A 1,153,433-nucleotide genomic window follows, 5' to 3' on the forward strand; every position below is an offset into this window, starting at 1 on the left:
TGGCAGTTTGTACGGGAGCAAAACGCCGTTATCCCATTCATTTATTGTCAGATAACAGACTTTGAAAGTAGCTCTAGCACATACTTCTAGCTTTGTTGCCGAACGCGGAAACTAGGTCGTTTTAGCGCGAATTATACAAGGTGTATTATTAATATAGTTTCAGAGCTCAGAATCCTATTAAAACATAAAAGTCATGAGTGTGCTTGGCGCATAAGCGCAGGCAGTAAAATGTGTAAGCACCCCAGTGACATGACGTATAAATTTAAGTCCCAGCTGCTATTCGTTTTGCGGCTGATATTAAACGTCAAACAATTTAATTGAAACTCAGGCAATTCAGCTTAAAAAGCCGTACTCATTAAGCGTGCCCAACATTTGTCATAAATCCCTTTTGACTGCGCCATTGCGTTCATAAAACGTAAATCGATTCTATATCGAGAACATAAATCGGGACGCTATCGGACTCCGTATACGATCCGAAAAAAAACTTGCATCTGATACAACAGCAGGATTCTATGTCAAGCACAGCGGTTGAGCATTTTTAATTAAGTACATTTTCCGCAGCCAAAAATCCAACTTTTTTAATCAGACGCAGCTACATTGTTTTTAAAATGGTAGTGTGGAATTTCGCCCACATTGTTAATGATTAAAGAGGCTTTTTGCGGAGTTTTTATGGACAAAATTGCAGTTCAGTTGCGAGGAATGCACCTAAATCATTCAAAGCCCGTTTTTCATTGCCCGGTTGGGACTTAGGACACGACAGCGGTCATTTAGGGCTCAGGTAGGGTGCGACGAATTGACTGGGACACCCTGTTGATTACCTCGCCATTACCATATCCACCTCTAGCGGTTTATGAAATATTCATTTTGTTTTCAATTTTTTTTTATGTCGAAAAAATACGGGCACGGGAGAAACTCTGATTCATTGCGATTTCAACTCCCGAAAGGTAGAAATTTTGTAGAGCGTTTCGGAAAGTTCCACAAATTTGCCCCGTAGAGGCAGAGTGGATCTATGTACTTCGGACAAGGGGGCTTAAAATTAACATAGTCGGGCAGTAAACTTGCCTAAAGGGCATCATTGTAGATAATACACCCTCTATATTAACAAACGCGCTGAATGGCAATGAAATTTCCCATAAAATGATATACCATTTGCCTATACCTTAATGGTTGTATTTCCCGAATAAATGCCGTTTTGCGTATCGCCTCTAAGCATTGGGGATTATTTCAGTATATTCATGGAAGGTGTTGCTGTGGAACGTCATGATAGTTGACAAAATTGATATTTGCGTTTGCGAGCACGGCTTCAAGGCGGGTTAATGAACTAAACATTTATGGTCCCAGGGCAATAATGATAATCGATCTATGATTTCTGTATTGAACAAAAAAATCCCGCGATGTAAATTCCGGTAAGTGCCGCAGGTATAATAGATATTTTTAATGAGTTTGTCGTATTCAAACCTCCTTCTCTCAGGAACACCTTCACGCCTCTAAATTAAAAACTGTGAAATTTATTCCCTATGTATAGAATTAAAAAAAAAACACTTTGGCGCCCTGTATAATACAAACACGGAACATGAGCAAGCATCATGGGGCAACATTCGTTAAATTTTTTTGGTGCTCTAGCACCCTATACTCATCTTCACCATAACTTCGGGATGCTTTGTATGAGAAAAATAGTACTTACTTGCTCCGATAGTAAATGGGAAAGTCTTCACATTAGGAAACACACTGGAATATTATTAAATTTCCTTAAACCGCCATATTTCACTATTAAATTCTGTTTTGCTCATCGTTTCTCCACATAGGGGATTATTTTGACATGTCGAAGATAGTTCGGGTACGCCATGTTGGTTTACAACAGCGCGTCATTACGTTTGCGCGTGCGGCTTAAGAGCAAGATGACGTTTTAAATATCTGTAGGAGCAAGCTCAAAATTATATCTGAACTTCTCAATTAATATCAATTGAGAATAGTTGGGAACTTCATTTTTGCTGGTGCATGATTGGTGCATTAATCCTAAGAATATAAAACATATAATTATTGTTAAAGCTACTTTTTCCGATAAAATAGTGGAGCATATATCCGGCTATGTCGAAATAGATTCATTCTGTTTTCCTTTCGTAACAAATTGCTGTAACAATATGACACGCATTTCCCATCCAAATTAAAATAACTTTACGCCTGATGTGTTGCATAGAATTTGCCGAATTTCCGCTACCACAATCGCACGAACAGTTGAATTGGGAAACGTTTTCCTTGCTGGTTGATTTTTTCCAAATTAGTAACATATGGACTGCATTATCTATTTTCCCACGACGATTTTCTCCGGCGAAATTTAGGTTTGCGGAAATGTTATGCACGCTTAAACCATAAAATTATTGAAAAAGATGCGCAATAAGTCGAATAAAAATTTATGATTAAACTGTTCTGGAAAGTAGGGCGGACAAGAAAAATATTCTTGACAGTCTGGCGGAATTTGACGCGCTTATTTCCATTCCGTCTATTCTTCCACAAAAATACACTACCGGAATTAATGTTCGAAGTATCTTGTACTCCGCAGTTTCCACCCTTAACTTGCCCCAAGCGAATTCATAACATCTGCGCTTTTCTTTATCTTCGAGCGTGTCTCTGCCTAGACGGGGCAAGGCCACCAAAACCAATCAACCCTTTCGCCCTTGTGCGAAATCCTTGGCAATACCAACACCGACATCTGATCCCGAAAACAAAAAAACTGAAACGAGAAAAGGGTTCGGTTCTCTCTAAATAACTAATATTCCACATACATCGTCACGTATTGGGGCGCGTGTGGATCGAACAATTGAAGTCTCATTAATCATATCTCGCGTCACAAATGTTTGATTTATGAAGCCCGTATCTTTGCACGTTTATTCCCGAATAAAAAAGAGTCAAAATATGAGTGATGTCGGCACGAAAGGCAGCCTCACAATATGTAAAAATCTTGTATTGTGGCAGTATTGTGTGCTTAAAACGACTTCGCAGTTGCACGAGGAGAAAAAATGGCGTACGCAAGCACTGCTGTTCCCTTGTGGAATAATTAAATCAGAATCATAACAGACTATTTGGGAATGCAAAGCTAATTCGAGGTTCGTTTGTATAAAGCCTATTATTCTTACGTATCGAGGCCCAAATAAACAAACCTGACACCAGAGAATACAAGCGGTTGGAAGCAGGGAACAATTAGATAATTGGGTTTTCTCCATTATGAAGAAACTCAAAGCTAGCGATTATTACGACGTTATGCCTCCATGTTTGGCTGGTGCCTGACACACGGGATCCTCAAAATGTTTACTTTGATTCGAAATGTTTCATTGCACAAACCAAAAGTCGCAAGAACCCTAAACGGTGGTTTTTCCCAACTGCAAAAGTCTCCATTTCATTGATGTTTGCGTTTCGTGACAGAAACTTGTTTTCGTGAATTTCATTGTTTGTGTCTCAGAATGGGGCCTTTAGTTAATTAAAGCGTGGTAGTTCGGGTGGAAAAGGTCTCTTTGTCAAATGCATGTTTCACGACCACCAAGTCGTCTTAAAGCAGTTTTAAAAGGTGATGATACAGTACAATGTTAATATTTAATTGTTTAATCTTTTTGAAACGGCCCTTCTGGTGTTACGGCCCACGTCTTTGTCTGAGATCTTAATACGTTTCTGAGGCAGGAATACAATAAGCCACTGAATTCTGCGAATGTCTTAAAGTCACGGAAAGTAAACGCGAAAAGGATAGGAATGCCAGTTTCCACGCAAACACAATTTCTCAGTGCCTGACTAAAATGTGGCTCTGTTTGTAAAATACACATCAAATCTGAGAAAGTTTTGCTCCGGAAGTTCCAATTCCATTACTACATGTTTTAGACGCTGCATCTACAGAATTAACTTTAAGATGGATATTTCCGTGGCGTGGAAACTTTCATCCGATGTCCGATACACTCTGATCCCAATCACAATGGAACCCTCATCATCAATCATCTCCCTAGACAGAAACGTTTGATTTATCTTCAGTTTTTTCGAAATTCGCTATCTGTCCTTCGACGGCTGCAAAGTTAAAGTATGTTGGGGGTATGGAAAAGGCAGCAGCCCTCGATATGCCCACAAGGGAGGGTTCGGTTAATTTATTTGACCACACCAATCTGCATTCGAATTAACGCAAACCGTGTTTAAGCTTGGTTAGCCATTAAAGTGAGTTCCGCAAACGGCCGAATTTGGCAATGCAGTCGATTTCCGAATGCAATTGGAGGCTACATGTGATGTTCATTTCTGAAGCTCAACCATGGAAATCTCATAAATGATACAAGGCCTGTCGAAAACGGTCGCGCTGTATGGATTTCAAGAATGTGCAGATTTAGAGCTCTGAAAATTTCGATGATTTTCCGACATAGAGATAAGAAAGGACGCCCTCTTGGTTCTTGAGAACTTCATGTTCTCCTCATGCTCAAATCTGGTAAATTTATAATAAAGAGTTTTTCGCAGGTATTAGGAATGCTCTTAATGGGCCCAATCTTTAGGCTGGAAAGTACCATGAAATGTTCGTGTTCGGTTTACATGGGATATCGCAAACTTGCCATAGGAGACTTCTCCATTATCCTCACCTGCATAATCACCTCATTGTACCAAAAAGGGGCTCGTAGTTTGGTAAATATTTAATTTGTGCCATGTATTTTCTAAAACTTACTGAAAATAAGCGATAAGTATCTTTGTATATGAAAGATTTAGAAGATTTGCAGATGAGCTACCTGTTATCCCACGTCGTTAGCTTTATGGCCTCAGTAGTAGTAACTGCTCAAATTTCTTGCTTGTTCGAGGCATTTACAACGATGCGAAAGAGTCTAACGACAATTGCGTGATGTTTCTTTGCCCCTATTTGAGGATTGGTTTGGAGGTGGAGGAATCATACGAAAGTGAGGCTTTGGACTCCAATTTCGACAGCAAGAAAAATATTTTTAATAAAGCCGAAATTAATTGTTTTCGACGTGGTAAAACTTAGATTTTCTTGATCCAATGTCTTCTATTTCTCCTTTATGGCCGAATTTATTGTGTTGGTAATTACAATGGCAAATTAATTCTCAAAAAAATCTGAATATGTCTAAATTCAAAAGATTTTCGCAAATGGACTAAATGAACAATGTTTTCCCCAAAAGCGAGTTTTGGACTTGAATTTCTAACAAAATAACAATACAATACAAGCAAAATTGTACCTACAACACTCATTGGAGTTTTCAATAGCTAGCAACCGACAACATGGCAGCTTTCATTTATTTTCAAATTAGCATGGCTGCGAATTCATCGGTGTAGGCAGGTAAAGTGTATCCAGGGTTGTCAGGTTTAAAATTTTTTTAAGGTAACCAGATAACTCCGGAAGGCATTCGAAAAAACTTATATTTTGGAAAGACATTTTTACTTTTTCCTGAATTTATTCGACGATACGATTTTAAACCATTCACATAGCCATAGTGAACTTTATTTTTTCTTACGGATGCCATCTTGGATTTTTAGATTCTTGAATTAAATTCCTTTTCCGGTTACGGCTAGCACACGTTAAAGTCCAATCTCGTAGTTGGATGCAAATATCTAAAATCGTGATAATGTCAGAGCAAGAGTGCCAGACAGCCTATAGAAGTTTTTATTCGCATTAATATTTTCCGTGGAAAAAGATTGCAACGAAGTGAACAAATAGAACTTAAAAGTATATACGGTGGCAGTCAGCAAGGCAACAAAAGTTTTAATATTGCATTTGAATACTTTTAAGAACGTTTTATATTCGGGATAAAGTCCTTCCAGGGATTTCCATATCTTTTTATATGCTGATTTTATTCAGAGGACGACAGTTTTTAAGTCAGTTCCACAGCCCTCGAATTTGCTTCCGATTTTAAAGTGTCTCTTAAGGTAACACTCGGATTTGTTGGTGGTATTAGCTGAGGTAAATCCCAATGTCACTACATTCAATTCTTCCCTCTGTCTTTAATCCAGTTTAAACGCTTATTGGGCGGTTAACATTAATTTTCACCATATTGAACAAAATTAACCAATTTCTGTCGTATTAAGGGCGAAACCTCATTTTCCGTCCTTTTTACGCCTTTAATTAAAAGCTTTTCTTCCGCGTCACTTCACGCCCTCGGGTGTCCCGAATTCCGAACGTGTTTATGTGTTTATTATTGACTTTATGTGCTACATAGTGGTCCTCGGTAATTTGATCAATTTGGAGACTGAAACACAGAGATTCGGTCAGCTTTCATTTTCATTAAGCCTCTATTGTATGGTAGCTGCATAAAACAGAAAGTGTCCGCCATGGCTCACTTCCCGCTTAGTTCTACAGGGTGTTCAATGGCGAGAAAAAATTATTTTAGAAGATTGTTATGCAGCTCAACTCCCATAAAATCCACATTACTTATCCTCAGAGTAGGAGATAAGTAAGCCCTATCTTTTCTCGATCTACCTCCCAACTATTCTGAGAATTTTCGACTTTCTCAAAAATACCGACAATTACCTTCAAAATTCGCATGGTTACCCTTTCAATTAAAACTTGCTTATTTAAGATAAACCAAAAGTCATTCCTTTGGAGCTTCAAAAGGTGTGATTTTATGGCTCGCTTGAGAAATTAAAAACATTAGCCATGTTTTATATAGAGTGTCTCTAAAAGATCTGTACGAAATTGTATCACAGATTTCTGAGGCGAAAACATGACGATTTCACCTAATTTACTTTAGTCCAAATGTAGACAGTTTTCAATGTATAGAATGTCAAATTGAAGATAAAAAAGGGAAAAAAAATTACTTGGTTTGTAATGTTACTTACTGAAAAAAATATTGCATCGGGGAGTTTTTCGGGGCGAGAAATTGGAATTCCCTTACAGTTTCGATGCACATTGAAGAAGCTCTAGATGAACTCTTTTTAAAGACGCATAACAATTTATTTGTGACTAAATTTATATTTTCTTACATGTTTTATGAAAAAAGATATCTTGGAACAAGTCCCTACTGGCATTCTTTCTTGAGATATTTCAAGCTTAAAATTCACCGCGTGTCTTGAAAAATAATTTTAAAGTGTACTGGGTTCTTCCAAAAATTTGAGTAACATCCCGGAAATGAAAAATTATCGTCAAAAGGTTGTACTTAAGCTTATAAATTGATTTTATTATTTTTTTTATTTGCAGAGTACAGCAAAATATAGAGATCGCCCTCAAATAGGTTTGCCTATATGGCAAACAGACCAAATTTTGCATTTTTCGACAACTAATTTTTCATAAAAGTTTTTGTTTATTTCAAAAGCAACCTTCCTCTTGAGAAAAAATTATTTTCATCTACTGGGAACTTGAAAACTTTTAAAACATGGTTTTGACTTAAGACTAAACTAACTCTATTTCACGTTTTTCAGCAAAATGTTTTTTGAAGGAGTTTCAATTCCTTTTATTTTGAAATTGATAAATAAGTCTTAAGCCAGCTAAAAAAGATACTGCTACTGCTAAGAATAATAGATACCGCAACTGCCTATTATACCTGGAAACCATCGACTTCCACACATTTTTCCAGAGGTGTTTTGAATTTTTCATATACAAAATGAATAATGCCTTGATTTATTAGGGCCACAACTCAAATTACTCTATTTTTTAAATCATTAGCCCTCTGTGGAAGTGGTTGTTTGTACACTTGTTACTTCAAATATCACTAAAGGAAGAAATCACACACTGTGCGGTCAAGTCTGGCAGAGTGGCAACAAAATAGGTCCAAACGTACCTATTCACTTTTCAAGAAAATGTCTTTTTAGACAATTTCGTAATTGAAGTGTTGAATGAGCAGGACGTCCATCTTGTTGAAAATATGTATTGTATTCGAACTCCAAATTTTCCTTTTCGAATTGGGACCAGAAAAAAGTGTCTAACATCTCTTAGTACGAAGTTTGATTAAGATTTTCTTTGAAAAAAAACAGGGACCTATGATTTGATTGTAAGTAGCAGTATTAAATATTTAGTTTCTTGAACTTTCGACTGTGTAAAGTAATAGTAAAATTTTGATTCAGTTGTGACCAAAGACGACAATTTTGCTCAGTTACAACTTCATTTGTACTAAACGTGTACTCATCAGTGCAAATAATGTTATTGTAAAATCGTATGTTTTCCCGAATTTTTTCCTCAATTTCCAGACAAAATTCCAACCGATGTGCAATGTCGCGATCTTTCAGTGTTGCAAAATTTTCAGCTTGTGTGCTTCAAAGTTCTTACTTTTTAAGATTACATGGATATGTGTCTTGCTAATATTTAGTTGATCTGACTTTTCCATAGTGTTTCCATAGTGTTGCGTTCCGATCCTGTGCCACCGAGTCAAAAATTAATAATAGCGTTGCTGCATCCTCTTTATTATCGTTTTTCTTGACTTCTGCGTTTTTTTCACATCAGCAGTCGATCAAAGTTTCTTTAAGTTTTGTCGACTGACTTGTACTTCGGAATATTTTTGGTGGAATATTTCAATAGCATTATGTTAATAAATATCACCAATGCCGTAGCACTCAACGAAATAAGTTCGATGCTTCAAAGTGAACATTTCTACATCAAAATTAAAGAACTGTAAGTGCAGCTTATTTTTTTAATTGATGACAGTTACGTTTAGGATACCTCTCGAAATTTGCTTATCAGCTATTCATGGGTACTTACCTGCTTACGTAGTAGCAGTGTCTTCTTAAGTTGGCTTAAGAGTTATTTCTCAATTTCAAAATTTAAAAAATTTTAAATGTTGGATATTGAAAATTAAACTAATTCTAATACCTTCTTCAAGTAACATTTTGTTTAAAAATAAGACGTAAAGTTAGTTTACTTTTAAGTTAAAACTATGTTTTGAACGATTCCGAGTTTCCCATACAAGAAAATCATTTTTTCTAAGGATAAAAAGCGTTTTTGAAATAAGCAAATACTATAGTGAAGAGTGACCTTTTTCGAACAATTCAAAATTTGATCCATTTGTGGTATAGGCAACACTATTTGAGAATATCCTGTACAATGCAAAAATTGGTATTGTGAAATAAAAACATGAAAATTAAGAAAATGATACGAATTGAAAGTTAATTGAATGTTTTAGTATTTTCCGTTTCAACTGTGTAATATGTATATTCTGGAATCACCGGACTGTAGCACAACATAAAATAATATTTGAATTTATGCAGGGCACCTGCAAAAAGGTCTTTACAAAATTCTATTACAGATTTATTAGGCGACAACATGACGATATAACCCAACTTTCTTCAGTTCAAAAGTGGACGGTTTTCAAAGTACGAGATCTCAAAGTGAATATTGAAAAAGGGAAAAAAGTTAGTTACTTGGCTTGTAATATTACAATCTCAACACATTGTCGTACCCGGAAATTCTTCGGTGCAACAAACCAGAATCCATTTACATTTTCGTTGCACATTGTAGAAGACGCTGTCAGCGCTAGGTGAACCCTCTTTAAAGAGACATAACTTTTTTATCGACCTGTTTAAAAGTTTTTTGTAGCTAAATTTTAGTTTTTCTACATATATTATGAAAAAAGGTTTCTCAGTACAAGCAACCACGGGCATTCGTTGTTGAAATATTTGAATTTTAAAGTTCACTGTATATCTTGAAAAATAACTTAAAAATACATATTATACACTTGAAACGAAAAAAATCAGAACACTCAATTAATCGTCAATTCTTACCATTTTCTCAATTTTCATTATTCTTATTTGACAATACCGATTGTATTATTTTGTTACGCCATATGAATCAGTATGTACTTTAAAGTTATTTTTGAAGACCCACAGCGAAATTTAACTTCAAATATCTGAAGAAGAAATGCCCGTAGAGAGACTTGTGCTGGGATGCCTTTTTTTAATAAAACATGCAGGAAAACACGAATTTAGTTGCAGATAAATTTTATACCAGGCGATAAAAACGTTACGCCCCTTTATAGTTTACCTGGCGCTGACAGTGTCCTCTACAATGTGCATTTAAAATGTAAGCGGATTCACATTAGGCGCCCAGAAAAACCCCTCAATGTTCAGATAACAGATTTTTTTTCCAGATAGTAGAAATACAAACGAAGTCATTTTTTTTCCCTTTTTTTAATCTTCACTTTGACGTCCTGCATTTTGAAAACCGTCGACCTTTGGTCAAAGGAAAATCGGGTTAAATCGCCACGTTTCCTCCTCAGAAATCTGTGGCAGAATTTTGTATGCCAGGTCTGTAAATATGAAACCGGAATTCGCCTCCAAATATCCCTAGTGGTCAATATAGGTACCACCTTATCGTGTTATTAGGGTACTACTCTTATTTACATCTGAAAATGATTTTCAAATCATACCAATACAGGTTCAATACTGCAGTACAGTTTGAAATAGCTTTGAGTATGTCGAATTTTGCGCCTACAAATTACGATTTGCCGTCAGCATTGATTTTCTGTTACCACTTGAAAAAAACGGCTGCAGATTCACATCGCATGCTTGTTGAAGCTTACGGTGAACATTCCCGTGGAAAATCACAGTGCTGTGATGATTTAAAAAAAATCAAAAGTGGCAATTTTGACGTCAATAACGAAGAGCGTGGAAAACCACCGAAAAAGTTTGAAGACGGCGAGTTGCAAGCTTTGCTAGATGAGGACGATACTCAAACGCAACAACAATTAGCAAACCAATTAAATGTGACACGAGAAGCCATTTCCATTCGTTTGAAAGTTATGGGAAAAATTCAGAAGGTAGGAAAATGGGTTCCACACGAACTCGATGAAAGACAGCAAGAAAATCGAAAAACCACTTGCCAATTGTTGCTTACCAGGTACAACAGAAAGTCATTTCTTCATCGAATTGTGACTGGTGACGAAAAATGGATCTATTTTGAGAATCCCAAACGTAAAAAATTATGGGTAACTCCAGGCGAACCATCAGCATCGTCAGCAAGACCAAATCGATATGGACGGAAAACAATGTTCTGTGTTTGGTGGGATCAAAAAGGCGTAATTTATTATGAGCTGCTAAAACCTGGAGAAACAGTTAATACTGAACGTTACCGACAACAAATGATGGACTTGCATCGAGCTTTGCGTGAAAGACGACCAGAATATCAAGAACGGCAACACAAGGTGATATTGCTTCATGACAATGCACCATCACACACTGCAAAACTGGTGAAGGAAACGATTGGGACGTTTCATTGGGAAGTACTATCGCATGCGGCTTATTCACCCGACTTGGTACCATCCGACTGTCACTTATTTGCATCGACGGGACACGCTCTTGCGGAACAGCACTTCACCTCTTACGAAACAGTTCAAAAATGGCTCGATGAACGGTTTGCCTTAAAAGAACGACAGTTCTTTTGGCGTGGCATCCACAAATTGCCAGAGAGATGGGAAAAATGTATATGGAACGATGGGAAATATTTCGAATAAAATATTTTTTATAATTATTGCGCAGCTAAGTTATGCTTTTTATTAAAAGATTCCGGTTTCACATTTACAGACCTGGTAAACGTTTCGGAAACACCCTGTATTTTCGTTGACAAGTCCACATACCATAAGCGTGCGTAAAAATATACTGGCGAGCATAAAATTCGGGTCACTTTAGTATTTTCGAAATTTTTGCCTTCCTAACTTCCAAAAAAAAATAAAAAAGGATAGCCTTTATCGATTCTGAGGTTCTTTAACCTTGTTAAGGGTAAATGGTAAAAAAACACGATCCTGTACCGAAATAACCAATGTATTGTACAGGTGACCATTACCCAAGCACTGTAACATCTTTGAACACAATTTTGTGCTACCGAAAAAAAACTCATAATGACATTAATGTAGGATCCGTTTGTCAGATCGCTACAATATTTTGTAAATATTAATCAATAATTATAATTGTTGCCGTCTGACCAAATCGAGATGCAAATAGGAAGATGTACATTGTAAAGTAACTATAATTTAGGCTAAGTTAGGGGAATAAAGAGTGAGGTACCCTGATGATACGCCCATGTGTATGGTCACTGAGTTCATGTGGTTCGCAGCATTACTGGAATTTTCCCTGTAATTACCCTTGGTCGAGAGCCACATGAAGTAAGAGAAAGTCGAGCATCTCTTTGTTAGAACCAGGAAAGAGGGTCGAAGGACAGTCGACAACGGTTCTGACAAAGGATGGTTCATGATGTTCAGGTATGGCTGGCCGTCCCCGAAGTAAATGCCTAGCGGCGGTTCCGGGGAGATCCAGGGTGAAGAGAGGAGGGTTTTAGTGGGTAGGCGTCCCATTCAGGGACGAATCCCACATAACCCGGTCGCTCGAACATCGGACCGGGTACCTTTCGAAGGTTTCCCTCCTCTATAAAAAAAAAAAAAAAAAAGGTATGGCTGGCCACATGGCGGATCGGGAATCGGTCTCTGGTTAGGGTACGCCGCTGGTTTATTGCCCCAGTAAGTAGCATTTAAGGTATTGGAGAAACGGGGACGCGCTCTCTTTTCTCTAGGTGACGATTCGGCGAGGTGTCGGTAGTGTCGTGAAAGAACGCAAGCATCCTCTTAGTTAAGTTAGTAAGTAAGCCCCTAATTGTAACAACCCAGAAATAAAACCCTAGACAACTTAAGAAAAAAGCCTACATTAATATCGCGTATTTCCCCCTCTTTTTGCCTTTCTACTGTTAGCGCAACTTGAAGTTAAAAAGAACACCTTTAACCAATTCGCCTAAAGTGAACAACAATTGAATGGGACTGGTAAAGAGGATGCATAGATATTGAAGGTATTTTATCAATCTTTTTTTTTTCATGGTAGAACCATGCAGAACCGTAAAAATTTTCCCAATGATCCGAAATTTCATGAAGCAATGCCGGTATGCCAGCGAAAAATATCACTTCTCTTTCAATACATTTATATTTGAAAATTTGGAAGCGACCCGAATTTTATGCTCGCCAGTGTATATTGTCGTGCGGTATAGTGTAGGGCGGTGGTCTGCGGCATAGTGCACTCTTGAATCGCATAGTATTCTTATGGGATTCTGTTGTTTACTTAAGCTGCTTTTGTAGCCGTATCGTTGGTCAAAATCAAAAAAATAATAATAACACTTGAGTCGGTTATTGTGTAATCTGCAAAGAGCAAATGGACTAACTAGCAAGGAAGTATGTGTAATCAAAGAGCTGGGGAACATTAGTGTGTCTACAAAGCAACACCGTAATTTAGTGTGTAGTTACAAGCTCCCAGACTGACCTAGGTAACGAATTTCCTAATTCCCACACCACAAACATATTAACGCCTACCGTGTCAAATATTTTAGCGTCCTGGTGTTTCAGGCGTAACCACTTAATTAGAGTGTCGTAGTTTAGAGCGGATTTACCCCCCGGTGTGTGAATTTCATTATAACTTGTACGGCGATCAAACTACATTAAAGTTCGCTCGAACGGTTGCCGAAATATTGATAGGAATTAAATCGAGGCTGCCCACGTAACGTGACCGTACCTACATCAAAAGGTAAGAAATAGAGCCAATTTCGCTCTTATCTGTTCCTTTCCGGCTCAAAAATGGAGCACTGACTGTCGGGAAACAAAAACCGCGTTCAAAGCCACCGGGGTTATAATGATGAATAACTCCTGATGGAATGGGGCGTTTGCTAATGGATTTAATCGGGATTGTTGTTCCCCGGACTGAAAAGCCCCTTTGTCTATGGAGCGTGGCTTTCAATATTACACTTACATGAACAATAACAAGAAAGTGAAATTTATAGTTAGTTCTCAAGGAAATGGGAATTATTCCTGTGATTAATGCGAAAACTTTGACTAAGACACCTTGCTGAGAATGCCCAGCTACAAATGTTGCCAAACAGTTTATAGTGATTAGTTATGGATTAGCTCATTTCCGGCACCCGCCAATGTACCGTTTTTCTGCAGTTCAATGCGACGATTTATTTGTGAAATTTTAGGGTTTCCTGATGGTTAATCAATCTTCCCATTTCTTTCAGGGCACATTAACACTGGAGCTTCAAATTAAATCATAAATATAAATTCGCGTAATGTTCCTTGAAAACATGTTTTCTTGAAGTGACGTTGACAAAGCGTTCTAAATAAAATTCTATTGTGCGGTTTGGAGAGAGAAAGTGAGAGAGAAAAGGGCCAAACGGAGAAGAGAGGAAAAAGAGTTTTTATTTGTACGTTTTGCATAAATCAAGGCCGGAACTGGTAACAGTCAGGAACGATACGAATTTTATTAAAAATTAAATTGATTAATTTTATGGGGATTACATCGAAATGGTTGTTTCCAAACTGGCATGCAAGGGTCGCATTTTTATTGGCTCTGACTGAAATATGCCCTGTATCAACCCTCTTGTAATGGAATTTTCCATTGGTATCCTTAGCCTTATATTACCCCTTGAGTTAACAAATGGCACCGCCCTAGCGCGGCCAGTGAAAAACGCTATAAAAATTTTATTACCTGGAAGTTTTCATTGCAATTTTTGGATTAAATCACTGCCCCAGATCTTAACTCGACCCGGACTGTCCCGATTGAGAGCTGAAAGGCTTAGAAATGCAGTTTCAGGGACCTTCATTTGACCGACCATTGGTTAACAAATTCTTCGTTCCATTATCTGTGTTTGTCAGATTCTCCCTCTCCGCTGTACAACTCCTCCATACTGCAAATTAAACACGGCTTGAATTCTATATCGCATCTTCATAATGGCTCATTCAGTTACCATTTCCAAAGCTGTTTAAATATAAAGGCAAATTTACTTTTCACCGATAGCTATAAAGAACTTCATTTCCTCCAGGACTTAAATTTTTCATGAGACTTGGGTTAAATCCGTCGAAAAGGAAACTGAATCAACTAGATTCCAGTAATTTGCCGTCGGAAGGTTTAACGGGAATATGGCCAGAGGTATTTGAGTAAGATATTAAAAATCAACTAACCCGCTGATCTGTGGTATTGGCGCAATGGCGGATATATAGACGGGCGTATACAGGGGGTTCCCTTTACGAGCGTTTTAGAAAATTGCCGAGAGTCAAATTCCAGCAGTTCAAAAACCTTCTTCCCTACACGATCGATTTTTAGGATAATCAAGGATTCAAGGATAATCTTTGTTGTTTATAATAGTAAGATTAACACAAATGCTTTTCAAAATCGCATCAAAGAGGATGTACCGAGAGAGTGATCGGGAAGAAAGTTATCGTTTATCATCATTCTGGAGGGCAAGAACATTTGGAAACGCTGAAAATCCAAGTACGTCGCTGATTTTAAATCCAAAAAATTGAATTTGAGAAGAAATAAATTTCAATAATATGAGGCTTCCTAGAAACTGTGCTAAAAGAGTGACGCCATTTTAAATTGAAACGCACATTTGAAGAGTAGTATCAAGGGACCGTTTAATTGATACATTGAAATGGCAATCCTGTACCGCTCTTTTGTCTGCAAATTCTATGGCGAATGCGAGAAATCTACACCGAACCTACAAACGGTAAATTTTGCTGTACACAATAACTGAAAAACATTCTAAAGGATCTAACCTTCATAATTTAAACCTTTGTGGCAATTATGCTAGAGGAAGAACACTACTAATACACGGAATTAACGGACACATCTGAGCAATAATGTTCAAGGAAACGTCTAGTTGATAGAGAGAAAAGGCAACCATGCAACCATCTTTTGTCTACAGCTGATATGGCGAATGCGCCAAACTGATTCGTAACCTAAAAACGATAAATTTCACTCTGGGCAATAATTTATTAAAATTAACCAAAATTAAATTACCCCGAGGATTTTAAATTAATCCCCAGTCACTTTTCCTAAATTCCCGGAATCCAAGCAGGAACAAATGGATTAGGGAAGACAATGGTGTTAAGCATTACGATATAGGTATCATCATTAATATAATACGAATATTTAGCTTCACGTTTTCCACCGTTGCTGTCCGAGATAACCAACACAACATGCATTAATCACACCTAACTTTAATAGGGCTGTGTCGAGACGGAGACGTCATTATCACGTACTTGGGACTTGTTGGAAGATTTCAAATTAGTTTGGGTAAAAAATTGCTAATCCAGCAGTTTGCACAGTTCGGACGTTGTAAGCGAAAAGATAAAGTTTTTCGAACAATGCAGACAAATCTATTTCGATAACTTTGAATCCAAGAAAGTTTTCTCATTACGAATTCGGCGAAGAGTTGAAAATTCTAGGTAGTTTTTAAAAAGGTTTCAATTAAGCAATTAGCGTTACCGCCTGGAATATCTGGAAGCTCCAGGGAGCCTCCTGGAAAGTTCATTGTGACGAAATCATCATTTCATGGGCGTAACAAAACTATATTGAATCATGCGTCGAAAACATGTTGGAGCATTATAAATGACAAGCCTGGACTAATGCATCAGGCCGACACGTGTGCCTAATTTGCTTACGTGGTCTGTTAAATTTGAAGCATAATTTGTTACGAATTAAAACCCTGATTTATGCACAATAGGGACGTGAATAGAAAACTTCGGCCCAATTAAAAGCCAACTTGGTTTTTATGGAAAAATATTTCCTAACCCTCAACCCTGTTCCAGAAGTCGCTACATTGAGCATAAAAGAGAGACAGTCTTGAATAGCAAGAACGACGCAGAATGGATACAACATTCACTTCAAAATGTAAGTAGGTACAATCCGGCATGTACGAAAGTTCGCCCATAAACCACTTTTATTTCACGCTTATTTAAAAGTTGGAACTAGGTAAAAATAGGAACTGTGTTCGCTGTTTTGCCGACATGTTTGCGCCCTGCGAGGCCTGATTTAAAGTTACTGCGAGCGCACTACATCATTTCCAGATTAATCTGCTGTGCGATTTGAATGCCTGCTACATATATTTATTAATGGTCATGTGATAAAAAAATGCACGAGAGTCGTAAACTTTCTTCATTTAGAAACGGAGGTGCAAACACGTGGAATAAATGGAAACTTGATTCGGAACCGCGAATCCAATCAATTATGTGGTAACCGGAATGAAATTAGCTTTCAGAGGCATTGACCGTGAATAAAGGGGTTCGATTTTAATCGGAGTTGAACCTTTCTGCGTTTGTAGCTGTACCTCGCGCCAATGATTAAAGTTGGATTTTCGACCGACCTTTTAAAAGAACGTGGATATGGCCGATTAAACAACCCATCAATGGAGCAATTTCCAACGTTAAATGATTTTTGTTGATAGCGGCTTATTGCTTTAGATCCATATCCGAGAGCGAGCACAAACTGCATTGTGCAGTGCATTTAACCTTAATGGCAAATATTGACTTTTCGGCCTGTGTAATTTCAGCTTCGAAGCGCTACATCAATTCGTGTGTTTTGAACAGCTGATGCAACAAAAAGTTTAACACCGAAATTCAATAATTAATCTTTCGCGCAGGACTCTTTTCCAAATCGCTTTTTAGTTCGCCCAATTGTCCAGAATATACTATGTCGTTGGTCAAGTTCGAACGTTGATCGGGCAAGCAAAAATGCCGCATTTACGCAAGGCGGGTGAATAGTTTGTTTTATTTATTACAACACAAAAACATACTCATCCGTTCTAGACAAAAACGAAGCTCTAGACCACAATGAAACTCTGAAGGATACTGAGTCCTTGAAACACGCCACAGATATCGAAGGACCTGCAGTTCTACAAGAACCTGCAAACATACTATAGCCCAACAAAAAATTAAAACGTTCAAAACCAGGTGTTCATGACGATGGCAACATTGATGGTTTTGACGTTAACTACGGTGCGAACCTGAACAATAATACATTTTTAATATCTTCTAATTGCTTTGCCAGTCGAGCATTAACGGATCAAATGAAGATAATCTAGAAGGAACCCTCCCGGGACTAGAATACCCGCTGCACGTCATCAGAATTACTCCATTGAATCCATCTTTAAAGAAGGAGCTTTCGTGGAGAGAAGTGGAGGAGGTGGTAAACTTTCCACAAATAAACGCCATGTGGTTATCAATAGTGCGTGTCAAGCTATAAACCCAACACGTTGAAATCAATGCAAAACCTTTGTATATGATTTTCTTACACGTCTATCGCTTCCTTGTAAATTGCATAAAAATCCAGAGCGATGATGGATGTGAATTTTCAAACTTAAAATGAAACGAATTTAAGCACTTCTTGTGGCTTAAATTTTAATTTATTTTTTTTCGAATTCACCTAACATGGAGAATTTAATCAAAAGCACCAGAGAGATTTATCTGGGGAGAGTTGAACAATAAACAAGAAAAAATGATAAATATTCAAACCAGCATATGGCCCCAGGGAACTAAAATAAAAACATTTCAACATTGGGCTGGATCTTTAAGCGAGATAAAACGAACGTTATAAGGCATTTCCAGCGGCCGCCCGGGGCACCTGTGGAAATATAACGGGGGGCATCCCGCCACGCACGTCCCTAAAGTGGGTACTTTGAATTCCTCTCTCTCCTGATAACGGTTTTATGATTCCTTATATACCGATCGCGGGCTGGGAGCAGTTTTTTAAATACCGCAATATGCCCAATGTTCTCTCCAAACCGGTTCCCCCAAAGTGAAGGCCGAATTAAGCTCGTAAAACTGCCGTGTTTGGTTAACCGGTGAAAAACTAGTTTCCAAGTACTCCCATTAAGAGTATGTCGGGGCGGTTAAGCTCGTGTCCTAGATAAAGTTACGTGAAAACTTCAACGGTAAATATCATCCCCCAAAAACGTATAATGTGAAGGGGGCATTTATTAAAACTTTCCAAGGCGTAATCCGCCTTGCTTGGGCGATATTGATGTTGTTCCCGTATAGAGGGTTGTTTCATGTAACGGCTGCTCTTAGAAGCAAACATTCTCCACGATCACTTAATAATGAAGCAATATTTCGCCTATTGCCTAACATTAAATAAGGGTTATACAGCATCAGGGGGATTAATGAGGAATCTGCAGGACATAAAGTCTTTATTCCCGCTGGCCATTTAAGTTAAACTGCTACCATGGCAACCGCGCGCCCATCAGAGTGCGAAACAATCTGATCTCAGGCGGCCTTGGCTGTTGCGTTGCTTGAAGCGCAGCCACGACTGGACCAACTCAAGTTTACTTTCAAAAGTTTTTGACGTACAGCTCTTTTGGGCCTTATATGTATGCGGGATATGTTTTGTTTTTTTTTTAACTAATATTAGTGCGATTTTAAGAATTTAATAAACACAATTTCAGGATTAAGTTGCCTTCCTTCCAGATTAACACTGCCTACAGAAATGTGCAGAAACAAATGAAAGGGATAGTGCTTAATAAGCAAGTTCAAACGTTGATTAACTAGAGAATTGATTTGTTTCGAGCAAAGTACAAAATAGGCTTAATTCGCCCAAATTTTTAATCGTAGACACATAGAGAGGTACGGTTTCGGCTCCCACCAACGGTATTTGAAATCAATAATAAAACACGTGGTTGATCATTACCCTCGTTCGGACAGCCTTAATTTTTATTTAAGTGTTATGCGCGCCGCCCCTAGAAATTCGTCACAATTCAAAATGAAGGAATTTTAACAGCGGTCTTTGTTTATTGTGTCGCATAGTGCAAGTCAGACAAAGACGGACATTTTGCGCGTTCCGAATAGGAATATTTGTCATCTAAAAGCTATTTTTCAGTAACATTAATTTCTAAAATATTCAATTCTCCGGGTGTACAGCATTTCTCAAAAGAATAAGTTTCTGATAACTGTCGTATATTTCGAGTTTTTCACAGCATCACTTTTTCCTTCAAACCTCAACACTGAACAGATGCATAGAGAGGATTTTTCTTGGATATTACTCCAATTTTCAGTTAAAGCGCTTCAATATTTTTTTTTGTTATCGAGAGAGGATTTTTCCCGCTATAAATTCAATCGCCCAAAGTAATTCGTGCCGAGAGGTGAAAGAAGAAAATAATCGACGGCGCCGATATCTCCAGCAGATAAATAAAAATATATTGCCCTTTAATGGCAAGATATACGTTTGAAAGGCTAATGCGAGGTCCTTTAAAAACCTTGGTTCATGAAAAATGGGGCCGTGTCGAACGACGAAGTGGTACGCGAAAGAAAAACGACCATTAAAATTGCAGAAAGCGCGAGAAAAGGGGAAAATTTAATCTTTCGGGTTTTAATAAACGGCATCGCTTTTTATATTTTTCAGAATTAAATCTAAAATTGAATCTCCATTATAATGATTCCGATAGAATGCGGTCTACGCTGATTAAATACAGCAATCTTTCCTATGGTTATTTGACAGGGGAAGGGGGGATGAATCCTTCGATCCTTCCGGCTCTCAATCGTCATGAACCAGTCAAAATGAATTAAAGACCACTGGTTATTATACTTGCAGTTTAGTACCTCGTTGGACAGGGACTAATGAGGGCATGTTCTCTTTATGGATGAGTTAAAATGTCGACTTAGCCACAATAATACACGTATTCGATCATGGAGACGTAAAGGTGGATGATATTTACCGTCAAATATGAGAGAAACTGCCTATTTCGGACGAGGCTCTATTATGGTCTGGTGAGGAATTTCTTTAACAATTCGCATCGCTTTACATATCTTTTGAGGTGGAATTGTTAACGGTCGTCGGTATTTAGATGACATTGTAGAACCTTAAATCATCCCATTATTTGCAGAAGAAGGTCCAAACTTTGCTCTCAAATAAGATAATGCGAGACCCCCACATCACTCAATTAGTAAGGCAATACCCACAGGAGCACAATATTGATGTTTTTTAGTAGCCAGCCAATTTCCCACACGCGAACCCCATCGAACATCTTTGAGATGTTCTTCAGAGAATGTTGAGAGATCGTTCAAATGCCGAAAATTTGGACGATGTGGCCGAAATGTTCCAGTAGCATGGAACAACATTCCAAGGGAAATAATAGAAAACCAATCAATTCTGCCCAGATTGTATCGAGAAGTTCGACTAGCCCGAGGCAGACACACCCGTTATTAATTTTCTTAATTAATTGCATTTATTAAGTTTGTTTCAACAATACAATTTGGTCAAATATTATATATTTGCAGCAATTTTTTAATGTGTTTATCGTTCTCTGCTCAATTTTTAAAAACTCAATGCAATCCCGATGGTTTCCTAAATAACACAAAATTTGAAAAATATGTAAAAAATTGTAAAATTAATTTTATGGACGTTTATGGAAGTGGTCCTCAGTTCGTTTTGTTTAGTTTATTTGTTCGTATTTCTGCGACAACGTAACCCGAAATACTTATTAAGGTATTTCTACTCATCCACTCCTTGATGTGTCGTTCTTCACGCCCTCGGCATTCCCCCAACCACCACATTCGATTTATTAGGCAGATAAATATAGGTTATATTGGGCACATCCGCAATAATTTGATCAACGGATATAAAGGGCGACAAAGGTAACCCTCATTATTTAATCCGCAGACACCGACTAGAAAGCATTACACCGTATTTACGTTGCTAAAGGAACATAATACTCACCTAAGGCGCAAAATAATCTCAGATTGCCTATTTCCTTGAGGTTCGTGAGGAGAATTCGATGTGTGTGTCCCGTATCTTCCACTTTTTACTTGAATGCAGTAACGATAAACCGAACACCAGGCCTCATGTTTTATTTAGATTTCCCACCAGAGTTGCAAAGGTGAATTACATTTATTGGCTTTCAGCTATACATTTCTTTCGGCGTAACTAAAGTCGGGATTTTATAGTTTCCCTGATTTCCGTAAAAAAATCTAATTCATCTAGAATATGTGAAATTGAATGGGGTTCGTTTACAAATAGCAGTGCCAATTTCGTTGCAAAGGAGAGGTAAAACGGCAAACAAGTGGGAGTTCCAATATGGTCCGAATTTTACTTTAACGGCGATTGCTGTCGACTTTGGAAAACGGGACACGGTCACAGATTGTCGATTCACCTGCGTTTCGTGAGGGAATTTCCAAGCAAATTCCATCAGAAGAACCGGATTTTCCCTGGAAGTTTGGGAAAAGCCTGAACGATTTCGCTCAATGCCGATATTGTAATATTGAGGGGATAAATACGGATCGTAATGCTTACGCATTGCCTGCATCGACGGCAAACTTTAGACAAAAGCCCCCAAAGGCAATACACATAGGCGTTTGGTAATGAAATTGTTTGTCGATACACCGCAACTGCTTAAACCTTATCGATGTCAATAATTATCGATTCCGACCAGTTTACCTGCGGTAATCCCGGAAAATTCGCCATTTGCTGTAACGCTAATAGAATCCTGTTTGTTGGCAGTTTATTGAATGCCTTGGTGGGATATTCTCGCATCAAGCAAATGGGTTCTGAAAGCACTCGATGCAGTATGGCTTTAGCAGCCCCCCAAGGAGACAGGCAAATATTTACCTTTCCCATACCTAGTGACTTAAGTTAAATTTCACTAAAAGCCATTTAGCTAAGGAGTTATTTTTGCTTGAAGGCTTTATGTCACAATTTATCCCAGTTTCCTCCCGTAAAACAAACACAAAATTCGATATTTGTCGCTGGAGTTGGTATTTTCCTGCGAAAGCTCAACTCAATGGGATAAATGGGGCGTCAAGAGTTGATGGCCTGCTTCTTCGTGTGTTCGCCAATATCGGCAAAGACACGGCTTTTTGCGGAATTGAACATTTAAAAATGCCACGGGGTCGAGATAGATGGATTTACTCCACAGGTGAACTGCAACAAATGCCATGTTAGCCGAAAAGATTACGCGGATAAACTAGTGGTTGTTGATTGTGTATTTACTCGGGCGAATTTCGTATTCTTGGAGGGAACCGGTGCTGGTCCATTTTTCTGGAATAAATGGCGAATTGATGGGAGGTTCATTTTTGGAATAACTGTTGCGTTCGTGGCAAAATTTCGATAAGGACATTTCTTGAATCCACCTCTCCCGGTAATCCGTTCCAATATCGAGTGGCCGTTTCTGGAACTCAACCCTTCGGAAACGATAAAGATACGAGGTAAGTTAAATTGGGGTGAAGTTGAGCAATTTGGAGTTCAAGAACGTCCCATTGCAAAAACTGAAAAATTCCGGCGGCTATCATCCTCCATTTGCAAGCACAGTTTTACGCATCTTCTTAAGTTCTTCATTGTCCTTAAAACGTCCCTTATTCTTGACAATGCTCCTTTGAAGCTCATTAGCACTTGTGCCCCGACATTGGAAAATGAGGCATCGTCTAGTTCCTCACAAACAATAATCAAGCAGTGAACGATCCAGTGACTCGCAGGCCCTGCATACTTCAATGTGTACTTCGTAAAAACCTTTAATTATATTGAGCAGTTCATGAGATTGTGCTTCATGCCACTTAACATTCTTAGAAGTTTTGATGTGCATTTTCCTGGTTGTGCAGTTCCTCGATTCTACATATTCAAAAGCTGTTGAGGAAATTTACATGCGCCTTTCTTAGGCTTGTCGCAATTCGCTAAGTGTAAAAACGTGTTCCGTTAAAAGATAGTGGAAAATCTCGCAGTCCATTTACACCTGTACTCGTCCTAAGAGCATCCGATGTAACAAAAATTGCGATTTTATGTAGCGTGCAACCGAGCAAACTGAATTTCCAGGCGGAATCAGCATAAACGAGATATTTTGCATCTCTCAGTAACATTTCCATTCCGGGTTCTTCGCCGTTTAGGTCGGACTGCACGGAGGCCCGACTATGTTTTATATGTGAGCACCAGAATTTTGTTCGTCCCGAAGATTTATCCTTAAGAAGATAAGTGACAAAGGACGTGCAGTATATTTTCGCAGAAAGCACGTTCAAGCCGCGGCCTGGTTATCAAATAGTTAGACGAAGAAGAAACCGTGACAAAGCTGCGTTCATTGTGCCAGTTCCATCTTCAAAACCACTTGAATAGCTAGCTACGTTGTCAGCACTTTTAAGGCTATTGGGAAAGATTGATTCGATAACCGGGCTCTCGAGCCAACGTCGAAAGTCTTGAACTATATTCAAGATAAGAGGGACAGTCTCACCTTCCTTAATGGCCTCGTCTCTGCGTACGATCCTCTTCCTTTCAATAAAGAATTTAGTTTTTAAGGCCGTATTTGCTTTGTGGAAAATGGTGCGTCTGAGCAGAAGTTGGGAAACTATCTTAATAAAGGTGGTCATGAAGAGAATCTATAAAGTTCCGATACGTGATGGTGCCAACGAAGCCGATCTCGACCCGAAACAAAACAGGGTATATTTTATTGAGAGGTCTCGGCCGTATTAGCAATAAAAATGTTTCACTGGAGAACATAATTCCCCATTTTCTGCTTTCGAGGCACTCCATTATGTAGATTTTTTTCTACCTGTACTGCGGTTTCGGATATTGTTTTCCTAACGGCCATCGCATCCGGATAGCGAATACATCCACCAGCCGTTTATCTCGGAAAGGCTTTATGCGCCTTCGGGGAAAATGGAAATCCCATTAACCGTTTTGCAAGTCTTGAACATATTTAACAATCATCTTGCCTTGGATTAGCAACAGTTGCAGACGAATGGGAAACATCAAGTGCAACGTTAAGAAAAATAATTAATTATTTAGGGAGATGCGCCGGAAATTAATGGAGGGCAAATAAGAAGCCTCGTCCGTAAATTAGGCGTAAAGTAACACGCTCCAAGATTTGAACCCTTAATGAAGAGTAATTGAAGCGCATTTTGAGCTGAATGAACCCCTGATGGTATTCTCTATGGATGGCGATGTTTGAAATCAATTTAGTCACGTTTTTAGCGAATCCGCTATGAATAATATACTTTAATAAACATTCTCGTAATTCATCTGAACACATTGTTGAACTCTACAAACAACTAGTCAATATTTTATGGCTTGAAAAAGGGACAAATGAAAAATAAATGTTATATCCATATGAATAAACACCCGCGTAAAATATTGTTCAATTATGTTTTCATATCCATTCATTTTTATTTTGTATTTGTTGAAATATATCAGTATTGTATAAAAGCCCATCATCAATTACATTCAATTTACACGCATATTAATTTTAATGTTCCAAACTCCACACGTAAAATCCAATAACGTTATCTTGAAAACAACTATATCCTTGAAACGATAAAATTGCGATTTTTTACGGTTCAAAGCAATTGTTTACATTGTCGATGTACTGTACCAATCGGGCCCCAAGTTGAATTTAGTTATGGATGTCCTCAGGTGCTGCTACGCGATTGGCCAGAAGTGGATTTCATTCCCCGACAATTGGGCCACTAATCAACTCACCCGATAAGCCCGCATGGCATCTTGAAATTGTTTTTATTGAGGTAATATAGACACTAATTACTTGACCGATTTTTACCAACTCGGTCGAATTACTTATTTTTAAGATCTTTTGCAAACAAAAAGTTAGGAAAGCCCTCCAGAATGTAAGTTGACTAAATAATGGACAGATAGAGCACGAGAGTAAAATTAATACGCGATAAAGGAATTTTATATCTAAGGTTTCGTTGAGTTGCAGGCACAGGAATTTAATTTGCTAAGCAATACCAGAGATATTAAAGATATCGTATTTTCAGCAAATTTTGTTCAAATATTTACCGGACTTGATGAATTCGGCAATAATAAATCAGCCGTTTGTTAATTTTTAGCTAGCAACAATGCTTTCCATTACAGTTGATTTCTATCAGCACTCGATTAGTGTTTACTGCGTGGAGTGTCTGACACTTGACCTAATTACAATAAACCCGGTTAAATAGGCAAAAACCGGGCTTCCCCATTATAACGTATTCAATACCAGTAAAAAAGTGTTTTCACGGCACGCGAATATTTTGTACTGAATAAATAAAATATTCGATGCACGCCATTAGAGACATAGTAAAAAATTGCACGTATTTGTCCTCACGCAACCTGAAAGCAGCTTTTTGGTAGAGAGCCTCTAAGACAAAATCCCCGCTTAATCTTGAAATACCTTAGAAGACGGTTTCATCCTCCCTTATCGGCAAACTCGAGTTTTAATATCCAGAAGAGAGGCTTAAATAAATTCAAGGCTTCCCAATATACGAAACAGAATCCGGAAAAGGAGCCATAATAATATTCCGCACCCCATACTAAGTTTAAACATCGCCGGACTTAAATTTCGCTTTGTTCAGCATAAGCGGTTGAAATCTCGGCTGAAAATAATACTTTTTGCCCAATCAGATCTTATTTGAGTCTTCCAAATCGTTTTAAGGGCTCTTCTTAGTGCACTTGAAAGTTTTCGTGACGGAGCCTCTTACGTTTCTTATTAACTAAACGCTGACAAAGCGCCACGGCCCAGTTTTAATATCATAGAGGGTAGCACGACTTCGAAACGGATTTTCATTTTAAAAACGTTCTAATTACATTATCCTTATAAAATAAAAGATAATTGGATGTGCTTGCAACTATGATAAGCGGCAACATAGCGCTTCGCATTTTTTTGTTACTTGGACAAATCCAATGCGCTATAATCTGTCAGCGCAACGTTGCCAGATATTCTCCTTGCTCCGGCGTTCTTAACTAAAACGAGTTAATGTACCAAGGCGTATGGCAATTCGTTGCAAAACTGTGATTTCAATTATTAGACTCATCATAGGTTATCCGTGAGTCGGTAATTAAATCCCTATTTTTCATTATTTCAGTGTCTCCCTCATATTCCCAAGAGCATGGTAGTTTTGGAACGTGCCCTCACGTGCGGAACATTTTCAGTTTTTATCTGGCGAGCTGAAAGCGCTGAAACGCTGTTTATTTCGTAAAATTTCCGGGAAATAATAATATTTCCTTTGAATTTAGCTATTTTCAATCGGTTTGGGACATGCAAGAGCTATTTCGCTTCATAGCAGTAAAATTTTATTATTTTGGCTGTATCAGTAGAGATTTGTTCATTAGCAAAATTAGCGATTCATGTCGATGCTTTTTCTTGACAAAATGATAGCTGCGTGCGTCAGCACTCATTCAAAAACTGTCCGAAATTTCACTTCTGTTTGCATTAGATCGTAACGTATGATTTGGGCCGACAGTTGGAAATTATATGAATTTTACATTGTGCCGGTGTAATATGGAGCCGTATGATTTATTTATACGCAGGTAGACTAAACACGCAAAATTGGCAGTGTTGTTTCTTAATGCTCGCTGAAGTTATGGGGTTGTTGCATAATTAAAGGGCTCTCTTTTGAACCCAGTGCCGAGGGAAGTTTAACACAAATTAGGCCCACTCGTTGGAAGTTCAGATAGAAGAAGTTGGCGGTTTTGCAATCTTGGCAAAAGGGTCCCGTTTAGAGGTTTAATAAATTATCTAAAGCAACAGCTACAGTAATTCATAATTGAGGCGCTAGAGCCACCATACAATTTAAATGCGTATAAGTTATTCACATGAGTGCTAGATGGCCTCAAATGAATAATTTAGAAATAGCTATAGTTAGTTCAGGTTAGTGCAGATTACTGCAGGTTATTTCACGAACTGGTCTTGAGGCGAACGCAAAGAAGACTTTTGAGCAAATTCCTAAGGGAAAACGCTTGTAATAGGAGAGAATAAGATTTATGAATGCATAATGTAGGATATTCGAAACTTTGAATAAAAGCTCACGAAATTTGAGACGCCTCCGTTTGCGAGGAATAAAACTGCTTCATGTAGGTTTTCCTTGTTTGAATTTAAACATCAGATGCGACGATTTTCTCTAGATTTTCACTTCTCTTTGAGGCAACTCGGATTTCTGAAAAGTCGACAGATAAATCCAGAAATTCCGGAAAATTTTCTCGATGTTGAAACTCTCTATTAGGAGCCAGTGGCGCAGAATTTCGAAGGACATACATAGGTTATTCAAATTTAAATCATTTTTCACAGAATTGCTACCGCTTTGTGTCTACATTGATCATTTTTAAAATATCTCGTCTATTTTTTATGTTTAAGAATACGATTCCTTGGAAGGCCGGAAAAATCACAGCTGTTCTAAGAGCGAGAAAAACGAAATTACTAGGCTTAAACCCGCTAGGAAAAACAACTCGATTTTCCTTTAAAATTATGTTGAACTTGATATTTAATTAAAATGTGAATTGCTGCAAATTTTTCGAGATTTTCATTCCTTGACCTCCCAGGGGATCCATCAAGTCTAGTACCCTCAAAATAAACGCACAAAATGGCGTCCCACTAGTTTGATATTGCCACATTTCAAGCTTCATGTCCACTAATACCTATGTGTAGATCTGTTTTCAACAATGATATTTCCAGCATGAACATTGATGAGTCAGTGACGTAACTTTATACGAAAACCCTAGATTTTATGACCAAAACGTTTAATTTGAATGTAAGCTGCTGCGATTTCGTTAAGCTTTTAACTCCTTTCTATCACCAGTTTGGGAATTTTTTGAGAAACTTGAAACGAATTCCACACTTTCCGTATCTCCAATAGGTGGAAATATATAGGGGGTTTCTAAAAGCTCTATATAAAATTGTACCACAGATTTCTCAAATGAAAACATGAAGATTTATCCTAATTTTTTTTAGACTAAAAGCGGACGGTTTTCAAAATACAGGACGTCAAATTAAAAATGAAAAAATGAAAAAATGAATTATTATTTTGTTTATAATCTGAACAAAATGTCGCACCGGTGGTTTTTTCGGGGTTATAAATCGAATCAGTTTACGTTTTAAATGCACATTGTAGGGAGCGCTATCAGCGCTAGATGAACTCTCTTTAAATGGGTGTAACTTTTTTATCACCCAATATAAAATTTATTTTTGATTAAATTAGTGCTTTGTTACATATTTTATTAAAAAAAGTGTCTTGGCGCCGGTTCCTACAGGTGATCCTTCTTGAGCTATTTGACGTTTAAATTTCGCTTTGATTCTTGAAGGATAACGTTAAAGTACATATTTATTCGTACAGTATAGCAAAATCAATAATAATACAAAAATTGATATATTCAAATAAGAACATGAAGATTGAGAGAATGATAAGAATTGACGATTAACTGAATGTTTTGATTTTTTTCGTTTCAAGTGTGTAATATGTATTTTTACGTTAGTTTTCAAAATATGCAGCGAACTTTAAAATTCAAATACTACAACAACGAATGCCCGTGGTTGCTTGTACTGAGAAACCTTTTTTCATAATATATGTAGAAAAACTAAAATTTAGCTACAAAAAACTTTTAAACAGGTCGATAAAAAAGTTATGTCTCTTTAAAGAGGGTTCACCTAGCGCTGACAGCGTCTTCTACAATGTGCAACGAAAATGTGAACGGAATCTCGTTTGTTGCACCGAAAAATTCCCCGATGCGACATTTTGCTCAGATAGTAGCATTACACACCAAGTAATGAATTTTTTTCCTTTTTTTAATCTTCAATTTGACGTCCTGTATCTTGAAAACCGTCCACTTTTGGAGTAAAATAAATTAGATTAAATCGTCATGTTTTCGCCTAATAAATCTGTAGTAAATTTTTATGAAAACCTTTTAGAGGTCCGCTGTATAAATTTAAATATTATTTTGTGTTGTGCATCAGTACAGTGATTCAACAGATAAGCAGTATGTTCGCAAAAAACGACTGCGAAGTTGTTTGGACGTTCGGAAGCACTTACATTTCCAGCTTAGGAAGCTTTGATAAATTTTTCCAAATTAGCTACGCTTTACTGTCAAGATAGCTACGAGATGTCTCACATCTGGTCGATTTGGGAAAGTTAATCAGAATTTTTGCCTATTTTAACTCTCTTAATGCCTAAATTACGCAATTTAACCGATATATGTACATAGCGCATTTATTTTATGATTCGATAGTTGTGATCTACAGGGTGTTTCCTAACTACGTGTAAAAAATTTAAAGGCGTAATCCTCGACTGATTTTGAGTCAAAAATGTCTAATAAACATATGTAAGCAAATGCATTGTTTCCAAGATACAGGGTGTTGAAATGTGACAAGGAAAAGAGATTTTATTTCCAAAATGACTCAATTTGGGTGTTTGAATTTTAGAAAAGACAATCTTTTGGGGGAATGCTTTAATGATTAATTATAAGAATTGCTGAAAATGACCACCATTACTTCATAAGAGATCCTGTATCAGAAAGACGTTGAAAGAGGTTTTTAAAGGTTCGGTGGTTGGGAGCTTGGTGGTTTGGAAACCTTTCCATGTAAATGCGCCTCGCTGCCAAACACTTACCATCAGCAAGGCCGTGAACAAAAACCATATTGGCCATTTCTTGATTAGTGTAATTAGGCATTTGAAAAATTTTCAAAACTGAGGTATAATCTGATTTTTGGGACACAGAACTAAATTCTTTCACTTTAGAGAGTAAAACACCAAAATAACACTGACTATCTTGTTTATAGCAGTGGAAGTAGCAAAAAAAACTAACAATAAACAAGTTAGAAAATACCACCAAACCTTTAGAAACCTTTAAAGCCTTTTTCAACGTCTTTCAGTCAACACCCTGTATCTTGGAACCAAGGCATTTGCGGACATATGTTTATTAAACATTTTTGACTCAAAATCAGTCGAGGATTACGCCTTTAAATTTTTTACACGTAGTTAGGAAACACCCTGTATAATTTCGCGTTATTTTAACAACTCTTAGAAAATTTATGATCAGATACATTCTAGCATTGAGACACCCTGTATTATTCCGCGTATCTTTATGTGTCCTTAAACCAGTGAACTGCACGCTCGCAAAAAGAATTGTACAGGTATTTCGACGTGTCAATGTCATTATATTGTTTGCATTGTTCATGCTGTGAATAAAATGTTATTTTTATTAATAAGATTTCAGTAAAAAACACTTTTTTCTTTATTGCGACAATTTACTCTTACTTAATACAACGTGATACAGTGCAGTAACTAATGGACCATCTACGTGTTCTAGGGATCCTCTTTAATAATAGATTAAATGTTGCGTGAGCATTTAGATATCATGTATGTATGGCGTCACGAAATACCACGAACTAGGAAAGATGGTCCACATAACTGTCGTACCTATGCCAAAAAAACATTGGAGTGTAGGATTTTTTCATGCTTTTGTACCGATACGGTTTCGTAAAAAAATCAGTCCACTGTGAGCACGATGACAAAGAAAACATTCGTAATCTGATTCTATTAATCGAGATATCGCGTATTCTTTTGTTTCAAAGATTCTTGACATACGTCACTGCTGCAGGTGACATTTAGCGAGTGATCCCGGCTGCTGTTCAACACTCATTTAGTGTCGTGAGTGGTAGCGACTGAAGGAAAGAGCTCTTTCGTTTTGTGGAAAAAGAGGATGGGAGTACCACGTGAAAGGATGGCGAAGTTGGTTCGGTTTGGAGTACGAACAAACGTAAGTTGACTTTTGATATGAATTTCGATGGTCGTCGACCGTTCATTGACGACGTACGATCTTGGAGACCGACAAGTTTGAATACTCGCGCTTAAACTGATACTGGATATGACACACAAATATTAAAAGTTTGGAATGGGATGCAGTCCATGACAAAAGCGAAAAGTATCTTCTGTCTATCTAAAAGTGAAAGTTATCTTGTCCCATCTCGCTGGGCCCTAGTGGGCTCCACATGCCCATGCCGCCAGACGCTTTTGCACTGTGTATATCAAATAGGATAGGATACAATGAAAATGACCACACAATAACGTAAATGGCTCATAGTGCGGATGTTATAAAATTATCTATTTAATATATATACATAATATATTAACATATTATTTCGCTTTAACAATACTACGTACTATAAAAACATATTACAGTTCTATAAAAAAATACAAAGCTTTTATTTAAATTATTTTATTACAATAAATCGTTATCTACGCTATTTTAAAACTCACAGTAGTAATTTTCGTCATTATAATTATTATTATTCATTATCTTAAACGCATAATTAATTGATCTAAGGCGACATTCAGAGGCGGCGCATTTATGTAAGATCTTTCCAATTTTTCTCTATGTTCACAACACGATATTCGCTCATTAACTGTGAAATTTTCAAAAAACTGATTGCAATGTTCCTCGACTTGTTTCAAATTAAAATTAAAATTTCTTTTGCTGACATATTGTTCCATCGCTGTCCGCATTAGTTCTATTGGATTAAGATCTGGATGGTTTGGGGGCAACCTTAATATTGTATGTAATTTTTCTGAAAAAAGTTTATCAACTTTATAAATTTCGTAACGAGGTTTACGAAATTTGATCACATTATACAGTTCAATTTTCTTCATTTTGTCATCACAAGAAATATTTCTCTCTTGCAACCATTTCAACTTTCCGTGAACTCATAGTTGAAACTTTGTTAAATTGAACATTATGGTATGGGGCGTTATTGATGACAAGGACACTCTTTGGAGGCAGATTAGGGGTAAGCTTTTCTCCCAGCCATTTTGAATATTTATTACAGTTCATGTCGTCATGATAATCTCCTGATTTCTGATTGGAGCTAAATTTTAAATATGCATTTGGCGCAAAACCATTTTCACCTCCCACGTTAACAATAATTAATCGTTGCCCTTTAGAAATTGGTTTATGTAGGCTTTTATTAGAATTATCGCTTCAGGCTTTGCAGTGAGTATGGGAAAAATGTACATAGATTTTGTTCATATAAATAATAGGATGGTTCGCTCTACGATACTGAGTTATATTTCCCAAATAATCAAATATCATAGATGGAATGTCTGGCTTTTCCATTAATAACTTTCTGTTACTTTTCGTTTTTCGCCATCTAAACCCCGCAGACCACATAATTTTCCTTAAACTTTCGTAACATCCCAAATAATTGTAATCTTCTTTAAACTTAATAGATATGGCTCAACTTTGAAACTCTTTTTTCTTGTAAGTAGATATAAGTATAATGAGTCTACCTGGCGCACCGGTATCACAATCGTCTAGCGTCGATTTAGATGCCTTTTATTCTTTCATGTTGGGATTGAAAAAATATTCTCAATTTTTTATGCTTATCATTTATTGGGAAAACTTCTGAGTGGTTCGAGGACTCATATCAGTAGTCATAGCAACTCGTTCTGGAACCTCATTAGATGACTTTAGTGGTCCATTCTGGCCAGTTTCGGGTCTCATAAAATGCAACACGTTTTCAACATATTCGCAAGTTTACCCATGCAATATTTTATGTTGAATTTTGGATTAAAAAATACCTACATCACCCATTTTTCCGAAAGTTAGGAGCTCTGTAAATCCTCTCACGCATACACACAAAATAAATGAAGTAAAATTCTGCGCATATCTTTCGGAGTGTATCGCACCCTTCGAGCCGCAGTAAGCAGGTAAGCATCTGCTTGCTGCGCATCCAACACGCGCAAAGTTAACTTGAGCAAGCGACACCTTTCTACGTCAAAAGCCTTTGTTTACTCACGAAAAATCAGCAATTGCGTGCGCACACTTTTCACCACATATATAGTAACAATACGAGAGATTGACGTTACTATTTGCACTGTACAGAGTTATTCAAATTCAACGCTCATCATTGGGATCTCAGTAATCATAAGAGATGCGAAGTCGGTTAGATAGAGGCAAAGTTGCGCAATTTGGAGTTGAATAAACGGACTTTTCAAAGTTTGAAAAATTTCGATTAATGCCAGAGATATACGTAAAGAAACGAAATTTTGAAAAAACGTTTATTTTCTTTACTGACATTATTTGAAGGTATAGTTGCAAAAGATTGACACAACATAATTACCACGTTTTTTCCTTTACAAATTGATTATATCACATTTGAATTTCATGCAACCCTCATCCACTATAGTTTTTTTCCTGGGTGCCATCTTGGATTTTCACATTTTTAAATTCAGTTGTTTTTTTTGATTACGACGACGTATCACATGTTAAAATTCAGTAGTTCAGTTTAATCAAGGTATAAAAAAATATATTTTACTAAGAATGCATTGGAAAACTTCATTTTAATAAAATTATGTATCACACATAAATGTAGGTTTTTACTTCGTTAGGCTAAGGTTATAATTCAAATATAAGTTTATGAGGGTGGACGCGGCTTTGGTCTTCACTTCGAAATTAAATTGAATATCAATAGGAATCGGAGTTGGAATAGAATAGGAATTCCCCGTTTTCGGGAAAGTCTTAAATGCTAAACCCTGTGGCGGCGCACCATAGGCGTACCCTAGTTAGGAGTGCCATCGACATCACGTGCACTACCCGCCGCATTGAATCGTGGTGCCGAAGCTGATAAGAAGTCCTTCGTCGGCGGTAATTGCGTCTGCAATATCGGAGCCGACAAAGTCTTCTGCGGGGAAATCCCGTGCCGACAAAGTAACTCGGTGGGAATTCTCACGCACCACCCAAAGTCTACCATGGACGTGCCAAAAGGGTACATCATCTCCTTAACAATAACTTAACCCTAACTCTATTTACAATCTACAACCGTTCCGATAGAGTCTCGACTTCATCAGAATACACAATGCAGCACAATTAAAAACTACGTACAGGGTGATTGATTTGACTACTGGATCTTACGTAAATATTTTGTGAAATTTATTTACTTAAAAATGAACTTAAAAAATATAAATAAATAAAAATTTATGGAAATGACAGTTCAACAATCTCGAATAATTAACATATGAATTGTGTTTGTGTCATTAGGTGCTTTCAAAATATACTTGTTTTCCAAAGCCCTTTTAGTAAAAATGATTTTTTTTAATATTTTGATCAAAGTGAAATACAGAACTTTAACATGTGATACATCAGTAATCAGGAAAAATAACTGAATTTGAAAATGTAAAAATTCAAGATGACGCCCATAAAAAAAAAAGTTGATGATTGCGGGAAGTCTAAACGGTAGATATGAAATATGATATAATCACTTTGTAAAAGAGAAAAATGGTAATTATGATGTGTCATTCGTTTTTAATCATTCTTTCAAATAACCTCAGTAAAAAAATGAAAAATTTTTTGAAAATTTTGTTTCTTCATGGATATCTCCCGAACTAACCGGAATTTTTCAAATTTTGAAAAGACATTTTATTGAGCTCCAAATTGCGAAACTTTGTCCCAATTTAACTGACCTCGTATCTTTTACGGCAACTGAGAACCGAATGATGAGCGTTGAATTTGAATAACCCTGTATAGTGCGATAATAAAAAAATATTTTCACGTGTTCTATTTTAATATTTTTAAAATTGTAAATTATGCAGAGTGTCTGGAAAGGCCATGTCATAAATTCTAGGTGTTATAGAGAAGGCTAAAGTAATGCTAGTCCTTTTTGGTTTAATCCTAACGGCCTTCGTTACCAAGTTATTCAGTCTCACAGTGAAAAGTAAGTTCAATGAGGTATCTGGTTAACCAGAAATCATATAAGACTAAAACAATACAAAAAGAGACAAAGATATTGTAGATGGCCTATGTATATCGCATGCAATTGTGCATGAGCAACAGACGCTGGCTATTGGGTATATTCTATAGTTCTCTAAATGCCACTTGAATAAATTCTTATATTATATACTATGAATATAACACATAAACGGAAATTCCTAGAACATTTTTGGAAAAATTGGGATTTTGCCTTCTTGAAAAACACGTTCGAAATGGAGTTCAGCAAGAAAATATTCCTAAAATAATTTGTATGAGACTGTCCGAAATCACTCTGGACAAAATCGGAATTTTAGGCGCTGTGCTTTTCATGATAGTAAAATCACCAAGACAAATAGGTTCAAATGTATAATTTGCCATACACATATGCGTTTAGAGCACTTAACTGGACTGTGCAACAATTGCAATACTCCATATGTCAGCCAATAGTTTGCATTTTTACCTATTACCTTGGTTCTAAATTTACTATATTTACAATATATGAATATTTATTTATGTAATTACATAAAATAAGAAAAAAATTTATGCAATTTTGTATTTAAAAGTAATATTTTGTTGGACGGAAATGCTAGTTAATTCAAAATGACCTCGGTTAGATAAAACCCTAGAAATATTTCTTCGTTTTTATATGAGCATATACAACTTGTACAATACTAATTCACTATAAATATAAAACAATTTCAAAACTGCCGTCTAGCGCATAACAAAACCATTTTTTTTCAAGTCAGTCTCAAACCGTCAACCGTTTGGAAATACCTTTTTTAGTTTCTGAGGTACAGCGTCACAATGATTCCTAATTTTTGCGATTTTTTGGAGCAAAAAGTAAGGATTCGAAAATAATGCATTTCCAAAGCTCAAGTGGTATATTCACGGTCGACATAGCGTCCATATAACTCAATTGAACCTGTTGGGAAAATACCCAACATCTTCACCCACTAATAAACTTCTTTTTATGTTGCCAACGTAAACCCTTATTAATCACCCTTAAGGGCAGTGTTTACATTAGTCAACTGCATACACATTCCACGCTCTTTCCACGTTCCTAACTCTTTTCACCCATCATTTTTTTTCACACCTTTATGGCACCGTATGATAAGCAATTCTTAGTCCTCAGTACTAATAATTCACATTAATTGGTATGACTATGAGGTGGTAAAAATATAAATGGGTATCATGAGGTTCACATTCGGTGGGAAAAATTGAGATTTGGATCAGTCTCATGGAATCTCTCATACAAAACGCAACGCCCCTGCAACATCTCCCCTATTCTCTTTTAACTCCTATAGTCTTAGTAGGACCCCTATACTGCGTTCAATTCACATCTCGGTTGCCCTGTTCAAGGAAAAACTCCCAATCGCAAAAGTTTCTTAACATTCAGTGTTTTTCTAGTTTTGCTCTAATTTTACAATTTGTTATGACATTTGTCACTTGTAAAGTAACATTAAAAATTTAGTGAGACAAGTACAAGTGCGTTGTTACCAAGTGTGTTTTGTTCTGCATTGGTTCAGCGCCAAATAAGCTGTGGTCCTTCGAACAAAATAAAAAGCTACGCAATTCAGATACAGTTCCCCTTGGCACTGTCAACCAACTGCGCCCCCCTTGTGTCTGGGGTGAGACAGCAAAGAATACCACAAACTTGCCCCGTTCATTTGAAGAAACTTTTCCGATTGGGAGTTTTTCCTTGAACAGGGCAACCGAGATGTGAATTGAGCGCAGTATAGGGGTCCTACTAGGACTGTAGGAGTTAAAAGAGAATAGGGGAGATGTTGCAGGGGCGTTGCGTTTTGTATGAGAGATTCAATGCGACTGATCCAAATCTCAATTTTTACCACCTCATAGTTGTACCAATTAATGTGAATTATTAGTGCTGAGGACTAAGAATTGCTTATCACACGGTGCTATAAAGGTGTGAGAAAAATGACGGGTGAAGAGAGTTATGAGCGTGGGAAGAGTGTGGAATGTGTATGCAGTTGACTAATGCAAACACTGCCATAAGGGTGATTAATAAGGGTTTACGTTGGCAACATAAAAAGAAGTTTATTAGTGGGTGAAGATGATGGGTATTTTCCCAACAGGACCTACAAAGAGCACTTCGAAAATTTCAGTTTTTTTCGAAAATAGCTAAAGGCGGGAGGGTATTTGTTTTTACCATTTTCTAAAGTTTTCAACGATGGTACCTCGGTCACCTGTGGGGCTAGCGCCTTCAGGATGATCTCGATTTAATTGTCCCGACGTACTCTATAATAAAATGCCCATAACCGTTTGGCAACATCCTTTCCAGTTTATGAGTTACAGTGTCATTTTGGCCCCTAAATTTCTCAATTTTTCGGTGCCCAAAAGGGACTGAGCGGAAAACTTTTCACGGTTAACTAAATTGACGAGTTTTCGTTAATACTTACGGTCCGATTTTTGCGTGCTGTTTCCAGCAGAGGAAAGAGCTAAAAATCTCCGGGAACATATTTTCCCCTGTTATCCACTTAATTTAGAAAATAACAACTACGTTTTCCCATAGAAACAAAATTCAATTACCCTCAAGTGTACTCCCGGGGACGTGAAAAATTGTCCACATTTCTTGCATAGAACGTGCAACAAATATAAATCAGCCCCATCACTGTAGAGTAATCCCATTTGGGCTGGAAATCGTGTATCGTGATTTTTTCTATGTAGTAAATTTTTCATTTCCCACGGCCTGTTAATTTTCGTTTGTGTATTTAACTCAACTTTATTGACTTACGCGCGATTCCAAATTAAATCAATTCATTCGTCGATATTAAATCGTAAATGGAATTGCCGGCGCTCACAATGCAGATTTCATTACTCGCCTTTGAAGGTAAATTTCTTGGCTTTGTCTATTATATTCGCGATATCCTGGAATTCCCTTTAAAATGCTAAATATTCATTTACATAAATATTTCATTAAAACCTTAAATGGCATTTCCACGAATATCATCGCACGAAAGAAACACTTAGGTCACTCTATTAAGTGGAGAAATTTTAATAGGAAATATGGAAATGCGCCCGGGATTGGTCGTGGAAAGATGACTGTGAAGTAATGGAAAACCCCCCCGGGCTCGTAAATTATTGGACAATTTTGTTAAAAAGTTTCAGCGAACTGCATGATGCTAGACGGAATAGCGGCCATTTGTACTTGGCACTCTTCAAGCCCCCAAATGTGCATAATTTTTCCAAGTGGTGCACTTAGAGCGAATAGCGCTATTAAAGGGCAAAGCCATGGGGGGAATTTGTAGTAATTTCGATAATTCTTTCGGCAAATATTGTCGTGCGTGTCTTCTACAAAGTGGCGACGTGACCGAGTTCTTCAATAAGAAACCTTCGACTTCCCAACGTTCCCGAAAAGAAATAACTGGGAAAATTGTTTTTTAAAAGGGAGCAAAACCATTCGCAACGTTTTAATACGTGTCATCATCAGCTCTGCACCTGCATGTGCCTCGATGCCCCCTCAAAACTAAAAAAGGCCCTTTTTGCCTAAAATTTTTTAATAACAGATTTTTCATTGGCATGACGTCTCGTTGACAGCGTCGGGGGCGTTAAATACAATCCACCAGCTCTTTAATTAAAAATTTAATTTACAAACTTTTTTCAAAGCGCCGTTTGCACGTTTCGACTGGCCCCAGTGAATGCGGTGGAAACGCCGCGTCTCCCAAGACGTCTTAGCTTTATGGGTAGTTTCCAAACTTTATGTCGAAATATTATAGAGCCAATTTAAGACGTGAGGGCCCCGAATCACAAAGGGTCGAATTACGCTCGTTAAACCCCTGGTCCTTTGGCGTTCTTCAGAGTTAATTCCATTTTAATGTACTGGCATCAAGTGTCAGAACTTGAAATCACTCCCTGGAAAGTTGCTAAATTGTTTGTTATACAGGCTCGTATCACTTCCAAAGAGTGCAGTTTCCTCCTTGCTTTTTGTGTAATTTTACGAGCGAAGTTTACTGATTGAATAATAAAGCTATTTACCAAGAGGGTGAGCGCTGTTTCAAACTTAGACACATTTTCAACTTCAATTTAATAAAGAAGGGGTTTCTACGGCGATGTGACGCACATTCCGAGGCCTATATAAGAGGAGACAGCTCTTTTTAACTAAAAACCCTTCATCAACGTCGATAAGTGTATTTCGCTGTCACGATAATATAAAAACTTCGACCTCTTTGAATGGTCCCCGAATTAATTTCAAAGAGACTTTGATTCGCTTTCAGGGAGCCGAATGTTTACTAACCGCGAGGTGACAGCCAATTTCGTCATTAATCATAACAAATTGCCTTTTAAAATCGATAAAGCGACAAAAATGAAACGGTATGTTAACCCCTATGGTGCTCGTTTACGAACCGGTTCAATTTATATCGAAAAGGCATGCGTCCCTGATGTGGTTTCTTGCGAAAAGGCGTATAAGAAATTTCCCAAAAAAAAGTAATAAAGGAAAAGTTATGTGTCGCCGTACTGGGAAGCGGGCAATGGAGAGCCCAGGGATGATACCATACAACTGGGAATTTTTCCTGCGCCCTGCCAATTGATCTATAGAAGTTTAGAGAGGTTTTTGCTGCTGCAGTCGGGTAATGAGTTTAAGTAGCCAGAATCCCTGACTACGAAGAGCTCTTAGTAAACACGCAGGATCTCCTAAATATACCGATCACTCTGCCACAGTCTTGTAAGACGCAAAAAAGCGTGAGAGAAGGAGGGAGAGAGGGAGAGAGTGGTCCAGAATGAGGGAAAGAGAGGGAGGTATCAACCATTCTGTGTTTCAGTATATAAAGGAAAATATTTGCCCTGTTTTTGCATAGCTAAAACTCCACTCCCAAAATATATTGAATTCCATTAATATTCTTCGTAAATTGAAAGCTCTGAATTTAAAGTGTTTTAGTAAATAAATATTTTAAATTTTCTGAATGTAGGGAACGCTCTTCGCATATAAATCCACTCAATTCTATTAGTATTTTCACCAAGTCCAAAAGCTGCGTTAGTTAATATTTCGCAATTTGGAAAAAAATACACACAGAGATTGGTATCGGCTCTGTTTCATACACTTTGCTACAGAATGTAGAAAAGCATCCTCTATATCTCTTTGTGGCCTATGTTGTACAACGCATTTCCATGCGAACTAAAAGCGGTTTGAAAATAACTTGAATAATGAAATTTATACGGGTTCCCGTGCTGAATTTCCAGTCGATTTTGAACCGGATTTCAAACCATATTGAGATTTTGACAAGAGATAAAAACGCCTGTACGTCGAATCTACTGAAACTGGCGCACGTTTCAGTAGAATGAATTACTTCGACAACTTTTTTAAATGCACCGACTTACGATATCAGTTCTAAACCGCCGATAAAGAATATACAAAGTGATCTAATATTATTCGCTACATCAGGCGAGCCCTCATTTTTTTTTCCATCGGCTCGTTCTTACATCTACCTCATTTGACGCGACTTAAGTTCATCTATAGACTTAATTAATCCTAATTACAGCCCGTTCTACAACTTGCTCCTTCAGTTACAAACTTTGATAGACAGTTTCTCAACAGAAAATTAAACTTCCTACTGAGCGTAATTGTTTTAGTGCGGATCTAGTTAACACAAGAAAACAAAGTTTATTTTCCTCGAGCAAACGGGTATGAAAATTAAGGGAAAAAAGCTCGTTCCTTGCTATTGCCACCCTAAAATTATGCTGAAATACGTGCGCTTATGCTTACCGCCTTGTAATCCGGCATGCACTTTGACGGTATTGGCACAAGCAAGGACATTGTGTGATTATATGCAAATTGTGTTTGCATTTATAAGCAAATAACTCTATGTTGTCTACTACGGAATACCCATGAATATCGTTTACAGGGTTAAATATGCATCTCCGGGATTAAATTTATTCGAAAGAGATGCACCATCGCACAAGTGCTGCAGCTTGTTTACATAATTTTATTTGGGAAAATATTCCTTGTATTGGGTTCATTTTGATAATAAAGCGAAGCTATGTACAATGTGTCGTCGGACCGGTCAAGCTCTGGTCACGACAAGTTCGTGGTCCGATCACGATCGGGTCAAGGTCCGGTCATGGTCGGATCAAGGTATGGTCATGGTGAGGTCAAACACTAAATATAAAAATAATTTTATATGCAAATAAACCACGTAAAATTAATTTTACTCTTGTTCACTTGACTACGACTAGACCACGGCCCGACCGCGACCTGACCGGTTAAACAAACATGGCCGCTTTTAGCGAATATTAATAATCACAAATCTGTTACAGTATTTTTCCTACAATTTAAACCAAAATTACCGAATTAACCAAATACTTAACCACCGGCTTTATCCATATTTAATTCGAGCAAAAATCGATATAGATTCATGGCGACGCTTGTTGAAAATTGTTGATTCACGATTTAAGTTTCCTGAATTGCCAAACCGTTTTCTCTATAACCATTCGTTTTCCTCTTTTCCATTAAAAGCTTAATGAAATAATGTTAATGGGGGCTTCCTTAACGACCTCGCTAATTACTTCCATCTGCCAAATAGTCACTTCAAATTTATCTGGCACCACTGCTGGGAGATGGGCCGATGTCCTATTCTCATCAAAGTTTCAGTCGAGTTTGGTCATTTTCAGTCGTGTTCAGTTTAAAATGAAGTGGACTCGTCTGGGTTAATTTTTCTGTGTTTGCAATAAGAGAAAGACCAATTTAATATGAGGAAATTTGTTCTTCTCCAATCTCAAAGCCTCCGGCTGGACCGTTTCTCAAGTTCCAGAATTGCCCTTACTGCTATTTTTATGAATGACGTTTGGTTTCAGTAGTTAACTCACACAGGGCAATTCGGGAACTTTACTGGCGTTGAGGGGACGTGGCTTATGCGATAATGTTAGAAAATGCCCTTTATGGAAGTAATTTAACTTGGAAAAGTTCTCTCCTCGGGTACTTATGCGACTTGTAACGTTTTTGGCGACGGCCCTGGAAATTCTCTTTTAAGTCGCATGTTAATAGTTGAAACTTTTATTCCTACGGGCGTTGGATTCAAGTTCAATGTCACAACGTTCCACAATTCATGTATATGAGCTTTATTGGGGCTTTATCTATTATAAACGACTGGGCTTACCCGTTTTAACCGACAATTATTTCACGCAAAGCGCACTAATATTTTATCAATACACTATTTACGACATTAACTATATGAACCCACATGCAACCTATCGATTTTCTCTTTGTTTCACTTGCCGGTGGAAGGCTGTTATTATTATAACACCGAATAAACAGACAATAACGATTGGGTCTCGAAAAACAAAAAAAAATGTTGGATTTGGTCCGGGATGTCCATCCCATTTTTGAGGGCTGACAGGCTAATTAGGGAGAAATATCGGAGAGATACAAAAAGAGTGCGCGCCCATAATCCCCTGTTATTAACCTCTCGAATATAAATTCGGCTTTACGTCCTATAAACGTTAACCCCCATCTTGTTAAAGTTCTTATTAGTTCTTATTCTCTTATCGCAATATGTTCAAGTTTGCTCAGGTTAATAATTTTAATAAAATTGAATTAAAATAGAATTAAATAAATTTAATAAAAATTACATGTAAAACTCATAACTTTAACCTGTTCGTTCGCTCGAAAAAATGGAGCCCGATAATTTAGATTGTGGCGAACCACCGTATATGTTGTATCATTTTTTAAAAAGTTTACTGTACATATACAAATTAAGTCGAAATTGAATAAACGCCGCAAACTTTTCAGCAGTTCAGTCCAGTGACCTAGAGGATCTAAATGTAGCAAACTATTTCACTAATTTCACTAATTTCACTAAACGCATTTCACTAATCGTGGTCCTGCGTTGGGTTAAAAAGTCGCCATGTATTAGTAGTTCTATGGTCCAATTTAGCCGTTTTTAACTAATTCTATATTACACAGGGTGATTCATTGGGAAGGGGGCGTGGCAAAACCCGAGATATGGGACACTAAAATATGACGAATGGTCCCAACATTGTACCATTGTTGCGCGGTTTAAAATTACAGGGTGTTAAACGTTGAAATTTAATTTTAAAACTCTTTAGGTTTTCATGGCTTGAACGCCAAAACTGGTATACTTAAGTTTGGCAAGATGCCACGTAAGAGTTTTGATCTAAATTTCACGTAGCTCCTAGAGGGCGCTGGTTCCAACCCACCACTTCGGTATATTTGGTCATATTTTTTTATGAGTGCAGCTAAGGTCAAATTCTATTCAATATAATGAAAGGGTGTGTAGTTTCATTCAAAAAATGTCTTCTCGTTTAATCACAATATTTCTCTTTGTTTGCCCATAAGTTAATTCGTGTAGTACCATTTCAAATCCATAATTCATATAAATCAATAATGAGAAAATTGAATCTTTCAACGATTAAAAAATGCAAAACCATCAACAAATGAAAAAAAATCTTATTTTAAACTCCAATTGATCAAAGACAGAAATTATAGGGAGCACCTCACTAAATAATAAATTATGTCTTGGCATTTTTACTTTTAAATTACAATTTTTTACTTATAAAGAGCAACTGACCAATAATGAAACTATTACTTTGATAAGTTCAAGTTACAATGGCTAAGTAATGTGTTGCTATGCGTTTGAGCCAAAAGCACCACCGTTTTTGAAGGTTTGAAATGGTACGACTTGAATCAGCTCATCGGTGAATCTCTTAGAAATGAAGGGAGATATGAGAATTAAACGAGAGTATCTTATTCAACTAAAAATAGCCACTCTTTCATGATATTGAATAAAATTTGACCAGTTGCGCAAATATGACCAAATATACCGAAGGGGCACGTTGTAGCTAACGCTCTCTAGGAACCACGCAAAAATTAGATCAAAACTTTTACTTGGCTTTTTACAAAACCTAAATATGCTAATTTTGGTGTTAATGCTATGAAAATACAAAAAGTCGTTACGGAATTTTTAAATAAAATTTCAACTTTTAACACCCTCTAATTCCGGCATGCGTAATATTTTTTTAAACTACGTTAGGTCCAATCGTCATATTTTGGTGTGCTGCACCTTGGGTTTCGCTATGTTCTATGAATCACCCTGTATATAGCCAGGCAGCTTGTGCTAGTATAAAATGTAACAGAAGCAAGATTAAATGGATTTCTCAAATAAAAAATGTGCTGAAAATCTAGAGGAGAGTAATAAGTGATATAGCCTTACAATATTAATGATTAGAGGATTTAAGACTATTGGATTTTTTAGGGATTTATTACTCGTTATTGAAATAGAGGCTCAAACACTCTTATTTTGATAACTTTATACTAATTCCTTGCTGCTGATTACATGCAAATTCTGTGGAAAATTTAGATTAATATTTAATCAGTTCCATATGTTAAGAGAGATCTCATTTAACTGCGAAAATTACAAACAAAACGAGGGTCCAGACTTCACAGATTGCTACTTGTCCCGTAATGACGGTTACGGCTCCACGATGGACCGTAAATTTATTAGAATATATTAAATGAAATTATTTTTGCCTTCAATGCATTATATTAGCGACCCGTTAAACTTTATAATTTATTGCTTATGCAGGGAGGCAAATTTTGAACGCTTTTCGTGGAACTTTGGGAAAGTTTGGAGCCATTTTCCAGAACGCGGAACTTTCTGGATCGAAGATCGATTTCTCCGTCGTTTAATTTAAAGCCAAAATAAGGCAATTGATGTTTTTCTTTGCATAAGTAGGGAGAGATTTTCCACTGAATGTGATGTAAAATCAATCGGCCAGAAAATTAAACACTTCCTTCCGCTTAAAACACTGAAAGCCATCTCCTTGCTTGCCTCTATGGAAATAAGCTCACGTCGACAAACACTTGGAATATTTTTATTTTCCCTTGTACCTAACGCTTTTATTGTTTGAGGAGGGCTTAATTTTTGTTGGTACGAGATGTCATTCAATGGGAGTTAATTTAGTAAGTGCCTGGATGTATTTCTTCTCATTTTATATAGAGTTTCAAAGCCGATACATAAACACGTTCCTGTCGAACTTGGTTAAATTCAATCCCAAATGTGATAACTCTGGAATTACGCATAAAAACTATTTTATTCATTTCCATAAGGTATAACCTATGCAATAAATTCAGACAAACTCTTCAATAGTTCAGTCCAATCACCTCGGGACACCAAACGTAGTAAATAATCGCCGCCATTTCACTAAAATCGGTGCTATTTTTGAATAAAAAGCCACCATGTGTATTATTAGTTAGTTTTATTGAAAATGGTCTTTTCCAAGACTCCACGGACTTGTCTGTTGATTAGTTAAAGTTTTCTGTGTGCAAAAAATGGTGTTTATACTCGAACAAAAAGCCTTTATGTTTGAGTCTTATTTTCGAAATGGCGAGTTCATAAACGGAGAATGGGCCTATAAAATTCAACCTTGCCTTCAAGAGCTTCCTGAAAAATTTCCCCACATTGCAGTGCTGGAATGGCAATTTCGCGACACTTTGAATTATGTTGTGAAATTGTTTCGTGAAACAGTGTTCAAAGAAAATCGGGAAGTGGTAAACTAACTAAATGAACCCCGGAACTTTATGAAAATGTGAGACGAGTAATGGATGACAATCCTAACACATCTTTAAGACCATTTTCTGCAAGAGAAACAGCCTGCAGGCTGAAAGGGACCTGCTAATTAACATAAAGATGCAAAAAGGTAGAGAAAATATATTTTTATTTTGAATTTTAGACTAGAACTTCGAAAAATTTAAATGATAGAAGGCCAAAGTCGAAATAGCCACAATTACTATGTAAATATGTTTGAAAAAATATCATTCTTCTTAACCCTGCGTTATTTTAAAAAAATACTGTTTCTGACTTTTTGATAAATAAAACTCGTAACATTTCTGTTAAGGGTAGTTGAAAGCTGCTGTAATTAATAATGGATTTTGATGAATCTCAAAATAACCAAAGACTTATAACGCGATCGCCACCTACAATCTTCACGCCATTGTTGCAATCAGGAAGAAAGCTGTTTTTAAAAATATCTAAACGATAGGATCCCTTTGGAAGAATTTAATAAATTTTATAATTTATTAAACATGAATTGTATACAATAATTATACAGAAAATGAATATTTATTTAATTACACGATTTACAACAAATTCTCAAAATGTTGTGCATTATTTTCCAAACACAAATTAACTCAATGTATCATATTATCAAATACTTTAATGAGAATCTGTGGAGGTCCGGTTTTAAAAATTGTATTTTTTAACGTCGGAATGAGAAATAGTGGAGTGCACTTAAATCCGGATATCGTGGAGGATAGATGCAGTCCATCTGCGAGGTTATTACCCTATCGTCTTAGCATTCTCTAAGATAATTGAGTTGTCCCAGCTATATGGGCCGCTGGCCTGTCCTGTTGAAAGTATCCACGTCACGATTCGTCAAAGTGAAGTTGACTAATGAATTCACTCAACGCATTGTGATATCGGTCAGTTGTAACAGAGTCATTGAAAAAAATTGATCTTACTGAGCGTCTTCGTGAGATAACAACTCATATTTCAATTTTTTGGGGATGTAATAGTGTTTTCGTCAATACGTAGGAATTCTCTGCACTCGAGATTCATAAATTTTGTAAATTCACATTTTGTTAAGATTCCTTCATCAAACGAAACCACAAAATCAATTTGGTCCGCGAAAGTGGACTATATTAAATTTCACTTATTTTAATAATGACAAGAATTCTTGGTCTAAGTATAAAGCGAATGTTTGCTTGGTTGGGCGCATTACGAATTACGTTTTCGGACACATGTCCAGAGCTGAAACCGTTCCAAGACTAAGAGAAAAGAGCGACCAAAATTACTTAACTCATCCCTTAAGTATTAAACCCGAGGAGCTCCCACCGGGGAAGAAACCACGAAGAGCCCTTACGAGCTATGGCCGCACTGGATGCCATAAATCGTAGCCGCCGGGTGAATACCTACACAAAACGCTTTTCTGGAAATATTGCAGGCCCGTCGAATTGCAAATGGCGGCAATAGTTCCACTTAGACAGCTTCTTTTGACTAGTAACATATTTCCCATCCATAGAGAACCCTTGGATGTGGCCTGATGGGCACTGTGATCTGGCACCCAGATGGCATTCTTAGAGTAAGTGTCGATATACACGGGCGTAACTTGAGGGATAAAAGTACAAGTAAATTAACTAAACAAACTACACCAAAACCAATAACCCAAAGTCCTTAACACATTTCATCAGCAAGAAACGTCAAATACAGAAGGTCGTCGTGTATTATTTGATTAAACTAATTGCAATATTTCAATCTCATTTCATAATTCGGGGGCTGCAGTCCCCGGAACGCTTTCACCTTGTATGGATACAATTCCAGATTATTTTTAACAATTAACTGACGACTGCTACGCGAAGTCTTCTTAAAGATGTCCTCGTATTGTTATTCACTACTCGCCTCATATTTTCAACAAGTCCTGGATGTTCGTTTAATTGGTCCACCACTTCCCCGATGTTCTTTGAATGAGCTGAATTAATGATGAACTGCCAGCTTCACGAAGCAATTTCACAAAATAATTCAAAGTGTCGAGAAATTGCCATTCCGGCATTGCAATGTGGGGAAATTTTTCAGGAAACTCTTGAAGACGAGGTTGAATTTTATAGGCCCATTCTCCGTTTATGAACTCGCCAATCCGAAAATAAGACTCGACCATAAAGGCGTTTTGTTCGAGTGTAAACACCATTTTTTGCACTTATAAAACTTTAACTAACCAACACACATGTCCATGGAGTCTGGAAAAAGACTGTTTTTCACGAAAATCAACTAGTGACACAGGTAAACAGAGTTGTATTTTTAAGTGAGGTTAGGTGGGTTGAAATATTACGCAGAATATATCAAAGACATACGGGTTTGCGCTCAAATAATTCCATGGCCTACTGGAGAAGAAGTTTTTTAAGATACACGGTATAAATATAGAGGGAGCTGCTGCTGCTAAAAAATGTAATCGAAACAAGATTAACTGGATTTGGTAAACAAAGAAATTTGGAAAATCGAGAAAAAGGTGATGGATAGGTGACATTACCCTACAACACTGTGAATTAGAGGATTCAAGACATCTTCAATGTTCGGTTAACGGTGGCGCTTCCAAACCGCAACTCCAGACATCTTTATCCCCAATTTGGTCCTCGCCTCTGCTAAAGTCTCCTACCCACTCCGTTGATCCGAACCAGAGCAGTCACATACACACAAAAATAAAAATCCCTTCGAGTAATACTCGAAAAACTCCCAAATATTCGGAAGTTATTTATGCGAATCGAGCCGCGGAAAGAAGAATAATGGCGGTGCAATTTGAGACTATCTCGTCGTAAGTAGGCACGCAAGACTTGCAACGGCAAACTTTAAACTAAACGGAATTCTCGAAAAAGTTTTCTCGCGAAAATCTAATTATTCTAAAAGACTTACTGCATCCGAAATGAACGGCCTTTAGATGAAAAACCAAGAAGAATGGCAAACTCGCTTCGTCAAGGAGTCAATTTGCATTCGCAGTTTTAGTTTCATTTGGAAGTTTATCCATCAGTTGGGGAATTCGCATTGTTTGCAATGTGTCACAATGCAAGACGGGGTTGTTCGAGTTCTCAATCATTTTCAAATTGATCTAGATCGAGAGTGATACAATAATACTATTACAAAGGTAACATACAAAATGGCAAGTAAATTTGGATATTAAATCCTTCATCGGCGCATTGATCGGAACGGTGGACATCTGTGGTCCTCACAACGTTCCGGCCAAGACCCACTAGACTTCTTTCTTCGCACTTGGCAATATCTCAAAACCTGAAGGAGCTGGTAAGGAAATGTGCACAAATTTTTAAAATGTAACACTCTTTATCTCATCAAAAAATGAAGAGCTGACAACACTTTAACTATTTTAGACTTTCCTTCACAATTGCTCCTTGAACCGTACCTATCCGCCCTGGAAAACTCCCGAGTTAGACTCGCGAGTGAAACATCTCTTCGTCATCCCATAAACGGATTTCGAGCAGTTGGTAATAATTTATTCTCTTGGCCACAGCACCGACGCATGCGTAAAGCAGCAAGCAGTTACCCAATTGATGAGACTCGTAAATTCTTGGTAGCGCGCTGAAGAACTGATTGAAAAATATCTCGAAAACGATTAGACGTACGAGTTTTTGCGGCACATTTTTTTGGATGTGCAAGAGTTGAGAGTATCAGAAATCGTAAAAATATTGAGGTCATCAGCGCTGATAACGAAGTTAGATGGACACTCCGAAAAAATGAAAACAAAGGACACTTGTATGGGAGAAGTTCGGTTCTATTTTACACCCTCGAGCACCCAATGCTAATTTGAGCCGTTGTTGCCGGAACGCTCAGTAGCTCAGCCATTTGAGACTCTCCTTGACGATTTCTATCTGAACCCAATCTCTTGTGGAAAGTCTTCGAGCTGTGTTCGTGAGAGAATCATCTCATCGCCGTCTCGTAAATTGATTTCGTGCAATTAGCAATAATTCAGCCTCTCGGCTAAAAAACTTAGATAAAACGAGCGAAGTAATTGGCAAAGTTGAATCATGAATCATGATATTGTAACAAACCCGACCATTAATCTAGATCGATTCCCGGGCTAGGCGGGTAAAGTTCAACGTAGGCTATTACCAACTAGTTAAGGCCTCTGTGTAATTTGTCTTATTAGTGCAAAAACAAGCCTGGGGCTCCCCAGTAATTTTGCACCTTATAATGTCTGACGGGAACGTGTAATTTAGTTTTCGGACACGGTTTTCCGCCTTTTTGCCGAGCGAATCTGTTCCGGCATGTATGGACACAATTAGGGGTAAATGAGACCTGAAAGCGAACAAAACCCCTCGGATTTCCATAAGATATGGAATTTGAAAATTCCCTAGTTGCGACGGGACATGGCGGAACAACGCTCATTTTGGGATAGAGATTCTAATTTAAATTTCTATATAAAAGTGTCACCTCTCGCGATATAGCGTCTAAATTAAAATAATTTTCCCCACTCTCCGAGCCACACCATATCCTGGTCCTCTCATGCTCTCATAGTTTTAACGCGTTTGCATTTTGTAAACGCAGAAATGTGTGAAATTACAAGACCTACAAACAATTTGCTTTAATATGGTCTGAATTTTAATAATGTTACCGCAAAGGATAATAGTCAAATCGTAAAATTAAAAGCGGAGAAAATCCGCGGTGTTAGAGCCCAACGAATAATAGAGGCAGGAAATGAGACATTACAAATCTAACTCTTAACAAAAATTAATTAATCAGTGCGAGGCGCGTAAAGTTAATGAAGCAGAAACAAGAGGTAGCGCCGCTGTAAATTAGAAATAAAGTTTTAATGTTTGTAATTTCCTGCTCTACAAATGAAGAATAATCGGTGGAGACTGTACCTCCAGTACGAAGATGATCGTCTGGATTTTCGTGCGAATTTACTGCTGCCTGGAAATTTCGAGCGAAAAAACCCTAACTAGGAATATGTCCGGCAGTAAAGTTTGGAAATTACTAAAGAAGGGCGACCGACAACAACGGCTATTTTATTGACTTTTATGAACTCCCCCCAAGACTATAAACTTCAACAAAATAACGCTGAATATTTCATAAATAGCAACGGGAAATGATGTCTCCTCTTACAAAAGGGCCGTTAAACTTTACGTCTCTTCAGAGAATTTTACGATCATGCAAGACGTACCATCAGTTCATTAAAACGACAATGTCGACTTAAATTCGTATTCCCCCATCCACAGACGGGGAAAAAAACAGGAAAAACAATATTCAAGACGATCCATTGCAAAATCATAAATTCGAAGACTGCCCCGAAACCTGTTTACTTCAAATATCTCACAAACAAATTCTAGCTCGTGAATTATAAACGTCACATATCCTGCTTATTTCCCAATGTAGGTAATTCGACTGATGGCTTACATCAGAATATATTGCGAAAGTTGCAGACTATTTGATATTCAGCAAGATAAAAGCAGTTTTCACCTTTTGAAGGCAGGTGGATGTGTTTAGCCTGGGGGGGGCGATATCCAGCTTTAAAATGAATGGATCAAAATTTATGTTTTTGACGTGGATGCAAGCCGGGTATTGAAAAAGTTTCAATTACATCCGAAAATGTTGTTTAACGAAGACACAGGACCGAAAGTTCCGTGCGGGGACTTCAGATAATTAGTTCGCGGAAAATTTCACGTCGTGTGATAACAACCAAGAAAACCAGCTGATATTGGCGCCACGATTCGACCTTCGACTATGCATTTTTTGACGTTACTCTAAAATCACTAAACGCCGACGCACCTGTCAAGCGCCAGCCGGCGGTTTTACGTATGTCAAAAGTAACATATTGGTTGTCACATTTGAAATTGACATTTGATGTCAATGTCAAATGTGGCGATAGTCATTTTGACTTTAAGAGGCTGGAAAGGGGCTTTCCAAGTTTCCAGCCCTGGCCCGCTGCTCGGCCAGGAGCCTACTTGGTTCCCCTGCCAGAAAAGACTTTCAGTCGCGTGACGTTGAATATTTTTATGACCGACTTTAGCTGATTCTTCATTTAGTTTCTTTATTTTCATTTTATACGTGATTTATACTGTTCTGACGTCATAAAAGCGAGGAAAAACCTTCTTGTTGATCGCAAAATAGCCAAACTAAATTTTATGTCTTGCAACATTTGACGGAAAATTTATGTGAGGGTTACGGCCGTTTTTGTATAAAATATACCATTCACAAATATTGGTAGAATTTAGTATGCACAGTGGAGTATCAGTATTTTATTTAGACGCCACCTATATCTTGTTCGGACACCCCCTGCGCTATCGCTCACATGCAGAGCAACTAATTAAAAATTTAAAATAACCATATTTAAAAAAATATATTTGTTTTTAATTAGCGCGATATATTTCTTAATTTTCCAATGTTGTAAAAATACAAATATAATTTTAATACATTGTGTTCATGTCCTTTTTTCAGACTCTTTTGTTTTTCGTAGGTTTCATGTGTAGCTCAACCAGTTTGTTTATTTATCTTATCATGGGTGTCGACTCTGCTGCTCGCAGTATTGATTCAAAATGTTTCAAGATGCCAAGGGGTGTTCATTCATGACTTCAGCTAAAACAAAAAATTTGTAAAAGTAGTGAAAAGCAGTGCAGAATTGTAAAATATTTATAATAAATCTAAATAGATCAATGACATCAAGGATGATTTATAACTTTAAAAATAGAAGGACCGTAGATGAGCTTCCGAAGTGCGGTGGAAAACGGAAAACTGGTAAAATGATGGAAAGAAGAATTAAAATGTTATCCACCGAGGTTCGGGAGCGCAAATCGCGTACAAGAAGAGTTATGTGTTTCAGTATCGGTGAGTACCATAAAACAAAGATTAAGGAGCGCTGGTTTATATGGGAGAAAGTCGGCAAAAAGTCTCTCATCTCAAAGAAAAATAAAAAGGCTAAATTGCATTTTGCGAAAGACCACGTGAACTGGTGATATGAAAAATGGAAAATTGTACTTTTCTCAGATGAAAGTCAATTTAAACTGTTCGCATCGCACGAAATTTGTTGGAGTAGAAGACCAACTAATGACCGGTTTAATCCGAAATAAAACTAAAACGACGGTTAAACATGAAGGTTGCGGTGTTATAATTTGGAGGTGCTTCGCAGGGTTTGGCGTGGGTCCTTTAGTAAAAATTGATGGCATTATGGATCGATATGTCTATAAATATATTTTAGAAACGTGTTGCCCTGGGCAAAAGAAAATATGAGCCATCGGTGATCGTTCAACACGACTACGACCCGACGCCTACCTTCAAATTAATAAAAAATTGGTATCCGAACATAACGTTAATGTGATGACCCATAAAACCCCATAAAGAACTTTTGGGAGGAAATTAGCAGAAGAATTCATGAGAAAATAATAATAAATATAGCAGATTTGTTCGAAGAGATTCTAAAGAATTAAAACTCAATATCCGAGGATTATTTTGAAAAATTATTAATGACTATGAACAGCAGATGTTGGGAAGCGATTAAAAATTAGAGATATGGTACGAGATCGTAAATAAAAGATTTAATGGTGAAGAAAACTATAAGAAATGATTTAGTCGCCCTAGTTTTGATCGATGTGCTTTAGAATATTTTTTATTTACGGTTTAGAGACTTTTAACAAATAAACCTCAACATTAATAAATTTATTTTTAATTTTAATTAATAATCTATGTGATAGATTAAATCAAATTCACGTCGTTACATTAAAAAAAGTATTTTAAAAGTTGCCCTACGTATGAGCGATAACTCGTACCTTTCCCCGACGCCACCTGCGTCTTCTGGTCGCTGAGTCTGCCTTGAATATGAAGGCCCCGCAACTCCTCTGAGCCCATCGGCCCTCAAATCAAAAGAAAAGTACGAAGAAGCCTTTCTCACGGCCTTGAAAGTGTGCTGCATACTTTAAAAACATATAAATAACTTTCGAAAAAATCAAAAATTTTTATTTTTCCGTACTCTTTCGCATATTTTACCCGATTTACAGTGGATGGTGTTTGAAGCGATAAATTCCAATTATAATTATTCCTTGACACTCGAGGACTTAGGACGTATTCCGCCTTATAATGGTTAAGAGCAATAGATTCGATAGGGGGTCTGCCAAACGTGTAAGCCCTCATAATTAAGAGTAAGTGAGGTGTGAAGAGAGAACATCGGGGCGCTCCGCTGGCTCTGCCTCTCAATGGGGCCTTATATTCCAAGATAAATGGGGCGTCGTCTCAAATTGCATAGTCCCCGGATTCCACATTACTTACCAGGCCCCGCAAATATTTAGATGCTCGGATTTATAAGGAGCAATCTATTGCTTGCGCCTGGAGGTCTATAGCTCCGAAGGCTGTTGCTCCCATCTTCAGCCACATTTAAGCTCCAAACTGCACGTTCGGAAACTGATGACTGTTCGATTTAAATGGTCCGTATTATACAAAAAAAAAAAAAAAAAAAAAACAAGATTTTTTGGCCTTCCCCGATCGTAATTTCCATCCATTCCAAACACATGCCCCGGAGCATATGTCAACCGGCCATTTCGGGTGGCGTCTTGAAAAATGGCCGCAATATAAAAGGACTAAACTTCCCCAGATTTAAAATTGCATTCTGTGCAGCTTTGTCGATTTTAAATAGGGACCCGCTTGTATGAAGGGAAATATGGCCGGCAGTGCATAACTGAAATATGACCGTGTCAGTTTATGACACAACTAAATTATTGTGCATGTTAGAGCGCGTTGTTCTACAGTTTCAGTTTCAGCTGCGAGAACACGACACAGCGGGCGTGTGTGCGTGTTGTTAAATCAATTCTCAGTTTTCTGCAGCTGGATTTAAAGTTTGCGCCTTCAAGCCATTTAATCATCCCTCCATCCATCCACAACCGATAAACCCAAGTAGACTGTTCGCGAAAGGATAGGGATCCGCAAGGGATTAAAAGTTGGAAAAGGGCGATGATGCGTGTTAACTATGATGTGACACCCAGCAAATCCCAAGCAAAATGCCAAATCCGGATTAAGAGTTATTTACAATTAAAGCGGGTTTATGCTGCATTCTGGATTCCGGCCAAATCGTATCGTATCCTGGCCATTGATTTATGCCCGAAAATACGGAATTGATCCGAATAAAGCGGGGAATTAAATATGCATTTCGTCGATGGATTGAATGTTTTTGTTCCCTCTCAATGACATTTCAATCCAGAGTTAAATCTTATTTCGCTCTTATATTTACATTTTTTTAATATTTATATTGTCAAATAACTATAAATTTCCCCGGTTTGATTATACGGGGTGATTCCAAAGTTGGAGTTACCCTTGCGCCACCGAATAGGACCCCAAAAAATAAAATTTTTTCCTTTGACGCTTTTTGGAAATATCAACATCAACGGAGGCACAAGGTGTGAAAATTTTATTTAAAAAATTTAAATTTACTAATAATTGCCAAACCACTTGAGATAATTAAACAATATTGCGCAAATATTGCTGATAGTCAAATTGCATTGGGACCATCACTTCGATGATTTTTACCGAAAAACAAGTTTAAAAAATTTTCGAATTTTGGCTAAATGCCTAAATAGCAACTGAACTTGCTTTTAAAAATATGAAAACCAAAATCAAATCTTTTTAAATTTAATAATTATTTTTATTGAAAAAAAAATCAGTGACGTACCATTTTTTCCAAAAATATTAAAGAACTTTTTTAAACACGCACCACTGGTAAACATAAAAATCATGTTGCTTATTGGAGAGATTCCCTCTCACATAGCTATTGGCATCTACAACGTTTTATATAATCGTCTCAAGTGGTTCGGACAATTATTAATAAATCTTCATTTTTTAAACGAAACTGACACCCTGCATCTCCGTCGATGTTGATATTTCCAAAAAAGGCTAAAGGAAAAAAATCTTATTTTTTAACTTCTATTCGCTGATGCAAGGATAATTCCGACTTTGTAATCACCCTGTATTTAAACTAACCTGAACAAACCTTTCTCTGACCGAGTCGAGTGACGTGCTCCGCGGGCGATAACAGCAGGACAGTGAGGAATTCAGGGTGACCCTCAAAAACATGTAATGGGTTTAAATCGGGTCTTCCGGGTGGACTTACCCAACTGGAGTCTCCCTTTCTGGTCGGCAGTGTCCAAACTTAACTTCTTGAACTGGAGGGTCGGAGTTTCCTTTCTTCGCCTGGAGGGCGATGATGCCCCTGATTGACAAAATTGGCAAAATTCCAATTTATATCCTATTTGACGCCTACATTGGCACTTTTTTAATACGTTGCTTCGGCAAGTGAAAAACAATCACAAATTTCCCTGGTTGCCCTACAGAGTCCTGTTAAGCACAGGTATTATAATATGTAATATCACATTAATTAGTAGACATAAATTTTAAATTAAGCATCTCATTTTCGATGATTTCCTATAACATTTAAATTAATTAATATTATAGCCGTAATTCTAATTTTGCAGGATATACGTGATATATTAGCAATCTATTTAATTTACCGATCGCTCTCGAATAAAAATTATAACACTAGCATTGCTAGTAATCATTATTATTATTATTGAATAATTCATAAATTATATTTGTGGCAGGTTTAACGTGGTTATTAATTCATGGAGGGCATAATAAATAAGTAACATGGTTAAATTAGGGCACAGAAACACTCTGGATTTAAGACCTATTGACTCTAAACACGAAGTTATTTTCCAACAGCATGGATGTGATATTATAATCGTTCCTAGGCAGCTCAAGAAAACTCTCATGGAAAATGGGATATGCGAACACTGCTGTTTTCAAAACAGATTTACGGCTCACGAAGTTTAACTTTTGCTATCTTATATTGCGTTGAAGATATACAGGATGTCCCAGAAATAATCGCACAGATAAGTGTTGAGAGCTAGAGGGTAAAAACGTAGAGTTGGAGTTGCGTCACTCAAAGGTTGCTCGTTTTCAAGCTGCAAAGTGTCCAAATATATGTTTGATTCTGTACACCGATAATAAAACCCACAGCGTGTGATTTTCAGGCTTCAATTGCTCCTAGAAGATTTTTGAAGTGATAAATTGAATTAACAGTAAAATGTGTATCATACCATTGAACGTTGGGAAAACGGCTCAAACATCCCTCATAAGGAAGACGAGCACTTTTTCCAAGGTATATTCAGCTGGATCGCTCTATTGCATCCACCATTGGTAGCAACATTTCCGAGACACTCTATATATTGCTATTGTACACTAAAGAAATGTGAAATACTTCACTATAAAAATGGTTCGCCCTTAACGTGGACAAAACATATCATACAAAACACGAGGGAGAGTTTGGAGCCCTGTAAAATCCAATATGAGGCAAGGACTTGTCTTGAATCAGGTTTTAAGCACGTTTGCTTTAAATGACGTTAACAATAATTTTCCATGAGATCACGTCGAGTTTAAAATGAAATTAAGGGCTCTCGAGCCTCTAACTTTCAAATATGGAGTTAGTTTAGTATTAGAGTGGTGCGTTACTTGATTATCATTTATTAGAGAAGAGAGTAAACACTCTGTTGGTTATGGGTCCATACTACCATCACCAATCTATGTCATTGTGGCTGTGACCGGTTGGAAAACCTAACATTTTAAAAGTAATCATCATGGAAAGAACCACCTCTACGCCTGTAGGTTAATAGATTAGGTGTCAAAGTGTGTGGAAAACATACTTTGGACATTGTTCGGCTGCGTTCCTAGATGTGTTTGGAAGAATTAGTCATGCATGTACCATATGAAGTAAATCCCTCTTTTGGTTTGCAAAAATAGTCATGAAGGGAATGATTTCTCGCCGATTTGTTGATAGATTAGGCACTAAAGTATCTGAAAAAATTCTTTCGTTACGTTCCTGGATCCCGCTAGGAAGTTTTGACGATTTAGTCATCTGTGCACCATATGAATTTAATTTCTTTTATGGGTTCGAAAAAATTGATTTCATGGAGGAAAGTGCCTCCACGCCTATGGCTTACTAAATTAGATATCAAAGTACCTGAACAAAAATTCACTTAATGAGACTCAGCTGCGCTGCTGGAAATCTCCGGCAATTTCTGGACGATTTAGTCATGTTCTATACAAAATAAATATCTTTTTGGGTCGGAATATTTGTCGCATTATTAATCGTACTGCTGGAAAACGCTATTACGGTTAAGGAGTGTCTGTTATATCTCGAAAATGCTATTAAGGTCATCCGATAATGTTCCAATTAAAATTTATAAATTGCTGTATTTGCGTTGTAATTATTACGTCGAATCTCTCTCTCACCCTTCCTCTCTCTCTCTCCCTCTCTCCCTCTCTCCCTCTCTCCCTCTCTCCCTCTCTCCCTCTCTCCCTCTCACCGTCTCTCCCTCTCTCCTCCTCTTTCTCTCTTTCTCCCTGAGGTAGAATGATTAATAATTTATTAATTTTGTTAACACAAAACTTATAGAAATAGGTCACAAATAAGCCATCAAAACCAGTAAATTTCGCAATTTTAGCTGAACGGCATAATTCATAGTATTTCAGCAGCCATGACGAGTTGATGACATGTGCAATTTAACCATCAAAGAGCTTATTAAAGCTTGAAATATTGGAGTGCTTTGCAATGGCTGATGCAAATTATTAATGATGCAGTGTCATCCAGTTTGAGTGTATTTGCGACAGTAGAATGTTTTAGAGACTCCTGAGCCCCGCATAGAGCAGTTCCTCCTCCATCGCTCACATGGCTGGACTAAAGTATTTCTTGCTTTTAACCCTCCTAGGCATTTCGGTCGAAAGCTGGAAGTTTTACGCTTTGAACAGCAGTGGCTCACCAAAGTCCAATTTAACGCAACCGATGGAAAATAATGCAGTTATAAGTACCGAAAACGAAAATTTAATTTCCACAAACCGAGAGGCGCAAAATCGACTTTCCAAAATTGATTTCGCTCAAGCCGACACAAACGACGGAAAAATCACGGAGCAAAAAGACATGTCTGCGGGTAAAAGGATTAAATCCGGGGAAATGAAGTTCGAAAGTGGTAAGTTCGAATTTTTCCGAATTAGTTTCGGGTTAGTTCAGGTTAGCGGGGGCTGCAACGAATTGCTTCTGGGAGGGGTCAGCGCGCCAAAATAATGCCCATTTCAGACGCAGCGGGACATCCGAAGGTTAACGGGAGCAAATCGCCAGCAAACACGACACGAAAACCCGTAAAACTCAATTCCAAACAAGGATTTATAATGAACCAGATTTTAAGCACCTACGGATTAAACGACGTCAACAACTCTTTGTGTAAGGCTCACATCAATGAGTTTAAAGTTGGATTGAGAGCCCTGGAGCCGTGGGCCCTGAGAAGTGAGCCAAAGCAGCTTTTCCTTGGCAATTTACGAATCGTTTCGTGTTGAAGTGTTCGATGCGTCATCCAAGCTAATGTCTGGAATTCTTGGAGGAAATTTGGCTGAGCTGGGAGCCTGGGAGCAGTGCCTCAACGTCCGTGAGCAGACCGCCTCGGGGCTCATCAAGGGGCGCCATTGCATGCTACACGTTTACCCCTCGGATGACCTGCTCAAGACCATACTGGGATTCAGGCAAAAAATTTCTGAGAAGGTACTTCTTTCGTCACTACGAAAAGCTTTACGTGCTCGTCCGCACTCGCCTCTCTTAAATAATACATTTAACTTCCAAAACTGCTATTACAAGAAGTTTTTATGGATTAACTAAATCTGGAAAATTAAACCGGGTTATTACAGTTAATAGCCATTCGAGAATTTTATTTTTAAGTGCCGGCAATTTGAGCTAGACGGTTTCTCGTTAAAGGGCTCGTAATACCGAAAGTTTGTGGAAATTTTGTTTTGAAGACCGGCAGCGTTCAAAAACGACTCTATTTTCAGAGCTTCTTCCGGCTAAAATGTTGCTTGTTTACACTCGATTTATCCCAATATTCTAAAAGGGTCTCCAAGTACAAATTGAATTTTCGATCGGGCAGCGGCGAAGATGGAAAGATTTCTATTGACCAATCCTATGAAGGGCCCCCGGGTCCTGAAGGCTCCAAAATTAAGAGCTTATGCGAAAAGATTCTGGAGAAGGAGGGCAATATTGAGTCCGACACTTAATGGAGATGTATATAGACGAAAAAAGTTCCCATGTAAGATTTAAAGTTTGAACGGCGGGCGGGCCTTAAATACTGGATGTCCGACAAGATCCTTTTAGAAACCGCTGCCAATCAACTGTCAACCGCTAAAATGCCGGTTAACCTGGATTAGAAACCGAACACTGGCTTGATTACGTCTGGCACGTTGATTTCCAGGCAAATATTGGCATGTCGAATCGCTCCGTCGCCGAGTTCAGCAATACAAAAAGGGTTGATTGCGAAAAAGTTCCTTATGGAAAACGTACGTGAAAAAAGTTCCATTATCTTGCTGGAGAGTGAAGCTCACAAGTACACCACCCATGGAAAACTGTAGATTAACAAAGAAAGTAATGTAAAATCCCATAAGGAAATCAAATTGGGCGAACCACAATATCGCAATTCCCGCCGCCGCCGCTCCCGCCCCCCAACCCCCCCTCGTACTCGCCCTCCAAGCATAGCAAGGACAACAACAACAGCCTCACTTACCGCGTGCGCATCGCTTATCATGTTATTACCTGTTGTGTCTTGGCCTATTGTCCATCTAGTATAAACAGCAAACGCCACAACAATGACGAGGACTATATAAACATCAACAAAGACAACATCAAGGCAACACAAATTATACCCAAGACAATAGGACAGTGACGCAACAAATAAGAGTATGAAAATCCATGCGCAGGCGACGGGCAAAACTGCCCCAACTTGGCCCTTTTACGCCTTTTTCAGCATTTCGCAAACTTGCGAGTCAACGTACTTGAAGACCTGAAAATAATGTGGTCAGTGTGCGTACCGGACTCGTGCAATCACCACGACGTTCTCAACCATTTCGGCAAACTTGTAACTGAGTTAGGTGATGGCCTCAACTTCACGATATCGCTGTCTGAGGGTCACTGCACGACCATAGACGATTTGCCAAGGGTAACTCAAGGAGACTTCATTTACTTGTAACTTGTCAATTTTCTGAGTTATTGGTCTTCTGAGTTCAATGAATTTCAGGCTTTGTGCCGGATTGGTGTTGGCAACAGTAGCGATCAGTACCATTGCAGACATGTTAATGGCCGAAGGTCAGACTGTTGCCGACTTTTCATGATATAATTTCCAAAGAAATTTCCTTTCAGACGAAGTTTTTGGCATAATAAATTTGTTTTCGTTGAAACGGAACGCCGCAGCTCTATTTTCACGTTCCAGAAGCAAAAATGACATTCGTTGTTTGCACGGTATACGACTTTTATCGATTTACTTCATAGTTTATGGACATCGATTTGTACACAATTTGGTCACCCCTGTACTAAATTCTATGGATTTTGTTGACGTGAGTAAACAACATTAAAGGCAAAATACAAGGGCTTTATTAAAATTTGATGGTTCGTTCATTCTTTTACTTTTTGGGAATAACGTCTCAAAAACCAATAGAGATGGAAACGCACAATACTTCAGTTAAAACTAATTGAGAATAACATTCATTCCTTACCAAGGATTGGCCATGACAAGAAAGATCACTGACCTGCTCAATAGTCCAATGACGACAGATTCGCCATTGTTGAGAATCCTTTGTTTTTGTTTACTCTATTTGGAAATAACGCCTCACACACAAATACAGGTGAGATCACACACCATTCTCAGTTAAAACTAACCAGGAACAGAATACCTCTTTACTAAGTGTCAGTTGTATAAAATATGACGAGTGCCCTCCTTATTGTTCCACTGTAAGTGCATTCACCATTGTCAAGAATCCCAACTTCACCTCTACTGGTGAGTAAGGCAGCGTTCCCAAAAAATGAAAGAAAAAATGGACAACCCGCCTCAAACCTATTCGTTACTCTTATAGTGGCTAGAGTCCTATGCAGCCACCACAATTCATGGTGCTACCACTACAGTAGACACCTTCATCGTAGTGGCCTCTACTTTAGTCAGCTACACTTATTTCACTATAACATCGAGAGGTATTAAAATCAACATTCTCCTGTTTTACTTGAACAGGCACTTGAGGCTCCTGGCCCCCTTTATGTTGGCAATAGGGTGCTACATCACCCTAACCAAGCACTTCGGGGGTGGCCCCTTGTACCATAGTTTCGCAAAGTCTTTTGAAAACAGTTGTAGTAGCTATTGGTGGGCTGCTTTACTTAACATTCAACCTTTTGTTAATCCTCGAGATATCGTAAGTATTAGAGTACTCTCGATGGGTCGAAATTAATGATGAAGTTCAGTGCATAGTTCAAACGTGGTTCTTGAGCATTGACATGTTTTGGTACTACATGTCGCCATTCCTCCTGATAGCTTTAGCCAGAAATCAATTAACTGGATACATATTATTATTCAGTGTTTACATGGGCTGCACCGCAGTTAACTTTTACGTGGCTTGGGCTCATGAGTTCAATGGGCAAATGCCAGTAACGTATGGACCCATAATATCGATTCGACCTTGATTTGGTTTACTTTTGGTTTTATTTCTAGGCCGCGGCTGCTCTCATCGGATTATTTTGCCTACCATTATACCCAGCCTGTAGTCCGGGGAGGGCCTTATATCTTGGGATTAGTCTTCGGTCATGCCCTGTTCAGGACGAAGGATCAAAAAGTTAAAATTTCGAAAATTACGAACATAATCGGATGGATCGCTGCCTCCATTTCTATGCCTTTTATTGTGATGATAACTCGTTCATTTCGTTTAGAGGATTTTGAGTACAACAGGCTGTACTCCTCACTTTTCCTCGCCACCCATCGCTCAGTTTGGAGTTTAGGAGTTATTTGGATAATTTGGGCTTGTCACAATGGCTATGGAGGTAAGGACGTGTTTCTCACGTATATTTCTAATTAAAATCCAAATTTCAGGTCTCGTAAATACCTTCCTCTCTTGCGATGCCTTCAGGATATTGGGGAGACTTGGCTATAACGTGTTTCTCTTTCACTATCTTTTCCAATCAGCGGTGCAAAATTCCAAAAAAGCCCCCACGTATTTTTCCCATTTCCTTTCGGTAAGTTGCAGTTTGTCTTGCGCAGTGATTCATAGTGGTAATGTTGGACCATGATCAGACCCTGGACTCTATGGGTGATATGCTGATAACCTTAATCTTGTCAGTGCCTCTGACGCTTTGCTTTGAATATCCTTTCAATAGGATGTGCGGCTTGGTGCTGAGGCGCACAGTTCCTCGATCAGGTAAGGTCACACGTACAAGGGGTCTATTTCTGGAGATCAATCAGGTAGAAAGAGTAAGACTGAATTACCTAAACTGAAGAGAAATAAAAATGTTTTTCCAAAATGTTGGTTTTTGGAATATCTCCGAAAGTCGTCGGAATTCTACGAAATGGTGCCCCAGTTTAATCGACCTCTTATGTCTTATGGGTACCGAGATTCTCGTGGCTGATTTCCAGAATCGGACAGTTTGTAGTTTCAAATCAATGGAAATGTTTTCTATTTCAGATAATACTATTAAGGTCAAACCCAGTGACTTAAATAAGAAAATTTAAAATCCCAATTTGACCATAAGATTCTAGTATTGTGTAGGGAATTTTTGTCCTAATTTAGAAGCTAATAAAGATCGATAAACATACTGGAGTATTCACAAGCTGAAAAGATCTGACAACGCCGAATACGCTTCGCCTGTTTACGTCACTCAACTCGTAGGCATGCTAATTTTAAAACAAATGAGAGCTGCCGTGTTGCCTGTTTTTAGCTTTCTAAACTTTGTTGGGTTTTATAGGTAGAATTTTACTTATACTACGATATTGTTTTATTTAAGAATAAAATCAAAAAATCCCTTTTGGAGAAAAGTGTTAGCCCATTTGCATAAATTCATTATTATTACAGCTTATGGAGGAATTTGATGGTAGTCACCTCACAGTCGTATTTACCAGTACAATTAATTCGACCGTAAAGGTGAAATAAAACATACTGACTTAAGAAAATCAAAATTTTATCATTCACAAAATTGTTCCTTACAAAAATATTAGACTATGTCAGGGTCAGGTTTACTAAGAATTCTCTTCTCGCTATCGAAATTTGAATCCACCACCTCACTTGCATATGAATCCTCCACATCCAAAATAATCCTCAGATAGTGGCAAGGAAATATCACGCAATCGCCGTTAGACTCTTTCCCATCCTTGTAAATGCCTCGAACAAGTAAAGAATTCGAGCAGTTTATTACTACTAAGGCCGTAAAGCCGACAAAGTGGGATAATAGGCAGCTCAATTGCACATCATCTAAATTGGTCATGTATATTGGTAGTAGTTATCGCTCGTTTTCAGGCAATTTTAGAACATACCTGGCAAAAAATAAATATTTATCAGACTCCAAACCCCCCTCCAGTACAACAAGGTGGCAATGCAACAGAGGGTAATGTAGCAGTCTGCTATGACTATTTTGCGCCATCCTGTGTATACCGAACACGAACATTTCATGGTTTTTTCTAGCCTAAAGACTAAGCCCACCGAGAGCAGTCCTAATACCTGTGAAAAAAATCTGTATTAGTCTGCCTGATTTGTCAAGGAATGGACAAATTTACTAGACTTGACCAAGAAGAGAATTTGAAGTCCTCAGGTATCAAGAGGATATCAATAATGACCCATGCTCCCCTCCAGAATATCACCACCAAGTTCCCCATAATTGCTACTGAAAAGAACGCATCTAGAGCTGTGAGAAAGACACTTTTCTGGCACTAAAATCGCATCAAATTACGCAACAAAGCAACTAAAAACATGTCAATCTTACTTTTCTCCGAAACATCGTGGGGAACAGAAAGACGTAGTTGCTCTTGTCTATACAAATGGCAAATGGAGGAGCAATGGAATTCCTAAGCCCCTTTAGAGCTATTAATAACAAGAAAGTTGATGTGCACAGTATTAAAAACCAGTGGCTTCCCTCCGCAATCACCACGCCATTGGACCTAAGTTTCAGGGAAGTCAGTAAGTCTATCAGACCCCAACCACCTATTCGATAATCTTTAAAATATTTAAGAAGTCATTCATAAGGTGATAACAGACCTTTCCAATGCAGAATGGTAGCAGTGAAGAAAACGTAGGTATATAACCTTCGCGCAAAATGGAAGATTATCTTAAGGCCCCAGTGCTTATCTGAACTTATAATGGCTGCATGCAAACTGTCTTGCCCTACAGCCAGAGATACATGAATTATCATACCTAAAAAATTACGGTTTTTTAACTACGAGGGACGCCTTGAGTGGAGTTCATTCTGGAGGGAAATACATTTTTACCTTTTAAAGGCCATTAAAGGATACTTATTCCCGACATAAACGGCTTTGCACCCACGATTTAATGCTGGGTAGGCGGGAAACTAATTTGCTATTTGCAGTAATACGATTTTTACGTCCGCTAATCAGTCGTTTTTGTAATAATAGTACAAGTAACGAAATTGCTATTGATAACGACAATATTTTCGTCGCGATAGAATATAGGTAAAACGTAAATAGATCCGTCTGGATGTTGGCGAAGCCAACAAGAATCTGCAGTGCATCTTGAAGTTAAGTAAACTTAACATTGTGTTGGAAATGAGGCGCGCATCTGAGCAAATAAGTACATTATAAGAGAGAGCCTCATTGTGATTGTCCAGTATTAAAAGCTGCTCAAAAGATAATGCGAAAACACGCTGCACACCACTAAAAAATATCCACAAAAAAATTCAAAAAGAGCAACGTTAACAGGCGCATTCGCCATTCTGTTCAGAATAGATTTTGATTAATTAACATTTTATTTATGCATTAACTTTCTGGAATACATAGTCAGCTTAATGCTATACAATCCTGATTAAAACTCTCAACCGAAAATTACATACGATTTTTTTTGGCTTAAAACAAAAAGTTTTAAAATCGATAGTAAAAACTGCTCCGCTTAATTTTAAACTTTATGAGAGCTTACCAATTAAAAAACATGATAAATTCGGAAAGTACTTTGCATGCAAATCCATAAACCCCCACGAGCCCCTCCAGCAGAAAATCACCAGCGGCGTAACGACGAAAATCGACAATAACGTGTCCACTAAACCAAGTGCCGAAGTCCTATTGGGTTCCTGGTCACTTTTTTGCATCACCAAGGCAATTTTTTGAATGTCGCCACTTAACGTTTTCTTATCGTTGAACGCCATGATATTCGACGCGGGGGTCTAAAGTGCTTCTACACGATAAATGTGACTTTATCCACTTTATACAATAATTGTCATCATAATTCTAAGTTAAACTGCAAACAGATAAATTAGTCCTTTATAGATTGTCGAGTTTCGTATAAATGAACTGGGCAAATATTTGGGGTTTTGCTTTAGTGTGAATTTGTATTCGCAACTAACTATTTTTATCAGATTTGTCCCCTAGGAGCGCATTGTTATCGTGTACTAAGATAAAGACGAATGCTGCCTTTTGATTTTTCATATTTTGCGTGGGTTTACTGACACTATCGAAATTTTATCGCCACCATAAACGCGAATTACACCCCAATAAAAGCTACAACAAAGGGATATAATTGGAAGGTGACTTTTACGATCAAAATAAATATTTACCGGTGAATTTGGAAAAATTCGGCAAAAACAGCACGCAATTAACAAAATCACCAACCGAGCGAATTGGGGTGCGCTGCCATCATCGGGCAGAATTAATTTTCCCGTGGTGCTCCTCATGACAGCCCCATAAGCGAATCAGAGCCAAAGTCACAATAAGACGCATGGGAATATCACAACCAGCTGTGAATCTAGATTTAGCGAGTCGTCTTTAATTAGGGAAGCCGTGCCGACAATGAGAAATATCGGAAATTACCTGCTTTAGCGCCTGAATATTAATTAACCAATCAGCCGAATAATTTGCATTCGAATGTCGTCTAGAGCTTATGGCTAGGGAAATCCATAGAGACGATTAGAACTTTAGATCAGATTAGAGGGTGTTGGAGGGGTCGAGATGGTCAGCGAACGCGAGAAATGGACGTCAGTGGCCATTCTCGCCAAAGCGTGTTAGTGCCTCTTCATGACTGGATTTATTCTTGAATTCGGGAACGCAGCTTGTCGAAAATTATCCCGCTTGTTGTTTCCGAGATTCATCATCATCATTGTGGACACCCTGTATGCTGCGTCAATCTCACAAGTGTTAAGCACTAAACCACTGCAATTACTATAAAATGACTGAACGAAGGTAGGTTATAGAGGTAAAAAAAATCGACCTAAATTTTTAATTGTTTCAAACCGGATGAGAGGAGGAAATCTTCCAAGGGGATCTTCTATCCAGAACATGACACCAGACGTTTCTCTGCAGTCGCCCTGGTCATTAACGCAAATCATTAGTGAATGGAATTCCTATGGAGGAAGGCGCCTCCCTATCCTTCCACGCTCCTTCAAAACGTACTGACAATGGGCTTTTCGACCCAGAATCGATCTCCACAATTTGTTACTCCAAAAGCAACATACGACACAGAAAATCCTCATTTAATCAGAGAACATCAGTGTCAACATGAATTTTCAATTAACGTGTGGCGAAGGACCGGCTGAACTTCCGGCAAAGCTGAATAGGGGTACTTGAGCTTCTTGAGAAACGATTTAGCTCTAATTTTGGAGCACGTTCCTCGACACTAAAGAAAATGTTTTTGGTTTTTATACTCAGACAAGTAGAGGAGTTTTCGGATATGAACTTTTCCCCCAATAGAGCAGCAAGAAGCATGAACCTTTGTGGCCACCGCGAAGTCCCGATTTAGGTTCGTCAGATATTTCGTTATTTTTGCACGACAACCGCATAATTCTTGGTGTCAATATTCATTTGAATTATCATTTCTGAGACACTCTGTATGGACCAGAGCATAGGAAACGCACTAATTACCGCCCTTTATTATATTCAAAAGACGCGATGGTAGAAAGCAAGAAGCCAAACACCACTTGTAGGAATTTGGTTCATTCTCCTAGGAGCTCCCTCAATTAAAGTTTCGAATAAGTTAATCCTATGAGTACCTATAAGGAGGGTGTATCCCCCTTTGTAGTAAGTTACGTTGTATTGATCATATTCGAGAAACAATAGTTCTAGTTTGCACAAGTTCAACATCATCAAAGGCCCATTCCATCTGCTTTGAAACTGATTGTGTTATGTAAGTATTGACTATTCCATAATAGGAATTTTCGAGAGGAATTACAAAATTGCCATTTTAACTGTAATAAATATGAATCCTTTTTGCATGTACGCATTTTTAATTTCTGTTTGTGTTTGCTTTTGCTGATTAACATGGAATTTGCATAGAAACGGCTATCCCTGGAATATTCGCTATTAATAATTTCATTTTTAAACAAAATAGCTCTATTTTACGCTTATCAATTTTGCAAGAATAATTTACATGTGTACACTGTTAAACTCCAAAATGTTGATTTTCTGGATAAAATGTTTTGCATCGAATAGGCGAATATTTATTAAGATTATTAATTAATAATGTTTCCCGTTTGGAGGGTAGTTTAGTGATTCCCTCCTCCCCCTCTATAAACTCTGTTGCCTGCACACATCGCATCAAACAACTACTTCCGGTTTCCGGATTTTTTGTAAACATTTTGCTGAATTTTCGATGCCAATGACGAACAAGCAGGGATAAAAATTCCAAAAATTATTCTCACCGACCTATGAATTTTGAGAATTAATATAAATCTTAACAACATTTATAATTTTTTCTTGCCTGGATCAAGATCAAAACGGAGGTTTGCTTCGCCGGATAATACAAAATTTCAGACATAGAATTCAAAATTGCGTTAAAGTTGATTGGAGGGCATTTTGAAGACATGATTTCGCAATTTTTTAAAATTATCTGAATGAATAATAAATCCCACATAAGTAGCTATATATTGGTCCGATAAAAGATTCTTTTTCACAACAATCTCTTGAGGCAGATATTAGTACTTTTCGTGTAGGCTTTGCCAAAGGGAATTTTTCAACAGGATAAAGCAAGGCCGCATACATTACTCCGAAAATACCTGGAACAAGCACCATTGGAAATCGTTCCTTGACCTGTACGGTCACCAGTCCTTTTTTTTATATAGAGGGGGAAAACCTTCTAAAGGTACCCGGCCTGATGGACTGGCGGCCGGATTATGTGGGATTCACCCCTGAATGGGGCGCCTACCCACTAAACACCCTTTTCTCTTCACCCTGGATCCCCCCGGAACCGCCGTCAAGGATTACTTCACGGGGGAGGAGGTATGGTCACCAGACCTATGACCTATCGAACATCTTTGAGACATGATGAGTTTACGAAATTTACCGAGTCTTCCAAACAACGATGACCAACGACACCAGCTTGACGTAGCATGGAATGAAATACCCCAAGAAGATATTGATCATTTATTGCAAAGCGCGAAGAGTACACGCAAGCTGCACAAGCCGATATCGCTCCTTATTAACCTTTTTATTAATAAATGTTGTTTTTTTTTTATTGAAACTCTGAAAATTTGATACTTTGTTGTGATGCATCATTTTTCCTAAATTGCGATACTTAATTATTACTATTGCTGGGTGGTGCATGTCATACGAAAACGAGTGAATTTTGACGCTCACTTTGGTCCCCTTTCCGAAATTGCATTTAATTGCCATGAACCCGATAACGACTCACTTTCCCAACTATGAGGCCCAACAGAAACGAACGTTTCGAGGAGAGGTCTGAAAAGTATCTTTTGTATCGAACCAGCGAAACTCAGGGATAGTTAGAAAAACTCTGAACTTCGGGCCGAAACCTCCAATCTAAGCCACGGACCGACAGAGAAGCCGGATTCCGCATATGTTGAAAATTTATACGGATTACGAAACATGATTACTGCTCCTTCTTTCGGCTCCAGTTTCGTATTTTCAGCAACTTAAATATATGAACGGCTCCCCGAGGATTTAAGAACGAAAGCTCATCCCCCCGCGCTACTCAATTAGCAGTCAGTTCTCCACCGGCAGCACTAAACCACTTTCCTTGCCTCCCCCGAATGCACCCTCAAAGAAATGTGCAAGGTTTCCCTTTAATCACGCTTCGAGCGGTTCGCTGAACCCCAATTATTCCATACAGGGTGGTCAACACGGGCGCAATCGGACCGTCGTCAAGTCACAATATTGCCCTCGAACGGGCGGCCCGACACAAAAAAGATGAGGCCTAAAAATTAATTTCCGGGACTTCAGACAAGCGCGGCAAAGTGAATGTAGATTGCTACCACTTGGGTCTCGTGGCACCCTGTTTTGTATGAAATTAGGACGCCAAAGGGCGAAAAAGTTGTTGATTTTTACCCTCCTCACGACCCTTTTGTCTCTACTGAATACCCCCAAGTGCCCCGTATTATGTTCTTTCATTACTTGCAAGTGTTTTGAGGTTTTTTGCTTGCGGAACTGAAGGGCGTATGGTGATTAAGACCGCCTGCACGAGGTCGCTAATTTGTATCGGTTTACGTGGGATTTACTACGTCCTGAGTGTGACGTCACATTAATAATAAACAGGGATTAGTAATAAACTTCGCCAGCGGCCGAAAAAAAACAAACACGAAAGAGAATCGGTTGAAATACAAGAATTTATGAGGAGCTGATTTTCCACCGAAACGCTAAAGTTATTTATTCATTCAATATTCCGTCGACGGTCTTGCAAACTGCGAATTCGCTGAAAAATCGCATAATATATGACTTTTTCTTCGTTTGAACGCATTTTCTATTTCGGTTTGAAAAGATTCGCCAACAAGAGAACCGATTTTCTGAATAGAAATATAAACTGACGCTCCCAGGCTCTTAAATATTTATTACGCACTCGAATACGAGAACCTTTTTAAATTTGTTTGTGGCAATAAATTTAAAAATGGACCTCAGTTTTTGGGGAATTTTGAAAACGGTCTTAACAACAATTTGACCACGATTTGTGGTCGCTATATTTTACTTAAACATGACGAGGGTCGCACCTTTTTCCTCCCGCGTGGAAATCTCGCATTGAAACGGCAGCGACAAAAAACTCATCCAAACTTGCAAAGTTCTGTAATGAGCACTTTTATCTCTGGTTTGGGAAATTTGATTTTGTGTCTCCGATGGGTGTGTGTTACGGAAAAGTTCACGTCGGGAGATTTATCGGAGCTTGAACGAATTCATTTCCTCAAATCCCTCGCCGATTAGTAAGTTATTAAGGGGCTTTTTATAATCCCTTTACGATTATGAAAACAAACAGGATTCGAAGTGGTGTTTTTTGAGAATGCAGTGAAGTTACAGAAACCTTAAGAGGAATTTTGCAATGTGGCAGCAGGGGGCACATTTGGCACGCGATTTGCAGCCACCATAATTCTAAAAAAAAAATGGCGGCGATGTTGCCTATTTGTTGAGTGTGATTGTTTTATTCAGTAAATGAGTATTTCTTGAACATATCGTGTTTCATTATCTCCTTTGCCTTCCTAAATACCCTTCCTTGACCATAGGTGTCTCTAAGGTAAAGAAAACGCTTTTTCCAATTTCCGAAAATTCAAAAATTTCTGTTCTTCGTACGCCGTTTAAAACTACGAATTTGGATGCCGATCGCACACTTCAAAATGTCGAGAGCTATTCAGTTCAACTATTGAAAGTCAGAAGGGCATGTAGCTTAGAAAAGAATTTTAATGAAACAGCACGCTCTTGCAGCTACGCCACTGAAAACGATCCGACCTTGAAACGATCTTCGGCTTGACTATTCCGTTAAGACGATCAATTTCGACTCAAAAAGCGAGCGAACGTTTTTCCAACTTCAATTCACTACATGTCAAACAATAGACCCTTTATTTGGCAGGCAAGAGCAAATTCTGACCATGCCCGTAGATTATGTTTTGGAAAACGGGAATCTCCGGTAAATTGTCTACTTATTTTTCTAAGATCCATACGGGAAACAGGCTCCATTTTCTGAAATTTCATTCAATAAACATCCGTTTAAAAATCCTGGGCACGCTCGTTCTCTATTTGCCTCCAATGGGCGAGATTTTCATTATGATAACAACCATCCTCTCGAAGTGAGCACAAAAGAATCGATCTGACGAAAACTCGTTTCGGCTCTTTGGGCGTTCCTCAGTCTTCAGCAGAGTTTATCTTCCAACTTCGAGATTGCGCCGAATTTTTTCCAAAAATGTGTGCCAGGACTCGTGTCGCTAAAGCCATGAAATAGCCATTCTCACGCTAACCTGAACTTAGGTCTAAGCTAATTAGGAAAACCAGGCTCTCTTTGAGTAAATGGGAGCGAGCTTATGGCTAATGCTGGCTGGTCTTGGATCGGGACTCTACGGGGCGGCTTAGCTGACAGCTTAATATCTCCGTTAGCTTTCGAGATACAGAAGCACTTTGCGTCTCGGGAACTGGATACAGAATGTTGCCGTATTTTCCACTGGATTTTGAATTAGTGCGGAAGGCTGAATTTTCAGTAATTCGAATTCCCACGTATTTTATGTGAACTTGATCAAATTTTTTAAGAGAAATTCTACAATATGGCAACGCAAGACGCGCTTTGACAGTCACCATCGTGCAGTTTGCAGCCATGAAAAATGTAAAACAAAAAGGCAATACGCTGTTGCCATTTATTACGTTTTAAAAAATTATTAGGAGTTTCTTGAAAAATTAGGAAAACATGGCAAATGTCGAATTTTTACATTTTCTTACATTTCGAAAAATTGTTTTTAGACAATACGCCGCGAACTTCATTTTCAGGATTTCCGGTTCTTCTTTGTGGTTTCCAAGATAAACGTAGTTTCCATATCCATCCATTATTTTGAAAGAATTTCGAAATCTTTAAATCAATCGATTCGAACCAATCCCAGTTCTTTTTGTCCGTTGAATAATTCTGTTTCTTCTCGAAACTTCATGAAATATTTAAAGTGGTGCATTGACAAGTAAATTGCAGCGTGATCTGGAACAGGGTGGTAAGTATAGGAAGCCAAAAAGACCGTAAATTTTAAACAAAAAATTTCGCCAAAAACAACAACAAATCCACGTGAGCTTGATGGAACTGGCCCCACATTTCTGTGTCTCTAATTTTTTGTATATCTGCCGGATTAGCGACACATCAGGCCCTTTAATCCGGATGTGATTCTTATCCGAAAATACGAGAGTAGTCCCAGAAGTACTCGACCTAACATTCAAAGAAAAATAAATGAGAAATATTACCTTACTTCTCAACATGGACTCCTTTGGGATTGACGCACTTTTCCCAGCGATGTTTTACAGCTTCCGCACCCTATTTATAGTAAGAAGCTTCGAATGTTTCCAAACAGGCACCAACCTGGGATTCCAGTTCTTCGCTATTGGCCAATTTCTAACCACCGAGCCATTTTTTCAAGTTTGGAAGTAGAAAATAATCTGAGAGGGCTAAATCTGGCGAATGGGGTGGATGAGGGAAAGTCCGAAACCGCTTGGTTTCCTCATTTACCAATGACTTCAAAAAAATATCTATTTTATTTATCTATAGAAGTATGTCTATAATTATTTTCAAGAATAAGCGATGTGTTTGGATTTTATAAGACCTCTTCAATTACATTTACTTGTTCAACTTCGTTACCTTCATTTAAATTGTAGTGTTGTGGTCTACACTTTTTGGAGCTTCCAAAATTCCCTAAATTATTTTTCAATTGCTTAAACAGTCTTCTATCTGGTTGATGTCGCTCGGGACAGGTATGGAAGTCTAACTCACACGCTGTTGGTGAGTTTTCATTTGACAATATGAAACACTTTATCATATTTTTCATAGATGTGTATCATTTTTACTGGAAAAATCGACACCAAATGAGTACTAAAAACGCAAAACTTTGATGCAAAAATTAAAACATATAAAATAAATAACATTTCTTCGACAGCTGATGCCGAAGCCAACTTAAGTATAAACACGAAAATTCGAATACTTCAGTTATTTTTGAAAATAACTATGGCCATACTTACATAGTTGAAAATGGTTTAAATTGACATTTTTTTGAGTCATAACCGGCAGTGATTTTCATTTAAAATAGAAAACTTGTATTGGTTTTCGCCAAACCGGTATGCTATAGCAAAAAACTAATCACCCCACTGGAATACCATCGGAAAAGTGCCTCAAGAAGTTTTTGTTTTACTCCGATATGGTCCCAAACAAAAAAGTTATGAGAAATTTTGAAAATAGTCAAAGTTTGAAAAACGCTCTCTGGTGCCGTAGGCCATAAATGTATCGAAATGTGGTTATCGCCACTAACATTTTCTCAAATATCGAGCTCTTGACACGTATGCTAGTTTTCCCTATCTAGCCGGGGAATAGGATTTTCCTGTCAAAAGACTCCAAGTGCGAACACCCTGTACAGTACTTTTTGCAACGCCTATCTTCCACTACGGTTCTCTGGATTTTCATCACAATATCTGGAGTGGTCAGATCTGCAGTGTTATTGGACCGACCATTGCGCAACTCGTGCGACCGCGTTTAAGTCTGCCATATTTTACAACTGCTGACGAAGAACCAGATTCCCACCACCGCTTTTATGTCGGACGGAGTAACACATTTCAAATGAAATTATTGGGTCACGCATTGCTGACCAATGTCCAGGAAATTTGTAAGGGCGTTTACTAAAAACGGGTCCGAAACCACCGCAAATCAACGTACCACCCTCAAACGTTCGACATAAGCTTTGTTGGGTTAGGTCTTAGTAATACAGGCAACTTTTTAATGGAAAAATCTGCATCTGTAGGTCAAATCGAGTACTTCTGGGACTATCCTCGTAAATGCAAATTTGCGGAAAGACCCGGCAAGCATGAGCCGGCCGAATGAATGCGGCAGCCTCGGCACAAAGTAAAACATTCCACCTGAAAAATGTCCTTTTCCCTTGAATGTAACGAAAAATAAATAAATTCGAGTGCTTTGAAGCGGCAGTGTGTGTTGACCTTAAAGTTGGGATTTCAGCCCGGGATTGTTGTGTTTGAAAATATAGCGGTTTAAGCGGTTAATCGCTCGGACTGGGGGCTTCCACCGAACCTTAGATAGTTTGATTGTTTCAGTGCTATGGAAAACTAAGGCCAACTTGCACAAGTCGTAATAGACAATCATATACGTTTTTGCGCCTGTTTTAATTGCTCGTATAGCTCCAGGGGCCATAAAGTGCACATTCCTAGCTGCAGCATTTAATCCCATTGAGATGATTTATGCCCAAAACTCCTAGGAGCGCAATATTAGCTGTTGCAGCTCCGCTAGTTAATTCCCACTTTACCAGCACTTATACTGCAAAATTTATATATTCCTGTCATTCATCTCCCGGAATTTCGGGCTGAGCATTGAGGACTTAAGTCCAATCGCGATATGATTACGTGCGAATCCAGTGACAAAATGCGGTAATTAAAACTAACGAGGGCCCATTCGAGGCGACTTCTAACTTTCCACTTTCCGGAATTGTCCGTTCAATGGGCCTCCCATAAGTTTGGAGAAATAATTCGTTGGTGCATTTTCATATGGTCCCAAGGCACAATAACCCTGCAACTGTAATGAAAGGTCTACGAGTAATATTCGGCTCGCCGTGGAATGCTCCGCTCCGAAATTTGAATTGAACCCATTCGCATTGGGGCCGTTTTAGAGCTGCAGTGCGGTTTTGACAAATTGCTCTATTAAACCAGAACGTAGACACTTTCCTCGAATAAGCTTGTTTGTGGGCGTTAAAATATCACCGCGATTGTTGAGCTTTTTCCTGCGAACTTGGAGTGAATTACACAAATTGAGTGCGACAAGTGAAATATTCGGAATTCAATTAGATTCGACCCGGTTTAGGATGCCACACGAGCATGCATTAACGGGATTTACGTCCCCAAGTTTGGATGTTGCGGTGCTTAAACCATAAGTCTGGACTAACTTGAACAGCGATGTAACACCGGCACTTTAGCACTACACACACGGTCTATTAACCCGGTCAAATAGGCCAAATTCGCTCCATCCCGGCAGCTGCTTTGGATTTTTTTTTGCACTCATTGCGTGCAATTGCATGATACATATTGCTGCAGGAAAACTTTCCTATGCAGAAGAGCCCCCGAGCGTTGATACAAATGAACGTGGAAATAGTAGTGGACAGATAGAGCGATCCAGCCAAATATGCCCCATAAAAAAGTCACTCGTTTTCATTCTACAGGATTTTCGGGTGTTTTTTTGTCGTGTAAATTGGCATCGCAGCTTTGGGTCTCGCGGCTAGAAATTGCCGTTGTGTGGCCTTATTACGAGGGTCGTCTTTTAAGTTTTACATGTAGAGTTCGAATAAAACAATAAAGGCTTTATTATTTTTCGAAGTACCTTCCATGACGGTCGGTGCACTTGGGCATGCGCTGGAACCATTTCCGAAAGCAGTTATTCCAGTCGTTTGGTAGCAGAAGCAAAAAAACGATTTGAACTTTTGGCAACTACGAGGGTGGGTCAAATATGAACCGGAATTTCTCTCAGGCGACCAGTGGACCAGTATCAGGAGACAGCTCGCGCACCTACGGAGGAGTAGGCAGGGATATAACAAGGCCACGCCCACTCTGCTTAGTTTCTGAAAGCCGCATTTTTAGTTGGCACCGCCCTGAGTGAGCGTGAAGTACACCATCAGACTAGGTCAGGTTCATGACAGGAAACGCCATATTGGAACGAGCGAACGGACTGCTCGCGATCAGAGTGACGTCCACCGCAAGATGCCGCCAGGGCGAATACTCCCGAAGAAGAAAATAATGCTGTGGAAGCATGGTGAGGAATGTAGGACCGAGGCGAGAGAGTGAACACTACGTGAATGGGAGACAGCGCGGTTGCGCTACGAGGGGTGGATCAAGGTGTTCGTTTGTTCCTGGCCTAAGATGGTGGTTCGAGTGCAAGTGGCGAGGTTGAAATATGTGATGGCGCAGGTGTTTACAAAGCATGACGTGTTCGGTAAATATCTGCGCAAAATTGATGTGGAAAGGAGTGGGTGAGACCACTGTTGGTTCTGCGGGGAAGGAGCACCTGTAGCGGACAACCCGGAGCACATACCGTGGGCGTGTCCGGAGTGGGAGGGCGATCGCGCAGAGGTCAAGTAGCGAGAGTTCAACTTGGACTGAAGAACAATCGGACGCGAGCTTGTCAAGAGTGAGGAGAAGTAGAAGGCGTTCGAGCGGATGGTGGATAGGATAATCTGGACGATGAGTGGAAAAGAGAAAGAAATGAGGAAGAATATCAATATTGGAGCGGCGAACCGAGGCGACGCCTAGTTCGCGAGGTTGAGAAGCCTCGAAGGCATGCCGAACAATGAGTTTCTGGGCAGACATAGGGAGGTGACTTTAGCGTGTAGGTGGGTTGTGAGATAAACTCAAATCACACACTACCCGCTTGATCACATCGGGCCAACGAAGATTCCCATCCAGGTGTCTTTTGAATATTTTCACCATTCTATAAAGAAATAGGTTCGTGACAGAAGCAGAAAGAGTGTATAGTTAAGGGAAAGGAACAAAGTGATGCAGCGGTAGAGAGAGCAACACAGAAAATAACATATGCGTTGATACTGACCGAAGGCCAGGGGAGGATATTAAGGGGAGAATAAACAAAATTAAAGACTCTGTAAAGGATAAGGAAGAAAATAATGAAATACAAGGATTGAGTACCATCAAGGAGGCTAAAATATTAATAACGTTGGGTTAGGAAGGAGGATGCACCAAGAAAATTAGGAAACCGATCATAGATAACACTAAAGGAAAAGAAAGGATGATGGGGCTAAATCTGTGGAGGGAGGTAATGGATATTAAGAGTATGAATGCGATCACAGAAAAGGAAGAAGTTCTAAAGGCAATCAGTAGAAGACTGAGGTGACTGAATGAGAAAGATAATACGCTAGGACAACTAAGGAAAAATTTATACGATACGCAGGAAGTAACATTATCAATAGAGGCGGGGAGGGCTACGAGGCTAATAGGAGATCCATACTTAATGGTCACCCACGTCAGGTGTAGAATAGAAGGAAGGGTGAAGATAGGAAGGTGTTACGGATGCTAGGGACTAAACCACATGACGAAGAACTGTAAGGGGCAGGATAGATCGAGGTGTTGTTTCAAGTGATGAGAGAATAAAAAAATGCAGGAGGAATGCAAGGGCAGTATATGCAACGTAAAGGGACATAGGACGGGTGTGGGAAGATGCGAAGATTTCAGAGCGACCCGTATAATGGCAAGAAAAAAGAAAAGGAAAGTAGGAGACAAGTCATAAGCACGAAAGGGAGTGACAGGAAGAAGTTGGATGAAGGGAGGGTAGTACAATGCCCACGTGTGTGTTTAACAGATTTCTTTAATATTCTATAAAAAAAGAAAAAAAGTTTATGACAGAAGCGAATGTTGCAGAAGAACTAGACAGCAGAAGTGAACACAGGTAAGTCACCTTCAAAATAGCGGAAAGGAGGAGTGCTAAGAAGGTCCTCTGTGAGCAGGTACCTGCCTGACGTTATGCAGTTTCACCTACAGGGTAGATTTGTGATGTTTTTTAATGGGGAGGGGGAGGGACATCTTGTGGAATTTGTACTACTACGAGCTGCTGAAGGTGAATTATCTAAAGAACTCTAGTGGTGTACGCGGACGACCTGGTGGTTACGGCAGGGAACGGGGAAACTCTAGAGGCGAGGAATAGGGAAGCCAAGAAACTAATCGCCCATAAGTTTCACTCCAAAGGACTCACAATACCGATTGACAGGACGGAGATCATGCTCCTGGTCAGAAGGAAAAAAGTGAGAAGTATGAGTATGGGCCGGGTTGACGTAGAAAAATAAAAAATAAAAGTTTGGCCATGTAGAAAATAAAATTACCATTCGAACGGAGATATAATACAGTCCTTTTTCCAATTTTAAAATATCAAAAGGGTTGTTTCTAGGGGTATAAAGATGACATTTCGAAAAGAGCTTTTTCACCAAATGATATCCCCGCGCCATCAAAATATTCAGGATGAACACTTTTCGCTGGAACGCCCTGTGTATATCAGACCGAAACTTTGGATTTAGGTCAACTAAAGATTTAAATGAAGTTTTATTGATGGCATCTTAGTAGCGCCACAATTCCTGTATACAAAACATAAGACACAGTCCCTGTATACAGTGCGAGTTGTTGGAACCTCTTTTCTCGGATTATTTTCAATGACTATCAACATATTAGAAATTGCTGCTACACGTCATTTTCTTTTCGAGAATGATACATCTTAACGTTAAATGCGGATTCACCAAAACAACCCCTTGGCGGGGGTACATTCCAATTTAGAACCTCAAATGGTACTATACATAGGTCGAGTGACACCTTATTTGAAAGCGTTTTTAATTTTGATTTGCAGCGTATAATTTTTTTTTTCAATTTTATCATCACCTCTTAAATAATAAATTAAACTAATGCACACATTTGATAATGAGCGCAGGCAGGGCAAGTTACCATAAGGTTTGAGGTGACTATGTGTGAAAACTTTCAATTTATCAAATATACATCTACGGCCTCCCATTTTATTGGGTTTATTCAAAGTATAATTGTATTTTTGTGGAAAATTCCAAAAATTTCAATTATTTTCAATGTAAAAACTGTTTACAAATGTTTTGTAGAAAAAAAAAATAAATAAATTGTGCCGATGAAAAATTTATAAATTAATATAATAAACAAAGAATAGACGCCTTTAGTAAATATTAATTTCAAAAATGTGATTATTAAATTCAAAATTCTCAGTTATACGAGAGACGAGTAGGTGGAAATAAATTCGCTCTATTTTAAAAATAATGTTACTGCAGGAATGACGGCAAAAATGTTTAATCAACTCCACCCAAATGAACACAGGTCCGATCTTTACATCGTCAGTTTGATTCAAATTTTTGTGAAACAGGATCGATGGAAAATAGGAAACGCCAATCTCTAAATCCTGTTAGAAATGAGGCCATCGAAATTGCCGTTCTCGGTCATGTGGAAGAGAATCATAATTTGAAAAATTCGTAAGCTTTCTGCATTTCCGAAGGTTTCTAGCACAAGTTGTTAACGCATTTTAAAAGGCTACAAGTCCCATCCGTATAAACTTCAGTCGGTTCACAAACTTAATGAAGGCGATCCAGACCCTCGTTTGCAGTTTGCACAAGAATTGACTAACCGACTGGCAAACGATTAAAATTTTTTATATTCAATACCCTTTTCCGACGAATTCACTTTTTATATCTATGGATTAGTTAGTCGTCGGAAGTGCTGTTATTAAAGTGGCCCCAAATCGACATTATTTAGAGGGGAACACACCCAAAGTCCCCAAAAACTTAGCGCGTGGGCAGAAGTTCTCAGAAGTAGGGTTAATGGGCCATGCTTTCTGCCAGGAAATCTCGATAGCGAAATGTACCTTGAACGATTGGAAAACTACGTTCATCCAGTGATTATTGAAACTATGGAAAATGATGATAACAGATTAGGGGGTAATGTACGGTTTCAACAAGACGGAGCACCATCACATTTCACAGTGAGAAGTCGCTAGCTACAGAAAATTTCAAAATCAATTTCTAAGTCTCCGTGGATCTCTTGAATGCCCATCGGGATCATCTAATCTGACACCCCTCGATTTTCTTTTGTGGAAACCTTTGAAGTCAAAAATTTATGCCTCTCAGCCGCAGCCTCTGGAAAACCTTGGGCGACGCATCATTGAAGAAGATCCGCCCAAAATTCTTAACATCTTTCGTCAAAATGTTGAACGACGTTTTCGTTGTTGCATAAAAGTGGGAGAAAGACATTTTGAACAATTAATTAAACGATTAATACGAAATTGTCTTTTATTTTTAAGTATCAATTATGAGTTTTTTTCAGCCACAGGTGATTTAAATTTAAAAAAAAAAAACATACGTACATGTTAGCAATAAGAGGTAAAAACTCTTTCAAATGCGGTGTTGCTCGGCTTATAGTGTCAAAGGGGATTTTAAAGTTAAATGCGCCCCTGCGAAGGAGGTTATTTTAACGAACCTGCATTTTGGGCTAAAATGTGTCCCCCTCGGAAACTTTAACTTCAAATATTTTGATCGAAATTTAAAATCAGCTCGGAGTAAAATTTTCGCTGGTAATACCTGCAGCTTTTTTCAATTATTTTATTTTTTCATACCAGCGTCAGAGAACTTACTTCGTCATCTGCGCCGCTGACCGGGATTCGAGCCACTGCAATTTTCTTATCGGAAACGGAATGCGCAGCTGAGTCATAACTTTTTCTCGACTGAAGGATGTTTGATACGTCATCCTGCCTTGAAACTGCACGCGCAAACGCAACTATCAAGTGTTATAAACAATCATGGCGTTCTAAAGCTATCTTCGCCGAATATATAAAAAAAAAATGTCAACCGTTTAGAGCCGACGCGCAATCCAGCATTTGTCAAGGATCTTCGACACGACGGCGAACGAACATGCACGATCCCTTGAACGATTATGTTCGTTGTTTCCACCGGCACCTTCGCCAAAAATGCCAAAATATACAAAACTGCATTTACGTGATATATCGAGTTATCAATTTTAAATTTTCAATCTACATATCGTCAATCTCAGCGTGATAAACATTTTTATGTCGACCGATGAGTATACTGCGTGACATAGAGAAGAGAACACCCCGTAAAAATGGATTTATTTAAATAATTTTTTGTATGCACGTTTGTATATGAGAACGCAAAAAACGATGACATTTTCAGCCATATTTATGAATGTATTTACGAGTTATCAAAAATATGAGGGTTTCTTTACCATAAAAATTGCAATAAAATATGAACAATATGACTGCAAAATATCATTTATTTATGCACATTGTGCTTAGAAAGTGCTTTTAGATTTATCAAATATCCCTAGATGCAGAATGCAGCGAAATTTTCATTAATTGAGCGAGTTTGAGAGAGGTCGAACATAGTGGGTCTACGCGAGGCTAGTTGGTCATTTAGGGGAATCGCTACTAGGTCGACCCGTAGTGTAAACACTATAGCGAAGTGTTGTCAGACATAGTTTCAAGAACAGCAAACAGGCAGAAAGTGTTGTACTGGACGGTCCCTAAGAACTACAAAACGCCAATATCGTCGCTTTCGATTTATGGCTCTAAGAGATATATATATTCGTCTCGTTGAGCACGCTGGCAGATCAGTAGTTTGCTGAGTATGGAAGGACGATCGGGATTCGAACCATTTATCGCCGGATAAGAAGTTTCGGACTGATTTCCTCCTGTCTCCATCTTGTGTTACGCATCACCTTAAATTATCGTCAACATCGACTGCAGTGGTGCAGAGAACGGATACATTTGAATCTGGAATGGGATAATGTCGCGTTTAATGACAAATCCAGATTCCGTTTGGGTATGCGTGATGGTCGGGCAAAAGTAAGAAGAAAACGGGGTGAAAGACGGAATCCTCAGTTTAAAACACAGAGTTACTTCGATCAGACTGTTGAACTAATGATTTGGGGTGCTATTGCATATGGTAAAAAGTCACCTTTACATTTCGATGCAGGCAATATGACAGCCCAACGATATATCCAAGAAATCCCAGAACCGCATCTCGTGCCTTAATCTGGAAGCTTTTTGTCAGGACCAACGGTAAAGGCTCATAAGCCTACATATTGGTGAACTTGGCCAATTCCCACCTGTTCTATGTTATATGCGTTGGTTGTCAATTTTTATCTAGTTTATGAGACTTAAGGGCTGTATGGACGCCACCGCGAAGGAACTCTAGGCAGATTTCGCACATGGCCCTGGGCGTGAGAAATCTTTGTTACATACCCCAGGTCTCGCGAAAATCATTAATTTTAGACGATGATTGCAAAACCTTTTAAGGTTTTATATTTCCATCATTTCGTATGAAACAGAAACATCGGGCAGTGCGAACCGGTCTACGGCAGTTCTGATTGGTGCATGCGAAGACGGAGGGAGGCTGAAAATATCGAATTTGGTCGCCACCACCGTCGAAACCCAAAAAGTCTCAAGAGTTTTCCAGTCAGTTTTTTCCGAATCCTCTTTCGAACCACACGCAAATAACCACATTTTTTTGCTATATTCTTCAGTTTTATAAGCCAGCGCTGTCCTGAGCAATATCCAGTTATCAAAATTAAGTGCATATGTTAATCGAATGACAAGGCCTTTATATTGCGAACCTTTGCTTCAGGGTATAAACGGGTAGTTGTATTCCGGGGCAGAAATCTGTTATTAATCTAGTTTTCCCGCAAGACAATATACGACCACATGTGACTAGAGTGACTATGGACGTCATTTAACAAAACGCAGTTAATTTAATACCTTGGTCACCTTTATCCCCAAACCTCTCACCGATTGAACATGTATGGGATATTATAAGTAGAAGGTTATATAACGTATCCCATCCCCCACAAACCCTAGCGGCGCTACGTCATCCTGTCCAGTTAGCCTGGAATGAGGTCCCCCAAGAGGGCATCAATTACCTCTTTAGATCCATGCTTAGACGTGTACAGGAATGTATTAGACACCGTGGAGGACCGAAAAATTGTAATTGTTTTTTGGTTTTAACAAGTAAATTTGTTCAATTTTTGAACGATGTTGTTTGAAGTGTTGAAGTTGTTTTAGCGTAAGAAACTTGCATATCAAAAATGATTTAAATAAAGAATTTTTACTACGTGTTCTCTTTTCTATGTCACACAGTATATTTGATGCGTCACACTTCCGCGAGGCTGCGTACATAGAGTGACTCTCAAAATTGATAGTACACAACGTGAAAGCAATAATTCTATTATAAATAGATGTTTCTACATTTTTTTTTTAATTTTAACGTACATGAACCGCTTTTTAAAAAATATCGCAGCACGTCTATCACTTTCAAAAACCAAATATTTTAAAAAATTTTGTTATTTACGAAAAATTTCATTTGAAAAATGGCAACAATGGTATATTCAGAATTAAAATTAGATCTACAGTGTCCTTGATAAATAAAATTGTTAGATACAAACTAAAGTTGTTCACTATTACATCAAACAAAATTCAAATTCCTACCATAAATGCACAAATTGCGCTCCTGTAATAATTCAGCAATGACTCAGTTGTGCCTTGAACTCTTTTATGCAATTATCCAGTGTTGCTTCTGTTCTTAATACCAATTCTCTTTGAATTGTAAGACTTAAACCGTCTAAATTTTGTGTCCTATTTCTGTAAACGGAAACTTTTAACTGACCCCACGAAAAGAAATTGAGAGGCGTAAAATCTGAGGATCGTGGCGAGTATCCTATTGCGGCCCTTCTACTGACCCATCTCGTAGAAAAAATCTCATCAAGGTACTCTTTCACCGCCATAGCATGATGTTGTGGCGCACCATCTTGTTACAATGAAATATTATTAGCTACTTGTTCTTCATTTTTTTACGGGTAAAACTGCGGCGATTGATGGAACTATTTCCTTTTTCCATAAGTGAAAGTGTGATGCGTTGTCTAAGATCCCCTCAATGAAAAATAGACCGCTAAACTGGTGGGCGATTGTGTTCACCCCTATATTGAGTTTTTGTGGGTGTTGTGTAGGCAGAGTCTGCATACAATATGGATTCTTTGTGGATCAGTAGCGACAATTAGGTCCACGTATAGAGCTATTTTAGCAAAACGTTTCTTCATCCGAAAATAAAATTCTAGAAAAGAACTTATCGACCTGAGTGCCGTTTTCTTGTATCACTTCGTAAAATATATTCTCATTAAATATAAAACACATCTCTTCGTTAATTCTTTTATGATCTACGTATCCCCAAAAGGTTTCAAATTCAATATCAAACGAATGATTTTTTTTTATATTTCAACTGTGGTAAATGCCTAATAACTGAATTTACCCACTAATGAATTCTATGAAAATCAAGCTATTTTGTATCTAAAAGATTTTGTACATTGGACACAACTTGGAACTTCTACGCCTTATTGTCATTTTTTCGCTCCCTTTTAATGTGAAATAAGAATGGATTTTGTACCTAAGAAGCAAAAATTAAAACTTTGAAACTTATTAGGATGTAGACATTTTTATATTTACAAAAATAATAAAAACATAAATTAAAGCAACTAAAGACTGTTTGTGAGCACAAAATGGAAAACAAACCAATTTTCTACCAACAAATAAATTTTTTCATTAGTTACGCACTATTTAACTGAGTTTGCATTGAATTTTGGATCATATTTATACCTATTGTTTACAAAAATTAATCGATTGATTTTAAATAACAATCCACCATAAAATGTAGTTTGGAGAGACTTTCAATTTGAGTTTCAATTTTTAAAAATCAACTATTTTGTGCTGCCAATGGCGTAAGCAACCTTTCAAAAAATAAATAAACGTCAAAAGGTAATATTTTTGTCCTGTTCAATGGTGCTTTAGAATAAACAAAAATAATTTCTTAAAAATTTAAGGGGGATGGGGAGGGGATACAATTTAGAGCCGCGCGGTTTGAAGAAACCACACTTCATAATAAAAATCTTGTTAAAACAGTCAAGCGTGGGAAGAATCTTTAATGTTACGGGGTGCTATTGGTACTGGAAACTCATACGAAATTAAGGGAATAATGGACAAAAATATCTACCTTCATATTCTGAAACGAATTTCCTACTTTCTGCCGAGGAAATCGTATATGACTAGAGTTTTTTTTCATTTCCCCCACGATAAAGATCCCCCCCCCCTCACAGTACACTGCTGAGATTGTACAACAATGTTTGGTACTCATTCATAATGTGCCAAAATTATTGAATTTCCCTCCTCGATCACCAGATCTAAACCCGATTGAGAATCTGAGGAAGTTTTAAAAAACGTAAAGTTTAAAATTGCAACTGCAGTAATTTAGAAGAGTTCAGAAATTTTGTCTTTACTGTATGAAAAAATATTTCTGCACATGTAATGAAAAAGGTAGTACAATGTATGCCACGTCGCTTGAAGGATGTGAATTTAGCTAAAGGGGATGCTACGAAGTACTATTTTTGTCAAATTTGTTAAAGCGCATTAATAATATGTATAAATACGTTTTGTACGGTTCATTGTGTCTACATTCATTGCCGGTTATTATTTGTAATTTTTTTTTATTGAAGCAATTTTGTGATTGTTTTTTGGCAAATTCTATTCTCAACGTATTTGCAATAAATATACAGTGGGGGCCATATAAAGAGCACATTAAAAACATGTACCTGTTTTTATCAAACACTAAAGGAAATCGTAAAATAGAGATTGATCAAAAATGCACGAGCTCAGACGCTTTGTAGTAGGGCCAGGCATAAAACATAAAGTTTTGTTTTATTTTACATTTGAATATTAAACAAATTATAATAAATATATATCAAAACCAAGTAGAATTTATTTTGTTATTATTTGTTAATGCGTTAATATTAACGTTGAAAGAATATACAATTATTTGGGAGTACAAAAACAAAAACGGAATTTATTCTGGGGCATTTAACTGGAACCGAAAGTGGCAGTTTAGAGATAAAACTTTAATTTTGTCCCAAACAATTTTTTAATTGAAAAAAATATTATACAGAATTAGTTTTTAAACAAACGACAGTTGTAAACGTTTAACTCGCAATCAAATATTAAATTATTTTTATGCAAAAATGATTCGTGGTATGTCCATTCAAAAGATATTCCACAGATTAGCGTTTCGGCCCGTGAAAGTTCAAGTTCGGGACACCACATTGCTTGAAACTTGAGTATCTCAAACTTCACTGCGAAATATTGTAAATTTTACAAAAAAGAAGAGAACGCGGAAAAAAAGCCGAGTAAGGGACGGATTACAAAAATTACTAAAAGCGATCGTCGCGTTCTACTATGAATTATTAAAAAAAAAAAAACGACGTGCCTCATCAAGAGACTTAATTTCGAAACGGTTCAAAGCTATCAAAAAAGCCACATCTAAAAATAACTTGTTAGTTAAATCAATACTTATGTTTTTAAAGATCAAACAAAAATCGTTATTAACTCATAAATAAATTAAAAGAAAATTGCTTTAAATTGAAAACCGAATAAACTGAATTGAAGACCAATGGAATTCGATTATACAGGGTGATAATTAAGTACGTGCAGACATTTCAAGGGATGAATCTCTGACCGATTTGAATACAAAAAGTTCCTATTAACATATGGTCGCAACGGCTCCGTTTAAGAGATACAGAGTGTTTAAATCTTAATTTTAATTTGGTTTCTTGTGAATATATTTGGACACAGATGCACAATAAAGCCTTTAATACAAAAGTGATCCACAGTGTGGGGCAAAAAAGTTAGGGACAATTTAAACGTGATGAAACCCTGTACGTGGCGCCCTCTATCAGTAAACAAAAAACTAAGATAACATTAGGGTTTGTCGTCATAAAAAACCCGTGAATATTAAATTTCATCCCATTGACTCATCTGTGTCCCAAAATATTCACAAAAAACCAAATTAAAACGAAAACACTCTGTATCTCTTAAACGGAGCAGCCGTGACCATATGTTAACAGGAACTTTTTGTATTGGAATCGGTCAGAGATTCTTTCCTTGCAATATCGGCACTTACTTAATTAACACCCTGTATAGCGATGAATAGAAGTCTGGACTAAATGTGGGGATCCACGGAGTAGAACCATTGGGCAGCCCGGAAACTTCAATTTTTGTCTCAGAAAAAAAGTTAAGTTTACCACATGGCTAATGCTATGAGGTTGTACGTCGTCCTAAGGTGTTGGGCGTGTTCGCTTCATTGATGATACAGGAAATGCTGACAAGCACCAAACCATTTTGGGGCTGGAATTGGTGCCAGCAATTGAGTAGCTACAAACATCACAAGGAAATTTTATATTTCAACAAGATGGCAGTCCGAGCTGTACTTTTGTAGAATGGTCGGCTGGTAGTCCAGACCTGTGTCCAATTGAAACAGTCTGGCATAGCATGAAAAAAGTTTTACGAACTGCTCCGGTTGGGTTTTTGCCAGAATTAAATGCAAAATTAAGTGAAATACGGGAGAGTTTTACAACAGAGTATCGTAAAAATTTTGTGCAAAATACGGTACGTGGCATTAGGGCAATTTTAAAATAAAAAGGAAGTTAAGCACGTTGGAACAAATTTTATGTTTTTATATTTTATACTTGGAAATAATAGTGTATTTTGTCAAAATTAGCTTCAATGTGTTACGCAATAATCACAAAGTAAATTGTGCTTGGTTTTGTTTTCCTATTTATTGTCCCTGTTATTATTTTATGTATTGTTTATTTAATATTTGAGTCTAAACAAAAATTCAATTTTTTTGTGTTTTTTTTGTTTTGATTTAATACTTGGTCCAACTTGTTATTTTTGTGCTTTTATTTATTATGCTTAGTGCGACTTCAATGTCTCTGAGCTCGTACTTGGAAGCGGCAACAAAAAAATGTTTAGCCAAAAAAGAAATACTTTTCAATGTTGACTTTTTAGTCTCATTTTACCACTTGACCGAAATGCACACAAATAGCACACGTTCTTTCTGTTTTTATTCATTTCGTTACTTGGCGTTCATTTACTTGTCCTGAAAGAAAATTAATTAGTAAGTAGCTCTATTTGCTATTTAAAACACTTAATTATATTCTTTTTTAAGGCGGTAGAAAAAGCACGACAGTCCAAAGAAACGTTTTTTAATGATGGAAATGAAAAATGGAGGAACGACTATAACAGAATTTAGTAACTATCAGAGATGCTCAAGGAAATTCCCCTAAAATCCGATAAGTCTATATGTAGAACAGGATTTTTATGATAATGCTAGAATACGCCAAACATTGTTTTCAATTAAGCATTGTTTTGACGTAACGAGCATGTACAGGATGTTTCCTAAGTACGGTACGTAACTTCGGAAACGTATTCCATCGCTAAAATAAAGGTAATTTTGTTATATGAATTACATGCCAATAACGCTTCGTTAAGGAAATACAATGTATGAAAGATTCATTAAAAAGTCATGTAATTTTTAATTTTTTAATTGGTTTTTCGATTTAGAAGAGAAAAGGTCCTCTAGTGCTCATCAGTACCTCGACAACACTTTTCCTGATCGCTGGATTGGACGCAGGAGTACCCAAGCTTGGCCAGCTCGCAGTCCAGACATGAATTCTTTAGACTTTTATTTATGGGGTCACCTCAAGTCACTCATGTATAAAAGACGCCTGTATTAGATGAAAATGACTTACGAAATTGAATAATTTAATGTTGCAATGTCATAAGAAATACTCTGAAAGTTTTTGAACGAGTGAGACAATCAATGATGGGACGATTGGAATCGTGCGTTTTTTCAAAATGTGGTCATTTTCAACATATGCGTTGATTTTGTGACACAAATGATTATTTTGATAATTGCTGTTTGTTGTTAAACAATAAAAAAATGGTTCGCTATTAATTCATGAATTGTAGTTATTACATTACGGCACACCGCAATTTATTTTTTTTTTTCATCAAAAACAGTGCGTCCAAGGGAAAAACATCAAGAGACCTTTTACCTTCCAAATCGAAAAAACAATTAAAAAAGGAAAAAAAATATATTGAAAAAGGACACTCATGTACCATGTGTACCACGTAATTTCTTAATGAAACTTTCACACCCTGTGTTTCCGTAACGAAGCACTTTTGAGATATAGTTTATGTAACAACACTATTTTTATTTTAGGGACAGAATATGCTCCTGAAGTTATGTATCGTGCTTAGGACACACCTTGTATACAGCGTTGTACAGAGTAACAGATAAATGTATTTTTCATTTTTTATTACGGAACCCCATGTATATTATGAGGTTTTTGACTTCTTTGAGAAATTCTGAATATATTTCATGTAACATACCCAAGTCGAAATTTAAAGGGCCTTTGCCATTAAAGCGGCCTGCTATATCGCCTGATCTCGCCCCTGTTGACTTTTTTATGGGGCCATCTGAAATCTATGGTGTACTAAAAGAACTCTGACGACATAAAAGTGTAACAAAATAAAATTACTCCAGAAGCTCAACAAATACCATCTCAAATGATATGAAAAGTTCCTGAAAAGTTTGAATTGCGGGTTGCCCAATGTTGGGAAGTCAACGGGACACAGTTCGAAAGTTTAGTACATCAGATTACAGTAGTTTGTAATGTTTTTTAAACATTAATGGTTCTATCATTATTTCTATTTTTTGTATTTTTTTTCGAAAACTATTTTTAGACATGGGTATGTTACATGAAATAAATCTAGAATTATTTAAAGAACTCAAAAACGTAACGATATACATGGGAGGTTCCATAAGAACGAAATGGAACAGTACATTTTACTCCTCCTTGGGCAACTCTGTATGCATGCCTATTATATCAAAAAATGTACAATTAAAAATAATATTTGACGTGTTTTAGCATTTTCATGAAAAATATTTTCTCCAATTTTTAAACAGCGTACGCGGAATATGTTTTCCTTTTTATATCCACACATAGGCACTAGATCAAACAAAATTAGAATACTTCGAAAAAAAAAACTAAAAAAAATGTATAAAATAATGCAAAGCAAAAGAAAAAGAAATCCTTTTTTGAATACTCAGCAAATTAGGTATTTTAAAGGATGTATGATATAAATTTATCAGTGGGAACCATAGAAAGTAGACTAAACGAAGTGAATTTTCAAGGATGCATTGGTAACAAAAAACCACTTGCATCCAAAAAAAATCTCAAAAAACGACTATTTTTCGCCAAAGAACATTTACCTAAAGATGTAAATTTTTGAGAAAAGGTATTGTAGAGTGACGAATCTAAGTTTAACTGATTTGCAGTGTACAAAGCATGCGCAGACTAGGTTCCGATTCATGATAGTCACTAGGCAAACCATTTTAGAAATAACTATAAAAAAAAAGAAAACCAATTAAAAACTCTGTATCTCGGAAACGAAGCTATTTCGGAACTAACTTTATTCGACCAAAATATTAGTCTTTACGAATTTTACATCCACTGAAAGTTTGTCAGTAGGTTTATGAAATACCCTGTGTAGCTGCTGTAGAAGCAGAAGTTATTTCAAAGACACGTTCAAAAACTAAAGCAATTGCAAGAATATTAGAGCTTTCTAAAACCACAGTTCTGAGAATTCTACATGTATATCTTTATGTAAATAAAGTTGGTGCAAGATAGGTACCCATACTTCTTTCGACGATTCAAATGCAACAACGTGTAGAAAACTGTAGACAATTTTTAGAACTTTGTGAGGGAAAATTCAAACGAGTTCTTAAAGGCAATTGTGACATGGAATGAAAACATGATCCTTATTATCACCCTCTGTCTGAAAGGGAGTTAATAGAATGGCGGCGTTCAAGTGACTCACGACCTAAAGAGATCAATGTCTCGCAATCAAGTAAGAAGGGAATGGCTACGGTTCTTTGGGATTGTGAGCGAATTCTTTGATTGACTTAAAAGAAAGGAATGCCACGTTAATGGGGATTTATTATGCCTCCTTTTTACTTAAATTATAAGACGCCAACAATGAAAAGCGTCATGGAAAGCTTAGTCGAAATGTGCAACTATTGCATCCACCAATTCACACGGCTCAGGTTGCAAAAGCTACAGTTGTCGAGTGCGGCTGCCAAGAACTGGACCATCCACCCTAGAGTTCTGACCTGGCCCCCATTGATTATTTGATTTTCTGAAAATTAAAATCTGATCCGCGTCGTAGGAAATTTTCCAATAATGAAAAAATTAAGTCAGCAGTTTTAGGACATTTGAACCTTAAAACTTCTGATTTTTTTCTAGATTTAGAAATGTTAATTAGTCGTTCTGGAAACTGGATTTAGACAAAAAATAGATTACATTAGAAAATAAAATAAAAAATGTTTGATTCCAAGACCCTCAAAAGTATATTAGGGAGGAAACTGCTAGACCTTACTATGTATATAGCGATTGTGCCTTAGGTTAAAGTTAGCCTCTAAATAGGGAATCCTTATGCCGGAGATGCCATTTTGAGCAGCCCCTATTCGCTCCGCTACAAACTTTCGCGAATGCCCTTCATCCATTAAAGCCACTATTCTTGCGCAATCAGTTTTTGGTGCCACTTGGCATTCATGGGTTTATTTTGAACGTTGAAATGGTACTAGCTCACACTATCAAAATTAATCTCGGATTTTTTAATAAAAAAAAAAAATTATGAATAAAAGAAAAAGGACTTTTCTTTTTCTGTTGTTGTTAATGATAAACTATTGTTACCATTGTTACAAATAATAAACCACGATAGACCGTTGTTAATGATAAACCATGAATATGAAGGTAACAAAAAAAATTCTTAGGAGAAATTGTTTTAAAGCGGAAAATCCAGGTGAAGCTAATCTTTTGAAGCTATGTGAACTTATTATTATTCAACGTCGGTCCGAGCCCTTAGGAAAGGATGGATGTTATTCTGAGTTAGTTTTAGCGATACGCAAAACGGCAGTTATCCGGAAAATACATATGACCGTTTAGGTATGGACAATTGCTACATGGTTTTAAAGAAATTTCATCGTTCTTAGCCCATTTGCTAATTTATCGAGTGTCCCATTTAAACGAAACACCCACTCTGGGCAGGTTTAATATGTAACCGAAAAATGATCACTTTTGAGCCACCCTGTACCATGTAGGTTCACCGTCTCTCCATGGAGGCAACATCCGAAATTGTTACCTTTTGTGTTTGAAGGTTTTAGGAACGAATTAATTAAAACGTCTATTTTTGATATACAGTAGCGGCCAAAAGTTTGGAAACTTATTTGATTCTGAGTTATTTTAGATTTCCTGATGGAAAATCAATTTTATGCCGTATAGTGATGAACATATAGCCATGTTCGTAAATATCAACAATAAAAATGGTGTTTATGACTCCAAGGAATGTTATTATTGTTTATTTTCATTTTTTCGATGGGCAAAAGTTTGGAAACTGATCTCAAAAACAGATTAGTGTTCATTTGTGTCGGGTAAACGTCGCAAGTCGTTGTTTTTTAAGTAAAGCAATATGCAGAAAACCAAATGTTTTTCGAGTTAAATGAAGAATAAAATGGTGGAATTTCATTTAAGTGGTCAGAGCGAAAGCGATATTTCAAAAAATTTGAAAGGGCCAAAAGGTAGCGTTTCCAAGATTTTAAAGTAGTATCACTAAGAGCACTAATAACACTGATTTACTAAATTTCACTTTTTTCTTGTTGCCGAAAATTTTACAGCTGTTTGCATGCTGTTTTTAAATTTTTTAACTTTTTTTTTGTACATCTCCAATTTCTTCAATATTTGTTTATTACTTATTTTTATTTATGTGCTTATAACATACAGGTGCTAAGCAAAATCACTGTGTTGGAAACATAAGCAAAGTTTTGGCACTATGAATAGCTCGAAAAGGCGCGGTTTAGATAATAAAAACCATTTTTGTTCCAAATGTGGTGAATATGTGTTTAAAAATTCTGTAAAAACTATCACCCAGTATGTTCAAAATGCTTATTTGCTATATTTTGGCTTGACACTGGATTAAAATGATAAATTTTGGGATCCTGATTGTCTTTGTAAATCGTATGTTGAATGCTTGAGATTATGAAAAAGTGAAAAAGGGGGCGCGTTTAAATTTGGAATTCTAACTATTTGGCAAAAACCAAAATATCATCTAGAAAATTGTTATTTTTGTAGTGCGGATAGAAAAGGTGTGAACAGTGGAAATCGAACTAAATGGCAGTGTCCAAATACTACATCTGTGCAGCATCCCATGCAACATTCGATTGAAGTTCCAATCTCTTCAATTTCAGCCACCGAAAATGCATCTGAACACAAAATTCAAAAAAACGTAGATTCTGCATCGCAGAAACTCATACCGATTTTGACGATTTTTAAAAAAACTAAAACCTCAACCCTTTTTCGTCAAAATGAATTAGATGATCTCGTAAGAGTTCTAAATCTTTCTAAACAATCATCGGAATTTTTGGCATCACGGTTAAAAGAAAAAAACTTACTTGCTCCAGAAGCAAAAATTACTTTTTATAGAGAACGAGAGAGAGACTTATGCTGTTCTTCTTTGATCAAGATGACAAAGTTGTATTCTCTTTAGATACCGAGAGTTTGTTGATAAAAATGGATTCGACGCAGTATGAACCAAGTGAATGGCGTTTGTTAATTGAGAGTTCAAAACGTAGCCTTAAATTCATCTTATTACGTAATGGAAATAAATACGCTGGAATACCTATTGCCGCACTACAAAATTGAAGGAGGAATATTGTAAAGTTTCATTAATTTTTGGAAAAATTGAATTATCATGAACATCAATAGATAATTTGTGTTGATTTCAAAATTGTTAACATTTTTCTTGGTCAGCAAAGTGAGCCAAGTTCTCTTGTTTCATACGTTTCTAAGATAGTGGAGCCAAGGTTGATCATTGAGAGTGTTAGAGAAATTGCAACATTAAAAATCTCGCTCTCACGCAATGCCCTGACAACTGGGAAATAAATAAAATTGAGAAGAAACCAGAATTCAAACCTCGACCTACCATTAGATACCGAACCATGGGTACCGCGTTAAGTACCATACATCTGGTTTACTTCCCTCCTGATTTACCACCTGCGACTCGTAAAACAGATAAAGGGCCGCAGCAAATCAGGATGGAATGTCTTTTATCAACCCGCGCAAGTGGCCCAAGAACCAGAGGGTGTCAGCGATGAGGCAATTGTGCGAAAGCACCAAGGTGGTGCCTTTTACGCGAATCCGTGGGAAAAAACCAGACACTGGGACCTGCATTTTTCGTGGAAGGGGAACCATCCCTCTTAGAGCAGAGACCAGAACCGTTTCTCATCTCATCGTGTTAACAGCAATCTCTCAACTCACCCGATTTAAAAGTTAGAATAAAACTTTACCAACGTCTAATACATCTCGTGGCAATCGAAATCCGTATACGGGCACTATAGTTAATAATTTAATCGCTAATCAAACCCTGTATTTCAACTAGCTTGTGATTAAATTTAGTGTCATACGTGTAACAAAGTTTCTGTACCCTCTCGGACCTTCGGACTCCCATTATTATCTCATAACGGTAGCCTGTCCGGTCTTTCGATCAAGTAAGAAACCCCGCCAGCGTATTTGGATTTCTCCATGGGTGCCTAGTGAGGCGGTCACTGCTGTTAGGCAGGAATTCAGGAAGCCCTGGCCTAAACAGAGAGAGTATATGACCCCCTGGTAAACAAAATGTGATTCACAAACCATTGGTATCTCGTGACAAAATCATTTTGCCTCCATTACATATGAAACTGGGCATCATGAAAAAATTAGTCAAAAGTTTTAGTAAAAATGGGAGCTGTTTCTGATACATTTGCCGAAAATTTTCTCAGGTTACAATGGAAGAGTTAAAAGCAGGTATTTTTGATGATCCTCAAATCAGACAACTCACGCAAGATACCAACTTCATAGATTCGATGACTAACAATGAATCAAGTGATTGGAAGGCTTTTGTTGTAGTGATGCCAGGTTTTTTGGGTAATAGAAAATCAGATAGTTACGTCCAACTAGTAAATCTACTGCTACGAATAAAAAATATGGAATGTAGTATGACGAGTATGAAAATTCACTTTGTCGCAACAGATTATGGAAATCTTTGGGACATTGATTCCAATTAGTGGGTTCTGCTTCCACGGCTGGTTCCTGGGGTTTTGAAGTATTCAAAGTGTTAGAGTCCCAGGAAAGAAACCTCTGACACCAAGTATTATTTGATACGTGGATACCGCCACGAAAAAGCAGGACAATGGGCGGGAGAAACACTACTACTTAACATAAACAAAATGTCTCTATTAGGTTTAAAGATTGAGTCGTACAAAAAATGATTATGAAAATGAGGAAAGACTTTTCGTGTATTTTTATAAAAACGAACTAACTTCGTGTTGGGAAAAAACCCAACATAAATCAGCGGCATCGCTGGGCTCCAATTAGACCTTAAAGACTTTGGGACAATTCCAATACACACCTGCTGCATCGCACCCCACGATGCAGCACTTACCCCTACATGCCTAAACCCGGCCACGGTGATGGCACTGGTTCCTTGATTTATCGCTCTTTCGATTTATGGGGGGCACCAATAAATATACCAGAGAAACCACCATCTGGGCTTTGACCGTGGAGATTCTTGGAAAAAAACTTTCCACGAACCAGGGGGCGGTGTCGGTTGGGATTGGTCAAGGGCTTATCGTAGTGATCTCCCTCCAGCCTCACCATCTCTGGGAGGCAAAAAATCTAACAGTTTTTCTCAAGACATAATCCCAAAACCAGTGTTCGCGAACGCTCTCCCTCCCGTTTTCTTGGACACTTCCCGATCCGTGAACGCGAAACTCTATCTCAATCTCTGTCTCATAACATTAACTCAAAAACCAATGTTCGCGAACGGAAAAACCCTCTTGCTCTCAATTCTAACTCTGTTAGATCCTAAATATTCACGGTCGCTCGCTCAACTATCTCTCTTTCTCTCTCTCTCTCTCTCCCGTTTTCTTGGACACTTCCAGATCCGTGAACGCGAAACTCTCTGTTTCAAACCTCTGTTCCGTAACTTATATGTAAAACAACTCTCTAACCGTATACGTAAACCTTCTCAGATCTCGGGCAACCCAGTACCGACTCTATAATCTGTAGGGTATATAAAGTCATAAAGTTGTAGTGTGTAAATTAGAGTGATATCTGTAGTGTGAAGTAAATTCATTAATTCGTGCTACGGAGTTTGTTTTCCCCGACCCTTGGACCCCATATATCTCAATTGACGCAGCAGCGTCTGGTCCTTCGAATCGTAACAACTCTCACCAGCGAAAGGGAGATACCTCTTCGGGTGCCTTGTGAGGCAGACGATTCTGTTAGGCAGAGACTAAAAAGCCCCTGGCCTAAACACTTCGTCTTTTTGGTTTTCCGATTTTGTAAAGTTTGGACCACCCTGCTTTTCCTTCGTTAATCAATCCAGGCCCTGGTTGGATACTTTCCCATGGATCAGGGTTTTCAGGATGAAAGTGATCCAAACATCTACCTTAACGGGATTTTGCCATTAAGGTGTCAACTCGTGGATTCTGCGAACGGTCTAATCGCTAATATTGGTCTATAGGCGGAGAACATCCACAATAGCCCAGATGGTACATATGGTGAATCTCTCTTATGTTTCTTCTAATAAACCCAGAACTGCCCTTTGAGTTCAGTAATTTATGAATTTGACTTTTTGACGTTCAACACATAACAGACTTAACCATAAATAACATGGCGATGTGGATGGGAATCCAACAGAAGAACCACTCTCGGTTTTTGTCAAACCGATAGGAACTGAAGTTAACAGACTTGAAAAGTAACCTTTAGTCGATTCATTTACAACTGAAGTCTTAAATTAATTTACTTGTGCAATCGGTGCAAGTATGATCACCATTTTGTGAGTACCTCACTTCTGGAGGTTCCAGCACCAAATTTTTGTTTTCTTAAGTTGCGGTGAATTTGAAAAGTATGAAAGTTTTTTAAGTGGGTTATCTTGCGAACTGCTACATTTGGTTGGTCTTGGGGAACCCATCGGTCTCTCCTTTTTCTTCTCAAAAAATCTGTTTTTTCCGTTCCACCCTCAGTCGGAGCTTGGAATTCCTAAAGTCGGGCGTAACGCAAAGATAACCCAACTTTGATGGCTTAATGGTCCTTGCCCTTGTAGACCCGTGGTTGCTGACGTCTGGTCGTTTATTTTAATTGGTTGCAACCACCAGATGTTGGCTCTCACTCATAACCCATTGGAGTCGAGTATTTGGGAAGATTCTGGGTTCCTTAAGTGTGGGCAATAAACCATACAGCCCGGGTCCTTGAATCGAGTCGAGAACTCTACCCGATTTTATGATACACCTTTCAGTCATTGTTGTTAAAGAAATTAGGAATTTTCCCAAAAGTCTGAATTGAGTTCAGACAGAATTTCTTCGTAGTCATCTTCACATGTTTCCTGATAACTTAGGTGATCTGAGTGAAGATCAAGGAGAACACACGCATCAAGATTTACGTGTCATTGAGGAGCATTACCAGGACTTTTGGGATACGCGTATGACGTCCATCTGTTGCTGGTCTCTGATGCGTAATTTTTCCAACACTGGACATAACAGAAAGGCTTTAAAACGCAGTTTTTTAGAGGCTAACAATCGATACTATTTTAATAAAATATTTTTTTATTAAAAACTTATTATTTCTTTCCTTAACTTTAATTACCATGAAATCGAAAAAAAGATCCGATAAAAAAAATCTACTTGCACTTTTGAATTAAGCATATCATTGGTAACCGGCATCAGTTTAAACACTTCAGGCAACAGATATTGTGTAAACCAGTGTAATGGAGATAAATGTGAAAGACCTAAAAAGTCCTCAGCAAAAACTGAAAGGACCATCAAAAAGTTATCAAATGGAAATCCGAGATTAACGGCTGTTGATATTACGAAAGAATTGTCCATGAACTATGAAATTAGAGTGTCAATACGAACTATAAAGAGGACATTAAACAATCTAGGACTTTGCCGACAGAAGTCTATTAAAACACCTCTAGTTTCTAAACAGACTCGCAAAGCCCGTTTAAAGTTTGAAAAAGATAAGCCGAACTGGACAATGACAAGGGGGAATACCATTTTATTCAGCGATAAAAGTAAATTTCAACTATTCGGAAGCGATGGTATGCAGTACATACAACGTCCCATAGGAAGTAGATTTCAACAAAAATATCAAATTGCTACCGTGAAGCATGGTGGCGGTAATTTCATGGTTCGGAGTTGCTTTTCCTTATCTGGAGTGGGTCTCCTAGTGGCTGTTGATACTATTATGAATCGTCTCAAAGCATACGTGGCTTTTGGTAAAAAATTAAATGGAAGAAAATAATGTTCCTGTTTTAAAGCAGCCCTCTCAACCACCCGACCTTAATCCCATAGAGCATCTTTAACATAAACAAGGGAAGAAAATTCGTACTCCTGAGGTTTCTAACAGTACACAATTAATCGCAGTTCTTCTACGAGAATGGAAAGCAATCCCTATTAAAGGCCCCCCCAGATGCCCAAATATATTGCACGATCTTGAATATTGCAAAATGTTATTGTGCGTCTGAGGAGTATATTGCGTATATTGCTCAAGTATTGCACAATAATTGTGCTCGTTGGAAATTAATTGCGCAATATTTATTGGTCTATTTAAAATGACCATGGCTAAGCGAAATGAAGACGCGATTTCGTTGTGGAATTTTTGCAACTCTATCGTGAATGTCCAGCAATATGGAAGACTAAAACTACAAAATACGGTGATAGAAGCTTAAAAGATAATGCGTATAAAATGTTAATTGAAAAATATAAGGAAGCTGACCTGAGAGCGGACAAAGAAACCGTGAAAAAAAATTAATAGTTTGAGAACTAATTGCAGAAAAGAACTGAAGAAGGTGAAAGCATCCTAGAAGTCGGGAAATGGCACCGATGATACTTATATACCTGTATTATGGTATTTTAATGAACTTAATTTTTTATTAAACCAGGAAATCCCTAAGGACGAATGTTCTACAATAATATCTCAAAATGGAGAGGAAGGCGTCGTAGGTATCAGGAAAGACATACACGAGCAAAATGTATCAGAGGTGAGGAAAGACAATTTATTTAGATATTTATTTATGTGTTAAATTTTATTTTAAACGACATTGTCTTGCCAAGCGACGTTCCCTTCGCTGTTGAAATAATCACAGAAATATTGCTTGATGTTTTTCGCAGAAATGATACATTTCGTCCCCGTAGGGGCTGTAGTGAATATAACTGAGAATGTTCTACATTGAGATTAATGCCAGAATCATGAGAACTATCGTCCTTTAAAATGTCTATGTACTGAACTCGTGCTTTTCGTCTCAAAATATTATGGAAATAACAGCAAGCTGAAACCATTCTCGATACTCTTTCTGGTGATAAATTAATTGTTGTTAAAAGTATTCTAAAACGCGACACTAATATGCCAAATGCATTTTCAGCTATACGTAGTGCTCGAAATAATCACTAATTAAAAACTTTTTCTTCTTTTGTTAAATTTCACTGAGGAAAGGGATTAATGGAATTAACTTTTGGAACAAACACCTCATCCCCCACAAAAGTAAATGGCAATTGATAATTGCTGTTGGGCATTATTTTTGGGTTCGGCAGATTAAGTCTTTCGTTTACCAGTAAATGGGGAAATTTCGTATTTGGAACCACAGCTCCATCTGACATATATCCATTAGCCCCAATATCGACCAGAATAAATTCATAATTTGAACCTCTTATAGCTATCAACAGTACACTATTATGATATTCGAAACCAGTGTCTTTAGGCTTTTGTACGGCAATGTCCTTGCTGCCTGCGGCACTAACGCAATGTGGAAAATTCCATATATGTACTTTCAAATTCATTTAGCAGCTGCAACCCACTGTTCAGAATTCTTGGGAAGCTAAAATACACAAATAATCTCATTGGTTACATTGAGTTTATATTAATAATTTAAATTTAAATTAATAGCAAAAAAAATGTATCGCTTTCGTTTCAGAAGCAACATGGAAATGTTATAGTTAGGCCGAAACCAAGCACCCAGCGACCGCCAGGAAAAAAGCAACTAATTAATCCTCGAAGAGGATTATTAAATTTGCCACGTGACTATTAATAAGGGTCCGATGAATATGAACATCTAGGAATAACACAGGCAAATGAATTTAAAAAAGATGAACCCTGCCCAACAAATTCACGCAAAAAAGCTATTAATGATATCTCGTATGAGGGACAGTTGGGTACTTTTATAGACACTCCGAAAAGATGAATGAGCTTTCAGTAAATGTTCGACAACCAACTCCTCACTACGAAAGAACAATTTGGTCATATACATCCACACCTCTCCCATCACCGCAATCGACAATTCCACAAATTCATACGTATTAATCATTACATTCATATGACAGCGTAGCAACATATTTAGAATATTTATGTATTTCCTGTGTTGTTTAAAAAATACATACAGTCAGTCAAAAAAGTATCCGTACAGCCGAAAAAAAATTCTGTACACCGTAACTTTTGACTGATTTTGTTCAAATTTTGTATAATGAAAATTCAAACCGAAACTCAATTTGCGTAATTGAGCAACTTTTGAAAATTTAACTTTTAGAGTGCTTTCCAGCGTTAAAAAAAAACTCCGTTTTGAAAACTTCTTGTGCGGCGGAAATTTTTCAATGTGGTTTTAAGATTCTTGTAGAGGGGATTTTTCTTCATATATCCTGAAAATTTGATCAAAATCAAACAACAAATAAGGGAGTTGCAGCTTTTTAAAGTCGTCAAAAATGTCAAAGTTTCGTCATTTTGCGCGAAAATCGTCACTCTTTGGCGTTTTTGAAAGGCTGCAACTCCCTTATTTGTTGTTCGATTTTGATCAAATTTTCAGGATATATGAAGAAAAATCCCCTCTACAAGAATCTTAAAACCACATTGAAAAATTTCCGCCGCACAAGAAATTTCAAAACGGAGTTTTTTTTTAACGCTGGAAAGCACTCTAAAAGTTAAATTTTCAAAAGTTGCTCAATTACGCAAATTGAGTTTCGGTTTGAATTTTCATTATACAAAATTTGAACAAAATCAGTCAAAAGTTACGGTTTACAGAATTTTTTTTCGGCTGTGCGGATACTTTTTTGAGTGACTGTAATTTACCTGGATGTATTCCCGCAGTTTTGCAAAAAAAACTTCGGCCACTTGCTAAAAATCGCAGAGTTGTCGTCAGCCATGCTGCATGTGAAATCTTATTTTGAAATTATTGGCGATGGAACTTCTAACAATTCATGAAATGTATCGCTATTCGTTCGTAAGAAGTTTTGGTAATCTATTGGTTCACTTAACTTCAAGTCACACAGTAAATTCTCACTTATATATTCACCTCGCTTTAAGTACCATTCTGTAGACCAACGCCGCCGTTTTGGTTCTTTTATGGAAGATAAATATAAAACAAGTGCCAAACAGGCTTTACGTTTATTTGACAATTTTACTTCAATTACTTTCAAGTTTCGCTACTTTCTAGTTTCGAATTCAAACTGGCGAATGTGGATATTGCGCAAAAATATTGAGTCGTGTGCGCTAAACAGTATCGAGCAATATAATATTGTACAATATTACATTGTGCAATATGATTAAGGGTCTAGGAGGCCCTTCAGTGTATGCTGAAATGTTGTGGATTCAACGTATAAAAGGTTTTCCGTTGTGATTGAAGCTAGAGGATACGCTACAAGATATTGAGCTTTTTTTGATCAAATGTTTATTTTAAGTAATTTTATTTTCGAAAATTAGTTTCTAAACTTTTATCACTCAAGGATGATATTATCCCCTGTAGTGATATTTAGACTAGAACATTTGTTTATTTGTGCGTAGACACTCGACTCTTATTTGAAAAATTATATTATTGAAATATTAAAAAAAAAACGGTGCTGTTTCTGATAAATATTTGAGTTCAGAAAAAGTTTGCAAACTCTTGGTCGCTACTGTAAGTGCCCGTAACTTCGCCAATTTTACAAATTCCGCTGAGCCTCATTTCGAAACTGAATAATGGCGAATGAAAAATTCTCAAGGTGGATTTAAAAGAAGAAACTCGCCCACCAACACAAATATCTCCGAGCGGGGGTCATCAAACCATCAACTTCTATGCTTCTACGGAAAGGCACGTTGCTTCCAAACCATTTTACGCCAATTTCTTAACGCAAAACTGATTTCTGCGATATATTACTCCAAAACCCACATCATGACCCTTTGCCCTTCAATAAATTATTATAGTGAACATCTGAGGCCGCCCCAAAGACTCGACTTAAACCCATCAGATTTTTTTCTCCCTATTACGCGATGCCCTCATATGTCAGTACTTCACACATATTACCCATTTCCCTGGCTCGAAGTCAACTCTCTTCCTCATTCCGTTGTATCATTACTTCCATGCCATATCGGATAAATTCAATCACTATTGCAACTGCCGAAAGCTCTCAAACATTACCGTCAAAATTGATTAGGCTAATGCTAATGCGAAAGTTGAAAGCGGACTCTGAACTTACCGAAAGTTCGTGCTCGGCAAAATTATAATCCGAGCGTGTCGAAGCGAGGATTGTCTTAAATTTGGCTGGAGCATTTTCCTATGTTTTCCAAACACATTAACGTCCCCTACTAATGAAATATCATCGAGCGTACCTGTGTTCGGCAAATGTGGGGAAATTAAAGCTTTTGCTTACGAAGATAACTGCATTATACCACGATTGCAGCCTTTGTGGAGAACGCAATAGACCGAAAGTTGAAATTAGTAGTTCCCGAGTTTCGAAATTGCTTTGTGTTCATCCTCACCGAACGATTTTCAATGTTTCTCATAGCCAAGGCGAATGGGGGATTTGTAACGGGAAATTACAGCTAGCCAAAGAAAACTTTTACAATGTGGCAACGCGACGCGCGTCTTGACAGGAAGCGTCACGGGTTTACTGGTGTGACGAGTTAAAACAAACGAACGATGCGATGTTGTCGTTTTCTTGAAATTGAATGTTTGACCTTCCAGGTTTTAGGACCGCGCTGCAAATTAAATTTCCAGGATTCCTGGGCATCCTCTGAGGTTTCTCGGCGCTCCGATTCAACCCTTTTCTTTTATCCTCTTTGAAGGATTTTTAATACTTCTCACTCGCACAATACTTTTTAATAGTATTTTCTCCTTACGTAGGTTGGACCTAAATCGACAAAATATCGTCATTTTAAAGCGCCGAAAAGAAATTTTGTCAGTCAGAGATAAAATACCCCCATCAGTTTTCGCTTTGTAATACTGCGAAAGTCCGCATTGCGACACTAATGATGCCTTATTTCAGCGATCATGATTTTTGCGGGCCAGAGGCGAAAATTGCGTCTGGATGGGAAAACGGGGCATTCGATTCAATACAGTCCGCTAGAAATCGTTTTGCCCCTTCTTTTTCGAACCATTTGTTTGTCGTTAGGTTACAAGTGTCAATGGACCACTTTTTCCGGCAGACGATAAAACAATCTAATGTAATTCCGCCTCCATGTATCGACATATCGCTACGAGAAAACAGATCTGACAAATCGATCCTTCGAGATTAGATCGACTTATTTCGAACAAGTCCTCGCCACCATTCCACCAATACGTCAAATAAATTGTAGTCCCTATTGCAATTCAATTGTTTCGACTTCGGTTCGCCCTTGATGACGACACTCTCCAAAGTAATCTCGAAACGTTTCCATTAAACTTGACAATGTCCATTTGTTGAGGAAACCTGCAGAGAGAAATCCAATCTTTCATTGATTTTATGCGTCGGATAGTCTTTGGGAAATACGTTTTTATTGGAATTATAACGACACTTTGTCCTCTAAGAGCTTAAATGCCTGCGAATCGCTCTTACTTCTGTTAAATTACGCTTAATATTTAAGCAATAACATTAATTGGTAAAATTACGTCGAAAGCACCGTAAAACATACACCATTCTGTCGAGAACGTTTTTTATCATCGCCGATTCACCCAAAAAGATAGCTCTTCCCATGTAGCGACACGTCTTCTCCGGTGTTGTGTCGAAAAAACAATTACTTTCGTAATAAATATGTATTTTCTAACGTAATTTAATCAAAACATACATCATTTTTTGTGAATCCCCTTCTGTGAAATTCCCGAAAGGCTCCGTTTCTGCAGCTATTCCTTCCTTGAGGGAAATTGCTATACCTGAATACGTGGAATGCTAAAACTTTGCCTACAACTTCATAAAAAAATTCTGCGGCAAGTTTAATATATTCCTGTCGTTCCAAGCTGATGGAACAAAAACTGAGAACAAAAACACTAGAGATTTATGTTACAGATAACCTCATAAAAATTTGTTATTGTTTCGCCACCAACCAGGAAATGGGCGAATCCAATTCGGAGAAATCATAATTTCCCATCTGTCCATTCCTTCCGGTGTACAAATATGTTGCGTGCCCCCCGACTGGACGCACCCTAATTGATAGATATGGAACCACGTGACGTACTTTAGGGCCATTAACCATACGGAAGACGGAGGCTCATACGTTGAATAATTCAGCCGGGCTTCCGCAGGAAAGTTACAACGTTTATGTGTCCGTTGCCTTTGGGGAAGGGCCATAATTCTTTGTTTGATTTCGCTAGTTTTCTTTATGGGCTTTGAGAATCGGGACTGATTGCCACTCGTCCAGAGAGTATCGATCCTCCGGATAAATAAAACATTTTGATGGATGTACTCTCAACCTATAGTCGGCACCAAATAAGCTGGAAGAGATTATAGTATTGTTCCCGAATGAAACGGAGGTTCGACACAATGTGGTAGAAGTCTTTTCTCTGAAATACCTCGAAAAATACAGTAGACATGAACGAATATATTACATTATGAACATATCAAAGAAAGAATTGATCGCGCTAACTACGCCACTGCTAAGGGCGTTAAAGTAACTAATTTTCTTACACCCTTCTTGATTTAGTTGAGATTGCTTATACACAGGAAATTAGCAGACCCTCCTCGGAAATAAATATAGGGTTCAACTACATTTACGTGCGGGAGAGCCACACGATTTTCTAGTCAGATAAGGGCCCACAGGAATATATAATCTTTCAGGGAAGTTTAGGCGAAAGCCTTGATAGGAGCTAAAGCTTAAGTACCAGTGAAGTTATAGGTTTAGAGTTTCTGGTCCTTATATCTGCATTAAGTTAATGACCACGTTTATGTTGCAAGACTGCAGCTTTGAGAAATGCCTAAAATTCGAATGCAAATACGGTTTGAAAAGCACTTCATCTGCTAATTAGTTAACTGACGACTGCCCCTCCCTAATTGGAAATTAAAGGACCTATACTAAGCCGTCATAAATACAACTAATATATCTATAAATACCCATCCATCGAATACCTGGATGTCGATATTAAACACATTTTCTGATTTTACTGATAAAACATTCATTTACTCCCGCTGTGCCAAATATCAAATTACACCTAATGCCACTTACGTCCCCTCCCTAGCGGCGTCTTTATTTGTTTTACGTGTTTAGACAAAGACAAAAGTGATGGCATCAATCGTGCTATCATAAGTAGTTAAGTTGGCTCTCGACTCCCTTGGCACGAACCTTATTTCTTGCATCTTCAATTAACAAAATGCATTAGAAAAGAAATGCTACGCCGCAATTGACTCACCTTTGGGTCATAGATTGATATGTACAGTAGAGGCAAATAAGAGTTTATAGAGGCAACAGTAGAGATTTAAAAAAAAATAGCTTTGATATTAACCACTAAGGAAACGAGAATTAATACTAAATCCAATTAAGTTGAAGAAACTGCGATCAGTAAGCGCCTCTTTAAGATAGTTTAAAATAAGAGTTCGTTTTCATCATACCTAAAGTCAAAACCTTCATCGCTCTGAATTTTTAATACACTAGTTAACGAGGTGAAGCAGGTTAAAAGAGCAAAATTAGTTCAATGAACGGTTAAAAATGCCCTTCTGTAGAATTGATGACTTGCTGCCGGGAGGATACTGCAAAAGGGAGTAGGTAACGGAGCCTTTTAAACTCTGTAGGTGTGTCTTTATGATTGGTTTACTGGCAAAAACCCTACAGAGAGATTTGTGCATTGAGCTGGGTTATAGATATCTCCTTTTTTCAATTTCCTTTTTTTTTAATTCCACCTCATTGTTACAACCGGCTTTAAAATTGAAAAACCGACAAGGCATCAAAATGCACCACTGACGTTGCATTGAAACGGGGGCTGAATGACGCAGTAAATTTTTCCCTCCGATATTAAACTGTTTTTAAAACGAGCAAATCTATATGGGGGCACGAGAAAATTACTGTTTTCGGGCGACAGGAATAATATTGGAGAGCGGCTGCCGCCTGCAATGCGACACAGTTAAGGTACACAACGGCCCGCCTCGCTAAATTTCTACCCACCAAGTTGTTGCTTTCCTATTTTAAGATCTATTTTATTACAGGCCTGTTCAACCCCGCATCGTCTAGATAAAATATTCTAACGCCCCGGGAAATGTTCTACATTTACGATTCTGTTTTCTGCCACCGCGCGGGGTTGCACCAGGTTATGGTAGTTTATGTACTCCGTCTCGAATCAACTTGTTAAATGGGCGAGACCTAGCAGTCGGAAAATTACCTTGAGATGGTTTTCAATTTTATGGAACCCCTCAACAAGGTACACTCGCAGAAAGTCAAAATGAAATTGCTCGCGTATTTTACTTATTATCCTGGAATTTTCAGCAGGAATGGCTCTTATGACTCTTTTATAGAGCTTCGGAGGCCGTCAAAAGGCACGTCAGAGGATTAGCCTCAAGTGACATGAAGAACGGGATCGTAAACTTGTGAGCCTTTGTTGTGTCGAGTGTAAACCACATTAGTATTCCTTCGCCATTATATCAGGAAAATTCTCATTTAAGACTCGAAAAGCTGAAGAAGATTTATTTACTGAAATTTGCGCTTTTATCTGTAAACTGTCATCGGCAACACAAAACAGATGAGGGCTCAATGATGTAAATTAATCTCCCATTTTCGGGCGTAAATCCATTTCAGAGAGAAATACCGCTAAATGGCAATTATGTCCCCAACAGGGAAAATAGTTATTTGTTTTTCCAGACAAAAATAAGTTTACTAGCTCAATGGATGACTTGGCAGAAACGTTATATCCTCCGTCTTCATTTAAGACCATGTGCCAGAAAAGGATGCTTATACGCAAGGCAACAGTTGACGTAACGTTTAAGTCATATATCGATCTGTCCAATGGTGGCAAATGAAAGTTTCAACAGCCAAAGCTAAAAATTGTTTTTAACGTTGTTACCGAAGATTTTACTAAAAATTTTCTGCATAAGTCAAATTTAATTTTTAACAGCAATTTGAACCAATCACCTGTGGATATCAGTAACAATTTGTACTAGTGCAATGATTGTGATAATTTCCTTAGAGGAAGCAGTTTCCCTATCTGTTTTCCTTATTCTAAAATTCTGTTTCATCCTAATAGATAAATAGATAAATTTTGTGTCAGTTTACTCCATACGTTGGTTTTAACTAGCAGTTTAAAACTAAATCTAATGTTTTGCTTAATTTCTTCAATTATCTGCTTTATTTTGCGGCTGTTTGTGCGCAATTTCATTCTCTATTTATCTGTAATAATCAATTGCAGCCAATGGAATTGCCGGAAAGCAGATTTGCTCGCTAAATTTCCATTTTGTAATTTTATTATTTATTCCATATTCATTGGGACTACTTCTGCATAAACGCTAAAAATTCCAAATTGAACAATAATTATTACTCCGAGTGGTATTAGTTGATCCGTTTTTTGTCGATCGAGAAAATAAATGATTGAGGCAAGACAGTCACAGGAAACATCAGCTGTAAAGTGCCACTTTTAGTGGCCAGGCTGAGTGAGTGTTGCTTTACAGTATCGGCACTTAAAGTGGCACTTATGGCCTGATTTGTGCCATTACAAGGTCAGCTTTTTGCCAATCGAAGAAAAATGGCTTTGGATATAAAAGAGGAAAATTCCCCATTTTAGATCGTTGTCTTTTGATAACTTAATTGAAAAAGCTTATTGTGCCAATAAATAAAATCCCTATGCCACCAGTAAAACTCCGATACTCTTTAAATATGAAATGTTGGGTATAGCAAATATTGCATTACTAAATTAAATTTCAAAGCATGCCTGTTTCTCTATAGTAGATTGAAGCGATTTTCTGCTCACTTTGTAGCCGATGAGTATTTTCATTAATGGAAAAATAGCTGGATTTTATCCCATTGTAAAGAGATTAATCGCATTGTTTCCGGGTTTTCCTGTAGAGGAAGATTTGGAATATTAATTTGAACTACTGTAATAAATTAAATTTTACGGTTTCAATTTGTTGACCGACATATTATCATATTAAATACTGCCGATGCCATCTAATATAGTATGAGAAATACGTGCATAAAAGGGGGAATTTCCCAAACCGTATTTTTAATATCTCCGTGCAAATGTCCATTATGATATCCCTATAATGATGAATAATGATTAAATGCAACATGATCGCAATATATTCATAGAATTGCAATTAAAATGTAGGCATTTAAAACATGACGTTAATTTGTGAGCAATTATGCGGCTTGATGAAAAATATGAGTCCAACGTGCGAGAAAATTTAACAATAAATATTTCACTTTGATGAAAGATCCGCTCAGTTTTCAAGGCAATTTCCAGCATTCATTATTTATCACTCGCCTGGCGGAAACTTAATTATTATGTATTCTAAGGTAAATAGACCCCCGATTAATTGTACACGCATGTCGCCTCATGCAGCGAAATTTCCCATTTGGTACCAGCTCTTGGTGCTTCTACTCCTTGGTGTCATCGCGAGTCGCGCAGCGCCAATTCCGGACGCAAAACCAGAAGCCATCCCTGATGCTGAACCAGCTCCAGAACCTCAGCCAAGGCCGTGGGTGGTAAGCACTTGGGTCAAAAAACGGATTTATGTAAGTAAGAAAGAGTAGTGACCAAAAATCTTGTTTTAGAATTTCGGAATAGGCCCATATGTCTGGGGCTGGGGCCCATGGTTCCGGCCATATTCATATTCGAGAGTAATATATTATTCAGGCCCTGAGGTCGTTGTAGCCCCTTAGAACTTCTTGGAAGTAATATACGAGTAAATATTCCATACAAATGTGTTTTTATCTATATAACAAATTCTATTTCAATACAATGCAAATATCAACAAGGCAGTGTTTATTGTTGAAATCAAGTTTCCAACTCTATGCACAAACAAATGGACATGTCTAGGTTACATCAAGCCTCTGTTCTTACTTTCCGCAATTTCCACAGGCATCCCTATAGCCTCCATAAGCCCCGGCTCCTGCTCCTGCAGACGCTCCACCCCAGCCTCCCTGTTGTGATGATGCTGCATATCCCCCTTGATAAGTTCCTTCTCCCCTAAAAAAAAAAACAATTAAACGATGTCCCTTCGGCATTGCAGTAAGATTTTATACTTGTAAAGCCCATCGTCGAACTGTTTCTCTCGATAATCAGGCTGCCACTGGCCATCGGCCCCAGAACCGCGTCCCCCTGGGTATACCTGCCCTTCGGCCCCACTTCCTCTTCCCCCGGGGTAAACTTGCCCTTCGGCTCCACTGCCTCTGCCCCCTGAAAAGAAAACCAATTTAAATCTCCTTCAAAGTCACCAGGTAATTAACAACCTGGGTAAACTTGCCCACTTCCTCCGCAGCCTCCATTGCAACCACCTCCGCCTCCTCCTCCCACGGAAATGTATCCCGGCGATACTGAAGACTGGATTATTCCTCCTGTAGGAAACATCCACTCTTATTGAGTTATGTTCTTGAAATCATGAAATAATTGAACCTCATAACAGACCCTTTTCCTTATACCTTGCTTAGGGGGAGCATAAATGCTGCCTCCAACGTCATTGGAGGATATTTGCCCTCCACCGGCACCTTGGATTTTGGCCTCAGCTCGCGGCCCTTGGATCGTGGCCCCTGGGTCACTAGGCCCAATGATAGTGGCACTTGCACTAGGACCTTGAATTAGTGTGCCTCCCCCGCCTGAGGGGTACCCCCCAGCTCCGCCCGAGCAGGCTCCTGGACATCCCCCCCCATAGTGGGGCAAAGCTGTAGAGGTCGCAACGGCAAGCAGCAGGGCTGCTGCGCAGCACTAAATTCGATTTTTTGGTCAAAGAATTTTTCGGGTTTTTGACTATATGAAACTTACCAAAAATTTTTGCATCTTTTCACTGGTTTATTAGCTGGATCTAGATGCTTTTAGAAATGGTCGAAGTTTACTAATAATAGCGGATTATCGCGGCTGATTTTTATATTCCATCACGAATTATGATGACCTCGTCATATTATTGTGCGAGATGGGATATCCCTGTAGATACAGGGTGATTCACTTTTGACTCATCTTCACACGGATCTTGAGCACCTTATAATTTCGCAGCCTCTTCCTATTGGTGGGTTCTCCACAAACGGATTTTTGTTAAGTAACATTAATGAAGTAAATCGATGAAAACAATTGAAATGATGGAAACCAGGAAAAGGCGTATTCGATTTTGAAAAATTTCAAATTTCACCCGCAAGTGGCATCGGGAGTTGAGGGGTAGTTCGGTATTTTGGCATGTGAGCCCTTTTGGGAGATAGATTTTTCCAGTAATGAGCCGTTCCATGGAAAGCTAATTATAGTTTGAAAAACAACTTACTATAAAATTTCCTTTTAAGCCCATCAAGTGACGATCGTTTACCGAATAACTATAAGAAAATAATGATCTAACTGCCCCAACCATATTTGCCGATCTTATTAATTATAGCTTCCTTGACGCATCTTCAAATGCAAATTGCCGGTACAGGATGCAACATTTTGCCATTTAAAACATTTAAACGATTAATATGAGTTTTAAGCCGCGTGCTAATTTTCCTTTTTAATTCAAGCCAAGAACATGATATCCTTCGTCTTGTCCCTTTCACTTGCGTTCTCACTTGTAATTAAAATTTGAGGGAGCTGGTCTGACCACGCCAATGGTCTCCCTAGAACCTTCACGCAATAATCATAGATAATTAATAAAAATTCAATCCTCTTATAGATTATCAGCCTTCGAATAGAGAATAGAAAAAAACTGTTGTTATTGATAAGAATGAGAACCCGTGGGTACCCGACTAACAATAAACAACTTATTATAGCGCGATGATGAAAACGGAATTAGTTGTGTTCATAGTGGCAAAATTGTTCAAATTTAAGTAGTATTAATTGGCTGCCTCGTGTAATGATGATCAAGCGGGGAATCCCAGCAGTAGCCGCAACTGTTTAGCACTCTTTCTACTCCACATCGATTCTTGACATATTAACACACAAACACAATTCAGTAGGAAACTTGTGTATTACGAACTTAGTTTAAACAAAAATTAGATCACAACCGAATCAGCCCACGTCAGATCTCTTGGGAGTTAACCCAACAGCAAGCCTCCGTGTCCCAAACCAAGGGCAATGGATCCGGGGGCTACGGCACCACTCACCACACCTATAAAACAATCACAATCTCACTAAAACCACACTTAAGCTGGAACCTCACCTCCTCCAATGGGGGAAGCAGCCACGGCTCCAGCTTGGGCGGCTGCGGCAATGGCACTGCCATCAGGTCCCAATAGCTTAGCTTCAGCTGCAGGACCGGTGATCAATGCACCAGGGTTGGCAGGTCCCACAAGGGTGGCGCCTAAGCCTAGGATTGAGGCTTGGCTGTAGGCTGCGACGCAGACCACGAAGAAAGCTACGAGCTACCAGAAGCTGAATTAGTAAGTCCGGACTAATTGAAACTGGACTTACCATGGAGTTCATAGTTGAGCAGGTACAGTGGCGGTTCTTACCCAGACGAAAAGATAGAGAGACTGATGTGGTTTGGTCTAAACAACCCCGCCTTTATATAGCTATAATGTCGTTGGGCATTTGCATGTGTGACAGCCTTAACCTTCGGATAATAATAAGAATTGTTTGTTCTTACGATAGTTAAGCGACATGTTACACCATCTTTTTTTACGCTAGACGGCGTTATCTTCCGATTATTGATAGTTTATGATTATTTATAAAAAATTGTTCCGCCTAATCAGGCCTACGCGTAAGCTTGTAGTATCGGTTAAAGTAATTGGATCTTGAAAAAGGAAGTTTTTGTGGACTGGTGAAGAAAATGGCTTTTAATAAAAACAGTTGCTGAGGCAAAATTGAGTATCTTCTATTGTTTCCTATCTGCCTGGTGTATGCAAATGTTGTTTATCTCTTATGCAAATCCATCAAATCTAAAAATAAATAATTTCCATGGTAAGCTCTATGAGACTGCGTAATCATTCAGTAGTACTCTAATAATAACTTAATAACAAATATGAATGCTGATTGTCGTTACTTGTTCCATTAATTCGCCAAAAAAGACTACAATTTCGCTACAACTTCTTCCCACAATTTGTCAGAAAATGGGCTCTCGCCAATCTGTCAAGAAAGTAATTCTCGCCAATCTGTCAAGAATATGCGTTTCTATGTTAGAAACTATTATCAGTAACGATTTACTTAAACTATATTCAACAGATTTACAGTTTTTAAAACCTTTTCCTAAATATTCATACACGACTTCGCTATTCCTCTAATCTTCCCGACACCCTCTATCGACTGGTTCTGTGAGAGCCAATGTAAAATGGCCAATGCAAAGCACATTTCTTGTTACGCCTCTAGGACATTATCAGCTGTCATGTCCTATTACCCATTTTTAAATTTTCCTGTAATCGCACGGAAAGATAGGGCGAGGCCCACGCGCAATGGCATACGTAATATCGCTTTAAAAATTTGAATTGCATTGCAAAATTTACAGTAGCTCACCTGCGTTCCTAAATCACAATCCACTACACTCACACCTCCGCCATTTTCATTCATTTTCTTTCAATTTCAGTCATCGTTATTATCTCTTAAGTACCATCTTAAAGCCACAACCAACAGCATCATTCATTACCTTATACCTGCATAAATAAACAGGTAAGTTGAGAGCGCAGCTCTAATGGGAGGTGCCCAGAAGGATAAAACACGGAAAACAATATTCTTAAGATCGGTTTATAAAAATTCAAATAAAAATGTATCAGAAATTGCGACATGTGGAATTGTTGCGGTAAGGCGACAGTGCATGGGATGGATTTATGAATATGGGTTAATCATCCGAAGGACGTCTGTCTTTCTGGGACTCTTATAAAAGCGACCAGATAACGCTTTAATATGACATTACTAATTCTGAAATTAGTTCACTCAGTTATAACAGTGCAATCAAAATGAAATATTTTTTGGTAAGTACCACAAATACCAAGATAACACCATAAAAACCAGCATCACTAAAGGTACTATTCGCCCTATCGACCATCTATCAAGCCAGTGCCAGGCCCAGCTTGCTAGGCCCTCTAGGCCTAATAGGACCCGCAGCTCCTGGCATCGTTTTGAAAGGCCCTTCAGCGGCGACTTCTCTTTTAGGCCCAGATGGTAGCGCCATAACAGCTTCAGCCATTGGTAAAACTTTCCTTACAAAACTCTACTGATACAGCTAATTTAGCAATTTCCAGGAGGTACTGTGGCTGCAGGGACTGCCCTAGGAGGAGTCGTGAGTGCCCCTCTACTTGCTCCCACAGTTCTAGCTGCTCCAGCCTTAGCTGCGCCCGCAGGGTAGGTTCACGGGGAAGAAAATAGTGAATATTAAAAAAAGGTTTTCATTTTTAAGGGCTGTTTTGAGTGGCCCTTCAGGAACAGTAATCAGCTCACCCTGGGGAGCTCCGCTTATTGCTGGTCCTTCGAAAGTTTTAGGAGGTAAGCGTCCTTCAAGGGCCTACCAAGTTGTGAGAATTGTTGTGGAAACTCTATGCATTTTTAGGTTGGATTGGATAAGTTGATTAAAACTGGCAAAATATCTCGGCTGATGCGATCTTAGGCATGCTCCAGGAATAGTTTTATTATGTCTTCCGTATGGATTTAAGGTATACAGTATAGGTGTATCATTAAATGTGATTTTTGATGCGAATTGACATTTTCTTCCTATCGAAATCCCGGATTAGATGTTTAAATTATATCTGTGGATAACCAAAATCTGGCTATTTAAAAAAAGAAACACAAAAATTTGTTGAAATTGTCTCCAGCTGAAAGTTCATCAGGTTAGTTACAAGATCCCGCTTCAGTGATTCTTTTTCAAACAAGCAACTCTTTTATTTGCTAATAAAAAAAAACTTAAATTGAAAATATGGAATCTACCGCAGCTCAACCTGCAGAGCTTCAGCGAAAAATGTCGCAGTATGGCAACACCGTTCGCACCGTGGCAGTTTGAGTTACTCCGTTGCTGCCACGGTAATTTTCAAGCAAAGGATCGGTGCCTTGTTGCCATTATGGGAGTGTGCATGAAATTGCTTTAAAATATGCGGATAATTTTGAAAAATTTCCAATTAAAAATAATCATGTTAGGTTTGGAATTTTGTAAATAGAAAGCGCCAAAAAGGGTGTAAATTCCTGAATTTCAAGGACGAGCACAATAAAAACTTCCATAATCTGTGAGCTTAGTTATTAAATATCTGAATAGAATACATAACCAAAATTAGAACTTAGTAACATTAATCTAAATTGCATAGAATAGTAACATCTCTGACTAGTAATCTTAATGACATAACAATAACTGCGGCCTTATTTCTTTCCCTGGTCGAAATTGTCCCTTTTATAGCGATTGTCCCATCCGACTCCCCCGCCTAAACCGGTTTCATAGGAGTAGGCTCCGTCTCCTATTTTGGACACTTGAGATAGGGGCACTTGGGCCAAGTTAATCTGTGCAGCATCGATGCCCCCCTGAGCCAGGGCCGGGCCCAAATACTCAGTTTGAGAAAGATCGGAAATTTCGTTTTGTAGAAGTTCTCCTGTAAAGACAGTTATTTAGTGGTGGTTGGAGTTGAAAATGGCAGTAGAAAGAAGCAGAAATTCTGAAGAAGGGCGAGAGAGAGAGATAGACGATAATGGGAGGTGTTCTTACCCATCTTATCGTCAATAACCATACGGTCTGCGTTCTTCAAGGAGGCTTTCCTGTAAAATCTGGAAAGGGCCGAGCTCAAAACATGAGGTAGTTTGTATGCAGGGGTTTGATACAATGAATCGCCCATATCTGACATAGTCCGGCAAGATTACAAAACTGCCCTTGAGATATACCAATGTCTTACCTATTCTCCCATCGGCAGCAATGGAATTCGCAATTTTGGGTATTCTTTGGATGTTGGCTGAAGGGGCCAGCGCAATGGGAGCTGCAGGGGCTACAAGATCTGCAGCTGGAAGCGCTAATTTTTTTGTATTATCTATGTCCAGTAGCAAAAGCAAGCACTTACGAACAATGGTACTGGAGATCAGGGGACCTGGAGTGGACGAAACCAATCCACCTAGACCTCCGCTGATAACCCCATTGGAGGAGCTGTATTCAACCAACGGGGCTCCCGCAGCATGATCAATCCCTAATAAATGTTTTCAACAATGCGAAATTTGCAATCTAATAAAAAATTACCTAAATCGATACTTCTTGAGTCGATGGTAGAAGAGAGTCCTGACAGGGGGGCTGCAGTGGAATGCGCCAAATTAAGCGGAATTTCCGTGCTTGAAATTAAAGTAGGGGGTGCTGCAACTGCAGGTAGCGAAGCCAATGTGGAGGGTGCTATAGACGATAACGAAGTAACATACGAAGTTTCCTGCAGGGGTGTTGCGAATTTGGGCGGAGCTATGATGATTTTCCGAGGCTCTACTCAGAGACATAAAACAATAATAAGTTTTTTTTTAACTTTATTCTCGAACCTGTGATGGTAGTGGAAGCAGGGCCAGACACCACTGAGGCAGACCCTTTCGTGATAATCCTGCCAGAAGGACCCTCCAAATCCGAACTTTGCTCTGGCTCTACATCAGGCGCCTCAATGATCTCAGTTTCGATGATGTGAGGATCTTGTTGTACTATTTCGATAGGTTTAACATCGACTGCAGCTGAAACTAGTGTCGGGGCGGCAGCAGCAACAGAAATTGGGGCCAACAGTGGTGGTGCAGCCGATGCTACAACTGGGGCTAGCAGTGGTGGCGCAGCCGATGCTACAACTGGAGCCAATATTGGAGCGGCAGTTGAAGCAACTATTGGTCCGAGGGCAGAAATCTGAAGAGAAATTTTGGTATACTGAGTGAATAGCAGTGTAAATGGCTACCTCAGGTTCAGCGACGATAATGGGTTGTTCAGCAAGTCCATCCTCCTTCACCACGATTCCTCCTACTTGCTCTGAGGTGATTTCACTACCATCAGGGCCTCGAATGATGGTCTCGGAATCAGGGCCTTTGAAAATACCCCCACCTCCAGGACCCAGCAAGGGGAGTCCTACGTGCGGAGCTGCGTAGCTAAAGCCGAAGAGCAGAAGGAATATCTGTATAAAAAAAATGTCAACAACTTTTTTAAGTATCCCGACTGTATGCAATATTATATTATACTATAGTTACATAAACCTCATTTGAAGGTGAACTACAAGTCTGGGACAAAAAGCACCTCTTATAGTTACATAACAATCACGCCATTTAAATAATATACACCCATAGGTCTCAAGTACCACCATCACTCATTCACAACAGTTTTTCAAATCGTTAGAGTACGTACCACCTCGAAGTGCATGATGGTAATGTCTTCCTCGACAACAGGCACCGAACAGGATCTCGGAATGAAAAGTGGTACCGCGTTGATATTATTTTACCTTATAATTTCTATTTTATACCGCTACGAGTCCTTGCTACATTTTTTCAGTACCATGTAGTGCCACACCTTAGTTCAAGACGTATTTTCCTGCATTTAGCATGGTACTAAAACGCTTTTTCTTAACGCTGTATACGACTTGATAACGTGATCGTGGGGTGGCCCGCATTGCTGGGTTCGTGCTCATGGGTGGAGAATGGGCTTGTGGCTTTGCATGGGATCGGCGAGGGTATTCAACGCCTCGACAAAATTAAATTATAAGTTTATAAGGCTTAAAAAGGCATTTCTGATGCATAGGCGCATTTACAACAGAATTAGTCTTGGGCGCTTTGATAGTTCAAGGGTTCAACTTTAGGTTGCTTGCAAAACTACAGTAGAAGAGCAGTTAATGGAATAAATGAGAGCCTAAAAAGTATATAGAATCTATGTATGTAGCTCGAAATATTATAATAAATCAGTATAATTTCGAAAGATTTGCGAGGAAAAAGGTACTATAGAACCACCCCAAATGCTTCAGAAACAAACTCTATAAGCATTAGCTAAAGGCGTGTTTCGATAGATGGCGTTCAGGGGTTAATTGGTATGGCAATAATTTATCTAAAAATCAGCACCATCTATTGTGGGGTCAATGAAATTGACACACCATTACTAAAAAGCTTTGGCAGCGGCTCAAGTACTTTTTCTGTGGTCACAGACAAATTTCTTTTAAATTGATTTTGTTGCCCTTCTTCCTTCAGAAAAATGGGCTTCTTATAGTTCATTCTTTCTCGATTAAAGCTGCAGTTAAACGGGAAATTTGTAAAATAAGGGAGAATCTTAAAAGGGTGTAGAATCTGCGGTTGCATGTTGTAAATAATTAGTGTAACCACATATCACATCACAACCGGGGAATAGTGGACTTCGTGTGAGAAATTAAATATCAAAAATGGTATTTGAAAAAAGAATAAATTAAGAGAATGAAATAAACCAACGAGGATAGTAAAAACATTTGAAAAATCTGTAAATTAACTACTGAAAAACACTAAGAAGCCCACAAAATCAAATTAAAAGTCTAGTGCAGATAAACATAAATGTTCGAATTTACAGGGTGTCTCAGTTATTATTGAAATTAAAGACATACGGTTTTTAAATTCCTATGCTCGCTTTTTATAAAAGGAAAGTTCATAGATACACAAAAATCGTTACTATCTTGTTTACGTAAACACAGGGTGTTTAAAAGATTCGGAATTTTGGGATTCCCCTGTATGTTAACTATTTATTCTACAAGATACCGGAAAAGCAAAAACGGACTTTAGTAGTTTTTGTATCGAAGAAACTAATGGCGTAGTTTGTGTTTTCGGCACCATATAATTTAGCCGAAATTAACCAAAATTATTACTTTTTCAAAAGGATCCTTCAAAAGCAAACAACGTATAAAGTAGAGTTCTTTATTGAACACTCTTGCTCTCTCACTAAATAATATAATACAGTACGAAATATACAATGTGTATACAAATCAAGAGGCAGTAAATACAGGTCACACAGCAGAAAATCAGCCACGCCCAAATGGTGAAAATTTCCTCAAATACGTTGGGCAGAAAATTAAATTTATCTTGCAAAAGTATTTAAAGATTATTCGCCGGAGGGCTTAAAAAGAGGGATGAGAGTTCGGGTGTTTACCAATGGCCACCATGACCATGGGCAAGGGTGGGTCCCCAAAGTCCATCAGCGTGGATGGCTCCAGCGGGTCCGGCGATGGTGGCTGGCACAGTTGGGGGTCCAACAACGCTTACACCATGGGCGAGACCTACACCATGTCCAAGACCAACTCCCAATCCTAATCCTGAGCCTGTTGAGACAACGTTGAAACAAATTGGACTTATACCAAAAATCTATAATTACCGATAAGGGCACCATGTCCAACAGCGGGTCCTACAATAGCAGAGTGTCCAGCAGAAGCTCCGACAACGGTAGCTCCATGGGTGGAAGGTCCTACGACAGCAGCTCCAAGGGTGGAGGGTCCTACAACAGTAGCACCATGGGCGGCAGGTCCGGCAATGACGGCTCCATGAGCAACAGGTCCGGCAAGGGCGACTCCATGTCCGAGACCGACTCCCCAGCCCAATCCGTGTCCGAGGACCACGCCACTAGGGGCGGCATAGGCGACGGAGAGGGTGGCAAGGGCGATGATCTGTATTTCAAAGGGAGACATTTTTTAATTTTCTACTCTGTCGAAGGAAAATAAACGGATTTCTTACCAAACCGTTCATTGTGAGATCTTGTCGTGTCTAGAGAGCTGGACTTGACTGTGCCCTAGTCCGAGTTACACCCCCTATATATAGTTCGCACTACGACCTTCGAGCTGTGGTACACACGGAGTAGAGACCGCAGAAAAAATTCAAAGTGCAATTATTATCGGTCGATAATGTTCATTTGCATTGGCCGTTTACTAGTGGAATTACATCATGCAGATTCAGTTCGATATCACACTTCTAGGCGGGTTTTTGGACACAGATAATTATGGTGTTTTATGAAGGTGATTTCTTTTAGATTTTAAGGGTGTTCCAAGGTGATTTGGGACGGAAGAAATAATGCTGTCATTTCGTTCAAGATTGCAGTATGGAGCCCGAAGTTTTGTAGCAAATAATTATATTTTATAATTTTGAGGATTTAACACGAAAATGCGCTTAAATGACTTGGAAACCACCCAAGACGCTTCGAAAACATCTTCCGGAAGTATTAGTTATAAATGTGTTCCGATATATGGCGCCAGCGGGTGAGTTTGTTTAACAAGAAACTCATCTTAAAATCGACGCCATCTCTTGAGGGCTGAATGAAACTGACACGCCATATTGAAGAAGCCTTTGCCGAAGTTCAGTTATTTTGAGTTTTTTCGTATTTCTGCACGTCCCACGTTAACTAATAAGATTTATACAGTGATCGAAAAATACCAAGTCCCTTATGCAGGTACAATTTTTAAAGTCTCAACGGTTTGTTAAGCTTAAGAACATGAAAATAAAGTTCCAATGAAAACAAGGAAATAGAGATTTATTTATTGACTTAACTGATCCAGTGAGGGATGATTAAAAACGTTATTTGCCATTCAAAAATTCAAAATTTCTAGTCCAAGCCGTATAATTAGGAATAAACTATAATTCATCATTGTCGAGAATTCTTAACAAAAATTTATTTTTCTACGTTTTTCGATAGGAAAATATCCGCATCGCTCTACATCTTACATGTTAAGAAGACATTTCATGCATCTCAAAAATTTGGTGTTACCACGAATTTGACTATCTATAGCAAACTGATATCTTCCACATTACATAGCAATAACCAAGCGTGACTCAACGCCAACCTATTCTTGTGAACATGTGGACAAAAAGTGCCCCATTCTCGGACACCCATAAAAATCTGCAGTTATTGAAGGAAAAAGAACATAAGGTTAATCAGCAACAATTATATGCATTATTTATGAGCCTCTATCGGCGTTATTATTTATAGCAGAAAGGAAAAAACAGATTAACTGTATTGTAATGTCACCAGATGGTGGGCGGTTTCTCTTAAGACATTCTACGAGTGTCATAATAGTAGGACTGCGGATGGTACTCATTCGCAGATGTGAATAAGGATGGATGTTGGGAGGAATCAGTGACGAACTGGACATTATGGGAAGATGGGTCTTGAGGAAGTGATTTAAAGAACTAGCCCAAGATTACAGGATTTTTTATGTGAAAGCAAATGTAGAATGTCTGCCCTGTGTAAAGGATCGCCTTGCATATCTTGTTTAATGAATGTTCCATTTTTAATGTTCAGGAAATGATTAGGTATAGACCTAAAACGAAAACGCGAATCTCGATGGGAGCCACAAAAAATGAAGCAGGTTCAGCAGAATGAAGCGGAAGTTTTAACTCCAAATTATCCCTGCTGAGTTGAATCCGTCCCTGCATTATTAAAGATGTGGGTGTTGGCCATTTCCACTTAGCGTGAGAACAACTGGGCGCAACAGTAACCGACTCCCATAATCGTGCTGATTTTCGCTATCGCATTTTATGTAAATGTTTTTTCCTTGCAAAAAAAAACATAAATAACTTATCATTTTTGTGTTTGTTTTATTGCCGTATTTATTAGGAAAGCGGATATTTAATTGACCATGGGCGTGTTGCGCCAACGGTCGCACAAAGGCCAAAAAGGGATAATACGCCATTGTAGCGATTATCGTTGAAATGTCAATGCTGCTCTAATAGTTTTTCTAATTATCTTCATTGCGCTTAAAATATGTCGCGCCCAAGTGGTTATAAACCAGACAATTTCTGATGTAATAATCGCGCATTTTATTCAAATGACAAAGTGCCCATTGGTTACAAATTCCCATATATCTCTAAAGTCACGCAAAATTGCTGAACCATAGAGAAGTATTTAGTCCGGTGCTAAATATAGATAACATATCCTGAATGGAACCTACACACCCTCCTAGAACCACACGTGACTCAAGGTCTCAAAGTCTTGCGATATTTCGCAACTCGCACCGCACACATACACACGAGAAATCTCCAGGTTCCATAAAAAAAACGTCTTCTACGTAGGTAATTACGTATGTGGCTTGGTGCCAGGAACTCGAAGGTCGTCTTTTTACTTTAAAAGTCCGGGGGTGCCATAGATTCGACACAGTTTGTTGACGAACTTTAGCAGTTTCATTACATACCCACATTAAAAATGAAAGGCTTCGTAAGTAGCGCGGCATTCCCCCCAAAATTAGATTTAGAAATGTTTATTGATGTCTAGATCGTTTTTTCCGCCCTTCTGGTCCTGGCTGCCGCCAAGCCGAGTGGCCTCCTAGGAGGTTGGGGAGGATGGGGCGTAGCGGCTCCCCTCGCAGTGGCCGCCCCCGTTGCCACGTGGGGAGGAGCAGTCAGCACCGGAGCCATCTTAGCCGGACCTAAGGTAATGTGAAGATGGTTAAAATTTATTGGGAAGTAACGAAGCGTTTAGAGCACCGGGGCTATCATTGACGGACCCAGAACCACCGGAGCCGTCCTCACCGGCCACACCTCGTCCGGTGCCGTCCTCGCATCCGCTCCTGTAGCTGGCGTCGTAGCTGCCTCTCCGTGGGCAGTTTCAGCTCCCGTCGCTGCCGTAGCTGCCCCCCTTGCCATCGCCCCTGCTGCCGGTAAGTCGCGGTCATACGACAATTTCTTAATTTCGTAATTTCATCATTTAAATGGTACGTCTAGGTGTGATCACCAACGGAGGTGGCACCATCGGAGTGTCTGCTCACGGAGCCGCTGTCAGCGGTCCACCAACTGCCCCAGCCATCATCAAGGGACCTTCCGGTAAAATCGTCGCTGATGGGCTCTGGGGACCGACCCTAGAAGGGCTGCCACTGCTCGCCTCCAAGTGGTAATCACTCACGGTGCCCCTTAATACGTCCATTACTCGTAATTCGGTCTTGGTTCAACTGGCCGGTTTGGCTTCCCTTCAAGGGTTCCCGTGGAGGTTGCTTTTAGGGAGACCGACGGCGAGTTGGAAGGGGCCGAGAACCGCGACTGCCTCTTCTTAATTTAACTCCTTTATGTATATGTATGTGCACCTATTTATTTTCGTGTGGAATATATAGCAAAATGTGATAACATAATTTGGTTTATTTATTCATGCGGTTTAAGCCTCCAGGCAAAAACTCCGACAAAAATACTGATGAAATAGTTGAAATTAACTCATCTCGGCTTGGTGTGTGCAAGCAACGCTGCCCCCTGAGAAAACTCTTTAAGAGGTATTTCATGTTAAATTTAATATAAGAACCGGGTAATTTAATATGGTTTTTTATGGGAAAACATGAATTGATCTTGTTTTTCTTGCCTGAATGTGGGTGTGGTTCACACAAAGAACTCTAGGCTTACGTGACATTGCATATTTTGCGTAACCCCATAACATGATCATATCCTGGTCTACTACACTGAGGGTTATTAATTACATGTGTCGTGCTTTTGGTTCGTAACACAAGTACGGTGATACAAAGCTTTTGAGTAATGCTCAAAAACTGACAAAGACTGTTCGTATCCCTTGCAATTTTCTACAAAATCAATGTGCAAAATATGAGGTATTAGCGTTGAAGTAACTTTCAGATAGGGCCAGCTAAGATTGTATATGCATAAAGCTTTACTCGTAAGAATAATCTGTTTAAGAAATTAAATCCGACAGTACCAGAATTTAAAGAGTAATTGCAGTAATTTCTCCTATTAGGAGATAATTGCATGTCTGCGGTGTAAACACGCCAAGAGCAAAAAATCTTAAGTTTATTGATAGGGGAGTTTTCGCCATACAATACAATAACTAGCACTAAATTTCAACTGGAAATTGGTTATTCCGCATCCACCTCACCTCCTATTTCTAGGAAAAGTTCTATTCGACTGTTACGTATTTTTATACTCTGCGTATGAAAAGCCCAGCAATCCTGAAATATTTCGAAAAATATGCAATTTATTAAAAAATACCTTATATAAAAATGTAAGGAATTTAAAAGTTCTACCATTATACGGTATTCAGAAATATACAAGATGCATCACAAAGTAGCAGTGAATTGAAGTTCTTTTCTTTTATAGGATAAACAACTTTTTATAACATTTTCTGATTCGTCCTCGCATTCTGAGCACATTTCATGTAAAATGTCCAATGGCTAGCTTTCGCGGTTCAGCAGCGGTTGCAGGTGTGAAGAAAACCAAACGAACTTATGTTTGTCGGATTAACTGCTGAAAACGTGCAAATGTGGTAAATCTGACGATCTAGAACGCCATTTTAGGTGTCACGAATGAGAATGATAATAGCTTGTCTTTTCCTGTCAGATCTATCTAGTAATCAGCTTGCACAATAGTGCAGCTTAGATAGAACTTGGAGATGAAATATAATCGCCCCCTAGATCGCCGGACTTGACGCCCCTTGACTATGGCGCCGCTTAAAAAGTGAGGTGTACGTCACCAAACCGTTAAATTTAAATGAGTTAAGAAAAATTACTAACGAAAATCGTCTCATTACTGTTGAAATGCTGGAACATGTTATTGAGAAATATTATTACAATTTAGCTCATTATCAAACTGTTTAGGGGGCAAATTTTGAGCACTTCCGTCAATAGAAATATGTCCATTTACATAAGACCTGTTTTTTTTTTGTTTCTTATTTTCTTTAATTTCTACAATGGTTGCTCAGCCGCTAGAATTAGCCATAGGACATGTTACGTGAAATATGTTCAGGATCGGAGGGTGGATCGGAAAATGTCATAAAAAGTTTGCCATGCTGAAAGAAAAAACGTAACTTTAATTCACTGCTACTTTGCCACACATGTTGTATGATTCTGAATACCGCAAACTGGTAAAATTTTAAAACCCTTCAATATTTATATAAGGTATTTTTTGATTGTATATTTTTCGAGATATTTCAATGTCACCGGAGTTTGCGTGCAAGACATCCATTTCAAGACGAACCACCCGAAATATGTTTTGATTAGGAGGAAAATTTTAAATAATAAAAAAAAGTCTACTTAAATACCTACGGGGAAATTTCATTTGACATTAGAGATAATTCTATCAGCCACCCCCTCACCACCAGCTACCTTCACTTTGATATTTCAAATGGCACCCCCCATCGAGTAATACATCAGTCCACTAGACATTTTCCCATGGGATTATTTAAAATGCAAAGTGTTTAGAACTCGACTTAAAAGTATTGAAAAATTGAAAGATAGAATTTTCTTGGGATGTAAAAGTGTTACTAGGCAAACTTTGCCCAATGTTCGTGATCAATTTGAAAACAGTTTATTATTGTCTCACTAATAATAGCTCACTCTTTGATCTCAATAAGTCGTTTCCACTAGGACATATTTTTCCCTCTAACTCCCGACTCCATTAATCGATTACAGTTTTCTTTATACAGTTATATAGCAAATTGAATTCCGCTTGCAATGATGTGTTACTCGATGGGGAGTGTCGTTTAAAGTATCAAAGAGAAGACAACTGGGCGTGAGGGGGTGACTGATACATACAATTCTCTCTAATGTCAAATTAAACTTTCCCCTAGATATCTAAATTGACGCTTTTTTTTAACGAGTATTTAAAATTTCCTCTCAACCAAGAAATATTTCGAGTGGTTCATTTTAATGTAAACACCCTATATAAGAAATGTTGGACTCCCTTAGTGACAAAGCACTATATAATGATTAAAAAACAAAAAAAAACGTTTAGGTTTTATTTGAGTTTCCTGCCTTTCTCTAAGGCGAAATAAAATAACGTGATGTGTGTGTCTGGTTATCTATGCATACGTAAGCGTTATGGAATATATGAAAATTATTTGGTTTAAAGTCTTTACGTTCACCATTGTCAAGAATTACGTCTTTTTTTTTATTCTCATTAAAAACAACTCTTTACACACACACACACACATAAAAGTAGAGTTGAAATTCTACGGTGTTCTCAGTTGATACTGACAATCCTTTCCTAAATTCCAGTTATAAAAAACGGATAAATGCCTCCTAATATTATTCCGAAATCTTGCATTCACCATTGTCAAGAATCCGATATTGCTTGTTAGTTCTCTTTGAGAGTAACGCCTCACACACAACTAAAGAGGGATATTTGCACACATTTAGCATAGCGGTTTCACACCATTACGTACATTCTTCAGTTTTTCGGCCTTGTAAACGTTCATTTAACATGATACTTGGTCGCAGTATTTCTTCGCTTTAAAATGTGAGTTTCTTGCTTTTCGCTCTATTTAAAGATATTTCTTCTTGCTAGGATATAGTTAATGTCTCGATAACGGTAATGCTAAAACGCTCTCCTAGCAAGAACTTGCACTATTTAGTTTCAATGCTAAGGTCATCAAAGTCGCACAAATGTAATGGTCACGGTGGCTGCTTTTCGTTGACCTATGGAATTTGTGGATGCCACGCCTAAACAGGGGGTGGCCTGTAGATGTATTTTTCAGACACTGGTAATTAACTATGTGATTAGTGCTAATTTTCCAGGAACGAATTTTTTAAATAAAAGAAATAAATCTCTCATTTACATTTTTCGTTTATTTGCCAATTTTTACAAATTACATAGAACATTTAATACACATTGTATTTATTATATTATATAGACATCAATCTATATACAAAGATAAGCCGTCCAACGCAGTTACACAGCTTTCCATAGTTTATTTATTTACACTAAAATATGCAATTCTGGCAGACAGCGTTAGTTTCACCACCAACCTGAAATGATACACATTGAAGCTTCTACTTTGAATTGACGCTTTCATCAATACTCACCACCTTCGCCTTTCCATGAGCCGTCATCCCCATGACCACCGTTCCAGGCACCGTTGTCACCATGCCATTGGCCATCGTCACCTCCCCAACCTCCGTTCCAGCCGCCTAAGACATGCGAATTATTATCACAATATTTTAATAAAGTAAAAGTTTACTAACCATTGTCACCGTGCCATTGGCCATCATCACCACCCCATCCGCCGTTCCAGGCACCTGAAGAACATTCATTGTAGTAAGTACCTATTAGTTAGAAGGGTAAAGATTACCTTCTCCGTGCCATTGGCCGTCATCACCACCAGCTCCCCAAGCCCCTACAGCACCAATTGCACTAGGTCCAATGGGTCCGTTCTTGGTGATAGCACCAGATGGGCCTGAAACCCAAAAAAATGTTATAAAACGTTGACAAAGGACGGCTGGTATTTGAACCTTTCAAGATGATTCCGTTGTCTCCTCCCCAGGCACCATCTCCTCTCCATTGGCCGTCATCTCCATCCCAGCTGCAAATACTCATGTTAAAAAAGTATCGGAACATTTACAAACCTAAAAGCACCTTCCGTCGTTCCAACCACCACCACCCCATCCTCCAACGTTTCCAGCTCCTCTGCCATCAGGCCCAATGGGACCGTGAGGGGTGATGACTCCGGAAGGCCCTTTGAGGATGATTCCTGCGCGGACTGATGCGCAAAGCGCCAAAGCTGCCACTACCTGCAACCATGTATGTAAGTCACAACTGTTGCTTTCACTAAACCTCTGGTTTACTCTTACCAGAAATTTCATATTGTGTATAGCTTGGTCGAGTTCTAAACCAAACGACAAACTATAATTCAAATCAGATACACCCCGGTTTATATAGATCAATTTGTGACCTTCGAAGACAACGAGGAAAATGCTACATGAAACGGCCACGATATAGGGTCATTATCATAACGAAACGCAGTGGTGGAGGTGTATACTTTCTTGGTTCGAGAGGTGCGCCCCCGACAGGTGGTTCTGGGGTAGGCGGATTCCGTATGAACCCCGAGGCAACCGTGCAAATTTGGGTATTTTTAAATTGCGTTTTTATGCAGCAAATCGCTCTCGAAACTACAAGAGCTGTTACATTTTTGTACGACCAATGTCAGTCAGCGGCATTGTCCCTTTGAAAAAACGAATTCTTTGGTTATGCAAGTCGACGTAGGTGCACTTGACTTTCCCCTGGTTTCATATTGATAAGAAATTCAGCAAATACCGCATTATACATGCATTATTATGAATTGCACAGCAATTAGTAGCAATAGATTTTTCTGTTCCAGCAAATGCACGCACGCCGCAAAAATCCCTGTAAGGCCATTTCCAGGGGAAGCTTATTTTTCCTAGCCAATATTTCGAAACTTTTACTATGACAGCATATGGTGCTTTAATTTGGGATGTAATTTATTTATTAACGCGTACTAACCTCAGCCAATTAAATTGAGTGATGCAATCATAATCTTTATACATTCCGCATTTTCACGCCCAATAAAAAAAAACAAGTACTGTCGGAATTCTAAATAATTAGGGATAATGCCGCTACTTCGGTATCTACGAAATTTATTTGAAGGCAAAAACAAAAGTATGCTAAAATATGACCAGAAAATGCAAATAATTTGCCTTATATAGGAGCATAATACGACAACAAAAGAAGTATTAAAATTCATTAAAAATATTTATTTTAATAAAAATAATTGAAATTAGTTAATTAATATCCTAAATTCCTCTGTTATCTAATTTCCATATGCGGATAGATGTCTATGAGCACAAGGAAATTCCATTGGTAGCTAATGCCATGAAGGATTGTTGTGAGTTAAAATGACGGCAATCATTTTTACACTCATAGGAATTCATCATTGAGTGTTTGATGATAATCAATGTCTCGTGTTCACAGTTTATGATTTAATACAACTTTTTCCAAAAATCACACGTCACACTCTTAATCTGGATAATTTGGTGAAGGTAATTTTACTTTGTTAAGGTATCAAATAATAATGAAAAACGGGCACACATCTTGTTATTATGGTAAATGTAAGTTTTCGCATTAACCGTGATACAGACTGAAGAATTTCTCGATAGTCAATTTAGCTCACCTCGAAACGTCTACATCTTATATTAATCTAGCTTATAACCTATTCTATTACGCGTATAATTATGTTGGTTTCAGACGATATTGAGTATGGTTTTTTCTAGTAAAGTGGATTATATAATTAACCAAAATTTCACGTTATTTTTTATAACTAAAAGCTCAATTCCTAGAGATACATAAACCAACATATTTTGCAAAAATATAACTTCATGTTTTCCTTTATATTATTAAAAGCGGTCTATTGTTAGTCTTTACATGGGTTTGTAAAGTACCTACCCTGTGAAGTACCATAAGAAATTAAGATCATTACAAGCAAAAACATATAACATTAACTATCCCAGACAAATTCTGAATATTTATAAAAGGGCGTGGACACGGTAATACCTATTTAGTAAACGCCTAGAATTTTTTTTCAGCATATACGTGTTTACAAGGGCAGCTTTATGTGCGAATTACTATAATTGTTTGATGAACATTCCCTGTGTCTTTGTATTATAATAAAATGTTTGCCATTCATCCGTATCGTAATGATGCAAGTAGCTTGTACTAATTAAAAGCCGTTTATTATTTACAAAAGGAAGCTACTATTGTGATGTTATACAGCATATTCCAAATAAGTAATTTATTAAAAAATCGCCAATATCACTGAAACATTCCTCGTTGTTGCTCGCAATTTGTGGTTCCGCTTATTTAATATCAATGATAGGTTTATTATCGCAATTGCTACAACCTACGTGGTATTACCGAATGCAGAAAAAGAAGAATAACATCTAAATCTAGTTGAAACGGCAAAGGCAACAAATACCATCGATATATTAAAGCGAATATTCAGCAAAATCTACTTAAGTTAGTCCGCATGCATCTCTTTTGAACAGTATTGTTCTTTTTCCATAAGAACAGATACAATTGCCATTGCGAGGAAATACTTTGTCTGGTTTTAGAAGAAATGTAATATGTGCAACTAATCACTAACCGAAAAGCTGATACCAAAGACTTCCAGTTACTTTCATATAGGATAAATTTGCGATTAAATTTCACCTGAACACTTTGATTTCATATCATGCTTGTATGAAAAATGTATTTATTAAAAGTTTTTCTAGTTGCAACAGGAAAAAAATGTTATTTCTAAAAAAGACCTTTTCATTAACCTGATTACTTAGACATTTCTCTTATCTATTTCAAATTAAAAACAAAATCGCCGACGCTTGCCTCTCCCAAAACTGGCACGGAACTTCGCCCAGATTTCTCATCTGATGTATCTTCTGAGTGAAAATGATAAAAATATTAAATAAATCTGGCAGATTTTGTGCAAATGCCACAGGGCAATTAAAAACGCGAACAACAAAAAATGCGTTTAAAAATCTAAATTAATCCCAGGCTTTTACTAATGTTCATTATTGTAATTTTTCTGTAGAGCAGTATATTTCATAATGGATGAACACACCACCCCCTGTGCCAACTCCTCCTTTATAGATGTTCTAATTGAAAATACCTATCGTCAAATGAACTGACGTTTGAGATAAGTCACTGTAATGTCTCCCATTAAAGTAAAATGTTCGGAAATGACTGTCGCTCTTTTAATTCCTTAAAGTCACCGGAGAAGATTTTCAATGTAGATGCTCATTTCACTTATTATATTTCAGTCATATTGTGTATTGCTCACTGTCTTTCTACATCACATCCTTTTTCAAAATATCCGTTTATGACTTCAATACACAGTTTTTGCAGTGAACGCTCGAATTTTGTGAAAAAACTAAAAAACTTTTACTATCCTAATACCTGTAGAAAGTCCTAAGGAAGTCGTTTTACTTTAGAATGTTGATCCCAAAAAAAAAACAGAATTAATCATTTATGAATACCTCTTTAAAGAGGGAGTTGTGGTGATGAAGAAAGACTACAATGCACCCAAACATCCTGAGTTAGAAACTATTCCTAACTTGAAAGTGATTAAGGCTTTGCAAGCCCTGAAATCCAAACGTTACGTCAAAGAACAGTTTTCGCGTAGACAGACATTATTATTGGTAAATTTTTAATCTCAAATTTAGACTCTCATTGTACTAGAGAAATGTAATGATTCATTACTTAGGTTTCCATACTTTTTTCGGTTCAAAGTGGCACCCCAACTTTTTTCTTGATACTCTATGTGTTGCCCCCATTGTTGGAGCCGTTTGTTACAGCCATTTGAGCATTGAGAGTTTGAAGTTCAAAAAGTAAATATTACGCGACAATAGTAAATATACCTGGGTATAGGTTAACATAAAGGAAAGCTGTAAGAGCACCATTATAAGACAGTATTGTTGATACCAGGTTCCCTATTTTATCTACTTGAAAGATACTTGACGAATTCTAATATCAAATACCTCAGAATCTTCCTTTATTTAGGGTTGATGGAACAATCTTGGCAGGGAGGTGATCGATCCCTGCTAAGATTGTGCCATTAACCCTGAAGAGGCAAGCCAGGATAGAAACTATTCGTTCCGGCCAGCTGGCTCGAAGAGGTGGCAAGGCCGAGCCAAGAACGCAGAAGACCGAGCTGAATCCTCAGGTATTTCGTTTATTAATTTTAGATTTTATTACGGATATCACTTATTGGCGTATATTCGGTATATCAATGAAACGCGTGCATTCATCCCCAATATAACTATATTCTTCCAGGAATCTTAACCGAAACTTACAAACCTTGCGTTGCAAGGGTCGCGCCGCAGGCAGCCTTATAGTCTGGTTTTCCCTTTTGGTTTACAATCATAAATTATTCACACTGAATTAAATAATTCCATAGCAGTATATTAATTAAAATTTTTTTGATTTAGAGCAAATGATATATAACAACTGTTACAGGCACCAGCCAACAATAAAAATATAAGGGGTTGGAATTAGCGTTTTTCTATTTGTGCAAAGTTTAATGGTTTATTGTTTATGTATCATTACAGTGACATTGTTAAAAATATTGTCCATTGTTTTCCACTACTTTTTGCCATCTTTCTGGCAAAACACGAAAATTACGTCGAAAGAATTTTTCGTCATTAAATTCGATGAATGAATCGACCCAATTCTTGGTACTTGCGTAGTTATCGAGGTGATGCTCCGGCAAACCATGCACCATGGACCGAAACACGTGGAAATAAGATAAGGGATGTTTGATGAATATGGCAGATGGGGCAGGACTTTCCATTTCAGTGTTTCCAAATAAGTTTTCACGACTTTCCCAACATGAGATCTGGCATTGTCGTGGAGCAAAATCACCTTGTCGTGTCAATCCTCAAATTGAGAACGCTTTTCCTTTAACGATTGGTTCAAACGCGTCAATTAACGTTTGTAAAGGTCCTCAGTGACGGTTTTGCCCGGTTGGCGCATCTCATAATAAATTTTCCCAAGCTGCTCGCACCATATGCACAGGATGATCTTTTCCCCATGAATATTCTGCTTCCACCATGATGCCGATGTATGACGGGGAAAACTCCACGATTTATTGAGCTTAAGATTGTCGTACTGCATCGATTTTTCGCCGCCAGTGACCATTCGGTGCAAGCATCTCTTTCTTGCCTGCCGTTGAAGCAGCAGCTTACAGATGACCAAATGCCGTTCGATGTCCCGTAGCTTCAACTCACGTTGACTGCGTATGTGAGGGGGATGGATAATACGGTTGAAAGGGTAAACGTGGAAAAGGCGCTGATTGAGAGGATGCAAGGGATAGGTAAGAATGAACTTAGTGTGGGAGAGTTAAGGCCAATGTGGGGATGCATGCAAGCATGCACGATTAGGATAAAGGAGAGATGGGGGAAGATCCTTTTGAAGGATCCCAACATCAAGATTGGATGGGCAGTATGTAGAGTCGAGAGGAGAGTGAATTTGAGGAAATGTTTAAGGTGCTGGGAGATTGGACATGTGATTGCGGAATGTAAAGGAGAAGAGAGAAGGGGGTGTTGTTATAGGTGTGGGAAAAAGGGACATGAAAGGAAGATATGTGAGGCGAGGGAATGGTGCGTGTTGTGTGAGATGGAAGGACATATGACTGGGACGGGGAGATGTGGAGAATTTAGGAGGGCGCTGTGGAAAGCGAAGGTTGTTGAGAGAATGGCAATGGACACCCCGGAGGGGGAGAATAGTTGACATTCGTAGTGTATATTTTTTCCACCCCCCCCCCCCCCTGAAGTAATGCCTAGCGGCGGTTCCGGGGGGATCCAGGGTGAAGAGAGGAGGGTTTTAGTGGGTAGGCGTCCCACTCAGGGACGAATCCTACATAACCCGGTCGCCAGAATAACAGGCCGGGTACCTATGAAGGTTTCCCTCCTCTATAAAAAAAAAAAAAAAAAAAAAAAAAAAAAAAAAAAAAAAAAAGCTTCAACTGACGTGGAACCTATGTTCCTTGTCTTTGTATCATTCCAAGGACTTTTAAACGTTTTCCATCCGTCGATAATTCACCTCCGAGCAATCCGGCCAACTGCAGAAGTATTTGGCACGGATCTCCATGGAGCATTGTCACCAATTATTTATCATGATTTTTTTTTGTCCGAAACGTTCCTTCTCTTCCATGTCACAATTTTCATCTTTGAACTGCGGAAACCACTTTCCGCGCGTTTGCTCATGCTAGAGCATATCCATCATAAATATCCACTAAAATACGGTGACTTTCCGCGACACTTTTCTTTATGTGAATGAATTAACACTCCCCACAAAAGCGATTTTTCAGGCACAAACGTCGACATGTTTAATGACGCACAACAAAATGTTTTGAACTCACTGACGATATATCATATAATCAAAAAGATGCGGTATGTGAGCAATTTTACAGAGAATATTTACTTTTGTATGTGTGACTATGGATAGATGAGTGACGTCAACCAATGTAAAAACACTGCGAGTTAATTCCAACTTCTGATAGTTATTCAGTATTTACAGTCGCGAGATTAATTATTCGTCCATTAGAGTTATTTTCTAAAAATCGTTTATAACAACATACCAAATGTTGTGCTTGATTGAAAATAAGCCTATACGCAATTAAACTATTCGGTTTTTATTAAAGTAGCAATAAAATAACTCTAAATAATTATAAAAATTGATTGAAAATAATTATGGTTTCAAAATCTAAGTCGAGCAAAATTATTCGCCCATTTTGCAGAAGCAACAAAATATTTAAAGTTTATTATTATTTTTTTGAAATTCTTCAAGATGATTTAAACGTGCTACATTGAATTTCAGAGTAGTATTTACTATTTTCATAAAAATGCAAGTTAGTGCAAGTTACTTATAAAAATGGGTCGTAAATGTTCTGGAATTTCTTCTCACATAAGAGAGTTGATTATAAAATTGAATACCACAGGAAAATCCCGACGAGCAATGGCCAAAATTATTGGAAATCGCAGATCAAACGGTCCAGTTTATCACAAAAGAATATATAAACCGAAGAGCAACCCAAGCATTGCCAGAAAAAGGAAAAAAAATTGTGTCTAATTAACACATGAAACTTATTGGGAAATTATTAAGAAAGTAAATATCGAACCAAATATTACTGCCACAAATTTAGTAAAAAGGGTTGAAAATGGTTATGGAAAGCGCATGAGTAGCTAGAAACAAACCGTTTGTTATTAAAGGTGAATTGAAGAAAGCGTCTTGACTTTGCTCGACAGTACATTAATGAAGACACTGAATTTTGGAAAAACGCTTCCACGGATAAAACTAAAATTGAGTTATTTGCAAAAATCAAAAAAAGTTTTAGTGCGCAGAAAACAACGAGGGAAGTGTAAACCAAAACATTTAAATCCGACGATAAAACTGGGGGGGAGGGTCAGTTCTCATTTGGGGATGGATGTCTTGATATGATGTGGGTGGACTTTATTTTATTGATAGAATTACGGATCGCTTTGCCTATTTAGACATTCTTAAGAACAATTTACGAGACAGTGCAAATAACTTGGGAGTCTTAGATAAATATATTTTTTACCCAGACAATGATCCCAAGCATAGAGCGCTTATTGTTGGGGAATGGTTATTATATTTATAATACATCAAAAGTATACATCGAAAAGCCGCCTCGGCCAGCAGACATAAACCCTATTGAACGTTTATTATGATAATTGAAAAAAAGCGTTAAAATGCATCAAATTTCCAGCAAGGAACAATTAAAAACCATGTGTCAAGAGGAATGGGTCAAAATAGACATTAATTTGATTTTTAAAATCTTGTTGAATCCTTTTATAATTTAAAAATTATAAAATCGAAAGGATATCTTACAAAACATTAAATTAAGACATTTCGTATCAAAATGGTAGTTGGGCGCAAAGTAGACGAATAATGTTGCTCGGCTTAGATTTTGAATTCATTATTTTCAAGCAATTTTATAATTATTTAAGGTTATTTTATTGCTAATTTAATAAAAACTGAATAGTTTAATTGCCTAAAGGCCTTTTTAAATTAAGCGCAACATTTAGTGTGTGTTGTAGACGACTTTAGAAAATAACTATTAGACGAATAATTAATCTCGCGGCTGTATAATAGTGGAACTAAAGGCGTTAGTCCTGATACTCAAGCCGCTCTCAATAGTTATAAACCTGATTAAGGTGCATTATATAACAGTGAACTAAATTACTTCGTAAGTTGTTCCTAAGTTTGCTGTTCCAAGATTCATTACATGGTTATTCGGTATTTATAATATAATTTATAACAATTGTTATTCTTTCCCAAAACTGAACCAAACTATATTTAGACGAACTCGAACAATAGACTATACTAACCAATGTCTATAGTATTCAACACAAACATTATAAAGAAAATGGGCAAGATGACCAAATAGCCAAAACAGGCAAGAGTCCAAAGAAACTCCCACACCGCATGTACCCGAATAATGCCGTAAGTTAATAAGTCTTGGAAATGACTCAGATTTTTACGCACATTTTTTGTGGTTGGTGTTTCAGGTTTCCCTTTGGCATTTGCAAAAAATCTGTTAAACTTATTTTCTATTTTTATCTTTTTTCTTTTATACCAGATGAAAAATTTGGCCCAGATTCCATAAGTGGAGGATTTCGCGTGGAAATGGGCAACCACCTCAAATAAGACCTTGAAATGCACACATTCCAGGTAACATACCAAACGTTACTCAGTCACATTTATATAGCGCACATACGTGATTAAATTCCGCCATTGTGAAAAATATGTTTATTAAAAATTGTTCCAGTTGCCGTAGAAAATAGAAATGCGGTTTTCAGAATTAAAATTTTTTTATTCGCCAATCAATCTATTGATTTGAACAACTTCCTCGCCTCCGCTCACAAAATTAATTGATGTCGGTGGTGTTACTGGCGCGATGAAATTCCGGTCGTAGCAGCCTCAATAGCTAAAACCTTATTTGGGCTTGTCCCGGCCAAAACCAGCACGGAACTTCACCTCTACTGTGCCTGCAACGACATCAGCCTTTCTATCTTGTCAAGATCACAAAAGCTGACCGTGGATCTTGTGGACCACCAGGCTTCATTCTCCTGACACCACACCGATCATATCTTCAGAGAGCAAACCTAAAGTTAACAAACTAATTACCTATATCAATTACCCTATTTTTCACATGCTTGGCTTCAACTTCCGTTCTTATGAACCCAGCGGGTCTTAGACGAATAGTTTGTGTTCTGGCTTGTCTTTTCAGGGTTAATGGAATAATCTTAGTAGGTATCGATTACCTACCTCCCTGCCAAGACTGTCCCATCAAATCGGAATAAAGGAAAGTTCTGAGACATTCAATACTAGAAGGATTTGCCCAGTATCTTTAAAGCAGGTAGAATAGAAGACTTGGTATCAGTTGTAGTGTCTTGTAAAGATACTCATACAGTTTTCCTTCATGCTAACTTATGTAGAGGTACATCTTTTTTTTGCGAGGAGGTGGAAATCTTAAGACACCTGGCTTCGATGTGCAGCCACGTAGTGTGGGATTCGACCGACCATTATATCGCCCGCCTACCCACTAAAACCACCTCCCCTCTTCGTTCCCGGTATCGCTTTTCGGCATTCCTTCAGGGCATGAAGAGGTACATCTATTGGCTCTTAATATGTATATACTTTCGGAACTACAAACTCAATGCGGATAAAGTGTCGTTTGGACGCTATGACTGTAAGAAACGACGTCAACAGGGGCAAGTAACGGAGTCTCGGTTTTGGTGCCAGTTTGAAGAAATAAACGCATGAAAAACTTAATTAAAGAAGCACTAAATTTATGGGGCAAGATTGGAGTCTAAATTTAACCTTAAAAATTTATCAATAACAATGCCTTCAGGCAAACTGTTTCTTCACGTATTTCTTGAACTTCAGGGATTACAAATCCTTTTGAAGAATCACTTCCAAGTTGAGAATGGTTTCCAACTTGATATGTTTGGAGGCATGATGAGCCTTTTTGGCTATCATAACACTCATTGAAAAGTTATTGCTACAAGGCTAGTCGTTTTTTTTTCTTGATATTAACATGCTGAAAAACAGAACTCGCTTCGGACTCTTGACACACGTTATGAGCAGTATAAATTGGGGTATTTTTTCACGAAATTTGAGCTTTCGCTTCAAAAAAGCGTAGTTTATAAGCAGATACTTTAAGAAAAGACGTGGCGTAGAAAATCTGTGGGCAATTCGGAAGATCACTGAAATATAAGTTAAATAAGCATTTTTTCAAAAATCTCGTTCGGCGGCTTCAAGGAACCAAAATGATAATTTCGAAAACCTTTTTTTTTTAATGAAAGACATTACAGTGACTTGTCAAACGCCAGTTCATTTAGCTGTAAATGCTTTAAATTAAGATGACTCTAAAGGAGAATGACCACTGCGCGATAAATTACTCTTTACAAAATATATTGCTCAAAAAAATGTTAAATATTGTATATTAGTAAAAGCCTAGGAGACTCAATTTTTACACACATTTTTTACGCTTAGTGTTTTAGGTTTTCCGATGGTATCCGCACAAAACCTGTCAGATTTATTTCATATATTTACCATTTTTCTTTCTGAAGATACGTTAGATAACAATTTAAGTGGAGTTCCGTAAATAAATGCTCTTTTGCTGAAACAAACAACCACGATAATGAAGATAGTGGTTCAACTATCTTGGGTACAGGCCCTCAAACACATTTCAGGTAACATATCTCAAACGTCTCCCCAGGCGCATTCATATAGGGCACATACATGATTAAATTTTACCAATTTGATTTTCATTGCAATGAAATAGTTTGCCTGGTTTTTTTCATATAGGACGAATACGCGATTAAATTTCACTTCAAGGCTCGATTTCATATTACACGCGTACGACATATGTTTTTACAAAATAAAAATCTTTTTATTGGCCAAACAAAACCTGTTTACTTAGACATTTCCGTCACACGTCTCATTAAAAAAAAAAAAAAAAAAATCACTAAGGTTTGCCTCGCCCAAAACCGGCACGGAATTCTACCTCTCCAGTACCGGCGCCAACGTCTGCTTTTTTATCGGCACTAGGACCGCCAGGCGTCGTCCTCCTGCAATCGTACCACTCGTACTCACAAAAAAATATAACTACAAATAACACGATTTACCTGTATCCAGTCCTATCTTCCGCACCCTTGGCTCCACCTTCTAGTTTCATGGACCCAGCGGGCCTTGGACGAGTAGTTTCTGTCCTGGCTTGCCTTTTCAAGGTTGATGGGACAATCTCGCTCGGGAGGTGAAGGAAGGTTCTGAGGTATTCAATACCAGGATTCGTCAAGTACCTTTAAAGTAGATAAAATAAGGAACTTGTTACCAGTATTTTGTAAAGATACCCATACAATTTTCCTTTATGTTAACAAATATGTAGGTATATATTTATAGTTGTTGCTTAATATAAAAGATGATAATTTTTTCTTGCATAGCGCGAGGAGCTTTGAGACTAAAAGAGATCAAGAGTCGATTGAACAGGGAAAAGTTTACAGTTTTGGGGGCAGAATTTAAAGCTAGCTAGATATTTGCAAAAAACCAAAACGTCTATAATCCCTTTTTAGAGATGGTAAAAAAAGTTTTAGTTATATCTAATTTGTTATTTTAGTTTTGTTTTTGTATTCATATTTTTAATTTGAATACTAAATAACATTGGAGTATTTGAAATATTTTCAGTAGTTTATAACTGGTAATTAAGATGAAATATACATTTATTTCAAATAAAACAGTTAAGTGCTACAATTTTAACACTTTTGAGAATAAGAATATCAAATCTTAGATCATTAAAGAGGAAAAAATATGTTATTTTATAAGCCTACCTTTCAATACAGTTTCCACATAAAAAAATATATGATCGCATTATATCTTAGAAGCTCCCACTTTTTTAAGTAAAAGTTATGTATTTTATTACATTTGTGGAACTATGATCTACAAATTTTGTTGTTACACATTTTTGAAACCGTCAAAAATTAAGGGATTACAGGCGTGTTAGTTTTTTGACCTATTTAGGTTCTTTGCGAGTTTCAAGTAAATTGTAACTTTTTTTGAACCTTCAAATATGACTTAACTTCAGCTCACAAAACTGTAAAACTTTCCCTATTTAACCGACTCTATCTCTTTTAATTTCAAAAATTCTTTCACCATGCATGAAAAAGTATTCATCCTGTATACTTTTGGCCTTCTAAACTTGCAATACGAGAAACAATGTAATTTGGATACCATGGTTGTAAGAAACGCCACTAATAATGGGGGCAGAACAGAGTTTTACGAGAGAAGTTTGGATATCAATTTTAAGCAAAAAACGTATGAAAAACTAACTGATGAAGCACTACATTTCTATGATAAAATTAGAGTCTAAATTAACATTAAAAATTTACCAATAATAATGTCTCCAGGCAAATTGTTCCTTAACGTATCCCTTGGATTTAAGGGATTGCAAAGCCTTAATCACTTCCAAGTTAGGGATAGTTTCCAATTCGGGATGTTTGGGAGCGTGATAGTCCTTTTTCGCCACCATAACACCCTCTTTGAAGAGGTATTCGTAGATGGCTACGCGGTTCTTTTTTGGCATCAACATCCTGAAATAACAAAACTTCCTTAGGACTTTTGACACATGTAAGGGTAACACTAGTTTTTGAGTTTTTCACGAAATTCGAGCTTTCACTGCAAAAACTGTGCACTGAGTTTATAAGCGGATACTCTGAAAAAGGATGTGGTGTAGGAAATCAGTAGGTAATACGGAAGATGACTAAAATATTATAAGTTAAACGGGCACGTACTTTAAAAACCTCTATTCAACGGCTTTAGCAAATCGAAAGGACAGTCATTTTGGAAAACTTTATTTTGATAGGTGACATTACTGTGACTTATGTCAAACGTCTGTTTCTTTGACTGTAGGTCCTTTTAATGACGTTTATAAGGGAGGTGTTAGAACACAGAGTGGTGTACTGATACTTTATAAATTATACTGCTCCACAGAAAAATTAAGAATACTAATGAATGATAAAAGTCTGGAAATTATTCAGATTTTTAGGTACATTTTTTGTAATTGATGACTCAGGTTTTCTTCTGGCATGTGCACAAAATCTGTCAGATGTATTTTATATTTTTTGTTCTATCTTTCAAAAAATATGCTGTAAACATCACTCCAAAGATAATCAAGAAATGTTTTTGTCCTTTCTTTTCCCAGAGGGTCGTTTTCGAGCTAGTAGAAAGAATACCGGAAAATGTAGCTACAACATAGCTTATGACTCAGCTCATGTTGCGATAAAGAAACAGAAAAATGTGAATAATAAGAAGCTGCAAACTAAGGCAGATATACATCCGGACAATAACAATAAAGACGGTAACTAGGAGGTGAAGAAGTTAGCAAAGAGTACTCTTTGCGCCTCTGCTAACACCATTCGCGTCGAGATGTATTACTTCCACCATACCTCTTTCAAGTTGATCTGGACCCACGGTTTTTAAGCAGGTTTAATTTATTTTATCCGGTTTTTACCCCTTATCAAACCACCCATGTCTCTCTGTATGTTACAGAATAATTGGCCAATAAAATCGAAAAATACGCCACAAAATTCTGAACAGAGATCTTTGCAACCATGCAAATTGCTGTTTAATTTTTCACGTCATTCATATTACTATCCTTTAGATTCATGCTCCATAGCCACTGTTGATCTCTTACAATAAGGCTCATCCAATTAGCCTCCGACTACTTTTTTAAACATTTGTTGGTTATCGTTTTAATGGTATCCTGCAGCCAATATTAAATTTCGTTTACAATGTATTTACGTTTGTTCGAAACATATGCGATCCGATCTTGAAAGAAATTGGATACTTGCTGAAGGAACATAAGGTATTGGTGAAGGCGTTCAAGATTGTGAAGATCGATAGGCAATGATGTAAAAGTCCGAGCAAGGGCCAGTATGATAGGAGGGCGAGGAGTAAGTATTCCAGTTAAGGTGAAAGTTATTTAAGTGAAATGGATAAATTTATGTTAGTTTGTAGAAATTATATGATGTTATAGAATTATCTATTAAAATATATTTATACAATTTTATTGTAAAAAGTAACTTTTTTGCATAATTTTTATATACAGGGTAAGTTTTCTCAAATTTTTCCTATAAGGATCCTTGTAAATAAGCAGAGTTAGATCGATTCGATCGAAAACAATTCAGTCGGCATCCACAAAAATCCAGTCTTCATTACAATACGTATTAAACTCTTGTTTGTCAATATCCACATTATCTTCTCCAGTATACTCATCATCTGACCAAGAAATATTTGAAATTGTGCCATTGTTAGTTATTTCATACTCTAAATCCCAATTTTCGTTTGACAAATCACTTTCAGGGATATTCTCATTCTCATTGCTGACACTTTCTTCTTCAGACTCACTGTCACTTGACTGCGCTGACAAATATATTTCTGTGACTTTAATCCTTGGCCCATTGACGCGATTCTTGCACTGATAAATTGATCGAAATTTATCTCGTTGAAGGCAGTATTTCTCATAGGTTAGATTAACATTGCTTAGGCAAACAAAATTAGCTTCCAAATCGAGCAATTCTGTATGACTAAAGTTGATTACTTGCATGGTTTCAATATGATTGTTATAAAAGTCCAAAACCTTCAGGCTTTGGGGCATTATAGGCACAATGTCTAAGTGGTTGTGGGAGGCTATTAGAACTCTCAATTTTCCTAATTTACTAATCCCTTGAGGTAGCTCAATTAAATCATTGTATGACACATTTAAAACCTCCAAATTAACTAAATGCTCTATGCCCAATGGAAACCAAGTCAGCAAATTGTTGCTTACATTCAACTCCTTTAAACTCTCTATCCAGAATATCCCTTCGGGAAAGAAAGCCATATCTAAGTGTATTAATTTTAACACATATAAATTGTCCCACAAGGGTTTTGTAAACAAATTATTGAAACATTTAAATTTATTGATAGTTCTTCTGCACAGGGACTCATGGTTACTGATATCTAAAAATTGCAATTTCTTGAACATCCTGAGCCACTCAGCATCCCTACCAACCAAACAGGCAGAGACCAATTCTAATTTCTTTAAGCACATCACACTAAAATTACAACTATGCTTTAAAAAATTAAAGTGTTTAGCTTTGTTTTCACTGTAATTGAACTCTTCTAAGGCAGGGCAGCGAAATGTCAGGAACCATATTGGGACATTTTCTAAAAGATTATTATTGAGCCGCAGTACTTTTAAAGTGGAAATGCAGTCTGGTTCTACATCAAACTGCGTTATCATGTTAAAGGATAAATCTAAGATTTGTAGTGATTGTAAACCTCCCCCATAAAGGCATGAGGGAACTGTGTTTAACTGGTTATGAGCGAGATTTAGGTTATTGAGATGTAGGAATTTTAAAGCATTTGGTAGTATAGTTAAATCACAATAGGACAAGTCAAGACAAGTTATGTTGTAAAGGCTTTGCTGCATGTGGCCAAATTTCCCATCTTCAAGTATACTAAAAAGACTGGACAGCTGGTACTTTTCCATGCATTTTTCTGCATCTTCTTCACTTCGTTTCAGACTTTTTATGACCAATTCTTTCTCATATCTATTAAGGGTTATTTGATATTTGGATAAATTTTTGGAGCCTGCAAAGAGACAAATAAGGGTCTACTTAGAGTGTATTTTCAAGGGCGTCTGCGCTCTTACCCATTTCAGTTAAGGTGGTTTTTAGTTACTTATACAATAAGGATTTATGTTTTGGTTTAAATTGAGTTAATATAAGGCCATAATTTTGCAGTTACAGTATTTTATATTTTAAACTTTTTAAAATAATTACTCAGAAAAGAAAACATAACCTTACCTTAATGTTTGTCTCCTGAAAAATACTTGGTAACGGAACTAATCCAATATGGCGGCTGGGGGCATAGCAATGAAAAGAACAGCGATTGTAAAGTTATAATTGATAAGAAAAGTTATTTGAAAAGTAGCGTAATATTATTCATTTAAATTTATTTAAATATTTCCTAAAATCTAATATATGTTTAATTTCAACTTCCCCATTACTTTATTGAAACTCTCAGCTATATTACCTCTTTTGTGTGAAGCCATCTGCAAGAATTTTGCCGAACTATAAATTCGAGTTATAAACCTGGCTAGATCTCTAGATGTGGTGGTGATCTGGAGTTTTTTCAAACATGGCGACGGTCAATGGGTGGTCAGTGCTGTCTGCTATGAAGACGTACGCGAAAAACTCGGCTTTTTCGCGTTCCAGAGAAATAATGTGAAGTGAAAAATACAGCGAAAAGACTGTTTCATGTTCTAGAACAGTTTTCTGTACAGTTTAGTGTGAATTAGTCTAGTTTATTTAGTGTTTTTCCGCGGATATTTATCCTTCTGGGTGGATTCCTTTCTCGCCTACTTCATTTGGTTTAACTTCTGGTGAGAATTTACTCGTTTAGTCCCCCGTTATGGCCTAATTTGAATCGCAGAGCCTCATTACTGCAATTATTTTTTTCCATCATATCAACAAAATTACAGACGCTGAACGTCAGAGATGAAGGATTCTATTTATAAAAATCTAGGTTTAGATCTAGAGACGACGTTTGTCATTTACTATTCGAGTTTTTTGGGGTTTTGCAATAGTTTCTGATGCACTTTATCTGTGTTTTGCATCATGTCAGTATGGCAACGCTCCACAAGTGAACACACCAAAGTAAACCATCAATAGAGATAAATATCCAGTACCTACTGATTTATGTTACATTAACACCCGTCCTTTTCTTTTTTGCTCCATTTTCAAAGTCGGAGAAATAGGTCTCCGCCCACTTAAAATCCAACACATGTGGGCTTTGGAAATATTTAAATTACTTTTGTAGGTATTGACTTCACTTCAAGTGAACCTGCCTACTGAGCTGCCTAGTGAAACTTATTCAATTCAGGGTGTGTGAAATTCCTGCTATTTATGGAAACTGGTTGAGTTGCATGACTAAAACATTTGTTTAGGCCTTCAAACTCAATAATAATAACAGTACAATCATGAGCAGGGACAGGTTGTCTTTTCTTACCATACCACTGCTGCAGTTGTTGTCTTCAGTTTCAGTCATATTGCTGACTAAGGCCTTTGACCTTTCAGAACTATAGAATTATTTATTAAACAATTAGTATTTTGTAAACAAAACAAAAGTATTGTTATGCAAGTGGTGATTTGTAGCAACAAAATGTGTCAACATTCTTGACAATTGGGTGAGCAGTAGACTATTTAATTAATTTTGACACACCAAAATAAGTATCTTAGAAATTCCTTGGAGAAACCTTTATTTATCTTAGCAATGGCTAAATGGTCCACTCCACACAATTAGTTAATAATTAATTGAAATTTGCCTGATTTTAATTTTGTCTTTTTCATTTACTTACCTCTATACAGTGAATTAGCATATACTTATTGTACTGTTCAGACTAGTGGAGTGCCAGAAAATAGCTGCCTCTGCCCACTATCCTAGATATATATAACCTTTTCTAACATGTCAAACTGACAGCTTTTTCCTAAGTACTACTAATGCTTCTGTCAAACATTCTAAGGGGATTTTGTTGCATTATAGTGTTATTTGTCAATTCAAACCCCAAAAATTATTTTTCACCTCCAAATGCCTAGTTCCTTTGACATATTTTATTCACCGTTCCTATTAAAAGGTTACATAACATTTTACAAAACTCATAACTGTAGCAATGTTCTAGCTACAAGTTTTAGTTGACATGCTATTTTTAAACAATGAGGATAAAATTGAACCGACAATTGAACAAAGCCAATAAAGCAATCTTTAATTTTAATCTAGCGTCAAATAAAAATAACGAAATGTATTCCCAAGCAGGGGAACGTCGACTAAAAATAGCTGGGCCAATAGTCTAGGCTTGACATTAGCCTTTGAAACATTTTTTATGATTGTACACACAGGTATAATGACACTGAAACGTTCGCAGAGCGCATCATGCAGTACTTCTGTGCTTTCAAGGATGACTTTGAAAAGGGTGAAAAGGGAGATGCTTTTAATAAAATCATATATGACTGTGTGGTCCCTAATACAAGTGGAATCAGGAGGCTTGAAACTAATGAATGACAATTTCTTGTAATTTGCAGAGTTCTTGTAATTTTCGGCGCATTCAAGATGGGTGTCGAAGAAGGGGCAGTAAACAGTATCATGAGCGGTATTGAGAATACTGGAGGGGTGAAGCAACATAATCATAAGAAGAAATTGAGACAAAGGTTAGTGGTTTTTAGGTTGAAATAGAAATTAGTGTCCAATTGTAAGAAAAATACGTTTTGGCCCGGTTCCAATAGAGTCGTATATAAGAAAATTTGGTTATTTACTGACACAGGCAGTGCCTGTTCAATATTGTTTCAATTGTCTAGCTAGAACAGAGGACACCTTTAATGAACAATTTTCTTGGAGCTTTAACTTCAAGACATGATAAGAGTGTTGAAAAAACCTCATGCAGGCATTGGAACATCAGACGTGTGTCTTAGATAAAATCACTTATTATCTGTTGTTAGTCAGCTGTTTGAGGACAAAGAGCGAATGTCTCAATCAACACTCTAGGTTTATGGATCACCACTCATAGGAAGGCTTTTTTTAATGATCACCATTTATAATTATTTAATACTGTTTTATAGGAAGAGTGAATAATTGGTGCTTTTGTAAATCAGATCTAGTTGGGTATTCCTTCAGACATACTCCTAGATGGATATTTTAATGTATGAGGTGTTCCAAAAAGCTGGTGTCAAACAGAAAGAGGTTATAGGGGACATTGGGGTGAAGAATTTTTGTATAAAGACCTCTAGTCAAAAATTAGTCGTTTTGATTCCAGAGTTCTTTTTGCTCAAAAACGTATTGTTAGCTCGTTCGCACCAAAAATTTCTATATTTAATTCAGATTTATTGGCTAACGCAAAAAAAGGATAATAAAGGTTCAAAGTGAACCCAATTCCCCCAACGGTTAATTTTGAACAAGATCAAATTTAAAAATGCAATTAATAAACTTGTATCAGGAGAAGTAAGAACGTTTATTTATTTGTTTTTATTCTATTCATTTAAGTTGAATATTAAACTCTTAACAAAAACGACTGGAGTTAAAATAGCTCTTTTTTGCTTAGAGATTAAAAGGCATAAATTGTTCACCACAATATTTCCTATAACCTTCTAAAGTTTGATATAACTTTTTTGGAATGTCTTGTTTAATGTTAAATGTTGGTTGAAAGTTTAAAGAAAAGAGAAATTTAATTAGGCCTGACAGAATAATATAGAACCATCGTTGATTCTTGAAATGTAAAAACCTTAAACATTGGTAAAACCGTTTCAGATTCGACATAATTAAGAAATTAGGACAAGGGACTTTTGGCAAGGTGCAGCTAGGCATAAACAAAGAGACTGGTCAAGAAGTAAATTTGCCCCTGAATCTATGTTAAGTCGTCATTCACTAAACTTACATTTGCTTATAGGTAGCTATTAAGACAATAAAAAAATCAAAAATCGAATCGGATGCCGATTTGATTAGGATTAGGAGGGAAATTCAAATAATGTCTTCAGTGCAACATCCGAATATAATACATATATATGAGGGTAAGAAAGGTTTCATAGTCTTTAGGGCAAAAGTGAATGTTTTTGGTTGTAGTGTTTGAAAATAGGGAAAAAATGGTATTGGTAATGGAGTATGCCGCTGGCGGTGAACTTTACGATTACCTATCTGAGCGAAAAGTCTTGCCTGAAGAGGAGGCTCGTAGAATCTTCCGTCAGATAGCTACGGCTAGCTACTATTGCCATAAACACAAAATTTGCCATAGAGATCTGAAGCTCGAGAACATTCTATTAGACGAAAATAATAACGCCAAGGTATTAATCGATTTATTGGTTGTAAATCAAACTAGCTTTGAGATTTTAGATCGCGGATTTTGGCTTGTCCAATGTTTTTGATGACCAAAGATTGCTCAACACTTTCTGCGGCTCACCCTTGTATGCATCACCCGAAATTGTTAAAGGTGATCCAATCAATAAGCCTTTAGCGTAGACTGCTGAACATTGCTTTGCTTCAGGTACTCCATATCATGGGCCAGAGGTCGATTGCTGGTCCCTAGGAGTATTGTTATACACGTTAGTTTATGGTGCTATGCCTTTTGACGGCAGCAACTTTAAGAGACTGGTTAAGCAAATTTCTCAAGGCGATTATTATGAGCCTTCCACTCCTAGTCGTAAGTTAAGGTTCGTTTTTATAGAATTTACAGTATTTAATAACCAAAATCTCAGCTGCTTCTCCATTAATACGGGACATGTTAACTGTGAATCCCAAGAAGAGAGCGAATATTGAGAAAATATGCTGTCACTGGTGGGTCAATGAGACTTATACGACCAATTGTTTAGAAATTAGTGAGGAATTAGCGAATCAAACCCCAGTAAGTTTCATTATAATCGTCAATATTGGCGTTTTAAAATCAATCTTTACAGGTTAGATTAGATGTCCTTCTATCTTTGGCTCCGCCTGCTCCTCAACTTGAAAGCGAAAAATTGGTGGTAACTCAAGATGTAACTGAAGAAGTCAAGCAGGATGCGGCCGCGCCCTTACGTTCTCAAAGTGTGGGTAGTTTAATGGATCTTTCAACTCCAGAGAGACGAATTATGGATTTGATCAACGAGGAAAAATTCGCCCCTAAGAGGAAGCTCGAGAGCACGGTCAGTACAGAGAGAATGAATCTTGACAAGCGCAGAGACAAAATCATTAAGGAGAACACTGTGGCCGATATAAGTTTGCACGGGGCTATTCAGGAGGATGTTTCGCAGGAGGATGCCAGCATGACTGAAGTAGTGCCTCTGAATAAGTCGTTGACTCAGACCATCTCCAAGGAGAAAGCCATGGATGTGGAGCCTTCAGTGGTAGAAGGTGCTGCCTGTCAGGAGATTATGGAAGAAGTCAGGGTGAAAGAAACTGCTGCTACCAAGAAATCTCCCTCGGTATCTAAAGTCAAAAGGACTCAATCAAGTGTTGGTGGCAAAGTTTTAGAAGGTTCTTGAAAATTAATTATTTTTTGATTCGTTGTAAAAATAATATTTGTAGGCATAAATGAGATTCCAAGCCAAGAAAGTCTGACTGACAAAGAAAATAAGACTAAAGCTATCAAAGAGGAGCCAGTTAAGAAAATCGAAGAGAAACCCATAGGCAAGAAGAAACCGTTGAAAAAGAAAGTTTTGGCCGATAAAAATGAAAACGAAAAAGATCTGAAACCTGAAGAAAGTGTCTTGGCGAAGGTGAAGGTATTAAACTATTGATAAAGTGTTTTAGAATTTTAATTAGTTTAATTATTTCAAGGAGGTGAGAGAAAATGGGGTGGTTGCTCAAGACAAATCTGTACAGAAGCAAGAGAAAGGTGACACTATCGCGAAACCAACGGAGAGGAGAAAGTCGAGGATATTCGAAGCTGCAGAGAAATTCCAGAATTTGATTAGCCCGGTTGAGACTAAGGCGGCACCTATGGAGAAGCCGAAGAAGATTTTATTGCCGGGTAAGATTTTTTTCAGAAGTTTTTTTCTTATAATAGTTGGTGGGAAGATTAGGCAAATTTAGAAAATGTTTTTCAGGCTTCAGGAATTTGTTTTGTAAGGTTTTCCTACCAATAATAACTAAAGTGCCTTTTTAACTTTCATCATTACACATCTATAGTTGCTTTATCATTTGACTCCCTTTTTTTATTTTATAGACAGCATGGTTACACAACAAGGTATGTGACAATCGTAGTTTTCCAGCTTCACGCATTCGTTTACGCTTACGCCACGTTTTTTCAACTAATACTCCTTAGGGAAGAACCAGAAAACCTTAATATTAACTATATACAGAGTTGGGGTTTATTATGAAATATAAAAAAAAATTCAGTAGAGTGATTCAGACAGTTGGATTAGTTTAAAAACCATTCGGTTTTTTTTTTGTATTGAATGCTATGTACAATTCTAGACACATTTTATATAGTATTGAATTTAACTAAAGTTTAAAAACTAAAATAAGGCCTTTCCGGTTCTTCAATGATAATCTTTGGGCTCTCAGCTTATTCATCCTCTAAACAGTCACATCTTTGACTCTCATAGTAATTGTCTGTTTGCCACAAGCGGATGCTTTATTCCAGACTAAAGTAAATATGTACTATTATAAACTCAAGGCCTTGTGTTGTTTTTAGTAGTTTTTTTAGGTGGGTAACTAAATCCGTAACCCCAGCTGCTTTTTTAGCATAAAACAACCATTGTAATTTGTCGTAGGTGTGTCTGTAGACGGGTTTAAAAAAGAATTCGAGCGGAAATCAAGCCTGACTTCTTCCACCCCTATGAAGCCGAAATCATCTACTGTTCCCAAAAGAACCTTCATAGACAAGCAGAAGTCGGAGGAGGAAAATGCAGTCGAGCAAAAAAAGACTGAGGCAAAGCTTAATAAGTCTAAGCAGGCATCCAATGGTGAGTGTAATAATACATATAATACCTAAATCAAAAATTAAATTTCATACAAGATCAGTTGACTGCTGGCTGTCCCGCCTTTGCAGCCAAGCCTTTTAGCCTTGAGCGAATTTTTACGAACGTAACTATATTAAAAGTTGGGCCTAAGTCGACTCGCCTAGTAAAATTATTAATACCTTGATCTTTGCTACTGAATATTTTGTTTTCGTTCTAAGCTCGGATGACAATGATTATTGCCTTTGAAAAAAACAGTTCACTTAATCAATCTTCGATTAAAAAAGACTCTTGCTGAAATATGTACTCAAGTCTGCTTTTAGAGTAAAAATGATTTACCAAAATCGACCGTCTTTGATATCTTTTCTAGAACAAGTCAAAATCGAACCAAACGTGTCAAAACAAGAAACTCCAAAGACTGAAGATGGCCGACAAGAAATAGTAAAAAATGCTGTTAATATTATTTCAAATGCTTTGGACAAGGACAAAGACGGTACACGAAAATCCAAGTCACGACCGTCGATGATGAGAAAACCTCCAGTGCCATTCGGGGTAATTACAAATTTTGTTGGAAGTATGTATTATTTTAATGTTTTTATAATTTTCTATTGTCAGGTTAGCGGTAGGTCTGCTTCAGGAAATATAGGAACAATAGCTCCTTTAAGCCCACCCATTCAAAACATGGGCCCCAAACCTTTCGTGCGGCCTTGTTATGAGAACAAAGTTTTGGCAAGTGAAGTGAAACAGGTATTTGATGTTTTTAAGCAAAATGTTTTCTTTATAATTTTTAATATTGTCTTGGACAGGTTAAGGAAGAACCGTTGCAGCTCAGTTCTGAGGAACAGCAAACGAGTAGCGCAGAAATAACCCTGAAAAGCGCTACTTTGCCCAGAAGGTACTTAAAAACCTTCAAGACATATTGTCAAGTCTAGAGCTAATTTGTCTGATTTTGCAGGAAAACTACGAAAGCTCAAATCCATATCAACTATCCCACCCAGAAACCGGCTCAAATGGAGTTTCGAACTGAGGTTGCCCATAATGTAGAGGCTCCCGCTCAAGTACGCAGTGAAGTTGTGGTGCCGGTTAGTGGCGCTGAAGATCGCTCTTCGAAAGAGAGAATCATACCCATTGCTTTTGAAAAGAAGGTGGAAAATGGGCATAAAGAATCTGCGCAGTCGCCGCCAGCGAAACCACCGGTCGCTCGACCTTTCCAGACCCAAAAATCGAATGTTTCACAAAGGTCTAACAGTTTATCGCGACAATCTACTCAAGATTCCGACTCGGAGTCAACTTCCACGGGAGAACCTATTAAAAAATCGGCAAGAGAGTACATTATACCTATTGCAGTTGAAGGAGGAGGTATGGTTTTTGATTGTTAGAGGAAATTTGCTATTTAATTGGAGATTTCTTTTTAAGGTTACGTCACCCCAAGGTCCGGCAGTGTGGAGCCCAGTGACAGCAATGCTAGCACTATGACCAGTAGGTCAAAATTCGGTAGGGGCGCCCGAAGACTCAAGTAAGTGTTTTTTAGTTTATTTTAAATTTCAGGTGAGAGATTTTGCACATTGATTGTCCGCTTTTTCTGTATTTAATGTCCGTTCTATACATTTCTAGTTCGCTTCTTAGCGATAGAGAATCCGAGGACGAGTCTCCATTCGCCAGCCTCCACAGACACAGCTCATTTGGCAAAGATAGCGACAACGAAGATTCGGGCAAAGCAGGCACTTTCCATCACATGCATCGCCTGAGGCGAATCAGACCTAAAAAATCCGCACTCGAGCACAACGATTCTGTTAGTTCTGGCGAAGAGGATGACGATGACGGCTTCGAAATCGTAACAGCAGAGAATCTATTCTCTACGCTATTATCCCGGGTAAGATTATGCATTAGCTAAAAATCGGTTGTTTCATCCTTCAAGTTAGGTCAGAGATTTAACTCAAAGGTTAAACGTTGACGACGGAGTGAGGCCTGGGTTTCCCAGCTCGCGATTGCTAAGCCACTTTGATCACGGTTTGTGGAACCGCATGGAAAATCCGCTTTCAAGGTAAGTGAATTTTGTTAATTTTTTCTCATTTCGATGAAGAGACGTGCGTTATTTCAATGAATTTATTATGTGGAACTTCCTTTTTTCCGCAAGCACGCCCTATAAGGTTGTATACACAAGAAGAGTACAGAAAGCTACGTAAGTGAGGGGTAGTTAGACACGTAGTCATTTCGGTAGGTTTTCGTCAAGAATGCACATGCATAGTATTTTAATTTTCATTTTGATGTTTTACAATTCAATCACGTCGTAATTAGACTTTCCTGAGGTGTGCAAAATTACTAAACTTTTCAGACACACCTCGTTAAATAGAACCTTTAGCCGGCCTTCATCAGTAGCCAGCACGCAGTCGAACAGCAGTTTTAACGTGCCCTGGCGTAGAAGCGTTAGCAAGGACTTGGCCTCGGACATCGAGAGTGTCTTCAATGACCAGAACAGCGGAACGTTGACCGCTCGCATCCCCAGAGGAGGTATGTGTCCAAGTGGTCCTTGGCCGTGTTTATTTTGAAGGAAACGTCAATATCCACCAAGAACAGAATTTTATAGTCCACATATTCTCGGTGGAAATGATGTCTCTGGATTGTTTTTCTCGTTTTTCACGTACTAGTTTCCCCTGGATCACCCCCATATTAATGGCCTTAGTTTTCTCATGTAGAATAGTTTGTGTTGTGAACGAGACAGATGTTCAGTGTGTAACACAATTGTGGCTTGCCTAAAGTAATTGGAGATTCGGTTAATGTCACTGTAGTTTTGAGTATGTTTTAGTTATATTAAATGCAAGGAAGTGTTTATTATCAAGACAATATTGTCATTACTTTAGGAAAAGGCACACACGGTTAGTAGAAAGCATTTTGACTTGTGAAACTAGATTTTTTTTTTTTTAAGAGAGCTTCTCCGAGTTTCTCTTGATTTTTTTTATAACAGTTTGTACCTATCCTGCACTCACAACTTCAGTGGTATTTTCAGGACAAAGTCGAGTCGTACGTTCCTTTTTATATTTTGCAAGGTGGGATATTTGTTTTTATTTTTTGTGAAATTGTGATCTCAGTAGTACTATAAACTGATAAACGACAGAGAGACTGTGTGTTGCTGCATCTTGACGTGTGGATTATGTGAGGAAAGCAAAAAAATCGAAATTTAATGCGACTAATGTGCACACGTCAGGCTGCGTTTAAAGCAGGTAAACTGATTTCTCAATCAGCAAAACTGCATAGGCAACTCTCGTTGACACCATTGTTCCTGTGACACCCTGTATTTTTTATACATGGTATAATACAGGTATATACAGAATCACATGGATAGGGTCAATCCACAAACACGATAATTTGATCGTTGACAATATGGTGAAGGATAGGTATTTGTTTACTTATAGCTACTTTGCCATAATTGATTTGTAAGAACTAACACTGTCTTCTATTTATGGATATCATCGGTAATCAGAGAGTTGACTGTTACTTTATGCATCTGGAATTAAGGTTATTTTTTGGTGAAGCCTTTTTATACAGGTTGTTCCGTGAAGAATGCGCCAAAAAGGAATCTTATAATTTTGAAATCTTAAAAAAATAATCGTAAAATATTCTTATGGAATATATCTTTATGGAAAAAAAAATTAATTACTGCTAAACCTGTAAAGACCTAGTTTTGAGTAGATATCGAAACAGACGCGGGATACTCTCCTCTTAAATCACAAACTGGCGTTGGACGTAAATAAATATGCATTGACCCTAAGGAGTTGCCTATGCAATGCGAAACTGTCCTGAAAATGAGTGCGGATGTCCACTCCGTCGGCATGCGTCGTTGACCGTGGTGTTGCGTGTTGCAGCGCGCGTGCGCGTGACGGTGCATGTGCCCTGCGGACCACCGCCGCCGCCGTCCAACCAGCAGCGGAACTAACCAACATGCGCCAACCCGCTACGGCTGCCCGCCACGCACCACCAACACTCAAAAAAACAAGACTTTACCATTCGGTAGGCCGATCTGTGCATGCACGACATTTGCGCTCTGCCATGGCGGCTGTGGTCGTCCCAGTGGTGTTTTCCCTATAGCGCTGTCGCTGACTTTCACAATTAGACACTTCTATCGCCAGTACACGACATGGTTTTGAGGCTATTAGCCCCGCCTTTGTTCAATGTTAACGAAAATGCTTATTAATTTCTTGTAAACGAGTATCGGTTTATTGTCACATAAAAAATACGTTCGTGAACGCACATTTAAAACACGCACATTCATTATTCATGTTCCTGCCAGTTTGACTGGGGGCTATTCCTATGGGTCCCCACAGGAATAGTCTATGCCGTGTTAAAAGCCCTTGAAGGGTGAAATTTAAAATAATTCTCAATAATAATCATGTCCATTGCTCGCTCTGCTAACACGCCACTGTGTGATTTTCTACCGTTTTGCCTCGGTTTCGATTTGTCACTAATGTAACCTTATTTTTTTTTTTTGGTTTTCTTTCCATGCTGCAGCCGAAGTTGTGTGCCAAAAATTTACCTACTAACCCAGCACTCAGGTAGGTGTGATTTATTTTACAATTTTTTGGGTTTGGAGTTTAAGTTAGTTGGTTAATATTTAAATTAACCAGCATGCCATTAGTATATTCAATACCATTTGGTCCAGCAACCTGGATCAGATGCCAAGTGCAAATATTTAGGTCAAGAAAAACTAATTATTTACAGATAACCACCAACTAAACGACCACGAACCGAACCTCAATTTGGCCGACCTGGACCTGCAAAAGCTGAACCTCAGCGAGGAGGATCGGCTCGCCTTATCGCATTTAACCCCCGGCTTATCCAGGCGGATCGAAAAGCAGCTTATGGCCCAATTAACCCCCGCGGAAGTGAGAAAATTGCATCGGACGCTCAGCACCAAAACCAGCGAGGAGATTCGGAAAAGCTCAGAAATGGATGGAAGAAAGTCAATCAATTGCACCCTGCCCAGGAAAACCACATTAAATGATGGGAGAAAGTCGCTTTTACCCGTGAAACTAAGTAGCAGTAGAGATGAAAGCGTGGATCCTTCCTATAATTTCAATGTGAGGTCGTCGAGCATTGGTGCCCAGCCTAAGGGAAATAGCAGATTCCTATCTCTTAAACCTAAAATAGTTAGGTCAGTAAGTCGTACCAAGTCGGAGTTGTGTAGCCCTGAAAGCAGCGTATCTGAGAGTCTCTCCAAGAACGAAGACACCTCCAGCTCCTACAAGAAAGATAGCGACAGTTACAGCTCCAAATACTCTGATAACAACTCTTCAAGACCCTATTCGAGATATTCTAACGAAGGCCTCTATTCTTACTCACCAGGCAATGTGCTGCTCTCAACCCCCTCGGAGCTTCCCGGCAAAATCGAAAGAAAATCCTCCACTAGACGAGTCTCCAGGTTCCTTAGACCAGACTTCTACGAGCCCAAAGAAGACAACGCGCTTGTCAAGGAGAAAAAAGAGCGAGAACGCGAAACACAACAAGTGTTGAAGGAAATACGTGATAAACGCAAGAGCAGACTAAGATCTCAATCCAGAAATCGGGAAGAAAAGAAGGAAGAAGCTCCATTGAAAGCTGATGAAGCTCCAGAGAATAAAATTACCCATGATTACGTCAACGTAAAATCCTTAAGTCCTGAACCTCAGCCGGTGCACGATTATGTTAACGTAAAAGTAACTGAAAACGAGCCTGTGGCTGTAAAAAAAATTTCGAGGCTAGCCAGGCCTAAAAGCTATCCCAACGACAATGCTGAAAAACCAGAGGAGGCGCAGGTACCAGAATCAAAAGTTAGCAAGCTAAAAAAAGGGTTCGGAAAAAAGGAAAAACCGTCCAAAGAAGACAAAAACGAAGTTAACAAGCACATAAACGAAGAAGATAAAGCTCATAAAAACAAACTTTTGCACACACTGGAAAAAAAACTAGAGAAATTCCGGTGCGGTCAGAAGAACGTCGAGGAAGCCAAATCTGCAGGGGACAAAAAATCCGTAGTCGATTGTGCCATTAAGCGACTAAGGGAGCAAAGTTTACCTAGAAATTTAGAACCCTGCACGGAAAGTGGTTTAATTAAACGAGCAGTCTCAGTGGAAGATCTGGCAGTAGGATCCAAGCCACTTCAAGCCAGTAAGAAGAGCGTGACGAAGATCCTCGGATTATTTAAAAAATACGAAGAGCAAGACAAGAAGAAAGAGAAGACTGTTAAGAAGACTAAAAGCAAAGCGATGATTAAGGAGAATAATGAATCAATTGTTGATAAAAAAGAAAGGCCAAAATCGCTTTTGCTGGACAAAATGAGACATTTTCAAAACAGTTGTAAGGTAGAGAATCAGGCGGATAATTCTAATGGGGATGATCGGCCGAAGTCTAAACTACCAGTAGTAAACACCTTTAGACGCAGCCTGAACTTGGATCATTTACCTGAGCCGTCAACAGAATTTCACCCTAAGCCGGATCGGAGTAATTTGCGATTGGATTTGAATCAAACTTCTAGAATCCACATAGAAGCCCCAGAGGAAGAGATCAGGCCTGGCAGCACGATGGAGAACGACGTTTATTCCCCTCAAAATGAAAATCGAAACTCGTTGACAACAACCGATGACAGTTCCACAATTCTCTCACCCACTGATGACTATTTATCTTGCGACTCTTGGTCGGCCTGCTCAGATTATCATCACTTGAACGATCTCCATTCGCCTCAACACAACGGACATGTTCCTTACTCAGGAGACGAAAGCGAGTCGGTAATAGATAGAATCAGGCGCAAGAGCTTTTACACGAGGTTCAACGAGAAAAAGAGGCCTGCGAGGAAGCCTTCAGTTGGAATTGGGTACAGAAATGCGGATTTGTATGGGAGAGAGTATTCGAAGCCTGATTACAGCTCGTTGGATCGATATCGCAGTCCCAGTGTCAGCAGAAGGTAAGTAAAAATAAGTTGTATTTAAAGTAAAGTTAGAAGTAGTTAATTTTTTTCAAAGTCGTTAAGTTTACAAAACGATGCGCGAACCGACGGATCGACAATAAATGAGTGCGTCAATGGCGCTATGAAACGTTAACTTACATTTTTAGTTTTGAGTTTGTTATTTGAAAATTCTTTAGGATGTATCTCAGAATTTCATTTTACGTGTTTTATTTTTCAGGACAAGTTTTACATCATACATCCCCGAGGTTAATACCTCGACAACGAGGAATTCGAAGGAGTATCGACCGTATGTTCGTAGTGCGACCATCTTGAACGACTACGTGAACGTCCCAGGCGGAAGCCAAAGTTTGGCACACACCTACCAGAACGTCCCCGGATCGCATAACAGTTTAATTGGTACCCACTGGACTATAGAACATTCTAAGTTTATGTATAAACTAATTTCAGGCCATTCTTACCAGAACCTCCCCGGCTCGTATCAGACCTACAGCAGCCGAATAGCCAGGCCTTCCAAGTACACGGACTCTGACAGTCGTCTGGATGACTTTTTGACCACTTCAGTACCGAAAAGGTATATAAACAAATGTCACATTTAATGTGAGAACTTTGTCTTAAAATTTTATTATTGTCTACAGGCATAGCTCATACAGAGCAGCATTTGATAGGGGTTCTCTGTCTCCGGGCAGTGAATACTTTACCGACAGAGCATCTTCGATTCTTCAGTCTCCAACCACTTCAGAGCCCATCTAATTGTATCTCTTAAAAAACACGGTTTAATGCTCAAAATTATCAAGACTAAGGCATGCGATCATTTGTTAGGAAAAAGCGTGCAGGGCATCGTTTAAGGGTGCGAAATTGTATCCAAAGATTACTTTTTGTGTGTGTGTACATGTGATGAATCTTCGAATGGTGCTAGATGCTTTATTTAAAATGTTTTAGAAGTTGAAATTAATTAATTTATTTGTGTGTCTGAACGGATATATAATTCTTGTTGAGAACGTAGTGTGATATCAAAATGACTTATAGGCAAAGTATTTACTCTTATTTAAGGTTGTTTGTTTTGAAATGTTTTTAATGCTACCGAGTTCGACATTTGAAGAGATTCGCAAAGGCGACATTATATTGGTTTGTTACATAACAGTCTTTTAAATGTGAATTATCCTACAGTTGGTAAAACGAAAACTGAATTACATATTTACTACTATCTTGTCAATATCAGCCAATCAGCAGGATACACATACATCAATTCCGGTAGTATTACACCTATTTATTAGGTGATGGTTCGTTACTTTTGCTATTTTCGACGCACATTGATCTTTCTTTGAAACAGTAATCTCTTGATCTGTAAAGAATCTCCCGCAATAATATTACCAATATTGGACACTGAGTGATTTTTTTGAAAAGTTTTTCGGTTAGTTGTAGAGATTTTTTAGTAATAGGATTAATTTAAGTTGTAAAAATACTTTATTCCTTACTTTCGCACTACTCTTCGCGCTTTTGAGTAGCTACTTTTATCTCTTATCAACAAGGTTTTGTTCGAGAGACACGCGTCTTCGACAATATTTAGCTGTTTTTTTCTATTTTAGATTTGCCCGAAAAACATTAGAAGCGGTCGCTAATTTTCTTACACGAGTCTCGTTGTATCGAAATAATATTTGTTAAGCCATGAGATATTTATTTATTTATATTAATTTAAGAGTATATATTGTTACGATTAGTAATGTAATTATTAAACGCCTTCTTTGAGTTTGACGTGTGAATTTGTTATCTATATAAAGTATGTTAACGTTTGTGATTTTATAAAAATTATAAATATAATAATAAACGTTTATTATTGTGTCTGAGGTGATATCCCTATACACCATATTGTCATGAGAAAAGTATCGATTACTCGTTTTTATATCGCCCGTAAATGAAAATATTTCATTCGGCATTTTGTGGCGAAATAAAGAAAATTTTAAACTTCTTAAGGCTGACACTGAACAATTCATCGCTCTGTACAAATACACATTAGATTGCTTATTTCCTCGTCTTTATACCGATTAGTCGTTTTGAATGTGTCTGATCATGTTAGGTGCAAACCTACAGAAATTAACTCGTTGTTCAATTCAGCTACTCACATTTAGATGGCGTCTTAAAACCACAAATTTGGTTACCTCTAGATATCTCTTATCTGAAAAATATTCTGTTGCTCTGCGTTGACGTTCCTTCGAAAAATAAAAATATACAATCTTTTGTAATATATTTTATTAAATGTTTTAAAAATTGACTAGCTTCAAGCTTAAAAACAGCATTTTTTCAAATTTGGATGTGCTATCTTTTCTTCATATTTCGTATAAATCTCTATAAAATAATTTATGGATTAACTTAAATAGTTTGTGTGCACAGAGCGTTACAGATTCACGTTTAAAAGTCCCAACTCTTGACCAACAAAAAACAAATTCCAAAAGAACCCCCTGGAAAAATCTAAATTTTGGATCTTTCTTATCCTAGTCAATTTTATCGCGAAAGGCGATCGATGAGCATTCTCGAGAAACTCAACATCCTAGAAGACAACCAGTAAGGCACAACAGGGTTCCCGGCATTGAGTACACTATAACAGACCTCAGACAGTTATGGTACCATTCCACTGGATCAATTATAATGCAATACTCGATTTTACCCAACTCGCATAACAAAAAACTGTGCCACTGCGCTGAAGAGCCGATACGCTTTTCTATGAAATCTGTACCTCTCTGTAACTCATCTTTATAATGACTAGCAGAACAGTAAAATTCTGTGCTAATATAAGCAGAAATGCACAAACCATAAAATCATCTGTCGGATTTTTCTCTACCTTAATACCTACATTAAAACCTTACAAATATCTTTGTAGACTTAGACATTATTTAACAGATATTCAGTGCCATAACCTGAGCAATGCATTAAAAGAAACATAAATGAGTTGCTCAGGGAGCAATAGAAACATGGCCCACAGCCGCAAAATAACTTTAACCTCAGTCACCGGTTTCGCACAAATACTGCTTATAAATTATACACATGCACTTCTCAAAATCATTATTCAAGGGTAATACCTTGGATCCAAGAACTTAAATCAGTCTCATCTTCACAATCGACTACAATTTCCTGAGGCGTATCGTTGCTGAGGATTGTTTGTGCGGCAGTTCTGCCTGTAAGGTACGCCCCATGTACTGTGGAATAGAAGTTGCTGTGTGTGTGCTCACCGGCAAACATTAAAACTGGCTAAAATGAGCAGGAATGTGGTACAGAACAAAAACAACACAAACACTACCTTTGCGTCATTTTCGTCCAGGTACAAAGGTTGCGCTAGACACTCAATATCAATCTGAGAAGCCCCCACTGCTATCGCAGTATAGGAGCCTCTTGTGTATTCTTGTTTGTGCCAACTAGTGCTTTAAAATAGACAGAAAATGAAACTAATTTTACTTAAAAGTCTTACTGAAGCTCACCACACACAGCTTTTGGGCTTAGGTATAAAAGGATCATTTAAAAATTTCCTCAGAACCACTGTGCATGTCTCCAATACAGTGTTGCTGTCTAAAGTCTCCATATACTCAGCTTCTTTCCCAGAAATCCACCCCAAAATCAACGTTTCGGTTATTTTACTGAAGGAATAAATCTTCCTAAACCAATTTTTAGTTATATCTTCACTGGAATCGTCTTCCCACAATAGCAAAACTTCTGTAATGCTAGGGTGAAGAAACGGTCTGCAAAAATGTTATTTAAATATAACATACGTTCGCCCGCCTGTCTACAACCTCTCAAATTCCAATAGTATTTTATCTACAGTTCCAAATAATAGGCGGTCTATGGCCTCAGTTTTATAATCAGGCAGAGGTGGTTTGAACAAACTTGTTGCTTTATGCTTTAAAACTCCTAAAGGTATTGTACAAATCAGGTGATCTCCATAAAATCTTTGGTTATTTTCACACACTACTTCTACACTGTATGACGAGGGCGTTGGGAAGGTTTTTTCTTGCGACACTTCCCTGCTGCTTCCTGGGGTGCTGCCATCTTCAACTACGGTTATGTCTGATTCTTCTGAGTCAGAATCTGATCCATTTTCAGGTTTCTAAAACCCACAGACTCAACCAAAATTTTCACATAGAGTACAAACTTCTTAATTCAAATCAATAATTGCACCTTGTTATTTGAATTAAGACATAAAGTTGGGATTACAGTACAGTTGACTTAAAGAGTTCATATTGCATTTATAATAGAATTACCTGTATTCTCTTCCTACAATTCCACTTAATGAGTTTAACAGGGTGCTTTCTTAATATCTTGTCCTTGGGAATAACTCGTTCCAAGGGTTCTAAAATAGAACTATAGCCTTTGGGCAGTATAATGTTTCCACCCTGCAGTTCTGTGTAACTGCCTATCTCAAGCAAGTCAATTTCATTCATACTATCACAGCCTGATATACAAGTTTCTCGTTTTAAAAGGCAGTCAAACAGCAGCTCCTTTAGGTGCCGTTCCACCGGATCCTAGGAACCAGAGTGTCAGCAAGGATTATGAAAATTTAAAAAAAGATCTACCTTAACTTTATCTAAATACAAATTCATTTCCAGTTTCATGTGTTCGCCAACACTATCTATGCCATCAGGAGGTTCATATTGAGATATAAAGTATTCCTCACATCTCTTTAGGAAACATAAATAGGCCTCATAAATCTCCTGTAAAACTGTGAATGGTAACTGCTTCCCTTGTTCTGTTGCTGCCACTATCTAAAATAATAATCTATCCTAGCAGTCGCGTAATAATCACCATTAGATTAAACTACCTTATGTGATTTAGGCGCAGCCATAATATCCACTAAACCATGCTGCATTGCTAATTCATACACAGGATTACCTAACACCCCATGGATCCAGTTAGCGCCTAACTCGACCCTTTCGACCCCTATGGGAATCTGGACAATGCGACCGCCTAATCGCCTTCGGGCCTCAAATAATTTAAAATCTGTGAAATTATTCCTGGTAAGATGGTAGGCCGCGCTCAATCCAGCCATGCCCGCCCCAATAATGAGAACTTTGGCATAGTTCGGGGAATCTTGGTGATTTGTCCCACTGGTTCCCCCATTTTCGGCCATAACGCGTTGGTGGATGCTCCTTTATTGCAATTTTTTCGGTAATTTGAGCCCCATTTGCCCCATTCAAATCACAACCTACACGAAACACCAGTCACCTGATTTTGGCATATTGACAAATAGTTGCAAAATTTGCTTTTCTTCATGCGGTTATGTTTATCTTCTTTTAATACGTATTGATAAGTGAGATCAAATTATGATTTTCCTGCAATAAGTGACGTCATACGTCTAATCCCTTTATCTTGTTGTTGACGTTTTGTACATCTAATGGAGAAATAACAACAAATAATAATCAAAACATACAAACATTCAAGATTTATTTATAACATAATAATTGATATAATTATTTAATGGGACTCCTAATGCAGATGCTTCCCCTCCGACAATATCCAGTATGAAGCAAAAGGCCCATTGTTTCAAACGCACGCACAAGACTCAGTAACCTTAGGAATTCCACTTTGTTAGCTTTGGTGAGAATTAATAGTACCTAATTGCAATAATTATAGCCATTATTACTTCTATAAATATTTCTAAGTGGCATTTCACTGTTTATCAGTTTAGTTAATGATAATCTATGCCTGTGTTATGCTTCATAAATATTTCATTTTCAGTTGCCATGAGTACATTCCGGCAAGTGTTATCAATAGGATGGCATCGAACAGTTGTGATTTTCTTAGCCCTCTGGCTTCTTGTAGTACTGCTCTTAGCAGCTTATCCAGGCATAAATTCAAGCAGCAGTCTAGATGCCAAGTCCTCAGAGAGACTTGTTAGAGCCTTTTCAGATTTGGAGTCCTTGAGGAAACAGAACCAAGAGCTACGGGAAATATTTAAGGAAATCAGTTTAAAGTTGGTATAATTTAAAAGTATCTATAACTGCAGTAGTAATGGTTTTATCCAGTAATTTAAGTGATGATCAGAAAGAAGCGATAGAGAATTTCCAGAAAAGGTTAACAAAGGCTGAAAGATCCTATGAGAAGGATAATATTCATTTGTACAGTCATAAGGCAGAGCCAAATTCAGAGTATGAATTATTGAGGAGAAGAATATTTGCCAATACCAATGAGTTTTGGTACTATATGCATTCCAGTTTATTAGAAATTCAGAGGAGAGCTGCAGGAGTGACTGAAGTTACAAATTTTGTGGAAAGAGTTTTAAATCTTGGGGCTGAGCACAAGAGGTAAGAAAAGTGGCTTTTTGCAACAATATTACTTACAGTGGCAAATTTAGAGGAGAAGGCATCAGAGGCAAGAGCCTTAGCCCTCTCACTTTCAGTAATTATTCCTTTGAAATGCCTGCTATGCTTAACTTAAGCTTTAGCTCATTTAAGCCCTCCTGTAAAGAACCTATGAACCTCATTTGCAACAGCAACTTTATGCTTATGGAAGGACTCCAGTGATCTGAAGCTTTTAGTTAAGCATAGGTTAAGCCTTAAACCTTGTACAATCAGATCTAAACGAACTAATACTCCAGAGCTTTGCTACATGACATCTCTGCATTGGCAGAAGAAGATGGTTATGATGAATGGAGAAAAAAGGAATCATATGATTTAAGCAACCTTATTCAAGAGAGATTTAAATACCTACAAAACCCTGAAGACTGCGATAGTGCGCGCAAATTAGTTTGCACCTTAAACAAGGTTAAACAACCACAATATTTGCAAATTTCAGAAAATATATTAAAGGAAATTTTAGGGATGTGGTTATGGTTGCCAACTACATCATGCTGTGTATTGCTTTATGGTGGCTTATGGCACAAAAAGAACATTGATTTTGAAGTCTAAGGGTTGGCGCTATCATAAAGCTGGATGGGAAGAAATTTTTATGCCAGTTAGTGAAACTTGCACATCTCCAAGTGGAGAAAGTGTGGCTAATTGGCCAGGACATTCTGAGTCGCAAGTTGTAAATTTGCCAATTATAGACAGCTTATCTCCAAGACCCCCGTTTTTGCCTTTAGCTGTTCCTGAGGATTTGGCACCAAGGTTGCTGATGGAAAACATATTATTTCATTTTTTTATTAAAACACATTTTGTTTAGATTAACTAGGTTACATGGTGACCCAATTGTCTGGTGGGTAGGCCAGATATTAAAGTATCTTTTGAGGCCTCAAGAAAAGACTGCTAACTTGATACAAGAAGCGATGACTAAGCTAGGTTACAAAAGACCTATTGTCGGGTAATTGAGGTCAAGCTAAGTATGGAATATACTTAATAAAACTATTCCAGGATTCATATAAGACGCACAGATAAAGTGGGAACTGAAGCAGCGTTCCACCGCCTGGAAGAATACATGACTGAAGTCGATGAGTTTTACAAGCAGTTGGAGCTCAAAGAGAAAGTCGATATAAAGCGCGTTTATTTAGCTTCAGATGATCCAAAAGTATTGAAAGAGGCGAAAAGTAAATATCCGGAATACGAGATTATTTGCGACCCCCAAGTATCCAAAACAGCCGCAGTTTCTACGCGCTACAGTGACACGTCCTTATTCGGAATCATTTACGACATTCATATGTTGGCTTTAAGCGATTTTTTAGTCTGTACCTTTTCATCTCAAGTGAGCTATTTGAAGATAACTTAACAGCAGCAATAGCAAGGATGTTTTAGGTTTGCAGAATTGCCTACGAAATAATGCAAAACTATCATGCAGATGCGGCTGCTAAATTCAAGTCTTTGGATGATATTTATTATTATGGGGGGCAAAATCCGCATAATATGGTAGCAGTATTGTCCCACGAGCCGAGAAAGCCTGGGGAAATGGAAGTGCGCGTGGGGGACTTAATAGGTAGGTTTGAATTGAGGACATAAATTACTGCGTCAGTTTTTGAGAACCTGCGGTACCATTGACAAACTCCATTTAAATACAAAGTTATTAATGCAAAACACATGATCTATATATATTGTTTAGGGGTCGCCGGCAACCATTGGAACGGTTTCAGTAAAGGCAGGAACATCCGAACTAACCAAATGGGTCTCTATCCGACCTTCAAAGCGAAGGACAAAATTGAAACTGCCAAGTTCCCTACTTACTCGGAAATGTATCAACAAGCTAGTGATTAAATTTACAAAATAGGTTATTGTAAATATGTATTTATCGCACAGCTATGAGGATTCCGAATCTCGATGGTAAAAACGAAAGTGATATTGAATTGTAGCGGGTGTAAAGGGCAAATTCTGGCATCCAGAGCATTGTCAAGAATGGCTGCTAGATCTGTTTTTTTTTGTTTATAAACATTTGTTCATTACTCTATCGTGAGCTTTGTTGAAGGTTCTCAAATAATTTCCATCCACTTACATAAGTAGTTTAAGGTGAAAAAAAAGCTAATGATAGCGTTCCAAATGTGTTGCTCTGTGACATGTGTGTCGATTTAGAGCACATTCTTCTCTTATTGTTTAACTTAATATTGTAGAGTGCAATAACAATAATCTTAAAAGGGCATTGAATGCCTCTAATATAGTTTAAGTGACATATACTAAAATTACCCAGTTCAGACAACCTGAACCAGGCGCACATTAGTTGAATGGAAAATTTCCAATGGATTTATGACTTTATACCGAACTTTTCTGGATTGGTTTGGTATAATAAAGTACAAATAACTTGAATAAACCTATCCTGTAACGCTCAACTACTGTTTATGTAAGTCCAAAATGCATTTTAACTTCATGAAGCTCTCAACTGGCAAGACTGGTCAAACATATATGTTAACGGCCTAAAATTATTGATTTTCTGCTTCCTTTTTTTTTTTGAACTGAAAGCGCATCAGGTATACGTGTATAAGTTGATTGTGTCTGTGTCGTTTTATTTTATTTATAACAAGATATTGTATAAATCCGATTTATTATGTTTTTATTAATAGACATTTTTGTATAAAAGTAGTAAGGAATATAAAACTTAGTTAAACCACTCTAGTGTCCTTACTTGATACTCCGTAAAACGTATCCACTTGTATGTATCAAATAACCCAAAATCAAATTTATAAAAGTATTGAAAAAATCCGTAGGCAAACACTCGAATGCCTTCGATAATTCCTAGTAAAAATGCACTAAGCTTTGATCAGTTGCACCTGACTATCAGAGCCTTGTTCCAGTTTCTTGTACCTAAGAGTATATACTAGTTTACAAAAAAGAATTCCCGAGGAAAATCCAATAACAAAACTAATCAAAGTCGTTAAAGCCATCGCTATAAAAAAACCATCATTGCTGGGTTCGTCGGTGAAAATATACCAGCAATTAGTAGGCAATCTTGGCTTCAAATTTTCCTGATCTATTTGTTGAATATGAGTTTCTTTGTCATCTAATGAATTAATACGATCTTTTTTTTCTTCATTCTTATAACCATCCGGAAATGTATTAGCGTCATTTTCAAACAAAACTTGCTCACTATCATCATTTACCATATCCTCAGTTTCTGCACAATCCTTTAATAATTCTGTAAAATCGTCTTTGAAAATGGAAAGTAATCTATCGTCAACAGTGGTGCAGAAATAAGGATCGAGAGTGTTTATTAATTTATGATCAGCGAGTTGCTGGAAAGCTCTAAGATTGTCGCAAGTGCACCAAAATGGATTATAGGAGAGTTTCACTGTCAACGATTCAGGCTTGAACATCTTGAAAGGCTCAAAGGATAAGTTTTGAATGTTATTCTGTTCCAAATACAAGACCACCAGCTTTGGCAAGTGCGCCAAGGAATTGTTTTCGATAAAAGAAATCTGGGCTGCGTTTAAAACTAGGATCTTTAAATTACCAGACCGGATTTTAGGCATTCCTTCATCGAAATTATTCCTCGATAAGTCCAGCGTTATCATCTGATCCAAGTCCTCGATTATATCTTCAGGCATGCCACTGTAGCTCAATATATTATCATTCAGATTGAGTACCTGCAAGCCCTCCAATTCGTCGAACGCCTGTTCTCCCAACTCATTTACCATCGATGAATTAAGGTATAGCGTGCGCACCTCATCGCATTTTGGAAAATTAAAATTTTCCTGACTAATGAAAAACATCTTGTTACCAGAGAAGTCCAGGAAATTAGGCGAGATATCCAGGTTGGTCAAGTCAGGTACATTTTTCAAATCCTGGTTAATGCAAGAAATGGTTGAATCCGTGCAATGACAGGATATGGGGCAACTTGCTTGGGACTTCAATATGCAGAAGCTGAGTAATGTTAGAAAGAATGCTGGCTTCATTTTTCTGATAGAATCTGAAAGGGTGATGAGGTAAATCTACGTGCTCAAACAAAACCTCAAAAATCCGACGAAGACAGCGTGATTAAATTACTTATTTTGGAAGATAAAATTTACAAATAACCACAAGTTCTCATACCCTTTTAAGCTCGCAAAAGCCTTGTGATATGGCAACAAATTCCCTTAAGCCCGCGACTGACTCGTCATTAAACGTTGTAATGCATCATTCTATGGAAAAATGAGAATTGTTTACAAACAGTAAAATGTTTATTCTATAAATTGGGAACACGTCTCGTAGTTTTTGATTTACCGGCTCGGAATTGCTACCAGGGAGATACAATAAAAGAAGTTGTGATCGTCAAAAGAGTTAAAATGCGTACCATAAGTCAGTGAAAGGGTTTCTCAGGCCCAATTTATTTTGCTTACAAAGGATGAAGTATTTCCTAGTTACAGGACAGTTAAATAGGAAATAACAAATTCTTCAAAATACCCTGTAACTTTTTTTAACTGACCAAATACCAAATACACTGGATTTAAAATCAACAATGGGATTTTTCTTTGTCCTGTATAATATTGAGGGTTTTTTAAGAGGAGTTTTAGCGCTAAAATATCAAGGAAAGAATTTTTTTAGTCTTTCTATTTAATAAAAGTTCATTAGAATCGCGCCATCGTTAACATTGCTCTGTCTAAGTAAATCTAACTGTCACCAACATTTCTTTTTTATTTTTCTTTTAGTTGCAAAAATGCTATAAGAATAAATACCGTCTTATATGACCTGAATGGCATTAAAGAATTTATTTCAAGAAATGTTTTTTCGCCAAATTGTCAAAAAACGGACGTTCTGAATCTTTTTGTCTATGAAAAACAGATTAGGCTTACGCCATCGTAAACAATTCTTTCTCTAAATAAATTTGTCTGTCGCCAACATTTTTCCTTTGGTTGCAAAAGTATCATAACAATGAACATCCTCACATGCCTCCCATACTCAACGATACTACGAGCAATTTGATTAAAACAATCTTAACCTGGCATTGTTATGTTTTTAAAGTCCATTTTTGCTTAATATTTTTATCTTGTTGATTTTACAATTAATATGTAAATGATTTATTTCGAGAATCAATAATAATTTCGGATCATCTTGTTTAAATCAGAAGCAACTTAAAAAATACACAACTGAGTATAATACACTATCTTAAGTCAAGCATCCTATTTCCCCCAGAAATGAAGGGCAGTTGGTAAAAAAGCCTCCTAGTATGTAGTAAGCCGTAAATATAAGACGTTAATTAAGTCATTTACTATATACCAACAAACATATGACCGGGAAACTGATAACAGATGAATTTATCCAAGACATTTATATTTCAATGCATACTTAAGGTTTTCTTATATGAGCTTTCTTTATTAACATTGTATCATATTTTGTACAATTCACGCTTTGAGCGCAACATTATATTACAAAGATCTTCTTAAGTCAGTCCCGGGCTTTTTGTGCAAAGGGGATGAAGGTTTTTGCACATCAAAAAGCAGCAAACTAACTTACCTATTTCTAACTTACATCTGGAACTACACTTCAATATCCAAAGACTACCAAGTAATCGACATAGTGAAGTTATTTGTATTTTATCTTATCATAAAATACATGTTATCAATACTATTTGCCCGGAATTAGAGTTTGAGGCGTTATTTATATTGATACATTACCTATACAGAGGTATGCGATGAGATAACGTTGGTAAATCGTCTCTGCATTATCTCCTGCAACTTCTTTCAATGATGAGTTTTGATTAGCCTTGTGGAGCAGCTAATTAATTGCAAAGGTTACAGTCTGAGATTATTTTTGAATTCAGCATTAGATAGGCACTAAATCTGATATAGCTATGTTTGCACTCAGCTCAAAGGCACTACATATTTATTTATTTCTGTGAACGATCGAATAAAAATTCAATGAAGATTTTTACTGTAATATCGCTTTATGATTTTTATGTGTGATGCAGTTTTAAGGTAAAAATTAGCTCGTATTCGCAAAAAAAATATTAATCCCTTAAAAGAGGTTCTACCGTTTCATTGCAATGAAGTTGTGGTATCACGTCATTATAAGGCTTCTGTTTAAACACCAAATTAATCTTCTTCGAAATAGACGATGTAAATGATAAGATTTGAAAAATTTCAATTGAAATGGAGTTCTAATGATAAGCGCGTATGCCACTACTTGGTTGAACTAATATACAAATATCTTCATGACGTAGAATTTTCTCCGTATTGTTCATATATGTTCTTACAGCTAATTTCACGTATCTAGCTAAGGCTCATTAGATAGGTAATTCAATTTGTTAGCTTTCATCTAGCCAACGCAAGAAGTAACTCTCGTTCTTGACCAGAAAGTACACCTCGGTCGTTCTTATATAAGATACATGCGTCTGTTGCGAAATGCCACTATTGCAGGAATAAACCATCAATCGAATTTTACTATTAATAAGTTTTAAAATGAGGTTTTACGAGGTGACCGTGTTGAATATATCAAATGCCTCCTTGTGTTCATCATATCAACTCCCTTCAATCAAAGAGTATTTTGAGGGTAAGTAGCGGTAGCTTGTAATTAAATTTTTTTATGCAATTATTCAAACGTTTTAAACGGGAAATGACTGAAAATAACAAATTTGGCCTCAGTTCAGTGAAAGTTGCAATGAAAATAATTCTTGCAAGAACGTTGTAATGAAATGATCTTATCTAAATTGTTATAAAACTGGCATTACGAGAGTTTGGAACCATTTTAGGGGCTTACGTATATGGCATAGCATTTTACTCTGTGGGGGCCGTGGTATTGCTGTTAGTGCTCCTGCTGTTTGCCGATTCCCTGCGGCATGTTTTACACAATTCTTCTCCAAGATTTAAGACATACACTGCCTACGTCTTGGCTGTATATCCAGTAAAATGAGACTCGTATAATACTAAAAATAAAAATTTTAATTGTTTAAATTGTAGGTAATATGCCTCCTCAATTACCTGACAATTCTAGTCCCGCGAGCATACCTTCTCTCCGATGCCCTGATACAAGTCACATTGACTTCAAGCCTGTACCAACTTTTCTGCCTCTTCGTGACTTATTGCGAGGGCGAAGCCACCCTCGCCAAAAATATTGGAGATACAAAATTAAGCTTACAAACAAGCCCATTATGTTGCTGTTGTTGCATACTTCCAGCAGTTGATGTCACAAAGTATTAAAGGTGCTCGTTTGAAGTTTTTTGGTATTAACTAAGAATTTTTATATAGGTCTACTATGAGGTTTCTGAAGATTCAAGTTCTTCAGCTCCCAATAGTGCAAGGACTCATTTATCTGCTTTACTTAGTCATGTGGCTGGAAAGCCAGGTAAGTTTAGCTCTCACGGACTTTCAATAAGCGCTAAAAGCTTAAAATTCTTGGTTGTTATAGGAACTTTATGAAAGAGCCTATTGGTATCTCCAGGTAATCATAATCGTGTCTTTCCTGTGCGGAATTTGGGGTCTTAACATGACGACGCAGCTGCTGACCGAGGGTGTAGATGGAAAATTCTTATTCCGAAAAAAACTCACAATCCTGCAGGTGGTCATTCCCCTTACTCAACTTCAAGCATTCATCAAGAAAAGTTTGGTCCAATATGGGGTTTTACCATGCAATCCCCCTCTCGTTCCTATGTTTTACGGCAACTGTAAGGAATCCTACATTGCGATTGGGATTTTTACTGAAAATTTATTTAATTTTAGTAATTTTTAATACCATTAATATGGTGGAGATGCTCTTACTGGGATTTTGCGCCCAGAAGCTGTACAAACGCGGCCTTCCGGAGATCAACGACAGATCAATTCAAGTTGGTGGCATTATTAGTACAGTGTTTGGAAGTGTTGCAGGGTAAAACAGTGCAAATTAGGTTGATAATAACGAATTTATTAAATTAAATCCTTGTTAAGTTAAAAGTACTTACTAATTTTTGAATAAACTGAATAATAACTCGCAAGTTGATTAGCGGTAAAAAAATCAAATTTGTTTCTTTAACTAGACAACCACCATTACAGCAGGTGCAACAGCTGGTTATGCCAACTTGTCACAATTTATCACCTTACATTTTCTTACGTTAGAACTACCGCGAATATGGTTTTGTCTTCTTTTTATATTACCGAATTCCAGATGATAAAAATAACCGTATCTCATTTATATACAAAAACGAATAATCCCTATTTGTTAATAAAAATTGAAAAATCATAACGTTTAAATAGTTATCTCTATAATTGGAATAATCGTATTTAAATAACATAATACATAAAATAAATTATTAAATTGTCGTCGTTTTATATTTCAATTTAAATCGTCATTGTGTTCCTTATTAGACTTTGCAGTTTAATTAAGTATCAACTTAGTTCTTGTGGTATTTTCTGCTTGTGGGCCCCGTGGAGGTTTCAAAATATATTCGTACATCGGAGAAAAGGAAATCCCCAAAATTGCCTATAAACGACGCAATGGATATTTTTCCAAATCACATAGATCATGGATGATCTTTATATTAATTTTTGTAATTATCGGCTTTGTGTTTCTCTACATACAAACCCATAAAATTAGCAGTGAGTATAAGTTAATATTCTTAAATCAGCATCTAAATGTTCTTCACCTATAAGGATTGGTAGATCCCTGGTAAAATTTATATATACTGTAGAAATACCTCAATACTTCAAAAGTGCCTTGCAAATATCCAACTGTATGTACCACCAGCTGTCCTCTACCCTTACTAAAAACCAATTTTTTCTTTTTTTCAGACAACACCATTCCAAAATCCTTGCGACAATTTGCAAAAGAATTACATATTGATAAAGATCATATTCCACTTCATGATGCCAGTTGTGAGCCAAGAAATTTCTGTGAACCAATACATATTGGCATTGTGTGCTCAGGTTTCAATTCCAATGTGCACCTTCATGCCTTATTAAAAAGCCTACTTATGACTCGCTCCAACCCTATTCACTTACATATTTTGGTCAGCAATGACTCTGCCACTGTACTGCGATTGTTATTCAAATCTTGGCATATTCCTCAAGGTATCTACTTAAGCCTCCTTTCCATACATGTTCTATTTTAACCTCAATTTCAGTGAATGTGTCATTTTATAACATTAGCAAGTGGTTGAAAGATGTGCGATGGGTGCCAAATGGGCACTACTCTGGCAATTATGGGTTACTGAAATTGATATTCCATAAAGTCATTCCAGCTAGTGTAACAAAGAAACTTCTGATACTTGATACTGATCTGATAATTGTGGATGATATTCACATGTTGTGGAAGATGTTTGACGAATTTGATTACAAGCAAGCAATAGGTATTGCAGAAAATCAAAGCCCATATTATTTAGGCCATCTCAACCAACCACAGCCTTGGCCTGCTATTGGTGTAGGGTAAGTAGGTCTAATGAATTTAGCTCACAATAATTAAAAATTAATTAGTTTTAATTCTGGTGTAATGCTTTACGATTTGGAAAAGCTAAATGCTATGAAATGGGAGTTTGTTTGGACGAATCTGGCCAAAAAATATACTCTAATATATGGTCAAACTGAGTAAGTGAAAATCAGATTATAATAATGTTAAATGATTAGAAAATTATTAGTCTAGGGGACCAAGATATTCTTAATTCAGTCATAAAACAACTACCTGATATAGTGTATAAGTTGCCTTGTTACTGGAACATCCAGATGAGCAGTCATTCCAGTGGCAACAGTTGCTATTCTCAATTTAAGCCCAAAGTAAGGTTGTAAAACCACAGAAATATATTTATTTCAATCTCTAACCAAATGAAACACAGCGATTGAATTTTTGGGGTAAATGCAATGTGAGGAGTATTTTGAAAGTAACATCTTTAGGGTCATTCAATGTTATGCTGAAAACTGTGTTTCTGCCTTTTATATTTTTAAAGATGTTCTACTTTATATTACCCCAAAAATTCGACGGTCGGTTTGTTTCATTTGCTTGCAAAGTCTAGTTGAAACCTTTATGTATACTGTAGATACTTCATTGGAATTCGCCTCAGAAGTATGCAATTTCCACAAGGGATGGTAATATGTTTAGAGGGGTTGCTCAATCTGTTTTCGAATTTAATGGAAACTGGTTCAGGAATTATCCTCAACTATGCGGAGAAGACACGCAGATTGATATGAATGTAGGTATTGAGTGGCGTGGATTTAATTGTGTTAGATTAATTTCCATAGATCGAGTCAGCAGATGAGTGCGACAAATTCAGTAAAACATCCAACACATTTTATCGAACTTTGCTGTTTTTCCTCGACTATAATTTTATCGCCGACGACTGGGATATTACTTACGTCACACATTTGTCCTTTGATCGAATTCATCTTTTGGAAAATATCGCTAAAATTTGGACCGGGCCCATTAGTTTTACATTATATGTTAGCGATGCAGAACTAGTTAAAGCAATGCGTCTTATAACTGAGTCTGAGATTCTAAATCGCAGATCTGATGTTGCTTATCACGCTGTATTTCAACAGGGAGTAAGTCTTCTCATTGCAACACTTTTGTATTTCTAAAGGAATTTTTCAGGAATTTTATCCCATAAATACTCTGAGAAACGTGGGGTTGAAACACGTGAAAACTCCTTATTCCTTCCTAGTTGACGTAGACTTTACCCCTATGAAATCTTTATTTGAAATGTTGAGAGATAATATAAGAAGCATGGTTGATTTAATCAAAAAGGCATTAATAGTGCCCGCGTTCGAACCTGTGAACCCTGATGTAGTTTTGCCGAAGAGCAAAATTCAGCTGATAGATTCACTTAATAGGAACGAAGTTAGACCGTTTCGGGCTGATGTTTGGGCTCCCGGGCATGCCCCAACTGATTATGATAAGTGGAGAAAAGAGTATGAACCCTATCATGTGGGTAGGTTTACGTGTAAAGCAGCCTACTATATGAATTTTGATTAATAGGTGAAGTGGCAACCTCACTATGAACCTTACGTTGTGGTTAAAAGTAACGTACCGCTGTACGATGAGAGATTCCTCGGTTTTGGTTGGAATAAAGTTTCTCACATAATGGAGCTTGAGGCCCAAAACTACGACTTTATCGTTTTACCCGATGTGTTTATAATCCACGCCTCGCATGCCCTTAGTTGGGACAATGCCAAATTTAAACAGTCGCCCCCGTATCGAAGGTAATTTTGAATTCATAGCTTTGAACTTTTAAAGAATGTCAATTTCAGATGTAGTCAGCAATTAAAAAAAAGATTTATTACGGAACTCGCAGCGAAATACAGTAAAAATTTCAGTGATGTTAACTACTCTGATGGCTTCGTGAAGGACCGGACAAGGCGCAATGTTCAGGAGAAGATAGAAAGCACCACAAGTCTGTATGAGAGCACTGATTATTTTTTGGCATGGGGTGGCAAGGAGAAGGCTGAAGGCAAAAAAGAGCGCAAAAAAAATTTCTCTGTACAATCTGTAGTTAAAGATAAACCACACGAAGTCAGCAAAATTGAATACTATTATTACTATGACATCGATGACCCTTCTAATTTAACCATATCGAAGTTAAATAAAACTCATCTTGAAAAACTAAAAATTGGAAACAGAAAGAAAGCTGATTCATCATCTAGCGAAGAACATAACTACGAATACGATGAAGGTGACTTGCAGTTCAAAGAGCTACACGACAGTACGACCCTGCAATACGATTCTGAAACTTTCCCTTCGGTAAAAGATTTGTTGCCTGCGTTGAAACATGATAGCCTCAATGAAGAAATAGATGAAAAGTTGAAAAATGCACCTACTGATGGACGGTAAATATATGAAACTCATTCCATTTTATTGTGATCGCTAATAGGCTTTACAATACAGCGACAGAATAAAATATGCTACATTATTGTTCTAGTTTTAACATTAGTATTTAGTTTATGAGATGTTTGGAACAATTATGGTATTATTTATTAATTTTTATCTTGTTAATGTTGTCAATAATTTTTTAAAATTTAACCTTAAACAGAACAAAAAACTGCTTTTTCATTCGTCATCATTTGCGTCGCTTTTCTTTATCATTTGAATAAGGTTTCAACAAAAGGATATAGTGTGTACATAAAGTATGAAATAATTTCATTTTCTCGGTCTGGAATTAAATGGACTTTCGTTTAAAATACCACATATTTTAACTAGACAATATTAGCGGTGACATCATTATAGTTCCAGATATGACGTCTGCTAAATTCATTTGAAGGCAATACTTGTTTTTAATAATTTTATGTGAAAAGGCGCATTTATTTACGTACAGGACATACGACTTTTTATAATGTTAGATAGTAAGTTCTTTAATAAATTCTCAAAAATATATTTTTCTTTACTGCTAACGATAAAAGATAGACATCCACTGAACCGTTCAGGGTAGTCTTTTTTAAATTGTTTGGTAAATTTATTATTATTTTGTTATATATTATTAAGCTTTCAGGCTTGTTAGTTTTGGTTTGACTTCCTGAAGGTTTAATTTCAAATAAAAGTTATATTACAACAATTGTAACACAAAGAAATAAAATTCTTATGATAATTGGCTATGGTGATAAGTGCAAATACAACAGGAGGTGTGTATTTTATTTAACAACAAATATCTTGATTGACGGAATGTGGGCAAAAATATGTTTATGTGAATTTACAAAATAAATTGTTATGTAACCTAATAAAGAAAAGTTATGTCGTGTGCGTAAAAATGTATGAGCGTTCATATAAAGTTGTCCGAAACAGGAGTTGCCGTTAAAAAAAATTAACGCTGACGTTATATTTGGAACAATGATGACATTAGAGCTAATATTATCCCACCAAAATATGTGAAATTTTATAATAATCGACGTGTTCGAGCATTTTAATTCCAGATTGAGAAAATGAATTGATTCCATGTTTTATGCATCCACTATATAATAAGTAAAACACAATTTTTGGCCAGTTTGTGTGCAATATTTAGTATTTTCCTCCGTCAAAAGTTCAAATAATCCTCTACAGTTTAACTTACATCTTCATAATTATACAAATGTACGAATATAAGGCCTTGAATATCTAAAAATATACTAAACATCAATATGAAAGTTGCCTAAATTTACTTAAAAATCACCTGAAAGAGTGCTGTAATTTTAACTTCTGCGATCGGGCCAATAGTCATTTTCAGCGGCTTTTGGGCTCTCATACAAATCATCTGCAGAACCCTCAAAGTGCCTAAGGGATATGTGTCCCAGTCGCCAACAAATATACTTGAAGCGATATTGGTGCTCTAGGAACGTTATATTAAAAGATGCACTGATTGATAAATAAACTGTAAATAATATTTACCTCTATCATGATCATATGAGCCGCCTGATAAGTTAGAAACAGTTGTGTGCTCAGTGTTATGAAGTAAGAAAATACCGTGATTTGCAATAGCACTGAGAGCTATAAGAGAATAGGTCAGAAAAAAAATTGCAGTAAAAGAATATTTATTACTTTGAACATCTGGTAAGCAACCAGGGAGAGCTGAAATGACGATATAACAAAATTGAGCAGAGTGAAGAAGCTGATGATATCATTCAATCTCTTTACGAAGCTGAAACGTTTACTGCATTGACAAACAATTCAAACTTAAAAAACACACTGTATACCTGATCACCTTATGATGTTCCTGCACAATTTCCCTTAACAAAACAAAATAGCTTTGCTCTTCTGATAATTTATAATTGAATTTATATCTTTGAGAGTACTCTGACAAGTTAATTAAGACAATTTGCAGTATTTGCAGTCGGGTTCTTATGAAGTTTAGAATGTTTATGTAGAAGGCCCCGCAATGCACTATATAGGAATACCCGATTCTTTAAACCAAATCATTAATTCTTGTACAGTAAAGATTACTCAAAATTCTTACAAACAACCTAGAAATTGAATCAGATATGCTGGCAAGTAGTATCTATCGGGATCAAATGGGAACCAACTGGAAACTATAAAATAATGCTTTTGTAAACCAGTTTCATTGTTGTAACCCATGGGAGTTAAAGCGTTGCTAACCAAAGGGCTGATAAAGTAAAGTGAGATACCGCAGGTGCCCATAATGCTGTAGAAAAGCACAATTTTCCTGCTGTACGCCGCATTATGCAAGTGCATTTTTATGAACTTGTCATCTTTGCTTTCGAAAATTTTGGCTTCACTTTCCTCTATTTCCTTAAGGAGGCATTTGAACGCCTTTGACTTGAACAAGAGCACCTAAAGGAAAGGATTTTTAATTGGAATTTACGATGATTTGTCTCTTCTTACTTTGTAGGCATTACTGAGATATTCAATAACAATGCCCATAGTGGACGCTGTGATCACATAATTATCACCCCAAGTAGAAAAGGCCAATATAAGGCCACTAGTGATAAACAACAAGTAATAACTGAAAGTCACCAAAAAGTAAAATTCATAGAGCTTCTCTTTTAAATCTCCATTTCTTTTTATTGGCCATATTCCCAATAGTAACATTGTAATTTTGACAAACCGCATATGGTAATCTTTTCGATTTGCATAGTGGGGAATAAGGGCGACAATAGGGGCTTTATTAGAGTTTACCATAGTTCACCACTATGTCACTTACTGAGACAGCAAAAACATACATTTGTAGTAATATTTTGTCCGATTAAATAATAAAGGAATATGTTTTGAAGCTTTGTGATTAGTTGAACAAAGGTCTTACACCGTCCTAGTATTTATCTTCAGTATTAAGCCATGCCCGGGACATTAAATCCTAATGAAAAGTAATTGCGCTTGTATCGTTTTTCATTAAATTAAATATTAAATATTAAGGATCTCTTTAATTTGTAGTCAATTAGGAAGGTATTTTAATTCATGGTGAAGAAGTAACGGTCGTGTTAGCGGAGAAAAAAAACGCAGTACCTGTATACCTAACTTATCAATCACAAATCATTCAAAATTATTGATGATTAAGCATGTGGGGAATTACTGGTTTTTACTTGCAATTGATACAACAATTTTGATACTACTCAGCCCTCTACGTTAGTTAATTAAATATTAAAATTTTTCATAACTTACTTTTAGATGGCGTCACAATAAAAATCATAAATACTTTTTGGAAAAATTGCTTATTTACAGTTATGCTGTATAGATGGTGCCACATTCAGACATATTCAACGAAATGGTGAAAGCGCATTATTTCGTGGCCCAAAATTTAATTCTGTGTGACTGACTGCACAATGGAAGGAAATAGTTCATTCGACTCAGGCTGCTACCACCTTGTAGCTTATTTACACTATTCGTGGCTAACTAGCTTTGGGTGTAATCCCACGTTCCCTCATGAAAAGGGGGCGAAATTTATTATAAAAAGTTCCAGATCGAAATATACAACGATCCCAGAATAAAAAGTAATAGATTCACTTGACTCTGTTATTTAATAGAAGGAAATTATGCCAAAGATGCAGGCGCGAATAGTTTAAGTTTGTTGTATACCCTCGAGGGTGTTGTTGTATTGCTTTCTTTAAAGTTGTGTAGAAATATACTATCTATTTATAACGTTTTAACAAATAATACATTATTGCTAGTTTAATTAGCGCAAATGACAGGCACAACGGCAGTGAAGCGGTAACAAGACTATGGGACAACGGTCCCGATAGTATATACTAATTAGTAGGATTCGAAGAGTTCTTCCAAAAATTAAAATGCATGACATTTGCGAACAAAAAATAAAAATTATCGTTAAATTCTTAACGTTGAAACGATTTTCTACATATTTTACTTGTCAACAGTTTAAATTTCATAACTTTTTTATTTCTTTTTCATCTATACGAATAAAAAGAAACAGTGTTTGATTTGGTCCAAGAGAGTACGTTCAATTAATTGACATACTGTCTAATCAAACATACGTTTTTGACATTGACATTGGCGTCAAATCAGTTTGATAGGACGAAGGGGAGAACAAAAAGGGAAAAGCGACAAGAATTAATTTGAGTGCAGAAGGAAGAAAAATCAGGTAATTAATTATATAAGTACTTCGTTTGTGCTTGCTATTAATCCGTCTTCAATTCTAGATCTCACTGTTTTCTGTACTAGTCCTTGAAAAATTTATTCCTGTGATGCAAGTGTCAGTAGTTTAGATTAGTCAGATCTATCAGCTGAGTGAAATCCTGTAAAAAGCGATTTTCACGGTCAAAGAAGAGGATTTTTCCTGAATCTAACCAGTTCTCACTAAAATCCGCCAAACTGGATCGCATACCTGATTATCTACGTGATACCATGGATTGGTTCATAGGGTAAGTTAGTTCAAGATCAGAATTTATCATTGTGTTAACAATGGGTTTATGTCTGACTCAATAAGATCTCTATTTGAGGTAAAATAGCTTCATCAAGCTTTTCCACTATGAAAGTTTTAGGGGGTATAATTGGCTATGTTTATTGAATTAATTCCAATGAAAGCTTTCAATAAAACACATCAAGTGACACCTTGCTTTAGTTTAATCTCTAAACTCAATATTGGCCCTGTTTGTTAAAATCCAATTAGGCCTTACAATGAAACGTAATTTCCTCTGGAAGAATCTTAGAATTTAAGCCAAAATTGTACCAGTTTATTGGAAAATCTGATCCAATTAACCCATACACTATGCATTTCAATAACAACCAGCCTTGTTAATTTTATGAGGCTTCTCCTTTGGCCTTTAATTAACTTCAATTTTATCTGACAAGTCCGACCTACACTCTCACAAGGCAGGTCCAGCAATTAGAGCAATGTGGCTTACTAAAGTGATAAATAATAAATCAGAGATTGATAATTCTAAAGTGCTTGTTTTGGATGAATACTCACTTACTGCTTGTTTCTGCAGGTAAAAAAAAATTATGTACTATTTGCGGAAGTACTCTTCTGTCAGCTGAAACAATCAGTTCAATTTTTTTAACTTACATCACTTTATTTGTCCATATTAACAGAAAGACTAGACGCAAAGAGAAAGAAGGGGCAGAGTCTTCCTCTAATGACACTAAGTTATACCTTGAAAGTAAAGTGTTGGAAAGAAAGTTGCCTGAAATGGACATGAAGATTCTAGTAGATCTCCCAGGTGGTTTGGACTACAATGAATGGCTCGCTTCTCACAGTAAGTTAAATTATGTTTCAAGCATTTGAAGTCAATTTTTGTATTGTAGCAATGGCTCTATTTGACCATGTAAACTTAGTTTATGGAGCAGTTAGTGAATTTTGTACAGCAACAACTTGTCCTGACATGACAGGGCCCGGGCAGAGGTATTTTCAGTTGTATAAAGTAATCCATTATATATAATCCTGAGCTTTTAGAACGTACTTATGGTTTGATGAAAAAGGGAAGAAAACCAAAGTTGCAGCTCCGCAATATATTGACTATGTTATGACCTTTATACAAAAAACTATAAGCGATGAGAATATTTTTCCTACAAAATATGGTTAGTTTATTGAAATTTTTCCCAAAATAACATACGAATTTTTTATGTTTCCAGCTAATGAATTTCCTGTGTCTTTCGAATCAATTATAAGAAAAATTGTACGACTGTTGTATCATGTGGTGGCGCATCTTTACGCCACTCATTTCAGGGAGGTGGTGTTGCTGGGACTTCACACGCATCTTAACCAAACGTTCACACATCTCATGGCTTTGCACCATCGATTTTCACTTATCGATCCCAAAGAAACAGATATCTTAGAAGACTTAGAGGTAAGTGTGCGTGACCTTGGTTGTATTAAAAAATTGGTGCGTTGGGTCTGGGGTCAAGTATGGATGGCAGATAAGGGATAACGGAATGTTTGCTGGTTTTCTCACTTAGTGGGAGGATTAGATTGGATTGCCTTATTGTGCGATCTCGACTTTTATACGAGCCTTCTCGTTGCCTTTGTGTACGCATTTCGTCTCGGAAATATGAAAATCGAAAGATGGAAGCACACTCAATGGTCCAGTCAATTTATTTTTAATGCTAACATACGTTTCTCAATGATATCATAATTTTATGGACTACCATACTTCTTTAGGTGGCACTGGGGCTAAATCAAGATTCGTCTGAAGCGGCGAATAATAACGAAAAAAAGGAAGTCGCCGAGAAAAGTGAGGAGAGTAGAACCCAACCCATGGAAGATACTTGTAAGTTGATTTGATAGATATTTCGTAGTGGCAGATGTTGTGCAACAGTTGGATGTTGGTGCCTGAATTGATCTGCTTTTTCGGTACATGTAAGTCCTGACACTAATTAGAATTTTTAGTTTGTTTAGTTTAATTAATTTTGCGAATGAATGCAGGAGCAAATAACTATAGTGTGCATGTTAGTTGTTAACAGTGAAAGAAAAGTTTTCACTTTGCATACTGATCCTATGATTTTGTTTTTAGGTGGCGACAATAAATCCTAGCTAAATGTGTAAATTAAGAAAAATAAAAATCAAGTTGTAACGTTAATTTTATGTGATTTAAGTGAGAAACCTAACTACAGTTAATTTATGTTGTAGATAGCGGATGTGATTGTAGAAGACACGATAGTGACTGAATTATTTTTCTAGTGCAACGTTATTTATTTTTATTACCTATTTTTTTTTTAACCAAAAAAAGCTTTGTGTTACGTTGTTTTAAAACTTCATCCCCGTCACCTCTACATTTTCAGTGTTAAATACGCTTCAAAACAGTTGATTTCTTTGTTTTCAGCCACAGAGAGTGATGTTGAAAATAGATCTTGCAAGTAGGTTGTATGCCGGTTGATGAGTAACCGTAGTACTTAAAGCGTTGTAAATAATGTTATTCCTAAAAAATCTTTACTTTAAGGGGGAGGTCAAATGTAACCAAGTGATATGTGTTCGATAACACGAACGGTTTTATAAATGAAAAACAAGCCTTATCTGAGGGTTTTATCTATGCATGGCTTTGCTTTATAGACTCCTATAGTTCTTTCAACAATAAAATAATTGTTTTAGGCTTGAACCGCCAATTGCACCGCCTTATCTTAGTTTGGCTTGCTTAGACAACAGTGTCAAAATTGTCAAGTAAAGCCCGGTTTAGATCGCAAGTGCATAACGGTGCAAATGGTGGCGAGTTCAATCTCCACGTTGTGACTGAAAGGATGTAAAATCTCGAATATTTTCCTTGAGTTTTTCTAGAATTTGTTATAAAAGAGAATTGAAACTAGCGTTAAAACAACTATGGGCTTCCACATACCACTTCGTCACCCTGCTACATGGGGACACTCGGTCTCTGTAGAACGCCTTTTACTTAAATCCGTTGATTTTATACTATCAAGTTGCCTTTATCAAATGTATATTTAACGTAAAACTGTCTAGTTTCATTAAGCAGCATTTATAGAAGCCGCAAAAGAAGGTTTCATTCACCATTCTGTCACTTATTTCAACTCGCCCCTAATCCCGTTCCACACGAATAGCGATTAAGTAGCGCGATAAATCACTGATACAAGCAACCGAGTGACGCTACTCTTCGACCAAGTTGTTTGCAGAAGCCCAAAAAGTTATGGAATTTATTTGTTTGAGAGCGACCTAAAATAGGTAGAAATTTGGTCATTATTTATCATATCTATGGGCAGGTACAGCCCCTGCACTACGATCCCTCACGTGTATGATTATTAAAAAACACCTTGCACTTAAGAATAAGTGTACCTAATGGGACGATAGTAATTTTAAGTTTAAGATTATAATAGGCTCTTTCTTGAATTTCAGAAATTGCGGAGTCAAAGCGATTTGCCTTAAAAAATCTATGCCGTAAATTGTTGCGAAATAAGGAGCTTACGGTAAAAATACTGTGTATCTCACATTTTTTTTACATTCCTTATATCTATAAAATACACATGGTACCTACGGATGAGTTTTGATAATTCGGTCTATGCTGTTATTTATGCTTCTTCAATGAAATCAATGACACATAAATGGGCTTCTTCAGCCGTCCCAAAATATTGAAAAAATAATTTATTTTTGATAATCTTTGCCCTTTTCTTGAAAGAACAGATAGTTAAACACCTCTCACCTAATATCTCCCCATCGTTTCCCAATGATTACAAGAATTATTAAGGGACTTGTTCCCGTCACATTGTGATCCTGCGACGCATTTTCGAGTCTTTTCAGTAAACTTGTTCCTCAGAAAACTAATTAATAAAAGCAGAATGTATATACTTATTTTTAGTTTGTTATATTTAGGAGATATGTAAACGCTATTAGGTTATAGCATTTGTTGAACAAAATGGTTGAAATAAATCATGACATGTTAAACATCTTTGTGTTTCATTAACCGCCTCAGAGCGACTCGAATTTGATTTTCAAATCTCCTTCAAATCTCAGAATAAGGTCTATTTGGAGGTGAATATCAGTCTCTGGATGTGCCACCAGTCGGAATTTCCTTAAAATTCCACATATAACGGATTTAATCTCTAGCATCGCAAACTTTTGACCTGAAACTTCCGCTTGTGCATATAATTGTAGCCACAGCAGATAACTAGTAATATTACCTATGCAGTTTCTAGGCCCGGCACTAAAAGGCAAATATGCGAACGGATGCCTTTTTACAGCATTTTCTGGCAAGAATCTATCCGGATCAAACTTCAGGGGATTTTCATAGATATCAGGGTTTCTATGGAGATCAAAAATGTGCAGATACAGCACAGAACCCCTTGGAATTTTGTAGCCTGTATGGGTGACAAAATCCTGACTTGCTATCCTAGATATAAAGGGAACACTGGGATACAGGCGGAGGGTTTCTTTAATAACTCTCTCAGTATAAGGCAAGTCTTGCAGTTCTTGGAACGAAAGATTTTTGTTGTCAGGACCCAAAGTTGATAAGATTTCTTTACGGACTTCTTCCTGGACGTCTGGGTATTGAGAAAGACAGTGCAGAAGGAATACCAGGGCTGCTGAAGTGGTATCGTGGCCCTATGAAGCGAGTGAGTTTAGGAAAAATGGCAACAAGTGTTAATGTGTAAGACAAGTGGTGTAAAAATAAACTTACTTCAAACATGAAGGTATCCACTTCCTCCCTAATGCCCTCGTAGTCAATGGAGCCTTCGGTGATTTTTTTGTGTAGTAGCAAATCCAACATCCTCATGATTTTCCTGCCAGAATACGTAGTGGCTATCAGTTTTTCGTCGTTTTGATTCAAGAGATTTTTCTCCCTCTCTCGCATCACCGTGTAGGTGAACTCGTGCAACTTATTAATTGTTGATTTTTCCTTTTTGGCATCACTGCTGTACGAGTAAATCATCGAAAACAACTTCCAGGGCTGTCTAATGCGATTCACTACAAAATCCCCCATTTTATAAATGTTTTCCCTGTAGATTTTCACTGCCTCATCCTTAACATTACTCACTCCTAGCGAGGTTTCTGAAAAATGCATTCAGACTCGATTCTTTATAAATTATTAATTATTTTACCAATTATTGACTGCAGTGTTAGATGCGTAATTAAGGGCAGAATGTTAACACCTTCGTTTGAGGGATTTTCAGCATTGAAAGCCTCAACTTGCTTTGTAAAGTTGTTAGTTTCCTCATTGAATATGCTCAAGAATTTCTGCAGGACGTTGAAGTGGAACGCTTGAGTCAGCACTTTTCTTCTGCTGTGCCACTTCGTGCCTGTGGGGGCAGCCGAAATTTGAAATATAAATAGAAGTTGAACCGCTGAGTGCAAAAGGGGAAAAGTATTTTTCTAATCTAAAGTTTTGTCGCTAAATCTTACCTCTGTTAAATTTAGCATGAAAATAGCAAATTTCCGTCGTTGCATACCTGTACTTGTTAGCAATCCTTGACCAAGCCACCCTTCCAGAAATTTATACACCAAGCTCTTTTTCATGTGCTTCTTCTGGGACAAGATGATCTAAAATTGTAGAAATTTGTTGGTTGGTAAGTGTATTAAGCCCGCTAAGTTACCTCTAAATCGTGCGGGTTTAGGAAATTAATTGTGGTAATGAAAGGGGTTGTTATCCGGTAAATAGATCCATATTCCTTGGCAAAGCTGCGTAAAGTCTGGAAAATTTCACCTAAAGTAGATATTAAATGATAATTAAAAATAAATTGTATTCGTGTCCCATAATAATGCTGCAATGAGGCGCAGGTAATAATTATCAATTGATGTGTTACCTTATCAATTGGGGCAATTAGTTATATATTATGTGCATTTTGACGAAACCGAAAACTTGGAGGGAAAAAGGGCAAATAGCAGAGTCTTACGAACATTTTAATATTGTGAAATGAAATAATAATAGCGATCAGACAACCTCTAAGGAAGACTTAACCCGAAAAAAAATCTTAGAATCTACTCACCTGTACTTTGCTTGTTTAGTACTACATCCAAATTTTCCAGAAACCAGTGCCCCGGTGGGGCTGGAATTTTAGCCACAATCCTCCTATATCTGTATCTCCTGAAAATTAAATAAACTAACGCTAGAAGAATTGCGTAGAACGGCAAATGCAATAAATCCAACAACATAGTAGCGGGGAACCGAATACAAATGGCCTTGCGGTCTGCTTAAACAAGAAGACATGAAGTTGTAGGCGACATCAATTATCTATTGACAATACACTGCTCGTTTGGGAATTTAAGTATCTGATACTGTACCAATCGAAGCTGTATTCTTCATTGATATTTACGTAATTAGGAACTATGCATTTGATAAATCATTAAGGAAATTTGGGTTTAGTTGTGTGGAAGACACACTAAAGGTCACATCACCGAGGGCCGACTTCAGATAAAACATTCCAAATTGAAATGTTAATATGTAGCATAAATTGCTAAAGGTCTTATGGATGAATTCAATGCTTTGGCAGTGCTGTTTGTGTAGCTGCAAACAATCGATAGTTGGCAAATACGCGGAAAGATACGCGTTTTAATGCGTAATAACTAAAATGCTAAAACAAAAATAAAAAATCCAACAGTTCCGAAGATAAAAGCTGTAAAAACATTTTTTTTGCGGCTTACTGCTTTTGTGCGGATTTTTTTTAAATTAAACTTATCGTTTAATACGGATATGAATTTTTTTTTTTTTTTTTTAATTAAATATTCCCAAGCGACGTCAGAATCTTTAATCGAAAGACAGAAATCGAACATATTACATTTTAAACATGCACGTCTGCAACCTTTGCATATAAAACACTTGATTTGCGTCCCAGAGAGGAGCCAAGCGTTTTGTAATAATTGTTGCAAACAAGGTTATAAATAACGAATAATGATAGTTTTTGATGTTATTATCAGCAGACCTCTTACTGAGAACAAAGCCTGTTTATTGTAAGTCGATAAACAATGAAAGTCTGATGACCAAACATGGATTAGGTCACAGTGCGGTCATCTTTTATGCTTGGTTTGGATTTCGGAGTTGAAAACTGAAGTCCTAGTATCTCCAATATCCGGAACTTATATAGAAACATCATCTTTAAAGCAAGTGAAACTTGACTGAACTCGCCAGTATGCGGCTAAGAAGTCTCTCCATCAACTTTACAGGATTCGTCATTGTTCTGGCCTCGGTTGTTAGTGGCTTTATATGAACATCAATATGAAATTTTTAGGACTGTGCTCATTTATATTGGATAGCGGCATGATTTAATAACATTTTTGTTTATACTAGGTGCTCAGTTTTCGCTGGGCAGCATAAAGTTACACTTTTTCAAATAACGACCCGTAGTTTTTTCACGCCTTTTGATGCAGCCTTAATTTAAAAGAAAAATACTTAAAAATGTTTTTAATTGATTGCTGCATTGCCATATTAGAGCAATTTCTTTAAAAATTCGATATCAGACACACAAAATGGTGTTTTTTGAAATTTTTAAATTTGTTTTTGTAAATTGGTAAATGAAAGTCCGAGGTACTTAAAAATTTATTTTTTTTTAATTTACCATGCTATTTTTGTATGTGGGGGCTAATTTAAAAATTTTTCAAATTACTGAAATTCATTTTTTTCAACGGTACCCACGACTTTTTTTAAGAGTTCTTAAAGCAGTTTTTAATTATCTATTGATTTGCAATAATATCTTTTTATCTAACATATACAGTTTTGGAAATATTCATAAAAAAAGTAAAGAACAACAAAAAAACAACAAAGACAAAAAAAAATTAATTTAATACGTGATCGAAATTTTGCTCATTTTGTTGTAGGTAAGTCTCAAGTTTTCTTCGCAAAGATTTTGTAACTTCTCTGGTGTCACATCACAAAAGGCGGTTTTTACTCTGTTTTTATTGTCTCTTGTGTGGTAGGATCTTGAAATACATTGCGTGACATAGAAAAGGGACCACCCCGTAAAAATGGATTTATTTAAACAATTTTTGGTATGCATGTTTTTATGCGAGAACACAAAAACGATTAAAATTTCAGCTATATTTATCAATGGATTTACGAGTTATCGAGAATTTAAGTTTTTTTTAATTAAAAAAAAATGCACTAAAATATGAACAATATGACTGCAAAATATCATTTATTGGTGTATATTGTGCCTAGAAAGTGCTCTAAGATTAATCAAATATACCTAGGTGCAGAATGCAGCGTAATTTTCATCAATTAATCGACTTTGAGAGAGGCTGAATGGTGGGTCAACGAGAAGCTGGTCGGTCATTTACGGAAATCGCCACTAGATTCAACCGTAATGCAAACACTATAGTAAAATGTTGTCAGGCATGGTTCCAAGAAGAGCAAACAGGCTGAAGGAGAGGTACTGGACGATCCCGAAGAACTACAGAATGCCAAGATCGCCCCCTTCAAATTATGGCCCTAAGAGATAGGTTCGTCTCGTTCAGGATGCTGGAAGATCAGTAGCTTTCTGAGTATGGAAGGGCGATTGGGATTCGAACCATTTATCGCTGGATAAGAAGTTTCGGACTGATTTCCTCCTGTCTCCATCTTGTGTTACTCCTCACCTTAAATCATCGTCAACATCGACTGCAGTGGTGCAGAGAACGTATTTATTAGAATCTGGAATGGGATATTATCGAGTTTAATGAGGAATCCGAATTCTGTTCGGGTATCCATGATGGTCGGTCAAGAGTAAGGAGACGGGGTGAAAGACGGGATTCTTAGTTTACAATACAGAGGCATGTCCATCAGACTTCTGGAGTAATGGTGTGAGTCACTATTGCGTATGGTAGTAGGTCAACTTTACTTTTCATTACAGGTAGTATGATTGCCCAACGATGCATCTACCAACTCCTAGAACCTCATCTAGTGCCTTATCTGAAAACTCGTGTTAATCCACTTTTCTAGCAAGACAATGCACGACCACGTGTGGATGGAGTACCTATGAACTTCTTTCAAAGAAACGCAATCAATTTTCTACTTTGGCCACTTCGATCCCCAAACCTCTCGCCGATTGAACATGTATGGGATATTGTAGGAAGAAGGTTTCATAATATACTCCATTCCCCACAAACCCTAGCGGCGCTATGTCATGTTGTCCAGTTAGCTGGAATGAGATCCCCCAAGAGAACATCAATTACCTCATTAGGTCCATGCCTACGCGTATACAGGAATATGTAATGACGCCGCGGAGAACTAACAAATTATTCATTTTTTTTTTTAGTTTTTAACAATTAAATTTTTGCACTTTTTTAATGAAAAGTTTGTTTTAGTGTAAGAAATGTGCATACTAAAAATTATTTAAATAAAACCATTTTTACGGGCTGTTCTCCTTTCTATGTCACGCAGTATACGTGATTTTTTATGAAGCCCCATAGAAATCCATGGCAGTGAGATCTGGAGATCTCGCCGGCCATGATACAGGACTGCCTCGATCGATCCATCGAACAAGAAATTGTTAGTTTGAATAATTACGTACATTTCTAGCATAATGACGGGGAAAATCATCCTGCTGATGCGACATGGTGGTCTTATGTTTCCCGGAACAATTCGTAGTAACTATGGCAAAGAATTATTCAAAATTTCCAAATATCTCTTGCTATTTAAATGAACATCAAAGAAGTAAAGACCTACGATAAAATCATCCACAATTCCTCCCCATGCATTAACCATCCATCTATGCTGATGATTCACGACTCGTTAAATATGAGGATTTACATTATCATAATAATGGAAATTACGACGATTCATTCGGCCATTACTATAGAATGTACTTTTATCGGTAAATAAAATAGTCGATTAAAGCCTGTGCTTTACGTTGAGCTTATTTAACATCCATTCACATAAAGCTCTTCTAGAGTAAAAATCCCCTATAGCAACTTTTGTGCAGTTCAGGTTAGTTCGGGTTAGTTCGGATATGGATGTAGATGATATTTATAGCTTTTTAGTACTCTTACTAAAGTAGCACTAATTTTACCAAGTGCTTTGCTAATTTGATTGGGTCTTTGATTTGGATTTTCAACTGCAGCTTGCAATACCACAAATCTTGGTTTTTCTCTTCTGACAGTTTTTCTTTGAACAGGCGGTTCATACTGTATCTTGTTTGTTCGAATCGAACCAACAATTTCTGTAATGCACGGACACTTGGAGGATGGTGATCAGGATCTCTTTGTTTATAAACACAAGAAGCTAAAACCATTTTTTTCACATTCACCCAAAATAAACACCATTACCACTAATACGTTTAACCGATAATTCATTTTAGTTTAAAGCTAACGGGAGGTAATATGACTACTACTTAAAATAAGTAAATTATGCATTTGTTAAATAAAAGCAAAACCTGCTAGCATAAATTTCTTAAATTCTAATAATGCCTGTTGCGGTTTTATTGAAGTTTTATAAATATCCCCATAAATGTAACTGGTAGATAAAAAGATGTTATTGTAAATTGATAGAGATTTAAAAACTACATTAGAAAAAGTTGAAAAAATCATGGGTAACATTTAAGAAAAATGAGTTTCAGCAAATTAAAAAAAATGAAAATTAACGCTCTCATACAAAAATAGTATGGAAAATAAAAAAAAAATGTTTTAAAGTTTTAAGTACCTCGGACTTTCATTTCCTGCTTTGGAAAAACAAATTTCAAAATTTCAAAAAACACTATTTTATGATTATTTCTCTGTGATGCTGAATTTTTAAAGAAATTGGATTAATATGGCAACGCCGCAATCAATTACAAATTTTTTAATGTATTTTTGTTCTAAATTAAGGCTTCATCAAATGGCGAAAAAACTATGGTTTTCTATTAAAAAAAATGTCTCTATATTGTCTAGTGAAAACTGAACATTGTGTATAAACAAAAACATCATTAAATCATGCAGCTTTCCAATACAAATGAGTACGGTACTAAACATTTTACATTGATGTTTATACAAAGATACCAGGAACCGAGGCCGGAGTAATGACGAACTTTGTATATTCTTCAATGCACTGTTAAAGATACCTGTGAGTCAAGCCTTAAAAACGCGCTTTTTTCCTTTTCTGACTGATACTTTTAAGAGAAATTTTGCAATATGACAACGTAGGACACGCGTTGATACTCATCGTTATGTAGTTTCCAGCCTTAAAAAATATCAAACAAACGAGGAGTGTGGTGTTGCCGTTTTGTGGAGTTTAGTATTTTGAAGGATAATTAGGATTTTCTTGAGAAATCGTGAAAATATGACAAATATTTTGTTATCTGCCAATATCGACAGTTTAAATCATAAAAAATGCTGTCTGACATCCAATTAGAGTAATAAGCATTACCTTAAAGTATTTACCATTTTTCTGAGAATTTCCAAAAGGGCAGGAGGTATCACTGTAACCTCTTTTTGAATTCTAAGCGTCGATTCCTCGGGACCCCGAAAGGTAAAACGCATATTATGACTCGATGAGCCCTACTACCTTGCTCTCGGAGGGTAGCTCTCTTTCTTTGAGTTCCCGAGATATGGACCAGCTTTACTATCGAAATGTTTTAAATATTTCATGGCGAACTTACTTCATTCATGATAGTTTTCTCAACATCTCCGAAAACCCACTCGGAGCATCTGACCGTATCAGTGTGATGGAATATATTTTCCTTGCAAGTTCCATTATAGGAATTCCAGACCTTCTGATTTATGGCAAGCCGGTCACAGAGATCGGCCTTAAATCCGCTAACTTGGTCGCTGTTTTCGTTCTGCGGGATGCTTCACCCCATCCAGCGAACACCATACAAGCTGTTCCTCGAATCGTCGAATTTCGGCATAAAGTATTTGTGCTGGAAAGGTCGGTTTCGTCTTGAAATATACAAGGTGTTTCAAAACATGTGTCGGAAAACGAAGGGCGTGATTCTTTGGTTCGCTATAAGAAAAAAAGTTCTCATTAATGCAAGTCCGCAAACGAACCGTTTTTGAGATAAAAGGTGTCAAAAAAATATGTTTTTCAGTTTTTTCGACGATATCTCAGGAATCGTTTGAGATACATAATTCAGATTTTTCACTTTTATTATCATTAATATTAGCTGCGCTTTGAGCGCTACTTCAATTTTTTTTTCATATGCTAGAAGCGGAGATTTTAGGGTCGCGTGAGATTTTTTTGCCCCTGATTTTTATGCCGCTTGGAAAATTAGCATTTTAGAATCGCAAAAATGATCGAAAATGGCCTCTTTCTGTGGTAATGCAGGCCTCCTACCTACGTCATAGCGACTAACGTACCCGTTTGACAATACCCGGAGTGTCGTGGATCGTATTGCAGAATACAATAATGCGATTCCTCAGTTCTTCAACAGTATTAACTGGTGTAGTGTAAACTAAGCTTTTTAGATCTGGAGACCGAGGAGGCCGAGCCTGTGATCCAATTTTTGTGATTCTAAAATGTTAATTTTCCCAACGGTGTAGAATTTAGGGTTAAAAAAATCTCCGCCTCTGGCATATAGAAAAAACTGCAGTAGCGCTCAAAATGTAACTAATATTAATGATAATAGGTGTACAAAAATCTAAATTCTGTATCTCAAACAATTTCTGAGATATCGTAAAAAAACTGAAAAAAACACTATTTTTTGACACCTTATATCTCGAAAACGTGTGTTTTCGAATCCATGTTAATACGAACTTTTTTCTTATAACAAGCCAAAAAATTATGTCGTTTATTTTCCGACACAAATTTCGAAATATATCGTGTACAGGATGTACCATTTAAGTCTGTGATTGAAAATTATTCAAAAACGGTACGTTGTATGAAAAGAAATTTCAAATAAAAGTGCCCCGGTAAAGAGAGGGACGTGTCACGAAGATAGTGATTTTTGGACAAAACGCCGTTTTAAGGTCATTTCAATGGCTATTTTTTTTCCAAATGGCAATCCCGTATTTTTTTACAGATCCTTGTAGACCTTCAAAAAATGAATATCTATTATTTTAAAAATTTTTTAGGAGACATTTTGCTGAGAAGTTATCCTTGATTTTTATTTAATTTTTTAGATAATCAATATTATTGCGTTTTTTTTTATCTAGAAAAGTATTGCAATGCTTATTCTGTTTAAAACTCATAACAATCCTTCTTTGCTTGGCCAATTGCAAAAATTGAGTCGGTTTTCAAAATCAGATCCATGGAGTTCCTGATGTAAAGAAATGTAGTAAAGATGGATTTATTCACCTTTAAAATTCTTTGGACCGTTGTCTTTGATATTCTTGAGTCAGCGGCAATTTCCGGACAACTTACATGGGGATAGAAGGCAACAGCTGCCAGAATTGCAATTTGATTGCCTTCACGTGTTGCACTTCGGGAGCGATTGCGTTTTTTTTGTTTCTTTGAAATTTTTAATGACACTGTTGAAAGTCGTCCAACAGGAGACTCGTTCATCCGGAAATCTTTCAGCATAAAGTTCTACTATCCGACCAACATTTCTTCCAGTCTCTTCATAAATAAAAATAATTTCAAACTTTTCATCCAAAGTGTAGCGATCCGTTTCAATTATTCAATTTTGACATGAAAATAATAATTTTTGAGTAATTTCACACAAAACAATTAGATTGATTGTTGAAAACAGAATATCGATTTCCTGTAGACTTTGTTATAAGAGAGACTCTAACAAGAGCAAATTTAAGAAAACAATTTTTTTTTAATTAAACAAAAAGATTGTTATGAGTTTTAAACAGAACATACATGGCAAAACTTTTCTATGAAAAAAATGTAATTATTCCGACTATCTCAAAAAATTGGACCAAAATCAAGGATAACTCCGCAGTAAAATGTCTAATAAACATTTTTTTCAAATAAAAGATATTTATTTTTTAAAAGTCTATAGGGATCTGTAAAAAAAATACGGGGTTGCCATTAAAAAAACATTGTCCTTGAAATGACCTTAAAATGACGTTTTGGCTAAAAGTCACTATCTTCATGACATGTCTCCCCCTTTACTGGACAATTTTTATTTGAAACTTTTTTTCATACAACGTACCGTTTTTGAGTAACCTCCAAACACTGCTTTAAATAGGACACCCTGTATGTGGAATTTTAGGGAATTACTTACCTACCTGTATCAGTAGGGAAGGCTTCTGGCGAAGAGTATTGACAGCATGACCAAGGCACACAGGAAAAATTACATGATAATTTGGTATCTCTCATCTTCCCTAGCTCCGCCGCTCTATCACTGTCGTCGAAATCTATAAGCTGGGGCTATGGATTTCGAAATCCTGGGGCTTTTTTGCTTGTCGTGCATTGAAATTTAAATCATAATTGAGTTCTTAAACGCGCCATTCCACCACAATTCGCCTTTGTGACTATTATTGCAGGGTTTTTGAACTTTAAGTGGAAAGTAAACTGCAATATGGAAAATTTCGCCCCCGGCTCTAATCATTAATACCGCCCAGAATGATTTGAAACATAATAGAGTACAATTTGGTGAAAGAGCAGGCAGCTGCGTACTTTTTCGTTTTAGAAACCTTGAAATGAGCCATGGGTACGTTTGAGTCGAGTTGATTATTCGTTTTTGATATTAAAAGCCAGGAAAAACGTAAAAACCATGTTTCTTAAACAGTGGAAAATAAAACCTTTATTTAGAATACCCTATACAGGGTGAGTTTTTTTTAGTGTGTCATGTAAATATCTCTGAAGTTATCCGTTTTGGGAAAAAGAAGTTTTGAATAAAAAAGGAGTCGCACGAAGGGTGAAAGCTTTTGGCATTATGATTGTTTCGGTTCAAGGTCTCCTTCGGGTTCTAATCAAGATCAACTTTTTTTTTCAAATGGAAAATCCACATTTTTTTACAGATTATGATTTATTGATGAAAATAAATATGTTTTTACCTGAAATATTTTTTCATTCACAATTGATAGTTTTGGAACAAATCGACATTTTTGAAGAACTTCTCTTTCAAAGAAAAATGGTTGTATCAATACATTCAACAGAAATAATGAAAAAAAAGCATTATTTTAAAACAATTCAATCAAATAAATGTTCAAACTAATGTCCTTCTACAAAAAATGATGTTTATCATCGAATTCTTAAGATAACATGATGGGTTTTGTTAGTATTGAACGGGTAGTTTTAATCCGATTTTACACCGTTCAAAATGGTACCACGGTATTTGTCGATTTATCCGGCGATTCAAAGCATCATGGTTCACACCATTGCAGAGAGGATTGAAATTGTCACCGTCCATTTCAAAAACAATTAAATAGCCCGAAAAACTGCAAGAATTTTTAATGGAAGGTATTCCGGTAGGAATCTGAGTCATCAGTAGGTGAAGAAATTAATATCTAAATTTATTGCGACAGGATCCATTGCAAAAAAAAACATAAAAGGTGACACAGTTTTACCAACGACACTGCACAGATTGCAATTTTGGGATATATTGAACTAGATCATGTAAATCAAGAAAAGTTTATTTTAAGCCCCCGAGAATTAGAAGCAACTTCGTGTATTCCACATGGTAGCATTCAGAGGATTGTGGAAAAGCACACTTTCCATCCCTATAACATGCATTTCATCCATGAGTTCAAAGAAGATGATCTAGATAGTCGTATAGAATTTTATGAGATGTTGAGTGAAAGCATTTTGACCAATCTTAATTTTTTATATTCTACATGTTTCTCTGATGAATGTACATTCTTACTGAATAGTTTCGTCAATAGACATAATTGCAAATATTGGAGTGATGTGAATCCTACAATTATGAGAGAACAGCATTCACGGTATCCAAAAAAATTGAATGTATGAACTGAGAAATCGTATTGTTGGATCTTTATTTCTACCCGATAACTTGAAGGGTAAATTTTACTTCAATTTACTTCAATACTTCATGTACTAACACATTGTGGATATCCTTGAAAACGACGATCAGATCCTAGAGCACGATGTATTTTTGCAACCGGATGCCGCCTCGTCACACTATGAAGTTTCTGTACGTAACACTTTGGATCAACATTTTCCCGAACGCTGAATTGGTAGAAGAGTTTTCACTGAATGGCCCCCGGGATCGCCTGACTTAACGCCAATGGATATTTTCTTATCGGGTCGTTTAAAAGCTGTTGTTTATAAAACGAAATCTATCTCTTTAGAAGATTTTCGCCATCAAATGGTGATAGCATGTGGTGAAATATTTCCTGAAATGCTGCACAACGTTCGGAAAGAGGTTAAACAAGGACCTTGTTGTATGGAGGTAAATGAGTCGCAATTTAAGCATTTAAAAACATTATTTAAAAAAGATTTTTTTTTAAATAAATTTTTACCGACATTTTAAAACTTTTTTTTACAATATTTAAAGGCGGAGTAAAAAATTTCAGTATGCTCGTAAAGAGAATTGAAATATCTTTGATTCGATGCGCCGCTTGACGCCCGGTGCGATTAAAGATTCTTGCAGGGGTCGCCGCTCCCCTTAGAGGGATGACTAAATCTACGAATTTATGATCTAAAAATGTCCCCATTAAGAGTCAAATTGACGTGTTTCAGAGTTTCCCGAAGAAAAAAATTCCATTCAAGACATTTGAGATGGACTGTTTTAAATAGGCCATCCTGTATATCTCTAACCTAGAAATTGAATTTTTTTCTTACCAAACCAATTCCCTTCACCTACGCAAACCGCAATTGAATGATTTAGTCATTGCTCTTCTCTCACACAATTATCTGTGAATTAACCACATAGTGTAATACGCAAATCAAGGTTACGCCAAAGCGATTAAATAACTAATTAAATACAACACTTACCACAAGTATCTTTCAGAAAATCCATCACGTTACGGTTCCCGTTACGAACTTCGCAGTGACTTCCCTCATTGAGCAAATATTAAACAATTTTTTTATTACTGCAAAATACATTTTTTAGGTATGAGCACATTGCCAGCACAAGAGCATTAACAAGTAATCACTAGTTCTTTGCCTACCGCAATTGCTGCGACCTTATCAATATTTACTGAATTAATTTGTTGTATTGTGAGCAAGTGTGCTCGGAAAAAGTTTGACTGCCAATCAAAAGCTGGAGAAATGAGCTGGTTAGACCCCGAAAGTGCGATGGGTAATGGTTCATGCGATTTGATCCAGGGGCGAGGTCTTGGAGTATTGGAAAGGCATTTTTGAGACCTTCATTTTACAGCGCCAAAAATCGATACTAATGTGACCCCATATCTTAGGAACCAACATAAATCTTGCAACTCTATTTGCACGTGATTGCGGAGCGCATCGGGCCGATTGATTTGAGCAATTTTTTGAAGGGAATTACTTTTTGAGTTCGCAAGATATCGGAATTTAAAGCTTTAAATCTGGTAGAAAGTGGGTACCCTTCATTTGAATTTTTTAAGGAAAATTTCGGAATTTTCGAAGAGTTTTTGTCCGTTATGTGACCCTGGATAACTTAATCGAAGTGGAGCCTGGAGCCTGAGAAGAGCTTTTTTGGGGAGATTAATGTGACCTCATATCTCAGAGACCAAAATAAATCCCGCAACTCCATTTATCTAGGATCATTGCGCTATATTTTATGGCAATTGCTCCGTGAGTTCTCGAGATATCAGAGTCTCAAGCGGGCGCAAGAGCTCCCCCCTTTGGGGTGTCCATTGATTTCTCCACAATCATTATAAAACTAACTGCTTCACCCACACAAATGGTTCTTTCCTGGTAATTCCATGCCCCAAACCAATTACTAAACAAAAAGATAAATAGTTCTGCTCGGACATTGATGTGCTTTACCCTGCAATTATCGTTATTATTCGTAATTCTGTTTAATTTGTCTTTCAATTAAGTGCAGTGGCTGGGATTGATATCGGAGAGATTAATTTGCGTACGAGGGTCTATTATTCTCATTAACAGTGAAGATTATTGTTATTTTAAGGCGGTCAATGGATACACGACTTTGAGGCCCTGGAAACTTGTACTACATGGGAACGTAGGGGGCAATTTCCCCAGGTTCGCTGGGGTTGTACACAGCCAACAGTTGATATATTGCGCTCTCTCCCTCTTCATTGATTTAAACCCTTTCCAGGATCAGCTTTCTAGGGGTCTATTGGTGGTTATTCAGGCTTCCTCATAGATGGCGTTTGCAGGAACTTAATCCTGTGGGAATAATGCTGTGGTCCCAGTTACATATTTTATGTTAATTCACCTGATTTATCGTTCAGAATTCAGTGAAATTGGGTTAAACTTCAATAAAAATTCGCTATTATTACTGTGATACAGAGCTATAGAAAAATAGGGCGATATGATTATTTGCTGATTCCTTAATAAATAAATCTAAATATGTGCGTGATATATTGTTGAACGGTTCACATACAATTAGGGTCCGAAAAGCACGATAAATTCGCATTGACAATTTATAAACAATTTCCCACAATCAACACAATAATTTAAAAAGTATACAGTAATTTATTTACGGGTATTAGATTTCAGTAATTATTGAAAACAAACGATTTTCCCATTATGCTATCAAATGCACGATTCTTTTAACGATCAAATTGCGAAAGATCAAGAAAATTATTATTTGCCGTCACTTCTTTTGCTTAATCGGCTGTTTTTCATTTATCTAAACATTTTTAGCTCGTTCAAGAACATTAGGTACTTATACGTGCTAACCATGATGGTGTGTAAGTTATTGTTTTAGCCCGTTCCCAGCGATGGACCGATTAACATTACTTCTTTGTTTCAGCTTCTTCATTACAATTATTGCTGGTGCGCAAAATAATTATTGCCAATTGCCGTGTAATATCGGCCACAAGAGTATATTGCATACTGTATGCAATAGATCACAATTGGTAAGTTTTTGTCTTATTTTAAAGAGCATCAGAAGTCAACTTCCCTTTTCGCTCAAACAATCCGGTCAACGGACAACTTTTCGGCCGCTGCAGCAGCGAAGCACGTAAACAAAGCAAACATAGCACATTCCATATCAAAACTTCCATGAGTCACCCCTAAATTTAGGCAACTCACAATATATTTGCTCCTAGGGTTTGTTTGAAGGAGCGCCATGTTGCCCGCATGGCTACGTTTGCCTCGGAACGGGTGGTTCGGATATTAACGAAACAACCAAAAACTATTTTCTTTTTTTGTTGCAGAAATGTGGGCCAGGTTCAAAATGCGGACCTGACTTTTCAGAAATCACATTCAATGATGACGACAGACAGTACATTTTGGATATTCATAATTACCTGAGGAACAAAGTCGCTCTCGGATATGAGAAAAGGGGGTTGCAACCCATGGCGGCCAACATGAGGATATTGGTACCGTAATGCTTATTTTCATTCGTCAACTAAATTCGTCACTATACATTTCAGAATTACAATAAGGAACTTGAATTCATCGCTCAGTGCTGGGCTAATGCCTGCAATGGAAACCCCCTCAGTCACGACCACTGTCGACGAACTGGTAAAATTCACTCCTAAAGCTAATCACACAATCAAGCCACCAGCTATTACAGATGCATACGCTCATGTGGGACAAAATCTGGGTTACGTAAAAAGCACAAATCCTAAGATAAACAAAGTGAAGGCGATCAAGAATCTGTCTTGGCTTTGGTACGATGAGGTCGACATTTATGACAGGACATGGATAAATGACACTCAAAACAGGCAAGACATTGTTTTAATGGCGAATTCATAGTCTGAGTTTATTCGCCTGAAGGCCCGGATTCTTCTGCTCAAAAGTGCATGCTGAGCTGACCGCTGATTGGTCAGGCAGAAGCTTAGCTTGTTTAGTTACGTTGAAGTTAGACTCGGTGTGCTGGAATATAAAATGGGGATGAATTTTTATGTTCTTGTTTTCTTGTTAATAGCTTATTGGCTCGTTACCGGTGCTGCAAATTTGCTCAATTTTTCAGAGGTTCCGACTACGTTGTTGGCCACTACACGCAGCTTATTTGGGCCAACAGTGCTGAAATTGGCTGCGCCATGAGCTATTACACCAACACGGTTTCAAGTCGAATTTGGCATCAAATTATTTTGGTTTGTAATTATGGACCTGGGGGAAATTACCTGGGCCGCCCCGTTTATGTGATCGGTAATTTAACATACTTTCCTATCTAACTCGTGGCTTATTATTTAAGGTACAGCTCTGTAATTAAATTTCGTTCAGTTGTACGATGCGGAGTAATCTGTTTGGGATATAGTCAAAGGGTCGTAGGAAACAAACTACTTGCATTTTCAAAGCACTTAAGGAAATTGCTTTTTACACATGTCTTTCTTTTGGGGGAGTTGTTTCTAAAATTCGGACCATTCGGCCGCGTGTTTTACCGCTTCTGGACAAAAATATATTACCCTAAGTCCGTTTCAGGCAAGCCTGCTTCGAGATGTCCGCAAGATCTCCGAAGGAACTCGTATTATAAAGGACTTTGCGGTGAAGCGGCCAAGGTGAAGGATGTTGCAAACTACACTTTCAAAGCGTTTCAGCTCGAGTAGGCTCTATTGGAATTATATGAGGTCTAGTTATAATAAGATAGTGTTAAACAATATATATATATATATATATATACATATATGCATTTTATGTGTTAATTTGATAGGAAATCGTCTGAAAATTCCAAAAAGTTGAGGTTTTTTGGAGGAGAATATTTAAAGTTGTATGATGTGGTTTCGTAGAAAATATCCTGTTAGCATTATCTTTCGAAAATATGTTACGAAATCTTATTAGTAAATGTACAATAACAACATGATAACAGGTACATGGAAGAATACATTCGTCGTTTAATCAAGAAAATAACGACGAGGATTTCCTATTGAGTATTTCTTGTAGAAAATTCTTATTGGATATACAATAATAATGAGATAACAGATACATAGACATTTCATTCGCCGTTTAATCAAGAAACTAGCGGTTAGCATTACCTCTCGAGAATCTCTGCCGAAATTTTGTTATTAGATATGGACCAACAACAAGATAACAGATACATGAAAATTTCACTCGCCATTTAAACGAGAAAATACCGTTTATTACGCTTTCACTGGCGTGTATTACACATTATGCGAAGGGATTACTGTTCCTGTGTCCTTCCCAAAATGACGAAGGACAAGAGTTTTCTAACAACGTTCAAAATCTGATCATTTGCACTGCATAAAAATGAGTGGTCGTTTAAGAAAATAAAAGCAATCAAGATAAAAGTGGTCCAGAACAAGCAGTGCTCTTATAAGCAGAAACGTTAAAGCGAACGTGTTGAAAGTGGACACGCAAAACTGTTTTCCAATCATTATTATTTCTCACTTGGGAAACATTGGCCAACCCCATTGTTTACCTGAATGTAAATGTGCCCCTTTCCGAGGGCGAGGAACATTAAAAATGTTCAATAAACAGTCGGCTATAATCATAAAGAAAACAATTTTCTGTGTGGTGTTTGCTTTTATTGCCGCACCACGTATTTGGCGGATTAAATTTCCCGGATAAAAAGATTTTACCGGTTTAAAATGGCGCCAATTAAGTCCGCTAAAAAGGAACGTCTCGGCTCAGATCGCTTTATATTTCATCGGGCGAATTGTGGACGTTATCATTGGAGATTGAATGGGGAGGAATCTGTTTGTCTCTGCCACGACACTTGGACTTTTCAGTGAGAAATCGCCCTTCGCAGCAGCTCTATTAAGCGATTCAATTTCGCTTCGGATTGATCAGCCTCACTTTTTTTTACGTTTTGGATAATTGAACTCCAGACTGTCGATGTTTCGGTAAAATCGTTGGATTTAATCCAGCGCCGATCTGTATAGGTGCACATAACGCTACATGTTTTGTTCCAGGCGGCTTATAAAGTTTAATCCAGACGTGATGTGTTTCCTGTATATGCAGATTTTAATTGGAATTTACAGTTTTTGCTAAATAAACAGGTTGCGTATCAATGTTGTTTATTTCACAGTTAGGAAGCTTCCCAAACAAGGAAAGGTCATGCTCTTGCCTCTACGCTCTCTTGAAAAACTAAATCCCCACTTTCCAGTTGTCGCTATTTGTACCTGTCATTTACATACAGTATTCCATTAAAGCCGGCAAATCTGTTCCCGAACAAAAACCCTCTACAAATCCCTATAAAGCACACATATGTTCGGAGTAAAGTCTAGGGTAATCGGATAAACTAAGATATGGTCCTTCCTAACTTATTCGGGGATTCCAGCGATGCGTGTTGAATAAAAGAAAGAAGGAATAGGGACGAAAACATCGATGTTTGTTGTGTTATAATGCATTAATTCTATCAACGTCCGGGGTCGTCCTTTAATAACTTACCCACGTCAAAGGGCCTCCGCAATACTTTGTTTAAATTGATATATTCACAGCCACCGTTGAGCTAATGGTGAAGTGTTAATGAAATCCCTACAGGGTCTATTTAAATTAACAGCCACTAAATTGATTTAAATTCAATTAAGACTGAACGTTGGTTGCATACAAGAGATCTTATCTCTTCGCTGAAAGCCCTAGTCCAATTCGAACTCGATTATCTTTGTATTATTACGCAAAAGTTTCCTTATTCTGGCGCTTGAGGAAATTGAAGGCTTCAGCAGGTGAAAGTTGAGGCGTCTATTTCTGTTTCGCGTTCCTTTTGTCTTTGAAAGACATATAGTTTTTACGTGCTCGAGAAACCAATAACTACACTTTTTTTCCTTTTTTGGTTTGTTAATATGGAAGTTTGAAGTGGGTCCCTGTGTGCACAGATGTGGAGGTTTTAGGGCAAATATTGAACACACGAGAGCAATAACAAGAAGCAATAAATTTCAATATCTAGGTTCGCTTTATATTCAACACAATGTTCGCGAGCTGCTAAATTGAGCTTGAATTAGAAATTAGAAGGCACTATTTGTCAAGGCAAAAGTTTTGCTAATATGATTTATCTGAATGCTCGTTTTTCTCTGTCCATAAGCACCTGCAGTGCGCCACACCTGATTGACCAGATTTGAATTGCGCGTTGGCACGATTTATGGAAATTCCGATCGGACCGCTCAGATTTAATTTGTCACTCATTTCTCTCCTAAATCCGAATTTGATTTGAATGGTAATTTCCAAGACGTGTTGAATGTAACGCGGGTCGAGCTCTTGGTTTTTGGTTGTTCTCTTGATTTTGAAATATTATTAACCACTTTGTGTTGCAAATTTCTCCGCGTTCCAAAAATCCATTTTAGGCAGATTTAAGATACGAAGCCTCGAACAATGAGAAGTTATTCTCTAAACATTTTCCGGCGTTATTAAAGTTTAATATCGCGGAGTTGCGTTGTTTGTTGTGACGCGAAATTTATGAAGGATAAAATTTATAAATACTGAATGCGAGCGTCTGAAAGGGGTGTCAACAACGTAAAATTTATATTTCTTTAGACTTTCGGTTCCTTCCGTATTGAATAAAGTGCACAAAAGCCGTTTCTTTCCGTTTAAAAGTAAATTGTTATTAATTCTGATTTATTATGCAGCTGGGACAACAAACTCATATTATTGTGTGTCGCCGAGTTAAATCCGCCTCCGAGGCATATTTTTCCCTTTTTTCATTATTCATCTGGCGCACCACAAATAAACGTGACAATGAGATTAATTTCGCTTCACATTAAATCGCATTAAATAATTCGAATTGGGCATTTAATAAAAACCACTCAGCAAAATTCGATTTGTCAATGAAATTCGTTATTCAAACTGTTATAATGGAGCTTTAAATCAGATTTCCATATCAGTTATTTCGGCAATCCAACCACTGAATTCAGTGATCCTAGTAAATACTGTCGGGTAGCCTTTAGTGCAAGTGTTGGATCCGAAGGATACTATGCCCACTTGCTGGTTATCCACCACCAAGGGACCGCCAGAGTCACCATTACAGCCCCCTGAAAAAGATAGTTTTCGTCGAGGACGGAATGGAAGGGGAAATACAAACCTTTAATTTCAGCCCCAGAGGTGCAAACGTGAGTTCCTTGAATGAGGCCTTTGTAATAACCACCACAGTTAGAATTTTCGAGTACAGCTAAATTCACTGAATTTAGGACGTCGGAGACTTTGGACGCGTCCGTGGTTTTGCCCCAACCGGTTAGTACGCCCTTGGATTCGGCAAAAGTACCTTAAAGGAAAAACACGAAATTTAAAAAAATGGGCAAAACTTCGCAGCTCTCATCCAGCTGCGTGGAATAATTATAGTGTCGCAATGTGCAACTTTCCTGTTTTTATCTCATTATCTAGTAGCTATACGCAACTTTCCTCAGCTACAGCGTTTTGCCAGGAATTTAATTTAACAAACTACAAGAGTTTTGTAGGTACCTAATTATTAGAGCATTTTAATGCTGCTGCCATGCGAACGTACTTACCACTTCTTGCCAAACTCACAGGCCTGATGTATTTATTAAGCGTAACTGGCTCAGGAAGTTTAATTAAGGCAATGTCGTTCTGCAACTTCTGGTAATTCCATTCAGGATGTACACTGATATCTTCGCAGGTCACCCGATACTGAGAAGACTCGTTCTTGCGTATATCGTGTGCACCCAAGAAGACTTCGACCGACTTGGCCCTGCAAAAACCGGAGATGAATCCTCAATGCAGCAAATTTGAATTCGCTGTTAAAAGGTGAAACGAACAAATATTATGAGGTTTAAAATAAATCCAATTTCTCGCTTCTTAGATCCGGTATTGCCGGAGTCAGATAATCTCCAAGGAAAACTGTTTCAGAACTCACGTATTCGCCAACTAAAGTTATGAAGCTCTAGGTCGGGTTTTCAAATTAGGTGTCATTGTTATCGTCTCCACAAATAAAACTATTTATTAGCAGCTTTACTGCTCCCCCTCGAGACTGGAATTCTGATGCCTCAGCTACGTGCGAAATTGTATACATTTGAAGGGCCTGTTTGTTTTTAATAAAAATGCATTATATAAGAATTAAGTGAATTATATTTTCTTAGTTGGATTGGCGTCAGCCGGGAGCAGTGACGAAGATGAATAGCGGAAGCATATAATATAACTTCACAAAATATCTCTACTAAAGCTGCGGCTAACGAGGTATTCTGGCGCGAGTTAATTTATATTTGTGCTGGAGGAGGTCCCTCAGGTTTATGTTTCAAGTTTCTAAATGGGGTTTTCAAAGAAACCAAGCGAGCTTCGAACTTACAATATCCTCGCAGTTATTTCAGGTGGGATTCTGTTGACAATAGCGTATTATGCCTGGGTATAATATAAGACGAGAACTTACTTATCCATGCAGTGAGCCGCAGTTAAAATGTAGCTCTCGGAAATGAGCGAGCCGCCGCAAAAGGACTTTCCCCTGGCGAAGCGAATGAAAAGGGCGGCTTGATACGGCACCGAGTTGGGTTCCACCTCGGTGCCCCCGATGATCCTGGAACCGCCCGGGGGATCCCCTGAGGGCTCGACAAAAATGCTGAGGTCCGTCCATTCCTGCGCCTAAAAGGGCAATGACTTTTAACCCCTTCAGGGGCTCAATTCCAGTCAATTCAAATTTTAATAAAGATCTTCCGTATTTGCATGATATGAAAAAAATTAATTAAAACTTTTGCACTCAAGGGAAATAAGTGCTCATTTTTCGTCAGTCTATGTGGTGCTTAATCACCGTACATTGAGTCGATTCTGATCATCTTGTTTAGGTCAAACATGATCCAGTTCCTCGTTGCTTGCAATTTTTCCTTGGTTTGCTTGAATCGATTTGATTATACTATATCACAATTTTTGTTAATGTGTTTTATTATCCTGAATAGTCATTGTTTCGCCTAGTTTAATTACATTTAATGAGGGCTTTAGCTAAAATTGCTGGAGTTTGAACTGACGATTCTGACAGCAGCATTAGAGCGTCAAGCAGCCGCGGGTTTTCTCATGAAACATCTCATTTGATTTATTTCTATGAAATGACTGAGAAGTTCCCTTAAATTAATTAAATTTATAAAGGACCGCGGTTTTTTGAAATATTCTCAAAAAGCGCCATAGAATTCATCCACGGTGTGCCACGGTTGCGCTCCCTACGGGTAAATTTCGCAGATCGCGCAGGATTTGAGTTCAGTTATTTTGCCCGCCATTTTGCCATCGCTGACATTTCCGATTTTTATCAAACCTCATTCGACCGTTTCCCGTGCGAATTCCATTTACGGAGCCGACAAAATTGCGTAGATAAACACAGATTATGGAAAAATGAAGAGATACGAGTATTCTGCATAGAACCTCCGGTATGTCTGTCTCATTTCAATCAAAATAGCGTAATCGTGTCTCGGGAATTGAGTGTCGTGTCGGATCGTGCACCGTGCGCCCTGGGGAGAGCTTCAGTACATTCAACTATATTGGTTGATTTAGCAAAAACGCAGTCTAGAATCGGAAACCGTTGGAGAATATTGGAAAATTTTGGGCCTGAAGAGAGTTTTGAGTCGCAATTTTGGCGAGTTCTACTTCAATGAAACTCTGGGTCCACGTACAAACATGAAGAGTGACGAATGTGTGTTTTAGATGATTACGCGAACATATTTTATTGCAACTTTGTCACTCGTATATGGCTTCCTAAAAAAACGGCCAGAAGGTGTCTTTTGATTACCTGCGTCCTACGTCACTTTCGTTTCCTGCTTCCTGACTCTCCGAGCTGACGGGAAGCAGGAAAAAATTAATAACAGGGATTTTCGTTGGCTGATGCTGTTTTCGGTGCCGCATACTGAACAATAACTAGAAACTGTAGAGAATCCGGATTATCCATGCGTTGTCAAGTAAATTATAACCGTGCAAGATGATTTGAAGTTAACGATATTGATAATTAAGGAAGATTGTGCCAAGTGCCTTGTGCAGTGAACACAGTGCATCTCTCGCGAATTTCTCAAATTTTGTCACTACATTATATTTCGGAAAATTACCATAATCCATTAAGGCCCCATGCAAAATACCGCTATTTTTTACCTATTTTGTAAATCGGTTTTCAGGCAAATATTCGAACTTTAGGTACCCAATTCATTCACTTAAATCCAAGGCTCATTATCGCGTAGCCTCCGACGTACAAGAGCGTAGTGTTGTCTCAAAACAATAAATAAAATTTTCATAAAATTTGCCCTGTTTTCTAACCTCGAAGCTTACCGAACGTGCCGCGAGACCACAAAGAACAACAGGAAACAAAGTAACGCAGATTTTCCACATTATTATTGACACAAAATAACTGTCAAGACGTAGCAATTCTGCATTCGCTTTTATGTTTCCCCGCACGGCGTTTAATCAAGCAGCGATAACCCCCGCCTGGGAAAAGTAAGGCGTTTTACATAGGAAATTGTACTACGAATTTACCTGCAGATTATGGGGCGACCCGGTTTCGTAAACGACTACGATATTCTGATATGTCTGATATCGTCCTAAATGGCGTGAACGTTAATAAATCGGCTCTTATGCGAGAAGCGCATTTTTCCATGTCAAAAGTATGTGTTATTAGAGGAAAATGGCTTTTCGCGAGATGCACGAGAGACGATAAAACTGGGTAAATAGATCATTGAGTAATTTTAAATATTTATGGCGTGGAAAATAAATGGAGCTCTTCTGAAAGTAAATATTAAAATCCTCCTCATAACTAATCCGTTCAGAATGTAATAAATCTTGGGCAGCCCTAGTCGCTGACGACTGGGACAATACATCATTTCAGCATTTATTAGGTTTATGCCCGGAATCACGTTTCCGTTAATTTGCTAAATTGATTTTGGGTTCCTTATCCTCATAGGTTCATCACTAGAGACTTGAGGTATTCAAGAAAAAAGAAGATAAAAAGGGTTTTGAAAAAGTGCGTTGGATGCCCTAAATTGACCCCTTTTTCCTTTTACTTCGCACCTATTTTTCCATTCACAAAGAGACGTGATTGCTAGCGAAACTAAGACAAAAAAGTTTTTCCCCCATTATTCGCCCTCCGCTGTATTCTAAAGTGGCCACTCAGAATACATAATCAAAAGTTATTTCTCAAGCCTGACATTTATAACCCTTTTAAAATAATAGGGCCATTGAAATAATACTTAGAATATTCGCTTCTGGTTGTGAAAAGAAAGGACAACTTTGAATATCTTGCTCTGAACGTGACAAAAGGGATAAAAATGATATATTGTGTGCCATTGTTCGGATTTATCACCGGCGGTTGCGTTACGAAATTATCACAATGAGCTACAGAGATTGTCGGGAGTTGGAGAGGGAATTGAATTTAGCGAGGAGTTTAACTCATAATATACAAACGCATTAGTGGTGTAACTATCGATAACTTAGCAAGCCGATATCGTAAATTTCGATTGAGTAAATCCTGTGTTGTTTAATTGAAATCCTGGCAACATGCCTTTGAGTCTGGCTATAAATCGGTTGATGGACAATCGCTCTCGTTAGTTACGTCGGTTTCCAAAAAGTTCCGAGATTCTAATAATGCTTAAAATAATATAAAATTATAATTTTTTTATTTTATTTTACGGACTCCCCATTAAAATCAATGAATATCGATTTATTTCGTTTAAGTTGCGCCGCAGCGGCGTACCGTACTATTTTCAAAAATAGCCTTAATTGCCGCTAGAATTATTTTTTCAACTTTGGAATCACCATGTGCTGAACTCATTCACGTGACCTTGTTTAGGTCAAACGTAAGTCAGTTTCCCGGTACTGATATCGTCCCCTTGATATGCTTGATTGGGCTCGAACTGACTATGCATTACCATTTTTGGATGATGTTTTGCGGTCCGAAGTAGGTACTGATTCATTTAATTTAATTAGGTTTTTTAAGGGCTCTAGCTGAGACTGCTGCAGTTTGACCTGATGGCTCCAACAGCAGCATTAGAACCTCGAATTTTTCCATGAAATATATCATTTGAGTTAATCCTGTAAAAAAAAAAGAAACAGAAATCCTTTTATACGAATTAATTTTGAACTGGCGCACAATTTTCTGAAATATTCTCAAAAAGAACCATAAAATTCATCCAGCGTGCCATCGATGCATTTTCTACGGGCCAATTTCGTAAATTGCGCAAGATTCGAGTTCATTTGTTTTGACCGCCATTTTGTCATCGGTGAGTTTCCGTATTCACGCTAAACTTTAAACATCATCTATTCCTGTCTACTCCATTGTCAAGACCGACAAAACTGCGTAAATGGACAGTGAAACTAACAGTGGGTCATAGAGATCGTCGAGAGTTAGAGAGAGAATTTAATTTAGCGGGGAGTTTAACTCATAATACATAAACGTATTAGTGGTGTTAGTGTCGATAACTTAGCAAGCTGCTATCGCAAACTCGATTGAGCAAATCCTGTATTGTTTAATTGAAATCCTGGCAACATGCCTTTGAGCTGGACTGTAAATTAGCTGATGGGCAATCGTTCTCATTAGGTAAGTTCATTTCTACTAAGTTCTGAGCACATTTTAAGAATAGGGAACTAATTTATACAAACCGTTAGCTCCAGACGGTGTGCTCTCGAAGTATCCCGGACCGGTTCCTTCCTGGAACTGAGCTAGATAGTGTCTCCTAATGGCACGATAGGGCTCCGCAATAAAGCAGCAGTTTGCTTTACAAGTAATTTGCGAGTAATGTAGGATAACAGCTTTCGGGCTAAATCCGCTCCTTTGAATGCTTATTGTGCACCTTAGAAAACTCCTCTCCTCGATCCTTCTAAAGAGTATTTGCACATTTGAAATTTTAAAAATAATCCCATATCAAACGTCCTTAAAACCACTGTGAAAGCTTTCTAATGATTAACCGCGAGGAGCAGCGATCCATACGTCTCTGTAAATCCTTAGTGGATCGCTGCCAAGTTCTAATGGGGCACATTTCTCTTTACCGCTGTCAAACAACTGACCATAATTCATCCGTAAAATTTGCAATTAGTGGAGTACAAAGGGCTCGGAATAGGGTCGACGCAGTGGCAAGTACATATCATTTAGTTTTAGTATAAACATAGAAAGGCTCGCATGAGGGACAATGACTACGTAGCTTCCAATTATGAATTGGGAAAAATCCAGTTTTCGGGTCCTAAATTACAGAAACCGTCTGCGTTCTTTTTACAGATTTTACATCGTCAGCACAATGACGATAGCGATTACCACGTCGTCATTGCAACGTTTCCCCTTATAAAATGCGAGGTTTCGATTTTCAACAACCCTCCTCAGATTCACTTTTTTATGTTTCTTATCGTTGATACCGGTGGGTACGGATTTATCAATGAGATATGTCACAGTCCGTCGGCAAAAATAACCTAATGGGGCCAGATCTAGTGCGCGTGCCGGCCGACGTATATCTGCATTGTTAGTCTAGCCCTGTAAAAAAGGCTGAAGATCTGAATTTCGTCGCGTCCTGCTTACACCCTTTCCTGCCTAAGCTGCCAAATTGACACGTTCATTCACACGAACTTAGACCCCACGTGCCCTAAATTTGAACACTTTTAAAAAGCAAAAAAGCATGGCGTTTCTTCGATTCCTCACATCGCTTCATGTTCTCATCTTCTCTACGGCTTTACACTTCATCGCAATGAAAATTACTTATTAAATTTTCAGCCCAATCACCCTTACCGTTGAAAATTTTGCCCTTTATTATGACTATAAGATTGTTTTTCCCCGTTTGATATCCGTGCGAAACATTTCCAAGGGTGTAACGAATAATACGCTGATGTAGTCCCACAAGGGCATTCATGGTCTGATTATGTTCGGGCTTTATCTTCGATCCGATCAGTCGCGTATTAGGCTAATGGAATTTAATTCAGTTATAGCTGTAACTACGGCCTAAAGTTAGCGCGTGCTGCTGCAATATTTAATTAGGGCAAAACAGCGAAATTCGCAAATAGGAAACGAACAACGTAAATATGGGATGATTACAAAACGTCCTACACAGGAGAGCAACTTTGGTATTTATCCGAAACTAAAACGGGAGTTCGGTTTTCCCAGAGTGCTCCAGGCGAATTTGCCCTAAATGGTCGATTAAGTGATGAAGAACGAGGCTTCGAATGTTTTTAAAGAGGCATAAATTTCCTTGAGAATTAAAATTCCCTGTGGGCGACAATCTTATCAGACCACCTGGAGCGTAAGTTCAATTTAAATTCGATTACGCCTTGTCGTGTCGTGCAAAAAATGCATATCTTTTCCGGAAAAAGAAAATTGAAACTACACGTATACGCTACTAAAATGTGTGATAAAACGAATGATTTAAGGCGTTATTTGATCCTGAAAAACAAGAAAACATTCTTCATGTTAATGGAACTGCCCCCGACTCGGACTCAATTTTGCTCTAATCGAGATAATCTCATCTACATCCCCAACTTGGCTAATATCGCCAAATGCGCCCTCTTGGTTATGTCTTTAGTAAATTCCACCTAGCTAAGGGCCTGTTAATTTGAATAACTTAGCAGGGAATTGTCGATAGATCTGCACAACTCTTAAGTGGTATTAATCTCCAGAGATTCCATCTCTTTCTCTGGCAGCTTATCTGGCTAAGGAGACGTCAGTATTAGTAAAAGTTTATGCATTTTTGCTAACACATCCTATTTCCACTTACAGTGAAGACCCCGGAACGGTATCAGCGTCAGGCACATTTTCAACACTGTTTAGTTTTATTTATGGGCCTGCTTATCATGAAGGAGTATTTCCGAATATATGTGGTATTTGTGAGAGTTTTGCTGCACTAGTGCTTTAATTTGCCTGGTGAATTATAGCGCATTAGATGGGGAGACGTTAATTAATGGAAGGAAGCTTTGGCAAGACGTGCATAGACTTGTTTGCAATTTCCAGGAGCTTAGGGAGATTGTTAAAGGAGCAGAATTCAAAGCGATAGAGCTGAAGGTTGTAATAAAATCAAAGCTTTGCACGGGGGTTCGGAATTAAAAAGAAACGAGATTAATAATACACAATAAACTGTATTGAACGTGCTAAAGAGGGCATTAAGATTTTACAGGGCGGCGCACTGCATATAATGTACATTGATTTCATTAACGTCGAGCTGGACGTCAACGCCCTTAAAAACTGGACGTGGCCACTAATTAAAAAAAAGTCCCATTTTGTGGTCGCAATTAAGTAGTTATGCCATTTTGTCCTCGAAGATGTAATATATATAGTATATATAATATGTAAGAACGTCGACTGTTCTTATGTAGAATCGAAGTCAACTAAGAAAGCTACGTGTGTAGATATTATGTTTCACTCTTCCATATTTCTGCAGCGCAGGCGTGAGAGATATAGGTGTCAATGACGTCATGAGGTTGATTCTCGCGGAAACCTTTTTTTTCGCTATACTTTGGTTTACACTGTGTTATTGACTCTGATTTACACTCTGTATATGTACCCCCATTTTTACTTCCATTAGGCTCATTCATATGCGTTTTCTCATTTTTTATTTCATTCTTTGTTTCCAGTTCTGTCTTGTAAATTCTTATTTTCAGTGTCAGAAACACTCGATATTCTAGTTTCACCAGTTTGATTAACTCGATCAGAACACAACTGAAAGCTCTCAAATAATTCTAAAGTAACTACACCCAATTTCCAGCTCTCTCACATCGTCAACATATCAAGCTGACGTCGAGTTAGTAAAACTCTTAAGAAAGTATCACCTTACGCCCTACATTACTTACGTGTTTTCGATGGCTTTGAAAGGAAAGTTCGTAAAAAGCTCACAAAACGCAGGCCCTTGAGCTATGAAAGCTTTAAATGTCACGTTGTCGTCGCCTTGCTGGTACATTGGGGCTTATCTAATTTAAGATTGGCAGGGACCTTTCTAGGGGCGAATCGAAGGATATCTCTAAAGAGTAATGCTCAAAACAAAGTTAAACTAACTACGAAATAGTGGTGTGAAGATTTACAACAATGCCGCATATATAATTGTTAAATCTCTCCTTGGGGGCGCTTAATTACTTAGTGTCCGATCGTCTTAGGGTATAAATTTAAGGGATCCTTTATGTATATTGGTTGTGGATGGTTCAGTGTTTGCAACCTGTTGCCTGTTTGGTTATCGAATTAAATTTCGACGGGATATTAGATTTTGTAAATAAGTGGAGCTGCAGCGCGGCTCGTTGTTTTTGAATTAATAAGAACCATTAGATACAAGTGTTGCTTTAATGCGTAAAGCCACCAAGGGGAGAAATTTTCGATCTTCTGCACTGAAAAAAGATTGCTTCCTGTGATATTTTTGGTGATTTTACCAAACTTCCTGCGTGAATTTTCAAAGCAATCTGATGAACGATTAGTTCGAAAAATCATAAACAAATACTGCGAGGTTGAAACATTTCTTATTGAAACCGACTGTCTGATTTCGTCCTATTATACATACATTTCCTCCCACTGGATGATGATGATGAAACGTCAATCCTGAAAATTTATGTTAGTTCTTCAGGGCTACTACAGAGGGCGCGTTCTGCAGTGTACGAGGGGTATTTCCTAAGTAAATGTCTGCGAGGTTTTTCGAATTGCGTAACTACTTTATCGCCTTAATAAGTAGTATGACTCTCTTTCTGCACAAAGTGCCTAATAAATTAGCTATAATTTATATGCCTACAAATTCGTAAATTAATCAGCTAGTCAAAAAGCACGCATCAAAAACATAATATAATCAAATGATTTCTATTCCATACATCTCGGTTTTGAGACAATAATAGGCCCATTCATTTTAGTTAATTGGCATTTTAGCCAGCTTTTAGTTTGCATTCATTATGATGCACTCTCATCAATATAGAAAATGTTCCATATGCAATTACGTTATTTGAATTTAAATTAGTTCCGGCTAATCAAATTTCGCAAAGCAAATACGCGCTCATAGAGTCTTTGAAAGTTGGCAGAGCGGAATGAGCAAATGCAAAACTAAGTTTGCATGGTGGCGTTAATCCTTTTGTGCAACAAAAAATGCCTTTGTTCGGCAAAGAGTTTTGGTTTGCTGGAAGGAAAAACACAACCACGCCAGGTGATAAAACCAGATAAAAATAAGCATTTAGGGCTAAGAGTGGGAGACTCCTGTTCAACGCGTACATTACCCTCAGGCAAATGTGTCGGATAAAAGATAAGAATTGTCGGTTGGGGAGGGGTTGGAGGGTTTGGCAGGAAATCAGAACAGTGAAAGAAACGACTCAATTTTCTCCGCGACATTCATGCTAAAGTGTGTATCGAGGAGAAAAATACAATCTTATTTACTTCGCCCTAAAACTGGGACAAACTTGTTTTCAGACTAGCTCTAAATTTAGTGTCGATAGGTACGTGACGTCTTGAAGCACGTTTTGTTTGCTGTTTGCACTATTTACAAAAGTTTCATTTATATTGAAATTCAGTCATTCCACAGGTGGCATGAAAATATATCAAATTTTATGTTCGATACACTTACACGAGTTTAGATAATCAGTGATATATCAAATTAGTTTCCCATGATAAAGGGTTAATCTGCCTTTATTTTGGGGGCGACCTTTGTATTCAATAGTTTACTCTCCTTGTTAGGGCTTAGAAGATTTATGGTAGTCACATAACTCTTAAGCGTATGATGGGCACTTCTTTAATTTCAACTAAATTCACTTCAGCACCTGAAATTTCAGAATTTGAAATTCAGTATTTTTTAATTGCATTAAAAATGGCGTAAAAAATACTAGATACATTGGAAATACATGATATCCAGGTCTTAATGCAAGGACTAAAGGCCCCATTCAGAGCTAGGGGGCGAAATAATTTCAGTTTTTCAATTACTCATTTTTTTTACCCGTTTAACTAAATTCTAAAAGAGAACTTCTGTAGGCGTTGTTGGTAGGGGTTGAACTTGGATATTAATATGTTCAATGAGAAACTCAATTATTTCTCTCATATTCTCCTGATTATCTATGCTTTTTATCTTTACTAGAAATTCTGATTGAGTGTCGGGCAACTGAATTAATTGGTCTCTTGTTGATCGAAATCCTGAAATGATTCCACTCGATCTTTCCTGCAACCACATCGAAATGAAGCACTGAGAATTTAGCCAAACACTCTTTTTTACAAACTTCAAACAGTTTCAAATACTTGAATATTCCGCATTGCGACATCAGTCCTGATGCTAAAGATCTCAAGCCCTTAAGAGCCTGAGATTGGAAGGTTATAAACTAGAGGAAGATGAATTGAGGCACATAGACAAAATTTTGGACTGTTGCCAGTACCTCGAAGGTCTGAACATCCGAGAAGCTGACCAGACAAATAAAAGCATAGAAACCTTCATGGTTTTGGATGAAAGAATCAATGTAAAACATCTGCACATTTCTCGCGCGATTCTCAGATTTTGAGGTACAGCACGTCTGTTCTGCTCGATAACATACGAATACTAATAATACGAAACCAGAGCTTGGAAGTATTCAGGGTGGAGAAATGCGAGTTTGACGGCAAGTCTAAGCAAACATTCGAGCCATTAATTACCGTCAAAGCTAATAACAACGTTAACCTTAAGTGAAACAACTGCGAATTAAATCTTCTCGGAAATTTAATATTCTCTACTTTAACTTTAATATTTACTTGCTGGAATTAAGGTATTTAAGATTAAATTCAGTTGCAATTCCGGTAAAGAGAGACAGAATTTAGGCTAAGAAAGTGCGACTGAATGCTGTTGGGAACAGGAACAAATCGAAATCGTGACCGACACCGTCTAGTTTAAACTTAGTTATAAGTTATGTTGAGATTGTTATAAAATTGTGATGAGCTGAGATGAGCTTAATATGTATAATCTGAGTTGGCCTAAATATGTAATAGTTCATATACTTATAGACGCCAGTAACTATCTTGTAGGTATCTAAGAGCTCGCGGTTTGATGTTGAAAGTACGTATGAGCCAACAACTCGATTTTGCAGGCGTCTGTGAGCCAGCGCGTCCCATACTCGGGGCAGTGAAATTGTACACAAAAAACTTAAAATTATGATTTCATGGGTCGAGGCAAAGACCCAACTTGCGGGGCTCGAGGCTGGCTGCAAAACATCAAAATCCATCCCGCTGTTTGTCCTCTTCTCGGATTTGCTCCTCGGGTTTGTCACACAATTAAATAGGAGTAATTTTTACACATCTGCTGGATTTAATCAGCTACATATATTAACTGAAAGTTTTCTTTTATCAGAGATTCTGGAAACCTCCACAAAAATGCCAGCAACATTCATCCGGAGCATCAAATTGGTTCTGAAAATCCCAGGTAAGATCGTCCGGTCCCGGGGTTGCCAGCGACAATGCATTGATATTAAGATTTACACCGTGGACGAAGTCCTTAAATGCTGCTGCTAACTCCAGTAACAAACACGCGCAAGAAGCGTATTTTGTGTCTGAATGCGACCTTTTTCGGGAGTTAAAAATAATCAGGAACAGGATTATCCCGCTGACAGCAAAACCCAAAGCCCTAATCAATTTCGACTTTGTTGGAAGATATCCTCCTGTCTCCCATCTTGAAATGGAGCAAGGAATGAGGAGCTTCAAGAAAAAAGAATCCATAGAGGTTATTAAGGAAGTGGATAATACCGAGGACTCAAATTTAAGGCTGTTTGTCTGAACGTCTTTACAAAGACAAACCCCATTTCGAGTATTTTTTGCAGGATTATTCGTCGAGATTCTTAAATACCGCTCGGACGTATACCCATGCAGGCGCGATAGGCGTAAGTAGTTTAAGTATGAGGGTGGAGCCCTCCTCCACCCTTTTCCTGTTAAAGTAACCTGCATATTTTACCATATTTTACCGCCGAATAATTTCGGAGTGGAGTCTCTCTTTACATTTTCCCTTCACGCGTCTTTAAAAGGTCCGCCCGAATTTCGGCCCTTTTTCGATGATCTCATAAATGTGTTTCCTAAACAAAAGCATTAGATGATTAAAAGGTGGTTCGTTGGAATTTCAGATCATCAAATTACAAATTTACATTTATATGTCTCGACTATTTAAGGAAATATCTTGATGCGAGAGAGAAATCTCTCGATGAGAGTAAAATTCTTGGGAATGGCGATCGACGTTAAAATGACCAATAACAACTTACGTCATTTTAACGTCACGAGAGCGTGATAAAAATAACGCATTTCTGAAGAAGCGAAGCGGACCTTCTGAAACTCGTCTTAATGGTTCTCAAACGGGTTTGCTTCTTCAGAGACGAAGTGGCGGAAGTAATTAACTTCCTTTTGAATGATTGTGGCGCCTTCAGACTAACTTAATTCGAGCGAACTTTTAGGAAACTCTTTGCGGCCATTGGCAATTTACAATTATTCAACTTATCTGGAATGCAAAGAGTCGCCTCCATGCAGTTTTCCAATTAGAAACTATAAACCCGAACGGAATGACAAAGGAGGAGGGTAGATTACTGGGAAATTGCTCGCTTCTAGGAATTTGCTTTTTTACCGTGTTGCGAATACAATGATTAATTTGGAGTAGGGACGCTTGTCTTGAGGGCACAAAACAAACCTTAAAATTTTGAGCTTAGATGCAGGTAAAATCATTGCCAGCTTTTACGCGATTACCTTGGGAAACAACGCCTATTTACGACACCTACAAACCGGCCTGTTTCCCAACCATAATTTTTCGTCATGTTCTTGACAAACTCCCGAATTAAGTGTCAGCAAATGCAAAACTGTCGCTACCACGATGTAATAACTCCGTTCTTGGTCCTTCATCGTATGACTACCAATTTATGTAAGTCAATTTCATGTAAATTAAATCTGTTGTTTGGAAAGATAACAATGTTTTTGGAGCTCGTTCAGGCCTTAATGGAAGTTTCTGGAGTTCAGCGAAGTAAAAGACCAAAGGCCATCTTGGTAATTGTCACCTCACAGGAGCGGACGACGGAAAACAGAGGCGTAGGTCGGTCTGAGTCATTGGGAAAGCGCAAGTTTGTGTCGGCGTTGTAACAATTACTCGTAATTGTTTACAAAATGTGGGGACGTATGCGCGAAAACTCCTACATGCCAACTTACAATCACCCAAATAAAAATAAAACTTTTAACCTAATATATCACAACAATCAGAATAACGCAATATTTGTGAGCACAAATGGGCGACTGTACCTAGGCACGCTTGGCGTTTTTTTTTCCTTTTCAAGCGCGCCAGAAGTATTTGTTTTTTGGTTTCTTTATTACCCACGTGACAAGCAATGACGTATGTAGTATTCACGAACAGCTGATACTGCATATTGTCGTTGTGGCGGACACAGTGGTGACAATTCCAAATTTCGAGAATCAAAACAACTTTTTAATTATAATGATAATTGCGGTGCAATGGGACAAACACGCTTAATACATTTAAGTGCCTCTAAACCGCAGATATACAGGTGTTTTTTTATTTTGTAAATTAGCTTATACTTCAAAGAGAGGGAAGTTAATAGACTTCTGGCACGCAATGCGCTCTGACCCTGGTAACTTTTCGGCAGTTAGATCGATCGACTCGATGCACTGTTTTTCAACCTGATAGAGAGTTATTTTTCGGAAGTGTATTTGCGTCTAATACTCCTCGGCGTCCTGAATTTTAGACGCAATAAAAAGCTGGAAATTGCGGTGACAACAATATCTCTCCCTGGATTTGGCTGTCGGTATCGGGGCGATACTCGCTCGTCATAGCCGCATAGCCCCGTATGAGGACGCCACTTTATATTAACTTTCTGGAATATTTGAATTCCTTTTGGGAATTTCTCACTTGATGGGGAAAATATACAGAGTGGCACTACGCGCACTCCGAAAATTTTCTCTGATCAGTCGCATTTCCCACTCAATCGATAATAATTCTCAATAAATCTCCTTGACGGGCATTTATATTTCGCATACAAGACGAGGCGAGTGTGTAATCCATCTTCCGGATTCTCGACACTAATATGGCGGGAATTCGCAATAAGGGTCTCCAACCCAGCGACCAGAACAATGTGTTTGTCAGTTGGTACACCTGTATAAGTGACAGTCATTTGTCATAGTCCGCTTCGACGGTCCCGTATCTGCTTTGATCTCCTATCGGCGTAACGGCCACATACCGGAAACCTAATTCACTGTTCGTTTGGGAGAAATATGAGATATTCCTCCTTTAAGGGTTTTGTGCCTCGAAAAGGCACTTTTGTGCCCACTCGGCGGTGGGGTACAGCATCGAGGCGTGTTCAGATTGATTGCTTTCAGCAACTAACACGCCTTCGACCGTACCTGGGGGAATACACTTTAATGATTATTAAAATATGTAATGGGAGTTGGGAATAATTACATGCAACGCTCGATAGAGCGTTAAGCAAGATCAAATGTTGGGAATTAATTTCGATTTCCATATGGAAGTCGTTAAATCCATGTTCGTTGTCGCTAATCTTCTCTATCGGGGGCGCAAATAGATGAGGACAACAGACGGCATATTTGATGGCAATTAACTGCTGTAACGCTGTATTAACGCAGAGATAGACGATTTTTAAAACTCCATTAAAATTTCATTTTCCACCATGTAGGGGATGCAGCACAGTTACCCTTAGCTGCGCCACTGCCCGAAAAGGGTTTAAATAGGGCGCAAAAAGGAAGATAATTTCTATAAATTGCTGGGCCTGCAAATAGTGCAATGTGCAAAAGATTTTAGTAAGGAACACACCAAAGACGTATCAAGCATAAGGTATACAGCATAAGTATGGCACACTACAGCAGTGTGCAATACTTCCTGACACATTAATTTAAACTCAATTGGTTTGCTTTGTATGGCTGTAAGCAACATTACTGAAAACTCATGTGGCATGTCTTATGTGTTATGCATATCTGGTGTGCGACCGGGGTAACACATGGAGTAAAGTATTCATTAAATACTGTTCTGTACTTAGTGTCATGCACCTCTGGTGCGCATGACACATGAGACGCATGCAATGAAGTATGTAGTAAATACTGTTTGGAGCTGTAATACCACAAATCAATTTGATTTAAGTTGACGTCGCATGCAATGCTGCAAACTATTGTAGATCAACGCAAAGGCTGCTCTGGTGAATAATGTTACACGTGTATGAGTTTTTGCATTTACACTCAATTGATTGTATGGAATTTTGTTATTCAAATTACGCATTTACAGGAAATAATTTTATAGTCGCTGTGTCCAGTTTCTATCCATTAATTCCATATGTTTGCTACTACTCGCTTTTCAAACTCAAACCTCATGTTTTGCTTAATTTCTTCAATTATCTGCTTTATTTTGTCGTTATTTACGCTCAATTTCACTCTCTCTCTATCTGTCCATTTGAAATAATCCGTTTGACTATTTTGAATTGAACTTGATTTTATTATTTACTTCGTATTCATTGAACTTACTCCTGCGTAAACACTAAAAATTCCAACTTTAAAACACTTTTTTTGAAACGCTAATGACGTATTGCAATATTGAGCGCTATAAGCAGTGGCGGGGCCACAACCGGACGGCTCTTTGCGGAGCTCTCCTGCTCTTCACCGATCCGGAGTGAATGCACCATTCAATGGAGACCTCATATGAGACTGGAAGAGTCGATCCGATCGTTTACATAAATCGCGATTATTTTCCTTTACAACAAATCTTCAGAAGTCTGAAGATATATCGGCAAATCCGCGAGATTCCGCTTAAATAAATCCTTTCCAGACACAAACTTAGTTTAGCAGGACGCCGGAATTATTTTAAGAGGATTTGGGATTATATCAGGCGTTTTGAATCCTCCGAAGCGATCTCCTCTCGAATAGTTATTTTAAGGTTGGCGAAGTCTTTTAAGTTCCAACAAAGCGCATCTGGAAATATTGGGACAGGGATCTGCCTAAGGGATTATCTCATAATTAAGTTGAAATTCGATAAAGAAAATCTGAGGAAGTTTGCAATTTTGAGGAATTCGTGCCTGCATCGGCAGCAGAAAAACAGGGGAGGACAATGATAAGAATTCTCTGATGGATGCGCTCTCTTAGAGGTGTTGGCCATTTTTCAAGAAATTTCGCGGACCGAGTAGCTTTATTTCCGTCAGAGGCTTGAAAAATATGTTCAGGTATACTGCTGATTGAGATTTATGGTGTACCTGAAGACCCAGAATTCGTTCCTTCGCACATTTGCCCTTTAAAAGCTGGATCTGAAGGCGACTGTTTCTGTCATTAATTAAGATAATCAAATGAAAGCAACTCATTTTGCTTCCAGTAATAACTTTCCGCATTTGTTTTGAATTCCGTGGAGAATGTAATTAAACTAGCAATTACAGTTCCAAGTTTCAACGAAGAGGAGCTTTAAGTTTAGATAAGGAAAAGTCAATGGGAACGTCTTTGGAGTATAAAATACTTGGGAATTGGCAGTGCTGGTTTAATAACATTTCTTTATTTTAATCAAGGTTTTACCAGGGGCATTTTCGAGACTTATAAAGCGGGAAAAGAATGCGAAGTGCGGTTTGCGAATCGAAAAGAATATCTGAAAATTGCCTCGAATTTCCTGAAAAACTGTGAGTCGGGAGCAAAGGGTATTTAATCCTCGGTGTGTAACGTTCGATCTCTCAAACTGAACCAATTGACTATTTCGATGTAAATGAAGATGCGTGCGCGCATTACCGTTTCCGCCTATGGCCCGTCTTGCAAAGATAAAGTTTCCACCTAAACAAATGCATGCCATATTCACGTGATTTACTCAAAACGGGAATGTTGAACAGGACCGTACTCAGGCTAGTATTACACTACAAAAGTTTTTTAAACAAGCTGTTTTAATAAATTATATTTCTCAGCGACTACTACAACTAAAGTTAGTGCATCAAAAGAGTGTTGTCGGCTAAATCACTATCTATCTCGTAATGTTTGCAATAACCACCCTCCATTCAAAATGAACTAAATTTAACCCTGTGAAGCGCCCTTGCGCTCGTGGAATATTGGTCGTTCGGACGACACAATCAACCAATCAGCGCTGACCATATTAGAGATCACTCGTTTGATTTGTTTACATGGATACTTTATTTTCGTAAAACGAAGTATACGAGTTTCTGACAGATCAGTCAATGAATAGTGTTCATAGAAAAAGGGCGTGTTTCTGTCATTCAGTTTTTCGGGAATCGATATTTCGGTGGGAAGGAGCGATATTACATTTTTTCCGTCAGTCTCATATAAGGATTTAAATTGCCGATGCATTTTAAAATGTTTGAATTAATGTATACAAGGTGCCCCGAAAATGTACTGACAAACTTTAAGGGCTGGTGAGGGTCATGAATACAACCCTTTTTCTTTAATAAACATGTGTCCGCAAAAGTGCTATTAGGGCTGTACAGCACGTAAAATATTTTAAGTTGTATCATTTAACTAAATGAATTCTTGATTTAATTAGACACTTTTTTGTCATAATCAGTTATTCCAAAGATGTCACTTTTAAGACATTATCAGGTATTATTTGTGCATTATGATTGTTCAGGCATAGGCAGAGTAAGTTTCATTTTGTTGATTTTTAAATTAAAATCTAAATTAAAAATTAACGTTAATTTCTCATATAAAAAACTTACCACTATGCATCGACAGATTGAAAGAACTTCTGTAGTCTGGGCCGCGTGTTCTCCTAATCTCAACGTCCTGGATTTTTTCCTTTGGGATTATCCCAAATCTCTCGTGTACGAAACACCTATTAGTAATGAAGAAGATTTATTAGCAAGAATAATGGCCAATTGCACACATCTAGAAGCGATTCTCGGATTATTCCAGAGGGGTGCGCGAGTCAATGAAATGACAGGACAGTCTTTGTATTGACATCAATGATCGGCATTTAGATCGATTACTGTAGGCTATCGCTTATTTATTAATAAAACAATATCTAACTGGAACAAAAAGTGATTATAATGACCAAAACCATAATGCCTTTTTTTATCAAACGACTCATTTGTGGGCATATGTTTATTTAAGGAAAAAAAACGTTGATGTCTCCCACTAGCACTAAAAGTTTGTCGGCTTATTTTTAGGACACCCTGTATTTTTACTAGATTTTTAAGCATGAAACAGAACAACAAATGCTCTAGCGACTTGCTGATGACAGTTCGAACGACGGGGAAGATTGAAATTCCCCGTTAGAACAATTATGAAAAGATTAACCAGAAGAACAATTGGAAAACACCAATTTGAAGCGAGACATTGCGTAAGTTCACAGGGAAGAAGTTGGCTCAGCGAATTAGGTACCGCACAGAAAATCTTATTTTATATAAAAATATGGCTCAAAATGGCGAAAACATGTTAAATATACGTTAACAAACTCGTTCTATCGAATATAGTGCCTTACCTACTAGACGCTAAAGGCGATATTAGATGTAAGAAAAAGGCTTCTGAAATATGCTGTAATCCACAAAATCCGCAATGACATTGAAAACCAAGAACTGGCTTACGGACGTTGCAAAACATGTTGTATAAGCAAAATAGGAAAAGAAAGTTCAGATGTTTTAAATATTCGTAGTTCCTTTGTCTAGAATATTTTAGAGGAATATGTGAAAATTACTACCGAAAAAATAACCATCAAGATCAAGATTCTGATGAGTAAATAATTCCAGTAATCTGTAAGCGTTTTAAATTCGATCACTGAAGTTTTTTCAACTTTAACGAATAAAATAAAGTTTATTTTTCTTATTTATCCAAATTATTAATTTTGTTTACGTTAATGTTATCACGTTTCTCTGCTATTGAATATAATATTTTTAAAATTATTGTATTTTGTTTCGGAATTTTCAGCGACAGACAAATGTATACAATTTCTGTTAATATATCTGGATATGTTTAAAAAGGAGTCATTGACTTGACTCTAACAAAAAAAAATCCGCAAATGCTGTTTATTTTATATGTAATATCTAGCGGTCCCACTAACCAACGTTACAGGAAATTCATTCCTACGCCACGTTACAGGAGGAGAATTAAAAGAGTGGTGAATACGCGCGTCCGACCGTTTACGCTATGAAATTATGCTCGAAATTTGTATACCGTGTGTCCAGGCGAACACTGGACATACAGGACAACATGGGAAATTGGTTTAATTTTTTTTGCGCCTGTACGGATTATCCAATTTGAAAACTTTTACATGCAGGCCATAGTACATGAAACCGCCCAATATTCCGCAATGTTTTAAATCTTCTAATTAAAGCCATTTTGGCTCAACTTGCCTCCAAATGAAAAAAATTTGAATGTCCCGTGTAATCGATCTGGGCCACGATTGGTCAGAGACAAGGTCAGAATTAAACGAACACAAAATTGCCAACAATATAGGACTAAAAACCCCATGTCTAGTATATTTATGTTTTTTTGTTTGACCTTTTATTTAAATGTAACAAAAAAAGGTGAAAACAAATAAATTACACAGTTACCTACATAGTAACGTTCAACCACACAAAGTAAATGAACAAAAACAAAAAAACTTTAACATTATTTTCAAAAACAGCAACACCAATTACTCGCAGGGACCCTCGATCAATCTGACCAATTGCGACATCGAACGGTTACGCGGGACATTCAATTTTTTTTTTAATTTGAAGCCTTTTGAGCCAAAACGGCTTCAATTAGGAGACTGAAAAAATTGCGGAATATTGGGCGGTCTTGAGTATTATATGATATGAGTATATATGATCTCAATGTAAAATTCGGATAATCCGTGCAAGAGCAAAAATATAAATAACGATTTCCCATGTTAACGTGCTAAGTCCGGGGTGCGCCCGGTATAGCATATTGAGAGGATAAATAATAAATTTCTTGCAACGCAAATTGCAAAAGAAACTAATCAGCAAACGATCCATCTGATGCGAAAATAATTATATTAAAATTAATAACGATTGAAAGTGGATGCAAAATACTCACAAAAATATATTTTCCCGAATTATCGAGTGGAAATATCGAGTGTCAAAATTAAATGAACAAATAAAAACATTAAAAAATAATTAAGTGCAGAAATAATTGTCTGTTATTTCTGCTAAGCCGCTTGAGATATTAAACTCTCTCCAAACGAGTTAAACCGCCTTGCCGCCAGCGAAATCCGCTGTCGACTTGTCGTGAAAATTCCCGTGCAAGAAGTCGACATAATGAATTATCTAAAAAACCTTATTCGAGCTACAAAATATAGAATTTTGTTTTTAAATATTTACATTATTTTATACTTACAGCGGGCACAAAAATTATCCGTACATTTTGAATTTTATCAGTAGAACTGATATAATAATCTCTATTAAGATTATCCCAATTTTTCTTCGTTGCAATATTAAAATATGGCACAGGAAAGAGAACACGTACGTATTTTAGCAAGGATATCAAAATATGTATGTACATATGTAAGGCTGATCCCAGCCAGTCCGGGACCCTGGGCGAAATTTTTAATCGCCGCCCACCTGTCCCAAAAAAATTGCCGCCCAGGAAAGTCCGCCGCCATTCTGGTGTGCCGCCTTGGGCCGTTGCATCAACTCGACTTTCCCCCCTTCAAAAGGACGGAACTGTACATACAGGGGGTACGTTTAACAGCCCCTCCGACTTTTATCAGTTTATTTGTGGTTTCATAAAAAAATCGATTATGGGGAAGTACATGATGCTAATGAAGATAGATTTTTAAATTCAAGACAACCCTACCGGGCAAAAAAGCGGGCAGTCAAAAAGTGTAATTATTTTAATTGGGATCACTTAGTTTATAAAAACTCACCATGCTATTTGGAAAAATCGAAAAAATTGAAGTTGCAAAAGTAAAATTAACGCTGTTCTTGTGAACTTCCTGTGTGTATATTTGGCTAAATGAGTATTTGCGCCTCCTAAAAGGATCTTACATGAGAATCCATTCTGAAATTACCTGCCCAAATCTAACTTCAGCTAAATGTCATTTTAATTTTTTTATGAAAGCACTGCAAATATCTAAAATAAAAAAAAGGAATATCCTCGAGTGGCTGCATTGCAGGGTAAAAAAACTAGGAACTAATAAAAGATCAAAAGAAGGTTTTTCGAGTGAAAAATTGCAGATGATACCATTTAAAAAAGTTACACTTTCTGAAGCCACGTTTTTTTGGGACACTTGGTAGGGTGTTAATTTTAAAATTAACCTTCATTAACCTCATATATGTTTTAATTAGAAGTTTTTTTTATGAAATTATAAATAACCTCGTAGAATCCGGGGAATGTTAAACGGACACCCTGTATATGTAGCAAAAAAGTATTCGTACATTTACTCTCAGGTAAAACGTAATCAAATAACAAGTATACACAAATGTATTTATCGATACTTGTTTGTTACTCACTGAAATTGTAACATTCTGTAATCATTGTGGCATTGAACAAACTAAATTTTTAGTCACCTCTTGAAGGATTAAGGGTCATTCTTCCAGAAGAACTTTTCGGAAAGCGTCTTTACTCCGTCTGTAATGCCTCCTACTTTGTCTCTCGAAGTGTAGCCGCAAATTCTCAATAGGATTGAGGTCTGGAGACTCTGGAGGCGATTTTAATACGTGGGAGACGTTATACAGGATATGATGTAAATAGACTCATTGGATCATAGACTCAGGTGGCAAAGTTTCACATTTTCTTTAATATTTTTCGTTTTTTTTTGCGTATGCTATAAGTTACATTTTTGAAACTTTGAACATGTATTTTCTTTAAGACCCTTCCTAATAAAATGTCAAAATCATCGGTAGCTATACAGAGTGTCCCAAAAGTAATAGGACAAAAGGTAATGGCAGATTCCAGTCATCAAAATATTAACATCTAGCACAATTTTATTTTGAAAGTTAATATTAACAAATATATGAGATGTTAAAACTTAAGTTTTATTTTTGATTTTATTTTATATCTTCTCAGTATTTTAGTCTATGGTATTGAAATTTAGTATTCGGAGATTTTTGGACGTGACAAACCAATTAGTGCTGCCGGTTTTATTGCAGCTAATAGGACGCGCCACTTGAAACACCCTTGGCCATTTAAAAGGGCTCTAATTTGTTTCTACGGAGCCGTAGTAGTCCCATTAATAAAATATATTATGTTTAACATTCTAGAGGAAAAAGGTATACGTGTTAGCAGCCTCAAAACTTGAACGTTTTTGAGATTTTTGCTAGTTTAATGCTTGATAGGCGTTCGTACGTTTGTATTCTTGAATAGAGCCGAGAGCTGGCGAAGTTAAACGAAGTAAGTAGGCGTTTGTTTTGTTTACATGAGCGCCATCTTTAAAGTTGTCAAAGTTGCTATACATTTTTTCTTTAAAATTGGTTGATATTGAAGTTTTTCTGTTATGCCTGTTGTACATTATATAAATATCTCACAAATGGTCAAGTTTGAGATCACCAGTAACTATATATTTCTAATTTAAAATATTAACGGAATAATATTATTTTATTAATAGTACTGCTGGACATGCGCACAAAAAAAACTTTTAATCTGCCAAGACGGTTTCAAGTGGCGCTCCCTGTTACCTGCAATAAAACAGACAACACTCAGTATCTTTGTTAATATTAACTTTCGGAATACAGTAATTGCGCTAGATCTTAATATTTTGATAGCCGAAATCTGCCGTTGCTTCTTGTCCTACTACTTTTGAGATATCCTGTATACATGGTGTTATTTTTTTTGGGTTATGTAACATTTAATGTTTGGTATTTTTTTTTGGAACACCCTCTGAAAATTTTGATACCAAAATTAAATTTATTCTCCAATTCTTTCGAGATTTGGTCTCTTGCAGCAATTTCGTATCTTCCCGCGTGTTCGTAGAATTTATAAAAATATCTATCGATGTAAATCAAGAAGGTCTAGTCTACATATTCCAGTGTGTAATCTAGGATGACCTAATGGCTGAGTTTCAGCCATTTTAGTAATTTAGCCTTTTAACGTTTTGCACTTTAAAAAATTTGAGTCAAGAGATACATAAAAAAAAACGCAAAATATGAGAAAAAATGAGAACGTCTGCTATCCTGTATATTGAAGGCGGTGCGTTTTTCACCATGGGTCTATTGGCAGTTTTTAAGTTATTTTGTAGAGTATTACCGCCCCCTTCAATATTTCCATGATGATATGTTACACCCTGTATAATAACGATTGTTGAATAAGTTTAGGGAAATGTTTGGAGGAGTTTTTTTGTTGGATCCAAGGAACTTCGTTAATTCTTAATTTTAATGGCACACTGTTCCAAATTTTCACTTAACATATCTCAACACATAAACCTATCCGCAGTTATATCACTAAAATTAAGATTTCCAACACCTCCTAGAGACATATAATCACAAAACCACTTGACTTCCGTCACCATTCTACATAGTGGGTTTTAGATATATTTTTTTAGAGCCTCACCTGGTTCTCTCCACATGGAAAAACGTTAGTCTGATGAAAAAATATTAAAGTAACTTTCATTTGAAAATATTACTTGATGCCAGAACTCCGTTGACTTATTCACGTGCTCCCTTGCAAATTGAACTTTCTTATTGCGAGTGGTTTCATTAATCCAAGGTTTTTCCTGGCTACTCTGTAATGGGATACAGCTTCTTTTAGAACATTTCTAACAGTTAGGGTAGTTACTCTGGAGCGAACAGCACTTTCAAGATCCCATGCGAGTTTTGCGGTACTAATTGAAGGATAATCTTTTATTTTACGAACAATAACGTTGCGTTCCGGTTCTTTATTGGTTTTCCTCCACGGACACTTGATAGGACATCTCCTGCATTTATAAAATTTGTTTATAAAATATTAAACGGTACTATCAGCTTATTTATAGTTTTTGTAATATTATGTAATGAATTTCCTTGTATGCAGGGGGAGGTCAACAATCCGAGTAAGCAGATCAAGACTTGATTCGGTCAGTTTTCGAAGCATGTTAATAGTTAGTACTGCAGTTAAATTATTCAGCACGCAGGACTCACTAGCTATAAACTATTAATGCGAAGATTGAAAACTTAGAGCGAGTAAAAAATAACATAAATTTATTTTTTGTTTTGGTGTACGATTACTTTTTACACCCACTGTGATTTTTGTCTTCAAATGAGGCGCGCCCAATGGAACATGCTTTAGAATTGTAGTCAAAATTTTTGCACGAACGCTCAGTGTAGTTAACGATTTTCGGTCTTATTTTTTTTACGAAAGGCACTACGTATTAGTACTCTTATGACGTGTTTTTGTGGCTAGAGATGCGTGTCGCGCTGGCGTGTTGAAAATGTCATGTTGACATAATTTGGTCCGATTTCGCCGCCATTAAGTATCTGATAGATAAAATAGGGCGGATGTACCTTAGAAAGGTAATTTTACATTCACTTCTTCTTGGTCATTGCCCCGTCCCAGTTTCGATCGTCGATTCCTTCCGATTCCTTGAGAATATAAGGACAGTAGGAAACAAAGGTAAGAAAATATTCATTATTCCTTTAGAAAACGATTTGCAACATGTGGCAGTCCAGATTTCCATAAACAACCTAAATACCGCAATTATGGCGTTACGAGCGGAGTTATTTAAGGAATGTGCCCTGCTGACAGTTTTCCTTGACTTTCGTTGCACATGCAACTCTGGCATTTTCCAGAAAAATTAATTCTTAAACGTAGCGTGCTTGTAGTCCAGCAATACAAGCCAAGGGGAGCCAAGGCAGAACCAATTCCAGGGCTATATTTAGTTAGCTTTATTTCGACTATAACTGTGTCAATTCGGTACAATAAAAGGTCATTTCCGATTTTTACTGCATGGAATGTTTTCGATGAAGCTTTTCAAAAAACCACGCGTCCATTTGCGGTGTAATTTAGACGTAGCGTTTCTCTCATGTAAGTCATATTCTGACATGCGAGAGATGATAAGAGCAAAAATAGAGGAATTTCTCAGTATATTTATAGCTTAGAAAGCGTCCTGCTATACCACCTACATTACGGCCTGTGTTATTTTTCTTCATGAGCGGAAAATTGCTCTCTACATAAAGCAGATCGTAACCTTACGTCAGGCTAACTAACCAAAACTAATGATGTCGTAATTTATTTCCAGACCTATTGTCATTTGGGATATGTAGCTGCCACAAAGCCGAGGAGGGGTTTTCCTCCGACTTTTTCTGGGAGTTTCCCTCGTAAATTAATCAACAGCGATATTAAACTTTAATAACAAAAGGATTAAGCTGGAGAGTTAAAAGGGGGAGTAAAAAAGAAACAGCGAACTAAATAGTAAACTGGAACGGCCAAAAAGCTTAGACCATTATGCAGGCCCAGCTTTAGTATTTCCTAATTAACAGCCGCTAACGAAATATACAAAATTCCCTTTAAATTTTGCGCCCTGCGTTTCGAGCAAAGCTGGGCCTGCACTTTTTAATTAGGTCGGTTTTTACGGGGCATTAGATTTTATCTACAATAAAGCGACAAACATTGAATTAAATTTCCTTTGGACTTCAGCAATTTTTGAAAACAGTCAGCGCTAAGCCTTGGCTCCAGACATTTTTTGGCCGTTGACACCCGAGATAATCTTCGAATAAGGAGCTTACAGAGGGAATCATTAATAACGTAATTTGTCTTAATTGTCCAGTCTAGTTGAAACGAGTGGCTAATTAAAAGGGTTGAAAGTCCTAATGTGAACGTAATGAAGTTCCGTGGAAAGGGTTTTGGGACAAGGTTTGCTGCCCGCAATCAACATCAGGGAAATCCTGGGAGCAGCTGAGGCCGGAGAAGTTGGGGATCCATTGATGCGAGAGGTTAGCTCCTAACATTTAAATAATTTAACACATAAAAGAGTGTAACTGTGAATGAGAATTTGTGCAACTCACAAATTGCGGCACACGACGCCAATCCAAGAATACAGCATAAAGTTTTTTATACTTTTGCAGTGTTTTTTCCACAAATAAGGCACTAATTCATGGCGGCGATATGTGACAAAATGGCGTCGTCGTGACCTCTTACGCTCTATATGCGCAGATTCCGCGATTTAAACCCCTGGCAACTTAATGAGCAAGTAAGACACTAATCCATGGCGACGAAATGAGAGGAAGCGCCATCATCATGAATTCCTACGTCTTATGTGCCCCGATAGTGCCGGTGCATGATACAATTATATGGCCATTTTATTAAGGATACTAACACGAGTGACGCGTGTAAACCATAACACGCGTCAGATTCAGCATCTTCAGCATTTTTTAATTATAAAAGCACTAACTAATCCATAGGCAGGAATTACTATTAAGATGATCGTTCATGTCAGTCATTGTAATAAATTTTGTAACTTAAATTCTTGAATAAATAATATTTTTTTTTAGAGTTCTAACGGCCTTAAATATAATTATACATCGTTGACAACAAGAGAAACGTCATTGGGACACTAATGCATGGTGGTTTCCGCTCGAAAATTGACTCACTTTTAGGCAATTGCCGGCCAGCATTTTACAGTAAGTTCTTCTAAATCACTAGACAAATTCGTGCTTGGCAATGCCTAATATTTACTTCGAAGGTATTTATGCCAACATCAAAAAATTTAATCCAAATAACGACACGGAAAAGTTTTCGATATCGATACTAGTTTGGCGTCACATCGGGGTGGTAAGATTGGCGTCTTAATTCTCGCTTATCACCTGTAAAAACGAAAAAGAGCTGGAAAAACCTCTGTAATGGCTTCCTTACAATGGATTAGTGTCTCGTTGCCAAAACAGTGAGAAACGTTGCTACGTCCATTTGTTCTAGGTCGTTGGCTTGGTGCCACTTCATTCCTCTTCCCTGCACCTAGTTGTTGGAGGTATTTGGCAATATTTTCGTCGGAATTCCAAAGAGGTTGAAACTTTTGAGTCTGGCTAAAGGTTTTCGCAGTTGTTTGAGCATTTCTCAAACTTCCAAAGGGGTTCGCATTAATTCTTACGACTCTCGGAGTTTCGTTTTTGGGTTTTCCTCGAAGATTTTTAGAATACGTACGCACTTTCAAAGCAATCGAATTTTTCCACTTTCTGGTGGTTTTTCAAAGCGAAACAAACATCACTCTACAAAGACAAAGAGGCTGCTAAAAATGCAATTCTCGGCTCATTTCAGCGCTTTAATTGTTTTTTTTTACGCAACTTCAAAAGACGTATCCTCTTTGTGGCTAAATACCCGCTGACACACACCTTTAATTATGTTTGCACTGGCCGCGAATCGAATGATTAATTACTTTTACCTGGGATTAAAGTTCGTCATGATTGATTATAATATACACAAGCACAGATAACATTATAATTTTATTAATAACCGAACTAGGAGTGTTTCACCAGGTCTGATTATAATCATTATTACGCTTTATATGTTAATTGATTATGCTGAGGGGGTTACTCGAGGTTATCCAGCTTTCCTTCCTTTTTCGATGTTCCCGCAACTGCAACTTTGTTGGAATAGGCAGTTTCCCTATAGCCGAATTAATTAATAGCATGAAACATAAACGCGGCAGTGTTCTAATTTGTCTAATCCCTGATAATATTCGTGTAATTTGGATGAGTTATGTATACAGCCAGACAACTAATTTCCCAAAACACCTCCCCGCAAATATTTGTGAATTATAGTTAATTTAACACACGTTTTGGATTAGTTGGGTGCGATGATGGGAAAACGAATTATTGTTCGTGTTAATCCGGCAAGTCGGATATTTTCTGCAGTATCTACCTACATCTTCAAATATTTTAATCACCGTAAAAGCCGATGTCTAGGGCTAATATTGAAAGTAATTGCTCGGATTCCGGTTTCCCAGTAAAGGCGCTTTTTTTAAGCGATGGAAAAGAGTTTTCATGGAGTTCGCAAGATTAGATAAATGTCTTTCCTCGCGGCACTGCTTCCAGGCTCACGTCTATTACCGGGGTGAAATCTCGTGTTCCTTAATGTCTTCGCGATCGTCTACCGACGCTAAAAGTCTTACGATAATTTACCGGCTCGATTTCCTGCCAATTTACTGTAAACCAAATTAATTGGGTCTATCATTCTAAGGTTAATTAGGCATTAAAGGTCCTAGTATATTTACATACTAATTGAAGTTGAACATTCAAATTGTGCAATTCACCATAACGTGAAGAATTTTGAAAATCGTTTAATCGATCTTCAGGACCCTAAAATCCTAGTTTGGCATAATGCAATACTCTCCATATTGCGCGATTTCTGTTGATCTGTGCTATCGAAATTCCCATGCCCACCATTTGGAGTGAAATGAGGATTAATAAGAACAACTTCTCAGTGCTTTTTAAAAGGGGCTTTGACATAATGCCCTGACACTCCCGGACATTCCAGCAATTTATTAAATACGTTTTCCTATAGCTGTCTTTAACGATATCGGAATAATCTCAAATTTCACGACTTCATACCAATAACTTAATCTATCCTCACGTGAAAGACTTTCGCAAATCGATTCTTCGCAATAATGTGAAATCAGTCTGTGTATCACCGCTTTAGAGTAACAAAAATGAGCATTATGTGCTTCAGTTTAGAGTCCTGAATATATGTCACAACCGATTCTCCAATACGTTTTCCTACATCTATTGTTACCGATTTTGGAGTAATTTGAAATTTCGTGACGTCATCCGGCCAACAGCATCTGTTCTATCATGATGTCAAGACTCTTGCAAATTGATTGTAAGATTTCTTGGCAATAAAGTGAAATTGCTTATATGTAAACAAGCGGTTCGGAGCCCCGAAGGTATGAAAACGCATTTTCAGCTTAAACCTTCCCAGGAAAACACTTTTGTTAAGTAAAAAGCTTTTATATATCAATACGAAGGTTGCTTTCATAAATGTTTATGTTGGGTTTTCTGCTACAAATCCGTCTTGCATGTTCCAAAGAGGCATTTTAAGTGGGGCTTTAAAATGAGCATAACATCAAACATAGCCCTGATTTATATCTGAAGCGAACGTAGCGATATAGAGGCATCAGTAAAACCTGAAATGCATTTTCCAAATTCTCTCTTTTTACGCGTTCACATCTCAAGATATTGATATTATTAAATTACACTGCAGCAACGGCTGAAGAGCGTGTTAGCATTTCGACATATTCTACATCAAAACTTTGATCTTAATAAACGTCATTTGTTTTTTGGCTCGGGGGAAATCTAGACATACAAAATTCTGGTAGGTATCAGACAATACTGATCGCAAACCACCTCTTTCGTTAAATAATAAATGCGTTTCCTCAATAGTAAAGCTGGCGTTATAACCGAGCACATGCATATTTTATCTCGGAAGTGTTGGTCCTAGGTGTATTGCCACCTATGGCGTAAATTGGAGAACAAATCTCCACAAAATCCTCTGGGAGAAACTGGCGGTGTGGACCATACACAGAGTGGCGAGGGCAAAGTGTATTAGTGTCAGACCGACAACCACAACTACTTTATATTCAAGAAGGCCCTGTGCCATACGTTAGAAACGTGTTGCACATAAAATGCATTTCCGTCCTTAAGGTGCGAAATTAGAGATCGTCGCTGAAGTTTTATAGACCGAAGAATTATTTTAAACTCCACAAGACATTATAAATCAGTCCCTAAAGAATTACCTTTGCATTTATATGCCCTTTTTAAATGGAAGCGCATTAATCTTCCTCTCCGAGGTTTCTATTGTGAGCAACGTACTGCAGCTGCAAATCAAAATTGAAGCCTTTCTGCCAGTTTATCCAGTTTCGTTTCGCATCTAAGCCTCAACTCGACAAAGTATCCAACTTAAAAGACATCCCCGATTTTTCTCCAGAATTCCCATTTTACCACGGTTAAATTCGGCGAATCATTATAGGAGAATCAATCTTTCTTAATGGTGGAAACATCTTTTTCCACCAGAAATTGCATAAAAGTCGCCTGGGAATCGGGAGATTTTAAAGAGCCCCCGCCTAGATTAAGGACTAGGAAAATGTACAATATGTGCACGAAACTTGTATGTGTGTTGTGTGATTTATGGGGACGTGAGATATTGAGGAAATGTGGAATTTTCTGGCTGCAAGATATAGAAAAAGGAAAACGTCCTGAAGTAGCTATTCGCCATTATATCAAGAATTATGTTAGAAATTCTCGACATAATGGTGATGTTGTCTATATATATACGTCGATATCAAAATCGTGTTGAAAAACGATCTTTCCAAGTTGTTTACCCTATTTTTACACCACTGGCATAAAAACAACGTCCCGTCTATATCTACCCTTCGTGTTTGCCGAGGATACATCTTGCCCGTTATAAATCTAAATATGAATAGAAAGTATTTTCGAAACAATTTCCTATACCACGCTAGATCCTGCCACATAAATATTTACAAGGGTTTCTGCAGGGATTGTTTGGATTGTCAGCTGTTCTGCCGGATTATCCTAACACGGACGGGAATGCAAAATTGCCGCTGATATCCGCTTTTTGCTTCAAAGATATGAATGCAGCTGCTTTTTGAGCTCGCTTTTTAGCTCACAGGAGCGGCGAAACTTGCTGAAACCCAGCCTACTTTCCGAAACATGCCATCAAGGATTAGATTATCGACATTTTGCTGCATAGGGATGTTTTGTTGACGTGCCTCAAATTGATTTCGATAAGTTATTCAAATGTAATAATAGAGGAAAGTTGGTGAATATGCTTAGGTCTGATAATTGCCTTTGTTTGCGGAGAAACGAGGCCAATTTGGACAGTATTTTGATTCACTGTGTCAGCGATTTTCACCCTGATTGCAGGCGGACACAGATTTTCAGCAAACAAAGGGAACTTTAAAAACACCATCAGCCAATTTGCCAGTTATCAGCATCAGGATTTCGGCGAAATATGTCAGTGAGTATTAAACAAAAAAAAAAAAAAAACAAAAATCTGGATCTAATCTTGTTGATTCCAGATTCCACCACGCTCCAATTTTCTCAAAATCCCCATACGGCTTTGCTCCCTCATAGGCATTTACCCCAACGTGCTCCTCTCCACCAATAATAAATTTCTCCAACTCTATTACAACATCTACATGCGAATCTGTTTCTGGTTGTTCGCTGCATTCCTCTGCAGCAGCTATGTGCAGCTCTTCGTCATCCTGTTCAGCCGCGAGCTGGACTTAGAGGAGCTATACAAAAACCTTATTATTACTCCCATTTTCACCACCGTTATTATCAGGCAAAGACTTATGCAAACGCCTACATTTATCAAGCTTCTTAGGTATGTGTTGACGAGCGACGAAGACATGCAGAGGGTGCAGGATGAAAAGGTAGTTGCAAAAGTTCTTTGCTTCCTTTATAAAGTATGGTTGTAGGTGATTGAGATCGTGACAAGCAGCTGTAGGATGGTAAATCGCAATATTTTCATCTACCTGCTTATGATGGTGACTACAGAAATATCCTACACCATCCGTCCGTTACTGGAACCACCCCTTGAGATCCAAAGAGGAAATATCACAGTGTTATCACGCCCAATCCCTTTATCTGCCTGGTTTCCTTTCAATAAAGATGACCATTTTGTGGTAGTATTCTTATGAATAAATTATATTTCTTTTGAGGATCGCCATTTTAGGCAGCGTACATTCTCAATTCAATATACGTAATTTTCTGCTCTACCTACGACACATTCGGAGAAATCCTGCTAACTAGCATTTTAGTCTATCCGACCATTCAACTGAGGATCCTGCACCACAACCTGAAGAATTTTGATCACAATCTAAAGGAAACTCGGTTTGGTACAGAGTCAGCCGCATTTGCTATGAAGAAGTGCATACACCTCCACACAGCGATTAATGAGTATTCACCTAAAAACATTCTGACAAATTTGAAGTAATTTCTCATTCGTTGTAGCTACATAACAGACTGCAACCACATAATGCCCACGTGCATGTTCCTTGATTTTTTCCAGAGCTCCGTGCATATGGCTTGTATGCTAAATGAAATGTTGCAGGTATTTTCATGTTGGTTTGCGATCTGGTTGTTTCGCGAACAAATAACTTTGTTATCAACTGCAAAATTGTCATTAAACATATAAATTTCCATACTCTCCCTTCCGCAAACGGGCTAAATTAGCGGGTATTTATAAAGCCCGTTGGTTAGACACTAGACTGATAAACAATCCGAATTTCCATCATATTGAGTTATCTATTCAAATTGAAATTTTCCAGTCTAATAATTCCGGCACATTACGCCCTTTTGTGCTTAAATTGGAAATTACAGTCTTTAAACATCTGCCGTGTAATTGCAACGCCAGGCAAAATGTGTATATTTAATATACATCAATTTCGCTTTGTGTTCTCACTTTCGTCTCTCGTTCCCCAAAGCAAAGTTGGCTCGTAATAAGTAACTGGAATTTTCCCTGAAACGATGGTGAAATGTTGGTGGTTGGATTACATTCATTTTGCGGTTCAGTTTCAGTTGGGATGTAGGTCGAGTATATTTGTGAAAAGTTTTAATGACGAGGATCTTTTTTTAATTGCGATTTCTCCAATTTCGATCCATTTGCAAACTTTAGCGCAACAACCGAGCGAAATTTTTCATTTTCATAAAGCTGCGGGGTTTGAATTTCAAATCTGACCTACCAGCACGTGGCAGCCTGCTGGCGCTTAAGGTTCAAACGATGCGAACGCTCTGACAACCGTAATTTGTTTTCTTTTTAGGAAAACGTTGCTATTATTCAGCTGATATCTTTACTCGCCTATCTAGTCATCATGAATTTCAGGCTGTGTCTTTACTACTATTATGCAAATGAAATCATGGTCTTGGTAAGGAACCGCTCAAATTTCCACTAGAGAAATTCATGATTTATTTATATTGCAGAGTCAAGGGTTGGCCCTTGCAATACTCCAAAGCGAATGGTACAACCAATCACCTTCAGTAAAATTTATGGTGTTTATGATTACAATGCGCAGTCAAAAGCCTTTGAAGTACAAATTGGGAATATTCGGGGATATGTCTTTGAGAACGTATCTTTCGGCGAGTTTCAAATCTTACGAAAAATTCCTGTGATTAAGTTATGAATTTCAGATCTTAAACGCCGCATATTCCTATATTATGCTGATGCACCAGATTCAGTAATGCTGATACAAAGCCTAAGAATGCCTCTTGAAAACTTAAAATTGGAACAGGAACTCTATGAAGAAGCACAAAACTTGCGCACTCGAATAACCCGGGAGATCATCATTAGTTGCAATAAAAAATAATAATAAATGATCTGTCTGCCTGTGGCTTTTATTTCAATTAAATCCTCTACGAAATAGATTTGTAGGAATTGGAAAATTCGAATGGTTGTATTGATTTTCATAAGCGCGTTGACATACTGACAAACCGGACCGACGAGCCGGTGAGTTTTGCAAAAACTCTTATGTCATAAGCAACTCGCGTGCCCCGAAACATCCCGGAACGAATTAAATTTTCATGTATTTGACGCCAAAATATTGAAGGAGGTCGTGAATTATTCTCCAAAAAATGGACTAATGAGCGCTTCTTTTCAGTCCAATAAATATTAAAATGTCCGTCCCTTCTCGTCTTGTAACCCACGGTTATGGTGCCCTTTCGCGGTCGCTTGAATACAGCTGTTGGTCCCAAATCAAAAGGTAATATATAATAGGATTTAAGGGTGTGACACTGGATCCAAACATGCTTACAAATATTTTTGCACCTTTATCCTTTCCTCTACAACTTATGATCGAAAGACTGAAAGGGCGACGTGCAAGTGTGTCCTACGGCGGCGCCAGCTGGTGGCGGATGTGGGAAGTAAGCCGAAAAGTAAGGGAACAGTTATTCGCCAGTCGCTCGAAACCTACCGAGTGAAGGGAAACTCTCGACTCTTGGAAAGTTTTCCTCGCCTGCGGAAAATATCGGTGACGTGTTTCCAATTTGAGTTTTATCCGAATTAAAGTGCGTCTGTGACTCTAATAAAATCTAATAAATTGTCCATTATTGTGACATATTGACTAATATTGATTATTATAGTGAGTGCCAATTAATAATACGCAGATAGGAACCCATTTAGGTGCCTCCTACGCACCAGTGACTTGTCCAATGTCTAAGTTAAAAGGTGAGTGCTCAATTTGAATTAAACAACCCCTCTAATCTTGATTAATTGGCATTAACCTTTATCATATTTTATTCGGAAACCTTATTAATAAATGCGTCTCATAGCTCACAAAATTATGTAAATGACTCGGGTGCTTATAGAGGTTTGTTGGCTCTATGAGTATCCAGACGATCGGGATGTGGGAATCGGACAGGATTTCAATACCGGAGGCGTTTATTGTGAGAGAAAGGGCAATATTTTGGTATATAGTCGGTGCGCTGAAGAAGACAAGCGTGAGTTATTTGCGGCTGAAACTTCTTGAAGTTTTAACATGAGGCTCAGCACGGAGTTATTAAATGGTGTGTGTCAGATTGGATTAAATGATAGATATCAAGAACAAAATATGATGCATCGCGAGCCCACAAAGGTACTGCAGTTTTAAAAGAAAAACGCAATTTTGACTTTGGATTAATCCTTCACTGCCGAGTTTTAGGCTTAAGTTAAGAAATTATCACATCTAAATCTAGGGCAGATTAAAACAATCACTTCTTCCGATCTAGCTATTGATTTTTCCATGTCGCCTTGAAATATTGAGAGATAAAAGCCTTAAAAATAACTTCGAAACTGGCCGTTGAGGGTATTAATTTGAGTGTGGTAATTCAGATTCAAACGTTAGTTCTCGTGGCTTTGGTAACCTTTTCGTTGCTTACGCTTTGGCTGCCTTCGCTGCTAATAGCAAATTTTCCTCCTTGTTATTGTCAATTTTAACGGAAGCATACAATAAAGACTATTCTCATTTCCTCAGGGATAGTATTGCCTCTGGAGGGTTTAACAACAAAACCAACAAAAAAACAAAAACTTACACACCCTACCGGGATTATATGTTCTAGTTAGTTTTGACGTTATGTCCCTATAGAATAGCATTTTATATAAATTCACAAACATTATAACTAATTTTTCTTTAAAAACGTTCCTACTTTTATTCCTTTACTTTGCAACAAGTGTACAATAACAACCCGAGTTATATTGCTTTAATTAGTATCATACATCCCAAATAAAGTATGCGGCGTTAAGGTTTCGATATTTGCGAAGTATGTCTTGAATTATTTCATACTCCGAGAAATTTTTTATTTCCCTGCACGCCTAGGACGATCATTTATGCATTTCAGCCGGGTTGGAACTGATTTAAAGTGAATCGCGCTTTCTCAACATACTAAATTCAGTTAATAGTGCCTATAAAATCTGATAAATGTTTTATAATAATATGATATTGGCAATGTTACTCCGGAGAGACCAACATTGTTTTATCGCGCAGTTAAGCAGTTCTTAGTACTATGCAAAACACTCATAATTATGTTGCTACTTTACATGATATACGTTAATCTCGTATAAACTTGTGCTGCACAACTTTATTATAATTCGAGACCTAATAATATACTATTTAGATCGTTTGTTAAAATTTATAAGACGAGATGGCAATTGTCCAATTGGTGAATTACCACAGAAATATTTCACCAAGGCGGACAAGTCAAGTTGATTTTGCCTGGACGTTTTAGAATTTGACCGTCAATTTTAATAATGACAGCATGAAATGACAAGTAACATATCCCCGCTTAAAAATGTTATAAAATGGAAATAAGACGGTCTCGATCGATTTTTCGTTGGAAATATTCCTACTCTAGTCGCTTCCTTACTAGCGCATAATAACAATCCCACTTATATTGCTTCAATTGTTCGTATAAATTCCGGGTTAAGTAGGACGGAACCAAGATTTTCAAATTGAATAGTATGTCTTGGATTATTTCATGCCAAGTGAGATTTAAATGGAAACAATTTACGGCTGAGAGCCATCCAAAATCCCAAGCTCTAACGTCGTAAAAATTTTAGCTTTCGCGAGAAAACCGATTCGAAAATTATAGTAATTCATCTGAGTCTCTGCTCGAGACTAAGACTAAAAATGGCCGACTTGGATTGTCGATCTCTGTCTAATACATTATGCAAGGCCATAAAGCAACGAAAATATCGGCCTTTTTTGACTTTCCTCACAACTTTAGGGTTAATTTAATTTTATCTTTCGTTTAATAAATTCTCGCAAATATTTATACTCTCCATGTAAATGTGGAACGCAATCACTGTGATTCGAGAGCATCGATAGACCCCAAATTAAAGGTCCTGGTTTCGGGGCATGATAAGTACTTGACATGAAAGTCAACTAGGCATGTAATTTTTCGGACCTCAGGGACCGGGACTTCAGCTTTACCCAGGGATCGAGATTTTCATCAAATTTACAGGTGTAAATTTGTCTATATAGTTATACAATTTATATATAATTACATATACAGGGTGTGTGGTATAAGCGATAGTGCATTGAAACGTACTGTGGTTCCCCATATAAATTATATTCCAATAATTAGTGATTAGGAAGGTATTCGGTGTTGAAGATTTATGGAAAATTTAATTGTTATCGATATCTTCGCAACCGCGTGAGACATATAAATGAAATTTGACACGTTTTGACAGTTAATGTGGCCGCGTTTGTTTATAAAAAAGTGTTATTTTAAATTTTACCAATGACGTGTAGACGGACGCATCTCAGCATATTTTTAAAGAAAATGTTTTCTCAAAATAAAAATCATTTGTGTAGACTTCTTTTTATTTAGAAGCAAAATGCTTACTCGACCCTTTTACATCCGACGCATCGCATGCTAATAACAAAATGAAAACGGTCTACATGCACGATATTTTCTAAATATTTTTTAATAATTATTACAGTAAGAAGAAATAAAACACCGAATCTCTACTACACGTCTTTATTTCGCTTTTTCGCCAAATCGAATGATTTATCCAAAAGTACTAGGTCAAAGGGATTACACATAGCCGGCCGCATTGTTGACCGCGTCATCATCACAACTTGGTTGAATCACCCAATGAATAACACTCGTAAATAAGCAACCACCACCAATATTTAATTATTAACATAACATTAAATGTGTCTTAAGTATTATTTACTTACTATGAAATTACAGAAATTATTGAAATTGGAAACCTTTTTGGTCAAAACATTTTTTTTTTAATTTAATTACTTGTAGAGATACAATCTGTCACAATAAAGGTAAAAATAAATTGGATATTCAATATCTATGCTGGCAATTATAAATTATAGTACTAAGTGGTGTAGTAAAAGGACCAACATTTCAGTCCCTTACTTGGTTGAATCTATGTGGCAAATTTGGAGGGTTGAATCTCTTCAACCTGGTTGTGTATGTCGCTGTGTCCAGTAAATTTATGGCTAAGTGATTTGGGTGGTGATCTAATCTTCGCATGTAGTTATTTGAGTAGCTCTCTATTTTTTCTCGGACTGTTTTGATTGAGAGGTCGGAGCGAATTGTATTGTTGATAACATACCATGGTGCATTAACAAGCATCCGTAACGTCTTAGATTGAAAACGTTGTAAAATTTCGATATTATAGTTGCTGGCGGTTCCCCATAGCTGGATACCATAGGTCCACACGGGCTTGATGATGGTTTTATAAATTAGCACTTTGTTCTCTAGTGGTACTTGAGAGCGGATGATCAAAACATAATCGAGTTCGTCGATTCATTCATACCCTAACACGTTGAGATATACCGGGTGTGTTTTGGATTTCTGTGCAGATATTATGTATAACTACATATACAAATTGTATGCAACGCATGAAATATTTCTAGAATCAGCTTTCAAAATAATGAAATTTTGGTAAAAATGTTTAATTGAGCGTTCGAAAACTCCTTGCCCTTATCAGACTATTTGTTCTGCTCTTGAGGTTGGAACTAAAAACGGCCCATTTGAGTACCTATTTCTGTTTAATGCGCTACGAAATTTCATGAAATAACGAAAAGGCAGCCATTTCCCGTCCTCGGCGCTGCTTTTAATGCTATTTCCATGGTGTCCTTCTTTGCTCGCGGAATAATTTTTTTTTCAGGATCCATATCAATAATTGTTAGCGGACAGTAACTGTTAATAGTTCTCAATTACATGAACAGAAATAGCAACAAACATACCCAAAAATCCCAAATCGAGTTTACTTTTTTTTCCCATTGATCCGAATCAGTTAAAGCATTCAAACGCGTTTCCTGCTATTTTTGGATTCCATTTGCTGGCTCCTCTAACAATAGCAACAGGCTGAAATTTTTTCGCTGCATTTCAAAGGCCACCCATGCAACTTTTATTATCAATCGTTGTGCGGCACAAGGTCCCACACAATCAGCCGTTATTTACGTTCATTTATCTAAATCACCCCACATGTATATTGGGACCCTTTGTATCGGGCGATTGAGCGGAATGAGGCATAACGATGTATTAATGTGAAAAATAATCGCTCGTGGTTTAACGTTACACAAGAAGAGCACCTAAAGGACCTTAAAACTGAGCGAAAGCTTTGCACCTTTTCTTAATTAGCAGCCGACTCAAGTAGTTTTAATTTAAATTACTACCCCGAGTTCAATAGGAAGGTCTAGTTGTTTAACGTTCAGCAGCCCTGCGATGAAGTTAAACCTATCGGCTTTGAAAAGGGTTCATCAAACGAAATATAATACCGGATTTGCTTTTAGTTAACCAGCCCTAAGCACTGAAAATTCTATAACAGCGGTATATTATAATTAGAAAAGGCCTAAATTCTTATCGACCCACATAAATCTGCGGAGTGGTTAACCCTGAATATATACCAGGGGGTTAGCGGGCACTTGGTGTCGTTGCTAACATGCGATAGCTACTGTATGCAGCAAAGAGAATAAATTAGGCGAAGGATTACGGAAATAAGAACTTAGAAAAAAAAATAAGTTTATGGTAATTGGTGGTCGCTGGGAAAAATTTTCTTTCGCGTGCTGGAATTCCCGTTCAAACAAGAGTTTTATAACCGAATAAATTCTTCCAGACGATATTATTAGAGGAATAAAAATGTCAAACTTTATTGCGTGGTCAGATAACTTCCGGAACTGTAATAAAGCGCCGGAAAAACGTTTATAAATGTCCTGTGGCGTGGAGCAAGGCCGGGCATTTTAATATACGTCACCTGTAAGGTATCACTCACCGAAATTGGATCTTGCCGGTATTGCTCCTAACTATTCCACAACGGAAACATAAAAGTAGTGTTGTGTAATATGGAAATTTTCCCAAATAACTTCCGGATGCATTCGCCGCCTGCGAACGTTTAGACATGCAAATAAATTTCGCTGCAGGTATACGGTTTATATACACAATAATAACGGTAGATATCAACTCCCTTTTAAGCGAATACCGTGTTTTCTTTCAGAATATCTGTAGCAATTCCTGTTACTTCATCGCAATACATTTTCAACTATGGGGGATCTTCGGGTGACATTAACGTGATTTTCCCTTATAGCGGCCATCTTGGATTTTCACAGAACTTTTCGTAATCGGAAAAAGAGGTGGATTCCCCAAATCCACCCTTACTTCCGATTGCGATGATGTATCGCATGTTCGGGTTCGGTCTTGCAGTTTGAAGCAAATATCAAAAATCGAGCTCAGAAGTCTGATGGGGATAGGTCGGGTGCGCATGCCGGCGACCGCAGGTCTCTGTTGTTTGAAATGACTCTGGCGGTCTCTCTCTTAGCGTTATTCGGCGCGGCACCTTTTTGTCGGAACCAAAGGTCGGAACATTGCCTGTAAAATTTGCACCTCATTCAAATTCGGTCTGCGAACCGCTTGGGTTTTATATGGCGCAAATTTAACTCAATTATCCAATTTTGAGCTCCAGAGCAGACACCCTGTATGCGTAACAATAACGGTGGATATCAACTTCCTTTTGAGCGAATATCGTGTTTTCTTTGAGGATATCTGCGCCAGTTCCCATTCCTTCAACTGAATACATTTCTGACTGTAGGGGGAACTTGTTCACTCTTTGCGGCAATTTAATCCGGCAGGAATTCCGTTAACATCTGCCACTTCTTCACATTTCCCTTCTGCAAAGTTTTTCGGCAGCTTTAGTTTCGTCCGAACTCTGAAGGTATTTTGTAGAAACCTTAAAGCAACTAAACTCTAAATTTAATGCTCACTATAAACGACTTCCTAGGAAAAATCCTAATAGGGTTGCTACACGAAAGAAAGGCAATTTACTTTGAATCGAAGTATGTTGCAGAGAAAAGGATAAAGAGCTCAAGGAATAAATAAGGCCTAAGAAGTGTCTTCTTTATTGTCAAAAATATCCATTTTATTACTCTTTAGTAGTTGGGAATTAGCTTACCCCTTGAATTATTAATACGTGGCTAGAATCTACCCCATACATATTTAACAAGCTGGTGGCTGACAAAAAGCATTGTCATGTTGCACTATGAAACCCTGAGGAAAGCTTATTATGTTTCCCATATTTGTGCCACAACACCGTTCTTTAATGTAGAACAAACTCGGCTTTGGCGTCGTTTTCTGCAGGACTTAATTAAAATATTTCGTGAAGTTAAATGGGAAAAAGTGGGATTTCTAGAGAGCACTTTTTATGAGCATTTTCGAGACATACATAATCTTGAGCAATAAAACGCTCAACGATTCCATGCGAAATTACCCAGGGCTGGGGGCGATGGTGGCATGGAATGGAGATCACGGTATAGAGCCATATAAACTATTACTGTCACGTATATGTATGTGCATCCTTATTCATATAAATATTGTAGTGGCCGAAACGTCGTAAAGCGTCGATCCTAAGGGGTATTACTTTTGTCGTTTTATTAGGGTTACTAAATTTTTACTGCCCTTTCCCAGGCGGCTTTTGTTATCTTCAATCTGGACCGAGCAACGTTTCGTGCCTGGGCCCACCCAAATTAACTTTTTAGGGATTCTCGTCGACTTGCCGTGAAATTTCTTTCTTGAGAAACACTTTCGAATGACCTTTTTCTGCGAATTGAATTCCAAAATACTCCAGAGATACTTGTCATCATTGTCAAATCCTGATTACACGCTCTATGACACTCATTAATGGGCAGCAGCTCAGTTCACTGGAGCCCGCATTACGTTCATTAAATTATAATTAAATTTATGTAATGGGGGATTTATAATTCATGTATAATTATTAGGTTAGCATGCAAAACTGAGGTGGCACTAATAATAACATATGCACCCTAATGGCGTTCAATCTATTCAAACGCATAATTCCTATTGATTTGTACCTGCACAAATTATTTCGGGGAAATATGTTGTTTCGTCGAGATCTTCCATTCTGTTATTTAGCGAATTAATGCAGCTTATATGCGACTAAATTGTTTATTTATGTTTGATAACATTTGCCCGTTTTCTATCCCTATGATGCGACTTTTGTCGGCCTTTGTCCGGCTTAAATCATAATTTTAGGATCGCATAAGTCATATAAATTACCTCAATTCCTTAGTTATTTATTAAGAGGCCGAACATTTATGACGCAGATAACTTTGAGGGCGAACATGAGGGCTAAAGGAAATTGACAAATTAGGGTTTGAGTCGAGAGATTATTAGCAATTACAGGGTAGAAATGGATAAATAATCCTGCCGATATTGCTTCAAGCGCTTAATGAAACGGGCGTTTAGCGACCCTGCTTATATTGCTTTAATCTCTTGGAATGCAAAAAATTCACGGTGAAATAGTTCTCTCGGGAGACGTTCCATGGCAGTCCGTAGACTTCGAAAAAAGACAGAAAAGTCAAGAAGTTCGGAGCAATGGGAATTAGTCTTGGCTTTGCCCATAATGAAAGACTATAGCTGTCCAGTAATTTTGAGGGCAAATATGACGGTCCAAAAGAATTAGTGAACTAAAATTTGACTGAAAACTTGTAAAATACTCCAACCGATACTACGTTAATTGCTTTATAAAACGTACGTTAACCAATCCTGTTTACATTGCTTCCGTCGCTTGAAATGCTAAAAAAATTCATGGCTGAATAGGTCCTCTGGGGAAATATCGCGTGACTTTCTACAAGCCTCTGATAAAGGCAAAACGGTCAAAAAGTTCGGAGAAGAGGGAGTTGGTTAAAGGGCCATAGCTGCCAAGTAATTTTGAGGGCGAATATGAGGGTTCAAGGAAATTGGCCAATTAGGGCTCGACTCAGGATATGAAACAATACTCCTACCAATATTGCTTCAATCGCTTTACGAAGGGGAGGTTTACCTTACCTAACCCTACTAATATTGCTTCGTTAGAAATCGATGGAAATTCTTTCCGACTACGATGCAGGGTGATAGATCGGACCGATCAACATTGTTTACATAACCTTCGGGAAAATCTGCTAAGAAATAAGCTAATTACGACCCTGTAAAAGATTATAAGTGATTATTTTTCCCTCATCTTATGGAAAGTCTTGCCGATCGATAATTACGATGATAGCTGGGATTATTCGATATGCTTTGCATGATTCTCGGGAAAATCTATAAACCAATGGGTTAAGTTCGGTCGTTTCAAAATAAGGAGTAGTTGCTGAACTCTGAAAAATTTTTACTCAACTAAATGAAGAATAGTAGCTTGGAGAATTCGACATTTTCCATTTAGATATTCTTTACGATGCAGTAAAACTATCAGAATGAAGACTTTTTACTGACCCCTTGGGAATATTTGCTGACTCGTACGTTAGATAATAGCTGCATAAATTGTAAAAACCGATCAGAAAATAAGCTAATTACCGCCCAGAACTGGTCCCAAAATGAGGTAGTTTTGCGGATCCTTGAGTTATTAATAAACGTTTTATTTCTAGTTATCATAGAAATTACACACTTTCACGTCGTGTGGACCGAAAACAAGCAACGTTTGTGTGAGACAAGCGTAACTGGATCCCTTTACTTTTTGATCTGGTGGCACTGTCGTTTGTACCAGTGTTTCTGGGCCGCCCTGCATAACTAGCTGGATACTATGTGGAGGCGGACGTAAAGCTTTCTTGGTAAAATGGCGAACGGAATTTTTACTACACAGCGTTTCTTGCACCATAGCTTTTATTCGCACCACTGTTCCTATGATACCTTGTATGGCTACCCGCCCAATCGAGTGTTTCCGAACTCTTAGCCTGCATGAGTCTGTCAATAAGTATACTTCCCCAAGTTAAGTTTCCGCTCAAGGTTCCGACTGGAAACGGCCACCTGTCTGTCTAGATTTAACGCTTCGAGAAATGCCCAAATAAACCGATAATGTCCGCCATTTTTGTCCTCCCCTCGGTCCGACGTCCTTTGATGGCGCCTCTTCTCAGTTCCCGAAATGTAGAAACCCGACCAGAGAGTTTCGAAATAACATTTATCGTCGCGATGTTGTTCCAAATGTCTTCAATATTCCCAACTGATAAGACGTCAAGTTTAAAATGCATTTGCAATTTCATCCCGAATGAAAAATTCGAGAAGCCACACGATGGAAATTTCCAGTCGCTCGTGGATTAAAAATTATTGCCGAGTATTCCAGTGGAGTTCTCTTCGGAATTTCGATCACTTGAAGATAGGAGCAATAAAACATATGACTTTCATATTCCAAAAGAATCGAGGAAGTATTAATATTTAAATCTATAGACATCTTTCCATGGATATTTTCCTCGCGGATCCTTCTGTCCGTGCCGGCACATTGTAATTGTCTTGTGAACGCTGTTGTTGTCGCCGAGATTGACGTGAATTCAATTTGCGGTGAATAAATGTGGAGTCGAGCGTGAATCTTATCTGGTTCTCGCATCGCTCGGTAATGAAAAGAATATTGTCAGGGTCTAGTTAGCGACAACAATCGGCTTTGATGTCTGGAATTTGACGTGTTTAGTTTAAAGGGAGCGCCAAGCCGCCGCCCTCAATCGTGAACCTGCGATATGAGTTTTTTCACTTTTTTCCGCCTCCATCCACTCAAATGTGGGCACGTTCTCGAGCCTTGCAAGCCCTAAATTAATTCATGTTAATGAGATACTTTTTAGCCGGCTTCAAAGTTTAATCCGGTACCGCTTTCGATCGATTTTGTTTTAAAACGGGAGCCCTAATAAACTTTGCAGAAGCGTTATTAAAACTCCCTATTAAAGCGGATAATTTATTCAAATACATCTTGTCGGCACATACCTGTCAGCTGAGCTTTTATAAATAAACGGGACGATGCGGAATTCCGTTTAAATATTATTCTCAACTACTATGTTAGCTCATAACTTACATGGAAAACTTCTCTCACAATATTCCCGAGAATAAAATGTTGCCATACATAAATTACAAGATGTTATTCTTATGGGGCCATATAACCAAGAGTTTTACTGTGACTCAGGCAAGTTCGCAGTGGAATAAGGGAGTTTATCTTCCGCTGCTTTGCCTCAGATTTTAATTTTTATACCCACTTGGGCATGTAAAACATGGCACAAATACTTCCCGAACTTTGGCCTCAGGGTAGTTTATTTAAGCTCGACTTGGTATGCGGCCATGCAAATCACCCTTTAGAATAACTAATGGATTTTTACTCCACATTCACTGGAGTTCTGGCAAAGTTCTCAACCCGGCTATTTTTTACCCTGATTTCAATATCTAATCTCTGTTCGAGCCGATAACAGCATAATAGTTCCACTGGAGCCCGATTTATCGATTCACTGTTGTTTTGTTGGCAAAAACTTCCTTGGTTACTGATCCCTTGCTTTCCTTTTAATGAATAGAGTTTAGTACCAACTTTGCCTGAACTATAATTTTCCAGTAAATCGATTTAATTGTTAAGCTACAGTTCCTCTCTGCCATTTATCATTAAATGCCGTTGTTCGTGCTTATATTATATTTTGCTTTTTGCCGGAACAGTCCGAAACTTGTAGTATACAATAAGCGATTAATACACAATAATGAGCCCCCGTTTCTCCCGATGGCTCCAATTGAAATGCTCGACCCTTTTGTTTAAACATTCCGAAAGTAATGCGTTTTAAAACTCACGACATGCCACGACCTGAACCGTGTTTTCCCTTGGTAATGTAGCCGGATTCGTACTACATTCCCGAGCATCAGAATGTGTGGATTTAATTATCCTTTCTCCATTTTGCGTAGCTGACATACACGCCAAGTAATGAGCAATAACGCAATGCCGGGCTGATAAACTTCCAGCAGATCAAAGGAATGTTTGCAATTCACTTAAAACTGTACTGGAGGAACGGCTGCAAGAAGCCAGCTCGCACGTTATAAGATGATAGATAATCCACGAGCGTAACAAACGATAACCAAATATAAAATCAAATTTCCGCCTTTTTCCCTCCAGCCGAATCCTAGTTATCTGAACCCACATTGAATTTGAGGGGCTTTTCGCAGGCTGAATATATGGGAATTCAGTTCCGACAGAATCATCACTGATAAGGACATTGTTAATGTCAGCATCCTTTATGTTGTGGCAGTGTCTACCACCCCCATGTCCCCCTCTCGTGATAGCGCGTTGATGATTGCAGGGAATAATGAAGCAAACGTTTTGGTGAAAAACGGGACACGAATCGAACTGATTAGTATTATATGACTGAAATGGCGCTCTTATAACCGTGGTCAATGATAGACATGTTTCCCACGTAGTCGGTTTCAGGGGGACCCTGTCAATCTAAACGGGCTACGTGATTTAACAACTGGCTAATTTCATTGCATCCATTGGCAGAGCCTAATGGGACTAGGCGGATTGTGTATCTGCTTTGACGTGCCCAACCGTGCAAATTGAATTCAGTTTGCTCACCAACGAAATATCCAACAAGCGTTATGGATTATGACAATTTGCATTTTAAAAACCAAATTTGTTGAATTATAACGTTATATCATGGCAGAAAAAATTATTCAGCCGTATTTCCTTTGTGAGCTGAAAAATTCGTTTAAGATCACATCTTACATTCCTATTTATGTTGCTTCAATCGCTTTAATAACTTTTGACGGTTCTACTTATATTGCTTCGATCGCCAGGATTTCCGTACAATAGTTCACGGCCATTTTGGGCAAATGCGGACTGTCACAATCTGATTTAGTTTCTTACCTAAAAAGTGGGAAGAACCAGATAGCTTAGTAAGGCTTAGAGTTGGGATGCTCATTGCTTCGACAATCTGTTAGATGTCGGCGTTTTTGAGTCAAATCTGTGCCGGTTATTCAGATTAAAAATGACCGTTCTGAGCCGTTTATCTTTTCTAACACATTACGAGTTTTCATACAAGAACACCGCCGTTTTTGGCCCTTATCTCGATACGGGCCATTAATTATAAACGCTATCATGTACATTCCAGCATTTGGAAAAATGAAACTGAAAAACGTGTTCCCGCTTGTATTTACCGCATTACCATAAACTATAAGCTACAATAATACAACAATTGCATACACTTCCTCATTTGTATCCAACAGTTTGCATAACTTTTTACACGTTTGGAACCGAGGTTTTCGTGTGAGTCCAGAGTTTTTACTCCCACGAGCTTAAAATACCCATGCGAAATGCTTCTGACATTGTAACACCCTAATCCTCTTTAAACGAGAACGAGAAACGAACAGACAGTTTAGGTATACGAGATGGAATCCTTTTGCATTTAGAGTGCATTCGGCCGAATTTGGGATTAAAACGTCACTTTCGAGAGGGAAAGAATTTGCGTTTTAATACTAAGAACATAAATTTAGTAAACCATTATCGTTTAATTAAAAATCCTAGTTGAAATCACAAAGAAACGTTCGAATTCCGCATCGATGGACTTGGGGTAATTACCTACGGATCAAAATCCGTCACCATTTTGTCGACAAAATGGGGAAAATTAGAGAGACTTTTTCTTAACTTAATTCACCATCACTTGTAGCTCGTAACAATAGATGTAGTGCAAGAGGCTCCTGGTGAATTGTCGTTTTATTAGCCTCATAACCTCATAAAAGCACATTGAAAAGCTCTCCTCGAAGCGCGTCTCCTACAGAAATTTCCCCGGCTTTCCTCCCTAACGAACTCATTAAAAGGCCTCCCCTAAAGCAAATCTGATATATGGTGCTATCGTATGGAGTTAATGACCTGGGATTTCACCCTGCCTAAATGAACACTTACAGAACGAGAGGACATTTTTTGCCTTCGGTCTGAAAATTCCTCATATTTAAATTGAAACTGTGAACGGGGAAAAGTAATTAAAAAGGAGGTCTGAATTCGTTTCGAAGGGTAACTGGGAGTTAATTAGAAATGAAAAGTGCTTAAATTTTTATATACGCACAAACGGATCGAAGCTATTGGTCTATATTACAACAGTTTCCATGGTTTTAGCAATGAGTTGACGACCGGCGGGCGTTTCGTTCTAAAGTCCGGGGGCGGAGGCCCCCGGAGCGGGCCGTAAACGTTTTTTAACAACCTTCAAGTAAGTAATTCGATGTGACATGCAGCTAGCATGTAGAAAATTAAAAAACTATTATCTGTACGTAAAACGCTCTACGTACCACGAACCAAAAGAAAGATTACGCCCTTGATCGAATTACGGCTCCTGCTCTGCATCGGGCCGCAAAAGTCGGCCGCAGGCGTAATCTTCTCCTTTCATCCCTCTACACGTAAATAACTATTACCGTTCCACATGACGCAGGGCCAATGATTGAGCTTCGCTCGATATTTTTTATTTTCGGCTTTTATTGCTTCGCGTCACTTTTAATAGCAGTAGACAGAGATTGGTGATCACTTCAATATAGAAGCGATAAAGGAAACCAGCAGCCGAAAGAAATTTCTGCCTTTTTTTGTCCTTCGTATCGCTTCCAAACAACTTGCAGTTTTGGAAAACGGCCCCACCAAGTGGCTTCTAATCAATTAAGGAAAATTGCTTTAGATATTCAGTTAACGAAATTTTAAACAAAATTATATGCCCGGCCATGAGGCGTAAATTATCAGTAAATCGGGGATACTAAGTAGCGGTTTAAATTAGTTTAATCCGGGAAATTTAGGGTGCCATTACTGAGGCTTTTATGAATTTTCATACTCTTATATCGCCTTATTAAATTTTTCGAATTAAGCCGTCTTATCAGCCTTATTTGGGCATTAATTCTGACGCAACCACTCAACAGCGAAATCGCCCTACTTCTTATTATACGCTGTGTCTCAAAAAAAAAGCGCGAAGCTATAACTCAGTTATTTATGAATGGATTTTGATGAACTAAGAACCGAATAAAATTATGTTTTTCAGACTATTAAGTCACGTCAAAGTTCATTTTTTTCAACTGAAATTACTCTCATTTAATTGCAAGCTTCAGAATTTCAAACAGAATTCCATATTTTTTAACAGAAAATATTTTTGTAGATTCAGTGATGTGTGACGAGCTAATGTCAAAACAATTTTCTACCGAAGAAAATTGAAAATTTTGAACAATATGAATTATGTAGCCATTTGTACAGTAAATTTGGACATTATGAGTAATGTAACCATCTCGTCCTCGGGCCATCTGCGTTATTCTATGATCATCTGCATTTAATTCCATTTAATCCTATTGTTCAAAGACGCCTGGCTCCACAAACAAGTGGCGCCTATGGGATACCCACTGAGAAGGGACAAGATAAATTCGCCTTTAACTACTGGAACCGTATCATTTTTCCTTATAATTTTCTATGAGCAGTCATGCTGTAAGTGCGATTATTGTAAACTAGTTCTTTAGCGCAATAAAAACAGTTATAAATCTTGTTATTGGCGACAATTATTTATTGGGTTGTTCGATATTTAATATCGTTTTATTCTCATAGATGGTTCAATTTATACATACCGAGTAATAGTGATCTTGTCGCTTATATGCCATTTTAAAGGTTATGTTTTAGATGTTTTTCGATCGAAAATTGAACGTGATTAGTAAACAAGAAGTTGTTTAAAATTTAAGTTGAAGATGGACAATCAACGTGAGCATTATCGACACATTTTATTATTTTACTTTCGAAAGGGCAAAAGTGCAGTACAAGCTCAGAAGAAATTGTGTGAAGTTTTTGGTGAGAACTGCCTCACTGAACGCCAGTGCCAGCGTTGGTTTTCTCGCTCTCGTTCGGGAAATTTTAATGTCCAAGATTCACCACACACTGGACGTCCAATCACCATTGATAACGATAAAATAAAGGCCTTAATCGAAGCTTATCGGCGCGTGACAACTCGAGGGATACCAGAAAAGTTGAACATATCGAATTAAACCGTTTCTCTGCATTTAAAAAAGCTTGGATACGTTAGCAAATTGGATGTTTGGGTTCCTCACGAATTGAAGGAAATTCACCTCACCCAACGCATTAACATATGCGATTCTTTGCTGAATCGTAACCAAAACGACTCACTTCTGAAAAGAGTCATAACGGGTGATGAAAAATGGATTGTCTACGATAACGTAGTCCGAAAACAATCATGGACCAAACAAGATAAACCTACGCAATCGACGTCCAAGCCAATATTCATCAAAAGAAGATTTTGCTATCTGTGTGGTGGGACTACAAGGATATTCTTTATTTTGAACTGCTTCCAAACTATTGATTCGAATGTTTACTGTCGTCGCCTATCGAAATTGAACGAAAAAATCAAAGGAAAACGTCCTGAACTCGCCAATCGCAAAGGGGTACTGTTCCATCATGATAACGCTAGACCCCATACGTCTTTAATAACGCGTCAAAAATTATTGAAACTAAATTGGGAACTGATACCTCATCCACCATATAGCCCTGACTTGGCGCCATCAGATTATTATTTGCTTCGTTCTCTTCAAAATCATTTGAATGGTAAAAATTTCGATTCTGATCAAGCCGTTAAAAATGAGTTAAATAAATTTTTTACTTCTAAAAACCAAGGCTTTTCCGAACGCGGAATTTTCCAACTTGCCGAAAGATGGCAATAGGTCATCCACCAAGATGGCCACTACATCATTGATTAATATTTATTATTATTATATTATAAGTGAAAAAACATAAAAAATACGACATTAATTATCGAATAACCCAATATTATCAATTTCTATAAACACGTTATTAAATACAAAAGAAAAATTCTATTTGCACTATGCAAGCTAATTTATTATTATTGGAAGGAATAATTTTTTTTATTTTTTCCGGTTTAAACATGTTTTAACACTAACTTCTCATACATCATCAGATTCCGAAAAATATTTTCCTCAGAAGTAATTTACAATAATCACAGCGGCAGCATAACTGATCATGGAATATTATGACGAACAATGATGTTCCAACAGTTAAGGGCGATTTTACCTTGTTTCTCGCTGGGTACCATATCGGCACCGCTTGTTCGTGGAGCCAGACGTCTTTGCACAAGATGATACAAAAGGGTCAGATAGAATGAAACACAGATGACTACAGAATAACGCAGATGGTCCCATAACGATAGAGATGGTTACATAACTCATATCGTCCAATTTTTAAAAGTTTTTCCAGTTAAAAATTATTTTAACGTTAATGTCCATACATTATTAAATTCAATTTTCTATCAAATAATACACTGACTTTCAAAAAAACCGCAACACCAAGAAGAACACATCGTACACGTTTGAAATTCTGGCATTACGTTGGGTCGGGTAATAGATAAAAACGATCAAAATATCTAAAGAAAATTATTGTGAATAAGTGAAAAAAAATTAATAATAATAATTGAATAATGGGTGGTATTTCCTTTTAAATTAATACATTCCTGTAAGCGGCGTGGCACGCTTAAAATTAAATTGTCAATATCTTCCTGTGGTATTGTATCCCGGGCAATCTGCACATGCTCGCGGAGTTCATCTATAGTCTCTGGAGGGCGAGCTAAACGTTGAAGTCTCCGACCCATTATATCCCATACATGCTCTATTGGGGACAAATCTGGAGACCGAGCTGGCCAAGGCAAAGTATCCAAATTTTCAGCTTCCAAATACTTCAAAGTATCGTTGGCTACATGCGGTCGCGCATTATCCTGTTGAAATGTGTTTCCAGGATGGTCGTGGATGTGTGGTACAAGAACCGGTTCTAAGACACTATTAATGTACCTCTGAGCATTTAATCTATCATAAATGAAAACAAGAAGAGACCGACTACCATACTGGATGGCACCCCACACCATGACACCTGGTGTTAAACCAGAATGACGCCTTTCCAAAAAGTCCAAATTTAATCGCTTGCTTCTGCGCCTTCCAACACGTAACCGCCCATCAGATCGCCATAAACAAAATCGGCTCTCATCACTGAACACGATTCTTCTCCACTCATCCGCCCATTGCACTCTCGGACGACACCACTCCAGTCGGGCCACCCTGTGGTTTCGTGATAATGGAAGCCGACGCATAAGACGATATGAATTTAGTCCAAAACTTCGAATTCTGCGATACATCGTACTAAGGGAGACCCTTCGATTTAGGGCGGCTACCCAGTTAGCACCAAGAGACGGAATTGTTTCAAACGGGGCGCCTGTCGCTGAACGACGAAGTCGCCAGTCTTCGCGTCGGTTTGTCATTCTTGGACGGCCACTACCACGATGACAATTTACTGACCCTTCGTCAGACCAATCTCTCCAAGCTCTTAGCACTGTTGATGCGTTTTGATCCAATCTACTTGCAATTTCGTGGCAAGGTAAACCTGCCTCATGCATACCAACAATTCTTCCCCTTTCGAGGGGAGTTAACTGCCGACGAACTGCGTTTTGGCGTACACGAGGCATTTGCACTACCACACATTCAATATGGCACTAACAATAATACCTTTATCGCTATCCGCCTGTAAAAAAATTTGCAAAAAGAACGATCGTCACAGATAAAAAAGTAAACAAAAACTTCATATCGCATTAAAATACGAACTTGAAATTGTTATCATTTTTTTTCTCTTTACAAGTCTAAAATCATACAAAAATTTCAAATACGTACAATGCGTTCTTCGCGGTGTTGCAGTTTTTTTGAAAGTCAGTGTACAAAAGAATATGGAGCTCTATTGGAAATTCTGAAGGTTACACCCGAAGCAGAAGTTGTGTTAAAAAAGGCACCTTTGGCGTTACCTAGTAGTACGAAAAGTTATAATTTTATTTTGTTTTTGGTTCCGCCCGTAACAACTAAGTTACAGCTTCGCCCGTTTTTTTGTTGTGCCACCCTGTATCGGGATGCGGCTCTCCGTTGTTGGGGATTAGTCGAAGAGAAATGCAGTAATTAAAAACAAACGGAGTTAATGAAGTATCAACAATTCATGCCATATCTGAAAAGTTTTGGAAGAAATTAAACAGAACAAACAACGAATAATGCCGATTAAATTATTTCGCAGCATATTAAAAGTTGTTTCACTAGGAAAGTTTAGGGCGTCAAATGTTGGCGCCATTAAAAGTTAGACTTTATTGGAGTAGTGTAATTTACACAGGAGTTTTCGTGAGCTCTTGTCGCCGAATCCCGGATGAGTTGTAAAAATATTAGTCAACACGTAAATCCAGGTGGTGTCACACATCCCACTTCATTAAGGGAATTAGCGTTAAGGATTTAATGCATGGAATGTAAGTTGATTTTACGGCTTTCTCCATTAAAACTTGTTGCTGGACGAATCGAAAAGAAGAGCAGCTCGTGGCGTGCGCTTCTGATTGCTTCCCGTAACAAAATGACCATTTTTCCGTCGGACTTAATAAATGAAATTGAAATAACTAATGGGCTAACTGCAAGGTAGAAACAAGGCCTTTAGATACGATAGGAGATAATATGTCATAAATGCGGAAAGTAACAGCCCCCGTTGCGTGCTACCAAACCCAGTTTCATGCAGGCATAAATTCAAAGGTAAAATATCGCCGCTAAACCCAAGGATAAGGGTCAAAATCTGGCTATATAAATTATTTGTCGGCGTATATATTTGTTTAATTGCTGTTAGTCAAATTGAGAAATCAATGGAAACAACCCCTCTGTTGTGTAGCCAGATCAGGGGTGGAAGTAAGAGGCAATTTTAATGCTATTTTATGTAAAACGTTGTGGAATAACATCAAAATCTTAGATTAAAAAAAAACTGCTTGCGCGCACATATTCGCCATAATGTCCGGAACGTTTGGCTGTACATTCGCCCTCACAGGAAATCGGACAATTACTGGAATTTCGTGAAAAAGAATCTTTTTTATCTTGCATAGTCAGTGTCAGATCTGAGGGTGTCCGAACGAGCCCCCGAACACAGCACCGGAGTGTTCGTTTACACATGACCCGCCCGCCACTGCGCCTGGGAATTACTTAACGTTTGGCTGCGACAAAAGGAATTGCTCGAATAGTTACTTCTTCTTCTAATCAAATCGTTATGGGTAATGTTCCAATAATAATAATTAGGACATAGAACCGAAATTACATTTCCCTGAATAATCTAATATGCATTGGCAAAGTGGCAAATGACCTTATTAGGTAGTAATGGTTCAATTTAATGGGTCATTTATGGCTTAATGGAACAGAATGAAGTAACTAACCAGCTGAAAATTATCGAATGCACGCCCCCGCTGATGTAAATCACAATCTATGGAAGTAACCTGAAGAACTTTTAAGCCTACATGCCTGGAACACATTATAGTGACCTTTAAAGTCCATGGAAAACTTATAGCTCCCACATGGAGGAAACTTTAGGTGCATAGCTCATTTATCTCGTGCATATCCTCTTCCTTTAAAGTTCTAGGAAGTTTCCCCACTTTCCGTCTTGTTTGGGGCATATGTATTGAACTCGGTCAGTTCTTACGGAAAAGTTTAGTATGCCTAAAGTTTGAAACTAATGGGTTTGAGAATGCACCTAGAAGGTACAAAATTTACGATTTATTTCATGGTCTGACAACACTGTTTCCATTTTAACGCGCATCATATGTCGTCATCCTTGAATGGAAACTATCTGGCTGAGAAACAAAAGCGAGTTGCGGCATTGCCGTTTTTGCTTCAACTTGTATGTTTTTGCCCCAAACGTAGCAGTTAGTGCAGGATGAGAAGTTTATTTCCAAAAAAGTATGATTAAAAGAACGAAGCCCAGAGAAAGATGTGTTGTTTTACGGTCCCGAGACTTACGTTTCGGCCACAAACTCTGGGGAAACTCGGGAAAGTTTTCTGTGTATCGTCGCCACTATTTGTCACCATGATCCGTCACAAATAAGCAGACAACCGCATGCCAAATCGGCAATCTAAGGTGACACGATTCTAATTTCATTCATGAGATTTGATGTAGAAAATCGATGAGGCATTCGCAAATGATGCTCTTAGAATTAGGTACTGCAGATCTATTCGCTTTGATGCTTAGAGTGACCTAGAGGTGGCACGTAGGGAATGCAGAGAGTATGTAGAAATACTACGTCTTGGGTATATTTACTAGGGTATACACTTTTAAGCATTATTTTGCCTGGCGGAAACTTGCAGAGCTTCCTCTTTGTCCGTGAATAGATCCCATTTATCTCTGCGCATGTTCTCTTTCCTTAACAAACTTCTACCAATTTCCCTTACTTTCTTCTAGTTTACAGCGTGCATTAAGCTTTTTACACAGATGTATTTGCGCTTACTCCTGACGTCGGGCTTACGCGACGCGATATGATCGGCAAATAAAATTCTCCCGACAACTCCGGTTTTCCATTAACAGTTATTTACGACTTTTCGACATTTTTAATGAAAAAATCGCTTTAAGGAAATTTCAAAGCTGCATACAGCAAAGGGGACCAAACCAACAAACAGGAGTGTTATTTTACGGCTTAGAAACTTCCGTTTGGGTTACAAACTCTGCGGAAACGTTGGAAAGTTTTCTGTGTATCGTCCCCCTTATTTGCCAGTGTACCCTTACACAAACGCTTTCAGAATTGGCTGTCTGAACCATCGACACGTATCTTACACCCGCGTTTCTAATTTAATTGATGAAATTTGATGGGGGAAATCGATCGGGCACATTGCCTTTAATAGACGACTAAACATGTCTGGCCCAAAACCTACATATGCCTATAACTGTAACAAGGTATAATCCATAAAGATGATATAGTTTCAGAATTGGCAGTTTGGACTAAGGGAGAAATCAGGTTCTTGTAAAAATTATGTCGGATAGTACATTCGTTTAACTGCTCGCAACGCAATAAAACTTAGTGCGTCATCTACCCACCCCCCCCCCCCCCTTGGGGGGGTATATTTTTCTTGTCGAAGACGGAAGTCGACGCTAAGTCAATATTTTTTTCCTTGATACGTCGTCCTGTCTTGAACCGCGCGGGCAGGCGCAAATTTGGATTGGTTTCAACCGTCCTGACGTTCCAAGACGACCTTCAATGGACATATCAGAAAAATACCCAAAACTTACAGAAGTGTCACAAAACCAATCGATCGGTAGTTACCCATCGACACGAAGACGATCGAAAATTCACGACCGCTTCGACGATTTTATTGTTTCCAGAGCCATCTTCGGCAAATATGTCTAAATACACGAAACTGTATTTATTAAATATGTATATCGATTTAACATTTTCGATCATCATCAACATTGTTGGATTTTGGTATTGGATGCATCATCACACGTCCTTGAATCGGTGTATGTGCTGGATTTTTTTCCACCATTATGACGATCCTCGGCTGCCTTGAGTGCAAATTGTGAAAAAAATTCATACACAAAACATCGTTTAGTGACGAAACATTGTCGTTTAAAGAAAATTTAATAGTCTTTCAGTGCATTCGTTAACAGGCAGCATATCCCCCATTTAACACATCGGAGTTAGTAGGTATCACTTTTTTGTACAGAGTGCCCCCCAAACAATAATACTCATGAGTATTCGGTGCAAGAGAGTAATGTTTTTAATTCTATATACAGGGTGGGGCACCAAGAGCGCCTCGGGGTATTACGTCCCTATTAATAATTTGATCGAAAATTGTTTTTAGAGGTGTATGTAGGACCTTACAAGATACATTTAAAAAATATTTTCATTTATACAGGGTGAATATAAAAAAAGATACATCTCAAACATATGTTTTTTTTTAATGGAACACCCTATATTTTGTTACATTCTCTATAGTTAGCTTTCGTTAATAACCATAGCAACCAATCCAAGGCATAACCTGACAATAATTTGTATTATTTAATGTTATTATTGAAAATTAAATAAAATTTCATATTATGGGAAAACGGTAAAAGATAGGTATAGAAAACTATAGTATCAATCGAAAGGGAATTAATTAGTGATTCTAAGTAATATAAAAAAATGTATATATTCCATTTGAAATAAGAAAATTATGCTAAATTATAAGAGAGTAAAATTTGACCACTCTTTTTGCTTACCCTCTATATCAGTTTAGTAAATAATTCATTCTAGTTTGAAGATTAGTTTGTATTCAAGAAGTAATAGTAAAAAAATAATAATCAAGTTACTCATTTCACCTAGCAAAAAAAATTTTCTTAACTCTTGCATTTTTATATTTTCCAAAATTTTTCGAGAAGCGATTGTTTTAGACCCAACGTGCATTATACAAACTTGTACTATATTCTTGTTATGATTCCAAATATGTAATAAAATATAGGGTGTTCCATTAAAAAAAACATATGTTTGAGATGTGTCTTTTTTTATATTCACCCTGTATAAATGAAAATATTTTTAAAATGTACCTTGTAAGGTCCTACATACACCTCTAAAAACAATTTTCGATCAAATTGTTAATAAGGACGTAATACCCCGAGGCGCTCTTGGTGGCCCACCCTGTATAGAAAAAAAAATCCCAGTTTTTGATTTACTGTCTCGAAATCGCCTCTAGGGGAGTTTTAGGCACAATAAATCCACTTAAAACACCTGTACACAGTATCTTTTTCGCTTCGCACATGGAGTTTTAGTGAGTGCGAGCAAAAGGCAATTAAGCGATTGATAAGGGCGAGAGAGTCAAACTGCCGTTTTCCCTTGAATCGTGTCACAAAAAGCGCTTGTTTTTCACCTCATGTGTTCTAAAAAATACCAATTCTGTCATGGTGTTTGTAGCCATAAGGTCATATTAAAATTTATTGTGGAATTTGCTCTCGAAGAGATGAATTGAAACTTTGATATAAGCGCGTAATTTTCGTCCTCTAAAATCACATAGAACTACATCCTTCCTCAGATTAAGGCGTACTGCTTGCGTGTTAATGACGCTAGCCGATCGTTGACAATGGAAGGGGAAACAGTCGGCTATCTCGCTCGCACTTATCAATAGCCTAATTGCCTTTTAGCTTGCACTCACTAAAACTTCATGTGCATAATAGCGAAAAAGATACCGTGTACTCCCAACTATTTTACATAAAGAACGAATGATATTCTCAGTTAGTTTCAAGCGAGGATAATGAACAATTCCACCTCTGCTTATGTATAAAGCCTTATTCCCAAAAGGAATAAAAAAAGTAGATTTTCAGTAATAGTGTCGGATAACACATTTGTTTAACTACAATTGATCGAAAATAGAGACACTTTATTTTTCATGTTCAATACAGAAATCGCATCCCGATCATCAATTTAATCTTGGCCGAGAGATGTTTGTTCCGTCATCCTACATTGAAATCGTACGCGCAAACGCAGATATACCATAAATGACTCTTCAGAGCCACGTTTACCTTCGACAATTTTACCAAAATACTCCTTAACATTTATAAAATACAGTCAGGCAAAGTGAAACTCGTACTCTACGTTTATTTGGTAATCAGTAACAAGATAAATAAAAACTGACAACGATCATATGGTCAAAATGAAATTGTATATTGAATACAGTAGAAAATATTTAAAAAAAATGAAACTGATAATTCAAATTTTAATTCAACCATATTCAATTTTAATTTAATACTTAGTTGCAAGTCCATTGTTTTTAATTACGTCTTTTATGCAGTCGGGTATAGATTTGATCAATTTTTCACAATATTCTGTTTGTATCTTTACCCATTCTTTCCTTAAAACAGTTTTTAGTTGTTCTCTATTAGAAATTTCATGTTTTCGCTTTGTAATATTTAACTGGTTCCATAAATTTTCAATTACGTTTAAATCTGTACTCTAGGGAAGCGTTTCTATTACTTTAAAACAACTATGAAGCAGCCATTGTCTAACTTTAAGTACCTTGTGCTTTGGGTCATTGTCCAGGTAATATTTAAATGATCTTTTAATTCCTAATTTCCGCGCACTTTGCTTTTAATTTAGCTTTAAAATATTCAAATTTATATTTTGGTACTTTCAATGAAACGACGATTTCCAGGACCCTTTGCCGCCATGCACCTCCGGACCATAACGGAACGTCCTCCGTGCTTCATTGTCGGACGTATTTTTTTTCTTTTAATGCCTCATTGGTTTTCTCCAAACTAGTTGTTGTCCATGTGAGACGAAAATGTTGAATTTGCTCTCATCTGCAAAAATTACGTCTTTCCATTTAACATAAAGAAAAATTTATGAAAATAATTCATGTGTACGAGTTTCGCTTTGATTGACTGTATGTCCGTTCAGATAGAAGAATATTATGTATCGTTTCAAAGGACATTTAGTTGTTTTTTAACGGTTAGAATTGCAAGAACGAGGTCTCGCTCATCGACTGAAGACCAAATAAAAACAGTTCAAATTTCAGTTATGAAGCAATTTTTTTCGGGAGCAATTACCATCAAGGGTCCCCGTTTCCGAAATTTCTCATATTTTCTTATGACACCTAAGATATGAAGTCAATAAGACATTATTAAGATAATCAATTTCTTATAAATTTTACAACTTTTCCTTATGAAAAATCCTCAGAATCGGTGTTCTGTGTTTAACCCGTACCTTCTAAACAAAGCAAGTTTTCTGTATGATTCAGAAAATTCTGTGTGCGGGAAGTAACTGAGTCACTACCGTTTTAGAAACAATCTGAAAAACGTGCCAACAACGTTAATGAACTTTGGGCGCCTATAACTTGGTTAATATTTCAGACACAGATTTCCACGTTGCGCCATATGTGAGCCCCATTCCTCCACTTTCATCTATTCTATTATACGAGTATAGTAAAAATCCCATCGAACCACGTTACGAGCGCGCAAATTTAAAGGTGCTACTCTTAAACTACAAATTAGGGCCTGCAGGTCCGCTTGCGCCCTGCTTGGTGTGTCGATAATTCAAATTTCTGCTACGTGCGAAATGGGGAGAGGACACGCGGTCCACATCGAATCGAACATTGTCTGCAACATATTACTGCACAAGAACTTTTCAAACGAACCCATCGAACGACATCGTTGTATCGGGGCGCATCCACCAGTTTGTCAAGAAAACGAAGGTGAGTTTCAAATTCTCATTCGCATCACGTGGATTCTAGGTGTAAACAATGAACTACCGATCCTTTACGCGTACATAGAGCGGGCATTGTCTGAGTACGAAAGTTGATCCAATTAACACCGCAAACATAGTCAAAGCGGTCCAGTGTTAGGGGCATAATTGGCTTTTCTTTTAATGCCCTAAACCCGGGGTGTGGCCATAAGCGACAGGGACACAAAGGCCTGTTAACTTGACAGTAAAAATTTGCAAGTCCAAAATGTCCCCGACGGATTAAACGACTAATTTATGGCGGCCGCGTGATGAGAGGTTTTAATAAAATACCCGGCCACTGGCGTTTTTAATAGCCATTGATATTGTTGCGATTTAAATTATTATCGTGGGCATATTCCCGCGTGCTTTTGACAATTACAGAAAATAAATGGAGTAAATTTGTCTCTTATCTGTAAACGAGTGCTCTTCTGTAACAATAATACAATTTCGAATGTTGCCATTATCGTTGCCCTGAATGGGGGTGCGAACGCCTTTATATTGTTATGTGTTGAGCCCTAACAGTTACTATTCCACTTTACTTTACCAAGAATTAAAAAAAAAAAAAAATAGAGAGAGAGAGGTTTGAAAAGAATTATGCACGGATTACCACAACCGTATCGTCAGGGTCTGGAAAGCCCCATAGAAACTCAATATTTTTAATTAAGTGAGTTCTGTTCTTTTGAGAACGAGGTTTTAATTCATTCAGGCCGTAGCCTGATAAACATTTTAATTCCATCTGAGGCAATTTTTGTGCCTGAAGTTTTGTGTTTTGCTGCCCCTTATCACGGAATAAGAATTAGGATTAACTTATTATTCCCAGGATTTTATTTGGGTTTTTAAGCGGCTTAAGTATATTTCGGTTAATTGAAAAACACCATTATAAATGATGCCTTGCGGATGTGGATCTGGAAATGGACCTCTCGGGAAAGGTCGCCATAAATCTCCACCGGAAATTTTTGAATATTCGATATAACAGTGCAGGATATTTGTCAACCGTATTTCAAACGCTTGAATTTTCATTGCAGGCGTTGAAACGTGACACAAGCAATTTCGTGCTAGAAAAAAATTAATATTTATTATGGTAAACCGCACCGGCAGACACGTAAAAACTTGTTCTCCGGTACCATTGCAGAGGAGCAAAAAGCGGACAATACGATGAAAACAAATAAAGCTAAACAGGGCAAAAGTCGGATAATTAAAAGTTTACATTTTTATGCTCACATACACAGAATTTCAGGTAAACGCTACGGCTTGTTGGCCGAATGGAGGTATTCAAATTAGTAACATGTTGTATGCTCAGCACATTATTTCATTTTTATGCAAAATAAACTGAAACATGGACTGGGTTTGAGCGAGTCCCAATTTTCAATTTTTGTTTTTGAATTGAAGTGCACCAAACATTCATCTCCCTTTGTGTTCCGGAACAAAAAATAAAAGTACACAACAAAAAATATTGATCACACTATAGAAATATGGAAATGTTCCTGATTGTAGAGATAAATAACAGTATCTGGAACTCTGAGGAGGCGAAGCCTTAGCTGCCTTCAGACAAGAAAAATCTCATTAAAGTTTGAAGTTTTGCAAGTGCACGGGGCACTTTAGTTATTTAGAGCAGCAGAGCATGTAGCGAAATATTTCTTTCATATCCTGCTCTGTCCTTATACAGGGCGGGCCCTTTCGATTCACACTTTTGTGATTGACTTCAGATTTTCCGACGCCTCGCTCTGGAGCTCCGCAAGCTAAGCTGCCAGAAATCTTCAAAAGTTTTCAACCGTCATCGGTACATCGTCAATTTATGCTGCGAAAAATGAACGAGCTTGGATGAAGCTGTGAATTGTAGTTAGTTTTCATTCACTAGGACGATATTTCCGCCCAGCTACACTCTAAATTCACCCTCATAAGTAAATCAATGGCATCATCTGCATAGATTTGGAATTCCTGTTCTCCTCAAGCCAGAACGGTAATACGCCCTCCGCGAGTCATGACCAAAGGAGAGAGGACGGATCCTTTTCTCGTACAGACAACTTTTCGCCTCGCTAAAGTGAGTTTCCTCTTGTAATGACACTCATACTCCACTCAAGCGAACCTGAAGAAAACACATTATCACGAGGGCCACGTTCATTTGATTAATTAGAACTCGACTAACACTCGATAGGTGGAGCGGCGGAGAAACTTCACTGGACATAATCACATTTTCTATTCGCCATTTGTCAAGAAACCTTTGCGTCTTTTTAATAAATCCATTTCTACCGGCTCTCTCGCGACTTTCCACATAAGAGTCTTGATTCAAGCCTTCTTAACTCATTTATACCTTGATTCAATTTACGAGTAGTTAAAGTTCGGAACTTTTAGCGACATTCATGCTTGACTCAAGCAGAGCTCTAAATTTAATGAATGAAAAATAATCAGTGTGTTCACACTAAAGTATGCTCCACAGTTATTTGATTAATTAGAATTCAACTAACACTCATTAGGTGGAGCAGCGGGGTGATTTCATTGCAATTTTATTGCATATATCTATTCACCATGTGTCAAGAAACCTTAGTGGCTTTTTTATAAATCAATTTCTATCGGCTCCCTCTCGACTTCCCACACAAAAGTCTTGATTCAAGCCTTTTTAACTCATTTGTGCCCTGATTCAATTTATGAGTAGTTAAAGTTTGGAACCCTTAGCGACATTCATGCTCAACTCAACCAGAGCACCAAATTTAATACTTGAGAAATAATCAAGGTGTGCACACTGAAGTATGCTCTACGCGTATTTGATTAATTAGAACTCAACCAACACGCGTTAGGTGGAGCGGCGGAACAACTTCATTGTAATTTTACAGCGCAATTTCGATTCACCATTTGTCAAGAAACCTTGTGTCCTTTTTATAAATCAATTTCTACTGACTCTCTCGACTTCCCACATAAAAGCCTTGATTCAACTTTTCTTAACTCATTTACACCTTGATTCAATTTACCAGTGGTTCAAGTTGGGAAATTTTAGCGACATTTATGCTTGACTCTAGCAGAGCTCCAAATTTAATGCCTGAAAAATTATCAGTGTGTTCACACTAAAGTATGCTCCACGCTTATTTGATTAATTAGAACTCAAGTATCGCTCATTAGGTGGAGCAACGGAGTAATTTCATTGCAATTTTATTGCGTATATCTATTCACCATTTATCAAGAAACATTAACGGCTTTTTTATAAATCAATTTCTACCGGCTCCTTTTCGACTTCTCACACAAGAGTCTTGATTCAAGCCTTTTTAACTCATTTCTACCTTCATTCAATTTATGAGTAGTTAAAGTTTCGAACTTTTAGCGACATTCATGCTCGACTCAAGCAGAGCACCAAATTTAATGCCTGAAAAATAATCAGTGTGTTCACACTAAAGTAAGCTTTACGCTTAGATCGCGGCCCTTTACATCCAAATGGGCGTCGCGCTCATTTGGGCGTCAGCATGAGCGTCGCTTGACCCCTAGCGTGGAACGAGCTTAAATTCGACCATGCCCCATGTCACCGGGGACACACATAAATGCTTTTTTGTTCAGACAGTTTGTTTGGCTAAATTTATTCAAATTTGCTATTGCTGCCGGTTTCCCCCTGCTGCACATCCTCCATAAAAACATCTTCTTGTATTTGCTATGATTTACGAGACATTTAAATGGTTCTGCTAAAGTGGCCCTCCCGGAAGAAGGATTTTGGTATTCAGGAAAAAATGCCTTTATTGTCTTAAAGGAGATTCGCGTTTGTGGGCAAATCTTTCTGTGGACCAATTGAGGTCAGGAGTTTAAAAACACCATTTCACCGGAATATTCTTCGGATGGTCCAATAAAACTTTGTTAGGCCACCACCAAGAGTTCGGATCCATAAAATAATTTCTCTTCGAAACTTTGGATTAATCGAAACGTAGAGCCATTCAGGATGTAATTTAATTAAAACCCCCTTAATCTTTAATGTTGGGACCAAATGTATACGGGAAAATTAACGGGCATAAATCAATCAAACTTATCTTGTCTGGACTGGAAGGGTAAAAGTTGACAGCATGGAAATTTATGGTAATGTTTTTAAGACCAAAGTGAGGGAGGACCCTGAGCTGGGGCTTATTTCGATCACTTCGATTAAGTGAAGATGCTTTCAATTGTTTCTCAATAGCTGAGAAAAAGTAAGGTGAAGGAACGTCTTCCCTGAGCGATAAAATTTAGTTTTCCACTTAGGAAAGGAGGAAATTTCCCAGTTCCCGGAATGTAACGATTTATCGGCCCCTATAAATCCTAAACCGGAAAATGAATCGGCGTCAATTTGTGAAGTCTCGTGTTCAGTTTTACATTACTCGTAGAGCACCAGGGCAGAGTGATGAAAGATTTAAACGCCATTTCTTGGAAATAAAAGTTCACCAGGTCATGTAACGCCCTTTAAGCTCGCATTTCTCCCGACTTCGTTCGCGTAAGATCTGTACAAATTTACGATGCGGTTCAAAAACGAAACACAAAAATGAATAACGATGATTTAGATTAATGGCGGAACACTTAACAAAAGTGAGCCCTAAAAGCGGTCTGATATAAATTGCAACGATGTTGCCTTGCCACCGTGTAATCCAAGCCGAATATTGTCATCAATTTTAACTTTAAAGCGCCTCTCCTAAAGAATGCCGGAATATGGAAACAAGGGAGATTGTAAATCACAGCCGGAATTCGAAAGTTTTCCCTTTTTTATATTACTTTTGTGTGACCGAAATGGCAACCGGTTCAAGCATGAGGGGGTGTTGTCGACGAAATGTAAATCTAATGACACAAAAAGAGATTGCCTTGTTAAGCCCGACATTCCTCTCAAATCGAGATAAATATAAATCGGCCTGTCACATGCGGAAGATTCTTTATTGTCGCGTTCCTTTATATCGACAAACATTAGTTATTGCCGCAATATCGCCTCAAAAAGCAAAAAGCAAAAAGCAAAAAGCAAAAAAAAACCTGTTATTCGCGTTGCAAATGTAATGCGAGGACTGTAAATAAAACAACCAATGGAACTTGCTGAAATACGCTCCCAGCTCTTTGGCCTTTCCAAGCTTCTTGAATAAGTAAACGTAAATTGTAGTTTCCAAAGCGACTTTACGGAAGCGCGCAGCGTAATAATGTGTAGTCCCGCGACAAATATAAAAGGTCCTTTTGTACACGAATCTCGTTAAAAATAACGAGGAAGACTTAAGCCGCTGTTAATATGAGAATTAAATTATGCATTGAGACAAAGATGCCAAAAATCTCCCGCGAGAAGATTCAATTTACTTATTCGCGACTACGTGCAGTTCCTCTAGGCGTTTTAGATTGAATACGTTGAAGGCGCTTTGAAAGCGCCAGAGCAAGCTTCAGCGCCCTGCCGAGTGCCGAGAATCGGGAAGAAGTGATTAAACGGCAACGCAGCGGCATTCTTTTATTCGCAACAATAGCTAGTAAAGGTTGCTTTCGCCATTCCGTCAAGAATCTGCTTCTCGATGTCCAGCTGGCCATACAGGGTGTCCCGGAGACGTTGCTACAACTTTGGGGTTGCTTGCTAGCGAACGAAACACAGAGCCCCACACCAAAGTTCGTTGTTTTGATCTACTGGGAGTCCAAGGGACTTTTTCAATTATGTGAATTGGAACTGAATATCAGGACGTTTTTCAAGTTTTAAGCTGAAATTTACACCGTTCGATATCGGTTTCGGACAGCATTCGGCCCTTCTCAAATATTATCCCTTGGGCCTCCCCGTTGTTATGTGTGGATTTGAGCACCAATCGCTTGAAAAAAACTATAAAAAAAAAATTTTATGGGTTTAAGTTTGCGGAGATGACAGATGTTCACTGCCCCGACCAAATCTTGGCCGTGAAGGATCCCTATTCAAGAATTCCCTTATACGTGCGGGGTAATAAGTAGGAGTGTTATTTTGCCTAACCCGAAAACAATATCTTAAATCTAAAAGAATATGCTCCAAAAGAAGGGCCAAATCCCCAGGCGGGTCATTCAGTTTTGGCGGAAGTTCAACTGGTCCCAAAATCATATGTCCCAAAACCCCACACCGCACATTAATTAAAAATTTATGTTGAAAGTGATGTTCTCTCATGAAATAATGATTTTCTAGGTGGTAAGACTGACAGCATCTCCAATTAAATATAGTTCTCCTTGTAAATGCTGTCTCGTCAGTGAGCAATATGTTATTAAAAAAATTTTTTTTTTAAGTCACGATGTTGCTTTTGGAGCCAGCCAACAAGTTGTAGAAATTAATTTTAGATTGAAAAGCCCTTGGAAATAAAATATGAACTGGCACGAGGTGGTCTGGAAGCGGCTCATCTTTTGCTGACCCCCTTCGCTTTAAAGGCACGTCTGGTGCCAGTCTTTGGGTTCTGGATCTCCGAAAGTTTTTCGATTATTCGATATCCAACGCAACGAATCTCGCTCAATGCGCCGTTCGAACATTCCATTAATGGTCTATTGTCGGGATAAAGTGTCCGTCCAGGTCATCTCTCGCCACCGAAATAATCAAAATTTGTTTGCGCCTAAACGTCAAAAAGGTCCCAAACAAAATTTTACCTATCAAAGAGGCTGTCCGTTGGACTGATCGTCGGTATTGCCAGTTCGATCGAGATTATCTCGAAAACGGTTAGAGACGCGCGCTTTTTTGCATGAGACCTTTTTGATGTAGAAGCGCTCAGTGCAGCAAAATCCGTAAAAATAATAACGCTCCGTGTACGTTCATCAAGCTAAGCGCATTAAAATGAACGAAATTAATACACTGTGAATTTTAGTACAACTAAAATACGTAACGGTTATCAGAGAATTTTTCTATCCGCTGCAAATCTCCTCAATGCATAACCATTTTTGATACATCGTATCCTCCGAAAACAACATAAAACTCCCATTTTGGTCTATTGCAACTGATGGGTAGTAATCCGTGACATACGGTCATAATGGCAAAACTCATCAGGATGGGATAGGTCACGAAACCACTGTGTGGTTTCCGATTATTTCGTTGACAGCTGGCAATCGATCTTTTCCGGCTAATACTTCGAGGGGATGCTTTTCCAGAGGGTGCTCTTCACTTCGTAATTATCCGCCTCAATTCTTGCCATGTGGCGACGACAAAGTTGTGTAATTTAATTCATTTGGACGCAACTTTAAATGCCTTCCATAAATTTCCGTACAGTTAATATGCGCACACATTCCCCTCTACCCTATTAACATGAAATATTTCCCATTATCAGCGGCGATTCATTTTAATGTCGGGATATAAAATTCTGATTGAGACATTCATGCCTGACTCAAGCAGAGCTCTAAATTTAATGCCTGAAAAATAATCAGCGTGCTCACACTAAAGTATGCTCTACGCTTATTTGATTAATTACAAGTCAATTAGCGCTCGATAGGTGGAGCGGCGGAGAAATGTCAGTGCATTTTTACTGCACAAAGTCTATTCGCCATTTGTCAAGAAACCTCAGGGTATTTTTTATAAATCAAATTCTACCGGCTCTCTCTCGACTTCCCACATAAGAGTCTTGATTCAAGCATTCTTAACTCATTTATACCTTGATTCGATTTACGAGTAGTTCAAGTTGGGAACTTTTAGCGACGTTTTTGCTCGAGCCAAGCAGAGCTCCATATTTAATGCTTGAAAAATGATCAGTGTGTTCACACTGAAGTATGCTCTACGCATATTTTATTAATTAAAACTTAACTTCCATTCGTTAGGTGGAGTGGCGGAGCAACTTCATTGCAATTTCACTGCAAATAATCCATTCACCATTCGTCAAGAAACCCTTGCGGCTTTTTTATAAATCAATTTCTACCGGCCTCCTCTCGGCTTCCCACGTAAGAGTCTTGATTCAACCTTCTTAACTCATTTACACCTTGATTCAATTTACCAGTAGTTTAAGTTGGGAACTTTTAGCGACATTTATGCTCGACTCAAGCAGAGCTCGAAACTTAATGCCTGAAAAATGATCACTATGTTCCCACTAAAGTATGCTCCACGCTTATTTGATTAATTAGAACTCAACTCCCATTCATTAGGTGGAGCAGCGGGGCAACTTCATTGCAATTTCACTGCACATAATCCATTCACCATTTGTCAAGAAACCTTTGCTTTTTTTTATAAATCAATTTCCGCGGGTTCTCTCTCTTGAATTTTCACATAAGAGTTTTGATTCAAGCTTTATTAACTAATTTATACCACATGGACTTCCATGTGGTTAATATGCTTACACATTCCCCCCATTAAGATGAAATATTTCCCGTTATCAGCGGCGATTCATTTTAATGCCGGGGTATAAAATTCTGTTTCGTGACGTTATTTTTTGTCCGCTATAAATAGGCGGAATTAAATGGGGCTCCCCATGGTTATCGTACGCAATTTCACAAACCGGACGTAAATATGTAGGATGATATCGTGGCAAGAGGATAAATAATTGCCGGCTAAATTATTAATTTTCACTCAAACTCTCCCTTTTAGGACTGATCTTGGTTTCGTGGATACGGGTCTCCAAATGCCGTAAATCAAAGTAAGAGGATACTGAATTATCGAGTGTGTAGGGAAGAGTTTCACTCGAATTGACACACTCGCGCCCCCCAAATTTGAAATATGTATTCGTGTTAAATTAAACGGGGGGAAAATACGGCTGTGCATAATCCAGGACGAAGCGCATGAAATTTATTCGAAGAGCCCCGACAGTAATTGTTCGGTAAATGAATTTAAATCCTTCTATGGTCAACTTGAAACTGGGGTTTAATGAAATTACCGTCACACTACTGTCGCCATCACCGAGGAGATATAAAGCGTCAGTTTCGGGGGCTTATTTCCAACCAGGAAGTCTCGAAAACGGATGCCAACTACACGGCACTAAAAACTGTATAAGTCATACAATTCGGGGTGAAATTGGAGCTCATTTGAGCTAACACAAGTGCAGTTAAGTGCTCATATTGGTAGTAAACCCTTCGGCAAATCTGTATCCATTAGACTGCCTCAGATGTATGCCGGGTTATATTTCAAGCCCGTGGTAGTTTGCATTTGATGGGCTTTGAGTTCGAACGCCATTTCCTTTATTAGCCGATCGATCCTCAATGCCCATTGTTCGGTGTATTGCAAAAGTTGCAAAGCAATATTGTTCGAAGCATAAAGGTTATGCGGCAGTGGATTTTCTAAGGGATTAATGCGTCTGCGAAATGGCCGGGCCCGAGCGCATTTAGACAGTTAAAAAAATCCGACGGGTTCAAGTCGAGTCTTCGTGGGGACCGCAGAAGTTCCTGACCTGGCCTGGCCGTGAGTGGGGAAAACGTGTCCACATATCAAAGGAAAAGTTTCCTTGAAATCGAACTTGAAACCCGCTCTAAAATGCACTTTAGCGGGAGTTCATGTGAGCTTCCTCTGCTGAAAGACTGATGCGGGTCGAGTCAGTGAGTCAGTGAGATAGTGCCAGCTGCGGCAAGAATAATGATCAGTTTTAATCCGGAAACGAAGCCTCGATTATACGTCTTGTTTTGGTTAATTAAATTTCCCTGTGTGCAGGATGTGCTGTACCGAAAACGTATAGAGTGCGGCACCGCAATTTTATGTAATTCCGACTGGTCCGAGTAATTAAATTTTGCTTGGCCAGGAAAATATTTGGTTAATCCACTCTGGCGCCTTTAAAACGTAAGGGCTGTGCAATAAACTTTGTTTGGCCCCAGTGTGACGTGCAGTAAAGTTATGACGAACAATGGAAAGCTCAATACTCCCCCTCGGAGTTCCGCAATATAACACAAGAAACAACATCCTTTGATGTAATATTGTTTTAAGTTTTCTTGGTAAGAGTCGTAAACCGACCGAATTAATTAATTTCCGTCGGTTCAGCCTTGTTGCTCCGGAGCGATCGTCTTGCATAAATTCACCTCAAAGATCTGTATAAAGGAAAAAATGAAGTCTATTTGTAGAAGAAATTGCTGTTATGTTATCTGATAATGGAGCAAGGAAAACGTTTTAAATCTGAGCAGAACCCATGCAATATAAAACGGGTCGTGATTGATGATATTTTATTCCTTTGATAGCACCGCCTAAAGATTTGTATAAATGGCACGAAGCATTACGAGCTCAAGGAAAAACGGTTTGTTACCCAGTCAGACGCGTTACGCGCTTTAATAACTTTTAAAGCGGCCCTTTAAATTGATGTCACCGCTGTCCCCTTAAAACGATAGCGAATTAATTCCCATCGTTACAAGGGGAGGGGGCTAATCAAAGGGAATCCAATTGAAATCTAATCAAACAACCGACCAGTGCGGGGGGGTAGTGAATAGTTCGAGTTTCGATTCGATTAAGTTTCTAGGCTCGTTGTAAGCTGTTCTCGTCAAAGTTTCGGGAAATTTCAATAAGCAGAGCAAGGTCATGGCATGCGGAAAATTAATTATGGTAATACGTAGGCTGTCAGGCTTGATTAAATCAAGCAAATGTACTTCGATGATCTATTGCGGCTGTTTGGGACACAATTCGACCCGGAGGCCCGATGCCACATTAATATCCAACAGTTGTGGATTAATATTAACACTGACAGAGGGCCCTCAATGCTCCTGCAAAATCTATGTTCTAGTCGGACAATCTTGGATGTGAATTTCAATGGTGTTTTGTTTGGTGCAATTAAACCAACACAAGATTTTCGTCGCCATTGTGTCAACAAAATCTCTATCTATCGCGTCAAAAATCACGTTCTAGTTGGGTAATTTCGGATTACTCCATATGAATCTCAGTGCTGTTTTGTTCATTGTAATTACGAGCAAATCCCGGAAATCTCCAAAATAATACTTAAAGGAAAAAAGAAATTTATTATTATTACATTATTTCTCAACACACTCTCCTTTTAGATTGAAATGTTTCTCCCACCGATGTTCTACAGCTTCTGACACCTGTTTATAGTAAGAGCTTTTCAAAATAGGCATCATCCCCCGACTCCTCGTCTTCATTACTGACAAAGCTCTCTCCACCGAGCCATTTTTTCAAGATTGAAAATAGAAAATAATCGGAGGGGGCTAAATCTGGTGAATGAGTTGGGTGAGGAAAAATTCGACATCAAGTTGATTGATTTTGGCCGTCGCGATGACGGAAATGTAGACTGGTGCGTTGTCTTGATGAAATAAGACATTCTTTTTCGCCAAATGCGGTCGCTTTTCCTTATTCCTTCACACAAAGACTGCAATAAATTTGTATAATATTCTACGTTCATTATTTTTCCTTTAGGGAAACAGTTAATAAAAATTAACTCATGTGCTTCGAAAAAAATTGACCTTCGTTTCGTCTACGGTTTTAAATCGACACAAAAACTCGGCTTCATTGCAGTGAAACTTTGCGAAACACTTCCTTTGAACGTCCTTGCGGCACGGTTTTTCTTCATTTTGCGCATCGCTTTCTCATATCTAATTGTTCGCTGAGAATGCGATATAAAGTACATTTTGAAATGCTCGACATGTCTGCTAACTCGGGTAATTTTAACCGCCGATCTTTCAGTGCTGTTTTTGGAATTTTTACCATCATTTCTGGAATGGTGGCCTCATTGGGCGGACTACTGCGGAGTTCGTCTTGGCAGGTCCTATGGCCACGTTTAAAGGTTACCACCCAATATTTTACAATTATTAACGAAGGACCAGATTCTCACAGAAGAGAATTTAATTCCGTTTTGATGTTGGATGGACTAAGACCTTTCAAATCGAAGTACTGAATCGCGTATCGATGACTAATTTTTTCCACTTTCGTAAAATTTCCAAAAGATTTCATTAAATACGGCTCCAAAACAAGCACAAATCATGGAGCACCCTCGAATTTTAAACCGACGGTTTTAAGCTTAGGTCTTTGTAACAAAGGAATGTTTTTAACAAAAAAATCGCTATCCATATCTAAGGTTGGCTATTTCTACGACCACTTCCCGAAATTTTCCTTCGCCATTATGTCAATAAAATCTCTTTCTTTTGCACCAAATTCACATTCGACATTGAAAGAAACACATCTCTCATTGAAATATCTCAAATCAGACTTTTTCTTCCTAATCCCAAATGATCGCACTTTGCAGGAAATTGGAGAGCAAAGCTTTGCAATCTGCTGCTTCGACAAAGAATTTAGCGTGTGATATGTCGAAATTAGCGCACTCTCTAGCGAGTTTAGGAAAAGCAGACATAAAAGCCACTTGCGACTGTGAATTCGCTGATGAGGAGCAAAAGCGAGCGTTTACTCTCAAAGCCGAAGCTAAACTATTGCTGTAGCTAGGTGTAAACGTAGACGCCTCTTATTGAATTGAGTCACTGGTAGTTAGTCACGCTGAGCGTGTTAAAAAGATACTTTTATAAAGAAAAAAATATTTTGTTGTTTACCTGATGAGTGCGGAGAGTGCTACTTTACAGCACGCAGATTACAGATGAAACTGAATTTTCTGCTCGAACTGAAATCACTGAAAATGTTCGGTGAGTGATCTGCTGCTCTTTAGCATAGCGAACAAAAACGCTGTCAATAACGGAATTTATTTGGCAAAATCTGCTATATTTAAATATATATATAGCGCTCATATATCACATATTATTTATATATTAATTAAAGTTTTATTTATACTAATATTCAGGAAACTTCATAAATTACCCAATGGTTTATTAAAATTTGTTCAACAAGTTTCACAATGATAATACGGTTTATTTGATTCAGGTAATCAATTTAGTTAAACTTAGTGCATAAAAAATTTGTTAAGTTTTAATTAATTGTTTAGCAAAAACTATAAACTCGAATACACAATTTATTTAAAATAAACAAACAATTCAATAGTTTTTCGATGTTCCGTGTGCTGCAGGTGGGGACAGTTTATGACTGCATTTTCCGTTTGTTTTCGATTCATTTTCATTTCAATCATCGTAGTTCACGTTACGACGGCTACGTTGTGTTTATTGACCGATGTGCAAAACTTGCCAGTTAGAATCACAATTTAATTTTTTTTTTTCATAAAAAAAATATTTTTTATATATTTATTACAATTTTAACTCGCTGCGCAAGTGTTTTCTTAACGGAAAGAGGTCCAAAGGATTAGTTAAGTATGCATGAAGTTATCATTATCGGTAAAAGCAAGATGGATTTTCGAACCAGCACTATTAGAACCCTTAAGATGGCAACCCCCTGGCTTTTGTTCACGTAACGTGACGTATGCTCATGGCTTTCTCTCACAAATAAGAGGCAACTTCACCTTTGTGTCTCCTTCATAATACGTCACCGAGAGCTACAAGCGGCCATCTTAAGTATTTTAATAACTTCTTTGTCTGCGTAAGTCGATAATCTGAGTTATCATTGGGTTGTTCTTGGAAACGTTGGGTTCATTATTTGAAGTAGTTTCGTAATAGACTGAAATTGATTTTATCCATTTAAGCAGTAATTATGCCAAATGTACAAATCTGCATTGCAATTTTCCTTGCAAAGTGAATAGGGGCTTTAATCTGATTGTGTGGTTGTGAAAATAATGTCAGCGAACAAATACGTGCGGTAATAGTTATTTGCATAATAAGCAAGGAAAGTAACTTTTAACACACGAGCCGCGGGCGAGGGCGGCAATCACGGGGGCGTGTTGAGAAACTTGCTGGCAGTTATGTACTCTGCTTTCTCCACGACCATGGACTATACAAATGAAAATGGAACTAAGAAAGTTTACCTAACCGGAACTCGGCTTCGGGCCCCCGCAGCGGAAATTCGACACCACTTGACCTTCGTCAATGCCGCCGATGTCTAATACATTTATCAAGAGTTATTCTCATGTAGTGGTTCCAATGCCCCTTTACGGACTAAACTCACCTTCGTCCTGTTATTAGACTCCTCATGGATAATTCAATCCATCGGAACGGATCGAAAGTAAGACGCCCCAGTTGGATATGAAAATTTAAACTTCCCGTAATGATTACTTTTGGAACGAGCATGGCAGAGGGCGCCATGGTTTTTGCCAGTCTGACAGCTGGGTAGCCGAAGACGTTGCATAATATATGGAAGGATTGTCAAATATAATTTAGTGTGTGAGTGAGAGAGGTGCAGTCCGGGCATGGATTGAAACTTTATTTAAGTAAAAGGGAGCATTCGTTCTATTTGTGGACTAAAAAAATTATTAACGGGCTACGGGGAATGTATTCTATAATTCCCGTATTTTCGCTTCCATTGCGACGCGATTTCGTGCAACGACGTTACCTACCTTAAGTGGTGAACGCTAAACATCCCCTTATTTTCCTCTTGTGTTCTCCCTCGAGACATTTATAATATAAGGTTTCAAATGTCGGCGACGCAAATATGACATAATTTCATTAAACCCCCGTTTCGGATTGTCCATAGACGGATTTGAATTCATTTAGCAAACAATTAATTACCGTCAAACCCTTGCTTGAATAAATTTCACATGTTTCGTCCTGGATTATAAACGGTCCCATTTTCCGAGTTTAATTTCAAATTATACATATTTCATGCCATAGAACTATTGCCGGATAACGTAAACTACTGCAGATTTATCGGTACCTAAACAATGGTTAATTACTAAGGAATTTTTTACGGTAGTTAAAAAGTTTGGGAGTAATTTTGCGTTTGTTCTTCCACGTAATATTTTTTCAGCAGCCGGGAACTTTCTCGGCAAGCAATCTAAACACTATCGAAAAGTTTGCGTTAGCTCGCTTTAGTGGGGTTCCAGCCATTGTGAAATAGCGGCAAGTTAAAAATTCCAGGGCGATGTTTACCATAAGGTTTCTCGTCGAATCACTTAAAACTTAATTTCGCAGCCTCGTTTTATAATTTCCCGAGTTTAACGATTTTTAATCGCGAACTTGCAACGCGAATTAAAATTCTCGTTTTTTTGCCTCAACTTGGTCAATTCTTGCAAGCGGACGCTTTGAAGCGGTTCCGCGCCCACAAAAAAAAAAACAATTATGTGAAGGAAAGTCCTTAAGGAATATGGCGTGTTCTCTGAATATAAAGTGACTGATTTGTCGGCTTAGCCAGGCTAAAAGTTAAATAAACTCTTGAGGCAGCGTTAATGCTAACTTTAATGAAAACATATTTCGTGGCGGAATCTTTTGAGAGCGTTAAGTTGGAAATTTGATCAATTTTTAACGAGGTCGACAGCGGAGAACTCGGTTCATTAGTTTTTTAATTTGAGGTCCCCCATCAAAAAATTATTACCCAACAAGGCCCCGGACATATTTATCGCCGACAAGTTGATTTTCAGGGTGCCGGAAGGGAAAAGCGCATGACGGCGTCTGGAAATGATCCGGACCGATCCGGGTGCAACAGCTACCGCTACACATTAAGAAATTAAATTTCCTCGTTCCTCTGAAAGGGGATCAGCTAATTAGCTCCCCACTGCCGAGCACTGAAGAGGGAGTTATTTTATTGGCTGCATCCAGGGGGTGCTAAATATTCACCTTCACGGAAATGCATTATACTAAAAGGGTTTTCTATTCAACCGAACGGCTGGTCAGATATACTCAAATTTATATCGCCTTAACTTCACGGCTAGATTGTTGTAGAACTAAACGGGTTGCTATGCTAACTTGGGCCATATTTTATACGAGAGGGAGTCCCTGAAAGGGAACGAAGAGCCTCAGTTCCAGATATTTATGTAACGATTCGATTTCGGGCATACATTTCCCATTACTGGGAATTGTTGCCGGGGAATACAAGAAGTGTTATTCTTTCTTACCAAGCAGCTGCAGTTTCGTGCTTTCTTGTCATGAAAATTTCCTTCGATGCGGCTTTCATGGACGCGACTACTGCCGTTTATGTGTCCACAGCTCATCTTTCACAATTTAGACTCTTCACTGCAAAGAAAATCCACGATTTTCCTTATGTCATCCAGAATATCCGAACTAAACCTGCTGCAATTGGATCGAGGAAAAAGAGAAAAATTACGCAGACCACTAGCTATATTAAAGGAGTTTTATAGCACTCAAATCGGGCAGCAGCTGAGCTAAATGCTGAGGCTTAATTTCACGGAAAGGCGACGTTTTACAAGTTTCTTGGGCAGATGTTCTTCGCATGAAACTTGCGCCATTAAATTTTTCCAGGACAAAATTAAATGTATCTAAACTACATAAGCCCGGACAAAAACCTCAGATGCATGAAAGGGCATAAAAGAATCTCGCCAGACGCGTGCGGTCCTGGTAAATTAATTTCGGACTTCATCCCTGAAGCGTAATAGACATACCTTGACATAGGGTTCATATGTTTTACGGGTTTACATATAACATTCCATTAAAATTCCATTAACACAAGATTTGAATAATGGCCTTGATGGCCTTAATGCGGTGTCAAGGCTCGGTGCTATTAATCCCGGGCCGAACGAGGCAGGGCAAAAATAGATTTGACGCGTAAAAAATGCAAACATAATTAATATTGTGCAAAACCAACTGATTCATCGCATTTTCACTTCATTTGGCCCGTGTTATTTCAGCGGCGTTCGTTAATGTTTTGCCAATTTCCGCACGTCCAACAGATTTAACTCTCTCGAGCATCGACAAACCTTTAGAAAAAAAAAATGCGAATTGAAGTACTAACAATGTATGCAATTACTGCAGTCGGGCTGCAATTGCCGCCTGAAGACGTACAGTAAAAGCAAAAAATCTCCGAACGAGAAAAGAAATACGAATACTTCAAAGCTTCAATTGTGCGCCTGAAGGGCGTTACGTCCGAAAATTAATTATTCTTGACAATATGGTGTTGCCGATGGTTGTCTCGGGCTGCAGCCACTAGCGCCATCTATCGATTGCGCGACTTGTCCAAATAATCAGGCATAATCTTCTGAGCTATCACTCCCTTAAGCAACAAAATCTCTGCTGCAAACCTTTTTATTTTAGACTGAGCATATCCTTAACTGAAAACTAGTCACGAAAACAAGCTAGAAAGCACTTTGCTCTATAAACAAGGGAACCAGCCCTTTCGAAGGGATTTAGAAAACACGTGAAGGGTTTCAATTCAAAGCATCAAATTATATTGATGCTTCGTCTGAAATTCATATATAAATTTAGATACAGGCCTTCGAAAACGAGGTCTCTTATGAATTATTAACAGCAGTTCCGGGTGAATCGATCCGAAACTGTCCATGAAACTGTTCCGACTCCCGATGCCACTTAGGTCTGATTTAGCGGCGAAAGAATCGATACTCGTCAGATCTAGCACAGAGTAAATAATCACTGATCAAAAACAACAGTATTGAATTTATTTGCTTTAATTGTTCAATTGTGGTGAACGTATCGGTTGTCACATCGAGCACATTTATTTGCCATAAAATATTATTTTGAAATTTTCGGCACGACAAACGAAAATATTTTCACAAAAAGGAAAACGCGTCATGGGAAAATGCCCACCGCTAGTCGCCGCTTTGGAATGTAATAATTATAACTCAATTTACCGGTTAAATGACAGACTTTAACATAACGCAGGATATGTAACAATGCCGAGCTCTATTTATCTCTCCACGTACTTCATGTAATTTTAAAGCGATTAAACTTATCTTTAGATCTGCTTTCAAGCTGAGCTGCAGAGAAATGGGCGCCATCAAAGCGAGGAAAGAAACGAAACTTTCATTCAATAAAAAGTGGGCTCGTTACCGAGAAATGGAATTTCGCAACTTGATTACGCTTACTAGTCGATGTTACACGGGAACGATTGAGATGCAATATCGATATCGACGGATGAATTTATATTTTCCTAGTCGGCGCTAGGGACGGAGAAAAACAACGATTATAAACAGCATAATGTCTTCTACAGCTCAATAATCAAGGCAACTTCAAAGACTTAAACGGGTATTCATCCCACGTCCCAGAGACGATCCAATTTACTCCCCTCAGGGCCATGGACGTCTGAAATAATTTATTTTTTAATTAAAAATTGTCTCTGGCGTTCGAGCAAGGAAATAGGAAATAAAATATGAACTCTACAAAATCATCTTTAAATTTAATTTTAAACTCCTCAAAAAAAAAACTCTAAAGATTGTTGGGAGAAACTCGCAAGTTGGAAATTTATGGCCCGAAGTTTCCTGCCGGGGTCTCGCGAAACTCGTATTGTTGATTCCAGAAAAAAATCCTTTAATAACTTCCTGCTCCAATAACTTGCAATCGCCCAGAGTGATTAAATTAAATGGCTGCTAATTAGAGCTCCGTCTGACGATAAATAAACAGATTTTCGCCGGTTTGCAAAAGGTCTAAACTTTAAGCCGAACTGTAATAAACCAAGATACGGATCAGTTCTAGCGTACCGGGTAATTATCATGGTTATACATCTTAATTACAGATCCTGTTTAAGGCCCCCGAATATTCCTGTTTCAGCGATTTTAACTATTGGTGATAGAGAAGTATAGACAATCTAATCACTGCTTATTACTCGTCATTATCAATGGTGTTGCCAGTGACAACTTCATCATTAAGCCGAGTGATGGGGGGCGGGAATTCTTTAACTCGGTCCTCGATTTTAATCAGCTATTGCTGAGGAAGTAATTAGTCCCTTCGACGGTTTTTTCCCCAATCGGGTTCCAATTAACCGTACTTTGGCCATAATTATCCATTGTACTTTTCCAACTTTTGACTACAAAGCTTCGTATTATAAGAAAGTGCATCGTCATCTCTTATTTCGTCGGTGTCTTTCTTTTCATTCTATTGCCGATTGAAATACGGAGGAAAAGGCACGGTGGGGCGAATAGTTGTGCTGAAAAAGCAGTAATTGCGATTCTGGAATTGGTGGAAAAATATTAGGGAATATGCTAAGCAGGTGGGGTCCTGGTTGCCTTTTTGGATCAGGCCTTGTCTCTGGCCTTCTCGTGGCGAAGTTATTCCGACGTCACTAACTTCATTAATATGGAAATCTGCATTGAATTTGTTCCAATGAATTACTGTGAAAGCCTCGAAAGCCCACCGAAAGAGCCCCAAAATACCCTTTAGTAGAGTGAAGGTCGTTTCATACAATAGCAACATTGTCACTGCACTCAAAGCTAAAAAGTTGATACATTAAAAGGTAATCAGTGTCTTCACAGTAAATCGTCCACCACATTTCTATGGATTCAAATGAGGCCACGTTAGTTTAAGTTTAAGTAATTATAACTCAGCTGACCCTCGATACCTCGAGAAGCTAAAATTCTTGATTTTAAATTTACTGAAATTTTTCCATTTGCCATTGTTAAGAAAGTTTGCGCCTTTTTTATAAGTCAATTTCTACCGGTTATCTCTGGATTTCCCACCTAGAGTCTTGATTTCAGCTTTGTTAATTTCATTATATCTTGATTCAATTTGCCAGTAGTTCAAGTTTGAAACTTTTAACTACATTCACGTCCTACTCAACGAGAGCTTAAAATTTAATATATTATAAAGTAATCAGTGTTTTCACACTAAAGTAAACGTCACGTTCACGTGATAAACTAGAATTCAACTAACGCTCGATAGGTGGAGCAGCTGAGAAACTTTACTTCGAACTCACCACACAATTTTTATTCACCATTTGTCAAGAAACCTTTGCGACTTTTTTTTTATAAATCAATTTTTACTAGCTCTATCTCGATTTCCCACTTAAGAGTCTTGATTAAACTTTTACATCGCTGTTACTTTGAATCAGCCATTTAGAAGCAATGAAATGGAAATATCTATCTGTGATAACCAATAGCGGCCCGGGGAATGGACGCAAAAGAGAATAAAATTTTATTGTTACTTAATATTTATGACACCTACCACTGCGTAATCCTAACGGAGATTTTATCAATTTGGTGTTTTTACCATGTTATGCTTATGAGGCTCTGGGATTCCCTGACGTTGACAGCTTAACTGCTGGGATTTAATCATAATTATTTCGTTACCAATCAAGTCTTAATCCTGCTTACATAGTGCGGTGAACTAAAATCCTCCCCCAGCCAAAAAATGTTCGTGAGTGATTTACGTTAACAGATTTAGTCGGTGCTCTCCGCCCAGATTAGGAATATTCCCAAAGCCCGCCTGTAAGGATGGTAAGGTAATAAATTTCGCCTTAACACAGCTTTCCTGGTTTCTAATCAGCTTACGCTACAAAATCCTATTAATCTGTTATGACTGTATATTAATTAAACCAGGACGGGCAAAAATCAAAATAACCTCCCCCCGACTAAACCCTGCTTAACAAAGAAGGGATCAGCTATTATCGCGGCAAAACAAACAGATTTCCTCCTTAAGGGCTTTAATATCGTCTAAGTTCAATTGGAAGGCATTAAAAGATCCACGTAAAAGGTCTTTAGATCGCGGTGGATTTTTTCGTAATAACGCCGCCCGCGGATATTTGCAGTCCACTTTCCACGAACCCCTCTATAAACCTTCATAAATCCCTTGGATACATAAACCTTGAATGGAACTTCGAGGAAAAGGATAAAGTGCGAGGGATCGGTGAGATGTTTGACATCAAAGGCAACATCGCTCCTGGCTACAATTAGAAAGTTTATAAAAAGGTTTTAGTTGTCGCGAAGACAATTTCATTGCGAACCGGCTTTTGTAAGGCAAGTAAGTGTAGTTAAAAGTCCATTTGAAGTTAAATCTGGATACTTCGAAATGCGGCAGACTTTAAATCGAATTTTGTTGATATTTTGAGCATTCTGGTCGATTCGGAGATTTTCATTTCTTTACAGTAGCTCTAAAATTCCACAGTCGCCACAACATCAAGAAGAGATAGTTTTGGCGATTTCGAGACCGGTATCGATCCACCGACAATAAATAAAATATTACGGTATTTCCTATTTCATTTTACAGCGTTATAAACTTCAGTTGTGAATATGAAAATTTGAATAAATTTTATAAACGATCGATTATGACATCCTGCATTTTATGCTGGACGAAAGTAATCCCGCAAAAATAAATACCGGCTTTATGATGGAAGGGACCAGTTTTCACAATATATTCGTATAAATTTTCGCCATTTGAACGTCTATATTGAAATACTGCCAGTAGATAATTTCGATATGTGTATTTATATGGAAATTGTAAACTCGCATCAAGTTTCCAGGTTGTGCCCCATCTAACTTTGCGGTAAAATTGAACCATTTAATTTTTTCCCGGGAATTGTGGATTATACAAACTTGAAAGCTCGCAATTGAAATATATATCTAGACAAAACTCGGCGAGCATATCAGTTGGACAATTTCCAAATGACCCTAAGGCGTGCTCGGAGGGCTAAAAGGCACCAGAAATGGAATTCCTTTACTACAACTTGAGAATACGACACAAAAGAATTGCACGGAATGACTTTCGTATACCGAATAATTCAACATCTTTTATACTGATGCGGAAATTTATTGTTTACTCTTTTCGCTTCCTATAATTAAATGGGATTAGGCCTTGACAACGAGAATTAAATTTACCGGCAAAAAAAAAAAAAATTTTAATTACAAATGATCCGGAGGCCTCCAAAATAAGTTCGCCTTTCAAAGGCAGTATTAATGAGGAACACTTCCGTTATTTGATTAGTCTAGTCTACAACTTGGGGCGTTTGAAGGCGGACGTATTTTTTCATTTTGTCTGCCATGCCAAGTCACTGCCTGACAAACACTTTAATTGTCTTTTATTAAAAAGTTGCCAAGTTTTTTAGCCTTTGTCCCGCGCACCCAAAAAAAGCGTTATCGCCTGGAAACCTGGATCCGAATGGAAGAAAACAAAGTGCCCTGATCCGCCTATCGGTTTTGCATCCGTTCGTTATTCAGCGCCACCCTCCCGTGATGTTCAAGTCGTGGCTTTCAATAGAGTACGCTATATTCAGGCCGTATTCGTTCATGAATAATATTTAATAATAGTCAGCAACCCGACGTATTTCAAACATCGGTTAATATGTTTTCAATAGAATTGGGGAGTCGAATTCAAATAGACTTTTAGTATGCCGTTACCCCGGTTATGGTCATTTTATTAAAATGAAATATTTCGCATGGGGCCTTCGCAATAAATCGTCCAAGGTAAAAAAGTCCGGCCTTAAGTGAAAAAGTTCAAGCCCTTTGACGACCTCGAAATCGAAAATTCTACCCTCGTAGTGATGCGCAACACGAAGACCAGTCGGAATGATATAAAGAAAAGTTACACTTGATTGTAAAGCTCCATAATTGCAATAGGAATAAATCAGTGTGGTTTACCTTCGCCACGTTGGCAAGAATATGGGACCCGTACTCTTGATATACTGGTGGATGACGTCGTTTAGTATTTTGCAACTCCCATAATTATATGAGGTGAAGTTCGTTACTCCTAATACGATTAAAGGCAATGATAATTACTTAGCACCCGCCACGCAGCTACATAATACTATAGAGCACACGTGCATTGGATCAAATAGAGGAATAATTGCTTGATCATATTTAGTTGGAGCGACCATGTTGCGATACTACCCCGTCCGATTGCTCCAGTGGCATTAAATTAATTAATTATCCGTGTTGACCAATGATTGGCGTTACAACGAGTGCTAAATATGACCTGTAATGGTCACATTCTTCGGGTGATATTGAATTAGGTGGAACCGGAAACGTCATTTTCATTTCGGATACCTTAATAATGTACCATCAGAAATGATGATTAATTCACGACGAGAACGTCGAAGCGAGCTCAATCAATTTGCGTTGTTAATGTAAGTTTTCATCGTTGTTGCGGGTGAAATTGTCTCCGAAATAGAGGAGCAGTGTCATCCGCCATTTATCTGAAAGCCTTTTACGGGGAACGGTAGATATTTTACCACGTAGACAAATTAAACGACAAGGAACGTCGCTATAAAAGCCGAAGGGTGATTTATGAACCTTGGCCAAAAAATATCCATAAATACTCCCATCTCGGTAAATTGAAAATCGAGGTGAAGAGTCACACATTGAGGCGTCTCTGTATAGTACAACGAACGAGGGGATATGGAGTTATGTATAAAAAGAGCGATGAGTTTAGGTTTGGGTTTAAGACGTCCCGCCCCGGCTTGCGCTAATGGAAAATCCGATAATCAAGAATGAACTCACGTTTTTCATTCGGTGAATTGCGACGATAATTAAAATGCATTTATTCACAGTGCTCTAGTGTCTTGCGTACTTGTCGGGAATCTCGAACGCTCTCAAACTCGAATCAGAAAAGGGTTTCCAAGGGTTTACTTAAAAGAAAAATTCCCGAAATAAAATAGCGAACTTATATATTCGGGAGGACCAGAAGTATGCTCAACGGGGACTAAGGAAAATCTTTGCATTCATTATTTCTCAACCGTGCAACCGAAGCACGAGGCAAGAAATATAAATAATAAGATGGAATAAAATATACATGTAGACGTGACTTTTTGTTCCGCGGGGAGAGATATTTTCGGCAACTTGACAAGACATAAATTGACGAGGCTAAAGAGCCATGAAGTATTCGAAATAAGTTTCCCTTAAAAGCACATCTTATGGACGAGATGGAAATACCTGCCTAATTAACACGCAGAAACAAACAAATTGCCTTAATCAGCCTAAGTGCTAGCTTTGTTTGGGTGCTTTCTCTCGTATTTCCACTTTAATTTCTTTGCACGAAACCCAAGGGTTTGACTCCTTATTTGCCTTTACGACCTCAGCATAATCCCGAAATGCGCCAAATTATACGATTATATCTCGAATACTTGCTTATTCTTATGGCCTTCATCTTGCTCAAAACCTTGCATAATTTAGTGTGCGAATCCGCATTCTGTCCGCCGTTAAACTGACTATCTCGGGACAATGTCTCTCATCAACGCAAATTTCGAGTAATTGCGTAAAAACGTAGTGCATGTGGAAATTTGAGATTAATTTAACCGAGGAGATTTGGTTAAACTCTCGAAAGTAGCCATTAAAAATACGGCAAGAAATAGGTCCAGGATTTTGCGAGAGGTCCATTGCGGAAGGTGACAGGCGGATCTATGTCCAAGCTGCCATAAGAAATAATTCAACCGACACTCAATAAATGCCGCAACTGAGGATCTCTGTCACCGGGTTCTATAAAAATGCATTCACCATTGTCAAGAAAGCGAAACCTCATTTACCTTCTAACCCCCCTCTCTCTATTCCCATCTCTCCGCCCAAGGCCTCCATTCGTACCAATATCACGAACGATTCTATGCTGGGTGTTCAAATAAATTTTGGTCGTGAAAAATGTGAGAGAGGCGTCTCCTTGTGTTGTCAAGCAGGTGCGAAATTAAAAATATACATACAGACGAAGGCCCAAGCAGAAACAGGCTGATTTATTTATTATACAAGGTGTTCCAAACAGGTTGCGCCAAATTGAAGGACCCTATAGAAACCGTTACGGTGAAAAATTTCTATTCAGAAATCTCCGGTGAAAAATAAGCCGTTTTGGCCCCAGAGTTACATTTGTTAAAAATCGTAATGCTAGCTTGTTGACACCAAAAGACTGCGATGGTTAATTGGTTTTTAATGAAGATACGGAAAAAAATCATACTAAAAGCTCAAAATGACGACGACCCCCCTCATCTGGTTCCATTATGTTCTTTGAATCACTGAATCGCGCACGCGTTGTAAGATGTGCGGATCCGGTTGCACTAAAAAACAGTAGTTGCCGTTACTCTTTCCAATCAGTTCTTTTTGGGTAAAGTTCATATACCGACGACCGAATATAACCTCAGAGAGGAAAATCTAACGAGCTTAAATCGGGACTACGCGTTGGCCATATGAGGCATCCGCCTCTTCCGATCCTTCGACCGTAGAAATTTTGGTTCAAACGATCCTGCACAACATGAACAAAGCGTGCAGGTGCACCGTCATGTTGGAGTCACATTCTATCTTGTATACCCATAGGAACGTGTGCATTGTCCAATAGTTTAGAAATTTATATAGACATTGCAGAAATGGAATTGGAGCCGGCAATCTTGCAGACCTAGTGCCCTTTTCGAAGGTGGTGAGGGCACAAAAGTGTGTTGGCGATACCCATCACACTTTTTGGTGAGCAACATTTATTTGATTCGCTATTGTGCGCGTGCTGGGGGTGGGTTGTCCATCAATTCGATGCAAAGCCTCTTCTTCAAAGGCCACTGTGCGGAAAGTTTGTGGACGTCCGGTTCCTCCATCTGATTTAAACCTGCCTTTTTCTCGCAATCGACGATTCGGAAAACGTTCAGCATAAAGGCTCTCAGATTCTCCGGCGTTGCATCTTGCTTCGCCATAAATCAGATGCAATTCTGCACAGTTTTAAAACGTATATTTCACTATTTTCACAGTTTAAATACAAAAATTTGTCGTTCAAAAATCGAATGTTTCCGCGATTACGATTAAAACCAATTTTGAACAATATCGAGTTTATGTGAATGCAATTGACAAACTTGTATCAGGAAACAAAAATGTGTTTATTTTGTTTGTTTCCATTCTATCCAATTAAGTTGAATATCGAAGTCTTTTAAACAAAAATAAATTTTCAGCCAAAATGGCTTATTTTCAACAAGGGATTTCAATGCAAATCACCCTGTATAATTTATCGTTGATATGTTTTTGGCTTTAACAGTCGATTGTACCTTCAAAGGCTGTAAATCCCGCTAAAACATATTGAGTTCTCATATCGCATTCCGCATTTACCGCATTCTCTTCGAGGGAATGGAATTTGACACAGACTGGGAGTTTTAGAGGGATTTAGTAATGGAATTCATGCTGATCATCAGAGATTCGTCAATAAATCTATTGTAAACCTTTGGAGCTGAATTTAGTTCAAGGCAGAACCGCTCACCACAGGAAGTGTCAAGCAATTGCCATTTTTCCCTCACTACTATGGGAATCTTTGGATTGACTTTATCGCGAAAATGGTTTTTACGACTCGGGAGAAATAGAGCGGAGGCTCAATACAAGCTCTGAGAAACTCAGGGAACGGGGACGCCCTAGTTGGGTTCCAGTATCTATTGCGTAGTAACAAAACGCGCCCGCGGCAGATGACGGAGCTGAGGCATTCTCACTGCAAATTGATCGTGCCCTTCACCATTGTCAAGAAATTAAAGTGTGGTCCACTGCGAGGATGGTAAAACGTCATTGATCTTCTTCATCTATAAGTTTTTTAATGTGCTCTCTTCCCCTTCTCTCCTCCCCAATCGCAGTCACTATCCGTAGTGATGCTGCCAAAGTGATCTTGGTCTTTCGATGACCCTCATCCGCGTTAACACGAAATACAAAATCGAGCCTTTCCTTGCGGTCTGACATTATCCTAATGAAGATCTTATCCTTATAGTGTTCGTGCCAGTGATAAGCCATGAGCAGGTGCTAGAAATTCCGCCCTTGGCGAGGCCCCGGAAGCTAAATCTCTCTTCGGGAAGTTCTCACTTCCTTGCCTTTTCACGACTTAATAAGGCGCCAACTTTAAACTGATGAAAAACAATAATTTCCAATCAAAATCGCTCCCCGTAGGCCAATTTGAATGTTGTCTGGAACCGACTTTCGTTTCGGCAGGAAAAAATGTGGATATTGGATTTCGTTTCCGCGGAATTAAATTGCGTCTATTCTATGACAGGGAAACAAGGCATTTTGTTCTCCTCTGTGTTTCCCCTCCCCAGTTTGCAGTGTTGCTGTGGAGGGACGGAGCTCGGCATCTGAGGGCTCAAATTGAACATAAATTATTACAGTAATGTTGCTACGACTTGCAAACAATATGTCGGTCGGTATTGTTGAAAGATTGAACACAATTTTCGCGCTTGCAAATTGATGCATAAATTAACAGACCGGGCCGAGGCCCTTTGATTAAACGTGATGCCTCGAGGCTGGGGCCGATGTGGCCCCAAGTCCGATAAAGAAACGCGACCACGTTCCCCAAATAATCCGGACTCGTAGTGCATCTTGTACACGAATATATTTTAAACTTTGTTTGCTCAGATGTGACCCCGAAGGCCTTCACGACATATAAAGTTTCCGCCGAATTCGCGAACACTACCAAAGAGTTCAGTCAGAGATCGGTCGACAAATTGTGTCATTTTATAGGTTTTCCGAAAGCCAATTTAAAATCCGAGCTCTTTGTTGTGGCACATTTCCTTGTTACCAGCAGGAGTTCTCGGCCGAAAACAGGAAATACACCCAAATCCAGAGCTTTCGCTCAATCCCTCAATTCATTTGAACACTCTTAAGGGCTCAGTTAATGATGATCTCGAGACTGTTGATTATTTTATGAGACCAATACCTGCCGCTTATCGGACATTGGCGGGGTTTTTTCCCTTCGTTTTCTCGAGCCTTTTAGGCACGTTTAAAAATTAATTCCCATTTAATGACCATTCGACAGGCCTGAGACCAGTCGTAGAAATCCTCTTGAATTATAATACACATGTCGAGATCTTCGAAGGGAACCGAAGTGGTTTAACCTGTAGCTGTCAAGCGAGAGAGTATGGTAAACGATGGGATGTTGGTTATATAGTATACCAACAAAGGCTTTTATCTTATTAATTTAGGGTGATTGTGATATACAGGGTATTCATTTAACAGCGCCTCGGAGTCCTACCAGTTTATTTGCGAATTCATAAAATAATTAATTAGGGGCGGCATGTGAGGCTGACGGAGGTAAATTTTAAAATTAGCGACAACCCTATAGGGTGTCCCGGAAAAGCAGGGCGCCGTAAGGTGTAATTTTTTTTAATGGGACCGCCTGCACTTCTTTCACGTGGTTAGATCCTGTCTGAATCCGGTGTTGATTCCTAGATTTGTTTTACCTTGGGGAGGCAGAGACGCGAAGCTATGACGTTTTGAGAAAAAATTTAAGACCCCAGCGGTGCATCATGGAAAAATTCACGTCGCGATTAGCTTAAGGCAGATTTTGATAATTACAGGATCGATTCTCATATAAGATAGCCTCCACACGCCCCAATACTCATTTAGTTGAAAATACGCACAGGGTGGTCACAATAACAACTTTGATTTGCACCATTTCGAGTTTAATTTTTGTGAATTTTCGCAAATAGGATGGAGGGTTTTTTACGGCGTAAAACAAGGGAAAATCCAATTTTCTTCATTTCGATGTCTAATAATGTCATATTTATCTTAAACGTTAATGCAGCTGTTAATTACCCTCAGTTTCGTGTGAAATACACCAGCTAGCAATAATAATAATTACTTCTTGTAATTTTGACAAAATTATGCTCCATAACTGAGAGTCCACTAATGAGAGTTTCAGTAAAAAAGCGACATTTATCAATTAAAAAATTCGTTATGAGTCGCATCGCTTTGAATAGTAATGCAGGCGTGTACTCTTGGCGGCATGCCCTGCAACACATGATAAATATCCTCGTGGGCTATTTCACTTCGGGCATCAAGGTAGTGTCCATACTATTTGGAGGTCTCGGCACATTTCGGAAACGAGAACCCATCGCGTCCCAAATATGGTCGATAGGTGGTAGGTCCGGTGATTGCGCAGGCCAAGGCAGCTTTTCCAATTGTGCTTGTTCTACGTAGCCTTCGAGTAATGTTCGCAGTATGAGGTCTTCCATTGCCTTGTGGGAAAATGCCCTTTGCTAAAGTCTGCACGAAGAGTGCTGATACTGGTCTTGGGACATTGTTAACGTAGCGACCCGCGTTTGGGGTGCGTCGAATGAACACAACAGAAGATCTTTGATCAAGACCTATCACACCCCAAACCATAACCACCAGGTACATCAAGGCTCTATAGTGCCTTTGACAAAAATGCAAATTTCTTCTTTCACCTCGGTGTCGTCTGACCCTTCACCGACCATCACTGACCCACTAACAAAACCGCGTCTCGTCACCGACGACAATGTTGTTTCACTGATGATTCTAACTAACTCGTTCTTGACCCCAGACCAATCTGGAAAACTGGTATTGTGCAGTTAGTGGAAGCCGCAGATTTGGGCGGCATGGACTGCTTCTGTAAGCTGTCGCCATCAACTCCTGACAGGTCCGGACTCGCCCTCGATCTACTGATACAGACCTTGTTTGAAACCGATCATCGGCGGCCATCCATCTGAGAAGTCGATCTTCGCGTTCATTGTTAAAGTTCGTCGTAAAAGGAAGTTAGGAACTAACATGGGTCGTAGAAAGGATTTTACCCTGTGGAAAAATGTAGGCGGTTCCATTAAACAAAAAAATACATTGTGAGACCCCCGCTTTTTGAGACACCCTGAAGATTTGCCAGCAATTTCGAAATTTACCTTCATTAGCCTCATTCGCATCCCCATAATTGATTTTTTGCTGGAAACACAAGTAAACCCACAGGGATCCGAGGGGTTGTCGAATGGACACCATGTATTTTAAGGATCTCTTTTCCAAATCCGTTCACGACTCTCTGGAAATTGTTCCCTTCCAGCCACATATGCCCCTAATAGAATGATAATAGGCGTGATGTTTCGGGTTATAAATACATCATTAATAATCGCAGGGAGAATATTGTGAGCGAAATGCGTTTAAACTTGCGGTTTAGGGCTGCCAATTTCGTTGCCAGTTTACGTGCAATTTCGCACGCCATACGGCTGAACGTTCCTGCCAGATTTCGGACAAATCTTACTTGTTTACACTGCAATAATTGCTCCATCCACAATGAAGGTTTGTATATACGCCATTGTAGTTACGAACATTGAATAATTCTTATGTGCATCACAACTGGGATACGCCTTTAGGTCTTGACCGTTGTGTTCCATTTAATCTCTAATATTTTCCTAAACTAACAAGGATGCCCTTGAGCCTGAGCTTGACGTAATGTAGGGGAGGAGTTATTGCAGGACAAAAGCTATGGGGATAATAGAAATTTCACGTCGTTCGGGACAGTCCTACGGCGGGGAACATGGAAATTTGCGTTTTAGTTTTCAATGCGCTCGATCAGGGATATTCCCACCTATTATCGTTTGATCGCCTGGAACAAACGTCCAAAAACCCAAAGAGCGCCAAAACTGCATCTGAACGAAACAGAGGCGCACTTCAGAAAACGGCGTCGCGACGCTTTGCAGGTTAAAATTGTACTGAAGGTTTCATTCGCCATTGTCAAGAAACTTTTATTTTTCAATTTCTATTACTTAATGTCCGTTTCTCTTGGATTTACCTCAAGGTCTTCTTATCCCAACCAGTATCCTCTTCATTCAAATGTCACTATATTCCTTTCCCGCCTCAATTTAAATACATGTGTCATCTAATCTAACCGGGACAAACATCCGTGTTTTCCATAGGTATTACCTAAAAACAAACCCACGCAACGGGCCCGCAATAGCATAGAAAAACACATTTTATATATCCCCTATGTCGGAAAACTCATCTTGGGGTGTCGATCGATTTCTAAATTTGTCAGACTTGACGCCCGATCAGAAACTTCCGCTCAAGTGGGCATAACAGACCGGTTATACGACCGATCAAAGTTAATTCTGCTACAATGGACAGAGAGGGAAATTTATGTTACATGTGGGCATGAGATATTGCCAATATTAAAATTTGGAATCGACTGAAGGGCTAGAAATACATTAGGGTTCAATCATAAAGTTTGCTGGGAATTAGATATACTAGAGAGTTCAATTATAGAAACTTGAGTCCCCCAACGGCAAACCAAGGATGCTTCTGCTATTTTTCAATATAAACTTTTCTAGACGAGTTAGAGGCGAACTTAAAGGAAACCCTAGAGGATATATCTGTGCATATTTCAATAACTACATTGGACGATTTTTCGATTTGAGGTTTCTCTTTTCAGGAGTATCAACTTCCTTTCGGAGATTCCGATTCTTCGAACTGAAAAGAAATGGAGTTTAATACACAAACACAAAACACTTTCCTTTAATTAACAAGTCTGAAGCTCTTTTATTACATTTTTCTATACCAATGTAAACCGTTCTTTATTAATGGATCAAACTGCATATGAGGTTCCATCAAACTGCTTTTGAGAATACAATAAAAGTGGCATATGGCGTTCTAAAACGCTTTATACGACACAGTTTGCCGTGTTATCGTGACCTCAATTTTTATCGATTGCAGCGAAATGAACTAATTATATTCCACGATTAAGTGTGGTTTTATTTTGCCACATCAACTGTAAACATAAGAGGAGAATACTTGATATAATTACTTCATTTGACCTTACCATATCAGGTATTAGTGTATTTAAGAGAAAGAAGAGAAGATATTATACTAAAACTAGATTAATTGAAAAGCAAATTTCTATCGCCATATTATCAAGAATGCACTTTCTGCTTCTTGACAATATGGAGAATTAGGTCGTTCCCTTAATGACAAGAATTGCAACTCTTCCTAACTGCAACTGGACATTTTTGAGATTGAATTGAACGGTATAATCGTCTCAATGCAAGCAGTTTTCGTTCTTTGGTCGCAACACTTGGTAAACCCTTTTGATGTTACTAGACCCAAACGACAGTTCAAAATTGCGCAATCTCAATTAGCCACGAAGCGGCGTGGGAAAAGAGGCGTTAGGGATTTAGAAGAAAATCTATTTTGCTGTTATTGTCATGGAGAATTATTATGACGGAAAAGAAAAATAAACTAAAATGAATTTTAATGAAAATACAAAGCCTTCTCGAGTCGACTGAGTAGTTCCTCGCATATTCAGAAGATACTGTTTACTTCAGACCACACAAGAACTTATTAAATAGAAACGACCTTGTCCATCGCCATATTGTCAAGAAGAAATCCCAATGGTTATGACAATATGGAGAATGAATGATCGCTTGTTGTGTTTTCTTGAAGTAAATATAATTGGCTATTTTAGTAGCTTCAGCCAAAATAATTACTAATGAAAGAACCTAAACTAAGCAACCAAGTAAAGATACACTTCCAGATCATTAGATATCACTCGCTAGAGATTTAAGGGGAAAAGTTTTTTCCACTTTCTTTTAGCTAAGTTACAGCAGAAACGCTTTCTCTTAAAGGTTAATAGCTCTATAAAAGGGCCCCGATTATACTTACCTACTTTCCGCGTCAAATAAATTAAGAATCTACAGAAAAAGTTGGACAGAGTGTAATTAGGTTCTATAATGGTGTTTTATTCAATAAATCTTTTTCTTCTTGCTGATGGTACAAGGATAAATTACCTTTTTGCAAAAGAAATTTTGTGATTAATCATAAGGGTTTGAATGGGCTTTCTTATTTTAGAAGGTCGTCTGAAAAATGTGGAAATTGAAGCAACTTTATCGTACTACTGTGGATAGTTTTTCTCCGACGTCTTGTAAAAGTAGACTCTTGCAAATAACTAGAAGCCGAACGAGAAATCTATATTTCTAGGAAAGAACGATCAGTGCTCCATAAAAAAGTTTAGCTGGAAAAGTATCGCCGGGTAGATTCGTCGAGCCAAACACCTGAAAAATTTGAGATAAACACTACAAAAACCTCTCCATGGTTTTCATCGATGCATCTCCAATGCAAATGCTCCATCTTGAATTCATCTTTTTACAGAAAAATATATCCGTGGGACGTCCGAAATGAGATAGACATGCATCGGGTGGAAGTGTGCTATTCGGGAGAGTTAATTAGATATAAAATGCCGTCGCGGTAATGAGTAAAATTCTATGTTCGAGCTATCTAAAAGGTGACTAATCTCGTCACCTTATAGAGTTTCCATGCCATTACCCCCAAAGAGCGTATTCAAGGCCGATTTTCACGTACGATTAGGCATCCAGCCTATAAAATTCGACACCAATCAGATATGCGGATTGCATTTAGGAAATTATTATTTACAGGGATGTTATTAGGGTGAATAACGAGCGCCCCCGTGAACTCATCCATCACAAACGCCATCAGTTTGCTATCTCAGCATCCTGAAATATTCCATAAAGGTCCATAAACTGATTTTTTATAGGAGGATTTATTGCTGCAGAAATTCAGTCTAAAGAGAGATATTTTGCTGTTTAGTTTAGATAACGTTAGAATGCTCTCGCTCCTCATAATATGTGAAATTTATTTGGATAGAGTCGGCACGACAAGAAATCGGAGAATAAGCAAATCAAAATCAGACAAACAGTTTTGTTCCCGGGAACGTCTGTGGAAGCAAATTTAATAATGGAGGCATTCTCTTCTTTAATTTTTTAACAGCGGAAAATTTCCATAATAAGACGGAGTAAATTCGCGTACTTGAGTCCCGGGGCGTACTTTTACCGCTTTTGTATTTGATCAATACTTCACCCTGCTTTTATTTATCCTTCGCCATAGCCTTAAAAGATGTTTGCTCTAAAACTTCGCCATAGCACATCGATCAAATGCAATATTAAAAGATGAATAGCGCGATATTTTGGGTAAAGTACGCGACAAATAAAATATAAATGGATGGAGCCGAAGGGATAGCTTCAGACCGACCCTCGTGAGAAGCTTTATGTGGCGCTTTATAAAAGACGTTAGACAGATGCCCGTTTTAAATATATCTACAGGAAGTAGGGTTTTACCTTATTAATTTGCTCCCGCATTTCCTTTTTCCGTTCGATTAAATTATTCAGGCTTAAATCTTAATATACATCTGGTAGATAATACGTGCATAAGGCAAAAAGAAATTATTACCCCACCGTTTTAAATCCTGAATTTAACTTAGCTGATCCGCATAATCCAACCAGAATATTATGCTATGCACATAGTACATGAAATGGGACAGGTTTTAACTTGACAAGGCAATTTAACTTGAGAAACCTTTTCTTACCCGTTTCGGGCAAAAACTTTGGTTCGCCAGAGTGTACAATGTATTTTCATAAATCCTTTGCGGGGAAAACTTTGACTATTAAAATTCTATAAAACCCATCCGGGGAAAGGTGTATTGCACGCGAGTGGAGCGCATTTAAGCCTCATCTATTCCAACGACGGATTAACAGTTTATCGGAGAATGCAGGAATGGGTCGAAAGAATCTCCGAAGAGATTTTGAAAGCTCACGAGCGGCGCTGCCTGATTATGGAGTGCTTTCATCCCGATTCATGATTGAATGGGAATTGTTTAAAAATCGTGAGCTTTGTTCTGCTAATACTCTATTTGCCGTCTGGTTTTTAAGTCGCAGGAAGGTAAAAATCATGTCTTGATCGCAGTTAAGTTCAATTTCTCACTTGAGCAAAGCCGGCCGATGGCTTAAAAGCTAAAAAACCAGTCAATTTTTCTCTTTTATCGTTAATTTGCGAATTTTCGGCAAGTAAATCACGTTCCCCGTACTATCAAGAATTGATTCTTTACTTCTTGACAGTAGGGTGAATGAAATGTGCGCACTCACTACACGTTAAAAACTTTTTGAAGCCTCCGTGAAGCTTTTTTCCTTGAAAATTAGACGCTTTCTCGATAAGCGGATCTAACGTCCGCGTAGTTTTAACTCCCGGATAATTAATCATAATTAGTGCAAACAAAACCCCAAGAAGTAATTCCACTTGACGACGGCCGCAGACCCAAAACCTCTTCATTTTCGGGCTGTGTTAGCCGCCAAGAGAAGGCATTACTTATTTAGATCAACGTTCCGGCAGAAATCCTAATAAACAAAGACTAAGTAGCCATCAAGTCTCCGAGGCAATCAGTTTTCTACATTTTAAATTAAAACTGTCACACTACCCGGGCGAAGCCTTCGCAGCATTTCAATAGGAAACTCCTGGCATTAATTGAAAAGTATCCATTCCATGGAAACAACTTAGTTAAGTTATTCGACAAGACGAATTTCCAGCATTAAGGAATTTTCATTTTAAGTTTTGACACCCCTGCTCTGATAATATTCTTGGAAACATCATAGTTTGCGAGCACGAAGACGATCAAGACAGAATTTATAAATTTACAGCGAAGTTTCATATTCACCCTTCAAAGAGCATCTTGCGAGGCATGTGCGCGAACCCTAAATTCTTCCGAACGAGCATGTCAAACAGATTCCTCGCCCTTTGAAGTCGGCGCTGCCACGTATTAAGGCTGTAATTAAATGGGATGATGGAAAAGAGTACGGGAGGCGAGATAATAATTAGCATTACCGAAGGAAGTTAATGACAAAAGCACGTTCTAGACTATGCGACATTTATTCACCAAAATACGAGTTTTACGGGCCATTTTCCTGGCGAAAATTCGCTATCGACGTCTAATGGGCCGAAGTCCGTGTTGCGAATCCAAATAGCGGTGTGGCGTTAAATAACGCTGGAGTTCGATAAAATTTTATGATCGTTGAATTATGATGGTCATACCGTGAGGCCGCATAACGAAGGATACATGTTTTCGCAGCCTGAGACTCCACAAAGTGATATATCTGAGACGTCCCAGGAAATTCCTCTCGCGTTCGCCTTTTTGTCCACTTTTCATTGTCGCAATAACAATTACATCTCATGGCATTACATTTCCCAATGGAACATAATTTTCCAAGGAACATAAAGTGGTAGATTTATAAGGCTACTGCCGTAGTACTGGCACAGCTGTAGAAGACAATGCGTTTGGGGACGAGTATCAAAATTTGCCAACTGTCACTGAAAGACTGATTTATTGCGAAAAGGATATCAAACAATGGAGACACTCGGGCGAGAATTTATTGTGTAACTTTAAGCTCTAAGTGCTAAACGGTTTATGAATGAAATGAATAGCAATTTGCTCGTGCAATTGCCGCACAATAGAAGAGAGAATCTCTCTTAAAAAAGCATTTTTGAGCGAGTTTGCTTCATACATGAAATAATTCTGCTCATTTTTCTTCGGAAGCATCACCACCAGGTTTCGGTGAAAATTAAAGAGAAAATTACTCTAAATTAACGTGAAGTCGAGGTATTATAATTAATCTTAACAACATGATTCCGTTCCATATTTCGCCGGGTGAGTCCTGACCCAAACTTTTCATTTCCAACGCAATTTGTCAAATTAAGAAAAGTTTTCCTACTAAACGGTACAGAAAACGAAACATTTCAGTAAACAATTCCCCTATCGTTGAGAGAGGTTTAAATTAAATTAAAAATCACTCAGAAATTTTTGCCGTATGCAATAAGAATCAGCGTTGAGGCTTAGATGCCCGCAGGCCTAGAGAGGAAATTTTGTTGAAACTTTTGTGGCCTCCTTCAAAGCGTTTTCAGAGATGCGCAACTGATTGCACGTGAATTACTCTAGTGGCCCCACTATGGAAAACCAGGTTGTGGCCTTAAGTGCCTCTTAATTCAATTACTCTCAAAAGATTAAATTTATAAGACAGGAGGCAGAGCAGAGCTCTTATACTAATCACCTTTCCCGGCTGCGAAATGAAAATTTGTTTTAAATTAGCAAAGATACGTAGAGTCTCCTTTAAAATAAAAAATTACGCTCATTTTTCTCCAACTTTTGCCTCTGCTCTTTCATCTTGCTTTTTTTAATATTAAAACAGCGGAACTTCGTAATAGCCGTATTAATATTCCCTTTACAAATCTCGCACACCGTAACGTTAATGTGGAAATTAGTGTCAAGGGATCTTTTATTTTTCGCTCGACATCAGGGGAACATGACAACCATAATATGTGAGCCTCTTTGTGTTTTATTCGGCAGTAGTAAATGAATTTACGTTACCCTTAATAGTGCATAACTCACCGCCACCATCACGTCAAGAATAGTTGCGAATATTCTTACTATTATGGTGAATTTGTTTTTACATTGACTTAAAACATCTTGCTTTCTCGGAAAAGTTGTCCAAAGCAAAGCTACCAATTAAGAACCTGAAACGGCTTATAATTACGTGAAAATCAGCTTGATTGAGGTCTTGACGAGCATTGGGAACAAATACATTTCGCGTGGCCTTATAAATCTCGTAGGGGTTTCTGTGTGACATGGGCAACAACGCTGAATATTTCGGCCAATAAAATTGATCACAACTTCCTAATGTGGGCACATCATAATACGGAGTCCCTTTACGGTTGATCCGAGCCGGCCACAAACCGAGAAACAATATTCACAAACGAAATCATGTATAACCAAATGCTTTCCGCCCTAACAGTGCAAACAGCATAATAAAGACGTTTCAAATATAGGGAATGTAATTTCCGGAATAGACCCATAAACCTTTTTCCTTTCCGAAATTCCTTGCTTTTGCCGAGGCTTATTCACTTAGTTCTGGAATTTTTAGTGCAAGAAATTTCATCAGACGGGCCCGTAACTTCGTCCTGGTTTTTCCCTGCTGTAAGGGAGGTATTATTGAAATATTTCGTTACCGTATATGAATGTTTTAGTGGATAGGCCGTCGAATTTATAACTCTAGATATTACAGTGAAAATATTTAATTATTTATTTTCTGCCCAAAATTTATAGGCCTGCCATATTCGCAATGATCCATGAATAATGGATTTTTAGAAGGGCGTAATAAAATTATGCTGCATGTTGAACATATATCGTTTACACTTTATAAAAGAAAATAAATCTTGAGGAGTGAATTTTATGGGCTAACACGCTGCCAACTTTATGTGGCCATTAAATAGTTCGGTAGTGCGGGACTAAAATTTTTCAAACAAAAGCTCTAACAGTATCTGTATTTTATAATTCGTGCCTTGCAACCCGAATATTCTCTTCAAAACGCTTGCCTGCTCAACCGTCACAGATTGAGTAAATAGCATTGCCAACCGACAATGCGACATGAGCAGGAAGAAAATCAATTTTCTGGAAATAAATTATTTTACATCTGGGATGTTCTTGATTGTAGCTGGGCTCTCAGGTAAACACAGAGTTGTCCATTTACCTCAAATTAGGTTCAGGAGATCGCTTGACCGCACACGGAACGGACCCAAATGCAATCAATAAAAGGGACAGAAGGCTAGTGATTGGATTACAAATGCGATTTTTAAAGTCGGTAGGTACACCGTGTTTCGGCCAAAGGAACATTATTTGTTTTGAAATAAGTCGGAAATCTGGGTTTTGTATTAAAATTGCCTTTCCGTCCACCATTTTGTAGGGAAATTGCCAAGAGAAATTTTGTGGATGAACAAATCCTCGTCTGGCACTACAAATTGCCGGTGATTTTATGGCGTTCCAAGTCTAATTAGTATTTCCCCTGGCTGAACTACAAATATTGTCCTAACCCAATTACCACTCACAGATCGCCCTGACCTCCTCGCCCTCCCCCCCCTCCTCCCCCCGCAAACAGACATATTGTCGGTTATTTTTCATCAATATAATTCACTGAGCAACTAATAAAATTACGCCGTCCAATATAGCCTCAATTTACTTCCATATCGCATTAAATTCTCTTGTGGATGGATAGTTACATTACTCGAGCTCTCCATATTATTGCGATAAAATAATTACCAGCATAAAATGGAACAAATATACCGGACTAGCCGAGTGTAATAAATTGCTTTTTACGAGCAAAAACCCGAAATTAAATCAGAAATTAGGTCATTACTCTCTTCGTCTAAGATCCCGAAAATCCAAACTTTGTCTAGATAAATGAGTAAATTAACCCATAGTCATATGAAAGAATGGCCCATAAAAATCAACATGTGTTTATTTAACTTCACCAGAAACGAATTATTTGTTTGAGCTACTGTAGCCAGCCAGAACCTACTTTAATTACGCTCTGTGACAGACCAGCTTAACATTTTCTGTTCTTGTCTAGCAACACATAATGAACAAACGCAACTACATAACTTATTTTATAGGTGAAGGTTGCACAGTGGTTGGAATATGAAATTTTAATGGTCGTTTTCTGAAATTGTATACAGATTTGAAAATTTGTGCCAGAAATTATGAACGAGTTGAGGACGACTAACACTCGCTAATTAATCTGATGCGTCATTCACTTGACGTAAGAAAATGCGATAGCATTCCCTTCGGACACCTTTCCACAAGGCACCCTATGAAAGTTAACACCAGTGGTAAAAAAACATAAATTACTGACAGTTAAACCTGCATCTGTGATGTATCCAAGTCCATTTTACATTCTTTTATCCGTTCACATATTCTCGATTAAAGCAGAAATCGAAATTCTGTCCCGAGGTATCGATTACGTAAAAGACGACGACATCGCCATGATCTTCTACGTCAACGTTAAAAACGTAGGCAAAAATGATTTGGAAATTGCCGTTAACATGCTGCACTGCTGCGAAACCATAACTCCTGATGAAGAGAACTGCAATTCCATGACCCTTATCGGGAGCAATATAAGGATACTTCCCTCCAACAGCGTGAAGAACCTCACTTTGATTTACCCGAATTTGTACTTGTTCAACCGCAGAGGCATTTGCTCCGTTCGAATAATTTATCGCAACCGCCATAAAAAGAGAGAAGTCAGTACTGCTATTCACTTTGACACCACAAAATTTCATTCTGGCTATGCTAAAGGAAAGAAGCTCCAGTGCGAGACTGTAGATTTGAATTTCCGAGAGAAATGCAATCCTGTGGACTGCTTGATTAAGTACTCAGGCACTATGAGCTACTTCAATCCAGAGTCTAGGAGGTGTGAGAAAGTGCCTGTGTGTTATTCAAAAATTTGCGATGGCTGCACTCCTGGTGTGGTATATTCCCCCTACAGCAATGAGTGCGTAGATCTCAACGCCCCAATTTCAAGGAAGGATTTAGAGAACATCGAGAACAAACAAGGAAGGCAGCAAACTAGTATGATAAACGCTATTTGCCATTATGGTAGAGTAACTGAAAGAAAAAAATGTTTATGCAATGAAGATTGGACTACCAGTGCTAGTGATGAGGGCATGTACGAACCAGGAGTGGCTCAGCACCACTTGTGCAACATTCAGATTGGTGACTGGAACTGCGTTAATAAGACCAGAATTCGCATTACAATGATACTAATAGTCCTTCTGGCAATTACTGTAATATCAAAACTGCTGCTTCTTATGTGCATTATGACCTGGTGCTACAGACACTTCAAGAAACCCGAAAAGACTTCTCCTCTGCAACTTGATCCAGAGATCAAGTCTATAATTTTGTCTGAGAACCTAGATTCACTGGATAAATGCTTGTGCCACGAATTACAATATCAGAAAGGTGAAATGAGGCAAAAAGACTCAAATTTACAGTCAGAAACTGTGAATCTGAAGTATTATCCTTGTTCTCCCAGTGCGTTTTCAAACATAAGAACATCCTCTGGTTCCACGAGATGTTCCAGCAAGACTCTGCCTAATATCGATATGAGTAATACATCCACTTCCGACACAATTTCCTTTCCTCAAGGGGATAGTTCTGAGGATGATGATAATAATGATAGGGAAATGTTCCTCGATGATGACGTTAGTAATTAATTTGCCCACGGCGCTTACTATGAGGTTGACTGCTTGGAGGATTAAGGAGGAGGTGGGAAAAGAAGAGGATGAACATGGAGATTAATCGAGAGGAGGTTCTTCGGATGACGTGCCTCGAAAGGGGGATTTGCAGTCGATTTTAATCATGAAATAACTTTAATAAATTTTTGATTTGAGCGTGAAAACAAAGAGGCAATTTTCGGTTTTAGGCGTTCGGAAGTGACAGGATTTCTGAAGGCAAAATATTATCCCACAAAAGCAAACTCAATTTCCATTTTGTATCTCTAACGGCCTTCAAGATCTACGTACTGAAAGTCATGCGTCAGGGAAGATTCATTCACCATAATATCAAGGATCCTGCGTTTTTATACTTTTACAAATTTCTCAAGTTAAAAAATCCATTTGCCGTTATAGTTAATTCCAGTTAATGATAGCTTTATCGGCATAACAAACCTTTCGGCACGAAAAGGTTCTTTCGTTCTTGGAAACGAAATTATTGCTTCGTATATACAAGCAACAATATTTTAGCTGCGGGCTTTTCAGTCTAACAACGTTCTTCTCCGATTTCGGAGTGCTGCGCTATAATTGAGCGGAAAAGCGATTTAACAGGTTTGCCGAGCTGCATTCCAAGTTCCAATTAAAGCACTATTAAGTTTTTAGTTTCGGCAAGCTCTTATTTCGGAAAAATGGAATTATAAAACGTCAGCGTTGTATCGAGAAAAATAAAAACATTTTCGTTGAGGTAGTGACAGAGCTTAGAAATTTCAGTTTAAGTGCATTGCGTTGAAATTTCTTAGCAAAATATGGTCATTTTATTTATCCAATTTTCAATCTGCTGGTATCGACCTTCACCATTTTTTCGAAAAACTTTTTGGTGACTAACGACATGCATTTGAGATTAGCGAATATATATTTGTCATAACACAATTACTCGACTAAACGTCAGTACACGTCCTTCGTTAGTCGACTGCACCTACTTTTTGTTTTTCGCACTCGCTGGAAGCAGTGATAAGGAGCTTTAGTTAACTCGATGTTTTTTGACGAAAATATTACATTCACCATCCAGTCCAGATACTCTTTGATCATATGAAGTTAAGCATGTGAAAATTTGTCATTATCGCATCTGGGATCTTAACATCAAATTTTACTGCCTAAATTACTTTTCTTATAGTCGCGGAGAAATACTGGATGTATCTTTAAACTAATTTACTTTAGATAAGTATTTATGCAACAAAACTATTATCCGTTGCTACGACCCAGTTAATGGCCAACAGTAGTTCGATATTTTACAACGTAAAGTGTCAATACTCCTGTTTGTAAATGGACCTTTAATTGCTGAGCCGCCAGTGCCTCCAGGGCAGGAGAAGGTCGTTTAAACCTCTAGAGTGACACCATGGCCCAACTAACCCTATTTCAGATAATTTTAGCTCAAAAAGAGTAGAAACTTCACAACATTTATAGCACTTTTATGGTTACCCCAAACGGTCTTTATATGCATAGAGAACAGAGGAGTCTACCAGGTAAAAACCATCTGTGCTTTTAGGGCGATGGAACAGACCACCAACGATCTGAGTGCAAAGAAAACGAGGTGTGAAAAAAGGTGTTTTCGCCGTATCTTTGAGGAACCTACCGATTAAGGTGTCCTAATGTAGATTTTATTAATAGATAAAAAATTCCACTGTAATCATTCAGAAAATATGCTGCGCACAGGTGAGATGTCGTTCTCTAGTAGTTTTCGTTCCCATGTGAGCGAACACTGGCGCAAAAAGGCACTCAAATACAATTTAATCTATATTGAAAAGGACCCAATTTCCAACATCTCTCGACCCTTAACAGTTCCAATCTGATAGCTCGAGCATTGTGCTTCTAGTACGTGCATGGATGTGCATAAACGTGACTTGCGCTCGTCTTGTGGTTCTCTACTGGTACTTTGGCCTTGTAATTGGAATAAAAAAAAAAACAAGGCGGCAGTACCTGCCTCGATGTGTCGAGCATCATGCGCTCTCTGCAAGTAGTGTAAGTAATGGAATTTAGCTGACTAAACTTTCAAACTCCTAAACCCACGATCTGGTACTGCCCATAAACCTAACACAGAGTTCCGATGCTGCATAACACAAGCGTGAATAACTCGAAGTTCAACTAGCGTTACGGCTTGCCGCTTGGGTAGATGAAAGAAGGAGGAATCAGTCTGAGTGCCTTCGCCATGCAGTGAGAGTGACTTTACATTACAATTACTAAAGTGACTTAGTTTATCATTTGTGTATGTGTGAACGAGGACGAAGTTACATATCTGTGGAATTTGATACGCGAATTCGGCGGTATGATACAAAAACGCGTGTTGAGTGAGACAAATTTACCGTTTGATTATGAAGGTATGCGAGATGGCCTGTTTCAGAAAAGTTGTGGCTGCAGATAAACGGGTAAACCCATGATTGGCTGCGTGCATCTAATAATTATTGATGCCGGGTTATCAGGGCTTTTATCAGCGTGAGTAGTGCTCATAGTACGGTTAGATACTGACAAATCTTGCATAAAATGCAATATGTACAAAGAACAAAGACTTTGTTTCACCATTTTGTTCCTGTAAGCTCGAAATCGGTGCTTGTTATTGAAATGATGACTCACAAGCACAATCAAGGAACTAGTCACTTTAATCCGTAAGCATAGAATCATAAGCATACCCATGATTTTGAAATGGTTTTTACCTTAATCGACTGCTAAATCGATATCAAAACGTCCTTAGGGCCCTCTATAGCCTGCTTTCCCAGTGTCTTTTCACCACTCATAAAACCTAACAGCCACAAACGCATCGCAAGTTTTCCTTTTAAAGCCCCATTAGATTTCCAGTATCACATGGGTCATCTAACCGCAGATGTCTTCGTTTTATTGACATGCATTATCTTTAATGACTCAAACATGCGTTTATTCGTTTTTCTATATGCAGAAAGTAAAATGAGATCAGCAGGGGAAACTATAAACCTTCTAGATCCGATAGGTATAAAATGCTCGCAGCGCGAAGCAAAGGAAAATAAATTAGGTCTTAATACATGGCACTTACAAGGAATGGGAAGGAAACCGAACAACAAAATCCCCAAGCACATGAACCACAGTGAAATCGATACTGTTGGGGTAAATAAATCCTCGGGTATAAATATTTACGGACTTTTTAAATAAATATAGATCGGTACATGGTTCTCCTTATTGCATGTTTAGTCTTAACGGGAGTTATGAATTATAAATGCTTTCGAGCCGACGGGAAAGTGCTATTAAAGCAGCAACGAATCAGTTCGGGCTTACAACTAATGGAAATGCCGGTCAAGGCCTTTAAATGTAAATTCTTAAAGGTCAACGTTTCTAACTTTGAATAAATATATTCGCAAATTTACGTATTTATTAATTGGAAAATTGAAAGGGTTTTAATCAGGATGGCCTGAGTGAGCGTATTGTTCTTCGCGTAAGAGCCTTAGAAACGTGGCGCCTGATTGGTGGGGTTAGTCACGCAAGGTTTGAGTGACTTATAAAAACGAAATGGGACCGCTCGCTGTTCATGAATTTATAATTTCTAATGGACATTAACCCGCACGAATGACTTATTGGTGCGGCATAAATGTTCCCTTCTCTCACAAACCGATATGACTAAAACCTCTATCTTTGTTTCAGTACCATGCCCAAGAACAGCCTCATACCTAGATACTCAATTTTGGAGGAATACGTGCCTCGAATGAGGTGAGTTTTAAAGTCTGTAAAAATCATAAGTTCCCAAAGACCGTTATTATATCCTGTTTGATTTGTTGAGCCGCTGATAAGATTATGCCTGCGTTACGTAAATAGAATCTGCACAACCTCTGCTTATACCAACAGGAAATCAGTTAAAGCCCTTCAGTTTACGTTAAAAATAGTCCACGTGAGTTGAAAAGCGAGTGAAAAACCATGTATTGAAACTTTGGGGTACGTATGTACTGTCAGAAAGCTTATAAGTACTCAAGAGATTATCCGAAAAGATTAGAGGAAGATTTAAAAAGGAAATCCACACCTTTAATGTGTCGTTTTGTAGGTGTGGCTTTACCCGGAGCTTTACTTAATATTTGAGAAGGTATAAATAAACATTCTCATTTGCCTTTATTAAGCTTTCAAAGTACCTATTTCCTAAAATAAACTGGGTCAAAGACTGAGCTCTTGCCGTATCCGGAAAACCACCCTTAACGCGGGAAACTAAGAAGAGATGCAAAGAACATCAATTTTTGTTAGCGCTTAGGGCACTATTAACCTAAAAGCATCAGACAGTTTCTTTTCAGAGAGCAGCAATTATATTTCATAGGGCGCCTCCGAGTGCATCGAAATAAAGTAGGGAAACTGATCTGCATGCAGCTTTTGACCGCGGAAATCTAATATAGAATCCCCTTATAAGGTTTCATCCCTTAAGCCAAGATTGTTGTATGCACAAGGCAAAACGTAGGCTTGGAACAAAGACAAACGTCGCCTGTCCATGCGTGTCGAATTCACATGAATGGATAAATGATCCGAATACGCAAATTTCCCATGTAGTGGAAGTCGATTTACTTTATTTAAACCACAATAGTGGAATGATTAACTTTTATAGAGTCTTCTTGACCTTTTGATTGCGTTTAATTGAACTTTGGGTCTTTTATTGTTCGGCCCCAGTATCAGTATTTGCATTAGGCTCGATTCCACACACCAGAGACGGGGTTTAACGCGGGCATAGGACAGGATTGTTTTTGGAATAATAACAATTCCGTTCCTCAGAAAATTGCTTAAGAGTTGTTTTTATTGCGTTGTTGTAATGGCGAATTACTATAGTACTTGAGTAAACGTTGGGATTCACGGAAATTTAGGTTCGAGGGGCAGAGAAAGTGCAGCGTGTCAACCCATTCCGTACTTTTCGACCCTCCTTGCATGCAGGTGTTCGCGATCGCTCCTCAATGCGATACTCGATGCCATAATAGCTCTGTTCCAACAAAATAAAAGTCCGCTTTCAAACCGTCAGAAATACGAGCAAAAAGCCCGAAATCTGTTCACTTCTAAGTATGGAACAGAGTTAATATTTTAAGAGGTAAAGTAGATATTAAAAAAAAAAATGTGTGCACTTCTTTCCCTTAAATTGGTAGCAAAACATCTCTAGAATATTCTAGGAAAACTATGAAACTGGATTCGGATTTGCTTCTGTATTATTTATTACTTAAAAGTGCGATGGCGTCAGATCGGCCGGATCGTACAAGTAGTGAAAACACTCAGGCGAGAAACATACAAGCACCCTGTACCTCTTCACCAAAATGTGCTAATTAACATTTTGTCGACATACGGGGACTCGTCAAGGGAGGATCTGTTTGAAAGGTGTTTAGGAGGTCGGTCATTCACAGAACGCCGATGAAAGCTTGAACGTTTGCATTTAGCGCTTCTCCTTCTAAAACTTTTAACTCGTTTTTCTAGAAATTCGAAATTTCGCATGCGGTACACGATAAATCGAAAACTATTCAACAGATTTCTCTAAAATTTTGAGAGAACGTTCCTTAACTGATCGACCTTTACATGGACCTTTCGAATATTTCTTATTTAGCACTATAAAAATATGATCAACGATAATTTCTAAACGAAACGTCACCTTTTTTTGAAATTTTCACAACTTTTCAGGTCCATACAGAGCGTGTTTCCGTAAATTAACAAAATACTTTCGGTACTTCTGTTGCGGATGATTTTGCCGACCTCTACAGTGCATCGCAGATTTTGGACATATACAGGGTGTTCCTTAATGATGTTCGAATATTTTAAGGTGGAATTCTAAATGAAAAAATAATGACAATTCGTTACATAAGCTAGATTCCAAAAATGCTCTCTTGCGAAAACACAGGGCAGCAAAGTTTTAAAAAGAAAATGGAACTTAATATCTCTGAAACTGCTTGAGATATTTCTAAGAAATTTGGCATATAACGACAGTTTATGGAGGGTCATTAAGTGCAATAAAAATATGCGTTTCAATACAAACTTATTCAAAACTATTTTAATACAACAAATAGAACAATAGAAAAGTAACACATTATAGGCTGACCTAGTAATGAAATATGAATTACAACCAACAAGAAACAAAGAAACTATTTTTACAACAAATGTTGAAAATCACCCTCTTCATTTAATATGAATGCTTCTGCCCTTCTCCTCATCCAATCGTGCACTCTTTCCAATACTCTCGGAGTATTTCGTATGCTGTCACATGCTGCAACTATTTTCTCTTTAATGCTTCTACAGTATTAATGGGCCTAGCATAAACTACCGTTTTTATATGACCCCACAAAAAGAAACCCATGTCGATCCATAATTTGTTAAATTTTCCATTGTTTTATTTGTAGTATCAAAATGGTTTTGAATAAGTTAGCATTGAGCATATTTTTATTGCAGTCAATGCCCTTTCATAAACTGTTTTTACGTACCAAATTTCATGAAAATATCTCGAGCAGTTTCGAAAATACTCGTAAATTTCCATTTTTTTCTAAAACTTTGCAGCCCTGTATTTTTGCAACGGAACGTTTGTGTAACATAATTGATGTAACAAATTATCATTATTTTTTAATGTAGAATTCCACCTTAAAATGTACCCATAGCATTAAGAAACACCCTGTATACAGTAGAATTCGACTGTAACGCGAACCTTCCAGGGATTCAGCTTATCGTTTGTTATACGCGGCGGTTCGTTATGGGCAACCGAGGAAAAAAGCTTGTTAATTCAAAATTTCTGTTTTAACCAAATGCCAAATTACACGATTTTTGGTTCTAGTAAATAGATATATGTTAAATGAGAAAAAAATGAAAAAAATCTTAAATAAAATCGACATTTAGGTAGAAAATAAATGTGTAGTTTGACTTCTTGCCTTGTGGCTCTTCAATACCTCTTCAGTTATTTTGTTTTGGAAAAAATTCTGTTGCATTTGAAAGGTTTTCTGGATAAGTAGCTTATGCATTATATGCCATGATTTTGGAAACAGAAAGGGCCCAGTGAGCTATGGACATTAAACTTTCATCATTCCTCTCGACTTCCTCTTCGTTATTCAAACCATTTTTTTATTGATCGTTGACCAATAGTTTAAACAATAACGGTATCATCAGGAAATTCAGCAACGTTCGCGTTTTCATCAATCATGTCATATTCGCTTAAGTTAATTTCTTCAAAATCATAAATGTGCTTGTTTTTGGCTCATTCGCTTGAATCTTTAGCAGCTCGCTCACAGCAGTATTTCTCGACGGTTCGTTATAATCGACCTTAAAGTTCCAGAAAATGATAAATATGGTTTGTTATAACCGAATAAAAATAAATTAGTTTTATAGAAACTTGGGCTGGATTTTTTTGCTCGTTATAGCCGAGTGTTAGTTACAGCCGAGTTCTACTGTATATATATTTTAAGTCGTCATTGTTTCACGAACAATAAGTATCAAAGAAAAAGCACTTTGTAGTATTATAGGCAACAATAACTATAAAATTGCAGATCAGACGATGCAGTGATTTTGGAGAAAAAAATTCTTAAAAAACAAGCGTTCTATAGGTTTTTCCCCTCTTAATACGCGAGATGTTTCAGGAAAAAGTTTCTTTACAGGGCTTAAAAACAAACATGTCGCAAATTCTCATTAAATGCATTGATTTGGTTTCGTACTAATCCTTATATTACGCAAAGCGAGTAATGTAAACGAATGATAGGTACATTATGAAATTATATTGATATACAGGGCGTTACTTAATGTCGCACGAATATTTCACAATATGATTGTTCAGGTCATTTCATGAAGAAAGATTTATGTGAACATACGTCCGCAACGACCCAAATTTTTAGCTACCGGGTGTCAAAATTCGATATTTTTAAATTTCCCAAAAACTACTTTAGATGTTACCCCCGTTTGAAACTTGTGCTGATAAGACATAAAACCCCGCATTTTAATGAGAAAAGTTATTTTATCGCTCAATTGGTGCCGTCACTGCCTGCAAGAATTTCGATATTATTATTTACGAAAAAAGTGGTGCGCCACTGACATTTTTGGGCGCGAATTTACACGAAACCGGATATCTTAGGTTTTCCGCGTTAAACCAGCCGTTCTTGATTAAAATAATAAAAATCGTAATAATTTCGTGTAGAATCGACCAGCTTAATTAGAGAAAATGTTCCCGCAAAAAAAAACGATAATTGGGTATGACTTCGTAAATAACATCGCAAAACGTGCATGTGGGAAACGCTACTGATCGAGCAATAGAATTACTTTTTTTATTAAAACAGGGGCTTTAATGTCGTATTGACACACACCAAAAGTGAAAGCAATTGTATAAAGTACTTTCTGAGAAATTTGAAAATAACGATTTGAAGAGAAAAGCTTCAACACCATGAAGGTAAAAATTTAGGCCGTTCCGGACATTCCTTTATATTCACTTCTCTTCGTAGAATGACCTGATGAATCACCCTGAAAGATTAGCACGTCTCTAAGGAACAGCCTGCATTAGGGAGAAAAATGAAAAAAATCAAATCTGAAAGACTATTTAAAGTGAACCATACAAAAACTCCCTTCAAAGTGCTTTGAGAACGTGCTATTATTTGTCCTCAAAATACTCGAAAACTAAGATAGCTATGTCATACGGACACGTAGGGGCCAATTTGAGGCTTTCCCACAATTTAGCTGAGAATCTCATAATATACAGGGCGTGCTAGGCGAGTAACTTGATCTTTAACTCCCCAATCGTGCGAAACGATGTTTCCCGAAATTTGGCCACAACACGACCTCGGGGAGGCCGTATTGTCCGTTTAACTAAAAGAAATGAAAAATTCCCAAAACAATCAGAAGCCCTCAAGGGTTGCAATGCCCCGACACAATCAACCCTGCACCGTTTCGTTTCGTTCCATGAGGTTGGAATTTTGCCACGAAAACCCAACCTTGAGCCCCGGCACATTTAATAACTCTCACGCAAACTTTCACATAAATCCTCCTTTAAAAACTGTAAATTCAAATTAAATTACACAACATAAATTAGATCAATACCGTTTCCACGTCACGAAATACAAAAAAAAAAAAAACATAATTTGTTTTTTTTTCCAGGATTAGAATGTGCTCTTGCCGGGACTTATGAGGAATTTATGAGGTAGCATCACTGATTTATGAGGTGAGCATCATTAAAACCTTTATTTCAATTTAGGCTATTTGATTTGATTAATAATAATGCACATTTCGTAACGTGCGGCATGTCGATTTGATAATTTTGGATCGCGTGTAACTCTGAATATTGAAATAATTTGTGAAACATTCAAAAACAGTTTCGACAGAATAGAAGAGGGACCAGTTTCGATAGTGGCTGCAAGTTTCTACGTGTATCCCCTAAGGGGGACAGCTACAACGACTCTAAAATTTTAAATTGAACACCCACCGCGTGATACCTCGATTTAAAAGGTTTTTTAAATGGCGCATGAAAAATTAGTTTCTATTTTAAATAAATAAATTTTCGAGAAGTTAAAGCATTTTTAATGCAGAAATATCATATTTAAAAAATATTAACAAGGACCGTTCAAAATATCTTATCAAGACCAGTTTTTTTATGTTTCTTCCCTTATCTTTCATGGTCACGTATCTCCTTTTGATGCCAATCAACTTCAGTTATTTATTGCTGGTTTGAATATCGGTATTGATCAATACTGTTCTAATACAGGCGTTGCGTTGAACAGGATTTGCCAAAATGATGTTCACAATTACTGAACGAGTCGAAGTAACTTACTATGTCGCCAGCGCAAATCGTCATGTCTTGCGGGCCGGTACTGCGTTTAATGCATGGTACCAAGGTGGAAATGTTCATCACGTGCGACTTTTCGTACAAAATATTCAAACAGAGCAGCCCGAAATTTTGGATGGAACAGCTCCACTTGAAAGTTTAGGCCTTGTCCCAGTGTCTCCGAGACAAATGTCGATTCGAAAGATTTCGGAACTTACAGGAGTTTCTCGTGAATCGGTTCGCAAACTTTTAAAATCAAACAATTTTCTTCCTTACCAGCTGCATATTGTCCAAGAACCGCAGCCCGATAGACGTATTCAGTTTTGTGAAGAAATGCTTGAGGAAATTCGGAGGAATCCGAACGTTCTCAAAAACCGTTGTTTCACTCCCGAATGTTAACGAAACGATAATTTTAATAAACAGAATTGCCGTTTTTCCTATAATGAGAATCCTAGTGTCCTCGCGAAGATCATTCTGGATAACTTCAAAAAGTTCATCTGTGGGCCTGCACTCCAAGGAATAACATTTTTGGTCCTTTGTTTTATAACGAAAACTTGACAGGTGATATTTTCGGCAGTCGTCCCTCAAATTGTTCAAGCACTGGAAAATCAAACATACAGGGTGTCCCAGAATGAGGGGGACAAGGCCTAACCACATAGTCCTTGGTCAAAAATATATCGATTCATGATGATATACTTATATACGAAATTGTCTCCTTCTGGAGACACAACCCATCAAACTCACACTTTTTTTTTAATTTTGAAAAAAAGTGGAAAACGGCTATATGGATTGCAACGAAATTTGGTTCTGCTTCTCGGGGGTTATTATCCCAAAACCATCAGGGGTAGTGGTCAATTCCTAGAAGATCAAAAGTTAAATACATCAGAACTTTTTCATTCGCTCATGAAGACTATTAATTTTTTACGTGAAATTTCTGGTCTATTATGCAACTTTTTTTAAATCTCTTATTGAATTTTGATCTGGAGCCTCAATCAGACGGAAAAAATGTAATTCTTTATTTCGATTTCTGGAACTGCTGGGTAATTGACAAGAACTCGGTCACCAGCTCATTCTCAACAATATCAGTGAACGCAGAGCCTCCAGATTTGGTTAGATTTCATAGGTTTTAAGTAAGTTTTGAAGAATGTATACGTTTGGAGAAAAAACAGATATGCTGTTCACATTGGGGTCTTGCCAGGGAAATTATCATAAGAGTGCGAGAGTTTATGCGGAAGGATTTCCAAACCGGCGATCTCCAAATTGGAAAATTTTTGCGCGATTGGAGAGAAACCTCCGGGAAACTGGCAGCTTTGCTGGTCAACGTCACCTATTTGGGCGCTATCGGTCAAACGTTTCGAATTTCACATAAAAAAAAACGAACGTCTTCATGAACGAATAAAAAAGTGCTGGTGTATTTAACATTCGATCTTCTAGGAATTGACCACTACCCCTGATGGTTTTGGGATAATAACCCCTGAGAAGCAGAACCAAATTTCGTTACAATCCATATAGCCGTTTTCCATTAAAAAAAAAAAAAAGTGTAACTTTGGCGAGCTGTATCTCCAGCAGGAGACAATTTCGTATATATCACCAAGAATCGATATATTTTTGTCCAAGCAATACGTGGTTAAGCCTTGTCCCCCTCATTCTGGGACACCCTGTATAAATGAACATTTTTACTTCTTCAACTGGATGATGCTCCAGATCATTACGCCCTACAAAACAAAACAGTGACTAAATCAAAGCCACCCTGAAACATGGATTGGCAACAGGGGAGCAGTAGGGTGACCGCCGCGATAATCGGATTTAACACTGTTCGATTTTTTTTTTTGAGGGGAGGGGGTCACGGCATCCGAAACAATCAGTCATTTAAAAAACCGAGGCAGCCAATTTGCAAGGTTTACAGCATCAGATTACCGAAGTATATTAATTCTTTACTCCTGAAACATTTGAAAACGCTAGAAAAATTGAACATATTTTGAACGGTTTTTACGAATAATTTTGAAATATAAATTTTCCCCATTAAAAATGCTATAATTTGTTGGAAAATTTAATTTTTTTAAAAATTCAAACAAGTTTTTTAGACTCGGCTTAATAAGATCTTTAAAATGAGGTATCACATGATAGGCGTCGCAATGTCAAATTTTAGAGGTGGGGTAGATACCCCTCAGGGGCACATGTATAAACTTGCAACCAATATTAAATTGGCCCCCCGCCCTCGGAACCGTTTGCGGATTCTACAAAAACTTTTTATCTTCAGAATTACAGGCAATCCACAGTTTTCAAAATGACACACTGTATATAAGTTTCTCGAGCTTACACCCGCTATGCTGAGTCCCGTTTTGCTATTTTGTTATGACCCTCAGGTGACTCATGGCTTTGTGTTCGACCATTGCGCATAAGCCCCACCACGGGGCACACAACTCCCTATCAGCTACCGAGCTCCTCCTGATCCTACACGGGTGTCTACCCCCGCCTCATCTGTGGGGTGAATATTTTTTCACGCGGGGCGAAGAGACCTTCGAAATTAAAAGAGATGGAGAGTCGGTAAAATTGGGAAAGGTTTGCAGCTTTATAAGCTGAGTTTACAATCGTATTTGAGGTTTGAAAAAAAGTCATGACTTGTAGATATTTACGAAAAACTATACACATCTATAGTCCGTTTATTATCCATGACGTCAAAAATGTCTAAATACAAAAGTTGTAGATAATTGTTCTGCAATTGTAGGTAAAACACATGAACTTTTTCAGAAAATGATCATTTTCAAGATATGACACAAATTTACATTGTTTTAGAAAGCATATTAAATACTGGGCTTTTGAAATACCACATTTTTCTCCTTTTTTAATGATATAGGATTTTATACACTCATTTTCAAAAAATCCAAAATTCTAGCACTTAACTATTTTGTTTGAAACACAATAAATATATACAGGGTGTTAATTAAGCACGTGCAGATATTTCAAGGGATGAATCTCTGACCTATTCCGATACAAAAAGTTTCTATTAACATATGGTCGTAGCGTCTCCGTTTAAGATATACAGTGTTTAAATTTTAATTTTAATTTGGTTTTTTGTGAATATTTTGGGACACAGATGAGTCGATGGGAATGAAATTTAATATTCGCGGGTTTTTTATGATGCAAAACCCAAAATGCTATCTTAGTTTTTCTGTTTACTGATAGAGGGCGCCACGTACAGGGTTTCATCACGTTTAAATTTGTCCCTAACTATTTTGCCTCACACTGTGGGTCACTTTTGTATTAAGGGCATTATTGCACATTTAGTTTTATTCAAAAAAGTCCCCTTGGGGAATATACATTAAATTTCATCCCACTGACTCATCTGTGTCCAAAAATATTCACAGAAAACTAAATTATTATTAATTACGAATTAAATTAAAATTTAAATACTCTGTATCTCTTAAACGGAGCCATTGCGACCATATGTTAATGGAAACTTTTTGAATCGGAATCGGTCAGAGATTCATCCCTTGAAATATTTGCACGTACTTAATTAACACCCTGTACTTTGGGTTAGTTACAAGTAATAAACGATTCAAAACGTTTTAAACGCCCAAATATTGTGTAGTGTTCAAGTTGAAAATATTAAATCAATCACAAAACTAAAAAAAAAAAAACAAAAAAAATAGATTCAACAAACACTTCTACACTTAGCTAAGATGCTAAATCATTTAGTAAATACACTGTCGGCAAAAAGTGGAAGCACAACCCAAAATTATCGATAACTCCGCAAAAAATAATTTAAAAACTCAATCGTCCTGTATGCAAAATTGATTTCAACTTGTAAACAATATACCTGTACGTGATTATTTATTTTTGAGTTTTTTTGCTAATAGAAGAAAAATTGATACATTCGGAGCGGCAAAAAGTAGAGATTTTTGTTATTGCAGTTTAATCGAACGGTTCTCCACAATTTCTGTGCAGTGTAGCACTAAGAATGCCACGCGGTTGTACTTTATCTGAAGATATAAAATTAAAAATTTTAGAAAAATTCAATAGAGGTGAAGAGCAGGCTCCAATTGCTAGACGGTTCAGTCTCAATCGATCTGTGATAAGTAAAATTATTTCATCTTTTAAACGTTGCGGAGCAGTGAAAAGCCACAGGAAAATTGGAAGGCTTAAAAAACAACCTCCACTAAAGACAGACCAATGAAAAGATTCGTTGCAGGAAATCCATTTGCATATTTCACTACAGTGAAGAAAGAATTTCCTGAAATCTCGCTCTCGGTTCGTAGTATTTGCTATTGGTTGAGGAGTATGGGCCTTTATCGACAGCGTCCAGCAAAACTTATTATTTAAACTTTATTTCCGACAAAAACCGAGCCAACAGATTTAGATTTGCAAAAGACCATTTTAACTGGAGTATTTCTTAATGGAGGAGAGTACTATTCTCAGACGAAAGCAAGTTCAACTTGTTCGAATAAGAGGTAGTGAAGTGGGCGAAACGGCCCGAACAGTGTAGGTTAGACCCTAAATACACATTACCAACAATAAAACACAGCGGAGGAAATGTTACGGTGTGGGGGATGTTTTTCGGGTTTGCGTGAGTGTGGCGTAAGCCCCTTGATTAGAATACAAGGAGGGATATATCGATTTTAGTATCTGGATATATTGCAGAATCAAATATATCAGTTTGCGAAGGAAAATATACTTTTGCGCTGGTCATTTCAACATGATAACGAGACGAAGCATACACGACGTTGAATTCCAGAAAACGGGATTTGCGTTCTGAAATGGCCGGCACAGAGTCCCGATTTGAACTCCATAGAGAAACTATGAGATCAGTTAGAAAGAATCCCGGATTTCTATAATTTCCGAATACATCGACTTACTGATCGAGTCAATGAGATCTGGAAGCATTGACGCGATCAAAAATGAAGGATACGCAACTAGATTTTGATTTTGAGAGAAGACTGGACGTTCCCCGTTTCATTCAGAACGCCCGAGTGATTAATAATTACTTCACCAGAAACATTTCATTTACCGACGAAGCCGGCTTTACGCGTTCTGGTACGTTCAACTTGCACAATTTTCATTAATACACGTAGGGAAATCGCCATGCGCAAAAAGTCAAACATTTCCAACGAGACTCTCGCATTAATGCTTGGGCTGGAATTTCCCTCTGGGTCCCTTTATTTCGCCCCTCAGATTGAATGGGGAAAATTACTTGAATTTTCTGCAGAACACGTTGTTGCCAGGCTTAATGGAAAATGTGCCCCTTCTTTGGAGGGCCAACAAGTGGTTTGAGCACGACGGTGCTCCTCCGCACTGCACGCGGACGTGTTCGAATTTCCGCACCGTGCATTTCCGCAAAACTGGATGGAGAGGGGGAAACGTTCCTGTGGAATGGCCGGCCAGGTCTCCCGATCAGACTCCCCATGGAGGTTTTTTCGTTGGGCGCATTAAAGAGCAAAGTAACGTAAGGTAAGTAATCAGTAAAAATTAATTTTAAGACCTCTTGAATTGGTCAAGGTCTATGCCAGTCCCGCAAACACCGAAAATGCATGAAAATCCAGAGGTATTAACCAGGGCCCGATTTAATTTCCGACGGAGGCTCCAATTGTCCGTCCAAGAAAATGCGGGTCACTTTGAACGCTTGCAATGGATTTTTTTTACTATTGAATTTTTCACATTTATCGTTTTTCGCAATTCATTGAAATGTTTTTTTTTATGAGTTCGGTTTTCACTGCAGACCACGAGACCTACCCGGGTCGATCCAACTGAAACACCGACAAGTGTCGATAGTTATCGAAGGGATGGCAAGCCGGTGTTGTGTATACGGCAAAAAAAAGATTTTTTTTCGGCGTGAAAAGTTTGCCGTACGAGAAATTTCCAAGAGATAGGAAAGTTGGAGAGGGGGCTAATGTATAATCAGAAAAAGAATCAATGTGATGCAGCTACCCAGTGAAAAAATCTGAGCATTTTTGTACGAAGATGACTGCGGACTTGCTTTCACGCTGATGAATGATAATGATGATGATGATGAAAATAATCAGCACCAATAAATAAATGCACAGTGGATTTCGCTGAAATCCATTGAACCGATCTCGAGAAATAGTGAAAAAGATGTTTTTCACAAGAATTTTGACCGTCAATAGCATCTAAACGAGACACTCTTTGCAAATAACTTTTGAATCAAATATTCACGCTTCGACCCCAATAGTCTCGTGATGCCATTTTTGACATCAATTTTCGTCACACCATTAATGAAGAAGTTGTTAATAAACTGTTCTCTACTTTTGCCGCACCGACTTTGTCTATTATCTCTTGCTTGGCGCAAAAAAAAAAAAAAATATTCATGTACAGGAATTTTGTTCACATTTCGAAATAAATTTAACATACAGGACGATTAAGTCTTTTTTGCAAAGCTATTGATAATTTCAAATTGTTTCTCTGCTTTTTGCCGAATAAGTAATACCCAAGTCACGGATCAATGATCATCGTAAATAACATTCGAAAAGTTCGCCATTTTTATTCGTTCATCGAATTTAGGGACTTCACCAGTTTTATTACGTTCTTGGACTTTATATTTCATAAAATAACCGTACTCTCCGAAGTTATCACACAACCTTTTAAATGAAGACAAACTGGGTTGCCAATGATAAAAATATCTCCGAAAATCCTGTTCTGCAGCCCTAATTACATTCGTACGATCTTGACTGTAACGCTACAACATTGCGTTTTCCTAAAGTTGAAAAATTCATTTTGAACTAGAGAAACGCATAAATTGGGCACAATGAATTAGATAAAGAACTGCAATATGTTAAAGCGCTTGCGCGATTGTCGAATTATCACCTCATTTAACGTATGCTGTGGATCAAAGAAGTATTCGAACGATCCTGATTTTTAAAATGTTAAAAAAATTCTGAAATTTTTTTCAAAAAACTAGTTTCGGTATTTTTCATTGCTTATTTTTCAATAAAAATCAATAGGGTTTTCTTGCCGTAGGACTGCATCAATTTAAAAAAATACATTAAAAGTTTTCATTAGGTCAAAGAAGCATAGGAACAGGTAGGGAAAGAACATTTTTTTGATGCTTAGAAATTATAATAGTACTTTTTAATATTTCATCATCACTCCCTTCGCATCTATCACAGCTTGTGGACGCCTGGGCGCCGACTCCACCAAATTGTGGAGTAGATTTACGTCAGTTTTAGCCCATTCCACATGTGGCGCATTTTTCAAATCATTTTGGGATGATATTTGGTTTTGGAGAATTTTCAAATCGAGGCAGTGCCACAGGTTCTCCAGCGGATTCGTATCCGGAGACTGTGGTGGTGTGCTTGACAGAAGCCGAAGATTGTACAGCGGCCGTTCCTTCGTTGTGGAAGCTGTGCATTTAGGGTGGTTGCCTTGCTGGAATGCAAATGACTCCTGTAGCCCCGTTCTTTCGGCACTGACCAGCAAATCGTGCCGCCAATACATTTGGGGGCATTCATGACACCATTAATTAAAACCAAATTTCCAACAGCACTCCAAGGCTGCAGCCCCAAACGAGAACATTCCCACCGCCACGCTTCACTGTAGCTCTAACATTCTCGACATTGAATGTCGTATTTGGTTTCCTCCGCGCAAATTTTCGGCTATTCCAATCCAAAATGTTGAATTTACTTTAGTCGGAAAAAATTTAGCTTTTCCAAAAATGTAACGGTTTGCTTACATGTTCCTTTGCAAAGTACAGTCCTTCCTGCCGGTTGACCTCAGAAATGAGGGGGCTTCCTTCTTTACGCGCTCTACCATGAAAATTGAAACTGTGGATCGCATTCCTAATAGTTTGTACAAAAATGGTCTTGCCAGAAATGGAAGCAACATATTCGGCAATCACGGAAGCCGGACCTGTAGAATTTTTCTGGACCGTTCGAAGGATTTGACGTTTTTCTCGGCGGTTGAGTACCTCGGGCCAACCTGAACGTGACTTGTTCAGAACCATACCCGTTTCTTGATATTTTTTTACCACATTTCTGGCACTACTAAAGCTTAACGATAGCTGAGATGCGATTTTTCCATAATTTCGATCCTGGAAATGTAAATTAATTATTTGATTACGAATTTGATTCGATAACTCTGCAATTTTGGGCATATTGGCCAACTAATCAAAACGACATAATACAAAAACGAGATGAAATATCATGCGAAAATACATCATAGCCACATAGATTCATTTTGCCTAAATTTAATGATATTAATTTCAGTAATTAAGTTTGCTATCGTCTTATGCGAACGTGCCTATACTTCTTGGGCCTTACACATTGGTCAAAGTAATCACGAGATATGTTAAAATATTGTCTTAAATACCTCAACAAATCCAAAATTCGACGAACAAAATTTGAATATAGTGAACAACTGGTGTGACAGTTTTTTTGGTGACATACCGGACAATACATACCAACTAATCACAGAAACTGAGTACGATGAAGCCCTCGCATATATCAAGGATACAGCACAGGGAAAAGACAAAATAAAAGGCAAAGTTGTAAAAAGCCTAACCCCGGACACCCACCAACTCGTACGACGACAAATGAACAAATGTATTGCCACCCAAAGAGTTCCAGAATCCTGGAAAATGGGAGTGATAATATCTATAGCAAAAAATCGACTGGACCACACGCTCGCACCAAACTACAGACCTATTACGCTACTACCGGTGCTAAGCAAAATCCTTGAACATATTCTAAAAAACAGACTGCAACAACTGATCGGAAAACACATACCAAGCTATCAATTTGGCTTCAAACCAAAAAATTCGACCATACACCCGCTGTTCGCCTTGACGAACAACATACAAACTACGCAGCTGGCAGGGGGCAAAACGGCGTGCCTACTTATGGACATTAATAAGGCTTTTGATAGTGTCTGGCACAGGGGGCTGCTATACAAATTACACAAACTGAAAACACCAAAATACCTAATCTACTTAATCAAAAATCTGCTAGAAAACCGACAACTTCAGGTACGAATTGACACTGCCCTCTCCTTCTCTTTCTCCCCGGAACAGGGGCTACCACAGGGTTCGCCGCTCTCACCACTGCTCTACAATATATACTGCTACGACATATACAACTATGATCTACAGGACAAGGAATATATAGACAAAACATCATACATTTTGCAATACGCGGACGACACAACGCTGATTGCACACGACAAAACTACTAAGAAAGCCGTGGAAAAGCTTCAGACGTTGACAAACAGAACCATGACATGGTTTTACAAATGGAGACTAACGCCAAACGACAAGAAAAATCAACTTCTACTTTCAAATCACCACATCAAAGACAGCTCACCAACGATATAGGACAGGCGGACACACGACTAAACCAAGGAACGACGTGAAGTATTTGGGAATAACAATAGACAATAAACTAAAATTTACGAAACACGTACGAAATATTCGACTAGAAATCATAAAAAGGGCCAAACACTTCCGAACACTGAAATACAAAGACAAATGGATTAGTATGGAAACCGCCATAAAAATATACAAAACCATATGCAGACCACTATTGGACTATGGGCACGTACTGAGGGCAAATGCAACTGAAAAAACAAGCAAACACATACAGACTACAGAACAGATTGCACTAAGACTAATCACAAAACTAAGACACCCCGAAAACCCGTTACACAACCCACCTAACCAACTACTATATGAACGCACAAACATGATAAGAATAACAGAAAGACTACGACAACTACAGAACAGATGGAAAAAGAACACCAACAACTCAACTATACTGAGCCCACTTTGCTTAACGAGACAGACAAGACAATCCCGCCTCCTTTTCCCTTCGAACGCCCTTTGGGAGCACTTCCAGATGTAATGTGATAGTATTTAGTCACCAAAAGATTACCATTGTACCACAGGCAGAAAGACCTAACAGGTCGATAGCCTATTTCCGAGGAAATAAAGATTGTTTATATATACTATATATTGTATATTGTCTTAAAAGTTTTTTTTGCCCCTTGAAATGTATCAAAACAAATTATATTTGTAGTTTGAAGTTTTTTATTAATAAAAAAAGCACTTTTTGTTGTTCAAATTTGATTTGACCAGTTGTGACAGTCCTGTTTAAAATTGCGCACATTTTTTTAATTAAAAGACGATGTTTATCGAATGTAATTTGAATTCGTGATTTATTAATTTGATACAAAAAAGAATCTTTAATGGTGAGTTTGACCTCCCTTTTGCTGGTAAAACGGCTTGGCATCATGATGGCATTGATTCGATCAAGTTATCAAAGACGTCTTGGGGAATTTCATTCCATTCTTCAATTGAGGCATTTCAAAGATCTGGAATAGTTCGAGGTGGTAAATTTCTGCTTGCAACACGTCTCCCCAAAGCATCCCAGGCATGTCCAATTGGATTTCAATCTGGAGAATTCGCAGGCTATACCATTCTCTCAATATTCATTTCGATCGACCAGTTGTTCACGATGTTAGCGCGATGTGGACGAGCATTTTCGTCCATAAATATGAATTGATTATCTATTGCTCCAGTATGCGGCATTATAATATGTTGAAGAATTTCATTAAGATACCTGTTGGAGCTTAAAGAACCATTATCAATTAAATAATAATCAATATGTCCGCCAAGGCCAATACCAGCCCATACCATGATTCCACCACCTCCGAAGTGAGATTTTTCTCTGATAAACTGATGATTGTTTCGTGTTCCGCGTTGAGGTGAAACTAGAACACGTCGATTATCAAGTTCTAAAGTGAATTTAGACTCGTCACTTACGAAAGTAAGCGAATAAAATTGAATCAAAAATTATATTCATAAATCACCTAATATCCCCTAACGGTTTTGAGTAGTGTAAAAACTGTTAATATATATTTTTTATTGATGCAGTCTTGCAACAAGAAATCCCATTAATTTTTATTGTAAAGTAAGTTATCAAAAATATTTAAACAACGTTTTTGAAAAAGTGTGTTAGAATTTTTGTTCTATTTAAAAAATCAGGGGTGTGCTAATACTTTTTTATTCCACTGTATAATTATTATTCCAACTGTAACATTATTATTTCCAAAGCTAACGAGGAAAAACATTAAATGAAATAGTTAAAAGTTTTATAATTTTAGCAGTTTTTACAATAAGTATTACAAATTTTATATCATTAAAAAGGGAAAAAATGTGATATTTTATAGGTTCACATTTTAATATGGCTTTCATTTTTTTAATGTAAATTTGTGCCATATCTCGAAAACGGCCGCTTCATAAAAAGTAATGTATTTTATCACATTTACAAAACAATTATCCACAACATTTGTATTTAGACATTTTTGATACCACCGATAATAAGGAGAGTAAAAATGTTTTTGCTTTTTTACCTATTTTGGATTTTCGTAAATAAACCGGGTGATTCAAGAAGATGGTTCGCCTTTTTAACTTTTTTGTTTCTAAATTTAGAAAGTTGAAATTTGAAGGGAATCTATATGAGAATAGAGCTGATTGATTGACATTAATGACGTTAATTCCGGAACCTTTCTATTCTAAAAAAGGAAACATTTCAGAGCATAATGTTTGAAAATAGAAACTTGAAGTCATTTCCGGTTAAACCGGAAGTGCTATATTAACGTCATTAATGTCAATCAATCGGCTCTATTCTCATATAGTTTCCCTTCAAATTTCAACTTTCCAAATTTAAAAACAAAAAAGTTTTAAGAGCTAGTCACCTTTTTGAATCACACGGTATATTAAACTATAACTTTTTTGAAAACTTTAAACTTAACTTACAAAACTGTAAACTTTTCCTCATTTAACCGACTCTCTGTCTCTTTTAGTTTCGAAGATCCCTTCGCTATGCATAAAAAAATACTGATCCTGTAAAATATGAATGCGCATTTTTGCACGTAACAAAGATTTCACATTTAACTTTTTATTAGCTGTTGATTGAATTGGTGAACGTATATGCAACGATAGTTCGAACGTTTTGGCTTTGGCTCCTCCGAGGAACTGCAGCTCTAACGCTGAGCCGTTTTTGAGCCCCATGTGAGGAATATCGGATTACCTTGTTTTTCGTAACCTCGCTTGATTTACGCACGTACATACATAAATAATGTATTTTTCTGTTTTATCTTCAGTATGCGGGCCAAAGTTATTATGTAGAAGGTTACGTAATTCATAACGATAACATCATGGTGACATCATAAAGAGCCACGGTATCAACGTTAATATCCAATTTGCCATTAGGTAACTATTAACGGAACCTTTTATCGATCAAAACGTGTACCTTTCCGTTTAAACTAAAGTAGTCCGATTTTTTTTTAGTGGGACTTTAAGGACATATGTGGACTTGTAAAATAATCCTAAGTAAGGACATGAAAAAATTATGATAACATTGTCGCCCTACATCTAAAAGACCAATAACTAGAAGTTTATTTTTATGTTTTCCCTGAAAATTGGGAGAAGTGTACTTACTTCAAGCTTGTATAAAAAGCTCTGTCACCCTACCTAACAAAAGGAATGCTAAATGACAATAATTTATTCAAAAATGACGACCATTTAAAAATTGTATGCCACAGCCAAATCAAAATGGTCGCCCGAGTCTATTCATAGCGTACATCAACGTCACATCAATATGGCAACTAGATATAAACAATTACAATGGCTACTGTCGTCCTGACAACTTCGAGATTTTCCCATGGTTCACCTGTCTTTGCTTATACAAGGGGCACTCAATACAACTGAAAATAAATGTTGCCCATATTTTCATTATTATGATTCCATTACGTTAATACGTTTAAAGATTAATTATGTTAATAAAGGTAAAACGTAGTCTTAAAGTAGTTTTCCAGCTGCCAGACTCGCTTCAGCGTCTAAATTTATTTTAAATTGTTTGTTTTCGATCTTTTGCCCGTCCCCGGTATACGGTTTTCGTTCAGTATGCAAATGTAAATACTCGGTGTGCTCAATACAATCTTGCGTAAGCCCCAGCAAGAAACATATAACCATGAGCAACTGAGCTCTCCCTGAGCCTACCTGGGAATCCAGATCCATCTTATAAATAATATCAACGTGCGTTTTGATACATTACAGAATATTACCATTCAGCTTTCCTGATGCCGATTTTATTTCCAGGTGATCATCTATGAAACGATGAATCCGAAACTATTCTGGCTCCTTCTGACATCTGCAGCTTTAATTCACCCCTCAACATCGGATACAGATTGGACCAAAGAATGCAACAATTGTTCTTGTATTTGGGTTAGTGGCCGTAAAACTGCGAACTGTTCCAACAAAGGATTCGTGGAGATCCCTAAAGATTTAAGCAACGGAGTGCGGGATATAGATTTCTCGAACAATCCTCTTTACAAACTAAAAGATGGCGAGTTCGTTAGTGCCAAACTTGTAGATATACATAAGCTAAAGTTCCAGAACTGCTCAATAGAACTTCTCAACGAAGGTGCTTTTAAGCGATTAGCGCTAATCATCGAGCTTGACCTGTCCAGGAACATGATCGTCGAGCTGAAAAAAGATACCTTTAGGGATAACACTAAGTTAAGGATCTTGATTTTGAGCTACAACAAAATCAAGGAACTTAAAGACGGGCTGTTCAGTAATATGTCCTATATTCAGCGCATCCACATAGACCATAATGAGATCAGTTTCCTGACTGAGAACACTTTTCACAATCTACCCACTTTGACTGATATAAGTTTAGGATATAACAAATTGAAAACTGTGAATTTTGACTTGAAGAAGAAACTCCCCAAGTTGAATAGTTTGAACGTGGCTGAAAATCCGTGGGTTTGCGACTGCAGACTAGAGATCTTTCATAGATCTGTAGTGCAAAACAACCTGATTACACACGAAACCAAATGCGAAGAACCACCAAAGCTTAGGGGCAGGCAGTGGACTATCAAGGAGCAATTTCCTTGCTCACCTGTTATAGTGCATCCCCTGCAATCTATGGAAATCACCGCTGATACCAGCAATGTCACTTTAACGTGCAAAGTCTTGGGGGAGCCCACCCCGGATGTGGATTGGACCAACAATGGCAGAATTGTTGAAAGAGAGCCCAGGAAGAGCAAGCAAAAATACGTTACCTCGAAAAGCAAAACTGGGGAATATACCTGGAATAACTTGACAATAATCAATGTGGGCTTTAAGGACCGGGGGGAGTACAAGTGCATCGCGAAAAACCCTGGGGGGGAAGATGAGAAGAACATTACTTTAGTGATAGACTCTTTACCGCCGGGCACCTTCACAGACTTGGGAACTTCCTCTGGATTGATCATCGGCCTCTCTGTGGGGCTTGTTATTCTACTAATAATAATCTTAATCCTGGTTTGCCTGTTCTGTCGCAAAGGCAACAGAAACGCGCTTCAGTCCAAGAGAAACGAGCTAGGAGGCTCTTCACAAGAAGCCATAAGTTTGAGCGAGAACAACGTGCTAAAAAAAGGACTTATTACTGACGTTAATCCGGTCAGCAAGCCACCGAGGGCCCCAGTGCTCACCTCGGTGGTAAGCGGAGGGACTGAAGTAAGCGACGTTAAGAGGAATCTTCTAGATGATGAGTCTGTGTTTGGTGAGCTCAATACTTTATCAAATAATGTTTAAGTTTAGATTTAATAATCGGTTACAGATTATGATGACGAGGTCAGATCAGACTTTGACCAGCCCCTGCTTCAGAAATCTTACAATCAACTAGTAGATCCGGATTACAGGTTTGCCGCCGTTCCGGCTCCGTATCCTCCGGATTTGCTCTCTTTTCCACCAAGATCTCAGATTTCTCCAGCAGGGTCCAATGCTTCTACTGTTATTCTTGATGCAAGGTAGAAATATTTGGCCACTTATTTTCAAACTAATTATCACAGAAACCAAAAATTTTTATCAATATTTACGTGAAAGATAGCCCGTAACTAAAGTTGTAGTAGTTTATTAATTACCTTTATAGTTCTGATAAAATATTCGTATACTTTCGGATGAATTCGCCCTTTGTAGCACCGTCTCACTTACACACGCGAGACGATGTATCCTTTTCTAACTTCGGTATGTAGACCAAAATCATTAACTAGCAGATTACTCAATTGATAAGGGTAAGATCGTGGTGTCGTCACAAAGAGCCATCACAGTAACTGTAAACATCCATTTGCCACTAGATAACGATTATCGAAATCTTTATTAGCCGAAACATGCACCTTCCTCATTAAACCACAAGAATCCGACCTTTTTGTAGTTGGACTTGTGTCTCAAAACTATTCGAGGTAATGGCAAGACATGAAAAATTGATGACAACTTTGCCTTCCTGTATTTAAAAGACCAAATAGGTTTCTTTCGATATTTGAGCTTCAAATGGGAATAGGTGTAATTACTTCAAGCTGTTGGAAAAAAATCTTGACACTCTATATGAAAAAAGAAACTTTAAATAATTATAATTTACTGACAGATAACAGTGACATTTAAAAATTATATCCAAAAGCATAAGAAAAATGGTCGCTCGTATCTCTTCGTGTCGTAATGCACATGTGATATTAATATGACAACTAAAGCATACAAGTACAGTAACCAACAGAAAAATAAGTTCTGTCGTCTCTGACAGCCCCACCCGAAATAACTCGATTAAATTTAAGCTTGACAGCTTACGAATTTTTCCATGATAAACCTATTTTCACTTATACGAGGCGTATTCAGTATAAACTGACTTAGACTTTGGATATATTTCCACTATTTTAACTCCATTATGTTCGTAAAAGGCAGAACGTAATCCTTAAGCAGTTTTCCGACTACCATACTCGGTTCGGAGTCTAAATTTAGTTAAAATTGTTTATGTTCTCAACCTTCTACTTGCCTCCGGTATACTGTTTTAATTTAACATGCAAATGTAAATACTCAAAAATAATGTACTTCCCTATGACTGCGACTAGAAACCAACTATTTTTAGTAGTTCTTCACTTTCCGCCTAATTCACTCGTTCGGGACGTTGCTATCAAAATTCCGCAACAACGTCCCGAATGAGTTATGCCCTGTAATAGAATCAAATAACACTTCCCGGTTTAACGAATAGTCAGTTCGTGAATTTTGAAACGTGCAACTTTAGCCACAATTTTAGAATTTATTGTCGGGCTCATCAGTTTAGTTCTTCTAATTTTTTTTTTCAGGTTACCCCCGCCACATGGGCCACAAAGTCCACTGCACAGCCCATTGTATGACCAACTGAGCATGTACAAGACTTTGCCCTATTCTAGGTCCCACAGCCCCTTCGCCCCTGGCTTGGGGATGGCTAGGGTCCCCAGGCAAGGCGCTGGGTATGTGACGATACCCAGGAGGCCTAGACAAAGTTGGAGCTCAGAACCCCCTCCCAGCAGTGAAATTATCGCTGAACCTGTATATGACAATTTAGGAATGCGCACTACTGCAGACGGTCAGTGTCGCAATTTTTCTAATATAGGCGCGATCAGAAATACGCTCAGTCTTTTTTAAGCTTAATTCTGAGCCTCTAAGCTTCATATTCGTTTAGAGTAACACAAAAACCATATATACTTCACTTTTAGGCAGCTCAGTTATTTCTCTAAACAAAGCTGGCTCAGAGACGGCATCCACCCCCAGATCAACAAGAATGTTTGCTTTAAGTCCTTCTGTGGCAATCGGCCCTATAGTAGAATCTCAGGAGTCAGCTCTGCAATTAGATCACACCAAGTCTTCCCCGACTTCGGAAAGAAAACCGTTGCCAAGTCCACGACAATCACAAACCCCGGTTAAAACGAAGCCTAAGGTGCCTCTCAAGCCCAGTGGTACCCAGACTTTGCCTAGAAATCTTCATGAAATGAAGGTGGTTCCTTCAACTCCAGTCCAGGATAGTCCTAAGGACAAGAGGAGTTCCATTGTTAGTGATACACCTTCAGCTGAAGAAGGTAAGTGTTATTAACGTTAATTTTATTGCTTTAAATGCACCACTAGCTAAAGTAACTAAAGTAACTGTGAAAATGCTAGTAAAAGCCAAGGGGTATAACTTCCATATCATTTCGTTCCCGTTCAGGATTTAATTAGCCAATAATGTCCCAAAAACAAATTCTGCCGTAATATCAATAGTTTCTCCAACTTACATTTTCTAATACATTTTTTTTTACGTTACATTTCTATTATTACAGGGAAACCTAAAAAAATTCCTCCACGTCCACCGCCAAAACCCCCTAAGAGGGTGAAATCCTCGGGTCCTTTATTTGAAGACGAGGGCGAGGACGGGACAGAAGTGTGATTGTTACTAAAACCAGTACTTTTACAAGCACTGGTTTTCTTATCTTAGTGAGCGAAGTTATTATTAGTTTGACCAATAAAAAGCGCTATTTTCTTACTTCAAAATATACAGGGTTAACGTTAATACTGTACATAAAAATTAATAAAATTAGTATATGAACAGACACTTTAATAGCAGTGAATTATAAATTTCTTTTATATTTAAATCGTAGTTATGAAAAACTGTTAGTTATTAATATCAATTTATTATTAGTAGGCTGTAAGTGCGAAGTTTCCTTTAGTGTTAACCTTTATGATAATAGAGTTACTATATATTTTTTATGAGTGCCTTAGTGTAAATGGTGTAAATAAGTGTATAACCTGAATAACTGGCGAAAGAAATTAAATACTTATTCAAACAAATTATCAGCACTTTTTTAACGCATATCTACTTATTGTGCTGTGTGTATATATTCCATTCGCATCTAAAATGACTGAACTAAACAAGGTACTTTACAAAAAAATCAGCTTAGTGCGATGGTGTAGAATAGAAGACAGAAAGAATGTATACAAATTCACTCTGGAAGAAACAGAAACTCGAAAATAATTTATATACATGATTAATCATATTACCGGGGTGTACTTTCTTAGGGAATATGGATTCAAGGAAGCTAAAATATTGGATCAAAAGAAGCATGAACCTCCTGTGTCACATAGTTTATCGCAAAAAATATTTATTGTTTAACCCCATTTTCTTTTATGAACTATTACATCTTAACTTAATGTGAATTGCCGCTAAATAGCGTTTTTTTTCTCATCAGTCTTCAAAGTGGGATTGCTCTTCGAACTGGTTTTCGTAATGACCCAAGAGGCGTTGATTGGTGGGGTCGAATGGGCTTTTCAAGTACAACGTAGCAGGATATTTCTTGTCCCTAACTTCAATTTGATAATCGCCGGTTTTCAGGTACTCGTCATTGAGTATTTGGCCTTTAGGATGTTTGATGTATCTATTGAAGTCAATTATCAAGTTTACGTTGACGGCAGTAATGATAAGAACTCACCCTACTCCTATTGCAGAATCTAAGGCGAATCCATAGCCTCCACGTCTTAAGTACCCAACCACCACATCATCTCTCCATATAGTTTCATAACCATATAAAGCCACTCTATCTTGTAAGGTGAAGAAGCAGCGCTTCTTTTGAATTCCCTCTTGTTTAACCTTTACAAGACACTATTTTATTAAGTTTTTCCAATTAAACAATAGTAATGTATTCAAATTTGCATGTACATCTTATATTCTTATGATGCACCCCTTGTATTTACAGAAAACGGAAATTTCTTATAGATTTTCCTCATCAAACACTGCATTACACACTTTTAAGGTGCGATTAATTCATCTAATTTTGTTACGAAAGTTGTTGTAAAACTTTAAAACAACGCTAAACAATATCTTCTAAACCTAAAAAACTCACCCTCTCAACTACAGACTTCCCTTGATATTGACCCTCTTTCCTACAGAATTTAGCCAGTCCGGCCTCCACTGGATTATCATCAATCCTAATATCCTTGTTTTGAAGGTGATATCCTGGAATTAAACCAAGACGATAATATAAAAATTATTTGAACATTTTTGAAGCACAAACCCTTCTCCAAACTTAAATCATCCAACGCCCTAAAACCTGCAAGTTTTAAATCAAATCCACGACCTCCTTCAATGATCTTATGGTACACAGCTACGCAATGAGCGTAAGGGATGTGAACCTCAAAGCCCATTTCTCCAATATAGCTGAGCCTCATAGCTCTGCAGGTATGACCGTTGATTTTGATAATATGCGACATTCCTAGCGGGAAAATTTCATCTGTGATGGGAGATTCTGTGACTGATTGCAACAGTTCCCGGCTAAAATCATTATTTAATTCACAAAGATTATGATAAAGAACGATTGTAAACAAACCTTTTCGGTCCTTGAATGGATAATATACCCAGTCTGTCCGTAATTTCAGTAATCCTAGATTTAAATCCTTTTTTGTACAGCTGCTTTCTAAGGTGACTCTTGGTGTGATAGCCAGAAAGTCCGCCTGCCACTACGTAGTATCCTTTGCCTTTTAGAATCGGCCCTACAAGAGTTCCTCCTCCTTCCTCAAGGGTAGTTACAGTGACATCTGACTCGATTCCTCCTTTGGAGTTTAAGGATAACGAATAGGAAACTTTTCCTGGATCTTGGCTTAGATTGCTGGTGAAAAGCCAGTCCGCAGCCTTTTCGGCATCAGGGCCGGTCAAATACATTTTCGTATAACAAGACAAATTGAAAAGCGTCACGTTAGTTCGTGCTGCTAAAGCTTCGCCTTTAATCTAAAAATCAAAATAAGTTAATCATTTTTTTAATATGTTTTAACTCACTAAATCAAAATTCCTAGAGAAATCAAAAGTCAAGTCCTTTTCCAACTCCTTTTCATATCTCTGATCTCTATTTCTGACATGATCGTAATTCCCATACCAATCATAACCTCTAACGGGAGCAGTCCGGTCATCAGTTATGAAATAAGCAGGTCTTTCCCATCCCAAAGCTTCCTCCATTACAGCCCCACTCGCCACCAAGTGCTGTGGACACACAAATGCTTAAGTAACTCTTTCAGTTGATCCAAACGTACCTCATGGAAGGGGTCAATTCTTAGATTTCTCCCACTCAGTTTTTGATCATGTGGATAAACAATACTGTAAGTTTTGGCATAACTTTCATGACTAGTTTCAGTAACCCAAGCTCTATCTGGCTTCTGCCTTTGAGAGAATCTTCTTATATCGAAAGCGTGCATGTCCAGATCCGGCCGACCGTGGGTGATCCAGTAGGAGAGTTGCTCGGAAACACCCCCGCTCAGCATCATCCCCAACGAATTATATCCCACACTGTAGTACAAACCTTAGAAGAAAAATTTAATCAATCGTTAAAAGTACTTAAGCGCGGAATATCATTACCAACAACAATAGGGTCTTCGCCCACTAAGGGTTTGTGGTCTGGAGTAAAAGTTTCAGGTCCACAAACATCAGATTTAATCCCTACTTCCTGCAGAGCTGGACAGAGCTTTACTGCATGATTCCAGTGTGTGTTCAATATTTCCTTATCCAATTCAAAGAGCTTAAACTCAAAATCATCAGGCACCTAAAAATGTTGGTTTTAGCTTAAGGAGACACTAAAAGACTAGCGTAGCAACCTCTTTTAGAATTTCAGGATTACTCTCGTAACCTCCGAAGATCAGGCATTCTCCCTGCGGCCTGAAATATAGAGAACTGTCATGACACCTTATGGAAGCACAGTTTTTGACCCCTTTTAATGTGTTTGTTACCACATAGGAATGCTTCATAGGGGTGGTTGGAATCTCAATGCCTACCATGTTCGCTACTTTTCGTCCCCAGACCCCAGCCGCGTTCACCACTGTGTTGGTTTTGACGGTTCCTGCATAGGAAATTAATTTTATTATTTGAGAATTAATCCGCCATTTTGCGAGTTTTCAAGTTTAAATTTAAAAACAAAAACAAATCGCCTCAAGCGTACTATTGTGTTGCTTCAAAACACGTGTATTTTTAATTGCATAAACTGACCTTTGTTGGTTTCGATTCCTACTACCTTCTTTAAGCCTTGACTTCCGTCCTCCGTATGAATCTTAGTCAGTACAGTTTGCTCAAACACCTACATATTAACTGGTATTATAGCCCAAGGTTCATTTTGCATGCCTTGAGTTACCTGTCCGCCATTTGCAATGCCTCCCTTAATAAGGGCATTGCAATACATGGTGGGATCTGTGTAACCATCGGTGGGCGAATATAGAGCTCCATAAAAGGCATTGGGATCCAAAATCGGGCATAAACTTTGAGCTTCTTTTGGAGAAATTAGTTGACTTTCTACTTTGAAATAGTGGCCTAACGTGTGCAGCCTTTTGTACTCCTCTAGACGCTCCTAGAAATCGAGTTGATCGGGCGATGATCTAAGGGATGAGATTAATCTCTTACAGGGCTTCTAGCTATGAACAACCCTCCATTGGTTATAAACCCTGGATTCTCTCCAGTTTCCTTTTCCAGCTCTTTCAGTATCTCTTTTGTTCTTTTGAGTAGTTGAATGTCGGTGTCTGAAGGTCTAGATTTAATAGATTTGTTTGGAAAATAATTGTAAAATGGATAGTAACTACCTTAAGCCCCAGATTAGCCCTCCAGTGTGCCAGGTGGTACCATTGGTTAATTTATATCGCTCTATTAATATCGGTTTTACCCCCCTCTTGGTGAGTTGATAGAAGGTGCTGCAACCCGCAATACCACCCCCTGTAAAAATTAAAAAATATTCCTAGAATTATTTCACAAGAGAGAAAAGTTGCAAATTTTTTGACGTAGCGACCTTTATAGCCCAAATGGTGAAGGAAGCTGGCAAAAAATTTACATTTTTGCCTGATGAAATACCCTATTTTTTCTCCGATTGGTACCGATTAAACTTCTTTTTCATGTTATTTTTATATATTTCTTATATTCATGTATATTTTTAATTTTTTTTACGTTTACTACCTAAACAGTAACGAATTAATACTTCCGCTTATCTATCAAATTTGCAGTGTTTGAAAAACTTTTCATCTTTAGACAGTGAAGTAACTCATTTCCATCTAGGCATAAAAAGTGCCCTTTTACAACCTGATTCGTGCAATTAAAAGATCATTTTTTTTCTGTAAGAAGGAGAAAATTAGGTTTTTTGACTGTAATATCCTAATCTTCGGATAAATTTAGCCAAAACTGGGATTACAAAAGGTCGCGTTCCTCCAGTAAATAAAAATATTTGTTTACTCTTCTGGCTGATATGTCTTGAAAAATAAAATTATTGAAGGTGTGAAGTCCAAAGTAGATATTTATTTATAGACAGCTAAAAGTCCTTTAACTTAAAACAACCCCTAGTTTTCTTTTATAAAAGAGGGAGAATTTTACTAGACCTCACTCTGAAAACAATTATTCTTAAACTCACCGATTATAACTACATCTGCTTGTCGAGGCAAACTCACTTCACTGCTGAAGAAACGTTTGCATCCCTTACGTGTAACTACCCCCACAACGTCCGAATTATTAATCAAACACTTCCTAATTCTAAGCATGATTCCGTTACATATAATACTAAAATTCAAATGCTTTCAGTTCTGGTACACAACAATCTTAATTATATTAACTTTGATCACTAAACAGAGTTGGACTGTGTTGTGCTTGCTATGACCCCACTATCAGTGGCGTAGCAATTGTTATTAGTTCAATGGAGGGCTAAGAGTAAACAGATTGGTTTATTTTGAATTTGATTGATTTTAGCAGCGGCTTTAATACAATCAAAAACAAAGATGATGGTGAAACTAAGCATTACAATAATTTGTGTTTATTGAATTCGTCGTTTTCGAAACTTTTACTGATTACAGTGCTATATTAAGCGGGTATGAAATTGCGTAAATTTTTTTTCACACCTTCAAAAGAATGCAAGAAAACGCTTCAAACTAGCCAGAAATTCCATACTAGATTCACAAAATAAAAACTACACAGGGAATGTTTGAATTACCTCGAATAATCCCTATATTGGCGAAACTTTGCCTGAATATCTTCAATTATCTGCTTTACTTATGCTCCATTTCTATCTCTATTTGTAATAATCAATTGCAGCTAATGGAAGGGCCGCAAAGCCTATTTACAACTGAAAGGAAAAGGGTAATTCCTGGTGAATAGGTTTTATATTAACCTTTGAATTAATATTGCTTGTGGTAATGTTTAACCTCACCAGGAAGAGAAGGGCCTCAACACAACCCTTGTGTAATAATTGATTGAACCTCCTAAACACCTGAGGGCTTCTTAAAGGACAAACAAGCTAAATCTGCTGTTCCTTACTGAGAATTCTAATTAAAAATTGGGAACTAAAAATCTTCGCCCTAAGTCTGAATTGCATATAATATATTCTCAAATATGGCAGTGAAACTTAAAACAAATAGACATTGGTGCATAAATAAAAAATATATAAAAAAACATATAAAAAAATCTGAACTACAAAACAATTTAATTTTTAAAATCATCTACCATTTCCTTGCAACAATAAATACATCATTTAATTACGGCCTAAAATCGATAACTACGGATCAGTCGTGTTACGAACAATGTTCTAGACGAGGAAATAAATAGAGAAGACCACTAAAGTGAGACTGATGAGATCAAGTTAAATCTAGTCTTAATCTTACAATGTAAAAATGACAATGAGCTGATTAGAAAAAAAAGAAAAATATGTACAAAAGGGTTTATTTTCCGGCTATAAGGCAAGTCATATACTGGTTCATGACGCCATTTTATTGTCGATGAATTATATCGACATAGAGTTAGTATCTCGCCACGTTTCGGTAATTTCATTTCAGGCCATAATACATTATCTACCATAAGTAATAAGATGGAACAAAATTTAGCTTTCTTCTACAACAAATGTCGCAAAAATCTCACTATTACGTTCTTTTACTACAGCTAAATTATCCTAAACTAGAAGTCTAGTTTTCGAAGAAATCATCTAAAAGGTCTTGACAGATTTGTGATGTGCAATACAGTGCAAAAGCACTCTCCTAAACCCAAACACCGTGCGGATTTTTACTGGTAGGAACAGCGTTCTCAAGTTGTCTAGGCGACCCGATCATCTTCCTTGTGGTACCCTTCACTGGGCCTTCTAGAAGTTGCCGCAAATCCTCAGGAGGCGCTATACTTAAACTTTGCAAATTTGCTTCTTTCATCTCATTTACCAATAGTTCAACCTGCTTTTTCTTCTCCACTATGCATAATTCAAGTTGAGCAACCTCCAAATAAAATTATGAAGTCAGAATAAACTTCACAGTTTTAGCTTTAATTTACCTCTCGTTTAAGTTCTTCTGCAGTCAAATGATGAAGATCAGAGCTATGTTTGGCCAATTCAATGTCTTTCTGAATGCGCTCCAATTCCATTAAAATACCTTTTTCCATTTGCTTCCTAGACTCAAATTTTTTACTATTTAATCTTTGCTCTAGCTGAAGGTCGTCCATAAGTAACCTAAAAATTTACCATGACACAAAGGCAAAAGTTTGAGAAAGGACAAACCTGATTTTGTTTTTGCACTGTAACAATTCCGTTTCACAATTTGCTAACTTAGATCTTAAAAGGGTTATTTCTGATTTCAGGGTTTTTTCTTGCTGCTTCACTATTTCACCTTCTTCTTCAACATATGATAGAGCTTGGATCTATAAAGAATGACAGAATTCGAAAAAAAGACAAAACAAAGGGTGTCTGACCCATTGGAAAGTATCATACTGTAAATCCTAATAACTATTCAATCATAATATTTTATTGAAAGATAGATACCTTGACAAAATCACATACTGAAAAAATACACTTTAGCAAATAAATACAAATCTTTAAAATCTCTAAAATAATATAAGTCCTCCTCAGAAACGTTAAATTTACCTCATCTTTCCTGACTTTTGTTTGATTTGTGATCTTAATCAATTCTTTAGTAATAAAATCCAACTGTAATTGTTTTTCCCTTTCTTTGCCCTCCCAAAACACTATTTCTGCATCATACTAAAACCACAATAAAACAGAAATCTATTGATTCCGATACAAAATGAGCATTTACCTTGGTAATATCAGCTTGTTGGCTATTCAACTTATCCCTTTGAAAGTTTATCAGTGCAATAAGTTCCCTATATTGAGCATTATATAAGCCATTGTCAATAGGTCTTGTTTTTGAATCTGCCCATTTAGGCTGCTGCTGTTTTATATCCTAAAACCCCTATTTAAAGAAAAATCAACAATTTTCATTGCACATACCTGAAAGACATTTTTCTTAGTTATAATATTTGAGCTAGGAGGAGGAGGATCTCGATATGGAGGAGGTGCTGGAGGATCCTTATAAGGGGGTGCCACCCTTTGACTAGGAGATTCTGGATTGTTCTCTGAAATATCTGAACCGCAATAACTACTCTTTTTTGGAGAACTATGTGGAGAACTATTGGGAAATGGCTCTCGAACTTCTAGATGAACTGTCTTCATTTGCTGTATCCCTTTAACAACTCCTACATTATCAGGACTTGTGGGAATATGTTTGCTTAAAAAAAATAACGTTATTTTTAAATTCCAAAATTTGAGTTTAAACCCTATTGGTACCTGTTTTCAAAGGGATGGCTATGCAACTCTCTGGAGGCTTCATTATATGTATGTGGGACAGGAAGTAAAGCTTGAGTTGTCAAATTTTTGGTGCGATTAGATTGTTTAGTTCCCTCATTTCTTTGGAGAATGAACTGAACATCACTAGAATATTCTCCCCACTTTAAGATAATCTAGAAAGCATATTGTCTAGTAATTTTTTCCAAAGAAAATCTTCAGAGTTACCTTCATGGGATTTTCTTGGGGAGAAAGTTGTCTCTCATTGTTGCGCCACCGTTCTATCAGGGTGAACCTCCCGGACTTCCCAGTTGCGTGAGCCAAAGCAAAAACTACATCCTGAAAGAGGTGAGTCACCAAGTTTGTTTTATAAGTTCCAATCACCCTTACTCACCTGGCAAGTGGTATTTTCCGTGACTCCACAAACTATTCTTTGAATTCCTTCGACCCAAACCTTCAATTCCATCGCTTGAGGCTTTGGAATATAAAATCAACCTAGAGGCGACACAGGAATTTAGTTCACCATCGATCGAAATTGGTTAACAGTTCGAACGGAAAGGGGAAATGCTTTAATTTACCTTTAGTGAAGACCATTGTGAAATGTGCTTTCGACATTGTCCTATGGTACAGTTAATTGGCGAAGAAATTCCTTTCAACCTTAAGTAGGGTTTTTAGTAATAAATTTGGGCTTGAAAAGCTCACTTTCAGCCTTCCCAGCTTACAGCTTTGTTGACAAATTCTAATTGACTTGATTGACTTTTGTTGACTTCGTCTTCTTCTTCCCTCATTAGCGCTGTTGTCGCTCATTCAAAAACCTATAAATAAGTTTAAAAATTGATGTCATTGGTTGGAACTGGCATTCTGTTTTTATTCTATTTTATCGCAATACTCCGGAGAGAGACAAACAAACCCATTAATGGCAAATGTCATAAAAACACTAAGTGTAAATTATGACGTTAGTGATGTTGATGTCATATAAGTCAAACCAAAAAATTAATTATGTTTTTTATTCAAATTTTTAGAATAATCATTTTTCATTTTCCGCTTTATTATGTTTAATTTAATAAATAAATAATAATAAATACAATAATTTGTTATAAAATTATATGTTAAACTGTGAAGTAATTGAAAAAGGATTATAATGAGTGTTCAAAATGCCATGACCATTCAGGCTAGTCCAGATTCCGTACTCATAAATGAAACAAATCTTCCATCAGGAATTGTGTTTAAACATAAAAACCTCTTGAGGAACGTGAAATGTTGGCACAAATTTATTGTAAGTAGGTATCAGATTATGTCCTTATATTAGTTAAATTCTGGCCCTTTAATCTGGAGTCATTCAGAGAACAACAGTGCTGCATTAGAAATAGTACACTGGAAAGGCTTCCTCTATTTCCTCTCTGTATCTCATTTATGTAAGTCAATATTTGTTCTGTTTGGTGCTTCTAAGTTAATTTTAATTCAGATCAACAACACTGAAGGATTAACCAGAAATGAAGTTCTCAAATGCATATTAGACCATGTTCATCCCTTAGACTTAATACCTGTTTTTTTTGCTACGGATTCAACAAATGCAGCTGCCTACTTTCTAGCCAGGAACTGTGAGGCTGCAGTAGAGAAATTGTGCAGAGATAATTTAGTAGTTGACCATCCTTATAATAAGAAATCAGCTACCAGGAATTTCAAACCTGTAATTCCAACATATAAGACATTCTGACTTAAAATAGTAATTATTTCATGTGTTGCAGTTCAAATTGTCTATAATTTTGAGCTTTGCTAACACTAATGACATTAAAATCGATGTTCAAAAGAATGTGTCCAGCGTCTTAGCAAAGCGATATGATGTGGGCAATAAATTATTGAATTTAGATAGATTCCATGAAGATCCTGGCAAGTGTCTTTTATTTATTATTAAAACAATTTTCTTATAAAAACTTTTTATAGATTTAGTGGAATTCTGCCCGCTTTCGCAGCCAAAAATTATGTACTTTGTGCTTCACATTGCAAAAGGCTTTGTAATACATGAGCTTATACTTTCGAATAATGGTATAAAGATTTTGGCTCCTCTTGACGTACTTGCTAATGCCAAGATAACACGCTTGGACCTGAGCAATAATGAGGTTTCCTATTAAAAAAAGAACCCTTCGGGTCAATGAACTGACCATTTTTAGCTCAACTCTCTGAATGAATTGAACTCCCTTAAATTCCTTAATATGTCTGATTTGAAATTAACTGGGAACATTCTGTGTGACTGTGAAGAAAATGAGTATATTTCAAGAATTAAAACTATCTTTCCCTCAGTTGAAATTTTGGTAAGCTCTCTTATAAAATAATTTATTTTGCAAAAACTTGTTAATTATTATTACTCTTTAAGGACGGAATTCCCATAAGTTTGGACAGAATTCCCACCACCAAAAAGTACTCATTTTCAGACTATGAGGGGACAGACCTAGTAAATCAGTTTTTGGAATATTTCTTCACAGCTTATGATTGTGACAGAAGAATGCTGGCAGGGCTGTATCATAGAAATGCAATGTTTTCTACCACCTGTGTTTACTTAGCTGGGCAAATGTCTTCTAATACTGCCAAGTAAGGAATAATAGCAAGTAAGGGATGGTAATACTAAAAAGGTAATTTTAGTTTGCGACAGTACAGCAACATTTCAAGAAATTTGAAGAAATCTGCAGATTTGTCAAAAACTTCACAGTTTTTATTTTTGGGAAGAGAGAGTATTTTAAACGCATTCAATACTAAATTGGCGTTAACCGAACATGATCCGTTCTCGTTCAGTGCGGATCTCATGTATAAAACTGTACGTTTTGTCCCATTGCATGTCTGCCTACATCAACATTGAACTTTTATCTTTATCAGGATACTTGCGCAGTAATTGTAGTAACTGGAGTCTTCCATGAGAAACCTACATCTTTATTAGACAAAGAAAGGTTTCTAGGGTTTACCCGATCCTTCGCCCTGGAGATATCTGACAAAAATTGCTTAATAATCAATGACCAGCTTCACGTATACAACGGTCTATCCTTCCAAGAAAGAAATTCTTTCCATGATTCTCCAGCTTCTAATCAATTTGTTCACAGGGAAATTATTCCAAAGCCTTTAACAAAGTCGGATTTTGACCATTTGACTGCCACCTTTGGGCAACTCACAAACCTTAAAGAAGATTGGTCAAGAAAGTTAGTGAAGAGTGCACCCTTTTTTTGAGTAGCGATTTTGTTCATTGTATTCAATTTTAGGTGTCTGAAAGAGTGTAATTACGATCTAAAGAGGGCACTGGAAATGTTTGTGGACTTATACAAAGCAGATCGTATTCCGCATAATGCATTTCTAACTTATTAGATTAGCGAGTTAGAGAATCGATCTTGTAAAAAAAAATAAAATTACTATTAAGCCGAATTTTTGTGTTTTAATTGTAATTTCAATAAAAACAAATTTTTCATTCATATTTCTCGAAATAAACTTCCTCAGACAAATCCTATTAAAAGCCCATTCCCGCTACTATAATTGATCCTCTGGTAAATGGCATTAACATAAAAAGTGAAAGCCAACTTGCCATTTATATTGCGGCACTTTAATGTAAATTTCGGTATTCTGTCCTTTACTGCACACAACCGTCGGAGGGAGCTAAAGCATATTTACCATTCTGCTAATTGTCCGAAGAAATATTTAGTAACTAACCCGTTTAAAATTGTTATCTAATTGATTTCTTCACTCTTAGTTATCGTTCAGTGATATTGATACATTGTAGAGGTAAAGAACAAAGTTTTGTTACGGTTCCATATATTTCGGTATGTATTTAAATTGTAGTGTTTATTTCATAATTAGTCATTTCTAGTAATTAGTTATTTAAAAGTCAGAAGAATGTTAACACTACCCCACTTCGGAGTTTTTGTGTTGATACTTAAAAATGTGGTATCAAGTCACCCAGCTGTTTATGAAGTGGGCTCAAATGTAGACCCCATTCTAACTCCTTTTTCGCAAATCGGAGATGCAGTTGACTCAAAAATTAACCAAGCAGTAAACGCAAAAGTAAGCACTATTAACAATTTTTTCTTGATATCTCTAAAACATCGTTATTGATCAGACGATACAGTTTGTAAGTCCATTCCCAGACTCCGGAAGAAAATCTTCGATTTTGGAATCTTCAGCCAAAGAATCATTGCCAATTCAAGCAGACGTAAAGTATGCGAAATTACAGCAGTTCGTAGCTGACGTTCTGAACCCTAAACCCATCGTAGACACTATTGAGGAGTATGAAAAGTACGGTAATGATGCTGGAAAACGAAGGACTGTTAGTACCAAAGTGGTGAACGCTTTCGAAGGGTTCTCTAACATTTTGAACGCTGTTATAGATGTATGTCAACAAGATTTATTTAGTTATGGTTAAGTGTATTGCTTTCATTATAGACTCCGTCTAGGGCAGCTAAAACCGTGGGGCGACAGATTACGAAATCGCTGAATCAGCTTGGAGGGAAGTTGGTTGGGTTGGCGTAAAAAACGGAAGATAATTAAACATGACGATGCAGGAATTTGTTTGTATAAACTTTTTTTTGTTACGTTAAAATTAGTTTGTATTCTGAGATTGCTCAAGGCATTTCAAAGCTACTAGAAAAGGCTGTATAGCACAATTATATGAAATGTAATTAATGAGAAATATAAATAATATATTTTTTGTAGTACGTTTGAATTGTTTTTGGAACTCTTGCCGATGTGGTGAAGAACGATAATATGACTATAATACTTTCTCGTTTGCAAAGGATGGCCAGTTACTTTTTTAAAAGTATATTAATGCAGGATATGGGAAGAATTAAAGAATAAAGAGGGACAAAACCAAAATATTGACAATTTCAGTCACGCAACTGAGCAGTTTGTTCGGAAGGAGATTAAAGGATATCTGACAATTTGGTGAATGCAAATTTATTAATGCACCCTTTGAGATGTTTCATTTTATAAAGCAAGATTTGAAACATATCGTATTTATAAGAGTTAAAACCCAATATTGGTATATATGATATTTGGAGTTTCTGCAACAGAATGTCGCCCAAATTATGGAAGATTTCCCACTAGTTACTGTACTTAACATGTGGTTTCAGTAGGATAGGGCATCACTACATACCTCATTAATTGTTACGCAATTTCTAAATGATACATATGGAAATACTTGGATTGGAAATCAAGGACCAGTCAGTTAGCTAGCACGCTTTCCAGACTTGACATCATTCGACTTTTTTTGTTAGGGGATATGTAAAAGATAAAGATTCTTACAGATCCTGCGATACAGTACCAAAATTGGAGACTGCAGTTGTACGAACAATTTGAGAAAAACCTCCAGATATGATAAAAAGTGTTTGTACGTCTGTTGTTAAACGCTATAAAGTTTGCGTTAACCCTAACGGAGAAATATTTGAACATCTTTTATAGTTATTAGAATTAGTAATTCCTACTCATAGCAAGTAAAGATACCTATTCTTTCATTGTGTTCCTTTGTTCATTTTGGTAAAATGTATAGAATTATAATTGCGTTAATATTAAAAACATATTAAGTTTTTATTGTTTTAGTAAACAGAATACGCGGCACTTAGTGTTTTTTGAATAGTACAAAACATAGTACTTGCTTCTAAACCTGCTAAGGTCAAATGATGTTTTAGTTTATTTTTTTCCACTTTTGTGGGCCCAAGAACACCTCTGCGATACATGATTAAAAAGCTTTTTTATTGTCCATTCAATGCTACCAAAATCCAATATGGTCAGAAGAAATAAAAAAGTTGAATATAATTCCTGGAAATCTGGAAGATCTGGAAAAATTCTGAGAACGCTATTTGATCGGCAGTTGTCAATAATACAGAACTGTCAAATTTCGTAGAATTTACTCGAACGGTGAACTCATAATTTATGAATTTAGAAAATCGCAGTTATCAGTTTTTGCTCACACTTTGACAACCCCTGTACATATTTTAAATTTTAGAACATTTTCTTAACAGACAGAAATATACGAATCTTTTTTCTAATTTGAGCCACTTTGTATATCTTATCGTTTCCATAATCCCCCATGGAAATCACTTTATTTGGAACACCCTGTATAGTATTGGTAGCGTATATTACCTTTGATGTTAATCACTTTATTTAATCGCCATTCAAGGCATTTCAGCTACAAATCCTTTCCAGCAGAGTAACACGACGGAAATTTATTATGACGCAGAATTATAATAATTATTCTCCCACGATCCCCTGCGGATGTAAACATAACTAACGCAAGTAGTTTCTTGTTGGCGTGGAAAAAGTGACTTTGCCGCACGTGTGCGGTAAACAGTGTTTTCCACGCAAGACAGGCTGTATATGTGTCAGTGTCAAAACTTTTTGTAGGTGTATCATTTGATATATGACCACCGCAGTTCATTGCTAGAATCTACGTACCAAAAAATATGACTTTTCCGCAGTTAGACAAAAAATATCCCCCATCTTTAGGAACTTCCCTTACTCGGGGGCAACTTATATTATACAAGATTTGGACGTAGTTCCTCAAACTTTTAAATAACTCAAGATCTTTTAGGATCCGATTAAACTTGAAATTTTGAATTTTTTGAAATTCTAGAAAGACATGCAATTGTTGATTTGATAAAGTGAGCATGGATTTCCAACAGAATTGGAGCAGTTTTAAATAATTTAGTATGAATGTATTGATTTGTCAGAACAGCAAACAAATAATTAATTATGCTGTTAGAAGATGCCTGTGGTTTATTAAACTATTCAAGAAAATGTTTGTTATGTAGGTTAAACGGTCAATAAACAAATATACTATTGGCAACGATATTGTTTAATTGCTTTATTAGTTGCAACGTTCGATCGCTTCTGAGAAATAAAAAGTTCTCACAAGAATAACATTAAGAAAAATGAATAATGCGCTTATTGGTACCTACACATAGACCGACGGATGCTGGGTATGCTCAACACAAAGATCTTCAGCTTCTTTAACCGTTAGGTCCATGCAGTGTCGTGTTCCCGTGAACATGTACAGCTAAAGCATGAGATTTCCTGTTAGTAAGAGAGCCTGAGTTGCCGTAGCCTCCCCTAAGCATCGTCTACCTGTAGCATCCAAAACGAAAAAAATTCGAAGGAAAAAGAGCAACCGTCCTTGGAACCATGACAGGCGTAAGTGCGCTAACATCTTCTCAATAATTTCTTTGCTGTTCGTTCGTTTCTGCTCTCTGACTAAAGAAACCATCGCTTACCAACAAACGAGTGGGACATCACCGAAGCATGGAGATATGAGGTATATTCAAATCGACAGCAACCGCGCTACCGTGCTGTAGTCCGATCCTGACCTTCTAAAAGTGTATAGTTTACGATTTTCTGACTATTTTTAACGAACAGTTCAATAAGCGAAATGTTTATTTGTTCGACACGGCAAGAACAAACCTAATCAACGTTTTCCAGTCGCTGAAAACGTAAGGAAATCGGCTCCGTTAACATGTGTGTTGTTTAGACTTGGATCGAAATGCGCTCAGCTAACGGACCTTAACGTAGGAATAAGATTAGATTCTGGTAAGCTAACGATTGGAATTTGGGATCTAACCGCATTTGAAGATTCTCCATTACTCTGATCACTCGTTCAAAGAGTTCGTTAAAAAACCTACGCAACCTTGAACTATGATACATGGACTAGGTACCCATTTAATGGGGCTCCTAAACTGGTTACGTGAGGTCCACTGACCAATGACCACATCTCGTGGTGCTAAAATGCCAGCTTATATCATCCAATGTTATTTTTGACTTGACATTATTAAACGCAATTTTCCACGCGCCCGACATTGCTAACCGCAACCCATTATTACTTGCGACGCAAATATTGAAATTATCACCCATTTTGCAAACGCTTAATATTCCAATATCACGTTAAACAAATATTTGGCCTCAATGCAGCCCCCCTCATCACGGGTTCGAAGGCATTTTTTTTTATTGCGGTCTTGCGGAAGTACGTTAGGTGCAGTCTCATTATTACAGAGAACTCGCTGGAATGTCCATTTTCCCCTGAATACAATGGTCATTGTTGGGATAGTGGACAATAGAAGAGAGGGTTCGTTTATTCGTATGCTGGTTCGACATCCTTGTAAATTTCTCCATTTTGTGCCCATATCAATGCAGGTGATCATCATCACAAAAGCCAGTAAATTGGAACCACTCGCGATCAATCATGGAATTGTCATGATTCAGATTTGACGCACCCGAGTCTGGTCGGGAAGAGCACTTCTATAAATAAGCAAAAAATTCTGCAAAATTCTGATAAATAAATTTACTTTTTTCCGCTCGCGACAACATCGCAGCCAAGTGGCAGGAGTTGACAGCCCGATACTTCCCCCGTTGACTGCGAAACAAAAAAACAATGCGGCGTTGCCAATTATCACGTAATAAACAAACTTTCAGATTCTTCGACGAAATTACATATCGCGAAATATTTTGCAGGTTCCATAAACGTCCTTTGATGTATCGCATTAACAAGTGCTCATGGAATTAAACAATTCTGTCAATCACTTGCCAAAATATTTAGCATCGATGTCGGGGATTTTTCGGGTTTATTGCCGCGTTTACTTGAGCGCTTAAAAGATTTTCTATAAATGTGTAACCTCGATAAAACCAAAACACAAAAAGTCCATCGCACGTTCATCAAATATAACTGGACATAGGTTTGACCGATTTGCGCGAAGAAATGACCATCGCGGCCGGAATGAAATTTAAAAAGTAGGTTTCTGTGTGCGAATTGGTTATTGGAACTCTTGTAACTGTTGGACTAGTTTATTGTTCATGTACCTATACCGATTTAATTAGCTGAAGAAAGAAGTTGTAGTACTTTCTATTCTCTCAACCTTTACCTAAAAGTTTTTCGGAAATGCCTATTAATAGGAAGAATTTAGCTTCCTATCGTAACTAACTGGCGGTTTCTCTTTTCAGTCTTAAAAGGACTCCTCGTATATGTAATTAATAAATTAAATAAGAAAATACGCGACGATACTTAAAGTTACGCTAATTCCCACGACCAGACAATTCATCTTTGCCGATTTCCTTTTGCTTCATGCCATATTTTTAGCATCTTACTAAGTATTCAAAAGCAGCTTAATCTATAAGATTTCAAGGGTTAAAGAGGTCAAAAACGATGTATGGGAATTTTCCAAATATTAATAATATATGATCATTTATTTTTTCGATGCATGATTTTTTAAATATTTTTATTTATTTATTGTATTCGCATGCACTCAGAGTAAAACATTTAAACTCCATAATTTCAACAGGCTTGGCGTAAAATGTCTAGCAGTGGCTATACGTGCATACGGACCGTATTTTGCTTCGTAAACGTTCTATTTTGGGTGAGTATATTCACTATAGTGATAATAGCAAATTCTTTCAGCAATCTCATCAACGATCATGCAACAGTATTTACTCATATATTATCTACACAACATTCGAAACTAACCGCTACTGCATAAATCATAATTATTCCATCTCCCAGTGCTAATCACTACACTTCACCAATTACAAATAAAGCGTTAATTAGCTTTTTTATGTAACGAACTATTGTTACAGTGATTGACTACAGTCATCTGACTACTTGCCTGCAACAGGGAGGTATCAAATTTGCAAATATTATTTTCAATGAATTGCATCAGCAACGTGGGAAAATTTATCGTGATTTTAGAAATTATTACGTTGCAGTTAACGGGATGCGCTCTCCTGGGCATAGGAATCTGGCTGCGGGTCAGCTACGAGGGCTACGCAAACCTGCTGCCTCAGTACGCCCTACTAAGCGCTGACGCTGTAGCTATAGTTGTGGGAGCGGTCACAATTACCCTTTCCTTCTTTGCCTGCTGCGGATCATGGCTCCAGAGCAGATGCATGTTAATCACTGTGAGTGCTTTAGAGTGAGGCCAACACACTTTAAAGTTATTAAAAATCTCTTTAAATTCTAAGTTGCGGCTATTTTAAGCCGATGCTTTGATTCTTTCGCACTTGAAGTACATTAAATCTTATTGGAGAATTTTACTTGTACAAATAAAGAGTATGCGAGGAAATCTATATAAACACTATAAACAAGCCTGAAAATAATCTACTGTAATACTCTTTAAAATATTATTCATTATTGTCAAGAGAAATCTTTTGTACAGTATTTCAGTCTGGTTGTGATGATGTTCGTAGCAGAATTCCTACTGGGATCCTTAGCATTCGTGTACAGAGACAACATCAAACACACCTTCACGGAAAAGTTACAAGACGGCCTGAGACATCATTACAACATGACTCAAAATCCAAACAACTTGGTAGACGTCTGGGATGAAATACAGACGACAGTGAATAAACCCGCATTATGAACTTTTCCTTGGAAAATTGGCACAATAATTTCAGTTCAAATGTTGTGGTGTGCTGAATTACATGGACTGGCACATGATCGACGCATGGCCGGATAAGAGGTGGGTGCCTGACACGTGCTGTTTCCTTGGGGATTATAGCGTTGGGTGCGGCCACGTGGACAGCAACTATAAAGAGAAGCCAGGTTGCTATGAGGGGATTTACAAATGGTTCAAGGAACGTCTGCTTGTAGTGGGGTTGGTTGGATTAATTGTGGCATTTGTTCAGGTAAATTGAACTGAAACCTCAAAGAAAATGTGACAGTTTTGCTTTTTTGTAGCTGTTCGGGTTAATTTCTTCAATGCTGCTCTTTTGCACCGTGAAACACCGACGAAGGTCACGGACTTATAAATCTTATCAGTAGGCACTTTTTAATGGAGACAAAATGATTTATTCTCCCATTAGAAGGTTTAAATGGCTTGACAAATAAACATTCCTCAAGATGAGTACAGATGATATTAAGGCCACAATTTACTTGCATTTACACGTAACTACCTATAAGTACTTATTTTAGTTTTACATTTAGTTGTCTTTGATCCGCCTGTGTATTTGTCTGTTTAAAAGAAAGATTTTGTGTACAGAATTAAACTATAAAAATTAGCTTGAGCGATTTTTTTACTCCCCCCCCCCCCCCCTCTACTGATAAATAAGTTAATTTGCTACAATGGCTTCATATACCCAGCTCGGTTTAATTCACAACAGTTGTTTTCTAAAGCCGTAACAATATAGACAACTAATGATTCACGTGGTACATTTTTCAATCAAAAAATTGGAATTGAAAAAGCTTTTGCCCAAATTACAGCCTGAATACGAATTTTTAGCTCTGAAATTTCCGGCTTTTCGGACGGTTGAATAGATCTCATATAAGAGGGAAGCAGGGCAGTTTCCATTATGGGGCCCATAAAACAAAAAAATTAAGACTATTTTTCGGCGATTTTGCATTTTAAGTGCCACAAGCAACAATGATAATACAATTGAAATAAGTCTGATTCCTTCATCACTCGATATCTTAATGGACAGAGAAGGAATGCTATTTCACAGACGTTCCGAGGTTCCAAGTGATATTATGCTTATTAAGTTATTTGCAATTAATGGAAATGAGTTTAATAGTATGTGGAGTAGCAATAAAAATGTATTCATTTAAATAAATTTTCTAGTTTAGTTGAAGAAAAATTGAATGTGTTTCACACATTAAATAATAATCGGAACAATGGAGCTGCAAAAAAAGGTAAATGATCTGTAATGCAAAAACTTCTCAATTTGAAACTGTTGTTTTTGAAGACTTAAATTGCTCTGTCGCCCCGCAAATACGTTCCTAATCTGGATTAGTCTTTAGCTATAGAAAAAATATCTCAGGTGTTAGCAAAAGAGCTCAAACAAAATCCTTTACAAGGAAAGAAAAACGAAGAGTTGTGTGTCGGTGTGCACGGGATTAATTTGGCATTTCTTGCCGAAGGTAGTTTTGGAAGGCAATAACGTTGGCAAACAAACAAGTGCGAATCATTTGCGCGTTGTATCGATAATTTCTAGGCCAAGCTAAAACCGTTCATTGAGTTACGATTCCCGAATTAAACGTGAATAAAATCGCTTAAACCCAGGTTAAGGAAGCCGATAACAAATTGAGCTTTATGATGTTCTAAGACAGATGTGTAATTCAAAATTGTTATGACACAGTCTGTTTTTTTAATTTCATAGGGGAATAAAACTTCAAACATAAAATTGGGTGAATGACATATCTTTTCAATCAAAACAAATTGAAAATAAAATTCATCGTTTACTAAGAATCCAAATGGAAACCTTTCTTGACGTTTTGGTGACCAATATTATGTGCACAACCTAAATTGGAATTACTATAGAAACGAAATTTCAAAAAACTAAAGCAATAGAATGCGAATACGTGAAATACTATCAAAATTGTTGGCTCAACCTCTAAACCTTCACCGATTGGTTTGGTTAAGATGCAAGTTCAATGTCCACTTTTTGTCCTGAGTGTAGAAAGTATAGTGGTTCTGTCCAGGACAGTGAGCTAGACGGATATGTGAATAAGACATTTTCACCTTTGATAGATATATCACCTAATAATAAATAAAACATCCGGAGAGTGTGAAGGGTTGGAATTTTATTTGAAGCTGAACATTCCTGTAATTATAATAATTGATAAATAAAAATGAAAAATGCAAAAAAATACTTCAGTAAAATTTTACCATAGAAAGATAGAAAGCATCTAATAGCGTTTTCCATTTGAACTTATGCACAGAATGTGAACTCAATTCACACAGCTTAAGAATCGATGTATACACAGAAAAAATGTAGAATATGTATTACATTTGAACTACACCAGTGCACCATTTGAATAGGAATGACGGGTTAGTGCATGTTTTTCACAACAAATAGAAAACGCTACGAGTAAGATTTTGCAAGTTAGGAACCAAGAAAAACCCTTCACGGTTTTTTTTTTACTTTTTTTATAACAAAATACACCTTTTTCTGCATTGCACGCCTCGCCAAAACTTGTTACCCAAAATAAATATGCTCTGCTTTGAAAAATTGTAATGGAAGTACTGATTTAAAGTCTTGAGCAGACATGCAAATCTGAGCCGATCAAAATTCAGTTTATCCAATGAAATGACAATTTTGTAAAAGTTTCAAAGCTCTCCAAAGTCTGATATTTAAAAATCAGACTGATAAGCTCTCTAAAATAACCTCCAATTGTACCAAAATCCGCTGTCTGTGTCATAATAAAAATAGGGCTTGGCCTTCTTTACATATTCAAAGTTTTCAGGTTAAGTTGGCACTGTTGGAGGTTGATATAACCCCCCAAAATCAAAAAAATTACGATAATCTCATTTTAAGAGGAAAAATTTATAATCAGTCGGTGGTTGCCAAAAATAATTTTGAAAATCCTCTTCGAAATACAGCAACCATGTGTCCTCGATAAACAAACCTCTTGAGCGAGATTCCAAGGACTAGCAAAAACCTCCTTTTAAGTGATGACAGTATAAAACCATCTTCACCGATGAATCACATATTGATCACTTTTCGGAGTCCGTTTTCTCCCCAACAAAAAGTCACGTATAACGTCCGTTTTGCCTCGATCCACTGCGCAAAAACGACGATTGTCTCACCGACTGTTTTCGAGTTAATGGAGGTTCTGCCAGCGTTGTTAAATTAACCCAAAAACAACCCGGCGAAAACTTAACGCTCAAGGAGGTGATTTATGAGGCTAAAGCGGGATTCGGGACGAGTTTAGGTGCGGCGCTGGGTAACTGAGCGTCTCTCCTAAAAGTAGCTCCCCAACCTTCCTTCGGTGGCGTTCTTAGGCGCCTGCATTTGGATAACATTAATTTAATTTTTAAAGAGCTAATTTAAAACTCTTATTTGACAGTCATCCAAATTTTAGCCGCCCACAACATTGAAGTACGAAAAACGACGAATGAAATTATTTATCACAGACTACGTTTAGATGAATAGTAGGAAGGAAGTTCCGAGGGCTCAGCCCATCCGAATCTCTCTTGCGCCTGATAAGTTACCAACCAGCGTTCAGCACCGAACCGCTTGTCGATTACTTCGATTGCCACTTAATAGTCATAGTCCACTTAATAAATAACTCCCGTTAAAAAAATCAATCGCAAATTCTGTATATAAAAATTAAATTATGTCCTGTTTCTTCCGCGATTTTAAATTAATCATACATACGCGTTACACTCACACAATGTTGATTGACGTTGGTCGACCCAAACGAAATCTCTGCAACACCTAGCGCTAGAGAGTCCTCTCCGAATCGCCCACAATTACGTTTCTTTATTTACAAAGTTGAGGTATCTTCTTTGCCTCCGTTACTTGTCGCTCTCCTCGAGCTCTTCACCGGGTTTGGCCACGTACAACTTCGGATCAATCACCTTCGGAATTGGCTTGATTTCGGTTCCAAGTTCTTGTTCGATGCGATGCAACGAAAATCTATCATCGTACGTGATTAAGTTGATGGCGATACCCAAATGTCCGAAACGTCCCGACCGGCCAATGCGATGCAAGTAGGTTTCGGCCATCTTTGGGAAATCAAAGTTGATGACGACGTTTACGGCTTGAACGTCAATACCTTCGAATGAAAATATAAATCTTCTGATAGGCGATCCTGTACTTAATTTTACCTCTGGTGAACAGATCCGAACAGACTAGATTTCGGCACAGTCCCGATCTAAAGTCGTGGAACACTCTGTTTCGATGAGCCTGTGCCATCTTTGCGTGTATGTAATAACAGCAATAACCCAACTCCGTAATTTTTTTGGCCAAAAGTTCGACCCTTTGCGTTGAGTTGCAGAAAATAATACTTTGGTTGATTTGTAACTAAAAGTTCGAATCTTCTACATCTCGTTTTCAGAGATAAAATTAAAATCTACCTTAGAAAAGAGAGTATTCAAACAATGGACTTTCTGACGTTCTTGTACAAACGCGTAGTACTGCGTGACCCCCTTTAATGTCAGCTCCTCCATCAGATTGATTTCGTAGGGTTCCTTCAGGTGCTTCCTCATGAATTGCTCCACCGTGAGGGGAAACGTGGCGGAAAAGAGGAGGATTTGCCTTTTTGAAGGCAAGTTTCTGATCACAGTATCTAGCATACCCTTAAAGTCTTGTGAAAGAAGCTTGTCGGCTTCGTCTAATACTAAGATTCTGCAGTGGTCCATTTGTGCCACTCCTAGAGATTTCAACACAATTAAGAAATCCCTAAAACTGAAACAATCTCACCTTTTTCCATGAGATCCAAAATACGGCCGGGGGTCGCTATGATTACTTGTACTTTCTGATAAATCCTCATGATGTCGTCTCGCAGGTTAGTACCGCCCGTCGTGACCATAATGCGGAGCTGTAAGTCAGGTGCTTAGATAAAGCCAAAAACTTCACAATTTATAATTTGTGCGTGCACTTGATAATTTAAATTTTTGTTAACTATATTGTTATTAAAATTATAAAGCATTAAAAGATAGTCACTGTCATTGATTTCAAATGTATGTGATTTCCACATTTTTGAAATTATTTGTTTCAATTTCAAAGAAAAAAAGGAAACCAAGTTATTTGTTTAGCATATTTGTCCCCCCAGCTGATCATGGCAATTATCCGCCAGGTCTACTTATATGCCCTCTATCTAAAGTATTTTTCAAGTTTTTACCTGTAAGTGCTTGGCAAGTTCGATGCAGATTTGTGACGTCTGAAGCGCGAGCTCTCTTGTAGGGACGATTATCAAAGCCTGTATATAGTCGTTTAATGGATCGATTTGCTCCAGTACTGGTATTGAGTAGGCACCAGTTTTACCTAAATAAAGCAGCGAAAATAGAGACCAGGATTAACTGACGGACAACTTAATCAGGATGGGATGGGGACTCTACCTGTTCCATTTTTCGCCCTGGCAAGGATATCCTTTCCTGACAGCGCAATTGGGATGGCCGCTTCTTGAATCGGGGACGGCTTTTCCCACCCTTTCTCAAAAATACCCATCAATAATTCTCTTTTTAAGCAATATTCTTCGAACTCGTTGCCTCTAGTGTCAGTCACATCCTGGCAAAGAACAAAAATAGTGACTAACATTAACCAACACAGTTACGATTCAGAGCACTATAGAAATAATATCAGGAAGGAGATTATCATTTATGTACGTGCAAAATGAAGGGGAATCCAAATAGTTCATCATAGAAACCAACACCATTGGTTATGCTAATTTCACTTTACATCTATCTACTTGCATTTAATTCCAATTCTATATGAAGTAATAATAATTAGACCAGCCCAAATTAGTTTTAAAGCGGTTCGAGATAAATTTTATATAGTGCAAATAGAAATGCAAAACGCGAACTTACACTGGTCTGTATCCTGCCATCCTTTGGAGGGATTTTTAGTTTGGATTTCCACCCTAGGTCATCTAAATTTGTGTCGACTTTGTTGTCTTGGTTTTTAGGGTCAACATCTCTGCAAAAATCGAAAACTGGCGATATTATTACGTAATAATTTTTTTAAGATCGTAAATTCATTATAAAGGACACAATTTTTTTTGTTCGCGATACCAAAAAGTTATTGACAAAAATAAATTTTCCGCAAGTGAGTAGTAATACAGAAAACCCTAAAACATGTCTATAACAAAGCATATCCGCCTTACACAAATAGTATATTTGGGACTATACGTATTAATATTTTTAAGTTACAACTGAAATAAATATCATGGACAAAGTGCTCTGAAATTAGTTTCGAAGACTTTCAATAAATAATTTTTTTTTCAGAAAGATGTGGCGCGTGCAGACTTCTATCGTGAATTTGACTTTGCTAACAGCACCAGATCATGTTGGAATTCTCGCTTGGTCAAAAATTAATTGTTTGAGATTCGCGTGCGGCCTGCCAAAATCGAATCTCTGACGTTATCAATGATTTAAGTAGCGATCGCATTAAGGTGAAAACGTTATAAGTAGTTCGTATTAGTAGATTTATAAATAGATTTATCTTGGATACACCATTGCATTAATACTAAACAAAATCGACAATTTTAGATTAATTATTTATTGATACTATTTACTGATAGCAAAACTAAGCGTTAGTTCAAATACAGGGCGCCTGGAAAGATCATGTCATCAATTTTAGAAGTTATAGATAAAGCTAAAGTAATGCTAATACTTCATATAAAAGAAATTCCTAGCAGCCGTCATTACTAAGTTATTTGCTCTCAAAATAAGAAGTTGAAAAAAGTATTTTTGCTGTAAGTTTCAATTATCATAATAACAATGAAAGTTTTAATAGCTCATAATCGTGCATATTTTCATATGTAAACAGGGGTTTCATATTTCTTCCTTACACAGGGGAAGTTAATTTTTTTTACTGAGCTAATGACATCACTTTTTGTCCTATCTCGGTTTTTTCATAATTTTTCTACAAAAAAACTACAAAATTACTGTGCTTTAATTGATATCTTGTACAATTTTTAAGGAACTTGCATTGCATTATAAAAAAAATGGTATGTATTATAGCTAAAGTTACCAAGAACGTTTAATATGACTATTTTAGTCTGTAACACGGTAGCTTCGATAGCATTACCGTCAGTAAGTCCGAACATTAGATGCATAACTCCATACTTCTGTTTGCTGAACCTCAAGATAATGTTAAAATAACTTATGTTGAGGACATTGAATGTTAAAATTAATATTTTTGATAGGTTAAATTGTAATATACCATTTTTTTAAAATAATATACTGCTATTTTATTTTATTTTATTTCAAATTGTTGGCATGTATGGTGTGTCTGGATAATGAAATGCGATTTTCTCAAAAACAATAGAAGATATCAATTAAAGCAAGCTATACTTTTTTATTAGCTACCTTTTTTGTAGGAAAATTATGAAAAAATGAAACCATTAAAGAAAATACTCATTTTACCAACACATTGAACAGATAAATCAGTCTAAATGAGAAATTTCGACTGGCCCTTGTATAAGAAAATGAATATGAAACATCTGTTTATATGTAAAAATAAGCATGACTTTGAGTTATTTAAACCACTCTACTTTCATTGTCACCATGATAATTGTTTAAAAGTTACAGCAAAAATATTTTAACTTCTTACTTTAAGAATGAATAATTTAGTTATGAAAGGCAGTAGGATTTTTTTTTAACATGAAGTACAAGCATTTTTTTATCTTTCTCTATAATCTTTGGAATTCATGGAATAACCTTTCTGGACACCCTGTATATGTTAACATGGACATTGATATTGGCATTTTGCCTTAAAATGGCTTGTTCTATACCCTGTGAAAAAACTTAACATTCTGTATATTGCTCTCACTAGTTTAGTACAAATATTAAAACTATTTAGGGACAAATTATTATTGTTTTGTCAACTTTAACTGAAAGCTGCTTTTTACAGAACTCTTTTGTTTTACTTGGTTCTTATGGAAACTTGCTAGATATTAAGCTCACAGTATATTAATAATTTGAGCACTGAATCACAATTGTCTGACCACAATCTTAGTATTTTCTAATGGGAAAAGAAATGTATTAATAAAATTTTCAACTAGGTCACTCAACAATATCTGTAATGTTATATTATCTTTAAGTTAACAAATAATTAACATACCTGCCTATCACCCTATTGTAATCACTGAAAATCACTGCAAAACTAGTGCACAAAGTTCTTTTTGTAAAAAAATATCTTCAGTCTATCCTCATTTTAACAGGAAAAAAATGCAGAGTTTTTCAAATATATAGTTTATATAGCAGAGTACCTATGTTTTTAGGTACAAAATATAAGATATATTGGCACTTACAAAAAATCATATTATTACACCTTATGTGATAATGTGAATATATCTTTAATATAAAAGCACCTATTGCTAAATAGAACCAAAAAGTCCTGCTAAGGGTGTTTCACTTTATACTTACAATTTACTGTTCATTGTCAGATGGTTCAGTGAAATTCTGTCCGTTATCATATTTTCGAAGTCCTCTATAAAGTTGAATGCAGACACAAAAATAGGGTTTATAAAACCCAAATCTCTCTTCTACAATATGTTGCACGAACAGGATCCTCCAGGAACCAATTGTACTTCTGGAAAGGGACAAAAATAGATTGACACTATCGAGGTCACCTGAATGGGATTGCTAATACAAGAATGTTGGGAGAAAATTCGAAGATATGGGAGAAAAATGAATAAGGACGTGGAAAATTCATTTAAACTGGGAAATAAACTGCAGAAACTCCAAAGATGCCTTGGAATTTTAAGGAAAACACCTTTAAGAGATGGAGAAAAAAAGAAAATGGCTGCGGGCTCTTCGGCTAGCCTGCAACCCATAGCGGACAAATCTGATGTTTGCTCGTAAGTAATGCATTGAACGTAAAAAACGAATACTCACCTGCTTTTAATAGAATTATCAAGGATGTATATGAACAATACGCGAAGTAATTAATCCTTTTTGTTCTTAATTCACTTGTAGTAGTTAAATTTTCTCTAATGGTTCGTCTCACGTACCCTCTCTCTTTGCAAAAGAAATAAATTGAAATGAAACTTGACAAAACAAAATGGCAACTGCAGCGCAGTCGCAATTTTTTATGCATTTATTTGTCATGTGACATCTATCTGTCCTTGTTTGGAACAAGAAGATAATGAAAGAAAACTATAAAATCAGATCACCGGTTGTCTATTCAATTCAATAATTGAACTCTCATATTAGCCAAAGCGCCCTCTGTACGAACGAGGCGGCTAATTCAAAAACCCCTTGCGTTACCTTTTCATAATATATTATCAATACAACAGTTACAATTAGCAAACACAACTATATTACTGAGTAAAAACTCTTTAAGAAGCTGCAGCGGACTCCTTTAATCGCAGAATTTTTACTGGTAGCAATATAACCATGTCCTTACAAACGCCCAGTTCCATTGGTATAAGCTTCTGGGCCGCCGCGTGTTTTTCGCAATATTCCGCGATATATTTATAATGCTCATACTGCTGCTCCACATTGCTTAACTGTGTGTTTTTATCCATCGAAATATATCTGCCATGTAAAGCGGCAACATGGAAATAAGCTTGCAGGAAGGTCTTTTCTGCTTCCTCAGGAAGTTTCTCCCTTTCAGCCACATTACTTTTAAATGAGTTCAACAAGCTCTCAAAATGTTTTATACTTTTACTCACTAAACTATTTATTTTAGTTAAAGCCTGCGGTGTAGGCCTCTGATTTGACTCACGGAGTTTTTGAGATTTAATGTCAATAATATCTGAGTAAGTTTGCCCTAATTCAAACCATATGTACCTACAATAGCTCATGTAGTATTGAGGATTAACACTATTGATAACATGTTCTAGTAAATCAATCCTTCGCTTCTGCAATTTTGCTTGGTTGTCCTGATCATCTTCAAAAAATGACAAGTTCAAGTACAACTGGCTGTGGTCCTGAACTATTTCTATATAATCTGATGCCAAAGATTCTAAATTGTAATACTCTTGAGCAAGTTTAACATAGTACAAAGTTTTGAGGAAAACTTTTTTTGCATCTGATGATTGTAAAATTATTTTATCGCTGATTTGTTCTTCATATAAAGTAATATCAATCCCATTAAAAGTCAAGTTCTGTAAGTCTTCAGAAGTCACATTGGCATCATCAGATATTGTCATCTGTGAGAGATCAGAGACTAAATTACATTTTTCATCAATATCTTCAGTGTGGGCTAGCAGCCTATCTTTTGACTTTCCAAGCAGAAAAATGCCATATTTTATCCAGCAGCGTGCAACATCTGCATTTCGGTGATTAAAAGTTTCTAGTTTGGATTCATATTCCTCCCCCCTGTCTACTTGCCCATCTAACTCTGCTTTGTATTTATCCAGGATGTATAAACTAGCAGCCAGATGGTGTCTTGCTTGCTTGAAGCCACACTTCTCCATAAAAAACTGTGACAATGTAGCAGAATTTAAAGCCCAATCTATGGGGTCATAATCAGCCATCTCCAGTTGTCTTTGTAAAGTGATATGGCAATAAATGGCACTTTTGAAATTTTCATTGAGTTTTCCGAATATTTGCGCCAGGTAATATAAGGTGAGAGTATACATCTTTTCCATATTTCTGAGAGCTACCTCATCATTGTAAGCCTCAATGCTTGGTTCAAACAACTCAGAGATATCAATGGGAACTTTTCCTGATGTTTTAAAACTCTGATATAAGCTTGCACCTTTATTGAGGTAAGCTTTAGATTTTTCTGGTTCTAATTGAGCCCACAGGATTCCAAACTGATTATACATGTTCAGGGCTACCAAAACAACTTCAGGAAGATGCTCAAACTTTTCAATAATCTCTCTACACTTCTCCAAGTGCTTTTCCCCAATGGAGCCTTCCTCTGTATCAATCGCCACCATGCCAAGATACAAATAAACTGTCCCGTACATAGCTGAAACCTTGAGTAATTTACCAGAACACAAATTATGTATAAGATGTTACCAGTAAGTTTAACATTCTCAGACCCTTCAGGGCTCCGCAGAAGTTTTTCTATATTAGCCTTCATCCCTATGAGGATTTGCCTTGCTGAATATTGGGAAAGATACGGTTCATTTTCAGGATCAGATTTGCTGTCTTTGAGGAGCAGTTTGATTACTTTCTGGTACTTTTCTTGCAGGTCAACGAAGGCCTCTTTATTTATGGTCATTGCGCAAAAATATTAAATTAAGTTCTTAAAGATTTATTGACAGTTTATTGTTAATAATTAATAACAGTTCTTGTATTTCGTCCTAAATTTTAAAGTGACATTTAATATTTCTAAATGTTTTATAAACAAACGGACTGTCATTTATCAATTGTGACGTCTGGAAAGTCTCTCGTCATTATGGTGGAGGTAATTTTAGCAACCAGCATTACTTAGCCACGACAAAAACATTATTTTAAGGGCTTCCCACACGCTTCCTTAACAGGAAGATTAGTCGGCATTAATACTTACAAATAGTAAAAGTACCACTTAATTAAAATAGTTCGAGAAGGGAATACAGAACAGATCCAACATTGAGGCGTTAATGGGAATACGTACCTATTAGAAATAATTTCTCTTTTTTCAATTTTACGTTTAATTGCAATTTCAAGACTTAATGTAAGAGTAATTTGAAACCAAGTTTAAATTTTTCGCTGCTTCAAAGCACTACACGTAGTACTCATGATTTCTTGGAAGTGTCCATATTCAGACCCCATAATTACTATACTCTATTTAACATTTTAAATATATTGTCTGTATCATAAATTTCCACTCCCAGTGATTTCTATTCAATTGAGATTTAAATTTGACCAGAGACGACCAACACCAGCACCTCAAAAAAAATCTAATAATCTAGTAATCACGGAAGGATTATCAAAATCCACATGGATCTTTAACTAACTTCAAAGTTTATATCTCCCCAACTCCTCAGTTAAAACAAGTAACTCAAATGCCATTTTAATATTTGAAGCCTCATAGTGGGGGACGTTGTTGGCGCAGATAGCTAATAACTAAAACGTAGTACAATACCCAGGCATTCAAGATCTCAAGACTTCCACCACTCACCTACCTGCTGACGTTCAAAAAGTTAACCAGAGTCAAAGCGCGGCCATGTTGCTGTTAGTACCACAACGCGTACCCACCTACGGTCGTACTTTTCAATAAATAACCCGCGTATTCCATGAACAATGTGTTTAAAATGCCAATTAATGGCAGTCAATATCTGTGTAGTTGCTATTAAGAACAGTACGCGGTAGTACCGAACTATTCAGCGCTTGCAGACAAATACCCAACACGAATTGATTAGTATGCAAAACTGATGTGAGTTTCTTAAAACGTACTACTTTATATGACCTACATCTGGGAGAAAAGGTAAAATTTACATAGTACCAGCTACGTCAGTACCATTTTGGGGTCATGGTGGCCCGATACGGTTCATCTAAGGACTGTTTAAGCTGTTCCTCGTAACATGTCCGGCAAAAAACCGTTCTTGACCGCGAAATCTAGCACGGGCGAAGTAGCTCCTTCGGGTACTGCCATACCGCCTCGGTACCAACCACCCCCGATTCCTAACGGCGCCACTGGGATCCTAAAGCATCCAAACGCGAAGGATGCTGCAAAACTTTATCCTGCGAAAGTGCCGGACCAAAATTTAGCCAATTCCAAGTACTATCCCGCTGCCCAGCTTCCAAAACAGTATTATCCTGCTCATCAGTACCCTCCACAAAGTGTACCTGTAATACGGCCCGAAGACCATAATACCAAAATAACTCAAGTTCAAGTGCACCAACCTGATACTAGGAGCAGACCATTGGATGAACCAGGAATTCCTCAAGTAAGTATGGTACAGTACAATTAGTATCATATATTATTAACTACAGCATAATGCTTTAAATGCTATATGAACCCTACTTCTTGTCTAGCGACTAATTTGCATATAATACTGTAACAACCTTTACTGCACTCAGTTTAATTGGTATAATTTATATCAAATTCATAAGATTTATTGAAGGTTTTTCTTTGAAAATTGTGTACAGGTGAATTCCAACGATCTAAGAGCAATTCCGGTGGGCTTATCTCAGGTCGGACAAGAAATACGAATTCACAGACCATTAGTGCGATACGAGGACGAATTTCTCAGACAAGATATGCTGAAATTTGTTCGAAAGTCCGATGATCCCCGATTAATATCCACTGCTCAAGACCCTGCAAGGTACTTTTATGTCCCCATTAAATAAATATAGATTACTATTATTCGGTGAACAGGCATATGCAGAGTCTTTTATTGGACCTAAGGGCCTTAAAAGAGCAAAACCAGCATTTGGCGGATGATAATCAAGAGTTGAGAGATCTTTGCTGCTTCCTCGATGATGATAGGCAGAAGGGCCGAAAATTAGCAAGGGAGTGGCAGAGATTTGGTCGGTATACTGCGAGTGTTATGAGACAAGAGGTTGATACTGCAAAACGCAAGCGGACTTTTTACTTAATTTTAAACATCCTAATCTAGGTCAGTGCCTATCAAAACAAGTTGAGAGAATTAGACAATAAACAGCAGGAACTCATCAAAGACAATTTGGAACTTAAAGAGCTTTGCCTCTACTTGGATGAGGAGCGAGGCAATGTCATTTGCCCCTCCTGCGGTAGTGGTACCACCACAACCAACTTGAGGGATGACGGGGATGGTTCAAGTAGCAGTACAAATGCAGATGAGCCAGCTGTACCTCAGCAGTTTAGCACTAATGGGCCCCGGAGATCTGCCAGCAGGGAAAGAATTCTGCACGAGAATTTGGCAAGACAGAGAAGCACTTTCAATGGTATGTTACAATTCAAAATTCAAAGGCGCGAAACGAAGATGAAGATGACCTAGAATCCTTGTAACAGATCAAAGACCTTTGATGTACGTGTGAAAATATTTCTCACTTTCATTTCGTTTTCGTGTCGTTCATGTACACTTTCAAATTTTTAGTTTAACACCAAAAACTTCCTTGTTCGAATATTGTCTGAAAAGCTATAACACCTTGCGAGAAGGCATTTTTTACCTGAAATTCCGAAGAGATTAAATACCCACATTCATGAGTTTGTCGCTTTTTAAAACCCATTTTACAACTCGGCTATTATCGTAAATATGTCCATACTTTTATCGCGCTAGAGATACATAAGATGACATTTTCTTTCATGGCTGTGAAGACCTTGTGAATAATACTCAAGTTCAATTAACAATAACGTGAGAAAATTCGAGTATGGAGCCTATAATCAAATCTAATTATCCGGGAACGACGGCATTTGCGTGTGAATATGAGAACAAAGAACTTTCCTTAGATTGAACGGTGATTAAACGGATCTGAGAAATCGAGAGACTAAACAATCGTTTCAGTTTATTTTGCATAATAATAAATTTAAGCCAGACTTTTTAATAAATATTTACAAACTTATTCCTGACGAAATGGTGAATCAAACTTATCTTTCTTCAGACCAAATAATGCAGTATGTTCGAAGTCTCGAACAAAGAGTGAAGCAACTGGAGGAAGACAAGAGATGTCTCACCCATAAAATAAACCAAATTGCTACTACAACGGGAGATCCTAGTTTGGCTGTTCCTTCAGAACCTCCCCTTGGAGGGCTTAGTGGGCGGCCTGAGGCAGTTGTAAGAGCTTTACAAGTGCGTATAATTTTTTATATTGTAAATTAAGATTAAAATGATTAATTAATAGGTTCTCGAAGTAAGAGAGCAATTAGAAAGAGACGGGCGGACCTCGGATAGAACTGAAGTTAGTTGCGACGGGTCCTCGCAACAGCAACAGCAAGATATGGATGAAGGCCAAAAGGCTCTTTTGTGGGAGATGTGTAATGTACGTGTTAGGTCCTTAGAAAGGGATATGTTTTCTAATTCATTGCTTGCAATTGCAGGTGGTTTGGAGAAAACTCGAAGAAGGGCCTCCACCATCTAGAAGGTAGGATCTTGCCTCTGAACCAGATATTAATTTATTTTTGTAAATGTTTCTGTAACTTTAGCAGCATATAATTTAAAGCCATTATAAACGATTTAAATTTGATCTTACTTGCCATTTCTGAAGTACATTTGTACCCCAACCAGAAGCTTTATAAAGGCCGATAAGTATTAAGAAAATTTTATATTTATTTTTACTTTTGTTACTCTTTAAATTGTTTCGTTCTATTTTTGAAATCTTATTAATGTACAAAAATACATTTACCTTTATAAAAGTGCAGTTTTTTTTAATACTTGCTTGCCCGTGAATTTTAAAAGATTTCTAAGGGTTAAGCCTGAGTGTCAAGAGTAAAAAAAACTTATTCCAACTTGATTCGATAAAATCGACTTTAATAGTAATAATAGTCAGTTTATTGCTAAACAATATCGCAATACAGTGACCAAGCAAGGGTTTTGTCTGCCAAATATTGAAAGACACAGACAATAGAGGCAGGATACTAGTTCGTTTGGTATAGGTTTGCAAAGTTTTGGAATGAAGGTGAAAGAGGCACCAAAAAATTATCATTTGCATCATGAATAATTTTTGGTTGTGTAAAGAAACTCTATGCAAGGAACTGGAACCATTTCCTTTCCGGACATGACAAGTGTTTGTGTCACATATTTTTAAGTGGTTCAATAAGGTGTTGACATGATCATGTTCAACTCGTTTATCATCACTACAACTATACATTAACTTTCTTAACAACACTTAAGAATTAAAGAAAACCGTTTAGGTGTCATACATATAGCGACAACTAGGAATAATGTGTCTATAAATTTTCGTAAATCTGAACTTACAGTACAAGTGTTTTAGAATATTGTGATCCAATGCCATTTCTAAAAATGCTTATTAATGATTTTATTATCCACCAAAGTATCAGGAATTTTATAAGGCTAAATAGAGACAAAATTTTAATGGTTTTAATCGAGAGTCTTTACTTATAATAATCTAAAACACTTCAGTAGTGCTACTTATAAACAATGGTTGACGTAATAAACTTATCTATAATGAGCAACCAGCAAATTAGGCCAATCAACTCAATACCTGAAACTCAATGATGCCTTCGGCTACTCCCTTCGGAACGCCTCCTGGTGCGTCCGAATTCATCGGTGGAGCTCCTGCGGGACCTATGGGAGGATCTCCCCCCGCTTCTCTGGTGATCCTTATCGCGATCGCTTCGGTGGCTTCTTCTTTCCCTTCCGTAACTAAAAACCAGACCAAACACACGTCAACGACCCCCCATGGCACGCCACCACTTCTCATTTTTCAGCCATTCGGTAACATCGCATTTGGAACCATAGTTGACCATCGTGACCATTTTAATTGACTCGTTTTAACCCATTTAACGACTAACCAAAACATCATACCAACTAATACCATGTGCCTGACAAATCACAAAACAATTAGGTGTCAGCATCAGATTAGTTCAATTTGTGATATACATAAATATATAACATTCTATGTGCTAGGAGATGATTCTATAACTATCTCACGAAAATTTGAGCTATTTTAATGAGACAGTTCCAAGAACATCTAACAAAATGTGGGGGAAGGAATAAAAATAAGTATGGAAGCCATAAACCAAAATCCATGTTTTTCATTTTGTTATTGCACTTGGGAGTACTTATTTATCAACCCAATTAAAATTGATAAGAAAATTACACATTCTATTATGTTACGTTACTCTATTCGCTTGATTTGCACAGAACAGAAAAATAACCACATGGATTTTAATTTATCCCAGTGGTTTTATTTTTATTGACTTATCATCATCAAATTGAATTTGGACGTGACCAAAGAAAATTCATTTTGTCCCTTTTCATTCTAAGAGCACGTATTTGATTAATACTAGGTTTTAAATAGATCAAACTTCACGCGCAATTTAATACGCTAACAACAATAATTAATTAAAAAGGATCACTGAAATGAACTCACTCCAGTGGGTTTATAAAAAATAATGTCAATTAGGCCAACAGCACCAGTAATTGGATGGTTCCTTGAACAAAATAATAGACTGCGTTCGGCAGAAAAATATAATCACTTCCATTAAGTAGTGACCCTTGTCGCGCTAATAGTTTACACAAATAAGTAAATATTGCTGCATTGCTCATTGGATTATCACTTTCCTATAAAATAACACAAAACTACCAAATAAAATCAAATAATTTACTTATTTTAGCAAGCAATTTACCTTCAAATTGCATGGTTTAAATTTTTACGACAATTAACTGAATAAGGGGGCCAGTTCTGTTAAGCGATTATTGTTTGTGTTCAGTGCCTTGAATTAATCCATTTAACATTGATAAAACCTTAAAGCCAGTGCAATGACTGACTAGTCTGTTATGACGTAAATCTTCAAAACTATGTATAAAAATGTTTCCTTCCCAGGTAAGTAAAAATTTCTTATGAAATGCTTTGATGTTTGGGACAAAATAAATTTTATTATTCTACACAACTTACTAACATGTAGATTCTCAACTTACCGATCCTTGCGGCTGTCACTTCCCCCTGTAATCTCAGGGCAATCTCTATAAAAATGACCATTATAGCCACATTGGTAGCATCTCATATTATTTGAGTATAATCGGCGACCCTGCCCCCTAGTTCTAGGCCGGGCGTAGGACACTCTAATGCGAGTACCACACAAATCTCTGAAGACAAAAACCTAAATATTCAAGTGCCCTTAAACATTATACAGGGACTTACGCTCCATCACAAGCCTTTAAGGCAATTGCAGCATCTTTTTTATCTTTAAACACTGCAAACCCAAAACAAGGCCTACTGTTCGTCAACCAAACCTCTCTAAGCTCACCATAAGGAGCAAATATCTTCTCAAGATCACGCTTTCTTACATCATCCCCTATAAATCAAGTTTTAAAAATTCAGACCTAACTAAAATCTTTGCATGTGTGGTACCAATATCTGCAATATGAAGCCTATACCCATCGCGCTCACTGCTATTACTGCGAGATCTAGACCTGGATCGGCTCAAAGAAGAGCTGAGACTAGCTGATCTGCTTTTACTTGCACTGCTTGCAGAGCGGCTTCGGCTTTTAGGTTTGCCGGAACTGGCCATGTCCACTCCTTGTTTGTAAAAGAAATATAATAAGCTGAAAATGTTGTGGAAATTTAAAGAAATTACTCACAGGTGCTGTGGGCTGAAATGGTTTGTCCTGTGCCAGATTCTGATTATGCACAATTGCTTCCTGGCCTATTATTCGGATGATATTCAAAAAACTCCCTAAAAGTGTTTTACAGCTCGTCAAGGTGTAGTCTTTAAAATATGTTTTGTATGGAAAACAGTCAAAGTGATAAGAATTTCAAGGAGGAAAGGGCACAAAATGAACGTATATATATATATATATATATATATATATGTATTTATATATATTTCATGTATATATATATATATATATGAAAATGATGATGACTATTAAGTACCACTTGATCAATGTACTGACATCTTTACCTGAAAGATAACTTTTATGGGAATCAGGAAAGTAGCCAATACCGTGTGCGTATTTCACTGTTTCAACCGATGGGTATTATTATCCTATTGGTAAAGTTGCCAGGACATTGATCATTGATCTATTACACTAAATAAAATTGGACAAATTGCCATTTTGATGGTCATATTTCAACAATGAGCGATAGACATTGACTAACGACAAGAGTGACATACTCAGAGTATATTTTACCCTATTTTAAATCATACTCTAAAGCGAGGCAAGACCTCCGAACGTTAAAGCCATCAAAGAAAAGTAGCCGGCCCTCTGTTGAGAGAAATGCAAATTAATCGCATCACACATGTTTCCTCCCTATTTGTTTATATTTCGCAGCCTCTTTCAATATTTAAATATTCCATTAATTCCCAAAAAAAGCAGTATTTTGTCACATTATGGGTAATGCAGGTAGCGGCCCCCCTCCTAGGGACAGGCAGAAATCATCTGACACAGCGCCGTCATCGCCTATGAAGGAAGGACAGGCGTTTACGTTCGACAGAGCCCCCGAGAAAATGGGATTCCCTATGTCTCATGATGACGGCGAGCCGTATTTTACACCTCCTGAGGAGACCTACAATAGGCCTAGAGCTAATACAGGTAGGATTTAGAATTGACAATTAACATAAAATCTATTTTTGTACAATAGTTTCAGAAGGGTCTAACATAACAACCACCACAACAAACACCAAAACCCCCACAGTGTTCCGCTGGGAAGGTGGTGGTAGAGAAGTATACATTTCTGGCACCTTTACCAATTGGAAAACCATCCCTATGGTGAGCAGTCATGGAGACTTTGTTACCATCCTTGATTTACCTGAAGGAGAGCATCAATATCGATATTTGGTAGATGGTGAATGGAAGAATGATCCTCACAACAAGGTAGTTGAAGATGAAACAACAGGTAAAGGTAAATCAATTTAATTTTTTTTTAAATTTCAAAGTTCTTAATTGTTATTAATTAAATACAAAAGGACTTTAACCACTTTTTGCTTTAGGAGACAAAAACAACTCTATTACAGTGAAGAAGTCAGATTTTGAAGTTTTCCAAGCCTTGGCAAAGGATCAAGAAAGTGCAAAGGAGGATCAGCAAAAAGAATTCACCCAAGAAATACCAGTTTATAAGCCATGGGAAAAGAATAGTGGCCCTCCAATCTTGCCACCTCATCTGCTGCAAGTGATTTTGAACAAAGACACTCCCCTATCTGTGAGTAACACAATTTTGCCTACAATGTCTTAATGTTCTTTACTAAATTTTTTAGTGTGAACCAACCCTATTGCCTGAGCCAAATCATGTGATGTTAAACCACTTGTATGCTTTATCAATCAAAGATGGTGTCATGGTGCTGAGTGCCACGCATCGATACAGAAAGAAATATGTTACCACCCTCTTATATAAGCCAATCTAAGGATAGATGATTCTCTTGAAGAAATACATGGAGTGAATAATGTCAGTCTTTAAGATTCCTCACAGAAGCAATATTTAGTGTCAACTTTATTAAATTAAAATGTGTTGCAGAAGAAAGAAATTCAATATCTACAAAGTCTCAACTTCATGGGTGACATTTTTAGTCTAGGAGTATGTGTTAATATTGACAATGCAGGATCTACATAGATGAATTTCAAGAAAATTTTACAATGACAAATGACACAACTTGTTGCTTATGTGTGCTGAGTCTTTATGTTTTATTTATTTGTTATTGTATTATTTATATTGATTCCTTGTAAAATATGTATTCAACTCCAGGATAGTTTCATGTAGCAAACTAAGATAAAATTAGGTAAATTTAATTGAACCAATAATACTAGATCTATTATTTTGTATATAAAAGAAATCAATTTAATTGTAATGTAAAACCTATTTGTGCACCAATTAATAAAAATTATATTAAAATTGTTTGGCCCCCAAATTTAATCATATGTGAATGTGTTCCCAGTAAAATTCACATAAAAATTATTGAAATAATATTTAAAAAAAACCAATTAAATTTTATTATAATAAATCTGACCTACACTATGCTATGCTTAGATTTTAAATGTGTCATTAATGACACTTTTTGTGGAAATGCATCTCCACAATAATTGCAAATATAAGGTCGCTCATTGGTATGTTGCCTGATGTGCACCTTCAAAGCATATGTACTGGTAAAACCCTTATTACAATACTTGCAGATATAAGGTTTTTGCCCTGTGTGAGTCAGCATATGTTTCTTAAGATCACGAACTTTTTTACCACAATGAGAGCAGGTCGTTTTCCGCGCATCTGGGTCTAAAAAAATTAAAGCAAATCTCACACAAATTGAAACATCATTAGCAACACTTGCCACTATGCAGTTTAAGATGTCTTGTGTGCTCTCCTCTCAACTTAAAACACTTCCCACAAAATTCGCATGTGTAACAATTGCCCAGATGTAGAAATTTGTGTGATCTGAGAGATTCAGAGTTTTTGAATACCTTCCCGCACTCTTCACATTTAATAGGAGTTTCTGAATGTAATTTAATGTGTTTGCTTAGATTGTCAGCTCTAACTACTACTCCACAAATGTTGCATACCCCTGGGGAAACGTGTTCTGATCTTCTATGATTGTAAAGTTTAAGTTTTGAATTAAATAACTGTTCACATTCACCACATTTATAGATCTGTTTCATAGCTAGAGCTCTTAGAAGTGCATCACTGTCTTTTATTGTAGGATGTGGATCATCTTTTAAAGATGTGTGGTTATGAGAGTCTAAATTCTTTTCAACTTCGAGAACTATGGGCTCATTAGGTAAATCAATTTTCTTACTATTTCTGCATGGTTTAAATGAACAGTGTGCCTGCTTGAAAGTTTGCAGTCGGGCTTTTAAGTCATGATTTGTGTTAATAACCACTTTGCGAAAATTGTAGAAGTTATTAATGTTGATAAGGCAATCCTCACAGATTTGTTTTGGGAGGTCACAGTTTTCTTCAATCTACAACAATAATTTTATCAAGGATTATATAGATTGGAGGATAATAACTATATATCAATAAATGGGCTACTGAAGGTATGAAAAAGTGACACACCACAATTGAGGAAATTGTCTGGATTTTCTGGAGCAGGTCCTTCCCATCTTCAAATAGGTTTTTAGCCCTTTTTGGGGCTCGCAGACAAGTCCTGCACACATTGTGAAAGTCCATGTTATAGATGATACAGAAAGCTCGGAAAAATACTTTAAAATCTAAATTTATGAGATTATTATAAATCAATTAGGGGAAAACTAAAGAAAAACACCAATTTACAAAATAGGTAAAGTTTGTTTCTGAATTTTAGTAATTTTAATGACAAAGTAAACCAAATGTGACAACGTAAAATTATATTAGCAATGCTCTGCATCATTCTCTATTACACAGTAAGAGACAAGGATAAAACACACATCATTACACATAAGTCGGAATTTAATATATGTAGACAATGAAAACAACAATAATGTTAAATTAATCTGTTCCTCAATAAGAGTTAACTATAATTGATAACTCACAACCTATATGTTTCACTTTGAAATGCGTTGTTAAAGGTACCTTCTGTGAAAATATATCTTCACAGATATTACAAGTATAATCTCTCAGTTGGAGGCTCCCTGACTGCATCAAAAACTGAAAATTATGTGACCTGTTTTCTAAAATACTTGAAAATCTAAATAATTATACAATCAATACAAAATACAGAAGTAGATTAACTGATTATCACAGAGGCTGATTAAGAGGTCTATTTGTGATGCTTATAAGATATTATTCTCATACTATAATAATTTCTCGTTCACCACAACATCAAGATAATAATGAAAAATGAATTTTTATTAACACATACTTAGATATTTTTATTTCAATAAATTAGCATAAATAGAATTGATGAAGTCACAAATAGGCAGAAATTATGAGGGTATTGGCACAAGCTGTTAACTCTTTCGTCGCCCTCCTTTAATTTGAATCCAATTTTGAACGGATTTTTTATCCCAATCTGAGTGCATGTTTTTTACAATACATGTTTTCATATTCATGCAATTTCACATTTCGAATTTTCATAATAAATAAATAAAATCAACTGTCCCACATTCCACTAAAGGTCCCCCTTCCTAAATGATATTCGAAAATAGAATGCAACAAACAGTTTTTTTCTCAATTTGGTTTAAAAGTGCAGATGAAAATGCATTGAACCTCCCATAAGGCGTTAAGTCTGGCCGGTCCTCTTAATTACTACCTGCTTAATTAAACAGCTAAGGGAAAATGATATTTTTTGACTTCTCTATATCTGATGAAAGTCAAGTCACATTCATAGAAAGATAAATTCCCTTCGCTTTTGTTAAGTATATTTCTACAACAATACTACCTGTGCCCTTAAAACCCTTAAAAATAGCGGGGTTCTTACGACGAGAAGATAATTCCACTTTTTCCCCACCTGTTGCCAGGTCAAAGAGAGTTTTTGCGAAACAACGAAATTTAGCTCAATCCCAATATTCGTGTTCCTATGTTCTTGCATCGAGGTTTCAAATTAATAACGCTCCTTCGAAAATGCGAAAACTCCACATCTTAAGTAACCAGCGTGCCCGCTACAGCGCGAAGAAGTCGGCTTTCGTAAGATCCCATTCCCAAGTCCTGTTTGGAGAACTGCGCGGACGCGCTGACATGTTTACCTACTTTTTAATTTAAACCCATAAAAGCTTATTTTCGTTTATTTCACAATCACTCAACTTCCCTTATCGTAGAAATTTGCCTCATTCAATCGATTTTGCCGAAAATTTACACTGGGAACCAGGCGCATTTGTAGAAATCATGATTTTACGCAATTGGCTTAATTCCCATCTCTAGAAGGAGGAGACAGGTCCTGATTTTGCAGTTTTCAATCGTATTTTCTTTGCACAGTTGCTGGTTAGTATAGCAACAGGGCAGCTAGCAGAATAAAAAAATTAAATAGTTATAACTGGAAACGGTGACAATACCGCATAGATCATCAACGTATGTTAATTTCTAATTATGAGCCTATTAGGAACGAGTGTCAAAATGCCGTGATGACAGTTCTTCTAACCTCACATAACCAATTGTCAAAGTGACAAATTCGGTGCAGTGTCATGTTTCTGCAAAAATCATGGTAACTTTCTTTTATATTTACACGCCTTTGAAGCAGTTATTGCAATGAAGATTTGTAAAATAAGCACTAGCCTAAGTCCGCCTCTGTCCAGGGCCACGATCCCACTTCCCCTGCCAGGTCAACGTCAACCTGGAACGGCTCGAAAAGCGGTCAACCAACAGAATGAATGTGTACAGGTGTTTTTTAATGTAGACTGCAGTTTCACAGTTAAAAATCCGATTCCAGAGCCCGTAAGTACAAGCGTTTTGTTAATAGATGTTCAATGTGTACGGATTAATGTTGTGTCAGTTGATGAAACGCTGTTATTTGTTGATATCTAGTGCATAAAGTGCAGTGTTCTCATTAGAGACATCCTCCTATCCCAAAATGTAACGTTACTTGACGGCAGGCCTCTTTGCTTACGTGTTCAAGCCTTTGGCCCGCTTTAACATTTATCAGTGGTTATTTGCCTGGATTTATTTAATATTTACTAGTTATTTAATGTAATGCCGTGCTGCTTTGAGCACTGCGTGACGTAATTTTGTGCAGACATACAGAACCAACTTTTCAAGCCTCTGGCACCACTTTACATGACCTGCTGCGAAAAATAGGTTACATCAAAGGTGGGCCCCATTCTGGTTATTGAACTGAATATTTTGCAATTACTGTTAGTTCAGAGTCTCATTGCACAAATTCTTGGGCATTTCAGCGGCCCGTTTTAGTTTTGCCTGTGATACATGGGCTTAATTTGTTTATTTTCTAGTCTAATTACGGTTTTGTTGTTTATGGTCAGTTTTTGTTAAAATACACGGAATAATTTGGGTTTTGAAAGCAACCTGTAGGCAGTGTTTTATTTTGCTTTATGTGAAAGCACTTACTGTACCCTACCTCATGCATGCACTATCCAGAGTTCTGAAAATCTTATCAGTTTGAGTATATTATCTCAGGTAGACTCTTGGGTAGGCCTTGATAATTCCCATTCAATTCACATAAAATCCCTAATAAAACTTATTTAATTTTATCTCTCCTAGAGTGTTGATGGCCTGCTCAATAGCTCCTGACAAAAATTTTCGGTGATCATGGCTAATACTGCTACAGAAAATGAGGCAGATTCTGGTAAGTGATGAAGACCACTAGCCCTGCAAGCAGGTAATTAATCAAATTGCATTTAGGAAGCAGTGTTCTACCTGTAACACTACGAATTGAGAAGCAGGAAGATGATCAATTGGAGGACAGAGTGACTGGCTCCAATTCTAATTACGACTCGTCCGAGGGTGAGTATAAATATTTTCTGCCAATCTAACAAACATTGTAAAAATAGGTCTTGACCCCTTTGAGGATAATAAGATTGTTTTATTGCCTACTTAAGTTTTGCTTTTCCCAGAAAACAATAAATCGTTGCAACCAAAATTATTCTAGTTTACATTTTGCGAGGGTCACTCTGGGATTAGGTAGGTGGGTCCGGAGTTGTAAATAAGGTTCACATCAAAGACTTCTGAATTCCTGGTACCTTATCTTAACCTTAAACGCTTCCTACTTTAGTTGAGGTTGTGCCGTGCTCCCGTGCAGTTCTCCGGAAATTCTGACTTTCCTCGTGTTTAGTTTTTATCAAACAATGGTGGGAAGAGCTGAAACCCCTGAGGTCACGCCGCGCCGAAAGCTTAAAAAAGGTACACATTTTTGAAGCAATGTTTATTGGGTTTATGCTTTATATTGATGTTTTTCCTCGTTAATATCTTACTTTTTTGCATTTGGAGGATAAACAACAATTTTGGTCCCTGATTTCGTGGACTGAAATGCCTCCATTCAAGTTTTGCTTACGCCTATGTCTACGTTCCTTATACGACTTCGCTCTATCAAAACAGATTACAATCATTCCTTTGGTTTTTCAAGGATGAAAATCCGCCATTTATATACAACAAAGTCCCAGATGACCCGAAACGAAATCTACCTGCCCGTCCTTTCTCAGGCAATGGCCTTTAAGGGCTCCCGTCATTTTTCTTAGACTTGCAAATTATCTCGAGGAAGTGATTTACAGTTAACCTTATCAGCCAAAGGTCCCTGCTTCTTCCTAAACGCATTTAACTGATAATTGAATAGCTATATCAAACAAAAACTATTCATCGGCTGAAATTTTGAAATTTTATCGTTCTATGTGCATAGCACGGATTTCTACTTGTGCACTGGTAATTTGAAATTTCACGTTTTCAATCATAACGATTTTTCCCGCTTTACATTGTGGGATTTCCTGTGCATATGCACGTTTTATCGACATTGCCAAATTTGCAGAGGAATATTTGCAGATACAGGCCTTTTGAAATTTAAAGGTTCATTATTGGTTAATATTTAAATTCGCATTAGTAGTAATGAGTTTATGGCACAGTAAAACGACACAAGCCTTGGAAGTATATATAGAAAAACGTGTTGGTTCCTAGGATCCCATAAGTGCACCAAATGTGATTTCGAAGCCTCCTCTGCTACCGCACTCAAGAATCATACCACTATTTCACATCCACTCACGAACGAAGCGGAAATGGAGGTCGTGGAAAATAACACTCCACCTGCGGAGAGGCCTCACAGGTAGGCACTTAAGACTAATTGCAATCTAATTGTTGTCGAAAGTTCTTCCTCAAAATAAAAATTTTCAGTAGCTTTTCATGCAAGAACTGTCATTATTTAATCCCTTACAGGAAAATGTTCGAGTGCGACGTTTGCAATATGAAATTTTCAAATGGGGCTAACATGCGAAGGCACAAAATGCGACACACCGGCGTAAAGCCATACGAGTGCAGGGTATGTCAGAAAAGATTTTTTCGCAAGGACCATTTGGCGGAACACTTTACCACCCATACCAAAACGCTTCCATACCACTGCCCCATTTGTAATCGAGGGTTCCAACGTCAAATTGCCATGCGTGCCCATTTCCAGAACGAACATGTTGGGCAGCACGACCTGGTCAAATCTTGCCCTTTATGTAATTATCGAGCCGGATCGATGAAGAGTTTACGCGTGCATTTCTTCAACCGGTAAGTCCTAAAAAAAAACAAATTAAGCACAGTCGACAAATCTATAAAGGTTTCTGTGACAGTCTAGCCACACTTTGGTCACAGCGCATTCTTCACTCTTCTTGAATGATAATTTTCAAACGTGGAACGTTGCTATTTTTTTATACTTGTCCAAAAGTTTTCCTTAAAATCATTGGGCCATTAAAGGAAATTTTGCTACATCATTTTCAAGGAAATTGTAAACTCTTTCAGACCTTTTGAAAATATCTGAAACTCTATACTTAAAATAGTGAAGTCGAGGTCACTTTCTTTTAAACGGGCAGTCGCAAATAGTCGTCAAAGACTGATAAATTGTGTATGGGTTACATGATAGAAAATTGAACATTTTCATCTTTTCTAACACTGTTCATTTCCCTCCCAGTCACGGCATCGACTTGGACAACCCGGGAGCTCCAGACACACAGTCCCAGCTCATAGCCGCAGCTGCGCAACAAGGTTTCAACGCGGTAGATGGAGCCCTGTCATCTCTAAATCAGCTTAATTCGAACGTGTCAGTGAGTGTGACATCTGGCATGTCAGCCAACTATAGCGACTCGGGGGATTCCAACAACGGCAGTCGGAGTGCTGACAATGCGACCCCTCCGATGCATTTCCTGACCCCTCACGTGGAGATATCCATGGCAGACGCCCCTGGAGGTGTTTATTCGCCATCGTCTGAATCCCAACAACGAATTTCACAAGTGGACACCCCCAGAATGGTGAACGGAGACAGTCCCAGTTCCCCACAGTCCGCAGATTCGAATTCAAACGCTCCTAGTAGTAGTCATATTCAACCGAACTCACTGAGGATCGAGCAAGAGACTAGCATAACGCCCTCTATATCTTTGATCCCGATTAAACAGGAACCGGGCGAGGAATACAGTGAGAGCTCGAAGAGGAATGGGCCGATCAGCGGGGCCGCTGAATCTGATAGTGTGACCATTCAGAATGCCACTAGTAGCAGTTTAAGTTCGTTGATTAAGGTTTGATGTTGTTTGGACTTTATGGGATTGCTGTGTATAGGATGGATTTATTGTAGGTTTCTCCCTTGAAGACTCTGTTGAGAGATGATTTGAAGAGGAAATTGATTTCTAGGAGCAATTCAAGCAGCAGAGGGCGCTCCACAGCTTCCCCCAATAATAACGGTGACAATTCACCTACCGATCTTAATACGATCACCAATGGTAAATTCCTACCTAGTCTCATTTTTAATAGGTCTAATTCTTCTGAAAAACATTGCAAATTGGCAAAATTGTAACCATCTTTTGTTAAATCGCCATGTTGATCTGTATGCAATTTGCAATGTGTGTGCCATCATAATGTATTTCTTCGAGGTTAAGCTGCGTTGCTCAACTTCGATAATTATCGTTGAATGTTAGGATTTTTTCATATCTTATTACAATGCAAAGCGTCTAGTTGCAATATGTTCTTTTTTTTTAGGTACAATCACGTCAACGGGTCTAGAACAACCCTCCGACTCGCCGCTCTTTCGGATGATGGGCAAACGATTGTATTGCTCATTTTGCGGAATTGTTTTCCCCGATACCACATTATATTTTCTTCATAAGGGTTGTCACTCGGAGTCAAATCCGTGGAAGTGTAACATATGCGGAGAACAATGTTGCAACGTCTATGAATTCAACTCGCATTTGTTAAGTAAAAGCCATCAGTGACAATGAATGATTTGGGTGTAATTGGGACGGGCGAGCGCATAGCAGAGATATGGTTTTCATTCGACGAGTCATTTGTTAATTACTTCTTGGGTCCAATTTGAGGTTGGTTCCTCTGAGAATATTTCTTTGGGAAAATGCTACATTTACGCATGAATTCGGGTATTCAAAGAAGCTATTTGCGACAGCCTGACGCGTTACAAAATGTTATAATAAGAGTGGAAAAGTCGGCAATTTTCAGTCAGTTTTTGGAAGTCTGAACTCGCTATAAATTCTTTCAATAACATGCAAAATGTGGCCAATCGGTGATTCAGGACACAGGTTAGAAAACCCTGTCCTGCAGAGATTTCAACTTCTAAAGAGGCCATCCCGAAATCGGGATTTCTTCTTTTCTTGGAAAATTTTAAAAAGTCTAATTTGTAATACTGAAAACAACATTATCAAAGCAATTTTTTTAAATTTAAAATATTAAAAATTTAATTCACATAAATGTATTAATTTTGAATTAGAATTTCTTATTTATTCATTTAGGTTATATTTCTGAAAAGTGCCAAGGAAAAAAGGCTCATTTGTTGAAGTCTTATTTGCTGCTAGTATATGAATTCGAGAAACATATTCACATTCGGTTAAACCTTGTATAAATCGAATTTAAAGTGCCCTGAAATTGACAATGACTCGGTTCTTAAGGCTCATTTCGACGTTAAGGGAGCTCGCTCTATTTGTACCGGTTTTGATATGGTAGATTTTGTCTGCATTAGTCCGGGAAAGTGATATTTGCTCACGATTTTTTCAATTCATTAATTATCCCCGAAAGCGCGGTTTTATATGAGATTTTCAACATTGGAGCCGAGTCCAATGATTATCATGGAAGTTGGGCGATTTTGAGGGCCTTTTGAACAGTGTTCATCAACAAGCATTCACTTATTATTCAGATTAAATAAGTTTTGAAAGCCCGAAGGAAATCAACATTATCCAAAAGCCTCAACATGAGGTCTAGTATAAATTCTATTTTTTTCGCAAAAATCTATATATATATTTTTACGAAAAATTAGGGAAATCAATCATGTGGTTGACATGATTGTTCTTAATCATTTATTTTTCCCTACAGCCTCTCTCAAAGTCGTCTTCTACCCAGTCAAAGTGCCTTCGAAAGTTTTCTTACCGTAACGAAAAATTTCGAAAGATATTTTAGAGATGTAGATATTTTTAATAACGTAGATATTTTCCTATTGGGTATAGTTAAATTTTTAGACAATATCATAGAGTGCCTTCTAGTGACCCATACCACATATTTACATTCCAATTTAAAACCTGAAAGATTGATATATGCGTATTGCATTCCCGATTTTGGCAACAGGACATATTAATATTTCTATACATTCCCAGCTTTGTTGTCGACTAGAATTCTTGCTAGTTTGTTTTCGTAGGTGCAAAGCATTGTGCACACACTTTATTAGCGATTGTTATTAAATCAGGAAAATAATTGCTCAAGTGCCTCAAATGTACTCGAGATTCAACATAAATTGTGCATATAACGAAACAATGTCCGTCCAAAAATATTGTTGAACTTTAACAAATTATTATACACTTTGTATAGTCGATCTTTATTTTATACAGTGTAGGTTTATAGATTTTTATTAAATTGTTGATATAGGTCAAATTGCGGTCTTAAGGAGGAGTTCTTGTTAGTTGTAAATGTCTGCTCCTAAAATTCCTCCTTATGATTTCGATCGTTTAATTTGTAGCAGCTAGTTATGAGCTTGTGTTAAGGATTAATACAGGTCTACAGTTACGTAATAATAAGCAACAATAATTCTCTTCTTATAATACATATTTTATTTATGTCCCATTTATATACGTTGTAGTTCCATCACAACCTCAATTTCCACGCACATTCCAAAACTAGATAAAAATGTACAGTTAATTTATTATCGCTTATATTATTTATCGGTGCAATGTACGCTCTATTCCATAACGTTTTTACACATTCCACATGATATTTGCAACGAGGTGACTCATGTTACTCAATTAAAATTTTGTACCTATTCTAGAGAAAATCATATTTATTTTTAATTTATCTGTAATAGTGTATTGTACCCTTTTGTAAAGTAGTTGTTTTGTTCAATTTGGTGAATGGGATTAATAAAGAGATAATTTTTATTTTTATAGACCGAGTTTTCTCTGTGGTGACCCCCTTTTTTACCAAAGAACGAATAATTTCAATGTGCCTGAAGAGGAGCTACATTGTGTGGTCGGTTTTGTCCTATTGAGACTACTAAAGAATATAAAAAGATAAAGGATAAAAGAATATCTGGGAATGATGAAACGTAGGCACAGTATGAATCAGTTTTGTGGTTTCCGTGCAAATTATATTCCAGATAAAGTTGTCATTATATTGGTTTAGTAGCCCTAAAGGGCTTTTACCTAATAAATTCACCCAATAAAGAGGTGGCTTCAGGTGGAGTTCCACGAAACACTTTTACCTCCAACAACTTTTTTTAACAATAATAAAGCTATGCTTTATGTAAACTTGGCGCAATGCCGGTTCAGTTTTATACTCACAATCAATTACAGTTTACGATTAATTTGTTTGCGCAATTTTATTGTTTCCAATAAAACGTGTTAATTTAATTAACTTAAAACTCCCTGGTCATAGATAAAGTGTACCAGATTTCAATAGGTGTAGCTGGAGAAAACTCGCCTTATTATAATTAGGCCCATATTTTCTTAAAATTGTTTGCTGTTTAGTTGAAGGCGTCTTTTTATCCCAATACTGAAAAGTCAACGAACTATCTTCGTGACTTCGTATAATTTGGATGTTTGATTGGATTTAATGTTAAACCCACAAAAACTTTTGAAAATTAAAGAAATAACTTAAAGCTACATTTCGGCAGATGGCTGTTGAACTGTTAGGTTTGTGGTTCTGCTATAGATAATACAACTGATAACGGAAAGGTGGCGCCACCCTTACTATTCAATAATTAAATAATTGTAATAAACAAATCGCGGTCACCATTGTCAAGAATTTTTAATGCTTCTATCCATTAATATTTTATTATTCTTCAAATGTAAATTCACAATTGATTAGTTGTGTCCCAGTAACTCAATAAGGTATAATTCCGTTCAGCAGGTAAAAGCATTCTTCCTACATACTTAAGCTACTTCATCTGTAAACCAAACCTCAGAAATGCATCATCATCAGGAAGGGCAGTATTCCACTTTTTGCCCGTATTCAGCAAATACCTCTGCAACTTATTCAGCCGTTAACCGTAATACAATTAGCGGCTTAACTGCCTACCCATTTATTAGAACAAACCAATCGAGATTATTAATGAGCTAGCCACCGCTAATTGTCCCTTAATGGTCTTAAACACCCCTTTGAAGAGTCAGGCTTGAGGTCAACCGCAGGCTTGGTCAATTACAATAAAAATGTTTAATGGCAGCATATTTGGGCACCGCGCCATCAGCCTCTCATTGTTGGTACCATCCAACAAACCAGTTCTTGAATTCTGCAGATTGAGGTTTTACCACTGGAGCTACACAGAGAAATGGAGACTTCAGGTGGTTAAATGATGCCTTAAAAGAGTTATTTTGAGCATTTTCCATTATGGAAATTATAGAGGTTCGAGGTTAAAGAGTTTCAGTGTGTTTGACTAATACAAAGTTGCGAGAATAAATTTGCGAGGTTTTGTAACTTTTATGAGAACTCGTTGGGTTACCGCAAGAATTCCCCTCGCTGCCATCCAAGTCTTCCGAAATCCCCTTAGGCTGGACTGAAGTCAACAAAAATCGGACACAAATACTTGCTTTAGACGAGAAGGTTTTACCTCGCTTAGTATAAATTACATAAATTCTAATTTTCTGAAATTAAAATTGAGCTTTCTAAAATGTGATCCTGAAACTGCGAGGAATTTACAAATATAGGTAAAAACGTAACGATGAGTGGTTGATAAGAGCTATTTAAGTGTGTAAGAGCTTCCGTTGCACCCTCATTAACCACCACTTCCGGCATAACTGAGTTTATAGCCCCATTTTTGTACCTACCTCGAAAAATCACATCAGTTCAAGGGTACTTACGCGATCCCGCCGTGTAGCATTATTCTCGTCTAAAGAGATACCTGAACCCATACCTTGACTTCGGCATCCATGGTCAAAAGTAATGTTTACAACAGTACCAAAAGTACCAAGAACTTCAGTGGTCCTGGGCAAGTTCGAGCCCCCATTTTCGCTGTCAAAGCTGCTCAATTCGTTAGCTTATTAACTAGATTAAGTCGAATTTTGGTGCTTCCTAATCAACAGTGATGCGGTGAAAAAAGCGCGGAATTTCGGTACCGTTTGGTCATCGCTGACACGAGCTGATGGGACTTTTGTATATTCTGATCTATCAGCACGAAGACAATGCCTTAAGTGATAATAACAGTGGAAAGTAACCATGTCCCAGCATGGACAAGCGGATCCATCTCCCAAGAGTTGGGAGGGCTTGTCCCCACTTAAAGGAGACAATTCGACTGGATCTTTAGAGGAGCAGTGGACAGGGGTGGATCACCTCAGTGGGCCCTTAAATCCTTTATGCATCACTGATGCCAATCACGAGATTTTGCGGCCCAAGCCTAGAAGGTAGGAATTTCTCGCTAATCATTGTTTTTGGAGAGTTATTTGTTCAATGAACTGCGAGGTTCTTGATATTTGAAGGCGTTCCCAAGCTTTCTTTCTTTATTTAATACAGAGCACTTTCGTTTAGTTTGTTGTAATGGAGCGTTCCCAGGTGTAACGAAATTAATTAATATGGGTATTGTGTTCATGTATGACCAGCAGAGGTTAGAAAAAGTTGGGGTTTTAAGCACAGAACGAATGTATATCGGCACTATTATGATTTGATTAAGTCTAGACAGGAGATTTCATGTCTCGCTTGTACTAGCAGGGGTTGCACCATACAGTTCAACCTACTCGATCACCCCTTTGTTCCCACCCCCAAGTCTACGTCCTAGTAATCTGAGTCAATCTTCCGAGAAGAAGCGCTTAAGGAGACCTTGAAGCCTATTAAAGTAATTCACAATAATTTATCTGTGAACACATTCACTGCATCCTTTATGGCAACGTAACTGTTCCTAATGACTTAATGTGTCTTTATCGCAATATGCAACAGTTACGGCTCTAAAGTCCGTGCCGTTTAAATATTGGTGTATTCCGCAATAATCGAAGCTATAATAGAGGTAATAACAATATAAAAGTGAAAATAGGAGAAAAAGGCAAGGCCTTAGAAAAGAAATTGATAACAATCATGGGAAATGGCTCAATTTTGCTATAATTTAGTACATTTAACAGTTGTTGCAGCAACGCTTCCGCAACGTTCCCCCCCCAAAAAACTGACAAAACGTATCACTCAAACGCAAATTTCCTGCACTGTAAGGCTTGGGAACTTCCCCCTTTAAACTTCCATCCGAGCTCAACCCTTTCAGGGACCCAAAGTGCCTTAAGTGCACAGCGCGAAAACTCCCCAATTATTGTTAAAACAACGTATTGTTAGTAATAACCGTCGTATGCTCTTGAAGCTCCTCTCATTCATTAACAAACATTTGAAGTTCAGAGATGTTGTTGTGCAGGGAAAACTGCATCTGCTCCCTTTGCAGGCAGCTGAAAAGTATCAGTGACACTAAGCTGACTACTGATCACTGTCCTAAAGAGGACAATTTTAGTTTCGGAAATAGTGTTAGTGACAAACCAGTGACAAACAGCAAGAAGTTTACGTTCTTTGGAATGGAAGTGGATCTCGAGGAGCACGCATTTGAGAAGTTTTCCACCCTCGGGAAAGGCAGACTAAAAAATGCGCGAAACTCGAAAACCAAGAAAAACACGTCGGTTAATGTGAAACACAAATCTGTGATATACATCAACGAAGAGCAAAAAGCTGATGATGCACCTGATGATGCTAAAGACATGATTAGGACAACCGAGGAAATCGATGATGACTTTATGCTGGAATTCTTGGAGAAGTGCAAAGTTTTGAATGTTAAATATAAAAACACTTATGGACGTGCCTGTCAGCTGATAGATGAAATTTCAATGTGCAACTTCGAGCTTTACGCCAATGGTGATGATGATGATGATGATGATGATGATTTTCCATTGGGAATGGAGGCAGATAAAATTTACCATTATTTATATCACTCTAGGTAGCTCGCGAACGCCCCGATCGAGTCTCTGTTTTCTATAGGTTTTTGAGATATTTAACTCGTTACAGATTATCGAGCAATTCTCGCGCTACCGATCATGCGGGCTTTCAACACCACACCATGGAAAATGAAACCAATAAAAACTCCCTCAAACGGGGGGACAAGAGGGTGCACACCCCAGCCAACATCAGCAATGCTGTCATCAAGCCTGCAGCCTTTGCTATTACTAATTCGGAACAAACCCACAATGAACGAATGGTGAGCATACTATCAACTTCATCATCATTTTTAAATTCATCGTCACTACTACCCTCACCACTACCACCAACCTTGTTATCAACCTCGTCATCACTATCAACCTCAAGGTTAACTGAATTTTTAGGTCTCCCCTAAGAGAAAAGTCGAGCCTCTGCAGCATCTTTACGTCGCGAACAATGTGAAAACCTCAACATTTAGCGAACAAATCGAGAAAAGTAATCTTTCCAGCGCTAAAAACAACTTAAATAACAGCGCTGAGTACTGCTCACAGTCCTCAGTGAACATGGTAAGTTTTACACGCACAAAAGTTCCCTGATGAGCGTTTCTAGGTCCCCGAGCGCGACACCGGTCCTCAGAAATCATCTCCTATGGGGTTTGGCAACTTGAGAATCGCTCAGAATCAGTTCAGGGCAGACTTTCATAGAGATGACCAAAGGATGGTGGCGGGGAGGAAGCACCATCACATCAGCGTACAAGAGCTAAGAATGCAGGTTGCTTTTGTGCATAAACGCCATGGAAATGATTCTAAGTGTTCAATTCCAGCAATGCAACAATAGTTCTTCAGATGAAAACCGGTCATCTGGGCATGCAAGCATGTCCGACACTGGACACAGCTCCCCAAGGGACGGCGTTCAAGTCGACCGCTTGAATGCTGGAGTTATGATTCAAAAGCCACTGAGGAACAAAATGGCGGCTCAGCACCACCGGGCAAGGCACCGGGCCACCCCCGCTAGAGTAGGTTTCAAGTAAATTAATTGAAACAACTTTAGTGATTTTTTGCAGCTGCACGTGCCATGGTCTGGATCTGGAGGGCTGGAAGACATAAAGCAGGCCCTTCAGCAGCTGACCTTGAGGTCGCATACCTCAACGAGCACGTATTCGAGCGCTAGCGCTGGATCTGAGAGCTCAGAACCGGCGATTAGGAGGCTTATGAGGCACTCGTCCTTGGAGACTATTAACACCAATATAACGAGTGCTGATGAGTTTGTGTGGGTGGATTCCCATAATAGGTAAAATGGCATCAAGATCAGCAAAGAACTGATTTCAAAAATAGGCGATTTAATTAAAAAATTGATCTTTATTTTGAACCACTCTGTATAATTCAATGTACCAGCAAAAATGGGCGTTTCTAAAGCTATGTGTATGGGATCTAAAGTTCGCAGACTACTCCTATACAGGGTATTTCTTAATTGATTGTAGAAAATGAAATCGGTGAAACATGAACTTATTTTAAGTTAAAAACTTCATATATAGGCATGTCCGAAATTGTGTCCATGTTGATTCACAGGATGTTGAAGTTTCATTTTTTTTTCGATTTTCATCAACTACTCCGTTATTTGTAAAGATAATTAACTCAAATTTGATAGCAAGAATAATTTTAATCTTACCAATAAAGTGAAATAACAATTATCTACTATTTAAATAATCTACAGGGCGTTACTTCTTTCGTGGTCGCACTCAATATTTCACATCACAACTTTTTTTATGACATTTTTGGATTTTATTCATTAGCTTCATTTAAACCCAAATGTCTTTTATTGCCTTTTCTGCCTCTTTAGATTTTTTTTATGAAGAACAATAATTTAAGAGACATTTGCAAAACTCTCTGACCATATTCGCCCAGATTGACTTAAGGGTATGGTGAAACGGCAAGGTACGGTATTGTTTAAAAATTGTAAATAGTTTTCAAACTATTAGAAATATACTGGGAATTTTTCATAGAGTCCGACAGTCCACGAGAAGAAGGGTAGAACATTTTTGGTAGGAGGAGGACATTTTCAGCAATTACTATGATTATAATGTACATTAGTAGTTTTAATATTTGCAAATATTTCTTGAGCTGTTCCTATAAAAAAAAAGTTAAAAGTTAGTAAAAGACATAACGAATTGAATGAAGTTAATGAATGAACTCTAAAAAAGCCATTAAAAAGTTATGAATATAAAATATTGACAGCAACCACGAAAAATGTAACGCCCTATAGAGTATTTTAAATAATTGGTATTTCAGTTTGTTCGTAATCCTAAAATGATCGTCACTACCAATTTTGAATTAAATATCTTTACAAATAAGAGAAAAATTAATGAAAATAAAAAGAAATGAAATTTCTACACCCTGTAAATCCAAATGGAAGCAATTTAGAACACGCCTTTACGTGAAGTTTCTATATTAAAATAAGCTCATGATTCACCCATATCATTTTTTACCATCGATTAAGAAATACCGTGTACAAGTAAACAATATACGTCAAAAACTGACCTTAAAATTTAACGATAAATCTGAAAGTGGAGAAAAAATGTGGAATTTCATTAAACAAATACATAATTTGGTAATACCACCTTTTTTGGCAGACCTTGTACATTTCAAAGTAATTCGAAAATACGCACTTCTTAATGACCAAAAACTTTGATATAAAACACGTCTTTCTAAAACTTATATTTACTGAGACATCGCATTTTGATGCACTAATGAGCAACCCCGTATAACTTTTATCAAAAAGGAATAGATGCAAATAAGTTATGAACGCATTATAGATTTCCACTAAACCACGCAACCCTACATACACGTTCTATATCGCCCTTGGAGAGTGATATGTATGCTGCGTTTAGGTTATTTTTATGTACCATAATGTGCATTTCACCTTTTAGACTTTGCAAACAGCGTAGATTGTTGTCTTTAGCTCGAAGAAAAGCTGATAAACGGTAATGGAAATATGCAAATAATTCTGATGAGCACAAGATATTGCATTTGCTTAGTTCCTGTGGCAGGTTTCAGCCGCAATAGGAACTTACGTAAATTTATATTTCAAAAAACCGATAATACATGCAGAATAATGCAATTAATGCTGTGTTTCCATATAATAATGCGATCCAGCGAATAATATATTCTCAATATTAATACCTGTGTAAGCCATCATTACGCAAACTCCTCATTGCAGACATAGCACGTACCACTTACCCGAAGCTCCTCCGTAGTTTATATTGAAATTTCTGATTCCGAAAACTTTATCCATCACAAGTTATGATTCTAACTCAATTTTTACCTATAAGGTTGGTTGAACTTCAGCATTTACCCTGGACCAACCACTGCCTTCTGAGGGTGTTGCAGTCGGGACGATGCAAAGAGCACATGTCGAGGGTGAGTGTGGAAACCATCCCAAGGTTGTCCTACCTGCTTCAGCGCGCTTTGGTGCGAGTGGCACGGGAAACTCAGAGACTTTCTTCGACCTTAGGAATTTGTACAAAGCACGACATCACAGTATGGGCATAGATCCCGAACTAAATTAAGTAGTAATGCCTGGTTTTTAGGTATCATTTAGAATAGTCCTTTGCCCCCCTTTGGCAGACTCCTGCATCAAAGCCTGCTTGAGGGCCGCTGCAATGCTGGCGGTATCGGGGGACTGCACCTTGAAGCAGAGCAAGTCATCCAGAGCAGGGCTTCAGATGCAAGTGGGCAGGTTTCATCGCTGGATGAGCGATGTCAACTTAGGCAGGTTCATACACGAATATGCTGCGGTGTATCTTTGCGCGGCCATTGAGAACCTGTTGGAAGAGATTTTGCTGCAATGTTTGCCTAGTGATTCTGAGGTGAACCTCACGGCCACCCTTCTGGAACACGCTATTGCTAACAATGGAGACTTATGGGGGTTGCTCCAGCCCTACGCCCATCTCAACGCTGGGAGGATCGCCTCAGGCAAGTAACAATGGAAATTATGACCAGTTTGGCTAACACGCATGCAAACTTGACTAAATGGCGCTCTTCAAATTTCTCCATATGAAGTTGGAAATGCGCATTATAGTGGAGACTTGTCAGTTGTTCAGGCAAAAGCACACGTTCATTCAGTTGGTATGGAGCGAGTCCGCATAATCTAAATTTAATATTTAATTCCGGCCTTTTGTACGAAAACTCGAATTGTAATGAGCCAGGGCTCTCTGCAGCGCACTTGATGGATTTCCAACAAACTGGAAACTGTATAACAATCGAAAAGGTTCGGTTTGGATATCATCGAACTGGCCGGATTTGATTGTTTCATAGATCTCGTCCTCTCTGACAAAAATCGATTCCGAATTAAATTTTGGTGTTTACATAATTAGTTCGCACAACGATCTGAGACACAGCCTTTGTGTATCTAACAAGTTTAAACTATCTAAAAAACTATCTTATATAGGGGCCCTGGCTTTGCCTCGCTGGGCCTCCGTGTCCTCCGTAGGCAGCTCCAGCAGAGACTCAAGTAAATGCCTCCCTGAGGCCTCTCTCATGACCACCTGCGTGGGATCTTTGCAGGAATTACAAGACTTAATTGGTCGAATGAAGCCACGTGTGCCATTGTGCCCCAAAGCCATTAGGACCTTGTTTTACTTCATGCGGTGCTCCCAACTGGAACATGGAGACCAGAGCAATGGGCATGCAGTTCAAGTAGGTGATGCTTAAGCTTTAACTTAAAGAGTGATAGTGATGTGTTATATTCGACAGGAGCTATGTTATGAAAGAGCTTACGTAGTGCTGCCTCCACTCGTGGAGTGGCTGCGAGTGGCTACCGCCCACGGAGAGCACCGCTTCGCAGCCATTTTAGACAAGGATGACGTGATGCAAGCTGCGAGATTGTTGCTACCAGGAGTTGACTGTCCCGTGAGGTCTCTAGGAGAGGAGGCGGTGAGAGTGAGGAAGAACACCGGGGGAGATGAAGACCACATCGAGGCCAGCAAACAAATCCAGGTAAAGCTATGCCTTACCAGCAAACAAACGACTTTCCTGAGGATTAAAGTGGCTTATTTAGAAAGTATGTGTGGAATTCGAGTTAATTACAGAGAGAGAATTTTCGTCTCAAGTGAGCATAAGGGTATCAAAAGAAAATCTCGGGCTTTGTTTTACCTAAGTCGAGTAATGGGGTGGAATATGTGCGATGTTAAGAGAGTCATTAGTAATTCATCATTTGGCCGTGAAAATAACTTCCTGGCTTGGTGTAGAACGTATTAAATAGCAGATGAAGGCTGTGGCCCGGGGAATACACGATGCTTGGAGTTTTGGGATTCTATTTTTCAGGGGTTACTAATGATCTGAAAAGAAATTGATAATTAATGACGGAACGAGTCTTCATGAGAAATAACTCGTGGAACGGAGGGAAGAACTGAAAAATCAGTAATTAATAAATTGTTTGAAAACACATTAGAGTGATTAAACACCCTAAAAAATAAAATCGCAAGGCTTCAGACACCCAGCATAGATACATATGTGTGCGTATACAGGATGTCTCGAAATTCCATTGACATCATGACTCCACTGATCCAATGTGACATCACCACTAATTGGCTAGTTATCAATGTACGCACTTTAGGGCCACCATTTTGTCCAGAAACCTCTACTAAAAACTTTTTTTAGATGGAATTAGCATTTCGCCTCATGCTGACTGGAAGACCCGAGTTAATCCAACAGGCCATTCACTTGCTGCCTGTTTCCACTCGTCTGGATACGCTAAATTCCCAAGGTCATACAGCCTTGATGCTCTCCGCCATCCACAACGATGACTCTACTCTAACTGCAAGTATTTATTTAGAAAAATTACTTAAACTAACTCTCCGCGAGACTTTCTCGTTTGTTTCTCTACCGCAATTAACATTGTTATTCTTAGGAAATCGATATGACTAGAGGAATCCCTCCATTAGGGGAAAACAATTTTTAAGTAGCTGCTGAAATTACAGTTTTGTTGTTCCGAAACTTTTAAGTAATGATCCCAGGGCGCGGTGGCGTTTAACTTTTTGGTTTTCGAAAGTTTGAAGAGCCCTTTACTCCTCACTCCATTAATATTTGGATTTATCGGAGACGTTCTTCGATGAGGTTCAACTTGGCATTCCAACGGCAAGATTAAACGGAGCGTTTTGTTAGGCACTGCTGGATTCCGGAGCTTCTCTGGACACTGAAACACCTCCCCCTTCAAGTCCTCATTTCGTGGCTGTTAACGGGGAGAACCAGCATTGGACTGCCTTGACTTACGCTGCTGCCAAAGGACATGTGAGATGTGCCATGATTCTGCTGGAAAGAGGCGCCAGTGTGGAAGGGGGAGCTGTGGCTAGCGAGGAGAAGATAACGTTAACTCCATTACAGGTCTGTAGTTAACTTGTAACGCAATGGGACACAATTCAAGAAGGTGTTTTCAGGTTGCTTGTGGGAGTGGGAATGTGGACATAGTTTCTCTGCTATGTGCCCATGGGGCTCAACCGTTTTTCTCCACCCAAATCAAAGACAATTTAAGCTACTCTGCGTCCACCCAGAGGGGCTGCTATAGTGCAATTTCCGTGGCTGCCGCCCACGGGCACCGAGTGGTGATCCAGAAGCTGTTGGCCCAGCCGCTAGCCCCAGTGAATAAGGAAGTCTTAAGTTTGGAAGAGATGCTAGCGGAAGGTAAACACTCCCATATTTCTTCCACTAAAGCTTAAAATCCGAATGTAGGTGCCCCAAAGTCATCAGGGACGTCCAGCACAACCCCACAGTTCAATAAAGGCCAAATCAAGGCCCTGCAAGAAGCCATGTATCACAGCGCGGAGAACAACCACCTAGATATCACAGTGGAAATCAGGACGTTGGGCGTGCCCTGGACCTTGCACTGCTGGATGCATTCGCTGGGTAATTAAGGGTTTTGCTAGGAATTCCGGGTTTTAGTGAGATTTTAGGGGCTGCGCACGAGGCCCGTCTGGACTGCGTGATTGACCAGCTGCTCCAGGATTTTCTGCAAGTGTGTCCTGACGATTATGGGACGCAGTTCGTTCAGGAATGTCTGCCGTTGCTGTTCAATATATTCCGGTACAGCAAGGTGAGCAACAAAAGTCAATCTAAAACCACCAAAAGGAATAACAACGGAAAACCCGGCAATACACAATGAGAAAACAGCCCTTTTCATTTAGATTCGATTCGAAAGACAAACAAATGGGGTTGCCCCTGCTTTATAGGGCGGAGTACCGATATTACACTCAGTTTCGTTACAAATACACATGTTAAGGAACAATTTGTTAAAGGGGCTATGTAGGATCAACAAACAAGTCTAATTTGCCAAATTGCGGGGAAATTTGGTTTTAAGGGGATCCAGGCAAACGAGGTCGAATCTGGATGAGATGACGTATCGAGATTGGAGACTCACTTTCATAAAGTTCAAAGCAGGGTTCCTGCAATACGTCATTAAAATTGCCTGAAAAGTTTTATTGAGGCGTGCCCGACATCTCTTTGGGGTTGGCTGGAGCTTTCATATCGCTGACGAAACTTTCGGTACATCCCTAAAATCACCTTCCTGCACATACTCCGAATTTGAACTACGATCTCTTTTATAATAAATGCGACAGTTTTATATTTGTGAGTAAAAGCACCAGAAACGTTTGGAATTTAAATGCGAAATCTTCAACGAAACAGCTAAATTTGATGGGTTCTTTCCGGAATTTGTGGTCTTAGTTGACGTGAATGGCTCTCTTCAATGCTCAAACTTTGGAAAATTTCTCTAATAAATTCAAAGTGAACTTAGTAGCGTTCAAATGCGTGAGACAACATACTGCATAGCGGATCTGAATAAATAAATTCCGCAATTCATGAACATTATTTCCGGCTGGTTGTATGTATATGTGCACATGGCTTGTTTGGACTGCATATATTTTGCAATTCCGTTTTAGCTTTTATGTTTTAAACATTTATTTGAGGAACTACGAAATTTTGCACGTGCCGCTTTGGTGCACAAATGAAACTCTCAAATATTCCAGAAAAAAATCTAATTTCAACAATCCGAAGCAACGTCTTTGCGGTCAAGTTCACGTTGCCCTCGGCCTCTCGTCGGTTTCTTAATGTTCAACTGATGTTCCAGCTTCGTGGTGATTTTGCGTCCAGGTTGAGGATGTCTAGCATGAAGATTTCGTAAACTGTAATAAACTGGTTTCCTACGTTAAACCGCGATTTAATTCAAGAGAAGTGGAGGCCTTGTTCTACTTAGCCTTGAGACAGCAACATATCCCCAAGCGCCAACAGCGTGAGCACCACAAATTTCACTTTAACCACAACAAGAGAAAACAGTTTTCGCAGAAACCCACTTTCACTCGTTCAATGTCAGCTACACAACACGTTCAGTCACTAAATGTTAGCTACAGTAGTGACGTATGGTACGAGTCATCGAAATAAAAAAATACCCGATTATCCCGATTATTATGCAGCCCGCATCACGAGTATCTCGTTTGTCGTCGCGCTAACATTCGATTGAATCGTCTGCGAACTGATATCGGTGCGAAAATAAAAAAAATATATAAACTGCATTTCATAAAGTTGCAGCTCATTGGTTTCGGTAATGGTATCCGCTAGGAAATTTCATTGTCTACATCATTTTTATTTCTGGAAAATTCTTTGCTTCAAATACGACACTTAAAAACGGGCCCATGGGAAGAAAATAAGTCGGCATAGTCGTTTGACAAAAAGAATCGTGCATTTCTCAAGGCCAAAGGATTTCATTCCGCCCCTTTTTAATTTCCAGAAAGAGGGAACCACATTACTTTTAGCCGACATATTCTCGACATGTTTCGGCTGGGAACCCATTAAGTCCATTAAAGAGTGCATTCCCACATCTACCGCAGGATCCAGGATAGACACGAAATATGTCAACAATCCAGAACTCAGCGACGTCACTTTTCGTGTGGAAGGGCGCTTGTTTTATGCACACAAAATCGTTTTAGTGACCGCCAGTCCGAGGCTAAGGGCCATGCTCAGCAGTAAGCTTTGCGAGGGAGGTCTTCCCACTGTGCAGATTAACGACATTCGATATCACATATTTCAGGTAAGAAATTAATGTATTTTTTTTTACCGAAAACTGGAATCGAGGGGTGAAAGTTTAGATTCCAGCCAGAACTCAATCCCATATGATATTGAACCGCGAAATAGATATTTCTTTCCACTGTACTGCGTGCGATGTCAGTTCCATCTGACGTTTCATATCTCAGTCATTACGTTACCGAGGGCATTCCGTAAATAATTATTTTTTAGCCGAAAACGTACATACAGTGGCGTACAAAAGTTTTGTAACTTTTAAATTTTTTAGTCAGATGAAATTAAAGACAAATCATAAAGATGTTGTTGTTATGTAATTGTAGTCGTTCATCAGATTGATTATAAAAACGCATGGTTAACGAAAGAAATATTGGAAAAAAAAGTTGTTATAAATAAAATATATTTTTGAGTCCGAAAAAAGTTTGGAAACTTTTATATGTACGAGGATTAATGCTTTCCCAAAAAAGAAACTTAACATTTGGTCCATACCCTTTCGAGTTAATCACTGCTTGACATTTTTTATGCGTTGAATCAACAAGATTCACCCACAATTCCTAAGAAATTTTTTTCCGGTCATCAAATATTATTTCTAAAAGTTCAGCCTTGTTAGGAGCGTTTCTCAAACGGATACGGCTATCTAGAATTTCCCATAAACGTTCAATTGGTTTTAAATCAAGGGATTGTGAGGGCTATTCAATCATCTTCAACCTTTTAGAAGAAAACAAATTTTTTATTAATTTGAAAGTATGTTTTGGGTCATTATCTTATTGGAAAATCCAACGATGAGGCATTTCACACTCCGCATATGGTAACATATTATTCTTTAATAGATCTCGGTATTGAAATTTGTCCATTCTTCCTTCTACTCCCACAGTGGGTGCAATACCGACCGGCTAAAGCTGCCCCAGATCATGATACTGCCACTTCATACTTGACCGTTGGTTGATACTGATACTTGGTACTTGACGTTGTATCGTTCACCTGCTGGCCCTCTTACATAGTGTCCACCATCCGATCCGAATATTTTAAATTGTCTTTCGTCATTCCAAAGAACGGTACACCATTTTTAAGACGTTCACTCCAAGTGATTCCCAGCAAACTATAATCGGACCTTGAAGTTCCTTTTTAATAATAGGGGTATCTTGAGAACATCCTTTTTAAATACTCCGTGGTTGACGTCTCACTGTCATTTTACTTAACTAGAGATCAAATTTTTCTGAAATTTCTCGGTTAATTTCCCGAACTGTCTTACGAGGACCTTTTCGTGAAATACTTTTTATCACTCTATCAATTGCGAAGGTAGTTTTCCGCGAACCTCTGTACTTTTGGGACTTATAAGATTTCTTTCGCCAGTACGAGAAACAGCTATAATTGTCGATAAGGAACTTTTTTAGTCGTTTTCAGACTTTATTGTTCTACCAATGTTTTTAATGGTATTATACTACCATTACAAATAAATCGTTTGATGATTTTCCACTGTCGATTCATGAAGTTGTAAATTTCTGGCAATTTCGAATTCGCTTAGACCATTTTTATAAAAATTAATCACTCTGATTCTAATCTCGCCACTATACGTTTTATTTCCACTCATAACGGAAAATTTACTAAATAAAAGTAGAAACGTTTTCTTAAAAAAAAAAATGAAAAAATAAATAGTTGCAATCATTTTTGCCAGCATAAAAACACAATATGTTCGTTCTAGTGAATATAAGAAGAGATAATACATTCCCTTTCTCTGATAAGTAAAGATAGTTCAATAAAGGATGTATGTACAGGGTGGCGTATTTGTCCCTTCGATTTAAACAAACCAAAAATATAAATCAATTTTAAAAGTTGCAATAATTATGGCCAATACTGTAGCTTTATCCATAACTTTTAATATTAATACTGGCAATATTGATGTTCGCAACTCCCTCAAAATATTTTTATACGTTGAGAGGCGTAACGTGAATGAAAAATTTATAAACTTTTGTCAGCGAAAAAAACTTATCTTGTCTTAACGATAAATACATAAAAATCCAATATAATAAACAAACTTATACAAGAATGGTACAATTGGTCAATAAGAATTTCATGCGTTCGCGAGATATCTTAAAAAGCACATGTCAAAAAGAAATAAAAAATAAAAAAATTCTAAACTTTTGTTCGCCATTGTATATGCTTCAGGCCTTGATTTTTAGGTATCTGATAGTTTTTTTTAAATAGTTTTCAAAGTTGGATCCTGAATTCCTACGAAACGTTAGGAATTTCATCATTTAAATTCCTCTGTGGAAATATGTTGACTCAAAGATGTTTGTCGGAGAAAGCACGAAAGACACCCCGTTCACGGACATTCAGTTTATTAATAATTAGCTGTTAATTAACTCTTTGAACTATCTTATAGATCTCTTTGATAAGGAATTTGTGAGTTGAAACTTTTCCGCTCAAGAAATTTTTTCGACTTTGATTTCGAGTTTAAATGAAGTTTTAAATGTAATCTTAACTTCGCCAAAATGTCAACAATCAGCAAATTGGTAATTCTTAGTTTTTGATGTCAGCGATTTTCTCGTACTTATTCATTGGACAACAGCAATGATCCTTCGCCAGCTACGTGTTGGTCTCCCAGAAACGTAACTTGACTCGTTTCTCGAGTGTATGACGTGTTACACATAGTCTCCGAAAACTTGGACACAAAGTTGCTTCTCGTCAAGTTAAAAAACGCAACCTGCACCAGTGGTAGCTTTGGAAACAAGAGACTCTTGCAATTTAAAGAATTTATTTGATTCGATAGAGTCCTCAAATTTCGTTCCCTCTACAAACCATTGTTCGTGTAATTCTTCATTTTATGTACTTAGCGAAGACCATGAGAGACGTAACATCTGGCAATAATTTGATGTAATTTGTTCTACGTACGAACAAACGAACCAAAATCGCCACAGAGAGCTTTAGGATGGGATCGTTCATTTAATTTGACTCCCTCTACCTTCAGGGTTTCGCTTAAGTTCCCAAGTGTTGTCGAATACGACTCTACCTATACCTATCTTGCAGTCGTTAATTGGTGCATTTTCCGATTCTCTTTGTGAATTGGTATTGAGGCCTTTTTGAGGGTCTATTTTACAAAATCCCTATTTGTTTTTTGCAACGAATAAAATCGCGGCAAATACGTATAAAATATCTGCTCTCATTTCAAACAATCGCAGGATTCTTTTTACGAGGAATATTTTTCTGGTTTGTTGTTTTCTTGTAATAAAGATAAGACGCCTTCACTTGTTTTTTTTTTATTCCAGAAATCCAATTGTGCTCTCATGTTTTTAACGTTTTTCTGACGAGGTTTGACAATTTCCTCCGCAGGAAGAGCGAAAGTTTGCGACGATAATTTATCTTCTTGCGAGGGCCAAGATTTTAAAATGCGCTATAAGTCTCATCTTGCAAATGCTGGTTAAAATCCAATATAGCGTCATTTTCTTTTTGGCCTCAAGTTTCCCCGAGTGAAAATTAAAATTATATTGAGTTTTCCATACACCCAAATGCTCCTCCAAGTTTATCTAATTAGGTAAGCTCGGCTTCGCTATGAATAAACTTTTGCAAGCAAATCATTTAACCAATAAAATAAAGGGGGGTCAAGCAATAACTCATGTATTTGGTGGACATAAATCGTAATTTTCCACAACGATCAAGGGTTGTTGCGTAGTCACACAGGGGAATTTCCTATGGTAAACTACTGTTTCGGCTAGATTAGGTGCAATTAGGGACTTTTTTCCAAAAATTCCTTCTTGAAGCGGCAGACCATTGCAATTTGTCAGACGAGCTGTTCTACAGTTCCACAGAACTTTCCCCCTCTTTAAGCATGTTATCGGTTTTTGCGCCAATTGACCCTTATTTGAGCCTTAACGGCATCGTAATGAAACTCATAATGGAAATCTCAATGTTTAATCGTTGGAAGGTCAGCGTGGGGGCGGGATACTATGTTTAATGTAGGTTCTTTGAAATCCGTTTTCACGCAAAGGGTCACACATAAATCCCCAATTATTCGCCCTTCAAAGAGCACCGTAAAACATTTTTGCATTCAACAACTAATCATCTCCTTTTACAGACAAGAATCAAGTTGATTGTTCTTTTGCCGGAGTTTGATTGCATTTTATAACTACATAAACGTAATTAGCAAGCTTGTCTGTAGGCCATTGTGAAGTTGGTAACTTGAGTTCCCATAAGAGCAAATGAGAGCCGGTTCTAATTAGAAACTTCGCAAAGAACATAATCGAGTTTTATGTAGTTTTTCCCTTTGAGCTCCGAGTGAGTGTGTGATTTAGGAAAAAATTTGGCCAACCTCGATTGGCACGGATAGTGGCTCAGAGTTCTTTGACACTATGTAGATAATATTATTTAAATCATTTGAGACTTTAAAATTGCAATTTTAAGACTGAACTGCAAAATTGATATTTTTTCTCACTCTGCAGTGTGTGCGATTTTAGTTCCCTCTGGTCTTTTGTCGTTTCTTCCGTAGGTTACGAGGGACGTTCTGTAAATTTAATTAAAAAAAAAAAAAAAAAAAAAAAAAATCTGAAAATCTCTGCCGAAATTTATTCACGCCAATAAAATCTTCAATGTTGATCCCTGATCTTGCTAAAAATACCGCTCAGAACTGAGTTAGACTGGGATGACGAACGAAAATTGGGACTCTTAAAGACGTTTCGCAGGCTTTACTGCTTAGTCGCGTGCCCTTTCTCGTAATGTTTCAATGCTTTGAACACTTCACTTTGGGTGCATCAACCGTAAGTTTTACATCATGCGCTAAATTTCAACAGTAAAGAAAAGTTCTTCTTTTGTGGTATATTTTATGTAAAGAGGGTAAAGTACGTTTTTGCCGTTTGCGCTGCAATCGTGCAAATGGACCGCGAATACTTTTGGCTAGAAACACAGGGCGTTAATTAAGCATGCAGATACACTCTAAGGAGTGAAATTGTGAAGAACTTTTAGATAAATAGTCCTTATCAAAATGGGCCGTAACGGCCAATTTCTTGAGACAACGGATATTCAAATTAAAATGTTAATTCTACCCAAATTTTGTATACCGGGGAAGTTGATAATTGGAAAACTCAAACATTTGCTTAGTTTTTTTTAATTAAGATTATAGTGCCTCAACTACTTGGGTTATTGGCACTCAACATACATTTGACAGTATACAAAACGTTCTGAGTACAGATACATATCAAGTAGACGTGAAGATTTCGTTTAAACGGAGTTAAAAAGATCGATTGACTTCAGAAATTCTATGGTTGTTCTCTGATCTACTGTGGAGTGCAAGTTCTTGTGCAGTTCATCTTTAATTTGAAAGGAGATCCTAGTGGCACTATACATTGGACACTTTGTGATGATATGGTCGACTGTGAGCAGGACATTGCACCTGTCACATTTTGGGGGAGATGTCCTTTCCATTAGATGACCATGAGTTAGTCTTGTATGTCCTATTCTGAGTCTTCTTATGACCACAGTGTACTTAATGTTTAGTTAAAGTTGTTTAACAGGAAGCAGAGATGGTTGAATTCGTGACAGTTTCGTGTTGGATAGATTCCAGAGGTTTTGCCACTTGCTTTCAATAGTTACTTTAAAATATTTGTTTACGTCCTTCGGTAGGTAAAAATGTTGCTCTATGACCTGTGAACGGGCCGCATTTCCCGCACTCGAGTCCGCAAATTCGTTACCTGCTATTCCGATGTGTGATGGGATCCGTACCAAATGGATCTTGCAGTAGTTGGTAGATAAGGTGTGGCTCAGTTTTTTATTTAACAATAAAGAGCACGACAACATAGCGACGTGTCTGAAGTTGGATACCACAACTTTTTTGTAAATCAGCGTGATCTCTCCTTTTTCATTGAAAATCGATTTCGCCGTAATGTCAAGAATCGGCAAGTCAGTATTTCCTCACTTTTTTATTATTGTGAATTTCTTCTACTTATTCACTGAGCACCAACACTAATCGCAACCATTAAATTACCTTTCAAAAGCGTAACTTAACTAATTCCTGAAGTTTCTAAGATATGCCACGTAGTTTTCGAAAACCAGGAAATTGGATATGGACAAACAAGCTTACATGTTAGCCCATATCTTTTTACTTAAAAACCTGTTTCGGCTCTGTTTTCGACTTTCAACCTTAAAAGTTTCAACCGTACCAAAATGTGCAGAATTGGCAAGTCATTGTTGTTAAATTGTTTTAGCTGTTGTGGTCTTTTGTTAATTAATGTTAGGGAGAACTGCGAAAAAGAAATGAGAGGTGTCTTAAATTATATTGGTGGGTGTAAAAGCGATGAATGATCTAACTAGTAAAGTATGAAGAAGGCCCCATCCATGGGCCTTAATTTGCTAACGCTTAAGCATTAGTTGACTTTCTAAACTGTCCGATTCCTCTTTTTGTTAACAAATGTCCATATCAGCCCATACTTCCACCGAAAAACCTTTTTTGATCGTTTGTGGGTTTAAAGTTTGTTTCGTATGGTGCAACCTTTGCCAACATGTCAAGAATCCTCATGTAGTGTTTCTTCACTTTGGATTCTTCGGATTCTCTTGCACTTGTTAATTAAACTACAACAATAATTTTTCCACAACGATGCGATTGCCTCCCGAAAGTCCAACTTAACTAATTTCTGAAGTTTGCAGCATATTGTACGTAGTTTCCAAAAACCTGAACATGAAGCTCCTTCCCGACAATTTCAGTAATCTGAAGAGCGCAACGTGCACCTACGAAAGCTTCACGGACGGTTGATCTCTTTCATTTAACAAATTTATGTTACTTCACAGAAACCTCAAATTTTACCCCTTCTCCTCACCGTCGTTCATATAATTCTTCGTTTTATATGTTACCGGCGAAGACCGTGAGAGACTTAAAATGCGGCGAAGCTGCAGCGCGATTTGTTCCTTGTGAGGACAAATGAACCAGAATCGCCCAACGGAGTGTTAACATGAAATCATTCCTTTAATCTGGCTCTATTTCAGAGATCCGTTAAAGTTTCCAAGTTTCGCAGAATATGCGTCCCCATAACTCTAACTTTCGGTCGTTAGTTGCTTTAGTTTACGTCTCACTTGATGGAAATTAAATCCGACACATTTTTTTAGGAGTATTTTAAATCTCCACGTTTTCTTGTGAAAGGGACCGACGAGTACGTCTGTGATGTCTCTCCTTTCCAACAGCTGCAACTTCCTTTGGACGTGAAAGAATTTCCAGTTTCTTCGCAATATTGATGTTTTTTCATTACAGAAGATTGTTTCCTCGTGTTGGAAACGTTATCTCTGACGTTGTTCGACAATTTGCTTTACAGCAAGAGCGAAAGTCAGCGACGATAATTTATCTTCTTGCAAGGGCCAAGATTTTAAAACGCGTGATAAATCTCGTCTCGCAACTGCTGGCTAAAATACAATTTTTCCTAACTCGAAATTAAAATTACATTGAATTTTCCATACCAACCCCCCCACCCCAAATGCTCCTCCGAGATTATCTAATTAGGTGCGCCTTCGACTCTGCAATTTTACGGCGGGAACATCTCCGAAAAAGCTTCTAAAGAAAAACGTTTATCCGATAAAACTAAGCTTGGATGCCCATTAAATCCATTCATGGATTAGGAGCATATAAATCCCCATTTCCCATCAAAATTAAGAATTGTTTCGTATTTGCCCAGGGGATATTTTTATGATAAATTACTGCTTCAGCTAGATTAGGTACCGTTAAGAATTTCTCTCGAAAAACATCCACTTGATGTGGTGGAAAATTACAATTTATCAGATGAAATCTCGAACAGTATTTCTTTCAATTTCAAACATTTTTAAGCGAGTTGCCATTTTTTACATCAACCATTAACTTGTTCAATTGAGCGGCAGTGTCCGCCTGCTGCCCAATTGAAGGAGAAAATTGGTGAAATGCCTCATAGAACTGCCGATATGTGATTGTTGTGCGGACAGGGCCAGGAAGAGATTCGGAAAATTAAGCTGATCCTTTTTTTAAAGCGGACCCCGAAGTTTCAGGTTTATTATGGAAATCCAACTACTTTTTTCCTAAAGCTGAGGATATCCGACTTCACGCAAAGACCCCAGTTAAAATTGAATCATGATTGTCTGTTAGGTCTGGGTCTCTGCGGCGTATTGTCCAGCATCTCTTCCCTATATTCTTGCGCTAACTGAGCACCTCCTTTTATGTAGAAAAATTAAGTTAACTATTATTTTTAAATTTTATAACTAGATAAACCTAATTAGCAAACTTGCCTGTAGGCCGTGGTGGAGTTAGTAAGTCGAGGGCCCGCAACTATGAATGGAGACCGCGGGAGTTAATCAGAAAATTCGAAAAGAACGTAATTGAGTTTTACGCTATTGTTCGCTTTGAATTCTGATTGAGTATCGGACTTATGGGAAAAACGGGAAATCTCGATTGACATCAGCGGGAATTCGGTTGGCGGGCGCGCTGGCAGCAGCACCGTATCTGCTACAGGACGCTGGAGGATCCCAGAGCTCCATCAGCGCTTTGCTGGCATAGCTACGACATCTCTCGAAGACCTCCAAAAGAAAATCGAAAGTTTATTGTGCCTAAAGGACTTTTTTTAACGGAACACCATGTAGCAGAACCAAGTGGTCTTGGGACCTTCTCTCCCGTGGTAGTTTAGTCCTGCCAAGCTCTCCGTTTCCTCTTACTAAATTGAGCGTTTGAGTTTCGAGTTTGTTTGGTTTATACATATTACGCATCTGCAGGATTCAGTTGCTCTATTTTCTATGGTCATTTTTCTTAAAGTAAATTTAATTTTGCCCTGGATATAAATGCATTATCAGATCTTTCCTATTCTTAACAATGAAATAAAATATTGAACCAACCGTGGAGAAGGAAAGCGAACCAGCAGAATCGTTGCATTACGTAAAGTAAATTTTTAGTAAAGAAATATAATTTTTCCCGTACCTATTATAGAATTTTTGCAGTAAAGCGAAGCTAAAAATATCCTAAGAATTTTCAGCTCAAGGAGATATATACAATTACACCTGACCTTAAACTTCGAGTTGTCTTTTTGTCTTCAAATTCTTATTATTTTCTAGTGAATTAAAAAGCCATTATGCAGTTCACATAAACTTGTACCTAAATTTCGTCCTTTTTTCGGCGAAAATGCATAAAACTTCAATGAACGACTGGTATGTGCGCATCGACCTTAAGTTTAACAAAACTACTTCAGCGAGATGAAAAACAAATTATAAATTTGATCCCTTTGCATTATTGAGTTTATCAGAATATAACAGAGGCGAATCAATATTGAAGCTCTCGATCACTCGGTGATGCTATAGAGCCCAATTTGCAAATATAATATTTGCCCTTGGTCCCTTGAGTCTTTATCGACAAACCTTTGGGCATTCACGCATTAAATTTTTACATAAATATGAAAGAACCTCCGATAATTTCGTTGCAATTTTAATATCGCTATCACGTCTTTCTTGACAAATAAATGAATTCTCGTGCCGTTTACAATTGTTCATCAAAGGGACCTCATCTTTGAGGAGAAAAAGATCAACGACGACGCATTACAACTGACAATTATCTCAAGTTAAATTTCCAGATTGTGATGCAATTTCTTTACCAAGGAGGCTGCCAGACCCTGGAACCATCCTCTGAGGACGTCTTAGAGTTGATGGCAGCTGCCAATTTCTTCCAATTAGACGGCTTGCTGCGCTATTGTGAGTCGCGCTGTGCAGCCATGGTGGCTCTGGATAATGTGGTCTCCATGTATATCCATGCCAAAGTCTACAACGCCCTGCAACTGCTGGAGTACTGCCAGGGTTTTCTGCTGCAGAATATGGTTGCCCTACTTACCTATGATGACAGCGTTAAAAGACTGCTTTTCGCCAAGAAATTGCCCAATCATGACGTGTTAGCGGGGCTTCTGCAGACGCTACAGAATCGGATCAAAGCCAGGAAGAATCAGGGCTTGTGCAAAAAGTCGTGAGGTTGTTGGTGCTTTTAGCAGTGCTAAGGTTTCGCCATGCAGTATTTATTCTGTTTCATTTCGTACATCGTAAGCTTTTTTTGTTTGTTTTTATATACACGTATAGATAGAAGAAATATATTTTACGCTGTATTAAAGGGGTGTGTTGTTTTAAAACCAAATTTAGTAACGTTGCTGAACCAGCTCATCTCGAACTTTTGTGTGGCTGTCTTTGTCGCATTAGCGAGCTCCAAGGGGAGTGGAAGGCCACGATCGTCCAGTTTTTGTGATAAAATCAAAACGTCTTGACCCATTTTCAGAATTTCATCGTTTGGTTTTAGAAGGTTGCCACACATATTGGCGAAGGCGCATTAAAGCGAATTTTTTGGAAAAAAAAGAGTTCTACATTAAAAAATCTCTTTATCATAACTAATTCATATTATTTTTATAAATAGATCTCATGGATTTACATAAAATATGCACAAATCTTAACATTATATTTATCTATGGAATAGAATTAAGTACTGCGTTTAAGTGTTAAAATATCTTTTCCAGAAAATGAGGTAACAAGTTTCCCAATTAGAGCCAGGAGTGAAAAGTTCACATTTTGTTATTGATTTTGGAAAATGTTTGTAGCTTATTCATGAAACTTTTCACCGTGTCAGTGTATTAAAATAAATCGCTCAAAAGTTAATTAATCTGAAAGAAAAATAACATAAAATTAGTGGTAGTAAAAAAATAAACAATCATACAAACTTAACTAATTTCATTAAAGTTTCAAAGCTGTTACAAAAGGCTTTAAAAACGTTTTGATCATAACAATATCAGAATATTTTCACAACTGAAAAACACATGTAAAATGGATCAAAAGCATGCCGAAGCGTATGTGAACCCATTAATAAACATTTAGAGACATACAGATAAATCGTTTTATGATATATGTACAGGGTTTGCGTAATAGCCTTTGCCCCTTGGGTCTCCATCAATTTATCCATCAAATTCCAATGGAATGCATGAATAATGCAACAATTATAATAAGTACATCATTATAAGTACCATGTAACTCCGTCTTAACACTAAAAGAGATGAGAATTTTTCTACACACCAGTTTCACTTAAAGCCTTACTTCTACCACTGCTCGACTTACTAATATTGCTAAGCCTCTTACCGTTTCTTTGGCTGCCCTCATTTAGCAACGCGGCGTCGCACTCTTTAGTAATGAACAAATCTTCGTCGGCTAAGTTGCAATGATGATGGTGATTGTTGTGTACCGAAACGTAGGTGTTGCTGGTCTCTCTGAAAGTGCCCCGTTTCGACGCCTTTTTCGGCTTAATTCCGCAGAAAATCTCTTTGAAGGCGTTACGCATCTTTTCGGACATTACGTTGTACAAAATGGGGTTGAGGGTGGAAGAAAAGTAGTAGCAGAGCCCCGTAATGAAAAACATCCAGTAGTTGACTTCTTCGATTATTGCACTTTCCCTAAAGTGGATGGTAATGAGGCGCTGGGCGTGGAATGGGGCCCAGCAAATGAAGAAACCAAGTACTACCATGGCTGAAATAATATATCATCAGGCTCAGTAACTTTTCAGTTTAAGCAGTACAAAGCAATGTTCGAACGCGATCGCGCGGCTGCAATTCTCTACAATAAGTAAACAGTTGCGATCTCGCAAGTCCCAACTCCCCCTGAAAGGGAGACAAATTTTACAAAATTTTAGTTACCTATTGCCTAATTGTCAAGAAAATGCCCAGTTTACCGATAGCCGAACTCTATACTGAATTACATATCCCATTTAGAACTACTCTGAACAAGGTTGAAAACCAAAATAATTGGGTACACATTAAATTGCTTTAATAAAATCCTCTCACATATTTTTTGAAATGAGCATTAAATTGCTTAATAAGTGATAATTACGTTGCGGCGCATTCACCAATTGTCAATAAAATTGGCATAAAAGCAAAACGGCTGTGGTCAAGTATGGGAGGGAGAGGGGGCAGGTTTACTGCAAAACTCATCTGCTAACGCCCCATATTTTTACAATTTAAAATATGACATTAGAAATGCCTTTTCAATCCTGAAAAATGGTGCTCTTCAAACTAACCATTAATTTAGAGGATTCCAGTATTCAGCCGACATGAGGGAAAACTGTCGCTATTGTTGCCACTTGAAAACTATTTAGTTAAATATTCATTGTAAGGGGATAAAGGTACATAACGAGGAAGGATTGCGCAGAATAAATAAATAAAAACGCGTTTTTTAAGTTAGGTTCTCAACTAAAATTAATGTTTAAATGCAACGTGCGATCCTTATGAACTTTGCGTATAACTTAAGTTCAATAACTCTGGCTTATTAGTTTGTATTATTATTGAGATTCTCTAACGCGGAAACTCAAGTAATCAATATAGCTTTGCAGGTTTTAGGGTTGTTATAAAGTTTATTTCCCCCCGCGCCATGTCATAACTACATAATAAGTGAAACAAGTAAATAAACGTGAGCAATAACAGAGGATCTGTGAAGTCAACACCCCAATTTGCACTCAACACTGAAATTAATTAACCCTATAAAACTTAAATCAAATTAAATTTAGAATTTACGCATGAAGGTCCCTGGTGCTCGATTCTCTAAAAGTTATTGTGCTAAAATATTAACTGGATACTAATTAGTTGAAGTTTGCAATTATGTTTCGCGAGTGGGGTCTAACAAATTGGTCAGGATGTCCAATTAATACTGAACATGAAGATAATCTGGACTGAATAACGTTCCCATAGCTGGACTGAGTAGATTTTGAGGGGGTCGGCGCATATAGTATTGGGAACTCGTGTGTGTCTACGAAAGGCTCGTGAATTTCTGTTTAAGTCGAATTAATATAGAAGTTTCAAGTTTCTATATATTCAGCCATCTTCATCGCAAATACAAAAGGCATTCAATGATCCTTTATCGCTTGCCAATCAGAATGGCAAAACAAAATGCCCACATAAGCTACGTGCCTGGAGGCTCAAAGCTAGGTATTTGCTTGGCATTTAAGGGTCTCTGCAGGTCACATATTTAATCAGCGGCTCTCAAACTGTGGAGAGCGTCACCGTGGCCGCCAGGGTGAGGTGGGGGCCTTTACATGATTAGGGGGGCGCTACAGGCTGGAAAAATCCCTTAAATGACACTTTGTTTAATATAACAATAAAGAAAATTATCCTAAGATTCTAAGGACTAATGGCTAACATGTGCTTTTTTACGGTGCACAACCTCTCTAAATTTGTTTCTATATCCGAGATAGTTACTTTGAATTCATTTTCTATCTGAACTTTATTCCGATATTTAGATTTCAAGGCAGCAAGTGCAGAAAATTCAGTTTCTCAAAGATAAGACGTTGCAAAAGTCAACAGAATCCTAAGCGCTTTGTATTTTATAAAGAAGTAGTTTCTCGGAAGTTCAGTCCAGAAATTCGTCAAAGATTTGTTAACAAAATTGATTTTGCTGAAATGCTTGTTGAAACATCTATCAGTTGTTCTTTTTGTTGTACTAATAGCTCGACAGGAATGTTGTCCAATGGATTTAAAACCCAATTTCAGTCGGACAATTTGAAACCATCTTTTGCAAAGAAGTATAGTCCCAAATTCACACTCAGGCGTTCTAAATTACCTCCCACAGTTTTCAGCATCACAGCTTTGTGATTCTCGTCCAATGATAAATTTTGCATACATTTCTACAACGCGGGAAACATTTCAAAACAGTTTTATCCATAACTTCCATAACTGTATTTTCTTACAAAAAGGATCAATCTTTTGACCCAAATAGAACATAATTACATCTTTTCTCTAGAGTTGAAGATTAAGTGTGTAAGCTTTTTAAAAATATCCATGAAATATAAAAGCTTTAATAAAAACAATCTGTCGTGGAATTCTGCTTAATGATTATAAGCCCCTCGGTTAAAAATAGCGCTATCTCCTTTCTTAGTTAAAGACACGCTTGACCGCCTTACCGCGTGACAACCATCTAGATGAGAAATAAAGTAGCTAAGACTTATGCTCAGCTCCTATATCTTCATATAGAACAGATAGCATCTTTGATTTTAGTGGTCTTCAATAATTACGGTCAAAATCATATTTAGTCCAGTACTTAACGATTTAGATGCTAATGCTTTCCGATGAATCATGCAGTGCTTCCAGATAATTTCTGAAGATTCTTCTTTTACCAGCGTTTGCAAACTGTTGTATTTATTAGACGTTGCTTGGGTTCCATTGGTGCAAAACGTAACATAATTTTTCCGATGTGAATTCTCCTTGGTAAGAACATAATTTCTAAATTGATTTTTTCTCGGGGTGATGGAGTTAATCGAATTGGACCAAGTTTGCACTATTTTGTGATTTGCAGCAAATCTACCAAATCTGATAGTTTCAGTGCACAATAAGAGGAAATTTACCACTTTCGACCATTTTAAGTTAGTTTTATAAAAAGCTTTTAGGAAAGTTTATAATATTGAATAATTCGATGGCTGTAGTTCTTCCTTCTATTAGTTTGCAAAGCAACAAACCTTCACATATTTTAGAACCTTGACAGAATCTGATATAGCACATCAAAACAGGAATCATTACTGATACCAGTTACAATTTTGCAGTAAGCTCAGATTTAAGCTGTTGCCGAATATCAACTGATATGTATATCGTTAATTCGTCGACAAATTATATCATTTGACAAAGGAACATTGTAAAGTGGTTTAGAAAAGTTTTCACAAAACGTTGTTTCTATATGTCATTACAAGTGGATAAAATGAGTTGTTCTGCACTTAGCTCCTTTATAAGCCACTTTGTGCGACGCCAAAAGAGTCTTCTTATTTATTGTCAGCACTTCATGGAAATTTGACTTCTGTTTTTTGGACAACTTAGTTTCCCCTAAAAAAAAAAAATAACGCGGCTTACTGACGTATTCTTTGTGGAGCATTACTATATGCCCCTCTAAATTATTGTATTTTATGTCATCTGCAACCAATACTCTAAAACAAATAACGCATTGGGGTCATTCTTCGCCACTTCGTCAAGACTGGTAAAGCTGAGATTTAGGTAAATTTACTCATATTTTCGTGTTTTAGATCTGAGGCGATCTCCACTAGGATCTGAAGATGTACGAGTCTCTTCATCCTCAAGTTCTCGTTTAAATAATTTACCCATGCACACCACCTACGTATAACCCACAATTGACCTTAGTGCCAGAACATCAGATTTAAATATTTCTTGTGTAATATAATTACGCACGATGAAACAATTAATAACAATCACAAAGGCACTTTTTTATTTGAGGAGTAAGGAGGAAAAACACGGATTGTCACATTTTCTTAGTTTTTAGACTATTAACGCCATCTTACAGAGAACAATCAAAATGATGTGCGTGCAAATATCGGTGGATAAAAGGAAGAATGTGCCGAGTTATTACTATAAATTCAAATCGTAAAATGGGAAAAGAACAGGGAGTGTCCCAGCGTGCGAGGAAGGAACAAAGGAATGTCCACGCCGTCGGCGACGGGAAAATTTCATTATTTATAATAATTAATTTTATGTCAATTTATCCAAATGTGTGACATCCCTTGTCTTTCCCATTTACCCTTCATAACTAAATTCAAATTTACATGTTATAATGTATAAAAATATGCACCTCAAACCTGGAAATTGGAACTGGCACGAGTTAATTTAGGGAAACTTACTTATTTTGGAGCCTTTGGTGTTCATTTCGATAGCGAAAAATTTCAAAAGGATTTTCAAAAAGCACTTTTATAAATGACGTTTGCAACTGAAAGTCTGCCATGATGAAATAAGTGAACGCAAATGTCATATATGCACAAAATTAAACGCCATTGGCCGCAAATGAGATCGTGGCGTCGTTGGAATATCAGCGTCGATAAATTTTATTTAATGGTAGGAAATTTTATTGCCAACTTGCGCAGTAGATGCTTCCATGCATGAAAACGTGTTGATTCTTGTCGTGCAAGTGATGTTTTTCTCGTATTAAGTTGTGGCGATATAAATAGTGACATTAATATGAAGAGATCCTACTTCCAATCAGATGCTTTTACATCGATGCAAGTGGTACTGACAAGGATGGCATTAATAAAAGCAGGTTGTGTAAGAAAAGGAAGATGACAGAAAGAATGACGGATGTAATGAAAAAACTGAGAGACTTCATGTGCATAAGTTAGGTAATTCCTGCAAGTGTAAACGCTTCAGCTGCGTCGAAAATACAACGGAGGCGGAAAGGGCTTGTGCATTTCGGGATATCAATGCTTTACCTTCCCAAAATGTCCAAAATTTATATTTATACGACTTAATAAACAACGTTCCTATACAACGTCCCCGTAGCAGAGAATCAGAATAGCGATAATTTTTCCCAAGATTCGTTTTCCTACAACTTAAAAATTAATAGAAATTAATCTTTTGAAGCCGTCCATGACATAAGCAAGGTAATATTGCAACATCTCAAAAATTGCTTAAAGAACAGGAGATTACACCGGAGGATAAATGAGGACGAAAGTGTGAACATTGACCGATTTTCAATCGGCCGACAATTGCGTGAACATGACGATTGTGCACCCCGGTTAACCATCGCCCGACTGTTTAGTACAGTGGTGCTCAAACTTTTGTTCTTAATGCCTCTCTCTTCTACCTTGTCATGTTGGTGCTTTTCAATCTTTAGGAATTCAAGTTGCACTAGGCAACATTGTTTAGTTTAGAGCGCCGGAGATGCTGTCGGAAATTTCGCACCAGGTATAGAAGCTGACATCGGAATACTTCAAGAACCTAATCATGCTGAAGAAATTTTGTGGACCAGTTACCCCCCAAGTTTTCCCCAGATTTTTCACATAAATAGCAAAATGCCAGAAAACTGTAATCCAGTGGATACGTAGAAAGTTTTTGATATACTCGACATCATGTACCTAATTGCAGGATCTGTGGTTCATTGTCGCCGAGTGAACATATCCTGTTTTTTTGAGCATATTTTATGCCTTTAGATTTATTATACAGAATTTCTCAGTAAATTTGTAACAAGGCAACATCTTCTTTAGGGTTAGAAATACTCGAAAATGTTTTGGGGACAAATTGTTTGATAAAAAGCATTAGCTGATGGTACTTTACTGTTTTTGCTATTTTTGGTTGTACTTCTGGTGTGTAATGTCAAATCCTTTATTTCAAATGGAATACCCTACATATTCTTGCATTTTTAAATTCTACACATTAAATTGGTTAATTAATTATCGGATCTTCCCATTCGTAGAGCTTATGTTTAAATTTCATATGTTATTTTTGGCTGCGAAGAACTCAGAAGAACGCCTGCAATTTCGTTTACATTCTACTAATACTAGTAACACGTCTACGGAATGATTCACCATTCTTAATCAAATTTGCAAGTTTCAATATTGAGTAATAAAAATTCAAAATATCTTTGTTAGCAGTATCGGTGGTATTTGGTAAAATGGCGTAGTCAGTAGTAATTATCACTTGTTTAGCTATTACCATGGAAACTGAATTTTGTTTTGAATAATAAATAACAGTTTTGAAATGTTAAAGTGGAAGTTCCACTGTAAATTAATGTTTATTTACTTTACGTTATTGATATTTTATCAAGTTTTGTTTAAACGTGGTTATAAAAATTTCATGCAATTAACTATTCAAATAGTTGAAAATTTGACGATTTGCAGAAATGATGTTTTCACAATATATGCGAAAGAAGAATGTAATGGAAGTTAGAGACGTGCTTCTGAACTCTGTGTAGCCAAAAATCGCATATGGCATTTAAACTTAAAGCCTAGGAATAGGGAGATTTAATCATTATTTAATCACTTTGAACTGTGGAGTTTAAAAATGCAAAAATATACGGGGTGTTCCATGTGAAATAAGTAAGTTGACGTAGACTTCCGGTATAAACGGAAGTAGTAAAAACAATAAAATCCGACTACATAATGTGTTTCACCTAACCGAACAATATTTCCTCAAAACATTTCTAGAATCTCTAACCACAACGGAGATATCATCTTGTAACAGAGTTACTGGAACATCCTGTATAAACACTCCAAAGGCACAAAATGTACTCAAAAAGGCAGGGTATGTCCACTCGGAGGCAGCGGGATCACAGAACCTGAAATTAGCTACATAATCACGGGTATATCGTAAACTTTCTACGTATCCACTAAGTTACAGTTTTCTGGCAGTTTGCTATTCATGTGGACAGTCTGAGAAACACTTGGCGGTAACTGGCCCACAAAATTTCTTAGATCCTTGAATTTTTTTGTTTCCAGCTTCTATACCGGGTTTGAAATTTCCGACAGCATCTTCGAAGCCCTAAACTAGACAGTGTTGCTCAGTGTAATTTGAATTTCTATGAACTGAGAGGAGCGAGATTGCTCGAGTTAAAACATGGAGGCGCTAAGAACAAAAGTTTGAGAATCGCTGAACTAAACAAGCGGCCGGTAGCTTGGTCAATCAGGGTGCATAATCATGTGCATGCAATTGTCGGTTGATTGAAAATCGGTCAGTATTCACACTTTCGTATGTCTTTACGTCATTAAATGATCGACCAAACTGCCGGATAACTAAAAGGGGGGAGTATCTACCTGGGCCCCACGTTCATAAATGGATGAAATAACTTTTGTGTCTGGATAATGCGTGCATGAGTGCACACTACTTCTGTTTTGAGCGTTTTTTTGTGTGACAAATTTGCGCCGGCATGGGATTCCAACCATTAAATTAAACTCTTGATATGCTTTTAAACTTAAAACGCCCTGGAACTCTCCGGATAACAAAGGAGATCATAATTTATCATCAAGGTGTTGTCATTAGATAAAAATAGAAAATGACTTTTCTCAAAAAAAGATTATTTAAAAAATGTAAATAGATGATATTGGAGAAAAGCGACAAGACCGCGCTGCTCTCATGTTTATACCCACACGGCTGTCACTACTTATCAGACTTAATGGATTTTTCTGCAATGATTTATGTTTAAGGGATGAATGTGTGTGTCAAGTTGGGACTAATTTATGTTGCATTGCAAGGGGAACAGTTATTTTATGTCATTCAGGTGAAGTTTTTCCTATTAAAAGTAAATTTTCTTGAATTGGATTACATATGACTAAAATTTCCTTCCGTGAAAGCTCGTATGGCTTGTGGGTGTGGGCTTCTTCATGTATACAGTCACTCACAAAAGTCTTGATACAGCATATTATTTCATTAAAAAGTATATCTTCTCTATACAAAAATAAAATTTAATTTAATTACATAGAAATGTATATTTTGTTACACCTGCTACTAGTGATAATAATAATTTGCATAAAAAAATTAAATTTACCAGGTCAAAAATATAATTTGTTTCTCTAACAATAGGCTACATCCACAATATTTTTACTACAGGACGCATTTTTTAATATTAATTTTTACAAAAGTCCAAAATGCACTGGTTTACTATTTGTTTATCACGTTTCTATGAGTATATAAAAATGCACAAGTTTCTGGTCAGGTGCACCTATTTACTTCTTGTTTTTTATTAGTTTTAGACATGGTCAGAACAGAGGTAGGTGTGGGTGAACGAAAAATAATTATTAATTCAAATAAAGAAGGAATGTCTTACAATGATATTTCAAAAACCATAAAAAGAAGTCGTTGTAAAGTTCAAAAAGTTACTAATCGTTTTAAGCTCGAAAAGAGAATTTAGAATAAATCAAGAACTGCGTGTCCAAAATATTTATCGGGAAAGGAAACAAGATATATTTTAAATAAAATCAAGAAAGATTCTAAAAAAAATGCTTCGACGTTGGCTTCAGAAGTTAGGCAGTACTTTGGAACTACTGTCCACGAGGAAATAATTCGAAAAACACTTCATAGAGGAGGATATAAAGGTTGTAGCGAAAGAAAAAAACTGTAAATCAGATAAATTGAAAGAAAAGTCCTGATTTTTCCAAGTAATGCCGATTGATGAAACTCGAATTTTGGGACAATGTTATTTGGTCTGATGAGAGTAAATTTAATATTTTTGGATTAGACGGATGAAGAAAAATGTGGAGAAACGTAGGAGAAGCGCGAAATCGGATAAATATAATTCCATCCGTCAAACATGGAGGAGGCGGAATAATGGTCTGGGGTTGTATGGCGGCATCTGGTGTAGGAAATTTCGTGATAATTGATGAAACCATGAATCATCAAGTGTACCCTAATATCTTAAAGGAAAATTTCATGCAAAGGGTAAAAAAATTCGGGTTGCAAATAACTATTACTTTTAGCAAAGTAATGGCTCCAAACATAAATCTTATATAGTGCGCCAGTGATTGATATACATTACACCACATTGATTAGCAAAATTTCCCCAGTCACGACCTTAATCCCATAGAGCATCTATGAGATCATTTGGAAATACGTGATACATAAAAAAAAGGTGATTTAGAATTGTCTTAGGAAGAACGAGGAAAATATATCAAGGGATGTTACAAAAAAGTTGGTTCGGTGAATGCCAAACTGTTTATTGGAAGTCTTGATACAAAAGGGGTACCCTTACCGATATTAATTGACTTTATTTTTTGTAAATATATTTTATTATCTGCATCAAGTTTCTGTGGAATTTATTTTCAATTAGAATAAATTAACTTTGTTTTTCCATAAGCAGGTTTAAGTTTTGGTAATAATTTGCATAATATTATTAGTATGTACAAGGTGATCAGATTTGGAGTGTTTTGACAAGAAAATCCAATTTTCTGGCTAGATAGGGAAAACTAGCAGATATGTCGATAGCTCGGTTTTTGTGAAAATATTAATGGCGAAAACCGTATTTCGATATCTTTACAGTTCACGGTGCTAATGGATGTTTTTCAAATTTAGGCCAGTTTTTAAATTTTTCATAACAATTTTTTTTTTAGGACAATATTGAAGTAAAACAGGAACATTCTTTAAGCACTTTTTCCATTTGATTCCAGTAATTTGCTTAGTTTTTTGTTGCAGTGTACCATTTCGTCAAAAACCGACTTAACTTTTTTATTTTAAATGAAAATCACAAACAACTATGATTTAAAAAATGTCCATTTTAAACCATTTCAACTACATAAATATGTTTACAGTTAGTCTCAAAAATAAATTATATGATTGGATTTTCTAAAAATTTTTAAATTACATTTAGTTCTTCATTACTTCTTTATTAAATCATAGTGTTGTGGCCTATACTTTCCGAAGCTTCCACAATTCCGTAAATTATTTTTTCAATTGCTTAAACAGTTTTCTATCTGGTTGATGTCGCTCGGGACAGGTATGGAAGTATAACTTATAGGCTGCTTGTGAGTTTTCGTTTGAAAATATTAAACACTTTATCATGTCACATTTTTCATAGTTATGTATCATTTTTACTGGAAATATAGACATCAATTGGGTACTAAAAACGAAAAACTTTGATACAAAAATTAAAACGTATAAAATAAATAATATTTCTTGGGCAGCTGATGCCGAAGCCAACTTAAATATAAACTCAAAAAGTCGAATACTGCAGTTATTTTTGAAAATAATTAGACATGCTTACACATAGTTTAAAATGTACATTTTTTGAAGCCATAGCCCAGTGCGATTTTCGCTTAAAATAAAAAAGTTATGTCAGTTTTTGTCAAAACGGTGCGTTGTAGCAAAAAACTAAGAACGCCACTGGAATCACATCGAAAAAGTACCTTAAGAGTGCCTTTGTTTGACTCCAATATTGTCGCAAACAAAAAAGTTATGAGGAATTTGGAAAATGGCCGAAATTTGAAAAACGCCCTCTAGCGCCGCTGACTGTAAAAATATCGAAATACAGTTTTCGCTGTTAATAGTTTCTCAAAAATTCAGCTTTTGACATGTGTGCTAGTTTTTTACTATCTAGCCAGGAAATGGGGTTTTCCTGTCAAAACCGAACACCCTGTACACATATAGGAATACATAAATTTAGTTAAAATTATATATTGTGATTTCCCAAAAATATTCAATACTTTTGTGGGTGACTGTACGTTGTGCTGACAGAGATCCCGGTTCAACTCCTCGAATGTCCCGAGTTTTTTTTTCAACTGTACGCTCCACATTTTCTACGAGTGTATTTACCTTTTTTTCGTATCTCTTCAGATTTTTTAAAATGAGACCTAATAATAGGTGTGTCAGTTAATAATGTCTATTTTTTTTGCAAAATTTAAATGTTTGTTTCAATAACAAATTCAATTATGTTAATAATCAAAATATTGGCCGTCGTCAGCAATGGCCATTTCCCATCGTTCTCTCAAAGAGTAGATTCCGTGCCAAAGGTGCTTTTTGCTTTTTGAGGCCAACCCATTATCAGACCAAATTTTTATTTCTTCGCAAGAATGGAAATGTTATGGAAGTGCGCGTTGCGTCGAGCGAGATAAATGGAAGTCCGAATGAGAAAAATCCGGGGAATATGGCAGGTGTGGTAGGACGTTCCATTTAACGTTTTCGAAATACTTTTTTGCCGATTTTTCAACATTAGATCGAGCGTTATTCCGTTGAAAAATAACTCTACCGTATCTTTGGACATGTTCTGGTCTTTTTTTCTTCAACGCTCGGTTGAATTTTATGAATTGTTTACGTTATCGATCGTCTTACCAGGTTTCAGAAATTCGTAAAAACAAATCCCCCATTTTATTCCACCAAACATATAGTAAGACCTTCTTTCTATGGATATTGCGTACTGGCCGTAATGTTGATGGTTAGCCTGGATCTACCCGTGATTTTTTGTGTTTTGGGTTGTCCAAATAAATCCAGTTCTCATCACCTGTGATAACTTTATGTAAAAAATCTTTTCGCTTCCGCCTGGCAAGCAAAACTTCACAAATAGTTTTTTGTCCTTCAATGTCCCGTTCATTTAATTTATCTAGCACCAATTTTCCTTCCTTTTAAATTTTATTCAACGCATTTAGACGGTCGGAAATAGTGAATTGGGCGGCATTCAAGGTTTCTGCCAATTGTTTCAACCTTTGAGTGAGGTCTTCGTTCAATGATTTCTTGCAAATCTGCATCTTCAAATTTCTTAGGCTGTCGTGGTAGTTCCTCGTCTTTTACAATGGCGGCAAAAAGTGTTTGCACATCACGATTTTTTCGATTTTTAAATTTATGGTTTTAAATGAAAAAAAAAACACTTTAAATATAAAAAGTACATTAAATAATTATATTGTGTCTGTCAAAAGAAAGTTTCTGCAAATTAAATATTAGTTGCAAAACAAGGAAATTACGAAAACCTTTTAGAACGAAGTATTTGCACCCTGCAACTGGCTTGAATTTTTAAGGCTTACATATCTTTAATATTTAGTAAAAAGTCCATTTGCATCAATAATCGTTTGTAGGCTTCTTAGCATAGAATGGACCAAAATTTGTATATAGTTGCGGTCATTTGTTTCCCATTCTTGAGTTAGTAAGTGTTTAAGTTGATCGCGTCCTGAGATTGTATGTTTCCTTATTGTTTGATCCAGATGGTGCCATAAGTTTCCAATTATATTAATGTCAGGAGATTGTGACGGTGTATGCAATTGTCTGCCAGCAGTATACAGGGTGTCCCATTTAAAGCTGTAATTGAAGATTACCCAAAAACGGTACGTTGTATGAAAAAGTTTCAAATAAAATTTACCCAATAAAGAAGGGGACATGTCACGAAATCAGTAATTTCTAAACGTCACTTTAAGGTCATTTCCAGGGTAACTTTTTTTTCAAACGGCAACCCTGTAGTATTTTTTTCAAATCATTGTAGACCTTCCAAAAATGAATACCTTTTATTTGATCGTTTTTTTTATTAGATGTTATGCAGCAGAGTTATTCTTGATTTTTGTTCAATTTTTGAGATAGTCGAAATTATTGCATTTTTCTTTTTGGAAAATTTTTCAATGCATATTCTGTTTAAAATTCATAACAATCCTTCTATCTAATAAAAAAAAAATTCTTAATTTTCCTCTCTCCAGATTACTTTTCCACAATTTGAACCAAACAAATTGAACTTGCTCTCGTCTGAAAAGATGATATTTTCCCAAAAAGTTATCATCTTTCTTACATGTTCCTTTGCACAGCCCAGGCGTTTCTTACGGTTTGCTTCACTGATATGTGGCTTTCTCCGAGGAGCTTTATCATGGAGGCCTTCCGAATTCAAAGAATTTTTTATGGTTCTTTCACTAACCTGAACTCCATTAATATACTGCTCAAAACAATTACGGGATATTTCAAAATATTGTTTAGAATTTTTTTTGTGTCACATGCAACGGATCACAACAAATTATATTTGTAGCTTGAAGTCTTTTTTTATCAATAAAATAAAATGTGAGATATCTTTTCTTGTAACGAATGTCGCCATATTCAAAGGTGTGAAAACTACGTTTATTGCATCGTGGTAATTAATAGCGAATCGGCTTTGAATGCGGTATGTTTACCTTTCAAGGCGTTAGCAATATCGTTAGTTTATATTAACAAATTAATTAGTTTCACAATTTCTTAGCAAATTCGACATTATTATCCAAAACACCCATTATAAAAAATGAATACTATTATCACTCCCATTTATTCAAATCAACATTATCATTCAAGGGCTCTAAACCGTAAGATTTTTTTTCCCCGAAAATATACATTTTTCCCCTCTCTAGGGCACCATCACTCTTCACTTACTAGATGGTTGAGAGCACTCCCACGATAACTGTGAAAGTTTTACGTCTACTATCATCGTATACTGTTTGTAGATCCTATAAGATTACCTAATAGGTTTTCATGAAAATACGATAATCGTGAAAATGAGTAATAATCGTCGTCTTTGAACCGTCTTTTTCGCAAGAGAAAACGACCTTTCAACGTTTTCGATCAAATTACAACGCATTTACGAAGAATATTAAATACATAAAAAATCTATTAAGCGGGCATAATTTGAATATTGCCATTTTCTGGTGAAAGAAAATGAATTTCTCTTAAAAATTAAACCCTTCTACATTCTACATAGTAATAACTTAAAAACGCAGGTGGCAAAAACATTTTTACTAGTTTTTTTGGGGTATTATCCCATCGCATCGAGTTATTTGGCCTCTAGGGGTAAATGACGATGTTGGTCAGACTGTCGGCATTTGACTCAATTGACCTTTTGGACTTTGAACTGTGATCCACCCAATGGTGATTTAGCACTCACTAGGGCCAATGTCAAGCAGGCAAATCTGTTCGATGCGATACGCTCCGTATTAAGCTCAAATTGCCTGACCTCGCATAAACTCAACTTCGTTCTATCCTCTCTATCAGAGGGAACTTACCAGTGAACCGTAAGTTATTTACCCTACCCGGATAATAATAATGATAATACCCCGGGCGTGGGTTTCGTTTTAATAAAACTTAGCTATTCGCAAGGTCTTTTATTTATTGCAAAGAATTTCCATTCGTTTCCATTATTCCGCAATTTATTTTCAATTTGTTAGTGCACTAATGTACTGTCGTATTACTGCATCATGGACTTACATAACATCCTGATTATGCTGCGATTGCTCTGATTCTTCTTGTTCTTTCTGTGTATGGATCCTTTCACTTTGTCCTCGAACTTATTCTTGGAAGCTCGTGAAATGGTGATTCCCATGTTGATGTAGAGGATGGCGATAATCACCATCGGCACGAGGAAAAACATGACGCTGCTAATCTCAGTCAGAGGCAGATTTTTTGGCTGAGATGTCATGGCGCACATTGCCGATTCCTGAAAATGCATACAAAATCTTCAGTTACGGCTCTGAATATTCCACATGAATTTTGGCTTATGTCAGAGTATATGAAAATAATATTTTCGTTCCTATTTCGCATCAGCACAAAAGATGGATCCGGCATGAAAAATGAAACGATATTTCATGTTTGTGTGAGATCAAAAAGCTGATTTTTACTCTATTGAGCAGCAATTTTTCTCTTAGATTTCGATCTTTGGTTGTAAATTTGCATTTGAAATGCATGAAGAAATATAGCGAAGAAGCACAAATTGGGGTATCTGTTTGCTGAACCTCTAGAAAGCTGATTTAAGATTTGATTACCTACATGTACCTTCCTCCTTCTATTACTCAAAGGAGGGTTCTGATTATTATTAGATTCCAGCAAGACACAAAGACATGGGAGCGCGAATCTGTATAATACCAATTGAGCCCTACAGTTTTAATAAACACCAGTCATAGCTCGAGAACACAATATTATACAATGGAAGGTTTGATCGTTTCGATTAATGTTAGTTGAAATTTCGTCCCGCTGCAACAGGACAGGATTGTATATGTAATTACAATTTCGAATAAAGAACTGTAAGCTATCGATTCCCTGTATTTTCAGTTGTAGTTGGGTGGATGACTCTCCAGGGTATTCACTTACCATGATGGGATATTCCGTGGAGTTGTAGGGGTAGTAAACGTAAATGATGGTGGTGAAGACGGCGAATGGTAGTGCGCAAAGGAAGGAAAGAATCCAGAGTCCGGCGATGATCCAGATCGCCCTTTGGAGTCCAGAAATCGCCCTGAGGTACAGGGGATGACAAATGGCGATGTATCTTTCCGTTGAGAAGGCTACTACCGTTAATACAGAAACGTAGGACGCCCTGGAAACCGTAAATGCGTGTTATTAAAGTGAAGATGCGCCTATGAAAAAATTGGTTATTCCTTTGCTGGAGAGTTTTTTCAGCTTTGATGATCGTACTACAAGAAGTCATTTTATATTAGACGTAAAGAGAGTAAATCATCTAATAAAACACCTGTTGGCTATAAAACTTGAGACGTGACGTGTTAAATAGTGTCACCAGAAGTTAAATTGATAGGCAGTTAATGGAAACTGGAAAATTCCTTGAAGTCAGTGAGCATGACGCGTCGAGGACACGTTTAAGGAATTCGAAACGGTATAACTTGCTTTACACAAATTGTCTCCAATCTATTGACGAAAACTTTATTGACTCGCGCAAGTTTGCTTACACAAAACTTACCATTTTTTTTTACAGCAACGTTATGAACGTGCTTAGGGATGGTAAGAGCATTAACCGAATAATGGTTATATATATGTCTAATACATACATACATATATACACCATCTTGTCCACAAAATATCCAGTATTAACATGGTTGTAATTTTAAAGGAGAATATCAGTCACCATATTATCAAGATATTTTCTAAACATGAATTTCCTCATTGATCTAGTTTTTCCAAACATTAGTTAGTTTCCAAGGAAAAATTCTGCTCTCAGGCTGCTCCCAAACTGTAAAGAGTATTTTCAACAACGACGTTATGAGCATGTGCGAAATCAGATCATGTAACCATTAGTGTATTTGGCAGGCACACCGAAGTACAAAGCCAGAAAATATTTGGTGTCAAGATAGTTCGAACTCATGCATTCTAAGGATTGATGTAATTACGTTAGCTCCCTCTCTCATTAGAGCATCGAGCATACATGCAGAGAATTTCACCAATAATATTAATCAGAAGATACTCAACTTGCCAAGTTTCAAGAAATCAATAAACTCACTACATTGTAAAGGAATTTTGAATCACATCTTTAATAGTTCTAGTTAGTCTAAACGTGAGTCAGTTCCGAAAGAAAAATTCCACTTTTAGGTTTTTAAATCACGAACTATAAATGATGGTGTCCTCTCCCATAAATACGAAAAGCCCATCTGTGCTATTTTTAATAAAATTTCGTCGGATTACCTAATTATATTGGTTAATATTTTATTAATGGCTCATAGTGGTGACTGATATCGTGTTGCTAAACGTGATTCTCAACTATTATGGTGCCCAGACCTTGTTAAGATCTTCATCGACATATTTCAACCATTTATTATAAAGATTTATTCGAAAGATTAATAGATCCCGTCGGAATAGGGTCGTTACCTATAATAAACGTTGCTGTTTCGTTAATGGACAGCTAAGGAGGTTTCGTGCTAGTTGGAACTCTTAGCAGAAGTTTTTGTCTGGATTTTTATATAAATTAAGAAAGATCGAAAGATGCAGTGTTTCCTTAATTTTAAACTTTGTTTTCATATGCATTATCGCCCAAAATTTGGATACAATTAAAAAAAAGTGATTTTTTCCCCTACGATTCTTTGAATATTTTCTATTTAAACGCTCATACCATACAGAAATAGCCGAGAAATTATATTAAAATCAATAATGTTGGATTTAATTGAAAAAAAAAAGAAAAATCTCAAAAACTTTATTTTCATCAAAAAAACCACCATTCACTTTATAACGGTTTCCACGCGTCGTGGCCTCCTTTCCACCAGTTTATGTAAAGTTCTCTGTTGTATCCATGTCCATGCACTTTCCAATTTCTACCACAGTTCAGGTATCGATGAAGGACGCGAAATTCGTATCTTCCGATCTAGTTTTGACCATAATAACTCAATTGGGTTGAGATCAGCCGACTATGGAGGCCAAATTATCTTCTCCCACGTTCCAGCATTCTCTTCCTCTTCCAAATAGGTTCGACAGAGGCGAGGCGTGTGCCTGAAATCATTGTCGTGCTGAAAGACGAAGTCATGCCCAATAAGTCGGCAATCCTGATGGGGTGGCATTTTCGAGAAGGATTTTCTTATATTTTTCCTTCTTCATAATTCCATCAATTTTGACGGAATCACCGATGCCGTCGCCAGATAAGCATCCCCATACCTTGATCGAACCACCCCCATGCGTTACGGCCGGTACCAAATACTGCGGAGCAATTTTCTTCGAAAGACTTCTTCAAATGAAAATTCCCCGACGATTTCCAAAGATTTCGAATTGTGATTCGTCCATGCACAGCACATTTCTTCATTGTTCAATAGTCGAAGGTTTAGTCAAATACTATTCAAAGTTGCTCGGATTTCTGGTGCTGTTAATTACCTTTTTTTTGCTGGTAACGATAATTTGAGTATCTTCTTGTGGAGAGGTCACTTTTGATTGTTGGAAAAAGTGGCCGTATGATTGAATCGGTCAATGTTTGATTGTACACCTTTGAGGGCAATTTGAACTTTTCTAGCAATTTGGCGATATGAAAATCCTTCACCGTGTAAAGTGATTATTGCACTTCCTTCCTTTTTGTCATTTTTTTTCTTTAAACAAGTGGATTGTTGAAGAATTTGCCAGCGAATTTTCTAGAAAGGTTTCGATGTGCACTGGACTTGAGCACACGTGGTAATAACGTTAAATGTTCTTTCAAACCTATTTTAGATGTAAACCACCACAATTAATTTAAACGTGGATCATAAAAATATCAAGTGAGCAGTAAATCCCCTATTTTTGATAAGCCAAGAAATATGCTTTTTTACTCTCGACGTACCGATTTCAGTGGTCACGAAGTATTGAGTGGATTTTTGTCTGTTTTTCACTTTAAACGTTAAAAATTCACATAAAATAAATAGATAGCCATATTTAGCAACTGGTCAACGCAATTGGTAAATGATTATTTATGATTAACTAAGTGCATCCGACCTTTTAGCCGGAAATGCATAAATTTATAAGTAATCAGTTTCGGTGTGAGTTAACGGCAAAGTGAGAGCCATAAATTAGGTCCCTTAAGAACCCTAAAAATTTCGCTATAGATGTCAATACAGATAATGGGAATTTATATTCAATTTTAAAATTTTGCGTTGTAAGGGAGAAAAGCAAATTAACAATCGAGGTCATCATAATAATTGCTCTCGTAAGCGTGAACGAGATGAGCTTTAAACATGTTCACAAAATAATTCTAGCGTGTTGCTCAGTTAAAACGTGTATCGTACCTACTAAAAGTATGATGGTTATCTTAATGGTCCCACGTTTTATAGTCTGTATGTCCAGGAGTTCCCAAGATATATGACGTTCATTTTATTAATAGAAGTTCCTTGACAAAACAAATTTCCGTTTTAACCTTTAGAGACCTTTCGAGGGACCCACGGTAACCTGTTCTCTGTGACTTTCCATTTTCTGTGCACCGCAACAATGTATCTGTACCATGAATTGCAGTTAGTTAAAGAACATTCCAAAGTTCAAAGTTCGAAATTTAAATTCACTAGAAAATAGGACAAGTTTGCGATTTAATTTCGTAGTTGAAAAAGTATAAAACTCAAACAGGTACGTTTTAAAGTTAAGATCTAAACTAAAATGACAAATATCAATAGGACTGTAAAGCTTTATCGCGGATTGTAATGACTCAACCGTTCTCTAGATTAATAGTAGGAAGGTTTTCGATTTTATATTAAGACTTTATTGAGCTTGCTTTTGTTTTTAGTATCAGCACATACTCACTGTAATTGTTCCTTTTGGATAAATGAAAATTGGAGGTGAACATTTATCGTAAAAATATTGATTGAGCGATATAAGAACGAGTATACCGAATCCTTCGATTAAAAATTTAATTGAAAGCTGATTTACAATATAAACTTCTGGGTGCCCCTAAGAAAATCACATAGCTAATTACTACTCAGTATTTCTTTTAACGGTGACGCTATTATTGCCTTCACCATATTGTCCAGGAAAGTTCTAAATTAGCCCATGACAATATGACGAAAAAAATTTCTTGGCCACATTGTCAAAATATTCCGTCACAAATCTGAAAAACTCATATAATTGATTTCACTGGCTTTCTGATTAACGTATTTCGGTTGCATTTGCAGGGAGAGCGTCACAACATTGCCGTCATTAAAAAAAAGTATAGGATTTTAATACCCAAAGAGAGAGAGAGAGAGAGTATGCTCAGTTTATTCATTTGAAAATTTATCAGCCAAATCAATACTTAAGCTTTATCAAGAATTACTTAAAATTAAGACAACCTTGTCCTAACTTCATGAGCTTGTTATTTTTTAATTAAAGTTCATTTCAATCTAATTTAAGTTTCGTTCGAATGAGCTTTTGTTAGGAGGACAGCGGAAATTATTCAACCGCAGAGGAAGTCTGAATACGTTAATTCGAAAAGTATCGCTTTAATTAACACGTTTCGAAACAAGTTCAATCCATTTGGGGTAAATAACAAGTCCTTTAATGTTGCCTCTACTGCTTTTAATTGCCGATTTTTGCATACTTTATACCTCAGTGTTTTCGCCTCCATTCATACCAGAGCGAGTATATGTTCACTTTGTTTAAAGTAAATGTTTAGCATATCCTGGGGTAATGAATTAAATGTTCATTGTCAACGTTATATTCCACCTTCGCTGAGACGAAATACCACTGTAAAATGTTTCCTCTCCCACTGAGAATAACAGAGAACAGCATCGAGGAGATTATCTGAATTTGCAATTTATAAAATCCAGCTTAAACCTGGGTTTATTTTCTATTGTAGCGTGTGAATAATTATATAGTCATTTGCAAATTAACATGTACGTTTTTCTATGGCCCGTGAATGCAACAGCATGCGCTAGTAGCTAGCATACTCAGCTATTATTTTATACGAATACATGTTTCAGTGAGATTTACGTAGGTAGTCGTGGAGTGTCACACGTGATTACGTAGCTTTTTTTGTAAATTAATAAAATTTTTATTAAAAAAAAACAAAGTTGCAAGAAAGATAATAATATTGGCGCAGAGGGTAGGATATGTTCGGAGAGCGAAATTATGAAACAGTTCTTTCAGGCACAAAATCTCGGAACACCCTTCAGTGACCAAGCATCCTCTATCACAAGAGTCGGGAAATGATCAGATCGATGCAAAAACTTTGGGACTCCCGACAATACCCTCGCTTTCTGATACGCTCTAATGAGTGTCAGCCGGACATATTAGCAGATTCTAGTGTCCGCTACACACAGTGTCTAACCTGAGAAATTTACCTTTTCAATCAAACACCGTGTGATAAAGGACTGAAACTGCAAACTCTGTAAGTTCATCATTTCCAGTAGCCGGACATCCTGTTAATTAGAGCTGAATGGCAACACAAGAACAAACTTAAATCAAGGAGACCGGCACATCACTCATCCCAAAAGAGCCACAAATTTACTAGAGAGTAATGATTCACATTATAATTTTGGATCTAGACCGTCTAAGTGACATAACTTTAACTTAAATTATTTATTGATAAAGAACATTCTAATTTAAGCAAATCTAATTTAGCCGAAGTGGCGTACGCCGTGAGGTCAACAGTAGTAATTTTAAAAATTTTTGATGGAAGTCCGACCCATCTAGAATCGTTTATAATTTAAATGAATATTAGATGTTTTCATGTTAGATATTTTAATTCGGATAAATCATAACAGGAATATGTGACGTTGGCAAAGAAATAAAAACATTTGGGACCAGCCGAAGACTTTTTCCATACTCGTCCAGATTTAATAAAATGGAAAAAATTCGAATCTCCCTACAACAAAAATTTTGCGATCCAATTTCCAGAGCAAATTTACATCAGAAACTTATATTTTTGTCTAGCAAGAACAAATCAGTCCAAGACTATCTTCGGTCGCTCAAAGAGTTAGCTAAAAAATATAATACTAAAGTATGCACCGAAGTCATTAATGCTGACGCGCGAGTTATATTAATTTCAAAAAATGAATTCACAGCTACTCAAAATCGTTTGACAAACATTTCAAATAAGTTAAGAAACTTATTAATAGTTCAATACATTCGGAACTTCAATAGTGCAATCAATATTATTACTAATTATGAAATATTGACGAGGTACAGTAATAAACAAAAACTTTTTGCGAAGTAATTCAAAATTAAATGTAAAACTTGTAAACAAATTTCGGGATTAATTTTCAGAAACCGGTAAGCAAAACTTGACAAACTCCCCCCCGATGAATCGTCCAAATAATCACCAAATGCATCAAACTCGAAGATTAGGAGAGAAAGAATGATTTAGATAACAAAATCAATCCTTTAATCCAATTTGAGGAGGGTTATTCCAACTTAGACAGGAGAACTTTCAAATTATATCAGGTTAGTTTGGGTTGGAAAAAATTTTCCCATGTCAAACTGCAACAAAGAGATATTTCAATTACAATTCTAATCCAGGGAAAAACCAAACTTTACACTCCAAGAATAAATTCATTTATTAAATGAGGAAACTCCTGAAAATTATGCAGATGAAGAATTTGACTAGGAAAATTATTCAAGCGATGATTATTACTGAAATTATGGAAATTTTGAAGAACATCTTGAAGGAAATCTAAAAAAACAAATAGAAAACTTTCATCTACCAGCTTCACAAGAAAACCTTGTATAAGTTTAAATGGTTTTCGAGTAAATCAATTACCCTATATTGAAATTCCAAATTACAATAATCGATTACTCATAGATACATGTTCCTATGCACATCTTTTAAGACTTTAGCTGAATCATTTATTCTCGAATTAATAGGGCCCTATGTGGGTGCCCTTCAAACGTGTGCTGGCTCAAAAATAACTACTAATAAAGCTATTATCCCTTTATTTTTATTTTACGATATATTAGTACCAATAGAGTTTATCTTCTATTTACGACTATTTTGATAGAATTCTATGAATAAAAGAACCTCGCAAATGAGAACCAAACATTAACTTAAAACATGGATTATTAAGAAATAGATATTTAGAAATTATTTTTTATTATAGACGAGATTTTGAAAATTACGTAATTGAAATTCCTCCTAAAATTATTCAAAAAACGACTTTTAAAATGAAATTGCTTAATAATACAACATGGATAATAAAACATTTTCAAGGAAAGACATGGAAATTCGACTAACATTAACAACGGCTAATAATCAAAACTATGCAGCTGACAATTTTCATTGGTTTGAAAAAACCATTACGATAAAGTGTAATGTAAATGATAATCCACTTCTGGGAATAATAAAACTAAACAATTTTGAAATATTTAATACAGAAATGTATAATATTCAGGCTTAAGGGAAGAAACATGAAAACGTTTACTTTAAACAGTACTGCGACACGAGCACCTGAATTCGGTGAAATGAACGGAATTCTTTACATTAACGAAAAATTTTGGTCAAGTTTTATACAGGATGGCCCTGAACTACCTGGCCAAACTGCAGGAAGTGATTCTGCACATCAAACGCTACCAAAAATATAAGGTAGAAAATTTTGGGAAACTCAACCCACTTTGAGGAAATTTCATTTTTTGATCTTTGATGATTTGTCATCTAAATGCCCCCGTATCTTCCTTTGCGCTGCCACTACAAAAATTCCAATAGTACCATGGGAAAGCCACTTAGATTTCCAATTAAAAAAAAAACATTATTAGTTCATCTTATTTGCGTATTGCTGACTTATCAGATGCCTAACATAAAAAGTTTGTATTTAGTCTTTTTTGTTAAATTTTTAACTGTTCATGGCCCCAAAAGACTCCCCATCTTATGTCGTTTCACACTTCATGGAAAACATTACGAACAAATATTTTTCTACCATGGCACCGCTTCTTGAACTTACCTTACTTTTAAAATAGTGAAAGAGGTGCCAGCTATTGAAAACGACATGCGCAGAGAAAAACTTGAAGAAATTTGGGGTACATTAAGAACCCCAGTGTATAAAGACAATGTGGGCACAGTTAACGATATTGAACAAAGGATACGTGCAGGTTGCGCATCAACAGGTGTGAGGGAAGGAAAAATCATTCTTTGGAGGTGTAGGTTGGGTTTACGCCAACAAGAGCATTTTCAATAATATTTATAACTTATGGTGTTTTGTTTAAACATTTTTTCAATTTTTGCAAATACAGTTTTTCTCTGTGAAGCGTTTTTCAATAATTGACACTTTCCTCACTCTTCTAAAAGTAAACTCAAGAAACGGCACCACGATAGAAAGGTACTTGGTTGTAGATGAATTTTTATAAAGTGTGAAATGGTATAAGGTGGGGATTCTTTTGGAGCAATGGGCAGTTAAAATATAATATAAAGAAAGGAATAAAAGAGTTTTACGTTCAGACCTCTGAAAAATCAGCAAAGTGAAAATGAGATGAACTCACAATGGATTAAATTAGGAAATTTAAGTGGATTTCCAACGGTGCTATTGGAATTTTTGTAGCGGCAATACAAAGGAAGATGCAGGGGTCCTCAAGTCCTCAAAAAAAAAAATGAAATTTCCTCAAAGTGGACTGAGCTCTCCCAAATTTTTTACCTTACAACTTTCGTAACATTTAATGCGTAGAACCACCTCCTCAAATTTGGCTAGGTAGTTCAGGGACACCTTGTATACATCTAACAGCACTTAATTTTTACAAATCAAGTTGTTAACGCGACCGATGAAATCCTAGTTCGCACCTAAAACTATATGCACAAAGGAGAATTAAATAGATAAATTGCGCAAATGTTAAAGGAGGAAATTATCCGACCCTCCAATTCCCTAAGGATCTCATCAGTGTGGATTGTTCCAAATAAAATGGACGGATCCGGACACAAAAAAATTGAGATTACCGACAATCGACTGCTGCAAATTAAATGAATAAGCAACAGACAACAGATACCCAGTACCAAACAGCTCCGATCTACTAGACCAATTAGGAAAGTGCCAATATTTCGTCGCACTTGCCTTAGCAAGTGGATTTCATCAGATCCAAATAGATTCAAAATGTATCCCTAAACAGCATTTCATGTCAAGAACGGAAATTACGAATATACAGGGTGTCCGTTTTACGAGCTCAACCATGGGAATCTTGGTTATTTGAAGAGATACGTGGACGGTGAAATTAGAGCAAAGTTCCGCATTTTCGACTTTGTAAGGTGAAAAATTATAAAGTTTCGATTACTTCCGGAGATATCGGGGAAAATAAGAAATTTCGAAAAAAAAAAAAAATTCTCGACTCATTTGAAGAGATAATTAAAAATGGCTGCCACATTTTTCCCCGACAACATGAAAGTGTCAAATTTGGAATCCGACGTTTCGATTTTCCGGAACCATCATTAAGTTGATGATGGTTTTTTATGGGCGCCATCTTGGATTTTCACATTTTTGGATTCAGCTTTTTTTTCCGATTACGATGATGTGTCACATGTCAAGAGTTGAACTTGTTTAATAGAAATACCACAAATACTGTTTTTGCAAAGAGAGCTTTGGAAATAACGTACAGGCATTTGTTTCGAAAAACAAAATTTTGACGTTCCGACCGAATATTGTTTAATGTCGCATACATTTATAAATTTGATATAATTTTCTTCTTAAAATGCCTTTTTCAAGTGATAAAAAATGAGATACGAGAAATTTATTACGCCTCGCATCGAAATGTGCAAATTTCTTCGGAAACATATCTAGAGCAATATCCAGAAAGGCAGCAACCAGCAAAAAATTACTTTCTATTGCTTCACCGGAATTTAGCCCAGTTTGGAGCATTTCCTAAGCATTGACGAGGGGTTAAATATTCATATGAGAATGAAGCGGAAATTTTATAGGCGGTAAGTAAAATGTTAACACCTTCAACAAATATTAAACGGCAAGAAAATTAATTTTCCATTAGATTCAAGATAATCCTTCTATCTCAACAAGAACGATAGCAAGAAAGAATAAGATATCTCATCGGGCAGTGTGGAGTCTGGTTCATTGAAAATCCACGAGAACACCAAGGTGGTCTGCCACAAATACGCTTCGGGTTAAATGTTTGGGTTGGCCTATTTGGTGATAGGATTATTGGTCCTTACATTTACGAAGAAAATTTGAATGCAGATGGATATTTACATTTTTTAAAAATCTATCTTACTGACTACATTGACGAAAATGTTTGCATCAACCGCTCGAATAACGTTTGGTGCCAGCAGGATGGTATTCCGTCACATGACGCTAGGAGAGGAACGGATTATTTGCTAGAACCATTTCCAGGGAGACTCATCTCAAATGATGGAGGCATGCATTGGCCGGCACGCTCACCGGATCTTCCTCCATTAGATTTTTAATTATGGGGAACTATGAAAGACCTCGTTTGTAAATCTGTACCCACTGATATTAATGAGTTGCGAAGAAACGTCGTAACCACTTTGAGGACCAAAATAAGAAGACCAGATGTTTTAAGATCAATTCACAACCTAAAAAGACGCATGTGGCTGTGCTTGGGAGTGAGTGGCGAAACCTTTGAGCTTCTCTTATTAAAAAGAAATTATATTCAAAATTATCAGAATAAAATTATGTGTGTTATTTCCAAAACAATTTTTGCGAAGACAGTATTTGTGGTATTTTTATTAATCGACAAGTCCAACTCTTACTATGTGACACATCATCGCAATCGGAAAAAAAAGCTGAATCCAAAAATGTGAAAATCCAAGATGCCGCCCATAAAAAAATTTAAGTTGATGATGGTTCCGGAAAATCGAAACGCAAGATTCCAAATTTGACACTGTCATGTTGTCGAGGAGAAAAGTGACTACGAAAATGCGCCAGCCATTTTCAATTATCTCTTCAAATTAGCTCAGAAAAAAAATATAAACCTTTTTTCGAAAATTCGTATTTTCCCGAATATTTCCGAAAGTAATCAAAATTTCATAATTTTTCAAACGGCATCTTACAAAGCTCGAAAATGCGCAACTTTGCCCTAATTTCACCGACCTCGCATTCCTTCAAATAACCGAGATCCCCATGGTTGAGCTCGTAATACGGACACCCTCTATACGTGCATCCTTTGGACTCAAAAACGCCCCTGCTACATTTCAACGTGCTAAGGGGCAATATCTTACGCGGTGCACGAGGAAAAATATGCCTCGTAGACATGGGTGACATTATAATCTATTCTACCAGCCCACAAGAACATACAGGGTGGTCCATTTAAAACAGTCCACCTGAAATATCTTGGGTGGAATTTTTTTTCTTCGGAAAACCTTGAGACACGTCAATTTTACTTTTAGGGCGGACATTTTTAAATACTAAATTCGTATGGGCAGAGTTATCCCCCTAAACGGAGTGGCAACCCCTTCAAGAATCTTTAATGGCACCGGGCGTCAAGTGGCACATCAAATCAAAGGTATTTCAATTCTCTTTACAAGTATGAGGAATTTTTTTTGCTCCACCTTTAAATATTGCAAAAAAACCGTTTTTCCAGTAAAACGAATAAGAAAAAAATTACTTAATATTAATAATAGTAAAATCACCAATACTACAAAAAATTATGTTTTGTTAGCCTCGAACGGGTAGTTTTGTTCGGATATTACACTGATCAGAATTGTACCGCAAAATTTGTCGATTCAGCCGATGATTCAAAGCATAATGATGTACACCATTGCAGAGAGGAATGAAATTGTCACCATCTATTTCAAAAATAATGAAATAGCCCGAGAAACTGCAAGAGTTTGTAATGAAAGACATCCCGATAGGAATCTGGACCATCGTTACGTGACGAATTTAATATTGAAATTCATGGAAACTGGATCCGTTATTAACAAAACACATGAAAGGCAACACATCATTATCAATGAAACTGCACAAATTACAATTTTTAGACATATTGAACTGGATCATGTAAATCAAGATAAGTTTATTTCAAACACCCCAGAACTAGAAGCAAAATCAGGTATTTCACGTAGCATTCAGAGGATCTTAAAAAAGCATAATTTCCATCTCTATGACATGCATTTCATTCATGAGTTCAATGAAGATGATCCAGCAGGTCATATGCAATTTTGTAAGGTGATTAATGAAAGCATTTTGATCAATTTTAATTTTATATTTTCTACATGCTTCTCTGATGAACGCACATTCTTTCTGTATGGTTTCGTTAATAGACATAATTACAGATCTTGAAGTGATGTGAATCCCACAATTATGAGAGAACAGCATTCACAGTATCGAAAAAAATTGAATGTATGGACTGAGATATCGTTTTGTTGGACTTTTTTTTGGCTTGTTAACTTGAGGGGTGAGTTTTACGTCAATTTCCTTCAAAACTTCATCTGCCCTCATATTGGGGATATCCTTGAAAGCGACAATCAGATCTCAGAGAATGATGTGTATTTGCAAGCGGATGGCGCTTCGCCACACTATAAAGTTCCTGTACACAACTTTTTGCATCAACATTTTCCTGAAAACCAGATTGGTAGAAGAGGTTTTATTAAATGACCCCCAAGATCGCCTGATTTAACATCATTGGACTTTTTTTATTGGGTCATTTAAAAATTGTTGTTTACAAAACGAAATCTACCTCTTTAGAAGATCTTTGCCACCGAATAATGATAGCATGTGGTGAAATAACTCGCGAAATGCTACAAAATGTTCGGGAACAGATTGAACAAAGGCTTTTTTCTTGTATAAAATGTAACGAGAAGTAAATAGATCGCAATTTGAACACTAAATTAACTAAAACATTATTTTAAAATTTATTATTTTTAATTTATTTCCCTGATGTTTCAAAGCGGATTTTTTACAATATTTAAAGGCACAACAAAGAATTTTGAGCATACTTGTAGAGAGAATTGAAATACCTTTGGTGTGATGTGCAATTTGACCGCCCGTGACATTTAAGATTTCTGAAGGAGTTACCACCCCGTTTAGGGGGATGACTCTACACCTACGAAGTCTAAAAATGCCCCCCTTAAAAAAGTCGACTTGGTGTTTTCCGAAGAAAAAAATCCATTCAAGTTATATCAGGGGAACTGTTTTAAATGGGCCGCCCTGTATACATTCCTTAACTTAACTTTAATATGAAAATCCAACTCGATCGATCAGAATTTTTTAAAAAATATGACAAATTCGTAGGACACGTAGTCATTCCCGTTGGAATAAAACTCAATCCAAAGAAGTTCTAAGCTATAAATAAATCGAAAATTTCAAATAATCCTAAGGAAACTAATCCATTCCTTGTCTTTATTGGATATTGTGGAAAATTTACAAAAGATTTTGCGAAAGTCGCAAAGCCCCTTACAAGTTGTCTTAAGAAAAATGTTAAAATAACTCACGATAAACAATTCCATTTAATTTTTGCAAAAATTTCGTGATGAATGGTCCAATTTTTGTCATCAAAATTTCACAAAATCATTCATCTGGTGCCGTTTTAATTCAAAGACGCATAGGTAAAGATCTATCCACTTCTTTGAGGTGCCGAAATATCAATCCTGTCAAGTGTAGCTACTAGACTATCAATAAAGAACTCTTAGCCATTGTGTGGGCATAAACCATCAGACATTATGTAAGTTTTTGGCTGGAAATTCATAATAGTAACAGATCCCAAACCCCTTCCGCGTTTATTTTCAATCAAAGAACTCAACTCCAAATTAGTCCGATGGAAAGTAAAACCACACGAATGCGAGTATCAATTCAATATAAAAAAAGCTCGAAAAGCTCTAATGTCGTGACCCTTTCACGTCCACCACGAGACTTAAACCTCATGGAAATAATGAAATCAAGACCAACGCACATAGCAGTTGTTGAAAGGAACGAAGATAATGAAAAATACCAATATTAATGACGCGATAGAATTAAATGCTTTTGTGACACTCAAGGAAATTTATTCGAAACTCAAAGAATACTAAAAGGAAGTAAACCAAAACCGAAAATGACCTTATACATACCGTCAAGAGTCTCTGACCACTAATTATTATACAACTACGTTATGTTATATTGTTCATTTTGATTTTAAATGTGAATAATGTATTTAAAGAAGTGCTCATTTTTCCAAAATCTTTTAGAAAAATATTAACCCATGGGAAAAATTGTTTAGTGGAATTATACATTTTTTAAAGACATTTTATTAACAACAAAATTTCATAAAACCTTTTTTTTGAAAGTAGCAGACAATTTAATAATCAGTATGGTAATCTCCATTATTGAAAAACGCATTGGCGCGTCTACGCATTGAGACAATAAACGTGTTCACAATGTCCCGAGGGATGTTGTCCCATTTTTCTTGTGCAGCTGCAGCTAACTCGTCAACATTTTTCGGTGGGTGAATTCGACTGCGAATCATTCTTGTCGCAAAAACCCACATGTTCTCAATGGGATTCATGTCTGGAGAGTTGGCTGGTCAATTTAATCGAGCAACTTGCTGCTGCTCAAGTTCCTCTTGGAGTCTTCTTGCGCTGTGCAGCCTCGCATTGTCCTCAATAAAAGTGAAGTTGGACCCCGATTCGTCGCGCAGGGGACTTATGATGGCACTTTCCATATAAATTTGACTCGTTACGTTTTGATTTATGGGAATTAATGCTCTGCGATGATTGAACATTATGCCACCCCAAAACATTGTTGTCCCGTCATTGTACGGAGCTACTACCGGTGGGTAATTTAATCTATCTAGAAGACACGTTGCTCTGCACACCCTTTGCTGGTTCTCATCGCATACCAATCCAAATTTGAATTCATCGATGAATAATGCCCATCTCCAATGCCGTAAGAGTCAACCCTTATGTTCCCCAGCCCACTGCAAGGGGACAGTTCTGTGTCGTGGAAGAAGCCTGGGCACTCTTAATGGTTTTCTTGCACCTAGATTGACTCTATGGAGTCTTATGCGAACTGTAAAGATTGATATCGCAATCCGGAACGCCCTTTGAAAATGATCTCGAAGGGCTGGAGCTGTAGCATTTCGATGCCTTCGCGTGTGTTGCGCCAAATATCGATTTGTCTTTCGTTTGAAACTTGTGGGCGCTCACTGCGTGGTCTTCGCAATGGTCCCTGCTTGTGGGTATTTACGGATAATTAGCACAATCAAAGGCCTTGAAATGCCTAAGATATTCAAAATTTGATGGTTTGAATGTCCACATCATACAAGATAACTGTCCTTGCCCTGCTGAACTTACTAATTTCACGTCCTGGAATTGTTATACAGAAAAAGTTTTAACGTTCCTTCGCAAAACATTCAAAAGAATTGATCATATTTGCAAATAACAATCCAAATGCCCAACAACATCTTTATCTCCGTGTTTATTATTATTTTTTGTTTTCAAAGTAATAAACCTTTGTCCATTATAAAATGGAACCAAATGAATAAACTATAAACCTTATTTATCCGTGGAGGCCAAGACTTTTCATGTTGGCTGTATTATCGGATATCTAAATTAAACCCTTCGGCAAAATTAACACCCCAGCCCAGCTCATAATAAATGCACAAGAAAAGGTTCAAACTTTGGAGGATAACTGCTCGAGCACAGAAACAGCCGAGATTGCCGAAATACCAAAAATTCCCAAAATACCAGAGAAAGCCAAATTGGAAACAAATAGAACTTGAACATTCTGTGAAAACTTCATTCTAGGAGAGCCCTCAGGCAACAAAAGCGTTAATACTTATAAAAATTAACTAATATTCTAATGGGCGATACAAGGAAAACATTATGCAACAACAAACAAATTATTTGAAACAAAGAAAAGAACTATCATTTTACGAATCAAAATTTAACAACCGAAGAAAGTCAAAACTTTTTTTAAGAACTCTTTAACCCCCAGATAGACACTGTTTGCACTTCTAAAAAGAACTAGAACCAGTAACTACAAGAATATTTCAAAAGAAATATTTCAACATAATGCCTGTAATATTATTATCTCCAATACCTTACTGAAAGAGAATAAAGACTTTAGTGTGTCAATAACTAATATCTACTATATTCGTTATACAGGGTGTCCCAAGTAAAGTGAATCCCATGGGTATTATGGAAGCGCTAAGAGATACAAGGTTGGTCAAATTAGAAAAAAAATGCGCATTTTTATGCCCGTTCAGAAAGTGTTCTAAAATTTAAAATATGTACAGGGTGTTTGCATTTGGAGTGTTTTGACAGGGAAATCCCGTTTCCTGGCAAGACAGGGAAAAAGTAGCATAAATGCCAATAGCTCGATTTATAACAAAATATAAATGGCGAAAACGGAATTTTGATATTTTTACAGTCAACGACGCGAGAGGGCGTTTGTCGAATTTCGGCCTTTTCCAAAATTCCCTATAGCTTTTTTGTTTAGGACGATATTAAAGTAACGCATAAACACTCTTAAGGTACTTTTTCGATGTAATTGCAGTGGCGTGCTTAGTTTTTTGCTGCAGCGTACCATTTTGTCAAAAACAGACATGGCTTTTCAATTTTAAATAAAAATCGCAGTTGGCTAAGTTTTCAAAAATATGTCCATTTTATATCGTTAATAACTATATAAATATGTCTATAGTTATTTTCAAAAATAGCTGAAGTATTAGGCTTTTTGTGTTTATATTCAAGTTGATTTTGACACCAGCTTTCCCAGTAATGTTACTTATTTTATATGTTTGAATTTTTGCGTCAAAGTTTTTAACATTTAGTGTAGATTTCGTGCCGATTTTTCAAGTAAAACGATAGATAATTATGAAAAATATGACACGATAAAGTGTTTCATATTGCCAACGCAAACTCACAAGCATCCTGTGAGTTATACTTCCGTACCCATCCCAAGTGACTTCAACCAGCTACAAGACAGTTTAAGCAATAGCAAAATAATTTACAGAACTATGGAAGCTTCAAAAAGTGTAGACCACAACACTACAATTTAAATGAACACAATGAAATTGAAGAGCTAAATGCAATTGGAGAAGTTTTAGAAGATCAAAGCATATCGCTGATTTTTGAAAATAACTATAAACATATTTATATAGTTAAAAATGGTTTAAAATGGAAGTTTGTTTGTAGTCATAGCCGCCTGTGATTTTCGTTTAAAATAAAAAAGTTATGTCGGTTTTTGACAAAACGGTACGCTGTAGGAAAAAACTAAGCACGCCACTGGAATCACATCGAAAAGGTGCCTTAAGAATGTATTTGTTTTACGTCAATATTGTTCTAAACAAAAAAGTTGAGAATTTTGAAAATGTCCGAAATTTGAAAAACTCCCTCTAGCACCGTACATTGTACAGATATCAAAATGCGATTTTCGCCGTTAATATTTTCCCAAAAATCTAGCTCTCGACACGTACACTAGGTTTTCCCTATCTAGCTGACACATGGGAATTTCCTGTCAAAATACTCCAAGTCCTAACATCTTCCCTCGAAGTTATGCCTCGCGGCGGTTCCGCAGGGAACAACGGTGAAGAGAGGACAGGGGGTTTAGTCGGTCGTCGTGCCCTGGATTGGGACGTTAACCCGACACAAAGAGGGCAAATAAGTTCGCCGAGTGTCAAGCCCCCAATATCTGCTTGCAGATTCTCCTCAACCTCTATAAAGAAAAATCCTAACATCCTGTACAGAGGTTGTCAAAATATGAACAAAGAACTGAAAACTGTGATTTTCGAAAATCATGAATTATGAGTACACTGCTTGAGTAAATTCTACGAAATTTTGTAGTTCTGTATTATAGGCAACACCCGATCAAATAGAGTTCTCAAAATTTTTTCTGGCCTTTTAGTTTTCGAAAGATTATATCCAACTTTGTTATTTCTTATGGTCGCCATATTGGATTTTCATGTCGTCGAATAGACAATAAAAAAAGCGTTTTAATAAAAGTGCCCTTGGACCTACCAAAAAAAAAACAAAAAACAAAAATAATTTCACCTTAGTAGACTTAGAAATAAATGCTATTTTTTATACTATTCAAAGAACACTAATATACTACATATTTTGTTTAATGAGAAAATAACAACTTAATATGTTTTTAATATTAACGTGATTATAATTCCATAAATATCACAAAAATTAACAAAGGAACACGATGAAGGAATAGGTACTTTTACTTACTATGAGTAGGAATTACTAATCCTAATAACTATAAAAAAAATTCAAATATTTTTCATTATGGTTAAAACAAACTTTATAGAGCTTAACAACGGACATACAAGCACTTTTTACCATAATTGAAGGTATTTTTTGAATTGTTCGCACAACTGCACCCTTCAACTCTGCTACTTTATCGTAGGATCTGCAGTAAATCTTATGTTTTACACAACCCCAAACAAAAAAATTCGAAAGGTGTCAAGTCTGGAGAGAGTGTTGGCTAAGTGACAGGTTGTCGATTTCCGATCTAATTATTTCCATACGTATCATTTAGATATTGAGTAACAACTAATGAGTTATGTGGTGGTGCCCCGTCCTGATGAAATCGTATGTTAAGCCTCATTCAGACACGGCCGGTAATTTAGTCAAGTAGCGAGTAATTTAGTCGAGTAGTCAGTCAGTATCCATTAATCATTTTTCTTTCAGGCTAATTTAGTGCAAGCGTTAAATAGTGGTGTTAAAAAATTGGCTGGCAAAGATATCGTACGGAGTTAAATAAGGTTATGAAAAATATTAGAATTTTAAGTATTATATGAAGAATGTTCATGGCTTCTTCCGAATTGGCTTATGCGGCTTTTTTCGCTTGCCTGTTTCTATACAATTCATTTTTCACGTTCCATAATACCTCGTATTTCAAAAATACATTAACGAACTTAAATGTCGTATCTTCATACCAATGCGATATTTTAATATTTTTTGCCATCAACTAGTGCACTTAACTAAACACGCGCGTCCAAACTTCATTTAGTGGCAGTTTAGTAGTTAGCTTCACATGCTGGGGGACCCTACTCGAGCGTAAAGTAGAATCCGTTGTATCTACTTGACTAAGCTACCATACTAAAACACTCTATTAATTTTTACGGTCTGCACCTACTAAACTGCTAAATTAGTCGCTACTTGACTAAATTAATAGCCATGTCTGAACTAGGCTTTAGCTACAGTAGCCAATGGGAAATCTTCAATCATATATGCGACGTTTTGCTTCAGACACTCTAAATATCTTTTCCCAGTAAGTGTTTCGTCAAAAGCTACAAATATCATATGTTCATTAAGAATTCCAACCCATACATTGAAATCCCAATTGACTTGATGTTTAAATTTCCTGTTCATTCTGGATTTTCGTCATCCCAATATTCGTTGTTTTTCCTGTTAAATATTTTACAATTTGGGAATTGTGTGTCGTCAGACCATAAAATTCTAAGAGGAAATTGGGGATCTGCTCTAGATTTTTTGAAAAATCAATTGTAAAAATGGAATCTTCTCCCAGTGCACTATTTCTAAGGGCGCGGTTAATATGTTCTCGGTACGGTTCAAATTTATTTTTCTTTACACTCGTTAAATAATTGCTCTAGCTATAGCTATTAAATTCTATTTAACGCAGTAAGATGTGAGATTTTTAACAACACTTCCAATAACATAGTTTTCAACATGTTCATTAATCCTGCGTGTTCTGGTTTTTTCCTCAAACGATTCATATTTAAGTAAATTCACTTTATATCTATTAAATATTGCGTACCTAAGTTAATGCCTCTCTGGATACCTCTGGAGAAACATATTTTGAGCTCCATCTTCATATCTTCAACTCAAAATGCGGTAGTCGCGAATCTTCAGGTTTTCTTGATTTGAAAACCGTTCCATAGTTTTATTACTTTAACACTTTTGCCAGATGAAAGTGTCAAACTGACAAAAATAATTTTAAAAGAATAAAAACTGACCTCAAATGCGACAATAGTTAAGACTGTTTATTGCACGTCACGAAAGTATCCATAGCAACAGTCAAGTCTAGTGGTGCTTTTTGATTATAAAACATACTAGTTGTTTCTAAGTCTTCCAGTAGGTGCGCAACAAGGCTTCCGGGTTTCACACATGGATGGCGCTAACTACACACGTAGTCGATATGTATGTCAAAAGTTGTCAAAAGTCAACCAAAATATTTTTCCTAAAAACGAAAATGTCGAGTTTTGTGCCAAATAAACAATGTTCGCGAAAAGTTTTACTTTTCTATTTTAACTTGAAAAAAGTGCAGTTTAACCACGTCGTTTGCTTATGAAAATCTGCACCTAACAAGCACGATCGAAAACCATCCGTGAAGATTGATTTAAATGCTTCAGAATTGGCGATTTTAACACTGACGATAAGAAGCGGTCTGGAACACCAAGAACCATTAAAGACGCCGATCTGCGAGCGTTATTAGAAAAACATGACTCGCCAAGGTATTTCTAAACGATTACATGTCATGGAAAAAATTTAAAACGAGAGAAACTGGGTGTTGCACGAGTTGACTGGGAGACGGATTGAAAATCGTAGAGCCAGTTCCGAAATGTTGCTTTTACACACGAAAAAAAGAATTTCATACATCAAATTGTTACTGGAAATGACAAACCGATATGGTTTGAGAATCCCAAAAGCAAAAAATCGCAGCTTCCACCTGACGAAACTCCAATATCAACGGCACGGCCATATCGTTTTGGAAAGAAGATAATGCTCTGTATTTGGCGGGACCAGAAAAGAATAGTGTACTATGAGCTGTTGAAATCGGACGAAACTGTCAATGGGTATCGCTACCAACAACAACCAATCAATCCGAACCACGCATTGCTCGAAAAGCGGCCAGAATGGGAAGCGAGACACGAACGAGTGGTATTGCAGCACGTCAACCTTCCTTGCCATCGCACTTCCATCGTCCAGAACACCATCAACATGCTGAAATGAGATGTGCTATGACACCCGCCGTACTCGCCAGACCTGGCCCCTTCCGATATCACTTGTTCCGATCGAAGGCACGTGGTTCGGCAGACCTCGGCGAATTTCAAAGAAGTGCAATATTGATTGGATGAATGGTTTCGATCCAATAACGCATCGTTTTACCGTCGCGGGATTCATGTACGTATACTACATGACATAGAAAAGAGAACACCCCGTAAAAATGGTTTTATTTAAATAATTGTTGGTATGCATGTTTGCACATGGGAACACAAAAAATGATTACATTTCCAATCATATTTATTAGTGTATTTACAAGTTATCAGGAATTTTAAGTTTTTTTTTACTATAAAAATTGCAATAAAATATCAACATGACTGGAGAATAGTATTTGTTGGTGTATAGTGTGTTTAGATTAGTGATTTTAGATTAATTAAATATTCCTAAACGAAGAATGCAGCGAAATTTTCATCAATTGAGCGCAATTGAAAAAGGTTGAATAGTGGTTCTACGAGAGGTTGGTTAGTCATGTAGAGAAATCGCAACTAGATTGAACCATAGTGTAAACACTATAGAGAGATGTTGTTAGGCATAGTTCCAAGAAGAGCAAACACTCAGAAGGAGAGGGACTGGACGATCCCGAAGAACTACAGGAGGTCAAGATCGCCGCCTTCGAATTATGGGACTAAGAGATAAGTTCGTCTCGTCGAACATGCTCGCGAAGCAGTGGTCTGCTGAGAATGGAAGGTCCATTGGCATTCGAACCATTTATTGCCGGATCAGAAGTTTTGAACTGATTTTCTACCGTCCCCATCTTGTGTTACCCTTCATCTCAAATCATCGTCAAAATCGACTGTAGTTGTACAGAGAACGAATACATTGGAATCTGTAATGGGATAATATCGTATTCAATGGCGAATCCAGATTCTGTTTAGGTATGCATGATGGTCGGGCAGAAATTAGAAGAAGGCGGGGTTAAAGACGAGATATTCAGTTTACAATACAGAGGCATGTCCATCAGACTGTTAGGGTGATGGTTTATGGTGCTGTTGTATATGATAGCAGGTTACCTTTACTTTTCATTAGAGGTAGTATGATACCCCAATGACATATCTAAGAAGTCCTGGAAACTGATCTCATGTCTTATCTAGAAACTCTTGTTAATCCAGTTTTCCAGTAAGACAATGCACGACTACATGTGGCTAGAGTGACTATGAACTTGTTTTAACAAAATACAAACAATTTGCTACTTTGGCCACCTCGATCTTCATACCTCTCACCGAATGAACATGTATGGGATATTGTAGTTAGAAGGTTACATAATTTATCCTATCCCCATCCCTCAACCTTAACGGCCTTATGTCACGCTGTCCAGTTGGACTGGAATGAAATCCCCAAGACGACATAAATCACCTTATTAAAACATGCCTAGACGTATACAGGAATGTGTAAGACACCTCGGAGGACCAACAAATTATTAATTTTTTTTTGGTTTTTGAAAAATTAAATTTGTTCAATTTTTTAATGAAGTATTTGTTTTAGCGTAAGAAACATGCATAACAAAAATTATTTATATAAAACCAGTTTTACGGGATGTTATCTTTTTTATGTCACGTACTATATTACCAGAAAGATGGCAAAAATGTGTAGGTAGCGAGGAACAATATCTTTGAATAAACCATTTTATGTTTTTTTTTCAAATTTTCCATTTTCATTGATCAAATAAACCCAAAAACTTAATTGCGCACCTTGTGAGGTGAAATGATATTTTTGTTTATTTTTTCTTCTTTGGTAGGTTCAAGGGCATCTTTGTTAAAAAGCTCTTTTTATAGTCTATTCAACGCCACTAAAATTCGATATGACGGCCATAAGAAATAATAAAGCTGGATATAATTTTTCGAAAACCTTGAAAAATTCTGAGAACACCATTCGGTCGGCAGATGCCGATAATGCAGAATTGCCAAATTTTGCAGGATTTACAAAAATAGTGAACTTATAATATATGATTTTCGAAAATTACAGTTTTCAGTTTTTTCAGCTTATATTTTGACAACCCTTGTACATATTTTTAATTTTAGAATATTTTCTGAACGGATACAAAAATGCGCATTTTTTTTCTAATTTGAGCTACCTTGTATCTCTTACCCCTTGCATAATCCCGATGGAACTCACTTCATTTGGGACGCCCTGTATTTGTAATACTTATTGTATTCGTTTATTACTATTGTAAAAAATCAGAACGGAATGAAAAAAAGGACGTACAAGTAAAATCTTTCGAAAATACCACATTTTCTCAAACTTAAGGACGAAAGAATTATATGGTAATTTCCAAAGCAGCAGGTACGTTTTCCTGTGGCGCGTGAATGTAATAACACGTGGTAGCAGCTAACATACTCAGTTATCATTTTACACAAATATTCATCTCAGTAAGACTCAGGTAGTAATAGGTAACTTTTTTTATAAATTGATAGTTAAAAAAAACGATGTTACCCGAAAGCTAAATTAAAATTCAGTCACGAATTCGAACTGCAAACCCCCAATAATTAGGCTTCGTGGCTTTTTACACTCGTATCAAGGCCGAACAGACTTTCTCATCTCCTTGATGGCATGTAATCTTCTTGTACGTTCCACTCGCATCCAAGGAATGAAGTTCGTATGGTTTCGTTTACCTCTCATCCCGTAACTTCACATATAGCGAAATGAGATATCTACATATAGAAACTTTTGCTTGAGTCATAAATGGAAGTTATGTTGTTTTTGCTTTGCAATTACATCAATGCTTACTCTGAAATTATAAACTTTTCCTGGAAACATTTTGAGACTCCTTTCAAAAAAATTTATTGTAATGAGAATATATACATGGTGTCTCACATTTGACTCTTATCATAGGCATCTCAGAGGCCGTAAGAGATACAGAGTCGGCGGTAAATGGCGGTAAAGTTGTGTCTTTATGAGAAGAGTACCTTGCCTTTATAATTTTTGAATACTATCGATTACGTCCAAACATATCCAGAAAAAAACGGCAATTGCTATTTCTTTTTTATTTTTTTTCCTTTAAATTACATAGAAACATGAAAATGGAGAACGCTTTCTCAAGGCAATTTTTCCCGCGTTACGACAAGAAAATAGCTTTCGTAGATGCGATGTTTCGGTTTTTCAATTCCATTCAACTTCCGTTTTTCATATAGGGACTTAACTGTTGTTTTCCGAACTCGACTAGTCATTGATAATTGAAAAATCACCAAGTGACACACTTGCCGATATGCGACGTCGAGATCAAAAGTATAATTTGTATTTATTTGTATTATTCGTTTGTGTTCATTTCAGAAATAAATCAGTTTTTTTATCAGTAGTATTATTAGCCCTTATAAAATTAATTTCAAAATGTTTTTGAATATATAAACAACCGGAATTTCTAAAATATATTTTCAAAATCCCGACAATGAATATTTTTTATTTAAATTCCCCAACTCGGTAAGTATGAGACATAGTTGTTTTTCAGTTATCAAGAACTAGCCGAATTCGTAAAAAAAACGATCAGGTTCTTATCTGGAAAAAAAATTTCAAAATGGTATTGAAGAACTGAAACGTCTTATCTCCGAAAAAGTGTTTTCATCTTCTAGCCTAGGAAAAAGTGCCTTAAGAAAACATTCTCCATTTTCATATTTCCATGTAATTTAAGGCAGAAAAAAGCAATTAACGGTGTTTTCCGGCTATCTCCGCAAGAAATGAGAATTTAAAAAAATTGAAAAAAGGGTAATCCTCTTTTATAAACACACCTTTGCCTTTATTTAATCGATTCTGCATCTCCTACAGTTTCCAAGATCCCAATGTTAAGAATCGAATATGGGACACCCTCTATATAAAGAGAAATTCACGAATAACATCCAGCAAATTTTCAATTTGCCAATGTTGAGGAAAATGTTTTCGTCACCACATCGTCCAGAGAGTTTGAATGATTCAAAACAGTAATGTCTCGATGGCACGTAACTTTCTTACATGTTTACTTCGGTTTTCTGGGAATGGAATTCCTGATTTTTCTTACCTTTTACCTCATAAGTTCACATTTGTCGATATAAGATATCAACGTTTTTATTTCTGTCTTAAATCTAAGGGCACAAAGTTATAGTGAAATGTAATGGAGCTAATGTATAAAAAGGGACGCTTGTTAAGGTAACAAAGGTACGTGGAACTTAAATATAGAAGTTTCCCGTGCAGACAGCTGTGCGATTGCACATAGGAACTTTTGCTCGAGGCGTAAATGGAACTTACAGTGATTTTACTTTGCAATTACATCAGCGCTTACTCCGAAATTATAAACTTTTACGAAAAACATTTTATCATTCCTTTTAAAAATTTCTGCTGGTAATTCGAAGCTGACTCGGTGTGAAAGAATTTATTTTCTTAAAAATCTGAACGGTAACGCGGTTTTTTGTCGCTTTGAAGAATATTGAATTTACGTTAATAAAGAACCAATTTTCGTCAGCGGTTGCCTGACACCTTCGAAGCTTGATTACGAGTCACGCCAGGGATTCATTTTTAGCTAAAATATGCCAATAATACGATTTCATCTGCCTAGAATCCAGAACTAGCGAACGTTATCGGAACAACGTGATGGCGATTTATAGTAGATGAAGCACACTGCCCTGAAAATTAGGGATAACTTGGGAGAAAACCCTTTTCCATCTAACAAACTGCGCTCGAAGGATAAAGACTTCCAGGAACGGGGTTTGTAGTAATGAAAAGTTGTTTCAAAATGCTCTTATGAAATAATAATATGTGACCCCGGTCACGTCTGCGAAACATCCCATGCGCTTGAAAAGCTGCTATCGAACAAAGAAGATTCTAATTTAATTCGTCTGGATTGCTCTAATGCCTCCTCTAAGTTATCTTAAATAATATAATGTGTAATTATTCAGCTCGCACGAGATAAAGCCTCCGCAGGGCATTCCCCGTCTTGCAGACCTCTTCGAGATTAAACTCATCAGATTTCCTTTCTTACCTATATGTTTTAAAGTTCATTAAACGTAGCTTTCACGAAGTATCTTGCGCTTTACTACCTAAATCCAGTTAAATAAGTTTATAAATTGTTGTCGAAGCTCATTTGGAACAGAGAAATAAATCAATTTAAAGAGCTATTGGAGCTTGTCTCTGATTTCCAATGCTTCTTATCCATCAGAAAAGGTCTTTCAAAATTAATTTTTCCTTTTTCCGTCTCCAAGAAACGTTTAAGTAATATTTATAGTATACAGGGTTTCCGGCAACTTGACGATCGTGGCCTAAGGGTGAGGTCCTTATTAATTTCGAGTCGAAAAAGTCTCAATAGCTTCTGTCCGGAAACGTTTCATTTCCAAATACACAGTGTTCAATTACTTTTTTATTTTAATTATTTTACCTCTAAACAATTCCGATTGTAGCTGCTATCATATTATTAATATCATGGTAGCATTATTTATTAACATTTGTTACTCGAAACACACATTTATAGGTTCTTGAAAATCCGTTTGCAACCACAGTGACGCATTTTCAACATCATGATCTATGCCGCTTTTATGGTAGGTAAAGGAATTATAAATTATTTTTTATCTCGAAAACGACTACTTAAGCGATACAATACTAAAAGACCTTTTTATTAACAATTGATAGAATGTTAAAAAAAAACATATATTCTTGTTGAAAAAAGTTAGTGACGTACCATTTTTTTCATTAAAAATGTCTTCACAAGGTCGTATGGACGCCACTGATATAAGTGGAAATGTTCTGATTGCTCCAAAACATGCGCATTAATCCTGCCACAGCGCGTCCTAAATTTCATGCGCACATTTGAAATCATTCTTGAAATATTAAAGAATATATATTGTTTAAATAAGTAATTTAATACTTTGTATCTTGGAAATGAAACAACAAACGAAACAAAATGAAATAAAACCTAATTTTACGAGAAACGGTTAAAGATAGGTATAGGACATATTAATATCACTTGAAAGGGCATTAAATAGTGATTCTAATGAGTACATAAAAATGTATACATCCCATTAAAAATTAGCAAGATATTCTAAATCATAAGTGAGTAAGATGTAATCAATACTTTTACTCACTCTGTATATGAAATTTCAAGAAAACTATTTTCAACTTAAAGAAGTATCTGTCGTTAAGACGTACCGGTCAAAAAACGGTAATTAAGTAATTCATTTCACGTAGAAAAAAATGGTTTCTTGACCTTTGCATTTTTACATTTCGTTAAATTTCTCAATGAGCATTTGTTTTAGATCTATTAAGTGTTATACAAACTTCTACTATTTTCTTCTTCTAATTTCTAATATTATAAAAATATAGTGTTAGATTTAAAACAAACATAAGTTTGCATTGTGTATTTTTTTGCGCACCCTGTATAAATGACAATATTTTTAAAATGTGCCCTATAAGGTCGTACATGTAAGCATGAAAACAATTTTTCATCAAAACCATTAATGAAGCCGTAATCGTCCCAGGAGCTCTTATTGGACCACCCTGTATTATATTGCAGAAATTTGTCAGGTATTGGTGCACCACTATAAGTGTATTAATTCCAAAATGTTAAAATTCGATTTACCTCCCTAACTGAATTTAATGGTAATAAGATTCCATCATTTCCTAATTCTCTTGAAAATAATTTTAATGGACTTTACAAGCTCCTTACGCCCACTGTTCAAGAACTTGGATATTACACTGGCAATAACAATAACAACATCGATAAGAAATAAGCAGGAGCACTATTTTAGAAGAAACGAATTTTATCACAAAAGTTGACGAACAAAGGAAACTAGGGTTTAAATTAAACAAATCAAAGAAAGTTAACGAAAATTGACGTTTTTGGAATATTAGCTGTCAAATAGTTCGGAAAACTTCAGCAAATTGGCGGCAATCATGCAAAAAAATAGTGCTGTATTTCGAAGTTCAAATATTGTTTTATTCTTTTTTAGCATATTAAATTTATACGATTTGTTAGTACACAGTGTGACCCATTTGTTTTGGGGTCAGTCTGTAAAAAGTTTATTAATTGTGCGATTTAGCCCGGATTTTTTTATTATTATAGAACTTGATAAACTGCATATTTTCAGCAAAAATGGCCTGGTTGGTATAACATTCAAGGCCTACTATGACAGTTTCTAGGAGCGGAATTTTAATAAATCATATTAGAGATTTTTTTTAGAAGAAATCTGTGTACGCCACTGGATTGGCCGCTTCTCAAAACGGGCTTGTTCAAAATTTTATCGAAAAATTTTAAGTAATAACGATTTTGTAGAAGAACTAAAAATGCACCCTCAGTACTTATTTATTTTCAAAAATTAATAGTAGGCCATGGAGAACAAGTGAAGTGTTTAACTGTCAAACAAATAAAGTCTACACCGACATTAGAAGTTATTTGCACTTAATACAAATTCAATTATTAATCATGATAATTATGGAAAATTTAAGTGTAACGAGAAAAAACAGAAATCATTCGTCTTGTTGGTGACAATGTGCGTTCGGCAACAGAAGCTGCAGCAGAATTCAACATCAGACATCCAGATAGACCTGTAAGTCGAAGTACTGTGCAACGCTTAAATAATATTTTCGATGAAACTTTCATAAAAATTTCATTGAAAAAATGAAAAAAAAATCATTTTTTAAATGAGCAAGTACCTAGTGTGCACTTTTAATTCTTGTACAAAATCGTTGTCACTTAAAATTTTTCGATGAAATTTTGTACAGGCCCGTTTTGAGAGGTGGTCAATCCAAGGGAGTGCACGGATTTTATCTAAAAAAATCGCTAATATGATTTACTAAAGTTTTGTTCCTAGAAACGGTCATAGTAGGCCTTGAATTTTATATCAACCAGGTCATTTTTGCTGAAAATGTGCAGTTTATCAAACTATATAATAAAATTTAAAAAAAAATCCGGGCTAAATCGCAAAATCAATAAACTTTTTACAGACTGATCCCAAAACAAATGGGTCACACTGTATGGAAGGCGACCCTTCAATCGTTACACTTTGTAACGTGATAAAAAGTTATGTGATTTATATTATATCTGTTTCTGTTTAACTGCAAATGTTAACAAAGATGAATAACGCTAGAACTAAGATTGGTGTTTAGCGAATGAGGAGATTTGTTGCAACGTTGATTCGACTAAGTGACCCTGAATTGCAGCAGTCGTGACGTCAAATTTGAAAACATTTCACTTGTTTTTGTAAAAACCAGTTTAATATGAACGCTGAAATAATTAAACGTAAAAGAACATGCCGACGCATACCAACCACGTCGCATAAGGCGCCGAAAATATTGGGCAACTTTCTATCAAAAAAGTTCTACAAAAAAGATTTCCTCCCATTTCCGCGTTTTCAGGGAATGTCCGGGACTCTCGCATTAAAATACGAGGGTTTATCTATGGAGGGAGTGAGGAGTCTGGGGTGGAGGGGAGGATTTCTCAGGTGCCCACGCGATAAAGTTCTGCGTACAATTTAAGGTTTCAGCTCTTCTCTTTAAAGGTGATCACAATTATGTCTCCAATTGAATTCAAATAGTATTCAATTAGTTTAGCAAAATATGTTTTTAAGGTAACTTAGAGCGTGGGGGAACGTGAGAAAAGGGATTGAAAAAGTGTCGGCTATCTTGATAATTTAGGTTTTTATGTAGCCCTGGAAGTAGGCCAGGCAAGCAATTTGTTTGTTCAAAGATTAGAAGGGTAAAAATTGGAGATTTGATTGATTAACAGTTGTCCACTGTCCTTCAAGCTGTGATTCGAAAAGGGACGAGTTAATTACAGCGCCAACAACGCGGCCAAAAAGGGTCAAGACAATATGCATTTCTCTATTCGAAGATAAACCTGTTGGCAATTTTTAAAGTTATTTTATATTTTCTCAGAAGCTAATCGTTAATCCGATGAGCGCATGGAGCTTTAAAAGAACTTTAGTATGTTGACGGTAAGGAGTGCTTTGGATTATATCAGCACGTGCCTTGCAGACGATAAGTCTTTATTTCACCACTCAGGCCTTAATTAGTTTTAAAGCATTCCAAGCTAACACGAAGGACAATAAAACTTTTACTTACGTCTCGGACACTAACGCCCTAAACTTGCAAAAAAACTCGCCGAAGGGCCACGGATATTGGTGCCAGTACATGGCCACATCGTTTGGCAGTCCTGGAATTCAAGAATACACCATCAAATCAAGAATTTTACCATAAAAGTCAGTTGAATTTAAGCTTAATAAAATGCTAAGTGCGAGTCCTATTAGGGTTATAATTTTCGTTTATGGCACCTAAGAGGAAAGGAAATGGATTTTTTCCACTGGAATTGTCGTTCTAAATAAGCTAATAAAATTGGGGTTCTGGCTGAAACAAAAAAACATACATTTCATAATAAAAAAAAAACTGGGGCAAAAATGCTGTATTCACATTAAAATGGAGACATATTTCATGGCAAAGCTCATAAACATGGCTTTGATGCTTACGCTCAAAAAAGGCTTACGTACTGCGGCTTTCCACGAGTTATTTACTATACAAAAGGAAAATAGCTCTAGGATACGAAAATCGTTTAGATGGGATAAAAATGTCGCACATTGTTTGAGCTCTGAAGCTTTAAAACATTCGTGAAACCTACAAATCCAGAGGGGAAAATCTTTTTGTGGATTTAAACTTCGCCTAACTACCTTCGTATTTAAAGAGCTCCGCTCAACTGATTCCAAACTAAAAAGTTCCTTTAGAAACAAACATTCTAGTTACAGCAATCCGCTTAAATTTTAAAACGATTGCCGCTTTGTTGCACAGTTCGGCAACCATTTATAGGTTAAACGCTAACGTTCGCACCACATCGAATATCAACACATTGTCTATCTCTATTTTACTGAATGTTCGTGAGAGACGAAACAAGATTTGAATAGGACTCGTAAACATTAAAACTTTCGGTTATCACGATCTAGAGTAAAATGAATGTATTACCAGAAAAGGCAGAATAGATTTTAGACAGAACAGATAGAGAGAGATGAAATTAGATCCAAAGACGGCGCTTACTCAATAAAAATTGTCGGGTTTGACTATCGTTTTCTGGCGTTCCGTTTTTGTTTTTGTTTATTCGATTAGTTCATGGAGGACTTGTCCCTGTCAGCTTGGGCGCCAAATTTGAAAATCACCGAGAGCCAATCACATTCAATAGCCATGGACATTTTACTTAAGCGAGCAAGGGCACTGACATACCCTTGTCCTCTTAAAGTGCAATTTAATAAGGTTATTCCCCACTTCAATTACTTCCATTCTCTGAATTTTTAAATTTTCCAATCTTATTACATTCAAACTTCATTAAAGCCTCTTCACGATCGTACCTGCTCTAACCCAATTGCAGGATTCTCTTTGTAAGCTTATTTGCGAAAGATATCGAATTGATCTGCGTATTAAATGCAAAGTAATTAGAGTTCGGGCAATAAAAAGTTTAATTTAAACCGTCATGAGCTCCTGAAACAGCCTAGAGCTTCTCGCTATTTTCTGATTGAAATCGAGTCCAGAGAATTTAATCAGACCTTTCAAACACAACATCAATTTGAAATGAACTAAAAATATATATATTATGAGGCCGATAGAGTAAAGCAACTGAAAAATTCAAAAAATGATTTAATGTGGTTCTATACCATTTTTCCTGTGTTGCTTTTGGAGAAAGGTATAAACCCACATTCACCTGACCACTTTACCATTAAGTCTGTTGACCATAAAATTATTAAGGTTAGTTGTTGTGTTATAGTCAGATTCGATAGGCTGAAGGTAATTTCATTCAAATTCGTTAATGGATCAGTTCTAATAGGAATCGGGTTAAATTAATTATTGAAGCCTTATTTGTGTGGGAAATTAATCGGATCAACTAGAAATTTAGTCTTCTAATTAACGAGATCAGTTCAAATATTGTAATGAGTGGTGTCTTCAAGATAAGAATGTGCTGCATAGAGACCTATCTCTGTATACTGGGTGATTCTAGATAAATTGTATAAACAAATATCTTGAAATGAAGAAGATCTACGATAAAAAGTTCGAATAATCTTTTTTCTTTTCGGGTGTTCAACTTTTTATGCTGTCAATTTTATTCAAGGTCACCTTCATCTGCCATTTGGAGTCAACTTCGTTTTTTCAAATGTACCGCCCAATTTTTTTGTGGAGATTCGGATTCTTTCTTGATAGTAAAAAATGTTTTTTACTTCAAAATATTTTTGCTGAAAATGATGAAATGCACAATAAAAAAATATACAAAGCATAAAATGTTACAAGACTCAGAAAAACAGAACGCCACGTATATGGCTACCGGCGATTTCGATATTTTGTTATAAAGGGTTTTAAAGCACACAGATGTACGAAATTTGCAAAACTTAATTCAAGACAAAAAACGCAAAATATGAGAAGAAATTAAAATTTTGCCACCCTGTGTATCGAAAATAGTGTGTTTTGAACTATGGGTCTATTAGCATCTTACTATTTTATAAAGCACTAGCGCCTCCTGAAATATCTTCATGATGAATATGTTTTATCCTATATACAGGGTGTTTCAGTTTAAACCCATATAACTTTAATAACGTACTGAATGTCTTAAAATGATATCAGTTTCCTATACAAACGTCTAATAAGGCTTCCTTTAGCAGGTACAAGAGATTCAAATTTAATTTTAAAAACTGAGAATATCGAATGTCTTCAAAATGGGCTAGAGATTCTTTAACGAAATTTTAGAGGTATTAATGGTTATAAGTGACGCCTACGTTTTACTGGAAAAAATAGTTCTTAGCTTTTCCAGTGACATTCCTACCTACATGTTAGGAGATATTTTTTTCAGAATAGGCTCTATGCTACTAGCATTTCTGAAAATAAAAGTTATTGTTGAACTCCTTGTTCAAATCTAGAGAAATAGTCTCTCTTGAGATTTTTTCGATCGACTCATCATTTCCAAATAAAAATTTTTTTTAATCATTTAAAGATACGTCCTAAATTACGCGCAATTTTGAAAGAAAAGGATAACAATCCGCCAAAATTTTTTAAGAGTAAAGATCAGCCTAGAATGTTGTTTGTAAAAAGTTATTATTAAATATGCACAATTTATGTAGGTAAAAAATTAACATTAATATGTAAGCAAACTAAAAATAATTAAAATTTTTTTATTTGGAAACGATAAATTGGCCCAAAAAATCTGAAAAGAGGCTATTTCTCCAAAATTGAGCAAAGAATTGAAGAATAATTTCTATTTTCAAAAAAGCCACCATCATATCACACATAACAAAATGTTTTCTAATATAGAGGTAGGCACGCGGCTAGAAAAATTAAAAAAACATTTTCAAATAAAACATATGCATCGTCTATTGCCGCTAACATATCCAAAATTTCATTAAAAAATCTCTAACAATTTTAGAAGGAATTTAATATTTTCCATTTTTTAAATTAAATTTGAATTCTCTGTATTTGCCAGAAGAAGTCTTACTGGACGTTGGTTTATATAGCAAACTGACATTATTTTTGAACGTTTAAAATGCTATTAAAGTTATACGGGTTGAAATTAAACACACTGTAAATGCAGACTGCGTTAAATGGGAGAGAAGCGCGAGTTGCGGGGGCAATTTCACGGCTCAAATAAATGAATTTTACAGGTATTTCGACCGAAACGAAATTCCGAGCCCCAAGAAAAAATTTGAATGAACTGAGCTAGAAAGAAAAAAATTAGCGAAGCTATGTTTGGGGAACAGACAGGGCAAAAATGTATAGGTGCCAATATATCCCACAGGAAATCAATATGATAGATCCCCATGCGGGACTTCTTTACCTTGGACACACTCTGTCGTGCCTAACGGAATTTCATATATTCTAGCAGGGAGTAAAGTTTTTAAACTAAATTTCATTAATCTGGCATACTATTTAGGTATAAAAATCACTGATTTGGAAATAAGAATCTTCCAATTAGTAACGAAAATCAATTTCCTTAATATTGAATATTGAGCTTAGTAGCGGCGAAAAAAATGTCAAGCAGTTCATCATGTTCCCACCTCACCTTTTTTTTATAACAAAGCATTAAAATTCAGGTTATAGTGACTTCCAGAAATTAAGTTAAACAATGATAAAGTTTACTTTATTAAATAACTCATTTGCCTTCTATACCCTTTGCATATGTCAATATCCAAACGCAATCTAAACACCTCCGCGTAAGGGGGCTATTATGCCCGTTTTGATATACATTGTATAACTATTGGACAATGTAGCAATTTGGCTTCCTTTAATAACTTGAACAAAAAAGAGATGAGTTGTGCGTGCTCGCTTAAGTTTAGAGCCATTATTATGCTAAATTATGGATGAGCTTCGTTGTTCGGAATATGGCATCGGCCTGGTAAAACATGTTCCATGATGGCGGCAGGAACGCTTTAAAAATAATGCCCCCCACAATTCGTTGAGAATACATGATGTTCTCTCGGTGGTTTTCATACTAACATTAAGATTAAAATCGATGTGTTATTGCTTAGTGCGTTTCTGCTCAAAGCGAAGCAAATACACAGCCCCATTTGAGGGTTTGTTCAGTCCTTTTTTGAGCTTCGTTATTCAAACAATTTAGAAAGATAAAGGTCCTTTCAATTGTGGTTCTACACACACGATCCTGTCTTGATACACAAAATCACGAGCTTTAATCTCCTGTGGGAGGATGTAACTGCGTGTTATTAGAAATGTCGGATCACGAGTGTGGAACTCTGATGGGTGGTTTCATGTTACGAATAATTACTAATGACTATAAAATAACAATTTAGATTAGATTCTGCACAGTAAGGTCTCCTATTGTCAGCTATTCTCTTGATGTTTGTGGAAGTTTATTCCTTTAATAAAACCGTGAACACTTACCAAATATCAGGAGGGTGATATCGGACATTGCCAGGTTGAACAGGTAGTAATTCGTTGCGGTGTGCAAGGTGGGCTGTTTGATTATAACTATACACACAGCTATATTGCCCAGGACTCCTGTCACGAAGATTATGCCATTAATTACTGAAAAAAAAAACAAAAAATTTCTGAATTAGTAAAAGTTCTTGATAATATGGAGAACGCGCACAGACTACCGCTGCCCTGAACTTTAGACAACCACTTCAACACTTTAAATGGAACATGAACACCTCACTGTTAGAAAAACACCATGGTCCCTTTTTAGTTCTCTTAAACAGAAAGGGATGGAGCAAGTTAATATGACATTCGTCTATTTGTGAGCCAATTTTGTGTAATTTTATAAAAAAATTACAGATACAGAGTGTTTTAGTGGGTGAATATGAAGCTCATACATATACATTTGAATTCATTGAGACCGGTGCTCCCCCGGGACTCTTACCAGTGATCAAAATAGTCATCCCCAAATCTTGGGTTTGGGTCTGAGGACCATTGAAGCAGGCAATGTAGGGCCATGGATTTGTAGTTACATTCGTTAAATTCATGTAGCGGTTTGCGCAGGAATAGATTAGCTCGTCGTACAGTTCCATCCCAGATCCTTATCTGGGAACAAATAATTATCCTATTTATTAAAATGCGTATTCTTGGGCCTACCTATTTAATCTTATGTGCAGATCGATGTTCTTCATTTTACCAGAAAGGATTTCCGCTCCAACCAACATCAATGGGATTGAATTAAGCCGGTTTTCCTATACGCAATTTCAATCATTTTGGGCATTATCCTGCACGATACTTCACTTACAAAAAATATTAAATTATGCACGGACGTGCTTCTCAAACATCACCTCACCGTCGCAAAAGTAATCCCTAATTTAGAGTTAATTTGGATTTAAAAAGATAAACAAATTTAAGTTATCTATTAACGCGCAAACCAAATTATTGTTCTTTAAATTGTAAAGCAGAGATATGTTTTGTTTTTAACACTTTTTACTGGAGCAGGCCGATAACTTATGCTATGCGTGTCACCGCCCGTTCTGATGATTTTGGACAGCCCAGGTATTTTTTCCTAATTAGCATTTTTATTGGGCGGATATTAACTGGTATCAAATTTGCCCTTTGAATAGTTTAGTTCGTGCGTATTTACTTCGGCAAATCCCATGCTAAATGAGACATAATTTCCCTTTTTTTGGCGGCGGCAAATTGCACGTAAATGAATATACATTCCCGAAGGGCAAAATCCAGGTACAATCGGGGACAATTCAACAGTCACACCAAAATTTCGGTACGAAAATTAAACTCCCAGTTCTTTCCTGAACGATGAGTCTTGGGGGTCATTTGGGTTTCTACCTAAGGCCTACTTTGGTATCTAAATTAAGAGATGAACGCAGTAGCAAAATATTTGTCTGAAATTGGGCTATATTCGGGAAGACGCAGTGAAAGGGATTTTTGTGACAAAATGACTGTCATGCCTACTGATTAGCATTGTTGTCTGTTTCGTAGTTTGTTGTCTACTGAAAAGGTAAACGTTGATACTAATCCGCCCTATTAGAGAACCTCAAACCCGTTATTATCCATTCTTCTTTCAGATCTAATGAATGCAGATTGCACTACATGTAAAAACAAATTTTGACCCTTTTTTTACTTACCTCTCTCCTGTGGAGAGACGGGAACATCCCCTCATGTCAATATTTGTTATTCCACTCCGAGTTGGGGCTGTTCGGGCTATTGCACGGAGAATTTCCGTAATCCAAAACGGGACAGTTTGTTATAATCAATTCGTGAGCAACAGCTCACTATGATGGATCTTTTGAAATTGCGACAACAACTTAATTAAAATTCTACAACCACTTTGTGTAATCTGAAAAATACCTATATACGTGAAATTAAATATGCCGAAAACTTCCATCACCACTCTGTCAAGAAAGTTAGCGCAAGAAATCCCAGTACAATCAAGGTTTGATAGATGGTGCCACAGTATAAAATAAATATTAACTCACCCACCACCCTGTGTTTTCTCCAATATTCTCATAGTGTGAAGAAAATCAGCAGAAATCAAGGAACTTGTGATCTAAAATTTCTATCTATCCCTTATTGCTGAGCTACGAGGTACTAAATATTTAAATTTGTATACTAAAAAAGGAACTTTCGTTGCTATTTGTTAAAGTTCGCAAGCAAAATTAATTTTACAAAGTTGCAAACGTGTTCGGATGCATCGAATAAGACCTGTCCTTTTCAGGAAAGACTAGTTTTTTGCCACAGTTTTCAAGAAAAAAATCATGAAAAAAAACAGGTTTTTTATTTATTTTGAACCATTATATTGCTCTACTGCGGCTGGTCAATTAGATTAAATTGCGTCTTCCGAAAACGAAAAGATTACAAAAACCATTTTCCATAAAATAGGAATAGAGGTGTTAATGTTTGCATAGTCGATGTTAATGAAACAACCTCCAGTTATACTCTTTTAGTGTGACGGCAAATATTATTTTATTTATACTAGGTAAACATAAATCCGTTTACGTATATTTTAACGCGATAAAATACGAGGCGAGATAGTTATAAAGTAGAGTTTTCCGGTTGCGTAGAGTCAAATTTGCTGGAATTTTGTTATTTATATTATTCCCGGATTAACCTGAAGTTCAACTCGGTCATACATAATGCAATATCAAATTCCCTGTGGTGCGAGCTGCTACCTAACCCGGTAGATATAGTTTAGTTTCAGTTGACTAGGAAGTTTAATTAATTGTGGCAAGAGAGAACCAAATTTATCTTTAATTATTACAATCATAAGCGCGCATTCGTCATCCAACCATAAAGAAAAAATATCATTATGGGTCTCAATTAACACTCTTTCGCTCAAATAAACGTAAAATTAGGTATTCTCTTCGTTAATATTTCTAGAGCTTACTCAATCACAATAACACTTCCGCCATATAATCATTAAGAAGAATCGTTATGGGTCTTAAGTCGTTGCGCATTCACCATATAGTCATCAAGAACAACTGTTATGGGTCTGAAAGAACGTGTTATTCTAATATGTACAAAACAAATTATTTTCCTCTGAAATACATATTTATACGATTTTCGACTAACAAAAATATGTAAAACATATTTGTGAAGTTTTCCACTGTATACTATGAAATAAATCTTTCATCACTCCATATGTGACAATATCAGTTCTTTTACGTGTGGAGTAATTCTCCTGATACTTGTTAGGAAAATCTTTCTGCTATTTGTTTTTCATAAAAGTTGCGTATTTTCTTTCAGCCTTTAGAGCCTCACATAATAAATTCAGTTTGTTTGTTCTCTGGAGCGCCATATAGGCGGTTTATGCATATTTCAATGTTGATAATCTTGCCATTATCCGGATTCGGGAATCTTCCAGACTTTGGGATTTATCACTTCAAAAGATTTTATTATTTGTGGAGGATTCCAGACACTTCAAAACGACTCTGCTTACGTTATAATTATGAGAAACTAAGTATCAGAACCTTTCTGTGACTAAATATTTGTTTTGCCTCTAACTTTGCCGAAAATCTGATGTGAAATTTTCCTTTTCGTTAAGGAATGGAAATTTTATGATAAATTTTAATTTAGTTGGGCGGAATGATTATTAGGAAATTGCCGGAATCCTCTTGAAATTAAACTTGATTTCAATTCTCTGATGGCAAGCCAAATCCAGGAGATTGAAACTAAATTCGTTTGAAACGGAAGTTTTACAACTATCATTTGAGCTGACACTGAAATAAAAATTGCCCATACATCCGGTAAAAAGAGATTTATTCCCATTTTTCTAACCATTGCTCTTTATATCGCAATTCGAAACGGTTTTCTGTTCTCGCTTAAGCTCTTTTGACAGTTATAGATTCAGCAATCATTTCCGATTGTTATGGAATTAACGTGAAATGGATTAATATTAAGAGCTCTATTCGTGGAAGCTTCGTCGAGTTTGATTATATTTGCGAAATTATTGTTCCCTTTAGGTAAATATTTAAATCAAAGACGATATGGTGTGTGGGATGGGTGATGTATACAGGGTGTTCCCAGTCTCCTTCAAATCGTCTAGCCACTTGTGGACTCGCGTTGGTAGCTACAGGAGGCGGTTAATAGTTACGTGCACGTAATAAAACCGCTTTAGATCGTTAAATTTGTTTGACAAAATTGCTGAGAAAATTGCAAAATAAGATAAATAGATCAATACAATAATATTACCGTTTTTTTTATTTTATGTAACAGGTAAAACGAGGCATTTTCTCGGTTTTATTCTTGCCATTATTTCGCGTCTTCTGTTCGCGCATTCAAAGGAAATCCTTTTAGTATAAAGAGACACATTTAATTTACAATTTTGTTGCTGCTTTTACGAGATAGTCTTTCTCGCAGTTACCGCAGTCACTTGTATGTAGGCAATTTATCTCTTGCAACAAAACTGTTTGGAAACCTAGAGAATAATTGGCATCCAAATACTTGTGTATAGAGTTTTAAAACATTATTTTGCCAATTATAACATTTTAGTAGTAAAAGAATGTATTTTGAAGGATACAGGGTAAACTACCACTTTCTGAACAAAATGGTGAACGGTAAATGTGTGTAGTTGGTTTTTTGACCTCAAAAAGGGCTGATTTTAACTTCCCCCACCTGATAATAATATTACCATACACGTCCATAACCGGTCCCTCAGCATAATATCGAAATCTGTTATTTTGTCCAGCCTCGTAGTACTCAAGGCATAAAACTGAGGAAGATTTGATTTAACGTTATTTTGGTCGAGTAACGCTGATTTAAATTTAAAATTACATCAGCCGCCATTAATCAAGCGAATGGCAGGACACCCACCAAACTTTTAAACTAAATTGCGGTATCATGCAGTGCAGTAAAAAATTCATTATACTTCCAGAAAAATATACGAGCTACTCGAGGCTCAATGATTCTACATAAAAAGTAAATTGCACATAGTTCGTCTATCCTGTTTAACGTATTTAATAAACTACGCGTATCTAGTGTACCAACTATGATCAATTTAATAAATTACACGGACCCAGTTCATCAAATTTGATGTATTTAATAAATTACACGTATTTTACGAATTTAACACTGTAGCCCTGGTCCCAGGTGTGCGTGTTTAATTAATGTCGAATTAAACTATTTAAGAAAACTGCTGTGCTTTCCCATCGGAAAACCTGATTTACTAATCAACAACAGAGATTTCGAGAGTAATTTGGCCGGGAAAGACTCGTCCCTGGGACGGCGAAGGATAAATTAATTGAGCAGAAGGATATCCCATTTATGTTCCCATCGGTTACTCATGTAACATTGTGCTTATGCAAACTTTCAAGCATTTCATTTTGAAATCAAGCTGTGACACCGAAACAGGGAACAATGCCAACCCTTCACCCTCACAATATCAATTAATAATAGATCGCTCCGTATACAAAACTATAATTTATTTATGGTAGTTCCATTTGAATATAAATGGTTTGGGTTTGCTTTAATCAACCAAAATGTCGACGGCCAATTTGCATTTGGAGGTTTTGCTCCGTGCGCTCTCACTTGTGAAGCGGCGTCCTAAAGAAGGCCCCACGACTTTCCCAATGTTTAAGCAGGTTGTTCAAGAGACATTTTTCAATAAGGCATGAAAATTGGACGTCTCAAGGCCGTTCGGGGTAGTTAGAAGCACTATAGGATGAGAAATTTAATTAACTCGATAATGATAATTGAAGGGCTCTAAAGGAATCGAACTTAAATTGCAGGGATTTTGGGGTGGAAGAGGGGGATTAATTAATCGGCTGCCGATTGTTAGTGGTGTGATGCGCCATTCCTATAGCTCTGTCGAATTTAATTAATCCTGCCTTGCAACTCGACTTTAGTCATCAATAAACTAATGCATATCATTCGCATCCAATTTATAAAAGTTACCAAAACCTGTTAAACAATCCTATTGATACGGAAGCGGACATAGTGTATAATCATAACCCATCAATAGCGTGATGCGTTTACATGTTAATATCCCCACGTTTGTTTCTAGGTAATGGATAATCTATTTGTGTAATAGAGTAATAACGAAGTTAACGATGGAATTATTGTTATTTAGTCGAGTAGGAAACTATTTTTCGCACCCTATCTATATTACATTGGTGTTTGAATTGTAATGGGGCTGTTTCACACAACTGTCTGAACATCAGCCAAAGCCGCATTGTTAATCTCTCATTAATTCCCAAAGTACACACCGATTAAAATCTTCATAATTGCATCTGCCATTGCCCAAATTAAAGCCAGAACGTCCTGCTCGAGGATTTGGACGAAATTTGCACCGGAGGTAAACTGAATCGTAGAGATTTTTGCACAGAAGTATACATAGAAGTGATGGACAGTATTACTATAGTAAAATATCTTGGGCAAATTAAATTCCCAGAATTAAATAAGCCTTGCTAAAATGACGTTAGGCAAACCCTTAGATAGTTAAAGCTTTATACTAACGTTACTTGAATTTTAAGAAGCTTTCGCGATTAGTCAGGCTCGGTCCAGGAACTTCAGTGTTCGTTTTATCACTTCAGGGATTCTAATTAAAGATAACCTTTAAACGTTGATTCAAAGTTCTTTTCTCTACGCGCCGCTTTGAGCCAGAGGGGTCAATAGCAGTTATTTCATGAGAAGATGAAATAGTTCAAAAGCTTCGGAATGCAATATTATCTCTCACCTAGTCGTATAAAAAGCTCCTTGGAAGTTCGTAAATGTATCCCTCTCTTTGTCATATAAAAGCTTTGACCATTATTGGCTTAGAGCTCCCATAAAAATGCATTAAGTTTATTATTGCTCTTCTTATGTTTTATATAGCTCTTTAGCTCAACAAGCTATATGCGGGGAAAATGTGTTGATGGCCTTAATTTGTATTTGATCCGGCCGCAGTGAAAACGCAAAAAATGAAATAAAATGATAAGTAAAAATAACCAAAGACTGTTTGTGAACAAATAATAGAGTAATCCAATTTCCAATCAACAAACAAGTTTTTTCAATGTTTATGTCTTATTTAATTGAGTTTTTATTGCATTTTTTACCAAATTCATAACTACTTGTCTCAAAATCTAATCAATAAATTTTGAGTTCGAATGCACCATTAAACGTAGTTTTGAAAGAATTTTAACCTAAGGTGTTACTTGACTCGTGTTTCAATTTGCACAACTCAGGCATTTGGCGCTAACAGTAACGTAGGTAACGTTTAAAAAAATAAATAAATGTCAAAAAAGAGTTAATTTTGCCCTATTTAATGCAGGTTTTGAATAAATAAATTATAATTTGTTAAAAAGGTAAAAGTGGGCAGGAGTGGGGTGGTAGACATTTAAAGCCGCTCGGTAATGTCGAGTAGGTTGAAATCGCCGAAATTGTATCCGAAATAAATTTGAGGAGACTCACGAATTATCCACAAAACACTAACGAGAATAGCCCCAGAAATGCCCGACTTCACTTATAGATGACGATTTTTTTGTTAAAAATTTGCTTATAATACAAAAACCTAACTTTATAAGGTTTATGTCTAAAATTTGAGGGTGTTACATGATTTGTGTTTGTTTTCGAGTCTTTTTTAATAAACGCTTTTAAAGATTTTGGGAACATGGAAAAAAATGGGTCATCGATAAGTTATTTAATACTTTCTTCCAACACCTAGATTCGACCCTGGGGGAATCTGCTCTTTCATTAACAACTATAAAATATTGGATAGCAGAGTTTACACTTAATCGTACGAGCTAGTAAGATGACCTTCGCAGTGGTCGACACACTGACGTCCAGATTTGACCACTTCAGACATTGCGGTGAAAAACCACAAAACTGTACTGGAAGGCAGTCAACTGAAAATGCGCGAGTTAGAAGGCGTAATACGCATTTCACAAAGTACTGGACATCGCATTTTGACCGAATAATTGAATAGGAGAAAGCAAGATGAATAAAAACAGCACAGTGAGGATGTTTCAAGGGAGTGTCTGGCAAAGTTTCGCAGAAATAAAGCCGAGTTTTACGACGTTTTATAATCATGGATAAAGTATTAGTCCACCATTTCACGCCTAAAACCGAAAAGACGGTCAAAACAATGGACTCAAAGGAGAGAATCAGCTCTAAAGAAGACATAAACCGCCTCATCTGGAGGAAAAGTGATGGCGTCGGTTTTTTGGGAGGCACGTGGGATAATTTTCATTGCTTATCTCCCTACAGATAAAATAATAAACGAAGAAAATGATACAAGTTTATTGCAGCGCTTGAGTGAAGAAATTAGGAAAGAGCAACCACATTTGGCGAAAAAGAAAGTTTTGTATCTTCAAGACAACGCGCCAGCCAACACTCTCGTCATCGGGATAGCCAATATCAACTTGGTTTTGAACTTTTTATCTTATCCACCATATTCGCCAGATTTATCCCCCTCAGATTATTTCCTATTTTTAAAGTTAAAAAAATGGCTCGGTGGAAAGAGATTTGCCAATAATGAAAAGGTGAAATCCTATACTGCCTATTTTAAAACATTCGAACTTATTATAAACAAGTTTCAGAATCCATAGAATATCGGTGGAAAAGTATATCAATCTCAAAAGAAACTATGGTGAAAAATAATGTATTGTTTTCTGTTTTTTTTTTTGTGTGTATCAGGTCGGGTGCTTTTGGGAATATGCTTGTATCATAATTCCATAGAGGATTTTCTTGTCTTTCCTGCATGAATTTTTAGTATTTTATTAGGAACTTCTTGGTTGTCGTTCAAGCCCGCTGGCAATGAATATCACCAAGATGAGTTAAAAACTTTTTACATTTGCCTAAGTAATAAGTCTTTTTTTAGGAGAAGATGCGCGTCTCATGTAAAACTCTTAATCAAATGGTGCAGGAATATTAGGGTGTGACAGGCTGCATCGAAAATATAGTCGTTTAATTATATAAAAATTAAAAATAAGAAAAATCTGAAAGTTCGGCACTACATGAAAGCAGATGAGGTAACATCACTGGAATATCTTCAAGACTGAAGACTGTTATTTTCATCATTAATTTAAAGCATTAAAGTTGATATCTAGTTCTGATAAAACCGAATGTGTTGCCATTTTAACAGTAGCCGAGTTAATATTTTCCTCATGAATTTTCTTACAGAGACAAATTTTCAAATTTTTCGTCGTTATAGTGGCTGCATAATCGTCGAACGCATTTCCCATAGACAGACGTAAACATAGGTGGGCTTCACCATTGCGTCAAGAATTTAATTTTTTTTCATTTTTCTCATTCTTTAACGAACTGACAACCCAATTACGCAAATTTTCGTTAATTTCCATCAAATTCGTTATTATCTGATGCGTAATAAAAATAGGAACCGTGTTATTAAATGTTGCAAATTCGCTCTAAATGAAACATTCGTTAGCTAAAAATTCCGTGAGGATGAGATCGTCGATCTCAGTTCTCCTACAATCATACACTTACCAATACTCCCTGAAACTACGTTTCTCTGCTACATCGTAAGGTAACATATCACAGAGCACTATTTTTCCAAAGTTACGAACTCCAAAAAGTTGACGCGCCACGAATACTCCGATACCAAACACTTTGGATTTGGCTGTACAACTTGTTCAGACGAATCGCGCGTCATATACTGGACGAAATCTCCAAAGTTTCGCTTCCTGGAGCGATCCGTACAGCTTTCAATGCGTCTGACTGTTGCATTCTCGTTTAAGGAGTTTACTTGCGGGGGATCCCTGCCTGTCAATCTATCCAGTTGTAAATCAGATTAGCAATTCACGTATGTCTCAAAAAAAATCAAAGCAACAAAATGGGGATTTACTTGGCCATTAAAAATGGACTGAATGAAACTTGGACGAATGCAGTTAAAATATTAACGACTTTCATATTATTAGTTAATGCAGGAATAGATAAAAGTTGAAGGTATCAAAAGCCACTATTAATCATAAAATTTTCGCCAAAGATGATATCGCTTACATATGTATTTTCACCGACTGAAAGGTCGTGTTACAGTTTTCGATTGGGGGGCATAAAGACTGATTAAGACCGACAATATATTCCCTGCGAGTAAAAAAAGTTAGCGGCAAAGTCGCCAAAGTAAGGGGGCGTTCATTTCAAAATGAGGGGAGGTTGTTGGGCAATCTGCCAACACGTGTTTGCAGTCGTGAACCAGATCAGACATGTGAGTACACACAGTGGGTACGTACATGTGCTTTGGGGCTTTAAAAAATTGATAATAAACAAAATTCATTCATTTTCCACGCAATTTGAACACGTTAGAGAGCTACAGCCATCGTATGCCTTAGGAAGCTGTCCTGTGAGCGAAAAATGCGCATTCCTAAAAGTTGATTTTTGAATATCAGTTCTCGAGTTTATACCCCCGTAACAAATCTAGTCATCGGACAATATGTAGTAAGGTGAAATGCTGGAGGATACCTAAACTGTATTGTAGGTTGCCTAAGTTTAGGCAGATGAGATGAGTTGAAATTGTGTACGTTTATTACACATTTCTCCCGCTTCAGCCCTGCTTCGGCGTTGAAGAAGCGTCCTTGCTGATAAATTTTTTATTCACTATTAAACTTAAGCCATGTTTAATCTCCAAACTCTCTAATTTATAATAACTTCCTATCACAACTAATCTAGTTTCCTCAATTTGTCTAAATAGGGTTTAGCTAGTGCCGCTCTCCCGGAGCAAAAACTTCCCTGACATGTCATTTAATTCAACTAAACATCCCCTAAACTCTACCCTCCGAAAACTTTTAAATGTATGTGGCATATTGTTCATTGTATTACAATATGCACGTACGTTAGACTAAGCAGGAACTGGACAGGAATTATAATACACTTTCCTAGTCAGCTCCTGCTTAAAAATATAGTGGAGATTAACATTAGCTTTCCTAAATCTCTTCAAATTCTAAAATGGCCGACCTTGTATGTGACTATCAGACTTATTCATGTCGTCGTTACAGGGCAAAAATGCACGATCGGACATCTCTGGATTTGAGCTGAGCTGCTTCTGATCCAAATCGTAATGCAAAGAAGCCAGACTCCCAAAAAACTTCTTGAGCTTCCCTAAAAAGTTTCCCTTTTCCACGCTTTTCGCCTTGTTTAACTTGTTATCCGAGGAAAACGCTTTAATGGATTGATTTTGCCACATTGGCCACGAGGCCCTCGGCACATCTAGGTAATGTATCTCTGGAAAAACTTGAACGTTACTGCTTGATTTGTTAGAGCTGCTGTTGGAACCCTCAAGAAGCCCTTCCAGCCTGGCTATTTCCCTATCCAGAGACTCCAGCTCGCACCTAAACACTTTGTTCTGGATCTCTAGCCTGGAAACCATCTCCTTAGGATCGTCAAAAATGAACCTTCTAGTGTTGCTTTCCAACTTCAAGCCCATGCTTTCGATGACCGCAATCTCGGTATTCAAACCTTTTCCAGAGAGGAGTGATTTTAGTTTAGGAAAAGACATGAGAGCCAAGGTAATTGTTGCCGAAGCCAAAATGCTGGTGGTCTTGACTATAAAGCTTAAAATGAAATATTCCGTTACGAAACTGAAAGCTATGACTAGAATGGTGGAAAACACAGCGCTGTAGACGCAAATTCCCACGTATTGAGAGTCGTTCAACGCTGGAACTTTGACATGGCGGGTCTTCCAGGCCATGTAGACTCCCATGATGAGAATAATGGATTTGTAGCCAAAGAGAGCTACGTGCCAACCTGTCGTGTTGTTGCACTGGCATAGTTCTATCTAAAATTTAAAATGAAAAAAATTCCCTGGAATATAAATTTACGACTCATGGCGCTATGCTGTGACCATTAAATATGAAGCTAAGAGGAAACACCCCCTGCACTTCTGCAATTAATTGTGTAAGATAATATACGGCCCTTTGTTAATGCGGGCGTGTACGTGAAATCCACAATTCTCTGTATCTGACATCGAGGCTTATCAGATTACTTACCTGTAATTGATAAACAATCCTCGGGTCTTCTTTGCCCACCTCCAGAGTGAGATCATGCATGTGTCTCCTAAGAGGATCTACAGCTTTCCATAAAGCAATTGTGACGGAATCGATAAAGAGAGGGATTAAAATCAGCCCTATAAGCTGCTGGTCCTTCAGTAATTTGTTTTTAAGTACCGGGATTAGACTGTATGTAAAGAGACGGTATACTCTGTACGATTTGGCGAACATTGAACCAAAAGTTAGGGAGAACCCTGCAGAGAGGAAGTAAATTCGAGCCTGAAATTGGAACAAAAACGGTATAGTTAATTAATCTTTTATATAGATTGATTGGGGATGAGAGTTTTTTTAACCACGACCGCATATTCGAGTTGAACACAGCTGTGGTTAATTACATGTGCATTGTGATTGAGGGCTCGTGCAAAAAGGGTTAAAGCACGAATTTTAATATGCGACTAATAGGTGCATTTAATTCTCACAGTGCCGTGATTGATATCCCGTGCTTAAGTGCAATGGAGTCATCTTTAATTTCAGCATTTGACGGGGACTTACAAAGCACAACTCTTCGAAGTAGCTGGCTGCATCGGCAATTCTGTGGAGGCCGAATATGATCACCGAAACATAGACAAAGATGCATCCGGTTACTGTAAGGTTGTTTAAGTTGGGACTTGAGAGCTGCAAAAGATCAGGAACTGAAATGGCCCTTTGATCCTGAGTTTTTTACCTTAATGGTTTTGATGTGTCTGAATTTCAAGTTGAAGTAGAGGAACACCACAGAACAGCAGATTCCCATGCAGGAGATACCGGTCACTGCGTAGAATAAGCTTCTTGGGATTGTTACTTGCAGCAGAAGTTCTTATGAATTGTTAAATGAAAAATTGGGAAATTTGGTACCTAAAGAAGTTTTGACGATTCTTTGGGCTAGAGGGGCTCTGCCGCTGATCCAGGAAATTGGAAGACAGAAGGGGCAATTGAACGACAAATTGTTCTCAACTGAGTCGTACAGGGCCACTTTCTTGAGCTTCCCTCCTAAAGAGCGTTAAAACGTTCTTGAATGGTGAATGGCAGTCTACGTCAGATATTCTTAAGAGCGCCTTTAATCTGGTGGGCATTAGACTATTCTCCAAAGAACCATAAAAAGCTATTTAATTTTAAATGAAACATTCCGGCAATCCTATTTTTATCACCTAATTTGTCAATAGGAAACAGAATTTTCCCTTGCTCAGGTTGAACAGATTTGACCAGCGCGCTGTAGAGCAGAGTTGCTACTTATGACTTTCGAGCCGACACTAATCGAGGAAGATTTCTTCGGATTAAAAAACATGAAGTTTTGAAAATGTTTACTTCCTGAGAGAAATTTAAAAATAGACAAAAGCAGCCCTCCTCACAGCGGGTATAAAATAAAATTCCTACTGTAAAATATCCGGTAAGCCGAGCTCTCTAATTTGCTATAGTCGATTAACTTATTTTTGTTTGTTGCCAGTTTTTGCTACTAATTTGCACATAAATGATTATTAACCCCTATGCCTCGTTAGGGTTCGAAAATAAATTAAAAGCCCACTAAATAAATTATTATAGCCTGTTTTTGCTTCTATAAAATATTTTCAATCCCTTGTAAACGCACAGCACTGGCAGAGATTCCAAATTAATTGTTTTAGCGGCTGGAGCGTCTGCCCAGTTTCATTTAGAATAAAATATAGAGGGATATTCTCTAAAGCCGAATCCGGCAAAATTTTTTTGAAAGCTTTAAACCCAGAGAAAAATTCAATTCACTTGATGGCAGTAGAGGATAATATACGGGATGTTAATTAAATACATGTACTTTTTTCAAAAGACGAATCTTTAGTTGATTTTATTACAAAAAATTCTGATGAATGTAAGTCCGCAACGCCTTTGTTTAAGAACTAGAGGATGTTGGAATTTCATTTTAATTTGTTTTTTTTTTAATATCTTCAAACACAGATATATGCAATATACATTTTGAATGATATGTTTATCTGTAAATAGAACTATGAGCAAATGTGAAAGAGAAAATGTGCTCCGTTAACCATAGAACATAATGCGCTAGTTTCCATTTTGATTATTATAAGAGCAACGATCCATTGGTGGGTTAATGCAGGAGTTGCGCCGTTGACTTGGTGTTAGGCCCACGTCGAATTGAATTATGCGAGGGAATAAATCGTCACAAACGGTATTTACAGTTCACAACGGCAACAGCGCTGGCGACATCTCGGCTTACGTGACAGGCAGCTCATCCACTACCGCAGCGGCGAAACTGACACAAACGCTGCGCGACGTTGCCGAAAACACTTTTGACGTTTTGAAAACAACGCGACGCGTTGATTTTCCATTCACATTTCCAATTTAAAACTTTTTGTGCCCTTGCGGAATACTAGTTTAAAGTACACTTTGTACGTGCAATTAAATTGTTATTTACACAAAACTTCTGCCTGAAATATCAACGCTCCTGTTTTTGTTATTTTTTTAAAAATATTTGCACAAACCAAATTATACTCTCTTCTTAGTGTCGAAATCAAAAATGGATTTACCTTGCAGCTGACTTATTACCAAATCGCCCAAACGATCCGCTCCTTCGAACTTCAAAGCTCCCTGAAATCAATGCAAACTTATCCAGAAGCCTCGCGGCAAGTTCTCACTTACAGATAGCCCCACAAAGGCCAGTTTTGATATCAGTTCAAAGAGGCTGCATGTTATATCACTTCTGAGATAATCGAAGCTTTGCAGGGACCCAACATTGCTCGCCTTAATCGCTAGTGCCATTGTCCAAATCGCGTCATAGCTGCATTTCGCCGTTAGGGTCATCTGGCCTATCAGCTTTTGCAGGTCTGGGGCGTCAGCGTCCTCCTGGATAAAATAATGTTGCGTTCGGGGATAACACTAACGCTGTTCTAGTACCAAAGCATCGTTATGATCGAAGTCTTCGACCATGATAATCCCCTCTGTAGCTGCCAACATCTGGTGCTGGCTGCAGTTGGCTTTATCTTCCCATGGAGTAACGTTGAATCTTTCCAGAATCCAGACATACTCGTTACCAAGCATTCCCAATGAATAGGCCTAAGTGTACAGGGATGTGGTCGGTTCTTAAAGTAAATGGGTATTTAAGAGATTTACCGTGCAAAATATGAGTGGAGCTAAGGCCGGCGAGAAGCTGCCGATTATAATGCGGATATCCAGGTGCTAAAAAGGTTCTCGGTTCAAAAGTCATGGTGAACGTATTGTGATTCTATACTGTACCTTCAGCACCTCCAGTTGTTCCTTGTAATTATCATGTGAAAATGTAACAGTCGACATGCAGGTGATATTGTCCTTCTCCAGTTCGGTAATTAAGTGGTTAATAGGCAACAAATACTGATTCTCACTCTGGCTGAAGGCGACGACCACTTTCCATTTGTAGTGCTTTATGAAATTCGATTTGGCGATGTTGTGGGAGGAATCAGGTGCCACTGTGCGAAAGAACAATGGAAATTGACGTCTATCCGAGAGCACCGGAGACCTAGATCCATAGGAGATCTAAAAAATACAAGACTAAATTTATTGTTTTTCCACCTGTTTAATAATACTCCTTTTAAGAAGTAATTGGTATTATTTAATAAGCGGACAAACAAAGGGTTTAACGAATCGTTTTTCGATTTATTGCCCCAATTTATTACACTCTATACTCAATAGTTCCGAATTCTTTGAAACACTGAAGATTCATTCAAAACTTGTTACTCTCTATAGCTTATATATTGTTTCTACTTCGTAGAGGCTTCGTGCAAATTTATGGGGTAATTCTTCGAGTCGAAATAAGAAAACTGTTCATATCCATTTTAGATATCAAACGGAATTTTCCCATCTTTGAAAAACTGTTTTAGTCAAAATAAACCTTCTGCACTAGTGAGTTTTGGTGTGAGTAATCCTCTAAATCTAGTGTGCACACATCGAAATTTGAGACTCGATTGGTTGAGAAATAAAGGCCTGGAGCGACTTTATTTTACTGCATGAAGATTTAAACATAAAAAAATCTTTCCAAATTTTGGAAATTTCTTTCAGCTAAAATAGACCTTCTGCACCAATGAGTTTCGGTGTGAGTAATACCTTTAACATGCTCTGAAGACAGCGAAATTTGCGACTTGATTGGTTGAGAAATGAAGTGTTAGAAACCGCTGATTAAACATTTCCGCACAAACCCCAACTGAAACACCGGGCTTGCTTATTTTAACACGCTATGGAAAATCCTCTTAAACTTGCATCGTATATTTAGGAACGTCTCTGCACCCTTCGTACTTACATGGAGCTGCTATCTTAGAATTAATTACCCTTAGGGCTCGCACCTGTATTATGTTCCAATAAGGGACGATATGGGCCAGAGCCTCGCTCACATTGGAACAACCTGATCCCAACAACATCATGATCTTGTGTTCAGAGTAAATGGCGTGAAACAATCTATCTATGGCCACTCCAGGATCGCACTGGTGGAAAAAGTGAATTGAATAAATTTGCGTTAAAAAAATACGGAAGTTCGTTTAATACCCTTAAAGGGTCAAGAATAATATTCATTTATTAAAGACTGAGAATCTTACTTGGCCGAAAATAATCGTCTATCTAGGGAATAAATTATCAGCGTTTTTCATTTTTAACCGGACATTTTATTTAATATATGGGCGCATTTTCCCACAATAATAATAATTTGGCACAAGAACGATATTGCTTATCAGTTTGGTATAACTCTCCGCGGCATGATACGCACCATTTCCCAGACGAATATTTTGTTGTGTTGCGCTTATATAAATTATTAAAATTTATTCCCACAATGAGGTAATGCAAACAAGGAACAATATTTTACCTGGGTGTCATTAACTAGCAGGACTAATTCGTCCCCTGGCAGGATTTTAAGAGCGTTAATGTGTCGTACCGCCAGTTTTGCCGCCATAAATTCACTGGCACCATCTTTTTGCTCTCCGTGTTTGGACGTTAGATCGAAAAGACCTAAAAATCCCATTTCTGAGTAATAAATTCCTCATTAAGATTGAGTTAATTATAATACGTTCCCTGTCTGGCTTCATGTAATTGGAACCACTTACCCAACACGTAAATGCGTTCAGAGCCTCCGTCCCCATGAAAAGTCCGACTTTTGTTGTCATTTAGCTCGAAAAAGGACGTTTTTAAAAGTTTTACTACGTCAAATATTATTTCCCTTGGGTTCGTCTCACTGGAATTTCCCACATCGTTAAAGCCGGCAAACAATCCGTCGTACAGAGATGGAGAAGAGTTCACATTTGGAAAAAAGCTTTGTTTCCGGTTTTTTCTTAGATGAATTATGAAAAATATGAATGCCAGTGAGATGAAAAGTATACAAAAAGACCGTTGGAGGGGATGCATGATCGACATAATTTCACTTATAGATATTCCCCTGAACTAGTCTGGATTAGAACAATAAAAAGACTGCGGCTCTTTGAAAGTGATGAATGCGGCCAAGACCGCGAGTTGAGCACCACTTGAATTTGCCGCGCCCCCTGAACTTGAGAAACGGCTAACGGTAATTTGCAGACAAAGCAGTTTCTCTTTTGTAGCCTTATAAAGAAGGAATTGAGACACATTCTTTCCTTATTCCGTGTTTTAATTTAATTATTTCGGGCAAAAATATTTTTTTATGCAAAGTGCGGTTTAAGGTCGTTAATAGCGAAACTTTTAATGCAAGGTGGCGAATTTTAGAGAAATGTACAAGCAAGGTATCACAGAATCATCAACAACGCTATAAAATAGTGTTTTTTAAATATTTAAATTAGGGACATTTGTAACAATCTTGCGTTGTAGTTATAGATCTGTTCCAATCCAAAACTTTAATTGTTTTCTAGTCTTAGCAAGACGTCATATTTAAAATGTATATGTTTCTTGTTAATACATTCTTAAAAAGGATAGACATAGCCGTAACCCAAATCGACCAACTTACATATATCAAATAATTTTGATTTTTCATTGAAGTTTGAAGTTAAGAAAACAAAACAATCTTCTTGAATCGGCGCCAATTTTTTCGTTTTCAGACGGTGTCGTTAAATATAAACTTTTTATTAATTAATAACGCTAAATATGAGCAAAAGGAAATCAGGAGAGCATGACGGCATATTTAAGAAATTCAAGTAAGTTCTAGCAGTCTCCTTAACCTTTAAAAAACACCAGAAAATGCCCCTCTTTTAGACCCAACAGCAGGATTCAGAGACCCCCAGTACCTCAACTGAATCCTACTAAAGACGTACTTGTTTTTCAAGAAATTGAGTTGGACAATTATGTGGGAAAAGTTTACCCTGGCATGCCAGGGCCCCAAACTGGGCAGGTATATTATCTAATTTGAACTCATAAGAGTTTCCACACAAAAAAATTCTATATTGTTATCTTCATTGAAACAAAAACATTTTCTTCAGGTGCCTATCATGCGGATGTTTGGAATTACCAAGGGTGGGAATAGCGTCTGTTGTCACATCCATGGATTCTCTCCATACTTCTACATTAACTTACCAGACAAGTTTACAGAAGCCGATTTGGAACCATTCAAGGTTATCCTTTGGTAAAATAAAAAAGAAAGTGTTAAAAGGAAGTATTTATTCTATAGACCAAGCTGAATGATGCCTTAATAGCTGACATAAGGGGGGGTAACAAAGATGGAATAATTGATGCAGTTTTGATGATTGAAATTATAAATGGTAAAAGTTTGCTCCACTATAAGGGCACCAATGATGAGAAATTTGCCAAAATCACAGTTTCACTTTACAAATTTGTGCCTGCAGCCAAAAGATTGTTATCAAACAGTGTAATTTACTCTCCTCTTTCCAGTCACCCTTTTGAGTTTTATGAGTCTAATGTAGACATTGAAACAAGGTATTGTCTTATCACAAACAGCAAATTTCTTATAATCAAACTTCCTCTATTATGAAAGGTTTATGGTGGATACGAATATTTTGGGTTGTGTCTGGATAGAATTGCCCCCTAAAAAGTGGTATCTGCGTTCAGACACTTCATCCCATGCCAAAGTATCCAGATGCCAGATTGAATGTGACATATCATGGGAGGATTTCATTGCTCATGCCCCTGAAGGTGATTGGGGAGATGTGGCTCAATTCCGGATTCATAGCTTTGATATTGAATGTGCTGGAAGAAAAGGTATTTTTCCAGAGCCTCAAGTTGATCCAGTGATTCAAATAGCGAATGTAATACAGCTCCATGGTGCAAAGGAAGTAATGATCAGGAATATTTTCTGCCTTAAATCATGTGCTCCCATTGGTCATGCCGAGGTAAGAATACACTTCTTTTTCAAAAAACCATTTAGAAATATGGCTTATTTTTAGGTTTATTGTTATGAGACTGAAAGTGAAATGTTGAATGCATGGGCACAATTTGTAAGAGTACTAGATCCAGACATTTTCACTGGATATAACATTAACAACTTTGATTTTACATATTTGTTGGACCGAGCTAAGCATTTAAAAGTGTCTAATTTTGATTTGCTAGGACGTTTACTAGATGTTAGGTAGTTTTATTTTGCCAGTTTTAAATCTCTGTGTTAGTTCGATCTTTTCAAAAGGTCTCAAATCAAGGAAACTACAACACAAACAAAAATTGGGAAAAGAGTATATAAGACCATAAATTTTGAAGGGCGAGTGCCATATGACATGCTCATGGTCATTAAGCGTGATTTTAAACTCAGATCTTACACTCTGAATAGTGTGTGTCAGGAGATTTTGGGGGAACAAAAGGAGGATGTCCACTACAGTATTATTACAGATTTGCAAAATGGGGACGAACAAACCAGGAGAAGGTGCTGAGGTTCTATTATTCCTATGTATTTCCTACATGGAAGTTTTTAGATTGGCAGTGTATTGTCTCAAAGACGCAGATCTACCTATGCGATTAATAAATACAGTTCTAAGCTTCACAAATGATATAGAAATGGCTAGAGTGACAGGGGTGGCTATAACTAGTCTTTTGTCAAAAGGGGAGCAAGTTAAGGTTGTGGCTCAACTTCTGAGACATGTAAGATAGTATAATCTGTAAATTCGGTTTTAAAAATTGGATAATTTAGGCTAGAGAGGCTGGCTATTTCATGCCCGCCCATCAAGGTCAGTCCAACTCTGAACAATATGAAGGAGCTACTGTGATTGAGCCAATCCGGGGTTATTACACAGACCCAATTGCAACTCTAGATTTCAGCTCTTTGTATCCTAGTATAATGATAGCTCACAATTTATGTTATACTACCTTACTGAGGAGTGCTCATATGAAAGATACTTTGGGGTATGTTTAGCCTTATTTTGCTAATATTTTATTTATATACATTTTACATGAAAGACTCTCAGATGATCAAGTCACAAGTACTCCAGCCAATTGCTTATTTGTCAAGTCTTCAGTGCGTCCAGGGCTTTTGCCCCATATTTTGCAACATCTTTTAGCAGCAAGAAAAAAGACCAAAGCTTTGCTTAAAGACGCTAAAGATCCAGTACTGATAGCGGTGTTAAACGGCAGGCAGTTGGCCTATAAAATATCTGCCAATTCCGTTTATGGATTTACTGGGGCCCAAGTGGGGAAATTGCCTTGTTTAGAAATATCGTCAGTAAGATTCTTAAGTTATCAAAAAAGGATTCAATAAGTATATATATATTTTTTAAGAGTGTCACGGCTTACGGCCGCTGTATGATCGAGCAAACAAAACAAGAAGTTGAACAACATTACACGATTAAAAACGGTTATGAATCAGACGCCAAAGTAATTTACGGCGATACTGATTCGGTTATGGTGAATTTTAAAGTAAAATCACTGGAGCGCAGTATGGAGCTAGGCAGAGAAGCTGCGGAATCAATTAGTACCAAGTTTATAAGCCCTATTAAGTTGGAATTTGAAAAAGTCTATTTCCCTTATTTGTTGATAAACAAAAAACGCTATGCGGGGCTTTATTTCACCAAAGTTGATAAGTATGACAAAATGGATTGCAAAGGGATTGAAACTGTCCGAAGAGACAACTGCACGCTAGTGGTGGATGTTATTAATACATGTCTGCAGAAGCTGCTTATTGACAGGTTTGTACACAAAGATACTTTCACAGTTTTAGCTACATCCAAAACATTGAAATTAAGTTACAGTATGCTAGACAATGTTTGCTATGTATGTATGGATATCTTCTAAACCAATCTTGTATTTCTTTTGGTATAGAATAAAACCATATATTCCTGTGAATTTGTAACAGCCAGTATATCAAATCTAACACCTTTTAGAGACCCTGACGGGGCCATAAGTTACGTAAAACTAGTAATCTCGGATCTTTTGCAAAACAATATAGACATTTCGCAGTTGGTGATTACGAAGGAATTGACTAAAGAAGACTATCAAGCGAAACAAGCTCATGTGGAGCTGGCAAAAAAGATGAAAAAGAGAGATCCAGGAAACGCCCCCAAATTAGGAGATCGAATTCCCTATGTTATAACTGCTGCTTCAAAGACTTCTAAAGCTTTTGAAAAGGCTGAAGTATGTGTCTCACGAGAATGAAAAGAAATCTTAACAATAAAAACATTTCAGGACCCGATTTTTGTATTAGAAAACAACATTCCTATAGACGCAAACTATTATCTGCAAAACCAACTCTCCAAGCCTTTAGTGAGGATTTTCCAGCCGATTTTAGGAGATAATGCTGAATCTATTTTGCTGCGTATGTAAAATGATCAATAGTTTTATAATTTATTTTCCTTAATGAAAATCAGGAGGCGAACATACGAGGACTCGCACTAGGGTCACATCGAAAGTGGGAGCTTTAGCCGCTTTTACTCAAAAGAAAGAAACCTGTCTCGGGTGCAAGTCAGTGCTTCCCAAAGGGTATGAAAATGAGGCTGTTTGTGGTTATTGCAAGCCTAAAGAGGCGTCAATTTACCAGCAGGAGTTCTGCCACCACCGCATGTTGGAAGATAGATTTGCAGTTCTATTTACAGGTCCGTGTAGTGTGAAGGTTAATACGCGTAATCACATATTATGTCAAACAGAATGTCAGCGTTGCCAAGGCTCTTTACATGAAGAAATTCTATGCACTAGCAGAGATTGCCCAATATTTTACATCCGCAAGAAGGTACAGATGGAATTGGAGACTTCCAAAAACAAAGTTAGCAGGTTTGGAGATTCTATTCTGCAAGAAGAGGAAGGTGGATCTGATTTGTTTTAGATACGGTTCTTTAATAAAATTGTTTGCTCAGTGTTCATTCAAGTGGTTATATTTTGAGGCAACCCAAAATGAAAAATTTTTATATACTAAATTACAATTCATATTTTATTTACATACAGGCTAAAGGTATTACAATATTATAATTACATGATCATGGTTAAGTAATATTGCAATATATATACCAGATACAGATGAGTGGAGCAAAATAACTTTGGTGCCTTTAGGTTCCCTTGTACAGTTATGGTTGAAAAGTGGGTTCAGATAAAATCAACTGATACTAGAACTACCCCATATAACAAAAGCACGGCTATTTTTATTAGGTAATTCAAATAGTGGTTAAGTTTAGCTAAACCCTTTGTGGGACCATGATTATACATCTGAATTTTAGCATCTTTCCACTTCTCTGATTTAATGGAACAAAATAAAATCGGAAATACAAGGAAAATTCACACAATAAAATTAAGACAAACCAACAATTTGACAAAAAATGGAATGAATATTTTCAATAAAATAACATTGAAATAAAATGAAATGCACTTTTAGCTGCTTTCTAGGAGTAACTTGTGCCATGAACCTGGTTATACCTTGTTACAAAAGTCTCATTAATGCCATATAGGCAAAAGAGTGCATCTTCGTACACATCATTAAGACTAGAAAAATAAATAAAAATATGGTGAAACTGTTATTTCCGGTTCTTCAGTGCATTGGCAAGCCATTCCATTGCCATGTCCAGCCCCTCTCCTTTGGTTGCTGATGTTTTAAATATTTGAAAAGTTCGATTTTTTAAAGCTTCTAAACCTAAAGCCTGATGCACTTCTTTTAAAGACATGCATCCTGGAATATCTTGCTTATTGGCTAATACTACAAGAATCGCGTCCTGCAATTCCTCTTCCCTCAACATGTGAAAGAGCTCATCTTTGGAAATTCCCATTCTCTCTTTGTCTGCTGAGTCCACCACATAAATTACAGCATCAGTATTGCTGTAGTAGCACCTCCAGTATGGTCTAAGAAAGGTAAAATTTTGTCTCTACTCCAATTAGCTAGACTTACAAATTTAATACCTAATGCTAGTTTGTCCTCCAAGATCCCATACTTGGAATTTCAGATTTTTGTATGTGACTTGTTCAACATTGAACCCTATAGTAGGTATGGTGGTGACCACTTCACCGACCTGCAGTCTGTACAGGATGGTGGTCTTTCCTGCCCCATCTAACCCCAAAATGAGAATCCGCATTTCTCGGGCCCCAATGAGGCTTTTGAAGTAACTAAACAGGACACCTGAAATCTAACCTGTGAATCATCGTGAATTGCGAGAGTTCTAAAGAGGTATTACCCATAATTGCAAGTAATATTGATTGAGGACTTCGTTAAGAAAGATGACGACAAATTAACTGGTCATTTTTCTTTAAAAAAGCACTAGGAAAACTTCCGAAAAATCGGGAAAATCAAAATTTTGCTAAAACATTTGACGTGTAAAACTAATGTTGATGCTACGGTAACGTCAAAAATTCAATTGGAGACTAATTTACCAGATGGCGTTTTAGGATTTTTAAGAACACGAGGGCATTCGGAGTTATTTATATTATTCGAAAATGCTATTTGTGTTGTTTCTTAAAATATGACAATTGAAATATATCTTAATGGAAATTGGTCATAAAAATTGATAACTATTAAAACTTTCATATACTGCCTTGAAAGTAATTTAAGACTCAATTATTTAAACAACAGTTCACAGTGCTAGTTTGCTATTTTCTTATAGCACCATCTATTGCTTTCACAAAGACATATATTCCAAAACAAACAGCTGTCATTGTCAATGACATTTCGTATTTAGTTTAATTTTTATTTATTCCGTATTTATCCACAAAGAGAAAAAGTAGTGATAAAAGGTGTATTTAAACCCATAAAAATACACTATACGATATCGTAGAAGATTTGCGATTTCCTCGAATAAGCGATATTCTACAGAAGAATGCACCTCTCGTTTACTATCACAATGAACTTCGTTTAACCGTGCCTAACTAGCCTTGGACTCCTTTTTTTCTCTGTGAACTATTTGGTAAGTCGCAAAACACTATACAGCAAGGTCAATATAACACGGTTATCACGATTTTTAGTTGATTGGGTTTTTAACAATTAACTGCCATTGCATGCATATTAGAACACTCCAACCCACTACTAATAAGATTTGATCACCAATCATTCTTAATAACAGTAATCCCCTGAAAATATTGATTAAGATCTAATATTTTTTAATTTTTCCAGCAATGTGTATCCAACAAGTGAATTTCTCATACATCAAGGAATTGTTCCATCAGAAAGATGAGGAAAGGAACCTTATATTGGCCACTTTCCATATGATTGCAATTACTTTAATTTGCATGTCAATGGGAGATTTAACCTGGTTCATAATTGACGGAGGTACTTGTGTTCCATATTTGACCTTAGGACAGTTTTTTTGGTTTGGTTACACCGATGATGGAATTGATTATAATGGTAAGTGACTGTAAGATTTATTTTCTGCAAATTCAGTACTTGAAATATTTTAGATTACAAATGCTTAGATTCATCTATAGTTAACATGATGCGAATAATAATTCTGCTGCTTTTTATGGCTATATTGTTCTCGTTGCTTGGATTCTTCCTGGACATTATCGGTCCTAGAACTTTAATATATAAAATGTTTAGGAGGTATTCAGTTGCAGGTATTTCAACAAGTGAGTCAATACTAAAACTGTCTTCAAGAACTATAACAAACCCTAAAAATTTTTCAGTATTAGTCATAATGATTATAGTAACAATGTCATATTACACAGTGATGCTGTTACAAAACTCCATTGAGGGTCGAAGTTCCCTTAGGAACTGTGATGTGTCCTATGGGTTTGGTTTCTACTTAATGACATTTGCTGGTAGGTGTTTCTTTCCCATAAAATTTCTTTTTTTAATATGAAAAATCTATTATTAGGATGTATCGAAGCACTGGGTGTCCTCTATAGTTTGATGCTCCCATACAAGACGTCCCAGCAAGAGGATGACAGGTGCTTAATTGATGGCTTTGATGACCACTTTCAAAGTCCTACACCCCCTCCTCCTTATTCTCTACCCCCTCCTCCATACACTCCTTGATAAGTTGATTAATGTTAATTTAACCAGGTTTGTGTTAATTTATGCCTAAAGATAGATCACATTGAATGTCATGCACTTCAGCATTTGTTTTGCTGTGAGGCCAGTTCTGCACTGTATTAAAAAATATGATTCCATAGCTTCAAATGGCAGTAGAAATTTGTACTGATGGAGGTCTAACTTGAAGGAAGTTGTTTATCTGTATCAAGCTGGCTTTCCATTGCATTCAATAGAAAGCAGACTTAGTACAGTTAAACACCTTCCAATAATCTAAATTTTGTTGCTTATTGTGTTGTTAACTCCTAATCAGATATCACTACATAGAAAGTATATTCCAGATTTATATTTTGCTATTGTATAGGGCATAATATTTGTGATAGAGAGTATATTTTTTCTAGTCCCTGTGAAATACAAATAATACTATTCATTGGTGTTAACATAAAATTTGAATGAAGGAAAAGAGAATGGCCCGAGAGAGACTAGGGGCAGTTTTTGTATCTGGCGTGAAAAAATGAAATTTAAGAGGGAATAGTCATTTAAAATATTTACTTAAAAATTCTGAGTACATGAAGAACAATATGTAAAATTTTTGCTGTAGTGTGTAAGTGCTTTGTACAAATTTGTTGCAAATTATGAATAATGCAAATCTCATATTTGCGACAATTTCTTGAGAACAATTTAACAGTACTTGAGCGATTGTTAAACAATGTAAATGTTATGTGATTACTAGTATTTTACGTAGAATTTTCCTTATCTTTAGTTATAGTGTAGTGAACCATGATCAAGAATCTGACGGATCAAAATGGAAAGCAACGTATTTTATTTATTAGGTATGCTTTCCTCCAATTTGGCGATTCGAGGATGATCATTTTTCTCGATTAAAACACATTATTGAATCTCATGTTGTTCTGAATCTACCAAATGTCTCAAGTATCTGACAAAAGCCAAAGATTAAATACCTATAATAGCACTTGTTTAATATTAACATTAACGCTTTTTTGTTTATATTATAACCATTTTCTATTGTTGATTTTCTCTTAATACTATATTATAAAGATTGTACATTGTACACACGCGTACATACTATTAAACGTTTAAATAATTGATTATTGTGGTTTTTTTCCACTAGAAGTTCCTAACGATACTGCCGTGAATTAACTCAGGAGATTTTGAGACACAAAAAAAGGAATAGGTTACCATGGAACACAACCTCAAAACTCAGAAGACATTTTTGAATATAAAAATAAATTTATTTAATTTGTCTAATACACAACAATTCATACATTGACTGAGGACCAAAATATCTGTTTCATTATTTGCGGCAACTCTTTCGTATCGTTGCAAATAAAGGCTCTCCCTGACGGCAGTTTTTGCGTTAATCTACAAAAAAATACGGGAGTTTTAGGATAATAAACCATTAGATGTTATACTTTTCCGCCTGATCTCCAAGACCCCCGATGAACACAGCATAGGAGCTCACATTCGGTTTCACAGTCAATGCATCTGCCAACTTTGAGGGCGGAATTCCATATCGTTGTAAATTGGCATCCGAGAGAAGCACGAGAATTGCTTCATCACAATCCGCTTCAGATAAGTCAGTTACCGCCCATTGGGTGGATTCCAAAGTGTGATCGCCTGACCAACAATACTGCGAATGAGCATGCATTGTCTGAAATTTGTAATAAAAAGTTGGTAGTTTGTTTGGGGTTACTTGTAGCTCCGCCAGTCTTTGAGTACTTTCGAACACATAATTTATTTAAACGCATTTTTCCAAAAGTTGATATATTCATGAAAAATTACCCGTATAATTTCTAGGCGATCTTTATTGTTTTTTGGAGGATTGTCTCTTGAGACAAACGAAATTTTAAATTCCTCCCCTGAATGGCCTATAATATCATACTTTATCTTGTCTTCAAAGCCTTCAAAGGCTTCCATAACTAAAACTACAGCTTCTAACTCCCTGTCCAATCTTCCATCATAACTATTGAACCTAATAATTCCCGAAAATTCTCATTTAATCAGTGAATCATATAATAATGAAAGGAATACCCACCTGTACATACTTCCAGAAACATCTACTAAAACGCGAAATAATTTTGGTTTTATTTGAGGCGTCCCAATTTCAGGTTCTTGTTCGGTCCTTCTTCTGAATATCGTTTTTTCACCTAATAAACCTAGCCGAAAAAGGTTTTATGAAGGCAAATAAACATCACAGAAAGGTCTTCTTTACCATCTATAAGCTTCACGTCATCCAACTCGCCGGAAGTCTGATGTCTGTACCAATTCCTTTCCTTATTCTTCGCTTGTAAATTGCCCAAAATAACCCTCAATGACTGAACTTGCCTGGAAACCGCATTGGAAAACTGAGAGTACACGTTATGGTCGTACCCTGACATTCCTATTTCTTTTAACTTTTCAGCAAAAGCCCGCCGATTCATTTGTCTAGCTGCCTTTGTTACATGTTCTGGAACACTAGCTTTCTCTTCGTCCGAAAGCTAATAAATTTTTTATGAATAAAAAAATGTAATTATCGAGTTAAATATGCACCTGATGAACTTTGTGCCCTTTGTCGAGCCTGTATGGACCGCCTTTGCCGCCCAAACCTGCAGTGTCCCTGCCCCCAGTTCCTCCGGCCCACGTGTTACCCCCTATATGGGGCTCATTCTTTGGGTCTTCTTTTCCATGTTTAGGGGCGGAAACATCCAACCCACTGTATCTGTTTACTGTAACTTGAATCTTTTCTTTAACTCTTTTGGATAAAATATATTCACTAGAAATGACGTTTTTAGATAAGCCGTGTCTCTCTAACACCTCCCCTACAGTCTCCAATAGTTCCGGACTGTGTCTATCGAAATCAAAGACGTTAAATATCACTTCCTCCAAATCTGTTTCAGGGAATTGCTAAAATATTCACATACTAACAGAATTCCTTAAAATCTATTAATCAATTACTTGCAGATGTTTAACAATATTAACCACCTCTCTAGTGGAATAAGGATAATTTAATAGTCCTTGATCGGCCATAGTTCTCAACTCCTCGAAGATGTCTACCAATTTCCGGATGATTTTTGGCGATACAGCTGGGCCGTAGCTCTTTAAAAGCTCAATCTCTGATTCTCTTGAGGGATTTTCAACAGCTCGGCTGCTGAATAAATCCCCGAGAGCACCGAAAAAGTCGTTTCCAAGAAACGGGAATCCCGGACGATTAGCCAGAACCACCATCCGGAAATTTGGATGTATTTTAATATAGTGTGTGTCCTTATTGTCGGATATTTGCTTAACAATTTTCCGGCCGTCGCTTAGAATCATTTGCCCGGATTCGACTAGAGTTTTTAAAATGCAAGTCACGTGAGTGGGAGCTTTATCCGCCTCGTCCACCACTAAGACATGTCCGTATTTGATCGCTTTAACTAGGGGCGAGTCTTCGTACGTTAAAACTCCGTCTTTAATTGTGGGTTGTGTGGTGAGGGTTTGAACTGTAGTGTCTCTAGAAAAAGACAATAATTTATAACTAAATAAGCTGAAAATAAAGTCAGGTTTCTCCTTTAAAAATATGATTCACTAATTTGTCAAGATTCACTATGAAAGTTTTAATTTTACCATCATGTATTAGACGGTATTTGTAACACCTATTTAATCACGCGTAAAATTTCATACGCCATAGTATCACGAGATCATTCCAAATTACAATGTTGAGTTCTGGACAAATTTAGGAATTTGAGCCATTTAACAATTTACCTATGCAATTGTATGTATTCTCGAGGCCTATTAAGCAATTGTAAAAAGCGGTCAATAATTTTATTCTTCCCCACACCTTGATTTCCCACTAAAAGTAAATGATAGCCCAATTCGAAGTCCTGTAAAAGACCCTCCATAAGATGTATGTGCTGTGGAATGTCATAGAATAGCACTTGAGGTACTTTACTGTGGTCTTGTGTTTCAAAAACTGACACAGATGTGTTTCCTATATTAAAAAAAAAAATCTTTGAAAATTCTTGACAAGTTTCCCTTTAAATCTCCTTTATATTACCAATAGTCAAAATATTGTTCTTCACTTCGCATTTAATGTTCGAACAATCATGCTCCAATAACTTTTCTTGTGGAGTAATCCCAACGCTCGATATAAGATTTTCTAGAGATTTACGAGTTATTGATGGAAGAAATTTGATCATAAAAGTTTCCTCGAGGATTCCATAAATGTTTTCTGTATGAAAACGTTTTAATCTTCCAGAAATTCGTAATAATTGCCTAGTGGAGAGATGACCGGCTAAGTTCTTTAGAGATCGGTCTTGGTTTTCCCGTAAAAGGTGAGCCAGGTTGATGATTTTGTGTAAAGATTTGTCAATTGGTCCGAACTAATCATTGAAGATATCAAATTATTGCTTGCCTTACAAATAACTTACCTTTGAAGTAATCACATGCATCTCCTCAAGTTTGCTCAAAGTTCTTAAATCGTGAAACACAAACAGACTCAATATTTCCGGTGATATCCAGTTTCCTTCTTTAGATTGAATATTAGGGGGTTCCCCTATAACTACAATCCTAAAATCTGGATGAATCTCATAAATACCATTGTCCTCTAACTTTTCTCTGGTTAATTTCATTTTTTCCAGTAGAAATTTGTATCTTTCAGAGCTGACAAGACGTTTTCCATCATACAATTGCAACTCTCTGTCATGAACCAACCTTCAACATAAATTCTTATTTCGGCACTTATTAGATTATATAATTAAAATGGTTTCGAGATGATGATACATTTTTGATGGTGATACGTACTCAGGATCAGTACCTGTGCAAAACTGAAAGGGTACTGGGATGAATCCTGTTTATCCCATCTAAGACCGCAAATTTACCCTCTAGAGCAGCTTTCACCAAGGGAGAAAATGTCCACATAGTATCGCCATTTTCAAGGGTGGTTCTCTGCTGAATTAAGTCACGTGAAGTCATATCTTGATATAAAACTATATTCTCCGTTTCTTGATTGAGCATTACAGCTATTTGATTCAGTAGCAAAGTTTTTCCTGATCCACTGAAGCCAATTAGACAGAAATCAGATATTTTCGCCGTTTGAAGCATGCTTTCTAGAACTTGGTTTTGGTAGTTAGTAGGAACATATCCGTCTAAGGATTCTTTGGCTAAAATTTACAAGTTTGGGCATTTCTTCAGTATTTTGTTTAAGTTACTTACCAAACTTAGGGGAGTTAAAGAATTGGGCAATGCGTGAAGATATCTTGCTTTGCTGCCCAACATTTTCAGGAATATCTATGAAGGTCTTTAGTAAAGTTTCGATGTTCTCAACGCTGTCTGCTAAGAGAGTTTTATAGGGGTAGAGGCGGTAAAAAAGGTCATAGACTGAAACATCCGGATTCTTTTCCTGGAAAAAGTTTATTCGAAATGCCTATAGAAGCCTTATTACGAAGTTGCATTACTAAGATCTGTACTGCTACAGGTAAATTGTCCACAGGAAAATCAGGAAGCCCCATGAATTTAGTCTCTTGATTGATTAAAGCGAAGGCACACGACAAAAGCTTTTCTATTTTGCCTTTATCAGCTTTTGGTCTCATTGTAGTTAATTCCCTGTACCACTCCTGTAAGTAAACGGTGTATATATGTAAATTAGTTCTGGCCCTATTAAATATAATTTTAAAATCAATTTAGCATGGCAAACACGACACGAGAGAGTTGTAGTTTAAAGTTTCCCAAGTTTTACGTGTTAACGTCTTCTTCGCGTGAAAACCCAATGCGGTCGTAATAAACTTACGAAATTAATTGAAAACTTTGCCTGTTAGTTGGCACCATTGTTAGATGAAAATTGTTAGGTTTGTTGGAAATATCATGAAGAAACTCTACTTGGAACTATGTCACCATCAATACAACAACATTCCCGACAAGGGCAAAAGCTTGCCATATGAAATAAATTAAACTGCAAATGGGGTTTTTGTTGCGCGTAAATTACCCGTCCGCAGTATAAATAAGATCTTTAACTCATTCCAGTTCAAATCCGCTTCTTTAAGAGAATATATTCATGATGACTTTTCGATCAAATTAGTATTACCAGCAACGGGAATTGAGATAACTCTAGGCCACAGTTGCATGTCAATCTATCATAAAATAAAGTGCAAATTTCCAAATAACATCTCCAAATCGTAAGAGGTTGTTTGATCGTTTCAATGGGCGAATTGAATAAGCCTCTACAAGGTGGTTAAATCACAATGATATCTCTGGAATATCCGCGAATAAGACTAGAAATTCATATTACAAATCTCCAGATTGGTCAAATTGAAATTAGTGCAATCAAACGTTACATACACAGGGTGATGATTGTACAAAAGTAAAAGTTTCTGGTTTCTGTGTCAACCCTGTATTCAGGCCTTGCATCCATTGCGCAAATTCGTCACAGTGTGCCACTCTGTTCCAGATCAACCCACGAGGGGTTTCATTTATGTCTCCCTTTCTCCATTTCCTGTCGTTTTGTGTGGTGACAAGGTGGTTGCACCGTAACCCCATTCAGGCTTTTCATGCAGCGCGACAAAAAATTCAATTAGAACTGAGTAAGTTGCAAACGCTTTTTTGTCATACTTTATTTTATTAGTGCACGGGCCTTATTTTAATTTTTACCCCAAAGTGATTGATTCGAAGTACATTAGTAAAATTGCCTAAGTTGTTGTTAAGAAAATTAGTATTTTATTATATGGAGCTTTTAAGTTATTAAATATTTCGCTATAAATACCGAAAATTTGTGGGAGCAGAGCGTACGATGTTTCATTTCGTTTAATAACCGTTAAAATGCCCTGCCAAGGGATTATTGAAGGTCGTAAAAACCTTGCCCTTCGCAATAAAATATAAATTAATCTGAGGAATTAAAAAACGCAATTTCGTCACGCGATATTTCAATTCACGTCATTCACAAACGTATTATTTCGGCTAGTTTTCCAATGTTTTAAACCTCATTAATCATAAACTTTCCCATCAAAATACTACTCACGAAACGATGCATTATTATTTACTTTTAACAAATTTAATTTCAGTTCAGTTTTCGATTTCAGTCAAATTCTCCACTGCGCCTCTATTGCAGGCAACTCGTAAAGCATTCAACATCATGGTAACTCACTGGGAATCCAGTCGAAGACCTCTGTACATACGCACGGTGTGGAGGGACGGGCAACACCACGTGATCCTAGACAAAACTAAGGAACACTCCGATGTCGACGACCCCAAAAGAAAGCCAAAACAGCTCTTGCCAAACCAGGTGAGAGCAACAAAAAGTGCTGGGCCTTCAGTGAATCTTCTCAACGTTTCTTCAGTGCGCGTTTTGCTCTCGGGAGTGAGGAGACATAGAAACGGATCTAGAGAAATACACCTTTCTGATAAACCACCCGAGAGGCCCAAAACCTGGACATCAGGCTCAATTTGCAGCAGACAAATCGCATGTAAAAATTTAAACAATGAGGTGGATTTTGGGGCCATTAAAGGATTCAGACCGCCCAGCTTGCATCCAAGTCATTATGCGGAACTTCCATCTTTGGAAGCTGAATGTGGTTTGTTGGATAATGCGCTCAGTGAGAAAGTTATAGTGTGGCTTGATTTAGCTAACAATGATCCCCAAATGAAGCCAACTTCCAAGAAGAGTTTAATGATGACTGCAGATACGGAAATAAAGCAAGTTTCGGAAGAAGGGAATAATATGGTTGATTACTCGGTTCTAAAAACCCAATCTCCTTCAGGGAGTCACAAAGACAGCTCTCAAAATATTCTAATTTATAGCAATCAAGAGATTTCTACCGTTACTGATGAGAATTTTTATCATATACTACCGCTAAGAGCCAATCAGGACGATGATGAATGTCAAGAAGAATTAGAAAAGGAAGTCGACCCAAGGATGAACAGTGTGAGGAGGCAGTTACATATTTTCATGCCTAATTTGCCAGCTAAAAGATCCAGCGATTGTAATAGTAGCATAATTAGTAGCAAAATTAGCTCCCAATTGTAACTTCATGAGTATTAAAATGATTTTTTTAATGACTTTACCTGATATGTGAAAGTGGAAACATCCCTCGCCTGAAAACGCGATCTTAATGGAGGATCCAAAGGATTCCCTCGGTATCTGAGAAAAACATTAAGAATATACATTTTGTGGTGCTAAAGATATGGCTTTTTACTTGGGGATTGGCAGTCCTATGGCAATTACTCTAAAGTTCTCATCTACCCTTACTAATTTCCACTTCTCCAGCTCTTTTGCACCATGCTCCTAAAATTACAGTAAAAACAAATTCTTAGAACATCAAAATATCTAATGTGGGTACCATCAGCAACTTGTCATATCTTTCTGCAGGAATAAGGAGCCTGCCATCTTCAAGGTGCATTTCTCTATTTTCCAGTAAATTATTCAAAACTGGTAATACATTTCTCTCAGCCTTTTCTACCCCTTCTAGCACCAAAATTCTCCCCTTAACAGCAGCCTTTACTGCACTCTACATACAGACACAGACATTAACTTGAATATGTTGTAAAATTAAACCCATACTTGATCAAAATATTTGGCAGTACCCTCCACAATCTCTCTTCTCTGTTTAAGGTCACTTTCAGTAGTGTCTCGGCTTAACGCTACATACTCATGTTCTCTATTTGTGAGTTCAATATATTGCATAGCTAATACTCTCTTTTGAGGTCCAGGGGGTCCTATGAGAAACACATCTTGGCCGAGGATATCTTTCTGCATGATCCATCGGAGATGATGGATAGTGGTTTGGGGAAGACCATTTCGATCTAGAAAGTGAGAGAATTTTAGGAATTTGAACTTTGTACTCAAGTATGTTTCATAAGATTTTGCTGTTTGTCACACTTACAATAAAGCCTCGGCACAAATTCTGGTGTGTCAGGTTTTAGAGTTTCTTTGATGGTTGCTCCAATAGCTACAGAATCCGCAGTAACATAAGCTCGGACTGGATTTAATTCTGCAGGTTCGGGCCTTATTCCATTGAGGATTCTTATTAAATTTTGCAATCTTTGATTATTTGCACTTAACATGTTAATAGCGCTGTTATATAAGCTTAACAGGGAAGAAATTGTTATGTAGTTTTTACTAGAAAGTGAATAATTAATAAATTAATTTAAAAAAATCAACATGGACAGTAAATTTTTTTTGCGCTCTGATTTTAGTGAATTTCTCTGACGGCCACGTTCAAATCACGTGCCAATTTTGACCAATCAATATTGAGGGTTTTGACGAATACCCTTGTCACCCAAAAACATAACCTTAAACCTCATAAAAAAAAAATTCAGGTCTGCAAACGATCCTCTATATCATTTATAGCCCTTTACATCATATTATACCTGAGGTGAATTATCAGATGATCATTAACCAAATGGCTGAACGTATCCTGAAGTATCTGTCAGAAAATATCGAGGTTAACACTCTCAAATTAGCTGAAGAGTTCAATGAGGACCATCAGAAAGTTATTGGGGCTCTTAAAAGCATACAGGCGAATGGGGACCTTATCTCTGCTGAGCCTGTAAATCAAAAGAACATTGAACTTACAGAAGAAGGAAAGTTGGTGGCCAGGGAAGGTTATTATTACTATTTTAAGTGTAGTTTTCAGTCACAAAATTCATAATGACATTTTTAATAGTTTTACAATCTTTATGAGTATGTAACCATGTTTATCATAAAATTCAGTTTCATTATTGCATCATACATTGATCAAATAGCCACATTTTCACACAGAGTAGATTAATAAAATATAAAATTGGAATCATATTTATGTGCTTAAGTCAACCAGAATTTGCTTCAAATTCATCATTAATCATGGCTTAAATATCTATATATGGCTCAAACAGTCCTATGCTCTAAATCACATTTAGGCAGTCATGAAGCCAAACTATACAAGGCCATCCCTGAGTCAGGCATAAGCCAAATTGAACTTATGAAGCTACCAAATTCTAAAGTGGGCTTCAGCAAAGCAATGTCAAATGGCTGGATTTTAATAGATAAAACAATCCAGCCCCCTCTAGTGAAACAAAATGTGGCTTCTATTACTGATTTGGTAATGAGATCAGTATTATTTGTTGCATTATATTAAAATACTATTTGATTCAGGTTCAAGATCATCTCAAGTTGGTGGATTCTGGCAAGCATGCAGATATTAGTGACAAAGAGAAAGCTGATTATAAAAAAAGGAAATTAATTCAAGAGTCAATCATTAAAACTTATGTACTAAAAAAAGGGCCACAATTTAGCCTGTCATTGAATAAATTTGAAACTGACCTTACTACTGAGATGCTCTCTAATAATAGTTGGAAAAATCAAACATTCAAGGATTACAATTTTGATGCCTTGGGTGTTCCTCCGGTTTCAGGATTCCTGCACCCACTGCTTAAAGTTAGAAGTGAATTCAGGCAAATTTTCTTAGAAATGGGATTTGCTGAAATGCCTACAAACAACTACATTGAAAACTCTTTCTGGAACTTTGATGCATTATTCCAACCCCAACAGCACCCTGCTAGAGACTCTCATGATACTTTCTTTATTTCTGATCCTCAATACAGTCATAAATTTCCCGAAAATTATCTACAGAGGGTTAAAAAGGTGCATAGTACAGGAGGGTATGGTTCCCAAGGGTGAGTTAAATTATTGTTTTCTGTTGAGACTTGCATTTTAATGCTTATTTTGGTAGATATGGATATGATTGGCAATACAAAGAGGCTCAAAAAAATTTACTAAGAACACATACAACTGCTGTCAGTGCTAGAATGTTGTATAAGGCTGCTCAGCAACCAAAATTCAAGCCAATTAAGCTCTTTAGTATTGATAAAGTAATATGTTTCTGTTCTTTGAGTAAGAAATAACTAAATAATTACTATCCTTACAGGTATTCCGCAATGAAACTTTGGATGCCACTCACTTGGCCGAGTTTCATCAAGTTGAAGGAGTTATTGCCGACTATAATCTTACTCTTGGTGACTTAATTGGGGTATTTGCAGAATTTTTTAGAAAATTAGGTAACTTTTTACTACCAGCTAATTTGAGCCCGTTAAAAATTTTATGTGTAGGTATCACTGAACTGGAATTTAAGCCTGCTTATAACCCATATACCGAACCGAGCATGGAAATTTTCTGCTTCCATCCAGGACTTGGAAAGTGGATCGAAATTGGAAATTCTGGTATCTTCAGACCAGAGATGCTGCTGCCAATGGGTTTACCCAGCGATGTTACAGTAATCGCTTGGGGGCTCTCTCTGGAACGACCCACTATGATTAAGTATGGTTTCAATAACATTAGGGATTTGGTGGGGCCTAAAGTGGACTTATACATGGTTCAGAAGAGTCCAATATGTAGGCTTAATAAGTAAAGAAATATATCTTGATGTTTAAGAAAGCAGAGTTTAATTTATTACTATCCATGAATGTGTTTCATGGGGTGTCTTCGATGCCCCAGTTGACTAGGTCTGTCCAAGTCAGCTAATAGAGAAGGAGGTATATTTTCTAGGTTAGTGCTGTTGCAGTCGCCTTGAACCATGTCGAACATAAAAGAAAGATCAATGTCATATTGGGGCAATTTTTCTCTTAAATAGGAGATGACGTTTATGCCTAAAGCTGGTTCTCTGCTCATGATGAAACTGGATAAATATCTATAAATATATATTTAGTACCGATAATTGATTTTTGTCCAATAAATTTACCTGGGAACTTTTGATTTCTCTGCACAGTGTAAAAGTAAAGCCCATGACACATAATCAGAGTCTAGCACGTACGTATTGTAAACTCCTTCATCTACAATAATAAACTTGGATTTAATTTGCGAGTTCAATATTTTTTGTATCTCACAAGTGTCTTCAGAATGGGTCCAATGAGCGGGTTCTCCATGATTAGGAATAATCCAAGTAATGTTACCTATAAGCTGTTCATTTAAAGGATCATCTGTGAAGCTGTAAGTGAAGTTCATGGTAATTTCATCGGGAGAGGACATGGTGAATTCCGCTCTCATACATCTGTAGGCCAAGGCTTCTTCTGAGCTCGCATAGTACTCTATTACATACCACTCATGAAGCAGCTATAATTTCGTTTAAAGAATTTTTCAAATTAATTGTATAATACTTATATATAATTACCCGTTCTAAATCGAAGTTCCTAATTGCTTTAACTTTCGGGCATTTCGTCTTGTCTTCTTTTTTCTTTAGAGCACAAATGCTTAAGCTTGATAGTAATAGAAAAAGCAATAGCTTGCCGTTCATGTTTACTCCACGTTCATGCAAAGAAGTGTTTTACATAAATAATAAACAAATTCTTTTATCACATTCTTGCTTGGTTAAGGGAAGTCCGAGCTACTTATCAATCAAAACGTGGGAGACGACAGTTTTAAAGTGTAATATTAATTTTTCTAGCAGTTATGAATGGGCTGGCGATACATAACTTAGTTGTAAAGCAGGATGTAAATATTTAATGTTAATGAATATGGGATAATAAATGAGTGCGTCATGCACAAATTTTAATGATTTGAATGCTGCGACATGGTTTTAGTTTTTATGTTTATGCGGTAGAATAGTTAACAATAAAATGTTTATCCGCCATATTGTCAAGAAACAGGAGCAAAAATTTACCTAAATAAATTTTTCAAAAAAAAAACATAAGTTGAAAACTTTCATCAGCCAAAAAAAACTCAAATGAAACTTATTAGGTAACTGAATGAGACATCTTTGAAGGAATACCTAAAGTGACTGTGTGAATATGTTTCTGATGGCTACCGATATGTCATTCACCATACTATCATGAGTTTTACATTTCCTATTAGGAATGTGTTGAATCAGTTTATTTAAATCATGGATTAAGAAATTAAAGAACGACATTTATTACTATTTTTACTGCTTCTACAAGCTCTTTTAACACATAATTTAATTGATTTGGAATAAATACTTCATTATGTCCAGTGCATGAAAAATATAATTTTCATGGGTCAAATCTTAATTAATTAAAAAAATAATAGTGGCCATTTTAATCAGTTTGGGCACTAATCACTTTGATGCATTTGGAATAACACACTTTTTATCAAACTTGAACCATTCTAAAAATTTAAATAAATTGATTGAAACTTGATTTATTTATTTATACGTAATTTTTGTTCCTGGTGATGTGGTAACTATATACAGGATAAAAGCCTATACTTGGACTTGATGAGAGACAGATCGGCCACATTTTTATCGATATCGTTAAGTGGGAAAAAGGAACCCAAATTGGCGTACCGCCGAATTAGTACCAACCACGTAACCAGGCCAAACTGATTATTCGATTACCGATCTCCTGGCCAATTCTGCAACTGACTCCGTGCATATTTTCCCAGGGTACCACCGAATCGGACCCAGAGGTCTTTTTTTCGACGGGGGACAGTCAAATCGTACTTCCGCCACTTCTTCTTTCAACCAACCTCCTCTGGTACTGCCTCTTCTTCTTTAAGTCAAGGTCAGTCGACATTCTTCGGCACGGCGCGGCATCTTACTGACCTAGTATTTTATTTCCTGATGTGTACGTTGCTTTCGGACACATTCAGACTTATTTTTTCAGCTCATCATCGTAAAATCACCCATCTTCACACTTATTAAACATCACATACATTATGCAAAACTTATGCTTGTTTTAGAGCGTAGGCATACACTAACAAGTCCGTATGTAAGAGATTTTACTGAGTTTTCCATCAAGTGATGTTCAAGTGCTTCCATTGAGAGTGTAATGGAACACATTCTTGAGGTTGCGGTTAAATGTCGATTTGCGAGATATGTAAAATATATGTTTTTATGTCAATTGGCTAATCCTCTACGTAGAATTTATTAGAAAACGTTTCGGTTTTACTTATTCGAATTCAGCAGATGCAGCCTTCCTGTTCTTTTAGAACGCGAACCGAATAAGCGATTTCGTGCCTTTATTTACAAAGTTATGTGTCCACCTGGTTCATCAGAAGTAGATCTTCAAATTAAATTGAAAAACGACTGCGTTTAGCACGAAAAAGTTCTTCAAGCCTCATTTAACGTGTTTTTCTGTTGTCTTATCTGGAGGGTTAAGATCTGGACTAAGGGTAGGATCGCTAAGTGAGAGAAAATATGTCACTAAATTACTCGAGCTGAGACATGGATTTCAGAGGAGATCACTGGCATAAGTCACTATTATGCCGTTGAAAACTTTTGGAATTAGCTCTTTTAACGAAGATCTGGAGCTCGGTTATTTCGCATTGGACACAAAACTGGTTATTTTGTTGAGATGGGCTAAAGATAGTAGTACTGGAGCTGCCCATAGAAGATGAGTCTGAAACTGGTAATGCTCGACGACATGGGAGAAGAATTGAAAAGGGCAAGGTGAAACAAGAGAAGTGGCTTTTTGCCCTTGATGGTGTTCTAATATTTGCCGATGAATCGACCTGAAACTAGATTACCGGCATAAATCGTTACTCTGCTCGTCACGATTTTTGGAATTTGTTATTGTAACGAGAATCCAGAAGTTGTTTAATTTGCATTGTACATAAATTTGGTTATTTTGTTGAGATAAATTATAGGTGGTGGCATAGGAAGTACCCATAAAAGAGCGGTTTGGGGCTGGGAATGCTCGACTATCTGAGAGGAGAATAGGAAGGGACGAGATGAAGCAAGAGAGGTGGCTCTGGGCCTCTGGCACGGTTTCAATACTGAGCGTTCACCTGCTTTGTTTCATTTCTCATGAATTCCTGAAATTCAGTCCGCATGATATGAATGGATTTTTGACGATTCAGGACGACAAAGGTAGAAGATAATATTCCAAGATATGTTTCGCACTCCACGCCGCCCTTGTCGGCTCCCTAATGAGGATCCAATGGGGTATTTATTAGGAAATCTAAAGATCGAAATTGAATGTGTAGTTTCTAAGTAAGGAAGCCCGGCGTAGAAGATCTAATCTAATCCGTGCATTTTCGGATTGTCCCCTGTACCACTTCCCAGCCCCCAAATCCGTTCTGTTTGCATGAAATTTAAACAAACTGAATAAGGCACATTTTGCACATGTCACTAATTAGTTTCAATTAGCAAATGAGCTGCGACTTGCCGACCGTCGCTTTGTAACAACATTATCCGTTGTAAGTAGAATGAGACGGGTCGTTTTCCAAATTTTTTCAACCGATCCTACTGACCGGTGGTTTCGCTATAGAATACTAACAAGTTGAAACTAAATAATTGACCTTCTTAGGTACGTGTCGGCAAACACATTGTTTTTACTGCAATTCGTGTGTGTAGGAACAATACGATGGAAAAGTGACACCGATTAATGCACTGTAGAAATCTAATACTTGAGGCGAATTCCGGTTGAAGTTTGAGGCTTTCGTGTAACGTATCATTTACGTAACGAGAAAACATAACCGTAACACAAATCCTCTTGGAAATCGTTCACCGCGAACGAGAATGAGAGAAAGATGGTTGAGATACGAGTTTCAGTCAATCAAAAATTAAAACTCAATGCCTTAAATACGTCTGATGACCGCCTTTTTTTTAACGTTAATTATGTGGTAACGGTAAAATTTCTTCTATAAATATATAGATTACAGATGTTTGTTTGATTCATTATCGGGTCCGGCATAATTCGTATTTTACAGCCCGATATTCGGCGAGAAGAATGGTACTTTTAGAGATAAAGCGATTATAAATTTGCCTTAACCATAATAATTAATTACAGTTTACAAGAATTGACCAGATTCCAGTGGCGTGGGCTGAAGGAAAGTCTTGAGGGTTCGAGGCGTTTTATCAGGAGTTTTATCTGACTTTCTATAGAGTAATTGCAGCGAATTACGACCGATTTTGGGCCCATTATAAATCATCTCTTTGGGCCGAAAATTGCCACCGATTAAAGGCCGCATTATCGGCGAATTTTAAACGGGACGTTTTGCGAGATTCGCAGAGCTATTGAGTACAAAAATTCATCAAATTAATCGCTTCGATTAGCTTACTTCGGTACCTATGCACTTCCAGAGTGTCAGCAACGTAAATGTGCCCAAAAGTGCTTTATCGACGGACAAAAAAATATATGTCGATGATGGTTCCGAGAATCCGAAACGTCGCGTTAAAAATCTCTTGCCAGTGTCTTATAGAGGACAAAGAGAGATCAGAGAGGGCCAGTGGGGGAGTGCGATTTACTCTATTTAATTATAAAAACACGAGATAGGACTAAAATAAAAGCAAATTCACTTAATATCAAAGTTTCTCGATTTTTGCACATAGACTTGTTCGGCAGGAAAACGCACAAGTTTGTCCTAATTCGACCGAGCTCACACTTATTGTGGTTTCCAATATCCCAACGCGCGCGTGGCATGCGAAAGTTGCGTTTCCAGGACACCTCAAAGACCACATCAAAAAACCAAATCGTCGAGCATCATTTCACAATTTCCTTCTCTCTTGCACCTGCCCCTATGGTCCGCCTCTGTGTTATTCGTTCTAGGGTCAGGTGAAAAGATGTTTCTCGTTCGCTCTCGATATTGAAGAGTAAGAGACCACCGAAAGTTCTGATTTGAATGCAAAAATTGCCGAAGAATGTTGTCGGACTACTTGCCAAACATTTCGGAAGATACAGGGCAAGCAGAGCGTGTGAAAGGTTATCACTAAAACATGTATCCGATTTAACCGTCAAAGGGGACCCTTTGGTGATGGTCAGCGGCGTGTGGTCAAGCCGATTTGACATAGTAGGTCTCTTTTTACAGTTAGATCATCCTTGAATTGCGCATCATTTAGCACCAAAAGCGGGTAAATAATGCGAGATATCACCACACTTGTGGTTAATGATCGGCATTAAATGCGGTTGCAACTTTGAAACGATCGGAAATTGATTAGCTGGGAAGTCGGTGTGGATGATTAACTCTGCAGGGGCTCTGGTATTGTTGGCTTTGTATCTACAATCCTACCGAACTTTCTGTGGTAATTCATGAGAATTCTCGCAGGAAATTGAGCAGTCCGATGGCTTTACAAAGGAACTATCCGAGGTGGATTTTAATGAAAGTTTCTTCTAGTGGGGGATTAGAAAATGCTGAAAGAGAATCTCAGGGAAATTAGGGAGACATTTTTTAGGCTCAGTCCAAAAAGGTGAGGAAAACGTCGCGTTTTTCTTCAGCTTTTGATCAAAACTGTAGTCGATTTTAGGAGCAGAAAGTCAATGCGCGGGATTTTCTTCAGCTGAAATTAAAGCCGTTAAGAAAATCTTCAGTCTTTACGTATGGCTGAGTGCCTACACTCAGGGAGTCGAAGCCAAACTCGCTCACCAAAAGTAAAATAATGAAAAAATTAAAATAAATTTAAAACGTTTTTGTTTAATGGTCAAGGCATACCAAACGATTTCGACTACAATAAGAAGAAATCTGTTTAAGAGTATAAGGATTGTTTTTTACGAAAAAGAGCAAAAAACTAGAAAACCTTCATTTACCGAAAAAGTTTGAACAAAAAAACAAATAAGTCTCAAATTTTCGTGGCAAAAGCAAAAGTCGCTCGCAACGTGAATATCACATTTTCACTTAAATTTGTGACAAATCAACATTTGTTATACAAAATTTTGTCTTTTAGAATTGAATTTAATCTTAACAATTTTGATTTAATCGGCTTTTCGCAGAATTCTCGATCAATTTTGTTCCATTCAACAGCAAGTTCACGTTTCGGTTCTGTTTTAGTCGAAATTTTGTGTTGTCGCACGTTTTGGTCAAGATATTCCCATAAGTTTTTAATGGGATTAATGTCGGGACTCTGCGGTGGAGGATTTTCAACGTGAGGACAATTATACAATAACCACAATCTAACTTTGCAGGCGATATGCATTGGGTTATTGTCTTGGTAAAATTGCCATCCATTTCTTAATTCTAACTTCTGAACACTTTCCGGGATGTATACTTCTTAATTAGATCTAAATAGGTGTTTTGATTCATTTTGTCTTCTATAAAACGAAGATTGCCGGACGCTGCTGCCGAAAGACTTCTCCAGACCACAATGGATATTCTTTCGTGATTTATTGTTGGCTGGACATTTCTAATTCCAACTTTTTATTTGCTTTGGTCCGTAAATAAAACATTTTTCCAAAACTCGAAATGCTTATATCGGTTATGTCATGTAAATTACAAACGGTTTCTTTGATTCTGCTTACTAACAAGTGCCTTGGTCCCGGCCTTTCTGCTATGAATCTTTGCTCTATGTGGGACGTTCCGGATAGTTTTTGCCATCACGGTTTTCTTCAAACGTTCCCAAATCCTTTCCACAAGTTAGGGAGTACTTAGAAATGTTTTTTTTTTCCCCACAATACATCGTTCATCAGCTTCGGAAAATGCTTTACTATAAGCCTTTTTTTATTCATTTTTTATTTCGTTCCTTGTTCTGTACCTTTACACTTCATCTCTAAGAGTAGAACAACTTCTCAACATTTTTGTGATATTTTCCTTAAAGATTTTTCATCTTGAAAATCCTTAATAATTAACCTCCTTTCATCAATAAATATTTGTCCACGCTAATAACCTATTGTGATTTATTTTATCACAAAAATGCCTCAAATTGTATTGGACGAATAATATAAACAAATAAAGAAAAATGATAACACAGAGATTGAAAGTTTGAAAAATATTTCATCTGAGCCGGTTTTGCTTTTGTATCAAAATTTGAGTTGTTATTAGTTTGTTGTTTGTTCCTTTTAGGCAAATAAATATTTTCTAGTATTTTGTTCTCTTTCGTAAAACACAATCCTTATACTTTTGAAAACATTGCTTTTTATCTTGGTCGAAATCTTTTGGTATGCCTTGTTCATTCAAGAAGTGTATTTTCGGTTGGTAAGCGAGTTTGGCTTTGATTCACTGTATACAGGGTTGGTCAATAATGGGTCAAAGTGCGATATTTCAGTAAATATGAGCTTGAGAAGGAAATATTGCATATCGAAGTTTTTAGTCATTAAAGGGTACCCATTTTAAAATAATTTTCAAATGTACAGGGTCCGTCCTAAAAGTGTGGTAGTACCAAGTTATGTTTTTTAAATAAAACCTCCTAATATTTTTGCCATTTTCAGATTTATTGTTAAAATTTAAGGCCAGTTTCCATAAAGGATTTTATGTCAAAAATGTAAGTTTTTTGAGTTATTCGGGAAAATTCGAAAATTCTAATAAATGCAAGGATTCATGGAAAATGGGTCTTATAGGGCTCCAAGACAATCTAATAACCTACGTTTTGACGTGTTTTAATAAAAAAGAAAAAAAAAAAATTCCTTAACTCCCGAAATAGGTTACCGATGTTGTTTATCTTCAAACTGTAACTTGCTTATTTCAAATGGAGTGCCCCAATTTTCTCGACAATATCGTGTTCGAAATCTAAAAATATACAACTTTTGCTAACATTATTTTAGCTCTTAACACAGCCATTTCTAAGTTCTCGAAAGTTACCCCTTTCTGACTTCTAAATGTTTGAAAAACTGAACCAATGACGTTATCATAAGCAAATATTATGTAATGCGCGGTGACTTTCAGTATTAAAACTATGGGAATTAATTAAATTTTTATGGAAATAAGATATTTAGAAGAATTTCTCAAATTTTCCTCTATTTCGATCAGAACACAGTTCCAGTTTTGCCGGAAAAATATATTTATTTCTCGTAACATCTCCTCAGAGCATCGCGTACATTTGTCTATGGTGACGTCACTGGTGTGATTCATTGTATAACGTTCAATATGCCGTTAAAGTTATAAGATGTGAAATTAAGACACCCTGTATACATTGTCAACTATTTTACATACGGTTTGCAATTTGAATCTTTACGTGTGTCTAGCGTGTGTGGGGAAAATGTAATGTTCAAATAATAAATAAGAATAATTCAAAAAATAATAAAAACAGATATATGATATGCATATCTTCTACAGACTTGACTAATGGATCAACATTGATAATGTGAGTGTGTACGGGTTGAAAGACTATGATATGAACGTATGCCTTTGAGTTGGTTATTTTTTCCAATTCTGCCACTATCAGAGGCGTCACAATATACATGTATGTTAATGATTTCAGTGTTCTTCGTATAACTGTAAATACTTTTCGTGATATTAATTTTGTTTTTTTTTGTTTAGCTCGGAAATGAACACTTCTCGTTCTTAGTCTTTATCTGTCTTTGCTATGCCACCTTTTTTTTTTATTTCAGTTAAAAAATACAAAATTTTTCACATGGTCATATTTTATGTTGACCTTGAAATTATTTGAGGTATACAATTCGCATGAATGACGCACATCCAAAGATCTAAACTACAAACTATATGTATGAATGACTGTTATTCTCAGTCAATTTGAACTGAGAATAGTGTGCAATTCCACGCCTAATTGTGTGTGAGACCTTATTCCCAAAGGGAATAATAAAAAGGAAAGCAGATTTTGCATAATAATGTCGGATGATACGTTTGTTTACCTGCAATGTCACAAAACTTAATTTATCTACGCCACTGACCGGATTTCGAGCCACTGCAATTGTCTTGGCGAACATGAAAATTGCAGCTTCGTCACGGTTTTCAGCTTGGTCCAGAAATGTTTGGTACGATTCGTCATTATTTCACGACGTCATCGCGTGCGTCATGGCGTTCCTCGGCCATCTTGGCTAAAAATGCCTAAATATTTCCCGACGTTTAGAAACGATACATAAAAGGTATTTATTGGGGAAATTAACCATATAGGTATAGGCAAATGCTATATTGTTTTAAAGGAAAATTAATTGTCTGTCAGCGAATTCGCAATATACAATATATAATATAAAAAGGTGTAGCTGTTAGCAGCTTCAAAACTTAATCGTTTTCGAGATATTTATATAATGTACAATACGTACAACACAGATATATTTCAATTTTAACTAATTTTAATGAAGAAATTGATAGAAACTTTGATAATCTACTACTCTGTCACTGGCAAATCGGTATTCAGTTTAAAAACGGTGATCATATAAACAAAACAAGCACCTACTTACTTCGTGTGATTCCGCTAGCTCTCGGCTCTGTTCAAGAATATACGTACATTCACGATGCATTAAACTAGTAAATAAGTCGAAAACGGTCAAGTTTTGATGCTATTAACAAGTATACCTTTTTATCTATCAAAAAAACTCTGTTTAACATTTTAGATAAAAAATGTAACAGAATAATATATTTTTTAATAGGTTCACTGGAGTTGCATGGATAAAAGTTAGAGCCCTTTTAACTAGCCGAAACAGTTTCAACTAGTGTTCAATTTAGCTACAATAAAACTGAAAACACTATCTCGTTTGCAACGTTCGAAAACCTTTGGATACCAAGTTTCGGTACTATAGGTCAGAAGATTGTGAAGATATGAAATAAAACCAAAAATAAACTTTAAACTTTAACACCCCGTGTATTTATTAATATTAGCTTTCGGAATGCAACGATTGCGCTGCATCTTAATACGTTGATGGCGAGAATCTGTCGTTGCTTTTTGTACCATTACTTTTGGGACACCCTGTATAGGGTTGAGGCAAGTTTAATATCTAACCCCAAAAGTTTTGTTTATGATGAGGAGACCCTGACTCCATTCATCGTCATAAAAATACGAAAAACTCTTTGTTATCCTAGTCAATTTATGCTAAAGGTCCTTTGGCCAGTTTTTTGCTACAATTATTTTGACGCTAACTTAGCACCTATGGTCCTAACCAGCAGGCGGGTGACTTTTTGTAGCCTCTTCAATTTTAGCTCACATTAGCTCTCACCCTGTATATAAGTTTTCAGGAATGATCTAAAATCCGACAGAAACCTATTTTATACTTGAAATTTACAGTGCACTTTTTAAATGCAGCCTGATGACGTTTTGATATGACGACCCCGACAGGCGCTGTAAACGCCTGTCCTCAGTCAGATCTGACGAACTCTTTATCATCTCAATCAATTTATGACAAAAGTGCTTTGGCAAGTCTTCTGCTGTGATTATTTCACTTCGAGCTATGCAACCATGCCCGAACCGGCTGCCTCGTCGTCTGCCATAATGATGCTGTCGGCAGTATCGCCGGCATTGAAAAATAGAAGGAAGTACCGAGTAAACACGCACATAGTAGGCCACGTCGCATCACCTTGTCCAGCGCGTGTCTGGGTCAGCAGGAGTACTGCGATGCGACCGTACCCCACCCCCTGCGGCCGGTCCTGCTGACCGAGTGCCGCCGCGACTTCTTCTTTCCTAAAGCAGGTGGATCTCCATTCTTAAATCGTTTCTCATCAACCAAACAAGAAGAAAACTAACATCTACCGGTGGTTGTCTGCAGGTACCACTTGTGGTTGCTCAAGTAGGACGAACGTTTCGGGTACTTACCGGGCGGAAAAAGTTGCGGTTGGCGCCATCGCACGATTTTTTTTTGGAAATATTGTCGTTTTGTGTGTTTTGTTTTTTTTTTTTTGAGAGGGAACTGTGTTTTTCCCAGTTGGAACCAGATCGATTTCTTTGAGTGTAAGTTGTTATTTATATACCTTTTAAAATGTTTCTTCATCGTGTATTGTGTTTTACAATTATTTTTTTCGGTTTTTAAAGTGAAAAATTTCGAAATTTGTGCTGCTTTTCCGTTCAGTGTTATTTTTCACTATGTGAGCACCGATATCTCGGAAATTCCAGGAGTATTTGTATAAAAACCTAATGCAAATTCATCGTCTTAATGAGTTCCTTAAGCCTGTACCAACCGCGTCATGATATTTATTTCAGCTTCTGAGATGCGGCGTCACTTTAGTGCCAATTTTCTTGATTTTTTAAATGGTAAGTTTTCGTTGCTACATCTCGAATCGTTGGGCGCATTCAGAGAAAAACAGCGCTGCAGCGGTTTATTGCCGCGGTCGTGTTTAAAATAAAATGGAAACAAAACATGCACAAAGACTCTTCCTGAGTTTTAAGATTTTTGCCATTTAACTCGGTTATAGATTAGTGAAATCGGTAACGTTACACTGTGCTTTTAACACGACATAACAAAATTGCTTATATAGGTTTTACTTTCTAAATCACGACTTTATCGATTTTTTCTATTGGTTGATGGATTGAAACCGTCACAATAACTCGTTATATTCACGATTCTTGAAGACAGAAAACGTTTTCTTGGCATGGAATCTACGAACACATTCAAGTTTGTTCAAATCCAAGTCGGTTGAAATATTGTTTGAACATTGTAACACTTTACCAAAATACACCCCGTAGACTTGCTACGCCACTGATTTTGATCAAACATGATTACGGAGAGCTCTTGGCTTTAGGTAATTGTCCAATTGGTAAAATACCGCAGAAATGTTTGAGCAAGTCGAACAAGTCAAATTGAATTTGTCTGGAGATTTTTGAATTTGACCGTCAATTTCAATAATGACAGAATGAAAGGCAATGTGACGTAAGTGACAGTGGCAATTAACACTGCTCACATATAAAAGGAAATTGAGTGGAGATATACTGGATTATTTTGTGCCCAAAAATCGCTTTTGAAATATTATAAAATTCTTTTAATATAATTCGTAAATGTTTAATTGAATTGCCTGCATGCCTAGTACTAGATCATTTCTCACGTCAACCACTGTTATGGCGAATTCGCAACCAAAAAATGCGCAATTTTTTTTTCACGATTTTTCCAGACCCCTGATTGGTTCTTTGCCGACTGGGTAGGGCGAGAGTCTCCCGGGCACTTTTCCCCTGCCATATGCGGTCTTGTGATGGCCGAAAGTATTGTAGGGAACAGTTGCCCAAGGCACGTGTCCACCAAACTATCTTGGGTTTCCCGGAACTTATTCCACGGCTTTCTCGGCCACCTGATTTAACACCCCTCAATTTTTATTTGCGAGACTTCGTGAAAACTATGGCGAGCATCAATGAAATGCGTATGATGTCGAAGGTGGTTGTAACCGTGCTGAAGATTCTATCAGCTAATCACAAGCCTTCAAATGCCCTGTATAAGCCACTTATATTAGGGGACGAAATCATCCTTATAGGTCTTGAGACTTCTGGCAACGTTGCCTGCAACTAAATTTTTATAAATCAACTCAATTTCTCCACTTCCCTAAAGTCGTTTTTCTGATAAAGCTAACAGGAGCTTGAAAAACTAGGCTTCATGCCCAATGTCTCTTAAATCTGGTCAATTTTCATGCAAGTCAGTAGTCACATCTTCTGAATTGTCTAAGAATATCTTGATTTTCACACAATTTCTCCAGTCGTGCATAATGTATCTCTACTGGTAACCTCGACAAAGCCCGCCCATGAAATCCCATTAGTCTTCTTCAGTGCTAATAACACCTGAACGAAGAAGAAGAATAAATCTCCGAAAGAAGATTACGCAAGTGTCATCGTGGCCCACTGACATAATTCCGCCTTAAGTAAGTTTGGGTTCGGCTTCTCTTGATTATCTTTATTCATAAATCCATTATTCATCTATGTGAGAGAACTTTGTTTTTTCCAATGCTTGTTTGTACTTGTTATTAGCGCAAATCGGCTTCAGTGCATATGCCACACGATGGGAAACCGGAAACTTTAAATATGCCAATGGCGGCAATAAATCCATCGAACTAGAAATTATTAATTTTATTGGTTGTGGAAGTGCTTATATTTGACAATCGTTAGTAGATTTATTATGTAGAGAAGTCTTTGCATAACCCAGTAAGCTCATTTTTCTATTGTGAAACGAGAAAGTTCCAATTTGAAGTTAAAGTTTGCCTGCAATGGTAACTTCTCCAGTCACACAAGTCCGGTATTTCCGATGCTAATTACCCCATAATGATTATAGAATGACGGTCAACCGTCTGAGCTATACCTATACTCAGTCGGTCAGCAGGTCATTACTTTGTTGTATTTAAAACCATCTTCTCGAGTTATTAAAATCATTCGGCCCATTAAGCGGTTTTCAGGCGTGTGCAATTCCAAGGTGTGTATTTCCATTCAACCGAAAGTTCGGGCTCTTCCATGGAATTATGGCAAATAACTGTTGAATCAATTTCATGCCTCGTTGATCTCAGGCACCACTTGTTTGGGCGAAGAAGCGGGTAAAGAGGCGGAAAATGGTGGAGGAAATGAGGAACGGAGGAGGAGGAACGTTGAGTGGTGAAACGGCTGATCATTGAACGATGAGCAAATTACCACTAAATAAGCATCGATTTTCCCACAAGCTGTCTCATCATCATTCTTGATGGGTTTGGATCTTTTTTTCTAATTATGTTAATCAAACGCGGAATCAGCTGGACAGTCCGGTCTTAGTTGGTCACGGCTGAGACCAGTCGATCGCCGCGTCGTAACCCAATTTTAATCCCTTCTATCAGATTGGAACCGCTCGATGACTCACCAAGATAAATGCGGAATGGAAACGATGGATTTTTTCAGTTGAGGCTCCACTAGCCAAATGGCTCAATCCAAAATCTCGGTCACGCAAACGCGTTATTATCACCCCATACATCCAAAATGTTCATAAATTGCTCGAGATTTAATACCTGGCATTAAAAGCAAATTACATTAGGCCTTATTATTTATCGTATTGTGGCGTGAGAAGCCCCACTTAATTAGCGCCTCTAAATAATTCGCTAATGTGTTAATCTCGAAACTTAATGACTTTAAAAGTAGCACAATTTTCGGTTGTTTATAAACGTTTTAATTCTCCAGCGTTGTATCGAGATTTATTTATTACTCATCATTAATACAATTTGTCGACTGCGGTAGTACTATAATACGTACCGTGGGTTGAGCGTAATTTATGGTCAATGGAGCATTGAACAGTTCAATTACGGTGAAGAAACTCCATACAACCCACGCCTAAACCCCACAGATTCTTTAACAGAGTAACCTCCATTTTATTGATGTTAATCATCTATTGTGCACGCAGTCGAGATAATCAGCTTTGAATAATGTCGGGCAATTTGTAAATGAGTGTCGGGAATCTTGAAAATTTAATTGTATCTTGTCGCAGATTTATTATGTTCTGTATATGACTCTCTGTGCTGAGCTTATAGCACGAAGTAAATTTGTGTATTGAATAAGACAGATAATTATTCATTTAAGATCATGAGAGGAATGTTGTAGTGAAGTCTGAGGTTGTTGTCCCACTAGTGTCCTGATCTGGGGTTGTGCAGAACTCTAGCAATACAGCTAGATTCCGCTAATAGCGCGTGTATTACTGGTTGCCTGGGTTAGAAGCTTTGCGCAATTCCGCGGCGTTGCCCGTTTTTCTTCTGATTCCTTTCATGCCTCAAAGAGGTCTCGGTAATAAAGAAGAGCATCTGAGAGATGTAGATCACTGAAAGCATTGCCAGGCGCGTAAATGAGAAACTTTTATTACTTTAGTTAAGATTCTATTGGCAGTAGAGCTTCAACTCAAGTGGTACAATTGAGAATTGCCGTGCTGGAGGTTAAACACCTAATTGCTGAGTGTGAATGTTATATTGAGGAGCATGTGGCTTTGAACGGTGAATCCTGGAACGTGCATATCACTGTTTATAGCCTTTTAGCGATTTTGATGCACATCTTCTCTATATCATTCCCTTAAGGGATATTTTATACTGTTTTGTACCCTTGTACTGGTAATCCTTCTTTAGATCGAACTGTGACAGAGGGAATCCGAACACAAGTTGCAGAATGACTCCCTAAAATAATGGGTTTCTCATTTACTTGGCTGTTGATGTCTCCATGAGAGCCAAATGCATATAGTACAAATGACGTAACTGTTTATTCACATCACAAAATTGAACGATTGAGGGTCGCTTGACGCAAAGTGACAAGTCATATAAAGTTAATATGCTAAAAAAGGATAATGAAATATTTGAATGTCTAAGCACAACACTATTTTGTTACATATTCGCCGCTTAATTCGTTGACGTTTTCCAGTTCACCTGACAGCTAAGATGCTGAAAACGTAAATTTTTGTTGTTTTTAGTGTTTTAAATTCTTGTTTTCTTTGTTCATCAACTTTTGCAGTAAAATTTTGTTCTTTTGAGAGCTAAAATAGTGCTCCCATTTACTTATTATCGATGTTGTTATTGTTATTATAATGCTCAAATTTTTAAACAATCGGTGTAAGGAGGTCCCTTGTCAACTATTTTGAAAGGGAATTGGAACATAATGGACCCTTACTACCATTGAATTCAGTTAGGGAGGTAAGCTGATTTTAATATTTCGGAATTAAAGTACTGATAGCGTTGTACCAATACCTAAGAGATTTCTGCAAAATATTAATTTTGAAAAATGTGGCATCAATGCTGATGTGAACCCTGTAACGTGAATAAAAAGTTGGGTGATTCGTACAATATATCCTTCCCTTAACAGAGGAAAGCGGAATACACGTTTTGGGATCACTTCCCAAAACAATAAGTTTCTCATTTATTTGGCTGTTGGTTTTTCCATGATAGCCAAATGCATAGACGAGTCTCTTCAGTCCCCGAATTTTTGGCGTTTTTTATTTTATTTTTTAGTTTTTTGTATTGTGCTTCCCTTTGTTGCAGGAGGTCTAGCGTTTATCTCCATTCGGATTTTTAGTTTTGTTCAGATTCGGGCCTTGATTAAAGGATCAAATTCTCTTTCTGTCGTCATTCTGGCAACAAAGTAAGATGGAAATAAGTTGCCCCCGTTCACAATTTTTTTCCACAAGAAAATTTATACGATTTTCCTAATTTGTCTGCCGTGAGTACGCGCGTTACGGTATGTTTTTTCTATCGTTAACGGTACCTCCAGTTAAGATCAGGTCTTATCAGTGTCACTATACTTCTTTTAAGTATGTTGAAGTACCATTGACTACAAAAATCCTGTTCTTCTCTATCAATTGATTCAGCGAAATGCCTTTTAAACGAGTCGCACTATGTCTGTGTTACACACTTTTATATCCGTCCAATCGTTACACAAACCTGTATACCAACTACCAATGGGAAAGCATATAACGATTATTATTTAACAAATGTACTAAGAAAAGACAAATAGTGCGGTCCATATTACCTATTTATGGTTCATTTAAATTAATTAGGATTTAATGAAGTGGAATTTGCGGTTGTGAATGTTTCACAAGAAGATAGTTAATGAGAGTTATTAATGGTGGCCGTGCCTGGAGAAATAACCATCAATCGTTTAATTAGAAGAACTCTTTTGGGAAGCTTTATTGGTGCCACATTGGTAATTGACATGACATATTCTTTTATAGTGAAAATATTTTTTTCACTGAAAGATTTGTACAGAGCATGTCATCAAACTAACATTCCTCTTTACAAATTTTCTTAGCTTAAAATAAAAACAAAGAGCTTGCATAATACAGTAGCACACCTCGAACCCTCTAACAATGAAATCATATTGAAAAACTGGAAGGGAAATTATGATTTTTTCTTGCCTGCAAATTCTGTACCTTACACCATTAAATTTTCACTAGTGCATAATATATCAGTGGATGTCTTAATCGTTTAGTAATATCTGAGTATGAAAAAATTCGGAAAAAGATGTTGTTATTATCGTGTAGTCATTTTCTCACGAACAGTTGTTCACAGCCACTGAACCATCATAGATAATTTTTGAATTTTAGTTTTTAATATGACTTCCTTACCCTCAATATAATGGCTACTGCAGCGCCTTAATTTTCTTAAAATGATCCTATATCTCGGGAACTAAAGGACATAGAGCAACCAGTCCAGTGTAGGCGTATAGCGAGGCGATTAACTCGAGATTTTTCTCACCCAATTTCTTCTCGAATTCTCGAGATATCGGAGCCTAAAATTAGAAATTATGTAGCCCCCCCCCTCTTCCTCCACCTTTAACTTTCCCTTTTTCAAACTAATTCGAGAAACTTTTCGCTTAAAAATCTCTTCAGATTCTCGCGGCTTACTAATTATTCGATACAAGTCCATGATAATTTCGCAAAGCCACAGGCACCCATATGGCTCAGCCAGACAGCAGCAACTTCGCTGATTCATCACATGACAAACCTACTTCTTTTCTTCAGAACCATATCATTATTCCACTTTTATTGCCTTGTTTACTCTCTCTTCTCGCTTACCACTTGTTAGATACCTCAGTTGTCTACATTATATTTAATAACCCACTAATTGCGAACTTGCTCTGTCTTTGCAGAAGACGTGATCCTGCTGAACCCACCGACAGAAGATGCGACTCTACATCCTCTTGATCCTGGGCCTGCTGTCCGAAGGGGTAAGTGTCTTACCACATTCCAGCACCTGAGGTAAGCGCCTAAGCAAAATCGCAATAGGATATTTGAAATTCTAATCTAATGGTTGACCGTATAAGATTGGAACCACGCCCTGATCGGTGACAGAGTGAGTGGCACAAAAATTAAGATTCCATTGGCGAAGACACAAAAAAAACTTCAGATGAAAAAAAAATGTCATGTACTGTGACACTATTTTATGCTCGCCGTTGGGTGGAATTGTTTTTAATTAGACAGAGGCGGTACTGGCTTACACTAATAAGTCCAAGTTCGAGCCAAAAAACCAGTTGGTCAACTACGTCCGCACTGTTGCCTGGTCTAGAGGATTTTGCAGTCCGTCGTAAAGCTCCTGAGACACCATCTGATACAAATTCTCCAATAAAATTGACTATGTTGCACTCAGTCATTGCTACGCCCCTGAAATGGAGTGCATGTACTTAGTCTGGGTTAATAGAATTCGTCGCCGAAAAAAGCAGAAAAATTAATCTTCGGTTTAGATGTGACATCTTTACCAGTCCTACATTGGCGGTAAATCTTATTGGGTCCATTGGTTTGCATAATTCATCTGATTTTCAATTAGACCTCCACTGAAGACGGAGTGTGACCATTATGTAATTTTGCGCAAATTGGGGAATTTTGCTAAGCTAGCGTTAATTGGAAATTATTTCCAAATTAGATGTTTGCTTTAGAACCTTTTCGTTGCCCTAATGAAGCCAACACCGAACTCCACAAAACGGCACTAATTAGGCCACGCAATTTAACACTCGGTATTGTATGTTTACTCGAATGGTCCGAGATCAGCATAAGAGATGGTACTAATTGCATAGAACCTCTCCTAATATGGATCTGTTAATGGCATTATTTAGGCGGTGATCTACAGTAATGACCGTAAATGCATAATTTATTGAAGATTTGGAGGATTTATCTAATAAAGAGATTCATTCAAGCTGGTAGTTTCCAGGACAATTACAAATATGTAAGTACAGTGCAGCATCAGACAACTTTTACTCTTTATCATTTTAGTTCGCATGCAACAACGAAATTTTCCACTTTTATTATTGCCGTAATGGCCAGTAAACCGGTGAATTAAAGTAGTCACGTGCGAATCAATGCGTCATTAAATAGCTTATATAAAACTGGGCTACTTAATACGAAAATGATCGACGAATGCGCAAAACATTTCATAAAATCCCCTAGAGCTGCATCACATCTCTCGACTTTGCCTCAGCACTCATCTGAAGGTAATTAAATGCCGGGATCGATCTAGAGACCCATCACTAGTGTCGGCATGATGGGCAAAGCAAATGTATGTTTGGGTCACTTGTCGCCCAAAGCTCTTGGTCATAAAACCGTTATAGTCCGGGCCTGCCTCAGGTGAATTGCCGCCCATATGCTTAATGTAATTTGCGAGTGTAAATTATCACACATCACAATTGCAGCTGAGCACTGTAGCTGAGGAAGTTGAGGTGGTGGAGGCGGTCGCCAGCGATGACAACGAGGACCATGCAAATAAGATCGACAAGGATTCTAATAACGACCAATTGACCATGGAATCTGCAGACCAGAAAGAGCAACCGCCGAAGAAGCTGGCTTACAGTGGTCCTTCTAGAAATAACAACCCTATTAACTTGCCCCCACCACCTCCACCAAGAGGTATGAGTATTGAGAACTAGACGTTTATTTACTATGAGGGTTTTTTTGCAGGAAATGGGGGACAATACTACAACAACCACAAGCCCTTCAAAAACAAACCCACCTATGATAATAAGAACTCGTATAATGGTCCTCCTCCTCCTCCTCCTCCACCCAAACAAGCTATGGATAAGTATGACAAGTACGGGCCTCCGGCGGCTGACCTTTGGCCAGCTCCAGTGCCTGACATGCCAAAAATCGTTTCTCTTGATGTGAAATGCGAGAAAAACCTTATGAAAGTTTACGTAGGATTCGACAAACCATTCTATGGGATTGTCTTCAGCAAAGGTCATTATAGTAATGTCCATTGCGTTCATTTACCAGCAGGACTAGGACGTACTTCCACACATTTTGAGATTGGAATTCATGCTTGTGGTACTTCTGGAAACACTGAAAATGGGTTGTATGGTTATGGAGCTGAAAGTGGCAGTGGGACTTATTTTGAGAATATCATTGTTATCCAGGCAAGGTTAATTTTACAATTTATGTCAAAATGCAATCTACGAAGGGAAACCAGTTTCGATCTTTTGCCTTGAATTAGTGGCTAAAAACCCTGAAATCATCTTGACAAATGAATTCCGCGGTAAATTGATTCAAGGTTCCAAAATTTCAAAATTACAATTTCTTTCTGTTTCGACTTTTACCAGTTTATTAATAAAAATCTCAAAACACCATAAATGGCAACATCGCGCTTGTCAATTGTTTTCATCTACGATGCTCACTAGTTATGACAGCCATATATAAGTCTGCAATCTGTCCTGACGTCATTCTATTGCCAAGCAATCCTTAACGCGATGTTGCCACTGTGAAAGAATTTTACTGATGTATGCCCATTCTAACTTCAGTACGATCCTCAAGTTCAAGAAGTGTGGGACCAGGCTCGAAAGCTTAGATGCACGTGGCATGACCAATACGAAAAGTCGGTTACTTTCAGACCGTTTCCTGTAGACATGCTAGATGTCGTAAGGACTGACTTCGCAGGTGATAATGTAGGATGTTGGATGCAAATTCAAGTTGGGAAAGGTATTTTGGCGGCAAAATTGTTACTGCAGCAGGAATTTATTCATCAACTTGCAGGCCCATGGGCTTCAGAAGTCTCAGGTTTAGTAAAAATCGGCCAAACCATGACGATGGTTCTGGCAATCAAGGACGACGATAATAAATTTGATATGCTGGTGCGTAACTGCATGGCTCATGATGGTAAAAGGGCGCCTATTCAGCTGGTAGATCAAAAGGGCTGTGTCACGAGACCCAAGCTTGTGTCAAGGTACATTATGAATTAAATACATTTTTTTAACAGCTTGCGGTAAAATGGCTTTGCGCCAGGAAAATTAATGTTGCGTGTTCCAGTCAACTTAACTTTTTGTGTATTGAATTAAATTTTGAATTATAGGTTTACCAAAATCAAGAACTTCGGAGCTAGTGCCTCAGTACTGTCGTATGCGCATTTCCAAGCATTTAAATTCCCAGATTCAATGGAAGTGCACTTCCAATGTACTATCCAGATTTGCAGGTATCAATGTCCGGACCAGTGCTCTGATGGGAATAACCATAATGGGTATGTTGAAAATGGAATTTTACTATTTATTTCATGTTTTTTGTATTTACCAATTGGTAAAAAAATGTTAAATTTTGTTGACACTATGGTGTTTGGTTCGTATCAGTTATTTTTTTTTTACTTTTCAGCTATCAAAGCACCCTGCTTGACCTGTCTCACGGCCCCGATAGTCAATATGGCCCACCCCCTGCCATACCTCTCGACCACTACATCCATTCAGGTCATCCCCGTGACGAAAGAAGGGCACGGAGATCTTTGGGAAGTGATCCTGAAACCGACGAAGTTGGGGTAAACCGAATAATCCGGGTGGTCAGCACTGGGGACCTCACGTTCTCTTTGGACGAGAATGGTACCACAACAGCCCCTACGATGATATTCCCGGGTACCAGCGAGCAGGTGGCGCCTACTAACGGCTTGATCTGCATGACAACTCCAGGATTCGCGGCAACGTTAATCGTATTGCTAGCCATTTTGCTGACTTCGTGCTTGCTGTCAGCTTTTTTGTGCTTCAAACTGAAGCCTTTTACACATAAGAAAATTGTGGGATGGGTGGGGTTTCCCACCACCCAAAAAGTTGCCGGTAAAACTGTGGCTACCTCGAAAAGTTGTTTTTATTCGTGATTGGGTGCGTTGCCTTGGTGGATGGTGCAAACCAAGTATTTTTAGACCCAAAAATTAGCCATAATACATTGCCTTTTTATTAAGTCGAAATTTTAAGTGACTTCAAATATGACATCAAGTTGTTAGGGGCAAGCAAACATATAGATTTATGCGTTTGCACTGTCCATTGCTGACAAACGTTTTAAGCAAATAAATAGCATCTAGGCTTTATTTAGGAAATGTATTGGTGAGTCTAACGGTGCAGCTTTGCTAACGTTCCTAAAAATCAGCTTTAACTGCAGCATTTGATTTATGGCCGGCATTAGCAAAGCAGTATCACCAGGCTAAGTAAACTTAAACGGTATTATGTGATAACGCATATAAAAAGTACTTCCATTTTTACTGGAACTTAGGCTATTACGAGTATAATACGTTAGTTTTTAAGTTACCTCATATTAAAATCAAATTGTCAATAGTGTTCGGTAAAACAGCCGAGTGTAGCTTTAATATTCTCAGTAGGAATATACACGGTGTCCTCAGCAAAATGTCTTTACGTTGCGTTTTGAGATTTCTGCAAAATAACGATGTTGAGCCATTTTCTTCTTTAACAGGGGCATCCTGTATGTACATTGTGTAAATAATGTTGGTTCTAGAGGTGGTGGGTATTTATTCAACTTGATGTAAGCTGTTTCATTTAAATATATCTATCGATTTACTGACGAGTACCTGTCTAACTTAAACGAGCTTTACTGCCTCTTTTCTATTTGGTTTTTAGTGTATTTGAAATTTGGTTTACAACAATAAAATAAGGTAAATAAAACACCAAAGTCGTCTCATTTTTCCCATGTTATATACACGTTATATTAAAATAACTTAGATAGCCTCTCATTTAAATTAACAGTGAGCAAGTAGACAGGAAAACACGTAACTACACATTACTATATTGTTTTAAGTGCATAAATAATAAAGTAGCCTATGAGCCAGACAATAATGACTTACGTTATGGACTGCATTTTACTGTTCATTATGTTGCTTTAAGACCATTATCGCATTGGCTGAAATTAGTATATTTTACGAACATAACAAAGTATAAACTATGAATATCTATATAAAACACTAGCTGACACTCTTGGGTTCATGCAACAGAACAGCCATTTATAAGCCTAAATACATAAGTACAAAATAATATTAACTAAAACATTAATAAGGCGCTAAAGCAGGTATTTGGGTGCTAAAATGTATTAAATTTCATTTCTTATTATGGGAACTAGACAGATATGTATGTTAAATCGGTTTCAAGGAGATGATTCTCCACCAGACATGGTTCTAAAATGAAAGTAACTTACGTAAACCTTCATGGTTGCAATACTATACAAATTGAGCACTTAACAATAGTTTATTTAAAAAACTAGGGCTAAAGAAACAATTTTTGACCTTTAAAACATGGTTATTTTTAATAAATAATGTCCCTACACCGTTATTGTAATACTAACGTAATATTTCTAAAAATTAAATAGGCTAAAACATCTACAGAAATTAGCTAACTAAAGGCTTGAACAATACGCCATTCAAACTCTTATAATGTGTAACATCCTCATTTTTTAGGGAGAAAAACTTCAATAGAAGTTCACTTAAAAGGTCTATAAATACTCTTCTTAGTGCATAAATAAGAATAATCGAAGAAACTGTTAAAAGTCTGATAAAACCTAATTGTCAAAAAATAGCATTTTTTCTTTACATTTGGTGAAGTAACATTAAACCTTCACCCTAAAATATTGAGTTCCTGCCTTCTTCAAATTAATAAACTTTTTTATGTCACTGCATCAAATCATTAATAATGTTCAAAAGCTACGCTCCTAAGAGACACCTACCTAGGGCTAAATTAGTTGTAAAACCCCGCTAAAAACGAATGTTTCGAAGGTCAAAAATAGATATCTAAAATAAATAAATAAATATGTACACCTTCAAATTATCCTAAAAGTATCTACAATAGCACGTGGGCCATGACCCACATTCCATATTGCCATGTTGCCCGTAAATAAATTTAAAATCGTCTGGCTATCCAGACGATTTTAAGCCCGAATTTAACTGTTTTAAGGCAAATTTGTATACGCTCTCTTGTTATTACTGATTCAGAAAAATATAATAAGGTGCCCCTCTCTTTGGTATAAGACCTAAATGTCACTGAAGCCTAATTCAATCCGAAATCTGCTGATTTCGGCTGCTGCTCGCAGCTTTTCCATTAGAACTGGCCGCGCTAATGGACAGGGACGTATCCATGGTCTCACTATGGTCAGACATGCCGGAGCTGGGCCTTTTCAAATGTCCCATCGATACCGGTCTCAGTAGCTTCAGACCAATCCAACCCGAGAACAAGCTCATGGGAGTTGAACCGTTTTGGTGGTGTTGTTGCTGCTGTTGCTGACGCGTTGCTATATGTTCTTTTTGAAGTTGATATCTATCGAAAGCACATTGTCTTTTTCATGCTATTTTAGGGGGATATCTAGAGTTACCTGTAAAGGAGGGTGCCTGCAACTAATGCGGATACCACTGCAGAGACTGCTACTAGTACGAAAAGAATGCTGAAGCCCGGCACTGGCATGCATATTCCGTAGACTACCTCTTCTCGGATCCTTCCCTGGAATACTGTTACTGCTTCAGCTCTAGTGTCAGGACTAAAAGCCAGATCTGCCTCCGAAATCACCTCGTAAATGCCGCTTACGCCCACATCAGCACTTCGAGCTTTTCGGTCGGATATTACCATAGATCTTCCTTTACGACCACTCTTCTGAAATAAAGATATGTTTTCTTTTTTCTAGTGAACGATGCTGAACATTAATAACAATTTACCAATGGAACTGAACGTTTGCTTTTATTCATTGCTTCTCCTTCTTTGGGATTTATTGTTTCCTTTGAGTTTCCTATTTCCAAACTTCTGGGCGCAGCCGCAGGTATTTCCAACTTCCTGGGCCCATGTGGGAACTTTTCTTGACTCATATGGAACATTTCCTTTAAATAACAGAATTAGTTACATTTAATAATAATTTATTTGCAAGATTACCTGATGGGGACCTGGGTGAATCTCCACTTCCTCCATATCCAAGTCATCTTCCAGAATATCCTCGTCTTTCTCGTCTTCAGTTTTGCCCCCTTCTCTCAGACCATTTTCTTTGGAGCTAGACACGTTGGGCTTTGCCACTGAGGGTTTTTTGTTGCTTTGTTTGTTTATGTTCGCGTTCAACGACATTGAAATTAATGGCGTGTCTTCGCCTAGAGAAAAAACATTTTAAAAAAATCGTTTTTAAGACAGTTTTATGAGTCATACCCGAAGAAATGGCGGCGTCATTTTCATGAATGATATCATCATACAACAAGTCCTGTTCATTACTGATAGGCTGTTCAATTGGATCAGGAGTCCTAAAACGATTTTACATGCTTTGCTCCAACAAATAATTGTCATTATTTGTTGACCGCAAATTCGCGCGTGTTTATTCGACCACGAAGTTGCGTTTTTGTTCATACCGTGGGAACTTCATGTCAAGCTAATATTTAGACTTGACATACTTACCTATCTTTAATTTCTGAAGAAGATACTTTGTCATCTTTCCTATCGAGAGGATTGTTGTAGTGATCAAAGCCGACATCCAAAGTGGGGCCCTTGTTGGGTTGCAATTGACAATGGTCTAAACAACCGTGTCTGCAAATTTCCACTTTGCACTTGATGTGCACACTGAGGGCGTCGGGAAACTGAAATTCAAGAGAATCAAATTAATGATTTAAATAAAAAATGTCTTGTGTTGGGGAACATCAGTTTATTCGCCAAATGTTAAGTAAACGTAAAATAAACTAAGAATCCATTACGCCCTCTGGTGTTGGATGCCTGAAGGGTTGACTTTTTTTATATTAGAGGATTGTTAGTTTTACCAATTTTTAAACCAGCAATGCCTAATTCGCCCTCTAGTCATGTGAGGGTGAGGCATCATTGTCTAACAGAGGGGATGTATCCTGGATATTCAGATTGATTATTTGTCTCACAGATGCCGCCTCCGGTTCTGTATGCTTGCAAAAATAATTTACCGTTTTTTGTAATGTTTTATATTAATGCATTAAAAATTATGAACACACAATTTCCGCAACATACAATTTACATCATCAAATATTATTAATTATCATTTCGCCCAATTGTCAAGATAACTAAATGAGTTTCAAGGCTTCTTGACAATATGGCGGTGACACAATTTTCCTTACCTTAAATGCATGGAAAAACGCGTACGTGATGACCGAAGCCCTCTCGTCGGCTCCCCTCGCTTTCAAGAACCTGCTTATCATCTTGGGTCTGAGTACACATCCGAATTCATCAGAGAGTTGTATTACATGTCCTCCTCCATCCGAAGCTATGCAGGATTTGACTCGCATGTCGAATTCACCTGTAAATTCATTAGAATCCAGGGGCTTGAGTAATTAACACCAAGGTCAGCACTTCGTATATGGGGACTTCAGACAAAGTAAAATGATACGTTCCCCCTTTGATTTATCGTCTTACTAAAGCGGATAAGCAGAACATCGCCATTTATCTTGTGCTGCGGATGTTTTCAAGAACTGCCGCTTATAAATTAGCATTTCTTTCTGAAAACGATGTGATATGGGCTGTAGGTACCTTCTCCCGACAACTATATTACCATTATGGTGATGAATTAATTCCCATATGTTTCCAAGACTGAATGTAATAATAGAAATAAACCACGATAGCCATCTGCCTCTTTAGCAACAAGAATACATTGATGACTATCATGGCTAGAGTACTACTGCAATCCTCATAATTTCGTAGATGTTTTTCCTTAAGAGTCGTAATGGTCAACAGGTCCGCATTAAATTGGGCATATCTCAAGATTCGCACCACTGATAGACTTGGTATGCTCGCAAGTGCTTTGCTTTATTGTCTGTCGCCTACTTTAATGCAATCGGACTTAATTCTGGGCAGTCTTTTGACTTAACAGTAAATCAGTTTTGATCGTTGGCAACGCAGGTTTTTCCATTTCCTACACGTGTGGAACAGGTCTGGGTCTATAGACGAATTATACGTGTAAAGATTGCAGATTTATGCGAGACATTTAAAAACACGGCCCGTGGTATTATGCTGGATTGAATTCAGCGAGAATGAGGTACCGTTAGTGCTAAACTGTTGTTTAATTAACACAGAGATGGGTTTTGATTGGGTGCCGCAGCTCTGATGTTCTCCTGATGACGAAATGCTGGGAACTTCCACAAATTGCACAGGACTTTACTTAAGAAATTTTCGCGTACAAAAGTGGATCTCGAAAGTACGAGAATTTGTTTAACGTAATGTCACATTGCTTCCCCGGGATTGGGCACATAGCAGTTACCATAAATTTATTATTATTATTTCGATGAGAGATACTAAAACGTTACATACCTCTGTAGTCGTTAATAGCCACAACAAGAGTAAGCGTGGAACCCAGTGGTACTATACCGCTGACAGGTGGTGCCCACGGGCCTTTTCCGTGCTGAATTTCCATCCAACAGTCCACATTATCTCCTGTAAAAAATCAAACTGGCATAAGAGCAATGTTTATACCTGAGTCTTCAAACGACCTTTTTGCATAGTAAGTGCGCGACTAAATCGTCTCTGATCCCGCTCACGTAAAATCTCAAGTCGAGGTAATAGATTGTACCAACACAACAGTAGAAAACTCATTTCTCTTCAGCCATTAACAACAACAAATAGTAATAATTTTCTTCGGCTGCTACTATCGGCAAACCCGACGTACATTCCTGGTACCAAGCCGCAGTGAGCAGTAAGGAAGAAGTAATATACTTGTTACAATGCCGCCAATAATCTTAACAGCAGGAAAATTACCGCCATTGTGCAGAGAATAATAAGAATAATAAATTTCTTGGCGACTTTACTGTGGATTTTCTGGGTCTTTTTTATGCGTAGGTTTAGAACGTTGGAACGTACTAAAACCTTAATTTTACAGTCGCTTGATTGATGTTCCGTGATAAAATCGCACATGCACCAAATGTCTCTATTTGAGGACGTCATAAAACCACAGATACATGTTAATTGAGCGGCTCTGTAACCGAATGCGGACAATCTACTTTTAATTGATAACATGTGGTTATTACGAATAAATTAACGAGGAAGTGCGTAGATTAATTAAGAGTTTCATAACGATTTTGTTATTTTATAGAGGTCGATGCGGAAACCAATTGATGTGAAATCGAAGATTTTATTCTGGAAATCATCGATACCTACCTCGAAAATCCAGCTGAATGACGTCAAGGTCGGCGATAACCATGGGGGGTTTGGAAGCAGTTTTTTCGTAGTCATTGAACCATTCGCACCTGAGCCGCTTCGCCTCGTCCCACACCTGCGATTAAAAAAATTGCCAGAACACGTTCTGCGAAATGCTCGTTAATGGTCGCCGACAATTTCGATTGTGAATGAATAAGTTTGGTTGCTAACCCTGAACGACAATTAATAACGACACAAAGCCTGCTGGTTCTTCTTGTTAACGGTACCCGCAGAAGTCAGCTTTTTTACCCGCTTAGAAGGATAATTTCGTCGCTGAAGATGCGCCTATATGGCTGTCGCACTCAATTAAAATGCCTCGCATCTAACAATCCTTACCCGTCAATAACTTTTGTAGATACTCGGATGGTTTGATAACAGGTTAATGGAATTAATGGGCATAATTTAGTAATTGGTTAGCTTCACGGTCGAGGAACAAGCAATTTCCTCAAGGGAAAATTAGAACTTTATTTACCTACCTACCTCTAAGAGATCTTTGTCGTACTGGACGACCACAGTGTTCTCGTAAAACTGTCCGTGCAGGTCCGGCTTGGTGCCACATCTGGCGTACGCTATCCGAAAGGAGAAAAATGTTTGGCCAGTCGAGGGGGGTACATACACGCACCTGAAAACATCCCTGTAAAGTCCTACCGTCGCCATCAAGGAAACGATACTGACCTAGGATCACCGTGTTGCCCTTTACTCGAAACTATTCCCTCAAAGGGCTGGCTAAATGTGAGATGAACATCCATGTGGTCCTTACCGCACATCACCTCTAAAGACTGTATCGAGGGCATACCCTCGGGTCGCTCCAAGGGCCACATGTCTCCAGCACCATGGACAGCATTGGAAATCTGCATGAATGAATGTTGGAACTAAAGACATTTTGAAGCAACCCTCGTAATAGCAAATATAAAATAACTACAACTTCAAAATTGTTTAACGCATGCGTAAGACGAAGAAACCCTGTAAGTGACGCAGGTTTTCTATAAGTTACGGCAGACGGCGATATGATCGGTCGGGAACTTTTGAAGCATACAGGGGGCGCCTCAAAAGAACATACTTTTTATAGTAAATTGCACCCTAATACATGTGCTCTCAAATTAGCTATTTTGTAGAACACGAAAATTTGCAGAGTTGAGATCAAATCCTAATTAAAATATGTAATCCTGAGCTGTCCCCAAAACAAAAACAGTAATCGGATGTGGTTGTAGATTCGCTCATGATTAAACGCATGTCTTAGCGTACAGAGCGTGTAATTTTCATAAACATCTCCCTCATTGAACCCTAATTAAATTAATTAGAATGGATAAAGTAGCAATATCACCATGCGTACGCATTATAAGGGACATAATCCGCGCTTGAGAAAACATTCAAACCGAAAAATTTCCGTGGCTGATGCTTAAGTATGGTTTAATAAGCAAGTTCATCTTCTTATGAAGTCGGGCTTTATCTGTGGATACTTCAAATAATGTGTTATTTAAAATAAGAAGCTTTACAACACACTTTATAAATTAGCGCTGCTACTTCTTATCTCGAATTAATTAATGCCGGCAGAATCCTGAAATATGACCATCAAGGATTGTGGGTTTTACCTCGTGAAGTTCGGAATATTTGCCCAGAGAGCTCAAATTGAGAAACTTGTGGTTATCTGATAAGGCAATTATTCTTGAGTCCTGTCAATTCCAATACTTCATATCGCTTCTTAAGAAGATGCAATAGATGAGAATATCGTGTTAAAATTGGCAGTGATACTCGTTTTCCAAAAGAAGATGGTTTTGTTTTTGTTTTTTGGTTTTTTTGTTTTATTTTTTTGAGAAAACGGGACCTGCGTGGAGACAAAAAATGTATTAATGCTGTGAAGTTTTCGGTGACCAAATGAATCATTGCTGATAACCGCATAAATAAAAGTTGATTTATCAAAACAGGTATCCAATCTTCATGCAATCAAGCCATAGAGGCATTTTTAAGGCTTTTTGTGTCCATTGCTAGCCACTTCTTTGCATTCTTGTATAGATCAACAGGTATGAATTCTCTAGTAAATCAACAGAAAACACACCAAGCGCATTGGTTTTTAGCAGTGAGGGAAGCAACGTTAATTGGTGCCAAGCAATATGGCAGTTTTTCGTCGCATTCCAGTACTTAGTCACTATTCTGCAACAAAGTAAGCAAATTTATTGCAGGAAATTAGCAAACAAATGCCTGATAAATAACGTTTAATGAGAAGTAATAAACTCCTTAACATTCCTCGATGGGCAACTGATGAGGTGCCCCAATGCCCCGAGTGTTAGGCTCGGAACATGTCCCATTAATGTGTGCTCCATCACGCTTTTTTGTTGTTTATATACGGCTACACATGCAACGCTATTAATATTAATAACGGATGGTAATAAAAGAAATTGCAGAAACTTAAGTCACGCGAGTACTCCTTTATTCCCTTAGGTCGAATGGTAACGGAGTGTAACGTTAATTGTGTTACCCGGGGAATAATTTTGTTGTTACAGTAATTGGAATCGTTAGGTGCTTATTCAATGAACGTCTGATCGTGGCAGAGAAATGATAATTTATTCGCTGCCTCTCCATGCATTGATTTCTGCCTCCAATGCGTGAAAGTTCTCTAATGCACCAATGTTTAAAAACATTTTCACACAATTAAAACTGTACGTGGGTCTTAAAAACAGCAATATTGAAATCAGCTATAAAACAATAACAAGACAAGTGTAAACGAGCAATCTCAACTAACTACATTAATAACCATTATGCAAAAACACGCAAACGCACACCTTAATGATGTTCATAATGTTTCAGGCACTTAGGTGTTCTGCGTTTCCTGTTCGTGTATGACACTCAATTTGGTAGAAAACGACGATTTTCTACTCGGTTCGTGCTGAATAATAATGTGGGTGTTCCAAATTGCCATGTGACACCTTGGACGCGACAGGAATTTTCAGCTTTGCAGGCAAAACATCGATTAAGGTACAATTTGTTGAAACACATCAATTTAAGGAGATATCTCACATTTGCTACACATTTGGGAACGTTCAAAGTAAAGAGCTGTTATTGATAAGATCGGAGGGTTCGTAATGCCGGCGCGCTCAGCAAGAGCTCAGGAGAGACGGTTTCTTAACCCTTTCGGGTACATGCAGTCAAAAACGTGCTGCTGAATGACATTTTAAGCCTCTCTAGAAGAGGACGACCCCGTGTGTGTCACACACACGCAACCAGTTTGTTTATGTTAATGACGACTGAGGTTGAACTTGATGGCTAGATGAAATCATTGTTGTCGAGGCAAAAACCACTATCCGCGAGACAAACAGTCTGTCTTGAAGCATGTGTGAGAAAAATTCGTTGACCTAGAATACAAAGCCTGGAATTAAAATAATAATGAGGCGGTTAGATTTATCGACTGTCAAGAACAGCGAGCCGTAAAAGAATCTGTGAAATTTCATGGCATTCGGTAGGAAAAAACGGTGGGTGGTATCCAGTCGGACAAGTTCTCGTACGGGCTTCATAAGCTCGTGGTATGTCGAGGAGTAACAAGTTTATCGAACAATTACTCGTGTATAAACAAAAATCGGGTAGTTGTGCGAACTCGGCCAACTCAAGCACCTCCGCATTAGCGGTCACCAACTTAGGAATGTCATGGCAATTAAGTTATAATAAGTACCTAATCAATTATGTGAGGATAAATATCGGTTTCTATTAAACATTGCCGAGCAAAAGCAAAGCGTTTCACTTCCTGTTTTACTTGATCTACTAATTTCCCCCGTGTGCTTCACACATCGGAGTGTGTCTAATACCGGGTGGCTTCGCTGACGAATCGAGGCCATATTCAAAAATATTACTTTCAATATCTCACCGCTGCTCCACATTTTTAATTAAGGTAATTACTTATAAAATTATGGTGTAGCCGAGGCCTCGTTTCAACGCGTGATACACACATACCTGAAGCAAACAGACGCATAACCGGAACTATTCAGAGAATCCGTTTTGTGGCGTACAATCTCTCAACCAGCCCTCGTAATATGCATGACGTGGAATGAAACCGAACACAGGAATTTACCCTCATTTTCTAATAGTTCGTGACAGGTAAGGAACGAAATTTGAATAGGTTTAGTCAGCGATGGTAGATGGCACTACTTTGGGAAAATTAAGAGCTGTCACTTGATACGAGGGCTGAGACATTACTTCTCTTTGATTTCCTGATGGAAAATAATTCGAGGGACAAAACTAGGAGTTTCTCCGATTTTTAGATCCGCATGAATTATTTTCTACTCAGCATTAACGAGATTTTGATTTCTTCGTCAGTTCTTAACAGGTCATTGGTCAAGAAAACGATTTTCTAACGGGTTTTGATTGATGCCTGCTGTAAACGCAACACAACATTGTAATTCGGTTAAATGCCCCCCAAGAACATGCGATTTGCATAATTTTAGGACCTGTGACTTGCTCGTGCATGTAGTGGCTCAAGTAATTTCATCAAATACATAAAGTCAAAATCCCTAAGCAACGTAGATCGTCCTCCTGAATCACCTAACTTCCTCATAGTTCATCTACTCGTAGGCTTATTGAACTATCCTGATTTGCTATTTGACCAAATCGAATTTAGCTGATAATTGCATAATCTCACGAGTTCATTTTACATTCTCCTAACTAGAGGTCACAGGGTTCTTACATTAAGAAAGTTTTGTGAATTCCCAATAACAATAAAATGATCTGTGTTGAATGAACCAGACAATAAGATCAATTTAATCCGCGATTTTCGCACCACTGTTAAGCTATCTAACATCTTTATTACATTGGTCAGGATCTGGGTAATTATATTAAATGAACACAGACAGTTGGTAGATGAAATTCCTGAAACACTAACTGTTCAGTGCATTGAACGTAAATCTGCTTTTCAAGTGATAACAGATGCGTAAGGTATCGTGTATTTTGTAGGCGTTTCCTTGTAAAGCGAAGAACAATGTCATTTGCCCTTTAAAGACATACCGCTCGACGAAAACATCAGGTACATTACACAAGCATTATGCCGAAGTCTCGAGGAACCATTAGTTGTGCTCGATCGGGTACCTAATAAACCATCACCGATTTTCGTGAGCCGAAAACTTGATTTAATAACAGTTTCCATTATGCTTCGTGATTTCGTATGATTACTTATGGCCTTTTTTGCGCTATCATCGGCTAAATAAATAGTACTTTCGGCCAAATGACTGGTCATAACGAAGAGCAAACTTAATGCCATTATATTGACAGCCCGTAGTTATTATAAACTTTTATTATTTTAAATTAAAGGCGTCACCTTCTCCGAGCAGCGGTACTCTTCATTAATCGCTCGCAATTTGCCGGGGCTCAAGGGAATTTTCCAAATCAATTAAACCCCAGTTGGAAAATGTGCAGCATCCGCGAAATTTCAACAATCTTCAGCCGTATATCATAATTTATTGAATTCACCACGTCGCAGGTGTCCAGACACTGAAGAATGTGAGAGAATTTCCGGTAGGCGTGAATCATAGCAAAACGACCACTCGCGACCACGGCGATGGTCAATACGTCGATGGATATAAAATTCCGAATTACCTTCAGGCAAAGAGGCTTCTATTTCTAATGACGCAAATGATGCTGATTGGGCGCAGTTTACTGTTATTAGCACGTTATTGTTCGAGAAGTGGACCTTTAATTCAGTCCTATTGTGCGGAAACCTATTTGTAGTGGTAATTTGTAAATTTATCAACTACATGTTATTTTAAAGCGGCAATATCATCACTCTCAGAATTGATAATTATCATTTTCGCCCGTCAATTTGTGGTTCTTAAGGAATACCCCCGGTATCTGGTCATCGCTATATTGAATCAGCATAAACTTCGAGTCGCCCTCTGATGAGATTATATGAACTAATAGGAACGCTAATGGTTTTTCTTTGTCTAATGCAAACAAGTGGTGGAAAAGGGGAAGATCCCATGATTTAATGTTGTCTATTTGTTGTTACGAGGGATGGTGCATATATTTTCTATATTGATAATTTGCCAATTTTGTGAACGTCTCAATAAAATTTCGTTTCGGAAAATTATTACGCATTTAAAACGATTATTAACATATTATATTACAAAAACAAAGAGAGCTTACCAGCAACAGTATTCCTAAACGGAGGGTGTAGAACTGCTTGCGGCTAAATGGGCAAACAGTTGATCTCCACATCTTCTATGTGCCCTGAAACCATCAAAAAACTCATATGAAGCAAACCAAGTAGAACTTTTAACGGAAATATGATCTTTTCTGCACCTCTTTAGGTTCTCATGTAAATTTATCACGCCAGATCTGCTGTCCAATAAGCTCTTAAAGTACTAATTAGACTGACACCACCATTTTGGGTACCATATAATTTACCGTACCCTTTCTTCAAGTGTAAGCACACTTTGAGGTTGTAAATAGTTATAATCAATAAGCTCTCATGTAAAATCTTGATGGCTATTTATTACAAGCTCGAGGTGTTGTAAACATTACACGGTGTAAAATCGGACCACCCAGTGTAAGAATGTCTACTTGCGATTTAAGTATAGTTTATAATAAAATGCTCCCTTATCTTTAGTTGATTCGAAGAGTATGTGCTCATTTGGTCTCACTAGTAAATCATATGTTATGTCGTAGAGGAATTCATAGATCATCTTGTGCTAATGGTTATGGGAAAAATATGGTGCAACTGCAAGTGGATATAAATTGAGATTTAATCTATATCGCAGCAAGGGGCAGATAATTAAAATCCGCAATCAGCATGGGGGCGAATATTTTATGGAAATTTAAGCGTTTCCTATAGCAGCACGTGATTAGTGATGAAGAATGGCATTCTTGTACCATGGTACAAAAAAATGAGCGTAAATTGTTGCTGTTACAGAGACTTCAAAGGCAAATACGACAATCTGCGTGCTCACGTTGAGCCCAATTTTCTTTTAAACGGAATGATTGATGAGCCCCTTGAAGTCCAACCAAATGACCTCTCGAACGTTTCGCCGTTTTGTCTCAGCTTCTTTGACAAATAGCTGATTAAATTATGCATTCACCGCCATTTGCCAAATGCATATCGTGCTTCCCAGAATGGAAAATTATCGCAAACCGGGTTCATTGTTAAGAGAGCCCATCGCATATGGTTAATACAGAAATCATATACGTAGGAAATCTGCGCTTCACGTTTAATGGTCGAACAACTAAGTTTTAACGGTTCGAGATAAGCGGCCTATTTTCCGTTTGTTAGTGACAAATGGCGTTTCACTTCAGAAATTGTCTTGGGTCCTAATTGGTGACTAATTCCAATCCTAGGCCGAAACGAAACGAAAGAACGTTGGATTAGGAAAAGTTATCTGCTCAAAATGGCGGAGGTGATTTCTTCTTTGAGTTTATTTTGTGTGGCACCACCTGTAGGTAAGCCAAACGTGCATAGTTCTATTCGAAATTTCATCTTGTTTATGAAGGTGCCAAACTAGAGTAAAAATGTATCAGAAGAAAAATTTCAAGAATGTTTATTTTTCCCTATTCGCCCACTTATAACTTCCTAGTTTTTTATTTTGAATAAATTCTTAATAAAGCAATTTAAAGCAAAATTCTGGGACGACATGACGCTGTATGAAAACCTAGAAAAAAATTGCATTCAGTGAGCCAGATAATCGTAGAAATCAGCAAAGAGCAGAACAATTTGAAGAAGTTTTAGAAACTCCAGATTCTAAACAAGAGAAAATCCGATTATCTTATTTGCTATATAAATCGAGGGCTACAGGATCCTAAATGAAACCCAGGAAAAGGTTGCCCACAGGTCAAATGATCTCCATAATATGTGACTCAAAATTCTAGGCATTTAAGCGGATCCTCTTATGCATCGACTAAACGTAGTTCAACAACGTGATTCACGATTTTCAATAGGAAAAAATTGAAATAACGTTAATATATGTTAAAACAAGTAACAATGCACTTGATGGTAATAATTCCCATGTGGTCAGTACCATGATAAATATATGGGAATTAGTTGTAAGTGGAATCCTGGAGTTCAGTATGCAGCAAGGCGTGTTGCAGAGGTTAAAGGACGCTTAATAATTAGTGTTGTTAAAACGTGGTGGGCAAACTAAGAAAAATCACTGTGATTTATGATGAATAAGTCATGAGTTTGAAAATTAATGCCTTTTGTGGTATTCTTGGACAGTTAGGCTCAAAATTGCTTCTTTGCTTCGTGATAAATTGACGGTGTTTGCCTTTAATTTGCAATCGTCCATGTAGGTCCACATAAAATTAAAGCTGGCAATTAAATCAGTTGGAATTTTTACGTAAATTTTATGATAATGGGGCTTTTTCTACGGCAGCCCGTTTAATGTATAGTAGCAATAACTAGTTTATATTAACGAAGACATGAGAAAAAGTCGTCAACTATAAGCAGAAGTAATATGTTAGACGTGTACGAGGTGGTATTCCCCTTTATAGAAAAAGAACTGCGACTTATAGAAATCTTGGCGCCCTTGGCGTCACACTTAAGATTTCACTTTATACGTTTGTTGACATTTTGCGAGCAAAAATTCAATTACTGTCGTTTACTATGCCGACTCCTTCTTAATCTAATGAAAAATCGTACCCACACAAAACAGGGAATATGATTTATGGACCGACTTCGTCCGATAGTGTCGTAGAGTTCATTAAAAAGGAATACGAAAGTAATTTATAACCTTTTAAGAAGTGCTTGAAAATATTGCAGCTAAATATGATGGTTAATTATCTAATAGACTGGTAATTAGCCTCATGTGCTAGGAATATTAATGTGATAACTTAAAGCATTAAATCAGATTTATTTAAAAATTTAATATTTCTAAAAAAACTGCATTGTTTAATGCCTGGATATGCAGGCAACCAGAAATACACCCTGCACTTGCCGAATGGGATGAAAATGATATCGTCGCGTTGCCAACGGGCAAACCATAAATTGCGTCACTAACTGAAAAATAAGTTGTCATGAAAAAATCAACATTTTCAGGAAAACTGTATTTTTTAATGACTCAACGTGCAGGCAACCAGGAATACACCCCCACTGCCGAATGGCATGGAAATGACAGCGCCGCTTCGCCAACAGGCACGCCACAGACTGTATCATCGATTGAAAAATAAATTGCTCTTACAGCCACAAAAAATACAAATTTTTGGGGAAAATATTATTTACTGACTCCCTATGCAGGCAGTCAGGAATACACTCTTTGCTGAAAGAATGGGATGAAAATTACCGTTTTACCAACAGGCACACTGCCTCCATACACTGCGTCACTGAATGGAAAATAAACTGCTCCCACAGCTACAACTAGATACAGAACATTGAGGATGTAGAGAATAAGAAGAGATTAATGGAGGTCAGGGAATGACCTTAAGTGAATCACCATGTGCGTTCTGGTTTCAGCCAGGAAAAAAGAGTTAAGATTACTGAGAAATCAGGAAAATCAAGTTGATTCTAATACTCAACAGTGACTTGAGCACAAATTCTCGAAATCAGGTTTCTGCGAAACCCTTGAAATTAAGTTAATAATTCATGTTGCTACAGCTTCGGGGAAATCATGAACATCAGCTCAATTCTGGTCTCTGTGAGGATACTTCTGGGAAATCATGAAAAAGGTCAGGCCGCTTCAAAAAAATCAGGTCAGTGCCGATAAATGCCGACTAAGGCCAATAATGGAAATTGGATTAATTCAGGTTGCTGCGAACTCTTGGAAATCGGGTTAATTCAGGTTAGTGCAGGTTCGGGCACTTCATGAACATCTGGTCAATTGTGGCCAGTTACTGTGGCTATTTCAATTCAAGGCGAAATTGTTGGGAAGTTAGTGCACCTGATGAAGCAATTTGGAGCAGAAATCCGAGTACAATATGCTGTATCAGAACCTGGAATAATTTGCGCATAGAGCGGTTTTTTTGCGAAAAACTAAGAAGAAAATCATAATAAATTGTGGGCATTATCTAACTTTGCAATATGAGTATTTATCCATCATTTTGTCAGGAATTTCTTTCGCCTCAAGGTTCAGATTTGGTGGGTCTATGGAACCAGATTCCATCCTTCTGTGTTCAGATAAGAGTTGGTACAGGAGGAAAGTATAAGGTAGCGAGGCAGTAAGGAGTTCGAGGCGGAAGATATTTCGGTATTTTAAAGGCCACAGATTGGACACTGTAATAACATTGGACGGGTTAGTTATTTTTCTCTTATCTTCCCGAACTGGAAGAACTGGGAATGAAAGCCTGGACAATACTAGTTACCCGTATTATGTAAATTTCAAAAATGAACAAGTTTCCGAATACTTACACTTCGGCAATTCCACAAACCGAATTGTCATAGGCACAAAAAGTCCAATATGTGTCCCATATTATCATTAACAGTGACGAGCGTAAAGGTACTTATATCGTCTACATACAAGTCGACGTCACCAGAAAGGTTACCGGCATCGGAATCTCATCACACGCGGTACATAACGGCAAAATGCGCGGCGGAGGGGACGGGCCTTCTTACCAAATATACGATGAAATGAAGATTGGTTTTTGGCAGACGAAAATCGAAAAGGTCTGAAGATCAAGAACCACAACCCATCGGTGACCGACTGCGAACCAAACGCCTGCTAGACTGAAGACATAGCGGTAGATGGACTCTTTTGCAGTAGGTTGGGTTTTTGGTTCACTGTGCGCGACTGCGGCGGTCTTCCGTTCTTCAGGACGTCGAAGATGTGTGTAAACTTACTCATGTTGCCTCTAAAGCTCACAAATCCACCCAAAACTCTTCAATGGCAACGAATTAATATTCTCAGCAAACATTGGTAGTTGAGAAATTTTCAATACTCTATACAAATCCAAGACCCATAAAACAAGACAGATGAATGACGCGGTAGATAATGTGTTTTGAATAAAGGCCATTCAAAGAAATGCCGACGCAGACATGTATCACCTAAGGCCAGTTATCCGAGGAGAGCAAATAATGCACTTTTTGTGGTACCTACCGAATATTTAATGTGCTGATGGGTGTGTTCTTTTGGGCTTTAGGTTCAACAACTCTTATATGGAGCTGTGCCAAGGATTTATTATAAGGTTTTACTTTAAATGGAAGCTGACGTCAAAGAGGGAGGTTTGTCGCCTATGCGACTGTCGATGTTCCGGACATATCAACATTTTTTTCTTTTTTTGCTGGCTTTGGCATCTTACATTGGCGTAAATTGACTTTTTGAATCGAGGCACGTTTTCAATTAATAATAATCAGAAAAATTCATTATTTCTATCATGGAACAAAAACTTTTTCTCAGAAAAAAATTGTCATCAAAATCGAAATTTCGAACGCAGCCACTTGAAATAATTGACGATTTCCATATGTCTATAACGTAAATTCGTCGTCAGCTATAATTCAGTAAGACTTCACCGAATTATTATTGATATGTTTTTCCAATTGGTGTCTGACTTTCGTTATTAATTTTTCCGTTTTTTAGCCTTCTTTTTTAAACGTCTGGAGGTTTCTTAGAAGATCTAGAACAATTGTTGTGTGTTCATTTTTCGAACGTAGTTTTCTAACCTAAAAGCTGCTCTAATATTGAATTTATTTCTTCTGCGGTCTCTGACACGTATTCCCAGAGTTTCCAAGAGATTGTTGGAAACTTGCAAACTCTGGAAATTCAAATCATAAATAACACAACTGCACATGGTAAACGTGTAAATACATTATGTGAGATTCCCAAAGGAAATTTCGACCGGCCATTGGAAGACATCTGGAACCTCAAATTGGCTCGTTTTTCCACTTCCATACATGGGATTGAACACGAACGAAACATATTAATTTACAGTATCAAATGTATAAAACTCCCCAGCGGAGATCGGTTCTAGTATTTCAAGAAATTTCAGTTACTCTGTAATCGTCTCTTGTAGGGTTGAGGTGCTTCTTAAAGCTAATGAAATTGAAAACGGTTCTCTGACTTGGAAATTTCCAAAACTCTTGGTGTGTTCTGTGGTAGTTTTATAGAAAAGGATTATGAAGAAATTTCAGGAACTTCTGGAATTTCTTCGAAGTTCGTTGGACATATCCAACTGGTTCCAAACTTCTGCCTTTCTTTTCAGATGAATTTCGATATTTAAGTCTGTTCACAGGCTCTTTTCAATCTTCGCAAGAAATTTTCTTTAGTTTTCCGTCCCCGTTCACCTCTTTCCCTTTCGAGTCATCTTTCACCTGGCACCCAGCAAAGGAAAACGACTTCCCCGTATTATTTAGCCTCCAGATCTTTACTGATTATCAAAACAAAGGATTTTTATTATGTCACCTCTTTCATAAATGTAATAAAAAAAAGTTGTAAACCTTTGATTTAAAGCTGCATTTAAACCACCGACTCCATCCTAAGTTTAAATAACTGTTCGTCAATTTATTGTCTTTTGACATTCCTGAATAATCTCTACCCAATGAGGAAGACGCTCCGTGGCTTTGGGCCTAATTAGCACCTGAAATATGAATGGACCAGTAAATTTTAATAGCTCCATGCGCGCTGGTGGAATATCTCCATTGTTTGCTTTGGCTCGGCTTCTAGAGTGAACAGTACAACCCATTTTCTCCCACGAAGGAAAAACCGCCACAATGGCGTATAAATACGAGAGTTTAACACCCTGTATAAAAATACCGAGACCTTAAAAACACGTTTGTTGTCCGTTCTGCGGCGTACAACAGTGTCGCCGAAGAATAACATTTACAATTATAATATGGCCGTTGTGGTCTTTTCCTTGTTTGAACTTTTTTCGGGATCGGCTTTAAATGGACATGATTGACTTAACCCACAAGCGAGACAATTGAATTCCCCTTGATCGAGGCCGTTTCAGGTGTTTCTCAGAAACTAAAGGATATGCCTACGCAGACTCTCAAGTGAAATACGCATGCATTGCGCATATGATATCCCGCTTTAGTGATTGTAATTGATACTAAACTGTGTTGAAGTCTTCACAATAAACATACGAGATTGATTCTCTATTAACCGCATGAGCAATAAAGGTCTGAAGACAATAACTCATGATGAACAGCCGATAGACGGTTTTACAATGGACAGAAACAAAAAGGCGATGTCTATCTAATCGAATATCCATTCATAATAATTCAAACGAATCATTTCCATATTCCAATATTCTCAGGTAAATTCCCATGAAAATCATTTATTGCTATATTTGTTATGTCGGTCATCCCGTTGTGTACGTACGATATCCACCTGTAATGTGGTCGTTGCTAATATTTGACAATAATTATTGATTTAGCAGATATTTGTTCCTGTTAGAATAGTTTATGAACTACTCATTTCAAATTGCCTTATTAATATGCCTTGCAAGAAACTCTTAACTGACTCAAAGCTTTGAAGCACGCGCAAAGTGCTCTGCAAGCCTGATTTAGTGCCAATATCAATGATTTACAGTCTTCAATTAGTGTTTAAGTGTGTTTCTTATTGCCTGTGTGAAGCAGTAGTAGAAGTTAATCTGAGTGATCCAAACAAGGAGGTTATTATTTACAGGTCATAAAAAACTAAAGATAGAATCCAAAATTCAAAAATTATTTTAGGAAAGTGGCAATGCGGCAACATTCTTTTTTTCACTTGGTATATGGCTGTCGTGGGGCTGTTACTGGAGCGTTACCTGGAGGGCTGCGTTGCCGAATCTAGTTTTTACTACAAGTCGATGATTGAATGAAATGTTAGATATAGACGTGACTCTGTATTTTACAAATAACTGGAACTGGTACGATCCTAAATTTTGGGAATTAGAATGACGTAAAAATGAACACACACTACCTTCTATGGGTATTAAGAATTTCACAAAGTGCGTCATTTTCACGTCACATTTCTGTCAACCTTTAGTGCTGTGCCGTCCGGATGTTAACTTAACGTGACATTCAATTCTGTAGAAGAATTGAATGTATTGTAGTGGACAATTTCCGGCATTTCATCAAACCAAAGGCCCCCGGCCGCCAATGAACTTGAACCAAACTGAATATGGTTTTTAGTAATCCGAGCTCCTTATTTTTACTATTTTCCGGGAAGTCCACGTGCCTCCTATTTCAGGGAAGTGGCCATATAGCGAGATTGAATTATTTAAACTGCGATTTGAGTATGACATTAATCGGAGTTCTTGTAGTCAGTTAACCATGTTGTCAAGCTCGAAAAAAAACCACTGCGCCTGTCCGACTTTTTGACATTCCATCATCTTGCGTTGTAAATTCCAAGATGATTTTAGGCACACCTTCTATGGCAACTGCATGTAGTGCTAACTGTTTAGTGGGTGTAGCCAAAAGTTTGTTAGCACGTAACATCAAAACCTCTAAGTAATATATAATAAGCCGTGCCAAATGCACTTTATGGCCAGTAGATGGTATAAGGGTCCTCCTGCATAATAATTAATTAAAAGCCACTAGGCCATCAGACATACATATCAGTCAATTATTGGCAATAGAAGACTCGGAAAACGGCACTTCGTAATGCCCATTTTCCTTCTACTTCTCCGATAAAGAACTGAATGAGGTTGGCTAATAGGTAAGACGTGCTTTTTTCATTCTTACATCATCCCAGTTTGGCCAGGAATTTAAGGCGTTCTCTACTTATACGCCATAATAGAGATTTTTTCTGGACGATCCACTATATCACGTATCAAATTTATAGGGAACGCATTTCGCATAGACTGCAGCAAACAAACTGTAAAGTGTTAATTACTCCGCATTTTTCAGCATCGGCGATGTGTGGTCTTTTTCTACAAGAAAAAGCTCAGAACATCGTTGACGGGACTTATTCCAGCCCGATATGGCACTATACTTATTTAATCGCCGTTTAAATCGTTTGCTTCTAGGAAAACAACAGCCATCTTTTTTTTTATTTCAGGTCGAACTGAAAAGGGGAAGTGTTAGCTATACCGGACCTGTATACGGAGCAGGAACGTTATTTGCAAACATGCAGGAGGACCTGGCTCAATTGGGTGCTCCCTGGAAGGCCAAATGGCATGAGGTACCAATTATATTATCTGTTTTGATGATTGGTTCGGATTAAGGGACCAAAAGTACCTTGTGCTTCTTGTTGGGCACGACCCAAAAGCGCGCATGATCCTTTTCGTAGGACCAAAGTGAGATGACTTAGTAAAATGGCGACCAAGATAGCTGAGCATTGGGAAATTACGTTTGGATCGGCCTGAGTTCACAGTCTCAGAGACACGGTTTCGCGCAAAAACAACCTCTCTAACTTTAGTTAAGGTTTGTTGAAAACAACGAGTAATAGCGAGACAGTGAAGGCGACTTGCCATTTTACAAGGCGAGTGGCTCTGCCTAAGGCCCCTAGAGGGGGTGTCTGTTCCCTTATCTACCCAGATAACGAAAAACGACCAAAGGAAAATGGCGCGGTTGCCACGTTGATTTGGATGTCATCAGGCACAGGTCTTAGCATCCTTTCTCATAATTAACAATTAAATATGTAAACAAATTATACTTTCTTTTCGATGATTTTTAAAACGGATGCTCATCAACAACAATAAACCAGCCAGTCCCCAATTAACACGAATTTACAACCATTTTAATGATTTCTAAGCCACTCTCGAATGGTATGGCACAAATCTCTAGAAAATATATAGACCATTGAGTTTGACCGCATCTTCGGCGGCTAATTACTGGCAACGATTCAATTTTTTTAACCATCTGGGTCACGACATAAGGAAAACATAGAGGATGTAAGCAACACCGCTGGTTTTACTGTAAACCATGGGGGCTTTTATTCGCAAATTGTTCTGACACGACCGATTGCCGACGTGCATAAGAAAGTCCAACTTTACTTATTTACTTCCGTGATCCAAATTTCAAGGGTGCAGGCGCTGAGCGTTTCAAAAATCTGGCCTGTTGCGTTCCTGGATGCTAACTCCGTGGGGTATTGCTATTCCGATAATTTAAGTTACGTAGTGATTGCAAAGCGGAGAGCGGTTACGGAGGCTTTAAAAATCCCCTTCAAGCAACTTCCGGGGGTCGAAAGAAATGTTCAAAGTCATACTCATTGGGATTTGAAAACAGCTCCCCCTACATGTGCCCCATGAAAGAAACTCTCAAAATCCCATGAAATTAATAAAGTTTATCTATCGATTTTGCGATATTCAGGGAGCTGATTCTAGAGGGAGCTGAGCGCTACATAGAGCCATTTCTTCCCTGGACAGACTCTCGATGTTTTAGCTCTATGATTCATAAAATGACAACATTAATGAACTACCTACTTCTCGTGCAAGTTTTGGTTTAAGTGTCCGAAATATCCTCGAATTTGAGGAGAAACTTAATAGAACTTGGTTTCTATCGTAGGTAGCATAAAGCCGAAATTTAAAGGTCGACTGCACGTTATGAATCAGTCTCGGTCAGCGCTCATGGAATAACCGAAACCAGGGCCGTAATTAACGGCCCTGTTAACCTTGGCGCTGCGGTTTTACTAAATAGTTAAGCACATATTAAGTTTACCCATGTTAAAGCTCCCCAGAGTGGCTGTTACATGTCATGCCAGAGTCAGTTATTAAATTTAAAATCAATTGCTAATTGCTCTATAAAATGCGATGGTGCACTAATAGTTTCATGCCTGATTAGTTCCTGATTAGCTCCACAAATAATCATTTTATGTAAACTTCCAATCAGAATTCATTGGGCTTGGTGGCAAGTTTTGATTATTGTCATATGGAGGAGTGGGAACAAAACGGCGATCTCAAGGATGTTACAAATTCATAAGGCTGCTCCATTTTTTCTGCAAAGTTAATTCGAAATTTCTTTCCTTCTACATCGCATTCAAATATATTCAAATTTGGGCAAAAACTTTCAGGACGTTAACGAACTTTGGGGTGATTTGGGATTGGAAAGCACCTCGAAGCTGACAGCTACACCTCCCCATTTATTATTGGATAATATCACGTAATATTGAATCAGGCGGGTAAATTCTCCCAATCTGGGGCCCGCAACATTTTATCCCGATACCCGATAAAGCCTTATCATTTTTATTTATTTTTAGTGGCACTCTGTACCTATGGCCCCCTTTACCTTCAGACCTTTGTAGCTATCCCTTGTTCTTCTTATCGGAAGGCTTGGGAAGAGCTTAATAATGCCGGAGGAGTTACGCGAGCCATTTCTTTTACCACAAATTTTACACTCTGGAACGAGATTTAATCGCAAATCGGGCTTATCTGAAGTCAACCGCTAATTAATGAATTTCCCAGATTAGCTTCTGCTGAAAAACAAACGGTGTTAGTGAACATCTTTCCTGGTTTTACCTGATGTAAGGTGACGTGTTTGTCACACTAATTTAACGGCTTAATTAGTTTGCAGTGCCTTAAGCGCGGGGATAATAAGGGGGTAACTAAGGGGGATCTGTGAAACTGGGAAACACGCGAAACAGCCGTGTAATACCGCCGGAATACGTATAGCAAAAATTACCAGGGGCCACTAAACCTGAGGAAAAAAACGCATAAATCATCTGACTTTTGATGTATTACGACAGAAGCCGCTTACTGTGAAAGATTAACTTGAGAAATTCCTATATAATTCATCATGCGGATTTATACCTAACTACTTCTAGAAAGACGGGAAAATGGGACAAACTTTTCAGCCAGATTAGAATATCCAGTAATCGCACGTTGGTAAACATTTGCGGCATTAATTAACAGCTTTCAGATGTTATGACAAGCAATATAATTATAATATAGCAACAGCAAGGCAGCGCCAAAGCAAGACGTAACCTGCACCTTAATCGATTCTAAATTGATTAAACATTTGTCCTGGCAACGTACCGTGAAACTGGTAAATTAATGGGGTGATCATAAATGGGCCTCGTTTAATATCAACTGGGGACGGCAAGCTGAATTCGGGATGGAGGTGGTGAATGGCAACGCGGCGTTGCGTCTTTGTTTTTTTTTTTTTTTGGAAGAATTGAATGAAGATAATTTAATTGTGGCAGCAGAAGAGACGGTCAGAGTTGCCAAATGTTGATTTTTCGTCCTGCAGATTGAGCCAAATTTGCAGAAGTCAAAGGATAAAAACTTGGCCTTTGTCTTTCCGCAGAGACGGAAAATAAATGGCAAATTTCTAATGGGAATTATTACAGAAATATTCATTTAAACGCGCGAACACTTTATGATAGTTTAAAGCTGCATTAGCAGAAGTACGTGCGAATATCTCTGAGAGTGACTTATACGGCAGTAAGTGACCGAGTGTGCCTCAAAGACCAAAGCAATTCCTCCTTAATCTTGTACCGGACGTTTCTAAAATACGTTGTAACCCAAAGTGGTGCTCTTTTTTTTATTGAATATTTCGCTGTTTTGGACTCCTAACTTCTGAACACTCTGTATAATACATTTTTTCTTTTTTTGTATTCAAGACAAAAACATCCATTACCGATTAGTAACCGACTGATTCGACGACCTAATCACCAAAAAGCGTCTTCATTTAACCCTGATTAGGGCGGCTCGTCATAGCCCGTGAGTCAGAATAGAGTTCGGCTCTATGCTATTGGGCGCTGAAGCGGTGTCCATTAGGAAATTATTTGCGATTCAGTGAACGGATTTCACGGCCGTTTATTTTTGCACAGCCAGAAAATGCCCCCGTTTTATTGAACTTGTTAAAGTATATAGAAAGAGTCTCGAAAGTCATGTCTTTTTGGTTCTCAGAAGAGGAATATCTAAGGGGAGGCTCTCGTCGAACCTTCATCAAAATCAATCTGTTCTCTCGATATTTTCTGGTTTAATACTACTACAATTATAGAGATTTTCACTCTGAATCTCTTTCCCCTTCTCCTCATGATTAGGACTTTGAAATGTTTGAGCAAAGTTTGAAATGGAAATAAACTTTTGACGTCGAAACAATATTGGGGTCTCCCAAAAGTAATACGATCTCTAAAAAATTCAATATTTTCTGGAGGTAAAATAGTACAAGGTTCTGCAGCTGATAGATGGATAATTTAAACTATTCAAGCAAATGGTGCTTTGCCAATGGAAGCGGCAGTGTTATAAATGAAAAGGTATATCGGGGAACAAATCCTAAATAAGTAGAGTTTATCGAATACAATTGTCTTGAAAGTTTATCCCGGGATCCCGTTGAAAGGGCCGAAGTCCCTGAATTGATCCCGAGTCGATTGGCCGTACGTTTCGAAGCCAATTTCCGTTATATTCTACCTTCTTTTTCGATTCCCTTATTTTTCTATCTCTCCTGATTATGAGCGCAGAATTGGGTTGTGACCCATCCAACTGGACATGGCAAAAAATTCATTACAAAGTCTGATTCGATGGTTTTGTTATTTCTTTTATTACTATTAAATGGACAGCACAGCTTTAATTCAATAGAGTGAAACGCATTTGTCTTAATCTATTGCTTTCAGAGATTTGGGTTAACTCCTCTATATGTTCCTAGCGAATTACTTGCATAGATACATTCAGATTTAGGAAGGTGAGTTTTTCCTCTCTTTGTCGATGGTGCAGATTTATGCGGAAAATAACAAGAGACTAAAGAGTCATTTAAGAGATAAACGCACGTGGGCTTAGAACGGATAAATTAATTTATTATTAACAATAATCTCAGCGCAGAGTCAAACAATACGTAAATGGCAACGTAGCACTTGTCATTTGTTTGCCACTAAGATGGTCGCTCTTTGGAGTACTTGTACGAGTCTCACAAGAAATCTGCTACGTCGCAAAAGAATGCGGGAGGCAGTGTTGCCGCTGTGACCTATTTATTAATATTAACGCGAAGTCTAAATTAGAGGGAATTTGAGATTTTCAGCAGTAAGTGATATTTGCAAGAATTCTTCAGGATCCCTCAGGAATTTCTCAAACTGAAACTCAAAACCTGTATAAGGGTAAAAACCAATATTTTTTTATATTCTGGAGAACAGGAAAATTCGAGAAATCAAACCTACATATTGCAGAGTCCTAAGAGAATTAAGAACGACAAGAATGCTTTGAAAACGTAAAATATACTAGGGAAAACGGAAATTTTTTAGATTCTCTGGAATAGAAAGAGGGAGAAAGAGAGATAAAATAGTTAATTTATGCGAATTTTCTAAATCTATAGGGTCGATATCTGAGGAACATATGGAAGTATTTTCTGACAAAATTCCTTAAAATGAACGGGCTTTAAAGTGCAGTCAATCCGACTTTATTCAAAACAAATCCTTTACAACTACACATCTGAGAACAAACTTAGATCTCCCTGACTTACTCTCATCCTGCATACACTTACCTACCTTTTTATACTCTACATGCAGCCGGTCCCGATAAGGGGGAGTGAGTGTTCCTCCACTATCCAGAACGACGCCCCCCCCGCGGCCCGCTTCGCCACCCCTACCGTCTGGAAATTCGGTGGTGGGGGCGATTTTCCCAGATCCAGCCACCCTCGGTGTAGTATAACTTCGACTTTGGCCTTCGTTGCGTCGCCCCTTTCAGCCCTACCCGGTAGTTTTTTCGCGAATTATTCGCGTATTTCGGCACGTTTGTAATGCGACCTTACGAACTGGGGGTGTAGTAATTACGCGGTTAGGGGTAGTGCGAAGTGTCGTTAAAAGTTTGCGTGTTTGAACTTATTGTTAGTTCAGTGGAAGAATTTTTTCAGGTGATGGATATAATCGTTAAGTGGGAATGTAGGTGCGACAGTTCCTAAGGAAATTGGTGAGTTTGGTTCGTTGTTTCGGAGGAAGATTTGTTAGGAAAAAATTGATAAAAAGCATTAAAAAATTGGGCTTAATCCTCAGGGCTTTATATCCCATATTAATCCCCCTGCGATTTAATCCGGCTTGAATTTCAATGGCTTTCCGCTTAATCAGTTAACAATAAAAATGGCATTTCCACGCGTACTGCCTAATAGAATGAATATGTATTCGCCGGGTTAATCTATTGAATAGCGGGAAAAAATGAAAAAGGCTTGGAAATTCAATTTCAGCTCAATGAATGCACTCATAAGATAGGGAGAATTGACGTAAATCGCTGTATTGCGAGGGAAATGAAATATTATGATTTTTTCAAGTATTTGCAGTTTGGGGTTAAATGGAAGAGTCAAGAGGAAGGTAATCTTTTGCACGCAACCTCCTTCCCTAGCAAACAACTTTAACCGGTCCCATGCTTTAAACGATTCATAATTAAAATTTTAAACGTTTCCCAAACTTTGCGTAATGCTGCTAATATCTTAGTTAAAGAGGCGGGGCATTTAAATGGATATAAATTTGAATCATTAGAGTACGCAATATGCCCCTCAAATCATTTCGTGCTTTGAAAAGTCTCTTTTCTAGCTGGTGCTAATTTCCAGACTTTTTCTGAGTTGCACACATTTTTTCTTAAAAAAAAATCCTTCACCATTGGATCAAGAAACCCCACACCTTATCCGCGCAACATATAAGAAAGTCGAATAAAAAAATAGCGCATAAACCCTCACTTACCTAACAATTCCAGTGTTTAATGTTTCGAGAAATGCCTGGCAACATCATGCAAGTTTCAATAATAAAATTGGTATTCTCATGGCGGAAAATTGCGAAGATATGTAGCAGAAGAAGAAAGCATAACGTGCCCTTGGGAGACTTTTTCTGCTCGGAATCGCTTTTGAGAAAAACGCGTAAGACGCTTTTTACGGCCTTTGTTACAATTTTAATGTTTTCTTAATGGACCCGTTAAAAGAAGAGATAAATAAACAATAAGGCGCCTCGCGTGAGAGAAGTTTTAAATGTTACGGATGGCCGACGCACTTGAAACTTGGACGGTTGTAATGATGATGTGCAGTTTGTAGTAAAAGGACAAGGCAGTGAAGCACTCTTAAGAAAACCGGATCAATCAGCTTACAGGCAGAACTAGCCCCCAGAGCTGGAAATGAAATTTGCTCTCTTTGCATTCGCAGAAATAATGTTGAAGACATGTTCATGACCATCTTAGTTTTTTCAAATTCAATTTAGGGCAGATGACCCACACGTTTTAACGAATTCTCGAGCGGTTTCTCCTTATAACTGACAATCCCTGTCTTACCACCGTATTCGCTAAACAGCACATTCCCCACTTAGTTATCTTTCCAGTTTTTTCCGACTCAATATTTAGATATACGCTTAAATCACCCTCTTAAACGCTTTTAGTAAGTGCTCTTAGGATATTTGTCACGCAATATTTCACTCTCCATATCTTTTTAACATCTCGACAAGTGCAGCTGGCTCAACGTCGAAACAATATTATTTACCACTGGGTATTCATGGTCTGAAATTTGCCTAGAAGAAGGCCCAATTAGAAATTCAGGACTGCACGGATTTAAGTGGTCCCTAAAATCCACAAAATAATAATAATTTCTCGCTTTCAGGGAGTATTTGTACCGCCGGAATTTTAAATATTTCATTTCGTGCAGGCAACGGGGAAACTTTTGGAATTATGTGTTTTAATTAAAATTAGTAAAATAACTGTCTAAATGGCTCTTTTGTAACTCGCCAAACATATTTTCTGCTGGATGAAAAGGCTTTTAACAGATTTATCTTTAATTTTCTTACAGTCCAATGATTTGGGTTATTGAAACTGCAATGTATTCGACCACTGCATTCCTAGCTAAGCCAGTAATTCCGTTAAAAACCTTCAAGTCGACTTTATTGCTCAGTTTGGTTAAATTTTACCCTTACGTTTAGTACCAATTGTGCGCCTTTAGTTGCTCATATAACTGTGCAAACACATGCCCCATGTGCAGTGTATTAACGAAAGAAAAGGGAAATTTCAGTGGAAAACCCGGTCTTAATAGTTTGCATTTGCTCGTAAAGGAACTTAAGTAAACGAAGTCAAATGTCCCAATAAAATGGTGGCGGTGCTTAAGAGAAAGCAGTGAGGTGTTTTGCTGGTTGCGTGATATTGACTCGCGGGTGGGTTTACACCATATATGGACGTTTGGTTTTTTAACCGTTAGGTGAATTGCAAGTGAAACCTCCTAAGCTGATACATCCATGTAAGATTTAACTCCTCAAGTATTTATGCGCTTCCTTGCAAAACCAGCACTTACCGGCAACTAAGCCTAAAATGCACCCGGTTTGAGATAGCTAAAATATTTAACAGCCTCCCTTAAATTCGGCTTACTTTTACGACAACGGATTTCGCGGTCTAGAACTTGAAAATACGACCAAACTCCCTCATCGATTAATTTTGAACGGAAAATATGCTGAAATGAGTGTATATGTAAAAGTCACTTTCCTTCGACTTCGGGTAAAAATACGTTGTGATTTAAAAATCACTTGAGTTTTGAGTCTTGACGCGCTTAGACAAGACATTACTCGAGAAAGGGAACGACTGAAACAAAATGTTGTATGAAATTCGATTCATTCACTCTCACGTGCTAGAAATTGCACCGAAATTTACTCGGAACTTTGAGAGTTTTATGCCGAACACGATCATAAAACTCATCGAAAATATCATTCATTTTTATTTTGGAACTCGAGTGTGAATGTTTTCAAATTTTGTCAAAGGCGGCCATTATCGGTGAAGAAAAACTTTCATGAACATCCCTTTCGACAAGGGGTACATCGTGAAAATCTTCTTCGCGATCCTCAGCGATTGAGATGAGCAATTTCAGAGTCTCTTACACATTTAAAATATTCAACCTTCATACACTTTAGTTACACTTTATTTAAGTCTTGTTTTAAAAAAAATCAAGGTCGAGAAATGTTGCACAGCCGGTCCTGGCGGCCGGTATTGATAACGACACAAATTCCAAACATTATTAACATTCTTCCGATGCACTTGATGCAGTTTAATAGTCATTAAAAATAACAGAAATGTGATAGTGAGGAAGCAGTGACGCCTCCACAATTTTATTACTTCTAATATGAAGGAATAAAATTTCCATTTTTTAATTTTTACCTTTTGCATATTCATTTCTATCCTTTCTTGTCCTTTCTGCAGAACGTAATTTTGCCGTCACGTTCCCGTAAAACTGGCAAGTTCTTTATCCGTTTATTCGATTCGTTGTCTTCGACTCACAATCCAAAATCAATTCTCATTTTTTGCTTAATTTCTCCAAATTATTTACTTTATTTTGTGACCATTTACGCTCAATTTTGTTCGCTATCTATTTGTGTTTATTTATGTAATTTGTTTCGGAGCATCGGAAAGGAAATATCTTTTATCGAAAGTATTTTGTGAAGCGAAATAGCCGTCTGTTTACATGTTTATAACAATATTTTTGTTTACTTTGCGTTAATAGCGAATTTCATGAGCCTAGTCTGCGAAGCGAAACGTACAAAATAACGATGGATGATTTTTCAAGACGCTAAAAAACATCTCAGATCTTCACCAACACTGACAAAATAATCCTATAATGCTTACTGACGTCACGATGGCTTAGTAATATCACAATCTGTGCGTCTAATAGTGCTAGAAGGACACAACTGCGGCAGTTTAATTAAAACACTCTCATTCACCATCATCTCAAGAAAATTGATATTTTTCTTGACACAGTGGCGAGGACCTATTTCAACGCTTTACACAATCTCGGTGAAAACAAAGAAAAATACATCTTCCTTTGAAGTGCATTTGCAAAGATAAATTCATTCCCTTTAAAAGGGTTTCATCTCCAATCTGCGAAGTAATAAAATTCCTCAGAATTGCAATATATCTTTTACAGTTTTAATAAAAGTAAATTGCAGATGTACTTAAGCTGCAAGAAACCACTTTTTTGCACTTGAAGAAAATCTAAAAGCCCTTAAAGAAAACTGCTGCCTCGTACAATGATTGATGCGCGCCGCATAACCGAACATTTAATATTAAAGCATCTCCTCCGAGGCGAGAAAGAACATTCCACGTGTTTTTCTTATCTTTCGGGGGTATCTGAGTTTAAAGAAAATATATTAAACCTTAAGAGAATTTATTCGTACGTGCTTCACCCCTCTCGGCTAACTGTAATTTGCGGAATATGTTTGCGTTTTTGTACTTGTGCCTGAATTTAATATCAACCTCCGCCCTCTCGGGGGAAATATACAGATTCCTAAATTACTTATTTGAAGCAATCACGATATGTTTGTCTCTTTATTTCTTCCAATTCTCCGCGGTTGTAAAGTTAAAGTTTTACGCGAAGTTTAGATTAGTTTCGCTGCAATGTCTCGGTTGCGAATAAAGTAAATCTTATTCTAAATAATCTGGGGGATAATTGCGACCGCTTGCCCGAATGACAAACGACGTGACCATTTCGTCACGCCTAGCAGGGCCATTAACACTCAAAATCAGATTGAAGCGCTGACACGAACAAACGTACACGACAGATTTTAATTAAATGCCGAATTTCAAATGCATGTTTCAGATAAAATCGCACTGTTATAGATACGGTATACATTCCTCCCTACTTCCAGAGCGATTGAGGACGCGAGTACCCCAACGATGGAAGTATGAAAGTTGATTACCAGCAGTGTTTGGGTTGAAAAGCTGAGCTGAGCTCTAAAAAGATTGAGCTTACATGGAAAGACACTTCATAAAGACATTTGCATAATCTAATGAAAACTCTTTTGGGTTCAGCTACGCGCCAAATATGGTTTGGTTCGCGATAATTTAGTCATTTTAAATATGGGTTACATGACGATGAAACACGATTTAGTCACTTATTGGGTCCTCATCTGATCGATCAGAAGGAGTGTTATTCATGCGTGGAACTAATGTTAATATCCTAGCGGAAACATCGCTCTAACGTTTGAGGACAATAGCTCGATTAATTTAGCGTCGATTTGCTGGAACTAAGCAATGCTAATCAGGAATGCTTTGGTTCTAATTATAAATTTCATGATTGTGCAGAAATCGAGTTAAAAATGATAGTTCGATGGCTTTATTTTAGCGATTTTCCAGCTGGAGAGTCGGACAAGTATGTGGAGGTAGGACCTCCTGGGGCAACTTTTCTCGCTTGTCGTTGTTTATTTCCGGGATTTGACAGGCGCGAAATTGAGCCACAGCCTCAGAGGGCACGGAAACACCGGATGCCTCGTTAGCTCAGTCTAGATAAGTAAAACTTATAACACTGCTTTCGGGGGTGTCTGGATCACGCTGAAAGCCGTCAAGGTAAGCTAATATTTCCCAGAGTTGAGTGCGAGATTTATGTCACGTGTATACCTCTAGTCAGCCGCGACGTGTGCCCTAATATTTTAAATCTCGTGGCAAAGTTGATCTGACGAGGATAATAAATCTAGATTGATGATGGGGAGTCGGTCGGGGAAAAATCGCAAAAGAATACAAAGAAGTTCGGAACTCCCTTTAAGAATAGAACGGCCATTTGTAACTTCCCAGCCTGGAAAGTGTGTATTCGGAAAGGCTGACAGTAACAGTTCCTTCGCGATACAGAATTCCTCTGGGCTTTTTTGCGTAAGGCTCAAAGAAAGGTTTCAATTCCCAGAGACAGATTCTGGAGAGGATAAATTTTTTTACATTGAGCTATAAATACGCGTTCCATGTTCAGCGGCTGTGTAAAAATTTAATGTTATTTTGATTTGAATAGGAGTGTAAAATGTAGAAGCGTTCGTTCCCTTGAAACGATAAAGAAAAGAAGCTGATTTTGTTGACATGTTGGTGAAGCCAATTGCATATACCGTGGATCGATTCTATTCTAATTCGATTTTGATAAAACTTGAATTTCTGATATTTAGATACGCGTTCGCGCTTTTTACTCCGAACTCGACAGATAATTTCTAAGCCAATTCGTCACTATTATTATTTCGTTTTAATTATATTATTGATCAGTAGCAAAAATTATCTTTTCAATGATGTACTATGCAGGCACCAAAAAACGAAATGAACAATCGTTAAGTATAATATTATATTTAGTTTAAGTTGTTTTAATAATCAACCTGTAATTGATCACATTTCTCACATGTCCTGTCTGATTTTAAAACAACTTTTATTGTGTTTACATACTATTACAGTCCCGCTATACGACCCCGAAAATTGGCGAAACGCCTTGAAGGAGTTTACATGACATAATTCAAAAGGTTTTCAATTTGCACCGGAACGTAGTAATTGTGGCAATTTAATACGCTAGAAATCTTACACCATTCTATCAAGAAAATTATTGGAATTTTCTGACATGCTGGTGAATCAAAATTTCATCTTAGCACTTTCTTTCTTCCTGTACTTTTCTTGCAATTTTACAAGCTAAAGACTTATGGAAAGAACTCTAACTATATAACCCATTTTCACAGAAGCTAAGTCCACTTTTAATTGACATTTTTTTTTCGCCGGGAACATAGTTTCGCTAAGTTTTACCAAGATTTCGTGGATAAAAGAAAAAATCGAGTGCCTGAACACGCGAAGGTCGCATTACTGTCGACGGAAAATTATGTAACACATTTATATTTGCTTTATCGATAACATCTTTATGGTTAAGCCATGTTGGTTAAGTGGACGTTGGAATATAACTAGCCTTGAAGTTTAACATGTGGGGGCTGATTAATTTCTGTTTATTCAGAGGCGAACACAGAAGCCCTGATTAGATTTCATGCAAAAAATCAAAACATGCGAGTCTAATAAAGACTCATAAAATGAGAGCTGAATAGTGTAAATTGACCTTTCAGGGCAATCCCGGAAAAAACAGTTCGTTATGCGTTGCATTGTTTAAAGGTTTATAATGAACGAATCTTTTTTTTTCCAATCCTTAACAGGTGGTTTAGGAAATATTTTGCTTTATAGCTACAGCAAAACAGAAGCCGAACGAAATTTAGGCAATTTCCATTAGAGAAATCTTACAAGAGAGACGCCGCGTTTCGTTCATTGTAAGGTATGCAAATTTCCAACCATTTCGGTTCGTAAAATATACGAAATAAGCTCAATTTCGCCAACTTTGTTTCGGTTATATGCGCCATAGCCCGGAATAGTTTCATCTTACTCTAAAAGTTTGTTACAATCGATTTTGACAACACTGGATTTTTACTGTTATGCTCGAACTTTGTTTTGAATTCGGAGGGGCGAGTCTACTTTCTTGGGATAAATGCTTTTATCATTGCCTTGCCCCGGTCGCATCAAAATCCAGGTCGTATCTACGCCTCTGTGTCGAAGCAATTTCGCTTTCTCTTTGCCTTAAATATTAAGCAATTTCCTTCGAGTTTCGTTTCTTTGGGAAAACGTAATATTCTAGTGCGAGCTTAGAGTGCATCCTATTAACCGAACTGAATTTTGTATTTTCGATAAGAATCAGGCATTCTCTTTATTTCCATACCAATAATAACGATAGATTTACATACTTTTGTGCCGAATTCTCGGTCTAATAGTTCTTGAGACCGAAAAATGAAACGAATTTCTTTTGTCGTGTTGGAATGGGCCACAAACAAGAAAATATGGGCGAAAATGTGCATGATAAATAGCGGAAGTCCTATCAGTCCATTTGCATCATACGTCATGGAGATTATCTTTTCTGGTGTTTTACATAAGGGAAATGTGTCAGATGATACGACAGATAAAAGGGGACTCGCAATTCACACTGCTATTTTTACGTTAAACCCTAAGCCCTTATGGAACGGTGTGAAAATGCCGCTTGAATATTTGTCTTTTGACGTGGGGTGCATTTTTAAAAGAGGAGTTAATTGGAATGGGGTGAATAAGAGGGAGAACTACTTAAATTATTAACTAAGAACTTGTTTGAGGGAAAATTCGTAATTTTAATCAAAGAGGATCAGCCCTGTTTTTTGATTCAAAAATTCATACGACACAATGGGACAAAATTCACGTATCATCTACAACACTTTTTAGAGAAATTTCTGTTTTGCCCTGCGTAATAAACACTTGCCGCCACTGTATGATTTCAGTGCCGTTAATTTCAACATGTCTGCCCCTAGGGGGAGCTACGTCATGCTCATAGGTCAAGACATACAAGGGGGAATCTGAAAGTGGTGTGTTGCGAGGCACTTGTGCATTCTTAAAGAAATATTGGAACGTCACATATGTAATAATACTTATAATGCTCCAGTTTTGGGAGAAAAAATCGGAGTTCACGCATTAAGTGCACGGGTAGTAGAACTTGTGAAATTGTATTTGTACGCGTTCTTATTTTTGATAAAGCAAATATTATACACATTCGACAAAAACCGGTCTTAAGAACGGTAATTTGGAAGTGTACTTTAAATTATTTGGAACTTGAACTATTTTAATCCAACCCATAAAGTCAATTTAAAATAAGTAAATTTACGGAACATTCCTCGTAATCTGCAGCTTGAGACATACATCAGAGAGAGCTAAATCGCGCACAATGGACAGTGGTAAAAATATCTATTTTGTAGTTCAATATTTTAGCGGATTTAGAAGCGTATTGGCACGTAACTCTTTTGAAGAGTTATTCGGATTCAAAATTAACATTCGAAGTTTAGCATTTCAGACAAGGTTTTGTTGCTTTTGGGAATTGACGTGTTCTTAGTTTTCTACAGTCCATTTGTACCAAAGAACGGGTTCGGGACGAAACAGGTCTGTGTACCATCCTTCTTGGGTGTTCCCACGTCAAAATTTAGCCACTCTAACTGCCTTGGGTGCTCTTCTCCATTGGAAACAATTTACGAGCAATCAATTTTCACCTGGATTAGTTTTATAGATGTGAGGATTTCAAGTGCTTTAATAAGATTGCTTTTAACGAATTGCATGTGATCATTTCACCAATAAAAGTCCTTAAAAGTATTATAACCTCGTATTCCAAATAGTCATTTCCCTAGATAAAAATCCAGAAAAACAACCTCGTTTTTACAAATCAGGCAAGCAGAGCATAAAGCCCTCGTTTTGCTATTCTTTCCGCATTTTGAAAACTAACATTTCACGTTTACTCTTGTGCACGCTTTCCGGCTTTGAACGATATATTCAAGAGAATAAAATGAGTAGTGCATAGAGACATAAGCTGGGCTCAATCTGTGCGGTAATCCCTCGGATAAAAACTAAACGGAATTTGGAAGTTTCGCAAAGTAATGGGCCGAAAATGTAAACACGAAACTTGTTGAATGTGGTTAGTTGGCGATTATCTTCTTATTAGAACTAGCAGTTGATGCTGAAGAGAGGAAATTCGCTTCCCCGGGGCGACGCCCCACTGTCGGATTACAATTAGGGTCAGCGAATTTAAAAGCGGGAAAAGCTGGCACTGGAAAAAAGGCCTCCACAAACAAAATGGACAGAGGTCCAGAACGTGAAAAGTTAACTACCAGAGGGCCCTAAAACGAAAGCCGAGGCCGATCTTGCTTTTGAACTGAAACGGTTACACTGCGAATAAATTTTTTTCTATTGTGTGCGGTTTCTAATTAACTTTTAAATTTTTGTCCCGGAAAATTGCAAATGACCTCGCTTACCGAATTTTTTATAGCACTAAGCGGTGGTCTAAAAAACAGGAGAAACCGACACTTTTGTTTTCATTTGCGGTTCATCAACAATCAAGAGAATTCAGCGTTAAGCTGCTTAAATGGCAACGGCGCGCTTCGCCACTGTTTTTGAAGGTTCGAAGGTGAGCTCTCGTTTCCGGCAAGATTGACAGAAGAACTTTATGGTTTTGGGCAGGCATCGCTGCCGGACTGGGCAAGAAATCTCGGAATGATTTCGATGAGAAAGTATGCGTATCTGTAAATGTTACATTTGCCACATTAGCATTATGGTTATCGCGCGGAAGAAATATGCATTATTTCACACTTAATTAGTCGTTAATTAACGAAATGAATATTCCCCGTAACGAATTGAAAAATTAATCACACCTAGACCATACCTAACTAAACAGTAATTAATAAAAAGCGAAATAATGGAGAGCTAGTGTTGTTTCAGGGCGAGTTTTAATAAGGCCTTGCTAAAATGTAGGAGTGATAAATGAACACTTTTTGGGTGCTAAATTTATGAATTAAATTTGATGAAAAATTCTGAAAATGCTAATGAAAATTAGAGAAGCGCCATCGCTTTTGTTATTTCGTTGCCAGTAAGCCGGATATTTAATATTCAGCTAGAGGCCGCCCTGGAAAGTGGTTCGCTTCACTCAGGTAATACATAATACAAAAAAATAAAAAAAAACTGTCCTGGTAAATTGCTTGCATTAACCTCTCGAATATTAAACGGAAACTGCAGTGGTCTAGCAAACAACGTTCTTGCTGTGGAATCCTTAAAAATTAACTCGTCCAAACATCGAATAAAACTCAATTCATTTCCCCAATGAAATTAAGGTCATGCTGAAAACGGGAAACCAGGGAAAAACCATCTCCAAGGAATTAAGCGGATCGGGGTGGGGATGTGAAAAATTTGTTATCGAGGGGCTAATGCGGGAAAACGGTCACATGTGCTTATTCTACAGTACTCCATCAAGATTGTGTTGAACCTGTGAAACCTTCTAATGAAAGTCTAATGAAGTCGAAGAACGATTTAGTTGTTAGTTATCGGTATCTGTTTACGAAACATCTTTTGCGGATTTCATAAAATCAATTTCAACCCTCGACATAAAATCTCCTGCAGTTTTGCCGTGGCATAATTCACTTTTTAAAATTATTTTAAAGGGGGCGACTGCATGAATACATTTTCCTGCTCATAGATTTATTCGATCCGCAATATCCTGGAAAATTCTTTAAGGAGTGAAAAAGTAACAGTTTTCGTCCCTGATCCGGGAATTTACACATTTGCAAATAAATTTCGGAAAAATTGTTTATTTTCCGTTATTAGAGAATTGCTTTTGTTGTCCTATAGCATACACATTTGCTCTCACTGCGTGAGGTCTTTGCTGTTGGCTTGAACATAACCGCCTATAGGGAGCGCTACCCGCACAGTGTACGAGGGATGTTTTAAAATTATTTGTCTAAGACCACGAAACGCGTTTGTAAGAAATTGCAACAGTCGCTTTTAATCCAGTCACAACATTAGGTGGAGGTTAAGCCTTGGTTTCGTAAGTTTTCTTACCTTTGATGAAGAGCTTCGTGAATATATGGTGTTTAAACTGCTGAAGGAAACGTAGAAAATATGGCCTTGGATAGCAAAGAACGTCAAAGGAAATCTAATAATAGGGGTAGGAAAAAATCGATACTGTGATAATATGTTTTTGTTATTTCCTCATTATTTTCAAAGAGATTCATCCGACGTTTCGGTTCCCGACAACTATCATCAATTGAATTTTTCATAAATTCTCAACATGAAAAAAATCGTCCTTTCAAGACGTCGATTTTACCAAATATTTTTGGATACAATTGCATAATATGGTCCCAGTTGAACCGACGGACTCGTCAGTATTCTCCAGAAACCGCAATTTCTTTTTGGATCTCGGGAACTGCCACTTTGTTCTGTACTTCCGAAATGGAATCTGTCGGATTGGTCTGAATTTAGGCTTTAATAGATACTAGTTTTTTCCGAAAATCAACGCATCCAATATCTCTTTGCAGCGAGGGCTTCGGTCAAAATTCCAGGGCCGCACTTACACCTTCGAGGTTCAATTCGTCAAGTTTATGAAATGATAATGAGTTCTCCTGCAATTTCCCTTGATGTGAATAGGGGTGGCTAGTTGTTACCTGCACAAATAAATTAATGAAGACCATTTTTCGGGAACACGGTCGCAAATGGAGGACTTCATCTTGGGGGCGTTGGAGACGAACATGCTTGGGGTATAAGAGAATTTTTGATTAAAATCTCCAGCTGAAGAACCTGCAGAAAGACGCTTTTGATAGTGTGTTGGGGGGAGATTAATAATACAGTTTGGAATAAAGCAAACTGACGAAAGCTAATAAAATGACATTTTAATAATAGAATTATGTACTTTTTATTCGGGGTATTTTTAATGAATGTAATGTCCGTAAAACTACATTTTACGAGCGCATTAAAAATACCAAATATATCCTTCTATTATCCTGTAGGAAGGAATTTTATAAACCATTGAAATTCATATTCGTACAAGGGCCATATATCAAGCTACGGGACCGAGTGCTTTTATAGTTTTAAAGAAGAATTATGTCGAGTATTAGAAATTTAAATATCGGTTTAACATAAAAGACATGCAGTGGTCTGACGTTACTCCCATATTTTATTCCCTCTTGGACACTGCTCTGGTTGCATTGAATGGAAATTACGCGCATAATTTAGGGGGAAGTATCTAATTTTTCTGAGGCCAACAAAGGGCACGTGCGGCAAATGCACTTTCCCGGAAGAAATTTCATACAACTGACAATAACTCCTCTAGTGTCGCAGACGACTTTCCACCTTTCCTGTTGAGCACAAGTTGTAAAATTTGCCATTTGAGACTCCTGAAAGCGTCATACGTTCCCCTTTTGCTCTTATTCTCTTTTATTGTTGGAGTGTATTGGTTCCAAATAAATTCTATCGCCTTTTCGGAAATGAGAAACACCCGTCGATGGAAATGTATGTGTATTATTCCACCACTGCATATACAGGTATTATTTTCTTTTTATATAAAGTTTCCTTCGTCGGCCTTCTCGAAGACACACTCGCATCCAATTACACGCCCAACTGCACAATGAAACTCTAATTGGCTCGTCTGACATGCGACGAATGGCATCATACCGGTCCTTCCGAATGAAAGAAAAGCTCTTCAATGGCCTTCCGAGAAAGTTTTATTAAAAAAAGTTGTATTTCCCTCGAAAGGATATTTATTCTGCCCCTGACTTGTCAACTTGGAAGGCAAGTGCCGCACGGGCAAATGTACCGGACCAAACGCCAGGAGATCCCTTTAAAGGGCCGAATTCTGGACCTTTGGGAATTCACCTCAAAGTTTCCTGCTGAATTCGAAACGGCCATATGAGAGGGGACCTATGTTTCCCTCTCGTGGGTGGGTTAATTATAAACAATAAAACACAGCTAAAACCGGCATTGTAATCGGCAGTTATCTTGCGGAGGATTTATTTAACCCTCAGCTATACTGCACCCAGCATTAATTTACGAGCTCCCAATTTCTACCTGGCTAGATTTTATAGAATTTGGGGATTTATGGGTGCTAGATAAGGTTCCTTCCTTGTTTTAACGCATTCTTCTTTGGCGGGCTCGCTTTGAGGTCAGCGGCTATAAAAGGGCCAGTACAGGACTTTGCTTTTACGGACTTAGGGCAGAAATCCTAACCGTTCGATTGGTTAAACACGGAATTCTCCCTCAGCGGCTCGAAAAGGTTCGCTAGCGGCTGGACCCGCGCATCCGCCAATCGTCAAGAATACCCAACTCTTGATAATAATTGCGAGCGCAAGCCCATTTTCGTGTCCATATTTTATTTAGAATAACTGCTTATTCCAGCGAAGTCACTCCGTTAAATTCATATTTAGGGGTAAAATTATGCAATTTCGTCCCTGTGCCGCATTTTCGATATTATGAATTTTATATTGCAACACACCACAGGGAATGAAATATCGCGTTTGTTTGGACCAAGCACACACATTAATGGAACTTCTGATATATGGCTTTGGCCAAAGGCTACCTAAAATGGATTATCTAATCTAAACAATACAAATTTGTAAGTTTAATTCCGCGTCAGCTCGAGTAACAGGCAAATAATAGTTCCTGGCTGTATTAAATATGTATTAGAGGGATTGTCTTGTGCACCCTCAGCTCAGGCATTTCGATGGGGGAAATCGATATGTTTTCGTTGAGTGGGAGGTCGGAAAAACAAATAATATTATGTACTAAATTGAGAATGAATGGGTTCAACTGAGCGTGTGCTATTGAAATAGTTCACAAATATTCAATGCAGGAAGTGCAATTTTATTAACTTTATGTTCAGTTACTATAGCAAACATGTGCAACTTTCCGATAGCAATAGGTTTATAGGTGGAAATGAGCCACAGGGAACATTTGGGATTTATTCAAACGAACCTTTGTGGAAATATAAGCGTATTTTAAACGCACGTGAAAAATCATATTTTCCAATCAGAATTTAAAATTGAACTTTTTTTCCAGGTGAAACCTCCAAACAATGCCACGAAGGAAAATCTTGTGGCCACCTATAGTGGCGTGTCTACTCTGCCTTTCAGTTACTGGTAAGCAAAAGTCCTATCGTCGGTTGAGCCCCTTTTCGCAGCCACTGTCCATGATAGTAATAATAAACGAACAAAAAGGGGGTATTTAACTGCTATTCCTAGAAATAAAATGCAGGCAAAACTTAATTATAAAGTTTAAAGCTTATTTAAACAAAGGGTAATTTCTTTAAAATCCTTTACTCTTTTCTGTCCAAGATTCTAAGTTTTAATTGCAACATTATGAACTTTAAGTTCGAGAAAGATCAGCCGCTAAAAGGCATTTTTTTCTTTTCAACTTTCCTAGCGTTTTCGGAAAATAATTATTACTAGTGAGAGTGTAAGAGAGCTCAAACGGCATTCCTAGTAGGTATAAATAAATTACGGACATGTAAAAAATAAACTACGGACACGTAAAAGTAAGCGCACTCGAGAAAAATAATGCATTGGGGGCACGTAAAAAATTAACTACGAGCACGTGCAAGCTAACCTGCGGGCATGTGATGACTAAATTATTCTGCGTGGCATAGAAAAGGGAACACCCCGTAAAAACGGTTTGATTTGAATAATTTTTGGCGCGCATGTTCCTTTTACTAATATAAGCACAACGTTCAGAAACTAAGCAAATTCGCTTGTTAAAACCCGAAAAAAATTGTCGCGTTGTCCAATACACTTCTGGACGCGTCTAGGCACCGTTTCCGATGGGATGATCGATGTCCCACTGAGGAACTCACTCGAGGCTACCTGCATAGCAATACATTTTATAACCTTCAACGCACAATAATACAAACACATTCGATTGGTGATAAGTCTGGAGGTCGGAGTGGCCGTGGTAACACATCCAATTCGTTTCGTTAGAAGTCGATAGTAACGCGAGTTACATACAGTCGTGCATTATCTTTTTGAAAAAGTGAACTTTCAAATGTTCTCAGATGATCCTGCTCCAAGACTTCTTAGATATATCGTTGAACGATCATATTGCCTTTGATGAAAAGCAAAGTTGATCGACTACTCTGAGTCGTAGGACTCCATTATGTCTACAGTCTGGTGTATCTAGTCGCCGTCTCATCCTGCCCTGACCATCACCAATATACAGGTAAAACCTGGATTCATCCCTGAAAATTGCAGTGTCCCATTTCGAGTCTCATTGCATCCGTTCTCCGCACCGATTTTGACGATGAAGAACGGTAAGAGGATGCAGAAGATTGGGTTGATGGTTTGCACCGCAATAGCCCGATTATGTTCGATAAACCACTGATCTATCACCATCTTCGACGAGGCGAACCTGTTTCTTCAAGCGAAAAATCCGAAATGGCGATCTTGAGGTTCTGCAATTCTTCGTTATCTTCATGAACGTCTTCTTTGAGATTAGTCGTGGTACTTAAACTTCGGTTCAAACCAGTGGTGGTTTCTCTAAATGACAAACTAGCCTCTCGTAATCCCACGATTCAACCCCTAGCCAAGCCGGTATTTTGTGGCACTTCTCACAGTCAACAAAAAACCTGAAACTGATGAGAACGCAAAAAGGAATTCAAGAACGTACTTGGAAAACTGATCGTTTTTACACACCAGAGTCGATTTAAATGAATGTCACTTCTACGGAGTGTTCTCTCTTCTATTTTCCACAGTATACTATTCTCCTCCTGGGAATGTAGGACTGGAAACACTGCGGTTCAAGGGAGGAATACCACCTCCTGGGATCGTGTCAAAAGTAGACACGTCTTGGGTTTTCTGGAGAGGCTTTGCTCCTCCGGGCGGATCTTCTGACTCTCCTACGCAAAGAGGAGGGCCCCTTGTGGGGAGGGTGCCCACGTGGAATGAAAATGAGGGACCGAGGGAGCGAAACTTGCGATTACCAGTTGTCTTCGATTTTCAAATGCGTCAACATTTATTTTACGCGCTCGTGACAAAGCTATTAAAAGTGCCGCTTAACATTTCAACCTTAAACATATTGTTGGCAACTTGTTCCCGTCTGTTTATTTTTCTTTTATCCAGTTAGATTTACATTTTAGATTGTTTTGCCCGGCGTTTGAGGTCGGCGATATTTATTTTCCGGAGCGACCGGAAGAGACAATAGAACCTTGGCCGGAATGAAATTTTAAATTGAAGAATTCGTTTAAATGTAGTTTGCGAGATTTTTCCTTGCGAACGTTTTAAATCGCAACCAAATCCGCTAGGAATTTGAAGACGAAAAAAAAAAGAAAAAAAGAAAAACGTGCACAAGGGCGACAAAGAGACGTAAAACCTTATTGCATGAAGATACAAAGCTTCGGAAATGATCTTAAAAATGGCCATTTGACGTTATTGCAGTCGGGGCATGAAAAGTCCGACTCTAACGCGTAGAGCCCCCGTGTAATCCCCAATTTAGCTCGTGCCCATTTTGCAGTTATTACGGAGCTCTAGCCATGTCATAAAACCGAAATAATAATAATTTCGTATCGTCGAAAATTGCCCGTACGTGAACGTTCACAATTTGCCATAATTACCCGAAAGCTGTTTTGCGTTTAATTCCATGTTTCAACTTTTTTCATAAACATTTGGACCGGTTTATTTTCTTCAGTATGCAGCAGCGAGGAAAGGGCCACTGATAATGGAATTGAGCTCCATGAATTTGCGCATAATAGAGCGCTTCTCTTCGGAGAGCTGGAACTTAATGGGAAAAGTGAGTAATATTATTTAAATGTCATAACATCAACGAGAAAACTGTCTGGATTGAAATAGACCTGGAATGAGATCTTGAAACTTAAAAAACGACTAAAAACTAAGAAAAATATCAATTAACTCAGGATAACATATATCTGAATATAGCAGTAACTATCTCAGTGATTTTGCCGCTGTAAATTTCATTTCCTCTAACCTGTGACCTTAACGTGGAGCGTTCCCTATCACAATCCAAAACTTCTTGGGGGCCCTTTGAGCCTCCTAAGTAAAGTTCGTGAATATCAGGCTCAGAAAGTGCCGTTGGAGACATTTTTGAAGGTGAATGATATTCCGCAGTTACTCCACCGTTCCAGTTTCCCTGTTGGAGTTTGGGGTTATTTCCTCTAATCCCCCCGAGGGATAAACTTTAGAGAATAATAATTGCTTATGCTGTCCTGCAATACAGACATTTGCTCCCACTGCGTGTAGTCTCTGCTGTTAACCTCAACGTAGCTGCTGCCAGAGAGCGTTAGGCGCGCAGTATACGAGGGACTTTTTATAATTACCAATTTGATCACGCGAAATTCGTTTCGAAGAAATGCGACAGAAATCGCTTTGAATGCAATCACAAGTATAGATGAACTTTAAGTTTCGCCCCCGTATGTTTTCTTACCTTTGATGAATCAGATTCCTCGACGATCCTTTGAGCCTCCTAAAGGAAGTTCGTGAATTTCAAACTGAGAAAATCCTGTTGGAGGCATTTTTGAAGGTGAATGAAATACCGCAGTTCCCCCATCATCCCCGTCTCTTCCTCGGGACTTCAGCTTATTTCCTCCAACCCCCATGAGAGGTAAACTTTATCGAACAATAATTGCAGGGCTGTTGCATCTTTTCTCGTTATTTCGGGATTTAAACTAACTCGATAAAAAAGAAAAGTTCTCGATGGGCCGAATTCCAAATCGCGGAGGCTTTTGTATGAATGTCCTGAACTGAGGTTTGCGATTAAGCGAAACATTTAAAGCTAACGAGGCCCGATCCGCCGGCATCGTAAAACATTTCCAAATGACCGATTAATTTCCGTTTTGTGACAATTGCAAGACCGAAGGACCGAATCGTAAAACAAAAAGAGCGCTGATCGCTTACATTATTGCACGCAGCGATGGAGGCAAATTAACAGCCATTTTCAATTCCGTCGTGACAAATTCGACATCGCTGGAATCTTGTTACCCCCTATTAAGCCAAATCGAGACCATTTTCTCTAATTTCCTCCATTCCTGTTGCCATTTCCCAGATTGATTAGTTTGTTCTACTTCTAAATCACTGGTGACACCCATCCTACTTAATTGTCTTGTCATTGGGGGTTGAAAAAAACTACCCCTTACATGGTTTTGCGGGGGCAAAATGCTATTCATGATGAGCTCACTACTCAATCTCTGCAGCGGACACTTAAACCCCAGCAATTCAGCTTGATTAAACTTAACTTGACGCTAATGGCTAATCCAGATATTTATTAGTCAACCTAGTTAGTGCACCCTATGCAGTGCTGATTGCAGTCTCCCGACGAATTTATATAGGCGTTGGGGCTCTAATTGAAAGTAGGTACTTCCTTAAATTAAACCTTGAAAAAACCTAGTTTTCGAATTAAGTGCTCGGATTCTATAGATGGTGCCCATCTTGTGCCTTAATCAAATCAAATTATGTATAAGGAGAGTGCACTCGGGGCTCTTATTTGCCTTTGAAATGAAACATCGAAATGCGACACTTTTTTTTTTGACTCAACACCGAATTCTTATTAATGAGCTTTCACCTTCATTTCTTCAATTTTCTGGGAATAACTCATCACACGCCATGGCGCAGTATTCTCGATGAACAATTCGCGAATAAATTCGATGATAAACGTTGAAAATTTACTAATGCCAAGCGACAGAGGCAAATCAGCATGGAAGAAATGTAATACATAAAATCCCTTGCGAATATGGGGAATTTTCTGTTTGCCAAAACTCTAGACCTTCAAAGAGAGAATTAAAAAAAATTAATTTTGAGCACATATAAAGTAATTATTTGATCGGAAAAGACACGCACGAGATTGGAACATAGCTGGTGATAAGTTTGCGTTGGAAGCATATGGCAACCGTCAATTGTTTAAGACGTCTGCGTTCGAAATTTCGTCTTTTGCGACAACTTCTTCTGGAAAAAGTATGCTCGTTTGTTGCTTTTGAAGTTTTCAAAATTAAATTGCAATAAAAATAAATCAAAATAAATGGATCGATGTCGGCAGCATCACCAAGGCGCCACTATCAACGAAACGTAAAATCGAACAAAATGCATGAATAACGACCGAACACAAACTTTACATTTTAACTTTACAGATTTTGACTCAGCCCCACCGGTGCTATCTCTAAAAATAAATAGAAACAATGAACAATCCGCCTCAAAGGTATAGAATATACAGTGACTCGCATTAATATTCGAACACTAAGGTGTTTTTGGAAGTATTAGGTTTTTTGCTAACTTATTCTTAACTAACATTATTTATTGCGTAATCTTTGGTTATAAAAATGTTTCTAGTATATATAAATACATTTTTGATCTTTGAAATTTAATCATGTACAAAGTTACTATCGAACAAAGAAAACAAGGCATAATTTTACTATCGCAAAAATATTCGGACACATACCAGGAACATAATATTTGTAAACAAATTAATACTTCGTAGGATTGCCTTTATGCTGTATGACTTCTTGTAGCCGTTTCGGCATGTTTTCAATTATTATTTTAATGTAATCTTCAGGTATGCGTTGCCATTCTTCAACTAATCGTTGTTGTAGCTCGTTTTTGGAGTTGACTGGCTTATTATGGACTTTACTGTCTAAAAATTCCCATAGATTTTCTATTGTGTTAAGATCAGGTGATTGTGCAGGAGGATTTAATACTTTAGGGCAATTATATAATAAATTCTCTTGGACTAAACGCGACTTACGTTTTGGATCATTATCCTGGTAAAATTTTAAATTGTCACGTATACTTAATTTTTCAGCACTTTTTAGTAAATTTTGATTTTAAAAGAGCCAAGTACATAACTTTATTTAAATTTTCTTCAGTAAATTCTAATTCGCCTACTCCTGCAGCTGCGATGCAGCCCCAAACCGTTATGCTCCCTCCGCCGTATTTCACAGTAGGCCGGAGATTATTAATTTTTAGCTCTTCATTCTTTTTGCCCCATACCATTTTACGACCATCGGATCCAAAAATATTGAATTTTTTTTCATCAGGAAATATATAACGCTTTCCCAGTATGTTTTCTCCTTCACAACGAATTCATGAGCAAAGGCGAGACGTCTCTTGCGATTGACTTCCGATAAGTATGGGGCTTTTTTCGGGCTACTCTTCCGTTGTACCCGTTTTCTTTTAATAATCTCCGAACTGCGTCAGAATGTACTTTTTTGTCACTGTTTTCTAGTAAATCAGCTGTTAATTTAGGAGCATTAGGGTTTATTTTAATTTGTTTAATAATTTTACGCTTCTCGCGCTCATCAATAAGTTTTGGGCGTCCTTTTTGGGGAATTGATTCAATCCGATCTTCTTGAACAAATCTTCTAATTATATCACCAACTGTACTTGTACTTATACTTAACAAATTGCCGATTTCTCGATACGATCTGCCTTTAGCGTGATAAAAAATAATCAATTGTCGTATGTCAAAAGAAATATTTTTGCCTTTTCGCTTCATAATGTGAATTTTAGTGAGTAATAAGTTCGCCTTCAAACCCCTTTGCACACAACCAACAAGAAAATTGAGTCTGACGCATCTCTAATCTTTTACGATCATAAAACACTCTGTATGTAATGTTTTTCTATTATTTTTTACCTGCACTGCATCGCACCGCATTCCGTGTCCGAATATTTTTGCGATAGTAAAATTATTCCTTGTCCTTCTTTGTTCGATAGTATCTTTGTATGTAATTAAATTAAAAAGATCAAAAATGTATTTACATATACTAGAAACATTGTTGTAACCAAAGATTACGCAATAAATAATGTTAGTTAAGAATAAGTTAGGTTAAAAACCTAATACTTTCAAAAATACCATAGTGTCCGAATATTAATGCGAGTCACTGGACTCATCTTGAATCCTGCGTTGAATAACATTCCCACAACCGAAACCCAGAACAGCTGCCCCAGGGTCAAAAGCTGAGCGTGACTCAGCCCTTACCCGAAGCAAAACAACTTTTTGCCTAATTTTTTAGGGCTTAATTTGATCGGGCGTCTAACCTTTAGAGCCCTTAAAATTTATAATCTTGCTTAGAAAAATGTATGAATAAATAATGCTGGCGTTTGCGGCAGTTCTCAATAAAATTTCAACCGTAAGTAAGTTTAGGGTTCAGGGGTGCGGGGACGATACATTTTTTACCTTAAAAGCTACAAATTCATTCGGAAGTTGGGTGCGAAATGGATGGTCTGAAATAAAAGTTTTCCCACGTAAAATCCATCAAAGTCGCAAGGAGTTTGGTAAAAAATCTGTTATGCCTTGTTAGGGTCTAAAGTCACGAACACTTTTGACTTTCAACCATTTCGGGCTGTTTCAATTGCAACATTATTCATGTCGGATATAGTTTTGTTTTCGTTCATTTTTTTTAAACGTTTTTAGTGGTTATTTATCACATTGCACCGGCACAAACTTTTCGGAAAAGTGGTCCGAGTTATGTATCCATAAGGCACTTTTTACGATCCCGTAAAGTCCTCTCGCCAGATCCATTCGGCGATAAACGTTACTCCCAGATATTTTCCAACATCCTGGAAACTCCTTTCTGGGGCGACGAAAGTTCAGAGCGTTACATAATTTAACGTATCTGCAGAACTTTAAACCTGGATATAAGATTTTTATCTGCCCTAATAAAACGTTTCAATTTCGAATAAAAATGAACGAGTTTGCCCTTATTAATTTAATGCTTTCATCTCATTAATATTAGATACATCTGCTCTAGATTTAACGATATGGCTTCGCTTTAGTGCCCGTTTCCCCTCAAATTTCCATATTTGATCTTACACGTGTTCGTCGTTTGCTGTTGATGCCTTTTCTTTCTTTGACTTTGTAATTTTATATGTCAGCGGTCTGCTCGATTAGCCCAGCCGAGTTTATAAAACTAGCGTTGAACGCGTCCACGCATGTTTAAATCTGAATATGTGACTCATATTTGAACTTAAGTCTCATCTAAAATTCTCGAAAGTATCAACGTCTGTTCATCGAGGTTAGTAACGCACCCCAATGGATTTGGAAGTGGACGAACTCCGCCACTAATTTTAACGCATCTTTGAGGCTCTTTGTCTAAATCAAATTTTATCTGAACGAAAATCGCACTTTCACCATTGTGTCCAGAAAATGACCCAGTTCATCCTCCCAAGAGGACTGTGGCGAGGACCATTAACTAAAAAATAGTCCATGTAACAAACCAACAGATTTTTAAATCTCGGATCGGTCGCGCAAAATACTGACCGTTCTGGGAATAAGAGAGATCCCCGCCACGCCCTCATTTCCAGGCAATACATTTCCATTTAACGTTGTGCTGGCGAGGCAAACAATAAATATATTGCGCCGCCTTTTTGCTGGCTTCTCCGTATAAAAGTTTAAAATTACACGAATTTATCTGTACGACTTACGTTGACAAATTATTATGAGACTTTATTTTTATCTGGCTCAAGTTCGGGCATGTTAAATGGGAATCCATTGACTTATAAACTGAGTTATGAGCTTTCTGCGGTGGATGGAGCTGAGGCAGTTCTTCCTGTCCTGTTTTATCAACTCAGGGCAAACTTCGGGCCTTAGCAGCATCTGTTGCAAAATCAACACGAGCCTCCAATTACCTATCTAATCATGATGGGCTCTGAATTAAACGATAATAATGGAGGGATTGGCTAGTTGTTTTCCTCGAATTCGAAGCGTAGCCTTGCATTAAAATGGCGAATCTTGTGATAGTTCGTCATAACAATACCTCACCCGTTTATTGTATGAATTAAATGGCTACAATTGCAGCTGAAGCTTTGTCTTTCCCTTATTGTGTTGATGAGCTCTATTATTTGACAACTTGATGCTTTCAGTAACAATAAATTTAAAAGTCCAGTCTTGTGGATCAAATTCGCCGCTGATGTCCCAATTCCCCTTTGTCAACCCCGTCGGTAATTTACCCTTCCATGCATTTTCCTTGTTGGATCTAATAGAGTATCAAAACAATACGGTAGATATTGTGCAAATTCTAATATGCTTGAAACAGTCGGCAATTCTAATCCGAACTGTGCTTCACCGACAAGCAATTATTTCAACAGGCAGGAAGCGAGAATGAATGGTTTCCTGCTGACTTTTGTTTGTAACAGCAAACAACATCCAGGTTTACCGTTCTCTGAATATTATTAATTTAACGCCTGCTTCAAAAGCGAAAATAAGTGTGTTTGAAAAGGCAAACCTTAAACCTCTAAGGTCTTATTCGGGTCACTGATAGCAGTTGCTAGAAAGTTAAGTAATTTCGGTTAATCTTCTCAAAGTAGGTTTTAACTACGCTAGGTAGCAGTCAGGGTACAGCGCCATAAAATTAAGTAGTTTTCCCCCTTTCCATAGGTCGTAAAGTTCTTTTGAGCAAAGCCAGGATCCTAGTCAAGATTAGAAACTAGGACGACTAAATTTCCATTAGATTTAAGGTGGGCGCTCTTCCTTACCTCTTGGACTAATTCAAGGGATAACATCCACTACACAATATTAGTTTTGGGGAGTTGAAGAGTTCAGGTTCAGCGTGCAAGACAGCGGACTTTCCCGACAATATGGCGAAAGGGATGTTTGAGGTGAGAAGTGGGCCGTTAATTTGAGGAACTCCAAGCGGGAGATTTTCTTAGTTATTCGGATCGGGTTAATGAGGTATGCGTCTTTACGGCCAATCTTTAACTATAAAAATTTTGCAAGTGAGTCATAGTCGAAATGTAAAACGCAGCCAACTCAAAACTGACCGTTGCCCTATGCTTATTATGTAAACTTATCGCCAGCTATGATCCGATATCATTTTTTTTTAAGCAAAAATAATCAAAATCACTGTCATAATGGAGCCCGGCCAAAAAGCCCAAAGCTCAATTGAACGCCATTGATATTTTTGCATTGCGACCGAACCAGTACCGTAGTTGCTTTCTGGAATTATTCCAGAAAATTACTTTTTTTTTAAGTGAATTTCGTTATTTCCTATATAATTTAATTGAATTTTTGATCAATCTGCAGTGTGTAATTTTACCGGCGCTCAACCAGCACAATTTCAAACATCTAAAACTCCATAACCCTCTCAACTACAGCTGCAGGGTGTCTCCTTTGCTTGGATGAAATTCCAGTCACGTGACAACAAATCGCCTTCTCCCTGCCCTAAAATCTCTCTTAATGCCCCTGTTTTGATCCTCGGGTCAAATTCTTTGGCAACAGTAACGACCTGAAGGAATCTTCTATGGCACAATTTAACGTTGAAATTTCAATTGCTCTCAACTTCTATACTGAGCGTTCAATAAAATCATTCCGCACAGGTGGTGCTGCACCGGCAAAGTTCATTCCTGCAATAACGGTGCAGGCATTAAACCTTTTCAAGAGAACAAATAGCTTAAATATTGAACTTAACATGTTTCTGATTGCTCCAGCTTCCTGAGGGGAATTCTAATGGTCCAGTTTAATTTAATATTGCAGGCAAATTCACGAAATATGATCCTCCTTCGAGGACAAGATCGATTCGGCGATGATTGAGGAACGCATTGCGGCATTGCTAATTAACTCACCTCTAAAGAATTATTTTCAATCAGTATAGACTGTAAAAGGCATTAATTGACTGGCCCAGGTCCTAAATCCCTTGTAACAAAGGCAAATTAAAGTCGTATCTAAATCCAGGTTCCAGTTCTTGCTCTCACGAGGCGTCCCAGAAGCATTGTATCCTGTTTCAGGACCGTTTCCTGCAGCAATTAACAGGAATTGCGGTGAGAAGTGGCGAAGAAAGATGTGCCGGTTTGTTGTCTCTCGGAAATTGTCTTGAGCGGCATGAATTTTCCTTAATTTATTGTTTGCTCGTTGTTCTAATTCATCCTTTGCAAAGCGGTACGGCAATTAATTAATCTCCCCCGAATGTACCCGCGTTAGATTTTAACCTAATTGCCGATTATTTAAAAACTCATTCGCCACCATGTCGAGATAGTTTCTAATTGGCCCTTTAGCTTAACATTTAGAGAGCAGATCTCTGGCTGTCATTCCCACGTAAACGCAGCTTAATTGGACACAGGTCCAGGGACAAGAACAGGACGACAATAAGGACGAAACCGTGTAAATCCCCGGTATGTTAGTCCCAGACAACGAATCTGGTAACAGAAAGCTGTGTTAATTTGCTTTGAGTGTAGAGATATCTCGTTTCAATTATACAGTATTCCTGTTTGTTGCATAATGCATAATAGTCGCAACGAGTATGGATTTGTTGGAATTTAGTGTTGATTTGGACGTTTTGTCAGGGATTGGATACGTGAGAGTGATGCTTTCCTGCTCGAGAAAAAATGAGATAGATTCATTGACTAAAAAAAAAAACACAGGGAAATTTCTTCTTCCCTTGAAAGTCCCGAAAAGGCGTTTCGTCAAAATTTCCAGAACAAATTTTCAATCACTTCAAGCTTGATGAATAAGCGACAGTAAAATTGGAAAAATTTAAATATAGCGAACTCGCGTAAATCAGACAAAAACGAACTTCAATAGGTGCTAATCGAGACACAAATTAGCTGATTTACTTGGCATAAACTCGAATTATCTCCCTTCTCAGCTCTCCCTTACGTGCCTAGCAACAGGCAAATTAACCTCAAATAAACCATCTTGGCCTATTCTCAATGATTACGTTTTCCTCACCTTCCGTTTGGGAAAAACGCTGGACTCAACCGAGTTAAATCTCCAACAAAACTGAGCATCAGTCAGTTCATAACTGTAAACACACTTCAAAAATGAACTGGCAAAAGCTGTTTTGCGGAAACTTTGCTTAAAGTTTGCAATTAAACTTTTAAAGTTTCCCGAAGTAAAACTCTCGAGAGAGTCACATGCCATTCGGCAAACATGTAGATCACTAATGAAATGAAAACCTTTGTTATTGAATAAGGAATAGGGACAAAGCCGATTTGAGCCTTAAAATAACCGGGACAGACACAGTTTAGCTTTAACGTTGGCTGCAGAATAATCCCATAAAACGACCATAAAACTCGCCAACTAGCTTGTAGTGCCAAGAATATTACCCCACTTTCGCCGTTTTAGCAAAAGTTCAAACAACGACTTTACTGTGCTGCTTTATTCAAATCAACCCCAAATTCTCTATAGAAAACGGACATTCCACGGGCCATTATCAGTTGGGATCCATGTCCATAAAATGGCGAATGTACTTCTTAAACTTGGGTCAGTTTCTGTGTTTGTCACTCGAATTAACACCCTGGAGCCAACAGGAAACAAACAGCAGTGTGGAAGTTAACTTTCTTGTTTCTCAACCAATAAATCTGTTACTTTTCGTGCCGGAGAACTTTCAACTCTATAACTTGGTGCCGTAAAGTTGAAACTCTAAAGTGCTGCGCACTATTTATTAAATCCCTGAAAATATCTCGAAAACTGGCACAAATTAAAGCCAAATTAATACAGGACGTTTCCGTAAGCGAAAGCAAGCTGTGTACGAGTTTTATAGCCCTGGATATGGCCTCAGCTTGCAGATGGTACTGGATATAAGTGTGTTTCTATTATCCTCGGCAATTTAAAATTCGTTAGGTCTGGGTTTTTGGATCTGGCCTTAAACGCTGCATAATGACATGGACAAAATCGGCAAACATCCGACGTTGAAATTACACAATCTTGAAAACAATAATTCCAACTTTTAGAAGTTTTGCGGCAGCATTCCAAGAAAATATTCCGTATCCCAAACTTCGCCGGAATATTTGAAATTCGATCGTTCTTTTGTTGCTTATTCCAGGGCATCACGTGGCGGAAAGAAATTCCGAAATGATCCCGAATCGATTGCTCCCATCGAAATGCGACAATGTAATTTAATTTGACTCAAAGGAGTTTAATATCGGTTTCCAAGATGTTTTAATGAACTTAACTTGACAGGGTTAATTATTAATTAGCGAAATGTTAATTTCGAACAAAGAATCTCGAGTTCGGTTGTTTTCGAAGGAAATCGCTCCTGCAGCCAATTAATATCTCGCAATGTTACGTTTATGTTCCCTTAATTAAGAGCTCTAACGAGACTATGGATCTTAATTAGAGAGAGCAATTTCTTAATCAGTTCTTTAATACAAGAGTTTCTGCGTTTTTTGGCCCACTGTTATGGAGTTTTCTTATTCGAGCGTGTATCTATACGTCTGCATACCTCAAGTGGAATCGCACGGAGGTAGATGATACACCATTCGGTCAAGAAAAAATGTCAGCTCCTTAAGGCGACCCAGCTATTGTAAATAATTCTTTTACGAAACAACAAAAAACAATCCGCCTCGAGTATTCCCATGGTATCCCCATGTCGTTACCCATAGGGTGTTTAAATAATCAAGCGACTTCCCAAAGAACTTCCATAAAAATGACAAAAAAGACTTATTTATCCGACCAGGTCAAGACGAAGGGCGAGTATTTTTTGGCACCCTTTACATCATTTCCCCTCTGAACGTTCAGCTACATACATATTTCAAGTATATACTACTGATTGAAATTACACCAAGTCCCTCGACGACAATTCAGAAGAAAATAGAACGCGGCCGTTCACCATCCCGTCAGGAAATGTCGGCTGCTAGTGGTGAGTCAGGCCAGTCCGAATCATTTCTTTATTACAAAGTTAAAAACAATCCGCTTGACCGACCTGATGCACGGACCTCAATCCAACGCAAACTTTGCAGTAAAGTAAAGACGTTACTAAATAATTTAATCTCTCTCCAGGCTGTCAAGCCTGTTGGAGTATGTCTTAGAGAATAATTAATGGTTTTAGTGTCACGTTCAGTTGCCCATAAGCAGAAGTTATCGAATTGCTGAATCACCACATACAAAACTTCCCCTGCTTAAAACTCGTGGAAGAAACTGTGTACTTTAGCAAATTTCGTGTCGCTGAAATTGATTAGACTAAAAATCCGTTACATTTGTCATTTAACTAGAATTTTAATTGTTTCGGCTGACGATTGCAAACAGGGCGGAAATCAAAATGTGCTTTTAAACCAGGCATAAAAGGCAATAAGGGCAGTTTTGTTTCGGGTCCATATTGTTTTGTGATACATAGGAGAATGAAATGAAATTTTATTATGTTCTACTAAAATTCAGTCAAAAAGAGAATTGAAAAAAACGATTAATCACGTGTGCTCACCATTAACAGCCGTTATTATTAAAGCATCCGTAATAGGAAATAGTGCCTCCCCCGATTGCGCAGCGTAAGTGAGAGTGAACACCATTATTGTTTCAATTTAGATCTATTCTGCCTGAAGATGGAACACTCCATAGTTGAAACTTAATAAAACTTTACCTTCAGGTACGTGCAAGCTGTAATTGACGTTCCCTTTGTAGAAACTTCCAACTTAATATTGCCTTTTGCCAGTGCAGGGAAATAAAATGTAATTTTTTATTATTCCTGCTTGCACCGGGTGTCTGAATAGGGGAATATCTTAATGTTAAAGGTGAAACTTGCCAAACCTAGAAGCATGCACGAACGAACAGGCAATTAAACTTGTTGAAGCCAGTCCAAGTCGGAGTTCTATGAAAATTGCGGCCGGTTTCCATCCGATCTCGGAAGTTAGCTCCCCTGGAAATATCCGAAACTCCGAGTGAACACAAGATGGATTGCGTGGAAAATCACCACACTGGTCCCCTTTCGCGGTCCACAATAAATTCCTGATTGAAGCTTTTATCTGGAAGGAACTTCAGGACAAGTGTTTGCAACCTTAAATATTAAGTTTAAGCCGAGCTTTGGCCGATTCAATAAGTGGGCTCAGGTCGAATTGGATCGGGCCTGGAAAATCGTAAATTATTCTAGGAAAGTTCGCGACATGCCAGGAGATGCAGCTGAAAAGCCTGGCAAGCTAAGTTCGGCTTTAAATATGCACAACTCGATTCGGCTGTTTGTCTACTACACTCGCCTTGATGTGCAATACTGTAAATTTGAACTTTTCACGCCTTCGGCTTGCAAACGTGGTTCTTAAAATTTATTAAATTTCCGCCATGGTGGCACCAGAAACTTTCCGGAGACGGAAATGTCAAAGTTCGTTCCATATATTGCGATTTAGTTATAGCGGAAACATGTTAATGCGAAGCTAGATGTGGAAAAATTGAGGAACCGACTCTTGTCCACTCAGTTTCCTTTTAAAAAAAATTATGAAAATGCGCGGTTCTCGACATAATGGTGGAGGAAACTCGCGGCAACAACGTTCCCAATGTACCACGAGAAAGGTAAAATATAACTAACAGCCAACATTTTTTTCTGCACTACCATCATCAAAACGTCCATAAATTAATCCTCCAACCGCAATTTTGGTCTAAACATAGGCAAACTACAAGAAAATATTACTTACCTCACATCCGGGCTATAACGGCATTAATCTTGCTGGTTCGGGCCGGGTCGTAAAAAGCATTTTACGGTACTCCGTGTCACAATGTTAGATTAGAGTCATCTCGAGGACACAATATCAGAAAATTAAGGTTCCCGTGACTTAAGTTGTTCATCAATCATAAAGGCGCATTTAAAGCCCCGATAACGCAAATGCACAATTGATGTCTGTGTTTCGATGATAAGGCAAAAAACCGAGCACCCAAGTTTTGTTCTCATCTAAACCGGGAACTAGGGGTAAGTTGTAATAACCAGCGTGAAAGGTTGAAGGTTCGAATGAGAGGTGACACTAAAAATGTACGAGGTAGTTTACATATTTAAAGCTGCGCAAAAAGGGGGTCGAAATTGAGCCCTCCGAAGGGGCCGAAATTAATTGGGACTTTTTATAACTCAGGATATTGAGTGGGCCATTTTAGAGAAAATATACGAGCCCTGATATTTTCGAGAAAATGTATAAGCGAGAGGTTGAGGTAATTTAATTTACAATCTCGGCGTGTGTATATAAAAGCGACACGACGCGAATTTTACGATGTGATGAACATTGTTGTCACCGTTTTCGTTTTAGACCGAATTAGGGTTCATGTTGCAGTCGCTGTTATAATAATTATAATTTATGAACGCTTTTCTTGTAAAAGCGAGGGGACCGAATTATTCAAATAAAGGCAATCAAACAACCTTTTAACACGGTGCCAAACGGCTTTATAAATCGCACATTTCCTCGACCAGATGGCTCCATAAAACCCCAAAGAAGTTAGTTACACCGCAGCTTTTGTACAATTTAAATTTCCGTTTTATGGATCTCACTAAAAATGTCCTCCACTTCCCAAATTGGGTAATTCGTTTTAAAGGGCTATTTGTTATCGCTAATAAAAGTCCTTTGCCTTAAGTCTCGGCTTTAATCATTCGGGTTTAATTACAATTTAGGTAAGTTTTCGGATAGATTTAGTGGGAGAGAAGAAAAGGGCAATTTGTGGTTTTTATTGGAAGGAACGCGAAGCTCGCGTAAGAGTTTTTAAAAGTACATGTATTTGGGGAAGTAATAATTGCGTATAAAGTTTCAATTTTCGGTATAAACAGGCTTCAGGGGATTCCAGAATATAATTTTTAAGAAAACTTTTAACGACCGTTATAGAAGTTCGAGCAATCGTTTTTTCCTCTGTTTTTTTCTTTTAACGAAGATGTTTCTCTCACTGTTTTATTGCTCTTCGAGGGTACACTTCAAATTCAATACTGGTCCAAAGTTTTTGCCATAATACGCTAGAAAAATTGGGGGGCAGAATCCCGAGGGCGCGCATTTCTTTCTATTATATTTGTTAATGTAATTCATAGGCGGCCCAAGGAACGCACGTCGGAATCATAATAATAAAAAAGGCCTCAAGAGCGGTGCGGAAATACCCTCTGCACGATATCGTGGGCCATTATGGCAAAATGGCATCCTCAAATCCCTCCGACCGAGATTTTCAATATCTGAACAGATCCGATAATAATTTCATTCGGTTGGTGCTTCTTTTTCAGCCGGTGTTTACCCGGCCCCTAAAGCCCAGGGATTTTCTAATCGAATTTAACACTCTAGTTCGGTTATGGTAACATTTACATACTTGAACAATGTTACAGGGGCTTAGGGAACTCGATTACCGTGCAGTGTCGGATTAGATTCTTCTGCCAATTTAATGGAAGTGTACCACTTTCCTTCACCATTTCATCAAGAAATTATGCAAATTTTCTTGACAATATGATGATCGGGAAATCTTGTAATATTCTGTTATTTTTCTCTCTTGAAGGGACAATGGGAGTGGTTCCCTTTAACATGTCTCTGGCCGACAAATTATGTACGGGGCAATTTTCGAGCGTTTGCATGTTTGCCCGTACACTTTTAACCGTTTTTAACCAATTTAGTTGGGAGTTAGTTAACACTTGTTTAGACATTTAGAGCCACGTGCCCAATGCGCAATATAGTAAGCGAAACTTTTTAATAGGAAAACTTCAGGATATAAAAACTTAAATTCTAATTATGGAGTTGACAAACTAACATTGAGGAGCCTTGGAAATTATACAAACTGCCTTAATCGAGACTCTGCTGCTTAGTTAGCATAATTTTTCTATTTACTTTTTGACATTCCCCTTCGTGCTCGGGGAGTGTTTTCTTTTTTGCGTTATAACTGTGTTTCGTACTCTCGCAAGGCATTAAAATATTTATGCGGAAATTCAAAGAACGAAATTTTAAATTAAAAAGTTGGCCAATTATTCCTTATAACTTTGAGGACGCGGCTCTAGAATGAATTACTCAGGAAGGTTGGATTAACACTTTTTATTTCGCAGTATTTCTAAAATTTTCCTGAATATGATAAAGGAATTTAGTATTAAAAAACCAATATTAACCCAAACCCGCGTTTTGTTCCTACTAGTACTTTCTCTCTCTCTCTCTCTCTCTCTCGCACATGGCATCTTTCGCCTTTCTCCCTCTGTTTTTTCTCTCTTTCTCTTTAATGCAATTTTGTGGCATAAGGCTGTATAGAATTTTAACCCTACAGAATTTTACATATCAACCAGGACGGACACAGGGTTATGCCGAGTTTCTTGGAAAATCAGAACACAACTGCATAAATTAATTCAAAAAAAATTACATTAGACATAGTGTAATTCCGCATAAACTGTCCTGAAGAGTTCTTTCTTTCTTCGCAGAAACTAACTGGAATTTAACCAATTTCCCCTTAAACTAAAACTGTAAGCACCTACTCATTGTCCAGGAACAATAAAGCTCATTCCATGCAGATCTAGTGTCCAACAAGTAGAGATGCCTGATGCTGTGAACGACAACCCTGGCTCTAATTTTAGAGGCTCAATAAATCCTCATGTTCACCGAGAGCAGAGACCTTAACCACTTATCGAAATTGAGGATTCGACAGATATGAATGGATTTACTGTGGGTACCTAATCGAACTGCTGACCGATTGTTTTCATTAATGTTGAGGAACTCGTGAAGGCCAAAAGTTGGGGATTTCCTCACCCTCATCAAGGTGATATTTGTAGCGATATTTAATTACACACAGGATTAAAGAACCTTCTGATAGAATAGTTCCTGAAGCGTAATCCCCTAACTATGTCAAACACACAGACACTACAGATTTCATTTGATTATAAGCCTTTGTATGAACGAAGTTTCTGCTCACATCGCATAGATGCATGTTACACGACCTGAGGAAACATACAAGATGCTTAATCAGAAAAGGTCATAATTTAAAAAGATAATCTATATACGAAGGGTTTCGAAATGCACTTTCATCCAGACCTTAATTATAGTCAGGCAATTTAGCAAATACGTGTGCCGTATTTCTCAGTTAATAACGCCGGTTTTTGCCGGGCATCACACTATACTACAGACGAGTCGAGCACGACCATTTCTATCTCTATTTGATTAAGTGTCAAGCCAATTTAAGCCTTTGTCGCACTGTATTTTCAATTATCCCAATGTCTGCCATTGTTCTAGACGAAATGGGGAATAGGCTTTGAACGAGTGTATGGAGAACGTGATGTATGATTCAGGAAAAAACGGGATCGTGGGTTTGAAAGCGGAAGCGGTGAACAAGGCGTGAACAAAAAGCGAACAAAGCAGATGATGACGAAATGTGTCACTGGTAATAAGGAATGGAAAGGAAACTAAACACAACATCCATGTCTAGTCAGTCATCATTTAATTAAGAATTCCAAAATGTTTTCTTCATTTTTATGAATTAAAAAAGTTGAGGCGTTATGCAGGTTGTAAAAACCTCCTCCGCCATTTAGTCCAGAATCTTGAAATTTCATCTCTAATAGCCCCTATTTCCAGCGTTTATTTAACATTACTACTTTCTAAGTACAAATGCTTGCTGAGGAATTTCGTCCCTTAGCCCGTGTTCATTGGTCCCATACCCAAAAGTCGAAATTCTCGAAGCTGTCGCCCCAAAAAATCGAGTCTAATTAGTAAAGTTTACCCTCGCTAAACGAAAACAAAGACATTGGAGTGGCACAAAAAGCGGTTTGGCAACTGCAAGAGGCACGAGACAATCTTCCAAGTGCTTCTCATCGCAAAGACAAAAACATATTTCAGTCTTGGTTATAAATTATAGACTTTGAACCCAGCGCCTGGCTTAGACAGTGGCTTCGATTATGAAACATTAATTTCACCTCTGGCGGCGGTGAGCTAATGCAGCTGGGCAAAGTTATTATTAACTTGCACCCTTAAGAACACCTGAATTTACATAAGAAATTAATCGCGAAGGCGCCATTTAATCGACGGAGGTAAATGAAGCTGCAAAGGTTTTGAAATAGAAGAATCTGTCGCTTAACTGGTGTAACATGTTTTGCTCCTCGATACATTGTGCAACATATTCCCCAAAGCCGCGTAAATAGGTTCATTGGGGTATTTGCTGCATTTATGTTTTATTGTTGAGTACCACATCAGTATGCAAATTATCACGAAATTATAAATAAAGCAGCGTCCATCAATGATATGAAGTCCCCTGGTCAAAATGTGTTTGCGAGATAAATGATGGTACAAGTTGATATTACCTACTAATAAAAGGTGATATTGCGGACAAAACAGGTTTATTTTTTTAAACAGTCTAACTAACAATATGGAATTGACACGAAATAGTTAACTTAAGGTTCAGATGGCTGCTGAGGTCTTACATGCATTTGGTGCCTTACGATTTTTTTCACGATTTCAAATTTTCTCCACCATTCAGTCCAGAAAACTTTTCACTATTCATATCTTCATGCAATGATAGATCTTGATAAAGATTCAAAGAGTTTCAAATGTGTTTTGTGATATATTTTCAGTGTGCCTGCATGATAATACTCTCTATTGACTTCTTTCGGTCCGATTGAAATACTTTCAACCTACATTTCTCGTCCGATTTTGCATTTTAAACCGAGAAGTGTTTTCTTAGAATACAAAAGAGCCCCTGGCCGTGCAAGCTACTGGAGAAAAAGGGACATTAGTCTTGAGCCTCGTGGCCCATTTGTCAAGATTGAACGCCCCGTCATGCTGCCAGACCCGCTATCAGTCTGCTCCATTTGGCCTGCTCTATGCAGATTTTTCTAATTCCTTATTTACGCTTAACGCCTTATTTTTTGCCGGTATTTGCTGGACCTTTATTTATCTCCCAAGAATTCACGCGGGCCGCCCCAATTCGATAAATTAATTCCTGACAATCTTTGCTCTATGAGAAGCAACGCAATCAATTAAGAGATTTAAATGCCTTTGAAATCAGTGGGGAAAAATAAATGAAATGTGAGATTTCAAGGAGTTTTGCAAAAAGCTTTTATACAGAATCTAAATCTCCTTTGGACATTTCAAATCTCATTGAGAAGATTTTTCCTGAGGCAGGTGCAAAACCGAACTTAAATAGTTATAATTCCTAAGACTACAACTCACTTTTTTCAATTACTTTAATTCACGTTTTCAGGGTGAATCTCTTTCCATTAAAATATTTTTAAGGTAGCTTCGCGTTTCCTTTGGGTGACCGTAAATTTTAATGAAATCTCTTATCCGATTTTATACATCTTATCGAAAATACGGTCGTTAAAAATCTGTTTTCCATGCCTTTGATCTCGAATAAAAATTTGTTTGTAAGAATTAAACGAAGCCTCAAGGCGGGCTTTATATAAATCCGAACAGGTAAATTGTATTTGGATAAGTTGGAGGCTTAAGTAAATATGAGTATATTTTTCGTGGTCTTTGAAGTGCGGAAACCCACAAAGTTTAGAATGAGGGGCAGTGATGAAGGATGTCGCAGTGGTGTTCTTGGCAAAATGGCGAAGTCAAAATGTCTGTCGCAATCATAATAGGGTTCTTGGGAGGTTTTTGTTTTTCGGAAATTTTCGTGCAAGTTGTTATTCCGTTTTTTAACTTCGAGGACTGGTCGGGCGACATATTTCGGATCATTTTTATAAATTTCCAGGTCTGCGCTAATGCAATTCAGCACGTTGCCCGTGCATTTCTCCCTGAACTGACATCATGGAAACCAAATTCGACCATATCCAGATATTTAATTCCCCACATATCATGGATATCTTTTCGCCTGTCTTTCCGGGTTTCAAAGGACTTTGAGCATGCCAACGCAACGACTTAAAAATTCAGCACATCGAGTAGCGGGTAAACTCGAGACGATAAATTTATTTTCAGGAAACAAAGAGTGTTCCCCATAGTCGTTGATCCGATAAGGAATTTAACTTGAAAACAACGTTTCATGATTTATGGCTAAATATTGCCAACTGAAAGCAAAAATGTTTTATTTCCGGCTCTGGACGTGCCGCTCGTAAATCTAGGAAAAGAAAACTTTGTGAGGTGGTACACCGCGTAGTTCTCGGTGTTTGCTTAGGGCAGGAAATTTTTGACACACACTCTAAGAGCCATAAATTAATTCTAGGAGGAAGTGTCAGATCTGCGAGAATTTGCAGGCAAAATTTGGGGACATTTGTCATTTTAATTGCTCCTGCTTTAGCTTGGGCATACCTCAGGCAAACAAAGCTTAGAAGGTTGGTGGAAATGGGTGCACAGCTTTCCTCCAGGGCCATTTTAAAATCCAGCTATTACGCCCAACTAGACAGCCCGTAAAATCCTGTAGTGTGGTAAAATTGGATCATAAACTAATCCGATGATGGCGCTTTGTGCTACTACTAAACTAATTTCCTTTGAAGCCATCAGCCACGCCTTACTTAACCCTGACTTCAAGTATCGGCTTATTAAGGGCGCATTTTTGTCAGTCCCAATAAATTTCACCCAACCGAAAGCCGAATAATAATTTTAATCGAGTATGTCTTCATCTGTATTTCCCTCAGGGCAGGGTATTTTCTCCCCTTGCGAGACACATTAAACCACCAGGAAATTTCTCAATTTAGACGGTGAAAATATTCGATTAAGCGCCCTCTGCAGGGTGATTTACCTGGCTGATGGAAAATTATGTTCAAATTAGAACTTAACGATTGGAATTGCCGAGTGTAATGTACCGGGAACCTTAATGGCAGTCACGAAATGCGGTACTTACGTGTAGGACTCGGATTGTGAGTGAGTGGGAAATATCTCTTGATTTTGCTGTTCCATTTGGAACAATCCTCTTTCGCTCGAGAGGGGCTTTAGCGGTGTGAGATCCAATCAGAAATAAAGGTTGACGACCAGGTTAGTTCAGGTTTGTCAAATTTGTTTTCGCAATTTGTGCTGACAGCGGAATAGTTATTTACGAGTGTTGGTTTGGGAGGGTATGACCCGGGAATTAGAGCAACGGTAGAGGCGAGGTCCGTTGTTTAAAGCCGGTAAAGCTCCGCAGCTCTATATCCGCATCCTCGGAACATTAAAATCGATAGGAGACGCGTAGGTATAACCGCGCAGGTAGCCGGCGTAGTCCGTAGCGTGTCAACTTAAGGGAGTAGTCTAGTATGAACGTCTAAAAATAAGCGCGTTTTTAATTTTTTTTCCAAAAAGTAGCTCATACAGTGATTCGCAAGGATTTTTTCCCTAAAAAGGAATAATTTAGGACAGCGGAATTATTTTTTTTTATAATGTAAAGAAACAATCCAATCTCCATAGTGTGAACTCAAGAAAAACTCGAGATGGATGTTTATAGAAAAAAAGGTGTAATTAAATGGAGTTTATCGGTAAACACTAAAATAAATTATATATACTGGCGAGCATAAAATTCGGGTCACTTTAGCATTTTCGAAATTTTTGCCTTCCTAACTTCCAAAAAAATAAAAAAGGATAGCCTTTATCGATTCTGAGGTTCTTTAACCTTGTTAAGGGTAAATGGTAAAAAAAACACGATCCTGTACCCAAATAACCAATGTATTGTACAGGTGTCCATTACCCAAGTACTGTAACATTTTTGAACACAATTTTGTGCTACCGAAAAAAAACTCATAATGACATTAATATCGCGTATTTCCCCCTCTAGCGTTTATGACAGCCTGCAAGCGTCAGGGCATGCTTTCAATGAGTTTGCGAATAACATCCTGGGGTAGGTTTTCCCATATTTCCTGAAGAAATTCTCGCAATTTCCTAGCCGTTCTTGGAGCGGGTATACGACTGCGAAGACGTCTTCCCATCTCGTCCCAAACATGTTCTATGGGATTTAGGTCGGGACTTCGCGCAGGCCGAATTTTATGCTCGCCAGTGTATTTGAAAATTTCGAAGTGACTCGAATTTTATGCTCGCCAGTATATTTCTAAGATGAAAGAAATCAGTAATTGTTATCTGTAAATTTTTTTAGGATATGTAGGATTCACTAGTCAGAACGCTTAATGTTCCAAACATTCAAGACTGTCTGATCAAATCGAGATGCACGCAGGGAAAATCTGTGTGTTAGATTAGATAGTATTAGTTAGAGTAGAATAGGAAGAACGGGGGGAATAAAAGGTGACGTACCCTGATGTTACGCCCATGCATACCATACCTGCGGTCGGAGTGATTCTCGCATGTTGCTGGGTTCTCCCAGCAACATCCTAGAATTCGGGTCACGGAAAAAACCCAAACGGCGAACATCTCTTTGTTTAAACCCAGGAATAAGGGCTCGAACAAAGGATGGTTCGTGGTGCTGGCTCTCAGCAGCCAGATGTGGTAACGGTTGCAAGCCTCTACTTCGGGTACGACACTGTTTCATTACCCCCAAGGGGAAGGGGGCACTTAAGATTAGGACAAGGAGGCTCTCTCTCTGGTCGGGAACGGTGCCGAGTGAACATTAAATTAAGTAACGCGAGTGTTTTATTTAATCTAATTAAGTTATCATTTAAGCCTTTAATTGTTACCTATCCGAATTGTAAATAAACACCCTAGACAACTTACAAAAACCCTACAGATATTTTGACCATTACTGCCCGGTCGAAAATCCTTTTAAGTGTAATTAATTCGCTTATATTTATCGAATTTTGACTCGACCATCCTTTGGTCACATTTAATGCCCTAACGGCGTCATAATGGCAAATTTTTTCAACATGTGGATCAATTTCATCTTCATTGTAGCTTTTATCCGAATAAACATCATCAATATCAACAACTGCTACCTCGTCTTTAGTCCAATCTTCCATATCTGCAGGACTGTATTCAACCTAGAAATGCAGTTCATCATTATGCCATGCGAGTAGACCTCTAGAAAATATGTCTTCTCATTGTGTATTAACTTACGGGAGAAATTTCCTGTAGCAAATTTATTGTATCCTTAATGGCATCAGAGAGCAGTGTCTTTTCATTTCATAACTTTTGCTGTAATGCACTCAGAGCATGGTTATCGTCATTTTTATTCTTTTCACCTTCATGAAAACCTCCAAGGAAGTTTCTGCAGCACTTCTTAATAACTCCCGCATCTAATTTATCTCATGCTGCAGATAACTCTAGGATTATCTCTTTTAATGAAACGTTCTGAAGAGCTCCCGCCATTGCTTCTTCTGATGTTGCAACAGAACTGAGCAAACTGTTTTTACAGTACTGTCTTGTATTTAATGTAATCTATAGATAGTTTGTTTTAAGTGTATGTTATAAGAGAATCGAGGGTACGACGTACCCTTATGGTACGCCCATGGCCAGCCTTATCGTGTTTATTAGAATTCCCTGCAATACTTTTTGGTGGGACTAGAATTATCAGCCCTATACCTTGTCGGCGTGGGAATCCCCAGCAATATGCTGCGTCAGCTCAAAATTTACAGTACCAATGCCGATTGGCGACATCATCCAAAAAATGGATTTTCCCCACGAATTGAGGCTGCGGGCAGTTTAAACGCGGTTAATGGCCCTCCATCCAGAGTTCGCCCATCGTTATTACTAGTAAATTTTAATATTTAGGGTTGGCAAAACTGGCTCTCTTCCTTTTTTCTAATCTCGCAATGCAGAAGCTGTGCCCGTGTTTGTGAATTTGTAAGCCAGCGTGGTACATAACAAACTCATACCGAGAAGTATTGTAAAACGGGCACTCAAATCCAAAAAATTACCACAAATGTAGTTTTTTACAAGTACAGTTTGGTGAGTCTCAAAATGTTTCGATTCATTGTTGTTGTAATAAAAGAGGCAAGAATTCGACGAAAATCATCTTTCTTTAGTCTTAGTCTTTAGTCTTTAGTTCTAACTTGTGTCCTAGTGGATGGGAACTTGGGTTATCTAAAAAAAGAACTGCGTTCTGCAGTGCCTTATGAGATCGTAGAAAGCATTTCATCTACGAATCAGTAGCTTTGGAATGTTGCACAAGCACTATGTACGTATGTACCAGAAAGAACACACGTGATTTTGACTCTTGGCTCCGGTACAAAATCTTGAAAATACCATTTTTTTGAAGAAGTCTCTTGCCATCCAGGTATTTCCAGCGTTTTTGTAAAAAACTGGGGTATTAAAATTCTTGAAGCGGCTTGGATTTTTTCATGTTCCAATCACTGAGGATTTCAACCTACGATGTCCCGGACCATTTCCACACCCCATAAATGTCAGTTTTTGCTTTAAAATTTTTGCACCAGAAGCTGTTTTTTCAGTGAGTACTGAGTGAGTTTTTTCTGGTAATAAATGCCGATACAATCCTGTCTCGTTAGCGTTGTAAATCTGGTGACAATTTAAATCGTTTTTCTGAATCACTCGTTTTAGGTAATCTTTGAAAGGGTCCACCATATCTGGGTTGGAGGATAATTTTTCATGTTATTTTAAAAAAATTTTAAACCACGATGTTGCCTGAATTTCTGCAGCCAACCATCACTAGCTGTGAAAATATTAAAGTTTAAATTTCTGGACAGCAACAATGCCTTTTGTTTCAGCATATCTGTTAATACTATTAAATTTTTTCCTCCCTGCTCGCGTAACTAGTCGTACAACTCTTTTTCCAATAGTGAAAATACTAACTCGTTCAAAACGCTATTTTCCGACTATTTCAACGTGTGAGCACAAAATTTTTGTTTTTTTTTCATCCCGTGAATTGTCGATTTTGCTACTCTGTATTTTTTGGATAATGTGACGGACATCTCTTTATTATACTCTTCCAAAATGTTGGCATTTGCGTTTAAACTCAAACATTTTTTCTTTAATTTGCCCATCTGGATTTGAGCATTTGTAGGACTGTATTTGCTTCTGATAAGCATACATTATGTACACGGCTGACTACTCAATTACACACAACATGCAGAGCATTTCGAGAGACATAAAGAGGGACTTCCCGCAGCAGCAAACAGGCAAAAATTAAGAGAGAAACGCAATAAACGCAGTTGTTCACACAATCGAAAGTGTACGTTGTTCACACCACACGGCGTTCAATGTAAATAATTTAGTGTTCACACCACCAAGTTGTTGATATTAACGCATGTTCACACCAACGTGATTGGACTGTACGTGTTTATTTATTTATAAAGCTGTTTTCGTATCGATCAAGAAAATATCGGTTCTGCTGCCGCGGGCAATTCCGGTCCTCCTAGATATCCAAAACAGAAAACCCAAAGATTTTCTTGATATGTATCACAATCCCTAACGTCCGCACCAAAATTTTTAAATTTCACCGAAAATTAACGAAATGGCAGCGTTTTTCGCATATATCAGAAAAAAAATTATTTTCTTGCGCTACAGGGCGTTGACCAAAATCACAGAAACAGTTTATGTAGTAAAGTTCGTTTGCTCCCGCTTCCGCATAATTTGAATTGATGACAAAGTTATTAAGATTCAAAGTTTGAAAAGTCGCAAAAGATGGATATTTGAGCACCTAAATTACGCTGTATCTGGGAAACTTTACAAGATGCAGTCAAGCTGTATGAGGCATCTTGAAGAGCTCGTTGAGCTGTTTCATATGAGTCATTTGTGAACGCACTTGGACCTCGTTTGCCAAAGTTATTAAGATTCAAAGTTTGGAAAGTCGCAAAAGATGAGTATTTGAGCAATCTTTGGCAAACGAGGTTCAAATGCGTTCACAAATTACTCATACGAACCAGCTGAATCAGCTCTTTAAGATACCTCATACGGCTTGACTGCATCTTGTAAAGTTTCCCAGATACAGCGTCATTTACGTGTTCAAATACCCAACTTGTCCAACTTTTCAAATACCTAAACTTAATAACTTTTGCAGATGAGCTCCAAATGCGTCCAATTTGATCCATTTATACAAGGTGGTCCATTCGATACAGTCCATCTGAAATATCGTGAATGGAATTTTTTTCTTCGAAAAACTCCGAGACACGTCAAGTTTATTTTTAAGGGGGACAGTTTTGGATCATAAATTCGTAGATTTAGAGTCGTTCTCGGGGGGCAACCCCTTCAAAAATCTTAAACGACACGGAGGCTCAAGTGGCACATCAAATCAAAGGTATTTAATACTCTTCATGTGTGTGATAAAAATTCTTTGCTCCGCCTCTAAATATCGTGAAAAAACAGTTTTGAAACCTCAGTGAAATAAATCGAAAAAAATGATCTAAACATAATAATAATAATAAACTTACCAATACTATTAAAAATGATGTTTATTATTGAATTCTTAAGATAAGATCATGGGATTTGTCAGCATTGAACGGGTAGTTTTGTTTCTATTTTACACTGATCAGAATTGTACCGCTAAATTTCTCGATCCATCCGACGATTCAAAGCATCTTGGTTTACACCAGTGCAGAGAGGGTTGAAAATATCACCATCCCTTTTAAAAACAATTAAATGGCCCGAGAAACTCCAAGAATTTTTAATGGAAGATATCCCGGTAAGAATCTGAACCATCCCTACGTGCCGAATTTAATATCTAAATTCATGGAGACTGGATCCGTTGCTAACAGAAAACATGAAAGGCGACACATCGTTAACATCGAAGCTGCACAGATTGCAATTTTGGGACGTATTGAACTGGATCATGTAAATCAAGAAAAGTTTATGTCAGATACCTGAGAACTAGGAGCAACATCAGGTATTCCGCGTAGCAGTATTCAGAGAATCTTGAAAAAGCATAATTTCCATCCCTATAAGATGCGTCTCGTTCGTGAGCTCAATGAAGATAACCCAGATCGCCGTATGCAATTTCGTGAGGTGGTGAGAGAAAGCATTTTGATCAATCACGCATTTTTATGTTTTACATGCTTTTCTGACGTATACACAATCTATCTGAATGGTTTCGTGAACATACATAATTGCAGATATTAGAGTCATATGAATTCTACAATTATGAGAGAATAGCGTTCACAATATTTAGAAAAATTGAATGTATGGGCTAGGTTTTTCGAAATTCGTATTGTTGGACCTTTTTCTCTACCTGTTAACCTGAAAGGCGAATCTTACCTCAATCTGCTTCAAGACTCCATCTACCCTCATATTGTGGATATCCTTGAGAACGACAATCGAATCCCAGGGAATGATATACTTCTGCAACAGGATGGCGTTCCGTCACACTATGCAGCTGTTATACATAAAATTTTGGATCAATATTTTCTCGAACATTGCACTGGTAGAAGAGGTTTCATTAAATGGCCCCCAAGATCGCCTGATTTAACATCATTGGATTTTTTTTATGTGGTCATTTAAAAACCGTTTGTATATAAAACGAAATCTACCTCTTTAGATCTCCGCTACAGAATAGTGATAGCGTGTTGTGAAATAACTACTGAAACGCTACAAAATATTCGGACAGAGGTTGAACAAAGACTTTATTATTGCATGGAAGTAAATGGGTCGTAATTTGAACACTTAATTAAATAAAACATTATTTTAAAATTCATTTTTTTTTCGATTTATTTAGCCGGCGTTATAAAAAACGTTTTTTTTTTACAATATTTATAAAGGCGGAACAAAAAAATTTCAGTATACTCGTAAAGAGAATTGAAATACCTTCGGTTTGATGTGCCGCTTGGCGACCGGTGCGATTAAAGATTCTTGAAGGGGTTGCCATCCTGTTTAAGGAACTAACCTTAACTAACCTACGAATTTATGATCTGAAAATGTCGGGGATTTCCGAACAAAAAAAAGTCCTTTCAAGATACTTCAGGCGGACTCTTTTAAGTGGGTCACCCTGTATAACTTACTGCAGTGTTAAGTAACTTTATAGGTAAAATTTTAAAGTTTATCTCTAATACACGATACTGTTTCTAAAAATCATAAAAAAACTCTTGGGCGAAATTAAAGAAGCGTTTTAATTAATCCATTACAATGTTAAAAAACAAACTTGCAGAAAGTCCTTTTTATATTTGGTATGAAGGCCTTTTGCTCGAATTGCTGCAGCACATTTTTTGGGCATGGAGTTAATTAAATTGTCAATTGGAGTCAAATGGACTTAATTAAATTGTAAATAATAGATTTGTCAATTGAAAATCAAACATTACACATGCGTTCAAAGAGTTCATCCAGATTTAAACATTTTCCTTTGCGACCTTTACGTCACACAATCTCCCGTAGATTCTCGATCGGGCTTAGATCGGGCGATTGCGATGGCCGTTTAAAGACTCGCGCTTTTTGTCTCGGAACGAACTCTTTTACTAATTTGTGTGCACGTTTGAGGTCGTTATCATGCTGAAACCAGTTCTTTAACGGCATTACTTCTTCAGATTACGGCACCATTTTAGTTCTAAGAAGGTCACAACACATAAAACGGTCCATTTTTCGCTGAACTCTATGTAACGGGCCAATTCCGAAACTAGAGAAACAGCGTTTCGCTGTTGGTAAAACGTATTTTTTTATCAAATTTTTCATCACCAGATCTTTTTGCGTGCATTATTGCGTCACTACCGAATAAGTTCATTTTAGTTTCATAACTGACAATCGGCCGTTTGCATCGATCAGGGATCCAACGTGAGTGAGTTTGAGCAAATTGAAGATGTCCTTTAACATTTTTCTTTGACAAAAGGGATTTAGGTGTCGGACGATGACTGAAAATATTATTTTCATTTAATCTTCTAGTTGTTCCGGCACTGACTTCAAAATTATGGTCAGACACTATCGTATCCTTGATTTGAAGGGTGGATGAGACTAAGTTGTGCTTGGAGGTGTTAATAATTTTTCTGTCTATCCTTCTAGTTGTTAACAACAGTCCTGGATTTTTAATCAGCATTACGGACCCAGAAACTTTAAAACGTGTTATTATCTTTGAAAAAATACACCGATTAATTTGTATATTTCGAGCAATGTTAATTTGTTTTATGCTGCTGGTATAAAGGCTCGCAATTTTATTTTTAGGATCTGCTGAATTAGTTTTTCCGCGCGCCATTTTTTCAAATAATAAATACTGAGATATTAAATCAGGTTTTGTTTATAATTTTTCTATATTTTTGACTAATTGGATTCCTTTTTCAGTATTGTTTACACTTTTAAGTTCCTAAATTATTTATACGTATAAACGAATATGTTGTCCCATTCAAGAGAAATATCATAGTTCAGTACCATCCTAGATTATTACATTTTAGAGAGAGTCGTCGCCATCTCTCTTTCGTTTCCAAGATTTCGGCCAATACTGTATATGAGGTAAAATTATGCGTTAGGATCAGAATTTTAACAAGACTGAGGTACTGACGACAGCCATAAATATGCCGAATGTTGTGTCAACTCCTGAAGTCGATATGCTCCACCATTTTCGAGTAATCACCTGCGCCACGTGTAAAAATGTCGTTTTGAGGAAAACGCGATCGAAGTTTTCGAATGAAAATCCCATAAAAACTTATCTTCACGAGTAATCAGTTATGCCAGGATTATACATAAATCCCTCCCCTGTATCATTAAAGTCATCTTCAGCTGCTCTCCTTTGCTCAGTGAACGCGCCCGTGGCGGTACCCACGGAGGAAAGGTATGCTTTCCGGACCATTAAGTACCCATTCCATTGTTTCGGAAATCTTCAAAGGAAAATTCATGGCCTTTGTTAAATATTCAGAGTGTTTCAACTTGGAGTCTTTTGACAAAAAAAATCTATTTCCTAATTAGATAGAAGAAAACTGGATTAAGAGTCACAAGCTCGATTTTTAAGGAACGTTCAGGGTTAAAAACTGTTTTCCGATATGGTCACAGCCCATTAAGATATAGAATGTTTTTGCATTTTTGAGCTTTTTGAAAATCACCAATAACTTTCTTATTTACTAAAATACTGTAATTGCAAAAAAACATTATTATAGCACCTTTTTAAGAGGAATCTAGTGAGTGTTCAATTTCTTTCTGCTGTTTACCATTTTCCTATAAATTGCTGCAACTTCACTTTTTCAAATATAAACTCTTGGTGGCCATGGCTTAATAAAATAGAAAATTTTAAACACTTTTCAATGATGTACAGGGTTTTAATTAAATATATGTACTTATTTCCAGGGTTGAATCTTTAACTGATTTTATCGCAAAAAGTTCCTACGAATGTAGGTCCTCGACGTCTTCGTTTAAGAATTAGGAGATGTTGGAATTTCATTTTTAATTTTTTTTAAATTATCGAACAAAAATGCATCAATGGGACAAAGTTGTAAATATATAGAAAATAATATACAGCGTGACCCGTAAAGTCCGCGTTATATGCAAAGTTTTATACTTCTGACTTTGAGTAAATTTTTGACTTCTAGTTGTGTTTCAGGAATAATGAGAAATGACAAACGAAAAACAAATTACTGTCTATAACTGTCCAATTGTTTTTCGTTTTCAAAAAAACTTTCAAATCTACTACTATTTCTCAAAATTTTGAAAAATCACCAAAAGAAAAAGTTTTTCTGTTTCTTATTTTTTCACCCGTATGCCAATTTTGAAGTTTCTCGTTCGAAGGTTTTTGAAAAAAATTACAATTTTACAGTTATGGACAGTCAGTTGTTTTTCGATTTGTATGTCACTGCTGAAGCACAACTCGAGAGCAAAGTCAAAATTTACTCAAATTCATAAGTAAAAGTAGTTCCCATATGATGAGGACTTTATGGGTCTCATTGTATAATAACTGTACAAAAGTGGGAGGTGGGCGTTTTTAACATCTATTATATTAAGTTAATTTTAATAATTTCAATCATTGCTAACAAATCAATTTTACCCAAGTTATGTTAATTACCGACCCGTGTACTTACAAAACGGTTACTTCTACAGACATTTTCCAAGAGTATATTTTGTAATATGCACCAAGTCTGTTAATACTAAATTGGCATACAGCGCAGCGCAAAAAATTAGGTTCAGTTAAAATGTGGTTGCACCCTGTATGTGGCCCCTTCTATCAATAATAAAAAAATTAAGACAAAGTTGGGGTTTTGCTTCCTAAAAAAAACCCAGTATAATAAATTTTGTCCGATTGTTACATATCTATGCGAAAATTAAAAAAAAAAAAACAAATTAAACATTAAATTTCAACACTCTCTAGTTCTTAAATGAAGATGTTGCGGAGCTGCATTCATAGGAACTTTTTGTGATAAAATCGTTTAAAGACTCATTCCTTGAAATAAGTACATGTACTTTATTGACACCCTGTATATAACTAATATTTATCATCGAAATTGACGGAAATATAATGTGTTAATTTAATTCACATAAGATTCTTATGAAAAATTTTTTCAATGGAATGAAGTAGCTAGCCGTTCTATGGTCTGATAACCACTACTGTTTTACTAAATTTTATTTTGAGTTTTCTCTTAATATACCGACTCTTAGTATTTGCTATATGTATGAATATTTTAGAACATGTTAAAATGTTTTTTACTATAAAATGAAAATTCTCAGGCAGCAAATGGACTTCACCTTGATATATATCCTGAACGCCGGCAACGCGAAAAGATAATGTTTCAACCAATAAAAAATCATTTGATGAATTACGGAAGCTTCAAACAGCCCAGACCGAGACATTACAACATAAGCGAAGAAAAGGAAATTCGAGAATTAAATACAATTGGAGAGGCCTTAGAAGATCTGACTACATCCTTGCGGACTCTGACTGAAAGAAATGGTAATAACACATCAACCATCATCTAAGAGATGACAATACCGACCAGAAGTTTAATTATTGCGTTTAAAGGGTATTTTGACACTGACAGGTTGGCCGCTACGTACTATAATTAATTTTCATTCATTTTTGTTGTGTTCATGGTTATTTGTTCGAATTGTAATTTTAACATTAGTGAATTTAATTTTGCGTTTCCGTAAAATACTGCAACATATTTTTAATCGTGTTTCCTGCCCATAAAATATGTAATTTTGATTGCTTCAGGGCTCCTTTATACACGCTGTACATTCATATCATCGCCATGGTTGCTGGTAGTTAGTGGCATGCTGCAAGGTAAAAAAGAGTGGACGTGTCTGGAAACCGACTCCAAAATGGTGGTTAGAAACCGACGGCTCTTAGTTTAGGTCGTAATGTCTTTTAGAGTGCGTTTTAGAGGTGCGAATTTGTTGGAAATTATTTTTCTGAATATTTTATTCGTCTCGTTTCTACAAAAAAATCTGCTTAAATATTTTTAAAAGTCATTTCTAACCATTTCGCAGTTTGAAAACACACTTTAACGCATTAGCACGCAAAACAATGTATATACACCTTGTACCCCTCACCCTGTATACAGGGTGTTTCCTAAGTACGGTACGTAACTTCGGGAGCGTATTCTACAGCTAAAACAAAGGTAAGTTTGTCATATAAACTATATCCCAAAAATGCTTCGTTGCGGAAATACGGGGTGTGAAAATTTATTTAAAAAATTACAATTTTTTAAATATTTCCGAACCTACTTGAGACATTTTAATGAAATTTCGCAGGATTCGAGAGTTAGCAACGGTGCGTATTTTACGCTAAAAACAGTGGCTGTTGTGTAACCAGTGGCGTGCGGGCAAGATAATTTCTGGATATTTTAAAGGAAAAATGTGGTACGCCACTGTTATTTTACAATTTTTTTTTCTTTCTTAATTAAGTGTTCAATTTGGCAGAAAAAAGGTCTTTTGATTTTCTTCGTAGGACGCACCGTTTTCGAGTAAATAAATAAAAAACTTTGTAGCTAAATTTTTTCATTCTTCTTTATCATTCTTAAGAGAAGAAATACTTGTATGAAAATATGAATTCTTTTATTGTGTACTTGCCTGTTTTATTAAAATTTCATTAAAATGTCTCAAGTAGGTTCGGAAATATTTAAAACATTGTAATTTCTTAAATAAATTTTCACACCCTGTATTTCCGCAACGAAGCATTTTTGGGATATAGTTTTTATAACAAAATTACCTTTGTTTTAGCTGTAAAATACGCTCCCGAAGTTATGTACCGTACTTAGGAAACACCCTGTATACAGTGCAGGGTATCCCAAATAAAGAGAGTTCCGTGGGCAATATGGAAGTGGAAAGAGATAGAAGGCTCAAATTAGAAAAAAAAGATGCGCTTTTTTGCGCCCGTTCAGAAAATGTTCTAAAATTAAATATATGTACAGGGGTTGTCAAAATATAAGCAAAAAACTGAAACGCCGTTTGAGTAAATTCTACGAAATTTGACAGTTCTGTAATATCGAAAACTGTCATTTGAATGGGGTTTTCAGAATTTTTCCGGGCTTTCCAGATTTCCAGAAACTATTACCAACTCTGTTATTTCTTTATTCGCCATATTGGACTTTGGCGGCGACGCGTAGACAATAATAAAATCTATTTAACAAAAGTACCCTTGGGCCTACCAAAGTAGAAAAACTAAACCAAAGTAAACAAATGCTATGTGTTACAACCAAAAAAAATCACTAGATTGTAGTGTCGCTATGGATACTTTCGTGACGAGCAACAAACAATTCTTCACTATAGTTGTATTTGAGGCCAGTTGTTATTCTTTAAATGTTATTGTTATCAGGTTGACACTTTCATCCGGCAAAAGTGGTAAAGTAATAAAATTATGGAACGGTTTTCAAATCAAGAAAAGCTGGAGATTAATGACTGCTACATTTTAAGTGGAAGAAATGTAGGGAGAGCTCAAAATATGTATCTCTAGAAGTATCCAGGGAGGCGTCAACCTAGGCCCGCAATATTTAATAAGCTTAGGGTGAATTTACTTAAGTATGGATCGTTTGAGGAGGAAGCCAGAACCCGCAGGTTTAATGAAAATGTTCAAAACTAGGTTGTTGGAAGAGTTCTTGAAAACTCTCGCATCTCACTGAGGTAAGTAGAATTTAATATTGGTATAGCTAGATCAATTGCTCATTGAGTCTTAAAGAAAATTACATTTAAACCGTGCCGAGAACGAGAACATATTAGCTGAGATCTTAGAGATGGTGACAATGAGAGAAGACTTCGTTGTTGTAATTGATTTTACAGAAAATCTAGAGCAGATCTTCAATTTCCTCTTAGAGTTTTATGGTCTATATGACAAACATTTCACAAATTTTGAAATATTTTACAGGAAAAACAACGTATATTGAGATGACGAAAATCCACGAATGAACAGGGAATTGAGACATCAAGTCAAATGCGACTTTAATGTACGACTTGGAATTCAAAATAGACATATGATATTTTTGACGGAACACTTACTGGGGAATGATATTTGGAGTTTCTGCAGCAAAATGTCGCACAAATGATTGAAGATTTCCCATTTGTTACTGTTGCTAACATGTGGTTTCAGCAGGATAGCCACCACCGCATACCTCATTAGTTGTTACGCAATATCTAAATGATACGTATGGAAGTAATTGGATCAGAAATCGATTACTTGTCAGTTGGCCAGCACGCTTCCCAGACTTGACACCTCTCGTTTTTTTTGTTTGGGGATATGTAAAAGATAAGATTAACTGCAAGTCCTACGGTACAGTACCAAAGTTGGAGGCTGCAATTGTGCGAACCATTCAAGAAATACCTTCAGATATGGTAAAAAGTACTTGTATGTCCGTTGTTTAGCGGTGTAAAGTTTGTGTTAACCATACTGGAGACATAGTTGAATATTTTTTATAATTATTAGGATTAGTAATTTCTACTCATAGTACGTGAAGGTTTCTAGTTGTCTAGACGTCTGATCATTTGATACTCCATTATGAAGCATTATTTTGCCAAAGTTACAAGACTTAATTGTTAGTATTACTGGGTGGTGCATTTCATGTGAAAGTGAGTGTATATCGGCATTTATAGACAATTTCGGGTTATCTAAAACTGACCCTATTGCTAATAATGTAGGTGCGTCATTTTCGTCGTACGTTTTCTTAGATTTCTTCACTTTCATCACCGATCCAGTTTCATTGAATTTTTTCCACTAATTTTCGCAATGCTTCTTTCTTTACAGGCGTATTAGGAAATTTTTCATGGAAAAGATCTATAGCGTATTGAAAAGGCACATTTCCAATACCGGAACATTGCATTAAATAAATACGTTCTTTGTTGCTCAATATTTTTGACAATGCTGTTACAGAATCAATACTGGCCGATTTTATATAAGATGTTGTTATGGATATTGGCATAAATCCCACGTCATTAATCGCCTATCCTGATTTTTTGATAAATGTAAATAATGTTGCTTCTCTCTTGAAGCATTTTTATGTTTTTCAAATTTACTAGCACCCTGTATGTCTAATCTAAAATGTTTATATTGCAAACCCTTTTTGTCAACCAGTAGAACTTTTCATAAAGAATGACTTTTGTCGTGAAATGAACAATAAAGACTTTTTTACTCTTGTGTACTCCATCCGCGAACACGCTGTATACAGGGTGTTCCATGTGTTATGCGTATGCCATTTTCTAGTAAACGGGCAATTTGAGGAAAAAATGCTTCAAGTGAAATTTGATCGACATGAGGAGGCGCCTTTGCTGGACGAAATTTACCTTTAATGTCTTTTTAGAGGTCATTTCAAGGTTACAACAAAACTTTCAAATGGCACCCACATAATTGTTGACGAAAAATTGATTCACTGTAAAATGCTGAAACTCATTTTTAGGAAACGGTATTGTGTTTGATGCTTATTTTCAGGATTACAACAGTTTTTCTTTATTTCTAAAAATAGTCAAAAATCAGTTAATCGTGGCACATAAAATAAAACCGAAGTTCTTTAATGACGTAGATGTTCAAAATGACTTCAATCAACTTTAATACACTTTTGAATACGTCTTTTAAGTGAATCATGTACAGCACGAAATGTTTCACAAGTTATTTCCCGAGAAACTCCACTAATTCGTTCTTTCATATTTTCTGCTGTTGTTGGAACTTGATTATAAACTTTATCTTACAAATATCCCTATTAAAAAAAAAAAAAAAATTGGGAAAGTCAGATCTGGTGATCTCGCTGGTTCATTGGCGGTTCTAAGGCGTCCGATCCAACGTTCTGGATAACCGCGAAGTTACGTCGAGAATTTCTTGAAAAATGAGCGGGACAACCATCGTGCTGAAACCACATAGTTCGCCGTAATTGAAAATTTAATTTTTCAAGTAAAAAAGGCAAATGTAGGTCTGAAAAAAACTTGAAATTTTTCTCCATTTAAGACGCCATCAATATAAAATGGTCCGATCAAATTGGTTCTTATGATTCCACACTAAACATTTACAGACCACGAACGCTGGTGCTCCATTTGCCTAATCCGGCTCGGATTGTCAGAGGACCAATGGTGCATGTTATGTCGGTTAGCTTGACCATGATTTATGGTTGTTGATTCGTTCGAGAATAACACCGACACGAAGGAGTTTAGATTAGAATTTATTTTTTTCTGAGCCCAATGGCAAAATGTAAGTCACTTTCAAAATATTCTCTCCATGAAGTTCTTGATATAGGGAAGTATGGTTACGGCTGTAATTTGTGGCGATATAAAATTTTGAAAACACTGCTTTGTGAAATTTCTGAAGTAGATGCAATTTCTTGAATACTTGATATTTCGGTTATTTACAATAGCAGCTGACACATTAATTTCATCGTGTTTATTAGTTGCTGTACTTTTTCGCTTTTTCAGTTTTTCATCAACATTCCCAAATTCTTGAAAATATGCAACAACTCTCTTCCATGAAGTCTTGATGGAATCACATTTCCAGGAAATCATTCGCTATATATTGTAATCGCTGGGTGAATATCACGACCATTTTCTCTGTAAATTAAGATCATTTCAATTTTTTCCTTTATCGAAAACTTAGCCATATTTATAAGTACCCTATTAATTCGAAACTAATCGAGAAGTACACGACATCTGAATTTACAATGAGTATGTTGTTTACTGTTCTTGGTAATGATGCTTTTTGCGGGGATTTTTACTATTTTTATAGAAAAACTGTTCCAATTCTGAAAATAAACGTCAAACATAAAACTGTTGCCTACACTTGAGTTCCAGTTTTTTCCTGTGAATCATTTTTTGGCAAAAATTATATGGGTGCCATTTGAAAATTTTGTTGTAACCTTGAAATGACCTCTAAAACGACATTTTTTAAGAACATTTCCCGATCAAACAGAGGCTCTTTGCCATGTCAATCAAATTTTACTTTAAATATTTTTTCCTCAAAATGTTAAGTTACCAAAAAATCGCATATGCAAAATACATGGCACACACTGTATACTATACAATCCAGGGTGGTTCATTAACATACCGACAAACTTTCAGGGGACATAGAGTTCATAAAAACATGTATTTAGAATGAATAAAATTAAAACCGGAATTGCTCTGTTTCCAAAGCAGAGGGTTTTTAATTTTTAACAATTTTTATTATTTTTTTAATTTCAAAAACGATTTGGGATGCGACCATAAAATTCAGAACACATTATCGCAGGATAAATGTGCACATTCCTGAGTAGACAGAATATTCCCATTTACACCAGTGGCGTCTCTGCAGCCATTCAATGACATGTTTTTGATGAACAAAATGGTACGTCGCCACTGACCTTTTTTAATACGAATATTTTTTTCATAATATTCCATTAATTTTTAATTAAAAAAAGCCTCTTAGTGCTTTGTTGCTCAAGTAGCCGTTTTCGAGTTAAAAATGTCTGTATCCCAAACCGTTTTTGAAGTATAAAAAAAAATTAAAAACGAAAAATTAAACACCCTGTATCTTGGAAATGAAAAGATTTAGGACCTAACATTAATTCTTTCAAACATTTGTTCGTATGAGTTCTACATCCCCCGAAAGTTGGTCGGTATGTTTATGAAACACCCTGTATACAAGGTTCTCCATTAAGCGCGCGTCGGACGATTACGGCTTCATTTAGAGTTTTTTCGAAAATTATTTTTACAATTATATGTACGACCTTATAAGGTACATTTAAAAATATTTTCATTTATTCATGGCGTATAAAAAAGGTACAACAATTTTTTTTTTTTTAATGTAACGCCCTTATTATTATTGCATTTTTGGAATTTACATTCAATTTTAATGCAATTTTATTAACGCCTTGGCAATGTTAGAAATAATAGTTTTTAGGATATGTGCAATTAAATGTTGAAAGTGTCAGTTGCAGATGTTTGAAAAATTGCAAATTGTTAAGAAACAGAAAGGTATTTAGGATCTCTTTTTTGTTACAATACAATAGAATGTGATCATTTTCGTAGGGTATCAAGCTTCGCTTAACACTTTCTACAAGGTGTTCACAAAAATAGCGCCAATTTGGAACTCAAAAAATTGTTAAAATGAAAAAAATTCAAATGGAAATCTATGATAAAAATAATGTGTCAGATAAAGTTAGGTTGCAAAGATCTTTAAAATAGTGTATCACTGGAATCCGCTTGCCATTGAAATTTTTAAGGGTAACTTTCACCCTAGCTGTGGAGTTGCCGTTTGTAGCATCAGAATACTACTAAAAAGTGTATCGAATAAAATAAAAATTGACGTGTTTAAGCAATTTAGCTAAAAATCAAATATCATCTGGATATCGAATGTACTCCAGTTAAAGTTAGTACAGTGTACAGGGTGTTTAAAAAAATGTGGCAATATTTAAAAAGGTGATTTCTCAAGTCATTTTTTGGAAAAAAGTTCCTACAATCCTAGGTCCGGAAATGTATTGTTTCCAAAACACAGGCTGTTAATTTTTTTTTAGTAACGATTTTTGAAAAGTGATGCCTATATCTTTTGAGCGTTTTTTTTAAGGTGGTAGTTTTGTTTGTAGTAATAAGAAGCCGATTTGGCCTTACTTATATTGGAATTATTAAGTCCAGTGGCGCTACAGGGCTACACCTTAATCAAATCAATTGATAAAAAAATGTACGCCACTGCCTTTAACTAAATTTCTATATATTTTTTTAGATAAAGCAACTAAAAGTACTAATTTTTTGTGTCTGGAATTTTCGTCGCATCTTCTCCCGTGTACGAGATAAAAGTAAAAACTATTTTATTGCATGCCCGTTCGTTACACAAAAACATTTTCAAAAAATTCAGTATTAATTGTCGGAAATGTATTGTTTCCAAGATACAGGATATTATACAGGGTGTCCCACAAGTGTTTCATTATATTTCAGTGGGTAATAGTACATTGAAAAATAATATGACTCCCTATATAAACCATATTCCAATAATGCTTCATTAAGAAGATACAGGGTGTTAAACTTTACTTAAAAAAAAACACACCTGGAATATTTCAACGTATCAGAGTATCAATGAACAGGCGAGCTCAATTATGTATTGAACAAAATGGCCACCAATTTGAACAATTTCTATAATGTTATAGCAAATAAATAATATTTAAAACAAACTTAATATTATTAAAACCATTTAGAGAATATCGTGCATATAGACGGTATTCAATTTTTTACTGGCAAACGATACGTCGGACGAAAAAGAGTCAAATGAGCATTTTTCTTCTAAATGAAATTAAACTTCTAAAAATAATTTTTATTTTGATAAAAAGCAGTGGCGCACCATGTTTTTCTTTAAAAATGTGCTTAGAGGTGTCCGTACGCACGTCACTGGTGAAACGAAAAATAGCCCTTTTGCATAAATAAATTCGTCTACATTAACTCTCAAAACATGCCAAATTTCACTTACATATCTCAAACGGTTTTGAATATATCAATAAAAGTTAGATTTTTCAAGTAAAGTTTAACACCCTGTATCTTCTTAATGAAGCATTATTGGAATATGGTTTATATAGGGAGTCATATTATTTTTCAATGTACTATTACCCACTGAAATATAATGAAACACTTGTGGGACGCCCTGTATATATACATATGTATATATAGGAACTTTTTTTATAAAATGACGTGAGAAATCACCTCCTTAAATATTGCAGCGTCTTTTTTAGACTCCCTGTATATTTCACCATTTCCAAAAGCTCTATTACGGAAAGCTGGTACAAGAAAAAGTCGAAAACCAGGCAAAACATTTATTTTTAGCTGATGACATTGAGATGAAATGCAGTGCCGAAGAACGCGCGTGAACCGAGAAAGTAAAAGCACAAAATGACAAGCAACAGAAACATAATGAAAAACATGAGTTAAAACGAAAAGGCAAACAGCAAAAAAAAGGAAAAGTAGCAAAGAAACCATCAGAAAAAACCTTGATAAAAGTCGAGAAAACATCCAACGACGGTCATTCATGAGAGGCTGAAATTAAATTAACACTTGCTTGAAGTCTTGTTCTTCTTTTTCTTGGTCGTTTTTTTATAAAAAAAAAATTAAGTTAACATTTGTTTAATAAATGCAGTTCAGTTCAACATTAGAAATAGAAGCGGAATTGTGATTTATTTTTCATACTTGACGGTGAAAAATGGAGAGATCGATTTCGGACCACATATTTTAAGTATGCTGAAAACGTAGGCTTCCACTTTTTCCATTATCTCCCACATAACACCACCCGCGAGTCCAACTAACCCACATCAAATGAAGGAAAATGATTCGTCTATTGAATCGAGTGCTCAAACGATCACGAAAATGAACGAATGAAAATGAATTTAAATAGATTTATTTATTGGCCATGTAATTTAAGAGGTCGGTTTGGGAACCTTTTCCCCAAAATAAGCATTTTAAGAATGCTTAAAAAACATCATCATAAACCTCATTGCACAAGACGTATTCATCATCTTCGCGAGGGGAACGCCCCTAGGAGGTTAAGAGTTTGCCGCTGATTCTTGGAGAATTGCGACCAAGATACGAATTTTCCATTAACCGTCATATGGATTGGTGAAGCGACGGTGCACAGGAAAATCACATGCGACTGTTGCCCAAAATCGGGAAGGTCGGTTTGGATTTAACGTTTAGGTGTGGATATTTAGAGAGAGATTTATCGGACCTCATTTTTACCAAGGACATTTAACGGCTGAAAGTTATTTACACATTTTGAGCATTTGCCTTATTCCGCTCCTTGAAAATTTACCTCTCGCTCATGTTGAAGGTTCGTATTATCAGCAAGATGGATGTCCTCCTCATAACGCTAGAATTACAACCAGGATTTTAAATGAAGAGTTTGAGCAGCTGTGGGCCGGAACAAGTGATCCCACACCGTGGCTGGCGGTTTCTTGTGACCTCTTTCTCATGGATTATTTATTATTATTATTATTATTATTATTATTATTAACAAAAAAAAATTATTATTATTCCTCCGATAGCCAGCTAATGGCAAAAAACTTGATACGTTATATTTCCGTAATTTTCCATAATAATTATTAAAATCATATATACGTATATCATATATAGGGTGTCCGGCAAGCCGTTTTCAGTAATTTTTAGGGTGCGATGGACTACTGGTTTTTGAGTCAATTTAACTGGACATATCTATACACAAAGCACCACAGTTTTCGTTATAATTAAGTTTTCAATATTTTTCAATTTAACCGTGCTTTTTCACAATTATTGAAGGGTAAAAAACAACAAGCCTTTTAATCACAAAAACGTGCTAAACTTTTTTATTATGTATGGATGCATTGTTTAAATCAAAATTCCTCTCTTTTTGTATATTTTAATTGCTAATTAAATTTAGAGTATTAAATGATATTATTGTGTTTAAGCGATCAAATCGAAATTGCCTTGTTACGTATCACTTCACGTTTATGATCTTGCCTGTTTCTAATATAGCGAAGGGTCAAATTTGAAAGAGGATTCGATTTAAACGCTTAGGTGTCTGTTTATTCAAATTTCATAGAAACTTCTTTTGGGCAACAGCCTTTCAGCTCTTTTTAAAATATTTTTAATAGACGTTTTAAAAATTAGAAAAACAAACTTCTAAGTACACAACGACTGCATTCGCCAAAACATTATCTATTAAAAATGATTTAAAAAATGAATAAATCTACTCTAAGAAAAAAACAAATTTTTTGGAAGTTGCGTGGATCCTTAAAATAGCGGAGGGCTCAAAAACCAGCTATTTGCTTGAATTTATTTTTAAAACTAATTTAGAACTACGATATAAAAAATAAATAATTGTGAGTATCAATTCCACAATTATGAGCGTAATAAAAAAAATTTAAACGTAAGGAATGGTATAATTAATTATAGTTTGTTTTCAAAATGCGACTCTCTATTTCTTACAGGCTTGCGTGCTCGAGTTCGCATTTAAGTTACAGTAACTCTTAATGAAATATTTTGTTTCATTTATATAAATGCCCCGTGGAGTCTTTTCACTAATCGGTCCCAAGTGGAAATTGGTACCGCATTACACGAATTTTTTTGCTGATACTCACACGTGATAGTCAAGAGGACTCAAGTCGGGAGATCTCGCAGGCCTCAAAATTGATCTATTTCTTCCAATCCAACGATGGAGGAATTCCTCATTTAAAAACTCCTTTACGGCAAATCGATAATGGGCAGCCATCATTTCGGCAGACTACGTTATTTCTAAAATTTCACGGAATTACTTCTTTTAGCTTTAAATCAGTTTTTAAAATAAATTCAAACATTCTGTTATTTTAAGAACTCACGTATTTTCTCGAGATCTGCCTTCTTCTTAGCAAATATCTTCATTTTTAAAAGATAATATTTTGGCGAATGCGCTTTTTGGGCACTTAAAAGTTTTTTTCTCTAATTCGTTGGACGAATTGAAAAACTAAGGAAGTTTTTATGAAATTTGATCAAACATACACCTAAGTATTTAAATAAGATTTTGATATGAATTCTATCCTTCCCTGTATTACAAACTCGGCAGATCATGTTTATGAAGTTCTAAGTAAGAAAACCATTTTAGTTTTGATCACTTAAATAATTTAAACAATCTATTCATACATAATGACGAAGTTGAGTCAAATTTTGCGGTTAAAAAGTTTGTTGTTCTTTTATCCTTCAATAATTGTGAAAAGGTACGGTTAAACTAAAAAATATGAAAAACTCAATTATTACGAAAACTGTAACACTTGGTATACGGGTACGTTCGGTTAAACCTACTCAAAATCACGTAATCTATCACCCCCTAAAATTATTGTGACGACTTGCCGCACACCCTGTAAATCGTGGAAAAAGGTTTAAAATTGTTTATTTCTCCAAGTCATGGCATCTTTGATTTATGTTTGAAAAAAAATAGTTTGCAGCAATTTGTAGAAAAACGATGGATAATAGAAAAAATTTGAGCATTCTATTAGATTCCTCTCAAAAAAGTGCTATAATAATGTCTTTACGCAATTCTAATATTGTAACAAATAAGAAAGTTATTGGTGGTCTTCAAAAAGGGCCACAGTTCGAAAAACCTTCTATATTTTAGTGGACTGTGTGATGGGAAACGATTTTTACGAAGAACATTTCTCAAAAAATCGAACTCGTGACATCTAAAACAATTTTCGTCCATCTAAGTCAGGAAATAGGTCTTTCCCGTCAAAACACTGCAAATTGAAACACACTGTACATGCAGCCGTACGAGTAGCAATTTTCAAGATTTTCTTGCCGCAAAATATCTGTTTAGGACTCGAGACAGGAATATTCCTCGAGAAGATCGTCTTGGCTCAAATCTTCATATATTGGCATTAAAACCTGTTGAATTTCTTCATCGAAAACAGGTGGATGATAATACGTGTTCCCTTGAGTTTATGCTGTTGCCACTTGTACCGCGAGACTTCACGTTCAGAATAAGGGTAATGTTGAGACTTTTCGTCTATAGAAATTTCGTGCTATTAAGTGTGCCATATTGCCATGCGAGTGTCCTCCATTAAATCAATATGTGATTCAGTCGCTAATCTGTAATACAATCACCAATTATTCATTTCTTTGTTGATTAAAGTCGCACTTTTCGGTTCAGATTTCGACTATGCGACACGGTTTGTTTGAAATTCGCTCGACATTCGTCTGTGACTACATGTACAGGGTGTCCGCGCAAAAACTCCAACCCCCCTCTACCTTTTAAACCCAGTGTAGTCCATATATAATGAACTCGCATGTAATGAACGGAATTTTCAAGTCTCATATTTATCATACAGGTTGTCCCAGAATGAGGAGGTCAAGACTTAACCACATATTCTTTAATCAAAAACATCGATTCATGGTTATCTTATATACGAAATGGTCTCTTTCTGGAGATACAAGCTCTTAAAGTCTCACTTTTTTTTTGCAAATAAGTCTTAAACGGCTGTATGGATTGTAATGAAATTTGGTACATAGTCTTTCTGCTTCTCGAGGCACATTAAACGGGGTTTATTATTCCAAAACCATCAGGGGTAGTGGTCAATTCCTAGCAGATCGATTGTTAAACACACCAGAACTTTTTTATTCGCTCATGAAGACGGTTCGGTTTTTATGTGAAATTTCCGGTCTATTATGCAACTTTTTTTTATTTCTCATTGAATTTTGATTTGGAGTCTCAATCAGACGGAAAAAATGTAATTTTTTATTTCGATTTCTGGAACTGCTTGGTAATTGACAAGAACTCGGTCACCAGCTCAACTCATTCTCGACAATATCAGTGAATGCGGAGCCTTTACGAGGAAATAAAAGCAAAAATTTCAATAAACAATTAATTTAATAAATGCTCAACAACCATCCCATTTTGGAGTACAGAAATTCAAACGTCGAAGAAAATTAAAACTTATTCTTTGCAACGTCATTGGATCATTGCGCATTCCATCAGCTGCTTGCAAGACTCGATTTTTTAGGTGGTCTTCATTTTGAATTTTCCAAATTTTCCAACTTGGAGATCGCCGATTTGGAAATTTTTCCGCATAAACTCTCGCACTCTTACGGTAATTTTCCTGGCAAAATCCCAATGTGAGCAACATATCTGGTTTTTCTCCAAACGTATACATTTTTCAAAATTTGCTAAAAATCTATGAAATCCAATCAAATCTGAAGACGCTGCGTTGACTGACATTGTCGAGAATGAGTTGAGCTGGTGACCGAGTTCTAATCAATTAACCAGCAGTTCCAAATATCGAAATACAGAAATACATTTTTTCCGTCTAATTGAACTCCAAATCAAAATTCAATAAGTGATAAAGAAAAGTTGCATAATAGACTGGAAATTTCAGGTAAAAAACTAAAAATCTTCATGAAGGAATGAAAAAGTTCTGGTATATTTAACATTCGACCTTCTAGGAATGGACCACTACCCCTGATGGTTTTGGAATAATAACCCTCGTCTAATGTGCCCCGAGAACCAGAAAAACTATGATCCAAATTTCGTTACAATTCACATGGCCGTTTTCGTCTTATTTGCAAAATTTAAAAAAAAGTGAAGCTTTCACGGGCTGTAGCTCCAGAAGGAGACAATTTCGTATATAAGTATATCACCATGAATCGATATATTTTTGACCAGAAAATATGTGGTCAAGCCTTGACCCCCTCATTCTGGGACACCCTGTATATAAGAATGTAATTGAAGTCCTCGAACAAAATGGACTCTTTGTAATAGACTCCCGCTTATAGTGAATAAAAAAAAAATTTCTGTGATAAATTAGGTTTTTCAGGAATTTCCCGGTACGATCGTGTTTGATGCAGAGGTAAACAAGACTTTATACCACCTCGCCCGTTACAGTTGGTCTGTGTATACTGTCTGGTCTCCCTTATTTGTTTTTAAAATTTAAAAAAAAAGCTAAAAATGTGTAATGGGCGTTTACGTTACTTGAAAAATTTACGATAATAAATAATATTGAGAAAAAATTGTCTCGATCATTTATGTGTTCAAAAATGGGGTGAAAAAAGTCGACAGTGTCAAATATTTGGACGAATCCTGGGAAAATTCGAAATGATTGGAAAACCAACGTCCAAAAGAAAAAAATGCGGTTGCCTTTACATTCCCGGGTCGACGAAACGTTATTTAAAGTGGTTTCAACAAAAAAGAGCGAATAATTTCCCAATAAGTGGGCGAATGTTACAAACGAAAGCACAGGAATTTGGAAAAATGATTGGCGATGACTTCAAATGCAGCTCTGGATGACTTGATCGTTTAAAAAAAAAAAAAAAAAAAAGACAAAACATTTTGTGTGGAAAAATATGCAGTGAGTCCAGCATCAGTAGATAAAAATGTTACAGATGAATGGCTGATCCGTGTTTGCCCACCAATAAATAATGATTAGACAGAAGAAAACATATTTAACGTTGGCAACACAGGGATTTTTTTAATAAAATGTTACTAGATAAAATACACAAGTTAAAAGATCAAAAATGTAGTGGAGAAAAAATGTTTAAATAACGCATTACAGCTATGCTTTGTGCTAATGCAATTGGAACAGACAAACGAAAATTACTCATTATAGGTAGCTGAAAAGTATTAAAATTTTCATTTTAAGTTTTACGGATTTGAGCTTCAGTGTTTCGGGAAAATGTCAAAATCCTAGGTGTTTTAAAAACATTAACAGTCAACTTATTGACAATTTTTGGAACAACAAAGCATGGATGACGTCGTCAATTTTTATAAATTATTTAAAAAACCACACCAGGAATTACTCAAAGAAAAAAAATTGTTACTTGATAACTGTCCAGGCTATCAGGACATTAAACTGCATAACATAAAATATATTTTTCCCTAGTAATTTTTGTAAATATTCCAAAAATTATAAGATTTGAGGTATGAGAGATATATAGGGTCATTTACCGTGAATGTCCTATTCAAAGTTTACGGAGTTCTAATATAGCTAGAGATCTGAAATTTTGGATACTGATGTAATGGAGTTTGACCTTTTGAATTAAAATATTGATATCGTTGCGACGTTGACAGATCTATGTGTAACTGACAACGACTTTGTTATTTTAAATGACACACCCTGTATTTTATTACTTTTTCGAATTTCCCGGAAGATTTAAACCCCAGTTCCATCTGTCATGTGCCATAGCTATGATGAACTGGTTTCGAAATAAATATTAGAATATTTGAGGGAAAAAGGCACCACTTATTAGTCGATTCGGTTATGGGGAGGCTATGGGTTAACGAAATAAAATAAACGATATTGCAACATTCTTTATAATAAACTAGATTTACGTAATATAAATAAGATTACAGATTTTGCTGAAAATTTTGATAGAAAATTTATAAAAAAATATTTGCCAATATCTCAAAAACAACTGAAGATAATTATATTAATGTATAATATTCTTCCATAGAGGATTTATTGATCTTTCAGATGCCATCCAAAAATATAGGGCGTTCTATTTAAGATTCCCATTTAATGCTCATATTTATGTCCTTCTGATATCGCACTAATTTTCCCACGCCCTGTATGTAAATCCAAAAAATGTATAATATTAAAAGATACAGATAACTAATAAGAGTCTGTAGTTCAAATTTCAACTCTCTAGCTGTGATAACTGAAAAGATATGCGCTTTTCAATTTAGAGCTGTTTGTTGCTAAATCAGTCAAAAAAAAATTATTTCAAAACTGGTTCATCATAACTATGGCACATGACAGATGGAACTGGGGTTTAAATCTTCCGGGAAATTCGAAAATGTAATAAAATACAGGGTGTGCCATTTAAAATAACGAAGTCGTTGTCAGTTACACATAGATCTGTCAACGTCGCAACGATACCAATATTTTAATTCAACAGATCAAACTCCATTACATCAGTATCCAAAATTTCAGATCTCTAGCTATGTTAAAACCGTAAACTTTTAATAGGACACTCACCGTGAATGACCCTGTATATCGTTGAATTCGTAATAAAATGCATAATTTAAATGGGTAAAAAAGCAATGCTTAATTGTTAAAAAAATGCAATGTTGGATTGGCACACGTTTATTAAACACTCTGTAAAAAATTGATGACTATCTTGAAAAATTACATGAACGTTCTTAATCACTTTTTGTAATATTTTTTTAATTTCAATACATTAAAAAGTCAGAAAAGGGGTGGAACTTTTCGCGCGTACACCCTGTACAAATATATAGTTGAAAAATATCATGTTTCATACAACCATACGGTAAAGGAATAATCAAATAGGCATGTTCATGATAAACCTCAATGTATATTCTCTGTATCTCCTCCAAATTACTAGTTCTCGCTTTTAATGTCCCCGCTTTGAAGCATTGTAATCAGTCAATGAGGGAGGAGTCGCCTAAACGGACTATGGAATATTAATGTTGTGACCATGAACTATCGAAAAACGCAAAAAAATCACTTTTCATTGATCCACCACACTAGAAGCCCCCTTAAGGAACGTGTCTTTTACACCAAAAAAGTATTCTAACAAAAAAAAACCATTTTCGAGATATTTTCGATGAAGTTTTTTAGACGCGCTATAAAGGATTTATGAGGACCATCAAGTCATCGACTGCTTCCATCACGAGGCAGACCATGAAGATTGAAGCGTCACACAAGCGCTATTTTTTGATTAAAAATTTTACCGACATTTGCAATATCATGAAATGGGTCACTAAACCTACCTAAATTACGTTTTTTTTTTTTGTAATAGAACTCCTTGTACCGGGCGAGTTAATAAAATCACGAAGTAAATTAATGAATTCCATTTAAAATTTACTCTCAAATTGAATATGTTGCATGATATGACTATACAAATGAAGGTTTGGGTTTCGTTAGTCTAGGGTATAATTCAAAAATGGGTTTATGAGGGTGGAAGCGCCTTTGGTCTTCACTTTGAAATAGAACTCTTGAAGATTCCCCGTGAATGGAATAGAATCGAATCGAATATCAATAGCGTAGGATCACAAAACCAGGCCATATTTCAGTAACCATCGTCATCTTCTTAAATCTATGTATTCGTTCTTTCTACGTCGCAATACTGTGTCCCATACTTAAAGACGTTATTATAGGACAATTAGAGTGATGATCCTCTGGGCGTCTGGTGCCCAGATGTGACCCAAGCGGGGATGAGAAATCCAGAGGCACAAGTACCATTTAAGGGAATGGGAAACAAGAAAAGGCTGACCCGAATAGTCCCGAATACGAAAAATTACGATAAGACAGGCCTCGGTCCGTTTGCTCTTTTTTCCTCTTATATTTTCTATTTTCATTTAATAAACGAACACTTACAGCTTTTATTCTTGAACTGTGATTTCTTTAGTAGATATAACCACCGTCCCATATCTACCCTAGTATTGGAATTTGATGTCCTATTGAATTCTGATACTACAATAGGAATCGGAATTGGAATAGGAATTCTCCGTCTTCGGAAAAGTCTTAAATATTAAACCCTCTGGCGGCATACCATGGGCGTACCCTAGTTAAGGTGCTATCGACACCACGTGCACTACCCGCCGCATTGGGTCGTGGTGTCGAAGCTGACAAGAGGTCCTTCGTCGGTAATTGTGTCTGCAATATTAAAGTCGACAAAGTTAAAGTAATATCGATGTCGACAAAGTCTTCCGCGGGGACTCCCATGCCAACAAAGTAATTCGGTGAGAATTCTCACACACCAACCAAAGTTTACCACGGGCGTGCCAAAGGGGTACATCATCTCCTCAACAATAACTTAACCCTAACTTGATTTACAATCTACAGTCGTTCCGATAGAGTATCGACCCGATCAGAATGCACAATGCAATACAATTAAAAATTATCTACAGGGTGGTTGATGTGACTATTGGATCCTGCACAAATGTGCATATTTTAAAAATATTTAGAGGCTTACTGGGTCGCTTCAAAAAACGTGGCTTTAAAAAATTTCTTTCTTTCAGTGGCACACCCTGTAGTTGAGTAGTCTTCAGCACTATAATCATAAGTATAAACCTTTTTTGTACAGGGGGGCCAACGAAAACGAAGTTCAAGGATTTTATTTTCATTAAAACAATAAGCGCTTGAACACATCAATTTATTCGTCGAAGGGAAAACCCTTTAGACTTATATTCGACCCCCAACATAAAGCCCTCCAGCAGGGTGCAATCCACCTCTAAAATCTTACATTGGAAACGGGGCTAAGTGACACCTCCTTTGAAAGGTTGTTCAGTTCTCTTTTCAAAGATGGCTCGTTTGTGCCATACGATGTCATTCTGACATTGTAAATTAGAAATTAATTCATTTCAGTACAGATTAAAAAAATAGTTCAATAAGCGTTCAAAACAACTCAAACAAAAAAATGGTGGGTTGCTAACAAAATAATTTTTATAAAAAGTAGAATAACAGTTTTACCTTAAATTGGACTGGTCAGTAGAACCCTAGAGGGTAGTAAAGCAGTGGCTATTTGATGTTCAATGAATTAGTAATTTTTTCGCTTGTACAAAAATAGTTTATTTTACAGATGAAAGAATTGAAATTGTTTCAATATTCTATTAAAATAATGAATCTGGATACGGAACACCTGAGACTTTTAACCAACGGCACGCTGACAAACATGTCAATCGGAAATATATCCTGAAGCTCGTGCAAAAATTTGCCCAAACTGGATCGGTACTTAACAAAACACGTGATGTTGTATATCCAGCAGTCAATGAAGCACAAGAAGTAGCAGATATAAGTCACGTAACTCAAGGCTCATCATTAAGTACGAGGAAGTTGTGAGAAGTGTCAGGTGTTACGCGAACTAGCGCTGAACACGGACAGAGAAATTAGCCCCAGTTTGTCCAAAACATCCCCAACAACGGACACGAATCTCCGAAAATGGACAAATCCGGTTTCATTCGACAGTCGCGGTTTTTTACCGATTGCCGCTGGGATTCCCCTGCGGGGATCTTAAATGTTGTGCTCAGTAGATCTTAGAATCAATAATATGTTAATTGTGTTTTGGAGGTGGCGGAGCGAAAAATGGCGCCTTTAAGACATTTTTTAACATTAAGGCAAAAAATTGAAGTAATCAATACTGCAGAGCAAGAAAATTTAAATATTCGCAAGCTGAGTAAAAGGTAAATTTGGTGCAGCATTTTTTAGCTGTTTTTTGCCAACGAATGTGAATAAATTTTAGATTTAATGTAAGCAAAACTCAAGCCGCAGGGATTGTGAAATAAAAAGAGAACATTCGTAGACAATGGTGGTAAGGAGGTAATTTAAATAAAAAATCTTTAAAAATAAAAGGTGATGCTGTCCAAATGGACATAATTTGTTTCCAATGGTTTGACCGTGCGAGGAGCCAGCACATTTCCATTTCAGAGCCGCCAATAAAAGCTAAAAGAAAGGCCAAAGAAGTAGCTAAGGATATAGAGTATCAAAACCATAGCGCATCCGATGGATGGCTAAACACATTGAGGAGAAAACATAAAATTAGCTTCAAGTGCATTTCAGGCGAGTCAGCTGACGTTAATCCAGAAGATGTTGACCAATTTTTAGAAAAAATGCCAGGAATGCTATTGGGATACAAACCCGAAGAGTCTCCAATGCAGATGAGAGTGGCTTGTATTTCAAAGCTTCACCAGACAAAAATTTGACATTTAAAGGCAAAACGTGTGCATGGGGCAAAATAGCAAAGGAGAGATTAATCATATTGTTTTGTCCCAATATGGCTGGCGAAAAAGAGAAGCTTTTAGTCACTGGAAAAACTGTGCGGCAAAGGACATTAAAAAATATACCACTTAAAAGTTCGCCTGCGACATGGACCTCCGATAAAAAAGCCTGGATGACTAGTTTTATAATGATTGACAGGCTTCTAGACTTTGATAAAAGGATGAGATTTCAAAAGCGAAAAATTATGCTCTTCCTAGACAATGCTGCTTCACATGCCAGAGAGCTGAATCTAATACAAAATCAGTGCGTTAGCCCATTGATGAAAGCCTTACACAGAATTTAACGTTTTTCTACCTTGATCAGGTTCTCAGGCATGTCCTCTCAAAAATAAATTAAGTTTCCACAGTATCAAATCTTTGGAAGTCGGTGAACTTCTTAAAAGCTCTTTATTTGATTCAAAACACCTGGAACAAAGTAACTCCAAATACCGTTAAAAACTGCTACAGCAAAGTAAAATTTAAAAAATCTGCTGAACAAGGATCAGACATGGAGTACGATGTAAAAGATGACTTGCCCTTGGCTAACAGAGTTCTGGAAAAACTGGAATGAAATGGGTGAATCCTGAAAGTCATCATGAGGACTTGATTAATTTGGACCAAGAGCGCTCCATTCAAGAGATATTTAGTGAAAATGTGGAAATTGGACGTGACGTAAAAGAAGATGAATTTATGGTGGAAAGTGATGATGCAGAAGAAGTGGAAGAAACGTCTAATCTTATAAATTCCTATACTGATGCCTTAAAACTTGTTGAAAACATTAAAAGATTTTATTGCGCTTGAACGTTTAAAATATACTGAGTCACATTTTCAAATTGCTTTTTCGAGAAACAAGGTAAAAAAATTAAGCAGCCAAGAATACATATATATTTTTTAAATGTGCTTTTTTTAAATATTCGAGTGTGTAAAGTATGCACATGCACACATACAGGGTGTTTCCTAAGTACGGTACATAAGTTCGGGAGCGTATTCTGCAGCTAAAACAAAAGTGATTTTGTTACATAAACTATATTCTAAAAATGCTTCGTTGCGAAAATACAGGGTGTGAAAATTTCTTTAAAAAATTACAATTTTTTTAATATTTTTGAAACTACTTGAGACATTTTAATGAAATTTTAATTAAACAGGCAAGTACACAACAGAAAAATTAATATCTTCATATAAGTATTTCTTCTCTTAAGAATAATAAAAAAGAATCAAAAATTTAGCTACAATGTTTTTTATTTATTTATTCTAAAACGGAGTGTCCTACGAAAAAAAATTTTTTTTAAAGAGATCTTTTTTCTTCCAAATCGAACACATAATTAAAAGAAGAACAAAATATTGGAAGATGACAGTGGCGTACCACATTTTTACTTTAAAATATCCAGAAATTATCCTGCCCGCACGCCACTGGTTACACAACACCCACTGTTTTTAGCGGAAAATACGCACCGTTGCTAACTCTCAAACTCTGCAAAATTTAATTAAAATGTCTCAAGTAGTTTTGGAAATATTTAAAATATTGTGATTTTTTAAAGAATTTTTCATCTTTAGTATTTACGCAACGAAGCATTTTTGGGATATAGTTTATATATCAAAATTACCTTTATTTTGAGGTGTAGAAAAAGCTCCAGAAGTTACGTACCTTATTGAGGAAACACCCTATATAAGAAGTTTTATGATGTTAATTTTTATTTATTAAATCTAATTTTTAAGGTATGTATATATGTACATATATTGAGGACGCGTGTGTTAGAAGAAATTCATTTAAAATTAAGTTATGTGTTTTTTCTACTAACACTCGGACACGTTGATTTTTGTTTTTGACTACGGTTTTTTTGATCGTAAAATCATACATGCAAAGTGCCCCGAAAATAAGTTATCATCATCAACTTCATTTTTTCAAACGGAACAATATATTTTTTATTTAATTTTTAAATTCTGAATCAAATTCTAAGTGTGTTTCGTGTAACATATCCTATACCTAACTTCAACAGTTATCGAGATATTTACGATTGTACATGTGACCAATCAGACCATATCAGGCGTACAACTACGGAAAATATGTTTCAAAAATAAAATAACAAATTAAATTGAATGTTCAAATTGTTGACCATTAACTATTATCAACTTGATTTTTGAGGGTTTTTTTTCGGAATCAAACAAAACATTAAATTGTTTATTTATTTAATTTATGATTGTTGAGTTGTCCCGTTTAGTCAAATGGAAACGGTGTGAGAATTTTATTTCCAATGAGCAATTGTACGGTTTGAAAGAATGGCACCTTTAATGGAGAAGCAACCAATAGAAATTTTGATTGTGGTAAGATACGACGAGAAGACCCGAGCACAATCTGAGGATTGCGTATTGTTTAACAATAAATATTCAGAGAGACTGATTGCACGTTCGGTATTCAGTAAAATAGAAAAAAAAAACGTTTAAAAACTTGAGCCACGTAAAATTGCATAATTACAAAACCAACTATCGTACAGTTCCAGAAAACACAAAATTGAATGTTTTGCTCGATTTACAAGAAAATCCTTACAAATCAACTCGACGAGTAGCTGCAGAACCGTCAGAATGTAAATCTTCTGTTTTAAAATATTTACACAAAAACAAATTGGATCCATACAAATTACATTTCGTCCAGGAATTTAATGAAGATGATCTGGACCGCAGATCTCAATTTTGCGATTTAATTATGAATGGATGCAATGCCGGCTCGCACTCTTTAAGTAAAATAGTTTTCTCCGACGAGGCAAAATTTTGCTTCAATGGTGCGGTAAACAGGCGAAATTTTCGATATTGAGCCCCAGAAAGTCCATATTGGAGTATGGAAAGTCCTACATAATTCCCTCAGAAAGTAAACATATGGGCAGGAATTGTGAGCGCCTTTTTTATTGAAGAAACGCTTAATTCAGAAAATTGTTTAGCCCGGCTACAACATTACATATTACCCAGTTTGACTGCACTTTTTCCAAATAGTCAGAACGCAAACATATCAGCAGATTCGATATGATTCCAATAAGACGGAGAGCCCCCACATTATTCGCGCACAGTACGAGATTACCTTTACAACATATTCTCAAATAGATGGATCGGAAGAAGGGGTTTTACCGAATGGCCAGCTAAGTCTCCAGACCTAACCCCGTTAGATTTCTATCTGGGGGCCTATCCGAGATCCAAAGTCTACTTCAATAAACTACACAATGTTGAAGAATTGAAGAATAGAATTAGAGCCGAAATACATACAACAAATCCCCCCACAAACGTTTACCGAAGCGTTACGAGAATTTCAAGTTCGGCTCGCCCATTGCGAAGAAATTAGCGGTCAACAATTGGAATATTTAATTTAATTTGTTATTCTATTTTTGATAATTTTTTGTTGTGATTGTACACCTGATACGGTGGAATCATTGATTTGCACAGTTGTAAATTTCTCGATAACTGTTGAATTTAGATATAGAATATGTTACGTGAAACGCACTTAAAATTTGATGCAGAATTTAAAAATGAAACAAAAAATAGGTGGTTCCACTTGGAAAAAATTAAGTTGTTGGTGATGACCTAATTTTGGGCCACCCTGTATACATATTTTTAATATTGAAGTTAAAAATAAAAATCGATGCGACCCAGCGTTTTTAGAAAAAAAGCGGTTCGGAATTTTAAATGAATTTGTTCCAGCCACGCGCCCTCACTGTATGTACATATGTACTTTGTACTAGATACATGTAGCATCGGGTGTTTTAAATACTACTTTAGATATATGATGTTGGTTATATCTTTGTAATGAAATAACAGGTCAGAGAGAAGGTATACAAGCTTACGTTTCTTAATACGGAATATACAGTGAGTGTTGGAGTGACTAATGAATTTAATGAGCGCGGACACGACGACTGCGTTACAATGACCGACAGTATCCCAAAACAAGGGTGAGAAAAAAGAGAGCCCTCCATGCCTTGTCCATCTTTAAGTACCAACACCCATGGTGATGAACCATGGGCGTACCTTGACCAGAGTGCCATCTGCACCATTTGCCGCATCAAACCGTGGCGTCTTAACCAGGAATTGGAACTGCAGCTGTGAGACCGACAAGATCTATTGCGGGCAATTCCAGCGCCGACAAAGCTCACTATATGCAGCTCCAATGCCGACCAGGTTTATTGCGGGGATTTCCAATATCGACAAGGCATGGCATGGGAAATTCTCATGCTCTGGCCAATGCCTACCAGTGCCGTGCCTCAAGGGGTATTTCTAACTTAAAACTAATTCCTACTGTCTAACCCTTATCGAACTTACACTTAATGCATATTTACAAAATGACTAGACACGAAACTAAAGCGCAAGGTTAGTTACGTAACCCTACATTCATAACTGGTTTTATTACGTAACTTTTCTTATTATGGCAATCTGGTTTTTCTGACACGTGTGTCAAACATAGCCGTAAAAAATAAACATCCAATTGGTTCCTTTGCACGTTCATCATATTAACAATAATTTTTATAATATGAGTTTTCTCATTAGCGGGCAATAAACTTGGAACCGTCGGTGTTCGCTAATGGGAGATTTCACTATATTGGAAAAACATAAATTTCATCCTTATAAAATACGATTAGTGCAGGAGCTGAACTAGGATGACTTCGACAGGCGCCCGCAATTCTGCGAAGTTATTAATTACCGAGCAAATCAAGACCCCCATTAACTACTTAACGTTTGTTTTTCCGACGAGAGCTTTTTTTTGTAAATGGAACTGTAAACCGTTACAATTGTCGTCCCTGGAGTGATGTAAATTCGAGGATTTTTCACGAGACACCCACGTAACATTCTGAAAAGTTGAACGTGTGGGCCGGTACTTTCGGTGACCATCCAGTTGCACCCTAAATGGAGAAGTATATTTGGATCCGTTGGAGAATGCAATCGAACTTGCCCCAACCCAAATTACCAAACCAAATCATGTTTCGACAGGCCGGCGCCCCTCCGCATTACGCACGGCAGGTGCGAGTATACTTAGACCAAGTATTTCGAGGAAGACGGATAGGTAAAAGGAGCGCTATCGAATGGCCGCCGAAATCTCCAGATTTATCACCCGTCGTTTTGTGGGGGCACCTAAAATCTGAGATCTATGCTATCCAACCAGCTGGCTTACAAGATTTGCGGCAGCGAATTATTAACGAGTGTCATCTTGTAACGCCAGATATGCTCAGTAATGTGAGAAATCGATATGGGGAGGGCTTGTATCACTGCATGAAAGTTAATTCGTGCAGGGACGGCAGTTTGAACGTTAATCGCACTAATTTTTTTAAACTGTAGCCGTGATTGAAAATGAAATGAATCAATTTATGATTTACAATGTCAGAGTTACATTTTATGTCGCAAACGATCCATCCTCGAAAAGAGAATTGAGCGATCTTTCAAGCAAGGTGTTACTCAGCCCCGCTTCCAATTTAAGATTTTAAGGGTGAATGGCACCCTGTTCGAGGGGTCGAAGTTAGGGGCCGGATATACTGTGGCCAGCAAACGTATTCATACACCTGTAACGCCGTTACACAAAATGACATAACAATATGACCAGAATATTCTGACACCGTCCAATTACTTTTGTTCTAAACAGCAACAGGTAAACAGCTAATCTATAATATTGTTGTTACTAAATCATATTGTTTATACGGACTATTGTCAAACTTTTACGAACGTGTCATAAAATTAGACCGCAGAAGTGTTCATACATTTACGTCGGCCCACAAAAACAAGTCTGAACCTGCAAGGGAGGCGATCGCACCTACGGATGTTTATTGCTGAATTGTACAAGCTGGTAACAGCAAGTGAATGTGGTTATTAGATCATGAATCAAACTAAAAAATAATTGTTCCAAGACGTGTTAAGTCGAAAATTGGAAGAAACGAGAATTGCTGAAAGAGAAATAAAAATCAGGTTACATAAACGAAATGAATTATATCGAGAAATAGGGCAAACACTTAATAGAAGTTTTTGCAATCGTTCATAGCATTGTCAAAGTTTGAGAATGAAAACTTCCGTGTTAATCGCAAACAAACAGGACGACCAAGAAAAATGACTATTAGAGAAGACAGGAAAATCGTACGAGAACTCTAAGAGAATCCAAGAATAAGTGCTGCACATTTAGCTGCAACGGTTGAAGAAATGTTGTCAAAAAAAGCAAGTCCCGATATTGTACGAAGGATAATAAAAAAGAAGGTGAATATTTCAAAATTGGCTAGAAACGAACCCTTTATTTATGGAAAAAACAAACAGGAAGGTTTAAAGCTCGCAAAAAAATATACAGGGTGTCCGTTTTATGAGCTCAACCATGGGGCTCTCGGTTATTTGAAGAGAGACGAGGTCGGCTAAATTAGGGCAAAGTTGCGCATTTTCGAGCTTTGCAAGATGCCATTTGAAGAATCATAAAATTTCCGTTAATTCCGGAAATATCCGGGAAAATACGAAATTTCGAAAAAAGGTTTTTTATTTTTTTCTGGACTCATTTGAAGAGATAACTGAAAATGGCTGGCGCATTTTCGTAGTCACTTCTTCTCCTCGACAACATGACAGTGTCAAATTTGAAATCCGACGTTTCGATTTTTCCGGAACCATCATCAACTTTATTTTTTCTTATGGGAGTCATCTTGGATTTTCACATTTTTGGATTCAGCTTTTTTTCCGATTACGATAACGTATCACATGTTAAGAGTCGCTTGATGACTCGTTGAGTTTGTAACACGGACACCCTGTATAAATACCCCAGCAGTTTTTTAGAATAGTATATTAGTTTGTATTGAAAGTCACTTTAATATACAGTGATTCTCATTAATATTCGAACACTATGGTGTTTTTGGAAGATTTAGATTTTTTGCTAGCTTATTATTAAGTAACGTTATTTATTGCGTGATTATTAGTTGCAACAACGTTTCTAGTATATGCAGATAAATTTTTGATCTGTTAAATTTAATTATATACAAAGATAGTATCGAACAAAGAAGATAAGGCATAATTTTACTGTCGCAAGAATATTCGGACATATAGCAGAAACATAACATTTGTAAACAATATTTATATAAACAAAAAAACACATAAACAAATTAATAATTAATCAAACACGAAAACGACAATTTGGTTTACAAAAAATGGATTATATTTAATTGCACTTATTTTAAACAAAGACAGAGTTTATTGGTCTAAGTATGAAGAGGGAGAATGCTTAATTGGGCGGGTTACACGCTATGATTTTGATCAAATATCCGACACCGACGCAGCTCCAACACAAAGAGAAGAAAAAAGAAGGAAAAATTATTTCGATTATCCCTTAAGTACTAAACCCGAGGAAATCCAACCAGGGGCGTACCACCACCAAGAGCCCCTACGGGCTATAGCTAAGCCGGATGCCATAAATCGCAGCCATCTGACGAATACTTATACGAATCGCTTTTCTGGCAATATTGCAGGCCCACCTGCGAACTGCCAATCCTGGCAATAGTCCCGATCGAGAAAGCTCCCTTTGACTAGTAGCATATTCCCCAGCCAAAAAGCTCCCTTGGTTTTGGTCTGGCACCCGGATGGTATTCTTAGAACAAGAATCGCAGTACATGGGCGTAGCTTAAGGGATACAATACAAAATTAACAGCAACAAAAAACCAATAACTTAAAGTCTCTAACAACCTTTAAATGTCAAAAATTTGCGAGCAATAGTAAAGCAGGTAGGTGATTCTTGTATGGTGTGGGGCTGCATGTCGGCCAATGGAGTGGGAAACTTAGTAATAATTCCAGCGATCATGGATAAAAAGGCTTATTTGAATGGTAAAAAAAAATCTTATACATATAGTGCTGAAGAACAAAACATGCCTCGAAGTTATTGATTTTACCAAGACAATGACTCCGAACGCTTGGCGAAAATTGTTAAGCCTCCATCCAAATTGCCAGATTTAATCCCATAGAAAATTTATGGTATGAATCAGAGAAACGAATCAAAAAACGTGAAATAAGCAACAAAAATGACTTAGAAACAACATTGCAAGAAGAATGGTCAAAGATTGATTCTTCTGTAACACGAAACTTAATCGAATCGATTCCTCGACCCTTAATAGCTATTATTGAGGCTGAAGCCCAGGCTATAAAATATTAATATTACATATCATAACATTATTTCTATTTAATTACATTATTTCTGAATACCTTTGTAGTCTAATTTTATGATATATTGGCAAACATTTTGCAGTAGTACTTATAAACAATATGATTTAATAAAGAAAATTATTATAGATTAGTTGTTATATGTTTATAACAAAATTAATTAGATCATTTTACAATATACTGATCATGTTATTTCATATTATTTAACAATTTTAAAGGTTTATGAACACTTTTGCTGTCCACTGCCAGTCTAAAAGGTCTCCCCTCGATGAACAAATTGACGTGTTCATGCGTTTTTGATTTTAATGAAGTTAAAAACTCTAAACTTGAACGGTTTTGCGTTCGTTGGTCAACCCTCTACAGGGTATTTTCCAAATAATCTAAAATATTTTACGGAGTGATTGTCCAGCTCCGTACATGAAAAAACCTCATATGGTCAGAGGTCCGCAGACGCGTCGTCCCCAAGACACAGAGCGTTAAAAATTAACATTTGTTTTCTGTACTATATGGTATATCGGTTTGGAGGAAAAAGAGTCAATATCATTGAATTTTACATGTTACAAACACGTTAATATTTGAACGTTTTTAAAAATAAAATATTTCAATAAATAATGTGGTTAACCATCACTAAACAAGTGATTTCAGTTTTCCCAGTTACCTTAAATGTGGATCAAGTATTAAACTCTGTTCGAATTTTAATTTAAGTATTCTGTTTAACAGAATAATTTCTTGTTGTTTAATTTGTAATTATGGCGACCTTTACAAATGAAGAAATGGCCCAGATGCTTTGTGTTAAGGACTTGCATATGGAAATTCCTTATAGCCAGGACGTCTATGTGCTAAATGATACCCAAAAAAACATTTACCATGTTCAGATACTTTCAAACAACTTAATCGCCGTTTACGAGAGACTGGTTTATTTGCGACAAGTAAAAGTATTGCTAGTAGACCACATTCAGTTAGCACCCTTCAACTGGAGGAAACTGTTCTTCTCACTACAGAAGACGCACCAAGTACTAGTACTAGAAGAATTGCTAACTAATTTCATGTTAGCCTGAAAACAGTTTGGACTATCTTAATGGAAAATCTGCTATATTCTTACCATATCCAACGTGCTCTGGTTCTTTTACCTCACCATTACCCTCTTCGCTCGGATTGGTGTCAATGGCTTCTTGAGAGGAATGTCAACATTCCCAATTTTTCAACCCAATTTCTGTTCACGGATGCAGCTAATTTTTCACATTATGATATTACAAACCTTCATAACAATCATATTTGGACACAGGAACATCCTCATGTGAGATCGAAAGCAAAAGACCAGGTAACATTTTCAGTCAATATATGGGCTGGAATCATTGGAGAGCAACTGATTGAACCACATTTTCTTCCACATCGACTAATTGGTGACTCCTATTACCAATTTCGTAGATATATATTTCTTACAAATATATCACTACTTTCTCGAAGATGTGTCATTAGAAGCAAGGCTCGGTTTCTGGTTTCTGCATGGTAGAGCACCTCTTCATTTTGCCTTACAGGTTCGAGAGCACCTAAACAATACATTTCCAAATCGCTGGATTGGGCGAGCAGGTCCTCAGCTTTGGCCACCGCGATTACCGGAGTTAAGTCCTTTAGATTTCTATTTTTTGTGGACACCTAAAGCAGCTAACATACACTACTCAGTTGCGACCGAAAATGAGCTACGGAATCGGATATTACAAGCTTTCAACAATATCCGTGATAACCCCGGTATCGTTGGATGAATGCAGGAATCTCTTAAGCGACGAACTGAAGCATGTGTGTAATGGGCTGTGGAGATCTTTTTCAGCAATTTTTTTAGTATAATTCAATTCTTTTGTTATATCATGTTCTTTCCTTCACGTGATTTTCTATTTTTTTACTAATGCGGCAATATTATTGATTTCTTTTTCTCCAAATCACTCTATAGTCCGGAAAACAAATATTAATATTTAACGCCCTGTATCTTGGAGACGAAACTTTTGCGGACCTGTGATCATGTGATTTTTTTTTTATGTTTTGAGCTGGGCAATCACCCCGTGAAATATTTTAGAACGCTTAGGAATCCCCCTGTATATAATCGAGTATGTCTATCTTTCATGGTTTAGGAGATATTGAGATTTTTTTCGAAGGATTGTCATTTTCGACCACCTAATTATTAACACAGCAGCTTTCATTTATATGGGATGGCAGTCATGTCTGGAATCATGAAAGTAAAAGATAGGTTAGTGTTTCTTTAACTAATAATTTCAAATAAAACCCACAGGGTGTCTGCTATTTACGTTCCAAACACACGAAAATTTTCATTTTAAAGTCACTTTTTCCAAACGCATCACCTTATACATCTTAAACTTGTCTACTAGCACTTTGGAAGACCGTCAAATTTCATGAAATATGTTTTAGATTCATCACTAATAGTTTTCGAGATATTTCAGGTTCCATTTATTTCACACAGTACTTATGGAAAGGATAGTGTTTTAATCATATAGTCATGAAATATTGAAGTCTGAAATTAATGTAAAACATCTTTCCAATTAAGTTTTCTTAATTAAATTCTAAGTCTATAGTTCTGAGAACTGAGCAAAAGAGACTTAAGTATTTTATTTGAATTGATTATTTTGAGCAAATATTCAAACAAATGACCGCCTCCTTAGATACAAACATATATTTAACCTTTTAATCATATTTTTTCGCACTAGAGACAACATTGCAGGGGCTATTAATCCACAAATCCCATAAAAATTTAAAACACCACGTGTCAATGAATAAGTGCTTGAAAATGACACTTCTTGACAACATCCCCTAAATCATGAAAAATTGGTATGTTCAACTATGTCTAAAAAAGGTTTATAATTATGATTAAAATACAGTAGGCCTCTCAAACTCAGGGTGTGCCATTTTGAAAAATGTAACTTTTGAAAGCCACACTTTTTTGAATGACCCTGCGGTTCCCTAAATATTCATATTTCATGGCCATATCACATAATATATTCAGTTTGAATAAATTTTAAAGGGGATTCGTTAAGTTACTTTGTAATTTCGTTGACTCACCCTGTAAAATGTGTCTCTGAACACAATGCCATAAATTCGATCAAGCATTCTTGGGCCCAAAATTGACGGAAGCATCATATAAACATATACCGAAAGGGGCTTCGTTTTAGATATACAGGGCTTAAAAAGTCAGTTTATGAGGATGGTTTTTTCGAAACGTTTCGAGATAAATTGATAAAATTTATTATAACTTTATGTGCTTTTTTGGAGCCTCTATGAAGAAATTATCACACATTTTTGCAGCTTCGGATAATACACGGGCGCTTAAAAAGTACCTAAACGTTTTCGCACCGAAATTTATTGACGATTTTATAGGAAAAATATTAAACTAGCAAATTTTTACATCGAAAGTGTTTTCCTATTAAAAGTCGAAATTTCTAACAGTTTTTGAGAAGCTTAGAGATTTAACGAATCAGTAGATGCTACAAAGTGCGGCATAGGAATCGAATGTTTTTGGAATAATCAGGGAATCATTAGTTTTTGATAAATAAATGTTTTTTTATTTTACCAGCATGGTCGAAAACAGAGCATTTTACAATCATGAACAGAACATTACATCTGGCACGTTTCCGAAAAGAGCGAAGTGGGTTTCTCTGTATCGCTTGCCTCACCCTTTCAATGTTTTCTGGAATGCGCACAGTACGTACATTGAGGGCCGGGAGGCTTTTTCTCATTACTGAACCTCCTGTTCGTAGATTGATAGACCAATGTGCGATTGTGTCCCGTATTGGAACAGAACCATTTCGACTAATATCAAATATGCGACGAAACTCACTCTGAATTGCAATCACAGACTCCCCACTCCTGACAAAACATAAACAAATATTCCAACTCAAAGCTAATAACCAAATACCATGTGCTAAAAATGAAATATTGCAAACAGTCTGGTACCGTTCGTTCCAAAAACGCTTGGTTCCGCACCGCACCCTGTATGTTTCATTGAACAAACATCAGATTTAAAACCCAGTTGACCGTGAAATGAAACAGAGGTATTTTTGACATTTCCGTATATAATAACATTCATTAATAGTTTGGTGGTTTATCGTTGTCATTGAAACATTGTTTAATTACAATTGTTGTTGAAGAAAATGAATAAAAAAGGGTTTTGAATGTGATGTTTATTTAATAAAACATTGAATCCATCGATTTGGTAAGTTTCAATTTTCTTGAAAAATGTTGATGGTCTCGACTTCCAACGGCAGTACCTTTTTTTATATAAAAAATCCTCAAATTGAATACTTTCCCTACAATATCGCCAATAAAGTAAGTACGAAAAAAGTTTAGGTAATTTTTAAGCGCTACCCCCCTGTCTTACCCGCCCCCGAAAAAATGTGCCAATTTCTTTAAACTCAGAAAGAGCACACAATGTTACAACACTGTACAAAACTACATTAATTTAACTAGAAACGTTTCGAAAACGTTAATAAAAAACCATCCACAGGGACCAAGCTTTCACATCCTTCATATCGAAAACGAAGCCCCTTTCGCTATATATTTATATGAAGTTTTTCGTCATATTTTGGGACCTAAAATGCGTGGTTGAATCTGTGGCACTATGTTCAGAGACACCTTGTATAAAATTCGGTTCTCGTTTGTAATTTTTGACACCTGTTCAGGTTTGGTTACCTTGTAGGAATTAGTCCGACCATGGGTCATCACAATGCATTTTCATCCACGGTAGCATGGCATCCCGTCAGGTATGAGTACCACACGAAAAGTATAATTCACAATTGCTGTACTGCAAGGCAGAACGAATTAAGGTGTCGTCACAGGGGGGTTATGTGGCCCCCTACTCCAACCGCGACTACCTTGCTTAGATATGTTAGATATCCATGCCCTAATTCCTCACAATTCCAAGCGTTTACGTATAGAAATAAGTGTCTTCCACAACTAGCTAGTGCCCCCCTAAAATAAGTATGGGCTCTCCCGGACTCACACCTGTGGCCAACAGGTAGAATCCCAACGGAAACAGTAGGGGATGTCCTGTCTGGTCATCCCCAACCTATCCGTGCCATTTAGGCCGCATGTAACACCTCCAAGTTACAAGACACGACACCCGAAGGAACGGCTGCCGCACCCTGATCAACAGGCGAGTGCAGAGGATGTCAATAATACAATATTATGGCCATTAACGCACAGTTACACACCAAGTGCATATTATCACTAATAAACAATGAGCCTAGGCGAACAACATACCCGCCTCTGTTTGCCATTGTTCTCACACACAGGACTTCTTAGTGGAGGTCCATCAAGAACCATTCAATAATTCAGGGTTTACACGGTTACCACAGAACAATATAACACTTTCATGTGATATCACCCGTCTCGGGAGTGCTTTCTTTAGCTAGTGGGACTCACTGCCCCTCATCCCGCACAGAGTTTGCCATCGGGGGTACCACAGTAAAATAACTATTAGAGAAATTTAGCATATGTTTTGGCTTCCTAAAAGAAAGGGGGTTAAAGTTGAATTGTTTTACACTTGTATATTAGCAGAGACGAAAAGACCTAAATTTCCTCTCAAATGACGTATCATTTACCATAGCCAAACCAACATAATTCACTATTTATTTATTTATTTATTTATTTATTTATTTATTTATTTATTTATTTATTTATTTATTTATTTATTTATTTATTTATTTATTTATTTATTTATTTATTTATTTAGATCTTTGCTATAGACCTTCGGGTCTTCCCGTTTTTGAAGGAATTCATAGGAACATTTATATACAATAAATTGGTTTATGTACTTCATTGCCGGAAATATTCAAATGAGATTGTATCGGGGAATTAGGAGTGAAACTGTTTTGTAGGTCTGGTTATGAAAAGAGGGTCCAGTACCATCCAGTTCTGAGGGTTGTTTTTTCGATTTTTCCTGTATTTGCAAAAGTCCTTCCGGTACCTACGTCACGTTCATGAGTTCGTAAAGCATTTGGTTGGAAATACAGGGCGTTGCGCAACTTATCGAACAAACTTCAACCGCAAGTTCGTTTGTCAAAAAAAAATAACTATTGAAAATCCTATAAGGAACGAGAGAAACAATAATAGAAGTTTATTTATTGTATTAGGCTCGTTCATCCATTTGACCGTATTACTCTTAAAAATTTACATAAAAATTGACTGGAAATGCACAAATTATTTATGTTTTTCTATAGTGATAAGAGAGCGACAGTATCTAACTTTTTATTATTATTATTATTACTGTTTGTGTCCTATTTAAAAAACAGTCAATTTGTGAAAATTTGAATAAGAAAGTTCTCTTTGTATTATCGGTGGACGTTTGATTGGGCCGTTCATTTTGCCACATCTAATGAATGGTCAACAATATCTGGAATTTCTTCGTAATGATTTGCTTATCCTTGTTGAAGATGTGCCCTTGGTGGTCTGAGCACGTATCCGTTTTATGGACGATTAGGCACCTCGATATTTTCGTTTAGACGTCCGAAACTTTTTAAGTCAAGTACACCGGATAGATTGGATCGGCCGAGGTGGACCAGGGGCTCGGCCTCCGCAGTTCTCGGGTCTAAATCCCTTAGATTCCCTTTATGGGAAAATTTAAAAAGGAGATCTGCCGTACCGACAATTCGGAGTATTCAAGAATTGCGAGACCAGATTAGAACGGCGGCCAATAATTTGCGTCTTCGGGAGCAGCAGACAGGAGAAACATTCCAACTGGTTGGCCACAATTGAATTCGACGGGCCCAAGTTCGCTTTCAAGCCAATAGAAACAATTTTAAACAATTTTTCTAAAACAGAAAAAATAAACTTTTATCATTGTTCATTTCGTTATCTGTAGGAATTTAATATATATATTTTTTGACAAATAAACTTCTTATGTAACAGTGTATATGTAGTTTGAAGTTTGTGAAACCCCCTGTACACAAGGTGTCCATTTAACAGCCCCCCGGACTCCTACCAGTTTATTTGTGAATTCATAAAGAAATCAATTATGAGAACGTACATATATATATGGCTAATGAAGGCAAATTTAAAAGTTAGTGGCCACACTACAGGGTGCCCCAAAAAAGCGGGGCAACATAAATATTCATTTTTTTAAATGTGACCACCTGCATTTTTTCACATGATAGAATCCTTTCTTGATTCTGTGTTGATTCCTGGATTTTTTCCCTGAGATGCAGCAACTCGAAGCTAAGACGTTTTAAAAGAACTTTTAGGTACACTCGCAGCGTCTCATTAAAAAAAGTAATGTTGCAGATGAAGTTTGATTTTGTTGATGATAGAATGGATTCTCGAGTAGGACCACCTTAGCAGGCACGAATACTAATATAGTCAAAAAACCATACACGGTGTTCACAATAACAACTTTAATTTTCTGGATTTTTTTCAAATAGGATAGTGTGTTTTTCATTACGCATTAAATTTCCTTCATTTTGGTGTAGAATAATGTCATATTTAACTTAAATTTTTATTTTATGAATTTTTTCGGAATTTCTAATTATTTCGAGAAAACTTGCATTCATGGCTAAGTGGCTTTAGTAGGTTTTAATCGTATGTATCAAATAATACAAAAATTCTAAAGTTTTTTTATCACAATACAGTCTCCGTACCATTTTAAAAATAAAAATGATTAATCCTAACAATTCTAATGGAAATTAAACAATTAATATTTTGTCGGGTTTCCTTTGGCTTTGATGACCGATTGCGACCTGGAAAGCATTGAATTTACCAGAGTATTGGTCACTGTTGGCGGTATTTAATTCCACTCTTGTAATAGTATTATTTTTAGGTCTTTGTTGTTATTGCTGTTGTGCGATCTTTTTTTACGCTCCAATTGCTCCCATGAATGTTCTATCGCATTTATGTCCAGTGATGGGGGCGGGTGGGGTAATATGTTTTTAATATTGTAGGGCAGCCACTGCCTTGTTAAAAGTGCAGTATACTTTGGCTCGTTGTCGTACATAAAAGCTAACGATCTCTTGAGGACCAATTTTTGAGAACTGCTCAGGAGATTTGACTTTAAAATGTTCAAATATGCTTTACTGTCCATTATTGTATCAATAAATATTAAATTTCCAACTTCTGTAGCCGACATGCAGTTCCGCACGATAACGCTTCCAACTCGCTGTTCAACAGTTCCAGATAGATTTTCGATTGCCAGCTCTGAATTCAATTTTTTCCAAAACTTTTGTTTACAATCTGATCAGTGTAATTAATCTTCCTTCCGTCGTTAAATATGACGTAATACCCAAAGTTCTGATATTTGATTTGATGTTTACGAGCATACTTCAACATCTTGGCTTGATTAACTTTCAATATAAACGGCTTTTTCCGTATAGTTCGAGCATTATAATTGTGTTTTCTTAAAACAATTCGAATACATTCAGCACTGCATTTCAGATACAAATATTTGTCCAGATCTTTAGCGATTTGTGTTGCCGTGGTTTTGGGATGTTTTTCTTATTTCCCGGAGAATAATGGTTCATGTTGCTCTTTCGATAATCTCTGATCGGTCCTTCATGTGATATTAGTACTGCTGTATTTTCTATTATACAGGATGCCTCATCTAATGCGGTGGTTGAAAGTTACTCAAAAACGGTACGTCGTATGAAAAAAGTTTCAAATTAAAATCGTCCTGTAAAGAGGAAGACATGTCATGAAGACAGTGACTTAGCCAAACCGTCATTTTAAGGTCATTTCAAGGGCATTTTTTTCTCAAATGGCAACCCTGTATTTTTTTACAGATCCCTAGAGACTTTAAAAAAATGAATATCTTTCATTCGAAAAAAACTTTTATTAGACATTTTGCGGCAGAGTTATCCTTGATTTTGGTCCAATTTTTTGAATTAGTCGGAATAATTACATTTTTTTCATAGAAAAGTTTTGCCATGTATGTTCGATTTAAAACTCATAACACTCTTTCTGTTTGATAAAAAAAAATATTTTTTCACCAAAAAAAAGTTTTCTTAAATTTGCTCTTGTTAAAGTCTCTCTTATAACGAAGTCTACAGGAAATCGATATTCTGTTTTCAACAATCAATCTAATTGTTTTGTGTGAAATTATTCAAAAATTATTCTTTTCATGTCAAAATTCAATCATTGAAACGGATCGCTACACTTTAGATGGAAAATTTGAAATTATTTTTATTTATGAAGAGACTGGAAGAAATGTTAGTCAGACAGTAGCACTTTATGCTGAAAGATTTCCGAATAAAAGAGTCCCCTGTTAGACGACTTTCAACAGTGTCATTAAAAATTTCAAAGAAACGAAAACGTTGGAAACAAAAAAAACGCAATCGCTCCCGGAGTGCAACACATGAAGGCAATCAAATTGCAATTCTTGCAGCTGTTGCCTTCGATCCCCATAAAAGTTGTCAAATTGCTGCCGTTTCAGGAATATCAAAGACAAATGTCCAAAGAATTTTTAAGGTGAATAAATACCATCTTTACCACATTTCCTTACATCAGGAACTTCATGGAACCGATTTTGAAAACCGAGTCATTTTTTGTTATTGGGTAAAGCAGCAATTAAATCAAAATGCAAATTTCCTCTCTAACGTTGTGTTTTCAGATGAATCCACATTCACAAACTATGGTGTAGTGAATCGCCATAACTTGCATTTGTGGAGTGCTTTAAACCCACCCTGACTTAGAGAAGTTGAACATCAAAGACCATGACAGTGAATGTGTGGTGCGGTATTATTGGGGAATACTTAATTGAACTTTTATTGATTGAAGGAAACTTGAATGGAAGAATGTACCGCAATTTATTGCGTAATAATCATCCAGAGTTGTCAGAAGATGTTGCACTTGCAATCAGACGGGTGATGTGGTGTCAGCATGACGGCCGTCCAGCTCATTTTTCGAAAATATCTCATGAGGTTCTGGATGAAATGTATCCAAATCGATGGATTTTACAGGCCAGTCCAGGGAATTGGCCTTCTAGGTCGCCTGACCTGACCTAACCAGATTTTTTTCTCTAGGGTTTTTTAAAGGAAAAAGTTTATACAGAAGTATCAACAACTGAAGACGACATGAAAAGGAGAATTGAAAATACGTGTCAACTGATAAACAGAAAGATGTTGCGCAGAGCGAATAATCTTTGCGAATAAGAGTCAAGACGTATTTGGAGCAGGAAAAACGTTCTTTTGAATATTTGCTTCCAAAAGTTTCATAAATCAGAATTTAAATTCATTTTGCGAGTTTAAAATATATACATTTTTTTTCATAATACTAAATGTATATGAAATATATTCATACATAAATATTTTTTTTTGATGAAATGGAAGGATTGTTATGAGTTTTAACAGAATGTGGAATGTAAAACTCTTCTAGAAAAACATTTTAATAATTTCAACTATCCAAAAAGTTGGAAAAAATCGAGAATAACGCTGCACCAAAACGTTTAATAAAAAAATTATTTAAATAACAAATATTTACTTTTTGAAAGTCTACAAGGATCTGCAAAGAATAAGGGGTTGTCATTTGAAAAAAAATTGCCCTTGAAATGATCTTAAAATGATGTTTTGGCTCAAACTCACTATATTCAGGACATGTCCCCCTCTTTACCGGACAACTTTCGTTTGAAACTTTTTCTCATACGTTGTATCGTTTTTGAGTAATCTTCAATCGCAGCTTTAAACCGAATGCCCTGTATAATGTTCAATGATATATTGCACCGTCGATTTTTTTACAATTTTATCATCTTTACTCATTGAGGAACCTCTCGAATGCCATTAAATTATCGATTGTCGGAGATCACGTGACGACTTACAACTTCTTGTACACATTATTTCACTAGTAACAGCTCTAAACTAAACTGGAATAGACGAGATATTTACGTTTGAATTTGAAAATAATATTTATCACATAGAGTTACACAATAAAAATAATTTTTGGCTGACATTTTTAAAATCGTTCGAAAGTTTTATTGCGATAAAATTCCTCAGCATTTGATATTTTTTGATACGTGTGTTTGAAAATAAAAATACTAAATATGTAATATATTGTTTGTTTACTCATTCTGTAAAAATAAATAATATTTGTTGGGTTTCGTAATTTTAAAGCTAATGGACACCGGTATGGAGACATTTTTATATCACTAAGCTGTATATCAGCCAACTTACAACAGGTATTTTAAATGAATTTATTATAGAAGAATATTACAGAATTAAAAGAATTGCTTTGGCACTCTACAGAATGAAAACTAACAATTTTATATGAAGGAGAGTCTTGTTAAATCGCATTATTTTTTTGTCCTTTAGCGCCCAATATTCATCTGTATCATTGTGTCCTTGACACTCTGTGTGAACAAGTAGTACTTACTAACTCCGATATATACACATGCTCAAAATCTACGCGTATTGTCTTGAACTTACTTGTGGCAGTTATTTTTAATTCAATTTGTCCAATACCAACTAAAGAATCTGCATTAAAAAAAATTTACAGGTAAACATAAAAAGTATTTAAAGGTATGCAAAAGAAAAATTGTAGAAGAAGGAATTATTAAAAACTTTTCAAAAAAACCATACAAATTGAAAGTTTAATAGGAAACGTGTCCTCTCAGTGCCTTTATGATCGTCCTACACTGCCTTTCGATACTCAGAATCAGGTTATCCAAATCTTGCCGAAAAATAGCATTCCCAAGCCTGTTGAAGAGTTTTAACTAACTGATTCGGTTTTCATATTCATTCTGCTTTCTAAAAATCCGTTTTTGAAGCGTGTTCAAACATGCTCAATCGGGTTGATGTCGGAACATTGCGCAGGTCAGCTTAATACTGGAATATTTTGCGCTTCCAACAAATTTCTAGCGAATCTGGCAGTATGTGAAGGGGCATTGTAGTGCATTAGGATAAAATCTGTACTGGTAATGTGTCTGTATGGAACGGACGATATATGGAAGACGAAACGGTTCTATGACCAAGTGAAAATCCTGCTCACACCATGATTCTCTCTTCTGTACCTGTGAACTGTCTATGTGTGTTCAATTAGACTCCGTGTGCTCTCCAAATATTCTTCGACAATCTGGATGTAAACCGAATCGAGGCTCATGACTAAACAAATTGGTTCTCCACTGATCCTGTTCCCATCTCACATACTCTTGACCCCATACTAGTCGAACGGTACGATTCCCGAAGTTTAAAGGTTGGCATCTCTAAGACCTTCTGGAGACTAAATTTCCTTCTCTCAATTTTCTATAGATGACATACCTTGAAACATCAACATTACGAGTCTTGTGAAAATAATTAACTGGGCTGCAGTCACAATGTCTTTTCTTCAAGCTTCTAATTGTACATAACGATCCATTGAGGAGTTACTTCCGTGGCTGACTCAAATATCACTCTCGTAGCTGGCAGTGTCTTAATAACGGGTCCAGAGGCGAGAGATAATGCCCTGAGTGATCCCCATGGTATCGGCAACAGCAACTTGCACTAGCTCAGTTTCAAGTATTCCTACACCTCGTAATATATCATTTTCTCTTAAATGTTGTGTAGGAATTGTTTAAATAATGAAAACTAAAACGATTAAAGGACAATAACCAATCGGCAGCTAACAAAACAATTGTAGTACAATAATTTCATATACCAAATTTAATGTTGTTTTCTCATATACTGGAATTTTTTTTTATACAGGACTATTTACAAATACCTGCTATTTGTATGTTTACATTAATAAACATTGCATATATTATGATACGTTCCATGCATATCTATAAAGCAGATAGAGAAAATTTTATTAATAACAGTCTTTAATGTACTTAGATTTTGAGTAGGTGTGTATGTATAATACCAGTCACCCTGTACATTAGCGAATACACTGAAAACCGATTAAATTTCCCAAATCGCCATATTTCACTACTAAATACTGATATGCGTATGGATTATTCTGGATTTTTGCCGAAGGTGCCTCTGGAAACAATGCAATAGTTCAAGCGATCGGGGATGTTCGTTTGCCGTCGTGTCGAAGGAAAAATGCCGTTTTGCGCATCTTCTGTAAACTTTGAGGACTTTTTCGCATATCCATCGAAGGTGGTTCTGGATCGCCATGATGGTAAATTGCAATTCAAGTTGACGTTTGCGCGTGCGGCTTTAAGGCGGTATGACGCATCAAACATCTCAAGGCCGAGCTAAAAATGGTGATACAGGTAGGATTTTAGTCATCAACAAGAAAAATACATTAGCCCGTATTCTGATCAGGGAAGTCGCTAACAAATTAAATCTTATGACGGTATAGCGCAAATATAATACCCGACATTATTATGCAACAATCTGCTTTTTCCATCTCTTATTATATTAGGCAGTCATGCGGCATCCGTCAGAAGTAGGGCTGATATGACACGGGACATAACTTAAACCCCGCTCAAATAGCAACTTTAAGTGACTTTAATTCCTTCATAAATTCATCGTGAACGTGCACTTAGAGACAAAACTTTATATACGTCTACTATCAAAGAACTATTTTGAGAATTTTTTAAAAACGATTGAGAATATCAAAAACACTCAATAAGTAGTAATAAAATAAAAACGATGGCAAATAAACCAGATTTTAACAATGGCATAAAAAACCCGTATTTTTTGTTATTAATACAACGTTATAACGTTGGCAGGTCGCGGAGACGAACTGAAAAATTGCTAAATAAAAGCAACTTTTCAATCTAAACAGTAATTAGCAAGTATGAAAAAAATAACTCGATTACTTCACAGCAACGCTCAGGACGCCCAAGGATTTCTTCTAATCTTGTAGAAACAATTATTGCGCCTAAAATGAAAAAAGCTCCTCGGTTAAGTATTCCATGAATTGCTCTTGAGATGTATGAGGGAACTGAAAAAAGGAGCCATACAAAAACTGTACAAAGGGACTTAAAGAAAAATGGATTTAAGAGTTGAATAGCCAGGCTAAACCTTTCATTAGCGACCAAAATCGTAGAAAGAGATTGTAGTTTGCCAAGCAGTACATTGGATGTAATGAACAGTTTTGGTCCCAAGTAGTCTTTAGTAACAAGAGCAAACTTCACATTTTTCATAATAACGTAAAAAAAATATGAAGGCAACCAAATGCCGCATTGGAAAAACGTAATTTGGTAGGGACTATTAAATAAAGTGGCGTTAATACGTTATTATGGCGTGGGGCTGTATGTCAGCAACTGGGGTAGATAATCTTGGTCGTTTTGACTACCCTAACACATTAAAAGCCAATCTTCCAGCTAGTACAAAAAAGTTGGGTCTTAATAGGTCGTGCTATTATATTTCGAACATGACAACGACCCTAACATTCTGCTCAAATAGTAAGAGAATAGTTGCTATACATTATATAATGGACCCCATCAGTTGTATAAATCCTGCCCCAGTCTCCTGACATCAACTCTACAGAACATTTATGTGAAGCAATGAAAAGACGAGTATATAACAAATTATAACTAATAAAAACTAACTAAAATTGGCTTCAAAACGAGTTTGAGACAATATTGAACCGGAAATCACTCGAAACTTGTTTAATCTATGTCAAAAAGATTGAAACTGTTATTAAATCTAAAAGATATTTAACTTTCTACTAGCAAATAAGTAATAATTTTTGACTTCTACATGTCTGTAAATTTTTGCCCATTTTTTTTGTATTATTGACAAAAATTATATATTTTCCAATATTAAAATTAATATACAGGGTATCCGAAAAAATTTCTAAATATATCGGGAAGTGATTCTAAAGATTAAAAGAACAAAAGAATTCTTCTAAACATATCCCGAAAATTGCTTCTAAAAAGGACTAGAATCCCCTGAAGGAGGAAATCTGAACATGTTTTTTTCGCAATATCTTCGAAACGACTTAGAGGATGTATCGAGATCAGCGGAAGCCATTTTCAATATTTTTCTCCAATAAATGGTAAATCTTTAATAATATTAGTATCGTTATTTATAACTAACAAAAGAAACATGTCCATCACAAGAATGCCTACTGTGTATATTAAAATGCATTCTGGTATCCACGTAACCGTGGATCGATTTCTTAAAATCCACTTTTCTGGAAACAGTAATTTTATTTGAAAAACTGAGAAATGTCACAAATAAACAATTTATATTTAAAAATTAAAAGCAATATTTCCATAGGAGACCTCCTGTATACAGGGTGTTTCCTAACTACGTGTAAAAAATTTAAAGGCGTAATCCTCGACTGATTTTGAGTCAAAAATATCTAATAAACATATGTCCGCAAATGCCTTGTTCCCAAGATACAGGGTGTTGACTGAAAGACGTTGAAAAAGGTTTTTAAAGGTTTGGTGGTTGGGAGCTTGGTGGTTTGGAAACCTTTCCATGTAAATGCGCCTCGCTGTCAAACACTTACCATCAGCAAGGCCGTAAACAAAAACCATATGGGCCATTTCTTGATTAGTGTAATTAGGCATTTGAAAAATTTTCAAAACTGAGGTATAATCTGATTTTTGGGACACAGAACTAAATTCTTTCACTTTAGAGAGTAAAACACCAAAATAACACTGACTATCTTGTTTATAGCAGTGGAAGTAGCAAAAAAAACTAACAATAAACGAGTTAGTAAATACCACCAAACCTTTAGAAACCTTTAAAATCTTTTTCAACGTCTTTCAGTCAACACCCTGTATCTTGGAAACAAGACGTTTGCGGACATATGTTTATTAGACATTTTTGATTCAAAATCAGTCGAGGATTACGCCTTTAAATTTTTTACACGTAGTTAGGAAACACCCTGTATAACGCCCTTATCTAAAATTTGCAATTATTAACATAAAAAAGTTTTTCAATTCCCTCTTATTAGAGTGTACAGAATTTCATAATTTTAGTGCAAACCATTTCGAAAATATTATGCAAAAACTATCGTCAGAATTCCCTCTTTACGGAGTTCTACGCAATTTAGGAAGCAATTTTTGGGGCATGTTTATAAGAACTTTTTTTATCACTTTAATCTATGGAATCACCCCCCAAAATACTATTTCTGGACATCCTCTGTATTATCGATATTCATTTTAGCAATCCAAATGGTAAAATGTTTACAACTATTTCGAACGTCTTTGATTCTAACTAGTTTTTATGTAAATTTGTGTATATTCTGCTCTTTTAGAATAGTGTATGTAAACTATTGTCTCTAATTGTACGCGAGAATAAGCCCTTTCCCAGAAGCTGGCATTACATAGTACATACCGCATACCCCACCCAAGTGGCAAATTTAATTGACTTTAATTCCTTTATCAATTCATCATGAACGTACCCGAAGAGACGGAAGTCTACATGCATCTACCAACAAAGAACGATTTCGAAAATTTTCGAAAAACCATTAAAAATACAAAAAAACGTTCAATATATTCGATTTCTGCCATTGTATCGATGTATGGAACATCATGTAGTCAAAATAAACAATCAAAATTAGGAATGCACAGGTTAAAACTTCGTGTACCGCTCGTGTTCTGGATGTTTGTCATAAGGGTTTGGTCCTAACTAGGATTAATAATGGGATTATTAATTGTACCTACATAAAGCTCTATAGATCGATGTAAGAGCGCCTCGCACGATATTGGACTAGAACGGTTCGAAATTGAATGTAAATTCATAATAACTTTATAGAGGACAAAATACTAAGTCATTTTCAATTGATCGATTTAATTCAATTTACTCCTCTTTTAGTCGGTTAAAGTTGTCGCTTAAGAAATTAGTTTGAGACATGACCCTTAAATCGTTATTATACACACTGTATCCGTGCGGTTTTGTTTATTTGTGTATTTTGTATTGATTTTTAGTGTTTTGAGAATGCGGCAATGAAGCTCTGAAATGTTCGCAATTTTAAACAACCGAGTCCGTCTTTCCTGTTGATCCAATTCTCGGGTTATATCAAACTAAACAAACACTCAACATTTTTGATGGATCGTTAAGCAACATAATAGTTATTTACATTAGATGACCGGAGAGTAAAATTTTGTAAGGTGAGTAAAGTAGATGCCAGGGCGAGCCTCGAAGCTCGGAGAGTCACGCTAAGCACATTAGCGTAACATGTAATATTTTTTGCGACCTGCTTTAACAAGCAAAATATTTTCTTTTATATTTAAACAGTGAGCCGCCCAAAACATTTCTTGCCGAGCCCTCCAATTCGGATTTTAGAGCGAGTCTGTAGCTCTCGGCTCGTTCTGCAAAATACTACGTTGCGGTCTCTTAACGCAAGTCTCTGCTATGTTGTTTTAACGATCCATCCACGAAGTCACATTAAAAAATTAATGAATTAAACGAGGATAATTAACAATGCACCAACAGCGTCAGAGCAAATGGTCGAAAGCATGCAAAGAAATTGAACGAGGCAAAACACAGTCGCACTGCCAAAACTTAAAAAAAAAAAAAAAACCATCAACAAAGGTGAACGGCACACAGACACAGAAAAAGCTGACGCATTTGCCGGGCATTTGCAGAGGGCCTCAGCCCTTCGATAAACCCGCAATTTTATTGATTAGCGACCTATAAAAAATGTTACGAATGCTGATTTGGTTTATCATACCACATCAAGTGGATCCAGATTTGAAGGAAAATTGGTCTAAAATTGTCAACGTTTCGCAACTTATTGCCGCATCCTCAGGACAATGTCCCCTCCCCAGAACTGTCGCTTCTGCTTTAAAGAAACTCCTACAAAGCTTATCGTCCTCCTCCCTCAGTGGCGTGCGGAATCTATGGGATTAGGGCACGAGAAAATTGAAATCTTAATAAGGTATTTGTATCTAAAATTAAGAAAGTTTAATAAGAAATAAAAGCAACGTATAAGCCCGTATGAGAAACTGATATAAGCCAAGTTACCGCACACCAGCTTAGAAGCATTAGCTTGCCGCCAGAGGTGAAATTAATGTTTCATAATCAGGAACATTGTCTGAGGCAGTGGATTTCATTGTCTATAATTTATAACCTCCTTAGAAGTGGCTGGAAATAACCTCTATTTAACCTAGAAAGTCATTTTTGAGTCGAGAAATTTGTATAGTCTACACAGAGACCCAAATTAATAACCGAAAAGTGTCGGCCCTCCTAACAAATGAGCGACGTTAACTGACTTAATCTTTGAAACTGTGAGTTGGGGGCGGAAAGGGCTCCGTTGTGTTTTCGGTTTGTTTTCGAACATAAAAGACAGGGGTTATTTCTCTCGATGTTTTGAGTTATTCTTGTATAGAACAATGGAGGCATTATTCCCTCACTCAATATTCGTGAGTAGCTTAACCGAGGCCTAAACGGTTGTTAATCAATATGCAGGCGGCAGCCCTAAATAATCCCATTCCTTGCGAGATCCCGCCCTTCGCCGTCGACTTTTGCAAGATTTGCAATTTGATTAAATTCCTTGCGCTTTGTCCGACTTCTAAAACCGAACACGACTTTTTCGTGATTTATACATCTCGGCAATTACTTAATAAAATATTTTTCCCGTCTCTGATGCCGTCTTTAACCCTAATTTTCCTTCAGAATTGCTTTTCAAGTTTCCAAATTAAAATCCTTAACTTTAGAACTGGATTTTTTAAAATTGCCTCGGCGGACCGAAATAAAAGTAAAATTTAATTTCATCCTGATGTCGATGAGGAAATTCATTATTTATTAGCTCTTTCAAAAAATCCCATCGATTTTGCCACACTTTAGCAAACGTCGCAGTAAATGATAACTGCTTCAGGGCAACTTTATTGTTATCGGACTAAATTCGACAATGGGCTAAGAAGCAGGTCTCCAATGGTTCGATTAATAAACAGCAAAAAGAAGATAAAAATAAAAATTATTAAAAAGAGGAATAATAATTAATGAAAACGAACAAGAAACATAGAGATATGATACACCAATACGGACAGAACAATTTTTTTCCAAGCTTAAAACAGATATAAATCAGCACTAAATCATGCAACTTTTTGCTAAATTAACCCCCCTTCCATCTCTCACAGGTTTAGAGATGCCCATGTACCAGCTCCAAAAACCGCCAACCCATATATACTAGTTCTTGTTAAACTCTCTTTACTCAAATGCCTTATTAAGGTTTCAATTTTCTCGTTCCTATATCTCTTACATTTTCGCACGCCACTGAGAGAGAGGGGAGATAAGCTCTGTTTGAGTTTTCTTTGAAGTGAGAGGCAAAAAAATGAGTATAGCAACATCTCAAGGGGGATGGGGGGAGGACTTTGTATACAAACGAAAAAGGTTCGAGTAGTAAATAAAATTATCTTCTTCCAGGGTATACACAGTCATGGCGAATTTCTTTGGTAATTTTGTTATCGATGAGACTGAAACACAAACAGTTCGTTGGATAAAGCAAAGCGGATGCTTTGCTTAGGTAGAAATATTGTTCATTTTCCAGTGCTATAGTGGGGAATTCGACTGACGTTCTTCGTCGAGTCCGTCTGGATATTAACGGTGTTCCACTGTATGTGTACTTTAAAAGGATCATGGGCCCCCGAAGACATATACACTAGTTGTGCGCTAATGCCGTCGTAGCTAGAGGGGGGAAAAGGACATTATATCAACTTAATATCCTATTAAACACTATCAAAACAGTGAAGTGCCCATCCTTACCAATTCCAGACCTATTATGTCCTGATTTAGGAAGAGCAGGGATAATAGCTGTCAGTCTGTTTCCCCTTCCGCCTAAATTACAAATTTAGGCCGAATTTTAGAAATAGCGAGGGTTTTCAGGGAAAAAAAGCGGTTGGCAAATTTTTAGCCTTAATTTCAATGCTTAAAAGGCGATGCGAAAGCAACAGGCGGTATAAAATCACACAAATCTGAGCATAATTTAAAAAAATTGATGTGATAATAATTCCTCGTTATAGTAATAAGACTTTTATTATGCCTCAACAAATTTTTACTAATTTGATCACAATTCGGTATAAATAACGCAACAAAATAAACTGCTGCATAAATTCGAAGCCATTTTTTTTAAATTATAATCAAACAGATGAAATTAACATCTGAACGACACTTTTCAACATTATCATTCTGTCTTTCTCTGAGTCGCGCGAGCCGTAAACTCGAGACAAGGATAGACATGTGATTCAGCCATTTCGGCTCCAAAAATTCACGTCAATTGTATATATTGACATCACTATTTAGCTTCAGTCTACGCCTTTTCGCACTCTGTCTGGCCTGTGGCGACGCGGCGACCCACTGACACATATTCCTTCCGGGAAGTTTCTTTTCTAAGAAGAATAAGACGGTGGAATTTCGGGTATATACACCGGTTCTGAGAAGCCGGATGTAACCTGTATAGAGGGAGGAGTGTCGATCAGTGAGTGAGCGATTGACACACATTTTTTTTCTGGAAATAACTCAATGGAACATCGAATATGTCCACTGATCCTTGAAAACTAGATATAACCGGTTCGGAGGGAGGAATGTATATCAATGGAACGTCTGGTACGTATATCGGGTTTACGAAGACGAATATAACTGATTTTTGACGCAGTGATTATTATACGTACACACGCATTCAAAACTAAGGATATTCTAGATTTTGTCAATAAATTATTTTTTTTAATGTTGAATCGAGCCTTGAACTTACATATGACAATTATTTTTACTTCAATTTGTCAAATGTCCAACTAAAGAGTCTACATAAAAAACGATTTACAGGTAACCATAAAAACTATTTAAAGGTATGCAAGAGAAGAATTGTAGAAGGAGTTATTGAAAACTTTTCAAAAAAAGAACATACAACTTTAGAGTTGAATAGGGAACTTGTGGTCTCCGTGCCTTTATGATAGTTCTCCAACCCCTTTCCACACTTAAGATCGGGTCATTCAAATCTTGCAGTTTCATATCATTCAAGGGCTGTTGGAGAGCTTGATATAACGAATTTAGATCTTCATATTCATTCTCTTTACGAAAATTCCATATCTGAAGCACGTTCAAACATGCTCAGTCGGCTTGATGTCGGGACATTGCGCGGGTCAATCTAAAACTCTAATATTTTGCTTTTCTAGCAAATTTCTAGCGACACTGGCAGTATGTGAAGGGACATTGTAGTGCATTAGGATAAAATCTGTACTGGTGATGTGTCTGTATGGAACAACAACAGGTTTTCGAACATTCCAATATTTAATCGTATGCTAATAAAAAAAAACGATTTATGAAGACGAAACGGTTCTATGACCAAGTGAAAATCCTGCCCACACCATGATTCTCTCTTCTGTAGCTGTGAACTGTCTATGTGTGTTCAATTAGACTCCGTGTGCTCTCCAAATACTCTTCGACAATCTGGATGTAAACCGAATCGAGGCTCATGACTAAACAAATTGGTTCTCCACTGATCCTGTTCCCATCTCACATACTCTTGACCCCATACTAGTCGAACGGTACGATTCCCGAAGTTTAAAGGTTGGCATCTCTAAGACCTTCTGGAGACTAAATTTCCTTCTCTCAATTTTCTATAGATGACATACCTTGAAACATCAACATTACGAGTCTTGTGAAAATAATTAACTGGGCTGCAGTCACAATGTCTTTTCTTCAAGCTTCTAATTGGACATGACGGTCCATTGAGGAGTTATTTCCCTTGGCTGACCCAAATATCACTCTCGTAGCTGCTAGTGTCTTAATAACGGGTCCAGAGGCGAGAGATAATGCCCTGAGTGATCCCCATGGTATCGGCAACAGCAACTTGCACTAGCTCAGTTTCAAGTATTCCTACACCTCGTAATATATCATTTTCTCTTAAATGTTGTGTAGGAATTGTTTAAATAATGAAAACTAAAACGATTAAAGGACAATAATCAATCGGCAGCTAACAAAACAATTGTAGTACAATAATTTCATATACCAAATTTAATGTTGTTTTCCCATATACTGGAATTTTTTTTTATACAGGACTATTTACAAATACCTGCTATTTGTATGTATACATTAATAAACATTGCGAATATCATGATACATTGCATACATAACTGTAAAACATATAAAGAACATTTTTAATGCCAAAAATCTTTAATATCCTTAGATTTTGAGCATGTATGTATACAGTGTGTCCCAGGATAAATATAAGAAGAGGATAAATGCAAAAAAAAATTTTTTTGAGTGGTATTTGGGGGTTGGGTGGTGCTTGTAGAACTATGATATACAGAAAATGAGTTGATTTTGTGATATACAGGGTGTTTTATAAACAAATTTATGTATACTATTACCAATAAACTGTCTTAATTTTTCAAGTTGCGAAAAAATTCGAGTAAAAAGTGCTTTAGAATGCAATCTCACATCGTCATACCAAATTTCAAGAATATAAGAGTATTTTTTCAATTATTTTTTTTTTGTATCATTTAACACCACGTTAACATTACAAATAAATAATAAATATCAAATTTAACACATAAGGTTTATAAACAAACTAATTAGCAATGGGTTTCCCATTTTGTAATAATTATTAATTCGATTTAGCCACCGCCCATATGTGCACAATTTCCGCTCCTTTGTCTTAACTCCTTAAAACTGTTTTGAACATGTTCCAACGTTAAAGTGTTCGCACCATTTGTGATACTTTGCGGCAATATTGCCGCATCATTAGGAAATGGTTCAGCATAAATCAATTGTTTAAGTCGACCCCATTAAAAGAAATCCAATACTAGGTCTGGAGGTCTTGGCGGTCACTTGATTGGTCCACTTCGGACAATCCAATTCCCTCCGAAGTTTAAATTCAACAACTAATTAACTGTTGATGAGGGGGGGTGGTCACTAGTGTGATGTGAAGTGAGAGGGGCAACCTTTATGTTAAAACTGGCATATTTCTCAAATTATTTAAATGTTTCCGAGAAAATCTTTCAAGAAGCTATAAGGAATTGTGCTGATTTAACCTTCCTTGAATAAGATAAGACACACGACACTTTTGCTTTTTTATGATATTGCCTTCTCGAATGTATTTTAACATTAGGATTTTCAGATAATCAATACCGACAATTTTGAGACCAATCAACACCATTGGTAGCGAATGTGGATTCATCTGAGAAAATTATGTAATGAAGAAGATATCTCTCTTCCATAGTTTTTTTCCAAGAGTTAAACAAAAATCCATCCTACGACCATGATGTTATTTTTTAAGCATATGTATGTTTATGTATATGATTTAATCCTTTTTCCTTTGTAAATTCTTTTAAGTTCGGACTTGCTGATATTGACAATACCTGATCTCTCCCTTGGTACCGTCTTGGGATTCCCATTAACGGCGTCCTTAGCTATAATAACACCAACATCTTTTTCACCGCGATATAACTTGATTTTTCTTTTTAAGTTAAGACAATTAGCAGCAGCCAAAAGTCTTTTTATCAATTTCATAATCGCAATATGTGACACAACAACGTCTGGAAATTTCATATTAAACTGTCTTATCACTTTTTTTGACGAGTTTTCATCAATTCCATAACATTGCACAATATAATTTTTTTCACATGATGGAAGTGCCATTTTCACTTGACTATTTTATGGTGTGACCTAAGTGCACTTAGTTAATTAGAAGCAGAAATGACAACGTTTGACAATTTGTGTCAAAGCTTACTTTTTTTCTGTTGGAACATATTCAAAACAGTTTTGAGGAATTCAGGAAAGTGGAATGTGCGGTGGTTAAAGCGAATAAAAAATTATTGCAAGATGGTAAATCTATCGCTAGTTAATTTTTTTTATAAATCTGATGTGTTAAATTTGATATTTATTATTTATTATAATGTTGACGCGGTGTTTGTTGTTTGATTATTATTTTTTTAATAATTTACAGAGTTAGTCTTTACTAATGGGACAAAGAGCAATGACGGCCTTTTGACATAGAAATAATGTAATTTAGCTAAATTTGCGTTATACCAAAAGTTAATAATAATCGAGATATAAGGTGTCAAAGTTGGAAAATGAAATCACATTTTCTTTAATATCCCTCGAACCCTTTGACTTAATCTCATGAAATTTTTTATCTAGGAGTATTTGGAGATGCGAAGTTAAAATTTTTTGACGATTTCGACGTATCTCCTAGAGAGCACCACAATCGACGATTAGGACCTATTTAAACCGCTTTAATTTTCTTGTGCCACGATGTATGTCGTTTTGAACTCACAAAATTTTTTGTCGACCTTTTCTGCTTAAAAAAGTTGTATTTCATTTTTATCGCTAGAAGCAAAGGTTTCCGAGAAATTAAATTAAATTTCTTCAATTCCCATTTCTTCTACTTGTTCACGCGTAATAACGTATTTTTTATATTGTTGAAAAGGCACGAATATTATATGAAAACAATTTAACACCACAGTTGATCTTCATTAATATATCTAGTAAAGTTTCAAACAAATATTTTAACAACTAAAACAATTCAAAATGAAACATATCTTTCTATGATAACAAATACTGAACATGTCCACCACTTACTTGGACACATTTTGCGACCTTTTTGCAGAATGATTCCTTTATCTTAAATGGCAATTGTTCGTTTCGAAATAATGCTGCATTTTGAATTTTGTTTAATAATTAATTGCTGAAGTAACGTCGTAATTGCTAAGTCATTCATTGAGTTATTGTTAAAATATTTATTTCAAACTTTGCTAGATATGCAGATAGAAGACAAACTGTAGCATTAAATTGTTCTAGGATCCTCATCGTGCCTCATTAACAATAGAAGCACATTATGTTATTATATAACAGCAACTAGATTAAATGCGAATTTAAGTAACTTAATTTACTTTCTCGTTGCTTCTAGCGATTCCAATAAGGTATAATTTTTTTAAGCGGAAAAAGTAGACAAAAACATTTTATAAGTCCAAAACGACGTACACCGTAGCGCAAAAAAGTTGAAGCAGTTCAAATGGATCCCAATCGGCGATTATGGCGCCCTCCGGAAGAGCCACTGAAATCGTCGATAAATTTAAATTTCTCATTTTCAAAAAACCCTAAATAGCGAATTTCGTGAAAATAGCTCGAAGCGTTTAAGAGATTTTACAGAAAATCTGATTTCATTTTTCAAATGTGAAGCCCTGGATCTCGGCTATTATTAACTTTTGGTCCGACATAATTTTAGCTAAATTGCATTGTTTTTATGTCAAAAATCAGTCATTGCTCTGTGTCTTATTGCCAGAGGCTCACCCTGTATTTCTAACATCCAAGTAAAATTGCATTCTAAACAACCATTTTCAGTCGAATATTTTCGTATCTCCAAAAATGAAGACACTTCACTAGTGATGATTTTTTCAAATTTGTTTATAAAACACCTTGTGTGACACGTAATCAACTCATTTTTGTTTACCAGAGTTTTATAACAAGCCGGGCTCAACCCTTAAACGTCATTGAAAAATTCAAAAATTTTTGGTTCATTTGTCTTTTTGTTATGTGTGTCCTGGGACACACCGTATGAAAGAGATTAACAGGTAAAACCTTATATTATTGAGATCAGCTTAAAAATGTCTAGCTGACGAGTGGACGAAATATATGGTCTCATTAAAAGAACCCTCTTAGACCCTAATTGTCTTGTGTCAGCCCTGCAAAGCCCAAATTTATTTTTCCTTTTTTACGAGTTTAATTAAATAATTTTTCCGCGGGATCGTTGCAACGGCAATTTCTCAACGGTCAGACATTAAAATTCATTAAAAAATAGTCGGAAGGGGTTCTAGAAACAAAGTCTGCCTATGCAGATTAGCTTCACTTATTCAAAGTTTTGGACGGGACAACCCGGAGGGCTTAGAGCCAAAAAATTCCTAACAGAAAATGGTCATTATTTCGCCCGTTTCGGTTGCGAGAAAATGGATGACAGTTTCCTGAAAATAAGACAGCGAAAGCCTTTAAACAAATGGTATATCAGTGAATGGGCTCCCGCTTCTTCCCAGTGTCCAGTTTTTGCTAATTAAGAATTTCCTTTCGTGGATAGGTGGTTTTTTTTGCGAAAAAGGCAAGGCAGATTCTGCGAGTTCCTACTCTAAATAACATTAACAATATTGCTCAAACCGGGCCCTTCCTCCTCAAAGCCTTTTTAATCTCCGAATGAAAATCCAATTTCTTAAAGTTCCTACACAAAATGGCTCTTGAGCAAAGAAGCGACAAACGGGGACAAATCAACATCCCCAACACTCTACTATTTTCCATTATTCCGGTATTATATGCAGAAGAACCGGCAATGACCTGCGCAGTATTTATTTGCAATTTCCTTTCCAATTAATTAACTACCAAATTAAATATTGAGGAAGCTCAGGTTTTTTTATGTTTACTCGGGAGCAATTAACTTGAATTAACCTGAAGAAAAGTTTACGTGGGTGCCTGCAATCGAATGAGTGTCACCCCAAACATGCAGTTGTCTCAATTATTGTAGCGGCCCAAATGTTTTTACCACGTTTGTAGACCTATACAGGATGTATCAGGGAAAAGTTTCCGCCCTGGAAAATTTTTCTACTGGTTTTTTAAAAATAAATGGTAAAACGCGTCAATAATAATAAGGAGGGGGACATCGTTTGGTGAAAAAGTTGTTTCCGAAATGCCATCCCTCTCCCCTTAGGAATCGCTCCTTTGAAATTTTCCAATTGAAAGAAGGACTGGGTTATACTTCGTTCGAAAGGTAATTTTAACCTCTATGCGATCAAGCCTTTATTTTTTATTTCTGTACGACGGTCTGGTAGAAATTAAGCAAAATCAAAGAACTCGATTTTAACCATTTTAACTGCTATTTTATTTATTTTATCGTAATAAATGGTCAAAGTGACTTCCAGTGTCTTTCGTGCACGTATAAACCTGATCGTCAAAATGTCGCCGCACATTACCTAATGTTTCTGATGTTATTGACCTGCACTCTTCGACGATTGGGGCACGTATATAACTCCTTCAGGAAATCAGATTGTAGGTCATAGAGTTTCGCCTTCAGATGTCTCCGCAAGAAAAAATCCAGGGGACTAAGGTCAGGGGATCCCGCGGGCCACTCCGCTGGATCCCTTTTTGCCAATCCATCTTCCAGGAAATTTTTCATGTAAAAATGGCCAAACAGCAGTTTTGTAGTGTAGAGACGCTCCATCCTGTTGAAAAATTAATTCTTGTTCTAAGGGGTGACGATCTTGTACAAGTATTGTATTTCAGTTATCTTGGGAGATACGGCGTCTTATAGAAGTTGTAAATGGCTTTCTCCGCTTAAGTTTTCTGAACTGAAAAATAGTTCAACAATGTAACCAGCCAAAATCCTTTCCCAAATCTTAAATTTTTGAGGACATTGACTATGAGTCTCTCGGAACAAACAAGGATTGACGTCATTCCAATAACGGCAGTTATTTCTGTTGACTTCACTATTTAAATAGAGAGAAGGTTCATCAAAATGTGTTGTATTATACAACAAATATCTATTTAAATATAACACGTCACCAAAGGATTCGCAAAATTCTAATCGACAGTCAAAATCATCCTCATTTATATCCTGTACTACTTTTACGACTTAAGGATGGAATCTTACTTCTTTTAAAGTTCTATCAACGGTACATTTTAAAATGCCAGATTCCTCATCAATCCATCGTACAGATGTTCTGTTGTTCATTTGAACATATCTCGGGACCGCAGCTTGGACTTCATCACCTTTCATTGAGCGGTCAACTTTGTGTGTTTTAATTTGGACGAAACCAATCCCATTGAATTTCTTTAGCAACTTAGATACTTAAGGGTGGCATACCATTTTATTTGGATGATCTAAATTGAAGACACGAGTTGCAGCTCCTGCAAAATTATTGGTTTTTTTCACTCACAATCTTGATTATCCATGGTAACGTGTAAACCTTTTTAATTTAATTAAAAACTGTACGAACTACAAAGCGATGTCTTACCACGAAGTACCAAAACCAAGTGCATAGGGAAATATCGATAAATTGTTCCTCCGGAAAAATGAAGGTTTATCAATTTTAAATGGAATATTAGAAACGTTATTGTTAATGATGCATTTGGGAGGTCGAGACGTTTTGAGTCGAACTGTACACTTTCAGCATTCATTACAATAACATTCATGATTAAAATCACGTTATTTGATATAAAAATAAAAATAAAAGCTTCACCGTGTAGAGAATAAAATTACATTTCCAACGATGTACAACACAACCAGTCTTCTAATTAAAAAATTTCAGAGGGGTGGTGTTTACGGGAGGAGTAGAGGGATGACATTTCGAAAGCAACTCTTTCACCAAATAATGCCCCTTCCCTATCAAAGTTGACGTGCTTCAACGTTTTATTTGTAACGTACGGCAGAAAAGACATTCAGGGCGGACACTTTTCCGTGATACACCTTGTGTATCTTTGAGATGCAACCATCTGGCTTAATAACGGAAATGTTTCAAGCAATTGATTTCTAACCTCAACCCCAATCAAATTACCCTCAAAACTGCCTATGTAGACCGCAGAGTGTAACAGCGATGGCCATCAGAAAATTGAAAACATTTACTATATTAGCAGATAAACACAAAATTAATTAACTACCTCAGTATAATAAACAAGTTCATATGTTGCTGTCGATCAATCTCATTAATTTTCAACCAGTACAGTTTACGGTAGAAGGGAGAAAAGCACTGTGTTTTCCACTGCAAGAATGTGTTAGTGTTGTTTTGATGCTAATGCAGTGTTATTGCCTTAAACCGTGAAATAACTAATTTTAACCTAGGCAATATCCAATTATTATATACCAGAGCCGGAATAGAAAGGCTCATTTCCAATTTGGTGGATTGTTTAACGAGCCCATTTATCATTGGCGGTCAAGCTAACAGTTATAGGAACTAGCAGAGCCAGGAATTTCAAATTCTCGTTATAATTCAACTATTAATTCACTTTCACTGTGAACATTAAAACCTTGTAAATCGAACCTAAATAGGGGGTACAATGTTTCCGAACTATGTCAAACAGAAAATCACCCCCTCGGATTATGCTTCGCCTATACTGCGGATTAATTAAATACAGATTTTAAGGTCTCTGGGGCGTTAACCCTCCGAAAATGTCTGACTATCGGTATCCACCCCATATTTGAATGCCATTAACTATATTCCTTTGTGTATTGCCGGTTTTCCAAAAGCTTCATTTTGATAAATTTAATGCGTTGCTTCGGATGGCGCAAAGAGAAACGTTTGAGATTTTATAAAGTTATAAGCAGCTAAGTGTATACTTCACGCCTTCCCAACAAACAGATATGGGGTATAAAAGATTTATGACGAATTCGGACACCCGCAGCAGCGCGCAGTCAGTGCGGCGATACAGTCGACTTCTCTGGCTGCCCTTTTATTATGACGGACAGTAACGTGTCAATAGGACTAGGATGACATTCGACTTTTGCGTTGCCGCACTTTTTCGTCTTCGAATTTGCTGTCAGTTTTGGAGCCTGTTCCTCCGGTTGAAATTTTTAAGGCGGCCGCCTATCATCTCTAATTACGCTTCATGTCTCCATTTTTCCCCGCACGAGCTTTACAAATAGGTAACTTGAATACGTCCATCAATGGCATTTTCAGCAACTTTGCCGGCTTCATGGACAAAGACGCGCCTTCGCCATTTTGTCGTAGAAAAAAACTTAGAGAGGGATTTTTCCAAAAAAAACGTCAATGACGAATTTGTACAATTCCGAAATCTCAGACCAGAAGCGATTGCCACCGCACCCTCATTGTGCGTTAAATACCGGCGGAATAAACTGTTTCGATGTGCACTAAATTTTGCATTTTAATAAATTTTGACGCCGCTAATGAATATTATTACCAGTTATGAAAATTTATTTTAAACCCGGCTGACCTTAAACGATCTTTTTGTGAAACGAGTGTAATCCAGGCAAGTTATTTAGACTGTAGGAAGCTTGATCCGACATGGGAGAAATGGGCGTTCGGTAGTGTAGTGCTAAATATTAATCAGAACAGTATCGTGTCACTTTAGAGCGACGTGGTGTAGCAATATGGCAGATCGATCAATCACAAAGTGCATGCACCCTATTAATCGTCGTCGAACATATTGAACGTATGGTATATTAACATCATTTGCTGACGACGTCGATTTCGGGAATCTCTCGCTATTAAGATTTATTTCCAGTTTTTGCTGTAATGCCGTTCGGTGCACATGCACTATAAAGCGAAGCTTTCGTATCGAAAGGTCCTCAAAGAGAAAGCACTGATAATAAGTCGAAGGGTTAACAGAAATTAATTTCCGTGAAGTAGAATTAACAAAAGGAAAAAAGGGCGAGGATTCCGGATTAAATCGCCTGCAAAACACGAAAACAATTCCCCTCAGATTTAAATATTGACTGAAACAACAACGTTCGGTAATCCAAACGGAAATACTGGAAAGTTGATCGAAAAACTGAGGGATGAGAATAATAGCAGATGTTCAAATTTGCCTTTTATCTCAGCAGATGACTTTTGGGGTTTTAATTAGCTTGTTCTACCAAAATTATCCGCCTCCGTGTTATTTCTGGAGCACATTAATAAAAACTAATTTGAATAAATGCATCTTTCCAGGGAACAAAACAAAGGCCTTATCCAGATTCGAGCAGCTAGTAAATTGTAATCCTGGAAGTTCTTCTTAATACTGCGTCTCTTGCAAGGATGTAAAATATGTAAACCCGGCTTAGGATTTATGGACATTAAATAGGAGATAGTTTCCAATATGGTGTAGGTCTACCCAGGAATAATGGAGATTTAAAAATCTACGTCATCTCCATTAAAATTCCTCGCGCATCATCCTTTCGGTATTGCTTCCTCTTTCCGCATTTCTTTTTATTGCTGAGCGTTATTTTTTCGTTTTGTCTTACGATCGAGACATACATTTTGATTAAAGGGGATTGTTCAACTGGGAGGAAAACGACACGCCGGCCATTTGAATAAGCAATGCGACGAGATAATAGTTTTTGTACAATCTCTAAAGCACTTTTTGAATTGCCGCCCAAGGAATCGCCGTTCTTTCATTAAGTACTTGGGCATCGCATGGAATATGAATTAATTTTTGTCCGAAAACTCAGTCATTTTCGTGTCCCAGACACTGCAGATATTGGCCGTCCTCCTCGAAGAACGGTCGGAAAACACTCCATTTTGGCAAAAAAAACACATTTGAATAAATCTGAAATCATTAGGACGATTTATAATTCAAAGAAGTTTTTGAAAGTGGCAGATGCTTTTGAATTCGTTAAAAGAACAAAGGACATAACAATTAAAAGACCTTTCGGCGTGGCGTCGCGTGAAACACTTGCCAAAGCAGAATAGTAACTTTTTTCATTTAAAAATTTGGCTAAAACGCGGATCTTCCGAGCAAATGGCTGGGCAGTAAGAAGATTAAAGCAAATTCTATTATTTGGCCGGCCAAAAGCCTTCGTAACTCAAACAGGATCCTATTTTTCCAAATGGTAGAGTACACAAAGCTTTTAACGACTATTTCGATCTACAGGAATTAATTTCGCTAAAAGCTCTAAGTATTTTTAGGAAATACGATTACTGGTGTAATAATTTACTTCTTGGTTCAAAAATGCAACGGATTAAGCTAAAAATACGCCTTCCCATGTGTGTCAAGGCCCAAGGAACGAGGCGCAAATCTGGCCCTCTTTTAAGGCTCGAGGAGCGAAAATGGCCCTCGTTAGACCGTTTCTGGTCGCATACAGTGCGATACAAATCCCCCACATTAAAACAAACGCTTTCCTTTTCCCAATGGGATTTTCCTATCAAAATGAGACATCCAAGCGTTTAATGCTTAATGCACCGATTTCAAATCTCCTCAAATGCACATAAATAAAAGCAGAAAGACGCATAATCGCCATTCCGTCAAGATACTGCGAAACTTCATGTTTTCAAAATAAAAAAATACCTCGAATAAAACGTCTCCGCCACCGTCGCGGCACATAAAAGCTTTATCGACTCTTTGAGTGTTCAAAGCCGCGATACTTCGGAAATATCAGATCAAGGAAATTTCACACTCCTGCTTGATAGAAGTGGTGTTACGTAACAAAGGCATTTATCATATGTACGGCAAGATTGCCACAAAGCGAAATTGTTTCTCCCTTTTTTCGGAAGATCGGGCGAGGAGCGTAAATTACCACGAGGAACATTTTAATAAAAGAAATAACCAACAAATGGAAGCATTAAGGTAGGATCGCGAAGAAAAACGCGCTTATGAGGAACTTACTTAGAGACCTGAAGGCAGATCCTTTCGGCCATCGTGATGGACCACGTGACAATGAAAATTGTCGCATGTTCACGTGTGTAAGTTGGCATCTTCTCAAGAACAAGTGACAAGCGCGGTGTTGCCATTTCCAGGACCACCCGGTTTTAGATGTGCCGAATCCCCGCTGCTCACTCACGAGGTTTTGATTGACATGCAGCGAAAAGGATTCATAGCAGATGGCGCTGGTAGAGTATTTTCCTACGAGCCCAGCATAGTTCCCGTTGACAGTGGCCGATTTGGCCTGCGTTTAATTGACTCAAGATGAACCCAACTGGCGAGATCTAATAGGATTGAAATCGGTCTTCGGGATGCTCGAGTTAATTAAACGCAGAACTGGAATGAGGCATAAAGTCGTAATTAGACCTTAATCTCCTCAGATTAAGCCTACTAACACAGATGCTTTGCCCAAATGAACGTTTATATCTTTTATTCCCGCACTTTGAGCTCCTGAGATTCTCGACAGGGATTTTTTGACATGATGTGACAAGCGCGCTTGACATTTCGGAAGCGAACTTGTCACATTATCTTCAATATTTGTGGCTTATTCAAACTTTCTGCAACATGGAAAATATAATTTGCAATTATTAAAGTTAATTAGATATATGTGTTTGTTTAAATTTAATTACTCGAAATCTTTTTAAAAAGCAGCGTAGAATACATCGGATGGAAATTTGTTGAATTTTTCCCGCCCCAAATTTTATACAAAATAAAATAACATAATAATGTATGTGAAGTATAAAACGAAAACCAAATACCGCGGTGTGTGCGTTTCGAATTTAATAAACTCCGGATTTTCCCATTAAATCCTTGCAGCTGGCTTCACTTTGTTTCAATATTTGCTCTTGCACTTTTTTTTAATTTATATTAGGTAGTGGAGGCAAACCAACGAGGTCTCTGGATAATTACTTTCCGTCGTAAAGGGTTCTGACAAAAGGACGTCCCGGACTCTATCCACAAAAGAACACGTCTTTCTAAAATATTCTATATCGGCGGGAGTCCTCAAATCGATATTTCCTATACAGAAATAGGCTTTGTTCGGGAAACCGACACAAAGGACTGAAACATTTTATCCTTTGTACTTTTCCCGTCGTCAAAAATGAAAAAGAATCACCATTGTAAAATTGAAGTCTCGCGTGTTTCCAAATATTAACCCTCTTAAGTCTTTTTAGGGACGGCGTTTGACCCACCTCATCCCCAGCATCGAAATATTTTAATTGAGCCATTAGACTAAACAGAAATAAAACAAACAAAACATAAATCTTTGGCAAACTGTGCGTAATAATACGCTATGTGACACACGTCTGCCATAACTTTGGGCTGGAAATTTTGGCACGAAGGTTATAAATCACTTGTCCCATGAATATTGCATTCTGTGTAGGGCCTATTATGCCCTCTACAGCGTGTAACACTTTAAAATTACTACGCGTTCAGTCCGTGCTGGATTTGTGAAACCATACATCAAACCTGCGCCCACTGTTTTTATCCGAGGGACCTAAATTACGAACCTATCAAGTTTTTCGGTTTATGTCCAAGCCTCATTTCATTGCCCCAGAGATGCTTGAGGGATACGATCCAATTAGTAGAGTACGGACAAATGTGGCGGGGACTATTTATTTTATAGTCGTGCAAACGTGTGCAGGCTAAAATCGGCAAAATTTAGTTTAGAAGTTAATTTAGACGTAAAGAAAACAAGTTCAGCTCTCTCGAGTCTTCTAAATCCACCAAGATTAAAAAGTTGTTTTGTTTGGCGAAATTTGCAATTGCCACCACTGTGCTGCATCCCTCTAAGCGGCGCGCAACGTCAACCGGTTCATATAGGCGTCACTGTTTCTCGCGGGAGATTCAACGAAAACGAAAACTAGAGTCAGCTTCTGTCACTCGATTTGCGTCAGACTACACGAGCGTTTTTTTCGCGGCGTTTTTAACGCGGAAAATATCTGCCTTTTTGTAAACTGTATTTACAAGCGAGTTAAACTGAACGAACAGAATATACATACGTAGCGTTTATTTTGTTTCCACCGCCGTGAACGATTTTAACGCTCCGGCTTGCGTTAATATCGCTACCGGCGCAAAACGCAGACACACGCTGAAAATGCAAAACATTGTTTACTATAGGACAAACTCTACGAGCGGGCGAGTATACGATGCTAGTGAAAAATGCGATGTTGAAAAATTTATTTGTGAAATTAAATGGCATTCTGGATTATGGAATGTTAAAATTAAAGAATTTAGCAATAGGGATGTTAAAAGCAAGCGGACAGTGGATCAACCTGAACTAACCTGAACTCACCTGGACACGGACATTTCACAATTTGTGTAATTTGTTTAGGTTATAAAAAGTATTAATGTTACACAGGGTGTTTGGTGGGTAGTGTAGGCTACTGAACAGGCTATGAGACGATGTTATTCTGAATTGATATAACCAAACATACTTATATACCAAACGTTACAGTTTTCCTGATAATTAAGTTTTCGATAGTTATTAATTTGACCGTCGTTTTTGCAATTATCGAACTCCAGAAGAACAAGTCCTTTTATCGCAAAAATGTACTAAACTTTTTTATTGTGTATGAATGGATTGTTTAAATTGTTTAAGTCATAAAATGTAGAATGGTTTTGTTACTTACCTAGAACTTCATAGACATGATTTTCCTAGTTTGTAGTGTAGCAAAGGGTCCAATTCAAACGTGGATTTTATTTGAACGCTTAGGTGTACGGCTACTCAAATTTCTTAAAAGCTTCCTTAGGCAATGATATTTCTGTTCTTAGGGAAAGTTTCTAAAGAAATATTTTAAGAATTAGAGCATTTAATCTTAATACTTTTCAGTATCCACCAAACGCATTTGCCAAAACTTTGCCTGATTTATTTACTAATATTTGTAATTTTTTTGTTTTGTTCACAAATAACTAAAATTTTTCGGAATACTTCCTTTACAATGGAAAATAAAATATTATTTTATAGCACTAAGTATCATTTAATGCGAGCATGCAGACCGTATTAAGAATTATAAAAATCCAAACTCCTCGAATATTTGGAAATTTATCTTCAGATAATGAATGGTCAGCTTAAGTTTTGGCGAATGCGCTCGGTGAGTACTTAAAAGTATTAAAATTAATAGCTTTAATTTTTTTTATATTTCTTAAGAAACTTTCCATAAGAACAGAAAGATAACTGCGTAAGGAAGTTTTTAAGATATTGATATAGATACACTTAAACATTCACAAAAAGTTTGAATCTGACATTGTGTTGTACAACAAACCAGGAAAATAATGTTTATGAAGTTCTAAGTACATAACAAAGGCATTTTAGATTTTATGGCTTAAATAATTTAAACAATCTATTGATACATAATACAAAAATTTTAGTATATTTTTGTGGAAAAAGGACTTCTTTTCCTGCACTTCAATAATTGTAGAACAGCACAGTCAACTTAAAAAATATTAAAAACTTTATTATCAGGAAAACTGTAACACTTAGTATGTAGGTATATTTGATTACATCAATTCATAACGACCTCCTCTAAAACCCCATTCAGTATTGCCTACCAAACAATCTGTATACAGGGTTGCCCATTACTATGTCAAAGTGCGATATCCCAATAAATATGAGTTTTAGAAGAAAATGTTTCGTATCAAAGCTTTTGGTCTTTAAGAGGTACGCATTTTAAAATTATTGTCAAATGGACAGTGTTCATCATGAAAGAGTAGTAGTACCACGTTATTTTTTTAAATGGAATCTCACAACTTTTATGTCGTTTTCGGATTTATCGTCTAATTTTAAAGTCGGTTTATGCAAAGGGTCTTATGTCAAAAATTTATCCCTTCCGAGTTATTCGGGGAAATTCGTCAATTTTGGTAGCTGCCAGGTCTCACGGCACCTTAACCGCTACGAATGTCGGAATAAATTTTGTGGATCTCCAGGAGAACCTAATAAGCTATTTTCTGAAAAGCTTTAATTAAAAAAAAAAACATTTCCATAAGCCCCGGAACAGGCAACCGAAGTTATTTCGCTTCAAACTCTAATAACTTACCAATTTCAAATAGAATGCTCACAGTTTTTCGACGGCATCGTGTTCAAAATTTAAAAATATACAACTTTTGTTAACATTATCGCATCCCTAAATACCGCCGTTTCTTGGGGGTTTCTATTGGGGTGTGTGAAAATTGTCGCAAGAGTGGCCCTGACGCCATTCCGGCCACTCTCGTTGCTACGGCACCAGCAGTTTCTACACACGTAGCTGCAGTACTGTCAAATTCAGTATCTTCGCTTCCGCAGAGTGTAGGAAAAACCTGCTTGCCTTTTAACGAATCTTCGTTATCCCTCTAAAACAATTAGATGAGCAAGCCAACCCTTTCATTAACGGAAGAAAAATATTGCTCTTTATAAATTATTGTTCACCAAGGGGTATCACCAAAGGTCTTAACTAGTACTCTTAATGCTTAACCTAGGAAACAAAAAGAAACAAATCAAAAGTAGAAAAAATAGAATACTCTGCAACTGCTTAAAACTTAGAACTACATAGGAAGACAATTCCTAAAATTGCTTAAACCTAGACTATCGACTAACCTAGATTGTCTCTCTTTTTTCTTGAGTGTGGTACTCACACATCCAGAATTCAACAGGAGCGTTCCGCGGTCACTATCTGTTAAGGAGCTGATCGTTGAACCCTTTAGGCGGAATCAACAGAACTGGCACTGAGGTTCTTGTGAATGTGGATGGCGGTCAACCATTCTCATGTCCTTCACTTAGCTTCCTCTTTAACGTTCAAGTAGACAGTTTTTTGGAGGACAAATTGTTTCTCTACCTTTCTGGGTTCACTTGCTATTCACCCTGTTCACTGGGTTTACACTTCGCTCATTTTAAGTTAGGCAGGAAATTATATGAAAATCCACTTAATTACAAGGAACCCCTGGCAATAACTTTTACTGAATATTTTTCTTTTCTCCTGCCTAGATAAAAGACGAATATTCCTTTTATAAAAAAAAATATTAAAAAAATTAAAGAAACTTTATATCGCCTTATGACGGAGTGAACTTAAAATTGAAGTTTTCCAAGAGTGGGTATTCTCAGGAAATCTAATTAAGTTCTCCGCAGAATGCGACAGGTTCGAGGGGGAACTGATAACTGTTGTTCTTCGTCCGAAATGTAGAGGTTTTATAGCCCGACTGCATTCTTTGTTTTTTCAAATTTGACCTCACCCAGTTAACTAATTAAGCTGAAATTTGGACGTAAGGTCTCTAGCATGAAGCCTTACAGGGTGAAAGAATCTCAGCTTTCTTCAATGTTAAACTTAGGAGAATTTATTAATTAGGTCACTTCATTAGTGACCTAATGAATTGGGAAGAACAGTGTTTTATCCAGGAAAAGCAACTTCTCCGTTGGCGCGGCAGTCTGTTAATCGTTCAAAGACAGGGAAGAACCATGGTTGTTTCGATAACAAGGGACTTTCTCTTTGCCGTATTTTTATGATTTTCCTTTAAATTGCTCCTTAAGTTTAGCAAAGAATGGTTGGACTGAAGAGTTCTTCAACAATCAAGTTTTTTTTTTCTGTCAAAATGATGATCGGGGCAAGGCGTATTAACAACACTAAGTACCCTATAATTGCCCTTTTTTGCTTCTAAATGTTTGAAAAGTCGTCCCGGTAACGTCACGATAGGCAAATGTAACGCGATGTGCGGCGATGTTAAGTATCAAAACTACGGGAAATAATTTTATTTTTATGCAAATAAGATATTTACAAAAAATTGTCAAAATGTCTTCCATTTGGATCAAAACACAGTTGCAGTTTTACCAGAAAAGGCCCATTTACTTCGCATAAAGTCGCATACAGGGCCTCGCGTAACATTTGCCTATGCTGACGTTGCCGGTACGACTTTTCAAACATTTAAAAACTAAAAAGGAGCAATTATGGGGAACTTCCAAATGGTTATGTTTAGGGATAAGGTAATGTTAACAAGAGTTATAAATATTGAGATTCTAGACACGGTGCCGTTCAGAAAATCGGAGCGTTCCATTTGAAATAAGGAACTTATTGGGTTTTAAAGTCGTGCAAAGTCGGAAGCCTATTTCGGAAGTTGTGGAAATAGTTTTTATAAAATCGAAACACGTCAAAACGTAGCTCATTAGGCTCGTTTAGAATTCCATAGGAAAGACTTCCGTAAGACCTTGCCCCTATCAAAATTTTCAAAATTTCCCGAGTAACTCGAAAACGGTAGATATTTTATGTAAGACTCTTTACACATACTGACCTTAAAATTTGATGGCAAATCAGAGAATCGCAAAAAAATTAGGTGTTTTCATTAAAAAAAAAGAACATCTTCGTATTATTACGCTTTTATGACGGACCCTGTATATTAGAAAATAATTTCCGAATACGCACCTTCTAATGACCAACACATTTGACATCAAGCACTTCCTTCTAAAACTCATGTTTACTGATATGTCGCCCTTTGAGACACTAACAAGCAGCCCTGTATTATAAATAAATAAAAAGTCCACTTACTTGAGTGCAATTACCAAAGTTTCTATGGGATCAATGGTATTAGGTCGTGTAGTATGAAATGAGTAGAATTGAATTGAAATTTTAGTCATTTTTTTTTCATATGAAATGTTTTTATTGTCAATCGAAATATGCACCGCCATTATCAATACACTTCTGCCATTTAACGGGAAGTTCATTGATTCCCCTGCTGTAAAAGCCTGCAGGCCGAGAGTCGATAAACTCGTGGAAGGCAGCTTTGACAGCCTCGTCGGAGTTCCTACCAAGAAGTTATCCAAATTTTGAAAGAAATGGTAATCAGTGGGTGCTAAGTCGGGTGAATACGGTGGATGACGAAGAGTTTCCAATTCCAACTCCTGTAGCTTGGCCGAGGTGACTTGTGCGGTGTGTGGCCGAGCGTTGTCGTGCAACAATAGCGGTGCGCTTCGATTGACTAATCTTGGCTGCTTAACCGTCAGTTGCCTCGTCATTTCGGTCAGTTGTCGGCAGTAGACATCAGCCGTAATCGATTCACCAAGTTTCACGAAGCTGTGATGGATGACACCTGCGTTGGCCCACCAAACGGACACCATAAGCTTCTTTTGATGAAGATTTTTTTTCGCACAATGTTTTGGTGGTTCATCTTGATCCAACCACTGCGATGAACGTCTGGTATTGTCATATAGGATCCATTTCTCATCACAAGTAACAATCCGATTCAAAAATGGATCGTTATTATACCGGCACAACAAAGAAACACAAGCTTCCAGACGTCGTTCTTTCTGTATGACGTTCAACTCATGCGGTACCCACTTGTCCAGCGTCTTCACCTCACCAATTTCAGCCAAATGAGTCAATATTGTTTTTTTGGTTACACTGAATGTTAACGAAAATTCGAACGCACTTTGACGTGGATTCGCTTCTACCAAAGGCTTTCAGATGATCGTTATCCACTTGAGTTTCAGGTCATCCACGTGGTTCATTTGTTAGGTGAAAATTGCCAGAACGAAATTTCATGAACCAACGAGATACTGTTTGCTGTGAAGTGACTTCAGTACCAAACACATCATTAATATTGCGAGCCGTCTGAGCTGTTGTGGTTCCACGGTGGAACTCATATTTCATTAACACACGAATTTCACTATTTTGCATGGATGCAAAAAAATTTTTATAAAAATAAAAGTTTTCAATGATTTTTAACACTTTAAACTCTGATCGAAAGAGGAAGAATGTGCCTTTTCCACATAAAAAAATCAAGTCCAAATATAGATTTAGAGTGAAGTTATTCGCAGTTAAATGTGGCATTTTGAGAGTCTACTCATTTCATACTACACGACCTAATAATTCGTATGTTGACATTTTTTTTCCTCAATTTGCAGCGCAAGTCTGTAGAGCCCACCGAAACTCTTAACTGACGTTTGGTAATATGAGGAGATTTTTTGTGGATATTTTCTGTGGTGGGAACAATTTGTCTGCAAATACCCTCTGGCCAGCCAATCCCTTAATATCGGATGGACTCACTACGGTCACTTTTTCCTCTCTTTTCAATGAAAATAAATTGGCGCATACAACGTGGCACAACCTAACACAGTGGGGTCGATTTTGTACCTAACAAAAGCTTATTAATTCCTGTTAATAATTGATAAAGGAATATGTGCCATTTAACGTAAACAATTAATAAGGTACAAATACTTCTATGACTGACTGTTTTTGAAATATTGATTTTCTATGAGTGTACTCAACGAAAAAAACTCTTTATGTTTTGATGCGTCAAACTCAGCGGAAATAACGTTGTGTGAAACACGCCGCGGAAAATGCGCTCGTGTAGTTCGGTACTATGACAGAATCTAAAGTGGCCTGAACATAATCGTCCAGTGCTAATATTGTCGGGGAATATTGAGAAGAAAAGTGTTATTTGGGTTGAGTGATTGTGGCTCGAGGCGAAGGAGTTTTTGCACGTGTTTTTTCCACCGAAATAAGCGATATTGCCCGAATGTGCACCGCACATTGCGAATTTGCCGCTGCACTTGAAATTCCTTATAGGTAACGTTACCTATTCGCAACCCGAATTTCACCCTCTGTGCTTAAACTAGAGGCACCCTCAAACATAATCGAGTAACTATCAAAAACTGGGTCTCTGCTTTCTTCCAGGAAATGGTTTCTAGTTTAGCCGGCCGTAACGACGTCGTTTTAAAGCGAACGTTCTTATTTATAGTTTCCTGGTGCACCATACCGATAAACTAATAATCGATTTAGATACATGCCTCATCAACTTTCGGCCCCATAAAGCCAATTTTTTTCAAGTAAGAAGGCGAGGCTGAGTAAAGAAAATAAACATTCCCAGCAGATAACTACATGCTCTGTTTCCCTTAGTGGAAAAAATGGAAAATTCCCGCATTCATCTGAATTAATCTTAATGAAACTAGGACGCGGTGCTTTATTTCGTCTCGAAGAGACTTTATCTTCAGTTTATTTCTCTGTTTAAGCCTGAGCTGTTTTCCTTCCCTGCCAGATATAAGAGGATTTAAATATTTACCCCCAAGGGTAAAAATCAAGCTACTTATACAGGGTGTTTCCTAACTACATGTAAAAAATTTAAAGGCGCAATCCTCGACTGATTTTGAATAAAAAATGTCTAATAAACGTATGTCTGCAAATGCCTTGTTTCCAAGATACAGGGTGTTGAAATGTGACAAGAAAAAGAGATTTTATTTCCAAAATGACTCAATTTCGGTGTTTGAATTTTAGAAAAGACAATTTTTTGGGGGAATGCTTTAATGATTAATTATAAGAATTGCTGAAAATGACCACCATTACTTCATAAGAGATCTTGTATCACAAAGACGTTGAAAGAGGTTTTTAAAGGTTTGGTGGTTGGGAGCTTGGTGGTTTGGAAACCTTTCCATGTAAATGCACCTCGCTGCCAAACACTTACCATCAGCAAGGCCGTAAACAAAAACCATATTGGCCATTTCTTGATTAGTGTAATTAGGCATTTGAAAAATTTTTAAAACTGAGGTATAATCTGATTTTTGGGACACAGAACTAAATTCTTTCATTTTAGAGAGTAAAACACCAAAATAACATTGACTATCTCGTTTATAGCAGTGGAAGTAGCAAAAAAACTAACAATAAACAAGTTAGTAAATACCACCAAACCTTTAGAAACCTTTAAAACCTTTTTCAACGTCTTTCAGTCAACACCCTGTATCTTGGAAACAAGACGTTTGCGGACATATGTTTATTAGACATTTTTGACTCAAAATCATTCGAGGATTATGCCTTTAAATTTTTTACACGTAGTCAGGGAACACCCTGTATATACAGTAGTGGCCAAAAGTAGATGGACAAACAGAATATTTCAATTAAATCGTACATATGTTAATTGGTCGGTTTCCTATGCATGTGTTATTTGTCGCAAAACGCGTTACAAGAAATAACAAACAAATGTTGGTAAAGTTACTTTATTGTCAATAAAAAAAAAATCTTTGGAATTCACCTGGTCAAAAATAGATGGACGTGGTAAAACAGTCGAATTTACTTTAAATTCTTAAGATATCAGAAAACTGGTAGTAAAATTTGCATTTGGTTTAGAGTCTACAACGTGCCTCGTGGTGTAAAAGTGTCCACTGATTTAAAAGAACGAATAGTTAAAGCTTTTAATGAGGGTGAACGGCAAGTGCAAATCTCCCGCAGGTTCGATGTTAAAAAAGGCACTATTTGGGCTATAATAAAAAGATATCAAAGAACTGGATCGATTAACCCGAAACTAAAAACTGGACGACCAAGGAAGCTAAACAAAAGAGATGTGCGGAGATTTGTTCGAAAGATCCATTCGCGTCTTCTGAGAAAATTCGATCTGAGCTGGAAGTCTTCGGAGTTTCTGTGTCTTCAAGGACTGTAGGACGGAGACTAGTCGAAGAGAAATTATTTGCACGCAGGCCAGCAAAAAAACCACTTCTCAGTAAGAAAAATCGCAGGGCCCGAATGGAATTTGTCAAACAACATATTCATTGGCTGAAACAGGATTGGAAACGAGTTTGCTGGAGAGATGAATCTAAGTTCAATTTGTTTAATTCCGATGGCATTCAATACGTTAGACGGCCCACTGGTCAGCGATTAAACCTTAAATACACCAGACCCACGGTTAAGCATGGAGGAGGATCGGTAATGATATGGGGATGTTACAGCGGTTTTGGTATTGGCCCACTACATAGAATAAATGGAATCATGGACAGATTTCTGTACCGGGATGTACTTCAGAATGTTATGTTACCTTATGTTGAAGACAATTTAACTTTAAGATTCCATTTTCAACACGACAACGACCCCAAACATTCCTCAAAGTTAGGTAAACGGTTTCTTGAAGAAGAAAAAGTGCCGAATTTGAAGTGGCCTTCCCAGTTGCCCGATCTGAATCCCATAGAAAACCTGTGGCAAATTGTTGACCAAGGATTGAGAGATAAAAATTATTCAAATTGCGATGAACTGTTTATTAAAATATAAGAAAAATGGCAAAATATTCCAGCAATATTAAATAAATTGATTGAATCAATGTCGCGTCGATGTCAGGCAGTCATTGACAATGATGGTTATTTTACCAAATATTAGTGCCTTGGGAAAGGTCCTAATTGATTTTTCAAATAATTTGAAGGAAATTGCTATGTTTTTATTTTCATTTTTAAATTGTCTATCTACTTTTGACCAGGTGAATTCCAAAGATTTAGTTTTTTATTGACAATAAAGTAACTTTACCAACATTTGTTTATTATTTCTTCTGTTTTGCAACAAATAACATACATGCATAGGAAACCGATCAATTAACATATGCACGATTTAATTGAAACATCCTGTTTGTCTATCTACTTTTAGCCACTACTGTAAGTAACGTTTTCATGGATCTTGCATCAAAAGTGCAACAATAAGGACTTCATGATATCCCTGATGGAAAGTTGTGGTGGGCTTCAATGGAAACCCCGAGCAGGGAATTGGAGAGGTCGCTCATTGTGGCACTACTCACAAAATATAACTTATGATACAAGCCGATCCCTGGCACCATACCAGAGGGTTTATAATAATTCCTTTTTGAGCGAAACCACTCATGTCGACAGTAGTTTCACTAATTAATTAAACTTTTTCCGAAGCGACATAAATTATTGGGCTCTTTATTCGAGGATCTATGCAAATTCGCTGCTGGAATTAAACATGGCAAAGAGAAGCCAACATTCCAACCATGAGGAGATTTATTTGCAAGCCGAGGAGATTTACCCGAAGATTTATAAGTTTGTAGAGGCGACGTGCGCCCTAAAACTAAGACAAAACATATTTGTATTTTTATCTTTAGATGTAACAGAAGAGAGGAGAATAAGCAAACAAAGGCATATGTCGAAACATTTGACTGCTCCTCAAATCTCTTTATTCCCGTTTAAACGAGTGTAATAAAGTATCCAGAGGATGCATTAGCGCCGTAAGGGAGTAAAGAAACAATGATGACATGCTAAAAAGCAATCAAATATAACGAACGCCCGCTCTCCTGAAAAAATCTAATCGGTTCAAATCGGGGCTTCCGGATAGCCAAAGGCATTTACTATCTCCATCGATGCTTCGATGTGGGAAATTCACGCTCAAGCAGTCCTTTGCCTATTTAAGGCGATGAGCAGATGTTACTCAATACTCATCTGTGCCATTGTTTCTGGGATGCCCTGTGTAAGGTTTCGAGCTGAAATTTAATCTGCAAAGCTGAGACAAAATATGGAACGTATAAGACAAGTTCCAAATTATAGGAGGAAATTTGGTAACACGATCTATTGGTAAATCTCCCGTCAGGAGCGAAATTTTAATACAACAAGCAGCTTAGCAGGTTATATGCCAGTTTATCTACTATATCTTGCGGTTTACTCGGATTGAGTTTTCGTTTCCCGCAAAATTTGCCTATTTAGCTCTCAATAAACGGAAGTTTAGACGGTTGGGGGGCTAGGAAAAGGGAGTCACAAAACATGATAAAAAGCCCCCTGGAATGAAAATCTGAAACGACATGAACTGGGTTTACTGGCCAGCAGATTCTAATCCGAAATAAATGACCGTGACGAGCGAGAAAGATGGAGATAGATACACCGTGTTCCAGGGCGGGTTGGGAGCAGGATTTAGATAATGGCGATCTTTTTTTGCCCATTTGATTGCGCCCTTAATTAATTTGGGAGCACAAAACGCGACGATAGAGGGATGAAGCGCGGGGATTTACCGATCGATTTATCGAGCCCTCTAATGATTTGCCGGGAAGCTAAACGAGCAGAAGAGCCAGGATTGAAGGATTGAAGTTGAGAAGCAAAAGCCGGTTTTGAAATGAATTAATGGCGAAACTTCTGCGAAAGTAATTTCAACTTTTTAAATAAATATTTTTATCTCTCACTCCTCAGGTTGAAATTTTGACTGCTCGACTTCCCACTTGGTTGATTAGAGATTTATTTTATTGGCTTACGGAGGTCTATGTTTAAAAGTTGACATCTCCGTGCGCAAAGAAACGTTTTTCCAATTCCATTAATCTCACCGACGCTTCCCACTGAGGCAAAACTTATATAAAATTTATCCCTGTCGCCGAAAGCTCGCCGTAACCTTAGCAGCTAGTCGGGTTTCATGTTTAATTCAAATAGGATATTTTCTTTATAAGAAAAGAAAGTCGAAGCCGATGGGTCGTGCTTTGAAAATATATCTATCGATTATTAGTTTATCGGTGTACAGCACCACGGAGCTATAAATAACCGGATTTGGTGAGGAATCAGCGTCGAGGTGATGAAATAAAGTAAAAATTATGGCTTGCAAAATCGGTATTATGGCTCCTTAGGCCGGGGCCATAAAATGCATTATTGAAAAGAGCTAGGAGAGTTATAGACGCTTGAAAACATTCCGAACGATGGCCGCTAATATTTATGGAAATGCACTGCTTCTCCGTGGGAGTCAGACCCGTCAAAAGCACAAGAAAAGTTCACTCATTCTAAAAGCTCAAGTTTAGGAATTGTCATGGGGCTCTATGGAACGTGTATGGAATGGATGTGGAATGGAGCCGGAATGTACAGCGAGAGCCATTCGTAAGATCATTTGAGGCAATATTTGCAAATCACCAAGGAGCTTTAACGCTAATAGTCACAACACCTTCCAATCTATACGCTTTCCGTCAATTATCGTAGAGGCAAAGTGACCCTTATGGACCTCCTGTATGCGACCTTGTCAGTTCAGTTTACAGGTCGCCAGTACTGCCAATTGGGTGCAGTCGCATTACATAGAAGGGATATGGGACGGAAACACAACATGGATGGTGGTTCATGTAAGGCGTGGAAAAAAGGTTTAATATAAACGTTATTTGGTTGTTTGTGAATTTTTATTTTGTAATATTTTGAAAATTACAGGGTGATGCAGAAGGCTGGGACGTGACAAAACTGCAGTTTTTTTCAAGTACATTTCAATGGAATTTCCTATATTTTGTTTTGGGTACTGATTCTGCCTGTCGCTGCAAGTAATTTTTGTTATTACAAAAGAGGAAAAATTCTTCATGGGTTGTGAGTCAAATCAATTTAATGTAAAAATTGGAGAAAAAAGAAGCTTTTTAAGATTCTCAATAAATTTACATGATATTAATTGTATCGCGTGAAAATTTGTCTACTTACAAAAAATAGTCGCACTAGAGTATATTTTTTATATTCGAAAAATTTTATACAGGGTGTGAAAAAATATTCAAACTTTCCATATTCAAAGTCCTCAAATTAGATTTTTTTAACATGGGAAACCATGTACTTTTTAAAATAAATTCTTTTTTTAATTTGCTTTCAAATAATATGGTATTTCATATGATTTATATGTATGTTATATATCTAAAATGAACAGAATTTACATAGCAAGCTGATTAAACATTAACCACCATTTTGTTTTCCAAATTAACTAACCATTATAGAATTATAAAATATATATATTATTCTAACCTAAAATAAAGCTTATTATGACAAATTTTGTACATGGTTCCTCTATTTGATATGCAAATGATATAGTTCCTCCAGTTTTTTTGTCCAACTTAATACCACATCACTTTGGTTTATTATTATTATTTATTGTCGTATTCTATTTTTTAATTTCTCGACATTATTTATTCGATGTTGATAAGTCAGTTACTTTAGATCTCCCTCAAAGGTAATAGTCTATCGGTGTCAAATCGGGACTTCTAGGAGGCCAATCAGTGGTTCCATATTTTCTAATAATTAAATGAAAACTTAATTTTCGGTTGCTTGGATACTTACCATACCTACTACATTCTAGATTGATACATTCCCTAATAAATTAGATGTAAATAAAGCTGAAAGCATTATTCACGTAGCTATATAATACATCTTCACTTTAGACATATACATATATCACTTAATAGTGAATTAAAAAATAATTAATTTTTAAACAAAATACAGGGAATCCCATCAACAATTGAGTTTGAGGCACTTGAAATGTAGAGAATTTGGATATTGCTTTTACGTTCTATTTAAAATTTCACGAAAATTAAAAATATATTCTAGTAGAAAGACCCTCTGTTTTTAATTGGACCAGTTGTCAAACGATACAATAAATACTATAAGAAATTATTGGGAATTTTAAAAACTTATTTTTTCCTTGATTCTTACTTGAAATTTAATTAACACAAAAATTGCTAAAACAAATTTCATATGTCGTATTAACAAAAAATATTTATAATTGCAAGTGGAAATACTATCCGTACATTAAAAAAATATATTTTTGTCACCCCACTGTACTCTGCATCCACTTAAAATTTCGAAAATTAAAAAAATTAAAAATTAACGAAAACCTACATAATTCTCATAATATATATTTTTTTCTAAACAATTCAGTTTTTTAGATAATGTAGTAATCCACTAGCTAGACAGTGAGAGTCAACCAATAATTAGAATTGAGTATAGAGAAACCATTTTTGACCGCTTTACTTAAAAATTACTATTTGATTGATTTAAGCACAAAGTCTTTCAGTTTAAGTTAAAACGCGTTTTGCGATTTAAAAACGGTGTTGAAAACCAATGGTATTAGGAAGGGCTTTGTTGTGGGATTGATACATCATTTTCGGCGAAATCTCCAAAAATTTGCAATTTGTTTGTTGTCCAGCGCCGCTTTGTTAGATCCAATCAAACCATTTTCGACTTTTTATTACACAGAAAAATTGTTAATCCTTGGAAAACGATCGCACAGCAAACTGCCACTGCTTCAAACGTGTAGGCATTGTAAAGTGGCTCTAGTGCATGTTGCTCGAGGCAAATGGCGGATTTCCTCTACAAAAGCCAGAGAGAAAATAATGCGTTGTTAAGTCAAAAAGAAACGTATTTTATGGCGTTTCTGGTTGTCAAAGGGAGATATATGTATGAGAAACGTTGAGCTGTTTTATGCGGTTTTATCACTAGATATAATTCTGGACAAAATGGCGAATAAGCTTTTATTTCTGTGAATTCAATATTACTGTGAATTTTTCATGATCCATTCATGTGTGTTTTAAAACGAGAGCACGAGGTTACCATCACAAAGCTCCGAGGACAAATTTCGAATTTGTATTCAACAAAAGCTCCGCTATTATGTAATTTTAGTGAGATTCATGTTTAGTAGGCAAGAAACTGCTTAATATGTATGCACAAGAGGTGACTTGCCTCCAGTTAACTAGTTTTTCGAGTTTATTAGCTCAACGCAAATAAAACGCAAAAAATGCTATTGATGATTAACAACGGTCATTCTGTTCTTTAATTATTGTAGCCGTCTGTGGCGAATTTAAGCCTTTTTAGGATGTATTCTAACCCGGCATTTTAATATTATACTGTCCCATTTTGAATGCGCCTCACTCAACAGGACTTTAATTAAATTCCTGCTGAAAGCTTGCCAAAGCGATATGGGCCTGCTTTTAGTCTCCTAGCACAGTAAACACGTTCCAGCTTTCATTTTTTCCTCACTTATGTCAATCCAGTTAAACTAAAAAATTAAGAAAACGGTAAATTCAATCCCATCGCATAAACCATATTTCGATGAAGGAGCAAAACTTCTCTTCCATTATTAAAAGTCGGATAATTAAAAAATCCTTTTGAGCAACATCAGACGGGAAAAACAAACTGAACTTTTGATTAAAGCCTTTTTAGATTAGAATCACAAAAGCTTATTTGAAGTTCAAATGGCTGCAATGCAGGATAAAACCAAATATCTACGTCTGTCGGGGCAGAATCTCTGAAATTAAGCTCGACGACAATGACGACATTATTTTTGGAAAACTTCCTAATCTGGAGCCAGTTTAGGTCAAATTGGCGTCTAATGAACCAAAACAAATCTGCATCAAAGGGTGCGCACTTTGAGCACATAACGACGCCGGATGCCAAAAGGGCACTCGGCTGCTTTAAAGTCGCGAAGTTGCCCCACAAGGGCCCTTTGAGATCCAAACTTTCACGCGGATTTAGTTGGGATTTTTGATGTTTCGGAGCAAGTGACGAATTCTGGACTAATCCTTCGTTATTCAAAAGGGAACGAGGAGTTACGGGCACTCCAGAACATTCGGAATGATAGCTGCTACTATTTAGGGAAATGGAAATTTATGGAAATCACGTAGAAACGAACTCGTCGTTCTAACGTCTCAAACTGACGATTTTTAAGGGGGAACTCGGTGAAAACTTCGTGTTTATATTTGAGGGCCAAGGAGATGCCTCCATGCTTCAGTTTTACCTGCTGGCATCAAAAACTAGGCTTCTAAGATGTTTCCTTAATGGGATTCAGAGGTAATTTGAAACAGGAATATGGCTATGAAATAACGGGAAAAACTATACAGAGTGATCAAAATAATTTTATCAACACCTGGATAGTATTCATAAAGAGTTGGCAATGTATCGACCCCCCTCACCCCCTCTACCATTCCTCATAAGAGCAATTTCTACTTTTTGGTCATCTCGCCTAAACTAACATGAGGTGGACTTACTCATGTTTTCGAACGTTAGTAGGAGTGATTATTGCGGTGCAAATTCTCCTGAGAGAAAATTGCCTAATAAGGGAAGAAGCCTGACTAAAATTAACTTCACGGCAGATTAAAATCTTGAAAATCCAAAACTTCCACGGCTTCTGAAAATTAAACTTCCTTGCTAAAACAGGTAAAGTGCATTTCAGCTACGTTAGCCCCTCAAAGCGGTGATTCTAGTCAGTTGGCTTCCTTTATATTTAGCTTAAACCCGCTTTATGCTCTAGAAATATAGGTTTATCGAACAGAATTTTTGAAGCCTTTTAAAAGACTTTTTACCTCGTTATTTATTTAGCGAAGTTCGTTTCAACCAAACCTAATTACGCTTCTCTAGCCGTTTAAACTCCTTAAGTCTTACAAAGTTCCCGAGAGGACGTTGTTACACAAACCAAAATCTCACCGAAACTGGATGTGGATAAATGAATCGCAAACGAGATTTGTGCCCATGAGGTTTTGAGAGAATTTGTTTGTGTTTTGAGGTATATTCGAATAGGGAAATAGAGCGTATTGGTGGGATGAAGGGAGAGAAAAAATGCGGAGAATTAAAAGCCATGGACTGCGCTTGTTGGCGACCGGACTTTAATCCGGAATAAATGACCGTACCCGGAATGGAAGATAGGGAGAGATATGCGGGAACGTGACTATGGGCCACATTAAAAATGGACTCGTTAAAAATAATTTTCTCGGTTTTTTTTAGTGCTTTAAGTCATCAAGCAATGAATGAGCGCATAACTTGTTTCGAGACTGTAAATGGTCTACATTACTCGACAAAAACTTCAAATTGATCTCAAAACTGTTGTAAATTAGCTCATTAAATAAGCCGAAGGGCAAATAAAAACTTTTTTCTGAAATATCGATTTTATCGTATCTCTAGTGGTTGCCGAGATCTCCATCGTTGAGCTTCAGAAACGGACTTTCTATATGTTCTTTTTTTGAACCTTTAGCATTAAAAATATTTTTGTCCGGCTAGATCGTCGAGTTAGCCCACCCTGAGCCACGTGCCTTCGCGTAGGGCCGTAATGGGTAAAAAAATGTGACAATGAAAATTAAATTTCTAGGAACGTTTTGGGCAATTTCAGTGTCCGAACGTTCTCTTCTCCCTACCGCACGTTTTTCTGAAATCGAAAGTTCGTTACGGACTATCGTTGGACAAAATCTGAAGATTGCCTTCAGTGCTTATTAGAATCAGTCAAGAATTAAAAGGGAACGTAATCATAATTTCCAAGACTACGTAGAACTTAAACCAGAATTATGCAGCGCCATATAGCCACCACTGATCTTACCACGTCGCTAACCACATTATAACGAGCAACTCGGGCACTATTATTCAGGAATTTGTAATTTGCGAACATCAGAAATTCCCTATGCATGACGTAGCCCTAAAAACGTAATATGGTCTCTCTAGTAGCGTTGGAATGGGTTTTCGGTGACTAATTCCGAAAAGCAAATAATCAAACGTTTTAGGGCTCTTAAAATCAAGCCCGCTCTTCAACCTAATAATATCTCGGGCCAAGTTATCTGCCCTTAATGGCCCTTAAGGAGCGAAACTGGACCTAAGATGGAATTAATTGCACTGCGGTTGACGGCTCGAGAAATCGGGGCTTTTTGCGCGCACTTTAGACAAATAAACGTCACTTTTTCTGCGCGCGCTCTTATGTTCCAGACGAATCTTAAAGACCTTAATGAAATTATTTAATGGCTTTCAGTAGCTTTTAACAACCGCCCGTCCGATTAGAGTTTTGAAAATTTAATCCTAAAAAGAAACAAATTGTCTGCAGAGTTGGCAAGTTATTCATAAACAAGATTATTTATTAATGGAAGTTTAAAACGGTTTTAATCAGTTTGAGTAATGAAACTTGTAGGGCACCAGAAAATGGCGTCAGATGTGAGGTTTTTTAGTTGCTGCTCGACATAATCCCGAGGGAAAGTCACAAATCGCAAATTTCCTGATAATGGGGCCCTCAGGTGCAGTTCGAATGGAGTTTCTTACGTGACATTATAAACTAGTAACAATCGCTGGCTTTGCTAAATCTTCAAGGAGACAAAAACACTCATCAGACTAGCTTTCCCTGGAACGTTGAGTTTGATGTTCCATGGACAGGCGAATAACAGTAAGCTCGGTAATATTTCTTTCTGGGGCCCTAGAAGTGAATCGAATAGTAGAAGGCACCGATATTATTTATTTTCCTTTGCAGTGCTCCGAGTTAAAAGGGCTGAGGTTTTTAAATGCTCATATTCTATCTTGTTATTTAATATTTCATTTTGAGGCTTCAAAGGATACGACGCTGCCCAGAAAAAGTATGAAAATTTTCATTGAGATTTTCTTTGTTTAGAGACTCTTAAAATTTGCTTAAATCCTCTATTTTGAGCTCCTTGTAAATCATTTGCCCTGAAGCTTGGAAAAAAAGGCAAGGAAGTTACACAGCTCTTCAATTAAGTGATTTTAAAACTTTAAGAGCGACGAGGGTTGAGAGTTTTGTAATTTATCAAAGGAATTATTTGAGTCGAGTGCTCTTGCCAACATGTGACACTCACGCAAACACAGACTTTTTGGTCTCTAAAGGGGATTTCTAGAACTAGAAAAGCTTCACTATATTCCAAATTGTCTCTAAAATCCTCTGATTAGCCTCTAATAGAAATTTGTTCGAAGGTGGGTTTTGAAGTGCACTGCCCTTGGGCAGAGCCATAATGGACCCAATAAGCTACTCGAATCTCGCAGTGCCGTAATTGTATGCCACCGAACTGTAAGATTACTGTCCCAAATCCTCGAGAACGTCCCGTATTACCTTGTAATTTTCCTCTATTCCTGAGGGAATAGCTTAGATGCCAGGAAATTACTGGACAGCATCTCTCCAAGGTGTCGTCCTAATACGGATAACGATGCAGCAACATCATTCCTGATTATTAGGGTTTGGCGTCTAATTCGTGTTTAGGAGCCGGAAAATGTATACTAGAGGTGGCTGTTTTTAATTATAATTATTTAGCCCGGTTAAAGCTTAATTAGCTAATTGGGAGAGTGTGCTTTAGTGGGCGTAACTCCGCTGACCACTATTCAATTTTACATCAGGGAAATTTACAAAGCTTTCAAGCCGGTTTGCCTAATAGATAATCGGGGCTCGATGGCGATAAATTTTATTTTGCCACTCAGGTCCATTATCGCGAGGACGAATCTTAAATATTTTCCCCGCCTTCGCTAAATTGTTCATTAAAAAATTCCGAATGATCGCCCTCTCGTTGACGATTTACACAAATTTCAAACAGAATCGTTAAAACCAACGAAGGGTTAGCTCTCCAGTTTGAAAAAGATAATGATGTAAAAGATTTAAAAAAAAAGCGCCCGTTAAATTGTTCCGTTTTCGTCCGAATTATAGGGCGCGATTGTTAGGTTTTGAAGAGAAAATCGATTTTGTGTTTTAGGAATGTGTCGGAGTCTTATTAAAACGAACGACCTCGATTCAGAATAAATAAAAAACTAAAAAAAACTCTTATAAAAATTAGGAAAGTGATTTAAAAAACTGCAGGAATCGATCTTGGGTCTCACTGCATCACACCTGTGACAGCACACTATGAGACCAAAGGCAATCATCGCTTTGTCTGCGTTAACTACTTGAAAATCCATTTAATCAACTAATGAATCAAATTTAAAAATCTACAAAGTTCTTATCTATTAATCGTAGGAGAGTAGCGTTCATTAAAAAACATACAGAGCGAAACAAATACTAAAACCACTTCGTGCAACTACCGCAAAAATAAACAAATATCTACACACTAATAACGTAACCTCAAAATCGCCGATTGCATACTGTCACCGACATGCACGCAAGCGCGCACCTTGCTCACTCACCTCAATGTGAACAGTGTACCTTTCACGCGCTGTTGTCGGCACTAGTAGCATAATACATACATACATTATTTCACAACCTTTTCACTAGGCGTACAATACACTATTGTGTTTATAGAATGAACTGCTGTATTCAGCGACGTCAATGTTATGCGAATACAAAAAAAATAAAAAATAAATTCATGAATTTCCACTGCTCTTATACCTGCTACGATTTTTCGAGCTAAAACACATAAAAACCTGAAAATTGGAACTAAAAAATGCCATATGCGAAAGCGATGACATCTTTGAAAAATATAAGATGCAAATTGGTAAAAAGCCCTGAGCGATGGCTCGGAATATTGGCACGGAAATGGAGGCTGATTGTACCGAATTTTTGACGCGAATGTTTTTTCGGGTTTCACTCGATTCCTTTTATCCTTCCACACTCTAAAATCCCGGAAATATATAGATTTCTATTCCTCAATAACAGGCTTTCTCGTAGCACAAAAGTCCGAAAGCGGGTAAAGAAGTCCGCTAGAAATGTGCGAGCGTAAAAATAATTACTCGAAGGGAAGTTCCTGGCACATAAGGGCCTTTTGGGACCCCAGACCGTATCCTTAGGTAGTATTAATTGCAATGGGGCTCCCTCAGAAGCACTGCTTTTCCAGATAGATAAATGTCACACGTTTTTATCCAGACTTGACTAACTTACGTATTAATAGGATCCATTCGTATTTAGTCAAAGAGAATTTATTCCGTAGATATATTTGGCCACAACCCCGCAGGGTCGTGCTTAAATGCGAAGCACCGATGTGGTAAAAACGAGTCATGTGATTTCTCAATTTAGAGGATCTTTAAGTCATCTGAGGCGACGAACGTGACATAGTCCGGACCTGCCTAATCCCGGTTCAGGGGATGATGTCGCATGCTTCTATCTAAACTAGACTATCTTTCGTATTAATCGCATCCAGTCGCATTTAGCTAAGGGGAATTTATTCCATAGATATATCTGGTCAGAGTTTCATAGGGTCACGCTTAAATACGAAGCTTAGTTGGAGTATAAACAAGTCACATGATTTCCCAGCTTAGTGGGCCCTTAAGTCATCTCAGACGACAAACAAGACATACTCCTGACCTGTCTAATCCCGATTTATTAGCAAACTGCTCCAGGCAGTGCGAAATTCAGTGTAACCGGGCGAAATGGGCACTTATCATCAATGTCGGGCAATCGAAACGCATGTAATCCCACTTCGTCCTGCGGGATATTACAGGAGGACTTTGAACAGACCGTAAGTGGCATCCTGCTATTAGAGGCACGTCCGAAATGGGGTCCGGGAATATTTATGTCTCCCGAATTTTTACGCATGACTTGTTTTTGTCGCCCTAAGAATGGGATTAGAGGCCCTTCGGGAGCGGCCAAGATGGATGGGATGGTTTGCAAAGTCGCTGCTGCTTGTTTCCCTTTCGTATCTTCCTCAGAATGCGCTGTATATATAAATATCTATTGGGCGGTTAGTGGATTGACTCAGATAATGAACCCTCATTTATCACCGCTAGAAACAAACAACGATGAAGAAGAACCGTTGGACGATCTAACAGACGCCTCAAAAGGGCCGAGATTCAAGGGCAAAATGAATGGGAAACTATGGAATTTCTCACCGGGTTCTGCTCTGAGGTAGACGGATCGTTTCGGTGCGAGACGCCGCTGAAACTCAAAATTTAGAGGCGCAGAGGTGGAAGTTCAAGCGAGCCGAATTAACATCAAAAACCATTGCATTTGCCACATAGTGGCAACGTTTCAGGCGAAAATATGAAACACAGGGGCGTACTGAAGCCAATGTTTAAAAGGGACATTACGTCCCCAGACCTTTCGAACGGCATAATTTGAAAAATATGACGTCCTAACAATGGGCGACGCAAAGAGCTGTCGTAATGACTTTCTAAAATTCCTAAATGACTTTGGGAACAGCGAAAGGACCAACAGGACTTTAATTGCTTGAAATTTCACCTGAAGCAGTAATACATTACTGTGATCACAAGATAGGGCGAATTTATTTACATAGGAATAACGAAAAATTTTTACTTTTTCAAATAAATTTCATCGCCTTCAAAGTACTCCACGTGCGACAAAACGCACTTATGCTATCGTTTTTTCCAAACCTTGAAACATCCAGAGAAGTCTTTTTCCGGGATGGCTTTCAATACTTTCTTCGATTCGGCTTTTATCTCGTCAATCGAGCCGGAACGGAGTCCCCGGAGCGGTCTTTTGAGCTTGTTGAACAGCGAGAAGTCCAACGGTGCTAAATCAGGCGAATGCGGTGGTTGCGGAACGATATGGGTCTAGTTTTTGGTAATATGTTCTCTACAGTGGGAAACGATGCATTAGCGTGGTGCAAAAACCAAGAATTTTCTGCCCACAATTTTGCCCTCTTGAGGGCAATAGCTTTAAATAAATGACGCCTAACGATCAAATAATATCCCTGTTAATAGCTTGGTCTAGCGGAGGAAATTCGTAACGATCAACACCGCGATAATCAAATAAATCTGTCAAAATGATCTTAATTTTTGAGCGATTTTGCCCCGATTTTTTCGGTCTTTCCGACGGTATTCGCTTGATTGGTTGGTTGTTTCCGGGTCATATGCATAGATCCAAGTCTTGTCTTCCGTACTAAAGCATTTCATGTCGTCATAGCAGCCAAAAATAATTTTTCAACACGTTTTAACGTGACGCTTTTTTTCCAAAAAAATTGAGTGTTTTTAGAACCAATCAAGATTTGAGGCACAAAACAACTTTTAAAATGATGGGGATTGACCCAAACGAAATTTTAACGAAGTTTCTAATTACCGATCGATGAATTTGGAGTACTAAATTTTTTACTGCCTTGACGTGACTTTTATGGGTAACTTTTAATGGTCGTCTTGAACTACTTCTCGGTCTTCTTCAAAGTCCCTTTATCGCTTGTCAATATTTTTTTTGCAACATAGCCATACCACCAAAGATCGCAACGTTCCCACGGCAAAATATTCATTCCGCAAACAAAATTTAAAGCAAATTCTCTGCGGAACAAAATGAGGCATAGCAAAAATCGAAAAACTCACTTTTATATGTTTACAAAAGCACGTGTAGCTCCGCAGCAATTTAATATATTGAGATGAAACATTGCATAGATGTCACAGACAATCTTACCAACCCACAAAAAGAAATAATTTCATGATTTTATAGTACCCGCGAAGTTTAAATGAGAAATTGACGTTATTTTTTTGTCACAGTAGTACATCTTCTCTTAGAAAACGTCTATTCGTACATCTGGCACATTCGGAAAATTGACTCAATTGAAAATGGAGTGTGGTTAAAAGTCTGTATATTACGCTACAGCAGCGGAAAGCAATTTGTTGAAGTGCAGGCAATAAAGCTTATTGCACTTACCATCATCTACAGAAAAGGACTTAAGTCCTAGGGCCAATGGAAAGCATGTTTCCCTGAATTTCAAATGTCCTTTTTCGAATTTTTTGCATAATCTCGTCTCAATAAAAACATAAAAATCCCGGTCGTGTATAAGGGAGCAAGCAGTATTGCATAAATCTCTATATTTTGAAAGCAATAGATCAGACCGATTTATATTCCGTTGACGTTCCAATCTGAAACTTCCTCAATCCCAAATCGACGGAGTTTTGTGCTTTTTATTAAGAATCTCCGTTCAGGTAAGACTACCCTGAAAACTTCTTTGAAATTTCATGTCTCCCGGAAAAACTTTTGATTTTTAATCCGTAAAAGGGCTTCAGAGGATTAGACCCTTCATTCTTAAGTCGCTACGAGTGAGGTCGGGTTAGCGAGCAGGCCGCAGGGACGTATGTCCCAGAAATACTGGAATTTAAATTCCCACTACACTTTATAAAACTAGTAGGAGTGCCCACCTTAAAAGTATATTTCAGATTTCCGGCGAATGGCTCGGTCCATTTGGATCATTCAGTAAATTGAGTGAATGGCAAGTTCAATGCGGTTAAAAGTCAGTCAGCGTGTGAAGTCAGCGACGGAAGTCAATTTATTGAAGTGCAAGCCAGCAAGCTTATTTCATCTCGTTACTTTCACAGGGATTTTTGATGGCTGGACATGCGGAACATCACTGGAAATGCGCCTAAAAAGAAGAAGCGAGTAACGGGCATCTCCAGGAAAATTAAGCAGCATAGCTGAGCTCGGGAAAGAGTGCAATGTTGCCAATTTGATATTAAAATTCCTTTGTTCTAATAACGCCCCTAAACAGGCTACATACCTTGTAAAGGGATAATTCGTCTTCAGACGATAAAATCGCTCATTCCTGGAAAACTTTACTGCTGCAGGTACTTCGGGAGGTTAAATGCGGGGAATTCGGGACTGCAACTTGCAAAACTTTAGATTACGTAGTAGTTCCGTTCTTTGTATTTATCTGCTACTTTGGGTCAAATATGAAATTTCAAAGCGCTCATGAATTTTAAAAATGCCAGATAAACGAAAGACTTTTACTTGGAAGCGTTGTTCTTTGTTCTCGTCATGTCTGAAAGTTCCAAGGAAAACCGATACGGTTTAGAGGGGCCTAATTAGTATTAAAAGCACGCGGTGGGAAGTTTCTGTAAGAAGCCTAAGGTGTGAAGATTTTCCCCCTTTTCTCGAAACTCCTGAGCTCTGGCTCCAAACTTCTAATAAAATAATTCAAATCCCCCCCCCCCCTCCCCCCATGTTATTAGGCAAAAATATTATTTCCCCAGAATCGTTCCTCGATCACTGTCGTATCGGTGCTCCATTTTTAAGGATCATTTTCAAATTTCGATTCTCAAACCTCATTTGCCTCGAAATATATGGGGCCGCTTTATGCGAGGTTATTTAACCCCAAATTCAACTTCTCCTAAATTAATGCCCCGGTAATTTTTCATGACTGCCGAAATTGGAAAAGGTAGTCGAGGGGGGTATTAAGGACAAATTGGCCCTCATGACGTCGAAGTTAAGACGTGTGAGGAGATGTTTTGAGTTAGATTTTCTTTTCTCGAATCGAGGAGAAATAAGACCGTGTGGTGGCTTAAGATCATCAATGTTTCATTACTGCTCTCCATGAACTAACGTGAACTAAGAAGCTCTGGAATGTCACCTTGAGGATTCTCACGTTCCAGCCTGAAACATCCATAAGCTTTCTTGTAAGCCTTTTAATTATGCAACCACATGTGCTCCTGAAGGGGTGCACTATTTATGAAGACACGATGCAGTTGCAGTTTGAGCGCCTCTGCAAGACATTCGTAATAGAATGCTCCATCGAGGATCTTTATTGCCCGACTTGGTTTGATATCGTTATGGAAATGTCACTTTTTCTCTCATAACGTTAATTATTGTAATAAACTGACGGACAATAAATTTTATTGTTAAAGAGCGCTTACCGAACCATAATTTATACGTTCGATCCGAATGCGCTAACTGCACATTTCCTGCAGTAAACACACAGGTTTATTGGAAGTTCACACTCAGTTTAAGTTCGGGTTATTTATGACTGAATCCGCCTAGTAAATTGCCCAAAAACTTCCTTTGTAACGTCAAAAAGATGCGAGATCTGTGAAATTTGGACTTCCAAAATTCAGAATTTTTTTTACCACGCAGTAAAATATCTTTTGGGATTTCCTTTTATGTAACTTATGAGGAAAACTCGTTGAATTTGGCAAAAACGCATTACCATAGCGCGGAAAATGTATAACTGATTGCCAAGATTCTTCCCGTTAAGCTTATGGCTTGAATTGTCGGGCCATGAATTATTATGATTCGTATGGCAAGAGGGTATAACGGAAAAACTAGCAAAGGAAAAGGTAGCAAAATCTGAATTCGGAAATATAGATCTAAACTGAATCAGACCTCGACAGGAAACTCGAACCTTACTAAGGGACACCGTGTAGAGATATGTTGAGGAATATACGAATTGTCCATTTCTAGCACTCAACCATGAAGAGAGACCGATTTAAAATTTCCAAAATTTTGGAAAAAACTTTATATTTTTTCCTCGGCTAATTTCCTGATGTAATGCAAAACCATTGACACTTTATCATTGCAACTTTTCCTCCTCTACGACGCGGTAATGTGACATTTGACATCCGTCGCGTCGACTTTTGGCAACCATCATCAACTTCGTTTTCTTTTATGGACGCCATCTTGGATATTACATTTTTTGAATGCGGTTTTTTTTTCTGATGACGATGATGCATCACGTGTTCACTCCTGCAGTTTGGTGGGAACATCAAGAACATTGTTTTTACTAAGAGGATCTTGTGTGCTGTAGGGTTTCTATAACTTTTACATTCATAATGGCCGTATACCCTTAACGGTCGTTAGTCGAAACTAACTTTATAGGGTTCCTTTGAATTATATTCGTGTTATCAATTTTGCATGTGTGTAATGAATGTTGCAACGGCAAACCCAGGAATAACTTGCGAGGTAATTTATTTCGCTGGTAAATAATGCACCTCATTCAAGTTTATAAAATTGAAGAAGTCGGTTAACGAAGGACACGTAAATGCGATAATTCGACCAAGAGTGGACTGCAGTTTTGCAAAGTTCACACGTACTCAATCTGACGGCTTATGAAATACATAGATGAATAGTAAAATTGATCTTTTATCGAAGTGTTACAGTTATACCGATTTAACGAAACATGGCGGTATTATAGTTTTTACAAAGACAAGGGGTAATAGTTTTACTATACAGGACAATCAATATTTGAGGACAATTAGTGCTAAAATCTAGCCAAGCCAGGGATATTACCAAAAAATAACGATATGCAGTGGGAAAAAATATTCGTAGGTTATTCAAAAATGCTAAATATATAGGGTGTCTCAATGAAAAGAAGCAAACCTAAATAGTTCTTAAGTCGTGGTGTTTGAAAAAATTTAGCGAAACATGCCGATTGATTTTTCTTGGCGGACATGTTTAGATGTACCCTCAACGCTTGAACAAACAATCTCCTAAGAGGGGGAGTTACAATCCCTCAAATTTAAATAGGGAACGAAGATCGTGTGGCACCTAGTTTTAAGGGTATTGGAAGCTTCTTTACGTCATGTTATGGAAAAAATCATTTTGGCGAGTTGTTTTTGCAAAAATTTAAATTTTATTTCCATCGTTAAATTCACTTAAAAAAAAGAAACCAAAGATTTATTTAAATTAAATGCTGGAATTGACCTCCATTTGCTTGCATACAAATGTGTAAACACCACTGAAACAATCCACGTATATTTTGTGAAACTTCTGGCGACAATTGGCGGCACTCCAAAATCATTCATTGGCGTATTCATCCTAAGAAGTTAGCTTTAAAAAAGAATTGGCCATAAAAAAAATCCAAAAGCCTCAAGTCTGACGATGTGGCTGGCCATTCGGTCTCTCCTCTATGTCCAATCCAGTGCTCGGACAAAGTAGCATTAAGGAAATTTCGGACAGGTGCTGCATAATGAAGCGGAGCCCCGTCCTATTGAAAACACAAGTCGTTTTCGAGTAAATTGTCATCTCTTTCCATTATTTCAATGATTTGCAGATAGATGAAATTTTGCAGCATATCGAGATAAAAGGCGCCGTGCAAGTTCTGCTCGAGGAAAAATGGATCAACGATATGACTGTTTAATATCGCAGCCCAAATATTGAGTTTTTAGGGAAGTTGTATGTGCTCTACCCGCATTAAATGGGGTTTAACTTCTCTCCAATATTGACAGTTGTTCCGGTTCACGTAACTACTCAAGTTGGGTAGTCTGACACGATTTCACAAAATTCTAAATGTTTGTCAAAGTCATTTTTATTTAATTCGTGGACAAGATTTATTTCGTTTGCATGAAATTTATACTTCTCGCGGTAGATAATTTGCCCCCTCCAGATGCTCGACAATCCTGAAATCGATTGCGTATTGTCGATTAAAGCAATGTGGCTCAATATACCAACTAAAGTCTCTTTGTTACTGACCACCCATATGGGGGGTGTTGCCCCGGGTCGTGAACAGAACCAGATTCCCTAAATTTTTCAAGTTGAATTCTTTTTAGAGGGACATAACTTTTTTATCACACTGTATAAAATTTATTTATGACTAAATATGTGTTTTCCTACATGTTTTATGAACAAAAGATCTCTTGGTATAAATCCCTATGGGCGTTACATTTTGATATATTCGAAGCTTAAAGTTTGCTGCGTATCTTGAAAAATAACTTTAAGGTACATATTTATCGCTGGAGTTGAAACGAAGAAACTCAAAACTTAAAAATACGTTTCGAACTATTTATAAATGTAAATTTGATTCTGTAAAAAATTCCACTTTTAGTAAGTGCTCGAACTGACTTACGTTAACCTGCAAACAAAGATTATTTCGATGTAAAAGTTAAAATATACTCTATTCATCAACTTCTGGTTATTCTTAAAAAGGTTTACTGCATTTTGAATTCACTTCCCCAATCCCTCTTCATTATTTATGGCCGCAGAGTATACCATGATTTTTAACGATGCCCATAAAAAATAATCCATCGGAGTCAAATCCGACGAGCGCGGTGGTCAAGTTACCAGAGCGTCACTTCCTAAACCAATCCATCTGCGTGGGCACTGTTGATGTAAATGATCACGGACCTTTACAATAAAATGTGGAGGACCACTGTCGTGTATAAACGACATATATTGATCAAGCCGAAGTTTTAAAAGTTGATTTTACAACGAACCTGTCGCTGTATTCAGTTTTCAGCGATTCGGTCCAAAATTTCTTCTTTAATTTCAAGGGATCCCCATCGTACGTTATCGTCCATAATTAGCAAATATAAAATTGAAGCTGCCGGCTTCATGAAGTCGTCTTGCAGTAGCAGCAAACGTTTGGTATGCACCGATTTGGAAAACTTTCTCTAAACACACGAACACTTTTGTTGCAATTTCCTTGACATAATCCATGAGCTAGTAACATATCTATCATTTTTACATTTTTGTAAACTTCGCCCATCTCAAAAATTGAAATGGCAGAATATTTGAAAATTTATTTCCAACCTCAAAATACCTTTATTACCAGCAACATCTATACTCTTAAGAGCCACGAGTACATACAATCTGATTCAAGCAAAATAAATTATATAAAATTTTTTATATAGTCAAATAAAAACGTGAAAATTAAAAAAAAAGATAAGAATTGAAGATTAAAATATCTCGAGATAAATATGTCAAGGAAAAATGCTCGTAGAGGTTCGTAACACCAGATCTTTTTTTCATGAAACATATAGGAAAACACAAATTAGGCATAAATAAATTTTATTCCCAGTGATAAAAAAGTTATACCTCCTTAAAGAAAGTTCAAGTAGCGCTAAGGGCGTCCTCTGCAATATGCATCAAAAATGTAAACGGATTCTGATTTCTCTCCCCTAAAACCTCCCCAGCGCGACAATTGGTTCAGATGGTGGTATTAAAAACGAAGTTATGATTTTTTTTTCTTTTTTTAATCTTCACTTTGACATCCTGTATTTTGAAACCCGTCCACTTTTGGACTAAGCTAAACTGAAGTAGAATTTCGTAAAGACCCTTTAGACACACCTTGTACATCTATTATATAAGAAAAACATGATGTATGAATACAATTTTTCATTGTAAATAGACGTAACATAAGGATACATTATAGTTAATCAGCAATTGAATAGGGATAATTAGGGAGTTTGTTATAAGGTGGATGCGCTATTTTTGAAAATACAATACATAGCAGCTGATCTAATGTCAGGCAGCAAAACTGCCTAGAGTTTTTTTCAACAGAACGCCGTGTATATTAACAGAGGGCTCAAAGGGAATTAAATTTCCTTGAAAACGACGTATCACGTTCATGTACCTAAACCATTTCGCAAGTAAATAGTTTTGCGTATTTTCGCATTTTTTCCGTTAGATGCCTCTGGAAACAGTTAAATCGTTCTAGCGATCGTGAATGTTCGTTTGCTCTCGTGTCAAAGAATAAATTCCGTTTTGTATATCTTTTGCAAACTTCGAGAATTCTTTGGTATACCCGTCGAAGGTGGCTCTGGAGAGCCATGATGGATAACAACAATTGATATTGGCGTTTGCGCGTATGGTTTCAAGTCAGAATGACGTGTCAGTCACCTGTCGGCCATCTAAAACTGCTGATCTCTGTCTCACAATAAGAAAAATTCAGTGACTAAAATCCCGGTCATGGGAGTAGCCAACAAATTAAATCTCATGACCATGTTGTAAAACAAACGTGTTATCCAACGTTGCTATTATATTCCGTCTGGGAATAAGGCCTCAAACGTAAGTAGAGCTGGAATTGCACGCTATTCTCAGTTAAAACTAACTATAATGCATGATACACTGAGTGCAGTGCATTATTTTCATTAGCGGTGGCTTTCTGAGCTCTAGCGAGGCTTCCGCGGTTCTTTACGAGTTTCGTCAATATTTGTCGGTCTGTTTTCTGGACTTCCGAAGGCTCAGCTGGCAGTTTAGCTGCGATGCAGGGAGGTCACGAAGCTACCCCGCAAACCTCTATTTCTCAGAACGAGGAAAAGCACCCAATTTCGCTGCCTTGAGATAAACAAAATTCGAGCTTAATCTTCCAGATTAACTAACTCGCCGGTCTCTTTTTGCCTTCTGCTATCAGACACCAGGCCATTTATTAAAAAGATACCTATATTTCAGCGGTGTTTTTTCCGGCTCAGAGTAGCCCAATATAAATGAGGAAACAATGAAAAGTGACGTTAAATTTGGGGAAACCCATTGAAACAATTTATCATTCAAGGGAAAAAAATAAGACAAATTATCCTCGCATTTGTGCGCCAAACAAACTCCAAACATTAAGTAGGTACGTTTGGGAATGGAGAAAAATTAACGATGTCCCGTCACTGAATAAATTAAAAATATTATTTATAAAATACTGTTAATTGTCTGCAGAGGTGGGCAATTAACATCCAAACCTGTTCTATCTTATATTTATTAGGGGCCATTATTTAAGGCAACACCCAGGTGCACTAGAGCATTATTCAGGCATAATTTTCAAATTTTATGTTACGTTCCTGCTGGCCGTAATTTATGGGGCAATTTTCAGAAATTTTTACTCTTTAAAAAATCGAGTTTGCCCTTCGTTTTCAGCCGTACTGCAAACGCTAAACCTCATTACACAACTAGGTACCCAAGGGGTTGTTCTAACGAAGCAACTCGAATGCGATTATTTTAATCAAGTTTTCATTCACAAGTCGCGGAGTTACACGCTATGAATTTTAAAGATCAAATTATTCCTCAAATGCACCAATGCTGGTGGTAATGAGATGTTTAACAGGTTTCACGTCGTTTTCTTTTATTAGCAAATTTACCAGCATTCGCGACTTTTTCCGGACGAAAAGGGATCCCGGATTACTAACGTAACATAAATCTTCTTTGTGGAGAGTATCTTATAACTGCTATCCGATCCGCTGTATATTAGGACACCATAAATATTTCAAGAGCATAAATTATCAGGCACACCATAATTTTGTGCTCCAATTCTCACATGAATTAGATGACGTTGAACACGCAATAAATTAAAATTTTTATCGTGGAGCTTGGATGAGCGGCTCTGGATAATGTAAAATATGAAGCTCTGGCCCCTTCGGTAAATAAGGATAAAGTAGGAAATTAAATTGTTAGGAAAGAGATCTCTGATTTTGCCCCGTTTCTCGTTTCACTTGTTTGGATTGGATATACGCAAAGTTTTTTTATTCGCCCATTTTGCGGAGTGACTCAATAGATGGGATTGAGTTGACCAGTTTCGTTCTTTCGACGTCTAATATTCTGCCTTTTTTTCATTTTTTCTTTTTAATTATTTTTCTCATTTGACCATTATTCAGTTCGCTCTTCCCCTCCTTGGTCCCACTTGGGCAAATAATACACGCGGTTATCGTCACCTTTCTTAGACCAGCGGAGCAGTCTTAACTTTTAACTAAAATTAATCGCCTCGATGAGCTCAATAAACGTGCACGGGCTAAGTGAGAATGACGAGAATTAAAGAGGGTTTCATAGACACGAATTTACGGCCCTGAAACTGAATTGTCTAGATTGAGTTGGGTCTTGCTGCGCAGCACAAATCTATAAAGTGCAATAAATGGACATATGCTTGACCTCGTGACGATTTAAAAATTCCATTTCCCGACCAAACCGCAATAAACCAATGCTGATATTCTTTTCAGTGAATTCTCTCTGGTTTGATTTGCTTCATTTTGCAATGCTGCATATTGACTACCTCGAAAGGGGACCCTGCGAACCCCTTTGTGTCTTGTTTGAAGCAAATCCAGTCACGTTCCAGCGAAATCGAGGACTTCGACACTGATTGAGTTAAAGAAGACCTTTGAATTGGCGCAACAACGAATATCTGTTCCCAAAGTCCTTCCGAGATTTCCACGAAAGTTCGGCGATAATTTCGGGCGCTAATGAAATGCATGTTTTCAGCTCGTTTATTATTACTTTCGGGTGCGAGAGCTTTGATACCGATTTGAGAATCTATTAAAAAGTAATAATAACCGAAAACTTGGGCCATTATTAAAATAACGGAACCTGATATCGGGTATATTGCGTGTTTCCAGAGCAATAGATTATTCTCTTCTGAAAATCCCGAAACTTTCTCGACTGGGGCTTTTTGAGCGGAAATTAAATTCCTAATTAAGGACGCTTCAAATTGTTACTCAAAGAACTAAAAATGAAAACATCCGAAAGCGTGACAGTGTAAAAAGTCCCAACAAGATTGAATGGGGTTGCGGTACATAAATTTCCCAGATTCGAGACCGAAAAGCAATAAGGCAAAGTCAGTTTTATTTTTCTCATTTGGGAAGTTTTATAGGGCCAAGGAAGAGCATTCGGGGGAGAGTAATTTCTTATTTTTGTAATTGCGCCGCCGAATTGCGCCCATAAATACTTCCGAGGGTATGCAAATAATCGTATATTTTTAAAGAAAATTGGCGTGGGAAATTAATGTCGACGGATAACAGGGAAGAGTGCTGAATAGTACGGCCCTTGGAATAATTTCTTTCCCTTTTGGGACCCTAGTTTATGTTGTCCTTGGTAATTAGTGTCCCGAAAAGGAGGCCACTCGGAGAGACTCTGGATAAATAAATGGATACTTCTTTTCGAAGGCGCAGCACCAATCGGTTAAATTTCGTTACACTTACTTGAAAGAAAGCTCCTGGAATGGCCCTGTATTTGAGCAAACTTTACTGAGAATCATTTTCCCTCTGGAGAGAGCCCTTGGTGCGACTCTGACTTTCGTAAAAGAATCAACTGGTTATTTCGCAATGTGGACCTCAGACCCGATTCCCTATGTCCGGAACAAACCTAGCCAGTCGACACGTCTAGATGGGTAACCGTGATGGGTAAACACGCAACGCCGGCTCGCTGGCTGCGTTTGTCACAAAGATAAGACTCCGGAAAATTGCCATTAATTTTTTTTATTTGATAACTGCCGGCTTTCCGAAATGTCCTCCCCCTCGTACTGACCCGCGGCAACTTGTTGAATTCCCGGGGTAACTTTGCACCGATTCCAAACCGCCGTTCGAGTCCTCCTTTGAAAATCCTAAACCTCCTTATCAGTTTCCTGTTACGGTTGTTAACTGCGAAACGTAAGGTGACTCAAACAACTTTTAATCAGAGACAAACTGTTAATTAAACCAGCGTCAGTGTTGGCTCGGCAACTTTTTAGCCAAAGAAATTTAAAATGGAGTTATGCAGGTGCTATGAAAAAGAATAATAGTGGAAATTTCGAAAGTTTATAGCTGCGGAGCAATTAAAAATTTTAATTAGATCATAAAAGATATTAAAGTTTGAAAAACTTTAAATTAAACGCCGTATAAAAATTGTATTTCGAGAGGAGGGAGAAAGGCATTCCTGCCATCTTGGTTTATTAATAAATTTAATGAAGGTACAGAATCAGTGGTAATTAACCAGTGATAAGTGTTTCGGTGCTAATGTCTTCAAGTCAATTAAAAATTCATTGATAATGAGCTGATTTATTTTGATAAATTTATTATTAATGCCGGCTTTGTGGACAGAAAGGTGATATTTGCCGATGAATTATTATTACCGTTATTTAAATATACGCAGGTTTAATTAGCCAAACACGCAAAATTTTAAATCGGTCATTGTGTATGGTTAATAAACGCAATTCAGATGTTTAATTCCACAACAAAGTACTGTTTTGTCGGGAGTTAATAATTAATCCAACAATTGGCAAATATACACTTTTCCATATAAAATAAATTATACAGTATAATCGGCAATATCCCATTACCGTCTCTGCTTCCATATGTTATTCATGCAGATTCGGGTTGGAATATCAAATTTAATAATGCCAATGGAGGAAGTTGATATTTCCGGTTTTAACTGTTTAAAAATCACGTACTCATTAAGGACAATCCGATCCACAAATTGCTTTCGGTCCAGTGGAAATTAAACTTCAAGTGAGATTGTAGCTTATTTGCAGAACAGTCGAAGCTGATTTATTTAAGCAATTCGGGGACAGTTTTCGATTAATCTAAAGAGAAAAGTTGTTAAAGGCGTTCTACTAAACTTAAAGGAAACGTTAATATTGACTTGGGCCTGGCATCGCCTCCGGGATTCGTGTTGTGTTGTTTCTCGAGTAAAATTGCTTTTGCGGGTGTACTTTTCTAATTAACTGGGATGAGATTTTGCCGGCGGTTTTTTGCTCACCGAGCCCCAGGAACAGTCAATATTTGTCGCATATCACATATTGGAAGTTCGTTTGCATGAAACCCAACCGTGTCTTTTATAAGATTAAGGTGGATTGTTCATTTTTTTTTTTTAACTCAAAACACGCCGCTAGGGGTTGTTGAAACAATGCAATTGCGCACTTCTCAAAACTCAACACGTCGAAGTGAGTTTTTTTTTTGCACCTGATGCACATTTTCACTGAGTGACAATCGACAGGATCGCCTTATTGTTGTTTAATTTGAATTTTTTTATTATTAAAAAAGTCGCTTTTTCTCGAAGAAAGTTGTCACAAAAGTGGAAATTTCGAGCGCAGCCATCTGAAACAATTGACAGCTGCCGTATGCCTGTAATGTAAACTAATCGTCGGCTACGATCCAGTCTTAACTTTGGTGCCGCACCACTTACCAGGTATACCGGTATGAAGTGAGCGTCAGGATATAAATGTCTCGATATAGAGCATTTGTTGTAAACAAACCTTTTCTTGTGTTTGCTCGAATGGTATGCAAACCGACAAACATATTTAGTACAAATCAAGTCCTTGAACAAATAACAATAAATTATTTCATTGTGCCAAAAATGTCGAATTTTGTACCACAAAATGATGATTTGCGGAAAGCATTAATTTGTTGCTTTCATTTGAAGAAAAGTGCTGCAGAGTCGCATCGAATGCTTGTCGAGGCATATGGCGATTATGCTTTATCAGAAGCAATATGCAAAAGACGGTTCCAGCAATTCAGAAATAACAATTTCGATGTACAAAATGAAGAACGTGGCAGACCACCAAAAAAGTTTGAAGACGCCAAACTGCGATCAATATTGGATGAAGATGACACTTTAAGTCAAAAGCAAATGGCAGAAATGTTAAATGTTGCACAACGAACAATTTCTGATCGTTTAAAAGCTACGGGAAAGATCCAAAAGTGTGGAAAATGGGTGCCGGATGAATTGAATGAAAGACAGATGGAGAACCGGAAAAACACCTGTGAAATTGTGCTTCAGAGGCACGAAAGAAAATCAGTTTTGCATCGAATTGTTACTGGAGATGAAAAATGGATTTATTTTCAAAATCCTAAACGGAAAAAATCAAGGGTCGATTCGGGACTACCATCAACGTCGACTGCAAAACCTGATCGATTCGGCAAGAAGGCAATGCTGTGTGTTTGGTGGGATCAGAAAGGTGTGGTGCACCACGAGCTTTTAAAACCTGGTGAAACCGTTAATACTGTTCGCTACCGACAACAATTGATTAGTTTAAACAATGCATTGATCGAAAAACGATCAGAATGGGCCAGAAGACACGGGAAGGTAATTTTGCTCCATGACAACGCACCTGCACACAAAGCAACAACGATTCAGGATACCATCAAAACACTTGGCTGGGAGTTGCTACCCCATTCGCCGTATTCACCAGACTTGGCTCCTTCGGACTACCATTTGTTTTCCATCGATTGGACACGCATTGGCTGAGCAGCACTTCGATTCCTACGAAAAAGTAGAAAATTGGGTGTCTAATTGGTTTGATGCCAAAGAGGCACATTTCTATTGGCGTGGTATCCGTAAATTGCCAGAAAGGTGGTCAAAATGTGTAGAAAGCAATGGTCAATATTTTGAATAATTATTTTTTTCTATCCTTGCTAAAATTGGTGTTTTATTTTCACAAAATAGCGCTCATTTCATGCCGGTAGACCTGGTAAACGCACCAAAAATTCATTGTTTCTTCTTTGAAAAAATAACTTCTTTGAAATTGTAGTATGTCATTCCTTACGAAAAATTGCGTTTTTTTTAGTTATTTTCCATATAAGCGTCCGTAAGCTTTCAAGATCGTGGAGTGAATAGGGATACTAAGTGAGATAAAATAAAATATTTAATCATTTATTTATTTTTAGAGAAGGAAAACCTTTATAAGTACCCGGTCCAATGGTCTAGCGACCGGGTTATGTGGGATTCGCCCTGGAGGGGGACGCTTACGCTCTAAAAACTCCGCCTTTCCACTCAAAATCCCCCCAGCAACCGCTGTTAAGCATTTCTTCCGGTGATAGGGTGATGACATGTCACACGTTCGTTCATCACTTTGTTCCTCTCCACAAACATCTTCCATCCAAATTTGCATGCTCTCCTATCTCATCTACCCTGTTATTTACTACGCGTCCATATTTGTGCTCAAATCACCACCAAGAAAAGACAGGATCGCTATCTCCTCTCCTAATCTCTTCTTCTATCCAATATAATGAAGCTTTTTTTCGCGAGGAAGTGGGAATCTTCTTAAGACACCCGATTTGGAACTCAGCCGGGTAGTATAGGATCCAATCGACCATTATGTCAGCCGCCTACCCACTAAAACCACCTTCCCTCTTCTGCCCCGGAATTACCTTTCAGTATTACTTCGGGGCTTCCATCGCACCTTGCACTAAGTACGGACACGGTGTGGTACCCTGTTCTTCTTCCTCTCATTCTCCCTCGCAATCTTGACTCTCAAGATTTTCTCTATCAAGCCTTCAAACGCTACTCACTATCCCTTATTTTTCACCAATTCGTTCCCTATCGTGCTTCGGTTCAAGTCGAGTCCCCTTTTCCTCACCTCTGCCCGTTGACCTTCCCATTCTGGACACCTTCAAAATGTGTGTTCCGGAAGTCTGCGTTTTTGCCTTTCTGTATTTTTTTGCAGTGGACAGGGGACCTTTGCTCAGACGGCCCACCTTCCCGGTCACTGATTTGTCACCAAGATCCCAAATATCCGTCTCCAGCTCCCCATACACTTGCTTTCACACGTCCCTCTTGACATTTCTTACGGACACCTTGAAAGCTTTGCGCTCTCTCCTGTACTCCTCAGCCGCACCCTTCTGGATCACACTCCTCCTCCTCTCTATGTCGTCCAGCTCCTTCTCGCTTTTATATATGCTCTTCTCCTCTCGGCAATTTCTTCACGTCACCAGTACACCGCCCGCTTCACCTTCCCGTTTCCACTATCATGCTTCCTCAAGCACTCGTCACAGGCATCGCTTATCTCCCAAACTATTCCCTCGGAAGTTTCGGCGTCGCCCAAACCTCCTTTCTCCTTCACATACCGACTCATTTTCTCCAACTTTTTCTGGCTCACCGTCCAACTTCCCTTGCTCACACTTCCGCTTCCGTCCCTAATCACTACCCTCCTTTGCGCTATGCGATGGGAGCTGTATCTGCGACCATTTCCACTATCCATTCCTACCTCCAATCTCCAATCTCTCTCCCAATCAATCACAGACGTTCCCGTCATGATAATGTCAATGAGTGATGTGCCGTTTCGATTCTTGAACGTCCACTCATCTCCGATGTTAATGGGAAGGAGCTCTGCCGCTTCTAGGGCCTCCTCCAGGACCCGTCTGTAGGCATTCGTCACCCCGAAGCCAAACCGCCCATTCTTCGCATTCTGGTCCCCGGGAATTAAAACCCTTCTGTTATCGCGCCCCCCAACGTACCCCCCACCCGATCAACCAATGCCGTAAAGTCGGCAGCGCTCTTGTTCGGGGAAATGAATGAAACCTAATCTAACCTAACTAAACCATTGTTAAATTCACCATATATGTTTGTATACACAGGGTGTTTCATGAATATACCAACAAAATTTTAGGAGATGTAGAGTTCATAAAACCAAATATTTACAACAAATAAAGTTAGGTCTGCAATCGCTTCGTTTCCAAGATACAGGATGTTTAATATTTAATATATATTTAATATATACAAGGTGTTTACTAAATGATGGAATTTTTTTCAAGAGGTGATTCCTCGTCACATTTTATGAAAAAAGTTCTAATAAATGCATGTCCTATCTTGGTTCATTTTTGTGATACTGGGTATCAACATTTTATTTTTTTGAGTTTTCATAAATATTTTCGGACGCAAGGGGGCGCATTCATTATTATTACATATTTATTAATAAATTAATATTTTGATAAAATGATGTGCAAAGAAGTTTATAATCCTCGATATCTCGAAATCTATCGATCTGAGAGGTTTCAGCCAAGTGTACCTTTTTTGTTTAGAAATGACGCGGAAACAAGACATAATCTATTAGAAATCAAAATAGGGGGTCCCAAAAATGTTAGGGCAAATTTAGCACAAGAATGTTACTGCCGCTACTGCTCCCTACATATTGCGATAAAACCGATATCATATTCGAATTTCTCGTCTCAGAAAACCCTTGAATACTGGATTTCATCGAGATATTGTCCTTACATCTGAAATTATTTAAAAAAAAACTGAAACAAAAAATTTACACCCTGTATCACGAAAACAAAGCAAGATAGGACACACGTTAATTAGGACTTTTTTCATAAAATGGAGCAAGGAATCACCTCTTGAAATTAATTCTATCATTTAATAGACACCCTGTATATATAATATTATTAATAAATAGTCGAAATTTTGAAAATTTGTTATAAAATATGTATCAATTGTTTTCCATTTAGTTTATATTCATTTATCCGCATTTATATAAAACATTAGATTATAGTACAGTTTGTTATCGTATGAGTATTTTATTTCTTCTAGTCAAAATAGTTAATCTACGGAAAATTTATTAAACAAAAAGTATTTGCCTTTATGTTCTTTCCTCTACTATAGTAAAGTTAAATTAGTTTTCTGTGATTAATTTTAAAAAATCGCATTTAAAAACCTATAACGGTTTTTTGGCGGGAACGTGATTGAGAAATAATTGTTTTTAATCTCGAAAACGGCTATTTGACCAACAAAACACTTAGAAGCCTTTTTTATTGAAAATCAATGGAATATTATGAAAAAGTATTCGTAATAAAAAAAAAGTCAGTGGTGTACCATTTTATTTGAACAAAAATATACCGTTGAATGGCCGCACAGACGCCAGTGGTGTAAATGTAAGCATTCTGCCTACTTAGGAACATGCAATAATACACACGACAGCAACATACAACAATATATTGAAAACAATATTTTAATTAAAAATTAAATTTTTATCTTGGAAGCAAAGCGATTTCGGACTTTACGTTATTCGTTCTAAATACTTGTTTTTATGAGCGCTACGTGCCCTGAAAGTTTCTCAGCATGTTCATGAAACACCCTGAATATGTATTTTAACTGTTTCAAATTATGATAATTTTTTTTTTAATTTGAGTAAAAACGGTTTAGTTAGATTAGGTTTCATTTTATTATTGATTAAGTTTTAAACTATTTTTTTGTTTTATTTTACTCCACTCAGTACCCCTATTCACTCCACGGTCTTAAAAGCTTACGGGTATGCATATGGAAAATAAGTTGAAAAATCACCAATTTTTTTGTAAACGATCACGTATTAAAATATTAAAGAAGTTAAAAACTATTAATTTTTATTTAATTTTTGGTGGATTAAAGTGATACGGATCCTTATTTTGTTATGGACTTATTAATAATGGAAGAATTTGAGAGAAAAACAAAAACACATTTTTTTGGTTTTTTGGCTTGGCTAACTTTCACAAATCCACATTTTAATAGTCAACTTAACCCTGACGAAATTTATTTGCTAAGCAGCGTCGAAGCACCTCACCCTGATGCATGCACAACACTGGAATTATCTTGGATGATTTAACATCGGGGCTTGAAAATAAGACAGATGGAATTACATTAGTTACCCTAAATAATACACCCTTCCTGTGCACTCTGTATTCATGGTTCTATATTCCGAACAATGTCATCGATTTGCCTGAAATATATTTGCCTTGTTCTACCCTAATGGATATTAATAAGAAACTTGCGTTGCGTGGGTAATTAGGAAATTGATCGCATCCACGGCTAATGCATCTGAATTGAATTCCCAGAAATAGCTTTTTTATTGTTATTTTAATTAATTTTTTACTGTTCGAAGTTACGTGAAATTTAATTAGCAATGCGACGACAAGACGACCAAGTCCTGAGATGAAATCAGTGAAAGACGAAGCGTTGAAAATCGATAGATATTTACTGGAAATGGGCAGCAGACATTTGACACGTTTATTAAAAACCTGAAGGAAGCAGAGAAGCATTTGGAAACTGCGTGTTAACTTTCACGCTTTATCGAAAGAGGCGTTTCAATGCTGAAAACACAGTTTAGTCACTTCGATTCGCTCCTATCCGAAAAAATCCTCCCCCATCGATAAGAAATTTTGCGGTATTGTTAATGTTTTTCAAAAATACAATAAATTTCCTCGGGGCTTATCAAATACAGCTGAATTGATTAAAAAAAAATTAAAAATTCGTAAGTTTATCAATATACCAAAAAATTCTCAAGAAATTTTCGGATTTCATTACCAACTCCACATTCTCCACGGCAATTTTCAATTAAATCAAATACAAATTTGAGCTTCGAATTACCTCTTTAATTTGCTTTAGCACTCATTTCATTTCCACGAAAACAAGTAAAAAAAAAATCCTTTTTCATCAAGTTCTTCTCTCTTTTAAGTTAATATAACCCAAACAAACCGCTTCGCCAGGATGATTTGAGGAACAATGAAAGATTAATGTGCTTTTCCGCGGTCGTCACGTGGTTGCACGGGATATCCCTCTGGGAGGCCAAGGAAAGAGGGCGAGGGGTTATGACAACTAATTTCAGCTTTAAAAGCCCCAAGAAGATAAGGAGTTATAAAGAACAAATTTGCGCATGTGCGTCTGGAGTTAGGAGTAGAAGGGAATCAAGTTTTAAGGGCCATGTGGGTAGCTGATAACAATTTATTTTATTAATCCAAAACTAAGCTTCAACTTCACAAATGTAATAGAGCTTGGAAGTGCAGTCAATATTTTCCCATTTATATATTTCGTTCACTTTGTAGAAGTTGCCCACACGAATGCAGTATCCATTCTCATCAATGCCATCGTCGTATCTGGGTTGACCGGTTCCCCAGTAACTGAAGGTCATTTTAAGGTCAGCAGACAACCAGTACCAGCCATTATCGTTAAGCGTTCCCGTGGCAGCGCCTATCCAGTATCCAGCTGGAAAGGGTAGAAAATTAATATAAGCAGCAATAATTCAAAATGGATAAATTTACCATTGCTGCTGTATCTACTTTTAGAGATAGCATCTTGAATGGCTATATTTTCGACTTCGGATTCCACACTCGCCAGTTTCATTCCAGCAGCTTTGCATCCTATCCAGGCGCCAACGAAAGTTTCCTATACAATATATAATAAATTAATATACAGGGTGCCTGGTGATTCGACGGCCACAGGCTAAGGGTGAGTTCCTTGATGAATTTCGAGTCGAAAATGTCTAAATAACTTATGTCTGGAAACACGTCGTTTCCAAGATACAGAGTAATAAATTTAATTTTTTTTTGTATTTTTTAAATATTTCAAAACCGATTTTAGGCATGTTCATGAAATTTAGGACACTCTATTGCAACACTAACGCCCATGATTTGGAGGAATTAGAAAATTTCCATTTATATCAGTGGCGTCCGTACGACTTTGTGAAGATATATTTTTAATGAAAAAAATGGCACGCCAATAACTTTTCCCAACATGAATATTTTAATATTATGCCAAAATAATGGTTATTTAAGACAACAAATGTCGAAACAACTCGTATCATAGCGGTTGTCATATGATTAATATCATGGTAGCATTATTTATTAATAATTGTTTGTCTTGAAAATCCGTTTGTAACCGCCGAGACGCATTTTCAACATCGCAGTGTATGCAGGGTTTTATGGTAGGTACAGGAAATTATTTTTTATCACAAAAACGGCTACTTGAGCAATACAATACTGGAACTTCTTTATTAATAATTAATTAAATATTAAAACAAAAACATTCGTGTTAAAAAAAGCCAGTGACGTGCCTTTTTTTTCATTAAAACTATATGTTAGCTTGGTCACACGAACGCCGCTGGTATAAGTGGAAATGTTCTGATTTCTCCGAAATGCGCGCATCAATCCTGTCATAGCGTGTTTTAAATTTCATGCACATATCTAAAATCGTTTTTGAAATATTAAGAAATATATTTTTTTAAATAAGCAACTGAACACTCGGTATCTTGAAAAAGACGCGTTTCTGAACATACATTATTTTAACTTTTTCAACTTGGAATTCATTAAGCCCTTAGCCTACATAGCCGTCGAGGCACCAGACACCCTGTATTAATACACAATATGTTTATGTTGTGTTTTTAGTGTATTTTCCAAATTAAAAATTTTGTTCCCAAAGAAAACGGCCCAAAATATCCACGAGAGGAGGAACCTTTTGCTGGAAGAATGCGCAACTGCTGTGACCCTTACGGAAGTAGTCACAAGTTCATATAGCTCTGCGATTTGGAGTGATGTACTCTACGGTCTCCAGAGCAGACGTCCGGTTTCGAGACACTCGTAGTAATAAAAAAAAAACCTGGACGCGGACAACAAAGGTTGACAACGATTAACCACGATCGATTTTTGCGACTGGACGCTTTACGAAGTCGATTTATTACAGCTACTGCGGTGCAGCAGACGTTTTCTCGTCGGTATGAGTTTCGTATCGTTCAAGATACAGTGAGAAGGTTGGAAGAAAGGAATGTGGCTCCCTATGGGGCTACAAGCGATCCCGTATTGATAGTAAAATATCGAAGGCAACGTCTTCAGTTTGCCTTTGAGTACCAAGATTGAGGAAATAGCCTGTGAGACAACGTACTACTTGCGGATGACTCTGGATTTTGCTTTTTTAGTGAAGATAATCGTAAAAGAATACATCGAACGTCCTGGAAAACGATACACCTAGTACAACATTATCAGCACCCGAAGCTATGAAGGTGGATCTGTTCTGATATGGAGAGACATTGATTTCGAAGGTTGCACAGAGTCACTTGTACTTGAGAACGGTAGTTCCACATTTTAGAACGCCATGTAGTGCCATATGCCCCATTTAGCGGTGAGGGACTTTTATTTATGCACCGTAATGCACGTTCACACACGTAAGACGTGTAGTACAAAATCGCCTCCAAGATATGGGAACTCAAACGCTCCCTTGGCCAGCAAGGAGCCTTGATCTGAACCCCGTTGAAAATTTATGGGATCACATGGGTCGACAAGTTGGAGCCTTGTCGGTTCCCCTAGGGGCGTAAACACAGATCACGGAAATATGGGATCAAATTGATCAAGTTGACCGTAAAAACTTAAATTCCAGTATGTCGAGTAGGTGTGAAACAGTAAACAGCACAAGAGGACACTACACGCTATTAAATGTCCATTTGTTTGCACAAATTAAGGAATAAAAATTATGTATTTTTTTGTTACACCGTGTATTCATTTAACTATACCGCTTGTTTATTCTGTTGAGTTAGATTTATTGGAAATCGTCCTCATACTTCGTTAGTGAACGTATAATTATTACTCTAATCTCATAAAAACGAAAGTGCGTAAATATTTAAAATATGCGTAAATTTTGCAGTGCAGTAGAAAGTCAAAGTACTTGCCTGGTTGGGGTAGACGTAGTACGCCTTAGCGGCTCCTACATCGTGGACCACCGCGAAAGCCAAAAGGGCGACTACCAACGTTGCCTTAAACATAATGTAGTGTGAAGCTTTAAGTCCAGGGTTGGCCAATTATATAATAAGGTCAAACCTCTCGAGGAGATAATTGTATTTTTTCAAAGAATAGATTCGATATGGTGTAGTATCTCACAGATAAGTGGATAAGTGTGATAAACAAACACATATTTGTTTACTAGAACAAAGAAATGGATATTTACTCAGACCACCTTAAAATCACTACACATTACTAAATTAGAAAATAAAAAAAACCGTTATTTCTAGGAAATCGCTATAAAGAACATGATATTTTAGTAAGTTGTGCAGTCGTGCACCAACTGCTAAAATACTGAAAATGCCTTTTTTAGTTTTAGAATAAATCGAAAATAAACATGATAAAATTCTCAAAACCCGTTTTTTTTTTTCATTATTTGCCTTCACTAGTTGGGGCATGCCGGAATCAAAACGTCTCTATTATCTTTTCCCTAGTAACTACACCGAGACCATTTGGTTCAGGCAACAGCACGCTGAAAACATCGATTATGACCCATACGTAACATAATTCGATTTTTTTGAATGTGTGAATTACCACCTTATTAGTATGCCATTTATAGTCGTATCCACGAAGTTGCAGTCAACATTGTGGAGTACTACAATATGGTGATACCATATATTTCCAACCCCAAATACTTGTACCCTTCAAAGTATAGATGGCGCGAAGAAAATAGCATATACAGGGTGAATCGCACGGAACCGATACAAAACAGATGTAAATAGGGGACCTCAACATATAACGGTTTGTTGCATTCTTTTTTCTACGGTTAATAGTTGAGGAGATATTGACCTCCAAAGTTGGCTTGTAATTTTCTAAAAAATATATATTTGAGTAATACGTCATTACCACGCAACCAAATTTGGAACATGTTTGGTTCTTATGAACATCTTTAATTGGTAAAAATATAATATCGATGCATGCTCAACAAAGGTTGAATTAGGGATAAGGTAATGTATAAAAAAATGGAATTTTTAATTATAAAGTAACTGAGTAACGAACAATACCATTCAATGTCAAATTTAATTCTAAAGCTTTCATTCCCGTTCAAAATTCTTCGAAAACCTTATCATTTCCATAGTATAATCACAATAGGACCAAACCGAATTTAAAGTGATTATCAGCCAAGAACGATGCGATTTTTGACGGGTAAGCTATTTGTAATTTGTCAAAATCATGTAAGTGACAGATATCCTAAATGTGGTATTACATCAGCGCAATTTTTATTTATTTATTTATTCTTATTTACGAGCTAACTCCTAAGGTCAATATCCGCTCAACTATTAATTGCAGAAAAAAAAATTACGAATCGTCACACTTTGCGGTCCTCTATATGCACCTGCTCTGAATCGGTTCTGTTGCAATTCACCCTGTATATGCATTAACTTTTCTGTACGAAATGGTGAAAGTTGGTTTTTTTGTTTTGACTCAAGCCGCTTACCGTTGTTCAAAAGACCTTAAATTAAGTAGGAATTAATTTTTTAACTAATTTTCCATTTAAAGAGCTCGTTTTTAAGGTCGTAATGCTAACAAATCCCCAATAAAGATTAACCCAAGAGAACGCTGATAATTACCGTGCAGTGAAATCCATCTGAACTAACAATACTTAATTGTTTTCCCATCAATGCACGTAAGTCAGCCATCATCGAAACCGTATTATTTCTTCTGGTCAAGATCTGAAAACAAGGTCGGACCTGATTATTTGAAGACCTAATCTTTATCTTTCGGTATTAACGAAGTTTTACTACGGGGTCAGCATATAGATTAGGGCACCCCTATTAAAGCCAACGAGATCTGAAACCATATTTGTTTGGATAAAGTTAGGAGAGGATTAATGGAAAGTGGATAGGCCTAATCAGAATAATAAACCACCTCTGGAATATAAAAATGCTGTATATTCACACTAATGAGCCTGATAACGCAGGATGTAATTGCCAGTTTAGCCACAGGTATCATCCTGGGGGCTCGAATGATCATGTGAATATTATACGAATAATAAATACTGTTGGGTCGGTTTGGGGAAATCCCCACCTAAAAGAACGTTTTACATTAGTTTCTCCCGGTGTCAGTCACGTGTACCGAAAACATTCTGAAATTCAATTTTATCGAAGCCCTGCGATATTGGTTTTGTATTGGGTTTATATGTTGATGAGGGGCGCGGGATCCATCTTTGGAGGGTGCGAATTTATTGAGCCTTCCGCAATATCGAATTTATGGACTTAAAGGGCGAACCGGGCCGTCTGGGTCGTGCGAGGGACCCACTTATTTGAAATTTCCGATTTATGGCCCTGACATTAACATGCGAACAACGCGAACCTGGAAAATTGTATGGCATTGGGGTTTGTGAGCAAACAAATCTAAGAGTTATAGAGGACATTCATGGATGTTGGGGAGGGACCGCAAATTGCCTCTTGCTGTCAATTTGAAACCCCGAAAATGGGGAAATTGTGGTTCTAATTCGATCGCTTTGGAATCATTAAAAGGGCGAGAAGTTCCATCTATATCTCTCTTCTAAAAAATTCGCAAAAAAATCACACACTTCTTATCCCCTTGACCTGACTGATAAATCACCCCGAAGAAGGCCGGTTCGATTTATTAAACATTTCGCGAGGTTTTCCCTCTCAGAAAGGTCAGTTTCGGTCACTTGACAATTCAGGAAATTGCCCTTTAAAAGGCCAGTTGAGACTACTCTAAAATCCCACAATTTCCGTCCGAGGTGTCCATATTATCCAAAAGATGTATATGTGGGATCATCAATGGGAAGGTTTTCCATGATGATGTAAAGTATTTAGTTCACTTTTAATAGCAAGAATAGAAAAAGGGCAAAACCAACGAATTCGCTACCACACGAGCGCTTCTCGTCACTTGCCAATCTAAGCTGCCTGTCCCTTTTTGGTTTCTGGTTTTCCAGATCTCGCGAGCCCTTCAAATCCGAGGGACAAGGCACCTGCTAGTCCCTGTTTCCCACGAAGGCTCGCACACGTGACCTCTCGATTTCGCCCTTGGTGGTAGCGACCTCGTTCGACAGTGTTTTTCCTAAAGTTGGCCCTGTCAGCCTGCCCTTCGTCATATTATCAGCTCGTAATGTTACACTTTATCACTTAAGGACTAATAAATCTCCGACATATACTATAAAGTCCTGATCACCTATTTCTCGGTTTCATTTAAATGCTTGACCATCAACGGCATGACATCACAGGCGCTTTAGGTTATTTCCCTACTTGCGTAAATTAATAAATCAAGAAATTTAATTAACGTCTTCAGAACATGGCAACACTGTCCAAGCGTTGCCGGATGTGTCAATACGTCTGCTGTCATCCTTAGAAAAAAAAAAGAAAAATGCATTGTTGCCATTTTATGCGACTGGAAATTCCTGGGAATTAATTAATTTTTCGAGACATGTGAAAAAACTTTGAACGTCTGTTAAACTTGATGTGTCAGAACTTTCTGTGGTCTACTCTGAAACTGAAATCCACAAGCCTCGAGTTTGTCGTAAAGCATGAGCCAGTGGTTCATAGGGCTGATAAGTTCATAAGACTCATAGGCTCGTAGGATGCCAAATGTGCGTTTCGTGTGATAAAGCTAGCTAGGGCATCCGTTTAAAACACCTGCCCAAGTCGAACCTACGAACCATTCTCCGGCGTTTATCATGTGCCTTAATCGCCCATTGACAAATGACAAAGCTGTGTAGACTTATCGAATGTGGAGCTTTAATCGTTATAAAAATTTTCAGAAAACGCCTCGTTTATAGTTTTCGTAAGGCCTGATGCTCCAACACCCCTCAAGGCTGTCCTCTTTAATAAATTACCTATACGAAGCCGTCCCCTCCCTCACCCCTGCACTCATCATCAATCAATTCCGGATTAACCTGGGGGGAATTGGAGGGTCATAACTCTCCAAATTTCGTTGAGATTGATTTTTTTTAGGGAAAAATGTGTTTTTAATTTATTCGGTCTCGCGTGTTCGTCAACGTGATGCAGTTTTTCAGGCAGCTTCGAAATGAGCGGATTTATTTAGGCCTGAACAGTCCCAAATCCGGCGTTTAAATATGAAATGAATTGTTATTGAAATTTTGTGAACGTTCATTAATTCTCTATGCACATACGTAGAAGTTTTAACTGACAGGTGCGGAAGGGTGAATGTTTTTCGCACGTGCTCATAACACTAAATATAAAACAAAATTGTAACCTGTAACAAATGGCTTAAAATGTAGTTATTTTCAGCAGTTTTGATTTACTTAATTAAGTGGAATTGACGCTTGAGACTGCAAAACTAACGAAACGAAATTTTCTTTAACAAATTGCCCTCCGTTTTTAAGAGGCAGCCGATAAAATTTTCACTAACTTTAGGAAATTTAATCAGCTAAGTTTTGCTTCAGTAACTTAATTAAGTAAATTGATATCGACGATCTCCCGATATTCCTCATTTTCATAGCTTTAGGTAACGAACTTTTAAAGTTATAAAACTTTTATATCCTTCGTTAGATGCAATTGCTAAGAGAGATAATAGCATTTTGCAGGTTAAAAGTGGCAAAAGCAATACTAATTATTAATAACTCTCGGTGATATGAAACTGCATCAGAAAATTTCCCTGAGGTCTTATTAGCATTTTACGTGTGCCAGGTAATTTACAACGCAAACTTTTTCAGAGTCTAATGGGATTTCACGCATATTATTAAACAAAATACCGAGTAAGGAAGGAAAAACGCGAACATTAGTCTATTACCTCGACGGATATGCCATTACACTGTAGCAACTTTGCATAAATTTAGAAATAACGATTTTACTGTAAAGGAACAAAAATGTCGGCAAATTTGTAAACAGGAACAATTTGCCTGTAATAATCTGAAATAACCTCTGCAAACAGTTTTAGACATAATTCCCTCAATTCCGGAGGGATTTCAGAATGAACTCGAACCGGCTATGTCAAAGGGAGATTATTTGTAGAAGGGTTTAGTCATATTAGTTGGCAAAACTATGCGTTGTTCGCAAATGATGGTATTTAGGCCGAATTACATTTAGGTAACGACGTATTTCACTTCACGAGAAAATTGACTGTCAATGCAGGGAGAGAAGCTTTGCGCTAGAGCTTCTAACTTTTGGAATTTAGCCACTTGTTGAAATTTGCTTGGAAGTAAGTTAAGTTATTAACAGAAGAATCCTTAAAGCTGCTTTGAATTCGTAAAAGTCGCCCCAAAAACATCAACATGTGTTTGATTTTGCATAATTACATCCGAGGATCCCGAGCAACTCTCCGAGTGAGCGTATAGTCCCTTACATAAATATTTGCTGAGCGTTGTTGCGGGAACATCCCTGATTGGTCTGACGCATTTTAAAGGCCTTAGAATCCTATGAAAATGATACCCGTTCACTCGAATATCTATTTTATGCATATTTCTATGAGATTTTTATTTATTTCGATTAGTTAGCAAACGAATTTTTTATGTTAGTTTTTGTTTGGTGTTAACTGTTAAGTCAGGTAATTGTCGTAAAGTATTCGCTGTTGTACAAGTAATCACATCCTTATTTGGCAAACTTGACAATTTATTCTGAAACCGAGAAAAAAGATTTCTCGCCAACAAGCCCTAATCCTGGATGATTACGTGAAAAATGTACCTTTAGCCCAAAAGCGCTAAATGATACATCGAGCATTTCTCTAGACGAGCCATTACTTTTCCGAGCGTTAGGCTTTTCTCGGTTTAGTCCCGCCTTGGGAAAAATAATTTATCATTCACAATTTACTTCGCTCTAGATTTATTTGTCGCCATTATCTTGTATTTTATTTTTGGAATTTTCAACCCACTGCGTCGCCCTAACGAGGGGGTCAGCGCATCGATTCTACCTTTAACCTTTGCGACTTTGAGTCGCATTAAACATTAGATAATCAGAACTTAATGGAACATTAGCGGAAAGTCCAACTTACAAATGACAAAGAAAAATTACTTCCGTTCTATGAACGTTGAGATTATGTTCCAAACAGGAAGCTAAATTTGTTGTTCCGGAGGAAGAGCAAAGCCGCTCCTAATACTTTATTTTCCTTTCATTTTAAGAAACGAGTTCTCTTCGGTGTAATATCCCGAAAACTTCCTTAAATTTGCAAGAAAAAGTCTCTTGCACTGTAATCTTAAAAAAAAATGAATGCAAAATTAAAATTAAACTCCCCCTCTCGGTGCTTCTCATTATGGTCGAGAGCTATCACTTTCCCATCTTCAAAGGACCTTTACTGAACATCAGAGAACTAATGACTACAAATCCTTATTAAGAAAGCATCCATAAGGCACCACTTTCTCGAAATCCATAGTAAACTCTTTGAAACTTTTAATTATTATTAAGTTTCGACAGCCAAGTAATTAGAACTAATTATTTTGATGGAAATGCTGATGACGGGGGTTTTAAATTAAGCTTTCAATTCTAATTTTTAATGAGGTTAGTTCAAAAAAAGCCTTGTCGAAAAGGTATTTTTAGAAGAAAAAGTAAATTTTTGTGGTTTTTTCAGATTTCTCTCTTCTAGGGTTATTAGCAACTTTTAAGTTGATAGTTGAGACACACTTGCAACTACTTATTCATAAAGCAGGTTCGGACTCTTGAAGCGGATTTTCTTCAAGGTGGTTCAATCAACTATTATTTATATATTTTAAGGAAAGCGAAAAAATGTGTCATTTGAACATCACCCTTTCTAACCCAAACAACTGATCATCTCGTGAATTTGTCGAGTCAATTAATCCGAGTGAGCGTATTGTCCCTCGAATAAACACCTGCCGAGTGCCGTATCCAGCGCCCCTGCGATTGGTTAGATTCGATTTAAAGGTTTTAGCATTTTATGAAAATGAAACGCGCTCAATCGGATTTCATAATATACATTTAGTCATTGTGAGAAAATAGAAAAATTATGCGATTTGAAAAAGTCTCGTGGCGAAAGGTATTCCCCGCAACAATGAGCAATTCAAGTAATTCGCCCCTATTAATGTTCTTCAGCTCTTCTGCCGATTTTCCAGTAACTATCCGAAGACCTTTCGCTTTACGATATTGACGATATCGGGTATCAAAAGTCGGTTTCTCTATTGGCCTTAAAACTCATTCAATAATCGTTGGTTCGGTCTGACTGGTCTCTATAACTGGGCTATTATTACACGGGACATAAAGCCAAGTTTCCTAGCATGGCTGCATTGTGAAGTGATACAAATGCCGACATAGAAAGTTCCCAGAAAAGATATTTCATGCGAATTTTCGAGTTAAACCGAGATAAGCTGAAGAAGAGGGCGAAAACAATGAGATTCGGGATATCAATCTGCCACAAAACAAAAACTTTGGAGTTAAAAAAAGGTGATTTCCTACCCTAAAAACGTCGTCTCACTCAATCACCGTTCCTTCGATATCTGTCTGGACGTGACTGGAGAGTAAGCACAAGGGCACAAAGCCAATGGCTGGCCACCCCTTTCCAGAACTGTTCCAGATACGAGGTGCATTGTAAAGTGATATAAATCCCGTCAGAGCAGACTCACATAAAAGGATATTTCCATGGACTTATTGTGAATGAGGCTACCCGGGGAACGAAAACACAATTTCCCAGAAAGGTTACATGTGTTGCTCGAAGATGAGAATTCGGCTTCCTTTGAATGTTTGAGGGACAGATTTCTTCTTTTATGGCAGGGCGAATAAAATTGATAATGGGATTCTTTGGCAACAGTTCGACTGCGATATTTGAAACGTTGTAAAGCTCCGTTTCTATACCGGATTGAAATTTCCAGAGCTGCCAGTACGATCCAGCATTAATGGTTTTAAAGTTCACATATATCATAAGTTCGTTGGCCCTAAGGATTTTGGGTTATAGTGGCAAGAAAAATGGCGCTATTAAATTGAAAAAGCTGAGTTTCTATAACAAATAGTCGGTACGTACGTCACGTAGAAAATTAAGTTCAAAATTGGAAGCCAAAATGGATGTCGAAGCTCCAGATTTCTATTTCTCTTTAAGATGCTGATGTTACCAGTATTTTTAATTCCGTTTATCTGTTAAGTCACTGGGGCAAGCTACTTAGGTGCCGATTGTTCTAGAGGGTTGAATTTATAAAGAAACGAAACTCCTGGAGGATTCTTCCAAGGCAGGTCACGTCTATCTAATGAATTTAAAGCTTTATCTAGTAATTAACTCAACAGAAACATTTTAAACTCAATTATCTCGACTATCTATTACCAGGACGCAATTAAAACTTACAATCGCTTAAACTGCCAGCTTGCCATAGTTTAACTACTAACCCGTTGTTTTATTGGGTCGTTGAAAAAGAGTGTTAACAGCGATTTGCAGGAAATTTTGTAGAATAGCTCCTAATCCTAAAACTGCATGCGGGAGATCCTTTTCAATTTGAACACAGTTCTCTTCTCAATTTTTGCAGGTGGCATGAACTTCGTGAGCTCCACAATTCAAGAATCGTCGGAATCCACCCCTTCAAAGCCGAAGCTTCTGGAAGGGCCCCCAGGAAAACCCCAGAAACCTTATTTCGATGACATAGGGCCTAGGAATGTGACAGCGGTAGTTGGACAATCGGCCCTTTTGAACTGTAGGGTGAAACATCTCGGCGATAAAACTGTAAGTAGCCACAGGCCTTTTCAAAAAGAGGTGACCATGTTGCATTTAATTTGAATTAAATTTAGGTGTTTTGAGGTTGCTGGTTCGTTATAAGATTTCATAAATGAAAATCGAGTTGTGTCAGGTCGGGCGACCGAGGAGGCCATGCAATTATAAAGTCGATTTATGTTGAGGTAGTTGATCACGCCTTAGCTGTGAAATTACGAGACTTCAAACACGTTGTATTTCGCAAGTTTTCATGTCTTAAGCGCCGACATCTCCGGAGCCCCTGGAGCAATCACCTTTAAATGTACACGGAGTACTATACGTGAACACTCTCGCAGGCATTATCGTTCTATTCATAATTGAGGACTGATGCAATAGTTAATATTGAGATTGCTAAAAGTAACTTTCTTTTGAGTAATTTTAAGTACTTGCCTGATGGGACTGTACGGTAATTTGAGTAAAGTGCGTGTAGGTAGGGAAGCGAAGGTGGAAAAATGTCGATTTCTCATCGGAGTTTTTAGCATCAGGATGAAGAAATACGCGAATTTTCCCAAAGGAAATGCGATGGTTTGGCAGACAGGCATATACGAGAAAGTGTTTCATGCTTGTTACGTTTTCCGCCATAAATAAACGAGCAATTTTCCCCGTCTATAGCGCGAATGTATACGCCTCGCAGTTTTTCAGGGTTTCCAATTTCCTTCTTACGCTTTTGTTAACACACGCAGAGCAGTTTAAAAATGATGGCAATATTTTACGGGCAAGGTCATCTTTGGGCATAAACAACGCCCTTTTTTCGGGCCGCCACCGAAATTTCCCACCACTATCCCTTGTGCAAATAAACTTCTTCGATTCGACGTTATGTAACTCGGAAATATTTCCCAGAGGCGATCTTTGAAGAATGTAGGCACCTTAAATAAATAGCAAAACGATTTAGGAAACATCCCCAACGGTAATACTTGGTTTTTCTGAGCGCTCCTCCCAAACGGGCACGGAAAATTGCCAAATTATCCCCAAGGAAATTCGGAGGCTGAAGTATTACGAAACATGTGCTGTTTACATTCATTACGACGTCTAAATAACTACAAGGAAAGCGAAAAGCGTTCACTTTTGATCTTCTGCCTCAGATTTTGAGAAATTAGTTTCTAGATTAAGACTAATGGATGTGTCTAGGCAACTCTTACCTGGGCGTTTTAATATTTCAGTTCGGGCTAAATGTTCATCCGACCAACTCCTGTTGGATGGATTTTGCTGAATTTCCTCCCTTACCACAATAAGATATAAACTTTAAGAGTTAGCGGGCCTTTTGACAGAACCTCGGAATTATGCCGGAGATAAACAAATTAGAAAAGCGTTCGGATTACATGGCACAGAAAGCGATAAGCTCGAATGCTTTGAATTTGCGAAAATTATGAAGTTAACTTGGAAACGTTTAAATGCAAGGAGATGAAGTTTAAAGTCAGATTTCGCCTCCGAATTAATACCATAATTTACCCTGTTTCAGCCAAGACTGCAAAAAAGGGCTTCCATTAGGTCAATAAGAAGCACTAATGGCTTCAATTTTTTTAATCGATAATGGATTCCATCTGGCGTTTCTAACAGATTCCGGGGGATATTAATTTGAGCTTCGATAAGTCATAAAAATTCTTCAGAAAGGCATTAGAATGCCAACGACCCTCAATAACGTCTCATAAAGTCGACCAAATGGGATCCGTCGATCCAATGGTATGGTGGCAGTATACTGGGTGACATAGAAAGGGGAACACCCCATGAAAATCGTTTGATTTAAATCATTTTTGATATATAAAAACCATCAGTTTTTTAAGTATATTCCCGTATTCGGTTTTACATTGTCAGGGATTTTAGGTCTTTTCTTGACTGCGAGAAATGCAACAACAAATCATGTTTGATAGAGGTCGAACAGTGGATTTACGAGAGGGTGATTTGTCATTTAGAGAAAACGCCACTTGAATCGAAGTTTAAGTACCATGGCCAGTCGCAAAGAAGAAGAGGTTCAGGAAGGTGTGGAAGAACTACAGAACCTTAAGATCGCCGCCTCAGACTTTTGGCTTGAAGAGACAGATCTATCTCGTCGAAGGTGGTGACATACCTTGGATTTGTCAAACATGAACAGCTTATTGTGGTACGAACCATCAACCCCATTTGTTTGCTATCTCTTACCGTTCTTCATCGAGAAAATCGATGCAGATAACGGGAACCTGAAATGGAATACTGTAGTATTCAGCGCAGTAAGGATGATGGTCGGGACAAAGTGAGATGGCGACGAGGTACACCAGACTGTAGGGATAATAGTGTTGGATGCTAAAGCTCATGGTAGTAGATCACTTTTGCTTTTCATCAAAGGCAATATGATCGCTCAACGATTTATCCGAAAAGTTTTGCAACGGGGTCGTTTCAGAATACTTCAAAGTCCAATTATTCAACAAGATAATGCACGACCTCATGCGGCTCTGGATACTATGGATTTCTTCCGACAAAACGAAATCAATTTGTTACCTTGGCCACCCCGATATCCAGACTTATAACCAGTCGAATATGTATGGGATATTGTGGGTATAAGGTTACAAAAGTTACCACATAGTATTGTTCCAGGCTATTTGTACGGGAGCAGAAATAGCCTGGAATAAGATTTCCGAAGAAGATATCGATCATCTCATTGAATCGATGCCTAGAGATGTCCAGGAATGCACAGAACAACGCAGAGGGCCGACCTATTTGTAAGTTTTTTTGGGTTTCAACAGTCGAATTTGTTTAATTTTGACATGCATATGAAAAAATATTTAAATTGAACTATTTTTACGGGTTGTTCCCTTTTCTCCGTCACACAGTATACATTGAAGGATCAGCTTTAGGAATAATATGTTTTTGAAATCGATCAGGTTATTTGCGAAATAATGACTTCCAGGCAAGTAGGTTACACGCCTGTATCAAGCGCGGCTTGATCAAAGCCTATTTCGATAACAAAAACTTTTCAAAGTAAATTTTCATGGCCCCTTTAGTCTCTCTCCTCCTTTCTACCCGGGCCTAACACAAAACGCTTCGTATCCATTAATTTCCAAGTTTTCCAATGGGATGACAATAAATAATTGTTTCCGCACAATGGACTAAACCCGATTGGGGCTCTCCTTTTTATTTCCATTAATTAATCCCGAGTCCTGATCATTTTTGTTCCATTTTCCGGCAAATTAATTGCACCACAAATTTGTTTTTATGAATTTATTAATTAACTAATATCGCCATTTTTTCGTTAGGAAGGTTTGTTTGTCATAGTGCAAAAATGGAATTATCCATGATGATTCGATTTTGGGGAAATTGGAACCTTATACAGAGGCGCGCCAGACTTGACAAAAGGGCTAAGGTACGCATTTTACCGGAAGTGCGTCACTGATCTGGTAAAAACTAAACGTGAAATATTCAGGAAGAATTTCCTGGAACAAATTTCCGTAATCAAACCCTTGGAAGATATCACGGGCAATTAGGTCGTAAAAAAGCAAATTTCCCGCAATAAACCGGACTCCCTTCTTTACACGCTACTGATTTAATTTAGGCTCGAGATGAGGGTGGAGAAAATTCGAAACTAACCCTTGCACCGATTACTCTGGCATGGCAATTGCCGCATCTATATAAGAAAAGTTAATAACTTTCGGCTCTTAATCCGGCCGGCTTCCGATCGGAACAAATCTTTTTGCCCTTCTTTCGCCAAATTTACAGTCGAATTAGGGGCAATTTGTTTTTTAGATTGGACCCTTAATTTCCGGTGAGGATATATCCCGACTTCTACCCTCAAATTGCCAGTGCCGACAACTTTTTCATGATGCCGAAAAGCGTCATTTTTCTCTTTGTTTGCAGTCAGAATAACGAATCACACCAGACCCCAATTTTTAGAGTAAGTGCTGGAAACGACTTCAATTCGTTGTCGTACAGGCAGTTAATCGTTTAAACTTAACCGAACGGTAGTTCATTAACGTCGGAAAGAAAATAATCAAGGGGGTTCAAGTCTGGGGATGCAGCTGGCCAGTGCACGACCCACATCGCCAATTCGCTGTTACGGAAAAAAATCGATTTGAAAACGCTCTTACAGGCAGGCAAAAATGAGATGGCGTTCAAGCAATTTGCTAAGCGGGAATGTAGAAGTGTAGGAGAGACCTCATCCAGGAATGAGTGAAAATGCATTTACTTCCGCATGGAAATTAATTGATGGCTATTACAGGCCCAACACTCATCATTTTATAAATTCAAATACTCCAGAGCTGTATTCTTGTATTCCGGAAGCTAAAATAGACTGGAAATAAGGTGCTTTCGAATTCCCATTTTCATTTGTACTCTATAGAAGCAAAATGATTGCCTAAAACTCTATAGATGCATTTTCAATTTATTAAAGTTTGAGTCGCTTTTAGAATTAATGCGCGTCAAATCGAAGTTGGTGTTGAAAGTTATAATCCCATTGAATCACTATGAATACGACAGAAAAAGCGTACCATGACCAAATCAGTTTTGTACATTGACCTATTTTCTACATCTCATCATGTGCGTTCAATTTCCAATAGGAAGAGGCAGCAAATTAGTGATTTAAACAGATAAACATGTAAATTAGCATTGTGTCCACTATAGCAAAATCAGCTTGGCGTCATTATTAACAGGAACATAATCAAGCTAATACAATTAACCTCTGCCTTTTGTCCGTTCATCGATTTCCCGTTATATAACTACTTAATAATTACAAAAAAAAATATATTTTTCCATTACACAATCGTTATTTTCGGTGAGAGGAAATTTGGAAAATACGCCGAAATGCACATTTTTCGTCGAATAAAATACGAGCCGCTGATACAAATTGATAAACATGTAAATTAGCCATTGTGTTCGATTGGAAAAATTGGCTCCAAATGACCGTTTGTTCTATGCACTCATTAAGCACATAGGTCAAACAAACTCGAATTAAACCCTGTTGCGTTTTGCTGCTGTCCCGAACAAAAGCTTCCAAAGGCGCATTCGCCATTAAGTCCAGAGGTAGTCGATTCAAGTTATAAATTTGACCGCACAATGATACCCGCAACATTGCCAGTTGTTCGTATTTTGATATTAATCCTGAAACTCTAAATCTGGCTTATTCTTGTGTTAATTACCAAATAAATTGGCCCGGCTAAAGCCCCCGATTAAACTGCCTTGAACTTACTTTAAGCCATGGCTCGAAATTGAAATCGCAGCCTGAAAGGGTCCAAATTTACCGACGAAAGATTAGACCAGAAATTTTAGGCGATATTAATGGTTGCGTGTTTCATTGAAACGTCATTATGTGGCTGGGGTGCCTCATCATCGTCAAGAAACTTAAAACTGTCAAAAGCATTTATGGAAATGCACCAAATTTGCCTGCATATCCATTGTATTGCGAAGAGAGCGCAAAATTACACTCGTGGGAAATATCTCATATGGAAATAGGTCGGATCCATATATACGCACGAGAGCTGCATGCATGTATGCCACTTGTACAAGGTGTCTTGCAAAGAATCTGTTGTGAATGCAATTTTGTTTTGTAATGAATAGGAATTTCATACTATGCACGAATTTCAATGTATAGACGTCCTTACACGTATAGAGCGATGGGGGACGGGAGTTCTCGATGTGAATCCCGACGTTGCTCCTACCAGGGCCAGAAGAGCTCATTTGGAGCAGAAACATAAGCTGCAAGACGACATGAGAAAACCTAGTAAAAACTGCGTGCAATGATTTTATAAAGAAACGGAAAGCGAAAAATACAGAAAATATGAACTTCTTCCACTAGTGACGCAAAGGACTAAAATTTCTCGCTCTTCCATCACTTTTAACTCCCTTATTGTTTCAAATCTAACCTGTCTCAGAACCCTTTGTGCGAGATACGACAGTCACCCCTCGCGTTCTCAATAAAAGCCACAATTAATATCTCATTGAGTGCCATTGGCTGAGACTAATTCAGCAAATCAATTATTCATATTCGCTTATCGTTTGTTGGAGAGTGGGGCTCCTCCACCGACCTTCGGCTTTGTGTTTTAATAACTCCTGTTTCGCAAGTAATTATCGTCGATGCGAGGACAATGCGGGCCAAATCCGCACGTATGATTAAAAATATAAACGGGAACGGTGCGCAGACAGAGAAAATTATGCCGTAGGGGGTCCACAAAGGGCTCCGTTTTGATGGGCGGATAAAGGGGAAACGAGAAATGCGTGGCCTCTATAAATTCTAGTTTCGAAATAGATAGTAATCGATAATAAAAAAAAAAATCATCTCAACTCTGAACCGGACCACCGATTCGAGGTCCCAAAAACGAGAGCGGTCTGGTGGAGTTCTGAGAATTTTGCGGGTCAGTCATTTCTGGTTCTGGATTTCTTGCCAATTAGCACAGAACTTGTATATGGCCCTTTCTCCTAATTTCCATTACAAATGAGCCGGTCTGGTTGAAGGTACACAATGCCCTGCAGATACGTTTTCAATTTATTACAGTTTATGCGCTTTAGCTATTGCTCGTGTTGCAACTGAAATGCTAAGTTACTCCGTCTAAATTGTGGCACAGTCCTGATGGCCAGAGCGTCATTTCTTTGAAAAAGGGTCTCCGAAAATGGAACGAATAAACAAGGGGGAATGTGTTTCGCTCGCATATTTTTATAGGTGGGAGAAGCGGTTTTAGCTGCAAAAATTGGGTTTTGTTGTTTCAAAAGGTCGAATTGCATGTCCCACTTTTGCTCTGGAAAATATCCAAAAATAGGTCCTAACCACGAAATTTTCTGTTAAAACTATGTAAAAAGGGATTCGTGAACATGGAAATTATTTCAGAAACTCGATTTTGCAGTGAAAAGTCATTTCGTGTAAATCATAGGCGAAAACTGAAAAAGTGTGAAGAAGTTAAATTCAACTTGACAAAGTTCTCTGGTTTTACAATGGAGCATGGACAGTCAACTTCGCGTATCTGACTAATGTCTAGATATCAAGGCAGGGTTAGCAGAGTTCCTGTTATTTACATGCCACAGAAATTGACGCTACAGGATGGTTTTTTCTTTAACTACATATTTGTACCTGCGTCTTGTGAAATCCGTGTCAACGTGGCAATTGTGCCATTCCCAGCAAAGCGTTGTTTCTATTATATTTTTGTTTATGTATGACGACCGACACGCTTTTTTGGGGACTTAGCTGGCACCACTTGCATTGTGTAACGACTCTTTTCCTGCTTTGTCACATTTTATCATATTTTTCATATGGCTTAGCGCGTAAATCACTAGTTTTTACCAATTAGCCTTAGCTGTAGTTAGAAAGGTTATTTAAAAAAAAAAACAGTGTGTCTGAGGCAATAAGTTAACAGCGGTTAGAACACGATTATCCACTTCATACCCATCTTTGACCGTACCTGAAATCACATATGTATATGATGTTCGGATTTGGAGTGTTTAGACAGGAAAATCCCATTTCCCGGCTAAATAGGGAAAAACTAGCATACATGTCGGGAGCTCGATTTTTGAGAAAATATTAATCACAAAAACCGTATTTCGATATTTTTGCAGTCCACGGCGTTAGAGGGCTTTTTTTTCAAATTTCGGCCATTTTCAAAATTCCTAATAACTTTTTTGTTTAGAATAATTTTGAACACATTCTTAAGGCACTTTTTCGATGTGATTCCAGTGACGTGCTTAATTTTTTATTGCAGCATACTGTTTGTTTTGTATATATTTTTTTCATTTTATATGAAAATCATGGTCGACTTTGTCTTTAAAAAAATATAAATTTTCAGACATTTTAAACTATGTAAATATGTCTATAGTTATTTGCAAAAATAACTGAAGTATTAGACTTTTTGTGCTTATATTCAAATTGTCTTCTGCATCAGCTATCCAAAAAACATTATTTTATGTTTTAATATTTGCGTCAAAGTTTTTATTTTTAGTGTTGAGTTGGTGCCGGTTTTTCAAGTAAAAATGATAGATAACTATGAAAAATATGACATGATAAAGTGTTTCATATTGCCAAACACAAGCTCGCAACCAGCCTGTGAGTTATACTTCCATACCTATCTCGAGCGACATCAATCAGACAGAAGACTGTTTAAGATAGTTAAAAAATAATTTATGGAATTATGGAAGCTCCAAAAAGTGGACACCACAACATCACAATTTAAGTGAAAATAACGAAATTGAAGAACTAAATGTAATTGCAGAAGTTTTAGAAGATCCAAACTTATCGCTTATTTTTTAAAATAACTAAAGACATACTCACATAGTTAAAAATGGACATTTTTTAAAGACATAGCCGGCTCCAAGTTTCATTTAAAATAAAAAAGTTATGTCGGTTTTTGATAAAACGGTACGCTATAGCAAAAAACTAAGCACGCCACTGGAATCAAATCGAAAAAGTGCCCTAAGAATGTTTTTGTTTTATTTCAGTATTGTCCTAAATTAAAAATTAAAAAATTATGGGGAGTTTTGAAAATAGCCGAATTTTGAAAAACGCCCTCTAACACTGTGGATTGTAAAAATATCAAAATTTTGTCGTTAATATTTTCTTAAAAATCGAGCTCTGGACATGTATGCTAGTTTTTCTCTATCTAGCCAGGAAATGGGACTTTCCTGTCAAAACAATCCAAATCCGAACACCCTGTACATACGGCGATCGTTAAAAGTATTGCAACGCATTTATAACTTTCATAAACCCGATATCTAAAAAAATACTTAAACACGTATAATTTTATTAGAAAAAAAAAAGCATTTAATACATTATTTTTTATTGTCAAATTTATCACCCCTATCCAGCTACTGCTACGAACTTTTATTTTCACATGGAAAGATATCCATTGTAGTATGTCAGATGAATGGTAATTCAACAAGGGATGCAACGGTACACTCATAACTAAAATTAGATCTGTAGTTTCTTAAAAAAAATAAAACAAAGTCCGTATTCTAAAAAGATGTAAAATTGCCGTCTTTACTTCCTAGGTAGATAATTCATTCCCGCTTCATTTTAAAAGAGAGTGAAAAAATTACAATGATACGTAGGATAGAAAATATTTTAGTTTTCACAGAATTCATTAGTAGCCAATTTTAGTTATTAAGCATTTGCTATAGTTAAAATATCAAAAGAATGGGTCGTTTATCTCAGAAGCAAAATATTGACATATGAATATTTTTGGATATGAAGATCGCAAAAGAACTTACGAAGGGGTGTGTCTCACATTTTATGAAAAATATCCAGAGTGGCCCATAGGTCGTCGGATTGATAAAAAATTTCAAAAAACTGGAAGTGTAAAAGTTGCTTTAAAATGCGGAAGACCTCGAACAGCAATTAGTGGCGATAAAATAGTAGAGATTCTTTTAACTATCGATAAAAACCCCATACAGTTTACCAGCAAACTGGCCGATGGATTTGATGTATCAGCAAAATCAGTAAGCAATCTTTTATAACGAGAAAAATGTCGTCCATACAAAATTTCCCTTACCCAAGAGTTGACGCCTGAAAATTTTGATCGTAGGAGGAAGTTTTGTGAATTGATGCAAGAAAAGGTTATTCAGGTTAATAGGTTCTTTTTCGGATTTTTTTTTTCAAATAGAACAACGTTTCGCTTAAATGAATCTATTCATCGGCATAATTGGCACAACTGGTCCACAAACCATCCTCATTGTATGGACACTCTGCCTACACAACACCCGCAAAAACTCAATGTAGGTTTGGATATAATCGACCACCAGTTTATGGAACCATTTTTCATAAAGGGCTTAAGCTACGCATCGCACTTCTACTTATTGAAATATTAAATATTTCCATTGATCCCTGGAATTTTTCCTAGAGAAAGTGAGGAACAAGCAGCCAATAATATTCGATCCCAACAAGATGGTACACCATCACTTTATGCTATGGTTCGGTGATTTTCCCTAAAAGATGGATTGATAGAAGACGCGCAATAGAATGGCCGTCGAGATCGTCAGATTTTACGCCCCTTTGAATTCTGACTTGTGAGGTCACCTAAAAAGTTCTATTTACAAAAACGGACTATGAAATTTAAATGATTTGAGGTTTAGAATTCAAACAGAATTAAAATTAATAACAGAACCAACACTGGATAATTCCTCGCTAAATTTTGAGGAACGACTGAGTCATCGCCAAATTGTTACTGGAGCCCGACGTGGGCATTTATTTTAGGAGTTTTAATTTTGTTTGACGTAATAGCGAGTTACTTTATTTTGTATCTAATAGCTTTACTTTTTAAGCAAATAGCAGATCCAACTGCAGTTATGAGTACGCCGTTGAATCTCTCATTGAATTACCTTTTATTTAATATAGTACTGCAATGGGCGCCCTTTCACTCGAATAAAAAGTTAGTAGGAAAAGTTGGATAGGGGTGAAAAACTTGAACACCATAAATAATGCATTGAATGCCTTTCTTGAAGTAGAATTATACGTGTTTCAGAATCTTTTTAAATATCGGGTGTATGAGAGCTATGAACGTGTTGCAATACTTTTCACAAGCTCTGTATATACGGGGTGTCCACGCAAAAAATCCCACTCCCCTCTAATCTTTTAATACACCCCAAAAATTAACGCACTACTGAAAATTAACCAAAAATATTAGGTCGTGTAGTATGAAATGAGTAGAATTGAATTGAAACTTTAGTCATTTTTTTTTCATATGAAATGTTTTTGTTGTCAATCGAAATATGCACCGCCATTATCAATACACTTCTGCCATTTAACGGGAAGTTCATTGATTCCCCTGCTGTAAAAGCCTGCAGGCCGAGAGTCGATAAACTCGTGGAAGGCAGCTTTTTACAGCCTCGTCGGAGTTCCTACCAAGAAGTTATCCAAATTTTGAAAGAAGTGGTAATCAGTGGGTGCTAAGTCGGGTGATTACGGTGGATGACGAAGAGTTTCCAATTCCAACTCCTGTAGCTTGGCCGAGGTGACTTGTGCGGTGTGTGGCCGAGCGTTGTCGTGCAACAATAGCAGTGCGCTTCGATTGACTAATCTTGGCTGCTTAACCGTCAGTTGCCTCGTCATTTCGGTCAGTTGTCGGCAGTAGACATCAGCCGTAATCGATTCACCAGGTTTCACGAAGCTGTGATGGCGTTTTTTTTTTTTTTGTTTTGTGCCCGAGGAGGTTGAAATCTTCAAAAAGGCACCCGACCGCACAGGGTCGGGTAGTGTGGGATTCGAGCCTGAGCCCGCTTACCCACTAAAACCACCCCCTCTCTTCTTATGGCCCCGGTATCGCCTGGTAGGCATTCCTTCGGGGCGCCAGGTCGTAAGAGCTACTCTCTATGCTTCCGTCCTTCTCCTTCTGTACCGTTCCCGCACAATTTTCTTGCGCGTGATCTTCTTGACCATGCACTCAAACGCTCTCCACTTACACTCACTCTCTACGAGTTCAGAGCCGATCGTCCCTCGGTCCAGATTGAGCCCCGCCCACCTGGCCTCAATCCGATCGGTCTCCCACTCCGGACATCCCCAAATTGTGTGCTCTGGGAAGTCCGCAACTCCTGGCTCCTCGCAGAACCAGCAGCCGTCACTCTCTTCAACCTTTACTTTGTGCAAGTATACCCCGAACACTCCATATCCGGTAAACACCTGTGTTAGTTCGTACCCGGTCTTCGTCCATTCGCATTCGACCCATCGTCTAATGCTCGGAACGAAGACCTTCACCCATCCATCATACACACCCCACTCACTCTCCCACTCACTCATCACCCTCTCTGCGGCCTCCCTCCTAAAACCTTTACCTCTCTCCCACACCATTCTCCTCTCTTTCACTCGCAGTCTGATGGGCGGAATCTTGGCCAGTGCCAAGACCGCTGCGCACGGCTGAATGTTTTCCCTACCAAGAAGTTATCCAAATTTTGAAAGAAGTGGTAATCAGTGGGTGCTAAGTCGGGTGAATACGGTGGATGACGAAGAGTTTCCAATTCCAACTCCTGTAGCTTGGCCGAGGTGACTTGTGCGGTGTGTGGCCGAGCGTTGTCGTGCAACAATAGCGGTGCGCTGCGATTGACTAATCTTGGCTGCTTAACCGTCAGTTGCCTCGTCATTTCGGTCAGTTGTCGGCAGTAGACATCAGCCGTAATCGATTCACCAAGTTTCACGAAGCTGTGATGGATGACACCTGCGTTGGACCACCAAACGGACACCATAAGCTTCTTTTGATGAAGATTTTTTTTCGCACAATGTTTTGGTGGTTCATCTTGATCCAACCACTGCGATGAACGTCTGGTATTGTCATATAGGATCCATTTCTCATCACAAGTAACAATCCGATTCAAAAATGGATCGTTATTATACCGGCACAACAAAGAAACACAAGCTTCGAGACATCGTTCTTTCTGTATGACGTTCAACTCATGCGGTACCCACTTGTCCAGCGTCTTCACCTCACCAATTTCAGCCAAATGAGTCAATATTGTTGTTTAGGCCAGGGGCTTCCTGAGTTCCTGCCTAACAGAAGTGACTGCCTCACTAGGCACCCACAGAGGAATCCAAATACGCTGGCGAGGTTTCTTAGTTGATTCGAAGGACCAGACGGGCTACCGTCATAAAGTAATGGGGTTCCAAAGGTTCGAGAAATTATATAAACTTGGTTACACAAATTACATTAAATTTAATCACAGACTAGTTGAATTGCAGGGTGAGTTGTGACTAACTTATTAACAATAATGCCCGTGTATGGGCTTATATGGCAACGAGAGCTAGAGAAGTTTGTTGCTTTCGCGACGGGGTGAAAAACGGTTCTGGTCTTTGTTCCAAGAGGAGTTTGTGCCCCTTCCCGAAAAGACGCAGGTTCCCGAGTTTGGGTTCCCACGATTTCATGAGAAAGTCGCCACTTTGATGCTTTCACACCATTACCTTATCTCTAACACCCTCTGGTTCATGTCCACTTGCGCGTTTGTTGCCACATTTCATCCTAATTTATTGCTGCCCTTAATGTGTTTGGGCAATTTGCACTTCATAAATCACGGTGAATGTGCACCAGATGAGAAGTGATTAGCGCGGTACCCATGGTTTGGCACCCAGTGGTATGTCGAGCTTTTGTTTCTGGTTTCTCTCTTTACCAGATTTATTACCCAGATGTTAGGGCAATACGTGAGAGCGATTTTTATGTTGGAGTTTTTCCAACAATTGTTTTTTTGGTTACACTGAATGTTAACGAAAATTCGAACGCACTTTGAAGTGGATTCGCTTCCACCACGGCTTTCAGATGATCGGTATCCACTTGAGTTTCAGGTCGTCCACGTGATTCCTTTGTTGCGTCAAAATTGCCAGAACGAAATTTCATGAACATGAACCAACGAGATACTGTTTGCTGTGAAGTGACTTCAGTACCAAACACATCATTAATATTGCGAGCCGTCTGAGCTGTTGTGGTTCCACGGTGGAACTCATATTTCATTAACACACGAATTTCACTATTTTGCATGGATGCAAAAAAATTTTTATAAAAATAAAAGTTTTCAATTATTTTTAACACTTTAAACTCTGATCGAAAGAGGAAGAATGTGCCTTTTCCACATAAAAAAGTCAAGTCCAAATATATATTTAGAGTGAAGTTATTCACAGTTGAATGTGGCATTTCGAGAATCTACTCATTTCATACTATACGACCTAATATCAAATGGTTTTTTTCTAAACTGCTTGTCCGATTTGGACGATTTTCTTTAATGATCGATTGTCGCCTCTAGAACGTTGGTGTATTAACCGCACTCGAAGGAAACCTATTTTTTATAAATACCAAATGTAGCAATTACAGCGTGCTTCTTTAAATAAAATTTATAACACCCTGTAGAGTTCAACAGCTGCATTATCAAGTTAGAATGGTCATCACATTTTAACCTTATCTTTTGTTAACATTTTCTTTTTTGATTTATTCCATTATCTTTCCCATTGCACGAGAAGCACCATTTCATAGCATGGCATGAATTTATTCATTTTATTTACCATTACGAACACTAAGGTAAGTAGGAGGTCATAGAAAACCAAAGGATGACACCGATTGTTTAATACAGTTGCAGCGTTATTTATGTCATTTTTGACAAGTTCTGTTACCGATCAATATGCAACATGAAACACGAAATCTTACCCGTGAAGAATGTGCTCAAGTGCCAATATTGTTTGAAGAAGGCTGGAGTTGCCGAAGAATTGGGGGACGATTTAATGCAAGTCACACAACCGTTTCACGAGCCATGCAAAGATATGGAGAGACTGGAAGTTATGGTCGGAGGCCGGAACAAGAAAGGAATTGAATAACAACTCCAATTTAGGACCGATTTTTAAGGATCTTACCGTTAAGACAACGTTTTGCAACAGCTCGAACTCTTCAAACTCAGCTTTGAGATGCTAATGATTTACAAATTTACACAGAAAGTATTCATCAGCGACTAAGAGCACATAACTTGAGACATGGAATTGCTGCGCGAGGTCCAGCTTCAACTAGAGTTCATCAGAGAGAGAAGTTAAATTTTGCCAGAGAGCATCATAATTGATTAGAGGCTTAATGGCAACAAGTATTATTTACGGATGAGTCCCGATTTTGTTTGTACAATAATGACAGGCGTATCCGTGTATATCTCCTAACGAACGGTATACTCAGGGTAATTTTTCACATGCCACATTGTTTGGAGGAGGGTTTCTGATGATCTGCAGAGGCATCTCTTTGACTGGCCGCACCGAACTCGTCGTCACATATGGAAGCCTTAAGGCTGAAAGATGCAGTAGTGGTCAAAATTATAGCAACTTTTTAAAATTTCAAAAAATTTAGACTTAATGACCTAAATTCAAAATAGGTTTTGAAAATATGATTCTACAATGACTGTTGACGATAGAAGTATATAACAATAAAACAATAATAATTTGTATACCAAAATAATAAAATATATTTATTTCGACCTGGACAGAAATATAGCAACTTTTCCAAAATGATTATAAAGAGTAACAAAACTTCAACAAATTACAAAAGAATTGTTCAATAATTAATATTTTGCATAATACCCTTGCTGCTGAATAACTTCTGCATATCTTCGTGGCATTGAATTTATTAAATTGTTGATGTAATTGTTATCAATACTCTTCCAGGCTTCTTAAAGTGCCTGAAATAAATCCTGTAAATTGGAATATGTATTATTCCGAATTTTATTATCCACATATTCCCATAAATTTTCTATGGGATTGAAATCGGGAAATCGCGACGGCCAAGCAAGAACTTCAATTCTTTCCTCTCTAAACCATTCTGAAACAAGTTTCGATTCATGTTTGGGGTTATTATCTTGTTGAAAAATGCTTGTTAGTGGCATGGTTCCTTCAAGATATGGTTGTAAATGATTCCTGAGGATATCTCGGTACATAAACCGGTCCATGCGACCTTCTATTTTGTGAAGCGGACCCATACCAAAACCAGAGAAACAACCTCAAACCATAATCGAACCTCCTCCATGTTTTAGGGTTGGTAAAACAAACTTTTTTTGCAACCTTGCGCTTTTGGGTTGTCTGACGGCCATCACTGTTAAATAAGTTAAATTTGGACTCATCGCTGAAAACCACCAATTTCCACTGTTCAGATGTCCAGTGTTGGTAATCCTACGCAAAATGAAGTCGGGCTTTCACGTTCTTCTTAGACAGCAATAGTTTTTTCGCTGGTCGCCTACCAAATAATCCATTTTCCACTAATCTTCTTCTTATGGTCTTGGAACCGATATGAGCTAGGTCCCTTTCCTCTAAATGTGATTTTATATGAGTGGATGATAGAAATGGATTTTTTTGACACATTCGAATTATCCATTTATCAGTTATTTTTGTAGTTTTCCTTGTGCGTCCTGATTTTTTTTCAGCTGCTTCACTTCCTGTTTGTCTGAATTTGTAAATGATTCGAGATACAATTGACTTATGCACCCCCAAACTCTTTACAATTTCGCTTTGCCGTTCGCCACTTTTACACCGCTCAGTGATAATTTTCCTGATCTCTAATAAGATCGTTTTACCTCGACCCATAATGGAAATCGTCGATTTAATTTAGAATATAAAACGTCTTTAAACACACAAGTGTGTAAATCAAGTGAAATTTTAAAATTCCAAGAGTTGCTATATTTTTGTCCGGTATTGGAAAAATATGTCTTGATAGTTCCTTCTAGGAATTTTTGATGTTTTCTTTGAATGAATTTTAAACATCAAACAGTTGTGGAAGATAAATAATTTAAAAACGTATATTGGGTTTAGCCGAATAGATACATTTTATTTAAAATTTTTAAAAGTTGCTGTAGTGATGACCACCACTGTACATGGTGCAGGATTTAGATCAACATGTAGTGCCATTTGTGCCGTATATAGGGCAAGGTTTTTTGTTGATGCAACATAATTCCAGGCCTCATATTGCTCGAGTTGTGAGAACTTATCTAAAAGAAGTCAGCATTGCTACCGTAGCATGGCCAGCTCGGAGCCCAGTCTTAAATGCTATAGAGAATCTCTGGGACACTTTTAGCAGGAGATTACAATAGGAACGGAACGTAAACACTTTCGAAGACGTACGGTAGAGATTGATTCAAATATGGGAAGAACTGGACCAAAATGACATACAGTCTCTTATTTTAAGTATGGATCGTTGTTGCGAAGAGCTTATTCGTGCCAGAGTTGGAAATACTCGCTACTGATACTTTTGTTGAACTTGTCTTTGCACTTCGTTTCGTTTCTTGTCGTTGTTTTTAGATATTAATTTTTTCAATAAATACAAGTTATGCTACGAAATGTTGTTTCTCGTGCAATAGGAAAGACAATGGAATAAATCAAAAAAGAAAACGTTAAAAAAAGATAAGGCTAAAATGTAATTACCATTCTAACTTGATAATGCAACTGTTGAACTCTATAGGGTGTTATAAATTTTATTTAAAAAAGCACGCTATAATTGCTACACCTAGTATTTATAAAAAATAGGTTTCTTTCGAATGCGGTTAATAAACCAACGTTCTAGAGGCGACAATCGATCGTTAAAAGAAATCGGACAAGTAGTTCAGAAAAAATCACTTGAAACTTTTGGTTACTTTTCAGTGTTGCGTTAGTTTTTTGGGGAAGTGTATATTGAAATAGAAATTTTTTTATAACAAAAAGTGCTTGATTGTTCATGTAATTTTCCAAGATTGTCAGCAGTTTTATACAGGGTGTTTAATAAACGTGTGCCAACCCAATATTGCATTTTTTGAACAACCAAGCTTTGCTTTTTTTATATATTTGAATTCTGCGTTTTATTACGAATTCGACGATATACTATATAGGTCTTATCTCATATCTTACAATTATTATTCTTATAATTATAATGAAAATAGAAGCGACAGATATAATAAATCACTCCAATTGAAGTGATATGATTACCAAATGCTTACTAAATTTGGAAAAAAGATATCGATTATACGTTGAACGTGGTTTAAGGAACTTTGAACAATACCTGTAAAATAATAACAAAAACAAAGGAATAAGTTTATTCTGCCTCATTGTTATTTTCTTCAATTTAATTTAATTTCAGTTTTAATAACTAACAATACTTATACTCCTGTTGGGCTTAAAAGTAAATATTGGGTTAAGAAAATAAGAAAAATAAAAAATACCTTTTGAAACGTTTTTCTCATATTTGAAGTTAATATAGTATAAATTGACTAAATTTGGTATCTTTTTTCTTTAACATATAGCATTTTTCAAAGAAAACATTGATTATGAACGTAATAAATTGTTGTATTTAATTTTGGGACAATCCATAATCATTACAAAACAAATTACTACTATTGACCACATCAGATAAATTGTTTTCAAATCTGACTAAGTTATATTTGTAGACCAACGCCATCGGACCATATTGCATGGGAGCAAATTTTTGTATTACGTTGAATTCGTAATAGAACGCAGAATCTAAATATGTAAAAAAAAGTAGTGCTTAATTGTTCAAAAAATGCAATGTTGGGTTCATACCCGTTCATTAAACATCCTGTATAAAACTCCTGACTATCTTAAAAACTACATAATCTGTCAAGTGCTGTTTGTTATATTTTTTTCCCATTTCAATATATTAAAAAGTTAGAAGGGGCGGGACTTTTCGCATAAACACCCTGTACATATATACTTCTGATGTCTTAATCCGAACCAATTATCGCATACATATTTGTTGGTACTTTCAACGAAATCAACATCGCTTCATCCTGCCTTAGTTATTATGAAGAAACCAACTAGAATTTGGCATCTAGGAACGAATCGGGGCAGATTTTTGGAACGCCCAGCGCCTGTTCCCTTGAAATTTGGAACACGGAAGTGAAATGTAAATAAATAAAACTGGACTTTCTTATGCACGTGGGCAATCGGTGGTGTCGGGACAATTTGCGAATAAAAATCTTACTGATTTATAGACAAAACCAGCACCGTTGCTTACATCCTGTATGTTTTCCTAATTTCGCAACCCAGATGGTTAAAAAAACAATGGAATAATGGCCAGTAATTAGCCGCCACAGATGCGGTCAAACTCAGTTCAGAGTATTTTAAAGTTTAACAGAAATAATTGAGAATCATATAGTGAGTGAAATACAGCAATTTATTTATTAAAACTTATTATTATATATATATTATATATTATTATATATACAGGGTGTTTCCTAACTACGTGTAAAAAATTTAAAGGCGTAATCCTCGACTGATTTTGAGTCAAAAATGTCTAATAAACATATGTCCGCAAACGTCTTGTTTCCAAGATACAGGGTGTTGACTGAAAGACGTTGAAAAAGGTTTTAAAGGTTTCTAAAGGTTTGGTGATATTTACTAACTTGTTTATTGTTAGTTTTTTTTTCTACTTCCACTGCTATAAACAAGATAGTCAGTGTTATTTTGGTGTTTTACTCTCTAAAGTGAAAGAATTTAGTTCTGTGTCCTAAAAATCAGATTATACCTCAGTTTTGAAAATTTTTCAAATGCCTAATTACACTAATCAAGAAATGACCAATATGGTTTTTGTTTACGGCCTTGCTGATGGTAAGTGTTTGGCAGCGAGGCGCATTTACATGGAAAAGTTTCCAAACCACCAAGCTCCCAACCACCAAACCTTTAAAAACCTCTTTCAACGTCTTTGTGATACAAGATCTCTTATGAAGTAATGGTGGTCATTTTCAGCAATTCTTATAATTAATCATTAAAGCATTCCCCCAAAAAATTGTCTTTTCTAAAATTCAAACACCGAAATTGAGTCATTTTGGAAATAAAATCTCTTTTTCTTGTCACATTTCAACACCCTGTATCTTGGAAACAAGGCATTTGCAGACATACGTTTATTAGACATTTTTGATTCAAAATCAGTCGAGGATTACGCCTTTAAATTTTTTACACGTAGTTAGGAAACGCCCTGTATATTATAATTTACTTATTAAAACACAAATCTTTCGTTACTCACATACAGGGTGTCACGATCTTCATTAAAAAAATCGAAATTTATTAATAGCTCTTAAACTTCTACAAGTATTAGAATGATAGTTTTCTCACACTTTGCATGTTCAATTTGCCATAAAAACATTCAATTTTAGATCCACCAGGAGCGTGCAAACGGGCACCACTTGAGATATTTTTCTAGAAAAAATGGTACGCCAATTATTTGTGCTCAAACTAAAAATTATTTTTCGAATCCCCGTTCAATTTAGAAGAGAAAAGCTCACTTGACTTTTTTCTCTGACGTATCGTTTTTCGATAAAAAAAAAATTAAAACCATCTGCATGCACGCCATTTAATAGTTGTTTCAATACTCTTAAAATATGAACAAAATTCGGAGGTAAAAAATTTGAATTAAATTTATTGCCAATAGAATCAACAGTGATAAATAAACCTAAATTATTATAACAAGTGCTCAAAATGAAGACCATCTTCCTCAATACACATTTCAAATCTTTTCCGCAACGATTAAGTAGCGACTGATTATTATTAAACGGCGTGCATGCAGACAGTTTTTATTTTTTTTACCGAAAAATGATACTTCAGAGGAAAAAACTCAAATGAACTTTTATCTACTAAATTGAACTGAAATTCCAAAAATAATTTTTAATTTGAGAAAAACCATTGAAGTACCATTTTTTTCGTAAAAAATATCCCAAGTAGTGCCCGTCTGCATTCCACTGGTGGATGTAATGCTATTGATTTTACAGCAAAATATGGACTATTTAAAATGCAAGTGTGAGCAAACTTTCATTGTAAAACCTGTAGAGATTTGAAAGCTATTAATAATTTTTACCTTGTACCTCAGTAATAAAAAATTTGTGAATTTAGATTTAATAAGTGAATCGTTGTATTTTAATCACTTCTACATGATTTTCAATTATTTCTGTTAAACTTTGAAATATCATGCATATAGGAGGTCTAAAAAGTGTTCATACAGTTATTAGGGTGCTTTTATTAAGGTAGATTTAATAAACAATGCTTTAAAGCAAAATAAAAGTTAACAATATTTTGTACAAATAAAAATGAAACAATATTGGAAATGCTTGAACGAAAAAAGTATTCGAGCATATAGTTGATTTTAATTATTTTTAATTAATAAAACAGAAAAAATAAAGTTTCAATGTTTTATTGGTTATCGTTTTCCCTGGATAACCGCTTGTAGACGACGAGGTAAGGAGTTAATTAACTTATTGGTGATTTTTGTAGAATTTTTTTGCATTTCTTACTTTAACATCGCTTGTAGCTATGTTTTGCTGTGAAGATGATGTTTCCGAAGCAGTTTATCAAGATGTCCCCCAAACGTTCAATATGATTCAGATCCACAAGTTGAGAATGTGTTTTTAACTAGTGGAGAACATTGTACAACTACCATTGGCTCACTGGTTTGTGGCGCTGCTTGGGATCATTATCTTATTGGAAGTAATAATGTCCAGCTAATCAAAGTTTTGTAGCACGTTCATGTAAATTTTGCATTAATATGTCTGTATACATAAACCTATCCATGGTTCTTTCCGTAAAATAAAGATAATCCACTCCATTTGTACCCATACAACCCCAGATTAAGACGTTTCCACCTTAATGTTTTACTGTTGGCTGCAGATTCCATGGATGCATGCATTTTCCTGATTTTCTCCGAATAAAATTTGTTCCGTCAGAGTGAAAATGGTAAAATTTACTTTCGTCTGAAAATATTACTTCTTGACAAAATTCTAAGGGCTTGCCTAAACGGAAGAACATTACAAGCTCCATCCTTAGTTTTCGATTTTTCTTACTAATTCATGACTTTTTTACACGGTTTCTACCATGCGAATTGCTTCTTCTTAGATGAGTTATAAGTGTTTCTGGATGAATACGATATCCAGTGGCAGATTCCGATTCAACTGTCAAAGAGGGAGTACTCACATGAGTTTTTTAGTATTATTGTTTGATAGTGATATTTTCATTCCTCTTGATTATTCAGAACATGTTTTATTTTCAATACTTTTTAATTTCTTTAGTATGTACGACACAGTACTAAAAGGTATGTCAATCGTTTTAGCTATTTTTCTCATTAATTTACCTTCTTCATAATGACGCAAAATAAATTTCTTGATTTCCATACTCCATTCCTCGCCTTTCCGACCCATTTATTAATTTTAATATTGAATTGCATTAGAATATTATGCTAAATTTCGCTGAACTAATACGTTTCTGTATTTTATTAGAAATGCAGACATACAACGACAAAAAGAAAATATTTGAAAAAGTACCAATTATTTATTAGTTGAATTACTTTCAATTAATATCTATTTTTTATTTGCAATAAATATGATTGACTTTTATTTTGTTTGAAAGAGTTCTTTATTAAGCTTAATTTGTAACTGCTCTTCGTATGTTTTCAATTTCACAAAACTATTAAACATACATACATACATACATACATAGATAAGTACAGCAACCTAATTGGTGTACGAATAATTTTTTGACCTATAGCTTTTTCTAGAGCTTTGTGCTGTACAATTCGAGAATGACTGAGAAATCATTGAAATTGTTATAAATTTTAATGTTAATTGGGGACTAGCTAGTTTATTGTTGTTGATGAGCATCTGTCTTAGAATTCACGGAAAAGAAAGTATAATTAAGTTTAATACATGCAGGGTGATTAACGACGCAACCAACACAGAACAGGTACATATAGAGCACTTTAAAAACATGCCGATTATTTATATGAAGTTTGTTTCTGATGCCTACAGTTGCTGAGATATCAACTTCAGAAGAGGAATAACAATATTTAGGAAATGTTTTTGTTTTATTTATGTCTTCACTTACTAAAAATTTTAAATGCCTGAAACCTCAATAAGTGGTGATGTAAAAGAGGTCACCCTTAAAATTACATGAATTTTTCTAAACCTAATCTAACATATTACTAAAATTTAACAATATGACAATATATTTAATTTTACCTCTTTTTGTGGTCTTGTATATTTCTCGGGACATCGTTCGTTATCGAGGAAAAAATATTTTGTGATTTAGTGTCAAAAATTCAAACAAAAAGAATTAATATGCCTTAAAGAGTAAAATGCCATAGTTCAACTACTTTTCAATTTTTCTGTTTCTTAGAGAAGGACTTTTGTCAAATCTGACGCCATTCAACTTCATGCAACGTACAAATTTTTCGTACATCCTATTTTTGTTTATAGTAATTTTGTAGTGAAAATGGCTGAAAAATTCACATTTCGTGAACAAGTTGATGTACTGTTATTATTGGAATTGTGTGCCATGCAAAAGTGTAACAGTTAAATAAAAATTAATTAAATTATAACATTCTAGGGAGTGTTGAAAATGAACCCTCAAACTACCACCTCATGAAAATCCCGACAATTTGATATACCACAGCCCACAGCCCATCGAATTATACGACAGAATTTGTTACATCCGTATCATTTTCGAAAAATTGAAGAATTATTATCGCAAGACTTACAGCCAAGACTATTTTTTTTGTCATTTCATTTATATTCATTTTCACAATTCCCGCCATTTTGAACAATATCTTTAATATTTATTATATAATTTTAATAATAATTAATTTCCAATAGTATCACATTTTAAATAGATTTTATTCTACATTTACTAACAGTGAAATCTCGTTTTAGTTATCGTTTGCAAAATTTTTCTAACTAAGAAACTAGATGAGCTATGATTAAGTTTAAAGCTTACTATTATGATTTAATTTTTTTTAACTATTATACATCTAATCGGCACAAAACCACAATATTAATAGCAGAACAACTTGTTCATAAAATGTGAACTTTCTAGCTTTTTTTACTACAAAATTACTATAAACACATCAAGTTTACTACAAACACATATAAGACAAACGAAAAATTTATACACTGCATAGCCTTGTATGACATCAGATGTGACAAGAGTCGTATCCTAGAACAATTGTAGAGCAGTTGAAGCATGGTCTTTTACTCTTTAAAACACATAATTTCTTTTTGCTTAATCTGATTGGTCTTAACAGTAAATCACAATTTTTTTGTTTCAATAACAAACGATTTCTCGAAAAAGGTACAAAAAAATCTAAATTTAAATTTAGTGTCACATTGTTAAACCTTAGTTGTATGTTAAATTAAAGTTAAAAAAATTCATATAATTTTAAGGGTGGCCCGGTCCTAAACCACCCACTATTGGGCTTTCAAGCACTTCAAATTTTTAGCAAATAATGACGTAAATAAAAAATAACATTTCACGAATATGATTATTCCAGATTAAAGCTTTTCTAAAATACAGATTTGTTTAATTTTTTTATTCATCTTCTGAAGTCGATATCTCAGCAACCATAGGCATCAGAAAAAATTTCATTTAAAAAATCGACATGTTTTGAGGTCCTCTACACGCACCTGTTCCGTGTTTGTTACGTTGTGAATCACTCGATATTTAATTGCTAATTATAACAGATGATGTTAGGACCTGTATCTCATGAAATCCAATTATATGTGGCATCCACACCATCCTCCATAGGTCGTTTTACTTTACGCTTGTTGATAAGGGAACCGACACCCCCTCTAGGGGATTTAGGTAAAATTACTGGTCTTGTAAAATGCCGAGTCGCTTCCTCTGTCTCGTTATTGCTCTTTTTTATCGCTATCGTTTAGCACGTAAATCATCAGGTTTTTTCAATAAACCTTAGCTATAGTTAGGAAGGTTATTTTTACACAAAACAGTGTCTCTGAGATGGCAAACTCACGGTGGTCCAAAAGGGATTATCCAGTTCATAACTATCTTGGCGGTCGTTTTGAGGAATTACCTCACTTTGGCCTTGTGAGAAGGGTCATACAAACTTTCGGTCACGTCAAGCGGGAAACCCACAGCACAACACAATACATCAGTCAATAAGTCTTCGGTCTGACTAAGAAAATCGATCCAATAATGTCATGTAATATTCGCTATTAATACTTTTACCTTTCTGAAAACAGCCGAAGGACAAAATGCCATACCCAAAATACGGATGCCATAACTGTGCCAGATGACTTTTGAGTGTTTGGTCGCTTTGGACGACATTCATCTGCCGCCGTCCGCTCAGCTGATGATCTTTTGGATTTAGGTGTGTAATAATGGATCCACATTTCATTCTTTGTCACATACCAACGCAAGAAATTTTTTTTATGGCGCCAAACAGCGCTCTGAATCGTCGGCGCGTTGTCCGGCATGAGCAAAAACGGCACTGAATCAAAATGTAAATGAATTGTCAGAATGTCGTGAAATTTTGACACGTACGGTTTGAATGTTGGTACTATCCAAAAATCATATGGATTTGGCAACACTGTCACCATGTATGTGTCAAACCGGAGATTTATTAACTAAAACGTTATTTTTGATCCGTCAATCCGAACTCGCCATCGCATCACCCTGTCTTATGTACTTCTTGTATCGTATTTACATCTTGTAATCTGAGGGGATAAGCACGTTTTTTCTCGTCGATTCATCATGAAAATGTCTTGTAGAGTTATGAGAAATCTGTTGCTTCAGTCAGATAACGTCAAAAATGATGAAAAGTCACCGTGCCTGACTGGAGTCCACGCTGCTCCATGCACCTACGATTTACCACCGCTTAGGCAACCAGTTACACGAGCGCACTACTGCCTGAGTATCAAATTCGTGATAATTTTTGTTAGTTATGAAAATTCTTCAGTCTCAAACACAAACATTATTTCGAAACGCAAACCGCGCTCTTTGTACGTAAATTCAGAGTCAATCCCTCTGTCATTTTGGCAAAGTTAAATAAAAGTCGAGAATAACGCTCGGCTTTGGAAGTGTTTTACGTTCCATTATTTGTTTGAAAAGAAAGTATTTTATAAAACAAAATGCGTGTCGAGTAATTGCTTTTCCCCTCTTTTTCTGGATGCTTCACTTTCCTTTGTCAAGCTGAAAGTGATGACATAATAACAGCGAAGTTTTTATCCGAGAGAATTTCACTCTTTCTACTTTTGAGGCTCACCATCACATACAGGCTTAACGCATTGTTCGTAGTACACCTGAAACTTTGAAGCTTAACACTCAAAAAGTCTCTCTCGCTCTCGATTCACTTTCGAAGATTTAATGCTGCGCAATTTAAACTTCCGATGAAGCAGAGTTTTTATTCATGTTTAGGCGGAATTGCGTTATAATTGCCGTAGTTGCTCAGATAAACAGATCACACAGTCGACAAATTTCCCTCAAAACGCCTATCATGAATAATGTAAAGCCGATGGGAAAATTACTGCTGCATCTAGTTATATCCCATTTAGTTGTTTTACATTTATTTGACGCCCTCCTGTGCAGGGCCGAACATCAAAATTGCATTTGTCCACCTAAGCGGATTACATACAGGGTGCTTCACAATGAGACACGAGGGCGTAATTTAATATTTATACTATGGTTTCCACTAAGGGCGAGATCAATGTTTTTTGTCAATGCAACTCTCCTTTATTCTTAAAGATCTTCTATCCAAGATCCATTGTTCCTTGGGAAACACGGAGACTAATCAAGTATTTTTTGCTATTGTTTCAACGCCAAAGAAGGCAGGAGAACTGCAGGGGGGATATTACTGTTACCAGGTGATTTTGTTGTATAAATAAGCTCGAAAACTCCTGTCCTAAACGGTTCTGCATTTTAAAGCGACGCAATACCTATTTCCGATATCCACATTTGGCTTAAAACTTTCATGTCAGCAATACATTAAACGGAGCTTTATATTATAGTTTGCTCCAGATTTTACACAATTTAAGCTAGAGCGTGTTTTAATAGAATCCTTGCAAGAATCGAAAACTGTGCTCCTATTTGAACAACAATAACCCGAAATTTACTTTTCGCGGTTTCATTAGTCGCTGTGCCGTATCGGGAAATGGAATCGTTCTCACTCCTCTCGCTAATGCCTTAATGATGGCCGCACAACACGAAAACGATATTAACCCAGTAGAAAATAACAATATATGGCACTTTTAGCCGAATAGATTAGTTTCTAATGGCTACCCATATTACGATTTAAATTTATGTCTCCAAGTGGACCGAAAGTGCATTTGCAGTATCGCTTAAGTGCTTCAATTATTCAGAACACCATTACATCCACCATTTGGGCAAGAAGTTAGGGTGTACCAATTCTTCGCCATTGTGCCCAAAAATGGTTTTAGAATAGTTTATTTTATTGCTGACTGATATAGAATTTAATTATTATTTTTAACGTTATTTAAAGGCGGCATATTGCATCGACCAGCATTCTCTAATTTGAAAAGTATGGTCCAATAAATTCCCTAATAATTAATAAATTAAATCCGCTTAGCACCAGTTAAATTTTATTTAGGGGATAATTCAATTTTGGCCCACTAATAATATTAAATTAATCACTTTTTGCGACAAGGCATAAATTCCGAGCCTAAAAACACATCCGTTTGTTGCACTTTATTTTTTTAGTTTTATTTATTAAAATGCATAAATAAGCCGATTTATCATAAAATATTCTCGTGAATTGATTGGAAAACTGAGTGGAAACCTCGTCCAAAAAAAGGTTTTAAAAGCAATCATTACGCGAACCGATCCTTAACTTTCGAAGCCATTCTAAGGCTACATCAAAGACCTGGAGAGTGCTTATCTCTAAATTAAAATCTGGACTAAGTTTACTCTAAAAACCATAGCTCTTTTTTAATGGTGTCAGCACTTGTTCGCCTTTAAACACTTTGAGGAGAGGGAATCATTTCCCTAGGCTATGTGGACTACATCTGAAAATAATACCACTGCTTAGTGGTAGAAAAATCGAATTGGCAACGCCGTTATATTCCTTAATGCTTCGTTGAATAGGCAGTCAATTTAACCTGCCCTGTATGCCCAGTTGGGACCACATACTGCGGTGTTGTCAGAGATAGGATTTGATTTTTAATTTCTTGCATGTCTCTGCTTATATTTGAATTAAATTGATAAAATCAAGGACAATATAGAATTTTTTTAATTGCAAAATCGCAGGAAGGTCATCTGCATACCTTGGTTATCAAAAGAACAGAGAGGATGCAACCATTGAAATACTCCTAGCATCTTAATGGCGAGTACTTGGCTCGAGCCTGCCAAATATATAGGGTGTTTGCTAGGTTGCGCAGGATGCTGAATACGATATTGGAGGATGTCATTCTGAATTGATTTAATCAATCATACCTATATGCCAAATGCCACGATATTTATAATGATTATGTTTTTAATATTTTTTAATTTGACCGTGTTTTTCTGCAATTATCGAAGTGCAGAAGAACAACAAGTCCTTTTATCACAAAAATGTACTAAACTTTTTTATCGCGTATAAATGGATTGTTTAAGTTATTTAGGCCATAAAATCTAAAATAGCTTTGTTATTTACCTAGAACTTCATAAACATGATTTCTCTGGTTTGTAGTACAGAAAGGAATCAAATTCAACGTGGATTTTATTTGAACGCTTAGGTGTTTGTTTATTCAAACTCCTTAAAACCTTCCTTAGGCAATGATTTTTCAGATCTCATGCAAAGGTTTCTTAAAAAATAATTTAGGAATTAAAGCTATCAATCTTAATACTTTTAAGTATCCACCAAGCGCATTCGCCAAAATTTGCGACATTCATTATCTTAAGATAAATTTTCATATGTTCGAGGGTTTTAGATTTTCATCTTTTTTAATACGGCTTGCATGCTCGCATTAAAAAATACTTAATACTATAAAATACTATTTTTTTCCATTGTAAAGAAAGGAAGTATTCGAGGATTTCTTAGTTGATTTTTGAAAAACAAAAAAAATACAAAAAGTGGTAAATAAATCATTATTAATTTATTTATTATGTTCAAAATCAGGACCACCATTTCGAATACATCTACATACTCTCGTCCTCATTGCTGTTTTCGTGATACCGAGGCGCAATTTCTCGTTTAACTTGTTGCGCAGCTTAATCAATTCTGGCGATTAAATAGTCTCTATTTTGAATCTCGTGTTCATATACCAGCCATTTCATGCGAATATGCACACCGTATTAAAAATTATAAAAACCCGAAAACCTCGAATATCTGGAAGTATACCTTTAGATAATAAATGGCTACCTTAAGTTTTGGCGGATGAACTTGGTGAATACTTAAAAGTTTTAGGATTAATTGTTCTAATTTTGAAAATATTTCTTAACAAACTTTCTATAAGAACTAAGAGACCATTCCCTAGAAAAGTTCTTGAGAAATTTGAATAAACATACACCAAAGCGTTCAAATGAAATCCACGTTTGAATTTGACTCTTTGCTGTGGTACGAACTAGGAAAATCATGTTTATGAAGTTCTGGATAAATAACAAAGCCATTTTAGATTTTATGGCTTAAATAATTTGAGCAATTCATTCGTACGTAACAACAAAGGTTGATACATTTTCGTGATAAAAGGGTTTGTTGTTCTTTTGCACTTAAATAATTTTAGAAAAGCACGATCAAATGAAAAAATATTGAAAACTTCGTCATAAAAGCTGTAACACTTGGTACATAGATATGTTTGGTTAAATCAGTTCAGAATGACGTTCTTTAATACCGTATTCAGTATTCTGCACTACCTTGCAAACACCCTGTATAATTATTTCCTTAAATACTTCTGACGTTGAGTGTTCAATTTTATGGTTTGTTCATTAGAGTTATGAGGCATTATTTACTTACCTCGATTCCTCTGTTGCGCGCCCCTGTTCGATCCTAAATTAAATTGGAAACAAAGTTTATTGAGGAAGGAATTGCTTCAATATCCGCAAGCTTCGAAACAGCTGTTGGTAGGACAAAAAACATTCATTTTTCTTCGATAACTAAACTGGATTTAATTAAACGGACATCAATTAAATCTTCCAAAGGTCCTTTTGTCGTCCTTCCTTGACAAACGAGGCACTGATTCAATGCGGCGAAATAGGAGGAAGCAATCATCGCTTATATGCATCTCTGACGAGAAAATAACGCAACAAGGGCTCTAATACATGGCGGCATTTCGTTCAAAAAATTAGACCAATTTTAGTGGAATGCCGGCAATTATTTATCATGTCCGTTTATTTTACGACATTAGTATTTCCGATGTTTCCACACGATAATAGCCATTGAAAGGACAAAAAATTTCTACTTTTCAAAACTTCAATAACGCCCAATAGCTGTCTAATCCGAAGATCGAAAAAACCTGCATCGAATGCGAAAAAAATGGCCGAATTTTCCACTGGCGCCGCAAGCCTGATGTGAACATCTTGGATGTTGCAACTCGCCATTAATGGATAGCTATTTATTAAACTGCCCATCAAACCTGTCACAATGCTCGAACTGGCGACTCTTCTCAATACCCGTAAAGCCGAACTGATAGACAGCCACCGATACATCCCTGAGGGCACCGATGGCCTGGGCATTGCCAGATTCATTATTAATTCGTTAAGTGTCAATTTTTTTTTTTTTTTAACCAACGTTCTGTTGTTTCAGGTCTCGTGGATGCGTAAAAGAGATTTGCATATCCTCACTTCCAGTATCCACACCTATACCGGAGATGGCCGCTTTAGTGTCCGACATCCAGAACACTCTGACGACTGGGACTTGCGGATAGAATACGTGCAGAAACGGGACGCAGGAGTGTATGAATGTCAAGTGAACACCGAGCCCAAAATCAGCTTGCCCATAATGCTAAATGTCGATGGTAAGTACCTACTGGTTCTCTAAAGTGGGATAAAACGGAAGCTCCTTATCAGAGAGCTCGTCAGTCTCATTTGCACAATCGGAACGGATTCTTTGCTCGTTCTTATAGTTTTCGGGCCGATAATGCGGAGTTTCCGCTAACTTTGACAAATCAGACAAGTCGCTATCTATATCTGACCCCTATTTGTCAAAGTGCGCTTGAATAAGTTTTTCGGGATGGCGAGTAACTTCTTTTGCTCGGGAGCGATTTGTTTTCGTTATGATAACAATCGTTAGACGTAAATGAATAGATACGTTTTTTTCTGGATAACTGCGGATGGGCAGGAGAACTAGAAAAGGGATAATAATGATTGACCCCTGACTGCGACCAGCTAGTAATTCCCATTTCTGATAAAATGGTTATCTCTCTTGGCAACACTGTTTCGTACCTGTAGGTTTTACCAACACATCTCCGGTTGGACACGCCACCGCACCTCTCATGGCGCGCTGTTACTGGCAGTACTGAAATATCTCTACTCGCCCAGTTCTGCAGCTTTACTGCAACCCCATTTAGGGCTAACTTGTTTCAATTAGTGCATGCTTCGATAGTTATTTTTGTTCCGCCACATGTTTCTTCTCTCTGTACTGACTTTTTTGTTGCAGACTTGAATTCTCTTGCCGCCACACACCACGATTCAAGAATACGAAAAGGTACACGTTTGTTGCTAGAACCGACACTTGCTGCATGCTTTTGAATTCGCTGGAAAACCTGATGGATAAGTTAGGGGCAGCTGTTTCCAAGTTAATTTTCTCATAGTACAATTATTGCATTCCGGCCGACATCTGGGCAAACTAATAATAAGCAGAGGCCATGGAAAACGGCTTTGCTGGCATCTCACGTCCAGAAGAGATAAAATCCACGGACACAATCGAATTGTTATGGAACTTCGTTCTTCCATATTCGATTTGGGCAATAATTTCCATGCTTCTCCACGTCCTCCATACTAAACCGACCTTCTTGGACGCTTAATGGCCTCTACGAGTGATAACTTTGAATTTAACTCGCCCCTCGGATAAAAAAAACCCGATTCTTGCGCTGTGTGTGGCTTTGCCGGAGAAACTTCCCTTTAAAACTCGCTAAATTTCCAATGTAACACCGGCAACTATTTACAATTTCCTTTCAACAATAAAACTATTCCGCCGTCAAGTTAAAACCCTGCAAACTTTGAGAAGTTAAGAAATTACCTAACTCGTAGATAAAGCCCCGGATAAAGCCCCGTTTAATTTTCTAGTTTAAAGTTCAGAAAAGCGGGACTTTAAGTCCGAGTTTCCCTTTGCTGCAGGTATTAGCGGATTCGAAAATTATTATAGAGTGATAATTATAGCTTCAGTTTCAGTTGCAATGGGAGAAGCGATAACGGAATGGAGGATTTTGCGGTCTTGCCCGCTAAGGAATGTTAATTAGTCGGATTAGTTGTGGCAAATCCATTAGGCACATTTTAGTAGCCTTTGAGTTAGTGGTGTAAATTAAGGGGGTACGATTATAGGAAGTGAACATTGGCAGCTGCGGCAGCATGTCTCGGTTACAAAAACCCTCGTTTTACCTGAACGCAGCTAACGACAGGAATATAGAACAGTCTGAAGTTAAATTAAATAACCACGCCATAATTCCCGGTATTTCTCTCAGTTCAGAATCGTGGTAATTTAATTAACCTAAGTAACTGTTATTTTCCCTTTAATTCCGGAAAATTAGCGAGTTCTGAGGGCTCTGAATCAATCCTTTATTTCGGAGAAGATACTTCGAAGGAGTTAACAAATAGATTGTGTCGGTTGTTTAAATCTAGGGTGATATTAGAAAAATTCCATCGCTATTTCTGGTCGAGTTTAACTTGATATAGCTGCGTAGGTTTAACCTGAGGGTCCTAATAAGTTGAGAGGGAATGTATGTAAGGCTTAGACAAATTTCCTGCTATTTATAAAAGCTTAGAGGCAAGCCCTGTAGACTCACTAATAAATTTTATTGCAGCCACTTTAAGCATTAATATATGCTTCAGGGAAATTTAGTGCCACTTAGGCATTACCTCCAAAGTTGAATCAAATTACGTAACTAGTTTTCGTAGAATTTTGAACTCATTTTAATTAAAATCAGCGGTGGTTTCAAACCCAGCTCTCTGTTAATTCATTACAGGAAAAAATCAACAAAAATTTAATTACGAGAAATTCCGCTGCGGAAACACGGCAACGATGCAAGTCCTCTTAATGCGTTTTGTGCAATTACGTATAGGCAACCAGGATCGCACTACTGACCATCGTAATAGCTGGCAATTAATGCCGCGTTGCCTTTTATGTTTGAAGTAATCAAAAGTTCAGTTTTTTCTTTCCTCTCAACACACGAAAAACGCGTAATTTGGACAATGGCGGGAAATGAAATAATCGAAATTGAACAACTGGGTCGAAATAAGCAACGATGACGTTAACTTGGAGATATTAAGTATCTTCTCGACATAATGGTGAATGCGCCGTTTTCAACCTTATTACTTAAATCTACAGATATTTGGAATATCTCATCTTTACTAACATAAAAGGTGCATGTTTTCTCTATTTACCGACACACCTTCTGCTCAATTTCCCTGAGATTTCATTTCCAAAGCGTGGGAAATATGTGTGCCCTATTCACGCGTTGTTCATACAGTTACATGCAGGCAACCCCGCCATCCTCATTCACGCCTCTCAGACCAGAATTACTTGAAGTTCCATTTTTTTAAACCTACTTCGTGTCGGGTTTTTCTTATTCCGAACGACGTAAATATTAATTATCCGCAACAATTTACATCTGGCAACATGAAACGCACTTTGCGAGTCATGAAACGTTTATTCCAGATGAAATATTCGTACTTTGCGTGACAGCTTGCATTGCATGATATTTTTTTACTTCCAGATGCCCAGGCTAGTATTGCAGGGCCCAGGGAGATTTTCGTGAAAAAGGGCAGCACCATATCCCTCACTTGCATCGTGAATGTCCATTCTACACCCCCTTCCTCAGTTTTATGGTAAGGCTTTAGTTTGGAGCGCTGCAGGAGTTGCGAGAATTACTGCTTCAGGTATCATGGGCATTCAGTGGTCGACTTCGACTCACCCAGGGGTGGGATCAGCCTCGAAACTGAGAAAACTGAAGCAGGCACCACGAGCAAGCTTCTAGTGACCAAAGCCCGAATTGAAGACACTGGAAACTACACTTGCATGCCGTCCAATGCCAGTCCAGCTTCAGCTTCGGTTCACGTACTCAATGGTGAGCCAGTTACAGATGAACTACATTTTCCGCATCCAATATTAAAACTTCAATCTCCTCGGGGTTAATCCGATAGGAAACACCTTTATGTACCAGACGGAAACCCACTTCTTTACGGTGAAATCTCATTACAAGGCCTCAATACATTTTAGATATAAGGGGAGCGATCAAAACTTTCACCCAGATGTTCCAATAAGTTCCGATATGGTTTTTATTATACGGTTTCTTTCGCACTTCTTCCAGGTATTCTTTGATTGGATTTGGAGGTTCGAGTATAGTTTAATTGCTTTCTAGGCGGTTTTTGTGTCTATAAAGCTAACTTAATTCAGCAGGGCAGCCGTCCTATTAAAGAGGATAACGACAGCCATTAATTTTTAACAATTAGACGAAAGCTGCAATAAAAACACCATAACAGTAAATAAGATCTGTTCTCTTGCTTTGTTTTGTTTTCATTTATGGCCATTTCCCAATAAAATTAAAAGGGTATAACAAGACGAATATGGCTATTTTATCTTCCGGCGTAGAGAGCCGCATCATGATCGGCCTCTTGCGTAACTACTAAACAAAATGTAATTTTCTTTTCGCTGTTAAAAATTTCCATTACAGAGGTTAAGATTAAATACGTGAGCTTTAGGCACTTGAATGGAAAGCTCATATTTTGCGCTGAGAAACCGAACTTTGAACGACTAAATTTAGTTCCAGTAGACCTTACATAAAGTGCAAACAAACTTCAGGGTGCACGTGGCTTCGCATTTTTATTGTATGTTTATCCGGCTTCTGCTGGATTGTGGGCAAAAATAGGTCATATTCAATTAATAGATACGTAACATGCTCAAATCTTCACTTGAAATATCAAATGCATGATTGATGATGGTCATTTTTAATGAAACCCATGCATTTTTTAGCAACAGGTGTCGTCCTCTCGCCCTGTTATTTTGCATTAAACAGCAATTCAGGATAAGTCATGTTTTTTTAATTCCTGCAATGTTTAGATGATTAACCCCCCGAAAATTGCCGCTCCAACTACATTTTCTTTGGGAGATTTTTTCAAAATTTCTTAATTTTGGAGAGCTGTAACTACTATGCTTAGAGGGTATCCTAATAGACCCTACTACGTCATTGTTTCTCCTTGGATTCTGATAATAATGTTATCAATTATTGCCTATGCCTAGATGATCATTATCCCGGAAGATTATTAGCTCAGCACATTTATTTCCCTGATGAAAATTCTTTACAATTTGTAATCCTGAATGGTTTTAAATACCATTTTTTTTTTAGTATTTAAATAGACCCTGCCATGTCATTGTTTCCACTTCGATTTCATTTTTAAAAAATTACCAGTTATTTGTCATACTTAAATGATGATTATTCCCAAAAATAATTGGCTCAGCACGTTTATGTTTCTTGCTAAAATTTTCTAAAATTTTTGATTTTTGAAAAAAATTTTAGTTTTTGTCCTTCATCTAGACCCTGCTAAGTCACTGTTCTGCTTTGTTTCTCACATAAATTTTATTAATTACTGCCCGTACCTAAATGATGATTATGCCTGAAAATCTCTAGTCCATCCTGTTTATTTCTTCGGTCAGAATTTTAAGGGCTTTTCGAATGATATTTGCGGAGAATCAGAGGGTGCCTCGGATTCGTCATTATTTCTTCATAAAGTATCACTAAAATTTTACTGATTATGAGCCATGCTTAAATAACGACTATCCTTAAATATTATTGACCTAGCACATTTATGATTTACGCTTGGAGCCAGCTTAGTCCAGGATCCATGGCCAGTGCTCTCATTTAAGTTCAATTTTCCATATGAAAATGGATCAATTGACATTTGGATAATTGAGTGTTTGAATGGGAAGGTATGGGGTAACCAAATTACCTCCGCAAAATTCGGAAATATTGACAAATGGGATTTTGAACTTTCAGGACAAAATTGTGAACAAATATTGGTTTTTATGATTTTTAATCTGCTATTTTCTCAGACCTTTTCAGTTTCACTAAACATAACAAACCGACATTATCAATAATGAATTCTTCACTTTTGAGCTTCCCCTTGCAGGTGAACATCCAGCAGCGATGCAAACAAGCAGTGGTCAACACTGCATCCCCTTTATCTCAGTTTGTATGCTCATGGTCCTGATGATCGTCGGCAGATGATCACCCCACCTGCGCCCCTTCTAAATAAATCTAAGTAAAGATGTGCAAAGCAAAAATATACTGTGTGATTTCTAATCGGCTGTTTAGCAATGAACTTTTTAAGTGTACAGAGTCTTTTGTATAAATTGAGTTAGATGAGTAATAATTTAGCACAGGGTAATCTAATGGTGAATTGATGAAAGGGTGGTCTCTTGTATATGAACATGACCCGGTTGCGCACCTTCGGCTTGAACTCTGCTTGAAATTAGGCTCGGGGAGTATATGTATACTGAAGCTTAAAGATCAGGCGGGGTTTAAGCCGTGGAGGCGCAACCCGGCCTAAGGTCATAATAATAATCAAACTACTAATGCATGTTTCTTATATTAGTAATAAAGCGAGTGACAATTTGAGGACTTCTATTTCTGAAGTAGGTCAAAGGAAATGAGTGCGGTGCTAAAAGACACAAAGCGACGATGTGGCGTCCATAAATCTTATTTTTCTTCAGTTTTGATTTATCAAAAAGGTACAGATTTTATAAGAGTTGAGTCATAGGCATCTTCCCTCAATTGAAACCACTGCACAGCGTATAGTACTACTAAAACTAACGTAGGGATGTCTTTATGTATCATACTAATTTATTGACTTTTATCAGTGTAGATATTACGGTGTTACTCAATTTTTACTGTTTAAATAGTTTCTTTGTAAATACCTTTTTTAAATGTAAATAAACCCCTATAGAAATCTATGTACGTTAAGTAACGAATCAAAAGGACATACTAACTACCAACCTACTTTATCAATCATCTGTAAACGTTTGTAAATACAATTTAGAGTAAAATCATAGTTAAAAGTTCCATTTAGTTTCATTTCGAAGATCATAACTCAACTTCTTCCTCACATGGATAGTTCTTCACTACAGCAATCCCCGGTTTCTTATCTAAAAACAGCTTTCTATTTTCGCAATTAAAGATGCACATATTGTTGTAGGTTGTTCCATCGGAACCACATACTGGCTCATAGGTCCTGGGACAAGTACAGTAAGCCTCGATGCTAATCAGGGGTTCCCCTTCATTCTCCTCAGTCGAATATTGCTCCTTATTCAAGGTTTTATCTGGAAGGTCTTGCAAATAGCGGCGCTTCTTCGTGGGCTTCACTAAATCTTCTTCAAAGCCTTCATCGTGCGAGATCACTAAATTCAGAGTAGCTGCTAGAAAAACGATTAACATTACTGAGTGCTTCATGTTGGTGGTTTCAACTATTATTGATGCAATGATGATTTGGGACAGATAAGGATGCTCTCTGCTCGACCTAATCGCTGATTGATTTACAACTTTAGAGAACATACTCTCATCAAAGATATTATCTTAATCCTTCATAATCGGATATATATTCGATAAAAGCCGAAACGAACATCAAACACTGTCGATTCTATCAGTTATCATCAGCCAAAATGAAGTCGTTCCTGTGTCTGTTCGTTCTCCTAGCTTCGAGCTGCAGCCTCCAGACAGCTCAGCAACTTGGTCAAGACTTGTGCATTTGTCCACTGAACTATGAACCTTTGTGCGCATCGGACGGACACACCTACAGCAACCCGTGTTTGTTGGACTGCGAAGTGACCAAGCAAAGAGCCAGGGGGATCGAGGCACTTACAGTGGTCAGAGCTGGGGCTTGCGAGGACTCGTAAGCGGTATTATTCATATTGATTGATTATTGAGCTAAAGGAATATAATTGTGCAACATAATGGAAAACATTTTTGTTGGATCTGAGTGAGGGCGGCAACTCGTTATCAGTTAGGTGATTCTCCACTCTTAAAATTGTTGGTCCGTTAGATGCATTTTATTGCTCAAAATTTTTTAAACTTTGCAAATCACAAGGACGATTATCGTTTAACTAAAATCAGTAACACACTTATTTAAAAGATGAGGTTTGTTCAATTGTAAACAATACACGTATAATAAACGTGATTACTTGCAAGACAATTATTAAAACCTTTTTTTTTATATAGAGGAGGGAAACCTTCGAAAGGTACCCGGTTTGATGTTCTAACGACCGGGTTATGTGGGATTCGCCCCCGAAAGAGGGAGGGGGGGCTGCCCACTAAAACCCTCCCCTCTTCGCCCAGAATCCCTCCTGGAACCGCCGTAAAGTATTATTTCAGAGAAGGGGGGGGGGGGCTAATTTCTTAGAAGCTTCTTTGTTACAATTTTTCTTGATGTTATCAAAATAAGACCCTCCTACGCCGCTGCGTGAAAGTGTCAAATTGTGTTGAGTCTTATTTGAATCCACGCCATTTCTTTGCAAAGAATTAATTTATTAATGGCCAATTTCTTTTAAGAGCAAACGGGTGGGAGAGTGCTGTGATTGAAGAAGCGGAAAAGGGACAGCTACATTGAGTTATTCAGAATAGCGACAAAAGTTACTGTTTTGTAATGGATTTTTTGCCAGAACAAACATCTCAAAGTAAAAAAAAATTAAAACTTTTTCCTTTGATACAGGTTTAGGAACTTCAAAGCCCTTTTGGTGCCTATAGAATAAATAAAAAAATTTTGAATTTCTCTTTAACTTTAATTAAGGAGGGGTGGCCCGTCCTAAGATGTACCCTTGACGTCATCAGCATCCATGACCAACTTAATAAACGTTTATTAAATTGAGTTTAGTGCTGCAAAAATTATTATTAATATATCAGTTGTCTTCTGAACAAAATGGTGAATACGGTTTTTCTTTAATCTGTTAATTAGAAAATGTCAACCATATTTATTGTTCGAACTATGTTCAAGAGCGAGCGTTGAGATTGCCTCTTACAGCAAAATAAATAAATTTGAATAAATTTCCTCGCCTATAAAGCGCAATATTGATACAAGAAAAAGGCGAATTCGAAGGCTGATAAATCCATCGCAAAAACTGAAATCCTTAAGCCGGATTAGCCGGATTTAACCCCGACGTAAGCCCTTCATATTTATGTAAAATAATTATTAAATACCCAATCAGTCTTTCATTTATCATAAGATAAGACTGGCATCAAAGGATTAACTGACTTCACTTTATAACCGAGCAAATCGAATTTTAAAACGTTTTAAACCGAAAATCGGCAACAGCGCTACTCGGGTTGTATCTAGGTGATTAATGACTCCACTGAGCTTAACTTCCAACGTGGCTAAATCCTCTTACAAAAGGGGTTTGTGCTTTTTCTCCGGGGGTTTAGCGCATAGGAATTCTTTATTTTTGGTTGACGGTCGTATCACACACACAACCGGAACGATTCACTATCTCCAAAGCTGTTCCGATAGCAAAACAGCTTTCCCGGAAAGGGAAAAAGCTCGGTAAATCGCCCTTTCATTACCTCACCTACTCAAAATGCAAACTTTCTCGTCCTAATGAAGCATCGGAAGCATTAATCCCTATATAAAGTCGTGCAGTTTATGGCAAAATGGGAAGGGCCTTTGAGGGTATTAACATATATATTTTCGGATCTCCGGTTTTACTTTTTCCTTTAATCAATGCTTTATGGACCGATGGCGAAATGGGTTTCCTTTAGCTGAGGATCTAATAGACTGATATGAAGTGTCGGAAGCTCAATGAAATTGTATTTATTTATTGCGAATCAGGCTACCAACGACTAGATGATTTCGACGATGTTTCCAAAGCTGCAACCGGTGCAGAACGCTGAACCTCTCCAATTTGCACTGAAAAACAACTGTTTTAGTAACTGTAAAATTCCAAAAAAATACATTTTAGAGAGCTCATTGATTTTCGGAAGAGCTCGCAAGGAGAAGCTGGAGGTCGTAACGCTGTTGCCCTATATAGGTCACAGAAGGTAAACAAACTCATTATCATCATCATTATCATCATCATTACCATAAAATATGAAATGGCGATTATATTTAGACCAACAATACATTCCCGATAATCTGCCTCTTTAAAAATACTCAGTCTTGCATAAGAGTAAAGAATGGAGTTGCCGTTCCTTCAAACAAGTCAATCCTGCGCAAATCGTCTCTATAAACAGGACTGTGGCTGAAAACAGACTCACCCCCTCAAGGGTCAATCTGTACTTTTTTCCTCCACACCCAACCCTTACAACCCTGGTTACCACACCATCCACCCCGTATTCGTTTATCACGTGGTAATTATGCGAAACCAACTCCCGCCTGTCTATGATCTCCATGGCTTCGTTCGGGGCATGGAAATATATCTGGGAAAGTAAACTCATTTGCCGGGAAAATAAATTCTTTTGCAAAATTCCCCTGAGCAAACAGTAATCCCGAGCTTTGAAAGAATAATTTGCTAGTTGCAGGAATTTTACGAACTTACGTATGTTCGTCCATCATTGGAATGCTGCGGCTTTTTGAACGTGGACAAGGGCACTTGACTCGCAATGAAATAAATTGCATTATAGTCTTGGAAAGATGAGAATGGATGAAATTGCTATAAAGAAGCTTCCATTCCAAATTCGACTTATCCACTGCCACTATTACAGGCCCTCCTTTGTAATGCTTCTGTATTTTTGTCCTCGATGAGCACGGCTACGTTTCAGAACAGCAAGAACGTTGATGGATTCCACCGCTGTGACCCAAAAAACTCTTAAAAAATTTCTTTGTAAATTCTTTCATTGGAAATTATGTACGTAAAGGCGTTCATTGAGGATGTTTCGAGACTGCTTGAGGTTTCTTTGCATGAATTTCCATGTTCCTTTACAATACATTATGTTGTTGGCGCACTAGTGGGGCCTGAGGTTGCGTGTTTGTTAAGTATATAGTTATTGAGTCATTACCATAATTTCGAGGTTTTACCGGATTAACACGGTTTTTGCCACATGCAAGCGTAAGTGGAATTCTCTGTCTAATTGGCGTTAATGCACGTGCCACCGTATATTAAGACTGGAGCAATTGCAAGGGTGCAATGGTGATATAGGTGAAGAAGATTACATACATACCTACAATTAAACCCAATTAGAGGTGTCAAACATGAATTTCTTTAATTAGCTAACAAACAGATAGCACTAAGAGCAAAAAGGTGAGAATATCCGGGATTCATCAAACAGAGGGAAGACAGCTACACTCAGTTTAAAAAACGTATTTTGTACTGAAAAGCACCTAATTCGGAACTGCTCAAAGAGACTAACAAAGGATCCAACTTTACCCTTTGTTCAAGTTTTAATTACTTCTAAACTTCTTTGGTTAATTTAGGCCTGGTTTTTCAAACTCCGGACAACTTTGCCAGTAAGATAATTTCCATAGAAACGACGAGACTAGAGCAGAGCATTGGTTCAGTTCCATGAACATTATCTTGCGGGTAAGGTTGCCAGGAGTTTGCAAAATCGGGCGTTAGAATGATAAATTCTAAATTTTAATTTTCTCTAGTTCCAATTAGCTCTTAGCAACGTAGCCAATTCGCCCATTCAATTCCAGGATTCCGAAATTAATTATCGTTAATTATTTTGAATTTAAGGTTACAAGAGCGAAAAAAATTAATAGCGCGTTTGGAGAATTTAATGTTTCGACAGAAATGTCTGGGGTTAATTAATTCATTGCACGAAGAGAAATAATAATGATTCTCGAGACTCCTGGATGAAATGGTGAAAGCGCTTTCTTGAGGCCCCGTTTAAACTGAAAAGGCATAGCTCCAAAGCACCTTCGCCAATTTAGGATCTAGATATTGTTAGGGGTTTATTGAAAACACCTTGGGCTACTTTCAGATATATTTGTACGTTTTCGTATCATTAACTAGAACCTCTAAGTCGCTTTGAATATTAAGCAAATGGAGCTAAATTATTTATTGAGAGCTGCGTGTAATTTTGAGGTTTTACCAGATTAACACGGTTTTTGCTACATACAAGCATAGCTGTAATTCTGCCTAATTTGCCTTAATACACGTTCCACCGTATATCCTAGGCGTATGCATACAATTCGCAAAGTTTAATTTGCACTTGAGACTGGATCTATTATAGCAGTAATTATTACTGTTTGTAGAGCAGTTGCACTTTGCTCTTCTGCACTCCTAATGTTGATTATGATAGTAAAAGACTGAGAATATGTAGGGACAAATAATAGAGTTGTATGGATTAAAGCTAAACTGCTAATTTCACGCTCGCATAAGAGTTGATCGGAACGCAGCAATAATAGATATATGGAATTGGGAAATCCGGATTGGCGAAATAAACAGTCCGAGGGTATATTTTACGTAACAATCAAATCCTAATGGCAGACTCCATGCCCCAAATTGTCAATTTGACCCAATAATGCAAATTTTCGTACCGAATGTAAAGCAGATATTTGCATACGACTGTATTTGCTCATGGCCATAATTGTTTGTTTAAACAAAGATTGGCTCCGATTGATTGGGAGTACAAACAGTCTTATAGAGCTTTAATATAGCAATGTGTTTACACTTTTTATTTACATTAATAGTGCTTAATCAGTCTTTAAAGTAACATCATTGAAGCTATCAGCGACAAAACGGTCGCGGACCCTATAAACGACAAAGGGACCGCCTTAGAAAAGTCCGGAAAATCTCGCTGCATCGCTTCAGACGATTCGGCCTCAACAATCACCAACTTAATAGAGTCCTTTTTAACTGAGGGTTGTAGGCAAGTGTACACCCCACTATCCTGCCAGGTCACGTATTGGAACTTGAGGATGCTACGTACGGTGCCTGCAGCTTTGTTTTGGGAGGTCTCGATGGAGACTCTTGCTAAACCATTCTGCAAAAGACTCTGGGAAATAAGTACGTAAGTCCGCCACCTAAACTAACCTGAGGTTGAATTTGAGTGTCTTCCAACAACCACCACACCTGCAAGTTGATGTTCTTAGAATAAACTGATGGAAATATCTCGCAGGTTATCAGAAATGGTGATCCATGTTGGACGAAAGTTTCTCGAGGACCTTGAATCTGAGCATGGCCCAGCCATTTGGACTGAGTGTTATCGCTACCCATTTCTAGAAAAATTTCAAAGTAATTTAAGCATCACTGAAACGGTTTCAAATAAATACCAATATATCGGCAGTAAAGAGGATCAATTGTTTGCTTTTCACAGTACTTAAATCCCCATTTATATTTTCTTTTCTGGCCGTAAACCTGGGGTATGATATTGTTTATACACGCGGCAGTGTTTACAGTTCCTGTTTATATTGTTTTGACAATAATTTTTAAACAGCGAAAGGGGCGTTTTAATCCTTAAGAATAGAAAGTTTGAAACGTCAAGTCTTGAATAGGATAAAGAACTGATTGCGAGTTGAAAGGGGACTACCAAATTTCCCGAGGTCCTGCTTACTTATTATTCATTTGATTTGGGACCCTCTATAAGACTGTGCTCGAACATCGGTGCCCATTAGTGCAAAAACAATTTTAAATAAATTTTGTTTTTGCTAATGTTATGGAAATAACAACAAACAAGGCGCCACCTTGTACAAACTACTATAACGTTTCTTCAAGAGTCAATGGGTATCATAAAGGAACTATTTAATAGAGCCTACAATTATTTTATTACATAAATGTATAACGTTATATAAATTAGAGTGAGGATTATTCGGTTTATCATTAATTATGATATAACTGAAATTTGAGCAAAGGTACCCCTTAACTCTCAGAATTGGAATCTACATAAAACACTCCATCGTTGGACAAAAAGCTCTTGCAGCGCTGCACATTCCCCTCGTTTCGTCAGTAAGAAAATTCACTTTTCCCAATTGCAGAGCGAAACTTATCTTTCCCACTTTAATTACTTCTATACGAATTTCGCTGTTTTTATCGAGTGGAGGACGTCCCGCAAAAAAGCCAATTAGTTTTTCAATAATTAGATCTGGAAACCCTCCAAGGATGTGTCCAATTTAATCGTCAAATTCCCCCAGAGAACCGTTCCGGTTGTTATTTTCTACCCTTATACTTCAAAAAGTCACCTTTGATATATTTGCACGGCTCGTTTAGTTGCTTTTTCCCCATTTTTACTCACTTGATACGGTTAATTTGTAGGCCAAACTCAATTTTGGTTCAGTGTTCACCTGACATTCGTATTGTCCTGTGTCGTCTGCTTTGACCCCACGTATCCTCAGCCCCCAAAAGTCCTCATTACCCGCTGAGTGAACCACCTCGAATCTGTAGTCGCTGGCAAAGGCATGAGGGCCTGAGGTGAGAATGTGGACATCCCTCATCCTGATCCAGGAAACCTAGAGAAATTTACTTTCTACTTGGATCATTCGAAATTATTTGATTCGAATACATACAATTTTTTCATGACTTAAATTCCTAACTGTGCATGGAATGATTACCGTCTGGCCCTCAGTGGCCTCGATATCTCTGGTGGAAATGTCGTCGAAATAGGCAGATTTTCCTGAAATTTACTTGACTTTAAATTTCCCTGTTGTTTTACATAAATCAAATCCCCCTTTAGACGCCTTCTTTCGGAACAAATTTATCACTTTTTTCAAGATAATTAAAACCGAATTGTATTCAGTCGTCACTAATTTGTAATGCTTTTTGTTCTTTTTTGCCAAGAGTCCAAGTTTTTTAGAAGAAGTATATCAGATAAATGGAAAACGAATGGTAAATCAGACTTATAAATAAATCAGAAGAGACGTTAAAATAAAGCGTTACTAGCGGAATTGAACGTTGAGGGGGCATCAAACTCATAAAAAAAGAGAAAGTAGAAGGAAATTTAATAAAGAAATATTAAACAGACACTTAGGTCTAATATATTCAGGAAGCCCTTATGAAGTATTATCATAAATAGGCTATATTTTATGGCACGAGCAGGGGCGTTGCATACGCCAATTTCCTTGAGCTTTTACTGCACTTTCACTACCCACACAGACTGCAAACGTAACCAAAAACTTTTTAAAAAATCCATAACTTTACGCGAATAATCGTAAAATCGGTTTGTGCTAGATTTACACGATGGGACTAAGGGGTTTACAAGGTCACTACGTCCATGGTTTTCTAGACTTTTACGAGCATAGGACATAACAATGTAAAGTGGCGCGCCGCATGCCAGTTACAACTTGAAACTTTTTAATATATTTTACGTCTTCTCTTTTTTTGCACAGCTTGATACTCCTACATAAGCGGAGGATAGAGAGGAATCCAAAACAATGTGCATTCGGTATTTTTAGAAAACTCAATAAGCCATCGAACGCGAGGAATGCAAAATAGGCCCACTTATTAAACGAAAACAGACCAACATTCACCGGATGCAATCAGGATGTCCAGTTTTAAAACTACTCTTATTGCTTTTGCCTAAACAAACTGGATGATGGTATCGGATTCCGCTGATATTCAAAATTCCTGAAACCGTCATGGGTATGGCAGATGTGTTTTTGAGGATTTCAGGAAATCCACAACGGTGTTGAAAGGATTTCTATATGTGAAACTGCCAGAAAACAAATGTGAAAGTGGTTTTTATATTCATTTGTAAAAAGCACTTGAAATTTTTAATTTTTGAACCAAACTTTCTTGACTTAATGGTGAACGAAAATGTATTATAATTGACACCAAATGAAAAAGATTTACAAATCCAGAGCACAGAATCCAACATTACATTCTAAACAAGAATCTCATCTGTAGCAAAGCGAACAAGAAAATTTACTTAAAAACTAAAAATTACAATCAGAATATGAATTCGTCGTGGAACAAAACATTTGCCGCCCTTGCAGCAGCCCTTGGGCAAGTCCATTGCACTATAATGAATATGTTAATGCTTTTGAAGAGTTTCTCTATAGGGATCACACATCTCCAATGCTGGAACAGCAACTTTGGATTCGTCTTTTGTGCCTGGCTCTATTCCACGCGCTCAGTTCGAGAACCAACAGACCGTGCTAAGCGTTCGTCCTTATCATAGTTTTAGCGAATGTTTGACTCTGAAATACTGCTTCTTTTCATATTTTTGATCTCTCTTATGATAAAAAACTTGCACTTTTTAGCTATTAGCAATTCTGCCGCATATTCCCTAAGTCATCTCAATTCCCCGATATTCGGATGACTCACGATGTTCCAGTGAGTCGTTGCAAGATCGTACGGTATTGTTTTTGTGTTCCCTGCACGAGCCATAGTTTTCCTTCTAATTAATATTTGACTCATTGAAAATTCTCTTTAATTCGTAATTGATATTCTGATAACAAAAAATGGCATTAAAGACCTTTCACGGCTCACCAGGTAGGGAAGAAAGTTCCGAGACCGCCCTTGAAATAAATCTCATTATTTATGCGTAATATCTTAAGGGACCTGGAGCTAATTTATGCGAAATTACCCTCTCGAAGTTTTCATTTATGAAATATCACCCAAATTTTTTGGGGACTTCTTGTTTAACTTGCGCAGAATTAATTATAATTCATTATGGTACCGATCAAGTGGTTTTGGCGGTTAATTTCAACCCTGAAGCGGCGGCATATCCGACTGCAGCCCCGTTTCTCTGGATTACATCTGCTTGCCAGGAGTAAATTAGGCGAAGAGGAAAAAAGGCACGTTAATTAAGTTATTCAATGAAAGTGTCACATAAATTCTATTAGGCTCTAGATGAAAAGGAATTTAAAAAGCATCAGGCTCGATGAAATTAACGCATGTTTCCCGGGCGGGGATCTCGGAAAGAATTGGAGGAAATATATTAACAGCTCAATTAGTGTTGGCTGTGAGGCCTTATGATCCAGAGCAATTAGTTAACGTATAAATAGATAACATTATTTTCAGTCAATCATGTCTCGCACAAGCATGATCCGAATGGAGCCAGTCTAATTTTAGGCGGAGGTTTTGCAGTGTCAGGTCCAATTCTTGTCCCAACATTTGTTACGAACCCTCGGATACTCAGCGACACAACATCCCTCCGAAAATCGGACAATCAGCGGGCAATTCATCTTAATAAAGTAAACCAAACCTAATAAAACCAAAGCAAGAGCGAAAATAACACCCCGAGAAACATTTATTAAAATAGCCACGTCGTTGGTCTTTATGTGGTGCTTTTAAGGGTGCGAAAGGCAATAAAAGGAAATATTAAGGGTTGCATTGTGCCTCCGTGCTCGAGGGAATAAAATAAGAATATAAAGGTTCGACTTGCTGTAGGTACAGTTCTAAGCCGTGTACAATAAAATAAAATTTACATATGAAAGGGTTCCTTTAGGAGATATCCACGCAAAGGACGTCAAAAATATCCCCGAGGGGATGTTTGTGTTTGGGAGACTTCAGCGGGCTGAACTAACTACTTCAGGGCGAATCAGTGTTAAATTAGTATCGAACGGGTATGTCCTAAGAAGGTTCGCTCCGAAACATGATTTAAACTTCTGCACTTCCGCATTTACATATTTAAAAAGTAATTCAACCGTGAAAGATTAAAACTTTACCCCGCACCGAAACAAAAGGTAAAATATGCATATTTACTGGTTTAAGCTTCAGAGCTTAAATACAGCTTCGGTAAGGTCTAAAGGGATCTGCGTGTGGATAGGATGGAAAGCACTAATTTATATTTGCATGTGTACTGTGTATTAACTCTTTTAGTGAGCTTATTGTCTATAGTTCCCCAAAGCTGCGCCCTCTCATCGGCATTAACCCGAACTACTAATTCTAGAACTTACAATAAATCATCAATTTATTACCGGGCGGGCTTTTAATAAGCCCCGGGCAATAAATAAACTATCTGACCGTAAAAACTCCCATTCTAAATACGTTTAGCTGCAGGCCAGGTGTATTTTTTTAATTAATGATACACCCAATCGTTTTGACAGCTTGATTTAGCACCCCCCCAGGAATTACATGGCAACTCATCCCCTAATCGAATCAGACCGTAAAAAAGAAAATATGTAAATTGGATGATTCCGAGCACCACTGTTTCGAGTCTTAATCTTGATTAAATCTCCCTCTAAAAAATGAGAGTCATTTTCAAGGTAAATCCTCTCCAATCGCAATAAGAGCATTATCAGCGATAGCCCTTAGCCATAACAGCCCTGTAGTGAAACACCTGACCCTTTAAATTTTGTATAGAACAGACGTTCTCCACAGGTAGTTTATCAATGTTTGCGGTAATAGGGGCATGAGGCACAAAGGGCGTCTTCCATTACCTCATTTTCTCTAGGGAATAGATAGGATCTTACCCCATTGGCGGAATCTATTAGCCACCTATTGGGGGTGTGGATTCGAAACAAAAAAATAGGAAAATATCCCAATGCGAGGTTAAACATCGAAGGGTTAAATTATCGAAGTTGCAGTTGCCTGCTGATGTAAAACTCCTGAAATGAGAGTCTTTGCGGTGTAAATAGCTGAAAGATTTTAGATTTATGTGGCCATAGGGCGGGATATAACCACATATGTTGTATCATCCAAGGGGGGAGTTAATGGAACCATAACATTTATTACTATCAGGGGGTGTGTTAGCTTAATTATAATGGGGCTGTTAAACTTTCAACTCATGAAAATGTCAGCTTTCATAGAGTATTTACACGTAGTCGGACGTTTTTTGTGCGCTTTGCGTGACCTAAATTGAGCAACTTCCAGTGACTTGAAAGATATTTGTTGAATGACTTGAATCACTGGAACCCGTGCCCTCAGTAAAAATGATCCAGTGACCCAAAAAAGCAATCAGACCGTTTTCCCAGCAGCGCAAATCATTCGATGCCCAATTCTCTACTGAACAGATCTCAGTCCTAATTTTGTGCAGAAGGACGTTGTTGCTCTCGGGAAATTGCGTGAAAGTCTTGCGCTACTTAGTAAATTGCCATAACACGTCATTTTGTCGTCATTCTCCGGGAATACTCTAACACCCAAGTTCAAGAATATAGCCCTTGCAGATTAGAATGTTCTCCGGGGAATAACGTCACAATGAGGTAAGGTTATCAAATTTATAGACGCCGGCGCAATCGTGATTGGCACTTTTACCGTCACTTCCTGGAGAATCTAGATTGCGCAGAAGCCGTCAAAATGACCGATTATGGCACCTCCGTCATTTACAAGGCAGCGTGTCACTTTTATATCAGTTCGCGAGAACACTCCACGCCCAACACAATCAAAAGTAGGGGCCCGCGGGCACAGAATCGGGCCCAAATGTAAACGTATACAGGGCGTTTCTGGAATATGCGGCGCAACTTTTAAAGAAAGGGACGACCAAAAATGGTGCCTGACATCACTGCGCGACAACAGACTTTGGTTCGTGACAGACAGGTACCAATCCACTCAATTCAATACCCTACAACCTCAATCTAACCTGAACTAGCAGGTTAGGAAACCTCTGAAATAACTTGGGAATTGCTTTGAAATTTGAGTTGGCTGCCGTCCCGATTTTATACGTTTTTCGTTTCGTAAAACTCATAAAACCCTGTTGAAAGGGAGATAGAGAAGTGTTTATTTAATAAAATTGGCAAAAATGCGACCATAAATTCCATCGCAAAAGACAGTGGAACGCCACCATTGAGTTATAAAAAGGGACCGTTTAACTATATTTAGTCGCAAAAACTCGGGAAATAAATCTTCCGGCTCTTTCAAATAGGATTTCATGCCGCCTAAAATAAAGTTACATGAAATTTACATTTTACGTTTTACATAGAAAGGGCGGCTTTTCTTTTGTGTTTGCCCCGTTGGTTCTGCAGTTACGTTCCGTTCTATCTCCTCATATTTTTTTAACGGCTCTGAGAACTTCTTCTGGATGGTACATCCCAAGTGCACCTACACAAACGCTGAGCCCCCCATCCTCCTGATTTCATACTTTTAAGTTCAATATCGTGTAGCTATTTATAAGAGCACGGAAAAATCGTGAAGATCCAATTTATCTCTGGGACAATCGCTTTGAAATGACTTGAGAAAGCAATAAAAACAAATCAACCCTCGGGATTTGGCATTTGACCAACTATTTAGATCCAGAAAGCGTAATTACAGCATTGTGATATGATTTACAAAAAGCACGTCTGGCTGTACACTTGCTCCACCAATCAAGAACGCGCCATGTTAATTAGCAAAGCGAAAATTAAGCTGGAAACTAATGTCTCTTGGCTCCCGATGGCGCTTCTACTCGTATTTTTAGAGAATTAATGCCAATGACACCATTGGCCGAAGAACGATTAACAAGAAGTTTATTGGCGTCCATCAGCAGCTATTTTGGGAACCTCACCCACTGACACCTTTGCAATCGTTATAGATTTAAATATAGGAGCCCCCCAATAGAGGAATAATATGTAAAACAGTCCTTGATAAAGGCCAGAAACAAAACTCACCGAGCACGTCCGTAGATGCAAAGGTAATACACAGAAAACACACAAGGGAGAACTTAAACTTGGGACTATACGGCACTCCAGCTACTCCATTTATTCTCCTCATATTTATATGTAGCAACAGTTCACTGAGGAATTATTTACTTAGTAATGTAGTTACATTTTGGTACAAGTTTCCCTTTAGTTTCGGATTATGCCATTGAAGGTCGCTCAAATTTCCCCTTTGAGGCCCCGTTGCTGCTTTGACCAGCGAACGTCTATAGCTGACTCCTGCAAAAAAAGAGTTTCATCCATAAACTGTCGTTTGTATGGCACACTAAACCGAATCATTTCAGTCAACATCAGATGAATTTCCATATATCTGAAGCTGTTTTGCTTTAAGCCATTTGCATTTATTTTCTCTTAAATTATCTGCAGTTAGATTTGAAGGAGAATAATGCAGCCACTCCGGAGGAATTGAGAATATTCACCCTGCTTTGATAAGAGGGTTGCAACTGCAACGACCTGCATTATACTTTGTTTACTTGGGGAAGCGGATTTTAGTTATATATTTTCTAGGAGAGTTGTATAGGGAAAGTTTCCCAATTTACTTTACATGGAAGTTTGTCTTGCTACTACGTGTTGATCTGCAATCCCCTAAATTGGTAATGAATTAAGTATGATGAACCAACATTGTCATGCCGGACTGCGAGGGTTTTACGACCTAATGCTTTTTGGAATAGCCAACGTAAAAATCTTCCGAGCGACAACAATCCAGATTCAGTCAAAAACACTGGGAAAAAGCAAAACTTAATCAGTTATTAATGATTAAAATTGACGTTCTCTGTGATTTATATGCAGCAGTCACCTCGGCGCCATGCTAACACCTGACGTGTCTCGTAGAGGGCGCCTCATTATTTTGTTTGTATTGTACCTAATTTAAGCAATTAGTAATGGTCTTATGCAGCTAAAAACAACAATTTCTTGATGTTCAGCAATTTCGCCATTTTAATGCTTAAAATCCACCTAAAGCAACAAGAAACATAAAAAGGTGTTAAGCGTTCAGGCGCGACGGTTTACTGGTGCTTTTCAGCTCGTAAAAAGTTTCCAGATATCGGTTATGTGTTGCTTTAGCTGTAACTGAAGGTATTTGGGTATTTTATTTGAGAAAAATTGATATGTGTCGGGAGAAGTAGCGAATCCGGGATTCCCTGGAGAGGGGACAAAAAAAATAAGTATATTTTGGGGGTTAAGGAGGCGCACACAGGTCTGTAAAGTCAAAAAAACAGAAAGCCTGAAATCGACCCTCCTGCTTCTAATCTTCAAATGTGAAAATTTCTCCTAAATCCACTTAAAAATGCATTCCCGCCTACCTATTTATATTCAAAAAATCCAGCTTTAAAACATTCTTCGCAACCCCAGTAAAGTGACTCAAAATCCCACATTTTTCATACATGTAGGATGATTTATGATGCAATAACAAATCCAAATTTGGTTAAAAAACTAAAAAATTTACAAAATATCATTAGTTCCTAACAATTAAAATCAATGTTTTTAATGATTCATATGCAGCAGCCAACTAGGCGCCATATCAAGTACCTGACGCGCCTCGTAGAGGGCGCCTTAGTATTTCGTTTGTATTGTATCTAATCTAGGCCACCGCTGATAGCCCGTATTGATAATAATAATAATTTTTACATGTTTAGCAACAATTTCACAAATTTTGCAGTTAAATTCAATTTAAAAGCAATAAGAAACACAAGAGCGTGTTAACCGTTCAGGCGCGACGGTTTATTGGTGCCTTTCAGCTGCTCGTAAAAAGTTTGCAGATATCGGTTATGTGTGGCTTTAGCTGTAACTGAAGGTATCTGGAGATTTTATTTAAGGAAAATTGATGTCTTCGCAGTCAGTGGCGGACCAGGGATTTCTGATAGAAGACAAAAAATAAAATCTATTTTGGGCAGTGAAACTGGCGAAAAGTATGTTTGTAATTGAAACCTCTTTCCGTACCCGTCAAACACTAAAATTCCACCAAAATCTCTTAAATACGAAATGCCCTCTCAACTGGCCCAAAAATCCAAACTTTATAATAAAAAAGAGGACGATGTAAAATTCAGTAATGGGGCTTTTTCGTGAGGTCTCGAGGAAATCCCTATTTCTAATAATCAGGAATTACAGGCCTCGAAAAGTCACTTAAAATTTTCGCACTTTTCCACATGAAAATGATAAAACTTAACTGGAATTTTTGCATAGAAAAGTCGTATGGATTAAAGCTACAGGTGAAAGACTGAAACTTAACAATGTTTCAAAAGGGCGAGCCATAACGTGAGGTTAATTTATCAAAATTTTACGCCAAAAGCAAAAAAAAATGTAGCATTTTAACTTAGATCACAATATTTCAAAAACGGTAACACCTATCGGCTTCAGAGGAAGAAACGCGCAGCTTTTACTCTATAACGACTCCGAGTGTTTCTGCCAATCAACGAAAACTCGTGTATTTTTCTCAATAGATACAAAACTTACCCTCAAAAAGCAACTCAGCCGGCGGCGAATTTATCGACAGTTCCCACAAAACTCTTCAGCACTCAAAATGGGGTTGGTACGAGAAAAAGCGACACAAAAACCCGTACAACAAAACCGCACAAACTCCGAAACTTTAAAGTTAGTGTTGATAGCTAACGCTGCTCTATCCCGAGCCGTCTTTCAAAGTTATAATTCTCTCTATTGTTTCGGACTGGAACGGCGAGAGCGCCCCGTATTGTAGCGATTCTTTTCGGTTTTAATGCGGGCAACACGTGCTACTAGTATGGCAGCTTATGGTGTGTTTCTAATTAATGTCGTATCTGGAAAGCTGGCTTTCAAAGTTTCAGGCATGTAGTTTCCAGTTTTGAGTCGAAACTGTCAGCAACTCGTAGCAAATGCGACCATTTTAAGGCAGGAATTGGGGAGAAGCTGATGGTAATGTAGGACTGATGATGGCTGATTAGGGACAAAACGTTCCGATGGCAGTTGCGAGTTAATGTATAGGGCTTATTTTGAGTTAAAATAGTCCTTTTTGAGATGCGAGCTCAACACTGATGGAAAATATTTCAGCCCGTACTAAGGATGGATTGTCACTATGCACAATTCAATTTGTATACCGGGTAACCCGAACCTCACGCTAATTGGGGGGTGTGACGGTTTTTTTGTCTTTGAGAACTTTACACCCTCGGAGAGGTATTGTTTGAATTAATAAAACCGCGCGAGCAAAGGGGTGTCAACGTCAATCTGAGAGTTTAGAATTGCACCGATGAAGTTTCATCCAATTTAAGGCATGTTTTGAATATAGACACCCTGTATCAGCAACATCAGGTATTTCGAGGACAATTTTGGCATGGATTATTTACAATGAAAACATCATTTGTTGGGCAAGATTCAAAAGCAGTTGTTTACATTGGATCATTGTCAAGAAATAAATTAATTTTCGCTGCAGCAGGTACGACGTAGAGTATTCAGTGTTTTAAGCTAAATTTTAATAAATCTGCATTTAAATCATAACAATAAGCTAATAAGAGAACATGAATTCAAAATAGTTCCCCGAAGAACTTGTACCAGCGACAGCTAACAATGGGCAATAGGAGCAAATCGACGGGGTGCCATTTTAAAATTCCCTTTTGTTATGTCCGCGGCAACCTAAAAAGATTTTCTACGTCCGAATCATTTAACACAAAAAGGAGTAATGGACATTTGATGGCGTGGAATAAATATCCTTCATCCCTTTTAGGCCGTGGGCAACGGAAAAGCCACCCCATAAAAATAAATGTTGCTAAAAAATTAAACAGAATTGTGGAGGACGACCCAGTTACTTACATCTAATTCGGTGTCTTTTGTGGATTGATGTGGCCTTTTAGATCTCGGCTTTTTCATTTAAACTTTTATGTCTCTTTCCGCCATGCCATTCTTGCATGCATTCACCACTCGGTCACATGAAGCTTATCAGATTAATCAATTTTCCGACTCCACACTCTTACCCTAAATGTTTTTCATATTTTTATCAAAGCGTAAAAAAAATCACTTTGTCTGCTTTTGTATCTGATAATGTATCATGCCGACCCATCAATAAGAACGTTTCGGCAATCGATTCGTTATATGGACCGAACCCTCAAAACATATCATTTATTTTATTTCCCCTTGAATGAAATATCTGTTGTGCTCGCCGAAGGCGTTAAAAAGGAAATTTTCCAAATGGCATGAGTGGCAAGGCTGTTTTCTTTCTCTTAGGTATGATTTGTCAAGGAATATCCAATACAAAAATGAGGATTTTATTTATTTTGTGTGTTCAGTGATCCATAGATCGGGAGGAAGTATCAAGAGAATTATCAAAGATTTTAGCCAAAAAAAATTTATACAAATAAAAGTTTTCATGCATAAACTGGAATTTCTTGATTAAATGGTGGATAAAAAAATTTCGTTGACTTTCAATTTCATGTTTTAGCTAGTTAGTGTAATATTTTCAGAAAATATGTAATAAATCCTTTTCAGAGCTTGAACAAATAGACACACTGAAGCAAATCTCGTTTACTTGGAAATAATCAGAAACTCAATAACGCAAAACCCATCAAGAGTCTGTAAAACACGTTTAAAACTTCGCCTTTAACGGGGCTGGTACATTGCTGAAAATCTACCTATCGAACCAGAATCGGTGTACATCTTTCTAAAATAAATTTCAATCAGGGATAAAATGGAGTGGATGCGGAAAACCACCGTGAACACCAGACAGTGGCGTCACAAGCCAAAGTAAATAAAAAACTTCTATTATTTTTTCGGTTTTAAAGGGTGTTAAAATCGAATTTATCTTGGGAATGAAGTAATTGAAAAAAGAATTATTTGGTGTAATGAAAATTAAAGACAAATGGGACGCCTATGATTGGCTTATGTATCGAATTGCAGCGGATTTTCCTGGTATTGTCTGAAGTGTCGTGCCCTGAATTTTCCGTCATTTTGAGAAAACTCCTCGTCGCCACACTGGATTTTTTATTTCTTTTCCTCAACACTTTTCGCATTCTCCACCACCGGAGCAATCAAACTTGTTTCGCATATCGAACGGAGAGTTTTGTATAAAGTTCCCAAACTGATTTTTGATGCTGCACCTGTGTATTAACCCAGATAGATTTCTACACAGGAATTCGATCCGGGAATCCAATTCACAACTTGGACGAGCAACAAAAACCATGGAGGGTCAACTTGTAAATCTCTTGAACTTAATTAAAATTCATTCCAGATTTGTGGAATTTCGGTTACAAAACATGTCGGACATGGCCGGAATGTACTTGTCGTATGGGTGGCGGTCAAGATTTTTATTCCTTCAGTGTTGTAGAGTTTTGTCGAGCAATTGCATAATGTAATGGAAGTTGTTGGAATACTGTACTATGGGCATGATATAATGAGTGAGTTTTCAATTCCAACAAACTGCAGCTGGCTTTGCAAATTATAAAATCAATGTATTTAGAAGGGAGACGCTACTGGTTCCAGTTCTGGTGTGCTTCACCCAGTTGTGTCTCGTATAATTTCGTCATAAATAACACCGCAGACTCCCCTAAGTTTTATTTTGACCCAGTCACGTTCTGTAGGCCAGCCCTGGCCTCACCGCCTGCATATTAAGGTCTTAATTATTAGTAATAGCTGTTAAAATGGAAATAAATCGCGGAGGTCCCACTTCAGTTTACCCCTTGAGAGCGGCTTTTTCCTTCTGGAGCATACATTCTACTTTCAGGTCAATTATAAGCAATGAGTGTATTGTTGTGTTCCAAAATAAGTGATAAATTGTAATCGAACCCAGTTTATTCTATAAATTTGTCAACGATAAGATTTATCGCCATTACATTAGGAAATATATCAAGTAATAAACGCCGTAGCAAGCAATACGTCGTGTTTTGCCCCCTTTGATACACTCTAGGGTCTAATATCAAATTGATAAAGTTTCAAACAAATAGTCGCCGGAACAATGCTAGAAGCGCAAATATTTCATTTTTATTATACCCCCTAAAAATAAATGATTTTCTACGTTTTAAAGCTGCGCGTTTTTCCATGACAAACTACCCCGACGCCCAAGATAGAGAACAGTATAAACTTACGACAAAGTTTATATTGGTTTTCGCAAAAAGTGTTGAAAAGGAAATGTATGTCTAAAGTTCTTGAATTGTGAAACCGAGATCGCCGGTGGCGTTTAAGGTCAGGAAATGATCGATTAAAATCCAGTCAAGATACTTCTTCAAATACTAGGACATTATAATTAATTCTAAAGTGATGCAGAAAATTCTTGACAATATGGTGAGAGAGGTTGTGTGTAAAAATGAGTAAAGAAACTTTGTTGAGGAATTATTGAACCAACAAAAATACTACTCTTGTAAGTTCTTAAGTCATTCATCTACAATAATGCATATGGTTTCAAACCATTAATTCCATTTTAAAACGCATATCATACAAAAATATATACGAAAAGTTCGTGTTTCCTGATACATGATAAAAATCTTATCTGCCTTATTGAGGTCGGTTCTGTTTCGATTTAACTATTCTTGACTAGCGAAGCTCTGTTTAACCTTAAAATCTTACAATAATAAAGAAAAAACAATTCAGTACGTGCCTAAATCTCCCCGACATTCCCATTTACTACCTCGATCAGGTAATATAAACCCTCCCTTTTGGCTATAAATGGCGGTTCTATTAGTCGAAAGTATAGAAGGAGGTTAAAAATTGAGGTTTAAATAACACAACCGCAAACTAGAAGTCAATTTTTCATCTCTCGAAACGAGCAAAATTGAAAACATGAACGGAATATGGCAATATTAAAAATATTTTGCAACGTATTTCGTCCCTCTCGGGAAATGTTTCTCAGGAAAATTGGATTGTTGAATAAAAGTGTGAGTGGTAGCATTAAGCGGAGATGAATATAAATGCCAAGAATTCGTATAAGTAAGCGATATTGCTTTTGTTTCTACTTCTTTTATAGGAACTTTTCCCCTATCACGTTTCCGACATGGAACAAGACCACTTCCAACTTCCAAAACTAAAAACTAGTCATTAAATGATGTTCAAAAAAGTCTGGAGGGTCTCTCAGATGCAATATAGAAGTTCAGCTTCATTGTTGCTTCTAAAATAGAAAATGAGGCGCAATTTAAACTTTTCCTGGAAAGTAGATGTATAAGAATGAGCACATCCTGCATATAACGGGTTTTATGTTTATAGCTTTCGCTGGTTTTGAATACAAACGACTGCATTGATTATGGTGCTGGATACTTTGGATCTATTTAGTAACTTGGCTTCTAACATGCTTCCCAATATGGACAGCCTCTTCAATTGTATGGGGTAAGGGAACGTGGGAGGTCTCAGGAAAGCATAGTGCTAAAATTCCGAAAGTTGTTGCCATAAAGCTGAACAAGAAAAGAGGCAGGAGCTTTGAAATGCGGACCTGTAAACAACATATTGCAAAGAAAATTTTAATTTGGAATTAATTTTTCTTATACCAGTATAGGAATTTGTGGACTAACCATCGAGCCGAACCTCCCAAACATGGAACACATGGAGAACATAGCATGCCTTGACGAAGTGGGAAACAACTCTATGGTAAACCCATAGAGGACAGTATAGGCAATAGTGAGACAACATTTGCCGCAAAAGAACGCCACTAGTTTCATCCAACCTGCAATACATTATTCATTTCAAACCCTTCTTTCGGAGACACTTTTATTATTACTCTCTGGCAAGAAGCCCACAGCTAGGCAAAATGCACCGCCCAGAATTAGGGTGGAAGACATCAGTCTTCGACGGCCCCATTTCTCGTTAGCATAGTAATATATTACGTAACCAGGTGTCTCAGCTACTGCGGAAAATATAAAACTGAGGTAAATGCTCTCGGAAACGTCCACTGAATGGATTGTTAAACCGTAGAACACGAAGTTGCAGCATATCTGCCAAAGATATAAGTATAAGGGAATACTCTGAAGATAAATGTATTGATCGATTCCGCAGGTTTTATCGTTTGAAAATCCAACAAGTTTGTGCAAAAATTGCAAATAAATTCAAATTTTTCTAAGGATATTTTCGTAGTTTTTATTCCATGCGAGTTTGGCGGGAAGGAAATGAAAAATGGGAATATTTGTCACAAAAACTCATAACATTCTCAGTTTCCCTTACCCACGTTAATGAACAATGGAGAGACCTTATTAGAAGAACTGGGTGCTTCAAAACATCCAAAAATGACCCACTTTGCGACTGCTTTGAAGCGTTGCTATGCTCCTCTTCGTTGCAGGATTTATCAAAAGCCCTTTGTAGACCTTGTGTATCTTCGAAATAAATTTCTCTGCCATTAACGCGAGCAATATGATGCAGAATGTCTATAGCTTCTTTGGATTTATGCTTCGATACTAGCCACCTAAAATAACGCCGCTTCAAAACACAAAAGATCCTAGTAATATTTTAAATTTAATACCTTAAGGATTCTGGTAGGAAAATCCATAAGGGAATTGCGAGAAGTCCTGGAAAATAAAGAATCCTGATCAAGATTCTCCATGACGGTATCAACCAGGCTGCGATACCAAAAATGACTTGCCCTAAAGCGTAGACGCAACTGATAATTGTATTTCCTAGATTTCGGTCTTTAGCTGTAACTAGTTCCATTGCTAAAGAACATCCTGTTTCTCAAATAAAATTTTCACAATTCCCCAAATTATACCCAACACAAAGGCAGCCCCATATGTGGCGCCCCCTAAGGCTGTGTCCATAAACTCGAAAACCAGGAACATGGAATAGTTCAGGGAAAATGACTTTAGAAGTCCGGATAAGCTGCTCATCAACAGGCTAGCGCACATTATGGTTTTGCGTCCATATCTGTGGGTAGTTGTTTGGAATTAGTATCATTTTTAAATTCCAAAAATTTGAAAAATGTCTTTTTAATTGTGTGGAGAGAATAATATATAGCGTAGGAATCCATGCAAGCAAAAAGCCACTTTTAGGAACCGCGATTAACAAATTCATATACCTGTCCGATAAAAATCCTGAATATGCGAGACTGACCAATTCGCCTGAAATGCTTATAGTACCGACCACTGTCAGCTTCCACAAATTTTCTGGACAAAAGATGCCGAACTGAGTAAATTAAAAAAGTTACTTTATACATATAGTGACTATATAGGATGTTCTTTAATGTCGTACTATTTTTCAGGGTCTAATTTCTAAATTATTTTGGTGTGTGTTAATAGGACATAAAATCCAGTATTTTAACAAAGAAAAATAATTCTATTGCTTAACCAGTGAGTCCCTATATACATATCTACCGATATTATTTGCAGATAAATTGATAATATTTTCATTGGAATATATTTTTTTGTTAAGCCAGTTGATTTTAGATGAAAATAATCTCTTAAAATAAACCACAAACTATATAATATTTAATATAAAATAATAACTTATAACAAACTCATAAAATAAACAAATTAATGAGACAATCTTCATTGTTTTAATAAAAATCCAGCCCACCTAAAGGGAAACAAGTAAGAGGCCTTTTTCACGTAGAATTGACCAGTCCAACCAACAAATATATTCCATCGAAAACATGACAGTGACACCACTTTTTTCTTAAATAAAATCGAAACACATGTATGCAGGGACGCCACTGGTTAAGCAGTAAAATTACTTTTCGCAGTTAAAATACGGGATTTTATGTCCTATGAACACACGGCAAAATTGAAAATAATATCTAAAGTGTTATCTGATAAATAACGATTTGAACAGAAAAATTTTAACAGCCTGTAGCTAATAATTTGAGCCGTTGCGGACATACATATGTTCATATGAACTTTTTTTCATAAAATAGTCTGAGAAATTATACCCTGAAAAATAGCACGACAATAAGCAACACCCTGTATACGTAATAGTAAAGGTAAAGTATACATCATGCACTATAGTGAACTCCTTTCTTTCAAAGACGAACTTTGAGCATTTGATTGTGATAGAGCTATCACTTATTTTAGAGTTATTACTGCATAATTCCAGATCTGATCTATTTGCAGCAGAATACGGCTGATATCTCAGGCATCTCTCTGGAAGACCGTTCCTAAAAGGTACGTATTCAGGAAGAAAATTTGTATTGTATGTTTGAGTCTTCAAGTCGCATTCTTCTATTAAACACCTGGAAAACTATTTCAATGAATATATCACTTTCGCCAGAACGTCAAGAAGTTAAATATAACTTACCGATATTTAATATCACGGGCTAAAAATATATAGTTCATGGTAAATACTGAAAATACAACCGCAAAACCCAGGCACAGGTAATAAAAATATTGAAATTTTCCCCATTTACCGAATTGAAGTAGAATTTCTTCAAGTTGCTTTGAAGAATCGATAAATGTTGTTTTGTTTATCGTCTCTAAATATTGGGGATTGTTTTGGCATGTTTGTTGAAAATGGCCTTGGGACGCCATTACGGTTGAAAACAATTGAACATTCGAGTACGTGTCGCATCGAATATTTCCAGTCCAAGCTAAAAACGACGATCGAGCTGCGATTTCTCAATTGAACCTGAAAAGTACAGGCCCGAAGTGGCCCGAGTCCAGAGCAGTGGCGTAGACAACAATGAAGTTTTTTTGACGATGTTGTAAAATAAATGTTATATATTTTGTTATATTTGGGAATAAGAGCTCACACACAAGGAAAGTTGGAACTGCGCACTATTCTCATTTGAAATTAACACTGCCCGTCTTGCTCACTTGTGTCATTGGTTCTGCAACGCCCTATATCTGGCAGATAACAGAAAGTCGATGATAAAGGTAGAGGAATAAGTTGCCTCACAATATTTTTTTCAAATCGCGTATATTTAACCATTCATAAAATTGAATGTTAGTTTGGCAAACATCGACGTTAAAATTATTTCAATCACATGTAACATATGTAGGTATTTGAATAGTAAAAAACCTATAACAATGCTTTAAAAAGCTTTTTCGTACTAGATGCCAGATTCTCCTAGATCTATTGCACACGCAGTACTCTCTTAAATATTACTTTTAATGAGAGGAGGATGATTTTTTTACTATACATAGGAAAAACGTAATGCTTATCTAATGTCCCATATTACGCAAATCTCTCATGGATGCGGCCAAAATGCGTATTAAGAGAGGGAAAAGAATTACAAGTCAAAGGATTTAAATTAAATGTCGATTGGTGACTGACTGGTTGCCTATGGCAGCGACATTGAGGGTAAAAGCTGCCCATATATACGAGAAGAAATTTAAAAGTTGAAACATCATAACATCGTTTAAATAAGAAACTGATTTAAAATACGCGCATAATTCGTGGTGTGCCTTTTAAATTGAGCATTGACAACACCTATGGTTCACCTATTACGCCTCATATGTGCGTGCATGTTTCTGACGCAGTACTCATCTAAAATCCTCATTTCTCTTGCATTCCTTCTAACACTCAATTAAGTGCTGTTTTGATTTATTGCCCTTACGGGCGCTTGCATCAGCCAGTGGGAGGAAACGCCTATTTCACAGGATAATTTTACGAATATCACTACATTCTTGCTTTGTGATAACCTTGAATGTATTTTAAAGAACTATAGAGCTTTGACCACACCCATGAAATTATGATTATGGGGAGGGGAAAAGTAACAGAACTACCTGATTATCACTTTTGTAGATACACATGAAGGAGCTATGCCTTGATATGGTTTTATGCTAATACATTTGCTATAGTCTTAACTAAATTAAAAAGGTATATTATCTAGGCTTGACATTTAGGACTATGGCCTGTAAGCAATATTTTCAATTAACCTAATGATAAATTCTTCAAAATTCTCAACACAATAATTGGCCGTCTCTCGTTTAAATGACACAATAAAAAACTATGTAAATCACACTTTTAAAGAATAATAATAGCTTTCACAGACTCACCACTTTGTCTTCGTAAAATACATTCATTCACAATCAACGAAATTATGAGTTGTGCCACTAGGTGGCGTGACGAAATTTTCCGTCTGAAGGGCCTGCAATAGCCTTAAATAGAGTAATATATGGTGTCAAAATCAAGAGTTTGAACAATGAAGTCAAATATTGTGCTTGAATTTTTGTGCTGCAATCATTTTCATACACATGATTTGAGCTTATACGGAAAATAATTGTTTACGATAATTTATCACACTTAAAAGAAGACTAAACTTCAGATCATTCGCTCTCCTCCTTTTCCCTCACACTATAGACTCATATGGTTTTCTTCTTCGTTGACTTTTTAGTGCGAGGCAACGTGGCACTTGAGTGGTCCTAAAAATTACGATGAATTAATATCTTATCATTTTAGGTTAAATAATAGAATTAAAAAAAAAAAAAACACAAAAAATTGTAGTGAAAAAATACACTGAGCGGCCACGTCTTAGGTGGTTCTTTGCAAAAAAACTGGTAAAGTATAATCTGCACACGGAAAAGACCGATACTCCAACATGTTTAGTTATTTTTGGAGCCTTGCGTTCTGGAAATGCCTTAGCCGAGATTAATAACTTAAAGGGATTTTTAACACACACCGCAAGTTAAACATGACGCAAAGTTTCGCTGCATTGATCTTTCACGTGGGCAGTTCATATTGTAAGAGAGCAAGATACAAAAGCTCAAGTTAGTAGTCAAGGCCTGAAAGGGCCATTTCACACGTGAATGGAAAATATCATGCCTGTCTCTAAAAGCCTCCGGTTAGGAGCACCTACTAGTCAACGTCATTGTCTATAAATCTCCGAATAACTCTTAACCTTCTATGTGCCAAAGGCGAGTCTGTGAGGCTCTTGATGGACACTTGACTTCCACTACGATGCATGGATTTCACTACTTCTTTACCACCATCCTCCGCATGAACATCCAAGCTGCAATCGCTTTTAGATTGCACTTTGCTTTCTACCAATTTCTTATTAGTACTGAAAAAATCGCCCCAAGAACTGCGTTTTTCTTTGACTTTTCCCGGAACATTAAATTTTTTCGGAAAACGCAACATTTTACTGAAAGCATTTTGGTTTTTGGCCGAAGAATCACTTCCAGAGGCCGGACTGCGATTTCTGGATCTGCGCCTCATTTTAGGGGAATAATTAATAAAAATCTCCTTGTTAAGGCTTTCTGCACTGGAACTTAAGCTCCTCACCACACCTGGTTGTAACACCAGCGTAGCTTTAATTGGATTTCCTTCTGAATTTTCTTTTTTAGGAGGCAAAGGCGGTAATGGAGCCAGTTTCTTGTAATACTTTCCCCCCCGCGAAGGTATAACTTGTGAGGATATTACTTCTTCAGAATTCATTTTGGTAGCAAAAGATGAAGACAATGAAGACAAAACCGACGACAACTTGGTTAAGTTAGAACGTAATGTTGAATTCGAAAAGTCGTTGGTGCATGCAGTTAATTTACTGTCATGCCCCTGCCTATCAGCAGACTCAGACTCTGTAGGGTTGTTATTAATGTTAACTACGGTCGTAGTACTATGATCAATGTTACTATTGCTTGGGCTGGCGACAAAACTTTTACCATGCAACTCAAAACCTATGGTGTCAGGAATATCATGAAACTCGGTCTCACTGGAGGACGAATTGTTCGTTTCAGGCAGTATTTTCCTCGCCCGATCGTTAAAAAACACTATGTTGGTGTCGAATACTTCGTTTTCATCGCTGTCCTAAACACATACATTTCTTATCTTACCGAATCTTTAAGCAATTAGTACTTACGTCACTGGTAATGCTAGACTTCTTTGGAACGCTAGACCTGGTAACTCTAGTTGAGCGAGATCGGGTCAGGGAATTGGTTCTTTGATTGGCAATGCTATCTCTAGACTGCAGCTTCAAGGGCTGATGAGCGACATATAAACCTTCACCACTCGAATATCCTACAACAAAACTTTTTTCAAGAGTCTTTAAAATTTCTAAAACCAACCAGAACTTATATCTTCAATACTCCTCAATTCTGCGACTCCCTCACCACTCGCCACTCGCTTGTTTACAACGTCGACTTCAGAAAAGTAGACCGAAGCTGAAGAAGCTGAACTGGAGCGATGCGGACTGCGCCCAGATTTACGCCTAAAATTTATTAGTTAATTTTTTTTTAATTTGTTTAAAACGATTTTAACCGTCTAATTAAGCGAGGATCGGTGACTAGAACGTCATCAACTTCATCACTAGCAGAATTACTAGGGTCACTGAGATCACTCAGGCTGTAGGATTTTTTTAGTTGGCTCACTATCCCTCCTCCACTCTAAAAATTTCATTTTAATAAGAAATAAGAATGTAGGCGAAGAGAGGAGTTAAATGATTAGTTACAGAAGATTTTATACTTACTGCATATTGTTGTGTTAAGAATGAACTTGTTACGTCACAGAAAGCCATGCAGAGCTACGGTGTGTGTGAATTTATAGACCAAATGTATTGTTTTTATTTATTTAAATCACAACCTTAAAAAAGTATTGAACTAAAACTACATACTTAAAAAACGGAAATTGCTAAGACACTACTAATTCAAAATCAGTCATAATCAGCATAAAAAGATATAACTTAAATTATAAAAATAAACCATCAAACATCACAATAATTTCGATCGTTCAGTAGAAACTAACTAAAACCATAAAAGTCACTGATTCCCCCAATCATCAGTCTTTTTCTTCCTGGTAGTCCTTCTCACCCCTTTTGTAGGCTTCTTGACATCTTTCTTTATAACCGAAGATTTAGCCACTAGAGCCTCGAATATTTCCTCCTCATCATCACTAATAATATTCTCTCTCAATTCCTCAGCAGCATCTAGTTGGAAATTTTCTGCAAAGTACCTTCCATTGTGAGATTGATATTTCTCAGGTTGCACATTCTCAAGATTAATTTGAGTACCGTCTGTCTGATCGGAACTAGCGATTGGCGGCTGTGCAAGGTAGCGCAGAACAGTTTCAGATCTCACTGACTGTGTATAGAGATAAAAGGGGATCATTAAAAAAAACCTCAAGTAAGTGTCCAAGTATCGGTATATATCGTATATCTTGGATATATTCATCTGCTAATCTATTGTCAGTCAAATGTATGATTGGCGAATTATAAATTGCTTAATTAACTCCCTACGTTTACGATTCACTGCCTTCTGCGAGGTTCTTTTTTTAAGGATCGCCGGTTAGATACAGCGATTAAGGTGTGTTATATGTATAATGAGAACCAACACTTAAAGAACATTAGTTGCGCTTTTAGAGTTAATTTCACAATTATAGAGAATTTTCATTATTATAAAAAATCAGGGATATTTTCCTACATAAAAAAAACTAAATTGTCGCATCTCTTTTAGTCTTCAGGGCCCTAATTTCATGTTTCTGGTTCTGCTAATTCATACTTTTCTGTATATCGTTCATTCATAAGCTTAATCATAATCTGTTTTATTCAAGTCAACTACGTGGTATCTTCAATAAATATGTTGGTGTATTTCTTGAAATATAAATTTTAACTAAAAACATACTTTGAACACAAAACGCTACTGAAGAAGGAACAACTTGAACAAAAGCTTGGCGAGCCAAACAAGAGAAATACCAAAAATAGAAACATCATGCAGTTTCAGAAAGTCGCTAGAATTGCAAGATAAACTCTTAAAAGCTGTGCTGAAATAGCCGGAAAATATTAATGCCTCTCATGCAATAGGTACATGTTCTAACTTACCTTAATGGCGGTTTGCATAAGAACAGTAACCCCCTTTTGTCCTAAGCCCAATACTTGTTTGTAGCTTTGTTCTTTGGCTTTGGAAATGTACTCATCAATTTCCTAAATAATAATATTAGTCGTAAAACGTATTTCTGCAATCTTAAGAATTAAAAACCATAACAGAAAGATTAATTAATGGCTTGAAAAATATTAAAATAATCGATAAAACTGTTAATAGGATTTTGCAAAAAACATTGGATTGTGTAAGCTATAAAATTGCAACTGAGACACGCTTGGACAGTTTTAAAAATCGAGATAATTTTCAGACTTACCTGTTCCCTGCTGCTTAGCATAGGATGGACAAATTTCCTGTAGAGAATACTGGATCCTTTCGTAGCCGGCGAAAGCAACCATATTACCAGGATTACCTTTATCTCGTAATAAAATGGGAACCTGAAAATACGCAAACACTGAACTGGTGCCAAATTTGAAAAAACGCGATTTTTTAAAACTTGTTTTTATTTAGTCGATCTGCCCGACTGCTGTGGATACATTATAAATCTCTCTAGATAATCTGATTCAAATAGCAAACAAAATTCTCATTCTTACAAAGTAAATAAATTTCTTCTGTAGTTACTTTGTTGTGGCAGTAATCTGGACAAATTGGCGAAAGAAATAATTTCATGTGTAAGAATTTTAAAGAAAATGAAAGATTTCTTGTGATTTTTGCACTTACCAACTAAGGAATATGTCTGTGAAAGTTTCTGCGCACGTAAATAGAGCGAATACTATCCAGTACATCATCCATTTTACCTAAAAATAGAGGTAAACATTAGACTCTGAGAAGTCGTAAAAACTGGTCTTCATGACCGAATTAACGGAATTGCATCACATAAATAAATGCAGAGTCAATGATCTCTCTTTGAATATACAGACCAGAAACGCATTTATTGGTAGGTACCAACTCACAGATTATTTTTAGGCCGACACAAATAATTGGTGCGACACGTTCATAGAAAAGAAATGAGTTTACTTCCTTTGCGATCAGCCAACCGTCACGTTCTTTGTTAGAACACGAATTTAGTATCAATCGCAACATTATGAAAATATAGTGCTTTTTAGTAATCTCTAAGCGCGGTTTTAATTGCATCAATTAAATTTAAAAAAAAAACAGGTTTTTATAAAGTTTAAGCTCGATCAACATGGTAACGACCAGAGGTATTGTCGAGTCTGATTACTTACATATTCCTTGACATTTTTCGTCTTCACGGCCTTATACGAGGCGTAGGCGGGATAAAGGGTACCAAAGACTATTCTGAAAGGAAAAAAGCAAGATTAGTTTGGATTACTCGGAAAGTAAAGCTACAAAAATTGAGCAAAACCTACACGTCAGATGATTCATAAATGGAAAGCTCTCTTAAAAAAGCAAGATGATACCACCTAGTGCGTTTGAAACCATTGGAATGTGAATCGCATTATTGGATCACGGTATTTTGTAGCGTCCGACAAAGTAAGAGATTTAAAGACAATAATGCTAAAATTATAAGTAAAAAAACATGTAATATTTAGGACGTGTATCACCCAGTAGAATAACAAAATATCCACTCAGAGAGTAAATAAACGTGTGGATTTTAATAACCAAATGTACTGGGATTTCTTAGATTTTATGGGCCATTAATTTGACTACTAAGTAAATCTAATGACTTCTAGTTAGCCTTAAATCCTGATTATTTATCCCCTAAGATTACATGATATACATTACCCGAAACAAACCCTGATTTTATGCTTCTTTACCTGTTTGTCACGCAGTAATCGTTTTAATTACGACTTATTGCCACGATGAAATGTGGCATGAAATAATTAATGACCTACACGGAGATCATTGCTAAAACAAAGTGGCGTAAAAATTGAACTCCCATCGCAGTAATTTCCAGAAAATTTTACGTTTCACTAAAGCTAAAGAGGACGAGAATATAGGGACATGAAGGAGCCAGTGTGATATTTTTGGGATGTTCTGCACTTGAGAGTTCCTTGCCCCTTGTTGCTTTGGCTCTATTTTCCTGGCTTTAAATAGGAACGGTGATTAAGAGAAAGAGATTCTTCTAAAACACTTGCTGATAGTAGTTTCTATATGAACTATCTATCTACACCATTGTTTACATTAATACTCCCGATTAGTGTTGCATAAACTAATAATTATTGTAACACTAACCCGTTGGAGACCCACTGATTACAATGAAATTTGATTTTCAAATTAAGGATTCAAACGATCGCTTGGTTGCTTTTAAACACTGCCCTGATGATGAAACTGCCTAATGAGGCATAAATAGATAGACGAATGAAAAAAGGAAAATTGTAGGACCATACATGTGGAACTGTGATACCACCATGTGCCACATGCAATAATAATTAGTGCCCCAATGGGTTTTACCGTTGACTGGTTGTTGTTACTTCCTGTTGCCAAGCTATGACTATTTGTAGTATTAATTCTAACCTGCACTAAGGCAAATAACCCAATTTTATAGGCGAATATTTACATAACTAATCATGACCAGTCAAGCATCCAAAAATATGCTCTTAAATAACAAAGTTTGTTACCTAGTCAGTCGATAAATCATAATCATACATAAATGACCACCACATCGTTCCAAATGTTCACTATGATTCGCACCTCTGGTTTAAGCTTTTGGGACATACTGTATGGAACTTTCACTAAGATTTTTAACGAAAATTAACCATTTGAAGCCGAACCTTATCTAAGTATTTGTGCCCCGATGAATGTATCGCAATGCAGCTTGATCTCAACGTGGCCAAACATTGGCAATCATCCAAAAATGGCATGAAATTATTTATAGCTGTAAACCAAAGCAGATGGGATGGGAGACAATAAATAAATCGGGCAAAAACTGGAGTTGGGACATGAGTTTCTAACATGCATGAACAACCGAAAATGACGACACATCCTATTAAAAATAAATGGAAATCAGCGAAATAAATGTGTAATTTATTTAGGAGGAAGTAGACCATGGATTCTTTGCAATTGATTTAGTTCAATTAAACGCGATCAAATTAGTAGAATGCATTGGAAAAGATTGGGAGATGATAAAACGTTCTCTTGCATTAAGCACTCCCCTGAGATTACCATTTACGGGCTAATGATGGTCAACTACCAGATTTAGCGTACAATTACTCACAGTACTGGACGGTCAGGCCCATAATAATACTTTTTTTAGCGTGATGCCGACCCTTGAATTTTAAACGTTCACTAATTATACAGGGTGATTTCTAAGGGTGTTCCTAGATTTAAGGAGCTGATTCTCTGGATTGTTCTAAGACAAAAATATTATATAAACTTATGTCCTAAAACGAGCCATTTCCGAATTACAGGATGTTAAATACTTAGAATTTTTTTTTTTCGTACTTTCAAAATGGCGCAAAATATTTTATTGAAACTCTGTATACCTACATAGTCATCCAAATAGTATATTTCCTTTCTATTTAAAAAGAATGGTGTGACTTTAGTTATAGTATTTTTCTTCTAGAGGAATGGGGTTAATTCTTATTAAGGTAACGGGGAGTACGCCACTGATATATTCCAAATCGAATACATTATAACAGTTTTTAAAAATGACCAACGTTAGCTATAATACACGCGTCCATCCTTTTTCTCTTGGATTCTCAAAGACGTTTAAAAATACCCAGGTATTACGACTTACCTTATACGGCTCCACTATACAATGTCTTAGGTGAACGACAGTATCGACTGGCTTAGAATAAACTAATGTTTTTAAATTTCACCATAGAAAATAATCTAGAGGACTCAAATCTGGGAAACTGGGTGGCCACAAATGGTTTTGGCCAACTGTTTCCTGAGCTATCTAGTGACCTGTATATTTATGATTCAGATATTTCCTAGCAGTAAAACTGAAATGTGCCGGAGCCCCATCATGCATAAACGATTACCGATTTCTTATCAAGATCGGCACATCTCCAAGCAAGATTGGTAGTTAATATTCAATAAAGTGGCGATAGGTATTTTTGTCAATCCGTAGTGAAAGAATAAATGTTCCAACAAGGAAATCTTCGCTAATGCCAGTCCAGACATTTCCGGAAAACTGATGCTAATGAAGAATTTCTACCATAGCGTGTGGGTTTTCTTCAACCTATACATGGTTGTTGTGAAAATTTTCAATACAATCTTGGAAAAGTTTGCCTCCTTGGAAAAAAATAATAAAACTAATAAACTTAGGATTTGCTTTTATTTTTTGAAGTAGCAACTAGCAAAAATTTGGTTGACAAATATAATCAGCTTGAACTAATGCAAATGCTTCCACCCTCTCTATGAGACATGGATGTAACCGGTTATCTTTGAAAATTTTTAAGACTGTTTGAATTTTTTAAGCTCATGATGAGCATTTTTTTCATTAAGAACCGTTTCCTCTAGTTCCAGTTTCGCGAAGTCGTCACTGAGTTCTAATAACCATTTTTGTACACGCTGTGTGTATTTCAGGATATTTTTCCTGATTAATACGACGCATTTTTGCCATCTCTTGATTCGTAAACGTAGGCATTTCGAAAAATTCTTATGTGCATATTTTGACTAAGACGTTGGCTTAAAAAACAGTTAAAATCGCGGGTCACGATTAAAGACAACACAAATTTATTTTTCAAGGACAACTTTATCTCTTTAACAAATTTGCTATTATTTTTAGCATAGACTTTCAACGGGGCATTTTTTTCTGAAAAACGACTTATTGTATCAAAAAAACACAAGGGACATTTTTGGTGTATTTTGAATCAGTTATTTAAAAAAATGTATCCAATTTGGGAAAAACCTGTGGCGTACCCCCATTCCCTAAAATAATTAACATGGTAAAAACCTACGCACGCCTATGATTACAGTATTTTTCTCTAAATAAAAGGGAAATATACTGTTTAAACTACTGTGTAGATATACAGAGTTTCAATAAAATATCTTGCACCATTTTAAAAATAAGAAGAAAAATATTTTATTTGACTTAATATTTAATGTCCTGTATCACGGAAACGACTGATTTTAAAACATATGTTTATATAACATTTTCTTCTTAGAACAATCCAAAGAATCAGTCCCTTAAATATTGAAACATCTTTAGGGACTACCCCGTATATTGAATAGAAATTATTATTCTCTTATTTGTGTGAGTCAAGATCAATTCATATATGTATATTGGAAGGTCAATGTTTGTAGAAACCGCTCTTTGTGACTTTCTTTTTACTAGTTATTGGTTGCTATTATTAAAAATAAACAATTTTCTTTATTAAATTTTTTTGTTCTAAATGCTATTTCTGCAGTTACCCGTCTGCAAAGTAGCTCCACTTGGTGATACAGTGTTTTAGATTAACAAGGATACATAAAAAATTAATGAAAACACCCTTTATACCATGAGTATGGCAAAGTGAGCACTGAAATAAGCAAAGATTTGATGAACCATTAAAATGAAGTAAATTAGAGTTTCTCTGAAGTGCAGGAAATAATTTGTTCAAAATGGAAATGGATTGATGTCACCAAATTATAGTGAACACATGCCTTACCACCCAACATTTATTGTCACAAAATGCGAAACCTTACTGCAGTCTTATGGTAGTTTCATTGTTTGTCTTGGTACTTGCTTAGCAATTGCATAAATGTAATTTTTTGACATAAAAAAATTCTTTTGTAATTTTATGCAGTTGCACAAGAAGGCCCAATCTGTGCACCAAAAAATACCTTGATGATCCTGAATGCTTCTTAAATGTTTCATTATTTTTTTGCTTTTTCAGATCGGTTCGAACAAAGACTATCTAAGGATAGCCAATTTCTTATCAGAAAATAAAAAAAAACAATAAGCTTTGGCTCTATTTGTTAAAATATCAATGTGAGTCTAATCAAAAATGTAATTTGAGTCTGCACTGTCATCTAATTTATGGGTATTGGTCTTGCCTTATCTTAATATCATTAACATAAATAAAGAGGAACCTTCCAAAACTTACATATTTAAGAGTAAGTTACTTTTAAACTCTTCAATACAGAAGGTAAAAGAACTTAGGTGGTTTAATAATTTTTGAACTCATCCTATTAATTTAATACTATTGCAGGTTTAAAGAGGGTTCTAAACCTGGCACTCTTGAGACCTGTGAAGTGAATATTGAGAGTCTTGAAATGCCCTGAAAACAAGATTTTTGTTTTTTTTTTATTTAAGACTTAATAGTTACGAAATATCAAAGCATAATAACAAATTATGTCTGCAGTTAAGACATGTTCAACACTTAAAAAAAATTCTTTTCTTTGTGATTTATGTAAAAAATCTAATAAAAATAAGAGTAACTGGACAATAACAAGGTTCCTTTTCAAGGTTTAAAATTGGTTTTAAACTTGCAAGTTTCAAGGCATTTTTAACACAAAAGTACCTTTGAAACAGATCAAATCTCTAATTTTTGGGTTCTTGAATTTGGACTTTTTGACTAGCTTATATTTAATTACTTACATTACAACCCTGCTGATTATTGATGAGATCATGATATTTGTGCTTTAAAATTTGGAGATCACACTTTAAAAAATCACTGCAATGGCCCCTTTTCTCTGCGGTTTGAATAGAATTTATGTAACATTTGGAAGAAAAGTTTCGATTCAGTTTTGGTTTCCGACAGACTGGAGTAAGCATCGACGTCTCTACTTCATGTTGTTGATGATAATCTGATGTTGATTTTCATTTGTTTTTGTCTTTTGTTTTACTAATTGACACGTGACATTGACGTTTAATCGAATAGGTCTCATTTCGAATTTGGAGTAGGGATTTACTTAATTTACAAATTCAAAATTTTCTTGTTATTTTCTACTTAAACGTCAAAGATTTAGCTTTCAATTTATCAGCAGTATTTTACTGATTAATAAAAACATATCTGAAACAAGCTTTCACGCAGATTTTAACATTCAACATTTAAGCTTGTTGAAGAATGTCTACATTTTTTACACACAAATAATTATATTATTATTAATACAATCATTGTTCCTTCTATCTGCCAAAAGAGACATTAACGTATGTCAAAATAGAATGATTTCGATAAAATTTTGAATTTCATTTATAATCGCGTTTCCAGTATTAAATCAAACTTTGAGTTTTGTTGTTCTCTAAGTGAAAAAGCTATGTTCAACCTTAACATTTACATGTTCTTAGTGGTCAGTTTCTTAGTGCCTCACATCACGGGACACGAAGATGTCCACGCCTTCAAGTACACTGAAGATAATTTTGCAGACTCAATTTCACAAAAGAACCACTTTGTAATGTTCTATGCTCCGTGGTAAGTGTCAGGATCAATTACTTTGTTCAAAATTTAGGGTTTTTATTCAGGTGCGGGCATTGCCAGCGATTGGCCCCAACTTGGGATCAGTTGGCGGAAATGCTGAATGAAGAAGACACTAATATTCGAGTGGCTAAAGTTGACTGCACAACTGACACAAAGATTTGTTCTGATCAAGATGTAACTGGATATCCTACTCTAAAGTTCTTTAAACCTGGGGATAATACTGGAGTGAAATTTCGGGGCACTAGAGATTTACCCACATTGACAAACTTTATTAATGAACAAATTAGACAGGTATTTTTTCCATATTCTATCATGAAAATAACTTAAATCATATCTTTAGGATGAAGATACTCCTCCAGGCTTAGTAGCAACCAAAGAATCACCTCTCAAAGAACTAAACAATGAAAACTTTGACAAAATCATTGAAAAAGGCAAAGCTTTTGTTAAGTTTTATGCTCCATGGTGTGGTCATTGCCAAGTAAGTTATTTAACCTAATGAAATTCCACTTTAGTCAGCAGGAAAATTATTGTTAGAGATTGGCTCCTATATGGCAGGACCTTGCAAAGGCCATGGAATTCAATGATGAAATCTCCATTGCTAAAATTGACTGTACAGAGTTCAGAGCCATTTGCACTAATCATGACGTGAAAGGTTATCCCACTTTATTGTGGTTTGAAAATGGCCAAAAGGTGAGCATTTCATAATTTAAGAGGAGAAAATAAATAACTTTATCAGACAAGTAGTGCAAATGTTAATATGGGATGTTATCACTGATTTCACGGTTAACAGGTGGGTGATAAGGCTGGATTTTGTTGGCAAAAGCATGTAAATTTTGTTTTCAATAAACTTTCATTGACCTATAACAAAGGACTGATAAGTGGCTTTGTTTCTGCTTGGAAAAATACTAATTCTTTAAGAATATTAGATTTTGTGAACATTTGTCAATAATTTGCTTTATGATTCATCCAGATAGGAAAATACTCTGGCGACAGATCATTGGATGACTTGAAAAACTACATAAATCAAATGTCTGGGTCTGAAAGCTCAGAAAAATCAGACTCTGAGCCAACAAAAGAAACTGAAGATCAGCCAGTTGTTGAACTGAGTGCTGATGCCTTTAGTGAAGGTTTGCCTTGTTGCAACTATATATTCACAATTGCATTTACCTGCGTTTTAGAAATAAAGTCTGGGATTACCTTTGTCGATTTTTATTCTCCATGGTGTGGACATTGCAAACGACTCGCTCCCACTTGGGAACAATTAGGAAAGAAATACCAAAGCAAAGGAGTTGTTAAAATTGGAAAGGTGGATTGTACTGTGCCAGACAATAGGGAGTTTTGCAATGAGCAAGAGGTAAATTTAACTTGCATATCAAAGAAAGAAGATCGAGAAATTCAATAATGTGTTTTAGATTGATGGATTTCCCTCTCTATTTCTCTACAAAGATGGCCAGAAAATTTCCGAGTATAATGGAAACCGCGACCTAGACGATTTGTCTGAGTTTGTAAACCAACATTTAGTTCATGAGGAACTTTAACCATGCCAAATTCAAATTCTAGTCATCTAAATAATTTTCTAGCATATTTTTTTAAATGTTGAGTTGCAATCTAAGCATTTCTTGGTAAAATGGCGAAATACTGTGGTTGCAGTATTTTTTATTTGTACGTGGTTTTGTTCGTATTTAACTTATTCCGCAGTATACTGCCACTATATAGTTGATTCCATACAAACGTGCATATCAGGGATTGTTGTCTATCCGGGACATTCTACTTTTAAATGATTAGGTGATTTATGGAGAATAGTGGGTACTAATATTGGTCAGGACCCGGATTTTAGTATTATTATATGGGTATAACTTCAGAGAATTATTTTAGTGTATTAGATTTTTATTTTGTGATATTTCCATAGTATATAGGGTGAGCAAATATTACCTATCGGTAGTTTTCTGTGTTGTCCTGTATATGTCAATTAAACTTGAATTAAAATTTAAAAACGTCTTTTCCATAGATTAGTTGCCATTTTCGTGTAATATAAAGATAATTATGCCTAGAAATAAAATTAATCCTAAATATTTGAAACCTAGTCTCCAAAGCGAATTGAGCATTCAGTTTGGAACTTCGAGTCCTGCAAATGTGGCTAAAACTGTGATTTATGCTTTGTCTATTAGTGTACATGTCAACCTATATGACTATAACTACATTTACGCCAGAATTATGTAGTTATTTACATCCATTGTTAACGACGCATAGCTATAACGTATACTGCTGTAGATACATGAGATGTTACAAAGTTGTACCATTAATTATATACAGTTACGAATATCTCGATTTTTTTCAGGGCATTGTGACCATATTAGCTAAGTAAATCTGGCTTAGGATATTAAATAAACAAAAGCAGGATTGTTTTATTTATTTTTATTACTATAATTGACTAACATTTACTCACTCTCGACCTCGAACCTTACACTGGCTACATCATTTATCCCCCCCTCAATGACATCACCATTCCTCACGGGTCCCATACCAGGAGGGGACCCTGTAATAATAATATCGTATGGTTCCAGAGTTAAATATTTCGAAATATACGAGATTAGAAATGGTATGTTGAACAGAAGATCTTTGGTATTGCCTGAAACAATTCAATATAAAAATGATCTGGCTATACAAGGTGCTTCAAGATATAGTTTTATTTACTCATAGAAAAGTTACTAATAGCTGAAATACAGGGTGTCAAAACATAAAAACATTTTTTGAGTTTGTAAGATCCAAAAATATATAAAAATTTTATGAGTAGTTTTCTTCAGAGTTGTTTTAGATCATTACCCCTATATTTTTACATAAAGACATAATTAATTATTAATTGTATCCTATGTAGTTCTGTACTGACCCCGTTGCTTTTCTTCTCCATTAACTTTACACCACAGTTCCACATTATGAGGGTCTAAAATATTTTCCTTTGGGATAAATTGGCTGAGAGGGCAAGCAGTATCAAAACCTTTTCCCAAAGTCCAACTGCCACCAGTTTTCCTTGCAACCCCCTGTAGAATCTATATTGAGATTTACTGAATTGAGTTTACCATTTAAAATTACAAGCTTGCAAGTTGCAGTCATGTCTAAAGCTATGCAGTAGCCAGCAACTACATCCATGGCTCTACTTTCAGGCACGTTTTTGCATTGCCGACCAATTACAATTCCTAGCTCAATTTCCTCGTTAACAGAAAATCCTTTGGGAATCTACAAGCTTTGTGTGAAATCAGAATATCAATAATCAAGATATCCTTACAATAATTTTTTGTCCTTCCATTATGTAGGAACTGGGAGGCTTGATGAAGAAATCTGGAAGTTCCGGTTCAGGGCGGTTTAAGATTTTCAAAAGAGACCTTGTTCAGTTTGACGGTAGTAATGTTTGAGTGTGATTTAGGTAGAAGTTTTTTTACCTGTAATTGGCCGCTACTCCTATGCATTTTGTGCTCCTACATGCGAAGTTCTCTAAAGAACCTAAAGTTGAGTAGAATACATATTTAGTTAGCATTAGATTTACTAAATTACAAAATATTAAACCGAAAACTATGTTGTTACATAAGGGCTTTAATATTTTTGTTAAAATTATTTTAGAACAACTTGCCTTGCATTTTCGAGTAATTTAGTGATAGACAATATATGTGGCTGTCAAACTTCCATGGATAAAGTTTAATGCGTCATGAGCATTTTAATGATGTGCATTTTCGCAAATTTTATTATTTAATGAAAGGCGCCAAAAATTTAAATGGAAACAGCTGATTAGTGGGAAAATTTGACTTGCGCTTTAGCCGTCTTCCTGTTTAGCACGTGCGTGACATACGTCATCTTTGTGGTAAATTTTCGTTGGTGCATAACTAAAGATTGTATTAGTACTAGTACAATAAGAAAATATGCAGTTCTGATACTTCCATGATAAAATTGCTTACATAGAGTGTTTTTTGTGGGGTTTGATAATTTCAATAGGTCAAATCAATAAAAACGTTATTGTAAAGATATTCGTATCTTCCAAATGCAAGTGTACATTTCTTTCAACTGTCATTGTCAGATTTAGTACCCACGCCCATTTTCTGTTAAATGTCAAAACCCAACCCTGTCTGTCTATGTCATTGTTCAATTGTTTTCTCTGACTGGTGTTGGTCTCTATTCAATTGTTCTCTTTGGATTTCATGGCGGATCATTAGTTTTGAGTTTCTCGGTAAAATTGTGCAATTATTCAACGTTTTCCGTCTCAAAATTATGTGGAAGTGTTCGGTTTAGGTGCCGGAGACATAGCTATCAATTAGTTTAAACTTAGTACATAGATAGTTCAAATAAAAACTGAAAAAATGATCAAAATGGAAACGGATAAGATCGAAGACGTTACTGGTAGCAACACTCAGGTAAATTTATGTTTATTCCATTTCTCATTCGTAATATCATTATTCCGAGAGGTCCGCCACGCATTGAACACTCGTAATTCCGTGAAAATCTACCGAGAGCATTCCAGGAATCGGATGAATAGCCGATTTTACCTGGGCAAGTTTTTTGCTGCCTATGAAAGCTGTCATCCATCTGTCAATCTCAGCCTTGCCGCTTGCGTGCATTTGCTGTATTTGCTTCCTATTTCTAAAGCGTTGCCCCTCGTTAATTAACAATAGTGCCATTAATTACTTAATTGATTAAATAAATAATTGATAAACAGTCAAACAGTTTAGTGCATGAATAGAAAGAGGTACCTTCAGCAAGAAGAATATCTTCAGATTAAGTAGAACACCATTAGGTATGTCTGCCTAACTGTAAAAGTGAGTATTTACATGCACAAGGAGAAATTCTAATAATACGCAAGTTTCTTTGTTGGGCCAAACAATAAGCATTTATTGGTGAAGAATATAACTGACCTTTTTGAGGAATTTTAATTTTATATTTTGCATAACAGCAAGTAATAAGATAAACTTGTTGTTCTTGATGTAGGCAAAAAGCTTCTTTTTGCATAAACAGTAAAACTGAATTGAAGGATTTCTAAGATATTTCGAGATATTTCCGTTGTCGTTTTGGATTTTCCTGAACCGGTTTCCATTTATGTTCATTAAACTACCCCTCTACATTAATATAATAATTTTAAAGAGAATGTTTTTCCAAAGCTGTGGGACTTCAATAGAGTTATCTGTGATTATTGAACATTCCTTTTTTGAGATGGAACTAAAACTGGGGTTGTGAAAAGGGCACTTTGTAAGGTACGTGAAGACCTGAACATGCTCTAAAGCAAGATTATTACATAGAGTGGGCCACGATAAACCTCAGAGGCTTTGTTCTATAGGAACATGAGTCCTTGATATTAATTTAATTCTCACTTTAACTGTATCTATAAAATTGGGGCTTAGGTTGGGGTGAAGAGTTATTACCTAACTGTTATCAGGTCACCAACTTTAATGCAATGAAATTCAGTTTGTCAGAATATACGGGTGAGACCTCAGTATGCAAACCTTAAGAAGGTATTCAGGAGCTTTCTGTTTGGTCAAAGTGTGTAAACAACACCGAAATTTCAAAAAAGGAAAGTATCATTGCTTAATTACAATCATGTACTAATCACCAGGTGGCTTTCTCTAGACGATTAATGATGAATCAAAGCAGTGGCACCTATTGCACCATTGCATAAAAAATAATGGCGTGACGATTGAGAAACTTCTTGCACATTTGTTATATTGTATAGCCATGTGAAAAGTTCATAAAACCTTTAAGCAAATCATTTAGTTAATTCAAGGCGAATAGATCAAGGATGAAGGTGACTGAGACTTTAAAGAAAAATTAGGTGACATGTTATAATTGAAAAATTGGGATACAATAATGTATATTATAGCTAAAACTTAAGAATTTTTAATTTCATAAACATTTTCTTTGTGAATAATTATTGCCTGGTGATAATAACCATACAATTTACTGTTAATGACATTGTATATTGTCTTTGAGATTGTCCAAATTCGTGCCACAAGCTTCGGTTGATTTTCAACTGCAATATAATCAATGGGGAAATTTTCCGCCACTTTAGTTGCGCTTAGGCCAAAGTGGGTGAGTCAAGCAGTTCAATAACCAGTGAAGATAAGAGCATTAACTACTGCCGGTGGTCATAATGGGCCGACAAAGACAGTTCCATCCGTGCCTTCCAAAGGTGAACCTACTGAACCACAGTACCGAACTTAGAAACCGGCTATTGCGTACCTGTAACCTGTTCGGTGGACAGTACTTACTCGTTGATAATTGAGATCGTTCTTTGTTCTTTACGCATTTACCTTCACAGTAGGATGAATGTGCACTGTGTTTGCCGAAACCTCCACTTTAATGTTGAGAAATTACATTTCTAGGGCAAGATGGGATTTTATTGGGGCTTGGCATTTACGTCAGTCTTGGTATATCACGATTTTTTGCCTGTTTATGGTTGAAAGGGATATGGCATCAAGGTCCAGTTAATTTTTCAGTCGAGTTCTACTTCGTGTCTACTAAATGATTAAAAAACGTAGAAATCATTGACGCAGAAGAATCTATCTTCACAAGAGATTGAGTTTTTATAAATTCGCATACGCCGATATCTTATATCTTTATTTTCTAAAATAAGCGATTTCTCGCAAGGTAATTCATGACTCATTATTCTAGTAAATACGTTGAAATAAACTTGTATATCTAGAAATAATCTGCTTTTAACAGGTGAAAGCAGAGTGTCTTCAAAACCTACTGGTTTCTGTAAGGTAATATCAAAACATTTTTTTCTTTCTTGTTTGCCTCGCTGTGATATTAAATCGTTGTCATTGAACTCGGTTAACTAATCTGTTAATAACACTTTCTTGCCGCGTTGTATTTAATTAATTCTTGGTACATTTATAATTAAAACATTTAGTTCTTGACGTGCAGCCATCTATAGCGCTGACCGTGGTGTGTTAACCCTATAAAATCGCACTTAAATACAGATATAAAGAGGAAAAAAAATTAATAATTACCCCGTCCTTGCCAATATTGATATAGAACAAATCGGCCAATTATGGACTTTGTCATTAATGATAAATCAATTAGCCTGTCTCGCTAACCTTATATTTGAGTGTATTGAAGTCACTTTTATATTTTATTTGCAATTTCACACCTCAGACTTAACAAGACTTTCGCTTTTAATTGCACGAATGTAATAAGTCAGTCAAATAAGGATTGAGAAGAAAATAAAAATTGTCACATCCAACCTCGATTTATATGTGGAGCGAAAATCTTCACTTCATAAATTATCAGAGACGACAACGAGGACGCTGCCCTGATTAGTAATATTAAGTGTTGATTGTACAGGGATTTTATCCGCATTTTAAAATTTAGAATCCCATTATTTCCCATTTTCAGTATCCAATGACGACTATCCTTCCATACGACACCACAAGGAAAAAAGACTCTGCTTCCTCGGTCAATTTCAACGCGGAACGCGAGTCTTGTCTGAGGTACTTCGAAAAATGGAGCGAAACGGACCAAGTGGAGTTTGTGGAGAATTTGCTGTCCCGAATGTGCCACTATCAACACGGACACATAAATTCCTACTTGAAACCCATGTTGCAAAGAGATTTCATTTCATTATTGCCAAGTAAGTTACCAAAAACACAATTTGTTTTCACTTAACTTTCTGTATTTTATAATTCTCGATAGCTTCTTTCCAATTTCCTGTGATTGCGCCAAAATCTTCGATTTTAATAGATTTTTTTTGTTTTTGAGCAGAGAAAGGTTTAGACCATGTAGCCGAAAACATTTTGTCATACCTGGATGCTGATAGTTTAAGAAATGCTGAACTCGTTTGCAAAGAATGGTTCCGTGTGATATCTGAAGGAATGCTTTGGAAAAAGCTGATAGAAAGAAAGGTGCGAACTGTCTCTCTTTGGAGAGGATTAGCAGAGCGAAGGGGTTGGTAAGTAAACAATTTCTACACGTCTAGAAAGAGACAAAATAAATTATTTTCTTGCAGGATACAGTACTTATTCAAACCCCGCCCAGGAGAGAATCACAGACCGCATAGTTTCTATCGCGCTCTGTATCCTAAAATAATCGGAGATATCGATAGTATCGAAAGTAATTGGCGTAATGGGAAACACATTTTGCAACGAATTAATTGTAGATCAGAAAACAGTAAAGGGGTGTATTGTCTGCAGTACGACGACCAGAAAATTGTGTCCGGGTTAAGGGACAATACCATTAAAATATGGGATAGGAGTACTTTGCAATGTACAAAGGTGATTGTTTGGTTCGGTTGTAAGAATGTTTGGAGTGTTATAAAAAATTTACATCTTAGGTGCTTATTGGACACACAGGGTCAGTACTCTGTCTGCAGTACGACGACAAGGTGATTATAAGTGGCAGCAGCGATAGTACAGTCCGAGTATGGAACGTGCATACCGGGGAAATGGTTACTACGTTAATACATCATTGCGAAGCTGTTTTGCACTTAAGGTTCAATAACGGGATGATGGTTACTTGTTCCAAGGTACTTGTGCCACTTCCGCTTTCAATTTCGTTTTTGATCTTTGCAATTCTTCAGGATCGTTCAATTGCCGTTTGGGATATGGTCTCGCCTTCGGAAATATCTCTTAGACGCGTGTTGGTGGGCCATCGCGCTGCTGTAAACGTAGTGGATTTCGATGAGAAGTATATCGTGTCTGCTAGTGGGGATCGTACAATAAAGGTACGGTTTTGTTTTTTACAACTTAACGCAACAAGTTTAAAGCTAACCTACATAATAGATATATAAAGAAATTTTGATTTTCTTCAGGTTTGGAACACTTCAACCTGTGAATTCGTGCGTACCCTGAACGGACACAAACGTGGCATTGCTTGTTTACAATATCGGGACGGTTTGGTGGTTAGCGGCAGTTCGGACAATACCATAAGGTAAATTCATAAATTTCAATCGACGGCATTTTAATATTCTGGCAAATTTGAAGACTGTGGGATATTGAGAGTGGATCTTGTTTGCGCGTTTTGGAGGGCCACGAGGAACTTGTCAGATGTATACGTTTCGACAATAAACGCATAGTCAGCGGGGCTTATGATGGCAAAATCAAAGTGTGGGACCTACTGGCCGCCTTGGATCCTAGAACTTCGACTAATTCACTATGTCTGCGCACATTAGTGGTGAGTGTGCTTTTGTGTTGGTGTTGCATTTTCAATTTGTAATGTTCCTTTAGGAGCACAGCGGACGTGTTTTTAGACTACAGTTTGACGAATTCCAAATAGTGAGCAGTTCGCACGACGACACCATCCTAATTTGGGATTTCTTGAATTCAATTCCGGAGCCGTCTATCAGTAACGCTGCCGGTTGTGGGTCGACGCCTTCTTCCCGTGAGCTATTTAAATATTTAAAGTAACTTTATCGTAACCATGATATTTTTCCTTCTATTTCCAGCCATTTGGAGTGAAACACGAGTGGACTAAAGCGGTTGTGCGATTAGGTGTATAAAAAAATAATGTTAAAAAGTGATTTACCAATGATCTGCGTCCTGTGGATGATGCCAACCGGCACGTAACTTATCTACGGTGACGGCGTATATTATTACAGAATGAATTTAAGCGTATTGATCTGTGTTGGGTTAGTTTGTTAAAAAAAGATCTCTACTGGTCGTAGTCCGAATCAAATGAGCTTATTGTTCACCATTGTTTTCGTCGCAAACATGCGTTAGCAATAAGTGTGGTAGACGATGCTTCCTTGTTAATGAAAGTCTTGCGTCCAGGATTTTGACAACTCGGAACAGGTCCATGTCTACTGGTTTTTCAAGTTAAGCTTGGAAAACGAATAGATAGAATTCACTTTCGTTAACAGAGGACTGCTGTGTTTGTTCGCCTTGCAAGGTCAGTGATAAACCATCAAAATACACAAAAACCATGACTATTATTAACTGAAATGCCAATATTTCTTCACATATGGGATTACGGCTTTTTTCTTGCCTGGAATTTGTATGGTAAGTAGACTGTTTTAAGTTTTCGTTAGGGCAGGACCCGAAGGAAAGTGCTGTAATCCACAACACGTTTTCGTTAAGTATTTAATTTCCTAATAAAATAAATTTAGCGAGTGGTGTGTAAATGTACGAGTAGATGTGGCCGCATCTATAGTCGGCATAATCGTACTTGGTAGTACTTCTTATATTGTGCCATTGCGCATTGCTCCATGGTCGGATAGATTTTCTTTCAAGCTAAAAAAAATGTAATAGATTTTTCAGATTATCTTCTTTCAGGGTACCGTTTGAAATATCTTTCGGACGTAATGTCGGAGCTGCTTTTACTTTGAATGAAACAATTTATATTTTTCTTCATTTTTGCAACACTGTTGTTTCGGAGCTAAGTGAAACTGAAAAATTCACATAGAAGTTTTGACATTTTGTTCATAAAATAAACAACCAGCATAACTCGTCAGGGATAGGTAAACTGCTATACCTATGGTAAAAAGTTGTTTTTGTTAAAAGAAATTCTATTAGTTTTCTATCTAGTTCAAAAAATCATCGTCAATTTTCAAGATATAGAGACTGCTCTATTCGCGTTTCCAATCTTTTATAGTTGCCAAGATTTTCGGTGTAAACTTTTAAAGTTGTTCACCCTGTACGCAGTAATCTGGCTTTTAACATTCGCTGCGTCTCTTTAAATCGATATTCGACATGAGTGAATTTCAATGCGATGGCCCAAATGATGACGCAACTGCCATGTGCGATTGTGCAGGCTGTAATTCTAGTTTTAAAGAAAAAGCACTGTTTCTAGGTTAATTTTCACATGTTCTAAAATTAGTAAAAATATGGATGATGCGATGTCGAAGTGTTTCCCTATAATTTTAATTTATTAAATTTAGTAAACATAGTTCAGCCGTGGCAATGTGCTTTAACAAGACGTAATGGAAAGCAAGTGTTCATAACAAATTTGTGTACATGCGGGGTATCATTGTTTGAACACCCTGTAACCCTGTTTAGCAGAGTGTTTGCCTTGGTTCCTTTGACTATAATTGTCTTAATTACGCATACAGTGGATCTTCGATTACCCGAACTAATTACTGCAAGTCACCTTCCGGATAACCGATTTGTCTATAAACAACACTTATTTTTGTGATCAACTACTTAATTTTTAATTAATAATAGAAGTAATGTGTGACTAAATGAACTGGAAATGAACATATTATATTATATATTGACCGTAATTAACTTGTTGCTATGTAGACTATATTTTTGAGAAAAAACTGTAATTTTTCTTTGAGCGGATATTCGGATAACCAAGGTTACACTGTACCTTGTTCTGTTGCGCACTCTGCACGTTAACGATGCTTTCTTTTTAGATACAAATCAGTATTTAGAAACTCGTTACGATTCAGGCAAATTTGCCGAACTGAAAACTGAGTTTTGCCAAAAAAAGTATAGTAGTTTACGGGGAACTTACCTATCAAAGTGCTTTTGTGATAAATTTCAGATAAATTTAATTATATGGTTTACGTATCAACTTAGTATTCTTGTCCTGTTTTTTTTTACGTTCGATTTTTACAGATTTAGTAGCCCTATTAAAATGTGACCGTGTTTATAGGTCTGTCTTGGCTATTATTATAAGGGGGCTTGTTCCGCAAAGATCTCCGCAAACGATGGTATTAAATGTCTTGTGAAATCTTGTGTTCGTTAAAGGAAGGGATCGTTGGAAATTGTTAAATATAGGAGATTTTTTGCAAAAAGCCCCTTAGGATTGATTTTGTTTTACGTGGAACACACTACTGCCTTGGTAAATAAATTGCTCGTCAACATGGATGAAACGACAATTTTTCCGTTTTTTCTAAAATCAGTGACGTGTATTGATACTGAAATAAAAATGTTTTCTCAATACCACACGTTGTTTAGGAACTTTGTACAATCTTTCTCACCTATGAAAAAATAATGCATTATTATTTTTTTCCCAAATGTTCTATTTTAATTCAGAACTGGTTTTTGCATTCGTATCATATTTTTTTACCGCTGTGAGTAATTTTTCCCCATCCTTATGAAGAAGACGTAGGCGTTATCAGTTTGACGATGTCGCCTTCGACCAGAAGGTATTTCAAGGTAGTTGCTGGTCAGAAAATTGTGGCACATAGCTGGTTGAAAACTAGAAATTTTGCAAAGGCATTTTCCTTCGCCCTGTATGGCATGGAAAAAACATTTTTATTTCAGTATTGGCCAAGAAATGTGTTAAACACTGAAACCGGGCGGAAAAATTTGTCATTTTGACTATAGTCCCTAGCAGTTTTGATCAGACAGTTTTCGGTGCAGTTGGCCAATAACCATTTGATAGTGACATAAACGTTAAGCCTCCCTATTCTCAGCTAGCTTAACTCTGAAGTATGTCTTAAAGGCTGTGATTCACACAAATAATTCACTTAACACGAATTGGCCTCTAAACTACATTTTTTGTCCAGAATCGTGTGACATTTGATCCATAAACCGAGTTTGTTGGGCAAACTCGTGAGTGCTAGTGCTTATTCAATTGACAAATTTGCATGTAAGTATCAAATTAAATAACATAGGGAGAATACGGGGGTGAAGCATCACGAAATTGTTTTCGTCTCGTTAGCACTAACGCTTACGGAAATATTTTCTAGAAAAATTGGTAGACTGATGCTTTACACATCAGAAAATGTTGCTGCGTGGACCGTTCCAAAATTAGGGGAGCCTGCAATAGAAGACAAACTATATTTTATGTATCAGAACTGCCAAATAGGGTCATTCGGAGTCCTGTTTTATCTCTGCCGAAAACTGTCTATTAATAGAGGGTTTTAGAGCCGCTAATTTTCATACGCATTAACCTTAACGTTAAGCGCCTCCTTAACGTTACCGATGATTTTTTTTTTTTTTAATGAAAATTGGTTGAATTGTCTGTTATGGAACGGATTTTTAAATTTAATTCTAACATGCTGCATGGTTTCCGCCTGGCCAGCCAATTCATTGTAAAGGTGGCTCCGTAAAATCTGTATTAACACTAATTGCATTTATGTGACTCATTTCAGAGGCTTAAAAACTCTCTATTACGCATAATTTCGTACTTGATCGACTATATTATAATGCAGTTAATTTTCACGTTAAGCAGCAATCGCCCTGTAATTGACTTACGTATGACTGTCTTTTCTACACCATGATTTATATTAATTTGTAAAATTTCTTAAATTGTAAATATCTTCTATACGTTAAGCGATTTAGTTGTTTAATATATTTGTTTGCATTTACAAGCGTTTTATTGCGAGGTACACTTAACGCAACGGGTGCGTGATAGGTGCAATTACAAAGTAAGAAAAAACACAGTACATAAATAGGTTTTTATTGAAATGCGATTAACATTGGAGCTTAAAATAGTGAAAACACCGCACACCGCTTATACGTCGATATTACGTATCGCCTTAAAAACCAACTTGTAAAATATCACATTTTCTGTAACCTGTGGTTACTTGTAATATTAGCTTTTAGAGGGCTAATAATGTAATAAATTGTAATCACAATAATTATAACTTGAAAATGGCGGATTATACATACAGGGTTATTCGCCGCATTAAAAATTCAATGGCGTAGTTGTGTAGAGGATAAAAAGTGCTAGTTTACCCTAATATAATTGATATTTGATGACACCAATAGCGAGACACGCACTTGAATAACTCTGTATACATCGTGGTTGAATTCCGATGAAATAAGCCGCATTCATCTTCATCCCTAAACATTAATTTAAGAAAACGACTTCAAAGAGTCGTCGCTGAAAATTTAGGAAAATTCTAAAGGTCTTCAATGGACAAGAATTATAATAATGAACACATTGCATAAATCCTTTAGGATACAGTGTGCAAAGCACTATTTAAACATACAGCAATTTCAAGGAAAAAACCGCCATTAAATACTGCTTTCACAGGAATGAAAAACCGCCGAAGAACAGCGCAACGGTCACTTCTTTCGTCCTTCACAGCTGCACTTCTTCCTCGCAGGGGCCAGACACCTGATTGCGTTGTACATCAGGCCGCAAAATAAGTCTTTATATGATTTGGGAGGTTGGAACATTAACCATTGTTCCTGAAATCATCTAACATCCGACTCTGTTCCACTTAAACTCTCCTCGGGCTTTACTATTTGGTACGTGACAAAATACTCTGGGTAGGCTTGTTCTCCCCGATAGACTACGTATTCTAAAAGGGGATTTTAGTAGCGATTGAACGTGGAAATGTGTATTATTTTACCTGGGAATACCAGCCCGCCCGCAGATGGTCTGCCCGCTACTGAATGGTGGCCAGGAGGAGCGTGGGCCATTTTCATAGCGCTAAATTGCAGAAATGACTTTCCGAGGGTAACTCGACATAGCAACAGATGCCTGGTAATGGTCATATTATTGCATATACATATAAAGATCGACATATATTCAACCCCCATTTTTTTACGAAAAGAAAAAAATGGAATTTACCTGTGACACAAGTAGCAACTTCGGTCTTTGTGAGTGGGACACCCAGTACCGCCTCCGATTCCGTAAACATATTGATTGCTCTTTGAGGAATGCTCCGCGAAGTATATTCCCGCACCAAACATTCCTGCAACACGTTATTTGAAATTTACTGATAAAGTAGAAAAGTGTAATTGACCTCCAATATAAGCATGCCGCTCATCAAAACCCTTCTGGACAATTGCGTTAATAAACGGCGATCCGTGAAAGAGCATGCGTTCATTGGATTGGTGATTATTCTCTTCCCCAACTTCTTGTCTACGATGCGTATATCGTTCCCAAAGCTTCCTATTCTGGACTTTTTGGATCTAAATAAGAACACTTCAGTGATATTTGTGAGAATTGATTCAAATTTTCTTACTCTAACAATGTGGTATTTAACGAACACTCCTCCAGCATGCCCGTTGTCCCTATGCTCTCTAATGCTGTTCTGCATCTCTTCTTCTACTGTAATGAACTCTTTATCATCTGGCAATAGATCAACTAAAAGAGTTCCAGGATTGGTCGGCGTCGACCATAGTCCTCCACAATTAGCCACCAATCTCTCCATCCCTAAAATAAATGGGGTGTATGGTATGCTATCTAGATATGTCTCAACAGCGTACAACCAAGATGACACCAAATTTCTATTTCTTTACATATTTACAATGTTAGCAATAATAATCGGTTTTCTCCAAGAGACACTTATTTTATTTGGATACTTTTACTGTCTGAATATTTTAGGTCCTGATAGTTTACCTTTGATGAGTTTATGCCTAAGACCGTACGCAGATATTCCAATTTGTTTCAAGTCTTCATGGCTCATTTCGGCTAAAATGTCTAAAGTGATCTGCTCCCTGTCGAAGACATCCAGCAGATGCTCTAAAGTCAGCGATTGCAGAAATTTGGCCACAGAATGGATTTCGTTAGTATCTTCAGGAGTATCCAAAGTGGCGGCACCTTAAAAAAGAAATTAATGCATTGCTCGTTACGGCTTTGAGTCGTTGAGCATGACAAGCAGATTCCGCTCCACACAAATTTCCTTTCCATCGAATTCCACTTATGCGTAGGGCCCCCACACCAAATATACTAGGAAAACTTATTCGAAATAAGGAAATATACCTTCAGGAACTCCCATGGATACACTAGCCCTGCTGCCGTAGGCCGGAGCTGGCACGACAAGTTGCACAGCAGCCCCAGAAGGCATTACCACCGTCTCTGCTGTGGCGCCTCCACTTATGGTGCTTCCTGTAATGGATGGACTCGGAGTGTGGGGCGGCAAAGCTATGGAAGGCGGTCTAGATGTAGGGGCTGCTGCTGCTGTTGGTACTGCTGCAACAAGATGAGAGTGAAATAGATGCAAGGCAAACGTGTATACATTTTGATTCATAAAGTCAGAGTAAAATAAATTAAAATCCAGTTTAAAATTCATAGAAATGACAATTTAGTTCACCTTGTTGGGAGGCCATGGCATCCTGCAAGAGGCAGCGAACATCATCGGCACACGCTAAGTCTACCGGAGCTTGTCCTTCCTGATTTTTCAGGAATGGATCAGCTCCATGGGCGAACTAAAAATTAAATTAAAATGGTAAAACTCTACACAACTTGATAACTAACCAAAAGGGCGCACAGCTGCGTTCGGCCCTTCTGTGCAGCCTCATGCAATGGCGTGAATCCCCATTTATCTGTGGCGTTTACTACTGTATTATACTTGATTAAGAGAGCAGCAATATCTAAGTGACCATAACTCGAGGCGTTGTGCAAAGGAATCAAACCCCCTTTGTCTTGAGCATTAACATCTGCCCCGTTTTCCAAGAGATACTCTGCTACCTCCACGTTATTATATCCAGCTGAGAATAAAACAATTCAATACATTTATTAAGCGGAAATAAGAGAGTAAACTTTACCCGCCAAATGCAGTGGAGTTGAATTTCTCCCCTGAGCATCTCGGCAATTAATGTTTTCTGATGTGACCAGTCTTTGAACTCTCTGTAAATTGCCTTTTTTAGCCGCGTCCAGCAGGGCCGCATTACCACGCAAAAGGTCGGCAACATCTTGGTCTCCTTCACGCACCAGATCCAGAGCAGTAGCTCCGTCTCTGTTTTTTTTACTAGGATCCGCGCCATGCTACATTAAGTACTTTTGATGCAAAAAAGTCAATATGTTTATTGAGAGTAAATACCTTGAGAAGCAATTTAACAATTTCGTATTTTCCTTTAGCTGCAGCCTCATGCAATGGCGTAAATTTCCATAAATCCGCCACGTTTACGCTAGCTCCATGCTTGACTAATAATTCAGTCACTTCGTAGTGTCCATAGGAGCATGCATTGTGAAGAGGTACTAAACCGCTGAAACACCATTGCCACTATTCATATACAAATGATAAAATATATTTACCCTTTGTCTTTAGCGTGCACATCGGCGCCTTGTTGCAACAGAAATTCGACCACTTGGACGCGGTTATAACCGGAAGCAAAATGTAAGGGAGTTGAGTGTCTACCGTCTAAATCTCTGCGGAAAATCATACTTAAAATTATGAAGAAGAAAAGCAAAACATTATGCGAGTGTGATGTGATATTATAAGAGTACTTTGCATTTAAATACTCTCTTCACTAGTTGTCTATTTAAAAACCTCCATTCAGCACAATAAAACTAACTTTGGTTGTACTTACCTGCAGTTCACAATATGAGGGTAAGATCCTAAATATCTCTGCACTTGATCTAAATCCCCTGCTTTTGCTGATTCCAACAGCTGACTCTCCACATCTGCAGGAACTGCTGGGGGATCTATACCAAAAATATTATTTGCGTCTAACTTAATATTGTCGACTACTACCTTGTAATATTTTAAGTACATTATCCGATGCCACTTGATTCGCACTGTAGCCTTGCAAAGAGATTATCGAAGTGTCTACGTTATAAGATAGGAGAATTCTACAAGCTTGAACGTTGTCATCACGAGCGCATCTGTGAAGGGCCGTTTGACCCAAACCATCAAGAGCATTCACCTGAAGTTTAATTATTTAATATAACAAATAATGAATGGATAATGTAAGCACCTTAGCACCGTTTCTCAATAAAACATCCATGAGATCATAATGGGAGTTATCCGCAGCTATGTGAAGAGGAGTGAGGAATTCTTTGTTTTTCTCGTTGAGAGGTGCTCCTTTTCTGGTCAACAAATCTAACACCTGGTAAGAAATCCCCCACCCCCCCCAGTGAAACTCTAATTAGAGAAAGAATAATTATCAGCACCTACTTGTTTTCTTTTGGGATATAGAGACGCACACACTGCATGAGCGGCGGTGTCGCCAGAATAAGGATGTTTGAAACCGATGATATCTGCAGAAAGGCATTTCTTGAGCTTAGCATTATCTGCCTGTCTGGCAGCTTCTATCAACAAATGCCCCTTATACTCATCTGCAATACCTCAAAATCAACAAAACCCATTTTTGATTAATTTTCTAAGTCTTACAGGCTAATCTCTCTTGCAGTTCTCTAGTGGGCGCCACATCAATCGATGATTTTGAGTGACAGTTTAGTTGATAAGGATCAGCACCTACATCAAAATTAGTATTTACCAATGTATTCATCAATAATTGATTTGTAACACACCTTCACTGAGAAGTAAAGAACAAACTTCAACTCGAGACTTTGAGGCTGCTTCATGAAGAGGGGTGAAAGCCCATAAATCGTTGGCGTTTACATTGGCTCCATGCTTGATCAACATTTCAGTCACCTCAAAGTGACCATAGGAACAGGCATTGTGAAGTGGGACTAACCCACTTAATATAACTAATAAGATAAATATCTAGCCTTAAGAAAAAACATACTTACCCTTTGTCTTTGGCATGAACGTCCGCTCCATTTTGTAACAACAACTGAACCACCCTTCCTCTGTTGTATCCAGCAGCTAAATGCAAAGGAGTAGATCGACGCCCATCACTAGCATGGCAATTGACATTTATTGGATTTAAAAGGGCTAGAAGCCGGTCTTCAGCCCCTGAACGGGCAGCCTCCAACAGCTCATCTTTATGGTACTCTCCAGTCAGCACTGGTCGCGTTACAGGATCAGCTACTTCTAATGGAGTCTTTCCTTCAGTGTTGCGAATATTTACGTCTGCTCCATGTTGCAGAAGCGCAATGCACACGTCGATTTTCCCTTTAATTGCCGCTTCATGTAGGGGAGTGTAGTTCCAGTTATCTCGAGTATTGGTACTGGCCCCTGCTTCCAAGAGGAGTCGTACAACGTCAGCATGGCCGAAAGAACAGGCATTGTGTAGGGGGTGCAGACCCCCGTCGTCTCTAGCTTGGATTGAAGCTCCGGCTGAGAGGAGGAATTCTACAACGTCCCTTCTGCCGTATCCTAAAGTTACAAGTGAGGTGGTGCTAAAGATACTTTACAGGTGCTTTCAAGGGAGAAAATCAATAATAATTTATAATAGGTGTACAAATTTGCTTCCGCTGTTTTTCCTATAGAAGGCTTCAGTGGTGAATAGTGGTCGAAATAACAGGATTATAGATATCATGCAATAAACTTGAGCATCTCTCAACGTAACCCCTTAGAAATATTAATCGATTTCTGTCTACATTATAAAATTATTCTCAATTGAAATTATCAGTTTACGAGTCAGATTCTCGTAATTTGCAGAAGATCTAAATTTTCTACTTCAATGAAGAAATCTATGGTTGAAACTCATCGAATACTCTCACATACTTGTGGCAAGGCCACTATTAGTGAAAGAATATATCGTGAGTAGTTTCAACGCATCAAAAATGGTGATTTTGACATTGAAGGTCAGTATAGTGGTAGAAGTGAGAAGGTTTTCAAAGATGCAGAACTGGAAGTAGTACCTAATGAAGACTCGTGTCAAAGTCAAAAAGAATTGTTACGATCATTGGGAATGACTTAACAAGCAATTTCAAATTGCCTCAAAAATATGGGAATAATTTAAAAGCAACGAAATTTGGCACCGTACGAGTTGAAACTGAAGGATGTTGAATGGCGTTTGTTTTCTTGTGAGCAATTGCTTAAAAGGTAAAGACGTAAGGGATTTTTGCATCGTATTGTGACTGAAGACGAAAAATGGGTTCATTACAGTATGCCCCAGTGTAAAAACCATGAAAATATCCTCGTCATGCATCCACGTCGACCCCTAACGCGAATATTCACGGCTCCAAGGTGATGCTCTGTATTTTGGGGGACCAGCTTAGTGAAGTGTATTGTGTTGTTAAAATCTATTGAAACAATCCCAGGCCATCATTATCGAACGCAATTAATGCGTTTGAGCAAAGCATTAAAAGATAAACGGCCGCAATACATGAAGCGATACGATAAAGGGATTTTGCAGCATGACAATGCTCGACCCCATGTTGCGAAAGTGGTCTAAACGTACTTGGAAACGTTGAAATAGGAAGTCTTACTCCATCTGCCGTATTCTCCAGATGTTGCTCCCTTTGATAATAACTTGTTTTGATTAATGGTACACGGCCTGGCTGACCAGTACTTCCGGTCTTATGAAGAAATAAAAAATTTGATCTATTCGTGGATCGTTTCTAAAAATCACCAGTTTATCAACACGGGATTCATATGTTACCGAAAACATGGGAGAAAGCATTGATAAGCAATGGACAATACTTTAAATCATAAATGTAAAACCTGTTTTTTACAATAAAGACTCAAAGTTCAGGAACAAGATGACGGAAGCAAAGTTGTACACCTAATAATAATGATAACTTGGTCCAGATGGGAAGTAAAAGGCTCTTTTGAGAAAGTTACAATTGAGATTCCTGTGGAAGTGTTCCTGGTGAAAATACAAGGAAGTGTGTAATTTATAAATTTGATAAGATTTTGGTGAGGATTTACTAAGGGACCCCTGAATAATGTGAATGAAAAGAAGAAAGGGCAGAGTTGTAGTTTGGTAAAATAGCTCTTCTAACATCTACATACTAACTATAGCTTAAATTAAAGCTATTGAGACAAATCTTAACTCAAACTGAGCCATAGCATACCAACAGTAAATGAAAATAAATTTTTAATCACTTGCCGACAAAGAAATGCAAAAATATGAATTTCCCCAAAAATTGTAGCTCACACTGAGGCTATTGAAACTTATCTTAATCTAAATTGACACACTAACATATCTACTGCAAATTGAACTCAATTTTTGAAACTCCTGTCAATGGCAATATGTAATCTCTCAACCCAAATTCAGTTATTGCACACTAAAGTAGCTATATCAAATTGAACTAATCTTTATCTTACCAGCAGCAAAATGTAAAGGTGTTGATTTCCTCCCTGCAGTGTCTCTTGCATTCACAGTCGTTGGAGTGACCAGCTTCCGAACTCTAGCAATATCCCCCAGCTTGCAGGCTTCAAAAAGCTCCCTCAGAGGGTCTGATGAACTCGGCAAGGGGTCCATAGATATCTTCAAAACGTCTCTTCTGGTGGTTGCCATAATGGACTCTTTTTCTTAGGAAAACATTATTATAATTTCCACCTTGTGCGCCATTCTAAATGTTTAGTTAAGTGCCACCACACAACAGGTGAAAGTCTCCTTTGCCATGGTTGTTTTGCAATGGTTTAATTGAACTAATAAAATTGAGTCATACCGATTTTAGTTCTTTGTTATGTTATGACGGGGGTTCGGTGGCAGAGGTGTTAAGGACGGGGAAACTGGGACACACAGATTATAAGCGCCACGATTACGGTTCGATAATTGACTAGATGAATAGCTGGGTTTATTTCAGTTAAGTGCAATCGGTATAAGTCGATTATAACAAACGTTTTTTCGATATTATGCCACTTTAAGTTGGGAATTTTTGAGAAATAAAGATAAATTTGTGAAAAAGCTAGGACGTTGACATCTCGTGTGACGTCACGATTAGAATTACATTAGCACTGACAATGACAGAAGATCTATTGGCAGCAATGTGGGCAAATTTTTTATTGTGAAATAATCATTACCTTTAATATCAAGCTAGTTTTTATATCATCTAAGGCATTTAATACTTAAGTTTTATTTAATCCTCGTTACAGTAACTAGTTTCGACTTGGAGGTGGCAATTTGAGTCCGAAAGTTCTTTTCGAAACATGAAGAGACATCAACCGTAAACCACAATAAACAGTATATCTAGATAGTTTACATTGAAAAGACGAATTAATCCTCAAGATTGTTATAATAGTGCGGAATGTTTAAAAACTTACACAAAAAATTTAACTTAGTTTTAAAATAAATAAAATACAAAAACCCACCAGTAAGAGTCATGTTAGTGAAGTGCAAAGAGGTTGACTTGAATTGTGTTAAAAATGTGTTTACTAAACAGTTTGAGAAGATATGTATTAGTTCCTAGCAAGGACGCTTTTTAAGTTGTCAAAATATTGCTGTTCCAAAGATTCGTGCGATAACAATTTCACTCTAGTTTTACGGCTTAGCACTATTTGAATGCATTGGCCGTGGTTAGAGTGATAGTTCATCTTCAAGAATTGGTGGGTTTACTGTATCAATCAGAAACAATATTTTGTAGGAAGTTTCTCATCACCAAAATGTCAAGAAAGCTAATCCTATTATTTAACTTCACAATGAATTTAAAATGTTGATTACAATTCGTGAGCAATACTCTCGGTAATGCGGATTTTCAACATTAACCCGTAATGGCACAGTAGGTGCGGATTCATGTTAGCAAAGTGGCTTTGTGAATAAACGAACTCTGAGGCGCCTTCACCAATGTTGGAAATTTATGTACTATTCCTTTTGAATACATTTATTTACATTAACAACCTTAGTTAACTTACAAGTATAACAAGTAAATTGGTACTACAAATACTCACAATATCAAATATACAAAAAGTAAGCAAATCCCCTCTAAAAAGCGGAGCTGATATTGAATAAGTGTGTTGGAAATATCTTAATTAATCCTTTATTGGTGATAAAAATATAAATGTAAAATTCAGTTAAAAAGATATACGTAACTATGAGGTTCTTACAGTCACTAAATTGATCATTAAATTGCATGATTTATTCTTGATGTTTTCTTTTAAACAGTTCATCAACAATTACTCTTAAAATTCATGTTGCTTTACAATACATACATATTAAACTTTTTCGTGAGCAGTTCTGCATCGGTAAAGCTTTATTAATACCCTACTTTAGGTATCCGTCGTAACCCTTCACCTACTTACACATATTCCACGTAATAGTAACCTAACAGATTCTCGGGTAAACTGGATCGTCCAGTCGCCTCTGGAATTGTCAAGGAATTGCTCTTGCTCCTAATGGTAGGACTGTGACTGGATCATCTCACTCGACCTGAGGGCGACCTCAAGTGTGACCTTATGTAGCCCGTCCTATAATCTATCACTTCTCGCCTATGAATTCCACCCAGTGTCCCATGACGGTTCCGCCTAGTCCACCTAAAAAAGATAGAAATTTCTTGTTCTCGTACTCAGAAAAGGCTAGATTATTTGATGCGCCATTACCTTGTTCTTGCTCAATGGGATGTCTAAAACAACAATGCGACTAAGGATACACTACTAGAGACACAAAAGCTCTAACAACGACAACAATTAACACTCACAGTTCAACTCATTATCACACTAGTGTCTGATTGTGACAGAAGTGACTTCTCGGCCTTGTCGCTCCTCATTGGAGAAGCTGGTGACTGGTAGAGCCCCTCGCTTGGAGAAAGATGGTCTTCCCGTGTTTGTACGCACATAGAGCCACAGTCACACGTGATTAAGAAAAGGACAGACAGAGAGATAGAGGTATGTTAGAGAGTGTGTTCAAAGTGATTGATGATGGCGATGAGTACAAAAGAATGTGGGTCATGAAGGGAAATTAGAAAAGCTTCAGTTAAGTTGCACAATGAGGTGAAATTGCTTAATTTCCTTCGTGAGTGTAAGAGTTGTTGGAAAAGCAATGGAAAATAAATAAAATGCGGTGTAAAAGGAGTTGAATTAAACTATATTTATAGCGGTATTTTGCGTTGTATTTTGGTAAATGTACCAACGGCAGGAGGTATAACAAGTATTATAAATCAAATAGCAATTAAAATGACTATAATACAATGGACAAGAAAATTATTGTCAAGGATCGAAAAATTCGAGGGGTACAATACTTCAACATCTATAAAACCTACGCCTACTTTTTGTACAAGAAGCGATTGGCGCACGGCCTTGGTAATTGAACTGTATATTGACTTTGTGCAGCTTCCAAAGAATTCTCTCTAACTACAATAAAACGGTTCTCTATCGAATTTTGTACAGCATCAGCAGAACGACACAGCCAACTACACATACATACATTAGTTCACGTTTTTTGCCCCTGTTTGGAGCGGGCATACTAAAAAAAATCGAAAAGGATACTTTAGCTAATAAATAATTCAAGAAAATCTATCTAGAGAACTGGCTAAAAGTGTGTGTGTGTGTGTGTGTTTTCAAATTTTTGTGTCATTGGAACTAAAACTGAAGATGAAAAATACTGAAGAATAATAACAAACACACAGAATATGTGTATATATATATATATACATATATATATATATATATATATGCATGCCAATTATATGAACAAAAATGGCGGATTTTAACAGTACCGATTCTACTTACCTCGCACTGTGTGTTAACATGATGATACTTCTGCAACAAAATTACTCTATAGCATATTACTGATAAGGCCTCGAATCTAGCTTAATTACTTTTCCCCATTGGGTGCCTCTTTAAGTGCATCGGGGGTGTTGTGCCCAATAAGCAAATAGTGAAGTGGCAATTTAACAATATTCCCCATAATTGGAGTTTTTCTTGAAAGCGTGGCAACATTGCCCTTAGCATGGCAGCCTGCGGAGTGACGTGTCGCGTATGCAACGGGGTCAGGATAATAAAACAAAACAATATCGCAGGGTTGCCGGTTTATGAAATCTATGTTTACTTTCCCTACTGTGATGTTCTAGTGCTAACTAGGGAATCCTTGTAAAATTGCCATTTGTAGGTAAATAAGCCATCTGTAACGTATAGGAATCCCGGGATTTTATGTACACGGTGTCCCAATTTTATTCAGACGCTGAATATCATCACTGTGCGTGCCAAAACAAAAATTAGTGATTAGAAATCGAAGGTCCCCATTTTCATTTTTAGCATGCACAGGATTGATGATATTTAGCACTTAAATAAAGCTGGGGCATCCTGTATACGCAAAACTAAATCAACGATGGCCTCTAATTGTAGGCAAATTTACGCAAGTTATTAGGAAAATCTGGCTTACAAGAACTGACCTTTCCATGGATGACACGAGTTGTTGTTCTGTAAAGATATAGAGGATTTTGCTAACAATTTTACTCATACACTGTCTCTTGACAAGTCAAGCTTATTCTTGCACCAACTCCCACTTAAAACAAATTAAAAGCTTTCAAGGAAATAGAGACCTTGTAATCAACAAAGATTGGAATTAAATATGATGATCGATTACACTCATCCATTAAAGATTATTATTTACATTCCAAATCCTCATAGCTCTACATTAAATTTCGACTTACCTCAATAAACGCGTGATGTAATCAGGCCAATTATCCGGGAACATTACGAGGAAAAATCCCACCCCTATTAGAATAATCCCTGCCAGTTTCATTCCCTCGAACTGAGCCCCATATAAAACCACATCCAGGGCTGCAAAGAAACGGTTTTTTGCCTTTTGGAGTTAGTTTGAGGATAGAAAAGGAGTCACCTGCGGAGACTGGAACTGCCGTGATTAAGCCCAAAGTAATAAAGAGATCGTAAGTCAGGGCGACGCTGAAGTTTCCCAGTAAATTGGCAACTAGAAATTTGTAAAGTTTGATAGAGAAACTTTCAAATTCATATTGATTAAATCAGAGAAAGGGGTAGTCTAATAGTGACCCAGTTCGTAGATAATTTCACCTCCATTGTGGCCATTATTGCTGTCAAGTTAAAGAAAACACTTAGTCCTACCTAAAGACAGGCAACTGGCACTCAATAACGTCGGCCAAGGCAATTTGTCCCAATGGAGGGTTTCCACCCCTGTTAGAAACAATCCTAAGCTGAGCGGCCATAATAAAGCTGCATTCAACATTCCTATGAGTGAGAAGAATAGAGCTACTTGGCCGTACGTGGCGTCTCCTATCACCTAAAATTGACCAAATAATTAATTCAAATACTAAATTAAAACTTCAAAATACCTTTTTAAAAAGCACTTTATACACCCCTGAACCTGCGGCAGCAGAAGTGGCTAACACTACCCCTCCAAGAGTGGGACTACCAGTGATACCATCCATGTAGGCCAGTAGAGCTACCCCAGTGTCACATATTATCACAGCCATAATCTGTTAAAGGTAATAAGGGTTGATGGTGGAGAAAAAAATGGGTGAAATGGCACTTACGCGAATACCAACAAATTGCTCGTGCAAAATAACCCAACTTAGGAGGTAGACAATAGAGACGTTGGTCGCAAATAAAGCCATAACATCAGTGGCCAGCAGGATTTTCAAGGAAAGAATGTACATGTAATTAGTGCCCACCCAGAGTAGGCAGAACAAACTGCATCTTGTCATGAATCTGACTAAAATCCTCTTCATTGCAGTGACCCTAAATTTCCTATGTATAATTCTACCTGCAGTGAATCCTTTATCCCGAAAATCCCTAATACTTTCAGTGAGAATGTCGGACATGGACTCGCATCTCTTGCTACTCAATCTACTTATAAAATATAAGGGAAAAAAGAGCATTGTCCAATTAGTCACGAACCAGGTGGTGAAGAACGGAGCCTGATATGCGACCGTCTAAAATCACAATCAAAGGGTAATTGGAACAAAACGTATCGGCGTTTGTAATATTACATATTTGGTTTGAACTACAGTCATATTCAAATCAGTGGTGTCATGAGGCACTAAAATGGGATCGTCGTAATCTTCGTCCTTTGGGCGTCTTAAATACAAATATTTGATGCTATGGGTGGCGCCAACCCAGGATGCAGTCACACATATAGTGACCCATATTCCGAAATATATCTGAAATTTTATGAAAATTCATGGGAAAAATGAAAGTGGGGACATTTTACATGGTGTTGCCTAAATGTTTGAATTTTAACTCTAAAATAAAAAAAAAGTTCTGTATAATAAGAGTTAAAACTTGGAGAGTAAAAAATTAGCATTTAATGTTTTCACCATATTGTCGAGAAACTCGACTTTATGTCCTTTTAATATACAGGGTAAATTAATGTGATAAACTACGTAATATACCAACGTAAATTAGCATATCAAGGTGATGTAATTTCTAGAGTCATGTCCAAGTCATCATGTACATGGGAGTACCATGTACATTTTTTCAATTGAGATGTCGACAAAAATTGCTTTAAAAACACGCGTCTCCGTTGTGCTACCGTAAACTAGCTCATAGTATGCAACTAATAGATTGAGTGTAAAAAACATTGACTCTCCAAGTACTTTATGCAGGTTTAAAAATTTTTAACAGGCACGTAAACAGTGTAAAGCCAAACTACGTGCTTAATAAAATATGTGAATAAAAACTAAAAAGCAAATCACGCACAAAAGGGAGGTTTTCTTGTGAGTTTTTGGGGTGTTTGCAAGTAAATCGGTGCAATTGCAGACACGCGATTCATTTAAGAGCACGCAAGCCCTGGCATAATACGAGCAGTTAATCGGAGAACATGTTGTTACCGGTTTGAATAACAATGAAATGTATTTACTCTGAATACAAACCTTTCTGGCAGACCTGGAACAAAACGACGCGGAGCAACTTTTTATTTTCCCCCTAAATCCCACTGGAGGAACAGTGGTTCCATTGGCAGTACCATTGACTGTCCCTTGGGGTGTGGCAGGTGATAATGGTTCAACTGAATCTGGTTGACTACCCACCGAGTCGGAATGACCAAAAGATGGACCTACTTGACCCAAAAAAATTTTCACTTTTGTGCAAAAATTAGCTTAAGCTCACCATTAGCCACCCCTTCATCTGTAATCAAAACGCTAGGGGTGCGAGTTCGATTGGAGGCTCTAGGATTGAAGATGGTGTGAATGTCGTTATCCCTGGTCATTATTCACATGCCATAAATTCCTATATCTCCTTTGAGATTTTCATTGTTCCTACAAACACTTCTGATCCGTAAAAGCGAGTTTATTGCAGCTTAACAAGCGCCGACCAGAAATAAAACCGATTAGGCAAATATTCACGGATATGTCGCCCTGATGGAGTGCTAAATTAAGTCTAAACACGCAATCTGAAAGTGGTTTAAGTGATATAATTAATGCGAGTAATTAATACTCGGGAAAGAATGAATTGCGAGTGCACTCGCCATTTGGTCGAGAAATTTTAGTCGCCAAAATTGAGTTCTCTAGAAAATTGAGACGAATACCATTCGTGGTATCTGGCAGGAACTGCCACAATTGATTTTTAGCCGCTTTCTAATTTATTTATGTCGTAATCATCGGAGCAAAGGCACTAAAAATAGAGTATTATTCGAAAAAGTTCAAGGGCCACAATAAGGTGAAAGTGAGCGATTGAGTCACAGTGGGAGAGTGATTTTCAAATTTGTATCTAAAATGAAAGGTTTAATATGGACTTAAAAATGTACGCTTTCGTATAAACTGTTTATGCTTCCTGCAAATAGGTAAGTTTATGTGATGTTCCTCGTAAAAAATGCGAATCTGCTTCTGCGAGATTTATAAAATTTAGCTAAGCGCCGTCAGGTTACGAAATTTAATTATTTTGTAAAGAAATCTTTAGTCCAGCTGATTACTGTAGTTCCATGCAAATGTACCTTAGAAGAATGATTCGAATTCGATACATCGAACAGAAATCACTGTTACCTTTCTCGTCTTCGTTCAAACATTAGATAAACTTAAACGTTCATGTATTGACACATCACAAAATCCTAGCAAATTGTGCCTCGATCGAGTTATCCCCGAAAGCGAAATCGGCCATACGACGGCAAACGCCGGAAATAATGCACTAAGTGTATCCAGAAAGTGGAAACTTGGAAACGCTCAGTATGTGCGCAGGCATCGATTTCCATGGGCGGTGATAGTCCAAGTTTAAAGTCAGGTTGTTAAACGCGCAGTATACAGGGAACAATGGAAAAGTGTCTTATTTTTATTGGAGGAACAAATTTGATTGATGACCGTTATTTTTCAGAAAATTTACTGTACGTGTAAACCCGTCAGGAACGTCTTTGGTTAAAATTTGATAAAAACAACACTGACTCCTACCTGTATAATTTTTTTTAGAACTTCATTATGTCTTGAAAATCTTTACGCCACTGCCTTGTTACGATCCCAAACCTCTAACTTTCTTTTCAAATATGCGGCCTTTACCTTAATAGTTGAGAAGGTGCAGTGGCGTATTAGACAGATTTTAATATTAAGAAATTCAAATATAAACTTTTAACTACAGAGATGCAACACTCCACCGATTTTTTTATAGCACTGATTTCCCAATATTTAACAGATGGAACATTTTATTAAAAAATTGGCGATTTAGGAGACACGTCAATGTAGCTTGAGTCAAGAAATAGACCGAGAGCTTTTAACTGTCTTTGGCCTGGTTTATCATGTTTTGGTGATGTTACTAGGAACATTAAACCTGCATGAAAATCAGGGCCCAGACTCCTAATTACGCTTCTGATAGATATATCAACAAGTTCCTAATTTGGCCCTTAGGATTCACACGTAATAGAGTTTCAGGCCAAGAGAATTTATGCTGTTGAATATCTATTCAAAATCTAGGAAATATCCAAATTCCTATACATGTCCTTGAACCAGCTCTCGAAACTTGAGTGAACAGCCACAAGATGGCACTTGCAGTTCTACGTTGCTGCAAATTGGAGTTCCTTAAAAACTCTGCACATTGATTGGCTTAATTCAGGTAGGAAATTGCAGATGGCTCTACGCATTTGATTACACCATAATTTATCATTGCCTTATCAGTCATCAATAATACTAATAGTTATTCTAGGGATTGAAGTTCAATTTAGCGCATTTTTCGGCATTCCTGAACCGAACTCCCAAATTTAGACTGATACTCTAATACCAAAATATATATATTTAAAAATTATATATTAAATCAATTTGATTTTAATTACAACATCCAAGTTTCGGGGCTCGTTCCCACTGCTGATAGGCGGTTCTGGCGCCTGTCACCATAATCCCCCCTGTAGTGGTGTAATAAATCTACAAATTTCCTGCCAATACATACAAATAGAGTCAGATGTGGCGGCAAATTTGGCGCCCTAACATATATCTCTGGTTTAATAACGGTTGTCAAACGGAGGTATAATCAGAGACCCATCGATTACATATCAGTTATGCCAGAAATTTAATAATTACCGGTTCAAAGACACGCGCATGTGGCAACAATGGGAAATTAACATCCGTTGTTTCGGAACAAGAGCGACCATATGGACTGCGGTATTTCATAGGTTCTTTGTGTTATGCCAATCTTTATAGTTTTGTTGTAAGTCCATTTGGTTTGCCGATTTGGATAGCAAGATTTTTGAACATGTTGTAACCACAACAAAACGAATAGAGATAGTGTTTACGTAACAAGCGGCACGGATGAAATAAAAATTCGAAAACTCCTGGCCCGAATCGCTCTATTTAATGAAGTGCATCGATTAAATTAAAAACATTTGGAAACTTCCGGCCTGAAACATGTTATGCAACCAAACGTACAAAGGTTGTTGCCACATCTCTTATTGACAAAGACACAATTTTCATCTCCATCTGTATCGACGGGTCCGACTTTCTCATTTCGAGCGGTAAAGTGGAGTGTAGATTTAGAATCCTGTGAATAGAAATTGGGTTTTTTCGTATCAGCTTGCACAGATATACGCCGACCGGGTCCATTATACATTTCTAAACCATTTCATATATTATTCAAACGAGCTGCGAGCCAGCACAGCAGGTTTTTGCTATTTATTTCGCCTTGTTGACACGTCGGCAGAAATATAAAATATATAAAATCGTGTGAGGGCGAAGGCGTTGCCAAGATTGCCATGTTGCGAGGAAGTTTAATATTAAAGACAGACTGCTCGCAAGTAGGAACTGTTTGCTGAAACGTGTTTGCGTGCATATGGTTTAGGATTTCCTTAAAATATAAATAAAATATGGATTGTTGGCTCGGAATGTCACATTTCCTCGAGTATTGGGAGTTTAATTTTGGTTTTAACATGTTTGATGGCTGCACAACGAGTCAGTTACGTTGGCAGGAAACCGACGTTTCTCCTGACGAAAGAGTCTCTAAATTAAAAAGACCCGGATGCGCGATTTATCTTTGTTTACGTAACACTGTCGGGTGATATATCACACTTAATCCTTTAGCGATATTATGCCAGATTTTGCAGGTCGAGGCTACCGGAAAGGGCTTCGGACTTTTTGCTTTAAGTTTCGTTATATGAAATAATTAACAGGATTAGCCGCACGTTTCTGCGAAGACATTAAGTAAATGGAGCTGACTAACGCTAAAGCCATAAATTCCTCTAGAGGCAAATTAAAAAACAAAACCAAAAAGAGGGTCTTCGGGCCTGTATAATGGAAATGCACGAGTAACTCCCTTGACACACAATATTTTGATTGATGCCGGGGCGAAGCCGAGTGTCACTGCACTGGCTGATACTTCAGTATTTTGTGTGTGAAAGAGGCTATTTAGATTTGCGCGGAATTGCAGTTCACTGTGGAATTTCCAACATACCGTCGGTAATTCCATAATTTTAACATCCAATACAGATACGTAGCTTGAATGCTCATATTGATGACAATTTTTGCGATTTACCCATCGTACGGAAAATTCGTAAAAATTATCTTTGAAATTCGAAGTATTTTTAACAATTAGTCTCATGGATTTTTTCAAGAAGCACTTCCATTGCATCAAGATCTCTTGCTCTACTGGCCGAATTTATAAAAAAAGTCTACAGAACGATGATCAGAGCGCTCGAGCAATTTTGGGTTACTCCAGGCCACTTAGTAATGGTGGTAACGATCAAAGAGGGTTATGGGGAATAATTAATCAGCTCCGGGGGATATCCTGCATTTCAGTTAATCTCTCTCAGTTTGATAGCTCATGTGAGATCTTTAACGAGTATTGCTGAACAGATTTGAAATTGCACTTACTTTAAATTTTTCCTTATGCCTGCCCTGGCGATTCTCTGGAGGTCTCTAGAACAATTTCAAATCTTAAATAAAAAATAGGGTAAAAGTAGAAACATCAAGTACGTATCCACGTTTTTTCTGGCCTTGATGGCGAATGCGAATTTAACTACTCGACTATCTCTAGTGGTTTTTCTTGTTGCGCGACGTTGCCACGTTTCTTTATCAAGATATCCCGACCAGATTACACAGCAAACTCCCATTGGAAAATAAGAACAAAAAGGGAGGGCAGTTCCTATTCCCTGACAGTCTTTTCTGCAGGTTGATTGATTAGAACGTACACGATTTTGTTCATCGGTCAGAGAATAAAAAGCCCACGACGTTCAGACAAAAGGCGAAAATAATCCTGTTCGAGCCACACACGACAGTTATTTGGGTCACGTGCCATCCGAGGCCCGTACTGAATGCTGATTAGTGCGACCGCAGATAGAAATACTGACGTAAAACAAAACGGTTTTATCGTTACATAATACATTACATGAAGGGGTTTCGATGAACATGAAATGAACATCTAAAGAAAGAGAAAAGGTGCAAGGCCCACGAGTATTTCTCCTAATTGTCTCTGGACAAATTCCTAACTATCGCTTTAACGTCTCCGTCCATCATTATCAGTTAGCTTAAATTTGCAAAAACTGATCACAATCTGGCAATTGGACGCTGACTGTGGTAGCTGACCTTCACCATACAAGTCCACGTGCTCTTTGAAGATAAAAAAGAATTACAGCGTTGTCATTTGATGACTTTAATCCAGGTCACTGAATATTTAGAGATTTTCTTAAGGGGTTTTGGTGGCGTTGCACTTGGTTTACGGGCACTAGTCATCAACTTTTCATGGGGACATGACACCAAAACTTGATAAGCAAGTTATTTAATAGGACTTTTTAAAGTTCCTCGAAAGTAGGTGTGAAGTAAGTCATAAAATTTCAAATTGGAGATCTGTCTTGCGGCCATTGGCTGCAGCCGATAATCACAGATGAGCGGAAGATGAATTTAGGCATAGAGGACCTTAAAGCAAAGCCGATAACTGAGGAAAATAAACCAAAAAACGAAACTATTTTCCCAGGCAATAAATGTCCTATTCAATTAAACTACATATGGGCGTTCGGATTGAGATCGTAAATTTTTAATTAAAATATAACGATTTCAATCTGGTCGCACACTCAGTATTTATGAAATGTAGGTTTACAGAAACCATAAAGAAGAAATTTCTTCTAGCGGCTTCATAAACCTTTTGAGAAACATATTGGAGCTCTCAACTAATTCGTGAGTGTTCCGCTGCCAATTTAATAAATATCAAACTTATTAACACTTCCACAGGGGTTAACGTTGTTTTGCTCCCAAATTTCCATCAACTTCTAGCAGATTCAATTTACCAACAATCCACCGTTCTTTTCATAACAGGTAGATTGAGATTGGACGATGTATACTGCATTATTTATCAGGTAAAATTACCCATTTTAATGTCATAATTTGCGGTGATTCTCTTAGAAAATAGGTTGAGGACTCGCAAAATTAGATTGACCGGAAAAAATAATTTTTCGAAAGAAACTTCAAGTGGAAATTCTTGCCTCGCTTCGACCCCTTCTAAGGAAAGTGGCAGGACTGCGACGTCTTGGGAGATCCAAGAAATTTCGGTTCTGATTACAGTGCAACTTTGAGCCCCTAAGGGTTGAGTATTGGAATACAACGATAGGGCTGTAATTTTTCACTGGAAATGATGAATATACGAAACCAGGATTCGTCCTAGCTCAAAACGTAAATAAATTTTGCCGTTTAAATGGATCCTTTCCTTCATTTTAATTTAAACTCATTTTTAGAGGTCTGCTCTGGCTAATTTAAGAGACCTTTACTTTACTGCCTTACTTATGAAATTAAAAGAAATTATTGCGGCCATTTTTGTTGCAAATGGTTCTTTTGGCGGGCGGGAGCGAGAAACCTCCAGAGCAATATTTTAGTACTTACAAGCTTGCAAGGGGTTGTAAATTTCCCCAGATTTTTATACGTTTCTGTCGGCTTATTTCGGTTAAATTAAAGTTTTTAGCGGGCGAATATACTGCTGGAATTGCCTCCACATAAACCGGCTTTATGGCCCTTTACTTCGGGAGGAGTTTTTAATCAGAAAGTCGCGATTTTCGTTTAAAACTATAATCGTCAGACAATGGCACGAGTCTATTCCTCGTTGGATGTCCCCGGCAAAACACATTTCAGTGCTTTGTTCGCCCTTTTTAATGGCACTGGCTAAGTGAAAAATAATGGATTCGGGCGACTGTTTTATTTTCCTGTTTGAGAGAATCCACGCAAAGCAAATGAAGAGGAATGGAGAATTATATTGCCTTTATCTTTTTTACCTTCGTGCAGGAAAAAATTTAATTGTGCCGCGTTAAATGGCAAATAAAATTAAATTTTCTAAAAGGCCACGAGACCGGTAAACTAATTAGGGAGCCCCGTCGGCACGTGTTTTTGTTTTCTTGATCCGAAAAACTGCCTCCATTTATCACCCTTCAACAGCAACACCTTCATACCTTTCATTTACGTGCATTCATAATTTATGGAATCATCCCCAACCAGGTTAAAAGGAGGGATTGCCCCGTTCTATGTTTTAAAAATGATCATAAAGATCATTTTCACACTTTTCTCCTTGGCCTCTTCACTAAAATGCCAATATTTTTAAACCGCCAAGAGCTATCTGCTTGAGTTCTAGGCCGTTAGAAAGAGAAAGATAAGGCGCATACTTGGCTTCACATTGTGCACGAAAGACGTATATTTCCATGGATCATAAAACAGAAAAAAAGATATTTAGCACGTTCGAAATAGTTTTTCTGCACTTAATGGTGAATGCAAAAATAATCATTGAACTGCTTCGAGCAATGCCGTTTTTGTCCACTAATGGAGAAAATTAGTGGAGAGGTAAAAAAAAATTTCCTTTATTTAAAACCCTCCATTAGATCGAAATACTTTCTGGGACTATCCTTATTAGAAAAATTCTGACGTTTTAGAACTGGCCGTTAATGACTCCAATGCTCCTTTTAGGGGAATGTACATGTCTCTATTGATCAGAAGGCTTTAAGGAGCCTTTTAAATTCGGTTATGTTTTTCGTAGAAAACCGTCTTTCCCATGGCTCTTTACACTTAATTTGAGAAAATATATCACAGAAGTGGGCATCAAGTACCGCCTCATTCAAATTAATTCCTGCCGCAACTGGTATTTACATTCAACCTGTTTTGCTTTGAGCCCTACAATTTACGGCGGGGTAGTTAAAAATTAGTAGGTTAAACGGTAAGATAAAGAAGATAAATAACGCCATCCCTCAAGGTTTTACTCGGCCGTGAGTCCGGGCCTGGAAAAGGAGGTGCTTCACCAGAGACAAATTAATACATAAACTTCGCAACAACCATTCTTTATTAAATTTAACAATATGTTTAAGCAGACACGAAGGAAAACTCATCTATGCATTAACATAATGAACAGTTCTCTGGAAAGTTTTGAAAATTATAACACATTCAGGATTAAGTAAACAATCCCCCTTTGTTTACGAAATAATCCGATTGCTTTGTTGGAGGGATACAATTTCGAAAACTTTCATTTCGAGGTGTGAAGTACCTGCTAATGCATAAATTTACTCTCTGGATGATATGACTATTAATGTAGTTGAAATTTCGTGGAGCGAAAATTCAGGTCTGGCCTTCCTTTGAAGACCTTCCAATTACGCTCAGAATTGCCCTCATGAAAGCCTTCCATTTACTTGTTTTATTCGTTGATATCTCCTTGCTGGTGAGCTTAATCTTCGATATAGATTCGCTTACAATACATTTATCTTGAGTCTTATCGTGGAAGAAACCCCACTTGCAAACACAGCTACAAACGTCGAATATATTTTCTTTTGAAGCTCTAAAAACGCCCCCCACCTATAGCTCCCAGGCATGTTTAAGCAAGCCTGCCCTTCTCCATGGCAAGTGTGAAGTTTCGACTCGGAGCACTCGTCTAAATCAACGCAGATTCCATAAATAGAACTCCAAATGTAACCCTTTTCTTGGCATTTACATGTTATATTCCATCGATTCAATATCATGTCACTGCAAGCACAAATTGCAAGTTAATTTAATGTCGGGGTTGTTTGGTAATTTGGCCTCCTTCGTCGATGTGTCTGTTGCAGCAACCGCTTGAAGTATCATTTTAAAGTGCACGAGATGCAATTATTGCTGCTGATACGTCTTACTCTACCTAAAATCCCGATTTTCCACTCTATGAAAGCCGCACTCCCGCTGGCCTGCAGGATTCTCCTGCAAGCAGGGATTTTTCTCTTTGTCCCAACAAGATTCCCCTTTCGAGAGATGTTTGTAAGGGCAGCAGGGGTCGGGACAAAAACTAGGAAAAAGAGAGAGGAAAATGGGCTTTTTAAAACTTAAAATCTCTCTGGATATTAGGAAATATGCAGTAGCGCCAATTTACTTCAGGACCAATAGATCAGAGCACTGACGCGTTTATTTGGAAGATAGGATTCTCAGAAATCGAGAGATTGGTTAATGGTCTTTCTAGATTGAGTTGTTGCAAGGGAGTTTCTCTGAATGGTCATGTTAATTAGACTTTGATTTTTTAGTGCTTAGAGCCAGTAAACTAGGTTTGATTCTTGCTTGAATTTGGTGTAAATTTCCTAAAACTATCATCGCACCTGTACTGCGCACACGCAAAGGGCACTTGGTTATTTCCCCGCTGATCTCCATTGCTGGCTGCAGTGCTGTTTCCTAGACAAACGGCGAAATTGTCGCAAAACTCGTCTAAATAACTCAAATGAGGAATTTCGTTCATGGTGTGCCAACACATGAAGAAACTAGCCGTGGATCTCCATTGGAACCTCTCCAAAGGCCCTAAAATTTTAGTGTAGTTCCTTTGAGGAGCATCTGAGCGACAACCTTCAAAGGGATCGGCAATGGCATCCTCAATTTTTCTCAGTTTCTGACATTCTTCTTCTACCTGCTTCACCTGAGCCGAGTCCAATGACCACTGGTTTTCCTGGGCGACTACTGCAGTATCGTCCTGCCTTCTTAAGGCAACCTTCCTCAGCTTCTTCCACAAATAATCCACGCAGATAATAAAAGACAGGTCGCAGTACTTGAGCACCTCCCAATGCAAGGATCTCAATGGCGGTTTGGGGAATTGCTGGTAATTAGTCCTGCAGAAGCGAAAATTAAGCAACTTTCTAAATGACTTTAAGTCCGACGTTCTTTTAATAGCGGATTTTCCACGTCATAAACGTGGCAGCTTTAAAAGTTTCAGTTTGAAAAGACGTTCCAGATTTCAGCCGCAATTATCCCCAATGTTTCGCAAATTAAAACTAAGTTGCTTAAGCACTAATTTACGAGGACAATGCGATGGATTTAATTATCAAGGAATTGCCTACCTCTCTGCCTGTTCCTCAGCCCTATTGTAGCGTCTATCGTATTCATTAAACTTATGAGCCCTTAAGTAATATGCAATTTCCTTAATGGCGTGCTTGTACCATAAGGGAAGCTCGCCCTTGTCTGGCATGTCCTCGATGATGTCGATTTGATCACTCGTTTTGGCCTCACTTGTTGAGGTGCTGCTCAACGTTGGAACGCGCTTTCCGAGGATAACCATGAGGAGGGCCATTGTCACGAAATTAGACATTTTTTGAATTTAAAAGTGACAGAACCGGGAAGGTATTTCGTGTCCTAAAGGTGCTCAAAAATGTTCAGACAATAAAAGGGAACGAATGCAATTTCGCGAAAATTAGCATAAGCAGTAAATTTCGCCCATTGCCCGGACGGCTGCGAAGCACAGTTTCTAAATTCACAAATGGATTACACCTCTCCATTTAAATAACGAGCGAATTTCCTTTATTTTAATACGAGACAAGGGAAGCCTCGGAGAACTTCTTAATATTTCATTGTAATAAACCGGAGACGTGCATTGATGGGGCCAGTGCAGTAACCCATCAAATATCGGGCGAAAACCGCGCGCGTGGGCAAGAGGGCGAAGAAGGAGGGGGGCGCAGCAAAACCATCGAAAAAGCCGAGAATAACTTCTCTACTTACATTGTCAAAATACCCGGGCCTCCGATTCCATCCTAATTAAATCCTTCGTTGAACACGGAGAAAGGGGATGAATTCGGGTTAAGTAGGGTATTATTTCAAGAGGGATTGGAGAAATTACCATGTTCGATATCCTATTAGCGCCCTTACAGATACGCATCGGTGGCCTGCATGAGATGGAAAGAGAAAGGGTTACACTCGATTGAAATCCTTCTGTGACGAGTTTTACGCGGAATGAAAAATAGTGTTACACCACTGGCACTCAAAATGCACAAATGAAAATCACGCTCCGGTCCTGGGTCGCTGCAACTTCTCAATCCAGATTAGCGGAAAATGCAGGCAAGAGAAATGTCGCCTAGAATGTGATTGTTCCAAGACCGTATCTTCCAGGATTTAAACAAGACTTTTATGTTAAGGGCGAGAGCACAACTGCTTAAGATCGTAAATCGTGGAAGAATCAGTGCTGCTCTGGGGGAGGAATTGTAACAGTTGTGGTACACTTTGTGTACTTTAGAGCGATGTGCAGAGCTGTTTTTTTTTGGGGCCTTTGATGGTCCAGAAAAGATGGAGATAGCTAGACAGAGACGCATTAGACATCGTCCCCTTGAATTTTGGTTCGAGAATACCGCGCGGCCTCAATTTGTCACCCTTCCGCCCGCTGTTATTAAACACACACTCAAACTTGTATGGAATCACTCAGCAACTATGAGAAAATAGTATTACACTTAAGAAGAATCGTTTTAAAATAAAAAAACAGCTTATCCAAAACGTTTTGCTATTAAAAAAAATATATAAACAAATTCTAAAATAAAAAAATTATCAAAAATGTAAATTCCTTAGAAAATTCAACGTAAGCCAAATGAAAGTGTAAGAAAAAGTAATAGGTTTTTTTAAATCTAATAATCAATATTGCCTCCTCTAGCGATAATACAAAAAGGAATTCGATGAGGCATGCTCTCTATTAAATTAGGTTCTTGAGGGAAATTTTTCCAAGTATCTAAACCTGCTCCTATTAATTGTTGTATGGTCTAATCCTTCTTCTAACTTTATCCCACAAGTGCTCAATTGGATCAAGATTCGATGAACAAGAAAGTCAATCTAAAATCTTTCACTTTGAAAAAATTTCTACTAGTTCCGCTACTGCGTCGCTGCTACCATGCATGAATCAAAGAGAATCACCAAAGGTACCTTTTCAGAATCTTTCTACGAGTTGCAGCAGTTGATTATCATATTTTCGACCTGTTAGTGTTTGTCTAATGGGAATTAAAGGAGTTTTTTTCACCAATTATAATGTTACAGTTCCTTTTTTTTGTTTTTGAAACTAAGTAGCCTGTCTCCCATGATCTCCCAATCCTGATCTCATCCGAAAACAAGAAACTTCGCTAGTCTTCAATTGTCCTCGTTTGGTGCTCCAAGCACCAATTTGGAGGATCAACTTTATTCTCCCTTACAGGGTTGGAACCCTCAATTGTCTTCTTCTGAAAAGGTCTCGAGTTCGATGTATTTTCCTGATAGTTTTGACCGAAATGTCAACACTTGTAGCTTGCAAAAGTTGTTCTTGAAGCTCGGGGTGGGATGTTATGGAATTTTTTTCTTACCGTTTGAGTTAAAGCGCGGTCTTCGCGTTCTGTAGCGACTTTTCGAGGAGTTCTTCTAGGTCTATATTTTAGGGACCACGTTCAGAAATCTTGAATGTGTTTCTGCTAGAACTCCTTGTGTGATCCTCACCATTCGTGCAATTTCTTTTTGGGGCACACTTTATTTCAAAAAAAGCAATAATTTTCCTCCTGTGATCGTTTGATAACCCCACATAAGGTATTCTTGAATAAAATTTGCGGAAAGAAAAAATTTATAAATTCACAAAGACTATATCGGAGCAATAAAACCGACAGTACAGGAACAAATCTGATTATGTTTTTACGAATTCAAATATTTTTAGCAGTAAACGCATTCGGTTTTTATTCCCTTTTTATATTTTTTTAAAGTAAATACTTTTCCCCATTATTACTGGGTGATTCCATACAAATGTGTTTGTGTCTACGTACATATATAAAAATTATTATTTTTAAAAACCTAAAAATTAGTCTTAAATAGAACAAAAAATAATATTTTTTTTGTTTTTTTTATATGTCGCGTACGTCGCTAGTGTAGCAAAATGGCCGATTTTTAAAAATTGAGACATGGGTCAAGTCGCGCCTCAAAATAAAAATATTCTAAAGTTAAATTTAACGCTTTAATGCGATTTAAAATCGATCGATTAGTTTTTGAGAAAAAAAGCAGCAAATAGAAAAAAAAAACGTAAAAATACGACACAAATTCAGTTTCGTAGTACATACACAATAAAAAATCATTTTTGTTGATAGGAAATAAAAATTTAATTAAATGTTTGAAATAGACACCATGTTGCTCCTGACCAAATATTAACTGGTCAACACATTCCTGCCCTAGATCAACGAAGTTCGCGGGTTGATAGATCTAAAAATGTTGCCAAATTCTCTGGTGGTGTAACAAAAATCGTTGATTTAATGTAGCACCATAAAAAAACGTTTAGGGGTGTCAAATCGGGAGATCTGGGAGGCCATTCAATTGAACGGTCCCCTCTCATTTAGTTTCCAACAAAATTTTCATTGGGCAAATTACGTGCAGCTAAAGCATCATGGGAAAGGGCACCGTCTTGTTCAAATACATTTACATTATTCTCATTAAACTCGTGGGAATTATTTTACACAACAACAACTTTCCGTCGAAATTCTCTTTCAAGAATAGTGGCCCCACAATGTGGTTTCCCGGGGTTCCTGCCCACACATTTAACTTTTGCGGTTGTTGTGTATGAACATCGTAAAATAATGTGGGTTCGTATCACACTACGACTGAACGTTTTGCTTGTGTACTCTTTCATCTATAAAGAATATACATTCGTCAGAAAAACAAATGCTTTAGACTAACAGGTTGTCCTGATTCTTTCTCTTCGGTTATCCATTCTTGTAAATAAACTTTTGTAAATTTTTCAGTTTGTAGGGAAAGATTTTTTTTTTAAAGTTTTTTTTTACAGTAACATGACCGACCTCGCATTGCGCTGCTACTGCCGATGCTGATAATTGAGCCTACTCCACTACTGATTTAAGAATTTCCAAATATGTGTGTTCAGATACACTAAGACGACCCGCACCCTCGGATTGCCCAACACTCCCTTGGGTGGTAAACTTTCTGATTAGTTTCCACAAGAATTTGCGAGTTATTGGAGTTTCCGAAAATCTTTCCTTAAAGATCCTTTCGGCGGCATGGTAGTTTTAACCACCTTCAGCAAAAATAAACGGCATCGACTTTTTCGTTTAAAGCACGCATAACTAACAAATTATTATCACTTGTGAACACTAATTGAAATAAGGTTTTTTATTTTACACAATAGCGTTAAAAACTATTTTTATTGCTCAACAGAACTAATTTACAATGGTCAGACTTGAAACTGCTCACAGCAAATTAAGAAGAAGAATGATGTGGCTTGAATGGTTAAGGGAGGTTTTATCTTGTGGACTTAATGGACTTCATTTGTCCATGGCGCTAGGCATTTTTGCACAGGATTATACAGTGTGTACATGAAGTATGGAATAAATTTATTTGCTTAGCTTGGACTTAAAAAAAATAAAAAATGTTCGGGTACGTCGACATTAATTTTAAATTCCACATATTTTGGTGGGATGATATTAGCTGTGACATCATTATTAGTTTCGATATGATGTTAATGTTGATTCTTTTATATTGAACTTCTGTTTTTGATAGTTTTATGAGAAAGGGCGCGTTTTTACGTCCAGACATAAACTTTAGTGTGTTACATACCAAATTTTTTGAAGAATTCTCAAAAACATATTTTTCTTCACAGCACCTAACGATTAAAGCTCCACCTTCACTAACCGGATCGGGGTAGTCTTCTATCGATTTTTTGTTAGGTTTGTTTATTTATTTCCACCGAAAAGGTATTTGTATTTGTTCAATACAAAATGCACCAATAAAATTTTAATTTTCATGTTTGTAAGTTCTGGTTTGACTTCGTGAAGAATTAATTTTCAATAAAAGTTGTATCACAATGCATTTATTCATAGCACAAAGAATTGAAAGTTTTATGACGTTTGGCTATGGCGATGAGAGCATGAACACAACAAAAAGTGTATGTTTCATTTAATAACACATATCAGAATTGAAAATATGTTTTTGGGATCTTATTAAAAAAATCGTTATACAGGGTGTCCCGAAATTAAAGCACCATATTTAAACAACGTAAATTAGGTCAAAAAATAACACCAAAACTTTAAATAAAACAATGTCGGAAAATGCTTCCTTAATGAGGTATGCCTCTTTAAAGACGTAACTCTGATGATGGTAATTTTGAAATATTTCCAAAACGGTGCAAGATAACTTTATGAAATTTGGTACGATTTTATACCTTATAAGCCTCAATTGACTAATGTGGCTGAATGGAAATTATTTCGTCAGAGGCGTGCTGCACGGGTAGTGTCGGGGTTAAAAAATGCTAGATTTTTTTTATGTGCCCCATTTTTTAGTTGCTGATGCAAAATTATGAAACCATATACGCTTCCAGAAAAAAAAGACACTCTTGGTTCACGATGCTAGGACGCTTCGTTTTCGAATAAAATGAATTTAAACATTACAATGCATGACAAATACAAATGATGCTTAAAGCGATATTTTATTAAACACATCAAAACGATTAAACAATAATAAAAAACGAACAAGAAATTTAAATGACGCACTTTCAAAGTAAGTTTTCAAATAAGTTTCCGTTTTGTTGGATACACAGTCTAGATCGTTTTTTTATGCTCTGGGAGGCACGGGAAATTTGAAACGTATTTTCTTTTATTTGATTAGCAGCTAAGTTGATTCTATCCAACAGTTCTTCCCTCGTGTTTATTTCTGTGGCATAGATTATGCTACACATAAAGCCCCAAAAAAAATAATCCAGGGGATTAAGGTCAGGTGATCGAGGGGGCCAGGTTATTGGACTACCTCTTCCTATCCACCTGCCTGGAAACTTTTCATCAAGCCAATTTTTCACGTTATTTCCAAAGTGAGCTGGTGCCCCATCTTGTTGATAATACATTTGCAATCGGGTATGCAATGGTATATCTTCTAATAGGCCTGCCAGCTCATTTTGAAGAAAATGTAAATAGTGTTGTGCTGTTAACCGGTTTGGAAATACAACTGGTCCTATTAATCTATTTCCTATGATACCTGCCCAAATGTTGACAGAAAACCTATGCTGAAAATGTGTTCTCCTTACGACTTTTGGATTTTCATACTCCCAATAATGTGTGTTATGGATGTTAAATGCTTTGTCTCTCGTAAAACTAGCCTCATCAGACCACAAGATATTATGTAAAACATTTTGGTGATTCAAAACCCACTGGCAAAAATTCATCCTAACTGTAAAATCTTCCTCTCGTAAGTCTTGAACCCTTTTATAGTGAAAGGGATGCAATCCCTGCATCCGAGTCATTCTTCCTATCTAAAAATTAATATTCGAAATAACTGTTTATCTGTTGTTATTTTAACGACTGTATTTACGATCGATTTTGGTATGTTTGTAATGTTTTCAAGCGTTCTTAGAGAAATTTGAGGATTTTCTTCTATTCGATTAAGCACATCCTCGAAATCGTAATCTACTGTAGGTCTTCCTTGGCCTCGAGAACGTTGAAAAGAACCACATTCGATTAAATTTCTATGTACTCGACTAAAAACAGATCGAAAAGGTATTCTTCTTCTCGGGTACCTCCTTCTGTACTCTTCTACGGCGGCTCGCGAATTACCATTACAGAACCCATAAATAAAATGAATATCGGCAAGCTCCCTACTTGAAAATTTCTCCATTTTTCACTAACAGCTTAATAATGACACAAAGAAACTCCCCAACAGAATAAATATAAACATCAAATTGACAGTCAACATTGTTTAATATTTCGTAGCCTACTATTAAGTTTTCACAGAAAGTAAATCATTTGTATTTGTCATGCATTGTAATGTTTAAATTCATTTTATTCGAAAACGAAGCGTCCTAGCATCGTGAACCAAGAGTGTCTTTTTTTTCTGGAAGCGTATATGGTTTCATAATTTTGCATCAGCAACTAAAAAATGGGGCACATAAAAAAAATCTAGCATTTTTTAACCCCGACACTACCCGTGCAGCACGCCTCTGACGAAATAATTTCCATTCAGCCACATCAGTCAATTGAGGCTTATAAGGTATAAAATCGTACCAAATTTCATAAAGTTATCTTGCACCGTTTTGGAAATATTTCAAAATTACCATCATCAGAGTTACGTCTTTAAAGAGGCATACCTCATTAAGGAAGCATTTTCCGACATTGTTTTATTTAAAGTTTTGGTGTTATTTTTTGACCTAATTTACGTTGTTTAAATATGGTGCTTTAATTTCGGGACACCCTGTATATTATAATAGAAAAGTTTGTGTTTTGTACATAAAAAAGCACGTACTTTCCCATAAAATTATCAAAAACACGGATTGCCATTTGAAAAATTTAACGATGGCGCCGTATCTGGAATAATAATGACGTCATAGTTCATATCATTCAACCAAGATACGTGGAACTTTAAACTAAAGTCGACGGCTGCAAGCTTTTTTTGTTACTTTAATTTCAGCCCGAGAAAATGAATTTAGTTGTCTAATGGACTAAGACGGGATGAAATGCGGAAGATTACGGAATAACCCAGATGACTCCGTGACGATGCAGATGAATATATAACTCATGGTGTCGTATAGAAGGAACGAAAGAAATTGCATTTTAACGACACCTTTTTCTGTTTATGGTTCGTTTTATTAAAAAAAATTTTGAAACACTTTTATTTTGAGGTGTCACTTGCGCCATACTTCGATTTGAAAAATCAGCCATTTTGCCCTATCGGGGACGTAAGCATCATTGAGAAAAAGAAATAAAAGTCAAAAGATAGCGCTTTTTGACCTATTTTTGTTTTTTTTTTTTTAATAACAATTTGTTAAAAAGGTGAAGGTAAAAGAGGGAGGGGACGGGGGATTAGAGACGCGAAGTGTAGGGGGAGTTCAACTTGAAAAATTCTACCTTTGGGTGGAATAACGCGTCAGATCTCATTTCGGAACGTGGCCGACGATATTTTTCTACCACCATTGTAGCCCAACAGTCAGTTGTTTTATCTAGCTGTGTTCGAAACTCCACCTTCACTCTCGCTTTTTAGTTGATATTTCTGCAGCTATCCACGCATTCATCCATCAACATTTCCACATGAATTTATGATTGACGTTGCTTAAATGGGTTACATGAGAGATTTTCTGCACACAATTTTCCCTTAGGACACATACAATCAGTCATACAGACAATATGCCGCAACGTAAAGTCTGTTAATTTTGTTAGACATCAGACCTCCATCACGCAATGGCAGTTAATGATTTCGCGATTGGGTTTTGAGGTGTGCCATCACGAAATTCCCATCATTAATAACATGGCGAAGTTCGACGATGTCGAACAAGGGCCAAGAACAAGAAAACGCGCCCAGGGACAGTTCGCCCATTGATTTGCTTGTAAAGCTTATTGTTACCGTGGAGTCGGATCCAATAAACAGAAAAAACTCACACTCTCCCCTGAATATAAATATCGGCATCAAAGGAACCGATAAGTTTATTAACGCCCATGAGTTTTTCCCAATTCCCGGAGATTTCGGTTGGGTCGAGGGGGCGTTGAAACTTTGTGATTTATTTGCGATTTTTGTTCTCCCCTCATTTATCATAACCAGTTTCGGCAATTTATCGGTTCCTTTTACCGCCTCTAAATTAACTTCAGTGTATATTCGGTCCGAGGAGAGAAAAAAAAAAAAAGAAATCGTGCCGCTGAAGCAAAAATGGGGTTTAATTACCTTAATGCCCATTAACAAATCGGAAAATAATGTTTAATATGAAATTTCTCTAATTTACTGCGAAACGCAGTTTTTAGCCTTTCAGGAGCCGTTATTATCGATAACGTAAAACCCAATTAAACTCGAACAGAAACATTAAAACAGGCGTAGTGTTTTTTTCTATCGGAACGAAATTCGCAGATTTGCAAATGAGGATTTAAAAATTGCTTTGCAGCTTCCGATGAAAAACGTTGAATTTTTAAATTACCTATTCATTTAGTTACAATTCATACCAGTTGGAATTAAAGTTCATCCATTTTTGCCACATGATGTGGTAAACATTGGAACACTAGATGAAAGCCTCAATTAAATGTTTGCAAATTCTGGAATGGTGTGGCTGTTCATTTCTAAATTACGGAATAACGGTTAATGCATTTTGACTCCCTGATAGGCAGGTAACTCTAACATTTTTCAGTCGAATTGAATACTGAACGAATTAAATTAGCGCGAACGGCCGGGGTGTCCCGGGCGGCGTCGGGACGCTCCCAAGGCGTTGGTAATAACCCAATATCGTTTTCATCCATAAAGATTTTTCTCAGCACTATACCCACCCAAATGTACCTAGAAGTTCGAAAACGCGTTTCGATTAAAATGATGATGTAGCCTGCAAGGAAGCCCCGGTTCGTTTGCCGTTTACTTCCTAATGGCGTTGCATAATGTTGCAATAAAGCGGCAATAGAGGACTGTCATTGCCGGTAATTTATGGCTGATTTAAATGGTAAATGGCTTCCTTTAAAACCAAGTAAATCTTTTCGCCTTGATTAGCAAAACCCGGTTTGTCCTGGATAATTTCGGGTCTATGCAATATTTATCAAAGCATCAACTCCGCCAACGTTGACTTCGGACTAATACATTTTGAATGGAGACCTCCATATTCCAACAGACCATGGACTACTTTAATATGCAAAGTACAAAGACAAGCAGCACGTTACCAGTTTTGCATAATGCCACCGATATGTATCGCCTGATATGATGATATTACGTAAGAGTATCGATCTGGGAGTCCTCCGTTGGGTCACTTGGAGCACGGAAAAGAGGCATTTGGAACTTTTTTTTTAAATGTTCCACGTGTTGCCCAAGAATTCTGAATGTTTCAGCCAATGGTCCACTTCGAATTTGGACATTTCAAATGTAGAAATTACTTAGAGATGTGCACCGCAGGGAGCTTCTCCATTTTATTCTTAATTTAAAATGCAAACGCTCATATATGAGGCTGTCGGTTGTTTATACGTCCTCCGAATGGAGAATAATCTAGGGATATTAATTAATTATACAGACATTTCCATTTGGTGCAACAAATCCCCACTTTTCAGCTTGATGTACTGCTTTACTACTAATCAATGAAAAGGTGTCCAGTCGAGAATATGTTTTATTGCTGTGTTCGCATTAAACTGTGTAAATCGAAGACAAGTCGAAAAAGCTTTTGCCTAGATTACATCCTGAATACAAACTATTGCAATCAGCCCCGAATTCTCCGGCTTTCTGGGCGTTTGAATAGGCCTCATCTAAGAGGGGATCAGGACCGTTTCCATTATCAGGCCTACAAAAGGAAAGAATTAAGACCTTTTCCAGGGGATTTTGCATTATGAGCAACACAAGCAACATCGGCACAATCGGGACAGATCCGGCCACTTTATCATCGGATATCTAAATAGTCAGAGGAGGAATGGACGTTCGGAGACGTTCTGAGGTTCCAGAGGGTTCCAAAGGTGACCTCAACTTTATTAAAAGTTATTCACAATGCGTGCGACCGAGTTCAATCGGATGCGGGACGGTATTTAAGGCAGCAACTTAAATAAATCTTGCAATTTAGTTGAAGAAGAAACAGACAATGCGTTTCAAACATTGAATAATAATCGTAGCAATGGAGCTACAAAAAGAGTAATAAATCTGTCTGGCAAAAACATCTCCGAGACTGAAACTGTTCTTTCTAAAGGCTCAAATTGCTCTGTCATCCCCAAATAAGTTCCTAAGCTTGACTTGATTCCAGCTATAGAAAAAACAGCTCAGATCTTATCACAGGAGTTCCAACAAAACCTTTTAAAATGAAACAAAAACAGACTTTTGTGTATCGCCGCTGCGTATGGGATTATTTTGGCATTTTTGCCGAAGGTGGCCATGGAAGGCGAAAACAATTGCAAACAGTACAGTGGCTCGAACCCAGGTCAGGCGCGCGTGTAACAAATTGAGGGTTATGACGATGTTGTAAAACAAATGTGTTATCCAACATTGTTCTGCGACAGATTGCTTTTTATCTTTTGTTCTATTTGTAAATCAGGCCCCGCACACAAAAATTGGTAAATTGCACACTCATTTATTCTCGTTCTTGTTATTCTCAGTTAAAACTAACTGAGAATAACACTCACCATTGACGTACAATAAGCTGCTCCACAAAAGTTAAGGAGGTTCAGGACTTTTGAAATTGTTTTTTCAATCAAATTTTCCTACAGGGTGATTCATTGGGAGTGGAACAGGCAAAACACGAGATATCGGACGCCAAAATATTACGATTTGACCCAATATACGTCACGCCAATGTTGCGTGTTTCAGATCTTCAGGGCATTAAAAGTTGAATCTCTATTTAAAAATTTCTTAATGGCTTTTTGCGTTTTCATTGCATCAACATCAAAATGGGTCTACTTGAGTTTTATAAGAAGTCAAGGAAGAATTTTCATCTAATATTTACGCCGCTCCTAGAGGGCGTTAGTTACAACTCAGCGTTCCGGTATACTTGGCCATACTTCTTTATGAGTGCAATTAAGGTCAAATTCTAGTCAATATAATCAAAGAGTATCTATTTTTACTCCAAATAGTTATTTTCATCTAATTCCAATATCTCTCTTCATTTACAAAAGCTTCAGCCATACACTAATTCGCGTCGTACCATTTCAAATGCTCAAAAACGACAAGGGAAATTTGGCCATCACACTAAAGTGGAGATAATCTACCGTTTAAAAATATTCCCATGAATATATATCACTTCCAATTATATCGGAAATTATTGTGAATTCGGTTATTTTAAAGGAGAACACCCTGTATATTATATCATATATCGATTTTGCGGAACATTATGAACATTTTTCATATACAGGGAGTTCCATTTAAAACTGTGATTGAAGATTACTGAAAAACGACAAGTTATTTGTAAAAAAGTTTCAAGTAAAAGTTGTCCGGTAAAGAGCGGGACATGTTATGAAGATAGTGATTTTTAGCCAAAACGTCATTTTAAGGTCACTTCAAGGGCAACTTTTTTTTCAGATTCTTATAGACTTTCAAAAAATAAATATATTTTATTTGAACAATTTTTTTGATAGCACTATTGATGTAAAGTCATCCTTGATTTTTGTCCAATTTTTGCGATAGACGAAATTATTGATTTTTTTTTCTAGAATAGTTTTGCAACGTATATTCTGTTTAAAACTCTTAACTACCTAAACTAACATAAATTTCGCAGCCATGATACAATGCACACAATACCACTTTTGAGCCAATATTAATGATATAGGGAAATATGATTTCACGCATGCGCACCAATCTCAATCATATACGTTCCCTGCAAGCACTGCAAAAGCTGTAGAAAAACGCTCAAATTACAGAACAATGATTGAAAATAACAGCAAGGTTTTTAAGTAGCGTTAGGTACTGAAGGTTAATCCCGATATCTCTTTTCGTTTACGCGATTTTTACCCATGAGCTAATTTTTGTCGTACAATTTGAAATCTTTAATTAATTAAAAAATTAATTTTTTAAGCATTAAAAAAATGAAAAGCCATTAAAAGTAAAAAATAAATTTTGTTACAAATCTCATTTGAGCGAAAACACAAATAACGTCGCGCATGACATTAAAGAAAAAGTCGTTATGCCTTGGAATTTTTAATTTTAAATTACAAGTTTTTACTCAAAAAGAGCAACGAACGAGAAAATAGTCTTATTACTAAAGTAATAATAGCTAAGTAATGCGCTGCCATGCGAGTGCACCACAGCCTCTGCCGTTTTTGAGCATTTGAAATGGTATGACACGAATTAGCTTGTGACTGAAACTCTTGTAAACGAAGAGAGATATTGAAATTACATGAAAATATGTCTTTTGAGTAAAATTAGACGCACTTTCATTATATTTAATAGAATTTGACTTTAGTTGCACTCATAAAAAATACTACTAAATATATAACCAAGGCGATGAGTTTAAACTTGCGCTTTCTAGGAGTCCCCATCTTGGACTTTGCCAAGTCCTATTCCCAATGAATCACTCAGTACGTGCGGATTTGAATGTTTACTATCTTATCTGAGTGTTTTTCTAGTATATAATTTGACGACTTGTTCAGTCTTGGGTCAGTTGTTATCTGTTGTGTTTTTTGTCAAAAATTCAGTTTACTGAACAAATATAAAAGAGAAAGTTCAATGGGGGGCATGGTTTCTTTGAACTTAAATCACTCCTTTACCGCGCCTTGGCATACCGTCGATCAGGTCGTTTCCAATTTTTCTCCACAGTTGCAAAACAAGTTGTCTGAGTTCTTGGACTCTATGGGAAGACGGCGGCTGATATTTCAAGGTTCTTTGTAGCTGGTTTCAAGCATGGTCAATTGGATTCAGACCTGCAGATAGAGGCGGCAAGGCCAATTGCGCAATATTATGGGGTTCCAAAGCATCATGGACAATTCTCGAACGATGAGGTCGCGCATTACTGTTCAAAAATAAGAAATTTGGTCCAATAGCAGCATGAAGTAAAGGAATAACTATTCATGTTCCCATCAAACACTGACCATCCTGTATGTCCATTGAAACGAATGCCTCCTCAGACAGTAACTGTGCAATCTCTGAGCGGATGGACTTCCCGGACTGATCTACGATTTCTAGGCATCAGAGGAAGAGATCTGACCTGAACCTGAACTAACTCGAATACCTTGACTAACCGAAAATCGTCCATGTTTGGTCTGCCCGTGAACAATACGTACTTCTATTTATTACTCCAATTTACGTACTCATTAGTCCATTCCAGTTGAAGTTGCATATGAGGGTGTATCAATGGGACCCGCCTCAAAAGTCGTGGTAACCGCAAGTTAATTTTTCTGAGCATTCGACAAACTGTTTCATCTTAGATTGCAACACCAGAATCATTTAGCAGTCGCTGTTGCATGATTCGACAGGTAGGTAAAGGTTTCATTCTGGATAGACACCAACAGAAATGGCTCTTGTGCATGGGTGGTATTTATGGGCTTTCCTATTCTCGATCTTTCGGTCACAAAGGGAGTTACAACAAGAACGCAAGATTTGAATTACGTGCCATTCTGGCTGTAGTAATCGATAAATGTGAAAACGTCGGTTCAGTTATTGATGTGAGAGATACATAACGACTTCGTAGCGGTCGTTCAGAAGAAAACATCACTACAGTGAGCGTGGGCGAGAATCCAGGTACTTCTCTTCGTCAATGTGAACAAGAATTCATCATTTCAATGGCCACGCTACAAAATCCAACTGGCTCAACAACTTTTGCCTACAAGACTATGCACAGCGAAGAGAGTTCACCTGTTAGATCATTACAAGAAATGAATGACGATTTTCTGGATAAAATAATCTTTAGTGCGAGGTTCATTGTGGGGCTCAGAAAATCAAAGGAATGATTCATGAAAAACATATACATACATTCCAATTATGTCACTGTTTGGTTTGCATTTTGGTCTGGGGGAATCAATGACCGTGATTCTTTGAAAACGAGCGCTATAACGATGAATAGAGAACGGCATAGAGATGTGGTAAGCCAATGGTTTGAGCGTTAATTGCAAGATATTGCGCTTGGGGACATGTAGTGTAAGCACGACGGTGTCACTGGTCATACGTTCCTTCAAACGCTGACGATCTTACACGAGAATTTTTCTAGTCAGGTTATCTCGCGTCATACTGATAAGAATTGGCCTCTGCGCTCATGTGACCTAATACCTTTTGACTTTTTTCTTTGGGGCTTTCCGAAATCTCATGTTTAGGCCAATAAATCTAAGACCAACCCAGCGTGAACGGCCGCAATTGAACTCTGTATCAGGTACCGCCACATTTGGTACCAAAAAGTCTTTCAAAATTTCGTCGAAATAGTGCGTTTTTGCCGCCAAAGCCGCGGCGGCTGTTTGTCGGGTGTGTTATTTCGCATTTAATTTTCAAATGTCGATACTCTAAATCAATAAAGATTTTAGTAATTTGCCCCAAAAAACCGTGTTTTATTTAAAATTCAATTCCTGCGTTTTTATTGTAACGCCCTTTATTTTCAGTTTCTCCATGTCGTCGCAGAAACCGTGAAACTACGCTTTCATTAACCTAAAAGTTATTGGCGATTTCTCTCTGAAGACGTCCTGCTTCGATTATACCAACAGCCCCATTGGCTCCAGCCGCAGTAAGGTTACGTCTAGGCATTATTATTATAAAACAAAGTATTAAGCTTAAGTCAGCATAGATAGCATAAACCCAAAATAAGCATCGACCTAAAATTCTTACAAATCACAAACGATAAGAACACGTTCGAACCTGAAATAATGATCAAACGAGGAACAAAGAACCACTCAGGTAAGATAGTAAACATTCAAATCCGTATATGTAGCGTATCAATTTGAAAACGAACAACCCTCCGTATTTCGGTCCTTATAGAAAATACGTAAATATGCAAAAACACGATTTTATTTTATAGCTTTTTAAAATAGTTCTCTACCAAATTGCGTACCCCTTTAGCAGGGATGGAAACAACTACTAAAACCTTAAATAGAAGGGGGGGGGGGTGAATTATATCTCATTTGAAAGTTCGTTGGATTATCTTTCTAGATGTACCTGTTGTTTTTGAGTCAGATGTTCGAAAAATCATGTTCAAACCGTCAATACGCGTAGGTATCAACTGTATTGTAGAAAAATTCTTAATTAATGTTTTAAGTGTTCAAAATAGTTACCATTACTTTCTACATAGCAACAAAGTCTGTTTTCGAACTCCATTTTAAAATTCACAAAAACTTTTAGTTAAATTTCCAGACACGCAGCTGCAGTTCTTCTCTTCGATACTTAGAAATATTGAAGCTGGGCAAATAACAGATTTGACATGCTCTCAGAGAAAAAGATCCAGAGGTGTTAAATTGGGCGATCGCGGTGGCCGCTCAATTAGTCTTCTTCGACCAATCCATTTGCCAGGAAATTTATCGTGTCTACTTACTGTTTAACTACTGTCTAACAGGAAAAAAGTAGTGTCGTGGAGCTCCATCTTGTTGGAAATGAAGATCTTTTTACAAAACGCCACTACCAGGTTTTAACTGGCGAGGTAAAGTTTACAATAATAAATATTAATTGAACAGAAAATTCAGGAATATCATCACATTTTTTATATCGAGCAATCTTATTCTTACTGTTTTTTCGGATAAGTAGAATATTTAAATAAATGCACTTACAAATACAAATGAATACTGAAATAATCATCTGTTAGTTATAAAACTCAGTATATATGATAGATGATAGATTTTCTGGCCAATGAGTTGGTCGAAAATAACTAAGTGGGCACGGCGATGGCCGGACTTAGCACCTCTGTATTTTTTTTCTCGGGCGGCACCTTAACTCTGTTGTTCACGAACAACATTTTCAAGATTCGGAAGGATCGAAGAGAAGAATTACAGCTCCGTGTAAGGAAATTCAAGTAGAAGTTTTCGGAACGTTAGAGTGGATTTTGAAAACAGACTCTGTTACTATTTCGAAAATAATAAACAGGATTTTGAACACTTAAAACGTTAATAAGCAAATTTTCTACAATACGGTTAATGCCTAAGGTTGTTGACGGTTTGGACACGGTTTTCGAAAAACTCTCAATGGAAAAAGACACAGGCACATTTGGAAATATAATTAAAATACCTTTCCAATTAAGTATTACTCCACTCCCTTTCCATTTAAAACTTTAGTGATTATTTTTACCCTCGCTGGAGGGTGCACGTAATTTAATAGAAAACTATAATAAATTAAAGAATGTCCTTGAAAATAAAATCGACGTGTTTCTGCATATTAACACATTTGCTATGAAGATCGAAATGTCGAGGATGATTCGTTTTCGAACTGACACGCTATATGAAAATTTGATAAACGCTAATGGGTAACTTTTAAAATGTTATAATCTCAAAATTTGCCAATTTTTGTTAATTTTTGTGGAGCAGTGTAGACGGGATTATACAGTGGATCGAAAAAGCACTTATATACACTGGCCCGCAATAGTCTTGGTACCCTTCTATCAAACGTATATTATTGCCTATTTCTTTTTAACAACTAGTATACTTTTTTTTACACTTTACATATTAATTCAAACACTTCTGCTACATTAAATAATATAACTAATTAAAGATATAATTATCGGCATGTTAAGAAAAAAATACATTTTCGTTCAGCGGGCAAAATACAACCTCGCAAAAGTCTTGGTACTCGTAAAAGTATGTTTATTTTTATTTTTATTTTTGATGATATTGCAAAAAAAAATAAAGAACAGCCAAGGTAGGTCTAAATATGTACGTAGTATATTGAAATCAAATTCGTCATCAGTTTAAGTTTACTTCTGTTAACTTTAAAATGGCACGAACAGAATTGAATATTAGTGAACGCAAAATTGCAATAAATTTGCATAAAGAAGGAAAATCCCATACTGAAATTGGAAATATTTTGAAAAGAAGTAAATCCACAATTCAAAAAGTTGTTAATCGACATAATACTGAAGGAAGAATTCAAAATCAAGTTCGAACGGACCGCCCACGGAAGTTAACGCAACGAGAGGAAAGATGGATACTCATGGAAGTCAAAAAAAATCCCAAACAAAGTGCTCCAAAAATTGCTGCTGAGTTGCAGCAACAATATGGAAAGATAGTGCATGAAGACACAATTCGTCGAGTATTACATCGAGGTGGCTTTAAAAGTTGTACTAACATATGGCAAGAGGCCATATGTTATTATAGTAAGCAGAATAGGTTGAAGAGATTGAAATTTGCTCAGGAGTACAAAAATTCTTCTCCTGACTTCTGGGATAAAGTGATTTGGTCAGACGAAAGTCGATTTGGATGTGATGGATGTATAAAAGTGTGGCGAAAGTCAAATACGGCATTGAGTCCAAGCAACACTATTAAAACCGTGAAATATGGAAGTGGCGGTATCATGGTTTGGGGCTGTATGTCAGCATCTGGTGTGGGTAATATTTATATAATAGAGGAAATCATGGATCATAAAGTGTATCTCAACATTTTAAAGACAAATTTAAAGCAAAATGCCCAAAAGTTAGAGCTTGCTGAGGATGTTTACTTCCAGCAAGACAACGACCCCAAACATAAGGCCTACAATGTACGTCAACGGCTCATATATAATACCCCTCATTTGTTGGAAAACCTCCTAAGAGTCCAGACTTAAACCCGATTGAACATTTAAGGAGTGTTTTAGAGTCTAAAATTCGTCAGCACCATATTCAAAATAAAGAATGTCTAAAACGGATTATTTTGGAGGAATGGCCTAAGATAACCGCTGATGTAACAAAAAAACTTGTTCATTCAGTGCCAAATAGGTTATTACAAGTTATAAAATTAAAGGAGTACCCAACAGGGTACTAATAATTATATGTACCATAAATATAACTTTATTCTGTTATAGGTACCAAGACTTTTGTGAGGTTGTATTTTGCCCGCCGGACGAAAATGTATGTTTTTCTTAACATGACGATAATTATATCTTTAATTAGTTATATTATTTAATGTAGTAGAAGTGTATGAATTAATATGTAAAGTGTAAATAAAAATTATACTAGTTGTTAAAAAGAAATAGGCAATAATATAGGTTTGATATAAGGGTACCAAGACTATTATGGGCCAGTGTACGTTGCTTAGTGAATATGATTTTTTTTCAAATAATAACGAATTTCATTCGTACACAATAAACATTTCGTTGTTCAATTTAAAAGTAAAAAGTGATAGTTATGGGACCACTAAGTAAAAACAAGTAGTAAAGATCTGAAAGAATTGATAATCAAACGTCATCAGGATGGGAAAACATCGGTCTATTGCGAAACTATAATATAAGGAATGGGTTTTCCTGCTATCATCACAAGTAGAAATTAGCAGGGTCCGATACTAATTTAAGATGCTCGGAAAGGTCACTAAGACTAACACAACGAAATGAGAGTTTCATTTTAAGGGAGATTAAGAAAAACTTGATGTCAGTATCTCCTATCGCGTTTTGCAATTGGAACAGACCACTGGACAAAAAAAATTATCCGGAACATCAGAAGATTGGGGCTCCATGGCCGAAGGCTAGCAAAAAAGCTCTGGATAAATAAAGTAGCTAGGAAGAGATGTGTTGCACGCGCCCTTGAATTTTTAAACAAGCTGATGCAATACTGGAAGCAAGTCATTTTCTTTAATGAGAGCAAGTATAACCCATTTGAATCTAATGGTGGTGCCAAGAGAAAATCCAGGGAAAGGATGGGTTTTAAAACCAACGCTACGCGGTGGAAATATCATGTTGCTGGGGGTGTATGGCTATATACTAATATACTAACATTTCGCAAAGGAAACCTGGATAAATTCAGTTATAAAGATATCCTAGTTACAAATTCAACAGCTAGTGCTGAGACACTTGAATTGGGAAATCAATTTAACTTTTAACAAGACAACGATCCCAGCATTCGTCACATACACAGAGTGGCTCACCGAAAACTTTCTACCAACGTTTTCTGTCTTATGATGTGGAAAGTACGAAAACGCTCCGCACTTGTTAACTCTAAATTCAAGATCATATTCCTTTGATATAATCATTTTTCCACGTTTCATTTCTAAGCGGGGGTGACTCTCACCCTAAAAATTTTAAATGTAAAGTGGCATCATGTTATACATTATTTTAAGGGGCGTTCATTTGCCGTCTTGAAACCACCTTATTTTTTCATGTCGGATGATCAGTTCTTGAGAAATTGAAAGTGATGTTGTCTCAACAATGTGATATGATATGGAATGTTTTTAGTAAATAAGTCGAAAAATGCGTATCAAACCATTATTTCTACCTTAAATTTTAGAACGTCAACTAGTCCAGTGTTTTATATATTTCTGGAAATACTATGGTTTCGTTTTAAAATTGTTCATACTATCCATGAAAAAGTTGAAATATTCCATTCTTTTTCCGAATTAATGATCGTGCCAAGGCGTTGCAAATTTATCCAATGAACAACATTCTGATAAACTCGTGTCTCACATTTTCATGCGCAGTCTGATCATAAAATTTCGAGAAACTGGATCTGTGAAAAAAAAAGTTGTTCAAAATCCAATGGGACAGAAATAGTTCAATTAGTTGTTTTGGGACACATCTTGATGGAACCTATTCTAAGCACTAAAACATTATTAGATGTCCGGTTGTATTAACGTCATATAAACTTCATCCTTCTAAAATTAACTTAGTCCAGGAACTAAAACAAGATGGTAATGATCGCCATTCGGAATTTTGTAATATCGTTAGTTAATGAATTATTAATAATCAAGAATATCTTAACTAAATAACACTTGTTTTTCTGATGAGTGTTCCCGTTTCCTAAATAGTGAAGTTATCTGGTGCAACTGCCGTTGTTGATCATCCAACAATTCAGGACTTTTTCGTAAAGTTTATATCCAACATCTAGGAAAACTAAATATTTGACTAGGAAGTTGTGGAGATCATATCGTTGGCCCATTCCTTTTACTTGGAAATATGAACGGAGAAATATATTTGAATTTATTATAAAATGTCATTGAACTGGCACTAATGTAAATAATTGAGCAAAATAACTATTACTGTGCCGAACGCATCATTTTTCAACACGATGCGGTTCATCCGCCCCACCCGTCCCCCGTGAGGCAGTTTTTAGACGAAACATTTCCCAAAGCATGGATGGGGCGAAGAGAGCCTATTGGATGGCCTTCACGTTCCCCAGATTTGTTTCCGCTGGACTTTTTTTATGGAGCAGTTTTAAGTTAAAAATTTATGCGACACAACCTGAATTTTTTGAAGACTTACGGCAATGCATTGTACACGAGTATGACCTTGTAACTTTGGAAATGCTCAATAATGTCAGAGAGCGCTTTGAACAATGCCTCTACTACTGTATGGAGCTGAGTGGTGGTCGCATTTATCATTTAGTTAGTTGAAATAATTGGAAAGTTAAATCGATAATATCGCTTTTAAACCTTAATTTCTTGATCAAAATGCATGTAAATAAGGATCATCCAAAATTAAAAAATATGGTGGCTTTAAAATAAGGTTATTGAACGCCCTTGAAAATGATGTATAAGATGATACTCCTTTTTATTTAAAGTTTTTATGAAGAAAGTCATTCCGTTTAAAGGTTAAATCTGGGAAAATCATTATACCAAAGAAATATGACTCCCTTGACATTAAAGTTGATGAGTCCGAGCATTTTTGTGTTTTCTACATCATAAAATAGAAAACTTCAGCCAAGAATTTTCGGTGAGCCACCCTGTGTATGTATGTAGACAGGTATCGCCAGTTCAAATCGGAACATAGGAGTTGCACGAGCGGGAGAAGGTCTGCATAAGGCTTAATATGCCTCCGACAAAGACCAACGAACTGGGTCAAAGACTAGCTGATGAAGTGGGCGGAGTCAGTTCAGTGTTTTGCCAGATTTTTCTCCGTTTCAGAATTTTTACTGATGTAAGTTCTGGCGATGGATTAAATTAGAATCGAATTTTTATTTACTTATAAATTATTGTACTCTCCCTCATTATACTCTAATTTTATTACGTTATTAATGGATATGATGATCTAAACTCGTGGATATTCGTTTATGATCTTTTGGTTGGTCCAAAATTGAGCCGCCAACACTGGCTGTTGTCTCGAGACGAAACGGAATGACGTCGGAAAGTAAATAAATTGACCAGTGCAGGTAAAGCAGGTAAAGAATTTCGATTTTAACGAGCAGAGATATTGTGTTCTCATTTTTTTTTTTTTTATTTATTTACACTGCTGCTATGCGCTCTAATATGTTCAAAAATTTCCATCACGCCGAAGGCAGCAAAATCGATACTAATCTAAACATTGAAGTGGAGACGCCATCCGGGCTAACTCCACCCACTTCGTTGTTGATCTTTGTCGGCGGCATGTTAAGTGGTATGCGGTCCTTCTCCCACTGACGCAATTTTTATATTTCGACTTAAACTGGTGATATCTGTATAGCTGCCAGCTTGGAACAGATGTTTCAACTAAACTTATTTTGTCTTTTTGTAGTAGACCACTCTGTATATTAGCAAATGCGCTGAAAGATAATTAAATTTCCTTAAACTGATGTATTATGTTCCCATGCCTACACCGTCATATTTCGCTAATAAATTCGGTTTTATGTATCATCTCTAAACGAAAGGGATTATTTTGGCATATTTGCTGGAGATGACTCTGAGACGTCATCAAGGCTGGTTCCAACTGAAATTTACGTTTGTGCCTGTTGTACCAAAGCGATCAAACATTTCTGGAAAAAAGTATACATGACGACCGAGCTGCGATGGCCGAATTCAACAAGAAAAGTACAGTGGCTCGAGTTCAGGGCATTGGCATAGGCAATAAATTGATGAATTGAAAACGTGTTATTCCACGTAGTTATGCAAAAATCAGCATTTTTTAAATTTTATTTGGGAGTAATGTTAAAAACGTGATTGAAAAATGTCGGGGCATGATCGGGAAAAATTAATATGCAACGCGCAAAAATTTCAATGTCGAAAAGACATACATAAAACATATTTTATGTGAAAACGATTATCCTACTAATTTTATGAACAAATATGATCCCAAATTCCAACAGCCTGTAATGAAAAAAATTCAAAATATCAAAAAATGGAGAATTTCATAAGGCAAATAAATTTTCAACCGAGAATAATGTGCAATTCTATCCCCACTTGTGCGTTACTCCTGAATCCCGGATAGAACAAAAGACAAATATGAAAACAATCCGTCTTAAATATACAGAACAAATTTACACAACATATTTAATCAAACTAGGCATGCAACTTCATTTGGTTGCGTTTACTTGGTTGATAGACTTCCATAAACTGAACATCACACGGAACTTACGTGAGAAACACATGCAAAATCTGCCCCAGCAGTCCGCCATCGTCATCGAAATGCGTAAAATCGGCATTTTCGCATATTGTTTTAAGTAGGCATTGGCGTCCGTTTATTTCTTGTCTGTAAATTTGCGTTAGTTGCCTTTAAAACCTATTAAAACTTACTTGTCAAGGAAATCTTCAACGTAATGATAAAAAACGGTTCTGTCGCTGAACATCGTCCCTTCATCTAGTTCTCTCTTGTCTCGATTGTTCCTGGGAAGGTAGGGAGGGTAACTGGAAATAGCGGTGGTGTTGTAGGGTAAGGGATATTGAAACTGGAAGTTCCACCCCACTCCCATTTCTTGTTTCGGGCCCAATTTCCACGGAAGGGCAAAACTGTAGACTGTCTACAAGGTAATTTTAAGATCTCAGCGTTATTGGGCCGCTAGATGCAGCACCTTAAAAGTTCCTTGAAAGGGGAACAAGAGGTATCTCTTCTCTCTGTGACTAGCCTGTAGCGTAATTAGTTGGAGAGCAGCTAGTACGATGAGCAGTCGTAGTGAGACCTAAAATTAAGAGTTAGCTGCAGGAGAATTAACACTGAGTTTCTCACCATTTTGTCTGGTAATATTTTCGTAGCCGAAACTAAAACATTTCTTCCTGAAAAGTAACTAAAACATGCACCTTTGCGCTAAAGTTTCGAAATTATACCGTATTACGCACAGTTCGCCGGTATTTGAGCGGCTTGTTAGGTGTTAAATGGAAGGCCAAATATTGGTTTTAGGTAGGCATTCTGGGTCTTTGACACCGAATTAAAATTTTAAAGAAAAATACTCAGAAAATTAATTCAAGAAACTGCAAATGATTAATCATGCAAATTGGGATTGAAAAACATGAAGAGGGGAATAAAAACCGACCGATCGGTATATCGCCTTCCATGGGTATCATTTGTTGTTTTTCTGTCGATATTAAAAGCCAATATTGCCACAGAAATATAACTCATGTCAATCGGGCTTTGATTTATGGCTCTGTGAGTCTGGATTCATCTATCTAGCTGCACGTCTTGTTTGTTGCCAGTCCTATCCCATTCTGTGTTTAATATTCCGATGAATAATGCAATTTTTCCTGCGGCAATAAACAACCGTTTAAACGAAGGGTTTACTGCTTAATCACGGGCTTTGGTTAAAGGAACAAAATCATGGGAATTTTGCTGAAATTGGCGATTTTAGGTCAGAAAAATTCGCGAATATGTTCGCGGTAAATCTAGCAACGACTTCGTATTTGCCACCTGCATGCTTGGTTGCTTACACATACCCAGTAAAAACAAAAAGTGGCTGCGTTTATACGACAAAATATCGTTCCGGTTACGTGTTCAATAGGGCAATATAGTCAGCTTTGGGGAACAATCTCCCTTCAGTCAATAAAACACACTTTTATCGCCGCCCATCCGAGGTATTTACACATGGCATTTAGGACCCTTTCGAAATCCCTTTATGTCCTTATAACCTCGTATGATAAGAATTTTGACTGTTGACAAAAACTAGCAGTTTCCGACTTACGTTCAAATCGGAGCTATAAAGACATCAAATATACTGAGGGGGTCCAGAAGTTGAGAATTATGCATGCATGTGTCCCGGGGATGTTGCAATATATAGCGAAACGTCGATAGTTAGGAGTACTGTTCGACAAACCACCATAACTTGTTGTGAGGGTTTGAAGGGGAAAGGTTTAGTCAACATTAATTGCACGATTTCTCTAAAAAATTCAATTCTTGCGAAGGAACACCCTCTATATATTTCTAGGTAAATTTATACTGCAATTAAGGGGGGTGAATAATTGTATACGTGTCTTTATTCGTCTCTGCCAGTTTTGGAGTTTCAGAACCCGAAACGGGAGCTTACCAGCTTGGAATTAGTAGAAATTTAAATATGTCTTTTCGACTTCTTACGTCCAAAAGTTGAAGTTCTGAAACAGAAAGCCCCAGATACTGTTATTTTAAAGGAATCATTTCTAACGTAGGCGTATCTGACTATAGCTGTTTCTATTAGTTTTAACGTTTCAGAGCCTCCAACAAAAACGTGCTGAGCCAATTTCAATATTACTGATTTATTTCCCTGCCTTGTTCTATCTAAAATTCAACATATAGATCACCCATTATATTTCTTAAACTTTTCAGGACAATAATTTTTGATACTACTTTCTGTCCTGCAACTACATTTACAGTGGCGAATTTCAGCGAACTATCCCCCTTCGGTCAATAAAACACGTTTTTGTCGCTGTCCATCCCAGGCATCACACTAAGGACCCCTTCAGAATCCCTTCATATCCTATATATATAACCTAAACTTGTATAATAAGGTATCGGACATATGGAAGAGAGGGGGAGGGAGGTGTAAAGGAGAGCTTCCAAACACAAAAATGTTTGGAAAGTTTTAAGTGCTAATATTTGGGATCTTAGCGGTGTTGGACGTTGAAGGTGACAAAACCCTAATAATCTTGTTTGGGGGATGCTTTGGACAGTTGAGGCTCAAAGTAAACTTAGTCATTTGGTAAAAGCAGGGTTTATTCTATAGGGTTAAATGTTTAGTTTGGCGTCTTTTGCAGGTCGGGTACGTTTAGAAAAAGACTCTCAAGTAAATTTCGATCGAGGCGAAGTTAAATTTTTCATTCCTCTCCCAAACTCGTAAAATGACACACCGAAACTTGAGGTCATTTCCACCCCAGTTTCATATTACATAAATCATTGGGTAAATAAACTCTTTATGTCGAGCAAGTTCTCATTTTTCCTATTGATATCGCTGCATCGCATGTCCTATCCATCAGCCCTTCCTAAGTGGCCCTGCATTACCGACTGGCCATATCGGAGTTGCTCCATCGCTTCGTGTTCAGGGCACATCCATCATCATTCCCCGATTTTGACGGATACTTTCTGGATAAGACTCGTCATAAACAAGAACCGGAAAAAATTTGGAAAATATTGCCGTAGGTTAAATAGCGTCAAGGGCCAAAGTTCACGTCTTCGAGTTGTCAGCTCTGCTGCCCGTAAAAGCCAGTCTAAGGGAAAATGTTTTTTAATACGTGAACAGGTTTATGTGGGATGTCATTCATGCAAAGTTTCGTCTGCCTTCTTCCACCTCAGCAAAAATTTTTCTTACGATGAATACCTCCTGTTCGATATGAAACGAATCGGCATTTTTACCATTCGAGAGATATTAAGCCTCCAAACTTCTGGAATTTCATATGACGGATGCACAACCCAAGGAAATATCGGTCCATTTAGCGTTATTTCCTAATAGCGTTGCATAAAGTTGCAATAGACTCGCGGAAGAAAACTGCAAGCTTCGTAATTTATTGCCGACTTAAATGGTAGTGGGTTTCCTTTAAAGCCACGTAAATCTCTCCATGTTATTTCTCTAGACAGGACTGTATTGATCTGAACTATACCTACACGAACGAGGCATTGAAATGATCAAACGAGTTGCTCTCCAAATTAATAACAACGAATACGAATATGAAACTTCTAATACCGTTTTGGCAATTATTTTTATGAATTCCCCAGTTACTCCTTCCATTTCCTCATTCATATATTCATGTATTCCAAAAGGGAAGTTATATCAAAATTTAAAAGCTACTTTTGCTGCATATTGTACGGTTTATTCCCAAATATCCGCTCAAAGGCTTATATTCTGCCAAATTTAAATACGTAACGCATGCACGTATACTGCTTCAAGATATTTCGTATAATATTTTCTATTATACACCATCGATTCGGAATTACTGGAATAATACTTCGACGGGAAAACCGATATTTACTGGTTAAAAATAATTTTTTCAAATTTTTGATCTCTATGAACGTTTCGGAATACAGGGTGAGTCGGGAGGATCGTGCCAAACTTCAGGAGCGTGTTGTACATGAAAAATAAATGTAAAAAAACTCAAATGTTGTTATCCGATTTTCGTTTGTTTACAAGTTATAGCGTAAATAAAATGAAAACATAAAATTTAAAAAAATTATAATTTTCATAAGAAATTCCATAAATTAACGTTTGGATATCATAGTAAATGTTAAAAAATATTACTATTAACTTCTAAACATTTTCGGCTTCGTCTATGAAGAGCAATCATTGCGCTCCTGATTGTTTCATGTCTTTCTTTAATAGCAGCTGCAGCATTTCTAATGCTGCAGCTGCAATGCATCTTGAGTGTCCACTTTTACTCTGTACACTTCAGTTTTAAACCAACCCCACAAACAGTAGTCTAGTGGTGTGAGGTCTGGAGTTCTTGGAGGCCAACTAATAGGGCCACCACGACCAATCCAACGTCCAGGAAACGTTTCGTCTAAATGTTGCTTAACCTTTATGTTTTAATTTTATTTACGCTATAACTTGTAAACAAACAAAAATCGGATAACAACATTTGAGTTTTTTTACATTTATTTTTCATGTACAACACGCTCCTGAAGTTTGGCACGATCCTCCCCACTCACCCTGTATATTTGGGGTAAACCTAGTCAACCTAGCCACTTGAGAAGAGTCCCGGACACTCCTCGATGTCAAAAATCGTGTTAAAAAAATAATCTCTATGCTCCGAGATATAGAGATATTGAGAATGTCTGAAATTGCCCTTCCAAGACTTTTGGGCTGTAAATACGTCACTCAGGCCCACTAACAAAATCTCTTGTTGATTAAACCTTTAAAAAGCACGTTAAAGAGCTTCGAAATTTCGTTAAAAATTAGCTCAGATTAATTGGCTCTACAAGCTATATGCGACTGCACAACCGAAGCTTTAGTACGTCCCTTGGTCTCTTAGACGAGGAAGTAGAGGTTTCTGGAAAAATGTGTTCGTTAATTTTCCACTTTTTCTCCTGGTCACCTACACACCATATAGTTCTCGCCCTAGGGTTTGTCGTAAATTGTAACCGGGCACAGCTCGTTTGTCCAGTCAGCATGGTGGTCCTGTCTGACAGACACATGGGTACGAGGAACACAGCTTGCTGTTGATATTACCTTGTGGGCTGCTGCAGGGTTGTCGGGTTATGGAGGACTTCTAATAATGTCTAACGACTCACTGAACACAATAAATAAAATGAAGGATACTGAAAATCAGAGTTAATATGTAGTTCGTCATAGCTTCGCTCACACTCTCCATGGGTCTTTTGTAGTCTGAAGGGTCATTTTATGAGTCTCGAGTCTCAAGAAGTAAAATATGTCTAGAATATAATAAAATTTTTAGTTTATTTTGCTGCAGCAATGCCATCAGCAAAACGTCGATTTCAAACTAAAAACGTAGAGCTATGTAACTTTTTTCCATCCGCCGAAAGGAATGTTATCTCCGACTTCCTGCAAACTTAAAGGAGCTTAATGGTGCAAGAGGGAGAACTCCCTAAGAAAAAGGTCAGTTTTTCGTAAATTTAACACTTCATCACTTTTCAATAACTAGGACCCTTTACGGCCTCGCTCTTGATTACGGATCATGGGAACGAATAAGAAGGGTGTAAAAGTCATATTTTATGGATCTCCGCTTTTTCGCCTATGACAAAAATCGTACCCAGGGCAAATAGAAGCCACCAAAAATTAATTCCCAACGCCCTAAATCCTTCACTTTAAATGGAAATCATATTTTCGGGATTTAATAATCGAGGGGTATTCAAATTTATGACGCGCTGTAAATTTCGGCACCCCAATAAAACATAGTGCTGCCTCATCTTTTCGAGCCAATTTAATTTATTTCAATTTCTCTAATTTACGACATCGGGAATTGTACGTTTGGGTTTAAATTAGTGGGTTCACGTTCCATCGTTTTACCCTATCGATTTTGCAATTTAAGGGAGATCTCTCCCTCTCGGTTATATCCCAATACCGTTCATATGCAAGCCGAAGGAAACGGTGGCAGAAAATTCCTTTGGCGGTTTTTTTTTTCAATTGAGAAATGTTCTTCATAACTTGAGGTTCCTTATAGGCTCCTCAATGTAATAAGAACCATGCTCTTCGAAGGGTCTACATATAAAACATACCCTCAATTCCGCAGACAAACACTATCAGCATAATTTCCCAGGGCGCTATGCTTCAACCCCAAGGTGTTTAAACTCGTATCCCTTTAAATATATTGTTTGTGTTTGCTAAGTTATACTATATATCGCTTCTTGCTGAGGTTACACGCCTTGCATTTATAATACGTTTATATTTGTCCTGATAAAAGATCCCGCCAGATAGAACCATTGTTTTGCCTTAATGCCCCTTTCGGAGCTCTCTAATGGCCCCGCGATTTTAGATGAAGTTTTAATAATCGGACTGACATTGAAGATTTATAGGGTTGCGTTATTTGACGAAGGTCTGACCTGCAAACCGATATAATACGTATCCGGCTAAAACTATATCAATCGATTATGGAGGACTCGAAACTCGATCGGAGCGTGACTTTCGGGTTTGCCGATATAATATGCAAGCCCGGAATTGTTCCAGAACTTCAGGAATTAAGTTTCGCCTCCGATATACACTAGAGCACGAGTTGTTCTATTTTCCAGTGGACAAACTTAATCCACGTTACGCAGGATATTTAACGTTCACAAGTAAAATCACAAGAACTTTTTAGGGTTTCCATGCATTGCAGTGGCCTTAAGAATGTCTGAAAGACGTCTCTACATCTGCAAATGAAAAGCTGACGTTTTAAAAGTGATTCATGACCATCAAAACCGCAAAACTCCTGTACTAAATTACAGGAAGTGTTTTCTACGGTACGACGAAATTCATTTTTCTAAACGCTCTCATATTCAGACAGATGAAGGGCGTGAGTTGAATGAACATGCCTGATGAAAGAGAATGAACATGCCCTGCCTTGAACATGAGTTCAAAAAGTGTTCCCTTTTGCAATTTAAACAGGTTTCTAGAATTATGCTATTTGCTCATGTTTAAGTCACAGAGGTATGGGGAATTCTCAACCAAACTCAACCATTCTTTTGGGATGGTAAGATGAATTTTAATTTGCAATTTTGAGGTTTCGCACCGCATTTGCGCGTAAACTATGGGTTATATATTCAAGATTTTCAGAAAATGCTGGAAGATGAATCGACTTTATGTTTACCAAACCTGAAACTTGAAGCTAATGCGAGATTAAAAATATCCTTGACATTTTGGTGGATATAGCTTGGGACATGGTTCGTATATTTATTGGATGTTTTTTGTCCAAATGGCGAAGAGTATGTATTATGGAGGGTGCCTGGAAGTAAAATCGAAATATTTTGGGAAGTGATCATAGAGATCAAAATGATATAAAAGTTCGTAGAAATATATCTCAAAAATTACTTCTTGAAGGAGCTAGAACCCCTTAACCATTTCCGTTCAAATTAGGAAATTCGGTATAATTTAATAAGTTCGAATGGAAAAATATTTTTGTGTTAATAATTGCAGATTGTAGTCAGGGGCGTCACGTACAGAGGGTCTCCTACGTAAATGTCGCGGTAACTTTGCATTTGTGACATTTCTAGTTTTTTCAAATCAAATTACTGTTTTTCTAGAAACTTGAATTTTTATAAAGCGATGCACGATCACATGAACATCGAAATACATCTTAATAAACATGGTCGGCATCCTTGTAATAGACATTTTTTAGTAGCGAGCAATAATAAGTCTTTATATTATAAAGTATTTATTACTTATTCGCAAAAAATGTTAAAAATGTCACCCCTTCATTGTAATGTACCCTCTAATTATTTTCTTGCCCGATTTCAACGTCTATGTAATCGTGCATCGGCTTACAAAAACTCTTTTTTTTAATGGTCTATATTAACTAGATGAAAGGAGAGGTCTTTTTTGCTAAAAAAAATTTCCGGTTTAGTAATTTCAATTCCAAAACTAAGAAATGTCATAAACGAAAAAGTTAGGACAACACTTACGTAGAACGTGACACTCCTGACTAAATTGTGTAATTACAAACACAAAAAAAATGTTGTCATTTTAGCTTATTAAAGTATATCGAATATTACAATTTTAGCGCAAATCGTTTCGAAAATATTGCGAAAAATGCGTTTTCGAAATTTTCTTTTTAAGGCGTTCTAAGCTTTTCAAGAAGTAATTTTTGCTAAGACTTAGTGAACCAAGTCTTCATCGATCAAGTTAAAACCCCAAGTTGCGCCCCTGCACATTTTACATTTGTCGCCTCCCAGATGTCGCGATCCATTAGATTCACTAGAAATGGTTCAAATCCCTCGTCCTTTGTACTTTTTCTAAAAGCTAAATTGCGAGGTATTTAAGTCATAAATGTCCATCGGAGGTGGTTCTTGGGTAGAGGAAATCCCCACTATTACCTTTGGCGGTGGTCGTAATTGGGGGTGCCATCACGTTCCGTTCGGGATTAAGGCAATATTCGGGTCACGGGATAATCTGCCCATTGGCCGTCAGGCTTGGCGAAATGGGCATTCTTCGGCTGGAATGCGCTCCGACTAAGAGTACGCCTATGTCTGCTGACCATCAGCTTTCAGTACTTAAGGGCTGGGAGAAGCTGGGAAGCATTATTATTATTATCACTATTGTCACTCTCATCAGTTGAAGGCGAATCGATACATCGCCAGTCCTCAATCATAGTTCATACTCTTCATCGGAATCGCGATCATCCAATCCTGTATTTCTTCGACTAAGTTTTAATCATGCCTATGTGCTACAAGTCATTCAATAAACCGTGTTAATGTTGAAAGGGTTGTCCTAATTCCACGACTTTCGGAAGATCCTACGTGTTTACCTTGCTAGGCAGGTATTTAGTCCGTCCTGGATTCTCGTAACCAGAAGTACAACATCGGTACTTCGAACCGACAAGTATTACAAGTAGTGCTCGCGTGTAAGCGCTCGAGTACAATAATCGCGGGTGGTATCTCCAACCTCCAAGGAAGGAACCCCTGCATATCGTTCAACAATTTTTGACATATGTTCCTAAGAATTTTTTTTATCATTTTAATCTTTAGAGTCCTTTCCCAAAATATTTCCATGTTTAACATTTTTAAGGTTTTCGACCGTTATTTAGATATGGGTAAGTAGATATATTTCAATACTACCGAATTTTGATTAATCACAAGCAGCGTGCGCATAACCAGAGGCGTATCGAACGCACATTTTCGAGGGTGAAACCTCGTATTTATTGCATACAGAAACGATTTTTATAATAATAAAACTGTACTTAGAGGGAATACTACGCCACTAGCTCGCGGAAATTCCAAGAGTGAGAAATCCAATTTAAAAACTCTGAAATATAGCTTATTGAGCGTCAAATAATCGATGGGGTATCAGGTGCTCGAATGAGGCGTGTTAATTCTAGCACCTGATGAGAAATCCATTTTCGTAAATTCAAAACTGCGTTTAGGATGAGCTCCGCTATTGACTCATGCATATTTAAAGAATAGAAAGTTCAATTTAAAAAAGTCGAAATTTGGTTCGTTGCGGGTAAAATAACCAGTGTTATATTAGGATCAGATTGCTGAACGTGAACTCATTTCAAATGTATTTCCTCGAGTGCACCATATTAAAAATTATTGCCCAAGGAACAAGCTAATTCACTGGTTGTTGACGATTGGGAAGTCTCAAAGTTACATAAAAAAATATTTAAATTTGATTTATGGTACGTAATATATCCAAAGAGCTACCATGAACAACACATTGTTATGTCTGATAAAAAATTTTAAATTTTCCCTGCCTGGATTCCATAATATTAGCTCAAAGGTAGCTTTTTGCAATTTAATTTGGTTTCCAGAGCTTCGCATTTTTACCATGTTTACAGCAGTTACGTGGAATTCCCGACCAAACAGAATTGACTTTAATTTTATTTTTTAGACACAACGTCCGACTGATAACGTATAGTTTATCTTGTATGTAGTTTGTACCAAACATTGCAATTTGGCAAAACAATCTTGATCTAGCTCATTTGAAAATGCACAGTCCATGGGGAAACCTTTTCCTGCGGTCTCTCTTGACGACGTTTGATCGATAATGGCAAATTCTTTCTGGTTCTTAATACCTCCACGTCAGTATAAGCTTCTCTAGAGTATTGTGCTTGCAATGGTAATCCATCCTGACCCTGAGGCACACCCAGTGCTCCGGGTCAATACCTCGGTCCTGGGATATGGAATTCAGAGACGTCGGCAGCATCCATTTTACAGGACCACTTCCAGCGATTATGGGAGGTAGGGCGGTTATTTATACAAGGTGTCTCTGAAGTAACTGTATAACTCTCGACTAAAAATTGCATAATCGAAAATAAGGCGTTTTAGGCCAATTTACCTATATCCACTGTTGTTTCGCTTAGTCGTTACACGACGTCAAAGTTTTCAAATTAGTGTCGGTTTTTTAAATTAATTGCTAAACGGTTGTATTGATTTTCACTAAATTGGGAACCAAAAGTTACCATGTAAATTGTCGCCTTTTAATGTAAACAAGAACTCTTTTTAATGTATGGAAATATGAAAATGGCGCGTAGTTTGTAAATAAAAAGTTTATATTTTTGTGACCCCTTGTACGAATGACTTTAATTTTCGCTCTACTAGTAGCTGATTTTGTTTTGAAACGTTATTGTCTTTTGTAAAATTTCCCTCGGACCTAGAGTCTCTCTATAAAAAAAATTATTTACAATAGCTAGCACTTCATCATTAGGGTGAAAACAATATTGAAACAAAGCTCGGCACGATGGCCAAAGTAGAGATTAATTTTTTGAAAGGAATTTATTTATGTCTTCAGGAAAACGATCTACGTTTTGAACATTTCTTATGAGTTTAACTAAGTTGGTGCTCAGTGAAAATTTATCTTTTTCACGTTTTCGTTCCGACTGACAACAACGATGAATTCCAACTATCCCAAATTCTTTTTTTTCCAGAAAAACGATGTCTGGCAAACATTTTTTTTACCTAGGAGAAAAAGGTGCAAAAAAGTCAGTTAGTGGCGGAGAAAAAAATTTGAATCAATCGTACAGGGGGCAATAAAACTACGAACTTTCATTTATCAACCCCGCGCTATTTTTAATATTTCCACCCGTGAGAAAAACATGCTAACTTATGTGGTAATTCCGAGTTCCAAAATTAGTGAAAATCGATACAAGCTTTTAGCAATTATTTCGAAAAAACGACATTAATTTCAGAACTTCGGCACTCTCCAGCGGCATAACGAAACAACACTGGATATAGCTAAGTTATGAGATATAGTAAGTAAAACGCTTCACTGTTGGCGAAGTAATTTTGAGTTGTACAGTCATTTTAGGGACACCCTGTATGTCGAAAAGAGATTTTGAGCACTTTTCGCAGGTATGCCCCGGCGATTCATACAGTCGCAACATCGTTTTTCCCGAATTCTCAGCATTTCACCAAAGGACTGGCGATCGCGGGGAATTACAGAAATTATTCATTGAATACAGCACTTGACTGCACATAAATTTAAAATTGTGTAATAAATTGTTGTTGATCAATATAGTCTTGGAAGTCCCCTCAAGGGTGTGTTTTGATGTGATTTACAGGCTATTTAATACATCTCTATAATGGAATAAGCTGGGGTTTCTCTAGTTCTCCATTCTCCAGTTAAGTGTTTCCTTGCAATAACATAAATTTCCCCGAAGCACTAAATAAATTCTCTCTTTAATCATTTATTCTCTTCTTAATTCCGACCGCATGCATGCTGTGGTAATTGCCAGCCACCAAAGACTCCTTGACTAAACAGAGGGGAATTATTTGAGACAAACCGGGCATGGTTCAGTTCAACGGATGGCAATAATAGAATTATATTCTGATTAATGTTAGCTGCCCTGTCACCTTTCTAAACGTTCCCTGATTAATTTCCTCGGGAGTCGGTAGCATTGTATAGAACGCGTGTTAATGAGTTGAGCCTCGCAATCTTTTGGCTCCTCGAACTACGACCATCCGACTCCTTATTTTCTTATGATTAATTTACCGGCACATCCATCAAGGGAGAGAAACTTGGGAGATGTTTGTTTGGTATGGGGAAGACTATTCGCGATGCAGGCTTTGAAAACTCATGTCCCTTATCGGTGTAAGTACGGAATCTCCAGGGGTCTAGAGAGTAAAGTAATGCTGTTTGAGGGGCTAAAATGAGTGGAAATTCATGTTATACATCAATCTTAATATGACAGTGTTATGGCTCAGATTATGAAAAGGGTCGAACTAACACATTCTCAAGAGAAAAAGAGATGATATACTGAGGCATTCTCTGAGGCCCGCCAAAAAAAACAAGAATTTCTGAATATGCAGAGGATTTTTAAAGTAATAAGTTAGGGGAATCCTCAATGTAAATTTCATTGGTAAAGTAAGTTGTAAATTGTCTCGTTTTAGGCTCCGTAACATGAAATTCTGCTTTCTGGGGATGTCAAATGCGGCCTCAACACGCCGCTGCCTCTCGATGAATTAAGTTGCAAATTTAACCATTTATTCACAATGCATGTGGGATTATTCAGCTCGAATTTATTGGAGCAGAAGTAGGACAGGAAAAATGTTCCGAATCTATCTTTTATAGAAGTTTATATAGCTATGTTATCTCGGGTTTTCAAATATGCTCCTGCCACGCCACTGCCTCTGGACGAGTTCATTTGTAAATTTTGCCATTTATCCACAATACATGAAGGACTATTCAGTGCGAAACTCGTTGGTGTGGGAGATACGTATTTTTAGGTAGTATGAAAATTTAATTATTTAACATGCTCTACCGTCTCGTGTTTCTTAAACGCGTATCTTAATCGATCTAAAAACTGAAAGTTGTGCCGCTGAATATAAGAAACAGGATAAATGAGACGGAAATTGATTCATATAGAATTCGGTGTTATCAGTGGCGCGCAATAGCCTATTTTCGCTGAACTTAACACCCTTTTAGGTACATATTTTTGCTCGGCATAATTGGTCTTTATTTGTGCACATTACCAATATTTGATTTGTATCCGAAATTCATAATCACGTTTCAAATATTCCCACCTTTGTCCTTTTCCTGTAAATAAAATCCATTGAAACGTAACTTCGCCATGTTTTCAAATAATCCGTTAATTAAATCGGGTTAATCCGGGTTTCGAGGCCTAATCAAGTGGCCCCGATGTTTTATGCTCGAGGCATATCTACTCCAAAAGTTCATGTTTATTTTATTAATCAATTCATAGCCAGCTCAATTTCTTGTCTAACTCCGCTTCTGCACAGTCCATCTTGCTGAATGTCGGTCCCTCCCTAAGGGCAATTTCAATTATTCACTTCCACAAAATGACATTTAAAGCCCTGAAAAATAATCCCATACGTTCCCGGACATAATAACACGTAGGTAAATGACCCATTAGAAAATCCACTGGCATTTATTTAACGAAGCTATTATGACCCCTCCAATGTCCATTACAAATCATCTTAACACGTGTTCCCACCGCTCCCGGATCCCGTTATTCCCGTTTAACGATCCTCCCGAATGCACGACTAATTGTCTGTGGAATGCCCCTTTGGAGAGTGCGAATTCCAATGGTCTTTCAAAGGTCAGAGGGGAAGAATTTTTCTAATTCAAATTATGAATTTCAACGATTCCTCCTTGGAAGCTCTATGCTCTTCCATAGAGCACACCCCTGAAATATCACCACCTTTTTAAGGCCATTACTACCGTTTATTAGCAAGTTAATTTCCGACCTGCCTTTTGCCGGGATTCATTGCTCTGGGTCCTCCGGTAGTCGCTACGCCTTATCCAGAATAACAATAATAATTGCTGGATATAAGTTTGCAGTTCACGAAACTAAATTGAAACAGTTTGTCTTTGTTGGTTACCCACCGACTCCTGAGGTCCTTTGTTTATCGTTGAGGGTTCCAACAAGGTCCTGATTTAAGTTATGCAGAAATTACTTACGTTGAACTTCCATTTACACGAAATTTGATTACGAGAACTAGAACTGACCTGTTTTTCGTCCTGTATCACCTCGTCTTCCGCCGTATGCTCAGCTTTCAAGTCTATCTCTTGTAGAACCCAAGGTCCCCTTTATAGCTAAACTTTATCGCACCCTCATTGCAATAAATCTCCCAAAAAATAATATTCACTCACTAAGGTGGATCAACACAACCACAGTTCGTTTGTGGCTTACAGACACGACCCTCATAAAGTCTACACGCTCACCCAGGCCGGACTGTCGGATAATGCCCCTTCAGTGATTTATCGCGTAACCAGTTTCCCAAAGACACAAATCAAACTAGAGGTGTAGATTTATGTCTCCAATATCGAGCATTCGTCTTCATTACAAGTTTAATCAACCCTAAAGGCGAAGGTGCGAACCTAACTCTTTCCTCTAAAGGAAACTTAAACGTGGGAAGCCCAGGAGTCTCTTGCCTATCTTCCAATTTAGGTAAGGGTATACCTGCCCATACTCTCGTTACTCCGATGGGCGTGATCGGCAACAGCGCGTTTGTCTTTTGTTGCAGCTTCAATGAGGCCGCATGCCGTGAGTGCCGTGAATGCAAGGGCCTGGTTGCCAAAGTTCTTGTTAGGAAGTTTCGAAAAATAAATTGCATTTCAGTGGGTCTAGGTTTTTTCAGGGAGAAATCGCTCGTACTGAAAAGGCCACATTCCAACTTGACCACTCGGGAAGTTGTTGCGTCTAGTGCCCGCTTAAATTCGGCACCCGAAAAAGTCATACATTTAATTTGGACACGACATTGAATGTAAATAACAGCTGAGAACCGTCCATCCAGAATTATAAATGAGACAAGTCAAGTTTGATTATCTTTTATGCGGAAAAAATTCTGGATAATATTTTTGAATGGGAAAGCCTCCGGAACAAGTCGATTTAAATCCAAGGGACTCTGCCGGTCGAACAGCAAAAACGTTTTTTTTTTTGTTCGTTTTGCACCGGAGCTGCATTTTTTGCGAGCGATTTTTTTTTTCGATTTGGTATATTCGGGAAAATTCCGTTTAATTCGATTATTGTTTTGAGCAAAGTTTTGAAATTTGCTGTATCACAAACGCGGCTGTTGGAGCCACTGTGCAGTTTGTGGGACATCGAATGCGTTGACCTGACGTTGCGCCTTTCGTGGGACGTAATCAAGATGCGAAAACTGTGACGAGCGGCCGCACGCGGGGCGAGGTGCAACTGAAAGGATAAAAAATATCTTTATTGGTGTTTGTTTGATTTTAAAATCTTCTTTACACATGTATACATCGATTCGCCTTTCCTATTAAAACGTACCGAACAATGTCAGTTTAAAAGAGAAATTAGAACTCGGATCGAGCTAGAGCGAAATCCTATTAACTGCAGAGCGTCTAATTTCCAACAGTTTTTATCGATGAAAATCGCAAATAAAAGGCGTTGCCAAGTGTGGTGTTTTCCTATTTTCCAGTCGCCATTAACTTTTCAGTCACACTTTTCTCGTGTTTCCTCCGTTTCTAGCCAATTTTGAACGTCAAACTCTGGAATACTTCGGAACCGTTTATTGCCGCTTTTTGCTTCTTTCCCATCGGTGAACTTTTATTCAAATGTTTTCCCGCAATCCAATTTTCATATTTTATGAACTTCACGCGGGGGAACAATTCATTAATTCAGCTAAGTTGCGTCACGAAGAGCGAAAAAATTCATATTCATCTTCATGATACACCGAGTGTAATTTAATTAAATGTTTTAAAAAAACTGGTACAATCCGATACTTTCATGGTGCTGCAAACTCGCCAAATTGCATTTAAGCGATTCAAAAACGACAAATAAAACCGACTCGGAGCTTTCGCAGGAAATTGAGCCGATGAATTAGAAGTGTTATTAAAACGTCTAAACTCCCCATCAATCCTCTTTGGCCCGATGAAAGTGATCATGCACTCTACAGGGCAACATGCAAAAGGAGGGCGAAATTACCCTTCTAAATCGATTTATTCCGATACAGGATTGTTTTTAAAGGGTAAATTTACTTCTCACGTTCTGATATTTAAATCCGGACTTTTTGGACAAAAAACCTCTCAATAAAATTGATTCATCGCTCAAGATTAACCTGAGAATTTCAATTTAAAGCTAGACACTTATCCGGTAAAGAATAGCCCTTACCTTGGACCGATCCTCATAGTTTTATCGATCATTCGCAGGACAATATCCCCGGTAAGTTGCTCATAAAGCCTTAAAGGGATGACATAAAAATGTAACTGCGGGTGTAAAATAGTTCATTACCTGTTCGAACCGGCTCGGGCATAATTTATCGTCAACGATTTATCAGGGAGAATTGCAGATGAGACGGCGCAGTGCCTTTATACCTGGCTGCGGTTTTCTGGACTAATTCTTTATCCAGGAATCTGGCGAGGATCCAGGTTTCGCGATGGGATGAACACGAACGAGGCTAAGTACATCTATTACGCTTAGAATCTTGCAAATAAGGTTAAAGTTTGATGGAAATTTATTTAACTAATATTCAAGCAGAACATAATTCGACTTTTGGAATTAAATTTGCATGTAGCGATTTAGGGTCGGAGCTTTGATGTCCTGCTAAATCTACATTGGAGATAGTTAATGTACAGTAAAGGGTAGCTATCTCACGAAGTCGATACGTTACACAAAATGTCTTAAATGGAGGATTTTTGCGGGAATCTAGGAAGATTCACTAGAGTTTTATGTGGAAAAATCGTCCTCATGGCGGGTTCATGAGAATATGATCGAGCTGCAGCAGGAAATACAAGATTTCACTGAAGCTGAACGCGTGAAAAATAACAGCGCTCGGAGAACAGATAGTATATCAGGGACCGGAGACCGAAGATATGATTTTCCCACGAGATGTACATATTATTAAACACTTTACACCGTGCGGCTCTAAATTGTCCCTCCTCTGTTAAATTTTCAACAAATTATTTATTTTTTTTTTAATTGAAAAGCGGCATTAAGTAGGACAAAAATGCAATTTTTTGACGATTTTTTATTTTTTTGATATGTCGCTTACAAAATGGACAATTTTTTAAAATTGAAACATAGGTCAAGTAACACCTCAAATTAAAGGTATTTCAAAACTGCATTTAAAGACGTATTGTGAGTCAAAATCTATCTATTAGTTTTGAGAAAAATAGACATAAATTTGGTAAAAAATGCAGTACAAATTTAGTTAAATGGTAGTTAAACAATGAAAAAACTTATTTGTTGAAAGAAGGTTGGTTTGTTTTCGGTTTTGTGTTCACTGACAAGTCTTTGGTAAAAAAAGAACAAAAAGATACATGGAAATAACCAAAGACTGAAAGCATCAAATTGAAAATAAACTGATTTCCTATCCATAAAGAAATTTTTTCATTATTTTCGTTCTATTGAACTGCGTTTATATTGCATTTTTTTATCAAATTTATACCTGTTTTTTTCAAAAGCCAATCGATAGATTTTAAGTCGCAATATACCGTTGAATATAGTTTTAAAAAACTTTTATTTGAGGTGTTTCTGGACCTGTATGCTTATTTTTTTATCGGCCAATTTGCGCTGACGGTGACGAAAGTAACAATTAAAAGAACAAATAAATTTCAAACTGTACCATTTTTTGTCCTTTTAATGCTGCTTTTGAATTTAAACAAATAATAATAATAATTAATAAAACATGTAGCAGGGGTTACAATTTAGAGGAGCACGGTGTATTACTGCTTTTTCAAGTCTACAACGAAGTGGAATCAATTCTCCAACAGGTGGCGCTGCATGCATCTCTGTCGATTTTCCAATTTCTCCTGTGAATATGACGAGAGAGACCAAGTGAATCAGCTAAATTTGCTCTATTCAGCTTAGCAATCCATATATAGAATTTTTAGAGCTAAACAATCTGTAATTTAAGAGTTTTTTTTTCAATTCAATTCAACTTTTTTCGAATTAATTCTCCGATAGATGTCTATGTGTGCACCTCCACCGGTTTCGAATTTTCAGAGGGTTTATCATGCGACAGCCGACGAAATTGAATTCTTGACAATAATCAAATATTAAGTTTAATGAAATTTTCCAAATGCCCACATCCGAAGTTGTGTTCCAGTATCTCAGAAGCTTATAAAAAATCTTGTTAAAGTCGTGCCTCCTGATATTTTCAAATCAGTTTCTAGTCGCATGTGACTTCCTGATTTTCGTGAGATAATTGAATTTGCCTCATATAACCAAATAGCGCAAAGAAAATAAAGGAATCCGCAGCTTTTTCATTCACTCCATACGCCCCTATTCCCAAGGGAATTAACTTTCTCCAGAACCCCCACCTGTTTGTTTTTATTTCGGACGTTTTGTTAACACAATCGAGTCTAAATTCCCATTTCCTCTTAGGAAGCAAAGATATTTTCAGAAATTAGATTAGAAAAGGTGCTATTTGGGATTGATTTGGACAAAGAACATTTAGATCGGTCAATTTGGAACTTCTCCGAATACTGAACTCTCTATCTAATACGTCGAATATAGAATTGAATAAGAGCTTAAGACACATCAAAGAGAAACATTTCCTGATGTGTCTCCAACACAACTTTTCGCTTTGCCTCGCTTTATTGGCATTGGCAGGAAAAAGCGAAGTTTCCGTTTGATTTTCATCTTCTTGAACCAACTTGTTTCGATCAATTTAAGCAGTGGGATAAATTCGATGATTTTAATGAGTAAAAGTGTTACTGGAAACGTTTTGTCCACCTCACCGGCAGGAGAATAGCTTTATTTACTCAATACTTGTTGGAACAAAGTTTATTTTTGTCTTTCCAAACAGTGAACTCCAATAGAAACCCGATCAAGACAAATAAGACATATTACGTAACTGATACGAGAGCATCAGCTGCCGCCACGCTTAATTTAATCTCACGTGTTGCCGTCAGGCTCTAGGAAACTTCTTTCGTTCTTTATTATATCGAATCTATCGAACTTGAAATAGTGAAACATCAGATCACAAAAAGCCATTTTGGGAGGATTTGCCCCCCAAAGTTAAACCTCGACGATCCATAAATCCTCTTCTTTTTAAGCGACTCGGTAACTAGAAGAGAAAGATGTTTATTTGGCATTCACCCTCACCGCCATTAGTTTATATTTGGAAGTCAGAGTATACACATGCAAACAAAAGATGAGGGAAATGATGTTCGCAATGCGGACCCGGGGGCCAAAGTAACACAAATGGAGTAATCAATCATGGCTTTCAGTCTTTCTTAGCTATTCGCTAGGTAGCGATAGTCTGATGAAAGGGCATAGGTTATTGGGTTTTTGGTGGCTCTGATGTGCATTATTGCCCCAATTGATTTGGATCGCAAATCTGGCATTCCGGAGGTAGGAATAGGGATTGAAAGAGTAGCAGAAATCTAAGCTGTTGCGCAGCAGTTGGTTCATATGAATGCGGCCGTTGATTCGGACAGTATAAGGAGGGTCGCTGACAAGGTGGGCAAAGGACTATTTCAATATACAAGGTCTCTCTAGAAGATCTATACAAAATGGTAGTTCAGATTTCTAAGGCGAAAACATAACAGCTTAACTTCGTTAAATCTTCGTTCAAAAGCGAGCAGTTTTCAAAATATGGAACGTCAAAGTGGCGATTGAAACAGGGAAAAAATTTGTTACTTTGTGAATCATGCCACCATTTGAACAAAATTTTTGGCGGCGAGAAATCGGAACCCGTTCACATCATCGATGCACATAGTAGAGAACTACGTTAGCGGTAGATGAACTCTCGTTAAAAGCGGATAATTTTATTATCACCGGGTATAAATTTTAATTAGGACTAAATTTGTACGTTCCTACATATTCGGTGAAAAAAAGGTTTGTTGGTACAAGTCCCTACCGGCATTCCTTCTGGAGATGTTCGAAGGTTCAAGTTAGCTGCGTATCTTGAAGAATAACTTTCAAAGTACATATTAATTCATACAGTATAGCAAAAGAAATAATACAAAAATTTGTATAGTCAAATAAAAACACGAGGATTAAGAAAATTATAAGGATTGAAGAGTAATTGAACGTTTTGCTTTTTTTCGTTTCAATTTTATAATATGTCCCTTAAAGTTATTTCTCAAGACATGCAGGGAACTTTAACCTCCGAATATCTCAAGAAAGGACTTGTACTGGAATAACTTTTTTCGTGAAACATGTAGCAAAACATAAATTAGGTCATAAATTAATTTTATATATCATTAAACGGACGGAACACTTCAGAGCACTGACATATAAAGATAAGGGAATTAACAAAGGGAGCAAAAAAAGAGCAAAAAACACATACCAACCATGGAGCAGATAGCGCTAAGACTAATAACAAAGATAAGACAACCCGGAAACCCTCTTCACAACCCATCCGACGAATTCCTATACGAACGGACACAAGTGACTAAAATAACCGAAGGACTATCACAACTACAAACAAAATAGAAAAACAATCCTCACAACTTGACTATATTCAACCCCCTTTGCATAGGAAGACAGACGAGACAATCCCGATACATTTCCCCTCCCACAACCCTGTTGGAGCATTATTCGGATTGAAAATACAATGACCTTTTGTTTTTGTTTGTTTTACGAAATTAATTGTAATATAGGCAGAAAGCCAACTGGTCAATAGCCGTTTCTCATGGAATAAAGACGTGTATTGTTATTATTAACTTTTATACTGGATGATGAAAAAGTTATGTCCCTTTAAAAAGAATTCAGCTAGCGCTGACAGCGTCCTCTACAATGCGCATCGAAAATGTAAACGGATTGTGATTTTTCACTCATAAAAATCCCCCAATGTGACATTTTGTTCAGATAGTAGCATGACAAACCAAGTAATTAATTTTTTCCCCTTTTAATCTTCACTTTGACGTCCTGTATTTTAACAACAGTCCACTGTTTGGACGGAGGAAAATTGAGTTAAATTGTCATATTTTCGCCTCAGAAATTTATGGTGGAATTTTGTAGAGAACTTTCAGAGATACCCTGTACAATATATTTCGTATAAATTTGCCTTCCAAATACGGACCTGGACTTTTTTCTGTTTCGGAAGCCACTTTTGTGGTCCATCATATTATTTACATCTTCATTTTGATGAACGATTTGTCGCAAAATTTCCAAAGTAGACAAATGTTGCAGTTTTTCGGCAAATTTTCATCTTTTGACGCGAAATGCCCAACAAGTGTGGGATCGCGAAAAAATCAACTGGAACTTTTTGCCTGCAATCCCAAATTCAAAATTTATCGCCCTTTCATATTAAACTGCCAGCGAACATAGATTGAGTGCTTCCCATATAAAAGAACAAAAGGAAAAAATGAACAGGTCCGGGGTTTAATCTCGGTGCACTGCGGATTGGCGCTGGGGCAAAAATATATCTCCGTTGCGGTTTAAATAGATTTCCATGTATAGCTCATGTCCTCGAGGGTTTTTCGATAAACGTGCGAAGTAAACAATGTTTGGAATTTAAAAAAATGTAATTATAGCTGCTTAATCACTAACCGCAGCCGATTCGGCCGTAACGAGTTCTGGACATAAAACCGAATTTAATTCTGCGTTAAAAACTTGATGGCATGTGCGTTAACCGAATGCAGGGAATTTTTTTGACAATTAACAAGGAGAAAATAAAGTTTCAGCTCGGGTCAGACTTAGTAGGAACAACAATTCCGAAGCGGAAACTCAATGGCCAATTCCAGCGCCACTTCAAATTAAAAAACACTAGAGAACACACGAATATCGAGTGTTTTGCATAGGAAGAAATAAGAGAAAAAGTAGAGCAAAAACCGAGTGAAACACAATATACGACTCGGTATTGCGAATCGAGCACTGTTCGTGGAGCTTATTGGAATTTTATTTAAACGCGATCGGTGAGGTCCCAGTCAGCTTTCCATCGAACATCTGTTTTAATTGTTCGCTATTTTTTTATGCTCTGAAATCCTCGTGCCTTTAATTAATGGCCCCCATCACATTTCGAGATTTAGCAAAAACTTCCTCTCAGAAAACTTAACTTGCAGGACCCATTTACTAGATTATATTCGGGACCAATTTGTTGGAAATTTCAGGCATTTTAATTATCGTCGCTTTCACTAAACCCCCGAATAGAACTTATAGACATGTCTGTGATGACGTCGCCGTGACGGGGATAATCCTGGCTTACCATGCACGTCAGATATGATTTCGACCCTAATCGTTCCATTGAAATGCAAACTACCAAACCGACTTAGGCCCTGTATTGAATGCTCCAATTATTGCAAAATTATTCTGATCAATAACCATCATGGTAGGTGTCGGATCTCGAAGAGCACGTTTATTCAGCTGGAATGGATCTTGATCATTATGGTTGAGGATTACCGCTGTTGCTAGGTCCCGAAAGGGATAAGAGTTGGGAATTAAATCCCTAAATGGATTTTTTTTTTATTGAAGTTCACCGAGTTTGCTTAATTTTCCCTCTGGAAATTAGCGCTTATTTTTTGGACTGATGTAGAGAAAGAGTTTCGAAATTTCGTGTTTCTTGGCTCAAATGCCAATTTGTCGCATTTTCAATACTTGTCCTCCAATATTCGGTTTCATGCAGGATGCAAAATTTGATGACGATGTTCGGAATCCTAGAGCGTCAAAGACATTTAATTTTTCTAATTTTTTTATTTCACAATACCACATCGCCCACTGCATAGTTATGATCTTATAATAGAAACTGACGAGGGACACGAATTCTCAAATTTTCCTCTCTTAGCTGTTGGATAGCTGTTTGAAATTGGCAAGAGAACTGACATTTGGCACTAAGCCTCAAACTTTTTTTAACGTAACAGAACAAGTCTGAAGTGTTATTTTTAATGCCTAGACTGTGAAGTATCAATTTTACTGGCTAGGCACTCAAACTGACACTTCACACCTCACGTTCTGCGTCACTTGTCACTTTTTCACTCAAATCACTTATCTTGTCAATCGAAGAAGAACGTGCCAGTCAGGCCCGTTTCGAGAATTCAATATTTCACCAAAGAGGCCATGAATGATTCAGACAGCAATTACAATCAACCCCATATCACATAATCGGGGGTTAATGCTCTAAACCGAAGCACCCGTAGGGGAATCATAAATCCCTGACAAGAGAACGAATTTGCTTTTACATTAACCTAATTTCGCTGTTGCGCTTTTGGGAGTTTTCTGCCCTCGTCACCATGGAACTCGATGAGAAAGTAGGTTTTAATGGAGCTGCAAACCAAAACTTCCAAAAACATTTTGTCCTTAATCTGAGTTTGCGTATCCTCTCCTTGTGTAGGCTAAAGCGGACAATCAATTTTATTTAGCTAAATTAAATAAGGACCGTATCAAAGTTTGTGACGGAAGACGATATTTACATTGGGCCAATGGCATGAATGCCATTAATCACGTGACCGCTTTCCCGGTAGGCAATGTCTACAAATCCCGAAGGGACTGGACATCGCTTGACCGCAAAACGATGCTACGTGTCCAGTCCCGAATAATGTTTGTTCGCTCCCAATAAGCCGATGGACAAACGCACAGCTCTTCTAAGTCTGAAAATTCAGAAAGTGCAATATTTTCCTTACACGTCAATTTTGCATTCAATAGTTCGTTAACAAATCCGATTTTACCGATTTCTCGGTGAATTTTCCGCGATAAATTCTGCAGGAATCCGGAGCTGAAATTTCCATGAAATTTTCTTCGGTCTGCGGTCTCTCCGCCCCCCCATAATTTCCGACCGAAATTAACGCTTTGCTTGAGTTTAATATATGAATGTTACCATAATTGATCTTATTTTCATTTCGCGTTTATTGGCGAACCCTTAATGAAGGGAATAGGGTCGTTGATGTGACTGTATATTTTATATTTGTTAAACTCCTCCCAATTTTCAAATTGAATTTGATAAACTTTGGAGCCTGGAAAGCAGACAATTTCTTGTATTTTTTGCTCCATTAATCCCAGTTACTTTACCGTCTGGATACTCACGCAATCATATTTAGGCTAATGGAGAACGCGAGATATAAAAGTTCGTTTACACTTCATGTTTCTTGGCACTTAACAATATGTCCCTAAGGTAGACAATTTTTTTCCCGTCACTCATTCCCAGCTTCTAGAGAAGTGAGTCAAAGACGTATCTGCACGTTCCCCTGACGACCCTTGTATGCCTCCTCCCTTAAACCCGAGCAATCAAGCTTGGAGGAGGGAGAGAGAGGTCACAGATGCGGAAGGCAAAAGGGTGGATGTTCAGTGAGCAGTATCGGGGAATATCTGGACGTGGGCTTGTTGAAGAAACGAAATATTGCATCACCAGAAACTAGCTCTTGGGGCAAATATATCAAGAAGGGCCACAGAAGGTCAAAGGGAAGAGATGAAGGGACCAAACCCCCAAGGACGGCCGTACATGCATGGATGTCAAAACGCAATAGGAGCATGTTGGGAAAAAACGTACACATTCCAGGAAAATTTCCAAAGTTAAAAGAAAAGCAAAAATTTCTGTCGCATCTATCCATCAGAACTGGTAAAAATGTGATACGGGAACTGAGGAGTATAGGAAAAGTGATTGGAACGAGGAAGAGTGGCATAGCCCCGTAACTTGAAAGGACGCAAATGCACCATGGGGAGGAGCGATTGATGAGATGTCGTCTGGATTGCACGAAGAGCAACAAGAAGTATAACAAGACCGAAATGACTCAAAGAAACAGTAGTTGTTAAAAAAACACAACAGAGGATGAGAGCGCGGATTGAACTCATAGAGGACGAGCAGAGTAGATAGTACTTATTCGGACTCTTCTCCGACCTCGATGGTATGTATCGTGTGAATAGTTTGAGAATCGAAGAAGCTTCTTTCTTCCTAAAATTTTTAGTGGGTAAGCACTTCGATGAATCCCAAACTACCTCGCTGTCAAAACACCAGGCTGTGTATCCTTTGAAGATTTTTTTTCGTGACGAAAGAAGCTTCAAGAGCAGAGCGTTTATCGAATTTTTTTACACAAAATTTTGATTAATTTGACCCATGTTTTTAAAAATAATTCAATTTAATATTTAAATCTTGTTAATAATTAGTTAATTAAAAAGTAAACAAAAGTCTCCCAATTCTGACATTTTTCTATATTTTAATTAAACGCGGACGATTCCCCATAGATTTTTCCCCAGGAATTCTGAATGTTGTCGCTCTAATATTTAGAGCGATGAAGAACATGAGTTTTCGAATTTCCTAGCTTGAAACAATTAGCAATAATTTTCAGCCGAAATTAACGCTTTGTTTCAGTTGAATATATGAATGTTGCCATCATCGATCTTATTTCCATTTAACCCTTATTGGTGTTCCATTAACGGGGAGAATTGCGAAATTGATGTGACTGTAAAGTCAAACGAGGTTGGCTAATTTAATAATAGGCCGAACGATTCGATTCAGCGGTGGCTATACACTAGAGTTTAATTAATTATCGTTAATTCTTTTTAATTAATCTGACAGAAGGATTATTGATCAAATTGGTACCTATACAAGAAGTGTAATGGCGCTTGCCACCAACTAATTGAGCAATTAAAATGTAATAAAAATTGTAGGAATTTGTTGGAAAACAAAGCTGGAAAATTAAGATTTTTCAAGTCGAGAGACATACTTTTCCATAGCCTTAATGTCTATTCACCAGACGGCTGCAGGCAAAAAGGGACTTAATTAGATTTAACGCTTATAACTTAAGAAGATGAGTAAATAGCAATTAAAATTTACCGAACGAGAATAGCGAAAAGCATCGAGGAAAGAAATTGGATAATGGAAGAATCTTGGGGATGAAGCTGCCGTATACACCGGAGGATGGGGAAAGGTAATTTCTCTTATCTCTTTTCCTCGCATCAGGTGGCGCCGACGCGCATAAACGTTTAATCAAAGAAAAATCCCACCTAATTGTCATATCTTTTATCATTAAAAGCTGTTTGTTGCCAGAAAATAACTGTTTGGTTTAATTGAAATTGTTGGAGGTTTTATTGTAGCTGGCCCCATTGTTCGTGCCCGGCTCTCCCGAGAAAGGAGAATGGCTTTTGCCCTCTTATAGATGAAAATTATAATTTTTAATTTTAGTTTCATCCATTGTCGTAAACTTTCCACTTAAAAGGGCAATTTGCCCACAAAAATCGGCCGAGTTTGTAAACCAAATTCTGATGAGATTACGTCAGACATGGACGGGAAATTTATTTCATATGGACGGAAGAAAATCCCGAGGGGCATGGAGGGAGGGGGTATTATCTGATTGAGATGATTGATGTTGCCCTAAATTGGGGTTTTAAGGGTATCAACAACAAGATCAGTGAATCACACAAAATCACTGATGTAGTCTGCTTTTGAAGTTCTGTGTTACTACATCGTAAAAATTGTTTTACAGAGTGAACCTTGAGGATCCACTCCGCGTGAAAATCAGTAACGTAGTTTGCCCTGGCAAGGCCCTTTTGTTCTACCTCAAGAGACCGAGGAACCACAAGCCATCAAATTGTCAAAAACGGAAAATTTTATTATCCGACATCTTGAAAACTCTGGAAACTAGACATGAGAAATGTTAGAAATAAATTACTCGAAATTTAACTCAAAACCTATCTCGTAAGTCCCACCATGACGGCTGAGATCTAGCTCTCGTCACTACAAAAATGTAAACTAGGCCATTTGATATTCAGAATAGCCCTCCATAAAGTGTCTAAGAGGCAATCCTATCGGAGCGGAAAATGGCCCTTTCGGCTTTATTTCATATACGCTTCATGCAAATTTGATACCCGGGTTTTTATTCGATATACAACCTTCTATTACTTTCAATATAGGGGTTTTCCTTTAGTTTCTTCATCGAAACATTCCCGGAAAGTTTCCCATAAAAACACCCCATACCTATCGAATCCTGATCCAAAATTTTTGTCCTGTGAAGGATGGCGCTCGGATCGCCTCTCTCCTGCAAACCTGCGGAGGTCCGACAGTTATCCGTGCGTCGCGACGCTGGCTACAAACGACGTCAGCCGATTGTAGGAATTCGCGTGTCCGGAGTTTCGAAGATATACCGGCGGAAGTTGCACTTTAACAAGAGTTGGTATTGTGGATTTTTCCATCAAAACTGAAACTTTTAAGTGCGATGGTCAGTTTTGGAGAGAGCTTTTGATCGTTGGGTTAAAGAAAGTTTTTGAGGGTGTTAAATGGGCGAACCTCAACGGTAAGGGTTTGATTTAGAGTTTGTAGGGATGAAATAATGTAATTTACCGTCTCCTCAATTACTTTTTAATTTTGATGGGTCAACGATTAATAAAGGAAAACTGGGTTGTTATTAAATTACTCCTCCATGACTTTGCCATTTTGTGACCCACCAATTCTTAATTAGGAAGGCAAATACGTGATTTTTTTTTCTCATTTGCGGGCAGGAAATTATGCTGATTGAGTTTACATTAGATAAGGAAAATGGCAAAGCCCTATAATCGCAAGAAAAACGATTCCTGTGGCTTATATTTTTCAGCAAATTGTTTGAAACTTCTGAAAAGTTTCCAGAAACCGGAAAAGGCCAATTTGTTAAATGGTGGAGAAGGTGTTTTCTGAAATGTCCCGGAAAACCCCATCAATTTCTAGAAACATTAAACACTTTTTTGTGTAAAATCTGGGGGCTTCCCCCAGTTTCCAGACTTTCAAGAGACCAAATGACACTAATGGAATTTTATAAAATGTATTTTAAACATTTTTGTTTAAGCAAAGAAATTATGACTTTGAGCGTCTTCTATATCGGAACATTTGAATTCGCTGCGCACCATTGGGTTCTCGAGACAGTAGGAGATAAGCAGGGGAATTAAATCGAGCCAAATTTGAACGTTTTAATGCCGGTCACAAAGTACACAGTTATTAAAATTATTTGCCGCATACAAGCGTTATTGTTCTGTGCTAAAAGCTGCAGCCCTTCAGACTTTAGTACCGAATTTCTGATAGTAGCTGCTAATATTAATTCGCCATCTTTGCCTTACAACTACGTTAAGTTTCATTACTCGCTTAATTTGTGCTGAACATAGAGCTGAATAATCCCTGAAAATTTTATGTTAATTGCGGTTCTTTCCTGAGTGTTACAACTTCTCAAATTCCGGCCAAACTTTCATTTATTTCAATTATTCTCCTAAAAGTTACTGTTATTACCCCATCACTTCTGCTCTGAAATCGCGTCAACCTTTACTTTCGACTCAATTTCTAATGAATATAGAGCAGCATCAACCTCGGAAATTTTACTCTAATTGAGGTCCTTTCCTGAGAATGCCAGCTCCTCAAATTATCCAGTTTTCTTCAGACCGGTCAACCAATTACTCTAATTATCACGTTTCAGCTGGTGGATGGACATTAATAATTTTCTCCTCTCTTTCAGATATGAACACCAAAGAGTGACGATCGAAAATCACTAATGGGACACTTACAAACACCTGTGAAGTGTTAGTAGTGTGCATCAGTGAAGTGTAGAATAAAATGTGACGAATACCAAAAATACTTCTACTTGTTGGCTGCTCTACCGCTTTAGTCTTTCTAAATATGTCTTTAGTGTCCACTGCTTTGGCCTTCGTGGTTCTCCTGCATTTTCCGTTCACCGGTAAGTTGTTGCCAAATCCAGGCAAACAATTTTTTATACGGCTCGCGACGTTGATAAATTATCTCATAATTTATAGGATATGAAAGGGTATAATAAGCTATCAATCTTCTTTTTTTCCTCATGATGAGTCTTTCATTAAAACTATGGATTCTCCCTAAATGGGGTTATCCCGCTTTAATCAAGTCTTAATTCCCCCAGAACTTCTGTGTGCGGTACATAAGCTACAACATATTCATACAGAAACTATATTGCAGAGTGAAACTGGGACTTGACGTTATTGCTCAAAGTTTTAGATGCATATCAGCGTTGAAAACAATTAACCCAGATCTCAATACAAGCACCCCACAATAAATAGCAATAATGACGAAACTTTGAAAGGGTGTCTGGAACTTGGAAAATTTTGAGAACGACTTAATGTCCTCCAGGATGTTGAATTTACTTTGTAGTGCCGGGTAATTAATTATATGGAAATCTATTTTGAGGCAGTTTCTTGTCGAGGGCTCTCGGGAGCTGCTATTCTTGTTTATACGAGATTATTAGCACCGAACACGAAAGAACTGGTGAAGTAGGGGTGATGCTCTGCGTCAGATAGATTGCAGGTGGATACGTGAATTTAAGCAAAAATACGGAAATATTGAGAAGTTGAATTTGTTCAAAATATGGGAGAAATATTTGATCTCTATCGTGCCATTTCGAAGTGTTCTGCCTTTTCAAAAATCAAATTCACCATTGTGTCAAGAAATCCCATAGGTTCCATTCTGCCTTCCGAGATGGCGCATGGTTTGCCCATCTATTTAACCATTTTGTCGTGAAGAAATAAATAATTAAAGCTCCCAATTAACAACTTCTTATTTGTAATACAACATTAGTACATGTAGTGCCTTTCGAAGTGCTGAAGCCAGTATGGTTTTACTGACTCCAAATACGTAAATTGAAAATTAAGATTGCCCGGAGTGCTTTCAGCGAACTGAATAATGCATTTGCATTATCCAAAGCCCCCTTTTGAGCCTGCAAGTTTGCGTTGAAGGCAACAAGGCCCCTCTCAAAATCACAACAATATACTGCTCGTCAATTTGTCAGACTGTTGTGAGAAAGGAAAAAATCTTCAGTCATAAAACTTTCTCGCCGTAAATTGAGTGTCACAGGAAATATTAGGCGAAAGTGTGAAAAATTGTTGGGAAAGTTAAATAGGTATTTCGGAAGTTTTTATGATACATCCAAAAGAGCGAATTGTAAAGGGAATGATGGGGAGTGCCACATGAATAAATCCAGATGTGGCTTCTTGAGTTGTTTAAATATTAATTCAGGAGTTTTTGACTACGAAATAAATAAGACTTGTTTGGATTATAGTTCATGGAAAATTTATGATACTAATAATAGAACATTACAAGTATTTGTGGATAATTCGTTTTGAATTATTGATAAATCTTGAGAAATAATAGCTTAAACTTCAGGAGTGAGCTACAGCAACAGTTTCTTGCCACTTTTCCACATAAGCGTAAACTTCCTGGATAGGAAAATGGGCAAAAATCCTCAGAAATCTGGTAAATAAATTCGTTTAAATTGTCAGTTTGAAAGTGGAAAACTTCGTGCCAGAGGTTTCCGCAAACAACGGATTGAATTTATTAGTTCTTGCAATCCTGTATAAGTAGGAAATGAATATTTCAGTGAAAAAAGCTTCTGCCTTCCTCATTTTTGAAAAGTAAATACCTGACACCGCGATTAAACAACGTAACTTAGACAAACAAAAATTCAAAATATTTACCAGAAATAACAGCAAATTTTGATATTATACAAACATACAATATTGGCAGAAATCACAGTATTTCTGTATATAAATAGTGCTATTTGAATTTGAAAAACATTCATTTATTTGTGTTATTCGTATATTTTAGGTAATGAATAAATAAATCGCGTTTTATATTATCCATAATTCATTATTATGTATTCTTAGTTAAAGAAACAAATTTACATGTGAATTTCAAGAAAAACTGAGGAAGTTTAGGTTAAAACCATTTGAAATCAGGGCTTGTTCCAAGAAATTTATAAACATGAAAAAAAACTATTGCAAGTTTGCGGTGATGGACATGTTCGCCATTGCGTCAAGAAACGCGAATATGTTGTCTAGTACATTACGAGATGGCGCCCTGCAATACTTGCATTATATGTAGTATATGCTGCGAATTACCATCTTTGCAATCACTCAAGGAGGTCTAATCTCAGCAAAATGACCCACTGCTTGAGGAAACAAATTTTAATTAGGTCCACGAAAACAAACACCAACGAAACTTATTCATGCCATCAGTGTTGAACATATTTAAGTTAAGCAAATACATTTCCTGGCAAGTCGTAGTAAATTCGCGATGTAGTGAGAAGGCAGAGCACACAGAGAGAGCTTTTGTGGAGTGGAATTAAATTTGTACGATACGTGATTGTGTGTAGTTCCAGACTTAATATTGTATGAACGTGTTATAAATACATTTAAGCCAGTCTTCGATCACTCAACGTGGATTAATGGATTTTATGGCAACTTGATAATGTCAAGACCTCTTATAAGTAATCTTCAACATTAATTATTATCAATTTTTACGCTTTCGTTGTTACGAAAAAAGCGCGCATTGGCCCTAAAAAAGCCCTCTAGCGGAACGCGTACGGAGTCTAAAGTGTCCCGAAGTCAAGGCCAGTTTTGTTGCGGGATTACTACGGCTCTCTCTTTCTAACGCACGCTATTAGAACAAGAGGCATTTTTTTTTATTTAACTGCAACGTTGTCGGCCTCGGTATTTCCTTTTGAAAGTCGCGATAATTTTGCCTCAAACATCTTTACATGGCGATTGTGATTGAGAAGTATTTTTCCATACGAATGAGCAGCAAAACTTCCAGCTTTACTACATTATTATCCCGTCCTTTATCAAGCTTTCGTAACAGCTCTATGTGGGTGCGTGCGTATGCGGGAGCTCTAAATCGTGTCGTAATAAAACTTTCAACACTCAAATTGAGTGTCAGAAAAATTCCGGTGAAAAATCGTCGGGAAATCTCTGCGAATGGCAAGGTGGTGCTTTCTCAGTCTTCTCGAACTTCTTGCGGGCGTATCAATATAAATGAGCCCTCGGAAAGATGAAAAAAGTTCTGGTGTAGCGTAATAACTCATTGGTAAAGTGAAATATTGAAATGACGTGAAATCTTTCACCTCGCTTCCAGCCGAGGGTCGTAATTTTACATTTTAACATTATCATCTTTTGAACGATTTCAGCTTGTCGGATTCAGATTTAATCAGATTGAGATAATAATTTTATTTATCGCTCCACTGCAGCTCCATTCATCCGGTTGAGTAACATTTGTTTTCCACAGGGTGTGGACAAATCAAGGAATGGATTCAGACATTTATCCCTTGGGTGATCAAACATTCTCCGCAAGCTCTAAAAAGCTTCGTTAAAAAATCGTAGCTTCGATCCAGCTGCTGCTATCTCACGATCTTAAATTGCGGCCCACTGCGTCTCCGATCTATTGCTATTACGTAGATTTTACTTTCAGCTTGTGTTATTTTAATTTTAGAAACGTGGAATGTTCGGAACACTTAAATTTTGAAGCAACATAAAATCAATGGCATAAACTCCCTTTCAGGTTGTAAAAAAATGGAAAGTTATATATGCGGTTAACATTTTATGAAGGAAAACGGAGGCATATTATGGCTTTAAAACTCGATAAAAGCAGTGACGGAGATTTCTTCCAAAAAGCCATAAAAAGTAACATAACCGGTCCTTAACTGTGAAGTTAAAAAAAAAAACAATTTCATCGGGAACAAGTCAGATTTACACAGATTTTAAACTGGAGTTGTTTGAACTGAAAAAAGAGGACTATTTCCATTAATTTCTCTACTAAACCGAAGAAGGACGTTATCGATTGTGTTAATAAAAGCATGTACTAAGCGACTGAATAATATCGGGAACAAATAGCAAGGAAAAATTCCAACTCTCGAGCAGGTTAGATCGTAATCAATCAATCGCGATTTCGCCGATGTTCCCACTACAATTAGTCTCCATTAGTGGGAGGTTTATATCGTCGATGCTGCGAAGTTTCCAAATTACCCGAGTTACTCAGTTTAGTGCATCTGCTGCAGTTTGTACATTGTGCGGCAAATTGGGATACAGAATCATTCCTTCGGCACCACGTGACGAAAGTTGGTGAAGAAAAGGCATCAAACCGCCCCCAATACATTAGAACAGATTGCAAACCCATATAGTCACAGCAAGTGGCTTCGTTTCTGATTTGCATGTTTCGCCGTAACGAACGCTCGCATGTGTTATTGATCCCATTAAATCTTCTTTTTAAAAAACTTTCTCAATACAAAAGTTAAATGTATTTTCAGGGCATAACTTTCCCAGATTGGCGACGGATTTTAATGAAATAAGTTCGCAGATTCAAAATAACTTCATATGAAACCGTGCTCGCAGGCCGATAAATAATACAACCCTTAGCTCAGGAAAACTAGCAAGTTCTCGCAACAATAAGGAGAATTTTAATTTGGTTCTATATGGAAAGTTACAAAATTAATTTCCGCTTTATTAGTAATTCTATTTTATCATAATCGGAATTCGTGAAAAGTTTTAATTTGCAAACTGGTAGCTTCAAAGTGGGCACTTTGAAGCTCTTCTCCTGGACTTATTAACGTTGAAATAATATCTCCAGGGAACAACTCGCTACTTTAGAATTTATTTCATAATTAAGGGTCGGCTTTTTCTTTTTCCGATTTAATTTCGTTTGAACGCATATCTATGTGGTTGCGTTAATATACCGAACGAAGTTAAAACAACCACAAATCTTAATTAGTCCTCAAACGACGTCACAGCTAATAGTAATTAATTGCCGGATTACTCATACAATATTATGAAACGTACGCTACAAAAATATTCCTGTAATACTGAAACAACGCACAGGCTTAGGGAGTGGTGGGATGTTTGATATATAGTGGCCTACAAATGTAATTATTGGAGAAATAGCTTTATAATGTAGAGCCGCAATGGGAATTGCATGGAATAATTTAGTTTTGAAGCTGAGTAATAAAATTATACGGTCATAGTGCTATTATTTTGTAGTTTTATTAAGCTAATGAATCAACACGGCCCCAGACGTCAATAAAATATGCCAGAATTTCATTAAAAGCACGTTTACAATTCCAGAAGACTTAAGAACACCGTTTTCCAGGAAGTTTGTCTTTGTGGCCAAAGTTTGCATCTGCTCTCTTGCTTTCCCAAACTCGTTGAGGATTTATTTCGATGGAAATTGTGAGCATCTTCCACGAGTACCAGGGATTATTAGGAACAAAGCCCAGTGCTCTGGATAGCAACTAATTCCCAAATTTCAAAACTTATTTATCCCCGTTATACCTGTGTCTCATTGTGTGGATAAATCAGTTCTTCCATGAAGAATAATTTATTGCTATTATGTATTCTCAGCGTTAGGGAGAACATTAAAAACGTTCGGTGACATCACGCTTGTGGTGCACTGCAAATTTACATGAATGTCAGGAACGATCGAGGAACTTTCCGAGAAAACCATTTTAATTTAAGGCTCTCTGCAAATATTTTATAAAAAAATCATGAAAACTATTAAACGTTTGTGATGAAAATTGATACTCGCCATTTCATCAAGAAATCCGAGTAAGTTCGGTGGGATATTCTGACATGGCGCTCTGATTTATCCTAAGATGAAAAACACGTTTAAAACGCTAGACGACTTAAGATCTCCATTTTCCAGGATACTCTGAGCTGCTCCTTTACTTTCTTAAACTCTTAGCGTATTTATTGCTATGGATATTGTGAGGATCCTCCATGAGCACAGTAGATTATATGAAACAAAACCCAATGCTCTGGATAGCTGCAACTAATTCATAAATTATTCAAAATAATGTAATGGAACGTAATAGCTTGCTGGCATTGATTAGATAGTTATGATTTATGTGCGGATTTTAGATGAAAACTAATGTGGCCCTATTTGTCCTCTCATGTATTAATAAACGGGAATTTATGACCATGGACAAGTCTACTACTATAATACTACATTTCCAGGTGCGATCAATACAGAAGCTGAACTAATCTGACAACATAATTTAAAAAAGATTGCTGATTTGGCACGTGTGTGATCGCACGTCCAAATCTCATTATGAATCTGTACCTGCAGGGCACGTGTTAAAACCTTTGACATCGATATAGCAAGGCTCCAGTTTCAGTACCTAACGAAATCACTTGACCTCAAACTGCAGGTAGCTGGAACCTGTTAGAAGTTTCTCATGTACATAGTGCATTAAAAATCCTCAGGATTGTTCTCATTTCTTACGTTTCGCTGGCTATTGATTCAAGCGATTGGTCTCATAATCTCTTCATAGGGACAAAACTAACAAACGTTTCAAGGGCTTTAAAGTTTATTGATAAAATAAATAGCAATCATCCCTTTTACATTTTTGATGAATTCGAATTTGTTTTTCCAATTGGACAGCAGAAGCCTGGGCTGATTGATAATATTTCGCTGTTTGTTTTATATTCATTTGGTAAAGGAATAAATTAGTACGCATTTTTATGAAATGTCCATTTCAACATAAAAAAAACTCACTCAACCTCAAATCAGGCAATACAATCGCATTTCGTAAGAAATGGCAGCATGATAAGTGCAAAAGAAAACTTTTCAGTATAGAACATGATCAAACAAGTCCTACAAAAGGGATGAAATCAAAATTTTTTATCAATGACCGAAGAGGAAAAATGGCAGTTTGAATAATTAATTTACCATTTTAGTGAAATTGTTAGACATTTCAGTCGATCTGGCAATGTTGCTTCCATAAGCAACTGTGACTATCTTTCATGGGTATCACCCTCTTGAGGAATGATCTCATCCTAAACTAATAAGTATTGCTTTAACTTTTTTTAATTTCTGTTCCATTGTTGGATAGTATCGAGTCAACGAACTAAAATCAACCTCCGTCCACTTCAGATGTGGCAAGTTGGGTCAAGTGTTTGACAAACCTCAATTTACGAGCGCAAAAAAGTTGTCACAACTTATAACGATCTTTTTAAAAAGTTCCCAAAAAAAACTTCCATCCTTCGGCTCAATAAAATTTATTCCATTCAATAATGGAGGGAATTCAGTTGTCTGAAACTTTCAATGAAACTTTCCGAAACTTTGTTTACTTGGCGGGATGCTGAGGTAAGATACAATCAACGGCGATTTTTGATTATTCTTTCGGAAATTGTTGAACGAAGATGAGAAGATATGTTGGTCACACTCTACACAAAGCTCGGTTTACATAAAATAATTTCATTCAAGAGGAAACTCTTTTGCGCTGTTGCGTTCAGTTTTAAAGTTTATTCAGTTCGAATAATTCAATGATTTCAGTGACTTACTAGAGCTGAAGAATTTTCTAAAATTCTTGAAAATAGAACTAGACCGTACTGCATATTTAGACATACCATACTTGTGATTTCACGCTTCCATTCGTGCTAAATTATGATTCTTCTATTCGAGAAAATCTATTTATTAACTTGAACTAACCTGAACTAGTTCCGATATTAGTTGAGAGATGTCAATATTTAAAACCGATAATGTTCGCCATAATATGAAGAATCTTATTGAATTTCAGTTTTAGCATAAAATTTAAGAAGTTTTTGTCTTTTTGAGGTGTTAAGAAAAAGCTTCTTACTACTTGAGATCTCACTTCAAGCCAAAATTTGTTATAATTGAGTATTATTTTGGTTGTCGAAAGTAAAATATATTGCGTGACATAGAAAAGAGAACACCTCGTAAAAGTAGTTTTATTTAAATAATTTTTGGTATGCATGTTTCTTACGCTAAAACAAACACTTAATTAAAAAATGAACAAATTTAATTGTTAAAAACTAAAAAAATCAATAATTTATCGGTCATCCGCACTGTCTTATACGTTACTGTACATGTCTAGGCATGGACCTAATGAGATGATTGATGTTCTCTTGGGGTATCTCAATTTAGACGAACTGAACAGCCTGACATGGCGTCGCTAGGGTTTGTGGGGGATGGGGTAAATTATGCAAACTTCTACCTGCAATATTCATAGATGTTCAATCGGTGAGAGATCTGGAAATCGAAATGGTCAAGGTTGCAAATTGATTGCATTTTTTTTTAAGGAAATCCATAATTACTCTACCCATATTTGGTCGTGCATTGTCTTGCTGGAAAACTGGATTAAGAAGAGTTTCCAGATGAGTCACGGGACAAGGTTCCACGACTTCTTGGATATATCGTTGAGATGTCATTCTGCCTCCGATGAAAAGTAAAGGTGACCTGATACCATATGCCATAACAACCCAAACCGTTACTCCAACAATCTGAAGGACATTTCACTGTATTTTAAACTGCGGATCCCGTCTTTCACCCCATCGTCTTCTTACACTTGCCTGACTTTCGTTCATACCCAAACAGAATATTGATTCGTAACTAAAGACAATATTATTCCATTCCAGATTCCAATGTATTCATTCTCTGCGCCACTGCAGTCGATTTTGACGATGGTTTAAGATGAGGGGTAACACAAGATGGGAATGGTAGCAAATTAGTTCAAAACTTCTTATGCAGCGATAAATGGTTTGAATCCGAATGTGCCTTCCATACTCAGCAAATCGCCAATTCTTCAGCGTCCTCGACGAGACGAACCTATCTCTTGGGGCCATAATTCGAAGGCGGCGATCTTGACGTTCTGTAGTTCTTTGGTATTATTCAGTACCTCCCCTTCTGACTAATTGCTTTTCTTGGAACCATGCCCGACCACATCTCACTATATTGTTTACTCTACGGTTAAATCTAGCGGGGATTTGCCTGAATGACCGATTAGCCTCTCGTAGACTCACTATTCGACCTCTCTCAAACTCGCTCAATTCACGAAAATTTCGTTGCATTTGGCGTTTAGGCATATTAGATTAAACTAAAATCACTTTGTAAGCACACTATACACCAACAAATACTATTCTCCAGTCATATTGTTATTTTATTGCAATTTTCATAGTAAAAAAAAACACTAAAATTCGTGATAACTCGTAAATACATCAATAAATATGGCTGAAAATTTAATCGTTTTTGTGTTCCCATATACAAACATATATACCAAAAATTATTTAAATAAAACGGTTTTAACGGGATGTTCTCTTTTGTATATCACGCAGTATATGTATACAGTACCTTTTTCGCTCCTATGCGCATGGTGTGTTAGTGAGTGCAAGCAAAAGGCAATTAGGCGATTGCTAAGTGCGAGCGCGACAGACTACGATTTCTCCTTCGGTTTTCAAAGGTGGGTTAGCACCCTTGACTCGTAAGCAGTACGCCTTAAGCCGAGAATGGATTATATCAGAAAAAAGGTTTGTTTTTGATTGATGCGTTTTGAAAATATCATTTCTAATGTTAGTTTTGTAGAGGTAAGGCTACATTAAAATTTACCATGAAATGTTTTGTTAAAAAACGCATTCAAATTAACATGATGCGCGTATTTTGCGTCCTCCAAGATCACGTAGAACTACTCTCCTTCCCGGATTAAGGCGTACTGCCTGCGAATCAACGATGCTAGCCGATCGTTGACGGTGGAGGGGAAAACCGTCGCCTGTCTCTCTTGTACTTATCAATTGCCTAATTGCCTTTTGCTTGCACTCACTAAAACTCCACATAGCAGCGAAAATGGAACTGTACATTATAATCAGTACATATCTAATGATATGTACATATATTATTTATATTTACAATAATTCAGGGTTTTCCCATTTATTTGAATTAATTAAACGTAATCTAAAATTCAGTGATAGGCAACTAGACATACACGAACTCTTTATAAAGACGACGCCAAATCTTGATACACCTTCCCCTTTTCGAACAGTGATTCAATTTCCTGCTTTTGGGCTGAGGGCCGAAGCCGGCATACCTCACTTTCCACCGAATGAACCTCCACAAGGAAACGAAAAAACGTAGGATCAAGCCCAGTTGAAAAAGTTGTCATAAACGAGAATTAATCGCGGATCAAAAATTGACTGATACGCATAGAGATTATCCATGTACGGGCGACATGCTTGGAAGTCATTTATCAACTTTATCCACTTTTTTGGTTGTTTAATCTGCAGGGCTAAAATAAATGCTGGTCCATAAATATGGTAGCTCAACGTTGTCAAAGGTTTATTACAGAAACAAAACCATCCAGTTCCAATCTATCCGAATGGAATTAATGTGTTAATAAAAACTTTGAGCCATGTTCTTTAGTACATAAACAAAGCACAAAATTAGGTATTTTGTTTAAATATTGCTTGGGACCTTCTCAATAACACTGCAATTTAAATATTATTTAAAGCGAAATTAATCAACGTAATTTAATTAGTAGTGCACAATGCATTCCATTAGAACCTAAAAACCTGATTACAATGTACCTGCTAATATCCAGAAAACCGGAATTTAAACAACAATATCTCTACGCAGCAAAAACCCAACTAAAAGGAATTGTTTAGGCATGAGAAATGACATAATCCAACAGCTGCTCGACGTTCTGTCTTCATAAATTCTTCATATTTTATACGTATTTTATGAAAACTGAGGGCACAAAAAGGGGAAAATTTAAGAGTCTCTAAAGCTTATGATAAGATTGAAGTGAACAGATTTTAGAGATTTTTTTAAAGTTAAATTTGCTTAACATGATTGAGTTTAGAGAATTATCAAAATAGATCTTGTTTTTCTTTCGCCTCTTCAACCAGTGAAATTATCCCAGACATTTAAAATTATCAAATTTTAATGTTACTAACGGAAGTAAATCACATGTACATGCTACTCATGTGTGATTCACTTAGCTTTATTTGTTCCGAAAGCGTCGAGGTTATTTGGGTGGGTTTGTTTAAGTTGCTTAAGTTATTTCTAGTTTGTTTTCTGTTTCTTGAATTCGTGAGTTTGTCCACATCAATGTAACATCGTTTTTTTTTATAGATTTAAATTCCTTTGTGGAGGATGAGACACTAATCTATGGAAATCGGAGGAAATTACGTCACTATTACGTCTTCTTGTCTAAAAAATGTACGATTTTTAATGGAATTCCGGTAATTTTTTGTTACGTTCAGATTTTTCCCGTCATTAACAGTGAGCGATATTGTTGAAGGGCAATGTTTCGCTTTTCTTTTGTCAAAAATAAATCACCATAAATAAAATATTATATTACAGTGTTGTAATGCTAAGTACGATTGTTACCCAGTAAGAGAATTTATTAAATATTAGAACGAATGATATGCATGATGTGTAATACGTATAATTTGTTTTTTCTAGTATTTTATGGGTATAATACGATTTTCTAATAAAAAATCCGCTTTCGCACGTGAATTTTAGCGTTTTTTGCTGAGAATTATGGGAACATCCTCAATCACTACTCTCAAGCACTTTATACCTAAGTTTTCTTGAAGCTCTCTTGAAATAAATTGATATATCGCGCATCTTGATAGAGCCCTGGATTCGTTGCCAATACACATAATTCACTTTTTCCAATATACGGGTTGAAAGAGATTTTTCTAGTAAAAAACATTTTCTCACATGAATTTTAGCTGTTTTGCGTACAATTTTTGAGATACTCTCAATCCCCCCTCTCAAGCATTTTACACCTAAATTTTCTTATGTCTTTGCTGAAATAAATTGATAAAACTTGCACCTGGATACAGTCCCTGTTCCGAAGATATTTCAACTGCACTTGACACTTCGGATTTACTTTTTACAATGCGGAATTTCTTTGCAAGACACTTCGTAATACCGAAATATGCAAAAGCGTATAAATCATAAACACAGGACGCAAGAAAGATCCAGACAGGCGAACGAAATTTCCAAGTTTTTCGAGTGTTGACTACATCCAGAGTTTCCCGCAGCAAAAAGAAAATTCCCATAAAGGCTAATGGCTTTCGGGTTGAGGAGAAAATTCATTTTTCTATGCTGCCAGTTATTTTGTTTAATTCGAATTTAACGAGTACGAAGCGGTGCTTGAGGATATAAAGTTCGGTCCATAAAGGGCTTTTAGGTCGCTGTTAGGAATTTATTTCTTTTCTACCATAATAAGGCTCTAGTTCAACTAAAACTGCCCCCATCCTTGTTGAAAGAATGGAACTTTCCAATACCCTGCGATAATCCAAAACTAATTACAGTAGCTACGTGAAGCGGAATGAGATTCCTAATAGTCCGAGCAGATTTTTCTCCCTTGCGTAATGGAAACTAATCCTGTCAGATTTTTTTGTTTTAGGGGGCTCCATCCGGGAATAATGGAAGAGAGAACTCGTACAAATTAGTTCAACCGGAAGTTTTGCTGTTATTCCCCAAGGTTCTAAAACACCATAATAACTCACTTTAAGGCGTCTTAATTCAAGTTCAATTTCACGATAAAAATTTCAGCTCGACCAGCAGTATCTGACTCGATCGCTCGATTGTACAACCACTTTGCCCTTTTATGGATCAAATTACCAATAATGCCAGCGACGAATGGAACTAGAAGAGTGAATACAATACTAACAACCATAACGATGCCTCTGCATTTTCTGAGATATCCAGAGTAAACGAGCTCGCTCATATTTGAGGCAACAATACGCTTTAAACACAAACAGCCTTCGGCCGAATCTTTCATTAAAACTGCGCTTTTGAAATCAGAAAGCTCGAAAATTTAATAATAAAGTTAAGTTCTGGCATAACTGGAAAAAGGCCGAGAGCAATGTACATTTATGAAATGTAGCTCCGGTGTTATCCAGGAAAACGTCACTTGAAGATGCAGAGAGAGATCTTAGACATTTAATTTAACGCGTTTATTTTCGTCGAATGGTATATACATATGCACTATAGCAAATAAAGCAAGGTATGGGACTTTCACGTGCGAGAAAAGAGTTTCTAACCCGAGTGGAAGGCGAGGTTAACGGTTTCGCGAGCGAGTGAAATTTGGTGGGTGAATGAAATGGATGATGGAGCTGAAGAAAATTATGCAATTTGTGGGAAAACTTTTATCAAAAATCTTATTGAACTCTTTTTAAATCCCGATTCCACTTAAGTGAAGATCGTCCATGACATGAATCATTGTAACCAGTACTGAATTCTTCTTATTTAGTCGGAGAAAATTGCATATGAGGAACAAAATGAACTAAAACTTATTTTTGACGATATCTTTAATAGACAGATTCTTTCGCCTTTTAGCTGATGATAACTCATTAGGTTATTGGATTATTAGGAAGCCAGACAATTGCTGATGCTGGAGGTAACCCTCTGAACACCCATAGTAAAAAGGAACTTCTCTGAGTTTTAGGACTAATATTCCTTATGCGAATTGTTAGACGTTACTGGAGGGCTAATCGGTTTTACAGGGCAATGCACGTGGCCCACTCCAAGTCAAGCTTATTGGGAAAACTAAAGCAACAATTTTCCACATCCAAGTTGCAATAGATCAACTAATTATCCATACGAAACGAGTCCTAAAATTGCTTAATTCACTTTTTGCCGTAGAGCTGATGCGAGGCAATAAATATCCGGATACACAAAGTCCCTTAAATTTTAGGACGATTTATAAAAAAATTCTGGAGGAAAGTGGGTCCGGGTTTGTAAATCCGGAGAAAGAAAATTTGAACACCCAATCCAGCTCCCTTTATCTCGAAAGTAATTGTTCGAAATTTATTTCAACAATTTGTCTCTGGAATTCCCAGAAAGTCCGGGGTTTTTATACTCTCTGGTTGTATTTCTATAAGCGAAAAATCAGCTAAGTTTAAAGGGAAAGAATAGATCGTTTTACTTCGTTTCTCGCAGGAAATCTATGCATGTTCCAGGCATATGCCCTATTTTCCTGCAGACGGCCATCACACGTAGTCCAACCGCGTTTCAGCAGCCGTAAATCATCTTAAATCTAGTGCCAAAATCTTTGAACCTGGATAATATTAGACCGGACCTTTTACAAATGAGGGTGATAAGTTGAAGTCTTAGACCTTCCGAAAACCCGTTTCATTTGTCAAAACGTTGCGTCCGATAAGGTCACTTAGAATTTCAGTGGGTGTTTCATCTACCTACGTGTATCTTATCCCTGCTGATTTATCTAGACGTTTATTCGCTTTCGCAGCTTTAAATGGTTTTACATTGTCACTGCCCTAATTACCGAATGATATAGCTGTGATACTTATTTTTATTCTATTAAAGAAACTTGATAAATCTGGAAAGGTTTTAGTGTAACGTTCAGCTTCATGGCCTTTAATGACGGGGGTCAGACAGATGCGAATTAATATTTTTCCAGCTGCGGAGCTTTTAATGCGACTTTCGGCTGCCTTTGTCAGAAAGGGCCGCAATCCCTAACAAAAAAGACATTAAGACCCTCTGATTTAATACTCCAGTCTGTAAGAAGGCTGCTTTTTGGCAAAAATCATTTCCGGAATATTAGTTTTTGCGTTAGATTTTCCATAGAAACATCACTCGTCAAATCAAGCTCTGCGGGGCTTTTAAAGGTTTAGCTCGTAAATTACCCTTAGAAATCCTAAGAAACTTTCCGTCATTGACTAACAAATGAGAATTTCCAGGAATGTTTTTTAAATTTTTGAATATCAAATAGTATGTGAGTTTCGATTATTAATTTTTAATTCTTTCTGACACATCTGTCTTCCAACTCGGCCACAAAAGTATTGGGTTGGCAATTAAATTCGTTCGGTTTTCTTTCCGTATAAGTTTCATGCTGATTTGCTTTTTTTTTCTGAATGCTATCAAGCAAGTCAAATAAACACATGCACGATCATGTTTCTCTTATATTTTTTACGGACTTTGGTTTGACTATCATAAGTATCGTACATATTGTGTAGCGGTAAACATGGAAAGAAGTAACGTCCATTTTCGTCACAGAAGAAAGTAATGCTCTCCGTATGGTGGGACTTTAAGGGCATTATTTATTACGAGTTACTACCATCTGGAAAAACAATAGATTCAACACTATACTGTTCCCAATTAACGAAATTGAAAGAAGCTATTCGCACAAAGCGACCAGAATTGGCAAATCGCAAGGGTGTTGTCTTCCATCATGACAACGCTAGGCCTCACATATCTTTGACAACGCAAAACAAATTACTCGAGTTTGGCTGAGACGTTTTGGCTCATCCTCCTTATTCACCGGACCTTGCCCCTTCCGATTTTCATTTATTTCGGTCGCTGCAGAATTCAATGAAAGGAAAAACCTCCAAAGATGAAGATGCAGTTAAAAACCACCTTGATCGTTTTTTTGCCGATAAGCCACAGTCATTCTATGAACGTGGCATAATGAAGTTGGTAGAAAGATGGCAAGAGGTTATCAATAAAGATGGTCAAAATATAATTGATTAAAATTTGTTTTGTATATACAAAAAATGTGTTTTATTCCAAACTAAAAAACCGAACGAATTTAATTGCCAACCCAATATAATTTAGCCTGTCGGGGTGGCCCTTTCTTTTGATATTTGTGCCACTAAAGGTCACGAATTAAAAATTTTAACAGAGTTAGCCTCATTAATATTGTCAACAATACGAATTTATCTTATCTCAATTCTACTTAAATCCAAAGTTAGCGCAATCTGTAGAACCATAGTCTAAAAAGCTCGAGAGTTTCAATTATTACTTGCAGCCCCTAATTACAAATAATTGTAAGCTCGCAAGCTGGAGAAACGGAAACCAAAACAAACCCATTTTCTTTATCTCTAAAATTATTGCGCTCCATTTGTTTCTTGGATTTGTAGCCTGAATTCAACCATGTTTCACCCACATGCACGCCCCTATTTGGTAATTACGCTTACTTTCTCTGTGTGCATTTTATATCCTTCACAACATCTACCTTTACTTAAGCTCATTAAACCCATAACATAAAAAGCTCATCTTTGCATACTTTATACAGTAAAAGCGGCTTGCAAACATGCACAAAAGAATTGCGAATGTGCTAATACCGAGTCCCTTTCACTTACGGGAATTTTCCATCGAGGGCAAAAAAGGATGACAAATTTTGCTGCAATGGAGACCGCACGGAAAATTGTATGAATAGGTGGAAAACTCTGACCTTTTTTCAAAAATGGAGCACTACAAAAGAATGTTGAAGTATATTTATCATGCTGGATAACTCGTACTCTCCGGAAAATTTTCATACGTGTAGAATTTTTAAACCCTGCTTTTATGGGCGTTCTTTATTAGATGAATTTTTTATAAGGACAAAATAATTTAGCACAACGAAACGCAATAAAACTTTGTCTTGCCGAATGATAAAACCAAGATCCAATCCTCGCAAACCTCTAATCGAGATAAAATATACCATTTTTCGCTTACAAGAACATTAACGACAATAAAGCCATGCCCATAACAATACAAATAACCGTAAACCCAGTTACGTGCCGCCTTGGCTCTGTTTTAAAGTGAGAGTTTATGGGATTTGCTTTGTTTTAAGGACTTTCCAGAGCTCATTAAATTTTACAGTTCTAATATTTTCTGCGGCAAGGATGAGACATTTGCTACTTTTCAGAAAAATTATCGGTGACGTTTATAATTTGGTCCGGTTTGTTGTTTTTACCCGTTGGAATTTTGTTAGTGCAACCACTGCATGAATTGACACACCATCTGGAGCTAGGTCTGCTCGTGATCATATACCCGTCTTTGTTCATTATGCCAGGAGATGACAAGGAAGAAAATATAAATGTGATCTTATTGGCTGGAAGTACACGTTTGACATTCAAGTCTATAGAGTGATGATGGAACGTCAAATTCAGCCAAACGTATTTCGAAAAATTCAACTACACAACTAACCCATTTAAATTCATAATTAATTTCAACTTCGAATAATTACCGATCTCTTACTCTCAAGCACCAAACAGTACATCAACAAATGAGCTCCCGAGCAAGTTTTTCCAACTCTTCTAACCCCTTTAAATTTCCTCAATTGTACGTGCCTCTAAATTCATTCAAACACGGCTGCACTAAAGTTCCACATCAACCCTTATAGCAGGCACTAACAAGAAAAGGTCACTCCAAACCTTTCGGTAACAAACTGTTAGCACAAGTTTAAGGGCCGCACCTGCTGTCTGACAATTTAAGCCTATTAGTACCCGATACTCGTAGCAATTCCGAGGGCTATTTATCCCACAGGAACGAAGACACTTAAGGGAATAAGTGCTGGTGCAAGGAGGCTCTCTGAAAGGGAGGCAGTCAGAACTTATTTATTTAAAGTGTTTTCGAGAAGTGGCAGTTTTAGGATTTAAATTCTCGTCCAGCCACGTGTCCAGGCCAGTTTACTTCCCCGGCAACAGATGTGACTCTGGGGGGTTTGTGCTGTTCAATCAACTAGGGAAAGAACATGAGTTTATTTTTAGAGTTGGATCGATCTTCTGGGATTCTCGCCCTTTGAAAAGCGATAGTTTTTGCCATAACTTTCTGGGTCCTAATTGCCTATTCTTTGCAGCTGGACCCCTACTTGCCTGAAGTAATTGGGTTTGCGGAACGAGAGAGCATTAATTAGCGCTGAATTCCCCTGAGCGAAAAAATTAAGTAAGACCCAGACTAATCAAATTATCTTTTAATAATGACGTTGTAGTGCCATTTTCAGTGCGATAGCATCTAATAGAAGGAGGCATGTTCCTTTTGCTCAAGAAGAGAAAAAACCCTTGGGCAAAAAAGGAACTTTATTGACCATGCAAAAGTTTTTTCTCGGTCAATTGATTTTCATCGGTCCCGATAGCTCTGGACAATCTGGATAAAACCATATTTCGAGCCGGATTGTGTCCCAGTTTATTTCCAGCTTGAGAGATGCCTGGGCGATTCTGTGTTTTATGGGGGGATCCCGAGACTAATCTATCACGATATTTGCAAGTCGAAATCGAAGCAAAATTCGTTCAAACAGTCAAGGTTATAATTAAAAACCATTGTCTGATATAGTAAAATGATAGCATTTCTATAACCATAAATCACCGCAAATTGCCTATTTAATCAAGAAAAATAAATTACACCACGTGTAATAAAGGATCCTTGCATACAAATTAGCTAATCGCACCTGTATATAGACAAAGTTGCCAAGAATGCCTCTGTGTAATGGGACCATTAAAGTTTTGGACGTTGTAACTTGTTGGAAGATGTAAACATGAATTCAAGTATATCGTTAAACCAATAAGGAATTTCGGGACAAATGATCAAAGTCGATTCCATGGAACCAACGAGTGCTTCAATTTGTTGCAATAGTGAAAATCAGCACACGAAGTCGAATGCAATTACCGTTCGGTAATGCAGATGTGGGGTTTAAAACGGTTACTGCCATTATATTTTGATCTAGTTTTACTTTTAGATTTTCAAATTGCCAGATAGAGCTCATAATTTTAAAATACAATTTAATAACGCAATTTGACCTTAAGAAATTTGTTAATGCGACCACTACGTTTATGTTAACACGTAGACACGCCCCCTAGTGCCGGAACCGCCACTGGTAAGATATCTATCTGTGTTCATTATGGATGTAGATAAAAAAGAACGATATAAACGTGATATTACAGGCTAGAAGTATCTATTTTAAATATGAGCGTGCACAGTGGTTAAAAATCTCAACTCTTGCTACAAACAAATATGCAAATTCTAACGTAAACAACTTTTCTCACTTAAGTCAGAATGAATTTCAACAAAAAGGACTAAAAACTATTTGCCCATCTCTTGGTCTCATCATTCCCTCCATCAAATCAAGTATATCGTTAAACCAATAAGGAATTTCGTGACAAATGATCAAAGCCGATTCCATGGAACTGATAATTGCTTTAATTAGTTGCAATAATGAAACGCCATTAAGCCCCTACAACCAGCCATATCCGCACATGAAGTCGAATGCAATTATTGTTCGGTAATGCAGATTTTGTAGGGTTTGGCCTCTACAGTGCGAAACGGTTACCGCTGGTTAAATTTATCGCTTTGAAGGGGATGGATTTGTGGGGAATTCGGTTAGAATAATAGAAAAAGAAGTGAAGAGAAATCAGGAGAGAATGTGTTGTCTGAATCAGTAATTTGACCGGTTTTTATGTTGCTCACAGTTTCCAAAGTGATAATCCCATAAATAAATTTTCAAATTTTTAAGTCAAAACAGGTTTCGCATTTGAAGCTGCTGAAATATTCAGACTTATGCAGGACACGAGTTTTTTTATATTTTTATCGTTTTTTTTATACAAAACAGGATCTTTTTAGTTTTGAGCAATTTTATGACAAAGCTCATAAAGGAGTTTTTTGCCTTATTCTTCTTCAAAACCTCTGAAAATGAAACTGAAAGCGACTGCGAATTTTAAATATTTCATTTTGAAGGTATTCGAATTGGCCTCCCAATTTTGGCGATATTTAAACTCTATTCAGTGTCAAGAGCGAACGATTTCACGATTTTCAAGTATCTGAACTCCACTTTTACTTCTTTAAAATTACATTATTTGACTGATTGGGGACGGGAATTTTCTAATTATAGAAATTAATTTGAGCGAAAGAATAACTTTGTTCCAATGTTCCGACGAACTAAAATAAGTGAATGAGAATAGTTAAGAAGGGCAAAAATCTAGGCAATATTAATCCAAAATTAATGATCGAAGGCACTTGAAGGGCGCTAAGTGATTAGAAGGGTTTTCTTAAGTACCAATTACTCAGATTGAAAAGCTTCTTTGCATTTTCAAAGACAATAAAATTCGACGTATTTCCTACTAAACGAATTTACTGCAGCCACAACATCTGCATAATATCTTCGCCATGCAGTGGCAGAACACCCGTTCGTTTGCAGGAAGTTTAATTTCGACAAAATAAAACTTTTCCAAATACAGGAAGTTTATTTTCACCGAAGTTTGAGGGAAAACGGTGTCGGATGAATTTAGTTGCCTGGAAACAGGAAGTTTTCCTTTTATCAAACTGTTTTAATTTTACAAGGGTGACCCCGATGTGCAGAGACAGCTCTTCAGTTTAACCGGCATTAGTCCTGAACCTTAACCTGGTTTTTTTCTAGGCTTACACGTAGAAAAAGCAGGAATAATTTCAATAATGCCACGAGTCTCCCGAGGGCTGTTTGCAGGAATGTGATAATTACAAAGTGGTCCGATGCCATAAGCGTGAAATAAAAGTTGGAAGCTGCCCCGCATAATTGGATTTATGTCCCTTATAAACATCTGCATATCTGCGTTATGCAGTTGCAGACATTTCTAGGTTTTATTAATTAAACCTTTACAAGCAAAAGTTTGAATTTCAAAATCATTGTTCAGAATTTCAGACCGGAATGGCCATAAATCTTTTCATCAGATTTACGGGAGCAGGTGTGACCGCAAAGTTGGGGGAGCAGTTTAAGCACCTCGGTTGGGGAATGCTCACTGTATTCAACCTTTCGTGGACCCGGGATAAATAAATAATGCTCAACGTTACATCACGAGAGAACGCTTGTTATTGTTGCTTTGTTAGCTATAGAAAACATGTATGGAAATTCATTGTACATATTACTGGGCATTCAAGGCTAACGTGCTATTAGTTCGGTCTATGATTTGCTTGCACTTTATTAATTGTGGCCTTTATTAATTAGTCACGCTAATGCTGAATTACTTTACTAATTATTTTCCCATTTTTTCTATGAACGAAACTAATTGTAACTGGTAGTTGCTATTGTAGCTATAATTAGTTACAAGAAATATTAATTTCGATAAAAGCCAAACGGAGGCGCCTCCTGGCGGTCAGTCCTGATAAAGCTGATAAAGTTGATGACGCAAATTACCTCTCTGTATATATTTTAGGAATTAGATAATGGAATACAACTATTGCGGGACACGCAATTTTGAGGGGCTTGTCCGAAACTCGAAAACAAATTTAACTAAAGGCTTTCAGAAGGAACAAATCACGGGGAAAGGAGATTTTATTTATCCCTTAAAATTGAATAACGACACGAAGTTTTCCTTGAATTTTTCCACCTACTCACGCAGCTAATCCGGCTAAAAGCGATTATCTGTTGATTAACCTCTTTCAAATGAAATAAAAGCATCCGAGCATGAATGTATCGTTTAGAATTCCCTGAACAGTCCCGGATAAAAATAAACCGACATGGAACATGTCAAAGCCCATGAAACACGTTTTTAATAAATTAACGAGTTTACAAATATTTCATTACCGAAATTCCCTGTTTCGGGAAAAATTCTTTGTATGGCAAATCTGGTAAATAGCTAGAGCATTTGGGCATTGTCGGGCAAAACATTTCAGAGGAATTTTGATGAAATCCCGTTTTTATTTACACACAGCAAAAATGCTTTCCGGTAATTGAACGTAACTTAAATTTAGAGGTTTTATGGCAGATTGCTGCATTTTTCACTTCCGATGGGTTAGAGATAGTTCAGGTACAAGACCCCCCAAATAAAGTGAGTGCTGCGTGATTCCTGAAGGGTTTTATAAATCAAATATGCAAACCAGGCCAACGAGACTTTATAAACTCGACGTAATCTGAATGAATAATAAAATAATATTCACGAATAAATGAATACATGAATACGTTGCCGGCAACGACACTCTATTACAAGATCCACACAAACCACGATCTTGTTGGTGGACAGGAATATTCTTGGACGGGAATTTGAATTTTATATTGCTTCTTGTGCGCTTCACCAAGAAAATGGAATTAGTTTAAAGTAACGTGACTTCTGCGAGAGATTTTTTTATAAAAAGTGCTTGGTTTAATCCAGCTCACACCCTCCATTTTCAGGCCATGGAAAAATCTGTCATTACGTTTAGGAGGGAGAAATTTCGATAGTTTTAAGTCAACGTCAGCTTATTTAAGCGCACATAAGGTCAGTTGTTTCGATTTTACAAAACCTCATGAAGCTTCTCGTCATTTTATGGCGTCCAAAACATCCTTCATTTCAATCTAGCTGACGAGAAATTGGCCGTGTGCAACAACTATGGTATCACTGGAATATGTTTCCAGAGCTGTATATAACATTTGGATATCATAGAGACTCTTAGATTTTCTCTATCTCCGGTTCGAGTTACATATCTTACAAATCCCGAAAAAGCCCCCGAAATGCACGTGCCCATTTCTCAACTTTCCCGTTTAGCCGCAGGAATAAAATTGAATCTTTATCCTAAGTTTGAATCCATATTCTTGCAATTTCAGCCAATTTTCTCAGCTACAAAACGTCGAAATGCGGTTTCCCCCCTTTCATACATAGAAAGTGATTTGTGGTGCGTTCGCGTCGAAGAAAATTCCGTAGAAAACCGTTAAATATTTCCAGCGTAAGTTATTACGAATCCGTGAGCGGACGCCTGAATTACGACCCGAATAGTTGGCAAGTTTAAAAATGGTGCCATATGGCCACCACCAACACATTGCTGATCAAAAAAGGTTAGAAACTTCCCCCGACGACTGAGAATTTCCTTCTTGGGCAATAAATCCCCCCATTTTTTTATTAACTCCTTTATTAACTTTTCAAAACTTCAGCATTTTGGTCCATATCGCTGTAATAGCCAACGAAACAGTTCCGTTACCATTAGGATAACAGTTTTATCGCGTAACAGGCATAAAGCTTAATGCCCATAAATTAACAACGATTCCAAAGGGTGAAACACAATTTAGGGGTGATTTAAAAATTGCGTCAATGCGACCTGAAAACAAAAATCGACATTGATTGTTGTTTATTGGGTCGGATTTCCGAGAGACAATTCTCAATAATGATAACTTTAAAGCGAGGATGAACGCAGATTTGCTATGGTGCAGTCTATAGACATGACAGGTAGATAGATGGATTATTGATCGGTTTCCTGACAAAATTTGTTTTGCGCCAGTACTTATTAGGGCAACAAAGGCAATGTTGTGTTTATCTGCAGAAAAATTATTTTTAAAAAAATATAAATTATTCTGCAAATCACGCAAGGTGTCATTAAGGGGGGAGAACATACAGAACGCTTGTTTTTTAAGAATTTTTTCTCGGAAATTTCTGCGTCGTCTGATCGACAATTTCAGAATTATTGTTGATAATAATAACTACAAAATACTTTTCTTTAATGCTTATTAATTTTGCAATAAGAGCGGTTTAACATATACATGTCCAAAATCTGCGGTTCACCGTGGAGGTCGGGAGAACAATCTGTTACAAAAGTACCAACAAAATTTCGTTAATTTATGGAAACGCGCTTTGCCTGAACCCAAAGAATTATGAACATTCCGAAACTTCCAAGAAAGGTCATGTTTGCTTTAGAAATTATTGTTGATAATTGTCTTACGGCGTTAAACAAGAAATGTACGAGAGGTTCATGCAAAGGCCAATAAGTTAAGCAATATTCGCGGAAAATTTCAGCGAAAACGGCCGTGTAGTTTTCGAGTTATCGTGAACTGCGTGCGATATTTCGGATTTGAAGAAAAACGCTTTGAAAGTTTTTGAGTGAGAAACGTTCAAATTTTCATTGGCATTCTGCGAATAGTTTTCTAGACAACTTTCAAGCAGATCTTCCCTTGACAAGTCCTGATTTATCGGCTAAATGCTAATTAGCACATTTTATTGAAGAGGTACAGGGTGCTTGTATCAGGTCTGTAAATGTGAAACCGGAATCTTTTAATAAAAAGCATAACTTAGCTGCGCAATAATTATAAAAAATATTTTATTCGAAATATTTCCCATCGTTCCATATACATTTTTCCCATCTCTCTGGCAATTTGTGGATGCCACGCCAAAAGAACTGTCGTTCTTTTGAGGCAAACCGTTCATCGAGCCATTTTTGAACTGTTTCGTAAGAGGTGAAGTGCTGTTCTGCAAGAGCGTGTCCCATCGATGCAAATAAGTGATAATCGCATGGTGCTAAGTCGGGTGAATAAGCCGCATGCGATAGTACTTCCCAATGAAACGTCCCAATCGTTTCCGTCACCAGTTTTGCAGTGTGTGATGGTGCATTATCATCAAGCAATATCACCTTGTGTTGCCGTTCCTGATATTCTGGTCGTCTTTCACGCAAAGCTCGATGCAAGTCCATCATTTGTTGTCGGTAACGTTCAGTATTAACTGTTTCTCCAGGTTTTAGCAGCTCATAAAAAATTACGCCTTTTTGATCCCACCAAACACAGAACATTGTATTCCGTCCATATCGATTTGGTCTTGCCGACGATGCTGATGGTTCGCCTGGAGTTACCCATGATTTTTTACGTTTGGAATTCTCAAAATAGATCCATTTTCGTCACCAGTCACAAACAGATGAAGAAATGACTTTCTGTTATACCTGGTAAGCAACAATTGGCAAGTGGTTTTTCGATTTTCTTGCTGTCTTTTATTGAGTTCATGTGGAACCCACTTTCCTATCTTCTGAATTTTTCCCATAGCTTTCAAACGAATGGAAATGGCTTCTCGTGTCGCATTTAATTGGTTCGCTAATTGTTGTTGCGTTTGAGTATCGTCCTCATCTAACAAAGCTCGCAACTCGCCGTCTTCAAACTTTTTCGGTGGTTTTCCACGCTCTTCGTTATTGACGTCAAAATTGCCACTTTTGATTTTTTTAAACCATCACAGCACTGTGATTTTCAAAGGGCATGTTCATCGTAAGCTTCAACAAGCATGCGATGTGAATCTGCAGCCGTTTTTTTCAAGTGGTAACAGAAAATCAATGCTGTCCGTAAATCGTAATTTGTAGGCACAAAATTCGACATACTCAAAGCTATTGCAAACTGCACTGCAGTATTGAACCTGTATTGTTATGACTTGAAAATCATTTTCAGATGTAAATAAGAGATGTAGTACCCTAATAACACGATAAGGTAGTACCTATATTGACCACTAAGGATATTGGGAGGCGAATTCCGGTTTCATATTTACGGACCTGGTATTCTTCTGTCCCGAACGTATTCCCTGCTGGCACGCGCCGGCCGACCTGACGCCACAGCGTTTCCAGAAAATTAATACAGAAGGAAGCTGGAAATCAGTTTCGCAATTCTCTTAGAATATTCCAGAGATGTTTTCCCAACGCTTTAAAGAAAAAAAATGCTCAAAGCATTTTCCACCTTAAGTTATTGTCCCTCTCAAACCGATCCACGTCTGTACGAAATAAAATGTTGTATAGAATTTTCAAGCCGGAATTAATTTCCGCAATTTTTTACCTCTAAAGCAGCACCGTGACTCTTTGTTCTTTAATAAAATATTGTTCAGTTATGTAGAATGAAAACCGGCAACTATTGCGTAAGGCACGATTAGCTGAATCACTCTATAGCTTTACCTTCCAGCATCCAGCGATCATTTGTATCATTGTTGTGATGACATTTAGGATAAAAAAGTAGTTGCAGCACATATATCAAACATAACACCCCGTATATTAGCGAAAGCGCTGAAAGGCAATTAAATTCCCTTTAAAGCGATATGTCATGTTCCAATATAACCTAAACCGTCATATTTCACTAATAAATGCTGTTTTGCGTATCGCCTCTAAACGCTGGAATATTTTGGCTTTTTTGCCGAAGGTGGCTCAGGGCCGCCATGATGGTGAAAAACAATTACGCGCTTATACGGTTTCAAAGCAGTATGACGCATCAAATGCCTCTCGGCTGAAAATGATGGTCGAGTTGCAACTTCCGAATTGACTGTGAAAAGGTACAGAGGCTCGAATTCGGCTCAGTGGCGCAGATAGGAAATTAAGTCTCATGACAGTGTTGTTAAGACATGTGTTATCCATGATTGTCGTGACACAATCTGCTTTCGAATTTTTTTCTGTTTACGAACGAGGCCTCACACACGCAAGCGGGCATGAACTAGCATGTTATTGTTGCTTAAAATTAACTGGAAATGACAATAATTCTTCACTAACAGCTCAAATATTGGGCCCTTTGATAATTAACGTCGTTTTATTCTCACAGATGGCTCAATTTATACATACCGAGTGTTTTGGATTTAATACATATTAGGTCGTGTAGTTTGAAATGAGTAGAATTGAATTGAAACTTTAGTCAGTTTTCTTTCATATGAAATGTTTTTATTGTCAATCGAAATATGCACCGCCATTATCAATACACTTCTGCCATTTAACGGGAAGTTCATTGATTCCCCTGCTGTAAAAGCCTGCAGGCCGAGAGTCGATAAACTCGTGGAAGGCAGCTTTGACAGCCTCGTCGGAGTTGAATGTTTTCCCTACCAAGAAGTTATCGAAATTTTGAAAGAAGTGGCAATGAGTGGGTGCTAAGTCGGGTGAATACGGTGGATGACGAAGAGTTTCCAATTCCAACTCCTGTAGCTTGGCCGAGTTGACTTGTGCGGTGTGTGACCGAGCGTTGTCGTGCGTGAATAGCGGTGCGTTTCGATTGACTAATCTTGGCTGCTTAACCGTCAGTTGCCTCGTCATTTCAGTCAGTTGTCGGCAGTAGACATCAGCCGTAATGGATTCACCAGGTTTCACGAAGCTGTGATGGATGACACCTGCGTTGGACCACCAAACGGACACCATAAGCTTCTTTTGATGAAGATTTTTTTTGCACAATGTTTTGGTGGTTCATCTTGATCTGACCACTGCGATGAACGTCTGGTATTGTCATATAGGATCCATTTCTCATCACAAGTAACAATCCGATTCAAAAATGGACCGCTATTATACCGGTACAACAAAGAAACACAAGCTTCGAGACGTCGTTCTTTCTGTATGACGTTCAACTCATGCGGTACCCACTTGTCCAGCTTCTTCACTTCACCAATTTCAGCCAAATGAGTCAATATTGTTTTTTTGGTTACACTGAATATTAACGAAAATTCGAACGCACTTTGACGTGGATTCGCTTCTACCAAAGGCTTTCAGATGATCGTTATCCACATGAGTTTCAGGTCGTCCACGTGGTTCATTTGTTGGGTCAAAATTGCCAGAACGAAATTTCATGTACCAACGAGATACTGTTTGCTGTGAAGTGACTTCAGTACCAAATACATCATTAATATTGCGAGCCGTCTGAGCTGTTGTGGTTCCACAGTGGAACTCATATTTCATTAACACACGAATTTCACTATTTTGCATGGATGCAAAAAAATTTTTATAAAAATAAAAGTTTTCAATAATTTTTAACACTTTAAACTCTGATCGAAAGAGGAAGAATGTGCCTTTTCCACATAAAAAAGTCAAGTCCAAATATAGATTTAGAGTGAAGTTATTCGCAGTTGAATGTGGCATTTCGAGAATCTACTCATTTCACACTACACGACCTAATATTTACTATTATTATCATTATTATTTTAATTTGTCATGAGGTAGGCCAGGGTGATGTATTCCCTGTGTTACGCTTATGACTAGCATTATCGTGGAGGATAGATCCATAAGGCTGCCCTTGAAGATTAAGCATAAGGTGCCCTGTCGGCAGGAATTTTCCCAGCGGTATTCCCTTTGACTTTAAAAGAGCAGTGTTTGCGTCTGGAGTCGGAACCTTTTACAAGGAATGAAATCCTGCACGATAACTGCGTTTATGCTATGCCAAATAGTTTTTATTGTTCTCTAGTCAGGGTACGCCCATGGATAGTGTCCGGTTTTTTTTATACTTAAGGCTGGAAAGACAGTTGATGCTTCTCTTTCTTTAGTGTCGTCACAATCAAGTTGTACGTGTGCGACTCTGTTAATAAGCAATAAAATATATACAAGTTTTAACAAAGAATCACCTAGTTTATATTAAAAAAAGGGGAAATAATTAAAAGTAACTCCCCTTTTTTACACCGAGTAATAGTGATCTTGTCGCTTATATGCCATTTTAAAGGTTATGTTTTAGATGTTTTTCGATCGAAAATTGAACGTGATTAGTAAACAAGAAGTTGTTTAAAATTTAAGTTGAAGATGGACAATCAACGTGAGCATTATCGACACATTTTATTATTTTACTTTCGAAAGGGCAAAAGTGCAGTACAAGCTCAGAAGAAATTGTGTGAAGTTTTTGGTGAGAACTGCCTCACTGAACGCCAGTGCCAGCGTTGGTTTTCTCGCTCTCGTTCCGGAAATTTTAATGTCCAAGATGCACCACACACTGGACGCCCCATCACCATTGATAACGATAAAATAAAGGCCTTAATCGAAACTAATCGGCGTATGACAACTCGAGGGATAGCAGAAAAGTTGAACATATCGAATTCAACCGTTTCTCTGCATTTAAAAAAGCTTGGATACGTTAGCAAATTGGGTGTTTGGGTTCCTCACGGATTGAAGGAAATTCACCTCACCCAACGCATTAAGATATGCGATTCTTTGCTGAATCGTAACCAAAACGACCCACTTCTAAAAAGAGTCAAAACGGGCGATGAAAAATGGATTGTCTACGATAACGTAGTCCGAAAACGATCATGGACCAAACAAGATAAACCTGCGTAATCGACGTCCAAAGCCGATATTCATCAAAAGAAGATTTTGCTATCTGTGTGGTGAGACTACAAGGGTATTCTTTATTTTGAACTGCTTCCGATAAACCAAACTATTGATTCGAATGTTCACTGTCGTCAGCTATCGAAATTGAACGAAGAAATCAAAAGAAAACGTCCTGAACTCGCCAACCGCAAAGGGGTACTGTTCCATCATGATAACGCTAGACCCCATACGTCTTTAATAACGCGTCAAAAATTATTGGAACTAAATTGAGAACTGATACCTCATCCACCATATAGCCCTGACTTGGCGCCATCAGATTATTATTTGTTTCGTTCTCTTCAAAATCATTTAAATGGTAAAAATTTCGATTCTGATCAAGTCGTTAAAAATGAGTTAAATCAATTTTTTACTTCTAAAAACCAAAGCTTTTCCGAACGCGGAATTTTCCAACTTACCGAAAGATGGCAATAGGTCATCCACCAAGATGGCCACTACGTCATTTATTAATATTTCTTATTAATATAAGTATGTTCACTTTGAAAAAACATAAAAAATACGTCATTAATTATCGAACAACCCAATAGCATTCGAGCAATTTCAGAAATATAGAAAAGTGCAAACTAAAAGTTTACGTCAGGTAAAACACACCAAGGGCCCGAAAAATAACTCACCCTTAAAACCAGTTGTTCGCAGGATAACATCACTATACACACGGTCTAGATTTTTGCTAAATATTCTAAATTCAGTCATAGGAAATACAGAGTAATACATCAAAACTTCAGCCCATTTTTTAGAAACATTAAAGTCATGAATACTGTTGATAAACATTAGATTATACTGGCATTTTTGCCAAAGGTGGCTATGGAAAGCCATGAAGGTCGAGAACAACATAAGTTTGCGTTTGCGCGTACAGCTTCAAGGCAGTCAGATGCGTCAAACAACTCTCGACCAACCTTAAAATGACGATTCTGCTGTGACTTCCGTCCTCGACAACAAAACTACAGTGGCTCAAATCCAGCTCAGAAGTATACAGTCGTCGATCACATAACTCTACATACACCTAGTAAACTCTTATTATTTCATAGTTACAATCATGATCCAAAAAATATTTTTTAATATATTGAAACCTTCTCATAAATAGTCATTATTGGTAAATGAAAATTTTGGCTTCAGTTAATGGGTTGAAGGGAAAAAAATTAACATAAAAAGTTTCCATGTGACAAAGGTGAACATACAACAAATAAATTTTATTATACTTAGAAAAAAAAACAATAAAAAAATAAATTAATATTTTATTGGTCCACGTTTTGCATCTACAATTGTTTAGAACTTTCCGAGCATGGATGAAACCAAATTTCTTGTAATATCTGGGATAATTTCACCCCAAGCAGAAGTTAATGCTATTTTTAGCGATTATTTCCATGAAATTTCGTAATTTCACACCTTTCACTCTAATTTGTCCCATATGTATTTGATAGAGTTCATGTCTGGCGACTGTGGGAGAGAATGATGTTGTTTGGGCACGTTACAAAGGAGCCATTCGTAGACAACCAGGGCGTTGGGTTTTGCGATCGTTCTTTTGTTGGTATATTCATTAGTTTTCGAATTCCAAAGGTTCAACTGAAGATATTTGGAGATACTTCCGATGATCCATTACACCTTCAACAAAAATTTAATTTCCCACACCAGCTGCAGACATTGAGCCCCATATCACTACGTTATCTCCGCCATGCTTGATTGTGGGTAACAAGGTTTCAGGTTTCAGCGTTTCATTAGTTTTTCGCAATATTTTTCCTTTTTCATCAGAACCAGAAATATTGTACTTGCTTTCATCGGTAAGCAAGACCGAACTTCAATACTGAAGTCCCTTTTCTAAATACTTGCTCGCAAATTCTAGGCGTTTTCTTTTATTTAACTGAGACAACAGGGGTTTTTCCCTAGGAACTTTACTATGAAATTCCTTGGATCTAAGAACTCTTTTTATAGTTTCAGTACTAACATGCTTACCAGTTTCCCTACGAATTAGATCAGCAAATTTCGAAATAATAACTTTAGGGTTCAATGCAATTTTCCTAATAGCGCGAATATCGCGCGGTGTTATTTTTTTAGGACGTCCAAATCTGAGTTCATTATTAATTAAATTTGGTAAATTTAAAGTTTTTTTTAATGGTGTGCATCGTAGGATGAACTAACTTAACAATTTTTGCTATGTCAACTTAAGATTTTCCTTCGGTTCGTAATGAAACTATTAGTTCTCTAATTTCCTTTACAATTTCTCTTCAAACCATAATGATACAAATTCAAAATTCGATTTGATGTATTTCATTGAAAACTTTACACTAGACTAAAATATCATTTGTGCGTATTTTTGCGATAAAAATCCATAAAGCCCAAAAAAATATGTACTCTTTGTGGTATTTTTGCTGTATGTTCTCTTTTGTGAGATCGGAAAATTTGATATTAATTTTTTTTCTTCCGACGTATTAGTCGAAACCCAAATTTTTTAATTACCGATAATGATCATTTATGGGAGCGTTTCACAATGTACTTGAAAACATTTTTGGATCATTATTCGAACTATGAAATACAATAATACGAGTTTGCTAGTTGTACGTAGATTTACATATGTATGTGACTGACTGTGGATAACAAATTCAGTTTTTATAACACCATTGATAAACAAATGTGCCATTCAACATTGTTTTTCAATAATTTGCTTTTTAATTTTTTTCAGTATAGGAGCAAGACCTCACAGACAACTAGTGATGACACACATAGCACGTAATTCTTACTTAAAAATAACGTTCAACCTTTACTAAACGCTCAAACGCTATCAAAGTAGCTTCAAAGGTATTGAAAGGTACAAAATAATACCTCGAAATAGGTAGAACACCTGATTTCAATGGCTTCTCTAAGATCCACAAATATAACTTACCCTTAAAACTTATTGTAAGCAGCACAAACTCACTTACACACGCACTGCCTAGATTTGTACGAAATATTCCAAATTTAGTCGTAGAGACTACGAATTTTTATACTAAAAATTCGCGTTTAAATCTTTGGGATTATTTTAGAATTTCCGGTGGTGGTTCTGGGACGGCATGATGGATGACAACGATACAAGTTTGCGTTTGCGCGTACTGGTTCCAAATATTCTGACGCATTTCCGGTCCAAATTAAAAATGATGGTCGAGTAGCAATTTTTGTATTGAATAAAAAATGTTTAGTGGCTCAAATGCAGATCAACGGTGTAGATACCGCACGCCAAAGTCCTTCCAGTGAAAGCAGCTTCGTGAATTCTCGTAGCTCATTTTCAAATTTACTGATTTTGTCATTAAATTCAGCAGAATTAATTAATGCAAAGTAAATTCTTTTTAAACTTTCATAGAACCGTGGTTTTGTCGGTGAGTCTCCCTGTCAGTAAGGCCCCGAAAACATGTTCTAACTGATGGCTTTTTGGGCTTTTCAGTTAAAGTTACTTCCGAAAATATGGCTTCATGCTCAGCTAAACCAAGTCCAACAGTTGATATTGTTCTGAAAGTTAACTAAAAAGCTATCTCAACAGTATTACTACTCGCATAGAAGTCGGTAATAAATGGGAAGTCAAACTAAATCAATGCATCGTTTAATTTAATTTTTAAACTTGTGATTGCTCGAAAGGAATTTACATTCATCTCTCCTGCCGCGATGACTTGGATTTTCTCTGAAATTAGGTGTGACAGTGCCCAAACAAACACGTTAAAAAGCTCGGAAAAATCTGTAACGTGTTAATATCAGCGTTAATGCCAGTTAATTTAAATATTAGCGTTTCATAAAGAGATTCTCTGGACGAACTATTTATCTGACCGCATAGAGCCAGGACACTACCCCTCGAGACAGCCTCGGGAACACGGTGCTCCGACAAGAGTACGGTAGACGGGAATATAGAATCCATATCCTGCAGTGTCCAATGAATTGCAAGAAATAAAATGAAAGAAACATCCCTTTTATGTGCGCCATGTTGCTCTCCACGTTTACTCCTGCCGCTGTGCTCTTTGTTTACGTTCTGAGCATTTAAAGTATAGAAGTAAAATGTTGCGAAACCGGGGTATTGCATCAAGCACCTGGATCGTAAAATTCCTGATTCCCGCAAACACAAAAATATACAAAAATGCGCATTTTGGTAAAACGAAAAGGAATCTGATTGATCCCGAGATCAGCAAAGCTACAAACTCTTAAGTGAATTTCGAAAGTTTACCTATGAAAGTTTGTCGAATACATTTAAAATCGTTTTATGCAGTGCTGCAGCCAGCTTTTGATTCGATAGATTTTACAGATTTATTGTACCTCCGTAAAAGAATATGAGAGAGCTCTAATTCCTGAAACGGAAACTTTCAGGTCAGGAAGGTTTTATTAGTCACTTGCTGCTTATGAATTGCGACAAATCTGAGAGCTAAGCAAGATTTCTAATAATAGTCTCATTGAAACGGACACCCTATAGATATAGGTGACCGTGAAAAATGGTGCAAAGTCTGCTAAAGTGGGACAAACTTATTCCTGTTACGATAAATTATAAAAAGCGCCTTCAAAAGAACATCTGTAGGTTTTTGTATTAAGTTATTTTTGACAGTTCATTTCTCTGGATGGAGATATCCGTTGGCCAGCATGATCGCCAGATTTTCGTACCTTTTATGCTCCGGACACTCCGTATACGAAAACTGTTAGTTCAGCGATTTGCACATAGCTTAAAACAAATGCAGTAACATTGTGAGGCATCACATAGGGCAAATACAATTTCATCCGGGAACATCCAGAAGTACGAGAGTTTCCTTCTATCTAAATATTGACTTAAAGCTGCTTATGCTGGAAACTCCCTCATACAATTCGGAAGTTGAGGGAAAATATTTAAAACGGAATAGCGGGCTGTCAAGTTTGATGATGTACGAGGCCCAGAAACATATCGACCATCAGCGAAACCCGTTAAAAAGCTCAAGCTTTATCAAAGCGATATTAGCTAACAAACAACGAGCTTTGCCAGGGTTTCCTGTTTTTCCAGTTGCAAGTTTTAAAATTGAAGTTTTGCAATAAATCTATTTAATATACGGATTCTGTAGAGTACTGTCAAAAGTTAAGGTGCACTTATTTGCTAACTAATCGGGAAAAGTTTCTTGGAAATGTGCAGACACTGGAATAAATCGCCTTTCCGGATTCAGTGTATATATCTGTCCAAAACGCTGCTAATGACATTGACTAATTAGAAAAGTTAAAGGCTTATGTTACGTCCTGGTTTTCGCAGTCGAACGAGGAAAACACGGCTGACTTTTTAGTTCTAAACTTTCACTCTCAGGAAATTCGTTAAGGTAATTAATCTGGTTACACCTTAGAACTTCAATACGCTCGCGAAACTGCTGAAAAATCTCTGCTAACTCGGGGGACACGCCACATCAAAGCTGACTTGAAAGGGTTTAATTCGGAAATCCGCCCTAATACCGAATAATCCTCTAGGCCTAACTAATGTATTTAAAACATCCCTTTTAATACATATCCACTTAGCCAACGGCAATTTGTTGGCCGTTTCCAGGCTGCCTGATGGGATTATGCTGCAAATCTGCCAATCTGGAACGAATTAAATTTCAGAACCTATTTTTCCATGGGAGTTTCAATAATAGAGCCATGAGGGCCGGGAGTTGCACAATACTTTAGCCTCATTTCGAACGAAACATTAATATTAAAGGATGCCATATATCCTCAGGATCCCATATAGTATTAAACTCTAATGGCTGAAAGGCACTGGAAAAAGACACATTTCAAACAATAAAATCCGCCCAGAGATTCGAAAATGGATGCCCGATGAAGATTGATATATTAACTTTTAGGTTCGGCATATACAGTGTGTCTCAGGTGATCGATCTAGGTTTATCCCCGACACTGTGTTTATCCGAGTTAGAAAGCTCAGAGTTTATATTAAAAAGCTCCAAAGTTCCTAAATAATTCTCAAAGTGTCAGAGGCGTTCCAACGTTTTTTGTTAACGACAACGAAATTTTTAAAATGATGCCCAGCTGTTGATAACTTTTCTACACAACTTTTTCAGGGTCGTCAGAAACTATTCGCACCACAGTGTTTAACCGAGATATGTAACCGTATGGTTTAGGTTAGAACATCTCTAGTATTCACCGGAAGCCACCCGGTGTTTTTTTTTTAAGAAAGAAATGGTAAATGTAATGTTGAGATTTTTTATCGATTTCTTGGTCCCTTAAGAGTCGAGCTGCGCCCTTGCCTTTCAACCAGTACCAAACCTCCCAGTTTTGGTTACGAAAATTTAGGAAATCTTTTGTTTGGTGTATGATCAATATCTCACAAGCACCAATTTCAGATGCAATTATCTGGTATTATTCAGTGCTAATTGATTCATTGACATCGCTCTCTGTGATTGTCTAACTAATTTCCCGAGTACAACCTGCAAAAGGACAAGTCAATTATTCGAGAACAAGTTAATTACTTCCAGGGATATTAAGAAGAAATAATTTCAAAAGTTAGAGCTCCGTGACGGGGCCATTTGCCGGAATTTAAATACCAATATTAGATTAGGAACGTGAGGATAGTTAGTCGTATCCCATTAAATGAGAATCCCTTTGTCTTACATTCGGTACTTTGAGGAAACAGGGGATATTGGACACGTAAAACTGCAATATTTTACGGCCTTTAAATGGTATATGAGTTTGTTCTAAGGATTGGCGTTTTATTCGTTCCAATAATTTTACAAGAGATGGATTGTTTTCAGCTACTGGAATTTATGAAACTCTTTCGTGCAAGCTTAAAAAATATATATTCTTTAATCGAACATGGATTCTCGATCGGACATGGAGTTCCAGGTTTCCACAATAGAACATGGACAATGCGAGTCCTCCGGATATGGACTTCTGGAGTTCCACTCTCGAACATGTACGCGGAAAACAACTTGCTGCAGTGTTACGTCATTGTGACGTTGACACTGGCACAGACATTGTGACAATGACAGTGACACGGCCATTCGTGATATTGACACTGACACAGACTTTTTGACATTGACCCTGAAACAAACTACTATCGACATAACGTGCCGTTGAAACGCTCTGTATGCAAGTGGGAAAGAAGTACTCGTTCATTAGCCGCACCCCGTCGACTCTATTTTTAATCAGACCTTTGTGTCTGAACTGCATTGATCTATTGCACGTTGCGCCTCGCACTTTGGCCCTTAGTCGCTTAATAAAAACCCTTCACGTTGAAAAGACGCCAAGTATTTGTGCTCATTCGCCGAGTAAATGATTTATTTTGTGGAAACACGATAACCGAACATTGTTTCAGAGGTTGTATAGTTTAATCCCCGGATCGAGGCAATTTTCCTCCTTTTATCGTTGTTCCTTTATCAGGTAAATTCTGTCGATTTCCGGCCGCAATAAAAGTTTAAAATTCTCCGGGTGAGTTGTCGCGAACTGCGACTTTAAAGCTCGTATTTGAAACACAAATATCTCACAGGCTTTTTAAAGTTTTCAGACGATTTTTAGCCGCCTCTTAAGCTCACCGTGAATATTTTAAACGATGCGATGACTACCTCTTTTCCTCCTCCTCTTCCTGAGCACTTAGCTTATACATGATGCAGGAGCCACCAAATGCAAGTAAGTTTGTCCCCAGTCGGTATCTGAAATTTGTTTTCACAAGGCTTTCAGTTTCCTTCATCTTTTTAACGCAAATTGTATCATGCGAGAAAATGCAGCTTTCCAGGATATGATTACATTAAGTATCGACTGGGGAGACAAACTTCTTCAGTTGATAGTTAAATCATTCCGACCTGAAACTTGAGAACAACTAGAAAACTAAAAAGACGTCTTCGCCTGCTTTAAATTATTCAGGGAGGGCTTAACATGCGACTAAAAATCCTCGAGAAAGTTTTAAAAAGCTCCTTTGGTATTTGTTGCAGAAGGATTCATTTTCTTCGTTTTCAGTCTCTTTCATTTCCCAGATAAGCCGAGACGCGAATTGCTTTTACGACTCAGTATTTTGTTACCCTTAATGGAATGCTTAAAAATTAACCTTTTTTATATACCATTGCATATACGATTTACATCTGGCCCTGAAAGGGCATTATTCAACCTCCCCGTCGAGAGGGAGGATTTCGCTCCTTACAGAGATTTCCCATGTTTAACCTGCCGGATTTCTGAGTATAAAACGGAATGGACTCATTCAAATCAGGACGAGCACTTTTATTTAAGGAAAATGGATCCGGAACATTTAATCTCCAAATTTATTTCGATGGAGTCTCTCTCTTCGGGCTTTTTCCGTTTTGTAGGTCCCGCAAAGTACCGATTTTATTTCCAGCAATATGCAAATTAATTTGCTGAAGTAGCAAGGGCTTTCAAATCAAAAATGTTTTTTCTCAATGCAGCGTTTTCCCAGGTTCGCCGGATCTTATAGAACTCCGGACTCTCGGACCGCAAAGTCCTGCCGGAGCATCCGGCCATCCGGTTGTGATCGGGGGTCCCTGGCATTTCAAGGCGTTCGGCCAGCAAGGACACGTCAAAAATTCGAACAGTTCCCAAAGGGAGGATGCACCTACTTTTTGTTTGTTTTTCAGTGATGATATCTCAGCAACCTGTAGAGCGATTGCCTTAGAGGTAGTTTTTTTCCTCTACTTTCAATGCGAAGCTATTAAATAATTGTCAAGGGTGACCTAATGCCCCTTATCTAAATTGGAGTGGTCGAAAAAAGGAGACGTCTGAAACAAATCGAAGTCAAAAAGCCCTTAATAAATGACCCAGTAATGGCGGTCGACCCCACTGATCCAGAAAAACTACAATGTAAAATTATGTCTGAACTTTTCTAATTAGTCAACGTCTCTTGCAGCTCTTGAGACAGATGTACGGAATTCGGAGAGCGATTTGTTCATGTGCCAATCGGTTTCCGCTTAAGTTTGTCCAATTAGTCAAGAGGAACGAGTCCGATTTTTGACAGGCCCAACTGGAACACAACAAAAACTCGATTTAATTTAGTATTTTGCCTTGAAGTTGTTAAATATAAATGCACTTTCGTCAAAGCCCTTCTAGAGCGCAACTTTTAATTGGAAATGAAAGAGTGGATTTCTTGAAGCGCGTTAGAAACGAAATTAGTTTCCTAATTTACCACAAGCTCAGATAAAACAAGCAGCCTTGAGCCTTTGATACAATAAAGCACATAGTTTAATATTAGATTTATTTATGTTTAGGTTAATTCAGGTTAACCAGGGAATTCGGGACATTTCTGATGTGTCTATGCAGTTTGTGATTCCAAGAAGACTTCCAGAATTCTCTTTAATTTATCCGTTTAATAGAGATAAAACTTACGACTTCATTGCACAACTTCATGGAGGTAAATAATGATCATGGTATTAAAGGAGGAGTTCCCTTATTAGACAACGAGACATTGTACGTGGATAATTAAATATGTGTTTTCTAAGTTACGAGAGATTTTGCAGAGAATTTGAATCGCTCGAAGTTCAATGGACAGACACATTCCCCCAAAAGCTTATTGCAGCTTAAGGAGCTTTAGTATCTACCCAAACGTGGACTATTTTTTCTTTAAAATTCTAATCTTCCCCCTCATTTCGGAGACCTTTTGCACTCGCCTCGTTCGAGACCTGCTTTTTAATGTCTTCCACGTTGAATCTCAATTTTACTGCTGTGGCGTAAATGTAACGAAGTTAGCTTTGACTTCATTTAATTTTCTTTACGAGATGCGAACAATATAGTCCTCCGATTCTCGTTTTGTATGAGCTCGACGAGAGGAAATTCGAAATGAATGTGAAATGCTAAGTGATTTAGTTGAAGGGAAACGGAACGTACTTAAAAGGGTTTTAAGTAAGTGTATGTGGCCCGGATATTGTTTTCAAAAGGCTCATTTTGCTGTATCAGATGTGGCCCCATTGTTCGGAAGTTCAGACGCAAGGCCCGCCCTCAGGGCAGACTTATAGCCATTTGAGTTTGTAATATATGACACTGCAACAGCATAAACGTGACCATTATGCGCCAGATAGGCATGAAGCGTTTTAGTACTGTAATATGCATCATATATCTTGTACTCCAGTCAAAATTGCCTTGGAACCCCGTCACTCACTAGAGAGAAAATGATAAATCAAGCCCGAAATTATTTTCCCAGAAGAAATCGCCCTATCTCCGATACTCCTTTGCTCGAAAGCTCAAACAAGGTTTCGCATGGCCCTTTTAAACTCAAAAGACCGTCCAAATCTGTATTCGGATCTCAGTGTCGACCCTTTTTTATTCTTCAGACGTGCACCTTTAGACGTTGGTTTATAAAAAGTAAATTTATTTTTTCTTTGAAGCTTTATGGTCTGAATAATCCTGTTAGGTGGCCCGGAAGCCGTGCGATGTGTGTTTCATCCTTCGACGTACGTAAAGTAGCACTTTAAATGCTCGAAGACGCGAACTTTATATAGTCACGAACAAAGTAAAATATTCGATATTCCCTATCATGTCCCCGTACTACAAACTTCTCAAGAAAGTAAAAATAAAATGATGTAAACTATTCCTTGGTGGGAAAAGTTTCTCATATCAGTTCGACTTTCTGCTCCCGAGGAGCGTGTTACCAATTCGGATTTTGACATACTTTTCCTCTATTCTTATCTCGTACACGGAAATAATATGAATACATTTGTTGCCATCGAATAAATGTCCAAAAACCTTTCCGAATACGGGAGAACGTATTGTGTGTCGAGGGGACTGAAGTGCTTCTTTGCGAGCATATCGAGATATGCTCGAAAAATAAATCAAATCCTCAATTAAACCAACAATAAACGACTTCTGTAATAGATTTCAAATACCTGTTCAGTATTCCGGCTATTTAACTTTAGGTAGTAATTGCATTTTTAACTTCAGATCGGGTTAATTGCAAAAACGGTCTCGAATCTAATTGTAGTAATTTGCCTTTATACTCTTGTTTATAGAGAATCGAGTTTATTGCAAATGCATTCAAAGAAAAGAAGAGCAAATCGAGGGGTCTAGTGGAAAGTCGTTTTAACAGCAACTTCGGAACGTACATGTACTACAATTCTTTACTTGCTACAGTAATACAGACTGCAGTTTTGTTCACGCACTGTAGTTTATGGCCAGGTGTAACAGGCTTTAGTACAGCACTAATACTATCCTTCATACTTCCGCCTTCAGCACTTTATAAAAATATATACAGGGTGTCTCTAAAAGAACTGTACAAAATTCTTCTACAAATTTCTGACGAGAAAACATAACGATTTAACTCAGCTTATCCCAGTCTAAAAGTGAAGAGTTTTAAAAACACGAAACGACAAAATGACAATTGGAAAAAGAAAAACTATTAACTACTCAGTTTGTAATGGCACTATTTAAACAAAACGACCACGGGGGGTGTTTTAAGGGCGAGAAATCAGAATCCGTTTACGTTTTCTATGCACTTTGTAGAGGGTGCCGTCAGCGCTGGGCGAACTCTCTTTAAAGGGGCATAACTTTTTTAACATCCGGTATGAAATGTATTTATGACTGAATTTGTGTTTTCCTACATGTTTTATGAATAAAAAGTATCTTGTTACAAGTTACTACGGGCATCTTCAGTTATTTGAAGTTTAAAGTTCGCTGCATGTCATGAAAAATAATTTTAAAGCAAATTCGTACAATGCAGTGAAATAAATTACAAAAAATTGGTACAGTCTAAAAAACATATGAATATTTAAAAAAATAATAAGAATTGAAAATTAATTTAATATTTTTATTTTTTCGTTTCAACTGTACGAATAAATATGCACTTTAAAGTTTTTTTTTCAAGACGTACAGCGAACTTTAAAGTTCAAATATCTCAACATGGAATGGCCGTAGGAATTTGTACCAACATGCCTTTTTCTCGTAGAACATGCAGCAAAATACGCATTTACATATAAAAATTTTTATACCGGGTGATAAAGAAGTTATGGCCCTTTAAAACGCGCCCTCTACGACGTGTAGCGTAAATGTAAACGAGTTATGATTTCTCGTCCTCAAAAAAAAACTCTGATGCGACATTTTGTTCAAGTAATACCATTACAAATGAAGTAATTAATTTTTTTCTTTTTTTTCCACTTTGACATCCTGTATTTTGAAAACCGTCCAGCTTTGAACTAAAGTAAATTGGGGTAAATCGTTATGTTTTCGCGTTAGAACTCTGTGAAAGACTTTCGTACAGATTTTTGAGACTCCCTGTATAATCAATTTATTTTTCATTTGAAACATAAGCCATTGAAACACCCCATATTGCCTCCTGTATATTATGTCATTGACATTTGTTTTAAACTTCTTTTTCGGAGATAGAGGGGCGGCCAGACTGGTTCAAAAGGCTGTAACCGAAATCTCGCGAAACGCTTCTGAAAGTGGCAATGAAGAAAGAGGGGAGTCCCAGAGAAATGACGGTTAGAAGTATAGGAGCTGAACTTTAACTAACCTGAACTAACCTAATGTAAGGTACCTGAATCAGGCAAATATATAAAAGCCATGAAAATACATTGCGAAGGAAGCACTGCCTGTAAATGAACAAAGTATACACTTTTCCACGCTTAATAAATAAAAGGCAATTAGCTCTGCACGATTTAATGCACTCAATTCAAACACCAGGCCCGGCTTGCACTACTTCTATAATTTCCCTGAAATAACGTAGCAGTTCTAAGAAATACATTTAGTTGATTAAAGAAAATTCGATGCCTGGTAGCACCCTGATAAAACACATACAAATTTTATAGGAGCGGTAAGACCCAACTAATATTTCTTTTCGTCGAGGGGAACGGGACACCAACTGGATTCCATCCTGGAAATCGCGTGTTTCTCTTTGGATGCACGGAACGTTCCACTAATTTAGACCCTTTAAGATGCCAAAAACTATCATGCAAGGCCAATTTCACAACTTTGATTTGCCTCTATTTTTGTTTCGTAATTTTCCGGCAAAATATTAAAATCTGCGGGAAATTAATGGTTGCTTTAGACCGGCCAAACAGTAATTCGGTGTTAAGCAATTTATTTCCCTTGAGTTGTAGTTTTGCCAGTAAACTACTTTCAGTTTTGTATCGTTCTCTGTACCGGAAATTTCGCAGGACTAAAACAAGTTCACTCTGGATGAAGCTGAAGAGAAGTTTATAGGATTGAAGCGAATTTAGACATGTTTAATTTATTTTCCATCGACTGAGTACTAACAAGTTCTGTGAGTGGGTACAAAACCATTCATTAAGTTCCCCCATTAATGAATTGTTTATCGTAAATGTTTCATTTTGAATCCGTTGTGATTGATTTAATACGACCTGGACTGAATGGACCAGGGCTTGGCATGTGGATGGCATCTGTCACTTATGAAAATTTCTATTTTTGATACGGAAATTTTCAATTTCAGGCTCAAGCGCAAATTCACTTAGAGCAAGTAAAGTAAGTTTCAAATTTAGGGCGCATTGTAGTATTTCCCCTCACAGCTGATTGAAATATGTTCTAACGATGTGGCTGAAGGATCTGAAAGTTTTTTAATGATTATTAAAAGTGGAAAGTAGTGATAAAACGTGAGAGAAAATTTAAAAAAATATAAAAATTGCGCAGAAACTGAATATTGATTCGCTATTGCAATATGGAATTGTACCCCCACCCCCCATCCACCCTTATCGCAACTGTACTCAAGGCACTGTGACAATGCTATTTTGGATCATACATCTGTCGCTGTTTACAAATTGCTGATAAACAGCGGTAAAAAGCTGTAAAGGACTCTTGTCATCTCTTGTCATTTTAAGGAAAAATAGATTCTAGTGGGATGCAGTCGGCCGAACAAGTGAAGTTTTCTAAAGTACCGGAACTAAATTCGTTATTTCATGTGGGCCACTCACTGTTGCGTCATCCACCTAAACTAGTCAACATGAATTAAGGATCACATCTCTAAATGCTCATAAAATGTATTCTAATTTTTTTTTTAATTTAACAAATGGTCAGTTACTTAGGGGATCATAAGCATATATCATCAGAATTATCTTTTAAAATTGAGCAGAATTATTGCAAGTATTTAATTTTTTACTAAAATGTATGATTGAAATCAACTTGAGAAATTCGATAAAAAAATTAAATTTGTAATGAGTGTATCTGGCTCGGACTAATTGGACTTCTTGACACCGTCTGGGCATAGAGTTGATTAGGTTTTTAATCATTTACTTTGGAATATAGTTCCATTCTCCTGCCACATTTCTGCCAAGTCATCTAAATTTTCGGCAACTGGACAATCTCTCAAACTTCTCTGAAGAACATCCCAAAGATGTTCTATAGGGCTCCACTCTGGGGAATTGAGTGACCGCTCCAAAACTTCGATATTGTACTCCTGAAGGTAGTGAATTAATAATTGGACAGGTTTCGCATTATCTTGTTGAAGAACAATGTTTGGATCTCCCTTTACTGCAAATGGGATGACGTAAGGTTCTACAATGTCCTCTAAGTACCGACGACCATTCACAATTTCACCTTGGAAGATGTGCAAAGTGGTGCGTCTTCTTAACGAAGTTCCTTCCCAGACCATGATGGAACCCCCTCCGATATGGAAAGTTTCTCTCACAATTTCCTGCAAATATAGCGTACCTCTACGCCTCTAAGCCAGTATCTTAGCTTATCTGTAAAGAGAACGGATCCCCATTGGTTCTTAATTCATTATGGTTAGTTTACTTTCACTTGATGATACTCATTTGAGAGAATCAAATTATTTTCTGATAATTCAATCAGTTTTGCAAAAAAGTTCTATTTATTGTGCAAATAAGGATAGAACTCATTGGGGCCACTGGAAAGATTTAAAATATAATAATCCCAGTTGAAATTTCATTTCCGGAGGATATAAGAAGCAGAGAAGAATGCATTGCATTTCCTTGAGCAGTTCCGGGGCAAACAAGCAAATATTTTTCGGAAAATTGCTCCTTTTGACGTAAGGAGTGGCTGTACTTTCCACTTCTTTTCTAGACATAGCTTATGAATCCACCAGGATTGCAATTTCATGAACGAATTGTATGTAAGTGGTAACATAATATTGGTTGAAGGGGAAGAATTCGAGTTTTACATTTAACGTAATTTCTCTTTCTTTTTCAGATGCTGAAGAGAGTGTTAGTGCAAAAAAATTCCGAGATTTCCTCCTCGAATTTCCCACCCCGGGAACAGGCCCGTACTTCGATACTTCCGTAGATTCCAATATAACCGGTTTAGTTGGCAAGCCAGTCCTGCTGCACTGTCGAGTCAAAAATTTAGGAAATCGAACGGTAAGTGTTCGGGAACGACTAATACCTAATTCGAAAAGTGATATTTAAGAGCAATTGCCGATAGAGTGTCAGTGGATTTCACGCCCCCCTGGTTGGGTTTTCGCTCAATTAGCACCTGAGGTTTTAATTTTCGAATCACCAAATCAGGCGATTGGCGGGAATCAGAGCACGACCGTGCCAGGGTCGGCTTTTCACCCCAAAATATGAGGAGTTAAATAAACTTTTTTACGACCGACAAACTAATAAATCCGAGGTTAAAAACTAAGTAACCAGGAAAAAGTTACCTGGGCACTAAAATTTACATTTATATGAAGCCCTCGATTCTAGTTCGTTGTTTTAATACCACGAGGAAAATCCAGAATTTTATCGCGGATTTGGAGAACACCAACCCTTTGTTTTTACAGCTTCCTCTCTACATGAGAGAATTTCGAGTATGAAATGCTCGTTTTTGATCAGTTTTTATTACTGTCGCTCTTTTTTCACCAAATCGATAGTTTGGATTTGGGGTAAAATACTGCTCGGAGGGTTGCTCACCCCCGCGAGAGTTTAATCAACAGATTCAAAGGACACGACGAAGCAATAAAATTGCAGACAAAACTCGTCACAATTGCGCAACAGCTTTTCCCAATGACGAAAGATGTCCTTATTAGAAAATCCATGCTGGCTTATCGGCCATTCTGAGCACCGGGAAAATATGGCACTAGACGAGGCGCAAAATTAATATAATAAATTTAAACTACGACGTTGCATTAACGTTATTTTAGAGTAAATGATTTTGCATCAAGACGGGCTTTTAGCAGAATACCTTAAGAAGTAAATAAATTGTTTCCATTATTATACCTGTGGGATTTTTGAGGTCCACAGCACCAGAAGAGAATTAAATAATGAAATTTCGAAGGTAGAATTATGTCACGCGAGGTGTACAAAACTTTCACACAGGCATAAAGCGGTTCAATTGCGATAAATTGCTTCTAGGAAGGGCTAATTTCGGTCAATGTAAGGGGTCGACTAGCCGAACCCACAGTGTGAATCATTAAAGTCGATAGTTTAGGGCACGAAAGTGTTAGAGTGGATGGACATTATGTAATAGGAAATACAGATCAATTTAGCGTCAAAACCGGTAGTCTGCCCCCCGCAAAGGGGGAGGCTGACGCCGTTATCATGATTAGAGAAGTTGGTCATCGGGGTCGGCTAACGTGGAACCATCAAATCTCTAGCGCTCTCGTCTAGGCGAACAACTTTAGGAGACGAGCGTTGCGGCAAGCGGCCAGCGCAGAAGGAGAACGTTGATACGTAGGTAGTTGGCTCCGCAGGATACTCCATAATAACGAACTGATTGTAATGAGCGATATTAAAGTGCTTGTAACGGTGCAACTTTATAAGTAGTCTTTCTTGAAGCTAAGTGAAAACCTTCAAACTTAAATACCTAATTCCACCATCTCTGCTTGAAACTGCACGAATTTTTTGCCTTATTTCATACCTTTCAGGAACGAGCAGGAGGATTAAAATGTTCAACTTAAATTATTCAGGAAAGTTGGCGGTGGATATAAACTTCTTGCCGCCCTATTTCATGATAAAATGCAAATGTTAATACGTTTATTGCCACCATCTCGAGCAAGAAATGCACTTACAGCTGGATTGTGTGTGCCACTTTCGGTCGCAAATGTGCCAGATAAGGTGTTATTTAGTCTTGATGGATATGGCGTAAATTTCGAATTATGTAGACTTTTATTGCGCACGAAACAACACTCTTGAACACGGGGGGAATCTCGGTTTATTAATTAGTACGTACAATCAAAAGCATTTGTCGAATGGTTCAGTTCGCCACAACTCCATATTGCTAATGCGGAATGAGAATTGGCAAGTTTTAATGTCGCTCAAAGTTAGTTCAGGACGTACATAAACAGACGCCAAATCGATGCTCTAATTATGTTTGCACAAGGGAATCCGTTGTTTGAAACTGTAAAGTGGGATCTGTCTCTGAAAGAGCCCTTATTAGCGAACCATAAACTACGAACTGGGTCGGATCTATTGCGGCAAATATGGCTTAAAATGCCCTGTATTAGATTGCACGCAATCAGCTAAAATATCCCAAAGAAGAGCCACTGTGCCGTTTTCACCATTCTCGAGAGGAAATTGATTAGAGCTGTGAAGAGTTGCTTTATCGGGCACGGATTAAGAGCCAGTTTATCAATTCGCGGATAAGTGCTAACTTCGGAAGCCACAAACGCGAATAAAGTCAAAGACGTATGGGGTGCCATATTTCCAGGGGTGCACCAAAGCTTGGCATATTTCCAAAAGGGAGCTCGTAATTCGAAGGATTAGTCGCAACTTAATGCTCTTTTGGGAGACGCATTACTTGCCGGATTTAGACCCTAGTGAGTTTCAGTTTTTACCTGTTGCCGCCGTGGATTTATAGCCTTTCGAGTAATTCCTCCATCACTCACAAAAATAAAGTTACTTCGATGATGATCTACAAGCTAATTCATTATCGACGAAAGATAATCAAAACTTTCGCAGGACTTATTCTCATCCGAACTTGGCACCATTTTGGGGCTTTAGAACAGCTGCGATTTATCTCTGTCTGGTTGCATAATGCGGCATTGTTTCTTTGTCGAAAATCATTTATACTAAATGCACAATGAAATGTGATTTTCATTAAGAGGCACATTTAAGCGGAAAACCTGCTAGGCGTGTGATTATGCCGAGTTCACTAAAGAGAAGCGTAGTGTTTAGTGGGGTGTACAGGAACAGCTCCGCCAAATTCGCTTATGCTCGGATGGATACGGTTTATGTTTAAAATATTCACCTTTGAGTGTACGTGTTTATGTTTGTTACCTGCATGACGTTTTCGGAATTGCCCGTGAGGTTTCAAATCCATGGATGTGAACGTGAGGTGTGGGAAAATTTACCACACTGGACAGAATTTTTTATTTTTTTTATTTTTTTTATTTTTTTCGACCGAGGGACAGCACAACAAACGTGCTTTTTCCGCGACGACAAATCAGGGCGGATGTGGGTTTTTTGAAAATTTAAAGAACAGGAAACTCCTGATGAAACGGGGTTGACTCCATTGAGAAAAGCATGAAATTTACTATGAAACGGGACCGCACTGAGGGAGGATCGTGGGGCGCCAAGCCGCGAGCACCGTTCAAATGAAAGGAAAAAAATAGAGGATGTCCTTCTATGGATCCGACTTCGCAGGAAAACAACGAGTTCGTACTAAAAACGTCTTCCTCGTATATCAATCTATGTAACTTCCACCTAATCCCCCTAATCCTGTAAAGAATTTCAATCTCAACACGGCTTATCCTTGGTAGTTGTTTGCAACTATCCCCATTAGCCAGATGCAAATTCCGCCTAAATATAATGCCTCTTTAGATTTACTCCAACAACTGCTGTTGCTCATTACTTAACGAGTTGTTTAAGTTAGTGGGTCACCGGAGAGGATAGTTTAAGGTTGACCTAAACTAACGTAAAATGAAAATCAATTAGGACCCTCGAGGAAATATAATTTCCCGGAGTGGAAATTTAAAATAGCGCCTCAAGATTGCCTTTCATGAAACTGAGGAGACCTCTTAAGAGCCCGTGGGTCTATTCAATAGAATCTCAAGGGAAAGCTGTTTACAAGATATCCTGTTATAGTCCATTGTCGCCGCGGTAGTTCTAAACAACCTTCGCCCTCATAATGGAACTTGTGCATTAAAAACGTAAGTGTTTAGTGTATTAAGTGGTGTAGAATTACTAATTGAGGCCGGTATTGGATTCGAATTATCCGCTCGCTTATTAGTTAATTTTGAGAGATTGTTTAAGAGTTTTGTTTTCGGGGAAACTTATCAGTTAGAAGCGATAAACGTTAACATGATATGATTATAGATAGATACTGACTGGGCTGCTGCTGGTAAATGCAATTATGAAAGCACTAGAAATCGAATTATCCAGTTTTGCCGATGAAGAAAGTTGTTGCAGTTCAGAAGAGGAACGTTCAAAGGAAAAGGATTTGGAGTTTATTACTCGATCTAGCTTCATTCACAAATCCCTCGATACCATGTGTGTATTAATGCGGATTGATTTAGTGATACTTCCCCCTAGCAGACCTCCTGCAGGGCGATTCAGTGAGAATGGGACATGGCAAAGTCCGAGATGGGGGGCACCGGAATGTGACGGTTGGGCCCAACATGCCTTATACCAATTTTGCCTGTTTCAAAATTCCAGGGTGTTGTACGTTCAAATTTTATTTTAAAATTCCTAAATAATTTTTTTGCTCCGTAACATCAACACTAAAATTGGTCTATTTAGGTTGTGAACGATGCGAAGTGAGAATTTTGATATAACTTTTACGTTGCTCCCAGAGGGCGCTATTTACGACCCACCGTTACGGTATAGTTGGTCATATTTTCTTATGAACGTAGCTAAAGTCAAATTCCATTCAATACAGTGAAAAAGTGTGTATTTTTATTCAAAAAAAAGATTCTCGTTTAATCCCCATGTTCTTCTTCGTTTACGACGTTTTTACCCATAATCCAATTCGTGTAGTATAATTTCAAATGAGTAGTTAATTTTAAAATGTAATTAAAGAAAAAATTTTATATTTCAATTATTAAAAAAAATGAAAGCCATTAACAAATGAAAAATAAGTCTTATAATAAAATCCATTTGAGCAAAAACACAAAATATAGCGCGCATCTCGCTAAAGGATAAGTCATTATGCCTTGGCATTGTTACTTTTAAATTGCAATTTTTTACTTAAAAAGAGCAACTGACACGAAAATAGTCTAATTACTTTGATAAGCTAAAGTAACAATAGCTAAGTAATGTGTTGCTATGCCAGTGAACCATAGCCACCACCGTTCTTGAGGATTTGAAATTGTACGACCTGCATTAGCTTATAGATGAAAATGTTGCAAACGCAAGGAGATCTACGAATTAACCGAGAATACCTTTTTCGACTGCACAATATGTGCTCTTTCGTTATATTCAATAAAACTTCACCTCAGTTGTACTCATAAAGAAATATGATCAAATATACCGAAGGGGTGGATGGTAACTAGCGCCCTCTAAGAGCAACGTAAAAAATTCGTACTTGGCATCCTACAAAATCGAAGCAGACCAAATTTGGTGTCGATGCTACGAAAACACAAAAAGTTATTCAGGAATTTTAAATTAAAATTTCAACCTTAACACCCTGTAATTCTGACACACGCATCACTGGTACAAGGCATGTGGGGTCCAATCGTCATATATCGTTGACCGCTATCTCGAATTTCGCTAAGTCCCGTTCCCAGTGAATCACCCTGTATAATCGCAATAAAATCCCCTTTATTAGCTTCCCGCTCCCCAAGAATCAAATTTCACGAGAATAATATTTACTTCTGCAGTCATGGGATATGAAAGACTCAAAACCGTGTAATCATTTGTTGTTCTAACATCCAGTAACGAGTTCCCATTTCCTTAAGAGCAGTAATAACAATGCGAGCATTTTCTTTGCGTTGATTGAGCCATTTTTTCCCTTGAGGAAGCCCATACGTCTTGTATTTTTATTTCATGGTATACCCACGCTTCGATATCGCTTCCTTGTGTTCGCACGTCTTTAGAAGTATCATTTAGAGAAAATAATGGATGGGGGGTTCTGGTTTTATCAGCTGGAAACAGGCCAATATGCAAACCGAGATGAAAACATCTCCTACAGCGGTAAAGGATCGAGTGAATGAAGTATAAACATTCTGCTGCAAGCTGCCATTGTACGCTCCGGCTTCTACGCTATTCCAGAAATGGAAATTCTGGAAATGCACGTATATGACCTGTTTTTTACTTCGAATCCAGGGCATCAGATATTGTTTCCATTGAAGTGCGAGATAGTGTTTTCATTACAGAGTTCCTTGGCATTATGACAGCACGCCACTCCTTGTTAAACTGATTTATGTCTCAGCTTTTATGTTCAGATTTAAGATTATTCCATCGGGTAAAGTTGAGCCGTGTACGGGGTGTTGGATCCTGGAGTTCGACCACGAGAGTTGCGGCAAAATTGCGTAAAGTGCAGTTCAAGATCATGCCCTTTCCAAACTGGTCGAGGCAATTCGAAACGATTGAAACTTCATCATTGCAACTTCTCCTCTTCTGTAATGCGGCGACGTCATAACTGGGTTGCGACCTATCGACTTTTGGCAAACTTCCTCGGGTTTGTTTCTCATGTGAATGCCATTTTGAAGTTTCAATTTTCTTGAGTTCGGCTTTCATTCTTATTCCTTCACAGCAATTCAGCCGACTTGACACTGTTTGACTTCTCAATCGTTAGAGGGTATGTTCTCTATCTACTATCTCTATTGGAAATGTCAGTTTTTCTCGAAATTCTCCGAAAGTTATTGGTGTTTTTTCAATTGTTGAAACGGCACATTCTGGAATTCCAAATGGCGAAACGTTTCGCCAATGTAACTTACTTCTTAGATTTCACGGTTGCCGAGAGCCCCATGGTGGAGTTCCAGAAACGCATACCCTGCACATAGACAAGTGTTATTGTTAGAGCTTCTGCTTAATGTTGCGGAATAACAAAGTTTCTACTGCGGAAATAGACATATTAATTCCGATTTCTCTCAGAACATTTATTCCCCCTTTAACTTCCACTATGAAATGGCTGGAGTTTCTTAATCTTCGATTATCTATTTCGCATGAAGCAAACCACCTACACAAGACGTTTTAGGCTAAGTTGTGAGCTGAGAAGGATCATTATTCCACAATAAACACACAACAATTTCCTTTCGTAAATATTAGCTCATCTGAGAGTATACAAATGCTGTTTTCCTACGTGAAGAGATACATTTCGAGACGCATTTTTCGTATGATTAATCTTCAGTAGAATAAATTTAGATAATAATTTTGGAAGCTGGAAAAATTATTTTGTATAAACTCGGTGTCGATGGAGTGAACTCCCTTTTTGTTGTTTGAATATTAATGATCCCCTCAATAGCTCATGCTCGCTTACCTTCTCCTCCTCAAAAGTAATTTATCAAAAGCGCAAATCAATACTATAAGGGCCTCTCAAAAGAAATATAATACACGTAATAAAGGGCTAAACAAAGTGTAAAATTCCCCTTTGTTTGGCTCTTCGCGTAAATTAGATTACCTGGCGGATGCCTTTTATTTTTTTATCTTTATATCCTCGGAAGAATAAGAAATGGAAGTTTAAGAATTCTTTTTTCTGAATTATTTAATCAGTTTTGGCCTCGAGGGCGGGTAAAAGTTGTTCCTGCTAAATTGGGCACAATCATAATTCCTGCGGTTGAGATGAATAAGAAAAGCGTCCACGGAAATTGTTTGTTTATTACGTTACTGTGCTTTCGTACGAAAAAGGCAGCTTAAAATCACGCATTAACGAATAAATAAATGTGCACCATACCATCATGGGTTGTGCGCCTGTCTCTTTTGTAGTATTGATGTAGCTTTGCATAATGCAATTATTTCCTAAATAACGAACACAAAGCAAATAAATGGCTATTCCGTTGGTTTGGAGACCTTGTATTAACCTATAAATAAGCAGCATAATAAATCCAATTAATAACCTCCCAAACAGAGGAATCTGAACACAGCACAAATAAAATCGGTCTGGCGACACCAACATTTGCGGCGCATATTAAATAAATCGAAACACAGATGGGATTCGGGTAGTTCCATGATAAAATATGATATGCATACGTTTCCCAAATTTGTCACATGTACACACATCCCTTTCACGCAAATACGATCAGGGAGAAGAAATTTTTTGCGTTAATATAATAATTACTTTAGTAGCGTTCCATAAATTAAATACAGAACGTGTCTTTATTACACCAAGCTCAGAATCGGGATTTTGCAAGGGCTTACCTGGGAAATTTATAACAACATTAAATCTGCATCTATACCTGGATGCCTCCTAGATAGAATCCCGTAAATCAAAGCATTATGAGGCTAATGCTGTTGTACCTTCGACCCCATTTGTCTAGTTTCAACGCTTGAACGAACACATTTTCACTCAATATACCGGATTTAGTGTGTGATTTCTTACTTAGTTTCGCAAAGTCACATTTTTTCTTGTAGATTTCGCGGTTCACCGCGAACAGTGGCGGAGCCACTAAAGCCGGGTGGTTCGGTACTGCGAATTTGCTTTACCCTCAAACTCGATTTCCCAGCGAAATGGCCATAACTTCTGAAGACGTCCGATTAGGTTTACGGGCTTAGATATCCCCAATAATCTGTCCAGTTAGTTGAAGTTAATTCAAGTTAGCCACTGCGTTTAATATCACCGGGAAACAGCCAACAATTCTTGATGCACTTCCTCAGAAACCTCTGAATAATTTGATTAAACCATTAGCAGCGAGCGACTTACGCTGCGTGACACAGAGAAGAGAACATCCCGTAAAAATGGTTTTATTTAAATAATTTTTTAAACAAATACTTCATTAAAAAATTGGACAAATTTAATTGTCGAAAAACCAAAAAAAAATTAGAATTTTTCGGTCCCCCGCGGTGTTTTATACATTCCGGTACACGTCTAGGTATGGATCTAATGAGGTGATTGATGTCCTCTTGGGAGATCTCATTTCAGGCCAACTCGACAGCGTGACATGCCGCCGCTAGGGTTTGTGGGGGATGGGGTAAATTATGCAACTTTCTACCTGCAATATTCCATACATGTTCAATCGGTGAGAGATCTGGAGCGCGAGGTGGCCAAAGCAGCAAATCGATTGCATTTTGCTGAAAGAAATCCATAATTATTTTAGGCACATGTGCTCGTGCATTGTCTTGGACAACTGGATCAATTATTACTGGATTTCTAGACGAGGCACGGGATGAAGTTTCAGGACTTTTTAGATGTATTGTTGGATTGTCATACCACCTTAATGAAAAGTAAAAGTGGCCTGCTACCATAAGCAATAGCGCCCCAAACCATTACCCCAACAGTCTGATGGACACGTGTGTATTGGAAACGGAGAATCCCGTCTTTTACCCCGTCATCTACTTACTCTTGTCCGAGCTTCATGCATACCCCCAAAAAATATGGATTCGTCACTAAATACGATATTATCCCATTCCAAATTTCAATGTGTCCGCTCTGTGTGCTACCGCAGTCGATTTTGACGATGATTTAAGATGGAGGTAACATAAGATGGGGACGATAGCAAATCAGTAGAAAACTTCTTATGCCCCCGGCAATAAATGGTTACAATGGGCCTTCTATACTCAGCAAACCACTGATCTGCCAGTGTCTTCAACGAGATGAATCTATCTCTTGGGGCCATAATTCGAAGGTGGCGATCCGACCTCCTGTAGTTCTTTGCCATCGTCCAGCACCTCTTCTTCTGCTCGTTTGCTCTTCTTGGAACCGTGCCTAACAACATCTCTCTATTGTGTTTACATTACGGTTCAATCTAGTTGCGATTTCTCTACATGACCAACCAACCTCTCGTAGATCCACAATTCAACCTTTTTCAATCACGCTCAATTGATGAAAATTTCGCTGCATTCTTCGTTCAGGAATATTTAATTAATCTAAAATCACTAATCTAAACACACTACACACCAACAAATACTATTCTCCAGTCATATTGTTGATATTTTATGGCATTTTTTATAGTTAAAAAAACAACTGAAATTTGTAATAACTCGCAAATACATCGATAAATATGGCTGAAAATTTAATCGTTATTTGTGTTTCCATATCCAAATATGCATATAAAAAATTATTTAAATAAAACAATATTTCCGGGTGTTCTCATTTCTATGTCAGGCAGTATATTTATAGATCAAAACATATCTCAAGTGTTTTTGCCCTCTTTCGACCCTCTGACTTGATTTTTTACCAAAAATGTTAGATAGCTTCATACGTACTGAATATTTTTCGATATTACCAATTTAGAAACGTGTTAAGTTAGATTCTTTCGCGGCCAAACATTTATAATGTTTTTTGAGTGTATCTTAGTTCTCTTTCAGTGAGAAAAATTCAAATTAGTTAAGTCGATTTTAATTATAAAATTGATTGATAACTAAAGCACGTTAAATCTTAACATTTTGATTTATCGAAGTTATTAATTACTGGCTGCTGACATAACTTTGAAAACGGCGATCTATGTATAGATCGCTAGACGTTTTCGATATATTATCTCGAAATTTTTGTTATTTTTACAATTGCAAAACGGGCAAGAATAACGTGTTCGAATCATTAGAAGAAGCAATTTAGTGTCTGTACTCTGAGGACACTGATGCGAATCCAATAGCATTGCATCTAGACTAGATGAACTGATCGACGAGGAAGTTCTTAACCACGAAGATATAGGGGTGCCAACTGTGCCAGATGTTGCTGGATTCGCTGAAATTCAATTACAGAAAGAAAGTGACGGAAGAGATGATAGCGCACCATCAGCACGTCTTGTATATACAGAAAATAACTAAAAAAAGTTCCTAAAGAGACTATTGTAAATTGGAGTAAAACAGTCCCTATACAGGATGTTTCCTAAGTACGGTACATAACTTCGGAAGCGCATTCTACAGCTAAAATAAAGGTAATTTTGTTATATAAACTATATCCCAAAAATGCTTCGTTGCGAAAATACAGGGTGTGAAAATTTCTTTAAAAAATTACAATTTTTTTAAATTTCCGAAACTACTTGAGACATTTTAATGAAATTTTGCAGGGTTTGAGAGTTAGCAACGGTGCGTATTTTACGCTAAAAACAGTGGCTGTTGTGTAACCAGTGGCATGCGGACAGGATAATTACTGGATATTTTAAACGAAAAATGTGGTACGCCACTGTTCTTTTCCAATATTTTGTTCCTTTTTTAATTACGTGTTCGATTTGTAAGAAAAAAGGTGTCTTGATTTTTTTTCGCAGGACGCACCATTTTCGAGTAAATAAATAAAAACACATTGTAACTAAATTTTTTCATTCTTTTTTTTATTCTTAAGAGAAGAGATACTTGCATGAAAATATGAATTTTTTTGTTTTTTACTTACCTGCTTGGTAGCGAAATTGTCGACATTTTACTACTTACCAGTCACCAACACCGTTTACTTATCTGTGCGTGAGACATTAAATTTCAGACAATAAAATTTTCGCACCCTGTATTTCCGCAACGAAGCATTTTTGGGATATAGTTTATATAACAAAATTATCTTTATTTTAGCTCTAGAATACGCTCCCGAAGTTAGGGTACCGTACTTAGGAAATATCCTGTATATAAGTAATTTTTATCCAATAGTAACTACAGAGTAAGAGCAACTAATTTGAAAACTTTGAATTCTGCAATTGCAGTTGATTGATTTGAAAAATTTTTGACGATGAATTGTTCCAATTAATTGTACGGGAAATTATGAGATATTCCGTTATCCAAAAACAATACAAACATGGTTACACAATAAAAGAGGACGATATTAAATTTTTTATTGGATTTTTAGTTTTCCACGGCTATCATACATTACCATCTGAACGAGATTATTGACCTGACGATGACCACTTGGGACAAGCTATCGTTAAAAATGCTATGACCAGGAATTCGTATCGACAACTGAATTCTCTTATTTGCTTTCAAGACAATAACAAAGCTCAAGAAAATAAGAAAAATAAAAATGATAAATGTTTTAAAGTCGGTGGCTTCTTAGACTTAATAAATAAAAATTTTCAAAAATTTTGGATATTTCAACAAAATCTCTCAATAGATGAAATGATCTTTGAGCGTTACGACCATCACACCTTGAAGCAGTTTCTAAGAGCTAAGCCAATTCCACTTGATTATAAACTATGGACAATATATGAAGAACACGCATATTGCTTTAACTTTTCACTCTACAGGGTGTTTCATAAACAAACCGACAAACTCTCAGGGGATGTAGAGCTTATAAAAACAAGTATTTAGAACAAATAATGTTAAGTCTGAAATCGCTTCTTTTCCACGATACAGGGTGTTTCATTTTTTATTTTTTGTTTCTTATATTTTATGAACGGTTTAGGATAAGGGCATAAAATTCGGGACATGCTATGTCGGGATAAATTTGCACATTCCTGAGTAGGCAGAATATTTCCATTTACACCAGTGGAGCCTGTGCGGCCATTTGATGAGATTTTTTATGGAAAACATGGTACGCCACTGAATTCCTTTAAATTACATTTTCAATATTATTTTACTAATTCTTAATAAAAAAATACCTCTTAGTGTTTTATTGCTCAAGTAGCCGTTTTCAAGATAAAAACACAATCTCTTATTCATGTGGGTACTAAAAATCCCCTATAATAGGTTTCGACGTGCAATATTTTAGAGTTATCCAGAAGAAATTAATTTTACTTTATTTTATTAGAGGTGAAAGCCATGAAAATAAATATTTTTCGTTTAATAAATTGTCCGTGAATTAACGATTTTGATTAGAAGAAATAAAATACTCATATGATAACCAAATATTCTATAATTTAATGTTTTATGTAAATGCACATAAATTTATACAAAATGGATAGAAAATAAATGATACATATTTTATAACAAATTTTCAAAATTTCGACCATTTTCCTTGATACAAACACTGCACCGTCGATTCATGAATTCACGAACCCTACAGAAGATTCCAGGAATAGTTTCTATGTGTGTAAATGTTGACGTTACTCTTGTAAGGAATTCTTATTAATCACTAATTGGTCTGTTATAAACTAACGATTTGAAATATCCCCATAAAAAAAATCAAGTGGATTGAGGTCTGGAGAACGAGGAGGCCAGGAAACCGGACCTCCACTCTAACTCATTAGATGAGAAATCTGGCAGGAACAGAATTCTCGTGCAGTGTTTTCGAAAAAGTCCCAGAAATAATTTTCTATAAATGCGTGGGCTAGCATAATTGCTGAGCACATATTAATTTATATACTTCCCGTTCTTTTAAACGGCGCCAATTATCTTACGTTTCTGGATGAAACCCTTCCTGAATTATTAGAAGATATTCCCTTAAATATTAGAAGAAACATATGGTTTCAACACGATGGAGCCCCTCCCCATTTTGGTTTAAATATAAGTCGGTATTGACGTCAGAGATTTCCCAACCAATGGACTGGAAGAGGAGGTCCGGTTTCCTGGCCTCCTCGTTCTTCAGAACTCAATCCACTTTATTCTTTTATGAGGATGTATTAAATTGTTAGTTCATAACAGACCAATTCGTGATCCAGAAGAACTTCTTACAAGGGTAATGTCAGCATTTAAATATATAGAAACAATTCCTGGAATATCCCATAGGGTTCGTAAATCCACGAAACGATGCTGCAATGCTTATATCGAGGAAAATGGCTGAAATTTTGAAAATTTATTATAAAATATTTATTATTTGTTTTCTGTCTATTTTATATTTATTTATGTGTATTTGTATAAAATATTGGATTATAGAACAGTTTGTTATCATACGAGTCTTTTATTTCTTCTATGAAAAATCATTAATTTGCGGACAATTTATTAGACAAAAAATGTTTGTTTTCATGTCCTCTACTTTTACTAAAATAAAATTAAATTAATTTCTTCCAAATAATTCTAAAAAATCGCACTTCGGAATCTCTACCACTTTTTTGGTAGGCACATGACTGAGAAATAGTTTCTTTCATCTCGAAAACGGCTAGTTAAGTAACAAAACACTAAGAGGCCTTTTTTATTAATAATTAATGGGTTATTATGAAAAAATATTCGTATTAAAAATTCAGTGGCGTACCATTTTTTTCATCAAAAACATCCCATCAAATGGCCGCACAGACGCCACTGGTGTAAATGACAATATTCTGCTTACTCAGAAACATGCACATTTATCCCGACATGACGTGTCCCGAATTTTATGTCCGCGTCACAAACCGTTTTTAAAATACTAAAAAACATATTTTAATTAAAAATTAAACTTGTATCTAGGAGGCAAAGTAATTTCGGACCTTACTTCATTCGTTCTAAATACTTGTTTTTACAAGTTCTACATCCCATGACAATTTGTCGGTATGTTTATGAAACACCTTATATACAGGCAAGGAAACAAAACAATCAGTACATCCCCTTACTACGAGAGTTGTTTTGAAGGTGGTTTCCATTGTCGAAAATGCTAAGACCATTGCTCATGCTTTGGTCATTTTTTCCAAGTCACGGATTACCCTCCAGACTGAAGGAAAGAAGCTTTCGAGCGACAGGAACGATTACAGACAATAGAATGACAAATTATCCTGTCCAGACAACTAAAACACTGGAAATATTTCCACGAGGATTTTATGGTTACAAATTTGATAGTAACAACAAAATTTTATTAATCAATTGAAATAACAAGGAATGTGTTTCTATGCCAACCGATTTTGATACTATAAATCAAGAATTGTCTGTATTGCGACCGAGCAGACAAAAAAAGCCAAAGTTCAAGTTCTTCAACCGAAACTCATATACATGGTGTTCGGATTTTGAGTGTTTTGACAGGAAAATCCCATTTTCCGACTAGATAGAGAAAAACTAGCAAACATGTCGGAAGCTCGATTTTTGAGAAAATATTAATGGCGAAAACCGTATTTCGATATTTTTACAGTCCACGGCGCCAGAGGGCGTTGTTCAAATTTTGACCATTTTCAAAATTCCTCATTACTTTTTTTTTAGGACAATATCGAAGTAAAAAAATTACATTCTTAAGGCAATTTTTCGATTTTATTCCAATGGCGTGCTTAGTTTTTTACTACACAGTATCGTTTTGGGAAAAACAGATATAACTTTCTTATTTTAAATGAAAATCACAGTTGCCTATTACTTCAAAAAAATTTCCATTTTAAACCATTTTTAACTATATAAATATGTTTATAGTTATTTTCAAAAATCAGCGATATGTTTGGATCTTCTAAAACTTGTCCAATTACCTTTAGTTCTTCAATTTCGTTATCTTCATTTAAATTTTAGTGTTATGGTCTACATTTTTGAAGCTTCCATAATTCTATAAATTATTTTTTCAATTGTACACAGTCTTTTATCTGATTAATGTCTCTCGGGATAGGTATGAAAATATAACTCACAGGTTGCTTGTTAATTTTCATTTGGCAATATGTAGCACTTTATCATACCATATTTTTCACAGTTATCTATCATTTTTAACTGGAAAAACCGGCACCAACTCAACACTAAAAATAAAAAACATTGACGCAAAAATTAAATTCAAAATATTTCGAAAACAGTGACTTGTAGTAATTAATAACAAGAGTACCATTTTTAGTAAAAAAATGAACGGGAAATCATTATGATTAAAAAAAAGCTGCTACAAAAAGGTTCAAAAAAGTTATCATAATTTGAGCTTTCTCTGCTATGTTTCACATGGCGCCCTCTGTAAATTTGACTAAAATTTTAACAAATATAAATTCGGCACTGCGAAAAATTCCAAAATAACAAATTTCACGGTTGAATCTTAATATTTGCGTAAATTTTTTTTTTATGAAAAAATTCAAGTTTGCCATCCTGTATCTCAAAAAAATGAGCCGTTTTCAATATATATTTATATTACATTTTCATCTTAAAAAAAAGTCTTCTATCAACTGTTAAAGTCTTGCTACTATAAACTGGAACACCCCATATATGGAAAAAATCCATCGCTATCGAAGATCTTAGGTGACAAATTGCTGTTACCTATTTAAAACTTGGACATGAACGAAGTGTTTTAAAAGGTAGACCACTTAGTTTTCCGTTAACTTGCAAGTTGCATGTATCAGACAGTGTAAGGCTAGATGAAAAAGGGCATTTTTTAGAAAAGCGGACCAACCAACCACGATGTCGATATCCTATACGTAAAAATCGACCTCTCACTTTTCGTAGAAAATATAATGCTACTTTGTGTGTTACTTGATTTTCCAAATTTCACAAGAAAACTTAAAAGACAATTTTTTATTTAAAATAAAATTTATGTTAAAAAAAATTAGTTTTAGTCGCTCTAATACCCAGCAAATTATCTATAGATCAGCCCTTTTTTTGAAGACTAAAACTCAGTTGTAAAAATGATATTGATATTTCTTTCGCTTGATCAAAAACTAAACTAAAAGTGTGTTTTATTCAACTTTTAAAAAGAAAAAATTACTCGGGCCTTAATGGATTAAAGTCGTAACTACGGCATTGTAAAATTTAGCTTCAAATTCCTAATAACCAGAAGCGCACTAAGACCAAATCCTGTTCTGTGTAAATCGGCAAATTGTTGTCCAAATCTCTGTTTAAATTTTAAAAAATTTGTTGCCGACCTTCGGTCCGATTCTGGTTTCTCACAAGGCAGATAAACAAGCGGACGCTTACACGATCCGGACTCTATTGATCCCAACAAACTAAGTTAATTTAGCATATGAATTTGTAAAACATCTCATAACTGAAAGATGACTTTGCGCTCTAAAATATCAAATCAGCGCACATTGATGCTTTCAGTAACTTTACTAATGGGGCCCTTCAGCTGCCCTTCAGATTACGTCCATTGACGCCGAAAATAATTAGAGTTTCGCCTGTTTTGACAGGACATTAAAGCCTCAACAAGACTTAAACGTGAACAGCCTTCAGACAAATAAACTCAAGTCGGGCTGAAAGTATAAAATTACGTTTCCCTCAGGAGCGACTCATTCTTTAGTGTTATGTTTGAGAGGCGAAATTTAGAACGTTTCTTTACACAGCAAATTAAGGCCTATGGCTTTCTTGCGGGTTTAGCGCAAATTTAAACAAGACTGCTTTAAACTTAATAATGCTTCGAGGCAAATTCCGTTAATTGAAACTGAGCATTTTGATAATTATTTTCCCCTGAGCAAAAGCTTCTCTCGTTCCAGATCAATGTCACTGAGTGTTTGGACAGATAATTTACTTGATGTAAATGCACATTGCCTCGCATAAATAACGATCTTTTCTAGATATGTGCGCAACATTCATTTATATGTTAATTAAGGCGGACTGGAAAAACTAAATTTTTGTACCAAATGCAAAACCTTGAATAAGCGTATTATGCAAATAAAGGGGTTTTCACGTGTCGTGTATTTTTAAGCTCGAAATCTAAATTAAATGGACGAGTTTGAGATACCACAGAAGGGCCATTCCGGGTCTTATGTGAGAGAAAAAAATGTATTTGCCAACATTTGTTACGATCCAATATCCAACAGCAGGTTTCCAGGCCGAGTTGGCAGTTTTAAGTAATTTATCGCCAGAACGTTGAGGATAAATCAGGGCAAACTTGCGTTGTGCTGAGTTTCGGTTTGCTCTAATACTTTCCCTAGGAATAGGTGCATTAACAATATAAAACTCTTCATGTATTCTCAGCAGCAATGCTGCAACAGCAGGAAAAGTGGCGATATTTATTATTAAAAGCCCCCCTGCCTTACAAAAGCACCTGTGCAAATTTACGCTTAAGTGCTTTTTGGAACAAACCCTACTTGCTTTTTTAGGGTATGTGCCCGGCATTGACAACAAGACGTTATATGTATATTTAGCAATATTTGCCAGCAAACTTATCAAGACCGCTGAATTGACCGAGGCGGCCCTCGCTTGTAACTTCCTAGATCTCCAGACTTAATTCTATTTGATTTTCTTGTATGGAAACATCGAAAGTCATTACTTTATGCCACTCCGAAGGAATATCAGAAAGCCTTGAAAAATCAAATAAGTAGTGGGTCCAAATCAATAAGGAACAATCCTTCCTCGTGTTTTCTAAAGCGTTCCGCAACCAATTTAGAGAAGATTGGATGGGTGCATCCTAACTGGCGCTAGCCATATTGAGCAATTTTTGCAGATTTTAATAAACCTTAATTCAATTATTTGAATGACTTAATCTGTATTTTAAATTGTTCCAGGGAGGCGCAAGAGTTTAGAATTTAATTTTAATCTCCAAAACGAAGTGAGATATAAAAAAAATCACCGGACAGAAAAGTTGTTCGTTCAGTTGCTTCGTTCGAAACAATTATGAAAATTGCGAAAATCTGCCACTACCTTTGTGTAAAATAAAAGTAGGTGCATTCACAACATGAAACTCTCCGTCTATTCAAAACAGCATTGGTGCAACAGCATGAAAAGTGGCGATATTTGTTATTAAAAACTTCCGTGCTTCCCAGAAGCACCTGTGCAAATTTAAGCTTAAGTGCTTAGAGGCTTTGAACATTAATTAGTTCGAAATGCTTAGTGTTAATCTCTTTGTCGTTTGTATTAATCTTGCGGTTTTGCTCCAGGTTTCTTGGGTGAGACATCGAGACATTCATCTTCTCACAGTGGGCCGATACACGTACACTTCAGACCAAAGGTTTGAAGCCATTCACACACCCCACACTGATGAATGGACTTTGAGGATAAGGTACGCCCAGAAAAAGGATACTGGATTGTATGAGTGCCAAATAAGTACCACGCCACCCGTAGGGATACCTGTTTATCTCACTATAGTTGGTAAGTTAATGGTTGGGAAAGAGTGCCAAGATTAGTAATATCTTGATAGGATGAACTTCACACAGAAAACAGTCTTGGAACTTAGAAGAGTTGGTAAAAATAAATCGAATATATTTCAACTGAGTACACTTGAAGTTAACGGAAAGATAAATTTGTAAAGAAAATGACACAAAATGAAGTCGTACCGATGAGGATTCATAAAGTCCTCAACTCAAAATTGTTATAATTCTTATAGACACTGTCAAAGCACCGAAAGTGAAATGGCCTAAAACAGAAAATTCGCAGAGGCGCCGAGAAACGATTATTAGTTTTGGCGAGTGGTGCAATCCTCCCGAGGGGATGACAGCTTTCATTATAAGACCGTTGAATAATATAGTATTACGTGTGCTGCCACTAGACAGTTCAACTCTCTCGAAAGTGGAATATCCTACGACAGAAAATTCGTAAAGACGCTGAGCAATGATCGTTAATTTTCACGAGTGATACGATTCTCCTGGGGGGATGAGAGCCTTCATTATATGCTCTTTAAATAACATGCTGCTGTGAGTCTTGGCATTTTAGAGTTCGAGTCGCTCGAAAGTAGAATATCCTAAAACAGAATCCTTGATGTAAACTTTAGTGTAAAGTAAACAAAATTCAATTGCACCTAATTCCACAAACTCGTAAAATTCACTATTTAGTTTTGAAATTGTCTTATGATTTATAATGCAATTTGCGCGCTCTAAAGTTTTATGCCAAGTCGGTGGAAGTTTTGTAATGAAAATAAAAGCCTCCTGCTAATTTTGTTTACACCTTGTTTCACATCAAGTAAATTACCCCCACCTAGTTTAAGATTCTCGGTGATTATTCATAGAGAACCATTAACCTAGATGAAAAATATTTCCATGGTGCTAGAAGGTTTAATTAAACGCTCTCAAACGGCATCTGCACCGTTGGCAACGATATTAAGCTCACGTTCCGTTCATTAAGTGCAACACGAACAACTGTTTTTATCGCGGATCCTTCTTGTTTGATCTTTTATTCATGGCTTTTATTTCCTACAAAACAGAAACAGCTTTTATATCTGTCACACTGGCGAGTTTTTGTGTGCTACACAACTATACAAGCCAGCAACTTTCGACGCTCTTAATGTCACTAATAAAAGTGCAGATTTACATTTAAATTGTCTCCCTGGCAAACTGGAGAAAAACCTTGTTAGAAACTTATTGCTGTCGTTTTCGAACTATGATGTAAAAAATGGTCGTCTATTAACAGTTGCTCGTGCAACAAGTTACAGGAATCCTTGTCCATTTGCCAGAAGAACGGAAGATAGTATTATTAATTTAGCGCTGCAACACATTCGAAGGTAAATGAAAATCTGTGTATCATACTCTATTTGATTATGCGGCAGAACACTAATTCAACTGCACAATTTTCGCGAAACATTTACATCTGTCCAGAACTTAAACTTCTAGATTGAAATAAAATACCCTCGTTTGATATGAAAAATAAACGGAAACTTTTTTACAATTTGTAAGAGTTTTCCGGTTGAACTTGTAATTGCGTTTTGTGTTCTTTGGCGAAAGTTTTAATGAACAAAGCCACGGGGTTGTAAAAGCGCAGGGTTTATTTGCTAAACCAACCCTTACGGTGATCTTTTTTCTGCATCGCTAAGAATTCCGCCATTGATTGCGGAAAGTATTGTTCAACCATTAACAGCAATAACAAATACCTGTTGTGATTTAGTTGGACCCTTGAGGGAACGGGGATGTAAAACTGTGTAAGTTCGAGGCCCTAAATAATTTCGAGTGAGCTGTTTGGGGTAACACACCGAGAAAAGTTTTAACCGTCCCGCTTTTAGTTTTAGTACACTTGTTCCAACTCTGTGCCGAAGACCTAATTATGTTATTATATGGGACCTTTTCCAATTACAAATTCTCGTTTAAGCTCCGAGAAGCAATTATCACCGGTTGCGGCATTACACAAATGAGAGAAGTTCCTAAACATCTTCTCTCCTTCCTGTCTGGAATGCACAACAGGAGACCAATACGACTATGAGCTTAACAGGAATTCATGCAGGCGACATGCTTTTCAATTCCTGATCATGCTAACGGGATATTATGAGGGCTGGCATGCGGTTAAAACGACACAAAACTAATAACACGCAGGAAATATCGTCATTCTGATGTAATAAATACAAAAAGCAGTGAAGCAGCAATTCGAAACCGACACTAAAAAGATAATCCCGGGGCCCAACATGAGGGCGTCGGTTAAAAATATCCAGATTTATAAGGGTTTTGTAAGATGAGACACATATGCATAACATCGCTTCTTACGTAGTTCTTATGCCAGATGAAACCCCGGCCTATAATGGGATGCCCTCAAGCCGAGCGTGAAATTATGCGATACAAAAGCAGGAGTATAAGGGCCGAATGAGCGTTTTTGCGGGGAAATATTTTATAAATAAAATGTGGAGTAGGATGTTTTCGGTGATAAGTTTTGAAAAAACGAGGGATACTTATTCTTTTTTATTTCGCAATCGCTCTTGTGCCGAAACTAAAAGAGATACCACAATCTGGTTTGCTCAAATTCATGTAGCGACGAACGACTAGAGGCCACCAAACACGGTCTAAATTTAACGAAACACTGTGTACATTCGACGACCTGAATGCCCCACCAAATTTTGTTGGCAAATTGCCTTCCAGCAGCAACACCGGACTGTCTACAGACACAAGACCACATTTCTATAGCAATTAGCCTACAGTTAAACCTGACAGCACATTAATAATTTGACCCTAAATAGGCGCAACATTTTTGGAATAGTGGCAAAATCAGTGGCGTAACTCCTAAATTCTGCAGAACGGGACACTCGTGCTCCGAAACTTTAATATCAGTTACATCTACACGGTGCCCCTACAACAACTTTGCTCTTCGATTTCCATCATTTAAAATGCAAATGTGCAAAAACGCTCGGACCCATCGATTTTTTTATTGTATTTTCAACCCTTCAACTTCAACCCTCGCACAGAGGCGACTGTTACCACTAAAATTTCTAATGGGAAGGAATGTCGAGTGACACCTCATTTTAAAAATAGTTCTACCCTGATTTTAACCTCCATGTTTGAAATCGCTGTTATTGTCCCCTTAAATATGAAAACTTGTCGAGGTCTGTGAGGCAAAAATCTTTTAGTTCATGATTGATTCATCACAATAAAAGCTGCAAATTTCAAAGTGAGTGCAGAAAACCCTTTGAAAGTGAAATATCACTGAATCGTTTTGACGGAGGTGAGTTTTACCCTTAAACGTATAATTCATGAATGTCACCAAATTCCACGCGAAATTTTATGTAACATAAGACAACTTTTGGAACAATATAAATTTTATTGTATGGAGTTAAATGACAGTAGTTTTCAGCATTTTATAAATGAATCATAAAAATAATGTGGAAACTTTTTTTCATTTGCTCACCTTTTTTATTAAAAAAAAATACAAGTAAAAAAATGTACCTATTTTAAATTTGGGAGCAAAACTCACCCACGTCATAGCGATTCAATGTTATTTCAATTTTAAGAGTCATCCTACCCTCATTTTTAAGTCTGCAACTCTTATCGTAATAAATCGACTAGAAACTACAAGCTTTTTTCCCCACAGATTTTTACAAGCTGTCATATCAACGGGGATGAGGACAGTGATTTCAAACTTAGGGGTTGTAATCACACTACAAATACATTTAAAATGAGATATCACTCGAAATCCCTTCCCTTTAGAAATTTTGGATGTAACTGTCGCCCCTGCATAGGAGTTGAAATTGCAGCGTGGAAAATACAATGAAAAATTGTCCCCCTCGAATCAAAAATCGACGAGTTCGAACATTCCTACACATTTTCATCTTAAATACTTGAAATTGAAGTGCTATGTCTTCGCTGGGTCATTCTCTGTAAAAAGAATTTAAATAATTTTCTTTTAATCAAACGTCTTTAACGTGCTTTTAAGGCCTTTAAAACTCAAATTTATTTTCTCCAGAAGGGACTCTCTATTCTGCACATGTTTAGCCTTTTTCGTGTCCCTTGCATACTTTATATAAGGTGTTAAATAAAAGTAGGCTCATCCGTCAACCATGGATTCTCTAAAAAAATTCCCATTTTTCATTTTGGAGTCCCATCCTCGCTATACAGGGTGTCAAATTTGTGACTTTTAAATTGTTCTTATTTATTAAGTCAAATATTTCTCATGGAATTAATTCTATTTTTGAAAACATATTTAGCTTAAGCAGTCTTATATTATAAAAAAAAAAACAAAGAAATGTAATAGTAATTGTCAGTTAACAAAAATAAGGGGTTAAGATACATTGTGTCGTCCTCGAACCTGTTTGGTTCTACGCTAATGATTTTCAATCAAGATTTAAATAAAACATCATTCATTTTTCAAAATTTTTTGTCTCTTATCAAATTTTGATAATTCTTTATTTGAGAGAAAAGTTGAAATTAATGCTCGGCTGCTTGTAAAAGTATTCGAAAGATATTTTATTAGAAATGATAATATTGATAAAACTAGGTTTGTGTTTAGTCGAAAAATTTTATCATAAAAATTGGTTCCACCTCGGTTTAATCCTTTTAAAATTTAACCACAGATACTGTTCAACATATTCAACAACACATAAACAACAATTAAATAATAAATAAATAGAAAGAAAAAGGCTTTTTTAACAAGCAGCCGAGCATTAATTTCAACTTTTCTCTTAAATAAAGAATTCTATCTGAATTTTGTAAAAAACAAGAAATTGTGAAAAATGAATGTTTGTGTTAAATAAATCTTGAATGGAAGCCACTGGCGTAGAACCAAACATGTTAAGGGAGAGGGGGAGGGGACAAGATGTGCCTTAACCTTTTATTTTTATTAACTGTCACTTAATATTACATTTCTTTTATTTTTATAATACAATACTTCTTAAGCTAAATATATTTATCAAATATGAAATTAATTTTTCGACAAATATTTGATTTATTAAATAAAAACATTTTCAAAGTTACAACTTCGACACCCTGTGTAGCGAGCACGGGGCTTCAAAATGAAAAATAGGATAGTACAGGTCTCACTATTTGCCTTCAGAGAATCGCTGGTCGACGGATTAGTCTACCTTTTTGTAACGCACTGTATTCCTTTAAACCGCATCACCAAACCGAGAGTTACACGAGCCGTTACACAAACGACTCAATGGACGGCGTAAATTCCCTATTCTATACGCTATTGTAAATTATACAAAACCGGCAACTATGCAAACTCGCTTAGTCAGCCGCTGTCCATAGCCGTCTTTATCACAGCTACACATCTGATTCCTAAACCAACTATAATAATTTAACAAAAGAGCAACGCCTCGTTGCCATTTTCTAGATAGTTTGTTATTCGTTGGACAGTGGATCAATAAACTTGATGACTAAACAGTGTTTTTTTTGGCCCCATTTCTAAATTCTTTCACAACTAAAATTACATGCAACAAAGTCCTCATCCCGTGGTTGAAAACAGCATTTCTCCAACCGAACTTAAAGTGTTTTTGCTAGAAAATGAAAAATTGCGCGGAAAGAAATTTAAATTAAGCCGTTCTCCCGTGGAACTTTAAGTGCTCTCCTGGTTCGAAACTCTGGATATTGTTTCTTTCGCCTAGATATTTTCATAATAAATGGGCGCCAGCGAAACAAACATTTAGGACTTTTTCCGGAGATTTGCTTGACTCGAAAAGTTGAAAAACTTCCCCTCTCCAATCAAGAAGAAACCGTTTTTGCAACTGCCGGAACGCGCATATTTTAGAAGCAAACATTCATACCCGATTCTGTAGAGGAGTGTTCAAAGTTCGGGATTACACATAGAATATTCATTACCTTCTACTGGCATTTGCAATAAACGCGCACATAAAATAACTCCTCGAAGTGTAACTTCCCCAAACTTTGGCCAAACTTGTCAATAGTTTGTTAGTAATTCCAGCATCCAGTCACTTAAATTTCAGTTACAACTTCCACTGAGACGAGCCAGAACATTATTGCTATAGAACTGTTCCATGAATATCTTAAAAACCTTAATATTTGCACGTCTGCAGGTCGAAAGGGCATATTCATTAAGCTGCTTTCCTCAATATCCTGACGGAATCCTGGAATGTCTTGCGCGTCCTCACAGGATTTTCAGTAGGGAAATATATATTCCCGTCCTGACCTGCATACCGATGAAACGTGCAGCCACGCACTGAAATTTTCCTCATTTGTTTCAGAACCCATAACAGAAATCCTGGGAAGCCCAGAGCTGTTCATCAACATGGGCTCAACAATAAATTTAACCTGTATAGTACAGTACGCCCCTGAACCACCCCCTGCGATCACATGGTCGCACAACTCTCAAGTGATCAACTTCGATTCGCCCAGGGGTGGCATAAGTTTAGTGACTGAAAAGGTACGGAATTTTCTTGATATAAAGTTCAAGATTGTCCCATTTTAATGCTGCTATTAAAAAACTTTCCCTAGTCTCATCCATCTGAACACTAAACTCGAGCAAAAGCTTGAGCTTCAACAGGTTTTCCAGAATGACAGACGAGCGGAAAGTTCTTGCATTAGAGCTTCCAAATGGGCAGACACAAAAAGTTTTCGGTCCGATAAACACTATTCAAAGGAGGGACGTAATAGATTAATGTTTTATTACGAACTGCCCTCTTTTCCAGGGATTTACCACCACCAGCAGACTGCTCATCCAAAAGGCCGTTCAACGAGATTCTGGACTCTACACGTGTGCTCCGTCCAATGCCAATTCTGCTACCGTTAGAGTTCACATATTGAACGGTAAGGCCTCTCAACCAAATCCTCTTGTTTCCTCACAAAAGCTTACATGACATAATCAGCCTTACCACGTAATGTGTGACATGGAGCCGGCAGGAAAATTAACATTTCTAATTTGCCCAGGCAAGCAATACCAGATGCCGCTTTATTTACTAGGGGGTGTGCTTAACACAGACTTAATTAAACCCTCTAAAGTTATCGATTAACGTGCACTCGCCTAATTACTGTCTATTAGAAGGGCTCTTGTCGATACAAGGTTTGCAATCAGCTTGTTTGAATGTCGAGGCATTTTTTCTTAGATGTTTCCATCGCTTCACCTGACCCCGAACCATACAAGTTGCAACCAGCATGAGCACCGAAACGACTCAATGGCGTAATAAGCAATATACGGCAGGAATGGTGTAGGGATTAGGGGGTGTGAATAATACCGTAAGAGGCTCTAATGTATCGTAGAACCGGAAACTAACTAAGTGACATTATAGACTAGACAGCAGCACTAACTGAGAAAAGACCTAATGCCTCAAGTTTGAATGGAAATTATATAAAGTGCAGATCGACCATAGGAAAACCGATACAAATGTCAATCCCATCTAATATTGTCTTCTCTGGTCGTTTAAGGGCAAAATTTCGAAATATAAATATAGTTTTTTGAATATCCTTTTGTGATGGGCCTGTATGTAAAATATGAAAAACGTTCTTCGCGCCATTTGCAATATATTTTGAAAAACCCTTTTCGGACATCTCTAAAGTTATAATGCTGCCCTGATATTTTCCTCAATTAAACCACTAGCAATCGTTACCTTATTCTCTATGGCGACATTATGTAAATTAGTTTTATCGAAACGATTCTCTCTTTATTAAAGATTCTTAAAAAATGTCTTTCACAGTAGCAGAGAAAGTAAGCTTGATTGAATGGTACTACATTGGAAACTTAGGAACCTTTATTTATTGTTAATTAATACATTGTTTTGTTATTGGTTGTTTAATTGAGGGAAATGCCAGGGCAACATTATGGCTTTGCAGATTTTAGAAATGTTTTTGTTTCGAAATATCTCGCAAAAGCTGCAAAGAACAATTTTCATATTTTACATGCGAGTCCGTCATAGAAGCACCTTCAAAAAAGTCTAACACAATTGTGCCCTTAAACAAATAGGGAAGATAATATTAGTTGGTATTGAAATTTACGTGGATTGGTTGCTATGATCAGTTTGTTTTATAGTGGTACTTTCCATATGATACACCACTGCTTTTATAAAGAAAATGCTTGAAAAAGTAAGAAACGCCCACTATTTTTTGAGTCACCTGCTCAGAGACGAGACAACGACGTAACTTGACCCAAGTTTATTATTTTTATACCGAGTGATTCAAAAAGGTGGCTCGCTCTTCTCACTTTTTCGTTTTTAAACTTAGAAAGTTGAAATTTAGAAGGAAGCTATATGAGAATAAAGTCGATCCATTGACATTTACGACGTTTATCTAGCACTTCCGGTTCAATCGGAAATTATCTAAACTTGCGATTTTTAAATCTAACGCTGTATAAATTTTTTTGAAATCTAGAGGTTATTTTTAGTCTGAAAATATGTAATTTTATAAAATATATTTTTATTGTGAAAAAATTAATACCCTGTTAGTATTTGGAGAATATCATCAACGGCCTTCCGACTCTGCGCGACTTTATGCGGAAAGGTTTTCACTTAGACACCATCCAAGCCGTCACTATTTTAAAAAATTAGTGAATAAATGAAAACAGAAAATAATAACGAGGAAGAAAACTTTATTATCAGTGAAGGCAAAGAAATTGATGTTTTATTTATGGTAGAAGTTAATCGAAGTACATCAATTCGTGAGATGGCTCTAGAATGTGAAATTAGCCATTCGTCAGGGCGTCGAGTTTCGAAAAAACGTCTGTGTCCTTTTGGTTATCAACAAATAATTAATTGAGATGTTTAAAATAACCACCTCGTTGTTCTCGGCCTTGCAAAAGCATTTTGAACTGTTTCCCTCAAAACATTGTTGAATTGATTTGAGATAATATTATTTATCGCCCTGCGAATTTTTTCTTTGAATTTTTCCCGATTATTAGCAAGAGTGGTGCAAATTAAGTGTCCCAAACAAAAAAAACAAGAGGAGTTAAGTAACAACATCTACAAGTGTTTATACAAATTATCCGTTTAAATTGGTTTAAATTATTAGTATTTAATTACCTAGGTGACCATCTGATTGGCCCATTAGTACCGATCTATTGATTTTTCAAATGTTCTTATAAAAAGTTTCTTACTAAAAGAGAATTGTGTGGTGGCCCACCGTCATTATGATATTAAATATTAAATCGTTCTTGTAGGGGCAAATTGTCCAAAAGAGACGATATTTCCCCATTTAAAAAATTTAAATATCGTTCCCCTGTTGGCTGCCTATCGAAAATTATAGGACTTACAAACGAACGTAAGAGTTCTGTAACTAATTTGCTTTTAATTTTCTCAATAAAACTTACCAACAATTCTCCGTCCCAATAATCCCCGACAGCAATTGAAGCCAAATCGTTTTTGACGATTACCTTCCATTATCGAATATAAATTATTTTGAGATCAATGTCGCGTATTTTTGCGGTTGCAGAGTTCGAAATTAGTAAATCTGTCCTCATGAGAAAATAATACTATGGAATGGCATTCCCCACATACTAACAGCATATCAATTCCTTCCGTTTTAATATAGTTTTGCATTTTTTTTTTTAATTTCGTTCGCCTGCGTTTCCACGACTGTACCCAATTTCTGCAAGTAGAAATATTTTATTCTTTTGTTGTGTCGTTTGGAAGGCGGCATGTATTTTTTTCTAAATTTGAATGATTTTAATGAATTAACGATTCATTTTTAAATGGAAGTATGTTGTGTTTGCTATCAAAAAATTCAGGAAAATATTAGTATTTTAGAAAATTGCAATGAGCCACCGTGTTGCCGCTTGAAAAACAGAAGATAAATGGGAAAAACTGTTTTTCGGTATTTAAATCGCTGAAGAAAAAGCACTCAATAAAATGACAAATTACTGTTTTCCCCATAATTTCGGCGTAAAATTGTGCGTAATGCGTATGCCTCAACGACGTAGCTCTACATGAAAAAAAGCAAGAAAAAATATTTTTTTAAGTTACATACTTTTATACTAAAAATGACCTCTATATTTCAGAAAATTACAACTTCATAGGGCATTACATTTAAAAACCGAAAGTTGAGGTGATGTCCGGTTAAACCGAAAGACCTAGATAAACGCCATTAATGTCAATCAATCGGCTCTATTCTCACACAGCCGCCCTCAAAATGTAAACTTTCGAAGTTTAACAACAAAATAATTACAAAGGCGAGCCATCTTCTTGAATCGCCCGGTACATGGAACGTCCTGTTCCCTCATTCTAGATATCATAAATTGACGCCATATTTTCATTGATTTTACAAAAGATCTTTAAATCGGACATTTCAAGATTCATTTTTTACGAGTTTCTGTTATGGAAATTCATACCTCCATTGAAATATGAAAATTCAAACAGAACTAAACTCAATTCCTAATTCAGTTCAAACAAATCGACACGTGGTTTTACAATAATACGTCGCACCGGAGCGACTCTTTGAGTTAAGAAGGCTTTGAAAACAAAACAATGACGCTTCGGTTGTCAATGTTATTGCGGTCTCCGCGTTTTATCCCATTTCGCTTGTGGAAAATATAAAATTTAGACGGAAAATGTAGAAAAAAATTGTAAAAGTTTATACGCACTTGAAGCTTAATTAAATAGAAACGTAATGAGTGTTAGCATGAAATTGTGCTTTGTTGAAAACAGGTAAAATTCATACTTCTCAAATTGGAATTTATTTGACAATATCAAGAGTATCGTGTCGTTTACATTCGGGTTAGTTCCGAAGCCGCACGATCATTAAACAGCATACACTCACCCGCAAAAGTCATGGTACAGCGCGTTACTGCATCAAAAGTTCCTAATATTTTCCATATGTGAAATCAAAACTTCAATTTATTTACATTGAAGTAATGTGTAATGTGTCTATACCGATAGCAATATTATAAATATTTACAAAAACTCAAACTTACTCTGATAAAAATCAAATGTCATTTTCTAACAATAAATGGATTCCACAAAAGTCTTGGTGCAGGTGAAATATTTGAATTTTTATTAAAAAAATAAGAATGCATTTGTTTATTTCTTTGCAGAAATACGACAAATAGTCAGTATCATTTATGTTAAAGTGTTAAAAGTTAAAAATACGGGTAGAACCGAGCTCAGTCAGGGTGAAAGAAAAATTGTTATTCGTTTAAATAAAGAAGGAAAATCTCACAGTGAAATTTTAAAAATTGTAAAAAGGAGTCGCTCTACTTTTCAAAAAATAGTGATTCGTTTCAAATATCACAATAGAATTAATAACAAGATACATTCTTAATGAAATCAAGAAGGACCCGAAGAAAAGCTCGTCGATGTTGGCTTCTGAACTAAGGGAACATTTTGGAACTGTTCTTCATGAAGAAACAGTTCGCCGAACGATTCATAAAAGAGGGTATAAAGGCTGCAGTGCGCGAAAAAGACCTTATGTAAGTGCCGTAAATAGGAAGAAGCGCGTTGAATTTGCCGAAAAATACAGAGCGATCGAAAGCGAATTTTGAAAAAAAGTTATTTGGTCAGACGAGAGTAAATTTAATCTTTTTGGACCAGACGGACGAAGAAAAGTGTGGAGAAAACCAGGGGAAGCTTTTAATCCAAAAAATACAATTCCAACCGTAAAGCATGGAGGAGGTGGACTAATCGTCTGGGGTTGCATGTCATCTTTGGGGAAGGCAATTTAGTAATAATTGATGAGATCATGAACCAACAAGTATACCTGAACATATTAAAGGAAAATTTGAAACAAAGTGCGGAAAAATTGGGGTTGGCAGAATTTTTTTTATTTCCAGCAAGATAACGACCCTAAACATAAGTTTTATACGGTACGCCAGTGGTCGATATACAATACTCCGCATCTACTAGAAACACCTCCACAAAGTCCCGACCTTAACCCAATTGAACATTTATGGGACTATTAGGAAAAACAAATTAGAAAACATATAATTCATAATTAGAAAGATTTAAAAAGGGTTATCTTGGAAGAATGGTCGCAAATGTCCAATGAGGTTACGGGAAAGTTGGTTCGATCAATTCTAAATCGTTTGGTGGAAGTTCTTAAACAAAAGGGATACTCCACTCGGTATTAATTTTTTTCTTTTTTTACGGATAATAGCGAGTGTTTTACCTGTACCAAGACTTTTGTGGAATCCATTTATTGTTAGAAAATGACATTTGATTTTTATCAGAGTAAGTTTGAGTTTTTGTAAATATTTATAATATTGCTATCGGTATAGACACATTACACATTACTTCAATGTAAATAAATTGAAGTTTTGATTTCACATATGGAACATATTTGGCCTTTTTAATGCAGTAAACTGCTGTACCATGACTTTTGTGGGCGAGTGAATGTTTAAACGTAAACATTGAGGGATTTATTCAGTATTGAGGCGAGAATTTGGGAGTTTTCGAAGGTGGATCAAGAATAAGAATTTCACCTTCCAAGGATCACAGTACTGGCAACTTCATCCGGCGGTCAATTTTCATTTAAACTTTGTGTAATTTTTCGGTGGTTAAACTGGAGGAAGCCATTGCTTTAAACAGTGCTACGACGAGACACTAAAAAGATATTGCTGTCAAGGGATAAGAAAGGGTTAAGAAACATAATCCTAAGCTGGATAAAACGCAATGACATCCCGGGATTTTCGGCTTAAAACTATTTTAACAGCTACTTTCTCGCAACCGTGTTTCAAGCCCTAATGAGGAAAGTTTGAAGATAAAACCTGATGTTTCAGTTCAGTGTTGGCGATTTTTTAAATACGAAACGCTCAAATATCGCTCAAGGCTGCCGAGGTTATTTCGACTACAAAAGGGTTTTAGGACTCTCGTAAAACTCCAAGAGGTTCTCTTTTTATGTTATTTATCTGGACAAGAATAGCTCGACCGATAACGGGAAATATCTATGCGAGAGGAGTATTTAACGCTACATTGAGCTTTAGGAGAATATAGAAGTTCAATTTTGCTGTTAGTTGAGACAAGAAAGCGGCAAATTTAACCTAGAGAACTTCTTAAATTATTAGCTTAATATGCCTGCAATTTCATACATTCCCATTGAAGAGAAGACATTTCGGATGCAGCGAAATTGTTGCATTTCTCAGTGTTGAGACTGAGAGACCTCGAGGGAGTTTCAAAATATAGTTTATTGCATGATATGACTCCAATCTTTAATTGACAACGATTTATTCATCCGTTTTGCAATGTTGTAACGTAATTCAGGTCTATTTTGTTGCAGGCGAATATCCAGCAGCAATGCACCACGGCCATGGTACCCTAAGCAGGACCTCCCATGCCACCCTCCTACTCAGTTTAGCCCTGGTTTTGCTGGTGTTGCCTGGAACGTAGCGATCCGTTTAAATTTAGTCAAACTGGGACTTTCTATAGGGGTTATCGGCAGGATTTTTACGTTTTTTATAAAAATAATTATTACGTGCGTTAGTTACTATAATGTGTTGGTTTATAAGCATTAACGAGGAGCTCTTCTCGTTAATAAAGAGTATTTTAAAACTTTTATGTATATAATGTTTCCTCATCTCAAATCAATTCATCAACATTCGCCAAAGGGCAATTTCCTCGTTCTCAGTATTACACCCCTTCAAACATTTGTCTTCAGATCTGTGTAGTTGAAGTAAAATGATAAATTAGACAGAGTTGATGCCAATACAATGATCGATTTGGGTATAGTTCGGTTTAGTGATACACTTACAAACAAATCCGTGTTGGTTTAGTTAACATGATAAATTGCCATTAGATTTTCCAGCAAACAATGGCCGTAATTGAAACATAATTGATTTAACAATGTGCTAATTGGTCTCTGTATCTGCATCCACTTACTTTAAATATTCATCCGTGTATATATTCGTAACTATTGGAAATACGTATTTGGACTTAACGGTGTAAATAAGCAGCAATGTTTAAGAATTATGTGATACTACGTTTGTTGATGATTCATCAAGTGTGTGGACCAAACGCTGAGACATATTCACTCTGGAATTTGACTATTTTAATGAATATTCAACAATATTCATGCAATAAAATTTATGTTGTTTTGATAAGGTCTCTATTGCCTTTAATACAAATTAATCTCTGAAGCGCGAATGGCCGTATGGGGGCGTTTGTATATGAATATCGAATGAGGGCCATTTGTTTCTATATCGGTTTATTGTCATTGCACCAAAATACGTTATTCGAATCAAAATATTCATGTGAAAACTCATTTCGTAGATCGCAGAAATACAACGGACTTAACACAGTAGATAATAAGGTGTTTTACAAATGTTGTACATATCAATTTAACCTTTAACAATATTGCAGTAGACCCATTCGTAATTGTTAAAGCAGTAAGGTGTACATAGAGTGTGAGGAGTTTTGATTACCCCAATTGGGTCGAGTGTTTTGTGTATAAATTGTAGTTAGATGTTCGATTAATAATAATTGTATAAAATCCATTAAATAAAGTCTACCGATTATTAACTCGTAGTTTTTGTTACACTATTAGCAGCAAGGTTTAAGTTAAGTAAACCGGGAATCAAAAATTCGACGCATTTTCCTGAAATTTTGGAAGTGAGTCCAGGTAGTTACGTTTCTCCGTAGTCTCCAATTTCGATCGCAAAACGTTAAAAACTGCCAAACAGGGCACTAATCTACATTTTCTACAAAACCTGATACTGGCTTGAAACTCGGACTCAAAACTACATTTGCAACTCCGCCAATCGAAAGTGCCTGTTTTTAACAATTTGGCAGAGAAGATTGACAAAAACCCTCACCGACTCTCAAAATTTCAATATTTGCGATATTTTGTTAAATTTCCTGGAGACAAAAAGTTGCGAATCCTCCGCTTTTAATGGCATTTCATCCACGAAAAATACTCATAGGATATTAAAATACCTCAAAGCCTCAAATCTTCTGCATTTCGCAAATCATTCGCATTTAATTTGGCTATAATTGAGAATGCGTCTGATCAGAGAATATTTCAGTGAGTAAACCGTCAGAAAATTCTCTGGAATCATAGTTATTTCGGGGGAGTTGAAATTAATGAAATTATGAGGGAATTCTCGCCCTATTTTGCTCCAGCGGAGGTCATTCCAGCTTATATTTATGTACACGTAGGTGTAGAAAATAACGACCTCTGTGGAATTCCTGAATGAGCAAGTAATTATCACCAACTCAATAAATGTTTCTGTTGGACAGTGGAAGCCAAATCGAGTGATTTTAAGCACGAATTAATCAAATTCCAATAGTTTTTTGGAGTACTAAAACCGTGTCGGATTCGGAAAACTCGACTCCACCTTTGAAGTGGAACGATATCAATTTACGTCTTCTTTGACAGGTCCGTTTCCAAAAACCCCAATTTCCTTTTAAATACGACACGGATTAAGAATATTTCCGGGCATAAATCAGGAAACTGTCGACATAAAAAAGGCAGTAAAACCTGACCGGATTGCGGATATTTCCATTTGCGATACGTCACAAGAGGAATTTTAAACAAATTAGGTCGAAAAAACTGCCGAAAAATTTATTAGCATCAACTTTCTGGGGGGCAAGATTGAATTGCTGGCTTTGAGACAAAAGACAGGAAACAAATTACGGGGATTTAAATTAGTCGATCCGAGGACCTTTAACAAGGCAGAACGAACAAACTCATTCGGAATCGGGCTTTGCAGGGTTGGACTTAATCCTTTTGTGTTATAATCAACTTCAGGATTATGTGGCCGCCTGCACAGGTAAGTCCGTTAAATTGCCGAACTGGGGCAATCTATAGAGAGTGATGCGGGTTGGGAGTTTCCGAATTTCCCAATTTCATAGTTTGCGGTTAAGGCGTATGTATTGAAAAGAAAAATTTTAATTTCCTCTTTGACTCGACGAGAGGTCTCTTGTATTTTTAACGACTGACAGACAGACGATCTTTGAAAGAGGCAAGAGCAATCCGGAGCGGCATTTCAAATAGAATTGGGGCCCGTCATTAAATAGAAGAGAATTTAATTATTGTCAGCTCGTATATTTTTCCTTTTGATAAAAAGTAATTGAATTGGTTCGTTGGGGCTGGGGAATTTAGAAAATGCGGAAAAGCTCGGAAATTTGCATATTTCCTATAACCTGGAGAACACTTCCACTCAAGCCCCTATTTCTGTCGTCAATAATATATATAATCCCTCAATTGCCACTCGTAGAAATGAGTTCGAAGCTTCAAATATAAATGAGTAGCGCAAACCTACTAATCTGTACAGGCACACAAAATATGCTGTTATTAGAAGTTCAAGGGAAGGGTTTAGGGCCCTTTGAACACGCTCTTCCCAAGTTGAGCTTATAATTTCTCACCCAAGCACCTGAGCGACTCTCAATGGGAGACGTCTGAAATCTCTTTTAATATTTATCTAAATGATATAAAACTGTGTCTTTTACGAGTACTTTCAGCCTAATTGCTTTCCTCGTCTCTCCTAATTAGTGCATTTCAAATTTACCGTGCTGTTAGCTGATTGCCTGGATTTTTCTGGATGGCTCAAGCTCCAGTGCTCTAGTCAGCATGTGGGTTCATAATTACCCGTTGTTGGCTGTCATTGCTGGACGAATTTATTGGCCACCACAGCTGGACAGTTTGCTGGTACGTGGTCTTCCAGCCAAATTTTAGGCAGCCAATTAACATATCCAGACCGCGAGAACCGCACATTCGTATTAACTGTCTGCGGTGGTTGCGAGTCACTGCGATCCAGACATTTTCCAAATTTAATTTTGTGTACTACTAACGGCCTGTTTAATTAAACTAATTTATGAGGTTAAAGATGATTTTTCCTGGACCCAGGGAAATCACTAGAAATTGACCGCCAATTTAATATTGGATATATTTGTTGACTGAATTCGCGTTTATTACAGTGCGATTATGTTATAATGGCCATTTAAACAGTGCATATTGAAATAGGGATATCCTCGTGCTATTAAGAGGATTATTTCGTAATATCGGCCTCAGATTAATTAGTTAATTTCAGTTAATTAAGCATCAGAGGGATTTTAGAGGTTGATTTCCAAACGAGAGTTCGCTAAAATTTTGCCAGCAAGGAGAGAATCTTTTTCGATATATTGCCTTGCAACCTTGCAGTCTCCTGCAATTTACGAGCACAAAAGAACGCAATTAAACCACCTCCTTCAGGAATGTCATTGGATAAATCCTCTGAAAGCAGTCAATTACAAGGTTGCTCAATTTTTCCCCAAAGCCTTTATTGCACCCACGCATGTCAATCTAGAGTTGTTTTTTGTGTTCAGATAATAGTCCACGTTGAAGGACAAGGGTCGTTAAAAGTTGAAATAGTCAATATCATGTTTAAGGAGTTCCTTGCTGCGTTCTATTATAGAAACAACTGAGTGCAGTCAAGGCTAGTGATATATCGGAAAAGTTGAAAACATCGAAATTGAATTGGAAACTTTGGGTCAAAGATGATATAAAATTAATCATATTTAGGAGCTATAGAAATCTCTTTTAAACCTGCTTCACTTGACGCTTATTTTCGTAGTAAGACAAATACAGTTTCGAACGCAGCTACCATGTTTTGTTCATTGCCGGTATAGGAGTCAGTCAGCTATTTTCTATGACTACGTTTGAGAACGCCACGTTTGATATCATTTTCTTGTAACTAAATACACACGTTTTTGACCTGAATTTTAAGCATCATGTCAAATCGTAAGTCTTTGTAATTCTTAAGCCCTTAATAAGTCAAAACCTTCTATGCCACTGATCTTTGCAGATATATTAAACTCAAATCATAATCAAATTCACCCTATTTTTGCGATTGAAAATAAATCAAGTGCGTTTACTCCCTAATAAGAAAACCATGAGAATAAGTTTATTGCAATGATATGTCGTGAGATCGTTTTTTTAACAATTACGCCTCTCGCGCTTAAAATCCGGGCCTGTCTCCTCAAACGATCAAATGTGTTCTAATTAAACCAACTAAAGACAAATAAATGATTTCGCCTGCGAAAACAACTAATTCTTACTTAGAGCAAGTAAGATCGCACACGTCAAATAACATGTTCCAAAGTGCGCTGCGTGTAACCTCAACTTCCCTCCTCACAGTAGTCATTAATTAAACTCCGGTTCGGAGAAGGCGTATATTTACTCGGGGGGGTTTATTTGGATAATTCCGGGATTGAGGCTGATTCGCCTGAATTGACCCTTCACGTTTCAAGATGCAGGACTCGGGTCAAAGTTTAGCGCTGACCGCCATGAATATTCCGGAAGACGTCTATCGTCTCGACGCAGAACGGACAAATATTTATTGACAGCCAAGTTGGTAATCACGAGGGAGCAAATGCATTAATTATAGACCTTGGACGTGAGAAATCTGGATCGACTAGGATTATAATTTATTTTTGACGAATATCTTGTAATTCCTGGTTATACAAGATGTCTCGGAACATGGTACCATAAATTCAAATAGGTAGTCTTCAATTACAAAATTTCATAAATTTATCTCGGCTTTTCACACCCTGTATGTCTAAAACGAGGCTTCTTTCGATATGTGTTCATGTGCAATTTCCCTCGTATTTTGGAACGTAGAATACTTGGTTGAATTTATGGCACTATATTCGGAGACACTTTCTACATCTTCGTCAGACAATGATGTTTGAAGCGTAACAAGTAAAAAAAGACCGAATTTCAAGTTAAAAACTCTCATATCTCCAATTTTGAGTCCCTCGCACACCACGAATCTACTTGAAAAAAACGTTTCAAACTGTAGAAAATCATTAGCGTAGCTGTAATAATAAATCGTCTATACAGCATTTTGCTATGCTCGATTCGAAATAATTAAAAAAACATGAATTAATATCTGGCAAGCTATCAGAACTAATATGCCTGCCTGGAAAGCAGCGATAACGCCTCAATTCCTCATCTCTCTATGTATTCCCAGTACATTTTAATTTATTTTACGATAATTTTGGTCTTAAGCCAGTTTCTGCTGGGGAAAATGGATCCTTATTTAATAATGCGATAAAATCTGTGCAGGGTCGGAGTTTCAGAAATTTTCGTGAATCTAAATTGCTCCTAAACGACGAAACTTCGAAACCGATAAAATCGTGGTCGAATTTCGGCAAAGCCCCAAAAAAGAAGCCAATAGTGCAACCCGCATTCTCCGCTTCCCAATTTTATTTCTGGGTGGAAATCTTGGGCGATATTTCTTCGTCTGATAATTATAAAGGAAGCTCCCAAATTCTATGTCGGCGAATTCCCCCGATCCCCGGTCATATATTCCCTGGATATCGAATTTGAAATCTAGCTACCCTTCGGTTTCCGGTGTATAGGTATAATGCTCGAATTCCTTCTTGGGTAGTGAGCAATTCACAATTCACAAATTCACTGTAGCAGAAGAGCGCAAGTTGATAAGCGCATTTATTCTAGATATCCATTAATGTGCAATCACCTTTCTGACAAGAATCATTTCCCCAGTATCTTTTAAACGAAAGTTCCACGCATGTCGACCTGGAAGCAAAAGCAGTAATTAAGGGCTGTTAATAATGTACGAACAAAAGGCGATAATGGGGTGATTTAGATTCTTTGTTGTTTTATTCATAGGGCTAACTAAACGGTCTAGAACAGATCGATGGTCTTGGAAGAGGGCTTTGTGAATGGAGACAAAGGTGTATAAGCTATTTTAACTTTTATATAAAGATTTATTCTGACTATTTTTACCCGCAATAAACTTTAAAAAATGTCATAAACTTTTAACCATGGGCAATTAATTAACCTAGATTACAGGTTTCATGTAACATGTTGTTTAATGTTTCTGGCGACTAAATAGTCCTTAAACATGCTTTATTGTTGCATGAATATTTCAAATAAAAGTACTAAACAAAGGAGTAATAACAGCTATTCTGGGGAACATTTCTATAATATGGAGTGCTATTCAGTATTTTTTTAGGGGGAAAAATTTTAAGTCTATTTTGTTGAGCTATGTTACTTTTTTCGGTGGGAGGTCTGTAAAAGGTGTATAAAATTTAGTAACCAGGAGCACATGTTTTTCGGTGAAAACATTTTAAATCCTGAAAGTTGTGATTTTTTTTTAGCTTGGTATTTGAGAACCGAAAAACTGAATCATACGCGCCCTTTAGCTTCCAAAAGGAAAGATTATAAAACTTCCATTTTTTTTTCGATTTTTCCAAATCGTCAGAAGTTTTCAGAAAACCCGAACTTGACCCGTGAAGCAAGGAGAAACAAAATTTTCCGCCAATTTCATTCTGCCAACATGAACTTGCACATGTTTAATCATTTTAGTTTTAATTACGTCGCTTTGTTAGCAGCAAAATGATTCGGAAAATGTAATTTTAATCATTACACATATTTTGGTTTTTGCTGTACTTTGCATTAATCATTGTTTAAATTTGTATATTAATACACCTCTCTGGTACACTAATGCGCAAATTTTAAACCACCCATCCAGGTATTAAATAAAACAAATAAAGAGCAATTTAACATTCTGATTAATTAAACGTAATATTCAGTAGGTACTTTGAAAAAAAAGATTTTTCGTTTCAATTAGACACACAACCAGAGTGATTTAATTAAAATTTCACTCTGGGCTGTAACAGAAAGTTAATTATGGACGTTTAATAAAAATGTATTTCGTAAAATCAATCTTCCACTTTTATAAATTTGTGGCATTTCGCTTTGCAGACGGCAAAAGCTAAATTATATGTTCAAGCTTCATACAAATTGCTCTTGCAGACTCCCATTTTAATTAAAATAGTTAATGGACGTCATACATTTGCGCTAGCCATTGTTCTACTTTTAAGAGGAAAACTTCGCTGCGACACTGATTAAATCGCGAAATCATGAAATAATAACCACAAGATTATTATTATTAAGTGAGAAAATCGACGCAGTGAAATGGAATTAAACAAAATTGGATTCGATTTTGTGTACCAACGGTAGCGCTTAAGCGAGATGAACTATTAATTTGAGTGGACACCTTAATTGAAGGACACACTTAGACTCGAAGAAGGCCTCCGTATAGGGTCAGGTCACTCGCTGACCGTTAGTAATTCGCTTTGGCGAGTTTCCATGTTAAAAGCTATTTACTTTGTAGGAGGAGATTCTTGCCAATGACCAATTACTTTATGCTCTTTTGTTAAGGAAATTACTGTTTCTGCATTATTCAAAAGCATATTTTACTAAGCAAGTAATTTGACTCCTTTCATTAGAATTCGGTTTTGCGGTACCTGATAAGCATACAATAACCAACTCGACCAGAACTCGCTTGATATTCAGGAGCAGTCTGCAATTACGGTGAATGGTCCGACCAATATTCCTCCCATCTCCTAAAATTCTTGCTTAGTTAGGTCTAATAGTGCATTCTTGTACGAGTCAAGAGTGTATAGCATTGCATTTAAACTTCAATCAAATCACCCGCTATGACTCAACTAAACGGAGGCTCCTTAGGAGTCCGGTTTAATCGTCAACGTCAAGGAAACTAATATCAATCAGTAGACGCGACGACACTATCCTTTGAAATATGCATAGGTGAAGCTCGCATGCTGTGAATTTCTGGCACAGTTTAATTGAAGGTAATTGTTCTGAAAATATCCAATTAAACTTCAGCTAAAACGACCTTAGCAAGGTGGGTTTGTTTTGAGGGAGCTACAATAACCAGCTACACATTGGGAGTGAGGCTCTTTATCAAAGCTTGAAAGTAAAAGACGCATTCGAATATAAAATATGAATATGCCGTACGTTTCGATTTTAATAATTACTGTACAAGTAAATTCGTATCTCCAACCATTTTCATGATTTTAGGCACTGTGTGAAAAAAGTTGCTTTTGCTGTTAAATTTCTCATTTGCCACCACTGTGCGAATGTCACGAAACCATTCTCAGCGCCACCTACTCCGCGTCATATATCTCTCTTTGTTTAGTGCAACAAGTTTGTAAAAGACGGAGGCCACGGCAGGAATGTTGCTGTTCGAAATAGAAAGTTGGCCTGGATGCGGTTGACACGTACGTCGTATCTTTGATCTTCATTTAAGATCGCGTACCAGAGAAGAATAGTTATACAGTCAACAACAATTATAATTTGTTTTGTCAATAAAAGAAGAGGGAGCAAATTAGAGCTTAACTGGGCAAATAATAAACTTTGAAGGTGTGATGAAACGATATAATTTTGATTAAAAGGTGCTGCGGGGAAACCGATTCTCTAAAGGGAAAATTTAATTTCAAAATATTGGGTTGGAAGCATTCGGGATAAAAACGGTTCTTTTGAATGACTTTGTATAACTGAAAAAAAACTCGATTAACTCCTCCTCTGGCATCTCATTACCAAAATAAAAGTATTTTAAAGAAAAACGTTTATTTTCTTAAATAGATTTACATGTGTTTATCCAATGTAAGGCCACATTTCTCATCTTTAAATCAACTTCCACGCGTCAGGTTTCTTATTTGCCACATTTATCTTTAAAAAATTTTCCATTCTCTCTGTCACTTTCCTTCCACTCATCCTCTTCTTTGAGCTTCTGGTAGGTTTGATCCATTACCTCAGATCTATTCTACGCGTAGCAATCAAACTGCAAAGTAAAATTGCCGCCATGCTCCAATTTCTGCTTCATTGCGACAGGCTTTTTACCTGATAAAAACTAAATTTCAGAATCCAGAATTTAGGTGGGTAATAGCAGTCTTTACCCATGATAACCATCTTGTGTTGAGTGTCTATGACGTCCCCAATCAAGCCCCCTAATTGAGAATCAGCTTTATCAGACAAACGGGACTGGAGAGGGTTCGGCTTAATAGTGCATCTGATCAGGATCTCTTCTTCGATGGGCCGAAATTCGTGGATTAATTTCTTTACTTTTATTAAATACACGTGAAACTGTCAAAGGTTGTTCTATAAGCTACACAAACCTTGAGTCCTGCTTTGGTTTTGTTCATGATGTTGCGCCAAAGATTCCTCGTCAGGTTTGTATTTTGCCTGAGATTAAGTGGTGATAAATTAGAATGTGAAATATTTTTGTGTCTCACCTCAAGTATTTTATATGGAAAATCCATTTTCATCTGTCTCCAAATAGTCTTTTGGTGTTTTCCGGGAATATAAACCGATGCCCCGCGTTTACGCCCACATTTCTCTTCAGTTTCGCAGAGCTCCAAAAACCCAGGTTTTGCATCTGCAAAACATATGTTCACACGATCTCAAAGTATCAAAAAATCGTTTGACTAACCTTCACACTCAATGTCTTCAAGCAAATTCTTGTCACCCCCTTGTTTAGAATTATCTTGTACGCATTGAACAGTCCTCGTGCGGACGCCACCCCTATTCTTGCAGGCATTACATCGACTCCAAAGGCCTACTTGCCATCTAAAATTCTCACAACTGATGACCAGATTTCGTGAACAAAACATCGAAAATACTTCTTTTTGCACTTTTGCTCGTTGCAGTTCTTTGTAAGGCCCTCCGGCTTGTCAATGCCTGCCCAGAAATTTGTGCTAACTTTTCCTGCATTCTCTTCAAAACAGTTTATGACTGCTGTTTGGATGCATCCTCAGCAGATTGCTGAGCAGTCCCGAAATTCTCATGTGAGACGAGAGAAATTTTCGAAATTAAAAAAATATATACGTTTGAAGCACTAAAACTCCACTTTTCCATATAAGTGATACGTTCTATGTATATCATTAGGATTAATTTGCCTGTGGAGCATCCTAATTCTTTAGAGCAATTTTGGTATCGTAAGGACGCTTACCAATTTCCCAACAGTATTAGGGTTCATAAGCAAAATTCACGGTTAATTCTATCCGCCTATAGGCAAAGCCTGGGTTCTTTTGCTCAAAGAAATCAACCTGAATTGGCTCATGTTATTGAGGGTATATCTGAGGCTTTAAGAACTTACAAAAAAAAACAATATCCTCCTCTAGAGGAGAGTTCAAGATGAAAATCTCCTTATTTGGTTCTGAGTGCGTATAGACTCCAATCGTTTAGCCGATCTTATATTCTCCATCCAGATTTTCAGTACGACGATTTCACATAGAAGAAAAATCTCCTCTCACTTCTATAGGAGATAGCCACGATGTTCTCGGAAGAAGCTAGTTCCTCAAAGATGATTTTCCTAGCTCCGGAAGGCACCACTACCTCCTTAGTATAACCTAATAAATCTCCGTAGAAAAACTACCGAGTTATAACGTAATAGTGAAGTACCGCTCCCTACATTTCTGTAAATATCCTGAATGATCTTGCATTAGGTTCCATCCCCGTTGCATACCCCGCACCGGTCCTCGACGGCCTCTGATCCTAGAAGGTTGTCGCACCCTACCACCTACCATTTTTGAAAAAGGGAAACTTTAGTTATGTCGAATTAAGCAGCACCAGTGACGCCCCGTCGCAGGTTTTCACCGGGCACGGTGTGTTCGGAAAATACCTGCGACGAATAGGGGTTGAGCGCAGTGACCACTGCTGGTTCTGCGGGAACGAAGAGAATGGTGTGAGCGACACTCCCGAGCACACGCTGTGGGAGTGTCAGGCATGGGAGGCCAATCGTGCGGAGGGCCGGCTGAGCGGACTCAGACTGGACCGAAACGTGATCGGCAGTGAGATTTTGGAATCAGAATGTAAGTGGAATGCGTTTGCAATAATGGTAGAGAAAATCATGAATGCGAAACGCACGAGAGGGAATGGAAGACGACGAGTGTTACGGGGAGATGTCCTCCGCGAAGCGGACCGACCTAGGCCGGATTAGTAGGCGCTATGCCACCACCCCTCTGAAGTAATGCCTTTAGGCGGTTCCGGGGGGGAACAACGGTGAAGAGAGGTGGGTTTTTTAGTGGGTAGGCGCCTCCCTTCAGGGGGGGAATCCCACATAACCCGGTCGCCATTCCACCAGACCGGGTACTTTTAGAAGGTTTTCCACCTCTACAAAAAAAAAAAAAAAACAAAAAAAAGAGCAACATCAGTGTGAAGTACCCTGCACACTTCTGATATACAGATATCCTTAGTTTCATGTTTGCACTGAGCACCATCCTTGGCAATGACCTGCAACCTGCTCAAGACGTACCGCTCATTGATGCAATAAAGCACGCAGGGTTCCCCTGAAAATTTCGCTCGGTGATGGAAGAATAGAATGATGAAACATTTCCACGATAATCGCAAACTTTTTCCGGAAGAAATTAAGTAATTTGCGGCGAGTTAGACAAAGTTTCCGAGATTTCGCCGTGCAATTTTCCAAGGAACGGCCGGCCGTCAAACGTGACTTACATAAAAATTTTCCAGTTTGTGAATTTTTGATTGCCGCAATTAAAACTTCATTTTAAATGTGGGACGGAACGATATTTCCAGCCAACTTTCAAAACGGAACTAGTCCGAAAGTAATTTGTCGGGATCGTAAAGCGGATTTGATGAGTTGTGGATGTGTTCTTACCTTTGCATTTCGTCGCCTTCGAAATTTCATCATTAAACTTTCAAGGAACTTTGCGGGGCGTAAAAAGCGGAATTAAAGTGCAAATTTTGGGTGAAATTACGTGTTAAAAAATGGTAATGACGTACCTTTTTGGAAACTTGAGGTCCAGGTATGGTATTCGCCGTTCCAGGGTATGGAATTCTGATCGGTGCCCTACTGCTGGCGAAACGTGGACGAATTTCCGAGACGAGATTAAAGCTACCGCTAAATTTACTCAACACATACATATTTTGACTATTTTAACTAAAGTGTTGGAGACTGTGGAGTTCAATTTTAAAAAGTTCCACCGCTTAAAATCTACACCAATAATTTTTTAAGCCAACAGACCACCTGCACCAACCAATTTTATTCACTAGATACGACATTCATAACTTAAAATTTGTGCCAGAATGGATGTTTCTTGTTCAAACACTCCAAAATTATGTCTTGACAATGCCGCTACTTTTTCGTTTTACCTGAGAATTGCAAATCTTCACTCTTCTCCCCTCTCCGAACCAAAACCTGCCTCCATTAGCGGGCTGAGGGTGATTACAATTCCTGTCCTAAAAAGTAAGTCTCCCTCCACAGCTTCTGGTGCATGAAGACCAGTAGCCCCTTGTACCCCATCCCCCATTAATAGCCTCAGACCTCAGCCCCATTTCTATGCAATTCCCATTAAAGCACCACTAAAGATCTATTATTTAGTCGATCTATTGTTACCAACAAAATTCCCCGGTAGTCTATTCTCTCCACACTTGGTTCCATCAGCTGAAATCTCATTCTTTCCAATGCATTCCCATTTATCGATTTTGCATACCAAATTGTCATAGATTTGTTTCACGAAGGAGGAACACACTCCCAAACTGGCAGGTAGCATAAACTTGCACTGCTCATTAGCATCGTAAATCACCCCTGGTAAATTCTCCCTGGAAGGGTAGAGGGTCGCGTGATGCACATCGCTCAGGCATCACCCCAGGTTTTTGCTGAAATTTCCTATATTCTCTTTGCGTTGTTTATGGCGTCAAAAGAGCCTGGAAACATCAAAATATTCCCTTAAATAGCAGCCAACTTATTTTGTCATTTGAAAAAATTAAAAATTAAAAAAACCCTGAAAAATGCTATATGAAGAGTAGATCTCCGCACGTATTTTTAAATTTTAGCAAGAACGTATTATTTAGGAAAAATTTGACTTTTCAGACTTTTTTGACACCCTGTGTGAATCAGTGGTACTTGAAAAGAGCATTGATTAGGGTTCTGCAGCATGAAGACTAGCGCCTGGTGTAGCTGTTGACAAAAGGAAACATGACAAAGAAGTTGCCATCCGTGTCTTGAAAAGCACAGGATGTTTCCTGTTGATAATGTCGAGCGCCTAATTTAAGAGCAAGATTCAGCTAGCTCCCAAATGAGCAAAATAGCTGAACTTACAAGTGACCAATTTCATGAGCCACAACAACACTCAGACTTAAGTCTATGTCTTCAGTAATGGCGCAGTTACTGTCTTTAGAGCAAGCTCCTCCAAGATAGACCGGACCAAAGAGATCGCAATCCTCTTCAGCGTTAGCACATAGGTTAAACCTGTTCTGGTCAAAAAAAATGTAAAAGTGTTAAAGGTACTGCTAAGGCATTTATACATCTGGTTAAGAGTACTGCCAAATCGTAATGGATGGGGTTGTTCACTGGAGTGTTGATCCTTATTGCCCAATCGCAGAAGCTTCTCAGAATTTTTACAAAAACGCGTTTGATTTCCAAGTTCATTTCCCTCTTTTCTTTCTCCAAGTAGATGACTCTCACCACCACCAAATTCATTTGGTGGCCCACTGATAAGTCGTGGTAGTAATTAGCCGCCTTAAATTAACTTCGTTAAAACTAGATTCGTGCTTTAACTCTCTGATACCATGTTCATTATAGTCATCACGTAAAGTTCTACGTCTCTAGCCCGATGATACATAAGGAAGGTTCGATCGCACACCACTCCCACTTCCATGTATCTGTGGTCCACCTCCGATCTTTTGGCCTTCAAAATGTTTTGCCCGCTAAGTAACTCCTCACTGGTTTTCAATGAGTTTTTACTGAAGATTTTTGGTGATAAGACAAAGCCAACCGAAAGCGATCTTTTATGGAATCTTTCCAACTATCCAGCGATCCACAAGTGCGCATCTCCCCATCCAGAGTTTTACCGTAAATTACATGCAAGTGGTGGCCTTCAGCGTTGGCTGAATGTCCTTCTATTGGCTCTATATAATACGTTTTATTACCTAATGTCATATAGCCGGCCTGAAATATTTCATTAAGATTTTTCGGATCTGAAAGTAGTTAATTGCACTACCAATCCGTCACATGTAGAAATTGCCGCTCTTGACCGTGAGAACCCCCTGATTCGGCCTGTGTAGTAGCACAATTTCTTACCTTTCAAGGTCCGAACATTCCGATCTCGGATCTTGATTTCCGGGTCTCGTTTTTCGACCACCAGATTTGGGTGCAAGAAGTCCCGATTTGGCCAAAGCTCCAGGTGGTACAGGGCATCATTCAAGACCACTCCTAATTAACACATGGCACCTTTAAGTGCCGTACTGAGAGTGCCTCGATTTTTTTACCGAAATGAAACATTTCCGGATCGTTCTTGGAACGGTTTTTTCGTTCTTTGTACGACTCCATTCGGTAGTCGTGGAAGTGGGACAAGTGAAAGCTCGAAAATTTCCCATCAGAAGTGAGCTTGTGCGGAATTGCGACATGGTAGTCTTTATTAAGGGATTTTGTGTATTTGCCTTGAAAGGACACATTAGTCAACGTTTTTTATCCATTTGTATCTGCGCTGCAATGATTATTCGTTTTGCATAATGCGAAGAAAGATCTATTTAAATATGCAAGTAATGAGAATCAATGAGCGCTCTAAAATAACTAGTTACAACTTAACTCTAATCACGATATGTTGTCGCCATTAATTATCTGCTTTACACGTCGAGTATACGTTGCTAATAAGAAATTATCGTGTTTATCTAGTAATAACTTTGTCCAGGGAACAAAACAACAATTCATTCATATGTATGCGATTTTGTGATGATTCATAGTGAATTAGTTACGAAAATTCGTCAGCAGAATCGGGTATAAGTACGGAAATATACTGCGTCAAGTTTGCTTAAGCAGATATAAGTGAGAAGATTTTTAAATGTGAAAATTGAAGAAAAAATTAAACACGGGACGTTCTCTTAGAATGTGATGGAAGCGGGAGAGAATGGAGAAATGAAAGAGCCGCTGGTAATCGGCGTAGAAGACCTAAGGACTTCCCTTCCTCGCCCCTCGGGTAGTCCACTAGAGGCCGTTTTCACTCCTCAACTACTACTTTTCATTTGAATTTATGGCAATTAAAGTGGTGTAAATCCGGCTTTTTAAAAAATCTATGTTGAATTAGTGGTGGGTGTTGGTGCACACATTGGCAACCCAGCACTCTCATCTATGCAATGGCTACATTTGGTCGTTTCTGTCGCACTCGTAAGTTAACCAATGACGTCGGGCATGTGGTTTTGACAAAAGAACATGGCGACGTTGCCACTTTCTGACTAATCCGCTGATGAGTTTTAAACTAAGATTCTGAGATTATCGAGTTCTCGATTGTTCGCCATCCAGTACTTCGCTCTACGGGCATAGCCCTAAGTAAAGCTAAGTGACGTCAAGTAGGGAAAAATTAATTTTAAGCATGAACATTTCATACAGTTTATCTCTCCGAAATATTTAGTAATCGAGTAAATAACCTCCCCAGGTTTCGCCATCATCATCACGTTTACCCATTTCTCGATTTCTTGATTCTCGTGTTTTCCATTATCTTCTGGTTTTTTTCATCGTGTCAATAAAGGTGTTGTGAGGGTCCCATTCAATTACGTTTTCAATATTGTGAGTAACATGCAGCCATATTGGACCCGATGAATTTCGTGAAGAAACGGAACGTCGAAAAGGAATATTACTGTAATAATATTGCTGGCCCGGAAATTAGGTCAGAGGCGGAGCCGGAAAGAGGGCCAATATTTGAGCCGTTAATGAAGAAGGTTATTGTGAATTTTTTGCAAGAGACGGCCTTATTAAGGAGGCGTTTTTCTTAGGAAACATGACTCAACCATTGATCTAAAAAAAATTATAATAAAATGAAACGGGACTCGAGATATCTTTGGCCCATTACCGATGTTGGCTTTATCTTTTGTCTATCTCGTGTTTCTTTTGTCCTGTCCGTCAGAGTCAAGGCGATCTTGATACGGGGCAGTTTTGTTAAGTTGATTTAGGTGTGATCAATTATTTTGATAAAACATCTATTACGCGACAAAGGGTAATGAACCACTCGTGTTTTCCTTTGATCGCCAGTGCCTGATTGCATTTGGGAAACAAAGACCTCGATACTTTGTATCCAAATGCCTCGTTTGGAGAGCATGGATAACATTCGGTGATCGATGCCTAAACAAGAGGGAAACCGCGGACGCATGAAAGGAAAATTAACACCAACAGAAACGCCGAAAAAAAAATTGAAAAAGAACAAAAAATACAGTTTCGTTCTTTGCTAAGTTTTCCTGAGTTCTGAAGATGGTGAGAGATTTGGCATCGAGATGTTGTCAAGGGCGTTAACGTCCGAGCTCTCAGTAAAGAGCACATTTTATCCTGAGTTTTTAAGCGAGAATAGCGTGCAATTCCACCCTGCCGATGCGCAAGCCGCTATTCCCCAAAAATAAAAGAAATATAACAGATGCTCGATAACGAAAAACACGTGATAATGAAATTATTGCGTTGAGCGGGCAAATATATATAGAAAAAAATAATTGAACATTTTTTTTCATTAAAATGATAGGAAAACATTTCTGAACGTACTAAGAAAACTGTGAAATTGCTTTCGAGTTTCCTTGAGCTTTTTTGTTGTTAAAATGCTAAAAATGCGATCACGTCAGGTCGGCCGGAGCGTGCAAGTAGTGGACACGCTCGGACCGGAAGACTACAACCACCCACTTCCTCTCCAACGACATATGCAAATTAACATTTTCCCGATATATGAAGACTTTCCAAGGGAAGATTTGCTTGAAAGGTGTTTAGGAGGTCATTTGCAGAACGCTAATGAAAAGTTAAACGCTTACATTAGCCGCTCTCTCTATCTCTATCTCTTTATCTATATCTCTCTCTATCTCTATCTCTCTCTATCTCTCTCTCTCTCACCTCTCTTAAACTTTAAACACGTTTTTGTCGAAATCTGAAATTTCGCAAGCGGTACACGATAACTCAAAAACTACTCGGCCGAGTTCGTTAAATTCCTGAGAGAATGTTCCTTAGTTCATTGGTTTTCGCGTGAAGTTCTCTAATATTTCTCGTTTAACGCTAAAAAATTATCAAAAATAATTTGTAAAAAAAACTTGATTTTTTTTTGGAATTTTCGGGATTTTCATCATTTTTTAGATTCACGTGAAAATGTGTTTCCACAAATTAACAAATTTTTTCTGATACTTCTCTTACAGTTGATTTTACCGACCTTTACAGTGTACCTCAATTTCTGACATGTAGATTTTAAAACGTCCGTGTTACACGATTAATAAAAACTCGGCTTTAACGAACACTCGGTTATAACATACAATATTTATTATTTTATGGAGTTTGAGCTCGGTTATAATGAACAGTCGGGAGATGCTGCTGTGAGCGAGCTGCTGGAGACTTAATCGAATGGGTCAAATACCAGCACACTTCTGATTTTGAGGAAATTACTTTAAATAAATATGACATGATTGATGAACACTTGGAACTTGCTGAATTTCCTAATCATATTGACATTGTTCAAATAATTGCCAATGATGAATATGAAAACGGTTCGAGTGATGAGGAGGAAGTTGACAAGAATGATAAATTTTCATCCACACAGCTCCAATGTGCTGATGATTTATCTAAAAAATGAAAATTTTTTAAATGCTACAGATCTTTTACAAAACAAAAGAACTGAACAAAATATTGAAGAACTGCAAGGCGCAAAGTGAAATTGGAGACTTCTTTTCTACCTAAATAGCAATTTTATTTCAGATTTTTGTCATCTTTTCTCAATTTTCGTTGTTTTTTTTTCACTTGATATACAATGTGAGTTAAGTATGCCACATGAATATCTATGAAATTATCGGTTTTAGAAAAACAAGGTTCAAATAAGAAAGGGACGATATGAAGAGGGGAAACTTTTGACATCGTCATCACTGTTTCGATACAAGATCACCCTCAGACTCTAAGCAAGGTCAATTTTGTTTTTTCAAATTCAAAATGGAAGTCTCACATTCTTTTTATATATTTTGATTTACTATTGAAAACAAACATGTTTTTATTTGAAACATTTTTTATATTCAATTGATAATTTTGGAACAAATTGACACACAACCCTTGTATCGATTCATTCAACAGATTTTTTTTTAACATAATAAACAAATATATATGTGTATATATATTTTATCAATGTTTTTTGACCCATAATCCTACTCGCTTACTGTTTTAATTCTACTTTAGAACAATAAACACTTTAAAACGGCAGTGTATTTTTCAAAAGGCGAAAACACTGAAATAATATTTGCTTATGGCGAATCGGGTAGAAGTTCTACTGCAACTATTCAGCTTAACACCGAGCGTTTCCCACAAAACATAGTTCCATCACAGACTTTTGTCAATAAAATTTTGAATCTCTTTCAACAGGCAGTGTCGAAATACAAAAAGAGTAGGCTCAAAGACTCTCGTTGGAAATTGAGACAATCAAATTAGTATTTTAGCTGCCGTTGCACTTGATCCCCATCTAGGTACTTGCCAGTTAGCTAAAAAGTTTGCTGTATCACAAAGTGTGTTTGAGAAATTTTGAAAAATCATAAATTTCATCTTTACTACTTTTCTTTTCATCAAGAATTACACGGTAAATATTTTTAAAATCGAGTTCTTTTGTACCTGGACCCAACAAAAAATCAGATACAATTATTTTTTTTCAAAAGTGCTGTTTTGGAATGTGTCTAGATTTACAAACCATGGGCCAGTTAACAGACACAACATTCATTAATGGGCTGTTGAAAATCTTTATTGGTTGCGAGAGGTGGAAAACCAACATCCATCGACTGTAAATGTTTGGTGTGGCTTTGTGGATGAACATTTAATTGGCATTTTTTTCGTCAATGAAAGTCTTAACGCTGCAACGTGTCTCGATTTTTTAACAAATGATTTGCCAATACTTCTTGAAGAAACAAATTTAAATAGTTGAATAACCATGTGGTAACAACATGACGGGTGCCCAGCCTATTACGCAATAGTTTTTTGAGAAAAAATAGATTAAATGTTTTCTTTAAAGTGAATTGGTCGTGGTGGTAACATTAATTGGCCAGCACGTTCACCAGACTTAATATCTTCAGATTTCTTTCTTTGGAGATACTTCAAAGAAATTTTCTACGATGAAGAGAGGACATTTGCTGAAAACGTGAAAGAAAGAATAAGAGTAGCTTGTCGTAATCTTTTCAAAAGACGTTTTTCAACATCCAAGAGACATTTAAAATGAAATTCGCATTAAAGTAGAAGGACCCCATTTTGAACGTTTATTTGATTGAATTGTTGAAAAATTATGTTGTTTATTATTCTTTCTGTTGAATGTATCAAAACAAGAATTTTTCAGTGAAAGAGAAATTCTTCAAAAATATCAATTTGTTCCAAAACCATCAATTTAATATTTTTTTATATTTCAAGTAAAAACATGTTTGTTTTCAATAATAAGCCAAAATTTGTTATAAGAATTTATTGATGCCTAAAGTTCTTCCCCTTCATATAAACCCTTTTTTATTTGAAACTTTTTTTCTGAAACTGATAGCTTCAGAGATAAATACGTAAAACACTTAAAACTTCACCTATATATATATATATATAGGTATATATACAACAAAGAAAAATAGTGTAATTTGGGATTTGGTTAAAACAAAGATTTTGAACCAACAAGTTTATTTTCTCGGTCATATATAACGAATCTCCGCGCATAACGAATAACAGACCTAGTCCTTTAAAGGCTCGTTATAGCCGAGTTCTAGTGTATTTGAAAAAACGCACTTGGTAGTTGTTACAGCCAAAAATAATTGCAAAAAATTGCATCTCAGACGACGCAGTAATTTTCGAGAAAAAAATCCTTAAAAAACAAACATTCCGTAAATATATTTCCCCTTTTAATGTAAACATAAAATTCATACTGTACGACAAAGCGGAACATGCGATAATGTAAACAGTTCTTGGCAATACATAAAATAGAGCCATTGATAATAGAAAAAGCAAAAAATCCACGCTCGTTTCAAAATTTAAATATCCGTGAAGATCATAACTGTTCAAAAATCGCTTGAATGATCAACGGTGTATTCCTCAAATGGTTCCAAAAGCGCTTTGTCCCTGACATATGATGATGAATTTGTAATCATAAATGTTGTACATATTCACAATTTGAGGATTATTTAATTCGTCGGTAAAAAAAATTCTCAAAAAACAGAAACTTCCAATAAAAGCGATGTTACCAAGTGAGGCACCAAACTGCCCTCCAGAGCAACAACTAAGAAGCGAGGATGAGTCAATTTTTGTCATGTACATGCCGCCCAATGTAACTAAACTGATTCAACCCATGGACCAGAACGTAATAAGACTCATCAAATTAGACTACAGAAAATTTCTATTTTCATCTGTCTTAACAAAAAATTCTGAAAACATATTTGAAGCTTTGAAATAGATAACGTTACGTGAAGCTGTTTTAAATTTGAATATGGCATGAAATGAAGTTGATCAACAAACTACTCAAAAATGTTGGAACAATCTATTTTGTATCGATGATCAAAAGGAAAGTGATGTTCCCTTAAACGCAATTAGGGCGATTCAATGCTGATCTTCTTGTCAGTGTATCATTGGATGTTCTTGATTTATACTGCGTGACAATGAAAATAGAAAAAATGATTTTATTTAAATAATTTTTGGTGTGCATGTTTCTTACACTAAAACAAATACTTTATTAAAAAATTGATCAAATTTAATCGTTAAAAACTAAAAAACAAAAAAATAATTTTTTCGATCCTCCGCGATGTCTTATACATTTCTGTACACGTCTAGGCACGGATCTAATGAGGTGACTGATGCCTTTTTAAGGGATCTCATTCCAGACTAACTGAACAGCGTGACATAGCGCCGATAGGGTTTGTGGAAGATGGTATAAATTATGCAACCTTTTACTTGCAATATCTCAAAGATATTCAATCGATGGTAGGTCCGCAAATCGAGGTGGCCAAGGTAGCGAATTGAAGGCATTTTGTTGAAAGAGCCACTCTAGCCACACGTGGTCGAGCATTGTCTTGTTGAAAAACTGGATTAACAAGAGTTTCCAAATAAGGCACGGGATGAGGTTCCACGACTTCTTGGATGTATTGTTGGGCTGTCATTCTGCCTCCAATGAAAAGTAAAGGTGACCTGATACCATATGCAACAGCACCCCAAACCATTACTCCAAAAGTCTGATGGACATGTCTTTGTATTTTAAATGGAGGATCTCGTCTTTCACCCCTTCGTTTTGTTACTCTTACCCGACCTTCATGTATACCCAAACAGAATCTGAATTTATCACTAAACACGATATTATCCTATTCTAGATTCCAATGTATCCGTTCTCTGCATCAACTGCAGTTGATTCTAAAGATGATTTAAAGTGAGGGGTAACACAACATAGGGACAGTAGGAAGTCAGTTTAAAACTTTTTATCCGGAAATAAATGGTTCGAATCGCAATAGGCCTGCCATACTCAGCAAACCACTGATCCGCTAGTATCTTCAACAAAAAGACATTATTCGAAGACGGAGGTCTTGGCGTTTTGTAGTTCTTCGGGATCGTCCAATACCTCTCCTTCTACCTGTTTGCTCTTCTTGGAACCATACCTGAAAACATCTCATTATAGTTGTTCACACCACTGTTCAATCTAGTGACGATTTCTCTAAATGATCGACCAACCTCTCGTTGACCCACTATTCGACCTCTCTCAAACTCGCTCCATTGATGAAAATTTCGCTGTATTCTTCGTTTAGGCATATTTGATTAATCTAAAAGCACTTTCTAAGTACGTTATACACCAATAAATTTTGAACTCATATTTTTGATATTTTATTGTAATTTTTATAGTAAAAACATAAAATTCCTGATAATTTGTAAATCTATTGATAAATATGGCTGAAAATTTAATCGTTGTTTGCGTTCCCATATACAAACATGCATACCTAAAATTATTTAAATAAAACAATTTTTACGGGGTGTTCTCATTTCTATGTCACTCAGTATATTTAAAACAGTAAATCCTAACATTGTTTGTACTCCACCTGATATTAATTTATAGAACGAAGACAAGCAGACGAATGAAGTTAATAAAGAGGAAGATATAGCCAGTGAGGATGGCGAGGACATTCCTATTGAGGTCAGAAGTACAGCGACTGACGCGCAAGGTATCCAATGTTTTAATCAAGCTTTAGATTGGACTGACAGAAAAGAAATATGATCCACGGATACTTTAGTTCTTCCTAAATTGAAGGCCCCGGCATTAGAGAAAAATACTAAATGTCAATTTACCCAAAATAAAATTGTAGATTAGTTTTGTTCTAATAAAAAAAACTTATCACTATTTCAATATTTATTTGTTCCCTTACACATACAGTAGATCAAAAAAGTAATCATACACCCAAATCACCCAGGTGGATCCCATTTGTTTGCAATTTTTGTAAGTTAAAAACAATTTAAATCATAGAAATTTAATATATTCGCACGAATAAGTAATTATTACACAAATGTATGAAAAATATAGTCAGGAATTCTCTTTGAACAACGAAAATAAAAAAAATGTCATTAAGTATGCCCAAAAAAGTACTCATACACTGATGTTTTGGTTTATTTTTATGCCCAATTTGCTATTCATAAATTCCATTTATTTGCGATAAGCCTTCACTAATTTACTTTAACAGCAGATAGATCAAAGCAATGTTAAAAATAATAGCTGTCCAGCGAAGAGAAAAGGGTATTAGCGAAGATGTCAAAAAGATGATAATCAAACATCATCAAGAAGGAAAATCTTACAGGAGAGTAACAAAATTTGTTGAGATAAATTGTGCTATTATTCAGTACATTATATAAAAGTACAAATTGGCACGATCCGTGAATAATTCAAAACGTTTTGGAAGGCCATGAAAAACAGCTCAATGAAAAAGAAGTTTTATTCTACAGCAGATTAAAAAGAAATCCTAAGTAATCAATCCTCATCTCGTTTCACAACCAGAATAAACAACAGGACAAAAAATGCATCCAGAGACCATTTGATACGATATCAGGAGAATCGGATTCCATGAGCGAAAACCAGCCAAAAAGTCTTGGATAGATAAAGTGAACGAGAAGAAACGTGTTGCGTCCGCTCTTGAATATATATAAAAAAAACCATAGAGTTCTGGAAACAAGTTATTTTCTCTGATAAGAGCAAATATAATTTATCTGGATCTCATGATGCCAAGACAGTGTCAAGAAAACCGAGGGAAAAAATGAAGAAGCGAAGTTTGAATCCAACAATAAAACATCGTAGTGGAAATATGATGGTCTGGGCCTTTATGGCAGCAAATGCTGTAAGTAATTTAACTTTTATTAAGGAAAACATGGATAAATCCATGTATAAAATTACCCTGGAAACCAATTTAAAAACTGGTGGTGAAAAGCTTAGACTAAAAGAGAGTTTTTACTTTCAATACAAAAATGATGCCAAACATTCATCAAAATTAATTCAAGAATGGTCTTGGACATAAAAACTGGACAAGTAAATATAATTTAATTTCAATATTACATAGCTTTTTTATAATTGCTTGATATTTATGTTACCAAAAGTTGAAATTAATTGGTCATTATACACGGCGAAACCTAGAGATGCTTTTTGATCTAAATCTCTGAACATCCTGTGAAAGAACCTGAAGGCATTATTAGATATCTTTGTATGCAATTGTAAAGCTTCATGTTTCCTTAGCATTCCTTTTCTGGTTCATAACATTACATCCGTTCTGTAAAGAATAACATGTTTTTAACAGAAAGATGCAATTTACCAAATGAAAATCAAAACATGCCAAATAAATAAACATTACTAAAAAATACATTTAAATCAAAAAACATTAATTGTTAGTAATTATCTAGATGAAATAGACATGCAAAGGTTAAATTGGCCTTCTCGTACTCCTGACCTAAACCCCATTGAACATATATGGGACATGCTAAGAAGACGTATTCACAACAAACAGCTGGAGACCATTGCAGCCCTTCGAGTAGTTCTTTAAAAAGAATTGGAAAATATTCCGCAAAGAATAATTGTTAATTGTGTCCTCGCCGCATGGCATTAAAGCACGAAGAGGAAATACACGCGATTAGTGTTTATTTATCTTTAACTTGGATATTAATTTGTGTTGATTTTTTATTGTTTTTTTGTTTGACGTGATTTAATTTTTCTTCGGTGAATCGCATCTTTTTGTTAAAAAAATTATAATTCCTTTGAGAAGAGATGCATTGTTAGAAATTAAAAAAGGAATGTTAAGAAAACATATAGATTTACAATTGCATACAAAGATATCCCATAATGCCTTCAGATTCTTTCACAGGATGTTCAGAAATTTAGATCAAAAAGCACCTCTTGGATTCATCCACTAAAATGACAAAAAATTGCAACTTTTGCGGAAATTAATATCCAGCAATGATTAAAATACTACAATATACGAATTTGCCAAAAAATATAAAAATCGATATAAAACTAAAAAAGCAACGTCAGATTGAAATTTACTAATTTTTATATTGTCCAGTATTTTTCTGTCCACAACTTTATTAGGGTGTTTGATAAATATACCGACAAATTTTCAGGGGGTGTAGAGCTCCTAAAAACAAACATTTAGATCAAATAAAATTAGATCTGAAATCGCTTCATTTCCAAGATACGGTCTTAAATTTCCTTCTTTTTTTGTATTTTTTAAATATTTTGAAAATCGTTTGAGATATGGACATGAAATTAGGGACACGCTATAGAGAGATGAATATGCATGTTCTAGAGTTGGCATAATATTTCCACCTAACCCATTGGCGTCCGTGCGGCCATCCAACGGTTCTACATGTGTATAAATGTTTCAGTATTTAATGGAAATGTTTTAAAAGAAAAGCATGATTTTTCGATTAGGCATGTTTCACACATGTTTGTTTTCATGTTCTCTACCTCCACTAAACGGAGAGTAAATTAATTTTTCCTAAAGAATAGAAAAAAAATCGAACTTGGCAAACTATACCGGTTTTTTGGTAGCTACAGAAATGGGAAATTATTTTTTATCTTAAGAACGACTACTTGAACAATAAAACATTAAGAGCCGTTTTTTTTTTAATTAAGAATTGATGGAACATTAAAAAAATATATATTCGTATTAAAAAAAACGCCAATGACCTAGGTGACAATATTCTCTCTACTCCAGAAAATGTACATTTATCTCGCTATAGGGTGTCTCGAACTTCAGGCCCTTATTCCAAACCGTTTTTCAAAATATTTAAAAAAAACAAAAAAAAAATGAAATTAAATACTTTGTATATTGTAAAGGAAGAGATTTTGGGCCTAAATTTATTTCATTAAAATATTTGTTTTTTTGAGCTCTACATCTCGTAAAAGTTTGTCGGTATGTTTACGAAACACCCTGTATAATACACTTCATTGGTTAAAAACACTACCGTGATTTCCTCATTTAAATCCACTTTAGCACTTATGGGAAGACTTAAAAAGACAAATTAGGAAAAGAGAAAGAATCAAGAACAACTTCGCAATATTATTTTAAAAGAATGGTCCAAAATAACTGAAAATATTACTTATAATTTAGTTGAATTAATGAATCGCCCTTACAAGCTGTGATCAAGGCTAAGGGCTATCTCACCAAATATGTATTAACGGCTTTGCTATTTAGAGTTGCAAAGATTTGGTTTTCATACTATATGAATTTCCTTAGGCATGCCTAAAGGCATTTTGTTTGTACAATGTTTAGATAGTTTCCTGGGAACATTTTTCATAAATCTGTGCAACTGTGTCTCATTTCTGCGAATATATTAATTTTTATGATTAATTGTGAGGATGCAATTAAATTGTTTTTAATTTACGAAGCTCGCCAATTAATGGGGTCGCCTGGGTGTATGAATACTCTTTTGACCTACTATATATATATTAGGCGTCTCTTTACTAAATCGTTTATTATTTAGATCACGTCCCTTAATGTAAACATTTCGATAACTTGAACCTCACTTGATTTGAATTAGTTTAAATCATCGAGCATGTGCTGAAGTAAACAATCCGCCTTAAACGTATAGACCATAATTGCAAGACAATTCTTCAATGGAAGCTCACCTTGTATAACTGCATCGCAGACCGTTATCTCCCACTTACACCATCGTCCATAACACAAATTTAATCATCATTCGGTAATAACTCTGTTCGGACATATGGACGATGACAAAGGTTGGCACATGCCAGGATGGACATTACATCACGGTTACGAGGAAGATCTACCTGTGCCGATCTGTGAGAACGGATTTCTTGCAGGGCCGTCGCAGGCAAACGGGTGAAAAAGATGTCTGCGGAGCCCTGTCAATCCGTTTTATTTACTGGCAGGATTCCTAAAAAACATTACGCTCAGACCTGTTTCTGTTTACTAAATATAGCTTTAATTCACATAATTATTAAACATTTCGTGTCCAATCTGAATCTTCCTGCGCAGACTGCAGAAGATGTCGAGGCTTCAATGCAGTTATTTATTGAAGACACACACGAAGACACTGGGTGTGGGTCGTAACTAACGAGCGTGTTTAGTCGCAAATTCCTGCAGAATTCCTCCTGGAGTTGTCGTTTTAGGGCTTCTGCATACGTCACTGAGTCCAGCTAGTCTCAGATCCCGTAATAATTAGCACATTTAATAAGCAACGCAAGGGCAACAATACGGCTCCGAGCAGATTAGATGGGAAAGGTAAAACAGCCAATAATTGCTCGTTTACCATGAGGTTTATTATAGAGTCCCTGAGCCGGATAATTGCAACATGATTATAGCAGGAGTGAGGTTAGTTATGTGGGAATCAGCTGGGGATTTCACTCAATGGATCCTCAATAATTGTTAAGGATATTAGCGTCGTAATCAGGTGAAATTAATCATGGGAAGATTTCTCGATTCGAAGAACCCCAGAGGGCTAACGAGGGACCAAGTTCCCCGAACGTGCCTTCGGTTCTAATTTCTTCAATTTATTTCTCCTACGTCTCTGTTTCTCTAGAGGATTTCCCACACCAAAGCTCATTGGTGCTGACGGCCTTGTTTAGCCAATAAAATTTTCCTTAATTTTTCTGGCAACTCAGGGGACTCATAAATGCAATCTTTTTGCCTAAAACTGCTAAACTTTTCATGATCGTTTTCCTGTTTTTAAACCCACCAAATGAAGTGTAACTCAGCCAAAGTTTACATCCCTCGATGCGTAAAGTTTGTCGTCATATAATCTGGCTAATGGCCCCTATTCAAAGTAGGGGCATTATAAACGCTTTCAATCGACAACAATAGCACACATCCAAAGCCGACGGGAGACTGAAGCAGCAACCTAATTCAGGAGCAAAATTATCATTATCGCTGATCTAGTAGAGCATATCTGGTGACTGATTGCTTTTATGAGCCATTGTACGCTCTCGAAATTGAACCCACTTAACTTAACAATAACACACGCTTTTTCGATAGGTACCAAGATGAGCATAATTCACGTAGTAATGAGCGGGGTTAACAGCTCCTGAGGCAAGTTAACCGAAACGTCAGAAGTGCTGCAGGAAGGCGGAATATTAGATTCATAATACGTAAATGCAGTTTACACACCATGACGTATGATAATCGATTTTACATTGGAAACTAGTCAAACGCAGATTGTCCTACGTGATTATCCGTGAGGAAGCGCCTTAACTCTGATTTCCTACAGGCTTCAGAGGGACAAAATAGCAGAAGCTTTGCTGTTTTTATTCTTAGAAGGTCAGACCAAAGAGGTCGAAACGTTTTTTGCGACTTGCCCTGCGGCTGAAATGATTCGGTCCCAAAAAAACGATATAACTGAGCGATTTAAGTTAATATCACAAGGACATAATTTGCATTATTTCGATGTTAATCTAAGCATTCCGTAGAGAAATATGTCGGAGATGACTCATTCTGCAGCAAGTTCATCACAAATTTGAACGAATATCATTTTCAATGGCTGGAACGACAGTAGAGGAAATTGAAATCTACTATTTCTTGCAAGCCAGTAAAAATAACACTTATTTAGTAAATGACAACGTCGCTACGCTCTTTTGTCAAAACGACATGGCCGACCTAGTTAGGCTTTGTATGAATACAACAGGGACGACCGAATATGGCCGCGGTCCGTACGAGAGTGCCAGGTTGTCAGACTCTTCGAAATATATGAAATATATTCGAAAATATATATATATGAAAAAATATATGGCGAGATATATGAAATTCGGAAAATTGCATGACAAACAGGATGCTCCATGCAAACGTCGGTTTAAAGAGCGTTTCCGGTAAGTATTGGTCAGCCCTCTTCTTGCTCATGAGTGTGGTTCCCGTACGCTTCCGACTTGTTATTTCGTCGAATCAAAATCTTTTAGCGGTTATATAAAAAAATCTCTAATATTTTAAATCGGACACCCTGTAAAATCCCTGGTATGGGTACCACACTACTAAAAACCTAAACATTTCTTCGATGCACCAAACGTCCTTTAAACAAAAATTCCCCATTCACTGAATCGTCACAAGAGACCGTAAAGTCTCCTCTTTCAGACCAGTATTTGTGGTTCTCTTAATGGTTCCCATTCTGATATGTCTCCGATAAAGTGTGCGCTTGCAACAATAGCTCGATAAGATGTTTATGGGATTCTTCACCTGACGATGATGATCCATTCCATTTATCCGACTTTGTGCTTAACGTGGATGAATTAATAAACAATTCATGGAGCGTTTACTAAAGGAGGATTTTTGTCCTCTGAAAGACAAATTTGCTTGGTAAACAATAAACAATCGAAAACATGAGGAACCTAACGTATAACCGAAACGATGTAATAGTGGGTGTGCAAAGATTCCCTCATCACAGTGGCCGAACCACACAGGCACCATATACACTATCTCTTTCATAAGTGGAGCCAGTCTTGCAGGTATCTTTTCATAAGAGAACAAATAGCAATCGAATAAACAATCAATAAATCGGGCTTATGCAGGTGCAATCAATTGATTTTCATTAATAAAATTAGTCTCGATTTTTTTTTTAATTAGAATTTTGTTGGTGCTTGTGTTGTGCGTGGTTCGGATGGTGCTTTTTTGGCTCTAGTGCGAATTAATGAGGATTTTCTCGCAGGGATTGAGGAGGTAATTCCTGCCACTATATTTCTCGTACGGCCACTTTATGTGGGTGAAACGAGGTTGGAAGTGGGTTTCGGTATAGGCTTAAGTTTGAAAGGAAGGAAACACTATACGTTTAACGCATAAAATAACAATTGCGTCACATTTGAGGATTTGTTCGAATAAACTCGTATATCCAGCAAATTTAATAAAAACACAATTTTATACTCAATTTTGACTCAATTTTTTTTAATGAAAAACGAGGTATTGATTAAAGGGAATAAATGTTATTTTCAGTTGTTTTGCAGTGTTTGCACTTATGAAAAAATAATTTTTCATCCTCCAAACTGGCGAATGAAATAATTTGGTTTTGCCTATAATAATTCCCAATCATTGTCAATATTGAATAATGGCTTTGTTGGCCAAAAGCTCGTAGAGGAACAGGAACATGAAGAGTTTATAAATGCTCCCTTATGAATGTTTATTATTGAATAAATTTTATACTCGCTTTGAAGCCTGAAAATTCGCTTTCAAGATTTATGGCGCCCATTTCAAAGTGGAAAAAGCTATTAAAAACATACTTATTTTTTACTATCTCTGGGCGCAAGGTCTGCCTTGCGCTTTGACCGGCTCCATTCAATACAACTCTTGCTTATGGTTAATTTGATCATATTAGGGGACTCTCATTGAATAAAAGGAAATGTAAATAGAGGTCCAAATTAGAAATTTTATCACGTTCGAGTATTGAACTGTCAATATGCACATATGCGTTAAATCCGCATCAGTGGTATTTCGAAAGGCTCTAATTATTGTAAACATTTCTATCCTACTCAAACAGGACGCTTATGGCCGGGTTTAGTGATGGAATAATGGAATTATGCTGATTTTTTCATAGGCGAAGCCTCTAATTCCGAATGGATTCGTTCGCCATTAAATTATTCATTCCGGAACGTAGAACGCCGGTTTGACTATTCTTACGGTCGATAGCGGCGGGGGAAGTACGAGAGGGTACGCCAATGGAATTCAATTTTGTCTGTTTTGAAAGCTCTTTAAAACTTCGTAAATATCGGGATTCATCACTTAGAAGAGTCATGTAAGAATCAGCGGCGTAGAGGACGGAAGTCGTTTGTCTAAAAAGATAAATGTGGAATTCAGGATACAGAATAATTTCTTCGGATTCTCTTTAAAGCTGCAGAGAGCTCGAAACTCATTTGCAAAATAGAGAAACGCTTAAGGCAGTGCCACAGGGAGCATGGAATAATATCAGGCATTTAGTTAGCTTCAGTTGGAAATTTGCTAGTACAGGAACTGGTGTACTTTTGAACCCCCCTTAAGAGCTAATTAACTTGGAAATTCGCTGTGCACTCCACTGAGCTTCTCCAAAAAAATTATTTTCGAAATTTCCTTAAAAAACAAAATTATTTTCTACAAAGAAGACAATCAAAATCAGTAGCTTAAAGGCCAGAGAGTTATCTCTACTAAGAGCGCCTCGCTCGAAGCTCTCTTAAAAGGATAAATTTCCCGAAAATTTGAGCTGACTTTTGCAATAGAAAATGTCGAAACTCATTCCGCACGAAAATGTGAAATTTCAAAAGTTCAAAATCAGAGGCGTGCGCAGGCGGGCCTCGGTAAGCACGCCAATGAATTCTACCATGACGATGGTTTCACGTTAATCTAAAAAAAAAAAATGTTTTTCATCTCCCCGGAGCAGTCGTAGCGTGTTGTGGCTCCTTCAAGAGCTCTCTATTCCCAGACGCCAGACCCATCATCTTAAAAGACTATTTGGAATATGTTTACTAATGGGCCTCTCAAACATTTATTACTGCATCCTAAAAGTGTGGGTTTTCAATTTCAATTCCGAACTTTCGATTTCGCCTGTTTTGTTGAGCAAACACAATTTACCCTTCATCGAGGCCATTACGTGAGTGCTCGGAATTACCTCCAAAGCAAACTAATCCAATCCCATTGTAGTGCGTGTAATTATTAATCAACGAATATCTGCGTGAGATTTCGCCAATGCGGATGAGTAGTAATCATGTTTAAAAATTGATAAAAATAATTGCTGCTCCTACAAACCAAACGAGTCTGGAAGTGAATTTTGTTTATTTTTTAAAGTCAAAACAAGCACCATCGAAGCTAATTTGAATTATGACTTTTTCACAGTCTTCAGTAAAATATCGTTGAGTGTCGATTGTGTCCGAACAAACTGTTGTCCGTTCAAGTCGGTTCGGTTTGAAATCACTTAAGTGCATCGCGCGTAAAATGGGCCCCTCCGCAGTGGGGCCCCAAGGAATCTTGTGGTGGGTGTTAACATGGACTTTGTGTCAAGGACTTGTTTCTGACAAACCGAGGTATAAGGGTAAGTGCTCGTTTTTTCCCATTAAATAGCCCATGCATGCAGCTGACCAGAAGAAGACAAATTACGGCCGGCTCGGACCATCCTCGTTTTCAGTTCGCCATCATAATTTATAACCCGATATAGAGGAGATAAAATGCGGCTCAGATTGATTAAAATTTATATCATAAGACGCAAGGCCGTAAATTCACGTCTAACTGTATAATTCTCTTTGACACGGACATTTTTACTGGTTACACCTGTTAAATGTCGCCGCTTGCAATGCCCGGAAATATTCATATCTGTTTCCAGTCGTAGACGGTTCTATAAGGACTGCTCAAGCAATTGGGCTAAACATTACTTTCCGGGGACGTTCCCGTACAGATAGATCTATGTTCCTCGAGCCTTCGGGAGCGCATGATTTCGAAACTTTCATTGGATCAATTCCAACATGTTCGTCAACACCTTAGAAAATTTAAAAAGTGGCAACATCGCTAAATTTTGATAACTATTTCACGGAATTTTGACGTGTCTAAAAGGCAAAGTTGGTGCGTAACTGGACAGCTTTTGTGCGAATGAAAGTCATCACTTTTCCATCCACCATTGATATTAAACGAGCGGTGTTGCCAATACGGATTAGAAAAATTTTGACATATTTTGGTTATAAAAATTTCCTTCAATCGAGGATAACACACTCGCGATCCTATTCGACACATTTTGGACAGTGCGAAGAAGTGTCAATGTCGCTACTGCTTTGACAAGGATCAGGCTCAAATTTTGACACATTAAGCGAGCACGTGGCCAGTTTACCATTGCTTTCTTCAAAAATCTGAAAGAACATTTCACTTCCCGCTTGAAGCGCGTCCCGTCAGCAACAACTCTGAAGAGATTTGCAAGAGGTTCGCTAATCATTTTGACATTTCTCGATCGCTTCCCCAATTATTTTCTCGATTTCACTCACATTTGGTTCCATTTTTATCTGAGTCCTCGTACACTTCGGTTATACCTAATTCTAATGCAAAACACTTTTGAGCAATGGCGTGAATTGGTGTTGATCGCCCACAGTAGTTGGTGCGACCCACGGCCCCTGAGATGTCTGCAAGACTTACAACCAGATAACACGAAGGATGCTTAATGAAGACTTAAAGTACCATATCAGTTTTTTTCATTCTCGTGTTTGTGTACCGCCCACGGTACCATACTCGGTCCGATAACGAAATTTGCATATCGATACTGCCGCTTATTAGTCCCCCGAATGTTACGCCCAAAACATTTGGGTAGTCGTTTCTTCTGAGGGTTCCAGGAACCTCCTGCAAGCGGAAATGGGTGTTGCACCATTTTCTGGGAACTGGAAACATCGATCATGCGGCGTGATTTTGCTGAAAATTTCCTAGAAGGTGTTTGTGTTTGGTTTGGCAATAATTAGTGAGTAGGTTTTATGGGCAGATATCTAATTTATATCTATTAATTGCTTTTTTCCAAATTTGTCCAGGACAAACAAGACGTTGGCTTTAAATACATTGTTATATCCGCAAATTAAACTACTAGAGTTTAATGGATTAATTAGCGACTAATGGGAATAAGCTGCCCACATATTTAGGGTGTCCGTTAACACCTCCAAAAGATGGCCATTTAGTGCACACCATTGTTTGCAACCTAATTGATCACGGTATCATAAACAGCATCAGTTGCATGGTGGGTGTCTCCTATATCTGATTGAAAATCTACAGATCGTGATTGGCTTGATGAAGCCTACGTAAAAGGCAGAAACTGCGTTGTAATCTCCTGACAAACAATATTTTTGATGCTTTAATGCTTATAAGGTCTTTACAGTAGCAAAAACTTTTATGGCCCTTGCAATACATCATAGGGACGTATTAAGTGATAAGGCTTTATATTTCTGGAAGGCTGGAAATGTCTGCTCTTGTTGGATGGGCCATAAACCCGCGAACTTTCCAGCAGTGTTTTTACAAAGAAAAATGATTAAGTAGCACTTTGGCTACTTTTATGTTTGCCCTAGACGTCTTAGAATGGGAATAAAACAATTTTATAGGCGCATTCTTTCGGTCCTATGTCCAGAAGGACACCAAACCCCTTTTGTATTACTACATCCTCCTAAACTGTTATAAAAGGATTTATTAAATTCCAACACAAACTGTCTGCATCTTGACCCATGCTTTCGCGGCAAACTTTGTCCATAAATCAAAAGGGTGACAATAATGACACCTTAATCGGTTATTGTTACTTTCTCTATAGTTGGAGCGCGAAAACTCCACTTTCGCGCTTAAAACTCTACTGATAGTCATTAGGGATAAATTATCAATAGAAATCTCTATACCTATCTCAATTTTCCCAGTTTTCAATTAAAATAACGATTAATGTAAGAACGTTTTCAATGCTTTTTCAATACAGCGTTTGATGTGGTTCGCTTTAAGTCCTGGAAACGCGATGTTTTCTATATTTTCAGTAGAAATAAGATGAACCTACCAATCACACGAAATAATTCTTTGCTATCTTACCTTCATTGATTTTCCAGTAATAACCGCAAAAAGCGTTTTATTGCAAAATCGTAAACAACAAGTTTCGCTATATTTGGTGGTGCGAAATCTCCTTTTTCATGTCGAGCATCACGTGTATTATTGAATCTACTAGTCATTAGGGCTTAATTACAATAGAAATCCTTATGCTCATTTCTCCTAGTTTTCGCGTAATAGGTAAGAGCGCTTTCAAGGGTTTTCAACAGTAATTCTTGGCGTGATTCTCTTGAGGTTGATGCAATGTTGATCCGATTCAAAGGGCCAAGGAACACGTATGCGTTGATTGGTCTGGATTAAGGAACCAGAAATATGTATGACCTTTCTCGTAGGCTAAAGTGGGGTGATTCCGCATAATGGCCGGCAAGAGGATTATGGACAGGATAATCACCTTCGGAGCATCCTTATTTTGCAGCCTCAGAGACATGGTTTCGTGCAAAACTAACCTTCTTAACTATAATTGAGCTTCGTTGGTAAAATCTAACGATGAGTTCATATAACTTTAACCAACAAAAAATGTATGGTTCTTCCCTTAAAAAAATTACTTTCTTAATATTATAATACGAGTACGTGATTCAATACAAAAAATGGTGCATTTTCAAATTTATTTTTCGTATACGCATGTGCAAGCTCTCGGGCCTGTAGAATAAATAGGGGCACTGAGTAGGGAAAAATAAAACGAAAAAACAATGGCAAAATATAATAAATAATATAATGAAACCTAACCCAACCATAGCATCCTTACCCAAATAAAGAGCAACATGCAATGGACATATTGAATGGACAGGACATATTGAATGGTGACGATTGAATAAAATATGTTTTATCTGAAATTTGATGGTTTTAGATATACATATACAGAACGTCGAAAATTAAAATGTTAATTAATTTTTTCGTCATTACACTGAAAATATCTAAGTTAGACATTTTAAAATTTGTAAAGTTATGCTTGTTTTAAATGACGAATAAGGTACGTTTTGGAATTTCAACTTTTCCAGTAGATTATTATAAATGATCAAAATTAAACATAGTGTTCCCTGAATACATTTTTCTCGAAAACAGATCGAGATATCGAATTGAAACACAAATACATAATTAATGGAAAAATGATTGCCCTTTCAGATTTTAAGTGAAATTTTATGGTAAACATACAGGATAAAAAGTTATTGTTTGTTAATTCTGTAAAATTGACTGTAAATAGCGCCCTCTATTAGGAACACGGAAATTGCAAAATGTATTTCATTCATCACCTAAAGAAACATACTTTACACATGTTCAATTGTCTAACATCAATATTTTCAGAATAGTGACAAAATGAATTAAAATGTTAACTTTAAATACTTTGTATATTCGAAGCTATCAACTTTCAGATAAAGGATATTTTCTGCAATTTTCACCATTTCCCGCAAAGTATCTCCAAACTTCAATTGTTGATGACTCACCTTGAATAACATAATTGAGAAACTGTTAAAACGCATATGGTGGATTTGGTTATGGTTAAGTTAAGGTAGGTTTCATTATATTGTTTAAAATAATATTCAATTGTTTTTTGTGTTATTTTACCCCACCCGGTACCCTCATTCAGTCTATGGTCCTTATTCAGACGGTCGGAAAGCTTTCATATACGTATATGGAAAATAAGTTAAAATATTTAATTTCTTGTAAAAAATCACATATTACAACATCAAAGAACAATTTTTTTAAGAAACCATCAATTTTTGGTGATTTAAAGTCATATGTCACCCTAACCATTCAATTGGTAGAAATATTGATAAATACCAGTAAAAATGTTGTACCAGCTAAGTGCCTAAAAAAGAGTGTTCACCAGTGAGATCACCACGTGTACATTTCTTCACGTATGCACACTATTGTACCTTTCTTTTGACTCCGGCGCCGTGGCTCATGTCTTTTCATACATAAGGTGTTTCCTAAAACCTGGGCAATAGCGAGAAAATGAAAAGTTCTTGCCAAAAGATTGTCCTTATTCTTTCAAATTGTTTTCGAAAAATCTACCCTCACGAAAATATAGCTCTTCAAAACTTGATAACGAAAATGGTATTTTTAAAATAATTTTTCATTTCGGTTATTGAAATTTCATTAATTTTGGGTCACTCATGTGTCAACCAAAGTTAATAACATAGACCCTAAGACTTCCATCTGCATCTTCAGGAAGGCAAAGGGGAGGCTACTTACATCTTCCTTACATCTAAACTTTTAAGATATTGCGTTTTTCGACCGTTAAATAGTTTCTTAGATTTGCGGCGTAGCAAAGGAAAAAATTTACTCTTTATTAGTGTACGTAGACCTAACCATTTTCCAGAAAAACATCATTTTGTCATAAGGTCAATTTTGCAAAAGTAATGGAATTGTGCGTGTTGTTCTAGATATATCACCTAGATACTGAAATAAACAATATGTTTGTGTTAAAATTGTGAAAAATAAATTTATTATTTTGATACACATTAATTATATTCCCTCAATTGGAATAAAAGTTATTTAGAAAATATAATTTTCGCTATAAAATTTTGTAGAGCTGTGTTTCCGTAAGGGTAAGTTTATGGAAAACAATTTATAACCATAAGTACAATCTTTCGACAAGAACTTTTCTTTTCCGGAGCACTGCCTACATTTTTAGAAACATCCTGTATATTTTTTGGCACACCAAATGGTCTCCATAAATCAAAACTCTGATGCTAATACAAACTTTATCAATTATTATTGTTTTCGGGTGAAACGACACGGTGACGTATCACTTTCGGTTTCTCCAGCCCCAAACCGATGATTTAGGGCGCTTTTAAGATGAAAATCCAGGCCCCTTTGCCAGGTTCCCAGCTCCCATACTTTTTCATTACTGTTTTTGCGTGCGACTAGCTAGAGAAAGGAAAACTTATCCGGTTTCCATTTAGAAATGTGGCGAGCGTTATGTATACAAAGAATTCTATAGTAAATAAGGAAACGCCATTGGGATTTCGATGGAAAAACACTTAAACAGGTGCTCTTTACTATTCAAACGATTAGCTGCAATACGCAAGCATTTATTTTACTGTCACGGGATTAATCATCTTGAATTATTTAACTTTTTTTTATAAATAAATTAGGATTGATAGCAGATTGACTATCAATAGAATGGAGATAAATAATTAAATTAAACAATTTATTGACTTAAAAATTTGATGAAATCCGAAATTTAATTAAAATTTTAATTATGCTCCCATAAAGTTGTGACTTCAAGATTTAAGTAGAGTATTTTCGCAATGTTTGGGACGCCAAAAATTCTGCTTTTCCCTGTAGCTTAGAACTAGCTCCTTGTGTGTTGTGCGATTTTTCGAATTACCCACTTACGAATAATAATAGCAAATAGGGAAACGCGAAGCTCTGGGATGAGACCTTTCCTCTCCCCAATCCACCACTTCTGGATCTGACGATTTTCAATCACTTCCACACCGTCATGTTACTTTCCAGATGAAGCTGGGGGCAGACATAGAATTCTCGATATTGAGTCTGGCGCTGAACGGGCAGGTCCTATCAGCATTTGCAACAATTCAAAACGTTTTAGGCTATGACGAGCTCACCAGAGCATGATTCATCTCCAACTGGTTTGTGTACGGAATATTTTGCTCGCGTGCAAAGGGGGGCAAGTCGCAAAATGTATATTTGAGTCATAAACCACCTGAGAATTGTGGAAAATTCTACTTTTTTTGGAATTTCGAAAATTAACTCCAACGACTAAATTAAGCCCAGGTTAAGTTATTACACCGAGAGTCCAAGCGAATCCCGGACATAGGAGATTAACATGGGAAATAGGTTTTTATTTTTTTGTGCCTACATAGATTATCCAATTGACAAAAAATTTATATGGAAATTATAGTGTTCAAAACCGGCTATCATCCCGTTATTTTTCAATCTTCTAATTAGAGCCGTTTTAATTCACAATGCCTCCAAATTTCAAAAATTTGAATGCCCCTCGTAAAAGTTCCAGACCACCATTGGTTAGATTGGTCGGGAGTCTCTTCGAGCAAATATTGTAAATATTTTTGCAAAAAACGTTTAAATTTTTTGTTTTTGTTTGCTTCCTTGATTGGTTGAAGTTTAATGGGTGGGTAGTTATTTTTTTTTTATTTATTTTTTTTTGTTGCATATATCAAAAAAATTAACTTAAAAAAGAAAAAAATCATTGGACATGGGGTTTTCCGCTTATGTTATTGGCGACCTTGTGTTTGCTTGATTTTGACCTTGATTCTGATCAATCGTGGCCTCGAACGGTTACGCGGGAAATTTAATTTTTTTAAGTTTGAAAGCGTTTCGAGTTAAAACTGCTCCAATTAGAAGAATGAAAAAAATTGCGGAATGATGGCCGCTCTTGAGTACTATGACCTCCATGTAAATGCTTTTCAGTTGGTCAATTGATAAAAAAAAAAAAAATACCGATTTCCCATGTCAATCTCCCATGTCCAAAGTATGTCTGTGCTCCCGGTACATAAGCCTACGACTAAGTTATGAACTTAACTCAAAATGCACATTGTGCCACTTGTTTCCCTTTACAAGCGCTTGAGCGATAGGGACTAATACCGAAATAATGCAAATTGTATTCTTGTTATGTCAACTTGTAATGCTCCGTTTTATTGGTTTTTAATGCTGAACCATGCGTAGTCTGGCGGCAAGCAATCAAGAGTTTGACTTCTGTTGATCGATTTTCGCAGATTGGAAGTTCGAATTTTTATAAATTTTGCCCTTTGAGGTTCGTAAAAGAGGGATGACGAGGGGGGGGGGGGGGACTCTCTCATTACGCATTAAAAATTTGAACGTTGGATTTGGCAATCACGCAAACTTTGTTTTCCAAGTCTCTGGGAGCCAATAAAATTGAAGAATAATCTCTTTGCTCGTCCCAATTAAAAACTTCTATAAGCCATCGACAAAATTGACACCAAGCTTGAGGCAAACACTAATTAAGAATACTAATTATTTTCCTTAATTTTCCTGGGAGCTTGCTAGAAATGCTAAATCGTTAAAAATCCGCCCAGTTATAACTCTGGTACGTGTTGCCGTTAAGTCAGATTAACCAGTCACCATCCTCCGAGTCCTTCACATAGAAAAATTTGGACGTCTTAATGACGAAGGAAAAAACTTCTTAAGTAATTTATTTAAATTAAATTTAATTACATGATGGATGACTCTTTTTATTCGGAAGCCAAGACCAGCGGCATGACTAATTTGTTTTTTGCTTCGTTTTCCTGCTTAAATTGGTTCAGGTTACACTAGAAAAAAACCTCAACTGTAACTCAATACCTCTGGTATCTATAAGACTGACAAGGCCTTTTTTCCAATTAAAGTCAATTTCCATTTTGGGCTAGAATTTCCGCGAAAAATTTAAATACCACGAGGTTTTCCACTCCGTTCACTTCCTGGTAGCGCAGTCATTTTGTTTTTACATAACCAACACCTGAACAATAATATATTCATTATCCTTATACATAATTAATCGTTGTTAGCCGCGCCAGTGCACTTGAGCTGTCGAATTATTAAATAGTATTAGAAGTTATTGCATTTAATTTCACGTCGATTGGCCGGTTTTTCTCACAAGTTTATCCCACTTCACAACAGTATGCCGCTCCTCTTTCTCCTTAATTGGTAAATAAGTAGGGGATTGGTGTGCAGTTACGAGGAGAAGGTGAAAAATAGTCACAAAATGGGCCACAAAACGGCAACAAGACTCGCAAAATCTTTAAATCCCACCAATGCATAAAGCGGAATAAAGTAGGATTAGGCACATATTTTAGCTTAATCCTGTCCCACGCGAGCAAAACTGCTTGGCAAAATTGCAGGATTAGCACATGCAGAAACAAACTGAAGCTGTGGAGAGATAAAGCAACTATTGCTTAATTGACACAAGTACACGTCGAGAAAAACTATTTTACGTAAAATACAAGAAAATCCGCATTGGTCAGGAATTTCATTAGATAACTCAAAAATTTATGACTTTCAAGTGGAACGTTTTGCAAACCTACAAATCCAAAGTGTTATAGTGAAAAAACATTGAAAAGCCACAATACTTCACCAATCCTACAGCAATAAAACGTTTTCTGCGTGTAACCAACTAACCATTGTTTGCATATCTACCCCCTTCATCATTTAACTTCCTCTCGACTTCAACCTTCAACGCGGATCCAGAAGTTGTCACATGTCAACCCGGCTCCCATGAATATATTTCCCCTCAAAATCCCAAATAAACCGCTGAAAGAAAACCTAGCTTTACCCCTGTGCGATCGTGTCTAAAACGAATATTGTCCCTATAACGTGTTATGCTTAAAGCTGGTAAACAGATTACCACGTGGCAAAGATCAAGCTCAAACACCAGACTTATATTGAACCTAAAGCGGATCGACAACCTTATAAAAACTCTAGACAAGACCTTTGTGAATTCCCAGAAGAATGATTATTTACTGTTGATGGCTCTCAGGATGGAGGCGGTCAAGAGGAGCTCGTTGGAACTGCAGCTGCAGGAGGCTTTACAAAGGAACCAGCAGATTATGGATATTGTTGAGCTAAGGAATGACGAAGGAGATTTGTCTAGAGGGTGTTCAACGGCTAGCCTTGGTAATTTGTTTATTACATGAAACATGATACACGACAGCGTCTTTACAGCAGTAGAACCTGCAGCAGGTTGAGGAAAATAAAACTCTATATTGCAACGAAAAACGCCCATGTCAACCAATATTTTAATCTTCCGAAGCAAGATGGTCAACTGGGCATCTCTCTATACGAATATGTATTAGAGAGAGACTAAACTATAGGTGCAACATTGGCGTTTTCTGTTGGGGCTTGCAAACTATCCTACTATATATTATACAAAAGCTTTCAGTATAAAAATAATGCTTATACCCTGAAATAGGTCCCACGATGTCCACTGTGAGCCTAGTAAATCTCCAATTTAAATACGAGGAACTCTTGGTCAGCCATCGCGGTCTCTTGAAAATGTTCGAATTGCGAAACAACGATATAAAGACACAGATGAACGAAAATGTTGATCTAAAGAAACAAATCCAGAAGTTGATTTACGATTGTGAAGTGGCGAAGGATAAAATCACATTTCTACGAGGGAAAATAGCAGACTTGAAAAGAAAGAAAAAGGAAAAGGTTTCAAGGCTAAAAGCTGAAGGACAAAACCTCGCTCTACTGCATCGAAGACTAGTAGCATTGCTGCATAGGCAATGCATAGAGAAGAATGACTTTGTAAAGTCGCTTTTGCAGACCACCATCCGAAGCGAAAAAGGTCTGTTACTGCAAGAAGTGCAGAAGAATAACATGTTGACATACAAGAACTTCCAGCTCCAGCAGGAGATTCAACTTTTGAAGTCTGTTGTTGAAGCTAGAACATCGAGTAATAGTTCAATGGGATAGTCCTTAGAAAGTTTTAGTATTTGCAACAATAAATATACAAATGGAATACCTCGTGTAGGCTACGAATACCTGTTTCATATCAAACATTTTGCGTAATTATCCTTATATCAGACCACTATTCGCATCGGTACAAATCTAATATTGACTGCTGCATCGCATATAACCATCCTTTTCTGGTACACGCCTTCAGACGAAACCCGAAAGCAACGTACGTGGAACTGCATTCGTGGCCTGCTTTACTATTTGGGGTAGCAAGATCAACGCCATGACCTTCATCATCGTCTAATTTCATTTAATAAACAAAGACGGCTAGATGATGCGGGATAGGTGGCGCTGAATGTGATCACACGAGATTGACACAGTGGTGGTAAATGAAAATTTTGATAATAAAAGCAAAAATTAATCGCAAATTCATACCCAAGTTTCGGATATTGAATTTGAATTATATTAGAAGGCCCGAAATCGGTACTATATTTTGCATTTAGTGTTTGAGTGCGCCATTTACTAAAATATGTCTGATTCAGTCTCATTTTCGGGTTATATTTTTGCGCATGAATGGTCAGCGAATATTCCGTGATAAATGAAGTGTGATATTGTATAGAATAGTCGAGCATGAATGAGAATATGATTTAGTTTACACCTCCCACAAATCGTGAGAGACAATAGCATCGTTTTCATGGTAATACGGAGCCATAGAAATAACGCCGGCCCAAATTTACGAGGATAGTTGGAATAATTTATGACACATTATAGGTTTGCGAGGCTGCTAAATAGAGTTCTTGTGTAATTGTGTTAATCCATTGCTTTTATTTCCATCGCAAAGCAAAAAAAACTGTGATTCTAATCCTGCATGCGCCGATAAATCTATCGGTTTGAGCCGGGTTCACGTGTACCCACACCATTTAACTTGCATAATCGCCACGATTAAACCCGTTCCGATCAATTAGCCCCCAACAAGACACGTACAACAAATACGTCGAGTAATTACATGAAATTCAATAAAAGGTGACACCCATCTATGGTCGCCATTAAACCGACTTGGATTGGGCTCGGTTCCTGCATTGTGTCTGTCTTTGTCGTGCTGGCTACCGGGTTTGCAAGAAACGTTCAAAGGAAACCCAATAGGTTTGTAAATGCAGCCAAGACAGCTCATGGGGAGACATGATAGGTATCATCGCTCTAATTTTAGTGCCTGTTGATTGCTGTGGCTAAAAATCATATTCCAAAGTTGGTAAATGGGTAATAGGAATCCACAGATGACATGGAATTTAGACGAAAAACTTCAAACTACACAGCGGGAAGTACAAGAGCCATTCAAACCGTCAGGACCAACACCTCGGCAACGCGTAGAGCCACTGTTTGTAAAAATAACTACCATTAATCTTTCTGAAGTCCTTTGATACCTATGAGATATCTTAAAACCTATTTCCTCAATTATCTAACTATCTAATCGATAAATCTTCCAGGCCTCTACACAAACGAACTGTCGGAAGCCCATGAAACGATACCGATAAAGATAAACCACAACGGCGACCTGTCCCGAAACTTGACCCATCATCACAACGCCGACCCAGCTGAATACCTCAGAATCAATCTTTCGATCTTTGACCAGGACCATCATCTCATTCTGACCCCCAGCATCGAATTCCTGGCTCCAAATGTTATCGTTGAATATAGAGGCAAGCACAAACACTTTAGAAGGAAGCTGAAACATGCCAGCAGGCATTGCCACTACCAGGGATTTATCCATGGAGACCAAAACAGCAGGGTGGCCATTTCAGCTTGCAACGGTTTGGTGAGTATAAAAGAATTTAAAAAAAAATGTAATTTGTAATTTATTGAAGGTGCGTAAATAACTGCGACGTCTGGCCATAACGTCCGATATAAGTGCTCTTCCTTTTAAATAATAATGACTCTCTCGCATTGAAATGAGATACGATAAAGGCCGGGAATATGGAAGGGACAGGTACAAAGAAATGACCCTCTTAAGGGCGCTATTGTCGGATGAGGAACACGTTTTATTGGAAATGGTAGAAATATTTTCGTTGGGGAGACCCTTTTAAGTGGTCCCTATGAAAAATATTAGAAGCCCTTATAAACCTATAAAGCGGAAGTTAACTTTAATCCACGCAGTCGGATTATGATGGTCATTACGATGCATCAAAACATGTCATTTCATGCATGATCACCATATAATCCCAACTTGAATAAAGAAACAATTTATAGTGAGCATTTAACATAAACGGCAGCCTCCTATAATTTCAGAGATATGAATAACGACTAGCGGCATTTAATGAGAACCTGCGATTAATTTATTAAATGGGTCTCAGTACCGCCAGGTAACTGCATCATTAATGGAAAACACACAACCGCACATTGCGGCCAATTTGCTCCAATTTGCATGCTGAAATGTCGGCAAGAAAGTCGCAAAAAAGGTTTCTCTTAGTTCTGCTAATCACTATTTAGATGCAAATACTTCATTAGTACGTCGCTATTTGCGTGTTTGTTTTCAGGCTGGCATGATCCAAACGAAAGACGGGAAGTACTACCTGGAACCCGCTTATCACCCAGAGAAATCTTCCATTGCTCCAGGGCATAAGCACTTAATTTACAAACGATCGGCGGTTATCAACAGTATGCCGGTGGCAACGAAGAAACGGAAGAAAAAGAGGCGCAAAAAGTACCACCACGAGTCGAACTGTGGCACCCGGGATCCGAAGCGATGGACAGAGTAAGTTGCCTTGGATGACGAGGCGAGTTCTAAAGCATTCGATATTTCAGGCTGGAATGGCAGAAGCAGCTGGGCAAAATTAGAGTCCAGGAGAGGAAGCAGAAGCATCACTCAAAGGTGAAAATCCCAAGCATCAAGCACTCTCAAATGAAGAAGCTTAAGTATAAGCATGTGAACGCAGTTAGGGAACGAAGATCAGTCAGCCAGCCTCACTACGTAGAAACAGCCATCGTGGCTGACTTGAGCATGGTGGAGTTCCACAAAGATGGAGAAATCGAAACATACATCCTGACTTTGATGAACATGGTAAGCTCTTTAATACAATGAGGCCGCAGCTGAAATAGATTTTCGATATCCCGTAAAGGCGTTAAAAGCTTTCGGGAGTATTGCGCAGCCCTTTGACAACAGCAAGTAGCATAAAAGCTTAGAAAGCTTGAAAGCTAGAAATTGAACGGATTATTTGTCGATGGTTTCGTTTCTAGGTTTAACGGCCTTAAATGAGGCTTAACATTGTTAGACCTGCTCTTTTAGCTCTCTTTCTTACGCTTTGCAGGGTTTTTGGGGCAGTTTTTGCCTCGAATTTAGTTGGCACTAGGGACCAATTTTCGGAGGAAGTGTATTTCGGCAAATTGATTTTGTGTTCAAGTCTATCAGGTCTTCCCCACGTGTTGAAAAAGCCTGCGAAGCTCACCATTTTTTACAGTTCTTCTACAGTAGGCCCCCTGCTGAGGTTGTCAAGAGGGGAAAGTGTTTTATTTTTTATTTTACAGGAAAAATGTATCCTTCATGAAACCTTCTACTCGTTCCAACACGATGAAATCAATTTTGACCGTTTCAATGTTTATTTTCGTTACAGAGAAATAAGTCCAAAAATTAATTCATGGTTTTGATGATAACCGTAATTAATTATGTTTATTACAATAATTCAACGAAAAAATGTAAACTGCAAATAAAAATTTCACACACAAAAAATATGGTCCAATTATACCTTGATAAGAAATTTTATATTATACGTTCACATTAGCCAAAATTGCTATTTACCGCGATTCAGAAATAAGGATTATGATGACGGCTCCGGTATGTTATATGCTAAGTTGAACAGTACCACTGGTGGAAAACCTGTTTTAATGTATTGATTCGCCATCATTGGAGCGCTCATTATCAAGCAAAAATCAAAACGGTTTGTTTAATTTCCTGGCTCAAAATTATAATTAAAAATTAGTTTAAAGGAATGAATTTTCAATTGCTTCATTGCTTTTTGAATATGTGTCTCTTGCAAATTCCTATCTACAGCGACCTTCACAGTAAAGAAAATTTGCGATTATTTTGAACCGAATCCATTACAATAAGAGTCGTAGAGTTGTCTTCATCTCGAGCTATCTTAGTTTTCTTTACATCTAACACGGAGCCCGTCACAGTTGCCAATTTCTTGATCAGTTATTGTGCAGAAAATTTTAAGCTGTAAATGTGTGAAAACTTTTAATTAAATTCTTCTTTAACTCAACGAATTGCTTTATCACCTTTATCTTTTGGATATTTCTCTGCAAGGAAAAGGAAAATTGAACCGGTGAGAACTGATTCAGCCGTTTTGGAACAGGCAAAAACTTTCATGAAGATAACATTTTTCTGGCAAAATGAAAAATAAGAAACTTTCTCCTCGTAACAAACCCATCCGAGGACATATATACGTTAGGAACCAGCCGATTACGAAAATTGTTAAGCTAAAGAATGACGAAGAGGATTTGTCTAAAGGGTGTTGAACGACTAATCTTAGTAACTCGTTTATTATATGAAACATGATATGCGACAGCGTCCTTGGGGCAGCAGAGCCAGTAGCAGATTGATAAAACTCTATATTACTACGAAGAACGCCCACATTACGACTAATATTTTAGTCTTCCGAAGAAATATAGTCAACAGGGTATCTCTCTATAGTAATATGAATTTGAAAGAGACTAAAATAGAGTCGGAACTTTAGCCTTTTCTATTAGAATCTGCGACGTACCTTGCTACTACAAAAAAGCCTTCAGTATAAAAACGATACTTTTGCACTGCAATAGGTTCCATGATGTCCAATGTGAGCCTAGTAAATCTCCAATTTAAATATGAAGAACTCTTGGTCAGCCATCGCGGTCTCTTGAAAATGTTCGAATTGCGAAAAAACGATATAAAGACACACATGAACGAAAATGTTGATCTAAAGGAACAAATTCAGAAGTTGCTTTACGATTGTGAAGTGGCGAAGGATAAAATCGCATTCCTACGAGGGAAAATAGCAGACTTGAAAAGAAAGAAAAAGGAAAAGGTTTCAAGGCTAAAAGCTGAAGGACAAAACCTCGCTTTACTGCATCGAACACTAATAGCATTGCTACATAGGTAATGCATAGAGAAGAATTACTTTGTAAAGTCGCTTTTTCAGACCACCATCCGAAGCGCAAAAGGTCTGCTACTACAAGAAGTGTAGAAGAACAACATATTGACGTGCAAGAACTTCCAGCTGCAGCAGGAAATTCAGCTTTCGAAGTCTCTTGTTGAAGCTAGAGCGTCGAGTAATAGTTCTATGGAATAATCCTTATAAAGTTTTAGTATTTTCCCTAAAAAATATACAAATGGAATATCTCGTGTAGGCTACGAATACCTGTTTCATATCAAACATTTTGCGTAATTATCCTTATATCAGACCACTATTCGCATCGGTACAAATCTAATATTGACTGCTGCATCGCATATAACCATCCTTTTCTGGTACACGCCTTCAGACGAAACCCAAAAGCAACGTACGTGGCAACTGCATTCATGGCCTGCCTTACTGTTTGGGGTAGCAAGATCAACGCCATGACCTTCATCAGTGTCTAATTTCATTTAATAAACAAAGACGGCTAGATGATGCGGGATAGATGGCGCTGAATGTGATCACACAAGAGTGACACAGTGGTGGTAAATGAAAATTTTGATAATAAAAGCAGAAATTAGTCGTAAATTCGCGCCCAAGCTTCAGATATTGAATTTGTATTATGGAAGACGGCTTGAAAATGATGCAATATTTCGCATTTAGTGTTCGAGTGCTCCATTTACTGAAGCACGCCTGATTCAGTCTCCGTTTCGGGTTATATTTTTGCGCATGAATGGTCAGCGAATATCTCGTGATACATGAAGTGTAATATTGTATAGAATAGTCCAGTATGAATGATACTAAACATTTTGAGCAAATCTCTGAATATGGCCTCTCAACAGTAACTATTTTTGGCCAAGTGCTACCTACCTTAATTCAACCTAAAAATGCTTTAGGTTTCTTCCTTTTACCAAGACCCAAGCATCGGCAACTTTATCAACGTCGCTGTAGTCCAAATCAAAGTCCTAGAAGAATCCACAGACGAACCGGAATTCAATTCCACCACAAATGCTGACGTTACTTTAAAGAATTTCTGCAAATGGCAAAAAAACCTCAATCCTAAGAGCGATTCTGATCCTCACCATTATGATGTGGCAATCTTGATAACCAGGTAAGGACCGACTTTGGTTTTGGTCCCAATTTGAATGCTTGTGTTCCTTCAGGAAAGATATATGCGCCCGCCACGACACACCGTGTGGTACTTTAGGAGTAGCACACATTGGTGGTATGTGCAAGGCGTCCAGAAGCTGCAGTGTAAACGAGGACAATGGCATCACTTCCGCACATACCATTGCTCATGAAATGGGACATAAGTAAGTTCTTTTGCTCATAAATTGTTGCAAATTTTATGCATCTCCAAGCAACATAAAAACGCCAATAATTAAGGGCCGGCCTTAAACCAACGATTTTACTGCAGCTTTTACTACGAGATAAAACCCGCATTAAGTTTTCCCTTAAATGGCCGGAATAAGGTTGTTTATAGGTGCTAGAGTGGTACATAAATAAGGCAAACAAGATAACTTGTCAGGCCTAATAGAATATGTCTCTTAACTTGCAGTATGCGAAAGCGCGGATTCTTTGTGTCCAATAGAGCGGTTTTTCACAGTTAACAAGGCATGTGTGCGTGCCACGATGTGAATTTTATTTACAATTTTGCACGTAGCAAACTGCATGATTAAGCTCGTTGGTTTAAGCATTAGAAATGCCTCGATTTCCGAAAATTATTATTTTAGTTTTGGCATGCTACATGATACAGAGAAAATCGGGTGCAAGTCCAAGGCAGGAAATAAACTTCACATTATGACTCCGGCCTTTGAAGCTGATGCAGTTCAAGTCAGCTGGTCCCATTGCAGCAGACGCGAAGTGACCAACTTCCTCGAGTAAGTGTTTACCCAACTTTTCTAATAAGTCATCAGGTAAAGGCTTAAGTAATAAAATGTATTCTAATTTATTGAAACGGGCACCAGATGAGGCCTCTCGCTAACCCTTATCAAAATTCGGTCCAAAGTTTTTCAAACAAATTAGCTCCCTCTACTTGCCTTTGACAAGCGGCAAGAAAATCTTCGGTAACTTACTTATTTATTCAAGATTATGTGAGTTTCACCCAGCCCCCCGATAACGAATTTCGATATTTTAATTAAAGTCGGTCTGGGGAACGGGAGAGAGAATTGCCGGATTTTATTTATAAGGCAAAGTTAGTCTCGTTAATATCGAGTTGATTGTTCTTTAAGAGAGATGTAAATCCAGTGAGAGAGAATGCCAAAACTTTAAGCAGTTTAATGCATTTTTCTTCATTAATGCCAAATAGTTAGTATAAGCGCCGTTTAAAATTTAAATTATTATCGAATTCGCAACCGAACATACACTATATTTGAAATTACACATTCCTCACCATTTATATTTGCTCCTGCGAGGCTTGTCCTTCTAAAGAATCTTGATTATTTTAATTGAATGTCGGTAATTATTGCCTTAATCAGCATGCAAATATACTTTGAATTTTTACATGGCAATATCCATTATCTACTTGAACTTCTAAGCCATTGTAACAGCTCTTTGCGTAATCAAGAAACAATTCAATACATTTGACATTCACCATTTAACCAAGAATGTACAGGAATTTTGATGAATTGACCAGTTGAGGAACTTGAAATTCTGATAAATCATTTAAAAGATCACTTTGCATATCTTTAGTCTAAACAGAGGTTAATACTAGAACCTAAACTTCTCCCTAAATAGACATTTCTCCCTAGAATCGACTCGCATTTCCTCGGAAACAGGTCTCACCACAATAATTACTTATGCAGATCAGACAGTTTTCCAACGGACTATTTCCTCTATAATTCCATTCTCTCAGTTGCAAGAGGCAAGACCTCATTAAAACTAAAAACGTAATAATCTGCCATGAAAGCAAGTGGCACGATAAACAGCTCAGTGTGACAACTTTGACTTATTTATGCAAAATCCCCGGCGTTTTTGTTTTCCGTGTATCTCACTTTAGGCTATGAGCCTCGCGGCAAAGTTTACTTATGCTAATTCAGGATTTGAAATATGCGCCTGAAAATGCAGATCGTGTTGTGTAAATTGCTAGTTTGCAAATGAATATTTACCATATCATTAGCTGGGAACTGGATGCTATGGCATTACGTTCTATACTGCTGCAGTCAATCACTGCTGTACAGCAATAATATTTGCCTCGAAATGCCCCAGCTTGAGGTTTTATCTTCAAGCAGTAGGTACTACTACATTCTAATTTTATGGGGTATTTCAGCCCTATTACAGCAAGGCAAATGGCTTTTATATGAGAGGAAAAGAGCATTGATCTGAAAATAAAGACAATGTTTCAAAATGGAAGGCATTTTATACCTTAATTTAAGCAGGGGAAGGACCAGCGGATGATGTTACTAAGTTTAAAAGTGATTTCATAGCTAGGAAAACGCTCAAATATTGAACTGCTAATTAGTCATGAATAGTTCTTTATTGTTGTTAATATTATCGTCCTTGGATCCACTACTTTTCAAATCGAAAAACCAGTAATTCTGTTAAAATTATTAAAGTGAGAATAATAAGAGTTTATTCGTGTTACGATAACATAGGCTCATGCAATTTCACACCAACGGCGAGGAAAATTGAATCAACTAGGGAATTTCGTCCCCCCACAATCACTATTTGGATTAATACGGTAAAGAACGAGATAGGGACGTTCCCAAATTTGCGATTTTAGGCTCTAAAGGGCCAGAATCCATTGGTACAAATGTCACAAGACCCATTTCTAAAGCTGTTAATGGTAAATAGTATTTAAAACATCCGAGCGAAACGAGACCTAATCTTTTCCATAGGCTGACTACTGCCAATAAAGGATAAAAAATGCTTTTTCGCGACATAAAGCCCGGGACGCCCCACTTAAATTCGAAAAACATTTTGATTAAGTAGCAAAGACTGAATATTTATCATGATTTCTTGTTGAAAGCTTCCAGCATGCGCTCGGGAACATTATCGATGCCCTTCGAATAGATTTTACACGGTCCGGACGGCCCTTTAGAAAACTCCGTTTACTTTTAATCAATCTGCACCGAATTTCGTCGCTTCAGCTCGATCTTTCCGATATTATGCAAACTACTTACGTCTACAACTTTTTTCAAAGCTCCCTGATGACGGCAGGTACTCGAAACATTATCAGACAAGCTGTAGCCTCAAAGGAGTAGTTTTCGTTTCGAGTCTTTTAGATCCAGAATAAATGCACGAAAGGCTTTCATTTCAGTAAAACCGGATATGAGGGTTTTTCGATAGTGTGACGGAACACTGGGGTGTAATGCAAATACCGGAATTCCTTTTGGGTGTTAGGGAGCAGCGAATTTTCAAATCTCAGTAGGTGTTTATTAGACTTGAAAGGCGGCGAGGCAACTCACTGTCTTGTCGGATCAGCCCTACTTGCGAATAGCAAAAAAAATTAATAGAAATTCTTAAAATTTGCTATAGCAAGGGGCTCGGAAAATGTCTGGAAGACAAGCCACAAGAAATCGAAGAGTATCAATATCCACACTTACCAGCTGGAGCCATGTACAACGCCAACTATCAATGCAGGTAAGTTATGCATAATTTCTTTGCAATAACCTCAACCACTAAGCTTTGCAGGCTACAGTTCGGGGTTCCAGGCGCCAAGGTGTGCACTCAGTTGGATGAAATTTGCTCCCGTCTTTGGTGCACTATTAACGACTCCTGTATTACTCTTCTGAGACCTGCAGCACCTGGCACTTCCTGTGGAAAGCATAAGGTAAAAAAAATCCCAGGAAACTTTGATTTCAGTACTTATGATTTAGTGGTGCGAAGACCAAAAGTGCGTCCCTATCATGGACCCTCCTATAGCCATAGATGGAGGATGGGGGGAGTGGAGCAGTTGGTCGGAGTGTTCCAGAACATGTGGATCTGGAGTTTCGCTTATGAGCAGAGAGTGCGATCATCCTACTCCAACTGCAGGAGGAAAGTTCTGCGTAGGTACGTCTCTTCTAATAAATAAAAGAACCACGAGTTAAAAAAAAATGTATGGCAGGTGAGCGAAAGCGCTATAGAATATGCAACACTGACCCTTGCCCTGAAGGACAACCCACTTTTCGAGCCCTACAATGCTCTTCTTATAACAACAAAACTTATGAGGGAAAAAATTACGAATGGCAACCATATTTCGATCAAGGTACTCTTAGAGGAAATGAAATAAATTCGTAAATAAACAAAAACGTTTCAGCGGATCCTTGTCAGCTTTATTGCAGTGACGCAAACGAAACGTTGATAGTACCATGGGGAGACTATGCAGCTGATGGTACCCCCTGCAACGTAGTCTCCAGAGATGTGTGCATATCTGGAATATGCAAGGTATTGTTCTTATCGCCGCAGAGAAGTTCGTAAGGATAAATCAAGCTACTGCTTCAGAAAGTTGGATGCGATTGGGTAGTGGATTCCACAGCTAAAGAGGATGATTGCGGGATTTGCCAAGGAGATGGAACTAAATGTGACATTATGCAGGACGAATATAAAAAACAAAGCGCTCTTCCTGGATATCGGGAGATCGTGGTGATACCCAGTGGAGCTCGGAACATCCTTGTAGAGGAGAATGATCAATCGGAGAATTACATAGGTCTAGAAAATGCAGTAGAGAAGAAGTTTTATCTTAATGGAAAAAGGTGGTTATTTAAGCAAGATCAACTGGATCAGTAGTATTTTAAGTTGTTTTTCAGACATATAACTTTACCTGGGGAATACAACGTGGCAGGGGCACAAGCCCTTTATGAACGAGATCACAATTTGGAGAAAATTAGAATTCCTGGGCCAATTCATGAGCCTATTTTAGTGTCTGTAAGTACTTTCTCAAGCGAATAAACAACATCTTCACTAGTTCTTTTAAAGATTTTCTTCAGAGGCAAAGTCTACAATCCAGGAGTAAAATGGAAATATTCAATCTGGAAACCTGAAGTAACGAAGCAAGTAAAATATGAGTGGATTATAGAAGAATGGTCGCAATGTTCAGTCACATGTGGAGGTGGTAAGTTTGCAATGCTTTAAATTACTCCTCAGTCAAAATAACTCTTGCAGGGATTCAACATAAGAAGCCCTTATGTCAAGAAAGCACTGTGTCTTCCGTTGCCTCAGATCTAGAAAGTCCGAGTATAGTGACGGAGGAAATGTGCGACCCTACTGCTAAACCGAATAAGAAAGTACGAGCTTGTAATGATGACCCCTGTCCTTATAAATGGTGGGTAGGACCGTGGCAGCCGTGTCCCGTTACTTGTTACGATGGGGTAAGTTTATATTGATTAAAATTCAAATATTTGAAACTATACATAGACAAACCTCGATATATTGATCAACGTTAAATCTTGCTGTTTTAAGAGGTCTGAGTACAAAATTTTATTTTAGGGTAAGAAACCAATGAGGAAACGTAACATAATGTGTATGGACGGACAAGAAATGGCCCTTCAAGACCAATATTGCGATAGAGGAGCTAAACCGCATGAATATGAACCCTGCAAGAAATTATCGCCCTGCGAGGCTTTTGAGAGATAATCTTTTTTGAAACATAAAATTTGACTCAAAAAATTAATGATGTTTCTTATCAATAATTAAATTATTGCAGTATTTAGTGAGCCGTTGTTAATGCGGTTTAGAATTTAGAGACGTAACTTCGTACTTAAGTACAGAACTAGTCCGAATAAATTAATTTATAATCAAATAGTGTTGATAATAATATTAATATTAGCGATTACAAACGTCGATTAAAACATACTAATTATTATAGAAATAATTGCCTTTTGTTCGGATAGGGCAGAAACATAAATAATTGGAAGTAAATAAAATTATTCGTGATTGCATGCATTATTGGACATTATTTCAATACTAAAATTAGTCTTGAAATTGGTGTAAATGTAACTTCACATGAATTCTTAATATTGGAAAATTTATTTTTAGGCTTAAATGAGATTTAAGCGTCAATATCAATTACAGTCATCATGAAATTAATCCCTTCGATAACAAAGGAATATTGTTGGGGACTATTAATTTCTACTTTGCTGTCGCAGTAGACGTGGCTCGACCCGTATCAGGAAATCTGGTCTCCTTTTCACTTTTAGTTTACTCTTTCGAGTGCCTAAATATTAGTAACCTTTTCTAAATCCTAGACCATGGATCAAGTTAGTTCCTGTCCACCTGTTCTACGAGACAGCTAGGTAGGTCTTTCGTGTAGGATGCATCAAGGTAAGCTAATAAGTGCAACATGAATTAGATTAGACGACGAAGTCTCCTTTTTAAAGGACCTTTTATAATTTTATTTGTATCAGGGCTCAAATTCCATTCACCATACAATCCAGAATGACATCTATGTGAAAAATAAATACTAAATTTCCCTCTATAAAATTATATAATAAAACTACATATGACATATTTTTATTATTATACGGTCTCTTCCGGGGGAGGAACCCAGCCCCCAAAACATCGTTCCAACTCCTGCGCCACTGCCAAACACAACCTATCCTGATATGGAGCTGCTAATATCTAAAATCCACATTATTAAGACTAAACCGCAATAATTTTCAAATCGTCTATCCACCTGAACACCTATAGGAAGCCCACTTCTGTCAAATCCACAAGGAACATGGGTGGATGGTAGTCCTAAAGCGTTGGCAATTACCAGATATGAGTAAATGTTTTTAAAGTACATTTGGTTGTGTTTGTGGGCAGAGCCGATTGATGTGGGGAGGATAATGACGCCATTAGTGCCTAATTGACTCTGGAAAAATTTCATATTCATTCCTAATTATTCCCTATTATTAGGTCTTACGATGATTTTCTCTTTTAGTGCCAAGTTCTCTTGGGTGTGATTGCCAACTGCATATTTGTATATTCCCTGCACGAAGTACGAGTACATTAAGTTAAAGCTGAATTTAGATTTGCCAATTAGAGATTTTATTAGCTCTATGGGATAGCTTGCATTTTCCTTTAAATAAGTCATTAATGAATAAGAATTTGGAAAAAAAAAAAATTACCCATTTTATGGCATTTGGAATATCCTTCAGAGTAAAAAGTTCCGAAATACACACCAAATGCACATTACTGAACTCAGGAAAATGATAATCCATTATAGAAACGCCGCAATTTTTCCATAAATACTTCACAGAACAACGAACTATTTCTCTCATCTCAGGTGAAACTTTAGGCAAAGCCACAGACCCTCTGATGTCTTCCACATAAAAAACCTTCAATTTACTTAATTGAACCTAAAATAAAAAAAAACCTTACGCGTGAAAACTTAAAAATTACATGTACCATACCTCCTTATTCAGCTTCAATTCTAAATTCCACTTATCACTGCACATAACTTTCATCATGAGGTTCAGATCTGATGCGTAGCGTGTCAGAGGCCCTATAACTAAAAAATCTTGATACCTATCATCTATGCCTTGAGGCCAATGCCCTTTTATGGAAATCACTCCTAAAAAGCATAAAGAATATTTAATTCTAAGAGATTATTGTGAGTTTACTGGGGGTGGGTTTGTGGCCGAAAATTCCGTTAAAAAGAGCGGGTAGTCTTATTGAGCCTGCAATATCTGAGCCAATTCCCACTAGAGAGGCGGCTGATCCTAACAAAGCACCCTATAGAAGTAAACGTTACTTCAATAATTGTATTAGTGCAATTTGCCATATAATACCTCACCCCCAGAAGAACCTCCAGCGGTACAAGTGGTGTCGTAAGGATTATTAGTATACCCCGTAACGTTATTGAAAGTTTCCCAACTGTATGACATTTCTGGGGTGTTGGACACTAGCAAAATTATGGCTCCACTGGTTTTTAGTCTAGCTACCACTTCGCCGTCCACGCTAGCCTTGTACCCCACTCTACTTTTCAACCCTACACAAAGACTCATTCCTTTAACGGAACAGGATTCTTTGATTGTAATAGGAACCCCTAATAGAGGTTTAATTTTACTCAGCTCTCTACTATTTAAAGAAGTGGTTTTCAGATATTCATCCACCAAGTTGGCATCATGAAGAGCTTCTTTAAATCGCTCTTCAACCACTGCGTTCAAAATCGGGTTGACTTCTTTAATTCGTTGGATGTAAGCTTCGCAAATCTGAATGCTGGATAACTGAAATTCAAATATATAAAATGATAATCGCAGAATTAAAGGATTAAAACCTCTCCATTTCTTATCTTGCGCGCAATGTGGGTGGCGCTGATCCTAAGAACGTCATTAGTGAAGGGTGGTAAATGGTGCCTATTGTTCCTAGCTCTGTACTTGAATAAAGGTGTGGTAATAAAGTCCAGAATTCTCATTAAAAGAAAGAGGATTGTTATTATGGCACCCATGTTGCCTGAAAGTCGTTTGAATAAAATTTTGTGTGATATTAACAGATTTACTTACTTCGTTAAAATTATTTTAACTCGGACAAACGAACATCGCTGTTATTGTGATATGTGTACTACTTGGTGAACTGGTTCAAGATTAATACATCATGCCGTCAGAGAGCAAAAAGTTACTTGACGTATTTAACTATCATCCTCAATTAATGTTCTATAGACTTGTACACATTATAATTTTAATTATAGCGGAAAAAATCGTATTTTAAAGCTATTTTACTGTTCTGCATGAAGATTTTCAGTGTCTAATAAATTATTAACATAGGGTGTACCTACTTAAATTGGAATCATATGTGAAACTTTAATATTACATATTAATTTAACGGAAAAAAATTATTCTTTGAAAACATTCTGCATGGTTTTAAACTTAAAATGAAATAATCAGACATCACAATTTTGGGAGTTAAATACCATTTTTCTTAAAAACATGAATTTTGATTAAAATCATTTTTTTATTGTTAGTTTCAACAATGCACATTTGTCTCTTGTTTATTTAAAACTCGATAACTTTTCATATTTTATATCTTCTCATAACAATTGCGCAATTTAAATAGATAATTAATGCACAACAATAATTTATTTTGCTGACAGCCGCCCCCTCTTTCAAAACATTTAATCATTCTTTTGCTAAATTCCCTTAATCTTGCGTTATCAAATTTCAAGTAATTTTCTGCTGTGCTTCCGAAATGATTCTTCTCAAACGGTTAACATCTAGAAACGGCCTGTGTTGGCAAACTTTCTGTTTTAAGTACCCCCATGAGGAACAATCCATAAAGGTTAAATCAGGCGATCTGGCATGCCAAAAACTATTTAAATGTTAGTGAATTATTTCTCGATTCAAAATATTAGGAAGGAGTTTTTTAACAACTAACGTAGCGTGGCATAAAACACCATCTTGTTGAACTCAATTTGCTCACGTTTTTGTAAAAGTTCACTATCTTAATACATCAAACTTCATTGTCAAAGAATTATTAAATATTTTGAAAAAGAGGATGGTTTTGTCTAGACACTATTGGTATGACTTAAAACTAAAGTAACTGATCTTATATAGATACACAAATTGTTAACACTTTGTATTTTCGAATCAGCAAAATAAATTATATTTATGCATTAATTATCTCCTTAAATTGCGTAATTAATATGGAAACATATTAAGTAATGGAAACTTATTATGTTTTTTATAAATGAGTAATAAATGTGCTTTATTGAACCTAGTAATTAAAAAAAATCCTTGAATAAAATTCACACTTGTAAAAAAGCTGAAATATCACTCCAAAAATATAACGTTGAATAATTTCATTTTAAGTTGAAGACCATACAAAACGTTTTATAAAAATAAATTTTTTCCTAAAATTAAAAATTAAAAAGTTCCCCATATGATTCCAGCTTAAGAAGACTCACTATATTATCTTTTACATATAATACATATAATATTATGTAGAACTCATTATGGAGTACCATATGTTGCCGAGACGGCAAAGTTGTCTTGGTAGGACAAAGATGTCTAGGTTTCAGCAATTTTTTCAGGTGGAGAGCATGTTTCTGTGGAACTCGGCAAATATCAAAATAAATATGATCTGAGGAAGTAAATGCCAGAATATATAACGTGAGCGTAATTTACAGCGTTCTTATCAAAAACATAAAAATTTTGTTCCACTCAAAGATAAGATAAAATCAAAATTAACCTCAATCCTAATTGAAGTTTGCAGTTTTTAAGTAAAGATTTCCACAGTGTCAACTGATAAACGATTATCATCACTTATCATGAAAGATACAAACGTTATTATTTTTGATTCCAAAGCTTTAATCCCTATACTATTGTTTCCGAAACTTCATCATTTATTACCCGACGTTGTCAAGTACCTAATGAAAAATCCTATGACAAAGTTCCTGAATACGTTAGTGATATTTTACAATCCTAATAATGCAGTTGTTAAAGTGAATCCGTCGCGAAAATGTCAACGTTCATCGAGAAAGAACTCAAGGATTTAGATGATCCAGCAGAACCTCGATTCCACAAACGAAAAACCTGGAGATCGATTTTTTGCACCAAACTAGCCAAGGGGATAATTATAGCTTTAAGTATAGCATTACTTGTACCGACTTTAGCGTACTTTTTCGTCATATCCAGGTAGAAAATATGTACAAATTTTTTAAATGTGAGAAATAACATAAAGTTCCATAGAAATGTGCCTGATGCTGGTGATGAAGATCAATACTATTGCCTGATAGTAAAGGAATTCCGGATACCGTGTGGAAATGTCGGAATAAAGCAAGATGCATGTGAAGCTGTCAATTGCTGCTTCAACACAACTACCAACGAATGCCATCACTTTTTGCCTTCAAAGTACGTTTAAGCAGTGCTAGAACTATCGTATAAAATCACCTTTGGTTTACAGATTCTTTTATAAGAAAAATGAAAACACTTTCAAGGCGTCACAAAATAAATCCCCTGTAGGCTCAGTTACTCTCCCCAACATTAAACTTACAACCCAACACAAGAGTGCTAACAAACTTTCCTTTATCATCCACGATCCTTCGGAAAACGTTGAAGAAGTTTTACTCAAAAACACCAATTTCGCAGTGATTTTATCGACGAAAAAATTATCTTTGGAAGTTTTAGATCAAGACGAGAACATAGTATTTTCCTCCACTAAAGCAGCCTTGATTGCGTCTGAGCGATACTGGGAATGGGGGTTCGAACTCACCAATGGGACCCTCTTTGGATTGGACCGTAATCGCATTGAACTTCAAGAAGGTGAAAACATCACAAAAGTAATTTATAAAAATCGGAATGACCATTACACCATGCCAGTTTTATGGGCTTATCAGGATGGGAAGTTCCACGGTAAACATAAGAGCTACAAATCAAAACAAGCATAAATTGACTTTAAATTATAGGAGTTATTATCCGGCATGAGGGACCGTTAGAGATACAAATTCTGTCCTCTAATATGATAATCCTACGATCTCTAGTAGGCAAAAAAATCGAGGTTGAGCTGTCTTTGGGACCAACACCGATTGAACTCTATAATACTCAAATTCAAAAAGTAATTCCACCCCCTTTATGGATGTTGGGAACTCATAATTGCAGGTAAAATGTTCTGAAAATTTAGTGCATCCTAGGTAAAAAACATTAATTATAAAGGAAGGGAAACTCGATAAATTTGAAAGAAATTTTGAAAATTTATGCTGAAAACAATACATCAAATTTCGACACTGATTGTATTCATGAGAATTTGTTTATGGCGCTGCAAGATGATTTTGTTGATGAAGATATAGCTGCGTTAAAGGAGGTTATTAAGACTCTATCTGAGAATGGGAAGAAGTTCTTATTTGCTTTGCCTCCACATGTAAGTAGATATATGATTATAACTTTTCTACAAATAACCTATTATTCCAGATATTAGTAAGCAATGTTAATCAACTTTATGTAAAAGCAAGTGAATTAGGGATACTTTACAAGAATCAAAAGGGAGTTATCTATAATGGAACATATTTAAGCAGAACGGTAGTTTACCCAGATTTTTCTATCACATCCATTGGGGACTACATCAATTTCCTGATGGAATGGCTAGACAACACAATAGGACGGTCATCTATTAGTGGATTTGTACTGAACGATAATTGGCCTCAAGACGACAGTTATCAGAAGGTGTTAAGAAAGGATTTACCTTATTTTAGCGAGGTAATTTAGCAGAGATTATCTGTCACTTAATACAATTACGCCCTTTCAGGCTTTCAACGAACAAATGAAATACACACTACCTTGGAATTTGCAAGGCAGCGATAAAGTTCTTCACCTGGAAAAACACAATTTGTATGGAGAATATCAGAACTCGTCTCTTTACAAATATGCGCCTGATTCATTAATTGTGTCAGCAGCGAAACAATACGGTAGCAGTGAGCCTGAGATATCAGACAATTTTGCAACTTCCTGGGAAAACTTTAATATGTATCTAAACAAGATTCTATTCAGTAGCATTAGTGGTAATCCTATGATTGGGCTTCCTATCTGCGGAGATACCTCAAATTATAACAAATCATTGCATGAAATTTTGTGCATGAGATGGTATATGGCAGCAGTCACTATGCCTTACTTCAGAGTGTCTTCAGGTAGCACGAATACCAGAAACCACATAAAAGACCTACCGATATAAGTTAATTTTTAGGGAACATATTTAGAGACCCAGCAAACCTTAACACAAAATACGCAGAAATAGTCGCAGAAACTGCCATGACCAGAAGGGCACGTTTGCAGGATTATTTGTTTACACTGCTCAGCACCAGCAGCCCTGTTGTTAGGCCTATGTATTTCGATTATTACGCCAATGACTCAACTCTTTCAATGGAAAGGTATGGTCAACAACTATTCATTAATTCATTAAAATTTAAACTTGTATTTAAGGCAGTATACTCTAGGCTCAAACATCATAGTAACGCATCCCTTCAGCAGTGGTGCAACTAGGCTACAAGTGTATTTGCCCTACTCGAAGGGAGTTTGGTACGAATTTTGGGGAGGAACCAAATTTGCTATTAAAAAGAGCCATGAATTTGTTGAGATTGATTTGATTGAGTCTGATTTGATTATGTTTGTTGCTCAAGGGACTATTGTGGCCTTAACTGTAAGTCAAAAAGATAGTCTACAAAATCAAAATAACAATAAATTCTCTAGAGTATCACCGACCTTCAGTTATACATTGGATTAGATTGCACATCAGGGTCTTGTAAAGCAAAAGGGGAATTACTGAAAGAAGACAGATTGCTGAAATTTTCTGCCTCAGATAGTGAACTTATAGTAGAAGGTTTATCAACAAAAGATTGTCATCTTTCTTTAACTAATCTAAGGGTTTATGGATACAACAGTGTGGAATCATATGTTAAAATTTTCAAAGTTGATAGCAAGACATTATGTGAAAAAGGAAAAGAAAAAGTGACAATAGTTTTTAAGGACTTGCAATAAAGGTTTTTAATATACTTATCAGTTTTTCTTCTTATTCATTTGCAGCAACATTATCACAATAGGACTTCAAAGATTCAACTACAAAATTTAAATATTCATCAGTATTCTGATCTGTCTTTCTTCCTGCTTCAATATGTAACTCATAACTGGGACCAAACTGACTGAAATACTAATATAGAGGCAATTAAAATTATATTTTCCTTTGCAACTTTTAAATACCTCAGATGAATCAGGAATATCATTATCCACATCCATGTCCAATGTTATGGCAGTTATATACGTCCATAAACGAGCTGTGTTTGGAGCATTGTAACCCCCTAGTTAACTTAAAATGTAGGTAATGGTTTAATGTATGATATTTTTAGTATACCTCCTCCCAAAAGCAAAGTAGGTAAATTGCTATTTAAAACACTTTTCACACAATTTCCCAGTCCTTTTAAGGTTAAGTTACATTCACCTACGTGATCACCATTTAAACCATCAGCTCCACACTGAAGAACTATCGCGCTGGGCTTAAAACTGTCTAAGACCCTAAAATTCTGCTGTGAATACTGTCACTAGTTTTCATCAAACTTACACAGGAAATAACTGTTTAAAAACTTTGGTAAATGAGTTGTCACTAAGGCCGCTTTTAAAGGGAACATTTAGTGAGTAAAATTTTCCCTTGCCCTTACCCACATCCTCTATAGTACCAGTGCCAGGGAAAAAACCTATCTCATATTTATGAAATGAGAAGGTTAAAATTCTGTTGCTGTATTCAAAGGCATATTGAACACCATCACCTGAAATATAAAATTTTTCATATTTTTGAAACTGAAAGGTAATATGTTACATACCATGGTGAATATCCAGGTCAATATAGAGTATCTTCTGGAAATGTTGGGTCAGAAACTGTATTGCCAGTACTACATCATTTATGTAGCAAAAACCTACTGCACTATCTCTGTATAAAATTAAATCAATCAACTCACAGTAATATTATAATTTTAATAGTGTACAGTACCTCAAAGCATGATGCCAACCACCAAACCAATTTATTGCTACTTGAGCCTTTTTTGACACTAGCACTCTTGCCGCCGACAATGAGCCTCCAGCGACATTTAAACAAAAATCAAAAATGGTTTGGAAAGGAGGGCAATCATAAGCCAAGCCATATTCTATGTGATTATCTACAGACAAAACAATATCTCTAATAATTTATTAATTTAATAATGTTCATTTATAATCTACTTGTCCCATAATTAACTGATCCTGTATTTCTTATGGTTTATCAGATTTCCATACATTTTTGTGAACTGTTACCACCCAGTGTATTAGGAATATATACCATTAATTTCATCTAAGCTCAAATCAAAGGAATTCTGAGCTTTCAGGAAGTCCACATATAAGCTTGAATGAAAAGCTTTCAGTTCTTCTTCAGTTGCTTTTTTGTTCGATACTAAAAGGATTTTTGGCGAAGACAAAAGCTGGTAGCTGCATATCAAGTTGTGCACGATTGAGGCCTACAAATGAGCCAAATGCAGATACATGCAGTATATTTATGATTGGGGAAATACCGGTAAAGGTATAAAACTTACCCTGCTTTGCATAAATGGTACTTTGTCACATTCTGCCTTCAAATCATCACTGTAGATATATGCAATTTGGTTTTTTGACATACTAATGAATTGAGTAAAAGATGAATAATAACAATGATAAAGATAGTTAACAATGAATGTACCACTTTATTAAATGGTTCGCTATTATTGAAAACCATCAAATTCAGCAGAAATTCATTAATCTGACTTCTATACAGCGGAGCAAAAGTTAGGTTAAATTTAAATTTAAAAACGGCGCCGGAAGGTGAAGTTAACTGGCGCTGCCGACTAAACGGGCGATAAATGAGCACGAGACGTCATCATAGACTCTTAATTAACTTAAACTTAGGACTGACGTCATTAGCATCCTTTTCTACTTCAACTCTATGTTTTCTGAACAATATATTGATAATTTTTTGACAATAACTTGTCTTTCGAGCTTTTGAGATATGAAATTATCACGTTTTAACCACCTTATGTGACATTTTTCACAAATCTCTTTTCAAAAAAGTGTTAAACTACAAAACAAATGTCAAATGCTTTCGTTAAAAATCTTCCTCCAACAGTTCTACTGATTTTATTCGCAGGTTCTTATTTTATTTACGTGTACTACTTCTGCTTGACCGAGATAAAGACTCTTCATCATCGATTACCATTTTTGGTCGTAATTAATTTACTGGCCATAATGTTGCTGTGGTCATTTCTGGCCACTATGTGTTCATCAGTTGGAAAGGTCCCAATGGAATATAAATTCTGTAGAGATCAAGATTATGCTTTATCTCAGGCTCGCACCGATGACGACAAACATGATATTCTGGAGCAGTTTTGTAAGGAGAAAGGTTTGTTGCTAGAAACTTGCACTCCTACTGGAAGCATTAGGTGAAGAATTCGTGAAACTTATGATGGGGTTTAAGAGCAATTTATTTTTTAGGTACTGCTGCATTTGCATGCATATCAAGCCGGACAGAACTCATCATTGCCGCACATGCGAGACTTGTTATCTCAGAATGGACCATCACTGTCCATGGTTAAACAATTGCGTAGGCTTCTATAACTACAAGAGCTTCATCCTTCTAATCTTCTATTCCTTCCTTTACTGTTGCTTCTACGTCAGCACCTGCCTCAGGCACATCACAATCTCCATTCTAGACAGCTCCAAGCTCGCCCGAGATTTTCCTATAAGCGTTGGGTAAAATCTTAATGACAAAGAGGGCGGATTGAGGAATTTTATTGATTTCAGGTTCGGTGCAGCATTGCTCCTGGGGATAGCGACTTTCGGGTTTCTTTGCTATCATCTGTATCTCACAGGGAGGAATGAGACCACTCTAGAAAACCTATACCCTCCAAGTTTTGTGGAGGAGGATTTGACGTTCGATTTGGGGGTGCTGCAGAACTTTCTGGAGGTGTTCAGTAGGCGGTGGTATTTCTGGTTTTTACCGGTGTTTAGCTCTTCTGGGAGTGGTTATATATTTTTAGTTGAAAAGAAATAAATTTTTATTTTCTCCTGCGAAATGAATTCTTGGAATTTAAGGAAATCTAAAGAAGCAACGATGGCAATGCCGGAATCATCCAACGGACATGTCTGTCGTTTGAAAAATCAATAGACTGGCGGGAATTTATGCCAGGGCCGGGGAAAGGCGCAGAAATGATTGTTGATTTTGAATGAAACGGTGGATAATTAGCTTTCATATAACAATGCATTACCTCAATATAACGTGCAGGAGAATTCGTATTAAACGGACGATGAACAAGAACGAAATCGTGGCTGATAGGCAAGTTCGTCAACAACAAACAGATCTTTTATCGCATATGGTGCGCGCATGCTACCAAACAGGTTCAAAATTTGATTTAAAAATAAATTTCGATTTTCGCTTTCAGTTTGGTGGGAATTTCGAGTGAGGTGCGTCGGTTGTTGTTAAAGGGGGACACGTGCGAGTCAAACTGAGGAGTGATATCTTCGATTTACTGTAAGTTTTGCATCTATTTGGGGAAAATTTGAAGAGCATCACTGCTTGTAGTGCTGCTGGCAACATCGATTTCTTAGCAAGGCCATTTAATCAATAACTGCTATTTAATGGCCTGATCTAAAAACACCTTAGACGATGGGGTGTTCGTAGAGTTTTTAATATGCTGTATCTGTTTAAGGGTGGATTACTCGTAGAATTTCGAGTTTCAATATTTGCTGCAAAAGACTCACTCAAACAGTGGCACAACGTCCCAACTAATTAATCTTTTTACGACGAAAAACTAGAGATATTTCTAGAAGAACTGCCCGTGACTTTTTTAAAATCTTTAAAAAGTTCTTAGTCCTTTGAGCCCAAAGACCCATAAATATTCTTGTTCATTACATAACCGTAACTGGACGTCTACAATACGGACCAAGAGATATTGTTTTAAGTCCAAACTACAACAGCAAAGTCAAAAATAATGTATTTGTTGGACCTTTATTGGGTAAGGTCTATTAAAGGTCAACTCAATTGATATAGCATTTTTAATACATCGCTGCCAAAGTCCTCCGTACTTGCGATAATTTCTAAAGTGTTACTTTTGGGTTCATAATGGCATTAATTTGTTCGTTGTTATCTTGTAATGGTGTTCTGTGCCTTTTTCATGTAAAGGTAGGCTCAAATAAGTTGTTTTTTCATGAAAAATTAAAACCCATTTTTTACGCACTAAAATTTTTGGCAGGAATAAGTAATAGCGCGAAAAAATTAGAATACTCGTTTTTAACCGATGAGTAAAATGCACGAGACAATAGTTGTTGCCGTTTTCGAGATATTGAGATTTTAGTGAAAGACTGTCCGATGTAAGTTTCCTAAATAGTCATTTTTGAGGGAACTTTAGAAAGAAAAACTCGACTCTAGGCTTTATATTTCATTCAAGATGTCTCTGGAAAAAGTGCCATAAAGGGAGTTACATATTGTAGACCCCAAAATTAGATGAAGGCTTCATGTTCGTTCATATCACGTAATTTTTTATTGACGTCACAAAATGTAACGATTGACACTTGCTTTACATAAAGTGACAAATCATAAATTTAACATGCTAATAAAGAATAAAGATTGTATTTGAATATCTAAACATAGCACTAGTTTTTACACTTTCAGCTTAATTTGTTGACGTTTTGGTTTAATTTGGTATTTTAAACTTTTGTGTTCTTTGCTCATCAACTTTGGCAGTAAAAATTTATTTTTTTGAGAATTAAAGTAGTGCTTCTGATTATTAATATTATTATTATTATTATTATTATTATCATTATTATTATTATTATTATTATTATCATTATTATCATTATTATTATTATTATTAATATTATTATTATTATTAATATTATTATTATTATTATTATTATTATTATTATTATTTGTGTTGCTATTATTATTCTTAGTATAATATTGAAGGTCTTAGTCAGTGTAAGGAACAATGTGTAAGCACCAATAGCTGACGACTTCCTGTTGCATATTAATTTTATGAAGCTGTAGTATCACTACTGATATGACACTTGTGATATGATTTAAATTATATATGTATGTATGTAGGTACGTACATCGAGCAACCCTCTATTTGCCATATGCGGGGTGCCAAAGGATAGCTACTTAGAACGTTTTCATTTTAATGCTTCAGAAACATGGCGAAATGAATTATTTATGAAATATCCTCATTCATTAAATGAAGCGCATTTATTTCACATCCTCTTAAACTCATTTTGTTAAGTCCGTCCCTGGGCGAGATTCGAGCCACTGAACTTTTGTTGTTCAAATCAGGAATTATGGTTCGATTACCTTTTCCGTCTTGGGCTAGAGCTTTTCCTTACGAGGGGCATATAAGCATTCAATTGTTTTTTAATTCGAGACGTTACAGAGGTATCTACTCCCGGGGCAAAAAAATCTTGTCGTTAAGACGATACTGTAGCCCCTGCTATCGGCCTGCGTGAGATTTCATCCATTAAAAAACCCTATGTTTTGCAAAGGGTCTGGAGCCCGTGCCCAAAAAGCTCGATCTCGCTTTTGTGCCGCTTTTATTGTTTTATCTTCAGATCACCGAGTGAAGCGGGACTATCGGTTTTTGGCTCTGTTATCGTTGTGGCCTAAAGCGATCGTTTGTTGGAAAAATTCACTTTCGTTTCGCCCGTGGTTCACCCTTTCAAGTGTACAAGTGCGAACCGTTTGTGTTTCCTAAGCACTGATTTGAACGTTCTTCATCAATTTACGATTCTTCGACTTTCTTGTTTTCGTCCTGCATGTTTTATTCTTCATCGGTTCTCTTCTTGCGAATTTTTTATTTGAAATGACGATATTTTAAAGGTAGAAAGGGTTATTTTGTATTTTCTCGTTTGGAATTTCGGGATGGATTAGTTTAAACACGATGTCTTCCAGTAATGTGACATATATTGTTAGTTTTTTTCTAACGCCGTCACCACTGAAAGTTTAAGAGATGATATACCAAAGAGCTTTTATTGAGTAAATATGGCGGTTTAGGCATAACAGTATAATATATTGTTTTAAAGGAAATTTCCTAATATACCGGTAAAGATAATTCATTTTAAGGATGAACAATTTTAGAGACGAGCAACAGCCATTTAAAATTTTTTAAACTTTAATTTTTGAAGCGCAACTTCTAAACCACTTTTTTACTCGTCCGTAATATGTAACAAAAATTATGCAGCGTCTTTTGAACTCCAAACTTCAATAAAACCAAAAAATCATGGGCCAACTTTGGAAGCCTCTGACTTCGTTATCATTAAAGGCACGGATTTGGTCAAGGCCTCATAAGGTAGTCCCATTCTTCTGTTTTAATTCATGTTGTTACATGTACATAGGAAATACATCATTAAAGCCAGTTACAAAAGCTCAAAGGCGATAAATCACGTTTCAGGCAACAAGTGGAGGCTCTCCACTAGTTCGAACAGTATTCTGGTTGATCGATAAAAGTGGTTGTGGGGCGTAAACATGTAGACTACATTACATGTTATTCATTTTTGAGAGAATTTATAAGTAAAGTAAAAGGGTCGTTAATTTCGATGGTAAGTATTACTATTAATGTCTTCCCAATAGTCGTTTATTGGCTTCTTCAGTCTCGACAATGATAAATAAATCGATTGTAAGTATTTATGGTATCATTTACTACAGAAAGGGGGACAATTATGAAACTTAATACAATAATCTTATTATTAAATCAGCTTAATACTTTAATTTCTTGCACTGTCTGTATTGTAATAAAAAATGACGCAATTTTTTTAGTTTGTTTAATAATATTTTTACAAGAAACTCATAATTATCGAATGCTAATAAAAGAAAATTGTGATAATGTTATCTCGTGCTTCATTATCTAGATTATTAGACCAATGGAAGTAACAAATAAAACCAAAACACACATTACCATATTTAAACTTTATTATTTTACTTTACACTCACTCGTATTTACCAAGATAAAAATGAATGGAAAAATCGCTTTTCAACGCACTTTTTGCTCATTTCTCTACACCGAAGCCAATCATTCAGGTACAGTCCATTAATTAAAAAATTACCTCACTGCAGGTTAATATATAATAGTCTGGCTTATAAGTGTTCATACTCGCTAATATGCGACAATAAATTTGTACTACAGACCCATATCTATAAATATAATAATTTACTTCTATAAATACCCAACAATTTTCTTAAAAAAGCTCAAATGGCTGAATTTGTTCGCATGGTGATTGCCAGCGACACGTGGACACGTGTACTCAACAGCAAAAGGAGTTATCCTTTTATACCGCCCTTCATCTAAATGATCTATGAGAAAAAAAGACACGCAGTGGAGTTTTTAGTTCCTTTAATCATAAGTAATTTATTAAAAAATTAGTTGCTAAATATTCAACAAAAAACTACATTGTAGTGAAATTATCTAATATTCTCAAGTATGTCTGAGACATCGGTTCGTGAGCCGTTAGACAGCGTCTAAAACATTTTGATAAGAATTCCTTTATTTTTATTACGACTCTAGTCTCGCAAAGATTTAGGCAAATGAGCTTATTGTGTTTTTTCATGAGTGTCTTGTTTGGAACTTTCATAATATCCGACTTAATGGTAATTAATGCTTCACACACAAAAAAATTCGCAAAAATGAAATATTTATTCACTATACAATTTTATCTGTAGTATTTTCATGGATTTTCGCACTTCAACTTTGGACTCTTTTGTGACGATTCGGACTTTACCATTATGACCTAATCATAGACGTTTCATTTACGCATTACAATAGCAAATCAAATACATAATCAGGGAAAGACTGATTGTTGACTAAATATGCGGCATCAGATAACGCTATTGATAAACAGTTTACCTGTCTATACGAGACTTCGCTGCATTAATATGTAATTAAGCCCTCACCAAAAATGCAAAATGGCGGCTAAAAATACTCATATAAACAATGTTAACATTCATGCTGCGTTCTTTTTTCGACTGGTGGCTTTACCTCGTTAACCAAGTTGAAACTGGTTATACAGAAAAATTCATCCTTGCGCCATATATAGCTCATTAAAAGGTTATTGCCGCAGTATTGATAATTAGAATTCCGACCAATTGATTTCTATTGCAGCAGCCCTTCTCCTTGGATTTAGTAGCCAAAGTAATCGAACTCGTCAATAGACCCAGATATCATGCTCATAAGGCTCGTAGCCCGAAATTCCCGCCTACCTAGTAGTTCCACGTTTAGTTTAGCTTCGAAATGCCGAAATTATTCTACAGAATACAAACCAATCAGAAGCGTCCTTGTAGCTAATAGGGGAGAAATTGCAGTTCGTGTCTTTAGAGCTTGCAATGAATTGGGGATCAAATCTGTGGCTATCTATTCCAAAGAGGATAGAGGACACGTCCATCGACTGAAGGCTGATGAGTCCTACTTGGTATGTTTTAGTCGTAATTACCAAAAATCTAATTAATTTTCGTTGTTTTCTAGGTAGGAGAAGGCTTGGCCCCAGTAGAAGCCTACTTGAATATCCCAGAAATAGTTAAAATATGCAAGGATCACGGGGTAGATGCCGTCCACCCCGGCTACGGGTTCCTGTCGGAAAGGGCCGATTTTGCCCAGGCGATTCTAGATGCGGGGCTTCGATTTATTGGTAAAAAAAACATATGAATACAATGGTAATCTCATGGTATTTTCGTAGGTCCATCTCCCAAGGTTGTTCATCAAATGGGGGACAAGGTGGCTGCAAGGGAGGCTGCTATTGCAGCTGGGGTGCCGATAGTTCCAGGTACAGATGGGCCTGTGCATTCCTTGGAAGAGGCTACTGATTTTTGTGCCAAACACGGTCTTCCCGTCATATTTAAGGTACTTTATGATGGGGGCATTTTTCAAAGAAACTCAGAAATCTAGACTCATTTCTAAGTTTCCTCCAGATTATACGAAACGCAGCGGCTTTATAGAACGACCCTCGGTTAATCGTTTCTAATTTTGTTTATTTAAATTCTAATTGCCAATCAATATTCAAATCGACCCATGACTCAAACTAATATTCGATGCTGCGAAGCATTTGACTTAACATGTCTAATGCACGTTGTTAAATGAAGAGAGAAAATACAATGACGTGCAACCACATTCAGACTTTATGACTAGACTGTAGGATCAATACCACAGCTTTTGTCTTCGTCTATAGTCATATAATAAACAAATACAGTTAGATGAAACGGGATAGATGGAGCTGGGTATAATCTAAAACTATGATACAGTGGTGCCAAATGAGAATTTTAATAGAAAAAGTAGCAATTTTTCTTACACAGGGAATCACAAATTCCTGTTGAGCTATGACAAATTTGAAAATGGTTAGTGATACGAATTGCGAATTATTTAATCTTACTTTCCGCTTCTACATTATTAATCTAAATGCAATTATTTTAGGCAGCTTATGGAGGGGGTGGAAGAGGCATGAGGGTGGTAACCAGCATGGATAAACTAGAAGAAAACTATAAGAGAGCCAGCTCCGAAGCTTTAGCAGCATTCGGAAATGGAGCTCTATTTATTGAGAGATTCATTGAGAGGCCTAGACATATTGAGGTGCAGCTACTAGGTAAAATTTGACCTTTGAAAGGAAAGTTAACTTCATGAGGTGCGAATTAGGCGACAAGGCTGGGAACGTTGTTCATTTATACGAACGAGACTGTTCTGTCCAACGTAGACATCAAAAAGTGGTGGAAATGGCTCCTGCCCACCATTTGGATCCAGCAATTCGAAATGCGATGACTAGTATGGCCGTGAAATTGGCTGAACATGTGGGATATGAAAACGCGGGCACTGTGGAATTTTTATGCGATCCTAATGGAAATTTTTACTTCATTGAAGTCAACGCAAGATTGCAGGTAAGTCCTGAAATTAATAACTTACTTTTTTTTATTCAAAAGCTGTAGGTAGAACACACAGTAACGGAGGAGATCACAGGAATTGATTTAGTTCAAAGCCAAATTAGAATAGCCGAAGGGCTCACCTTGCCAGAATTGGGAATTAAGCAGGAAAATATCAAACCTAACGTGAGTGCGATGTGATTTAAAGTTCCTGCACTGATTTAAGATTTTTAAGGGCTTCGCAATTCAATGCAGAGTGACCACAGAAGACCCAGCCAAAAACTTCCAGCCAGACACTGGAAGAATTGAAGTATATCGGTCTGGAGAAGGGATGGGAATCCGTCTAGATGGCGCTTCTGGCTTTGCAGGTGCCATCATCTCGCCCTACTACGACTCCCTTTTGGTCAAAGTCATTGCACATTCACATGATTTGCCTAGTGCCTGTGCCAAAATGGACAGGTAATACTGAATAATTTCTTAAAGATTCAGAAAAAACGAAGATTTTTCAAGAGCTCTTCGAGAATTCCGTGTTAGAGGGGTCAAAACTAACATCCCCTTCCTGGTTAACGTAATAAGTAACCAAAAGTTCGTAAACGGTGCCGTGGATACTTATTTCATCGACGAGAATCCGCAGCTTTTCAAAATGGCCCCGGCCAAAAACAGAGCTCAGAAATTGTTGGTGTATCTAGCAACAGTGTTAGTTAATGGGCCTCAGACACCTCTGGCTACAAAACTAAAGCCTGCTGAGACCAAGCCTCATGTGCCGAAAGTGTCCTTAGGTAAAAATCTATGTTTAGTTGCTCTCGTTTAAGTCGTTTGGTTTTTATTAAGAATTTGCATAGAAAAAAATAGAAGAAGACAATAGTTAGTTTTTCTGCAGTGATATTCATGATGTTCAAAACACCTTATGACCCAAATTTTATATTTTTTGGGATCTTATACGTCTTTTATTGGATTGTCCATAAAGTCATCGCGTATTTTTCCATTGAGGGAATTTAATTGTCTTAAATGATGGTTAAAATTGTTTACTGGTTACCGATTCAAAAGCGGAAAACAATAATGAACATTTTCGACATATTGTGTTATACTACTTCCGTAAAGGAAAAAAACGTAACACAGGGCTATAAGAATTTATGTGATGTGTAAAACTGATTTGTCAAATTTTAAACTGGAAATTTTGGTGTTGAAAATTCGACGCGCTCAGGACGGCCAAGTGAAATTTATGAAGACAAAGTAAAGGATTTGATACAATCAAATCAACAAACAAAAATCAAATGGTCGATTAACTATACGGGTAATTGTTAGTAGTCTAAATGTATCGAAATCAAGCGTGGGAAACCATTCGCAACTAATTGGATACGTCAGTAAACACGATGTGTGGGTACAGCTTGCACGCTTTAAATGAGAAGAAAATTACTTGGTTTTTAAACGTATAATAACAGATGAAAAATTGTTGGTCTAGCATAATGTCGTACGTAAAAGTTCTTGTAAAATCTCTTAGAAAATATTCTTAAAGCAGATATTCACCAAAGAAAAGTTATGGCATTCGTCTAATTGAATTGTGAAGGTATGATGTATTTTGACTTGTTTCCAAGCAACCGAACGATTGGTTCAAGAAGAAGCGCCTAAGATTCATAACTCGTAAATACGTGATTTAATCAGATGTTAAATCAGATAGAAGTTTGGCCACTTGTCAAAAATTGCTAGAACTTAGGTGGGATGTTATGACATATTTACCCTATTCCTCAGACCTAGCAACATCGGATCCTCATCTGCTTCGATAATTTCAAAATATCCTTAATGGAAAAACCTTCGTTATTGATGAAGACGTAATAAACGTACTTGGGACAGTTTTTGGCCGAAAGATAATCTAATTTTTATAGGCGAGGTAATATGAAATTGCCCCAGAGATGGAAAAATGCTATTGAACAAAATGGATAATATATAATTAGTAGTCATCATTTTTGTGAAAAAATGGGCTTTAATTTACTTTAACTTTGTGGACAACCTAATAATTTGCCTTATTTTACCCACAGTAGTGCCTGTTTATGTTTGTTCGCAATCGATCAGTTTTAGTTCACATGAACGAGCAAGCACCAGGGCTATTGCCCGCACTAACTGTATATCTACCCATTATTTTTGGTTGTAGTTTAATTAATTTGGCATGCTTTTTTTTTGTTTTTCTTTTAACAGAATACCTGTCCCACACACCGGCACAGAAACCTGGTTAGTACCGTTTTTTTATTCTGTGCATGTATTGTAAGTACCGAATTTATGTATGGTTAATTGAAATTTTGCATTCCTGCAGTATGAGGGTTTAATTTAAGTCAAGCATCACAGCTTTAATTATCTAACTAGTAGTCATTTAATCACCAAGTTATGCTCAATAGGCACTAACATTAAGAGTATTTCGAACATATTTACTAAAGGGATATTTCAAAGGCTGAAATTTTGATTATGTGAAAATATAGTAAAAAGTAAAAAATGTGCACGAGGTAAACTCATTGAAATGCAAAACATGAATCATAGCAAGCCAGTTTCTTGGTTGCTATGGAAATTAATCTCTTCAGTACAGTTTTTAGCAAATTAATAATTTGGCTCTTTGTGAAATGTCCATTAATAATTCACTTGAGTTACTTATTGGGTTTTAGTGAGATTGCTTGCAATAACGCATTCAATGTGCTTCGTACCTCATACCGCCTGAAATAACTCATGTGTTTTCAGGGTAATTGTCAATAGAGAATACTGACAGTTACCTCCTTCAAAACACAGAAAAATTCAAATCATTCAAGCTGTCCTTACTGACGGTTTTCTCTACCCTTAAATAGACATACAACCTCCCAAAGGTTTCCGCCAAATTTACAAAGAGCAAGGCCCCGAAGCCTTCGCCAAAGCAGTCCGAAATCACAAAGGCCTTTTGCTTATGGACACTACATTCCGTGATGCCCATCAGTCCCTTCTAGCAACTCGTGTTCGATCCCACGATTTACTTAAAATCGCCCCTTATGTCGCACATAACTTCAGTCACTTGTACGCCATGGAGAATTGGGGAGGAGCCACTTTCGATGTAGCTCTAAGGTAAGCTCTAAGTACCTACAAAGAGCTTTACTGACTTTTGACTTCAACTAAGATTCTTACACGAATGCCCTTGGGAGCGTCTCGAAGAAATGCGCAAGCGCATCCCTAACATTCCCTTTCAAATGCTGTTAAGAGGAGCCAATGCTGTTGGCTACACTAACTACCCTGACAACGTCGTCTATAAGTTCTGTGAACTTGCTGTGAGTGCTCCATTAAAATCAGCTAGAGAACTCATAAGTTCACGAACTTTTTAGGTACAAACTGGTATGGACATATTCAGGGTGTTCGACTCCTTGAACTACCTGCCCAACTTGATTTTGGGCATGGAGGCGGCAGGCAAAGCTGGAGGAATTGTCGAAGCAGCTATCTCCTATTCTGGAGACGTGAGCAATCCGAACAAAAAGAAATATGATCTCAAATACTACGTGAACCTCGCTGATGAGCTCGTCAAGGCTGGCACCCACGTGCTGTCCATTAAAGACATGGCCGGGCTTCTCAAACCCAAAGCTGCTACGTTGTTAATTAAAGCTCTACGTGATAAGCATCCCGACATTCCAATCCATATTCACACTCATGACACTAGCGGAGGTGGAGTGGCTTCGATGTTAGCTTGTGCTGAGGCTGGAGCTGATGTTGTGGATGTAGCTGTTGATGCAATGTCTGGAATGACATCACAACCCAGCATGGGCGCCATTGTAGCCTCTCTCCAGGGCACGCCTTTGGATACTAAATTGCAGCTGCCAGAAGTGAGAAGAATTTAAAATTTTTAAGCCAGGAAATCTTAAATACTTTCTCGAGAATGGCAACAAGGCAACAACGCTTTTTGTTTCACAATAAGTCTGATGGCCGGTTACTAGCGGCAACTGTCATTGTTTGGAAAGCGCTGCCTTATTGTTTTCTTTGGGCTTTGCAGGTTTTCTATTGGCTCTTTTTTTTAAGTGCTGACGAATTAAAACGTCTCTAAATTTGGTAATGTGGCATCCTGTCAATATTGCCATGATGGCACGTTTATCTTGGAATAACTAAAAGGCTTGTTCATTTATTGGTTCGCTTCAATAAACATTCGCATCATTTTAGTGTTGGCGCTCCAAATTATAAGAGTTTCCCATTTTTAGGGTTCGTTTTGAATCGTCCAGCTGTTAATTTCTTTTTCTCGACCTACACAGTTTTCTTTACCAGATATCCGAATATTCAGCATACTGGGAACAAACTAGAACCCTTTATGCACCATTCGAGTGCACCACCACAATGAAAAGCGGCAATGCTGACGTTTACAGCAACGAAATCCCTGGAGGACAATACACAAACTTGCAATTCCAAGCTTATTCTTTAGGACTGGGAGACTTCTTTGAGGACGTAAAGAAGGCTTACGCTCATGCCAATGAACTGCTTGGTGACATCATCAAAGTCACTCCTTCCTCCAAAGTTGTGGGCGATTTGGCCCAGTTTATGGTCCAGAACAAACTAAAGCCTCAGGATGTTTTGGACAAAGCCGAAGAATTGTCTTTTCCTAAGTCTGTAGTTGAGTTTCTACAGGGCGCCATTGGGCAGCCCTACGGAGGATTTCCTGAGCCTTTTAGAAGCAAAGTTTTGAGAGACATGCCTCGTATAGAAGGGAGACCTGGAGCGTCTTTACCTCCCCTCGATTTCAAAAAACTGCAAGAGGAATTGCAAGAAATCTTCCCCAATGTGACTGAACGAGACGTCATGAGTGCCGCTCTTTATCCCCAAGTGACCAAGGATTATCTGGCCTTTGTAGATACTTATGGACCAGTAGATAAACTGGACACCAGAATATTCTTAACCGGTCCTAAAGTAGGGGAAGAATTCGAATGCACGATAGACAAGGGAAAAACCTTGGGGGTGAAGACGTTGGCAATGGCTGAGGACCTTACTGAAAATGGGGATAGAGAAGTGTTCTTTGAGCTTAATGGAACATTAAGATCAGTGTTTATTAAAGACAAAGAAGGGACCAAGGACAAGGTGTTCCATCCGAAGGCGGACAAGACTAATAGGAACCATGTAGGAGCTCCCATGCCTGGGACTGTGATTGATATTAGAGCAAAAGTATGATGGTTAGATAAAGACATAAATAGAGATTTTTAATTGTTGGTTTTTAGGTGGGAGAGAAAATTGAAAAGGGTCACCCAGTAGTTATCCTTTCTGCCATGAAGATGGAGACCGTGGTACAAAGCCCTGTCGCTGGTATTGTTAAGGAAGTGAGCATAACGATGGGTCAAAGTATAGAGGCTGAAGACTTACTATTGATCGTCGAATAAACGCGAATTTAATGGTCAAAAAACGACATTCGTCAATAGGCTGTGCTCATAAAGCATTGGTGTATAAACTGGTTTTTTGTTATTTGTTATTTTTTAGAGATTATAGATTTTTATTATTAAATTTGTTAAAATTGTGCATTATTAATTTACTGTTTTATCTTACGAACAAAACTTTATGTTGTGGATTTTATCCAGGACTGAACGAATTACAATAAAGCCATAGAACAGGCACGAACCCAGGTTAAATTTAATTAAATATTTAAATAAATCCATCTATTCCTAAATTCTAATAAGCGTTTTAAACTAAGGAAACAGCAACGTTGCACTGAGATTCTTGAACGAGCCGTGTTGCTATATGGTGTTGGAAATCTCAGGATTAAAGCATTTTAAATTAACAAGAAAATTCATATTACTAAAAACATACGAAAGTAAAATAAAGTAGGTATGTATTCTTTTTTATGTATTTCCCCATCAATATGTCCAAATTTACCTCGTTTGGACCATTAGTTCTTGACAAACTTATATTCATAGTAAAGAGTTACATAAAAGACGCCAAATATGAGAACTAAGAAAAATTTACCTGATTCCCTCTGATGGTTCATAGAGCATATTTATGCGAGCCCCATTTACTCCCTTTTTTTTTTCTTCTCCATTAGCACCTGACGATTCTAAGTGTAGCCACATGAGGAAGACTCCTACTGCATATTTCGCTAGTAAAAATGGATTAAAAAGGGCAGTTTTTGGTGTAACTCAAACAACTAGAGCAAGATTTCATACTTGTTAAAAGATCATTGAAGCGCATCGTCGACTAATGTTAATTAATTGAAAATTTAGTGGTTTTGATAAAAAAAAACAACAAACTTTGACTGACAGCACTGTATTTGTTAATATCTGTAGGTGTAGCAGAAATTGTACGCTACTAATTTTCTACTGCTTGATACCAGGTAGCCTTCAGAATCTGCTAGTGTAACAGACGTATTTCATAAAAATCAAAGACAAGCAAGTTAATATTTTTTAAAATATCTTAAAATCGAATATCCTATGCCTCTGTTTTATTAATTAAGTTACCAATTCTGAAGTAAGAGACCTTGAACCTTTTTGAGAATATGCAGCGACATATGTAGGTGGCCTTTCTCCAGCTCCTAAATCTGCTTAGAGAGTATTTATTTAACAACTCCTCGGACTTTTATGATTTTATTTGTGATTTCATTAAAAAAATAATTATATGGAATGTGTATGACGCTAATGAAGGTGAATTTTAAAATTAGTGACCCTATAAGGTGTTCCAAAAAGATGACGCGTAATAGTAATATTTATTGTAATGGGTATTTTTTACCTTTTGATGCAATGACTCGGAACTATGACGGTTTAAAACACATTTTAGATATTTGCGATGCTTCTTAAAAAATTAGTATCGTAAATAACTTAAGTTAGATATGGATAATTTTAAGATGGATTCTGGTGTAAGAGCGTCGTAGCAGGCACGAACACTCATTTAGTCAAAAATATATACAAGGTGTTCGCAACAATAACTTTAATATTTTCCATTTTAGCTTCAATTTTGTTGAGTTTTTCAATTAAAACGGCGTGTTTCTATGATATAGACAGCAAAAGAACAAAAAAAAGTTTTCTTAATTTTTGCATAAAATAATGTGATATTTAGCTTAAATATTAATGGACTTATTAATTGTTTTGTTAATAAATGCCTGAGCATTTAGCCTACGTTACCATGATTTCGAAGTTGTTTGTTCCTTCAAAATCTGTTTATTTCTAAATTGGCCATAAAAATGAATTATATTTAACAAGAACTTATTAGTATAATTTAAGTAAATAATATAAATCACGTGATTAAAATTGTTTATCGACATCTCGGGTTTACGCACAAGAATTTCTTAATACGAGGTATGTTTTTCAATTTTACATATAGCTCTGGAAAAGAACTGTAGATAGCGTTTAAAGACTTCATTGTTTTCCGAAGTATTCTCCAAGAAGATCAATGAACATTTACAGACGCTGAAACAATTTCTGGAAACAATTATCCCACTCATTTGGTTGTTTAGGTAAAATGATATTTTTGAAAGCGTCTACTGTGTCTTCTGGCGACTGGAATCATGGACCACACAGTCTGTTCTTGATTTTCCGAATGGTAAATTAATCGCTCGAATTTAGGTCGGGATTGTACGTGCAATAGTCTGACAATTCGACGTTTTTTTTTACGTTAAAAATTGCATTGTCATGAAAACTGTCGGAAAATTTATATTTTCTTGGTGGAAAAAAAAACGCGTAGTATAGGACTGGTTTTTCTAAGCTCAGCGATGACTTCCGGCGAACAGATGGTTTTATACTAATCGGCAGTAATAGTGCTCTGATCTTGCATGGCAATTGTTACTACATGATCTACTTTTGAGCCAAATGTCGCCACTCTCGTTTTGGATACGCTTCGAAAACGGATGATTTTTGTTGATTTTCTTCACCTTGGAACACCCAAGACTGGCATGTATTGTCGAATTCATATGAGCAAATCTACGATTCATTACCACTTACGACGCTGTACACGTTTTTATAGTTTCCTGTGTTGAAGCGGTTTAGAATTTTTGACACCTATTGATCCTAGCTTTTTTTCTCTTCCTTGGTCAACAGATGTGGTACCCATCGGGTCATTATTTTTTTACAGCCAATTCTTCATGCACAATTTTTTACTTTCAGGTCATTGAAATCCCCAATTTCACCCTAATCTCACGATGTCATATGATGATATTCCTTGACGAATTTGCGCACAACATCGACGTTTTCTTGGGTGACTGCAGTGTATGGTGCGCTTGTCCCTGGATCGTCGTTAAGACTCATCCGTACACGTTTGAATTCTCCATATCAACGGAAAATTGTCGATAAAAACAGAAACTAACTTGGCGAGACATAAAAATTATTGCGCGAAAATTTTGTCAGTTTACTCCATAGTTCAACAACTTGTGAACTTTGAAAATTCAACATATCAATAGCACTGTATGTAACGGACTGAACTTAGGATTTAGGGTAAATAACTGTTGAAGTTAAGTTTTATAAACGACATTTAAGTAGCACCGCCATCTAGGTATCTGTATGCAAAACATAAAAGACGGCCGTCACGGAAGACATCCTGATGTCATCAGGTTAGAAAGTCTAAAGAAGTGTTCCGAACGGACCAGCAGGATTCATTATGGAAAGGAAGTCGGAAAACGGGGTTTTTCGTCACTTTATTGGTAGGAGAAAACTCCAAAATCAGCGTAACAAAAATTAGTCTGCAGACCAATGAACTGTCAAAAATTAAAACTAACAACATCGAAACCATGGCAACGCATGCTAAACACTCAGGCACTTAGTCATGAAAGCAGATATTCCAGAATAATTCATAATTCCTTTATTATTTAAGTTTAAATATGACATTATTTTATACTAAAATGAAGAAAACTGAAATTACGGACGAAATAACGAAAAAAAAACATTATCCTATTTGAAAAAATTAAGAAAATTGAAGTTAAAAGGCAAAAATTAAAATCGTTATTGCGAACATCCTCTATGTGTTTTCGGCCAAGTGAGTATTCGTGACCGTTAATGTGATTTTACACGAGAATCCATCCTGAAATAATTGCAATTTAACTTAAGCTAACTGCGATATTAATTTTTACGAGGCACTGTAAATGTCTAAAATTCTTTTTTTAAACATTATAGCTTCAACTCATTGCATCCCAGGGTAAAAAAATCTAGGAACTAACACAGCTTCAAGGAAGAGTTCTATCACGTGAAAAAATGCAAATTTAGCCCAAGCAGTTGTCACTAATTTTAAAAATCATCTTTGTTAGCCTCATATACAGGATGTTTCGGAATAATGGTTAAATATTTTAATAAAGTAATTTGTCAGCCCTTTTAGGGCGCGATTTTTGTATGCAATTTTTCAATTTGATCCTGTCCTATCCAGATATTCGAGTCTCAAAACCGTAGAAAACAATAATTATTTTCGGTTTCCTTAAAGACGGTTACACTTGTGAATTTTAATTTTGGTATATATCATCAGTTAACCAACTTCTCTTTTTTAATGGCGTCTAATCTTTGACCCATGTTTCTGGAGGATGGGAATTAACAAACCCTTAATTGTATTTTTTTGAGAACTTTTTCCCGCAATAGCCAATTTCAACAATTTTTTTAATCTTGTACAGAGTGTCTCAAAAAACTGAAAAAGCTACAATTCAGTTATTTATCAACGGATTTTGATGAAATAAAAATAAAATAAATTGATATTTTATAAACTAATAAGTACCGCCAAAGATAATTTTTTTTAACTTAATTTCCTTTGCTTCAAGTGCCAACTTCAGAATTTCAAGTAGAACCCCATATTTTTTTTACATTTTGTGATAAAAAATATTTTTCTGAATTTAATGATGTGACAAGTTAATACTAAAATAATTGTTAACTAAAAAAATTAACAAATTTGGACATTATGGGTTATATCTTTCTTGTTATGGGGCCATCTGCGTTATTCTGTGATTATATGTCGTTCATTCCATCTTATCCTATTGTATCAACTCGTAGAAAGACGCCTGGCGTCATAGACAAATGGTGTCCATATGAAAACCAGCACGAAAAAACAAGATAAAGCCGCCTTTAATTATTGGAACCACATTATTTTTCGACATAATTTTCTGTAAGCAATTATGCTTCAATTGTTATTATTGTAAATGAGTCCTGGAGAAAATATTTTTCTGAATCTAATAATGTATGACAAGTTAATATTAAACAATTTTAAACTAAAAAAAATTGAATTTTTTTGCGTAGTAATACGTTGACTTGAATATTACAAACAGATTTTTTCTTCTGTATTTAATTTATTGATTATGACACTTGATAGTTATCACCAATAGCAACACTACTAACTATTTTTATTAAATTGAAGAACTGCTTTATAGTAATCCATCTTCAAGCATAAATTTTACTCACAAAATATTATGTGAAACGATGATATGGTTTTCATAGTTCAGGGCGACTTTATCTTATCCCTTCGCACTGGGCATCATATGGACGCCAAGCGGCTTTCTACAAGATGATTCAATAGGATGGGATGTAATGAAATGTACATAGATGATCACCAAATATTCCAGGTGGTTCCATGACGATGCAGATGGCCACATAACTGATGATGTTTAATTTTTTTCTTGTTTTCAGTAAAAAATTGTTTCAACATTACCTTATCATACATCATTATATTCAGGAAAAAAAACCTCCATAAAAAAATGTAAAAAATAATGTGAAGTTCTATTTCAAATTCTGAAGTTGCTATTTAAAGTTGCAGAATTGGAGTTAAAAAATCAACTTTAACGTTACTTAATAGCCTGAAAAATATAGTTTTATTTGGTTATTAGTTCATCAAAACCCGCTTTTAAATAACTGAGTGATAGCTTCGCTCGTTTTTTAAAAACACCCTGTATGTTACATAATTGAATTTTTTTTAATTTTTGTCATTTTTTCATACAATCAACAGCTGGTGTGGAAAAAACAAAAATAGTTTTTCCTACCCTATTATGCGTCTTTTCATCATCGATTATTGATAAACGCAGTAGACGATTGTTATATTAATGTTTTTTTGTTAGTTTGTTTCAAACAAATCGCCATTAGGTCTATTATCATAAAATATTTCTAATCAAGTGACTCTAAGATGCAAATATTAGAGAATTAATTAATATAAAATGAATGCGACAGGATTTGGTACAGTTATAAGAATAGGCACTGTAATCAAGCATTCCTTTCTAAAGGTGAGTTCACGTTTAAATAGCAATTCGATATCTCAGACCTACGAAGTTAAAGACAGGTAAGAGAAGTGCAATCTGGACGGTTTCGTGTTCAACACTCTCTACATAATCGGCTGCATAACATTGTAATTTCTAAGTGCAACGGTTTTTAAGAAAAAAGGAAGAAAACGATCATTGTGCGCTAGTGTGAGGCTCAAATATCTCGATAGGAACAATCCAAATTGAAAAGGTTTTTACGAAGACCGTCCTAAAATGTCTGATGTAATACCTTGTTAAAAGATTTGATCATCATGCCGGAACACCCTGTACAGGGTGTCCCCTAATCCACTCTCAACATAGGGATCTCGGAAATCGTAGGAGATAGAGAGTCGGTTAAATGGAGATACAGTTGTATCTTTATGATTCTTTTTATTTATTTTGTTGCCTTAAATTAAATAGAAATATGAGAATAGAGAAAGTTTTCTTAAAGCAGCTTTTCTCGCGTCACAATATGAAGAGAGTTTTTCAAAGATACGACGTTTCGGTTTTCGACTCCATCATCAACTTTGTTCAATTCAGCTGTTCATTGATAATTGCAAAAAACCACCATGTGTTATACCTGCCGATTTGCGATGCCTAAGTTAAAAATATATTTTTGTATTTATTTATTTTTTATTTGTTTGCGTTCAACTGATAAATTAAAAAAAGTATTTTTCATGAAGTACGTTATTAGTTCTTTTAGTATTTAATTAGTAGAATTATTATTTTTATAAAATTAATTTGAAAATGCTCTTCGAATGTATGAATAACCAAAATATTTAAAATTTATTTTTTAAATCTCGAATGAATGAATGTTTTTGATCTCGTCGCAAATCAGCAAGTGTGACACATAGTTGTTTTTAAATTGTCAATGATTAGCCGAATTCGTAAAAAACGGTCAGGTCCCCTTTAAAAAAAGATGATGATGGTATTGAAAAACCGAAACGTCACGTCTCCGAAAAACTATTTTCTGTTGTAAAACGGGAAAAAATGCCTTAAGAAAGCATTTTTTATTTTCATGTTTCTATGTAATTTAAGGTAGAAAAGCAAATGAAAATAACAATCATCGGTTTTTTCAGGATATCTCCGGAAACAATAAGAAGTTTTTTAAAATTAAAAAATCAAAGTATTTTTCTTATAAAGACATAACCTCGTCACTATTTGACCGACTCTGCATCTCCTACGGTTCCCGAGATCTCCATGTGGAGATCCGAATATGGGAGACCCTGTATATCCCCATTGATTTTTTAAGAAATCACAAATAAACTCATAGGAGTCTGAGGGGCTGTTAAATCGACATCTTTTAAATGACACGTTTTTACAATTCGTTCTTAAAACTCCAATACTATAAAAAGGTATTTTCGCTATTCTGAGTAAGTGAGATACAAACAAAGAAAAAACGCTTTTTCTCCCGTAAAGTTATAGAGCCTGGGCCCCTCAATAACTTTGCAAAAATGACTCCTTTTTGGCGATCAATTAACATTAGTAACATTCCGTGAGTCGGTGCCATAAGCCGAGTTGTTTCTAAATTAGTTAGGTTTATTTCAAGTGATTAAGGGTCCTTGAGGTGCTAATTATAGAGCAAAGGATCACCTCTAGGTGAATATAGCTCAACCCACCCGTAAGTTTCAAAGATGAGACACGTAAAACTAAACGCAGAAACCTGGATGAGGCTCCGATATTGTGGCTAAATTTACCTCGTTAATAACATTAAAATGCTTTGCTGATAGTTAGAGGTAAAGGAACGTGGACCGCGCTTCTCAAAAAAGAAGACTCATTTCCCTGAAAGCACTTGGCCCTCATCGCCTCCTTGCCAGGGGTGCAATCAGGCCCCTCCCATACTCACCTTAGGGGGCAATCTGGGGCATTTAATCCATTTCGAATGAAAAACAGGGGTACCTGCACATAAAATCTATTTAGACATCAACATCATTATGAAACACATGTAATACATGATTTTAGACGAATATAAAGAACAGTAAAATTATCAAAGGCACAAGTTGGAAAAGTACGAAACAGATCTTCGAACATATTGCAACAAAATAAGAACTTTTTGGAATGTTATTACGTCAACGTAAATCGTCGAGGGACTTCTTCCAGGAACCGAAGAGAACAGGTCTGTATTTTGCAGTGTTGGGCCTAAATTAACGAGTTTAAGTACAATGACTAGACTTTGCTTAGGGTGCGTCTGTCTTAAATTCTATTTGACGGAAAAATAGCACCTGGAACTCAGAAAAAGGGTCACAGAGTGTAATATTGAATGGTGGTAGGCCGTTTTTCAGACGAACCTATACAACGTTCATCTCCTATCCCGATTAAAATAGGTCTACGGTCTATGTATTGCGACTTTCCCTAATATACAATATAATTGCTAATCAGAGAGAGAACTTAACTCCCTATCACACGCACTAATTCAAATTAAGGGCAACTGCAGCAATTGCGGTCTCTATATACAGGTTGTTTCCACAAAATGTCTATTTACAAAGGCAAGAATTGAACAATTTAATAATAGAGCCTCTAAACTTCTGCTTTCTTATTCAATATAGTATTTGATTGTAGGTGTTTTGCTTATTAGATCGCAAACTAAAACGTGTTCAAAGATTGGCTTTACATAGGAAAATATACGATGAGTTTTTGTGAAACTTTCTTGGCACCTTCCGTACATCTGTTAATCAACACCAGTCTCTTTAAATCTCTACAAGCTCAGTCTCAGTAAACGATCAGTTTTCAACGTAAAAACTATAAATCACAACTGAATTTGCGGTACAGCCCGTGGGGGGTTTCAGTAAAATGAGAAACAGATTTATTCCGTGACTTTGCTTCTGCTCTTCTGTAAAATTTCTGACAAATTTTCCTGTTAATATCTGCTAAGAAAGCTGTATCGTCTGCGTTGATCGCTGGAAAAAGATCAAAATTGTTATGGTTATTTACTCGATCGCACATGGAGAATGTGCAGAAGCAAAGAGGTTCAGGCGGTTAGGCGGGAAGAGGAAGAATTAATTTAAGTCAGTTGCTAACGAAGAGCTTTAAGAGGCGGACAAATGAGTCTGCAACTCATTTTACCTACAGAACAATGCACTTCCCATGGAAACGATTTGATATAAATAATTGTAAGGACAGTAGAAATGGGCAATGTCGGTTATGCAGTCAATGACGATGATGGCAAGAAAAATCAAAGGGTACTCGGTAAGTATGAAGAACACATACAGAGTATAATATTGAGGAAATTAGTCATCAGTAGAGGTTCCACAAAAAAAGCAGTAAAAAAATGTATACACGTCTAATAAACCATCCAGTGGACCAATACAGGGCGAAAGTAGGTTTTTTTAAACAGTATACGCAGAGTGTTTTAGAATGGAGGGGTCAACTCTTAACCACATATCCCTTGATTAAAAATAGATCGATTCATGGTGATATGCTTATAAAGGGTGTCCAGACGAACCCTAGAGTTTGACTGGACACGAAAGATTTTTCAATTGCATAACTCTTACATGAAGGTTATAGTACTCAAGATCAGGCATCATTTTCCGCCATTCTTCCAATCTCCTAATTCGAGCCGCTTTAACTCAAAACGCCTCTAAACTTCAAAATTTGAATGTCCCGTCTAACCGTTCGAGGCCACGATTGTTAAAATTGTCCGGGATCTCTGGGACCAATTACTATAAATGTTTTGCAAACAATGTTAAAGTTTTTTGTTTTTGTTCACTTACCCTATTTGATTAAACTTTAATGTTTAAGTAGATATTTAATTTTTTTTTCAACTTTTCTTTGTTACACTTAAATAAAAGGTCAAATAAAAAGGAGAAAATTCATTTGATATGAGTTTTTTACGCTTATACTGTTGGCGACTTTGTGTTCATTTATTTCTGACCCTTATCCTGACCATTCGTGGCCTCGAACACTTAAGCGGGACATTCAAATTTTTGAAATTTGGGCGTTTCTAGCCAAAATTGTTTTAATACGACTTACGTCAGTTCCAAAATAAGTGTCCATTTTCATAAAAAATATGCAAAGGAATATACAGTCACTCAAAAAAGTATTCATACAGTCGGAAAAAAATTCTGTAAACCGTAACTTTTGACTGATTTTGTTCAAATTTTTCATAATGAAAATTCAAATTGAAACTCAATTTGCGTAATTGAGCAACTTTTGAAAATTTAACTTTTAGAGTGCTTTCCAGCGTTTAAAAAAAACTCCGTTTTGAAAACTTCTTGTGCGGTGGAAATTTTTCAATGTGGTTTTAACAGTCTTGTAGAGGGGATTTTTCTTCATATATCTTGAAAATTTGATCAAAATCGAACAACAAATAAGGGAGTTGCAGCCTTTCAAAAACGCCAAAGAGTGACGATTTTCGCGTAAAATGACGAAACTTTGACATTTTTGACAACTTTAAAAAGCTGCAACTCCCTTATTTGTTGTTCGATTTTGATCAAATTTTCAGGATATATGAAGAAAAATCCCCTTTACAAGAATCTTAAAACCACATTGAAAAATTTCCACCGCACAAGAAGTTTTCAAAACGGAGTTTTTTTTAAACGCTGAAAAGCACTCTAAAAGTTAAATTTTCAAAAGTTGCTCAATTACACAAATTGAGTTTCGATTTGAATTTTCATTATGAAAAATTTGAACAAAATCAGTCAAAAGTTACGGTTTACAGAATTTTTTTCCGGCTGTATGAATACTTTTTTGAGTGACTGTATATCGTGCATTTGCAAAACTAAAATATAACATGGATTAGAAATAATTTTAAAAATCAACAATTATAAGTAGCATTTAACAAATTAATTTAACATTAAACAATTTAACTATAAACGGTTAAGTTCCTGACGTGCTACTTGAATTGCCGATTCGGAACAAACTACATTGCGTAACAATATTTCCTGTAAACGCAATATGTCCTTGTTCATATGAGGAAGCTTGTAATTGTTGCCTCCCTTATAAAGCATGATCAACTCCATACATTTTTGCAATGTAATGAAAATATCATCAAGTTTTATTGCGGTTATTTCGTCTCATGCTTTAGACACGGCTCCAATCGGTTCGTCAATACTGGACGGAGACTTTATGTGGTTAACAATTTTCCTTTTTCCATGCTTAAATTAACTAAGCTATTGGCATATATGCTTTCATTATTTTCATAATCCATTAAGAAAACTGAAATCGGACGGTTATTTTGGAACGGAGGTATTAGATTGGAAAAATTGTGGAATGATGGCCGGTCTTATGTCAAAGCTTTTCAATTGAATAATCCGTGCAGGAGTCAAGAAATAAGAACCGATTTTCCATTTTAATCTTCTATGTTCGGGATTTGCCTGGACATCCGGTATATGAAATTGGCTCCTTCTAGAGATACAGCCTCTCAAAGTCTTACTTTTTTTAGTTTTGCAGATATATAGGTCGAAAAAGGCTATGTGAATTGCAATAAAATTTGCCGTATAATCTTTGTGTTTCTGGGGGCATATTCGACGGGGTTATTGTTCTAATACCATCGGGGGTAGAGTCAATTGCTAGAAGGTCCAATTTAAAATACAACTTTTTCATTTTCTTATGAAGACGGTGTTTTTTTTATGAAATTCCCTATTTATTATGTTTTTTCACTTCTTATTTAATTTTTATTTGGAACATCAAATAGACAATTTTTTTTAATTTTAGATTTCTGGAAAACAAACTGCAATCGATTACAACAATACAATCAACTAAACAACTTATATTTTTACATGCATTTCCGATTTTTTCTGAGTGAATTACATATGTAGCCATCCGTAACCTAACAGGCCCATCTGCGTCTTCATGTGCCCATCTGTGTTTTTTCGCAATTTTGTTTTGTTCACATATTATCCCACATATGGATGCCTGTTGCTATGGACAACCGAAGTCCATTAGAACTCAGGGATGAGGGACTTAATGTGGTTTAGATTTTGACCATTCACCGACATTTTGATCCACTGTAATCGCAATGTATGTTTATTTTTCATCCATTCCTTATGTAACCTACAGTGATGACCAATCACTTCAATATTTAGACAAAGTATAGGAAGTTTGATTGGACAAATTCTGTAACTTAACTCTTTACACTCGATTCTCCCTTACCGCTTGGTTTTGCTGAAGTTCGATACGCAACAATGATTATTTATATTTACGTTAAATTTAAGTGAGTTCGTATGCTTTTTGTGTATAATTTTATGAAGTGTAGAATGACACTTTTCCCAATAGATAATATTTTCCTATCTGAAATTACTCTGCAACCACGAACCAGCCTGCATTAATTCAAATTTCAAAAGTCGCGGCGTAAGGACTATTAGAGTTAAAGTTTTGCATTCCCACAAATATGGAAGACAGTGATGAAATAAGTTCAAGAGAAGATGAATTTTGGCTTTACATTTCTTATTAAGGAAATACCATCTAAACACAGAGAGCTTGGCGATATGCGGTGTGTTCATTTGAAAACTTACCACCCTAAATAGCGTAAAAACTAAAATATATTTATGAAAATGCTGAGTAAGATGGTCTTCCAGATTGCGAGGGGGAACACTTTTAACATTACCTGCATAAATCTTATTGTCGCCCCTTGCGACCTCGCTTCTCCACTTGAACATTTTAAATGGCATAGCCTCACCGAGTTGCACCTTATGTATATTAAAAATAATTACAAATACAAAATATCGGTGCACTAAAAAAACTTCATTTTTCAAAGCATTTTCGAAAAATCAAGAAAACTTATCCCACGATTTCAAATACAAACAACAAATTTTCGAATTTTTCAGATTTTCTGGCATTCCCTTTTGTTCAACAAGCAAATAAACGTTTTTCATCAGATGGGACACGTGCCATTCATCATTTCCGAACAAAAACTCATTTGCCAAAGGTTTCTTAAATGGTGCGCGATAGTATGGCAGAGTGAAAGCTGTTTTAATGTATGATATCAATACCCTTGGTAGACCCTTAGGATTTTCAATGAGACATATCCTCACAAAAATATTTCTTATGTCTACGTGAAAATTGGAATGACGAGATTGACAATTTCCTTAATAGCCCACTCCCCATGTATAGACCAACTATGCACTTTACTCCGTCAGAGACTCGCAGCTTTATAATAGGACTGCCGGACAGAAAGGCTCCTGGTTATGATTTGATCACTGGCATTATGTTAAAACACCTAAAGCGGAAAGCAATCAATTTTATCACAATTCTCTTCAACTCTATAATAAGAACCGCTTGCTACCCAACGCAATGGAAGTACTCGAAGATAATTATGATACCCAAAGCAGGAAAATCACCAGAAGCAGTGTCAAGTTACAGGCCAATCAGTCTATTGCCGGTGATATCTAAAACATTTGAGAAAATGCTACTCCATCGTATAAAGCCGTGGATTGCGAAAAATAATTTAATCCCTACCCACCAGTTTGGCTTTCGAGAAAAACACTCTACCGTAGAACAAATACATAGAGTAGTCACCTTCATCACGAAATCCTTGGAAAAACAACACTACTGCACTGCGGTATTTCTTGACGTTAGGCAAGCATTCGATAAGGTGTGGCATGCAGGACTTCTTTACAAGATTAAAAAAGCCCTCCCCCAATTTTACGTACTGCTTCGATCCTATTTGAGTGATCGTATGTTTCAAGTGCAAGTGGGTAATTTCATCACAGAGAGTGGTACAATAGTGGCGGGAGTGCCGCAGGGCTCTGTTTTGGGACCGGTACTATACACTCTATATACAGCTGATTTGGAAAGCAGTGAACATGCTATGATATGCACGTACGCAGATGATACTGGATTACTAGCGTCTCATCAAAATCCAGCTGAAGCAACCAATAGGTTGCAAGTAAAACTAAACAAATTAGCTGGTTGGCTGGAAAAATGGAGAATCAAGGTAAATGAGGAGAAGTCTACACATGTAACCTTTACTATGCGAAGAAATGACTGCCCACCAGTAGTTCTGAATAATAAAACAATTCCGCATATTGAGTCTGCCAAATACTTGGGAATGCATTTGGATAGGAGATTAACTTGGAAGAAACATATACAGCAGAAAAGAACGCAACTTAATCTCACAGCAAGAAAACTCAATTGGCTCATTGGCTATCGCTCTAACCTGTCGCTGGGAAACAAAATATTATTATATAAAGTCACACTAAAACCGATTTGGACTTATTGTATTCAATTATGGGGTACTGCAAGTAATTCAAATGTTGAAATTCTTCAAAGATTTCAATCCAAAATAATTCGGAGTATAGTTAAGGCTCCATGGTACATCAGCAACGAGACGATTCACAACGACTTTAATGTTGCCACTGTACGAGAAGAAATCGGAAGATATTTTGTCAACTACAAGCGGAGACTTGAAAATCACCCTAACGTGCTCGCTAGGGGATTGCTGGACGAAGTGCCGATCAGGAGACTGAAGAGGACTTACCCACTGGATCTACAGCAACGATTTCAATAAATTGTTACACCCGATATCGGTTTTGGTATATTGTAAAATTGCGAGCGAGGCTCTCTAATGTGTGTGCCCCGCCTCCTGTTCATTCTTGTTAACATAATTGCTTATTGTTCGCTAGAGCTGACAGATTGCATATTGAATTTGTAAATAAAAAAAAATAATAAAAAAAAAATGTCTACGTGAATCAACTTCTAAAAAAATTACAAAGACTAAGCCAGTGGCCAATCTAAATCGAAATCGAACGAGAGTATTGAATGAGACTGCCAGAATTAACGTCTTGAGGCCATTTGTTGGTGAACCAACCACGTGCGTTAGAAGAGCGTCTCGTCAAACTGGAATTTCAATTGGTTCTATTGCAAAAGTGACAAAAATACACAAGTTCCATCCAATACAAAATGCAAATTCATTAGGCACTGGCTGAGGATGATCCCGATCGCAAATTGAGTTGAGCCAATTGACAGCAAAATTGAGCTTTGTGAATGCATAACAGCACTGATTACTACTATCCAAAATCTTGTTAAAAATAATTGTTTCTCCGATGAGTGCACACTTTATTTAAATGGTTTTGTTAACGAGCAAAATTGTCGCTATTGGTGCGAATGAAATCCTCATGTTTTTTTAGGAAAGACATATTCAGTAGCGGCAAAAGGTTAATGTACGGGCTGGAATATTGGGAGATACTGTAATTGGACCATAATTCACCGATGATAACTTTGGTAGTGAAGTAGAGCTAAATACGTTACAAGGGTCAATCGATCATCTTGTAACAGAGGCCAGAGTTACGCCAACAGATTACTACGGCGATTATTATCTACTCAGCGAAAATATTTTGTTCTTTCAACAAGACGGGAGTTATTTTATAGTAAAGTGTAGTGTTAATTTAGTGTTGCCGACATGGTAATTGTTCAATATAAATAGTGTGAGTGCGTGTTTCAAAGAAAGTTAGTTGTAAGTCATCTTTCTGTCGCTTCCCTAATCGCTTTTATTGCACTTAATACCAAAAATTGATTTTTCTTTAAACCAACTCGGCATTAGGAATCGTTAATTGGAGCAGTCGGGACGATAGTTGTGATATGTAGAAACACCAGATAGAGTGACACCAAAATTAACAAAATATTAGCCAAAAAAAAAAAAGAAAAAAACTATCCGATATCGACAACTACAAAGCAAATTAAAGGATTTTTAGGCCTATTAGGTCGTTACCGTAGATTTAATATAAATAATTTTGCAAAATTAACCAAATCCTTGACTAAATGCCTTAAGGGAGGCGCAACGATCGAGCACAATGAAGAATTCATTGACAGTCTTGAAACATGCAAAAATCCGTTGATGAATAAACCAATTCTTTAATGCCCAGACATGTCCCAAACATTCCACTACAACATGTGACGCTAATGATGTGGCACTTGGTGCCGTGTCATGACAAGGTAAAATAAGTCAAGATCTTTCCATAGCATATGCCTCCAGAACTTTAAACGATTCAGGACAGAAATATTCGACCATTGAAAAACAATTCCTTTGCCTGAAGTGTGCTACTACGCATTTTTGATCATATCTTTTTGGCAGGAAATGAAATATACAGGGTGATTCATTAGAAATGGGAAACGACGAAACCCGAGAGAGGGCACACCAAAATATAACAATGGAATACAACATATCTTATACCACTGTTGTGTGTTCAAAATTACAGGATATTACAGGTTGAAATTTGATTTTAAGATTTCTTAATAACTCTCTGTATTTTCATTAAACTGGTATTCTTAAGTTTTATAAGACGCCCAAGTAAGCATTTTGATATAATCTTTACGTAGTTCCTTGAGAACACTAGTTACAATGTAATGCTTCGGTGTATTTAGTCATATTTCTTTATGAGTACAATTGAGGTCAAGTTTTATTATTATTAATTATTTGTTAATGACTTTCATTTTTTAATAATTGAGAGATTAACAAACCAAAATAAAAACAAAACAGAAATATCTGTTGACTTTCAGCAGACATTAAAACAGATGCGGGCGATGTACTCGGCGATTAGTGCGTTCTTCGTCAATTTACCTAAAATCCAATGTTAATGGCTGCACACCCAAAACACGAAACAATGCAGATAATATCGTGGAACATTAACAGTGTTAAAGGGCCGAACTGCAAGAGTTTTTCGAACGCCTAGACATTGACGTAGCTAAGATATAGGAAACGAGATCGCGAGCTACAGATTACTTCGGTATTCCAGGATACCAAATACACAGGAAGGACAACGTAAATCCCGGAAAGCCAGGATGTGCCGTACTCGTTAGAAACAACATCCAGCACGTGCAATTGACATCAATACAGGCGGAGACCATGGACGTAATAGCAGTTGAAATCTGCACAATCAAAGGCAGGTTGAGGATTACATCCTGCTATAATCCCCCATGTAATGGAGCAACTGGCAGAGTGGCTAGGAAAATGGAGAATACGTGTAAACCAAAGCAAATCAAGTCAAGTAGCCTTCACTTTGCATAGGGGAAGTTGCCCTCCTGTGAAACTGCTTGAAGTCCCACTCCCACAACAAGATTCAGAAAAGTACGTAGGTGGCCACCTAGACAGGAGGCTAATATGGAAAAACCACATCAAAGCAAAAAGAATACAAATGAATATAGTACTAAAAAAATTATCTTGGCTCTTGGGCTATAGATCTGAACTAAGTCTCAACAACAGGTTACGTGTTAACAAATCCATTATCAAACCTATTTGGACATATGGCGTGCAGTTGTGGGGTACAGCTGGCCAATCAAACACGAATATCATTCAGCGCTTCCAATCAAAGACCCTTAGAATGCTGACCAGAGCTTCATGGCATGTGACCAACGACACCCTGCGCACAGACCTTCAAATCCCTACTGTTCGTGAAGAAATCACCAAATGTAGCAACAAATATCTGGACCATCATCCCGATCATCTGGTCGTCAATCTGTTGGATTCATCACAATACACCAACAGACCAAAAATATTCAACCCTATCGAAGTCTCGGATAGATCTTAAGATAGAATTATTGGGAGCTTGAATTGCCGAACTTCCTATACAAATATGTAATCTAATTAGTATATGTAATTCATCAAATATTACTAAATGTCCTGCAGTGACGGATTGTAATAAACATTTATTTAAAAATAATAATAATAATAAAAAAAATGTTATAATAGGTGTACAAAAAGAAACTGAGCAATGAAGTTATATGCAATAAAAAACATGCTTAGACACGTTCAATTCGCCTGCAATTGTAAGCAGGTGTTGTTTATTTATGACTTTTTATATGATAAAAGTTTCAGTTGCTCAGGAGCTGTAGTTCAGTGAACAAAACGTAAATAGAGACATGGATATTTCCAAGCAATATTTGAGAATATCAATGTTGTTCTGTTTTAAACTGAAAAAAAAAATGCTGCTGAAACGACAGAAATGGTTAATTCGGCTTGGGGAGATAATTCTGTTGGTGCTTCAACTGTTAAGAAGTTTCGTGAGGAAAATTTTTGTCTTGAGGACGATCCACGTGTGGGTGTTGAAAAAAAGTTTCAAGACGAAGAACTGCAAACTTTACTGGATGAAAATCCATGCCAAACTGAAAAACAGCTTGCAAAGCAGTTAGGAGTAACTCAACAAACAGTTACAGTTCGATTGCATGGAATGGGAAAAATTCAAAAAACAGGAAAATGGGTTCCTCATGAGCTAACCGAAGACAATAAAAATCGAAGAGTTGACATCTGCGTGAACTTGCTTTCTCGGTATAAAAGAAAGAATTTTCTGCATAATATCATTACGGGATATGAAAAGTGGATTTTGTATGACAATCCTAAGCACAGAAAAACATGGGTTGACCCAGGCCAGCCATCCACATCAGTTGCAAAACCAAACATTCATGCCAAGAAAATCTTACTGTGTGTCTGGTGGGATTGTAAAGGAGTCATTTACTATGAGCTTCTGGAACCCGGTCAAACTGTTACAGCTGACCGTTATCAGGCCCAAATGATCAAATTAAGCGATGCTCTGGAGGAGAAAAGACCATTTACGGGCCAAGGAAGTCGGAAAGTGATATTGCTGCACGATAATGCTCGTCCGCATACAGCTAAACCGACCCAGGAACTCGTCTTCTCGTTAGGCTGGGAAATACTCCAGCATGCGGCGTATTCTCCAGACTTGGCTCCTTCCGACTTCCACTTGTTCAGAACCATGCAGTCTCATTTAGCTGACCAACGATTCTTTAACGTTGAAGATATTCGAAAATGGCTCGATAACTATTTTTCGTCGAAACCACTAAGCTTCTATCACGAGGGCATCCATCATCTACCCAGTAAATGGCAAAAGACCATAGACAGTTATGGAAATTATTTTGATTACTATAATTTTCAATAACTATGTTTTTAATGAAGCTTAATTTCACCAAAAAATGCTCAGTTTCTTTTTGTACACCTATTAGATATAAAAGGAATTATTTACACCCACACAAAACAAGAAGTAATTGTTGTGAAACATAGAACATCAGATATTCCAAAAAGTAAATATTTTGAAACAAAGTAGAGGTGGAAGAATTGAATTATTTTATGGATAAACTAACAAAAGCTGGAGCGCTGCGCCGTCGAAAGAAATCAATAAAGAAATTAAAGATAAATGATCTTACTCAATTATTTTTTTCAATAACCGCGTTTTTGAGAATTAGGTTGAAGAAATCAGAAAATTTTTAAGTTTTCACAAGAAGGCAGCAGGGAAGGAAAGAAAAAATCGAGAAAAATGAGTGATTATAAAATAAATTTGGGATTTATTTCTCACAAGTTGCAGAAAATCTTTTGAACCTTATCAGGACATTACCATTGATGAATACTTAGTTAGTTTTCGAGGAAGGTGTCCCTTCAGGCAATATACAGTATGCCAAAAATGTATTCGAACCCCTAGGCGATTATCATACATCAGCTATTTTGAAAGACAAATCGAAAAATGTTGGGTTGTTTTTTATTAATTTATGCAAAAGAGGATCATCTGCACATGGAAAGAATAAATACACAATGCCTCTTTGCTCATAAAGAAAATCAACATTAAAGTTCTTCAGGCATACCCAAAAAAGCATTCATACGCTTTATTTGTTTGGTATTTTTGGAAAACATTCTTCTTTTCAAATTCCACTAGTACCCGATAAATATTTGTTGGCTCATTTAACATAATTTTGTCGAAAAGCACGGTTTGAAGGGCTCTTATGGCCCTAAAGAATAAAGATACTGTCACATACCTCAAAAAGTACATAGTAAAACTTCATGCGGATGAGCATTCTTGTAGAGATATTTCTAAAAATGTTGGAATAAGATTTTCTACCAGTAAGTACATCAATGAGAAGTACAAATCAACAGTACTAGTAAGTAATTTGAGGCGCTCTGGAAGGTCACTGATGATAACTCAACTGAATAAGAATTTTAAGACAAATTAAAAAACAACCTGATGTAAGTGTCCCATATCTCGCAGCAGAATTGGAGAGGATCACTGGACAAAAAATTCATTCCGAGACAATTAGATCTCGCATAAGAAGAATGGGATTAAATGGCAGAAGGCCCGCAAAGAAGTCATGGATAAATAAAGCAAATAGGAAGAAACGGGTTGCATTCCCGCTTCAATGCTTAAATAAGTCCATCGAGTTTTGGAAACAGGTAATTTTCTCTGATGAGAATGAATATAACTTATTTGGATCTGATGGGGCCAAAACAGTGTGGAGAAAACCTGGAGAAAGAATGAATAAGCGTAATTTAAAACGAAGGGTGAGACGTGGTGATGGAAATGTAATGGTCTGGGGATGTATGGCTGCTAGGGGTGTGAGTAACAGCATTTATCGAAAGAAACTTGGGTAATTTCGGCTACAGGGATATCCTAGCCAATAACTTGGGATCGAGTGCTGACAAAATTGGTCTGGAGAATCAATTTTACTTTTAACAGGATAATGACTACAAGCACTCGTCGAAGGTGGTCCAAGAATGGCCGTTATATAACACTCTTCATTTTTTAACAACCCCTCCGAAATCACCTGACCTCAACCCGATTGAGCGTTTAGGGGAGCATATGGAGAGGCAGATTAGATAAAAGGAAATATTCAATGAACAGTAGGTTTGCGATGGAATTTTAGAATAATGGGATAAAATGCCAGAAGAAACCACCAATAGCTTAGTGGGATCGATATCGAGGCTTTTATGAGTTATTCTTGATGCAAAAGGGCATCCAACCAGATATTAGTTAAAATTTTATGTATTTGTAGCATCAAATAAAAGTTTTAAAAAAAATTTATAGTGTATGGATCCTTTTTTGGATATACCTAGAGAACTTTAATGTTTATTTTCTTTGTGATCAAAGAGACATTGTTAGTTTATTCTTTTTTGCATGTGTAGATGATCCTTTTTGCATAAATGAATTTTAAAAAATCCAAACTTTTTTGTTTTCAGTTTCTCAAAATACCAGGTCTACCGGTATGAAATGAGCGCTATTTTGTGAAAATAAAACACCAATTTAACAAGGAAAGAAAAAAAATATTCAAAATATTGACCATTGCTTTCTACACATTTTGACCACCTTTCTGGCATTTTATGGATACCACGCCAATAGAAATGTGCCTCTTTGGCATCAAACCAATTAGACATCCAATTTTCTACTTCTTCGTAGTAATCGAAGTGCTGCTCAGCCAATGCGTGTCCCATCGATGAAAACAAAAGGTAGTCCGAAGGAGCCAAGTCTGGTGAATACGGCGGATGGGGTAACAACTACCAGCCAAGTGTTTTGATGGTATCCTGAACCGGTGTTACTTTGTGTGCAGGTGCATTGTCATGGAGCAAAATTACCTTCCCGTGTCTTCTGGCCCATTCTGATCCTTTTTCGATCAATGCATTGTTTAAATTAATCAATTGTTGTCGGTAGCGAACAGTATTAACAGTTTCACTAGGTTTTAAAAGCTCGTGGTGCACCACACCTTTCTGATCCCACCAAACAAACACACAGCATTGCCTTCTTGCCGAATCGATCAGGTTTTGCAATCGACGTTGATGGTTGTCCCGAATCGACCCTTGATTTTTTCCGTTTAGGATTTTGAAAATAAATCCATTTTTCATCTCCAGTAACAATTCGATGCAAAACTGATTTTCTTTCGTGCCTTTGAAGCAAAATTTCTCTGGTGTTTTTCCGGTTCTCCATCTGTCTTTCATTCAATTCATGCGGCATCCATTTTCCACACTTTTGGATCTTTTCCGTAGCTTTTAAACGATCAGAAATTGTTCGTTGTGCAACATTTAACATTTCTGCCATTTGCTTTTGACTTACAGTGTCATCTTCATCCAATATTGATCGCAGTTCGGCGTCTTCAAACTCTTTTGGTGGTCTGCCACGTTCTTAATTTTGTACATCGAAATTGTTATTTCTGAATCGTTGAAACCATCTTTTGCATGTTGCTCCTGATAAAGCATAATCGCCATATGCCTCGACAAGCATTCGATGCGACTCTGCAGCACTTTTCTTCAAATGAAAGCAACAAATTAATGCTTTCCGCAAATCATCATTTTGTGGTACGAAATTCGACATTTTTGGCACAATGAAATAATTTATTGTTATTTGTTCAAGGACTTGATTTGTACTAAATACAGTGGTGAACAAAAGTATGGAAACATTTTCTAATTTTTAATGCAATTTAATTCCTATACGTAGCAACAAACATCAGTCAAGAAAAAAGTTGTTTTTTGAAATATTAACTTTATCTAGAATATGTACATAGATAAAAATAAATATATTAATGTATTTATCAGTCTTAAAAAAAACAATATTGTAAAAAATGTATAAATTGACCGAACAAAAGTATGGAAACATTTTCTTCATTTTAGTCTAATCTCAAAATTTGTTGATTAAAGTGACTATATTAAGTTTTCTGCTTCTAAGATTTTGTTGAAAATGCCGAAGTGTAAATATTACAGTGTTGAGTTCAAGCGAAGAATAGTGACCATGTACACAAACGGAACAAAACAAATTAATATTGCAAATGCATTAAATATACCTCGGGGAACTGTTCATAAAATAATTAAGAGGTATTTGCAAAGAGGAACAGTAGATCCAGCAATGAAATGTGGAAGACCTCGAAAAACAACCCGTAGAGTGGATAGCGCAATCGTTAGAAAAGCTAGAGTCGTTCCAAAAAAATCTGCTGTGGCCATAAATAAGGAATCAAAAGAGGAATTTGAAGATATTGATGTATCGGATATGACAATGAGGCGTCGGCTTATAAGTGAAAATCTTCATGGTAGAAGTGCAGTTAAAAAGCCACTTCTTACAAAGCGACACAGACAAGCGAGATTAAAATCCGCCAGAGAACATAAGAATTGGACCGAACGCCAATGGTCATTAGTAGTTTTCAGCGATGAAAGTAAGTTTAATTTGTTCGACAGTGATTCTACAGGATATGTTCGAAGACCTCCAGGACAAAGATATGACCCAAAATATTGAATTCCCACCGTCAAACATGGCGGTGGAAATGTGATGGTTTGGGGTTGTTTTAAACGATCTGGTACTGGACCACTAGTGAAAATAAATAGCAAAATGGACTCCAAGATGTACTGCGACATCTTACAAAATCACCTACTGACATTTGAAGAAGATCTACCATTGGCATGGATTTATCAACAGGATAATGATCCAAAGCACACCTCGCGATTAACTAAAAATTGGTTTTTAGAAAACAAAATGCGGGTGTTGGAATGGCCGTCACAATCGCCTGATATACAGTAGTGGCCAAAAGTAGATGAACACGTATTATTCACTGCATTTTTAATAATTCATACCACAAGTCTCTATAAATTTTAATATAATTTTTCCACCAAATAACTAATAGAGTGCCTTTCCTAAAGAAATAAATAAATGATGGATTTTTTATCATTTATTGTTAATATACATAGAAATGCAAAAATAGCTCTGGTCAAAAGTAGATGAACAAAAACTTTTAAATATTTTTGATATTTATCGATTCGTTTTTGAACGTTAGTATCTTGGTGGACGATAGTAGTAAGCCACTAGAATAATTCATTAAAATGCCACGAGGTGTTTATGTGTCTGAAGACTTAAAAATAAGAGTGGTAGCTGCGAATAATGCTGGAGTGAGTCAAGCACAAATTGCAAGGCAATTTCAGCTAAAAAGATCCACTGTCTGCATGATAATTAAGAGGTGCAATCAAAGGGGAGATACCACAATTAAGAATAAGTCGGGACGTCCTAGAAAAACTGACCAAAGACTAAATAGGGCCATTAAGAAGATGTCTATGCATGATCCCTTTCTTTCATCTAATCAAATAAAGACCAAAATAGAAGAAATTGGTTTGCCTTCTGTCAGTTCTAGGACAATAAAACGTAGACTAGTAGAGGCTAATTTGTTTGCCAGAAGACCGGCCAAAAAGCCTCTGCTGTCAAAGAAGAACGTTAAGGCCCGATTACAGTTTGCAAAGGAGCATCAAAATTGGACTGTAGCGCAGTGGAAAAGGGTTTGTTTTAGTGATGAATCTAAATTTAATATGTTTTCATCTGATGGCAATGTGTATGTAAGACGTCCTCCTAACACTCGTTTATTGCCTAAATATACCAGACCAACCGTAAAGCATGGGGGAGGATCAGTGTTAGTTTGGGGATGTTTTTCTGGGTACGGTATCGGTCCACTTTATAGGATCGAGGGAATAATGGACCGATTTATCTACAGGGACATATTAAAAACTCACATGTTACCCTATATCGAGGAAGTTTTGCCGGTCACGTTTATTTTTCAGCATGATAACGACCCCAAACATGCGTCAAAGATAGTTAAGAAGTTTTTAGAAGATGAAATAGTACCTGTTATGACATGGCCTTCGCAGTCACCGGATCTTAATCCGATAGAAAATTTATGGGAGATCCTAAACAACAAAATTAGGACAAAAACCTACTCGAATAAGGACCAATTATTCATAGCATTACAAGAAGCATGGGCGAGCATGGATCCATCTGTTATTGAACATCTCATATCGTCAATGCCCAAGAGATGCAATGAAGTAATAAAAAATAAAGGATATTACACAAAATACTGACTAATAATACTGTCTCAATGGTTTAGTTAATAAGAGTTTATAATATTTGAAATTATGTTTATTTTGTTCATCTACTTTTGGCCAGAGCTATTTTTGCATTTCTATGTATATTAACAATAAATGATAAAAAATCCATCATTTATTTATTTCTTTAGGAAAGGCACTCTATTAGTTATTTGGTGGAAAAATTATATTAAAATTTATAGAGACTTGTGGTATGAATTATTAAAAATGCAGTGAATAATACGTGTTCATCTACTTTTGGCCACTACTGTAAATCCGATTGAAAATCTGCGGTACTATTTAGATAAGAAGGTCAGATCCAAAAACGTTAAAAATCGCGATTAATTTTGGGCAGTATTGGAGGAAGAGTGGAGGGCGATTCCCAGGGACTTCTATACAAAGCTTGTTGACTCTATGGAACGAAGATGTCAAGCGGTAATTGATGCCAAAAGGTATCCAACGAAATACTAAAACTTTTGAAAAACCTTTTAATAAAATAGTACACAATATAATTTATTTTCAACAATTTGTAAGTAATGTTTCCATACTTATGTTTGGTCAGTTTATAGATTTTTCACAATATTGTTTTTTTTGAGACTGATAAATATATTAATATATTTATTATTAGTTATGTACATATTCTAGATATAGCAGATATTCCAAAAAAGGACTTTTTTCTTGACGGATATTTATTGTAACGTGTTGAATAAAATTGCTTTAAAAAATAGAAAATATTTCCATACTTTTGTTCGCCACTGTATGTTTGTCAGTTTGCATACCAACCAAACAAACACAAAAACAAGTTTGTTTATAACAAATGCCCTATATCGAGACATTTATATCCTGACGCTCACTTCATACCGGTGCACCTGGTAGCTGATGTATGATATTCGCCGAGGTTTACGAATACTTTTTTGACCTTTGCATACCATCAAAGCCAGGACGATAGAGCATCAAAATTTGGGCTGCAGCTGATTGTAAAACATCAAATTTTTCGAAAATGCAAATTTATACAGGAAAACCTACAGGTGGAAGGCAGGAACGGAATCAACGATTTCGTGTTGTATGAGACTTAGTGGTGCCTTAAGTAAGGTAATTGGTGTGAAGGTACTACGGACAACTCGTTTACTACTATGCAATTCGCAAACGGTTTGCTAGAAAAAAGGCTAACTTTGTTAGGTACTTTTCGAAGAAATAAGCAAGATACGCCTCCACGATTACAAATTAAATCGCGATCTGAAGAATCATCCATATTTGCCTTGTTAAAAGATTTAGCGATGGTTTCATAAATTCATCAGAAAAATAGATTAGTTCATTTGCTATGAAGGCAGCATGACACCGATGATGTTGAAGCTTCAAATAAAAATAAACGAGTTATGATTTTGGATTACAATAGAACGAAGTGAGGCGTAGATAATGCAGATAAATTTATCAGAGATACTCATGTGGAAGGAAAACTCTCATGGCCCTATAGATTATTCATGAAGAAACATGACATCTGGGCACTAAAAGCTTTTATTTCATAACGAGAAAAATATCTAAATTGAAAACGAGAAAATCGATCAAGGAGACGTCTCTTTTTATTCAAATTAGCCAATAAACTCGCTCCTACAAATATAGAAATTAGGGCAAAACACAAACAAAATAAAGCGAATATAAGGCAGGTGTTAGTTGACTAGGAAATAAACACCAGCGAACCTTCCACTTCTGCATCTAAACTAGAGACTTAAAGAAAGGGAGGACGATGTTATCAACGTCCTCGAAAATTGGAAAAAAAAGTTATCACTATTTGTCGAGGCTGTAAACAGTTCATTTGTAAACTTTTTCGCAAAAGAGAAGAAACTGTGTTTTGTTTAAAGTATGACTTAATATAACGCAGTTATTATTTCCTCACAAAAACTTTATTTTTGATATTTAGAACTAAGATTATGTTCTGCAAGTTACATTTTATGTCCTTCGACCAGTAGAAGCGTTATTTGTTTTGTAAGTGTATTATTATGCACTACATTTTTTTCTTTAATAAAACACCAAAACATGAGTTATTTAACTCTAGGTGTACACATGTATATTTTGAAAAAACGGTGGGGTCTCTCAAAGACCCCGTTTAGGTCGTTACGTAATTTTCATTTGAATGGGGCTGTACAGGTTGTAGAAGCGGCAGTTAATTATGGTGTCAATCAAATAATGATTTCACTAGTTTTTCATTTTGCGGCCATGGCCAAAAAATTAATGCTATTTGAACAGGAAAAGAGGTTTATAAGCAACTAACCGAAAGCGATTTTTAGAATGAAGTCGTGAATTTCATTATGGAAAACGTCGCTCCTGAAAAGCTGCACTCGATACAGTAGGTCAAAAAAGTATTCAGACACCCAGGCGAATGACGTTTATTTACATTTTTTTCTTAACTTAAAAACAATTGAGATAAAAAAATAATTAATCTACACAAATAAGGCACCGTTACACTGATTTCTAAAAAAAAATGATCAAAAAACTGTTTCTTTGTACAAAAAAAATCAAAGGAAAATGTCTTCAGGTATGCCCAAAAAAGTATTCATACACAAACATTCTGGTCCTTTTTTTATTAAGTTTCATGTATTTAAATTCCATTTATTTGCGATAAGTATTTACTAGTTCATTTTAAACCAAGTTAGTGCAAAGTGGATTTAAAAATAATAACTATGGGCCGAAGAGGAAAAGAAATTAGTGAAGATATCAAAAAGTTAATAATCAAATATCATCAGGAAGGAAAATCTTATAGAAAAATAGGAAAATCTGTTGGAATAAGCTATCCTACTATTCAGTACATAATACAAAAATATAAATCAACTGGGTCGGTGGCAAATTTAAGACGTTGTGGAAGGCCAAAAAAAAAATAACTCAACGAAATGAGAACTACATTCTTCATCAAATTAAAAAGGATCCCAGTGTAAGCGCACCATACCTCGCTTCACAACTAGAAGAGACCACTGGACAACAAATCCATCCTGAAACTATTAGGTATCACATAAGGAGAATGGGATTCCATGGGAGAAGAGCAGCCAAAAAGCCGTGGATAAATAAAGTGAATAGAAAGAAAAGAGTTGCGTTCGCTTTAGAACATATTAATAAGCCAATGGAGTTTTGGAAACAAGTGATATTCTCTGATGAGAGTAAATTCAACATACTCGGATCAGATGGTGCCAAGATGGTATGGAGAAAACCTGGTGAAAGATTGAAGAAGTGCAATTTGAAAGCGACAGTTAAACATGGCGGTGGAAACATAATGATCTGGGGATGTATGGCAGCAAATGGTGTGGGTAATTTGGCTTTTATTGAAGGAAACATGGATAGATTCATGTTTAAAGATATCTTGGAGGCCAATTTAAAAAACAGTGCTGAAAAGCTTGGACTAGCTGAAGGATTCTACTTCCAGCAAGACAATGATCCGAAGCATTCATCGAAATTAGTTCAGGAATGGTTGCTATGTAACACTCCTCATTTATTAAAAACACCTCCCCAATCTCCCGATCTCAATCCTATTGAGCATTTATGGGAACATTTGGAAAGGCAGATTAGGAAAATGGAAATTTCAAGTAAAGAACAACTAAAAAATATTATTTTAAACGAATGGTCCAAAATACCTGAAAGTATTACTTGTAATTTGGTGGAATCAATGAATCGTCGTTTGCAAGCTGTGATTGATGTTAAGGGTTATTCCACAAAATATTAATGATTTCATTGTATTGGTGTTTAAAGTTACAAATGTTCATTTTCGGTAGTGTATGAATACTTTTTTGGGCATACCTGAAGACATTTTCCTTTGATTTTCTTGTACAAAGAAACAGTTTTTTGATAATTTTTTTTTAAGAAATCAGTGTAATAGTGCCTTATTTGTGTGGATTAATTATTTTTTTATCTCAATTCTTTTTAAGTTAAGAAAAAAATGTAAATAAACGTCATTCGCCTGGTTGTATGAATACTTTTTTGACCCACTGTATACTTTGAGAATCCTGATACGTAACCACTATTTTGTGAAATCATCAGGAAAAAAATTTAAATGACCATCTGTAAAATCCAAAAAATGTACGATAAAACTCATGGATGTAACTGAAGAAAATTACATACCGGAAATTATACAAGCTTACCCCGAGAATAAAGCGAATCACAAAGGGATAGAAGAAACCTAAAAAGAGATTAAGACTAAATACTACTGACCCAACATAAAGAACTCCATACACACTTACATGTACCATTGTGAGATGTGCCAAAGGAGGAAATATGGAGGACACCCTATTAAAATAGAAATGAACATCCCGCCAACTGCTACCAGACAATTTCAGATTGTACACCTGGACACCTATAGTTTGGACAAGGTCAAATTCTTAACAATCATCGATAGCTTTTCTAAATACGCGCAAGCGTATCTTTGAAGTTCTTCAGGCGCAACAGAAATATCTGATAATTTTATTTAATTCTTGTTGAGTTATGGACTTTTAAGTTATTAACGTCGTCAAAAACTTATTCAATGGTCGAACTAAGATAAAGCTTTAGATTTATTAGATTTAGGTTTAAAGCGGAGAAGGGACACTTCTGTGAAATTTAAAATACTCTTGAAGGCTTCAAGATGCCTTATCGTGGAGCCATATGGGTTACCGATAGGGATGATGAAAATGGTATAGCAGTGTGTTACTGGCTCGCTTTCTGAGTGGTCTTTAGCAGAACAATATATTATTTTAAAAGTCCTACATAGTATTATTTCATGCTGTTTTAATTCTTCAGATAAATGACGCTTTGGTATTGTCACTTTTATTGAATTCTACTGTATACTGTGTAAATTCGATAAATTTAGCTTTTATTTGATGCGTTTTATCAAAAAATGCAAATAGTTTCCATACTTTTGTCCGCAGTTTTTTTTTTAATTTCATATTTACTCCAAATCAAATTCCAATATGCCATAGATGTTGATAAAGTATTAAAAATAGAATCTATGTATTTTATATTTACAATTTCAAATTATAATCGCTCATTTGAAATAAAAGCGATATTAAAAAAGTTTCCATACTTTTGGCCACTAGTGTATATGGGATATTGCGGGTAAAAGGTTGCATAATTTACCGCATCCCCCACAAATCTTATCGACGCCATGTCAGGCTGTCCAGTTCGCCTAAATTGAGATACCCCAAGAGGACATCAATCGTCCCATTAGGTCCATGCCTAGACGTGTAAGGGAATGTATAAGACACCGCGGATGACCGACAAATTATTAATTTTTTTTTATTCTTAACAATTAAATTTGTTGTTAATGAACTATTTGTTTTAGTGTAAGAAATATGAATGCATGCCAAAAATTATTATGATTAATTACGGGTTGTTCTTTTTTCTAGGTCACGCGGTATACTTTATCTAAACCAGAAATTACGCGCTGGAACCCTTTATACTATGCCATTAAACAAATACTAGTCAAGAGTGGAATATTTACCACTATCAGAAGAGCTTAATTTGGAGAATAACTTAATTATGAATCAAAGTGATGTGTGTATCTCGATACATACAGTTCTCAAAGCCACTAACAGAAGCTTTAGACATTCTTCAAGGAGAAAACAACATATTTTTGTCGTTGCACTACCCACAATTATTTCATTAACAAGAATGCTAATTTAACTATTAGATAAACAATGGACATTTTGTAAATATTTACTTAAAGGTTACATTTCATCGGTTAATAATCGATTTGCTAATTATTTTGAGTTTCAAACTGATGAAGCCGAAAAAAGCCGCCATATCAGCGTTTTGTCATCCTCGATTTAAAGACAAAGTGGCTGAACTGTATAGATTTGGGGAAGAAATTACTGGACAAATTGAAAGCAATTGTACCAATCGAAATAAGTAAAATCGCTTTCACATCGGAAGCTGAAGTGGAACGTAGTCCTTTGTCGAGTTTTCTTGATGTCAGCTTAAATAAAAACATTAGTAGAGCTTCACCCGCAACAAGTGCTGAGCTCGAATTGCTACGATTTTTTGAAGAAAGATATACAGTCAGCGGCAAAAGTGAGTACACACTTAAAAGTTGTACAATTTATCTCGTAGTAAAAAATATTTAAAAAAACTTATTTAAAGTTATGAATACGGCAGAATGTTCGTTCTATTGTCTTCATAATTACCACTTAAAAACATGTTTATATACAATTGGCAACAAAGTAGACTTTGGGGAATCACAGGACTCCATAAAATACGATGCAAAAATGAGTACACAGTCTGTTTCTTAGAGATCGGTTAAAACCAAGGGGCATGCAGTGAAGAAGTAATCCGTACGATTTGTTAATTGTTTGGCTGTTAATACAATATCCAATAAGTAACAACATGGCAAAACGTAATGAAAATCATAAAAGAACTGAAATATCAGAAGATTTACGCAAACTTATAGTAACATTGCGGCAAGAGGGCAAGTCTTTTCGGAAAATTGGAAATATAGTGAAGAGACATTACAGAACTATAAAAACAAATTGGGATAAGTATGAAGCTACGAGTAGTGTGCGCAATAAACCTCGTTCTGGACGTCCACGGAAATTAACACCTCTTGATATACGCGATATAACAAGGACGGTTAAAAAAAATCCTAAAACCAGTGCAGTTCAATTAGCCGCGGATATATCAGAACAGAAGGGGACTTCTATAAATGTTAGTACTATTCGGCGAGTACTCAATCGCAAGGTTTCCATGGTCGTATACCGCGTAAAAAGCCAGCTTTAGTGCTAAAAATCGAACCCTCAGAGTGGTCTTTGCAAAAAAATACTTATCAGAACCACTAGAATTTTGGAACACGATTCTTTTTACAGATGAAAGTAAATTTGAGATATTTGGTCAAAAAAAGAGGTCAAAAATATGGCGAACGAAAAATTCTAAGCTAGATCCCAAAAATCTCTTGAGCACCATCAAACACGGGGGTGGTTCTGTAATGGTTTGGGGTGCAATGGCAGCCTCTGGTGTGGGACAGTTGTTTTTATTGACAAAATAATGGATAAAACGATATACAGGGTGTCCTACAAGTGTTTCATTATATTTCATTGGGTAATAGTACATTGAAAAATAATATGACTCCCTATATAAACCATATTCCAATAATGCTTCATTAAGAAGATACAGGGTGTTAAACTTTACTTAAAAAAAAAACACACCTGGAATATTTCAACGTATCAGAGTATCAATGAACAGGCGAGCTCAATTATGTATTGAACAAAATGGCCACCAATTTGAACAATTTCTATAATGTTATAGCAAATAAATAATATTTAAAACAAACTTAATATTATTAAAACCATTTAGAGAATATTGTGCATATAGACGGTATTCAATTTTTTACTGGCAAACGATACGTCGGACGAAAAAGAGTCAAATGAGCATTTTTCTTCTAAATGAAATTAAACTTCTAAAAATAATTTTTATTTTAATAAAAAGCAGTGGCGCACCATGTTTTTCTTTAAAAATGTGCTGAGAGGTGTCCGTACGCACGTCACTGGTGAAACGAAAAATAGCCCTTTTGCATAAATAAATGCGTCTACATTAACTCTCAAAACATGCCAAATTTCACTTACATATCTCAAACGGTTTTGAATATATCAATAAAAGTTAGATTTTTAAGTAAAGTTTAACACCCTGTATCTTCTTAATGAAGCATTATTGGAATATGGTTTATATAGGGAGTCATATTATTTTTCAATGTATTATTACCCACTGAAATATAATGAAACACTTGTGGGACACCCTGTATATTTCGAGGTAAAATTCAATAATGTTGTTTCTTAAACTGAACAAAAATACAGCTGAAATTACAGAAATTATTAATTCGACTTGCGAAGATAATTCCGTTGATGATTCAATCGATAGGGTATGGTCTCGTGAGGGAAATTTTTGTCTTGAAGACCATCGACATTCGGCTGTTGCAAACATGTCTGAAGACGGGGAGCTTAAAATTTTGTTGGATGGAAATTAATACGAAACTGTAAAAAAGCTAGCGGAACAGTTAGAAGTGACTCACCAAAGCAATATCAGTCCGATTACAGGTAATTCGAGATAAAAATAAAGGGAGATGGGTTCTTCATGAGCTAACCGAAGACAAGAAAAATAGAAAAGCTCACATCTGCATAAACTTGCTTTCTCGGTATTAAAGAACGAAATTTCTCTATAACAACTCTTAATGCACAAAAGCGTAAGTTAATCCAGGCCAGCCATATGTATCAGTTGCAAAACCAAATAGTGGTGTCATGAAAGTGTTATTATAGGTCTGACGGAATTAGAAGGGAGTCAATTATCACGAATCTCGAGAATCTGGTCGAACTATTACAGCTGAACGTTATCAAGCCTAAATGATCAAATTATTGCAAGCGAGGCTCTGGAGCCACGAAAATTGGAAAGTGATATTGTTGCATGACAATGCTCGTCTGCATACAGCAAAACTGAGCCAGAAACTCATCTCTTCCTTAGGATGGGAAACTGTCTAGGGTCCAGCGTATTCTCCAGATTTGGCCCCTTTCGATTTTTACTTATCTAGATCAATGCAGTCTCAACTTGCTGGCCAAGGTTTTTTCTAAAGTTGACGATATTGGAAAATGGCCCTATAACTACTTTGCCTCAAAACCACCATAAATCTGATAAATGACAAAAGATCAGAGATAGTAATGAAGATAATTTTGATTATTAACATTTCCAATAAGTATGTTTTTAATGAGGCGTAATTTAACCAAAAAGTGCTCAGTTGCTATTTGCACATATATTATTTTCTCGTTAAACTGCAAGGAATGTTATCCTCCAATTCCCTGTATTGCTTGGAGCAGAATACATTTTTTTACAACAAATAATGAATTTTTGTTCCTCAACAAACGAGATTGGCACTTCTTAGTTCTTCCATTATTCCTAATTTAAAATGTCTAAGCTGTGGATTTCGTCCATGTAGACTTTGCCGAGACGTAATTACAGTGGCTCACAACTGAAGGGTCTAGGGTGACGAGTTAAAAAAATATCATTTTTTTGCGTTTTTCGATAGTATATAGTAATAGAATTACCTTTCTACAATCTGTTCAGATGATTCCTTATTTTTTGACTAATACAGGGTGTTAGGGAAACAACTTTGGTAAGTTCACACAATAATTAAGAATACCATTTTAAACGATAAAGGTTCTTGAAACAGGGGTCGAAAATCTAATAAATAATAAAAAATTTATTTGGTAGTCGAAATGCTATGACAAGCTTAAACTTTTAATGAAATGTTGAAAAACATACTTGAGAGATGTTGATTGTTTGATGCGTACCAAAAAGATAAAAAGGTTAAAATTATTCAACAATAACATGGCTAAAGGCAATTTAAAAGTTAATTAATAAATAATACTACAAGTTAACCGGTAAAAGTAAAGTTAAGTGACAACGCCACACTGAATCCTGAAAACTTGACCCTTTAACCCGTTGAATGCGAACGTCACGAATCCGTGAAGCATGTTTTAGCTTCAGTGCGCATGACATGGATCCTCGGGTCATATATTGACTTATAGTTTATTTTCGAGTATGACCTGCGCACTCCTTGAATTAGAGCATATACTGGCTAGCACGTAGTTAATACATCTGAATATCTAAACATTTTCTTAGTTTGAACTTTTTTTTAAATTTGAATCTCATAAAATATGATCGAACTTGGTAAATCAATAAATACATCGATGACCGCTTATTTTTTTTGTTTGGTTAATCTTGTTTATACCTACGTCTAGGTTTAGACTCATAATCGAACACCATAAATGCACGTAGTTAGGGTCAGTAGTTTTTAAAATTAAACTCTATTTATGTTTAGGTTTAACTCAGACTGACATCATGCATTTCACATTCAGCTTGAAAAATTTATTATTTATGTTTCAATTTTAAGATTTTTTAAAGTTGTTTTATACATAATTCTCCACAAGAATGCTTCCTGTTACAGATCCGTGTTAATTCGCACTGTATAAAAAAACTTTGTTCTCAAATGCGCACGTGACGGATCCGCGACACACGCTAAAAATTACATATGCACATGATTTTTTTATAATAAAACACAAATCATCACTTCTCTGCTGATATGAAAACTTATTCCTTTAAAAAATGATTTCGCTTCTAGGGGTTAGGTAGTTTAATCATGTTTGTTCTTGGTTTGCCTACCATTGCTATTTCCAAAACAGCGAGAACTAGAACTTCGGTTAAAATAAACAAAAGTGGCTCCTTCTGGACCTAATTAAGGAAATCGCTACAAAGTTACCACATTTTCAGTACATTTCTAGATGTTTGGGAAAATATGAAAATGGCCCAAAATTTCAATCCCTCGTATTTCGTAAACTGTTTGTGACAGACGAATAATTGAAATTACAAAGTTTCACACATTTTACTTTCTACAAAACGACATGTCGAACGTCACTGCACAGGTTTTAATAACTAGGTAATCGTTATCAACTTCATTATTTTAAATACGGACCTGGAATTTTTACTTCATATTTCGAAAGCGCTTTTTATTTCTGGGAGACCCGTGTATAATTTATTTACACTTATTAACGTTTCAACCCGAATAATACATCATCAGACTATTTTTTTATTTACCTTTTTACACCACATACTAGATCACTATGCAAACGATTTTCTAACGAGTTTTGATATTTATTTGTCACATAAAGTTGTTTTCAGTCTTGATTTTCGATTTTTATAATTTATTTTTGGGCTGAATCCATGAAAAAATAAGCTTCAATAATGCTGTTCAGTAACGATGAAAAAATAGATATTTGTTAGTTGTGTATCTGCGAAGTTTTCGTAATGCTAAAAATGCTTTGGAACAATATCAGATCTTGTACCCAGAGAGAAGATATTCCATATCAAACACCTTCCCGAAATTGGAAAAAACCTTACCTGAGTATAGTTTTTTTCTAAACTAAGAAAAGTTCAATAAAAAATAGTCTTATGATGAATTATTCAAGTTGAAACGATAATAAATGTAAACAAATCATACATGAGTCTGTCAAGTATAAAAAGCGCGTTAGAAATATGAAATAAAAATTCCAGGTCCGTATTTAAAATAATGAAGTTGATAACAATTACTTGGGTATTAAAGTGTGTACAATGACGTTCGGGTATATCGTTTTGTAGAGAGGAAAAAGTTGTCAAACTCTATAAGTTAAACTTCTTATCTGTCAGAAACAGTTTAAGAAACACGAGGGATTAAAGTTTTGGGCCATTTACATATTTTTCGAATATATGGGAAAACACTCAAAAGGTGGAAATCTTGTAGCGGTTTCCTTAAGCAGCTCCATAGGGAGCCACTTTTGTTTAACTCAACCGAAGTTGTAACTCTCATTATTTAGAAGATAGCAACGGTAGACACATAAAAAAGCACTATATACACATACGGCATAATATAGAACAGCATTGAAACTGTTAAAGGATGGCCGAAGTTAGCTTTGTGAGTAAAGGAATAAAGCATTGCATGCGCAGTTAATAGGTATTGGGCCCAAAAAACCCGTGTAAAATTACATAACTGGGTTATACAGCGTCTTAGGCAAGTATAAAAATGAAATAAAAATGATGCGACGTTGCCAATTTTCAAAACATTTTTTTTTGTTTGCCAGGAAAATAGTAAGGTTGCATTTACAATCCCTTTGGTAAGGAAGTTTTTTGTTTAAAATGATATTCTTAATCATGGGCTAAATTTACGAAACTCATTTCCCTAACGCCCTGTGTGGTCCGTCGAAAAAGTATCCGAAATTTTATACTTTTACTAATTTTAATATATGTATTTCTTTGTTGTAAGATGTGCGCTCATAGTGGGTACCACCACGAGCGTGTTCACTGAGCAGACCAGTGCAGCTCCGATGTCTCGAAAGATTTTCATGATACAGAGGAGGGATTTATGTATAGTCCTGGCATTAGTGACCACTCGCAAAAGTGAGTTTTTCGTTTGAAAACTTTGAACACTTTTTTTTCAAAACTGCATTTTTACACTTCGCGCAGGTGATTATTCAAAAACGACCGACTATCTCTACTTCAAAATTTAACACAATAATGAGCATATTTATGGCTATCTTCGGTACCTCAATCATGTAAAAATTTTTATTCTAGCGCGTAATTTTACCTAATATGTATATAGCGCAAAAAACGTTTCTCTTTCCTGACTTTTGCAAAAAAACGCCGCAATTTTGTTAATTTACAGATAAATATTTTAAAAATTGTACATAAAATAATGACGATGATACAGAATAAAATAACTTTCCATTTTCTCGTTCAGGTATCTAGGAGGAACAGAATTACTTGGGCCAGTTGAATTGATATTTTTTTTATCGATGTGAAAGCAGCTTTGTAAATATTTAAATATTTGTACATTATTAAAAAACTAATTCTATTGTCCTAAATCACACCTTTCCAGGAAAAAAGTTTGCCTAATTATATGTAATACTTTTTGAAAAAAAAAAAAATTTAATAGGTGCTTAATTTTCGACATTCATGCTAGACTACCCCCTTAAAGGAGATTTTCAGCAACTATTGTACATTACTCGTTGTTAAATATTTTTTTACTCTAGAAAATTGCGTGCAATTTGTTTAAGTGCAGTTTTAATAAAGCGTTTTTCTTCTTTGATTTTTCTTAAATTTCCGACGTTAACTCTGCGCATGCCACTAGCAAAAAGAGACAAACTAATTCTACTTTAAAATATTCGTTTGTACTAAGTTTCAAAGTCATATTGGTTTACGTTTTCTTGTTATTTTGGATTTTCTTTTGACAACGTTTAAAAAAATGTCTTCTTAGAATCACCCCTTGACGTTTGGCCGCGCGCCTAAATAACACCCTGTATATCGGAGATTTAATAGGTCATAAGTGTTAGTGTAGTGGTGTTAGAGTTAGTAATGAAATAGTGCCAAACAAACTGACAGAGCTATATAAGGATAAAGCACTATAGAACAAGTGCCGGGAAATCCCATTTTGGACTCCCGCATTTCCCGAAAATTGAGAAGGAAAGAAAAGAGAAGAAAATAGGCAGCCGAAATAAAAAAGGGCGGAATTCTTGAATTGAAATCAAACTTGCTCGATAGTTTTTTGGCGACTTTGACCTGAACGCGACTGGTGTGTTAGTTCTTCTTTGCATTTTAACGTGTAAAAACTAAAAATAAGAAAAACCTCTATTTAACTGAGACTTATCGTATCGAAATTTTAGTGATGATCTAATATGGGGACAGAAGTCAAGCACACGTCAAAGTAGCTCGTTTTTTGCTCATCCAGAATTGCCTTCGCTTGGATGAACTCATCAAGTTCATCCAGAATTACCTCCAATTAATCCAAGCACGATTAGCAAAATTGAAACCCAATATCGGAAGTTGCGAGACCTCAGGAATGTTTCTCGACAAAGGCCTTTAAAAATCGATGAAGAAACTCGGTTGAACACGTTGAAAGTTGAAGAAAATCCTGTTACTCCAGCTAGGCGAATAGCTCGCGTTCGTGTTGTCAGTCACACAAACGTTTTAAAAATTCTAAAATGAGCCAAAAAGCACTTAAATAAAATGCAAAATCTACACGAGCTTAGCAAAAACGATCCTGAATCTAGATTTCTATCGATAATGGGCAAATTGTTTTGGAGCAGCTACAGTTTTCTGATGAAGTTCACATTACATGGGCAATCAATCAACGCAAGTGCCGTTGTTGGTCTCACGAAGATCCCCACTAGATGTGTGAATACCATACAAAAAAGCCTCAAAAACACAAAAGTCTGGACTGAAATTGTTAGGTATCGCATAGTAGGTCCTGTATTTTTCAAGGAAATGTAATAGGACAAACATGCAGCATTGGACGAAGTTAAATTGATTGAGGAAAATTTTCTGAAACTTCTTAACTATGAGTTCCTTGTTAAAATGTATGTACTTATCTTGTATATAAACAAAAACAGAATGTTTCGAATAAAAAAGTATGTCGTTAGATTTGGTTCGTTAAATATTACATACAAATGTTTAAAAGTCCACATGTTCTCATTTTTCTGTAGATCTCAAAGAAAAACTTATTTAAACTTATAAAACCCGAAAAAGTCAAAATTTAATAGATGAACAATTTAATGTGCAGAAACAAGTTGTTTCGCTTATTATTATTAGAAAATTTAAGCTTCGTGGTTGTGTAGTGAACCTAAAACGGGGTGGTTGAACAAGAAAAAATACAAAAAAGATGGATTGTTGGATAAAAAAAATTATTCCAGCAAAATCCATGGTTGTCAGCATCCCAAAATTTCAGCCAAATTAGTGAACTGTAATGTGTCATCCAGAACGATCCAGCGAATGTCGGTAGAAGCTGACGTTCCAGGAAAAAGGGCAGTAAAAAAACCTTTACTATTCAAGAAGAATAGGCCTGGCAAGGGAAGTGTTTCCTGAGCAATATTCAAATTGGGAAGCGAGGGACTGGAAGAAAATTTTATTTCGCGATGAATTAAAATTTAATCTATTTGAAGGTGATGGCTCGAGATTTGCTCATCGTCCAACGAACCAAAGATTACATACCGAGTATGTTTCAACCACAATAAAACATGGAGGAGGGAACATGATAGTGCGGGACTGTTTTTCCGGATTCGGCGTAGGTCCTATTCATAAAATAAACGGAAACATGGATCGATTTATCCATAGTAATATATTGGAAAATGTGACGCTTCCGCATGCAGAGTGGGAAATGCCTCTTAAATTTATTTTACAATATGATAATAATTCGAAACATACCGCCAAATTGGTTAAGAAATGATTTGTTAACCACGAAATTTATGTTTAAACTGGGCTTGCTCAATATCCAAATCTGAATCCAATAGAGAACCTTTGGGAAATACCAAAGAAGAAAATTCGAATGAAAACCATCACTAACAAAGATTATTGAAGTTATTAAAAACAAAGATTATTTGACTAAGTTATAAAATTATGTTTTGCATATTAGGTTTGACCATGATTTTGTGAATATTTTTAGAATGTTTATTATTTTTATTTAATCGTAGATAAATAGAACTATAATTTAAATTGAAATGGACACTACCTATATGAACAACATAGTATAGAAAAATTAGATATTTCCTTGTTAAATTATCTGCCTTTTTATTAATTCATAGTCAATTTAGTTTTGTCCAATACTGTAGCTAACTATACTCCAAGAACTGATTCCTTCTCCATCTTTTTTATTCCCCAATGATTTGTATTCAGACTCATTTGCGCAACGGATGTGGTTTCAACAATACCACATTCTACTGAAAATATACGGGCCTATCTCAGCAGTGTTTCCGAATAGGTGGATTGGAAGAAGGGTCCCAGCTGAGCGAACAGAAAGATCACCCGATCTTACCCCACTAGATTTTTTTTAAGGGGATATCCAAAAACAGAGAATTAACGCTATTAAAGCTAACGATATTGCCGAACTTCAACAAAAAATCTTAGGTCATCTTAAAGAATATATAGTGATGACCGTATAAATAAAAACACTCTTTAAAGTGGTAAAACTTCTTTATAACAAAAATAATAAACGTATTTGTGTGATGAGGTATTTTTATAATAAAATACATTTATTTTTAGTTAACATATTTTTTTATATTAAAGCTGTAGACCGAAGCAATAAATGAACAAAATTCCTTTGGAGACATAAATAAGATCGTTTTCAAATAAATTATTTGTCGATCAGTTTATACTGCTGTAGAGTGCAAAGTACCTTAATAGAACATAAAATGGATAGAAGAAAACGTTCTACTCCGGGTTTGCGAAAATTTATTTTGTTTTTAGTGGAGAAAAATTGGAGTTATCAAAAAATTGCTGACCATTTAGATTGTATTTGCGATCATGGTTCCAAAACCATGATCGCAAAAACAGTTAAACATTTTAATGTCTATAAATCTTCAGAAAATCTTATAAGACAACGAAGGAAAAGAAGAAAAGCCCCATTTAATAGACATTTATTAATACTATTAAAAAAAGGTAAAAAAATAAACCTCTATTTAAATACAAACAGAGCTCTTCGGCTAACTAACACCCACAGTTTCAATAAGACCAATGCGAAGGCGTTTAAATGAGGAAGGTTTATTTGAAAGAGTTTCCAGAAAAAAAACCCACAACATCCAAAAAGAATAGAATTGCACGGGTTGGTATTTGCAAAACTTCATATTGGATGGTCAAGTTCTTAATGGGAACATGTGTTGTGGTCGGACGAAACAAAAATTAATAAATTCGTTTCCGATAGTCGAGTTTATGGGGGAAAACCTCGTAACACAAAATTTAACCCAAAGGGCACTGCAATGACCATCGTGTACGGCGGCGGTAACATTAAACTGTGAGAGTGTATGGCTGGACATGGAGTTGGATCCATTACCAAAATTGGCGGTATTTTGAACATGCACGAATATCGGGATGTTCTTGAGAATATTATGCTGCCATGTGCAGAGAATGTCTTTCCTGCTCTCTAGCAGTTTCGACACGACAATGACCCGAAACATACAGCGAAAATTGTAAAACAACGGTTAGTAGAAAATTAAGTTGATGTTATTAAATGACCTGCTTGCACTCCTGAGTTGAAGCCAATTGAGAATTTATGGTAGTTGTAAAACAGGCACTAAAGGATGAAAATATAACAAATTTTACTCAACTTTACGAAAAAATTCAAGGAATTTGGGATGCCATACCTCGAAAACCATGCGAGAAGTTAACTGACTCTTTCCCGCAACGGCGTTATGAAGTCATTCGGAAGAATGGACGCTCAACTAAATATTAGTTTCAGTTTAGTAGCATTAATATGGCTATTATTAGGTTTAGGTCGTTTTAGGGTTAAAATTTCATTTAAATGGGATCCTTATTTATTTGTTCAAAGGATTTTTGTTTATTTACCAAATCATCATCGACCTAAATCATTAGAAGCGTTAAAACTGTTAATAAAAATAAATATTATTTAGTATAAAACTAATGTGATGGACAAATGTTTTTATTATCCCAATTTCAAATAACGTTGCTACATTTTAAAGAGTGTTCTCATTTGTGTGGCCTCTAGTGTATTTTTTAAAAATATTTTAAAGGATTTTATTATCTATTAGAGAATTTTCAGTAACAAGGTGGAGTGCCCTTTGAACACTTTTGGCATTAAAGTAGTCCAGTACGTATTTCATTGTTTATTTCTCTCCGACTCATTGTTTATGAAGAGAATTTTAAAAAACACGCAATTATATCTGCAATTGAAACAGCTGTAAAATGAAAATTTAAGCAACCTACCTACATGGAAAAATTGAGGTTTGCCGCAACTCCCCAGATAATTAAAAAAACGTTTCAATAAGTTTGCGACAAACTTTCATTCACTAAGTTACAGAATTTGTTCCAGTTAAACTCTCCACTCTGTATTTTCATGGAATACAATTTAACCTCTATCAAAATTCACTACGTATCCGCTACACCCGATCTACCTTCAACAACTGCGCGTAAACCTTAAAATACATCTCGTTATAGCTACGTTTCTTTACAATGTGACTAGATGAGTAATTTGCTAAAGTCTTCTAAGATTAAATATTGTATTCTTTTGGTTACTATTAGTCGTTTGTTCCTGCCCTACGCTTTGTTCCTACTTTAGATTTGTCGCTAATGCAAGAAAGTGTGCAAATAATGAAACACTGCCAATCAGATATTAAGTCCGTTTTCTCCGAACATTTTTCATCCTCTTACAAGAAGTTGTCCGTGAACGACGGGAACTTCTGCATCCTGCGAAACATAAAAAGCACCCGCCCTAAATAAAGAGAGCAGGAAGCGCTTAACGGAATCGCCAAGCGAAAATATCACTTAATTGTCTCTTTCCCCTAATTTCTACTATCACAATGAAACGACCAAAATACATCAACTGTCTCTACTGTTTTATTAGGTAGGTACGTATTTTAACTGCTAGAGCAAGCCGAAAATCCGCTGAACTAAAGCAAAACATTAGGGAAGTCCCTATATAAAGTTACAACCATCGTGGAAGCCCCAACGGAAGGAATAATAGTGAGGCGGATTCTCGAACTTTCTGGCTTAAGATTTCTGTTTAGCTAATGGTGACAAGGAACCGAACAAGGTGATTCACAAGGTCGAAAGCCCTTGAGAAGGGTTTAGGACAAACTACTTGAAGCAAATCACCGAGCATGGCTCAAAATAAGAAGCTCAGTGTGTCCCATATTCTATAGAGCTGATTGTCGCGTTTGTCTTCTGACTTTTTACCACGCCCATCATTCCCCTCAAAAATATCAGAAAATGAAACGACCGACTATGGATTCAATATCAACAAAACCTGGAATGAGTGGTGGCACCTCGGATCCAAAACTCTCGCTTTGGACTGGGTAAAAACGATTCCTCTCCTATGATTCAAAGCCCCAGGCTCTTAAATCACTACGCCACTTGACTCACCATCTACTAAGGCCAGTCTGGCTTCGAACTCTTTACGCAGCGCCAATCTCTCCTAGAGACAAAAAAAAATGCAAATTTTTCGTTTAGAGATAAGTCGATATCGAACCTTTTCCCGGTACTCCCGCAGCTGCAGCTGCACAGCTTCGTGCTGCTTCACCATCTCCTCTTGTCTCTTTTTGTAAACCCCGTCCAACTTGTCTTTGACTGATTGTCCTCTATCCAGGAGAGCAGTCATTGCTTCTCTTTTCACACGAGTCAGTTGTTCTCTGTTACGATGCTTTTTGGAAAGCATTTTCACCTCCAGTTTGTGATCGGCTTGGATTTTCCTGACGAGGGCGTTTACTTCTTTGTCGAAACGTTCCTGCAATTTTTCTTTTGTAGTTTTGTCCGCTCTGGTCCGTTGATCGAAAGTTCTACGATAGGGACACGGTAGCGCTGTTAGGTCGTCCCTTCGGAGAACTCTCAATATTGGGCCGAACATAGAACGTGTGAAATATTTTTAAAATAGAAAAAAATCAATTTTATCCTTAATTCATTCGTTTTGCAAACCGACAGATAAATCATAAAATGGCAACGCGGCGTTCTGCCTTTGTTTCAATCCAAAATGGCCGATCCCGCAAGGTTCATTTGAAAACCCACAGTCACGTCATCGTAAAATAATAAATAGTTTTACCGGCGGCTATGTTGCCATATTGATTTCTAATTCCCTAATATTTCTTTAAAATTCTATATTTTAACCTTTAAGAGTGTTTGCTGATTGGCCTGCCTCTGTGCCATCACCCGTTCTGCCGTGGTGTAAATCAACTCAAAATAGCGTTCACGCAGCTCTTTTTCCTGCGTCATGAAATCCTTGTTGATGGAGAGGAGACGCTCAGATTGACTGCGGGGTAGTCCCATTTCCGAAGAGGTATCTGGACAGGTGGCCGTTGCTCCTTCCGGTTCGTCCGCTACTGAAGTCAGCGGCTCCACACTTGGGGATTCCGTGGAAAAAACTCCACTCACACTGGTAAATAGGCTAAGGGTGAGGTATATAAAATTATAGTGATTGTTTGTGTGTAGTCAGGTTTAGGTGAGGAACTCTGTATCGGCGTGTTAGTGCTGAAACATGTGCTGATGAGAAAAACTTACATGTTTTTGCTGGACAATCTTTTGACGAGTTTTATATTAATTAACTTGGATTTCTTCTCGGAACAATCGCTGCTTTTCTGCGAATGAAGCGTTTGTTTCTTCTTCTCACACTTCTTTCTCAACGCATCCAATTTCTTCTCCAATTCAATCTTCTTCTCTAAAATCGAACTTCTGAAATCGCAAAACTTCTTCCATAACTCATTTTACCTTTAATCGACTTATTCTCCAAAATCTTCTCCAAAGAATCAACAGGAACTTCCTCGATTCGTTCCTCGAAATTAACCTCAATGGGGGATTGTTTTGCCACCGAATTACCATCCAAAGGTGTGTTCAATTCTATGGAGGCCACGGAGGCAGTTAGAGGTGCAGCGGGGGCCGTTGTGCCCTCATCAGTAACCAAGTCGACTGATGAAGACCCTCCAGTGGGTATCGAAGGACGTTGTCCAGGGCTGCCGTTGATTTGCTCTTTAACGCTCTGAAATGCTCATTAAGTCGGCAGTCTATTTCCGAGTTCACAAATTTACCCTTCCAAGACTGCTCTTCTTCAGTTCTTCCTGCTCAGTTAGCTCCAAACCCTCAGTTAAGACCGCCAACTGTTGAGTGCGTTTTTCCAGATCAGATTGGTATTTTATAGGGTTAGCTAGGGCGTCTGCGAACTCGGAAAGACCATCTGGCACGTAATCTTTGACCACCACATGAATGAATATTGTGGCAAGAGGAAGCGGTTGACCTTTAAAGAAAATAAAAATTATACTTAATATCATGAAAAAAAAGCAAACAACTACCCAATTCGGTTCTGAGGTTGATGTGCCTATAGCCAGGTGATAGGGAAGTGAGAGGTAGAATGCGGTGGCCGATGAACCTTCCTCCCTCTTCATAAGCGACTATTCGGATTGAAGCTAATCCGGGAAGCACCACTCGTTTTATAACAAACGGCTCCTCGTTGTATACGGGGTTTATTGCGTTATTAGGAACCACCTATAAAAACCTTAACATTTTCCTGAAATAGAGCAAAGAACCAACCGTTACCTTAGTTTTAAACCTCCTCCTAATCGTGTCCACGGGCAGTCCATACATCTCCACCTCCACATAAGTGCCCACTTTCTTTTCGGTCAAAAACTGGCCAGAGATCACCTGGATCCTCAACGATCCAGCAACAATTCCGTCAACAGTTGAATCGGCGAATGGGTAGAATTTCCTGTCTTTCCTCCTCATAAAATCGGGCTTCAGCAAATATCCGCAACGCATATTGTACTCGAATATTCCCAAGTTGAGTTGCATAGCCAAGTCCAGAGTTTGGAAATTGAGGGCCACCAATTGACACCCCGCGTTCCAGAACACTTGGGGCATGAAATTCGACGAATCAAACCTGGTGCCCGCAGGGTATACCCGGCTAAGTTGGTTTTTGTTATACTCGACAAATTCGCTGGGATATTCTTTCAGAAGTGCTGTGGCTTGACGTTCGTCAAAGGAAGACATTTCGTAATATCTCTTTCGTTCTGCCAAATGAACTCATCATGAAAAATCATCTTAATATAATATACAGGGTGTTCCGAAAAGTTTGTGAGAGGTTACAGAGGTTATTGTGGTGAACAACTTTTGCATAGAAACCCCTAGTTAAAAATAAATCGTTTGGACTCGAGTGATTTTTGTTCAAAAACGTAATGCATGCTCGTTGAAAATGACCACCCCGAACTTGGTTAAATAAATTTGTTGAAGAAAAAACTGCCATCACCTTTGCCGATAGTTCCTCTTGGGTAGCTACAGGGATTTCATACACTAACGACTGGATGTAATCCCAGAGGAACGAATCCAACGGGCTTAAATCGGGACTTCGCGCTGGCCACCTGATTCACCCACAAAATTATCGGTTTTAATGATCCGGCGCAGTATAGCAAAAATGCACAGTTGCACCGTTATATTGGAACCACATTCTATTCCGTATAACCATAAAAACACTTGCATTTTCCAATAGTTCAGAAAGTGCCTCTTGCAGAAAATTTAGGTACTGGTAACTGGTAACATCTACAGGAACAGGAACAGACCAATTAAAATTCGCCAACAATATCGGCCACGTGTCGATGACCAATTGGTTGTGATGCGCTCTTGCCCATACAGCGCGAGGATTGTGATCGTCTGATGTGACTGTGAAGCATCCGTCCTTAGGGAACCAAGCCACATCGATGAATAGAAATATCGAACCAAAATCCCGTTGGTTTACGATACGTTACAAGGACAATTGGTAACAATGTACCTGTGGATTATGAAGTTGCAGACCTTAGTGCTTACACTTTTTGAAGGTGTCAAGGGCACCAGGGCTTCTCGTCATGTCCCCAGCACACTGTTTGTTGGACAGCATTCACTTGATTCGTTATTGCACGCATGCTGGGAGTAAGTTGTCAATCAACTCGATGTAAAGCCTTTTCTTTAGAGACCACTGTCCGCGGAGTTCGTGGATGTCCGGTTCCTCCATCTGATTTAAAACTGCCTGTTTCCCGTAATCAACGATTCGGAAAACGCTCAGCATAAAAGCGCTCAGCTTCTCCAGCGTTGCATCTTGCTTCGCCATAAATCAAATGCATCTTTCCACACTCTTTAAACGGAAATTGGACCATTTTCACAGTTGAAACGCTAAATTTCGTCGCGAAAGAGACGAATGTGAAGCACTTAATTCGCTGCGACTGCGATTAAAATCAATTTTCAACAACATCGAGATTAGAAATGTAGTTTATAAACTTGTACCAAGAAAGAAAAAAATGTTTATTTTATCTGTTTTTTTTTTCTATTCACTTAAATTGAATATCGAAGTATGTTGAGCAAAAACGAATCTGGAACTAGAACGGATTATTTTTGACCAGGGGTTTCTGGGCAAATATTATTCACCGGAATGTGCCGCGTAACCTCTTTATGTTTGGCACACCCTGTATATCGTGCCATATACCTTTGGCATCATCAAAGCTAACAAAATGAATTGGCTGCACATAGTTGACTAGGGCAGAGATTTCTGCTCCTGCTTCAGACTCAGAAGCCTGAGCTTTGCTGTCGTCACGATCGGTACTTTTACTATGCGCTGTCTCTCCCTCCAGTGCTTCAGGTTCGTCATCAGCATCAGTGCTTGATCCTTCCGTGCTAGTGGACTCGTTAGAACCTTGTCTAGCCTGCAGAGGAGGGGCATGATGCCCGGCGACTCCGTTCTCTGTTTGCTTCTTCTCCACCCCTTCGTCTCCGTTTTCCTGCAGACACCCCTCCTCCCCTTGTTGCGCTTCATTATGTTCGTTCACTTCCCCGGGGGCATCTGTGGAGTTCTGGGCGTCAGTAGAGGCCATCGCTGCAGCTACTTCTTGCCGATGATGTCGGTGGTGCTTTTTCTTGTTTTTAATTATAATCTTACGCCTCAACAATCCGGGGGGCGGCAGAGCTTGATCTGTGAAAGGATGTTTTTTACGTATAAATTATTTGTAAAATCGAAAACGAATACTCACCGTCCTTCAACGGATGACTGTCCAAAGGAGTTTCCAACAGCATGTCTCCGAAAATTTCCCTGCAATAGTTGGCGATTTTGGCCTGCTGTCTTGGATTGCAATGATTCTCAAACGAGAGAACCACTGGAAAATCTGAGGTTTTAAAAGCAGTTTCCGCGATTGCTTCCAGCACTTCTTTGGCAGATATTTCTGGCACGAAAGTGTATCCATGGACGATGACTGGTTCCTCAGTTCTACCGTTCCAGAAATCAAGTTCAACGCACCTGAAAGGTTATAAAAAAGGGTAATAAATAACGTGGACTTTTCCGTAAAATCCACGCTGTAATGGAGTAGTAAATTACCGGCATGGGCTGCTAGAAAGCAAATAAAGCCATTAATTACCCAAAGTTAGCCAGAGTAGATAATTTAATGCCTCGTCACTTAATCGCAACATAAGGGACAGTAACAATAAATGAGAACTCAACAGAACATAAATACGATTTACTATTATTGCTTTCGTGCTATTTCTAGCTGGCAGAGAAGATAAAGGTGAGAGCATTATTCTTCCCAAATGAATTACAATTTATTTACTTTTTATCACTGCCGCCATTGTCGCTGAAAAATGGAAACTGGATCCTTGCAACTGTGCAAGGAAATGGGTTTGCCCGGCATAGCAGGATAATTTAATACAGGGTGTCCACTTAACATCCCTTTGGACTTCTATGAGTTTATTTGTGATTTATTAACAAAAAAATCAATTATAGGGATGTATATCAAGATAGTTAAGGTAAATATTAAAATTAGCGACAACCCTACAGGGTGTCCCAAAAAAGCGGGGCCTCATATAGTGAAATTTTTTTAATTGTTCAAATTTGCATTTCTTTCATGTGATAGAATCTCTCTTGATCTTCTGATAGTTCCCATATTTTTTTAACTCTGGGATGCCGTCGCAGCTATTACGTTAAAAAAAAGACTTTCAGGCACTTGATCATGATTAACTGCCTGAATTTTTAGCTTGCGTTTCTACGGCTTCGATGTTTTTTTGTTTTAAATTTTGACAGTTCATTCGCGGCTTAACATTCCTTCGTAATCTGTCTATTTTGAAACTGGCGATTCAAGTGAAGTACCGCAGACATTCAATAATGTAAACTACTTCAAATCAAGTGTGGCTCACATTATCGAGATGTTTACATTAGCGAAGGTGATGTAAATAATAAACGATATACCCAGTGTCCAGGCATACCCTGGACATAGGGGATTAACATCGGAAATTGTTTTTTCTTATTTTGCACTTGCACGAATTATCCAATTGAAAAACTTTTACATAGAGGTTATAGTGCTCAAGACCGACCATCATGTCGCAATTGTTTCAAACTCTTTATTAAAGCCGTTTTGGCCTAAAACACCCCCAAAATTCGAAAATTTTAAGGTCCCGCGTAACCGTTCGAAACCACGATTCGTCAAATTGGTCGATGGTCTTTTCAAGGATTTGTTGTAAACGTTTTTACAAACAATGTTAAAGTTTTTTTGTTTTTGTTCATTTACTTATTTGGTTGAACTTCAACATATACGTAATTGCTTAATTAATTTGCTTTCACTTTTTCTTTGATGCATTTAAATAAATGGTAAAATGAAAAAAAGAAAAAAATCGCTTGACATGAGTTTTTTATGGTTATTCTGTTGGCAACTATGTGTTTGTCTAATTCTGACCTTGATTCTGGCCAATCATGACGTCGAACAGTTACGTGGAACATTCAAATTTTCGAAATTTGAAGACGTTTTCAGCCATAACGGCTGAAAATTTTCAACTAAAAATTGAAAGATTGAAAAATTTGCGGAATGATGGTCGGTCTTGACTACTATGACCTCCATGTAAAAAATTGTTTTAATTGAATAATCCTCGAAGGCATAAAAAATTAAACCCGATTTCCCGTGTTAATCTCCTATGTCCAGGGATCGCCTGGACGCCCAGTATATGTATATATATGCAATGTTTATTCCTTAAGAAACAGAATATCGTCCATTTGGTCTTTCCGCCCCTACTACAATAGTCTGTCTAATGGTATGCTGTTTTATGCAAATATTACATTAAAGTAATTAAAACATAGAATGTAAAACATTGTAAGTGGGCGATAACGGTCTCCGGTGCTGTTATATAAGGTGAGCTTCCATTGAAAAATTCTCCTGCATTTAGGGCCTATACATTTGAGGCGGATTATTTAATGCAGCAGATGCTCGATAATTTAAACTAATTTAAACCAAGTATGGATCACATTAATGAAATATTTATATTAGCGAACATGATTTCAATAATAAACGATTTAGTAAAAAAAGGTTTAAGTCGTATATATATAAAAAAATAAACAAATATTCTTATTGTGATTATTTTTTAATTAGAAGAAAAATAATTTACAATTCTAGTCTGCGTTAATTGGCGCTTGGAATTGTCTTTCAATGTTTATGCCCGTAATTTACGAAGAACTAAAATATCCACGGATATTTTAGTTCTTCGTAAATTACCCTTATTAATATCATTCGTCTGTTTGTCTTCGTTCCATAAATTAATATCAGTTAGATTGCAAACAATGTTGGAATTCACTATTTTAAATATACTTCGTGACATAGAAATGAGAACACCCCGTAAAAATTGTTTTATTTAAATAATTTTTGGTATGCATGTTTGTATATGGGAACGCAAACAACGATTAAATTTTCAGCCATATTTATCAATGTATTTATAAGTTATCAGGAATTTTAGTTGTTTTTAACTATAAAAATTGCAATAAAACATCAACAATATAACTACAAAATATTATTTATTGGTATACAGTATGCCTAAAAAGTGTTTTTAGATTAATCAAATATGCCTAAACGAAGAATGCATCGAAATTTTCATCAATTGAGCGAGTTTGAGAGAGGTCGAATAGTGGGTCTACGAGAGGTTGGTGGGTCATGTAGAGAAATCGTCACTAGATTGAACCGTGGTGTGAACAACTATAATGAGATGTTTTCGGGTATGGTTCCAAGAAGAGCAAACAGGTAGAAGGAGAGGTATTGGATGATCCCGAAGAACTACAAAACACCAAGATCTCCGTCTTCAAATAGCAGGTCCGTAAATATGGAACCGGAATTTGCCTCCAAATATCCCTAGTGGTCAATATAGGTACTACCTTATCGTGTTATTAGGGTACTACACCTCTTATTTACATCTGAGAATGTTTTTCAAATCATAACAATACAGGTTCAATACTGCAGTACAGTTGCAATAGCTTTGAGTATGTCGAATTTTGTGCCTACAAATTACGATTTGCTGACAGCATTGATTTTCTATTACCACTTGAAGAAAACGGCTGCAGATTCACATCGCATGCTTGTTGAAGCTTACGGTGAACATGCCCTTGGAAAATCACAGTGCTGTGATGGTTTAAAAAAATCAAAAGTGGCAATTTTGACGTCAATAACGAAGAGCGTGGAAAACCACCGAAAAAGTTTGAAGACGGCGAGTTGCGAGCTTTGTTAGATGAGGACGATACTCAAACGCAACAACAATTAGCGAACCAATTAAATGCGACACGAAAAGCCGTTTCCATTCGTTTGAAAGCTATGGGAAAAATTAAGAAGATAGGAAAGTGGGTTCCACATGAACTCAATGAAAGACAGCAAGAAAATCGAAAAACCACTTGCCAATTGTTGCTTACCAGGTATAACAGAAAGTCATTTCTTCATCGAATTGTGACTGGCGACGAAAAATGGATCTATTTTGAGAATCCCAAACGTAAAAAATCATGGGTAACTCTAGGCGAACCATCAGCATCGTCAGCAAGACCAAATCGATATGGACGGAAAACAATGCTCTGTGTTTGGTGGGATCAAAAAGGCGTAATTTATTATGAGCTGCTAAAACCTGGAGAAACAGTTAATACTGAACGTTACCGACAACAAATGATGGACTTGCATCGAGCTTTGCGTGAAAGACGACCAGAATATCAAGAACGGCAACACAAGGTGATATTGCTCCATGATAATGCACCATCACACACTGCAAAACTGGTGAAGGAAACGATTGGGACGTTTCACTAGGAAGTACTATCGCATGCGGCTTATTCACCCGACTTAGCACCATGCGATTATCACTTATTTGCATCGATGGGACACGCTCTTGCAGAACAGCACTTCACCTCTTACGAAACAGTTCAAAAATGGCTCGATGAACGGTTTGCCTCAAAAGAACGACAGTTCTTTTGGCGTGGCATCCACAAATTGCCAGAGAGATGGGAAAAATGTATATGGAACGATGGGAAATATTTCGAATAAAATATTTTTTATAATTATTGCGCAGCTAAGTTATGCTTTTTATTAAAAGATTCCGGTTTCATATTTACAGACCCGGTAATGTCTTCTTGTTGAAGACACTAGCGGATCAGTGGTTTGCTGAGTATGGCAAGCTTATTGGGATTCGAACCATTTATTGCCAGATAAAAAGTTTTGAACTGATTTCCTACCGTCCCTATATTATGTTACCCCTCACTTTAAATAATCGTTAGAATTAAATGCAGTTTTGCAGAGAACGGACACATTAAAATCTGAAATGAGATAATATCGTGTTTACTGACATATTCAGATTCTGTTTGGGTATTCATGAAGGTCGGGTAAGAGTAACAAAACGACGGGGTGAAAGACGAGATCCTCCATTTAAAATACAAAGACATGTCCATCAGACTTTTGGAGTAATGGTTTGGGGTGCTGTTGCATATGGTATCAGGTCACCTTTACTTTTCATTGGAGGCAGAATGACAGCCCAACGATACATCCAAGAAGTCGTGGAACCTCATCCCGTGCCTTATTTGGAAACTCTTGTTAATCCAGTTTTTCAACAAGACAATGCTCGACCACGTGTGGCTAGAGTGGCTCTTTCAACAAAATGCCTTCAATTCGCTACCTTGGCCACCTCGATTTGCGGACCTACCATCGATTGAATATCTTTGAGATATTGCAAGTAAAAGGTTGCATAATTTATACCATCTTCCACAAACCCTATCGGCGCTATGTCACGCTGTTCAGTTAGTCTGGAATGAGATCCCTTAAAAAGGCATCAGTCACCTCATTAGATCCGTGCCTAGACGTGTACAGAAATGTATAAGACATCGCGGAGGATCGAAAAAATTATTTTTTTGTTATTTAGTTTTTAACAATTAAATTTGATCAATTTTTTAATAAAGTATTTGTTTTAGTGTAAGAAACATGCACACTAAAAATTATTTAAATAAAATCATTTTTTCTATTTTCATTGTCACGCAGTATAAATCAAGAACATCCAATGATACACTGACAAGGAGATCAGCATTGAATCGCTCTAATTGCGTTTAAGGGAACATCACTTTCCTTTTGATCATCGGTACAAAATAGATTGTTCCAACATTTTTGAGTAGTTTGTTGATCAACTTCATTTCATGCCATATTCAAATTTAAAACAGCTTCACGTAACGTTATCTATTTCAAAGCTTCAAATATGTTTTCAGAATTTTTTGTTAAGACAGATGAAAATAGAAATTTTCTGTAGTCTAATTTGATGAGTCTTATTACGTTCTGGTCCATGGGTTGAATCAGTTTAGTTACATTGGGCGGCATGTACATGACAAAAATTGACTCATCCTCGCTTCTCAGTTGTTGCTCTGGAGGGCAGTTTGGTGCCTCACTTGGTAACATCGCTTTTATTGGAAGTTTCTGTTTTTTGAGAAATTTTTTTACCGACGAATTAAATAATCCTCAAATTGTGAATATGTACAACATTTATGATTACAAATTCATCGTCATATGTCAGGGACAAAGCGCTTTTGGAACCATTTGACGAATACACCGTTGATCATTCAAGCGATTTTTGAACAGTTATGATCTTCACGGATATTCAAATTTTGAAACGAGCGTGAATTTTTTGCTTTTCCTATTATCGTTGGCTCTATTTTGTGTGTTGCCAAGAACTGTTTACATTATCGCGTGTTCCGCTTGGTCCTAAAGTACGAATTTTGTGTTTACAATAATGCAATATTTTCATTATCCCATGTTTACGTTATCAAGTGTATGTTGTATACTTAGCAAGAACTTATTAGCATGAATTATGTAAGTGTGATGGAAATTGTCTACTGGCATCCCCGATATAACGATTTTTCATGGAGCAGGATTTCCTAATAGAGGACATCCTGATGTAAGGAGCCTAGAACGTCTAAAGGATCGTTTTGAATGGAAAGGAATTGTTAATTATAAAATGAAAAGTTGAATGAAGTGGATTTTAGGAGAAGAAAATTAACTGCACACCACTTTATCAGTAGTTAAAAATTCAAGAATTAGCATGAGGTAAATTAGTCAGAAGGTGAATGAGCTGTCGAAACTTAAAACCAAGATCATTGAAACCATGGCAACCACTTAAGCACTCAGCAATGAATGTAGATTTCGCTGAAATAATTAACAATTCCATTAAAGTTTAAGATAAATATGACATAACTTTATACCAAAACGGAAAAATTGTAAATTATTTTTGTCATAAAAACCACAGCGTCATATTTGAAACAAATCAAGAAAATTTAAGTTGAAAAGTAAAAATTTAAGTTATTATTACGAACTCCCTCTATGTATTTTTGGCTAAATAACTATTTGTGTCTTCCAAAAGGATATTACATGAGAACCCATCCTAAAATTGTAAAAAATCTTACCTAAGCTAAATGAAATGTTAATTTTTTATGAGGCACTGCAAAAATCTAAAACGTTATAGTTTCGAGTCACTGCACACCAATGTAAAAAAAATCGAGGAACTGGGACAGGATCAAGAGAGGATTCTATTACGTGAAAAAAATGCAGGTGGGCTCGAATTAATAAATTACATTTTATGATGCCCCGCTTTTTTGAGACACTCTGAGGGTTGTCAGTAATTTAAAATTTTACCTTCATTAGCCTCATACACATCCCCATAGTTGATTTTTTTAATGAAATTCCAAATAGGAGTCCGTGGGGCTGTTAAATGAATTCCTTATATATGTCAAGAACTAGGCAAAAGTTAAATGTAGATACTTGTTACCTTGTCAACGTTAATTATTATTATATCAGTTAAAACTAGAGGATTTAATGCGTCCGAAAGCAATTTACTTTTTGCGGCACTTTTCTAATAATAATCTAGCGTAATTTGACCCACAAATACGATTGGGCATAAATGAAACGATTCACAGCTAAATTAAATTAAAAGGTTTAAAATGTTTACATAGTTTTTCGCCTTTAATAATGGTTTGATTATAAACGCATTTTGCAGTCTGGTGGGTTGGATAAATAAATCAACTTTAAATTCACAGTTTTAAGTAAATTGCATTGGCGCAGCTATGCTTTTAAGTTGCCTGTTAACGTGAAATCTAAAGATACAGAGCTGTTCGATGTCCTTTCTATATTTTTCATTTTTTAACCAAACCCAGTTGCTTTCGCCAAAATATCAAGAATCGACTAGACCTATAATAACTGGCTGCCTATCCAGGAACCATTTTCATATTAATTATTATCTGCCAATTATTTCCCACGTATTTATTCGGCTAACAGGGGAAACCAAAGTAGAAACTCAAACGCAACTTTCGAGTCTACCTAACTAGACTCTAATAAACCGCAACTAGCCGTCAATTACCTTAACTGATACGTTGGAAATTCCGTGCTTAAAGGGAACGAAGTTTAACCAATTCGAACGCGAATCTCTGGCAAAATTAGCCCCTAATTATTCACGTGTTTGACGAGTTAATTTTGCGTATTCTCTGTTCAAACACGCGTGCCCTAAGTAGCAGGGTTGATGAAATTGGTGTAACAATTTAAAAGAAAATTCTGAACCAGAAAGTTTCGACATCGAATTAGGTGCGGCAAGTTCGCATTCTTACAAGCTCGCAGGGAGTTCGGTATTAAAAATGAATGAATCAGTTCTGATGGCCTTGTCAAGGAAGGTCTTTTACTGACAATTACGTGGTAAACACGGTAATGAAATGTTTATCCAGATAATAACGGAAAAGTAGTAATTACCGTGTTGGGGCTTATACTGCACCATTAGACTGTTTGGTTTTTGTATCTGGGAACCAGCTTGATTGACATATATCAACAAGCTAATAGATATATAATGGCTATATAATGATTTTTTAATGGAAAACATTTTGAGAGAAATCGCAAGGGTTTTTTACGCATCGATAAACGTTTTGTAATTGCTCCCATGAGTGCTGGCTATATTTAGCAGGTTTTCAAACAAAAGGAAAAATTAGTTCATATGACAGATATTCGCTTTTGCCAGCAGTAAAATCTAATTTGAGTGCGTCCCGTTCCGATTTCTTTTGATATTTCGTGTACAATTCGGTCACGGTAGTAAAGGCATCAAAGCGGGATCGTTTTTAACGGGTTGCTGATTTCAAAGATGCCTCTGATGCTCGAATAACGAGACGGCATTTTATGAATTTCATCTACCGTGCAGTTAAATTGGAGTACCAAAATACGTCCTGGAAATAGGATATTTATGTGACCAAAAATGCACTTTCGTAAAACGATACATGAAAATTTCGAAGGTTTTTGTTTCCGCTCATTTTGATTGCCGACGAGTGTCGATTGGCGATTTTACAAAGCGATCGATGATTGATTAACTAAAATGGAAGCGCGGTGGAAAATCAAACAAAATACCACTATAATCAGATCGTAGTGTCTATTTGTAGGTACCCATTTCGACGTTTTTTTCAGCGGATACTTTAATTAGCGAAAATAACTTGCATTAAACGGCAAGTTCCTCCCAATTGGGGATACGATTACGAAAGTGCGCATATATTCTCTCTTTTTTTTACCTGTTAATGTCGCGGAAGTCTCTCTTTGTCAAAGCAGCGCCATGAAAGAAAACAATTATGGAGCGGCAACCAACAATGCAAGCGACCCATCTATACGAAGGGCATTAAGCAGTGCATGACTCATGGCAATCGTATTTTTCCTTTAGCGATTCCTTCAAGGGACAGTTATGGGCTATTACAAAATCCAAATGCATATTTTACTTAATTAAGCGGACACAATTCGATGACGCAGTTTAGAAATTATCAGGCACAATTGAAGATCCTCGGTAAACTAGTACATTGATTTGTCTATAATCTATAAATAAAGAGCCCTAACGATAATACAGAGTCTCTTATACAGGGTGTCTCAAATGCTATGGTATACCATTGCTATCTCCTAAACTGTGAGAGGTACGAGGTCGGTTAAATTATAGAAAATGTGTCTAATTTAGGGCTTAGTTAATACTCGAAAACAGTTTTGGCAATTTTTCATTATTTTCCGAGATGTTGGGAAAAATCCGAAAAATATCAAAATTTCATTTCCATAATAATTTAAAATTAAAAATTACAAAAAAGAAAGTTTTTCACAAACGTTTTACACATTTTTGGGCTCTTGACGTGTGCGATTTTCTAAATTTTATAATGGTCTAGTTTTCGAGATAACGACCTTAACCTTGTTTTTTTTCTTTATAATATGGAACCAGATAAATTTTAGCATATTTAGAAAGTGCTCCTTTAAGGCTCTTCAATGATGTATCACATGATAACATTTTTCCACGTTTTGATCTAAAAAGGACCATCATCAGAGTTTTTTTATAAATGCAAATGGAATTTTAAAAATTAATATTTTAAGAATTCATTATTATTTTGAGATTTTAAATTTGTTATTTACTTGTTATTGTGAATATTTCTAATAACATTTCGCTCATCTTTATAAAAAAAAATGCGCTGGTCGCTTTTAAACCAAAACGCTGGAAAATGCAATCATGTGATACATCGTCATCGCTTAATGAGCTCCTTCGAAACATGCGAGAATTTATCTGGATCCATATTAAAGAAACACAAAGTTGGGGGGGTCATCATCTCGAAAACTGGGCCAACTATAAAATCTAGAAAATTGCATACCTCAAGAGCCCAAAAAAGTGTAAAACTTTTATATGAAACATGGTTTTCAAAAATCCTTAGTTTTCTATTTGTTATACAAATTAAATATCTGAAAAATTGAAAAAATGGCAACACTGTTTTCGAATATTAATTAAACCCCAAGTTTGGCACATTTTCTCTAGTTTAACCGACCTCGTACCTCTCACCATTTAAAACATAGTAATGGTATTCTATCTTGTGTACAGGTTATTTTTTTTAATATAAGTGCTAATATCTTAAAAATTATGCTGACAATGGGAAAATTAAAAAAAAAAAACGTTTACCAAAATAAAATACTAGAAGATGATTAAAGGTGTGTTGAACTCACTACCCTTTATCAATTGTAATCCAGACACCCCAAGTCTCTATCTTTTTAAATATCGCGGCCATGGTTGCGACATATCATGAGGAAACATTTTTTATCATCTTTTCAATGGTACTAAAGTTTCCGAAATGCCTCCCTGAAATGTATCCTATCATGCCAAAAATGCAAAATCCTTGAGTAAGACACCTAGTTGTAAAATGAAATGATTTTTAATCAGGGATACGTAATAGGACTAATAATTAATTCAAAGCTTTATTGTAATTAAATCAGAGCATAAGATTTACCGCTCAATAGTAATATTTTTTTTATAACAGGTGTTTGTTATTTTTCATACAAGCGTACAAACAATTCGTTCTCTATGCACATTGTTATCAAAGAATTTATAATATTTCATTTTAACGGTAAAAAATTAGGTATTTTTCTTTTATCGGTATTTATAAAGTTTTTTCTATCCAGTGAATCGACGAATCCTGTTAGTTATTTAATTTTCACTTCGTGCTTCTCAAAAATTTCCAATCGAAACATGATTTATTCAATTGCGGAACGGGTTGAAATCGTTTTTATTTATAGTCGTGAGGAATGTTGGCTTTTACGACTCACAAAAATATTTTGCCACCGACATCCTAGAATGAATATTAATCCTGCCTATGTTAGGAAATTAATACAAAAATTTGATGAAACCGTTTCTGTGATGAATAAAAAAGGTATCAACCTAGGAAATTACCTTACTCAAACGAAAGTTCTTGGAAAATTTGCCCAAAATCCATCATCTATCCGTCATGAATCTACTGTACCTGGACTACCAGCAGTACTGGTCAGAAAACTTCTAAAATGATATGCATTTTGTTCTTACAAAATTCAACTTCATAAGGAATAAAATGAAAATAATCCAGATTCACGAATTGAATATTGCGAAGTGATGCACACTTTGATTGCCCACAAGCCCCCATTACTGCTAAGCATTTGCTTCAGTGATGAGTGTATATTTTAATTCAATAATACTCTGAATATGCACAATTGCAGAATCTGGAGCGATTAAACCCTCATGTTATGAGAAAAGGAAGCACTCGATATCCACAAAAACTGAATGTTTGCGCCAGAATCCATGGAGATGTTATCATAGAATATTTGTTTATTAACCGTAATTTGAATGCTGAAATCTACCGTGACCTTATAAAAATGCAACTGATACATTGAAAATTAATGAACTAAAAAATCAGAAGGAAGAAAATGGACAAAAAAGATTTCAACAGAATGGGGCACCGCCATATTTTGATTTACTCGTTACGCAGTGGTTAGATAACAATTACCCCGCAAGATCGATTTAAAGGTGAGGAGCGATAGAATGGCCCCTTGGTCTCTCGATCTCACGCCCTTGAATTTCTTTTTGGGGGGGCACTTGAAATCTGTAGTGTTCAAAGAAGCCATTGAAGAGTTAAAACAGTGAATAATTACTGAGTGTAGTGGAATTTCTAAGGAAATTTTTGTTGATATACGTAAAGAAGGTGGAGATTCTCGTTTGTACGCTCGTATGGGAAATAACGGGCAATATTTCGAACACCAAATATAAAAAATTATTATCATTGAGCGGAAAATCTTACGTTTTAATTTAATTTCAATAAAATTTTGAATTAACTACCACTTCTATTTCTTGTTCATAATTAAAACCCTTTTAATTCTACGCCTAGGTATGTCACTCATGGATTTTGCATTTTAGTCATTGTCGGATACACTTGAGGGTGAAATTCGAGAAACTTCGGCAACACTGGAAAGTTTATTGAAAACTATTTCCGACGATATGTTGCAACCATGCCCGTGCTATTAAAAAAAAATAACTTGGGGCGGCTGAGGTGCATTTGGTAGAGGGTAGTGGGTTCATCATACCCTCAGTCATCTTTCCCCAATCGTGTTATGGTAGATGTGTTTCTGGATTTTTACACTGCCGGCATAACTTCTGAGGCATTGACCTTTAACCTTAAGAAAAAAACCCACCCTATACGTAAATGGTGTAATGGCAATAATTTTCCAAATAATTATTCTGTTAAATAACGTTTAAAATAAAGGGTGTAACGCAAATTTGTTGTCGTTTTTGATGACCTTGAATTTTTTTCCCTACCATATAATATTCCAACGAATTCCAACTTTAGTTTTTCAAATGCGACCGCCTATTTCCGAATGGTTTTGTGAAATCTACGCTTATTTACATATGCAGACGTATAAAATTTTGTTGGGGTTAGATAAGCAAAATTTCATTTAAAAAAAAATTTCCTTATTTTATTTAAAAAATTAAACTCGTACAGAAAAGCAAAGAAGAACCAGTTTAATGGTTGCAATCATTAATTGTTATTTAATGCTCAAAGCATTTGCTCAAAATGTCTTCCGTCGTTATCAAAACACAATGCTATTACATCCGTAAATAATTTGCATTATTTGGCCGATTCCTATAAACGTGATCCTTTAAAAGGCCCTGAGGGAAAAGGTCGCAAGGATTTAAATCAGGTGAGCGGACTGGCCACTCTATTTGACCAAACTAATTGATATTGCTTTTTTTAAATTAAATATTGTAATTTCCGGAACGCTATTTATTTCACCTTTCAAATATACAGAGGACGTTCCTATTACTTTGTTTTTCTGATCGAACTTGATTTTTTTTTAAATAAAATAGGAAATTTTTTTTTTTTTGAAAACTCCTCTTATCTCACTTCAATAAAATGTGACATCTGTTAGCTTAAATAAGTGTAGATTCCATAAAACACTTAGGAAGTAGAGCACGAAACTTAAAAAATTCAAGTTGGACTTCTTTGGGACGTTATGGGGTAAGAGAAAAAATTCAAGGCCATCAGAAATCGGCAACAAATTAGCCTTGCAATCTTCACTTGAAACATTTTTTGATAGAAAAATTATTTAAAAAGTTATTGCCATTATTTCACATACATATGCATATGACAGACCCTGTATATCTCTTTTTTATAAAGTTTTAGCAGATGAGTTCGAACATTCAATTAGCCAAAAAACAAAAACTCACCTACAGCCTGCCAAGAGACACTGCCTATACATCTCAGCGCTACTCCTTCCAGTCAGTTGGTGGCCAGTTAAGTATGTATTGTGCGATGAATTGATAAAATAGTGAGTCAGTGGTTGATCCATGTCGTGATTGAGATCAAACTAAAAAAATATAAAGGTTAAAGTCTCAAGTGACCTTTAAGGACATGCAAGCTACAGCGAAAACACTATAAATCTTTAGTTTGCAAAGTTTACGTTATCACGTCATGCCTGTTTGGGCTACTGGAAAATTTACGTAATTAACTCAAAGAGAATTTCTGATTAACTTACCTCTCTGGAGGATATAATATTGTTATCGTCCGAGAGTAAATATCTAAGGAACCCAGTAAAACTGAGCTGTCCTTTCTTGGACATGTATTTATTAGGTTCGTATTGCTCTATCACATCCCTGGCCCTGGACGTGTCAGCATAGGGATAAAGGATTTCATTAAGTCTTGGATCTCTCTGTGTTTTGTTGAGGAAGTCGACGAATTGTTCGGCTGTCATGTATTTTTTCGTACCAACACTTAAAGAGAATTGCACTCAATACTCCGGTTTATATGTGAACTTTTACCACTTACTACTCATTAAATACCGCCTCCACTTCAGACCTTTGGGTGAGTTGCACGTAAAGTCGGAAAAAATCGTCAAAGGTAAATTTAGAGGGATTTATGGTGTCGTTTTTTCCATGAGGGAGGCCTAATCCGTTTAGCACGGTTTCCAGTCTTTTCTTGTCGTCCCGACTTTGTGCGCACATTCGTATTATACTGAAACGAAAAGCTTTCGAGGTATCCTTAAAAAAAAAATTATATCACCAACTTTTTCACGGGTATTTTGCCACTTTTGTCAGTCTGAAGGGTGAGCTTCGTGTAAGCTTTCTGCAAATGCATCTGCGCAGCCCCATTGACCTGGTTCAGATTGTACGCCAAAAACATAAGTGCCTCGGTCCACATCTGGGCAATATCCTTCTTCGTGCAGCAAAAATTGATGAAGGTGATGTTGACGAAATCGTGCGCTATCACCACCGTCACCGTCTTCTCTTCCAGAGTGTCTTGAGAGCCCATGGTGACTATGTGCCGGAGCTTTCCGTCCTGAAACAACAAAAATAACGTTCTTTATGTGTTTCACCTTAATAAAAGTTCTTAAGAGACGCGCCATTGCTGCTTGGTCGAGACCGGCCCATATCCATTTCCTCTTGCTGTAAAGCAGCTCATGTTTCATGAATGCGAAGGATTCGCCTCGGAGGGGAAACTTTCCATCGATACCAAACAATTATTTATATCGATAACAAATCGTTTGTTTTGTAACATGCCTGGGTGCATACTTTAAAGGCAGATGGAAATAAAATGAGGAAACATTGCTTGGTTCGTGTTCGAGAACTTTTTTGCCAAAAAAATGTATCAGTTTTAAGGGTAAAAGCGAATATGTAAAAATTCAATTAGGGCCCAATCGGCCGATATCTTGCGCTTTTTGTTGCGTAAGCTGTATTTCAAGGGTATTATCGGGGGCTTTGTTCACAACTGGATATGATCGCAGATTTTTAATTTTTGTTATTATAAAACTCCTACCCGTCATCGATTTGCATAATGGCGCGTTTTAAAAGGAATTTTTCTTTCCTAAAAATAAAAAAATAAAACTACAAAACTCCACTTTAATTTTTGTAATAACGTCTTTATCCCCAAAATCTAGCAGCCTTTTTAACAGAAGGTTCCTCATACAGGTAGTAATTAAAAAAGTACCACGTGGTACAGAACAAGACGAAGAAGCAGGAGATTTGCACACACCTGTTCCACTTGGTAGGAGCTCTGGTCTTTTTCATGTTGTACGTTAGGAAAAACTTAAGAGCTCGAGATATGACCACGTGTTCATATAGAAACAGTTCCCCAAATCTTAAGATATAATTAAAGGCCCAGTCAGAAAATGATGATCGCGGAGGCAGAATAAAGTTTGGTTTTTGTTCCACGAAGGTGTCCCACACCGTCTCGTAATCTTGATTCTTGAGATTTCCGCCTGTAAAAGAATGCCTCGCCCAATTACTCTTCTTCCGCAACCAAATTCTGTATTCTTCTTCAGTGATGCTACTCCCGCTAGCTCTAACACTCAAGTGGTCCAGCGAAAGATAGTCGGTATTAAAGCTATGAGATAGAGCTGGCATCTCCCACGAAGAAATATTTTTATCCAAGCTGTGGTGCGAAACATCGAACAGGATCTGACCAAAATGCCCTGAAGAATCACCAGCACTCTTCATACCTTTATTCAACGAGTTGATGGACTTGTTACGTTCGACCTCCCCAAAAGAGCAGTTCTTGGTTACGTCAATTGGGACAGATGTGTTCCTCTTTTCTCTTGATTTTTTAACGCTATTTTCATCTGATATGTGGTAGATTGATTTTGATTTTTGGAGCTTCCACGGGCAATCATATGGTGGATTAATGGCAATATCCGACCTGTTCTTGGAAATTTGGAATCTAAAAGGCTCCGCAGTTGGGGTTTGATAGTCTTGATTCTTGGAGAGGAATTCAGTTTGAATTCCCTCAGGAAAGGTCTCCATAACGCCCAGTTTGGGGTTCTTGAGACGCTGTTGTGGGTGCGGACTCAGCTTCAAGGAGTCTTCCGAAGGTGACGCTTTGTGATATGGTTTAAAAATATACTCAGTCTTAGTCGTAGCTCTTTTGATATCGCTCCCTAAGAGATTTTCAAGAGCGTCATCTTTAAATGTTTTTTTTGCAAATTTTTTTTTTGGTTTTTTGTCAAAAACGCCAGTCCTAAAAAGATTTTCTGCTTTAGGTTTATTAAGGTTGTCTTTAGGGAAATCCCTCAATGAACGAGCGCTATTGAGCTTTGCCCTTTTCTCAATTTCCCTTTGGTATTTTTCAACACATCTCTGCTTGATAGGGCCCTTCTCTTGATTTATATTTCGTAGTTGGGTATCTAAACAGCACAGCTCTTTATTGCCCACTTTGCGTTCCTTCCAAGACTCATCAAAGTGAACACGATTGGGAAGGCCGTTTTTCTTGCTGCATTTCGTATTACGAAAAACTGCTTTTGGTTTGGTGTTTAAGTCTATTTTGGTTTCTATAGCAGACCCGCTTTCGGTACATCTAATTGAAGACGAGCCATTCGGAGACTTATAATCGCTAATCAGCCCTTTGCAGACATCCTTGAATATGGAGACTTTCTGTTCGGTTTCTTGAGGGTTCATCCTACTCATTAACCCATTCTTGAATAGCCCTACTAAAGTTTCCATAACTTCGTTCTTAGCATTGTCATCCATTGTGGACACAAAGTTTGTTAAATGCTTTAGTTCCTCATGACTGTTTTTGCAGATACTTTCAAGTTCCTTATTAGCGTCTTGATCGTCGATACAGATACTCTTGCTTGCAATTTCCTTGATAAATTGTTGCACGTTTACATCAACCTCTTTGATTGCACCGTTAAGTTCTTCGTCCATTTCCAATTCGGGCAGCAAAGAGTCACTTTCCACTGATGTGTTGTCCAGGGACATTCTTTTGAGTTGCGGGGGATATTTTTTTCCGACCTCCTCCTTGTTGTCTACTACAACGTAGTTGGGGCAGAGACTTTTGGACGTGGGATCTGCGGATTTTTGTCGGGTAAAAGCGCGCCAGGTGCTGAATTGGTGCATATCTGAAGCGTTGAAATGTGGAATTTATTTTGATGGCTGTCACTGAAAATGTTTTCCTCTCGCATGTGGTTCCATTTCAGTTGACACAAATTCAGCGAGAATCTTGACAACGATCCAAATCGACCACATGACACAACAAATTATTCGAAAATCATTCTGCCGTACCGGAATCCTGTGTTTTGTTTTAATCTGTCATTTTAAGCGGTGTTGCCAAATGTCAGCGGAGAGGCCATAGAATGCGAAGTGCAATTATGCAAAAGAAATATTGTCGACTGAATGAAAGATGAAGGCATGGAGAGTTGCTGAGAGCTTTGCAGCAGCTTCCGCTATTGACTTACCAGAGCAGGTGCTGTCGTGGAGAGAAGGTAATATTGTTTGTTAAATAACCCCTTAACCTGCTGCTGCCTGTTTAAATTCCTCTCCCGAATTAACTCTGCGACTAGGGCAGACATCGGAAAACCACCAAATACGTGTTTTTGTGTGTGTAGCGAATGAGGCTAATGCATTAAACGCTAATCGGGGGCCTTTGATGTTGATGCTATTGCTCGACTTCCGAGTGTGGGTTTCGCCTTGGGGGCACCCACGGATTATCCACTAAACATTCTTCTCACTATCCTCCGCGGATCCACTATGGAACCGCCGGCAGGTATTACTTCAAATGCGAGGTGATATATACAGGGTTAGCCACACCAACCGTCCATTCGAAAATTTTGGCATCCTACTATCGTAGCCCACAGAAATTTGGTTTCGGTCGAGAATTGAAGTAAAATATGTTCAAAATGGAGGCACTTCCGATTTGTACCGGAAGCAGGTGCCAACTTAATTATTTTAAAAAGAATTTATTATTCTTTGTCGTTTTCGGATTTGTAGTTTAAACTTTAAGTCCAGTTTACGTAAAATGTTTTATATCTTAAATTTATCATTTCCGAGTTATACCGGAAAATTAGAATATTTTGAAAGCTGCAAAATCTCACGGAAAACTCTATTGTGCCCTAACCGTTGCTAATTGTGAAATCGGTGTTCTGGGGTTCAAAGAGGACCTAATAAGCTATATTTTGACGTATTCAAAATTTGACCAAAAGTCTACCATAACTCCTGAAACATACCTTCGAAATTGCGTAATTTCTAATCGCGATAACTTGCTTATTTCAACTGGAGCACTCGGTCTAGAATCTGTCCCTCCTGGGGGAACCTCAATACTAGTTGATACATAATTAAATTCTAAACTCGAAAATGTTTTAAGCTATATGATAGCTACATAAACAAGTTATTGAGGTTTAAAGCTATGCAATTTCATAAGCATATTGGGGGATTGTGCAATTTTTTAAAATAAATTAATATAAATCGAAATGTAGCTTATTAGGTTTCCTTTGACCTCAAGGGCACTGATACCACATTTCGCAGCGGTTAGAGTACAATAGTGATTTCCTTTGGATCTTGTAACTGTCAAGATTTTCACATTTTCGGGTATCGTTTGGAAACGATAAATTTCGGAGATAAGACACTTTACATAAACTAGCCTTAGAATTCATCAAGAAATCCGAAAATCACAAAATATTAGGAAGATCCATTTAAAATAACGAAGTTGGTAGCTATTTTCAATGTAGCCGGAAGTGACGCTCGTTTTAAAATGTTTTACTTGATTCAAAATGGGAAATTTTCGCCTGAAGCAAAATATCATTGGGCTACGATAATGGAAAGTAAAATTTTTTCTAATGAATGAATTGCATAGCTGACCCTGTATACTTTTTTCTATGTTCCAGCATCTCCGTCCCTGTTTGCGACTCCCGTCTTGCTCCAACTTTATCTTTATCACTCTCTCCAGGGACCCTTCAATTGTATCCCCCTGTCGCTCTGATTTCGATAGGAGTTTCGCAAAGGTTTCCTTGTGAAATTCTTCTATGCAAATGTTGATGAGTTCTTGTCTCGGACCGGCGAATTTTTTGGCATCCTAATACCGTGTGTTTCGGATTATTCATTTTCCCACAGAATCAACGCAGTCAGTCTCCGATTTACCTATCCTCTTCAAGTACAAGCAGAAAACTCTACAGTCTGTCGCAGATAAGAACAGCATGAGGGTCCCAGTAAGAGTAATACATAAAACATCAATTAAATTGGGGAAAAGCTCCGCAATTTAAAGCAAATTAATAAAGCGTTTTTATACGTTCTAAATTTCGAATGGCTACGAAGATATCCGGAAAAAAAAACGAGTTTAGTGGTTTTCGTTTATTGGAAATAAATCTTATACGGTTACAGTTAGAGAAATCAAAGTTTTACATTATTAAGATACTTCTTTGAGAACTTCGCAGCAATTTTGTAAAGTTTCTTGTTAAGTCCTTACTTTCGAAGATAAATTATTAAACTTTTGATTTTCATATAGGCGCAATATCGAACATTTACATTTTCAAAATAGTCATAAAATTACCTCTTTAGCCATGTATTACATTTCGTATTATTCTCAGAAACTTTATGAGTCATAGTCATTAAAACGCTTTGCAATAAATCGACTATGATTTTGACTTATAGCAATGGTACACAATAAATAAAAAATGTTATGAAAACGGAGAAAAGAGCATATTTATGTTTGAACAATAATGATGGTTTATTTGAAAATTTGCGATAATTTAAAACTTCTATTCGATCCAAATTTAGCCGTATTGCTGTTATTAAAAATATAATAAAATGAAATCATTTTTTATTAATTTTATGCTGATTTCGGGAATACGCCTAAGTAAATACCGGGTGTCCAGGCGAACCCTGGACTTAGGAAAATAACATGGGAAATCGGTTTTTGTATTTTTGCGCCTGCAGGGACTATCCAATTAAACAACTTTTATATGCAGATCATAGTACTCAAAAACCGCCCATCATTCCTCAATTTTTTCATTCTTCCAATTAGCGCCCTTTTGCCTCAAAGCGCGACCAAATTTACAAAATTGGAATGTGCCGCGTAACCGTTGAAGTCCACGATTGGTCAGAGTCAAAGTAAAAATTAAACAAACACAAAGTCTTGACTCTGACCAATCGTGGCCCCGACTCAACGTTTTTAATTCAAAACTGGATGATTGAAAACATTGCAGAATGGTCTCCGGTCTTGACTCCTAATGCAAAAGATGTTCAATTGGATAATCCGTGCAGATGCAAAAAAATAAAAACCTATTTTCCATGTTGATCTTCTATGTCCAGGATACGTCTGGACACCCGGGATAATAATGCATACATCAAAGAAATTTAAGGTTGTATAGCTTTAAAATATTTTTCACGGTTTCATCAATCATCGTCATCAAAGAAGGAAAACCGTCAAATTTGTTTTCTCCAGGGTTCCTTGGCAACCATTCGGAATTTACTGAGTATCAAAACAGATTATTAATTTGCTTTAAATTGCGCAACTTTTTCCTAATTCAAGCGATTTTGTGTCTATTAGCGTTCCTAGATTCTCAAGCTGTTCATCCTTATCGGGGACAGACTTTATATCCCGCAAGAGCCTGTTTTTTTAAGTAGTAGTCCGCCTTTCTTCACTTGCGCTCCATTAATGCCCTCAAATCCGGAATGAAAACCTTAACGCAGCCCTGGTACTCCGTCCATCTATCCGCTTGTGCTTCCATTAGTCTCCCTCTGGCTGCTTTTCTTTGCAGTCCTTTTCCATACATGTCGGAGCGCTCCTTTGCTAGGAGATCAATTGCCGGCAATCCTGCTACACCAAACACGTCTAGAGGTATGTAAGGGGCCTTTACAGTGCATGCGAAAAACATGCACGTCTGGATCATTAGAATGAATTGACTAACAACCCTGAATTTCCTCGCCCTTATTCCATCAAAAATCCTTAAAGCCTCGGCCGATAACACGGCCCATTCCTATTCACAGACTTTCATTGATTAATTATATCGGCACCAACATCGGACCTTTTAAGTCCATTAGGCAATCGGATGGGGGCGGGGGCGGCAATTAATTTTCGTAGGAAGCTCAAAGTAAGCAGCCCCTTTGCACTTAACGAATTTGCAACGTCGGCAAGAGTTAAGCATCTATTAATATTGATTTAAGCCCGCCTTTCTCTTCGTGTAGAGGATTATTTGGGCACCTCATACCGGGGGTGCACGTGAAAACCCTCGATTTTTCCTGAAATTTTCCTTGCCTCGCGAATAATTCAAGTTTTTGTTCGGATCGGTGAAACATAAGGTAAACAATCCGGACTAAGGAAGTTCCGTTCCTATTGAATAACTTATGAACTAAACGATCTTTGCTTGGATTGAGGTTTGCCATAAAAGACAGATCCCTCGGAAAGCTCAAGTACGTTGAACTAGACATTAACTCGTCTTGGGCTAAAAGCCGCATTGGACGGAAAGAGTGCGGGAACTCTACTTGAATAATGTGAATTGAAAATAAATCAGAACCTTCTCTCCGCGATTAGTGCCGGAATGAGGACGGAATTAGTCCTCCTGCTTGGATATTGGTTTAGCAACATTTGCTATGAATTTCGGACTTATTACACATTTTCCGGCATAATCTCCAGGAAACACGAGGCCCCGCCAGATTAAAAATGGATTAATTAGGCCTCTATTTCGAGCATCGCGTGCACGTCCTCTCCCCCATTTATTTCCTTTTTTTTCAGTAATAGTTAGATCAGAAGAAAGGAAGGGCAGAAAGTTCTTTATGAATCCATATTTTACTGGAGATCCCCAGTGAAAAAGGCCTGATAAGCATCTTAGTTCCAGTTCAGTTCTGATTTACCTTTGTTCCTTTGTTCAGACTACTTAGATTACTCGGTCCTAGCCTCAAGCACTCAATCCCAAATGTGTCCCCATTTGTTTTTATTTATTTCTTGTTTCCGTCCTCCGAAACATCGATTCCGGCCCAAAAACATGTCACACTCAGACCGTAATGGAAATCCAGTTATGGAAGCAAATAACATCTTTCCAGCCATGGGGGATGATTTCATTACCAGCAGACGTATGTGATGAGTTAAATAGACTGGGTGTCATCCATTGCATGAAATGCATAGCGGAAGAGGATCTGTTAATGCGAGGTACCTTCTCAGAATACAAAATGCTTCGAGGTATTTCCCCTCTTATGTGTCGTTGAAATTATGCTCATTTAAGCCCTTTGGACAAAGTGGAAACTGCTCTTAATTTATCCGTTCAATATTTGATTAAACTCCTCCGTGGTTGCTCAAATAAACCTGAAGCTTAAATTGACTCGAACTGTTAAAGTTTCTGGCGAATTAATCGCACGATCGACTGCTTTATGGGGACTCTGAGAGAAATGTGGAATTTCGCTATTTATTTTGTCATAATAATTTGGGATAACAGAAATAAACTCTTTCGAATATACACTGGAGTGCAAAATTAACCGGACACATAGATTTTTCTAGAAAACAAGCAGCAAAGAAACATTTACAGTGTTACAAGTTAAAATTTTTATAAAATTGAATTTTGGGAGGTTGGAATTTTTCATTCAGTAAAAAAAAATAGGAAGAAGAGAAAACAACGTTACAAAAAAGAAGACAGTCCAGAAATTTCCTAGTAAAAAAAATCATTTTTCTGAATGATAAAAAACACGTTTAGAAACGTGTATTGCCTTCGCGAGCCCTATCACGGCGTCCGTGCGGTCGAGCATGCTACGGATCAACGCGGCAAATGCTTCCTGAGGGATTTACTCCCAGTCGTCATAGGGTTCTTCTTAAATGTCACCTATCGATTTAAGCTCAACACGATTACGACGGATACGTCGGTCCAGAATATTCCACGCATGTTTTATCGGTTTCAAGTCTGGACTCCTCGGAGGCCACAGTAATGAAGGAATACCAACTTCATGCAAATACGCTCGCGCGGTCCTCGCAATGTGTGGCCGTGCATTCTCGTGCGTTAAACAAATATCTTCAACGGCTAACAGTGCAAAATGCACTACATATTCCTTCGACTGTTCCAGCATTTAAATTACCACCAAGAATTGTGACAAGTTCTGTATCTGCCTCTAAGGAAACGTCTGAAACGATGTTCAATTGAACTTGTGGGTCTTGGTCTACCTTGTCCTGGCCTTCTAGTCTAGTGGATTGTCCTGATTTACAGAATTGTTGTAATGCGTCTGACACAGTACTTCGAGGAATTCCTATGACATTTGCAATGCAGCGAACGCTATACTATGCTCAACGTGTTGCAAGGTAATAGCTTGCACTACGTGTTCAGGTATCATCATTTTTTGTTGTTAGAATAAAACACTGAAAACTGTATTTTTACTAGAAGCGAACATGTTGACACTAAAAATGACACAAAAGCTTAGAGTAATGATGCTTAATTTGAGACGCTTATTTCGCCGGGATATTCAACAAACTGTAATACTTCAAGCTTTTCTAAACTGTACAGGCAAAAATAATACACACAAATAAAAAGAGGGAAAAAAAGTTGTGTCTAATAAAACATAAACTAGATTTGAGAAAATTTTCTAAAACTTTTTTTTGATCGCAAAAAATATATAAAAATTTCAGTGGGCGGTTAATTTTGCAGTCCGGTGTACTTAATGGCACTTCAATAAAAATTTTTCATAAGCTCGATCTTTACTCTATGGGACCATTGGCGTTGCATAGGGCTGAACCAGAATAACCAGTTCCAACAACATAATTCTTGAGGAAATTTTCTTAGGATTTTAAAATTTCGTCTGGATCTCAGAAACGCCACAAAAATTAGGAATTTTACCGTTGTGCTCTCTCTACAGCGTATGTCTAAAAGATCGGTTAAAAATTCTACCACAGATTTCTGATGTGAAAAGATGACGATTCGACCCAATTTACTTTAATCCGAAAGTGGACGGTTTTCAATATACAGGACGTCAAATTGAATATTAAAAAAAAAAGTAGCTACCTCATTTATAATACTGCTAAAGAATATGTCGCATCGAGAGGTTTTTAAGAGCGAGAAATCAGAACCCGTTTACAATTTCGATGCTCATTGTAGAGGGCGCTGCCAGCCCTACGTAAAATCTATTTAAACTGACATGATTTTTTTACCACACGGTATAAAATTTATTTATGATTTAATCAGTATTTTCCTACGTGACTCATGAAACAAACGTATCTCGGAGCAAGGTCCTACGAACATTTCTTCCTGAGATATTTGACATTTAACGTTCGCTGTACGTCTTGAAAATAACTTGAAAACATATTTCTTTGTACTGTCGAAATGAAAAAAATCAAAACATTCAATTAATCTTCAACTCAAAACATTTTTTTTTTAATCTTTATGTTTTATTTGACTAAATCATGTTTTTATTATTTATTTTGCTTGACTAAAATTGTATCCATTCATGTCTATTAAGAATATAAGTATTCTTGATATTTGAGGTGTTTCAAAGTTGGTGACAAATTTTCAAATTAGTGCAATTTCAATTTTTCAAATAACCGAAACTTACACAAATGTGAAAATGATTGACATGTTATTAGATTTTGATGAATAGAGTACATATTAACTTTTTACGTCGGATTAATCTTTGCATGCAGGTCAGCAGAGGTCAACTGAAGCGTTCACTAAAAGTGTAATTTTTTACACGATTAAATTTTCGTTTTCAAACAGTTTTTAACGTATTTTTAAATTTTTCTTTTTTCGTTTCAATTGTAAGAATAAATACATACTTCAAAACGATTTTTTAAAACGTGCAGCGAACTTTAAACATCAAATATCACAAGAAGGAATGGCCTTAGGGATATTTTTTTCCATAAAATATGGAGGAAAGCACCAATTTAGTCATAAATAAATTTCATACCGGATGTTAAAAAAGTTATGCGCCTTTAAACAGACTTTACCTACAGCTGACGGCGCCCTTTAAAATGTTCTACGTAAATGTAAACGAATTCTGATTTCTTGCCTTTAAAAAATCCCCTATAAGCCATTTTGGTAAAATAATACTATTACAAATGGAGCAATTAATTTTTTATTCATTTTCACTTTATCGTCCTGTATTTTTAAAACCTTCCACTTTTGGACTGAGGTAAATTGGGTTAAATCGTCATGATTCACCTCACAAATCTGTAGTGTCATTTTGTGCAGGCCTTTTAGAGCCACTCTATACAGGGTTATTCATGCTATATGGGATAGAATGTTGTGCCCAACATACAAGGCTTTTAAAAAGATGTATATTTAGACAATATGAGATCTATTACGGTTACTTTTTAAAATTATTATCATATTGTACAGGGTGTCCCAAAGGCCCTAAAAATATAAACATTATGTTTTTTAATGGAACTTCCTATATATTATTGTACTTTTTGATTCCCCCATCAAAATAAGTGTCTGCTTTAATAAGGTTTAGAACCCTTAAAGTTTTTTTTAATAATTAAAATTTTGTCAGAATTTAACGTCATTTTCACGTTTTAAATACTTAAGAAGTATGAAGTGTAACAATAGATCATATTTTATCCTCCAATCTTAATAATCTTGTTATCTTGTAGAGAGAGGTCAACTATTAAAACTAATCAAATAAGAACTTTAAGAGGCTACAACTTGATTAATTTAACTACAACGTCACATTTTTGAACTTACCAGAAAATTTTATTTTTAGTTACTTATTGAATAATATTAGAGTGTTCATAGCTAACTGTAACTAAAAAAATATTGTTTGCGGCATTTAGTACTTTTTAATCAATAGTTCGAATGTATCTATCTACTTATGGTACTCAAAAATGTCAAATAATGCATTTAATATGCTAGGTTCGGCAATTTTTAAATACCAACTTTCAAAACAAGTAGATTAGAAGAAAATGAATTTCAACATTGGCCCCCTAGATCTTCGGACTTAGCACCCCTAAACTTTTTTATGTGGCGATATACAATACGCCTACGACAATCCCATATGATATGGAAATACACATAAAACGCGTGTTTGGAACTGTTACCCCGCAAATGTTGACTACAGCTAGCAGTGGTGTTAAAAAAAGAATTTGTAAATGTCTGTAAATAGACAGTCGACATTTAAAATATTTGTTATAAATATTTTGCTTTTGTTGTATGTTATTTTTGATTAAAAAATTTCTGATTTAACATTTTTAATGACAAAACGCCAAATAGCTCAAAGGAAAATTATTTAGCATATTCTGTAAAAACGCAAAGACTTAATTGTGAACTGTGAATTGTGAATGGACTCAAATTACATTTCCTAGTACGTTAAAAAATACGAAGCAGCATTTAAATCAATCAAGCTATAGCCACTTAAAGTTGTCATTTGACTGGTTTTATTGTTTGGACATCCTGTACAAGGTGGCAAGTTAATTATAGTTGGAATATAAAATATGATCTATAGTTACATATCACTATAAATTACGCCTACATAACTTACGCACTTCCTAAGCATTTATAATATGAAAATTACGTAAAATTTCGTAAAATTTAAATTATTTTAAAAATCTTAAATTTTAGGTACTCTAAACCTCACTAAAAGAGATGCTTATTTATTTTCACCGAAGAATCCAAAAATGCAATAATATACAGGGGGTTCCATTAAAAAACCATAACTTCAATAATTTTAGGGTTTTTCAGGCACCCTGTATAATACGAAAGTAATTTTGAAAAGTAACTATAATAGACTCCCATATAGCTCAAAAGAAGACTTCTTGAAAGCCTCGTATTTTGGCCACAATACTCCGTGCCGTATCACATGAATAACACTGTGTATCCATGAACTATTTTTCGGTTTTTTAATGTTATTTTAATCGTCATTCTGTCCAACGTTGGACGTTTTTTCTCCTACTTGGTTCGGTTGCCCCAACTCGACTTTCCAGACGGCCGTTTTACCCACCTTCAGAGAGACGACAAAGCATGTCCCACCGACGATAATAAACCCGTTAGCAAACTATGCACTGCCGTGACAATAACTCCAATGGAAATGGAAAACGCTTTGCAGAACGTTGGCCTTATCTCTTTATTTCACGTGTTTTACATACAGTTGCAATGCTGCGTCGCTTTCCATTTACGTGCACTTTTGTCTATACCTCTCGCTGCTTTCTGGCAAATGTGTGCTAATCGGATCTAATCGGTTAAAATTTGCGAAAACATCCCGTATATGAAAATGGGTCAATTCGTAGACCCCAAGACCGAAATAACATCGCGTGTGCCATATTTGCGTTATTTAAATAGAGCGCCTCCGCCCCTAAAGCAATTAGACATTTTCTCGTTCCTTTTTCCGGCCTTAGGTCCACGCCTTCGGATTACACCAAACTGGATTGTTGGAGCTATTTTTAATACTTGTCTCCGTTACAGGGAAAATGTCCCACGACAGGATCATCCCAAGTCCAGTGACTTTCGTCGGCACTGAATTCGTTTTAGGAAACTTACATTGTGAAGCTCCATTGGGAGAAATCAGAGACGTGACGCGGAGGGAGAGATTCAAGAGGAAAATCTTCTAGAAACTAATTATCAAGAACAAAAACGGGCTGCTACACCTATGACCTTTCAGATTATTTAAAGCCCTCAAAAATTCTCCACAAAATCCCATCATCATTAATTTATTCGGTAGATCATCACACATCACTCAATAAGTCTCCTGTCTGACACAAACCGTGTGACCCATTTAAGATGGAAATACCCCTGTGACTTTTGCATTTATAACCCGATTTCAAGGAGCTAAGGCTCAATAGATAGAAGATAAAAAGCTCGATTTATGCTGGAAAAATCATTTTTTTACTTATGCTACCAACGCATGATATAACTTGTTTTCTATGTCAGAAATCGGGAAAAAGATTTAGGGTGTTTTTGGAGGAAAAAATAAGGGCGCCGCTGAATTCGGCAATCTTTAAAGTTGTTAACGAAAAAATAACAATTAATAACCACTTTAGGGAGGTTTATTTTATAGTTGCAAACGATATTGTTTTATCAAAATAGCTATAAAAACAAACTCAAACGGATTAAATTAAATGATACACGTCATGTGTCCTTTTGCGTGAAAATCTGAATGGTTCAAATACCAAAAACATTCGCTTATTTGAGAAACCTCTATTTTCAATTAAATAACGGTCCTGTTCATAATTCCGCTTGGGTCAGACAACATTTAAATTTGCATTTCGAAGATAAATGGACAGGCCGCAACAGTCTATTAATCGAATGGCCTCCTAAATCTCCCGATTTTACATCTTTAGATTTTTTTCTGAGGAGAACGATTAAAAATAAAGTTTATAAATTGCGTCCTCACAACACTGAAGATGTTCGAAGTTGCATACGCAAAGCTCATGCGGATATAACTCCACAACAATTGAAAAATGTCCACTGAACACTTTAAAAAAATGCAATAAAAGTATCGAATAAAAGAGTGGACTAGTGAAAACTTTCGTGATTTAATTTGTTAGTTTATTTATTTTATTTTTTATTTGCTTTTATGGCTATCTTGATAAAATAATATTGTTTGCAATTTTAAAATAAACTTCTGTGAAGTGGTTAATAAATGTTAGTTTTTGACGAAATTTGATGCTTATCTATTTTAAAACATGCTGAGTTCAGTGGCGCACTTATTTATATCAAGAAAACGTCCTAATCCTCTTTTTCTGATTTTAGACATAGAAAATAAATTTTAGTAGGTCTGGGTCGGATGACCTAGAAAACATTTTTACAGGATAACTAGAGCTTTTTATTTGCTATCTTTTTAATTCTTTGAAATCGAGTTATAAATGCAAAAGTTGCACAAGTGCTTCCACCTTAAAAGGGTCACACTGTATTTGGCAACACCGGGCTGATCCAAATCATTTCTGGATAACACCAACCCTCAAACGATAGCTGTGAAAACTTCAGAATATTGTAAAATTACTTTAAATTTACATCTGTTGCCCACAAAGGGCCAAAAGTAACAACGCGTCGACGATTCTGGAGCTATTCGACTATTTGGAACTGTTCAAGTGGAATAAAAAGAATTTCTTGCGTTTGTATGTGATTATGGATGTAACATGGATCCACTTCTACACAATTGTATCAAAAATCATCAGCTGAGTGGACAGCAAACGGTGAAAGTCGTCCAAAGCGATCATAATCTCAAAAGTCAGATGACAAAGTTATGGCATCAGTATTTTGGAACGCGCATGGTATACTGAGTGACATAGAAAAGAAAACATCCTTTAAAAAGGGTTTTATTTAAATAATTTTTTGTATGCATGTTTGTGTATTGGAACACCAAAACAATTAAATTTTCAGCCGTATTTATCAATGTATTTACGAGATATCAGAAATTTTTGTTTTTTTTTAACTATAAAAATTGCAGTAAAACATCAACAATATGACTGCAAAATATCATTTATTGGAGTATAGTATGCGTAGAAAGTGCTTTTAGATTAATCAAATATGCCTAGCCGCAGAATGTAGCAAAATTTTGATCAATTGAGCGAGTTTGAGGGAGGTCGAATTTATGAGCCTACGAGAGGTCGATAGGTCATATAGGGAAATCGCCACTAGATTAAACCGCAATATAAACACTATAGTGAAATGTTGTCGAGCATAGTTCCAAAAACAGCAACCAGGCAGAAAATGATGTACTGGGCGATCCCGAAGAACTGCAAAACGCCAATATCGCCGTCTTCGAATTATGGCCCTTAGAGATATGTTTGTCTCGTCAAGGACGCTGGCGGTTTAGTGGTTTGCTGAGTATGGAAAAACCATTGGGATTCGAACCATTTATCGCCGGATAAAAAGTTTTGAACCGAATTCCTATCGTCCCCATCTTGTGTTACCTCTCACCTTAAATCATCGTCAAAATCAACTGCAGTGGTGTCGAGAACGGATACATTGGAATTTGGAATAGGATAATAGCGTATTTAGTGACAAATTCAGATTCTGTTTGGGTATGCATGTTAGTAGGGCAAGAGTAAGAAGACGACGGGGTGAAAGACGGGATCCTCAGTTTAGAATACAGAGGCACGTCAATCAGACTGTTCGGATAATGGTTTAGGGTGCTATTGCATATGGTAGAAGGTCATCTTTCCTTTTCGTTGGAGGCAGAATGACAGCCCAACGATACATTTTAGAAGTCCTGTAACCTCATCTCATGCCTATTTTGGAAATTTTTGTTAATCCAATTTTCCAGCAAGATAATGCACGACCAGATGTGCATAGAGTGACTATGGACTTTTTTCCACAAAATGTAATCAATTTGCTACTTCGGCCACCTCGATCTCTAGGCCTCTCATCAATGGAACGCATGTGAAACACTGTAGGTAGAAGGTTGTAACCCCCCCCCCCCCCCCTTCCCAAATAAAACCCTAGCGACACTACAGCATTCTGTCCAGTTATTCCGGAATGAGATCCCCCAAAAGGACATCAATCATCTCATTATACCCATATCTAGTCGTGTACAGAAATGTATAAAACACTGCGGAGGACCGACAAATAATTTTTTTTCTTGGTTTTTAACCATTAAATTTATTTAATTTCTTAATGAAATATTTGTTTTAACATAAGAAACATGCATAATAAAAATTATTTTAATAAAACAATTTTTGTCACGCGTTCTCTTTTTTATATCACGCAGTGTATCTTTGTCCATTGACTATCTTGAGAAAGATAAAACTATCCATAGCGATTATTACATGACATTGTTGGATTGATTGAGTGTAGAAATCAACAAAAAACGACTTCACATGCAAAAGAAAAAAATGCTGTTCGACTAACACATTATCCTATGTCGCGACTCACAGTCGATGAAAACGATGGTTAGATCGAATGAGTTACGCTTCGAATCGTCTCCTCGCATCCGTACCCTGCAGATTTTGCCCTCAGCGACTACCGGCTTTTTGCAGACGTTAAAAAGATGCTCGAGGGAAAAAAATTTGGCTCAAATCAAGAAATGATTGCTGAAACTGAGGCCTATTTTGAAAACAAAGACAAATCGTTCTACAAAAACGACATCGAAAAGTTAGGGAAGAGCTGAAATGAATGTATCACTCTTGAAGGAGAGTAGGTTGATGAATACAGTCGGGCTTCTTAAAAAAAAAATGTTTTTCTTAGTTAGGACGGAGACTTATTGAGTGATGTGTTACATGGGGCTCCAGGGAAGTGCCCTTGGATTTTTTATGTTGAAGTAATGTGACCCTTGCATTCATCACAATCCATATTTTCAGTGCGATTTCGCTAATCACCAGCCACAAAAAAAATATGCTAAACATTAATTAATACAGATTAATTTATTATCATTCTCTGTATTAAGATTGAAAATAAATAGTGCTTATACCAACACAATTGTTTATTTTGCCTAAACGAACCATAATAATTTACGTTCGCTGAAGATGTATGGTGAAAATGACCAGATTACTAACTTTAGCATTGAATCCCGATTTGAATAATGTTGCGGAAAGCATAATAAACATGTTATTAAAATTAACTGTGACTTTTATTGTTTTTATTGGAACCGTAGACCCGTCCAGCACAATAACGTAATACCAATTCAATTAAAATAGTAAACAGATGTTTCGCAACAATCGAAATATCGCGGTTTCGTTATTTTTTAATTCGAATACATATTACATACATGCAAGAGCAATCGGGTCAACAATTAACAACTCAGCACCAATGTTTGAATACCAATTATCCGATATTTACCTTTGGAATTCTGGCATATCGTCCTGTACGAGTATCCTTGATGTGGGTCACGTCCAGCAAGTCCACCTCATGGTTCTGGTCCACCCAATAGAGATAAAATCCATTAGGGTCCACTCGCAGCGTTACCGGGATCCCCACCCCCGTATCCTGGAATCGAAACTCGGTATGATTAACCTGCAGTTATAAACAATGGATTTGAAGAAATAAAATGTCAAGGATAAGGCGTCGATCAAAATTAAAAATAGCCTTTGAGTCGAGCCTTGTTCGTGAGAAAATTGTCGAGTTTTCGCTGCTGTCATGCAAATTTCCCGCGTTTTCTCTAGAAAACGAAACTTGAGATCAGCGGAACTCGTGCATGGGCGTTACTGCTTATATGCTCTGCACAACGTGGGCATATACGAGTTTCTATAAAAGTTATATTTCTTGAAAACAACAGCGAGAAAACTTAATTTCAAACCTACGTAGACATCGTAAGGAATTCCGACGCGAAATGAAAGAAATCTCTGATCTTTTCATGCAGTAAGCTTGTTAAAAAGTGGGTGTTACGATGGTGGAAATAAGTTTATTTGTTGGTGTATATGCAACCAAACACACAGCCCTTTCACTCTGTTTACTCAGCAATCGTTGAGGTTTCCCTCCGGTTCATGTTAAGAATCTTTTTGGAGCTTGCCTTAGTTTTAAAGGTTATTCAGTAAATTCACGAAATCCATTCATAAGAAAACTGGAAATATCCCAACTAATCCCACGCTCGATAGGCGAGATTAAGTGTACACTTCTCCGGGAATATTCGGAATATATGTGACGCCAGAGGATATACGATTCATATTTTAGGAAGCTGCCAAAAGAAAACAAAGATATTCCCTGTAGCGCTTAATAAACAAATGTCTCGAAACTGATCTGACTTCGATTACCGATGTTCAATAAACAACCAAAAACTGATATTAATATGCGAAAATTCAATCAAAACGAAAATATTTGTATAAATCTCATTAAATTGTGCGTGTTTTAATGGTGTAAACAAATTCATCTGTTGGTGCGTATGCAACCAGGCAAACATAACCCTTTGAATCGGATTAGAATGCAACATCACTTCCAACCAGATTTTTTTAAAGTCCATTTTTCTTTGTTTTTTCCATATTTACTAGGTAATATTTAGGTTTTCCTTTTATGATCCATCTAGCACTTTGATTTCCATTAACAATTTTCGATAAATGATCAAAAAACTGGTTTCAATATACGGAATTGCGTGTGAAACCATCCAGTTCTAAAACTTGACATCCACTTCCTTTCCTCGAGATAATCAAGAATATCTCGCTCATGTTTGCGTAATTATGCCAAGAGACATCCTCAATCTTTTCATTTTAGCTACTAATTTACTTAGGAGCTTATTCAGTAGATGATTTCTTGGGGCACTTTTATCGCAGCGTGGGAAAAGCTGCCTGGAGCCAACTCAGCAAGAAATACTTGTCTATAAGAGGGAATTGTGTGATATAACAACTAAGAAACGTTGCTGTGGTTGTGGTTTTTGGAAGACGTCCAATTGCTATTAGAAGGTGAGAAAATGGAGGTAAGCATTTTTAAGTGAAAATGATTTAATTGTTTCTTGTTGCAAAAACTCCCTAAATTGGTTAAGTAGAAAACAAAAATGCAAGCGCGTGATAAAATAAAATGTGCTGCTTTGGATAAAAAAATCATTCTGAAAATAGCAAAATTCACGGAATTTGCGTTACTGCAATCCTGGAGGTGTAGTGATGTAAAGCTCTGATAAAACACGCATCTAGAACCTTCCTAAAATTTGAGTATTCACAATTTTCCTGAAACCAAACTTATGGATTTATCATTGAAAAGATTTCCTGCTTAGAGCGATGATAAAAAAAAATGCCTATTTTTAACGTTTTTGCCCCCTTGGATACAAGAGCCACTTTGGCGCTTAAGCAAATACCTAAAGTTACTTCAGTCGACAGGTAAACGTGAAAGAAAAGCAGAGGTAAACTGCCTCTAAACGCCCCAGGAGTTCCGCAATTAGATCCGAGAGCTGAAACGTTGTGAAGCTTCAGCAGGTGTTTTGAATTCCGAGTCTCCCGTTTCGCTCGAGCCACAAAATAATCATTTACATATATATCGAAAAATTATAGTTCCCAAAAGTTTGATTCGCCATCTAATTACGGAAATCTGGCTTTTTCCATCGCTGTGTCCATAGCAAAGAAAAACCCAGATCAATCATCCGCTGTCAACCTGTTGAGCAATTTAGACTCATCAATCAAAATACAACTCATCAGGATAATGATAAAAGAAGTTAAGTTTTAAATAAATTGACAAAAACCATAATACGAAAAAAAAATCTGCGGCACCTAGTTAGGAGGCTCTTTCTGACATTTTTTGTTTCTCACTCTCTTAATCTTAATTCAGCCTTTAATTTTGAACAAAATCCGGAGACGAAAAGTTTCAGCCTAGTCCAAAAAGACCTGTATTCCAATGAAACTGCGGCCTTTGGCTTAATTAATTTTAATTTCTCTCTAATTTTGCTCTCAGTGTTGCTTTTACTACATTTCCAAGCCCTGTACAGCTCGGATAGCTGGGAACGTTAAGAAAAGCTTTTAATCCGGATTTTAATACTCAATCTAAGGTCAGAGAATAATAATTATAACGCACTTTCATTACAACGAGAGTATATGACAAAGAGAATTTTTGGGCCTAATTTAAATGTGTGGAAAAGGAAGTCACGGCTTAGATTTTGGCTTGATTCGTAAACAAATTGCAGGAGGGCTCTGAATGGAAAAAAACTTTCTTAGAGAAAAAAGTACGTTAACAGAAAAAAACTTATCCATGTATTTACATTCGCCATTCTAAGAAGAAAATTAAATTTTTGATGGTAAAAATTAAACTCAGCGGTCCTTTAATATCCTGCAGCGAGACTTTCAATTTTACTTTCCGTTTCTTCACGCAAAAAGCCCTGTTCAGTGTTGGGACGTGAAAAACATTAAAAATGTATTAAAATTTACGAAAAAACCATCATTAAATTGCTGTCAAAATGTGACAGTTTCGAGAATTTCAAGAACTCGTTGTAGCAACAGCTGACAAGCAAAAATAATTGCAATGATGAGATGTGATTGGTTATGGTTGTATACAATACAATGTCCTGGAATTCTCAAATTTCCTGATAACTGAGACTGAAACCCATCGACTGGTCTCAATTGCTAACTACTGCAGAAGGTGTGGAACAACAATGGTAAAGTGCATAAGTTGTGTCCACATACCTCGTCCCATTTAATGAATTTCTCCCCGTTGATCAGCGCCTTAGGGACCTCAATAGGCTTGGTGGAAACGTAGGTATGCAAGGGGGGCCCTGCCCCTGCCATCGCACCGACGAAAAACTACCGGAAAAATTGAGGAACTATCTTCTTCAGCCCAACATTTTGCATTGACCAGAATATCGGACCGTCTCTCTATCTGCGGCTCACACGAACGCGCCCCGTAAATACACAGACATAGCGACGTTTTCCAGGGTCGCTTCGAGCTACGTTTCTCCACGGTTTAAGCGATATTTTCCGACTGGTTTTCCACGAAAATAACCATCTTCGCCTGCTTTTCGCTGTATGTTCACTCCGGGCTTGTTGCTCCGCTGCTACTTCCTGAATTAGCGGCGTTGCCAAGTTGCTGCGAAGTGTCCGCAGGATTTTCCTACTTCAGATGAAGCTTAGTGAGGCAGTTGGGGAGAGTGAGGTGTATTAGGCAGCAGTGGCAATTTTAAGGATTGCCGCGACGTGCGCGCATGCTGAAGCGGTTCCGTGACGTGCCATTGTTATCGCTTATAGGGGATTTGCAATGGTTTGTTTGGCGACCTCCGATTGAATTCCTTGATAAAATAGTAATTAATTGACTTTTTTATAGGCTTCAAACTCTATCGCCGACTTTGGTGTTTCATTTTATTTATCAAGAGGTAACAAACAGACTCTTCTTTATTAGAAAGAGGCTCTTTAGCTTTATCACAAAATTAATCCTAACACTTATGCTAGCGTTTTACCACCACACAACTTAATAGTTCCCAATAACTTCCAACAAAGCCAAACCCGCATATATCGTTAAAGTAAACACCCCATACACAAGAGTAAAAGCTCCTTTTACAGCCAATCCCAACCATGGACTCAACCCCAGAAGGGCAATTAAAGCCTCTAATAATAGGGGCTTGTAACAACTTATTATTAACAAAATTGTCACTACAGTTTTTAAATTCTTATTCAAGTTGTGCCTTGACCACAACCATACCAGGGTGGCAGTGGCAATGTGTTGCACTAGGAGTATATTTGATTCAAGGCATTTTTGGACGTAGATCCAGTCAAACTCAGCTCCTCTTGCTCCCACCCAAAGCAACAATGCTCGAGACAATATAACCTGAAAAAAACACTCTTAAAAAAACTTCTAAAATATCTTTGGCCTTTAACAAACTTCTGCAGTAGCCCATCCAATGCCTGCAGTAAGAACTTTGCTGTGCCCCTTGCCCGGGATTCCGCTAAGTACAAAATAGAGACCTACCAAATCAGCTAAATCTACTGTGTATTTAAGGAACTCCTATAAGTATACAGTTAAAAAAAATAAATTTTTATATGTTAAAAACATGAAGAAGTACCCCAATAATGTCACTGCCAAGGTCTGCAACATTGTCAGGAAAAAAGGTGGCTAACACCATCATTTTGGCTAACTGGGTGAACATATATATCATACCCGCTTGAACACATTTCCAGAAGGCTCCGTATTCGGATCTTAGCCAAGAAAAATTAAAAATTAGATGCGAATTTGGGGGCAACAAAATCCAACTTACAAGCCTGACTGTTTATATGCCAGATAATAAGGAACGTACACAAGGGCTAAGCAATTTCCGAAATGGTATAACGTCATTTTAGTGTTAGAATTTGTTATTTTATTAATATTTTCAAGTTTACTTAACTCTATTAATATTGATATTTTTCAATTTTACTTAACAGAATTTTTTTAGCAAATAAAGTGAGGTTAAAATGAACTGACAGTGACATTTGTTCTACCTTTGAAACAATATGGCGATTGATTTAGGTGTTGGCATTTAAACATTGAAATTGTTTTAATTTTTTCATAATTTTATTATGAAAATCGGGAATTTGCAAAACATCAAATAGTTGCTCAAAAAATAAGTGATTATAGAATTTCATGGACATGTTTAACGTGAAGCAGAGAACCTGGGCTTGAGTATATTAAATATTAATTTTAATACTATTTTTTTATGGCTATGTTAGTTAAGAAAACCTCAGATGGCGCAGTTTTTATTCAAAATAATAAATCAATAAACAAAGACAAAACATAATCGTTTTCGTTCCTCTCATTGCCAAGATCTATAGGAAAGACAAAGATACATATAATTTTGTAAATTTCGCTAAAATAAATGAATATTATTATCGAGCAAACGCCTGACGTCAGTGATGAAGTGGCTTCCATGTTCAATTTCGTGATACTTGTTTATTTTCGTGGATAGAATAATGGGTAATTTCCCATGTTTATTATTATTAATTTAAAATACTTTCAAATGAAAAATTTTTCTGGGCGTCAAAATCCATACTTTTATTTACAGATGGCGAACCTGATTTGCCAATGTTCTCTCTCATCCCCAAAGAGCCAGAATGCACTGAAGATTCTGATGAAAGTGGAGTAATTTACTTAACTATCAGAGAAGAAAATACGGTTGAATCTGACTGCGAAGACCCAGTATCTCTCATCATCCAGGATAATTCAATGTTAGATGCTTCTGCAGTTCTTAACTCTGGGATTAAAATCATTATGTTGGGAGATGAACAGTACTTTTATATTCCATCTGAAGACCAAGGTAGTAGTACTACTATTTTTCAACTCAGAAGCACAAAATCATTGTTTTATTTCAGCTGTAAGCGAAAGTATTGAAGCAATTGATGAGCCTCAATTAATTGAAGAAGATCACAAAGCAGCTGCAGATAATGAATTGCTATCCAGTGCCCTTTTAGGAGAAATTTCTGACACCACTGGTTAATCTAGCTTTACAAGCTCCATATTGCAAATTAAACTATAAAACCATTTCAGATCCAATTGAAATGATAATGATAAACAATCTTGAAGACCCGAATCCAGTCAGGGACAAAATAAAAAAATACAAGTGTCTATATAAAGGCTGTGAAAAGGTGTATTCGAGTTCTCAGCATCTCACTGTACATTTTCTAAATGATTTGAAAAGCTCTGAATTATAAAATTGGTCTTTGTAGGTTCACATGCGAAACCATGTTAACAGCAAACCATTTCCATGCACCTATGAGGGCTGCAATAAGAAATTTGCCACTAACTATTCATTAACTACACACCACAGAACACATACAGGCGAAAAGCCATATACATGTCCTCAGTGTTCCAAAAGCTTTAAGACTTCAGGGGATTTAATGAAGCATGTGAGAATACACACAGGTGCATAGTATAACTAATACTATAATGATGTGTATATGGAATGTTTACTCTGTTTATAGGGGAAAAACCGTTTATTTGTCCAGTGGAAGGTTGTGGGAAGGCTTTTACCACCTCTAACATAAGGAAAGTCCATGTTAGGTCTCATACGGGGGAGCGGCCTTATATCTGCGATTATCCCAACTGTGGGAAAGCCTTTGCCTCCTGTACTAATTACAAAAATCATGCCAGAATTCATTCGGGTGAAAAACCTTATGTTTGTACTGTAGAAGTAAGTTTTAAATTTGTTCACCATTATGCAATAACACTTGATCCAACCTGTGAGAAAACTTTCTAGTAACGATGCGAGAAACCTTTGATGCAGGCGCCTTTAGTTCTTTTCACCACAATTCTGTAATGTGAACTGTCCAGAAAGGTTCGAGTCCTAAAACAGTTCACTACCATAGCAAATTCATAACTTTGAAGTAGGATTGTTGAGACGATGGCGAATCTCTTTTTTTTGTTACAGGGATGTGATAAAACATTTACTGAGTATTCCTCATTGTACAAACATCAGGCTGTGCACCGTCTTGAAAAACCCCATGATTGCGAGTATTGTAGACAGAAGTTTAAGTCTGATTATACGTTAAATGTGCATAGAAAGATGAAACACAGAGTTTTGGTGTCTCCAGAGGGGATTCAACTTTTGGATTTAGAGTCTATGGGGCTGTCCAGTTTCGTTTCGTAATGCAAATTCATGTAGTGTTAAAGAGCAAATAGCGGTAATAATAAGATTAAAGCAAATGTTAATTGAATTAATAATAAAGCAAATGTTAATTTAATCGCTCTTTTTTTTTCTAGAAATTTTTGTTTAATTAGCGAAATAAAATCGTCGAATTGGAACTTTCGTTGAATGTCATCTCAGCCTAGGTTAAGGTCCCTAATGTCACTATTTTCAGTGAGAGTAAAGTAATTTTAATCAATTCGTTTGTTCCCAAATTATGGCGGTGTTAATGCAAAAGCGCTTTATTCGTTTTTTATTCGACGTTCCTATACCACATAGAAAACAGGAAAGTAACATCTTTCGGTATTTCTTGAATGAATTTAGGCGAGGTCTTGGCGTGAACCTCAACTATGACAAGAAACGTAGCAAATCCATTTTCTATAAAGCAAATCTAGCTAAATTTTACAACGACTCTAAGCAGCTTTACAATGTAAGCATTTGCGACAATTTAGTCAAACAAAAATCCAGCGGAGATGGCAGCAGTAAATATTGCAAGGAAAATAAAGAATATCCAGGTAATTTTGGTTATAAAAAACTTTCAGACACAAAACTTAAACTTTCAGGTCGACTCAAGTTCCATAAAGAAATAGAAAGAGCTTTAAACGAGCAGGTAAAAATGGAATTTAACGCCTCGTTTACTTATTTATCCATGGCAAGTTATTACGGAAGAAACGAAGTTGCTTTGCCTGGATGTCAGGGCTTTTTCTTTATAATGCACCAGTAAGAATTTAAATGCTATTGGCACACAAACCATGCAAAACATGCCAATGAAATTTATTCGCTAGTTAATTTAGCCAGATGTAAAATTGGCATAATTTGAAACAATCTCAATGTAAATGATTTATGAGCCTGCCTTAATTGTTTTGGTTGTAAGCAATTTATTAAATCTTATTAATAACGAATTTATATTCCTGTAGAGAAGAACATGAGCATGCAATAATATTTTTGAATTATATCCTAATGCGAGGGGGACACGTTCGAATCCCCACAGTGTCTCCCCCTAAGAAGTCGGATTGGAAAGATATTTCCAAAACCTTTACTGAAGGGGTGCGGTTGGAGTGTCAAGTTAAAGAGGTATATTTTGTAATCACGCTAGATAAGTATTCATGTATCAATTATATACAGGTTGTTCTAAACAAGTTGTACCAAACTTAAGGAGGTTATAGGGGACATTGCGATGAATAATTTTCGATTAGAAATTCCTAGTCAAAAATGAGCCGTTTTCGGCCCACAGTAATATGTGCTCAAAAGAATAGAATTAAAATAAATACTTTTTTGTCTCCTGATTTCTTGAGCTATGAAACAATATACACATTCCTATGAATATATGGGAGAGAATGTTGTTCCAACATGACGGTGTACTTATACATTTTAGCCGCACTGTGCAGGACCATCTTTACATTTTTATGAGTGATGGATTCAAAGAAGCGGACTTATGAAGTGGCCACTGCAAATTCCAGATTTAAGAATTTTAGATTTTTTCCTCAGAGACAAGACGTTGGTATATGAAACTCCCGTTGGCATGTAAGAGGAACTGTTAAGAAAAATAATGGCAGTTTCGTTTTTCTTATAACGCGTGTGCGATTCAATGATTTAAAGGACAAATTTATGTAACGAGGTTAGGGAACAGTTATTTTGAACCTTTCTTATAATTTTTTTTAGGTATATTTAATAAAAATAAATTAACTATCGAAGCCTTGGTATCAACGAGCTAACATTACGTTTTGAAACAAAAATTACTCTGGAGTCAAAATGGCTAATTTTTGACTAGTAGTTTTAAGAGAAAATTGTTTCCACAATGTCTCCTATAATTTCCTCATTTGACACAACTTTTTTGGAGCAACTAGTATACGGAGTGGCTCTAATAAATAGTTCATCCCTATTAACTTTTTTTAGACTATAAATTTGGCATATGGGACTGCTAAAATAAACATTGGAGAGTTTTTTTTATACTTAATACCAAAAATATATCGGTGGTTTACTTAAAGCGTTCAAAAACTTAATAGGGGTTCACTTCTTCTAAAACACATTTCGTATGTTTAATATAGAAACTTGAAGAATTAGTGAAGCTCTCAGAAAAACACAGAGACTATCAACTTGTTGACTTTATTTCTGGGGAGTTTTTAGAGGAACAGGTTAGTCTTGGCGTTATGAATATCTTACTTTATGAGAACATTATGATGGTGTCTATAGAACAGGTCGATTCAATGCTTGGGGCGATTGCTAACAAGATCGAAAATGGTCAACAGCGATGTAGGGGCGTACCTCTTCGATCAGCATTTGTACGATTCCTTTGTCAGGAACTCCAAAGACAATCTGATGTACACCTTGCATTTGCCTGCAGAAAGTGATACGAAAGTTTATAAATAATTATTAAAATAATGTGTTTTGTCACAAATTAAATTAGTTTATTAATCTCAATTGCGGACGACAATGTTGAAACATTGCCGGGCGCAAATCGTGTGCATTGACCATCCAATTATCAGCCACATCCTGAGTAATCAAACTGAAGCAATTACTCACTTTTCGTGCAGTAACAAACAAAATGTGTAAAATTTAACGCCATTGAATTACTCTAAGAACAGCGTCGTGCGAACAATCGAAACAAACGTTGCGCAACTTCTGGCTTCAGGGAATATTAAAGAGAATTCAGGTGCTGTTTTTTCAGTCAGTTATTGCAGCTGAGCCAAAGCGTTGGCGGCGTGGTCATTAAGCTTCAATATTGGGAAACGCATTGTTTTAATTGGAGACATGGCACATTCTCACGTGAAACAAAATTTCCCCAAAGACTGCGAGGACGCCATAAACAAGCAGATCAATATAGAGCTGAGGGCCAGTTATAACTATTTGTCTATGGTAAGTAAAAATCTGTTTAATTTTTTGTAAATTAAAGTAAAGCCGCTGTTAAAGGGTTTTTGTTAGCGGTACTATAAATATTATTCAGTAAGACCCTATCTTATAATATGCCTTCAAGTATATATCAATTAGCACCCCTAATATCTATTAGCATGAACTCAGTAAACAAGATTTATAAACATTATAATTAGGGATTCATTAAAACAACATATTGCGCATGCAGATAATATCCAGCAAAATTGCTTTGAGTCTTGATTAAGCTTTATTTAAAAGCAATAGCAGGCTTAATAAATGTCCCTGTACCGATTACTTTAATATAGAAATGGCACATTTTATTAGTTATCGATACGTTTCCTTTACATAATGACATTTAATATATTGTCGCTCATTAAGTTTATGGCCAGTAAACGTATTTTCAAAGCCCTGAAAGTGAAGCGGAGAATGGCCTTTTGAAAATCATAGAATTTATGTTTCTAAATATAAATTTTCATGTTTAATGGAAAGTAACTTCCTCGTTAATGCAAGATTTTGCTCTCTAAAACATTGATTTGTCATTTTAATTATAAAGCTTTTTTCGTCATAACACTTCTATGTAAAAATCTATTCACCATCCTATCAAGAAGGTTTATTTTCCTCGCTCCCACACATCTTAATCACATTATTTGATTTAATTTTAGGAAAAACAGGGAATTTCCCAAATTATTGTCTGCCTTTGAAAAACTGGATATATGTCCCAGTAAATTTTATCAATTGCCTTTCTAGTATACCTCGTAGTAGACTAGTTCATTCATAAAAACGAAAATAAATATACTGGGTAAAATTATAGCTGTGTATGTTGCGTGACCGTAGAGACCAACAGCAAGATAGGTGCTTGTTAGATTTTGAAATCGACTCATTTTAATAAGGATAATTTAGGGCATAATTTTTTATTTTATTTTGTCGATCAGGCTTATCATTTCCAAAAAGACGACGTGGCCCTTCCAGGCCATTTCAAGTACTTCAAGAAAGCTAGCAGTAACGAAAATCAACATGCTCATGACCTTATGGAATACCTGAACAAAAGAGGCGGCAGAATTGTACTGTACAGTATTGATGCACCTGAAAAACAAGATTGGGGCAGCGCCCAGGAGGTCATGTATGCAGCCTTGGAACTAGAAAAGAGTGTCAATGAGGTGAGTTATATAAATTTTCTTTTTTGACAGTTAATGATGTATTTTTTTGCTGATTCTACAGAGCTTACTCCACTTACACAGCGTCGCCTCAGGTCACATGGACGTACACCTATGCAACTTTTTGGAAACCAATTTCTTGCAAGAACAAGTTGACGCCATTAAGGAAATAGCGGATCATATGACTAACCTCAAGAGGGTGGGAGAGGGTTTGGGCTTGTTCGCGTATGACGAGAAATTATCCAGTTAGATTCCAGCTTTGGATTTAAATTTTAAGACTAATTCAATGCAAGCTCGAAGGACTATCCAGCTACTTGTATAATTTTAGGACAATATATTAGACCTGCACTTAGGTAGACTAGAGGTTGCTAAAAATACGATAATGTTACGCTTAAAGATTCTTTAAATTGGTCTATTTTTCGATATTGTATGTATTCCTAACGACATGCACTTTCCTATAACGTCAGCTTTTTTTGTTAATAAATAATTAGTAATAATCGAAAAAGTTTTCTTTATAAATGGTGTAACATAGCGTAACGGAGATATTTTAGAAGATGATAGCACTCTGCAAAATAGTGAAAAATTGCTCATCGTATTATGGTTATCAACGATTTTGACATTTTATAGTTGTAGTAAAAGGGTCTTAAAAAAATAGGTATACGAAACTTCAAAAACTTTACTCAACACATACATGAGAACAATGCAATATATCAAAATTTACCACCCTCATATCGAAAATGGGATCTTTTTAAAATTATTTTGCAGGGTATCAGTGCCCTCTGAAATGTTCCCATGACGATAGATTATACCCTGTAAATTCTGCCAATCGGATGTAGCTTGCGGCTCAAATATGGGGGCATGGGGGAAGATTTCTATGCCTGGAGTTTCTATTAGTCAAGACGAAATTTACTAGTCTATGGACGATTCCTTTGGAAATCGAATCAACCACCAAAATCCAGTGGCGTTCGTCGATTCATGCTGCAGAAATTTTAAAGCTGAACTCACTTGAACGGCTACTTCCGGCTCAAAGTCACTCTTCTATGTTTCTTCGACTAGAATCAAAGACTTTTATCTAGGAATTGATTTCTTTAATGAAAATAATGTACACGTTATTGCCTAGACCACTGCTAATATTATACAATTCTGAATAGAGCCTTTCGCAGAACTTCCCTGTTCTCTAATTAAGAAAAGAAAACAAACAACTTGACAAAAATTCATACGCTTCTTGAGTGTGGGTGACACACTCTAGGAGCACATGACTCCTAGGATCTGAGGACTCAATATGAATATTACGTTGGTTTATATTGGTGGTTTAATACGAATATATGCTACACACATATACCTACTAAACATATTGCTACGAAATTGTGAAGTCGGAGTAAAATTTGCTTGGAAGTTTTACGCCAAATTCTTGTTTAGTTAACGAGGAATCAAACCGAACTTGAAATGATACTAAGAACACTGACTTGGGCTAAAATTACTTTGATATGACTATGTCCACAGACCAGTTATAATATTGTATATTACATTCATTGGGATATGTACTTTTTTACAAAACTCCTGTGAACATTAACGTTATTTTGTACATACAGCTTATTAAATGATGCCTTGTGACGCTGCTTCGAGCATCCCCTTCAGGTAAATATATGCGTGTGCAGAATACTTCTTAAACACTAGTTTTACCTTATTCCGGTTCAGTATTACATAGTACAATAATAGTAATCATCAGTCTCTAAAAACGAATGTTTTTACACGCTAAAAACCTATACATATTTTGTCCAGTACTACTTATACACGTCAATGATATTTCGTTAATATCAACAACAATTAAATACTTTATAGGAACTTTTAAACATTTCTAGATTGGTCCTCGCATAGTAGACCCAGTATTGGATATTTACAGCGGAATATTGCGACTTTACGGTACCATTATATGAAACCATATTGACAACACTGATATTGTTGATTATGCAAACGACATGTACTCTAATAATATACATAATACAGTAGAAAATCGATAAATGGCAAAGACTTAGAACATAAAATTGTGAGACCCTGTAAATAGACGAATGCCATTTGTCAATTTTTATCTAAAAAATAGGTCGTACCAGGCGTTTCCAGTAATCCTGGGAACGTCGGGTACAACTGAACAGCCGTACAGACTTCTCGCAGTGTTCGAAATGACAAAAACTGCGAAAAGCGAGAGCACAAACGTACATATGTTTATTTACAGCATTTTTTGTACACAACAACACATACTTAGTCATAAAATAATCAATACTCGCCATTTTCGGCCGTCTTTCAGCAGTCCAACAACCTGAACAAAAACAATCATCTTCGGAAGACTTTTCCCTTTTAAACAACATCTTCTTCGGCTCTCTACTAAGGGACATTGCACTGGTTCTCCATTCATTTTAATCCATGAAATGGTCCGCGAAGAAGTTCACGTGGGGTCATTCTTGCTTGATCATTATGTTGGGATTGAAGTTCTGGTGGCTGGAAGTTACTAAAGATAAAGGGCTAGACCCCAAATTATTTGGCAGCGCATAGATTGGGGTTTGACCATTGCCCACTGAGCACGGGGATCCCATGGCTGCAGGAGGAGGGTTGATTCGCTTCTCTTTTTGTCGTCGGTTGCAAAACCACACTCTCACCACTTCTTTTTCCATGCAAAGCCCGTCGGCCAGCATTGAAATCTCTTCAGAAGTGGGTTTGGGGTTTTGCAAAAAGGCTTTTTCCAGCGCTACGCGAACGCTAGTTTCGATTGAAGTCCTCTTTTTCCGTCTCCTACCTATTGTTTCAGGGGTAGTTAGGGGATTGCTCAACGCTCCAGGGTTAGCCAAGGTGCTATCGGCATCTTCCAACCATTTTTGCAGGAGGGGCTTCAGCTTACACATGTTCTTAAAGCTCAAATTCAGAGCTTCAAACCGAGAAATTGTTGTTTGAGAAAAGTCGTTTCCGTACAGTTTACCCATCGCCAAACCAACATCTCCTTGAGTAAACCCTGCAAAAATTTAGAAATGATTGTAATAGATACACCCGAACGTGGCATTCCGTAATAACCGACCTAATTTTATTCGTCGTTGTTTAAATGTCTTGGCAAATTGTTCCAGCTCTTCCAAATCAGTCGTTTCGTCTGGACTAGGCTCCATCAACCTTGAGGGCGTCTTTAAATGTTGGGGAGTAAGTCCTCCAGAGCTAGGCGTACTGGGCGTCAGCAGACTGGCAGGAATGTTATGGGTGTTATTTGGAGGGGTCGTCTGGTTTTGGCTAATTTGGGGGAGTTGCGTATTGGGAGGCATTGAAGAGTTGTGATGTGGCGATGGCTGCTGGTGAGGGGAATGATGTTGCTGCTGTTGCTGCTGCTGCGCTTTTTGCAGCTGTTGCAACTGCTGGGCGGCTTGAGCGATTTGCTGCACCTAAAGAACATTTTGCTTCAGTTTAAGATTAATTGCCAAGATGGGGCATGCAAAAGTGTTCCATGTAATAGGAAAAGTATTCCGAATGTAAATTACTTATAAGCTTATTCCAATACAAATATTTGCAGTATTCAACCCGAATACATATAAATGGGATTTTTTTAGCTGATACCGATAAATTTATTTACAGATATTCAGCATTAAGTGCCTTGTGCTATGATAACATGAGAGTAAAATGTTTTTTTTTTAGATGATTGGTGAAAGATGTTGCTGCAGTGGAAGGAAAAATGAGTGTTTCCGAATTGTACGGTACCATCTCAGATGTGTAACCTCTATTACAAAATAAAGAAAAATTCATTCAAGTATGTATCATCAGATCTCGATCGGTAGCAAAGTTATAGGGTGTCAAAAATGAAGAAAAAATTAGGTTTTTAGTTTATTGTGCTTAATCTACTGCAGATAGAGATTTCAAATTTTATATGCGTATGAGATAATAGATGCTGTTTAGTATGAGAGTAGATTACTTCCAATTTCTATACAAGGTAGGACGTTTCCTGAGGTCTTAATCTTTACCAACACTTTACAAAAAACCTGTCCGAACGCCGCTGGTGAATTTTAATATTTTTCAAAAGTTTTTCAATTTATTGTCAAAATTTTATTCCTCTTGATTTTTGGGCAAGTTCTGTTCAGTTTCCTCACAAAGTAATTAATTTATTAATTCAATTAAATTTATGTATCCCAAAAAATTTTTATACGCAATTTTGAAATTCCGTGATTTTTTTATTCTCTTTACACCATTTTTTTAAAACAATGAATTTTACAGCATGGGGTCATACGAATATGTAATTTGTCTAGCATGCATAGTTAAGCAACAGTGGTATGTATTGATTTGAGACTTGGTTGAATTTTTAAATTAATTTGTGAGGAAACTGCATAAAATCGATCAAAGTTCAAAATAGATGAAATTTAGGTTATAAATTGAAGAACTTAACAAAAGTACTAAAATTTAACAGCGGCGTACGAGCAAATTATTCTTAAGGATTTTATGGTTCAAGACCTTAGAAAATACGTTACCTTGTATAGTAGTTGAAGGCAATCTACTCTCGTATTAAGGAGCACTGATTACTTAATGCGCATATAAAATTTGCAAACTATCTGTAGTAGATCAAGAATAATAAATTAAACATCTAATTCCTTTTTAACTTTTAACATCCTGTAATTCCACTATCGCTCGCGATAGGACACATATGAACTTCTCTCTTAATTTTATACTAGAGAATGCGTTCCCCAATCATTGCCGTGCAATTCTGAAACACCCTTTATATGGCTAAGGTTGTTCATAGAATTGATTCACATATCGAGGCAAAAAAAATCAAGGATCATTCAAGTTAATAAAATTCAAATTTGGTCCATGTCCCTTCAGGAAATATTTAAACCAAAAGCCCGTAGTGTCTAAGTAGGTGTGTATCATGCAACATAAACAAAACACACAGTCACTGAAAACTTCTACATTATGTTTTGCTGCACACACCTGCATCGAATGAGCGCTTCTGGGACTCAACCCAGACCTCGGAAAACCTTGCAGAAATCCCTTGAAGGAAAATCGTGAAAACTTTCACCAGCAAACCTCAACTATCACTCACCTGATTCTGCAGGAAGAACTGGGCTTGCGGATTGATGGGTTGTCCGCTGGCCTGTTGCAGCATCGCAAGTTGTTGCAGCTGCTGTAAACTCTGCGGATTCTGGAACGCCTGCAACCCGCTCAGCATCTGCAAAGGGCTGCCGAAAATCCCCCCTAAACTGCCTAGGGCGGCCAACGCCGATCCCACCCCCGTATTGGAATTGCTGAGGTTGGCACTGGGGGTGGGTATTCTCGGAGGATCAGGCTGACCTGTGACCTGGATCATAAGCCAATTAAGACGTGATGAAGCGAAATTCGTTAAGTGCATGATATTAAAACCGGGCTCATATTCAAAAGCTAAATGAGTTTCGTGCCGGTTCGTTAACTGATCTACATGTACAGTGTTTTCGATTTTCATGATGGGGCAATTAATTGAAGTTAAGTAGCTGGACGGAAGGCGTGTCCGCTCTATTTGTAATATTCAGTGAATAATGATCTTTTAATGAAAAAATTCTCGAAAGGCCGCCTCGGAATATTTGCCATGTCGGATTGGCCCGTAATTGACATGGAGTCCCCGGAGTTATTAAACGGCCCTCTTCTAAACATTTGTTCTAAACATGATATATAAATCTCGGCTGTCAAACGGGCAACACAGGCTCTGGTCGGAAAGTTTAAATTCCACTGGGGAAAACACGGAAAATGTAACATGCGAATTTAATCAGTGGTGCCCGCTGGGCTTTGTTTGCACATTTCTGTGCCCCCGATTCATTGATTGGGCTCACCAAATTAAGCGCCCCATCTCTCTCAGAGTCCAAAGAATTTTCGTCCTGATTCTCGGGTTGAGTTTCGCTATTCACGCTCTGGTCGTCCCCACTGCAGTCTTGAGGATTGTCTCCATCTGAAAAGAAAAAAATGTGTTACCCCAAATCCATATGTCAGCAAGGGACTGTTTGGTATTCAGAAATCGTGCTGAGATTTATGGGAAGCGACTGCCGGACAACTCGAGGGTGGAGGGATTTAAATGGGTTGTGAATAAGATTCAAGGCTGGAATGTTATAGTTTTATTGGATTTTAACAGTCAAAGGAACCATACCGGGACGGGGACAACGTCTAAAGAGCAACTCCGAATCTGTTCAAATCGAATAATAATGCTTCTAAATGTCCGTTTGCACTGTTAGTTATTAAGCTGGCTTAAATTTTGATTCAGTTCAAACTGGTGTTTTCGCTTGCACCGACAAGATTTTAAAAGATAAGCGAGCTTATAGTTAAGCCCACAAAATTTGAAGCTTAAGCCGAGAACATAGCTTTACTTTAATAAACTTTGTCTTAATAAACCTGATTACGTTCCCTTGTTTGCGTATAAGAGTATATTGATGTTCTATTGGCAGCTTTTATGCAGATTCGTGTGCTAAGTTTTTGCTGGACAAACGATTCAAACAATTCCTGACCTGGTGCAATTTGTCTGGCCGCAATAGGTCAAAATTCAATCGATCCAAGAACTCCGTGAACGGAATTTGTAAGAGGTCGTTGTAGTTCTCGACAAAATGGTGGATCACAAGCGCTGATGGGGGATATTTTCTATTGTAGCAGTTACGTTTGAATCTGGCATGTAAAGGAAATGGTGCAGGCAATTGAACTGGTAATTACCTGAATACGTCAATTAACTGTTATTTTGCGCATTTTCTTGAAAAATTTCCGTTTTTCAATTTTATCGCCTACCTCTGCGCCAATACAATAAATTCAAAGCTTATGGCATATGATTAACGCAATCGCCTCGATAGAAGTGTGAATCATGTTTCGCCAAATTATGCACACATTTTTGTCTACGAAATATTTGTTGCGGAGTCGAGGTCGATTGCTACCAGCTTATCATTCATATCAACAACGAGAAAAAATGGTTTAAACAAAACCCGAATTCCATTAGGGCCTTCCGCATAAAATCGTATATTCATTCAAAATTATTTACAAACAAATTTGATAAGAATAAAGACATCACGTCATCAAGGGGGAGCGTCATTCAAAAACGGCCGCGTCATTAAAGAGATTGATGACTTGACCCCCGTGTCAGCCATTGTTAACGTGTTGCTAACCCTTGGCATAACCCTAATCTGCACGGAAGGTAACCGCGTGCGCCAATGGTGATTTTTCTTAATCGACAATCAACCATTCCATCAGCCCTTTGTTAGTCACCCCTCAAAGAGTAACACACGCGCCATTTTGATGGGATTTAAACGTGTTAAAATTGGTCTCTCGTTGCAATAAAAAATTTTAATACTTACTATTCTGGTTGGAATACTGGGTGTCCCAAATAAAATTAACGAGGCTTATGGGATTGCCAAAAACATCACCACTTCGCTTATGCGTATGTCTCGCTTTACGTCATCTTGTCAAACTTCTGGATATTACCAGAGTTCCAAAGAATTACTCGAAATTATTCCAAATTTAATCCACCTATTTGTGTTTCTCACAATAAAAGCGGTTTAAGCAGTCGATCAATCATGGAAAGCCGAAGCATCAAATGGTATTTTGGGGGTGAATTTTTCAACTGGAAATGAGGAACGGGTGCGAACAAAACGAACAGTGCCAATCCGTGAAATTTATTTTTAATCGATTCGATTCGAGGGTCGTTCCATATGCCGAAATTTCGCCATGTTTCTAAAATAATCGAACTGAAACGTGGATTATTAGAAACGCCATATAAGATGATAAAAACGCCCCTAAAGCGCTTAACCCTTTTTAATAAAGGAAGCCGTCACGTGCCCTGGGCTTAGCTAAGACACGTGCCGACGTTTTTAAATTATAGATCACAGGGGGATGAGTTATTTCATGATGGAGAAATGTATGGTGGTAAAAATGGCCTCTGCGGAAGCAAAAATGGACTAATAGTTCGAATTTCGAACGAAGAAGGAATTTGGTACCAGTAATTGTACTAATTGCGCTAATTCAAGGCGCATTTTCCCATGTTAAATACATGAGTCAATAGTAAACAAATTTCATAATAAAAATTCAGTTTAGTGAATGGATAGCTCACTATTATACTACAAGTTCATCAGAACCCTTGAACCCTTATGGTGGCATTTGCAGAGAAATTTTGGCCTTAGTGTCCTTATTTATTGTTCAAAATTTCACTTTTCAATCAGCTTTGTCGCGAAAATTGGGAGCAAGAAAGGGATAGGAATGGAGGGAAATAAGGAAGTTGGTATTCTTTGTGGCTCAGCCTATACAATTACAGAAACTGTTTTACCCTAATAAAATTTGCTTAAAATGCACGTTTCTTTCTTGAATATGAATGGAAATTTCTTTAAGAAGCAGTTAGATTTAAATGTGGAATATCCAGAATTTCTCCCCAATCGAACTGAACTCCTGAAATTTAAATATCTTCGAATGATGAATGTATTCAGATTTCCATGGCGAATACGCTTTGAATGTCAATGATCAACTGGGACGTTTATCGTTTAGTTTCTTTGTGGTGTCCGCTTGGACAAATCGATGGAAAATTCGACTTTCCGACATCCCTTCGAATGTTAGAGAATGCAGTGGTGTGAAATTTCCACGTTAGGGCCGGCAAGGGAGCTTATCAAAATGCTATTTGCTTTATCAATAGCCATGCAGGACTTAACATGCTTAGGCACATCCGAGTGGAAAATGGTTGTACATTTTTCCATGGAATATAAACCGAGTACTTACAGCTAAGAAGGGAATTTTACATCACTTACCTTCGTGATGGGATAAAGGCGTCGAGGGCTTGTCCAGTTTCAGTAGGGGCTTTGGTTCGACTGCAACAAAGTTTAACTCGATACAAAAAAATATACTTTTTCGGTATTAATGCCAACATAGTCATTAAACAAGCAATAAATATGCATTATAATTGGATGTGATTGAATGAGCATATGGTGTGTGGTTTTAAATCTTCAAAGCATATGTAATAAAACAGCCCTTTTAAATATGTATGAAATCGGCTTATTCATATTGCCACACGCGATCCGGGTATAGGTTTTTTACTCAGACATGCAAATATCAAGAGACTTACTTATACATTGTAATTATTAATTAGTTACTTTCGAAAGCTCACTGAGGTGAAGAAATTCATCAAGATAAAAGCAAGACTTAAGCGTCAATATCCCTTGCAGACATCGAAAGGGAAATTTACTGGTAAAAGTGGGAAAATAAGGAGTCGTATAAAGTAGGATATATGCAAAAGCCCGGGTCCTGAGGGCGAAAAATAATAGCGGAGGGTCAGTGTTCCCTAGGGAGCCGTAAGGGCTAAACTACCCGAGACGCCTGTAGATGGACACTTCGGTCTCCAAATGGGCCTTCTTATGTCCCCGCATTCATAAATAAAACAGCCTCTAATGTACATATTCCTAGCGATTTTCTGGACGATGATGACAAACCATTAGCGGGACGTTATGCACGATAATATATTATTCATCCAATAAAATTAATAATGAGTCGTAAATATTAAAAATGTTGATAAGACCCAACCTTATATCAAATATTAGTGTCTTTTGAGGTGAGGATTAGGAATATTGAGTTGTTTAGCGATGCTTCCGACGTGATAGTGTTTACTTATTGTCGCTTATTATCGATAAGTCGAAAGTTCGTCACGCATAATTTCGAAAAAGTACATTTTATTGTAATTGAACTCTTATTTGAATAATCAATATCTCGTATTTTTAGCATAAGATAAGTTCGAACTACGCAAAAATTATGCTTTTTGGATGGAATTTTTCGTTTATTCCCCTTTACTGCTAGATGTTTAGTACGAACATCATGAACGCTTATGCGGAACCTTTGGAAGGAGTTTTTTTTCTTCTTGAAAAATGAATCTATTATCTGCGTACTTTTTTCATAATTGGCCTCCAAATTCCCACGAGATGACTCCAATGGATTTTCTTATTTCGAGAATTAGGAAACTGCCAAAAATATTTATATTGATGGCGATACTTACATAATATCAATTAAAAAATGATGTAACATCAGGAAAACGTATGACACGTATTAAAAAATAACGTATTAAAAATGAATCATTGAAGAAATAACGTTGCATATCACTGTGTATTTGGTGTAATGTATGCAGATCACCGTCACACCCTTTATTGGTTGTGGGAAATCCGATGGCAAGTCATTAAAATAGTAGATAACTGTGACACAGGTTTCCATTGTAATGATCCTGTTAAATTTTTTTATCTTAAAAATCCTTCAAGACAGCACTCGACTGGGTTTACACCCGTGTGCTTTTTCTTATTGATCTCCTGTAGATTATCTGACAAATGAATAGACATGGCCTCCTCTTAGGCCTCCTCACTCTAATGACTCAAAGAGACTTCTGTGCAGGACTTCGCAATTAACCCCAACAAATCGAAGTCAAACGTCCGGAAAGTCGGCCCGAAATTTATCAAAACAGAGAAAATATTATTTCAATTAAAGGATCGCTTAACTGCATCGATGCTTGCATTTGATATCGCTAGTAAATTATTGGTTCAATCCCTCCACAATCCAATTATGGGATATTATTGGCTCTTTTTTGGTCGGTTAATTTTTTCCCGTTGCCGACCACTTTACCGAAATTAATTGTCCACATTAATTGGAGGGTATTAATTGCTGCCTTTTTGTCATATTAATTGAACACGTTTACTCCAGAGGAGACCACCGAATCCGAAATTAATCAAACGCACTCTAATCAGGAACAATAATTATTTTAGGAGCGAGATAACAATTTACTTGAAAACAATTAATTTTAGGATTTGAAATGAGTCACTACCGTCATCCTTATGTGCCGTGAGGATACATATGTAAAGTGGCAATAGGTACTTACCAGGATAAGCTAAATTATGCAAATTGGACACAGTATTGGCGTTATCAAACCCTAGCGCGTTGAAACTCTTGTAATTCATAGTACCGTTGAAAAGTGTTGATGTCATGTTGAAGTACTGATGATTATTGGATAACTGAATATTTAAAATACAGTATTTACTATATGTACGTTATCGACAGATAATTACAGGATTTTTAGAATATTGATAAGAGATCAAGCGAAGCTAAGGTTTGGTTACTCAGACAGGTTGTTATTTATTGCGTATATACCGGGCGCTCGCAATGACCCACTTACCGGGAAAACGGAAAGATACCATTTACCGGCACCTACTCAAATCCAATACAGAAGCAAGGTAACGATTAATTTATAGAAAAGGGCGCTCACGCACATCAGGAACAACACCACGAATAACATGACGAAGTGGTGTCAATAAAGTGCGGTCTCGATCACGATTCTTAAGGAACTGATCTGGAAATAGCCACTGGCCAGACCACGGAACTTCATGAGAATTTGAGTTTTAATGTCATGCACCCCCTCAAGTGTGTCTGACACCCACAAAAATGGGCCATTCCCCCATAATTCCCCTGGCGCGAGTTTTCCGTAGTGTATTAAAAACTTCCAATAAAATAGTCTTAAACAGTGTTCATTATTGAGATATTCGGACGTACAATTTTACGGTTTGGCTAAAGGCCGATTTGAGCTAGAGGGCTTTTTCGATAGAATCGCCCCAGGAATACAATACGACCCTCAAAGCTACTCGCGCGTCATTGCAAACGAATCTATAAAACTTTTTTAAGGGTGAGTTGGCTGGGATGCATCTTTAATCATGTGATGATTGTTTTGATGGGTAAGGGGGCGGTTTCGTGCTTAATCAAAGATCAATTTCGGTAAAAAATGCTTCGAAGAGACTAAATAAATGTGCACGGAAGGCCATAAAAGAAACTATTCGTGGTTTGCTTGGAAGATCTTGGCGATTTAATTTCATTGACGATATTTCGGAAATTTGTTCTCAGGAGTTCTATAAATATAAATGTACAGAGTGAGTCTTAAATGACGGATCAAGTCTGCAGTACGTTGCCGGGCGATTCTCGGGAAGTATAGGAAAAACATTTTATTTGAAAAATTGACGGAGTTGTTATGGAACATAGAAATCGCAGACTTGAACAAATTTAATTGAAATTTACAGCGGGTTTTCCAAATGTCGTCCGTGTCCTTCAACCTACAAACACGGCATGACTAAAAATATCTGAAAGGTACTAGTGTAACTATTATTTAATTATTTTATATTTTTATAAAAACGTCATTGTTAGATACAAATTCAGAACGCCTTCATTAAAAAATTGTGAAATTCAAAATTTGAAGCTTATGTTGCAGATTTACAAATATTTTTGGTTCGTCATATCCAGAAGTATGGAGTGTTACATTGTGATGATTAATAGTACAGAGAAAATTGTAAAATAAAAAAGTAAACTCTTAACTTTAACATCTTACTAACTTCGTCAAGTTTTCAAACAGGATTTTTCTATGATTTTTTCCATGATTTTTTCCATACTCCTTGAGAGTCGTCCTGCAACATACTGCAAAGCTAATCTGCCATTTAAGGCTTGCCCTGTATATATAGGATCTTCTCTCTTTTCTAGTACCGGAGTTATGGACCACGTTGCAATCGTCCAGTTCCAGAACTCTTCCCCGAGGAATGGGGTGGTTTTGGAACCAGTTACAAATTTTTCCGGTAAGTCAATCCGGAGTTTGGGTTAGTAACATAATGAAATTTTCAGTGTCGAAAATACGCAGTTTGGTAGTTTGGTCTGGTGAAAATGGTTAATAAAAAAAAATAAAATTCTCGGGCATTTAGTTTCACTTTCAGGTTATTTGAAAATCATGAAAAAATCGAATAGTAGAAATTTCTCTGCTAAAAATGATCTTAGTTTAATCAATTTTTCTTGCGTACACACTGAAGTTTTCCAGATTACAAAAGGTGTCTCATAAGTGTTTCATTATATTTCAAAAGGTGAGAGTGCATTGAAAGATAATATGGTTTCTGATCTAAACTATATTCCAATACTACTTCAGTAGGAAGATATAGGATGTTAAAGTTTTATTAAAAAATTATATGTTTATGGCATCTTTAAAACCGCATGAGATGCGCAAATGAAATTTGGCTTGTTTTGACAGTTATTATAGATATATTTGTTTTTATAAAAAGATTATTTTTAATTTCACCAGTGGCGTGTGGACAGTTACATTTCAGTACATTTTTAAAGAAAAAATAGTTCACCGCTGCTTCTTCTCAAAATAAAAATTATTTTTGGAAATTTCATTTCATTTAGAAGAACATTGCTCTCTTGACTCTTTTCCAGCCGACGCATTAGTTGTCAGTAAAAAAATTAAAAGTAAACGGAAGTTGCCGGCAAGGGTAACGGCCGCGTGCACACAAATCCAAAACATATCTGAAATATTTCAACGTGTTTGAGGGTATCAATGAATAGGCCAGTTGAATTCTGTCTAATTTAAACCATTCCAGCAATTTTATACCAAATTAATAACATTTAGAACAGATTTAATATTATTAAAAACAATTTAGAAAATATCGTGCAAGTAGACTGTTTTTTTTATTGGCAAACAATGCGACAGATGAAAAAGAAGCAAGTGAGCATTTTTCTTCTAAATTGAATTGAATTTTTAAAAATATTTTTTTTTTAGAAAAGGCAATGGCGATTAATTTTTTAATTTAAAATTGTGCTGAAATGTGTCCATCAGCACGGTACTGATAAAATAAAAAATACCCTTTTTGCATAAACAAATGGATCTATATCAAAACATATCAAATTGCATTTACATATCTCACGCGTTTTTGAAGATACCGATAAAAATGTTATTTTTGAGTAAAACATCCCACATCTTCCTAATAAACTACATTATTTTTCAATGTATTATCACCGACATATAATGAAACACTTATGGCAAACTCTATATTACAGAAAAAATTGCAATTGAACTCTGAGGGTACTAATTTCCACGAGTGCATAAATCTCCGCTTTAAGAAAAGTTTGCTGATACCAATACACGAGTCACTAAACAAGCGAGTACTTTTGATAACATTGTTGTAAACTTATTTTTGGCAAAATATCCACTTTTAGCTAAGAACATCCGGAGGATCTCCGGGTTCTAGGTGGTATCGTCACACTAAGCTCACATTAAATTTAGCAGCTGCAGGTACCTCCACCCACAGTCAAGATCAAGGGTTTTTTTTTTTAATCAACCGTTAGTGATATTTCACTCCCATCAGAAGAAAAACTAATTTCCAAAGGTTCCTTATCTTTTAGTGAAAATACTGAGCATTAATTCTCGAATCTTTTCAAATAGCGACGCAGGATAAACCGAACTCCATCACCTTACAAAAGAGGACAAGAAAGTTTAATATTTCATTCAAAGTTTTTGATATTTGCACCAAACTTCAATATTACACCTCGACAAGTGAGACATTAACGATACTCAAAAATTTGGAAATCCAAGATGGCGCCTATAAGAAAACTAGTTGATGAGTGATTGTCAAAAATCTAAACGTCAGATGTGAAATATGAAATCGCCATGTTGCCAAAAAGAAAGTGTTACAATGATGAAATATCATCGTTTTATCAACGCGCATATTTTTAAGGCTTAAGGAAGAGTTCAGAGTCCGTTTTGGTATTCTCATGTATAAAGTAAACAAATTTGAAGGGCCAATGGATGAACTAACAAAAGGTGAATTGAATATTCATGCCTGTAACACGAGGAGGGCTAATTTTTGTACTGTCCCGGAATGCCATGCTGTCTTGGACGAGAAATTATTTTCCTTTCTATGTGAACTACTGTCCACAAAGTCATTGCGTATTTTTCCATTGGTTCAGTTTCATTGCCTTAAATGGTTACTAATTTAATTTGAATATGTCAAGTTGTTGTGTCATTTGATAGCTGATTATTGCTTTGAAATGCAAAACGTATTTCATTAACAATTGTTTATTTGCAACTGATTTAAATTGGAAAACAATAATGCATTTTTTCGACATATTTTCACTACTTCCGCAAAGGAAAAAACGTACCATAGAACCATAAAAAGTTATGTGAAATGTATGGGGATAACGCGTTAAAACTTCGACAATGTCAAAACTGGTTTTCTATACTCCAATCTGGTAATTTTGATATGAAAGATTTGAAACGCTTAAAAAGGCCACGTGAACTTGATGAAGGCAAAATAAAGGTTTTGATGGAATCAAATCGTCGATTAATCATACGCGAGATTGCTGGCAACGTATCGAAATAAAGCGTTGAAAACCATTTGAAACAAATTGGATACGTTAATGAACTCGATATATAGGTACCACATGAGCTCACGGAAATCCCGTCTGGCGGGATTGCAAAGGTGCGGTGTATTTTAAACTTCTTCCAAAGAGCTAAACATTCGATTCAGGAAAAAGCGCCCAGAATTGATAACTCGTAAATGTGTTATTTCATCAAGATAATGCTAAATCACATACAACTTTGGCCACTTGGCACACAAAATTACCAAAACTTAGACGGGATATCATGCCACATTCACCCTATTCTCCAGACTTAGCACCATCGGATTATCATCTATTTCGATCGCTGCAAAATACACTTAATGGAAAGAACTTCGCGATTGATGCAGATATAAAAAAAGCACTTCAGCCAGTTTCTTGACAGAAAAGAATCCAATTTTTATGAGCTCGATAACATGAAGTTGTTCCGAAGATGTAGAAATGTTATTAAATAAAATGGGCAGTCCATAATTTAATAAAGTTATAATTTTTAGTGAAAAAAATTGTCTTTCATTCACATTGTAAAATGCGCAATAACTTTCTGGACAGCGAATAGTTTATATGCCTGCGAAGGTCAGGAGTTTGCATGCCGTCACTGGAAAACCGCTCTGAGCAGCCATAGCTAAGTGTTGGTGCGAAAATATTTCCTTCCAGAGGGCAGATCGCATCCAGGTCCAACTGAAAATTATTTTTCATTGAGGACACATACAGCACGACTGCTCTTTGAACTATTGAGTTATGCCTGTTGCTGCCCATGCCAATGGGATGATTTGCACCATCTGGTGTTGCTCTTTTTTATGTGTATTTGTTAAGAATGTCTTGATTTTATGGAATCGCCCTATCAATAAAATATGTGATGTTTTTCCGGGAATGTGATGTCGGGTCAGTCGCGGACGATTGTTTTATCCGTGTGAATTCCTAGATCACAATACAGCTTGTTCTCGAACAGCGATTGATGTGATTGGCGATTGATTACTGAATAAATTTTGCTAGTGAACTGTGAGTGCTAATGTGGGCACCAATTACTCAAAATTACAGTACGGTAAGATAGATGGAGGTAGTTTCAACCGCCTTTTTAGGTCTTCATGGGGTCGATTAGGCTGAGACGATACATAGGGGATCAGGTAAAGGATCACATTAGAAAATGTGACTTTTTTGTTTCCCTCCAAAAATAAGATTCATAATCCTTTATACCACTGAATCGACGTTCCGATAATCATTCGATCAAAAGCGATGTAAAAGTAACTATTTTTGATAAATATCTGTCCGGTTCTCAAGGCTGCTACTACTACTTGTTATTTGCGTTGAAAATATGACGCCTAAACGCTTTTAATGAGGGATTATCCCACCATAATTATGTTTACTCTTATCGCGCTATTCCTAATACGTTTATATTATTGTTGAAATTAACGTAATTTATAATATATTAGTTAAAACCGTCTCGCTTGTCATTTCGAATTAGTCGATACGGAATAAAAATTAATCTTAAAATATCTTTATGGGTCGGTATTTACATAGCTTTAATACATATTTCAAAATAGATATCTAAAGCAGGTGTTTATAATATTTTAAGTAAATAAGTTTGATCTGAATTGATAATAATATTTATATTTCGTCAGGTATTTCATCATACGTTTCAATGGAAATGTATACAGAATCGTTCTCTCTAAAGGAATGAATAAAACACGTATAGTCAGAGAAGTGTATTCTCTAATACATAAGTAAACGATCGCTTTAAAAGCAAACCTTTGACCGAGCTCCCTTTTAAAGAAAACCCCCGAATATTCTATGCATTAAGTTGGTCTAAGTGTGCCCTAAAAAGTAGCATTAAAGACGTCTCTCTGAATATATTTTGCAATTCAAGGGGCTTCGCTGGTCAGCTGCATTCTCTATGGGGACCCTTATTTATACTGTGTAAATACGGTTTACGTTGTGTTCGCCCCCGCATGCATAATTTATCGGAGCCACCCTATAAAAACTGTTCAAGAAAATTACAAATAACATCAAGGCGCAAATATGCCCTTATCTAAATATGTACGAATTTTATAATCAGCAATCACCATTCAAATGATGAGAGTAGGAGCTTTATGACTTTAAAACTAGGTATGTCTCTATTTATATATTTCTCGATAACTATGTATCGCGGGTAAATAGAACACCCTTTTTACCGCTAATAAAGTAAAATTTTATAACGATAAGGGAAATGTTCGTTATGCATATTATACAAAGTGTCCCACAACGCGGTTGCTCTGGACGAAATGGCGAATGAGACGTTATTTGATAAGTTTAGAAATGTAAAAATAAGTTCTAATCGCACCATTGAAATGTTATGAGCTGTTGACCGGATATAAATACATAATCTTAAGTGCTAAAATAATTACCATAGAAGTGCCTCGTTTGGAATAACAAATTATCATAATCAGGGTTTAAGGAACTTTAAGTGGTAGAAAGTCAATTGAGATAAGTTCACGTAAAATATGGAAAAATTTCCAGCAAAGGCTCATGAGTTATAATTATTCCTCTTTATTATCGAAAGGATCAAAGTTAACGCTTTTATTTATATATCGCAAGAGAATTCGAGACGTAGACCCTCATATCAGTATTAATAACCGCCAATTTATCAAAAAGACATTAAAAGTGTCCATAAAGGCGCAAAATGTGAAACTTTCAAACATTAATTAATTTAATTATCAAACTTTCGGACGTTTACTGAACATTCGCCATTATTTACTGGCTTAATATTAGATTACGTGGTTTCCTCCTTTGTGGCCGACGTCCATCTTTATTAATTCTTATTATTAAGGATATCGTGGGAGAATGGACAGAAGGTAGACATTGAAAAATTAAATCAAACGTTTATACCCTGCAACAGCGTTTTCACGCAAGACCCAGAGAAGACTTTAGTTCAAATTCGAAGGTTTACATTTAAAGATTTTGAGGATCGAGGAAACCAGACTGTGATCTAATCGAATTTCGAATTTAAAGCAGATCTTAAACACGCCCTCGGACATTCCACAATTTAAATTTTTAAGTATATCACAAATGTTCGGTTTCTTCCATGCAACAGCTCTCTAATTGACAGGAAATGCAGCACCCAAGGGTTGAAACATTTAATTAAAGAAATAAGCGGGGTGGGGACAATTTATGTCCCCGTATTCGTGGAACGATTTCGATAATGGGAAATTTATAGTTATTTATTAAAATCGAAGGGACGTTGCCGATCGGGGTTAGGCCGACATTATGGTGGTGAAGCTCGCATTTAAAACCCTTATACCGATAATTAAGAGCGACTTTCGGCCGAACAAACGTCACCTCTCTTCATAATAAAAAAAACGGGGAATTCTGGACAACCCTCGGATAAAATAACACATGTATATACATCCAGAATCCTTTGGGGACTGCGGAATGGTCAGGTCTGGCACCGTATTGCATTGATAGGCCTTATTGATATACGACCAGGTCAGGCTGTACGTTTACCAGGAAATATATGGCTTATTGAAATTGAAATGCTTTTACTCCTGTTTTGAGATAAATTGGACGTTTACAGAGTGGTCCGAGCTTCTAGAAAAAAATACCATTTGTTGCCTTTTTTCACTCAATTAATTTGAAGAGCGCATTCCCAGTTGACAGATTATTAGTGAATAACCCCTTACGATTGCTGACTCACCCTTCTCGTTAACGTCACATGTTGTTTCTCGAATTTGTATTTGGACAAACTTGGAACATAAGTTTAGTTTGACAAATTTTATAAATCCTCGTAGGGCCAAAAGTTGGCTGGAACTTTATCGCAATTATAAACGCAAAAATCATCGAACTCTCAAGTGACTCCAATACTCATCTCATTCTACACTTAATAATGAAAGATCAAAAATACTCACTGCAGGTCCAATACGAGGCGAACGGGGGTGGGAGGGGAGAAGGGTGGTGGTGGTGGTGGTGCTGTTTTGGTATATTTGTCGAAGGTGGCTGTGGACGGCACTAGTCGTGGAAAACAATTCAATCGTTTAAGTATCGTGAACGTTCGTTCGCCGATATATGTCGAAGGGCACTGACAAATGCCGTTTTATGCATCGTCTCTGAACATTGGGGATATTTTCGTATGTTCGTCGAGGATGGCTGTGAAACGCCATGATGGTAAACAATAATTCAAACTTGCGTTTGCGCGTACGATTTCAAGGCAGGATGATGTATAAAACACCTCTCGGGCAAGCACAAATGATGATTCAGCTTCGATTTCCGTCTTCGAGAAGAAAAGTACAGTGACTCGAATTCCGGTCAGAGGCGTAGATAACAAATGAAGTCTTATGGTGAGGTTGTAGAACGAATGGGATATCCGACATTCCTAGGCACCGATCTGCTTTTTTGACTTGTCTTTTTTATGTATGGTACACTGAAATGGTTTAGGAAGTTTTCCGTTCAACGTCTTATCGTCCTACATTTAAAACGAGTGTTTCCACGACAATTCGTACATTCCACCTTCTAGTTTCTTGCCACGTGTGATCTACTGTGGCCCTTAAAACATGTTCCTTCTTTCACAGTTTTTGATGACATTTCTGTGTCCTTTCCTTTCTCTCATCTCCTTTCCCTCAAGATGGGAACCCCGAGATGAATTTGAAAATTTTGATTCCTATGCAGTTCATGGCAAATCAACTTCATGGGAACCCGTTTCTGTAGAGACAATTGTCTCTGAAAGTCTGATAGTTCCATCTGTCCTGATTCTTCCATGAACGGAAACTCCAAAGTGTATTTTCTGAAACTCCATCAAACTTCACTAAGAAACCCCCTAAAAGACGGACTTCCCCTTCTCACGAGGAACCTTTTAACTGAAGTATAATTCAATTTAAATAAGAGAAAGTGTCGCAAAGGGCGGGTGCTCGCGGAGGAAGGGCAATCAGCCCTAAATCGAGGGACAAATGGACGCCGGAACGTGGCAACACGATAAAGATTGACTGTTTTACTACCCCACTTGAGAAGGTTTAAAATGGGGAGCCCTCTGCATTAAGAAAAAGCCTTTAAACGGGGTGTCGAATGAGTTTAGCAGGTTTCGGTCCCCCGTATCGGGCGAGATTTATTTTCCTTCTGAATTGACTAAACATCCAGTATTAATAATAAAAGACACGCGACGACAGGTAAGTGATGCGTAGGTAAATAGGTTGGAAGGTATTTAAATTCATCCCTTTGAACACGTCTAGATCATCAACATATAATTCTTTCGATTTGGGCTGTCTCATGTTAATTCTGTCATGTGAGAAACCTTGTCTAAGAGTATTCTTATGTACACATATTGACCCTGTATATTTTAATATCTCCTAAGTATCTTCATTGCGTCACAGAAAACTATATATAAGAATGGTTTAAAATTGTGACGATATGTGAAATACTCAAAATTTGGTTACTAAGGAGTGTTTTGGGCTTTATGTTGGACCCCAACAGGTAGATGGCACAAAACTTACTGGGTGAGACTCCGAGTCTGGATTGTAGGGCTGCTTTGGATTCTTCTAGGGATTGCTGTTGGGCGTCGTGTCTCCAGGGGGTGATTTCTTGAGTGTTCATCCATAGTTTTTCTGAAAAAAAAGGGCATCCATTTTAAGGTCAAACTTGAATATTGAGAAATGTGGGAATCGTGTCTCCAGGGGGTGATTTCCTGAGTGTTCATCCATAGTTTTTCTGAAAAAAAGGGCATACATTTTAAGGTCACGCTTGAATATCGAAAATGTGGGAATTTTCCTATATTGACAAATCCCCGATATCCCACTTTTATAGAACCTTAATCACCGATGGACACCGAGACCCTCGTCCAAATTCAGTAGCGAGAATCCATGCAATTATTCCCTGCACTAATAACAGCTTTTACATAACAGAAACTTTTTAGGTAGCAGCAAATGGGGCTCATTTTTTTCTCGAGTTAAAACCTGAAGCACAAAGATCTAAACGCCATGACACATCTCGGCAAGACATTAAAGTTAATTCCATTTGTTTTTTGTTGAGGGGATATTTAGATGTTACACGTCATTAGGCCCGGACTGGAGACAGGCTGATTACAGTGATTTGCGCTGTTTTGACGTAATTTACATAGATTATTGAAATTTCCCTTCATGACTAGGGATTTCGAGCACGAATGGATGCTCATCCGCCATTTTCGTCCATTTGTAATTTATTCAGTAGCAATGCACTATAATCAAAATAATCGCGGTGTGTACCGTCAGCTGCATACGATAATTAAATAATTATACATCTAAAGACATGCTATCTAATGGTAAATTGCATAAGGTTGAAATCATGGGGAAGAAAGTCGATAGTAGGTATAAGTGGAGCAAAAGTTGGCACATGAGCAATAAAAGGAACTAGTGTCTCGGCCCGTTGTGAAGGTCGGCTTTTACTACACACAAACACAACATAAACTTTTCCGAGGCACAAAGGTTAAGAACCTCATTCTCTGGAAATTATTTGTTGTGGCACTAACATCCTGGATGCTGCGTGATTTCCAGCCAGGGGCGGGACTGGGGGGGATATTGATTAAAGGCGACCCTAGTTAGCACGGCGACCCGTCTATACTCCCCACCCCTCCTTCCTCTTATTTCTTTTATTTCAACCTTTGCAGGAAATATTCGTTGTGTAGGGGTGACTGACTCATCTTAATATGCAAATCTATCATGACTTGAGACTTTCAAGTTTATCTCATTCTTCTCGTATAAAAGCAGTAAAAGCGACCTTTAATCTTCAATTTCCCGAAAGTTAGTAGTCAGGAATCCAGCGTCCGGCTAGCGGCGATATGCGATTCGGCGGAGATAAAAACCTGGTTAAATAAAAGTAAAATGGGGGCTATTTTCGAGGAGAGAGCCCGAGTTTCCTTTGAAGACTGCTGATTCGATTCGAAAGGGGCCCTAAATAAATTGCGGATGCATCTCGGACAGAAATCAGACGGATGAGGGAGTTAGCCACCCCTGTTTACAATGGCGATTTTATTTGGTTAAAAATTCGTGTTCGCAGGTTAAAGGGCATAATTTCGATGAAAGGAGAAGGTCAAAGAAGGAAATGAGCAAACATACGTTATTTGGTCGAGTTCTGCTTTGGATTATAAGAGGGAAAGTTCGGGATATACACAACTAATTTTAATATAATCGTACTGTCTATTTCTGGAATGAGGGAGGTATATAACGTGACATTATTCAACAAGTGTAAAAAGGTGATATAAATTGTGATCAAGCTTGGCACGGCACTGCTTATAAAATGACAACTGGATTGAAACAAACAATTGATTACTAGAGCAGATGCACAGAAAAGGGTGAACTTAAAAACTTTGCACGATGTAAACTTAACCAATCAAGTCCAGTTATCAAGAAAACTGCGAGATGGACGCATTTAAAACACCAGCTTTTTAGCTGTCAAGAAAGTGACGATTTTCGTCAATAGAGGGTTTTCTCAGAAAATTCTTCAAACTTATATGGTACATTTCCATCTATCCCAACCTTCGCTCTCTGTCTTTACCTACACCCGTCCCTCCAAAATAAAGCTAGTTTCGCAACGAACTCCTCAATCCGACCCTTTCTCCAAGACCCATAAATCCGAGAAGGCCCATAAAACACAAAGAGATGAACTGATGGACGCACATCAAAAGAAAATGGCGTCAAAACGTGGTTTTACATCGCAAGTTTAAACAGACGCCCTGGAAGGCGTCACCGCGGGCGTCGTATGCAGATTTAAAGGGGTGAGAACGGGGTGTTTTGCATGTTGCGCCTGCGTTATCACGCCCATTATATCTTTTATCGATATTATGTAAAAGCACGAGGCGCGGTGCATGCGCGCAACCTGCAAAATTGACACGTTTTACATGTATATTTTCAAGGGGCTGGTTTTCTAGTTCTAAAGTGGGAGAAGGTTCCTGACTGTATTAATGCTGAAAACGCACCTTAAGGCAGTAATAATAAGATCTGCCAGAGGGTACAAGCCGAGCACACGACCGCCCTTAAACGAGCTCCTCGGTATTTGCCTTTTTTGTCCCACTTCCGTACCAAAGGGTAAAAATCGCCCTCGGGACAATTATATTTTGTGTAGGGCTTAATTTCGAACGAGCAGAGCTCCGAGGTTTGCAAACATTGGAAGGTAAGAGTGTAATTGAAATTGATTTTCGCTCGAAGGAAGACCCATGTTTCTGGGGGAGGTTTCTGCCCTCGTAACGAAATATACAAAACGCAGAAATTCTGGAAATTGGTATATGTATGTGATTGACGTCACTGAAAGATTGAGCGGCGTTGTCACTTTGAATTAATTTCAGTATCTATTCGACATCCTCTTGTGTGGCAATGCCACACATAGGACCGCCCAGCTACAAAAAGAGATTTTTCAATCTCCGAAAAGGCATTGTGAAACAAAAACCGTAATGGGGCACGAAATCAATTTAGCGGAATAAAGCGACAAACCGGGAAAAAATTAATCGAATAAGACGAACATTTGATGAGAACAATTATGAAAATGAGCAACAATCGTGGACTTTATGAAGAGATCTCCCTAAAAAAAGACCGATAAAGGCGAGCTGTACACTTTTTTCTCTGCACTTATTGATAGGCAATTAAGCGATTTGGGTACTGTAAACTGTAAAGTAACCGTTATCTGTTTAGACGCGTAAAAACCTCACGATTACTTGGCAAATACCCAGCTGATGGTGTGCAAAATGGGGTTGAAAGCTGAGGGCTGAGCCCGCCATTAAGGGTTGATTTCGCCCCAGGTAGGAACGTTGCCAGACAATAGACCACATGTCTCCAAACTGTAAAAAATCCTATACATGTGGTGCATAGGGTTTCGCACATAATGCGTCTCTGACGTGTGTCGGACGTGTGTGGAACACAATAATCTCCGAACAGTTTCTCCTTCAGCTATTGACAAGTGTCTGTAATTCTTGATTAAAATGCATCGCATAAACCTCTCGAAGCCCATAAATTCCGAACAGTTTGCAATCATTTGAATAAATTTAGAATCTAAGCGAATAAACTGCGAGAAAGTTTTTCCATTTTTTTATACTGGCAGAGGTAAGGGCGTGGCTCTCTTTACCATATTTAATTGGTCGTGATAAGTGTACCAATACTGCTACGCCATACACGCACACACAGATGGTTTTAATAGACGTGTGTGAAATTTAATCTTAGATGTATGTTAATGCAAGACAGAACCGGATTAAGTTAAGCCTGAAAAGGAGATAGATGCAAAAGTCTTTCATGAATTCTTCTCGCTCGCGTATAAGGAAATGTCTTAAAATCATGAATCTGAATGTATTAAAGGCCACTTTCTGAAATTAACAGGAAGATGAGTTATGGTTTAATATGTTTTCACGTAGTTTAGGTTGATTCATTAACTTCGCATTAAAAGGGAAAGGTCGATACATCAGTTCTGCAACCCAAAATCCATATATTACTATTGCGAATATAATCGCAGTATTAATATAGTCACAGATAACGCCAGTATTCCTTATAAAAAATATTATTATCAGTAACTGACGTCATCTAGCATGCGACAAATTTATCTCTTTAGCAGAACGTCACTTTTTTGAAATTATCATTTTTTTCAGTTTCACTATAGCCACACGCCGTTATAAATCCGTTAAAACACCCCTTAAACCCCATAGGGCATCACTTTAAAATCCCGACCCCATTGAAATAATATTTTTATATTAGTTTGAACATGATATATGTTGCAAACGTGCTGCTACTTACGAAGGATTCTATTGTAAACACAGTTGCCAGCGCGCCGCTTCAAAAGGGCCTTCGGAACCCTTTTCGAATCGCGTGCTCAAACAAACGTCTCTCCTCTATTGTTACGATATTTTTTTATTTCGATTGGAACGTTTTCGACCAATGAAAGGCGATTTTGCATAAATTATATAGCGAGTTCGAAAGGGTTAATAACGTGGTTTGCAACTTTAAAATGGTGGTCCTGGCTACTGTATGTACGCCATATGCGAGTTCTTAGAAGTTGTTTAAACTCCTTCGTGTATGCGGCTTATTAAGTTCCTCAAACATGGTCATTTATCTTTTTGAAACTTCCATATGCTGCAAAAAGGGATGATAAATCCGCAATGTACATATTCCCACGTTCTCGGTACCAAGCGAAATTATAAATGCATCCTCCTTTTGAAATCATCAGCTCTGACCCCAATTTTTTCACCCCATTTCTTCATTTTTTTTTTACACAAAGAAATCGTTTTTTACCCCCAAAACGTAAAAAAAGACTGGGGTGAAAATCTATTCAATCTTATATACACCTTGTATTGTCCCTTGCCGTGGATATATGTAGGTTTCAGGAAGGGTGCAAAATGCTAGATTCGCTTAAAAAACGCACGATTTGACCCCAATTTTGGGTAGTAACGGAATTTCTCATGAAATTTCGCGCAATTTCGTGGAAAAAGTAGAGAGAAGTTCTCACGAATTTTAAGGGGGTTTTTTAAGCTTCATTGTCTAATCAATGAAGGGATCTTTGATATAAATTTTTTTAACCGTTACACTGACGAAGAAAGAAGTTCGTTGGAAAGTATAAAGGAAGATCATTTACACTCAAAAAAGAAACCGTTTGTATGTACTTTATCGATGTGTATATGTTTATATAGCGAAAGACATTTGGTTGCAACGGCTTCTTCTAGAAGTATATAATAAAGGATTTTCAAGGTATTACATAAAAAGGCAATATTGTTCTGGTTTTAACGGATTTTCCAGTATGACAAAGAAGAGAGTAACGGTTACTTTTTTGGGTATATCCGTAAGAGTTTCGAGGCAAAATTTCAGACTTAAAAACTGATCAGTTATTGGGAATGGTATTGGAATTTGGCACTAATATTGATGAAATTATGAGCTATCAATGATTTATTCGCGTTTTTCAGGTCTCATCATTGATATTTCAGTAGCTAACTTTGGTAGTGTTTATACATTGAATTTGAGGGGAAAAATGGGAAAAAATGGGGACCTAAAAGGTTTCGTTTGGAGTGTATGACTGCTTGTATTGGGACTTAATTTATTTGGCATTTTTGAACCTCAGACTGGAAACTTGTTTTAACAGAATTCAGTTATCGAAAAAGTGCGGTGTCTGCAATGAAAAAAATATGTCCTTTATTGAAAGTCCCTTCTCAAGGACTCTCACTACAACAAAATTGACCATGATCATTTGCCTATGCAACGAATTCAGGACTTTTCGCGTAACATTTAAACAAATTTGAATATCATCGATAGTGGTCCTTAGAGGAAGCGTGGTTCCACGTTATTTTGTGCATAATCGAAGCGAAAATTTTGCGAGCTTTTGAGGCTATTTAGGGCTATAATTACAGCAAAGATTATTAAGTAAGTCGTTGAATTTCAGGAGCGAAAATTTTCCAAAATTTAGTTTTTAATTGATGAATTTTGGAGGCTAACGAGGATACTTTTGTGGCGGTTCCGCAATGTTTTACCTCGATTCAATGGAAAATTGGTCTTTTAAACGATACAAATAATTGTGCAAATAACTTAATTTAGTACGCAACAAATTCACTACTTTACAATCTAAAAGTGCCTACCTTAAAAATGTTTTTTATAGCTTTTTACTGCCACATTTACGCATTTCTCAGTGAAGAAAAACGACTTCTACGACGATCTATCCTGCAAATACATGGAAATCCTATCTAATTTTCGAGTTTCCAGTTGAAATTTTACATTTCGTTAACTCTAAATTAATATCAACTAAACAATTTCATTTCTCCCTCTTTCGGCATAACCCAAAATGCAATCTTCCCGAAATCAGATCCTCCGAACCCCCCCTTAAACGCGTCAACTGACCCGCCTCAACTCGACCCATACTTAGGGAAATATTGGCGTAATCAAACCCCCGAAAAAAACCAATTTAGCTGCAAATGCGTGGGTCAAAGAGGTTATCTCTCTTCTTTTATTCGTAAAATAGATATTCATTCCCTCCATAAATGCAATCATTGATTTAGCCATTTTGGTCTTTGCTTTTTTAGGATCGAGAGTGCATGGGGCGATTCTATCTGGTGCGATTGAAATGATTTGTCGAGATGAATATCAAAGATTTGGTACATTTAGAGTTTTCCAGTAAATCCCCTGTTGAGCTAAGGAGTTTGCGCAGCTTGTTGTATCGAAAAATTATTTGGAGCGTCGTGATGCTGTTTTGATTGAAGAAATTAGGGTGAAATTGCATTTTTCCCTTCTCTCTAAACGTCGAGCCTCGTTGCGGCTCTTCTGGTGCAAGTTGCCAATATCCCGAATTCTTTTCAATTTCGAATTGAAATTTCAGAAAATTTCCCCCGTCTGGTTAGTGCCATTCAGCGGCATAATGGTAAGAAAAATTGAAGGAAAATCCGATTTCTATTAGAAAAGCGTACGGAAGTTGTTGTTTTGCTTTCCGCATTTCTGATTGAAAGATTGTTTTCCCTAATGCAAAAACTCCTCTAATCTATACGGTGGTGCATTATACCAGTAGTACCTCACGCCTAGTTGACTATTGTCATTTACGCCTACTTTTTACTATTTAGACACTGTTATAATCGATGACTATCTGGGCATTTGTTGAACGACTCGTTAGAGACGGAAATGGTCGGAATTAAATATAATTCTTCACGGTTTAATTTCCCGAAAATTCTTATTTCAACGTCAACGCTCCGTAAAGCGGTATTTTCCGGAGAGGTACTTGTCAGGCAGATTATTTATTCCTGACTTTAACGACAGAAAATGGCCCGAAGCCTCCATCGGAAACGGCGAAAAAACTAATTATTACCACTGCTTAATCAGAAATGCTAATATCCGAGGATATGCAAATAAAGCAGACTTAGTTATTAAAGATTAAAATGAAAGGCCATTAAATCATTTTAAAATTTAAATATGTGTTTAGATGGCATGGGGATCCTATGCGTTGTTGCATGAATATTTATATCTCTTCAAGAATATAATTTTCATATTTTAAAATTGGACACGATACAGGCAGTCATAACATCAGGTAAAAGGCAATCATCCTTTGTTTTTACTTCACATCTGCTGTATGCAATGTCAACTTGCTTATATTCACGTTGGAAACGAGGGAAGTTGGAACCGAACTCATTTTTTTCCTTGCCGAGCTGGTTTACGTCTCTTGCTGGAAGAGCCTCCGGATGAGCTAGCCTGGGACTCCGCCCTTGATACAAAAAAATTCACGATTCTTCCTTATATTAAATTTTAATCTCATACAGGGTGTTATTGAATAAGTGTCCGATGTCTCACCGGCTGATTTTTCAATTAGTTTTTAGTTGGAAAGTTTTGATATACACGTGTTTTAGCTCGCTTAGTTTTCAGGACACGGGGCATCAAAGTTGAAAAATAAATCACATATTTTTTGATATCTTTCGATCTCTTCCAACTAGTGTGACGAAATTTCGTATCCGGCGGTTTTTTGGGGTGACACGTTCAAATTCATCGACGATTTAGTTGTATACTCTAGAATGCACCACAAGCGACTGTTAGGACACTTTCAATATTTGTCCGATGCGTTTCCGAAAGAAAATATATAGTAAAAGTAGGCTCGGAAAAAAGATAATTTGAAGCAAACTGATACTTATAAATTTAATCTGTAAGTCTGAAGCAAATTATTGTAATTGTTTGTCGTTTTTTGTTATTTTCTTCGAACAAGAAGTAAAATAGTAAGTTTTGGAAAATTAGCATACATGATCACCTTTAGATGCGTGGTTCTCAGCAACTGTTGCTTCTAGCAACAGTAATATGGTTTTTTTAATGGGCAAGATAGAGAAAAGGATTTTTCTGTTCAAAAGTGACATACGATGTGGTACAAATCGTTGATAAATATGACTTTCTCATTCTAAAAAACCTGTGGAACGAAATTTCGTAAAATCATCACTAGTAAAAGAATATGTGATTTATTTTTTCAGCTTTGATGCCCTGTGCTTAGAAAACAAAACGAGGTAAGGCATGTATTTATTAAAACATTCCATCTTAAAGCTACTTAAAATTTCACCCCGTGAAATATCGCACCCTTATCCAATAACACTTTGTATAAAAGAATATCGAAAATATTTCAATTAACAAACTTTATGTGGAAAAATGTTTAGTTGAATGCGCGTGATGTCTAGCGTCGTTTCTTTAGTAAGTTTTATCAAAAAAAAGCTGAATTCAATCATAGACAGTTTTCTTGATCATGTCAAATCAGAGTATCGTGATTTATTGCACCCCACCGAAGGGCGAAGATAGAGCCACGGAAAAGTGCTAAAACGGTTTTTTGAGTTATGAAACGAAATTGATATAATTTTTATCGAAGAACTAAGGCCAGTTTCAGAATTTTCAGATCCCATAAGATTGTGGCACCCAACATTGTCGACTGATATTACTAAATATCTTAACGTAAACTTATAAGAAAAACTTGTACATGAACTCTTTCTATATTAAATCATTTCAAACAAAATTACTTCTTTTCAAGCAATATTTTCAATAAAAAAAGTTTCACATTTTCAGTCCTGCGAAAATTTGCAAAAAATATGTAAAGTAAGCTCAAAGTTGCATTCCAAATTTTGCATTTTTAGAAAAAATGAGCTTTATATGCGGTTTAAAAGTTTTTGTCAATATGGAAAAATGTTCGCTTTGGTCCACGATCGATTTGAAGCAGATTCTGATGAAGTTAAGATGAGTATACAATTACAATTGGTAGATTTGTGATCTAACAATACTTTAAATCCTTTATTTTAAAATGAAAATTTAATTCAATTTCATTTTTTATTGCCAAAAAATGAGTATAGCAATATTAGACATTTTGATAAAAAATTACTTATATTTCTGGAACAACTTATGTTTATAAACAAAATGTGTCCAGATTGAAAGATATAAAATTAAAAAAACGTTCAAAATTGCAACATTTGAAAGATTTTCAACTATTGGTGCTTTTAAGTAGGAACCAAAAATAAATAAAATAATGGAGAGATCTAAAGAACAAGCACATCAATCACATTAAATATTTGCGTTTATTAGTATCTATTTGTATTTTTTATTTGATAATTTAAAGTGTTCATAAAAATTAAAAAAATCAACAAGTTATTTTATTAATATGACTTTCGTATAAAATTTTGTATGCGATTCAGCCATAGTTTTACATAGAGTGTTCCTTAATGTTCTGCTAACTTTTCAAGATGTGATTCTACAATCACTCTATGAGAAAATAAGTTCATATAAACGTATGTCAGCAATGGCCCAAAATCGTAGCTACTGTTTTGAACTTTTTCTTTTAAAATTATTATTTTTAAATTTCTCAAAAAGTTAAAGTCCTCCTACTCTACGGGTACTTTAGATACCACAGATTTATCTGCGAATACGGTTTGCGACTTTATTAACGCAAAAAGTGGTACGCCATGGACATTTCTGTATGGAAAAGATCTGTTATAATAAACTCTAAAACATACAGTATGTTGCTTATGATAGGCCGTAGTTGCAAGGCCGCATTTCTGAACTAAATTCGAATAAAAAAGTTCATGTAAACATGTGTCATAGAAAGTCTGGTTTTCAAGATACAGAGTGTCAAAGCTAAAAAAATATATATTGATTTTGTATTAATTTCAAACTCAATGTGAAAAATAGCAACAGCCCGTATAGAAGCGGAAGGTGGTCATTTCCAACATTTTTTATGAATATTCTGTTAAATTGTTACTGCTTTTTGTTTATTATATTGTGGAGATGGCGTAGAGCAAAGTTAACCTGATTTTATTTTAATACTTTTTCGATATACTAAAAAGTTTTTTTTATTTTTTTCCTCGAAAACGAAGTAAGATACGAAATAATAACGAAAGAAGAAACAGTTGCACTTTTGGCTACTAATCCGAGAAAATACAAAACTTAAAACGCCAGTGGCGTACATTGTTTTGTCAATATTATTCGTAAGACTGTCCCTGGGAATGCCACTGAAACCTACATTTATCATTTAGTTAGTGCTAACGTAGCGTCTTATTATAATGAACAACAGAGCCAAATTTCAATGAAACCGATAAAATGATTTTAAAGATATTAATAAAAAAACCAATACTTTTTTTTTGTTTTGACATCACGTATGTTGAAAACCAGACTTTCTAGAACGCATGTTTACATGAATCTTTGTAATTGAATTTAATTCAGGAATGCGCCCTTCGAACTACAGCCAACCATTAAGTATCACCCTGTCTTGCATCACGGAGTGTTTTCCCCTCTTGTCCGATATTGTGGTCATGGGGGGACCGTTGATATTCTGTTTGGGACACTTTAATACTGTCTTTTTTGCTCCTGTGTTTCCTACATTCCTTTTTCACCTTTTGATATTCCACGTGGTTTTCAAGAGCACTACAACTGTGTATTTCGAATTCTCGACATCTTTACCACAACTCGTGTGGTTGATTACCAGTGCTACTCACGCTCGGCTAATAGTTTTATGTCACTGCCTCTCTCTATATGCACTCATTGCGATTACTGCCGAAAGAGACAAAGAACTATCCCCTCTATCAGTGTTCCGCCTCACCCTCACGAAGGTAAGTCCGAACCGGAATATTTATCGAAAACCTTTGCGAAGTACGTTTGCGATCCTCCGAATTCAGGGGGGAATCTTAAGAGCTGGTGCTCCTGTCGCTAAAAGTCTGTCGATACACCGATATATACCACCCTGTATAATCTTTATTTTAAAATTATAACTTTTAAAATAAACAAATTAATTAAGGCCATTTTTATTCTGTCAACGAAGGACGGCTCATTTGACGAGAAAATCGTAGGAGACCTTTTTCGTGTAGAAGTGACCAGCCTAGTCAGAAAAAATCTTCGCGTCAAACGTTGTCAGTGGCGTACCGCTTCGTGCGTTAATAATATCCACGCCTTGTATGCGGGGACGCCACCGTTTGAGCGATAGAATCACTTTTCGCGGCAAACTACGGGGTTTTATGTCTTATGAATACACATCAAAATTGAATGTAATATCTGAAGTACTTTCTGAGAAATTTAAAAATAACGATTTGAACAGCAACATTTCCAACATCCTGCAGCTAAAAATTTCGGCCGTTGCGGTTACATGTTCGTATGAACTTTTCTACATAAAACGACATGAGGAATCGCGCACTGAAATATTAACAAGACATTAAGGAACACCCTGTACACAGATTCGCCGGAGTCCTCTCTCTAAAAAGTTTGAGGACCGCTGATCCAGCTGACTCTCTTCGATAATATTTTGTAGCATTTCGGACTGGGAGAAGTCGTTGCGCTTCGTTCACAACAATTTAGGTGATTTTTCGGTTATTTATCACTACCAGAACCACGTGGAATGTTCGATGGAGTGGATATCATCATCCAGCAACGGCATGTGCAGTTCTTCCTTACGGTGGAAACGGTTGACGTAGTTTCGTATGACCACCGACCGCGACAGGTTGCTTTGGATAAACATAAATAAAAATTATATTAAATTACAATGGTTGGTAGGTGTTACGCCATGATTGTCACACATCCACCGGGCATTAAAATCGAATTAGCGTTAATTTCCGTACTGTTTTTTCCCTCTCTATGAGTTGCGTCAGATACGCAAATTAACTCTCGGGTGTCGGAATCGTTCCGCCGGCGGTTTCTTCACAAAAAGAACGAAGAAGAAGAATATCCACTATTACGGCTTAAATTCGGGATTTGCTTTCACTACGAAGAGAGTTTTCGCGGAGGCCCCCGACATGCAGCCCCATTTGGTCTTCGGAGTTAATGACATGTTGCGTACTAGTCATGCAACGTTTTACTAAATTGTACCGAAAATTCCTTAATTACATTGATCCGCCATTGGTTAGTATGAATCTACAATATGGCGGATTTGCACATGGGCGAGCAGCATGCTGCCGGGAATAGCGACTGGAAAGGAGATGCTACTGATGAAGGAGACCACCTGCTGCACGACTTGCATGAGGGCATAATGAGGGACACCATGGAGGAAAAGGGGAACGGCACGAAAGCCCCCCGATAGTTAATCCGGGTTATAATTTGGCGAAAAATATAAAAGGAAAATAATAAAAAAGATGGCTTATTCTTCCCACAATCCCCATATCGTAACGGTGTGATCTCAGACCGGAAAACCTGCCCTAAATCAAGCAGAAAATTATAGGTTTCGTAGCGAGCACACCAATTTGCATACCTCTTTGGGACCAAAATTTCGCTGGTCCTGTGGCGGCAATATTGAATCGGACGCACGTTCATTGAAACAAACAACATCGAAATCAATATTTATAGTTAAGAGATGATTTCATTATGGGCTGGTAAAGTCGGTTCTCACTAGGGGGCGAACTAATCATTAATACACCTCAAGATCAACTTCATGCCCGCAGGTAGAGACTAAAGGAAGGCCGCTATCTTTAAGGTTAATTGTACAAAGTGCCCTTTGTAAAGGCCGATACGGATCGGATAGATTAATTTATATAATGTGCTTGATGGACTACCGATTTTAGGTTTGGTGGGAATTGTGCAATCTACCCGGTAAAATTAAACGTAATTACGTTATTCATAAGCATCGGGTAATAATTAGCCGAGGTAAACGCGAAAGATATCTTTTTAATATTGCGATTTGCATGGGCAAAACACCGTGTCCGACGTATGTATGTATGTATGTATATTAAATTTCTCATTATTGCGAGCGGCGTTTATAAAAAAATAAAATTGCACAGGGATTATATGAAAATTTTAGCACGAAAGTCGGCAGTTTCGTTAGACTCGAGCAAATTGTATATGTTTTATTGTAAACGCGATTGCAGTACCTAATTATTAGAAGGCTCTTATTACTTTATTATTAATTAACTATTTAACAACCGTATTAAAATTCTCGATCCATTCTACATACGGTAACTGTATTATTCTAATTGCCTTTGATTGCGATGCATGATATATGCGAGTGTCGGTTCTGAGAACGCACTCGCATACACACAGAAAAATTCCCAGATAACATTACACATTTTTGGTATTTGTGTGTCACAAAACCCAATCGCTATCGGAAATTATTAACCTGCCCATTTAGACTAATAAAAGAAGAACAATCTACGGCAGCCTTATCGAAAATCCATTTGTATGGTTCTATGAAATTCATATTTTTCGTACAATGCGCATTCTTTCAGAATGAGAGCTCCTGCCCATTTAAACGTCAATCATTTTCCTCCCGATAACATATAGAAATGCTAAAAACGAGAAACTACCTGTTTTGGTTATAAGGGCTCTAATTCTTTAATTGGATGTTTGAGGGATTGTAGCGGTCCTTTGTCAAAAAGAATGAGGGCATAATGAATGCAGACCCCCAAAACCCTGCACCCCTACCCGCCAGACCCGTTCGGGAAGAAAAAATTACGAGACAAGTGCGAAAAGTAATAATTGCCGACCGCATTAACCCTCCAATATAAGGCTTCTCGATTGCACCTTGATTTACTCCGCCATAAGTTGAGGAAACTGTTGGGGAAGCCGCAACGCGCGTCTCCACAGTAATTGAATTGTCTTGTTAAATAGTTGGCAACATTGGAAATGTGAAAAACTCACGCCCCAGCTTAAATGGAAGGGCCCCTGGGTTACTTATGGATGGTTGTAATTGAGTTTCCGATCAGCGGCGGCGGCAGCGCAAGGGATCGGGCCCAGGCTGGCTCGAGAACGGACACTGGAACCCGCACAAAGCGATTGAAATCTTTAACGTGATGCAAAAAAACCCTCATCTCGTTGGATGGCAACGATTCTTCCAAGGGAATTGTGACTCCTCAGACTGCAAAACCTACTCGAGAGAAAAATCGGCCCTGAAACAGGAAATAGGCAAGGAAATATGAATTTCCAATTAAATTCCTGAGCGAACGTCTCAAGGCATCGCGGAGCATTCACATGAGCTGATCAAAAGAGCAGCGGTTTGCGATCCAAGAAGTATTCGAACATGGCTCGGGGGCAAGGAATGACCAGGATTTCCAGGAACAAATCCTTGTCTCAAACAAATTCAAAGGAAAATTGACTACAAACCCTTTTTTTTCACCCACAAAAATTGAACTAATCTGCACCAACAAGCGAAAACCTAACCGTCCTCCGCCCTTCACAATTCCGAGACATGCTTATTTAATTCGGAAAAAACCATCTCCCCAACGTGCCCAGGGGGCAAAATTTTCATTGAAAGAGATCACACGTTATAGGGTGGTGGTGTCTTCCAGGCAACAGGTTTTAAATGCCCTTCTTTAGGGGAAATCAGCCAGAGGGGCTGTCGCGATTTTGTCAAGACATATTTTTGAACAGATTTTTCGGCAAGGGGTGAATCGCCCCCGGGGTTATTAAGACGTGTCGAACAAGTGCAAAGTCATTTTTTCCGAGGTAACATGTTGCGACGAGGGGATCGTACTATCAGCATCAGTCGATAAATTTCATAGTTGGTTGGATATGCCTTCAGATCGTAAATCCGCTATAGAAAAAGTGTGCAATATTTCAAGTGATTTTGAATACGTTACTCCTCGAAAGCATGCGATATGATTAATACAAGTTGGTTGTTCTCTTTGTAAGTACCGCGCTTAAGTACCACATCGATACCGCCTTGCATCTACTTTACGTTTTAGCTAACTTGGCTTAATAAATGGGCGTTTTCGCAATGAATCACATCAACGCTTTTAGAGTTAATTAAAAATTTTCTATAACTCGGGAATTGGTGTTTGTGGCAACCCGAAGAAGAACGAATTAGGGATCATTTTCAGGGGGGTTGTAGAGATGAAATTGTAGTTAGAAGCTTTTATCGTGCCAAGGCGAAAACTCGCAATCAAAAGGCAGTATTTCGTGTAGAGCAGCCCATTTAAAGCGCTATGGGAGCAGAATAAATCGTTTGTAGCCGATCATCAAATTTGTCTTAAAATTAATTTACGTATATCCTAATTTCCCATAAGAGAGCTCTGCCGCATGGTACCGAGATAATGACTTTTATTGATCGTCTGCAGCATCGCCGATCTACCTCAATGATTGATTGGCCATCTTAATCGGACTTGGGTACCATATTCTCCTCAAAGAAGTTTTTGCTGCTGATTACTATACACCAAATTCTTTTAAATAATACCCCAGATTACATCGTAACTTGGTAGCGTTTTTAAGTTTCTTGGGGCCATTTTGCCAGCGCCAATTCAGGGCAGCTTGCCTTTTACCTGCTTCAAGAGACATTAAGTTATAATTATCATTCCAAGTGCCAGATGGCGGAGAAACAAAGGAAAGACCCATAGAACGAACAAAAAGTTCATTGAAAGGGAGATTTTGACTCGGAAATTTGCAGATAAGTTCATACAGGATGTCTTCTTTCTTTTGTGATACTCAAGAAAAGTACTCTATCTCACATATTATGTTGGGATTGCCCATGAAGTGCCTTAATTGTATATAGATAATCATTTCTTGAGCATTTCAAAATGGTACGCCTTGTATTAAACTTTTGGTGAGGTTTGAGTTCTAAAAATTATTTTAAAAAATTGGATATGCTACTTATGACTACTTACATGTAGAGTATTCTTGGTTGCTTAGCGCGGGGTCTAACCGTTGGCGCCATCAGTGAGCTCTGCCGCTAACCTTCATTTCAAATTTTAAATTTATTTTCTTGGTGATTAATTACATGGAGATTTTTGATAAAAGCGGCGATGGATTTATCTAATTAATGTGCTGTAGTTAATAAACAACATTTCCGTATGTTTAAACTACGCATAAAATTACCCTAAACGTACAAAAGAGAAATTTCACACAAGTAGTGCTCAACTTAGTAAAAGTGAGTTAAAACATATCATTACCGATCGGCCAAAAAAGTTATATTTATTAAAATGTAAAATTTGTCATTAGACGAAAAGCGTATAAAGTGCCAATTTCACTGCCTAGAGGCGTAAAAATTTATTTGGCTTTATTTGCTTAAATCACTCACAAAAGAACAAAAGCGCTATGAACTAAAAATGCTCTTGTTTTATCTAATCTACAGGAAATTCTAGAGTTTTCTTGTAGCTTAAGAGAGAAACTTGTCAATTTTAAAGTAAAATCACTCTTGGAAATCCTAGGTAATCCATTGAAGATTCAGCTGTTTCCAAGAAAGTTAGAATATAGCGAAACTTATTAAATTCACGGGAGTCGGAAAAACTCTAGAACTTCCTATATAGAATTTCTTTAGGATATTTTGTCAGGCACTTCGATTTCTTGACAAATTTGCGAAGTGTTTTGCCTATCGAAACTCGAAGAGGGAAAGTACTCGCAACTCCCATCGATCTGCAACCCTGTATATGCAACGGGGCTGTTTTTGAACCTCAATACTGCGAGGAAAACATTTTCAGGGCGCAATAAATTATACAGGGTTCTAGGATTCGCATGAAGTTCCTAGAAGTTCCGTTTCTTAAGTTGAGACTATAAAAGACCATTTTTTACCTACCTGTATTTTTGACTAATGAAAACACGGGTTTGCTACCTGAGGTCCAAATAAATTTCTTCGGTGCCAAGAAATCATTCAGCTGCATTTCATTCTATTATTTTTTTACCGCAATCCAAAAGCGTCGGTTCAAGAAAATATGCAAGAACGCATAAACCGCGAAATTACGACTGAGGAATCATTTTTCCATTGGCAATAAAGAGAGATCTAACAAGAGCAGAAGTTTTTGAAATTGTACGTTAACAAAGGAAATAAATGTTCAGTTCAGTTATTGAACATTGTTCATATTAGATAAGTAATAAACAATTGATGAGGTCTGATTCAACTAGGGCAAGGTAAAAAAAAGTTAATAATAACATTCTTTAGCTGAGACGCAGTTTTGATTAATTGGCCTCATCAAGCGAACTATAATTTCAGGTCGTTAATTTGATCTATAAGAATTTTGAACGAAATACGGTTTTAGGTGGGCACATAACAAACATCTAATATTCTGGTGTACATATGGTTGTGGCCGGCAAGTGTATATGCTAATTGCCAAGATATTAAGACCGCGGATAATGACGGCAGAAAAAAGGTCATTTCAAATGCCACATATGAATATTATAAAAGCAAAACGGGTTTTTGCCATACAATAAATACTACAATAATTGCCCACCATTCATTATTTCGTCCATTTTTTCCCACGATCGTTAGAAGGCGAAAGCTTTTGGTATCTCAGTTTGGTGTTAACAGAAACCTAAAAGACGCATGTAAAAAATGCGATTCTCTTTCCTCCTCGAAATTCTCATCCCAACAAAGTACGAACGCATTTTAATAAGATTCATCAGGTCTTATTGGCAATGAAAAAACCAGCCTCGTACAATCAATTAAAACGGACATAGTTCTGTTTTTTTTTCTATCTCGAGGAATTTATTTGAGAACTAGACCGTTGTAAGAGAATTTCTCTGGTTAAGGAAACAGGAGACATAAAAATTCTTATCGGAGACCACGACAGAGATGTGAACTCTAGAATAATGTAAATGAACGCAAAAACCGTTTAGCCGCGGTACGGTACCAGCTTTATAACAGAATAAGACTTGAGGATGTGCCACAAAGCCTTGCAAGGGTTGTTTGTCTCTAATTGTACCCTCATAAAAAATGGCTTTAACGTGCAAACTTTTTATTTATAGCCGTCAGTAAAATGTAATTGTTTTGACCCATAAAAACCTTAACTAATCTAAAAAAGAAAGTTTTTTAAAGCGGGAGAAAATACTTTTTGAGAACTTACCATATTGTTTTTCTGTCGGAGTATTCGGAGACGAGGTCGCAATGGCATCTGTAAAAAATATCTATAGTTAATTGCCTGGGCAAGGATGAGTTTACACACTTTGGCCTGTCGGCTGTCCAGACCAAAAGCCGCTCGATTTTGGTCGACTATAGAGCACTACCTGCCCGCCGAGTCATTAGCATGGGAAAATGCCTTTGATCTTTTAACGTATGATGAGAAATATACCCTCATTTGACGGATTTGTCCATAGATGTCAGGGGTGTCATTAAAAGAAACTCGCATCTTAATTAAGCTTATCGCTGATTATCGAGGAAAAATGCACAGAATCGCTTATAAAAGGAAATTATCCGCACAAACCCACATGCAAATCACGATTCTCGGCCTTTTTTAATGGAAAGGTAATAATGGCCATTATCGTCACTCACTGAAAACTAATAACCTCCATTAATTCGACCAATTTATTTCATTATTATAATTCATTCCTTCTTTGGTTCACATGACTCAGCCGAATGCTGAAGGTTGATCGCATTGACGTGTACCATATGAGGTACCTGCCCATTAGTATTGTGAAATGTTAATATTATCTCAGTAAGACGTAATATCCTATAAATTTTGAATATCACAGTTAAATTAATAGTGTGAACCAATAATGGTAATGGTTGTAACTTCTGAGCATCTATCATGAAACGCAACGACTGGAACTGATGGTACTTTCATTCCAGAACCAACGGGCAAAGGAATTTTTTCATTCAAGTCTAACCTCAAGGGCTCATAACTTAAAAATTTTCAAATGAGACACCCAGTATATAATTTTATGGTTGAATTCTACGATTGATTGCAAATACTTTCAGTATAAATTTGTTATATTTCTTATTGAGAACGGGGGAGTAATCTCAGGATTTATGAATCTTGGTATTTTCACACTGATCTCGTGTTCAACGGTCCGTAACCAACCAAAACACCCAGTGTATTGTTTGATAGTGGCGCTCTACAGGTCACTGCGAACTTTTTGAGTATAAATTTGTTATATGTTATTATTGATAATGGGAAGTAATTTTAGGATTTATCATACTTTGTATTTCGAGTACATTTTGATGCTGATCTCCTGTTCCAGGACCCGTAACTCAAATTTTTCAAATTAAACACCCTGTATATTATTCGATGGTTGCATTCCACGATTCATTATGAATATTTTGACTATAACTTTATTATATTTATTATAGAGAAAAGGCGAGTAATCTCGTGGTGGTACGAGTCACACTGAACTGGCATTGATTTTTTTGAGAACTTTCTATCTCATCCGAAACCCGAACTGAGGGTCCTCAGTTTTTGCAAACAGGGCGTTTAGCACAAGTTTCCTTCTTAAGAGCCATTCTTGACTGCGTGGATCTCAGGTCTCTTTCCCTCCGCATTTCCTCATTTATCATCTCTCTCCCGCAAGAAAAATTGCTTTCTTCGCGCCTGCCCTTCTTCCTGTTTAGCATAAACGTCCTCAAAGATCGTCTTTCCCATCAAGTTCTACCCTGGGGCATGGACATGCAACAAAATTAACGACGGTAGCACGCTCGTGGTCAAACACAACGCATTTAGCGGCTAATTTGACTACTTTTGCATACATTTGAATGGCAAAACAGCTGTTCCGCTAATCAGGACGATTTTCGATGCGAAAGGCGAAAAGAACGACCTCCAGCACGCGATTCGCATGTTTGTTCAGGTGGAGTAGTTTTCTCCCACCTGAAATTACCATACCATCCACCGACGGTATTTCTAATAGTCATACCGAAAAGCTATAGACTCAGTGGTGGGCTAATTATACAGGTAGTTACAGGTGTTTCTCCCATGGGTTATTTCGCAATTTGCGCTCGCGTTTTAAGGACCGGAAATGGGTTCGACCCATGGTGCATGTTCTTCGACGGACCCCGTTCCTAGAAACACATGAAATAACGATCATTTGACAGTCCCTGTGTCATTTAGGCATTTGGGCAAATCTCTTTCGGTAGCTCCGAAACGAGACGTAATTTGGTGGTCGGCCAGGGGAATATACCTATTAATTACGGTGTCCCCTGAACGGGACAAAAAAAAATGGTCGTAGACCGCAATTTGGGAAATTTCACGTCTTTTGTTTTTGTAGTGGATTTTTTCTTGAGCCGAATCTGCTCAGAACAACTCATTACCACGTACTTTAACAAATCCCAAGATCCAAGATTACTAAGGCAGTCCATAGTAATAATTCCACACGGAATCGGGTCGTAATATCAAGGTTACGCCTTGCTACAAATTAAAAAGCTTTAAGCTGGTGTTTTGCATAGCCCCGCGTTTTGATTTATTGCGGTACTACCCAGAAGGATAAAAAGCGTTTAACCATGCTGATGATAAGACACTTGAAGCCTCTATTTTACGCCTTCGCTCTTCATGTGCTGAGATGGTCCCAGTTAGTCGGGCTTAAAAGCAGCGATGGGGCAAAACGTCCTAATTTTATTATTTATTAGTAGATGACAAGAAGTATAATACCTATACAATGCTTATGGTTTAGCCTGGAAATGTTCTTTTAGAGTCTTTTGCAAAGAGAGAAAATGTTTACAAATACTATACCAATAATTTTATGAAGAAAAGTGCTTCTAAGTGTCGTTTTCAAGTCTTTAAAATTCCGTTTAAATTAATCATAAAAGAGAGACCTAAAAGGTATTTTTTTACCTCTACACCTAGGCCCCCTAGGTCCCTATACACAACCAACCAGAATATGGTGATATTAAAAGATTTTTTTTTTGTGTTTCGAATATAATTTATGCTCAATTTAGTTTATTTTAGTGCAATTTTATAAAATCTAGTGTTCGAAAAAACTATATTTATATACGTCGGTTCTTAAGGCCCTCACGTTTTAAATCACTCGGCGCCGCGTTCTTCAAGATTTAAACTTGACATTCGGGTTATAATAATATAGTTCACAACCTTGGTGTAGAATGTACTATTATTTAGCCTCCATCGAGCGAAGGAAACTCTCCACCACATGATCCATTCCACCACTTAAGTAACAAGAAAGAAATGTCACTTTATAGTAATCGTTACAATGTTTTCTTATATTGAATCATAACAAATATCTGATTAATATTACATCAGATTATCGCCATATTGTCACGTTCACTTTAAATACATATTCGGGGACTAAAATTTGCTGTAGGATGCACATGGCAAGAAAATAATGGGATGAAGAAAACAATTTTGAGATTAAAGAACTCTGGGAGAATTAAGGAATAAATTAAGAAAGATTGGTATTTTGTTTGCTTTAAAAGGTACAATTTCGCGTGGTTAAAATTTCATTTGGATACAGAATCGTGTGAGGTCAATTGGGTATAAGTTTGTCTGAAACTCTGGCCATGTTATGTAGCACTAGTTCGTTTTCCTTTTTTTTTTTATTTGCTTTCTCCCCATTTTTTGCTACTTTTGACACGTCAAATTCCCAAAATCATTGTCCCTTTTGGCTCACCTACCTACAACGTCCTCACCAGCCCCAAAATTGCTTTTCACCCTCACGTTGCAGTCGTGTGCATCTCCGGTTCACACCTGCATATGCGAGGTGGTTTTATGCCTCGTAATAACACAGTCTTTGAATTTCTATGGGCAGGTAGAATGTTGCCTTGCAAAATGCAGATGGATTCACGTTTCGGGTCTTTAACCATATTCAAATTCTTTTCGGAGAACGGTTCTCATATACCCAAAAAGCATATATCAATCTATTCAAATTTTTTTAAAAGCTGACTTTACTCAACAATGGTGCGGCCAAGATGAATGGGAATTTTTGACGAAGAATGTTTAGAAGATTGATGTTGGTTGAACGTAATGTTTTCGTTTAGCCCATTGCAAAAATCATCAGCGCTGTCATCTTCATCAAACGCACTTCTAAAGTGATAATCGAGGACTCTGAGGCAATAAGATGGTGGCGAAAACGTCAAGAGCTGGCAGTAAAATCTTCAAGTGCTCCCATAATAACAAGGACTTACCTTCAGGTTTCAATGGATGGCTCTCAGGACTGGATCTCGGACTCTCCATTGGAGGTCCGACTCCTTCCTCCTCAGAACTACTCGAAACAGGCGAACTACCCCTGGTGAAGCTCTTGTTATTGTTGCTTCTATTGAAGTACAACCCGTTGTTCTGCAGCAGCATCATTTGATGCATGTTGTTGTTGAACTGTTTCAATTGCGAAGCCACAGTGGTTTTCGTCTTAAACTTGGACATGGTAAAGTCCAGAGGTTGATCTGTCTCGTGGGTGGCCAACAACACATGACTCGGAGGCTGTTGCAACAACATTGGCATATCTTGCTGTTGATGTAGATGGCTCTTCCAGAAGGTCTGGCTGAAATCGATGGTGTTGTTGTTGTTGGTATGCAGCGTCTTTTTCGGGGTAGTATCCAATGGAGATGGGGTTGAGTCGACCCACCTCCGAACGGAGTCACTTTTCAAATCCAGATTCGCTGATGTGGTCAACAGTCAAAAGCACTCGACATTATCGGGATCGCACTGCGTTGGAATGGTCCGCGCACAAACGGGGCCCTCGCCGATGATATGTAAATGATGGTGCAAGCACGAAATGTCTGAAGAGTCATGAATAAAAACAAAACATATGAGAAGTATAGTCCGGGGGTCTGTTGCCGGCGCCACGAATCTAAGCGATATAACAAGCCAGCAAGCATTTTGCATCGGTTCTTCGTCGGCGGGAACTTTTGAGGAGGGGGCAAAATCCGGGGCTTGAAGAAGGTGGGAGACTCCGGTTCGACCAATCGCATGAAGAGAAGCCCCGATATACAATAGTACATAAATTCTATAGATTATTTATTTATTCTTCATCTTATGTATGTATTTATGTGAATATATGTATAGGAGTAAAGGATTACTTTTTTCCCTTTTTTTCTTACTCAGTTTTGCTGGATTTTTAAATCAATACGTCTCTTAGATGCCATATACATTTCTTTAAAGTTTACGGCCAAAGGATCATAATCAACAGCCGACCAATGATATCAACTCAGAAACTACAACACACGAACCCAACACTTGACATTGATTTTTGGACCATAAAACCAAAACCCAAAGTATTTGCATGGGTACTACTACTGGGTCCTTAATATTAATTCTGAGATAAGGGCACTCCTACCTGGGCCAATAAACGAAGGACATTCTTAGCTTCGGGGCGATATGTTGACCATGGTCTTTAAGCTGAAGACTTGTCATACAATACGGCTCGGAAAAAGATAAAAGGAAAGTAGTAAAAGAAGTCATTGAAAATACAAAGCCAATGATTATTTGCTATTCAGAGGGTGTCCAAAATAACAATTTCTAAAGGGATTTGCCTAAATAGTCGGAATTATAGGCGTTTCCAAACACCATTTTCTTGAATTTCACATTATGCAACTTTTGTCTAATTTAACAAAACGTATTTCTTTCCGTGTTTCAAGATGTCCGTTTACCTGAGGCACCCCGTATAGCTGTTGGTGACATTTCAAGCATGGGGAACCCTTTCCGGATTTGTTATAATTAGTGATCCACTAGGTTCTTTATAGAATTAAACATAGGTGGTAGAAAGTAAGTCTGGAAAATCTTTAGTATGTCAAAAAATGTTTAACGTAATTCCCCGAACACCGAATATAAATAGAAAAAATCATATTATAAGGGGTCGGAAAACCACAGAAACTTGTTTCTGAACATCCGTTGTTAATAAAATTACTGTCTTTAAAAACAATTTACGCCACTACTTTTTGAACGATTAAAAACCCGAATATTCTTGATAAACAATAAAATCTATAAAACCACGAGAAATAAACGAGTAGTGTTATGAGGGATTTTAATGATTTCTACTGTATAAATAAACATTAAGCGAAAAGGGCATTTCATTAAAAATAGTAAAGTCACTATGTTGATACATGAACTTTGATTAACCCTTTTTTTTAATACAAGGGGCTCATAAAAGATCTGTACAAAATTGTACCACAGTTTTTTGAGGTGAAAACGTGACAATTTAATTTAAATGATCTTAGTCCACAAGTGGACTGTTTTCAAAATACAGAACGTTAAAGTGAAGAATACAAAAGGGAAAAAAATGCATTACTTGGTTTGTAATATTACTATATGAACAAAATGTCGCATTGGAGATATTTCAAAACGAGAAAAAAAATCTATTCACAGTTTTGATAAACAAATTAGAGGGCGCTGTCAGCACTAGGTGAGCTTACTTTAAAGAGGTATAACTTTTTTTTATCAACCGGTACAAAATTTATTAACGATTAAATTTGTGTTTTCTCACATATTTTATGAAAAAAGGTTTCTTGGTATAAGTTCCTGCAGGCATTCTTTCTTGAGATATTTGAAGTTTGAAGTTCGCTGCGTACGTTGAAAAATAACTTTAAGGTACATATTTATTCGTGCAGTACAATAAAATAAATAACACAAAAATTTATAAAGTCAAATAAAAGCATGAAAAATAGAAAAGATTAATTCAATATTTTGATTTTTTTTGTTTTAACTGCATAATACGTACCTAAAAGTTACTTTTCAACACATGCAGCCAACTTTAAACTTCAAATATCTCAAGATGAAATGTCCGCAGAGACTTGTGGGAAGTTACAAATTTAGTCATAAATAGATTTTTCATCAGGTGATAAAAAAAAAGTTACGCCCGTTTAACGAGAGTTCAGTTAGCGCTAACTACGCCCCTTACAATGTACATCGAAAATGTCAAAGGATTCCGATTTTTCGTTCCGAATTGGTGCAACATTTTGTTCAGATAGTAGCATTACAAACCAAGTAATTAATTTTGTCCCTTTTTGTAACCTTCACTTTGACGTCCTGTATTTTGAAAATCGTCCACTTTAGCACTAAGGAACATTGAGTTAAATCGTAACGTTTTCGCCTCAAAAATCTGTGGTAGAATTTTCTACAGATTTTTTAGAGACACCTTATATAATTCTGTTTAATTGTAGACTCAAATATGACATAGGAAAGAGATTAAAAATATTTTTTTTAGATTACTCCTCAAGCAGGGTTGGCCTCAGCAAGCCTGGAACGCTGGGTGAAATTTTTACTCATCGGTTTCCTCCCTCAGAAAAAAATTGCCGACCACGAACGTCCGTTGCCCAATCTTATGCCACCGTAAGCCCGGTACTATCCTTAAGGTTTTGGTGCTTCATTTGCTTCTAGAAATGTCCAAAAAAACCACTCTATTATTGTCTGTTTATGTATTAAATATTGTACTTGTGCAATACAACAAAATTCCAAATTTACATAATGCCTGCATAACTTTAGATTCCAAAAAAAAATAGAAGCATGCCAAGGAACAAAACAAAACCTTTTATTGCACCGAACATTCAATGAGTTACGTGTGCTGTATGCGATTCTGCGGCTTATTATTCATGGCTTTCTCTCAATACCTGTTCAGTAATGAGGAAATATGGATTAGCTGTCGTGCCCAGTATAGCAATGGTTAAGAAAAATTAATAATTTAATTCAAAACTCCTGACGAGAAGGAATTACGCAAAAGTTAGTTTGACACTCTCGGCACTTATCAAGAAGCCCTTAGGCTCACTTTCAAATCGCTGTAATCTCCTCGATCTTATATTCGGAATCAAACCCTTTAATTTACCATGTAAGACCTTAAGGGAGCAATTAAGGGCGGGTGGCAAGCACCCAGCCTCCCATTGAACGCACGTTGTATACGCGTGTCTACAAAGGGCAACAATAACTCTATCTCTGTCTTTGTCTGTCTAATGTGACTGAAAAAAGGGTTGAAAAAGGGCTGTTTCGATTTACATTTCCGCGTTCGATCGAGGGTCGCGTGGCTCGAATTACCAAACCATTAAAAAGGGATCTTGATGGTACGTGTGAGCTCGTGTGTAAAATGGTTGATATGTTTCTTGTCAAACATAAAAAGATATCCCAAAGATACTCGTAGAGCAATTGCCTAAAGGAAGAAAAACGATAAAGAATTTCGCCAAAGAAATGTGCACTTTTTATTTACATGAACCACTGGCTTTGTGATTTTTACTCTTAAATTGATCCCTAAATTTGCAAAAAAGGCAATGAATGTTGACCGAGATGTTGACTATAATGTCGTTTAAACGCAGAAAAATCACTCCATTAAACCGAAAAGCAGCACATCCGAAATTTCGGATTTTTTCGAAATTTTCCAGGAGAGGGCAAATACCCACCCATTTTGGATTTTAAAATTTCGAACGTAGCTATTTCAGTATGCATAAAGCAATTGCCTTAAAAAATACAACCCTGCGAAAATTGGGTTTTATTATTTCTTTTATTTTCTAAGAATTGAAGTCACTGCAGCAATTTCATTTTCGTAAAAAGGACTACAAAATGGAGATGCCTCAACCTGGCTTTTCCAAGTTTTGAGAGCCACAATCAGGTATAGAGGCTCGACATAGAATCAACATTAATCGAATAAACCGAAAAACCGTACATTCAAAAATCGAAAATGCTCCTGAAAATAAGTTTGGTCCCCCATTCAGATTATTTGTATCAACGAGCACTATATAAACTTGCGCATATTAGGTCCTGATAACTCTTGCAGTTTTTGAGATACTGCTGAGATTTAGTATCAAGCGCTGATAGCTCGACAATCCTACAAATCACTTGCAATTTTCATGTGTTTTTGGAATCAAAAAATTTCGAGAAGGCACATAATGCTATTACCATGACACCAACAGACATGGGTCAGAGAGGTTCGGAATAAACGTACCCATTCAAAAACCTTCCTAAAAATGTATCTTAATTCAGTCGAAATTTTACTTATACTCACTTAAAATCTTTGAAAGTACGTTAATCTCGACAGCTTAATATATGAACAAATGGGCTAATTTCAATAGAAAGCAGATCCATCTCTATTACCTAAGACTAGAAGAACCGTTAGATAGGCCCAAGTAAATGGTCTTTTGGTGTCTTGAGGGATGTTGAGATGTTCAAATCCCTTCAAATCCTTAAGGTTTTCCTTTGTAAAGTGGAATATTCAAATGTTCATCGGTAAATACGTATAGGTCGGATGTTTACCTGTAACTGGGTTTTGGGTAACTTAGGTTTCATCACTAGGACCACCCAGCCGTCCATGTACTATCACTCACAATGCCCGGTAAATAATTGTACCAAACCCATTAATTCTGTTAAATTCCCTCGAATAGGAAATGTGATCCGGCGTTAAACATTCCACATTCACAGTTATCCATAAATTTCCTTTAATTAAGTAATTCGTCTCAGGTACCATCCTCTAATAATAATGTTTTATTAAGCTAATGTGGGGGACATGAATAAAGAAATGTTCTAGATGGATTTGCCTCTAATTGGCTTTAACCATTGTGCGTTGGTTCTTCCGATCACAACAACCTTTAAGAGGATAAACGGCAGACAAACACCTCCTACAGGTGGAGTTAATAACTCGGCTCTACTTCATATGCAAGGGTTGGATGCAACCTATTCTTCAAGGCTTTCAAAGGCAAAACCGCACAAAAGAGAGGGATGATTTGACTAACAAAAGACCTGACAGCACCACGCGTGTTTCATCCCTGTCGTGCAAATTAAACATCGCAACGGGCCGAAAGAAAATGGCGCCCTTACCGTTTTTTGCCATCCATTTCCCCAACGTTTCGGTGAAATATCATAAAGGGCCAATCGCGATCCGTTTTAAACTAAAATATCGTTTTCCTTCCCCAAAGGCTGCGGGGGGTGCTCGGGCCGCATTGGTGCATACGTAATGTGATCCGAGTCTGCGCGAGTGGATCATATCAAAATCTGATCTGAATACGTGGGGCGGAAGGGCCCCAAAAAGGGCCGAGGGCCGAGGAAATTTGATATATGCCTTTTCTCGCGCCTTCTTTATATACTTTCTCTCGAATGCGTTTCCGACACGATCGATACCTTTCTCGTGGAAAGTCTAAGTGTTTTCCCTGCAGAAACATTCTTGGTTTATTCTCTACCTGGAACCCACATCTGCCAGAAAACATAGTCAAGATGACGCCAACATAAAAATCGGAAAGATCTTATTCCACCTTTTTTTAATGTGCTTTTTTGACTATCTGAGCATTAATCTCTATAGGCGAACTGCTGCCGTTAAATCCAATTTTAATAAATATCTTTGCGAACAAAACGTCACCGTGAAACGTGGGGGATGAAACTACCTGCGCGCACCCTCTAGTTGATAAACTGACCAAGCCACAGAATTGGACTAGATATTTTCTTTTTTTTTCAAAAATAAAACATCATTTGAAATTGGAACACCAACACCATCCCCTTAAAAACTGTAAGAAAAAGGCGGGGGTGCTCCCATTGAAATGGATTTTCCTTAATATTTCATTGTCACCAATGGTTTGGAATTCTCTTCTCAACATTATAGTGACGGGAGACAACTGAATCCTGAATTCGGCCCTGTTTCCGGCAAAATTCATCAAACTTCGAAGATTTTAGATGCCAATTTTCTACCTATTGTGTGCATTCCCGATGTTTATGTGAATGATCATCATCCGGGCCCAAATAAAGCTATTGCTTATCTTTATCTCCAGGACGAACGTAATCTAAATAACCCCCATGAACGTTGCTTTTAGTTGTAGTTGAAATGACAATTGACAGGTTTGGAATATTTTCTAGAATTAAGGGGCAAATTGTGAACGCGCTGATAACTTTATCAGCGACATAACTGCCACGTAACCAGGGAGATTCAAAACAATTAATTGGATTTATATGCAGAGTATCTTTAGCCGCCTGTCCATTAGAAGTATTTAGAGAACTGCGTAAACTAAAAAATCATAATTTGGTACGCAACCATTTGATCCCAAGATTTATTGATGGAAAATATTTTCAAAATGGCACCACTTCCGGAATTTCGGAAACTGACAATAACTTTGTCATATTAAACAAAATGACTTTGTTTTTTTATTTTTTTATGATTCTACGTTGAATTTCAGGACAACTTTATATAACATATTGCTTACCTAAAATGTCAACTGTTAGAAATAAAAATTGCTTTATGACCAAATTGTTGTTGTCAAATCTTCTGTGCAAAGAAAATTTATTGTAATGAAGCTAATGAAGGTAGAATAACAAAATTTTGCCAGTAAAAAGTTAAAACACCGATCTTTATTTTTGTTTCAATTGCAATTTTGGTAATTATCTAAAGGATGATTTGCAATATGAATTGAACTAGGCCAATATAAAAATACCGAAAATTATTTTCTTCAAATGGCACACCGTATATTTTATTATATAAGTTAAAGGGCCATTTGATTCTGCATTCAATCAGGTAACAATTTCCTATTCTTACATCAGATTTTTTGTTTAGTTTTTTGGACTTGAAATTTTAAAATTAAAATAAATATATTGAAAACGTAGTTGGGTAATTGGTATTGTAATATCTTTAACTACTTATTAACAAATTATTTTACTAATTGTTTAAAATGTCAACCGTTTGTTTTCGAACATTGTTCTGTCCCTAAGCATACTTGAGCAAAACTCAAATATTTCAAAAAAATTCTTATGTAAGAATAGGAAAATGGGCGACATATTAATTTAACCCACTAAAAATTAACGGTGTCTTCTCTGAAAAAATTACTTTTTTGATGTTGTAATTCATGATTCTTTACAAAAATTTGAAGATTTTTTAACTTGTTTCCATATAAGTATTTGCAGGCTTTTGAGACCGTGGAGTGAATTGGAGTATTAAGTAGGATAAATTAAAACGAAAAAACAGTTGAAAAATATAATAAATAATATAATGAAATCCGATCTAACCTAAGCACAGCCAAACATACCATACACATATATTTTAATTGTTTTTAAATTATGTTATATATTTGTCTTTATTTGGATAAGAATGATGTGGTTACGTTAGTTTAGGTTTTGGTGGGGTTGGGTATGGTTAGGTTTCATTATATTATTTATTATATTTTTTAATTGTTTTGTTATTTTATTTTACCTCATCGAGTACTCCTATTCGCTCCACAGTCTTCGAAGCGTGAAGATACTTATACGGAAAATAAGTTAAAAAATCCAAAATTTTTTATAAAGAATCACGTAGAATCAAAGAGGTCATTTTTTCAAAGAAGAAATCATGAATTTTTGGTAGATTAATGTGATATGGACCCGGCAAATATTACATGATTGAATCCAGAATAAAGTAGCCTTTAAACTTACGCACTGAAATATGGAGTGTCCCATTTGAAAAAATTACTTTTTGGCATTTTTGTATTGGCCTAGTTTAATTTATTTCGCAGACCACCCTGTGGATGATTACTAAATTTGAAATTGACAAGAGTGAGGTGTAGTGTTTTGACCTTTTACTCTCAGAATTTTGTTGCTTTTCTTTGGTTAGATCCATTATAACATACTGTATTACGTAAACAATTTTTGTCTCCCAAAGCTAACTTTTTAGGTTAGTAGTGTATTACATAGAGTTTACCTGAAATTCAACATTGAATCATAAAAAAAATAAAAAATATGGTAATTGCATTTAAAATAACAAAGTTGTTAACAATTTCCCATACTTTCAGAAATGGCGTCATTTTGAAAATATCCTCAATCAATAGATCTGGGGCTCAAATGGCCTGCATACCAAATTATGATTTTGTAGCTAAAACTAAAGCAACCCTGTGTTTATGTGATATGAGCACGTATACAGGGTCCGGCTGAAATTGCTTCTTCTTCGAAAATGTCACTTATAGCTTATTAAAAAATCGAGGGACTCCGCTTCCGACAAATCTAAACTTATGAGAAATTTATCGTTTACGTACTCCTATCACGGCCCAAACCGGTGGTGATTCAACAAAAAATCGCTTCTGCTTATATTTATAGCGAAGTCAATTAAGCTTATTTACATAAATTGGTTTAAATCGCAATTAAACTGGATAAATGCGCAGTTGCATACAGCTGGTAGTTGGCGACATTAAAGTTCTTAATTAAGGCCCATTCACGATTTCGGCGAGATC

The 1,153,433-nt window shown here is 37.0% G+C and overlaps 76 protein-coding genes, 8 long non-coding RNA genes and 3 pseudogenes across 181 annotated transcripts; 43 read left to right on the plus strand and 44 right to left on the minus strand.

Annotated features, from left to right (window-relative positions):
• Window positions 1–13,346: 13,346 nt before the first annotated feature.
• LOC136343548 (O-acyltransferase like protein-like) lies at window positions 13,347–63,535 on the plus strand. Of its 4 annotated transcripts, none has more exons than XM_066290330.1 (13): window positions 13,347–13,449; window positions 58,436–58,693; window positions 58,801–59,007; window positions 59,060–59,259; window positions 60,509–60,726; window positions 60,779–60,846; window positions 60,901–61,094; window positions 61,611–61,940; window positions 61,990–62,177; window positions 62,237–62,562; window positions 62,612–62,754; window positions 62,813–62,936; window positions 63,201–63,535. In XM_066290330.1, the coding sequence occupies exons 2-13, from the start codon at window positions 58,510–58,512 to the stop codon at window positions 63,245–63,247; spliced, it is 2,229 nt and encodes a 742-aa protein (XP_066146427.1). In that variant the 5' UTR covers window positions 13,347–13,449; window positions 58,436–58,509; the 3' UTR covers window positions 63,248–63,535. The 4 variants fall into 4 exon arrangements, with proteins under 4 accessions (XP_066146427.1, XP_066146425.1, XP_066146426.1 ...); XM_066290328.1 differs by lacking the exon at window positions 13,347–13,449 and adding an exon at window positions 30,935–31,182 and having other exon boundaries at window positions 58,351–58,693; XM_066290329.1 differs by lacking the exon at window positions 13,347–13,449 and adding an exon at window positions 30,935–31,182.
• Window positions 63,536–63,676: 141 nt separating this feature from the next.
• Window positions 63,677–66,126, minus strand: LOC136343550 (uncharacterized). Its single transcript, XM_066290331.1, has 6 exons — window positions 65,655–66,126; window positions 64,764–64,919; window positions 64,492–64,709; window positions 64,286–64,438; window positions 64,046–64,229; window positions 63,677–63,983 (listed from the first exon to the last, which is right to left on the minus strand). The coding sequence occupies exons 1-6, from the start codon at window positions 65,878–65,880 to the stop codon at window positions 63,727–63,729; spliced, it is 1,194 nt and encodes a 397-aa protein (XP_066146428.1). The 5' UTR covers window positions 65,881–66,126; the 3' UTR covers window positions 63,677–63,726.
• Window positions 66,127–109,261: 43,135 nt separating this feature from the next.
• On the minus strand, window positions 109,262–110,575 carry LOC136343515 (uncharacterized). Its single transcript, XM_066290280.1, has 5 exons — window positions 110,331–110,575; window positions 109,991–110,273; window positions 109,802–109,906; window positions 109,595–109,748; window positions 109,262–109,538 (listed from the first exon to the last, which is right to left on the minus strand). The coding sequence occupies exons 1-5, from the start codon at window positions 110,343–110,345 to the stop codon at window positions 109,409–109,411; spliced, it is 687 nt and encodes a 228-aa protein (XP_066146377.1). The 5' UTR covers window positions 110,346–110,575; the 3' UTR covers window positions 109,262–109,408.
• An 898-nt stretch (window positions 110,576–111,473) lies between these two features.
• Window positions 111,474–112,088, minus strand: LOC136343517 (uncharacterized). Its single transcript, XM_066290283.1, has 3 exons — window positions 111,936–112,088; window positions 111,685–111,886; window positions 111,474–111,633 (listed from the first exon to the last, which is right to left on the minus strand). Exons 1-3 carry the CDS (start codon window positions 111,945–111,947, stop codon window positions 111,560–111,562), a joined length of 288 nt encoding a protein of 95 aa, XP_066146380.1. The 5' UTR covers window positions 111,948–112,088; the 3' UTR covers window positions 111,474–111,559.
• A 1,193-nt stretch (window positions 112,089–113,281) lies between these two features.
• On the plus strand, window positions 113,282–114,150 carry LOC136343516 (uncharacterized). Its single transcript, XM_066290282.1, has 5 exons — window positions 113,282–113,428; window positions 113,480–113,645; window positions 113,699–113,798; window positions 113,854–113,939; window positions 114,004–114,150. The coding sequence occupies exons 1-5, from the start codon at window positions 113,414–113,416 to the stop codon at window positions 114,015–114,017; spliced, it is 381 nt and encodes a 126-aa protein (XP_066146379.1). The 5' UTR covers window positions 113,282–113,413; the 3' UTR covers window positions 114,018–114,150.
• A 514-nt stretch (window positions 114,151–114,664) lies between these two features.
• LOC136343514 (calphotin-like) lies at window positions 114,665–116,924 on the minus strand. 2 transcript variants are annotated; one of them, XM_066290278.1, is made up of 8 exons: window positions 116,779–116,924; window positions 116,339–116,551; window positions 115,944–116,289; window positions 115,660–115,890; window positions 115,487–115,609; window positions 115,325–115,438; window positions 115,141–115,269; window positions 114,665–115,027 (listed from the first exon to the last, which is right to left on the minus strand). In XM_066290278.1, exons 1-8 carry the CDS (start codon window positions 116,791–116,793, stop codon window positions 114,801–114,803), a joined length of 1,398 nt encoding a protein of 465 aa, XP_066146375.1. In that variant the 5' UTR covers window positions 116,794–116,924; the 3' UTR covers window positions 114,665–114,800. The 2 variants fall into 2 exon arrangements, with proteins under 2 accessions (XP_066146375.1, XP_066146376.1); XM_066290279.1 differs by lacking the exon at window positions 115,141–115,269.
• A 1,360-nt stretch (window positions 116,925–118,284) lies between these two features.
• LOC136343532 (cuticle protein 65-like) lies at window positions 118,285–119,260 on the minus strand. Its single transcript, XM_066290303.1, has 3 exons — window positions 119,109–119,260; window positions 118,753–119,041; window positions 118,285–118,699 (listed from the first exon to the last, which is right to left on the minus strand). Exons 1-3 carry the CDS (start codon window positions 119,118–119,120, stop codon window positions 118,527–118,529), a joined length of 474 nt encoding a protein of 157 aa, XP_066146400.1. The 5' UTR covers window positions 119,121–119,260; the 3' UTR covers window positions 118,285–118,526.
• Window positions 119,261–121,428: 2,168 nt separating this feature from the next.
• Window positions 121,429–122,485, plus strand: LOC136343530 (cuticle protein 65-like). The gene is made up of 4 exons (XM_066290300.1): window positions 121,429–121,578; window positions 121,636–121,794; window positions 121,843–122,020; window positions 122,085–122,485. The coding sequence occupies exons 1-4, from the start codon at window positions 121,567–121,569 to the stop codon at window positions 122,252–122,254; spliced, it is 519 nt and encodes a 172-aa protein (XP_066146397.1). The 5' UTR covers window positions 121,429–121,566; the 3' UTR covers window positions 122,255–122,485.
• Window positions 122,486–125,894: 3,409 nt separating this feature from the next.
• LOC136343531 (uncharacterized) lies at window positions 125,895–127,066 on the minus strand. Its single transcript, XM_066290302.1, has 7 exons — window positions 126,917–127,066; window positions 126,702–126,856; window positions 126,578–126,648; window positions 126,418–126,522; window positions 126,311–126,364; window positions 126,152–126,256; window positions 125,895–126,094 (listed from the first exon to the last, which is right to left on the minus strand). The coding sequence occupies exons 1-7, from the start codon at window positions 126,926–126,928 to the stop codon at window positions 126,084–126,086; spliced, it is 513 nt and encodes a 170-aa protein (XP_066146399.1). The 5' UTR covers window positions 126,929–127,066; the 3' UTR covers window positions 125,895–126,083.
• A 5,518-nt stretch (window positions 127,067–132,584) lies between these two features.
• Window positions 132,585–135,698, plus strand: LOC136343534 (uncharacterized). Its single transcript, XR_010732797.1, has 3 exons — window positions 132,585–134,838; window positions 134,953–135,095; window positions 135,161–135,698. It is a non-coding gene; the product is annotated as an uncharacterized lncRNA (long non-coding RNA).
• A 1,849-nt stretch (window positions 135,699–137,547) lies between these two features.
• Window positions 137,548–139,591, minus strand: RpS10b (Ribosomal protein S10b). Its single transcript, XM_066290304.1, has 4 exons — window positions 139,445–139,591; window positions 139,043–139,243; window positions 137,786–137,959; window positions 137,548–137,728 (listed from the first exon to the last, which is right to left on the minus strand). Exons 2-4 carry the CDS (start codon window positions 139,240–139,242, stop codon window positions 137,626–137,628), a joined length of 477 nt encoding a protein of 158 aa, XP_066146401.1. The 5' UTR covers window position 139,243; window positions 139,445–139,591; the 3' UTR covers window positions 137,548–137,625.
• A 1,099-nt stretch (window positions 139,592–140,690) lies between these two features.
• On the minus strand, window positions 140,691–142,518 carry LOC136343797 (malignant fibrous histiocytoma-amplified sequence 1 homolog). The gene is made up of 2 exons (XM_066290753.1): window positions 142,348–142,518; window positions 140,691–142,286 (listed from the first exon to the last, which is right to left on the minus strand). Exons 1-2 carry the CDS (start codon window positions 142,349–142,351, stop codon window positions 140,836–140,838), a joined length of 1,455 nt encoding a protein of 484 aa, XP_066146850.1. The 5' UTR covers window positions 142,352–142,518; the 3' UTR covers window positions 140,691–140,835.
• Window positions 142,519–142,820: 302 nt separating this feature from the next.
• Window positions 142,821–157,889, plus strand: Nuak1 (Nuak family kinase 1). Of its 6 annotated transcripts, none has more exons than XM_066290754.1 (26): window positions 142,821–143,079; window positions 144,776–144,901; window positions 145,995–146,073; window positions 146,134–146,254; window positions 146,307–146,524; window positions 146,574–146,670; window positions 146,725–146,880; window positions 146,936–147,081; window positions 147,134–147,689; window positions 147,741–147,937; window positions 147,993–148,185; window positions 148,381–148,401; window positions 148,931–149,122; window positions 149,487–149,668; window positions 149,732–149,863; window positions 149,923–150,011; window positions 150,072–150,475; window positions 150,533–150,632; window positions 150,731–150,989; window positions 151,039–151,160; window positions 151,254–151,298; window positions 151,452–151,627; window positions 153,833–156,047; window positions 156,268–156,446; window positions 156,498–156,621; window positions 156,686–157,889. In XM_066290754.1, the coding sequence occupies exons 2-26, from the start codon at window positions 144,804–144,806 to the stop codon at window positions 156,798–156,800; spliced, it is 6,216 nt and encodes a 2,071-aa protein (XP_066146851.1). In that variant the 5' UTR covers window positions 142,821–143,079; window positions 144,776–144,803; the 3' UTR covers window positions 156,801–157,889. The 6 variants fall into 6 exon arrangements, with proteins under 6 accessions (XP_066146851.1, XP_066146855.1, XP_066146852.1 ...); XM_066290758.1 differs by having other exon boundaries at window positions 156,512–156,621; XM_066290755.1 differs by having other exon boundaries at window positions 147,996–148,185.
• A 391-nt stretch (window positions 157,890–158,280) lies between these two features.
• LOC136343718 (peroxisomal N(1)-acetyl-spermine/spermidine oxidase) lies at window positions 158,281–161,262 on the minus strand. The gene is made up of 7 exons (XM_066290617.1): window positions 160,855–161,262; window positions 160,610–160,798; window positions 160,298–160,558; window positions 159,830–160,143; window positions 159,521–159,778; window positions 159,343–159,463; window positions 158,281–159,293 (listed from the first exon to the last, which is right to left on the minus strand). Exons 1-7 carry the CDS (start codon window positions 161,161–161,163, stop codon window positions 159,108–159,110), a joined length of 1,638 nt encoding a protein of 545 aa, XP_066146714.1. The 5' UTR covers window positions 161,164–161,262; the 3' UTR covers window positions 158,281–159,107.
• Window positions 161,263–161,403: 141 nt separating this feature from the next.
• On the plus strand, window positions 161,404–165,056 carry FucT6 (alpha-(1,6)-fucosyltransferase). Its single transcript, XM_066290616.1, has 9 exons — window positions 161,404–161,630; window positions 161,772–162,006; window positions 162,059–162,337; window positions 162,631–162,796; window positions 162,852–163,138; window positions 163,194–163,331; window positions 163,382–163,709; window positions 163,760–163,937; window positions 164,061–165,056. The coding sequence occupies exons 2-9, from the start codon at window positions 161,777–161,779 to the stop codon at window positions 164,210–164,212; spliced, it is 1,758 nt and encodes a 585-aa protein (XP_066146713.1). The 5' UTR covers window positions 161,404–161,630; window positions 161,772–161,776; the 3' UTR covers window positions 164,213–165,056.
• On the minus strand, window positions 164,974–168,024 carry LOC136343728 (leucine-rich repeat-containing protein 38-like). Of its 3 annotated transcripts, none has more exons than XM_066290638.1 (2): window positions 167,876–168,024; window positions 164,974–166,352 (listed from the first exon to the last, which is right to left on the minus strand). In XM_066290638.1, exon 2 carries the CDS (start codon window positions 166,336–166,338, stop codon window positions 165,196–165,198), a length of 1,143 nt encoding a protein of 380 aa, XP_066146735.1. In that variant the 5' UTR covers window positions 166,339–166,352; window positions 167,876–168,024; the 3' UTR covers window positions 164,974–165,195. The 3 variants fall into 3 exon arrangements, with proteins under 3 accessions (XP_066146735.1, XP_066146738.1, XP_066146736.1); XM_066290641.1 differs by having other exon boundaries at window positions 167,891–167,987; XM_066290639.1 differs by lacking the exon at window positions 167,876–168,024 and adding an exon at window positions 166,475–166,563.
• Window positions 168,025–168,567: 543 nt separating this feature from the next.
• LOC136343731 (organic solute transporter alpha-like protein) lies at window positions 168,568–170,649 on the plus strand. Its single transcript, XM_066290647.1, has 6 exons — window positions 168,568–168,910; window positions 169,110–169,261; window positions 169,318–169,550; window positions 169,606–169,702; window positions 169,766–170,021; window positions 170,077–170,649. Exons 1-6 carry the CDS (start codon window positions 168,820–168,822, stop codon window positions 170,223–170,225), a joined length of 978 nt encoding a protein of 325 aa, XP_066146744.1. The 5' UTR covers window positions 168,568–168,819; the 3' UTR covers window positions 170,226–170,649.
• LOC136343712 (xylosyl- and glucuronyltransferase LARGE2s-like) lies at window positions 170,601–175,428 on the plus strand. The gene is made up of 10 exons (XM_066290602.1): window positions 170,601–170,928; window positions 171,121–171,399; window positions 171,453–171,753; window positions 171,802–171,912; window positions 171,963–172,098; window positions 172,359–172,511; window positions 172,561–172,860; window positions 172,910–173,242; window positions 173,294–173,517; window positions 173,566–175,428. The coding sequence occupies exons 1-10, from the start codon at window positions 170,859–170,861 to the stop codon at window positions 174,143–174,145; spliced, it is 2,487 nt and encodes an 828-aa protein (XP_066146699.1). The 5' UTR covers window positions 170,601–170,858; the 3' UTR covers window positions 174,146–175,428.
• On the minus strand, window positions 175,280–177,789 carry LOC136343727 (odorant receptor 10-like). 2 transcript variants are annotated; one of them, XM_066290637.1, is made up of 8 exons: window positions 177,395–177,789; window positions 176,621–176,741; window positions 176,235–176,569; window positions 175,975–176,181; window positions 175,820–175,919; window positions 175,670–175,768; window positions 175,455–175,610; window positions 175,280–175,399 (listed from the first exon to the last, which is right to left on the minus strand). In XM_066290637.1, exons 2-8 carry the CDS (start codon window positions 176,657–176,659, stop codon window positions 175,352–175,354), a joined length of 984 nt encoding a protein of 327 aa, XP_066146734.1. In that variant the 5' UTR covers window positions 176,660–176,741; window positions 177,395–177,789; the 3' UTR covers window positions 175,280–175,351. The 2 variants fall into 2 exon arrangements, with proteins under 2 accessions (XP_066146734.1, XP_066146733.1); XM_066290636.1 differs by lacking the exon at window positions 177,395–177,789 and having other exon boundaries at window positions 176,621–177,344.
• A 678-nt stretch (window positions 177,790–178,467) lies between these two features.
• Mob2 (MOB kinase activator 2) lies at window positions 178,468–182,572 on the plus strand. Of its 2 annotated transcripts, none has more exons than XR_010732841.1 (7): window positions 178,468–178,608; window positions 179,279–179,442; window positions 179,492–179,588; window positions 179,640–179,764; window positions 179,819–180,033; window positions 180,345–180,542; window positions 180,697–182,572. XR_010732841.1 is itself a non-coding variant. In XM_066290656.1 (7 exons), the coding sequence occupies exons 1-7, from the start codon at window positions 178,592–178,594 to the stop codon at window positions 180,714–180,716; spliced, it is 747 nt and encodes a 248-aa protein (XP_066146753.1). In that variant the 5' UTR covers window positions 178,468–178,591; the 3' UTR covers window positions 180,717–182,572. The 2 variants fall into 2 exon arrangements, 1 of the variants encoding a protein (XP_066146753.1); XM_066290656.1 differs by having other exon boundaries at window positions 180,345–180,453.
• On the minus strand, window positions 182,475–184,936 carry LOC136343720 (cytochrome P450 4C1-like). 3 transcript variants are annotated; one of them, XM_066290621.1, is made up of 7 exons: window positions 184,610–184,936; window positions 184,217–184,326; window positions 184,073–184,163; window positions 183,725–183,922; window positions 183,304–183,674; window positions 182,807–183,227; window positions 182,475–182,749 (listed from the first exon to the last, which is right to left on the minus strand). In XM_066290621.1, the coding sequence occupies exons 1-7, from the start codon at window positions 184,773–184,775 to the stop codon at window positions 182,595–182,597; spliced, it is 1,512 nt and encodes a 503-aa protein (XP_066146718.1). In that variant the 5' UTR covers window positions 184,776–184,936; the 3' UTR covers window positions 182,475–182,594. The 3 variants fall into 3 exon arrangements, with proteins under 3 accessions (XP_066146718.1, XP_066146719.1, XP_066146720.1); XM_066290622.1 differs by having other exon boundaries at window positions 184,217–184,312; window positions 184,610–184,719; XM_066290623.1 differs by lacking the exon at window positions 184,217–184,326 and having other exon boundaries at window positions 184,610–184,710.
• Window positions 184,937–189,951: 5,015 nt separating this feature from the next.
• LOC136343742 (uncharacterized) lies at window positions 189,952–197,320 on the minus strand. Its single transcript, XR_010732842.1, has 3 exons — window positions 195,352–197,320; window positions 192,681–195,270; window positions 189,952–190,426 (listed from the first exon to the last, which is right to left on the minus strand). It is a non-coding gene; the product is annotated as an uncharacterized lncRNA (long non-coding RNA).
• Window positions 197,048–199,398, plus strand: LOC136343732 (venom allergen 5-like). The gene is made up of 7 exons (XM_066290648.1): window positions 197,048–197,187; window positions 197,279–197,384; window positions 197,685–197,849; window positions 197,904–197,994; window positions 198,047–198,197; window positions 198,446–198,624; window positions 198,898–199,398. Exons 1-7 carry the CDS (start codon window positions 197,063–197,065, stop codon window positions 199,020–199,022), a joined length of 942 nt encoding a protein of 313 aa, XP_066146745.1. The 5' UTR covers window positions 197,048–197,062; the 3' UTR covers window positions 199,023–199,398.
• A 2,782-nt stretch (window positions 199,399–202,180) lies between these two features.
• LOC136343504 (brachyurin-like) lies at window positions 202,181–205,679 on the minus strand. Its single transcript, XM_066290260.1, has 5 exons — window positions 205,615–205,679; window positions 203,747–203,955; window positions 202,872–203,071; window positions 202,448–202,627; window positions 202,181–202,397 (listed from the first exon to the last, which is right to left on the minus strand). Exons 1-5 carry the CDS (start codon window positions 205,672–205,674, stop codon window positions 202,234–202,236), a joined length of 813 nt encoding a protein of 270 aa, XP_066146357.1. The 5' UTR covers window positions 205,675–205,679; the 3' UTR covers window positions 202,181–202,233.
• A 7,395-nt stretch (window positions 205,680–213,074) lies between these two features.
• LOC136343766 (uncharacterized) lies at window positions 213,075–214,994 on the plus strand (annotated as a pseudogene).
• A 12,582-nt stretch (window positions 214,995–227,576) lies between these two features.
• Window positions 227,577–236,431, plus strand: LOC136343511 (odorant receptor Or2-like). Its single transcript, XM_066290274.1, has 9 exons — window positions 227,577–227,710; window positions 233,968–234,061; window positions 234,123–234,479; window positions 234,525–234,731; window positions 234,782–235,005; window positions 235,060–235,159; window positions 235,869–235,973; window positions 236,029–236,184; window positions 236,236–236,431. The coding sequence occupies exons 2-9, from the start codon at window positions 234,056–234,058 to the stop codon at window positions 236,284–236,286; spliced, it is 1,206 nt and encodes a 401-aa protein (XP_066146371.1). The 5' UTR covers window positions 227,577–227,710; window positions 233,968–234,055; the 3' UTR covers window positions 236,287–236,431.
• A 594-nt stretch (window positions 236,432–237,025) lies between these two features.
• Window positions 237,026–329,775, plus strand: kek5 (kekkon 5). Of its 10 annotated transcripts, none has more exons than XM_066290607.1 (8): window positions 237,026–237,268; window positions 306,062–306,127; window positions 311,486–311,549; window positions 325,255–326,704; window positions 326,762–326,951; window positions 328,278–328,540; window positions 328,671–329,030; window positions 329,268–329,775. In XM_066290607.1, the coding sequence occupies exons 4-8, from the start codon at window positions 325,273–325,275 to the stop codon at window positions 329,372–329,374; spliced, it is 2,352 nt and encodes a 783-aa protein (XP_066146704.1). In that variant the 5' UTR covers window positions 237,026–237,268; window positions 306,062–306,127; window positions 311,486–311,549; window positions 325,255–325,272; the 3' UTR covers window positions 329,375–329,775. The 10 variants fall into 10 exon arrangements, with proteins under 10 accessions (XP_066146704.1, XP_066146705.1, XP_066146706.1 ...); XM_066290603.1 differs by lacking the exon at window positions 237,026–237,268 and adding an exon at window positions 304,251–304,888; XM_066290604.1 differs by lacking the exon at window positions 237,026–237,268 and adding an exon at window positions 304,251–304,773.
• On the plus strand, window positions 301,041–302,528 carry LOC136343545 (uncharacterized). The gene has a single exon (XM_066290324.1). It carries the CDS (start codon window positions 301,061–301,063, stop codon window positions 302,399–302,401), a length of 1,341 nt encoding a protein of 446 aa, XP_066146421.1. The 5' UTR covers window positions 301,041–301,060; the 3' UTR covers window positions 302,402–302,528.
• A 294-nt stretch (window positions 329,776–330,069) lies between the features above and the next one.
• On the minus strand, window positions 330,070–334,600 carry Sardh (Sarcosine dehydrogenase). The gene is made up of 14 exons (XM_066290601.1): window positions 334,350–334,600; window positions 333,535–333,664; window positions 333,359–333,482; window positions 333,093–333,305; window positions 332,951–333,038; window positions 332,563–332,804; window positions 332,327–332,510; window positions 332,005–332,270; window positions 331,754–331,954; window positions 331,308–331,705; window positions 330,996–331,252; window positions 330,825–330,937; window positions 330,414–330,571; window positions 330,070–330,359 (listed from the first exon to the last, which is right to left on the minus strand). The coding sequence occupies exons 1-14, from the start codon at window positions 334,474–334,476 to the stop codon at window positions 330,170–330,172; spliced, it is 2,691 nt and encodes an 896-aa protein (XP_066146698.1). The 5' UTR covers window positions 334,477–334,600; the 3' UTR covers window positions 330,070–330,169.
• Window positions 334,601–335,392: 792 nt separating this feature from the next.
• RASSF8 (ras association domain-containing protein 8) lies at window positions 335,393–338,304 on the minus strand. Its single transcript, XM_066290624.1, has 10 exons — window positions 338,105–338,304; window positions 337,921–338,021; window positions 337,755–337,865; window positions 337,530–337,702; window positions 337,194–337,470; window positions 337,000–337,146; window positions 336,828–336,944; window positions 336,465–336,604; window positions 336,242–336,416; window positions 335,393–336,186 (listed from the first exon to the last, which is right to left on the minus strand). The coding sequence occupies exons 2-10, from the start codon at window positions 337,990–337,992 to the stop codon at window positions 335,959–335,961; spliced, it is 1,440 nt and encodes a 479-aa protein (XP_066146721.1). The 5' UTR covers window positions 337,993–338,021; window positions 338,105–338,304; the 3' UTR covers window positions 335,393–335,958.
• Window positions 338,305–338,510: 206 nt separating this feature from the next.
• Window positions 338,511–340,934, plus strand: LOC136343552 (nuclear RNA export factor 1-like). The gene is made up of 9 exons (XM_066290334.1): window positions 338,511–338,802; window positions 338,992–339,216; window positions 339,275–339,416; window positions 339,471–339,646; window positions 339,698–339,838; window positions 339,901–340,115; window positions 340,167–340,338; window positions 340,398–340,714; window positions 340,775–340,934. Exons 1-9 carry the CDS (start codon window positions 338,668–338,670, stop codon window positions 340,875–340,877), a joined length of 1,626 nt encoding a protein of 541 aa, XP_066146431.1. The 5' UTR covers window positions 338,511–338,667; the 3' UTR covers window positions 340,878–340,934.
• Window positions 340,935–341,062: 128 nt separating this feature from the next.
• Window positions 341,063–342,214, plus strand: LOC136343553 (uncharacterized). Of its 3 annotated transcripts, none has more exons than XM_066290337.1 (4): window positions 341,063–341,326; window positions 341,392–341,567; window positions 341,623–341,892; window positions 341,946–342,214. In XM_066290337.1, exons 2-4 carry the CDS (start codon window positions 341,400–341,402, stop codon window positions 342,030–342,032), a joined length of 525 nt encoding a protein of 174 aa, XP_066146434.1. In that variant the 5' UTR covers window positions 341,063–341,326; window positions 341,392–341,399; the 3' UTR covers window positions 342,033–342,214. The 3 variants fall into 3 exon arrangements, with proteins under 3 accessions (XP_066146434.1, XP_066146433.1, XP_066146432.1); XM_066290336.1 differs by having other exon boundaries at window positions 341,068–341,326; window positions 341,374–341,567; XM_066290335.1 differs by having other exon boundaries at window positions 341,070–341,326; window positions 341,381–341,567.
• A 2,327-nt stretch (window positions 342,215–344,541) lies between these two features.
• On the plus strand, window positions 344,542–348,531 carry Tsp5D (Tetraspanin 5D). Of its 2 annotated transcripts, none has more exons than XM_066290654.1 (6): window positions 344,542–344,687; window positions 346,823–346,897; window positions 347,244–347,435; window positions 347,693–347,875; window positions 347,931–348,161; window positions 348,214–348,531. In XM_066290654.1, the coding sequence occupies exons 1-6, from the start codon at window positions 344,679–344,681 to the stop codon at window positions 348,295–348,297; spliced, it is 774 nt and encodes a 257-aa protein (XP_066146751.1). In that variant the 5' UTR covers window positions 344,542–344,678; the 3' UTR covers window positions 348,298–348,531. The 2 variants fall into 2 exon arrangements, with proteins under 2 accessions (XP_066146751.1, XP_066146752.1); XM_066290655.1 differs by lacking the exon at window positions 344,542–344,687 and adding an exon at window positions 344,788–345,080.
• Window positions 348,532–350,032: 1,501 nt separating this feature from the next.
• On the minus strand, window positions 350,033–356,957 carry me31B (ATP-dependent RNA helicase me31b). The gene is made up of 9 exons (XM_066290627.1): window positions 356,816–356,957; window positions 356,345–356,510; window positions 353,783–353,891; window positions 353,315–353,483; window positions 353,098–353,240; window positions 352,677–352,794; window positions 352,331–352,626; window positions 352,082–352,277; window positions 350,033–352,029 (listed from the first exon to the last, which is right to left on the minus strand). The coding sequence occupies exons 2-9, from the start codon at window positions 356,392–356,394 to the stop codon at window positions 351,770–351,772; spliced, it is 1,341 nt and encodes a 446-aa protein (XP_066146724.1). The 5' UTR covers window positions 356,395–356,510; window positions 356,816–356,957; the 3' UTR covers window positions 350,033–351,769.
• A 226-nt stretch (window positions 356,958–357,183) lies between these two features.
• On the minus strand, window positions 357,184–360,072 carry LOC136343715 (KIF-binding protein-like). Of its 3 annotated transcripts, none has more exons than XM_066290615.1 (3): window positions 359,983–360,072; window positions 358,892–359,080; window positions 357,184–358,841 (listed from the first exon to the last, which is right to left on the minus strand). In XM_066290615.1, the coding sequence occupies exons 2-3, from the start codon at window positions 358,953–358,955 to the stop codon at window positions 357,259–357,261; spliced, it is 1,647 nt and encodes a 548-aa protein (XP_066146712.1). In that variant the 5' UTR covers window positions 358,956–359,080; window positions 359,983–360,072; the 3' UTR covers window positions 357,184–357,258. The 3 variants fall into 3 exon arrangements, with proteins under 3 accessions (XP_066146712.1, XP_066146711.1, XP_066146710.1); XM_066290614.1 differs by lacking the exon at window positions 359,983–360,072 and adding an exon at window positions 359,472–359,818; XM_066290613.1 differs by lacking the exon at window positions 359,983–360,072 and having other exon boundaries at window positions 358,892–359,412.
• Window positions 360,021–363,134, plus strand: Ccdc85 (coiled-coil domain-containing protein 85). Its single transcript, XM_066290626.1, has 7 exons — window positions 360,021–360,747; window positions 360,950–361,125; window positions 361,179–361,362; window positions 361,420–361,726; window positions 362,384–362,571; window positions 362,624–362,761; window positions 362,820–363,134. Exons 1-7 carry the CDS (start codon window positions 360,382–360,384, stop codon window positions 362,865–362,867), a joined length of 1,407 nt encoding a protein of 468 aa, XP_066146723.1. The 5' UTR covers window positions 360,021–360,381; the 3' UTR covers window positions 362,868–363,134.
• A 417-nt stretch (window positions 363,135–363,551) lies between these two features.
• LOC136343738 (serine/arginine-rich splicing factor 7-like) lies at window positions 363,552–366,513 on the minus strand. Of its 5 annotated transcripts, none has more exons than XM_066290660.1 (6): window positions 366,495–366,513; window positions 366,046–366,140; window positions 365,816–365,983; window positions 365,606–365,759; window positions 365,383–365,550; window positions 363,552–364,104 (listed from the first exon to the last, which is right to left on the minus strand). In XM_066290660.1, exons 3-6 carry the CDS (start codon window positions 365,973–365,975, stop codon window positions 363,951–363,953), a joined length of 636 nt encoding a protein of 211 aa, XP_066146757.1. In that variant the 5' UTR covers window positions 365,976–365,983; window positions 366,046–366,140; window positions 366,495–366,513; the 3' UTR covers window positions 363,552–363,950. The 5 variants fall into 5 exon arrangements, with proteins under 5 accessions (XP_066146757.1, XP_066146754.1, XP_066146756.1 ...); XM_066290657.1 differs by having other exon boundaries at window positions 366,369–366,505; XM_066290659.1 differs by lacking the exon at window positions 366,495–366,513 and adding an exon at window positions 366,361–366,487.
• On the plus strand, window positions 364,694–368,296 carry alc (5'-AMP-activated protein kinase subunit beta-1). Of its 2 annotated transcripts, none has more exons than XM_066290652.1 (5): window positions 364,694–365,287; window positions 366,811–366,999; window positions 367,049–367,303; window positions 367,398–367,606; window positions 367,662–368,296. In XM_066290652.1, the coding sequence occupies exons 1-5, from the start codon at window positions 365,263–365,265 to the stop codon at window positions 367,806–367,808; spliced, it is 825 nt and encodes a 274-aa protein (XP_066146749.1). In that variant the 5' UTR covers window positions 364,694–365,262; the 3' UTR covers window positions 367,809–368,296. The 2 variants fall into 2 exon arrangements, with proteins under 2 accessions (XP_066146749.1, XP_066146748.1); XM_066290651.1 differs by having other exon boundaries at window positions 364,695–365,287; window positions 367,049–367,309.
• On the minus strand, window positions 368,172–369,714 carry LOC136343729 (zinc finger protein 679-like). 3 transcript variants are annotated; one of them, XM_066290644.1, is made up of 3 exons: window positions 369,449–369,714; window positions 368,724–369,351; window positions 368,172–368,668 (listed from the first exon to the last, which is right to left on the minus strand). In XM_066290644.1, exons 1-3 carry the CDS (start codon window positions 369,557–369,559, stop codon window positions 368,409–368,411), a joined length of 999 nt encoding a protein of 332 aa, XP_066146741.1. In that variant the 5' UTR covers window positions 369,560–369,714; the 3' UTR covers window positions 368,172–368,408. The 3 variants fall into 3 exon arrangements, with proteins under 3 accessions (XP_066146741.1, XP_066146740.1, XP_066146739.1); XM_066290643.1 differs by having other exon boundaries at window positions 368,727–369,351; window positions 369,446–369,713; XM_066290642.1 differs by having other exon boundaries at window positions 369,446–369,711.
• Window positions 369,715–371,536: 1,822 nt separating this feature from the next.
• LOC136343719 (zinc finger protein ztf-16) lies at window positions 371,537–378,366 on the plus strand. 3 transcript variants are annotated; one of them, XM_066290618.1, is made up of 8 exons: window positions 371,537–371,737; window positions 372,518–372,602; window positions 372,659–372,760; window positions 373,922–374,066; window positions 374,177–374,512; window positions 374,913–375,513; window positions 375,570–375,714; window positions 375,971–378,366. In XM_066290618.1, the coding sequence occupies exons 2-8, from the start codon at window positions 372,566–372,568 to the stop codon at window positions 376,201–376,203; spliced, it is 1,599 nt and encodes a 532-aa protein (XP_066146715.1). In that variant the 5' UTR covers window positions 371,537–371,737; window positions 372,518–372,565; the 3' UTR covers window positions 376,204–378,366. The 3 variants fall into 3 exon arrangements, with proteins under 3 accessions (XP_066146715.1, XP_066146716.1, XP_066146717.1); XM_066290619.1 differs by lacking the exon at window positions 371,537–371,737 and adding an exon at window positions 371,799–372,109; XM_066290620.1 differs by lacking the exons at window positions 371,537–371,737; window positions 372,518–372,602; window positions 372,659–372,760 and adding an exon at window positions 372,801–373,156.
• Window positions 378,367–381,760: 3,394 nt separating this feature from the next.
• Window positions 381,761–401,510, plus strand: LOC136343709 (ankyrin repeat and BTB/POZ domain-containing protein 2). The gene is made up of 17 exons (XM_066290599.1): window positions 381,761–382,373; window positions 382,442–382,631; window positions 382,756–382,917; window positions 382,961–383,122; window positions 383,175–383,366; window positions 383,415–383,641; window positions 385,680–385,887; window positions 385,938–386,322; window positions 386,798–387,045; window positions 387,103–387,345; window positions 388,009–388,167; window positions 388,513–388,731; window positions 388,785–389,028; window positions 389,077–389,250; window positions 389,298–389,437; window positions 391,127–391,426; window positions 400,974–401,510. Exons 1-17 carry the CDS (start codon window positions 381,790–381,792, stop codon window positions 401,358–401,360), a joined length of 4,224 nt encoding a protein of 1,407 aa, XP_066146696.1. The 5' UTR covers window positions 381,761–381,789; the 3' UTR covers window positions 401,361–401,510.
• Window positions 401,511–401,739: 229 nt separating this feature from the next.
• Window positions 401,740–462,046, minus strand: LOC136343725 (neuropeptides capa receptor-like). Of its 7 annotated transcripts, none has more exons than XM_066290635.1 (8): window positions 453,109–453,448; window positions 452,897–453,057; window positions 452,419–452,562; window positions 447,625–447,715; window positions 417,681–417,903; window positions 416,802–417,030; window positions 402,508–402,891; window positions 401,740–402,038 (listed from the first exon to the last, which is right to left on the minus strand). In XM_066290635.1, the coding sequence occupies exons 2-8, from the start codon at window positions 453,042–453,044 to the stop codon at window positions 402,034–402,036; spliced, it is 1,224 nt and encodes a 407-aa protein (XP_066146732.1). In that variant the 5' UTR covers window positions 453,045–453,057; window positions 453,109–453,448; the 3' UTR covers window positions 401,740–402,033. The 7 variants fall into 7 exon arrangements, with proteins under 7 accessions (XP_066146732.1, XP_066146726.1, XP_066146731.1 ...); XM_066290629.1 differs by lacking the exon at window positions 401,740–402,038 and having other exon boundaries at window positions 402,046–402,891; window positions 453,109–453,203; window positions 453,257–453,450; XM_066290634.1 differs by lacking the exon at window positions 401,740–402,038 and adding an exon at window positions 402,046–402,415 and having other exon boundaries at window positions 453,109–453,450.
• A 987-nt stretch (window positions 462,047–463,033) lies between these two features.
• GABA-B-R3 (gamma-aminobutyric acid type B receptor subunit 3) lies at window positions 463,034–469,799 on the minus strand. Its single transcript, XM_066290600.1, has 13 exons — window positions 469,472–469,799; window positions 469,234–469,376; window positions 468,722–468,859; window positions 467,643–467,918; window positions 467,520–467,585; window positions 467,304–467,462; window positions 467,049–467,252; window positions 466,937–466,997; window positions 465,282–465,416; window positions 465,112–465,227; window positions 464,940–465,062; window positions 464,388–464,666; window positions 463,034–464,176 (listed from the first exon to the last, which is right to left on the minus strand). The coding sequence occupies exons 1-13, from the start codon at window positions 469,776–469,778 to the stop codon at window positions 463,343–463,345; spliced, it is 2,841 nt and encodes a 946-aa protein (XP_066146697.1). The 5' UTR covers window positions 469,779–469,799; the 3' UTR covers window positions 463,034–463,342.
• Window positions 469,800–470,332: 533 nt separating this feature from the next.
• Window positions 470,333–474,622, plus strand: DNApol-delta (DNA polymerase delta). The gene is made up of 15 exons (XM_066290552.1): window positions 470,333–470,527; window positions 470,586–470,721; window positions 470,810–470,941; window positions 470,998–471,263; window positions 471,322–471,676; window positions 471,731–471,912; window positions 471,967–472,200; window positions 472,250–472,415; window positions 472,465–472,676; window positions 472,731–472,992; window positions 473,049–473,455; window positions 473,651–473,900; window positions 473,952–474,081; window positions 474,134–474,358; window positions 474,410–474,622. Exons 1-15 carry the CDS (start codon window positions 470,478–470,480, stop codon window positions 474,583–474,585), a joined length of 3,183 nt encoding a protein of 1,060 aa, XP_066146649.1. The 5' UTR covers window positions 470,333–470,477; the 3' UTR covers window positions 474,586–474,622.
• A 355-nt stretch (window positions 474,623–474,977) lies between these two features.
• On the minus strand, window positions 474,978–476,093 carry Arl1 (ADP ribosylation factor-like 1). The gene is made up of 3 exons (XM_066290562.1): window positions 475,919–476,093; window positions 475,647–475,863; window positions 474,978–475,589 (listed from the first exon to the last, which is right to left on the minus strand). The coding sequence occupies exons 1-3, from the start codon at window positions 475,920–475,922 to the stop codon at window positions 475,268–475,270; spliced, it is 543 nt and encodes a 180-aa protein (XP_066146659.1). The 5' UTR covers window positions 475,923–476,093; the 3' UTR covers window positions 474,978–475,267.
• A 297-nt stretch (window positions 476,094–476,390) lies between these two features.
• On the plus strand, window positions 476,391–478,814 carry LOC136343679 (transmembrane protein 127-like). The gene is made up of 5 exons (XM_066290560.1): window positions 476,391–476,644; window positions 476,851–477,081; window positions 477,135–477,302; window positions 477,360–477,494; window positions 477,551–478,814. Exons 2-5 carry the CDS (start codon window positions 476,853–476,855, stop codon window positions 477,709–477,711), a joined length of 693 nt encoding a protein of 230 aa, XP_066146657.1. The 5' UTR covers window positions 476,391–476,644; window positions 476,851–476,852; the 3' UTR covers window positions 477,712–478,814.
• Window positions 478,815–478,936: 122 nt separating this feature from the next.
• On the minus strand, window positions 478,937–486,879 carry c12.2 (von Willebrand factor A domain-containing protein c12.2). The gene is made up of 18 exons (XM_066290550.1): window positions 486,555–486,879; window positions 486,233–486,474; window positions 486,012–486,179; window positions 485,868–485,956; window positions 485,737–485,812; window positions 483,138–483,296; window positions 482,896–483,082; window positions 482,498–482,843; window positions 482,112–482,394; window positions 481,739–482,063; window positions 481,447–481,672; window positions 480,661–481,195; window positions 480,256–480,609; window positions 479,939–480,203; window positions 479,762–479,882; window positions 479,509–479,698; window positions 479,139–479,377; window positions 478,937–479,088 (listed from the first exon to the last, which is right to left on the minus strand). Exons 1-18 carry the CDS (start codon window positions 486,733–486,735, stop codon window positions 478,986–478,988), a joined length of 4,089 nt encoding a protein of 1,362 aa, XP_066146647.1. The 5' UTR covers window positions 486,736–486,879; the 3' UTR covers window positions 478,937–478,985.
• On the plus strand, window positions 483,806–485,757 carry LOC136343678 (uncharacterized). 3 transcript variants are annotated; one of them, XM_066290558.1, is made up of 3 exons: window positions 483,806–484,259; window positions 484,755–485,246; window positions 485,298–485,757. In XM_066290558.1, exons 1-3 carry the CDS (start codon window positions 484,151–484,153, stop codon window positions 485,696–485,698), a joined length of 1,002 nt encoding a protein of 333 aa, XP_066146655.1. In that variant the 5' UTR covers window positions 483,806–484,150; the 3' UTR covers window positions 485,699–485,757. The 3 variants fall into 3 exon arrangements, with proteins under 3 accessions (XP_066146655.1, XP_066146654.1, XP_066146656.1); XM_066290557.1 differs by having other exon boundaries at window positions 483,814–484,259; window positions 484,755–485,757; XM_066290559.1 differs by having other exon boundaries at window positions 484,184–484,259; window positions 484,784–485,757.
• Window positions 486,880–486,969: 90 nt separating the features above from the next.
• On the plus strand, window positions 486,970–489,082 carry alpha-PheRS (phenylalanine--tRNA ligase alpha subunit). The gene is made up of 6 exons (XM_066290555.1): window positions 486,970–487,275; window positions 487,570–487,751; window positions 487,805–488,325; window positions 488,382–488,520; window positions 488,577–488,706; window positions 488,758–489,082. Exons 1-6 carry the CDS (start codon window positions 487,059–487,061, stop codon window positions 489,054–489,056), a joined length of 1,488 nt encoding a protein of 495 aa, XP_066146652.1. The 5' UTR covers window positions 486,970–487,058; the 3' UTR covers window positions 489,057–489,082.
• On the minus strand, window positions 489,068–490,290 carry LOC136343680 (apolipoprotein D-like). The gene is made up of 4 exons (XM_066290561.1): window positions 489,816–490,290; window positions 489,532–489,757; window positions 489,387–489,477; window positions 489,068–489,335 (listed from the first exon to the last, which is right to left on the minus strand). The coding sequence occupies exons 1-4, from the start codon at window positions 489,936–489,938 to the stop codon at window positions 489,101–489,103; spliced, it is 675 nt and encodes a 224-aa protein (XP_066146658.1). The 5' UTR covers window positions 489,939–490,290; the 3' UTR covers window positions 489,068–489,100.
• A 9,601-nt stretch (window positions 490,291–499,891) lies between these two features.
• On the plus strand, window positions 499,892–511,519 carry dy (dusky). Its single transcript, XM_066290554.1, has 8 exons — window positions 499,892–500,147; window positions 506,748–506,825; window positions 508,281–508,494; window positions 508,546–508,997; window positions 509,379–509,556; window positions 509,611–509,800; window positions 509,927–510,091; window positions 510,220–511,519. The coding sequence occupies exons 2-8, from the start codon at window positions 506,781–506,783 to the stop codon at window positions 510,710–510,712; spliced, it is 1,737 nt and encodes a 578-aa protein (XP_066146651.1). The 5' UTR covers window positions 499,892–500,147; window positions 506,748–506,780; the 3' UTR covers window positions 510,713–511,519.
• Window positions 511,520–512,015: 496 nt separating this feature from the next.
• LOC136343675 (uncharacterized) lies at window positions 512,016–527,715 on the minus strand. The gene is made up of 13 exons (XM_066290553.1): window positions 527,317–527,715; window positions 523,131–523,214; window positions 517,683–517,858; window positions 517,488–517,629; window positions 516,969–517,083; window positions 516,126–516,248; window positions 514,940–515,118; window positions 514,260–514,438; window positions 514,017–514,108; window positions 513,753–513,961; window positions 513,542–513,700; window positions 513,205–513,479; window positions 512,016–513,149 (listed from the first exon to the last, which is right to left on the minus strand). The coding sequence occupies exons 2-13, from the start codon at window positions 523,200–523,202 to the stop codon at window positions 512,888–512,890; spliced, it is 1,983 nt and encodes a 660-aa protein (XP_066146650.1). The 5' UTR covers window positions 523,203–523,214; window positions 527,317–527,715; the 3' UTR covers window positions 512,016–512,887.
• Window positions 527,716–537,254: 9,539 nt separating this feature from the next.
• Window positions 537,255–735,433, plus strand: LOC136343734 (transmembrane and immunoglobulin domain-containing protein 1-like). 2 transcript variants are annotated; one of them, XM_066290649.1, is made up of 8 exons: window positions 537,255–537,665; window positions 551,856–551,935; window positions 698,878–699,071; window positions 728,966–729,176; window positions 729,818–729,865; window positions 732,093–732,204; window positions 732,256–732,443; window positions 734,503–735,433. In XM_066290649.1, exons 2-8 carry the CDS (start codon window positions 551,872–551,874, stop codon window positions 734,598–734,600), a joined length of 915 nt encoding a protein of 304 aa, XP_066146746.1. In that variant the 5' UTR covers window positions 537,255–537,665; window positions 551,856–551,871; the 3' UTR covers window positions 734,601–735,433. The 2 variants fall into 2 exon arrangements, with proteins under 2 accessions (XP_066146746.1, XP_066146747.1); XM_066290650.1 differs by lacking the exon at window positions 729,818–729,865.
• LOC136343741 (lectin subunit alpha-like) lies at window positions 687,656–690,521 on the minus strand. Its single transcript, XM_066290666.1, has 3 exons — window positions 690,383–690,521; window positions 687,987–688,110; window positions 687,656–687,930 (listed from the first exon to the last, which is right to left on the minus strand). Exons 1-3 carry the CDS (start codon window positions 690,473–690,475, stop codon window positions 687,689–687,691), a joined length of 459 nt encoding a protein of 152 aa, XP_066146763.1. The 5' UTR covers window positions 690,476–690,521; the 3' UTR covers window positions 687,656–687,688.
• Window positions 721,157–723,744, minus strand: LOC136343743 (uncharacterized). 2 transcript variants are annotated; one of them, XR_010732843.1, is made up of 3 exons: window positions 723,460–723,744; window positions 723,245–723,402; window positions 721,157–723,187 (listed from the first exon to the last, which is right to left on the minus strand). It is a non-coding gene; the product is annotated as an uncharacterized lncRNA (long non-coding RNA). The 2 variants fall into 2 exon arrangements; XR_010732844.1 differs by having other exon boundaries at window positions 723,245–723,406.
• On the minus strand, window positions 734,672–735,938 carry LOC136343740 (uncharacterized). Its single transcript, XM_066290665.1, has one exon. The coding sequence runs from the start codon at window positions 735,921–735,923 to the stop codon at window positions 735,456–735,458; it is 468 nt and encodes a 155-aa protein (XP_066146762.1). The 5' UTR covers window positions 735,924–735,938; the 3' UTR covers window positions 734,672–735,455.
• Window positions 735,939–740,936: 4,998 nt separating this feature from the next.
• On the minus strand, window positions 740,937–751,999 carry LOC136343604 (zwei Ig domain protein zig-8-like). Of its 3 annotated transcripts, none has more exons than XM_066290438.1 (6): window positions 751,258–751,999; window positions 748,759–749,025; window positions 742,801–742,907; window positions 742,530–742,743; window positions 741,332–741,516; window positions 740,937–741,281 (listed from the first exon to the last, which is right to left on the minus strand). In XM_066290438.1, exons 2-6 carry the CDS (start codon window positions 748,859–748,861, stop codon window positions 741,003–741,005), a joined length of 888 nt encoding a protein of 295 aa, XP_066146535.1. In that variant the 5' UTR covers window positions 748,862–749,025; window positions 751,258–751,999; the 3' UTR covers window positions 740,937–741,002. The 3 variants fall into 3 exon arrangements, with proteins under 3 accessions (XP_066146535.1, XP_066146536.1, XP_066146537.1); XM_066290439.1 differs by lacking the exon at window positions 751,258–751,999 and adding an exon at window positions 749,427–749,886; XM_066290440.1 differs by lacking the exon at window positions 751,258–751,999 and adding an exon at window positions 749,351–749,366.
• Window positions 752,000–755,787: 3,788 nt separating this feature from the next.
• LOC136343607 (uncharacterized) lies at window positions 755,788–756,351 on the plus strand. Its single transcript, XR_010732823.1, has 3 exons — window positions 755,788–755,905; window positions 755,959–756,183; window positions 756,240–756,351. It is a non-coding gene; the product is annotated as an uncharacterized lncRNA (long non-coding RNA).
• Window positions 756,017–760,143, minus strand: LOC136343597 (solute carrier family 22 member 21-like). Of its 2 annotated transcripts, XM_066290418.1 has the most exons (10): window positions 758,965–760,143; window positions 758,662–758,899; window positions 757,751–757,857; window positions 757,445–757,599; window positions 757,308–757,391; window positions 757,202–757,247; window positions 756,907–757,144; window positions 756,467–756,680; window positions 756,237–756,412; window positions 756,017–756,181 (listed from the first exon to the last, which is right to left on the minus strand). In XM_066290418.1, exons 1-10 carry the CDS (start codon window positions 759,192–759,194, stop codon window positions 756,017–756,019), a joined length of 1,653 nt encoding a protein of 550 aa, XP_066146515.1. In that variant the 5' UTR covers window positions 759,195–760,143. The 2 variants fall into 2 exon arrangements, with proteins under 2 accessions (XP_066146515.1, XP_066146514.1); XM_066290417.1 differs by having other exon boundaries at window positions 757,202–757,391.
• Window positions 760,144–760,289: 146 nt separating this feature from the next.
• Window positions 760,290–771,158, minus strand: LOC136343596 (receptor expression-enhancing protein 4-like). Of its 6 annotated transcripts, none has more exons than XM_066290411.1 (10): window positions 770,905–771,158; window positions 765,641–765,713; window positions 765,135–765,211; window positions 764,731–764,851; window positions 764,417–764,518; window positions 762,862–762,986; window positions 762,669–762,811; window positions 762,464–762,621; window positions 761,507–762,411; window positions 760,290–761,030 (listed from the first exon to the last, which is right to left on the minus strand). In XM_066290411.1, the coding sequence occupies exons 1-10, from the start codon at window positions 770,934–770,936 to the stop codon at window positions 760,958–760,960; spliced, it is 1,809 nt and encodes a 602-aa protein (XP_066146508.1). In that variant the 5' UTR covers window positions 770,937–771,158; the 3' UTR covers window positions 760,290–760,957. The 6 variants fall into 6 exon arrangements, with proteins under 6 accessions (XP_066146508.1, XP_066146511.1, XP_066146510.1 ...); XM_066290414.1 differs by having other exon boundaries at window positions 761,465–762,411; XM_066290413.1 differs by having other exon boundaries at window positions 761,431–762,411.
• A 304-nt stretch (window positions 771,159–771,462) lies between these two features.
• On the plus strand, window positions 771,463–774,132 carry LOC136343603 (thioredoxin domain-containing protein 5 homolog). The gene is made up of 7 exons (XM_066290437.1): window positions 771,463–771,718; window positions 771,769–772,015; window positions 772,065–772,202; window positions 772,259–772,414; window positions 772,695–772,851; window positions 772,903–773,078; window positions 773,137–774,132. Exons 1-7 carry the CDS (start codon window positions 771,564–771,566, stop codon window positions 773,260–773,262), a joined length of 1,155 nt encoding a protein of 384 aa, XP_066146534.1. The 5' UTR covers window positions 771,463–771,563; the 3' UTR covers window positions 773,263–774,132.
• On the minus strand, window positions 774,125–775,732 carry LOC136343605 (oxaloacetate decarboxylase, mitochondrial-like). Of its 2 annotated transcripts, XM_066290442.1 has the most exons (6): window positions 775,350–775,732; window positions 775,162–775,222; window positions 775,008–775,104; window positions 774,815–774,958; window positions 774,612–774,771; window positions 774,125–774,353 (listed from the first exon to the last, which is right to left on the minus strand). In XM_066290442.1, exons 1-6 carry the CDS (start codon window positions 775,354–775,356, stop codon window positions 774,163–774,165), a joined length of 660 nt encoding a protein of 219 aa, XP_066146539.1. In that variant the 5' UTR covers window positions 775,357–775,732; the 3' UTR covers window positions 774,125–774,162. The 2 variants fall into 2 exon arrangements, with proteins under 2 accessions (XP_066146539.1, XP_066146538.1); XM_066290441.1 differs by lacking the exon at window positions 775,350–775,732 and having other exon boundaries at window positions 774,612–774,762; window positions 775,162–775,343.
• A 133-nt stretch (window positions 775,733–775,865) lies between these two features.
• slmb (beta-transducin repeat containing E3 ubiquitin protein ligase slmb) lies at window positions 775,866–784,575 on the plus strand. 5 transcript variants are annotated; one of them, XM_066290419.1, is made up of 10 exons: window positions 775,866–776,124; window positions 779,099–779,333; window positions 779,465–779,651; window positions 779,709–779,973; window positions 780,033–780,224; window positions 780,279–780,422; window positions 780,510–780,628; window positions 780,682–780,871; window positions 780,925–781,078; window positions 781,143–784,575. In XM_066290419.1, the coding sequence occupies exons 1-10, from the start codon at window positions 776,071–776,073 to the stop codon at window positions 781,169–781,171; spliced, it is 1,569 nt and encodes a 522-aa protein (XP_066146516.1). In that variant the 5' UTR covers window positions 775,866–776,070; the 3' UTR covers window positions 781,172–784,575. The 5 variants fall into 5 exon arrangements, with proteins under 5 accessions (XP_066146516.1, XP_066146517.1, XP_066146518.1 ...); XM_066290420.1 differs by lacking the exon at window positions 775,866–776,124 and adding an exon at window positions 776,219–776,526; XM_066290421.1 differs by lacking the exon at window positions 775,866–776,124 and adding an exon at window positions 776,219–776,504.
• Window positions 777,828–778,511, minus strand: LOC136343608 (uncharacterized). The gene is made up of 3 exons (XR_010732824.1): window positions 778,452–778,511; window positions 778,012–778,399; window positions 777,828–777,947 (listed from the first exon to the last, which is right to left on the minus strand). It is a non-coding gene; the product is annotated as an uncharacterized lncRNA (long non-coding RNA).
• A 456-nt stretch (window positions 784,576–785,031) lies between the features above and the next one.
• Window positions 785,032–793,467, minus strand: Tnks (tankyrase). Of its 3 annotated transcripts, none has more exons than XM_066290408.1 (21): window positions 793,440–793,467; window positions 792,450–792,656; window positions 790,022–790,550; window positions 789,800–789,969; window positions 789,660–789,743; window positions 789,444–789,604; window positions 789,244–789,375; window positions 789,021–789,192; window positions 788,857–788,971; window positions 788,582–788,695; window positions 788,367–788,532; window positions 788,092–788,311; window positions 787,802–788,034; window positions 787,638–787,752; window positions 787,307–787,513; window positions 786,944–787,144; window positions 786,567–786,757; window positions 786,345–786,513; window positions 786,170–786,293; window positions 785,949–786,079; window positions 785,032–785,897 (listed from the first exon to the last, which is right to left on the minus strand). In XM_066290408.1, the coding sequence occupies exons 1-21, from the start codon at window positions 793,450–793,452 to the stop codon at window positions 785,791–785,793; spliced, it is 3,561 nt and encodes a 1,186-aa protein (XP_066146505.1). In that variant the 5' UTR covers window positions 793,453–793,467; the 3' UTR covers window positions 785,032–785,790. The 3 variants fall into 3 exon arrangements, with proteins under 3 accessions (XP_066146505.1, XP_066146504.1, XP_066146506.1); XM_066290407.1 differs by having other exon boundaries at window positions 787,307–787,516; XM_066290409.1 differs by lacking the exon at window positions 793,440–793,467 and adding an exon at window positions 792,797–793,080 and having other exon boundaries at window positions 787,307–787,516.
• Window positions 793,468–793,902: 435 nt separating this feature from the next.
• Window positions 793,903–800,152, minus strand: LOC136343600 (solute carrier family 35 member F3). Of its 23 annotated transcripts, none has more exons than XR_010732815.1 (15): window positions 800,018–800,152; window positions 799,146–799,294; window positions 798,911–799,095; window positions 798,029–798,199; window positions 797,803–797,971; window positions 797,573–797,751; window positions 797,372–797,515; window positions 797,145–797,319; window positions 796,903–796,992; window positions 796,715–796,844; window positions 796,454–796,481; window positions 795,792–795,821; window positions 794,762–794,877; window positions 794,664–794,686; window positions 793,903–794,597 (listed from the first exon to the last, which is right to left on the minus strand). XR_010732815.1 is itself a non-coding variant. In XM_066290432.1 (14 exons), exons 2-12 carry the CDS (start codon window positions 799,243–799,245, stop codon window positions 794,781–794,783), a joined length of 1,470 nt encoding a protein of 489 aa, XP_066146529.1. In that variant the 5' UTR covers window positions 799,246–799,294; window positions 800,018–800,152; the 3' UTR covers window positions 793,903–794,597; window positions 794,664–794,686; window positions 794,762–794,780. The 23 variants fall into 23 exon arrangements, 9 of the variants coding, with proteins under 9 accessions (XP_066146529.1, XP_066146528.1, XP_066146530.1 ...); XR_010732814.1 differs by having other exon boundaries at window positions 794,664–794,703; XR_010732809.1 differs by lacking the exon at window positions 796,454–796,481 and having other exon boundaries at window positions 794,664–794,703.
• A 6,670-nt stretch (window positions 800,153–806,822) lies between these two features.
• LOC136343602 (transmembrane cell adhesion receptor mua-3-like) lies at window positions 806,823–808,985 on the minus strand. 2 transcript variants are annotated; one of them, XM_066290436.1, is made up of 6 exons: window positions 808,750–808,985; window positions 808,262–808,521; window positions 808,021–808,216; window positions 807,573–807,716; window positions 807,257–807,424; window positions 806,823–807,206 (listed from the first exon to the last, which is right to left on the minus strand). In XM_066290436.1, the coding sequence occupies exons 1-6, from the start codon at window positions 808,977–808,979 to the stop codon at window positions 807,023–807,025; spliced, it is 1,182 nt and encodes a 393-aa protein (XP_066146533.1). In that variant the 5' UTR covers window positions 808,980–808,985; the 3' UTR covers window positions 806,823–807,022. The 2 variants fall into 2 exon arrangements, with proteins under 2 accessions (XP_066146533.1, XP_066146532.1); XM_066290435.1 differs by having other exon boundaries at window positions 808,021–808,521.
• A 9,733-nt stretch (window positions 808,986–818,718) lies between these two features.
• LOC136343739 (uncharacterized) lies at window positions 818,719–888,970 on the minus strand. 2 transcript variants are annotated; one of them, XM_066290663.1, is made up of 5 exons: window positions 888,817–888,970; window positions 831,873–831,980; window positions 831,598–831,821; window positions 831,440–831,553; window positions 818,719–818,897 (listed from the first exon to the last, which is right to left on the minus strand). In XM_066290663.1, the coding sequence occupies exons 1-5, from the start codon at window positions 888,844–888,846 to the stop codon at window positions 818,744–818,746; spliced, it is 630 nt and encodes a 209-aa protein (XP_066146760.1). In that variant the 5' UTR covers window positions 888,847–888,970; the 3' UTR covers window positions 818,719–818,743. The 2 variants fall into 2 exon arrangements, with proteins under 2 accessions (XP_066146760.1, XP_066146761.1); XM_066290664.1 differs by lacking the exon at window positions 888,817–888,970 and adding an exon at window positions 832,028–832,270.
• LOC136343730 (zwei Ig domain protein zig-8-like) lies at window positions 858,218–936,223 on the plus strand. Of its 2 annotated transcripts, none has more exons than XM_066290645.1 (7): window positions 858,218–858,431; window positions 859,614–859,832; window positions 903,245–903,411; window positions 921,591–921,801; window positions 928,040–928,218; window positions 928,484–928,601; window positions 934,970–936,223. In XM_066290645.1, the coding sequence occupies exons 2-7, from the start codon at window positions 859,775–859,777 to the stop codon at window positions 935,218–935,220; spliced, it is 984 nt and encodes a 327-aa protein (XP_066146742.1). In that variant the 5' UTR covers window positions 858,218–858,431; window positions 859,614–859,774; the 3' UTR covers window positions 935,221–936,223. The 2 variants fall into 2 exon arrangements, with proteins under 2 accessions (XP_066146742.1, XP_066146743.1); XM_066290646.1 differs by having other exon boundaries at window positions 934,986–936,223.
• LOC136343573 (uncharacterized) lies at window positions 877,072–880,014 on the plus strand. The gene is made up of 3 exons (XR_010732803.1): window positions 877,072–877,360; window positions 877,407–878,288; window positions 879,825–880,014. It is a non-coding gene; the product is annotated as an uncharacterized lncRNA (long non-coding RNA).
• Window positions 936,224–944,103: 7,880 nt separating the features above from the next.
• On the minus strand, window positions 944,104–950,934 carry LOC136343767 (A disintegrin and metalloproteinase with thrombospondin motifs 12-like; annotated as a pseudogene).
• Window positions 950,935–966,282: 15,348 nt separating this feature from the next.
• AdamTS-B (ADAM metallopeptidase with thrombospondin type 1 motif B) lies at window positions 966,283–988,825 on the plus strand. Its single transcript, XM_066290767.1, has 17 exons — window positions 966,283–966,930; window positions 978,305–978,633; window positions 979,352–979,569; window positions 979,620–979,875; window positions 982,858–983,072; window positions 983,125–983,274; window positions 983,695–983,841; window positions 986,438–986,542; window positions 986,594–986,732; window positions 986,779–986,953; window positions 987,009–987,149; window positions 987,201–987,328; window positions 987,386–987,636; window positions 987,691–987,808; window positions 987,860–987,995; window positions 988,046–988,251; window positions 988,370–988,825. The coding sequence occupies exons 1-17, from the start codon at window positions 966,834–966,836 to the stop codon at window positions 988,514–988,516; spliced, it is 2,958 nt and encodes a 985-aa protein (XP_066146864.1). The 5' UTR covers window positions 966,283–966,833; the 3' UTR covers window positions 988,517–988,825.
• Window positions 975,356–977,199, plus strand: LOC136343535 (uncharacterized). Its single transcript, XM_066290305.1, has 2 exons — window positions 975,356–976,034; window positions 976,330–977,199. The coding sequence occupies exons 1-2, from the start codon at window positions 975,740–975,742 to the stop codon at window positions 976,836–976,838; spliced, it is 804 nt and encodes a 267-aa protein (XP_066146402.1). The 5' UTR covers window positions 975,356–975,739; the 3' UTR covers window positions 976,839–977,199.
• LOC136343751 (uncharacterized) lies at window positions 981,025–982,138 on the plus strand (annotated as a pseudogene).
• Window positions 988,826–989,227: 402 nt separating the features above from the next.
• LOC136343807 (fatty-acid amide hydrolase 2-B-like) lies at window positions 989,228–991,686 on the minus strand. Its single transcript, XM_066290781.1, has 9 exons — window positions 991,369–991,686; window positions 991,143–991,318; window positions 990,655–991,092; window positions 990,487–990,598; window positions 990,277–990,437; window positions 989,992–990,222; window positions 989,787–989,942; window positions 989,556–989,735; window positions 989,228–989,500 (listed from the first exon to the last, which is right to left on the minus strand). The coding sequence occupies exons 2-9, from the start codon at window positions 991,311–991,313 to the stop codon at window positions 989,399–989,401; spliced, it is 1,551 nt and encodes a 516-aa protein (XP_066146878.1). The 5' UTR covers window positions 991,314–991,318; window positions 991,369–991,686; the 3' UTR covers window positions 989,228–989,398.
• Window positions 991,687–993,059: 1,373 nt separating this feature from the next.
• Window positions 993,060–996,341, plus strand: LOC136343802 (lysosomal alpha-glucosidase-like). Its single transcript, XM_066290768.1, has 10 exons — window positions 993,060–993,495; window positions 993,550–993,711; window positions 993,764–994,212; window positions 994,266–994,458; window positions 994,513–994,717; window positions 994,768–995,052; window positions 995,102–995,480; window positions 995,537–995,720; window positions 995,773–995,989; window positions 996,040–996,341. The coding sequence occupies exons 1-10, from the start codon at window positions 993,320–993,322 to the stop codon at window positions 996,325–996,327; spliced, it is 2,538 nt and encodes an 845-aa protein (XP_066146865.1). The 5' UTR covers window positions 993,060–993,319; the 3' UTR covers window positions 996,328–996,341.
• LOC136343809 (histone deacetylase 8-like) lies at window positions 996,136–998,419 on the minus strand. Of its 2 annotated transcripts, none has more exons than XM_066290788.1 (8): window positions 997,905–998,419; window positions 997,655–997,829; window positions 997,331–997,496; window positions 997,164–997,270; window positions 996,905–997,109; window positions 996,698–996,858; window positions 996,547–996,644; window positions 996,136–996,488 (listed from the first exon to the last, which is right to left on the minus strand). In XM_066290788.1, the coding sequence occupies exons 1-8, from the start codon at window positions 997,983–997,985 to the stop codon at window positions 996,468–996,470; spliced, it is 1,014 nt and encodes a 337-aa protein (XP_066146885.1). In that variant the 5' UTR covers window positions 997,986–998,419; the 3' UTR covers window positions 996,136–996,467. The 2 variants fall into 2 exon arrangements, with proteins under 2 accessions (XP_066146885.1, XP_066146884.1); XM_066290787.1 differs by having other exon boundaries at window positions 996,136–996,496.
• Window positions 998,420–998,643: 224 nt separating this feature from the next.
• LOC136343768 (palmitoyltransferase ZDHHC20-A-like) lies at window positions 998,644–999,394 on the plus strand. Its single transcript, XM_066290691.1, has 3 exons — window positions 998,644–998,783; window positions 998,836–999,093; window positions 999,145–999,394. Exons 1-3 carry the CDS (start codon window positions 998,644–998,646, stop codon window positions 999,392–999,394), a joined length of 648 nt encoding a protein of 215 aa, XP_066146788.1.
• A 382-nt stretch (window positions 999,395–999,776) lies between these two features.
• PCB (Pyruvate carboxylase) lies at window positions 999,777–1,011,817 on the plus strand. 4 transcript variants are annotated; one of them, XM_066290763.1, is made up of 15 exons: window positions 999,777–999,871; window positions 1,004,484–1,004,790; window positions 1,004,844–1,005,006; window positions 1,005,055–1,005,218; window positions 1,005,786–1,005,954; window positions 1,006,005–1,006,243; window positions 1,006,292–1,006,411; window positions 1,006,461–1,006,684; window positions 1,006,736–1,007,004; window positions 1,008,419–1,008,451; window positions 1,009,054–1,009,303; window positions 1,009,356–1,009,503; window positions 1,009,558–1,010,049; window positions 1,010,483–1,011,370; window positions 1,011,424–1,011,817. In XM_066290763.1, exons 2-15 carry the CDS (start codon window positions 1,004,545–1,004,547, stop codon window positions 1,011,580–1,011,582), a joined length of 3,564 nt encoding a protein of 1,187 aa, XP_066146860.1. In that variant the 5' UTR covers window positions 999,777–999,871; window positions 1,004,484–1,004,544; the 3' UTR covers window positions 1,011,583–1,011,817. The 4 variants fall into 4 exon arrangements, with proteins under 4 accessions (XP_066146860.1, XP_066146863.1, XP_066146862.1 ...); XM_066290765.1 differs by having other exon boundaries at window positions 999,782–999,871; window positions 1,004,487–1,004,790; XM_066290764.1 differs by lacking the exon at window positions 999,777–999,871 and adding an exon at window positions 1,000,397–1,000,522.
• A 7,459-nt stretch (window positions 1,011,818–1,019,276) lies between these two features.
• On the minus strand, window positions 1,019,277–1,094,143 carry Plc21C (Phospholipase C at 21C). Of its 3 annotated transcripts, none has more exons than XM_066290678.1 (17): window positions 1,093,676–1,094,143; window positions 1,090,419–1,090,565; window positions 1,073,040–1,073,311; window positions 1,072,802–1,072,987; window positions 1,072,512–1,072,746; window positions 1,072,204–1,072,343; window positions 1,058,913–1,059,175; window positions 1,058,372–1,058,854; window positions 1,056,460–1,056,929; window positions 1,056,216–1,056,408; window positions 1,055,955–1,056,160; window positions 1,055,638–1,055,905; window positions 1,055,431–1,055,587; window positions 1,055,041–1,055,317; window positions 1,054,409–1,054,663; window positions 1,054,303–1,054,354; window positions 1,019,277–1,019,519 (listed from the first exon to the last, which is right to left on the minus strand). In XM_066290678.1, exons 1-17 carry the CDS (start codon window positions 1,093,775–1,093,777, stop codon window positions 1,019,368–1,019,370), a joined length of 3,858 nt encoding a protein of 1,285 aa, XP_066146775.1. In that variant the 5' UTR covers window positions 1,093,778–1,094,143; the 3' UTR covers window positions 1,019,277–1,019,367. The 3 variants fall into 3 exon arrangements, with proteins under 3 accessions (XP_066146775.1, XP_066146776.1, XP_066146774.1); XM_066290679.1 differs by having other exon boundaries at window positions 1,019,277–1,020,277; window positions 1,055,041–1,055,305; window positions 1,093,676–1,094,142; XM_066290677.1 differs by having other exon boundaries at window positions 1,019,277–1,020,277; window positions 1,093,676–1,094,141.
• On the plus strand, window positions 1,057,550–1,057,929 carry LOC136343750 (uncharacterized). Its single transcript, XR_010732845.1, has 3 exons — window positions 1,057,550–1,057,672; window positions 1,057,731–1,057,821; window positions 1,057,880–1,057,929. It is a non-coding gene; the product is annotated as an uncharacterized lncRNA (long non-coding RNA).
• Window positions 1,094,144–1,094,325: 182 nt separating the features above from the next.
• LOC136343749 (BOS complex subunit TMEM147) lies at window positions 1,094,326–1,095,426 on the minus strand. Its single transcript, XM_066290680.1, has 4 exons — window positions 1,095,238–1,095,426; window positions 1,095,046–1,095,178; window positions 1,094,865–1,094,987; window positions 1,094,326–1,094,810 (listed from the first exon to the last, which is right to left on the minus strand). Exons 1-4 carry the CDS (start codon window positions 1,095,312–1,095,314, stop codon window positions 1,094,454–1,094,456), a joined length of 690 nt encoding a protein of 229 aa, XP_066146777.1. The 5' UTR covers window positions 1,095,315–1,095,426; the 3' UTR covers window positions 1,094,326–1,094,453.
• Window positions 1,095,427–1,095,787: 361 nt separating this feature from the next.
• LOC136343572 (zinc finger protein 143-like) lies at window positions 1,095,788–1,097,692 on the plus strand. Its single transcript, XM_066290374.1, has 7 exons — window positions 1,095,788–1,095,929; window positions 1,096,018–1,096,269; window positions 1,096,325–1,096,444; window positions 1,096,500–1,096,624; window positions 1,096,679–1,096,874; window positions 1,096,934–1,097,142; window positions 1,097,380–1,097,692. Exons 1-7 carry the CDS (start codon window positions 1,095,926–1,095,928, stop codon window positions 1,097,596–1,097,598), a joined length of 1,125 nt encoding a protein of 374 aa, XP_066146471.1. The 5' UTR covers window positions 1,095,788–1,095,925; the 3' UTR covers window positions 1,097,599–1,097,692.
• Window positions 1,097,693–1,097,794: 102 nt separating this feature from the next.
• On the plus strand, window positions 1,097,795–1,100,050 carry LOC136343811 (soma ferritin-like). Its single transcript, XM_066290790.1, has 5 exons — window positions 1,097,795–1,098,149; window positions 1,098,198–1,098,354; window positions 1,098,552–1,098,708; window positions 1,099,683–1,099,769; window positions 1,099,828–1,100,050. The coding sequence occupies exons 1-5, from the start codon at window positions 1,097,852–1,097,854 to the stop codon at window positions 1,100,002–1,100,004; spliced, it is 876 nt and encodes a 291-aa protein (XP_066146887.1). The 5' UTR covers window positions 1,097,795–1,097,851; the 3' UTR covers window positions 1,100,005–1,100,050.
• Window positions 1,100,051–1,100,223: 173 nt separating this feature from the next.
• LOC136343814 (soma ferritin-like) lies at window positions 1,100,224–1,102,164 on the plus strand. Its single transcript, XM_066290794.1, has 3 exons — window positions 1,100,224–1,100,490; window positions 1,101,438–1,101,662; window positions 1,101,724–1,102,164. Exons 1-3 carry the CDS (start codon window positions 1,100,386–1,100,388, stop codon window positions 1,101,907–1,101,909), a joined length of 516 nt encoding a protein of 171 aa, XP_066146891.1. The 5' UTR covers window positions 1,100,224–1,100,385; the 3' UTR covers window positions 1,101,910–1,102,164.
• A 157-nt stretch (window positions 1,102,165–1,102,321) lies between these two features.
• LOC136343805 (POU domain protein 2-like) lies at window positions 1,102,322–1,145,139 on the minus strand. Of its 4 annotated transcripts, XM_066290773.1 has the most exons (9): window positions 1,144,470–1,145,139; window positions 1,140,472–1,140,519; window positions 1,122,290–1,122,400; window positions 1,110,416–1,110,475; window positions 1,107,482–1,107,597; window positions 1,106,722–1,106,976; window positions 1,106,610–1,106,669; window positions 1,104,727–1,105,078; window positions 1,102,322–1,104,663 (listed from the first exon to the last, which is right to left on the minus strand). In XM_066290773.1, the coding sequence occupies exons 1-9, from the start codon at window positions 1,144,780–1,144,782 to the stop codon at window positions 1,104,113–1,104,115; spliced, it is 1,866 nt and encodes a 621-aa protein (XP_066146870.1). In that variant the 5' UTR covers window positions 1,144,783–1,145,139; the 3' UTR covers window positions 1,102,322–1,104,112. The 4 variants fall into 4 exon arrangements, with proteins under 4 accessions (XP_066146870.1, XP_066146872.1, XP_066146871.1 ...); XM_066290775.1 differs by lacking the exon at window positions 1,122,290–1,122,400; XM_066290774.1 differs by lacking the exon at window positions 1,106,610–1,106,669 and having other exon boundaries at window positions 1,144,470–1,145,138.
• LOC136343818 (uncharacterized) lies at window positions 1,114,158–1,117,100 on the plus strand. The gene is made up of 4 exons (XR_010732848.1): window positions 1,114,158–1,114,249; window positions 1,115,499–1,115,603; window positions 1,115,658–1,115,827; window positions 1,115,884–1,117,100. It is a non-coding gene; the product is annotated as an uncharacterized lncRNA (long non-coding RNA).
• Window positions 1,145,140–1,153,433: the final 8,294 nt, after the last annotated feature.

This window comes from Euwallacea fornicatus, chromosome 15, assembly GCF_040115645.1.
Source record: "Euwallacea fornicatus isolate EFF26 chromosome 15, ASM4011564v1, whole genome shotgun sequence".
Classification (NCBI taxonomy): Eukaryota; Metazoa; Arthropoda; class Insecta; order Coleoptera; family Curculionidae; genus Euwallacea; species Euwallacea fornicatus.

Coding starts and splice junctions, on each gene's coding strand:
- LOC136343605 (XM_066290441.1), bottom strand. CDS start 775,256: ATGCTAACTAAATATGTATTCTACTCAACTTTAGGTTCTTTAGAGAAC. Junction 774,763..774,814: donor TGACTGCAACTTGCAAGCTT/GTAATTTTAAAT, acceptor TAGATTCTACAG/GGGGTTGCAAGGAAAACTGG. Junction 774,354..774,611: donor TGGAGAAGAAAAGCAACGGG/GTCAGTACAGAA, acceptor GAATTGTTTCAG/GCAATACCAAAGATCTTCTG.
- LOC136343738 (XM_066290660.1), bottom strand. CDS start 365,975: ATGGCCAGTTCCGGCAAACCTAAAAGCCGAAGCCGCTCTGCAAGCAGT. Junction 365,760..365,815: donor GCTTCATATTGCAGATATTG/GTACCACACATG, acceptor CTTGATTTATAG/GGGATGATGTAAGAAAGCGT. Junction 364,105..365,382: donor AGTGACAGCCGCAAGGATCG/GTAAGTTGAGAA, acceptor TCTGGTTTTTAG/TTACGGAAGGGAAAGAAGAA.
- Sardh (XM_066290601.1), bottom strand. CDS start 334,476: ATGCTTAGAATTAGGAAGTGTTTGATTAATAATTCGGACGTTGTGGGG. Junction 333,306..333,358: donor TGTTCATAGCTAGAAGCCCT/GTAAGAGATTAA, acceptor CTCGATTTCTAG/GAGCGTCTAGAGGAGTACAA. Junction 330,938..330,995: donor TGATTTAAGTTTGGAGAAGG/GTTTGTGCTTCA, acceptor GTTTAATTCCAG/GATATCACCTTCAAAACAAG.
- me31B (XM_066290627.1), bottom strand. CDS start 356,394: ATGATAACGGACAGAATTTCACTGAACCATCTGACAATGAACAGTAAA. Junction 353,892..356,344: donor CTGACAATGAACAGTAAATT/GTAAGTATAAAG, acceptor CGATTTTTGCAG/AGATGTTGACCCTAAAAACC. Junction 353,241..353,314: donor CAGGGCGAAAAATGGAACAG/GTAGAGTCCCCA, acceptor TGCTTTATTTAG/GTAAAACTGGTGCCTACTCA.
- LOC136343515 (XM_066290280.1), bottom strand. Junction 109,749..109,801: donor AAGTGGGCAAGTTTACCCAG/GTTGTTAATTAC, acceptor TTTTCTTTTCAG/GGGGCAGAGGCAGTGGAGCC. Junction 109,539..109,594: donor TTCGACGATGGGCTTTACAA/GTATAAAATCTT, acceptor TTTTTTTTTTAG/GGGAGAAGGAACTTATCAAG.
- LOC136343532 (XM_066290303.1), bottom strand. Junction 118,700..118,752: donor TGGACATGGTGCCCTTATCG/GTAATTATAGAT, acceptor TTGTCTCAACAG/GCTCAGGATTAGGATTGGGA.
- LOC136343718 (XM_066290617.1), bottom strand. CDS start 161,163: ATGGCCGAAAATGGGGGAACCAGTGGGACAAATCACCAAGATTCCCCG. Junction 160,559..160,609: donor TGTATTTAGATAAAGTTAAG/GTAGATCTTTTT, acceptor TCTGGTTCCTAG/GATCCGGTGGAACGGCACCT. Junction 159,464..159,520: donor AAGCCCAAAAGCTGTGTGTG/GTGAGCTTCAGT, acceptor TCTATTTTAAAG/CACTAGTTGGCACAAACAAG.
- LOC136343802 (XM_066290768.1), top strand. CDS start 993,320: ATGTCAACGTTCATCGAGAAAGAACTCAAGGATTTAGATGATCCAGCA. Junction 994,459..994,512: donor TTGGGAACTCATAATTGCAG/GTAAAATGTTCT, acceptor TTAATTATAAAG/GAAGGGAAACTCGATAAATT. Junction 995,721..995,772: donor TCAACTCTTTCAATGGAAAG/GTATGGTCAACA, acceptor CTTGTATTTAAG/GCAGTATACTCTAGGCTCAA.
- GABA-B-R3 (XM_066290600.1), bottom strand. CDS start 469,778: ATGTCGATCATGCATCCCCTCCAACGGTCTTTTTGTATACTTTTCATC. Junction 468,860..469,233: donor TGCTAGTTAATGACACCCAG/GTAAAATATTGT, acceptor TTTTTCCACCAG/TGCGATCCTGGAGTGGCCAT. Junction 466,998..467,048: donor TGGCCTTTGTGGGGCTATCT/GTAAGTGAGAAC, acceptor CATTGATTTCAG/GGAGCTTTGAAGTTCGAAGG.
- Plc21C (XM_066290677.1), bottom strand. CDS start 1,093,777: ATGGCAGGGGCAGGGCCCCCCTTGCATACCTACGTTTCCACCAAGCCT. Junction 1,056,409..1,056,459: donor GGAGGAGGTTTAAAACTAAG/GTAACGGTTGGT, acceptor AGGTTTTTATAG/GTGGTTCCTAATAACGCAAT. Junction 1,055,318..1,055,430: donor AGATTGTCCAGCAAAAACAT/GTAAGTTTTTCT, acceptor CCTCACCCTTAG/CCTATTTACCAGTGTGAGTG.
- LOC136343807 (XM_066290781.1), bottom strand. CDS start 991,313: ATGGGTGCCATAATAACAATCCTCTTTCTTTTAATGAGAATTCTGGAC. Junction 990,599..990,654: donor GAGGTTCTTCTGGGGGTGAG/GTATTATATGGC, acceptor TTACTTCTATAG/GGTGCTTTGTTAGGATCAGC. Junction 989,943..989,991: donor TTCCAAATGCCATAAAATGG/GTAATTTTTTTT, acceptor ACTTATTTAAAG/GAAAATGCAAGCTATCCCAT.
- LOC136343720 (XM_066290621.1), bottom strand. CDS start 184,775: ATGTTGTTGGATTTATTGCATTTGCCGTTCTACGCAATTCTTCTAGCG. Junction 184,164..184,216: donor TAAACCCGCACGATTTAGAG/GTAACTTAGCGG, acceptor CTACAATTTTAG/ATCATCTTGTCCCAGAAGAA. Junction 183,923..184,072: donor AGGATTGCTAACAAGTACAG/GTATGCAACGAC, acceptor CTGCCCCCACAG/GCACGAAGTGGCACAGCAGA.
- Arl1 (XM_066290562.1), bottom strand. Junction 475,590..475,646: donor GGAGGACAAACTAGCATTAG/GTATTAAATTTG, acceptor TACCTTTCTTAG/ACCATACTGGAGGTGCTACT.
- LOC136343675 (XM_066290553.1), bottom strand. CDS start 523,202: ATGTGGAGATCAACTGTTTGCCCATTTAGCCGCAAGCAGTTCTACACC. Junction 517,859..523,130: donor GTTTAGGAATACTGTTGCTG/GTAAGCTCTCTT, acceptor TCATTCATGCAG/ATTTCCAATGCTGTCCATGG. Junction 514,439..514,939: donor CGTTTTTCCATGCATTTAAG/GTAAGGAAAATT, acceptor CTTGAATTTCAG/TTTCCCGACGCCCTCAGTGT.
- Tnks (XM_066290407.1), bottom strand. Junction 789,970..790,021: donor GTTCATGCCAAAGACAAAGG/GTAAGTATGTTT, acceptor AGTTATATTAAG/TGGGTTAGTCCCACTTCACA. Junction 785,898..785,948: donor GGGCGGGCTGGTATTCCCAG/GTAAAATAATAC, acceptor ATCCCCTTTTAG/AATACGTAGTCTATCGGGGA.
- LOC136343596 (XM_066290411.1), bottom strand. CDS start 770,936: ATGATCTCATCAATAATCAGCAGGGTTGTAAT. Junction 764,519..764,730: donor TGCTAAGCAGCAGGGAACAG/GTAAGTCTGAAA, acceptor ATTATTATTTAG/GAAATTGATGAGTACATTTC. Junction 762,812..762,861: donor GATCCTCGCTTAATTAGACG/GTTAAAATCGTT, acceptor AATAAATTTTAG/GCGTAAATCTGGGCGCAGTC.
- RpS10b (XM_066290304.1), bottom strand. CDS start 139,242: ATGTTGATGCCAAAAAAGAACCGCGTAGCCATCTACGAATACCTCTTC. Junction 137,960..139,042: donor GCCTGGAGACATTATTATTG/GTAAATTTTTAA, acceptor TCTACTTTAAAG/GTACTTGACGAATCCTGGTA. Junction 137,729..137,785: donor GAAGATAGGACTGGATACAG/GTAAATCGTGTT, acceptor GTACGATTGCAG/GAGGACGACGCCTGGCGGTC.
- c12.2 (XM_066290550.1), bottom strand. CDS start 486,735: ATGTTAAGTGCAAATAATCAAAGATTGCAAAATTTAATAAGAATCCTC. Junction 483,297..485,736: donor TTTCCACTTTCACATATCAG/GTAAAGTCATTA, acceptor GTTTACTTACAG/GAGTGGTACAGGGAATTAAC. Junction 483,083..483,137: donor CTGTAGCAGTACAGATCTTA/GTAATGCAACTT, acceptor AACTTTTTCCAG/GAAAAGAATCCGGATGTTTC.
- LOC136343548 (XM_066290328.1), top strand. CDS start 58,396: ATGGCTGGACTAAAGTATTTCTTGCTTTTAACCCTCCTAGGCATTTCG. Junction 59,260..60,508: donor GGCAAAAAATTTCTGAGAAG/GTACTTCTTTCG, acceptor CGCCTTTTTCAG/CATTTCGCAAACTTGCGAGT. Junction 60,727..60,778: donor CAAGGAGACTTCATTTACTT/GTAACTTGTCAA, acceptor AATGAATTTCAG/GCTTTGTGCCGGATTGGTGT.
- AdamTS-B (XM_066290767.1), top strand. CDS start 966,834: ATGGGCCCCTCCGCAGTGGGGCCCCAAGGAATCTTGTGGTGGGTGTTA. Junction 979,570..979,619: donor GATCCGAAGCGATGGACAGA/GTAAGTTGCCTT, acceptor TCGATATTTCAG/GCTGGAATGGCAGAAGCAGC. Junction 988,252..988,369: donor CCGTTACTTGTTACGATGGG/GTAAGTTTATAT, acceptor ATTTTATTTTAG/GGTAAGAAACCAATGAGGAA.
- LOC136343728 (XM_066290638.1), bottom strand. CDS start 166,338: ATGAAGCCAGCATTCTTTCTAACATTACTCAGCTTCTGCATATTGAAG.
- LOC136343535 (XM_066290305.1), top strand. CDS start 975,740: ATGCTTAAAGCTGGTAAACAGATTACCACGTGGCAAAGATCAAGCTCA. Junction 976,035..976,329: donor GTGTTCAACGGCTAGCCTTG/GTAATTTGTTTA, acceptor ACCCTGAAATAG/GTCCCACGATGTCCACTGTG.
- LOC136343805 (XM_066290773.1), bottom strand. CDS start 1,144,782: ATGCCAATGTTGTTGCAACAGCCTCCGAGTCATGTGTTGTTGGCCACC. Junction 1,106,670..1,106,721: donor AGTTCTTCCTGCAGAATCAG/GTGAGTGATAGT, acceptor TTTTCCTTCAAG/GGATTTCTGCAAGGTTTTCC. Junction 1,105,079..1,106,609: donor GAAGCGCTCATTCGATGCAG/GTGTGTGCAGCA, acceptor AATGTTCTTTAG/GTGCAGCAAATCGCTCAAGC.
- Nuak1 (XM_066290754.1), top strand. CDS start 144,804: ATGGGTGTCGAAGAAGGGGCAGTAAACAGTATCATGAGCGGTATTGAG. Junction 146,881..146,935: donor TGAGCCTTCCACTCCTAGTC/GTAAGTTAAGGT, acceptor CCAAAATCTCAG/CTGCTTCTCCATTAATACGG. Junction 150,990..151,038: donor TCTCTACGCTATTATCCCGG/GTAAGATTATGC, acceptor CCTTCAAGTTAG/GTCAGAGATTTAACTCAAAG.
- LOC136343680 (XM_066290561.1), bottom strand. CDS start 489,938: ATGAACGGCAAGCTATTGCTTTTTCTATTACTATCAAGCTTAAGCATT. Junction 489,758..489,815: donor GGAACTTCGATTTAGAACGG/GTAATTATATAT, acceptor ACGAAATTATAG/CTGCTTCATGAGTGGTATGT. Junction 489,478..489,531: donor GACCCATTCTGAAGACACTT/GTGAGATACAAA, acceptor TTATTATTGTAG/ATGAAGGAGTTTACAATACG.
- LOC136343530 (XM_066290300.1), top strand. Junction 121,795..121,842: donor CCATCTTAGCCGGACCTAAG/GTAATGTGAAGA, acceptor CGAAGCGTTTAG/AGCACCGGGGCTATCATTGA. Junction 122,021..122,084: donor TGCCATCGCCCCTGCTGCCG/GTAAGTCGCGGT, acceptor TGGTACGTCTAG/GTGTGATCACCAACGGAGGT.
- LOC136343768 (XM_066290691.1), top strand. CDS start 998,644: ATGGAATATAAATTCTGTAGAGATCAAGATTATGCTTTATCTCAGGCT. Junction 998,784..998,835: donor ACTCCTACTGGAAGCATTAG/GTGAAGAATTCG, acceptor TTTATTTTTTAG/GTACTGCTGCATTTGCATGC. Junction 999,094..999,144: donor GATTTTCCTATAAGCGTTGG/GTAAAATCTTAA, acceptor TATTGATTTCAG/GTTCGGTGCAGCATTGCTCC.
- LOC136343572 (XM_066290374.1), top strand. Junction 1,096,270..1,096,324: donor TATTCCATCTGAAGACCAAG/GTAGTAGTACTA, acceptor GTTTTATTTCAG/CTGTAAGCGAAAGTATTGAA. Junction 1,096,875..1,096,933: donor GCATGTGAGAATACACACAG/GTGCATAGTATA, acceptor CTCTGTTTATAG/GGGAAAAACCGTTTATTTGT.
- LOC136343604 (XM_066290438.1), bottom strand. CDS start 748,861: ATGAGGAGAATAAATGGAGTAGCTGGAGTGCCGTATAGTCCCAAGTTT. Junction 742,744..742,800: donor ATTTAAGTCATGAAAAAATT/GTATGTATTCGA, acceptor AAATTTCTCTAG/GTTTCCTGGATCAGGATGAG. Junction 741,282..741,331: donor ACACTCAAATTCAACCTCAG/GTTAGTTTAGGT, acceptor AGTCTTTTGCAG/AATGGTTTAGCAAGAGTCTC.
- LOC136343679 (XM_066290560.1), top strand. CDS start 476,853: ATGTGTATCCAACAAGTGAATTTCTCATACATCAAGGAATTGTTCCAT. Junction 477,082..477,134: donor TGATGGAATTGATTATAATG/GTAAGTGACTGT, acceptor GAAATATTTTAG/ATTACAAATGCTTAGATTCA. Junction 477,303..477,359: donor AGTTGCAGGTATTTCAACAA/GTGAGTCAATAC, acceptor AAAATTTTTCAG/TATTAGTCATAATGATTATA.
- LOC136343712 (XM_066290602.1), top strand. CDS start 170,859: ATGATCTTTATATTAATTTTTGTAATTATCGGCTTTGTGTTTCTCTAC. Junction 172,512..172,560: donor ACACGCAGATTGATATGAAT/GTAGGTATTGAG, acceptor TAATTTCCATAG/ATCGAGTCAGCAGATGAGTG. Junction 172,861..172,909: donor ACGCTGTATTTCAACAGGGA/GTAAGTCTTCTC, acceptor GGAATTTTTCAG/GAATTTTATCCCATAAATAC.
- slmb (XM_066290419.1), top strand. CDS start 776,071: ATGATCAAAATGGAAACGGATAAGATCGAAGACGTTACTGGTAGCAAC. Junction 779,974..780,032: donor GTACTTTGCAATGTACAAAG/GTGATTGTTTGG, acceptor TTTACATCTTAG/GTGCTTATTGGACACACAGG. Junction 780,629..780,681: donor AGTTCGGACAATACCATAAG/GTAAATTCATAA, acceptor GCAAATTTGAAG/ACTGTGGGATATTGAGAGTG.
- LOC136343600 (XM_066290425.1), bottom strand. CDS start 799,245: ATGACCAGGGATAACGACATTCACACCATCTTCAATCCTAGAGCCTCC. Junction 797,752..797,802: donor GGATAAAGGATTCACTGCAG/GTAGAATTATAC, acceptor AGAGGATTTTAG/TCAGATTCATGACAAGATGC. Junction 797,320..797,371: donor ATAAAGTGCTTTTTAAAAAG/GTATTTTGAAGT, acceptor GGTCAATTTTAG/GTGATAGGAGACGCCACGTA.
- LOC136343504 (XM_066290260.1), bottom strand. CDS start 205,674: ATGTGGAAAATCTGCGTTACTTTGTTTCCTGTTGTTCTTTGTGGTCTC. Junction 203,956..205,614: donor GTGGTCTCGCGGCACGTTCG/GTAAGCTTCGAG, acceptor TTGCCCTTTTAG/GCGCAGGAATGGACGGACCT. Junction 202,628..202,871: donor TGTGAGTTTGGCAAGAAGTG/GTAAGTACGTTC, acceptor TTTTCCTTTAAG/GTACTTTTGCCGAATCCAAG.
- Ccdc85 (XM_066290626.1), top strand. CDS start 360,382: ATGTCCGGCAAAAAACCGTTCTTGACCGCGAAATCTAGCACGGGCGAA. Junction 361,126..361,178: donor ACTGCTCAAGACCCTGCAAG/GTACTTTTATGT, acceptor TTCGGTGAACAG/GCATATGCAGAGTCTTTTAT. Junction 362,762..362,819: donor TTTTGTGGGAGATGTGTAAT/GTACGTGTTAGG, acceptor TTGCAATTGCAG/GTGGTTTGGAGAAAACTCGA.
- Tsp5D (XM_066290654.1), top strand. Junction 347,436..347,692: donor GCAGATGCATGTTAATCACT/GTGAGTGCTTTA, acceptor TCTTTTGTACAG/TATTTCAGTCTGGTTGTGAT. Junction 348,162..348,213: donor TAATTGTGGCATTTGTTCAG/GTAAATTGAACT, acceptor GCTTTTTTGTAG/CTGTTCGGGTTAATTTCTTC.
- LOC136343597 (XM_066290417.1), bottom strand. CDS start 759,194: ATGGCGTCCCAAGGCCATTTTCAACAAACATGCCAAAACAATCCCCAA. Junction 758,900..758,964: donor GCCCGTGATATTAAATATCG/GTAAGTTATATT, acceptor ATAGTTTTCCAG/GTGTTTAATAGAAGAATGCG. Junction 757,858..758,661: donor AGTTCACTATAGTGCATGAT/GTATACTTTACC, acceptor TAATTTACTCAG/TTCGGCATCTTTTGTCCAGA.
- LOC136343730 (XM_066290645.1), top strand. CDS start 859,775: ATGTCTTTAGTGTCCACTGCTTTGGCCTTCGTGGTTCTCCTGCATTTT. Junction 903,412..921,590: donor AAAATTTAGGAAATCGAACG/GTAAGTGTTCGG, acceptor GTTTTGCTCCAG/GTTTCTTGGGTGAGACATCG. Junction 928,219..928,483: donor TAAGTTTAGTGACTGAAAAG/GTACGGAATTTT, acceptor CCTCTTTTCCAG/GGATTTACCACCACCAGCAG.
- LOC136343725 (XM_066290632.1), bottom strand. CDS start 453,044: ATGGAACTGTACGACGAGCTAATCTATTCCTGCGCAAACCGCTACATG. Junction 452,563..452,896: donor GATGACTATTTTGATCACTG/GTAAGAGTCCCG, acceptor TTTTTTTTTCAG/TAATTAATGGCATAATCTTC. Junction 402,892..416,801: donor CAGCATAATCAGGATGTTAT/GTAAGTCCATGA, acceptor ATATTATTTCAG/CCATGGTAGTACTTGGTTTC.
- LOC136343740 (XM_066290665.1), bottom strand. CDS start 735,923: ATGTTCTCTAAAGTTGTAAATCAATCAGCGATTAGGTCGAGCAGAGAG.
- LOC136343678 (XM_066290557.1), top strand. CDS start 484,151: ATGTCTCCCTTTCTCCATTTCCTGTCGTTTTGTGTGGTGACAAGGTGG. Junction 484,260..484,754: donor AAAAATTCAATTAGAACTGA/GTAAGTTGCAAA, acceptor TTTCGATTTCAG/TCAAATTCTCCACTGCGCCT.
- LOC136343749 (XM_066290680.1), bottom strand. CDS start 1,095,314: ATGACGTTATACCATTTCGGAAATTGCTTAGCCCTTGTGTACGTTCCT. Junction 1,095,179..1,095,237: donor GCATATAAACAGTCAGGCTT/GTAAGTTGGATT, acceptor TTCTTGGCTAAG/ATCCGAATACGGAGCCTTCT. Junction 1,094,811..1,094,864: donor TTGGATGGGCTACTGCAGAA/GTTTGTTAAAGG, acceptor TGTTTTTTTCAG/GTTATATTGTCTCGAGCATT.
- LOC136343545 (XM_066290324.1), top strand. CDS start 301,061: ATGTATCCAAGTCCATTTTACATTCTTTTATCCGTTCACATATTCTCG.
- alpha-PheRS (XM_066290555.1), top strand. CDS start 487,059: ATGATCATTAACCAAATGGCTGAACGTATCCTGAAGTATCTGTCAGAA. Junction 487,752..487,804: donor TGGCTTCTATTACTGATTTG/GTAATGAGATCA, acceptor TATTTGATTCAG/GTTCAAGATCATCTCAAGTT. Junction 488,326..488,381: donor GGAGGGTATGGTTCCCAAGG/GTGAGTTAAATT, acceptor TTATTTTGGTAG/ATATGGATATGATTGGCAAT.
- kek5 (XM_066290607.1), top strand. CDS start 325,273: ATGAATCCGAAACTATTCTGGCTCCTTCTGACATCTGCAGCTTTAATT. Junction 326,952..328,277: donor ACTGTTATTCTTGATGCAAG/GTAGAAATATTT, acceptor TTTTTTTTTCAG/GTTACCCCCGCCACATGGGC. Junction 329,031..329,267: donor TACACCTTCAGCTGAAGAAG/GTAAGTGTTATT, acceptor CTATTATTACAG/GGAAACCTAAAAAAATTCCT.
- LOC136343514 (XM_066290278.1), bottom strand. Junction 116,290..116,338: donor TTATCGTCGCTGAACCTGAG/GTAGCCATTTAC, acceptor ATTTCTCTTCAG/ATTTCTGCCCTCGGACCAAT. Junction 115,891..115,943: donor TGCTTCCACTACCATCACAG/GTTCGAGAATAA, acceptor GTCTCTGAGTAG/AGCCTCGGAAAATCATCATA.
- LOC136343814 (XM_066290794.1), top strand. CDS start 1,100,386: ATGGCACATTCTCACGTGAAACAAAATTTCCCCAAAGACTGCGAGGAC. Junction 1,100,491..1,101,437: donor GTTATAACTATTTGTCTATG/GTAAGTAAAAAT, acceptor TTTGTCGATCAG/GCTTATCATTTCCAAAAAGA. Junction 1,101,663..1,101,723: donor TAGAAAAGAGTGTCAATGAG/GTGAGTTATATA, acceptor CTGATTCTACAG/AGCTTACTCCACTTACACAG.
- LOC136343550 (XM_066290331.1), bottom strand. CDS start 65,880: ATGGCGTTCAACGATAAGAAAACGTTAAGTGGCGACATTCAAAAAATT. Junction 64,710..64,763: donor TACCATTCTGCATTGGAAAG/GTCTGTTATCAC, acceptor ATTATCGAATAG/GTGGTTGGGGTCTGATAGAC. Junction 64,439..64,491: donor CCACGATGTTTCGGAGAAAA/GTAAGATTGACA, acceptor ATGCGATTTTAG/TGCCAGAAAAGTGTCTTTCT.
- LOC136343715 (XM_066290613.1), bottom strand. CDS start 359,096: ATGACCATAAATAAAGAGGCCTTCGTTGACCTGCAAGAAAAGTACCAG. Junction 358,842..358,891: donor TGAGAATGTTAAACTTACTG/GTAACATCTTAT, acceptor TCAAGGTTTCAG/CTATGTACGGGACAGTTTAT.
- LOC136343553 (XM_066290337.1), top strand. CDS start 341,400: ATGTTAACACTACCCCACTTCGGAGTTTTTGTGTTGATACTTAAAAAT. Junction 341,568..341,622: donor ACCAAGCAGTAAACGCAAAA/GTAAGCACTATT, acceptor GTTATTGATCAG/ACGATACAGTTTGTAAGTCC. Junction 341,893..341,945: donor TTTTGAACGCTGTTATAGAT/GTATGTCAACAA, acceptor CTTTCATTATAG/ACTCCGTCTAGGGCAGCTAA.
- LOC136343517 (XM_066290283.1), bottom strand. Junction 111,634..111,684: donor TGCTTCCCCCATTGGAGGAG/GTGAGGTTCCAG, acceptor ATTGTTTTATAG/GTGTGGTGAGTGGTGCCGTA.
- LOC136343732 (XM_066290648.1), top strand. CDS start 197,063: ATGCACGATTCTTTTAACGATCAAATTGCGAAAGATCAAGAAAATTAT. Junction 197,995..198,046: donor CGACCACTGTCGACGAACTG/GTAAAATTCACT, acceptor CAGCTATTACAG/ATGCATACGCTCATGTGGGA. Junction 198,625..198,897: donor CCGCCCCGTTTATGTGATCG/GTAATTTAACAT, acceptor AGTCCGTTTCAG/GCAAGCCTGCTTCGAGATGT.
- LOC136343739 (XM_066290663.1), bottom strand. CDS start 888,846: ATGTTATCCTGCGAACAACTGGTTTTAAGG. Junction 831,981..888,816: donor GCGAACAACTGGTTTTAAGG/GTGAGTTATTTT, acceptor TCTTAATTTTAG/GTCTCACTACGACTGCTCAT. Junction 831,554..831,597: donor GTTGAAGATTTCCTTGACAA/GTAAGTTTTAAT, acceptor GCAAATTTACAG/ACAAGAAATAAACGGACGCC.
- LOC136343531 (XM_066290302.1), bottom strand. Junction 126,649..126,701: donor GGTGGTTGGAACGACGGAAG/GTGCTTTTAGGT, acceptor GAGTATTTGCAG/CTGGGATGGAGATGACGGCC. Junction 126,365..126,417: donor CGGCCAATGGCACGGAGAAG/GTAATCTTTACC, acceptor AATGTTCTTCAG/GTGCCTGGAACGGCGGATGG.
- DNApol-delta (XM_066290552.1), top strand. CDS start 470,478: ATGAGCAAAAGGAAATCAGGAGAGCATGACGGCATATTTAAGAAATTC. Junction 471,264..471,321: donor AATGTAGACATTGAAACAAG/GTATTGTCTTAT, acceptor CTATTATGAAAG/GTTTATGGTGGATACGAATA. Junction 472,677..472,730: donor CATATGAAAGATACTTTGGG/GTATGTTTAGCC, acceptor TTTACATGAAAG/ACTCTCAGATGATCAAGTCA.
- LOC136343809 (XM_066290787.1), bottom strand. CDS start 997,985: ATGTCAAAAAACCAAATTGCATATATCTACAGTGATGATTTGAAGGCA. Junction 996,859..996,904: donor TTTAAACAGTTATTTCCTGT/GTAAGTTTGATG, acceptor GCAGAATTTTAG/GGTCTTAGACAGTTTTAAGC. Junction 996,645..996,697: donor TACTTTGCTTTTGGGAGGAG/GTATACTAAAAA, acceptor TAAGTTAACTAG/GGGGTTACAATGCTCCAAAC.
- dy (XM_066290554.1), top strand. CDS start 506,781: ATGCGACTCTACATCCTCTTGATCCTGGGCCTGCTGTCCGAAGGG. Junction 509,801..509,926: donor AGACCCAAGCTTGTGTCAAG/GTACATTATGAA, acceptor TTTGAATTATAG/GTTTACCAAAATCAAGAACT. Junction 510,092..510,219: donor GATGGGAATAACCATAATGG/GTATGTTGAAAA, acceptor TTTACTTTTCAG/CTATCAAAGCACCCTGCTTG.
- LOC136343516 (XM_066290282.1), top strand. Junction 113,646..113,698: donor CATAACAGCTTCAGCCATTG/GTAAAACTTTCC, acceptor AGCAATTTCCAG/GAGGTACTGTGGCTGCAGGG. Junction 113,799..113,853: donor GCCTTAGCTGCGCCCGCAGG/GTAGGTTCACGG, acceptor TTCATTTTTAAG/GGCTGTTTTGAGTGGCCCTT.
- PCB (XM_066290763.1), top strand. CDS start 1,004,545: ATGCTCATAAGGCTCGTAGCCCGAAATTCCCGCCTACCTAGTAGTTCC. Junction 1,006,244..1,006,291: donor AAGTCAACGCAAGATTGCAG/GTAAGTCCTGAA, acceptor CAAAAGCTGTAG/GTAGAACACACAGTAACGGA. Junction 1,006,412..1,006,460: donor AGGAAAATATCAAACCTAAC/GTGAGTGCGATG, acceptor AAGATTTTTAAG/GGCTTCGCAATTCAATGCAG.
- LOC136343811 (XM_066290790.1), top strand. CDS start 1,097,852: ATGGCGGTGTTAATGCAAAAGCGCTTTATTCGTTTTTTATTCGACGTT. Junction 1,098,355..1,098,551: donor TTTTTCTTTATAATGCACCA/GTAAGAATTTAA, acceptor ATATTCCTGTAG/AGAAGAACATGAGCATGCAA. Junction 1,098,709..1,099,682: donor TGGAGTGTCAAGTTAAAGAG/GTATATTTTGTA, acceptor TGTTTAATATAG/AAACTTGAAGAATTAGTGAA.
- LOC136343727 (XM_066290636.1), bottom strand. CDS start 176,917: ATGGTAAACTCTAATAAAGCCCCTATTGTCGCCCTTATTCCCCACTAT. Junction 175,920..175,974: donor GAACATCATAAGGTGATCAG/GTATACAGTGTG, acceptor TAAACGTTTCAG/CTTCGTAAAGAGATTGAATG. Junction 175,769..175,819: donor TTGCTTACCAGATGTTCAAA/GTAATAAATATT, acceptor ATTCTCTTATAG/CTCTCAGTGCTATTGCAAAT.
- LOC136343719 (XM_066290618.1), top strand. CDS start 372,566: ATGGCTAATACTGCTACAGAAAATGAGGCAGATTCTG. Junction 372,603..372,658: donor AGAAAATGAGGCAGATTCTG/GTAAGTGATGAA, acceptor AATTGCATTTAG/GAAGCAGTGTTCTACCTGTA. Junction 374,513..374,912: donor CGCGTGCATTTCTTCAACCG/GTAAGTCCTAAA, acceptor TTTCCCTCCCAG/TCACGGCATCGACTTGGACA.
- LOC136343741 (XM_066290666.1), bottom strand. CDS start 690,475: ATGTTTAAGGCAACGTTGGTAGTCGCCCTTTTGGCTTTCGCGGTGGTC. Junction 688,111..690,382: donor ACTACGTCTACCCCAACCAG/GCAAGTACTTTG, acceptor TATATTGTATAG/GAAACTTTCGTTGGCGCCTG. Junction 687,931..687,986: donor AAGTAGATACAGCAGCAATG/GTAAATTTATCC, acceptor TACCCTTTCCAG/CTGGATACTGGATAGGCGCT.
- alc (XM_066290651.1), top strand. CDS start 365,263: ATGTATAAAAATGTTTCCTTCCCAG. Junction 367,000..367,048: donor TAGGCCTAGAGCTAATACAG/GTAGGATTTAGA, acceptor TTTGTACAATAG/TTTCAGAAGGGTCTAACATA. Junction 367,607..367,661: donor ACAAAGACACTCCCCTATCT/GTGAGTAACACA, acceptor TAAATTTTTTAG/TGTGAACCAACCCTATTGCC.
- LOC136343729 (XM_066290642.1), bottom strand. CDS start 369,559: ATGGACTTTCACAATGTGTGCAGGACTTGTCTGCGAGCCCCAAAAAGG. Junction 369,352..369,445: donor AGACAATTTCCTCAATTGTG/GTGTGTCACTTT, acceptor TTATTGTTGTAG/ATTGAAGAAAACTGTGACCT. Junction 368,669..368,723: donor ACATCTTAAACTGCATAGTG/GCAAGTGTTGCT, acceptor TAATTTTTTTAG/ACCCAGATGCGCGGAAAACG.
- Mob2 (XM_066290656.1), top strand. Junction 179,589..179,639: donor ATGACAGGGCCCGGGCAGAG/GTATTTTCAGTT, acceptor CTGAGCTTTTAG/AACGTACTTATGGTTTGATG. Junction 180,034..180,344: donor ATATCTTAGAAGACTTAGAG/GTAAGTGTGCGT, acceptor ATACTTCTTTAG/GTGGCACTGGGGCTAAATCA.
- LOC136343709 (XM_066290599.1), top strand. CDS start 381,790: ATGTTGTTGTGCAGGGAAAACTGCATCTGCTCCCTTTGCAGGCAGCTG. Junction 382,374..382,441: donor CATTATTTATATCACTCTAG/GTAGCTCGCGAA, acceptor AACTCGTTACAG/ATTATCGAGCAATTCTCGCG. Junction 387,046..387,102: donor GCAATGGGCATGCAGTTCAA/GTAGGTGATGCT, acceptor TATATTCGACAG/GAGCTATGTTATGAAAGAGC.
- LOC136343731 (XM_066290647.1), top strand. CDS start 168,820: ATGAGGTTTTACGAGGTGACCGTGTTGAATATATCAAATGCCTCCTTG. Junction 168,911..169,109: donor AATCAAAGAGTATTTTGAGG/GTAAGTAGCGGT, acceptor GAACCATTTTAG/GGGCTTACGTATATGGCATA. Junction 169,551..169,605: donor CCAGCAGTTGATGTCACAAA/GTATTAAAGGTG, acceptor ATTTTTATATAG/GTCTACTATGAGGTTTCTGA.
- LOC136343603 (XM_066290437.1), top strand. CDS start 771,564: ATGTTCAACCTTAACATTTACATGTTCTTAGTGGTCAGTTTCTTAGTG. Junction 772,016..772,064: donor TTAATGAACAAATTAGACAG/GTATTTTTTCCA, acceptor TCATATCTTTAG/GATGAAGATACTCCTCCAGG. Junction 772,415..772,694: donor GGTTTGAAAATGGCCAAAAG/GTGAGCATTTCA, acceptor TGATTCATCCAG/ATAGGAAAATACTCTGGCGA.
- LOC136343734 (XM_066290649.1), top strand. CDS start 551,872: ATGCCACGAAGGAAAATCTTGTGGCCACCTATAGTGGCGTGTCTACTC. Junction 699,072..728,965: donor AACATCTCGGCGATAAAACT/GTAAGTAGCCAC, acceptor CTGTTGTTTCAG/GTCTCGTGGATGCGTAAAAG. Junction 729,866..732,092: donor CGATTCAAGAATACGAAAAG/GTACACGTTTGT, acceptor TTTTACTTCCAG/ATGCCCAGGCTAGTATTGCA.
- LOC136343511 (XM_066290274.1), top strand. Junction 235,160..235,868: donor TGCTAAATGAAATGTTGCAG/GTATTTTCATGT, acceptor TTTTCTTTTTAG/GAAAACGTTGCTATTATTCA. Junction 235,974..236,028: donor CAAATGAAATCATGGTCTTG/GTAAGGAACCGC, acceptor TTTATATTGCAG/AGTCAAGGGTTGGCCCTTGC.
- LOC136343602 (XM_066290435.1), bottom strand. CDS start 808,979: ATGGCCCTCCTCATGGTTATCCTCGGAAAGCGCGTTCCAACGTTGAGC. Junction 807,717..808,020: donor TTTGCGTGTGCGCAGTACAG/GTGCGATGATAG, acceptor TCTTTTTCCTAG/TTTTTGTCCCGACCCCTGCT. Junction 807,207..807,256: donor AACATGCCTGGGAGCTATAG/GTGGGGGGCGTT, acceptor CGACGTTTGTAG/CTGTGTTTGCAAGTGGGGTT.
- FucT6 (XM_066290616.1), top strand. CDS start 161,777: ATGAGTACATTCCGGCAAGTGTTATCAATAGGATGGCATCGAACAGTT. Junction 162,338..162,630: donor CTTGGGGCTGAGCACAAGAG/GTAAGAAAAGTG, acceptor CTAATACTCCAG/AGCTTTGCTACATGACATCT. Junction 163,332..163,381: donor TACAAAAGACCTATTGTCGG/GTAATTGAGGTC, acceptor AAACTATTCCAG/GATTCATATAAGACGCACAG.
- LOC136343552 (XM_066290334.1), top strand. CDS start 338,668: ATGAGTGTTCAAAATGCCATGACCATTCAGGCTAGTCCAGATTCCGTA. Junction 339,217..339,274: donor CTACCAGGAATTTCAAACCT/GTAATTCCAACA, acceptor CATGTGTTGCAG/TTCAAATTGTCTATAATTTT. Junction 339,839..339,900: donor TTCCCTCAGTTGAAATTTTG/GTAAGCTCTCTT, acceptor TTACTCTTTAAG/GACGGAATTCCCATAAGTTT.
- RASSF8 (XM_066290624.1), bottom strand. CDS start 337,992: ATGGAATTGAAGGTTTGGGTCGAAGGAATTCAAAGAATAGTTTGTGGA. Junction 336,417..336,464: donor CAGTGCAAAAACAAAATCAG/GTTTGTCCTTTC, acceptor GTAAATTTTTAG/GTTACTTATGGACGACCTTC. Junction 336,187..336,241: donor CAGAAGAACTTAAACGAGAG/GTAAATTAAAGC, acceptor TTTTATTTGGAG/GTTGCTCAACTTGAATTATG.